We start from the raw sequence: 1,112,500 nt of genomic DNA, 5'->3' as shown, positions 1-1,112,500 counted from the left end.
GGCTCGTGACCTATTGAATCATAATATGTATGTCACTGTGCATTTCTTAATGTGAAGAAAGCTGGCAATACGCAGCTTTAATAATAAAGCTATCAATACACTGCAACAAAATACGTTTTTGATTTGTTTTTGTTTTGGCTTGTTTTCCCAATATAAATATCTAAAACTCCTTTAAAACAACGTACATTTACTTTAGCAGCTATACTGCAGAAGGAAAAATTGTTATCTGAGAATGTTGAATATAATATTAAAAATACAAATATTTTAAAATATCTAAAAATCCTTTTTTAAAAAAAAAGATGCAATCACCTGAGAAATATCACTATAAGATATTTAGACTTGCTTTTGTAGAACAGATCTTGAATATAAGTATATTTTGCCTTTACTGCACTCGCAGATGTATAACCAAGTGAAGAAATACACTTGTATACAAAATACACTTATATTTAAGATACATTCTCTTAAAGCAAGTCTAAATATCTTATATGTTGCTTCTCAAGTAAATGTATCTTGTTTTAAGGATTTTAGACAATTTTAAATGGAAAACAAGACAAAAACACTTGATAACAATAGGATTTGTGCAGCTAATTTCTTTACTGAATTAAACTTAAAGTATTTTTTTTCCCTTTAATTCAGTGAATGTCATTTAGAGGTATTTTTAAAAGATGATTTTGTCCTCTTTATTGTTAGTAAGCACATTTAATACAACCTTTTAAGTCGGGGCACTAGCTGAATAATTGTTTAAGAGCTAATGATTAATTATTGCATTAATTGCCGAATAGTCGAATAATCATTCTAATAATCATTAGATTAATCAATTATCAAAATAATCATTAGTTGTAGCCCTACTACATACATGAGTCAGTGAGGTTAGTTGGTAAACAATGAAGACTGTTGTTTCTGTATCCCCTCGTATATTCTCTACCCGAATTGCAATACATTAAAGCTGAATGTGTAGTCCTCTGCTGAAAACTATATGAGCTGAGAACCAGAGACACTGAAGGAAAGAATTGAATGCACATTGAAGTGATTGCTGAAGCTGTTGTCTGCTCTTACAGATATTTGGAGCGATTGAGGGAACTGAGCCCATTGGATTCCCTGTTGGTGTAAATGGACAGAATGCTGATGTAAGTAAAACCACTCACATCATGGTTTATTCTTCTGTTACAGTTTTGTTGATTGGCCTCCATAAAGACTTCATCTTTTTCAAAAATCTATTAGAATCTTTTCATCTATTGTTAACTGCTGTTTTAGCTGGAGAGCACAGTCATGCCCTATTTGTCAGTGCTGTCAGACTTCAGGGAAGATGTCAGAAAAATTGCAAGAGAAAAGAAAGGTAAATTCTCACTCTGTGTGTTTGTGTATGTCATATGGATGTAGCCACCTATTTAGTAGTTTGATGGCTTTTTGTAACCTCATTTTATATTTCATCACAAGATATGCATTTGTATATATATTTAGACATTATCAAACTATTATTTGTCAAAGTCTAGAAACAAAATTGATTTGAAGTGTCAGATTTTCAGTTAATTTCATTATGCTTGCAATCAAACCTGACCATGGTGTTACAAAGAAAGGGCATAGAATAAGCATTTTTCTACCAATAATTTATTTCAATCATAAAAAAATATAATAACTCAAAGTAAATGCATAATAATTTAAAGAAAATGTACATCAAGAAACAGAAATTAACTGCTAAATTCTGAAAATTCAATTAGAACAGAAGAATCAGAGTAAACATTTTGCAATTTCAAACTTTATATTGTAAATAATTACAATGCAAACATGTGTGAGTGTCAGATTGCTATGATCAGCTGGAAAACATCAGATGACTTGTAAAGACAATAATGATAAAAAGATGGCTGAAGAGCTCCACTTATGGATGCCGTGTGCGTGTGCGTGTGTGTGTGTGTGTGTGTGTGTGTGTGTGTGTGTGTGTGTTATCATCTGACCCCTTTATTTCTGAGTGTGTGTTTAGCATTGTGACTGATTTTTTTATTATTTTTTTTTTTTGACATGTAAAAAAAGAAAAGCTCTGTGTTAGTCTTACCTGTTCATTTTTGTGTGTGTGTAAGTGTGTTTGTGTGTGAGTGGGTGTGTATGTTTTGCACTGAGGATGTTTTAAAGTCTCACCCTGGAATGTCTGCCTGTTCTGCATTGTGGCTGATTTATTGATAGTATTTGACAAAAAAACATTTGCTTTGTTTTTTGTTTTTTTCCCCATTCATTTTCAATAGTCAGTCAATTTTGACCGTGAATACCAAATGTGTTTCTTTTTTTTTTTTTTTTTACGACCACTTAGACTTATCGAATCAAGCCCAGTTTGTTTTGTGTGTTCAGATGGCAAATGGAGGAAAAGTCACCAAGTCTTGTACTGCTCAGATAAAGGAAACTTTTTTGTATCTTTTTTTTTTATCCCCTTTTCTCCCTAATTTGGAATGCCCAATTCCCACTACTTAGTAGGTCCTCGTGGTGGCGCGGTTACTCACCTCAATCCGGATGGCGGAGGACAAGTCTCAGTTGCCTCCACTTCTGAGACCGTCAATCCGCGCATCTTATCATGTGGCTCTTTGTGCATGACACCGTGGAGACTCCCAGCATGTAGAGGCTCATGCTACTCTCCGCGATCCACGCACAACTTACCACGCACCCCATTGAGAGCGAGAACCCCTAATCGTGACCACGAGGAGGTTACCCCTTGTGACTCTACCCTCCCTAGCAACCGGGCCAATTTGGTTGCTTTGGAGACCTGGCTGGAGTCACTCAGCACGCCCTGGGTTCGAACTCGCGACTCCAGGGGTGGTAGTCAGCGTCAGTACTCGCTGAGCTACCCAGGCCCCCAAAGGAAACCATTTTTATTAAATTAAGAAAATGTATTTAGGTCAAAGATGACCGAATACCATAGGAGGGTTAACATTAAAAGTTGTATACATTAATGCATTTTGAACTAACATGAACAAACAAGGAACAATAGTATTTTGTTTAATTAACATTAAGCAAGACTAATAAATGCTGTGAAATATTGTTAGTTCATGATACTGTTGCATTAAAGAATGTTACCTTAAGTTGTACCTCTTTTTTTTCTTTTTCTTTTTTCTTTTTTTTTTTTTGGTCCAACAATGTGGATCTGAGTAATTTTGTTTGCTAAAATTTATGAGTGTTTGTTTCTTTTATGTTTCTTTTTGAAGGATGTTGCTGTTGCAGTACCTCCAACAGGCATTTGCACACAATACATATTCTCCTTAAAATGCAGAAAAGAGAATTAATTTGAGAACTTTTGTTGTGTTCCAGTGACAGAATTACTGCAGCTCTGTGATGTATTACGTGATGACACTTTACCCGAGTTGGGTGTCCGACTGGAGGATCGTGATGGTATAAAAAAGATAAAGAGTTGCCTTGATATTAAGTATTAAAAACCAAAAACAATTAAAAAAAAAATTCTTAAAATATTGTTGTTGTTTCAAGGGCTTCCCACAGGGGTAAAGCTGGTGGACAAAGAGACACTGCTGAAGGAAAGGGAGGAGAAGAAAAAGGTAATGCAGAATCAGGAAGGAAACATGGCCTTCAATGTGTCATTAGTCATCTTAAAGTTATCTACTCCATCATTGTAAGGTGATATGTTCCTTCTGTCAATGGAAAAATGTTCCTTAGCACCTCAGGCATCATAAAAGAAATGTTTCAAGTGCAAACCAGTTCATGAAAAATGTAGGCCTTTTCAACTTGACAGTATAAATGGCGGTCTTCAGAATATATTGCAAGGACTCAAGTTGCACTGGTTAATTGTTGTACCTTCTTTGAATTACTGCTTTGAACCGTGGAGGCACGCTAGCTTAAGACATGTAGATCTGCAGATCAGTCAGGATTCACCTGTCCTGAGACAGTGTCTGGAGTCGTGAGTTCGAATCCAGGGTGTGCTTAATGACTCCAGCCAGGTCTCCTAAGCAACCAAATTGGCCTGGTTGCTAGGGAGGGTAGAGTCACATGGGGTAACCTCCTCGTGGTCGTGAATAGTGGTTCTCACTCTCAGTGGGGCACGTGGTAAGTTGTGCATGGATCACGGGGAGTAGCATGTGGAGAGTCTCCGTGGAGTCATGCACAGCAAGCCACGTGATAAGATGCGCGGATTGACTATCTCAGAAGCGGAGGCAACTGAGACTTGTCCTCCGCCACCCGGATTGAGGTGAGTAACCGCGCCACCACAAGGACCTAGTAAGTAGTAGGAACTGGGCATTCCAAATTGGGGAGAAAAGGGGATAAAAAAAAATAAAATAAAAAAAGGCCATCTCCGATAATTCCCTTTTGTTTTATGGGTGCCATAGAGCTCCCTCATATTTAGGAATTAACAAATTCAAGAGGCATATGTAACAAACCTGCAATCTGCAGTTCTATTGGCACATGTGTATAAATGGTTTTCTACTGTAAATAGACAGATTCAATCAGTTCAGAATAAACAGAAATAGAAGTCTGCCAGAGTAAAATTTAAATGCTACGTTTAAGGTGGCTAGTGTTATTTTGTCTTTTAAATTTTCATGTTGATATACAGTATATTTAAGGTTCCCTCTCTTTTTGACTGTTGAATTTCCATGATTTTTCCATTACTTTTAAAGTTTTTTTTATTAGGGCTGAACGATTAACCAAAATACATTTGAAATCACGATATGTCATAGGCTATGGCTATGATCAAACCGCAAGGGCTGCAATTTAATTAAAAAACAAATTTGTCTGCATGTGATGCTCACTTTGCTTACTGTATGTACACAGCTCTGTTCTCTGTAGTGTATTACACATACTCAAAGCATGTGCGAGGCTAATGAGCTGAGCATGTTAAATTTACAGCATTTCTCTGCATTACAGTGCCATTGCCAACTCAACCATAAACAGAAATGTCTTCATTATTCTTACAAAATAAAGGCTTAAGGGGTTTAACATAGCAATTCCCCATGCAAGTTAAGAAAATATTACATAAATGTGGTACTGTTTTATAACAACAATAACAATTATTATTAGTGTTGTTGTTGTTAATATTATTCAAAGATATATATCTTTAAAAATGTCTTAACTTATTATTGGGTTTCAAAAAATTGGGTTTATTTTTTAGGAGTACTCAAGTGTGAACACCCTTACTTGAACAGTATTATTATTGGCAGGACATCATGTTTGCCCATGACTTAATTGTGGTCAAAAGGAAACTCTTACTATTTATTTATTTATTTATTTACTATGTTAATAACCAATTCACAGTTCAAATTGTAATATTATTATATTATTATTATTATTATTATTATTATTATTAAACAATCAGAATTAAAAAACAAATGTAATTTTTTTCCAGGGCTGGAAATCACAGTTTTTTAATTCCCTGATATTTTAAGGTTTTCCATGACTGTGGGAAGCCTGTATATTGATTGCAAATGTGTGCAGTATGCTAATATTTTATTCACTGTGTTATGTTTCAAGTTGGAAGAGGAAAAGAGAAAGAAAAAAGAGGAGGCTGCCAGGAAAAAACAAGAACAAGAGGTGATTAGAGCAGTTACATAAACCCCTTGAAACGTTCCATAATTTATTCACCTGTCATGTAGAAAGCCTTTAATTTGTTAATAAACATTTTATATTTAAAATACTTTTCAGAGAACTGAATTCTCATTAGTGCTCCATTGTTTTGAATTATTTGTATATTTTTCTTCTAGATGGCAAAGCTGGCAAAAATGAAGGTTAAACCAAGTGAGATGTTCCGGTCAGAGACTGACAAATACTCCAGCTTTGATGAAACGGTAATACAAACAGTTTACTCTCCTCTGTTATAGTCTTCTCTGTCATAAGATACAATGTCACAACTGTATGTTTGGATCCTTTTCAGTGTGACTATAGTGAATGGATGTGTTCATATACATTTTTAATCATTCAGTTACATGTATTCAGAAATGCTAACGGCACTGTATGTCTGTTGTTTGTTTGCATATACAGGGCTTCCCAACACATGATGTTGAGGGGAAGGAGCTCAGTAAAGGTTTGACCAAAAAGCTTCGCAAGCTTTACGAGGCCCAAGAGAAGCTGTACAATGAGTACCTTCAATCAACCCAGAACGGAAGCTGAGAATATAATGCATTGTGTCTGATGTGACCTGTGATCCGCCCATTGTGTCTGTTGTGAACTCTTCTTGTGTTTGTAAAAAGGCAGTAAGACCTAAAGACCTCATCTTTGAGTTTTGGCCCAAACTTTGACAAAGTTTTGCCACAAGTCCTTCTGATCATGATTAGGAGGTTATCATTTCCTGATGCTATAGCAAAAGGTATTTTATGACTTGTTAATAAAGGTATAGACTTTTATATTGTGTGCTTTTGACACAGAACACAGATATAATAATCTTTCTGATGTGGGTTTTGATGGTTAATTAGAGGAATGTAAGGATTGCTCAGACATATAATGTTTTCAATATTGATTCAATATTGCCTTTTTTTAAAAACCTGGTTGTTCAAGTAGGCATTTTTCAGAAGCAGTGTTTACACATCAGCCAATGATTTATATGATTCCTCCAGAAGCACAATCTCTCAGATGATACAGGAATGAAGGGTCTTAAGGTTTGCAAGTTAACCACAAAAGGAAACAGAGGCATACATAGGAGAACCAGTCATTATTAGTATAACATACTCTTTATAAGAACATGAAGTACCAAAATAAAAAAGGGTTCTGAATAATGTAATATTCTTGTTTGTCTCCAATAACTTTGGCATCAGTCTTTTTGTCCTGTTGTCTGAATGGGTCTTCTCAAGAAAAGTTGTACAGTAGTCAAGTCATTTTTATTTGTATAGCGCCTTTCACAAACACACATGGTTTCAAAGCAGCTTAACAGAAGATCAGGCATTAACAGAAGATAAAACTGTAGTATCTATAATGTCTTAGAGTCATCATTTTGTAGTTTGATAAAATATGATTGCGAATTGTGTTTAAAAATAAGTAATTAAATAATAATTATATTTATAACCCCAGTGAGCAATCCGAAGGCGACTGTGGCAAGGAACACAAAACTCCATAAGATGTTGGTTAATGGAGAAAAATAACCTTGGGAGAAACCAGACTCAATGTGGGGGCCAGTTCCCCTCTGGCTAACATCATGAATATAATGCCAATATTATTTATGTGTAGTGCAAGTCATGGTTTAAAATTATTAAACTAAGTAAGTGTTAAGGGTCAGTGTTTAAACAAAGATTTTGTATAAACTGTAAGATTAATGACTAATGTCTTTGAAGTCCATCCTGGATTAACTGCAGAAGTTCACATAGATGCAATTGTACTTGTTAGTTGGCCGATGAAGGGTTTTGTTGGTAATTAATTGGTAGTCTGTGTATTCCATTTTAAGAGTGTAGTCCATCATTAGACCGAGGTGATGCAGGCAGAGATCAGTTAGGTGCATCGCAGTTCAACCTGGCCAGTCATTTCGGTGGGGTCTATCCTAAATCCAAGGTTCAGGCAATGCCATATGAAGTATCCCATGTCTTATGGTTGGAGTTGGCATCAGTTCATCCTCTGAAGTCCATCGTAATAGACTGAAGTGATGTTTGGCTGGCACCGGCTGCTATTAGTCATCATCACACAGCGACACATAGCCGTGGAGTCCAACACGAAGCAGGTATGAAGCTGGATCCAGCCAGTTCTGGTGACCTCAGGATAGGAGTCCTGAGGTTGAGACAGGGAAACAAGTAAAATAATATTAGCATAGATGCCATTCAAAAAATTGCAGAATTATAGATCATGATGGATGTTTCTGGTTCCGGCAGACCTAACTAAAGCAGCCTAATTGTGAGTTGAAGGATAAATTAGGTGTATGCCTGGCTAAACAGATGAGGCTTTAGTCTAGACTCTGAGTGAGTGTTTCTGCATCTCGAACAGTGTTAGGGAGACTATTCCATAGTTCAGGAGCCAAATATGAAAAGGATCTACCTCTTGTGGATTTTGATATTCTTGGAATTATTAACAAGCCAGAATTTTGTGATCGTAATGAATGTGATGGAATATAGCATGTCAGAAGGTCACTTAATACTGTGGGGCTAGACCATTCAAAGCTTTGTATTTAGTTAACAGAATTTTAAAATTAAAACTAAATTTAACAGGTAGCCAATGTTACGATGATAAAATGGGGCTAATATGATCATATTTCTTGGTTCTCGTCAGCATTCTGGCAGCTGCATTTTGAACCAATTGAAGTTTATTTATTGATCTTGTTGGACATCCAGTAATGTATTACAATAATCTAATCTTGTGGTCATGAACGCATGAATGAGTTTGTCAGCATCTGCAACAGAGAGCATGTGTCGTAATTTAGCAATATTTCTCAGGTGGAAGAATGCTGTTCTACAAACATTGGAAGATTTATTTTCAAAGAACAGACTGGTATCAAATATAACACCTAAGTTCTTCGCTGTTGAAGATGATGTAACAGTACATCCATCGAGAGTCAAATTATATTTTAGCTGCTTATTTTTAAAGGTTTTTGGTCCAATAATTAGTACCTCTGTTTTGTCGGAATTGAGTAGAAGGACATTTCTGGCCATTCAATCTTTTATTTCATTGATACACTCTGCTAATTTGGAGAATTGTGAAATCTCATCAGGTTTTGAAGAATTATAAAGTTGGGTATCGTCGGCATAATAGTGGAAACTTATTCCACGATTCCTGATAATATCTCCCAGGGGAAGCATATATAAGGAGAAAAGCAGAGGCCCTAAAACTGATCCCTGTGGCACTCCATACTTTACTTTTGTTTAGTTTGACAATTCCTCTTTTACACAGACAAAGTGATAGTGGTCTGATAAATAGGACCTAAACCATGCTAATGCAAGTCCACAAATGCCAACATAGTCCAATACTATGCACTACAAATATTCAAGCGATAGTTCACCCAAAAATGAAAATTCTCTCATTATTTACTCAACCTGATGCCATACCAAATGTTTATAACTTTCTTTCTTCTGCTGAACACAATTGAAGATTTTTAGAAGAATATTTCAGCTCTGTAGGTCCATACAATGTGTGAGTAGTGACCAAAACTTTGAAGTTCCAAAAAGCACATAAAGCCAGCACAAAACAGTGATCCATAAGACTCCAGTGGTTTAATCTATTGCTGCGTCCGACGCAGCACAGGTCTTCTGAAGCGATCTAATCATTTTTTGGTGAGAACAGATCAAAATGTAACTCCTTTTTCACTATACTTGACATCAGCAGTCTTTTTGGTGATCATGATTTCAAGCTCGATTACACTTCCTAGTGCTCTGTGCATGGGTAAAGCAATAGGAAGTGTAATCAAGCTTGTGATCATTATCATGCCTAGAGACTGCAATGGCAAGATGTCTAAAGTGGAAAAAGTTTTGAAACATTTTGGTCTTTTTTTTTATTTTTATTATTATTCTTTTTTTTTTTTTATTACCAAAAACCAATTAGATCACTTCAGAAGACATGGATTAAACCACTGGAGTCTTATGAATTACTTTTATGATGACTTTTTTGTGCTTTTTGGAGCTTCTGAGTTTTAGTCACATTTCACTTGCATTGTATGGACTGACAGAGCTGAGATATTCTTCTAAAAATCTTAAATTGTGTTCTTAAGAAGAATGAAAGTCATACACATCTCAGATGCCATGAGGGTGAGTAAATGATGACATAATTTTAATGTGGGGGTGCACTATTCTTTTCAATTCTGAGCTTCCACACAAACGTATGTAAGCAGAGACAGTACAACTGCTATAAAACATCACAAACCTACACATAAACAAACTCAGCGGATGTTTTTAGGCATCAGAACGCGATTGTGGTACCCCAGAACCTCCATTCAGCAGGTTTTGAGACAGCAGCCAACAACTTGCTGGGCTGAGATGTGGGTTTGGGATTTCACTGAGGCGGGGTGTTATTGGACCAATGCACTTCAGCTTTACTGCCGAGTCCATCAGCTGAAAAACACCCGCTGATACAGGTAAGAGCTGCAGTCTCCGTAAATAAAATAAATAAACAAGATATATTAATTGTAAATACCTGCCATATAGGCTAATGCATGTCTGGTGTATTGCCAAGCAGACTGAATTCCATTTCAGTGGTTATAAATATCTAATCTTGTGCTCTTAGTGCATGTCATCTTTGTTTTGATGAAGTTATGAGTGACTAATGCGAACTGTTGAAGCTTAAATAAAAACAGTGAGCAAACATTTATCCTGTAACCTGTTAATTAGGACAGACAAAATCAAACCACATAAGCCGAGCTGTCTGGTCGTGTGTGTTTGTTTGACGGTGTGTAGCGGTGTGTTAGCCTGCTAGCAGTGACATGTGGTGTTCGTCTGGAGATCCTCCACTGTCCGCCCTCAGTGTTAAGACCCCTCTGTCACCTGTACTGAACACTAAACGCGTGTTTATGGTTGTGGAGATTGTGTGAAGCGATTTATTTTATGACGTGGCTGTGGCTAGTTTAGCGTGTTAGCTGCTAGCGTCAGTGTGTCAGCGCAGAAACTCTGATGGGCGTCAACATAAACATCTGCTTGGACCTTTAAATAAACATAAGCCCTTTAAATATATTCTATTAAACTCGATACATACATTTCACATTGATCGAATTTTGGGTATCACTGCAATAAGGTTGTATAAATTAACATTAGTAAACTACATTAGGTAGCATGACCTAACAATAAACAATACAGCAAGTATTATTCTTGGTTAATCCTAAACAAACTAATACATTTTAAAAATGAACATTTGTATATGTTAACATAAGTTGATGCATTATGAACTAACAATGACATGTTATTTTTGTAAATTAACATTAACCAAGATTAATAGGCGAAATGCTGTGAAAATACACTGTACATTGTTAGTTCATGATACCTAATGCATTTATAAATATTAACAAACAAAACCTTATTGAAAAGTGTTACCAATTTGTGCTTTTCCTTGCAAACATTTACCATAAGTGTAGTTTATGTAAAAATACCAAAATATTTCTGTAAAATTTTTAAAGGCCTAAATTAATATGGGATCTTCTTGTCACTTTTTTTAATTTCTGACTGTGGTGGCGAATACCAAGTAAATACAGTTTAATTGTATTAACATTCGCTGTAGATGAGAAATATGTTCACTAATGTTTTGGTTGTGCAGTAGTAGGCTAAATGATGCCCAGCAGCAAATTATCTCATAAGAAACCAAAAGTGTAATTTTCCAACATTTAAACAACAAAATTAGACAATTAAACAACTGAAAGTAGTTTAATCTTTACCATGAAACAAAGTTAACAGCATTCTTTTAGACAAGTTGAAGATGTGTGAGGTTGTATGTTTTGTCTTTTTCCAGCAGAATTTTGGAGCTGTGGTATCAAGATGGATGGTGAAAATGAAGCCAAAAGTAAAGCAACTACCACATATCGTTCTTGTCTTTCATGAACAACCTCACATCCTTTAAATAGACAATATCGTGAATTTGCTTTTGAAATGCTGACATTGATGAGCTAATGGATAACTTGTTTTTATTTGTGGTGGTTAGAAATATATATATATATATATATAATTATTATTATTATTATTTAATCACAGTGCTACTTTGATAAGGCAGGTTTAGTGTAAAAGTTTGCCAAAGATTTAATGGAAAAGTCTGTTAGAAATGTGTGCATTCTCAAACCTACTGAGGATAATATTGAATTTGAAACAATAGTGGTTTGTGTCTACTGGGTAGAACATGCTTCCTTTTAAAGCCTAATTTAAACTATAGAAGAAGGCAAACATTTTTCTCCTGGACAAATTAAATCACCCTAGGTGAATGAAGCCAGCATTTATAGTGATATAAAAATACATTGCTCGTGTCCAGCTCCCATGTTGAAGTGATCATCCCTATGCCCTATTCCTTCGAAGACAATTACCCTCCACTGTGAGAGCTTCAGATGGCTGAAAGGTGATAATAGTCAGTCAGAACACTTGACCTTGGAGAACTCGATGTGACATCATGGATGTTCCTGAGTCTTTTTAGCCGGAAGAGAGAGACTGACGATTTTAAATGCTTATATCTTCTGAAAACAAAGTTTGTCAACGTTTAGATGTACACTAGCATATACTTGACCTTAAAGCTAATAGATATGGACTAAAAGCAGCAAAACTTTCATTTTGATTTCACGGGGTTTTTAAATCAAACAAACAATACATTTCTTTAACGAACAATAGTAACCTAGGTAACTGTTCCTCAGCTGGCACGCACGATTGTAAATGAAAAATGTCACATTAAAACCACACTACACCCATAATTGGTTTTAACCAATCATCAACACTCTTTGACTAACCAAGTTCTCCTAGGTCAAGAATTTCAGAGATAAGGAAGGGAGAAATATTAGCAAACGAACACATTTGCAGAACAGAAACATCACTGCATTTCGTCATAATTTTTAGACGAACTAAAAGAAGCATGTTCCCAACAAGTATAAATTAACCTTAAGGCGGGTGATAGTTTCTGGAAAGGAATGTGTAAAGTATATTGCCTGTTCTAAGTTTTAAGACAGTCATATGTGCTATTCATTAACTTTTGTGAAAATAAAAATGTTGAATAGTGAAAAGAATTGAATATTCAAGTATAAGAATTGAGTAATATTGATAAGAATATTTTTCTGATGAGTGCTTCCTTAATGTATTCTCTTTTTATGCTTTTTATGCTTGTTGTGTAAGGTAGTGGCATGTTATTTTCAGGTAAGGCAAGCGACCAGGTGATGCAGGACCCACAGTTATTGGCGGCTCTTCAGGAAAAAGTAGACAGTGTCTCACATAGTGCTTCCTTCATGGAGAGGTAAGCGATCTAACAATCTTACAATCTAAATCAACAGCTATCCCAGTTTCCATATGTAAACATGCAAGCAACAGAACTGAAAAGTCCATACATTGTGGTAAAACGTACTAAAACTGTGGAGGGTGTGGTAAAAGTCTGCCTAAAAATGTCAGCCAGCACTACCCCCCCGTCAACAACTTTAGAGTGTCCCGCATTTTACAACTTTAGAAGTGGCAACACTAGACATGACATGCCTTATTTAATTATTTTAATATGTTCCTTGAGGTTCACTTTTAACATTAGTAAAGTTTTTTGCACATAGAACAGTCATATATTTGTAAAACATGATAATTTTTCACCCCTTATTCTGACCCTCTTTCAGAAATGCTCAGATTTAGTGCTGCTTCTCGTTTAAGACTTGACAGTAAACACCCACTGTTATGATTGGCCCTCTACTCATGACAGACATGCATGCTCTACTTGCCATCTCACTGCTCACCACTAATAGGTGGGCTACAGAAGTGATAAGGTAAAGTAGGCGTTGATGTGTTGTTGTGGAAGTGGTCAGATGCAAATGTCTACCACAGTGTGACATCATAATGTGGAGGAAGTAGAGAATGAGTCATTTTTGCAGCTTGTTTTCAACAAATGCTCTTTTTGCAGTTATTTTGAGTTCTGAAACAGTATGTTTTTATATGACCTCTTATACTGTATGTCAAAAGATGGCATGACCCCTTTGAAAGAGATTTTGTTTGTAATTATTTTTCATCCCTAATGTGCATAAAAAGGGTTAGTGATGCATGCAACAATGCTGCGAACTTTTCAGTATTACACAGGATTTAGAGTTGTTAGAATCTGCCTAATAACTGCTATAACTATTACCTACAGCCTGCAAAGAGTGCAAGCAAGATCCATAATATGATGAGGGTAATGACGCTCCTGGTTATGAGGCAGAAAGTCAGCTCAGCTGTATTCTTTTGACCGTATCACTCAATTATCAAGCAGTCCACTTTACCTAAAATATAATCAGTGGCTGCGGCACAACACCTTATGATAACATCTTGTGCTATTTGCATGAAACAGATGTGATTTGAAAAGGGATCTTGTATCTCAAGCTCTTACTTTAAACCCATCTGTTGGCCCCAGAGAGCAGGGATATGCACCGCTTCAGCTGTGCTTTACCAAACACCCATTTGCTCACATAATGTCTGACTTCTCTTTCCCTCCCATCTCCCTCTGTCCAGCTTACCCAAGTCTGTGAAAAGAAGAGTCCATGCCTTAAAGAACCTTCAGGTTAACAGTACACATATTGAAGCCAAGTTTTACAAGGAGGTACATGAGCTGGAGAGAAAATATGGCGCTCTTTATCAGCCGTTATTTGACAAAGTGAGTTTTGATTTTGTATTGTATTTTTTGGTATTTGTGTATGTTTTTTTTATTATTATATAAATACATATTTGTTCCTGTTAGAGAGCTATCTTTTTGTGTATTTCTAGAGAAGAGACATTGTCTCTGGAAAAGTGGAACCCACTGATGAGGAGTGTGAAAGGCAGAGTGACCATGAGGATGAAGAAGCATTAGCAGTGAGTATTATCTCTCCGCTCACATTGAAACCAGACCATATGCTGACAGAAGTTGGCTCTTTAGTATTATAAGGCAGTGGTTCTCAAACCTGTCCTGGAGGTCCCTCAGCACTACACATTTTGGATGTCTCCTCAATCAAACACACCTGATTCAACTCATCAGCTCATTAGTGGAGACTCCAAGACTTATACTGGGTATGTCAGAAAAGGGTGACATGCAAAATGTGCAGTGTTGGGGGGCCTCCAGGACCGGTTTGAGAACCACTGTTAAGTCTATGTTCACACAGGCAGAAAAAAATCTGATTTTTTTGGCCTATCTGACTTAAATCCGTTTAGGTTTTTGTAGTCTGAACAGGACAAAAATCTGATTTTTATAAGCCTGATCCAAACCAAGGGGTCATTACATACTCTTTTATTTATTTATTTTTTATATAATTGTATTATCTTTCTACTTATAATGTTAGTCATAATGTCATAATTTAGTCATACATAATAATTGTCCACCCTTTCTCTGGCCCTCTTTGTGAAACACCCGGTTTTATGCTGTCTGACCCTTTAAGACTTCAGTATAAACGCCCACTGTTGTGATTGGCCAACATCGTGCAGCTCTTCCAATAGAGCCATATTTGAAATGCAGTCTGAAGAAAATGACCAAATTCCACAAGACCACAACATTTATAAACCTAAATTTCAGGATTAACATACAGTTGAAGTTAGAAGTTTACATGCACTTAGGTTGAAGTCATTAAAACTAATTTTTTAACCACTCCACAGATTTAATATTAGAAAATAATAGTTTTGGCAAGTCATTTAAGACATCTACTTTGTGCATGACAGGAGTAATTTTTCCAACAGTTGTTTACAGACAGACTGTTTAACATTTAATTGACTATATTACAATTCCAGTGTGTCAGAAATTTACATACACTAAGTTAACTGTGCCTTTAAGCAGCTTGAAAAATTCCAAAAAAAGATGTCAAGCCTTTAGACAATTAACTTCTGATAGGAGGTGTACTGAATTGGAGGTGTACCTGTGGATATATTTTAAGGCCTGCCTTCAAACTCAGTGCCTCCGCTTGACATCATGGGAATATCAAAAGAAATCAGCCAAGACCTCAGAAAATAAATTGTGGACCTCCACAAGTCTGGTTTATCCTTGGGAGCAATTTCCAAACCCCTGAAGGTACCACATTCATCTGTACAAACAATAGAATGCAAGTATAAACACCACGGGACCACGCATCCATTATACCTCTCAGGAAGGAGACGCATTCTGTCTCCTAGACATGAACGTAGTTTTGTGTGAATAGTGAAAATCAATCCCAAAACAACAGCAAAGGACCTTGTGAAGATGCTGGAGGAAACAGATAGACAAGTATCTATATCCACATTAAAACGAGTCCTATATCGACATAGCCTGAAATGCTGCTCAGCAAGGAAGAAGCCACTGCTCCAAAACTGCCATAAAAAAGTCAGACTACAGTTTGCATGTGCACATAGGGATAAATAACGAACTTTTTGGAGAAATGTCCTCTGGTCTAATGAAACAAAAATTGAACTGTTCGGCAATGATGACCATCGTTATGTTTGGAGGAAAAAAGGGGAGGCTTGCAAGCCGAAGAACACCATCCCAACCGTGATGCATGGGGGTGGCAGCATCTTGTTGTGGGGGTGCTTTGCTGCATGAGGGACTGGTGCACTTCACAAAATAGATGGCATCATGAGGAAGGAAAATTATGTAGATAAATTGAAGCAACATCTCAAGACATCAGCCAGGAAGTTAAAGCTCGGTTGCAAATGGGTCTTCCAAATGGACAATGATCCCAAGCATACCTCCAAAGTTGTGGCAAAATAGCTGAAGGACAACAAAGTCAAGGTATTGGAGTGGCCATCACAAAGCCCTGACCTCAATCCGATCCAGACAGAACTGAAAAAGCATGTGCGAGTGAGGCCTACAAACCTGACTCAGTTACACCAGTTCTGTCTGGAGGAATGGGCCAAAATTCAAGCAATTTATTGTGAGAAGCTTGTGGAAGGCTACCCAAAATGTTTGACCCAAGTTAAACAATTTAAAGGCAATGCTACCAAATACTAACAAAGTGTATGTAAACTTCTGACCCACTGGGAATGTGATGAAAGAAATAAAAGCTGAAATTAATCATTCTCTCTACTATTATTCAAGTCAAGTCAAGTCACGTCATTTTTATTTGTATAGTGCTTTTCACAATACACATAGTTTTAAACTATTTTTTACAGGAAATCTTGTATTAACAAAAAATTTAACTGTGATATCTATAAAGTCTTAGAGTGATCATTGTGTAGTTTGATAAATATGATTGTAAATTGTGTATAGAAATTAAATAATGAAATAATAACTGTATTTAGAGTCCCTGTTAAAAACCTTGGGAGAAACCAGGCTCACTGTAGGGGCCAGTTCCCCTCTTGCTAAACAACATGAATATAATGCCAATATTAATTATTTATGTGCAGTGCAAGTCATGGTTTTAAATTTGTAAATTAAGTAAGCGTTAAGGTTCATTGTGTTTTTTTGTTTGTTTTTTTTTGTTTTTTTTTAATAAAAAAAAAAAAAAAGATATATATATATATATATATATATATATATATATATATATATATATATATATAAAAATTATTATTATTTTTTTTTTACTTTAAGATTCATGACTAATGTCTTTGAAGTCTATCCTGGATTAACTGCAGAAGTTCACACTGATGCATTGTCCTTTGTTAGTTGGCTGATGAAGGCTTTTGTTGGCAATTAAATTGTTGGTATTCCATTTCAAGAGTGTAGTCCATCAACAGACAAAGGTGATGCAGGCAGAGATTAATGAGGTGCATCGCAGTTCAACCTGCAGGTCATTTCAGTGAGGTTCGGTGGAGTCCATCCTAAATCCAAGGTTCAGGCAGTGGCATATGAAGTATCCCATGGCTTACAGTTGGAGTTGGCATCAGTTCATCCTCGAAAGTCATAAGACTGAAGTGATTTTTGGCTGGCACCAGCTGTAGTTTGTCGTCATCTTTCAGCGACACGTAGCAGTGGAGTCCAACACCAAGCAGTAATGGAGCTGGATCTGGCTGGCTCTGGTAACCTCAGGATATGAATCCCAAGGTTGAGACATGGAAATAAAAAAAATAATATTAGCGTAGATGCCATTCAAATTTATGCAGAGTTATAGATCATGATGGATGTTTCTGGTTCCAGCAGATCTAACTAAAGCAGCCTAATTGTGAGTTGAAGGATAAATTAGGTGTATATCTGGCTAAATAGATGAGTCTTTAGTCTAGACTTAAACTGAGTGAGTGTGTCTGCATCCTGAACAGAATTAGGGAGATTAGGAGCCAAGTATGAAAAGGACCTACCTCCTTTTGTGGATTTTGATATTCTTGGAATTATTAGCAAGCCCGAATTTTGATCATAATGAACGTGACTGAATATAGCGTGTCAGAAAGTCACTTAAGTACTGTGGAGCTAGACCATTCAAAGCTTTGTATGTAGTTAACAGAATTTTAAAATTAATACGAAATTTAACAGGTAGCCAATGTAACAACAATAGAATGGGGCTAATATCATATTTCTTGGTTCTAGTCAGCACTCTGGCAGCTGCATTTTGAACATATTGAACTTTATTTATTGAACATCCTCCCAGTAATGCATTACAATAATCTAGTCTTGAGTTCATGAACGCATGATCTTGTTTTTTCGGCATCGGCAACAGAGAGCATGTGCCATGATTTAGCAATATTTCTCAGGTGGAAGAATGCTGTCCTACAAACATTGGAAGATTTATTTTCAAAGAACAGATTGGTATCAGATATAACACCTAAGATCTTTGCTGTAGAAGACAATGTAACAGTACATCTATCGAGAGACAAATGATATTTTAGCTGCTTATTTTTAGAGGTTTTTGGTCCAATCATTAGTTTTGTCGGAATTGAGTAGAAGGAAATTTCTGGCCATCCAATCTTTGACTTCACTGATACACTCTGATTATTTGGAGAATTGTGAATTTTCTTTGGGTTTAGAAGAAAGATAAAGTTGGGTATTGTTGGCATAACAGTGGAAACTGATTCCTGATAATATCTCCCAGGGGAAGCATATATAAGTAGAAAAGCAGAGGTCCTAAAACTGATCCCTGCGGCACTCCATACTTTTGTTTGATTTGACAATTCCACTTTTACACAGACAAAGTGGTAGCGGTCTGATAAATAGGACCTAAACCATGCTAATGCAAGTCCACTAATGCCAACATAAATCTCCAGCCTGTTCAAGAGAACGTCGTGATCTATCGTGTCGAAGGCAGCACTAAGATCCAAAAGCACTAGATGAGAAATGCAGCTGCAATCAGATGATAAGAGCAAGTCATTTGTACTCTGATAAGTGCAGTCTCTGTACTGTGATAGGGCCTAATTCTTCATATATTCCATTTCTCTGTAGAAATGAACACATTTTATTACATATTTTATATAATATGTCATATTACATAGAACATATTATTCTGGCATTTCACATTTTTCTTTTTTTTTTTGCGATTAACATTTTTATTGATTCATCTATTAGAAAGGAACATCAAAACATATATATATATATATATATATATATATACAGAATCTATATTTAACCCTAACTAACAAGCCTATGCAATCTAGAGGGGGTCCAATAGACTCTATGTAAAATCTTAAATTTCATAAGGCGAACCCTTGCATCTCTAGATGCAGATTTGACGTTTTTTAGAATCCTAGCCCACACTCCCTCCTCCAATACCAAGTTTAGATCTTTCTCCCATAATCTCTTAAGAGAAGCTGAAGTTCCATCCCCAGACTCTGAATTAACAGGGAGTAATACACCAATGCCTCATGACCTTTTCTAAAAGCAGTAATCACCACTCACAGAGTATCTGCCACTTTAGGGGGGTGTAAACCACTCCCAAAAACAGTACAAAGCAGGTGGCACAACTGTAAATACTTATAGAACTGAGATCTGGGAATTTTGAAAGGATCTCAACACTCCACTCTCATATAGGTAACCGAGTGTAGTAACCCCCCTCCCAATCCATTCTAACCAGCAAAAAGTGGACTTGTTGATGAATAATTTGGGGTTCAGCCATATGCTCGAGGCAACATTTAAATAAATGTCTGAATTAAACACTCTGGACACTTTTGTCCATACTGAGTTCAAATGCGAGATAACGGGATGTAACTTAACTTCTCCAATTAATTTGATAGAAAGGCTCTGCAGTGGTGAAATAGGGGCAAGAACTTCATGTTCTATACAGAACCAGGGAGGGGCTCTCTCAGGTGGAAGTGACCAATGAGCCAAATGTCTGAGACCAAATGCATAATAATTAAATAAAATCTTGGGTAGGCTTAGCCCACCTTTGTCAATCGGCCTATGTAACTTATTGAAATGTAATTTGGGAAGCTTACATTCCAAATGAAGGACTTCGCTATGTTATCAAATTGCTTGAAATAAGAGAGTGGAAAATCTATAGGGAGACACTGCAGCAAGTAATTAAATTTTGGAATACAGTTCATTTTAATAACATTAACTTTCCCGATCATAGATAAATGCAATGAAGCCCACCTGTCCACATCGCTCAAACCGTTTTATTAAGGGGTCAAAATTTACTCTAACTAAATCACACAATTTTGCTGGGAATAAAATGCCCAATACTTAATGCCCTGTTTGGGCCACTGGAAAGCGCTCAGCTGGAAAGCCGTTACTGGGCAGTACGCTGTCAAAGCCAAAGCTTCGGATTTAGACCAGTTGACTGTATCCTGAAAACTAGGAAAAGGAGTAATTCTGTGGAGGCAAGGCATAGATCTAGTAGGGTCAGAGACGAATAATAAAATAGCATCTGCATAAAGCAAAAGCTTATGCGCCATACCTCCCACCACCACCCCTGGAAAATCATCCTCTCTTATCGCGGCTGCTAATGGTTCCAGGGCAAGACAGAACAATAATGGGGAAAGAGGGCAACCCTGCCGAGTGCCCCTGTTCAAAGTAAAATAATCTGAAATCCATTTGTTTGTACCGCCGCTACAAGGTGTCAATAAAGTAACTTAATCCAACCAATAAATGTACTCCCAAACCCGTATATTTCCAAAATCTTAAAAAGATAATCCCATTCTACCATATCAAATGCCTTTTTGGCGTCAAGTGAGTTGGCAGTGACCGGAGTCTGATCATTCGCCACTGACCACATGTTATTGATGAATCGCCTAATGTTGTCAGAAGAGCTACGACCCCGACCTGATCTACATGTATAAGAGATGTCATAACTTAATCCATTAGCCAAAAATTTGGACAATATTTTTACATCTAGGTGGATCAGGGAAATTGGATGGTAACTCTTACACTCGCTTGGATCTTTGTCCTTTTTAAGAATCAGACTGATCCGGGCTTGCGTCATGGTTGGCGGAAGCTTTCCATCTTTTAATGATTCCGTATAAACTTCTAACAAAAGTGGAGCCAGTTCTGCAGCATAAGATCTAAAAAATTCAGCAGCAAAACCATCTGGCACCGGAGCCTTGCCTGTAGGCAAGGCCTTAATTACCTCATCAAGCTCCTCCAAGGTTATTTCAGAATCAAGATAATTTTTTTGCTCAGTCGTCAATTAAGGGAGTTCTAATGGTTCCACAAATTTTGTAATGTCTTCATGAGTAGATGAAGACGTGGAACTATAAAGATCAAGATAGAATTCTTTAAAAGCATTATTAATATCAATGGCTGAGGTAAATATTTCACCACCAGCAGATTTCACTGAGGGAATGGTAGAAAAAAAACATATATATAAACTATTTTATATATTTAGCCAAATGCTTCCCTGCTTTGTCCCCCGACTCAAAGTATGACTGTCTTGCTCTGAATAACCAAAACTCCACTTTCTGTGACAAAATAGTATTATACTTGTATTTCAATGGGGTCAATTTTCTGAGGCCATCAGACGACATTTGGCACTTCAGCTCTGCCTCTGCACTTTTAATATTCTCTTCCAACTCCACGAGTTCACATGCTTTGGATTTTTTGGTGAATGAGGCATATTGTATGATCCGGCCCCTGAGAACCACCTTAAGTGCCTCCCAAGCCACGCCCACAGAGGATACTGAGGACCGGTTGGTCTCCATATAAACATTGATTTCAGTCTTTAACATTTGTTGGAAATCAGGATTTTGCAAAAGCGATACATTAAAGCGCCAACTATATGATTTATTTTTCTCTGTATGTGGCAACATCTCTAAACTCACCAGGGCGTGATCTGAGACTAAGATGTTTCCAATTAAGCAGTCAACAACAGATGAAATGAGGGATTTAGATATATAAAAAAAAATCTATTCATCTTATGAACTGATGAAAAAAATGTATAGTCCCTACCAGATGGGTTCAAAAGTCACCAGATATCTGCAAGACCAAGATTTTTACACGTTCTGTGAAGCGTCAGTGTTGCTCTAGGGGGCTTGCACACTTTTGCTTCACTATGATCAAGGACTGAGTCCATCAAAAGATTAAAGACTCCTCCCATAATTATATCATGAGGGGTGCCAGCAGTTTGCAGCATCCCTTCAAGATCTATAAAAAGCCCTGATCATCAGCGTTAGGTGCGTAAATATTAGCCAAAATCAACCTTTGCCCCTGAATGTCTGCTAAAACAATAATGACTCTTCCTATTTTATCTTTAATCTGTTTGAGAAATTTGAATTGTATATGTTTATTTATCAGTATAATGACCCCCCTGCTCTTACTTGAGCCAGCACTAAAAAAAACATGTCCACCCCATATCTTCCCAAATTTTTCAGCTTCCTGCGGGTAGAGATGTGTTTCTTGAAGAAACACTATATCATATTTTTTACACTTAAGAGAAGAAATAACCTTCCTTCTTTTTATGGGGTGCCCCAACCCATTCACATTCCACGTGGAGAGAGATAGTACACTCATATTAACATTTGACATATTGATATAATAAAAAAAATAAAAAATTGTGTCAAATGCAAGATTATACAGACCACATTCCCCATTAATGCAACAATCAAACCTCGAACTTCCCCTGAACAAAACAAACTGAAAAAAGAAAAACATGCGCATTAACTTCGCGCATGACAGCGCCAACCGGCGTCAGTCCCTCTAGACTCAAAAGGTCCATGTACGCATATGAGAGCCCCCGTGACAACTTTGCCGTCATATTGTTCAAGTCTGGTGCATCTGCACAAACTTTGTGAGGCAAAATTACATAACGGAAAATACTTTGTAAAACAGACCCCAGCCAACAGGCAGAATAAATACATGAAGAACATGTAGATTCATTCACAGAACTGTCTTGAAGGTGTGTTCCTCCATAAAACAACTTCCAGCTGATATAAAGCTGTTCAGTTTCCTCGGATAGACAGACAAGTGTTCAGTGAGATGGCTGTTATGAGTGCAGCAGATGACAAAATCATTCTGATGTCCCTTAAAAATACTCCACAAAAACAAACTCCAGCCAACAGGAGGCATAAGCACAAAGAAAGATCAGATTCATCCACAGCTGACCCGAAGGAGTATTATTCAACAAAACAAACTCCATCTGCTAGGCGGAGCCAGCACTTAAAGAAACAAAACAGGCATCCCGGTTCCTCGGATGATCAAGTGTGTATTGAGCGGGACAGATTCACTCGGAGGCCACATAAAAATTTAATAAAATACACCATGACTTACTCAGTCCATCAGCTTTATAAAAGATGTCCTTTATGTGAGCATGTAGATATTTTGCAGTCATCCATAGCGTCCACTTTCAATTTGGCCTGGAACTTCAGTGTAAAAGCGATCTTCCGTCAGTGCAAAAGTTTCTTGGAGTGTCATGCCACAAAACATACTCCAGCCGCCAGGCGGAGCCAATGCAGAAAGAAACAAAAAATGGCGCCGAGACACTGAACAGCGAGTCAGTCCACTCACTTAAGAAACACCCAATGGTTTACTTACCCATAGTTTGTATGAAGGCCAGTGCCTTTTTGGGGCATAAAAATACTTTGCTGCCGTCCTTGGTGTCTATTCTCAGTTTGGCCGGAAACATCAGTGCAAAAGCGATCTTCCGTTGATGTAGGAGTTTCTTACATTCCTTGAACCGATCGCGTTTCTCTCTTGTCGAATTCGCAAAATTCGGGAACAAGAAAATATTGTGATTCTTCCAAGAAAGCTTTCCTTTGCTCCTCGCCTGGCGCAACACGAGATCTTTATCGGATGATCTCAGAAATTTGGCCATAATTGATCGGGGCCTGTCTCCCTCAGCAGATCTGCGAGCCGGGACTCTGTGAGCTCGCTGATTTCCAGCTTATGGCCTGTTATGTCAAGCAGACTTGGGAAGAGCTCGTCCAGGAATTTCACCATATCTCTGCCCTCTTCACACTTAGGAATTCCAACAATTCGAATATTGTTCCTTCGATTCATATTTTCAAGATCTTCCAGTTTTTCCAAAATAAATTCCAAGTCTGTTTTGGACATTGGTGTATTAGCGGATAATTCCCTTTCTGATGATTCCAGATAATCAATTAGTTTCTCAACATCTGTCACTCTTGTGACCAGCTCAGAGAATTTTGTTTCCATCAGCGTAATCGATCGACGTATTACAGCGATATCCTCCAAGTCAGCAACAACCTTCGTCAGCATCACCGAGATGTTGGACAGTTGACACTGGATTTCATCTCCCGATGTGCCGTCCAAATCGAGTCCCCAGCTCGCAGGGCCACCAGTGGCCTCAGCTTGAACACGTAAGTGTCTTTTAATGTCTCCAGAGTCTGAGGATTTTTATGTCTTTGCCATGTTTACCTCAAAGAGCAAATATGTAACTGGGTGTATCGAATCTCACCGGTTATAACATTAAATTAATCAAAAAACCAGCAAAGTGCACAGAGCTAGCCGCTCACATGTGTGCTTCTCGCATGGCGTCACGTGACCCCCCGACATTTCACATTCTTAAAATAGTGATCCTAACTGACCTAAGACAGGGAATGTTTTCTATGATTAAATGTCAGGAATTGTGAAAAAAACTGAGTTTAAATGTATTTGGCTAAGGTGTATGTAAACTTCTGACTTCAACTGTATGTACCAATTTTGGTGACTGTAGGTGAAAATGGGGGTGCTATAGACCCCCCTTACATGTTCTTTTTCAAGAGTTTTCATGCATGTTAAGTACCCCAAAAGTACAGAAAACCTTGAAAGAATAATAATCATAATCATAATAATAATAATCCTTAGAAGAACAATAGGGCCTCCACACTTTCAGTGCTTGGGCCCTAATAATCCTTAGAAGAACAATAGGGTCTCTGCACTTTCAGTGCTTGGGCCCTAAAAATAGCACAAATGGGTGTAAAAATGGTCCAGGACGCCTTCAAAACAGCATGACAGCACAGCTAAATGAAACACAATGGGGTCTCCATTTTAGAGTTATAACTTGACATTGCGTCTTTAAAAAGTGGTGCGAGATGTATGATAACATTTCGCTACCCATTAAAATGCATGACAATAGGTGTCCTGTATGGGATAAAATAGGGGACGTCCATCTAAAACGGGACTGTTATAAACCCAAGCAGTAATAAACACTGCATATGCCACCCCTCCCATTTTTTTAAGCTGTTGTCTGTGAAGAATGTGGTAAAAATCCAGTGTGAACAAAGCCTAAGACAAAATTACATTTTCAGGAAGATTTGAAGAAGAAAGCTGCTATAGAGGAAAAGACAGAGGATGCTAATGAGGAGAAACCCAAGGGAGTTCCAGAGTTCTGGCTCACCATATTCAGAAGTGTGGACATGCTGAGTGATATGCTGCAGGTAAACTAGCAGAACATCAGATATTCTCCACTGTTTAATTATTTATCTTCTATTCTGTGCATTGATTATTTAATGCTTTCTTTTTGCCATGTAACCTTAGATTGGCATTATATGTCTCATTATGAATTTAGTTTAAAGAAAGACGTAGTCATGGGAAAATGTTTTGTTTAAACAGTATATTTGTAAAAAAAATAAACATTTACACTGCCCAAAATGCTCTCTGTCTCAACAGGAACATGATGAGCCAATACTTAAACATCTACAAGATATTAAAGTGATTTTTTCTGGTCCTGATCAGCCCATGGTAAGGACAATATATTAACACCATGTCCAGATCAGGCATGAATTTTTGTCCAAACAGCCATGACAAGGTGAGCAACAGAACATTTTGTCGATCACTTGGTTTCTATTTTTGCAGCGTTGCACTGTAGCCCTGCCCACAGTGAAATCTCATTGGTCCTAAATCCAGCACCACATAACATTACATTTAACATAGAATATCTCTCTGATTGGCTGTGATTGTGTCAGTTTTGTATTGAGTGCGAACAGACAAATTGCTTGTTGCTGGAAACTTATCATGTCACGCCTGGTTAGGACACTGTTTAAGAGGTTTTTGTTTTTAAAATGAATGTGTTTTAACATTTAGAAACCTGTGAAGATATTAAATTCGGAATATATCTAAATAGATTTCAACCTGCTACATGAGATTAGAATCTGAATAGATTTAACCTCCTGAGACCTGGGCGAAATTGCTGTGTGCATTTCCCTTTATGATTTTTAATGAGTAGCACCTGATAACCATGCAAACAAAATCACTTCTATGGGGACAGCGGGTCTATGTTTTGGTATATTTCATTGATACAAAGCAACAGAAAGTCAGCTTTGTGTATCAAATTTTGTATTACAATTTTTTTCTCTGCTTTGGCAACAAAATCTTAAAGTTCTCTTACTGCATTGTAAAACAAATAAGTGGTAGCCAGACATTACCTTCGTCAGTTCTGAATCTAAGTAATGGTCAACATAGTCCAGTGACTGCCAATCATGTTGATCGGTGAAAAATGTCATCTTCAGCCTCAAACTGAACTCCTATCCTGATGTCAGAAGTGAATGCTAATAAGTTAATGGCTTGACCTTCAGCATTTTGTTAAACATTTTGGTTTGCTTACATAGAAGCAGTTCACTAAATCTGGCGACATCTTGTGTTGTCATGTAATGTCATGCCATGATAATTTAACTCTTAAATGAAAGCCTAGAGTCTCCTGATTGGAGGACAGTCGATTTAAATTAATTTAAATTATGTATAGGGTACAGGGAAGCCAAAATTCAAGGTCCTCATATGAGGAAGCAGGGTCATATGAGGTTAAGCCTCTATTACATTAAATTAAGGTCTTATATTGCTTACTGATGCAAAGGTTGCTTGTATCAATTTACAATACAAATCATTTTACAATTGCAATATGTATATATTTTTCAATCTTTGGACAGAGTTTTACATTAGAGTTTCATTTTGAACCCAATGAATACTTCACCAACACAGTCCTCACAAAAGTATACAAGATGAAGTCAGAGCCAGATGCAGAGGATCCATTTTCATTCGAGGGACCAGAAATCATTGACTGTGAGGGGTGAGCAAATACTCGTCTCGTGCAATATCTACTCAGATTTTCAACAGCGTTTTCACTCTTCACTTTCCCTGCAACATCTCTTCCTGTTTGCAGGTGTGAAATTGATTGGCACAACGCCAAAGATGTGACTGTCAAAACAATCAAGAAGAAGCAGAAGCACAAAGGCAGGGGGACAGCGAGGGTCATCACCAAACAAGTGCCCAATGACTCCTTTTTCAACTTTTTCAACCCTATTAAAGGTACACAATATGACAGATATATCTCTCAATGTTTATAAATGCTAATAACAGGTGACTCATATTAGTATGTTGGTTAGTATGGTACATTGGGAAATCATTAGCGGTAAGGTGCAAATTCTTGTATTGGAATGCTCATATCAGGGGTTTATAATTATATAAAATATAGGGAATTATTAGTTGGCAGAGATGGATTGAGGCCAATGGAGGAAATTTGGCCAGGACACTAGACACCAGGAATTTTAATGACCCCCGAGAGTCCTAGGTTTAAAATCTCATCTGATGGACTGTGCAAACTTTTTTTTTTTTTTTTTTTTACACAGTATAGTGTCCCTTTCACTATACTGAGGCATTTGGACACACATAGACAGCAGGGTGAACACCCCCCTGCTGGCCACAGCATTGCCTCTTCCAGCAGCAACCTAGTTTTCCCCCAGTTGGTCTACCATCTCTGTTAAGAGTGATAAGGTGGAAAGGACACTTTAGAACACATTTATTTGAAAAACGTTTTCCATATAACTAACATGACAGACTGTAAAGACATTAATAACACTTAAAAATCCTGAGGAGATTGATCATGCTTCATTATCTCAAGATAAAAAAATACTACCAGAAGTAGTTTAGTGAAGCACATCCCCCTGTTAACAAGTCTTTGGATAGGTTATTGTGCTTTTAAAAGATGTTTTATAAGACATTTATTTGGTATTAAATATTGTAATTATTAAAAATAATTGAGCAACAATGTCAGTGTGCAAACATGCTGCATTGTGTCCTGCCCTTGGGTTGGATATTTTATACAATTGGTCTGTTGTTAGCACATTAAGTCACAAGTATTTTTTCCCCTTTTAGTTTCACCAGACAAAGAGTTGGTGAGTACTGTTTCTTTGTTCATTTTAGTTGTAGCTTAACCAGTTTAGTTTTAGCCATTCATTTACTTTTTAAATTACAAATTTAATATGGTTTTCTAATGCAAGATGTCCCTGCCTTCCTTAATAAAACTATTGCATTTACTTTTCATCTCCAGATGAATAAATTAAGCTGATTGAATTGCTGTTTTTGTGTTCTTTTTAACAGGATGAGGATTCTGAGTACACCTTAGCCACAGATTTTGAAATTGGTCATTTCTTCAGGGAAAGAATCGTGCCGAGAGCAGTTTTGTATTTCACAGGAGAAGCTCTGGAGGATGATGAAAGTGTATGTATTTGGCAAAACTACTTACTGTTTAAGAAGTGTATGATTCAGCAGAATGCTTCCAATGTACATTCATTTTGTAAGTTTGTGTCTGTTCTTAATGCCTGACAGTTTGAGGAGGAGGAACTGGATGAGGGTGAAGAGGAGGTGAATATGGCTCTATTATTAAAAACAAATGGAGCATTTAATGTTTTGTTAAACTCTGCAATTGAAATCACTCATGTTTTATGTGGTATTGTGTTGGCATTTTAAGGTAACTGTATTTTGTGTGTATTAGGACCAAGATGAGGAGGAGGAGGAGGAGGAGGAGGAGGGAGAATTTGATTCCAAGGTCAGTTTGGATTTAGATATCAACTTTAGCATTTCTCAGTCTCTGTAACTATTCATTTTTATCTTTTCTTTTGATGAACATTTGTGATTATTTGCATGTCTGATGATTAATGGTGACTGTGGTTTGTATTCTACCCTTTTCCTTTACCTTAGTTACAGGCATAAGTCATTCTCATCTCATACATTTCTAGGTAAGAAAGAAATGTCATGAGTTCATTCCAGATTGTTGCTTTCAAGCCTCCACACCCCCCTTATCTTCATCCCTGTCCTTACATCTGCTATTTGATGCTCACAGCAACCCTGTAACATTGGACAAATAGTGGTTGACCGATAGTGGATATTGCAGATACTGATAGCTAAGGTTGTGAAAAAAGGCTTATAACAGATTACTCATTTTTATTTGATTAAATTAATAGATTAATTTAGTTTTTAAAATCAATTTATAGAATGTTAAAAAACTGTCTTAGTCTTTTCTTACTATAATGGGCACAGACACAGAGAGTATACAAGAGTCCAAAATAAATCAAATACCAGATTAGTTTATTGTTCAATGAAAATCCTAATAATAAGAAGAAAAAAATGAAGATTTGGTGTATAATGTGGGACTTTTAACTATAAACAAGCCTAAAACACACCGGGGACTCATATGTTGAAATGAGGGAGATTTGACTCTGTTACAATGCTCTGTATTTAAGTATTTACCAAATTAAGCTTTTTCTAGCCTAAATATCCACCACATGAAGGGATTTGTACACATGTATTTCACCAGATAGGGTTTAATGAGGAATAAGGTTTATTATTATGGTAACACTTCATAATAAGTTTCCATTCATTAACATTAGTTAATGCATTAGGTATTATGAACAAACAATGAACAATATATTTTTTACAGCATTTTTTAATCTTTGTTAATGTTCAAAGTGCATTAATGAATGTTAACAAATACAACTTTTGATTTTAAACATGTTTTAGTATATGTTGAAATTAACATTAACCAAGATTAATAAATACTGTAAAAGTGTTGTTCATTGTAAGTTCATGTTAACTAATGGAACCTTATTGTAAAGTGTTAACCGTTATTATTCACAAGATATGAAGTTGAAGACACGATGTATGTGCCGACGGGACACGTTACCGTATATTTGCATTTTATCTTTGCATGCCCTTGCTTCAATTTAATACAATTGATTATCTAATCAAAATAACAATACATGCATTGAATTGAGGATAAAAATATAGATTAATTTTGTCAATGATGAAAGATTTTGATACAACAAATCCCCACAAGGTATCAGTTATTGTTTTTATTTCACCTCTGATATATTGTAGAACCAAGCCTTTCGAACTGTAGACTCCTCCAGCGCTGGCCACAGAGTAACACAGAGGAATAAAACAATTTTTTTTAAAATATCTGCATAAATCTTTACCGATAACTGATAGTTCCAAAAGTCTACTATTGCCACTGATTAATCGTTAAAAAAGATATGTCGTAATTAACGCATTGCCAAAAATCTCAGTGACTTTTTTTAATTATTTTTTAAAAGAGAAGATTAATTTGTTTTCCCTTTGGTGAGCAATCTAAGGATTTGCATTTCTCTTCCATGAACAGGAAAGGTTCATGACTGCTGATGAAGGACAGAGTCCTTCTATCCATTTCGCTTATGCTGTATACCCTGTAGTCTCCTTCCCACAATCTTGCTTTACAGATTTTGTTAAAATTTAATAAGTCGTCTAATTAGAATTTTCCAGTGCAATTTTGTGGCATCCAGTTTTACTATATCTTAATTCACGTCCACCTATTCAGGGTGATACTATACCACCAGTTACTGACATTGAATACTCCATGGGTCTCATTCACTGTGCATATACACATATTTGTGTGTTAAACCTGTGAGCAAACATTTTCACGCATATATAGTGATTCATAAATAAGTTCACACTCAGGAGTTTATTGTGTCTCAACTGGTTTTAAAAATGGCACACTTGGCTCTCCTCAAATCTTGCTTGCAGGTGCTCTTAAGCATAGGCGCATCTTTAGACCACGTAAGGATATGTTTGCAAAGAGTGGTGAATGGCTGTACAGGTCAGATTGTGCGGAAAGCATTAAAATGGGTGTGTATTGTGCTATTTGCGGGAATGTGCTCCCTCTTTTAGAATAATCTGGATTTCTCAACATTAGAACAGGGGTAAGAGCAAATTTATGTGGGTACGCACCTGTGAATCCTGCAGAATTTTTGCCATAAAAACATAATTGTATGCAATTGTTAATGAATGACCCATTTTTGTTGCTTAAATTCTATAAATGCTTTCGAGTTCTGAAAGTTATAGTATGTTTTTGTAGCAAATTCTTATTTAAAAAAAAAAAAAAAAAAAAAACAATTGGCAATTTCACTTATGAAAAGACCCCTTTAAGAAAAAGATGCTTCAGGCATGGCACATTTTCTTCTGATGGATCAGGCTGTAAAATGCGCTATCTTCCCATTTAGTGGTGTATCTGCAGTACAAAAAAAGTGGTGATTAACTTTAGATCGCCTCACACTCTTATCCTAACCACTGGCTACATTGTTCACTTTGTTGATCCTACAAAGGCCTACGGAAATGTGTAGTGTAAATGTGCTTTTATTATCCACTCTGCTGTAATGAAGATGGTTAACACTAATGTATGCTGCTTTTGCCTCAAGTTGCAGTTCTAAAGTTATTCTTACTTGATAATCATTTCTTTCTCCGACCCACCTTTCCCTCCGTCCCTCTCTTTTATTACTTTTTTCAGAGTGTGGATCCTCAGCCTCCAGAATGCAAACAACAGTAGTTTGGACTGCTCACTGCTGCCACTGTCAATCCCCATCAGCTCGCTAGTGCTGCGTGTAGTCTCTGCTGATTATACCATCCTCACAAAACAACCCCAATGATGCAGTACATTGGAAAGAAAATTTTTTTTTCTTCAAATATTGCTTACTTCAAAACTCAACAGATATTGTACAACAGCACTATAAATAAATTGGGCAATTCCATACGGTCTGCCTCAGAATGTAGATATATATATAAATAAAAGTAAAACAAAACTATTTTTTAAGTCATTATTTAGGCTTTGACTTTGGAGTGCAGACATATTGAAATATTTTGACATGCCATTGCACCATTTCTATAGAGAATACAAAGCCAAAAATTTTCTCATGGGTTAGAAACATTCTTTTGTTTTACTTGCAAACATTGTCTCTTTAATAACATTTTTGAGTAGGTGAATTCTTAACCCTGAGTTGAAATGAATGGGATTGTATTTGTCAAGGTTGTTGGTGTTTAACAAAAGGTTTCCTTTCCGTGTCATAGGCATAATCGTTTTTTACACAGCATATCTATTTATGTACTTTTTGAATGAAGCAGCATGTTTATGCACTTATTTATTTATGGAGGTGTGTACACAATTACTAGGTCGCCAACCAACCAATGTATCGGCGGTACCTTGCAGGCAAGTAGGTAGGTAATCCTTACTTCAGTAATTTGTTATTATTCATATTAGGCCTCTTTACAATGTAGACATCATTTTATTGCATTTGTCTAACATTTCCATCTTTGACTTGCCTCTTGAACATCACAATTTAAAACAAACTCTGCACTCCAAATTTTAAAATCCTCCATACCTATATGTTTAAGTAATGTAGTTTCATTTTTGTTTATGTATATACTGTTTGTATTTAATTATATGTTTCTTCCATAATGCTGGAATTGCTCTATTAAAAAATAAAAAATAGCAAAAGGCAATAGTCCACTGCCATTGGTCATTGAATTCTGAGACAACTGCAGATGATTATATGTCCTGGAAGTCACACGTTTATTTGATCACATTTTTTTTTTTTTTTTTTAGATACATAATATCCCAAAGTTGACAACTGTTTTATTTTGTGACTTGGTCTCATAGGTTACTCAGGGTCTTTTATGCCAAGATGACAGTGTATGAGTATCCAGCATTATGAAAACTGTTGATATAAAATCCAACCTGCTAAATGTTCTATTTTGTCTTGTAAAGGAAGTGTTTTAAATATCTAGTTTTACTTAACAGAATTATTTAAATGAATCTCTTCTTTTCAGTCATTTTATTATCATTTTAGACTATATGTGTTGGTCTTGTGCTTCTTGGTGGATCCCTGAGAGAAAATGTTTTGCTGATGTATGTACAGAACTGTACCCAGTTGATTATAGCCCCTTGTAGCATTTTAAAAATGCTTTTGCTGTACTTCCCAAACACTTACTAAAAATTTGAACATGCTTATTGGCAATGAGAGTGAACTGATTTCCCCTCACCACCACCATTTTTGTGTCTTAAAAGTACTGAAGTGTCTGATTATCTTTTAGATGTTACAGTTATGATGTGTTTTTTTTTTTTTCAAAGCTTCAGGGAGGGATGTCTGATGGTATAGGCTTAGCACACTCTGTTAGTATCAGTACATTTTATCTCTACATTTAATTTAAAATATTTTTACAGTAACATAGACTTGTGGTAAAGGAACCATGGAAAACTTTTTCTTGCCTATGTGAAATCTAAAAAAGGCCGTACTTTATTCTTTCAGTACACTTTTCATTTGCACTCAGTGGTGAATAAAGAGGATCAAGTTGGACTTCCTCAAGAGGGGAAAAAAAGTGCTTCTTGATCATACATATAAGACTTCTTTAAAAACAGATCAAAGTTGATTTTTACTGAAATCATAATTACAAATACAGCAACTGTATTTTTTTCTAGATTTGTGAACACTGGCAATCTGTAGTTGTCAGCAATGACTGGGACTACTGTTGCCTTGACGATCTATGCATTAAGTTATAGAAAAAGTGAATGGTAAACAAAACTTTGAAGCTTCAAAAAGCACATAAAGGCAGCATAAAAGTAATCCATAAGACTTCAGTGGTTTAATTCATCTTCTGAAGCAATCCAATTGGTTTTGGGTGAGAACAGAATCTTGCCATTGCAGTCTCTAGGCACAATCATGATTTCAAGCTCGATTACACTTACTAGCGCTTGTCATGGGCAGAGTGCTAGATGGTGCTAGGAAGTGTAATCGAGCTTGAAATCATGATTAGCAATGTTACTACTGATCAGGGTTACTGTTGGCAAGTAATTGCTGGTTTTTAACCAATAAAATGTCCTACAAAATGTCTGACAAATTCAAACATTGTCAGAAAATATCTGGAGAAAATATGAACACGATGCGTCAGCAGCCCCTTTAGTTGATGCCACAAGTGCACAGTGTGACTCCACGGCAATGATAACAGCGCTTCGCTGCACGGAGTTTTAAACTTTCCAGAAGCTTGCATAGCCTAATCCGCGACTACAATGCATCGTATCTAGCACACTGGCAAAGCCTGCAGTGAGAAGCTTCTTACTTTAGAATTACATTAAAACATGGCTTATGTGAATCTCAACTTGTAGATAAACACTGGACACAAAACGCTTTTGTGCTATGAAAGATCAGAGGAAAATAGTAATTAAAAAAAGAGCCAAGGAAATTAGCCAAGGTGAGAAATTATGTGACAACCTAACGATTTGTTATTTTAATATTTTTACAGTTGATGTCAGTAGTTTACATACACATTAGCCAAATTAATTTAAACTCAGTTTTTCACAATTCCTGACAATCATAGAAAACATCCCCTGTCTCAGGTCAGTTAGGATTATTATTTTAAGAATGTGAAATGTCAGAATAATAGTAGAGAGAAAGGTTTATTTCAGCTTTTATTTCTTTCATCACATTCCCAGTGGGTCAGAAGTTTACATACACTTTGTTAGTATTTGGTAGCATTGTGGGTAGCCTTCCACAAGCTTCTTACAATATGTTGCTGGAATTTTGGCCCATTCCTCCAGACAGAACTGGTGTAACTAAGTCAGGTTTGTAGGCCTCCTTGCTCGCACACACTTTTACAGTTCTGCCCACAAATTTTCTATCAGACTGAGGTCAGGGCTGTGAGATGGCCACTCCAATACCTTGACTTTGTTGTCCTTAAGCAATTTTGCCACAACTTTGGAGGTATTTGTCCATTTGGAAGTCCCATTTGCGACCGAGCTTTAACTTCCTGGCTGATGTCTTCAGATGTTGCTTCAATATATACACATAATTTTCCTTCCTCGTGATGCCATCTATTTTGTGAAGTGCACCAGTCCCCCTTGCAGCAAAGCACCACCACAACATGATTCTGCCACCCCCATGCTTCACGTTTGGGATGGTGTTCTTCTGCTTGCAAGCCTCACCCTTTTTTCTCCAAACGTAACGATGGTCATTATGGCCAAACAGTTCAATTTTTGTTTCATTAGACCAGAGGACATTTCTCCAAAAAGTAAGATCTTTGTCCCCATGTGCACTTGCAAACTGTAGTCTGGCTTTTTTATGGCAGTTTTGCAGCAATGGCTTCTTCCTTGCTGAGCAGCCTTTTAGGTTATGTCAATATAGGACTCGTTTTACTGTGGATATAGATACTTGTCTACCTGTTCCCTCCAGGATCTTCACAAGGTCCTTTGCTGTTGTTCTGGGATTGCAATTTTTGCATCAAACTACGTTCATCTCCAGGAGACAGAATGCGTCTCCTTCCTGAGTGGTATGATGGCTGCGTGGTCCCATGGTGTTTATACTTGTGTATTATTGTTTGTACAGATGAATGTGGTACCTTCAGGGGTTTGGAAATTGCTCCCAAGGATTAACCAGGTTTGTGGAGGTCCACAATTGTTTTCTGAGGTCTTGGCTGATTTATTTTCATTTTCCCATGATGTCAAGCAAATAGGCACTGAGTTTGAAGGTAGGCCTTAAAATACATCCACAGGTACACCTCCAATTCAGTACACCTCCTATCAGAAGTTAATTGTCTAAAGGCTTGACATCTTTTTTTGGAATTTTTCAAGCTGCTTAAAGGCACAGTTAACTTAGTGTATGTAAATTTCTGACACACTGGAATTGTAATATAGTCAATTAAATGTTAAACAGTCTGTCTGTAAACAACTGCTGGAAAAATTACTCCTGTCATGCACAAAGTAGATGTCTTAAATGACTTGCCAAAACTATTATTTTCTAATATTAAATCTGTGGAGTGGTTAAAAAATTAGTTTTAATGACTTCAACCTAAGTGTATGTAAACTTCTGACTTCAACTGTATATAAATGAAAAGATATGTGGAAAATGTAGTTGTTTGGCCCCCATTGTTGAATGTTATTATTATTATAATTTTAAAGTAGACTGATTCCATGATGCCCATTTTACTTGATTATATAAGAAAATTGAGTTAGACTACATTTTGTTCTGGGGGGGGGGGGGACTTGCAAGCTACTTATCCCCTCTGGTTTTTACTTAGTTAATGGCACTTTGCAAAATTGTTTTATCTTCCAAATAGACATTAAAACTTAAACCTTTAGAAGTTCCAATGCTCAACTGGTCTCTTGTCCTTTTTGTGTAGTGGTCTCCTCTTGGGCTCTATGGATGATTAATTAGAGGGAAGTGTCCAGATCTTGCATTCAGTTTCCACATTCATCTGTGTGTCTCTGTATGGCATTCTTTCTTTACCTCTGTCTGTCTCATCCTTTCTCTCCCCACCATTTTTCATCCTGCTTCTTTACTTCCGTTCTGCCATCCTTCTCTTTAAGTCCCTCTCTCTTTCTCCCCTTTATTCCAAGCCTTCTTCAAATACCAATTCATGATTATTCATCAGGTTATGTCTGACTATGCTCACAGTTCTTGTTAGGAGCAGTGCATTAATGGCATTCACTAGAGTGCCCAAATGTAGATAAGTGTACTCTGGTAAAGGGATCCCCTCCTGCTCACAAACAACGCTCCCATTTATGGGACATTCATAATGACTTGGTGGTCATCCAGACTGGATGCATCTTATTGGTTCACAGCATTTTACTACAGTTTAAAATACACTTTTGAGCACATTATGAAAGAAGTTCTCTCTCATTTTGACCATTGCTCATAGTAGGTTAGTTAGACTTTGCTTATGCTCCTACCTTCCTCTTCCTCACCATACAGTGTTCTTTGAAAATATGCCTGACTTCAACAATGGCATCTTTGGCATCTCTTGAATCTAAAATGTTAGAAAATTAATGTTTTAGAGAATGTAAATGTAGTGGTTCTAGCGATTATTACAGGCTGCCAAATCCTTTTGTGGCTGGGTCTTCACTGAGCTGTGTGCACTGTTGGGGAAGGGCTGTACACAGCCAGGTTTGTGTGCCTAATGATTGGTTTGCCGTGAGAAGGAGATAGACCCGCTTCTGTCAGCCACTCCCACTCGGCTATTGTCTACATGTCTCTCCTCTTCATGTCCATTACACTCTCTTTCTCTATCTTAGTCATACTTTTCCATGTACACACCAGGTTAAGAGATGTCTTTAATGTCCATGTGATCGAGATGCATACTGAATAAGATAGTTGTTTTTTTTAAAGTCTATATATAGTAACTTACACTCTAATGCATTAATTCTCTCATAAATGCATGGATGCACATCAAGCCAAATTGAAATATTTTTGTCTTCATACAGTATGTGTACCAATAGATCCTTAATGTGCTGTAACTGTGTTTATGTGCAGAATACTCATCTGCTGTACTACAATATTCTGAGAATCCACAGTGGTTACTCTATTCAGAATAATCGAGTTCCTTTTCAAGTTAAAGGAATGTTCCTTTTAAAAATTATTTCGGCTTGTCCCTACAGCAAGGCACTTACAATGGAAGTGAAAGAGGTGAGTTCATAAACATTAAAATACACTGTTTCAGGAGGGTAGCCACATGACATTATAAGTTTTAACATGATTTTGTGATAAAAATCGTTTACTAACCTTTTCTGTGTAAAGTTATATTCAATATTACATATTTGTTGTCATGTAAACAGTGTAACGCTGGTAAATCACTGTTTGTATTGCACTAAAATCATGCTAACACGTATAATGTTGACATCTTGTGGCTATACTTTTGACAGAGTGTGTATTTTTCATTTATGGGCTGGCCCAATTCACTTTCATTGTAAGTGCCTTACTGTTTCTGCAATTTTTGCCTTGTTTTAAATAAACGAGGGACACGTCAAAATTATATGCCACAAATGTTGTCATTTCCGCTTAACTTATATTGAACCTAGAACATCATTTGTGACATGCTGTTGACTGACCAAAGACAATAATTTCAATAGTAATGTAAATGGCATTTTTGTTTGTTTTTACAAACTGAATGACAAGTAAAAATTTGACTAGTCATGATAATCAACAGCATGTCTTGTATTTGTACTAGACAACTTGTATTGAACACAGAACATTCCTTTAACAGTGGTGTTTACCTGTGTCCAACATAATGTAATGTAATCCAAGTTACATTTAGAAGCACATACTGAAACTGCTATATACATTTGCTATATAAAACAAATGTAGATAGGTTCTTACAATTTGATTTCCACATACTTCATGTAAGCTTCAATTTCTAAACAAGGAAATGTTTAGGAAAAATATTAAAAAGCACTTGCAGAAGTGGAGATCCAAGCCAACTAAGCCTCATTCAGTCAAATATTTAGCTGTGACAATAGCTCAAACTAAAACTTCTTTGAGTCTAAGAAAACAAAGCAAAGCAAAGCCAGGCATTCAAACTATTGTGCAGATATTTTGGGCTGCCATCGGGGTAATAATAAACATCCTTAGCCATTCTTACTGTAGCACCTTTCCCTTTCTGGGCCTCATTCCAGTGGATCCAAGTGTCACTGGACCACCAGTTGTACCATTAAGCTATTTGTCCTGTGCATATGTGCCACCCCTAAGATTCAGTAACCATCAGGGGTGTAGCACCAAATTTTGGGACCGGGGCACAGAACTATTTTAGGGCCCCCTGACCAATTTGGGATTGTGGTGGGGTTATCCAGTATAAACATTTTAGATGGATATTTAACAGTGCTAATTCACAACTTTTTATATTCAAACTCAAATATTATTTGAATCAAGCAATATATATATATAGTTAGTCTTACTAACAAAATAAATTATACATGTTTTCTTGTTGGCAAAGTCACCATAACATTTCTGAACTGAGAAGAGTGCCAACCTAACCCTAACTGATATTTACACAGGGTCCAAAATTTACTTGAAATTAGGGTTGGCCTGGGTATTGTTACAGGTTTCCAGATTCTAGGTATATTTTTGTTACAATTTCCATTTAGCTTAAAAAAAAAAAAAAAAAAAAGAAAAAAGATTTTTTACAGCTCATGCTGTTAATTATGAAGGGACCTTCTAGGTACTATTTGAAAATATGACTTTTACAAATTATATTTTGTCAGTTTTTCATTATATTGGTTGCATTTTAGCTTTTGAAAAATTGTCAAATTCATTATATTCCATCAATAAATGTCTTGAAACTGCATTTATTATTTTGCATATATATTTGTTACATGTTTATTGTTTACATGCATACATTGTTCCATTTACAATTATTTACATTGATACTCCCTTTTTTCTCGCCAAAAGCATTTTTTTCCTCGCATTTGATGCATGCCAGGTGTTACTTTTGGACCATGTTTACATGAATATCAAACAAATATTCACTTAGCTACATTGACAGGAATGGCTCACTTTTCTTATGTAAAAAATCTCATAAATTGTCTGCTACCTCCTCTTTCTCTGCTCCTTTTTCTTTTAAATGTCAGATTTTGGATTCATTTCTGTAGACACATTAACAGGCTAAGCAAATGGCATCGTGACGTGTACTCAGTTTACACCGTGCACTGCTGATAGACCAGACCACTTTCACTTATGTTGAGGGGGGTGGGGTCGGTAACATGGAAGCAGACAAGGCAGATTATAGGGGAACTCCCCGTTTTTACAGGTGGAAAACAGAGTCTTGCGACGTTTTATTCCAACCAATAGCATGTTATTACTATATACACCAATCAGCCACAACATTAAAACTACCTGCCTAATATTGTGTAGGTCCCCCTCGTGCCGCCAAAACAGCGCCAACCCACATCTCAGAGATGCTATTCTTCTCACCACAATTGTAAAGAGCGGTTATCTGAGTTACCATAGACTTTGTCAGTTCAAACCAGTCTGGCCATTCTCTGTTGACCTCTCTCATCAACAAGGCATTTCCGTCCACAGAACTGCCCCTCACTGGATGATTTTTGTTTTTGGCACCATTCTGAGTAAATTCTAGAGACTGTTGTGTGTGAAAATCCCAGGAGATCAGCAATTACAGAAATACTCAAACCAGCCCGTCTGGCTTCAACAATCATCCATGCGATTATCTAATCAGCCACTCATGTGGCAGCAGTGCATAAAATCATGCAGATATGGGTCAGGAGCTTCAGTTAATGTTCACATCAACCATCAGAATGGGGGAAAAAAAATGTGATCTTAGTGATTTGGAATGTGGCATGATTGTTGGTGCCAGATGGGCTAGTTTGATTTATCAAATGCACAGTCCAGGCCCTCATTTGGTGCACCACACCCAGAGGCTACCATGGTGTCACTGAAGACTCTTCCCATTTCAGTATATTTATTTTGAAGGTGTACACTACATGTACTGTATGTGCATCACAGAAAGGTCATAGTATGTAGTTTTCTTTTTCTTATGAAACGCTTTACTGCAGCTTCTTAGGGGCTGTCATATGTCATCCCTTATTTCACTCTGTAAAATAGTACAGATTGTGTATTTAGCTTTGTAACTAAACACAGTTAATTTACTCATACACACAGTAACAAACGACAATAATGACTTGGTCTTAAGCTCACTGGCATGTATGCCTTGCCTCACACTGAGACTCAAAAGTTCCTGTCATTTGTTCACTGTCGATCAATAGACTGATGGATGGATGGATGGATGGAAAGATACATAAAGCAGAGCTGCACGATTAATCGTTAAAAGATCGCGATCTCGATTCAGACACCCACATGATCTCATTTCTAAATGACAATGATTCTGCAATATATATTAATGTTCCAGTTGCATGCATTTGTAAGGCAGTCAAATTTAAATTTGAAATTCACTTTTAAATGTTGGTAAACTTTATATGGAATCCACAGCACTATTGCACAAGACGCTGAATAATTTAAAACACAACGGCCAAAGATGTTTGTCCAGCACAGTGCTTTACAAACTGCAGGGTGCAGTCACGATTAGATAGGAGTGTGACATAATCTCTGTTCAGTTCAATATTTTAATAGCCACCGATACTACAAAAATACTGCATTACCGAGATCTGACTAAATTCAATTCCCGCACGCTGTTTGATAACAGCCCGCTGCTCTCAAACGCTCACATGCGTGTGTCTGCCCCTACGCTTGTGTCTTGTAGTAGTGATCGGATCATTTTACTGACTTCAATCTTTGAGTCTCATTCGGCAAAATGAACGAATCTTTATTCAAGTCATTTCGTTCATTTAAGCAGAATTAAATTACAATTTACAATTTTCAATAGCCAAATCCCCCCAACACGTCTACTTACGCAAACTTTGATTATAGTCCCAATAAAGAAAAAATGATAATACAGCCAAGGACAAATTATGAGAAACAGAAATGATTAGTTCACCTCTGTAATCTTCTTGTCAAAGTCGTTCGTTCTTTTGTCACGTGACAGCCGTATGTACATAGTGTATACGCGTGACAAAAGAACGAACGACTCAGACTAGATGACTCGAGAGGTTAACTAATAATTTCTGTTTCCTGTGTGAGCAATACATAGCGTATACAGCTGTCACGTGACAAAAGAACGAATGACTCGGACCAGAAGACTCGAGAGGTGAACTAAACATTTCTGTTTCCTGTACAGCGCCTATGCGGTTTTCACGTAACAAACGAATGGAGGTTGTGCAATGCACATGCGCGGCCAACACAAAATGAACGAATCACTCTCTGAGACTACTCGTTCTTCTGAGTCACATAAAAGATTCATTCAAAATGAACGAATCGTTCATGAACGACCCATCACTAGTGTCTTGTGATGAATGCAGCACTCCTGCACGAGACTCTGCGCTGTTTTTAATCAAAATACCCCTCTTTAGGTGATATTAATGTAAACACAGCTGTTAATGAATTACCAGTTGTGGCAGCGGGGGCGTGGTCAAGCATCTCTCCGGAGAGAGAAAGCGGTAAGGGCGCTTACACCTGAGCTAAATTATGTCTAACACCTGTCTCTAATTTCAGTGAGCACGGGGAGAGCGGCATAAATAGAGCGACACAACACTCAGTCGAGAGAGAGACTGGATACGACAGAGCCGAGCCAGAACAAGGATTTTCTAATAGTGAGAGTTTATTTGTGGAAGCAGTGTGTGTTAGTGTTTAGTTAGTGCATAAAGGTAAACTGTAAAGCGGTGTCGAGGAAGAGGGGAAATAAAGCCTCACCTGAAGAAGGAAAACTGCTTCTCACGTCACACTGGTGCCGAAACCCGGGATTGAAGTTTGGGTCGAAGATGGATGGAGGTCGTCCCACAGAGTCCTCCCAGTTGGTGGAGATCCTCCAAGCCCTCGCCAGCCTACATCAGAACCACCAACAAACGCTGCTTTAGCTCCGACAAGATCAAGACCGCCGGTTTGTCGAGCTCATGCATGCTCAAGCCGAGGACCGGCAGGCGATCCGGAGCCTCCTCAGCCAGGGGGCATCCTCAGCCGCGACCCCGGACACACTCACGCCGTTACCCCCGCCAGCATTACAGAAAATGGGGGGCGGCGGACGACCCCGAGGCCTTCCTGGATTTGTTTGAGCGGACCGCCGAGATCTGGGGCTGGCCGCTCGGCCAATGGGCAGCCCGATTGATCCCACTATTGTCCGGGGAAGCCCAGCTCGCGGCTCAACATCTGCCAGCGTCGAGCCTCCTGGCCTACGGAGATCTAAAAAAAGCCATCTTGCAACGGGTTGGTCGAACTCCGGAGGAAAGTCGTCAACTCTTCCGGAGCTTGAAGTTGGAAAGCTCCGACCGCCCGTTTGCCTTTGCCCAGCGGTTCCGTGACGCCTGCCGAAGATGGCTGCTAGCGGGGGATCGCAATGTCCAGGGAATTATCGAGCAGGTGGTACTGGAACAGTTCACAGTTCGACTGCCAAAAGGGATGGCGGAGTGGGTCCAGTGCCACCGCCCGGCGTCGTCTGAGGAAGCTATCCAACTTACGGAGGACCACATGGCGGTGATCCCGAGGGCGGAAGATCCCTCCTACGTTTTCTCTCCTCCCTCTGTTTCTTCCCCCTCCCCTCTCTCTCTCTCGTCTGCTCTCTCTCCAGGTCCCGTTCCTGCCCCACGCAGACGAGGAGGAGCTCAGCCCTTGAGACCAGTTCCCCGGGTGTGGGAGGTGACACCTTCCCCTACTCCAATGCCCCGCCGCTCTCCCCCTGCGGGCGTAGCGCCTGGGCCGGCCTGCTGGAGGTGCGGAGACCCGAGCCACTTCCGAGATCAGTGCCCTCTGATGGAGTTGGGGACGGTGGTGCGGGTCTCTGACCTCCCACAGGCTGCCCCCAACCGGGCCGGAGCGTACCGGATACCGGTAAGTGTCAAGGGGGGTACTCACCAAGCGTTGGTGGATACCGGGTGTAATCAAACCACTATCCACCAATGCCTGGTTCAACCCGAGGCATTGGTCACATCCAAAACGGTGAAGGTGAAGTGTGTACACGGGGATATTCACAAGTATCCGGTGGTGACCCTGACAATTAAATTTCGGGGGAAAAAGCATAGAGTGGAGGCTGCGGTTAGTTCCCGCCTCACCCATCCACTGATTTTGGGAACTGATTGGCCTGATTTTAGAGTTTTATTAAAGGGAATTTGCGCGGATGGGTCCTGTGTGAAAATAGGGAGATGTGTGATGTGCGATGCTCTGGCAGGGGAGGCGGAGCCGGGGCCGTCCTCGACAGCTCCACGTCATGATGACGAGAGGGAGGAGAGGCTGCAGCCCCTCCCCTTCTCAGGGAATTCCCTGACGGGGATTTCCCTTTGGAGCAGTCGAGAGACGAAACCCTCAAACACGCCTTTGACCAAGTGAGAGTCATCGATGGTCAACGACTCCAGCCTGACATCGCACTTTCATACCCCTATTTTGCAATTATAAATGAGCGGTTGTATCGAGTGACACAGGACACTCGGACCAAAGAGGTTACAACCCAACTTTTGATTCCAAGGAGCCGTCGGGAAATGGTATTCCAGGCGGCTCATTATAATCCCATGGCAGGTCATCTAGGAGAAAGGAAAACACTGAACCATCTAATAGCCCGTTTCTATTGGCCGGGCATTGGCGGCGATGTCCGCAGGTGGTGTGCGGCATGCCGCGAATGCCAGCTGGTTAACCCACCGGCCACCCCAAAAGCGCCATTGCGCCCGCTCCCTCTGATCGAGGTCCCCTTTGAGAGAATTGGAATGGACCTCGTCGGGCCATTAGAACGGTCAGCACGCGGACATCGCTTTGTATTGGTCCTAGTGGACTATGCAACGTGATATCCGGAAGCAGTGCCTCTTCGCAACATCTCAGCATGCAGTGTTGCGGAGGCACTCTTCAAAATAATCTCCCGGGTGGGGATTCTGAAAGAAATCCTCACCAATCAAGGCACAACATTTATGTCACGAACACTACGCGAACTGTACGAGTTATTAAATATTAAATCGATTCGCACCAGTGTATACCATACTCAAACGGATGGCCTGGTGGAACGATTTAATAAAACCCTCAAAAACATGATTCGTAAGTTCGTGCACGATGATTCTAGAAATTGGGATAAATGGCTCGAACCCCTGTTATTTGCAGTACGAGAGGTCCCGCAAGCCTCCACTGGCTTCTCCCCATTCGAGCTGCTGTATGGGCAACGCCCACGCGGCGTGCTTGATGTAATGTGAGAGGCCTGGGAGGAAGGACCTTCAAACAGTAAAAATGAAATTCAGTACATTCTTGATCTTAGAGCAAAACTCCACACCTTGGGGCAACTAACACAGGAGAATTTGCTCCAAGCTCAAGAACGACAGCACCGACTGTATGACAGGGGAACTCAGCTAAGGGAATTTGCACCGGGAGATAAAGTGCTTGTATTGCTTCCCACATCAAGCTCTAAATTACTCGCCAAGTGGCAAGGACCCTTTGAGGTCACACGACGAGTGGGAGATCTCGATTATGAGGTTAAACGAACTGATAGAGGGGACGCACGTCAAATATACCACCTCAATCTCCTAAAATTGTGGAGGGAGGCGGTCCCCGTGACGTTGGCTACGGTGGTTCCCGAGAAGGCGGAGCTCGGACCGGAGGTGAGTTCAAAACATAAACAGTTCACCCCGGTCACTTGCGGAGACCACCTCTCACCGAGCCAACTCGTGGAGGTTGCTAAGTTGCAACAGGAGTTTGCAGATGTGTTCTCCCCTCTACCGGGACGTACAAACCTCATCCATCACCACATCGAGACCGAGCCGGGGGTGGTGGTACGTAGCCGCCCCTACCGACTACCCGAACACAAAAAGAAAATTGTTCGGGAAGAATTGGATGCGATGCTTGATATGGGGGTAATAGAAGAATCCCACAGCGATTGGTCCAGTCCAGTTGTTCTAGTGCCTAAGAGCGACGGGTCTGTACGATTCTGTGTGGATTACAGGAAAGTCAACACGGTGTCTAAATTTGATGCATATCCAATGCCTCGCGTTGATGAGTTGCTCGATCGGTTGGGCACTGCTCGTTTTTATTCGACATTGGATTTGACGAAGGGTTATTGGCAGATCCCCTTGACACCAATTTCCCGTGAGAAAACCGTCTTCTCCACACCGTTTGGATTACACCAATTTGTGACACTTCCGTTCGGTTTGTTTGGAGCCCCGGCTACGCTTCAGCGTCTCATGGACCGAATCCTCAGGCCGCATTCAGCTTACGCCGCTGCCTATTTAGACGACATCATCATTTATAGCAATGATTGGCAGTGGCATATGCAACATCTGAGGGCGGTTCTGAGATCGCTGCGCCGAGCGGGACTCACAGCAAACCCGAAGAAGTGCACGATTGGACGGGTGGAGGTACAGTATCTGGGGTTCCACTTGGGCCATGGGCAGGTGCGTCCCCAAATTGACAAAACAGCGGTGATTGTGACCTGCCCGAGACCCAAGACCAAAAAGGGGGTGAGACAGCTCCTGGGGCTGGCTGGCTATTATAGAAGGTTCGTGCCTAATTATTCGGACGTCACCAACCCGCTGACTGATCTCACTAAAAAGGGAGCTCCAGATCCGGTCCAGTGGATGGAGCAGTGTCAACGGGCGTTCACGCAAGTTAAAGCCGCACTTTGCGGGGGGGCCGCTGTTACATTCACCTGACTTCTCTCTCCCTTTTGTTTTACAGACAGATGCTTCAGACAGGGGGCTGGGGGCTGTACTCTCGCAGGTGGTGGAGGGGGAGGAGCGCCTGGTGCTGTACATTAGCCGTAAGCTCTCGTTAAGGGAAACTAAGTACAGCACCGTGGAAAAGGAGTGTCTCGCCATCAAGGGGGCTGTCCTCACTCTCCGATACTACCTGCTGGGGCGGGCCTTCACCCTCTGCTCGGATCACGCCCCACTCCAGTGGCTCCACCGCATGAAAGATACTAACGCCCGGATCACCCGTTGGTATCTCGCTCTTCAGCCGTTTAAGTTCAAGGTGGTCCACAGACCGGGGGCGCAGATGGCTGTCGCCGACTTCCTTTCCAGGAATGGGGGGCGGAGTGGTAGGCAGGCCGGATGCCGCCCCGGCCTGAGTCGGGCGGTGGGGATATGTGGCAGCGGGGGCGTGGTCAAGCATCTCTCCGGAGAGAGGAAGCGGTAAGGGCGCTTACACCTGAGCTAAATTATGTCTAACACCTGTCTCTAATTTCAGTGAGCTCGGGGAGAGCGGCATAAATAGAGCGACACAACACTCTCTCGAGAGAGACTGGATATGACAGAGCCGAGCCAGAGCAAGAATTTTCTAATAGTGAGAGTTTATTTGTGGAAGCAGTGTGTGTTAGTGTTTAGTTAGTGCATAAAGGTAAACTGTAAAGTGGTGTCGAGGAAGAGGGGAAATAAAGCCTCACCTGAAGAAGGAAAACTGCTTTTCGCGTCATCTTTTACACCATTGTAAACAGATGGGATTAAATCTGCACTGTCTTGAAGAGATACTAAAGCAAACACAGCCATTAATGTATAAGCAGATGGGACAAATTCTTCAAAATGTTAGATTTGTGTGATGTCTAAATGTATATAATCTACATGATGTCTGTTATAGGCATTCAGGCATTCTTACTGCATCAAATCAGTATTAAAGGTGCAATATGTAATATATTTACTGTACTAAAGCATAAAATTATCATAATATGTTATCAAAGATTTAGGAAACATGCTAAATTGAAATACTGGCTTCTCCGATAACAATGCTATAGCCAGTATATTCTACTCTGAAATGTCTGTTCTGGAATTTCTGTTTGTGTTTTGGCCTGTGTGATCCCACCAACTGCCCACTCACCAATAGTATTTCAACAACCCACCCACTGAGCAAAGATACGTCCAAAAGACGTCTTTTCAACGTCTTTGTTGCACGTTAAAAAGACGTCCCCTGAGGAGCCAGAATGAAAGTTTTTCGTTGACCTCCACAGGACCTCTTTACAAGGTTAAAAATTAGTTCAAATGAGGTCATTGTGGACGTCTTTTCAACATCTTATAACATCAACTGCAGACTCATTTTAGGCAGTTTATACTGCTTCTGGACCAAATAAACAGTTCAAGGTTTGAATCCCTTGTACATTTCATCTCCCCAGCTTTTTCTAAGCCTCCCTAATTGACTCACTGGAGAACCAAGACTCCAGTGGCAACGCTGTGTTGCAGAAGTCTACCAACTGTACTCTAACCTAATTGTGACACACTGCTCAGACTTTGTTATCTGTCCGAGTCACGTTAAAAGTCGTACCTACAAAATTAAAACATTTATAACATGCAGTTTTAATAATGTTGTCTAGCTTCTTGCATGTACCAAAGGTGGCATCCAGTATGTAGGAAAAACGAGGAGACAACTTAGATTGAGAAATAATGAATATAAAAGTGGGATCCGCTGTGCTGATCCTACATCAGCTGTTGCAAGCCACTTTGCAGATGGCAATCATTCTACTTCAGATTTAGCATTCTGTGGCACTGACATCATGACCCCTAATCGTCATGGTGCAAATGTGGATCCTTCGCGGCCGGGGAAAAGAAGGACGCATATTGAGGCTGCATTTGAAAGATCCTTAGAAATGGGACCGCCGTCGTCGCGCCACTGTGACACATTCGGCCTTGGAATGCAACCATCAGGATGCAGCCCCTGAATTGAGAAACAGCTATAGGTTGACTCATCATGCATGCCTTATTTTGCACTGAGGAAAGTTTGAAACTTTTGCACTTGCACATTTTATCACTGTGTGTACAGCCCTGCAATGTAACATATTTTATATCCAGACATCTAGTCTGAATTCCTTTTTTGTTCTCTGTGTGCGAGTCATTTCTTGCTTCACTGAAACTATGTTTAGTTTCATTACTTTGAAAATCTTTAACATTGAACCAACCATTTCCCTTCTACACTTTACTGTGTCAACATGAAACCTTGTATTGCTCTGTAAAGGTTTGTGGTCTCCAGAGCCACCTTATCTTTTATCCTTTTTCCCTTCATGTTGAAACGGGCCATGAGAAAATTAGTAAAGAACCTGAAGAAAAAGTTTTTTTTTTTTTTTTTTTGGTTGAACAAACGCTTTATTATAACTGAAACTTGAAACCATTTTTTTTTTAAACTGAAGTATGTGTAAAATAATAAAGTCTCCCTTTTGAAAATAAATAGAATAAATAAGCAAGCTAACAGAATTATAATAATAAACTGAATTTTAAACATGATAAAAAAATAGCATGTAACTTTAACATGTTATATAAATAAAGCATGTTAGCATAGCATGTTAAATTAACTACTAAATGAAAAATAACATCAGCTGTGTGAGCTTTTAAAGTAATGTCCTATGATTATTAATAATTAACATATACTGTAGGTGCGTGATGTACAGACAGGAGCAGTCTGGCTGCGCTCTTTAACTCAGTGGTTCTCAGCTGGTTTTGCTTCAGGACCCAGATTTTACATTGGACATCAAGTGGTGACCCACCATAGTAAAAACGTAACCTGTATTTAATGTATCCTGGGTCACATTTCCTTTTATGTTGCATAGTTTTGTTCATGGTTTTCAAGTATAAGGACATGCATCAAGTGACATAATTTTGTTGTTGTCAACAACAAAATCTACATGAAGTTTTCTCTCCCCCCCTTTTAAAAATTGAAGAGCATATTTACTTATGAGCCCATTATTATCACGTTTGTTTCCTAATTTCAAACATAATTCAAACAGAACATACATATTACACAGGAGGAAAGGCTCCTCATTACCATGGTTAGGTCAGTGTAGCTAGTCTTAAATAAAAATAATAATAATAATTGCAAATTATAATATTTATGAAAAAAATAAATACTAGGTGAAACACATCTTGAAACTTTAACTACAACTGCCACTGTTGATATAAAATGAGGTTGAATAGATTCTACCTTTAGATTATTAAATTTTGTCAAAATATATCAGTTACTTTTACTCATGTGATGATCGACTTGACTTCCTCCGTAACACTTTAAACTAGAAAAGTCTCACTACAATTGAAATTGGTCACATCAGTTTTGAGGTCTGCGCTCCGCAATATCGAGGGAAGTCCGGTTGTTGCAAGCGCGCACCAGAGAGAAGAGCAGATCATGATCGTGTGCTGGTTCCGTTACACTCGTGCGAAAGTGCCGATGAGAAGCCTTTAGCTGATTGCGAGATTATCATTAAATCTGCCTCGGCAGTCCTAAATAGGCTATCACTTGGGCGGACGCCGAAATATCTTCAATGGGAGAACCATGGCATTGTTCTTTCCCTGCTGTCCATGACCCAGTCCGAATAGACCTGCGACCAACCAGTTGAGAAACACTGCTCTAACTCACACACACACTCACTTATCAGTGGCGTGTTCAGACTTTTTTGACTGGGGTGGCCCAAGTGGGGCACTGACTTATGCAGGGGTGGCATGAAGTATGAGCGCGTGCACACACACACACACACACACACACACGTCTGAATAGCATTAATTTACTATTTACTCCAAGCAAACATGGCATTAATGTGAGACTAAGATTTCTCATGCAACTTAAAGCCACCATCTTTGAACATTGCTTTTTTCCAATGTGAAATGCCTGATTCTAAGGTGAAAACAGATTCTGACGCATTAGGCACTGAGAAGTGTCTGCATGCATAACAGTAGGCTGAATCTTTCTTTTGAGAGCATTCAAGCCATGAATGCAGGTTATACCACAATGGACTGAACAACCTTCTCTTCTCACCTTGGATGGTTTTTGGAAAAATCTTTAAACAAGGTTGAGTGGGACCTGCTGCACTTGGCTGTGAAATATCTGAAAGTGACAAAAGCATGAGAATCAGATCTTGTCATGTAAGTCACAGATGTGACTTACTGGGAATACAGATTAAATAATTTAATGAAGTACAATATATTAATTAAGTACAATATATTTTATATGAAAAATGAAATATTAAGGCATACCATGAGGTCCAGGTGGAGCAACAAGGGCTGCCACATTACTATCCCCACATGACACTGCATGGCCTGCTGGCACTGCTGGATGGTTCTCATTGTCAGTATCATTTTTTGACTCTGAGAGTGGATGACTTGACATACCTGAAACAATACAGGGATTTAAGTGGTATGTTACCCAACCCATCTGACTAAAATGAAATAATGAGTATTGCACTTTTACACATATACAGTAATTGACTTGTTTCAACTTTAGTTTCAGTGTCTGGCAATTAACCACAATGGCATTGATATTACCGATGTAAAGTACTTACTAAAGAGAAATCTGGTTCTGACATACCCATGTGTACAGCTAAAGCTCAGGCTTTACATCCCTTCCAGTGTCAAGCTGGCTCTCATCCTCTGACTGGCTAGCACTGCTGGCTGCTCTGTCCTGCTCTGCTGTTTTGGATTTCTTTCTTTTGAAGAATTCCTGAATGTTCTGGTTTCTTTTCATACTGTAATAGTCACATGACACATCTCACTTTATATCTTGCACAATACATTTAATTATGTATGCATGAATGAATGTGACATGCAAAATTATCGCCTGATATACACTATTGCGTTTTTTTTCCATATGTGTGTCGTATTGGGTGCGTGTGTAAGCAATCATGCCAGTTATTCATTGTGTCAAATTACATAGCTAGCGTTAGCATCATTGACAATAACCAAACAATGACGACAGGTTTGCTAGCAAGCATCATGGAAATCAAAAAAGAATGGGGAAACTTTTTATCTTACTATAGCTAAAACTTTTTTAACTGCTGGCACAGTATGTGTATCAAGTCTACTCACATCTTTCAGGAGTGTAAGTAAGTAAGTAAGTAGCGACTAGCGAGATAAGACCAGGCATAACAAATGTAGCCCGGAATCCCAGAGACTTCTTAATGTGTGGTTGACCAACCGCTCTTCCTCTTCTACTGTTTATTTATTGGCAGCTGGTACTCAACAATAACCGCCCTGCTCAAAATCAAAAACTTTCTCTGAGTTTTTGGCAGGCAAGACACTACTCTGGCGCATTACAGCCGCTCAGGTTTAAGACCGAATTGCACCTATAAACAAAAGGTTGGTTACTCGTCATACAGTTCAAATTAAAGTCCTGCCAGATATTGATCATAGTTTAGAATAACGGGGTGGCACCTGGGGTGGCCAATCAGATTCCAGGGGTAGCCCGTGCCACCCCAGGCCACTCCCTGGACACGCCCGTCACTTATGTCAGACCCCCTCGCCTCGCTTCTCTCTGACATTTTCTCCACTGCATGTGTGTGTGTGTGGGGCGCAAGTTGATGAGTCTGAGAGGCAGTCGAGGAGGAAAGGAGATGCGCACGCGCAGGTGAGATTCTCCGTCCGAGAAACCAGTATACCACTGCAACACTACCAGTTAGTCAGTTAACCGTTTGCATCCCTATCATGAACCCACCTCTGTCACCAAAATGGTTCAAAGAAACTGGGTCCACTAGGTTCTACTGGAAGACGTGTTAATGACCCACAACAGCATATCAGTGCAAGGTGGAATTTTATGTACAGTGCGCCAAAAGTGCAAATGTGAGGTAATATATGTACAAGAGCCAAATCACAAAACTTAAAGTACCAAAAAAAAAAAAACAATTATAATCAGACAAAATATAAATGACAAAATATACAACAAAGAGTATCCACAATAAACACAGGGTAGAATTGCTCACAGCACCACAGTAGCTTGCTCGCAGGCTTGTCAAAAAGCATTGAGAGGGTGTCTGAGCTCTCCTTTTATATGCTCAGGCCCCTCCCCTAATGAGCTAGTCTCACCCAACAGGTAAGTACATCAGGCAAGTATATTCCACCACAGATACTACAAATATCTATACAAATGTAAATATACGCAAAACCCATATACCTTACCCCTTCATCAATATATATTCCACAATAAATACTATACCTGACACATTTCTTTTTACAGGTATATTTTCACAGTACCCAGAAAATAGAAAATGTATTAATTGTATAATGTTTCTTTTATTGAACATTGAAAACGGGTCCCACAGACCCAAACATCACACAAGGGTTAATCCATGTGTTGTAACATACCGGTCAAGGACTTTGTGGACACAGTCCTTTACATCCTTTCCTCCAATTCAAGCAAGTTGCAGCACCTGTTGGAAACCCAGAGGAATATTAAATGGTGGTCATTGCTATACTAATCATAACACAGTATACAGTGCACTCGTTCCCCATGAGCGCACTGGAGCAACCAATGCATTTAACCATTAACCAAAATCATGGGGAACGAGCGAACTGTATATTGTGTAATACTATCATTACTTCCAGAATCTCTCTTGTAAATCCTACCAGGGTATCAAAAGCTTGGATACAGCTGAGGCATTGCTCCTCTCTCTGGAAGTCTTCCATGGTCTCCAATCTCTTAATACGGGTGGCTGAAAGGGCAGGCTCACTTCTGCCAAGGCGTCTGACCCCCATGTGGATGTCAATTAATTTGTTCAAGACTTTTCTGAAATCAAAAAGAAACCTATTTACCTATTTCCAATCAGGTATTTAATAGCTAGGCTGGTTCACAATTGTTTTGATGTAATCAGATTTGTAGTGTTTTTATTAAAAGATAGTGGATAGTAGGGCTGAACGATTAACCAAAATAAAATCAAAATCGTTATATGGCTTAGTGCGATTATCAAATCACAGAAGGCTGCGATTTAATTAAAGTCTGATGCACTGCGTGTTTCAGAGTGTGTCCTTTTTCACGCATGCAGCTCATGATACTGTGTTTTCAGTGTCCCAGAGTGGCTAGGTTATAGCCCCTCTGCCACTTTTAATGTGCATTTGGAAATGCAATGAGCACCAGGTTCATTTTATTCTCACATTTGCATATTTTCCAACATTTTTGTTGATAGAGGTTTACAGCATTTCTCCAGATTTGTTAATGAGAAGTGTTTATAAACCGGTTGTCAACTAAACAAACATAAAAAAAAGTCTCCCTTAAAGGTACTATATGTAAGAATTTTCATGTATTAATTGCTTTTCTTACTTGCTGTGGGCATTGGGAATATGTATGTTGCCCTCTGAGTCCCTGCATCTGCAGTACCTGTAAAAGAAAACAATTCTGTTTAAGAAACTACCAAGTGACATTTTTGTTAGAAAACTGATTTGAACCTCAAGACACAGCTGATCATAATTATAATTGATAATAAATCTGCACTATTGTTAACAATTAGAGGTGCACGATACTACTTGGTTAATTTTAAAGCATTTTGATGAATATTTTCGGCCTTTGGACCACTCACCATTCCTGGAGCCAACGCTGCGCCTGGACCTGAAGCTGCCATCCGTGGACCTGACGCTGCCGTCCCTGGAGCATTACTATAAGTTTACTATTTGTCTTTTTGTATTCGATTAATCTTTTTGTCGTCACTATTTGGTCTTTTATCTCTATTCTGCTGCTGACACCCGAATTCCAAATGTTCTTTTAGCTCTTTTCCTCTTCCCTTCAACCACTACCTCCTCCTCCTCGGCTTGGCTGGTCAGGTTGTAGTTTTCACATTCATGAATATTAGCTAGAAGTCACATACAACTGAACTGTAATAAACATAATTACATCAACAATATTTTGACTTTGATGTTGATGAGGAATGAAACCATTCATTAATCAAAACCTACCTTAAGTCATTTTTCTCTTGATTAACGGGAACATCAGCCAGTCATCCTGAGGGTTCTTTTTCATCTTGAAAGCTTCTTTTGATTTAGTCTTTGGCCATCTAATGGTTTTCTTCTTTTCGTCTATCCAATTATCGGGAACTGAACCTTCCATCTCCTTTCCATTCTCCACCCAAACAGCCCTGGCATACATGATCTGGAAAGGAAAGTATAAGATTTTCTATTTCTATTTCTATTCCCCTTTTCTAAGCCGTAGTACATGTACTGCCCGCCACATTTAGCCTCAGATGCTTTATCTTGTGGTGTAGCAAGGAGTATCCTGGCATCCACAGGCAACAGGTGCCCTTGTTTTCTTAATATGGACCACAACTGATTCATGGATCTTTGTTTTTTATAGCCCACTGTCTCAAGTCCTCTTCAAAGTTCACATTCACTTCAGCTTCATCATTTAGTTCTTTTTCTGAGTCTGTAGACCAATGGTCCACATCAGTGTTCAAGTTGTCAAAACTATTTGTAGTCCCAGGCACATTGTCACTGTCAAAACTATTTGGAATGCCCGGAAGAATATCATCACTGTCTAAATATTGCAGAAGATGATCCATTTATCTTTTTGCCATAGTTTCAAGTAAGCCATCTATAAAACACAGACTTCTACGTAAGTTTAGTTCCACAGTTTATTTGACAGGGACGATATGCATTTAAAATGTTTTGGAATTAGCCATCAGTACTTTAACCTAAATGCTTTTGATGGTGCAGTTATTTATCAAATTAAGCTAACTGCTCTATTTCATGGATGAATCTTACCTGAAGGCTCTGATGTCAACTGATCACTGCAGTTAACCTGTAAGTCAAAAGGATTTGATTACTCATAAGAAGGGCTGCAACAACGAATCCATAAATACGATAACACTATGTAACACAATATTTGCAGCGCCATTTTTTTGGTTCCTGGGTAGTAAGTGTTATTTCCTAATTGCTTATGCCTCAAAAGTATAGAAAATGCCTATTATTCCCCACAAACTTTGCTTTTGTGACCAGGACAGTGACATTTTGAAATTTACCTATTTCCAATAAGAAAACGGGCAAATTTGTGTCTTTTCGTTCACATAGCCAGAAAAAAACAACATATGAATCCAAATTAACATGTATTTATACTCAAGTAATACAAAAATTACTACAAAAGATTTAGAAGTGAGTCGTTTTTCGAGATTTACAATTATACTGTAAATCACTTTCACGAATCAGCCCCCAAATGTAGTCTCCCATCATGTTCTCGTTATACTGTCCTTGGTAGCGGCGTTCAAAGTACAATATATCCTGATGAAAGTGCTCGCCTTGCTCCTCCGAATACGCTGCCATGTTCTCCTTGAATTTATCAAGATGAGCATCAAGGATATGGACTTTGAGGAACATCCTACAGCCCATTGTGCTGTAGTTCTTCACCAGAGTCTCAAACAGCTCCACATAGTTTTTGGCCTTGTGATTGCCCAGGAAGCCTCGAACCACTGTGACAAAGCTGTTCTAAGCTGCTTCTCCTTACTAGTGAGCTTCTTGGGGAATTTATTGCACTCCAGGATCTTCTTTATTTGTGGTTGGACGAAGACACCGGCTTTGACCTTTGCCTCAGACAGCTTAGGGAAGAAGTCTTGAAGGTACTTGAAGGCTGCCAACTCCTTATCTAGAGCTCTGAGAAATTGACTCATAAGGCCCAATTTGATGTGCAGTTGTGGCATCAGCACCTTCCAGGGGTCCTACAGTGGCTCCCACTTGACATTGTTCCAACCCCATAGAGGACTCAGCGGACTCGGCCGCTGTGGCCAGTCCCGCCTGTGGTAGTGTGCCTTGGTGTCCCTGCTGTCCCAAAGGCATCCAAAAAAAAATTTTAAAATGAAAAACTCTTACAATTTTAAAAATTAACAAATTTTATAACATACATTTCCGAGCAACAATTGTCCATCTTACCTTCCAGAGTTTTTTTTTTTTTTTTTTTTTTGCAGTGCTCACAGGTGAAATGAGGTGCCCAGGGTTTGTCTTGATCCCCAACAGGCATGCCGAAATATGCCTTGTAGGCCTCACACATCTTAGCAGATGCTTCCACGGAGTTCTTTTTCGCTTAGCAAAATGCATCTGCCGGATGCTTGCAGCCCCATGATGCCATCTCAGAATAATGCAGATATGTATCCACTTAGGCAGCTGGAACTAAACTGAACTGGTTGGCTTAAGGCCCTTGTATTTATACTACTATTTATATTACTGGAAAGTTCTAGAATTTACTCCAAGTTTACTCAGCACTAAATCTATCTGGAATGTTCTGAAAAATAGGTAAATTTCAAAATATCACTGTCCTGGTCACAAAAGCAAAGTTTGTGGGGAATAATAGCCATTTTCTATACTTTTGAGGCATAAGCAATTAGGAAATAACACCTACTACCCAGGAACCAAAAAATAAAAAAATGGCGCTGCAGCCATGGAAGACAGCAATACATCTAGCTAACATTGACAGAGTAAAAAAATAAAAATAATAATCCACATGAGCTGGTTTATAATTTGCAAACAATAAAAACATTGCAAACGTATACATTAGCTCCTTGCTTGCCATTGTCAGTTTGCTCGTTCCTGTTGCGTGTCCTCAACCTGGCAACACCTGTGAGCTTTGATAGATAGATAGATAGATAGATAGATAGACAGATAGATGGTTCTTGGTGTGTTGATGGATGGACAGACAGACAGACATACAGACAGATATGGATGGATAGATTGATCTAACCACTTAGTAGTTTTTAGTGCTATGTGTCTCAAACTTCAAGATAATATTCTCATATTTGTCTGCTACAAATTAAAATAATTTGGAAATCTACCATTTATGCCTAAACTGTGTAAATTAATGTCAAGTACAAAGAGTGCTATGTTTTATGTATGTTTTTATGTATTCTTTTCATACAATGAAAGTAAATGATGACTGAGGCTGTCAGTTCCTAATATTCTGCCTAATATCTCCTTTTGTTCCATGGAAGAAAGGAAGTCATAGGGGTTTGGAACACGTAAAGGTGAGTAAATGATGACAGAATTGTAATTTTTTGGGTGAACCATCCCTTTAACTTAACTGAAAAAGAGTAGATGCACAGTGTCAGACATATGAGTTGTATACCTTGATTCTGTCTACTGTGTGTCTGCATGGCCAATCTGACCCCAGCTGGTTGTTTGTGTTTAAGAAACAGTAGGGTCAGGGAATATTCTGGCAAACCGTTTACCAATCAACTTTCTCAATAGGCTAAGCAAATTGCTGTTCACTCCGTATATCAACAAATGATGGAGAATTCGCGAAGCAACACATTCATTCCCCTCTCCTAACCCAGCAGGTGTCCCGACTCACAGCCAGTCTCAGTGGCCAGGCAGAGAGGGATCCTGAGCCTGTAGGAGCACATGACACGGATGCACATGTGATCTCTCGCCCCCTCAGACACCAGGAAAGGGAGAATTCTCTCTCTCAGCTCCTTTGAAGGTCATGGCACAGAGGGTCCTGCAACCCTGACGGTGTGTGTGCCATGTTGCACTCAACTGGATCTATGACTTGCAAATAAATTATCAAGTTAATGTTATTGACATTATGCTATTGTTGTGGTGTTAATCTGTCATAATGGAAAAATTAATTTAGTGTGTCTTATAGCCCCTATAATACTGATATTAAAGTTCCAAGTAATGTTTTACTAAATATAGGCTATAAGAATACATCTAAGAAACTGGGACGTGCAAACAATTATATCAGCACTTGTCCTTTCTGCCTGCTACTAAACGTTGTCTGCTAAATCAGTCACTGAAGTGCAACATATGTTAATTTAACATGGGTAAGTCGGCGCGTTCGCTGGTTGCAGGAAACTAGCGTGGAGCGGCATGTGTAACATGGAAAGGGTGTGTGAGGATACTGGCAGCGTTTCATGCAGCTCCAGTGGACACCGAAATTGGGACCGACTGGTGTGTGTGTCTCTCTCTCTCTCTCTCTCTCTCTCTCTCTCTCACACACACACATACACACACACACACACACACACTTAACATTTGGACACAACATGGCGATGAGGTGCCGAGAGATACGACGACTCTTCCCGACTGATACAACCATGTTATGTTTGTAGGGATAGGGGGAAACACGCGACAGGGATAAACGTGAAATTACGCACAAGTAATTAAAACAGGAGATTCTTCTTCGCCCGAATTCCATTAAATGCTATAGCGGTCATATAAAGCACACTCTGCTTTACCCCGCTGCTGGAAACCAAAAGCTGTACATGGCGGTGGAGAAAATCTGGTTCTTCTGTCTACTTTCTCTGGGTTACTGTGGATTATCCTCGCAAGGTAATTAAAGCTACAGATAACATTGAGTGTTTTCCCATGCAGCGTCTTTGAAATTGTCTGTGTTTCTGGTATTTGCTTGTATATTTCTTTGTATCTGTCAGGACATGTGAGTAGAGAGGGGCTGGAGAGAGAGAGAGAGAGAGAGAAATCTTGCACATTGCTTGTTGCAGCGTTTTGTCGGCTTTACTTATCCACGTTTTCTTTTTATTTCTTCGGTAGCCTCTGAAGTACATGCTTGGCTATATTTGTGGAAATGGTTGTGGGTACAACTTTTTAATCACAATAAAGCCAAATGCAAACCTAAATTTGGCAAATAATATTATGCGCTCAATTACAGAGTGGTTTGGTCAATTTCAAGTAGTAATAATTATTAATCATAATGGTAATAACAAAATAACTACAGAAGAGTAGACAGTATGTTTGCTCAGAGTGGCGGATATGTAGTGGTGGGCTCTAGTTTGAGAATGTAGGACAGTAAAGTAACCTTTGGAAGATGAGAGATTGAACTAAAAAAAAAAAAAAAAAAAAAAAAAAAAAATTCGACCTCAATAACTAAGTGGCCGGGGAAACTATTGGGGGCTGTTTTGGAACAAGCGCGTTATAGTTTTGCGCGAGACATGTTCAGTCTTATTTTTTTAAAAAACATTTTTACATTTTAATAAAATATTTTGATTTAGTAGTTCTAAAAGAGCTTAGTGTGTTGCAACCAATCTTTATGATGCCTATAGTTTTGTAAGATATATTTTTTGTTTGTTGACATGGCTTATGAGCGCTGTTTAATGCTGTAGCCTCAGGGAAGAATCAGCGACTTGAATCCGGGGGAGTCATTCATTCACAGGCGCTTGATGAAAAAGGGCTGGGGAGTGGTCAGGGCGACTTATCCAAACACCTTATTTCCATAACAAAGAAGAGCACTGAAACACATGGGCAACTCCTTGCATCCACCGATGCCCTCGTCTCACCATTGTCGGTTTTGAGGAAAATCTGGCAATGACAACGGTCAAAACACAGTCTCATCTTTAACGATTTCAGGCCCAGTGCTGCAGCAGATAGGCTAGATTATTTACAGTGGTTCGGGACCTTCATGTGATCAATTTCATAAAAAAATGTATGTGAAATCTCTGTGCACAGCCTGTAGGGTGACTCTTTTAATGTACTTAAACTAGTTGATTTGTTTATTACAAAATTTCAAATAGGCTACTACTTTTGGGTTGCTTTCAGAATTGTTACCCAGATACTGTGCACATGTACAACTCCAAGATGTTTGTTTCAGATTTTTATATCTGGAAAGCATCACAATCTAATTAACATCTGCTAAACATCTTAAAAATATCAGATTTACAAACATTCTAAATCATAAATGTCTTCTGATGAAGGTCTTATAGACATCTGAGACATACTTATTGACATACATCTTTTAGATGTATTGCAGATGAGCAAACAATGTTAAAAATACGTCTTCTAGATATAAACACACATCAAATAGACGTCTGGGTGATGATGTATCGTGTGCTAATTGACAGATTTGCAGCGTGAAGCATTTACCCATGTTTCCGTTGATCATGGTATAAATAGTGAGGGGGTTGTACTTGCTTGTTTTGAATGTTGTAAAACTTTTTTATTGAGGAAACTTTCATTTAAGCAGTTTCTTGCAACTGGGGTCTAGTTCTTACATTCATCTTAAATTGCTAATGTAAACTTTAATGTTTTATCATAAAGCATTGTTAATAGTCCTATATTTGTACTATTTTTAAATAACTGCCTGTGACCTGCATGCAGATTTCCGTTAGGGCTGCACGATAATGGTGAAAATGATAATCACGATTATTTTGCTCAAATTTTTAATTACGATTATTAATCGCGCTTATTCTGTCATTTGAGAACAATTTTTTTACAGGGCAGTACAATTTGGACAAAAAAAATTACTGTTGCAACTGCTTAGATATAGATCTACCAATAGAAAGAGTTACTCTGTAGGATGTTTGCACTTGAGTCTCATTTTTTTAATTATTATTATTATCATTATCATTACATTATTATTATATTGCAATATACAATAGTAATACTTATAAACAATTGAGTTGGTCGGTGGTGAACTTCTGAAGAGAGCATGAAGGATCAGTTGAGTTAAAAACAGACTTCGAAAGAGCTTGTGATTTAGCCTATCATCCGTAGCACAGCCTATAATGAAAATGAATAACAATTTGCAACTTTACCTGGTTGATAATTTCTACTTGCTAGCTCATTAATATCACAGACGGTTATGCTTAATTAACTGAGAGGGAGAAACTGTGATCGTGGTTAAATTATGATTAATTGTGCAGCTCTAAGACCTGTGTAAATTATGCTTGGTTGGTTGGTAAAGGAAATAGCTTAACACTGAGGTTTGTTTTTGCTCTCATGTCACAATATTTAGGATGTGGATGCTCAGTCCAGCTCCTGGAAATCTTACCACAAGTTTAGTCTCATTTCTTACTAAACACACCTGAACCAGATTTTTGGGTTTAATAAACTTGCCTGAAATGTAGCTATTAGATCTTCAGGATCAGGACAGAGTGCCTCTAATTTAACATAACAAAAGCGTTCATAAGCAGTACTCAGAGACTTGTCTACTGGGAATAAACAGTAATGTGGACAAGTGCTTTATTTTGAAAGGTGTCACTACACGAGATGCTGCAAATACATGACTGGGAGAAGGTAGAAGGAGGGGTGGTAGGGTCAGTAGTTCCCTTGTCAGAATGAGTTAAAGGTTATTGGTTATTCAGGTTGATCTTTCCAGAGACTTCGAAAGTCACGAGCATAACATCCATATTCCCTCACTGCAACTTGTAGCTCCTGTTAGCCAAGATTTGTACCCACAATTTCACTGTAGAAAATAACAAACCCCTCTTCTGAGTAAAGTGGGCTTCCCTTAGGCTGTGTGCCAGATTTCCTGAGAGAAAGAGGAATGTTGTTGTTGTGTTGTGTGTGTGTGTGTGTGTGTGTGTGTGTTGTGGGAACTCAGAATGGTAATTGATGCTGGTGAATCATGTGGGTGATTTGGGGTCTCTCTCTCTCTCTCTCTTCAGATCCATAAATAGAGCTCTTGCTTTGCCATGATACATTTATGAAATATCAATTGATATCAATATCAATTTATGAAATAAAATCATAATGAATCATTGGAAACGTTATAAACTAGTAGAATACAATCATGTTTGTTTCACTTGCAAAAAAGAGCGAGTATTTGTATTAGGAATGCACAAATATACGACTTTTTCAAAATGAACATTTAAACACTTAAAGCTAAAATAGTTTTGTATGTGTGAAGTGAATTTAGGCATCGCAACTTTATAATGTACAGTAAATAATGGAAAAAATTCCCTTTGAAATCTGAAATGTAAAAAAAAATATACTGCTTAATTGAGGAAAAAAAACTAAAGCAGGGACCTCTGAGATCAACGATGATGGTTAGATGGTCCTTGAAAAAATTCCAGTAGAGTTTAGAGAGATACAACCAATTAATTATTATGATTAATTGGGCATTATACAAGAGTTGTGTGTGTGGTTTGAAACATAGTTAGATAAATAAGCAATGTTAGGTAAATTATGAATTTTAATTCTAGACTACAAACAAATTGTAACCCAGAGATAAACACAGAATGTAAGAAGGAAATACACAATTTTAAAATTTTATATTTGTGTTTAAACTTCAACGCAAGATGTAGGACACACCTTAAAGGAATAATTCACCCAAAAATGAAAATTATCTCATTTACTCACCCTTATGCCATCCCAGATGTCTATGACTTTCTTTCTTCTGCTGAACACAAACAAAGATTTTTTATCTAAAAAAAAAAAATTCTGAATATCTCAACTCTGTAGGTCCATACAATGCAAGTGAATGGTGACCAAAATATTGAAGCTTCAGAAGCACATAAAAGCAGCATAACTGACTCCAGTGGTTAAATCCACATCTTCAGAAGAAATATGACAAATGTGGTTGAGAAACAGATCAATATTTAAGTCCTTTTTTGCTATCAGTCTCCACTTTCAATTTAACATTCTTCTTTTGTTTTGCCGATTTGCATTCATCGTGCATATCACCACCTACTGGGCAGGGAGGAGAATGTATAGTAAAAAAGAACTTAAATGTTGATCTGTTTCTCACCCAACCCTATCATATTGCTTTGGAAGATATGGATTTAACCACTGTAGTCTTATGGATTACTTTTATGCTGCCTTTATGTGCTTTTTGGACCTTCAAAGTTTTGGTCACCATTCACTTGCTTTGTATGGACCTACAAAGTTGAAGTTGTCTTCTAAAAATCTTAATTTGTGTTCAGCAGAAGAATGAAATTCTAACACATAAGGGTTGGCATGAGGGTGAGTAAACATGGCCTCACAGGCACTCAAACCCGTGACAGAGCTAAAGAGTGTGTCCTGCCCTGGGGGGCAATGTGTTGATCACATCCTCATCACCACATTAGTGCACTGCGGGGTGTCTCAGAAAGGAAAGGGGTGAAATAAGGTGTATAGTCTTTGGATAAGCACCCTGACCACTCCCCACCCCTTTTTTTCTCCAGCGACTGTGAATGAATGATTCCCCTGGATTCAAGTACCTTGTTCTTTTGTGCTCCATAGCATTTATTTTCAGCCTCATCATTAGATCTGCTGTGTAATCTTTCTTTGGTACTGCTGCAGCACTTCTGCCATTACCTCCATTAAGCATCCCTTCATGACCTAATTTTCCCTCTTCTTTAAAAAGTCTTAATATGGTTTAATTCCCCAAAGAGGGATTTTCAATAATTACACAAACTGTAGACTGAAGAGGATGTCTTTGAAATCACTATAGCTATAGTAACATTCAGTAGTAGCATTACATATAGTGACATTCATACCCGATTCCACTGTTGTTGGTCTTTTATACTTGAGTCAATGATATTTTCAAAGTTGTAACAGATAAAGGTGGGCAAGAAGGAGGCAGTAACCGGCTGAAGAGTCAACATAAAGGTTTAATGGTAAACAATATAAAACAAACATGGACACACACACTCATGCAGCGCGGCCACGTACGTCTCTCTCTCTCTCGAACTGGAGTCTCCGACTCCCCTTTATCTCGCTCTCCCGCTGATCAGCTGATTCAGTGGCGGCCGTGTACCCTCACGGCCTGGCGACTCCCTCCTCCTCGTCACACTCCTCCCCCTGCCGATTCAGGCCGGGAACCTGGGGGAGAGATGAGGGGAGGCATGTGGAGAGGGAACGGGAGAGCGAGAGACACAGAGAGAGAGGAGAGAGAGAAAATTTGCTCGCCGGTTCCTGGACACGCTGTCGCCCGGTCCTCAACCGCTCCTCTGCCCTCTGGTGGATGACAGCTCGCTCCTCCCCTGGCGGATGGCAGCGAGCCCGCTGACCCCTGGCGGACATAACTGCTCCTCCCCTTCTCGGTGGATGGCAGCGGTTCCTCCGGCTCTCGGCGGCCGGCAGCGACCCCTATGTCCCCAGGTAGATGGCCGTGGCTGCTCCCCTGACAGATGGCAGCGGCGAGGACTCCGCGACAGCGGATTCCTCCTCCCTCCCGGGTTTCGGCACCACTGTAACAGGTGGGCAAGGAGGAGGCGGGAACCGGCTGAACAGTCAACATAAAGGTTTAATGGTAAAACTCAACATAAAACAACATAAAACATACATGGACACATACATGCAGCATGGCCACGTGTGTTTCTCTCTCTCGAACTGAAGTCTCTGGCTCCCCTTTATCTCGCTCCCCCGCTGATCAGCTGATACAGCGCCGGCCGTGTACCCTCACAGCCCGGCCACGCCCTCATCCTCGTCACAAAAGTGTATCATCTAGAGTGGTCAAAATGGGTGGCAGACAGTGGATATATTACAGATTTTTATTTCATTTTTATTGGTTAACTTAGTATAGATATAAAGTTTCTTATTTTTGTCAAATAATTATTAAGGCGAGGACAGTTCCTGATACATCAAACCCCATTTCTGAGCACTTTTTCACTATCGGACTAAATGGTTCTGAGCACTGTGAGTAATGGTTCCAGTAGCATTTTCACTTGAGCACGGTGGGTACAGTATGATTACAAACTGTTCCCCACACGGATTTTTCAACATGGTTAGTTAACTGAACTTAGGACAGAGAACCGAGCTGGTGGAACGACTGTTGTGACGTGGCGACTCACTTGCGCAGTGAGTCCATTTTAATCCTGATTTCGCAGCATCACACTGAAAAAAAGAAACTGTAACATTCTAACAAGCCAGGATCAGTACAGAACAACAACCATTCGGCCCAGTGGTGGAAAAGCGCCTTCTGTTCGTTGCCTGTCCTACTCTGAAATAAGCAGCAGAACTCAGTCAGAACAAATATTATGTATGCATTCTCCTCATTTACTAAATAATACAATGAACTTTTGATTTAATCTACATGCTGAACATTGTCAGCATTTCTGTCTAGCTTCTGTTGTCTCGACTCATGAGACATTAAAAGTCATAAAGTCTTCCCCCTTTCTGTTAGGTATGGGTTTTCTGTTTTGCTGTCTATTAAAGGTGCTGGTTGAGGGGTGGTTTGTGATGTATCTAAGTCTTTGTTCTTTTCAGGCTTTGTGTATGACAACAAGACAGTTGATTTGGGAATGTGGCACTGCCAACTATAAGAACATATCTAAATTTGGATATTACATATAAAGGTGCCGTAGGCACAGTATCGTCTCTAAAATTCACAGGACCTTTGACAAAATTTTGTGGGTTGGCCCCCCTTACCCTGGGCCCTATGAGAAGAGTAGACCATAGAGGACCTTAGTGAGCCCCCCTCATTATAGGGCTCGGGACAACGTCCCCAGTTGTCCCCCTGATGACAACCCTGCGTGGGTACAGTATAAAAGTGCCAACCTTATGAGAGTGACATTATGCTTTATAATTGTTGACTCTGTTTGTGGTTTGGATATATGTGGTTATATTAAAACAAAAACAAGCCTCTAGTTATTTCGGCTTTGCTGGGCCATTGCTGGTCAGTGGTAAGGTCAATCATTTTCAGGAGAAGGAAGTATGGGTTGTACAAGGAAGTTATTCATTATCCTACTTCCTGTCAGTCTTTTCAAAGGTCTGCCACAGATTGTTAACCCTAGGAAAGGTTAACAGATTCCTTCTCTTTAATATACTGAATGTTTTAACTTTGTATAAATATACAAACAGATATAAACCATATAAAACCAATTATATAACAACTCTTGTATATGTTTGATAATACACATACATGTATTAAATGTTTGATAACTTCTTGGCCACATGCAATATGTTGATAGGTATGTAAAGCAGAACACAGAGTGCTTAGTTCTCTGTGTTCTGTGTTGCAATGCCTGTTTGAGTTCAATTTTGTACACATGGACTTCAGGGATACTGTGACCTGGATAACAGCTGTCAAAATCTATCAGCATGTTGCTTGACCAAAAACTGAACCTCAGAAGGGTCAAAGGGAGATGAAAAGATGAACAAAGGGAGGAATGATGGATGAAAGTTATAAATTAGTGCTCTCAGATGATGATTTTTTTTATATTTATTTAGATTTATCGCACAATTTTTCGTAGTTAATCTTGATTAATCGCAGATTTTCATGTGCTATCTGCTATGCTACAGCAGTCGTGAAGCTGCGTTCATGATTTTTGTCAGGACGTCAACACCAGTGTCAAGCGCCACTTTTGATTCCACATGAAAAGCGCTTGCAGACAAAACGTCTCAATCTGCGTTTTGGGGATAGTTAAGACCTGATGTACTTCTGTGGTAATTAAAATGCACCTTACTTAGGCTGAAAAATACTTAATTTCTATTACAAGCTCCATCTAGGCTTGTTTTGTACAACAAATAGTGTTAAGAGCTCCTTTCCCCATCACTTTATCATTAAACGTTGAATCATTACTGCGTGTGTTTGTGGTGTATGTGTCAGTGTAATGACACCGATCGGACACATTGCAAAGGTTCCGCCCTTCCAACCAGTGTTTTTACTGTATTAACGGTAAATGCGTTAATCACGTAAAATGTATACGTTAAACTTTTTGAATTAATCGTATATACAGTACAACAACAGAAGAAAACAGAACAGCTTCAAAGCCATGTGTAATTTACAGCGATTCACTGTAGGCCTATATTTTCCTGGCTCTAATGTGTTAGTGTGGGTAGCAATTGAAAGGCAGTCATGACTTCAGCATCTGTGTTATGTGTATACACTGTATTGTCACAGTTGCTGATGCAGAAATGAAGCTCAAGAACATTGTTCAGTGCAGTCCCACAACACAGCAGTTTGTGAAGACGGATAATCAATGGGACATCAATTCTGCCCCAAGCTGTGGGGCTTTAGGTAAATCAGTAGATCTTGAGATATAAAATGTCCAAAGTGGCAATATAAATTGATCAATTTAAAATCTGGTGTGGTGTATCATTCTTACACTATGATACAGTATAAACGACAAAAGGAGTCTGATCACAACAAAGGAATTGCATTATATTGTGATATTTAATGTATATAGGCCAATTAGGGCTGGGCGATAAAATGTCAGATAAAAATCTCGATATTTATCACGATTAAAAAAATCCACAATATCGATGATAAGCTTTTGAGTCATTTTCGATATTTTGCATTCTGAGATGCTATTCTTCTCACCACAATTGTACAGAGCAGTTATCTGAGTTTCTGTAGACTTTGTCAGTTTGAACCAGTCTGGCCATTCTCAGTTGACCTCTCTCATCAACAAGGCATTTCCGTCCACAGAACTGCCCCTCACTGGATGTTTTTTATTTTTGGCACCATTCGAAGTAAAAACTGTTGTGTGTGAAAATCCAAGGAGATCAGCAGTTACAGAAGTACTCATACCAGCCCATCTGGCACCAACAATTATGCCATGGTCCAAATCACTGAGATCACACTTTTTCCCCATCTAATGGCTGATGTGAATATTAACTGAAGCTCCTGACGCATATCTGCAAGATTTTATGCATTGCACTGCTGCCACATGATTGGCTGATTAGATAATCGCATGGATGAATGTTGGTGCCAGACGGGCTGGTGTGAGTATTTCTGTAACTGCTGATCTCCTGGGATTTTCACACACGGCAGTCTCTAGAATTTACTCCAAATGGTGCCAAAAACAAAAAACATCCAGTGAGCGGCAGTTCTGTGGATGGAAATGCCTTGTTGATGAGTGAGGTCAACAGAGAATGGCCAGACTGGTTCGAACTGACAAAGTCTGCGGTAACTCAGATGACCGCTCTGTACAATTGTGGTGAGAATGCTATTCTGAGATGCGGGTTGGCACTGTTTTGGTGGCACGAGGGGGACCTACACAATATTAGGCAGGTAGTTTTAATGTTGTGGCTGATCTGTGTCTATATTGTATTATAATATGTTGCTTGTTGTCTGTGTTCATGCAAAAAAGAAAGCAGAGAAAGTCCGGAGTACAATTTGAATTCATTGAGTGATCGTTTGAGAAAACGTGTTAGTGGGTGCGTTTTTTTTATTGTGGTGCGTTAATGTATGCATTGGTATGTGTATGTGTGTAGCGGGGTCTATTCCTCATGACGCTGGTTGGGTAAACAGTCATATGATCGCATTCCTTCCATTCAGTGCTGCTGTCCACTTGGTCATATGACCATACAGGAGGGCTCATAGTGGGGTGGGCAGGCATGCCTCAGAAAGGGGAGCAGTGTATCACTAAGGAAGAATCAGATTGTGGGCATGGGCATGCACCCACATCCAAACCACTTACAAGGTTTTTTTTTGTTTTGTTTTTTTGTGTCAGAGCAGGAGTTTTAAACATGTCAAATACTGACTGTAATAAAATTCTCTACTTTGAAACAGGGTGTGAAGATAATTAATAAGAACAGATCCATAAAAGGTTTATAACCTTGCCGTTTCAACAGGTGTTTGGCTTTCAGTACTTTAAAGCTTGGCAAAGTCTGCCTGTCTCAGTCCTTGTGTTTTTTCCTGAATCACCTCTTTAAGGTTTGACTTTCTGAAAGACTGCAGTAATAACCTTCACAAAATAGAAAAAAGCAATTAATTCACAGAGGTGAAAGGCTGACTCTAAATATAACAAAGACTCCAACTGGGCTATTTAAAACCTTGTTTTTACCATATATTAGTTATTGTTGTGTTGATATGTCTGAAAATAGCCATTAGCCTGACATGTGGCAGGATTGAGCCATCTCGGGGCCCTACTAAAGTGTTCTGGACTGTGACAACATCTATTAAATTATTAAATTTAAAGAGACTCAATTATGTTTTCTTTTCTTATTGTCACATTATGTCCTATAATATGCCCTAGTCCTACCTGTCTCATGCCATTCTGCTTTTGATCTAGCTGCACCGCTTTTGCCTCAGCAAAATTCCCAGAACTGAATATGCAGAGACTGATAACATCAAAACATATCATGTTAGAACTTTATGTGTGTGTGGCTTACAGATAAAGAGGTGGAGCTGAAGCTTCCGCAACTGTTGTGACTGTAACTTCTTATCATACAGATAGCACCTGTGACAATGGAAATGCTTTTCAGATTCAATAGAGATGTGGAACTCTGTTTTTCCCTTTCCAATTTAGTTCATAGTCTTTCTCCTGGTCTTCAGCTTATTAGCCCTACTAAATGACATGTAAGTGCTGATTAGATGTAATTCGTGTTTTTGTATGAATGTTAGATATGGACATCATGGTGCACTGTATTTTGAGTCTATATAGTCTATTGCATTTTGAGTCTGTCTAGTCTAGTTGGTCCATGAGCAAGACAGGGCGTCATCTCCATTCATGGTCTGAGGATATAATATGTCTATTCCCGACATTGTTTTGGCAGGGGATGCCTGAACACAGCCACCAGAGAAAAGTTGATTTTAGCCTTTTCTGTCAAAATATGCTGCACTGTGTTAAATCTGTAGACATGCATTTGTTATCTTTTAGTCAGGTCATTTCGGCACAGGCCACTTAATGGGATGGTACTATCACACAACTGCTCTGGAAGCCCTATTTAACACACTGTTAGGCTGTGAGAATTGGCTGTCAACTTTTGAAGCTGTGCTCTCTTGAATAAACATAGGTATCAGCTTATTTCATCAGGACTCTCTCAACAAGCTTTAATTCCCAAAGTCCTTATCATCAAGGGTTAAATTGGGCCAGAACGAATGTTCGATTCCGAACAAGCCTTTTATTTTAAAAAGCAAAACATTTTGGCTGTCTCTTTGCCATTCCATTTCCTGTATGCTCCAGTCCAGTTTTTTGATCCAATACACACACTGTCCATTAAGCAAGTGTACTGTAAAAAGTGAAAGCTCAACCTTCAAGAAATGACTCTTGAGCAGTGTGGTTATTTTTTGGTGTATTCTAATAATGGATGCAAAGTTTGGCAAATTATTTTAAGCAATCACTTATCATCATGACCAAATATCACTGAAATAAGTGTCATGAGGTATCTCACCAGTCTCTATGACAGCGCTAGACTTTGTAAACAGCAAGCAAAAATGTGTCCGCGGACTGCGGTCTCTGACACTTTCTTCCTGTCAATCATATTGCACGTTCTCATAGTATTGTTGTTGCAGCAAATTATTAAGGCTTAATGCCATATTCTGATTTAAAATTTGTCCATTGAGGGTGCTATTTCGCAATTTTTTTCCCCGCTATTTGACAACCATAGGAACATACTTTGTGTCGGTGCAGTGTTTTGAAAAGAAGGGCCGTGGCTAAATCAATGGATCAGTCTCATGGAAGTTAGAGCGGCTAAAATCGCTTACAGGACTTTTAAGCCTTAAATCAAACAAGTGACTCAACAGACATGACGTAGGCTAAACATGTTTTTTGCCAACTAGTGCAACATTCGCCCTCATGGTCATCCTACATACCTGTTGTATGATCTGCTCACACCGCAGTGTCGCATTGTCTTCCTTGAAACATAAATGAAAGTTTGTGCTGTCGACCTATATTTCTTAGTTCTCAAGTTTGACATGGTACTGCATTGTACTTGTGCTACTACTGAACTTTAATGTCGTATTGCAAAATTTGTACATTCAATTCTAAACTTCTACCCTCAAAATAGAGGCTTTTACCCCGACTTTAATTTATGGGTTATTCCATATTGAGAGTTGAAGTGTTTACACTGATATGTACTCCTTAGAAAAATAGTTAAAGTAAGCTCATCTTGAGATGCAGATTTGTTTATTCACTGATGTTATGGCCTCACTGGCTTTTCCAAGGTACCTTGATTGAACCATCCAAGGCCTCATCTCCAATAGAGATTAAATGTTTTACAGGGAGGATGTCAGAGCACTTTCAGAATTGTGCGAAAACAACAACCTCCCCTTAAATGTCAGTAACTCTAGCAGGGCTCCAGACTGCGACTAAAATGGTTGCAAATGTGACCAAAAATAATTGATTCCGACAGTAATTTGTGCTTTTTTTTATTGTATTTTTTATCCCCTTTTCTCCCAATTTGGAATGCCCAATTCCCACTACTTAGTAGGTCCTTGTGGTGGCGTAGTTGCTCACCTCAATCTGGGTGACGGAGGACAAGTCCCAGTTGCCTCCACTTCTGAGACAGTCAATCCACGCATCTTATCACGTGGCTCGTTGTGCATGTCACCGCGGAGATGACGCATGTGGAGGCTAATGCTACTCTCTGCGATCCACGCACAACTTACCACGTGCCACATTGAGAGCGAGAACCACTAATCGCGACCACGAGGAGGTTATCCCATATGACTCTACCCTCCCTAGCAACTGGGCCAGTTTGGTTGCTTAGGAGACCTGGCTGGAGTCACTCAGCACACCCTGGATTCAAACTCACGACTCCAGGGGTGGTAGTCAGCGTCAATGCTTGCTGAGCTACCCAGGCCGCTGATTCCAACAGTAATTTAAAATCTAGTCGCCATTGACGACAGTCGGGTTGTGTGTGTTCATATGCTGTTTCATCAGATATCTTGTGAGTTATTGAATCAATTTTTAGAGCGCGCACCAGTGTGTCTCATGCTGCTTTTCACCCGTTCTGTTTCTGATGAGCTCGCTGCACCGCACGCAACAACAAACCCAGCGTGAGAGAGTCGTGAACAAATGACTCTTTTGAACAGGGTCTTTTTCATGAATCACCCAAAAAGAACTGAGGGCTTGAACTCAGGAGCTCAGGTTAGCAGTTTGAATCAGATTCACTTTCTTAGTGAATCAGCCATCAGAGAGCTCACAACTGGGAGTGCAGACATTTCAAAATAAGTGTCACATGTGTATTTGGGGCTTCTTTATAATTAAATATCCTGTATTGTGTACCACTTTTTTTCCTTCTGGTAATTATTGATTGGGATTGGAGTAGCACAATAAACTGCATCTGGGATTTTGTTCAGTTTGCATTCTTGTAGTCTCTGTGTCTGGGCCATCCGGTAACAGAAAGACTAAGGCAATATTTTAAAACAATTTAAATATATATATATATAAGCTTTTGACGCTTAAGACAATTGAGGGACTTGTACACAACTATTACGCAAGGTGCAAACATTCATTGATGCTCAAGAAAACAACACACTACTATATACATACTGTACTTTATGTAAATATCTGCAATGTAGATTCTGAAGAGCAGTATTAAATAAAAAAAACTTTTATTGAAAGGGGTGTGAACATTTATGAGACAAAAGGGAATGCAAACTTATCTTCTCAACTATATATACTGTTTATTAACCCTTCGATTAATGGGTTATCAGCTGTCTTTCTTTTCTTTGGCTTTCTATCTTGTTTCTGAACAGCAATCTAAATCAAGCAATTCTGTGATTTGGCTAATAAAAACAGCCATTTGGCTCCTTAATATTTCAGTTTAGGAGCCAATTACTTTTTACACTAAACACAACACTATTATGAGAGGCGAATCGCCAGCAAATGGCCCTTTAGGCCTTTTCACACCAAACGTGACGCAATTATGAGAGGCAAATCGCTGGCAAATGGCCCTTTCCCATAGAAAGCTAATTGAATGTTCACCGTTAGCACATTCACACCTTTACAATAGGTGGCGATAATCGACAAGCAATTTTACCCCGGTATGGTTGGTGGCTCAACTCACCTTTGAGCTGGTCCGCCCATCACCGGCGAGCAGATCGAAAAAATAAAACGCATCTCTCTACCAGCTGAAGCAGCGATGATGAGTGTGTTGTTGATTTGCTCAACGAGGAAGAAAACTTTCGAGACACTTCACAAACTATTTCAGATTATTGCTGTCTTGTGAAGCGATACAATCACTTTAAATAAAGACAGAATTTTCTTAATTTCTTAATAATTCTTTTAACAACCTCATGTATCCACAGTGCAAACTAATGCATTAAGTTGTAACAGCAAGATTTAGGTGAGAGAAGCTCACGGCAGGCAAAGGCACATAAAAAAAAAACTAATTGCAATATTCGAGTAGTGTTTTTACTTGTCGAATATTTAAAGCTGAACGAGTACTAGAATTAATCGATTACTCATGCACATTCCTAGTATTCACCCTGCACATAATTTGTTTTTGATACTGCTGTCACAGTATGTGTGGGAGGACCCAAATTCAAAAAGGCAGTTTCAAAAAGGGCTTTATTAAAACAAAACAAAATACAAACCCAAAACTCTCATGAGGAAGAGAAAAGACTAAACAAAGCAAAGATCAACAAACAGATAAACAAGGACAGGACCGATTGAGGTTCAGGAACTGACTTGAGACTAGACTTGACTCAAAAACATCACAAAACAATCTGGCAAAGACAGAAAGAGGGCAAAATAGGGTGGAAAGCATGAGGAGCAGGTGAAACCAATTAACACAACAAAGACTAAATGAAGGAAAGTGACAGGAAACATGGAGGCGGAGTCGGGGAAGCACATGGCAGACAAAGACAAAGCCATGTGCTAACACACAAGACCAAAACAGACACAAGTGCACGTGGCGATGATGAATCACACACAGCCACGCGCACTCACACAACATACAAGACTGACAGAAAAACACATGGCAAGAGAACCAAACCCAAAGCCATGCGCTCACACAGACAAGACATGGAGCATGAGTGTCTGGATCCCATCACAGAACCGAAACTGAACTAGACCGAAGAGTCAGGACCCAGACACCATGCTCTGGACATGAAAACACAAACTAGACAGAAAAGTACAAGGCAAGAAATTCAAACCTGAAGCCGTGTGCTCACACAGAGACACAAACAATGACAGACAGAGCACCTGGCCAGGGAATAACCAATGAGCCAAGTGCTCAAACACAAACACAGGACATGGGCATCAGGATCCTGTCACCACACAATAAACATGACCGACCAAAGTGACAGGATCCTGACAACTGCTTGGCAGTCACTTTTCTGTCACTACTGTTAAGATGCTACTGTCTGGTTTTACAAAGTTGACTTCATTCCATTAGGCATCCATTTGAAAATAACTACACTGTCTGAGGAAGAAAGACATGTTTTGGATGGAGGCATAGTCTTTGATTTGTGTCAATTGATTTTATATCCTGAAAATGTTTAAAATGGTTCCATCATATTAGGAAGTACTGAAAAAAAGCAGCAATAATATGAAATAGACAGCAATAATATGAAATCTGCATATAACAGGAATATGTGTTCTTACTTGCATGTACAATTCCTGGGTCTTTTCTTTGAATCAAGTGATTATTAGAGCTAATGTAAAAAAGGATTGAAGTTAGAGGATGGGTGAATCTAGATAGATGAAAATCCATGAAATCATCCCATTAGTTATTACAGCCGCTTTAGAATTGGAGTTTAGAAAACTCCAGGAGGGAGGGAGGGGGTGGAGGGGGTGGGGGTTCCCTGGTCTGAGGCAAAGGAGGGAGGAGTGTGACGAGGAGGAGGGCGGGGCCGGGCCGTGACTACGCACGCCCGGCCCCCAATCGGGCTAATCAGCCGAGGAGAGGGATAAGTGTAGTGGAATGTGGCAGTTCGGGAGAGAGAGAGCCACATGCAGCTACCGTGTGTGTATTTGTGTTTGCGTCTTTTTGTTTAAATTAAATATTGTTTTGACTGTTCAGCCAGTTCCCGCCACCTCCTTTCCCATTCTCAACCATGTTACAAAGAGTTACCGAACAGATAGCGTAGGTAGGCTGATTTAGAGTGAAAAATTTAAAAGATTTAAAAAAGATAAAAATTACGGCAATCAATAAATTATGAACAATTTACTGCCATTGCCTAATTAACATGTAATCATCAAATCCATAAAAAAGTAACTTTAGTCCAATTACGAGTGTTTAACTGATTTTCGGAATCTGATTAATCACATTGAAATAAGTGTGTAAATGTAGGTGGGTCTGCAATACAAGCGTTAAAATAGTTTTTCAAATTATGCGTTAAGAGTTACAGTTTTTTGATATCATAGCAGTGTGTGTAACAGAGCGAAAAATAAGCGTTTATAATATCATAATCAGCCATTGTACTTGTAAGTTGTGTGAAAGTGAAAAAAACGCACAGTTTTTGTATAGCGCTTCTAGTGTTAATTTCACCAGGAAACTGCTGCGAGAGGGAAAACCCGAGTTTGCAAAAATGTAGTTATAGTAACATTCATTCTATGAGACTAGGTTGTGTATAAAATATGTACAATTTTTTTTTCTAATTCTCTGATTTGTTTTCCTACAAGTGTCAGTTTATCTGTATTTATTTTTTTCTTCCTGCTGGAAGCATCCACACTGTTGCTTATCTCTGAGTTAACCCAATGTTGAGTTCAAACAAGCCCTTACAAAAATCAAGAGTTCATGGCAAATTTGCCGAAAACTTGCTGCAAATTCGCCACTGCTAATTTTCACATGCAAATGAGATTTGCGGCAAATTGTCCATTGTTGCCAAAGGTTTGCCGGAAGTTCACCACTACCGGCGAAGATCTGCAAACTTCTGGCAAACATTTGCGGTGAATCAAAAGCTAATTTGCATTTGAAAATAACGAGCAGCAAATTTGGGGCAAGTTTGCGGCTAAATTAGATTTTTTTATAAGGGATATCTTAATATATTTTAATATTGTTGTGAATCTGCAAAGGCTTTGCCTTCTGGCATAAATGTATTTAGTCTTCATATCCCTCTTTCCCTTTGTTTGTGTTCACATCTAATCTTAACTCAACATGTGCATGCTCAGTCATTGCTGTAACCCCTATTTAACAATCAACAGTTGATTAGAGTCAATTTCAATTACGGAAGTATTTTCCTGACGGGTGACCCATGGCCATTAGATATAATGTTTACACACCGTCTTTCCAGATAGAAGTAAAAGAGTTCGCTTCTTCTGTGCTTAGATGCAGATACAGAATGCAAAAAAAAAAAAAAAAAAAGCACATTCTGGCCGATGATACTTGTACACTGAAAAAAGTAGCAACCTGCAATTGTTACCTCGAGGATCTTTTTCTTTGGTTTGGTGTAGCCAAATTTGTCAGCTTAATTGAATAGGGTTAATTAATATTTTCAGTTTAATTAAAACAGGTAATTTAGATGAAGCATATTTTAAGTTAACCTCACAAACATTTTTTTGCAGTCAAATTTAGGGCAGTTCCCAAAACATCCCCCAGCCCACCACTGGAACAAAAAAAATGAAGATACTTTGACTTCAAAGATCTACATATTTTTGCAGACCTACCTTCAAATTTTTTTAAATTTAATATCTCCAATTCTCATTTCACCAGCACGGAGTAGGCATGTTAATGGCCATTAGGCTTAGGTCAGTGTCGCCACTCAAATTCTGTTCCTTTCAGTCCCTCGCTCCCTCTCTCTTTCTCTTTACCCTCTTTAAAGGGATAGTTTACCCGAAAAATGAAATTCTGTCTATTCTGTAATTTACTCACCCTCATGTAGTTCCAAATCAATGTCATTTTTTTTCTTCTGTGGAACACAAAAGGAGATATTAGTGAAGAATGACATCCTCAGTCACCATTTTCTTTCAATGTATGTAAAAAAAAGAACATTGAATGTGAATGACATGGAAGAAAGACAGTTTGGAACAACATGAGGGTAAGTAAATGACAGACTTTTCATTTTTGGGTAAACTATCCTTTTAAAGATGATTAGTTGGATGTAATTCCATTCAGTGCTGTGTGGTTTCATAGATCATCTGCTTAGCTTTATTCCAGAGAACTTCCACCCGTTTAGCCATCCCTTCACTGTCACTGTCACTTGCCAAGCACCTTGACACATCCTCCACCTGAGAAATACGATTCTCTGCTTCGTCAAGTCTTGCCTGAGTGGTGCTAATTGCATTTTTAAAAGGGTCATATGATGAGGAATCAAATTTCCCTTGATGCTTTGAGATACAAGAACTTGATGGACTATAAAAACATGCTGTAACTTTCAGAACTTCATCACGAGTCCAAAAGGAGCATTTATTGAAACTGAGTTACAAAAATGTTGTTCTGAACTTTTGCAAATTTTGTGACGTCTCAGGAATGACTGCATTAACACAGGACTGTCCATGTTCAAACATCAATGACAACTAGCTGGTGATCAGAAACAATTTCAGAAACTCTGTAATACAAAGAAAGCAGGATAGAAGCTATTATTCCTCAACACAAGAGGAACCAACTGAAAGTTTGTGAAACCTTGTGCTTTTCCTGGCTGTTTGGCACCTGCCGTTCTGTATATCTTTTTAAATAATTCCAGTATTAGAAAAGAGTAGCTAAGGTTTATTTTTAATAATGTCCCAGATCATTTCAGTCTGATCTTCAAGGGATAGTTCACACAAAAATGAAATTCTGTCATCATTTACTCACCTCTCGTTGTTCCAAACCCATATGACTTTCTTTATACCGTGAAACACAAAAGGACATGTTTGGCAGAATTTTAGCCTTAATTACAATTCACTTTCATTCATTTCTCTAAGAAAAAGACTGAAACATGGGGCAAAATTGCACCGTAAAGCTCAACTCATCTTTGACCACGTTTACACCGGTTGGGGGGCCTGGGTAGCTCAGCAAGTAAAGACGCTGACTACCACACTTGGAGTCACAAGTTCAAATCAAGGGCGTGCTGAGTGACTCCAGTCAGGCTTGCTAAGCAACCAATTGGCCCGGTTGCTAGGGTGGGTAGAGTAACATTGGATTAACCTCCTTGTGGTCACTATAATGTGGTTCTCGCTCTCGGTGGGGCGCATGGTGAGTTGTGTGTGGATGCCGTGGAGAATAGCATGAGCCTCCACGCACACTATGTCTCCGCAGTAACGTGCTCAACAAGCCACATGATAACATGCGCAGATTGACGGTCTCAGACATGGAGGCAACTGAGATTCGTCCTCCGCCACCCGGATTGACCAGAGTCACTACGCCACCACAAGGACTTAGAGTGCATTGGGAATTGGGCATTCCAAATTGGGGAGCAAAGGGGAGAAAGAAAAAAAAGATTTGTCTCGGTTATCCGATCACATGGCAAGACACATCACTGTTTACAGCTGGTATTACCATGCATACGAAATGCATCTTCTGTGACCTCTTGTGTTCGGATTTTGAGGGGTGTGTCTCTGTTTCATAATGACATACATCAATCACTATGTCATTGTGTTACTGCATGATTGAAAATAAATCGCGAAAAAGCCAGAAAAGACAAGGAAAGTGCATACAAAAACGGTGTTTTTTTTTCTCCGAGATGCAGTTGAAATTGAATCTAAGAACACACACATTTCAGGCAGACTTATCTGTTATTTTAGTGGAGTACCTGTGCGAATTGAGCTACAGATGTGTCTGCTTGCCATCTGTGTCACTGCATGATGATATCAAACAGAAGAAGTTCGGTGAAGTTCTCATGCTTGTGTATGTATTTGCTTTTTCACATTTTCCAATCGGACTGTTATTTCCTTTTATAGCAGCATGTAACCGGCAAAGTTTAAAACTCTTGTTATAGTGCAGCAGTTCATTGACAGGAGAGTGGTAGAGCCTTGCTGCTGTCCAGGACCCATTCAGGACAGAATAGAGTTTACAACTCAAATTCGATGTGGTCACATGCGTTTTTGACTGTATCTGTTTTTTGATCCAATCACAAAAATGTTTATACCCAGTTAACACCTGTTTTTGGCGCTGACCACTTGTGATCGAATCACCTGAAATACATCTTAATACCAGGTGTAAAAGGTTTTTTTTAGAGCTTAACCATTGTGAGGGAATTGAGCTGCTGTCTAATGTTATACGAGAAAACAGTGCTCTAGGTAACCAGACAATTTGATTTTTGGACTATGTTTTGCGATCAAAGCAAAGAAGTAAAAAGCAGGTACTGGGATGAATATTAGTACATTTTTAAAATAATAAGCACCATTATAGTATAATAACACTCAAACATAACAAAAGCAAAAATCAAATTATGCTTCCTTGGTATCTCTTTTAAGTAAGGGAGCTTATTGTGTTTTGTTGGACACAGTCTTGCCTTTTGTTTCTTTCATTGTTGTGAGAGTTATGTGCAGGTATATACGCATTCTAAAAGTACTAATATCACCATTGTTGCCTTGAGCAAGGCATTTAACTTTAGGATGCTCCAAAATGACTATTCTTGCAATTAGTATACAGCAAGTTGCTTTGGAAACAATATTATGTGCTACTTGACAAATATATTGTGAGCAATGGGAACAGCAAAAATGTCTGCTGCACCCTCTGGTTAGATTTGCAATAACTGTCTCTCTTAACAGTCTAAACTGTGAACTTTATCAGCTGAAATGTAATTTTACATTTTGGAAATTTTGTCTGTATGTTTAACAGGTAAGACTGAAGCAAAAGAAATTGGCACTTCCAGATGCATCTTGTCCCTCAGTTTCTTTCTTTTTTCAGTTTCTTCAAAATTAAAATAAAACAAATCAGAACGTATGAGCTGTGAACAAAACATGGAACATCCACAAGATTAAATAAATGGTCCTATAGTTTAAAAGAGGATCTCAGTTTTTCAGTTTCTTTCTTTAGAACCTTAAAAAAAATCTCTTAAAAGTACAAGGAAAAAAATATTGGTTCTCCATCAAAACACACTGAATACTATTACTTCAACAGATTATATTATTTATTTATTTATTTTTGTTTAAGCATTGTAAATCATTTTATAGTATTTAATTGTTATTTTAAATTAATCTATGCCATGCTATTAATTTTAATTTTTAACCACAACTGGAAGTTGTTGGTCCAGGATGAGAGATATATCTGCTTCTATGAGAGTGCAGCTGTCAGCTTCTCCTCTCTTCTCCTCACCTGCACAGGTGATAGTAAAGCGGTTTAAATAGCGCAGTTGTTGCTTCAAAAATTTATCAAGCATCTCGTATGCACTGTTCCATCTGTTTGCTCTGCGAGTAGAAGATCGCATGATCCTGTCACAAAAGCTACAATAGATTTCAAACCTTTATCATCAGGTGTGCGCACTGTCATGACAAGCAAGTGACCGGCAATGACCAGCAATGAAACAAAAGTCAATGAAATGGAGAGCGCACAAGAGAGAAGGGAATCGAAAAAAAGAAGAATTAAATAAACCGCTGCCTCGTCATTATTTTCTTCTGTGTTTTCCCCCGTTGTGTGCAAATCAGTGCAATAATGGGTGCGAGCTCGTCTTTCATGTTGTTTGTTGGCTTATCATATATAAACTTTCCCGTTGCTATTTGCGTGGGTTTGTGAAAGAATTTCGGGATCATAGTTTCATTCGGGCACAAATGGTCATGTGTTTGATACAGCTGGTCTGCAAAGTCGTGTTTGTGCACTTGAATTTAGTGTATGCACTTAACTCGCATCTTTGTTTCTACATCTGTCTTTGGTGCGCGCCACTGCTCTGCCGTGATTTAAACTGAACTCAGAATCGATTCTGATTCTTTTGAGAATTGATTCAGAATCGTTTGAGTATGAATCGCGATGCGTCGCTGAAATGATTTTTTTCCCCCACCCCTACTTCCAATGTTGCTATACAGATATAGAGAAACCAGAGCTCTAGACATAGATTCTAAAATTGTTTATTCTGAGAAAAACGAGACCAACACCATTTTAGACTACACATTATTCAGATGTTTTTTTAGTTTCTAAAACCATCACCCAACCTTCCATAATTATTGATGGCACAGAGTTGAAGACTGTTAAAGTTTCAGGTACCTTGGCAACATAATCTCAAATTATGGACAGTTCAACAAAGACATTTCCTCGAGGATCAGTAAAGCCAGTCAAGCCCTCTGAAGACTTTGCTGCAGGATACTACACAATCACAATGTATCCCTGGCCACAAAGCTCAAAGTCTTTAGAGCAGTTGTTCTCACATCATTGCTGTATGGCTGTGAGTCCTTGACTCCCTACCTCCGCCACATCAAACAGCTTGAGAAATTCCACATGAGGGTGCTTCGATCCATCATGGGCATCTGTTGGCAAGACAAAGTCTCAAATCTTGAGGTCCTTGAGTGAGCCAACACATCCTCCATCGAAGCCCTGCTGCTGAAGTCGCAACTACGCTGATCAGGCCACATCATACAAATGAAAGACAAATGGATTCCCAAGCAGCTGTTCTACGGAGAACTAGAATAGTGCCACAGCAAACAAGGCTGACCATGCAAACACTACAAGCACAATTTGAAGAACAACCTCAAGTGGTGCGGTATCACCCCATCAGAGCTCGAGGCAGTGGCAACCAACTGACCAAGATTTCGAGCAGTTACCCACACAGCTGTAGAAATGCTAGAGGATCAGCTTCACTCACAACAGCTGGCCTCCCGTGAGTGACACGACAAACTTACTGCAAATCCAGTAACAAAAAGTGTCTTCCAGTACCCCACCTGTGCAAAACTCTGCCGATCCAGATTGGGACTGCAGTGCCACTCAAGAGTCCACAGACGTTAGCACAGACAAAATGCAACAACAAGTTTCTTTGAAATCGTCCGGAATTGTCTCTCACTCCATCATCACTCACATTACTACTACACTATTGCTGAGAAATAGAGTTATCTTAGAGCTGATCACAGCTGAGAGTTGCGACAGACGTAGTAATCAAACACGCTCAGGGCGCCTACCTGATACAAGTGTCCAAGTTGGGAAAAGACGTGCACTTTCAACATGGCGCAGAAGAGAGCTCTTTCTGTGTCAGTGTAAAAATAGTTCCCCAAGAAGTATACAAGAATGAAACTGGTGTCCTCCATGTTTTCTCTCCAACAACAAAACACTTGAACGTAAGTGAAATACAGAGGATAATTCCGATAGCACGTATTGCAGCATCACTCCACAATCGGAGCGGATTATTATCCCACTACAGCTGAGGAATAGAGTTAAACTAACAGCTGCAGCATTACTGTTCATCACTGCAACAGACGCTGGTAATCACACACTCAGTTACTCTCTCTCTCTTTCTCATACACACACGTCATTGTTTCTCCAATAACTTGTTAGCCAAAGCTGTCATCACTAGTTCTTAAGTGTGGTTTTGGAATAAGAAATGGAGGCTAGGGATGCATCTTTCGAACTAGCAATTACAGATCCTGAGAACATGAAGTAAGAAAGTAGTTCCTCATTTATCAATCCATCCCCTAATAACCATTCCATTGATAATGTATCTTCTTCAATATTATGTAAACTGTTATATATTACCTTCATCTCCTCTGAAATGTATCTGCTCTGCATAATAATATGTTCAACTGTTTCAATTACTCCACAATAACAGCACAATAACACAATCCGAGTTGTGTTTATCCAGCAGAAAGTCACAATCTAGATACCTACACCTCCTAATTTCTATATCACCCTAAGTTATCAGACAGTCCGCTCACAGAAGGTTGAATCCTATAATACTGTCTTCCAGTTTGACATATATTCCATCTTTTCTGAAATTCATTGACCACCTCTTTCTTAATAACTGATTTAACCTCACCCTTACCCAACAAAAGCTGTATATCTTCAACTTTGCTGCTTACCACCTTCTTGGCAAGCTTATCTGCCTCCTCATTTCCTTTCACCCCTGTATGTGCTGGTATCCAACAGAAATGTACACTGATTCCCATTATTTTTAATGAGAACAATAACATATATATTTCTATTATTAAGTCTTCTCTCATAGACTGAAATGAAGCCAGACTACTAGGGGTTGATAAAGAATCTGAACACAGAATTACTCTGTCTGGTCGTTCCCGCTGCTGACCGCTAGGAGGTGGCAGCCGTTCCTGCTGCAGTGCTTCCGACCGCCTGGAGGAGGATAAGGAAGCCGAGTATGGTGCCCGAGCCCCAAACACTGCCAGTGTTCCTGGCCACGGAGGCTGTTTCCCAGTCCCTGCCAGTGTTCCCGGCCACGGAGGCCATTCCCCAGCCACTGCCAGCGTTCCCGGCCACGGAGGCTGTTCCCCAGCCACTGCCAGCGTTCCCGGCCACGGAGGCTATTCCCCAGTCGCTGCCAGTGCTCACGGCCACGGCGGCCGTTCCCCAGTTGCTGCCAGCGCTCCCGACCATGGTGGCCTTCGAGGAGCCTGTCCAGGTCCCTGTGGTCATCGAGTCTGTCCAGTTCCCTGAGGCCAATGACGAGCCTGACCAGTTTCCTGTAGTCATTGAGTCTGTCCAGTTCCCTGAGGCTGTTGACGAGCCTTTCCTGTTCCCTGTGGCCGTCGATGAGCCTGTCTAGTTCCCTGAGGCTGTCGACGAGCCTGTCCTGTTCCCTGTGGCTGCCGATGAGTCTGTCCAGTTCCCTGTGGCTGTCTACTAGCCTGTCCATGACCTCGGTCTGACAACCCTCTCCTTTCTGTACTATGTTAATGTGTTTGTGTCAGTCTTTGTTTGAGGGCATGGCTCTGTTTTGTTTTCTGTCTGCCATGTGCTCTACTAAACCTGCCTGCTTGTGTCCTCCTGCCACACCTCCTCGTTTAGTCCTCATCATGTTGATTGTCTGCACCTGTTCCTCATGTGTTTGGTTCTATATATTTTGCCCTCTTTCCTCTTGTGTTTGTTGAATCGTTTTGTGAGATTTGTGAGTTTTGTGAGTTTGTCAGTATGTTTGTCTGTTCCAGTTCCAGTCCTGTTCCTGTTTCCGGTCGGTCCTAGTCATTGTATATTATTCTGGTGTAAGAAGGTTCCAGGAATAAGGAAGAGAGCGGAAGGGGGGTGGCAGTCCAAGTAAGTCAGTCTTTAATGTTTTTCAGTTTGTCTACAGTTCATGCATGTCAGCTTCACAACACAACATAATTCAGCTTCACAACTCAATCAGCTTCACAATTTAAAACTATCTCAGCTTCACAGTCTGATAAGCTTCAGCAACAGGACTCTGGGTTTCTTTGTTCACAACTCTTTCTCCTTCACTGGCGTTTTCGGCTGCCTTTTCAAGCCCATATCCGTCGTCACTGTAACGAGACACAGGTGTTATGCATCATTAATCACCAGGTGATGGCCCTTACTGCTTCCTCTCTCCCCAGTGACAGACACATGACCACGTCCCGCTCCACATAGCCCCACCACCTGACTCAGGCCCGGGCAACATCCAGCCTGCCAACTCCCCCCCCCCCCCCACATTCCTGGAGAGAAATCAGCCACAACCATCTGTGGCCCCGGCCTTTGGACCACCTTAAATTTGAAGGGCTGAAGTGCTAAGTACCAATAAGTGATCTGCGCATTGGTATACTTCATGCAGTGGAGCTGCTGAATCCGAGTGGAGGATGAAGGCCCGCCCCAGCAGGTAGTAGTGGAGGGTTAGGACCGCCCACTTGATGGCAAGACACTCTTTCTTGATGGTGCTGTACTTAATCTCTCTCAAAGAGAGCTTACGACTAATATACAGCACGGAGCGCTCCACACCCTCCACCTCCTGCGAGAGCACAGCCCCCAACCCCCTCTCTGATGCATCCATTTGTAAAATAAAGGGGAGAGAGAAGTTAGGAGCATGTAAATGCGGCCCACCACAGAGTGCAGATTTCACTCTCCTGAAAGCCTGTTGGCATGCCTCCGTCCACTGGACCGGATCTGGTGCCCTCTTTTTAGTGAGATCAGTCAAGGGGCTGGTGACATCAGAAAAATTAGGAACAAACCTTCTGTAATAGCCAGCCAGCCCCACGAACTGTCTCACCTCCTTTTTGGACTTGAGACGTGGGCAGGCCGCTATCACTGCTATCATAATGGAGTTAAGGGGTCTGCCAATATCCCTTAGTTAAATCCAGTGTAGAATAAAATTGAGCCGCACCCAACCGATCGAGCAGTTTGTCAATTCGGGGCATTGGGTACACGTCAAATTTAGACACCACGTTGACTTTCCGGTAATCAGCACAGAACTGGACTGACCCATCATTCTTAGGTATAAGAACAACCAGGCTTGCCCAATCGCTGTGCGATTCTTCTGTTACCCCCATCTCGAGCATTTCCTCTAATTCGTCCCGAATCACCTTTTTCGGTGTTTGGGTACACCGTATGGCATACTACGCACTACCACTCCCGGTGGGGTCTCGATATGGTGCTGTATGAGGTTAGTCCAACCGGGAAGAGGAGAGAACACGTCCGCAAACTCTTTTTGCAACCTGGCCACCTCCGTGAGCTGGGACGGCGAGAGTTGGATTCCACAAGGGACCGGGTTGAATGGATCGGCTTTGAACTTCACCTCTGGCCCGAACTCCGCCCTCTCTGGAACTACCGTCGCCATGGACATGGGGACCGCCTCTCTCCATAATTTAAGGAGGTTGAGGTGGTACATTTGACATGCCCCGCCTCTATCCGTTCGTTTAACTTCATAATCAAGGTCCCCGACTTGCCGTGTAACCTCAAAGGGTCCTTGCCACTTGTCGAGTAATTTCGAGCTCGATGTGGGGAGTAATACAAGTACTTTGTCTCCCGGTGCAAATTCCCGTAGCTGGGCACACCTATTATACAGCCGGCTTTGTGTCTCTTGAGCTTGGAGCAAATTCTGTTGTGACAACTGATCCAGTGTGTGTAGCTTTGCTCGAAGACCAAGGACGTACTGAATTTCATTTTTGCTCTGGGAAGGTCCCTCCTCACACGCCTCCCGTATGACGTCAAGCACCCCACGAGGCCGGCGTTCATACAGGAGCTCGAAGGGGGAAAACCCCGTGAGGCTTGCGGGACCTCCCTGACTGCGAATAATAGGGGGTCCAGCCACTTGTCCCAATTTCTAGCATCCTTGTGTACGAACTTACAAATCATGTTTTTCAGGGTGCGATTAAATAGTTCCACCAGCCCATCAGTTTGCGGGTGATAAATGCTGGTGCGAATCGATTTAATCCCCAGCAATTCATAAAGTTTGCGTAGTGTACGTGACATAAACGTTGTGCTTTGGTCGGTGAGGAGTGCCTCCGCAACACTGCATGCTGAGATGTTGCGTAAAGGCACTGCTTCCGGATATCGCGTTGCATAATCCACCAGGACTAATACAAACTGATATCCACGTGCTGACCGTTCTAATGGCCCGACAAGGTCCATGCCAATTCTTTCGAAGGGGGCCTCTTTTAATGGTAATGGGCACAATGGCACTCTTGGGGTGGCCGGTGGATCAGCCGACATTCACGGCATGCCGCACACCATCTGCGTACATCAGGGGTTGGGTGAGGCGGGAATTAACCACAGCCTCCACTCTATTCTTTACTCCCCGAAATTGAATAACGGTAGTCACTACCAGGTATTTGTGAACATCCCCATGCACACACTTCACCATCACCTTGTGTTTTGTGCCCAAAGCCCCATCATGAACCAAGCCATGGTGGATCGAGGTTTGATTACAACCCGAATCCACCAGGGCTTGGTATGTACGGCCCTTAATTTTTACCGGTATCCTGTACGTCCCTGCTCGACCTGGGGCAGACCGAATCCATGTCTCCACCTCCATCACAGGATGCTAGTCTTGGACGCGACCCGGCTCCCCGACAGACCGGCCCAGGCTTCCCGGCTGCACCCGTGGTGGCGTACACATCAACCTGGGAAGGACAACGGAGAGGGGCAGGGGAGGAGGCCGGCGCATAGTGCAACCCGCAAAGGCAGGGCGCTGATTTGGGTGGAAGAGGGTGAGAGGGAGGGGCAAGAGGAGGAGAAGCAAAAGAGGGAGAGAGAGAGAGAACTGGACTGCGGGTCACCGGCTTCCTGGTAGTCCGCCATGTGGGCTTCAGCCAGCTGGACGGCGTCATCCACCGATGTGGGGCGATGGCACTGAACCCGTTCTCTTGGGTAGACATACGGTCAGCTGCTCCAGCACCATCAATTTGATCACGTCCTCTATGCTGCGCCCTTCCCCGTCTAGCACCCATCTCCAGCAGGAATCCCGGAGCTGTCGGGCAAATACAAACGGGCGGCTGGCTTCCCTCAGTATAAGGGAGCAGAACCAATGGTGATGTTGTTCGGGAGTGCGGCCCACCCATTACAGGATAGCGGTCTTCAGCTTCACGTAGTCCAGGCGGTCCTCAGCTGGCAGTTGTTGTGCCGTGAGTTGGGCCTCCCCAGAAAGCAGCGGTAGCAAGTGGAGGGCCCATTGGGCTTGAGGCCAGCCGGAAGCGGTGGCAGAGTGTTCAAAGAGGCCCACGAACACCTCCGGATCGTCCTGAGGGCCCATCTTTGTGAGGAGGAGGTGCGGCTTCATTGCTGCCTCCGGGGTTGCAGTGGGGACCTCACTTGGAGATAGCCAGCTCCATAGAACCTGCCGATCCTCAGCCTGGGCCTGGAGGAGCTCCTGGAAAGGACACTCCTGGGCGAGCAGGACTTGGTGGTGGGTCTCCTGGATGCTAGCCAGGGCGCAGATGACTTCACCCAGTGGTGAGGTGTCCATGATGGCCAGTCTTTGCAGAAGGAATTCCCGGGTTTCGGCACCAGTGTAAGAAGGTTCCTGGAATAAGGAAGGGAGCGCAAGCGGGGTGGCAGTCCAAGTAAGTCAGTCTTTAATGTTTTTCAGTTTGTCTACAGTTCATGCACGTCAGCTTCACAGCACAACATAATTCAGCATCACAACTCAATCAGCTTCACAATTTAAAACTATCTCAGCTTCACAGTCTGATAAGCTTCAGCTACAGGACTCTGGGTTTCTTTGTTCCCAACTTTCTCTCCTTCACTGGCGTTCTCCATCGTCACTGTAACGAGACACAGGTGTTACGCATCATTAATCACCAATGACACATGACCACGTCCCGCTCCACATCTGGTTTATGTTTCCTCTCCCTCGTGAGAGTTTTGTGTTGTCTGTTTGTTTCTGTTCTTTAATAAAATATTTTATTTTCACTGTAAATATTGAAGAATTTTACAAACAGGTTCTTGCAGCATATATGCAGGGGTTTGATAAAAACCTGTGTAAAGCCCTGCTCCATAAACCTAATGCTTTTATTTTATTTTTTTTACTTAGTAATTTTTATATAGTAGCAATTAATTGTTAGATGTGTAATTCTATGTTCATTATTAGGTTCCAACTGTGTGCATATTTTGTGTTAAATATATGTATGACATTTCAAAAAGTGACAACAGCTTGTATCATTATTATAAATTCATGACATTAGGTAATTTTATATAATGTCAAATTTGTACATCTTTAAAAGCTGTACATTTTTAAATATGGTTAAAATGATGAAAGCAAAATATGAAATAAAATATACACTCTCACATACTGTAGCCCGTTAATATAAATAAATACTATATATACTGGATGTGAAGATGCCCCCTCCCGGGTTGCTTAATATCTTTTTCAGTTGCATTATGCTTACATATCATCAAAAGTCTGGCGAGTAAAAACTAAAATTCACTAGCCAATGGCGATTGTTTCTCCAATGTGTCCGTAGAGGATTGCCTTATATTTTGTAAGCATTTTGACAATCGTGAAAGTATGTTTGGTTGTATAAGTTGACAAAGGGTCAGTGCTGCTGTCCCGAGAGTCAGTACTCACACTGTCTGCTACCAGGCAGTCACTGATCTATCTTGTTCACTCGTTTTGTATAATAAACCAACATGATCACACGTGAAGTCGGCATGATGTTTCCGATAGTTTTGGTACCGTAGGATCGGTGACTGTATGCCAGTGAAAATAAAATAATAATGCTGTAATATGTGGAATCATTGTATTGAATCCGTACATAAAAATACTTTGATGTGAAATGTTACATACAGTACACAAATGTTGTTTCTGTGGTCATGTTTTCATCTATTCAGTCATATCTCTCTCTCTCTCTCTCTCTGTGTGTGTGTGTGTGTGTTTTATGTGCTACTGAATAATAGCTGGCACTGTATCCAAGATATAATACACACACAAATTCCACACACAGACATGTTTCCATCTGAATTTAAATGGTTTGCTGCACTGGGCTATCAATCAGACCATCTGTCCCTGTCCTCCCAGCTTTCATTAGTGGTTGTGCAGTAAATATGTCACATATCCCGCCGGCACAAATGCTTGTTCATACACAGCTCCACCTTTGTCCACCTTGTGCAGTGCTTACTAGTTCTCAGCCAATAGCTTGTAGGACATGTAGTGTTGGATTGACATATAAATAAAATGTCTTAAAATATATGTTTGCATTTTTAATCAAACAGTCCAGTAGAGCAGACTGAGATTTCATTCAGTGCTCAAACATTTCTTCGACATGGCCTTTGGACATATGGTGTGAATGAAAGTAAAGACTAATATTTAAGTTTAAATTATACAAACATATGCTTTTAGAAACACTTAATTCTGAAATGTATGTGTAATTAAGGACTTAGTTGTGGTTCAATAGAATTTGTCAGAAGAATGGGTAACATAAAGGTTTGCCTCAACGTCATAAGTATTGAACAGCTTATTATTTGTACACTTTAACAGCAAAGTGGTCTTTTCTCGACCAGAAAGGACAAATAATATCTCTGAAGGACATCAAAACGTTAAAAGACAAGTTTTACGGTGCTCCTAGTTCATGGCCAATGTTTGTGATATATGTTGCCACACTTTACACAAATGCAGTATGTGGAATTATGAATGATATGAGGCACTTTCCATGAATAGGCGGAAAAAGGTGTGAAGTGTATCATCAGCCTCAGGAGGTCAAACTAAATATTATATGAGCTGTTTTATTTGCAGTTCATTTTCTATGAGGTCTGAAATTTTTGCAGCCATGTTACCTAAATTTAGATTAAGTCTAAATACATTTTAAAACCCTGATTTGTGTGTGAATTTGTTAATTTCTATCAATAACAATAAACATAAAAATTAAAAAGACAATATATATATGTATATTTTATGAAATAAATTAATAATAATGATAACTAATAAAAAGCTACACCAGAATGAATAAAAGGGTTGCAGATTTAACTTAAATTAAGCTATCATTTAGTAGGGGCTAGTTTGGAACCAAATTTTGCTTTTTGGTTACTTATAAACTTCTCGGTAACTGAACTGTGGTGAAAGTTGGGAAAAAGACTGCATCAGTAGCTAACACTGTGGGAGCTCCTCCTAGGGGCTGTGGCGATTGGCTGGTGATGCTTGGCACTCTGCCCTATGCATGTGTCATCATGGGCATATAAGCTTGAGCCCCACGCCAAATCAGGATTTTCCGACTGAAGGAAGGAGAGTGCATCTCTCAGTCCTTTAACAGTGAAAAATCAGTTGCTCCACGAATAGGGGGAAAAAGTTGTGAAACTTTTCTTTTGTCCTTTTCAACAAGGAAACTTGTTGTAAGTGTATCATCAACCTCAGGATGTCAAACTAAATATTATATGAGCTGTTTTATTTGCTATTCATTTTCTAAGAGTTTTGACATTTTTGCAACCATGTTACCAAAATTTGGGACTAAGTCTAAATACAGTTTAAAACCCTGATTTGTATGTGAATTTGTTAATTTCTATCAATAAACTTTAAACATCAAAATTAAATAATTATTTATGAATAATAATAATAATAATAATAATAATGATGAATAAAGGAAAGGGAATGAGACTCTGCGTCAGTAGCTAAAGCTGTGGGAGCTCCTCCTAGGGGCTGTGGCGATTGGCTAGTGACGCTTGGGGTTCCACCCTATGTATACGTTATTGTGGGCATATAAGCTGGTGCCACACATTCAGGATTTTCAGATCGAAGGAAGGAAAGCGCATCTCTCGGTCCCTTAACAGTGAAAAATCAGTAGTGCAGCACAGCTACACAGCGTCTCGTACCCCTCATTTCAGAGAACCAAGGTTACATTAGTAACCGAGACACACTATGTTTCTAGTCTGTAACTTTGATGCTGCGTCAGTAGCTTACACTGTGGAAGCCGTATACCACAACACTGTGCTGCTGATAGGGCAATGCCCACTGGCCAATAGGGTTGTAAAATGGCATTGCTATAACCACCCCTTTATATTGAACAATAGGAAAATAAACCATATGGTTCGATGCCAAGACAGAGACACTATCCATACCAGGTATTGCTCCAATGTCTCAGCACATCATCTCCCTTAGTGGGAAGGAGGGGAGCAGGGCAGTCACCTGGCCAAGGGCTTTGGTACAAGGACACTAGCCAGCAGGGTAATGAAACATTGCTCACATGCTCTCATTCATACCAGTTTTTGATTTAACACCCAATACAATGGTACTAACCAACTGATCAGTGATCATTTGACAATCAATGCTCTTCCTCTATAAAGATATGGGAAGAGTGGGAAAATGCAGGTTAGAAAACCTGGCAAAGGTGTTAGAGGAAGCCCAACCTGCTGGCAGACATGTCTTCTAGTGACACGCCCTTTGACCATGCCCAAGAGGAGGTCATATTCCTGGTGGAATGGGCTTTAACACCCATGGGACACTGTTTGTCTTGCGAATCATAAGCGAGTGCAATGGCATCCATGACCCAGTGGGAAATTCTTTGCTTGGAGATGGCCAAACCCTTTGAACGGCCTCCAAAGCAAACAAAGAGTTGTTCAGACACACTGAATTGACTTCTTCATTCAATATATATGCGTGATGCCCTTACAGGGCAGAGCATGTGTAGTCTCTTAGCCTTGTCCGACTTAAAGAGAGGAGGGGAGAATGCCTGCAGGGTATTAACATGAGCTCTAAAGGGGGTTGCCAGCACTTTGTGCTTATAACCCTCTCTGGGCTTGAGAATGGTCTTTGACAGGCTTGGTCCTAACTCTTTTTACAAGAGTTGCTGACCAAAAAGGCCTGAAGGTCCTCTGCCCGTGCAGCACAGTTTTCAAAGGGACTATGTGTAAGCTTAACGTCTCTAGTGGCTCAAACGGGGAACCTAAAAGCATGTTTAATACCAGCGTTAAGTCCAAGACTGGGAGAGTAGCAGGGCGAAAGAATCTCAGCTGTCTCGCATCACCCAGAAATTTACTGACAAGAGGGTGTTTGCATACAGACAAGCCCTCAAAGAGGTCATTGTGGTCACCATGGAAGTGACGAAAACCTTGAGCGTGGATGGCGTGAGTCCTACATCCGAACGCTCTTGCAGGAAGGAGAGTATCATCTGCACAGGGTAATGTGCTGGGTCCTCACCTCGGGATGAACACTATTCTGCAAAAAGTCGCCATTTTTAAGGCATACAGCCACCTCGTTGAGGGGGCCCTGGCTTGTAGGATAGTGCCTAGTATTGGTTGCTACAACCCTATTGTGTCAGATCAGCCCCATTTAGAGGCCAGACATGCAGTCTTCATAGGTCTGGCTGAGGATTCTAGATCATTCCTCAAGCTTGCGAGAGCATAAACATCCTTAAAATAACTTCCCAGGGGGGAGGATGCAGTACCTCTACATGTACCACCTCAGGGAACCAGTGGCTGTTGGGCCATTTTGGTGCAACTAGTATAACTGTTTCCTTGTATCAATAGGAGAAATGACTTGCTCCAGAGGAGAGTTCGGTACACCAGGTTCAGCATTGGGCATGACTCTACTCCTCCTTGGTGATTTATATACACCACAATAGTGCTCATACTGAACGGGTGAACAGCTTAATAACAGCTCCTTTTTTACAGAGAAAAGGAGGCACGCAAGGCTTGAGCCTGTGACAAACCCTCTTAAAATCTCTGTGCTCCGTATCCCATCCTCTTGGGTCTTACTTACTTTAACGATCTCTTGGGTGATGCAGAGGAGGCTGGAGCGCTAAGCGTCTCCAGCCAATCAAATTGGCATGATGGTATAAGGCTTCAAGGTCACCACCCCTTGGAGGAGCTTCCACAGCGTCAGCTACTAACACAGTGTCGAAGTTACCAACTTGAAAGGGAACTGAAATGTAAATTAAAGTATTTGTTACATTTTTTTTTTCCTTTCAATTAATTGGGAAATTAGGTTGAATGGTTGAGCTTGATGAATGCTGACATTTCTGTTTTAAACTAGCTACTTTTCATGATAGATTAATTTTATATAGAATGTTAGGATGTGGTCACAGGTAGTGATACAGTCTGTAATATGTTCTACTCTGGATGAGATCATAATTTACTATAGTATGTTACTGTATAAGTTCACAACAAATTTTGAAGGTTAATGGTTTAAAAAGGGTATACATTTTTGCTTACTTATAAATTGCCATTGACTTGCATTACAACCCATAATGCACTACAGGGGACAGATGTACAACTCTCTCAAAATACTGTACATCACTAATTATATTCTTGTTTTAGTTTTTTTATATAATTAATGCATTAAAATGACAAATGTGTACCATTTTGATAAAATATTATCCTAATGAAGAGAAAAAAATAATAATACAAAATTTAAAAATTATAATGCTATAGATTGTACATGAGTATGAAAGCCTAGCTTAGTAGAATTTATTTTGATGTGCATGATTACTAGGAGAATCTACAGTAGTGTTTTTTTTCTCTACAGTGCAGCTTTCATGCATTAAAAACAAAAGATATATTTGTATACTATTTATATTGTACTGAAAACAAATGGGATGCTTTGTTCCTCAAGGTAAGTCAGATGTGAAGAGTGTGGAGAGAGTTTTACTGCAGGTCATTTCACTGCTGCAGTATATTGGGTAATCACAGTGTGTATTTGTTTAGTCATATCATGAGTGTTTCATGCCTTTGGCAATGCACACAGTCCATTGCTGGTTTCACTGGATGGAATACAGTTGAGACAAAATGTCCTGTGCTACCCTTGAGCACTCCCTCAACTCTACTGACACCAGTGCTCATATGCAGAGTAAATAATGTACTTGAATAGATGAAAAGATGAGGTTGGTATTGTGGAACTCAGAGGCTTGCACTGTGAGTAATATATGAGCAAAATATGTTGATTATTTACAGTAACTTCATGAGATCTTCATTTAGGTGACTGCAAATGTGTGTGTCTTTGAGCCGCTTTCGTAAATGAGGGAACCAGACTTATTTGCCAGAACCAAACTCATACTCTGCTGATGATCAGCTATGCTGCTCTGCTCCTCTTTTCACTAGGGATTAGTGTTTTAAACCACTATTAAAATAAAAAGGTTTTTCTACTTTGCATTGGATGATGCTTTGAGCTAGCACTGAATTTAGTATCAGCAATGGAAAATGCTATCAGTGCATGAAAACTCTTTCACAACTTTGTTCATTTTTGCCCAACCATTTCTTCATTTGCAAGGGCACACTATCATTAGTAATGATTTGATTGGATCTCTGCCATGAGACTCCCCACTGAATTTGTCACAAAGGAAGTCCACAGCAGCAGGGGTCCATTGGGGTGAGAAATCATCCTCCTGTGAGCCACAAACATTGCCATTTCACAAACTCAGCAGGGTCTCATAAATTTGGTATGCGTTTTTATGTGTGCAAGAGAAAAGGGGTACAAAATGAGCAGTAACACATTTCAAAGGAAAATTTCATCCAAAAATGAATAATTTACTTACTCTCATGTTGTTTCGAGCCTGTAAGACTTTCTTTCTTATGCTGAACAGAAAAGGAGATGTTTTAATGAATATCTCAGTCCGTCTTGTACAATACAATGGCAGTGGATAGTGTCTCAATTTAAAGCTTAAAAAAGCACCCAAAAGATTTAGGTAAGAAACAACCCAAAATGTAAGTAATTTTCAGTAAAAATCTTGTTGTCTGTTGCAAGTTCATGAGCGCTATGAGAGAAGCTTTTTCACAGTGACTCGCAAGAATTTTCTTTGTTTTTACCGCAAGACACTTCAAGCATTTCCACAGAAGGATTTTTTTTCTCTTTGTTAACAGTGATGGATCCTGTATGATTTTTACCTCCAAAAATTTGAAGTCCTCCAGGATATCAAAAACTTTGGGATACTTTGCCAAAAAAAAAAATATATAGTCTCGGATGCATGTCCGGGTCTTAAGGGGGCTAGATTTGCCTCAAGTCATTTTATTGGGACTACAAGATTTACAGTGTTACATCACCATGGCAACAAAGTTGTAAAAATGCATATAACTTTACACAGAAAAGGTTAGTAAGTGGTTTTATCACACTAAAATCATATTAACGCATATTGTTTATGTGGTCTGGCTATACTTTTGAAACAGATTTACAGATTGGCCCATTTACTTCCAATATACGTAAGTGCCTCACTGTAACCCAGATTATTGCTTTTTTAAAGAAAAGGAGGGATAATTCAAAATACATTTTTGTGGTAATCAACATTATGCCATAAATGCTGTTGATTGAACTTAAATTGTATTGGACCTGGAATAATCCTTTAATGGCTTAATGAGTTTTAATTGAAGTTTGAATGGAAGAGAGGTAGCGAGAGGACAGAGAGGAGCTGCGGAGGTGATCTGGGGTGACTGTCTATTGAACCATCCTGCATTCTCTTCCTAACTGTTAATGGCTGCTGAAAGTAGGCCAGTGTCTGAGTTATTGTGCCCCACAGATCTCTCATACCTTTGATGCAGGACAGCTCATTGTGGTCAGGATTTCAATTTTTTCTCTCAGATCCAGTGCAGACACACACATTTTTTCTCTCGCTTACTAATAAGGTCTCATTTGGAATGGTGCTGGCCTTTTTTGAGCCAGAGGCTTAGTGGCCTTATTTTCACCTATAGTCAGAGGTAGGTGATCTTATTAGTCTCGCTCTGCCACTCTGTTCTTTCTGCCTCAAAAAGTCACTCATACAAATACACTGTATCTCTGTGCATGAAGCTTTCATCCATCCGGCTAGTCATGTTGTGTGTTTTCCATCTTTTGGTGTACTAGCATCTCAGGGCTGCACGCCCTTGCTGGTCTCACTCACACACACACACACAGACAGGGATGCCGGAGGGTCAGCTTCCACTTTAATCTAAGAAATAATTCCATTTCCCATTAGCGTAATTAATTGGGAGCTTACTGCAGCACAGTAACCAGAAGACCAATGTGTGCTCAACATGTTCTCATGGAGTAGTGTGTGTGCGCAGAGGGTGCTGAAATAGTGTTTTGGCTGGCTGATTAGCATCATTATAAAATTGCCTCTCACTTGACATGACTGACAACGGGGATAATTCTGTTCTGCAGGTACTTTTGAGTGGAAGGCAAATTGTCTTTCCAGATTGCCATACACTGCTGAATGATCTGTTTCCATTGTTAGTTGAAAGTAATATGTAATGTATGTTCTTCCTTCCTTCCTTCCTTTCTTTCTTTTTCTTTCTTTCTCTTCCTTTTTCCTTCCTTTCTTTTCCTTCATTCCTTCCTTTCTCTTTCTTTCTTTCTTTTGATAATTCGTTAATCCCCTTCCCCAAGACCTCCTAACCTAAGGCTGTATTCAGCCCTTCCAGTCTCACATCTGTGTCTCTTTCTCTTCCCCTCTTGCCCTCTCCGATCTCTCACTCACTAATTAGAGAAGCCCGTGTCAGTGGAACTGAGCTGTGGTGCTGGTCCGGTCCATGTGGTTCTGGAGCCTGGGAACCCACTGCTGCTGGACTGCCACCTGGGGGCCAGTGAGCCCCCACTCAACGTGACCTGGCTGCAGGATGGATTGGTCTTCTCTGAGAGCCAGACCATCCGGCCTCTGCCCAATGGCTCACTGCTCATACTGCCCTCCTCCGTGGATAGTCAGGCTTCAGCAGGTGTGGAGGGCGGGTACAGCTGCCTAAGTACCAGCTCAACAGGAGCCCTGACCAGCCGCGCTATCACCTTGCATCTCGCCAGTGAGTATGAATGTATAGCCCGACAACACTGTGTACTCTAATTCAGCTCTAGCAAACACCAGCTGTGGGTGTTAGGGAGCTCAAAGATCCAGATCATGTCAGACTTTAGGAGGCCATACAATATTCAGGTTCTTTGTTAGTTATTTTCTGGGGTTTTTGGTAGCATTAGTTTGGATCAGTGGCCACTAAGCACACAGACATCTGTTAAAGTGTGCATCATCTGGAATGCCTTGCATTCTCATTATTTTCTACAAACATCTGTATGGAAGTAAATTCATGACTAAAGTCTTTGAATCATAAAAGCATGTTGAATTGCTCTAATCCAAAAAATAAATGCATTGTATTATCAGTGCTTGCATTTAAATGCATTGCATATTTTTAAGCATTGAATATTTTCATTTGGAAACATTTCACAATTAATTTCTTATTAAAAATTCAACAATAAATATTCAACCTTCCAAATTTTTTGACAGGTAAAATTCAGCCTGTTCTATTTTGCTTAACAAAATTCGCTTCCTCAAATTCAGTGGTTCAAATATGGTTGGAAATTCAACCTTCCACATCCGGAAACTGCAGGAAAAGCAGCAGAGTACCAGTGCACAATCTCAACCTGGTGCTATTCGTTCTCACCAGTAGGTGGTGCAATGCAATCAGGTGTTGACTGCTGAAGACCAAAGCTACAGGTAGAGAGAACAACTGTGTATGTTTTGATAGTTTGTTTTTCAATTTGAAAAGAAATGAGCAGAAACAAGAAAATGTGAAAATTAAATAAAATAATATATTATAATAACAATAATAAATGCATGAATGAAAAATTAATTAGGCCTAAATCAATAAACAATAGGCCTACCTTTGTGTATGAGTTGGTACAATGTGGCCGCATGATATAGTAATAAATTCAGAAGGAATGATGACAATGTTATACTGTATCTACAGGGAAATTGTCTACCTTGGCACGTCTTCCCACATTCCTTCTCTTTACAAACTCTCATCTTCCTCTCTGACACCGAAGGGCGCTGTCATGTGCACAATGTTATGTATTGATGATCACTTTGGGTGCAAAGTGCAGATCTCCGCTTAATCAGTTAATGTTTTTACATTTACTCTATGTTAGTGCTTCCACTGCCCTATTGTGCACATGAAATAGGCCTGCCAACACGTTAACCTCTTTATACGTTTTATATAGTCTTCACAGACCCTAGAAGCTTGCACCCCAATGGTCGACCCACAGATGATAAATTAAACATTGCAAATGCACATTTGATGAACAAAGCAGTGATTGTGTAAAAACAGTAGATCGTAGCCTCCGGCACAAAAATAATTACAAAACTAATTTGATTATTTAAAAAATAACTTAAAATTTTTCAGCGAGCTAAATTACAAGTATTTATAAAGTTGTGCACAAATCTATGAATGAGCGACACTATACGGTCAGCTTTCAGCACTTCACAATGGACAGCAAAGAAGCACTTAAAAGTGTGTTGCGTGTTCGTGTTAAGTGCAGGTTTGGGAAACGCACGAGAAAAAGGAAAGTACGTTTGCAACTTCGCATGTAGAGAATGCTCTTAAGAGTTAAGAACTATAGTTATCGGAAAAGCACGCAGCCTTTGTTTCTCATGATCAATACACTTGTCTGGGAGCGCTCTCCGTTTAAGTTTTAAGGGCTTAGAAGCAATGGCAGCTTGGAAAGAAATGGCATGCAAAGAAAATAGTGCAAAACAACTTACATAAATTAAGAGAAATGTCAAGCGATATAGAGCTCTCGCTCCCTCATTACACATGCGTTTTGTGCAGTGTAGGCAGTGCTCGCATCATGGTTTCAGGGGCGGCCGTTGACATATGTAAAGTGAACAAGAACTCCATTGCACCAAGTCACATACACACATATATTTGTATTTACTAAAAACAAAGTAATTAAACACAAATTTTGTTATCCAAAGTCGTTTGGGATCTGTTTTACCTTACCTCAAGGAGTAGTGCCCTGTCAACACTCTTTAATTAAGATGCAGTTGACCACAGATTTTAAACTGGTCTCGCTTTGTTTCTTTAAATGTTGCACTTCATATAGTAGTTAAATAAAATCTGCAGATAGTCAGTTAAATAATAGAAGTCAGTTGAATCATAATCGGTTGTTACATGAGATAAACAAATGATAAAATAAAAATGGCACTTGTGTTTATTGTTTTTTGTATTTCAAATTTTGTATTGATTCAAAGAAAAAACACAACAGAGAAAAACACAACATATACACACCGAATCAACGTTTCACTTTTAACCCTCATTAAAGTCCCTCCCCAAACACCAGCCCCACCCTACCCCAAAGAACACCCCTGTGGTCACATAAAATAATACACACACAAACAATAAAATAAAAAATAAATAAATAAAAATAAATTAAAAATAAAATATATAATAAACATGCATAATTAAACTAAAAGTCTCCCTCCTCATCCCTTCCCCTAGAGTCCTCCAAAGCTGCCAAATACCTACCCCACTTCCTGAAAAATAAGTCCTCCAGCCCCAGCCTTCCATCTATCATCTTCTCATAAGCCGCCACCCTCCCCATCTCCGCACACCACTCCAGAAATGGTGGCGCTCCGTCTGACTTCCATCCCCTTAAAATAATTTGTCTGCCAATCATCACACCAGTCAGAACCCAATTTTTTATATATTTGTCCCCCGAATTTATAACTTCCCCATCACCCAAAATGCAAAGTCTGGGGCAAAGTAAAATTTGAGTGCCCAGAATGTCACGCAAATAATTCTGAATCTTTAACCAAAAATCTTGGATCTTAACGCATCCCCAAAAAACATGGGTTGTGTCTCCAACTTCTGATTGGCATCGCCAGCAGGTGGGTGTGTCTTTAAGTCCAAGCCTATATAATCTAGAGGGGGTCGAATAAAATCTTTGTAAAATCTTAAATTGCATAAGGCGAACCCTTGCATCTCTAGATGCAGACTTTTTTTCAGAATCTTAGTCCACACTCCATCCTCCAATACCAAATTCAAATCTTTCTCCCATAATCTCTTGAGAGAAGTTAAAGCTCCATCCCCCATACTCTGAATTAACAGGGAGTAGTACACTGATGCCTCATGACCTTTTCCAAAAGCCACAATCACCTCTCCCAAAGCATCTGCCTCCTTAGGGGGGTGTGTGCTACTCCCAAAAATAGTACAAAGCAGGTGGCGCAATTGTAAATACCTTTAAAACTGAGGTCTGGGATCCCAAAATGTTGGATCATGTTTTCAAATGATCTCAATACTCCACTTTCATATAGGTCACCAAGTGTAGCAACCCCCTTCACAATCCACTTTGGCCAGCAGAAAGGGGACTTGCCAATACATAATCTTGCGTTCTGCCATATGCTCGAGGCAACATTTAAATAAGTGTCGAAATTAAACAATCTTGACTCTTTAGTCCATACCGAGTTTAAAATGCAAAATAACGGGGTGTAACTTAACTTTTCCGATTAGTTTGATAGAGATGCTTTGTAATGGTGAAATAGGGGAAAGAACTGCCTGTTTAATAACAAACCAGGGAGGGGCTCTCTCAGGTGGAAGTGACCAATGAGCCAAATGTCTGAGACTGAACGCATAGTAATAAAACAAAATCTTGGGTAGGCCTAGCCCTCCTTTGTCAATCGGCCTATGTAACTTATTAAAATGCAATCTGGGACGTTTACCATTCCAAATGAAGGACTTTGCTATGCTATCAAATTGCTTGAAATAAGAGAGGGGGACATCTACAGGGAGAGATTGTAGCAAGTAGATAAATTTTGGAATACAATTCATTTTAATAACATTAACCTTCCCAATCATCAATAAATGTAATGAAGCCCACCTGCCCACATCACTCGAAAATCTTTTTCTTAAAGGGTCAAAATTAACACTAACTAAATCAGACAAATTTGCTGGGAATATAATCCCCAAATACTTAATGCCCTTTTTGGGCCATTGGAAGGCACCCGGCTGGAAAGCCTTTACTGGACAGTACGCTGTCAGAGCCAAAGCTTCGGATTTAGACCAATTAACTTTGTATCCTGAGAACTTGGAAAAGGAATTAATAATTCTGTGGAGGCAAGGCATAGATTCCTGTCTCACATCTATGTCTCTTTCTCTTCCCCTGTCGCCCTCTCCATTTTGTTCAGAGACAAATAATAAAATATCATCTGCGTAAAGCAGAAGCTTATGCGCCACACCTCCCGCCACCACCCCTGGAAAATCATCCTCCCCCCTTATCGCGGCTGCTAATGGTTCCAGGGCAAGACAGAACAATAAAGGGGAAAGAGGGCAACCCTGCTGAGTGCCCCTATCCAGAGTAAAATAATCTGAAATTAATCCATTTGTTTGTACCGCTGCTACAGGGTGTCTATAAAGTAACTTAATCCAACCAATAAATGTACTCCCGAACCCATACATTTCCAAAATCTTAAAAAGATAATCCCATTCTACCATATCAAATGCCTTTTCGGTGACAAAATAGTATTGTATCTATATTTCAATCGGGTAAATTCTCTGAGGCCATCAGCTGACATACGGCGCTTCAGCTCTGCTTCGGCACTTTTAATATTCTCTTCTAACTCCACGAGTTCTCATGCTTTGGATTTTTTGATGAATGAGGCATACTATATGATCCAACCCCTAAGAACCGCCTTCAGTGCCTCCCAAGCCACGCCCACAGAGGATACTGAGGACCAGGTGGTCTCCATATAAACATAGATTTCAGTCTTTAACATTTGTTGGAAATCAGGATTTTGCAAAAGGGACACATTAAGGCGCCAACTATATGATTTCTTTTTCTCTGTATATGGCAACACCTCTAAACTCACCAGGACGTGATCTGAGACTAAGATATTTCCAATTGAGCAATCAACAACAAATGAAATGAGGGATTTGGATATAAAAAATAAAAAAAATCTATTCTAGAATAAATCTTATGGACTGATGAAAACATTTTAGAGTCCCTACCAGATGGTTCAAAAGTCTCCAAATATCCGTAAGACCAAGATTTTTACACATCCTGTGAAGCGTCAGTGTTACCCTAAGGGGTTTACACACTCTTGCTTCACTGTGATCAAGGACTGAGTCCATCAAAAGATTAAAGTCTCCTCCCAATATTATATCATGAGGGGTGCCAGCGGCTTGCAACATCCCTTCAAGATCTATAAAAAAGCCCTGATCATCAGCGTTAGGTGTGTAAATATTAGCCAGAATTTCAGCTAAAACAATAATGACTCTCCCTAATTTATCTTTAGTCATTTGAATTGTAGATGTTTATTAATCAGTATAATGACTCCCTTGCTCTTACTTGAGCCAGCACTAAAGAAAACATGTCCACCCCATATCTTCCCACATTTTTCAGCTACCTGTGGGGAGAGATGTGTTTCTTGAAGAAACACTATATCATATTTCATACGTTTAAGAAAAGTAATAACCTTCCTTCTGTTTATGGGGTGCCCCAACCCATTTACATTCCATGTGGAGAGAGATAGTACACTCATATTACATTTGACATTTTGATATAGTAGAAAATATTAATTGTGTGTCAAAAACAAAATTATACAGACCACATTCCCCATTAGTGAATCAATCAAACCCTGAACTTCCCCCCGAACAAAATAAACAGAAAAAAGAAAAACGTGCGCATTAACCCCGCACATGAAAGCGCCAACCGGCGACAGTCCCTCTAAACTCAAAAGGTCCATGAACGCCCACGAGCCCCCACGACATATTTGCCATCGGATTGCTCAATTTTGCCTCACAAATTTGTGAGGCAAAATTACATAACAGAAAATACTTTGTAAAATAAACCCCAGCCAATAGGAAGAATGAACACAAAGACCATGTAGATTCATTCACAGAACTGTCTCAAAGGTGTGATCTTCCACAAAACAAATTCCAGCTGATATAAAACTGTTCAGATTCCTCGGACAGACAAACGAATGTTCAGTGAGCCGGCCATTATGAGTTAAGCAGATGACGTAATCGTTCCAATATCCCGTAAAAATACTCAACAAAACAAATTCCAGCCAGCAGGAGGAATAAGCGTGAAGAATTAACAGATTAATCCAGAGCTGAGGTTCCCCGGATGGTCGAGTCAATTCACTCGGAGGCCACATAAAAGTATATACCATGACTTACACACTCCGTCAACTTTATAAAAGACATCTTTTGTGTGAGCATGTAGATATTTTGCGGTCATCCGTAGTGTCCACTCTCAAACTGGCCGGGAACTTCAATGCAAATGTAATCTTCCATCAATGCAAAAGTTTCTTTAAGGAAAAATGTTATTCACAAAACAAACTCCAGCTGCTCGGCGGAGCCAATGCAAAAAGAAAAAAGTAACCAAAATGACGCCCAGCTTCCTCAAAAGCCAGAGTAAATACAGCGAGTCGACCCACTCACATGAGAAACACCCAATGATTTACTCACCCATTGATTCAATAAAAGACATTGCCTAGTTGGGACATGTAAATACTTTGCGACCGTCCTTCGTTTCTATTCTCAGTTTGGCCGGAAACATCAGAGCAAAAGTGATCTTTTGCTGATGAAAGAGTTTCTTACATTCCTTGAACCGATCGCGTTTCTCTTTTGTCGAACTCGCAAAGTCCGGGAACAAGAAAATATTATGGTTCTTCCAAGAAAGCTTCCCTTTGCTCCTTGCCTGGCGCAACACAAGATCTTTATCGGATGATCTCATAAATCTGGCCAGAATCGATCGGGGCCTGTCTCCCTCAGCAAATCTGTGAGCTGGGACTCTGTGAGCTTGCTCGATTTCCAGCTTGTGGCCTGTTATGTCGAGCAGACTTGGGAAAAGCTCGTCTAGGAATTCCACCATATCTCTGCCCTCCTCATGCTCAGGAATTCCAACAATTCGAATGTTATTCCTGCGGCTTCTATTCTCAAGATCTTCAAGCTTTTCAAGGAGATGTTCCAAATCAACCTTGGTCGCGGGCGGATTAGCAGTCTCTCAAAATCTGTCACTCTTGTAACTAACTCAGAGAATTTTATTTCCATCGCCGTAATCGATCGATGTATTACAGTGAGATCCTCCAAGTCAGCAAGAACCTTTGTCAACATCACCGACATGTTGGACAACTGACGCTGGATCACCTCTCCCGCCACGCCATCCAAATCGAGTCCCCGGTCTGTAGGCCTGTCTAGGCTTTCATCCTGAACACGTAAGTGTCTTTTAATGTCTCCAAAGCCTGAGGATTTTGACTTCTTTGCCATGTTTTGCCTCAAAGAGCAAATGTGTAACTGGGTGTATCAAATTTCACCAGATTATAACATGAAAATAATAAAAAATTTAGCAAAGTGCGCAGAGCTCGTCGCTCACACGTCTGCTTCTTGCATGGCTTCACGTGACCCCTCACTTGTGTTTATTGTTGATTTTGTCTGTCTTTAATTTGCCTATGAGAAAACCTGATGCAAATTTTGGGCAGCATTTATTTTTATTTGTTGTTTATAATTTCATTAGAATTAAGTGAAATATTTTTGGGTATGGTTTATGATTAGCACTGACAACATGTCACCCATTGAAATCATTTCATTTCAAAATTAGGTTTCATTTTGCAGTTTATTTTAACCTGGCAAATCTACTTGTTAGTGTTGGGTTCGAGTCCACCTTAGTCGAGTCCAAGTCATTAAACAATCGAGTCCGAGTCCAAAAAGTGTCGAGTCGGACTCAAAGCCGAGTCCATAACAGGCCAAGTCCGAATCCGAATGAATCTGTTCACGAATCTGAATTAAAACTGTAACCGTAAACTTAACATCAATATTTTAAGCTTATTTTAACCTTCACAACTAAGAAAAACAATTTATCAGTATACATGTAACAAAAACTTGACAAAAACAAACATAGACTAAAGTAAGTGAAACTTGTGTTAGTCATTACAACCAGGGTTATTATTTTTTCGAATTTTAATTTAGTTTTTATTTCTATTTCATTATCAATTTGTCCTTTCAGTTTGGTTTAGGATTATCTGAATATTATCCCTATATAAAGAAATAATAGTCTATCTGCCGACTGTTTTGGGAAAATACATACAAATGAGTCAACATAATAGTAATTAGCACTCACTGAGAAGTTACATCTCATGATTTAACTGCAAATGTTACATCCAAAAACAATGAAAAAGCCCACTGCTAATATTAGGGCCATTTAACACAGACATGATTATTAAGTTAATTTGCAGAAAACGGCCCAATACGGGGCAGATCTACACTCTGCTTGAGCACCTAAAACCCTAATGCGTCCGTGTGCATCTTGCAGCTGCGAAGATAAAAAAATATTTGCTTGAGTAGCAGCCGTGTTGGTCTGCAATCATTATGAAATCTTTAAATACCAACCAAACAAAATTTCACTGAGCTCTTCTTTAACTGCAAAAACATAGAGAACAGTAATATTGAGTCATACATTTAACATAAAAATTGTCCTTCAAAAGTGTCAGAGATATAGGCTAAAAACAAAATGTGCATAAGTTACCCAGTGGTAACTTATTGGCTACCCAGCATAAAAAAAAAAATAAATAAATAAAAAAATAAAAAATAAAAAAAACACATACGCTAAAAAACCCAACAACTTTAAAAGAAAAATGTCATAACCAACTAAATTTACTCATTACATGAAGTTTAGCTTAATACACAAACTCTGCCACTGAGTAATAGCCTACATTTTATAGTCTATACAGTAATTAAATTATAAACAAAACATTTCACTGCCCAAAATATTCTAATATTTTATTGTGCATGGTTGAATGCTGTGAATGGTGGACAAATGCTGTAAAAGAACATATTTTAAGCAGCTCGTCAATGTTTAAAAATATTAAATCAATAATAAATAGGTGGTGTTTATCTGTTTAGAGTTGTTGTCTGCTTTAGCAATAATGATTTTTTTTTGCAACTACTTAAAAGATACACAGTTAATTCATCAAGCTATTATGGACCATTTCAAGCTGACAACATTGTGTGGACCACAACAGAGTTTACAGAAGCCTACAAGTGTGGATACATTATGCCTAAAAAGACTTAATAGCCCAAAATTAATGCTAATTTTATTTTGATATGTTGTATTTAGTAAACTGTTAGAGACTTGACTCAATTAAGCTCTTGATTTGAAGTTCTTAACCACGCTGAAACCGCGACACGAGCACCGTCTTGGCTCCACAAAGAGTTCGTGTGATTTTACCGTTGTCAGGTTCTGTGCCATGATAAACTGCCTTGTTTAGTTTATAGTACATTGGCTACATACCCTGTCTTTATGTTTTTGGCATGACAGCTTCCTCGGTAATCAATGTTATACAGTAGTCTTCATAGTATCTTTCAAGCGTATTGGTTGACTGATGAGTGTGGCTGTGTGCGTGCGTATGTTTGCTTGCGTTTGTTTGCTTAACACGGTGAAACAACCTCTGGCTACATCTATGACATCAGGGGTGCTACAGCTGCATGCAGACAGAGATGTGTTCATTTATTTCTGTTTCGTTATTTTTGTTTTGTTTTTTATTTTGGACAACTGGACGACTGGACTGAATTCAGAGTCCCAAAGGATCGAGTCCGAGTCAAGTGCAAGTAAAAATGCATCCGAGTCCATGACAAATCCAAGTTCATTAAAATTGGACTCGTGACTCGGACTCGAGTACCGCTTGCGCACCGCCTCCGTGCCGCTAGCAAAACCGCCTGCGATTTGCTGCTTTCCGCATGCCTCTCATTGAAAATGAACTAGATACTCGCGCTTGCCATGTCCCATGTGTAACGGCCTTTAGAACGTTTGCTTTTACGCGTCCAGTGTAGACAGCCTCAAACGTGATCAATTATCTGCTGAGAGGAAACAAACTGATTTGTTGAGAAGCGCGACACGACTCATTTCAATTCACCAAAACCATATCAATTTTCTTATTTGAAATGTTAAAAAAAATTCTAACTAAATTTTCTAACAGGAATATGATGATTATCATGTACGCATGCATCATGCGTGTGACAAAATGAAGGTATTTTTATTTGCAAACTATTAGTATATTGTGGCAGATTGGGTGGACCAGCAGTCAGTCTGGGTGGACCAGTGATGCTCGTCATAGTAACATCATTATATATGTGTGCATAACTTTATAAACATTTGTAATTTACCTCTCTGGAAATGTTTAAAGATATATACATCCAGGGGGCTTGGTTAGTTCAGCGAGTATTGACGCTGTCTATCACCCCTGGAGTCACAAGTTCGAATACAGGGTGTGCTCAGTGACTCCAGCCAGGTCTCCAAAGCAACCAAATTGGCCTGGTTGCTAGGGAGGGTAGAGTCACATGGGGTAACCTCCTCATGGTTGCGATTAGGGGTTCTCACTCTCAGTGGGGCACGTAGTAATTTGTGCGTGGATTGCGGAGAGTAGCATGAGCCTCCACATGCTGTGAGTCTCCGCGGTGTCATGCACAGCGAGCCACGTCATAAGATGCGCTGATTGACTGTCTCAGAAGCGGAGGCAACTGAGACTTGTCCTCTGCCACCCAGATTGAGGTGAGTAACCGCGCCACCACGAGGACCTACTAAGTAGTGGGAATTGGGCATTCGAAATTGGGGAGAAAAAAAGGGGATATTCATCCTAATTAACTACATAATTACATTTTGTTTTGCAAAAGTTTTGTGCAGAACATTTGTGTATTTCTTTTACACAATCAATGCTTCGTTCATCAGGTGTGCATTTATGTGCGTTTGTAATGTTTAGTTTTAACAAATTGCTCTGTGGGTCGAGATGAATGCTTCCAGGATCAATGAACACAGTGAAGGCCATATAGTCCTGCCAATGACATTAACTGATTATAACTCACCTTGTTATTGTGGAGTGCCAAACAAGGAGACATGTGGAACCTGCGCTTTAGGGACATTCACCAATCAAGAGGTCTGCTCTTTACTCCTAAAGGTGATAACGGTGACAGAAATGTGGTGCTGCAAAACGCGTGGTGCTGGCGAGAGCACCTTTGGGTGTCAGAAAGGAAGAGGAGATGATGAGAAAAGTCATTGATATTTTTCTGCTCTCTGATTTTATTTGATCTATTCATCCATTTATATATCTATTTTATGCATTATTATTATTATTATAAACCTTGGCTGGGTTTCCCAAAGCACTATGTAGGACATTAGTAGCACTTATGTAGTACTTAATCTCTAAGGCACGTTTCACAAAAGCATCGTTATCTAAATAGTTAGTAAAAACTTTCATAAACGAATGCTCTTGGACCGCTCTTAAGTCCATTAAGTGCAACTTAAACATATCTATCTGGCATCTTTCACAGTTTATCAAAGACAGTGGGACGTTTAATAAATTGTATTAATATATTTTGATCATTTGAAAGCCGTTGTAAACTATTTCAGAGGATAAAAAAGTTTTTAAAATATCGCTATAAGATCAATAGGCAGTCTCCGCAGTCTGTGCTTGTGACGTGATAGGTCTAAATTACAAGACACATAATACAGTATAACATTATATTAGCCTTCTTTGATTAGCATAATTGCAATAGCAATAGAAAGACGACATGTTCTTATTAAACAGATTATTTAAGAAGACGTGAGTAATGTGACCACACAGTTTAAAAATGAAATAAATATGCCTTAATTAATAATTAAAATATGGTTAATAAATGAGATTAGAGCGAGAGTGTGCAACGAGAGATTCCCCCTCTCTCTTCCTCCTCCTCTTCTTCCTTCCTCCAATGGCTGGTACATATCGGCTCGCCTATAGTCTTTTTACAAGGCAGTAACAAATTGCATGATGCATAATGATGCCTAATTTTTTTATTAAATTCTGTAATAGTTAAGTAATAAATTTTGGCACCTCTACAAGGTTACAAACAACGTCCATGTTTGTCAGTATTTCCACCTTATTTTCATTTTGAGAAGACAAACACCTGGACATACTGGCCAAAGTGATCAGCACCTTTGGACTGGACAGCTCCCGTAAAGAAGCACTTAAGTTTAACTTAATAATGAGCAAACTACGTGCTGGTTTGGGAAACAGGCATTACTCTATCGTAAAATAACGAGCGACATTAGTTAAGATGATTGTTAAACCTTAAGTTGCAGCGTTATCTGGAAGCCCAGCCCTTGTCTATTAAGATGCTCTGAGCTCTGTACGATTACACCAGAGCACTCGTAAATCTACAAGCATTTTCAAGTACTGCTTAAGTTATGATGGCTTTGGGAAACAGAAGGCAAAACTAAGATGAATCTTAAGATGTATTCTACGATCTAGGCTTACGATGCTTTTGGGAAACGAGGCCCAGAGCTGCGCAGTGTGCTCACTAAGGATGCACTGATCCGATACCTGGATCGGTATTGGCTCCAATACTGACGTTTTTAGATGGATCAGGTATCGGTCCGACGAGCCTGATCCAAATCCAATACTGTGTGTTTGTCATGTTCGTTCCTATCAGTCTCCAAAAATGACATAAAAGAACCATAAAAACAACATTGAAGTAGTTCATATGACTCTTGCATTTTATGCAAAGCCACTTGAAGACGTGCGATAGCTTTGTGAATCACAAAAGGCTGTGTTTAATAAGTAAATATACAATATGCAGGTACAACACCAGCGCGTTATTGAATGGCACTGCTCTGTTTGCACATACACTCGCGGCTATTTTTAGCCTTCACGCATTGTGCAACATTTGAGCGCTACTCACAAACAACATCTCAGTTGTAGATGCTCAATAGTTCGGTTCACTTATAATATGCATTTAGAACGGCACCGGAGGTGCATTTTACCAGAATTTGAATAAGAAGCAAATTAAACTACTGTGAACTTGCCTACAAACAGACACATACAGGACATACAGGACAGAACCTGGTGAGTTCAGAATGTCAAAATAAAAGCCTGAGGATTTTAAAGTTAAAGGTTCACAATTGAAATATATTACTATTGTATTTAAAATTCTAAAAGTCAATTATAATAATAATAATGTATTATTATTATTATTATTATTATTATTATTTGTTTACAAATGATAACAATATTTATGTTTGATGGGTTCCAAAAAATAACTGTGAATGAAAAGTGAACTGAAATATTACAACTAAATTGAACAAAAAAAGAGATCTGAATCCAGATACAAGTTGAATGTTTTTTGGAAAAAAAAAAAAAAAAAACTGCCTTCTTTTCTTCTGAACACTTAGACTGGAATTACTGTTAATTTTGCTGCAGCATTATCCAGTAGACTAGTTAACAATAAAGTTTTTCTTAATAGTTTGTACATTTATATTGAAATAATGTGTAGTTAAAGGTTTGTTTCTTTACATATAATTAGCATCACACAGTGAGGTATAGATATTCTAAACTGATTATGAAAAAAACAACACTGGTATCGGATCAGTATCGGCCGATACTGAGATTTCAGATATCGGAATTGGATCGGAAGAGAAAAAGTGGTATCGGTGTATCCCTAGTGCTCACATCAGCAATTAAAAACTTGTGAAATTTGAACCCATTCACATTTGAGCGATAAGCTTTGTTTCTATCTTGGAAAATCCAGAAATGTAGCATATTGACAGCGTTGCAACAAAAAAACTTTTAAAATACATCTGATGTCTACTTTGCTATCACAAAATCTCGGACACGTCTTCTGGGTGGAGGTAATGTTCCCTCTGCGCCGTATCGCGTAGCCACGCTCAAGAGACGCAGTCCATCATTTAATGAGCTGTAGGCGAAAAAAGAGCAGGAGAAATTGAGAGGTGATCAAATAAAATACTAAACATTATTCTGTTTGCCCAACAAGTCATGCATGTGAGTCCTTTATCTAGATGCATGACTTGAAGAGAACAAGCTTAAAGATATTGAACTTTGACACAGTAACACTGAATTCAACATGTTTCTTGTAGAAACACCATGCCATGTGTTCCTCTAATAGTCTGTTCATATTAGTAGTTGACAGATAATGTATAATTCATATAATAACATTATAATGAATATAATGTATAATGAATGTTAAAAATATTTATTAAAATTGTTGTATTTATTCTTGTAGTGTTTGCTGCAAAGCAGGAAATAGGAAAATGCATATTTTTTGGTGTGATGAAGTTTCAGAAATGGCTAGAATTGATCTGAACATGAATATTAATAGTAATATAAGTATGTCATTATTATTTCAAAACGTGGTGTGGTATGGATATGGGATTGATTATTTTGCACTCTCTGTATTTTAGTTTCTGTACTTCTAAACAATTAAGTCAAGAATGTTTGAAGGTGAATTTAATTTGGTCAGTGCAAAGGGTTAGTTTCAGTCTCAGACAGCAGGAAAAGGCCACAAACAATTCACAGCAAGCATGATGTAAATTGCAGCATAAATTGCAAGAGCTTTCAGAAAGTCCAATCTGATTAGCTGGCAGCTCTTATGAGGTGCACAGGTTTTTATCACTTTATCAGGTAACAAAATGTTGTTTAGAAATTACCAGGCTACAACAATGAGCACTTCTGTGGAAGAACTAGTCGAAAATGACTTGAATTTTGATTAGATTTGCCAAAGCATGCAAAAAAAGGCTAACAGTATATTAATTTTTAGCAGAGACATATCTGTCTATCTTCATTTGTAAAAGTCAAAGCTTAGTTTTCAGCTTTTCTAATGTTAGATAAAAAAAATTAAATAAAAAAAAACATGTTCCTGGGATAGGCTCCAGTACTTTTGCGACCTTACATAGGATAAGTGGGAATAAATTAATGTGAATTTTTTTTTACAAAAAATAAAAATTATATATATCACATGGGGTAACCTCCTCATGGCCGCTATAATGTTTGGTTCTCGCTCTATGTGGTGCGCGTGGTAAGTTGTGCGTGGATGCCGCAGAGAATAGCGTGAAGCCTCCACATGCGCTACATCTCCACGGTAACGCGCTCAACAAGCCAAGCAATAAGATGCGCAGATTGACGGTCTCAGACGCGGAGGCAACTGAGATTCGTCCTATGCCACCCGGATTGAGGCGAGTCACTACGCCACCACGAGGACTAAGAGTGCATTGGGAATTGGGCATTCCAATCGGGGGAGAAAAGGGGAGAAAAAAAATATAGAACTTAAATGCTTCGTTATGGGAGCTGTCTGGTCCAACGCTGAAACCTTGGCCAATATGTCCAGGTGTTTGTCTTCTCAACGTGACAATAATGCGGAAATACCGACAAGCATGGAAATGATATGTAACCTTGTTGAGATGCCAAAGTTAATGACGATCACAGCATTTAATTAAATAAATAATGATGACTTAGGTAAGATGGGGTTTCAGATTGATGCTCAGCTTTATAGAGATCATTGTTGGGTAAGTTACTCTAAAAAAAAGTAATTAATTACTAACTACTAATTACATCTTTTACAGTGTAATTAGATTACTGTACTAATTAATCTGTCTGAAAAGTAATTGCATTACTTATTACTAATTACTTTCTAAAACCCTTATTAACCTCGACCAGATAAAAATAGATAGACATGAAATTGTTTTTTTAAGTCTTTCAAATAAAGCATATGAAATCAAATAAATTATTCATGAACTGGCCAAAGAATTTAAGGGGGCCATATTAAATTATAAAACATACATTTTAACATTAGACGTTAAATTTTGATTTTAAATGTACTACTGTTTTATATAGAATTGTTCTATATACAGTATTTAACACAATAACATCAGAAGTAACTGTAATTTACTGAAAAATTTAGAGTAATCCCTTACTTTACTTTTTCATTTAAATGTAATTTAATTACAGTAATTAATTACTTAGAAATGCATTACACCCAACACTGAAAGAGATTAATGATAGAAATGCATGTATGTGAACGCATGCAATGCGAATCATAATAAGGGTCTCTAATGTTGCCAAAAGTTTGTTTCTTTAGCTGGAAACTGAATGCACATGGTATTGTCATTTTCTATTTCATAAAATGTATCACACATTTATTTATTTTCCTAAATTAATCAGAATCAGAATTAGCTTTATTGCCAAGTAGGCTTACACATACAAGGAATTTGTCTTGGTGACAGAAGCTTCCAGTGCACAAACAATAGAGCAACAAAACAGCGGTAATAATAAAAAATAGAATAAAAATAAAAAGTGACTAGAAAATATAAGTATTTATATATAAATTCACAATAAGACTATATATATATATATATATATATATATATATATATATATATATATATATATATATATATGTGTGTGTGTGTGTGTGTGTGTGTGTGTGTGTGTGTGTGTATGCACAATATACAAATACAAATCTTTTATACAGATGCAAGGGAATGTATGGCAGAAGAGGTATGGTATGTTGGATAAATATAAATAGACAAAGCTGTGTATTGCACATATTGCTCAGTGGGGCAGTTTTAACTGTTCATGAGATGGATAGCCTGAGGGGAAAAACTGTTCCTGTGCCTGATGGTTCTGGTGCTCAGTGCACTGTAGCGCCATCCAGAAGTCAGCAGTTCAGAAAGGTAGTGGGCTGGGTGAGTGGGGTCCGGAGTGATTTTTCCAGCCCTTTTCCTCAATCTGGGAGTGTACAGTTCTTGAAGGGAGGGCAGGAGGCAACCAATAATCCTCTCAGCAATCCGAATTGTCCTTTGTATTCTTCTGATGTCCAATTTCGTAGATGCACCAATCCAGACAGTTACTGAAGTGCAGAGGACAGACTCATTGACTGCTGAGTAGAACTGGATCAGCAGCGCCTGTGGCACGTTGAACTTCCTCAGCTAGCGAAGGAGGTACAACCTCTGCTGGGCCTTTTTCACAGTGGAGTCAATGTGGATCTCCCACTTCAGGTCCTGTGAGATGGTAGTGCCCAGGATCCTGAATGACTCCACTGCTGCCACAGTGCTGTTTAGAATGGTGAGCGGGTCAATGTTGGGGTGTTCCTCCTAAAGTCCACAATCATCTCCACTGTCTTGAGCATGTTCAGCTCTAGGTTGTTTTGACTGCATTTAAGTTTTTGAATCAGTCAATGTAAAAACTGATGTAGTACTTTTTGGCAGTTAGTGCAAATTGTCCCTTCATTTACCTGTGCATTTGCCCTCTGGATTTTGGAAAATAATTATGTAACATTCTAAAATAATCACATTTTATGACTAAATATTAAGCCTAATATTTGGATATATTAACAGGCCTACCAACTCCATTGATAAGTGTAATTAATTTGTTTAGACTAATAAATTCATTATAATGTAAAGCAGGCTAAATAGGAAAGAAATTTAGCACAAATGTTTTTTACATTTGTGAATGGCAATTGTTGTTAAAGTTACAAAATATAACACTGACTCATGCTGAGTGGGATCCATGTGCGGTTTATTAACACAACAAGTTCAGAGTACAAACAGGCGTGGGTAAAATAACCAGGGCAACCAACAATATCAGAGACAGGGCAGTAACATAGTCAAACAGGCAAAGGATCGGGGCAGGCAGCAAAACAGCAATAGAGATAGTCCAGGCAAACATAGTAATAGGCAGGCAGCAGAGAATCGTACAAAGTAAATCCAAAGCAGAGTCAAACATGGGTAGATCAACAGAGAAAGTAATAACGCTCAGAAATGTAGCCGGGGCAAACAAGACTTCACAATGAATGAACACACACATTGGGCTAAATAGTCTGAGTGATATGAGGCAGGTGTAGGGTGATCAGTCCAGGCATGTGGGCACTTGGGAAATGTAGTTCAATGTTAATATTCAGGTGAGTGAGACTTCCGGTGGTCGATTGAGGAATCTTCACTGGCGTTCGTGACACAAAAAAATTTCACTTTTTTGTGCTTCAATTTTTGAACACAGTTTTCCCTTCGCACACCCAAAGCCTTGTTTCTGGCTATGGCTGTAATGAACTCAGGCTTGGTGGTGGGTTTGAATCCATTTGCAGAAGTTTAATAAATCCAAATCAACAGGCAAAGGTCGAGGATCAAAATAGACAGTCCAAATGGGCAAACAAGACAAAAACAATAATTTAATAAACATGTAGTCCAATAAACAGGCAAAAGGTCATAACATGAAGCAGTCACAATGGCAATGGAGAAAACACTCAGTAAGGCAGGTAAGGCAATACTTCGCAATGTGTTGTTGGAAAGCATGGCTCTTTATAGATAGCAAACAGGTAATGGAAGGATCCAGAATGTCCCTGGCAGTTACCCAGGATCTCTCCTCTGGTCCGTAGTGCTCCCAGTCCACCAAATATTGCATCTGACCCCTTCTTCTTCTTGAATCCATGATTTCCTTTATCAAGTATGCTGGGGCTTCATCAATCTCCAAGGGTGGTGGAGGTTCAGGTTCTGTGGTTTCGGGGCCAGATGCAGGGTGGACCAGTTTCAGCAATGATACATGAAATGAAGGAGAGATCTGATAATTAGCAGGAAGTCTATAGCTCAAGTCTATAGATCACAGGATTTATTTGTCTGATGATACGAAATGGACCTACATACCTGGGACTGAGCTTCCTGCTGGGTAGCTGTAGACGCAGGTCTCTTGTGGAAAGCCAGACCCGCTGGCCTGGCTGGTAGTTGGGGTGGGGCGCCTCTGGCGGTCCGCCTGGATCCTTTGAGCACAGATGGCATGTTGGAGCCTCACATGAGTGCTGTCCCACACCTGCTCACTCCTCCTAATCCAGTCATCCACCACCAGTACCGCAGATGATTCACCAGACCAAGGGAACATGGGAGGTTGATAACCCAGCACACATTGAAAGGGGGTAAGTCCTGTGGATGAATGAGTTAATGAATTTTGGGCATATTCTGCCCCTGGAAGGAATTCACTCCACCTCTGTTGTTCATGACTACAGTATGACCTGAGGTAACGTCTGATCTCCTGGTTCAATCTCTCCAATTGCCCATTAGCCTGTGGGTGGTAGCCTGAGGTTAAACTGACATTAATGTCCAACTGTTTGCAAAATGCCTTCCATACCCTTGATGTGAACTGAGGGCCCCAGTCTGTGACAATGTCCTCTGGTAATCCATACACCCGGAACACATGATGGAACAGTGCAGTGGCTGTTTCAATGTCTGTGGGAAGACCTTTCAAAGGAACAAGACAACAAGCCTTAGAGAAATGGTCAATGATTACAAGAATTGTGGTGAAATTGTTGGAGTTGGTTAGATCTGTGACAAAGTCTACTGATAGATGGGACCAGGGGCTGTGAGGAATGGGTAGGGGTTCCAAGAGTCCGGCAGGTAGTTCTCTGAGTGTTTTCGACTGAGCGCATACTGGACAAGACTTGACATATGAGGTGACATCTTTAAATATGTCTGACCACCAGAATGAGTTGCGTATTAAGGTAATTGTTCGCTGAATACCTGGATGTTCAGCACTGAGAGATGTATGGACCCATTGGATCACACGTTGTTGGAGAATGCTTGGGACATACTGCTTGGTTCGTGGGCACTTAGGTGGAGGAGGATCTATTTGTTGTGCCCGTTGGATCTCTTCCATGATGTCCCAGCGAATGGGGGCTACAACCACTGTTGGGGGAAGGATGGAAACTTGCTTATTTTGAATGTATGTAGGGCCATACCTTCTAGAGAGAGCGTCTGCCTTGCTTTTCTTGCTTCCAGGACAGTAGGTAACTGTGAACTGGAATCACTGTGAACTGGAGACCAACGGGCTTGTCGTGGATTGTGTCTCTTTGCACTCTTGATGTATTCCAAGTACTTATGGTCAGTGATAACTTGAAATGGATGTTCCGCTCCCTCTAGCCAGTGTCTCCATTCCTCCATTGCAGCTTTCATGGAAAGTAGTCCTTTATTGCCCACATCGTAGTTTCTTTCAGCAGCCGTGAGTTTTCTAGAATAGAAGGCACATGGGTACATTCAGCCTGGCGTACCGTGTCTTTGAGAGAGAACAGCCCCAATTCCGCAGTCGGAAGCATCTACTTCAGTGATGGAAGGTAAGCTTGGGTCAGGATGCTTAAGGATGGGTGCAGTAGTGAAGCTGGTTTTAAGGGTGTTGAAGGTGGTGTTAGCAGAGTTGTTCCATCTAAGTTTCTTGGGTTTGTCCTTGAGTAGTGATGTTAGTGGAGCTGCAGCGATGCTGTAATTCCTGATAAATATTCGGTAGAAGTTTGCAAAATCAAGAAATTGTTGAAGTTATTTGATGGTGGTAGGCTGTGGTCATTCGGTGATTGCTTTGACTTTGGATAGGTCCATCTCCACACCTTGATGGCTAATGATGTATTCTAAGAACATGGTACTGGTTGTATGGAACTCACATTTTTCAGCTTTGATGTAGAGTTGGTTCTGTTGGAGCCGGGTTAGGACTGTCTTGACATGTTGGATGTATTCTTGTTTTGTTTGGGAATAGATTAAGATATCAATGTATTCAATGACGAACTGGTTCAAGAGGTCTCTGAAGATTTCATTGATGAAAGACTGGAAGATAGAAGGCGCATTAGCAAGGCCATATGGCATGACCTGATATTCATAGTGCCCCCTAGTGGTGAGGAAGGCAGTCTTCCATTCATCCACTTCTCTGATACGAATGAGGTTATAGGCACTTCAAAGATCTAGTTTGGTGAAGATACGTGCCTCACGGAGTTGTTCTGGTGCTGAAGGGACAAGAGGAAGTGGATATCTGTTCTTTATTGTGATTGTATCGAGACTTCTGTAATCAATGCATGGTCTTAGCCCACCATCTTTTTTCTCCACAAAGAAAAACCTGCCGCTGCTGAAGATGTAGAGGGACGGATAAAGTCTGATGCTAGGGCTTCTTCAATGTAGTTTTCCATAGCCTGAGTCTCAGGACATGACAAGGGGTAAACTTTGCTTTTGGGAGGTGCAGAATTCAGGAGAAGTTCAATGGCACAATCCCATGGATAATGGGGTGGTAGTTGGGTTGCCTTTGCCCTGCTGAAGACCTCTGAGAGTTCCGAGTACTCAACTGGAATAGCTGTAGTGTTGTGAGCCTCTGAGCTTTCCACGCTTGTGGTAAAACATGGTAACATGATCTTTGTGTTAAAACAGTGTTCTTGGCAGTAATGAGACCATTTACTGAGTTCACCTTGATTCCAGGAAATGCTAGGGTCATGGATAGCTAGCCATGGATGGCCGAGAATGATCTGGTTCTTGGGAGAAGAGATAACGTAGAGTGAGATCTTCTCAGTGTGAAATAGTCCAACTTGTAGAGTGATTGGGACAGTTTGTTGTGTTATGCCCTGTCCTATGGGTTCGTTGTTGACTGCTATAATATTAATTGAAGGGATGCATGGCATTGTAGGGATTTTGAGTTCCTGAATGAGATCAACGTGGATTAAATTGTCTGCAGCCCCGGAATCCACTAGCGCTGAAACAGTGTGTCGTATTAGAAACCTCAATGGAGACGGATAGTCAAATTAAAATGAAGGGGAGTGAGAGAGTGTTCATTCCTCACCCTTTTCTTTAAGGTGCTGTTGACTTTGTTGGGACAGGTATTGCTGTGATAGTTGGGTTGACCACAGTAAAAGCTTAGATGTTCCTGTAGACGACGATGTCGTTCTTCTAGTGAAACTCTAGTATAGCCGATTTGCATGGGTTCTGCTGACTGAGGCATAAAGAGAGCAGCATCTTCAGTGGAAACGGAAGCCATTTTGGGTTGTTTGGAGTGGGGGTTATTACGAATTAGATAATCCAATTTAATAGCCATGGTGATAAGTCCGTGGTCTCAATCTTGCATGCTAACTCCGCTTGTAGTTTATGGTTAAGTCCCTCTCGAAACACTGTTTTTAGTGCCACATCATTCCACCCACTCTGAGCTGCTAGCGTTCTGAATTGGATGGCGTACTCAGCTGCTGATCGATTGCCTTGGCGTATGTGCAACAACTGTACTGAAATATCCTGTCCTCCCGCAGGATAGTGAAAGACATCTTGAATTTGCTGAGCAAAATAGTCAAGAGGTTTATAATTGATTATCATTGTCCCACACAGCCGATCCCCAATCCAGCGCTTTATCAGTGAGCAGAGTCATCATAAATGAACATTTAGTAGTGTCTTGACGAAACGCTTCTGGTTGATTAGAAAAGTAAATTCTACACTGACGTAGAAAGCCTCTGCATTTATCAGCAGAACCATCACATTTATCGGGTAGTGCAAATCTTAACGACTCAGCTCTGGTTGACGGGAGTGATTGAATATACTGGGTTAGATGTTCGTTGGTTGCTCGTAGGTTGGCGAGTTGGCCTTGAAAATCTTGTAGTATCTCACTCTGGTATGCGTAGGCCGTCTGGAGCTGTGATACTTCTGCTGGATTAATTTCTGGTGAAGTATTCTGTAATGAACTCAGGCTTGGTGGTGGGTTTGAATCCATTTGCAGAAGTTTAATAAATCCAAATCAACAGGCAAAGGGATGGTCAAAAATACAGGCAAAGGTTGAGGTTCAAAATAGACAGTCCAAATGGGCAAACAAGACAAAAATAATAATCCAATAAACGTGAAGTCCAGTAAACAGGCAAAAAGTCATAACATGAAGCAGTCACAATGGCAATGGAGAAAATGCTCAGTAAGACTGGCAATACTTCGCAATGTGTTGTTGGAAAGCATGGCTCTTTATAGATAGCAAACAGGAAATGACTGTAGAAGAAAATGGAGTGTGATCAGTATTCGGGTGAGGGCTCCCTCTGGTGGTTGGAGGAAGCAGATGTTACAGTGGCTTTCCAATTATCCAAATATATCAATACAAGTTATTAAACATTCCTTATTCACTGATAAACTGTTAAAATGCAAGAAAGATACAGTACATTTAAATTGCACTTATGACTTTAGAGTGGTTCAAAGCCCTCATTAATTTACGTAAGTTTTTACTTTACTACTTTAATGCTTTTTGGGAAACTCGCAGTAGAGATTAAGTACTACTTTAGTAATACTAATGTTCTGCTTAGTGCCTTGGGAAACCCAGCCATGGAAAAATAATTGAAATGAGACAAAAAAGTTTCCAATTCGGGACTGGTCACCCTACTACAATATACGTAATGCTTGCCTACACAGCAATCAGCGCTTCAAACATCTGAGTTATGTAATAACCTGGACAATGTATCGGCAATCTTTTTATAAACATTTTTAAAAGCCAATGCATTCCACATACTGGTCTGTGCTTCACTACAATGTAAGTGCATCTGCTCCGTGCGGTCCAGTGGGTCGCGTTGGGTGCGCAACTTCGCCACCCCTTTTGATAGAGATTTTGATAAAACAGGCTATGTGTCTAAGAAGTAGGCTAAGATATTTTGCGTGCAGATGCGAAGGACATCAATAGGCTATTTCTAAAACAGACAAATAATCTTTATCTGGCACACATAGGTTGCAGAACCCCTGCCTATGCAGAAGAATGTTGGCACGAAGCCTTGTCTAGACCCTTCCCTGACTAGTACGTTTTGTGTCACAGGCATTCCTTAGTCTGGTTGCTTAATGAGAGAGAGATAATATGTAGTTGCATTAAAAGTTGAGCATAATTATTCTGTTGCACGGCATTGAGGAACTAATGATGATGCGGGTTGACCAATCAGTGGAAAGGTGCGTTTCATGCCCACCCACATGTGCAAATCAAATATGTATCTATTTTCTACCCATGAACAATTTTGAAAAACAAAGTATCAAAACATACACGGCTGTTCTCTCTACCTGCAGCTTTGGTCTTCAGCAGTCAACACCCGATTGCACTGCACCACCTACTGGTGAGAACAAATAGCACCAGGTTGAGATTGTGCATCGGTACTCTGCTGCTTTTCCTGAAGTTCCAGTTCTGTGGAAGTTTGAATTTCCAACTGAATTTGAACCACTGAATTTGAGGAAGCGAATTATATTAAGCGAAATAGAAGGGGCTGAATTTTACCTGTCGAAAAATCTAGATGGTATTTTAAAATGAACTGAATATTTTGGAAGGTGATTATTTATTGTTTAATTTTTAATAATGAAATTAGTTGTGAAATGTTTCCAAATGAAATATTCAATGCTTAAAAATACAACCATGTTAAATTTCAGCCTCCCAAAATGCAAGCACTGTAAACGCAATGCATTTAAATGCAAGCACTGATAATACAATGCATTTATTTTTTTGATTAGAGCAATTCAACATGCTTTTATGCACCAAAGACTTTAGTCATGAATTTACCTCCATACATCTGATTGGGAACAAAGAGCAAATTCACTACATTATAAATGTTGCAAAAACGTCTGCTGAATGTCGACTGTTCTTACTTTCAACATGGATTGTTTTAGAGAGATATTGCAGATGAGCAAACACTATCTTCCAAATTAAAACACACACATTGAATAGATTTCTTGATAATGTGCTCATGGAATTCAAAAATCCTTGAATACGACAGTTCAAAATCCTTCAATTCAAACTACCCTATGTGCTTGCTGTACAGGATATGGTCTGCCCTTGAGACGATACATTGTTTATAGTTTCAGATCTATGTACACAGTATTCATATAACATTTGAGTGTCTCTTTAATATACAGTGTAGTTGTACACCTCAATAAAGCCACCAGGAGTTACAGTTTTTTTAACATGGTTTCCTACAAGGTTCATGTGAATTCTGGCACGGTTCACAATTACTAGCTTATGCTTAAAGGAATATTACGGGTTCAATACAAGTTAAGCTCAGTCGACAGAACTTGTGGCACAATAATGATTACCACAAAAATTTATTTCGACTCGTTTTTATTTTCTTAAAAAAAGCCAAAATTGAGGTTACAGTGATGCACTTTCAATGGAAGTGAATGGGGCCAATTTTTGGAGAGTTTTAACACAAAATTGTAAGCTTATAATTGTATAAAATCACTTACATTAATTCTTCTGTTAAAACTAATTTGTTATTTGAGCTGTAGAATTGTTTAGATCATTGTTTTTTTGGTCGTTTTAGGGTTTTAGTGTCTACGCCGTTGTGTCGTCATGGCAACACAGTTGTAAAATTTGATATAACTTTACACAGAAAAGGCTAGCAAGCGATTTTATCACTCTAAAATCATGTTAAAACACATATTGTTTCAATTTTGTGGCAATACTTTTGAAACAGTGAGCGTTTTAATGTTTACGGATTGGCCCCATTCAATTCCATTATAAGTGCCTCACTGTAACCTAGATTTGACAAAAAACACATTTTCTCCCCTTTTCTCCCCAATTTGAAATGCCCAATTCCCACTACTTAGCAGGTCCTCATGGTGGCGCGGTTACTCATTTCAATCTGGGTGGTGGAGGACAAGCCTCAGTTGCCTCTGCTTCTGAGACAGTCAATCCGCGCATCTTATCACGTGGCTCGTTGTGCATGACACCGCGGAGACTCCCAGCACGTGGAGGCTCATGCTACTCTCCGCGATCCACGCACAATTTACCATGTGCCCCATTGAGAGCAAGAACCACTAATCACGACCACGAGGAGCAACCGGGCCAATTTGGTTGCTTAGGAGACCTGGCTGGAGTCACTCAGCACACTCTGGATTCGAACTTGCAACTCCAGTGGTGGTAGTCAGCGTCAATACTCACTGAGCAAACCAGGCCCCAGATTTTTGCTTTTTTTTTTTTTAAGAAAATGAGGACCGAGTTTAAATACATTTTTGTGGTAATCAACATTGTGATTCAGACCAAAAAGTATAACGTAAAAAGAGATGTGGGGGAGGGGGATTAAACTCAGGTTCAGAGAATCAACAACCTTAGTGCAAATATGAATTAAATGCAGGATTAAACTCATCTAGGCTACATTTCTTTTTTTACATAAACTCAATGCATACCATCCTCTCTCTCTCTCTCTGCCACATTCCATTTGGTGCCTCTCTTTGCTTGGCTGGAGCTGAGTCTCATTCTCACCTGGACAGCACAAGGACTCGATTGTACTTATTCAAAAGCCTGAGGAGGGAAAAGAGATCAGACTTCAACCTCTTTTTACCTCTTCACCTCCCTTCTTTCTCTCTCTCTCTCTTTTTCTTTTTCTCCCACATCTTTTGAGTTTGAGGTTGCCCACTAGATGACAGAGACCATTTCCTTGTGTCATTATGTATTTCATTGGCCATGACTCCATGACCTTCATTATGTCTGTTTCATTCAATTTTGCTTTATTACTTTTATGAAAATAGTAGGCTAATGATGCCTGTCATTTCTGGTGTAGACACTGATGAACATTGCAGTTTTAGGGACAGAGAGAGTGTGTCATGGCTTAAAGGAAAATTAGAAACTGTATATTTTATTTTCCAAATTTATATATTTAATTATATTTATTGTAAGCAATATCACACGAGCAAGAGTTCCATGCTGATATTCAGTACAACCCTTGGATTTAATAACTGGTCAATCCTCCTTTGGCAGCAATAACCTCAACTAAGCGTTCCGGTAACTGCGGATTAGACTTGCACTACATTTAGAAGGAATTTTGGACCATTCTTCCTTACACAACTGCTTCAGCTCAACCATATTCTTAGGATGTCAGGTGTGAATGGCTCTCTTGAGGTCATTCCATAGTATCTTTATTGGGTTAAGGTCTGGGTTCTGACTAGGCCACTCCAAATGGTGGATCTTCTTTTTTTTTTAAGCCATTCTGTAGTAGATTTACTGCGATGTTTAGGGTCATTGTCCTGCTGCATCACCCAACTTCTACTGAGCTTCAGCTGGCGCACAGCCACCCTGACATTATCCTGTAGGATATCTTGATAAACCTTGGAACTGATTTTTCCCTCGATGATGGCAAGCGGTCCAGGCCCCAAAGCAGCAAAGCAACCCCAAATCATGATGCTTCCTCCACCATACTTCACTGTTGTGATGATGCTTTCATGTTGGTATGCAGTGCCCTTTTTACGCCATACGTAGTGCTGCTTGTTCTTCCCAAACAATTCAACCTTAGTTTCATCAGTCCACAAAACATTTGACTCATGAACAAAGATGTTAAACAGTTCTAATTATGCCTTTTAGTCTTTAGCTGTCACTCTAGGGTTCTTATTTACATCATTGAGCATTCTGCGTTGTGCTCTTTGAGTAATTTGGCTGGACTGCCACTTTTAGGGAGAGTAGCCACAGCCTACTAAATCGTCTCCATTTAAAGACAATTTGTCTAACTTTGGACAGATGAATATCTAAGCTCTTCGAGATAACTTTGTAACCCTTTCCAACTTTATGCAAAGCAACAATTCTTGATCGTAGGTCTTCTGAGATCTCTTTTTTGCAAGGCATGGTCCATGTCAGCAGAAGCTTTTTGTGAATAGCAAACTCAAAAAATTTTAGTATAATAATAATTTTGTCTTGTTTTCCAGTAAAATATCTAAAGATCCTTAAAACAATATCAATTTACTTGAGAAGAAAAACTGTAAGATAATAAGATGACCAGAGTACATAGTGATATATGAAATGGACAGTGAGAGGCTACTGGAATTGGAAACACTCCAAATAGAGAGACCATTTCCTCCATTGAGAAATCGGTACGGTGAAGGTCTCCACTAGGGGAGGGATGTGAGTACATGGTTTTGTAATTTACCCCAGTTATCTGTCAACTGCGTGACTGGATCCACAGTACTGAGTCCTGCACGAGCAGCATGGGGAGGTGAGCTCTTCTGAGAAAGAGTGATTCCCAATAGTAGTCATACACTTAGGGCTATCATGATAATTATGTTATTCATTGCTCACTGACAATGGCCAGGGGAAAGGGTCTCTTTTAAATTGTTGTCATTTTTCATTTTGTCCTCCATATACTATTTTATTAAGTGCTTCTCTTTGGGTCTGAATATTTATCATCATTATTCTTGAATAGCTTCAGAAGTTTAAAACCTCTCACAAGCACACAGAGTCATTACCACTGTCACACACACATGGCAATGCTACTGGTGACTGCTCCAGTAAATCTTTCATATTTGTGGAGTGTGTTTGCTTTAGACAGCATGCTGCGTAAAAGTAAAAAATATCTAGAGTTAATATTTAACAGGTTTCAGCTGAACACACTGCACTGCCTGCCTGCTTGTTTAGGAACTTTTAGATTTGAACTGGGTTTCAGTCTGTACTGTATATGGATAGCTGTTTCACTGGATAATTATGAATAGCCTTAGAAAGTTTTGTGTCTATAGTTAGTACTCTCCCTAAAATAACTATATTGGCCCATTATGCTAGAATAAATGAGTTTACAATTGTTATCTTTTTATTGAACTCCTCTTGTTAAAAAAGATAAAGGATTAGCGCAAAAGACAGATTAACATGCAGATGTGAGGAAGTTAATATTTTATCATTTTAATTGATAAAAAAATACAATTATCATTATTTTTCATTGTTATTTATAAAATTAACAATTAAAAATGCATATAATATTCCTCTTTCTCTTATCATTTGCATGCCAATGATTACACTTCAATGTTCCAATGGTGGCATGCGTGCCTAAGGTAACAGATCCCTGGCATAGACTTTATTAAAGTGATGAAAATAAATGGTAGCTAACATTTTGCCTAACATCTCCTGTTGTGTTCCATGGAACAAAGAAAGTCATATGGGTTTGGAACAACAAAGAGTGAGTAAATGAACTATCCCTATAAGAATTTAGAAGACATTTAGTGTCAGATAAATCTTTTAAACCCTTGATCATTAGCATAAGATGGAAAGTTTGGTGGTAGTTTAAGTTTTTTTGAGAGTTTGTACACCTATATCAGGTAAGATATTTGGTTCTTCCCTTAAATAACATAAAAAGTATCATGTATTGCTATAAAAAGTATCACTCTGTGCTTGTGTTTGTGTGTAAGATCTTGCTCAGTGTTCTGTGGGGTTAGGAACTGTGTGAGTCTGGCAGATGTAGCAGATCAAAGTGAGTATTTTCAAAGCACAGAGGCACCAGAGCAGAGGTCAGGGGCCCCTTGCCTCCTCTCTTCTCCAACCATATGGCTACAATGCTTGTGCTTCTAATAGAAAAAGTGAATGTGATGCATTCCCTGTTTCCCTTTTCTGTCTTCTTTTTACTTTCTTTTCTCTTTTTGTCTCTCAGGCTTGTCCCGTTTTCTGCAGGATCCTGAACCTCAGGTGGTGTCTGTAGGAGGCACTGCACGGTTTGAGTGCTATGCTGATGGCATGCCCACCCCAAGCATCACCTGGGAGAAGAACCAGACACCTCTACCTGCACCAGCTGAAGAGCCATCTAGGTACACAGTGTTGATATTTACTCTGTTACAAGATGAAAAATTCTTGCTTTGCTGTAACTTAGAGGTAGGGCTTACACGACTACTCATTTTTACTAGATTACTAGTTGGCGGGTCAATGTTTACCTTATGTAAATGATCAACATGACACTGTGTTTTTTTGTTTTTTACTGTTGCTGCCTCTGGGTGACACATGATTAGTTTCAGATCGGTTCGCAAGAATCGGAATAAGGACCTTATCCACAAAATGATGACACATTTCATGGTCTTATTCAGCAGCAGAAATCTAGCAAACTTTTTTATATTTTCAGTTTTTTAATTATTTAGTGTAAATTTATAACACTATTCTTTGGGTCATGTTAACCTGACATTAATAATAAAAAAAAGAACAAAAACTTGTGGAAATGTTATAGTGGATCATTTATTTAACCCGGAAATGTGAAAAGGGTCCATTTTGGCTTGTATCTATACACTTTAAACTAAGTTAGACAATCTCAGATGTGCGCAGTGCATTCAGTGCCGTTCACTTAATGTTATCCGTGCTGAATAACTTGCTTTGCACTCTGTGTTCACTTATTTTTTTACTTTCATGTCATGTTACTCAAAATACACTCACTGAGCACTTTATTCGGAACACCTGTGCACCTACTTATTCATGTGATTATCTAATCAGCCAATTGTTTGGCAGCAGTGCAATGCATACAATTATGCAGATACGGGTCAGGACCTTCAGTTAATGTTCACATCAACCGTCAGAATGGGGAAAAACTGTGATCTCAGTCATTTTGACCATGGCATGATTGTTAGTGCCAGATGGGCTGGTTTGAGTATTTCTGTACCTGCTGATCTTCTGGGATTTTCATGCACAACAGTCTCTAGAGTTTACTCAGAATGGTGCCAAAAACAAAAAACATCCAGTAAGTGGCAGTTCTGTGGACGGAAATGCCTTGTTGATGAGAGAGGTAAACGGAGAATGGCCAGACTGGTTTGAGCTGACAGAAAGGCTACGGTAACTCAGATAACCCCTCTGTACAATTGTAGTGAGCAGAATAGCATCTCAGAATGCACAGCACGTCGAACCATGAGGCGGATGGGCTACAACGGCAGAAGACCACGTTGTGCACTTTATTAGGACCATAGTGTCCCTAATAACTTGCTCAGTGAGTGTATATTTGGTTGTTACATTTTAGTTTACAAAGATAAAGACACACAGATACACAGGGATGCTGCTTGTTGATAGAGGAAATTTCCTTCTGCTGTTTGCATGTATTAAACAAGCACAACTGAAGTCCACGTTTGATCCACAAATAGTTGACACAGACCCAGCGCATGAATGAGTGGAAAAACAAATTGACTAGTAAAGGTAGTACTAATTTTAGAATTTCCCACCACCAGTCAGATTAATTAAAACACTATCCCTGTGGTTAAGGTAGAAGCTGCCCAGCTATCCTCCAATTATGTGTCCTGTCTAGAGAATATTGACTTTATGACATGCCCAATGATGAAAACTCATTAGAAATGATGAGACTATCCATAGCATATGTGACTTTATTTCTGCATGGACTGGAACTGTACCTACTGTTGGGGCTTGATTTACCATGGACATAATGTAGCATGACTCGACCACCTCTCAGGATGACCTTGTACATTAACCTAGTAATGGTACATGTGTTGCATTAAAGCAGTAAATGGCTAGACAAGTTATAGTTATTATAAAGAAAAGTGGAATATAAAGAATGATGGAAAGAAAAACATTAAATGAATAGTTTACCTAAAAATTACAATTCTGTCATTATTACTCACCTTCATGTCGTTCCAAACCTGTATGACTTTATTCTCTGGAACACAAGGGGAGATGTTAGGCAGAATGTTTGCCTCAGTCACTATTCACTTTCATTATATAGAAAAAAGATGCAAAGACAGTGAATGATAACTGAGGCTAACATTCTGTCTATCATTTGATTTTGTGTTCCGTGGAAGGAAGGAAGAAAGTCATACAGGTTTGGAACAATATTCATTTTTGGGTGAACTATTCCTTTAATATGAAATACTATTACTATTAAATATTAAATTAAATGTATAAACATAAAAAAAAAATTGTGTTCCCTAAATATCCATTTAATTCTGCCAAAGAACATTTTGAAGATTTCTAGGTTGTACTAAATAGTCCAGTGTAACCTAAAGTACACTTTTTACAGGGACAATTATCCTCAGGGACACAATGGTGAAGGCTCTTCATGGTGCTCTCCTTCTGGAGACTGAGGCAGCAACCCTGGTTTGCTTACCAGCCCTGAGCTTTAGACACTACACTATGCCATCCCCCCATTTCACTGAATCCTATCTATTATCTAGTCAAATAATAGTGACTTAATAGACATACATGTCAGCCACAACATTAAAACCACCTGCATAATATTGTGTAGGTCCCCCTCGTGCCACCAAAACAGCTCTGACCCGTCGAGGCATGTACTCAACAAGAACTCTGAAGGAGTCCTGTGGTATCTGGCACCAGGACGTTAGTAGCAGATCCTTTAAGTCCTGTAACTTGCGAGGTGGGGCCTCCATGGATCGGATTTGTTGGTCCAGCACATCCCATAGATGCTCAATAGGATTGAGATCTGGAGAATTCGGAGGCTAAGTCTTCACCTTGAACTCTTTGTCATGTTCCTTAAACCATTCCTGAACAATTTTTGCAGTGTGGCAGGGCGCATTATCCTGCTGAAAGAGGCCACTGCCATCAGGGAATACAGTTGCCATGAAGGGGTGTACGTGGTCTGCAACAATCTTTAGCTAGGTGGTACGTGTCAAAGTAACATCCACACGAATGCCAGGACCCAAGGTTTCCCAGCAGAACATTGCCTAGAGCATCACACTGCCTCTGCCGGCCTGATTTCTTCCCATAGTGCATCCTGCTGCAATCTCTTTCCCAGGTAAACGATGCACACGCACCCGGCCGTCCACATGATCTAAAAGAAAACGTTATTCATCAGACCAGGCCACCTTCTTCCATTGCTCCATGGTCCAGTTCTGATGCTCTCGTGCCCATTGTAGGCGCTTTCAGCGGTAGACAGGGGTCAGCATGGGCACTCTAAACAGTCTTCAGCTACGCTTGCCCATTTTCCCAGCTTCCAAAACATGAAATTCAAGAACTGACTGTTCACTTGCTGTCTAATATATCCCACCCCTTGACAGGTGCCATTGTAATGAGATAATAAATGTTATTCACTTCAGCTATCAGTGGTTTTAATGTTGTGGCTGATCACTGTACATTGTAGATGTGAGTTATGCAAACTTTTCATGTGGCAGCCTTCTTGTGTCTTTCTGTATCTATCCATTTCTATAGCTAGGTTTGCTGAGTATACTGTCCTTTTATTTTTTTTTTTATCCCCTTTTCACCCAATTTCGAATGCCCAATTCCCACTACTTAGTAGGTCCTCGTGGTGGCGCGGTTACTCACCTCAATCCGGGTGGCGGTGGACAAGTCTCAGTTGCCTCCGCTTCTGAGACAGTCAATCCACGCATCTTATCATGTGGCTCGCTGTGCATGACACCGCAGAGACTCAAAGCATGTGGAGGCTCATGCTACTCTCCGCGATCCACACACAACTTATCACGCGCCCCATTGAGAGCAAGAACCCCTAATCGTGACTACAAGGAGGTTACCCCATGTGACTCTACCCTCCCTAGCAACCGGGCCAATTTGGTTGCTTAGGAGACCTGGTTGGAGTCACTCAGCATGCCCTGGATTCGACCTCGCGAATCCAGGGGTGGTAGTCAGCGTCAATACTCGCTGAGCTACCCAGGCCCCCTGAGTATACTGTCCTTTTATTGCAAGAGACCATTGCATGTTACCTCGTGACTTGGAGTCTTCCAATAAATTATACAATCATGTTTCATTTGCTCATGTTATGTGGCTTGCAATATTACTTTGGTTCCAAGCTTTAGCCAGTGAAGGTTATTAGATGTTAATGGAACATAAAGGCAGCTAAGTTCAAAACCAAAATCCTCTTTACCTCTTTTATATTGGGTTTATATTTATCTTTAATCTCTTTAATTCTCTTGCTCATCTGTACGCTTAAACGTAAGAGCAGGAGTGTCTTTTCTGTTTTATAATAAGAACTTGCATCTCTCCATCTGTCTTTTACTCCGTAACTCTCAGATACGCATACTGTAGGCACACACATATACATACACACTTGCACACAGGGACATGTTGCAGTTATGCAGCTGCAAACACACGACACCCATATAATCACAGCCTCTTTCTAAGGAGAATGTACATTAACATATTCTTATAGTCACTGAACTGTTTTCTCCATACCGTTATCCTTGGGAAGCATTGCAATTTATAATTGATGTTTGGTTTGCTTTTGCTTAACATACGAATCAATTTCAATTAAATGTATTTGTGTTTTCTTTCCGCAATACCTATTGTTCCAAAGCATCTTTACAAACAATAATGCCATAAAATCCCCAGTGAGTTAGCCAAAGGTGACAGAGGCCAGGATAAAACTCCTAAGATGGTTAGGAAAGATGAGGAAAAAAGCTCAGTCCTCCTTTGGCCTTTTAAACAAATATATACACATACCTAACTCACAAATATTAATTAGACCAAATGTAAACCACAGAATATAAATAATAACATTGACTAAATAAAGCAACAAGTGGCAATTATCGGGATCCAAGCACATCAAGTCAAAGAGGATTTACAAAGATTTCTTATCTTGGCTCTCCATCTAGTGGATAAAATCAGTAGTACATCCTTCATCTGTCATTCACAGTGGAAATAACTGGGGATCATTTTTATTTACTGTTGACAAACAGAAATTTATGAAATTTAGCAGGTGTCTTTATACTGGTGTGCATAGGTTTTTCCGTTTTGTCATGTATGAACCTTGTGCACACAAGATGAAGGCATATTAGTAGATATAGTTCAAACCCAAACAATGTATTGGCTCATATCTGCTAAACGATTAAGTTAATTAAAATTCTTTTAACAACTTTTTCAGGAGGGTTTGTAGATTATGTATATCACATTTCGTGCAAATTGGAAAAACAAACTAGGATGAATTCGAAAAAGTAGGGTTTTCAAAAAATCAAAGTGATAGAAAAATTTTCTTGCAGAAATTGAAATCCATGACCAAATGAGTTGGGGGCACTGATGAATTCAGAAGATTTTTATTTTATTTTATACTAACCCTTACGGTTCGGAAGTTATTATAAAAAATGCTAATTATCTTTATAGCGCCACCTTTTGGCCAATTCTCACCAAATTTGGTATACAACATAATTTTGGCGATGTGTAAGTTCATGCCAAATTGAATAAGGAATGGCCATCACAATGCAAGTTATTAACTGCTGAAATTGATTGGCTGCTGACAGACATTTTTGTTGATTTGTCGAATCGTTCTAGTAAGGATATGTTAGTATGTAACCCAAAGAAAATGCATGCCACCTTTCAATTTCTTTACTCAAATGGATGCAGAATTATTACAGAATTTTAGTTGTATTGCCACCTATAGGCAAAATTGGACAAAACTTTGCATGAATCCTCGAAATGTTCTGATATGAATGTACGTTTCGTTAAGTTTGGACTTTGCGTTCAGAAGATATAGGTTATTGAGTTAATCAGGGCCATGCCCAAATAATTAATTGGCTTATATCTTCTAAACAATTTGATGAATCCAAATTATTTGAACAACTTTAAGGAGGGTCCCTAGATTATATATGCAAAATTAAAATACCAATCGGACAAATGGCCTAGGAGGAGTTCGAATTTATTTTATTTTTTTAGAAAATCCAAAATGGTGGAAAATTTTGAAAATGGAAATAAAGGAGACATAAGGTATCAGAGTAAAAATGAATTTTGATTCTAGCCTTTACGGTTGAGAACATATGAGCGAAAATGTAAAAGTGCTTATTATAGCGCCACCTAGTGTTGAATGGGGTAGTGTGTGTGTGGGCCTGAGTAGTGGGGTGAACTGGGGACAAACCTGCCACATTTGATGTCCCCAGGACTTATGATTTTTGCTGCCCAGACACTTTTAGTGCAGAAAAAGAATAATATGAAAAACAAGAAAATCAGTACAAATACAATAGGGTTCCAAGACCTTTGGTGCTTGGACCCCTAATTAGATTGTGGTTCAATTAAATATAATGATAGTAATGAATAACTCCATCCGATAAGAGGGATGCAGGCAGTGCAATGTAGAACAGACATTGGTTATGGCTGATATTGGATGATTGCACAGGATGGGCACAGGTATGGGGATAATGGTGGGCCAGGGCTGGATCTGGGCATGACAGGAACTAGTTAATTGTGATGACTTTGTAAGCTGGGACTGTCTGATCATTGAACTGGAGTTTTAAATTTCAGCATGTTAATGTTAGTATGACATATTGAGAGGATATTGGTCTTGGTGGACTAGATCTGCTATGCTGCTGCTGCTGCTGCAGAGCAAGTACGGAGACATGCTACTGCTAGAAAATACACAGAAATACTGAGTTAACATGTGGACATGCTGCTGCACAATTAGAAATACACTACCGGTCAAACGTTTTGAAACACTTACTCATTCTTTAATATAATTTTTTTTTTTTTTTTTTTTTCACATTTTAGAATAATAGTTAAGTCATCATAACTGTGGAATAACTTAAATGGAACTATGGGAATTATGTTGTGACTAAACAAAATCCAAAATAAATCAAAACTGTGTTATATTTTAGCATCTTCAAAGTAGTCACTCTTTGCCTAGAATTTGCAGTCATGTACTCTTGACATTTTCTCAACCAACTTCTTGAGGTATCACCCTGGGATGCTTTTTAAACAGTATTGAAGGAGTTCCCATCTATGTTGGGCACTTATTGGCTGCTTTTCTTTATTATTTGGTCCAAGTCATCAATTAAAAAATCTTTTTTTTTTTTTATTACATTTTAGTTTTATACTGAAATAAATTAATACGGTGGCACAATTATATTTTTGTCTACAAAACTAATTTCAAACATTTAAGCATACACCTTCAGATCAAAAGATTTTTAAGATCATGAGAAACATTTCAGTCAAGTGTTTCAAAACTTTTGACCGGTAGTGTACACACAATCCCCCAACAAAGCAGAGAAGCTGCACAAAAGCATGACACATAAACACAAAACACCTTTCGTTTTTTCTAACAAAAGGAAAAAATGTTTTAGAAGGAATTAATCGGCTGATATCTTCTAAATGATTTGACTAATCAAAATTATTTTAACAAATTTAAGGAGGGTCCCTAGATTATATATGCAAAATGTCTTGCCAATTTGCCAATGGCCTAAGAGGAGTTCGAAAAAGTCAATATTCAAAATGGTGGAAAATTTTGTAATTTTGATTCTAGCCCTTACGGTTGAGAACATATGAGCGAAAATTTTAAAGTGCCTATTATAGCGCCGCCTAGTGTTGAATGGGTGTGTGCCTGAGTAGTGAGGTGGATTGGGGACAAATCTGCCAAATTTGATGCAAAAGGGACAGAGAATTTTCAAAATATTTCTCCTGATTGCAGAATTTAATTCGAGAATTCCTTAGAGGAATGTTTTCCACATATGGTAGCAACTGTGTGTGACATTAATTGTCATAATTTAAAAAAGGTTGAATGTAAGTAGAGGTTTCAGTAGTCACTGAATTCTTGTCTTGAAAAGTTTGTCATTGCACATTCATACAATATAAGGACTGTTTGCTATAGCCGTTTGGAATTACAAATGAGAAGGAACTTGAAAAGGGAGACAGATTGTTTGGAAACCTGCCTCCAGGATCATTCCCTGTCTGCTTCAGATACTTCCTTTTGTATCCACAAAAAAGTGTCTTTTGTATGCACAGCCCTTCTCCATATTAACGAGTACACACTCGCACACATAGACACATTAGCTGTGCATTAATACATGTTGTCATGTTCTGGCTGCAGTCAGTCTCTAATTTATATCCCAAGAACAGCTGAGACAGTGCTGTTGGAGGTGTAGCTGTGTTGTGGAGCTGTCCTTAGATGAACTCTTTTACCCCCAATGAATTATACAACAGTGAGTCATGCGCACCAGATTTCTGCCTTAGACAGACACAGACGCACAAATTCACCCAACCTTGGTCTTTGTGGCCTTTCTTCCATAATGTCTTGCTCTCTGGGATGAGTCGACAAGATTAATGGTTTATAATATTGTTCCTGAAGGAAAAGGAAAAGGGGATTGAAGGAAAAGGAAAAGGGGATTTGAAAGTGGTCTCTAGAGGAGAAAGATAACTATGGAATGTATCTTTGTGGTGGAACTAACCTCGCCACTGCAAACACGGCAGTAGTGAAGTAGAGGGAAAGGAGAGGGAGAACAAAATATATATTGACTTTTCAAGATGCAAGCTGCCATATTGGGTTCTTCTATATCTGTAGACCAAGCTGTCTTCTCTTTCTTTTCTGACATTTTTTATTCACTTTTTCACTCCCCCACTCTATTATTTATGCCGTATGGTATGGTGTCTGTGTAGACTGCTGTTTTATGTTTTGACCAAAGGCCTGATGCTTAACGTTAGGATAAATAGCAGATTGCTAGCTCTTAGAGCATAAAACTAACTTTAAAGTCAACATGAAATCAAAATCAACCCTATTATGTCGCTGTCTGATGAAAGGCACATATCTCCAAAAAAAATCATTTTTCAAGAGCATGAAAAAACTATTTTTCTCAACAGAAAGTATCATAATTAGTCACCTTTATCACCATAAATAGAATTCTATCATTACACATCTGTTAGTGAACTGTTTGGTATTTTAATTGGACTTTGGATTTTTGTTAGCGAACATAAACATACAGTTTTCTTGTCATGGGTTCCAATGGCACATGTTCAGTTACAGACTCGAGTCTAACTGTTCGTGTTCCCAGAACTCAGTTGGTAAGTTATCGATTGCTAGAGAATTTATTTTTGGATATAATCTGAGCTTTCACTAACTATTTTAGATAGAAATCAGTTTTATATCTAGGGTTTCTAGTCTGGTTGTTGAGTGGACAGTTCTGTTTCGAGACACGTTTTCCAGAATTAGCTTTCACTCGCGGTTTCATGAATATGGAAATCTGGCAACCGTATATGGCTGGTATAGTCTACTCTTTAAAGCCACCTGACATTGTGCATGCATGAATGGCTTTGGTTGTCAGGGAAATCACAGAGCCACTGTGACTAAAAAACAAAAAAAAAATAATAGTGTTATTTACACAAATCTTTCCTTTAGACTCCTTTCATAGTTGTATGTATTTTAACACTGTTTTCAAAGAACAAGAGGAGACACTTTACCTTGGTGGTGATGTTATAGATGAGCAGACACTATAGTTGATGCTCTTCAAAACATAAAGGCGGAACATACGCGGTTTTGATGGACACTTCTCATGGCCAATGGAGATACTTGTTAAACAGATAGACTGATTAAATATCTTTTCATTGGTCATTTCGATTTACAATTCAAACAGTTGGAAGAGGTCATTCAGCGCATTCCATCTATGGTAAAAAAGTAAATATTGCCAAAAGTGGAGATACGACAGCGACGACTTTTTATAATATACATTGCCGAGCTTATTGGACATCATTTTTAGATGCACTTTATTTAAAAAAAAAAAAAAATGTCTTTGGAATTTATCAAAATGTAATAACTTGGTCCACCTCTGAAATAGCATTCTTTTACGGCTGACATCACAAATCCCTCTTTTTAACCACTCCCCTCCAAACACATGGCTCCATTCTGGTATGTATGCCCATGTTTTGCACTCCAATCAGTTCAAGATAGATAAAATCAAGTCCCACCCTACATTTTTCAAGTTGAATATCCTGTTTCACTCAGAAACACAACAGATTATTGAAGTCAAATGAGCTACAAATGGCTTTCTTAGGGACAATCTGTATGTTTTAAAACAAAGGAAACTTTGCGGTGATTTAGAAATAGTGTTGATCCAAAGGGAGATGTTTTATAATCTCTCTGTGTCTCTCTTTTTCTCTCACAGGTACATATCTCTCCCAAACGGGGTGCTGCAGATTTTAGGGGTCACAAAGGAAGATGAAGGCTCATATCGTTGTGTGGCCTTCAACTCTGCCCGAAAGCGCTTCAGCCAAGATGCATCTCTCACAGTCAGCCCAGGTATAAAACAAAGACCTATAGCCAATTACCCCACCATAGATATACTTTGTTAAGTCTATCCATCTACTGTATCCCCTTACGTAGACACCTACAGCTCCATTCACATCATGTCTCTGACTCATATAGTGGTGGCCAAAAATATTGGCACTCTTGGTAAATATGAGCACAGAAGACTGAAATGAAAATCTGCATTGTTTATCCTTTTGATCTTTTATTCAAACAATTCACAAAAATCTAACCTTTAATTTAAGTATAACAATTGAAAGAGGGGAAATATCTCATTATTAAATAAATATTTTTTTTCCAAAACACGTTGGCTACAATTATTGGCACCCCTAGAAATTCTTATGAATAAAATATATCTGAAGTATATTCCCAGTCATATTTTAAAATTTTTAGTGCACTTGGGTGACTAGGAACATGAAATTGTTCAGCCATGACTTCCTGTTTCACAGAGGTATAAATATGAGGTAACACACAGGCGAGATTCCCTTAATCATTAATCACAGTGGGTTAGACTAAAGAATATAGTTCTGATGTGCGGCAAAAGGTTGTTGAGCTTCATAAAATGGTAAGTGGCTATAAGAAAAAAAGCATTGAAAGCATTGTAAATGCTCATTTCCACCATCAGGGAAATAATTAACAAGTTCCAATCAACTGGAGATCTTAAGAATGTCTATATTGTCTCCACGCACAGTGAGGAGGATGGTTCAAGTGGCCAAAGAATCTCCAAGGATCACAACTGGAGAATTGCAGAAATTAGTTGGGTCTTGGGGTCAGAAAGTCTAAAAAAAAATATCAGACATTACCTACATCACCACAAGTTGTTTGGGAGGGTTTCAAGAAAAAAAGCCTCTGCTCTCATCCAACAACAAACTCCAGCATCTTCAGATTTCCAGATACTACTCGAACTTCAAATGCGACCAGGTTCTATGGTCAGATGAAACAAAAAAAGCTTTTTGGCAGCAAACACCAGAGATGGGTTTGGCACACACAGAGATTAAGAACTACCCAATGCCTACGGTTTAATGTGGTGCTGGGTCTTTAATGTTATGGGGATGTTTTTCTGCCAGAGGTGCTGGACATCTTGTTCGGATACATGGCATCACGGACTCTATCAAATACCAACAGATAAAAAATCTAAATCTGGATGCCTCTGACAGAAAGCTAACAATGGGCCCTGGTTGGAACTGAAGAGGAGAGTCCACCAACATGGACCTCTGAATTTGAAGGATCTGTAGAGAGTCTGTATGGAGGAATGGTCTCAGATCTCTTGCCAGGTGTTCTCCAACTTCATTAGGCATTATAAGAAAAGACTCAGAGCTGTTATCTTGGCAAAAGGAGGTTGCAAAAAGTACTGAATAAAAGGGTGCCAATAATTATGGCCAATGCATTTTGGAGAAAAATATTTATTTAATTATGAGATATTTCCCCCGTTTCAGTTGTTTTACTTCAATTAAAGGTTATATTTTTGTGATTGTTTTTTAATGAAAGATCAAAAGGATAAACAATGCAGATATTTTTTCGCAGCCTTCTTTGCTCATATTTACCAAGGGTGCCAATATTTTTGGCCACCACTGTACATTAATGGCCTTATAGAGTCAGTGTGTGCATACTGGGAGAATTCATTGAGCACCTGAATCTGCCTCTTCTGCCTCTACTTATACATTTAGCGAATTTAAGTAGTTCACTTTTTATGACTATTTCTCTCCATCTCTCTGACCCTTAGAATTAAACAAGCCATTGTTTTGCAGCCATTTCTTTAAGACTTCCATGTAAATGCCTTCTTTGCATGTGAAATGAGAATCACCGCTTTGGTGCACTTTTGCTGCATTCCATTCAAATTCAGATGTGAAATATTCCTCATTGCTATCTTCCGACTTCCGAAAATAAGGAAATCCATTGCTCAATGAATCGGATGATGACGTGAAGCCACTATTCCACTAGATTTACATGTAGCCTTCTGTTTAAATAGCATTTAAATAAATACATTTAAGAAATGTGAGTATTGGTATTTTCCTCTTAATATATTTTCTGTTCAGTGTATTTCAGGCTGTGTTTATTGAATTTACATTAATTTACTGTAAATATTTTACTGGTAATAATAATTTGTATAGAAGATACAGATCTGAGTTCATTAAAACCTCACACTGTAGATCGTGGAATATTTCAGGCCTTTTATATTTGAAAGTAAGTCAAATAATAACATGCTGTGTGAATACAATAAATAACAAACCTCTACACTGGTGATGGTGAGATTTCAGTTGAATGTACCTCATGCTCTCCCAGTGTGAACTGACGTAATTGTTGGTGTGGATGATACAGGGAGACTGGAGGATCAACAATGCATGTTGTCATATTGTACTTTCGCACACTATCATGTTTTATGCAGTAAATGTAATATTTATCAACAGAGAAACTCCATGATTACATTGACCCCCTCTTCATCTTTACAAGCTGTGTTTTTCATTCTGTATTTCTGACAGGACGTGACATGCAGCACACAAGCGGCAGTGCGCCCACTAGCGGCAGTTGACTGTACAGACAGTCTTATCAATATCTGCTGTCATGATTACTGAAAGCATTTGTGCTGAAATTGATTAATCAACAACTGATAAGCTTAATCAATCAAATTATTAATGACAAATACATGATCATAGATTATTCATTAACATCCCTAGGCTGAAAAGTTATTATTGGAACCATGCCGTTTTGTACCGATCCGAGCTTGGCACAGTTAATTTTTTTTTTTTTTTACTGTGGTGCTGTGAAATCAGGATTAGAATGGATGTCACTAAAGCCGTTCCACCAGAATGGTTCTCTGTCCTGAGAACCGTGCTGAGAAATCTGGGTCGGAAATGGTTTGTAATTGTACTGTTCCGAACCATGCTCAAGTGTTAATGCTACTAGAACCATTACTCACCGTGCTCAGAACCCTTTGGCCATATGTTGGAAAAGCAATTTAATTGTATTGCATCTCTGAGTAGATTTCTGCACAATTTGGAAATCTGACTCCAGGTGATGTTCTATTGCATTTTTCTTAGTAGGAAGTTGGAAATTCTGACTTTCCTTGTTGAATGGAGCGCAGCATTGCTCACGAGCTGTGGGTTTGCTGTCGGCTCCAATATCTTTTATAATTGCCCCATCCTTCAGTAACAGTTTCTGCAAAGCCTGCAGTACATTAAGACCATTTGCACTGAAATGTGTACCTGATACTGTTAAGGTCGGACTTTGTTAAAAATAAACTTTCAGAAGGATATGTAGAGTGGCAGATGCAAAACAAAGATACAGAACAAGGTCTGACGGACTTTCACACATTTTACTCTAATCATTAGTTCTTCTCGTGATTAGGCATTATAGAATCTATCCTTCTACCTCATTGTGACTAACACCAAATATACTACCATTCAAAAGTTTTAGAACACTAAGACATTTCTGTTTTTGAAAGAAAGTGATGCTTCTGTTAACTAAGGATGTATAAAATTTTTGAAGAATAACAGTAAAGATATTTATAATGTTTCAAATGACTCTTTCCATTTAAATAAATGCTGTATTCATAAAACTTTCTGTTCATCCAGAAATCCTCTACTTGGTACAATGCAAGTTTTGTCATGTACTGTTTATTGAAGCTGCTAGTTTAGGACATGTGGGGAGTCTGTTTCTCAAATAGATGTACTTGTCTGCTTGTTGTTGTTGTGCCTCTGGGTCATCTACTTCTCACTCTGTTGTGGTTAGATCCAGTTTGTTTTTTTCTTTCAAAACAGTAGTGCATGGAATAGCTTCATCTCTTCTCTCAAAATGTTTTAAAAATAAATAAGGCTGATTAATTTGAGGAGAAATGTGTTTCAAAGCCATAATTTTACTTTCAAGTGTATAGTGACTTGTAAGAACTGGAATAAGATGCTGTATTGTGATTTCCACACTCCATTAAGTAGCAGAACTGTTTTCAACTGTTCTAATAATAAGAAATTGTTCTTGAATACCAAATTAGCACATTAGAATTATTTCTTAAGGATTAGAGTTTTGACTGCTGAAAATGGGGCTTTGCCGTTATGGGTAAAAATGACATTTTAAATGAAATACAAATACAAAACACTTATTTCAAACAGTAATTATAATTTGCAACATTACTTGTGTTTTTGGCAGTATTTATTTATTTTTATTAAATTTTTATCAGTTTAATGCATTCTTGGTGAGCAAAAGCATACATTTCTTTCAAAAACAAAAATGTCTATTTTTGAAAAGTATGTCAGGTGTTGCTAAAATGAATGTGGGTGAGCATGTGATCAAATGTATTCATCTGATGTCAGAAAGTTCAATAAAATGGAAAGAGACATTTTTGCAGCTTAGCTTTAATAAGTGGTCTTTTGAAAAGGGGAGGAAGTTTTTAGCTCTTAAAGTTATAGTATGTTTTCTTGGCACAATGAACTCATTTCAAAATATCAAGGAAACTTTAAATCCTCATGATAAGACCCCTTTGTGAAAATGATCTGTTATCTGGTTCACTTCTGATAAGTCTTGTAATTTGAAGTAAATTTGAATATCTGCAGTGGCATTTTTGGTTGTGTGTGTGTGTATAAGTGCCCTCTGCAGAGGTGGTCTGTGTAGCAGGGAGAATTGATTTTCTGCTGTCCTTAAGGCTACTTGGCTGATGAAATGGGGGGGGGGGGGGGAGAAGGGATGGAGATAAAGAAAAGGAAAGCAGTAGATGGAAGAGAAGAATGAAGTGTGGAACAAAGACAGAAAGCTAGATAGATAAAAACAAAATGAAATAAATTGCAGTGTGAAATGCGAAGGTGATAGATCGGTAACACTATCAAGTCAGATGCTGGCCTTTTAAAGACAAATCTCCATCCTGACCTTTGCTCAGTTACATTACACTTTAGGTAAAGGCCTGAATGATTTTCGGCACTCACTCACTCATCTATCTTTCAAGCCATCTTTCTAATTGTTTCACATTCATTTCACGCCTTCTTCCTCACTTTAATTCCCCTTTGCACTTTCAACTGTTTCATGCATGAAGCATTTACCCATGTTTCTATTGATCATGGTATAAATAATGGGTGGGGGGTTGTACTTGCTTGTTTTGATTATTGGGAATCTACGCACTTGAATGTGTCTGAGTTAGGGCTCTTTGATTCCAGAAATTTGGGAATCGACTCCGATTCCGATTCCTGGTTTTGGAATCGATGGAGGTAAAGTTAAATCTCATAATAAACAGCTCACTACAATGTGTTCTTTGCACTATTTATAATAGCATGAACAACATTTACTATTAATAGGTCCATTCTAAAAGTAAGTCAGGGCCTACATACCAAAGCGCGATGCTTCAATCCCATGAGATAAATTTAAGGGAAGTTTGAGTAGATGCGGCTGTATTTAGAAGAACTACCGCAAATCATCTTGCTAAAAGCACCATTTTACCTACATTGAAATTATCTGTTACCAGGGCCATTGCAAGTAATTCTGGGGCCCCTGACTATATATTCCTCTGGGCCCTTACCTATTAAAATATTATTTTTTTTAATTTGTTGTGGGCCCCCCTGGAACTTTGGGCCCCTAGAATCGTTGCCACCTTTCACTCCACTAGATACGGCCCTGTCTGTTACCACTCATGAGTTCTTGTTTAGAAAGAGGTTTAAATTATAATGTACAGTAATTGTCCACTATCTTTTGTACACTGTATAAAATGTCCAAACAATACACTTCAGTTTTATTTAACAATCCAGGTTGTTGTGGTTTATTTCATACAATATAAAAAAATAAAAAATGTATAACGTGTATTTAAAATTTTTGTCTTTGAACTTGATTTCATAAAATTATTTGAATGTAAAATGGTGTAAAATGTAGGCTAGTTAATTTATATATACACTATATTGCCAAAAGTATTCGCTCATCTGCCTTTAGATGCATATGAACTTAAGTGACATCCCATTCTTAATCCATAGGGTTTAATATGACGTCGGCCCACCCTTTGCAGCTATAACAGCTTCAACTCTTCTGGGAAGGCTTTCCACAAGGTTCAGGAGTGTGTTTATGGGAATTTTTGACCATTCTTCCAGAAGCGCATTTGTGAGGTCAGACACTGATGTTGGACGAGAAGGCCTGGCTCGCAGTCTTCGCTCTAATTCATCCCAAAGGTGCTCTATCGGGTTGAGGTCAGGACTCTGTGCAGGCTAGTCAAGTTCTTCCACACCAAACTCGCTCATCCATGTCTTTATGGACCTTGCTTTGTGCACTGGTGCGCAGTCATGTTGGAACAGGAAGGGGCCATCCCCAAACTGTTCCCACAAAGTTGGGAGCATGGAATTGTCCAAAATCTCTTGGTATGCTGAAGCATTCAGAGTTCCTTTCACTGGAACTAAGGGGCCAAGTCCAGCTCCTGAAAAACAACCCCACACCATAATCCCCCCTCCACCAAACTTCACAGTTGGCACAATGCAGTCAGACAAGTACCGTTCTCCTGGCAACTGCCAAACCCAGACTCGTCCATCAGATTGCCAGATGGAGAAGCGTGATTCGTCACTCCAGAGAACGCGTCTCCACTGCTCTAGAGTCCAGTGGCGGCGTGCTTTACACCACTGCATCCGACGCTTTGCATTGCACTTGGTGATGTATGGCTTGGATGCAGCTGCTCGGCCATGGAAACCCATTCCATGAAGCTCTCTACGCACTGCTCTTGAGCTAATCTGAAGGCCACATGAACTTTGGAGGTCTGTAGCGATTGACTCTGCAGAAAGTTGCCGACCTCTGCGCACTATGCGCCTCAGCATCCGCTGACCCCGCTCTGTCATTTTACGTGGCCTACCACTTCGTGGCTGAGTTGCTGTCATTCCCAATCGCTTCCACTTTGTTATAATACCACTGACAGTTGACTGTGGAATATTTAGTAGCGAGGAAATTTCACGACTGGACTTGTTGCACAGGTGGCATCCTATCACAGTACCATGCTGGAATTCACTGAGCTCCTGAGAGCGGCCCATTCTTTCACAAATGTTTGTAGAAGCAGTCTGCATGCCTAGGTGCTTCATTTTATACACCTGTGGCCATGGAAGTGATTGGAACACCTGAATTCAATTATTTGGATGGGTGAGCGAATACTTTTGGCAATATAGTGTATATATATATATATATATATATATATATATATATATATATTTGTGATGAAGAGGAGGGTGGGGCTGGGCCGTGACTATGCAAGCCCGGCCCCCAATCGGGCTAATCAGCCGAGGAGAGGGATAGGTGCAGCGGAATGTGGCAGTTCGGGAGAGAGAGAGCCACACGCAGCTGCAGTGTGTGCGTTTATGTTTTGTGTATTTTTGTTTTCATTAAACATTATTTTGACGGTTCAGCCGGTTCCCGCCTCCTCCTTTCCCAACCTTAACCTTGTTACAATATATATATATATATATATATATATATATATATATATATATATATATATATGCGCAAAAGGTTTTAAAACACTGTAAACATGTTGAGAACGAGTAGAGAAGCGTTAGATTCTTGTTTTTATAAGTGCAGCGCATTGATCATTTAAACATTAACATACCGATTTATTGATGTGAACTGGGCCGCTAACTGAACTCTGTCATCTCCTTGTTGCAGACTTGTGTTGTAACATCGGGAAAGTTGTTATTGTATGCCAATTTACTGTCACAAATTTGGCATGTTAATTGAGCAACACGTTCTCACTCCCAAAGCGTCAAAAACTGACATGTCAAAAACCGACACTTAGGGAATGAGAACGGGTTGTAATTGACTATAAGTTCAATCCAAAGTAAAATACCGGCAGACTATACTGGAAAGCAGATATGTTGAAGAGCTTGTGTGATTGCTTTATACAGATGAACATATCTATTGCCCTTGAGACAAAAAGAGCTCACGTACACAGTAACACTCGGTGTGTATTTGTGAATCAGTGTGTATCCCTTTCCTATTGAAAGGACAAAGAGCCCGTTTTTTTAGTACTAGTACTTTTCGTCGCATTTGCACTTAAGGAACTATAGTTCCTCGGAACCGTTGTAGGGGGATTTTTAGCTCCTACTCTGGAGTAGGTACTTTGGCGGCATATAGGGACTGTGGGAGACTGTGGGAGGTGCTGCAGCCTATGATTGGTCAAAAACCTATGACACACAAAGCATTGAGATAGGAGAGGAGTCCACAGCCGACATTAGTAAACAACTAGCCACTAGCCTGCTTCTCAGAGGTTTTTACAATTCCCTTAACAGAAATAAAATAAAACCAACAAAGTATCCAAAGAGAATCACCCGTTTCACATGTGTGTATGTTTTTAACTTCATTGGGAGACATGCTTTGAGTTTTCATCGCATCTGTACTGTTTGTACTGTATGACTATACAGAAAATAAAGTGATTTCTGGATTACTACATTGATTTTTTTCCTGGGATGACAGATGTAAATAATCAGATGTTTATCGAGAGTGGGTAATTGAACTCTATTATACACTAAACATCATGAAATCTAGTTTCCATGAGAGAAGTATTGCATGCCTGTTACTGACTGGTAACTTGCATCAAAAAATTGTTTTTTAAAAGTCAAACAATGAGTGAGTATTTCAGTAGAGTAATTTATGTTGCCATAAAAGCCTTTATTGTAAAAGATTGTGTTGATAAATAGGTTTATAGTGCTTTCAACATGTTGTCTGCTGAGTTATCATGTGTTTTGTGATAGTCTGACTGCTCGTCTCATCTCTCACTGCGGCTGCAGCAGCACAGAGCTCCACATGCACAGCTCTTGCACCCAGTTTAACTGTAACCTGAAGACACAGACTGCATCCAAAAACAGGAAAATGCATCCTTCAGGGGGCTGTATAAGGAAGTAGGACAACATAAGGTGCTTTTTAAACTGTTCAGAGAACAGATTCCTTTAGAGTTCCATTCATCCAAAAACTCTGTCATCTAACCATTACCCTTACATAAAATCTAAACTAGCTGCAAACTTGCCATAAATGTGCCGCTTGTTATTTTTACATGCAAATCAGAACCTCTGGCAAACTTTTGGCAACAATGGAGAATTTGCTGCAAGTTTGCCCATTTGCATGTGAAAGTTATCACTGGCGAATTTGCGGCAAGTTTGCAGGCAAATTTCTCGATTTTCGTAAGGGTAACTGATTAGGCAGCTGCCTACGTTTTCGGATGCAGCCAAAGCTAGTGTAAAACAGCCCTAACAAAAGTGTAACTCTGATCCCGGCGTCCTCTGTTGGTGTTGTTAATTTCGGTGTTGTTGCTATTGAATCGGGTGTGCAAATAAATTTTTTATTATATCACTTAAGGGAGATTGGTAAACAAATCATCATAGTGCTTTACACAAACTTTTAAAAAGACTTTGTTATTTAACATCCTTAAAGATTACAAATCATTTTCAAATTCTTTAATGAAAATCCGGACAGCTGGGGATAAGTGTGCACATTTTTGCTTATATGAAATTTAGCTAACAAAATAAAAAGATTAACCACAAAATCAAGACCTTTATCTTTATTTATAAAAAAAAAATGAAATGATGTCTTTCAATGTAAAATAATAATTAACATTCACTTTGCTAAATATATAATTTGCCAGTTCAGTCCAAAAACCATTGACAAACTTACAGTAAAAAAATAAATGTGTCAAAGATTCTTTTTTCTTCATTACAAAAAGTACAAATGTCATCAATGTCAGTGTGTTTTGCAATTAAAGTCTTCACAGGGTAGATGGCATGTAAAAATTTTAAATGTATTTCCTTTATCTTATTTGTAATACAGTATTTAAAGGGAAGTAACCAGGCACTCTTCCATTTAATATTGTCAATTAAAGAATTACCAAAAAATAATTCCTCTTGGTGTGATTCTGTTTTGTTTTTGAAAAATGGTCCGAATATGTTTACTATTACATTTTTTTCCCTAGTAAAGTCAGTACCATTGAACATCAGTTTGAGAGTAATAACTGTTGAGGGATTATAGCATAAATTACTTTTTAAGTTGAATAAGGGCTAATGGAATAGCTTTACTAATCAGATTAAACTCCTTCAAATGTACAGGGAAAATGTGAGTAATCATAAATTGTTCATATGTTAATAAATTCCCATTTTTATTAAACATATCCAGCAGATGAATTATGTCTCTATTAACCCAGTTAAGTAAAAATAAAGATTTGTTTGCAACAGTTATATTACAATTGTTCCAAAGAAGAGAGGTATAAGGAGAAAAATTGTGAATGTAACATATCTTCCAAGCAAGGAGTGCTTGTTGGTGAAATGTAGACAATTTAAGTGGTAATTTTGAGATAAGAGTTACACATCAACAGATATCTTAAACCACCCACTTGATTAAAAATACTATGAGGAGGAATGTCGTTCCAACTGGAGTTGGGAGCATTTCGAGAACTTAGAGCTTGCTAATTTCAAGTCCTTGAATCTGTTCATTTTTAACAATGCCAATTGATAATAATTCAACTGCTAACAAAAATAAAAAGGGAGAGATTGGACACCCTTGGTGTACACCACGACTAATATTAAATCTTTTTGAGGTAGATTACAGAACTATTAATGTCAGTGTAGAACATTAACAACTTTTATGAATTTTTCCCTGAAATTAAAGAGCTTCAGAGATTTAAACAAAAACTCATGTTCAATCGTATCGAACACTTTGTAAAAATCGTTAAAAAAATAAATAAATAAATTAAAAAAAAAGATGATAGCACCATGCTCTACGTTCTCAGCATAATACGAAAGGTCAAGCACAAGTCTCATATTATTACTGATATTGTGACCTTCTAAGAAGCCAGATTGAGTTTCATTAAATTTTAATCTATTAGCAAATACAGATGTAATCAATTTATTATCAACTGTAAGAAGTGATATATGTCACCAATTTTCAATTAAAAGGGGATCTTTTTCTGGTTTAGTAATTAATGAAATAACACTTTGCTTCATATTTGTAGTCATTTCCCCACAATTAGTACATTCATTATACATGAGATGCAAGGGTTTTCCAATCTCATCCCAAAAGTGTAAATAAAATTCTGCTGTCAACCCATTTATACCTGGTGATTTTCCTTTTTTCATTCCAAGAAGGGCTTCTTTGATTTCCAAACCAGAAATATCCAAGTCACATACACTGGTGGCCAAAAGTTTGGAATAATGTACAGATTTTGCTCTTATGGAAAGAAATAGGTACTTTTATTCACCAAAGTGGCATTCATCTGATCACAATGTTTAGTCAGTTCTCATCAAAAAAATCCTCCACGTGCAGCAATGACAGCTTTGCAGATCCTTGGCATTCTAGCTGTCAGTTTGTCCAGATACTCAGGTGACATTTCACCCCACGCTTCATGTAGCATTTGACATAGATGTAGCTGTCTTGTCGGGCACTTGTCATGCACCTTACAGTCAAGCTGATCCCACGAAAGCTCAATGGGGTGAAGATCCATAACACTCTTTTCCAATTATCTGTTGTCCAATGTCTGTGTTTCTTTGCCCACTCTAACCTTTTCTTTTTGTTTTTCTGTTTCAAAAGTGGCTTTTTCTTTGCAATTATTCCCATAAGGCCTGCACCCCTGAGTCTTCTCTTTACTGTTGAACATGAAACTGGTGTTGAGCAGGTAGAATTCAATGAAGCTGTCCGCTGAGGACATGTGAGGCATCTCTTTCTCAAACTAGAGACTAGACTAGAATAGATGTACTTATCCTCTTGTTTAGTTGTACATCTGGCCTTCCACATCTCTTTCTGTCCTTGTTAGAGCCAGCTGTCCTTTGACTTTGAAGACTGTAGTGTACACCTTTTGTATGAAATCTTCAGTTTTTTGGCAGTTTCAAGCATTGTATAGCCTTCATTCCTCAAAACAATGACTGACTGATGAGTTTCTAGAGAAAGCTGTTTCTTTTTTGCCATGTTTGACCTAATATTGACCTTAAGACATGACAGTCTATTGCATACTTTGGCAAATCAAAAACAAACACAAAGACAATGCATTTAATGAACCAAATAGCTTTCAACTGTGTTTGATATAATGACAAATGATTTTCTAGTACCAAATTAGCAATTTATCATGATTACTCAAGGATAAGGTGTTGGAATGATGGCTGCTGGAAATGGGGCCTGTCTAGATTTGATAATAAATGACTTTTTTTCAAATAGTGATGGTGCTGTTTTTTTACATCAGTAATGTCCTGACTATACTTTGTGATCAGTTGAATGACACTTTGGTGAATTAAAGTACCAATTTCCTTCCGAAACAGCAAACTCTGTACATTATTCCAAACTTTTGCCCTCCAGTGTTAGTCTCGAAAATCATAATCAATAAGGGAAATGTTTTCTTGAATCATTTGAACAAAAGCAAACAAAATTTGAAATTATATAATTCATTATAAAAGGAAGAAACAAAATCAGAAATGTTTCTTGTTTCCATACAATTACCTACATTAATGTTTAAGGCAGTAATAGCATTCCTTATAAGTTCATTTTCTCAAGGGCAAAAAAATAACCTGTATTTTTCTCTCTTTCTTCAAGCCACTTTGCACTTGAATAAATAAAAGCACCTGTAACAAAGTTTGTTGTTGGGTGGAAAGGAGGAAGCTGGGACCAGGTGTACACTCCAGCAAACTTTAATGCTCAACTTAAACACAATACATATTCACGCACTGCTTTCCAGCAGTCATGTTTACACACATGGACACACACATGCACACAACTCCGTGCATCTCTCTCTCCCCGTGTGCCGCTGTCCCCTCTCCTTAAATACTCCCGCCGCTCCTCACGGGAATGTGAGACCAGTGTGGCGCACAGGTGGAACTCGTTCACCACTTATCTTCCCAGCCTTCCTCTGCCCAGACCCCTATGGCCACGCCCTCCTTTAGCTAAGTCTAAATACATTTGGTCCAATTCAAGCTGAATATTATTTAAATCCACATCTTCCTCTTGAGAATTATTCTGTTTCTGACTTAGTACATGTAATCTGTTTAATATCTCCTTTTGATGATTCAGTATTTTTAATTCTTTGCTAAGATTAACAGCAATATGCCTAACATTATATATAAAAATTCCCATTTATTTCTTATCCTTTCATTTAAATCTCCAAAAATACCTTTGGCTAAATCTTTAAGTAAATAAGCTTATGATCAGGCATGTGTAAATAACATCACAAGAAAAATGGTCGATAGATGATGTCAGAACGAGGAAAAGAGGAAAAGTCTCCTCGGGTGTTCGTTCCTCGTAAGAGTTCTCATCTAGAAAGTTACTAAAGGAAAAGTACTAGGACTCTAGGTGGGAAAGAGACAAGGCACATCTTGTCTGTCATACTCACTCAAATGCACACACCAACAGAACTTAGAAGCTGTGTTAGTGAGGACCTTTCACAAATGAAATGGCTTTTGCACTAAAATAATGATATTTTACACAGCGTAACTCAAGCAGTACCTCTAAACTAAACACTTACAAAAACCTGTTGAAATTATTAGATTTAAAGCAAAGCAAGAATAGGCAGAATATTTATGAGCATTTGAAATAGTGAGGACCACTTTAAATGTCCTCACAAATCATGTTTTGACATATTTCACTGTATTTCTTGGGATATTTTCAATAGTTTGGCCATCACAATTATAGTCAAACCTGTGCACACAAGCACACATTTACTCACACTGCTTTCAGAAGAGACACCCTGTAGCCTTAGACAGAAATCTGACCCATTTCAAATCCCTGTGCTCTACTGTATACTGTATGTGATTGCTGCTGAATGTAATCACAGTGATTAATTTATGACGGTTATTCCATATTATAGCTGCACGCTTCTTTTCCATGCATTATGATAATGTCTGATCCGTGGGTGTGTCAGCCAAATTCAGACAGGTTTATTCAACTGTGCCTCTTGTGGGGCAACAGGAACAGGGCTATTACCACAAATGTATAGTTTTTATAGTCATTTTTAGTTAATGACAGCTGCAACCAAGAGAAATGAAACCTATTTTGAAGGGAAGTATTTTGCCTCAAAGTTTGCCTCTCTCACTCTCTTTCACTCTTTCTATCAGACCCTGTTTCTGTCTTTCCCTCTTTTACATTATTCTTTCCAATCCTATCTCTCTGTCTTGCTTACTCCCTGTGAGCATCTGAGGAAACTGCACTCTCTGTCGGGTCAATTATAGTGCCATTTTCACTCAAGCACCACTGTGCCAGATGGTGAAGACTACTGTATTCTGTACACACACAAATGCAATAAACACACATAATCCATGTATGACATATTTCTGTAGGTTTGTCTCAGGAGAGTAACGTGGTGATTGTTGCTCCACCGCGGAACTCTACAGTGGTCTTGGGTCGCCCGGCTGTGTTGGAGTGCATGGCTCAGGGTGAGCCGAAACCCTTTGTTTCCTGGAGCAGGCAGGGTGAGCCACAAACATATATTACACACTCACACACTCGCACTAAACTGATCACACACAGGAGGCCGAAGTTTCTGCTGCTGAAATAGGTCTTTGCCTACTGAAATTGAACAACTACCCCCAGTGGCTGAAGCTGGAAGTGTTGTCTAGGTGTTATGTCCACATTGTGGCACTAAAAGCGAGTTTAATTTTTAGTTGTAAATTATGTAACAAAGTCAACAGGAATGCATTTTTTATCAACCATACTCCCTAACACAAAACCCAACCTTAAACCTAACTGTCAGTGGAGAATTTTTTTTTTTTTTTTTGGAGCGAAAATGCAACCTCTGAATTGCACTCACCATTGTTTATGTGAACACAATTACTTCCTGGTTTCCATGGGATCAGAACACATGTCACAGAAAATTGATCAGTAGCGCCACAAGGAAAAGTGTACTTGCTACTTGGAGGCTGATCTAGCTTGTGGACCAGCATAGCCATGTTGTCACCATCAGAAAAAGCTGGTTAACCAGCATGGTCTTTTTGATGAAGCTGGTTGACAAAGGGATTCTTGATGGTTAAGGTAGGTAGGAAGCCAGCATGCAGCATCCAAAACACAACTTCTACCGGTTACTAGCAATGCAGTCCATAAAAAAATCCATGAACTTTCATTGCTATGCCCTTGAATAAGGCACTTAAAGCCAGGTTTATCTGGAGGCACTCTGCCTGTAATAACTGTTTGTTGCTTTGGATGAAAGTATCAGAACTATCTGAACAATCTAAACATAAACAAACCATACAAATTCAGCTTTTTCAGGGATTTTATATGTTTGCTATATAGACACGTGGCTCTGCTGCAGCAGACACCCTGACTACCCACCCACCCTTCACCCCCACTCTTACTCCCTTCATCCAGGTTCATTGTGGACCTTATTCTGTCCTATATGACCCCCAGGCTGTAAAATGGAGAGCATTATTCTCCTTAGGCAACATAAAAAATTAACAAGATGTTGTAAATTATGTGAGGTGTCTTTTCTCTTTGTTTGCAGTCTAACATCGTAGCTGCAGTTGGTCAGTGTCTAGAAATCATTAATGCATGCTGTAGCTTCCACTGTAATGGAATCGGCTGGTTAATGATGTACATTGCACACCTGTAGACTTCCACGCAATGTTTGTAACAAGCATTTTGGTTGTGTAGTATATAATTTTTTCACCGTTAAAATACTTTCTCCTATCCAAGATTAAAATGAAAAGACAATTATAAATAAGCCATTCTTAGGTTGATTTGCCTGAAAAGTGTAAACACTGTGGCTCTGTGGAGTTATCAAACTATCTGAGCATCCCAACCAGCCTGACGGAAACATTGGCTCAACCATTAGTGTGAGTTTGGTCCAAAGCTTTCTTTTTGTCCGACCAATGGAAAATGAGGGATGTTCAGGAAACCTGCTTGAAAACAGCCATTACTTTTGCAAATCTGTTTGGTGACAGGAATTACACATTTCACCTTGAAATGTTTTGTTTAATGCTCTCAGGGCAGCATGTAATCTTATTGAAATTATCAATCTAAATAATTGTACTGCATCTAGCTACAAGTGGTTAAACCTAAGATAGAGCTTTAAAGGGTTATGTTTCTCTTATAGATAGTTACATGTATGTGATTGAATGTGTTGTCCTTGTCTCAACTCTTGCCCAATCTTAATTAATTTCCTGTTTTTGTTTTTTATTTACTATACATATTTTTCTTCATTATTTTACATTCTTTCCATACACTTACTCCTCTGGGATGTATAGATGGGAAGCCTATAGCTACAGATGTGGTTGTCCTGGCAACCAACCTAGTGATTCCCGACACCCGCAGTCACCATGCTGGAGTGTACGTGTGTCGTGCCAACAAACCCAAGACCAGAGATTTCGTCTCGGCTCCTGCTGAGCTTCGAGTACTAGGTAATTGTACATTTGTGTTTGTTTGCCTTGTTTATAACTGATCCTTGCATATTTATTTTTATATGTTGTGGTTTGCACTTCTTAGTAAAAGTGTCTGTTGCTATTGTGTCTCAGTCCAACAGATGAAATTTGGACTACTTTTTTGCTTTTTGAACACAGTTATGATGGTAATAATATTTTATTTTGTAGATTATTTTACAGTACTATTTAAGTTCCATGGTATACTGAATGGATATGGTAATCAATAAGAACCAGGGTATATATCAAAATACCTTGGTTTTTTTCATCTGATACAATCATTCCACTGTGCTTTTTTTTTTTTTTTTTTAATCTTTGAAGTCCAGAACAAATAGTAATGTTATCAAGAAAGCAACAAGCCAAGAATTTATCACAGGAAGAATCACAGTTTCTGAGCTGCACACTTTAGTGGAATCCTAAGTTTTACATGTAAATGTTTAAAAATCATACTTGCAGTAGATGCCATTTCTAAGGTTTTGTCAGGGGTTGTTGGAACAACAGCTGTAATTGTGTGCTGTGGTGCAATCAAAATAGAACTTTTGTGCATTAGTGTATTAGACAAAAGCAGATTGTACACACTAAATACAGTGCATATATATATATATATATATATATATATATATATATATATATATATATATATATATATATATATACTACTGTATATACATACAGTATATATATTTTATGCTTGAAAATGTATTATGTTAATTAAAATAGGTTTATGGCTTTCTTACATGTCTGAGCTTACAGTATGGCGTAATTTAAATGATTAATGCAAACATTTTCGCTAATAGGTTCCAATAATTCTTAATTTGATAATACATACAGTAATTGCAAGTAAAATATAAATTTTTTATGCATATTTTTTTTAAAACTCTCTCTTTTTTTTTCTCCACAGCTCCACCAGTTATCCTCCAGCCCCCAGAGGCGGTATCACTGTCCCGGGGTAATACAGCTCGGTTTGTGTGTAATAGTTCTGGTGACCCTCCCCCTGCACTCCGCTGGTTGAAGAATGGAGAACCGGTCCAGTCTAATGCCCGGGTTAAGACTCAGAACCCTGGAGTTCTGCTCATCAACCAGCTGCGTCTGGATGATGCTGGCTACTACCAGTGCATTGCTGCCAATAGCCTGGGCACCGCCTGTGCCACTGCCAAACTCTCAGTGATTGTGAGGGAGGGGTTGCCCAGCCCTCCCCGGCATGTGTCTGCCACACCCCATTCTAGCACTTCTGCACTGCTCACCTGGGACCCACCGGAACACAACAGTGACCAGATCATTGGCTTCTCAGTCCACTACCAACGCACAGCGGGTGAGAGACTGCAAAAAAATATTTTTCTTAATCAGTATTTTTGTCTTGTTTTCCAGTAAAAGAAAAAAAATTACTTGATTAAAAAATGTTTTAGGAAATTGTGTAAGATAATAATAATTGTTTTCAGAGAATATGCCTTTTTTTAAGTTTTACATTTATTATATTATTATGCATTTGGCGAATGGTTAATTCTTCTTTTATGCATAAACCTCACACTTGTTTTTTTTTTATAACAATAAATACATTTTTGTGTTAGATTTTTGTCAAAAACAAGAAATAACTATTTGCCACCGCAGTAAGAAAAAAATAAACTTAATTCAAGTTGGATTCTCTGAAGAAAACTTTAATGTTAAATGTAGTTGTGCTTCTCAAATAAATTTATAAATGTTTCAATATTTTTACTAGATAAGACAGAAATACTGATTAAGAAAATTATTTTCATTGGTGTGTTTGTGTATGTATTTCGCAACATGTTTGTTGTTGTGATTAAGTTTGGGGTTTGTAGATGGGATAATTCCCAAATTGTTTTAAACTTTTGTGAGCTCTTTCCCCTTTTGTTCCTTGAGGTTACTCGCGTCCCTGTTTGACCTCCAGTGCTTCTTATTATGCTGAGTGTAGTCAGCTTATGTGGATCAGTCCACAGAGACAAATCCTGTCGACTTAGTTTACAGAGGCCAATCCACAGCTTAGATCCTTGCTGTGAAGTACCATGAGCCTTAAGCTCTGGCTGTTGCTAATGGGACCACTCTTCTCAGCTCTTCAACAGGATGCTCATACCCAAATGATTTTCAGCCAAAATATATTTAAAATATTTTAATACATTTCACTGTTTTAAATATTTTAAATATCAAGCTGCAAGGTAGTTTTAAAAATAAATTTTCCTTTGTGTGTATGTGTGTGTGTGGTTATTGCATAAATGTGTTGGCATGTTTGATTACAGGCTCAGACAACATGGAGTATCAATTTGCAGTGAATAACAACACTACAGAGCTGCATGTAAAGGAGCTGCTCCCTCACACAGCCTACACCTTCTATGTAGTGGCCTACTCGCCCATGGGGGCCAGCCGCCCATCACAGCCCATTACCGTGGAGATGCTGGAGGATGGTGAGCACTCACTAATGGGGAGAGTCAAGTTTTCTATGTGATCAGAAATTTGGAGTGATCATTTGACAAATGTTTAGGTGCACCTAGTAATGTTTTCCACTTTAAAAGGTTTAACATGAAAGAAGTGCATAGGACTTCCAACAACAAATACTGTTTAAAATTATGTGTACTCACACTATTTTCTGAATAGTACACTATGAAACTATTCGTACTGGTTCTGCTGTATACATTATGTATACTGTGCACAAAATGAAAATTTTCTGTAGGCATACTGTAGAATAACTGGATGAACTACTATATTTGCCAAAACGTGCAGTAAACAAGAGAGCATGTGCACATAATTCTGTATCACAGCGCAGTGTGCTCGACTTGTCTATTCATGTCAAGTGTGAGTATTGAACCAGAAGTAATATCAGTAGATTTTTAGCATCTTCTCTTGACTTATTATTGAAAATAAGTTGTTATTTCCGAGATGGTAACTTGCCGCCACTTATGGAATTAAACATGCACTTAATGAGGTCATGTGACAACATGCATACAACAATCTAGCATACTACTGTTTAAATGTTTTTTCAAAATAGTAGGCCATAGTGTATACTGTGCACTATGCAGTAAGCAGCATGCTAGTTTTCGATTCCAAACATAGCAGAAGACAACAGTCATATCAGTGGTTTAGAAAAAGGTAGGCACAGGCTATTTGCACTAAGTGTAAATAACAACCAAAAGCATCTTCCCTTAAAACTCACCCTAAAAACTGACCATGGTTTTACTACAGTAACCATAGTATCACCATGGTATTTTGTAGTAAAATCATAGTAACCACAAAATTAAACATTTTTACTATATTAACACCATATTAATGTACTGGAACACCATGGTTAATTGCTTTAAAAATATGACTTCTACCAGAAAAAACTTGGTTACTACAATATTACAATAGTAAAACCATGGTTAATTTTACCCGGATCAAGCTTTTCTCTCAACTCTCTGACGTTCACTGTGACCAAATCACTGAGAGGAAATCAACCTTTATATTAATTTGTATTTATTATTATACCTCTAAGTAGTATTTAAGGGAGTGGGACAGGAAACAGGATGGGAAAAAGTAGGACAAAAAGTGGAATCAAACCCGGGTCATCCGCACGGAAAAGCACATCCACACCCCACCCCATTGCAGTGACACTTATTTTATTCTGTGCAATGCCAGTCACCTCATCACGGTGGCAGCCATGTTGAGATCACATGACCAGCCTTGCCTTGCAATTCGAGTTAATATACAAAAACGTAAGATGAACTCATTGCAAACTCCAGCATTTTCCAGAGAAAATCATCATGGAATGACATAGTATACCTTTAAGCGAAGAAATCTTCAGTGGTGCCCTCTGGTGGCTAATAAATTTGTGCAAGAGAAATTAACACTTTGACTTTACAGGTTTTGCTGTTTTGTAAGTTTCCATATTACTTTGTGTCCCACAGTGCCTAGTGCTTCTCCACAGCTGTCCCTGCTGAGCACATCTCCCACTGACATCAGAGTGATGTGGTTGCCCCTCTCGTCCCAGCTCAGTCGCGGAGCCATCACACGCTACCGCATAGACTACAGAGCACTGGAGCAGGGTGAGACAGCACTACCTACTGACCCTCGTAGTGTTAAAGAAATAGTTTACCCGAAAAATTAAAACTCCATTTACTCACCCTCATGTCATTCCAAATCTGCATGACTTTCTTTCTTCCTTGGAATACAAAATAAGATACCATGCCGTAGTGATGTTTAGTTCATGAACGAATCAGTCTTTTTTAACTAATATTTTAAGTGAACAAAATGTACTCATTCATCTCCATACACTGACTCACATTTCTCGTTCACTGACGTCTCTCCCTTTCGAAGCCAATCAGCTCTACTGCTTTTCATGCCTGTAAAGACTCACTATAGAATGAGCCAATAGCATTCTAGAGCAGGGTGTGAGACTGTCAGGGGTGAGTGGAGACAAAGGGACCCAAACGCAGAGGGAAACATTCAATGAATTTATTAACAACAACACTTGTAAACAAGGACAGGCGCACCCAGCACCGGCTGCAGTGATGAGCAGAGTCAAAAGCTATAGCCACTCAGTGGGCTAAGGGATGAGTGTGTTAGTATGATGAGTGCATGCATTGTGGAAGTCAGGAGCAATCCGAAGAGAGTCCGTTGAATCTCGTGTGGTGCGAAGCAAAGCCCAGGTGAGTTTCTCCCCTGACACGCGGGCAGAGACTGAGGAATCCTCCTCCAAGGGAACAGGGCAACAATACAGGTTAAGGTGACGGCGAATAGGAAGGTAACCACACCTCTAGAGACAGGCAACCAACAGAGACACGAGCAATCTCTGACTAAACAAGAGAGCTTGGTTAACTTTTGACAGCAAGCAATAAACTGGCAAAGAAGGAGGGAAAACACAAGGAATAAGTAGGGAGTGCAATCAGTGAGAAGCAGGTGGAATGGGCAAGCAAATCATTGCCATGATCAGCACTTCCCCATTTACTTCCCATGGAAACACTGATCACGCGTGCTGACTCCACCTGTGAGACACAAGGGAGAGAGAAAAACAAACAACAATATGAGCCGGCACAAATGCCGTGACAGAGACAGCATACCATTGGTTTCACCCACTGAACGAATACGCTCCTTTACTGAACCAGTCGAGTCAGTCATTTGAGTCTGAATGAGATGAACTAACTGAATTTACTGGTATACTCGTTCGCGGACTAAATGAATTACTCTGTCATCTCATTTGTAAACGAAGATCTGCTGAACGACTGAACGAGAGGAGGCATATCGTTCGTTCATTTGGCCTGTGAGTCAATCATGTTCAACATGGAGAGAAAGGAGTGAAATGTACTAATGTCGCCCACACACTATATGACTTTCAAAGTTGTCGGACTGCTGTTCTTTTCACACTACACAACTGTCTGTCTATAATAGGGTATCTTGAAGTTGCTGTGGTTTACACATTACACGAGGGAGCAGTGACAGTGGGTCACACATTACAAAACATTTCACTAGGAAGAACCCCCGACAACTCTGTCTGGTCTCCAAACTACATTTCACAACAAAACGCTTGCGAGAATTGATAGAGGAAATGATGTAAGATCATGCGTGAGACAGGAGTTCTCGCCCGAGACTGCAGTTCTTCCCTCTAAAAATGGTAGTCCGCAAGAAGCTTGCGATCCAAATTGTTTCCAAGCGAAACCTCCCCCCCCCCCCCCCCAAAAAAAAAAACGAATATGGAGGAGAGAATGGTTGGGGAAACGCAGGCAGCAAGGATTGTCTCTTCTGCAGTTGGAGGTAAATAAATAATTTTGCAATGAACGCAGGTAGCTGCCTGCTGTTGTTGTGGCTCGACAAGGACATGTTTGTGCTTTGTTTTTGTTTCATATAATTGAAAAGCTTATGTGTATGTGAATTTATTCTGATAGAATCTCTATTTAAGCCAATTTATTCTGATAGAAACTATATTATTGTGCTCACCATACAAATAGATGCATGATAAGACTGGGTTCAGGGAGCTGCTGCGGGTGACACATCAAAACGCATTTCACACTGCAGGACTTGGAGTCGCAGACAGGTCTAGATATTTAACCTGCTAAATATCTCTCGGGCATCTGCGATGCATCGGCACATCTCTCAGATCACGTCTTTGGAAATTCACACATAGCGATCGTCGCTCATGTGAGCGAGCACCGATTTGCCTCTGATTTCGGGCTTTTGTCGGCAATCTCCATCAACTGTCGGCGAGTGGAAAATCAGGGCTAAAATCGCGTAATGTAAACTCGGCATTAGACTAAGTATGCACTAAGTTTATAGGTATGCACAAAATATAATCCCCAATTTATGAATGTGTAAAAATATCTAAAGGGAATACAGTTAAAAGGACATGAATTACAAATGGAAATGTTGTGCTTTGGTGCACAGTGTAATATATTTAGGATTTTATTGAACTTTTTCTTTGCTTTTAAAAACTAACATTCGAGAGCAGACTGTGAATGAGCATATCATTGCTTTGACCAACTGATCGAATACATCCTTTACTGAACCAGTCGGTCATCTCGTTCATGAACTAATTGAATGTACTGGTGCACTCGTTTACGAACGAGATGAATGAATCAGTCATTTTGAACGAGAATCAGCTGACACACTGAAAGAGAGGAAGAGCTGCATGTCGTTTGTTCAGTTGGTCAATCTCGTTCAACAAGAAAAGGGGCCAGATAAATTATGAATTAAAGTGAGTGATGTGACCACACATTACAATGACATACGACCGTTATTGAAACTCATAATTATTTTATAGGCTAGTATTGTTGTCTTTTTTGTATAGCTTGATAAAAATATGTGCTCAGCAGTTCACAGTATGATAGATATGCTTTGTTGTCATTTGTGGGGAAACGCTTATGATGCTTAAACACTCTGCAGTGCTGAAGACAAACAAATTTTAATTAAGGATTGTTAGATTTGTTCTGGTCGTGCGATTACTTAAAAGAGAGTCATTTGGCCCCAAGTTTGGTTGCTGATTTCATTTTTGTGTGCCTTTATTTGTGGGTACTAGCATGGAAGCAGGCATGTCTGGGGTATTTTGTGCCGAATGCCAAAGACATGGATGACTGCTCCTGCTCTATTAGAGCTCTGGATGTTTAATGAACAGTAATAAAGGTGGAACAAAAGGCAGATTCGGTCTGATGGGCTGCAACACAAAAAGCAAGAGAGGGAACAAAACTCATTTTAGACGTCCATTGTTCATATTTCTTTATCAGCGAGCTGCAGAGATGATTTCCACGGGCATGCATAGTTGTCCTGGCATGTGTGTTTGAGTGTGTGTATGTTTGTCCTGTAGCAGATTACATATACTCTGTGGAAGTGGATGGGAATGAGACTCAAGTGACTCTAAGAGATCTGAAACCAAATCAAACATACCAGCTCCGGATAGCGGCAGGAACACGCGCTGGGTTCAGTCAGCATTCTGAGTGGGCCTCGCACCACACACCAAACCTTACTCAGGGTGAGTAAGCACAGACACATAAACACATAGATGCAAAAGCATAACATACACACAGATACCAAGCCAGCCTAAATTTCCTCAGGAAAATCCTTATATGCAGTTGCACCTCAAAGGGAGGGCCGGACGGGCCATTACCCCACCTAAAAAAAACACTGGCCACCCCAACCACTAGATCTTATAAGAAATTATAAGATCTTAAACAATGAGGATGTGTTTTGTTTAGAATTCCCTCTGAAATCCTTTCATTCACACCACTGGAATCATATTAGTGTTTGATTGTAAGAATGTTCCTACTCCCTGATATCTCTGAAATAATTGTCCTGAGATATCTCACTGATCTCTATGACAGCACTAGACTGTGTAAACAGCAAACAAAAATGTGTCTGCATGCCGCAGTCTCATTCTTTGATCAGAAAATGAGAAGACTTTGATGAGCTTTCTGCCTGTCAATTATTTTCCACATTCTCTTTGTGTAGTAGTTGAAGCGGTTCATTCAGGTTTAATGTCAGATTCAGATTCATTACAGTAGTCAACTGAGGGTTACATTTTGCTGCTTTTGTGTTTGACAACCCTGAGAAGACGCACTGCTGCTCTTCTGCTAAAGGCTTATTTATGTTTCTGCGTCGAATGTACAGCGTAGGCTCCATGTAGTAGCCAACACGTTGGCTCGCATTTATAGTTCTGTATTGGTGTGTCTGCGTCATTCTATGAGTGCACAGGTAAAATGTTAATTCTACGTTTATTGAATAAACAAAAGCAATACAAGCAATGTCATTTCTGGATTCAAAAGTATTTATTAAATTATTGTAGCATCAAAACAAGTTCAAAGTTGAAATGTAGGTACATATTATTTACTATAAATGTTGCCTGCAATGGTTTGTTTTAAAGACTTTACAATGTAGGCAATACTGCATAACCAACTTTTACCAGGTACTTTTTAATTTTCGGACAAATTAAAAGTGTTCCATTTCCATAACTTATGAAATATGATTATTTACTGTACATACTGTCAAACATATGACGATTGGAAAGTTTGCGAGTAGAATACAAAACATATTAAAGTATTTCACTCACATATCAAATTAATATCATGTAAAAGTCTGGAGAAAAAAGCTTTTAGAGTTTATAAACTGTAAACAGATGTCTTTTGTTGCATTTCGCTTGTAAATATATGAAACACAAACAGAATAAAAAAACAGCAGATGCACCCGATTGAGACAGTTGCTTTGTCACGAGACACAATGTAATTTAATGCATAGGTATTAAAATAAACTTGGATAAAATGTGATGCTACCTCAGATAAACTTGTTATCATCTTGGAGGGTGACCAATCACAGCTGTTGTGGTCTGCAACGACATGACGAGCAGTTACATTTTTGAAGGCTACACTGTAATCGCCGTAGCTACTCGTAGCCTATGCCATAGGTTCAAAGCAGAAGTATAAATCTGCTTTTTTTGTCAGTCTCAACTGTATTTGTGGGGTTTTGGAAAGAGGGGTGTGTTTAATTCAATGGCTCAGTCTAGTGGAAGTTTCTTGGAGTGTTGGTGGCGTAGTGGGCTAAAGCACATAACTGGTTTGATCCCCACCAGCCACCACCATTGTGTCCTTGAGCAAGGCACTTAACTCCAGGTTGCTGCAGGGGAATTGTCCCTGTAATAAGTGCACTGTAAGTTGCTTTGGATAAAAGCATCTGCCAAATGCATAAATTTAAGTAAGCATTGAAACAGCATATTTCATCATATGCCTTTTTTTCCCAAGTAAAAGGGATGAGTTCATATGGTATCACAAGGTACAAAGTTCAAATCGATTAAAACATCTGCAAAATTATGTAAAATAAATGAATAAATAATAATTAAAAAAATCTGATTGTGATATAATCTTCCATTCAATCCAAATCCATTTTGAAATTAAAAAATAAATAAAAGGCACCTGAATTTTTTTATTTTGCTTTAAAAAATAAATAAATAGTAGAATAGAAAAATAGATTTTTAAAATTTTTCGTTTACCTTGTGCACTTTTTTAAAACTAAAACCGGAGAGAAAAGAATACAAATCTGCAAAGGTCATCAGCATGTGGTGCCATGGGGAAAATAAAATAACACGTGAGATAAGTTTGTATGCTTTTTTTTTTACTTGGCAGCTTCTTATTCTTGCCATTACCACAACCTCAGAAATGCAGGCAAATGCAGAATCAATCAAGCTGCAACTATACAATTGCATGTGCAGTAGCATGTAGGACTCAGCCATGCTATCACCTTCAGCATAGCTGAGTACCACCCAAGAATTTTACTGTCCTAGCCAACCCATTAAAAATTTTCTTGGAGGTTTCACTGCTTATATATGTACAGTATGTTGTTTTTATCCAAGTTAGTATGCCCACACAAAATAAGTACCACTGTTCTCACAAACTCCCTCTGTTGTATTTCCCAGTGCTCTTTGCACCAACTGAGCTCAAAGTGAGAGCCAAAATGCATTCCCTCCATGTCACGTGGCAGCCACCACCCAATCACACTCAAATCACTGGCTACAAGCTGTCCTGGTGGGAGGTGGATGGAGAGGAGCTGCCCAATGAGGGGAACCCTGTAATCAGTGAAAGGAGCCAGGGAGGTCAACAAATCAAACTGCGGAAGAGAGTTAAACACCATGAGGTCACAAACCTTGGTGAGAGATAAGCAGGAACTTTATATTGTGCACACACAAAAATGCTTGAAACAAAATTTCTTATAGGCTATAAGATCCAAAGCAACTCATATAATGCAGAAAAAAGGGACAGAGGGACTGCATCTGTGTAGCAGCTTAGGGCTAATTGGCCTGATGGCTAGGTAGTGATTCTCTGTCACTGTCAGCTGCTGAGAAAATGAAAAAGGGTAAAACTAGAGATCAGTTTCTCAGTGTATTGGCTGGCAGCCCAGAACTGTAAACACTTGGATGGCCACCATATTTCAAACAGTATTTTTCATGTGTGAAACAATCCCTGCTTAAAAAACCCTTAGAACTAACATGTTTAAAGCTAGTCTGATTGGTGGACCAATATAGCCATGCTGTTCACCAGCATAACGGCCAATTACAAAGCCTAGTGGGCTTCTTAAATCAAATCAATCATCTTATTGTCACTACATCATGCATATGAGTGTAACAGTGGGTGAAAATCTTAGGTTCATCAATATTGTAGTCATGTAGTGACAGACGAAAACAATATACAAAATGTACAGAATACACAATATACTCACTATCTACTACTACTACTGCTACTACTACGTGCCATAGAGACCATATGAATAGTTGTATAATAGTATAAAGTGTGCAGTCCCGAGCTCACTATATACAGTGTACTCATTATACACAAAGTGTGCAAAATGGGCAAGATCTTTAAACAATTAAAGCTGTAGTGGCAGTATGCTGAATGCTTTAGGGTATACAAAGCATACACTTATAATAAAAAGATTGAACAATTTGGACACATTTTTATTTCTCATGATTTTACAAACCTCTTGATTTCAAGGCTTATGCTTAAACACTTAAAATTAGTTCAGTCATGACAACTCTTGTACGAAGTATGAAGACTTGTTACTGCTAGAACATCCACAGACATGCTGCTACACAATTACACATACATAAGACATGCTGCATCAAGCATTTCTGACATGCTGCTGCTGTACATTTAGACACATACAATCCCTTTGAAGTAATGCTGGGGAGAAGGAGGGTTTTAGAGAGAAAAATCTCGTAGTGCATTGCAGTAAAATGGTTTACCTGGAAACAACTGAGGCAATTTAAATGTTGGACATAGAGAGAGAACTCAAGTTTATTGGCTAACAGATTACATGTTTACAGGACCTATCAGCTTTTGCCATGTAAATTTTCATGACTGAACTAAGAATCATTTTTGTAGACAAATAAAAGTTTGCCTATGCATGAATAAAGCTAAAGTTTTATTAAAAAAAGAAAATAGTAATGGACTAATTGGACTGGATATTAAGAACAATCAACCAACAAGTGACCAGCATATACTGGAGTGCATAGAGCTGTAATCTAGGCAAATTCTTTCTACTTCAAAGAATTTAAAATGCATAGGTTACTGAATAATTTACATACAGTTGAATTCAGAGGTTTACATACACTTAGGATGAAGTCATTAAAACCCTTTTTTTAATCACTCCACAGATTTAATATTAGCAAACTATAGTATTGGCAAGTCATTTAGGACATCTGCTTTTTGCATGACACGAGTAATTTTTCCAACAATTGTTTACAGACAGATTGTTTCACTTTTAATTGACTATATCACAATTCCAGTGGGTCAGAAGTTTACATACACTAAGTTAACTGTGCCTTTAAGCAGCTTGGAAAATTCCAGAAAATGATGTCAAGCCTTTAGACAATAGGCTAATTAGCTTCTGATAGGAGGTGTACTGAATTGGAGGTGTACCTGTGGATGTATTTTAAGGCCTACCTTCAGACATCATGGGAAATCAAAAGAAATCAGCCAAGACCTCAGAAAAAAATTGTGGACTTCCACAAGTCTGGTTTTATCCTTGGGAGCAATTTCCACGTTCATCTGTACAAATAATAGTACACAAGTATAAATAACATGGGACCACGCAGCCATCATACCGCTCAGGAAGGAGACGCATTCTGTCTCCTAGAGATGAACGTAGTTTAGTGCGAAAAGTGCAAATCAGTCCCAGAACAACAGCAATGGACCTTGTGAAGATACTGGAGGAAACAGATAGACAAGTATCTATATCCACAGTAAAACGAGTCCTATATTGTCCTATATCTGCTCAGCCAGGTAGAAGGTACTGCTCCAAAACCGGCATAAAAAAGCCAGACAACAGTTTGCAAGTGCACATGGGGATAAAGATCTTGCTTTTTGGAGAAATGTCCCCTGGTCTAATGAAACAAATATTGAAATGTTTGGCCATAATGACCATTGTTATGTTTGGAGGAAAAAGGGTGAGGCTTGCAAGCCGAAGAACAATGTCCCAACCGTGAAGCATGGGAGTGGCAGCATCATGTTGTAGGGTGCTTTGCTGCAGGAGGGACTGGTGCACTTCACAAAATAGATGGCATCATGAGGAAGGAAAATGATATGGATATATTGAAGCAACATCTCAATACATCAGCCAGGAAGTAAAAGCTCGGTCACAAATGGGTCTTCCAAATGGACAATGACCCCAAGCATACTCGAAAATTTTGGCAAAATGGCTTAAGGCCAACAAAGTCAAAGTATCGGAGTGGCCATCACAAAGCACTGACCTCAATCCGGTAGAAAAGTTGTGAGCAGAACTGAAAAAGCATGTGCGAGCGAGGCCTACAAACCTGACTCAGTTACAACAGTTCTGTCTGGAGGATGGGCCAAAATTCCAGCAACTTATTGTGAGAAGCTTGTGGAAGGCTACCCAAAACGTTTGACCCAAGTTAAACAATTTAAAGGCAATGCTATCAAATACTAACAAATACTAACATACCCACTGGGAATGTAATGAAAGAAATAAAAGTTGAAATAAATAATTTGCTCTACTATTATTCTGATATTTCTCTTTTTTTAATGTGATTTTCTCCCCTTTTCTCCCCAATTTTGGAATGCCCAATTCCCAATGCGCTTTAAGTCCTCGTGGTGGCGTAGTGACTTGCCTCAATCCGGGTGGCGGAGGATGAATCTCAGTTGCCTCCGCGTTTGAGACCGTCAATCAGCACATCTTATCACGTGGCTTGTTGAGCGTGTTATTGCGGAGATGTAGCGTATGTGGAGGCTTCACGCTATTCTCCGGCATCCATGCACAACTCAACACGTGCCCCACTGAGAGTGAGAACCACACATTATAGTGACCACGAGGAGGTTACCCCATGTGACTCTACTCTCCCTAGCAACCAGGCCAATTTGGTTGCTTAGGAGACCTATCTGGAGTCACTCAGCAAGCCCTGGATTCGAACTCGCGACTCCAGGGGTGGTAGTCAGCGTCAATACTTGCTGAGTTACCCAGGCCCCGTCTGACATTTCACATTCTTAAAATAAAGTAGTGATCCTAACTGACGTAAGACAGGGAATATTTTCTATGATTAAATGTAAGGAATTGTGAAAAACTGAGTTTAAATGTATTTGGCTAAGGTGTATGTATTTTATAGTTTTTATGACTTTACAATTATTCTAAAATATGGAAAATAGTAATAACAAATAATGAGTAGGTGTGTCTAAACATTTCACCAGTAGTGTATAGTATCTAAATTACATACAATATGAAGATGTGCATGTATATATTGTAGGGATTAGCATCCAAGAAACAACATATGTGTGTGACAAGCTACTGTATGCTGGTGTTTTCAGCAGTGATTGCTCATTTTTTGCAGTTTTGTTGAAGTTTGATATTGTCCATGGTGTAACTATTGTCTGATTGTTTTAGCTCCTGATCGGCTGTATGAGGTGAAGGTTTGGGCGTTTAATAAACAGACTGAAGGTTATCCTGCCATCTGGAAGGGCAAAACAGAGAAACTCACAGATCGAGGTGCGTGAGGGTACGGGTGAGTCTGGGCAAGAATATGAGTGGAAAATGATAGATGAGGAAATAAAATAACATCTGCCTGTCTAGTAGGTGTAAGAGTGTGTAAGTTTATGTGAGTGTGTAAATTTGTTTGTTTATACTGTTTTCTTAGTGCGGACTCCAAACTCTCTCCCGCCGTTGCCGCCCATCAGCATCAGAGCTCGTGCCAACAGTTCCACCTCTATCTGGCTCCGCTGGGAGAAACCGCACTTTAGCAGTGTGCACATCATTAACTACACTATACGCTGCAGCCCCGCAGGAATACGCAATGCATCGCTGGTCTCGTACTATACCAGGTACATACATATATGCAAAAACATATGCTCATGTATGCAGAGATTATACACAATCATAGTAATGTAAAGAGACATTATATCAACACTCACATGCTTACTTTCTCATTCACACACTCATGTACTTCCTCTCTGTCTCTTGCCAATTCTCTTACCACCCAATTATTTCTCTCACTTAGTCCCAAGTGAGACTCCCTCTCCCAATTGCATTCTCATTCATTTAACACAGAGTCTGAGACTCCAAGTCACAAAAGATTGACCTGTACTAGTTAACTATTGACTTCAGTGGGTTAACCATATCTGCAACATCAACATCTGCAGAGTTTAAACACTACACAAACTACAGAGTACATTCCACGACAAGCATGCATCCTCTAGTTTAAGAACAGGTTGTCTGTCTGTGAATATTTCCCCCCTTAAGGAATGCTAGACTCATTTAATGTTGTTAATACTGTACCTTGCACTTTAAAAACAAATAGTTTATTAATCATCCATGCGTTACGTGTTATTTGGATGAGGCGAGAGAGCAGGATATAGGTGCAGCAATCCTTTAATTGACAATGACAAGAAGGTGCAGATACACAGAAGATGATGACTAAAGGATACAAAACTAGACAGTCGTTTGGGTTAACATAAACAATGTAACAACAAACAAGAACTGACCATGATGGAACTAAACTAGTGGGTATTTATACACAAGAGCTGATGACAGAATTGGGAACAGGTGACAATGATGGGGAACAGATGGCAGTGATGAGGGCAGTGCATTCTGGGAAATGTAGTCCGGGGGAAACAGAAGACAAAGGACGAAAACTACTTCAAAATAAGAGTCCTTGGAAACACAGTGACTGTGACATTACACCCCCCCCCCCCACAAGGCGACTCCTGGCGCCTAAAGGTGGAGGAGGGCAGGAGGAAACAGGTGACTGGGGAGGATCCAGGAGTAGATCATGTAGTCCAGGAAGGATAGGTGGACGATCCCATGGCCAAGGAAGAGTCTGGGAATGATCAGGAGGCCAGGAAGGAAACCATAGGACAGGGATAGAGTCAGGAGGCCTGGAGGGCGGCCACAGAGCAGGGGTAGGGTCGGGAGGCCTGGGAGGAAGTCTCAGAGCAGGGACTGGGTCAGGAGGCCTGGGAGGTGGCCACAGGGCAGGGACCGGGTCGGGAGGCGGCCACAGGGCAGGGACCGGGTCGGGAGATGGAGTCTCTGTGGCAGATGGTGAAGTCGTGGAAGATTCAGAGGGCGGAGCCGTGAGGGGCGAAGCCATGGAAGGCGGAGCCGTGAGGGGCGAAGCCATGGAAGGCGGAGCCGTGAGGGGCTCGGGACTAAGAGCCATGGATGACTGGGAAATAACTCCTGTGGTCGAGAGCATGGGCAGAGACTGGGAATCAACCTCCGTGGTCGTGAGCACAGGCAGAGACTGGGGCACGACCTCCGTGGTCGTGAGTATGGGCAGAGACTGGGGAAAAGGTGTCTTTTTCCTTCTCCTTTTCCGGACAGTTGGGAGCGTAGCTACGGGAACGGTCGAGGCTACAGGCATTGGCTCTGGCTCGCTAACTGTGGCAGGCATGGGCACTGGCTCATTAACCGTGGCAGGCATGGGTGTTGGTTGAGGCTGGGGTTCCCGCCATAAATACCAGCATACGGGGGAAATGTCACCTCCATGGTCGCTACCACAGACTGCGGTGGGGAATTGACCACCAGAGCTTGGAGACGGTGTGCCACCCCCGAAAATGTATTTATGGGGAATGTATGGAGGAGTTACCTTGGAGACAGGGGTCGTGGAAGGCTTGGAGCAAGGAGCTGTGGAAGGCTTGGAGCAATCAGCCTCATCCTCCCTTCCCACAGTGAAGGGTGAGCCACAGATTTGTAGAGCCACCTCCACATAGTCGGCCAGCGTCCAGTGAGGATCCGCTGGAGGCATCAGTTCCTTCAGTGCACTGTTCAGACTAGCTCTAAAGTAAATCACCAGAGAGCGGTCTCCTTAGTGCACTAAATTCACCAGGTGGAGAAACTCACGGACATGATCCTCAACTGGACGGTCCCCTTGCTCGAGGAGGAGGATGCTAACTGCAGGCGGTAGATCCATTTAGTTTGGGTCAGTTCTTCAGTCACATTTTTTATGGATGAGGCGAGAGAGCAGAATATAGGTGCAGCAGTCCTTTAATTGACAATGACAAGAAGGCGAGAATACACAGAAGACGATGACTAAAGGATACAAAACTAGATAGTCATTTGAGTTAACATAATGTAACAACTAACAACAAACAAGAATTGACCATGATCGAACTAAACTAGTGGGTATTTATACACAAAAGGGCTGATGACAGAATCAGGAACAGGTGACAACGATGGGGAACAGATGGCAGTGAGGAGGGCAGTGCATTCTGGGAAACATAGTCTGGGGGAAACAGAAAACAAAGGACGAAAACGACTTCAAAATAAGAGTCCTTGGAAACACGATGACTGTGACTGTGACACCATGATAACCAGGATTTGTTTTCCCTCATTCCAAACAACACAAGTGTCTGACTGTTTATGTGCAATACTTTACAAAATGTTACATGTTAAATGGTAAAAATATAAAGATAGATTATATGAAATATATTGTCCTGCAGGGTTTATAAAACTAACCTTCAGCAGAAAGAGAGCTATTACCAAAATGAATTGAGATGACTTGGACTCGTGACAAATGACTTGGCCCTGAAAGACTTGAGATTAAATTTGGACTCAGCAACTTGTGAATATATCTGTCACTTACTGCTGTATTCACTCTGAATGTAGTGATAGAACAATGTTTATTGGCTAGACCATTAAATTGGGTGATATTTAGCCATTTTGATTTTATAACAGCTCTGATTGGCAGATGAACTGAAATGGTTGTTCCCTATAGTGGCAGTTCTAAAATTAACAAACAGCCTTAATGGCTTGTCCACAATTTCTGTTTTCAAATAATTTTGGTGAATTTTGAGCCAGTCTTGTGTAAAAATAAGTGTTCATTTTGTGTATTTATATGTAATTTGCTATCATTAAGTTGTTTTATATATATATATATATATATATATATATATATATATATAATGATATATATTTATATATATATATCAGCATTATACTGTATTTGCCATCAGCCACACTGCTCACTAGATTTTGGTATCGACATTGGTCATGAACAAACCCATTTCAGTTAGCCAGAACTCTCATCTCTCCATCACTGTGTGTAGCTCTTCTCAGGAGATATTGATGGGATCACTAAAGCCCTTTACCAGCTATGAAATCGCTGTGCAGTCCAATGGAGTTGATATGAGTGGCCCCTTCAGCAGCATAGTGGAAGAGTCCACATTACCAGACAGTGAGTACACCAACTTTCAATCCTGGGATAGAAACCATCCTACTCAGTAATTTGTTGTTAATAAATGAAGAAAATATGAAAGAAAAAAAGTTTATACTCTGATAGCACATGTACATCACCCAGACGTCTATTTGATGTATGTGTAAACATCTGGAAGACAAATTTTGAATGTTGTTTGCTTATCTGCAGTATATCTATAAGACATACGTCAATAAGTATGTCTTGAATGTCAATAAGACATTTATCAGATGTCTTTGAGACCTTTATTATTGAGAATGTTTGTAAATCTGATCTTTTTAAGATATTTAGCAGAAGTTAATTAGATTGTGGTGCTTTCCAGATGAAAAGATCTAAAACAGCCATCTCAAAATAACTCTTTTTCACACATATTTATTCTCTGGTGAATGTGGCAGAGTTCATGCTGTGTCTCGTGTCTTCTCATGCATTGGAGAGCACTTTAATTATAGTGTATATACAGGCGCGAGTGTCTGTATGTTTTTTTTTTTTTTTTTTGAGTGTGAAGTGAAGAATGAATGTGTATTTGTGAGTAGCGCATGTGTATATTTATTGAGAGTGTGAGAGTCTATGAGAGAGTGCAGTGTGGGTCAGTGTGAGTCACTGTGTTTGTGTTAGGTTAACAGTTAGAGGATTAATAGGGAGAGGCGTAAGGAGATAATTGCCTTTAATTAAAAGTCCAGATGGAATTGCCCCTCTTGTTAGCCAAGAGTCTTTCAGCTTGTCAGTCAGTCTAGCCAAGTGATGCCAGGGAGGGGCACATGGCTACAGTGTCAGGCTAGCTGAGAGGAGCTTTATCTGCTCTGAAGGCTGGGGAAAAGAGTGGGCACTTCAAAATGAGACCTTTCCCTCTTCAAACCTGATATTATACTCACAATGTCTCCTTAAAACACACTCAACATGCTGTGACCATTGTAATTATTGTAGGCCTTTTTAAATGTAAAGTTTGTCTGCCTCTTTTTTTTTTCTTTTTTTTCTTTTTTTTTTTTACTACAGAAGTTAAAAAGATAGTTCATTCTCACTCATGTCATTTGAAACCGATATGATTTTCTTTCTTCCATAGAACACAAAAGGAGATGTTTTTCTGAATGTACCAGCTGTTCTTTGACAACTGACTTTTACTTCCAAGCTCCAAAACACATTCAGAAAGCTCCATAAAAGTAGTCCATACAACTTGTGTGCTATATTCCAAGTCCTCTGAAGCCATATGATAGCTTTGTGTGATGAACAGACTGAAATTGAAGTCATTATTTGCTGACAATATTGTTATATTTGCATTGTAAGTGGAGATAAAAGGTTAGAATGTTTATTATCTTCTCTCCTTAATAGTCCTTTATTTTATTTTATTTTTACTATTTATTTTATTTTATGTTTGTGAAAGTACATTTACATGATTTCTGTAAAGCATTTTGTAAACAGTTTTAAAGGGTGCTATATAAATAAACTTTACTTTCTTTTAATCAAGATGCATTTTGAAGATGTGTCTTGTCCAAGGAGATTAATTATTAATGTTATTATATTTCTCTTCTGCTTTGTGTGTGTGTTTTTTTTTATTTTTGATCTCAGAACCCTCCTCTCCTCCCATGGATTTGCAGTTGAGTGCACTGAACTCATTCTCTGTTCTGGTGAGTTGGCGCCCTCCACTGGAGCCAAATGGTATCATTTTGACCTACTGGATCCTCTACACTGGCAACATCAGCCATCCAGACCACCTATGGATAAACCTCACACACGATGGTGAATCTACACTCACACACACACACACACACATGTTGGTGCGGCTATCCTTATGACTCTCCATAGACATAATGATTTTTATACTGTACGAACTATAGATTCTATCCCCTAACCCTAAACCTAACCCTCACAAAAAACTCTGCATTTTTACATTTTTAAAAAACAAAACAAAAAAAAACAAAAAAACATAGTTTAGTATGTTTTTTAAGCGATTTGAATTATAGGGACACTAGAAATGTCCTCATAAACCACATTTATAGCATAATACCCTTGTAATTACCAGTTTGTAACCTAAAAAACCACACACATACACATACAAAAAGAACATGGTTTTGCAGAATTGTTATTGCCTTTATCTCTTATAAATCTCTCTCTCTTTCTCTTTATATCTATCTCACCCACTTCCCTCTTTTCAGGTTCTGTCACCAAAACAGAGGTCCAGGGCCTGATGAGTGGGACCTGTTACTATTTTAAGATGGGGGCCTGCACTAAAGTGGGGGTGGGACCATTTTCATCTGTGAAGGATGTATATACACCACCAAAGAAATACGGTGTGTATGTGTGTGTAAAGTGTTTTCACACTATTTGTGTGTTTGCATGTACAGTATATTAGGGGTGTAGTGGTTTGAATTTACTCAAATGAAAGCATGAATTCTAAGTGAGAAAGAGTGCAAGCAGAACAAGAACAAATGAAGAGTAAAAGTCTTTTAGCATTAAAACAATATAGTTTGCACAAAGCAAATTTTTGCCATGGGCTTACAAAAAGTTCACATACCTGAAGAAAAGTCAATCATGCTTCAGTCATTCTCATTCCGGACCCATGGCATAAATGCTTTTGTAAAAGCTTAGATGGAATGCATTGTTCATTGGAATGCATTGTTTAGGTTTAAAGTCTTTTCCACAGTGGAAATTTGCACCCAGTGGTCAGTGGTTCTTTAGAGAGAGTACATAGTACATAGACATTGTATATATACAATTCTTAACCTCATAGCATAACTAGACACAAAGTAGAGACACCTTCGTTTCCCATTTAGCGTACCACCACAAAGTGTTTCTATAGAAAAAAAAAAATCGAACTCCCATTTAAAAAGGTAGCTGTTATGTGAGGGTTTTCTATAAGAAAAGGCAGCTGGTGGGACACAAACATGAACCTGAAAATGACTTGCATCACCTAAATCACTGACGATTTTACTGTGTGTTTATTTGTGTGTTTGCATGTGGATAATATTTTCTAATGCTTTGACAATGTAAACCCTTGTTCATAATGCCAAAAAAGTTTCTCTGAATTTGTAGGGGGCATCGCAGAGGTGTGTGTGTGAAAAAGAAAAAGTGTGTGTTTAAAGACTGCCATCTGCCTCTGCTCATCACTGACACTCAATTAATGGCATTCCCACTGGGAGTGTGAAGTGATTCAGTCCAGCTCCACACACACATTGTCTGTGGGGAGTTGGACACAGACTTACTACATGCGCCAGCAAGAACACATCATTATTATATGTCATCTTTGTTTTATATTATAATTAATATTTCATTATTATAGTTAAAAATTATTTACATTGAATTACTATGAGCATTAATTATGTACAGTATAATTACGTGATGACTTATTTCTACACTTCTATCATGCTTTCTCACTTTTTGCTATTTCCGCCCCTCTGTCTTTTCTCTCACCTTCTCTTATTGTTGATATCTCCCACCCTCTTCCTCCTCCCTCCCTCCCTCTCTCTTTCTCTCTCCTGTAGAGCTGGATATTCATGCTGTGACTGGTATCATCGTTGGAGTGTGTCTCGGGCTGCTCTGCATCCTGCTCTGCATGTGTGTCAGTTTCCACAATGGAAAAACTCGGTACACACCTGCTCAATCTCAAACCCTGTCTTCATTCACACTCTCATAGTAAACTCAAGCTCATATTCAAACTGTAACACCCAGACAGCTTCGTTAACTATAATTGGAGTGATCTGGTATTGCTGCTTGCTTGCAGTGTACACAAGGTAAAAGACATACCATTGGTGCCATTGTAAAGGACCTTGAAGACAAAGAGCAATGCTGCAATAGTTAACGCTAAGCAGAAATCTGTTTTCCCACATGGGTGGCATTTAATGTCTAATGAGCTACAGTAAAAAAAGAAAAAAGCCTTTAAAGGCTTCTCAATTTATATTCAAAAGATACAAGTTTCACAGACCTTGTGGATGTTGCTTCAATCTAGAATGAGACAAGGGTGAATAACAACACTCAATCACACAGTGTGCGAGCATGTGTGTATCTGTCTGTAGCAGATGTGGCAGATGTGGGGTATTGAGAGCTGAATAACAGAGAGTCATGGCTGATTGCTCTGCTTAATGAACAGCAATAGAGGTGGACTGAGTCTGCCTGGTCTTTTGCATTTAGAGAAAGAGAGAACAAAACTCATTTCACAATTTTCTAAGAATTGTGGTCAACTGCAACGATTACTAGTTAACAGTCTGAATGGGGCACCGTTTTTCCATTATACAGTACATATGTGACCTTTACATTTCAAAGCTTTCACATACTGTAAAATTAAATTGATGTTAGTGGAGGGGCAGGGTGGGGAAATAGAGACCACGTTCATTAGATAAGATGGCTGGTTCTATTTAATACAGCACATAAATGTATTGTGATGGAAAGGAGAAAAAGAAAGGTTACTGCTCTGAAAATGATGCATTAACATTGTGCATTTCTCTGTGACTTTAAAAGCAATATTTTTATTTATTTATTTTGTTGCCATTTTTCTGGCAATTTAAAACCAGCAGTTACACATACAGTACACAGCTGGATCATTCCATAATAAGTGTTGCAAACCATGTGTTGCAATTTTAAATTTCATAAATGAAAATAAAATATAAAATATATTTTTTTAAACATTAATGGAGATATATTTGATCATTTCTTTGTTGTATGTAGCAACAAATCTTTTAATGTCAACGGGTCATGAAAACTGTATGTCCACACACTTTTGGAGTACATTGATAATTTCACCACATTAATTTAGACTTTTTGACCAAAATAACACAAAAACACTGAAAGTCTTGTTTAGTCATTATCATGATTACTTATAAATAATAAAAAAATTAAATCTGACAGCTCTCATAATGATTGTTAAACCTAAAATTTTGAAAATGTCACATTTTTATGTTGTCTGTGGTGTTACTCATTTTTAATACAAAGCCTATATTTTGCAAGAAAAATAGTAAGTATTAGTATATATTTATGGTTCCACATGCTTTCTAACAAGTTAGAGAAATGGCTAAAATGCTAAAATGGCTGTGTGGTCTTTCTTTGAAGAAATTGCAATTTTTGAATGATGATGTCTTTTGCGTAACTACCTGCTACAGTAACACCAAATAACTGTTTGTTGGAGTTACAACTTACAACATGTGAATAATGTACATTATAACTTGTTTAAAAGATGTATTTTTATAATAAACAATTACTAAGCTATTTAAAGTCAAAGGTATACTTTTTTCCCCAGCTTTTGTTCATAGGCTTTCCTAAGTAGTGCACTGCATGTGTTATCCCCATCTGAAAAGCCTTTTTAAAATTTAACTGAAAGTAGTCAGACTGGGGTTTTAACATTACATCAGCCCCCTTTAAGCTTGCCCATTCTTTATTTTTGAGATTACCAATTAAAGACAGTTATTGCTGAGATTATAACCTGAACTGAAGTATCTGGAAAAGTTCATCTTGCTTGTATTTGCAAGGTAATGCATTCATTTGCTAAGGCTTTATAAGCAGTGGTGTGTAAGTTACTTAAAAATAATAATCCACGACAAATGACTAATTATTTCTCTAAAAAATTTAATCAGATTACTTTACTAATAACTTCATTAAAAAGTAATCACATTACTAAGTACTTTATTTTAAGTTACTTTTTAAAAACTATTCCGCTCAACAAATTTAAAATAATGTCAATATTTCTTTCTTGTTCATTGTTACAAGTCATACACTCAGCAACTCACATTTCTCCTTCACAATGACTCGTTACGTAATTAATATCTTATCATAATTAATGCATTCTAAATAAATAATATACACTGCCTGGCTAAAAAAAAGTCACAGTTTGGATTTAAATAAGCAGATACTTAAGAGCCTATGATTGGATCATTACTGCAGTGATGTGTTTCAGCTGGCAATAATTCTTTTAACCCTAACTGATGCAGCGTGTAGCTTCTCATTTCTTAAACAACCATGTCGGAAGACGAATCCCGTGGTCGTGGAAAAGATGTTACTGTGTTTCAGAAGGGGCAAATTATTGGTCTGCATCAAGCAAAGAAAGCAACTAAGGAGATTGCTAAAATCACTGGAATTGGGTTAAGAACTGTCCAGCGCATCACAATGCAATGAGAATTTACAGGATTGGGACTAAATAGCTGTGTGGCCACAAGAAAGCCACTTGTTAGTGAGGCTAATCAGAAAAAACAACTTCAATTTGCTAGGGAGCATAAAGATTGGACTATAGAGCAATGGAAAAAGGTCATGTGGTCTGATGAGTCCAGATTTACCCTATTCCAAAGCGATGGGCGTGTCAGGGTAAGAAGGGAAGCGCATGAAGCGATGCACCCGTCATGCATAGTGCCTACTGTACAAGCCTCTGGAGGCAGTGTTATGATCTGGGATTGCTTCAATTGGTCAGGTCTAGGCTCAGCAATAAAATGAAGACAGCTGACTACCTGAATGTACTGAAATACCAGGTTATCCCATCAATGGATTTTTTCTTCCTTGACGTCACAGGCATATTCCAGGACGACAATGCCAAGATTCATCGGGCTCAAATTGTGAAAAAGTGATTCAGGGAGCATGAGGAATCATTTTCACACATGAATTGGCAACCACAGAGTCCTGACCTTAACTCTATTGAAAGTCTTTGGGATGTGCTGAAGAAGACTTTACAGAGTGGTGCAACTCTCCCGTCATCAATACAGAATCTCGGCTAAAAATTAGTGCAACTCTGCACAGAAATATTGTGATGTTGCAGAAGTTTGTCTAAACAATGCTATGGCGAATGCTCGCCGTAATCAAAGCTTAAGGTGGTCCAACGAAATGCGACTTTTTTTGGCCAGGCAGAGTATTAGAAATAAGCATAACCCTATAGTGTACTTAAAAGTAATTAAATTAATTGAAAGTCAGTAACTGTAATCTGATTACAAGAATTTAAAATGTAATGCATTACACTACCTTTTTTTACTAAAACTTAGATTACATTAACTAATTGCTTTGTAATTAGATTACACCCAACTCTGCTTATAAGTCATTCTAATATACACCATTAGATCTCTATGTACATATCTACCTCAGATTAGCATTTTAAGAAAGTACTTTATATAGCACTTAATAATCTTGCTCTGTGTCACTCTTAGGGATGTATCTGGTGGACTAGACTCCAGTTCTTTAAGTCCTCAGTACAGGTGGGGTACCCATCCAATGCCTGCTGCTGCGCCTGAGTGCAGTGACTGCCATGAGCTGGAAACCCTCATGCCCCCTAGTGCACAAGACCCCACCAGACCCATCACAGAGCCCAGCGAGGAGCAGAGTCTTATGGGTAATGTGGAAGTGAATGATGATGCCCCTTCAGAATCCAAGGTGAGTTTTGCCAACATGGAGATAAAGTCTATTGTGCCAGCACCTACAGTACATTATAACAGTAACCGTGATTTCTGGTCCTGGAAAAAATACTCCTAACAACCAATCAGATTTTAGAAATAGGTAAAGGGGTAGGGTTAGGGTTACCATAACAACTAAAAAACAGCACAGACACATGAAAAATGTGTTTTGTGTGAATTGCCCCTTACTTGGCTAAATCATGGTGACCAGTACCTGTACTAGTTCCAGTACTGTTTTATCTTTCAAGTATTTAATGATTTTTGTTGTTGTTGTTTGAGAGCTATGATTCCTAAACCCATTTTTCTTTTCTGTCTGCTCCCAACTCAGTCAGCCTGGAATGGATCCGTTAGTCGGAACTGGGCCAGTAGGATCACCAGGTACAGAGATACTATAACTGAAGATTCTTCTGCTCTCATCAATGGAGCCCTAGAGGGACCAGCATCAGAGAACAGTAAGGTGAGCTAAAGGAGTGTATATATAGTATGTACTGTAGATGACTGTTTGTGTGTAAGATACAGTAGATTGGAAGTCTTTCCAATGAGGTATACTGTAGAAATATAGAAGACACATAACAAATATTGCATCTTTGTCTTACCAAAATGCACATTATCCTTGCACATCTGCTTGTGTGCTCATGAAAGTGCGTGAGTGGGGGATGGGACTGACTAATCATTCCTCATGTGCCCAGGAAATATCCAGTGAAGGTAATTACCATTAAGCAGTCAGTGGGATGACACTGGCTAATTAGTATGTGACACTTAGAATGAAAAGCTGAAGTCTGCATACCGTTTACCCATTACTGTCCTTCTTAAAGTCCCCAGCTATAGGAGCAGCAGGGAAGAAATAAATAAAAATACACCTGTATTCATCTCTCCTTCTCACCTCAATATTACCACTGATTTATTCGCCTGTTGACATTTAAAAAGATATGTTTCTCCAGTTCGTGTTACTGAAATCCTAAACAGAACGCAAGATGCAGAGAGTCAAGCTACGATCAAAAGGCACTTTCTAAGAATTGTGCTTTGTACAAAATCATTAACATTTCAGTTAAAGAACTTCCTCTTCCATCACTACAATGTCCAATTTTCTAATGCATTTTCAGTTTCAAACCCATATGACTTTTTTTCTTCTGTGGAATTCAAAAGGATACGTTTGAACAAATGTCAAAATCTATGCTTTCCATACAATAGCAGGTGTTTTGAAGTGTGACTCACTTTAAAGCTTTAAAAAGCACTTAGAAGTGTTGTAAAAGTTGCCTATGTGAATTGTGCATCATATTTCAGGTCTTCTGAAGGCATGCCGTCATGAAATTTAAATTGTTATTCAATCGCAAATCAAATTAAATCATTAAAAAGTGTACAAATTCAATATGGTGACAGGTCAAACCTCATTTGGTTCTTCAACAGGTTCTTGTGCTTCTTGTGATCAAACGTCATGACGTGACACGAGAAATTAATAGTGCGGGATTGAGGGGATTGAGCACAATTTCATAATTCCCGCATGTTTCACTTTCAAAATGCAGGGAGTTCCCTCTTTCGCGTCGCTCTCTCTGCCTCTCGCCTTCACTCGTGCAGCGTTCAGCAGCTTGTGAGTGTGCGCAGTGAGGAAACGCACTTTTAGTGAACCTTAGATGTTACATATATTAACGGGTGTAAACCTGTTAACTGGACATGCGAATAGTGATGTATCGCGTCTCTGTAAGCGAGCGATGCAATATAACTATCGCCCCTGTTTATAAACAAGATGTCTTCATCGCAAGCGCGCAATCGTGGCGCTCCCTTATAATACAGCATGAAAGGCAGAAACTGCAAAAAAGCATTGTGCTACCATCTGTAGAGTAAAGAGAAACACTTAAATCAGACCTATGCATCATCCTGAAGACCTGTTACACCTCTCATCTCTCTAAAGCTCCATCTGATGTGTGCATCTGAGCTATTTTCTCTGCCACGTGAATCAGTTAGTTTTAATAAGTGAACCAATATACATAATATAATATAATATTACTAGAATTACATTAATACTATAACATAAAAAAAAAGTAATTAAAATATATTATCTATCTTTAATATACATAATGTATCTGTTTTCAATATACATCATAACTGATTTAGCAGCAAGGTTCTCTCAGGATTTTATCTGTAAACATTTTCAGTGCATTTTGTCAATCAATTTGTAATGCAAATGGTGAGAACTGACTTTTAGAGATAATTTACCCAAAAATTAAAAATTGTTAACACTTTTTCTAACAAAGAACAATACTTTTACATCATTTATTAATCTTAATGTTAATTACAACATATGTTAATCAATTTTTAATGAAAAGTTGTATATGTAAACATTAGTTAATGCACAATGAACTAACAATGAACAATTGTATTCTTTAGTAACTAACATTGACAAAGATTAATAGATGCTGTAAAAAAATATATTGTTCATTGTAAGTTCACGATAGCTAATGCATTATCTTATGTTAATGAAATGTGCACTCAGTAATTTTTTCCTCATAAAAAAGGTTTAAATCCTAAAGACATGAATTGTAATTTTGCAGTATATGTAGGAAATCATGACCACTCACATTAAAAAGACTTCAGTCATATCAGTAACCTTGTAAAAGCTGTTTTATTCTACATGGAGAGGGTCCCCACATGGGGGCTACCATGTTAGAATCACATGACCAGTCGAATACTATTCGCTTATTCTCAGTAACAGTCCTGTTATTTGACACTTTCACTCATTGATTAAAGTAATCATGGCTGACTGTGAATACTACATTTCTACAATGGCATCTGAAACTGAAAACTATTGATTTTAAATTATGCTGCATCCAAGCCGCTAGGTGTCAGTGTAAGTCCAAGATGACACAAAGACAAAAGATATTGAGTGCACCTTGAATGGAACCTTATTGTAAAGGTTACCGAAAATTCTGCCATCATTACTTGCCTTCATGTTGTTCCAAACCTATCTAAATTTGTATCTTCCATGGAACTAATGAGAAACAATGTTAGTTTCTGTCACTATTCGCTATTATTGAAAAAAACAGTGAATATTGACTGTGACTAAAATTCTGTCAAATATCTTAAGTTTGTGTTCCTCAGAAGAGAGAAATTCATACAGGCTTGAGGATGAGTAATAATTTAACCGTCTTTCTGCACTGTGTTCTAAATGTGATCCCTACTAGCTGTAATAATTGTGATGGAGGCTTTTCTTTTTTATTTCTTTCGTCCTTTTTATTTTTCTCCGGACAAGTAACTTTTTAACTTTTTAAGTGAATGACCAGTTTACTTGTCCAAAGGACAAGCACGTGACAAGCCCTGATGTCGAGCTCTGATACCCATTTAATGTAATTTCATTTGCACATTTCTGTATAAAAACTCTGTACATACAGTATATTATTCATCTTATCCTGTAATTCTGTGTCTAGCTATTGTATTTCTGTATGTACTGGAAGCTGTTGATAAGAGGCCAAATTCCGTGTGTGTGTGTGTGTGTGTGTGTGTGTGTGTGTGTGCGTGTATGGGTTTGGGTGGTTATGAGGACAATTTTTAGGTTACAAACTGGTAATTACAAGGGTATTATGCTATAAATGTGGTTTATGATGACATTTCTAATGTCCCCATAATTCAAATCACTTAAAAAACATACTAAAAGATTTTTTTTTTTTTAAATAAAAAATGCAGAAAGGTTTTTGTGAGGGTTATGGGATAGAATATATAGTTCGTACAGTATAAAAATCATTACGTCTATGGAGAGTCCTCATAAGAATAGCCTCACCAACGTGTGTGTGTGTGTATGTGTGTGTGTGTGTGTGTGTGTGCGCGTGTGCACATCTGGGCAATAACAATGTGATTTCTAATGGTATCAGATGGTAATACCATGGTACTTTGATATATAACTATGCACCATTTTGTAGTTGCACGGTGCTTAAAGTACTTCAAAGAATACCATGTTACTACCATGGTAAATGTATAAATGATTACCATATTCATATACTATTGTATTTACATGGTGCTTCAAGGTAATTAAAAAATACCATGGTACTTTTCTATATTACCACATTCATATACCATTGTATTAACATGGTGCTCCCAGGTAATGGTACATTTCCAAAAAACATGGTAATATCATGGTACTTTTTTAAGTGTTTTCATGTAGGCTAATAACTGTTTTGATACTCTTTTGGTTAGAAAATGTCTTTACCTGCAGAAGTCGCTCACAAGCTGCACACATATTGAACTTTAATAAAGACTTTCTTCATCACTGGCAAATGACAGGATGCATTTGCAGGTTTGGTTTCTATTGATTGTAAATCCACTGCAAGTAGCATTATCTTTACTTTCCTTGTTTTAAAATATTACATGAGCTTGTTGACAAGTGAGAGCATGCACCAAATGATTCATCAGCATGAGCGCAAGCATTCTGATTCATTCAGATTGAATCGCGAACCGATTCAGACCGCTTTCCTATCACTTTTCCTATTCATTGTAAAGAACCGACTCAAATGAGCGATTAATTTGTGATCGGACATTTTTAGTTCTGATTCAAAACTGCCATCAGTAAACACCGGGCACAAGGCAAGATGTAGCGGTGTTACGTTTGTCAATGCTACGCTGCTACCTTGCCAAAAATATAGCTTTGCAACTAAAAAACTATTTGATTAAAAAACTAGCGAAGCTACAGTCTCTCTACTCAGAAATGTAGTTAAGCTAATAGCTTCGCTATTTGTAGCTACTGCCCATCACTGACTGCCAACCATGTTAAAATAAAATTATACATTATAAATTCTGAATCTATGTACTGATTACCATTGTCCCATGTCTGCCAAACATGTTGAGTGGTCTAAACATCATCTGCAGCCTGAAACTGAACTTTTGATAAGAAGTTTGGATTGAATGCACTTGGCTTCATAGGAAAGCTATAGGTTGCTCCCTTGCTCCCTATTTAGTGATTGACGTAACCTCCAATGTGCTGTTTGTCTGCACTGGTCTCAGAACAGTTTGAAATGCACCTTATTTTCATCCAAACTCCATATAATGCCTCTGAAAGTAAAATTTTTCAGCTTTTGGATGAACCCATTGATTCTCAATGTCATAATGCACAGTGAATATAGGATTTCTAAGGAAAAAATGTGCTAAAGTACATATTAGTGTACATTGTGTTTAGCAGTGTGGCGCTTTGCGATAAATCACTCAAATTTAAAAAATGGCTCTAATCTTTTGACGTGAACAGGTTTCAATGTAAAAACTTAATTAGGTTTCTAACAAGATGTAGTTTTGTTGGCTATTCTGCCAAAAACAAACTCCGCTGTGATCGGCGCCATGTTGTTTTGTAACATTACTCCGTATGTTGAAAGTTTAACCCTTTACTGACAGCACAGAGTCTTCTTAACTGAGATCATTTGGTTTAAATGAATTTAAATTATGCATTGCATATAGCGAAGCCAAAATACAAAGTCCACGCATGTGTACTCGGGGGTCGCACGAGGTTAAGCTTTAAAGTGATGTACTATCAACTGTTATTGTATGGAAATCAGTGATTGTGACATCTTTTTGTGTTCCACAGAAGAAAGGCTTGTGAAAATTTACTGGAACCTCATTAAGAATGATTAGTGTTTTGAGTTCTTTTAAATTTGTTTCCCTCTGATGTTGTGTACACTATTTGCAGAGCGGGCATGTGGAGAGGCTGTATTCCCTCAGCAAGAACCAGGTGGAGGCTGAAGTCATCGTGCATTCACAGCTATCCAATAAGACAGTTGACCCGGGTCCACAAAGTGACATGGAGCTCTGTCTCGAGTCTCCATCTTCCCAGCTCCCTTCTCCTGGAGAGGAGGTGACTCCATTTTCCCCTTGCAAACAGCACGCCACGCCCCCTCCACCCTGTCCCCTAAGGGAGAACAACCTTGAAACTCAATCTCCATCTCCAACCCCCAGCACTCACATCTCTGAGGTACTGTCCAATCACAATGGACCATTAGAGAGTGGGCTCAGTCAGCCAACAGTGGGCAGTGCCAAAAACCAAGAAGTGGGGCTTACTAATGGTTTCCACTCACCCAAACCCCTTCGGTTGAAGGCAGAATCTCTGGAGAATGGGGCCCACAGACTGTGCCCCGCAGGAAAGGTTCTGTCCACACCAGGTCTCGCCCCTTCCCCCTCATCCTTTGCCAGCTCTGGCCTTGTCCATTCTACCTCAGGGGCACATAGCTACCTGTACCCCTAAGCTGGAAGTAAGAGAAGTGGGAAAAAACAGTGTTTCCCACATTCTGGGACAGCTAAGGAGAAAAACGAGCCAACTTCAACAGCACCTCCCTGCTGTAGAAGTCTCGTAGCCACGCATGCCTCCTCTCTTGGCTCGGATTTATTGCAACCTCTTTGGTTCCATTATTTTATATGGATGTATATATAGAATATTTTTTATAGCACTTAGTATCCATGGATATACACACTTTTATCCCTCATTGTGTGCATATACAGTATGTTTACATGCACACATGAAGTCAGAGTGTTTATACTCTGATGTGAAGCTAAAGGATCCTGAGGCCAGCACCAGTGAGAATGCAACCCTTGAAAAAAACTCATTCATGGGTGAATGTAATTGATTGATCCGAGATTAGTGCTATCAGTGCCAGCAGGTGTAGACTCATGCTGTCAGAGAGAACCCATAACCCTGCCACAAAGTACCAGCTCCTGCTATCTCAGGGTCACCACACACACACACACACACACACACACACACACAGAGACAGTCCTGTACTTTAGAAATGGTTCTTCCTCTTTAACTTGATCAGATAGATAGGTATATCTCCACATACACACACACACCTGAATAGAATACAAATAAAAACACACATTCCCTGACTGGAGCTTAGTGTCTCAGGAGTCTAAAATTTAAGGTGCATTTATTACGGCCTGTATATACAGTATATATGTACTGTATGATTACTGTATTGAATACATGTAGATAAACGTGACAAAATGAAGAAAAAAAAATTGTGAAGAAAAAACACATAAGGAACACTAAGAGTCCATGAACATTTTTTATAATTTCAACTCTGTGGAAGGAGCCCTGAGTGTACTTGTAAAGACATAACACTAATTCATGCTCCAAGTTTTTTCTCAGTCAACAACACTACCTCATTTCCTTACAGGATCGTTTGTTTCTGTGTGATTTTATGAGTATCATTAAGAAGGCAACTTCTCAAATCTGGTTTTTGAACCATCTAATTCTTAGCCTTTGATAATAGCAGAATCTACTGCCTTTCTCACTCTCTGTGTCTGTATTCTTGTGTAATGGTTACTGAAACCTTTATGTATGATTATTAGTCTATGAGCAAGCATGTAGTCATCGGCTTGTACAGTCCTCAATATCTTTGCTATGAGGGGAAAAAACTTGTTCATTTCGACACAACAGTTTGGCAATATACCCTTCAAGTGATGGTATTTAAACATGATGGAAGACTAATCACATGGTTTAACCGAAGTATAGGTCTCTGCAGAACAATAATGGGTGTTTCCCAATCTGTGGCCATTTTCAAACTGGGATGGGTGTTTTTCAGCTATCCAATGAAAAAGGGAATTTCAATGTAGTAGGCAAATCGTGTAAAGTGGTTAAAATGCCCACCCGGTTTGAAAACGCCCACTGATTGAGAAACACCCATTTTTGTTCTGCAGAGACACAAGTCTCATTTAACCTGAGACCTCAAGGATTGTGTCCATAAGATCTACCTGTTGAAATGCCAGTCATCTCTTTTTCTCAGGGAGCTCTTTGCAGGGAGTCTGAGAAGAACATTTTCAGTCAAACTAGGAAATAGCCTCCATCTCTCAGACAGGTCTCTTCTCATTCGTTATTATTTTTCCTTCGGCCTTGTGTCTGTCACCTTATTGGGTTCATATGGATTAACCTTTGTTCTCCATGCAAACTCATATTTGTACAGTATTGCTGCTGAGAGCAGGATCCGTATCCATTGCGCTTCCTTTTTATGCATTTTTAACACTTATTTAAAGTAGTTTATTTTAAGTAAACATTTGCGTATTTGTCTTTTTATGATAATATTGTTATATTATAAAAGGTTTAAAGGAATATTCCGTGTTCAATACAAGTTGCGCTCAATGACAGCATTTGTGGCATAATGTTGATTACCACAAAAAATTATTCCTTTTCTTTATAAAATCAAAAATTGAGGTTACAGTGAGACACTTACAGTTGAGTTGAATATGGCCAATTTTTGGAATGTTTAAAGGCAGAAATGTGAAGTTTATTATTGTATAAAATGTTTATGAAGGCACATTAATTCTTCTGTTACAATGCCTGTATTATTTGAGCTGTAAAATTGTTTAAATCATCGTTTATGTGGTCGTTTTAGGGTTTATGGCGTTATGTTGTCATGGCAACAAAGTTGTAAAATTGGATATAACTTTACACAGAAAAGGTTAGTAAACGACTTTATCACACTAAAATCATGTTAATGTGCATATTGTTACGTCTTGTGGCTATACTTTTTAAACACTGAATATTGAAACATTTATGGATTGGCCCCATTCACTTCCATTGCAAGTCCCTCGCTGTAACCCAGATTTTTGCTGTTTTTAAGAAAAGGAGAGAATATTTTAAATTCATTTTTGTGGTAATTACTGTAACATTATGCCAAAAATGCTGTTGATTAAGCTTAACTTGTATTGAACGCAGAATGTTCCTTTAAAAAAGCAAACATCGAAAAAACAAACACAAAGGCTCAAACTCTTGCCGCCATATTACATTAGGTCATTGAAAGGACTGCCCATGATGCCAAAACAACACTCACTGGCAGTTCAGTCTTGTCAGTCTCAGTCATTGCCAACGTTTAGCTGACTGTCTTTGATATTACTCCTATTTCAGCTCAATAGTGCTTTGTGCTAGAGCAAGACTAGATTCTTTTCAAGATGGTCTTTTAAACATTCCAGTTTTTGTATGTACAGCAGGCCAAACTCAGGGCGGTTTATGTAGGAAATTAAGATGAATGTTTGAATTACTTCACCTACTTTTTTAGCACCATAACTCATTATAGTGAAGTGGCCAGTCAACAACTTATCCTTGCTCTGTAGAACTTATAGTTTCAAAGACATAAGGCCATTGTATATATTCAGTACTTTAGAGTCCCTGCTTTTTACTGAGATTTGAACATACATGTTCATTAAACTTCCTACTAGTTCAGAATGTTTGTAGTAGTTAATGCCTTAAAAGTGGTTATAGTTTATATGGTTTAAATGTTCATGTATACAGTTACATTGCCACAAAAATGATTCTTGACATGTACAGTATACATGTTTGTGTTGTAGTCAAAATGGCCATTATTACCTTATAGTCTTATGCCAGGTACATGCAAAATAACATCAGATTTTTGTGTTCACCATAAACTACCTTCAGCATTAGGAATGTGTGGGGAAAATTCATTGATCTCTATTTTTACTTCTGTCTGAAAATAAGGAAATTGTGTTATGCCAAGGTTATCAGACATTTTCACTGTTTATGTCTTGTCACTATCAGATATGCATTTGTTTTCATAAACAGCATACCCTCTTCAGGATAAGTTATAATTCAGCATTGCCCATAAAGATTCAGTTGTTCTGATCCTGTTTGGCAGCTGTGTTTTTTTTATTTTTATTTTTTTTACTTTAACTGGATGAGCTGATTGTCTTTTCTTACCTCACGTTGAAGCTCTGCTTCAGGCAGGTTTCTGCTCTACTCTATTCAGGAGGTCAATGTCAGAGTGTGGAAACTACAGGGATGTCACAATAGGTCTGTAGGTTCCCTTGTTGAGCCATACCTCTCAAAACAGACACATGATTATATAGGTCTGTCTTTATAATGTGCGTATAATCAGTGCTGATTGCTCAGGTTCCCTGTCTTTGATTAAAAACTTTGGAGGAACATGCAAGCTTACTCTAATGTAAGGTGAGTTGGTGCATATAAAACCTCATCTGTCCTCCTGGAAAATAAAGGCTTTAATGATAGGGAAAAGCAACAACAAATAGAAACACTGATGGACAGGCATGCTTTTCGTTTGAAATCAATCTTATGCCTGTTTTCCCTTTGGTGCTTTGTGGTGTCCCAGGCTGGTGATGTGAGAATTCATCCTGTTTTTCTACCTTTTCACAATCAGCAGACCTGTGCTTTTCTGATATTCTCAGCACACATACTGTGGACACTTTGTGTAACACCAGCAACAGTATGGTCTTTGACGTCTCTGTCATTAAATGCGAGAGACACAACATCGGTCTCAATACACACGAAACAATATTAAGCCAGTTTTATTATAGCATGTGTTAATATGTGATTTTTTTCTTTTTTTATCCTCAAGGCATCTTTGTAACAGACTAAAGACTGTAAAGGATTGATAGAAGTGTTTACCATTAAATTTTTGGTTCACATTTTGGACGTTATAGAAGATGTGCTCCAATTTAAAGCCACTTAAACAATTATACACTACAGAGATTTGTATATCTAGTTCCTACATTGTGACATATTTGACCGCTCTGGTGAGTCTCTCACAGAATTTAAGAATTCTTTATTTTACTCACTTAAACTGGATTTAATGCTTTTAACTGGAACAATTGTCCCCTCTGAATTATTGATGCAATGAAATTACAAATTTAGGTACTCAATCATACTTATACTTGAACTGTGAAGGGTGGAGTCTCATTTCATGGAGGATATTATATTATATTGGACTAAGTAAATAAATATCTGAATAAAAAAAAAAAAAAAAAAATGAAGCATACCAAGCAAGAGCAAGTCTTGTCATTTTATAAATTATTGCTTCGAAGCATAGAAATACTGCCTATTTATTATTTTACAACAAATTGTGCACCTTCATGGACAGACACTGTAAAGACACAAAATTTCCCATTTTTTTATTGGTAAAAGTTGCAGAGATAAAACATTTAATATAACACTGAATATTATTAATAAGGGGAAGATTGTTGGTAGACACTTGAAATAGTCGGAGGATATCATGTCAATGTCAGCTCTAGAAATAAACTACAGTAAGGTAACTAGCTGGCTTCACGAAAACATACAGTAGAGCCTGAAAAACAAACAAAAATTAGGTGCTTTAACCTTCAAATGTTGACTGACAACATGAGGTCAAACTAATTATTAAATTAGCTTTCTTAAAGGAATGTTCCGGTTACAATACAAGTTAAACTCAGTTGACAGCATTTGTAGCATAATGTTTATTTCCAAGAAAATGTATTTCGACTCGTCCATCCTTTTCTTTAAAAAAAAAAAAGAAGCAAAAATAAGGTGAGGCACTAACAATCGAAGTGAATGGGGCCAATTTTTCTACCTTAAAATACTCACTTTTTCAAAAGTATAGCCACTAGATGTTTAAAACTCTGGTTTGATGTTGCTGTGTTGTAGCAATAAAGATCAAAACATAAAACTGAAATGCATACATTTGTAAAAATACAAGCAGAATTGACCCTCAGCTAAAACCACGCCCCGAAACATCGATTGTAGGGCTGTTCGATTCCAGAAATTTGGGAATCGACTCCGATTCTGATTCCTGGTTTTTGATTGAATCGATTCCAAGAGTCGATTCCAGACTCATTTTTTCGATTCTTTTTCGATTCCGAAAAAATAAAATAAAAGAAATAATATCTTATTATAAACAGCTCACTACAAAGCGTTCTTTGCACTATTTTATAATAGCATGAACAACATTTACTATTAATAAATCAGGGCCTATATGCACATAAGCACGATGCTTCAATCCCATGAGACAAATTTGAGGGAAGTTTGAGTTGATGAGAGGGAAGTTTGAGTTGATGAGGCTGTATTTCGAAGAACTACCGCATATAATCTTAAAAGCACCATTTAACCTACATTGAAGTTGTCTATTATCTCTCATGAGTTTTGTTTAGAAAGAGGTTTTTATTATAATGTACAGTAATTGTCCACTACCGCTTGTACGCCTGAATAAAATGTCCAAACAATACACTTCAGTTTTATTAAAAATCCAGCTTGTTGTACTGGTTTATTTCAAACAATATAAAAAAATACAGATTTTATAATGTGCATTTACTTTTTTATTTGATTTCATAAAATAATTTTAATGTAAAATTGTGTAAAATGTATAGGCGAACTAAAAAATATTATATATGCAAAAGGTTTTAAAACCCTGTAAAAATAAGCGCTAGATTCTTGTTTTTATAAGTGCAGCGCATTGATCATTTAAACATTAACATACCGATTTATTGATGTGAACTGGGCCGCTAACTGAACTCTGTCATCTGCTTGTTGCAGACTTGTGTTGTAACATCGGGAAAGTTGTTATTGTATGCCAATTTACTGTCACAAATTTGGCAGGTCGATTAAAAGTTCAATCCAAAGTAAAATACCGGTAGACTGTACAGGTCTGGAAAGCAGATATGTTGAAGAGCTTGTGTGATTGCTTTAAACAGATCAACAAACGGAGCGGATCTACAGATGCTGACGGACTACAAATGACTCAGAGTCAGGTTGAAGATCATTAAGATGCAGTCATGTTATAATCTTTTTGTAAATTGTATTCGTGCTGTTAGACTTCTGAAATGTGTGGTACAGTGGTTGAGGAAATAAATACAGTCCGAAAATATCAACCGGTTTCCCCGAAAGGAATCGACTCCAGCTCTGGAATCGATTCCAACGTTTCGAGTCGATTCTTGATTCCCAACGCCTCGGAATCGATTCTTTTTGGAATAATACCAATAATTAAATGCAGAGCTTAAAAAAAGCTATTTTAAAATTGATCTTAAAATATTACATGTTTGGTGATTAAAATTAGTACAATGAAATGTAATATAAATTAAAGGTCATAATTATGGCATTGTATGATTTTAATTGTTGAACTGACAGTTCTCTCAAAAATGGGATTGGTGCCTCAAATGCTTTAAAAAAAAAAATGTAATAGGACACAAAGGTGTAGGCTGCCCTATTCGTGGAAAATGCCAGAAATACTTTTATGTGATATGCAGCCTAAAAAAGTGTCGATGAAGCAACACAGCTGGCATTCTTACTGTATGCTGAGCAGCTCCCACCAATAGATGTCAGTCTTTCATCGGTGTTGCTGTTACGTAGTTTGAAATATAGCAAAACCTGCTAATATGATTTAATTTTCAAATAGTTTTTTTTTTTTTAACCTCGTGATGCTAAATTAACATAAATTAATCTCTCCTTAAGATACGGAATGCAACTATGCTTTTTTCATTTACAGTAATATATATATATATATATATATATATATATATATATATATATATATATATATATATATATATATATTGTAAGTTTGATTGATCGCATCAGTGGGCTGTTTATAAACGCATCAAATGTGTTCGTTCTTGACAGGATTTGTTCAGCCGTTTGTTAGGTTACCTCTTTGTTAAACGATTTTAAAAATATATTCCCTAATATAGGCTATATATATATATATATATATATATATATATATATATATATATATATATATATATATGAGCAGACAGTAAGCACATATCTTCTAGCTCTCCTCTGTTTGGAGATCGGTCGGGCCTTTTGTTCTTTGAGAGAGAGAGAGAGAGAGAGAGAGAGAGAGAGAGAGAGAGAGAGAGAGAGAGAGAGAGAGAGAGAGGTAGCAGCTGTGTGAGCGCAGAAAGGTGGATGAGCGCGTGTGCTGCATGGTCGAGAGGAGAGAGCACAAGATGCTGCTGACACATTCCTGAAAGATGTGTAAAATGGCGTAAGCATATAGAAGTCCAGAGAGCTACCGTCTACTGTAGTTTGGATATAGAAGAGTTGATCACTGTTTGCCCATCCGCCTTACCTTCTCGTTTTGGGTCTCGTCTAATTTTCAATGTGATTAAATGGCTACCGGACGGCGCCGCCAGGCTCCATGCTTTCTCGGAATACTCCTCGTCGCTTTTGTCGGTAAGTGTGTGATTTCTCCCCGAGAACCTCACGGAACCGGTAGAGCTAGCTGGATCAAAGCTGGCGTCGCGACTGACCGTGAACTTGGCCGCAGCATTGACCGCATGCATTCAGCTTCAGCGATGTTTCTTTTTGTGGTTGTAGTAGGGTCTGTGTTTTAAGATGTAGAGACTAGAGTGGGTGTGTTGCGTTGCCTAGATGTTAAATACGGAAGAATGAACTGATTTTATGGATGATAAATTTCACGCACTTGCTGGCGCGATATTACTGTTTAACATACTGAAATATATATATATATATATTAGAGTTTCATGGGAAATGTACTTGGAATACAAACATGTTACCACGTGTGGTGCACGTCGTACGTAAAATACGCCTATGAAATAATCACATTTCTTTTAAAAGTAACTTGTCTTTGAACAATAATGAACTAGACTCTTAACATATTCTTGCTGTTTAGTGAATATTGAATGTAATTTATGATATTTAATAAATTCAAACGAATCTGTAGTCAGTCAAGATATGAGTTTGCTTTGATCATGTAGAAGTGCTACAGTATATACACACTTTAATTATATAAAGGTTACTATATATGATAGTATGATTAAATGTGATAGTAATATACAGGTATATCATATTACACACACACACACACACTGGGGGTCAAAAGTTTGGAATAATGTACAGATTTTGCTCTTATGGAAAGAAATTGGTACTTTTATTCACCAAAGTGGCATTCAACTGATCACAATGTATAGTCAGGACATTAATAATGTGAAAAATTACTATTACAATTTGATTTTCTTTTTTTTTTTTTAAACGACTTCAAAGAGTTCTCATCAAAAAATCCATGTGCAGCAATGACAGCTTTGCAGATCCTTGGCATTCTAGCTGTCAGTTTGTCCAGATACTCACTGACATTTCACCCTACACTTCCTGTAGCACTTGCCATAGATGTGACTGTCTTGTTGAGCACTTCTCATATACCTTATAGTCTAGCTGATCCCACAAAAGCTCAATGGGGTTAAGATCCATAACACTCTTTTCCAATTATCTGTTGTCCAATGTCTGTTTCTTTGCCCACTCTAACTTTTTCTTTGTTTCAAAAGTGTCTTTTTCTTTGCAATTCTTCCCATAAGGCCCGCACCCCTGAGTCTTCTCTTTACTGTTGTACATGAAACTGGTGTTGAGCGGGTAGAATTCAATGAAGCTGTCAGTTGAGGACATGTGAGGCATCTATTTCTCAAACTAGAGACTCTTAGTTGCATCTAGTCCTTCCACATCTCTTTCTGTCCTTGTTAGAGCCAGTTGTCCTTTGTCTTTGAAGACTGTAGTGTACACCTTTGTATGAAATCTTCAGATTTTTGGTAATTTCAAGCATTGTATAGCCTTCATTCCTCAAAACAATGATTGACTGATGAGTTTCTAAAGAAAGCTGTTTCTTTTTTGCCATTTTTGACCTAATATTGACCATAAGACATGCCAGTCTATTGCATACTGTGGCAACTCAAAAACAAACACAAAGACAATGTTAAGCTTCATTTAATGAACCAAATAGCTTTCAACTGTGTTTGATATAATGGCAAGTGATTTTCTAGTACCAAATTAGCAATTTATCATGATTACTCAAGGATAAGGTGTTGGAGTGAAGGCTGCTGGAAATGGGGCCTGTCTAGATTTGATCAGAAATTACTTTTTTCAAATAGTGATGGTGCTGTTTTTACATCAGTAATGTCCTGACTATACTTTGTGATCAGTTGAATGACACTTTGGTGAATTAAAGTAACGATTTCCTTCCGAAACAGCAAAATCTGTACATTATTCCAAACTTCTGGCCGCCAGTGTATATATGTGTGTGTGTGTGTGTGTGTGTGTATATATACATACATACATACAGTGTATACTGTACACGATATATGATTATATCAGTCTATATATAACACTTTGAATGTACAGTATATATACATGAATGATACATTTGTATTCGTATCGGTGTGTGTGCTTTGACACCAGGCCCAGTTCCAGATCAAAATCGCTGAGGGTGCTTCTGAAAATAGTGGGGGTGCTCTGTATAAAGTGGAGATGTATCATAATTACACATTTTTAATAGATTAAATCATGTTTAAATGCTACTTAAACAATGTAAAGAAAAGTTAGTTTTTTTTAATGTACAAAACATTTATTGCTTCGGGGGTTTATTCCCCCATGATCTGTCGCTGAAAATGACAGCAAAATTCTGCGCCTGCAGATTAGGACATACTGTTTGCAAAAACATACACGTTTATAAATTTTGATGCAGCATTTTGAACATTCACAAAATGCAAGGATTTTTGTGTGTTTGCTGGTATTCAAGAAAATCTGCTTGCCAATTTACAGTATTAGACTTGCATATTCAATTGAGCAGGGGTGTGCAATTATTTTGGTACTGTGGCCACATCAGCCGTTAAGTAGAAAATGGAACAGAGAAGATAAAAAGTTCGGCATAGTTATATCTTTTAAGTCCAGACATGCACTCAATGAATGCACAGCTTTCTGAAGTGTATACTGATGGAACCATTCTGCGATTGCTTGAAGTTTTGCTGCTATACTTTCTATCATGTGTTAGTAAAACTGAATAAAGGCTGAATAAATTTATTAATTGATTATTTTACCATACTTCAATGCAATGGTAATTTAGTATTCAATTTAACACTCTCTGGTTTAGGAGTCTGGTTTAAAAGTAAAATAAAATATTCGAAAAAGAGATTCCAAAAGCTTATTTTAATGTTGGCCACAAAGTGGACCCATTTACTTGTTATATTCTCAGAACATTATCAACCTGTTTACACGCTCATGCGTCATGATGTGGGTCTTTTCAATGTTTGGCACCCCATTCAGCACACCACTGAATAAAACAGGCTGCATGACACTGATAAATGATTACTGCCAGAGTAACATTCACATACAGGTGTGAGGGACTTCAGCATTTTACAAATAACACAAAGAATAAATATATTCCTCTCTCACTTGGTTTTACTCGCATGTCCCCTGCATGCACAATTGAGCGCTAAGTTGTTGTTTGTTTTTTGCAGAGAGAAAGCACGTGCACTCGCATGTATGGTTGCCAGATTGCATAAATTAAGTATGACATAAGACAAAATATTTCCGATTTGTGCAAGTATAAATCTCTGATTTGTGTGTTGCATATATTATCTGACAACCCTGAGCATAATAAAAGCTTGTGGATGAGCGAAAGGTCCAAAAGCCAGATAAATGCTATGATAAATCGTGATAAATCGACCTGCGGGCAGTAGTTTGCCCTGGTCTGCAATTGAGCGTGCTCTAATGGCACTTTTCCACTGCACGTTACAGTTCGACTCGACTCTGCTTGCTTTACTTTTCTGAGCTTACTTTTCCACTGCAGTTTAGTGCAGCCTCAGCATGGGTGGGATTATAGGCTGATCGTCATAGTTGCGTCGCCCCATCCAGCTCTTGTTGGATCCTCTCCTGGATCCTCTTGGCTACTAACGAGAGGAACGTCTGCACCTCGTTTATTGATCATGCCGTGGTTTTTGCGCACAGTCGTTTCTTTTTACAAATTCGAAAGTCGCGTGAACAAATGATACTGCTATTGCTGTTGCTAACTTTAAACTAGCAGGTTGATGTCCCGTGTCGCAAATCCAGTGACGCTGGTAGTGACGATTCTCTCTGACCAATCAGTGATCTGCAGGGTTTTGACATCACATTTAGTATCAGCTCGGCTCGCTTGGAACCTCGACCGAGGACATGTCTATTGGTCTATTAACATTTACATTTCCAGATCAGGTTTCCACAACGTGCTGTTCTTTTTTAGGTGTTAGGGCTTCAAGTCATAACTTCAAAGGGAAGATGCTAAATATATATTTCAAGACCTTTCCAGGATTATGTCTTTAACTGCTGTTGCACTCTTAAGTGCAAAAATATTTCCTAAAATACACAGGAGCTCCTCTGGTTCCCACTCAGCCCACTGCTGAGCAGAATGTGTCTATTATCTGTCAGAGACAGCAGGGGCTTCCATCGACTGTCTCCTTTTATCATTTCTCCATTGTCGAAAATAAGTGAGGAAAGAACTGAAGGCTGCTTTTTGCCTTGAAGATTGCATGTCAAGGCTGTCCTTCTCTCCTTCAAATATCCCTAGTTTCTTTGTTCCTGCGATTGTCAGTTTGTGTATGTGAGTGCGTGGCCTGTTTTCATGGGGTGTTGGGCAGCATTTAGATGCAAACTTATATGAGCAGGCATCTATGTAATCAGGATCTTGCTTAGTATTCACAGAGCTCATTTCACTTTGATCGTCATAAGCCAACCACGTACACGTGGAGGTCATGTGTTAGAATTATTGGCTTATACTGGAGTTTTCTTTATCAAGAAGAGGATTCTTATCATCTTTGGGTGCCATTGCAGAGCTGTCAGTCAGGAAAGCACTTTGTGAGAGGAAGAAAGATTGAGTTAGAATAGCATGAATTAGGTTGTCAAATTAGTCTTTTGTTATCTCCCCAGAGGGAGTTGTGGAATATATTTTCTCTTTTTCATTTTTTGGGTACAACAGGAGGTATGAATCTAATGCATTTTGTCCAGATGTTTTTAAAGAGCACCTATTATGGTTTTTCAAGTATTACATTTCATGTAGTGTGTTATATAGCTGTTTGTGAATGTAAAAAAAAAAGTCTGCAAAGTTTCAAAAATCAAAGTGCACGACAAAAGGAGTTATTGACTCCCAAAAGAAAGAACCGATTCTGAACACCTGAAACGAGTCGTTAGTAATTCCAGACTTACTTCCTGTACTAACTGCATAATTTGGTAACAAAAAACCCGCCTCTGGTCTTCACTGGCTGTTCGCGAACAGCTTTGACCTGCCCTCAAACACTACACTAAGCGGTAGACCAATCATAACAGACTGGGACATCTGACCAATCAGAGCAGAGTAGGCTCTCCGAAAGGAGGAGTTTAGAATGAATCCTTTAGAACGGATCATTGAACGAGTCGTTTTTGACACTTTGACACTAGGTAATGCTGCAATTTAAATTATGAGCAAATTAAAGTGTTTTTTGACCTTGGATACATGTTAATCTATTGTATGAGACCTTTAAAACAAAATTAGGCATGTTTAAAAATCATAATAGGTGCTCTTTAAGTAGATGGATTTGTATTGCTAGTCTGTACACACTCGTTGTTCTTTGCAGTAATGCACTATTGGGCAGAAAGTGTTTTCAAATCTGTTTATTTGTACCACTGTTGTCCTGAAAGCCCAATGCAGTCATACTCTAAAAGAAAAAGCCATTTATGGAAAAGAATATACATCATTTACACTAATTATTACAACAACTTCTCAACATTTAGCTTTTCCGAGCAGAAAGTGTGTAAAGGGCCAAAAATTTAATGCTGTATGTATTTGAGATGTAAAATACACTTAATTTCAGTTACAGTTTGTTTTTAGTTAATTGTGTATAAGAAAGAGTTTCATATAACTTTAGCATAAATATTTCACCTGTGTGACTCTAGGTTACCAGATAAAGTTGGAGGAAAAGAAGTTCACTTATTATGAACACATTTTTATGTAGAGGTGAAGACAACACCATCGCAGCCACAGGCTGTGTGCATGTAAAGTTCAAACAGCAGGCTACGAATAATTTATATTGTTGGATGCCTGTGAATATTTTGAAAAATATACGGTGTATAAACATATGTCCCTGACTGTACGAATTAATGCTCTCAGTGTGCATTGACTCAGCGATAATAACTTTAATTGAAAAATTACTCACATATCAAGCAGCTGGTCCAGTATTAAAACTGTGACTGTAAAAACAATCTGCTCCAATTTCAGAATGCTGATGGTAGGTTTTAAGGTCACCCTATAAAGAGTGACTTTTCCTTTTCCCCTCAGCTGCCTCAGTCTAAAGAGTTCTTTCTGTAAATCTTGACAAAAGAAAGGGGCTGAGAGCAGCCGTCACTCTGACAGCATGTTTCAGTGCTTTGTCACAGGAAGTCAAAACAAGACTTGCAGTGTGCTGAGGGCTGTCACACCAAAAGCCTGTGAAGAGTTTAGGAGATGCAGAAATGAGGAGTGGAGAAGGATTTGGTATTTGAATTGAGCAGGTGAGTACAGGGAGACCTTGTTTACTGGAAGAAGGCTCTTTAAAGAATTTATAGAGAGTGGTGATAAGGAGGAGGGGCCGGGGCCCCTGGACATTTTGTTTGTTTCACACCAAGTCACTATATGGGGCCTGCTAAACCAATGATATTTAGAGTAAGATGCGTTTGACTGTTGAAAGTAGAATTATACTTTACTAATGAAACTCAATGGTTTGTGTGTGCTTTAATTCACTCAGTGACGGGCGTGATATTTCATGAAATCAAGATCAGAAAGAACTGAAGATGGCATTTAACTCAGAGCTGGTGTTTTGATTAAGTTATCATCACATTTATACCACGAAACAAATGCGTTGAATTTACATGATTTAATCATGTACATCGGTTCCGCATGAATCAGTTAGATCACCAGATTTTTTCCCCTTGGTTTAGCTTATTCATTCTTCATCTGAAAACATAAGTTGTTCATGTAATTTCAATATAATGGAATAAAGTTACTTTTAAATGACCCAATTAAGTAGCCTCAGTGTGATTTTTATATGTGTCCCTAACATGATTCATTTCCTCAGTTTTACATAATATATTTTTGTCACATTACTGATTTAGGCTTGTTACGTTCCTGTGTGTCATTCAGCGCTGTCTCTGGCTTTCGTTATTCTGTTACCTTCCAGACATCTCCCGTTGGTTGTTTCTGTTGGAGTCCCCTCTGACGTCATCATCTCCTCCACCAATTGCCATAGACCGCCGACTTTCAAACCCCACCAAATCCCATTTGCGCAAGCTCCGGCTGTCCGTTCGTTGTTGCAAAGAAATCAATCCATTCTTTTTTGTTTGATATTGTATGTTCTCTGTCCTGTTTCTATTATCCCTTTTCGTTATTATTTGTTATATAGTTTCGTTATTTTTGTTACATTGGGGAAAGTGGACAGGTAAGAAGGTCACGTGACTTACATTGTGCACGCATGCAGGTTTTTGCAACTGTTTAGACACATTAGGTTAGGAGTGAGTGCCACCCGCTGTACGTTTTGTGTTTGGCTAGAAAGAGTAGTTTAGGCAGGGCATCTTGAGCGCTAGAGATCTTTTCTTTTACTCTTTTGTTTTCTAGCCAGTTCGTTTGGCACCACTTGCGTCCTGGTGAAATAAACACAACAGGTGCAACAACAGCAATGGTTTTTATTCACTTTCACACAAATCATGGGTGAAACGGCAGATTATCAGTTCATGAAAACTTTTTGTCTCACACAATGCTATCTAATGACATCAGAACACTTACTGTAGTGCATGACTTGTAATGTGAAACATTTTAACGTTTGCATTATATAACTAACTACATTTACTGTACAAGTTCGTTCAAGTGCGATCAAATTGTGCCATAGCTCAACTGGTACTGTAGATTGTTGCACTTGTGATGGAAAGGACTGAGGTACGAGTCCTGAAGAACATGCAAGTTGACACGAGTGTCGAAAATTTCATAGATGCATCACAAAATTATGTGGTTGCTCCAGCAATTGCATCACATTTGCTTTTTATTACACTATTGGTTAGGTTTAAGGTTTAGAGCAGGGAGGTAGGTTTGCTTTGTTTAGAACTCTATATGTACGTAGCATTAATTTTCAAAACCTCATCTATTTGGGAGAACTTTTAACTCCATTTTAGCACCACACAGTGGACATGTCACCTCGGAACGTGATGAATATAATGAACCACATAATATAATTTTGCAAAGCTGTTGCCACAGTCACGTAATTTTCATGATGATGGCTGATAGTTTGTTGCGCTTCTGTCTGTAGATGAAAATCATGAATGGCTTGTTCCTGGCACAAACCTACTACTACATGGCTTTTGAAGACTAGCCTATATCATGGTTCTTAGTCATCTTTTTTGGAGCTTGACAGTGCTGGGTACTGAACAGCTTCAACATTCTGCTAAATATTTTGTTTTATATTTCTTTGGAAAAAAAATCAAATGGATTTCAAATGACATGAGGATAAGTAGATGACAATTTTTATTTTTGTGTGAACCATACTTAAAATGTCTCATTTTGTTTCTTATAGCTAATAAACGTTGGCTTCTGGGGGGTGGAGAGAACGTATTTGAAGCTGATGAGATGTGGCATGTTGTTTTGGGTGTCACTGGTAAACCCATGTGTGAGCACCACTCAAAAGCACTGTGTGTGAGTCTGCCTGGTGGGCTTCAGGACCCACGCTGAGCTAATCGTAAACTCCAGTGTGCTCTAGCCCTGCTTAAACCTTAAACACCCTTTGAAAGAGGAGTCACTGTAATCAGTCTGTGCTGGGTTAATGTGACTGCTGCTGTGTACTTTTTTTTTGTTTTTTATTTTTTTACATTTTGGCTGGTTTTTTCTTTCTATTGTTCCTTCTAAGGATGCGCTGATGTTTATTGGCCAATTATTGACCAAATTGAAACCATCGGCATTTAGGTTATAAGCATGAAAACGCAGATATGAAAATGTATGGTTTATTTATAATTAATTAGTAACACACTTTTTGTAAAAACTCAGTGAATTCAAATGCACAATTCAGAAATAATGATTGCCTCAATATGTAGAAGGGTTGGCACTCCTATGTACATGTAATATTACATTTTATAATTTTTTTTGTTCTCACGTTAATGCGGAAAAAACACCATACACGGACCTGACAGTTGTGAAAGCTGTCAGAAGTTTACATACACTTTTTTTAACCACTCCACAGATTTAATATTAGCAATCTATATTTTTGGCAAGTCATTTAAGACATCTACTTTGTGCATAACACGTGTAATTTTTCCAACAATTGTTTACAGACAGATTATTTACTTTTAATTGACTATATCACAATTCCAGTGGGTCAGAAGTTTACATACACTAAGTTAACTGTGCCTTAAAGCAGCTTGGAAAATTCCAGAAAATGATGTCAAGCCTTTAGACAATTAGCCAATTAGCTTCTGATAGGAGGTGTACTGAATTGGAGGTGTACCTGTGGATGTATTTTAAGGACTACCTTCAAACTCTGTGCCTCTTTGCTTGACATCATGGGAAAATCAAAAGAAATCAGCCAAGACCTCAGAAAAAAAAGTGGACCTCCACAATTCTGGTTCTTCCTTGGGAGCAAGGAATAAAAACCATTGCTGTTGTTGCACCTGTTGTGTTTATTTCACCAGGACGCAAGTGGTGCCAAACGAACTGGCTAGAAAACAAAAGAGTAAAAGAAAAGATCTCTAGCGCTCAAGATGCCCTGCCTAAACTACTCTTTCTAGCCAAGAAAGCTGAAATAATTCAAGACATTTTACATTTTTAAAATAAAGTAGTGATCCTAACTGACCTAAGACAGGGAATGTTTTCTACGATGAAATGTCAGGAATTGTGAAAAACTGAGTTTAAATGTATTTGGCTAAGGTGTATGTAAATGTCTGACTTCAGCTGTACCTATAGGCTACATGATGAGGGAAACTATCAAATGCTTTGGAACCAGCAGATTTTGACTTCTAAGACATCGGTATGATATCCATTAATGTTGCATGATTGAATGAATTAAGATTGAAATTGCAATATTTACTTGCGTGATTACTAAACCATAAAAGGCTACGTTTTGAAATAGTCTGCTTTCAGCTCTTCAGTCAGGGCTTCTATCAGCGCTGTATGAGCAAGCGGCACCTCTAGCGGTCTGGATAGCATACTCCACTATACAGTATTCTACTTCTGTATAATACAGAATTTCAAAGGGGGTTTTGTTCATTTTGTTAAAAGTTTGTTTTTTCCATGATATGGTTGACATTTCCATGGAATTGCCCAAAATATGCATAGTGTGAATTTGTAATGTTCTATAAAATACAGTTCATTCATGTAAAATGTAAGTTCTGTTGTTTTGAACTGCAAAAACAGAAGTGCATATATATATATTTATTTTTCTTTCTTCTTCTGTTTATCTTTCATTGTTGCTCTCTTTAAGATTTTGTGTTCAACAGTTCCAATCCATGTTCAGTGGAAATTATTTTTATACATTTTTGAAAGTACATTTTTAAAGCATAATTCCTAAGTAAAACTGATCTGATGACAAAATTAAATAAGTGACAAAATATCAGTTTCGGTATCGTCCTATATATATATATATTTTTTTTTTTTTTTTGTTGGTTAAAATGGGTATTAGTATTGGCCAACAAATGTCTTATCGATGCATCACTATTTAATTTCTTTTTCTCTCCTCTCTGCTTCTTTTTTGCTTTCCTTCACGTCCTGCTGAACGTTATTTAACTTTTGATGGATATCTAATCAATAACTGCATAGGCTTACTGCTGCGGAGGTGGTCTCTCTTTCTCTCCTGCTTAGCTGAGAGCTTGGCTGAGCATATATGGTTGATATAAAAGCACAGGGAAACAAAGTGAAGGGGAAAAAATAGATAAATGTAGATGCAAACAAAAGTGAGTGGAATCCAGGCCATACAGAGGAAAAACAATCTTCAAATTTGGATGATTTAAGAGGTGATGCTTATAATGTAGTCGGGGAAGTCTGCTTTTTGGGATGGTGCCAATGGAAAGGCCTGGGTTTGGTGCAAGCTTTAGAAATTGGATAAACCTTATCTCCTATCTGCTAAAAGGAAATCAATGGAAATTGGCCCAAAGTTGTTCACAACATATTATTATTATTATTATTATTATTTATTTATTTATTTATTTTTTACAATTTCACAAAATAATATCACTATATATTACAAAGATTTATATGCTTAATTGAACCTATTGGACAGAATGTATTATTACTTGTATCACAACAATGTACAAAAATTTAAATATATGTAAAAGGTCTGGCCTTTAAATAAGAAAATAAACCTCTTATAAGTCTATAACAGAAAAAAATGTAGAGGCACTATGTATGACTAGGCAGCGAGCATTTGCATGCTCTTTATTTTGCATCTGCTTCTACATTAAGCTTCAAGAGGTTTAAAAGGTTTAAACCCAGAGGTGGCAAATCAAGCACCATGGCATCACATCTTATATGATATATTAATACATTAATTATTGTACTTTTGGAAATTCCAAACTCCAGCACAGACTGATTTTAACTAAAGAAAAGTCAACCTACTGTTTCAGATTTCACTGCAAGAACCCAGTGAGCTCTTTAAAGTGGCTCTACAGAGGTGTGTGATCCTGAGAATGAGTTGATGCTGCAGTAAATCCTAGAGAGGAGTCAGGGAAGAAAACTGTTTCTTAATGAAAAAGGGGAATTGACTAAGGTGTGGGTTTCTTGCTTCAGAAATGGACTAGTACAAAAGAGTGATTTGTATAGCAGTGAGATTTTAAACCTGCAGAGAAGCCCCTCAGCCCACTTAACATAAAGAGAGGCTGTTTTTTGTCTTTCTCCTCTCCCTCTTCATTTATTTGTCATGTGATCTGCAAGGACGAGTGAGACAGTGCATTCCAGGGCTGCACCTAAAGGGGGGTATATTTTGAGGCTGGAATTTCAACGATGATGCCAGAGTTGGTTTTTAGCTGCCCCTTTGTGCCCCCCACCCACCCTCACCTGCTTAACTTCAGATAGATTCCTGAGCCGCAGGCAGAGGCTTCTGCTGCTTAGCCCATCAGTGACTGAAACTCGATACCTCCAATGCTGAGGCACAGAAGAGTCCACTAAGCTCCCCTTTTAATGCACTAATACGGGGCAGCCTGCTTGCTTCCCCTATTTATTGTCCTTCCCTCATTGGCATGGGTGTCAGTGGACTGCTAGAGGACATTGTAATTAAAAGGGAACATTTAGTGAGATGTATTGCTGTGTAAAGTTCATCATGTGTATCTGGTGTGTGAGGTTTTTTTAATTTGGTGCTTTGATCCTTGCTTAATGCAAACTTCAGTTTTACTCTATTTACATTGTCATTTAGCAGATGCTTTTATCCAAAGCGACTTGCATATGAGGAACACAGCAAGCAATTTGTCATACAAAAGTCAACAATATCTGCAGTATCACGCTGCCAAGTTCTCAGAGTAACTGCAGTAGTATGGAAGCTAGCGCTGAAGAAAGAAACAGACAAGAGTTTTTAATTTATTTTATTTTTTATTAAATAGCAAGAGAAATTAGTGTGGATTAGTTAAGTGCTTGTGGAACAGATGTGTTTCTAAAACATTGAGATGCTTTTAGCAGATTGTGTGGAGGTTGGAAGCTCATTCCACCAGAGAGGTACAGAGAAAGTGAATGATCGTGAAATGGACTTTGTGCCTCTTTGCAACAGGACTCTCTTCATTGTTACTCTAGATATGATGTTCCACTCTGTTTACATTTGTTACTGTGGTATCTGTACATACTGTACCTCTGCTCTAATAGTGCAGGAGTGCAGTTGAACCCAGAGATACTTCAGGAGTTTTTTCAGGTCAAAAAATGTGAAAGTGGTATTTTAGTTTACTGTTTACAGTTATTTAGATTCTTGTGAGGTAAAATTACACATTCTCATTGTCAGCTGTCTACCTTCAAACAAATCAATGAATTGTATTCAATTTGTCTAAAATCATCGAGACAGTCAAGATTTTCTACTACTGACTAGTCTAGAAAGAAAGTGTGACTTCATGGTTTTCAGTTTGACCATCAATCAAATTAAAACTGGAATATAAAATTTACTGCACTGAGCCATTTCTCCAAGTTGTGTCATTTACTTTTCTGTGCCAGTGATGGATATATCAACCAGAGCAATTAAATTGGTTGATTTTAAATTGTGTGTGTACTTGTGCCTCCACAGGTATGATATCTGGAGGTGAGCTGTCATTCACCCTGGAGCCCAGTGACATCATCGCAGTTCAGGAACAACCTCTGATGCTGCACTGTCAGGTGGAGGGGATTCCACCAATCACCACACAGTGGAGGCGCAATGGACAGCTTATTTTGGAGGACCAAAACTACGTCATGTTCACTAATGGCTCGCTTCTGATTGCTCACTTCCAGAAGACCAAGTCTGATGGCTCATCTGATGAGGGAGACTATGAGTGCATGGCCCAGAACTTCTTTGGGCTTGTCTTGAGCCGCAAAGCCAGAGTGCAGGCTGCTAGTAAGTATCACTTCAGTCATAGAAAAGAGTTCACAATCTATACACCCATTTATTTTTAAGAGCTTTTTTATGGCAAATTCTTGAAAAGAAGACATGGCTTTATGTCCTAACCACACAATAAGATTCCTTCGACAAGTAATCTGTCTATCCACACTAGACTTGACATAAGACCATGATATTCATACACTAAAGTGATTATAAATGACAATAAAATCTGAAATCAGAACAGTCGGACAAAACAGTCTGTTTATTGAACATAAATAATTTTCTCATTGAAGCTACGGATGGGCATGCACTTTCTTTTTCTGTCCAGCAGATATTGGTGCTGTTAGATTATCTCAACGAGCTCAAGTGAGTTTGATAGAAACCACTGCCAACTGATTTAAAGATTGCGTAGGGTTATCCACTGAGAGCGCAGTGTTACAGTGCGGTGTGGTGTAGACTCAGGCTACATTAACTTTGGATGAACTGAACATGAGGGACACAGGGGGCTGGGACAGGCCATTTGATATATGGACAATGGGCTCCTTCTATTTCTGAAGATGAATTGGCTTGTTGGATCCAGTCTGCCTTTTGTGCGCTGCTGTGGCGCTCCTGGTTGTGCTTGTGATGTGATTTATAGTACTAAATCTCTGGCTCTTGTATTTAACTTAACTATTAAACCCTGCCATGCTGTGCTCTTTTCGCATGGCTTTTGTCGATGTCACAGTAATCTGGAGTGCTGTTGTTCGCCCACTTGCTGGTCACAGGCACCAAGGCTAAATTTGCTTTTCTAGTCGTCCATACCCACTGTGGCCCCGTATGAATCGAGCCTTGTTGCCGTCCGATGCTGCAACGTTGTTACTGTATTGTGCATATGATTGGATTTTCATAAACTCAGCATGTGTTTATGGCAGCTTAAGATGACTTATTATCATTTGTTCGCTCTCATGTTGTCTAAAATGCGTTTGATCTTTTGATACAAATGCTGGCTAAATATAAAGCGCATAAGAAGAAAGAAAAACAGAAGGGCCTTATGGAGGGTTCTTTATGTTCTCTTTAGCGGTTAGTGGGAGGTAGTTGTGTTGCCGTGGCTGTAAATAGCAGCCTAGAGGAGAACAGAGTTGGTCATTAAATGCATGTCAGGCGAGTGTTAATTTGAAAGCACACGGCAGTGTTAATGTGAACGTGTGTTTTTGTGCTCAGGGCTCCAGACTGTGACCATTTTTCCCACCGGTGCGACAATTTTTTCACGGGTCGCACCGGTGCAGCTACGGAGTTGGTCAACTTTCTCTTTCTGATTAAGCGCTGCCATTTTCTGTTGCATATGACCATTTTCTATTGCGTATGAGAAAATGGCATTATAAACAGCGCTGTGAGAACAACTGAGAAGCAGTGCGAGTCACGGAACACATTTGAATTCGGCACAGAATTTTCTGTTGCAAAACCTCCATGAAAACCTCAATGTCTCGTTGAGTAAACTAGTTTAAAACAATATTAAACGGCCCCGATATTCTAAATAGCATTGAAGAGATGAACAGGAGAAAACACTGAAATTAATGCATAATTGGGAAGACTTTTCAATCAGCATCACCTATTATTACAAAAATTTACCATGAATCAACTATAGTAACAGTAACTGTATTAACTATATTATTTAGGCAGAAATATATTCACATTAAATATTTTCAGATTATTAATATAGTTCTATTTAATATACTGTTAGACATAAAGGGAGTCAGGGAATATAATACATTTTTTATACAACTATGGCAGTTTCAAAATGTTTATATTTTTAGTTATTGTTTTTAAATGTGTTTAGGATACTATTTTTCATTACAAAAATGCCATTCATTGTTTTTATAGAAATCATATTACATTTAACCATGGTTGTGAAGATCCATGCTTTGTTTTATGGTCTTATTAGAAATACCACTGTTAAAACTGAATACTTGGGTACAACTATGGTAATTATTTTTCATAAGGAAATGGAATCAAGGGCTTTAAAGCCTGGACCTTTGTGAATTATGAACAAAACTACTTTTCTTCTGTGTAAAATCTGTTTTCTTCTAATGCTCTCTGATTGTAGAACTATGTAACTGATTTTGTTTGCCTTCAGAAATTCCAAGAAATGACTGAACTTTTATCAATAAGAGCAGTCAATAACAGAGTCAGAATAATTTTGCCATACTGTATATACACTGCCTGGCCCAAAAAAAAAGTTGCATACTCTAATAATTTGTTGGACTGCCATTAGCTTGGTTTACGGTGCGCATTCGTCATGGCATTGTTTTGACAACCTTATGCAATGTCACAACATTTATTTCCATCCAGAGTTGCATTAATTTTTGGCCGAGATCTTGTATTGATGACGGGAATGTCTAACCACTCCGTAAAGTCTTCTCCAGCACATCCCAAAGACTTTCAATTGGGTTAAGGTCAGGACTCTGTGGTGGCCAATTCATGTGTGAAAAGATTCCTCATGCTCCCTGAAACACTCTTTCACAATTTGAGCCTGATGAATCTTGGCATTGTCTTCCTGGAATATGCCCTTGCCTTCAGGGAAGAAAAAAATCCATTGATGAAATAACCTGGTCATTCAGTACATTCAGGTAGTTAGCTGACTTAATCTTATTGCTGAGCCTACACCTGACCAATTGAAGCAACCTCAGATCATAACACTGCCTCCAGACGCTTGTACAGTGGGCACTATGCATGACGGGTGCATCGCTTCATGCGCTTCCCTTCTTACCCTCGCTTGCCCATCGCTTTGGAATAGGGTAAATGTGGACTCATCAGACCACATTACCTTTTTCCATTGCTCCATAGTCCAATTTTTAGGCTCCCTAGCAAATTGAAGTTTTTTCCAATTACCTTCACTAACAAGTGGCTTTCTTGTGACAACACAGCTGTTTAGTCCCAATCCTGTAAGTTCTCGTCACATTGTGGAAATACTCTTACTTAACTTTTTAACTTTATAGATATTATAGAAAACATTTTATATTACTGTTGTTAAAGGAATAGTTAATCTAAAAATGTAAATTCTCTCACTATTCACTTACCCTGATGCTATCCCAGATGTGTATGACTGTATTTCTTCAGCAGAATACAAATTTTAGATTTAGATTTTAGAAGCGGATAGAGCCCTGTCATGTCCTTACAATAGAAGTACACGGGTGTCAGCACTTTGACAGTCCAAAAGTAAAATTTAGGCAGCATAAAAATAATCCATGCGAGTCCAGTTGATCAATGAGTAGTGGTACAAAATATGCAATATTATTGGTAGTTGCACTTATTTTTGTAACACAATAATATCACTGTTGTTATTGGTTTCTGTCTTTAAATTAGACATTTTATAGCCTCCAACCCCGACCCTTATAGGTGCTACCAAATCAGGACAGGTGCCGGTGCTACCTTTTGTAGAACTTGGTGGCATCGCTCTCAAATATTAGTCTGGAGCCCTGATATGAAGAGTTCAGGGTTGAAATACGCTTCTCTCGCTCTCTCTCAATGATATTACCTAGTGCTTCATAAGAAATGAGCACTCGGCAGTCAGCTCCTTTCCCGTCAACTTTACACGATCAGGACTTAACCCTGTTCCTCATCAGATTGGCCTGGAGGAAAAGCAGAAATGTTTGGATATTTACCTATGCATAAGGGTCCTCATTCTTTTATTGTGTATTGTGGAGTCATATAATTTATTAGGCTATAAAAAAATGTCTTGATTCTTGTTCATCACCACCTTGTGTGACATAAGTGAGCATGAATCCATAGTGCAGATGGCCTAGAGTTTCTCAACTGATTTTGCTTCGGAATCCAGATTTTACTTTGGACATCAAGTGGTGACCCAACACAGTATCAACCCTTACACTGCAAAAATAATATTCTTAATCAGTATTTTTGTCTTGTTTTCCAGTTAAAAAATATCTAAACATCCTTTACAACAAGGTAAATTTACTTGAGAATAAAATAACTATTTTCAGAGAAATCCAACGAAATCTAGTAAAGTTTATGCTTAAAATGTGACAAAGATTATTTGTCAATAGGGTAAGGAAAATAAACTTTCTTCCCTTTGAATTAAGTTTATATTTCTAACCTTTTCTTACTTCTTAAACCTCACTAATATTAGTTGTTTCCCTAGTTTAGTTGTTTAGTTGACTTGATATCATATATAAATTTGCTTCTCAAGTAAATTTGTCTTGTTATAAGGATGTTTAAAAAATTTTGTTTGGAAAATATGACAAATTTTTTTTGGCAGTGTATTTAATGTAATCTGGTATTTTCTTTAACCTTGTGACATGAAAACATGCGTTAACTGTCCATGTTTGCATCTGCCTGATTTAGCTAGCTTCTACCAAGAGACAGATACACAACCTTTAACGTCAACAACATGCATTGATAACCCAGTGTTTATTTTGCTATCCTAAATATGCACATTCATAAGGTTAGTTACATTTTATTATTGGCATTTCACATGTTTTGCCCTGCTGTCTGTGACCCTATTAGATCAGACCTGTGACACACTTTTGGGTCATGACCCACCTAGGTGAGCAGTTTACAGCTCGGCTCGCTGGACAGGAGGATCCTTTAAACCTGCGCACTCTGGGGCCCTTATTGGTAAAGGTCAGCTCAGAGCTACATTTTAGCAACTTTTCGATTTCTCGTCAGGGGCAGAAAGGAATATTCTGTGTGCTTTCTGCATTGCAAGTAAACAATGGCTGGGAGATAAAGTGGGATGCAAATATAACGGGTAAAGGAGAAAAAGATCTATTGTAGGGCTTAATGATTGACAAGCAGAGCTCTGAGGACAAGTACAATGAAAAGCGCTCAAATAAAAGCATAATGTTATCTGGCAGAATGTTTTGCTTAATTATATGTTTTGAATTGATGTAATGCATTAGCTATAGGTTCCATCAGTATACCATCTCTGTCAATCTACCAATGCTTCCTGGATACATAAAATGAGCACATTTTTAAGCGTTGATTAAGAAATTGCTGTAACACTGTGTAAATAACTGAATTGATATGATGTGAACTCAACTACATGAAATTGGGAGGAAATGACTGGATCATTAAGAATGAAATGATCTTTAGAAATGAGGAAATAACGGCTGATCTCTAAGAATGTTTCTCTTTGAGTGATGGTGAAATGAGGAGAGGAGGGAAATGTTAGGATAAAGTGCAGGTATAATCACATAATCTAGGAGCAGTTTCTCAGCATATTGATCTTAATGCTTGAGGAATGCCTAGTTTCTTTACACATTTTGGCTCAAACCCATTATTTCTGTAAAGAGCATCTGTAAATGAACGCATGTTACCGAGACAGGACTTGAATGGCTTTATCTTATCTGTGCCATGCATGATTATAATCAAAATTTTGATCAATAAATGACTCTAGAGAACAGAATGGGTACTAAAAGAGACATTATTCAATGACAAATGGGTCACGTGGATCTCGTCGTTGGACTCTTATTACTCGGAACATCTTTTACTCTCAACATGCAGTGAAAGGATCCTGTTGCTGAATTCTCCACCATTATACTACACAATTATTGGTGAGTGAAATCTACACATATACCACCCAGTTTCCAAATATATCAATTTTTGTTGCATAGCACGAAATTTGGTTGCTAATGCAAGTGATTTCCTCTCATTGTAGTAAAGGGATGCACGTGGAGTAAAAGATTGATCTTGGGATTTAAGAATCAATATTGAGGTCGTTCAAATGAAGATCGTGATGCATAGGAAAATCTATATTTTTACCCACCCCTAACAAGGAACCAAGAATGCCATGGTACTGCAATGGTACATGTCCAAAAAGATGTCAATTTACATGTCATGGTACTTTTTGTAAGTGTAACATTTGCATGTTTCTCAAAGGTATCACCATGGTATTAACATGGTACATGTCCAAATGAACATGATATTCACATGTCATAAAAAACATGGAATTACTATGGCACAATGTCAAAAAACCTCAGTAATACCAATATACCTGTCATTTTTGTTATTGAGGAGAAAATTATATATATAATATATATATTTTTTTTTTTTAAGAACTATTTCATTTACAGACAGAGCTGGGTGAGTGTACACAACATAACACCTCAGACCAACTATTCTATCTTTCATTTTCAGACCCTGTAAGCACAGTTTGTGCTATTAGCTCAGCCTCCTGTGAATAATGGTCTAGGCGCACACTTCCTGTTTGTCAGAGTGTGTATAATGGATGACCCCAACTTTGAGGTTCATATCGATCAGAGCTGAAGGATCACGACTGATCTGAAGGTCACTCTGTGACCTCTTGATCCCGGCGCTGAGGGCTTAAGCATTGAAAACAGGCTCCATCTTAATGGAGCATGTAAAAGGAACTGTTTGTGTCTCTGCATGTTTTCCTCTTTTTGTGTAAGCTCTGACAAATAGTTATGTGATATTACAGGCAAGATTGTGTGTGTATGTGTGTTCTTTGTTCAAAGCAATTGATGAGTGTCTAGAGTATGAGGGTGGTAGTGCTCAGGGCATGGCCTCTTCCGCCATGAATCTTTAGTGACATTGGAGAAAGGAGAAATGGGCTTAATGGCCGACTGGAGTCTCACTCTGCTATCTGGAGGGCAAACTCTCTCATGCTTCGCACACTTAGCTGTGTTCTTCTGTTGCCTAGATGCAGCTGAAATGATGATCTACCCATTTTACATCCCTGGCCTGTGTCAGGGCTTGTGTGTAAACAGACTTCCCTCAGGCCTTCATCTTCAATCAGTGAGACTCTAATAGTTCCTACAGATGTTCTATTGGAGATGGAGTTTGATCTTTAAGTCATTACATGGGTTTTGTATAGAATGTCTTGGGTTTTGTATTATTACATGAGGAAAAATACATAGTTCTGTTCAAGAAGTCATTAAATTGGGTCTTTCCTCATTTTGTCATTACATTTTATGTTGTTCCTAATCTCCTATTAAATGCCACACTAGTAAACATGGGGAAAGATTACTTCACAGTCTATGTTGAGACTCAGGACATCTTCATCACATTGTGTGTTGGCTTTTCTGTTCTTGATTGGGCTGTAGGGCTGTCTAGAGAGAGTATGTGGGAATTTCCAGCCTCAATTTCTGCTAAAACTCGTAAAAAGGCCTCAGCCAACCACAGGGGGTGCATGGAACAAGATTGGTTAATCAATCCTCTTTATTAATTGAAGAATCTGTAGTTCTTCAAGTGGTAAGCAGACAAAGGCCACATCCACACTAATATGTTTTAGGTTGAATACTCAGTTTAAAGTTGTCATTGTTTTCCATGTGGTACTAGAGAGTGTTTTCGAAAGTGTCCGCTTTTATCCATTTACACATTCTCAACGTAGTAATAATAACATTTTAAAAACTCTTTTTTAAAACATTACATTTGCATTGAAATATTTGAATAGACAAACACAAGTGTAACAGTTGTTGGTGGCACAACTGATTTGTATACAGTTGAAGTCAAAAGTTTACATACACTTAGGTTGAAGTCATTAAAACAATTTTTTTTAACCACTTCACAGATTCCATATTAGCAAACTGTAGTTTTGTCAAGTTGTTTAGGACATCTACTTGTGCATGACACAAGTAATCTTTCCAGCAGTTGTTTACAGACAGATTGTTTCACTTTTAATTGACTATATCACAATTCCAGTGAGTCAGAAGTTTACATTAAGTTAACTGTGCCTTTAAGCAGCTTGGAAAATTCCAGAAAATAATGTCAAGCCTTTAGACAATTAGCCAATTAGCTTCTGATAGAAGGTGTACTGAATTGGAGGTGTACCTGTGGATGTATTTTAAGGCCTAACTTCAAACTCAGTGCCTCTTTGCTTGACATCATGGGAAAATCAAAAGCAATCAGCCAAGATCTCAGAAAAAAAATTGTGGACCACCACAAGTCTGGTTCATCCTTGGGAGCAATTTCCAAACACCTGAAGGTACCACATTCATCTGTACAAACAATAGTACTGTAAGTATAAACACCATGGGACCATGCCACCATCATACCGTTCAGGAAGGAGATGCATTCTGTCTACTAGAGATGAACGTGGTTTGGTGCAAAAAGTGCAAATCAATCCCAGAACAACAGCAAAGGACCTTGTGAAGATGTTAGAGGAAACCGGTAGACAAGTATCTATATCCACAGTAAAACAAGTCCTATATCGACATAACCTGAAAGGCTGCTCCGCAAGGAAGAAGCCATTGCTCCACAACCGCCATAAAAAGCCAGACTACATTTTGCAAGTGCACATGGGGACAAAGGTCTTACTTTTTGGAAAAATGTCCTCTGGTCTAATGAAACAAAAATGTAACTGTTTGGCCATAATGACCATTGTTATGTTTGGAGTAAAAACGGTGAGGCTTGCAAGCCAAAGAACACCTTGCCAACCGTGAAGCATGTGGGTAGCAGCATCATGTTGTGGGGGTGCTTTGCTGCAGGAGGGACTGGTGCACTTCACAAAATAGATGGCATCATGAGGAAGGAAAATTATGTGGATGTATTGAAGCAACATCTCAAGACATCAGTCAGGAAGTTAAAGCTCAGTCGCAAATGGGTCTTCCAAATGGACTAGCATTCCTCCAAAGTTGTGGCAAAATGGCACAAAGGACAACAAAGTCAAGGTATTGGAGTGGCCATCACAAAGCCCTGACCTCAATCTGATAGAAAATTTGTGGGCAGAACTGAAAAAGCGTGTGCGAGCAAGGAGGCCTACAAACCCGACTCTGTTACAACAGTTCTGTCTGGAGGAATCGGCCAAAATTCCAGCAACTTATTGTTAGAAGCTTGTGGGAGGCTATCCAAAACATATGACCCAAGTTAAACAATTTAAAGGCAATGCTACCAAATACTAAAAGTGTATGTAAACGTCTTACCCATTGGGAATGTGATGAAAGAAATAAAAGCTGAAATAATTCTTTCTACTATTATCCTGAGATTTCACATTCATAAAATAATGATTCTGACCAACTGACCTGTTTTCTACGATTAAATGTCAGGACTTGTGAAAAACTGAGTTTAACCCTCTGGGGTCTAAGGGTGTTTTGGGCCATGGAGAAGTTTTGACATGCCTTGACATTTGTGCTTTTTTGCAGTTGCTTAAAAACATATTAATGGCTAAAGTCTGATAACACTGTATTGAGCACAAACTGGGCTACAATAATATGTGAACATCATGTATGTACATGTTTGTATTTTTGAGAAAATAAGGTTTATGCATGGATTTTGGAAATATTTTTTTTTTTAAGTCACTGAAATAAGCCCATATATCACATACTAAACATTTGTTCACAAGACTTTTGAGAAATGGATCTTGTAGCCTAGGTGAAAACCATCATGATCACTCATTTATATAAAACAATATAGTCATTTAACTTTTGTAAGACACTTTTAGTGTTAGAAAGGCCATATGAGAGGAGGTGTGGATGATCATGAATATTGATGTGATTCACACCTGAGGAGACAAAGACCTCTCCCCTGAGAGAGAATGAATGTGAGGAGACTTAATGATTGAATGTATTGTTTGTAGCTTATTCACAAAATCAAGTTTGTTAAAATAAATAATCTGACTATACATTTTCTTTACATAAAGACTTAAAAACTTTAGACCTACACTACTATTTTAAAAGTTTTTAGATCTGTAAGATTTTATGTTTTTAAAAGAAGTCTCTTCTGCTCACCAAGGCTGCATTTATTTGATCCAAAATACAGCAAAAACAGTGATATTGTGAAATATTTTTACAATTTAAAATAAGTGTTTTCTATTTTAATTTATTGTAAAATGCAATTTATTCCTGTGATAAAAGCTGAATTTTAAGCATCATTACTGCAGTCTTCAGTGTCACATGATCCTTCAGAAATCAGAACAGATATTTGCAAGCACAAGCTTCGTTGATGATAATGAGGCAGCATAAACACTAGATAATATATAATTAAACATTCATATTATTTTTAAATCATATTACATATCATATTTATATCATACAGCATACAATTTAAATACCTGCTTTAGCATTTAAATGTAACTAAAACTTGCCTATTAGGACATATTTCAAATTTCAATACTCTGAATCCTGGCTGGCAAGTCTGGAAATAGTCCAACTAGTAAAATATGTACATGTTTATATAAAATAGCATGTCAACTAATATGTAAGTAAAACTAAATGACTTTCTCATCCGAAATTGTATCCTCGGCTGGATCAAGTCGCTCTTCAAATGTTCATCATCGGACTTCCGCTCTTCTTCTGAGGAAAATGTGAACTCTTCGTCACTATCCAGGTGCTTCCTCACCTGTGTAGTGTGCCATCTTCCAAACGCGCAGAAAAGTGAATGAACTTGATGTTTTTTAAGGCATTGTTGGGGGCATTTACCATTTACATTGATCGCCTCAGCACATTACCGTATGAATAGCGTGCTCTGCTGGTGGGTATGATCACATTAGGGATAATTAGCTGAGCCAGGAGAAACTGTACATCGCTTTGTTTCATACAGATTACATTGCAGGAGAATATTTGTTTTAAAATTGAATTATTATATTTAAAATAGACATCTTAAGCTTTACTTAGACATATGTTTCATGTTTGTGTGATAAATATTCGTGGAGTTTCAGTTCATTTTTGTGACATGTTTCAGAAAGATGCTGTCTGACAGAGACAGAGACGGCTGAAAGCGCACCCTGTTTGTTTTTCTTTATTTTACAAAAGCACAAGGTTTTGTTGTTATTGTGAGTGTACACAAATAAGAGTAGACCCTTTATAGTCTCAGATGATGTCTTACACTTATCTGTATGCCCAGTATTTTAAGTTGTTTCCGCTGTTATGAGGAAAAAATCCAGCAGGACTTGCCGGCGCGTCCGTCGACCCCAGAGGGTTAAATGTATTTGTCTAAGGTGTATGTAAACTTCTGACTTCAACTGTATACCACATGGAGATCTCTCTCTCTTATTTATTTATGATATTTATGAAATCAGCACCATCAATCCATGCAAAACGAAAGTGCTCTCTTAACTGCTATCTTAACCCCATATAGTCTGCTCTTGTGAAATAATAACTAGTTGGATTATCGGGTATGATATGTTTATTTAAAAAAAAAAAAAAAAAAAAAAAAAAAAGAGCATTTCAACGTCAAATGATTCATTGTGGAGTAGGCAGTGTAATGCTCATGATCATGATGCGTTACATGTGTTAAACTCATTTCCTTATTGAAGAAAGCAAATTATTAGAGAAACCCAGGAGAGAGGCGATAACAGGATGGATAGAAAGAGGTAAAAAGAGGGCTTATGTGCGTATGGTAACTCGCTGAAAGGCACCAGAGTCTTTTCAAATAGTTGCTTACACAGTATATTAACCTCTCTTCTATCAATGAGCTATTTACAGTAGGGATGAGATAAATGGTACCTAGTTCTTTGTGGTGAAGGGGCTTTGTGACACTTCAGGCAGGCTGTTTGTGTAGCCAGCACATTTAGTCTTTAATAAAACAAGAGCGATGTGTAATGGCCAGCCACCAGTAGGGCTGCTTAAGCGTATGAAAAAGCTTTCCACTCATTACAGTGCTTTCATCTTTTTAGAAACCACCAGTGTTGCATAAGCTGCTAGAAGGGTCCTTTTCTCCTGCTAAGTGAGGTGACAAAAATCTGCTCCTTAGTCCTCCAAATGATCAAAGGCCTCTCTTCGCCCCTGTGTCTTGTACCCTTTCTGGTTTTGTGCATATTTGGTGGACACTGGCTCAATTTGCACCTTGGTGTAATTTTGGCCATTCTAACTCCCACTGGCATGGAGAGAAAACACTGCCATCACAAACAAGGATGTGATTACTAAGGTTCTTTGCTACACCCCTCGAATAAAGACCCCTTCCGCCACCAAAACGACCACTGTCTTCATAAATTCCTCTTCCCTTTTGCTTGTCGACCATTTCTGTGAGCACGCGGTTGGGTGTTGAGCTCCCGTTGCCACTCTCAATCACACGGCCCTTTCAGGAAACACTTATTTTTGTAAATGTTTCGTCTTTGATGGCTTTGCTGCTGCTTTTTTTCCCTCCTCCATCTTTTCCCTCTTCTGGGTCCCTCTCATTCATTCTTTATGGGATGAAATTAGTCTCAAAATGATTAACAAATGTGTGCATACTTATCCGTCAATTTGATAAATATTGCAAATGCATTTCAACTTGTATCTATGAAATGTATCATTAAATAAATGTGTTGGAAGTAGAGACAGATTTGTGAATACAAGTGTTGCTTTTTGTACAAATACGTAACAATTTGTGAGTGCAACCAAAGAGAGATGTTCCAAATCAAATACAAATTGTTCTTGTGAAGCACTGAATGTGCATTTGTGGAACAAGAGATACACACACATTCATTGACATCTATTTGTGTTGATTCCCTTTGATTCATTTGAATTTTGAGACTTCCTTTCTAAGGATCCACTAGTAACTTTCTGTGAGCAGAGCAGCTATCACTAGATGGCAGTCTCATTTTACAGAAATACCATCAGGCAGGCGTGGTTTATCCTCAAAGTCAATGAGCAAGCGCTCCACACTTCAAGCAAACAGAGGCTGACATCAGCAGAAATGATCAAAGGTTTGTCTCAATTTCTCTCATATAACTAAGGATAATGTCATATATTAAAAGGTGATAAAAGCCCATTTTAGAGTGCAAGTCCTGGTGACAATGCGTTTGTGTTACATGTCTCAGTAGCTTCTAGTTAATAGGATTCCATCACCTAGCTGACTGTCGTTGCTTTTGGCACCAGTCAGCGTTAAAGTCTGCTGTTTTAATCTTAACAAAGTTTGTAGACTGACAGTGGGTTGCGCCAACAAGGAATCTGATCATTCTGTTGCACTAAACTTTAAACATTGTTTAAAAATAATCAGGGTTATATTTGTGAGTACGATGGCTCATCTTGTTGGCAGTGCGATTACCCGCTTCCCCATTGTTTACATGCGGGGACATGGGTCAGACGGATCTTTCGAAGAGGCATTTAACGAGAGCGCTTACAAGGGACAGGTGTTCGTTATTGCTTCCCTCCTCTCTCATACTCGCTTTAGTCGGCAGCCCGCACTCTTTATTTCTGACCACAACAGTAGCACTGACGCGAGGGGAGGAGGTCGATCCAAGACCCGTGCGGTCCTTTTTTCTTAAATTATGCTGCCATATTTAAGGCTTGTGACATTGTACATGCTGCTAAGACATTTTCTTAACCTGCTTGATTGGCCCCGTGTACTAACGATCTACAGATAGGTTCAGAATTCATCAGGAATCACAGGTTAAATTTAAGTGGTGCAACACAACTTGGGTTATCTCTAAACTCTGCTTAATTTAATCCTTATTGGTGCAACCCACCCTGAAACTTTTGTCTACATAATTGTCCAAGCATGAGTACAGTTCTAAATGTTATAGTATCCAAACACCTGGCACTGTTGTATCCTTTCTTATATTTTACTTTGAGAAGCCATTACTACTTGTTCTCGTGTAACACAATTAGATTGTACACCTTGTACTGTATTGTTTTTAAATTTGTTATTGAAAAAAAAGGTATAAATGCAAAAGAATTACAGCACAGCTACAAGTGCCTTTATAAAACATGAATCATGTTTTCAGACGATAAGCTGAAGATTGCGTACCATAAATACTTTACATTAAGGTTTATAAAAGATCTGCTGATGTAAGATTTGGTTTCCACATAATGTAAATGTAAATAATAAATATGTTTTTCCCCAATAAGGCAATAGATATGAATTCCATGATATACTATTTCAGATTCAGACAATGATCATTAACTCATAGCGCATACCTTTTCAGATTTTTCCTGTGCATTGCCCATCAACTTCAAACACTTGACTCACCTGCTCCCAAACTGACTTGTTCCAGCTCCAGTACAGGATACATTTTTAAATGAATATGATCCTGTATTGTTCTTTGATGTGAAGTCAGACTTTTTAAGTTATATTTCCATGTCTTCAAATAAAAGTGCAATAAACCTTTACATAAATAATTAACATTGTCTTCTAATAATTAACATTTGTCTTCTTTTGCCAGGACTTCAAGATGAAAATAGATTGAAAGTTGTCATCATTTACTCACCCTCATGTTGTTCCAAACCCATGACTCCTAGTCTCTTCACAAACCTCCTAACCTCTTTTATGGGATGTGAGGAAATGATGACAGTTTTAATATTTGGGTAAACTATCCATTTAAATATGTAAATATTGATTTACCACAGCATTTAAAGTAAGGTTTTAAGAAAATGTGTCTGTTTAAAATAAAAAGACTATGCAAGTCAGTTCACTGAAGAGGCATTTAATTTTATATGCACATATACAACATGTGAAACTCAAGTGTCTTTTACATAATTTCATTGTATAACTTAGAATGTGGTGGTACTTTAGGGGAAAAAAGGGGGTTACAAATTATAATTTATGTTACTACAAAACACAACAAAATTTGGGTACAATTTTATTTAAAAAATACACTTAAGGATAGTTTACACACATCTAATAAATGCATGTGTACATCTACAAATTAATATCCATATAAAAAAAGGAGAAAAACACTTGAACACTGCTAACTTTACTGTTTAATGACAATGTTTCGACTCCGAAAGGGTATTCATCAGGTCAAACAAGGTCAAACAAAATGAAACATTTTGTTTGTTCTGTTTGGGTCGAAACAATTTCATTAAATTGGAATATCAGCAGTGTGCCAGTATATTTTTTTCCCTTTTTTCTACACATTTTATATACACACAAACAATGGAATAGAACATCACAGCTAAAGCTCTCTAAAGCCAGGGCAAGAGCAATCTGGACAGATACATTTTAAATAATTAATAACTTCACAAAAACCTGTACACAAATTGTGATTTATTTGTACAAAAAGGAACACTTTTGTATTCACAAATGTGTCTCTATTTGTACAAATTCCAACACATTTATTTAATGATAAATTTCATAGATTCAAGTTGAAATTAATTTTTTGTGGGTTGAAATACACATTTGTTAATTTTTATTTTTTAAATTTTTTTTTATTTTTTATTAATGTGTAGATATGCTCACATTCATGAATAAATCTAGGACTTTGTTGTTTGTGGAGGCCATGGTAAAAACAGCTAAATAAAAGTTTCAAAATTCAAATGAATCAAACAGAATCAACACAAATATACATCAATGAATGCATGCGTGTTACTTGATCCACAAATGCACATTTAAATACTTCACAAGACCATTTTGTGTTTGATTTGGAACAGCATCCTTTGGTTGCGTACACAAATTGTGATACATTTATACAAAAGGTATTTGTATTCACAAATATGTCTCTATTTGTACAAATACCAACACATACATTTAATTTTGAATTTCACAGACACAAGTTGAAAGGCATTTGTCTGTGGATTGTAAGATACATTTGCAACATTTATCAAATTGATGGATAAGTATGCATGCATTTGATAATCATTTTGAGACTAATTTCATCCCATATTATTACTCTTTTGCTTGTGGATCCTCAACTGGGTCTCAAGAAGCTTTTCATACTTTTAATGAATTGTGGAAGTGGTACAGTTGATCGAGCTGCACGGTTTATTCCTGTTTCCTGCCCCCCTCTTGAGCCTGTCACCAAGCAACTGATCATAATAGCTCCAGTCCGTTACCCAACAGTTCTTCGGGATCAATCAGACTGGATGTGCTTTTGTTCCTTTCTTCAGCATCAACTGAAATGAGTTTAAGCTTTAAGTATTCATTTATTTTTGCTCACTATCTCATTCAGTCTTCACTGGTTGTAATTGACCTCAGTCAACTCTGGAGGGGATTTGCTCAAATCAAGATGGAAAGGCTAAGCTGAAATAAGAGAGAAGGACAAGGTGAGCTGAAGAGGAAACTGCAAATAAATAAAAATGGATAACTTAGTGTGTTTAGCCAGTGTGTGGTTAAATGACACGCTGTGCAGTTCAGCACACTCTTTATGATCGGGTCACCCCTGATTGATGAATGTAAGAGTGATAAAAAGGCAGATAGTAAAGAGCATGGCAGAATGAAAGAGAAGCAGGAAACTCTAATAAAAAACGCCTATAGAATCTCTTTTGCTGTCGTATTCAGGAGCTTCTCTGTAAAGCAGACATTTCAAATCAAATTTGACATTTTTGCTGGCTGTCGTGTGTCAGCAACAAATCCCGAGTGTTGAATGAGAGCTGTTTTGTTGGTAAAACCAGAGGGGAGGATGTGTTGACACACAACCATCAAAGCAGAGGCAGTTACAGGGCCATCGTATGGGGGACGGGACTCTCTCTTTCTCTGAATTTCACCCTTTTCTCTCTCCTCATCTGTCCCTCCTTGCTCTCGTTCAATCTCCACTGGCTTTTCTCTCCATCACTCAACAATCTGCTTCTCTCCTTTTGTCCAGTAGCAAAGCCCAGCCCAGCCCCTGAATCCTACAAGCCCCATCTCTCTCTCCCTGACTGTTGAAAAGCCCAGCAGCCGCACCCCACTGACATGGAGCTTAATGACACATGCTTTCAGGTCTGCACCGCCTCACAAAGGGGCACAGAGAAGTAGGGAGAAAAAGGGAAATTGCTTAAAAGGAAAAGAACCCTAATTAAGAGAGAAGGTGTGAGAGAAAAATATGGTTGCTAATTCAGAACACCAAATTAAAGGACACTTAAACCATTGCTCAGTGAGATTTCTTTATGGTTTGAGTGTTGTATATTGGCATTGATGAAAATGTCACATTTATTTGTGGTACTTGTCCTAAATCGAGGAGAAGTGGGCTATTACTTGTCTTACTTGCAATTTTCAAATGGTGGGTGAAATAACAGGTGAAAATCCATTAAACAAATATTGAAAAGCCCCCAAACATACTGTATCTAAGGACCAGAATGTAATTGAGACTTGGGGTGGGGCTCTTTGGTCTTGAAGCTTTAAGCAATGGTGATGTCTCTTGCGAGACTTTCTAAATGGTTTCCTTCTAGACACGGCCATAAACAACCACCTAGCAATCCCCCAGAACATCCTAGCAACACTTGGCAACACCCTAACAACCACTATGAAGACCCTAACATTGTGGCGGTGAGTTTTGCATAGGCAAACACCACTAATATTTTCTCCAGAAATTGTTTTCTGTTTTTGTGCAAACCAAGGAGGTAACCACATCAAATGTAATCATTTAAGAGTCAACCATTGTAAAAGCTATATTGGTCAACCTGGATTTTTGTCGGGAAATGTACTTCTCAATGTCTATGGTGGTTTAGCCTTAATGCAAACAGTTTTCATAAAATGCAAATCAACTTTAGTTTTTAGCATTACTGCTTTTGAAACAAGCAAAACACTTTAATGCAGGAAAATGTTATATAAAGTAATTTGAATAGGAGCTAAAATTAGAGTCAATATAGAATCGGATCTGTCCAGGAAATTCAACGCCTCTCTTTTCTCACCCTCTCTGGAGAGAGTGTTTTAACAGTTATTTGTATGCACCACTCTAAATAAAATGACACGCAAGAGGAGATCATGGACCATCATGTTGCCATCTTGTTGCAGATGTATCTGTCTTGAGTCTCAAGGGGTGCTTGAGTGTTTTCTCTTGCTTGAGGGTTTTCACTCAGTATTGGCCCCTTCCAACCTCAAATAAGATGTAAATGCTCTGGGAAATGCAGTAGTTGTGCTTGACAATTTTCATGTCTGTGTTCACAGATTTCACAAATCACAGATGGTTAGAATTTTGGGAGCTGAAGTGTATACATTTTTCAGTGATAAAATGTGTTTTCCTATCCCAGCTAAAAGAAAACTTTTTTTTTTTTTTTTTTTTTTTTTTTTTTTTTAGCTTGAACATCCTGACCGTCTCAATTAACTGTGAGTTTGGAGTGGTGCTTTCTGTTTGTGTGACCGGAGAGAGGAGCAGAGTGATCAGAATTTCACTGGAGCGAGGAGCGCATTTCACGAGACTGCGCTCACTTTCCGCTCCAAACAGAGTATGCTACATTTCGCGTACGGCCACATTAATATGTGTGTGCTTCTACGTTGACCAATATCTGGTGTTGGCGGCTATATTAGGTCCAAGATTTTAAACCGAGTGGATTATCAGAGATGAGGCAGCGTTTAAACCTGGTGTGATTCGGGAGCTGGTGGTGACAGGGGCCGATTCCAACAACAGACTACAGTGAGGTGAGAGCGCAGAGGCAGTTCAAAACACAGATTAGTTTCCTGGACATATGTGTGTAAAGTAAAATCATTTTATTAGGCTACCACGGACATCTGTAAGGTTTACCGTCGATTCATACGGGATAAGCGATGTCTGTATAAATCTCAGAGATGAGAGTGTTGACTGCATTTACACACGCGTCACGCGTAACTGACCCATCAGAAAATGTATGTTATTTAGCTGTGCTGATTAATTATGAAGTATTAAACATTTTCATATGTAGAATTATTTGAAGAAATTTACTTGAATATCTGGCAAAATGCAACAGAACTGGTTACATTAGCAAGCCAGTAGTCCTACAGTACACTATTAAATTAAAAATATAGACAATCTTTTATCTGATTTAAGTTAATTTGTCCCTCCTGAAAATATGTTGCAAAATGCAGGGCTCAACACGGTTTTTCCCATTCACTCTGCTCAGATCACAAAATTAGCACTTGTGTCCTTTTCTCATTTTCCTAATAAAAAAAAAAAAAAATCATGTTCGTTTGTTTCTCATGCATCAGTCAAAATGCAACAGCCAGTGGTAGATGAAGTTTTGAAGTGCGTCTTACATGTTCTGGTGTTTTCTCAATGACCAACATCCACTTCAGACATGTGGTGAACTTTAAAAACAATGATTTAAAGGGTTCACAGGCTGGACAGTGCAGATTCACTGGCTTTTTGTCAATTCACATGGGATAAAAATAACGGTTATTTTTACAGAGCGTTTTATAGGTAAAAGATGCTATTATCTTTACCGGCGCGGGAACGCGTAGCCTGCAAAAAGTCTGGGAAAATTACTGACATGAACGATTAGCACAGGATTAAAATAAATGAAAAGTTCTGGTAATTAAGCTGTTACATTACCCCACATCCCTATATAAAATAACCACGTCCAAATAGGGCAGAGAGAACAAGTCTATTTTTTTTTTAAGCAGCCTACATTAAGGCATTGTTTGTGCAATTGTTATTTGCGCCATGAAATATTAGGTCGTATGCCAATATGAAGAGGGATTTTTTTGTACCTGTTGCAAAACAATAAACAAGAATGTTGACAAAGAAATTATGTCTAATATCTTTCACATTTCATGCCGCTCTGCTCCAACATCGCTCGTGAGCGATGACTTTTGAACTTGAGCGTTGGAGTTGAGTGATCGCACATAAGTGAACGTTTGAGCAGAGCGACAATTCGCTCCACTCACATGCTCTGGGCCAAAGGAAGACGGAGGGAATGTTTTAGGAAGCCTGATTGAAAACAACCGTTATTTTTGCGAACCCATGTGGTAATGCTAGTGGGACAGAAATGAGGGCTGCACAATTCTGACAAAAATCATAATTGATGATTATTTCCCTTAATATTGTAATCTCCATTATTAATGTCAGTTTATAGAAGTTACATGTTTATTTGTTCAACTTAATTCTGTACTCTTCATGTAGGCTACACATCCAAAACAAGCTGAGACCTGTTGAGCTGAATTTCATACATCAGTAAATCATCCAAAATAATTCAAAATTACCGACTGTGCTTTTCGCTTTTGTTCTAAAGCTTCTTTTCAAGTGTCAGGTGACATTTCTCAGCTTCTAAACCGCAAACAGAGGTGAAACATCAGACTGTTTAAAACTTGTGCTTTAGGATTGGTGGTTATTACTGTTTGGTCAATAGACTTATTTAAGTGTAGAAATTGGTTAGGATACTCAACTGCTTCAAAAACATGTTGTATATGTAAAAAGATACCTTGGATGCAAAAGGAGTAGACCTAAATGGAATGCTGTAATCGTTAGTTTTCACAATTAGTTAATTGTTGCAGCTGTAATAGTTATCTCGATACCTTTTCAATTAATTATGCAGCCCTAACAGACATTGCACATATTTCAGCTTCAAATAAATTTTTTCATGTTAATTAATTCATGCATTCATTCATATTGGATCTAATCCATGTTTCTTGAATTTTTGTAGTTCCTCTTTGTTGTCAGTGTACATAACCGTAGCACTCAGCTAAACGGTTCTTGTCAACCCGTTTGAATGACATTCTGTTTTCATAAAAATAATCTTTACAGATCATAATCATTATGGAAGGTATTGCTTTCCTTTCACAAGTCAACATATTTATTCTCTGTTGTACTCAAAACATGAAGAATCCTGGCAGCCTTCCAGCAAGGTCAACAACTAAAGTTAAAAGGAAACTAGTGATATTTCAGATTCCCCAGCTCCACACACATTTTGCCTGTTAGCATCATAATCTAATCCAGCCCCAGTGCTTGCAAAGTTGACATGAGTCTCTTTTTTTTGGCACGGGTTGAATGGACTGAGGGGAGAGCGAAGAAATGGCTCGCAGCCAGAAAGGGAAGTGGATACATCTGAAATTCACACACTCTTAAAACTGGCAAAGGGGAGACCAAAACCAGCTCTCACATAAATATAAATTGCTGTGCTGTGCCTTTGGAGTGGCAGCCCATCATAGGCATCATTCATGTCTTTCTCTCTTCTACTCACATTCTATTTCTTTCTTTTTCAATTTCTCCCATGGTTTATATACCTTTCATGACTCTACCTCCCTAGTTCTACCACATTCCTTTTTCTGTCTTTTTGCAGGCTTTTGCATTCTTTTCCTCTTTTGAAGTCACTTTTGCATTGCCTCTCTCTCTCTCCCTGCTCTTTTAACGAGTCTGTCATTCTAGCAGTAAGTTGGATAGAGTGCTGATGATTAATGGTAGTCTGAAGCAGGAAGGAGAAACAGCTGTCATTCACACTCCACACTTTAGACTGCCACTCACAGCTTTGATCAGTCAATATTCACTTCAATTCACTGCTCATATTTGCTGGCAGAAATTCCTGTAATTTCACTTTAAGTGTTAGGCACCTGTCAAGATGGCATGCTGAGTCGATTTTGTAATAGACAGCTCTACAATCAGAACTAAGCAATTACTGCAATAAATGTTATTTTTTTTAAATAAATGTAGCCCTTTGTAGCACTTATTGGAAGTGGTAATGGCCTCAGACTCTACTCATTTGGCTTCAGGTCCACTTTAAGATTCAAGGCCATTGTTAAGAGGATTTTCCACTTGGTTAAGAAGGGGGCTTCATTTTGAGGCACTGCAAGGGGCAGGGGTTGTAAATGAATTCTGTCCGGATGTCTCAGGACCACCCCTGCTTTTTCCAAACAAGCAAGTTAAAAGAAGTCCTGTGATCACTCCCGTCTTTGTTTGGAGTGAAGGGCTTAGGGCTTATCGAGGGAATTCCTCAGTAATGGAGGTTAAAGGCAAGGTTGAAGTTCAAAGAGGAGGTCAGAGGTCAGTGTGAGGCAGGAAAACTTTTCCATGACTAGGGCACCTCTTTATTGCCCTGTGTGTGTGGAACAGAGAGAGAGAGAGAGAGAGACAACTTCCAAACTTGACAGAATAAGAGGAGTATTATAATAATACTGTTATATAAGGGATAGTGAACAAATGACTGAACATTATTGCAAATTAAATCCAGACAGGTTGATCAGGTTTGCGACAACAACCGACTTACTGTACATTATCCCGATTACATGGCTGCTTAGCAAATTTATAGGAATAAATGTACATGAAATATTGAGTTGATTTTTTTTTTATGTGAGAAGAGATAGCAGAGTGATACAAAAGGTAATCGAATATTTAGATAATCACATAATGCAGTGATTCCAGGGAACACTGTAATAAATGTCTTTATTTGTGTGTTTGTGTGTCTGCATTTTTGCTGCTACATTTCTTTCTGCATTTATCTGCTGAAATATGTCGTCTTATCTTGTTTGCTCACTCACCGTCCATGTATTTATGTCTGTTCATGTGTGTTCATGTGCTGTGGCATGTGTGCCAGCTCTCTGTGCCAGGTCCTACTAGAAGTCCCTTTGTATCCATATCCACTGCCCTGTCACCGCGCTTCACTACACTTAACAGCACCTTTACAGCCAGGTAGTCTTGTTAAACACATTTTACAGGCCACAAGCCATCCACCAATAAAAACCTCCCTCTCTGAGCCATCCACCAATAAAAAGCTCCCTCCCTTAGCCATCCACCAATAAAAAAAAAAAAATCCCTTTTCCTGTTCGCTTATATTTGGCAGACATCTAGTTGGGGAAAAAAGATTCACAGAAGTGTCTGGGAGCTCGAAAGGAAGAGGAGAATGAGGAAGAAAAGCAGGAGGGGTGCGATGAGGCGCTGCAGCCTGTCACTTCTTATTAATCTTTCCTTATCTCTTTCCTTCACTGTCTTTATCACACCCGCACTCACTCTTTCCCTGCAGATTCTAGACAGTATGTGTTGTGGGGTATTTTTTCCCCCTAGATGATCCATCCAGGGGTGTGGCAGCCATTATAGCACTTTTATAAATTTCTACGTTTGTCCCCTCACTTCCGTTCATCCATCTTCTATAGCCGCTTGTCCTATGTAGGATTGCGGGTGATGCTGGAGCCTATCCCAACTGTCTCATGCCGAAGGCAGGTAAACACCCTTGACAGGTGGCCAGTCCATCACAGGGCTAACACACACAGACATTTACATTCACACTGCTACCCACCATGCTGCCCTTGTCCCCCCATTTATTGGGAAATAATCATTATATTTTAAGAATTTTAGCAGCCGAATGAAGAATTCATTGTAGACAGCCACATAAAATGGCGAATCAATAAAATGGCAAGCTGGATCCTCTGCCAAATAGTCACTTTAACTGAATGAACGTGCAATCAGTAAGTAGTAATCTGCCATGCCCAGTGCCCAGTTACCTACTACAGGATGACGTCTTGTCACCCAATTAATATTCAATGTTTTTATAGTTTGAGATTGTTCCTACGCCCCTGAAGCCGTCTTTCTCTTTACAATTTCAGTAAAGCATTTTAGTTAAAACTGCAGTCCGTACAGAAAAGTATAGCATTACTGGTCACCAACTTATTTTGTGTTTTAGGTGCTGGTACCCCAGCATGGGATGCTTGTGTGCTGTTGTCTGCACCAGGCTTTTAAACTTAACCAGCTTCATGAGAAAGACCATGCTGGTCAACCAGCTTCACCAGCTAGGTTTTGATGGTGAAAAGCATGGCTATGCTGGTCCACCAGCACCAAACCAGCGCTAACCAGCATAAACCAGCCTAAACCATCATTAGAATTGCTTGCTGGTTACGCTGGTTTTCTTAGCAGTGGTGGCACTGCAAGGGGCAGTGGTTTGAGGGGAGGTTTTGAAGGTTTTGAAGAGTTCATTTACGGCTGTTGTGGTCACAGACTGTGAGGTTTTTCAGTGCTCAGGCAGGCGTGGGGCTGCTAGTAAAGTTATTTTTGTAGTAGATGACCAGGCCTCTGTTCTGCTCTGACTGACTGAATAACTGACTAGCCTGTCTCCGGCCTCCTTTTGTCATCATTCCCTCCAACCAGCACTGTTATTTTCCCACTGCCTCTCTGTCCACTTTTTATTACCTCCCTTGCCCCTGTCCTTCTCTGCATTTACTCAATGATTCCAGGGTTATAGGTCACAGTAGGATAGCGAGGGGGAGGGGTCAGCCGAAGAACGGTGACCTCTGTGTGCGCACTGGGGCAGAATACCCCTCCCTGTTTTCGTCCTTTCCTCCGACACGTCTCAACTCCCCCCGATTTTACTCTTCCTTTGCTTGTGCCGCCCATCCGCTCCTTTCCCATGGGCCCCTCGGAGCCAGTGACATTGACCTTGGCTTTGAATGGATGAGGTGTTTCAACGCTGACATAGGGCTGAGCTTTTCCCCTCTAACATCGGAATCATCTTGTCCAGCCGCACGCTGCAATCATTAAAAAAAACCACAGCAATGCTAACACGCTCTCACACCCTGAAAAAAGCTTGGATTTGTAATGCTGTCATAAGAGATCTGTTTCAGTGGTTTTATGTTTTTCCAAGCCACTTCAACACTTTGCTGGCACAAATAAATCCCTTTTCAAGCACAAAGCATTTGCTTGCTCGGCAGCGCTGGTGGTGTAACACCCCTGACTGTCAGTCAGATTACATCACTGTCCTCTTTCAATCACTGGGAATTGTTTGCCCTCCTTTTTTACAGTTCTATTAGTGTGTTAACCCAGCGGCTGATTGTGTTATCTCTGGATCTTATGTGTATGATACACATCTGTTTGACTTCTGTATTTAAAGTACCGAACATCAGCCAGTGTACATAAAAATGGGGGCAAGTAGTGTTTGTGGGGTGTGTATTTCTCTTTGATTCTTTGCCATGTGGGGACGGTGCACCTGAAAGGGATGGGGTTAAAAGGTAGTCAATGTCCTATATTTGGGACAGGACACCTGGGTCCAAGATGCAATTCCACAGGAAGCAATTAGATGAAGTTGTCGGGTTGGAATGCTGGCAAGAGATTCTGAATGAGCACAACTTTTTCATGTCATGTTTTCTTTGCCTTCTTGGTCTGTTTGTGTAAGTGTATGAACATGCAAGGGTGCCTTGCTGAAAATACACCATCATATGTTGTGTTTTGGATGCTGGTGTCCCCACCAGTTTTCTTAAATAGCTTAACCAGAAAGACTTACTTGTTCATCCAGCTTCACCATCAAGTTTTGCTGGTACATAACATGACTATGTTCACCAGCTAGACTAGTGGCAAAGCAGCAATAACCAGCCTTAATCTGCATGGAATATTCATGTTGGTTGAACCTAATCTTTTCAGCAATTGTGTGCATGAACACAGATTAGTAAAAGGCAACTTTGTTTTCATTCACACACAGTTCATAAGAACATTGATCTACTAGCAGAGAATCTGTCTCATCCAGTTTATTTTTCTAACTTTTATGTTCTTGGCAGATGCTTTCTTACTAGAGCAACATAAAAGAAAGTAGTCTTTCAGTTAACTCTTTTAAATTATTTTTGTCTGAAGCAAATTACAGTACAGCTATTACAAGGACAATAACCCAGGAGCACTCTGAGGTTAAGTGCCTTGCTTAAGGGCACTGTGTTGGTGGCTCTTGGATTGCATGGTAAGTGCATTCGTATTGTACAGGCTTAAGTGACAATTACCTAAATACTATGGCTAAATCTCAACTGTCAAAGAAAAGCCTAATACACTATGCCTCCCTTTTGTGTGGAGAGATTGGTGAGCTGGATGAGCAGATGCAGCCGATCACTGCGCCTAGACTTGGCTGTGCAGTTTGATAATGAATCGCAGGATACCAGGTCATTTACTAGCTGCATTGTATGGCAGACATGGTGACTCTGTTCCAAACCCTAGTGAGTTGGCTACCTAGACAGCATTTTAGGCATCATATGCTTGTTTGAGACATGTTGCCTGTTCGAAACATTATTAGCCAGTATTATAATTCTAATTTATGCCCCGTTTTGGCCAAATTCTAAGGGCACCTAAACATTAGAGAAAGCTCAGATGGAGTATTTGACAGATTTGAATTTCCGAAAGCACAACTAGACCCACCTATCTGAGATCCGCATTGACCAATGGATGCCTACGTCAGAGTGTGTTGTGGCAAAAGTGGAAATGTTCTCAACTTTTGGTCGCATGACGGACTGCCACTTTCGCAAACCCTTGCATTTTCCCTCTCCGTCCTTCTGATGCACCATTCCCATTGAAATTACTGCATTTGCAGCGTTCTCTGTTGGGGCATAAAGTCTACTGTGTAGGCACCCTAAAGGCCAAAGTATACTTCAGTTTTCCGTGCACCATTTATGTTTTGTGCACAGTGCACAACACAAAAAAATTACTTTCTAGACACACAGACAGACTGTGTCTTTGTGTGTCATCGGTGCCTGCCATTGACTATGCTCAAAGAGTAATAAAAATCAGTCAAAGTGCACGTGTTGAATGCATCAGGCAGTTGTCTCCCTGTTTTCAGACACAAACTAATAAGGGTTCATGAAATCTTAAATATACAACCTCAACAGTAGCCTAAACGCTTACTGGAAGCACAAAAACCTGATCTGTATTCATTGATGTTCAGGAAAGCAAATTAAGAGTGAACTGATATGTTCTGGTGGTCTCAGATGCTGTAAGACCTCTTGTCACTCTGAAGGTTAAACCTTGAACCTGGAGGGAGCATTTCATTACAGATCTGAACTGAGATCTCCTGACCCCATCAGCTTTGCTTCAAGGGCACACACACACACACACACACACACACACACACACTCTCTCTCTCTCTCTCTCTCTCTCTATTTCTGACTCATACTGTATATACACAGCATTTTTGCAGAATGCAAAAATGCCTCTCTTTAATAGATCCTTTGACTTTTAGAGCTTAATTGCATAACCTTGTCATCGATACACCTAACTACACACTTATACATACCTGTACACAAATGGAAGCATACAGACACAAAACTAGAAAACACTTTCATGTATCCTCTTCCTACTTAACAGTTATTTTGTGTTCAAATAATTTTGTCTGTGAACATGTAGTACTATATGTTTTGGCAGGGTGAACAAGAGACTGACTCAGTAGTTGTGCTGTCAGGCCACGGAGAGGCATTTATTTTAAATGATAAACAACAGAAAAGGTAAAAGGTGAAAATAAATGGTCTTTAGAGGGAAAGTGTCCAAAATAAACAGGGGATCTGGTGTCCTAGCGGTGCGATTGGGATTATGTGAAGGTCGGTGAGTGAAGAGAAGGCTTGGTCCAGGTTAAAGGGGCAGGGTCTGCTTGCCGTACTCGCTCCTCCTGGTCCGGGGCATGAGGGGCAGCAGGTTCTCCTGAGTGGCTTGGCTTCCCTCACATCCAGGGAGTGGGTCAGGCGATGCCTATAACTTGAGGATGCCAGCATGCATGCAGAGTTGGAATGAGACCGGAGGCGAGCTCCATTTTTAAAGGCAGCTGTGATGAGGCTTTTTCCATCCACAGGTGTGCCTCATCACATGATGCCCAATGATAATCCAAGGGAGGGGCTTGTCGTTCCCCCACATTATTTAAATAATAAAGAACAGAAAAGGTAAAAGGGGACAATAAAGTGTCCTTATAGGTGGAAAGTGTCTAAAATAAACAGGGGGATTTGGAGTCCTTGCGGTGTGATGGGGCTATATGAAGGTCAGAGAGAGACGAGAGGGTTAAGTCATGCATAGTCTCCATCCAACACTTACGAATATACACATCCATACACACACTCTTCAGCTGAAGGATTATTAGATAGACAGTGTTCTGTAAGCCAGGGGTTGGTAACTGATCCTCTCTTCAGTGTAACTTGCAACTGAGTGTTTTAAACAGACAGATTAGTTGAGAATGAGAAACAGCAAAAGACAAAAATGGAGGTCAGTCCAGGGGCTGGCTGCCTCCCTGCACTATAATTGTACCATGCATTTCTCCATATGACCTTCACATAAATGTTCTTGGGAAATCTGGAAGTCAGCACCAGAGATGCATTGGATATGTTTCTGTGTGATTACTTGTGCTCTAATGTAACAGAGGTTTCACTGTATAAGGTGGAAACTTGAATTGAAGGAAACATTTTTTTTCTCAGACGTCAAGGATGATAACACTTATTGGATAGTGGTTTTATCTGAGTGTACTTTTACATTTTTATTTATTTACTTGGCAGACACTTATCCATGAGGCTGACTGAAATTCCATCTATAGGCAACATATTTTAAATAGTTTGAATTATCACAATAGTAAATATTATCACAGATATTTATTAATTTCTGAGTTCAAGCTATTATGCCGATCTGAAATTTGTATAATGTAATGCAACTTCTTGGCGTTGAAGCCACCTCATAGGCCAATACAATGTACTTTACAACATTTGCTGTTACAATACGGGTCTTCTTGGTAGTATATGGTCATTTACACTGCAAAGAGTAGCCAACTAGTGAAAACAGTGACCCTAATACTAAGGTGAACCCAAAATAATTGTGAAGTTGTCAAAAAAAAAAAAAAGTTACTTTCAGGAAAGATCATAATACAAAGTACATATGAACACAACTAGATATATTCACAGTGAAATTGCCTTGAAAATATGAATATAAATGCTATTGGTATCACCTCTGACAATATCTGTTTTTTTGTTGTTGTTTTTTTTTTAGCATTTATTGAAAGTGTGGCTTACATTTTAAGTTTGTCAAACTCAACACACTAAAATTAACCAAAACAAATTGATCTGTGTAGCACATTTTGTACACAGCAGTAATTAAATTAGTCAAACCTCTCCTTGACATGTCAGTTTTTCCAACCTTTTACCACTGGTGTCAGTTGCTTGGAAACATCAGGGGTAAGACACACATACAACTTCTGAGACTATCTCAAAAGGGGAGGGGTGAGGGATTTGCTCTTGTTTATTTGTTTGCTTTTCCCCCCAAACCATCTAAAAGCACATAATGGGAGATGATGACACACTCAAAAGGGAAAAAATTATTCACATCAAATATTATCCAAATGTTAAATGCTGGAAAAACCCTGATGATGTTACTCTACATCATGTAAATCCATATAGTTAAAGATGCACACAGAGTTCTGTAATTGCTGCTCAGTATCAGTGCTGTAACTATCAGTCACTCACAAACACTGTCATTAATGTCACTCAGTTTAAAGTGTAATCTGGTTTTATTTGGATTATCTGACAGCATACTGTAGGTACTGACATCATGAGTGCAGGGGGAGTGAGGATCACACTCTCATGTGCCCTTCAAGTGGAATTGAAATATTGTCATTATGAGTTCAGAGCACATAAATGACCAAGCGAACTCGTATTAACTAGTTGGAAAGTCAGAATTCAAGATGATACCCGAGTTTCCGATTTGGGATGTTGGAAGAGGTGTGTCTACATGAAAGATGATGGAAACCAATGATTTGGCTAAATTATTTAAACTTTAGTACTTCATTTCAATCATATTAATTTGTTATATATGACAGTCAACTAATGCCTTTGCGGTTTGATTCAAGCAAATTATTTAATAATATATTAGATACATGCATTAATAAATTATATACAGTATGTGGTGTATAAGTGATGCAGGTTTATTTACTTACGTTTATTCACCGGTACAACAGAAAAAGAGCTTTTACCATCGTTCATTGCGTATTTGTTTAAGTTTGGCTTCCATATTTTGTTTCCCACTTGTGTGCTTGAAGTATCATAGTAACGAATGCTCAACTCTGAGGTCCACTTGAAGGCAGCATCAGTAACAGATGTTCACACAAGCAGTTAGATCTATAACTACACTGAGCCTGTTCCCCTTTTCAGCTACATAACAAGCAAATTTGCCTCAGAGTTGAACTGGCCTGCAACAGAGTGAAATTTCATCTGTTAGTCCAACAAGCTAAAGTCAAGGAGCAACACAATGTATTTATTTTGATTCTTTAAAAACAAATTTGTCTGTTGGAATTGGGACCAAATTTTACTTCTGCAGTTAAAAATGTTTTGTATACAGCAATATTTACACTGCAACAAATCCTATTATAAATATTCTCATTCCAATACTTAATCAGTTTTACAGTTTTTAAGTGTAAACCTCGCTAAATTTAATTTAAATGTGAAGTGTGTAACTTTTTCGATATTAAAATACTGTCTCCTATCTCAGCTTATTATGCAGAGACAACTATAAATAAGCTATTCATAGGTTGATTTCCTCTAAAACTGTAAACACTGTGTCTCCTTGGCGCTATAAAAACAGGTGTATCTCAATAAATTAGAATGTCGTGGAAAAGTTCATTTATTTCAGTAATTCAACTCAAATTGTGAAACTTGTGTATTAAATAAATTCAGTGCACACAGACTGAAGTAGTTTAAGTCTTTGGTTCTTTTAATTGTGATGATTTTGGCTCACATTTAACAAAAACCCACCAATTCACTATCTCAAAAAATTAGAATATGGTGACATGCCAATCAGCTAATCAACTCAAAACACCTGCAAAGGTTTCCTGAGCCTTCAAAATGGTCTCTCAGTTTGGTTCACTAGGCTACACAATCATGGGGAAGACTGCTGATCTGACAGTTGTCCAGAAGACAATCATTGACACCCTTCACAAGGAGGGTAAGCCACAAACATTCATTGCCAAAGAAGCTGGCTGTTCACAGAGTGCTGTATCCAAGCATGTTAACAGAAAGTTGAGTGGAAGGAAAAAGTGTGGAAGAAAAGATGCACAACTAACTGAGAGAACTGCAGCCTTATGATTGTCAAGCAAAATCGATTCAAGAATTTGGGTGAACTTCACAAGGAATGGACTGAGGCTGGGGTCAAGGCATCAAGAGCCACCACACACAGACGTGTCAAGGAATTTGGCTACAGTTGACTTGTTAAGCCACTCCAGAACCACAGACAACGTCAGAGGCGTCTTACCTGGGCTAAGGAGAAGAAGAACTGGACTGTTGCCCAGTGGTCCAAAGTCCTCTTTTCAGATGAGAGCAAGTTTTGTATTTCATTTGGAAACCAAGGTCCTAGAGTCTGGAGGAAGGGTGGAGAAGATCATAGCCCAAGTTGCTTGAAGTCCAGTGTTAAGTTTCCACAGTCTGTGATGATTTGGGGTGCAATGTCATCTGCTGGTGTTGGTCCATTGTGTTTTTTGAAAACCAAAGTCACTGCACCCATTTACTAAGAAATTTTGGAGCACTTCATGCTTCCTTCTGCTGACCAGCTTTTTAAAGATGCTGATTTCATTTTCCAGCAGGATTTGGCACCTGCCCACACTGCCAAAAGCACCAAAAGTTGGTTAAATGACCATGGTGTTGGTGTGCTTGACTGGCCAGCAAACTCACCAGACCTGAACCCCATAGAGAATCTATGGGGTATTGTCAAGAGGAAAATGAGAAACAAGAGACCAAAAAATGCAGATGAGCTGAAGGCCACTGTCAAAGAAACCTGGGCTTCCATACCACCTCAGCAGTGCCACAAACTGATCACCTCCATGCCACGCTGAATTGAGGCAGTAATTAAAGCAAAAGGAGCCCCTACCAAGTATTGAGTACATATACAGTAAATGAACATACTTTCCAGAAGGCCAACAATTCACTAAAAATGTTTTTTTTATTGGTCTTATGATGTATTCTAATTTTTTGAGATAGTGAATTGGTGGGTTTTTGTTAAATGTGAGCCAAAATCATCACAATTAAAAGAACCAAAGACTTAAACTACTTCAGTCTGTGTGCATTGAATTTATTTAATACACGAGTTTCACAATTTGAGTTGAATTACTGAAATAAATGAACTTTTCCACGACATTCTAATTTATTGAGATGCACCTGTATGTAAAAGATGAAGCGAGAAGCAGTTTTTCCTTCTTAAGGTGAGGCTTTATTTTCCCCTCTTCACGACACCACTTTACAGTTTACCTTTACGCACTAAACTAAACACTAACACACACTGCTTTCACAAATAAACTTTCACTACTAACAAATCCTTGCTCTGGCTCGGCTCTGTCGTATCCAGTCTCTCTCTCCACTAAGTGCTGTGTCGCTCTATTTATGCCGCTCTCCCCGTGCTCACTGAAATTAGAGACAGGTGTTAGACATAATTTAGCTCAGGTGTAAGCGCCCTTACCGCTTTCTCTCTCTCCGGAGAGATGCTTGACCACGCCCCCGCTGCCACAAAATATTTTTTGTTTTGAGCGGCCCGTTCAGTCCAACACAGCAACATTTGCTCGACCAGTGGCTAGTTTGGGGTGGGGCTATCTGTTTGTTTGATCAACGGTAGATGGGGGGAGTGTTCAAAAAAGCTGTTTGAAAATAATGTTTATTATTGCAGTTATGTTTTGTGACACTAGTGGCACAGAAATTACACTTCAAAATTAAAACAAGGGGAAAAAATTGGACATTGGAACAAGACCGAATACACTTACAGTATATAAAATATACACTCTCTGAAAATATCTCAATATCTTATTAAAACAAATTTAGTTTATCAGGTAAATTTATCTTATTTCAAGGGAACCTACATATTTTTACGGAAAACTAGATCAAGATACTAATTAGGAATAGGATTTTGTCCTCGTGTATTACTTTCTTCTAATAAGTGATTTGTTTACTCGATTCTTATGCGCGACTAATTCTCTGTCTTTAATACGTATTGTTTTTCTTGATTGATTGTGGGTTATGATGATTGATTCTTTGTCTGTGGCAGTGGAATGGTGCACAGATTGATGCCGTGTGCTGAGGCAGTGGGTCTGGGGTCATATTTCTCATTCTCTGCCCTAACTGCTTTGTGATTTGTCAGAAGTGAGGTGTACTGTGCCGGGGTCGGCTTAGCATCATGCTGGGTTTCAGTGTGTGTGAGTGTGTGTATTTGCATGAATTCATATGGATTAGAGCCTGTGCTGTATGGGCGGGGTCCGTGCATTGGTGGGACCTGCATATCAACCCTGGAGGTGATTTCTCTAGTGACTGTAGTCAGTTGGCCGTTTGGGGGCCTCTGTGTAAAAAAGCAAAAATAGAAAAGAAGAAGAGAGAAATGGGCACCCAACTGCCAGCTGTCTTACTAGGGTAGGATGATGGACTTTTCCATCACGTGTTTCCCCTTGTTTTCCCCGTGTTCAGCTCAGATGGGCATGAGAAAGCTGTGTGGTGTGTGTGTGTGTGTGTGTGTGTGTGTGTGTGTGTGTGTGTGTGTGTGTGTGTGTGTGAGAGAGAGAGAGAGAGAGAGAGAGAGAGAGCCTTTGACACAATAGGGTCCCACTCGTTTGTTCACCATGGCACACCGTTCTGCCATCCATCATCACACATTTTGTCGGGTACAATCTCTTTCATTAAGATGCAGGATTTTTATTTAATCAAAATCTCCATTTTAATGGAGGAGGTGGAGGGTGTGATTTATGGTTGAGGAGTGGTGGGCATGTGAGTGTATGTGTGCTTGCTCTCCAGATCCTGAAGTGTATGGCTTGTTTTGGTGTTTTTTTTTTTTCTCCATCATTCGTTGAAACACAGAGGTGCTGGTAAATGTCTGTCTGTCTCATTGAGTGTGATTGATAGGACGCTGTTCCTCCTGCAGTAATTGCACTCATAGTGACAAACTGCTACATTGTGTCTATTGTTGAGCTACAGCCAGTGGCTGAAAGGAGACCTGAATTTGTAGTGTACAGCACTTTCTCTGTTTTTCCTCCTTTTCACCATTTCTCCTCCATGTTATCCTGCAAGAGTATCCTGGCTTGCAGCATACACTCATGCAACTGCCTTGCCCTAGATTGTGATTAATGGCCACAGTTCAGCCAGAAAAATTCCCATGAGTGTGTGCCAGTTGGCTTATGCAGAGAAGAGGGGCGAAGAAACTCATTACTGCTGTCAGTTCAGCTGACAGAGCAGGCGAGGGTGTGTATGAATGTGTGTGTGTGTGTGTGTGTGTGTATGCTTGTGTTCTTGTATGTTTGGCTGTGAACATGCAAGGGAAAACTGTGCAAAAGTACATGTATTTAGAATCGACTAGTCGCTGGGATACCTGAACGACTAGTCTATTGGCTAGTTACCACTTTGTGGAAAGTAATGAGGATCCGAGTAAAGAAAACTGCAAAAGTACATGTGTTCAGAATCGACTTGTTGCTGGGATGCCTGAATGACTAGTCTAATAAATGTCTCTGTATAATTAGACTGGTTTTGGTTTCTAAGGGGGTGTTTACATAAAGGTTCTATTACACTACTTGACTTGATACCTAGTTAAAAAAAGTAGGTATCACACACTTACCGACTTTGTAAATGGCTACAGATAAAAACTGGTGCATAAGAAACGACCAGTATGGCTTCTAGAGACTGCAACGCAAGATGGAGGTGAGTGGTGTTATAAGTTAAGCTCCACTTTGAGTGCTTGTTCATCATATTCATTTCTTGAGCTTTGTCGCTGTGCATGCTCAGTTTCCATTGGCTGCTCACCGTCTTACTTAAGATTTCAGTCATGGAGCAACATACACTACGAGATTTCCTCTTTAGTCGTGGATAGTCGGCTCACAATATCAAACATGTTTAATATCCTCCAACTAGATGGATTTTTAGACTGAGAGTAAGAAATCAAAGTCTGTACCAATCATATACTACATGTTTTTCTGAGAAATATTTCAACTCTGACTGGCCCATAATCTACAGAATGGAGCTGATGAGCACCGACTTGGCCTGACTGCAAATCGCCGTTCAAAAACAACTTGAGGAACGTAACTGAATGGCACAGAATGAAAGCGTCTTGAGACATGTTTTTAACATTTTAAACCTAACCCTTACAAAAAATCTAAACTAGCCACAAATTCGTTATTTTCACATGCAAATATGTAGGGACATATGGCAAGGATAATATGCAGAAAAAAACAGAAAGTCAGTCTGGTAATATAGGCAAAATAATTACCTCATACAGTATAACAAGTCTAATTTCTTATCTCTCTGACCCACCATACTAAATATTAGTCCTTTTTTTAAAGAATTTGTAAAAAGTAAACAAATTAAGAACTGACCACTAGGAGGAAAAATGAGATATGTGATAAACTTGGATAATGCAGCAATATGCGATGTGATAAACCTAAGATTAATGGGTTGAAAAAGATTTACCCCGAGAAAATAATATCCAAAGGACATAAAGTGACATCCTGTTTATTATCCAACATTAAACAAATGGAAATCTAAACAAAGGGTAAATTAACAATTTACATGTGCAAAATGACATCACAAAATTAACAAATTATGAGGAAAACGGAACACTGACATTTTTCCACACTTTCTGCTTTCCAACTCCCCTCACTCCCACATAAACTATTCTGCTTATTTATATGTAATTACATTTTTATCTGAAAAAGTAATCCTCCTGTACAAAGTAGGCTTTAGACTTGGCATACAACTAAGGGCTTTTTTTTTTATTTTTTTTTTTTATTTATCATAAAAGCCTTATTTTATTGACAAATCATTATTTTCCAATCTATTCTAATGCTCTTCTCCAATGTGCAAAATAAAACATTTACTGGGAGTTATACCAACATCTTAAAATACTGCACCTCTGACACAGTTGTTCAAATTTTAAAGTGGCTTCCTCAAGAGGGCACTTGCTGGCCAAAAAGCAGAATTCTCTGTTGGGCTGCATGCAAAACTCATTTTTGACATGAAATATTTTGTGAATATTTAGGGAATACATAATCTTAAACAAGGGATGCCCAAAAAACAGCATCAGACATGTAAATAAAACAGCACGAGACAAACAAAACTCAATGGCCAAAAACATCCCTCTGTATGTGTGTGGCTGTAGCAGCGATACTTTTAAAGAGGATGAATTGAAAGACACTTTCTGAGAGGATTTTACCATGCAAACTGTCTAACAGCTAAAAGGACAGCACGCAAATTAAAGCACTGCCGCTAAAAATATCAAAACTAATACATTTACCTCACTAATCGACTAGTTAGTTGTTAGACGACTGCACATGTGAGTCTCTGGATGTGTTTACATGTGTACGCGAAGGGGATTCCACAAAGGGAAGTCCACAACAAACACTTTGGCATGGAAGAGATTTAGATTTACCACCCATTTAGATTTTCAACATACCAAAAAATAAAAACTACACTAAACTAAACAAAAACAAAAAAAATTGGTGCATGTCATTTCAATAAATGAACTGATTTTATTCAAAATATTATGTAAAATCTGTGTAACTATGACTATTTTGGCCACATGAAAGTTATTTTTAAGAGTCAAATCAGGTAGAAATAGGGATACTTCACCCAAAAATAAAAATTACATCATCCTTTTACTGACCGTCATGTTGTTTCAAATCTATATTACTCTCATTCTTCCGTGGAACTCAAAAGGAGATGTCTGGCCGTATGTTAGTCTCAGTCACTATTCACTTTCATTGCATCTTTTTTCAGTTCAATGAATGGTGAGTGAGGCAGACATTTTGCCATATATCTTCCTTTGTGTTTCACAGAACAAAGAAAGTAATTCGGATTTGGAACAACATGAGGGTGAGTAAATGAATTTTGGGTGAACTATCCCTTTAAGGTAATGGGTTTACATTGTACAGTGTCAAAACAATTATTCTACATCATATAGCAATGAATGAAAAGGAATTGCAGCCAAAAAGACAATAAAGTATCACTAATAGCACAGTGCACACTGGAGAAAATGAAAGTTGGCAAGTGTCGGATCGGGTTTGGTTATAACAAGTGGAAACTGCACGCTGAAATGGTGGCAAGTGAGCGAGCAGTTCTAAATGTGTTTAGTTGTTCATTCCTTTATTAAGGAGCCTAAATGGAAAGTGAAAATTCTGAAAGTGTCAGAATCTAAATGATCTAGACTTGTTCTTTTCATGTGGAGAGCAGAAAGCCATACTATCAGACGCAGCTGATCTCAGCAGCCAAGCTGCGTGAATCATGGCTCATAGGTCACAAGTGGCCAGGCTGTAGCTGTATCACGAGCAACAGTGTATTGAATCTAATTATTTTATCTACAGGAAGCTGAAGGAGAGAGCTCGGCACAGGCAATTTATACAGACTGAATAAAAATTGAGCAGCAGCGTTTTGGATCCGCTAAGCTGGCCAATGGGAGATGCAGACCATTTTAACATTCTCAATTAAATATTGATGACGGAGAAAATGTATGGAAAAAAATCAGTGGAAATGTTTTGAAAAATAACAAATAATATCAATTGGGCAGGTGGTTGCATAAAAGCTGAAGAATATTGTAATTGTGATCAAGGAAGTTCAGGAAGGGAATGTATATTCTCAGGAACAAGAGCCTGCATATGAATTTCTCTCTGTGAAATGCTTGGCTAAGTACCTCCCACTATCCTGTGTTGACGGTATGACGTGTATGATGAGGCTCCCAAGTTTACGCTTTATTCCCATCTGATATGAATATGGATGTGGGCTTTGAAAAGCCTAAGACAGAGAATACATTCAACGAAGAACCTTGTTCAAACTAGGACTAGCGGAATACTCCACTTCAGCTCATCATTAAAAGAAACAATCTTTGTTCCTCTGATCTTTGTCTGACTGTGACTGTAATGCATTTGTGTTAAAGCGAACACCTTTGAAAATCAGTTCATAGAGGCTACAAATCAGTTATAAATTGCATAAATTCTTGTTTTCCTTGTGCATTTTTGCCCCATTGAATTTCCTATAGTGCACTGTTAACTTTCTGATCTATATTGTACGTAAATACACAGCTCTAGGGGAAAACACCAGTGCCCATCAAAGAAAAGCCCACAGGGAATAGGAGCACAGGTTATGGATAAGTACCTTCCGATAATGTAGAATATCTAATGTTGCAGTTTATTACAAATGGCAGACACTTTGTGAATGGACTGTCAAGACTATTTCTTTTTCCAAACGACTGAAAAGCAGAATTTAAACTTTTAAAACATGGTTACTTTAACGTTCTTGTCTGATTTGTTCTCGTTTATTACTGCAAAGTTCAAAGTCTAAACAAAATATTATTAGCGCTTTCACACATCGCCTTTTCCGGACAATTAACAGCATTTTTCTGATTTGATGGCAAGTGTGAAAAGGACCCTCTTGGAAATACTGGTAAATCATCTCTGACAATTTCCTGGAACGAGAAGTTGTAACATTACCGGAAAAATGTTTATGCTATGTTTGAACAAAACCGTAACATTAATGGTTTAAGAATGTACATGGTCAAGACACACATTTAACGCCTGTCACTTGGGAGTCAAAAATTCGTCAAATTGGACAGATAGTGAACCTAAAGTGCTTGTCTTCATTCAAGCGGAATTAAGAACTTGTTGCCAGCTTACAGGAATAGTAATTGATTTACAATAACTGTTACTTACAATAACTATCCTCCTTCCAAAAAGAAGTATACACAAGACCTAAAGCCAGAAGTGAAAATAGAAGCCTACTTTTCTGGTGCCATTTGAAGGGCATTTCCAGCAATGACATCTCAATGTAATGGCATTTTGGTGCTAATGTGTGAATGATAGCAATATGGATAAAAGACAGAACTCTGCTGCATGTGTGAAGTGATTACCATTTGTAGTAATATTGTTCAGTCAGATGAAATCACATTTACCTTTTTCTTTTCTTTTAACACTCCATAATATGTTCCATATACATTCCACCAAATCTTACTGTAACACACAAGGACCTGGATGGCCTAGTAGCCCAACTCCCTTCTCCATATATACTCATGCGAGACTTTAATAGTCACAACACTCTATGGGGAAATACCCATTGTGACACCAAGGGGAAGAGTATAGAAGAATTCCTAGACAATCACGCCTTATGTCTTCTAAATGATGGATCCAGCACTTACCTACACCCATGGCATGGAACATACTCTGCAATTGACCTAACAGTTTGCGAGCACAAAGACAAAATGCAAACGGATGCCATGGTTTGATGATAAATGCAAGACAGCTATAAAAGAACGGAAGAAAGCGGAAAGATTATTCTTCAGAAGGCCAACAAATGAAAATGTTGTTACGGTTAAAATAAGTAGGGCACAAGCTCGAAGAATAATAAATGAAGCTAAAAGGAAAAGTTGGAGACAATTTGTATCTGGTCTGACATCAAGTGCCTCAACAAGAAAGGTCTGGAATCTGATTCAAAGGATGAAGGGCAGGAATGATGGAGCTCAGATTCAGCACATCAAATATCAAGACTCTATTCTAACTTCAATACAAGAGACTGCAAATACCCTAGCAGAACATTTTGAAAAGAACTCCTCCATTGAGAATTGCCTTAATGCCTTCCAAGTTTTTCGAGCACAGGATGAAAAGAAAGGTATACATTTTTCATCCAATAATAAGGAACCCTATAATCAACTGTTCGCAATGGAAGAATTGGCACAAGCTATAAACAGAGCACATGATACGGCAGTTGGACCAGATGATATACACTATCAGTTTTAAAAAAGTGCCTCACATTATCCTGTCTCTACTGTTAAAAGTTTTTAACTCTGTTTGGTTATCGGGGAATATTCCACTCTCTTGGAAAGAAGCGATAATCATTCCCATCCCAAAAACAGGAAAAGATCATAATGACCCCAACAATTACCGCCCAATACCCCTGACAAGTTGCTTATGCAAAACCATGGAGAGAATGGTTAATGTCTAGTATGGATCCTGGAATCGCAGCATCTCATAAGTAAAGTTCAGTGTGGCTTTAGAAAAGGGAGAAGTACTGTAGATCACCTCATCAGCCTTGAAAGCTACATACGAGATGCTTTCATCAGAAAAGAAAGTCTTTTTTGACTTGGAGAAAGCTTATGACACCACTTGGAAGTTCGGTATTTTAAAGGATTTATATCAACTTGGTTTTAGAGGACACTTGCCCATTTTTATTGCTAATTTTCTATCAAACAGACATTTTAAAGTCAGAGTAGGTAATACCCTATCTGACCCTCATAAACAAGAGCTAGGAGTACCTCAAGGAAGCATTTTATCAGTTACCCTTTTTAGTATCAAAATCAACAGCATTGCAAAAGCCATTGGTTCGTGTATCCATTGCAGTCTTTATGTTGATGACATCAGTATTTGCTACAGAAGCAAATCCATGAATAACATTGAACAGAAAATCCAGCTGACAATTAACAGAATGCAGTCCTGGTCAGTATCAAATGGTTTTACGTTTTCAAAGACTAAAACTGTTTGTATACATTTTTGCCAGCTACGCTCTCTCCATCTTGACCCAGAGATATTCATGGATGGTGAACACATCAGAGTTGTTAAGGAAACCAAATTCCTTGGAGTAACTCTTGACAGTAAACTGAATTGTATCCCTCACATAAAGATTTTAAAAGATAAATGTCTTAAAGCCTTGAACATTTTAAAGGTTTTAGCTAAAACAAAATGGGGTGCAGAAAGTTCAGTTCTTTTAAATCTCTACAGAGCACTAATTCGATAATGCCTGGATTTTGGAAGTATAGTGTATGGATCAGCCAGGAAATCATATATCCGACTCTTGAACACAATACGTCATCAAGGCATACGTCTGGCTTTAGGGGCCTTTAGGACATCGGCAATTCAAAGTTTACATGTAGAAGCAAATTAACTTTCTCTGGAGAACAGACGCCTCAAACCCAGCCTACCATCCTGTTTTCTCAACCCCTTCTTCACGCCTATACAAACAAAAAATAAGACATATCCGTCCTTTTGGACTACGGATCAAACCACATTTACAAAATCTCAAAGTAGATCTGCGCATACTGGAACAGACACACTTCAGTGAAATTCCCCTCTGGAACTTTAAAAAACCAAAAATAATCTTAGACTTAACAAGAAACAAAAAATCTGAAACCCATCTAAATGACTTTCAACAACAACTCCTTTTCATTAGAGAAATATTTCCATCACATATCCCTATATATACAGATGGATCAAAATCTGAGGATCGTGTATCATCTGCATTTGTGATCAACCATAAAAAAAAGGAATATCCATCCCCAATCACAGCTCAGTTTTTACAGCAGAGGCAAACGCTATCGTCTTAGCGCTGGACTTCATAAAGACTATGCAACAGAGAAACTTTCTGATAATTTCAGATTCAAAATCATGTCTTTAAGCAATGTCATCTTTAAAAAATGATCTCCCAATGCTTGTAAAGATTCTATGCAAACCGCTGGATTTGGAGGCCCAAAATTTCAATATTTGCTTCTGCTGAATCCCAGGAAATGAGGAAGCAGACACTGCTGAAAAAGAGGCCTTATCAGTGGATTTCAAAAAGTGTCCAATACCTCCCACTGACCTAAAACCCATAATAAATTAATATATTAAAAACAAATGGCAAACTGAGTGGGATCAATGCACCATGAACAAACTCCATGAAATCAGCCCTATTGTTGGCAAAAGAAGTTCCTCTCTGTTTTTCAAATCGCTGGGACTAGATCGTCTACACCTGCTGTCGAATAGGTCACTCCAGGATGACACAAGTTTTTAATATTAGGAGAAGATTCACCAACATGTACCTTCTGCCAGAATCCATTATCCCTGAAACATGTTTTATTAGACTGTACTGGTCTTAACCCCGTGAGAAACCTTTTTTATTCAGTCAGCACTCTGGAAGAAATTTTTAACAAAGTCAAACTGAATGCAATTTTAGAGTTTTTAGGAAAAATAGATTTAAAAACCTTTTATAGAATTCCTTACACATTTCTCGCCATGGAAATAGCCATAGAAGCTGGCATGGCATTAAAACAAACAAACAAACTTTTAACACCCCAAATATTGGATTTTTTTCACTTTGGACAGATTTCCTAGCTTTGGACAGTTTGTAATACACTAATTTATTTTATTATCATCATACAACTTCTGGCTTTTTTTTCACCGGATTGTTTGGCTGGCAGATGGCAAGGAGTGTGACTATTAGTGAATAAACAGCAACACGCTGACAAGTGAGAGAAGTCTGACCCTCCCACACTAATGCTGACAGAGACGCATGGCCCTCTCTTCTGCCCTAACCTGTCCCTACCACCCCAGCCAAAGACCCTCGGGATTCACAGCATGCTGAATGCTGTGTGTTTGTGTTTTGTACAGGGGTAGATTCTTAGATTTGTGACAGCCATTCGTCACCTAACTCTATATAACTCTTTAAAAATACACACTTGCAAACACACATATGAATTTAATCAGGTTTTTATGGTTGAAGCTAATTAACAATTCTTAAAACACAACTCTCAACAACTGTCAGCCAGTTCAATGTGTTTGTCAGTTTTCTGTTTTATGGCACCTTGTGAATTACAACCAATTGAAGTTGAGAGTGTGTCTATGTGCATGTGCGTGTGAGAAAGAGCAAGTGAGAGCGAGAATAAGAGGTCTCAACTGTTGCTGCTAATGAGGGGGAAGTAATTGAGTCTTTGCTGGAGTGAATTGTGATGCCAAATGTCCGTCAACTTTGTTATTTACAACCGAGCCTGTTTAGCCCCAGCAAGATTCACTCCTTTAATTTCTGCTGTGACAAACCAAAGCCGGGTGAAAAGGACAGAGAGAGAAAGAAAAGACAAGTGAGCTAGAGAGAAAGTAATGATCGTTCCATTTGAATTTAAATGCTATTTCACCCCTAACTGTCACTGCATTTTCAATATTACACATTCTGTTAACGGGAAAAAGACATTGCTCTTGTTTTCTCAAGCGTTTCAGTCTTGTGGTTTTGTCAGGTCGGTACAGCAGACCTGATTTATCGAGAGATTATTCTACAGCAGGGGTCGGCAACCTATTTGACATGGAGTACCATTTTTTATTTTCATGGTCAATGGCTGTGCCAATGCCATTCACAGAGCATCTTGTGAAAGTGCTTTAATGAAAGAGAACCTGTCCTTTTGTACAAAATGAGTTAACAGTTAATGTCACAAATTAGCTTATTTGATTACTGATCACAAAATTGTGTGGAATCTTAAATATTTCTTATATTATGTCATTGTAATCATGTAATCACTAGCACACAAGCAACAGTGAGAGAGGAGCAGGCTATTTTATTTATATGACGTTTTTCGCACCTGCATTCCAATCTACATCTTGATGTAATCCTTCCTCATGATCACACAGCAGGTTTTCATCAGCTGAATGGGAGACGAAACACTTTTAAAGTGTGACGAAACTCACGCTGCATGTGCAAGCCATTCGCGCATCACAAGCTGATCAACTATTTAGCCCTTTTTGAATCTCACCTGCAAAATCCTAAAACTTTATTTCCAGTTTTAATTTAGATTTTGAATAGACTTGAAAAGATGTTTGAACCCCACGATGTGGGTTTATGTTTTCTCTTTTAATCATTTAATGTAATTTTGAATGTGACCATGGTTTAAGGACGGTGTACCTGTGTACTGGGTTGGAAATTTCAAGGATTAATAGTGATGTTTTCCTTATTACATGACATGTTGTTCTGAAAGCAAAAAGAAACAAATGAAGCACGGAATGTCGGCTGTCATCCGCGCAGCCTGACCGCAGCAAAGTGGACGCTTTTACTAGTGCGATTAACTGAACGTGAAGTGCTGCCGGCTTGTGATGCGCAAATGGCTTGCACGCGCTGCACGAGTCTGTTGGGTATACTGCAGTCTCGTCATATTTAAACTTTTTGTATAGCCTCCCATTCAGCTCATGAAAACATGCTTCATGGTCATGAGGAAGGATTACATCAAGATGTAGATTGGAATGCAGGTGCATAATTTATATTAATAAAATAGTCTACTCCTCTCGCCGTTGCTAGCATGCCAGTGATTACCCCTCTGCGTGCCAGTGCTGGCACACGTGCCATAGGTTGCCTACCCCTGTTCTACAGCATGTAATATACGGTTCTATGAACCTCGAGAAGAGCAAAAAAGGCACCATTTAAGCCATGAAACATCCGGTTGCGCTAAATGCTAATGATGCTATTAATTGGGATTTGGGGGCGAGGGCTACACACTAATGGTGCTGTATATGATGTCGCCGACAACACTCAGGAGTCAAAATGATTTTCCAGTGGTTATCTAAACTGGCGAATGATTGAGGAAGCTATTTTAAGGTACATTAGTTAAGATTTTCTGTAGCTATAGGAAAGAATTACAGATGCGTTGGGGCACTGAGGTGAGAGAGTGGAGCAAAGGGAGGAGATAACCATTCTAACAGTTATGATCATATGTAGATGACTGATGCGAGGGCGAGAGAGTGTGTCGTTTTGAGGGACAGATTTGCAGAATGTTCATCTCTGAATGTATAAGCTCCTTATTAATGTTTTTATCGGGTTAAGGCAGGTCTTTTCAGGCTAAAGAGACATTCCCGTTTTATCTCCCATTTTCTGGCTTGCTTTCTTTTTCCTTCCCTTCCTCCCTGTCCCCATATGTCCCCATATGTCCCCCACCCCACCTCTCATTCCTCATGCCCTTTCATTCTCCCTCCATCTCTCCCTCTCTTTTTTCCTCTCCCGCTCTTTTGCTGCTCCTCTTGGGAGATTGTGTAGTGTTTGAGCACGTTGAGTGAGGGCGTCTCTTTATCACCTTTCTCCCTCCCCCCTTCCTTCTCTCTCTCTCTCTCTCTGGGCTGTGGACAGCCCATTAAATCGGTGTTGCGGTGTGAAGATGATGATGTGAAATTATGTGATGTGTGTGTGATGAGAGCATGAAAGGCCTGATTGCTGCTCGGCATCAGGAGCAGTGCTTGTGCAAAGCCCCTGATGAGGGGATGATTTTGCAGGGGTCCTCACAGCGAGTGGGAAAGAGCGACGACATCTGATTCTGTGTAGGATTCCTAGCGACCAGTAGAAAAAGCGCACAGCCTGGATTCTGTGTGCATTTGGGTTCTGTGTATGTGAGGAGGCTTCTTCTTTGGATCAAGGTAGCTGATGGATGGAGACCATGATGTGGTGGCTGACCAATATGGGTTTTGCAATGGCTCAAGTCGATATCTAGAGAGCAGAGTGGCTGATTTAATTGTCACACTTTTTACTCCAATGAATATTTCTCAGGGTAGGTTTATTTTAGAAAGTCAGTTTCTGTATTGCCATATACCATGATGTCTTGGCTACAAAAAAGGTTTTGAAAATTTTCCTAGTCATTGCCCAGGAAAATAAAATCCAGTTAGTTGAACTTGGGTTGGCCTTTTGTGACAACACGTCCCAATAGCAGGGCGTATTGTCACTATATGGGGCATGGAACATGCCTCTAAACCAGCGGTGCAGGTTTTATGTGAACATTGGGCCCTGACGTGGGAATGTGCCCCCGCCATCACAACCACCAATACAAAATCTATGCCTTTCTTTATATCTACACCAGCATTCAACAGCCTATTAAATAGGGTATTATAGGATTTTCCAGAAAAATGTAAAAAACAATTATGAGGCACAAAATTATTCATGAAATAACAAAAATTTTAAAGGTAACATAAAAAATATGAAAACATTGTTTTAACTTACAAATATTGTAATTGATAAATTTATGACATTTAAGACACGTGACAACCTTCCCTGGGAAAATGTGACAAAATGCCCCAAACTGACTTATTATGAAAATAATTTTGTCCAAAAAACATATTAAAACATAAAACACAAAAAATTCCCTTTTCATGATATAGCTGATCCTTGCCTTAAAGTGTAATGAAATCCCCCTAGTTCAGCACCAAACATTCTTACATGAGACTGAAAAAGACTCACGGAATAGGTGTGATCATATGTAAAAATTGTGCCGGTTACGGAGGGTCAGAAAGGGGCAGGAAGGGAGGGGGTCAAGAGCTACTTCCAAAAAACACTCACAACGGCGATGGCTGAACATCACATTATGAGTACATTTACATTTACATTTATTCATTTGGCAGACGCTTTTATCCAAAGCGACTTACAAAAGAGGAAAACAAAAGCGAATCATCTTAAGGAGACAGTGGTATGAAAAGTGCCGTATTACAAAGTTTCACTAGCATCAGAACAGTATTCAAAACAGAATAAAGTGCAACAGGAAATTATTATTTTTTTTTTTTTTTTAATGACTGGTTAAGTGCTCATGGGTAGATAAAATGACTAGAGATAAAATGAGTAGAGATAAAAACAAAAGAATTTTGGGGCACTTTGCTGTGTAGCAGTCAGGACAAAATTGTGAAAAGTAAAAATTGATAGAACCGTTTGCAAATCTGCAAAAAGATTTGGATGTTTTGTTCAAACATTTCAGAATAAAGTGAGAAAATGATTCTAAGCAGACATTACCATCAAAACCAGCACTGCTTTGAGACTTAACATTAATTCATAGATATTTATTCTTACAAGGAGTGTTTCGGGTTTAATACAAGTTAAACTCTATTGACAGTGTTTGTGGCATAATGTTGATTACCACAGAAAATAATTTAGACTCATCCCTCTTTTTCTAAAGTAACAAATCGTGTGCAGTAAGGCACTGAGCCTACAATGAAAGTAAACAGGTCAGATACACAAAACATATACACAGTTTTTAAAAGTATGGCCACAATACTTAGCATAGTACATTTTAACATGACTCTAGTGTGATAAAATCACTTAGTAGCATTGTCTGTGTAAAGAGTTTACACATATACTTCATTTTTGTGATGTTGCATCAACTTTCGTTTTGAAACAAAATGGCTCAGTAAAATGAAAAAATAACCACTTTCCCCTTAATAAACTTTGAGTGCTATCATTTAAAAAAAATTTTTTTTTAATGTGCAATCTGTACATATCTGTTAACACCTCAAAAAATGTGTTTTCGGGTTTCATGACCCTTTAATGTATGTCAGTGTAGTTAAATTATGTTTGCTTGTTTACCAAAGATCTACAGTATAGCCTAACAACAATATAATGAAAATAGTTCAAAAATTATTATCTAGGTGTTTGAAACCAACATGCAAAACCACTGCTAGAGAAAGCACAAATCTGTGCAATTGGACTTTACATTCCAAATCTTAGCATTACTGAGATATAGCTTGATATATTCCCCGTGTGACAACTAGCCCCGGTCTTCCCTATATATTTCTGTAACACGATTTAATGATGGCAAACAATACATAGACAAATTGCTGAAATTAAATGAGCACATTTACATACTGTTTACTAAAAATTCACAAATATAATATTTTTTTGATGATACGAAATGTGCACAATCTATTGAAGGCTGTCTGTAGATTTTAGAACTGAAACAAGGGGGAAGTACTACTTCTGTTTATCAGCCAGGCAGGTATGGTTATTAGCCGAAACATTGGCTGCTTTTATGTATAATAAACTGTGACGTTCACCAGCATGATTACATGTACCCACTGTGCATTCTCTAATTAGACATCTACACTACGCAACCTCAGAGTTCAAAAAATCGAGAAACAATAATTGAAAGATTTCCTGTTAGAAAGGTTGCTTGTGAGTGATAAACATTTGTTGTTGTGAAAGGGAGGGCCGGAGGCTGGAGGGTGAATGCTTGGGTGATGTACAGTTAATGAGATGTTAATTGAGAGGCAACGGCCTAGTTTCAGTTCAACCCATTTAAACTCTGATAGCCAAGAGCATGGGAACAGAGACAGAGACATAGAGAGAGAGCGCTTTTAGGAGAGTAGTGGCCTGCCCTCTGTAGAGTAGCAGACTCCCTGTGCTGTTTATCATGAGATTTTTTCTTTTCTTTCTCCTGATTATGAGTAACAGTGTTTGAAGTGCTGTAATGAGCATGAAGATCTCGGCTCACTCAATCATTAAAACAAACAATAGAGCGTCCCTGAACTCTCTCTTTCTCATTCACACACAGCGCGTCCAACGAACACTAATGAACATTCCTAAAAAAAGCAAAAAGAAAAGAAATGGCACACAAAATATCAACAAAGACAACCACAACACAGCAGAAGAAAACCCTGCTAATTAATTTCCTAACCCCCTCATCTCTATATCTGTCTGTGCATCACAAATTTTTTTCTCCTCTCCCCGTCTCCATCTGCCCCTTGCTCTTTTAATAGGCCTTTTTGTGATTAAAGCAGCATGCCTTAATAGAGAGAGAGATTCTCTTGTCTTCCAAAAAGCAGAGGTGGACTGCAGATTGGGTGGGGGCATAATGAGTGACAGTGCTTTCCCATCACCCTCACGACTGCACATTTTAGGCAGAGTCTTTTGTGTTTGCCCATTTAAAAAAAAAATATGTTGTAGTCCTAAAGGGGAGGGAAATAAGGAGTTGTTCATATTCCCCACAGCTCCCTTCTGAAGACATTGTGTTATATTTATGTGTTAATGAGTTTGGGGACTGAGTTCTAACAAGACAAATATGCTCAACATTTTGACAGAGTTTCAAAGACAATGTGTGATTTTTGATTGTGTAGGAGATTTACACACACACACACACACACACACACACACACACACACACACACACACTCACACTCTCTCTCTCTCTCACACACATTAGCACACACACCAATTTGCTCTTTATAATCAACAGGCAGATTACTGCTCACTATAACATGGTACAGATGGATGAGAAAATTAACATATCTAAGCACAAATTGAAATCAAACGTATTTGTAAACTCCAGTGAGGAAAATAAAATTAGTTTTAAACCACCTCTCTATGCATTCCAGCAATTGCTAAACCAAATTTCTGGCTCCTTCCTAACAAGATAGGTATAGTGAACTTATGTTAGTGTACTCGCATGCAAATCACCTATATAAATCTCTTATTTTAGAACATAAGAACAATATACGCATATCATACATCATCGTACATCATCATAACAATAATAATGAAAATAAAGTTCAATAAAAATGTAGCACAATTAATTCTATAATATCAGTTCTCCCCATATATCCCAAATTCATAAAATGACTACAACACGTGTTTACATTGTGCGTAGCCTGACAGCATTACTGACATCTATACATCTAACGCTATTAATCGTAGTCCTTCCACTTCATCGGATAAATCAATAAAAGTGTGTTTAGGTCAGCAGCAGCTCTAGAGGACCTCAGAGAGCTCTGCAGGAGAGAAAGAGAGAGAGGGAGGGAGGGAGAGATGAAAAGAGAAGGAGAGAGAGAGGAGATAGCTGGCCTAATGAAAGAGAAAAGTGCTATGATGTTACAGTTTTTCCCAATTGTTTACACACATTTGCTGAATCTTTGGCCCATTGTCCCGAAACTCTAAACACAAAACCACAAACACAAAACTCTACAAATCTCTAGCAAAAGCAAACACTTCATTCAAAACTGTTTTATCTCTTTCCAAAATGCATCAAAATGACACACACGTCATATGAATGGATCTCTCTACCAACCAACAACACACTGATGTGCTCAACACAAAACACTACTATGAATGTCCCATCAGTAGGTTTATGCCTTTTGCATTGTCAGTTACACTGTAGCTGGTTGTAAAAGATTGTTACAGTAATGTATACCTACTCAAATATTCATAAATGCACACACAAATGCAGTACAGTAAAAAAAAACATTGTCATTTATTTCCCAAATGCAGAATTTTTGAACATTTGTGTTTTATATGTAACACTTTCCATACCCAACAGGAGAAAACCAGGAAAAACATTCAGTAAGATAAAGGGTTTTCTGTACAAAAATAAAAAGAATGAAAGTGACTCATTCTTTCAAAACTCTAAACAAAAAACATGCAAAATGTAAGAAAAAAGAAATTAGGCTGCATCCTGCCTCCTATTTTGGTCTGGCCACAGCACCTCATCTATATCACAAGCAATGTTTTCCCTGGCAAACAGCAGGGAAAGAATCTTCTGGAGTGATGGATCCAGCAGCCGAAAGCCCCCACATCAATGAGAAGAGACATGCACGCGAGGGGATGGCGGTCATACACCTTCCATCAATTGGGAATATGATGGGAGGTATAGAACAATAAATTGTGGGCAGTTGATGAACCAGTTGTGGACCAGAGCAGCCCGCTGGAAAGTCACGTTGTCCCAGATGACAACATACCTGGGCTGCTCTGGTCCACCCCTCTGTTCGGCTGGAATGAGGATGCCACGTAGTGTGTCCAGGAATGTGATGAGAAGGGTAGTGTTGTAGGGACCAAGGTTGGCATGGTGCATGGAGGATGCCTTGCTGACTAAAGGCTGTGCACATGGTGATATTCCCTCCATGCTGTCCAGGGACATTCACAATGGCACGGTGGCCAATAATGTTCTTTCCCCATCCCCTTCTTTTGGCTAGGTTGAAGCCAGCCTCATCAATGTAAATATAAATGTGCTGAATTGCAGCGGCATCCAGCTCCAAGACTCTCTGAAACAGACAACAAGACAATGTGAAATAGACCTAGAGCAGTCAATATGGTGAGGCACAATACACTGGATTACAGTGCTGTAATGTGTCTATACAGTGCTGATATGATAGTAAATTCACAGTATAGTACTTGCACATATTCATAGTGCTGTTCTTTAACCTTCTCTTGAGTTTCACTCAAATGGCACCCTGTAGACCTGTTTTATCCGGATTGTTTTATTCGGTTGCGCTGTAATACACGGTCCAATGTAGACAAGCTTACTTGGTGAACGTTATTGAATATTGTGTTGTCTGTGTTCTGGATTTCTCATAGTCTAATGGTATTGTTTGCCACCACCATGTTCACAATAGCTGTCTCCTGTTCTGGTGTGAACAGACAATTCAGTCTTCCACCATGGCCTGGCCATCTCTCAGTTCTGCAGAAGATCCACAAATATGATAAGATTGGTTACAGTAAGCTAAAATAATCTCTTTTCTTTCAATATTAAATGACATTACTGTAACATTGGCCAACAATCACTGAGTAACATAGGCCTATGATCTGTCAGACTGCAGTATACTACAGTATACATACATAAAGAGCATTGTGTAGATGGTAGGTAACTTACTGGTTCTCATTTCTTAATGTATGGATGATAGATGCAACCGTGTAGCGGCTCAGCTTGGGCTGAACTCTCTACTCAGCCTCCCTCATAATCAGTCCATGGTTGAGCACATGGTCAACCAATGTGGCCCTGATCTCATTTGAGAAAACTGTCCACCCTTGTCCTCGAGCTCATCTGTGGCCATTTATAGTGCTAAAGCTCTGATTTCTAAGTGAATAATTCAACAACTAGTGTTTACACCTGTGAGGAGTGGGTGTTGCCAATTGGTGTTTCTGATGCTTTCCAAATGGACTAAAGAGATTTTAATTTTGAATGTTGTGCCTAATGTAGAGAACTGTGTGTAGTGTTTTGCAAAAAGTGTGATATAGAATTGAAAACTGAGTGTAAAGCAGGAATTGTGCTTGCAATTTTGCAGACTTGGTTTAGGGATTTGGTACATAAGTTTAAGGTTTCGGTGATTGCATTTCAAGTTTCAGTTTTAGTGTGTAAACAGTTGGGAAACACACAGAGGACACAGGATGAAAAGATTTGAAATGAAATAAAAAGATAAGCAACAAGTCAGTCTATTACAAGTGAAGTTGTAGTGGGATTTTTGCTGCACACATGCATTTTAAAGAAATAATTTGCCCAAAAATTAAAATTCTGTCATCATATTTTTCCAAACCCATATTTTTTTTACTTCTGTGGAACACAAATATGTTTGTAACTTTTTTGGTACCTTCAATAAATAAACATACCTTCAATAAATAAACAATTAAAGGGATAGTCCACCCAAATATTAAAATTCTCTCATCATTTACTCACCTTCATGCCATCCCAGATGTGTATGACTTTCTCTCTTCTGCTGAACACAAACAAAGATTTTTAGAAGAATATCTCTACTCTGTAGGTCCATTCACTGCAAGTGAATGGAGATCAGCACTTCAAAGCTCCAAAAAGCAAAGACAATCGTAGTAAAATAATCCATGCGACCCCAGTGGTTAAATGTATGTCTTCTGAAGCAAAATTATCGCTTTGGGTGAGAAACAGATCAATATTTAAGTCCTTTTCACTGTAATTGTTTACTTCCAGTTGCTCTCCAAAGCGCGTCCACAAGAGGACACAGTTCACGCCGTCTCTTGTATGACATAACCACAATGGCATGTTCACTCCAGAACTGACGCAATACAAACAGAAGTGCAGCTCGATTTGTTTACAAGAGAAAACCTGCTCACAAGCTTCATTGGTTTTGCTTTCATTTGGACATGCCAACATGCTTGCGTCACACGAGAGACAGGGTGAACCGAGTCCCCTCGTGGACACGCATTGGAGAGTGACCGGAAGTAAACAATTATAGTGAAAAAGACATAAATATTGATCTATTTCTCATCCAAAGTGATCATATCCCTAAGACATTCATTTAACCACTGGAGTCTGGATTACTTTAATGGATTACTTTAATGCTGACTGTCTGTGCTTTTAACTGCTTTAAAGTGCTGATCACCATCCACTTGCATTGTATGGACCTATAGAGCTGAGATATTCTTCAAAAAATCTTTGTTTGTGTTCTGCAGAAGAAAGAAAGTCATACACATCTGGGGTGGCATGAGGGTGAGTAAATGATGAGAGAATTTTTATTTTTGGGTGAACTATACCTTTTAATCTTGGTGAAGCTTGAATAACACAACCCCATTTTCCAAGAGGTAAAAATGAGTGAAAAAGAAATTGAAGGACTTTTAAAGTCATAGCATTTACTTACCTGTATGTTAACGGATTGATGTGTTATTCAAAGACAACGTGTGGAACAAGTTGCTCCTTCAGCGTGTGCTGAGGCTGAGCAGATTTATCACCGTGTGTGTGTGTGTGTGTGTGTGTGTGTGTGTGTGGGCGGGTTTGAGTGGTTTACTAGGACATTTTTTTTAGGTTACAAACTGGTAATTACAAGGTTATTATGCTATAAATGAGGACATTTGCTATTTGCTATGCTATTTATGAGGACATTTCTAGTGTCCCCATAATTCAAATTGCTTAAACATACTAAACGATGTTTTTTGAAAATGTAAAAATGCAGAACGTTTTTTGTGAGGTTTGGGTTTAGGGGTAGGGTTAGGGTTAGGGGATAGAATCTAGAGTTTGTACAGTATAAAAATCATTATGTCTATGGAGAGTCATAAGGATAGCCGCACCAACATGTGTGTGTGTGTACATGTTTATACTACATTGTGGGGACCAGATGTCCCCACAAGGATAGTAAAACCTGAGATCACCTACCTTGTGGGGCACAGCCAGCGGGCTGGGAAAATGGCTTATTAAACATACTTTTATATTTTACATGAAAATGTAAAAATGCAAAAAGTTTTCTGTGAGGGTTAGGGTTAGGGTTAGGGTTAGGGGATAGAAATTATCGTTAGATCTGTATAAAATCCATAAAATGCATAGAAGTCTATGGAGAGTCTCCACAATGATATAAAAACAAGTTTGTGTGTGTGTGTGTGTGTGTGTGTATCTGTGTGTGTGTGCAGGCATGGCTGTAAAGCAGCACATCTACATTTAAATGCCAAACGGGAGCTCTGTGCACTGAAAATAATATTTCAGTGCGACTATTTAAAGCCTGTTGAGGTGATGCCACTTTGCGCTGAAATAGCATCATATACCATATGCGTTATTTATGGTGCATTATAGTACATTATAGTGCCACACGCTCAGAAAGGAAGAGAAAGCAGCCTAATGGAACGCTACATGCTAGTGATGTCACAATGCCCAGGGGGGTGGAGCTGGCAGGAGGGGGAATGTTATTGTGCATGGTGAACTTAAAAGGTAGAGCTAAAGGGTGCAAACACTATGAACATAAAGTGTGAAATGTTATTGTGAAATGTCATATTATTGATAAATCAATATGATTTATCAATGACCAATTCTGTAGCTTTTATGTTTGGTCCATTTAATTTTGAATCTGATGTTACATGTGGTTTAATATGGCAGTGTGAAAAGAGAATAAGAGTGCAATGTGTTTGCATGTATACATAGGTGTGTGGGTGGGTGAGATAGAGAGAGAGAGAGAGAAAGAGGGAATCAGTCATAGGCATGAATTTTGGATCCTCCACCATATGGAAGCTACATCTATCACCGTGGTCCTGCAGAGCACCTTATCACATACTTTGATGTTTTATAGTCTGTATTCTTGAAACATGAATCTTTCACATGGATTTTGCCTTCTAAATCATGCAAGTCTTTTCTCCTGCCCCCTTTTCTCTGTTCTTTTCCCCAGTGTAATTGTTTAAAAATAGTTGTTTAAAAATAGTGATGGAATATACCCACAAAAGTGTTGGAGGCTATGGGCTTGTACAGACGTGTTTGCTGTCATAGAGTACAGCACACCACATTTAGGGCTCTAGTTACCTGCTCTAGTAAATCGCCATCGGTAAGAGGTCAGAGTTTTGATTTACTGTCCGTCTCGCCGTTTCCATGGTGATTGTCATGGTGAAACCAACTGCTTCTAAGCAGCGAGTTCCATCCACTTAGCCTCTTAATGTATGGATGGAGGGAAAGCTCTCTCTCTCTCTCTTTCATATTCCTCTTAGCCTTTTCATTTAATCTCTCTCATGCCCTTTCTTTCTCTCTGTCTCTCTCACGTTTTTCTCACGCACACACACTCACTCCTTTTTCTCAGTCTCTCCCTCCTCTTCCCCCATAATTAGATCTGGTTAATTTACACTGTGTGGCGCGCTGGGAAGAGGCGATCTGTAATAATGTGTGTGTGTGTCTGTGTGGAGTGGAGATGGGTTATTATGAAGAGGGGTATAAAACAGCTCTGCTGGGACTGTTGATTTCAAAGTGCTACTGCTAAACGTCTGTCTGTCTGTCTGTCTGTCAGTCTATCTACTTACTTGGCTATAGTTTAAAATTGGCCCCAAAAGTGAACTAAATCTGACAAAGCCTTTGGGGACATTATGGAACGTCCTCAATTGGAAACTCTATTCATAAACTAAGCAAATACTGTTTTTAAAATTAGAAAAATTGAAAAGATTTTTTTTTTAGGAATAGGTAGGTTATCATGTCATATATAATATCATATTATATTTAGCTTTACATAAAAGCATCAGAAGTCTATGTAATGTTACCATTTAGCTAAGTAAATGTGTCTGTGTTTGGTTAGGTGTTTCTATGTGTGTCATGGTTGATGAGCTGAGTGATTGTTGAGATTCATATTGGCATTTTGTATGTGTAAAGTGTATATGTACACTACTCACCATTAAATTTGCATGTGCTCTTCTGAGTGATGCAATTATGTTTGTGTGTGTTTTTCGGGCAGACCATGTGTGCCTGTGCACTTCAGTGTGTGGCAGCAAAGGTGGGCCTCTCCCAATTGGAATTTGTATGTATCATGGCAGAGAGCAGGGGACCTTAAGGGGGTTCTCTCTGTTTGTGTAAGTGGGGATTTGTCACCTTACTGGAATTCTTCTTTGAAAGTCAAACGTGTTTTTTTTTTTTTTTTTTTTTTTTTACCATTTTAAACAGGTAATTTGTTAGTAAATAAGTTTAAAATCATGATTTTATATGATAGGGTACAATGGGGCTAAAGGCCCCCCAATTATAAAAGACCGATTGAATATAATTTTCTCCTAAAACTTTAGATGGCAGAAAGAACTATTATGGCACCTTCCTAAACCCCTGTAACACTGCAACAAATTGTTTGGCATTAGTGGACAGGAATGGATTTGTTGCAGTAGATATGCAAAGTGGGTCCATTTTGACTGCTGGAAAAGGCAATAGAGATTCATTTGTAAAATAGGCATGTACTAAAATTGTAACTCTAAAATGTACACTGATTTTCTACAAGCAGAATAAATCAGAAAGTGTTGTTATATAATTAAGATATTATAAAATGCCAAAAGTGATTGAAATAAACATAATTAAAAAAAAAACCCATATATATTCTTTAAAAATTATGTTACTCCATAAATATTCATATATTAAAAAAAAATTTAAAAAAAAAAGATTTTTAGTAAGGGGGTCTTTAGTGCTGTTTTGAATGATTTTCAATACGGGTCAAAAATTACCCGAATGACAAAAGGATGCAGTTTACTCTTAAGTACATTTTTCAATACATTTCTCTCTAAAATACACCTGTTCTCTAGTTGCAGTGTGCCCTTGGTTAATGTATTGTTTCACAGTGCTGTCTGCAGGCCTCCATTTGTCCACTGAATGTTTGGGGGAGTTTTCAAGTCACCAGTGGTGGTAGTTATTCCACTAATTGTCTCATGAGGATATAGCTGAAGTAGCAACCTGCTCTGAGGGCTTTGTTGATTAGAAACCAGGCCTTATTGCTCAGGATGGCTGTGTTTTAATGACAGATACTCCATGGCTATGGCTGGACCCTCTGTGGAACTCAGCGCTCATCTTCTGTTGTAAAGGACAGAGCATGGGAGGGTGTCAAGCTAATGGAGCCTCATATTGCAATTTCTCTGTTAGTTTTACAATATATATACAAAGCTGAACAATTATTGTACTAGTGATTGATTTCACAGCCTCACCTTCATGTGACTTTACTTAAGGAACCCATTGGCCTGCATTTCCGTGACATGTAGTAAAAACAGAACACAAATAATTTCTGTATACAATTTCTATTTATTTTAAGGTTAACATGTCCATAGAATTCTTAAATGTGAATAGATTTGGCTGGAAAAATTGTAACAGGAGGTTGGAAAGCAGCTGTTTGTTCACTCTTGTGTAAAAGTTGTTCAGACCTCCATTAATGGTAGTAAAAGGGATGATTTGTCAGTGTGACTGACTCCAAATTTAAACCTCCAGTGTAAACTTGCTATTACTGTTTTTAACATAATTTACTCAAAAATCATAAGTGGAGTATTCAGTTTTCAAAGTAAATTATTAACATTTTAATGAAGAAATATGTAACAAATAATAAAAGATGAAATTTAGTGAGTAATCTGTCATACTTTGCCTGCTTCACTATAGCGCCAGAAGCCCTGGATGGTTGAGACATTGAGGAATGTTTGTTTAAATGTTAATCGGCTTGCTGCTCATTGTGCGTCCGTGAAGAGAAGAGAGGTTGGAGCATGTCAGGAAATGGCACATTTCTCATTAAGGCACAGCACAGACGCGCTGATGCTGAAACACTTCTGATACACAAAGAGATGAAAACAAGAAGATAGACGAAGCGCAGGAGAATAAGAGGAAAGGGAGGGAGGAGGGGCTCACAGAGCGATACAGTATGCTTCAATACCCCCACTGGTTCAGTTGCTACTCCCTTTTCCCTAACTGTTTGTGTTACATGTGAAATCTTGTGGTATTCCACAGCCAGAGAGAGGAAGGGTGCTGGATCTGGAGCACACCAGGGGGCTTTCTTATTCCTTTTGGTAGTGGGAAGCTAAAAGCAGAGGACCTGATGAAATGTATCTCAGTATACATTCTGCCAATTGGGAAAGAAAACACTCACAAGCACTTAACAAGGCTTCAAATACAAAACAGAAAATTACAATTTAAAACTCAGTTTTAGCAGTTTGTTCCTGTTGGTGGGGAATTTGACTTGTAATTTGTCATGGAAATTGTGTTCCTGTAGCCAAAATTCAAAATGAAATAAAAACAAAATGACTTTCTCCTGTGTTATTGTGACAGTTCATTGGTGCACGTTATTCCAAAGTTAAAAAAAAAAAAAAAAAGTCTCAGTAATCTTAATCTTCATAATCATAAATTGTTCTCTTTCATCAAGATGTAGTAACTTACTCTTACCCTTTGAAACGACTACCTTTTTCGGCTGACATCACAAAGTTCTCTTATTTTTCAACACCTCCCCTTCAACCACCTGTCATTTAGAAACCACAGCCAGTTAGCTGTGCTGGTCCATTCTGGTATGGAACGGCCACTTTTCACTACCGAATCTATTCCCGGTGGAATGCATAGAGTCCGGCCCTACAATAGAGTGCAACAGTACCCGCCCACTTATTCAACCATCTGGGTTATGGAAGTATTTTTCCAATTCCTTTTTCCCATAGACTTTTCATAAAATCCTTTATAAAAGAGCCATGAACCAAACCAACCAGCTCCGAGGTAAATCACAACATCAAAAACTTTATTTTGAGGCAAAAAAAGTATTTGAAAATCAGGCAAAATTACAAAAGTACAAGATTTCAGAAGGCCGGACTACAACCCCATGAAACATTGCAAATGATGACAATGATTAAAACAATGATGTAAATATACTCTATAAAATTATTGATTTTAAGTTGTTGATTATAAGTATAGAAACCATATATGTTCTGTTTATTGCTAAATATTCCGATATATACAAATATATAAGTAGTTTTAGGGTGAAGAGACACTGACTTGATTACGTCATTCACAGTGCGTCATGGGAGTGAGCGGTTGCTCCAGGGCACATTTGTGGGCTTGGTTGGCTGCGGTTTTCTGATTGGTGAAGCTTTCTCTGCTGGACCATGGGTAATGCAGATTTTTACCATGAATTCTGCTATCAAACACGATTTTTAAACAATGAAGTTGAAATAACATAAACTAATGGCTTAAACAGAAGCATTTACCATCGATGAACAACCTCAGAGCTCACAGTAGGTCTGTCTTTAAAAGTTTAAGAGTTATCATTTAAAATCAATTAGTCTATGGAAAAAATGAAAGGAATTGTTACTTCCGGAACCAGACTGTTGCGCTCTATTTTTTTCTCATTGAATATCCTGTTTTACTCAGAAATACTGAGGTAAAATGGGTTGTTATGCTGTTTTATGTTGACATTAAAGCTTAGCTTTAACAATGCCAAGTCTAAAGATAATTATGTCTTACCTTAATTGCACAAGTTGTTTTGGTTAACAATGCCAAATAACTTAATGTCGTGTAAAATTAAAGAGATTTCCCCTTCTTAAGGTGGTTGCTGGTTTTACATGGTTAGATGGTCCTAGCTGGTTTAGATGTTTCTATCAGCTTGATGGGGCTGAGCTGATCTGGTAGTAAAAATAAAAGTGCCACTGAACTGGACATAAAAATGTTGAAAAAGAGATGTTATGACAGTGCATGACATATTAAATGTTATAGACACAGTTGAGGGCAAGTTGATTGAAATCACAGTAGAGAGATAAAGAGAAATAATGGAAACAGAGAGAGAGAGAGATTGAGAGGTTTATGCCTTCGTGTCTCACATCTCCTGCAGAGGTAATCAATGAAATATGTGTGAGAGCCTTGAAAAGGTTTCTTTCTGAGAGCACTCTTTTTTCCTTCCTTCTCTGAGAATGCTTTTTTCCCTCGCTTCTGCCTGCCATTGACTCCCGCAAAACAAAACGACCAGTTACAGAAGCACCACTGTGAGTTTAAGCTGCCAAACACCACCCGGAGATCCCTCTGAGCTCCATGATGCTAGATTAGCTGGAACAAGTGTATCAGTGGGACACAAAAAAAAAAATGGAGAGATAAACAGAGAGAGAGAGAGCACGCAGAAGGGGCCCGGCCCTCTTGTTATGCTAAGAGTGTTCCGAAAAGCCCCGTTTTGTTCAAGTTAATTATGACCAACATTTAAATAAGAGCACTTGTCTTGAGGATGCTGGTTGGCTGCGGGAGAGACGGACCTCAAGCTAATTGTGTTTGTGTTTCCAGCTCCACCCCTCATCTCCAACCCAATCTTAGTATGAGCTTCTCTGGGACCTGCAGCCCAATGAGGTTCTTCAAAAAGTCACTCCCTCACACAGATCTGGAACACTCTAACTACTGACTATAATATCTGTATTGCTGCGTCCGACTTCCTGTACTTTCAGTGTATGTAAAGAATTATATCTTTTGACCTGTATGTTTTTTGACCAACGACATACTAACAATAACCACGAAAACAATTTACTTGGATGTTGTTAAACAAGTACAATTTATCCACGAGGAACAACTTTCTGAGTGCCTGTAACACTTACATTTAAAAAAAAAAGACAGATCATCTGTGTGTTGTTCATCTACTGCATCATTCTATTCATTAGATATACTGCTTTTTGCATATTGTGTAGCAGGGAAGTATGCATGATTCGGACACAGGGTTTGTTTCTGTCTGATAGAATCTTCTCATAAACATGAATGGAATTTATTGATGTTAGTGACGGTTATGAATGAGTATTATCAGACAGCTGAAACTTTATTTTACACCCATAAAGGACAGTGCACTTACACCTGTATCTTCTCTCTAACAAGCACAAACACTTTCTCTGGCACATGATGGCCATGCACAGATGCAATTTCACCCTTTCGTTTGATTCTTTGAGCTGTTAGAATAAAGCCTTAGCTTCTACAATTGTGTTCAACATGTGCCACTGTCTATGCAGTAGAACATACATGTGCATTATTTTTTGCTGGTTGTAGGTTGGTTTTGATACTTTCATGTCCATCAAAAACCAAAGTATGTGCTATCCAAAGTACTTTTGTTTGTAAAAACCTGCAAAAATATGCCATATTAAGGAGTTCAATCAAGAAGATTCTGCTTGAATGGTAAAATGCAGACATTAAACATGGGATTCCTAGCATATATATTCTCAACTCCCAAAGCAACCCTTTAAACATGTTGATGAAAATGAGCATTGAGGGTGGAGACCAGAGATTTCTGTTGTACACTTGACTAGATATTAGACAGCAATCATGAGGAGCCAGTTAATATTATTTCTAATTAACTCTCCAGATATCATTGAGGTCATCATTTATCTTTTCCCTTGGACTAGTGTACTTTATCTCATATCAAAATCTCAATATGGTATCTTAGGTTGCTAATGCAAAAAAGTGCCCGAAACATTTATTTTCGTACTATAGCTTTGTCATTGCTATTGTACCCACTGCGTCAAAGTTTAAACTGCTTGACATCATGAACTAGGTGTGTACCTGCAATATCATCTTGCAGTTCTGTGCTTTTGACTCCGCAGCGAGGATCACCCTGAAGCTCTCTGGTTACGTTTAAGCGTGCCATTCTGCATTCAGGAGGTGCATAAGCGGTTTTGTGCTGCTCTTTATTGGAGACTTTCTTAGATAGTTTTGTGCAATAAGATGTTATATTTATTTAGCCTATTTGTTGAATATCCGTTAGTCACCATGTTAAAGTTCTGCACTTTGTGTCCATATATCCCTCTAAAAGGCTTCATGTGAAAAAAACAGAGCATCATTATACATTATTATATTTTAAAACCAACTAGTCGACTAGTCGTTTAAACAACCGGCCAACTAGTCGATTATGAAAATTGGTAGTTTTGCACATCCATAGTTGCAAGGTTATTCGAGGTAGTTGCTGCTAGGCTGTTGCATGGAGGTTGTTAAGGTGTTCTAGGTGGTTGCTGACTAGCCCAAGTCAAAATTGTCCACCTCTAAGTCTCTATGACATTCTGAGAGAGAATGATATTTTGAAGTATCATTCATGTACGTAGCACACAGTGCAGATCAAGTTACACACTGACATTTAATTCTTAAGGTTAGGGTTTTGTTGAAATCGTGAAGAATGAGCAATATTTATACTGATACCACTATAAAAAAAAAAAACACTAAATATAGTATAAATTTTGCACTTGTGTCAGGATAGATTGCAATTCTATAAATTACACTATTTAATGTGTGTTTTAGTTTTTTGGTTAATTTAAACAATTTCTCACTGTCTCTTTTTCCTCAGCGATGGCAGATTTTCATGTGCAGCCACGTTCAGTGTGTGCAGAGTTGGGAGGTGTTGGCCGATTTCAATGCCAAATTCATGGCCTGCCTGAGCCAGTCATCAGCTGGGAAAAAGATGGGCGACCCGTGGATACCTCTGATGACAGGTAACACCGTAAACATAGACAGAGAGGCACATACATTCATTCACATCCAGGGGTGTAAAAATTACTTGAAAATTATACTTAAGTGAAAATATGGATACTGATTGAAAATTTTACTCAATTAAAAGTCCAAGTATCTAGCCAGAAACATACTTGAGTGAAAGTAAAAAAGTACCACATTAAATTGTACTTAAACATTAAAAAAGTAAAAGTAACATAGCAAGAATGAAAACAGATTTAATGGCGGAATTTTTAACATTTCCTTGGTGAGTGGGAGACAAAGGAGACATTTCATCTTGAATGAATCCTTACTAACTCCATTAAAGGAATATAATTCACTAAGCTAGGGCCTAGGGCTGGGATTTGATACAGATTTCCCAATTAGATTCCGATTCACAAGCTCTCGATTTTATTCGATTTCGATTCGATATCGATTCATTTGGGTATATTTCAGTTATAATGTCCCTTTTGCTTATATATGAAATAAATTCTCTCTCAGCTAATTCTGTGAATTATACAGGGGACCTTCTAACTAGGTACATTACAAAAATATATTTTTTTCTAATGATATTTTATTAGTTTTTTATCATTTGTCATATTTTAGCTTTTTAAAACTGAACAAATCAATGTATTTAATCAATAAATATGATACTATATTACATGTGTTATATTTTGTTACTTGTTTATTAATTTCATAATTTGTACTATTCACAGGTATTTACTTTGAGTTGTTGAACACTTGCTAAAAATAAAATCGGTACTGTCTCTTTAAGGAAACCCAGCATTTCTGTAAAGAGCCCCTGTAAATGAGCGAAAGTTAACAAGAGACACAAACGGCTTTATCTGTGCTATGCGTGATTAGAATTAAATGTTTATTTTTTGTTGTTTTATGATCAACAACTGACTGCAAAGAACAGAAAGAGTATAAAGAGACATTATTTATTGACAAACCATTGCGTGGATCTCGTCTTTGTACATGCATTACACAAACTACTTCTACACTCAACACACAGTGAAAGGATCTCGCTGCTGAATACTCCACCACTATACTACACAATTCATTCACTGGTGAGTGAAATCTAAACATTTACCAGCCAGTGTTATAAATGTATAAAGCCAAATTATAAATGTTTAGTCATATAGTGAAAAATTTTGTTGCAAATGCGATTGATTTCCTCTCTCTGTAGTGGAGGGTTGCACATAGAGTAAAAGATCAAGCCATGGCTTTTGAGAATCGATATCGATCAACAAATGTTTTTTTTTTTTAAATTAAGAATTTTTTTTTGCCCAGCCCTAGTAGGACTACGGGTGCTCTTGCTCTGGTGTCTGAGCTTGGACCGTGCTCGCAGCTGAGTTATGTTAATCCATCTTCTTCTGCCAGTGATTCTTATATGTCTCAGGCACAGGTCAAGGTGCTGTGCATTGTGGTGAGATCTGATGTCGCTTCTCAATGACCAATGACCATGTTGTGGCCAAATACATTTTATGTTAAAACGGAACTAATTAGCAGACAAAATAACATTTAACTTAATACTAACAAACCAATCGAATTGCACTGATGCCCAGTTTAAGATAAGATGGAAGAAAATGATCTGCAAAAAATGTAACGAGTACTTTTCAAGTCTAAATAAAATTGTAAGGAGTAAAAGTACTATTTTTTTCTTTAAATTGCACTTAAGTACAAATCCCTGCTTAAGTATAGCAATGAAAAATAATTACTCAAGTACTTTACACCCCTGTTCACATCTCTCACATTTGCAGGGTAATGCCCATTGTCACATGTCTCCCTCTCTCTGTGGGTCTGTCAATCGCTCTGACTGTCTTTTCTATGCAGGTATACTCTTTTGCCCACGGGCGTATTGCAGATAACAGGTGTACGCCCTGAGGACAGTGGGGTGTACTGCTGTGTTGCTCACAACAGTGCTGGAGTCAAACACAGTACAGGAGCAGAGCTCACAGTCTCAGGTCCGTGCACACGCATGCACACACTCACACTTTGCAGATATATTGTGCAATAAAGGTACATGGGCTTATTCCATCATACTAGCAAAGATTCTTCCAAAAATTATGATATGCTTTCTTGTCTCTTTCAACATCATGCATTTATTACTTTCCATCTTTAACTTGCTCTTCCTCTTCCTCTCTCTTCCTGAAGGCTCCCAGTCATCTGTTTACAAAGAACCCATGATCCTAGTGGGCCCTGAAAACCTCACCCTCACTGTTCACCAGACCGCTATCTTGGAGTGCGTCGCCACGGGCTACCCACAGCCAATCGTTTCATGGAGTAGACTGGGTAAGACTTATTTAGGTTTTTAATCACGTGGTCATCTTCTCCAAGCAAACACAAGACTCACCTCAGCTCCAAGAGGAGGGCTGCAGAAAGCTTTAATCTGCTCTCCACCATAGCCTGGCTATAAAATACCCTATCACCTAAACCAAAGAGAAAAATCTCCTCCATCAAGAAAACACATACAAGGGGGTGGGAGAGAAAGTCCACTTATAATGTTAGTCAAGGTTTCTTGCACCAAAAAAAAACATTTTTTACAATTGTCTTGTATCTAACAATTATACACCCTCTTCCTGACCCTTAGAGTTAAAGGAATTTAAATAAATGGCAACCCTGTCACTTATTTATTACTTTTCCATGATTGTGTGGACCAAGTTGCTGGACACCAAATAGGCATTTTTTATGTAAATGTATTACATAGTAATATGGTCACGGTGTTGTGGAAAAAAATTATATAATTCAAGTGTCTGTATTTATGTCAAGTTTCCAAACAGTGTGTGATGATGCAAAGCTTTCTCTATGAGAGCTCCCAGGTAAAAAAATCGAACAGTCACCTGCAATGCAGTCAGAAATTTTCCAATGCACCTGATCTCAAAACATTCCCTTTATAGCACACATGAGACAAATAATTCACATCGTCCAAGAAGCAACCTCTTATCAGCTAACCTTGAAGATAATATTTACACTAGCTTAGAGACCAGAAAAAAAAAATTTATGACACTTAAACATCAGCCTTTATACAGTCATGCTTATAACTACAAAAGGTCATTCAGTAAGACAAAATCTATATAAATGTAAAATATATATGTATATGTAAGAAGAAATGTAATGAAAAGAAATTCAAGTAAAAATATATCAGAAGATCAATATTTGACAAAAGTATTATAAAAGTATGCATATGTAAATATACAGTATAAATGAATAATAAAATATAAAGAATGTTAAAGAAGGACAATAATGAATGGAATATAACAATTGTATCTTGGCTTTCTTGAAGCAAGTCCAAATGAACATGGTTCGCTGTTCTGCTCTCTTGACATAAACCAAACACACAATCACCTTCAGATAAGATGCATTCACTGAAACAAACCAGTCCTTTAGATACTTCACTTTCCAGCAACAGATTGTAATACAAGAACCATTGTTCAAACCTAAAAAAAATAAATAAATAAAAAATCTATAAAGAGTATAACATATACAGTATATATACATTGTTATGTCCCTCCCCATCTAGGGTTGGGAAGGGGGTAACAAGGAAATAATAAGAATGGAAAAATTTATAAAAATAACAGGCAGCTAAAGAGGTATCCTCTCCTGTCCCAGCGCTGTCACAAAGATCACCCAAATCAATCAAAAATCATATTTATTTTAAAGTTCACACACAAAAAAGGGAAGCTTCAAAAGGCTTCAGGAGGGGACCAGGCCAAAACAACAAGGAAACTCTCCTTAAAAAAAAGAGTTAATATGCCCAATTCTCTGTCACATAGCCTTGTATATTATAATGTTCTTCATGTGTGATGTCATGTGAGATTTCTGAAGGATGTTTTTGCAGCTGTTTTATTTTTTTTTCTGTGATCATTTTTTATGCATCAAAACATACAAAAGGAGTACAGAACAGGAGATATACAGTACTGTGCAAAAGTTTTATGCACTTGTGAAACATGATTCATAGTGAGGATGTCTTCAAAAATAATGCCATAAAAAGTTTTCATTTATCAATTAATGTCATACAAATTCCAGTAAACATAAAAAAAGCTAAATCAATATTAAGTGTGACCACATTTGCCTTCAAAACATCACCAATTCTCCTAGGTACACCTGGACACAGTTTTTCTTGGTTGTTGTCAGATAGGATGTTCAAAGCTTCTTGGAGAATTCACCACAGTTCTTCTATCTATTTTGGCTGTCTTAATTGCTTCTGTCTCTTCATGTAATCTCAGACTGTCTCGATGTTCAGTGGGGAGTCTGTGGGGGCAATGCCATCTGTTGCAGGGCTCCCTGTTCTCCTGTTCTATTTTATTTGCAAAAGGAACGTTTGGGAGTCCTATTGTCCTATTGACAAACTAAAGCTGAAGATATAAAAAACCATCTTAAGACAAATTTTTGTGTATAAATAGGGCTATAACATCTGAAATGCATACAGTATATGATCACTTACATAGTGCAATACAGTTTCAAACACATAAGATAAGAGGGGGAAAAAAGGAAATAAAGAATGACAAAAAAGTGATATATGCCCCATATAAATGCAAATCAGAACAGATTAACCCTTGTGCGACCTTCGGAACATTTTTGTCTTTTCCATTTTTGTTTTTTCGATCATTTTGGCTGTTAATGCCAAAGGCATACATTTTACCAAAGGTGTGCATTTTTGGGGGAATTTTTATATTTCAACCTCAGTTCCCATAATACATATATAATACACTGTGTACACAAAATAGTTACACTCAGGACCTTCAGGACAAAAATGTCCACATTGAAACCCATTAAAATGGCATTATTTGATCCCAGTGCCATTAAAGTATAAAATCATGAATTCTATGATATTATGCTTTCATTCCGGAGCCCTGGCTTCACAATTTAAGTTTTTTTTATATTTTCCACCAGATGGTGCAATTTTTCTCATGTTTAGCCTATGGAGCAAATACATGCTTTTTTCCTATTTTCTGTTTGCTGTATTATAGAGCACTGCAGGCCAGTTGAATAAATGATGCAGCTAAAATTGCGTGGGTGTGTTGATATGGATGTCAGAGTGTGTTTTGTATGTGTGTATTGAGAAATTTGTTTGTGTGCGTGTGTGTAAAAAACAACAGTGGCATTATGTAAACAAACTGGCATTTAAAGGGTTAAAATCCTGAAAATGAATGAATATTTTGTAGTTATGATCAGGACTGATATTGGTTAAAAATCTAAGTCAGTGAAAGTGGAAAATAATATTAATATATAATATTTTTATGGCAGTTTTTTGACGTGGACATTTTTGTCCTAAGGTCCTGAGTGTTTTTTTTTTTAATCTGACACTGCACAAAAAATAATAATGCATCAAAATCAATGTTGTTGATATCCCAGACTGTGATAATCCCAACAAAAAAAAAAAATTCCCCTTAGCATTTAGTATATGGAAAATAATTCATTTTTTGTTTTTTTGTTTTTTTGTTTTTTTCATAAAAATCAACAGTGGCATTATATAAACAAACTGGTATTTAAAGGGTTAAAATCCTGAATGATGAAAATGAATATTTGGTAGTTATGACCAGGACTGATGTTGGTTAAAAAAATTAACTTATTGGAAGTGGAAAATAATATTAATATATAATATTATTATGGCAGCTTTTTGGCACGGACATTTTTGTCCTCCAAGGACCTCTGAGTAACTTTTTTCTATTGATGCACAAAGGTTAAGGCCTCAGTTAACACAAACCCTGCAGAACCTGCAAGATGCTCATCATTATTAATACAAATTTTCTTATCGACTCATGGACCCCCATGAAGGCAAATGTACTATGCCAAAATCCAAGGGCATACAGACCACCTAGCAGGAAGACCAGTGAAGACCACAATCATTCTGCCACATGGGACACAGGCTAATACCCACCATGCAGCTTATGATGGGCAGCATTTAAGAAAATGCCCAATTCTCTGTGTCTTATAGTCTAGTATCTAATCATTTTCTTAATGTGTGATATCAGAACAATTAAGATTTCTGAAGGATGTTTTTACAACTGTGTTTCAATAAATGGTCTTGGTGGAAGTTTTGAGATCTAAAAGTTAGAGTATGTTTACACAGTAAATCAAACTCTTTTATTTCAAAAGATCAAGAAAATTCAGTTTTTCATTATTTGACCCCTTTAAAGAAAGCTGGCTGCTGAATTAAATTCAATTACACTACAATCTACAGAAGCCAATAGGCTTGGAATGGTGATAGAAATACTCTCTCATCCCTCTCCCTAAGACACTGATATTACAGATGAAATTGGCTGATACTGTACAGTGAGATTGGCTTCAGTGAAAAATAGCTCCTTTATTGGCACGCATGCTCAAGAGTTCTGAAGCCATTCGTTTGAAAATGGTTTCACACTATTTCGGTCATTGAACGCTCTTTGCCACACATCTGTCTTACTTATCTTGATAAGGATTCATGTAGATAAAAAGAGTGTCTCATCTTTACTTCTAAAGTGGTGCTGGAGAGTGATGAATTGCCGGTTTATGTGTTGGAATGTGTCTGTTTACACATGTGCAGTGTGAAATCTGCATTAAAATGAGCCATATGCATGCTGTGTAGATTTGTCATCTGGCTCATTTCACCTTGAGGCCTGCATATACTATTCCCTATATTGCACTGAATTTAGTCTCATTGCATTGATAATCAGGCCAAACTCTATATGTTTTGAGATTACCATAACCTACTGCTTTGTGTTTATTCTACAATGCACACCCACCGCTCTCTCACCACGACGACTCCCACATTCGTATAATAATCTGAACTAAACTCTTTCTCCCTCTCCCAGCTATTATCTAATGTGATTCTCCCATTCAGAATGTAAATGATGGTGCATCCCTGTAACCACGGGTAATCAGATTGTGGATATTGCCTTGCACAATGTTGCTGAAATTAGCTGCTAACACAATGGGATTTTGGTGGATTAGGTTACAGGGAGAGAGAATCCGGGCTAAACTCTGTAATGAATGTGATAGATCTCCATCAGTCAGTGATTAACGCCACACTGCATTTATTTCTTCTTATTGCCACATTTAGTCTGCTCAAACACACACAACCATGCTGCATGCTCATTCACAAGATGTGAAAACAGTTTTATATGAATGTGCACACATGGACACACATTCTCTTGTTGTGAGGACCTCCCATTGGTATCTGTTGTTCTTAAATTAAGCTTACTGTTAGTATTATGCCCTTACATTTTAAATGTGGACAGTCCTCATATGTTGGTTGGAAGAGGTTGTACTTTATTTCAAGACCATTTTTTAGAAATGTGACCTCACAAGTGAAGAGAACATAGAATCCACCTATGGTAGCTGGTTTTACATGGTTAGTCATTTATAGGCATTAGCTGGTTCAAGCTGGTCTACATGGTTAAACAGCTGGACTACTAGCTGGTGGATGGGGTTTCGACTTGATAAACCATCTTGATCAAGCTTGGTCGATACAAAAACCAGTCACCATATTCCAAAATCCATCTTAACAACTTGAAGCTAGTTTGACCTGTTTTTTTTTCCAACAAGGCGTGCGCACAAACACAAACACTTCCTCTCATGTCAGCATCTCCATAATATTTAAAAAAATGTGTCGAGCCTTGAAAGACTCAAAGCATGTATCTATGCAGACATGATATCATTAAGTGTGTTGAACCAGATTGAGAAACTCTGAGCAGCTGCTGAAAGAGAAGCGGAGGTGTTTCAGCACCTCAAAGCCTGACTGATCCAGCCAACAGATGCCAGTCAATTACACCTGGCAATACACCCTACCTGAGCATCTTAAACAGTGTCAAATGTAATTTTGTCAGACAGATTAATAAACGGAATGAAAGACCTGAGAGGCCTGTGATATGAGTGGAAGATGTGATTACAGGGATTGATAATTTTTGTTAACAGTTTTCTTCACTCCAGTGTCCATTTAAAGCTGTTCCAGACTGAGACTGAGTTCAGTTTGCAGTAACTTATATCATTCTGTGCTGTGCTTGAAAACATACAGAGAGGCAGTCACACAACAGTATGTGTTCATGAGACATGTCCATGGTAACATAATTCTACTGCGTCACTGCTGTTCATGGGTCGCACATATTAGAGTTCATCGTTTTCACTCTCTCTTTCTGTCTCTGACTTTATCTATCTCTTAAGATGTCTCTCGCCCCAGGGCAGAACAAAGGATATTAAAGCGGTTTGTGCTTACATAATTACTCACATTTAACTAGAGCTTTTAAATTCTGAGACTCATCACATGCTAATATGCACTCACACAATACACTTCTGTTGCACTGTAAACATTTTTTAGTTTTGTGAGCCAGTGAATGATTTTATGGCTGGTAAATCATGTGCTTCTCTCTTATGACTTTCTATTTCCCCCATCTGTCTCTTTATTTCTCTTAAAATGTATCCTTTTGCCCTCATTCTTCATCTGTTCATCTTTCTTTCAGATGGCCGTCCAATCGGAGTTGAGGGTATCCAGGTACTAGGAACAGGAAACCTGATGATTTCTGATGTCAGAGTTCAGCATTCTGGCATTTACGTCTGTGCGGCCAATAAACCAGGAACCCGTGTACGCCGAACTGCTCAGGGACACCTCGTTGTGCAAGGTGAGCTACTGTAACTATGGTGAGAAGGTGGATATGATGATGAGTGTGTGACTAGTTAGGAGTGTGGTGTTGTGATTTGGCATAATTATACACAGTGACGTTTCATTTGTGAACAAATCTGTCTTTTTGAACCAAATCATTTAAGTGAACAAATCGTCTTCATTAACCTCCATACACTGACTCACACTTCTCGTTGACTGAGTCCTTTCCCTTTTGAAACCAGAAAACTCTAGTTTGAAGCGCGAGACTGCTTTAGTGACTTTCATGCCTTTAAAGACTGACTATAGCGCAAGCCAATAGCATTCAAATGCAGGCTGTGAAGGCGTATATCTTTGGTTTCACCCTCTAAACTAACAAATACACCCTTCACTTAGCCAGAAGAGTTGGTCTATTGAGTCTGAACAAGATGAGAGGTCGCGTTCATGACAGGAATGTACTGGTATACTTGTTCACAAACGAATGAATCACTCGGTCATCTCGTTCGTGAACGAGGATCTGCTGACTGACTGAATGAAAGGGGGCATGTCATTCTTTCAGTTCTGAATGTGAGTCAGTCGCATTCAACAAGGAGAGAAAAGGGTGAAAAGCACTAAGATTATAGGTATGCACAAAAGATAATCCCCAATTTATGAAATGTTGTGGTTTGGTGCACAGGTTAAAATATTTAGGCTTTTCTTGAACTTGTTCTATGTCATGGTAAAAGTTAAGCCCAGCATTTGACATAATATAAGAAAATAAGACCTGCATTCTTGTCATTTAAGGCGAAAACGTTTATGGTGTTTAAACTCTATTTTTAATGTGTCTTTGTTCATTTGTAGAAATGCAAATTCCATTTGTGTTGCTTTTTCCTGCTTTTAAAGACTTACAAAATCACGAGCCAATAGCGTTTGATTGCGGGATGTGCAGAAACATGTCGTTGGTTTGACCTGCTGAACGAATACACCCCTTTATTGAACTAGTTGGTCATGAGTCTGAATGAGACGAGACATCTCGTTCACGAATGAACTGAATGTACTGATAGACTTGTTCGCAAAGAAATGTAATTATTCAGGAAATCTCATTTGTAAAGGAGGATCTGCTGACTGGCTGAATGAGAAGTTACAAATTACATTTTACAGCATGTATTCTGTAATATGTAGTGGAATACATTTTAAAAGTAATTTGAAACAAAAATAAAAACCTGACTTGTGACATCCGAACTATCATTGGGAAACTGCAATTTGAAGTTAGTCGCTGAAGCTCGGCAGGTGTAAACCAGTGGCGTGCACACCTCAGCAGGGGTGGAAGGATACAAAAAAGGCACTAATATCTTTTTGAATGAGTATACTTATTTCTTTACTTTTGCAGTATTTAATTTTTCCATAATTTCCTTTCACAATTAATAGCCTATTCTGTTATCTTTTTCACAAAAAGTACCTGGTATTGGTATTGCAATGTTTTTTATTTATTTATTTTTTATTTATTTATTTTTTTGACATGGTGCATGGTAATGCCATGTTTTTTGACATGTGCCATGATAAAACCATGGTATTTTTTTAAGTACCTTGGAGTACCATGAAAATGTCATGAAATATGAATATAATAATCATTCAGTACCATGGTATTATCCTGGTAACACCACAGTGCTTCAAAGTGGTAATATTTTTCTTTTCTCATCACTCTTTTCACTTTCTCTCATCTGTGCTCTGTCAGTCCATCCTGTCATCTCTGCTGCTTCCACTCTGACCTCATCATCCTCTTTATAGAACTCACAATTTCTTTATAATTTAACAATTTAATTTCATTACAAATTAATGTATTGTTAATTTACTATATTCTGTGATTAGTATGTAGGACCTTACAGCATTAATGTGACAGAACCATGGTACAGTGATAGTTGGTACCAAGACAGAAATACCATGCTTCTGAATGGTTACCATTATAGCCTATATGTCCAAAAATGGGTAATACCATTGTGCTTTTTTGAAAGTGATTAGTCTAATGGCTTATTCATTTAAATAAAAAGTAAACTGGTTTTGGCTTAATCAGACAGCTCCTTTAGTTTCAGACGTATTGTATTTCTGTCTACACTAAAAGTGACACTAACATTATAATTAATAAAGCTGTCTACAGTGTGCGATGTCGGAAAAGCGGTGCCAATTGAGTATTAGTCTTTTGATGACCTGTTACTTGTTTGAGGAAATGCCACTTCAATGATCCTGGAGGCGAATTCCCAACAGCATTTTTGCACCCTTGAAGGACACTGCGGGAAGGGGACTCAAAAGGTTTTTCCAAACGAAAGTGAAACGAAAATGTATCCTTTCTCGAAGGACCCTTCCACAAGACTTTTAGCGAAGGGTACATTCATACAGTGCCATGTTCCTTTTAGAGTACCTACTTCAAAGCCTCTGTCCTTCGGAATGAGTAAGGCATAGGGATGATCACTTCTGATTGGAATTCGCCCGATCTGCTCTAGCGTGCTGTTAAAGGCACCTCCACCTAACTTTCTTTAATGCTTCTGCGATTTACAAGTAAATCTCACATCGACACATTATTACTGTTATTTTGAAATTAAGAGATTTTAATTTTGTTTTATTTAAAATGTTTATTTTATTATAAAACTGTACCCCCTTTTTCTGCACAACCAGAAGGGCCCCTGCTGCCCCCCTTCTGTGCACGCCACTGGTGTAAACTATGATAGTGGGAGTAGCACTGTAGGTGTGGCAGAGAATTGATATGATCTTAGTGGCCAGATGGTGTAGCAGTCTTTTGCCAACTGTAGTACACGTCATTCACTTTAGAAAGAGAGAGAGATATGTAAAAATGGGTAGTAAGTGAAAGAGGGAGAGCCCAAGAGAGAGATAATTGAAAGGTATAGAGATAGAGAGAAAGGGAGATAAGAGAAGAAGGCAGAGATGTCTCAGATGATATATCACAGTGCTACATCAATACTCACTCTCCCATCCCCCACTCTTTCTCTCTATATATCTTTTTCTCTTGTGTACTCGGGGATAAAGGAAAAAAAAGGGAGCACTAATTTTCAGGGCTGTGACAGTGAGATGCACTGGACCTTTGAGAGCAGTTAGAACCTCTCTTATAATTTATTTATTAAGAAGAGCTGGAGACTGAAAATACAGGAGAGAGCCAGAGCCGTTTTAACACTTGCCAATTTACTGCCTTTAATAATTAAAGCCATCACTTCCTTAGTGCAAGTATGGATGTATCTGATGATACGAATGTGGATATGAACAATGTGACGGTAATTGAAACAGGCACAAACAAGCAACACAAACAGTTGCTAATCAGTCAGCAATCTAAAAATTTTGCGGATTAAATGTGGTCTAATTAAGCAATACAAGTCTTATTGGATTAGCTGCAGCTCTGTGTCAGTTGGCAGTAATACAACATAGCTGAGGGAGGAGGATCTCTGGTAAGGTTGAGGGGAGTAGAGAGAGGGAGGTGTGGGGGTCCAAGCTTGCTGCATATTCAGTACCTTCCCAGCCCCACACATCTGTTCTGTAGCACTTAATCTATTTTAATTTTACCACTGTGTCATTTGTGAAATCTGTTTTAATCGAGTTAATCTGAAGCTTTCTCCAAGTTTATTCCTGTTACCACCCACTGCAGTACATTCATTTTAAATGTGATGAAGCCAAAGCCAGGTAGTGAAACTCTCTTGCTCTTTCTCAGTCACTCCATGGGGGCATGGTTTTCATCTACAGATATTTCTATTGCCATTGTGAAGGTGTAGCATATGTGGCATATGGAAATTGAATAGAACGGGGAAATTGGGAATATAAATGGAAAGAAAATTATTAGGAGAAACTGGGCTCATTTACAAATCACCCAGTACATTTATCACCCAGTAAATATACTGAAACATTTTCCAGCAGAAGAAGGGTGTCGGAATGAGTCATTGTCAGACGTTTCAAACACTAGTGGCTGTTTTTTCATTTAATAATCTCTTTCATATTATTGACAGTGACTCTTTATTTCTCTACAGCCCCAGCAGAGTTTGTGCAGCCCCCTCAGTCCATTGCTCGCCCGGTGGGCACCACTGCCATCTTCAACTGTCTGGCTCAGGGTGAGCCTGTCCCCAAGGTCACCTGGCTGAAAAATGGACAGATCCTAGAGCTCGACAGCCACGTCAAACTCAGGAACAACAACAGGTGAGATTTGATTCTATGTTAAAAGTGAAAAACAAATCAACTGAAAAGCGTGTGTGCAAAAAATATTTTTGTGCTCATGAACTGCTGTATGTGTTTATAAGAAAGTAATTCTGAGACCTACCGGATAGCAGGAAGTTGTTTAATGTAATTTTATGTTATCAATATTATGTAATAAATATGTATTATGCTCCAGCATATTTTTGGAGTAAGGAGTGGGGAGAATTTATTGTAACATTAATCAATATACAGAAAGGCGAAAGCACTTTAACAGTATCATATTTAAAAGAGTTACATTTTCCAATTCGTCCATCAGAGTCTTGTCTTTTGTTATTGAGGACATAAATGAAACTGAATGATTTCATTATATTTCAAAGTACCTGGAAAAGAATGTGCCTGTCTTAAGTTATTTACAATATAGTTACTATGTAAGCCTATACAGGGATATTCCAATAGCTGTGGAATAAAGCATTAGCCAGAATATCGACCTTGATTAGAGAATGATATGTAGTCAATGAATTAATCTAACATTGATTATAAGAATAAATCACTGATGTGGTTGAATTAAAAATTGAATACATACAGTACAAATGGACAGAGACTGGTAAAGCGCCCATTGCTGGAATCTCTTTTTTTTAGAGGTCATTGACAACTTAACACAATTAATGGATATCTCTCTTACATATACTTTACTGTATATTGCATTATGTACCACCATATAGTTGTGGGCGCTCTGTAGGTAGAGTTCAAGATTATCTGCGATTAATAAAGATCCTATGATTCAGGAATATATTTTTTTTATGTGTAGGGATTGTAAATTGCTCATACACCGTAAAAAGTTGTAAACTGCAATTGTTGCCTGAAGAAGCCTGATCTAACCCTTTTATGTAGTTTTATTGATGTAACCTAATGGTTTAAGGTTGAATGGTGATGTTTAATAATAGTTTTGATTTGAATAAAACCATCTGATTTAGATTTGACCACATTAAGCACATTTTTTAGGTTTATATTTTTTTCAGTGTAGGAACATCAAGCAAATTACTGTGCGTTCATATTTAGAATGATGACCCCTGACCTTTTTGTATCATTAAGTGTGGTTTTTAACTTGAACTTGTGCAGGCTGGGATTTCTGCTCTAATAATGACCACACCTGGGACTAGGTACAGACCTAAATTTTAACTTGAATGATAGCGTGGTAAGTGTAATACAGTATACATATAGAACTTTCATTTTTGTTTTTCATGTTCTATTTCAATGTTATTTTAGGAATGCAGTCCAGAATTAATTTAGTCTATTTGGATGCATATATTTCTGTTCATCGGCTCCAAGTTATGTCAATGTACATTTGGAGTCAGTTTGCATCTCCCACACCCTGATAGCTTACACAGGGGTGTACTGTAGCGCTGCAGGAGATGGTTGTTTGTGTCATTGAGAGCGGCTGTCATGTCGATGCTTGTCCTCTTCCAGCTGGAGTGTTATGACAGCGATTAGGATGCCGCTAGTTAAGTTCGGTTAGACAAATGTCAGAGGAGAACACATATTGTCCCGTGTGTCTCTTCTATGAGGGGTCATGTCTGCTATGAAGAAACTGCCTGTTTGGCTATTAATTTTTTTCCTCTGCTGTTTTGGTTATGATCATGTCTTTGGAAATGGAGTCTGACGTGATTCCATGTCTATTGCTATAAATGTTTTATTGCCAGGGATTTTGTTGTGGTTAAAGAGCATGTTTAAAGCTTGAAAGAAAATCAATCTCCATGAGGTTAAAATTTATAGCAGCAAATATAGAGTAATTTTATTGGTAGAAGAAATCAATTGGGAAAGACTTGCAGAAGACAAGTGGGCTTGGACATGCACTATCTGACAGGAGAGTAAGAAATGGAGAGAGAGAGTGAGAGAGTAGTAGTGGATCAGTTGGAATGTCTGAATCTGAACAACACCATTAGCTAATTGACTCATAAAGTGGAGCAGTTGGCAGAGAGTAAGACCATTCCTCTAATTGATGAGTTTTTATATACATCACAGACCCATGTGTGTCAACACATAGCCACATAACTTTTCTGATGAGTGTGTGTATGGGTGGGTGTGTTGCTGCAATCCTAGGCTGTTCTGGATGGTTGCTAGGCATTGCTAGATGGTTGTTAGGGTGTTCTGGGTGGTTGCTAGATGGTTGCTTACTGCCCACAATCAAAAGATCCCACCCCCATGTAGTCTCTGGTCCCTAGATATGACTCTGACTCCACCTTTTAAGTACATGAAATCTATAGGATTGTTTTGCTTGTTTTATTATCCAAGTGAAAATCACAAGATCGCTCAGAAAAGTAATTACAGTAGCACCACTAATGGTTGTTTCCCAAACTCTCCAACCTCCCCTTTCACCCCTGTCTCTAATCATTGTTCAGGCAAACAGGTTGTCCTGCCTCAAATTCACGCCATTGTTTGAGCTAGAAATTGACACTTCGGACTGCTTAAACAAGGCAATGTTTTGAAAGAACCACAAAGCCATAAAGAGCACCTATTATTATTTTGTTTTAAAGGTCTCATACAATAGATTTACATGCATCCAAGGTCAAAAAACACTTTAATTTGCTCATAATTTAAATTGCAACATTACCTTTTTTCCCCAGTGTTAAAAACGACTCGTTCAATGTTCCGTTCTAAAGGATTCATTCTAAACTCCTCCTTTCAGAGAGCCTACTCTGCTCTGATTGGTCAGATATCCCAGTCTGTTGTGATTGGTCTACCGCTTAGTGTAGTGTTTGAGGGCAGGTCAAAGCTGTTCGCGAGCAGCCAATGAAGACCAGAGGCGGGTTTTTTGTTACCAAATTACGTAGGTTAGTACAGGAAGTAAGTCTGGAATTACTAACGACTCATTTCAGGTGTTCAGGATCGGTTCTTTCTTTTGGGAGTCAATAACTCCTTTTGTCGTGCACTTTGATTTTTGAAACTGTGCAGACTTTTTTTACATTCACAAACAGCTATATAACACACTACATGAAAGGTAATATCTGAAAAACCATAATAGGTGCTCTTTAATGTTCAGAAACACTCTTACACTCTTGAGCAATTCAACCTACTACGAATGGCTTACTTATTTCTAGACATTAAACTGATGTAGGAGGAAATATTTTGACAAAGAAAAACTTCACATGTAAGCTGCCATATTGTAAGGCTGCTCTTTATTTAATGGGACATCTCAACACTAAAATATTTGAAGCAGCAGTTTTTAAGGGGGAAACATCAGAAAGGATTTAAAGCAGACCATTTATCATTAGTTTGTACTAGTTTGTGTATGTGCATCTGTGTGGGTTAAGGGCTTGGGGAAGAATATTCTGCCTGCCAACACTGAAATGTCAACCCTGCTTCCTCCCAGAGAGATAGAGAGAGACAGGGAGATGCTGACCTTCAAGAGGTTCGGACAAGGAAAGCGAGAGAGAATCGATTGTACATTTAACAAACTTGCTTGTGCACACATTAATCACAACACCTGTATATAGGCAACCTCCCCCAAGCATATGATATTTACTCACATTGACATGCACACTCAACATGTGCAAACTCATCAGCTTGTACTCTTGCCCTCCTCTCTCCTATATACATGTGCATGCACTCATTTACCTTCACGCAGACACACATCAACTTTTACAAGGCGTTGGATCATCTACAAGCTGGAGTTTGAGTGATTAGAAGTCATTATAAGTGTGCTTCCTGCTAGTGTAATGTTAGATTTTTAAATCGGTGCTTTTCTTGTGTGCGTTTGTGCTGTGAGGTACATGCAAAAACAGGTGCAGTGTATCTGTGAGTTCATCTGCCCATTCGTGTTAATTAGGAGTGTAAAAATCCATCAATGCATCGCAATGCATCAATCTGACAATTAACATTTATAGCATCAATTACAAAGTTTAATAATAAATTATTTCTATAATAACACCCATGTATTATGAGTTCATTTCTTAAATACAACTTTTGAAAATGTTTTAGTTTCCCACTGTTTCCAATGTGTCACGGTGTAATTTCCAGTGTTAATTGTTCCTCCAGTTACATTTGTGTCTTCAGTATATTTTTTAAAGTAATTATGAATTGCACTAAAATAATCAAATCAAAATAAGATTCTATTTGTTAACATTAGTAAATACATTAGGTATCATGAACTAACAATGAACAGTATTTTATTACAGCATTTATTAATCTTGGTTAATATTAATTTATGAAAATGCAATTTTCATTGCTAGTTCATGTTAGTTCAAAATGCATCAGCTAAAGTAAACGTATACAACTTCATTTAAAAAATATATTAGTACTGTATACTGTAAATTATCCAAGATTAATTCATGCTGTAAAAGTATTAATTGTCAGTTCATGTTAACTAATGTAGTTAACTAATGTTAACTAATAAAAACCTTATAGTAAAGTGTTACCGAATCATAATCAAATCATTGCATTGTCAGAGCAAATATTGACACACCAAGTGTTTGTCTGTGTGTGAACGTATGTGAGTGTGTGTGCTCTCTGTATTGGTGCAGGTTTGCAGAAGTGTATTTGAGTTCCACAGTCAGACTGGAGGTTGTGTGGTTCAGTAGCTGCAGGAGCAGAGGGGCAGGGTCATTGCCTGCTCCATAAATGTAAAACACTATTATAGCAGTAATCAAAATGCCACAGTGACCCGCAGTCAAATCACATAGCACTGACCTGCTCTTACACGCTCTGAAGGACTTAGAAGGTGGTTCTATATGCAATTCACATGTCGTGCGTACATGCATAAATAATATATACGTATATGATAGTTGTGTTGACATTATAACTATGGATATGTGTTTGATAATGGTGATCTTGTGGTTTTATGGTTTGATGCATAACCCTTCAAGGGCTTCACTCTCTGAGGGGCTTTTTCCCTGGTCTGATCTCAAGTTTTTTTGTTTTTGTTTTTATTGCTGAAATGCAGATCTGACCATGGAAAGAAAAGATTAGAAAATAGCACAATTTTTTTCCCTTTTCTTTCCCTCTATTTGTCTCTTTTTGAACTCCATGATGTGCCTCTTGGTCATTTCCCCTCCTCCAGCTCATGCAAAATGAAGCGGGTGCTGGCTGATCTATACTACAATCAGTCATTTCCACAAGGCTTTTACTAAGTGGCAACATTTAAAAGCAAACCCAAAAGCTAAAGCCAAGCGCACACTTCACGACTTGCAGTCGGGGCCCTGCGTACACTTAAAAAATCAGTCTTTTGTTTTTGGTCGTGGTGGTGCACACACTACATGACCATTCATCCCCAACTGAAGCCCTGCTTACACCGGGTATTAAGGTGCATGTTGGGTGATCCGATCACAAGTAGACCTGGTCGTCGCTTTTGATCACTTATTTTCAGATTTCGAGGGGAGAGTCTCTGATTTCATGATGGCGAACATCAGTAATAACATCAGTGTATTACAGAATGACAATAAAGTGCAAAAAAAGTGCTATAAACCGGCACACTGTTTCTCTTAATTATACTTACATTTTATGTAAGCAGAAACATGACATTTAGAGCAGATTTCACAATTATTTTAGAGGAATATCTGTATTAACTGTCAGATGTGTGTGCTTCTCATCTGTGTCGCTGCATGTTGATATCAGGCATACTGAAGAAGATCCGTGAAGTTCTTGTGCATGTACTGTATTAGGTTTTTTACATTTTCAATGAGGAGGTTATTTCCTTTTAAATCCACATGTAAACACCGGCAATGGATCAAATTGATCACCCAAAATGCATATTAAATATATCCTGAAATTCAATCACAAACTCGTGCACATAGCAACAGGAGAGTTTATTTATGATAACATGTCAACAAATAACATGAAAGAATGGCTTTATTGCACTGATTTGCACAGAATGGGAAAAAAGAAAAAAGGCTGAAAATAATGATTACAGCTGGTAGGGAGACTTGGTTTATGTTTTATTTTTTATTGTTTTTTCTCTCCTGCTTCTCAATGCATTTAACTCCTCTTGCTCTCTCTCTGTATTTCATTGGCTTTTGCTTATTGTCTGTCTCTCGCTCGCCGTGATGTTGCTCACACCTGACAACTCGTCGGCTAGATTTCAAGCAGGATTGAAATCCGTCTTAGAGTCTTACACTCCCCTTACCCACCCCCTTCTCAACTTTCACTCTCTCTCTCTCTCTCTCTCTCTCTCTCTCTCTCTCTCTCTCTCCCTCCTCCAGAGAATAAGGGTAAGCACCACATTCAAGAGGCACTGCTCTGTGACCACTATGCAAACATGCTCTCAGTGTGCTGAGTAGCAGCCCTTCTGTCCCAGGATGTTCTGTCAGTCTGAGGAGAGGTCTTAATGTATAGACAGAAATAAATTGTGCAGATGGTCCCAGTAGACTCTGTGCTTTTTCCTTTTCAAATTCGATATTCTGAAAAACAATGAATAACTTTTGTAGTAAGCACATCAGTTGTGAAAGTTGTGTGTGGATCTTTACAGAGACTGGTTGAGAGAATTATGGATGGAAAAATGTATTTGTTTTTGACAATGAAGTTGATTTAGTCAGCTTAGTCAATATGAAATCAAAATAGACCCTACGTACGTTTTTTAATGCATGTTCCTGGTCTTACTGTGCATGATTCTTCACAGGACATTAGAGCTGCACGATAATGGTTAAAATGATAATCATGATTATTTTGCTCACTTTTAATCCCGATTATTATTCACAATTATTCTCTCGTTTGAGGATTTTTTTTTTTTTTTTTGTTATTGCAAGGCTGCATTATTTGGACAAAAATAATCACTGTTGCACTTAGAAATGTGTAGATTATGGAAATTAAATGGGTTGTAAACAGCGTTTACATAAAATTTAAAGCTGCTTTGTTATTTCTGCGCCACTATTGGCACCAAACAAAATTGACAAAAATAATGGCTGTTTTCAAAGATGTTTCACAGACACTGCCCTGCCTGCTGTTATTTTGACAATCAAGTATTTCCCACCAAGATCTGCTTCAAACCATTTTAGTGATATCATGGATATTTCATGTGTGGTATTCCAAAAATTGTGCAATAGGAAACGTGTGCATGTTGTCTACAAGTTCAGTGACCAAGATTAAGAGCTGTTTGACAACAGACTGCTCGCTGTTACACATGCTGTCACAGACTCTAACACAAACTCACACATTCCCCATGCTGTGTGTTTTTTTTTCTGGGCAGAACTGACAGACTGGGCTGTCTAGACAATTGTAGGGAGATTATAACAGCGTTTGGCCCACTGTTCCTCGGAGCGCAGGGATGACATTATGACACAGACCTGAACATAGACAGATTGGCCCAGAGAGCATGGGGTTGGTAGAGGAATGTCATCAGCTAGTGTGGAATTTCGTAAACAGCAGGCTTTCTATTGGGAGGTCTGTCTGTGTGTGTGGGCTGTTTAAAGTGGAAATAGACAGGAGCTGCCATCCAAACCTGTTCACTATACTGTTCTGTCATGACCCACTCATTCACAATAACTACGTTTCCATCCAAGGATTTTTTGCGAAAAAATTTTAGCGCATCAAAATTAAGCTGATAGAAATGCAAATTATAGCTAAAATTTCACAAATGTTGACATTATATTTTTCCATTTAACTCTAGCGCATAAACTCTTTGTCAATACATCAAATGTTGTGAAAAACTGGTTTGGAAACACTTTTTGTCGAGAAAATTGGCATTAACACAAAAATGTAGTGTCACATGACAGAATTTACCCCAATCATTACCCTGTGTTTATCATGACGACGGTATACATCCTAGAAAGCCAATTTATTGTACATGATTATGGATTGAACTTAACGGCATATAGATCCGATGCTGCAAACATGACACTTCCAGGAGTGCCAACACAAATATCTCGTATCATGCACATCGACAAGTGCACGGAGAACAAATGAACGGCCACTGTTTATGATTAATTTAATCGCGGTAGACATCCGTTTATTCATTAAAGTTGGTTTTCCACACCATTCAAAATAATAGACGGCAGTCATGGAATTAGCCCACAATACAAAAAAATGTATCATTTCTGTGCACAAAGTAAATAAATACACAATACTAGGAGAAAAGCATCAGTGTGCTTTTTTGGAACACTAAAATATAGCCCAATTCTTTAAAATTATTGTTTAGCTTACTTTTGAAAAAATGCCAGCAAAATTCCCTGTATTAAATAAAATAAATTACCAAACCAAAAAAAGCATTAAATGTAAAAAATAAATTACCAAATGAAAAAAAAAAAATCTATTTTTAGATATAATTGCCTTTTCTTTACACAAAATTAAAGTAGCCTTACCCTGTTCTGTAGGTGAAATAAGTCGGCTGAATGACATTCTCAGAATGTTCTACACTTTTTTCAAGACAATAAACTATCAGAACTATTTGTCCGATGCTGAGTTCACTTTCAGAAAACGAGCTTTTGAACATTTTAAAACGTTTAAATATTTTAAATCTAACCCTCTTTACCTCGGATCGCATTTGCGGAGCTTCTTCAGAAAATGTAAATTGCATTATGACACTAAAATTTATTTGAGATGACAATCAAGTTCAGTTGGTTGTTACAAGTTGCTGGACAAATATGTGGGACATAATGCAGTTGTGATGGCAATGCTTTAGATTAGATGATTGTTCAAAATAGCCTATTGAATACCAGGATTGAATCATATGTAAACCCTGATATTACACAGCATCAATTTTCCTTTCATAGCTGTGCACACAGCATATACACATCGATGGATGGTCCTTATACTAAGACCGAAAGTTTCCCCCACTACTTGGTGCAGGTTGCCAGCTTGAACAGGGCCATGATGATTCGCTTTCGGGTCGGAAGCGGTGGCAACCTGCGATAGGCGCAACATCAGGACCAGTATTACAGTCCTATCAGAAGGGCAACTGTTCCTTTTTGATTGCAGTTCATCCTCTTCTGATTGCTTTTATTTGTGAAATTAAAATGACAGTAAGCTGGCTAATTTCAATGAATTGTCTCAATACTCTCCCCATTTTACCAAAACTTTACCAAAAATTAGGGACATTCAGGAGGCAAATTAGCGATATACACACATTTCTGTATGGAAATGGCTTAAGGGCAGATTTCTTTTGCGATAAATCAAAACTTATGCGACAAAGTGTTTTTTTAGGCATGATGTCATCACGCAAACCATTTTTATCGATAAAAGTCCATTTGAATGGAAACAGGCAGAAGACTGCAAATTCCGCAAATATTTTGTTACGTGTTTTCACTTTGTCGATAACAAAATAGCGCAAAAAGAGGATGGAAACTAGGCTAATGACATACAATACATTCCTCCTACAAGCTCTGTTGGTTTGTTGGCATAAAAATGTGTATTGTAAAAAGCGCTATACAAATACAAATGTATTTGTTTGTATTGAATGTATATTTCACAGGTGCCCAAAGATCTGATTGAAAACAGTCCATTCAGACAAATGTAAAGCACTTTTCCACCATTGGGCTGGAAGGTTTCTGTCGCTGAACTGTGCATTTTTGTGCCGATCCAGACTCGTTGACACAGTTACAGTTGCTTTTTCCATTATGGTGCTGCAAAACAGGATTAGAATGGACTGACTGAGCTAGTGACCGCTCATGAGTGCCACTAGGCATGTGATAGTATCAGATTTTCACATCACGATAATTGCTGAAGCTTTTATCACAGTATACGGTATCATCACGGTATTGAATTACATTGCAAAAACGGCTGAACGATAAACAAATTTTATTGTTGTTCTCTTAATAACAAGTTTAATTACTTTTTCAATACCAAATTAGCCTTTTAAATTGTAGGGCTTTACTGGTTGTTTAGATCAGTGTTACTATCAGAAATAATTAATAATTATTTCATTAGTTATTAATTAATATTTAAAATAATTAATTGAATCTAACTCATTAAAACCTCATATGGGACTCCAGTAAATATAGTGTGCTACGTTTAGGAGCAGGTTTGGTTATTAGCAATAATTAATAATTATCAAAGATAATTATTAAAATCAATAGAACATTGATGAGAATCAGTGTTAGCTTTTTTAATCCTTTAAATCAACAATTATCAAAGATAATCGTTAATTGTTAACATCGATGAAACATTAATTAAAATTAACACTAGCTTATTGATCATTCAAATTCAATCAAAGATAATTCTCAATCATCAAAAATCAATAGAATATTAATAAGGATTAACATTGACGGGGCACCACCCTGAAATCAGGGACTAATGACCAGATAGTAAAACAGTTTCAATATTAGATTGTTTTCTTAGGAAAATCGACATCCGAAGAATATCGATTTTCGGGAAAAAAAACAATGAATGAAGGTTTGAATCCCAGCATGACACAGGCGTATGCAAAACAAACCAAAACACTTCTCTTTGTAATATAAATAAAGTTTATTTATGCAGTAATATCAATTAATAATTAATACAATGCAGTCAATAAACTTCCGACTTACAACTACAAACTAAACAGTGATATGATTAGATATGGAAGTAAAAATAATCCTATAACACAAGGTGTGTGTGTGAGACTGTGTGTGTGTGTGTGTGTGTGTGTGTGTGTGTGTGTGTGTGTGTGTGTGTGTGTGTGTGTGTGTGTGTGTAAAAGGAGGGACGCGTACAAAATGGCGGACGTGACTCTCGTGGAGAGTATGTCACGCGAGACTTCCGGCCAGGGAATATGACCGCGAATGGGGGCGGAGAGAAACCAGTCAATGGCGTCTACCAGTTACCGCGTGTATCCGCTTGTACGATAGCTTAGGGACAAAGCTGGGCTTTAGCATTTAAGCTATCTATGAGCCAAAAATGTGTGCCAGAATGTTTGTGAGGGGTCGCGTGCGTGCGTGCGTGCGTGCGTGCGTGTGTGTGGTTAGTACGAGAGAGAGAGAGAAGTGACGGCCCTAAAGCCGATTTCGCGATCGTGGGAGAGAAAGCAGCTGTTAGTTCATCGCTCAGAGATGGCTCGTAAACAGTCCCGCGTTATTTGACTCTTTAATGGATGAACTCAGTTTACCTGTCTCACCCGCGGTGGCGAAATTGCCCAACAGTCCAATTTGGTTGGACCGCAATACAGCAAAACAAATTCGTGATAATTAATACCCTGAGTATTAATAATGAGCGAACATGGCGGTCCGTAAACTGTACAAGCAAAAACCTTGAAACACAAGAATAACACACTATAATATTCTATCTCTGCCCAGACGTAAACCTCTTACTTGAATCGCATGAGGACACAGGTAGAATGTGTTTTCCTCCGTCCTTTAACTCTGACCCGGTTCCTTGAGGCTCGGGTGATGACGGGAGGCCATTTCCTCGCTCTGTCGGCGGGCGGTACGGCTGTTGATTCTCGGCGGGCTGGCGGAGAACTCAGAAATGTCGACTTGATTGAAGATGGAAGAGAAATCTTTAATCTCTTCACTTCTGTAGGCAAACGGATGAAGATGCGAATTGCTCAGCGGACTCCTTCAGATCCGTTAGAGTGTTCGGTTGAACACAGAGTAATCTCAACTCGTCCAGCGAGATGGAGATTGTATGGCCACAGTTTCAAGTCGGACATTACTTCCTTGTGCCACGAGGTTGCACCTGAGAGCAGCGATGAACTGCGTCTAAACAGGACGAACAAAGTTGCTGGAAGCAAATCCTGGAAGCATTTCAGAGGTATTTCAACTCCTGATGATGTCATGTTTGAGGGACGTTCTGTTGTGTGCCTCATCCAATAGGAGTTGAGAGTTCGATCCTTTAGTGAGCAAGGCTTCATGGGATTTGTAGTCTGTTTTGGACTCCCTTTGTTTGATTTTGGCGCGGTTTTTATCGGTAAGATTTACGACTTGGTATGTGGGGGCTTGAGTTAGGTTTTTACGACTGTGTTAGGCCTGCCTTTGTCTTCTATCTGAATACATGAGGCCCAACAAAATTAACAGATAACTAAGAAATTTGAAAGGAACCCATAACATTAAAAAAAAACTATCTTCAACACCATTGATACATAGCCAAATATAACTTTAAGTTGATGTCTTAATACAGTATTTGAATGGTCACTATGCCATGGGGCCACTGATCATTACAGATCATACAGATCAGTACAGACCTACAACTTATCTTGTTGAGGCTAATGTTAATGTAAAGCTTTATATTATTGGGCCAGCTTCAAGGCTGCAACAATAGTATGCATGTTTTTTTTTTTTTTTTTTTTTGATAGCAAGCCAGTTGCTAATATATAGCTAGGCACTAACTACAAATGTAATAACCGCAAGTTCACTCGCATGGTATGCAACGTACAATTGCATGGCATTCCAACATTAACTTAATATTGAAATCATCATTGTGCCACATTGGCATATTAATTATAAGATGTAGTATTAGCTGATTGAGAGTCCCCTAGCCACTGGGGGCTGTGTCAGGAAGGGCATCCGGCATAAAACCTGTGCCAAGACAAATATGCGGATCACGGATGGTCTGCTGTGGCGACCCCTAATGGGAGCAGCCGAAAGAAGAAGAAAAAGAGGTATTAGCTGATTACAACTGTGTTTTAGTTGTTACTACAAGACGCAAACATTAACTGTGTAGCTAGCACATTTTTTAATGAACTACTTTTCGGCCACTTGAATGCAAGCTATTACCTGCATATGACAACAACAGTTCACTTTCTTTGTCATCTTAGTTGTCACTTTGCTAGTTGTCCCTGAGAGTGTTGTCTCTCAGTTTTCAAAAACAGTTTGGAAAAATTAGCAGAACTGTCACAACTTACCTGTCACCCGCAGATAAGTGAACATGTTGGAGGTGTTCCCGTGTTTCATTGCCACTTTTCTGCCACATGTTATACACAAAGGGAAGCCATCTTCAACCAACAATCCTTCTGCATTTTTATGGAACCTAAAATACTTCCACACTTCCGACTTTACCCTATTAGAAGGTGAATAAAGGGTCGGCTGCATTCCTCCTTCAGCCGTGCTTTTGTGCATGTTGCTTTTGTTTACATAAGAGTGCACATGTATCATTTGTGATGCATACATGCAGTGTTGTGAATCTTGATTCGCTGATGGGGAAAAAAACTACTGTGCAATCAGAAAAATCTAAACAATTTGGCTAAAAGGTCATCTAGAATTATTTACGGTATTTTGAAGTGCCCATGATAACAATATCTTGCATGTTAATTACAGTGACATACCGTATTACCGAATATCATCACATGCCTAGTCACCACGTCACTAAAGCCATTCCACCTGCACTGTTCTCTGTCCTGAGTACAGTTAACCATGCTGAGAATTCCAGGCAGGAAACAGTTTGTTATCATACAGTACCGTACCGAACCTTGCTTGAGTGAAAAAACTACTAGAACCATTACTCGAAGTACTCATAACTCTTCAACCCATTGTGGAAAAGCGGCTTTTGTTAGGTGCATATGGGAGCATCTCACTGATAAGGCTTAGATTTGAGATTTGGCAGGAGAGGGCGTATTGGTCTCCATCTTTGTAATCAAGCAGTAAAAGCTCAGGAATTGATTCACCCTAACCTCAATAACCTGTCTGACAACAGATCTTACCTCAAATCATCCAGATACTGTAAAACAAAAAAAACATTGAGCTGTCTAGACCTTGAAAACATTCCTTTCTCAAGAAAAGCAAAATATGGATTGAATAGTGTTCTATAGTGTCAATGTGTGTATGTATAAAAGAGATACAGTAAAGAGGTGGTACCTTGCTGGAGGCTGGTGGTTAAACACAAAGAGCATGAAGGGAAGCACAATAATCTCCTGGACTGACTAGCATATCGAAAAATCCTTGCGAGTAGGCTGTTGGCTTTTAAAATGAATGAATGCAATAACCGCACACATATACACTCAATATCTTGCCATTTTCCCATTCACTCTGCTGCAGCAATATCATAACACCCTTGCCATTTATACAACAACATAAGCAGCATGCAAAAATAGTGCAAAAGGGGGGTGGGGCTAAGTGAGAACAAGAGCTGAAGGAAGCTGGAGGCCCTCATTTCCATATCCTGGCTCTTTAAGTAGTAAATGTTTAATTTTTTTCATGGCCTAGAGATTACGGAGGGAAAACTCCTGATTATATATTCACCACCATTAATGCTCTGCCATCACCTTATCCTCCAGCAGTGAAGGAGGGGGAGAACAGAAGAGGAGGTATAAAAAAAACAAAGGGTGAGAATGGAAAATGAGGGATAGTGAGAAAGAATAAAAACAAAAGAGGAGGATTCAGGAGGGTGGAGTTTGACAGATGGTTGGGTTTGCTTCATGTTAATGAGCACCCAGAGATGGTGTGCAGACTGTTTGCTTTTTATTTCTGCTTTTTTAAGGCAGTTACATTAGTTAGAAACAGTAGATGGTTAGCCACATGTGTCAGTGTGCTTGGGTGAGATCCTTTATAAAGGACATTCTGACACCAGTTTAAAAGGTTACTAGATAAGAAACTAAATGACTGTATTCAGAATAGTATACCACTGGATTACTCTTCAGCCTTGTTCACACCTGCAGCAAATGTATCGCTTGATGTTGCTTGTCCCTGTAGTCGCTAGTGGGCGTTCCTATTACTAATGTTATTGGTTGACTGCATGTCTGGCCAAATTTAAAAAAAGATATGATCATAGATTAGACATATTTCTGTTTAAACTAAGATATCATTCTAATTTGACATGGACTCACCCACTTCTATTCGCCAGAGTTCGCTGTCGCTCGTGTCACCGGAAGTGGCCAGCTCTCATTAAAAATTATTGTGATCATGTCACTTTGTCACTGGAAGTCGCTGCATGTGTGAACGGGGCTTTACTACTCTTGCTGCAGTGAATAGTATGCATAGTGCACAGTGTTCAAATTTTCTGTATGCATAGAATAACACACTACACTTACCAAAATGAGCAGTGCACAGCACTTCTTACTGCGTGGAATACTGTCACAAAATACAACATGCTTGACTTGACCATCCATTTGCAGTGTGATGAATGAAGTTATATCGGCTGCTATTTTTTCTTTTTTTCTTTCTTGACTCATTATGTGATCAGACTGCCAAAATCAGACAGAAAGACAAAGGTACAAGACTTTCATGTTTTTTATGAGGGCATGAACTACAAGCCAATAAAGCAATGCAAATGATGTAATCAAATTAAAAATTATGGAAAAATATAAACTTTGATTTAAAGTTGTTGATTATACAGTATGTATAGAAATAATATATTATATAAATAATATAATACATTTATTGCAAAATATTCAGATTAGGGCTGGGAAATTGTACACGTTAATTTATGTGATTAAAAGTTGACTGTTTAACGAGTTTTAACATTTTACTCAATTAATGCAGTATTCTTTTTTTTTTTTTTTTTTTTTACTTCCTGAAACTTTATTTTTCTTTATTAATGTTTTTCTTGACTTGACTGCACATCCTAGTACAGAAACCGATTGTGTGGAGCAGTGCACGCTTATTCATTATGCGTCACGGGCATACTGTAATAAACTCGGGAGCGGATTTTCTGTATGGAGAATGGAGACTTCACCTGCAAGTGGTGAGCCAGGTGTGGGAGAGATATGAGCAAGCTGCCATATCTCTTCGCATTGCATGAAAACACTCACTCACTGTCATCTGAATCAGTGTCAAAAGAGAAACCACGCGAGAGAGACCCAGCATGTGCGTGATAGAGACTGAACGGTAGCCAGAGAAAATAATGGTTTTGGAATTTTAAACTGCAGCATTATATTTGTTTTATATCGGTATGTATAGTGTCTTATAATCCATTGGCAATGTACACTTGCCAATAAAGCTTGACATGAATTGAATCTGCCCATTTGATTCTATTATTAAAAGATTTTGCCCAAATTTTCATTACAGCATGTCCACTGATTTAATGGTATGTATATAACTGAAAATTATATACTAAAGATTTATACCTATAAAATATTCATTATTAACTCAACATTTTAACGTAGCTGACATATTTAAATAATTAAAATAAATGACAAATTTTTTGCAAGTTCTTTGAGACAAAGAATAAAGTAAATATAATGTATTTATGATTATATTTTAATGTATTAATGTACCATGATTAATCACGATTAAGTAAACTGTGTGATTTAATTAGTTAAAAAAATTGAATAGATTCACAGTCCTAATTCAGATAGTAAAAATCTATAAATAGTTTGAGAGTATAGGGAGACCATCTCGAAACCCTCATTCATAGTGCATCATTGGAGTGGGTGGATTGTACTGTTCTTTTGGCATGCTTTGTTAGGATCAAGGGAAGTGTAGTTATTCACCAAAAATTCCGCTAATTAACATGATTTAAAAAAGAAACATTTAATTAAGGATTTCTTTTTTATATAAAACATACTGATGGCTTTAGCAGAAGCATATACCATCAATTAACAACCTCGGCACTCACAGTAGGTCTGTCTTTACAGGTTAAGAATTTATCGTTAAAAATCAGTTCCCTTATGGAAAAAATGTATGGGATTTTCAGTTCCAGAACAAGACTGTTGCGTTCAATTGCTTAATTTGTAATGGCATATTACCATACCAATTTACTATTTCTGCCAAATATAGAAACAACATGCTAGTATGCGAAAACGAATGTAGCCAATGTCTTCCTTTTTCAACCACTCACTTCTTTCTCTCTCTCTGTTCTCTCAGTACTCTGACCATCTCTGGTGTAACCCAAGAGGATGAGGCCATATATCAGTGTATTGCAGAGAACAGCGCGGGATCCACACAGGCTAGTGCTCGCCTGACTGTGCTTTGGGCGGACGGGTTGCCTGGCATGCCCACAGGCGTACGTGCAGATGCCCTTTCTCCAACCTCCATTCAGGTCTCCTGGAACGAGCCCACCCAAAACACTCAGGACATCATTGGATATGTGCTACATATCCGCAAGACTGCTGGTAGGGAAGCTGCTTGTCAACCATCAAATAAGGCCCAATTAACAAGTTTTTGTCTTGTTGCCAGTGTGAGACAGCGAGAGTAGTCATAGAAGTAGAAGACAGAAAAAGGTAGCCACAAAAAAATTTGAAAGAGTATGTAGTCTATAGTGACATTGGTGAGGTTGAGACAGAGGCACACTTTCTCCTATACTGCCTTAAATTGTATTATACATCGAATTTGTGAGATTTTCCAAAGAAAAAATCAGGGTGGCGGCAGTCATCCATATGTTGAAATAAAACTCATATTTGATCTCCACACCCTTAGAAACCAGCCACGGCTATGACCACCATATTCACGATTTGTCCTCGTATTTGTCCTGTCACTGCTTTTATTGTGTGTATTGATGGTTATGCCAGTAAAGTACTTTGAAGTTGAATTGAATTAAAAAAATTAAGTAACAGTGAAAGGAAGAGAGGAACGAATACCTGGAAGCCTGTTCCTGAAAACTCAGTAAACGGATAGATGTTTATTCAGTTGTCTATCACTCCCTCCTGGGAAGCTTTAAAGTTGCATGTTGATGTTGATCTGTACTTGAGTGAATACAACTGAACAGCTGATCTGAGGCCCATCAAGTGCTCATAGTGTCCTCTGCTGAGCTTTCTCCTTTTCTTTTCCTCCCACTGCCTCTCCTCTCAATAGTACCATCAGATGAGTGATTACGAGCCAAAGGGACCGGCCATTATCCCACTGCTGTAATTTAGATTTCAGAGACTCTGATATGCACAGAGAAAGAGAATCCCGCTTTCATCAGCTGGCAGCCACACTGCCCTACAGCAATGAGGGATTTGTTTTAGAGTCTAAGCTATTTATTATGTATATGATCACTTGTAATTGGGCTTGAATTAATAATGGGGAAATATACAGTTTACAGAAGCCAGAAGTGTGGCAACTGCTGCCAACATTAAAGGGATCATGTCATGCACTTTACTATCTTCCCTGAGGTTCACTTATAATGTTAGTAAAGGATTTTGCACAAAAAACAGTCATGATATAGTATTAAATAACCTTTTTCCACCCTGTCTCTGGCCCTCAGTCTGAAACATTCGGTTTTCTGTGCTGTCCCCTTTAAGACTTTAATATAGGCGCCCACTGAGTTATGATTGGCTAACATCTTTCAAATGCAAATACCCCTGACCAACACTCATGGAACTATTTTTTCCAAGAATAAAAGAATGAAAACATGCAAGCAATTTACAAAATCCCCTGAAAGCACTCAATCTAGGCAATCGCTAATAGCTACATGTCCCAATTTATGTGAAAGATATATATATATATATATATATATATATATATATATATAGTGCCAGAAGTGATGATAAAATAAAAAATATAAATAAAATTACAAATTGTATTCAAAATTTGTATTAAAATAAAAAGATTTTAATAGACATTAGACTGCTCTGTACAGACAATGAATGAACTTATAAAAGCTCACTCTTTCCCTCGGTCACCTTCACACTTGACTCTCTCTCACTTTACTCTCAGACCCAGTGGAGATGGAGTATCAGGAGGCTGTGAGTAAAATGACCCTGCAGCAGGTAATCGGAGATCTGGAACCTTCCACCAGCTACAGCTTCTATGTGAAGGCTTACACGTCCCGTGGTGCCAGCAAAGCCTCTGAGACGACTGTGGAGAGCACTCTGGGAGAAGGTATGAAAACACTTTTAAACAATCTTGCACACACAAGCTCATTTTATTGCATAATTATATAATTCCCAGTTATTTTATGAGTTGTTAATCATTTTCCCCTTAAAAAAAAGCCACAGGGGGCTACTTACAGTAGTCAACTGACAAACACAAATTCTCTCCATATATTGTAAAACCTTTAGCAATGAAACATTTCCCACAGACATTTCCCACAGTCTTTAATTGAAGGTTGTTCAGGGAACCGTTCCTACCTGATATTTTAGTTTTTTCCTTTATACCATGCTGTTGAAATATATTAAATGTGAGACTCTGTGTTTGCAATCCCTGCAGTTCCTGCACCGCCAGCCTTGTTCACTAAGGTGATTAATTCTACAGTGGTCCAGGCCTCGTGGGAGCCATCCACAAAGATGGGCCAGCAGGAAGGATTCAGTCTCTACTACCGTAAAGTCTCAGTCCCCATCTTCACCGGACCTCTCACCTTCCCACGTAACGTGACCCAGTACAACATCACTCAGCTGGGTGAGTCTGGCAGCAGGGGTTTAGGGTTGTGAGATAAATAATGATTAATTCCAATTTCTACAGTACAGGCAGACAAATGGTCTGCTTTACATATAAGAACAATTCATTGCATATAGACACATATAGACATAGAGCTTTAAGTCATAACATGGCACCATTTGATTGGCTGAGGCAAAATATTTTGCCATTGGTCTGTGTCTGTATTCCAAAAGTCTGTTTTCCCTCTCTCGGCAGACCTATCTTTTGTTTATGAAATTAAGATTCTTGCTTTCAACCAGCATGGAGAGGGCAATGCCACCCTGCGTTTTGTGTCGCTGAAGGAGGCAGTGGAGAAATCAGGTGTCTGATTTTACTCATTCGCTCACAAACATGCAAGCATAGTCCCTCACTCTCTGCACACTTCTGACTGACATCATTTGTACCTCTGCAACATGGAATGTCACTGAGAGTACGTAAATGTGTGTGTGTGTGTTCTCTACCTGCAGTGCTGAATACTCATTGTGACTGTGTAAAAGACGAACAGAATAAGAGCTCCACCACAGGTATCATCATCGGCATCCACATCGGCGTGACCTGCATCATTTTCTGTGTTCTCTTCCTCATGTTCAGCTACAGAGGCAGGTGAGAAATCAATGCTGCCAGTGGTATAGTTTTTATTAGCATATTGTGACTGTAAGCATTTGTTGTATTTAAAAATATGAGAACCTAACGTTAAAAGGGGGGGAAATAAAGTGTCAATGGAGCTTATTTAGAGTAGCACCATATTTGATTTTTGACAACAGTGAAAGCGATGCTGTGAGGAACAGACTTACAGTCTCTTTAATGACATGCACTGTATAAAAGTGTTAGATCACATCTAATTTTACAGCTCGGGTTATTAAAAAAAAATTGTAATGATCAAAACAACAGTACAGTCCATTGAAGAGACTGGACTTCTATCCGTCACAGCATCGCTTTCATTCCTGTCAAAAATTAAATATGGCGCTACTCTGAATAAGGTCGTGGTGTCCTCGCAGTGCTGTATAATGCGTATATTCTGGTCAACACTCTCCCCAGTAAATCCAAACATTGGTTTGGTGTAATAAATCTGTTTTCTGAGGATAAGAAGAGTGCTAAACCCCATTAAGAGCAGGGGCGAGTTGTAAGAAACCCCTTAAGTTAAGAAAACCTTTAGTTATAATTGTAAGTGTATTGTCACTAGAGGTTTTCTTAACTTAGGGATCACTGGCAAATGGGCCCAGTTCATAGTTCGTATCGCTAAAGGTGGATGCATTTAGCTTTCCACAGGTGAAACACAGTCATCTCAATGGGAATCCATGTGATCATGAATTTTGCGGGATGGACTTCTGATGGCGAAGAATTTCCACTCGTGGATTTCTCGTGGAGTTTAAGTTTAGAGAACTTTGACAGGCAAATTTGCTGCGTTAACCAATAGGAAGTTGCTTGGTTTGGCAGTGACCTCTGTGTGGGCGAAGCTTCGTACATAGCTACACTGAATATTCACAATGGACAATGATATAATTTTAGCGGCGAATTTCTTTTTAACGTCACTCTTCCAGAGTTTAAAGTGCAGCATAAAAAGCTCAATATCCAACCACGGCTTCTCCGCACCTTTACATTTCACAATCGAACAGACTGTGTTTGTTGAGCAGGGTTTCATTAGAGCCATCCTAAGTTGAATCTTTCTGTCGTTGCAGGTTGATGATGTGTAAGACCATGCAGGCCACCCGACAAGCGGGCCGTAATCCTGCAGCAGGAGCCGTGCTCGAGTCCTCCTCTTCACCTGGAGCTCTGGCCCTGAACAGCCCCCACAGGTTCAGCACTGAGGGGAATGGAGGACCCCAAAGTGCAAAGAACTGCACCAACTCCAGTGAGATGGAGAGACTCTTCTCAGGACCATCCCACTTCTCCTATCCACCTGACACCACCCACACGGTGAGCCCTAGAGAAAATGCATACATACAGTATATGGACATGTGAATGACATGGTTATTGTTCTTGTCAGAGAAGAACTGAGTGTGTGTTTTTAAGAGTGGAATAGAAATTCAAAGAGTTACTCATTGAGCTTTAAGGAGCCCTGAACTTACAGTCCAAAAAAGTACCTAAGGTGTCATGGTAATAAATAATTTGTTTTGCAAATGTGTCATGGTATTTGGAGTACCATGCAAATGGTAATTATTCAGTACCATGGTACTACCAACTAAAACCACCAGAGTACTTATAAGCAAACTCTGACTCCTTGTTTATCTGATTTATTTCCTCTCTTTGCCCACTTATACTGTTTGTTTTATTAAATGCTGTTTACCCCTCACTTTCTCTTAGGTATCCATTACATGTGTTTGTCTGAATTAGTATGTTAACATACATATTGTATAGACATGTATTGTATGTATAGACACAGAGTACAACATAGTTTTTTGTTTTTGTTTTGTTTACTTTTTTCATTATGTATGTATTTCTTTTCAGGTTAAGAGCTCTCTGGTCTCCTGTTCATTCAATGAAACCCAGATGTCCGCACTTCCCCTAGACGACTTCAGCATCGTGGAATGTGAGGTGCAGTATCCAGCAGATGGTCAACAGGATGAAGGCTGATGAAGAAAAGAATGTCAAGTATTCCCCCATCCTCCACTCAGACTCCTGTCCAACTCAGGTCAACTGAAGTACTCACCTTTTCAGTTCTGTTGTTATTGTGGAAATATATTATTTGTAAGTCAAGTTCCCTATGTGGGAATCACTGGACTAAAGTGCTGGGGGTCCCTCTGGCCTCATAATGGGTGAGGTTCTGTGATGGACTGCTTATATTTCTCATTGGAAGGTGAACACAATTATATGTTTCAGTAGTTTCATCTGGGAGCATACAGATGTGAAAGTCTCCAGTGTCTGTAGTATCTGTAAGTGATTTTAATTTGCTTCTGCGCAACAGAGAAGTATTTTCCCTGTTACCACATTCTAGTTTTATTTGTTTAACACATTCATTGACCTGCTGCCTGCTCTTACCCTACCAATGGTTTCACACGCCCATCCAGCGGAGACCAAGGCCTTCAACCAGGGATTTCTAAGTATTCTCAGGATTTTGTTTTTCAGTGATATCAATGTTTTTTTTTTTTTTTTTTTTTTTTTTAAATAGGTTTCAGCCTTCATGAAGACTTTAGACTTGGCTATATGAACCTTGGGATTTGCAACAAAAAACCTACCTCAGCTGGAATGAATGTCTTGTAAGAAGTCTTTGAGATCGGCATCTTGCTGTCTGTTCTGTTTCTATATACATCAAGCGTTCAGTCAAAAGAGAAAAAGGTGCTACTCTACCTCAGATTTCAAGGACTGCCACTCTCCTGCTCGTTAAGCAAAACGAGAAAAAACAAAATCCAACATATAGCACTTCCAAATGTTGAAGTCAATGTTCTACCTCAAAATAACAATGTTATTATTGTCGTTGTGGTTCCTTTCTCATATAGAAACGTAGCTTCTGTTGATGTTGATGAATTGCTGTGTTTTGATATGTCAGTACCTCATGCCAACTGACAGATGACGTTGTACGAATTCTGTTTGTAAAGACGTTTTAATTGTGTCCTAGTATTTGCGTAGGGTTTGTTTGTTTTGTTTCTTTGTTCGTTTCCTGATCAGAGTATTTTCATTTTAATCGTAGTCAACTAAATTCAATCGAAAGACATTTTAAGACAAACTGCACTGTTACTAATGACTTCAGGATAAAATGTCTTCTTGCTACAGTTGGAAAAAGAGAGGCCACTATACACCAATGCTGTACAAATGATGTCTATGTTTAGGTATTTTAATGGTTTGACTTCATGCGTTTGCATGATGTGCGACACAGACGAACAGGGCTCTTGAATGGAGTATACATGAATATAAAACAGATTAAAGCACATATAATGTTTCTATGGGTGCTGATATTAGCAAATGTTGGTATTTATGGAAAAAAAACTCTCTGTTTATGTTACACAGTTAATGTTGATACACATATCACATGATATGGTATTTCATCAAGAATTGAAATGGAGTAGTCCTGGTTTGTAACTACAGGACTTGGGATCAGCTACCAAGCTCTTTTGCTTACAGCGCCCTTACAAACGGAATACTGAGTCTGTTCAGATGTGGCGCACCCCCACAGAGCTACAGGATACACTGCTACACGAAACAGCGAACCTTAGAGGCATCACTATGGAAGAACTGGGCATTCTAGGATTATCCAGGAAGAGAACATTCCATTAGGAGCCGAAGCTAGAAACTGAAGATTCTCATGGCTTCTGTGTGAAGTTCCATCATCTGTTTTGTTTAATATCATAGGCCCCTCCTCCATGTATTTTATTGCCACACTGATCAGGGAGCACAAAGTGCATCAGATGTATGCACATAACTCGATCACACATGACTTTTGTTAACATTAGCATCACAGAGTACAAGTAGAGGATGATGATCCCTGAGCTGCCCCAGTCATCTCTTCAGAGTCTGCTTTTTAATGACTTCTCAATTGCTTTTCACTGTGTGCTCAAGCATCCAATTCAAGACCAGCAAGATTTCTCCTCTGGTGTCCCATAGTGCCATGGTGCATATATATTTTTAGTACCCTACCTCAACACAGCAGTCATGCTCTCAGGTCACTCCTACTCTTATGGGGAGATTGTATTTTTTGTATAGTACACACACATACCCACACATACATGCACACATCAGAGGAGAACATCTCCTTGGTACTCTTTAGTGGAGAAATAAGCAACACAAATCCATTAGCTTTTCATACTCTTTACTTTTGTAAATGTGAATGTTTTCATGTGTTTGTTACAATTATTGTGGCTGGTTAATGTCTGTATTCATTTGAAGCACTCATTGCCAGACTTTACCATCAGTTGGCTACCACCATTTTTGCTCTAAAAGGGGATAGTTTACACAAACATTTAAATTTTTCATCGTTTAGTCACCATCATGTTGTTCTAAACCCCAAAAGGAGATTTTAGGCAGAATGTTAACTTTGGTCACCATTAACTTTTGATTGCATCTTTTTTTCATTCAGTGAAAGTGAATGGTGACTGAGGCTTATATTCTGCTTAACATCTCCTTTTGTGTTCGATGGGAGAAACAAAGTAAAACAGGTTTAAAACAATATGAGGGTGAGTAATTGATGACAGAATTTTCATTTTGTAACCTATCCTTTTAAGGATAAAGTATATGATCACCATCCGTGTTTGTAGATAATGAGCCAAATTTGCAAATTTTTTCAACTTTCATAATGCCTACAAGTTCTATAATAAATCTTTTTTTTTTTTAAGGAAATAAAGTAAGCCTAGATAATCAATAAAAGGGTTATTCCTTCAAATACTGGATCTCAACTGAACTGCTAAGTATATTACAGTGTAGAAATGGCTCAGACAATGTGCAGTATATGTATAGTACTGAATGCATTTTAGTGTTGTTGATGGAGACCATAGATGATTTGGTGTTGTCTATATACAGATAAGTGGTCATATCTTTGGCTGTGTTTAATAGAAGTAATGGAAAAGATTTTGAACAATGGAAAGTATGTGATACGCTGTGCTGTAGAACTTTGTCCCTGTTATTGAAAGTCTCTATGAAATATCTATTGTACAGTTTTTGTGCTCTTGACATTCCCTTAATGGACATTATAAGGCAAAATGGCTTTATTGTAAATGCCTGCAATGCTGTTACATTTCAAAAAGTTGAAACAAATGTCATCTGCTGTAAGTGTACTTTTCTTTTGTTTGTTTCCTGATGGAGTTGCCGCCTCTGGTCTGTTTCTCAAGCTTCAGTGCACTTCAGTGCAATTCAGTACAAAATAGTAATGAGTGTTGTCAGACTTCTCTGGAAAGAGACGTAATGTTACATACAAATGTACTATGAACATAAGTTACCAATTTGAGGGGATGATTTGGTCTTGAATGAGGGTGTATTGTCATATTTGGCCACAAACAGACAGCTATTGTTTTCAGCTATGATGCAGAACAGTGGAAAGTGGAAGATCATGTTTATCAGATATGGAGTGTGGCCACAAGGGTGGCACGGCGTGGCAGCTGCCATCCTAAATAGAAGCTTTGCCACCCCACTTGCGACCATTAAAATATCACTATTTGTATACTGATGTAATGCTAAGTTTCACAGTCTTTAGGATTCATTAAAGTCTCCTTTTTTGCTGTTACTCAAATGAGACACTGGCAGAGTCTGGCACAACCACATGTACATAACCTTGGCAAACCTTCAGTCCTAGTATCTGAGGACTAAATAGTACCACATAATGGTAAGGCACAAACAAGAAAATTTAAATATAGCAAATCTTGATAGTACAATCAACTATAAACACTCCCTTAAACCCATTCTGAACAATTTTGCAGAATGGCTGAGTTATTCAGTCCAAACTTAGTCAGTCCATAACCCGCCACAATGAATGCTGGGTGTCCGACGGTGCTACATTATGAATTGATGTGTACACTTCGATTTGCTTACTTTAAAAGCAAATTTCTAATATGGACTATAATTCACAATAGTTGTAGTATATGCAATTTTTATGTTCGTTGTAAAGTTATCAAATAAATTGTAATTTTGTAACTTGCGTCTATGATGAGAAATACCCCAATTGTTTTTTTTTGTAATCATATCTTGATGTTAATTTGTTGACAATTACTTTTCGACAACTCTGAGTTTAGATGAACAACAGACTTGATCCAGATTAATCACTAATTAATATTAAAAGGTAATGTTAAAATATCTAAGCAAACATTAAGATGCCATATCAATAAAATGTGAGTGTGAGCTATATAATATTCACTGGGGCAGCAGTGTTCCTTGTATTGACTTATCTTCACCCCTCCCCCACTCAACTTGTTTCGGTGCCACTTAGGTCAACATAAAAATGGCAGACTAGCCATCACAGTAATGGCTCGATATTATTCCTTATCTTGTAAGAATCCTGTAATAATCAATCATGTGTCTAGCTAACTAACGTGAATCTAAATTAATTACCTGTGTGGTTATTTTACTGAAAATTCTAAATTACACTGTAAATTATATTTCAATACACTTCAGTATTTATGCTAATTTGCTGCTTCTTGAGGCAATTAAAATGCTGTGCAATTAGGATAGATTCGTTTTTATGATTCTTATTTTTTAATAGGGTAACTTTAATTGTCATTAATGTGCTTTTTATGTTGCTGTTACCCACAGTATGCTGTGTGACAATAAGGCCCAAATAAAGAGGAAGGGAGACATGGACAGATATTTTGTTAAAAAATCAAAGCAGGATGAGAGGAAGCAGGGGAGCAGGAGCAGAGAGCAGAGGCGACTTTACAAAAGGTTGAATTCAACAAAGAGAGGAATGTAGTGGAGGGACAGAAAGAGGATGGAGAGGAGATATTGGAAAGAGAAAGTGACAGAAGAAGAGGAAGAGCAAAGCAGAGAGGCAGGAGGATTATCAGGGATACACCTTTTGCATGTAAAGTAGAACCTCATGGTATGCCCATTGTTAACAACAGTGTTGTCATAATTCTTCATTTAGGTAAGATCAGTGAAGTGAATTTAAAGGGATACTTCACCTAAACATGAAAATTATGTCATAATTTACTCACTCTCATGTCGTTCTAAACGTATATTACCTGTGGCATTACAATTATTGTAAATATTATCTATTTACATTGTGTAATATTAGTCATATGCTCATTGAATAATATTAATTTATTCAAAATATTTCCTAAATTGACAGAGTGATGCAGGTAGTGGTCAGTGAAGTGTTCTCATATAGGCTATAGTTTGCAGTCTTGTGATGGTAGTCTATTGACTGAAATGCTGCAGGCAGTAGTCACTCTCTGGCTGGTATAGGCTGCATGAAGTCATCACTGAACAACACAGACTTTATGCCTTTAAATTAGTGATTGAATAGTGTTTGAAGCTTTCCCATTGATGAATTCAGTTTGACACAAATAGATTTTAAATCACATCTGAAAGCTATAATCCTTCGATGTGATTTCTTATATGCTTAATGAATCTTATGCTTTAGTATGAGGATCATGCTGTAATATAATCATGCTATTGCTTTTAGACCATGTTACAAATCAGATATTCTACATCTGGAAAATTGTAATTTGACTATTTATTTAGTGCCTTTGAACTGATCTGAGAGCAGTTTATGCTCACTGCCTCAAATTTACCTCTACAGCAGAGTCCCATCAGGAGCAAGTTCCTGCTCAAGGGCTCTTTAACACACAGGAGGAGCTGAATTTTGACAGTTCTGTCTCCTGAGCTCCTGCTGCCCTAACTCACTAATGCTGCTAATCCTGACAATGCAACTGCAATAAAGCATATATATATATATATATATATATATATATATATATATATATATATATATATATATATATATATTCATCAATTAATTTTTCATCAAATTTTTCATCAAAACTATGGAATTACATAAATGGAACTATGGAAATTATGTTGTGACTAAACAAAATCCAAAATAAATCAAAACTGTGTTATATTTTAGCATCTTCAAAGTAGTCACCCTTTGCCTAGAATTTGCAAACATGTACTCTTGGCATTTTCTCAACCAACTTCTTGAGGTATCACCCTGGAATGCTTTTTAAACAGTATTGAAGGAGTTCCCATCTATGTTGGGCACTTATTGGTTGCTTTTCTTTATTATTTGGTCCAAGTCATCAATTTCAAAAACTTTTTTTTAAATTAAATTTTAGTTTTATAATGGAATAAATTAATATGGTGGCACAATTATATTTTTGTCTACAAAACTAATTTCAAACATTTAAGCATACGCCTTCAAATCAAAAGATTTTTAAGATCATGTGAAACATTTCAGTCAAGTGTTTCAAAACTTTTGACCGGTAGTGTGTGTGTTTATATATATATATATATATACACACACACAACAAGCAACGTGATAAGATGCGCAGGTTGATGGTCTCAGACGTGCAGGCAATTGGGATTCGTCCTCCGCCATCCGGACTGAGTCGAACCACTACGCCACCATGAGGACTTAAAAGCACATTGGGAATTGGGCATTCCAAATTGGGAGAAAAAGGGGAAAAAACGAATGTGAAATGTCAGAACAATAGAGAAAATCATTTATTTCAGCTTTTATTTCTTTCATCACATTCCCAGTGGGTCAGAAGTTTACATACACTTTGTTAGTATTTTGTAGCATTGCCTTTAAATTGTTTAACTTGGGTCAAACGATTTGGGTAGCCTTCCATGCTTCTTACAATAATTTGCTGGAATTTTGGCCCATTCCTCCAGACAGAACTGGTGTAACGGAGTCAGGTTTATAGGCCTCCTTGCTCGCACATGCTTTTTTATTTCTGCCCACAAATTTTCTATCAGATTGAGGTCAGGGCTTTGTGATGGCCACTCCAATACCTTGAGTTTGTTGTCCTTAAGCCATTTTGCCACAACTTTGGAGGTATGCTTGGGGTCATTGTCCATTTGGAAGATACATTTGCGACTAAGCTTTAACTTCCTGGCTGATGTCTTGAGATGTTGCTTCAATATATCCACATAATTTTCCTTCCTCATGATGCCATCTATTTTGTGAAGTGCACCAGTCCCTCCTGCAGCAAAGCACCCCCACAACATGATGCTGCCACCCACATGCTTCACAGTTGGGATGGTATTCTTCGGATTGCAAACCTCACCCTTTTTCCTCCAAACATAATGATGGTCATTATGGCCAAAAAGTTACATTTTTGTTTCATCAGACCAGAGGAAATTTCTTCAAAAAGTAAGATCTTTGTCCCCATGTGCACTTGCAAACTGTAGTCTGGCTTTTTTATGGTGGTTTTGGAGCAGTGGCTTCTTCCTTGCTGAGCAGCCTTTCAGGTTATGTCGATATAGGACTCGTTTTACTGTGGATATAGATACTTGTCTACCTGTTTCCTGCAGCATATTCAGAAGGTCCTTTGCTGTTGTTCTGGGACTGATTTGCACTTTTCGCACCAAACTTCGTTCATCTCTAGGAGACAGAATGCGTATCCTTCCTGAGCGGTATGATGGCTGCGTGGTCCCATGGTGTTTATACTTGTGTACTATTGTTTGTAGAGATGAACGTGGTACCATCAGGCATTTGGAAATTGCTCCCAAGGATGAACCAGACTTGTGGAGTTCCACAGTTTTTTTTCTGAGGTTTTTGCTGATTTCTTTTGATTTTCCCATGATGTCAAGCAAAGAGGCACTGAGTTTGAAGGCAGGCCTTAAAATACATCCACAGGTACACCTACAATTCAGTACACCTCCTTTCAGAAGCTAATTGCCTAAAGGCTTGACATCATTTTCTGGAATTTTCTAAGCTGCTTAAAGGCACAGTTAACTTAGTGTATGTAAACTTCTGACCCACTGGAATTATGATATAGTCAATTAAAGGTGAAACAATCTGTCTGTAAACAATTGTTGGAAAAATTACTCATATCATGCACAAAGTAGATGTTCTAAATGACTTGCCAAAATTATAGTTTGCTAATATGAAATCTGTGGAGTAGTTAAAAAATTAGTTTTAATGACTTCAACCTAAGTGTATGTAAACTTTTGACTTGTGTGTGTGTGTGTGTGTGTGTGTTATATATATATATATATATATATATATATATATATATATATATATATATATATACAGCACTGTGCAAAAGTTTTAGGCACTTGTGAAAAATGTTGCATAGTGGGGATGTCTTCAAAAATAATGCCATAAATAGTTTTCATTTATCAATTAACATCATACAAATTCCAGTAAACATAAAAAAGCTAAATCAATATTTGGTGTGGTGAACTTTGCCTTTAAAACAGTCCCAATTCTCCTAGGTAAACCTGGACACAGTTTTGGCAGATAGGATGTTTCAAGCTTCTTGAAGAATTCACCACAGTTCTTTTATCTATTTAGGCTGTCTCAATTGCTTCTGTCTCTTCATGTAATCCCAGACTGACTTGATATTCAGTGGGGGGCTCTGTGGGGGCAATGCCATCTCTTGCAGAGTGCCCTGTTCTTCTATTCTAATCTGTTCTATTTGCAAAAGTAATGTTTGGGAGTCTAAAATGTATGTTTCCTATTGAAACACTAAAGCTAAAGATACAAATAACCATCTTAAGACAAATGTTTTTGTGAAACAACTTAAGTGCCTAAAACTTTTGCACATATATATATATACACACACTTAAGTGGTGTGTTGCCACCCCTTATTCTGCTCTTGCCCCCATTTTCCACCCTGTGTATAAAATCCTGGACATGCCCCTGGATCAGATTAATCTTTATCTCTGCTATCTCTGACTGATGGCATGGTATACCAGCATCCCTACAGATTACATCTGTCTCTCATTTGATTGATCTCTTTTTTTGATGAGAAGTATTTTCTCTGGTTTCTCATCCAGAAACCCCACTCTGAAGTGTCTCCTTCTCCCTTTGTCCCTCATTCATGCCCAATTCAGCCCTTTAAGGGGTTATTTAGCACTTATCAGCTTTACAAATAAAGGGGTAATTTAAGATGTTTCGCATGCACAGAACCTGTAACGATAATTCTCATGCTGAAAAATCTGATGCTGTCCACTGGCTTTCTGCTCTGCTCATAGTACTTGATGTCTTTTTTTTATTTCATCCAATATTTAGTATAGTTTTTGGCTCGAATCCATAAAAGAACAAAGAGTGATTTACCAAAATGGCCCCTCGTCTCTAGAATCCACCGCACACACACTCGGTCACATCCCTATAAAGAAAGACATGTTTGTGTCAGCATTAGTCCTGTGTCCCAGATTTCCCCAGAGAGACTCAGTGATGAGGCATTAACATGTTGCAGCCTTAGCTCCCGGCAGTGCTATGGCAACCCTGACCTATTCAGAGCAGCAGAGGGAAGTTTAAACTTTGAATCTGTAAAAAAAACACTGTTTTGTATGGGATAATATGTACCAGTTTCAGTCTGTTAAGCCCCTTTCAGGAAAGGGATTACATGGGTGAGTGTTTTTGCTTCTCTGTTCTCACTGTGCAAGGTTAAGGGACCCATCGCACCATGACTGACTGCTCTCTTTCACAGTTTAACAGACAGAAGCTTAAAAATAATGTTTTGTCTTTTACTGTATTTGATGCAACCTACCTTGATCACAAAGATCAGAATAATTAAAAGAGTCTTTAGACTTTAGACTGCTAGTTCAGCTCATCACAGCGTGAGGTCTCTAAAAATGACTGGGAATATCTGATGTTACCATGTGAAAATCTGGTGCTGTGGTGATGTCTATTACTGTTTTATTCAAGAAATATTTTTTTATTAAGTTCTGTAGACTGGATCTGTGGCATGCTGTTGATTACTAGACAAAGATTTGGACTCATCCCTCAGTTTGTAAAAATGAATGGGAAATGCGTCTACAGCATTACTTTTACAAAGGAAGCTTAAGAGGCAAGCACAACAGAAGGTTTAAAAAGCAAAAACATTGGGGCCTGGGTAGCTTAGCGAGTATTGACACTGACTACCACCCCTGGAGTCGTGAGTTCAAATCCAGGGTGTGCTGAGTGACTCCAGCCAGGTCTCCTAAGCAAACAAATTGGCCCGGTTACTAGGAAGGGTTGAGTCACATGGGGTAACCTCCTCATGGTCATGATTAGTGGTTCTCACTCTCAATGGGGCACGTGGTAAGTTGAGTGTGGATCGTGGAGGGTAGCATGAGAGAATTTTGGGGGAATTTCACCCGGAAACTGGAGCTCACACATGCCCTTATGCTCAAAATCACTTTCCGTTTCTGCCACTGGTGGCAGTGCTTCAAATTTAGGTAAGCACAGACTGACTTTAGCTCAAGAAAAGTCATCCTACTGTTTCCAAATTCACTGTGCGATCAGTCCGGTTTGCAGCCCTCAGCTCCATGAATACGGTGCTTTACTGATAGATGTGTCATGTCCCTTTGATGTCCATTTTTAGCACGGCTGTCGTCAGACGGGTTTTAACCTGGAATGTTGACCCAGGCCCTTCGATGAGTCCACTAAGGGACACTTATGGTATAGCCTACTTATTTCGCCGAGGGGCGATGAGTATGCTATACCAACCAAAAATTGTTGTCCCGTTCACCCTGAATTTTAGCGGCGACCCTGCTTCTTGGTATCCTCGCATGAATACCCAGCAAAAGTACTGGGTTTACTTTTTTAGCTTGTCAAGACATAAGTTAAAAGATTGCTTAAAACTTTAAACAAGAAAAGTTGGTCATTTATTTCTTCACACCAGTCTCATACTAACAGGTGTAATGAAGAGTTATTTAAGAGTTATGGTTAAAAAATAACTGGGTTAAAAAGTAACTGGGTTTAATTTTTTTGGCTAATCAAGACATGAATTAAAAGACTGGATAAAACTTTAAACAAGCAAAGTTGGTAATTTTTCTTTCACACCAGTCTCATGCTAACAGGTGTAATGAAGAGTTATTTAGGAGTTAAGGTTATAGCCTACTTTTGAAAAAGTGTGGCAGTTGAAAGTTAAAAAATGTATTCCCACTGCTGCCTGCTTGTCTGCTCGGTTTTGATGAGTGCATTAGTATACACTGGGGGTCAAAAGTTTGGAATAATGTACAGATTTTGCTCTTATGGAAAGAAATTGGTACTTTTATTCACCAAAGTGGCATTCAACTGATCACAATGTATAGTCAGGACATTAATAACGTGAAAAATTACTATTACAATTTGAAAAAAATGTTCAGAACTTCTTAAACTACTTCAAAGAGTTCTCATCAAAAAATCCTCCACGTGCAGCAATGACAGCTTTGCAGATCCTTGGCATTCTAGCTGTCAGTTTGTCCAGATACTCTATAATAATATTGACCTTAAGACATGCCAGTCTATTGCATACTGTGGCAACTAAAAAACAAACACAAAGACAATGTTAAAATTAATTTAATAAACCAACTAGCTTTCAACTGTGTTTGATATAATGGCAAGTGATTTTCTAGTACCAAATTAGCAATTTAGCATGATTACTCAAGGATAAGGTGTTGGAGTGAAGGCTGCTGGAAATGGGGCCTGTCTAGATTTGATCAAAAATGAAATTTTTCAAATAGTGATGGTGCTGTTTTTTTACATCAGTAATGTCCTGACTATACTTTGTGATCAGTTGAAGGGCACTTTGGTGAACTGAAGTACCAATTTCCTTCCGAAACAGCAAAATCTGTACATTATTCCAAACTTTTGGCCCCCAGTGTAAACTCCCATTCTTTTTTTAAAAACTGAGAGATTAATTACCTGTTGTCATTGACTACAGCATGCCACAAATGCATTCCAAAACCCAGAATAGTCCTTTAACATATTTATTATTGTTTTGTACCCAAGTACAAAATCCATCTGCCCAAAACAATAGGAATAGTAAATTATTTTTTTTTATGTCAGTCTGTGTTCATGGCTAAAGCACATGTAACTGAAAATGTTTTACAAACATCTCTTTGCTATGGTGCTATTCCTGTCACTGCTGTGTATCACAGGATGTTGTTTTCATTTTGTAGCAGCTATCTCTATCATATTCTTTCATTTGAATATTTAACTTTTCCACCAAACAGTGAATACCTCTTCAATCACTTTCAAATCTGCATTGTACAGTTAAAGACCTGTGTAAGATTTTGCTAGAACTTGACAGATTGATTCACTGTCAAAATGTGTTTTTTGTTCATTAAGGGAAACAAGGGAAATTATGCATTAATCTCTCAGTGCAAACTATATTTGTGTATAACTGTGTACAGCTAGTTAACCACCCTCAGAGAGGCATATGAATATGGAAATATAACACACTTGCACAGTTAGCAGACATTGTTCAAACGTGTATCTCTGTAATCCACTGTACAAACTTTAATTCTGTAGCACAGCAGGAAGACGGGCAAGACAATGCCTGGGGACAACTCCAGCGAAGTGACTTCATATGACTCCTCAGTGTGTGCTTAGCAGCACTAGCAGCAAACCATTCACCATCCAGCCCCTTCCCCTCAGAAAAGATGTCATTTTAGAGGAATTGAAGAGAGCACAATGTTCAGCTGAGCAGGTGTGTGAGATGTTTAGTTTTCATCACTCAGTGCATCAGTTCTTCATGTAACCCACACTCTGTAATACAGGTCCAGGTGAAAATATTGTTTCCACAGCATTTGTCAGGGAACACTGCGTTTCTACCAGTCGTCTCCAAAATTGATTTCTGTAACCCCCTCTGACCACAGATGGTCACTGTTGTCTATGTACAGTACATATGCATATATTTGTATGTGTATATGTATATTTATATAAAGAATGAATAATAGACCGTTTTCAGTGGTTTGTATTGTTTTAGGGTTCATTGTGAAACACTGATTAAATAAAGTCAATAACAACGATGACAATAAACTAGTTCTAGTTAAAAAAAAATTATCAATTATTTTTTGCTGCTTTAATTTACTCTGTGTGTTTTTATCCACAGCTCACATTTCCCAGTAACACAAATGTGTCGTTCTCTGCGAACATGTTTTTAACACATTTTTAAAACCTGAAGTTCTTTTAACTTGTCATGGTATCTAAAAGATTTGCCGCTCCAGTGCGAGACACACTGCAGTGGTCAAAAACAGCATATTTGTACATTGAAAAACAGCGCAGAGTAGGGTGACCAGATTCCTGCTTGTGGAAAACAACACAGCCCCCTCCCAGCAAAAATTTTATTGATGTATCCTTACCTAGGCGCAGATCAATGTGAAGTTGAGGGTGCATCTGCATCTGTAACTGTTGTCACCTTGTACTTTTCGCTGGCAGCTAGTTTTCTCAGTGTGCGCTTGTCTTTCAAGAGATTATTGTAAAATGCAGAGCATTCCAGTCCTAAGTTAAGACATACGAAAAGCATTGCCTTCATGAATGGTACACTGAGTCGAGATTTATCCGGAGTTGATGGTCTTGCTCTCCAGCTCATGAAAAACATCTATCCATTTCTCAGACATGGCCGTCTTATTCATGTTCCACTCAGTGATGCGACGAGTGACAATGTTTTTCACGCAAGTTCACTCATCAGAGAGCATGGTTTCTTCAATCAAACTGTTACATGGGGATTTGGGAGTAGAAGTGTTCAAGGCTGTTCTGAATGTCTTTCCACTCTGGAATGTCTCTCAGTAGGGCCCACTCAAGTTTTTCTGTGTTCTCGAATGAGCGGCTCCAATTTTGGAAGTAATCCACCGATGCTGAATAAAAGATTCTCACTGCACAAAATAAATTATCCGCTCGCATGTTATCAGCTTCAACTAGGGCATCCAACTGCTTTTTAACGTCAGAGGGTATGAATGATTCGTACAACCTGGCCTGCAAGACTTTTCGCAGGTCATGAATGTGCAAAACTATGGCCATGCACAACTGAATGATAAGCAAAAAGTCCTTCACTTACGTGCACCTTGTCAGATTCGGAACTTTGCTTCACAAAAAAATCGCTAACACATGGTGTGGCTGTTGGGCACTCCGTTCAGGAGCGGGTTTGGTTATTAGCAATAATTAATAATTATCAAAGAATATTAATTATTAATAAAGACAACTATAAATTATTAAAAGCAACAGAACATTGATTAGAATCAATATAGCTTATTAATTCTTCAAATCAACAATTATCAAAGATATCTATTAATTTTTATAATCAATAGAACATTGATTAGAATCAGCATTAGCTTATTAATCCTTCAAATCAACAATCATCAAAGATAACTATCAATATCAAAATCAATAGAATATTAAAAAGGATTAATATTGCTGGGGCACCACCCTGGAATCAGGGATTAATAACCAGAAAGTATAACAGTCTCAATATAGGATTGTTCTCTTAGGAAAGTCAACATCCGGAGAACATCGACATTCAAAAGGAAAACAATAAAGGCTTGAATCCGAGCACTGACATTCCCTGCCAGCCCTGGGCACAGGTGCATGCAGAACAATACCAAAACGCTTATTTTTTAAAGTATAACAAAGTTTATTGATGCAGTAATGTCAATTAATAATCAATACAATGCAGTCATTAAACTTCTGACTTCCAACAACAAACTAAACAGTAACATGATTAGATATGGTAACAGATAAGCCTATAATACATGAGGAGGGTAGGTGTGTGTGTGTGTGTGTGCGTGCGTGCGTGCGTGTGCGTGCGTGCGCAAGGAGAGAAGGAGGGCACAAAATGGTGGACGTGGTTCTCGTGGAGAGTACGTCATGTGAGGTTTCCGGCCAGAGAATGTGGGCGGAGAGACTGGTTAATGGCGTCTGCCCGTTTAACACGTGTCTCCGCTAGTATGATAACTTAGGGACAAAGCTGGGCTCTATCGCCAAGTTATTTGCTCGCCAAATGTGTGTGTGGGTATGTTTGTGAGGGGTCTTGTGTGTGTGCGGTTAGTACAAGAGAGAGAGAACAGAGTGATGGCAATGAACCTGGTTTTAGCAATTGTGGGAGAGAAGGCAACCATTAGTTTTATCACTCAGAGATGCAGTGAACGGCTTGTAATCCGTCCGCTGTGGTCGTTGTTTCTTTAATAGATAAACTCAGTGTGCCGGTCTCACCAGTGATGACGGAAATGCACGTACAGCCCAACGTGGTTGGACAACAACACAGCAAATCTCATACGTGGTAACAGTAAGTTACAATAATACCTTGAGTATTATTAGCAGCAATGAGTGGACTCGGTGGTCCGTGATGCCTGCCGAAGATGGCTGCTAGCGTGGGATCGCGACGTCCAGGGAATTATCGACCAGGTGGTACTGGAACAGTTCATAGTTCGACTGCCAAAAGGGACGGCGGAGTGGGTCCAGGGCCACCGCCCGGCGTCGTTGGAGGAAGCTATCCGACTTGCGGAGGACCACATGGCGGCGATCCCGAGGGCGGAAGATCCCTCCTACGTTTTCTCTCCTCCCTCTGTTTCTTCCCCCTCCCCTCTCTCTCTCTCTCGTCTGCTCTCTCTCCAGGTCCCGTTCCTGCCCCACACAGACGAGGAGGACCTCAGCCCCTGAGACCAGTTGCCCGGGTGTGGGAGGCGACACCTTCCCCTACTCCAATGCTCCGCCGCTCTCCCCCTCAGGGGGGGGCGCCCGCCGACGCAAGTGTGGGCGTAGCTCCTGGGCCGGCCTGCTGGAGGTGCGGAGACCCGAGCCACTTCCGAGATCAGTGCCCTCTGATGGAGCTGGGGACGGTGGTGCGGGTCTCTGGCCTCCCACAGGCTGCCCCCGACTGGGCCGGAGCGTACCGGATACCGGTAAGTGTCAAGGGGGGGTACTCACCAAGCGTTGGTGGATACTGGGTATAATCAAACCACTATCCACCAACGCCTGGTTCAACCCGAGGCATTGGTCACAACCAAAACGGTGAAGGTGAAATGTGTACACGGGGATATTCACAAGTATCCGGTGGTGACCCTGACAATTAAATTTTGGGGGAAAAAGCATAGAGTGGAGGCTGCGGTTAGTTCCCGCCTCACCCATCTGCTGATTTTGGGGACTGATTGGCCTGATTTTAGAGTTTTATTAAAGGGAATTTGCGCGGATGGGTCCTGTATGAAAATAGGGAGATGTGTGATGTGCGATGCTCTGGCAGGGGAGGCGGAGCCGGGGCCGTCCTCGACAGCTCCACATCATGATGACGAGAGAGGGGGTGAGGCTGCAGCCCCTCCCCTTCTCAGGGAATTCCCTGACGGGGATTTCCCTTTGGAGCAATCGCGAGACGAAACCCTCAAACACGCCTTCGACCAAGTGAGAGTCATCGATGGTCAACGACTCCAGCCTGACATCGCCCTTTCATACCCCTATTTTGCAATTATAAATGAGCGGTTGTATCGAGTGACGCAGGACACTCGGACCAAAGAGGATACAACCCAACTGTTGATTCCAAGGAGCCGTCGGGAAATGGTATTCCAGGCGGCTCATTATAATCCCATGGCGGGTCACCTAGGAGAAAGGAAAACATTGAACCGTCTAATAGCCCGTTTCTATTGGCCGGGCATTGGCGGCGATGTCCGCAGGTGGTGTGCGGCATGCCGTGAATGCCAGCTGGTTAACCCACCGGCCACCCCAAAAGCGCCATTGTGCCCTCTCCCTCTGATCGAGGTCCCCTTTGAGAGAATTGGAATGGCCTCGTCGGGCCATTAGAACGGTCAGCACGTGGACATCGCTTTGTATTGGTCCTAGTGGACTATGCAACACGATATCCGGAAGCAGTGCCTCTTCGCAACATCTCAGCACGTAGTGTTGCGGAGGCTCTCTTCAAAATAATCTCCTGGGTGGGGATTCCGAAAGAAATCCTCACCGATCAAGGCACAACATTTATGTCACGAACACTATGCGAACTGTACGAGCTGTTAAATATTAAATCGATTCGCACCAGTGTATACCATCCTCAAACGGATGGCCTGGTGGAACGATTTAATAAAACACTCAAAAACATGATTCGTAAGTTCATGCACGATGATTCCAGAAATTGGGATAAATGGCTCGACCCCCTGTTATTTGCAGTACGAGAGGTCCCGCAAGCCTCCACTGGCTTCTCCCCATTCGAGCTGCTGTATGGGCGACGCCCACGCGGCGTGCTTGATGTATTGCGAGAGGCCTGGGAGGAAGGACCTTCAAACAGTAAAAATGAAATTCAGTACATTCTTGATCTTAGAGCAAAACTCCACACTTTGGGGCAAATAACACAGGAGAATTTGCTCCAAGCTCAAGAACAACAGCGCCGACTGTATGACAGGGGAACTCAGCTAAGGGAATTTGCACCGGGAGATAAAGTGCTTGTATTGCTTCCCACATCGAGCTCTAAATTACTCGCCAAGTGGCAAGGACCCTTTGAGGTCACACGACGAGTGGGAGATCTCGATTATGAGGTTAAACGAACCGATAGAGGGGAAGCACGTCAAATATACCACCTCAATCTCCTGAAATTGTGGAGGGAGGCGGTCCCCGTGACGTTGGCTACGGTAGTTCCCGAGAAGGCGGAGCTTGGACCGGAGGTGAGTTCAAAACATAATCAGTTCACCCCGGTCATTTGCGGAGACCACCTCTCACCGAGCCAACTCGCGGAGGTTGCTAGGTTGCAATAGGAGTTCGCAGATGTGTTCTCCCCTCTACCGGGACGTACAAACCTCATCCATCACCACATCGAGACCGAGCCGGGGTCGTGGTACGTAGCCGCCCCTATCGATTACCCAAACACAAGAAGAAAATCGTTCGGGAAGAATTGGATGCGATGCTTGATATGGGGGTAATAGAAGAATCCCACAGTGATTGGTCCAGCCCTGTTGTCCTAGTGCCTAAGAGCGATGGGTCTGTGTGATTCTGTGTGGATTATAGGAAAGTCAACGCGGTGTCTAAATTTGATGCATATCCAATGCCTCGCGTTGATGAGTTGCTCGATCGGTTGGGCACTGCTCGTTTTTATTCGACATTGGATTTGATGAAGGGTTATTGGCAGATCCCCTTGACACCAATTTCCGGTGAGAAAACCGCCTTCTCCACACCGTTTGGATTACACCAATTTGTGACACTTCCGTTCGGTTTGTTTGGAGCCCCGGCTACGTTTCAGCATCTCATGGACCGAATCCTCAGGCCGCATTCAGCTTACGCCGCTGCCTATTTAGATGACATCATCATTTATAGCAATGATTGGCAGCGGCATATGCAACATCTGAGGGTGGTTCTGAGATCGCTGCGCCGAGCGGGACTCACAGCGAATCCGAAGAAGTACGCGATTGGACAGATGGAGGTACGGTATCTGGGGTTCCACTTGGGCCACGGGCAGGTGCATCCCCAAATTGACAGGACAGCGGCGATTGCGACCTGCCCGAAACCCAAGACCAAAAAGGGGTGAGACAGTTCCTGGGGCTGGCTGGCTATTATAGAAGGTTCGTACCTAATTATTCGGACGTCACCAGCCCGCTGACTGATCTCACTAAAAAGGGAGCTCCAGATCCGGTCCAGTGGACGGAGCAGTGTCAACGGTCGTTCACGCAAGTTAAAGCTGCACTTTGCGGGGGGCCGCTTTTACATTCACCTGACTTCTCTCTCCCTTTTGTTTTACAGACAGATGCTTCAGACAGGGGGCTGGGGGCCGTACTCTCGCAGGTGGTGGAGGGGGAGGAGCGCCCGGTGCTGTACATTAGCCGTAAGCTCTCGTTAAGGGAATCTAAGTACAGCACCGTGGAAAAGGAGTGTCTCGCCATCAAGTGGGCGGTCCTCACACTCCGATACTACCTGCTGGGGCGGGCCTTCACCCTCTGCTCGGATCACGCCCCACTCCAGTGGCTCCACCGCATGAAGGATACTAATGCCTGGATCACCCGTTGGTATCTGACTCTTCAGCCGTTTAAGTTCAAGGTGGTCCACAGACCGGGGGCGCAGATGGCTGTCGCCGACTTCCTTTCCAGGAATGGGGGGGGAGTGGTAGGCAGGCCGGATGCCTCCCCAGCCTGAGTCGGGCGGTGGGGATATGTGGCAGCGGGGGCGTGGTCAAGCATCTCTCCGGAGAGAGAAAGCGGTAAGGGCGCTTACACCTGAGCTAAATTATGTCTAACACCTGTCTCTAATTTCAGTGAGCACGGGGAGAGCGGCATAAAGAGGGCCACACAGCACTCAGAAGAAAGAGAGAGCCTGGGTACTAGAGACCTCATTGTGAAGCCAAGAGCTGATTATTGCGAAGCTGAGAGTTTATTTTTCTGAAATAGTTATTTATGTTTAGACTGAATTATTGAACACGGTGAAAGCCCTGGAAGGGGCTCTCCCCATTTGCTGCAGTGGGGAGAATAAAAGGCTTACCTGAACCACAAAAATCTGCTTCTTGCCTCCTCCTTTAACCGAGAAGTGTTACAGGGACAAAACATGATTTTTTCAGAATAAGTCGGGACACTAGAAAAAGTGCTAAAATACGGGACTGTCCCGGGCAAAACGGGACGTCTGGCCATCCTAGCGCAGAGAGATGCAAAAACCTGTTATGTGTGAATGGATTATACTTCACTGAATCTGTGTCTGTGTGTATGTATTTGTATTTGGACACAGTATGTTTGCAAACATGTGCCTGTATGCATATCTGAGGACATGGATATCCTTCGTTATCACTCTGGAAGCACTGCTAATTGACTTGCCGCAGATACCGCAGTGTGCAGTATATTGCACATGGATTGACTGCATGTGGAAATGACATGAATAATTTACCATGATACACTGGCAGAAACATTTATCAGACTACAATTCCCAGTGATTGCAACTTTATCATGCAATATCCCTGATCTAAAAGCTCTACTCATAACACGTCCTATGGTTTAGATTCAGAGCATTATCTTTGAGATACTAATTAAGTACTTTGCTTACAGTTGAAAGGATAGGAAATGTATCTCTCTTCTTTTTAGCAATTAAGGTCTGTTTTTTTAATCACATTTGCTCCTCAAATACTGTGGGGACTGCTGGGTACCAGACCGCTAAATTTAGCTTTATTTCCAATTGTTTACCTCTCCTACATTAGGCTTCCAATCAGGATCCAAACCCATGTGGACAATGATTTATTTGGGCTCTGATTTTCATTGCGAGGTATACTTAGTCAATACCAGATTTATTAACCTTTTGGTCTACTTCCCTAACAAGAAATAAAATTATCCTATTGCATACGTGCACGTCACATTTCTCCATCATCCTAAATCCTGTGAGATCCTACATTCACGACTCTGGTTTTAGCATATTGTTAAATGCAATTACTTTTTTGTCTATTTAATTGCATAAAATTGTAAAATGCTATTTTATGTTTTATAGTTTTAAACTGTAACAAATTAACACTTTCACTCCACTCCATGGAAACATATCATTATAATCACATTCAACACTGCAGCATTGAACTGTTGCAGTTAATATTTCACACTGAATAACACAACGCATGATAATACAAAAATTAACTTGAAAACTATTTAACACATTTCCACAATAAATCTCTCCCTGCTCTTTTATTTCATTCCTTTCTTTTGTGTTTTTGTGTGTTGTGTGTTCGAGAGAGACTGAGATCGAGAAAGAGCAGAAGATGAAGTGTGTGGAACTGTATGTTTCAGAGTCCCACTCTTGTGCTCGTTACTTCATTATCTGTTTGTGCTGTAAAGCACCATAAACCAGTGCAGTCACAGACACAAAATCACTTAGCCCCTCAGGAGAAGACAGTGAGCAGAGAGGTGGTGGGGGAGGGGAAGAGCATCCCCTGGGCAACTGACAGCAGCCATGCGTGAAGCTGGACAAAGCATGTAGAGAGAAAGATCATAAACCTACATTCATTGTTAGCCTATAATATGCTTTTCCTCAAACATTTCTGATGTGGAAATCAATAGGAAACAGGCAAATCTGCAGCAGAGCAGATCGCGCAGTGTTAATAAAGAAAAGTGTGTGTGTGTGTGTGTGTGTGTGTGTGTGGTTTTGTAGTTGTGTCCAGTTTAAGACCCAGGGGTTAAAAGTTTCCTTAGCTTAGGAATACAATAACAGTTATTTAGTCTTTATTGGAGTGTCAGTAACATTTTTTCAATTCATTCCTGCAGAGCTAATCATACTTCTTTGTGTGCAAGTCAAAAAGCTTTTCTTGGCCGCTGTTCCTGCTATACAGAGAGAGAAAGAGAATTAATATTTTGCAATGTGAAGCACATCATGAAGAGAGATAGAAGAAGGGAGAAATGTTGCTCATGTGGGGAGAGAGGGGAAAAAACCAGAGCAGAGAGCGTGAGAAATGTGGGTAAAAAAAGCAGCTGATCCATTCACTCTGTGTGAACATATTTATCAATATGGATGCACAAAATGTTGAATTAATTAAGTCCCAGGGTGCTACTGCCTGGCTTCCCTCCCTCACTACCACACAAAGTCCACCTGTCTTTCTCACTCTGTCTTTTGTTTAATCTGTGCTGGAGCAAAACCAACTCCAGACAGGCGTGCAAGAGCTGACCATCTTCACCTGGAAAAACCCACAAATCCTCCTGAGAGAGTCGCAATGTCCATGACTGCCACATACTGTACTGTCTGAGTAACAGTTATTGATCAACATGTCTCTGCGTGTGTGTGGTTCTTGTTGCTAACGATGCTCCGAAGGAGATCACAAAGTCATCACAGCCAAAAAAAGAATAATAATAAAACAGTCTCATAGTTGATGATATTGTCTTTCAGCATTTGTTAGAATTACACAAAGAAAATCACTAAAGAGATCTTCCCAACATTGTTGTTTCTCCTAGATAGCAATGAGATTAGATGAAGAGCAAATGTAGACGTGTCTCCCATTTCCCTTATGTTTTTCACAAACAATATACCTTAGTAATCTTACAGTTTTAGACGAGATCTGAACAGTCGGTACCAAGATAGCACTCATACATCTCCGAGATGTCTCTTTTAGATCTTTTCATCTGGAAAGCATCACAATCCAATTAACATTTGCTAAACATCTTTAAAAAAATCTGATTTACAAACATTCTCAGTCATAAACATCTCAAAAACATCTACTGAATGTCTTACTGACATCTGAGACAAACAATGATTACAATGATTAATCAAATATTTAAAGGAAGGATGTCAGCTGAAGAAGTGTTAAATTACATATTGCACATCACCTCTGTCTTTTGGAACATGCGTAAAATGGTGAGGCTAATTATTGTTCGAAGTGAATACATGCTGGATGAAGCCGAGCTACAATTGTATTATCTACTGTAGGTCTGCTTGTCTGACTTTGCAAAAATTGGACTGAAGCGTTTACATGAGATTTTAAGAAGAAAATTGTCTTAGTATGACTGAAATCAAACTTTTAAAGTGCATGTAAAAGAAGACATTTCTCCCAGGATAAAATTATCATGCTACCCTCATTCATTTTATAGCTCTGTGTCCATATTGCAGAAACTTACTGTCTTAAATATTAAGATCTGACAAATTAAATAATACATACATAGATCCTAACTGGAATTGCCATGGCTATTATAAGATAGTATTCTACAATTAGGAAGTTTATATGGCAACAATTGTCTCATTCATGTCTATTTTTATTTCTCCCAAGGAATCTTAGGAAGAACATCTGAAGCAAAGATGATACAGAAATGATATGTGACTGAGAATAACAATAAGTCTCTTGTGCTATTAAAATGCAACTTTCAAGTAGTACAAATTTCCTCAGGGTAGTGTGTGCCTTCTGTTTTCATTGTTCATAAAAACATAAGTTCTCTGAATGTTTATGTATAATGTGTGATACCATGTTAAACGCATAGATGTACTGTAAAGGTGTAGAGTTAGATGTGAAGACAAGTTTTTTTTTTCTTCCCTGGAGGGATTTGAAAATGTTCTGTTAAGCTGATGCAAATGTTCACAGTGAATACTGGTGACCCAGATAGGGTTAAAATAGATTAGAAGGATTTACATCCTATGTGTAGTTCCATAAGGCACAAACCTGTAGAAGCAAATGTACCCAATGCTAAATTCGAACTTCTACCTGTAAATTAGATAAACCCAAAAACATTGTGGGCAATTTGAGAGAGATATACACTACCGGTCAAAAGTTTTGAAACACTTATTCTTTATTATAATTTTTTTTTTTCACATTTTAGAATAATAGTAAAGTCATCAAAACTATGGAATAACATAAATGGAACTATGGAAATTATGTTGTGACTAAACAAAATCCAAAATAAATCAAAACTGTGTTATATTTTAGCATTTTCAAAGTAGTCACCCTTTGCCTAGAATTTGCAGACATGTACTCTTGACATTTTCTCAACCAACTTGAGGTATCACCCTGGGATGCTTTTTAAACAGTATTGAAGGAGTTCCCATCTATGTTGGGCACTTATTAGCTGCTTTTCTTTATTATTTGGTCCAAGTCACCAATTTCAAAAACTTTTTTTTATTTTTATTAAATTTTAGTTTTATTATGAAATAAATTAATATGGTGGCACAATTATATTTTTGTCTACAAAACTAATTTCAAACATTTAAGCATACGCCTTCAGATCAAAAGATTTTTAAGATCATGAGAAACATTTCAGTCAAGTGTTTCAAATCTTTTGACCGGTAGTGTATATGTTTGTGTTTACAAGTTCAAAGAGCTCATGTCTTTGATATATATATATATATATATATATATATATATATATATATATATATATATATATATATATATATATTTTACATAAATATGCTTGGCATGCTGAGCTTCATATTAGCAGTAGACAGCGAATCATTTTACTGGTTACATGAAAAAAGCAAAAAGCCACAGGAAAAGCAAGAGACAGAAAAGCTGTGTTCAGCATAACTGAAATTAGCTTGGAGAGCCGAAGGTTCGGAGGACCGAGGTAGCACCGAAGGCTCGGAGGACCGAGGCGGAGTTGGGGGATCTGAGGACCGAGGCGGTGTTGGGGGATCTGAGGACAGAGGCGGAGTTGAGGGATCTGAGGACAGAGGCGGAGCTGGGGGATCTGAGGACAGAGGTGGAGCCGGTGGGACTGAGGACTGAGGTGGAGCTGTAGGGAAGGAGGTCCCCGGTGAAGCCGGAGGCTCAGAGTGACAAAACGTAGCTGGAGGATCGGAGAGCTGAAGCGGAGCCAGGTGACTGACTGATCAAGGCAGAGCTGGAGGGACGAGGGACCCTGGAGAAGTCGATTGGCTGAAGGACCATGGTGGAGCCAAAAGGGACATAGAGCCGAAGTGGGACAGAGGGAACGAAGGGCCAAGGCGGAGTCCAGGGCTCGGAGGGTCTAGGCAGAGTCGGAGGGTTTGAGGTTCCCCTTGACCATGGTTTCACAGGGAGCAAAGGTCTAACCGGTGACTTGGGAGGAGCCGGCAGACCAGGAGGAGGAGGAAGAGCAACTGTCTTGAGTGGAGCCAGCGGAGGAGGAAGGGACAGGGCACTGGATGGAACAAGGGTGTCCATTATGCTGGCTGGAACCAGCGGAGGATGAAGGGTAGTCAGGGTGGGGAGCAAGTCCAGGTCAATTAACTTTGCGAGAGCTGGCTCAGGGGCAGTCAAGGCAAAAGGTATTGGTACTAGGACAGTCGAGGCTACAGGCGCTGGCTCTGGGACGGTCGAGGCTACAGGCGCTGGCTCTGGGATGGTCGAGGCTACAGGCGCTGGCTCTGGGACGGTTGAGGCTACAGGCGCTGGCTCGTTGACTGTGGCAGGCGTGGGCGCTGGCTCGTTGACCGTGGCAGGCATGGGAGGAGTCGTGGATGGCTTGGAAGGAAGAGTCGTGGAAGGCGTAGAGCAAGGAGCCGTGGAAGGCGTAGAGCAAGGAGGTGGCACGGGGTTCCCGCCAAAACCCACAATTTGGAATAAATTATTCCTTGGAATAAATTATTTTGACTGTTCTTTTATCTGCTTGTTATGTATTTTATATCGTTGAGAAGTGGAAGGGGTTAGGCATAGGGGTGGGGTAAGGTGCTCAAAATAATTATATCATAGTGTAATGTAACTGAAATTGTTGTCACTGTAAATTTATCTGCTTGTTACACGTTTCCTATTGTTGAAAAGTGGTTAGGTTTATGGGTGGGGTTGGATTAGGGGACCTAAAATGTCGATATGATCACATAATGTAGCTAAACTATAATATTTCTAAGTATAATAAAAGAGTATAATTTCTAAGTATAATTTTGAGTAGCAAATAAGAGTTTGGTTTTAGGCAGATGGGAGCCCAAGGTAAACAAGATACCCTTGAGGACACCTGTATATTCTGCGTTGTTCTCAGAGTTTTTTTCTATTTCAGATTCTATTTGGTCTATTTTTTGTTCAGTTTTAACCACCCCTAAATATCATGTAAAAAAAAAAAAAAAATTGTGGTTAGTTGTTTAATGTGTCAATCAGACGACCTCTTCCTGTCTGTGTGGGTGGATCTTGGCCAGAATAACCTGTAATGTGGACCAGAGTTTATGCGATAGTCATAAATCTGGCTATGCAAGATCAAACTCCTAACCCTGCCTGTAATCTGTAGTTTTAAACTGTCTGGAATTCCTGGGTCTCATAGACAGACTGAGAGCTGATAGTGGGTGGGCATCACTCGAAGGGATCCCTGTAACTATTTCCAAAAGCTGGGGCCTGGGTACAGGCTCCAGAGGTCAAGGCAAAGAAGAGAGGGATATGGTTGTTTGCCCAACTGTCTACTGGGTGGCTGGGGTTGAGAGGGACAGATGATGGGAAAGTGGATTTTGGTGGGAGCAGCCATGACATTCTTCATATGATAATAAAGAACGCGGAACAAAGATGAGGAACCCTCTTACATGAATACATATATTACATTAAGGGCAGAGGGAGGATTAGAAAAGAAAGGGGGCCAAAGTCAGTCCCACCCATACATTCACTCAATATGAGATGGGACGTGTGATGGTGTTGTAGTATTGCTTTCAGAAGCATAAGGACTTTAGCCAACTGCACACCTCCTGCCATGCCACTCATCTCTCCCCTCATCCACACTGCTACTCTGTGTCCCAAGTTCTTGTCTCTTCTCTTCTCCTCTGACAAACTAATCCTTTCAAAGCCTTGCCGTCTCCCAGGAATGGCATTCCTCCTTGTCCTTCTTTGCCTGTAAATCCCTCCTGTCTTTTATTTGCCTTTCCACCCACATCTACAGAATAAATAATTGGACACTTTAGACCTTCTCACTTGTTGCAGACGTATATGTTAAAAACAGTAGAAAATATAAACAAATATGACAATACAACACCAGACAACAAATTACAAAACATTTTAAAATGCCAGAGAGAACAAATACGTCTTAAGGGCCCTTTGGAAGGCACTTAATGTGGGGGAAGTCTTTATGATCAGAGGTAGCTCATTCCAGAGCCTTGGAGCTGCCACCGAATATGCCCAGTCCCCTTTACATTTAAGCATCAGCATACAGATGATAACAGATGCCATGCTTATCAAAACTCTTTCTTAAAGGAAGCATAAAGAGAGAGAACAAGACAGGTCCCAGAATTGAGCCCTGTGGAACCCCACAGGTAATCGGGGCTAGAGGTGAAGAGAAATTCCCAATCCTAACCGAGAATGTTCAATCCTTTAAATAGGAGGAGAACCATTCCAAGGCTAAACCTTGAATGCCAACATAGTCTCTGAGAGGATCAATGAGGATTCCATGATTGATAGTGTCAAAGGCTGCACTAAGGTCTGACAACATAGGGGCAACACAATTTCCAAAATCCAAGATGTCATTAGAAACCCTTAGAAGTGCAGACTCTGTACTGTGACCGGCTCTAAAACCAGACTGAAATCTATCAAGAATATTATTCTTCACTAAAATTGCATTTAACTGTGCACACATGACTTTCTCCAAGATCTTTGAAATGAAAGGCAATTTTGAAATGGGCTGAAAATTATTCATGTCTAGGGGATCAAGGCTGGATAATTGCCTGCTTAAAGATGGACGGGGCAATGCCAGTACTATTTATAATTGATAAAACACTTGGACCAATGGCATCCACCACCTCTTTAAATAAATGAGAAGAGACCACATCACAGGTCGAACTGGTAGGCTTCATATGTGCAATTATATCGTTAAGTTGAAAAGAGACACAGGCTCAAAATGAGTCAATTGATATGATAATATACAATTAATCAATTAATGCAGTTAAAGGAGAGAGGCCAAAAGCAGCTGTAAAATTACTGGCTGTAGATGGAATAAGCACATGATGTACAAAAGCAGGAGAAACATTATTTCCCTGAACATTGAATGGAAAAGTTGGAGTAAAAAAAGAAAAAAACAGTTTTATGATCAGTATCTGCAATTTGCACATTACCAACAGAAATGCCCAGAGATAAAACAAGGTCAAGAGTATTACCATGTTCATGTGTCAGACCAGAAGCACACTGTGAGTAATCAAATGACTCTCTGACCAAAGGTTTCAAAGGACAGCACACATGAATGTTAAAATCCCCCCAAATTAACATATCATCAAAAGAGGGCACAATAACTGATAGAAATTCGGAAAACTCATATATAAAATCCTGACTGTATGTTGGGGGCCGATTGACCAGCGCATATTACACAGATTTGGATGTGTTCAGCATAATTAACTGAACTTCAAATGTACAATATGACTCTGTAGTTAAAAGTCTTCATTTAACTTGTTTTTAAAAATAACAGCTAGACCCCCTCCCCGGCCAACAGACTTGGGGATACTAAAAAAGTCACATCCAACAGGAGAAAGTTCAGTGAGAGGAATCAACTCACCGACATTAAACCATGTTTCAGTAACAAATAAAAAGTCTAACTCATGTGATAGAAAAAGATCATTCAAGATAAAAGACTTGTTAGAAAGAGATCTCGCATTATCCAATGCCATTGTCACTGAAACAGAGTCAGGTGAAAGTTGAAGAGTGGTACCATGTATGTTTGCCGTCTTGCCGTCACCCAGGGAGTGAAGATTTTGGCGATTGACTCCCGGTCTCCAAACCTCAGGCCTGCAGAAACCATCCGCAACACTGGCACCGATGGCGCCGTGAAGACGGACACAAGGTATGAATATCTTTTTTTATCTCACTAGGACTACAGCACATTTCCCATGCTTCCTTTGGCGCTTCCTCCACAGGCACAAGCACCCGGTCAGATGACAAACTTTTGTCAGAGCAGATGGCACAAATTGAGGGTGCAATAGCCATTACTCTCTGGGTTCACGGATCAGACAGTTGCACACCACCGATCGGATATTCATCAAAATCAATCGATTATACACCAGAGGAGAGCAGGCAGAGCGGGTAATAAAACACAAGACAAAACAAAAACAAAAACAGGTAACAAAGACAAACAGCGATGGCTAGTCGACACACAACCTGGCACCATCTTGGATTCTTGTTCATCTTGATTCAGTACTTAGAGTTTACATACAATCTGCAAGATCACTAGCACATGTGTGTAATGAATTTTCCTTTAGTGTGGATGTTTAAAGCATGTGACTCATATGTATTTATAGCTATACTAACAAAGCCCTTTGGAAATATGAATCAGGTATGGTAAGTCTTGGGGAACAAGAATTTCCTTTTGTCCTCCCTTCATAAGGTGCAGACATTTCTTCTCTCTATCTCACTAAGAATACAGTGCTGTTGTTTTGATCTGTTTTGATCTGTGTCTGTTTGAAGCACAATTCAAGACTTAGTCAGTCAATATATGCACTATATTGACTAAATGTCTTCAGACGGCTCGATGCTGAGAAAATATGGCCAAAAAGAGAGAAAAAAGATCAAAAGAAAAGGGCAAAGATGGGGAGAGAGAGAGAGAGAGAGCGAGAGAGTGTAAAAGGGGCAAGCTGTCGGGGTCTATAAGACCAGCACAAAGAGACTTGATAGGTCAGTCAATCCCGTGATTTCAGTATGAATCTGTGGAGGATTTATTGCATCAAATTGCATCATCTTCCATGATATTTTTATGACTGCTTTTGTTTATGCTGAAATGCTGAAAAAATGAATGAATTGATGGATTTCTTAAGCATCCATTCTTCCATGCAAGGTAAAGATGTGGTCTCAAGATTAAGTAATATTCCAAGTTAAGATCAACTGACATTGGCATTGTTGATTACCACAAAAAAAAAAAAAAAAAAAAAGAAAGAAACTCTGGGTAACAGTGAGGCACTTGCAATGGATGCGAATGGGACCAATAAGTAAACGTAAAAAAACCTCACTGTTTCAAAAGTATAGCCACAAGACGTAAACAAAATGCATGTTAACTTGCTTTTTAGAATCAGAATCGAATCAGAATTAGCTTTATTGCCAAGTATGCTTACACACACAAGGAATTTGTCATGGTGACAGAAGCTTCCAGTGCAAAGAGAGTGCAACCATATATACATACATACAAACATATACATTTGAACATATATACATATAGTGACATAAAAAAATAAAAAATAAGATATAACAGATCAATAAAAACAGAAATATACAATAGAGCAAAAATGTTGTTCGAATATTTTATATACACATATACAGTTATGTGCAGGTGATGTATTGAAGAGGTAGGATATGTAAAAAAAAATATATAAATGAAATATAGATATAAGTAGGAATGTATGGATTGAATATTGCACATGGTTCTGTTGACAAAAAGGAAAGTATTGGGGGCAGTTAGAACTGTTCATGAGGTGGATGGCCTGAGGGAAAAAACTGTTCCTGTGCCTGACTGTTCTAGCACTCAGTGCTCTGTAGCGCCGGCCAGAGGGCAACAGTTCGAAAAGGAAGTGTGTTGGGTGAATGGGGTCAAGAGTGATTTTACCAGCACTTTTTGTTACTCTGGATGTGTACAGTTCTAGCAGGGTGGGTAGGGGAGTGCCAATAATTCTCTCAGCAGTCCGAACTATCCTTTGAAGTCTTTTGATGTCTGACTTGGTAGCTGAACCAAACCAGCTGTTAAGTAGAACTGTATCAGCAGCGCCTGTGGCAGGTTGAACTTCCTCAGCTGGTAAAGGAAGTACAACCTTTGCTGGGCCTTTTTCAAAACTGAGTCTATGTGGGTCTCCAACTTCAGGTCCTGTGAGATGGTAGTGCCCAGGAACCTGAATGACTCCACTGCTGCCGCAGTGCTGTTTAGAATGGTGAGCAGGGATAATGTTGGGGTGTTCCTCCCAAAGTCCAAAATCATCTCCACTGTTTTGAGCATGTTCAGCACCAGGTTGTTTTGACTGCACCAGACGGTCAGACTCATCGTCATCTTGGATGAGGCTGATGACAGTAGTGTTGTCTGCGAACTTCAGGATCTTAACAGAAGGGTGGTGTAATAGTTTGTGTAGAGGGAGAAGAGTAGTGGGGAGAGTACACATCCCTGGGGGGTGCCAGTGCTGATTGTAGAGGTGCTGGAAGTGAATTTCCCCAGTCTCACTAGCTGCTGCCTGTCTGTCAGAAAGCTGGTAATCCACTGACAGATAGACGTGGAAACAAAGAGCTGGGTTAATTTAGTCCATAGGAGCTGTTAAAACTTGTGTATTATTTGAGCTGTAAAGTTTTTACCATTGTTTTAGGGTTTAAGGCATTATGTTATCATGGCAACGAAGTTGTAAAATTGGAAATAACTTAACACAGAAAAAGTTAGTAAGCTATTTCAACACTGAACCCTTTCTGGATCCCTTGCAGTTTGCTTATCGAGCTAACAGGTCTGTGGATTAACTGCATTACATACTTCAACATCTAGACAGACCAGGGACATATGCAAGGATCCTTTTTGTGGACTTAAATTTAGCTATTAACACCATCAACCCCGCAGCTAATTAATGTAAGTGCTTTCATAAATTTCTGCATTTCTTTAAGGATGTGACCTGGTTCCATATGTCAGTGGTTCAGATGGTACAGGACTCATCTTGGTTGGGGAAGGAGATCCGGACTGGCTATAAATCATTGAATCATTATTAAGTCTTTAAATATCCAGCACATGGCAGAGGAAACAAGGCTTATTGCTTTTTTGCTTGGATCATTGAGACATGTTATATACTACCTCTGATCAACAGACAGGTACAAGAATAATGCTGTGGTTTTAATGTGACTTGGGCTTTTAGCATGTATTGCTCTGTCTTCCAGGTCAATGTTAGCCCCACACATCTCTGTCTGTTAAAACTATTTTTTCATGTGAAAATTGTTGTTTATTCATTTAGACTTCTTGCAGATCAATAAGTGATCGAGCAAACTGTCCAGTTCTCACATAACAAAAAAAGTTACATCAGACTAGCTCTGAATGAAATTAATCAAAACTGCAAGGTTTTAAGGTTCAAAACACAACAGTGAGCAGAAAAGTACTGCCATCTGATGGCTAAAACCAGAACTAAATCGCTTAGAAACTGATTTAGAGGGTTTCTACTCCACGCTGTACAGTACATGAGATTATTTGGCTAACATTGATTTTCTCAGACAGGAACAAATATATATTAATTTCAATTGTATAAACTGATATTCTATAAAAAAAAAAAATTTGATTTGGGAAGCAACATTCATTGAAACTCTCAATACTTACTTGGAAATCTATCAGTGAAATGGGAAATTTCTCTTTGTCCCTTTATGTCTGCATGATAATGTACTGATAATAACAACTCCATCATTATATATCACTTCAAAGAAGAGGATTCACTTACAGTACAGGAGTCAAATGTCAAAATTGTTCATGAACTGAAATGAATTGCCATTATTAGTGCATTAGTACAGCTGAATGCACAACCTTGACAAAGAAAAAGAGAAGACAGCTTTCACCTGTGCTGTCAGTATGAAGATATGAGGAATATTCATCAACACACAGGTAACACACACACATTGACACACAGAAACTGTTCGGTGCATCTCCATCAACCCTATTATCCTTCATGCCAATTTTCCTTATACTGTCTGGGACTCAGATACATAAAATGGGGCCTGACAGCAAAGCGTTGAGAAAAGTCAAAGGCAGCCGTTGTTCTGAGTCTGCTACTGTAACAACATTTTAACAAAGCAGTGTAAATATGCATGACCTGACGGTCATCAAGATGTTGGCAGTGACTTTTAACTTGTCAGCAAGCACTATTGTTATTGTTATCGAGCCCAGCTTGTAACTGCTAAATAAACTGCACTGCTAAAAAAACGACCAGCATAACTGATCACCAGCTTTTATTTTGTGTTTTGTTTGCTGGCCCCTGGCATGGGATTGTGGTGTTGGTAGTAGTATGTGTTTCTGGGTCAACATATTTTGTTGGTCCTGAAGCGACATTCCTGTCCAACAAATATAATCTTATGGCCAGATTTGTAACCCCAACCCTGACCATTAATTACACCTAAAATCACAGGGATTGATAAGTGGATAAGATTGTTGCTGAGCCCGAACCCCAAACCTTAACGTAAAATCTGACTGGTTGTTTGGAATGTTGCTGTTGATCCTATTTGGCAGAATCACAGTCACCTCCCTGCACCAGGCTGGTTCGATTAGATTAAATTCAAGTATGCCTAAGCTTATGCTTTCTCCATTTATATGAATTTTATTTTCTTAATACATGTCATTGTGCCTGTCCTTAAGAGGAGGCAAGGGAGGCTGAGCCTCCTCATACATTTATTCAAAATAAACATAACAACTAAAGTGATAAATGAATAGCTTTAATCAATTTACCTACTAATGCGCATCACTTAAATGCATATATTTTATATAAAAATGTTTTTTCTTTCATTCGGTGTAGCCCAGGCAAGTTTGAGGGTGCGTTCCATTCCAAAGGGCTTATCCCTGTGACCTAATCCCTTCAAAGGGTATGCCCTCTCAGTGAGAGCTTCGGAGAGTTGAAGGGTGTAGGGCTCAAAAATATTGGACATCAGGAACACACTTCAATGTCATCTTTCCAAGGCAAAAGAGAAGCTATTTATGAGCACTTCGGTTTGGAATGACCCTTCAACATGGCGGCCATGATTGTTCTCCCTTCGAAGTGCCCTTCGCAGGCTGATTTATCCCATTTGGAACGCAGGGCATAGCACTGCATGAATGCCAGAAGAGACTATGAGCATATAGGATCCTCTCGTTATTAAACTGACCAATAAAAATGGATATTCAATTGACGTAACATTATCTTCTTGCTGAAAAAGGCTAAACAGATATTCACATTAATAGATCTTATGCACAGTAGCACCATCTTGGATTTCTGACATGAATGAAAATGAGGCTGTGAGGGATAGACTTGCCGTCTCTTCAAAGACATGCACTGTATAAAGCTTTCAAAAAGTTCCTAGATCACACAGTTTTTTTGTCTACTTAAATGTCTTGGAAAGATATTTTTTCAATGTTTCGTCTGCTGAACGATCCAGTAACACTTTAAACGACTGTACATCTATCCTTCACAGCTTCGCTGTCATTTCCATAAAATAAAATAAAAAGATTGTGCTGCTGTGAATAAGGTTTCATCATCACACCTGTTTTTGGTTAATGTAACAGGTGAAGAGTGACTTTCAAGTCAAATTATAATATATATTTATAATTAGAAATAATTAAAATCTAAATTAGCAAAAGATCTCAGAATAAGTGAATAAACGGAAGGTTCAAATTCTATACAGTTAAGGAGCTGAGGATCGAGTTGCACTACATTAGTGAGTAGGTAATGTTAAAAGTCAAGTAATTTATATTTGTATAGCGCCTTTCACAACACACATGATAAAATGGGGTGAATGTTGGTCATAGTCTATAGATGGCATTGTGTGATTGATTTGTTTTATTAATTTACTATATGGCAGGTGTTGGACTGGTCATCGGAAAGAAAAAATAATGCATTATTAATTATTAATACAATTTAAAAATGTCAGGGAGCGATCATCTGTGTGCAGGAACATATTTATCAGCAAAAATACATAATAACAAAACCTACTGCAATCTTTTATTGGTTTGATCAGTCAATATTTTTTCACATATCAGCCTCCCAAAAAAAAAAAAAAAAAATTCACCACCACTGATATTTAGGTCATGCAAATGTCACTGGTAGATTCATACGTGTCATATTCAGGTCATGCAGAGTTCTACTACTGTCTCATTCATTTCACCTCTGTTCTCATGGCCCTCATCTGTGTTCAGTCTCAGATTTAGGCCAATGTGCCCAAGGTGGGTTCGAGCCAGACCAGGCACTGCGTTTGTTCAGACATGCAGAGGAGCTCCAGGCTGCACTGGAAACCTGTCAGCATCATTCAAACCAGCAGTCACTCACTGTCCAGGGAGCCACAGTCTGGTGTTCTTCTGCAAAACACAACACCTCAGTATACACCTCTTCTCTTCTCTTCTCTTCTCTTCTCTATGTGCCTGTGTTTTTGTTTTGTATTTTAGCGCTTCTCTTCTCAACAAAGCTACAGAAATGCTACTATAAACACAAACACTTTGCAAATTATGTCTCTATCTCTCACATATGCACACATAAAGCTTTATGTCAGTCTTTATAACCTGCCACTAAATTCTGCGGTGTGCATATCAGCATCCCCTGTGTGCGGTTATACTGGTGTAAAATATTTCAGGCATAAATGTGTGTTCCATACTCAGCACTCCGTGTTGATCAATATGCTGCTAATCTTTCACTACTCTGGGGAGAAACATATGTGTTTGTGTGCGCTTGTTTAGCTATGTCCTTGTGCTGGGTTGCACACTCAAAAGCTCATCCTTGTCTGATTTGTCTCACCATGAGCTTTAATGAAAGGGCAAAAGAGGCTTTTCCACCTTGTGTGTGTGGTTGTATGCATGTTTCGATTTGTGTCTGTGCCTCAATGTTTACATGTAATGAATACGTATTTGTGTTGTCCTTGTTCTTCAGGAAGAAGTGATGTGTGCATACCTGAGCCTTTGTAGAGGGGTGAGAGATCATACTTATAAGAAGCCTTTCAAGGCAGCTTTGTACTGCATAGGAAGCCATTTTAGGAGTCCTTTCAAAACACACAGCCATTACTCTCTAATCATGCCTGGCATACATAAAGCAGATGAAAAGCAGAAATGAATTTCTGGAAAGGATGCAAATAATGCAGTGTGTGTTCAGTGACGTCACATAGCACATCAAAAAGACTGGGCCTGACAAGTAAAAATGCAATTGTAGAGCTCTGTAATTGAAATTCTTACTAGTAAAAATGCAATTAGACCTATAGAGCTCTTAAAATCTCATAAAATCTTAACATCTGTTGCGTGTTCATGAGTTCTATGAGAGAAGCTCGTTCACAGTGGCTTGTGTGTTCACGTGCTTGCGTTTTTTGTTGTTTTTGTAGCGCTAAAAAAGTGAGGCACTTTTCATTAATGAATGGAGAGGATCTTCTCTCACTTCTACCAGCTTACAGAGGGCTCTTCTAGAATAGAACTGAAGTGTGTGTGTGTGTGTGTGTGTGTGTGTGTGTGTGTGTGTGTGTGTGTGCGTGCTGAAAGATGTTTATACAGTATAATGTATTTTATATTGTTTGTGGAAATTCCAAACCCACATAACTTTCTTCCGTATGCGGGAACACAAAAAGAGATGAATGTTTTAAGATTACTTCTGCTCATGTCAGTTCTGCTCAGAAACAGTGAGTGCGTATCACCCACTTATCATATGGCTCTGCCAAATAGCATCTCGTTGCCAAGCCAGCTTTACCTCTGACAAACTGCTGATGTTTGCAACCTCTTTCTTATTTTCCTATTTGCATTTCAATGAGCACACAACACCACATGTTGTTGGATGAGTGATAATATCTGTCAAATGCTACGCCATAACCGGAAAGAGTCTATACATTTCACCATCTCTTTCCTTCCCCCTTTCCCTCCCACTGAATGGCAGATAGTCAGTATTAGATCTGCATGTACTCATTAGGAATAACTGAGCCGGGATTATCTGCACTGTGTGCCTGCATTAATAATTACATTAACCTCAATTAGTCAGACACTTCCCCCCTCTGTTTTGTGGTCATGTTTAAAATATGAAATAAATGTGATTGTTTGTGCACAGGTATGCGAGTTGATGTTTATATGCAATTATGATCTGTTGTATATGTATAAATGCATAGCAAGGAAGTCACTTTCACTAGGAGATGGAGTTGCCGGTTCCTTTGGTCTAATTAATGAACTGTCCTCTTTGGACTTGTTATCCTGACACTTCCCATCACTCTTTTTGTTGAAGTGTGATGGGCCACCAGGCTTGATTTTCATTGATATTTCTGTGAAATAAATGTAGAAAACATGATGCACACTTAAGTAGACAGTTGACCCAAAAAATTACAATTCTGTCATTAGTTACTCAGAGATTTATGGCATGAATGATTGTTGGGGCCTCAGTCCCCTTTTACTTTCATTGAGTGGGAAAGAGAAGTTTCAACATTCTCCAAAATATCTTCTCATGTGTTATACATAATAAAATAAAGTTTTTTTTTTTTCGAATTACATGCAAGTAAGTAAATTATGACAAATTTTAATTCCCTTTCAAGTCTGTAACTTCGATGCTGCACCAGTTTCTCAGTTCTTTCCTGGAGTACCACTAACACTATTACTATTACATTACTATTAACACTACACCTTATTTGACACAATCAATTCAGATCATGGAGCACTCTCCTAATTAGCTATTCAGTATAATCAGGTGTGTTATATAAAGGAGACATCTAAAATGTATAGTGTAACTGGTTGTGCTTTGCGCTCCGCCCTATGCATGCATTATCACTGGCATATAAGCCGGAGCCAAGTGGAACATCAACAGAATGTGCCTCTTTCAGGGTCTTGTTGACATCCCTCTTGCTCTGGAATCCTAACACATCGCTTTGATGTTCTAATTTGCACCTATTCAGAGAGGAGAATTCCTTCTCCTTGTGTGCTCCAGCAAAGAAAAGTGTAAAGAAAAAACGTCCATGTTATTGTAAAGTTTGCATTGTGTGAAGCTGTGTGAAGTAAACAAGCAATATATCCCTCTGGCTGACTGGCTCAAGCGCTGTTTTCCAACAGGGCTCGCTGAGACCGATTGCGTTCACTATAAGCACATGAAACTCATGACGCTTTGCTCTTGTGACTCGCTTTCGTTCTGAAAGCCGAAGCCACTCCCCTCTCCTCCCGCTTTCTCCTCTGCAGCTGCAGAGGGACCATATGAGTGAGACATGAGAGGACTGAATATAAAGTGCAGAGATTTTAGGAGGGTTTGTCGCAGGCTCAAGCCTTGCTTGCCTCCTTTTCTCCATACTAAGCGGTTTGCCCCTTCAGTACGGGCACTGTTTATAGCCTGGGCTGGTCCCTCGCTGACACAGTGCTTGCTGAGATTTATTGCGTTCAAAGCGAACACATGAAACTCAACACGCTTTGCACTCGGCTCACTTTCGTCCTGAAAGCTGAAGCCGCTCCCATCTCCTCCCGCTTGCTCCTCTGCAGCTCCAGAGAGACCGTATAAGTAAGACACGTGATGATGTGATATAGAGCACAAAGATTTTAGGAGGGTTTGGTCATCAGCTCAAGCCTTGCGTGCCCTCTTTTCTCCAAGCGGCTCCTCTGGTACGTGGCAGTCCCCACAACTGGTGCACACCACACAATAAAGTTTGGCGGAGATGAAGGGGATTCTATATTGCTGGTTCATTAGTGAAATGTGAATGCACACAGGTGAGGCACTTACCCTATTTTCCCTCAAGGGTGGGAAATGGGACAAAGCGGCCTCTGAGGCTGAGCTGCTTATAGGTCTCGCTTTAGTCTTGAAAAGTGGGGAAAAGATGTTTACAGTGTCGGTGCCATGTGACAACACAAACTTCAGACCTCACCTTATATGCACGAGTCATACATGCTGAATAACCCTGTGGAGTGATTTCTTACGCATTCCAGGACAGCACTCTCACTTTCCCCACCACTCTATGCCGTGACTGAGAACACTATTCCAGTTTTTGCTGTTTACCAGAAGTCTGCCATGCCCCAGCATGACTGACAGACCTCGTAGTGGCTGCACAAGACACAAACATATTCACAAAAGTGAGCAATATCCAGTTTAATCGACTCTTTGCACTAAGTATCCGCCCCCTGATGGAGGGTGGTGTTCAGCCATCAGGGGCCACACATGAGTCCCTGGGTCTACTGACCTGCTTTTTCAGGAAATTGAGGCATCCAAGATAAGCACACATAAGCACCATTTTGAAAATGAAAGAGATACAAATACAAATCTATGGCAAAATCAAATTAGATTCTTTACACCATTCCTCCTCCTCTGTTGTAAACAACACTGGGCTTCCATATTTTTCACACACGGTCAGTTCTCACGTGAACGTTTCAACATGCTTACGTCATGCAAGAGTTCGCATGAACTCAAACCTCTCTACATTTTTCTAAAAATCTTTGTATGTGTTCTGCTGAAGAAAAAAAGTCATACAAATCAGGGATGGCATGAGAGTGAGTAAATTATCAGAGAATTTTCATTTTGGGGTGAACTTTCCCTTTAAAGCTCATTCCACCAGGAGTATGGCCTCCTGGGCATGGGCAAAGGGTGTGTCACTAGAAGACATAGGGCTTCCCCTAACACCTTTACCGGGCTTTTTTGTCACAAGCTGGGCTAGAACCCAGGCCGCTGGTGTGGTGGTTGACAGATCTACCACTGAGCAGTAATGTTGGACCCAGATGAAACACTTAAGATTTATTAAAAAAAAAAAAAGTCCTTGCAAAAATGAATCAACAAAAGTTCTTCTCGGACCGAGGTATAAACCACAAACAAAAAAAAAAAACAATGGGCAAAACCAAAGGAGAAAATAAAACTCCACGAGGGGAGAAAACAAAGCCAGTGAACAATTACAATCAGTGAAAGGAACTCAGGATATCTTACTTGGGGTAGCTAGAGAGGCTTTAGTGAGACAAGGCAGGAAACACAGGGCAGAGACTCAAAAACTGAGTGAGGAACCAAGGGAAAAAAACACAACTTAAATACACTGGGGGAAACAAGGCACAGGTGAGCTGGATAACGCTAACAAGGCCACACGAGGAAGAACTAAGGTAGAGGAGAACACAGGGGGACCTCTAGAGGCATGGAGACAAACTACAGTTGGTAGGATGCTGACATTTTTAACCTGCATGTTTCTTCCCTCTCTTCCCAGATTATCACAGAAGAAGAGGGTTGATTATCCAGTCATCACATACCAGTGACTCACCAAGGTCCTTGTCCAGGCAACCGCCATCTCCCCAAAATTATGTGTTGAGACATTGCACCACTACCAAAAAATCAAACTTGGGTCCAGGATGTCTTTGGCTGAAACCCAGGTGCGCTCCTCCGGCCCATAACCCTCCCAGTCCACCAGATACTGCAGTGAGTTCTGGACCCTCCGGGAGTCCAGTATCCGGCGGACTGTGTAGGTTGGCTGGACATCAATGATCCTGGGAGGTGGAGGGGGTCTACGTGGGGGGGGGCAAATGGAGAAGACAAAACAGGTTTTAGCAATGAGACATGAAATGTAGGGTTAATTCTAAGTGAACGGGGAAGAAACAAACGATAGGAAATAGGGTTAACTTTCCTTGCTATGCAAAAAGGGCCAATGTATTTCTGGGAAAGCTTCCTTGATTCGACCCAGAGGGGAAGGTTCTTGGTGGCTAGCCAGACTCTTTGACCAGCTCGGAAATTAGGGGCCGTCCGGCGGCGGTGGTTAGCCTGACGTTGGTATCTCTGGGAGGTCTGAAGAAGGGCACACCTAACCTTCCTCCAGGTCTGCCGACAGAGGTGGGGTTATTGGCCGCCATACACCGCAGAGTGGTCTCCAGATCCTGGTTAATCTGTTCTGTCTGGCCATTAGACTCTGGATGGAACCCAGACGATAGGCTGGCTGTGGCCCCAACCAGCTTGCAGAAGGCACCCCAGAACCGGGTCGAGAACTGGGGCCCTCGGTCAGAGACAATGTCCAGGGGGATTCCAAACACCCAGAAGACATGGTTCATGAGGAGCTCTGCTGTCTCTTTGGCCGAAGGCAATTTGAGCAGGGGAATGAACCGTGCGGCCTTAGAGAATCGGTCCACAACCACCAGGATGACAGTGTTGCCCTGGGATGGTGGGAGTCCCGTGACAAAGTCCAAAGAAAGGTGCGACCATGGCCTACGGGGAACAGGTAAGGGATGGAGCAGTCCCTGAGGTCGCTGATGTGTAGACTTTCCCTGGCTGCACACGGGGCAGGCCTCCACATAGACCTTTACGTCTTCCTTGATGGACGGCCACCAAAACCGCCGCTGGAGGAAGTCAAGAGTGCGAGCATTTCCTGGATGGCACGTCAAGGGAGACTCGTGACTCCACTGCAAGACCCGGGCCCGGGCAGATTGAGGGATGTACAGGCGTCCTGCCGGACCACCTCCTGTGTCTGGCTCTTGGGCTTGAGCTTCTCGCACCACCCTTTCCAGTTCCCACTGAAGGGGTGCGACAATCCTAGACCTCGGAATAATCGATGCCAAAGGCTTCTCCTGTGTCTCGGGAGAGTAGGCTCAGGACAGGGCATCCGGCTTGACATTCTTGGTGCCGGGTCTGTAAGACAGGAGAAACTGAAATCGATTAAAAAACAATGACCATCGAGCCTGCCGAGGGTTAAGCCGCTTAGCCTGCTGGAGATATTCCAGGTTCTTGTGGTCCGTGAGCACCTGAAAAGGGTGCTGAGCCCCCTCAAGCCAATGGCGCCACTCCTCCAAGGCGAGTTTAACTGCAAGCAACTCTCGATCCCCCACGTGGTAGTTGCACTCGGCATCTGACAGGCAACGAGACATGAAGGCACAAGGGTGTAATTTCCCATCCTCACCCCTTTGTGACAGGATGGCCCCTACGCCCACCTCTGAGGCATCCACTTCCACCATAAAAGGTCTTTCTGGGTCGGGGATCGAGAGAATGGGAGCGGAAGTGAAGCGGCGCTTGAGCTCCTCGAAGGCCCCCGCTGCCTCTGGACCCCAGTGAACCTTGATTCCTCCTCCCTTGGTCAGCGCAGTTAAGGGGGCCACCATGGAGCTGAAGCTCGTAATGAACCTCCTATAGAAGTTTGCGAAGCCGATGAAATGTTGAACCTCCTTAACTGTGGCAGGAATAGGCCAGTTGAGGACAGCTTCAACCTTCTTAGGGTCCATCTCCACGTGGCCAGGAGTGATGATGAACCCGAGAAACTGAGCCTGGGTTACATGAAACTCACATTTCTCAGGCTTTACGTAGAGATGGTTGTCAAGGAGTCTCTGGAGGACTCTGCTGATGTGCCCCTTGTGCTCCTCCAATGACCCAGAGAAAATAAGGATATCATCAAGATATACAAAGACGAATTGGTTAAGCATGTCCCGGAGAACGTCATTTATCAGTGCTTGGAACACAGCGGGGGCATTGGTGAGCCCGAACGGCATCACCAGATACTCATAGTGGCCCGTGGGGGTGTTGAAGGCCATCTTCCATTCATCCCCCTGTCGGATCCGCACGAGATGGTAAGCATTGCGTAGATCCAGTTTAGTAAAAATGGAAGCCCCTTGTAGTAGCTCGAAAGCAGTGGCCATGAGAGGAAGAGGATATCGATTCCGAACCGTGATCTTGTTGAGGCCACGGTAATCGATACATGGCCTAAGACCCCATCTTTCTTCCCCACAAAGAAGAAGCCCGCCCCAGCCGGGGAAGTAGAGGCACGGATGATGCAGGCTTCCAATGATTCCTTAATGTAGGTATCCATTGCTGTGCACTCGGGGGACGACAGAGAGAAGATCCGACCCCTGGGAGGGCAGGAGCCAGGGAGTAGCTCAATGGCACAGTCGTAGGGGCGGTGAGGTGGTAAGGAGGTAGCCCGGGACTTGCTGAACACTGCCTTGAACTGATGATAGGAACTGGGGACTCGAGACAGATCGACAGACTCTTGAAACTCAGAACTAGGGGCTGAGGGACTCAGGCAGGTGAGATGGCAAGTGGAACCCCAGGTCCGAATGGTGCCAGCAGACCAGTCAATCCAGGGATTATGTCTGCGCAGCCAGGGGTGGCCCAGGATAACAGGATACTCGGGGGAGTCAATAAGATAGAAAGTCTCCCCTTGCTGGTGTTGATGGATAGTAAGTCGCAGGGACTGAGTGGCCTCTGTTACTCTGCCAGGTTCCAGAGGTCTGCCATCCAATGCCGTAACTGCCTGGGGATGAGGAAGAAGTTGGGTAGGGATCCCAAGTTCCTTAGCCAAGGATAGATCCATGAAGTCACCTGCGGCGCCGGAATCGATCATGGCCTGGACCTGATGCTGGTGGCCCTCCCAGGACAGAGTGGCTGGAACAGCTAGAACGGCATTAATTTTCCCCATCACAGCCCTCCTGTAGCTGGGCGGGGATAACCATTTCCCGAGAGCTCGGAACAAGTGGAGTGAAAGTGGCTGGAAGCACTGCAGTAGAGGCAACGTCGCTCCCTCATACGATGTTCCCTCTCGTTGGGAGAGAGCCTGGAATGACCCAACTGCATGTCCTCTGGGGAATCATGGGGCTGTTCAGGAGCCGTGGAAGCCCTGAGCGCAGGAATATGGACTGGGGAAACAAATCTGCTCACAGGAACTTGGGACTGAGATGCCTTGCGGTGAGCCACCCTCCGCTCTCTCAGGTGATTGTCCAGGCAGATGGCCATTGCAATGAGGGACTCGAGATCAGCAGCTGGTTCTCGGGTGGCTAACTCATCTTGAAGGGGCTCAGACAGCCCTCCTTGAAAGCAGACCATCAATGCCTCATTGTTCCATCCACTTCCTGCCGCAATGGTCCGAAACTCGATGGCGAAATCTGCGGTGCTGCGGGAGCCTTGATCGAGAATAAGCAGACGCTTGGAAGCTTCCCGACCACTGACTGGATGGTCAAACACTCGCACAACAGGCATCCTGGGATTGCCACACCGCAGAGGCCCAGGAGAGTGCCTTGTAATTATGTAAGCAATCTTGGAGCGGTCTGTAGGAAAACTTGAGGGCTGGAGCTCAAAGAGCATTGGGTGAGGAAACCCTGGCAGGAACTAGGATCCCCAGCAAAGGGCTTGGGAGGTGGTAATTGAGGCTCTGCTGAAGTAGGTGCCACTCAGGGGTGAAGCAGAGGGAGGCAAAGCACCCAGGAGCTGTTCAAAGAGCTGGCAGAGGGAACCCATCACATCAGCCAGGAGTTGAGAATGTTTGGTCATTAGGTCCTCCTGGTGGCTGAGAACAGCTTCATGGTGATGGAAAGATGACTCATGTTGGGCAATCACTGCCAACATGTCCTTGGAGGTGAGTGTTTCTGGGTCCATGTTCTGACTGGGTCTGTTTTTCTATCATAAGCTGGGCTAGAACCCAGGTCACTGGTGTGGTGGTTGAGAGATCTACCACTGAGCCACAGGAGTGGTAATGTTGGATCCAAATGAAACACTTAAGGCAGTATTCCAGGAGATGTAGAGTTATTAAAAAAAAGTCCTTGCAAAAATGAATCAATAAAAGTTCTTCTCGGACCGAGGTATAAACCACATAAACAAAAAAAAAAAACAATGGGCAAAACCAAAGGAGAAAATAAAACTCCACGAGGGGAGAAAACAAAGCCAGTGAACAATTACAATCAGTGAAAGGAACTCAGGATATCTTACTTGGGGTAGCTAGAGAGGCTTTAGCGAGACAAGGCAGGAAACACAGGGCAGAGACTCAAAAACCGAGTGAGGAACCAAGGGAAAAAAACACAACTTAAATACACTGGGGGAAACAAGGCACAGGTGAGCTGGATAACGCTAGGCCTCGCAAGGCCACACGAGGAAGAACTAAGGTAGAGGAGAACACAGGGGGACCTCTAGAGGCATGAAGACAAACTACAGTTGGTAGGATGCTGACATTTTTAACCTGCATGTTTCTTCCCTCTCTTCCCAGATTATCACAGAAGAGGGTTGATTATCCAGTCATCACATACCAGTGACTCACCAAGGCCCTTGTCCAGGCAACCGCCATCTCCCCAAAATTATGTGTTGAGACATTGCACCACTACCCAGTATGGGTCTCTGTCTTGGCATCAAGCCTTATGGATTGATTGTTCCTCCACTTTCCTTCCTATTTTTTTTATATTAAGGGGTGGTTATAGTAATGCCTCTTACCACCCTGTTGGCTAGTGGACATTGCCCTATCAGTAGCACAGCATTATGGTATATGGCTTCCACATCATCAGCTACTGATGCAGTGTCGAAGTTACCAGCTTGGAAGGGAACGTCTTGGTTATGTAATCTTGGTTCCCTGAATAGAGGGAACAAGTCACTGCTTAGCTTTGCCCAACTACTGATTCTCACTGTTAAGGTGCCGAGAGATGCGCTCTCCTCCCTACAGTTGGAAAATCCTGATGGTGTGGCACTGGGCTCTGGCTTATATGCCCGCGATCATGCATGCATAGGGTGGAGCGCTAAGCATAAACAACCAATCAAATTGCCTCGATGGCATAAGGTGTCAAGGTCATCAACCCTTGGAAGAGCTCCCGTAGCTACAGCTACTGATTCAGTGTCTCATTCCCTCCTTTCAGGGAACCATGGTTACATCAGTAACCGAGATGTTTTGGGTCAACTAACCATTTAAGGACAACATGGCATGTCAAACTCTAACAGGAATCCATGCTAAACTAAATGTGAACTACACATTTTCTAACATAAGACCCCAAACTGCCTGTCGATTGCTGACAGTCTAATACGCAAGCCCTTCAAAATCAACAACAATTAATTAAACATTTCAAAGTAACTTATTTACAGTAAAATTACATGGGGGGTATCAATAGCTCATTTAATTCCCATACTCCCATACTTGACTAAAGGCTCTGGCAAAGGAAATGTAGACTTAATCAAATGTCCCTGAATGAGTCACACACTGTGCGCTGTGCTAATTGGAAATTACTTACACAGAGTGAGGGAGACGAGGATAGAAATTACTGAAGCAGAGGGAGGTGTGACAAAATTGTCATTATTTTTCTCAAGGTCAGATCAGCTACAAGCTGCCCCCATCCTCTTCTACTTCCTGCTCTCTAGATGAGGAATCACCATAATTTTGCCCAGCACACTCTGTGTTGCCTGCCTTCCCTTGTGGCTTTCATCACGTACCTCACAGTGGAATAAGACACTCCTCCAATCAATTCACCTTCTGCCCTCTATATGAACAATTTTTACATAAATCAAAGAGCTTAGAGGCACAAACACTTGTGCATTCATTCTCCAGACAGGTTTATATCATACACACAGAAATTGCACAAGAGGGCAGAATAAAATACTGTGCATGCTTGTAGGAAATTATCTCATTGAACAAGAAACCAGTGTACATCCATGGCCAATCTATTAGATAGTGGATGCAGTTATTAAGTAACTGCATCATTGCAACATTAAGTGCATCTACAGAATGCAGCAAGATCCTGTAAAACACATTAATATTTCTTTAAAAATGACTTTAGTATTGTGTTATTATTTCTGTCTGTTTCCACAATAATTAAGTTACATTATCTGCATTTCTAGTGTGGTGTGCTCACTTGTTTATGGCATTAGACCTTGTCAGAGGCAGTAAAGTTCATATCATTAGTGTCCATGGCAGCAGTCAGAGAGCCTGTAAAGACATGCCTGTGTCCTCATAGAAAATCCATCATGATTAATTGATCATTACTGAGCAATCGCAAATTGCTCAGGGAATATAACCTTGTTGTGAGATCAATTAGCCTGCACTACCAAGGCTGTGAATTGACTAACACGGTTCTGGCCTCTGAACCTGCAGTCACTGAAGTGACGTGATTAATTAAAAAAATATGAAAAGGCAGCAAACTAAATGGAGGAAAATGGCAAGTATTAATTATGTCCTCGTTTTAGTAATGGTGTAATTATGGGATGGTCACTGGAGTTATCGAATCATTACAGCTCACTGCACTGTGAGATGCATAGATAATGTTGAAAGAAAGAAAGAAAGAAAGAAAGAAAGAGAAGAAAAACAAGCAAAAATAAATATTAGGATGGCTGGACGGACGGATTGACAGATGGACGGAAAGAGAGATAATTTATTTACTGCTGTAATGTTGAACATTGGATAACACTGGTTTTTAAACTCATTGGTGTATTAACCAGAACAGCTCCATAAATGAAAATAGTGAGGCAAAGATGGATAAAAAAAAGTATGTGGAAAAGAAAACAATTATAGAAGCCAATAAATGAGAAGCCAGTAAATGAGCTGTGGTAGAAGAAAGTGAATGCTGAGGTGTTTGTAGGATGATGTGTTGCTCCTCTCAGAGGGCAAAGAATACAGTCATAGCAGGTCAGAGGACATACTCAATCACCCTTATGTGTCGGGTCTGCTTAACGAGCTGCAAGGCAGGGGCGATTCTAGGATTTAAATAGCAGGGCGGCTCAGCCCCCAATGAAACCATAAGATCCTGCCGACTACGCCGTTGCTGTTCAGTTGCTTCTGGGGGCAGTGGTGGCTCAGCGGTTAAGGCTCTGGGTTACTGATCAGAAGGTCGGGGGTTCAAGCCCCAGTACCGCCAAGATGCCACTGTTGGGCCCTTGAGCAAGGCCCTTGACCCTATCTGCTCCAGGGGCGCCGTATCATGGCTGACCCTGCACTCTGACCCCAGCCTAGCTGGGATATGTGAAAAAGAAGAATTTCACTGTATATGTGCAAATGTATAATGTGTGATAAATAAAGAAGATTATGATGAGATTATGATTATGATAGATGTGCACATTTAATATATTACACTCTGTTGTATAGATAGTTATTTTTTTCACTGTGTTTACAGAACTCAAGTTAGCCAGCTAAAATTCATTCAAAAATGTTGACAAAAATTGTAGAGCATGTATCAATAATTTTGCAACTTAAAAAATGTGAAAATAATTACAACTTTTAATTACATCCTGATGTTATTGTAATGTCATTAGTCACTTTTACTCTTAATTCATCCAGGCCTTTTCTCTCCTTGTTAAACGAGATTACCAAACTAAAAAAAACAACATGCATCCTTGAGTCGGTCAACAGATGCTGATCCTCGCTTATTCATTAATTGAATGGGGGAATGGGGCATATTCCTTCAGTGGGTCAAGCCAATGATATGCTCCTTCACAGCCTGCACTCCAAAGCTATTGGCACACGCTATAGTCAGTCTTTAGTGGAAAAAGCCACCAAAGCACTGTTTAAAAGATTTGCATGCTGATTGCTGAGTAACAGATTTTTAGGGGGGCTGAGATTAATTTTAGGGGGCTAAAGCCCTCCTAAATAGGGTCTAGCAATGCCTGTGCTGCAAAGATAAAATAAAATAATTTTAAGAAGTAATCTCATAGATAATGGAACTGTTGGAACTGGGCTGGCAGCAGTAGTGTAGTCCAGGGCATACGCAGGCATACGCCGTATGTATGCCTACCTATCTTTCTTAGGATTTTGCGTATGCCCACCTAAAATAAGTGATGATATGTATTGCCGCCATTACAGCGAGTAGGCTTTTGACCAGGAACTTTTTCAATCTAATAACATGATGCTGCAGGACCGTTGAGTGAATTGTGTGTGTGTTTTTTTATTTATTTATTTTAATTATTTTAAAAAGTGTACAGTGATGCTCTCTAAATGCGCACGGAGCTGCGGGAGTGCAACTGATGGCACAGGCAAGAAAGACAGTCCCACTAAGCTGATCCATCAATCAGAACGTTAATTTCAGACGTGACTGAATATTTGCTAATCATATTTTCCGTTTCAGTAGGGGCGGGACATTTCCAGCGTCTAATGCTGGTCCACAAGCATCCATGGAGTAAGCATAATTTGCGCTGTAAATTTTATATATATACATATATATATATACACATTTAAATTTAACTTATACAATTAAATTTTGTGAAAATACTGCATGGTATTGCACCCATGCTAGTTTTTGATGCTCTTTGCAGATGCTGGACAACTGTGTCCCATAATAATAGGCTATCAAATGTACTTGTGTGTGTGTGTGTGTGTGTGTGGGCGGGTTTGGGTGGTTTACAGGACAAAAAATTTAGATTACAAACTGGTAATTACAAGGATATTATGACATTTCTAGTGTCCCCATAATTCAAATCACTTAAAAAACATACTAAATGAAAAAAATGTATTAAAATGTAAAAATGCAGAAAGTTTTTTGTGAGGGTTAGGTGTAGGGTTAGGGGATAGAATATATAGTTCATACAGTATAAAAATCATTATGTCTATGGAAAGTCCTCATAAGGATAGCCGCACCAACGTGTGTGTGTGTGTGTGTGTGCCTTTTACTGCTGTCGGAGGTGCCTTTTTCTCATGATGTCAAATCATCAAAATTTATATTTCTAAGTAGGAAAACAATTTCACTATACACAGAAAAGCACATTACAGTTTATCTGAATTGCTAAAACACATTCCTTGAAAACTTCCCATTTTCTCACAACTTTGAATACAAAACCAAATCTTCAAACTACATTTACAAAACCCCTGACTCTTCTAGCAAAATCAAACAATTGCCTCAAAACCATTTAATCTGTGCTCAAAATAAAACAATGCTTTCAGATCATAAACATAGCAAGTCAATATATAAACATTACAGAGCATTGATTAGACACTACATAAGAAAATGGAGAACACAGCATCCAGAGCATGTAGTTACAGAATTTTTTTTAAATTGTATATAGTAAGCACATTTTGCAATTACTGTCAAAAAAAGTATAGTAATCACAACTTACAATAGTACAGTGAATATATTGTATACTGTAAGTACTGCATGTAATACAATATTGAATGTCTGTATATTCAGCACTTGAATACTGTAAAAATACAGTAGTCCAACTGCAAAACCCCAAAGAACAAAGAACACTCTAAATGAAAATCACATTACAGTAAATTAAAAAATGATGTGCAACTGCAACATCAAAGTCAATGAGAGATTCATTCTGCCTCAACATCACGTTTTCACATCATTAGAAACAAGTGTTAACAATTTTGAGTTGTGTGTAAACGATGACAACTGTGTTGTGTTTAACTTTTGCTGCCCGTGTTTACCATTTTGCAACACAAGTGCATCACAGTGTGAAATGTGTTTTAGTGAGTGAGAATGTGTTTAGAGTTTTGCAAAAAGAGTGATTGATTTGACAAATGGTTTTAGGCCACTGAACATTTGGTTCAGAGAATGGGGTTTAATGTTTTAGCAATTCAAAAAAACTGTAAAGTACACAAATAAAACAAATAACCATTAATTCTTACATAGGCTAAATGGTAATACAAGGTAATGTGTTAATGTGAACATTACTACACTTTCACAGTTTATTGCGTATTATGAATGTATTAGTTTATTATTTAGAGTAATTTTCATAGTAGCCTAATGAAAGGAACATTAATAAGACCTATACATTTAAATACATATTTAACATCAAGTTACCATACCATGGTTCTCAGTAGTGTACTGTACACCATGCCAGCAAAAAACTAATATACATTTTGTAAATTCATGTGGGACTATAATAATTAGAACAGCCAATTTTTGTTAATGAGTTCTTCATAAGTTCACCTCTTCAGACACTACTACAGTACTTGGTACTTGGAATCAATGTTGGGTCAGGCCTGGCTAAATGAAAAAGAGACATTATCATTGCTTCTTTTGCCTTAACTAAACGTAAGGGCAGAATGTGCATTTTTCTTACACAAACCATAGATATGTATGCACATACTCGCATTTACAGTAATCAATGCACAACAATACAAAACAGACAGAGATAATAATAAAAAATAATTAAGAAATAAATACAAATAGAATGAAATAAAAATTGAATAGAAAATAAAGTATATATAGAATACACAATAAGACTATATATATATATACAATTGTGCTCAAAAGTTTGCATACCCTGGTAGAAACTGTGAAATTTTATTTAAGGATAGTGATCATATGAAGCCATTTATTATCACATAGTTGTTTGGTTCCTTCATAATGATAACAGAAATCACCCAAATGGCCCTGATCACAATTTTACATACCCTTGAATGTTTGGCCTTGTTACAGACACACAAGGTGACACACACGGGTTTAAATGGCAATTAAAGTTTAATTTCCCACACCTGTGGCTTTTTAAATTGCAGTTAGTGTCTGTGTATAAATAGTCAATGAGTTTTTTAGCGCTCATGTGGATGCACTGAGCAGGCTAGATACTGAGCCATGGGGAGCAGAAAAGAACTGTCAAAAGACCTGCGTAACAAGGTAAAGGAACTTTATAAAGATGGAAAAGGATATAAAAAAATATCCAAAGATATCCTTGAAAATGCCAGTCAGTACTGTTTAATCACTTATTAAGAAGTGGAAAATTCGGGGATCTCTTGATACCAAGCCAACGTCAGGTAGACCAAGAAAGATTTCAGCCACAACTGCCAGAAGAATTGTTCGGGATACAAAGAAAAACCCACAGGTAACCTCAGGAGAAATATAGGCTGCTCTGGAAAAAGATGGTGTGGTTGTTTCAAGGAGCACAATACGACGATAGTTGAACAAAAATGAGCTGCATGGTCGAGTTGCCAGAAAGAAGCCTTTACTGTGCCAATGCCACAAATGACAACACCTTGACACGCCTCACCGCTTCTGGCACACTGTAATTTGGAGTGACAAGACCAAAATAGAGCTTTATGGTCACAACCATATGGGATTCAACCATGTTTGGAGAGGGGTCAACAAGGCCTAAAATGAAAAGAATACCATCCCCACTGTGAAGCATGATGGTGGCTCACTGATGTTTTGGGGGGTGTGTGAGCTCTAAAGGCATGGGGAATCTTGTGAAAATTGATGGCAAGATGAATGCAGCATGTTATCACAAAATACTGGCAGACAATTTGCGTTCTTCTGCATGAAAGCTGCACATAGGACGCTCTTGGACTTTCCAGCATGACAATGACCCTAAGCACAAGGCCAAGTTGACCCTCCAGTGGTTACAGCAGAAAAAGGTGAAGGTTCTGGAGTGGCCATCATAGTCTCCTGACCTTAATATCATCGAGCCACTCTGGGGAGATCTCAAACGTGCAGTTCATGCAAGACGACCAAAGACTTTGCATGACCTGGAGGCATTTTGCCAAGATGAATGGGCAGCTATACCACCTGCAAGAATTTGGGGCCTCATAGACAACTATTACAAAAGACTGCATGCTGTCATTGATGCTTAAGGGGGCAAACACAGTATTAAGAACTAAGGGTATGAAGACTTTTGAACAGGGGTCATTTCATTTTTTTCTTTGTTGCCATATTTTGTTTTATGATTGTGCCATTCTGTTATAACCTACAGTTGAATATGAATCCCATAAGAGATAAAAGGAATGTGTTTTGCCTGCTCACTCATGTTTTCTTTAAAAATGGTACACATATTACCAATTCTCCAAGGTTATGCAAACTTTTGAGCACAACTGTATACACACACACACATACACTATATTGCCAAAAGTATTCGCTCACCCATCCAAATAATTGAATTCAGGTGTTCCAATCACTTCCATGGCCACAGGTGTATAAAATGAAGCACCTAGGCATGCAGACTGCTTCTACAAACATTTGTGAAAGAATGGGCCGCTCTCAGGAGCTCAGTGAATTCCAGCGTGGTACTGTGATAGGATGCCACCTGTGCAACAAGTCCAGTTGTGAAATTTCCTCGCTACTAAATATTCCACAGTCAACTGTCAGTGGTATTATAACAAAGTGAAAGCGATTGGGAATGACAGCAACTCAGCCACGAAGTGGTAGGCCACGTAAAATGACAGAGCGGGGTCAGCGGATGCTGAGGCGCATAGTGCGCAGAGGTCGCCAACTTTCTGCAGAGTCAATCGCTACAGACCTCCAAAGTTCATGTGGCCTTCAGATTAGCTCAAGAACAGTGCATAGAGAGCTTCATGGAATGGGTTTCCATGGCCGAGCAGCTGCATCCAAGCCATACATCACCAAGTGCAATGCAAAGCGTCGGATGCAGTGGTGTAAAGCACGCCGCCACTGGACTCTAGAGCAGTGGAGACGTGTTCTCTGGAGTGACGAATCACGCTTCTCCATCTGGCAATCTGATGGACGAGTCTGGGTTTGGTGGTTGCCAGGAGAACGGTACTTGTCTGACTGCATTGTGCCAACTGTGAAGTTTGGTGGAGGAGGGATTATGGTGTGGGGTTGTTTTTCAGGAGCTGGGCTTGGCCCCTTAGTTCCAGTGAAAGGAACTCTGAATGCTTCAGCATACCAAGAGATTTTGGACAATTCCATGCTCCCAACTTTGTGGGAACAGTTTGGGGATGGCCCCTTCCTGTTCCAACATGACTGCACACCAATGCACAAAGCAAGGTCCATAAAGACATGGATGAGCGAGTTTGGTGTGGAAGAACTTGACTGGCCTGCACAGAGTCCTGACCTCAACCCGATAGAGCACCTTTGGGATGAATTTGAGCGAAGACTGTGAGCCAGGCCTTCTCGTCCAACATCAGTGTCTGACCTCACAAATGCGCTTCTGGAAGAATGGTCAAAAATTCCCATAAACACACTCCTAAACATTGTGGAAAGCCTTCCCAGAATAGTTGAAGCTGTTATAGCTGCAAAGGGTGGGCTGACGTCATATTAAACCCTATGGATTAAGAATGGGATGTCACTTAAGTTCATATGTGTCTAAAGGCAGGTGAGCGAATACTTTTGGCGTGTATATATAGTGTATATATATATATGACATATATGTTACAAACCCACCTACATATATACACTTATTCCAAAATGATTAGCTTGTGCAGTAGCGCACCTCATAGAGTGTTGGACTTTAGATTTGGAGGACTGCAGTTCAAAACCAGACAAGAACTCCAGCTGACACGTGACATGACAGAGAAATAACACAAATTAATGTAGTTGCTTCAGAAAATGTGCTTTTCATTTTGCTTCTGCATTTTAAAATACTATCGGTTAAGATTAGGTGTTGGTTTAGAGTAAGGATGTCAGTTTTGTTAAACTCTCATTAGGGTAAAGTTTTAGGTTAGGGAGGTGCGTTTTTAAAAAAATCTCCATCTAAAATTCACTTTAAAAACCTTATCTGATTACAACCTCATTTTGCTCGGTTTTGGTGTCTCCTACTGGACATTTCACTTGAAAAATTGCAGCCAAACGTTTGCAAAAACGTTGCAATACTCACGTAAATTTCGTGAGACCAGGCCGAATAAAAATAATGTCACAATGTGAAAAAATCTTAATGACCCTAAAAATAGGCTTGATTTTCTATATGCAAAATATGTCATGGATAATGTACAGTCAGCCAGTTGTTATCGCAGAATAAACCCGACAGGGTGATAAGGACCTCAATGCAAAATGCATTATCCCACTTATTACATGGCTATTAACCAAATAAATAAATAGATGGACATAAAGTATATATTTACGTTGAAATTATGTAATTATGTGAGAAGAAATAAATCGCTGAACAGCTAAAATCCACCACCAGTTTGAGTCGGAGTTCTGTTGGTGTTTATTTTATGAAAATAAATTATCATGCCTATTACAAGACTTCTTGCTAAATAAATAAATAAATGGACATGAAACATTGATTTGAGTTGAAATGATTTAATTAGTTTTCTTGTACAGATCGCACAGTGATCCGAGAAGCAGTAAAGATGACTTGCAATACCCGGATGTGCACCTGTTACTCAGAAATATCAGACCGCTAGATGGCGCCATTGACCAATCAGAATCGAGTATTCCAGAGCATTCCACACTTTAGGGTTACCAAAGAACTGTACAGTGTTCCCAATGCCAAATTCCCATTGTGATTCCCTTTCCAAGCTTTTCTGTTGAAAACAAGCATTTCCATTGTCTTCATTGTTAATTTCAACCCTGACCCCTTTTCGTAATGGCATTCTGTAAGAGGACGCCTCTTACACCTGCAGCCTTAGAGAACCTCTTGTCTTCCACCTGTCTGTTGATGACTGAAATAGCAGCACAAGGCTCATTCATCAGGTTGAAATATTGTCTGATAGTGGACAGAATCACTGTTACAGTAGTTTATCTTCACAATATTAGTCTGTAAAGCAGACCCAAAAACAGGACCTGAGAGATGAGAATGTATAGAGACAAAGGGGACTTGATCGAGAGACGATGGTTTCACTTGCTCTATAAAATATCTTTCTTTCAATTCCCAGAGTCTCTTCTACTGAACAATGCATTGAGGAGATCCAGGGAATTATGTTCTCTATAGAGGCTATAGAGGGACAGGGGCCAGATGGGAGTCTATGGGAAGAGAATTGAGTGGTTATTGTAGAGTAGAGTGGCAACAGGACAAAAGTGCAAGGAAACCAAAAAGGTCAAGAGCAATGGATACACTATACACCACTAGCTTGTGCTTAACAGACTTTGCTTTTGCGAAGAATAGGAAGGAATGGCAATGTTATAGATATAGTTGTAAAGTAAACCTGCATCAGAGGTTGGGCGGTTGCATGCTTTTAGTTTGTTCTTTTTTCTTTTCTTTCTTTTTTCTTTTTTTTTTTACAATTAACAACAGAATACCTTCCTCTCCCTCAGGCAAGGCCAGTAAGGAAAAACAAAGCTGTGCTAAAAACACAAGAAAAAGAAGAGAGAATAAGAAATGTGTGAGAGGAAATAGGGAAAGAGTGAGTGAAAGCGAAGGAGAGAAAACAATATCTCTTTTTTTCAAATCAATTATGTATCTCTAATTATTTTTCAACCACGCTGTTGTTCATTGATCATAAAAGTAAAAGAGTGGTGGAAGCCCCTACGGCAGACACAGATCTAGTCTACAGCTGGCCCTCTCTACCTGCAGTCTTTACAGCTCTGCTGGAGCTCGCTGGCCTCTATAGAGGGAGATCACTGAGCTGCTAGGACCCATAGCGAGGGGTTTCAGATCACTGCCTGACTGCTTGACGTGCACAGATCTCTCCTGGGCACTGCAGCTGTGAGGCAGGTCTCGGCTCACTCCAGTGTGTATTCACACACACAGGCTGGCCCTCATTCCTTTTAAGCACACAGATGCTCTCTCCCCCTCATTTTCTTCTCATAATCCACCTCCAACTGCTCTGCCTTTCCTCCATTATCTCATATAGGCTGCACAACTAACTACTCTGTCATTACAATATAGGTTGAACGGCCAACTCTCATATCATATTTTGTTTTTTAATAAAAGTGCTAATGACAGAGGAGACACGCGACGCCATGCGAAGGGCAGAGACAGCTCTGCGCACTTTGCTAATTTTTTTAAAATTATTTTCATGATATAATCCGGTGAAATTTGATACACCCAGTTACACATTTACTGTTTGAGGTAAACATGGCAAAAAAGTCAAAATCCTCGGGCTCTGGAGACATTAAAAGACACTTACGGGTTCAAGATGAAAGTCCAGACAGGCCTGTGGACCTGGGACTCGATTTGGATGGTGCGGCGGGAGAAGGAATCCAGCGTCAACTGTCCAACATGTCAGTGATGTTGACGAAGGTACTTGCGGACTTGGAGGATCTCGCTGTAATACGTCGATCGATTACGGCGAGAGGGAATTAGCCGCTACCAAAGTTGATTTAGAACGTGTTCTTGAAAAGCTTGAAGATCTTGGGAATAGAAGCCAAAGGAATAACATTCGAATTGTTGGAATTCCTGAGCATGAGGAGGGCAGAGATATGGTGAAATTCCTAGACAAGCTTTTCCCGAGTCTGCTCGACATAACAGGCCACAAGCTGGAAATCGAGTGAGCTCACAGAGTCCCAGCTCACAGATCTGCTGAGGGAGAAAGGCCCCGATCGATTCTGGCCAAATGTTTGAGCAAAGGAAAGCTTTCTTGGAAGAATTACAATATTTTCTTGTTCCCGGACTTTGCGAACTTGACAAGAGAGAAACGCGATCATTTTAAGGAATGCAAGAAACTCTTACACCAGCGCAAGGTCACTTTTGCTCTGATGTTTCCGGCCAGACTGAGAATAAAAACCAAGGATGGCAGCAAAGTATTTACATGTCCCAATCAGACAATGTCTTTTATTGAAACAATGGGTGAGTAACCATTGGGTGTTTTTCTTGAGAGTGGATTGACTCACAGTACATACTCTGGCTTTTGGAGGAAGCTGGGTGCCATTTTTGTTTCCTTTTGCGTTGGCTCCGCCGAGCGGCTGAAGTTTGTTTTGTTTTGTGAATTAACACTTTTCCTTAAAGAAACTTTTGCATTGATGGAAGATCACATTTACAATGAAGTTCCCGGGCAGATTGAGAATAGACACTACGGATGACTGCAAAATATATACATGCCCACACAAAAGATATCTTTTATAAAGTTGGCAGACTGTGTAAATCATGGGATATACTTTTATGTGGCCTCCGAGTGAATTGACTCTTGACCATCCGAGGAACTGGGATGCGTGTTTTCGTTTCCTTTTGTGCTGGTTCCGCCTGGCGGTTGGAGCTTGTTTTGTTAAATAACATTACTTCGGGACAGTTATGGATGAATCTGTCAGTTCCTTGTGCTTATGCCTCCTGATGGCTAGAGTATGATTTGTGGAGTATTTTCATGGGACATTGGAATGATTATGTCATCTTCTGCACTCATCAGCTGGCTCAATGAAGACTCGTTTGTCTGACCGAGGAAACTGAATGGCTTTATATCAGCTGGAATTTGTTTTGTGAAGGAACACACCTTTGAGACAGTTCTGTGAATGAGTCTACACATTCTTTGTGTTTATTCTCCCTATTGGCTGGGGTTTGTTTTACAAAATATTTGATGTTATGTAATTTTGCCTTACAAATTTGTGAGGCAAAATTGAGCAATCCGATTGCAAAGTTGTTGTGGGGGCTCTCGTAGGCGTACATGGACTCTTTGAGTTTAAATGGATTGACACCGGTTGGTGTTTCATGCAAAGGGTTTTTCTTTTTTCTGTTTGTTTTGTTCGGGGGGGAAGTTCAGGGTTTTATTGTTGCATTAATGTTGAAATGTGGTCTTCATAATTTTGGCACACAATTTATTTTTTCTATTATATCAAAATGTCAGATGTTAATATGAGTGTACTATCTCTCTCTACATGGAATGTGAATGGGTTGGGGCACCTCATAAAAAGAAAGAAGGATATTTATTTTCTTAAACGTAAGAAATATGACATAGTGTTTCTTCAAGAAACACATCTTTCCCCGCAGGAAGCTGAAAAATTTTGGGAAGTTTTCTTTAGTGTTGGCTTAAGTAAGAGCAAGGGAGTCATTATATTGGTAAATAAACATTTCCAATTGAAATGTCTCAAACAGTTTAATTATAAATTAGGAAGAGTCGTTATTGTTTTAGCAGAAACTCAGGGGCAAAGTCTGATTTTGGCTAATATTTCCGCACCTAACGCTGATGATCAGGGCTTTTTTATAGATCTTGAAGGGATGTTGCAAGCCGCTGGCACCCCTCATGATATAATTGTGGGAGGAGACTTTAATCTTTTGATGGACTCAGTCCTTGATCATGGTGAAGCAAAAGTGTGTAAGCCCCCTAGAGCAACACTGACGCTTCACAGGATGTGTAAAAATCTTGGTCTTACAGATATTTGGAGACTTTTGAACCCATCTGGTAGAGACTATACATTTTTTTCATCAGTCCATAAGATTTATTCTAGAATAGATTTTTTTTTTTTTTTTTTTTTTTTTTTGATATCCAAACCCCTCATTTCATCTGTTGTTGATTGCTCAGTTGGAAACATTTTAGTCTCGGATCATTCCCTGGTGAGTTTAGAGGTGTTGCCACATATAGAGAAAAAGAAATCATATAGTTGGCGCCTTAATGTATCCCTTTTGCAAAATCCTGATTTCCAACAAATGTTAAAGACTGAAATCAGTGTTTATATGGAGACCAACTGGTCCTCGGTATCCTCTGTGGGCATGGCTTGGGAGGCACTTAAGGCGGTTCTTAGGGGTTGGATCATACAGTATTCCTCATTCATCAAAAAATCCAAAGTACGAGAACTCGTGGAGTTGGAAGGAAATATTAAAAGTGCAGAGGGAGAGCTGAAGCACCATATGTCATCTGATGGCCTCAGAGAATTGACTCGATTGAAATATAGATATAATACTATTTAGTCGCAGAAAGTGGAGTTTTGGTTATTCAGGACAAGACAGTCATACTTTGAGTCGGGAGACAAAGCAGGGAAGCTTTTGGCTAGATATACAAAGCAGAGAGAGTCTCTTTCTATCATTCCCTCAGTGAAATCTGCTGGTGATTAAATTTTTACCTCATCCATTGATATTAATATTGCCTTTAAAGAATTCTATCTTGATCTTTATCGTTCCATGTCTTCGTCTGCTGATGAAGATATTAGAAACTTTGTGGAACCATTAGATCTTCCTAAACTGAAGACTAAGCAAAAAAACGCTCTTGATTCTGAGATAACCTTGGAGGAGCTTGACAAGGTAATTAAGTCCCTACCTACTGGCAAGGCTCCGAGGCCAGATGGTTTTGCTGCAGAATTCTTTAGATCCTATGCTACAGAACTGGCTCCACTTTTGTTAGAATTTTATGCGGAATCATTAAAGAATGGAAAGCTTCCTCCAACCATGACACAAGCCCGGATCAGTCTGATTCTTAAAAAGGACAAAGATCCAAGCGAGTGTAAAAGTTACCGTCCAATCTCCCTGATCCAACTAGATGTAAAAAAAAATGCAAACATTTTGGCTAACCGATTAAGTAAGGTTATGACATCTCTTATACATATAGATCAGGTGGGGTTTATTCGGGGCCGCAGCTCTTCTGATAACATCAGGCGTCTCATCAATATCATGTGGTCAGTAGCGAATGATCAGTCTCCGGTCGCTGCCATCTCACCTGACGCCGAAAAGGCATTTGATATGGTAGAATGGGATTATCTTTTTAAGATTTTGGAAATGTATGGGTTCGGGAGTACAAGATTGGTTGGATTAAGTTACTTTAAACACACCCTGTGGCAGCAGTACAAACAAATTTATTAATTTCAGATTATTTTACTCTGAATAGGTGCACTCGGCAGGGTTGCCCTCTTTCCCCATTATTGTTCTGTCTTGCCCTGGAACCATTAGCAGCCACGATAAGAAAGGAGGATGATTTTCCAGGGATGATTGTGGGAGGTGTGGCGCCTAAGCTTCTGCTTTACGCAGATGATATTTTATTATTCGTCTCCGACCCCACTAGATCTATGCCATGCCTCCATAGAATTATTCATTCCTTTTCCAAGTTCTCAGGATACAAAGTCAGTTGGTCTAAATCCGAAGCTTTGGCTCTGACAGCGTACTGTCCAGTAACGGCCTTCCAGCCGGGCACCTTCCAGTGGCCCAAACAGGGCATGAAGTATTTGGGAATTTTATTCCCAGCAAATTTGTCTGATTTAGTCAGAGTTAATTTTGATCCCTTAATAAAAAGGTTTTCGAATGATGTGGACAGGTGGGCTTCATTACACTTATCGATGATTGGGAAGGTTAATGTAATTAAAATGAATTGTATTCCAAAATTCAACTACCTGTTACAATCTCTCCCTATAGATGTCCCCCTCTCTTATTTCAAGCAATTTGATAGCATAGCGAAGTCCTTCATTTTGAATGGTAAGCGTGCCAGGTTAAATATCAATAAGTTACGTAGGCCGATTGACAAAGGTGGGTTAGGCCTACCCAAGATTTTGTTTTATTATTATGCATTCGGTCTCAGACATTTGGCTCATTGGTCGCTTCCACCTGAGAGAGCCCCTCCCTGGTTTTGTTTTGAAAAGGAAGCTCTTGCCCTTATCTCACCGCTGCATAGCCTTTCGATCAAATTAATCGGAGAAGTTAAGTCACATCCCGTTATTTTGCATTTACACTCGATATGGACAAAAGTGTCCAGAGTGTTTAATTTGGATATTTATTTAAATGTAGCCTCAAGCATATGGCAGAACCCTAAACTATGCATTAATAAGTCCCCTTTCTGTTAGTCAGATTGGTTTGTGAGGGGGGTTAATACACTCAGTGACCTATATGAGAGTGGAGTATTGAGACCTTTTGAAAATTTGGTTAAAAATTTTGGGATTCCCAGATCTCAATTTTATAAGTAATTACAGCTGCGCCACCTACTCTGCACTGTTTTTGGGAGTGGCACGCACCCTGCTAGTGCAGCAGATACTCTGGGAGTGGTGATTATTGCTTTTGGAAAAGGTCATGAGGCATCAGTGTATTACTCCCTGCTAATTCAGAGTCTGGGGTGATGGAGCTTTAAATTCCCTCAAAAGATTATGAGAGGAAGATTGAAATTTGTTTTTGGAGGAGGGAGTGTGGGCTAAGATTCTAAAAAACATCAAGTCTACATCTAGAGATGCAAGGGTGCGCCTTATGCAATTTAAGATTCTACATAGATTTTATTGGACCCCTTTTAAATTTTATAGGCTTGGTCTTAAGGACACACCCACCTGTAGGCAATGCCATTTAGAAGATGGAGACACCACCCATGTTTTTTGGAGGTGTCGTAAGATACAGGAGTTCTGGTTGAGGGTCCAGAATTTTATGGCCGACGTATTGGGTACTCGGATCTCCTTTTGCCCCAGGCTCTGTATTTTGGGTGACGGGGCGGTCATTGATGTAGGAGATAAGTACATGAAGAATCTGTGTTATGGTGGGCAGACAGGTTATCCTAAGAGGATGGAAGTCAGCTGGAGCCCCCTCGTTTCGTGAGTGGTGCGATGAGATGGGCAGGGTGGCAGCTTGGGTAGAGTTGTCATATAGCAGGCTAGGCAACATGGATATGTTCATCAGGAGGTGGGGCAGCTATTTGGCCTTTTTGAAGGGCTCTCGGGGAGGGACAGTGGAGGGAGACGTGTTGTTTTAAATGTGTATGTTGTAGCCTTTTTGTTTTTGAACATATACTTTTTTAAATGTATTTCTAAATATTTTCTTCTGTTTTATTGTTTGTTTGTGTGTCTTTGTCAATTGTATTTGACCACTGGGGTATCTTTTTGTGTTGGGTGGTGGGGTGGGGTGGTTAATGTTCGGGAGGAAGGGTTGTAAATAATATAATGTGAATCCAAATATTCTGTTATTTTTATTTGTATATATACAGGTGCTGGTCATATAATTAGAATATCATCAAAAAGTTGATTTATTTCACTAATTCCATTCAAAAAGTGCAACTTGTATATTATATTCATTCATTACACACAGACTGATATATTTCAAATGTTTATTTCTTTTAATTTTGATGATTATAACTGACAACTAAGGAAAATCCCAAATTCAGTATCTCAGAGAATTAGAATATTACTTAAGACCAATACAAAGAAAGGATTTTTAGAAATCTTGGCCAACTGAAAAGTATGAACATGAAAAGTATGAGCATGTACAGCACTCAATACTTAGTAGGGGCTCCTTTTGCCTGAATTACTGCAGCAATGAGGCGTGGCATGGAGTCGATCAGTCTGTGGCACTGCTCAGGTGTTATGAGAGCCCAGGTTGCTCTGATAGAGGCCTTCAGCTCTTCTGCATTGTTGGGTCTGGCATATCGCATCTTCCTCTTCACAATACCCCATAGATTTTCTATGGGGTTAAGGTCATGCGAGTTTGCTGGCCAATTAAGAACAGGGATACCATGGTCCTTAAACCAGATACTGGTTGCTTTGGCACTGTGTGCAGGTGCCAAGTCCTGTTGGAAAACGAAATCTGCATCTCCATAAAGTTGGTCAGCAGCAGGAAGCATAAAGTGCTCTAAAACCTCCTGGTATACGGCTGCGTTGACCTTGGACCTCAGAAAACACAGTGGACCAACACCAGCAGATGACATGGCACCCCAAACCATCACTGACTGTGGAAACTTTACACTGGACCTCAAGCAACGTGGATTGTGTGCCTCTCCTCTCTTCCTCCAGACTCTGGGACCCTGATTTCCAAAGGAAATGCAAAATTTACTTTCATCAGAGAACATAACTTTGGACCACTCAGCAGCATTTTTGTCTTTAGCCCAGGCGAGACGCTTCTGACGCTGTCTGTTGTTCAAGAGTGGCTTGACACAAGGAATGCGACAGCTGAAACCCATGTCTTGCATACATCTGTGCGTAGTGGTTCTTGAAGCACTGACTCCAGCTGCAGTCCACTCTTTGTGAATCTCCTATATATCTATCTATCTATATATATATATATGTTATGGAATCAATAAAAACTTTTAATAACAAAAATAAAAAAATTGAAGCTAATGACAGAAGGATGCAATCTTGTGTTTAAGTTAAAATCATAAATTTTGTGTGCTGCATGTGTGTAAACTGGGACAATACATTGGACTGTAGTTACCCACAGGTACACTGTAAAAAGTGGACACTTGTAAGTGTTACCTTAAGGGTGCTGTAAGCGATTTTTGCCATTCTGGAATTTCCGAGCTGAGCCGTTGAATAAGCCATTCCCCCTTTTCCCAGAACCCCACACATCTCCACATACAAGACAACGTTGCGACCGACACTGAGCAGAACACTATCATCTTGCAGCTGTCAAACACAACAGAAGCAAAATAGCGCCCTCAACTGACAACCGTTATGAAAAACATGGCATAAATATGACATTAAGCCACAATATTTTGCAGCAACTACAACACTATGAGAATGTGCAAAATGATTGACAGGCAGAAAGAGTCAAGACCGCGGCCCACGGACAAATTTTTTTTGCCATTTACAGAGTCTACAGCTGTCACAGTGACCGGTGAGATACCTCAGGACACTTATTTTATTAATATATTTCAGGCATAGGTGTAAATTTAGGTAGTGATGATGATATATGGACATGTCCCTCTCAACTTTCAGTAAATCAGAAATGTCCCAATCAACATTTGGGCAATTTTACCACACAGAAAATACTTTAACCTTATACTTTGTTTTTATGTTCATTTTAACAACTATAAGTGCTTAGTATAATTATTAATGTGTAAATTATTGTCCTACATCTTCTGAAGCAGTGCATAAATGGTGTTGTCAAGTGGCACCTGTTTCCAGCGTCTCAGCGCTGTTCAGGATGCACTAATCACAGTTGATTGTAAGATAAAAATTTTTTTTTAAATTCTGGAGAATAGACAGGCGGATTACCATTGGTATTTTACGTCTAATCCTTGAAATTAATAGATTTAAACAAGCGTAATTTCATGTACAAATGTTTCCTAAGTCAGAGGTGCATGATTTTAAGATGCTAGTATACAGTAACTCCCAAATAAATGTTTTAATATTTACATTAAAGAAGAACATCTGGATATACTGAAAAATTATATTTTGTCAATAAAATAAGGCATTTGTGATATATAAAATTCATTAGTAGTTGTATGCTAAGCCTAAAGCCTACTTTGTTCAGGAGACATACTTTTTCAGATAACAATGTAAATAAGCAATATGAGAAAAGATTATGTAGGAGTGAGGGGAGCCGGAAAGCAGAAAGTGGGGGGAAATGTCAATGTTCCATTCTCCTCATAATTTGTTTATTTTGTGATGTCATTTTGACACTTCATGTCTTTTGGCTATCATATTCTTGAGGTAAATCTTCCTGAAAAAGATAACATTTGATTTTGGCCCATTAATCTTAGGTTTATCACATCACATATCGCTGTCACATTATCCAAGTTTATTGCATATCACATCTTTCCTCCTAAATGTGAAGCCCTAGTGGTCAGTTCTTAATTTGTTTATTCTTTAGAAATTCTTAAAAAATGATATATAATATGTATTATTATATATTATATTTAATATGTTGGGGAAGAGAAATTAGAAATTCATTTAAGAAATAAGACTTTCTAAATGAGGTAATAATGTTATTTTGCCTATATTACCAGACTGGCTTTTTTGCATTTTCTTAATACCAACTGTGATGAGGAGGAGGGCGGGGCAGGGCTGTGAGGACACACGCCCAGCCCTGAATCGGTCTAATCAGCCGGGAGGGGGATAAAGACCAGCTAGAGGCTCCGGTTTCAGAGAGAGAGAGACACGTGTGTGTGTGTGTGTGTGTGTGTGTGTGTGTGTGTGTGTGTGTGTGTGTGTGTGTGTGTGTGTGTGTGTGTGTGTGTGTGTGTGTGTGTGTGTTTAAGTTGATTTGAGTTCATTTTTGTTATTAAAACTTATGTTGACTGTTCAGCTGGGTCCCACCTCCTCCTTGCCCACCTTACCCTGTTACATTGGTGCTGAAACCCAGTGTCACAGTCGGTCTCCCTCATTCTTCAAGGACTCTTATTTTGAAGTTTTCCCCCCTGACTCCATTTCCCAGGATTCACTGCCCTAATCACTTCTATCAGTTCTTCATCATCTGCACCTGACTTCTATTCCCTCATTAGTTTCCCAGAATATAAATACCCTCTAATTTTGTTAAGTCTTGAAGTGTTTTGTTATGAAGTGTTATGGTTTTGTATTGTTAGCCTGCCTTATAGTTCCCCCCCACTCCAGTGTTTATAATTAAAAAATTAAGAGGAACCTACTCCTGCATCTCCTCTGTTCCTCTTCCTCTCCAAGACCCCCACGTTGCAGAAGGGCTAACCCACAATAAAGAAATACGGATTTACTTACCGGTTCCTCCCAACGTCCTCCTCTACTCCAGCGAGCCCTCTAATCCTTTCCCACTCGTCCAGACAAATCATGGAGTTTACCGGATTATTCATGGATTTATTTAAACAAGACCTTCCTCTCCTGGAATACACTGCCAAGTTCAGTCAACTCGCCACTTCCTCCAATATCTCGGACCCCTACCTCTGTTCCATCTATGGAATGGGCTTGAACTTTCACCGCCCAACAGCCCTTCCGCAAGTGGAGAATTCTTTTTTTTTTTTTTTTTCTTCACATTTTGATTTCACACATATGCATTTCCATGTAACAGAAAGAGCAAACTAACAAACAAACAAAACATCACAGGAAACAAAAACACATCTCAGTTCCTTACATTAATATTCAGTACTACCTCTTAATCTTCTGTTAACACTTCTCCCAATTCACTATGTTTTAGAAACGATTTGAAAGGTCCCCAGACTCTGTCAAAGATCTTACATTTATCCCTTAAAATGTTATCTTTTCCATCGACATATGTTACCGTTTCTTTCAACCAACACCCTATATTTGGTGCATAAATAAGCCGTTTTGCTTGCAGTATACCCATGTTTATTAATACATTTTCCTTTTTTAACTTAATCTCTTTAGGATATAAATGAAATTAAAAAAAGTAAAGGTGACAGTGGAATATTAACATCAAGGATCTTCAACTTTTTCACATCTTTCCAAACTTTCTTGACTTCCTCACACTCCCATATGCAATGATATAGTGTACCTTTAAACTCACTGCATTTTAAACAAGTGTCAGAGATATTTTCATTATATTTATGCAATACAACTGGAGTTATGTCCGCATCAGCCATTTATATTGTAGCAATTTTTGACGTGTGTTCATTGTTTGTGACTGAGCTTCTTTACAAGCTTCCATCCAGTCCTCCATCTGAATATCCTTGTTAAGATCCAATTTCCAAGCCTCTAATTTGGAGTTTGAAGCTTCTTTTGATCCTGACACCAGCATATTATATAATGACGAAATTAAACCTTTATTGAAACAATTTCCTATCATTTATTTTTCTAAGATAGACAACGGTGATATATCAAGATAATTATTTTGTGATTTGAATATAAAATTTCTTATTTGTAAATACTTAAATGTTTTGTAGGAATATTGTATGTATTGACTATTTCCTCAAATGACATAAGAGTGTTGTTATTGTACAAATCTGTTATCTTTCTGATGCCCTTATCAGCCCAAATCTTGAAACTTGCGTCTCATCTACCTGGTTTAAACTTTGTATTGCCCCAAATGGGAGTAAAGCAAGATAAAGTATAGGGGACACCTAAATATTTTTTCACATCATACCATACTGCAATCATGTTTAGAACTATAGGATCTTTAAGTTCTGATGAGTATAGGTATACATTTAAAGGCAGATCAGATTTGACAGCAGAAGATTCTATATCCATCCATGGTGGGCAGTTCTGAGATAAAAAATAAAACATAATTGTTCTAAGTTGAGCAGCCCAATAATACCAATATATATTAGGACACTGTAGACCTCATCTATCATATGGCAAGTATAAAAGTGTCAGACGGAGTCTGGAACATCGGTTATTCTAAATGAATTTAGTGAATATCTTTTTAAGTCTTTGAAAAATATGTTTAGGGGGTGGCAGAGGGATGTTCTGGAATAAATATAAAAATTTTGTCAAAACATTCATTTTCAAAACATTTATCTGGCCAATTAAAGACATGGAAAATAACATCCATCTTTCTATAGTGCTACTAACACTTTCGATCATTGGATCGTAATTTGCTTGTACAACTTCTTCCAGTTTTGGTACAATTTTTATACCAAGGTATGTGAAACAATCAACTATATTGAAAGTTGCAGCCCAGTTACTAGGTTGTTGTCTGTCGATCTCGTTTAGAATTATAATAGAACTTTTAGGATTATTAATTTTGTATCCAGAAATTTTTCCAAATGTATGGATAAGGTCTAATAAAGCAGGTATTGTTGTATCAAGATGTTTAAGAAAGAGAATGACATCATCAGCGAATAGTGCTATTTTATGTTCTATCTGTCCAATCTTAATACCTGTTAACTCCACATGTCTTTTTACCGCTATTGCAAATGGTTCGATGGAGATGGCAAAAAGGAGAGGAGAGAGGGGCAAACCTTGTCTGCACCCTCTAGATATACTGTATGGTTTTGAGACCATATTATTTGTCAGCACTTCTGCCATGGGGCTATTATAAAGTAATCTAACCCATTTGCAATAATTTTCTCCAAAGCCAAATCTAGATAATAAATCAAATAAATAAGACCATTCAACCCTATCAAAGGCCTTTTCGGAATCCAGTGATAGTAGAGCAGTATCCCGTTCTCCCCTCTGTTCATGAAGAATGTTATGGACTCTTCTAACATTCTGAAATCCCTGCCTACGTTGTATGAAACCATTCTGATCCTCTCCTATAAAATTTGGTAGTACACTTTCTAACCTCTTGGCCAGAACTTTACATAATGTTTTTGCATCAGAATTTAACAAGCTAATTGGCTGCATATTTTCACACCTTGTATTTGTTTTTCCTGGTTTTGGTAGTAATGTAATTAATGCTTCTCTCAATGATGTAGGAAGAAAGCCTTGATGCTATGCCTCTAGTATCATTTCCAAAAAGGGGGTTAACAACTTTTCTTTAAACTTCTTATAAATTTCTATGGGAAGGCCATCTGGGCCCACAGCTTTTCCTAAATTCACAAAATCAATAGCTTCTCCAATTTCTTTTAATGTGAGGTCTTCCTCTAATTTATCCTTTTCTTCATTTGAAATCTGGGGTAGATTTAGATTATCTAAGAATTGCATCTGAATATCTAAATTTAATGAGCACTCTGAACTATAACGTTTTTCATAATAGGTTCTAAATGCTTTATTGATCTCTGCTGGATCAACTATAATTCCCGCTGAACTCTCAGTTGTTGTAATAGCACATTCCGTTTGTTGTTGTCGATTGTGCCATGCAAGTAACCGTCCTGTTTTATCTCCATATTCCTGTTTTATTTCAACTTTAAGACTCTGGCTGCAGCTCTGCTTGCTGACATTTCATTATATTGGGACCTGAGTAAAAGTAATTCTTCTTTAGCCTCTACTGTGTCCATAACATTCTGGAAAATATCACTTTCTAATTTCTTGATCTGATCTTCTAATTGTTTCATTTCTTGTCTGGATTTTTTACTTTTGAACTGCAAAAACTAATAATATGACCTCGAATAAAAGCTTTAAATGCTTCCCATCTAATACAAGCAGAAGTTTCAGATTTATTAATTTCAAAATACAGATCAATTTGTTTGCCCAAATATTCTATAAATTCTGGGTCCCGAAGCCATCCTATATGAAATCGCCATTTAGGAGGATCCTTCATAAAATTTGTAATGGTGTATGATAAGGATACCACTGCATGATCAGAGATGACTATGCTGTGATACATACAATCTGTTATTTTGTTAAACATTTGTGCAGAAATTAAAAAGTAATCAATACGTGAGTATGTTTGATGCATCCCAGAGTAGTATGAATATGATACTGCTCTCGGGTTAAGATCCCTCCAAATATCTAATAAATTAAGGTCTTTCATAAATTCCTGTATCAATTTCCTAGATTTAGTATGCATACTGTCAATCCCTGTAGAACGATCTTTAGTAGGATCTATTACACAATTAATATCTCCTGCAATAAGATAGTGCCCGGGCAAGCTAGCAGTTAACAGAAACAGATCATTAAAAAATTGGGGATTATCATCGTTTGGACCATATACATTAATCAGATTTGTCTTTTCTGAGTAGATGGTGCATTGTAAAATAATAAATCTTCCTAGTGGGTCTTTAGTTATTTTTTGAACCTGTATTGGGATTGATTTATGAATTAAAATCATTACTCCTCTCGCGTTAGAAGTATGACAGGCAGCAAATACTTGCCCTTGCCATCTCCGACGAATCCTAATTATCTCACTCTTTACCATGTGGGTTTCCTGAAGATAGACTACTTTAGCTTGTAATTGTTTGATCCTATCCATTACCTGCTTTATTTTTTTTATATTACCCAATCCTCTACAGTTCCAGGTTAAAAATGTTATATTTCCTGTCTCCCCCATCATCCTTTACATTTTCTATTAAGAGGCATGTTCCCTTTAATTGACTCACGGATCTTAAGTACTGAGAAGCAAAAAATAAAAATAAAAGCAATCTTGAACAAAACATCTAATTTTAAGATATATTCAACAACAACCCCGTTTTCTCCAGTAGAGTCCATGCTACTGGATTAAACCCTCACCCCTTACACTCCTTATATGGCACTGATTGGTCTACACACCCGTGAGGAACTATCAGATACTGCTATCTATATCTATTATCACAACCCTATTGGTATAACTACTCTCACTTATTATATTAAAGTATGAACACATATTTTCACATCCCCATTGAACGATAACAACTGAATCTTCTTAACTGTTACAAATTATTCCAACATTTCCACGCGATCAAACATGTTCTTCTTAATTCATTCCCCCCAATGAAAAGACGGCAGTTGTGGTATCTAATCCGATTTATTTTAAAGCAATATTCATTCAAGACTTTAATATTCTGGTTGAATTGAGCCCACCTTTATTCCTTATCTAGTTCTTCAATGAAGCTTTCTACCGCAGCCGGTGTGTCAAACACCCTCGATTTCTCCTGGTGTGTAACAAGTAAATGAGCAGGGTAGATGATCCTGTGCTTACTGATTCCTCTTTCTCATAGAGAATCTTTCATTTTTGGAATATGTCAGAGCCACACTGTCCCTACATCTCCTCTCACTTCAACCTACCCATAAGGAAGACCCTCACAAAGACTCAGTGGTAGATCCCTCGCAGCCTTCCACGACTCCTCCCTCTGCGCCTTCCACGGCCCCTATCTCCACACCTTCCATGGCCTCTATCTCCGCGCCTTCCATGCCCCTATCTCCATGGTAACTCCTCTTCATCCTATTCCCCTAAATAATTTTTTGGGGGGGCTCATCCTCTCCTGGTTCCGGTGGTCAATTCCCTGCCGCAGTCAGCAGCAGCGACCACGGTTAACGAGCCAGTGCCCAAGCCTGCCAAGGTTAACAAGCCAGTACCTGTAGCCTCGACCGTCCCAGAGCCATTACCTGTAGCCTCGACCGTCCCAGAGCCAGTGCCTGTAGCCTCGACCGTCCCAGAGCCAGTGCCTGTAGCCTCGACTGTCCCAGAGCCAGTGCCTGTAGCCTCGACCGACTCCGTAACCATGCTCCCTGCTGGCCGAAAGAGGAGGAGAAGGAAAAGGACTCTTCCCCAATCTCTGCCCATGCTCATGACCATGGAGGTCGTTCCCCAGTCTCTGCCCATGTCCACGACCACGGAGGTCGTTCCCCAGACTCTACCTGTACTCATGACCACGGAGGTCGTTCCACAGTCTCTGCCCATGTTCACGACCAAAGAGGTCATTCCCCAGTCTCTGCCCATGCTCTCGACCACGGAGGTCGATCCACAGTCTCGGCCTGTCCTCTATTCCACAGCTCTCAGCCCTGAGCCTTCCACGGCTCTCAGCCCCGAGCCTCTCATGTCTCCGCCATCCACGGCTTTGCCCCTCGAGCCTCTCACAGCTCCGCCATCCACGGCTTTGCCCCTCGAGCCTCTCACGGCCCCACCTTCCATGGCTTTGCCTCTCGAGCCTCTCACGGCCCCGCCTTCCACGGCTTTGCCTCTCGAGCCTCTCACAGCCCCGCCTTCCACGGATTTGCCTCTCGAGCCTCTCACGGCCCCGCCTTCCATGGCTTCGCCTCTCGAGTCTTCCACGTGTCCGCCTTCCACGTCTCTGCCCCCAGAGTCTTCCACGGCTCCGCCTTTCAAGTCTCTGCCCTCAGACTCTTCTACGGCTCTGCCCTCGGACACTTCCACGGCTCCGCCCACTTCCCCAGAGTCTCCTCCTCCAGCGGTTCCGGCTCCTGACCCATTCCTAGCCCTGTGGCCACCTCCCAGGCCTCCTGACCCAGTCCCTGCCCTGTGACCGCCTCCCAGGCCTCCGGATTCATTCCCAGCCCTGCAGCTGCCCCCCAGGCCTCCGGATCCTTTCCCAGCCCTACAGCCGCCCCCCAGGCCTCCGGATCCATTCCCAGCCCTGAAGCCGCCCCCTAGGCCTCCTGATCATCATTCTTTGCATCCTTCATCTACTGTGTCTCCCTGCCCTCATCATCCGTTCTTGGGTGCCAGGAGTCGCCCTTTAAAGGGTGGGGGGGGGGTAATGTCACAGTCTGTCTCCCTCATTCTTCAAGGACTCTTATTTTGATGTTTTCCCCCCGGACTCCATTTCCCAGGATTCACTGTCCTAATCACTTCTATCAGTTCTTCATCATCTGCACCTGACTTCTGTTCCCTCATTAGTTTCCCAGTGTATAAATACCCTCTAGTTTTGTTAAGTCTTTGTCAGTCCTTGAAGTGTTTTGGTATGAAGTGCTACATTATGAAGTGTCATGTTTTTGTATGGTTAGCCTGCCTTATAGTTTGTTTTCCACTCCAGTGTTTGTTTCCACTCCAGCAATTGTTCCACTCCAACGTTTATAATTAAAAGATTAAAAGGAATCTACTCCTGTGTCTCCTTTGTTCCTCTTCCTCTCCAAGACATCCACGTTACACCCAAGAAGGAGGAGGGATGCGCTGTTTCAGAGTCCTCGCTGCTGCCATCCAGCAGGGGAGCAGCCACGGCCATCTGCCTGGGGACAGAGGGGTCGCTGCCGGCCGCCGAGAGTTGGAGGAACCGCTGTCATCTGCTGAGAAAGGGGAGGAACCATCCCGTCTGCCAGAGGTTGGAGGACTCGCTGCCATCCACCAGGGGAGGAGCAAGCTGTCATCCACCAGAGGTCGGAGGAGCGGCTGAGGACCAGTTTTCTTTCTCCTGTCTCTCTCTCTCTGTCACTCCGCCTCACTCTTTCCCTCTCCCCTTTCCCTCCCCTCATCTCTCTCAGGGCTCCAGAAAGGCGGGGAAGACCTGCCAGCAGGAGGGGAGTACGTCATGTCGGAGGTTTCCCCGGCCTGAGTCGGGTAATGGAGGAGTGTGATGAGGAGGAGGGCAGGGCCAGGAGGACACATGCCTGGTCCTGAATCGGGCTAATCATCTGGGAGGGGGATAAAGACAAGATGGAGGCGCCAGTTCGAGAGAGAGAGAGCCACATGCGGCCCTGGTGTGTGTGTCTATGTGTTTGTGTTTAAGTTGATTTGAGTTAAATGATGTTATTAAAATTTACGTTGACTGTTCAGCCAGTTCCCGCCCACCTTACTCTTGTTACACCAACATTTAACTATTTTCCTTGCTATATGTCCCTCGTACCAACTTTCAAACCAAACCTACACCCTTGCTTTCAAGGAGTAGGAAAAAATTTGCATATCTTTTCATGAAAAAATAACTTAAAGCACCTTTAAGGAGATATTTCTATCTGACCTAACCCTTATAAATTGGTTTTGTGGGTGTAACCTAATGTTTTCAGGTTGATTCAGACATGTTAATTAATATTTTTGACTTAAATCAAACCAGTTGTAGATGTAGATGTTACCATATGAAGCACATTTTAATTAACATGTTTTCAGAATCAGAATGAGCTTTATTTTACACATACAAGGAATTTGTCTTGGTGACAGGAGCTTCCAGTACACAACAATACAAAAACAGCAATAAGACTTTTAAAAAATAATTAAAATTGAATAAAAAATAGATATTGAAAAGAAAAAAGTATATATAGAATACACAATAGCCAATATATATATATATATATATATATACGTACATACATACATACATACATATATACATACACATATATATACACACATACATACACATATACATACATATACACATACATATACACATACATACATATACAGACATATACACATATATGAATATATACATACACATACGTACGTAGTGCAAATCTAAATACAAATCGGTTATGTACAGTGCAAGGGAATGTAATGGCAGAAGAGGTAGGATGTGTTGGATAATATAAAAAGACTAAGCTGTGTATTGCACATTAATTATTGCTCAAAGGGGCAGTTTTAACTGTTCATGAGATGGATAGCCTGGGGGAAAAAACTGTTCCTGTGCCTGACGGTTCTGGTTCTCAGAGCTCTGAAGCATCAGCCAGAAGGCAACAGTTCAAAAAGGTAGTGGGCAGGGTGAGTGGGGTCTAGAGTGATTTTTCCAGCCTTTTTCCTTACTCTGGAAGTGTATAGTTCTTGAAGGGTGGGCAGGGGGCAACCAATAATCCTCTCAGCAGTCCGAACTGTCCTTTGTAGTCTTCTGATGTCTGATTTCGTAGCTGAACCAAACCAGACAGTTACTGAAGTGCAGAGTACAGACTCAACGACCGCTGAGTAGAACTCTATCAGCAGTGCCTGTGGCAGGTTGAATTTCCTCAACTGGCAAAGGAAGTACAACCTCTGCTGGGCCTTTTTTGCAATGGAGTCAATGTGGGTCTTCCACTTCAGGTCCTGTGAGATGGTAGTGCCCAAGAACCTAGGTAGGTTTCAGTGTAGGTTTGCTTAGTGAGTAGCAGGTGTTACGAGTTGCTTTTCTAATAACAATAAGCACACACACACAGTCCCCTCCTACATATACTCCACATTATCCTGCACTTACCTCTGTTCCCACCCACACAAGCTTGCAGTTATAAAGAAAAGGTAATGGCACATTCTGTTTTATTCATGAATATCATACATATAGACAAGCAACATGTTCTCTCATGTAAATGCAACCACAAAAATATATTTGGCATATTCCTCCATCTTGTATTCCAAATTATGCAGAGTTTATATACAATACATTGAGACCCCATCAATTGTGATCACTGAGAGAGCTACTGACTGAAATTGAAAAATATATCTTTTTTTTTATCTTACCATTTTTATTATATTATATACAGCAGTATACATAATGTCATATTTTATACTAGGTTTGTAACATGTAACATTTAAAATACAGTGCTCAGCATCTGGAAGTCTTTGGCCTCCTACTTTTCCTATTTCAAAACTGTAGCACAGGTTGATCAGACCTGGTTAAATACACACAAATCACATGAGAAGTGTGGGACATCGATACAGTCAGCACACTGAGCTGACTATATTTTTTAAAACTTACATTCAAATGTTGGATGTGATGCTTAGTGTGTTCATGCTAATTACATGCTAATTAGGTACCAAGGCCAACTGTCTGTTTAAATGTTTCTTGATGAGTGATATTCGTATTAAAGGGGCTCCGTGTGAGTATCAATACAATAGTATAGAGAACAAAATAGAGTGAGCCAGAGAGACAAATCTGCAGAATAAGCTTTAATTGGATAATTACACAAAGTGGGAATGAGGCATTTAGAGGCTTAAATGGAAAGCACATTGCCCATTATCCGGTGATTGTCCTTTTTCATCTCCCTACTTAGCACTGGAATATAGATTTTACAACAGCACCATCATATACGAGGGTTTACATCCATAAGTTAGCCCCATTATTCATTGTAAACATGGGACTCCAAACCTGTAGAAACAAGGGCCCCGTCCCAGTACCCACACTTGCGGTCTTGGCCACTTGAGTGCGCGTGCACGCGACAGGGAGTAAGTGTTCAAGACTGTCCCATGTCTAAAACATGCCAAAGCTCAGTGCACTTAAAGGTGCACTCAGTGAATCCTGAGAAACACTGTTGATAATCAAACTCAGCTGCCAAAACTAACACACCCTTCCCTTCAGTGCTCTTTTGGAAGATCCGCCCGCCAAATTCATGCACCAGTCGTATAACATATCACTTATCTGACAGCTCTTTTCAATGTCTTGGCAAGGTAAAACTTATTTAGGGGATGAAATTGTTTTTGGAAAATGGTGAAATTACTGCTATTCTTGCAACTAGAATACAAAACATAACGTGAAGATGGGGTAGGTTGGTTCCTGTCTGGGGCCCTAAATATGTGAACTCAATAATTAAAAAAATGACTGATAGATCTTATGGTTGCAATCATTTATGTCAGAAACCTTATGAAGTAGTCCTCATAATAGCAATAAATAAACTCAGCAGCAGTGTTTATTCCACATGATATACATACCTGGATTCCAACTCTTCACTGACAGACAATGTGCTCTTCTCAAGCTCCTCTACTCCTTCGATGTGAAAATGACCACTTCCCAAAAAACAAAAAGATATTTCATTTTCAACTCCCTAAATTACGCTATAGACCATGTAACAAATCTGTTACTTTGAACAGATTGTGTGGTTACAAATAGAGGAATCAAAAGCCAAATTTCTAAGCGAAACATTTTACCTCACCTTTTGGACAAAGACTGAGAGCCAATGCTTGACATGGACATTGGAGATGGTTTAGACGTTCCGGGTTTATAAGGCGTGGAAATGGATGTCTCTTTCTCATAACTGAAGCGAAGCAAAGTAATAATCTAATACTTTAATAAACGACAGACAAGCAAGCACAAAACACAGCAACTAGAACTAGTGAGAGTTAGTTGTTTAGTTTGATTTTACAGTAAAACATAAAAACGTGTTTTTAAATCTTCATGGCTATAAAACTCTTTGCAAATGTTGTGCGGACAAATATCATTAGACGATTAGAGCGAACAACAATACAGCAAGTAATGTAAATAACGTTAGCTAAGTAGTGGGTTAGCAAACTGTTGCTACAGGAAGTTGATGCTGCTAAGATAACTTGCAGAGAAAACGAGACGGTTTTACGCACACCAGCTCCAGACACTCACAACTCACCTGCTACTAAATCTAACATCACAACAACAGCATATATTGTTCTGTGAAACATAGCAAAATTTATGTTACCTTACCTATTGAGAAGAAAAAGAGCAACTTCTGCATCCGTCTTCAAGCCTTTTACCTCTCGGAGGTCTCTCCACTGCTGAAAAGCCTTGCCGATGTTGACGCAGCTCCTAGCCCTCGACTTATCATAATCCTTCTTTTTTAGTTAATATTCGTCTGATCTTTTTCTCTTGGTCTGTTTCTCAGCCATTTGTACTCCTTGGAGTTTAGAAAGTTCACATCAGCCAGATTTGCCATCGCTCTTCTAATGAATTTCCCTCTGGCTCTGCCACCACCCCCCATCCTGTGTACATGCAAGAACCACCCCCTTTTGCTGATTGGCTGGAGTAGAGTTGTGTGGATTAGTCCAATCCACTTTGTTTTTGTCCCATTTACAGAACCAGGGCTGTGTACAAATACTAGATTTTTTTTCAGCCCACCCACAGAATGGACTGCTAGCAGACTAGCTAGGAGATATTTGCAGAATTTGACCAAAAGTATATTGGATTAGAATTACTGAGTGCACCTTTAACCCACACTATATCCACACTAGCGCGAATACCGCATTGGAGCGGTCTTTCAAGCTAAGTGTATCCCAGAGTTCATCACGTTCAGGAGCTCACACCCCACCTACCCGAGCGATCGGGGTATTTTTGCCATGATAACATCCAGGAAAGCTTTTCAACATAAGTTATTTATTATAATCAGATAGTGAAACGTAAGTGAAGCATATATTTATTTTAGTATAAAGTATTGACTTAATGATGACTTAATATCAGCATCATAATTACAAAATCTTATTTACGTGTATATTTATATACCTCTTTGTTATTCTTCTCGCCCAGTAATCACCATATTTTGTTTGTTGATGCCTAATACCGCTAGTCATTTTGGTCATTTATCAGCCAACATACAATATGCGGTCTAGTAAATGTTGTTTTAAAATTAAAAATGTATCAACCAGTACCACAGGTTCTTTCTCATCTTTGTGTATTTAAAATATACGTTTTAGTGCTTTTTATTTGTTGTATGACACCACATACTGATAAGTCTTTGGTCATCTTATATAAATGACAAGCCAAAGCATATCATTTAAATGGTTTGATTTGTAGCTATTAATGGATCACACAGGTTTATATAATAACGTTTTTATTTTATTTTTCTTAAGTTTTATGCAGTGTATTGAGAAACAAAGTAGAAAGAAATTGCTTATATTTTATATTTTACAGCAGTTATGGATGACACAATTTTACAGTTAAACATTTTTAAATGTGCAAAGTATTGAAAATCAAAATAAGTAAATGTTATTCGCTTTTACAATTATTTTCACACAATAAAAACATTATATACATTTTACTTAAATATTTTCTACAGCACAATACACTTCCAACAACCAGCAGTGTTTTAATAAATGAAAAGATGGGTAAAATAGGCTGTAACAGTCACTGCTACCAAAAACAAGCTGAGTGAATAGACAGCTGTCGCAACCAGCACCAATATCTTTAAGTCTACGAGTGCCCCAATATGCAATCAAAAGACATCCACACACTCGCTGTCTTCACATCTAATTGCACACTAGTGGCCACACACTGGAAATACGTAAGACAAGTGGGTAAGTAGGCAAGACCAAAACTGCAAGTGGGGGTATTGGGACAGGGCCAGGCAACAGACATCATGAAGCAAATCACTAGAATAGTGCTCTGAATCAATGTTCCTTTTATGGCCACACATTACGTGCTTATTTAGGGGATGAACATTAATCGTGGATTTTAATCATAGCCCTGATAGTTAGTTGTAATATTTAAATGTCTAATGTATTGAAACTGATGGGTGCTTTTATTTCCACAGGCACAGCTTTTGTCTTGACCTTTAAATCCTCTGCAGCCCTTTCTTTAAAACCTATTACATCTTAACGCAATGCTAACTCCGCTGATGGGCTCAATCAGTTTCAAAGGGTTTTGTGAGGTTTTGCCAGTACATCTGTATGTTGTTTTGCTTAGAGCTCCCTTTACAGTGATCCGTAGGTGAAAATGCTTTTTGTTTGATTGATGGCTCTCATCGAAGAACGGATTTGTCATTTTCCACAGGTGCACAGGATGCCTTTGGCATTCGGACAGCTATCTGAAGACCTCCTCACTCTGCCACCAAGTGGTAAGTCTTAAGAATTGAACCACTGGGCTAAGCCTTATCAACATCACAAAAACAAATTCTCATTTAATCCAAGCTGTAATAAAGGGATTATTTAACTCTAGACTAATGAGAAAAATTGGATCTGAAAGAGTATAACAGGGGAAAACACTGTGTTTACAGATTTTGTATTTTGCAAGAAATTACACTGCTCAGTAACAGTGAGCTCACTTTAATTTGACATAAATATAAATAATATGTGGCAGTACTACATCACATGTTGTTATACTGTGAATAGCTCTGATAAGAAAAAATATGATTAAGTGATTTCTGCTTCCTGACACTTTCTGATATTTCATTTAATAGACTCTTCGCTGCCTGTCCTTTATCTCTCTGTTTGTACACAGGGCTTTGGTATCTTTATGTTGTTGTTGTTGTTGTTGTTGTTTTATTTTTTTTTACTTTTTATTATTTTATTTAAACTTGTTTTAATTAATGGCTGTTTATTTCCAACTGGCACACAAGCTGCCTCCTGTACTGTAAACAGCTCCTGATCAACAATTTTTACATTGACTCCCAGTGGTGAGTCTCAAGATGTGCATGTTTGTATTCATCCAAGGAAGAATCTGTAAAAGCTGAGTCTGGCGAACTCTGACATTAAGTCACTGAACAAGACAGGAACAGTGAATAGAGATGCCATGAAGGAACAGCCTACTGATTTTTTATTTTATTTTTATTATTATTTGAATTAAAAAATAAATAACATGCTGCTAGTAAAGAAGGTCCAATGCTGTGGCAGTTTGTTTGACTGCACATCACATAACATCAGAAACCTGCACCTTGTATTGAATCAAAAGTGGCAGATCTTCTGCAACTCCAGTGGCTGTTCATTCCAAATGCCTATTAAATCCCACTGTTGATCACAGATTCCATGTCATCCTTCCACTACAAGACCAAAAAAAAAAAAAAAAAAAAAATTAATGGAAGAAATTGTTACATTTCTTGTGGATACAACAACTGTAGTGAAGCACGGTGACTTTTTTTTTTATGGAGTGACTATTTGCACCCAGGTTTTTTTGTTGTTGAATGGATGTCTATGGAGGAGATGCTTCAGTACACTGAATAAACTGCTTTTCTAAGGAAACGGTTCAACACTTAATGAATTGACCGCCTATCCACTAATCGGCAACATGTTTAACACTAAACAGTAATTTTGGAATTAACTATGTGTGGAGTTAACTACGATAAAATTGCTGTTTTATAAGAGTAAACAAGGACAATTTTGCAACGGGAAGTTGTCAGTTTATGGCTCTCCCCATTTATTTGTATGGTATCCGCAAACGTTGACTTACTGTCGTAACACGCTAGTTGACCGTTACGCTCTCTCCGATGTTAAAAATGCGGAGGTTGTTATATAGATATGGAAGATCTTCTGACTGTCTGACTGCGCCTTTTCGGCCTGGGCATGAGCCCGCATTTGTTGCACTCTTTTTCCCATTCTGTTTTCTGTTTCCTCTCTTAATATTTTCTTTAATACTACTTATAATAATACATAAAAATGAATTTAAAAGTAGTTTTATTACAGTAATATTGTAGTAACCATGTTTTTAGGTGGAATGCAATTTGATGCAATTAACAATGGTGTTACTAAAGTAATATGGTGTTTGTAACAATGTTTAATTTTGTGCTTACTAAGATTTTACTACACAAAATACCATGGTGATACTATTGCAGTAAAACCATGGTTAATTTTTGTATGGTAAGGTTAGGCAGGGGTGTAGCAATCATTTCAAAAGTGAAGGGGACAAAACGATAAACGCAAGACGAACATAAGGTATATAAGATATATTTTTAAGGCTCTCAATCGATTAATTTTTTTTATTGAATTAATTACATGATTGACCAGTGAATTTTTACTTTTGCATTTACACATTTAGACATTTGCTGTATGAAAGACATGAAAGATTTTTGCCCTGTATAAAAGTGTGGTGGACGAACTTTGTTTTTTATTGAAAGTGAGGGGGACATGTCCCCTGCATCCCCTGCATATTCTATGCCCAAGAGGTTAGGGTTAGGTTTAAGGGTAGGGGTTGGTGTAGTGTCTCAGTGGGACTCTAAATAAACACAATAAACACGCTGCAGTGATGCCCCGATACTGTTACTGGGGTGCAAATAGGATCTGCCATTATTTGTACCAGGTTCGGGGTGCAAATAATATTTGCCACTATTTGTACTGGGGTGTAAATAGCATCTACCTTTATTCGCACCAGGGTGCAAATAGAATTTGCCTTTTTTTTTTTTATTAGTATTTTCATGGATTCTTTTATTTATTAAAACCTTATTACTAAAAACCTGGTTGGCATTTAGCTTGGCTTACATTGAATGTCAGCTGACAGATCTTGTAATCCGCCACTCCTAAAAGACCTTACAGCAATACCATTTGATTTTTGACGGGACTGAACACAAGGATGTGAGGGACAGAGTTACAGATACAGTTGACATCCTGTAAAGTTGGGTGTCTAGGAGTGGAAGAGAGGAGATGCAGCAGTAAGTACTTTCAATCTTTTAATTATAATCATAGGAGTAGAACAATTTCTGGAGTGGAAACAAACGATTAAACATACCACATCAATAACACAACACTTCAAGGACTGACCAATGATGAAGAAATCTAAAGGGTATTTATACACTTTCTTGAACTAGCGAACTCCATGGGTGGTAGCCAGCGTCTTTTACCACTGAGCTTCCCAGACTCCTATTTTAACCAAATTTAAAGGAATATTCCGGATTCAATACAAGTTAAGCTCAATCAATGGCATTTTAGGGATAATGTTGATTACCACAAACATTCATTTCAACTTGTCCCTCCTTTTCTTAAAAAAAAGCATAAATCTGGGTTACAGTGAGGCATTTACAATGGAAGTGAATGGGCCAAATTAAAATGAAAAAGTATTAAGAAATTGTGATTTTCAAGTTTTATAGGGTTAGCGTTAAGCATCTTCCTTGCTGACATCTCATGTAGACCAGATTTGTAGTGTCAACTTTTAACACAAACTTCCATTACCAGGACCATAAATACAGGAGCATACCAGTGGGATTCAATAGCTTCTGCCACCTGCCAGTAAGACTGAATAGCTGCTACTGCCTGCCTATAGGATTTCATACTGCCTGCCCCAGTCAGCAAAAGATTCACTTCCCATCTTTCCCATTTTGAAGACCTCTAAAGTACAGATCAGTGAAATCAGCAAAATCAGAGTATTTCAAAATTATTATTGTTGCTCATGGGCAATGAGTTCTCCATACAAGTCTTTTGACCTGAGCCGTAAATGCTATGTGACTAATCATTCTGGAGCAGCAGGAAAATTGTCATGACAAGGCTGATTCCCTGATGGCACCACAAGTACTTGTACAGTCCCAAGTCCTTCACTAGCAACTATCCTGCTGTGACTCATTTCACTTTCACTTGGTGATTTTTTTTTTTTGTTTGTAGGTGTCTTAGTGACTTCCTGAACCTATGTATAACATTTTTTTTTTTTTTCCTCAGGCAAAAAAAATACATCTCTGAATTTTCATTTTTTTCTCTGAATTTATTTTCCTCTGAATTTTTATTTTTTTATGAAAAAAAAAAATAAAAATGTTAGATAGTCTTCCAATACATAAAATCTCACAAATAAATTAACATACCTCTGGTTACATATGTTTCATATGGTATTCGTTGTCAAGTGTGACATCTGGAGTTATTTCTGATTGTTTGATGACCTTCATCACCGGGAATGTTGATGCTGCTATTGATGTTGCGCTTTTTTAAATTGTTGGCCTATGTAAACATGCGCTAGATAGATGTCTTTGACCGTTGTGACGCTTCTCACTGTGTTTTCAGTGTTAAATGCTGTGTTGAACTCTTGATTGATCTGACAACTAATGCGTTATGAAACATACATTTTTGGGATTTCATATATTAGAAGACTGTCTAACATTATATGATTTTTTTTTCTTGATTAAGATTTGCAAATCATTCTTGTTACTGTATTATAATATAACTATAAATATAGAAATCATCATATAAAGTACCACAGACATTCTGTCACCTTATAAGTAGAATGTTTCATACTTACTGATAGTGGCACCTGGTGGCCGAGGTTGGTACCACTTACCTATTATTGGCTAGCAAGAAAAAAAAAATGTCTAAGGTGTTGCCTCTTGAAGACAATTTTAGTTTTTTTAAGGGAAAAAAAAAAAAAAAAAATCAGAGAGAAAATAAATTTTCAGAGGAAAAAAAAACAGAAAAAAAGATTTCAGTGAAAAAGGACAATTTCAGAGAAGGAGAGGTTTTTTTTTTGCCCGAATTTTTAATTTTTAATTTTTTTGTAGGACATAGGTTCAGGAAGTACGACGACAGTTTAATGGAACATTTAAAAAAAAAAAAAGAAAAATGTTATCTAAGATTTTGAGAAAAAAGTCGTAATATTTTGAGAATAAAGTAAAGATTGCGAGAATAAAGTTGTAGCATTATGAGATTTAAGTCATAATATTTTGATAATAAATAAAAATTACAAGAATAAAGTCATAGCATTATGAAATTAAAGTCATAATATTTTGAAAATAAAGTACAAATTATGTAAATAAAATAGTAGCATTATACGATTAAAGTCGTAATATTTTGAGAATAAGTTGTAAGGAAAGTAACATCAAAGTGATGTAGTCAACAGCAAGTGGAGCATCTAGGTCTTTGGACACTGGTGGCAATTTCACCTTTTGTGGCAACAAACATCACATCTTCATGTTTTTGTCTTGAGGGCATAAAGCAAAGAAGTAGTTTTTAGCAGCACAAAGGGACTGCGGCACCAAATGTTTTCCACCTCAAGCATTGAGTTGGTGGTGGACAGCAGGGTATTCATGAGTCTTACAACATGGCTTACTGCAGTTGCAGAGTCTGCCACATCTAGCCTGGATAGTACAGTTTATTTTTCCTGATGGCAAAGGAGCAAAGAGTCCACAGAATGTGTGGGTGAGGTCAATGATCATTGCAAATGCTGCTCTTGTGTTAGAAGCCATTTTAATTATCAGCTGCAAGGACTACTAACAGTCAGAAATGTAGCAGCTAGTTCCTATACCTGATAGACAAGACAAATTCCTATTCCAGACAAGAAATGTTGATGGATATAATGCACAGCAAGGTCAGATTAAAATCAAAATTCTAAAAATAAATATATCTTATACAGTAAGCTATAGCTAGGCCCATCCTGTAGAAGTACCCTTTCACAGCCTCATCCTCTCATAAAATGCAAGGACAAATACTTTCCAATAAATCCTCTGTCCATGCATAAAATGCAATACATCAACGAAAGAGCAAAAACTGTCAAAAAAGAGCATGGGAAATGTCTGGACCATTCATGTTACACTGTTGGCTCTGTGCTGACACTTATGGTCTTCTTTGTTCTTGGATATCCTCTCCAGAGGAAGAGGTATGTATTAGTGTGTGTGTGAGGAAGGAAGCTTAGAGATTTAAGTGTCTGATTGCTTTTACAGAGTTCTGTGTGAAAATGTACAAATCTTTTTGTGGGGGCGTAGGTTTGTATATACAGTAGGAGGAGGTGATGGGGTACCTTAATGCTGTCTTCCAAATTGAGCTTTACTTTTCAAAACAATCTAATCCCCAGCTTTCATCCCATTTACACAGACCATTATAATCTCTAAAAGCAGAAAATGTGTTATAAAAAGATGAAAGTGTGCTATAAAGTTTACAGGCACAATTGCCTGCCTTCCTGTACAGAATGAGTATATCCTTTGTGAATTGAAGAGACATGTATAGTAAAGTCTAATTTATTCAAAGAGCACATTTTAAAGCAAGAAATGATGACCAAGGTCAGATTAAAATTTCTAAGAAATAATATAAAACACTATGCACATAACAGATAACAAACATCTTAGAATGTCAGCTTTTACACAAATTCAAAGGTCAAAGTCTTGGAACATAGCTGGTAGTCTGTTTCATTCTCATTTTTAATTTATTCCTGCTCCTCACGTTTTTGAAATGTGAGGAAATTAGTTTTATTTATTTATTTATTTGGCAGTGCCCCTGAGCTGCAAAAATGTCTAGGTTACTGTCATAACCCCCATTCCCATATGGAGGGAACGAGACGTGTCGATGCAGTGACACTAGAGTGACCCCTAGTGTGTGACACTAGGGAACACACTAGGGGTCACACTTGGGAGCCCCAAACACCTCTTATGTTTTAAGAAAAGGCCAATGAAAATTGGCGAGTGGAATTTGCATGCCACTCCCACGGACATATGGGTATAAAAGGAGCTGGTGTGCAACCGCTCATTCAGGTTTGTGCTGAGGAGCCGAGACAGAGTCCCGGCCATTATAGCAGGTAGTTCAGTGTTGTGGCAGGAGAGACACAACGTCTCGTTCCCTCCATCAGGGAATGGGGGTTATGACAGTAACATAGATGTTCCCTATCTGTCACTAGTAGGTTCACCACCTGATCTTTAAAGTGGGAACCTTGGGCACATAGCCCTCCCGGGGTCTCAGGATCACATGAGAGTACGCCGGACCGAACTCTAGACACGTATCGCTGACAGAGAATGCTTGCAGGTCCCCAACCCTCTTGATGGAGGTGAGCACAGTCAGGAGGGCCGTCTTCAAGGAGAGGGCTTTCAGCTCAACTGACTCTAAGGGCTCGAAAGGGGCTCTCTGTAGGCCCAGCAGAACCACAGAGAGGTCCCATGAGGGAACGAGGTGTGGCCTAGGAGGATTCAATCTCCTGGCACCTCTAAGGAACCTGATGATCAGGTCATGCTTCAACAAATACTTACCATCCACTGCATCGTGGTGTGCCGCTATAGCGGCTACATACACCTTCAAGGTGGAGGGGGATAGCCGCCCCTCCAACCTCTCCTGCAGGAAGGAAAGCACCGACCTGACTGCACAACTCTGTGGGTCTTCACCTCGGGAAGAACACCAATTCACAAATAGGTGCCACTTCAAGGCGTAAAGTCACCTAGTAGAAGGGGCCCTGGCCTGAGTGATAGTGTCTACCACTGTGGGTGGTAGACCACTCAGATCTTCCACGTTCCGTCCAAGGGCCAGACGTGGAGGTTCCAGAGGTCCGGTCGCGGGTGCCAGATCGTGCCTCATCCCTGAGAAAGAAGGTCCTTCCTCAGGGGAATTTGCCAGGGAGGGGCTGTCACGAGGAGCGTGAGTTCCGAGAACCAAGTCTGGGTGGGCCAGTAGGGCGCTACCATTAAGACCTGTTCCTCGTCCTCCCTGACCTTGCACAACTTCTGGGGCCAGCTGTGCGCCAGTGCGTCCATGCCGAGTGGGGCCTCGGACAGGGAATACCACAGCAGGCAGTGGGAGGATTCCCGGGAGGCAATCAGGTCTACCTGTGCCTCGCCGAATCGACTCCAAATCAGCCAGACCACCTGTGGGTGGAGCCTCCACTCTCCCCTGAGCATCACCTGCCGTGACGGCGCATCCGCTGTGTGATTTGAGTTCGCCGGGGATAGGAGTGGCCCGCAGCGACTTAAGCCGCCACTGGGGAGGAGATGGCGGGTGAGTTGCGACATGCGGGGTGAGCGCAAACTGCCTTGGTGGTTTATGTATGCTACCGTCGCCGTGTTGTCCGTCCGGACCAACACATGCTTGCCCTGGATCAATGGCTGAAGCCTCCACAGGGCGAGCAGTACCACGAGCAACTTGAGGCAGTTGATGTGCCAACGCAGATGAGGGTGATGGTGACTGTCAGAAGTGGAGAGATAACAACCGCAACCAGGAAGTGCACATAACCGGAAAGGCATCTTTAAAAAGATGCTTTCCGTCAGTGCCCACTCTTTTAGGGAATATGTACTCTTTTAAAGGAGAAATATACTCTTTTAGTGCTCCACACATGCTGCCGAAGTGCCCAGGGGCGTTCTCCGCACTTATCTGTGCGAGAGGGGGAGAAACCACTGTGATGTGCCATCAAATCCAGCAGCCGCGGAGATCGCTCTTCGCTTTCTCTTGCAGAGGTGAATGGATTGGCAGTGAAATTCATCAACACCGCTCGGCTCCGAAGAAAAAATCTGAATGAGTGGTTGCACACCAGCTCCTTTTATACCTGTATGTCTGGGGGAGTGGCATGCAAATTCCACTTGCCAATTTTCATTGGCCTTGGTTTTTGGGGCTCCCAAGAGTGACCCCTAGTGTGTCCCCTAGTGTCACACACTAGGGGCCACACTAGGGGTCACTCTAGTGTCACTACATCGACACAACGTTGAGTGAGTGACAGATAGGGATCCCCTACTTCCTAAAATGGCATTTATGTGTGTGTCAGCTTGTAAGGTGAGGAGCAAAGGGAAGCTTTCTTGGAAGAACCATAATATTTTCTTGTTCCCAGACTTTGCAAGTTCGACAAGAGAGAAACGCGATCGGTTCAAGGAATGTAAGAAACTCTTACATCAGCGAAAGATCACTTTTGCTCTGATGTTTCCTGGCCAAACTGAGAATAGAAATGAAGGACGGTCGCAAAGTATTTACATGTCCCAATCAGGCAATGTCTTTTATTGAATCAATGGGTGAGTAAACCATTGGGTGTTTCTCATGTGAGTGGGTTGACTCGCTGTATTTACTCTGGCTTTTGAGGAAGCTGGGTGTCATTTTGGTTTCTTTTTTCTTTTTGCGTTGGCCCCGCCGAGCGGCTGGAGTTTGTTTTGTGAATAACACTTTTCCTTAAAGAATCTTTGCATTGACGAAAGATTACTTTTGCATTGAAGTTCCTGGTCAGTTTGAGAGTGGACACTCCGGATGACCGCAAAATATCTACATGCTCACACAAAGGATGTTTTTTATAAAGTTGACAGATTGTGTAAGTCATGGTATATACTTTTATGTGGCCTCCGAGTGAATTGACTCGACCATCCGGGGAACCGGGATGCCGGTTTTGTTTCTTTTTGTATTGTTCTGCCTAGCTGGGAGCTTGTTCTGTTGAATAACCCTCCTTTGGAACAGCTGTGAATTAATCTGCTGGCTGGAGATTGTTTTGTTGAGTATTTTTACGGGATATTGGAATGATTACGTCATCCGCTGAACTCATAACAGCCGGCTCACTGAACATTTGTTTATCTGTCCGAGGCATCTGAACGGTTTTATATCAGCTGGAATTTGTTTTGTGGAAGATTACACCTTTGAGACAGTTCTGTGAATGAATCTACACGTTCTTTGTTTTCATTCTTCCTATTGGCTGGGGTTTATTTTACAAAGTATTTTCTGTTATGTAATTTTGCCTCACAAATTTGTGAGGCAAAATTGAGCAATCCTATGGCAAAGTTGTCGTGGGGGCTCGTGGGCGTTCATGGACCTTTTGCGTTTAGAGGGATTGTCACCGGTTAGCGCTTTCGTGCGTGGGGTTAATGCGCACATTTTTCTTTTTTCTGTTTGTTTTGTTCGGGGGGAAGTTCGGGGTTTGATTGTTTCACTAATGGGGAATGTGGTCTGTATAATTTTGTTTTGACACACAATTTATTTTTTCTACTATATCAAAATGTCAAATGTTAATAAGAGTGTACTATCTCTCTCTACATGGAATGTAAATCTTCAAGAAACACATCTCTCCCCGCAGGAAGCTGAAAAATTTGGGAAGATATGGTGTGGACATGTTTTCTTTAGTGCTGGCTCAAGTAAGAGCAAGGGAGTCATTATAATGATTAATAAACATCTACAATTCAAATGTCTCAAACAGACTAAAGATAAATTAGGGAGAGTCATTATTGTTTTAGCTGAAATTCAAGGGCAAAGGTTGATTTTGGCTAATATTTACGCACCTAACGCTGATGATCAGGGCTTTTTTATAGATCTTGAAGGGATGCTGCAAACCGCTGGCACCCCTCATGATATAATATTGGGAGGAGACTCAGTCCTTGTTCACAGTGAAGCAAAAGTGTGTAAACCCCCTAGAGCAACATTGACGCTTCACGGGATGTGTAAAAATCTTGGTCTTACAGATATTTGGAGACTTTTGAACCCATCTGGAAGGGACTATACATTTTTTTCATCAGTCCATAAGATTTATTCTAGAATAATTTTTTTATATCCAAATCCCTCATTTCATCTGTTGTTGATTGCTCAATGGTAAATATCTTAGTCTCAGATCATGCCCTGGTGAGTTTAGAGGTGTTGCTATATACAGAGAAAAATAAATCATATAGTTGGCGTCTTAATGTGTCCCTTTTGCAAAATCCTGATTTCCAACAAATGTTAAAGACTGAAATCAATGTTTATATGGAGACCAACTGGTCCTCAGTATCAACTGGCGGTTCTTAGGGGTCGGATCATACAGTATGCCTCATTCATCAAAAAATCCATATCACGAGAACTCGTGGAGCTGGAAGAGAATATTAAAAGTGCAGAGGCAGAGCTGAAGCGGCGTATGTCAGCTGATGGCCTCAGAGAATTGACCCGATTGAAATATAGATATAATACTATTTTGTCGCGGAAAGTGGAGTTTTGGTTATTCAGGGCAAGACAGTCATATTTTCAGTCGGGTGACAAAGCAGGCAAGCTTTTGGCTAGATTTATAAAGCAGAGAGAGTCTCTTTCTATCATTCCCTCAGTGAAATCTGCTGGTGGTGAAATTTTTACCTCAGCCATTGATATTAATAATGCCTTTAAAGAGTTCTATCTTGATCTTTATAGTTCCACGTCTTCGTCTCCTGATGAAGATATTAGAAACTTTGTGGAACCATTAGATCTTCCTAAACTGATGATTGAGCAAAAAAACTCTCTTGATTCTAAGATAACCTTGGAGGAGCTTGATGAGGTAATTAAGTCCCTACCTACTGGCAAGGCTCCGGGGACAGCTGGTTTTGTTGCAGAATTTTTTAGATCGTATGCTACAGAACTGGCTCCACTTTTGTTAGAAGTTTATACTAAATCATTAAAGAATGGAAAGCTTCCTCCAACCATGACACACGCCCGGATCAGTCTGATTCTTAAAAAGGACAAAGATCCAAGCAAGTGTAAAAGTTACCATCCAATCTCCCTGATCCAACTAGATGTAAAAATATTGCCAAAAATTTTGGCTAACCGATTAAGTAAGGTTATGACATCTCTTATACATATAGATCAAGTGGGGTTTATTCGGGGCCGTAGCTCTTCTGATATCATCAGGCTTCTCATCAATATCATGTGGTCAGTAGCGAATGATAAATCTCCGGTCGCTGCCATCTCACTTGATGCCGAAAAGGTGTTTGATATGGTAGAATGGGATTATCTTTTTAAAATTTTGGAAATGTATGGGTTCGGGAGTACATTTATTGGTTGGATTAAGTTACTTTATAGACACCCTGTAGCAGCGGTACCAAAAATTGATTAATTTCAGATTATTTTACTCTGAATAGGGGCACTCGGCAGGGCTGCCCTCTTTCCCCTTTACCGTTCTCTCTTGCCGTGGAACCATTAGCAGCCGCGATAAGGGGGGAGGATGATTTTCCAGGGGTGGTGGCGGGAGGTGTGCCACATAAGCTTCTGCTTTACGCAGATAATATTTTATTATTTGTCTCTGAACCTACTAGATCTATGCCTTGCCTCCACAGAATTATTAATTCCTTTTCCAAGTTCTCAGGATACAAAGTTATTTGGTCTAAATCCGAAGCTTTGGCTCTGACAATGTACTGTCTAGTAACGGCTTTCCAGCCGGGCACCTTCCAATGGCCCAAACAGGGCATTAAGTATTTGGGGATTTTATTCCCAGCAAATTTGTCTGATTTAGTTAGTGTTAATTTTGACCCTTTAATAAAAAGATTTTCGAGCAATGTGGGCAGGTGGGCTTCATTACATTTATCGATGATTGGGAAGGTTAATGTTATTAAAATGAATTGTATTCCAAAATTTAACTACCTGCTACAATCTCTCCCTGTAGATATCCCCCGCTCTTATTTCAAGCAATTTGATAGCATAGTGAAGTCCTTCATTTGGAATGGTAAACGTTCCAGATTGCATTTTAATAAGTTACATAGGCCGATTGACAAAGAAGGGCTAGGCCTACCCAAGATTTTGTTTTATTACTATGCATTCAGTCTCAGACATTTGGCTCATTGGTCACTTCCACCTGAGAGAGCCCCTCCCTGGTTGGTTATTGAACAGGCAGTTCTTGCCCCTATTTCGCCATTACAAAGTATCTCTATCAAACTAATCGGAAAAGTTAAGTTACACCCCGTTATTTTGCATTTACACTCGGTATGGACTAAAGTGTCCAGATTGTTTAAATTGGACACTTATTAACATGTTGCCTTGAGCATATGGCAGAACCCAATATTATGTATTGGCAAGTCCCCTTTCTGCTGGCCAGAGTGGATTGTGAGGGGGGTTGCTACACTCTGTGACCTATATGATAGTGGAGTGTTGAGATTGTTTGAAAGCTTGGTCCAACATTTTGGGATCCCCAGACCTCAGTTTTATAGGTATTTACAATTGCGCCACCTGCTTTTTACTATTTTTGGGAGTAGCACACACCACCCTAAGGAGGCAGATGCTTTGGGAGAGGTGATTGTGGCTTTTGGAAAAGGTCATTAGGCATCAGTGTACTACTCCCTGTTAATTCAGAGTATGGGGGATGGAGCTTTCACTTCTATTAAGAGATTATGGGATAAAGATTTGAATTTGGTATTGGAGGATGGAGTGTGGACTAAGATTCTGAAAAATGTCAAATCTGCAACTAGAGATGCAAGGGTTCGCCTTATGCAATTTAAGATTTTACAAAGATTTTATTGGACCCCCTCTAGATTATATAGGCTTGGTCTTACAGACACACCCACCTGCTGGCGATGCCAATCAGCAGTTGGAGCCACAACCCATGTTTTTTGGGGATGCGTTAAGATCCAAGATTTTTGGTGAAAGATTCAGAATTATTTGCGTGACATTCTGGGCACTCAAATTTTACTTTGCCCCAGACTTTGCCTTTTGGGTGATGGGGAAGTTATAAATTTGGGGGTCAAATATATAAAAAATTGGGTTCTGACTGGCGTGATGATTGGCAGACAAATTATTTTAAGGGGATGGAAGTCAGACGGAGCGCCACCATTTCCGGAGTGATGTGCGGAGATGGGGAGGGTGGCGGCTTATGAAAAGATGATAGATGGAAGGCTGGGGCTGGAGGACTTATTTTTCAGGAAGTGGGGTTGGTGTTTGGCAGTTTTGGAGGACTCTAGGGGAAGGGATGAGGAGGGAGATGTTTAGTTTAATTATGCATGTTTATTATATATTGTATTTTGTATTTATTTTTATTTATTTATTTTTATTTTATTGTTTGTGTGTGTGTATTATTTTATGTGACCACAGGGGTGTTCTTTGGGGTAGGGTGGGGTTGGTGTTTGGGGAGGGATGTTAATGAGGGTTAAAAGTTAAATGTTTATTCGGTGTGTGTATATGTTGTGTTTTTTCTTTGAATCAATAAAAAATGTTAATTACAAAAAAACAAAACAAAAAAAAACTGTCCAAAGTCCATGACACCATGGCAACTGTTGCAAAACTTAATTAAATGTCGCTCTACCAACCAAAGCATCTTTGCATAACTGTGTGAGAATGAAGCGCACCAAGTGCTTGTAAGTTTCTTTTTCTTGGATCTTAAACTTAAAATAACCATGCACTGCAAAACTTAAAAACCTCTTAAAATGGCATACCTAGTTGACATGATAATGCTTTATAATGAGACCATCAAACAGCTGCAGGACTTTGCGTCGATAATCACCAAAATGATATTCCAGTAGATATTTGTCAGCCGCAAGAAATTTTCAAGTATAGTTTCTAATGCGATTTTGCAAAATGCAATGGCAGGGAATGCGCGTTCAAAAAATAAATAACTTATAGTATAATCATCATATAATTTTTTTTGTATCAATCGTTATACTTTTGCGTTATTTTTATATTTCCTTGGATGATAGCACTGGGGAGAGTGAGATAAAATATTTGCTTCCCTTAATTACTGTTGCTGATGCCGTCAAGCTTCCCTATCAGCACATGTTTTGCCACAAAGCACGTAGAGAGAAGCGATCACAGATTAAATTACCTCAGCAATAATTAAATGATACATTTGTCAATCATTATCTATCTGTCTGTCTGTCTTTCTATCTGTTTGTCTGTCTGTCTGTCTATCTATCTATCTATACACACATATAGATAGTGCACACTGTGCAAAAGTTTTAGGCACTTGTGAAAAATGTTACAAAGTGAGGATTTCTTCAAAAATAATGCCATAAGTAGTTTTAATTTGTCAATTACCGTTATACAAAGTCCAGTAAAAAAGCTAAATCACCAATTCAACTAGGTACAGCTGGACAGTTTTTATTGGTTGTTGGCAGATAGGATGTTCGCCACAGTTCTTCTATGTATTTAGTCTGTCTCATTTGCTTCTGTCTCTTCATTTAATCCCAGACTGACTCGATGTTCAGTGTGTGTGTGGGAAGGGGTGGGGGAGGGGTGGGGGGGGGGGGCCTGCCATCTGTTGCATCTGTTCTTCTATTCTATTCTCTTTGCAAAAGGAATGTTTGAGGGGTTTAACATTTATATTTCCTATTGACACACTAAAGCTGAAGATATAAATAACATCACCATACATTACATTACATCATAAACATTACAACCTTCCACAACAAAGTGAAAACAACATGTTGAAAAATTCTGAACAATTATTAAAAATTAATTGGTGAAACGTCCTGGTTACTTTCATAACCTCCGTTCCCTGATGGAGGGAACGAGACGTTTTGTCGATATAGTGACACTGGGGTCGCCCTTGGGAGCCCCAAACACCTCTGCTTTTTTTAAAAAGGCCAATGAGAATTGGCGAGTGGAATTTGCATGCCACTCCCCCGGACATACGGGTATAAAAGTAGCTGGTATGCAACCACTCATTCAGGTTTTGTGCTGAGGAGCTGAGACCAGGTCCCGGCCATTTCAGCGGGTAGTTCAGCATTGTGGCAAGAGGGACACAACGTCTCATTCCCTCCATCAGGGAACGGAGGTTACGAAAGTAACCAGGACGTTCCCTATCTGTCACTCACTCGACATTGTGTCGATGTAGTGACACTAGAGGTCCCTATACAAATGCCACAACTAGCTGAACTGTGTTGCATGAACTGGCGGTGTGTGACGGGCAGACTGCTGTGTGCCTCGTAGCCAGCGCACCAGGTCGTCACGTAACCTCCCCCAACGCTCTTATGAGCATCGAAAGATCCATCAGGAGCAAGTCGACTGCCCAACTATAGGGACAGGCTAGCCCAGCCGTTGGCCTTGCAAGTCCACTGCGGTGTTGAGGTCGCCTGGGATGTGAGTGGCTCGTAGCGACTTGAGGCGCTGCTGACTCTAGAGGAGGAGACGGCGGGCGAGTTGTGACATGCAATGGGAGCGTAGACCTCCTTGGCGGTTGATGTACGCTACCAATGCTATGTTGTTCGTCCGGACCAACACGTGCTGGCCCTGGATCAACGGCCGAAACCTCCGCAGGGCGAGCAGTATTGCCAACAACTCTAGGCAGTTGATGTGCCAACGCAGCCACGGGCCAGTCCAGGAGCCGGCGGCTGTGTGCCCATTGCATACGGTGCACCAGCCCATCTTGGAGGCGTCTGTTGTAACCACGACACGCCTGGAGACCTCCTCTAGGGGAACCCCTGCCCATAGTAATGCAAGGTCGGTCCAAGGGCTGAAATGGCGGCAACAGATCGGCGTGATGGCCACACGATGTGTCCCACGACGCCAAGCCCATCTCGGGACTCGAGTCTGAAGCCAGTGCTGAAGCGGTCACACATGCATCAACCCGTGCGGTGTGGCTGCTGCTGAGGATGCCATATGCCCCAGGAGCCTCTGAAAAAGTTTCAGTGGAACCGCTGTTCTCAGTCTGAATGCCTTCGGACAGTTCAGCACCGACTGTGTCGTTTGTGAGGCGTGCTGTCATCGAGACTGAGTCCAACTCCAAAACGAGAAAAGAGATGCCCTGAACCGGGGAGAGCTTACTCTTTTCCCAGTTGACCCGAAGCCCCAGTCGACTGAGGTGCCGGAGCATGAGGTCCCTGTGTGCACACAGCAACTCTCGAGAGTGAGCAAGGATTAGCCAGTCATCGAGATAGTTGAGGATGCAGAAGCCTACTTCCCTTAGCGGGGCAAGGGCAGCCTCTGCAACCTTCATGAAGATGCGAGGGGACAGAGACAGGCCAAATGGGAGGACCTTGTACTGGTATGCCTGGCCTTCAAAGGCAAACTGCAGGAAGGGTCTGTGTTGAGGTAAGACCGAGACGTGAAAGTACGCGTCCTTCAAGTCTACCACCGCGAACCAATATTGATGCCGGACGCTTGCTAGAATGTGTTTTTGCATCAGCATCTTGAACGGGAGTCTGTGCAAAGCCCGGTTCAGTTCTCACAGGTTCAGGATTGGTCGCAACCCACCACCTTTCTTCGGTACGATGAAGTAAGGGCTGTTGAACCCTTTCTTCATCTCGGCTGGAGGGACAGGCTCTATCGCGGCCTTGTGCAGAAGGGTAGCGATCTCCGCACACAAGATAGCGGCATTCTCGCCCTTCACCGAATACCCCCTGGCCGCTCCGCCATCGAGGGTAGCGAGAGCGGGGGAGCTGAAAGACCGGGACCGGGCAGTAAAAGGTGCCTCCCACAATCTTGTCAGCTCCTCATGCACTTCCGGGAAGAAAGGAATGGGGGTGTGGCCGTGGGTGGTGCCCCGTGCCCAGAAACCGATCGTCGAGCCGCGAGGGTTCACGGGAGAGTGGAGGGTTCCACTCTAGCCCAACGCTCGCGGCCGCCTGGGAAAGCATGTCCGTCATTTCCGCGTCGGCGTGAGACTGGGCGACCATTCCCGAAGGAGGAAGCCGAGCTGAAGCCTCTGCATCAGACTGGATGAGCCCGCTCTCTGATGCTGCGCTCGATAACTCATCGTCTTCCAGAGCTCCGAACGAGAAGTCGAACTCGCGCTGAGATGAGCCGCCGGTCTCATGCGAGATCCCAATCGGGATGGGAGGTCCGTGCTTACAAAAGCAAGCCGCGACCGCAATGTTGCCATGGTCATGTTCTCGTAATGAGGACATGACTCATCCACAAACGATGTCTCCGCGTGGGCAGTGCCCAGACACGTAAGACAGCGATCGTGGCCGTCAGAAGCAGAGAGATATCGACCGCAACCAGGAATAACACACAAACGAAAAGGCATCTTTAAAAAGACATTCCGTGTGTGCCGCTCTTTTAGAAATAAAATATACTCTTTTTATAATATATTCTTTTAGTTGTTTCTGCCGATGCGTCCAGGGGCGTTCTCTGCACTCCACGGGTTCAGAGGGGCAGAAGCCGCTGAAATGCGCCGTAGAATCCAGCAGATGAAGTGAATGAGCTTTGCGGATGAATTCAGCTTCAATGAATAGAACCGCTTGGCTCCGAAGAGAAAATCTGAATTAGTGGTTGCATACCAGCTCCTTTTATACCCGTATGTCCAGGGGAGTGGCATGCAAATTCCACTCGCCAATTCTCATTGGCCTTTTTTCAAAAAAAGCAGAGGTGTTTGGGGCTCCCAAGGGTCACCCCTAATGTCACTACATCGACACAACGAGTGAGTGACAGATAGGGAATACCTGGTTTAGATGAGTGATCAACCCCCTAAGTGTAGCTATTACAAACTTGCTCAGGTGCAACCAGTCACCTTTCAGATCACATACCTGGCTAATTGGACCCCACCTGACATCAGTTGTATTGGTTTTGATTACTTCAGAATAAAAGCATCTGTTCTCTGAGGATTCCATTGCTAGTAGAGTATAGTAATGAATTCAAGAATTCACCATGGTTGGAAAGGTGCTTTCAAAAGGGCTCTGAGATAAAATTGGGGAAAGGCATAAGATTTAAAAGTTTCTATCCCTCTGAGTACCATTCAGAGCATTATTAAGAAATGGGAAGTGCATGGCACCACCAAAACCTTGCCTAGATCGGGCTGTCCCTCGAACTGGATGACCATGCCAGGAGGATATTGATCAGGGAAGCTATCAAGAGGCCAAAGGCAACTTATGATTGATCGGTCTGTGCATGTGACAACAATCTCCCAAGCTTTACACAACGCTGGCTTGCATGGCAGGATGGCAAGAAAGAAGCCTCTTCTGAAAAAGTGCCTTCAAGCACTGGGTGGGTTATGGCTTCAAGGAAGAAAGGTTGAGAACCACTGGCCTAAAGGTATTTAGCATTTTAATGTTATCAAGGCAATCAAAAAGTAAAGAAAGGAAACATTATAACATTCAACAGAAAATGTATTTAAGAGGCAAACCACTTCAGGACAAAGCAACCTACTCTACTGCTGAATGTAGCATGGGAGAATACCATTACTGGCCATGTCAAAAGCAACACTAAGATTCTGGATTAAAAGAGGTTGGACCATTGAGGAACAATGCCATTTAATAGGCAGATATATTTTATGGACAGTGTCCAAAAACATTTTAAATAGACTATGGAGAAGAAAAAAAAACATCCAATGAGCAGGCAGTAGGCCATGTATATAAGATTGGATTTATAACATGTGAGAGTGAAACGGGCTAAAACTGGTTTATGAGGAGAAATGAGCTTTCAGTTAGCTAAGAGGGGACATAGGAAACACGTGGGATGATCTTACTATCTAATTCATAAAAGATTCTCAGGTTTCAGGGATGTTATGTTAACTACATACAGTATGTACTGTGTATGTTATAAAATCAGTATAGCAATGCTGGGTAACAAGTCCAACTACATCTGAGTCGTTTTATGTTTACATCTACCATTAAAACCTTCAGGCAAGAAACAGTTAGCCTAACTATAGTTACTGCAATTTGCTTTGCGTGGACAAGTAAGGTAACATACAGGGCTTCAATGCTACATTACTGCAGGTTAGAGGCTACTGTACTATGTACTGTACATGCTGTGAAATGTTGTACCTATGGCATTTTCTTGACACTTCATTTGTGAAAATGTATATCCACTTTGTCTAGCCCAACTGTACTTGTTCTTCTGTAACATGTGCTGTGTTTCTGCAAGAACTGACGGGCATACAGTTTTACAGTATGCAATATTCCTTATTTTGTACTGTAATGTAGGCTACTCAAACTTTTTGAACATTGCCTTACAGTGTTTACCTGTATACTTCCATATTTTATACAGTATGATGTGCTATAACCTCAAAATATTTACAGATTGACCTGCAAATTCTCCTTGGTTGATTTATGTTTTTGTAGCAGTGTTTTGAATTTATCACACTAATGTGTTCTAGCTGGTGAAATAGTTTGTGTATTTGCTGGGTTTGTGTGTGATTTGAAGCCAATGTTTAATTTTGGCAGAAGATGTTTTAGAGTGACATATTTGATTTTGACGTGGAAGTTTGAGGTTTGTACAAACTTATGTGTAGTTTTGAGAATGTGTTTATAGTTTCAAGAAAATGGTGAATTGTTTTCTGAAATGTGTCTTGGGGCCTGTTTACACTTGGCAACTTCATGCATTTTTAGTAATTGGATAGCTATCTGATCATGTAAAGACCAGCTGTAAATGTCCTCTGAAACGCTTTCGAGACAGATTGCAATCCAATCTCTCAAACCGCTTTTGGAGGTGGTTTGAGACGCATTCCAGATGAATCTGGTCAAATGTAAATGAATATGGCTGTTCAAGCCACACAAACTCAGCAAAAAAAAAAGAAACGTCCCTTTTTCAGGACACTGTATTTTAAAGATAATTTTCTAAAAAAATCCAAATAACTTTACAGATCTTTATTGTAAAGGGTTTAAACAATGTTTTCCATTAATGTAGTCAGGTGTTAATGGAATGTGCTTATTCAATCGGATAGCAATCTGTTCAGTTAAAATGCATGCATGAAGTGAATAAGTGTAAATAGGCCCTTTAGCGATCGAGAAAAACTGTAATGATAATTGTAATTTTTTTTTTTTTATTTTTGCCATTTTATAAAAGTAATAACCCACTCAAGTCCATGCATTACAGTGATTTTACCATGGGTATGGGGGTTAAGAACAACCCTCATCAGTTGTAAAACCACTATAACACATGGCCTCTTGTGGCATATTGATTTTAAGCAGCAAAAGTTTTAAATGTTGTTTATTTAAAGCCATCCATGGAGTAAGTCCCAGTGACCTTGTTAGCTGACTACGTGAAAAGCAAACAATAGATAAATGAATCAGGAGTAATCTTGTAGATGCAAATAATTCTTAGAAATGATCCTAAGTTACCAATTACATAAATGATGGGAAGACCAATTTGCAGGAACTTGATGAATTTTCCTAAAAGATCTTAAAAAGAGAATGTAAGTGCAAGAACGTGTTGTAGTGATTTACAGAGTAGCCTCAGGTCTGAAGTTGTTTTAGGTCAGCGGCTCTCTAATAACATCTGAATGTGCCTTCAGAAGCCCAAAAATTAATTAAAAAATGAGAAACCGATGTTTTCCTAAGGGTCTTTTCTTTCTTTCTTTCTTTTCTTTTCTTTCCAAAAGTGTCACTCCAGAATATCAGTTTTCCTAGGTTTTCCCCCTTCATCAAGATTTGATAAGATGGTGAGCACAGGAAGAGAGGGAAGGAGGCTAGCCAGGAGGTCCTAGACAGTGATGTAATGTGTTTGTGATAAACACTGTGATTGCAACAGCTACATCTTGAGAGGGTCACTTTGAGTTTGGCAGAAGACAGATTGCCTCGCAGGTCCCTTTACTGGTTGATGTTCCACCCGTTTCTCTGTCTTTCTATACAGTATCTCTGTCTCCCCCTCTCTCTTCTGCTATCTCTGAATTACACACATCACACACATAACTTTATTAACACACATTAGATCTTTGGACTCCACAAAGTCTAGCTTTTCTTACTGTTGTTTGTCAAGAAAGATTTAAGAGCACAGAGCATTCCTCATGTAAAAATCCACATGAGGTGAGCAGATTTGCGGCTTTCATCCATCTGTGTGAGAACAGTGCTGTGACTAAACAGACCTGCAACATTAAATACATTTTTAAAGTTTCCTTTCATGGCCTTAAACCAACCATCAACAGTGCTGAAATTTCACAACTCATTAGTAATTTGCAAATGCTGCTGAATATAATGGAATGAATTAAGAGAATACAAATTCAAATAGCAGTTTTCCACTTTTTGTAAACCTTGAAACAGATTAACAAAGAAAAAAACAGTGGGATAATTTAAAATCTTGAGAAAAGACCAGAGAACTATCAACATCTCTACATTTTCCCTTTCCATCAACTGTTGTTTTGCATTGATTACATTGGCAAGTCTTTTCAAAGCAATTATCCATGTTGTTCTCTTTTACAGTAATATCACATTCTGCCATTGAATCAAATCACAAAATAGTAATTGCATTTGATTGCTACTGTAATTTATACTGTTATTTATTTTTAAAACATTCTATTCATTTTTCCATTGGAATGCTTTAAATGGTCTGTAACTGTAGAGCACATTTACAGTTAGGTTAATGATGTTTTTACAAACACAGTAATGCCAGATGTTTTTAGATGTGGTTTCCTAAAAACTACTTCCATTCTTATAGTATCAAACATAAGGGAAAACAAATTAGGGTAAAACAAAAATAGGACACTTTAAGGAGGACAAACATCACAATTCAACCAGCCTCTCCAGAGTGGACTTGTGTGAGAGAAAAAGCTAATGTTTCTTAACAGCAATATCTGTACATACTTTTTGTGAATTATTCCCCAGAACATTTGAATTAGAGTCACAGCTGTTGCTGTAATCAAATAAGGCCATATTGTCATATCTGCATTGTGCTGGAGGACATGAACATCAATAAAAGCTACAGATGCTCTAGTGGTCCAAGGCACTCAGAGTAGGGTTTACATTTTTAAAAAGCCTTTATATTAAGTCATGGCTTGTCAATAAAAGCTTGTTCATTGGTTCTTAATGGCACCCTTTCACTCTTCAAAGCAATTTTCTGACAATTAAAATGATTGTTGTAAAATGTTGTTCCATCATGTAAAGACAGGAAGATCTGAAGTATGTTTCCCCTATTTTGACGTTTGAGTGAAAGAGATGCTGAGAAAGAATGAACAAATTAATGTTAGAGAGTAAGATGGAAGATTTTGTTTCCCTAGTATGTTGTAAGCACATCTTATTCATCTTGCAGGTCTGCCACATGTTTTCAATTTCATGGTCCATTCTGCGTTTCTTTGTGGTTTAAAGCTGCAGGGCCTCTTCAGCCAACACCACACTGAAACCGCTCATTGCTGTGAGGTGAAATGCATGTGTGTAAATGTTGAACATGTCCTTTAAAACATGTTTTATATGGCTATATGTCTGTATGTTTTCACGAGTCTAAAAGCATTCAGAGCTGAATGGCATCACAGAACTGTAATTCACGCAACATTGCGTACACACACCACTAGATCAATTACTTTTTCTTTTCTTAAGACTGTTCTAAGTTAAAGAAATCCTGAATAATCCATTGGAACCGTGACAAAAAACACAGAGGTCTGGACAGACTGGACACTGAATGAGTCTACTTTTAGCCTTCCTTTCCATTATGCAAGTTTCTTACCAGACAACATTACTTCATGTCAGTGCCTTCTAATACTTTCCATTCGGACATATGCGTTTAGACAAGACAAGACTAAATAAGATGCCCCCCACAGCCAGGTTATAGGGTAATTTTAAAGGTGTAAAAATCAAAAACATTTCAGAGTAACACTTTACAATAAGATTGTATTCTTTAACTCTGTAGATATCATGAACAGGGTTAGGAAGGTTACTTTTAAAAAAGTATTCTGCTACTGATAACAGAATACATGCTGTAAAATGTAATTTGTAATGTATTACATTAGATTACTCAAGGTCAGTAACTTAATCTAAATACTTTGGATTCCATCTTCAGCACTGGCAGATTTTTTTTTTCACTACTTTTGACTATAAACAAGTAAATAATGTAAGAAAATACACTTCACTGTAAAAAAAAAACATACTCAGAAAAAAAGCATAAATATCGTATGCTGTTTTGCTAGTCAAGTAAATGTATCTTGTTTTAAGGATTTTTTGATATCTTTACAGGAAAACAATATTTAAACGATCATTAATAATACATTTTTTGCTGTACATCTTTGCCCTAATACCAAAGGTCTTACTAGAGAAAAAAAAGTTATACTCTAATGTGAATTTTCTTCATAGAATTCATTATAAAATTTAATCATGCCTGGTAACAGATGCATGTTGCTCAGAACTGCACCCAAGTATTTCACACACTATTGCACTTATATGGTGTATATGGTTGTGTGACAATAAAAGCAATTTGATTTGATGTAAACACAATAGCATTTTAGCTTAGCATAAAGCTAAATGTTCACATGACAATTTACACAAGGTTAACTATTTTTGCTTCTTCAAACTTCAAAACCCCGCAGACTGTACACAACGACATCCTTTTCTGATTGTATGTGGATTCTGTTCATAGAATGAGGCAGAAAATATATTATTTGTAGCTTTCTATACAATGTTAAAGGCTACATTGGTAAGCATTTCTTGTAAAAAATAAATAAATAAATAAATACCCTAACCGCATAAAAACATTGACAAGTCATGTAATTGTGTTTTTATTTTATTTATGTTTCATCTGTCAAAGCATTTCTAACCGTTTTTTTTTTTTTTTTTTTTAAGCTGACGTAAAAAGCTCCTTGGATCGCATTATTTATATGCGCATAATTTATATGTTTTCCAAAGTAAAGTAATCAAGATATTTTTTAATGTAACTATTCTAATTATCAACAATTTAAATTGTAACTGTAGTGGAATGCAGTTACTAATATTTAGTATGTTTAATACTTAATCCTGTTACATGTATTCCATTACTCCCCAACCCTGAACATGACCTAAAATTTGAACAATACTTTTACAGCATAGTGTTTAGTTTAGTTATGATAAATGTGTCTGTTATCAAAATCAAGGCAAATGGGGGGAATATTTTTAACTTTTCAAACAATCCCAAACAAATCTGCAACACCAATCCAATGTCTAAATTCAGTCTTTTAGGCAAAGTTGGGGGAGTGTAACAGTGGTTTATACTTGGAACTAATAATAAAGAGTAAGATGTAAAACAACAATTTGTGCTAACGGCAATAGAAACTGCGAAGCTCTTTATGTGATTATCAACCCTACTTCTCTGGTAAACAAAACGCATACAAGACAATTTCCCACAAATCTGTTTAATATTTTCTTGATCCACAGGTTCCATTCTGATTTACCTCAGAGTGAGTCATCTGCGAAGCTTTTAGCAATTTCAGGGAATGTGCACATAATTTTGAATGCCAAGAGGAAAGGGGTTAATGTCCTTTTCCTGGGGGTCCAGGCCCCTTAATGACCCTACCAGAAGCTGCTGCATACTTTCACTGGTGAAGTAATTAAATCAAGCTTCCTCAAAAACCCCAGCACACTATTCCAAACCACTGCATTAATTTAGATCCAAATCCTGCTCAGTTTAGGCACTACCTTTATTTGCTGGTCAAGTTTAGTTTTGCCTTGATGGCAACAATTAAAAACTCCTAGAACAGAAGCCTTACTCAACACTAATGAAAACTGCTGGACCAGAAACATTGCATTATTACAAGAAGCATAACAGAAGCTTTGATAAAGTCCAGACCTTTTAAGAGTTTGAAGAGAGGGAACTTTAAATGCTCTAATTTACTGGGCACCATTCTTTACTCAATTTACTAAGATTACAGGAACTTGGTTTGAATTGTTATGGTTGTCTTTGATTATGTTCCTCCAGCTTCAGTAAAGGGACACCATGTCAGTTTTCCAAACTTTAGGCAACTACAAACCACGTGTACCGTACAGACGTCCTGATGTGCCATTACTTGTCTTGAGTCCTTGCCTGTTGTTAGGCAACAGACAAACCTTGTGTGTTTGCTTGTATTTGTTTATCTTTCCACTTCCCCTCTGTGTGCCCACCTACAGGACCTGTCCTGCTCAATTAATGAGAAATAAGGTCCTTTAAAGGGCAGCAGTTCACATTAAAATGGCCTCCTCATAAAGACTCAGAGTATAACTTCACAGAAGATTAGAGCGCAGAACAGTTATAAAACTGGTGCTGATGTGGAATTGGAAGAAGAGTTATGTGTTACATTACTAACAAAACAGTAGAAGGAACCATGGTACTACCATGGTTTTGTTGGAATGATACTACCACTTTACCCACAGTGATTTTGGTAAGGGTTAGGTTTCGGGTTTGTGTTAGGAGTATTTTAGCGTACATTAATAACTGCTCAAATGCTTCAGGAAATTGGACACACTGTGCCTTTTACTTCACATCCATTCAAAGTCTGGCACTTGTGCAGTGTGGTGTGAAGGTTTGCATGCGCACGGCTGTAGTTCCAGCTTTGACCACTGGGGTGCAGTTCGGAATTTCAGAAAGCACAGACCAATTTTAAGACAGACCGACTAAACATTCAACCTCCTGTCAACGATTTTCTGTTAGATCACTCCATGACCACATCTCTGTGGTTAATGGTCTTATATTTGCCTGTGTCTGAAAATGTATTCCATCATTAATATTTTCTAATATATACATTTTGTTCTATGTATAAAAAATGGCAGAAATTCATATTCGGTCTATTGATATATTAAGTCTAAATCCACATAGATGGATATAGTGTATGCCAGCACAATTCCTTTTTTTCCAGGCAATGTATTAAGCACTGCATACATGAATGGAAAAGCAGACAGCACCAATAAATATTACCTCATGTTTACTGGACAGTGAATATTGCAATTCCTGTGTTAGGGCGATTTGGTACAGATCGTGAGATCATTAAAACAGTATTAAAAAGAGTAGTTAGTGTCCAAGGTGAGATGCAGGATTCATACAACTCATTTCAGTATTACTTAGAGAACGGCAACTGTTATGATTTTCCAAAACAATACAATAACAATACAAGACCACAACACCATTCTTTCAATTCTTTGCAAATGTAGTATGATGGTAGCTGGAAATCAAAAGGAATGTGATGTCAAAGGCACAGAAAGGGCTATTTTTGGGTGCCGCTTGTCCCGAATTCAGCACATCAAATCCGAATTTGGGTAGAAAAACATTAGAAACGAACACGTTATTTCCCGTGTGATTATGTTGTGATAAAATTAAATGAGCACAGATCTCTGTCCTTTCATATTGTATTTGATGACCGGATTGTTGAAAAAAAATATTGGTTTACAGAAAAGTGCCTTGAATTATTTATTTTTTTAGTTTATGTACATGTGTGAGTATTTTTGTGTGTAAGGAGTAAGTGAGGCTTTTAAGGCTCCTTTGTGGTAATTTGGCCAAAACAGTCATCAAGAAGCAATGTTAGTGAATTCAACAAGGCTGCTGGACTGAAACTAATCTTAGCTGTTTTGGACCGCAGAACGTTGTCCATTGCTCTGTTTAAAGATTAGCTTGCAGCAGCATTATTGATTTCATATGAGTAGATCAGCAAAAAGAAAATGAGATTTTAAAGGACCCGGACCCAAGAAGTATCACGATTGCTATATTTTATGCATACCTTCCTCTTTTTTCCATATCTGACTTCTCATTCACCCTAGGGAGTCTGGTAGTCCTTATAGTTTTCAATCACACATAGTTCACGTTCTGCTGATAGAGCGGGTGTGTTCTGCAAAATCTGACATCATGACTGCAAAGGCATAGTGTTTTGTTGTTGGCTCTTTGTTGCAATACATCACTTTCATATTGTTTATCAACACATTCATAGGGACAGATGGGAAGGAACACGCTAAAGAGTTTGAGTTTATGAGTCACAGAAATAATCTCTTTCATGTGTTTTAAATACATAGATGTCTTTATGACCAGTAAACTAAATTGTTAATGAAAGCAAGCTTAGAGAAATGACATATTTGTGGATGTTACATAACGAAAGATATTCCCAACACAAAAATCCCATCAACAAATATTTCACCTGTGAATCATTGTTATTTTTATTTTTTTGTGACTCTGTGTCTATTTTTCTATGTGCTGACATCTCAGGATCTGTTAATGTTATAATGTAGTCAAAGTAGTATAAGGACTCTAAAAACTGAGAATGCTGTTCCAGCACACCCCATGCTCTGAAACTCAGCCCTTTAGTCTACTCTACAGGAGCAGTGGATAGTGTTGAACTCATTTCATTGTTTTCTGAGAATTGCAGAGAGTCGACCTTATGGCTGAGGGCTGAGCTATATAAGTGACGGACAAAGACCTGGACTGCACATTCACCCTCTCTCTCTTTCTCACTCTAACTATTTAGCTACTGCTCCCTAAACACATCACAGAAACAAGCAGAAGTAAAAGAACTGTCAATTTCACCAAGAAACTTTTGCTTTGGTAAGGTATCATTCTCAGCTATGTTTTTCTTTCTTTACTGCAACCATTTTTGTGGATTTGGATTTGGACGCTTTCTAATTGTCTCCTGCAAGATGTCGTTTCTTCATTATTGATTTTGATTTTCAAAGGTTGTATGGATTTTTAGCATTTGTTGAACCCTACTGGATATTCTTGGCTAACATATTTTAAGAATTTCATCCTCTTTCTCTTTGGCACTGTGCAAATTGACTGTGTATTGTTAAATATTTTTTGCTATGACACCATGGAGTAAAAATTGTACAGTTTATGGTGGGGGTTTCTTTTGTACATATGGATTTTGTGTAGTTAGGTCTGAGTTTTCTGGCAGAATGTTAAAAAAGCTGTGCATTCCCTTGACACACAGTGATGGCTCTCACAGATGTGATATTTGAGAGCAGCTAAAAAGTACTTAAGCTTTGTTTCTACAGCTAGTTTGTCTTTTCACAAGAACTGTACCTTAATATTATTTAAGCCTTCCAAATGTCAGAGTTAAGTCTCTTTAAAAGATAATGATTTTAAATGCACACCAATTTTAGAATTTGTCTCTGGTCAGTTTTAATCTTGAAAGGTTGCTATGAGTTCATAGCCAGCTGAACAAAGACAAATGGAAGGGATTCCTGGGGTTTCCTGTTTGATTTCATGAAATAAAAACAATGTGGTCAATTTCACTTCAAAAAAGAAAAGAAAAAAATACTTTTTTTTCTCTCTCTCTCTGATCAGCACAGAATCTGTGGCTGGACTATTTTTAGTGTGGAGCTGTGTAAGAGGACCATTACCAGAGATCAGAGGTCATTAAAAGAGAGCCAGGATGGGCTGCCTCTCAATATGGACCTTTCACCTATTTCTGATGGCAATTACAGGCACCTTTGCACAAGGTTTGTTTGGCATAACCCCTTTGAACATTACAACAACATGAACAAACCATCATTTTATTAGCACTTTTCACACTAGATTGTTAATGCAAGTTGTAATGCAGCTGTCTGGCATCTCATTCTTTTCTCATGGAAGAGGCTGAAAATTTCCCCACGATATTGACAACTGGCTCTCAGCAAACCCATTACTGAAGAAAAGGCAACCATTGTTCTAGTGTCCCCAATAAATCTAGAAGCTGGGGTATTTTGCAAGCCAGCAGCTAGCAAACCACCTGTCAGCAATTAGTCATAGTGTGTTACAGAACCACAAGTGGAAATCATGTTTAACTCTGACGTAAGAAAAAAAAGCACAGGCTACTTAATCTGGAGTAATTTGGTGGAAATCACATGAAAATGAAGTGTTGCACAGATGGAAGACAACATGCAGCATAACAGATGCACTTAGAAATATGTTTGAAATTATGTACACTCAGTTGAGATGAAGACTCCAGACATATCCGTGTTCAAATAAAAGCTATTTATTTTACATGACAGAGCTGGGCTGCCTCATGGGGGCCGCCGTGCTTAGATCACATGAACAGCCAGATACTGCTCACTTCATCTTGATATTCCCTGTGTTATTGGACAGTTTCACTATCAGAATAAAATAATCATGACTGACTGCGAAAAGCGCATTTCTACAATGGCATCAGTAACTGAGAACTTCTGTTTTTGTGTGATGCTGCATCTATGCCGCTAGGTGTGAATGCAACAAACTTACCGAGTGCCCCTTGAAATGCTCCATTATGCCATAAATAAGCCATGACAATAAGCCTTTATTAACCTAAAATACACAAAATTCTCTACAATTTCCCTACATCAAAGTAATCCCTATATTAAACCAATTTTTAACCCGCAAGAGTAGACTATATCTTCTTTTAACAGACTAGTAAAACAGTGTTTTCTAGAGACTGCAGACTTTCTGTAATTGGCAAGATAAAACTGGTAGGATTCTGAAAGAAAAGCAGATTAAGAACAGTTGTTTCCTCCTCAGGGACATGGAAAAGCATCAGTGGAAGTTCAGGGAGACCAAACCCAGATGAGGGTAGGTTTGTATGCATGTCTGACAACACAGCTATTGTAACATTTAAAAAGGTGATCCAAACTCTCTTGTAAGTCAATCATTTTAAGGTCATAGAGCTTGGCATTTAAAATCATCAAAAACTCTCCTTGTCACCAGATGACTATGAGTGGACCACGTGGTTCAATGTAGACCACCCTGGAGGGAAAGGAGACTATGAGAAGCTGAATGTCATTCATTTCTATTATCGAGCCCGTGTGTGTGAGATTCCTCGAGCTCTAGAAGCACGCACTACCGAATGGATCCCAGCTCGCAGCACTGGGGAAAGAGTACATGCTGACCCAGCTGTGGGTTTCTGGTGTATCAATTCTGAACAGCCTGTTGGAAAGAACTGCTCAAACTATGCTGTACGCTTCCTGTGTCCAAAAGGTAAGTAAATGAGACCAAATAAGCAACAAGTAAAACATGTTGAAACCTGTGCAGTGGTTTTGGGGAATAATCCTTCAAGTAATCTTTTATTTATACCCAAATACCCTCCTCCAAAGCTCAGAGTTTGCTAATGCATTTCATTGTGCACTTTTTTTTTTGGGAGGCTCTGATAATGATTGAGCTAATTAGGCATGCAAAAGGTGCATTTGTTGTTTGATAACTGCAGAATTAATTTCTCAAAAGTATAATCCACATATGTTTTGAATTCAGCATAAGCAAAGAAATCCCTCTCTCCATTCAGACAATCCATCAAACATTGAAGTGATATGGAGTCCATGGTCAGACTGGAGTCCGTGTCCAGCTCACTGCGATCAGGTGGCAATTCAGCATCGCTCTAGAACCTGCAAATCCATTTCCAAGCAATGCAATGGCCAAGCTGTAGAAGCCAGGTCATGCCAAGGGCCACCTTGCCCCGGTAACAAATCTGCTCAGTTTCCAAAAGATTAAAAACGAAGAGTAATTTTCTAGCCAATAACTAAAGTATAAAATCTCTCTCCCTTTGCTTCCTCAGGCTGTAATCTGCAGTGTGTGATGGGCAGGGTAAACGCTGAGTGTGATGGCTGTATGTGTCAGGATCATACAGTGCTTGGATCAGTCCGTAGTGCGGGGGGTCTCCCTGCACCAGGAGCTGCCGTCCTCCGTGCTGGTCCAAGCCCTAAACTCTATACCATTACTGATCACAATGGGCATTTCCAAATCCCTGGAATCTGCCCAGATGGCAACACTACTTTGATGATCAAGCTGCATAATCACACTCCATACAAAGTCATTGTGCCGCAAAGCAGCGAACGTACCTCCATCCTCATTTTGAAGCTAGAGCGAGCAAGTAATGATGCTTTTAATTACTGTGAAGACATTTGCCGAATGCCTTAGCATTTTTTACAAAATTATCAAGACTACACACATTGGCTACATTCACACAGAAGCAAAGTGAAACAGGACTGACAATGTAATGTGCTAAATACAGTTATGCTCTTACACATTTTGGTTATCAACAAGAGTGACATCCACGTTCTATAAACAAAGAAATTACCTTACATTTTACAGAATAACAAACAAAAATCTTTCCTCATTAAAAAGTTTTTACCATTAAAAATAGTATTTAAAAAAAATCATGTACACTCTCTTGAGTTGTAGAATACAATCATATCAGTAGCCTAAGGAAGGGGATTTATTTGCATCATGCTGGTTTGCGTCATGGGGGCCGCCATCTTTAGATCACATGACCAGCTTAATACTACTCATTTAAGGCGTGTTTGACTTCATGCTGCGCTGCACAGACCAATCAGCGCTTGACTTGAAGCAGTGCATGCCGGTTATAAATTTAGTTTGACTTAGTCTGCGCCACCGCCGCACCACATTGACCATCAAACGTATGCCATCAAAGTGCCGTGAGAGCGAGTCGAGACCAACTGCCTGGCTCAGCAGTTGCAGGTGTTCCAAAGCAGCTGCACAAGCTCTGATGACAACACAGCTTATTCATAATTGGCTAGACTCTCCGATGACATGTGTTTTGTTTATTCTAACACCTTCAGGTCCACTGAACTCTCACAAATCAGTGTTCTTGTAACAATACATCATGTTTATATCATGTTTATCATAGTAATATATTTATTCATAAAAAACAATTAAAATGATACAAAATATTGACACCTTTATTGGTATTAAAATAATATAGGCTTATTTTGAACTTTCTTCTTGTACACAAAGGCACTGTATTAAGCAGCATGTGCCCTATTCAAAAGAATGGTGTTTCTGATTATTATATGTAAATTTGAAGTTGTCTATTTGAATGTGTTGTCTATTTGAATTTCTATCGTATCCACTTCGTCTGCAATAAAGCAAGCAAACCTCGCGTAAACTACCATGACTGATGAAGGTTCTGCACACGATGGAAAGGGCAAAGTGTCTGGCCTAATGGCTCTCTTTTCAATTCGTCCCCCGACTGCAACCGGAAAGTCTCACCGATCAGTAAATCAAGGCTCAGTTGAAGTCAAATGCACCGAATATCTTGGTAACCACACACCCCCCCCCCCCCATTATCTATTTAAGAGTCACGCCTGCTGGTAAATATGTTTGTCAATTCCATATATTTAATGTGTGAATGAAGCCAAGATGACTACTTCCATACAAACAACTGCAACAGCCAAATCCAACCTTCTGAAGAGCTCATGTTGGCAAAGTAAATACTCTATTGAAATGTAACAAAATCCTTAGTAAATGCAATATTACTAACTGTGTTCCTCAGAAAAATTGTATGTTCTGAAAAACCCTGAGAACAAGGCCAGAAGGGAAGGTCAAACAGCTGTCTTCTGTTGCAAGGTTGATGGCTCACCTGAACCAGACCACTATGAATGGTAAGCTTAAGACTCTATGGCTGTAAACTCAACTCTTTGACAAGAATTGATGCTTACTATGCAGTTTCAGCGGATTACAATCAATCTTTCCTTTCTGATGACATTAAACAACAATGCGTAGAGAATCACAGAAAGCCACTTTGACTTAAAACCTCAATCTCTTGTACTTCTTCTAATTAATATGACCGGTTTATATGAGGACAGCTTAAAGTTAACATGAGGTGATTTTCTTAACACATTCTGTTACACAGCATGACAACAATAAATTATCATGAACAAGAAAACAATATTAGTCAATGGTGTCCATCTTCAGGTTCCACAATGGTACTCTGCTGAACAGGAGACAAAATCAGTATGACGAGACATTGGTTTTGAAGAATCTCAGTTTGGACCAGATGGGAGAATACTATTGCAGAGCCAGTAATGAGAATGGAGCCATAAAATCCAAACCAGCCACATTAAAAGTTATCGGTGTGTTCTTTCATTCTGCAAGCAACAAACACTTAATATTATCCTAACATTTACCTGACAAATTACTGTACAAATAGTGTGATATGTAGTCATAATCTGTTTTCCTTCCATCTATTTCCATATTAAGGACAAAATGAGCCATCATGCAATGCTAAGCCTGATCCCCACCTAATCCAGCTTCCACATGACTGCTTTCAAAAAGAGACTAACTCATTCTACTACGATGTGGGTAGATGTCCTATATCCACATGCACTGGGAAGCTGGATAATGGCATCAGATGCAAAGATTCAGTGTCCTACTGCTGTGGAATTTCAAACATGGAGGAAAAAGAAATTCAATGTCAGGGTTATCAGTTACCCATCATGGTAGTAGCTCAGTGTGGTTGCAAAACATGTGTGGGAACCAAAGCTATTGTTCGTGGACGTGCTATTGCAGCAGACACTGGTGAGCCCATGAGGTTTGGACATATCTACATGGATGGCTCAAGAGTAAGCCGAACTGGATACAAAGGCATGTTTTCAATCCAGGTACCAACAGACACAGAGCGTCTGGTCATCACATTTGTGGACAACATGCAGAAGTTTGTGAACACTACCAAAGTACTACCATTCAATACCAAAGGTGGAGCTGTGTACCATGAGATCAAGCTATTGAGGAAAAAGCCAGCTGTGACCATTAGCTCAAGAGAGACTAACAAGCTAGACCTTGGTGAGGTTGAGGGCCAGGACCCTATTGCTGAGATTGAGATCCCACCCAACACATTCTATAAAGAAAATGGAGAGGTATTTATGGGGAATGTCAAGGCCAGTGTGACTTTCCTGGACCCCAGGGATGTATCAACAGCAGCAGCTGCCCAGAGTGACCTCAGCTTCATCGGTGATGAAGGTGATACTCTGCCCTTGAGGACTTATGGAATGTTCTCTGTAGACTTCAGGGATGAGGAAGGAGGGGAGCCACTCAATGCTGGTGAGGTGAAAGTGCGTCTCGATGCAGCACAAGTGAAGATGCCTGAGCACTTAAAGACTATGAAGTTGTGGTCCCTTAATCCTGATACTGGATTGTGGGAGGAGGAGGGGCAATTCCATGCTGAGAAACAGCAACGAGGAAAAAGAGAGGAGAGGACCTTCCTTATAGGTAATATGGAAATCCGTGAGAGGCGACTGTTTAACTTGGATGTACCCGAGAACAGGAGATGTTATGTGAAAGTGAGAGCTTTCCGCAGTGAACGATTTATGCCGAGTGAGCAAACTGAAGGAGTTGTTGTGACTTTAATAAATATGGAGCCCACACCAGGGTTTTCAACTAACCCTCGGGCTTGGGGTAGATTTGACAGTGTCATCACTGGTCCAAATGGTGCATGCCTTCCAGCCTTCTGTGATGAACAAAAAGCAGATGCATACACAGCTTATGTCATGGCCAACCTTGGGGGAGAAGAGCTTGAGGCAGTAGCATCATCTCCAAAGTTGAATCCGAACAGCATTGGTGTCCCGCAACCCTATTTGAATAAACTTAACTATAAACGCACAGACCATGATGATCCCAGAATGAAAAAGACAGCATTCAGCATGAATGTGGCCAAACCCAGGACAAATGCAGCTGAGGAAGCCAATGGTCCAGTTTACTCATATGACAAACTTAAAGAGTGTGAGGAAGCTCCATTCAGCGCAGCTCACTTCCGTTTCTCAAGAGTCGAGGGAGATCGCTATGATTACAACACAGTGCCTTTCAATGAGGATGATCCAATGAGCTGGACGGAAGACTACTTGAGTTGGTGGCCAAAGCCCATGGAATACAGGGCTTGCTATATTAAAGTCAAATTCAACAGTGCCCATGAGCTCAATGTTCGTTCTCGCAATATGGGGGGTACCCACCCAAAAACTGTTGGCCAACTGTATGGTATACGTGACAACCGAAGCATCCGAGACAGGGACCAATCAACCATTTCTGCAGTGTGTCTGGAATTTAAGTGCAGTGGGATGCTCTACGACCAGAACCGAGTGGATCGCACTCTTGTAAAGGTAATTCCTCAGGGCAGCTGCAAGAGAGACAGTGTAAATAGTATGCTACAGGAATATTTGGTAAATCATCTCCCATTGGCTGTCAACAATGACACAAATGAGTTCACTATGCTTGCTCCTCTGGACCCACTGGGCCACAACTATGGTATCTATACAGTGACTGACCAAGACCCCCGCACAGCCAAAGAAATTGCGCTTGGCCGTTGCTTTGATGGTACATCAGATGGTACCTCCCGAGTCATGAAGAGCAATGAGGGTGTGGCACTGACATTCATCTGTGGTGATAAAGAAGTCAATAGGCAGAGTATGTTCCAGCAGATGCAGAACTCACTGGGGCAGGCCACAGCTGGAAGTGCACGGCAGGGACAAGGAAACAGGAGACAGAGAGGAGGCTCAACAGCACCTCGCAGTAGGAAGAGGAGTACTCGTTATTCCTACACACGTGCCCAGACCGTTGGCTGACATCCCAAGCAGAACTTAACCCTATATGAGGCAAAACAGACCCATTTCCAATGGGGGCTGCTCTTATAGGAGTTTTTATCAAGTTCAGTTCCAAGTTACTGAATTTAAGCCATTTCAGAACCAGAAGGAAGTGAGGAAAGTACAGATGTACTTGTATATGGCTGGGGTAAAGTCCAGTGAATCACAGTCATTTAGGATGGCTGATAATGATGTACACTGGCAAACAATATTACACATTTCATGAATTGCATAGCAAATACTTTTTACAATTAACTTCACAATTTTTACCCCATTAAAACCTAACAAAAACATTACAAAAATTACTATATTTTAGAAATAGCAACTCCAGAGGAAACTGCGCTTCATATAAGCTTTCTTTTATGCATTTTTATTCACTTGTACTGTGGCAAATATTTTATTACTTGAAACTGTAAATATAGAATATTTATTGCATTCTTCAGAGTACCAAAGACAAAGCAGTTAGACAACCCTCTTCCACCCAACCAAACATGTGCCATTTATCATGCACTAATTTGAAAATCTCTGAAGCTGTCCAAACTCTAAAAATATACCAAGTGATTGTTTAAAACCAATGACTTTATTAAATTAAATTCTTAAAAAATAAAAATAAAAAACACTGCCCTTGAGTCTTTGTATTATGACTTCAATTTTAATCATTTTGTGAGATGATTCTCTCCAAAGTTTAGAAAAATATTTTTATGAATAAGCTTGCATTTCATTTTACTTCATACATGCCTGTAGAAGCTATTGTAAAGAGAGAAAAGGTCAAACTAAAACAAGCCCCATCTATCTGTTACTTTAGCAAGTAATCATTAAAATCTTCCACCAAGAGCTAACATACTTTTGGTAACAGTTACAATGAACTAACAATAAACAAAGCTTTTAAAGCATTTATTAATTATACTACATATGTTTACTAATAAATTCTTATCATAAAACACTGCATATATTAAAGGGTTTAGTCAACCAAAAAATTAAATTCTCATGATTTAAGATGTCTATGACTTTCTTCTACAGAACACAAAAAGAGATTTTTAGAAGAATATCTCAGCTCTGTAGGTCCATACAATGCAAGTGAATGGTGATCAGATGTCGGCTGCATCCGAAAACATAGGCAGCTGACTTGCTAATCAGTTAATGGCTTAACCGACAGTGTTTATGAATGAATGGAACACTTAGGAAACTGGTCTTGCAACAGTTTGAAAATCACCTTTTTTTCATTAAAAGGTATACAGCCTCCGAAAGGAACATTTTCCAGTTTTTGGATAGTCAGCATAATCCATCAGACAACAGTGGTTTAATCAATGTCTTCTGAAGCAATCCAGTTGGTTTTGGGTGAGAACAGACCAAAATGTAACTCCTTTTTCACTGTACATCATGACAGCATGATTTACAGTGAAATCTTGGTGATCATGATTTCAAGCTTGATTACACTTCCTTTAGCTCCATCTAGCGTTCTGTGCATGCGTCAAGCACTAGTAAGTGCAATAGAGTTTTAAATCATGATTGTGCCAAGAGACTGCTGTCAAGATGCACAGTGGAAAAGGAGTTATATTTTGGTCTGTTTTTACCCAAAATCAACTGGAGCGCTTCAGAAAACATTGATTAAACCAGTGGAGTCGTATGGATTACTTTTAGGCTGACTTCATCTCCTTTTAGGAGCTTCAAAAGGCCTGATCACTATTCACTTGCACTCTATGGACCTACAGAGCTTAGATATTCTTCTAAAAACTCTGTGTTCGGCAGAAGTGATACATACACATCTGGGATGGCATGAGGTGGATGAGTAAATGATGAGAATTTTCATTTTTGTGTGAACTAACCCTTTAACATTGGCTAATGCATTATACTGCACACTATCATGAACAAACAATGACCAATAGTGTATTTATAAATTAACATTAACCAAGACTACTAAATGCAGTCAAAATTTGTTCATTACACCTAGTGCATTAACCAATGTACAGTGCATCCGGAAAGTATTCACAGCGCTTCACTTTTTCCACATTTTATGTTACAGCCTTATTCCAAAATTGATTAAATTCATTAGTTTCCTCAAAATCCTACAAACAATACCCCATAATGACAACGTGAAAGAAGTTTGTTTGAAATCTTTGCAAATTTATTAAAAATAAATTAAAAATATATATTTTTTTTTTTTTTCGTTTTTTATTTTTAATAAGTTTTCAAAACAAACAAACTTCTTTCACGCTGTCATTATGGGGTATTGTTTGTAGAATTTTGAGGAAAATAATGAATTTAATCCATTTTGGAATAAGGCTGTAACATAACAAAATGTGGAAAAAGTGAAGCACTGTGAATACTTTCCGGATGCACTGTAAATGTATAGAATCTTATTAAGTGTTACCATATTTTTACATGATTAGCAATACTAAGAATCTTAAATCAACTGATCAAGTGTGCAGCAATACTGAATTAATAAAAAATAAAATAATACTCTGTAGGAAAAGCAAAACAAAGACCTCCAATAAAGGATTATTCTATTGATATTTGTTGCTTTCAAATGATGGCAATGTCAAGTTCTACATATTAAAGATGATGCTTGATTTCAGTTTTGTTTTACTTTCATTTCAAAAGTTTTTCATCCCTTCATTTAATCAGTGTGCCACCTGTTAATGATGTAGTGTTGACTCTAAAAGCACAGACAAACCTTCTTTCTTTAAAAGCTGAATTACATTTATCTGGTTTATGTTTGGAAAGGCTGTGATACTGTTTGTACTTGTGGAGAAATCTGTAAGAAAAGTACAACCATACTTTCAAAAAGTACATTCTTGTAAAGATATTAATTTGCATAGACCATCACATTTAATTGCGTAACTGAAATTGCACAGCTTTTAAAACAGAAGTCACTTTTAATAAAAGCAAAAAATAAATTTTCTACAAAGTTCTCAGTAAGGCATTGAAATTCTTGTTTAGGTCAATCAGAGTAGACACCTCCACAAAAGATGTCCCAAACCATACAGTCTGTTTTGATAATAAAAAAATATTTCAAGGCCATCTGAATAAATTTGCCTTCCCCACTTGCCACCTGGGGCCAATGGCATGATAGCAGCTTTATGAGGAGTAGGTCACCACTGAAATCAAGTAAAGGGTTGACACGTTGCTCAGTTTACCCAAAGATGGCGCTGTGTTGCATGAAAGGGTATGGCTGCATGTCTGCAGGGGTGTTTGGGCACTGAGAGAATTGGAAGGAGGATGATCAGCCTTTGTCACATGAAGTCATCATAGTCATTTCCGTACCCACCATCAAAGTCACCAAAATCAAAGTCATCTTTCATGTTTGCTTTAAAACCACCACCAGGGAGCACACCTTTCTTCTTTTTCTTATTTGCCTTCTTTTCCTGTGGGTAATGCAACAGCAACAAATTGAGATTACATTTTTTTCTTTTCAACTTATCTTTTTGATCATCATAAACAATAGAGTAATAAAAATAGTCGATACGAGTATGATCCTTGATTAGACAGCACTTAATGTGATTTCCACTCAAAAATAGTTTTAATGGGTTCCTCTAGCACAAATGAAAAAAGGGATAGATTACCCAAAAATAAAAATTCTCTCAATTTACTCACCCTCATGCCATCAAAGATGTGTATGACTTTCTTTCTTCTGCAGAACACAAACAAAGATTTTTAGAAGAATATCTCAGCTCTGTATGTCCCTACAATGCAAGTAAATGGTGATCAGACCTTTGAAGTTCCAAAAATAGATCAAGTCAGCATAAACAATCCATCAGACTCCAGTGGTTTATTCAATGTCTTCTGAAGCAATCCAGTTGATTTTGGGTGAGAACAGACAAAAATATAAATCCTTTTTCACTGTTCATCTTGACAGCAGTCTCCTTTGCAATTATGATTTCAAGCTTGATTACACTTCCTATTGCATCATCTAGCGCTCTGCGAACGCATCAAGCACTAGGAAGTGTAATTGAGCATGAAATCATGATCATGCCTAGAGACTGAAATGGAAAGTTGTACAGTTAAAAAAGCAGTTGTATTTTGGTCTGTTCTCACCCAAAATCAACTGGATTGCTTAAGAAGACATTGAATAAACCACTGGAGTCTGATGGATTATGTTTATGCTGACTCATCTCCTTTTTGGAGCTACAAAGGCCTGATTACAATTCACTTGCTTTGTATGGACCTACAGAACTGAAATATTCATCTAAAAATCTTTGTATGTGTTCAGCAGAAGTAAAAAATGTCGTACACATCTGGGATGGCATGAAGGTGAGTAAATGATGAGAGAATTTAAATTTTTGGGTAAACTATTCCTTTAAACAGAAATGTACGCAGACTAAAGTAGAGTCAAGACTTCCTGACTGATTTTCCACATCATTCATTCAACTTACCTTTTCTTGCCTTTGTTTTTCAGTGAGTAGAACAGACAAAGAATTACTTATTTTCTTCAGGTCATCTACTTCCACTTAAAAAAAGAAAAAAAAAAAGAAAGAACTGAATGTGCTTATTTGCCTTTAGTCATGTTAATGCTTTTATATTTAAGCAAGCCATCATATAATCTTTAAACTCCAGGGTAAAAATCAGTAACATCTCATCACAACCAATATATGAAGGAAAAAAAAAAAAGCAAAAAAAAAAAAAAACAGACAATCATGTAAATTATTCAGTCAAATTACACAAATTAATTTCTGCACTTACATGAAATACAAAGCTCTCGAAACAGTGACTCCAAAAAGCTGGAATAATGCACTGATTTTTCAAACTGTGTTATCTTATCTTTCAGTAATTTTTCAAATGCAACAAAATCTTCTTTGGATGAGGGGCACATGGCTTCAATTCCAGAGGCATTGTTTGTGGTAATAACAGTAGTAGAGGCATCTGCATCAGCAGGATCAACACCTACAATCAGAAAGTTAAATCAATTGTTACAAAAAAGATACAAATTCCAATCTTAGTATCCATTCACTAAGATCTATAAGACTAAAATATATAGAAAACATTAGCATAAATGTGATGTGTGTAGAACTGCAGTTTCCAGCAGCACCAGTTTACATACAAGGCAACTGGGATTTTGTTTTTGTTTTTTAGAGACCAAGTATGAGCATTGTTACTTTTGGTACTCTCCGATACAGATACCTGTATTTTGCTGTAATTTTCAAAGTACAGGACAGGGTTCTACAGTGTGAGCATTTCACTAGCATTTGCCAAATCATGTTAAAAAAAAAGTCTCAAGACTACTGTGTTCTATTGCTTTGCATACATTGTACCTGTTTTTAAACACAAAAACGTGTCCAATGTGTACATCTCAAGGCAAAATTAACATGCAGCATTTGAATATTATTTGGGTCATGTGTGTAGACATTGAACGCTCACGAGAAGGTTCTAAAGCAATCAAGTAATTTAAATATTTTTGCACAAAGTCTTCACAGAAATATGATTTTACTTCTCCAGCCAATTAGCACCCACATAACAATGTCTGCCTTTCAGTCATCATCAGTTTTGTCTCTAATCAGTTAGTCCACCTGGAATAAAATTATATAATAGAATTCATATTCCGGAGCAGGGGGGCCTGGGTAGCTCAGCAAGTAAAGATGCTGACTACCACACCTGGAGTTGCAAGTTTGAATCCAGGGCGTACTGAGTGACCCTGTCAGGCTTCCTAAGTGCATTGGGAATTGCGCATTCCAAATTGGGGAGAAAAGGGGAGAAAAATTAAAATAAATAATAATAACAATTAAAGCTACAAGCAGCGATGAATGGGCCCTCGCATCCTGGTGCATGTTGGGGCTGCTGTGCCAGGGGAACGGCATTCAATTTTTGTAGCACTTTTTATGTTATAATGTACTTCATTTTTCAGGTCATGTATTTGCATGTAATTCTGAGAGGACAGGAGAGTTAAGGAGGTAAAGGCTTTTTATTTCACAACAGATCTGATTTAATCTCTAGGAGTTCATTAAAGTACGAGGCCTGGAAATGGCAAAAACTATAGAAAAATAAAAATGGCTGACTTCCTGTTGGGTTTAGGATATGGCTCTAAGAGACTTTTTTTGTACGTGTTGATGTTACATATGCCTACCAATTGTCTTACGTGTAGGTGAAACGTGGCGTGAGGGCTGCTTCATTGAAATTTTGTAGGTGGCGCTATCGAGCCATTTTGAACACTTAATTCTAAAACCTGTATCAGATGTAAATTTTCACCACTTCTGAGGTGTGTGCAAAATTTCATGATCTTTCGAGCATGTTTAGGCCTCAAAAATATGATTAGTTTCACATCGAACTCTGTCAGGCCACCACAGACACGCCCTTCAACGAAAACTCGTGTGTGTGACAAGTTTTAGACTATTTTTCAAAGCATGTATGCCATGGAAATGCAGTTTAACAGATCAAGTATGCCTTTACAAAATAGTAGGCTACTGGGCAATTGTGTAGGCAAATTTGAGCAAATCGAACAAAACTTCTACCAGCGAATTTAAGTGCAGAACACCTTTCCCAATATATATCATCTCCCATTGTGTGATTTAGATCAAAATCGAGATATATATTTGGTATTAGTGCTAAGCACAACAGTTAGCTAAGTGTTGCTAGTGTAGTAAAATAGCAGCACTCCACTACATTAGCATGGATTAGCACTTGCTGACATATTTTAACATGTTTGTAATAGGAGTGCATCACAGTGTAAAACATGCCACTTCCTGTTGCCAGTAGGTGGCGCTATGACTATAACTGAATATTGGCACGTAGGTGTATTCAGGCCGGGACTGTTATAAAACATGTGAAGTTTTGGGCAGATTGGACATTGTATGTTTGAGTTGCAACAAATTCCTCTTTAATGGCGAAACATCGAATTTTGTCAGGCTGCCACAGACACGCTGTTCAAAGAAAACTCAAAAGCTTCTCAATTTAGCATCGCCAAGGCCTTTAGATTAGACTGACAGAATATGATGTTGATCTGATTTAATCTCTGGGAGGATCTCATTAAAGTACAAGACCTGGAATTGGCAGTTGCCAGTAGGTGGCGCTATGACTATAACTGAATATTGGCATGTAGATGTATTCAGGCCGGGACTGTTATCAAACTTGTTAAGTTTGGGGCAGATTGGACATTGTATGTTTGAGTTATAACAGCTTCCTGTTTCATGGCGAAACATCAAAATTTGTCAGACCGTCACGGCCACGCCATGCAGTGAAAAGTCAAAAGCTTCGCAATTTAGCATCGCCAAGGCTTTTAGATTAGAATAACCAAATATGATGTTGATCTGATTTAATCTCTAGAAGGAGTTCGTTAAAGTACGAGGCCTGGAAATGGCAAAAACTGAGCAAAAATGTAAGAGAAAAATAAAAATGTCTGACTTCCTGTTGAGTGTAGGGCAAGAGTCCAAGATACTTTTTTGTAGTTATTGGCATGTTACACATGTGTACATGTAGGTGAAACGCAGCGTAAAGCGCACATCGTTGAAAGTTTGTAGGTGGCGCTATCGAGCCATTTTGCCACACCTAATTCTGAAACCCATATCAGATGTAAATTTTCGCCACTTGTGATGTGTGTGCAAAGTTTCATGAGTTTTCGAGTATGTTTAGGCCCTAAAAAATTAGATTCATTTGGGAAAAAAAATAATAATAATAATAATAATTAAAGCTGCAAGCAGCGATGAACGGGCCCTCGCACCCTGGTGCATGTTGGGGCTGTGCCAGGGGAATGTCACTCCAATTTTTTTAGCATTTTTTAGCACTTAAATGTTGTTAAGAGTGTATCACAGTGTAAAATATGTAATTTCCTGTTGCCAGTAGGTGGCACTATGACTATAACTGAATATTGGCATGTAAGTGTATTCAGGCCGGGACTTTTATAAAACATGTGAAGTTTGGGGCAGATTGGACATTGTATGTTTGAGTTACAACAACTTCCTGTTTCATGGCGAAACATTGAACTTTGTCAGGTTGCCACAGACACGCCCTTCAATGAAAACTCAAAAGCTTCACAATTTAACATCACCAAGGCCTTTAGATTAAGACTGACTAAATATGGGGCCTGGGTAGCTCAGTGGTAAAGACGCTGGCTACCACCCCTGAAGTTCGCTAGTTTGCTAGCTCGAATCCCAGGGCGTGCTGAGTGACTCCAGCCAGGTCTCCTAAGTGCACATCGTTGAAAGTTTGTAGGTGGTGCTATCGAGCCATTTTTCCACACCTAATTCTGAAACTCATATCAGATGTAAATTTTTACCACTTCTGATGCGTGTGCAAAGTTTCATGAGTTTTCGAGTATGTTTAGGCCCTCAAAAATGAGATTCATTTAAAAAAATAAATAAATAAAATAAACGCCTAGATCAATAGTGTCCTTGCACCATCGGTGCTCGGGCCCTAATAAAGGCCTAGAAGAACAATAGGGTCCTCGCACCATTGGTGCTCAGGCCCTAATAATATATATATATATATATATATATATATATATATATATATTCCGGAGCAAAGTCCATTAATATTATTACCATATACTAAGAAATTCTTGATTCATATAAACTTATAACTAAATTTTTTTATGCTGATCATATGTGACCTGCTCCATTATTTTGAGTCACATTGACCCAGAATCACATATTAACATTTATGCACTAAAGTAAAATGGAAAGCTTTCTTGTTAAATAATTTTTATTTTTCAATTCCTAAATGTTGCAGAGATATAATCATTTAAATGATGGCTGTCATAAAACCTTGAGAAAACCACAGGTATCTGTATCGATGTAGGTATCGGCAAGTACCAGAACTAATCCTTGGTCTCTAAAAAAAAATCCCAATTGCCTTGTATGTAATCTTGTGCTAGAGAAAACCTATAATGATTCCAAACAATTTTCAGACATTATTTGAAAGAATAGAAATAATTATTCAAGCATATATTAAAAAATTAAGACAAAAATAAAAACAGTTTAAGAAAAAAATAAAAAATAATGCAGTATTAATGAATTCAGTCTATATAACAGCAATACAGTCTCACAAAGCACACTTAAAACCATGGGTATCCATGGATTTACACTTAACACTACACATTCACACTCAAGTTTTTTTCATTTTTGTCATTTTTTTCAGTCTAACTATGGACATAACTATGGATAATTCCCGAGGTAAATGCAAGTTCAGTGAAAGTTGTTTATATCATTGATTACTTCTCGCACTGATTCGCCAATTACATAAAATTATTTTTTAAACCAATTACATTTTGTCTTTCAACTAGGTCAACTGATATATCAGTTTTATTGATTAATTGGGGTGGATAGCTGCTTTTTTAACTTTAAGATTCCAATATTTGTAAAAAAAAAAAAAATTTTTTTATTGTTGTTAATTCCTCAGTGGCCAGTGCTGGAGGATTCAACAGTTGTAACTCTTTGGTTCCACAGAATAATAGCATCCTCTAGTCTAGAGGTTAAATAAAAAAATTAAAAAAATTTAAAAAACACAGACTCCTCCTAGAATTTGTTGTGTTATGTGACTAGGCAATCAGAAGCAGACACTTCAGAAGCGGATTCCAAACATTGACAGAGAAAAACAAAGGTATGTACAGTATATATTACAGATAGTCATGGTATAATTAATAAATCATTTAAGACAACCTAAATTTAATAGTAGGTGGATTGATAATTCATAACTAATTGCTTCACTGGAAAACTGCATTGCCAAAAAGATGGCGAGGATGCATACATTAGCTTTTCAAATTATCAGAACAATGTTACAAAAGCAAAGGATGGAAACTGCTTACCTTTCGTCTTAATTCGGCGTTTTGAATAAAATAAAAGTTACTTATGAATTTGGGCAGAACCAATTCGTTTTTATTTTTGGGCGGTTGAGGGGTGTGGCAGTGGGGGCATGGTCAATCGTCCATCCGGAGAGAGAGAAAGCAGTAAGGGCGCTTGCACCTGAGCTAGATTATGTTTAACACCTGTTTCTAATTCCAGTGAGCATGGGGAGAGTGGCATATAAGCAGCCTCCTGCCAGCAGAGGAGAGAGAGAGTCTGGCACAAGAAAGGCCATGGTGCTCCTGAAGCTGTTACGTTTGTGAAGCTGGTGTGTTTAAGTTACTACGTGCCTGTGAAGCTAATGAGTTTAAGTGACTACGTGCCTGTGAAGCTGATATGTTTGTGAAGTTGTAAAGCATTGAAGTGGCCGATTAAAAGTCCTACCTGAGCCTGGAAAAACCTGCTTCCCTGTGTTCTCCTTCCCTTCTGTTTGTGAAGCTGTGTTACAAGGGGCATCCAATTTGCTACAGTCAGGTTATAAACACATTTTATTTAATATTTTCATTAATTACAGATGGAAAAGTCTTTGAGGAAAGTGCCAGTGTGGGAGTACTACAGTGCATTCGGAAAGTATTCACAGCGCTTCACTTTTTCCACATTTTGTTATGTTACAGCCTTATTCCAAAATTGATTAAATTCATTATTTTCCTCAAAATTCTACAAACAATACCCCATAATGACAACGTGAAGAAGTTTGTTTGAAATCTTTGCAAATTTATAAATAAAATAAAAATTGTTTTTAAAATAAAACACATGTACATAAGTATTCACAGCCTTTGCTCAATACTTTGTTGAAGCACCTTTGGCACCAATTACAGCCTCAAGTCTTTTTGAGTATGATGCTACAAGCTTGGCACACCTATTTTTGGGCAGTTTCTCCCATTCTTCTTTGCAGGACCTCTCAAGCTCCATCAGGTTGGATGGGGAGCGTCGGTGCACAGCCATTTTCAGATCTCTCCAGAGATGTTCAATTGGGTTCAAGTCTGGGCTCTGGCTGGGCCACTCAAGGACATTCACAGAGTTGTCCCGTAGACACTCCTTTGTTATCTTGGCTGTGTGCTTAGGGTCATTGTCCTGTTGGAAGATGAACCTTCGCCCCAGTCTGAGGTCCAGAGCGCTCTGGAGCAGGTTTTCATCAAGGATGTCTCTGTACATTGCTGCATTCATCTTTCCCTCAATCCTGACTAGTCTCCCAGTTCCTGCCACTGAAAAACATCCCCACAGCATGATGCTGCCACCACCATGCTTTACTGTAGGGATGGTATTGGCCAGGTGATGAGCGGTGCCTGGTTTCCTCCAGACATGACGCTTGCCATTCAGGCCAAAGAGTTCAATCTTTGTTTCTCATGGTCTGAGAGTCCTTCAGGTGCCTTTTGGCAAACTCCAGGCGGGCTGCCATGTGCCTTTTACAGAGGAGTGGCTTCCGTCTGGCCACTCTACCATACAGGCCTGATTGGTGGAGTGCTGCAGAGATGGTTGTTCTTCTGGAAGGTTCTCCTCTCTCCACAGAGAAATGCTGGAGCTCTGTCAGAGTGACCATCAGGTTCTTGGTCACCTCCCTGACTATGGCCCTTCTCCCCCGATCGCTCAGTTTGGCCAGGCGGCCAGCTCTAGGAAGAGTCCTGGTGGTTCCAAACTTCTTCCATTTATGGATGATGGAGGCCACTGTGCTCATTGGGACCTTCAAAGAAGCAGAAGTTTTTCTGTACCCTTCCCCAGATCTGTGCCTCGATATAATCCTGTCTCGGAGGTCTACAGACAATTCCTTGGACTTCATGGCTTGGTTTGTGCTCTGACATGCACTGTTAACTGTGGGACCTTATATAGACAGGTGTGTGCCTTTCCAAATCATGTCCAATCAACTGAATTTACCACAGGTAGACTCCAATCAAGTTGTAGAAACATCTCAAGGATGATCAGTGGAAACAAGATGCACCTGAGCTCAATTTTGAGTGTCATGGCAAAGGCTGTGAATACTTATGTACATGTGATTTTTTTTCGTTTTGTATTTTTAATAAATTTGCAAAGATTTCAAACTTCTTTCGCGTTGTCATTATGGGGTATTATTTGTAGAATTTTGAGGAAAATAAAGAACTTAATCCATTTTGGAATAAGGCTGTAACATAACAAAATGTGGAAAAAGTGAAGCACTGTGAATACTTTTCGGATGCACTGTATATTGAAGTATTGCCAGGGAAAGCACAATGTCAAATCTGTTACAAAATAATGAGTGTGGGGCATGTTAATTTTGTTATAAAGTTCAGCACTATTTTACATTGAGTGGAAAGTTTTTATTTAAACTATGGGTTTTGAATATAATCGGCCGATTAATCGCCTATCAACCTGTTTTCCCACCTTAGTTATCGGTCGACCTCTACTTTCAACATCCCACCTGATGTGTGTGTGAGAGCTCCTGTGTTCTCTTCCCTGTCGCCAGACCAAACTATGGATTAATGCCTCACCGTTGTTCTTTGGCTTTACTTTGCCATTGATTTGTGACCCTTACTTTGAAGTTTTGTTTTGTGGAGCAGTTATGTTTAATATTTTGGCCTTTGGTCATTTTGAAGTCTTCTCCACTTATATTATTTCTTTAATAAACTTCCAATTCCTTGATTTTGATCGTCATTGTTCTTTTTGATCTGACGGTTGGGATGGAAATCCACATGCACACTTCATATTATACCCCAACCCTAGACTGGGGAACATTATACTTGCACTCAGTTCATGCAAGTACAACACTGTTGTTACACAGATAGCAAATAAAAGTTAACGATATATGCTTTATAAATGCTTAATGTAAATTAAGCATTAAAAACCAGCATTAACATAGACTTAAAGTGCCACCAGATGTATTTTTGTGTTTTTAAAGGTCTATTTAGTGCATGCTGTTCTGATTCTTACTGAAAGCCTCACGGGCCAATTCCAGGTCTGCCTCCTCCTGCAGCTTCTTTTGTCGAAGCTTCTCTGCTTGTTGCTCCTCTGGTGAGAGTTTCTCACTTATCTGTGTTTCCTGTAACTGTTCACAAGTTGCAATAACAAAAAATAACTATTGCTCAGAATATGTAAAATAAATATGTTTTGGGGTGCAACTAATTGCACATCAACTAATAATATTGTTCTTACCTTATTTTTCAACTCTTGATTTTTCTTTTGCGTAACTTCTTTGACTTTTATTTTAGAGCTTATTTTTTTCTTCTCAGGGGCTGTCACCTCTATAAGAAATGTAAATCAAACCACTGGAGGTCTAGATCACTGGTGAATAGTAAGACTAGAGCAGCTTTTCCACCATCGGGCCGAACAGTTCTAAGTATAGTGAGGAATGCTTCCGGTAGCATTTCCACTTGAGCACAGTTCAGCACAGCATGATTACAAACTACAGTTGAAGTCAGAAGTTTACATACACTTAGGCTGAGGTCATTAAAACTAACTTTTTAACCACTCCACAGATTTCATATTAGCAAACTATAGTTTTGGCAAGTCGTTTAGGACATCTACTTTGTGCATGACACGAGTAATTTGTCCAACAATTGTTTACAGACAGATTGTTTCACTTTTAATTGACTATATCACAATTCCAGTGGGTCAGAAGTTTACATACACTAAGTTAACTGTGCCTTTAAGCAGCTTGGAAAATTCCAGAAAATGATGTCAAGCTTTTAGACAATTAGCTTCTGATAGGAGGTGTACTGAATTGGAGGTGTACCTGTGGATGTATTTTAAGGCCTACCTTTAAACTCATTGCCTCTTTGCTTGACATCATGGGAAAATCTAAAAAAATCAGCCAAGACCTCAGAAAAAAAAAAAATTGTGGACCTCCACAAGTCTGGTTCATCCTTGGGTGCAATTTCCAAACGCCTGAAGGTACCACGTTCATCTGTACAAACAACAGTACCCAAGCATAAACACCATGGGACCACACAGCCATCACACCGCTCAGGAAGGAGATGCAATCTGTCTCCTAGAGATGAACACAGTTTGGTGCGAAAAGTGCAAATCAATCCCAGAACAACAGCAAAGGACCTTGTGAAGATGCTGGAGGATACAGGTAGACAAGTATCTAGGGCTGAAACTAACGATTATTTTGATAATCGATTAATCGACAATTCTGTTTATTTCAACGATTAATCATTAGCTCTAAACCGATTATTCAGCTTATTCTGCTTTTTTATTTATTTATTTATTTTTTTTTTTAAAAAGGATTTTTAGATATTTTAAAATATATATTTTTTAAATATTATATTCAACATTCTCAGATAACATTTTTTCCTTCTGCAGTATAGCTGCTAAAGAAAATGTATGTAGTTTTAAAGGAGTTTTAGATATTTATATTGGAAAACAAGCCAAAACAAAAACAAATCAAAAACGTATTTCGTTGCATTGTATAATGGGGCGAAGACTAACTCTCTCACCTTTTTGTTCACTTCAATCCATCTTTAAATCACAAAAAAACAAACTCTCTCTTATTAATAAAGCTGTGTATTGCCAATTTTCTTCATGATAAGAAATGCACAGTGACACATATTATGATTCAATAAGTCACGAGCCATCATGTTATAATCTAGCTGCATTAAGCGTGCACACTCGAGGGACGAGCGTACCCGTGACAGAGAGTGCTTCAGCCGCGTGCAGTTTCAATCTCTCCCCCTTCGTGCAACTCATAGAAGAGGCGCTGACCGCACAGGGAAATGCCAGTTTTGGAGTTTGTATTTATTTACATGACCTGCTTCCGTATTATTTGAACTTTAATAAAGCTATAACGCATTAAATATAACTGCATTACTCTTGTGGCGCCATGCGAGGGTCGGACGTGTGAACGGTAAGCTCTGCACACTTTGTTAGTTTTTAATACTTTTTGAATCATAAACCGGTGAGATTCTATACACCCTGCTCCATAACTGTTCTATGAAGACAATGTGTCAAAGATTTCAAAATCCTCAGGCTCTGGAGACATTAAAAGACACTTACGCGCTCAAGCTGATACCCCAGACAGGGCCGCAGACCAGGAACTCAGTTTGGATGGTGCGGCGGGAGAGATTCAGCATCAACTGTCGAGCATATCGGCAATGCTGGGGAAGGTCGTTGCCGACTTGGAGGATCTTGCTGTAATATGCCGATCGATCACTGCCATGGAGACAAAATTCTCTGAGTTGGTTACGAGTGTCGGACATCGAGAAACGGATCGATTATCTGGAGTCATCGGAGAGGGAATTAGCTGCTAACCAGCTAGCGACAAAGACAGACTTGGAACACGTTTGGGAAAAAGTTGGAAGACTTTGAGAATCGTAGCCAGCGAAACAATGTCCGAATTGTTGGAATTCCTAAGAACGAAGGCATGAGGCATCAGTATATTATTCCCTGTTAATTCAGAGTCTGGGGGATGGAGCTTTAACTTCTATCAAGACAGTATGAGAGAAAGATTTAAACTTGGTATTGGAGGAGGGAGTGTGGGCTAGGATTCTAAAAAACAAAGTCTGCATCTAAAGATGCAAGGGTGCGCCTTATGCAATTCAAGGTTTTACATAGATTCTATTGGACCCCCTCTAGATTGTACAGGCTTGGTCTTAAAGACAAACCCACCTGCTGGTGATGTCAATCAGAAGATGGAGACACAACCCATGTCTTTGTGGGTGTGTTAAAATCCAAGAATTTTGGTTGAAGATTCAGAGTTTTATGTGTGAGGTATTGGGCACTCAAATTTCATTTTGCCACAGACTCTGTATTTTAAGCGATGGGGCGGTCATCAATATAGAGAATAAGCAAATAAAAAACTAGCGTTATGATCACCAGACAGATAGTTTTAAGGGGATGGAAGCTGGCTGGAGCACCCCCATTTCAGGAGTGGTGTTCAGAGATGGGCAGGTTGGCAGCTTTTGAAGAGGGATCATCCAGAAGACTGAGGAATTTAGACTTGTTTGTGGGGAAATGAGGCAAATATCTGGCTTTTTTGGAGGGCTCTCGGGGAGGGACTGTGGAGAGAGAGGTGTAGTGGATAATGTGCATGATTATTATATTTTTTGTTTTGTTTTGGTTTTTTGTTTGTGTGTCTATAATCATGTGACCACTGGGGTGTTGTTGGGGGTCGGGGTGGGGGTTAAATATTGATTCTGTTTGTACATGTTTTGCTTTTCTTTGTTTAATAGATGAATCAATGGGGGGGCGCATGCGCACAGATCATGGAGTAGTCGCTTTTTTCTGAGCTCCTCTCCGCTGATGCTAGATTTTGAATGTCTTTGTAATTAAAGTACCATTAATCCACTTTACAGTCGATACTGATTTTTTGAGAGTTACCCTTTGTCAGTTGTTTTGAGTACTTTCTGAAATTTAAGCGTGTTGAGCGCGATTTTCATCATTTTGCTGACTCAGTCCGCAAAATGGCATCTAAGAAATCTTCAAAAACCGTTGCAACTATAAGGAGGACGCCAACCCAGGTGACTCTGTCTCACAGGGAAATGTGAACGCGATACTTGCCGCAATCGGTACCCAAGGAGATGATTTGAAAAAGCTGACAGAGGACAAGATGACAGCTTTAAGTGCTCGCTTGGATGCATTGGACGCCACGCTGGTTAACTTGCAGTCAGAACAGGCCGGCATTAAACAAAAAATGGTGGAGATAGAAGATGCCATGAATGGTACGGATTTACGACTCGGAGAGGTTGAAAGGGTGTGTGAAGATTTGTGTGCGAAAAATAAATCTATCTGGGCTAAACTAAATGACTTGGAAGGATGTTCTCGTAGGCTGAATCTCAAATTTGTGGAAATAAGCGAAGGAGAGGAGCGGGGGCACCCCTCGGTGTTCATTTCGGACTTGATTAACTGAGCTCTTCGGCCGAGACAACTCCCCCAAACCTGTGAAAATTGACCGAGCTCATCGGGCACGGTTACCCAAAACGCCTGAAGGCCAGAGATCTCGCACCATTATCGCACGGATCCACAATGATCGGGATAAAGATTTAATCCTTCGTCTGAGCCGGGAAAAGTTTCCTCTGGAATACAAAGAAAAGCGGATTCACATCTTCCCTGACTATACATCGGAGGTGGATGCATGGCGACGTGCCTTTAGCTCAATCACGAAAGCTCTACGGGAGGCTGGGTTGAAATGGTCCCTGCGTTTTCCAGCGAAACTGACACTGCATTATAACGGTCGGGAGCTCTCTTTTGAATTGCCGGAAGAGGCTAAGAAGTTTGTGGATAACTGATCGAATGACTTGGCGTAGCTTCTATGTATGACTTTACTCAGCTTGGCCCGAGTATGGACCTCGACTAACAGAAGTGGACTATTTTTGGAACATTCTGTTAATTTTCATTGTGGTACGTGATTCTGATGACTGGTTATTTGCGCGGCGGAGAGCAGAAGTCTTTTTTTTTTTTGTCACTCCTGTGTTTTTCGTTATTTCTGCTCTTCTTTTGGGGCTAAGGTAAGCTAAGGGTACGTTTACACGACAATGATGTACTAAAAACAGAAACATTTTTCCTTTGCGTTTTTGAAAAGTTTCGCGTACAAATGACAACGTTGTCAAAATGATCCCTGTTCACACGGATCCGTGAAAACGACTAAAAACGCTGTATTATGCATGCCAGGCCAGTAGTTGGCGATGTGACTTTGTAAAGAAACACTACGCGCCTGCGCACATAAGCATTCTTCCACAGAGTGGTGAATACAAACAATGAAGATGGCGAAAGCATCGAGCAATTTTGTCTGGACAGACGTTGAGGTTGCTTTATTACTACAATTACTTTGCTGGAGAAGCGTCAATAAACTCAAATCTTGAGCAGCACATACACAGTCCTGTAGTCCGCCATTGTAGTTTTTAATGTCTTGTGCTTTGTTTTGAATTACTCACGCGCATGCCTATAGACTGAAATCTCAAGATTATTCATTAAACTCTACTCATTTTTACCATCTCTTCATCTCCTGCCTTCTTCTGTATTCCCCCTGCTGACTCTTGGGCTGGTAGGATAGTAAGTTAACATAAGCTGTTGATGATGACTGGTTTTGGATATCAGACAGAACTCTGATATATGGATATCTTCTGACGGAGAGAGAGGTCTTGTGTATACTGGATCTAACATGCATTGCCTCATGTTTTCATATTCTAAGCATATCAATGAATACTGTACATGGCATCACATCTCTGTCTATAGGCTATATACATAGCGGTGGGTGAATGAATTGCAGGGTAAAGGTACATCAAATAAAATTAATTAATAAATAACATTTAAAATACAAATACATTTTTCCCATCTGAATCCATACATTAATTTCAAGATTTTCAAATTGCAGGTTCTGCCTACTGTACAATGTTCACACTCCATACAAAACACTCCAAATGAATAAATTGTTGATTATTGTTATTTGCACAGACACCAGTATTCATATTGATAATTATACATCTCAAATTGATGCCTATCAATCCATCTCTAATACGCGTGCGCATGAAGGCATCGTTTTCAAAAGTTTGCGTTTTTAGGCCCCAAAACGCCATTGTCGTGTAAACGAACAGCCAAAATTTTTAGTTGAAAACACTGTCGCGTAAACGGCCCCTATGTTAGCCTCAATTTGCACTCTTGTTGTCTCCGAGACAATGGGGAATATTTGCTGCTTTTGTTCCTGGGGCAGCTGTGGGGAGTTTTTTTTTTTTTTAATGGTTTTGTTGCACCAGATAATGTTTATTCTTGCTATGTTTTTGAAGATGTATGAATGGCACTATTACCAATAGTAATAACGATTCCGGAGTGAATATTACATTTGTTAGTCGGAATGTAATCGGAATGGGGCACCCGATTAAGAGGGGAAAAGTGTTAGCACATTTAAAGTCATTGTCGGCTGACATTATTTTTCTTCAAGAAACCCATATTAGACCCAGCGAACTTAGGGCAAATTGGATCTCACAAGTTTATCAAGCCACTTTCTCCTCTAAAGCTAGAGGTGTGGCTATACTTTTTAGGAAATCAATTCCTTTTCGAATGCACTCTGTGGTGTCTGACCCTGCGGGAAGATATATTATTGTATCTGGATTCATTAATAAATTCTTTTTTGTAAGTTTTTTTTAGGAAATTATTCGGGCTTATTCCAGATACTAACTCTACTAATTTGATAATTGCTGGAGACTTTAATTGCTATTTGGATCCTCATCTCGATCCTCATTCTTCACAAGTTCCTTCTTCTATTCACTCTGTAGGTGTTTTAAATAATTTGATAAAATCTATGAATCTTGTGGATATATGGAGATTACTTAACCCGACTGCTCGTGATTATTCTTTTTTTTTCCCCATGTTCATAAATCCTATACACATATTGATTACTTTATTATTGACTCCAAACTCATTCAGGGGGTGACTCAGTCCAAATATCATAATATTCTCATTTCTGATCATAGCCCTATTTCTATGGGTCTGAACATTTCGCTACCAAGGGCGCAGTTTTGTTGCCGTTTCAATCCTCAATTATTAATGGATATACAGTTTCAATCTTATATGTCTGAGTGTTTAAGCCAATTTTTGGAGACCAACAACAAGGGGGATGTTTCAGATTCTTGTCTGTGGGAAATGTGTAAAGTAGTGCTAAGAGGTCATATTATTGCATATGAATCTTCGCTGAGGAAAGAGAAGTGTAGGCGTCTGTCTGAGATAGAATCCATACTTCCATCTTTAGAACAAACATTTCATTCATCTAAAGTTCAGTGACCTTAACGCTATTCTTAAGTTGAAATACAAATATAACTCTATTTTGAGCAACCAGGTTTCTAATTTATTAATTAAACTTAAAAACAGTTTGAGTTGGGAGATAAGGCAGATAAGCTTCTTGCCAGGCATCTAAGAGGTGCGCAGGCTAGTAGGACCATTCATCAAATAAAATCTCAGAATGGTATTTTATTAACACATCCTAAAGAAATCAATAATCGTTTTGCTTAATTTTATAAGCATCTTTATTCTTCCAGCTGTTCTGAGCTGAACATTACAGGGCGCCAATTTCTTGATGCAGTGGACTTTCCATAACTTAATGAATGTGCCAGAGAGGAATTAGAGGAACTGTTCACTCTCTGTGAAATTTGAGGCAATTAACTCCTCTAATGGGAAAGCCACAGGCCCTGATGAGTTCAGTGTGGAATTCTATAAGGCTAATGCAAATGCAATCGCTCCTTTGTTGCTTAGAATGGTAAATCAATAGATTGAGATGAAAATATTTCCATACTCTTTGTATGAGGCACATATATGCCTTTTGAAGAAAAAAGATACAGATGTTACAGAGTCCTCTAGTTACAGGCCAATAAGTCTCCTCAATTGCGATCAAAAAGTGATTGCCAAGATTTTGGCCACCCGTTTGAATAAACATGCGGCCTCTTTAATTCACCCAGATCAAACTGGCTTTGTCCCAGGGCGATTTTCATTTTTTAATTCACGTTGCCTGCTAAATATTTTGTATTGTAATCAGAGTAGAGTTCTAAGGCAGCTGCTCCATCTTTAGATGCTGAAAAAGCCTTCAACCGAATTGAATGGAGTTATATGTTTTCTGTGCTGGATCGTTTTGGCTTTGGTGAGAATTTTAAACTATTCATAAAAATGCTTTATTCTTACCCTAAATCTGCAATACTTACTAATTCAGGTAGGTCTGTTTTCGTTCCTCATCAGCGTGGTACACGACATGGCTGTTGTCTAAGCCCACTGTTATTTGATCTAGCTTTAAAACCCCTGGCCATCCTTCTTCGTAATCATTTGGAGATTAGGGGTATATCATGTGGTCATTCTAAGGTTAAGCTGTCCTTATATGTGGACGATCTGCTTTTATATTTGAGTGATCCTTCTTCTGCTTTGCCATTTTTAATGGAATCACTTGAGGTTTTTGGCTCTTTTTCTGGTTATTCTGTTAATTGGGAGAAGAGTGTATTCATGCCCTTGGGTGAAGGGCTGGATGCTCAGTTTCTGAGGTCATTACCTTTTAGAATCACAGAGGATCACTTTACTTATTTAGGGTCAGTCATTCCTAAAAATGTTAAACATATTTTCAGTCTAAATTTCACAGAAGCCATAAATAAATTAAAATATCTATTGATAAATGGAGGGTTCTTCCGTTATCTTTAATTGGTCAGGTCAGTGCTATTAAAATGGTCTCTCTGCCTCGCTTTGTTTATCTTTTTCAGAACCTGCCTATATATTTGCCACATTCTTTTTTTAAACAAATAGATTCTGTAATTTTGCCATTTATTTGTATCTTTAAGGACATCACAATGTAAAAATTGTGTTGTGCTCAATTAGATTAGAATTTTGAATCAACTGAAGACTGCCTTGTATATTACACGTCCTTCAGTGCTCCTGCCCATTTGTGATAATCATAATTTTTTGCCTGGTCAGTCGGATAAGATATTTTCACTGTGGAGAGGCAAAGGACTGACCACAGTTAAGGACTTTTATATAGATGGAAAATGTGCCACTTTCGAACACTTGTATAAAACCTTTGATCTTTCCCAATCACAATTTTTCCGATATCTACAGCTGTGCCACTACATACATACATAAACATTCTTTTACTGAGTTTCAGGATTTGCCTCAGGATCATGATCTTTTGGGTCAACCTCCTATGGTCAAACATTTGGTGACACGATTTGTTTCTTTCCTTTGTGTGTTTATTTTATTTATAGCATATTTTTTGTATATATTTTGTGAGACTTTGATCTGTTATATGTTTGTATAAAAACTGTTATAAATAAAATATAAAATTAAAAAAAGAATGCAAAAAGGAAAAAAAATAGATGAATCAATGAATAATGTTAATCACAAATATAAGTGCATTAAAGATGTAACGCCAAGGTGTTTCCTTTAACAACGCTCGACACGTACGTTGTGCTCCAGCTCCAATTATTCCACAACGAGAGTGCATCTGTATTTACTTGCATTATAATTCCCTCATACTTTGCGATCTACATCGCCTGAAGCTGTTTGGAAGTTTGTAATATAATGGGCTGTGTAATTCTTCCTTTCCTCAGTAAGATGTGAACTGCAGTGCTGCTCTCGCACATCATCAGAGTTTTGTATAATCTCATGTTATGTTAAATGACATCAAACGACTATTCGACAATGAAAATTTTTGTCGACAATTTTTTTTATTGTTGCTGTTGTCGATAACGTTGACTCATTGTTTCAGCCCTACAAGTATTTACATCCACAGGACTTGTTTTACTATCTCGACATAACCTGAAAGGCTGCACAGCAAGGAAGAAGCCACTGCTCCAAAACCTCCATAAAAAAGCCAGACTACAGATTGCAAGTGTAAATGGGGACAAAAATCTTACTTTTTGGAGAAATGTCTTCAGGTCTAATGAAACAAATATTGAACTGTTTGGCCATAATAACCATCGTTATGTTTGGAGGAAAAAGGGTGAGGCTTGCAAGCCGAAGAACACCATCCCAACCGTGCATGGGGGTGGCAGCATCATGTTTAGGGGGTGCTTTACAGGAGAGACTGGTGCACTTCACAAAATAGATGGCATCATGAGGAAGGAAAATTATGTGGATATACTGAAGCATCATCTCAGACATCAGCCAGGAAGTTAAAGCTCGGTCGCAAATGGGTCTTCCAAATGGACAATGACCCCAAACAAACCTCCAAAGTTGTGGCAAAATGGCTTAAGGAACACAAAGTCAAGGAATTGGAGTGGCCATCACAAAGCCCTGACCTCAATCCGATACTTGTGGGCAGAACTGAAAAAGCGCGTATGAGCAAGGAGGCCTACAAACCTGACTCAGTTACACCAGTTCTGTCTGGAGCAATGGGCCAAAATTCCAGCACCTTATTGTGAGAAGCTTGTGGAAGGCTACCCAAAATGTCTGGCCCAAGTTAAACAATGTAATGGCAATGCTATCAAATACTAACAAAGTGTATGTAAACTTCTGACCCACTGGAAATGTGATGAAAGAAATAAAAGCTGAAATAAATAATTCTCATAATTCTTAAAATAAAGTAGTGATCCTAACTGACCTATGACAGGGAATGTTTTATACGATTAAATGTCAGGAATTTTGAAAAACTGAGTATAAATGTATTTGGCTAAGGTGTATGTAAACTCATTTGTTTCTAGGTAGCTGGCAAAGTTTGCTATGGTGAGGTTAATACATTTTAATAAAATAAAGTGAATGTTTGTGATCATGGTTTAACTAGTACGCTATAGTAAATTATTTTCTACACACCTTTTTCATCAGGGAGGTAGATAACACTAGGTAGCTCATTAAAACTCATATCATTATATTACTCATATAATATTTTGTCAATAAATGTCCTTTTTAGCTAGACTGGGAACTTTTACCTTTTCTGCGTATTCATGTCCCGTGGCATGCAGAACCCCTCAGCAAATGATGGTCAACCTCTCACTTTTTTCTCTTAGTTTTGCTTTTTGCGACAGGGGCCATTTTTTTCCTGTGCTTTAGCAGACTAAAAAACTGACCTAAAAACTGAAATAAGACAGTCCTAAAAACTGATCATCCTGCATAGCGCACTCGCTCCTATGTTTATCTCTCATGCTGTCGCCAACTGACGCTTTTGTTATAAACGACAACCATTCGGCCCGATGGTGGAAAAGCGGCTTATGTTCCACTTGTGTCATATAAGAACAGTAACAAAACAAAAACACTTCCCCAAAAGATCTTCTTAATTCCCACACAGCTTTTGAAACATGCAATTGTTCTGCCTTCAAAAAGTTTATGTTGTAATATCTAATCATATACAGCTCAACAGATCCATACCTGCTTTTTTCTGCTCTTCCTCCTTCTCCTCCTCCTCATCATCCCAGTTATCCTGCAGAGAGAAATATATGGTATGGTGCCCAATGAACATTTAAGGAATATTCGGGGTTCAATACAAGTTAAGATCAATCGGCAGCATTTGTGGCATAATGTTGATTACCACAAAAAATACATTTGACTTGTCCCTCCTTTACTTTCAAAAAAGCAAAAATTAAAGTTACAGTGAGGCACTTACAATGGAAGTGAATGGGGCCAATTTTTTGAGGATTTAAAGGCAGAAATGTGAAGCTTATAATTTTATAAAAGCACTTACATTAATTAGTTAAAACTCATGTATTATTTGAGCTGTAAAGTTGTTAAAATAATTTTTTCAGTGGTTTTAGGGTTTGTTGACATTACATCGTCATGGCAATGAAGTTGTAAAACTGGCTATAACTTTAGACAGAAATTGTTAGTAAGCAATTTTATCACACTAAAATCATGTTAACACGCATACTGTTTATGTCTTGTGGCTATATATTTTGAAACAGTGAGTATTTTAACATTTACGGATTGGCCCCATTAACCTCCATTGTAAGTGCCTCACGGTAACCCAGAGTTTTGCTGCTTTTTTTTTTTTTTTTTTAAAAGGAGAGGCAAGTCAATTTATTTTTGTGGTAATCAACATTATGCCACAAATGCTTTCGATTGAGCTTAACTTGTATTGAATCCAGAATATTCCTTTAAACAGTTTCAGTGCCACCTGTGAGAGGTTTTAGAGTTCCTCTCATATATTGTCCGATTACAGTTATGGCTCAGATTTAAAAACACAAGGGCCAAAAGAATTAAAAACATTCAAGCACTATTTGAAATATCATCTTAACATGACCATATAACTGTAACATTCGCCTATTTTCTGCTAATAATTCTGCAACAAAACAAACATTTGGTGAAACTTGGGCCATTAAACCCCGCAACACAATAAGCATACTGTAATTCTGGTCAAGATCAGTTGAACTCTCATCAAGGCCTCGGATGCCGGGTTCATCCATATGTCACCAGCTACACCAGGGGCGAGCAGCTGAAAAGCGAGTCTTTTCTAAAGCTGCCTTTAAACAGAACACAATTCCCGAAAACTGACCGATGACAACACACATTTCAACTGGAAAATGGGTAGGGCGCGTGAGAGACTTCTAGATAAGCGCATCAAAACGAGCCTCAATCGGTTCGTGACGTCAGCTGCTGCCGCTCGCGCAAACTTTTTTCTAGAACGCAAAAGCTACTGCAACTATTATGATGTCAGACACAAATAAAAGTAAAAGAAAACAGTGAAAGAAGAGTTCTGGGTTAACAAAAAAAAAAAACCTGTAGCGTGAAACGCAGTTCACACAGAGTCCGTTAGAAAACTGTCATTTGAGTGCAGCTTAACACAGAATCTAATAAAGATTTTTAGCTTGTAGTCCAAAAACCCGGAAGTCTAATTCGCCATGGGTTCCCTTGGGATTTTCCTCTTTACCAAAGACCTTATTTAACTCATAAGTTAAAAAAAAACCATTATAAAAACCCATAGGGAAGCCATGGCGAATTAGACTCGCCTACAAATTGACGTCACGGCTGAACAGATCTATAACTGGTAAATTTAGCAAAATATTTACAACAAGCGTACTGCTTGCCAGGGTAACATCAAGGCATTTTAGAGTGTCGATACACGTGAACTGTCTGAACTGATGTGAGTGATGTGCTGTCATTACGGCTGGATCCGTTTAAATCATTTTGTTACTGGTATAAGAGACCCAGCAAGAAATCTGTTACCAATTTGTCATGCTGGAAGATGAAACATTTGCTGACTTTAAGACACAGAAACGGTCATTCGTACTTATCAATCATAAGCACGCAACTGGATATAGCTGGTTAAAATAAATAAAACAGGCCTGATCTAAAGGGCTAAAAATACACCGTCTGATCGCCCATGTTAGCGTTGCGATGTCTGCTACATTTAGACACATTCTCGAAGACAACAGAATTAAAAGGAGGAAACACTTTAGTTGTGATTAAATGTCCATTTGCATGGTACCTTCACGTCTTCCTCCTCGTCCTCGCCTTCCCACCTATCCAGCCGCACGACGGCACTTCTGATCGGCACATTTGGCTCGAAGTTGTCAGCGTCTTTGAAAATCACAATAATATCGTTGTCAAATACAGAGACCAACACCCTCTCATTCACTTAACCCAAAATGTGGAAGTAATCCTTACCCCAAGAGTCGGAATCCGCCATCTTGGCTAAGTGTGCGTTAGTTAAAATAGTAACTGAGGGAAAGCATGTGCATTGAGCTGCTATGATCTACGTGCTTCTGTCTTCATGATGATGACGGTATACCGGAGGACTTGCGTCAGCACAGAACCTCGTACAGCGCCCCCGCTTAGCGCACTGGTGGATCACATGAGGATTACTCATTGCATATGTTTAGTTCAAGTAATAGTTTTCGCACATAACACAAAATAGTAATACTTTATTTACGAGGATTCATGCAGTGGTTTATGCACAATAATGATAAACGACAATACAAAATTAAAATACAGTCTGACATCATGTGACATGAAATATTTGGTCAAACAGGTCAAATTAAATAAGTAGACAGAATAAATACATAAAATGAGTTTACAAATGAAAAACAAAACTTCACAATCAATTTTTTTTTTACTTTACGTTTATACAATCACTGTTGATATTTAAAATAATAATAATAATAATAATAATAATAATAATAATAATGAATGAATGAAGGCCCATCTTGCAGGAACAATAAATAATAAACAAATAGATAAATAAAAACAAAACTACAGGATGAAAATGAAGCACAAGTCAAACCAAATCAACTTAGACAATGTATAATTTTCAGTTCAGTTCAGTAATTTCTTTTACGCAAACAATTATTTGGTAACACTTTACAATAAGGTTCCATTTGTTAACATGAAATAACAATGAACAATACTTTTATAGCATTTATTCATCACAGTTAATGTTAATTTCAACATATAGCACTCCATTTTTCAAATCAAAAGTTGTATTTGTTAACATCAGTTAATGCACTATAAACTAGCATGAACTAACAATGAACAATTGTGTTTTTATTAACTAACATTAAGATTAATAAATGCTATAAAATATATGTTGTTCTTAGTTAGTTCATGATACCTTAACTAATCTTAACGAATGGAACCTTATTGTAAAGTGTTACCAATTATTAAAAACAAAATTCAAACAAATTCTTAAAATGTGACATATTGACTAACAATCATTTTTAAAAACAAGTGCTGAAAGAAATATTTCCATGATTTCTAGATCTTTCTTATTATATGTATTTCAAATTAAACACTGATTTTTAAGTACTGTTGTTAATATTACTTCATATTGTACTTAATTGGAAAAGAGAGTTCAACTCAGTATAGTGACAATTCAGCTGTGACAGATCTAATGCATCAAAAGCAGCAGTATCAGGACACTGTAGAGGTAGAAAACGGGACAGGGGTGAACCGCAACTCCCAGTGACCTACCTGGAAGCATATACAAACAGAATAAATATATATATATATATATATATATATATATATATATATATATATATATATATATAATTTTAACTGTTTTACCCAATGACAGCTCTTGAAAATGTCCAAATATCAAAAAGTTTGGTTATTATGATTTCAAGAATACTTACTGCATTACCAAAGAAACACAAAAAAATAAAAAAAAAATCCCATCAACCATCAATACTCACTTTTTAAGCCTCCTCTGCCTGACATTTGTAAAGGGATCAGAATTTGCAAACCTTTCCCATTTCAAAGATTGCTCATGCATTTCAATATAAACTATTTTATTTTTTCCTGCTTTACAACAGGAAAGAAAGTACCTCTGAAATCAACAGGTTTGTCCTCCCAGGGGTTGAGTACCATGGACAGGGCCGTCTCCTGCACTGGAGACAGAGCAGAGCGCTGGGTGTCTGTTACAGCAACGGCCTGCTCATACGTGAAAATGTGAATTTGTGCCTGATTAAAAACTACCTGAGAAGAAAGAATGTGGAAATACCAGGTAAGAAAAATTCTAATATTGTGCTTCAAAATACTTTTAAAAATTTGCTGTCAAATCATTAACAGTGACAGGAAAAAGAAAAAGGATATTCTTTATTGCCATCCCAATAAAACTGTGAACACAGTCAAATAGTTGACAATTTAGCAATATATTACTGGTGCATCACACACTTCAGAATATAAGTTTGTAAAGAGGTTGGGGGAAAGGGTTACTAACTGCAAATTTGCCCGCAGGGATGAGAGAGATGGCCAGTGGGGTGATTCCTTCGATTTGTTCCTTAACCAAAGCAGACATGGACATATCCGGCAGCCCCGCTACAGAAAAGGAAGAAATGCACAAAAATACAATGCAAATTTTGCAACTGTGAACCAAAAAATGCAAATAAGGCAAATCAAATGTTCTGTATGCCAAAAATACAGAAATATTTCAGGCCAAAATAAAAAGAATTTTCCTATTTTTGCATTGACTATGTTTTAGTACAGGCATATACAGTACCTGCAATTGCTCCTATCTCAGTGAAGACCTCTGATCCCCAGGAGCTGACTAGTCCAAATGACAAGCTATTACTGAGCAGTCCTATCATTGCCTGCAACTGCTCCTCAGAGCAGGATAGGCGCAAACGACCCAGCCACAAAACTGCCTTACTGGAAAAAAAAAAAACACAAATTTCACATTCAGCACAAGAGCAATGCAATATTGTAGACTATTAATGTAACATTTTAGACTTCAGATCAAATAAAATAACCTGAACTCTACTGCATTCAGGGTGCGCATGACAGGTGCCTCAATTCCACACACAATATGTCCCAAAGCCACAAGAGTGCTGGAGTCTAACTGGCTAGGAGTCTTTCTAGTTGAGTTCAGCACCGTGTAAAATATTGTTTTCAACTGTAATTGCATACAGAGGTCATAATTTACACTAACATATATATTAAATGAAGGAAGGAATGAACAACAGGCTTCTCAAAGCTCATTAGTGAATTTTACATAATTAATTGTAATTTTTATTAAAGTGTCTTGTTGGAAACTCACTTTTACACATTGTTCATTAATACTTTTACCTGTCTGCTAGTCCACATATTGATTGCACCCATAGCTAAAACGGATTGGATTTCAGACAATCTAAGAGAAGCCAATTCTTCAAGTGATAGCTGAGTGGCAATGCGACCCAACTGAGAGATCACAGAAGGGGTGAAAGTGGAGGGCATTCCATACACCTACACACAGAAAAAAAGAAGAAGAAGAAAAAAACGATTTCCAGAATACTGCACTTATGCGAATTGGATAACACCAGTTTGAAAGCGGTCATTTAAATGTAGGAGCAAATGTGCTGATGATGAAAATATGGCACCTCTTTAGTCTTCGTAAGGAGCACTGACAGCTGGAATGCACTGAAAAAAGGATCCTGGCCAATGAGCTCCAAGCATCTCCGGAAAACAGCTGGTGGCATGTTTCTAAGGCTGTCAATACTCCAGGCAGAAGGTTGTGTCACTTTCAAGCTCTCACAAGTGGGGATCAGTCCAGTAACTAAGACATAGAGATGGAGAGAGAGCAAAGTGTATGTGTAGAACCAAATAAAAAAGTGATTATTACAGTACAGGATAAAAAAATTTTAACAGAGAGGCCAAGGCAGACAATTGTACTTACAAGTGGTGCGTCCCACTCTAAGGAAACCAAGGAAGAACTGAAGCACAAACTGCTGCTTGTTGAACAATTCTGAGGGCTTCTGCCCACAAAGAGAGCCAAGCTCTCCTCTCTCCCACTTCTGCTGACTGAGGAACAGCCTCTCAATGCGCTCTAAGCTCATCAAACCCTGAAGACACACGCATGTACATACAGACAGGTCAAAACACAGGCAGAGTGATCGTCGTATGTCCCTTTATGTTGTATGATGAATGTTCAGTAAGCGAATCACTGAATACATCCTGACCAATCAGTCATTAAGTACAGTACATGCATTCAGAGGATATGTAGATACTGATACAGCTAAAGACACAGAGCAGAAATGTTTGTTCACATACTGCAGGGATCAGCTGAATAGTCTCCGTTGGGAGAAAAAATAAGAAACGGTCCACTTGGTTCAGTGTCTCCGATGTCCAGTCTTGTACAGGGCTATGAAGAAAAAAAGGAGACATTCATAGTTGGCTTTTTAAGTCATGACCCATGTAAAAACAATTATAATACTTGGAAAAATTACTGTCCTTACCCAAATGATTTTGGCTCCTGTAGCATGGCTGCCACCAGGTCTCTTTTATTGGCACTGTAGCAGAATCCTCGTAGGAACTCCAGATCTTCAACAAAGAAGCTCCTATCCAATTGCAAAAACATCTCATCTACCACAAACGTTGCCATGACACCTAACGAACGAAACTCCTCTTCAGTGTACAGGCCAGTGTACATATTCTGTAAAAAAAAAAAATAAATAAAAAAAGAGAGAGAGAGAGAGAGAAATAGTGCCTTGCTACAAATTCACTAATTATTGTTAAAGCTCTTATAAATGTGAGTCAACATCTTTAACTTGTTAAACAAATATGGACATAGAATAATGACACTTGTTTTTATCCTGTTGAGATCATCACCTTGGATGATCCCTAAGTAAAGTAAGTACATAACTTCTAGGAAGCAGAATGAGTGTCTTTACCAGCCTTTGAACCACCTTGTCCACCAGGACAGCTTGTTTGGTGCTGGGAAGCTGCAGGAAGTAATGTGGATCCTGCACTATCATGTTCCTCAGAGACTCCATCTTATCAGGAGGAAATTTCTTAATGGTGCTCAGCCTTCAGACAATGACATTATAGTTAACAAAGATGTGAAGACATAATTATACTGTTTACATACAGAATCTATTTTCATTGAGTAGAAATTTGACTTACGGAAGTGACATAGCAATCTGAGGCCCCAAATCCCCAAGTAACTCTAATAGGAAGTCAAACTTATAGAGTTCCTCAACTATGCACTTTTTCTGTAATAAAGAAAAAGGAAAAAGTTATGAAATGAAACTTCTGTAAATGAAGTGCAATCCAAAGTAATCCATAAGACTCCAGTGGTTTAATCCATATCTTCAGAAGCGATATGATAAATGTGGGTGAGAAACAGATACATTTTCAAGTCTTTTTTTTACTATAAATCTCCACTTTCACATTCTTTCACATTGTGGAGATTTATAGTAAAAAAAATGACTTAAATATTGATCTGTTCCTCACCTAACATATCTCTTCTGAAGACATGGTTTAAACCACTGGAGTCTGGATTACTTTTTTGTGGCCTTTATGTGATTTTTGGAGCTTCAGAGGTCTGGTCACCTTTCACTGGCATTGTATGGACCTACAGAGCTGACATATTCTTCTAAAAATCTTTGCTTGTGTTCAGCAAAAGAAAGAAAGTCATTCCCATCTGGGTTGGCATAAGGGTGACTAAACAATGAGAGTATTTTCATTTTTACGTGATCTATGCCTTTAATAATGACAAATTTGAGTGAACAATAGACAGTTTTGACCTGAGTGATGATTAAGCAAGGTAATCTAAGATATTTAGTTCTTAAATTTGGGCATTTGAATTTAGGTCTTCAGTAAAATACCAATGAGGCGTGGAGTGGAACAGGCTGCTTCCTTAGAAACTGCAGAATGTCACGCAGAGGCAATAGAGAAGCCATGTTTTGAAGCATTTTTTTAAGGGCTGTGCAACTTATTCCCAGAGCCACTGTCCCCAGAGATCTGAAATGTCAGAGGCAGAAGAAAACAAACAAACAGAAAAAATTAACACAGTGCTTCTAAGCAGTGTCATTTGCTATGGTCAAGGAAAGTCACTAATATGGCTGTCAGCTCATTTAATAAAATTCATAAAAAAATACAAATTCAAAAAAGGCAAAACTTACATGAATTCCTTTTCTGAGAGACTTGGCATGGAGTCTGTGGCCTCTTTAAAAAGGACTTTAGCCTATTGAATAAAAAGAGAACATAATAATGCTCTATGTAATTGGAACTAAATCTTAATCTAAATCTTCATGGACATGATGGATAGCGATACGTAAAGTCAAAGTGAAATCAGTGAATGCCTGGCTCTAAAAGCTTATGTTTCATGAAAGGAGAATTACAAAACACTTTCTTGCTTAATGTCCTGGAAAAAGGGACTGACAGTACAAGAGAAACTCAGGTTGATTTCCATCTTTTTTTCTACTAGTTAACATGGCATGCCAACAGGAGATACAGGAGATCTTGTGTAATAAGCCTATGCTTCATTATCAATAATTAAACAAGTAGTAATTAGACACTCTAATATTGTACAGATCTCTGAGGTGAGGAATGTCATGATGAAAAACACACAACTCTTTATTACGCCTTGCTTATACATACAATCAGAACAACTGTTCACTAGTTCACTGTATGAAAAATATATTTTGCTCTTCAAAACTAAATTATGGTTGATGAACTGAAAGTGTTTGATTAGGTAAAAGAATATACCTGCTGTGTGTTCCAGAGGCGAGTGTAAACAGCTCTGTCACTGACCAGCAGTAAAGGTACTCTGGGAATCACACTGAGGAGAGGAGTGCTGGAGAGTAATGGCTCAACTTTTTCCAGCCACAGGGGCATGGAAGTGGAACCCTGAAAACATGGAAGATTCACATGTTTCACTGTTCTAAACATGTGAGTGCTGACAAATCTGTTACCAAGGGCAACCGGAAGCTGTTAATAGTCAGGGTTAATCTTGATGGAAAACACAGATGGTAAGGGAACACATAAGGTGTCATTAATTAAACACAAGCAGAAAGAATTTCTGTGAAAATCATTCATAAATCCATTCTGATGTAGATTTCAGCATTGAATTAAATGTGCTAATTTACATAAAAATGGTTTTACCTACTATTTACACACAATTTGTTCTGCTCAAATTTAAATCAGGCCTGATGATTGATTGACAGAGAGACAGATAAACAGAAAGAAAGAAAGTAAAAGAAGGAAAGAAAGAAAAGGAACGAAAGGAAAAAGAAAGGAAGAAAAGGAAAAAGAAAAAGAAGAAAAGAAAGAAAGAAGAAAAGAAAGAATAATTAAGAAATTAAGAAAGAAAGAAAGAAAGAAAGTGCCCAGGCATTCTTTAGCATTCCAGTGGTCTTTTACTTTTAAATGAGTACCAGCATTTTTTACTCACCTCTCACCATGAAAACACTGCATGAAACATGGATCTAAGTGTTTTTGTTTCTATTTAGGTACATACTGTATTGTGTGCAATTATATGTATGTTTAGTCTGGTGTTTGTGGCTGAAGCTCTTATTTGTGTACTAACTTTAAGCTAGTTTCCCTTAACTCATATGAGTTTTCTCTGTTAAGGAGCCTGAACAAAAGATCTGTTAGAGTGACTTTTTTTTACAAAGAGTTTGGTGATGATGGTGTTGGCCTGTGGGGGAGTGAGCCCAGGTGTCTGAAGACTGATATCAGGTAAAGCCTCCAGCAGAACGTCAGATGGCAAAGTCCACAGTGTCTCCACCTTTACTCCACTCACAAGAGACCCGAGCACAGACAAATGCACAGAGCCAGGCAGAGCTAGCTGAAGAGCAAAAACATCATATTTATAATATTTTTAAGATACACAATATTCAGTTTTATTGAATGTAACAACCAACATAACTAATCAAAGTCTTAACAAGTTATATAGTTGCAATGTTCCATCGGCAGTCTTTATTCTAAATTAGATATCTTTAAGTCATCTCTTTGACAGCATGCATGTGATAGAGGCTGTATGAAGTGTGCTCGCCAGCTCACTAGAGACACACTGTCAGCTGGCTCCACCTGTAATCATTTGGTCTCACCTACATTTGAATGTTCTCTTTAAACCCAAGAAACAAAACACAAAAGGCAGCTTGATATGCCTGGTGTAAACCTAAACTGCCATGAATGGCCAAATCACATGAATCATGTGAGTAAATGTTATTTGCACTTTCCAACAGGCAAAGAAAATATTGAGAAATTGACTGGTGTGTGCGTGTAGGCTAAAACAATTGTCCTTGAAACACCCCAGAGTTGATTATGCTGGGTTGTGGGCCAGCTGGCTGGGAAAAGTGCTGACATCTCAAATGCAGACACACACACATTCACACATACACACAGAGGCTAGGAATTGGCCATCCTCTCAAAGGTTTAATAAAAAACAGCAGAGCTAGCACAGCCCTCTCTGTTTTCTCCTTCTTTATTGCAAAGACATACTTACACTTAAATTGGCTGAGATCTTGTCAATGATAACACATGCCTTGATGAAAAAACAAAACAATACATAGATCAATAGGAAGTGAATAAGGCACTGCATCATAAGACAATTAACATTTTCACAAAGAACAAATATTTTAATTGATAAAGCCTCTGGTGTTAAATCATAGGGATGTTGGTATCCACTTGTATTTAATTAATACAAATTTCCTGACTAAAGTTAATACTTATTCAAAGTATTAAGCCTTTAACTGTTTATCATTTTAAGTCAAATTCCTAAATTAAAAGAGAAAATAATAATTTTCTTTGTCAGTCATTTTGTCATGTATTTCAGTAAAAAATTAAACATCCTTTTAAAAAGATAAATTTACTTGACAAGTAGAATTGAATGAGATATTTAGAATTATTTTCAGAAAATATACTGTGTCTCGAATTAAGTATTAAGGCAGCATAAAACTAATTCATAAGATTCCAGTGGTTAAATCTATATCTTCAGAAGCGATATGATAAGTGTGGGTGAGAAACATCAATATTTAAGTCCTTGTTTACTATAAATTCTTCTCCCTGCGCAGTAGGTGGCGATATGCATAAAGAATGTGAAAGTGAAAGTGGAGGCTGATAGTAAAAAAGGACTTAAATATTTATCTGTTTCTCACCCATACTTATCATATCACTTCTGAAGATATAGATTTAACCCTGGAGTCTTATGAATTACTTTTATGCTGCCTTTATGTGCTTTTTGAGCTTCAAAATGTTGGTACCCATTCACCCATCCAGCACCTACAGAGCTGAAAAATTCTTCTAAAAATCTTTGTTTGTGTTCAGCAGAAGAGAGAACGTCATACATATCTGAGATGGCATGAGGGTGAGCAAATGATGAGAGAATTTTCATTTTTGGGTGAACTATTCCTTTAAAGCATAAATCTAATAAAATATTGAGAGGTTTTTACTTTAAAAAAGAAAAAAAAAATTGCCAATGGGCTTAGACAAATAAACTTAATTCAATATATGTATATATATATATATATATATATATATATATATATATATATATACTGTATATTATATGAAAACAAGTCTTATTATTTTTAACTATTTTTCTTCTTAAGTAAATTTATCTTCTTTTACAGTCACAATACTGATTAAGAATATATTTTGCAGTGTAGAAGTGGTTTTACATATTCAGGTGGAGTGTACTATACCTGTGCTGGGGTAAAAGGCACAAGGGCCAAGGTGCTCAGGGCAGGCATGAGCTGGGCTGAGGTGAGCTGCTGCAGGAAGCTGGATCCCAGCAGAGGCAGGAAAGGGGCAAGCTGAGAGACTCTCTGAGGGGTGAGGCTGGAGGGAGACTGCAGCTCAGATGCATTCAAGACCAATGATATCTGGACATAAACAATAAAAGTAATCAAAAACACTCCACCACCTGGGGTTAGTTTATGTGTACCACTACAACGAGGAAGTTGTTTTGAGGAATGAGTAATATAAGGCAATAATTAATCATGAGTAATCAGTATTTATCATTTCAGACAACTGATCTGGAATAAGTTGTGGCATAACTATTTTCACTGACCATATTACTAGGGACACTGACTCCCTGGATGACACATGTCCTAATGTTGTCCTGGATCACTGAGAAGGCTTCTGTTCCAGCATATGCCATCAGCTGGCTGGGGTTAGCCAGGCAAGACAGATTACCTAACCTGCATGGTGTGAGACCAAACAAATATCTTCATGTTTATCTATTTACATTTCCAACTCTTGCCCCACAACTAAAAATAGTGGATATATCATTTTCTTTTTAATGAAGTATGATGTAAGCATTTAACAAACCGTCTAAACTGGTCAGTAGTAAGATTAGTGAAGGCTCCAATGAGACTCTGAGCAATGAACTGCTGCTTGAGCGGACCCAAAGCATTATTCATTAGGACATCCATACCATCCAGTATCTAAGAGAACAAGACACAGGGTCATGAGGAGAAGAGTATTTTATGACTCATTATGCTCATTTTAGACAATACATTTAGTAAAAAGGACCTATTTAAATGTCTTTAAATGTTTTTATACCATTTTGTATAAAAATAACAAAAAAACATCTATTTTGTGTTAAAGGGATAGTTCACCAAAAAATTTAAATTCTGTCATCACTTTCTTTTCTTACATTCTGGGTGAATGTTTCCTTTAAGGAAATGTCCTTTGTGTGTATGGACAGCAGTGAAGACCTTCTCATTATTGTAAGCCCCATAATCTTCTTCACTGTCCACTACACACCCATGTCTAATTCATGTGTCTCTGTGTTTATTTATTGAAAACAGACTACGAGGCATGTCTGTTACAATGAACCAGAGCCCAGCATCAACATTTTCCCCACTTGAGCAGTCTGAGGGTTAACCGGAGCCAAATGAGCTCAGGTATCTTAGGGAGGTGTTGGGGCTGTTACCTGAGCAGGTGATAGGTACTGGAAGCTCTGGAAGGGCAGATATGCGATCAGGTTACCAGTGTCTCTGATGAAGGATAAGCTGCTGGCTGTAATTTTAGGCAAGCTCATGGACAGACTGAACCACCGACCAAATGCTTGCTGCTGCTCCAGGGAAAGGTTTTTGATGCTGAGATTAATGATGCTTAACCTGGAGAAAAGTGTTTTTTAAGAATTTGAAATGTGTAAAACCTTATGTTCTGGTGGTTAGAAAGAAAATAATTAAATATGTCTGATCTTCTTTCTCACTCATGATCTACTCAGGCTTTTCATAATGTTTCAAATTCAGATCAGCCATAAGAAAAAAATAATCACTGTAATCAACAGATGGTGCTTTAAAGCTATTTAAACAGGTTCAACAATGTGTGTGCCACTTACACATTGATATTGCTCTGTAGTGGAGACATTGACATGATGTCTGAAGGTGTAGCCAGGGCCAATAATAGGCCCATGTCATGGAACAAGCTACTATCCCTGGGCAGGTGTGTTTGGAAGAGCACAGACACCGTGGTATGCAGGTACTCATCTGACAGCTTCCAAAACAGGAAAGATTGTAAATTACATTAATGCACACCTAATCCAAGACAAAAGGCCTGGCTTTTGCAGTTCACAATTAGTTCAGAGGCTAGATACTTTGTACTCTCTCATTCTTAATATGCCAATGTGTGTGGCTGCTGGTGGGCATGGTTTACCTGCAAGGTGGCATGGTTTCTATTGTAATACTGCAGAATCTCCCTTACGACTGTGATGTCTGCTGCACTGAGCACTGACTTCAGATTAGACAAAGGAATGTGAAAATACTCCTGTAAAGCAATAATCAGAACTCTAATGCAAAAGCCTGCATAGAAAACTGAAGATACTTTTAAACTGAATTCAGCAAATGAAACAGGTGATTGGTTCTGAATGGTAATGCAGGCTGACATTTCGAGAAATGAAATATGAATCTGGCTCAAAGCACTTTCAAATACAATTTTTTTTATTATTAATGCAAAGCCAGATAATTCCAGAAACATGCAAATAAAATTGTCCAACAAACCTTGATAAGAAAAAAGCTACTGGCTACATCTCTTCCTGTTTGCATCAGACTGGTCAGAACTTTCTGAAATACACACATGCAAAGTTTCAATTAGAATTAAAGTGTCATTCTTATATTGTCAAGAAAATGACAAGAACAACAATATTTGAAAATTTATGATAAAAACAACAAATATTAGGTATTTGTATCAGTACCAATGTAGAGATAAAATCAGATGACTCAAGAGTTACTAGTACTTGCTAAGGAAGAGATTTAGATTATCCAGTGTCAGGTCTAACACATTATACCTCATGTTGATGAGCTAGATCATGGGTCAGTTACAAAATGTTAGTGAACCTGGTAATGGATATGCTTAATTAATAACCAGAAGACCTTCTAGAACTAGTTCACAGTGCATTTTGTTTAACATTGAAGATTGAGGTTTGGGAGACACTGATCTAATGAATGCAATTCTTTGCCTTGTCCTTAATACTAACAGTAGTAGTGATAGAATAATAATGCCTACCCCAAAGCACTGCAGGAGCACACGCTTGTTGTCAAAGTTGGTCTCATTCTCCATGTAGACAACCATTGACTCCAGTACACTAAGCCGAATATTTTCTGTGACCCCCACAGCAGTCATCTGGCTTTCTTCTAGACCCAAGAGCAGGACAACCAACAAGCTGGTGGCTTTCTTGACAACCAATGCCACCTTTGTAGTCATGAGATTCTTCAAGCGGGGTTGGAGAATCTCTATCCCACATCGCAACAGCATCCGAAGGCCTTGGATCTGACTGGCTCCTGGTTGACAGACAGAACTGAAGTCTACACTGCAGGTCCAATTTAGCTTCTTGAATAACTCCCTAGCTAGGCACAGCTGAGGCTGTGTAGAGTTGCTCCCACTGAGACTGGGGATATGGGGACCTGTGTAAGTAGCACAGAGAGTGCCAACCCAGAGGCTGGATGTCTCTTGTGTGATGTGGGTGAGTATAGAAGAGTCAGTACAGATGGAGGAGATGAAGTTGGCCTGGTCATAGTCCCAGCAAAGTGCGAGGATTGCAGCGTCTGGGAGCACCAAGGCCCAACTGGAGTACTGGCACTGCTCAGCTGGTCGGAAACCCATCAGGTTTCCCCCGTTCCCTGCCCCGGAACCAGTTGTGTTTGGGCCAGAACCAGTTAGGTTTGAGCAGTACTCCAGTAACCAGGTGTTGTCTAAATTGGCCAGCAAATTCTGGAGAACCGTGACATTGGCACATACATTGTGAGTGAAGTTCTTAGTGTCAAGATCGGCACAGAGAGCAAGGTCGGTCATGTCAACAATAGTAGGCTGGCTCCAGTCTGAATAGACACAAACCTGTGCCAACATGTTCACTGTGTCATTATCAGAGCACTCGCGAAACAGCCATTGGTTGTCAGGATGAAGAGTCAAGTTCTGGTACAAGAGCGTGTTGCAGCAGACATTCTCATGGAAGCCTACCTGGTCATACTGCCAACACAGAACAACCACTGAAGGATCCACAGATATTTCAGTCCATTTTTTATAGTCACACCAGAAGTCAGTGGTCAGTTGTGGTGGGCTCGTGGGGGGATTGCTGATAGAGAAAGTGCAATATTGCACTACCCAAGCATTTGTACCATTAAGTGCAATTGCAGCGATGAATGTGTGATTTGTACACACCTCATTAATAAATCGAAGCTCATCATTTTGAATGCACAGAGAGATCTGTTCTGTGGTGACTGCTCGTACATTCTTCCATTCAGAGTATTTGCAAGACTGAGCCACAAGGGTGTTTATGTCTTCTTGTAATGAAGGTTCAGTACAATTGGGCTTCAACCAGTTGTTTTCTTCTTTGGAGAACACAATCATGAAGAAGTCCAGGCTGTCACACAAAAGCTTTTCCAATCTCACCATGTCATTATTCCAACAGAATGTCACTATTGATGGATCGATTGTTTCAAAAGTCCACAAGTTATATAAGCAATATTGCTTCACTATGTATGTGTCCGATGAGTTCACACAGTATTCCCACACCCAAGCATTATTGGGATTTTTGACCAACACTTGCATCACATCGTTATTGTCACACACAGCGAGGATGAAGGCCTCATGATCATTTTCACTGCACATTGTAACCAGAGCTGGGTCTGTGGCATCCGCGGCAGTCCAGTTCTGGTAGTCACAGAGGAGTTCGCGTAGGTTGAGGTTGGACCGTGCAATACGCTGACTTGATTGTGTGCTGACAGGTTCATTGCAGGGCTCCATGAGAGGTAAGAAGATGTTCTGCATCATGTGACATGTGTTCCTCCATGCCTGTGTCACCTCAGTGTGGGAGAGTGTACTGAGCACTCGGCACATCTGATAAAGGAAATAAGATTCCTGAGAGCTTGTTGCTAAAATTACAGCACAAAGGGTTTCATTTAATTGGTTCACATTTTGAAGTTCGCAAGTCAGAATGAAAGTAGGGATGTCCAATGAGGATGTGCCAGTACGACTGAACTGCTCACTGCTTGTGGTTTGGCATTCTGAACCTGGGTATCTGCAGGGAATAGATGCAGGAGCCAAAAACATATCCAGAAGTGACTGTCCAAAGGACCAGCTCACATTATGATTCATGCCCCTTAATAAAAAAAAATTTTTTTAAAAGAAGAAATTAGCCTTCATTTTATAATAAAAAACATTATATCATCTGCTTTAAAATGAAACAGTGATAAGATGTTACAACTGTGCTTTTAAAAACAGCATATTGATGCATATTATATAAACTCAGCAAAAAAAGAAACGTCCTCTCACTTTCAACTGCTTTTATTTTCAGCAAACTTAACATGTGTAAATATTTGTATGAACATAAAAAGATTCAACAACTAAGACATAAACTGAACAAGTTTCACAGACATGTGACTAACAGAAATGGAATAATGTGTCCCTGAACAAAGGGGGGGGGGGGTAACATTCAGTATCTGATGTGGCCATCAGCTGCATTAAGTACTGCAGTGCATCTCCTCCTCATGGACTGCATCAGATTTGCCAGTTCTTGCTGTGAGATGTTGCCCCACTCTTCCACTAAGGCACTTGCAAGTTCCCGGACATTTCTGGGGGGAATGGCCCTAGCCCTCACCCTCCGATCCAACAGGTCCCAGACGTGCTCAATGGGATTGAGATCCGGGCTCTTTGCTGGCCATGGCAGAACCCTGACATTCCTGTCTTGTAGGAAATCACACACAGAAGGAGCAGTATGGCTGGTGCCATTGTCATGCTGGAGGGTCATGTCAGGATGAGCCTGCAGGAAGGGTATCACATGAGGAAGGAGGATGTCTTCCCTGTAATGCACAGTGTTGAGATTGCCTGCAATGACAACAAGCTCAGTCTGATGATGCTGTGACACACCGCCCCAGACCATGATGGACCCTCCACTTCCAAATCGATCCAGAGTACAGGCCTCGGTGTAACGCTCATTCCTTCGACGATAAATGCGAGTCCAACCATCACCCCTGGTGAGACAAAACTGTGACTCGTCAGTGAAGAGCACTTTTTGCCAGTCCTGTCTGGTCCAGCGAAAATTGGTTTGTGCCCATAGGCGACATTGTTGCCGGTGATGTCTGGTAAGGACCTGCCTTACAACAGGCCAAAAGCCCTCAGTACAGCCTCTCTCTGCCTATTGAGGACCGTCTGAGCACTGATGGAGGGATTGTGTGTTCCTGGTGTAACTCGGGCAGTTGTTGTTGCCATCCTGTACCTGTCCCGCAGGTGTGATATTTGGATGTACTGATCCTGTGCAGGTGTTGTTACATGTGGTCTGCCACTGCGAGGACGATCCGCTATCCTTCCTGTCTCCCTGTAGCACTGTCTTAGGTGTCCCACTGTACGGACATTGCAGTTTATTGCCCTGGCCACATCTGCAGTCCTCATGCCTCCATGCAGCATGCCTAAGGCCCGTTCACGCATATGAACAGGGATCCTGGGCATCTTTCTATTGGTGCTTTTCAGAGTCAGTAGAATGGTCTCTTTAGTGTCCTAAGTTTTTATAACTGTGACCTTTATTGCCTACCATCTGTAAGCTGTTAGTGTCTTAATGACCGTTCCACAGGTGCATGTTCATTAATTGTTTACATTGCTTAAACCCTTTACAATAAAGATCTGTAAAGTTATTTGGATTTTTACAAAATTATCTTTAAAATACAGTGTCCTGAAAAAGGGATGTTTCTTTTTTTGCTGAGTTTATATATACATATATATATATATATATATATATATATATATATATTTTTTTTTTTTTTTTTTATTATGGAACTGTCATATCCAAATGTGTAACAAGAAAATGGGATTCCAAGGACATACCACATGATAAGCTGCTTTAGGTCACCTGTGTACAAAGAGAGATGGAGACAGGGAGAATAATTTATTACCAAGAAAAATTCATCCAAACATACACCCAAATCAGCAATGAAGAACTGAATTGAACTTAAATGTATGACACACCTTGCGGACAACTGTCACTCTGGTCTAGGGAGGGGATTTCAATGCTGAACTGTAATCCGAGTTCTAGAAAATCCACTGGAGTTTGAAGCACACTCAACATGATATCAGACATGAATGACATCACAGGAGGAATCAAAAAGTCCATAAATCTATTCCATAAGGCAACAGTGTTGTCTGATAGTAGATAAAGTGGGAGTTCTGAAGACAAAGCATTCATCATCATCTCCTGAAAAGAGTTTAACTGAGTTATGGTGGAGTTCACCATTCGCAGATTGGATGTTGATGTGCAGGCTTGAGCTTTAACAGAGGAGATCACAGACAGTATCTGTCCATTCAATGCAGACAAAACAGTACTGGTTAAATCAGCTTGCCATCCACAGTACTCTCTGTCTGCCAAAACACAAACTAAAGCCTGAGGGAGAGTTTCAATGAAACTGTCAACCAGCATCGGCTGGTATATAGAGAATAAACTTTTGAATACTTCGAAATAGGTATCTAGGTTAGTGCTGTCAACTGCAATTCTCTCATTGTTTCCTGCCATTCTGTTCATGCTCTGATGAAGATTTGATTGGGCCTTTTCGCCCTTTTCTTCTCTTGACAAGGATCTAATGTTTTCTATCAATACTTTCATGTTCATCTCAAATTCGTCCTCACTCTTGGAGCTCATCTTCCTCTGTCTGATGATAGTCTTGGGAGATGAGGGATTTCTGGTGTCACAACATACAATCTCTTTGAACGAGGGAGAAAACACTACATTAATGTTCATGTTAATGTGCAATAATGAAAAAAACAATGTGATACAAACGGTTGATTAATTTACGAAGAGAGAGTGCTGAAATAACTTCATTGCTATTTAAAATTTTTTTTTTTTTTTTTTAAACATAGCTACTGTACTTTAAATTGTTACAAATTTTTTATTTATTTTTTTATTTCAATATAAATATACAAAATAATGGGGTACAACAGGGCAAAAGGCACACCTTAAGGAAAATTTACTTTTTTTCTGGTCACAAAGTGTATCAAGATTGGAAAAAATACATTTATTTTTACTGAATATTGATGGAGCAACATAACTAGTGTGAAAATAAATAATAACAGATTTTTTTAAAGGAGGTAAGGGAGCCTTTTACCCCACACTTGGGGTAAAAGGCCCCTGGGGGGGTCATAGTGATAATGTGTAAACATAGGGACAACAGTTATAGGGCAAAATCTGTCAACTAAGGCAAATAATATGGAGACAGTAAGATGCTTTTTTATTTAGTAACAAATTAAGAGAGGCTTACTCTAAATAACTACTTCAGAAAAGGGTGCAAGACTTCCTGTTAATTTCAAACACATTTGGCATTTTATAACATCTCAAGTTTTCTATAAACAAATGAATCTCCATTGTGATTGTAAAAGTCAATGTGAGCACACTTTTAACATATTTCATAACAAATCTATTCACTCGACTTAAGAAAAACAATGTGTTTTATAGGGGGCTTTAGCCCCTGCAACAGGGGGGCCTATTACCCCAAATACAGGAATATTTTAAAGTGTATAATCACAAACTGATGTCATTGAAAGTACTTTGGTAGTTTTTGTTGCTGTTTAGTGTTTTTGGAGAAAATAAAATTAAAAAGTGCCTTTGCCCCATTGTACATATAAAGATATAAAATAGGCCTATTATAAAAGTTCTCCATCTAATGTGACATTTACATACAAATAAAATTAACTAAAAATCTCACCTAGAATGATGCTGAGCGCGAGAAAGATAAAACTCCCTCCGTGGCGCATTTTTACCGAGAAATTTTCAGCTGTCGCTCCGGCGAATTTTCAGTTTGACTCGAGAATGGCCACTGTCAGCTCATTGACAATAAAATGTTAATTTTCTCACGATCAAAAATAAACAGACTGTGTGTTATTTGTTCTGAAATCTAGCTTATTCTGTGTATTGATGCCTGGGTCTCGTGCCTCTCTGACTCTGGTCCTGTCCTACCATGTCAACTTGCAATTCAATCCTCCATCAGTCCCCCTAATTAAACAGCAGAACAAAAGTAGGTGCGAAACAAAGGCCGACAAACACCCGGAAAGGATTTGGGCGACAGTGCTGAAATATTAACACGTCGTGTTGACTGTCAGCAGCTTGGTCACAGTAATGTACACCGGACCCGCGGCACAGGTAGAAACAGGCGTCAGCACACAGGTGGGTGTGAGATGGACTCAGTCACCGATGCACCATGCCATTTAAATGAGTTCAGAGACCTTTAACAGTAAAATTCAAGTCGAAACTTAAATGTCAATAATAAATCCTAATGTCGAGAGATTAAAGGAATAGTTCACACAAAAATGAAACTTCTATCATCATTTACTCACCCTCATGCCATCCCAGAAGTGTATGAATTTTGTTCTTCGGCAGAACACAAACGAAGATTTTTTTGAAGAACATTTCAGCTCTGTATGTCCATACAATGCAAGTGAATGTTGGCCAGAATGTTAAAGCTCCCAAAAAAACAAAAAACAAAACACACACACACACACACACATAAAGGCAGCATAAATGTAATCCATGCAACTCCAGTGATTTAATCCATGTCTTCAGAAGCAATGCAATCACTTTAAGTGAGAACAGATCAATATTTTTTACTATAAATCTCCGCTTTTACTTTCAGAATGTGAAAGTGAATATTTACAGTAAAAAAGGACTGTCTCTCACTCACACCTATCATATTGGGGATTACTTTTATGCTGCCTTCAGGGTTGGGGAGTAACGGAATACATGTAATGGGATTATGTATTTAAAATACAAAATATAAGTAACTGTATTCCACTACAGTTACAATTTAAATCATTGGTAATTAGAATAGAGTTACATTCAAAGAGTATTTTGATTACTGAAGAGATTACTTTGCATTTTATTATAATTTATTCCATTTAATATTGAGTCTATTCAGTTGGAAAACATTTATACATATAAAATGACAGGAGAAAGAGCAGTGAAACACTTAAGATGGGTTACATTCATACGAGCTGACAGAGAAGTTTGGAGTAGAAGAAATAGAAATAAACCATGTGCAAATTGTCATGTGAACATTTAACTTTATGCTAAACCTTACAAAAAACAAAAAAACTAGCCGCAAATTTGCCACTCATTATTTTCACATGCAAATGAGATTGTGAGTCGCCGCAAAAGTTTGCAGCTCTTTGCCGGTAGTGGTGAACCTCTAGCAAACCTTTGGCAAACAATGGACAATTTGCCGCAAAGCTCATTTGCATGTTAAAATAATGAGTGGCAAATTCTCTCTCTCTCTCTCTATATATATAGCGATAGAGAGAGAGAGAGAGAGAACTGCGTCTCCGGTCGACCTTATCCCTCTCGGGCTTAATCAGCCTTATTAGGGGCCGGGTGTGCGGAATCACGACCCGGCCCCGCCACAAAAGGTAAAATGCTATTTCTAGCCATTTTTCATGCACATGTTACCAGGTACAATCTCATATATATATATATATATATAATGTATCAAGAAAATTCACGTTAGATCATTACCTTTGATATTAGGGAAAAAAAATCTTATTCTTGATCATTTTTGTATTGTTTTCCTGTAAAACAATATCTAAAAATCCTTTAAAACTTTAAAATTGAGTTTACGATCTTAGTACACTAATGTATAATATTTTGGCAGAAACTACGGTAAACTAGTAAACAGTCGACTTATAATGGAACACTGAGTATTTAATTCTGTAAGACAAGGCTTCTCAACTTTTAAACTTCAGGGTTCCCACGCCTATTGACCAATATGATTTCCCCATACTCATGATTACTGGAAAAGGACAAAGAATTATAGAAATCACACTCACATAGAGATTTTAAAGCCAAGTATAACTAGTAAATGTAAGAGCCACTAAGGAAATCTCAATGACTCAATGATTTCCAAGACTTTTCCAGGTCTGGAAGTTTTGACTGTGGGAACCCGTACACTTTTATACTAAAAGTTTGTTGATTAAGAGCTTAGCTCCTTTTAGATGCATTAATCTTAACTTGCTCTCAATTAAGTTACATTAAGGCAGTCACTTTTCTGATGTTGCATCACAATGCATCAATAAGATGCTGTGTGTGCTGACAGACTCGCACAAAATAGTCATCATCATCATCTCTCCAAAATGTCCTTGATATTACACACCATTTGATGGTAAAATAAGTAGCAGAAAAATAAATCAAATACAACCAATCGTTCTAAAGTATCTAACATGTTGTTATGACATAAGCCAACATTAACAGAATAGAGCATGCACATTTCCAAAGACTTAATTTCAATTATATGAACAATCTTAAATAACACATTTCAGAAAATGACATTTACCCTTGAGTGTTTTTCCAATGCAGCTCAAGGACAATAGGCAGCCACATGGCTTCTGAAAACGTAAAGTAGAAAATAAACCTGAAACATTCATCTGCAAAACAAAGTGCCTTAATTAAATTCTCAACTTATATAACAGGCTTTTTACATGCTGAGAATGTTTCGTGATTGTGCTAACTATATACACAGATATAGTAGTTAAAAAAAATCCATCTGATGTCAAGTTAGATCTGCAATAATACATTGGAAAATGAATACATTTTGAAAAATAGATATGACATGCCTTTTGGAATATAAAATCAAAATACAAAAAGATTATCCTTTAAAGTTTTTTTCATGAAGCTACATGTATTTGGTACAATATGCATTTGACAAAAAAAGTAATGTATATTACAATGAAATGGGTGTACAAATGAAACAAACCTCTCCATCATCCTTTACTACTTATAACATGAATGTCAAAGAGCATTCATATAAAACAGTTCTGTCTTTGTAAGAAAGTGCCAGGGCCTAAAAGTAGTTGCAACCCATTTCCCTTTAATTTTAACATCTTTTGAAGATTCAGCATGTAGTGACAAAGAATACTTGACCATAATAAAATGCTACTCATGTGTATTACATACTGTGTTACCATATGCTGCTGTATGTATAACCATCACCAATTCATTCTAAAAATACAGAGCATTTGGGCAGCTTGTCAGTAGAGCAGGATCCTTGGGACCCCCTCCCCTCTAAATTGGGATGTACCATGGAATATTGAGAATTACAGTATGAACACCTTCCAATAAAATTTTACATTTTAAAAATGGTAAGAAAACACTAAATGGACACAGCCATTTTTTTCTACTACATAAGAGCAAGAGGAAGATCTCTCTTTCTTTTTTTTTTTTTTTCTAAAGACACTTCAACCAAAAGGCAAAATTAAAAAATGTAAAATGTATTTAGAACAACAAATTGCTATGACATGGTCACAATCCAATGTAGACAAATGATGTAATTAGTGATTGTCTATTACTAAGAATGACCCAGTTTAAAGAGCACACTGTACACAAAGAGCAGAAATGGCACCAGCGGCATGAGTAAGAAAGTGAACATGTTCATTTCCAATACAAAACACAACGCATAGCAGGACATACAGCAGAAAACGAGAGAGGGAAATAAAATAAGCCTGGCCCTGCTTTACTCACCCTGAATGGCACTATTGTATCTTAATCTGTGTTACTCAATCTTAAGTATTACCTACAAATGTGAAATTGAAAGGCAACATGAGAGGGGTGGAGAGGAGAATATATATATATATATATATATATATATATATATATATATATATATATATATATATATATATATATATAAATTTCTCATTCTTCCCCAGACAAACACACACTCATTCATCTAGATTACCTCACAAAATACTTCTTGACATAGCTAACTCCCCAAGAATCCCAGTATAGAAGAAAAGCCAGAACTACAGGCAGTTAGGTTTAAACAACAGCGACGAGACTTGCTGTTATGCTGGTGCTATAAACAGGGCTCTTCCAGGATACAGCCTTCTATCCATTCATTTGCAGTTCAGTTAGAATAGATTAGCTCAGGGTAAATGCTACATTAGCTGTAATATTTAACATGAAATACTTGCTTGTAATCTAACACTAAAACAATGCATTTGTGGTGATGTTTCTTGAAGAAAACCAGTAATAAAAAAATTAAAAATAAAAATAAAACAAAAAATACACAGGCTAAATATGAAAACAATAAGTACAAAATTATAAAAAGGTAACAATAGCTGATAAATAGTATTTTAAACCCTTACATGGTGCTACTAATTAACAACTTACATTAGATCTTTGTTGTTGTTAGTTCTTACAAAGTGTAAGAATATGTGGAGAGACAATACTAAGTTGCTGGGCTCTGATGTAAGGGAAATTCTTTTAGAAGAATTTAATTATTTAGTCACTACAAATCCATTTTATATGAATCAGCCATCACTACGGTTTAAACCATTCTACTTCAGTCACTCCTTATAAAAAGAGAACGATTCCTCTTGGCTTCGTGAAACCAAACACACAATTCAAGAATAGAACAATATTAAAATTTTGCACTTTGAGAATGAACACATTTTGGCAAACAAGACAAGCCAGGAGTTGAGAAACCATTATTTTAAAGTAAACACCAACCAAAACAAACACCGAGATGGAGAGGAATGCTTAACGAATATATTAAAAATGAACCTTGGGGGGGAAATCATTCAATCACAAAGAACTAACTTGTGTCAAACCATATGCTTTTCTTACTGGCCATTCCTGTTGAAATTGGTCAAAAGCCCAACAGTGTCAACCAATCCCATTGCAGCACCTCTTCTCTTCTGAATGCTACACATTCACTTTGTACTGGATGAAATGACTGAAGATACCACACAACCACTTCAAAATCCTCTGATTGGAGGGCACAAAGGGAGTCAAAAACGTTTGCCATTTGTGTTTTGCTGTTATCATAGTAAAGAAAATGTGGGGGGAAAAAGTTAATTTAAAAAGTAATGGCAATGATGCTGTTATCCAAAGCATATATCTGCATTTATTGTCTTTATTACTGTCCCACTATGAGTCAGTCAGGGGGAAGGAGGTCATGCAGCCGAAACCGGTCACGGACATGTGGTCGCACATCCTCATTCTGTGGAGAGATTACAATTTAAAAAGGCAAAATAAATAAAATAAAAATAATCAGTATAAAAAAAGATTAACATTCATGTCAGTAACAGTACAAAAAGCACATTAATATTAATGACAAATATTTTTAGTTCTAGAACATCTATTCTATCTTAATGTTTTATATGTTTTTTGATGACAGATAAGTCTTTCAACACATCTCGGGCTGGTGCTATTAAAAAAAATGCTGTCTGGTTGATCAATAATAATGAAAATGCTGAGTGCCTCTAATTTTTTTTTCTTTTTTACTTGAAGGAATATTCCTAGTTCAATACAAGTTAAGCTCAATCAACAGCATTTGTGGCATAATGTTGGTTACCACAAAAATGTATTTATACTTGTTCCTCCTTTTCTTTAAACAAATATACAAAAATCGAGGTGACAGTGAGGCACTTACAACGGAAGTGAATGGGACCAATTTTTTGAGGGTTTAAAGGCAGAAATGTGAAGCTTATAATTTTATAAAAGCACTTACATTAATTCTTCAGTTGAAACTCTTTATTTTTTGAGATATAGTTGTTTAAATCGTAATTTTTACAGTCGTTTTAGGGTTTGTTGACATTACATCGTTATGGCAACAAAGTTGTAAAATTAGATATAACTTTCCACAGAAAAGTTTAGTAAGTGATTTTAACACACTAAAATCATGTTAACGTGCATATTGTTTATGTCTTGTGGTTATACTTTTGAAACAGTGAGTATTTTAACATTTACAGATTGGCCCCATTAACCTCCATTGTAAGTGCCTCACTGGAACACAGATTTTTGCTTTTTTTTTTTAAGAAAAGGACGGACAAGTTGAAATTAATTTTTGTGGTAATCAATATTATGCCATAAACGCTGTAGATTGATCTTAACTTGTATTGAACCTGGAACAATCCTTTAAGTTAAAAAATCAGAGGCATTTAGCATTTTCATTATTACTGATCACCTAGACAGTATTTTTTTAAACCCTTATCCTGATGGCACCAGCCCAAGATGTGTTGAAAGACTTATCTGTTCACTAAAAAGCACATGAAACATACAAATATAATAGTCTTTCTAGAACTAAAAATATTTCTGGTTTCATAATTTATGTTCTTTTTGTTGTTTAATATATTTCTTTACAACAAATAAATTTCAGTTCATTCCAATCGGTGTATTCACATGAGTTTTTTGTTTTGGAGTGAAAAAAGAAAAAAAGTTTCCAGGTTGCATATTTCTTAAGTGACATATGAAGACATCTGGGGAAAAAAAACAAAACTGAAAAACTGTGCCAGCTTACCAATTCCACCAGATTCTCCAAGAAAGGGACCAGCTTCAGAAGCTCATTATCATTCTTGTCCATAAACCAACTCTCAATAGGAATTCCATTGGAGAGCTGTTGGTGAAACACACAGGTATTTTGGTTGTATTTGTAATGTACCTTCATGTTCAGTCACACTGAATGCCTGTTAAGTACTTATACACTAAATTATATGGACAAAATGTGAAAATAAAGGTGCATCTTAATGTGATTTTGCCTGAAATTAGGATTAGGCAACTAGGTGGCTCACCTGATAAGCAAAGGCTTGTGGTGAGTTATCAATAATTATGGTCTTGGACAGATCTCGTCCTAGAATATTCAGATCCTTGATGTAGTTTCCTTGTACACAGACACAGTGCTCACGGAATAATCGGTGCCTAGAACATGTTGGAAATCCACACAAACACACACAGAAATGAATAATGCATTCAGAACAAAGGGTTGACACCCGAGGATGGTGTGGAGTTAAAATGTACGAGAGACCAAAGCTCTCCAATTCACCCCAATTTCCTTAACCCTCACTATAACCAAATCCTACCAAGCAACTCTGCACAGCCATGACAAAGCTGAGGCTGGGTTACCCAACAACCGACACTCTGCCTAAATATACATTTACTCTTCCCAAAAAGCTTGGCTTTACTCTTCCTATGTGAATAGTAATGTCATGATGAAGAACTGAGTTTAAAATTATTACAATAAAATGAAAAATAAAAAGAAGCCCACAGACCGCACCAGCTGTTTCTTCGGATCGAGAATATTCAGCAATTTGTCTGCATAAACTTTCTTGGAGGCAGTGAAGAGAATGATCTAGAATAAAGGTCAACAAAGGAACAACTTCAGTCCACTATGAGGAACAGATGTTATCTTAAACGAGGCTTAAACTTTTCCAGTAATACCATCAGTTATTTGGGGGGAGGAAGGATGAGAGGAGCTTACCTCATAAATTTGAGACATGCGTTCAAGAAACTCTCTGAAGAATGGCCTCAATCGCACATAAACCTAACAGAAATGATAAATTAGAATTTACTAGAATCTATTAGAATTAGAATTCAATAAAAAAGATTGAATTTGGGCCACAAAGAAATGGGGTAAAATCATTTTACCCTTCACTTACTAAATTTCACACATTTCCAATATCTCTTAACATTAGGCAAATTAGATTAGATAAGTGCTGTTAAAAAAAAAATAATAATAATAATAATAAAAAATAAAAAAAATCCCTAGCTAGTTAGTTTCTGAAAATGGCTCTACAGCCTCCTCTATTGGTAAGTTACTGAAACCAAAGTCACAATGTACTAATAAAACAAAGGATACACTCAGCAGAATACAGTTGTTCGGTTTGGAGTGCTGAATATGGTTCATATATTCATAAACAGTTCACTTAAAAAATAGACAGAACTGGATTTGATCTAGATTAAATTTGCAGGACTCACAAGCAATTTTTGAGGGCAAGTTTGGTTGATATGTGCTTTATGACACATTTCAATTAGCCATAAAGTGTATTTGTCTGTTGCATAATTGACATACGTATGGCATGGGGCTTTGCAGGATATTTTTTTATGTCAATCACTAATGTTAGGGCTGTGAACCTCTCTCAGGTTATGAACAAAAAATATGGGTACTGTTTGGTCGAAGAGCAAGACTAACTAAGAGTTAAGTGTTTGCATGGAGAAAGGAAAATAAACAAACTGGATGGAACCAGACAGTTTTTGGCTGCATATTTAAGAGGATGAAAGCTGCCCAAAACAGTTTAGAGCAATGTAAGATGCAATGTAAAGGCTTCATTTTTACTATAGTTTTCTGTCATTACAGTTACAAATAGGGATGTCCCGATACCATTTTTTTGAGAACGAGCATGAGTACCGATACTTCCTTTCTCACCGATACGGAGTCCGAACTGGGCGCTACGTGACAAAAAGTGATTATTAAACTGCAAATGCCTGCTATTTAATTAAATAAGTATGTACTCTGTATGTGCCTCATGCTACAAACTATTTGTCATCTGCAACAAACAGCGCTCGATGCTCATGACATCCAAGTATGAACCAACATGGAGCTTTAAAAGGTACGTGCGGTGCAGCTGGCGTCGGCACAACACGGTCTCCACTCATTCACTAGTGCTCTGCTCACATTTGAAACACGCTGCACATGCAAAGTAAACTATCTATTTATCTCACTAAATTGCAGTTTACGCAGTTAAATTATCTCACTAGGACATGACATGATTAGAATTTGTGAGCTGATTGTTTACGTAATGACATTCGTAAGTCAGATGGTATCGGTTTTTGGTATCGGAGCATTTTTACGAGCACGATTACAAGAGTGTGGTATTGGACCCAATTCCGATACCAGTATCGGTACATCCCTAATTACAAGCGTTATTAAGGCAATTAGAGAAGGGGATTGACTTAGGTTACCAGTTTACACAGACATTATTTGATCTGCTCCTGTCTACAGTACAGTACAATAATAAAGTCACACCTGTTAGTAAATATGGTTGTTTATCCCAAACACTGATTGGGTGAATTTCTGGTAAATGGCAAACCTGGTAAATTACATCTTGGAAGAGGACAGGAAAGGTTAGTGCTGCATCCTCAAGCTCATTCAAGCTACAATGGACAAGGGTTTCATCCTGCAGAGGGAAAAAAATTATATGCATGTATGCTAAATTACATCCATTACAACAGAGTAAGACTCCTGTAGCCTTTAAGACTGACCAGGTCAAGCACCAGGGAGAATTCGGGAGTGCTGCGAGTCTTAAGAGGGAGTGCAGGTTTTCGAGTTAGCTGCTCTTCTGTTAGCGGAGGTACATGTTTGATGAAAAAATACCTGTAAAACATTTTACAATGTACATAAATGCCTGCAAACACATAAGGCCTTGCAATGACAAGGACTTTTTGTTTTTCAAATGAGTCTAAATATTCAACCAGCCTTTAAGTGTCTGCATTTATGTTAAGCAATTATTAGCTGTAATGTCAATAATAAGCAAAGCCCAGAAATTCAGTACAGGGGAACTCACGGGTCAAAAACTTCCCACTCCTCCTCATATGATCCTTCAGCTGGGACAGGCATTGATGCGTCCACATACCCCCCTGTTGGAGGAGAGCCAGGAGCTAAGATAAAGCATGAGACAGAGGACAAAATGATGCCAGGTGAACACAACAACCTTGTTGTCCATTTAGCCCTAATAAAGCAAACAGACAGCCCTTCATAAGTAGTCAAAAAAGAACATTTTGTGGTGTTAGACATTTGTTTACATTGTACACATTATTGAACAGTTTTGTATTGGACAGGTGGTGTTACAAGTGTGCTGATACAGCACTGTGACATTCACTGTTTGCATCACTCTGCTTGTGTTTTTGCAGTGTTCCACAGGCTGTCAGACTGTGCATTGAATCGCACAACGCATGATTGTGTAATGGCTTCTTTTGGCACTATTTTTTTAGTGAAGCAAAAATAGACCAAATAACCGGTCTATAATGTACATTTGTTTCCGTAACTGTTACTTGTCCTTGTGCCTATGACTTGTTTGATGTTGCTTAAATGTATCATGTCATGTATTATTTAACAAAAGAGTTAAGCTTTATGTAAAGAACATGAGTTTAATGTCAATGTTTATGTCCTTTAATAGTACAGATAAGCCATAGTTCTATCTTTATCACCTGTGAGAGGAGGCAGGTCAGAGTGCAGGGTGTCATCGTCATCCTCTGCAGATGTGTGAGTGGGGAGTTGAGGCTTTAGGTGTGAGGGCATGGCACTGGTGTAGAGAGAGACACCCATGGGCTCTCTAGATATGGCAGTACTGGCGGGCATCTCTTCTACTTGCTCCAATTCCAACTGCTTCACAATCTCTTCTGCCTCCACTGCCTGGCCTGGAGAATCTGAGCCTGATGTGAAAGAGTACAGATAATGGGGAAAGACAAAGAAAGAATGAAAAAAGGGAGGGAAAACATTCACTTGTCTACTTTGCTGGGTAAGATGATGCATTAATCAAAAAATAATTTTAATTAGTGCACAGTTTACCTATTATAATCCAAATTTACTATGTCAGGAAATGGGGGGGGGGGGTACTGAACTGGACTCAAACTCAACATGTTGGAGCACATGCACAGCCTGCCAGGCCACTTCTATGAGACCACGCTCTTGGTCATGGCATTATTTTAATACAAAAATTCTGTCAATTATAGACAGTGTTTTTCATTTCACCATTTTTATTTGCTGGTGAGAAGAAGCTGAAGACAGGAGAGAAGATGGTTCCAAGCAGGGTGGTGCGGGGCGGGCTGCTCACAACCTCCTCACAGTCTTCCAACATCCCATTAGGCTTACTCGTGTCATGGTTTGTGGTTTCTATAGGACAATGATAGAAAACAAAAATAAAATAGATATTGGCAAAGTCAGAGTTAAAAGAAGCTTTTTAAATCTCAAATTACATATAATAATAATAATAATTATTATTATTCTAATTAATATGCACGTAAATGGCAATAATATTTGAAATGATCCCCAGAGATGGTGTAATTAAGGTCATTTAAAAGTCATAAGCAGAATTACTTAAAACCTAATAAAATGGCTTATAAATTATGACCAATAGGTTAGGTGGTACTGTCACCAAATGTATGTGGTATTGTCAAGGAATGGACATACGGCCTAGGAGGAATAAAAAATAAACAAAACGATTAAAAAAATAATAATTCTATAAGGCTGAAAAACTAGTCAGGTAGAAATTGTAATCATGGTACCCTTTCAAACTGGCAAGGAATCACAGGAGAAATTTGTTTTTCTAGGCCTTAGGGTTAAACTGTTGTAAGCATAATCGTAAGTGCAACTTTGAACTGTTGGTGGCACTAGAGGGTTTGAATTAGAGACTTCAAATTTGCTATGATTGATGTTCAGACTCTCCCTTTTCAGTCTAACAAATTTCACAACATTTCTCCAAAAGGGTTCTATGGGCTGCCACAGACTTCAAGACAAAAAAGAAGAAAAATTACAAATACAATATTGCAGATATTCCCAAACTTTTTTTAAACTATGCCACCACTTTGTTTTTTTTTTCTCCTCAGCACCTCAACCACTGAAAAGTAAATAAATAAATATGCTATTGAAAAAAACGAAAAAAATAAAGCTTAATATAAAACAATTAAACAAAAACAATGCAGCTTTCAAATGTTTAAGAAAACATTGCTTTAAGCTTTTAAAGTAATTATTCAAGAGCTAGTAAGAGAACAGGGTAATTAGTGCTTTAGGTTTTTCAGTAAGAGCAGCCATTAAACATTAAAAAAAAAATCGTAATATAAAAACAAGTAATCTAATAAATAAAACTAGTTATTAACATCTTTACTGTGTGATTATTAGATTTACACTGGTGGACAAAAGTTTGGAATAATGTACAGATTTTGCTGTTTTGGAAGGAAACTGATACTTTAATTCACCACAGTGGCATTCAACTGATCACAATGTATAGTCAGGACATTACTGATGTAAAAAACAGCACCATCACTATTTGAAAAAAGTAAATCTAGACAGGCCCCATTTCCAGCAGCCATCACTCCAACACCTTATCCTTGAGTAATCATGATAAATTGCTAATTTGGTACTAGAAAATCATTTGTCATTATATCAAACACAGTTGAAAGCTATTTGGTTCAATACATGAAGCTTAACATTGTCTTTGTGTTTGTTTTTGAGTTGCCACAGTATGCAATAGACTGGCATGTCTTAAGGTCAATATTAGGTCAAAAATGGCAAAAAAGAAACAGCTTTCTCTGGAAACTCATCACCCAATCATTGTTTTGAGGAATGAAGGCTACACAATGCTTGAAATTGCCAAAAAACTGAAGATGTCATACAAAGGTGTACACTACAGTCTTCAAAGACAAATGACAACTGGCTCTAACAAGGACAGAAAGAGATGTGGAAGGACCAGATGCAACTAAACAAGAGGATAAGTACATCAGAGTCTGTAGTTTGAGAAATAGACACCTCACATGTCCTCAGCTGACAGCTTCATTGAATTCTACCCGCTCAACACCAGTTTCATGTTCAACAGTAAAGAGAAGACTCAGGGGTGCAAGCCTTATGGGAAGAATTGCAAAGAAAAAGACACTTTTGAAACAGAAAATCAGAAAGAAAAGGTTAGAGTGGGCAAAGAAACAGTCATTGGACAACAGATAATTGGAAATGAGTGTTATGGATCTTCGCCCCATTGAGCTTTTGTGGGATCAGCTTGACTGTAAGGTGCATGAGAAGTGCCCAACAAGACAGCCACATCTATGGCAAGTGCTACAGGAAGCGTGGGGTGAAATGTCACCCGAGTATCTGGACAAACTGACAGCTAGAATGCCAAGGATCTGCAAAGCTGTCATTGCTGCACGTGGAGGATTTTTTTATGAGAACTCTTTGAAGTAGTTTAAGAAGTTCTGAATTTTTTTTCAAATTGTAATAGTAATTTTTCATGTTATTAATGTCCTGTCTATACATTGTGATCAGTTGAATCCCACTTTGGTGAATAAAAGTACCAATTTATTTCCATAAGAGCTAAATCTGTACATTATTCCAATCTTTTGGCCACCAGTGTACATTAATACTGATTCAATGCAGTCAGAGTTTGAATGAGAAACAGACCTGTCATTGAAATTTATTGGGCTTACAACTAAAGTTATCCAGCCAAGGACAGTGAGTGTTTTTCTCATTTTTTTGTCAATGTTATTGTTTGATTAAAAATAAGGTTTATTAGGCTGCTTTTACACACGTCGCACAGATCGAACATTTTGAGATACGATCTTTGTCCTGTCTGCTTACAACATCGTAATACATTAACGGTTGTGTTTACATTAATATCGTGTCAAAAGGGGCATTTTGACCAAGAAGAGCAATTGACTGTTCAATTGCACAGCTGCATTCACCATAAGACATATACACGAGAGCGTCTGAAAGCAGCCGGCAGTGTTCAAACAGCTTGCAGGTACCAAATTGAGTCAGAACTTTGTACTGCAGGTACTACTGAACTGAGCAGAGATTTCGTGGCACCCCTAGCCACTTGTGCAGGCACCCAGTTTGGGAACTAATGCAATTGGGGCTCTGTACCGTTGGTGCTTGGCCCCTAATAATAATAATAATAATAATAATAATAATAATAATAATAATAATACTACATGATAACATAGGTCTAATCCATTATCCCTACTACAATAAATAGGGGACACAATGATGCAAGGTGAGTGCAACCATTTTCTTGCCCCATATCGCCCTTGTAAAGCACAGAGGTTTGATTCATCTTTCCAAAGTCTTGCTAATTTTGGCTAATATGAAAATGAAGACATTACAATGTCAGGTGTGGAGATACTGAATCACTTGCAGGAGCAACCAGCCATAGATACAGTTGAAGTCAGAAGTTTACATACACTTAGTCTGAAGTCATTAAAACTAATTTTTGAACCACTCCACAGATTTCATATTAGCAAACTATAGCTTTGGCAAGTCGTTTAGGACATCTACTTTGTGCATGACACGAGTAATTATTCCAACAATTGTTTACAGACAGGTTGTTTCACTTTTAATTGACTATATCACAATTCCAGTGAGTCAGAAGTTTACATACACTAAGTTAACTGTGCCTTTAAGCAGATTGGAAAATTCCAGAAAATGCTGTCAAGCCTTTAGACAATTAGCTTCTGTTTGGAGGTGTACTGAAATGGAGGTGTACCTGTGGATGTATTTTAAGGCCTACCTTCAAACTCAGTGCCTCCGCTTGACATCAAAAGAAATCAGCCAAGACCTCAGAAAAAAAATTGTGGACCTCCACAAGTCTGGTTCATCCTTAGGAGCAATTTCCAAATGCCTGAAGGTACTACGTTCATCTGCACAAACAATAGTATGCAAGTATAAACACCATGGGACCGTGTAGCCATCATACCGCTCAGGAAGGAGATGCATTCTGTCTCCTAGAGATGAACGTTGTTTGGTGCGAAAAGTGCAAATCAATCCCAGAACAACAGCAAAGGACCTTGTGAAGATACTGGAGGAAACAGGTAGACAAGTATCTATATCCACAGTAAAACGAGTCCTATATCGACATAACCTGAAAGGCTGCTCAGCAAGGAAGGATTCACTGCTCCAAAACCACCACAAAAAAGCCAGACTACAGTTTGCAAGTGTACATGGGGACAAAGATCTTACTTTTTGGAGAAATGTCCTCTGGTCTGATGAAACAAATATTTAACTGTTTGGCCATAATGACCATCACTATGTTTGGAGGAAAAAGGGTGAGGCTTGCAAGCTGAACAACACCATCCCAACCGTGAAGCATGGGGTGGCAGCATCATGTTGTGGGGTGCTTTGCTGCAGGAGGGACTGGTGCACTTCACAAAATAGATGGCATCATGAGGAAGGAAAATTATGTGGATATATTGAAGCAACATCTCAAGACATCATCCAGTAAGTTAAAGCTGGTTTGCAAATGGGTCTTTCAAATGGACAATGACACCAAGCATACCTCCAAAATTGTGGCAAAATGGCTGAAGGACAACAAAGTCACGGTATTGGAGTGGCCATCACAAAGCCCTGACCTTAATCCAATAGAAAATTTGTGGGCAGAACTGAAAAAGCATGTGCAAGCAAGGAGGCCTACAAACCTGACTCAGTTACACCAGTTCTGTCTGGAGGAATGGGCCAAAATTCCAGCAACTTATTGTGAGAAGCTTGTGGAATGCTACCCAAAACTAACAAAGTGACCCACTGGGAATGTGATGAAAGAAATAAAAGCTGTAATAAATCATTCTCTCTACTATTATTCTGACATTTCACATTCTTAAAATAGTGATCCTAACTGACCTAAGACAGGGAATGTTTTCTACGATTAACATGTCAGGCATTGTGAAAAACTGAAACTAAATGTATTTGGCTAAGGTGTCTTTAAACTTCTGACTTCAACTGTACTAGTCAAAAACGCATATTACCACACTGCATTTGAGGTGTAAACGTTAATCCATAGTGATGCGTCCCAGAAAGCAGTGAAGCGCCACCCCTCACCTGTCAATCGATTGCTGCGCTAGAGTTTTAAACTGTGCAGGTTACGAGCAGCTTTAAAAGGAAATAACTGTCCAATCTGATCATTTGAAAAAGCAAAATACATATACAAGCACAAGAACTTATTGATCTTCTTCAGTGTGTCTAATATCAACAAGCAGCGAGACAAATGAGAAGTACGAACATAAGCTCAGGTTAATTCAGGTACTCCACTAAAACAAAGGATAATTCTGCTTAAAATGTTGCGTTTGTGCTTAGATTAAATTTCAACAGCATCTGGGAGAAACAGCGTGCAGGTTTTGTTCTTGCTTTCTCTGTCTTTTCTGACTTTTTCACGGTTTATTACCATACAGTAACACAATGAAATAGTGATTGATGTATGTCGTCATGAAATCAGAGACCCTCCCCTCGAAATCCAAACACAAGTGGTAACAGGAGACGCATTTGAGAAACATTTTAATACCAGGTGTAAACGTGGTTTTTGACTCACCTCCATTGATGGAGCTTCTACGGGCTCTGTAAATGCTTTTCCTTGGCAAGTTGTTCCTCTGCGGTGTGGAGGTGATCAGCTCGCAGCTCAAACGATTCCTCTTAGCTGGATTCTCGTGCTCTACCTGATAAACACCAACAGTCACGCAAGCATGAGTTTCTATACTCCACTCCAGTTAAGGAGAACACTTTGATAAGCTCAACATAACTTTAAGGTGTAAAAACCGTATCTGCTAAGCACACATTTCTGTGATCAGCTGGATAATCAGTGAGCTTATTTACATAGACAGCCGAAAAAACCTTTATTGCGAGAAAGCTGCATTCATGTTTACATACATAGTGTTAGCGGCTTTTTCTTTAACCCTATATACATGCAGCTCAGTCAGTAAGCAGCTTTCTCCACAGCCAGGGGGATGTAACATAATTTCCCCATGACAATGGTATAAAAATATTAACATGGCATCCAATGAAGACTCCGATACTTTTTGTTCTCGGTTGCTTTGCTTTATTTCCAGATGTTCCCCAACTATCGCTGTGTTTGTTTCCTTAACTTGCCATTAGGGCCTGCCCTAGTGATGTCAATTTGAGACATTTTCATAATCGATCGTTGTGGAAATTAACGGTCAACTAATCGATTAAAAGTTAACATTAATACTGCGAAACTGTTTATATATAATTTAAATTAATGCACATAAGAAATGCAAGTATTGGCATTTACCTCTTAAAAGATTCTTAGTTCAGTGTATTTTAATTAATTTAGGCTATGTTTAGTACAAATTTGTAAATTGTTTAATTATGGTTAATTTCTGTTAATAATAACTTGTATACAAGGTATATAACTTGTATTTGTACTTGTATTTAAGTTCATTAAAACTTCACGTTGTGGATCTTGGAATATTTCGGACATTTGGCTTATCATAATCATAACACGTTACGTAAACACAGTAGCCAACATAACATACCGTTTCTCGTGTACTGGTGAGATTTCAGCATGAATGTGCTTTCCCGGTGATAACTGACATATTGTAGGTTAGGAAGAAACAAGGAGACCAGCAGATCAACTGTGCTTGTTTTCATGTTGTACTTTAAAACACCATCACAGTGTATGCAGAAAACATAATATTCATTTATAGAGAAATGCTCCAAGACTTCATCTTCATCTGTGCATCTTCTAGTATGCGGAGAAGACGTGGCATGCAGTGCGCAAGCGCCCTCTAGCTGCGGAGGACTGTATAGACAGCCTTATCAATGTCTGCTGACATGATTACTAAATGCATTTATCCTGAAATTAATTAATCGAACGTCAATAAGCTGAATCAAATTATTAATGAGAAATAAACGATTAATCATTACATCCCTACCAGGGACAGTAGCCAATATTTTAAATTGGTGTGTTCTAGTTGATTGTGTGTGTATACTGTATGTGTCAGCTTTTTCCATTTTCCCTATGTACTTTACAGAAATGTTGAATTCGTGCCATGTTGACATAATGTAGCAATACATCCGGTGAGGTACTTTAGTTTAAGGTGTTTGCGTTTACATGTCGTTTCATAATGCTGTTTTTTGCGAAAACCCTTAAATATTTTTTGTACGTTCGTGGAAACGGAGTCAGTAAATGCATTTTCATGCACAATCTTACACCGATAATACTTAATAAGCAGGCAACGTACAAGCCTTAACCTCCCGAGACCCCCGCGTGACTGCTGTGTGGTTTAAGCAAAAATGATCAACACGGGTAGATGTCATGTTGCATGTAAGTGCCTTTACTGCCGTTCTTACCGGCTTATCAAAATCGTACAAAAATTTGCACAAGCTTGTTTATGTTTTGACGTCAAAAGCAGAAACTGCAAATGCGGTTTTCTTGTGTTGTCAGATTTTTTTGAATAAGCTGATTTTTTTTTTAATAGTTAGCACATTTGTGTGCATGTAAACACAACAGTGTTATTATGAAAAATGTGTCATTTCAGTGAGGTGCAGCAGACACTGAGTGAAATGAATCAAGAGTGACTAAATATCCAACAATTGGCACAACATATTCAAAGTTTGTATACAAATCTGAGATTGTCAAAAGCCTAATTAAAATCTAGCTGTGGAAACATGGGAAATAAATTGTGTGCAAAGAACAGAGGTGATTTAGAACCCAAATGAGAGAATCTAATATATTTTCTGAACATAATATCTCTTTTGATGTCTGGGTTCTCCTGCAGCAGGCTGCATGCCTGTTAAAGCCAACTCCACCTACTGTCATTATGGAACCACAGCTAAAATTAGACCAGGACTGAGCTCCTCAGACAAGCAGCGGCATTCCACCATGCATTTCTGGGGGGAATATGACACCAGGTCTAACGTGCATTCCATTCTAGAACATACAGGGTCATGTTCATCAAAACCAAGAAAAGAGTCTGGATCTGCCACGCTCAATGTAATAGAAGACAGAGAGAGGTTGCAATAGGCTCACCTTGATGGAACTTCCGTGGATGATTTTCTTGATGCTGGACAGAAGGCCCTTCCTTTCACCTGAGCACTCCTCCACCTCAGAGTGCTTCCGTTTGGTCGGGGCTGGGTGGGGCCTGCGAGCGAGGTTTGGCTGCTGAGAAGCCTTGCGCATTCTCAGCCTCATTTTGTTGAGAGTCACATGTAAGACTGGGGAGAGAGAAGACAGAGTTTCATCTTCAAAGTACTGAAGGAAACAGAACTGCACAGAGAAAGAGAGCTACACAGGAGGCAATCACTCAGATTAAGTTCAGCACGGTTGACAATGACCTTGAGAAGCAGCACTAGCTTCTCTCCAGCTATGCTCATTAGTTCACACACACAGGTAAATTAATCATACTTTCTTTAATGGTTTTAAATGAGTTATGCTGCATAGCTTGCTTTTTAGAGTGCCAAGAGCTCTAACCACAGACATCTGGATGTATTCAAGACACCATTTCCTTGAACAAGGTTCATCATTATTGCTGAAGCACCTCCACAGCAAAGCACTCTCAACTACAAGAGCCTTATTAATTCCCCAATATTTTGCTTTCATTTAAAGGACAATCCATGTGGTTCCTTAAGATCAGACATAATGTAGCTTACATATCAGTTCAGACCTGCTAATGCAAACTTGGAAGCAAGAGTTTAAAATGTAGCCTGTCTTTTTCACTCTTCATTATTTTTTCTTTAATGTTACTAAACAAGACACTAGGAGAAATAAAAGGTGAGAATATTACTGATCAACCACAGCAAGCAGCAGTTCCTAGCAAGAAAAAAAAAAAAAAAAAAAAAAAAAAGAGGGTGGAGGGGGAGGGCGGCAGCTAATGTCTTCCTGATGTGGAGAAAGTGTCCCTATCTTCTTTAAAAAGCCACAATGAAATTAACTATAGTGCTTGGACGTGTGTGTGTCCCCCTCCCAAAGTGTGCTTATGTAGCAACTGGACAAATGAACTCCAGCATTTGTGACCTTTCAGGCATTACACCAAATTCAGCCCTGACTGTACCTTCCCCATCCACGCCTCCATACTCACCAAGAAAACTGACTTGCACACCTGTTTTGAGTTTACAAGGTCATGCAAGAAAGCACATTAAAAGGAACATTTCAGAAACACGCATTTTCCAGGGCATCGATGGATTTCTAAGGTGCTAGGAAAACCTTTTTAGTTTGCGCAAAAGAAAATTGCAGGACATTGGAGTGGTTTTCCTTTGACCTTTTCAATTCCACATAATGAGATGCTTTTATAATTACATCCAGGATATACACAGACAATGAACTACTACACTGACCATTATACAAACTGTCTAAAAATTCTCCCTCCTGCAACGACTGCAGTTGGCCAGAGAGAGTACTTGACAAGCACAGAGAAAGACATCGAGAGATAACGCAAGCATGAAAAAGACTGGAGAAGAATGCCGAGGGGGAGAATGCCAAGGGGGAGAACAAACAGTAAAAAAGACAGTGAGAAAAGGGTACATCTGGTAAACATCTCAATTTTTCCTTAACCACCAAATGGTGACTCATCCACTGCCACAATTTAACATACACTCACTGAGCACTTTATTAGGAACACTATGGTCCTAATAAAGTGCTCGACATGGCCTTCTGCTGTTGTAGCCCATTTGCCTCAAGATTTGACGTGTTGTGCATTCTGAAATGCTATTCTGCTCACTACAATTGTACAGAGGGGTTATCTGAGTTGCCGTAGCCTTTCTGTCAGCTCAAACCAGTCTGGCCACTCTCTGTTGACCTTTCTCATCAACAAGGCATTTCCGTCAGCAGAACTGCTGCTCACTGGAAAAAACTGCCATTATCAGCATGCAAATGTTCACTTCAGGTGTGAATAGCTTTATAAGAATCCATTGTTTCTGTTTAAAAAAAAATAATTTTGCAGTGAGAAATTGCGGCAAAAATGTGCGTTTGGTGAGCAAAGTTCTTAAAGGAATAGTTCACACAAAAATGAACATTCTGTCATCATTTACTCACCCTCATGACATCCCAGATGTGTATGACTTTCTTTCTTCTGCAGAACACAAATTAAGATTTTTAGGAGAATATCTCTGCTCTGTAGGTCCGTACAATGCAAGTGAAAGGATGCCAATTGTTGCTCTAAAAAGCAGATAAAGGCAGCATAAAAGTAATCCATAAGACTCCAGTGGTAAAATCCATATCTTCCGAAGCAATATGATAGGTGTTGGTGAGAAACAGATTAGTGCCCAACCGATATATCGGTATCGGCGTATATTTTACCGATATGAAAACTGTAGAAAAAATGCAGAAAACAATGCTTTAGAATTGGTGTCATAGCGTAGTTTTTCCAGCAGAGCTCGCTCCAACTCCATTGTTTACAGAGCTGACTCTGAGCTGACAGTTGCTCTGCAGACAGGGCGGAGTTAAACCGTGTGGATTTGAGCGATCTTTTCTCATTAAATTGCTAACTAGTTTGTGAAATACATATTGGAAAGTTAATAAAAAATTACCTCATCATTTTATATAATTAATATAATGTTGTCCCTGACAACCATGTCACTCATGTTTATCACATCTGTTTGCTGTTAGCCAGCTATAGTTGTCAGTGCAGTAAGTAATGTAGCAGATTGAAAGGGAAAACATCAGAGCATCTTTTTGCAGCTCAGCGGACAATGGTGCAGTGATGGATTGTGTTTGTTGAGTGTTGATTTCACACTATGTTATTACCTAGTTGGTGAGACACAATGCTGGAAAGTAAATAAAGTCCATCTTTTACTCTCCGTGAAAACGAGCTTATAGCTAACTAGCTAATCACGTAGCTACTTTCATTGTTGTCAGCTGAGTGGAAGCTAATGAGTAAACATGTATTCACTAAACTGTTTTGTTCAGGATTCACAGTTTGGTACCCCCTTCAACCGAACAATTCCAGTCGTTGCATTTACAAAATGTAATATTTAAAATCTGGTTTTCCAGACAATAAAATAGGATACATAATACAAGTAGATTTAATAAATAGTATATTTGCCCTGTGTAAATAATAATATATAGGAACTGTATCTAAAATAAATGAGGGGTGATAAATAAATACTAATACAACAGGCTGGAAAAATAGGCATTTATTCATTTTAATGTCCTATATATATATATATATATATATATATATATATATATATATATATATATATATATATATATATATTGAATGTGTTGAAACTTGACACCGGGCAACGCACCCGAAAAACGGCACCGTTATATCGGTTTCATGCTGAAGAGCCACTTAAAAGTTGTTTTTTTCTCTCTCGTAAATATAAACGAGTGTAAATGCCAACATCATGTTGTTTAAGAATGCAGCCTTCTGAGTACCTTTGCATAGTCATATTGGTGCAAAATCAGTGAATCCACATAGAAAAGGTCTGTTTTCATTCCAGCTCAAAAATTAAATATATCAGCCACCATATCGGTAATCGGTGAATTTCCCCCTCTAAAATCGGTATCGGTCTAAAAAATCCCATATCGTTCGGGCTCTAATTATTGATGTCATTAAATGAGTCTGCTTTTTTATTCCATCAGTTACTCCTGGTCAGAGGCTGCCGTAAATATTTAGTTTGTACGTAGGGTTATGTCCTACATAAATTTAATGGTGCAACGCTCAAATATTTCGTTGAGCGTAAATTGTGACTTAGTGCCCATTTATGCCACAACTAGGCTAAGTTGTAACATACGTATAGCTGGTGCAACCAGCCCCTGATGTTTATTTAGCTATTTATTTTATTTTAATTTATTCTTTATTTTAATGGTCAGCCATTGACTGATACTAAACAGTAATACTGATGTTTATTTAGCTATTTATTTTATTTTTATTTATTCTTCATTTAAATGGTCAGCCATTGACTGATACTAAACAGTACTGATGTTTATTTAGCTATTTATTTTATTTTTATTTATTCTTTATTTTAATGGTCAGCATTTGACTGATACTAAACAGTACACTAAACAGTAATACTGATGTTTATTTAGCTATTTATTTTATTTTTATTTATTCTTTATTTTAATGGTCAGCCATTGACTGATACTAAACAGTAATACTGATGTTTATTTAGCTATTTATTTTATTTTTATTTATTCTTCATTTAAATGGTCAGCCATTGACTGATACTAAACAGTAATACTGATGTTTATTTAGCTATTTATTTTATTTTTATTTATTCTTCATTTAAATGGTCAGCCATTGACTGATACTAAACAGTAATACTGATGTTTATTTAGCTATTTATTTTATTTTTATTTATTCTTCATTTAAATGGTCAGCCATTGACTGATACTAAACAGTACTGATGTTTATTTAGCTATTTATTTTATTTTTATTTATTCTTTATTTAAATGGTCAGCATTTGACTGATACTAAACAGTACTGATGTTTATTTAGCTATTTATTTTATTTTTTATTTATTCTTTATTTTCTCAGTGTTCATTTCTAGAATTTGTTGACAATGTATAATAATAATGTCAAATATTCTTTGATAAAAATATTTGTTTAAGAAAGCAGCCTTCTGAGTACCTTTGCATAGTCATATCGGTGCCAAATCTGTGAAAAATCCACATAGAAAAGGTCTGTTTTCATTCCAGCTCAAAAATTAGCTATATCAGTCACCATATCGGTAATATGTGAATTTTCCCTCTCTAAAATCGGTATCAGTCTCAAAAATCCTGGTTGGGGATATCGGTCGGGCTCTAAAACAGATAAATATTTAAGTCAATTTTTGCTAGAATCCACCCCACCCACCCGTCCGCCCAGTATGTATGAATAATGTGAATCACCAAAAACACAAAAAGAATGTGAAATTGAAAGTTAAAGTGGAAACTGACTGAGCAGGGAGCAGACTAAAATATTAATTTGTTTCTCACCCACACCTATCATATCACTTCTGAGGACATTGATTTAACCACTGGAGTCTTATGGATTACTTTCATGCTGACCTATGTGATTTTTGGAGCTTCAAAAATTTGGCACCCATTCACTTGCGATATTCACATGAGATATTCTTCTAATTGTGTTCTGCTGAAGAAAGAAAGTCATACACATCTCGGAAGGCATTAGGGTGAGGAAATGAAGAGAATTTTAATAAAACAAAACTATATATGATGATTGCTTTCATTATTTATGATCTATTATTTATTTATGAATTATTTCTATAACAATTTTACATTTACAGGTCAACACAGGTTGGTGAAAGAAAACAGGGCAACCAGCCAACAAGTTTTAACTGCAAAAATAAACCTTATGTTGGTATAAAACAAAAACATGCCCTGACAGACCAGCAGCAAATACAAGGCTACCGACACATTTTAAAGAACCAATCCCTGAGGCTCTTTTTCATCTGCTCATTTTTACTGAAGTGTATATACAATTCCCATTTACACCTTTCAGAAAACCAAAAATTTTGACTTATTCAGAGATTATTAACCTGAAATAGCAACATCTCTAAACACAGACGCATGTTATTAAATATAACAGCGTGAAGAAGGCTTCAAAGACACTACTAATGTAACCTGTCCCTCAACAGCTGGACAACTCAAACAGATGACTCTACAGTCACATTTATAAATGTATGCATCTCTTTAAAAGGGAGGGAAAGGAAAAAAGACAAAGTGCTACCCCACCATGCCTTATCAGTGATACTTCGCTGCAGAAAAGACGAAGTTCAACCACTGGTAAAGTAAACAGTGTCGTGGTGGGCGGGAAACACGCGCTAACGATGGTACGGAAGATGAACGACTCTCTTACTATCCCGTTCAGTAAGACTCTGAATGACAGTTCACAGATTAGAAGAACTTCTTTAATGTTTCCACAAATCAAAAAGCTAAACATGTGAGATGTATTTTTATTTTTTTTACAGGCAGCAGAGAGCAGTAAGCTCTGGAGACACACAGCATCTGTGCATGTCTATCTTTAATGCAGGCTACTCTCTCCGGGACACTGGCTGGTTAGAAATATGCCCGACCTGTCCTTGGACCCGAATAGGACCAGAAACAGCTGACATGCAGCCTGAAACATGAAAGCATTCTCTTGGAAGAAAACCTGTCTCTCGCGAACCGCAAACACTAGAGGCGTCTCATGCCACTCAAAACTAGTGCCCGTCTGTAACGACAGAGAAAGCGCGGGAAACGTTCGTGTACAGACGGCAGCTGTCTCCCCGCGAGTGCTACAGAATCGAGCCGAACCACAGCGAAACATTTCCGACCGGACGGCCAGTTACGGAGGTACATTCTAACCACATGCCGCACAGAATGGGGGAATAACTTACTGGATGAAGCTCTGGGGGATCTGTTCGCTGGATAACGGTCGATTTCACAGTTGCGGTAGCGACGACCGCCGCAATCTAACGCCGGTTCTTGTTCACGTCTTTTCAGACGAGCTTCACCTCTGTCCTCCCAGCACCTCTGGACGCCATTTCCCGCCTCTGTACCCACGGTCAACGGCAGGTACCCGGATGAAGAGAGGAGCGAGCATGCGTCCTACAGCGCATCCCACACCCCCTTTCTGTTTCTAGTATCAAAACAATACTGAGGCTTCGCAGAGCGACAGGTTCAGTGTCCATTGAAACATAAATAACGGCTCAAAACAGACATCACTGTGGGAATCTACCCCGGTGGCCTGAAGGTAAACTCACAAAAATAGCTACTTTATCACAAGACTTTGAACCCGTTTCCTGACCGGAATGTGTCTAAGAAGATTTTTTTGGAGAAGATGAATACATAAACATGAGTGTATCATAATCGAACAAAACGTGCAGGCCGACCAAATAACGGTATACAAGCAGAAGCACCAGACTGACTTATGCACACACCACATCATAGAATCAGCTCGTGGGCTGTGAGAGGAGGAGGAAGAAAATCACGTTCAGTCGTCACGGCAACACCATGTTACGAAAGCACTTGTTAGCCGAGTTGTTGTATATTCCTAAATGTCTAATACTGATACAATCACATTACATGTACAAATATGACTTAAGGACCAACGGGGCTAAAGGCCCACCCCCTCCCCCGGGGTAAAAGCCACATTTTATTTGATTTTTTCCCAAAACACTAAACAGCAACAAAAACTACCACAGTACTTTCTTTAACACCTGCAAAATATTCCTGATCCATGAGATCATTGCATGTGGTGTCTAAAGTTTGATTTTGAGGCAATTCGATCTAATTTTTAATATTTTTTTCAAATGTTGCAAATTGATGTAGCCAATGAAAATCCCTGAAATGTACATTTATTTTGAGAAAAAAATAAAATAAAATAAAATACTTACCATTTTCAAGTTTGTTCAAGGTCATTAAATCAAAAGTTTTTAAATAACTGTCTTATAAGTGAGGAAAGTTTTTGAGGTAAAAAGCCCATCTGTTGCAGGGGCTAAAGGCCCCTATAAAACACATAGTTTTTTAAAGTGGGCGAATAGAATTGTTCTGAAAAATTTTCAAAGTGAGATCCAATCACAATGGAGATTAATTTGTTTCAGGGTTGCTGCAGAGTTTTTAAAATCAAATTTTAGACTTTATAAGACCTTTTTCAAGACCTGGACAAATAAAATTAATACCGTATCCTCGTACCAAAACAAACCCAAACAATCTCAAAATAAATAATGTATCACAGACTCTTACTTAGGCAGTGGCACAAATTCAACATGAAACGGTAGTATATATGCAAGACATGCTTTCCAAATATACAGTATATCACAATAAAATTGGTTTATGTACCATTATATAAGTAAATATAAATTAAAGGTCTACCAATATAGAATTTTACTGATATGATAATGTGTTGAAAGGCAATTAATCTGCCAATAGTTTTTAAAATTGTTAGCCTATATTAAATGTTCTTAAGTCTTCCTGCAATTGGGAGGGCCAGACAGAGACTACAAGAGTCCAAATGTAATTAAATTCCAGATGCAGTTTTTAACTAGGAAAATAATAATAATAATAAAAATCGCATAACTTTTAACTTTAAAGGCTGAAATACAGCGGGGACTCTTTATTTTGAAATGTATGCGCTTCACTGCTTCCAGCTGCTCATTCAAAAAGATAAGGGAAATACAATGTGCACTTATACAATAATCTACAATGTATTACAATATAAACAATTAAAAGTAAACATTGTTATATTTCATCAACACTATATCATCATCAACAACAGTTGATCTTTAGTGATAGTTTGTCATACATTTCCAATATGGCTTGATTGTGAACTGCTCTGCAACAGCTGAAAATACGCCCCCACATGCTTGGAGAAAATACAGTGCCACTTTTTCACTTTGAAGGATGCAGCGCATGCACTTATTTAATTAAATCATATACTTTTGAAGTTTGATAATCAGATTAGTTCATATCACGATTTCTGTCTTTCCACCCCCAAATTTAAGACCTCTTTAAATGATAATTAAGACTTTTGTTGCATCATTTAAGAATTTTTATGACCTTAAATTTCAGAAAACTGAATTTAAGACATTTTAAGGATCTGCCGGAACAGTGTTTATAGAAATCATGACATGTTATTAAATGCCAAATGTGTTTGAAATTAACAGAAAATTGTTAACCCTTTTCTGAAGTAGTTATTTTCAGTAAGCATTATTTTAATTTGTTACTCAAAAAAAGCTAAAATCACTAATATGATATGGATTACTTTTGTGCTACCTTTATGTGCTTTTTGGAGCGTCAATATTTTGGCACCCATTCACTTACATTGTGAGGACCTACAGAGCTGAGATATTTGTATAAAAATGTTAATTTGTGTTCTGCAGAAGTCATACACATCTGGGCTGTCATGAGGGTGAGTAAAAGATGAGAATTTTAATTTTTTGAGTGAAATATTCTTTTAAGGTGTCCCTTTAGCCCCAACATACCCTACTGAAGAGGAAGTTATTTTACATAAAAATTAACGTTTTGTAATGTATACATGTGTGGTGAATACAGTAAACAAATGGCCATGAAACCAATGCAATTTAAGCATGTATACACATTAAAAAATAAAACAGATGTTAATTTAAATGGAACACTGAATGCAAACAGACAATGACTGTATACAGGAAAAAAAAAAGTCTTTATTTATTTATTGTTAGCTTCATGTAATCAGTTATGTTTTTAAAGCAGTCTGGGAAAATTGTGTGCTCTTCTTAATGCTACTTTCTATAGTTCAATCACAGTGATAGGAATTGTACTTTCCAAAACAGGACCAGTTTATTGGAAATATAGAGCATTTTGTTAAACGTTATCCTTGGATTTCACTGCACAGCTCTGTAAAAGTTGGAGAACCCAAACACCCATGTGACAGATCTCAAAACAATTACAAACTGTAAGAGTACATTCAGTATTATGAAGAAAACACAAACAGTTAAGTCGATGATCATTATTTCCATTTGAGTGTTTAGGAATTCTACAGCATCCCATGTCACTCAGACTCTTCGGTTATTTACTGTACATCTACATCTAACTGTAAGAAAGGATGCAGGTCGACAGCCATGATGAGTTTAGTCTGTGGCACCAAGTATTGCTTTTTTTGTTTTCTTGATGATCTACAGGCTGATTTACAAAGGCTTCCTTTTGCATGCAACAATGTCTTTAAAAGACTCAGTGTGCACTACTGAGTGCTCTTTCAGAAACAGTGGGCAGTAAAAAATGTTTCACGCAACCATGAGAAGTCTTGACTAATCTCTGGACAACCGCTGCAGTTTTGCACCAGAGGGTGGTTAGAAAATAAAAGGTAAACAGCAGCTCAATTGCATCTTCCCATAGTCTACACTTTGATTCAGCAACAACTGTCCAAAAGATATAGGGACATTATGCTTTTCAGCAGTTCTCTGAGGGGGAAAAAACAACTGGTACTGTAGAGGTCCTTTTCGCCAATAATATCAATATGTTCCACTTTGTGAATTAAACAGATATTGTCTGTCTATCCCCAAACCCAACACATTTGTACATTATAATATTTTTCTCATTTCTAAAAGCCAATTCTGTTAGACATTTGCTACAGATCAAAAAAAGTAATGAAAACAATTCTCTCAAATCAGGACATGTGCAAGCAAATGTTTATCGATCACGAAGATCCCTTTTTGCAGTTCTCATCAGCAGTCACTGATTTCACAGCCATAACTGCTCAATGAAACTCATTCCCCTCCGAAGACTCTGAAATAGTTTGAATCGTCTGAATGTCTCCAATCGTACATTACACCAAAATCACAGCTGAAATCCAAGGGCAAGAAATTAAGTTCTTTTTCTTGCTTGGTTACTTCATTTTCAAGAACATCCAAAATTCTATTTAAGGGATTTTGAGAGATGGGATTACAGAATGTCAATGGCTTGATGTCGTTTTCCATAATCCACTGCCCTTTCACCTGGAGCCTCCCGGTCTTCATCATCTGAATGATAAAAAAAAGAAGGGATAATTAAAATTTAGGGAACAATGAGTTTCACAACAATGCCTGACTAACTACAGTTGAAGTCAGAAGTTTACATACACCTTAGCCAAATACATTTAAACTCAGTTTTTCACAATTCCTGACATTTAATCGTAGAAAATATTCCCTGTCTAGGTCAGTTGGGATCGCTACTTTATTTTAAGAATGTGAAATGTCAGAATAATAGTAGAGAGAATGATTTATTTTAGCTTTTATTTCTTTCATCACATTCCCAGTGGGTCAGAAGTTTACATACACTTTCTTAGTGTCTGGTAGCATTGCCTTTAAATTGTTTAACTTGGGTCAAACATTTTGGGTAGCCTTCCACAAGCTTCTCACAATAAGTTGCTGGAATTTTGGCCCATTCCTCCAGACAGAACTGGTGTAGAACTTTGTTGTCCTTAAGCCATTTTGCCACAAATTTGGAGGTATGCTTGGGGTCCTTGTCCATTTTGAAGACCCATTTGCGATGAGCTTTAACTTCCTGGATGATGTCTTGAGATGTTGCTTCAATATATCCACATAATTTTCCTTCCTCATGATGCCATCTATTTTGTGAAGTGCACCAGTCCCTCATGCAGCAAAGCACCCCCACAACGTGATGCTGCCACTCCCATGCGTCCCTGTTGGGATGGTGTTCTTCGACTTGCAAGCCTCACCCTTTTTCCTCCAAACATAGTGATGGTCATTATGGCCAAACAGTTCAATTTTTGTTTCATCTGACCAGAGGACATTTCTCCAAAAAGTAAGATCTTTGTCCCCATGTGCACTTGCAAACTGTAGTCTGGCTTTTTTATGGCAGTTTTGGAGCAGTGGATTCTTCCTTGCTGAGCAGTCTATGTCGATATAGGACTCATTTTACTGTGGATATAGATACCTGTCTACCAGTTTCCTCCAGTATCTTCACAAGGTCCTTTGCGGTTGTTCTGGGATTGATTTTCACATTTTGCACCAAACTACATTAATCTCTAGGAGACAGAATGCGTCTCCTTCCTGTGCGGTATGATGGCTGCGTGGTCCCATGGTGTTTATACTTGCATACTATTGTTTGTACAGATAAACGTGGTACCTTCAGGCGTTTGGAAATTGCTCCCAAGGATGAACCAGACTTGTGGAGGTCCACAATTTCTGATTTCTTTTTTTATTTTCCTATGATGTCAAGCAAAGAGGCACTGAGTTTGAAGGAAGGCCTTAAAATACATCCACAGGTACACCTCCTATCAAAAGCTAATTGTCTATAGGCTTGACATCATTTTCTGGAATTTTCCAAGCTGCTTAAAAGCACAGTTAACTTAGTGTATGTAAACTTCTGACCCACTGGAATTGTGATATAATCAATTAAAAGTGAAACAATCTTGTCGGAAAAATTACTTGTGTCATGCACAAAGTAGATGTCCAAAACTATAATTTGCTAAAATTAAATCTATGGAGTGGTTAAAAATGAGTTTTAATGACTTCAACCTAAGTGCAAGTTAACTTCTGACTTCAACTGTAACTTAAAATACGTGTGTAATGTGTAAAGGAAATGTGGGTTAGGGTTAACCTAATATGCCTTATTTCTTTAATTCAAACTCGAAAGAGTGAGAGCTACTAAGGCCACATACACACTGCAGCTAATAGTTGTCACTCCTCTTTGAGTGGTTTATACTTTTCTGTATAGAGTTTAGTTATTTACGGGAGTGACAAACTAATTCAAACCTGAAAAATTCAGGTAGTGAAAACTGGAACCTTAATCAGAACCCAACTGAGTGAATGAACTCTCTTTTGGACACTGATAGCTCAAAGAGATGCCAGAACAGTTAAGACTTGCGCAGTTATAATCGAGCTACAGCGGGTCTACAGTCTCCATGTCTATTCAATTATACATGAAAATGTGTTATCGAATATTTGAAGGACCTCAGCTGAATGTGCAGTATGCAGAGGCCAACTGTGGTCTGATTAATGTTTATACATGCTGGACGAGGCCAAGCTAAAAATCGCGTTATCTAGGTCTGTTAGTTCAACTTTGCAAAAATCAGACTGAAGCGTTTACATGACATTTTAAAAAGACAAATTATTAAGTCTGACAGAAATCAAACTTTTAAAAGTGCATGTAAACATACCATGTAAAACATCACAGTTACAGTAGTGACTCCATATATACACAACTAGTTACAAGGGTATTCACTACTGCATTTAAACACAGTTGTCACTTCCAAAACTTTGCAGTGTGGACTTGGCCTAAGAGAAATGGGGTTTACAATTGCCATAAGTGTTAAGTGACAGAGGGAGCTGATGAAAATGGCAATATTAAAGAAGATGGCCACACAATGGTTTTATGAATTATGTATGGGTCCACTGGACAAATCTACACAGCAATGATTTCAAAACATCTAAAGTATTAACATCAAAAAACCTAGTGAAAAAGATAGCATTGAGAACAGCATTATGGCTTTTACATGCACCAAAAACACAACAGCTCTACACACAAGTACACTGATTAGTGAAGACAAGGGCTGGAGTTTGGAGAATAAAGTGCATAAACAAAAGAGCTGAAAGACGCATGCTGGGGGAAGGTTCAGTCTCATAACCACATGGCCCAGAAGAGTTAAGGATCTCACACATACACACACAGGCCCTTTCACATACACACATGCTCTCAGCACAGTGAGTTTGAAACGTAATCACAAAAGGTTCCAAAATGTGTTCCTTCCATTAGCCTTATAAGCATCAGGACAAGAACTGAGAGTAATTCAGTATGCTGTGAGCCCATGATGACTGAACCAGCAGCTTAATACAGCAGCAGAGCAACAGGACAAGGGAGGGGGAGAGGAGTCGGAATAGCAAAGCAATCGCAATCCCCCTGGCTCACCTTGGGCGTCTTCCTCCCCACCATCACCATCCTCTTCCTCATTGTAGGCCAGCTCGGCCTGCTTGTCTGCCTCATACTCACCCACGTTGCCATCGTCCCCATTGTAGTCCGCCAGCTTATTGCCATGTTGCGGATCTACAGGGGACTCATTTTCATCAAAGAAACGGCCTGCAGAGGCAGAGAAGGTCCCCATTTAGGGAGGAAAGGAAAGGACGAGGAGAGAGAAAGAAAACAGATAGATAGTAAAGAAACATAGGGGAAAAAGACAAAGCACAAGCAAAAAATTGATAAAAATGAGATAGGACAGAAGAACAGAGAGGTTACAGTCATAGAAAGTAAGGATAGGCAAACAGATCTGAAATATTCATGATGTGAATAAAGAGCAGAGGAATGACAACTGCCTGTAGATATGACTAAATGGAAGGTAATGAGTTTAAAAATGATAAAAAAAAAAAAAAAAAAAAAAAAGCAAATGCCATAACTTGGACCCAAGGCAAATAAAATCCCAGTGGACAAATGAGGAATTGAGTTGGTGATAGAGGACTTCACACAGAAGTAAGGATGGTTGTGTGGAGGAGTCAGAGAGAGCAAAGTCAAGCAGCACAGTTATCTGCAGAGCATCCTCTGAGTTTTGCACTTCATCCTGCTATCTCTCTGTTTATGCACCCTTCCACACACCACTGCTTGAATTTAACCCAAGATACTGAAAGACACCAAAATACAGTGGTGTGTTTAAGTTTACAATCTCTATATCACACACACAGTTCCACTCTGCTTGTGCTTCTAATCCACACATGCATGCTGCTAAAAAGGAATTGCCTAAAAATTTTAAAATGGTTTAAAAGGTGCCAGCTAATGCTGCATCAAGCCACGGTTCTAAAAGAATAGTGTAATTTACACACCCTCATGTTGTTCCAAACTTGTTTGATTTTTCTTATTTTATTATTCCATGTAACACAAAAGCTTGACAATGTAAATCACTGTCCACATTCATTGTATGGAAAAGAGCAGCTTGGACATTATGCTTAATATCTCCTTTTGTGTTCCACAAAGAAAATAACTATTCCTTAAAGATTGCAGAATATAGCTGATGAAGGTTAGCTACCGGCACATTACAGAGACCACCCAATGACAAAAACATATGACTGTTTTGACTGTTTAATACTCACTCTGACGGTGGCGCAGGGGTTCAGCGAGCACAGGATCTCTGCCATTGTGAGGATCAATGGGTTTGGGCAGAACCTGAGCAGGGTTAGGAGGAGCAGGAAGCCCAACTCCCTCTGCCTTTAAACCCTCAGGAGCTAATGAAGAAGGAAAGAAAATAAAAAATAAATATATATATATATACATACAGTTGTGCTCAAAAGTTTGTAAAATTGTGAAATTTTGGCATTGATATGCCTGCTCAGTGCATTAATGTGAGAGCTAACAAACTCATTGACTATTTATACACCGACACTATTTGCAATTTAAAAAGCCACAGGTGTAGGAAATTAACCTTTAATTGCCATTTAAACCTGTGTGTGTCACCTTGTGTGGCTGTAACAAGGCTAAACATTCAAGGGTATGTAAACTTTTGATCAGGGCCATTTGGGTGATTTCTGTTATCATTATAATTTAAAAAGGAGCCAAACAACTATGTGATAATAAATGGCTTCATATGATCACTATCCTTAAATAAAAGACTGTTTTGTTTTGCATGATCAGTCATATTTACAAAATCAATGCCAAAATTTCACAATTTCTGCCAGGGTATGCAAACTTTTGAGCACAACTGAATATGGACATTAAAAAGATACAATCCCATGACAGGTGGTATTATTTTATCATTACTATCTGCCTCTAATTGACATTACTCCCATGTGAAAAACAGTAAAAGTGCTAAGTGACTATATTCTTCAATCTTAGAAAATTTGTGACATAGGAAAAAAATAAGAAAGCCAGTAGGCTCACGTTTAAAGGAATATTCCGGGTTTAATACAAGTTAAGCTCAATTGAAGCTTAGAATTTTATAAAAGCACTCACATTACTTCTTTTTTTATAACGTGTATTTTTTGAGCCGTAAAGTTGTTTAAATCATTTTTACGTGATTTAAACAACTTTACAAAAATAGATACAAAAATAACTTAATATGATAACATGATGATTGATATGATTTTTATTATTATTTGTACTTCCAAAACATTTTTGCACTTCTGTTTTTGCAGTTCAAAACACTACAACTCAGATTTAACATGTATGTACTGTATATAATAGAACATTAAATATTCATACCATGCATATGTTGGGGAATTTCACGGAAATGTCAACCACATCATGGAAAAATTAAAATTTTAACCAAAAAGGAACATAACCCCCTTTTAAATTCTGTATCATGGATAATGCCGTCCAGACCACTAGAGGGCGCAGCTTGCTCACACAGCGCTGACTGAAGCGCTGAATGCAAACTTTATTTTAAAACGCAGCCTTTTAAGGTTTAGTAACCGTGCAAGGCCATATTGCGATTTCAATATTAATTCAATCATGCAGCATTAATGGATATCATACAGATGTCTCAGAAGTCAAAGTTTGCTGGTTCATTGTTTTACTCATCAAGCCTATAGGTAAGTGCAAATTTCATGACTGTCACGTTCGTTTATAGCGATTTTTCCGTATTAACGTGATGAGCAAAAATAAAAATATTTATATGACATTTTTTTAGGAGTGCTAACCCTTCTACATATTTTGGCTTTTATAATTTCTGGACTGTGCGTTTGAATTGACAGAGTTTTTACAGTGTATTACTAATTAATTATAAATAAACCATCGGTTTTTCATGCTAATAACCGATATGCCGATGGTATTAATTTGGTCAAAAAGTGACTGATAAATACTGGCAGCTGATACATCGGTGCATCTCTACATGAAAACACGCACACAAATTAAAAATGTAGAAAAATATAGTTTGATTATTAGAATTTGAATTCTGAACACTGTAACAGTGTACGTAACTTTAAAACTTAAAAGTGCACTCAGTAAGTTTTTGTGTGCGTTTCGCTGGCTCTTATTAGTCTCAGCATTCTTGGAATTTATACAGAGCTGTTTATCTTTTGTTTAGTTCCTTTTCTTCTATGTTTTCAATCTGTGCTATACTACACACACATCAATAAAACCAATATCCTTCAAATCCAAACCAATTTTCGTGTTGGTGGTTAATACAGGTGCATGTCTAGCTGCTCTGCCCCAAACTCAGCCCTCTCTTCCCCTACCCTGTTTGTTGCCGTGCAGGCAAATGAGGCATTTTAATACAGTGTTGCCTTGAAAGCACTGTAATAATGTAATTTCAACTATATAGTTAATTGCTGCAACATTATGTGTATGAGTGCATGTTTGTGTATTGCAGTGCATCTTATTTCCAACAGGCCAGCAATAACCAAGAAAACAACTTAGTTGTAAAGTGACAGTATTAATTAAGCACAGATGATAGCAAAAACATGAACTCTCACCTTCCAGCTGTCTGCGCTGCTCCCCAAACTCATCTGCATTTATGGCCACCTTATTGTCCTCATCAAACAGCATGGGTTTCTCAGCCACTGGCTTTGGAACCTGCTGCTGAACAGGTACCTCGTGGTTCCCCACATGCAGGCTGTCATCGTGGGGCATGTCTGGCCTCTCTAGCGGTTGCCCACGGGCCAAATCATCCCCTGGTCTAGCACCAGCACCTGCTCCGAGCCCTGCCCTCTCCTCCTTTAGTAATGCAGCAGCCTCTGCAGGCTCCATGTGTTTCTGCGTGATAGCTGGCTTCTTTAGCGCTGGAGAAACATTGAAATAATTTGAGTGAATTCATATACGGACTTTTTTTTAACAATGATTTCCATGAATTTCCAGATATTCATGATAACTGGATAAGGATTTTTTTTTTTAGAATTCAATAAATCATTTTATAAAGTTGAGGCAGATTTCCCTTTGTACAGGTATGTCAGGTACCAATCTTTTACATTCAAATGTACAGATTTAAATGATTATATTAATTAGTGTACAAATGTCTCAGTGGACAAACTGATTCACAAGCGAACTTATCTAGCCGATGAAAAATTTTAGAGCAGAGAAACTTTAGTTAAATAAACATACCGTTTTTAGGTCACTGTGTCAAGTTAAACTTAGTTTGAAACTTAGAAAAAAAAAAAACACGTCTCCAGATCCCTGCCTTCGTATTTGCATTAAACTGTTTTGAACGCGAGAACGCATCCATCCTAATCTTGTGCTGTCTGCTGTCAGTAAGTGTGTGCCTATCCAGCTGAAGTTTCGCTTACTGGCACCTGGAGAATACAGGTGGTACTTTGAGCTTAAATTTACTCCGATAGTATGAATCTTCCTTATTACCATCCTTGGACATGATTATTGTGTTGTTGTTGTTTTTTTTTTACTTAATTAATTGCACTGAATTAACATGTTAAATCGACAGCCCTAATAAAAAATATTCACTATAGAAATGTCCATGATGTCTCCAATTTTTGTAATATTTTACTAAATTCCATGTCTTTTCCAGGTCTGGAAATCATAATTTTAAAATTCCCTGATATTTCCAGGTTTTCCATGACTGTGGGAAACTTGAAGTATGCTCCAGAGTCTATTTTTTAAAGATGACTATTGCCCAGATAATTTATTCTACTTGAGATATAGTTTGTGATATTTACCAAACTGTGCATCTTCAATCTTGCCTACTTCACTATCCTCAATGGCAGGCATCCCAGCATCACTCCCAGGTTTACCCATCTCATCTTGAGGTTTTGATAAAAAAAATAAAAAAAAGTGAAAGAATGACACATGGCAATCAACAGATAATTTGTGTCAACCTAAACATTAATGCATTTGTTCACTGTGTTTTTATCTGCTACCTTTAAGACCTTGGCTGTCATGTTGTTGCGTAGCCACTATCTGGCGCACTGCAGTGTCCTCCCTTTCTTTTCTTTTGTTTGATTTCTCAAGATCCACCTCCACCTGTTGACCCCCTGCACCTACAATACGTTTCTCTGATAAACTCTGCACACAGAAAGATCATTTGGGAGAAAAGAATAAAGTGTATGAGTGAAGGTCAAGCAAAAGAGTTTTCACTGACTGTATTCTAGTGGTAGCTGTACCTGTCTGAGTATTGATGCCTCCTCCTCAACTCTCTTCTTGCTCTCTTCATACTCTGCCTTCAGCTCGGCTATCTGTCGACCACACTGCAAACTGCAAAACAAAAGAAAACAACAGTAACATCATCATCTTTCTAAATGGTCATAGAGCAGAGAACACTGCCTTCATCTCAAACGATAGTGCTTTATTGATCAGAACAGACAAAAGTTTGCCGTGAGTATCTGTGTATGTATTAGATTTAGGAAACTGCTTAGACGCAGTATTACTGTATCTTTACAAGTTCGTACGAAACAAGACACCCTTTTCTAAGTCCATCTGTGTGTGTGCGTGTGTGTGTGTGTGTGAGAGAGAGAGAAAGAGAACATATTCACCTCTCATACTCAAGTTTCTTCTCCAGGTTAGTGCCGTTCCTCCGCACCTCCCTCAGCTGGTCTTCCTGTCGGATGAACTCCTGTCGTAACTCCTTCACCTGCTCTGTAAGTGTATACACACAACTTTAGAATCAATACCTAAAATGTTCCATTAGAGCACAAGTCAAACACACCATGATCTGATCTGTGACACATCTTCTAATTAGAGGACAGCATGATATGTGGTGATATTGGAAAACAGCAGCCTCTAGTGTGCACTCACCCTTCAACCTGTGAATCTCAGACATCTGGGCGCTGACATCATTTTGCAGCTTATTCTGAAAAACACACAAAAAAATGAGTGAATAAAAGGCATGTCAGAACATACAAAACTTTAAAATATTTAAATTACTACATATTTAGAATATATGATGAGTCATGACGACACTTTAAAGAGAAACGTGACAGAAATTAGGTTAAAACACAAGCTAAATAATATACTTTGAGTAGCCTCAAGTAACTGGTTTTTAATCCTTTTTGAAGGTGCACTTCAGTCACATCAGTAACCTAATAAAAAGCTGTTTTATTCTGCATCGAGAGGGTCCCCTCATGGGGGCTGCCATGTTAGGATCACATGACCAGCCGAATACTAATTGCTTAATCTCAGTAACCGCCCTGTTATTGGACACTTTCATTCATGGACTAAATTTATAATGGCTGACAATGAATCGTGAATTTTTATATTGGCATCTGTAACTGAAAACTATTGCGTTTGAATGATGCTGCATCCAGGCCACAAGGTGTCAGTGTATGTCTAAGACGACATGAACAAAAATTTGCTGAGATCACCTTTAATATATATATATAAAAAAAATACTGCTAAAATATATACAAAGAAATACAATATTAAAACAATGCAATTATTGTTAGTAAAAAAAAAGAAAAAAAAAAGTTGTTTTATAATTTCTCTTGCTCTTATACTTCCTACATTTCCATGATTAAAATGTCAACCACTCAACCCCGTGTGTAGCTGTGGGTGATTAATCTCTAAATTCAAACTGTTTTACCTCTCTATAATTATATTTATTTCTGAACCATCCTCCGAAACAGACAAAACTCTTGTGGAACCACGAGGCACTGTGCGCAGCTGCCTACCACATACATTCTTCAGCACTGACTCTCTCATTACACAAACCTTATTGTTGTACGATTCCCTGTTACTAAGACACAGTAAGAGAATTCAATCTCTAGTGCTTTACTGCGGGGGACAGCTCGGAGGGAGCCGAGATCGAGATTGCAAATGTATTTAGGGGTACGTAGACATTGAATGGTTGGAGTTGAAGTAAAATAGTCAGGGCTCTGCTCCCAGCTGCTGATCAGAAGATGATAGTTGGCATAGTGAGTTAATAAACGAGCCATAACAAAGGACCAATATCCTTGAACAACTGCTACCAGCATAACAGCAGAGAGAAACAGCAAAACACCATTCTACTGTACACTGCATGTATGCAGTGCTTAATAATACTGTTGTATGGTCAGCTGAATACCTAGTATGTATTGATAGCACGTGGGTTCCCCAGTGGTAATACATCTAATCAATATCAATTTATAAAAAAAACAGAGAACAAAATTATAAAATGGTTGTCAGGAGTGAGCTATTGACAAGTATTACAAACTTAATCATCATGAAATCTTATTTAGATGATACTGTGATTCTGAAGGCAGATACATCATTATTAATGGCAGCATTAACAACCATAACATAACAATCGCTTGCATTTACGGTCCGAACACAGATGACACGGTCCTTCAACATTAATTATAGGTGGTGATTTTAATACAGTCTTAAGTCCAGCCTTAGACAGATGGACCAACCTAAATAAAAAAAATGGCATTCATCTTAAGTAATTCAACAATACATGCAAGAATTTGGTCTAGATGTCTGGATACTTACAAATCCATCAACAAAGGAATACACCTTTTTTTTCTCTGGTACACATCATATTCCAGAATTGATTTTTTCTTAAGTAATTCCATCATTGCAGACATAATAAACAATACAATACACACCATCACTATATCTGACCACTCCCCTATTAGTCTCACTCTCAATAACAAATTTAAAGTGAAGAAAAGCTTTAGGTGGTGTTTGAACACCTCACTCCTTGCAGATAATGACTTTAATCAATTCTTTAAAAAAAGAGTTGGCATTCTTTATGGAAACCAGTGACTCTCCAGCTATTTCGCCAACATTATTATGGGAAACAGCTCAAATCATATCATATTCCACTTACAAAAAAAGAAAAAGAAATAAAAAAGAACAGGAATTGGAGAACAAATTGGAAAAAACACTAAAACATTTGCATGACTGCTATGCAACAGCTCCAACAGACAAAATACTACATGAAAATAGTGAAACTAAACTCCAATTAGACAACATACACCAAAAAAAAAAAAAAAAATCAGTTTCAACTGCAACGGTTACGTTTCAACAACTTCTAACAAGGATAAATCAGGAAAATATTGATCAAGCCAGTTAAAAAACAAAAAAACAAAAAGAGAAATTAAACTTAACAACCATTAAAGACTTAAAGGGGAATATAAATCATGATCCACTGACTATAAACAATATATTCAGCGCATACTACAATAAACTTTATACCCCTGACCACAATCCCAATTTAACAGATAGCAATAGGTTTCTAGATACAATTCTACTTCCAACACTAAACAATAAACACGTAGAAACACTAGATGCCCCATTAACAGTCAATGAATTTCAACAAGCGATGAAACAACTCTCAAATAACAAAGCACCAGGCATGGACAGATACCCTGCAGAGTTCCACAAACACTTTTGGGACATAATAATCACCACTTTTTCTAAGAATGGCCAATGAAATCTTAAACAGTTCAGTGCCACCACATATGAACACCGCCCTAATCTCTGTACTCCTAAAACCAAAACAAAGACCCAACATCATGTGCAAGTTATCGCCCTATATCACTAATCAATTTAGACTTCAAAATTATCAGAAAAGTACTAACAGCAAGACTTGAATCAGTCACCTCAGATCTTGTCCATTTAGATAAAACCAGATTTATTAAAAATAGAAACTCTTCAACTAACCCTAACCCTTTTAATTTAATGCATATAGCAATTTTTTTTAAAAATAAATATTAGATGCAGAAAAGGCATTTGATCGTGTGAATTGGACTTTTCTTTTTACACTACTTAAAAAAATTTGGTTTTGGGGAAACATTTATTCAGAGGATCAAAGCCTTCTATCATTCACCTAGAGCAGCAGTTATTACAAATGGAATTATATCAGGACACTTCACACTACATCGAGGAACAAGACAAGGCTGCCCCTTATCTCCATTACTGTTTGCCCTATTTATAGAACCACTAGCATCTGCAATACGCCAAATGAAAGCATAACAGGTATTACAGTAAACACAACAATTCATAAGATTAGTCTGTATGCAGATGATATAATACTGTTCTTACAAAATCCGACAGATTCAATCAATGAAGTTTTTAAACTTACCAACACATTCTCTAAAATTTCAGATTACTCAATAAACAGAAAAAAAAAAAAAAAAAATCTAACATTTTACCTGTACACGGCAACGTCTGCAAACATAACCTGAAATTTCCTGTCAATATAGGCAATATCACTTACCTTGGCTTAAACATTTCCCCCAAGCAATCAGAAATATTTAACCTCAACTTTACACCACTTTTAAAATTAATAGAAGACAAATTATCACGCTGGTCAGCTCTACCATTATCAATTATTGGCCGCATCGCAGCAATAAAAATGATAATATACCAAAAATTAACTCTGTTCAAAATGATACCTACACAACCACCAAGCAGCTGGTTTAACAAACTAGACAGATTAATTAGTACATTTTATTGGAAAGATAAAAAACCCAAAATAAAATTGGCAACTTTACAAAAACCTAAAACTCAAGGATTAGAAGCCCCTAATTTCTATTATTGTTACTTAGCCAGTCAGCTATATTTTGTCACAAAATGGATTCACCCCACACACTCAATGGCTTCAAATAAAAAAATAGTGAAATGTAAAAATATTTCACTTCAAGACTTACCATTTTTAGGCAAATCAATTAGAAAGCATAGCAGTTTTAGGAATAATAAAATAGCCACAACTCTGACAGCATGGTGGAATGCTAATAAAATTACAGGTTTCAACCTTACACCCTGTGCAAACACATCAATCTGTAACAACCCTGATTTCCTAATCAACAAATTACCAATAATAGGAAATAATAATAATAATTTAAAAAAAAAAGAAAAAAAAAAGGCATCACTCATTTGCACCACCTCTTTGAAAATAACACATCTCAGCCTCCCAGATCTCTGCCAAAAGTTTGATATAGGAAAAGAGCAGTATTTACAATACAGCCACTTAAAAAGTGCAATAAAAGCAAAAATCAATATAACATATAATCCTCTCCACTCCACTTTTAGAAACTTTAAACAAGTTAGCAAATGCACCCAAACTCTTTTCAAAATTATATAAAACTCTGGCATGATTCATCTATATCACTCCCTATTGATAAATGGGAAAAAGATCTTAATATCACAACTAATCCACAGTTTTGGTCAAAAATTTGCAATTCCATCTTCGAAATCACAAAAAACACAAATTTACAATCAATTCAATAAAAGATTATTCACAGAATACATATAACAGAACACAAATTGCGCATAATGGGTTTTAACACATCAGACAAATGTACACAGTGCTCACTCCAGGTAACAGATACTTACATCCATGCATTGTGGTTCTGTCCCCCCATATATCTCTTTTGGAAAAGGACCATCACAAAAATTTCACAAATATTTAAAATGAATATACCACTATGCCCAAGAATTTGTGTCATCGGTGATCATTCCGAGCTAAAATTACCTGCTGAATCTACCTCTGCTTTACTGATAGCCTTGGTCATCACAAAAAAAAATAAATAAATAAAAAATGAAAAAAAAAAAATAAATAATCCTTATTAATTGGAAGACAAAAATACAACTCAAAGCATCACTGTGGTTGGACCTTCTCTCTAAATGTTAATCAAGAATATAATTCCAACTTACAGAAACTATGAAACTTACAATTCACCATTACTTCTAACCGCCAAGAATTATAGCGGAATTATCAATGACCCACAGATATACTGTAGATATAGACATTTCAAGTTCACTTCTACCCCCTGACCCACCCAATTATATCCTCATAATTATTGGACGGTATTCTTTATTCATGACCTCGGACTGCTGTGCGTGGTGTTGGTATGGGGCAGGTGTGTTCCAGCTGTGGTCGCATGAGCGGTGGGCTATGGCTTGTCTCTGGTTGGGATGTTGTGCCCCTCGCTCTACGTGGTGGGCCTTTGCGGCGAATAACTCCCGAGCGGTCGGGGTGGTGGAACCCTGCTTTAAATCTCTTATCTATTTTCAATTAATGACCTAAATCTGCCAGAAGTAAATGGCCTCCACACTAATATATATATATATATATATATATATATTATAGAACAGTAGATCTGCCCTATTATGTTCCCATCCTGTGAACACAAGCCTTGCAACACCTGTGCCATATAAATGGAACTCTCCACCAGGTGGCGATGGTGTTGACCACACTGGTTGCAGTGACCCTGGAAATGAGTTGTGCTCTCATAGTATATTTCACCCAGGTAGCAATGGTGATAAACACACCAACCAAAGGGACCTGAGAGGCAGAACTTATTCTTGCAAGGCAGGACTTATGGCTTTTGATCTGGGAGTGGGTTGCTGCGGGGACACAGTGTGTGGAGTGGGGGGTCCTGGTATTGCAGCTAGGGACAGGTTTGTGGAACCTCGCTTGGGTAGCCACGGCGGGGGGAGCGTGTGCCATGGATCACCGCCATGCACGGCCTGGAGCTAATAGTAAATACAGAATTGTCCAAAATTTCCTTCATATTCCACATCACATAAATATACATACACACCCCTTGTCTACTGCAAAGCCAATATATACAGTTTTTTTCTCCTTATCTCTACATATATAAATGTTAGTATACATATATCAAAATATATATACAAAACTTAATTTGCTAAAATTGTACCATATACCCACCTTTTATCTGTTCAACAGGTTTCTTAAAGAAATATATACATACAGTATATATATATATATATATATATATATATATATACATACATACAGTATATATATATATATATATATATATATACTGTATGTATATATGTATATATATATATCTTTATTCACTGTTACTCTTACCTTTTCCCCCTTACCTTTGGAAACTATATCTATTTATTTGCTGCACATATATTGCTGTTCTTTATTTGTACTTATCAATCTCTTGTGTTTACTTTTCTTTTTGTTCTCTCTTATTTACTTATGTATTCTCTTTTTTTTTTCTTTTCCCTCAATACGTTTGTAATTTTCTTCACTGTAGCAAATTTCTTGTTTGTCTCTCTGTATGTATAAATGCAATTAAAAAAAAGCTAATATTATTATATATATATATATATATATATATATGATACTGGCCAGGGATGGCCATGAGTACTCGAGTACTCGAAGTGACAGCAGCGATTGATCACGAAAACGATGATCAATAATGAAAATGCATGACGTGACTTTTCACTCAATTAATAATTCAGTGACACCTATACACAAACATGTTAAAGAGGGGTCTTATTGGGCATGTTGTGATTATTAAATAACCGTCTGATCACAGTTATTTGATCTAGCTGCGTTTTTTTGAGACAACCGCAATTATTGGGCATTCAAATTCCAAATTACATTTTAATGCCCAAATAAGTGAATTTTAAGCAAATATCCTGTATTAAGGCCATGAACGGCGTATTTGTGTATCATTCAAAGTGTCAGCTCCGAGTCCGAGTGTCACTGAGCCGCACCGCGGATGTCAATCAGCTCATGTCCTGAAGAGCGCGTGTGAAGCGCTCTCATGCGCACGCTGTCAACAGAGGTTCGCACCAAACGCCTGCAAAAATATAAACAAACAAGTATAAATTTTGATAGTGAACGCAAAGCGCTCCGGATTCACTTTAAATGATCGTGTTAATGGCAAATGTTCCTGGTTCATACACGCTGTGTTAATGACACACAGTGACAAGGAGGAGACACATATTTTATTTCTGTGATGAAACGATATCTCAAAGGTTATGCTTCATGACAAATAAGGGCTCGTGGGAAAAATAACGTGTGAAAGTGAAGAAATTAGGAAAGAAATTTTTTACTATTGCATAATATAATAAAAAATAAACTATACACAATAATTAATTATTTTATTTTTATTAAAAAAAAATATAAAAATGCACGAGTTCGAAAACACAAGTGTAAATGTAAAATTGAGCAAAAATTAAGGAGGCCAAAAAGAGAGACATATTTTAAGTATTTAGGAATATTCTGATATTTAAAACATTTTTCATGTCATTCATAAGTTTTTAAAGCCTTAAAAGGAAATCATAGATTATTCCTATTTTATTGTTTGATTTAAATATTTGAAGTTAAATATGTAAAAATTACTTCTTATGGTGTATGAAGAACACATGCAGAAAAAAAAAAAAAAAAAATCTCAATTTATGAGACAATTAATCATGAAAACCCTAAACGAGACAATTCATCGTCATAATCACAATTATTTGTTTGACAATTAATCATCAGCCAAATTTCATAATCGTGACAGCCCTAGGTATTATTTTTAATCTTGAGATTATGTTGTCATTTTCAGCAGTAACTTGATAGTCAACAGAGATGTAACATAGCAACCAACCTGATAAACGATTCTGCAATGCAAGCGTTTACAGTTTAATAGTTCTACAGGTGTACGATAATCAAGAGAGTATAACTTGCAGTGTTTTTCATTATCATGTAATGTAGAAACATTGGCTCAATGTATATTATTTAATAAGTGAATGTTTATCATTGACTCTATAAATCTCCCTGGGTACCGAAATGTTTGTGTGACGTCACACACCTGCAACTGGATGAAATCAGAGTTGTAGGTTTCGGCATGAGTTTCCAAGTTGGGTATCCAACATCAAGTAGCATTCCATTGCACTTTTCCACAAATCCAAGCTGAATGGAAAGCAGCATAACAATGATCACAGCAACAAACTCCAACAGCGTGACTTTCTGTCCGGGGCAGTGCTCAACACTGCACACGCACACACAAGGCTGGAGAAGTGCAAACACAAACCAGACGATTTCTTCCTTTCAACAGAGACCCTGTAACAACGAGACGCAACGCAGCAGCGAAAGACGTATGCCTGACATATATGTGAACAAAATAGCTATTGTAAACTCTTAGTATTTGACACTGATCATCAGAAGCTCCTTAATGAAAGGGGACATACAATTAAGGACTTTCAATACAAAGTACACAGAGTCACTTCCCAGAATGATGGTAGGAATTAATGAGGGATCACACATGGAGGAAGGGTCAGTAATTAAAGCATCAATGTGACCATGTAGAGGAGATAAAAGAAGAGCTCAGCACCCCTCCTGTTAAGCAGGTGAGAGAGACGGAGTGGCTCACAGTATCACTTCAAACCACTTAAAGTGCTTCTTCTTGGCTCTATTTCAATATCTGGCTCAAAGCCACAATCGTAGATCCAGATAAACACCTCAGCTTTGAACATTAAGGCATGCAGCTGGAGGACAATTGATCTTCATTCGTCACGTACAACTAAAGTCAACATGAAATAATCTGATGTATTTCTGAGTTGGGTTGCGTGGAAATAAAAAGGTACCACAGTACTAAAAAACGTACCGTAGTACAACCCAATTATTTATATTATAGTTTCAGCTCAGTTTAGCAATGTGATGTGAAGTCAAGTGTAATAGCCAAGTTTATGTTTAGGGTTGTTAAAAAAAAAAAAAAAGAAAATTGACAATGCACTTTCATTGCAATAATAACAGAATTTAATAATTGATTATACTACAACACTTAATGTGTTGCATAGGCATATCAAGATTGCATGCATGCTCTTGCAACAAGTCATACACAATGTTCTCTGTTATTCATATTTTGATCTATAGTGCATGTAACTTCAGTATTATTGCTCTTTTCATTATTATTGCAGCCACACACAGAGAAACCTCCTTGTATTCCCTTAATACACATGTGACTGTAGTGTGCTAAAGACTATTTGAGGTCTGATGTGTGTCTGTGCTATTTAAATAAAAAATGTTCAGTAAAGATTTTTAATCTTTCTGACTGACACCCCTCAGAGTCCTAAAGCCGTCTTAAGCACCTATGGTACTTTCTAACACAGAAGAAAAGCACGGCAGGACTTGTATCCATCAGGAATTCATTAAATCGTCAATCAAAACACATATCAAAATCACAATGTGGATAGATATACTATTGTCATTATGAAATTGGGTGTCTAGTTTCAGAAATGGCTGGCCATGCATTGAAAAAAAGTAAAAGTCTTTACCAACTACGTCTATTCTATTTTTATTGTAAGGAGTGACTCCCAAAATCCATAACTGTGCAATCTCTTGGGGATCCTTGAAAATGTTAGTAATTATGACCCCTACAGCAAGTAAACAAGATATTTTTCAAGGTTTTAGTACGAGGGAGAGTTTTACCTCAAAATATTAACTACATTTATGTTGAACCTGCATGTTCAATTTTTCAGTCCTGCAGTGTGATACCTCCACATAATAACAAGAGATTGTCAGCATTACTAAGCATAAAATTGGTTAAAGCTTAACTTGTTTGTGCGAATGCTAGCATACTGGACATTAACTCTTGGAAACAAGTCAAAATAGCTTAATTCCTTGTGTCCTGCAGTGTAACATGTTAAAGTCCATATAAAATGGTTTTAAATAGCATTTTTCTAAATGCTTTATAATTATTGTGTATGCATTATTTATGGCCTTAAATTAACTGAAAGACTACATGGAATAATTGTACTTTTGTTTGTAACATGTTTTAACATGGCAGGACCATTGAAATGAACTAGTGAAGGTAAAGAGTTGATTAAAAGTGGTTAAAAACTTAATCAGAAAAAATGGTGGGCAGTTGCAGCATCTAAAAATGCACTTTCCCTTATACAAACTTTAACCTACAATCTCGATGTTGAAAAAAAAAAAAGTTTGTTCATGTCCATTTGTCAGTTACCAATATCAGAAATAACTAGATAACTTAAATGTAACTAGATTAACAAGATAAATTCAAGATCCTGCCACATCTAAATATCATCTTTGCTATCCAATTTTCCAACAGATTGCATTACATCTGAAAGTGCTCAAATCATCTTGGGTTGCAACCACTTTGAATAAATATGAATAGATAGCATAAACATCTGCTATAATGATTAATAATTTAACAAAAAATAATATGGCTAATAATTGTTCTACCATATACAACCTGAAAAGCCAAAGACCCAGATTATCATGAACAGGAAAGTAAAATTGAGTGAGTGTGTCTTTATGGGTGCTTGTTGACACACAGGTGCTCCACCTTTGATATACGGTACAGGAAACAGGATTGCCACAGTGGCATTCCAAGAAGGAAACAGATTCTATTCTTAAACCCATGACACATGGACAAGTCTGAGGAAATGTATTAAATTGCATTGGCTTTTGCATGCAGGCATTTGTGTGGCCATGATTTGGTGGAATATATCACAATGTAAATGTAGTCACAGATTTGCTGATGTATGGAGACGTCTTTGACTTTGCGAGAGTGTAGTCAAGAGCTACCAAAAAGTTAAATTTACAGTAAAAATCGGCAGCTGTAGTTGCCAGAAATTTACAGTAAAAAAATACTTGACCATGTTTATGGCTTTACGGGATGGAATTCCGATGCCTGTATATTTTACGGTTCACTACCGTTTATATTATTAAATGATATAAATGTGATATACTAACCTTCTGGGACTACAAAAGTCTGCTTTCACATTAAAATGTATTGTTTATCACTGTAGTATCTACAAAAGGGCACGTGATGACTTAAAGTTCATCAAGATTGGCCCAGGAGCAATACTGTAGTTAATACAAATGTAGATATAGATGCAAAAACAAAACACCTGTGACATTACAATAATGCAATAAACATGAACTAAACTACATAAAATATAACACAGAACACCCCGGTGTACATGGTATTATGACAACTGATATTAAAAATAAGAAACATAACTATTCCCATAAAACATAATGAAATGTGATGAGTCACGCAGGGACTTTTAGGAATGCCCGATTATTGCTTTTTTAACAATAGTTTATCGTAAAAAGTCCAGGTGTGAATCTTCACTGGCCTCATGATTCGATTAGGATTCAAAGGGTAATGATTCGATTACAAAACGATTCACATTGTCCTCAAATTGTTTTTGTTTTTTTTATCAATACATACACAGTATTAAATAGTAAGACATTATTAATTTAGAATTAATCGATCTCTGGCCTATAACTATCAGTTGCTGGTCCAGGATAGCTACGAGTTATCTGCTTCTGTGAGAGTGCAGATGTCAGCTTCTCCTTTCCCCACCACAGGTGATAGTAAAGTGACACAAATAGTGGTTTGCTGCTTAAGAAATCAATCAAGCATCTCGTATGTGCACTGTTCCGACAAGCAAGAGACCGGCTATGAGCAACAGCTAAAGAAATAGAGAGCACAAGAAGAGATATTTATTGTGATAAAACAATCTCGATATTTATCGCCCAGCCCTACTCTGACCATTTGTTTCTAGCATCTCACTCTGACTCTGGCACGTACAAAAGTGCCACCATGCTGCCACGGTTTAAACTGAACTCAGAATCGATTCAGAATGGTTGGAGAAAGAATGGCGATGCATCCGATAATGTATTTTTCTCCCAACCCTAACATGTATTCTCATGTTAAATATAATATTAATTTTCACCGTGAATTATGCGGTAAAATCGTACTTTCTACATCTAAAAAAAACTACAATTACAATTACTGTAAAATTACATGCATTGTCTTGCTTAATATATTCTAATTTTTTACCGTATATGTTAATGTAACTACCCGTTAACCACTTAAATTAATTAAAATTCATTTTTCCTGTATCATTTTGACATTCTTTGTAACTTTAAAATTACACACATTTTTAGGAACAACTTTATCAAGAAAATCCCTTTCTGAATACAGAAGTGATGTATTTCGTAGTATATGGTCATTTTTATATGGTGCTTTTCAGTTTTCTGTCAAAAGTTAACTTTCCACATAAATTAGAGAAAGGTTATGCCTTACATGTATGAAACAATTTAAAATTAGCAATGAGTGCAAACCCTCCGAGACACACGGTCACTAAAACATTGTTTCTGCTTTAAGCGGCCATCTATGAAAATAAGCACTGGTATCACAATAGTGTTGCTAGTAACATCCCTTGAAGAAACTTCAGTGACAGGACAGGCAACCTATTCAATTGTAATATCTAGCACTGCAAGTCCAGATTCCACATTTGTTGCAACATTGAAACCCAGTAAACTCAGACTCTCACAGTTCAATTAGTGGTTCTGAAAATTGGTTAGACTAGCATTTAACAGTGACATTTTTTTACACCCTCATATAATTGTAATGACAGAATTATCAGCAGATTTAGATCTTTAAAATGGTAGAGCTTTAGTGGACCTTCAGTGTCTATGAAAATCAGAACAGTCAATGTTAATGTTACACCCATTTGTTCTTCCTTGCAAGTGTGGCTGTGGTAAGTCTAACTATATATTACAAGAGTTGAAAAAAGACAGTACATTGCTATATGTAATAAATGTGAAAAGGTAATAATTTGTATTGGAGCATGTGTCAGCAATATGACCAAACATTTGCTGCAGCACAACATCAATCCGTTCAAATGCACATGGAATACCAATGCTTGCATATTCCCGTTCAAGGGTAGACAAAGCCTAGGCAATGTGTCTCAATTGTAATTATTTTCATAATACATATTATGCCCCAAAATGATCAATAAAAGAATCATTAAGAAATAGGGATGTCCCGATATCATTTTTTTGCGAACGAGTACAGATACTTTTTTTTTGGTACTCGCTGATACCGAGTCCGATACCTGTTTTTTTGTTTTATTTTTTTCTGAACTCCATATAAATATTTTATTTCAATTTTTTCATCAAAATGGTGTTTAAATAAATACATTCGTTAAAACTTTTATCAAGTGAAAATTCATTTTCAATATGATATTGTATTGTTTTTATCAAATTAAGTGCTTTTATACAGAACCTCACAGCAGCACTGTTATACAGCACTTTATTTTTGTCAAAGAAAGTGCTGCATAACAGCACAGATGTAAGGTATTGCTTGAATATAATACAGTTACTTCTGATTTATTCTTATTATTAGTAGTAGCCGTATTACAGTGAATATTGCATAACTATTCAGTAGTGATCAATTTCTGTAGTACTTTTTGCTTTTAAATTGAGCTTTTATTTATAAGTGTTTTGGTGTTGTTTTAACCAAGCTCTGATGTTATGACAATGGCAGCTTGCCATTCCAGAAAAGCCAGTCACTGCGTGACTCAAAGTGATCATTAAACCGCGAAATGCTGCTATTTAATAAAATAAACACGTCGTCTGTATATGACTCTTGCTAAAAATTGAATTAGCGCTCTGCCTGCTGTCATCTGCTACAAACAGAGGGCGTGATGCTCATGATGGTGTTTTTCATGTATGAGCCACCGAGCTCTAAAAGGTATGAGCAATTTGTGTCTTTATGTCAACACAACACCGGCTCCACACATTCACAAGCACTCACATTTAAAGCACTGGGCATACAAACTATATATTTACCACATTAAATCGCAGCTTTTGCTGTTTGATAATCTCACTATGACACAACGTGATTTGAATATGTACGCTGAATGTTTACATAATGACATTCATACATCAGATGGTATCGGTTTTGGTATCGGAGCATTTTGACGAGTACAAGTACATGAGCGCGGTATCGGACCCGATACGAGTAATGGTATCGGGACATCCCTAATAAGAAATGGCAATTGTTTTCAGCCCTAGTAATGACAGTCTCCAAAAAGCCGTGCCCAGTTATGTAGGGCTCAGCTTTGGAAGAGTGGGAGATGCCAGGGTGGGAAGGCTCTGAGACAGGAGGTAGCATTGGGGGGCTCTCACAGCCCCTGTTAAATAAAACACATAGCTACTTCATGCAATACTAAACGTTCTTGTGAAGTAGGCTCTTTTTTGAAAAAGAGCATTATTCAGACACTTATTGTGTAAAAAGCAAAAACTTTTTATGTTTTCAATCAACTGATTAAAAACACTTAAATGCAAGTTCTTTGGTCATATCCTATTCAAACTTTCATTTGTTTGCTGTAACCAAGCAATACCAACAAAGACTCACAATGACCACAGGGCTAAGCAAATACACTATGACAGATGTGCATTGTTCATATGTACGGCACTGCTGTGGTTACTATGGACCACATGGAGTTACATTATATTCCTATCAAATAAATCACTCCTCTCAGCAGTGCCAAGCGCCACACATCTGTTTGAGAGTACCAAGTCTAAACAGTTCAATTTTGAGGGATATGAGGGCTGACAATGGCTAGTCACCTAGAAAAGCAATTCTAGTCTATTATGCTTCTTCATAGCATACAACTAGATATAGTCTCATATATAATATGTTCTAGTCATACATGGCTGCATGTGTAAAGGATGATCTTATGGGGTGATTCTCACGAAGGAAATGTCTTGGTCATATTTAACACCCAAATTAATATGAAAAATAAAAATGTGAAATAAAAATTTTTATAAAGAAAATGAACCTACAATTAGGACCATTAAAATTTTTTGCATTGTGACATTTCAGGACACTTAAAAACATTTTAGCCCCCAGTTCTCATTAATGTACCGCAATGCATCTGGACACTTGAATTTTACTATTCCCCTTGTTTTCAATGAGAGTGTTTAAATGTTCTTTCTTATGAGAGTCAGTTATGTCAGTTATGAGAATTTGGGAGTAAAATGTGCATAACTTTCTCTAAAAATAAGCATGATTTTCTATATGCAATATACACTCACTGAGCACTTTACTAGGAACACTACGGTCCTAATAAAGTGCAGATGTGGTCTTCTGCTGTTGTAGCCCATCCACTTCAAGGTTCGACTTGTGCATTCTGAGATGCTATTCTGCTCACTACGATTATACAGAGGGGTTATCTGAGTTACCACAGCCTTTCTGTCAGCTCGAACCAGCCTGGCCATTCTTCGTTGACCTTTCTCATCAACAAGACGTGTCCGTCCGCAGAACTGCTGTTCACTGGATGTTTTTTGTTTTTGGCACCATTCTGAGTAAACTCTAGAGACTGTTGTGTTTGAAAATCCCAGAAGATCAGCAGTTACAAAACTACTCAAACCAGCCCGTCTGGCACCAACAATCATGCCAGGGTCGAAATCACTGAGATCAAATTTTTCCCCATTCTGATGGTTGATGTGAAAATTAACTGAAGCTCTTCACCCCTATGTGCATGATTTTATGCACTGCAGCCACACGATTGGCTGATTAGATAATCACATGAATAAGTAGGTGTACACGTGTACCTAAAGTGCTCAGTGAGTGTAATTTCTTATTTGTTTATTTTGATTTTGGAATAAAGGCCAGAACATAGGACCAGGACATGTTATACATAGGATTCGTGAGAATCACCCCATGGTTCTTGGGTCTTTATGGTCTCTCACCCACTTTTTCGTCGGTGCAGGATTTCACCATCCCATCCCTGGCCTGCAGTTTGCTCTCCAGCACGCTGTAGTCTCCGTCCTTCTGATCGATCTGTTTCCTGTGCGTGTCCACCTGCATCATCAGCTCGGAGTTTCTCTTCTCCAGGCGGGAGCGCGCCGCGTCCGTGCGCTTCACTTGCGTCTGCACTTCGGCCAGCTCGTCCAGCAACCGCCCGTGCTTTGTGGACACGCTCCAGTAGTTAAACGCCAGAATGACGATGATCACCAATAACGCGATCAGGATGAAAGACGGGAGGCGACCTCCGCGTCGATTCGCGCTGAACCCGATCATCGTGTAATCGAACTAGCACAAATTACGATCAGTCTTTTTGTGAGCGTTGGACGTTTCAATACGTGTGCAATTCTTCACTAAATTATATATCTTGGAATGTTTAAACGAAACACATGTTCCCGGGATGTTTTCCCATTCAAAATGTCTTATAGCAAGAGATGAGATGTCCTCAACTTGATGACAGAACTACTCTGACGTATACCCGTGTCCCTTCCGCACAGTTGGCGACTTTTCGTTTTTATTTGTTTACATTCACGCAACGCCACTGTCAGTAGATCAAATACATCAACACACAGGCGACGTGGCCTATCTATCTGAGAGCTGATGAGAGCTAACAGCACACAGTCATGAGCTTTCTGCTTCTACAGCGCTAGAGATCATGCATTTTTATTCGGTTAAGGTCAACTCTGCAGATCTGCCGTCATGCTCGAGTGAGGTATATAGACTTCTGAATACAGCGATCCACTGTGTTAATAATATTAGCTAATAACCACGTCAAAAAGTGGCATTCGTGTTCTAATAACAGAACAAGTGAAGCAACAGCCGTGTGTTAGCTTCAGTCAAACAATAAGAACCCGATCCCTTTTAACCACACAACGATTAATAAAGAACCCCCAAACGAATTAGTGCATGTAAAAAGAACCATTCACATTAGCAACAGAGCACAGGCTATCAGACAGTTAGCATCGCATCTGACACGGCCTGTCAGTAAGGAATCAGATCTACAGTATTTTGCAAATGCACCACATACACACCTGGTATGAAACAACACCGTATAAATAAACGGATAATAAGCGTTTAACGCGTCTTCAAATGAAACTCCATGCAGGTTTTACTGTCCACACACACAAAAAAGCTAGCTGTGGAGTTCGCTTATAACTCAACTCCAGTCTTCCTGCTCTTTTCGGTCCTGACAGTGTGCTAGAGGTAAACCAGCATACAATGTTATGTATATATAAATGAAAGAGTCAAAAAGCATCGCATATCGTACTGTTTCCGTTATCTTACTGTACATCTAACTGCTAGGTTAGACGTCTCGATAAATTCGAGCAAAAATGTCGTGCATCGTGTAAGGTGTATGGAAGTACATGACTGACAGCTGCGACATCCAATCAGTGAATACAATCGAATGAATTGGACGTTTCTGATTGGCTGTGCGTGCAACTGTTACTTTCGCTCGATTTTAATTGGACGCTCAAATAATAAGAGAAGGTGGGTCTGTGGCACTAGAATGAACATAGATCCTAAAGAGCCAAAACGTCTCAATTATGAGGAAACTTTAAGGTGTTGGTTGTAAGCGATTTTAGCCCTTTTGGAACTTCCACCAGACTAGCCTTGAATTAGCCATCCAAAATCCCGCATTTCACCCACGCACACACACAAGAAAACGTTGTGATCAAACCTCCGCGCTTTTACCATAGGAGAGAGCGTACCACAGTCAAATAGCGTGTTACGACAGTAAGTCTCCCTTTGCGGATACCATACAAATGAATAAGAGAGCCGCAAACTGACAATTACCTGTCACAAAATTGATGCAAAACATCAATTTTATAGTAGTAAACTCCATAAATATGCTGTGTTTCAGTCAGCTCAGTAGTATATCGTAAACACGAATTCGGGCACTGGTGAGATTGTTGGGACACTAATGATTCAATCACCTGCCACAAGATAACGAGCTGGCGCATAGAAGCGCTGCTGTTATTAATCAGCACCATTGCTGTATAAATGGACACTATCGTTCATTTTCATTTAAGATATTCAAACGTACAGTGTTATTATAACAGAAAAATTGCAAAAATAAAGAAATAATAATGTATAGCAGTGTATTTTAGAGCACCTATTATGGTTTTAAATGTGCCTAATTTTGTTTTAAAGGTCTCATACAATACAATACAATCATGCATCCAAGGTCAATAAACACTTTAATTTGCTCATAATTAGCATTACCTTTTTTTACCCCAGTGTCAAAAACGACTGGTTCAATGATCCATTCTAAAGGATTCATTCTAAACTCCTCCTTTCGGAGAGCCTACTCTGCTCTGATTGGTCAGATGTCCCAGTCTGTTGTGATTGGTCTACCGTTTAGTGTAGTGTTTGAGGGCGTGTCAAAGCTTTTCGCGAGCAGCCAATGAAGACCAGAGGTGGGTTTTTTGTTACCAAATTATGTAGGTTAGTACAGGAAGTAAGGGGCCGTTTACAGGACAACATTTTCAACTAAAAACGGAAAACTTTTTATGCGTTTTGGCTGTTCGTTTACACGACAACAGCGTTTTGGGGCCTGAAAACGCAAACTTTTGAAAACGGGGTTCAAAGTGCAAGTTTTTGAAAACGATGCCGTTATCGTCTCTGTGTAAACGTACAAAAACGATTTGTGAAACAATTTGTGAAAACGATGACATCATGTGCACGCGTATTACGAGTTATATAAAGAATGATGGATTGATAGGCATCAATTTGAGATGTATAATTATCAATATGAATACTGGTGTCTCTGCAAATAACAATAACAATTTATTCATTTGGAGTGTTTTGTATGGAGTGTGAACATTGTACAGTAGGCAGAACCTGCGATTTGTTATTTATTTATTTACTTAATTTTATTTGATGTACCTTTACCCTGTAATTCATTCACCCACCGCTTATGTATATAGCCTATAGACAGATATGTGATGCCATTTATTCAATGATATGCTTATAATATGAAAACATGAGGCAGTGAAAATGCATGTTAGATCCAGTGTACACAAGACCTCTCTCTCAACATCAACAGCTTGTTATGTTAACTTACTCTCCTACCAGCCCAAGAGTCAGCAGGGGGAATACAGAAGAAGGCAGTAGATGAAGTGATGGTAAAAATGAGCAGTTTATTGAATAATCTTGAGAGTTCAGTCTATAGGCATGCACGCGAGCATCGGCGTCGCCAGGTCATTTTTCCGGGGCTTCAGCCCCGAATGTTTTGACTGTAGCCCCGAATGTAATTTTAAATGTAGGCTACGCAATAATATTGCTACATTTTGTTTGAAGTTCATGTGACATGACCCCCTCCCCCAAAGTAATTGTAGTAATAAAGCAACCTCATCGTCCATCCAGACAAAATTGCTCGATGCTTTCGCCATCTATATTGTTTGTTTTCACCGCTCTGTGGAAGAATGCTTATGTGCGCAGGCGCGTAGTGTTTCTTTTCAAAGTGACCTTGCAACCACTGGCCTGGCATGCATAATACAGCGTTTTTAGTCGTTTTCGCGGATCCGTGTGAATGGGGAATCGTTTTGACAACGTTGTCGTCTGTACGCGAAACTTTTCAAAAATGCAAAGGAAAACCGTTTCCGTTTTTAGTACATCGTTGTCGTGTAAACGTACCCTAAGTCTGGAATTACTTATGACTCGTTTCAGGTGTTCAGAATCGGTTCTTTCTTTTGGGAGTCAATAACTCCATTTGTCGTGCACTTTGATTTTTTAAAACTTTGCAGACTTTTTTATATTCACAAACAGCTATATAACACACAACATGAAAGGTAGTATTTGAAAAACCATAATAGGTGCTCTTTGACAACTAAAATATTTAAAATATTTTTTCCCCTTGCTTTGTAATTATGAATGAAAGACATTACAAACAACATCTCTTTTAAAGAGAAAATAATGTTTGGACTTAATAGTTTTACACTTGTGCTCGTCTTCTAACGACTTGAGAGACTTCAGAAGACATGACGATGTTTCTGTTAAGGGAACATAGTTTTTACGGTGCATTGTGGGATTTTTTTTAGGGAGCGAATGTTTCAATGCACTGGAACGATTCTGCGAATGAGACAGCCCTAAAAATGGCTGATGGATCAGTGCCCTGACTACTGAACTAAGGAGCTAATTGAAACGCACCCATAGTTCATTCCAAAAGGATTGTTTAGCATAAAACATGTTGAAGATTAGCGAAAGGCAAAAAATTAATTAAGTGATGAACTCTTTCATCACAAAAGCAGATTATTCAGCACATCCATTAAAACCGCTGCATTATAAATTGTGTTGCTAACCTTGTAGGCTTACTTTGATAAAAGGGTTCTGTTTTGATTGAGAATGACTGACAAGCAGAAAGTCTTCTGATTGTCTAAACAAACGATCTCACCTCTGCCTGCGGACATTTTCCCCCTGCTGTTTTTTTTTTTTTTTTTTTTTTTTCATTTTTTATCTGGCAGGTAACAGAGGCATTTTGTGCATGTAATTTCATTAAAATTAATCCACCTACAGCACCTTTAACTGTTCTGGGTGTCTTACACATCAGGTTTCATAAAAAAGAAATGTATTCACTTGATGCTTGCAGTTGAATTAAATACATAAATCACTTTAGATAAGAAGACTATGTAAAGTTCAAGAATCAGAAGTGCCTAATGGCATGCAGAGATGACAGTGATTGATTGATTTAGATATAATATCACCAAATTGTTCCTTTGAACCTCACTTTAAAAAGCATCAAAAAGTATGTGAGAAAATGTTTTGAGATATTTGAGAAACAAGTATTTGCTACCTAGTGTAACAAATAATTGACTGGGGGAATCATTCAGTGTCCTGGAGAAGTTTACCAAGGGCTCTTATAATGGATTAGCAAATCTAAACAAAATCTTTTTTTAACAGCAAAGCAAATACTCTGTTGGTTCTTTGAATACAGACTAGGTCTCGTCGAAAAACAACTATATTTGCTGCAGAATCACAGTGAGATTTAATGAGATGTAGTGCTGAAATAAGCCTGCTCTTTGTCAGGGGCACGCTAAGAGCTCATGGTTACTCGAAGCCTCGTATACATAATGTTTTCCTAACCAAATAATATGCAAATAGGGATAATAAAATGATCTATAGAGAAAATACAAACAGACACATTTTTATTATGCAACACTGAAAACAATAATTACACACTGAGGTATGTTGATAATTGAGTTTTCTGTCCTGCAGTGGCACATAATGACCAAATATGTCCAATATTTCACACAATGTCCGTAGGAGTTTTGTATCATGTTGTCTCATCAAATAAACAGTTTCACAAAGAGGTAAATCCATCTCCTTTCCTTCTATGGTCAATTATAGACCCACTCTCCTATTCAGCACAGTAGCAAACTGAACATTTAAACAAATATTTTACCTTTATTTTGACAATACAATAAAATTATATAACCCTGCAGTTAAACATTCTGGTGTTTCTTTATTCTTTTATGAGTATCTTTTTTTTTAAACATGAGGAGCATCATCTCCACATTAACTCACTGTTTTTGCTGATGAGAGTTAGGGCTTGGACTTGGCACATATTGAGAGGATTATGAGGAAAAAAGTGTTGTGGTCCAGAGTGTCAGAGTGTAGTTTCTCTGCATATACTGATGAGGCCTTGAGGATGATGAGGAAATTGCTGATCCAGGGTACCAGAGGCTTCTGTCTGACCGGATCCTCGTGGAGGACGGCGCAGGGATGAGGATGGGGAGCTCAAAGCTCCACAGCTCTGTAAGTGCAGGTCTTCGTGCGCATCTTTCCTTGGGCTGCCCATGATCTTCTGTGATTGTGTCATCAACTGTGTCGAAGGTAGGATGAAAACATTCTTAATATAATTAAGTCGTGATACATAAACCTCAACTAATAAAGGGATAGTTCACCCAAAAATGAAAATTCTGTCACCATTTACTCATCCTCATTTTGTTCCAAACCAGTATGATTTTCCTTCCTCCTTGGAACATATAAGGAGAGGTCAGGCAGAAATTTAGGGACTGACAGCCTAAGTCACCACTGCCTATTTTTTCCATACCATGAAAGTGAATGGTAACTGAGGCTTACATTATGCCTAATATCTCCTTTTATTGTCATATATGGGTTTGAAACAACATAAGGGTAAGTAAATGATGTCAGAATTGTCATTTTTTGGGTGAACTATCCCTTTTAAGTCTTTATCACAATTAAAAAAGGATAATCTGTGTTGTTTAATGCAGAATGTAAAAAAAGGAGTAATTCTTGAGCATATGGCTGGCACCTTACCCAGTTATAATACACATTATACACTAATATGAATGTACAAAATCACAAACTGCCTAGAAATGTCCATTAAAAAAAAAAAAAAAAAAAAAAACCTCAGTCATGAGGTCAAGGCAAATTCACCTGATCAATTATGTTGGCACTGAATATGGCCTCCTCCATGTGTTTCTCATCAGACTTAATGACACATTTAATGGTGTTGACCACCTGCTGGACCTCTGGAGGTAGACTGCAGCTAGAGTGCTCCAGGAATTTAGCCACCAGTACTTTGGTGTCTTTGTAGGTTTTGAGGTCTGCGAGAGAGTGCGGGCGTTCTGTAGATACTGAGTGAGGTTTGAGTCGGATGTCAACCTTTCCACCGTCCTTCTGTTTCTTGCCCCCTAGGCTGCTGTGTTTGGCAGAAGGCTGTCGGACACTCTCAGAGAGCTCCATACATGCTGTGAAGAAACAACAATTTGTTTGAACTGTAATTCTAATATTCTTTCTACAATTTTATTTGAGATGATTTTCTGAGAACTATGTTATGTGGAAAAGAGAAAACAGAAGAGGCGAGGGTGTTACCTTGATCACAGGGGGTCTGCGGGGAGTCCTGAGGTGGATGGTTAGAAGCTGGAGCACAGTGTTCACCTGCAAGTAAAGTTTAGATAAAAGATATGTCAATTAATAGTTAGGGTTGTGAGGTGGCAATGTAATGGTAGTTAACCTCAACAATACAGTGGCCCCAAAAATTATTTGGACACTTGAGGCATACTTAAAATGCATGAATGTGTTTGCATTATATAACAAAATATCAAACAAAGTGGAATTATTTTAAAGAAATATAGCACAAACCAAAAAAATTCACAAAAAGGAAGTTTGTTAGGTTACAAATGATAACATAAAAGATGACTCATAAAAGTGAATTTGGTTCTCAGAAAAGCTCTATCATCATTTTTTTGCAGATAACCCTTGCTTTGAAATATTGTATCTAATGCAATGACATTCAGATATTTTTAAGAGTGACTTAAAGGGATAGTTCACCTAAAAATGAAAATTCTCTCATCATTTACTCACCCTCATGCCATCCCAGAGGTGTATGACTTTCTTCTGCTGAACACAAATTAAGATTTTTAGAAGAACATTTCAGCTCTGTAGGTCCATACAATAAGTGGATGGGTACCACAATTTGGAAGCTCCAAAAGTACATAAAGGCAGCATAAAAGTAATCCATATGATTCCAGAGGTTTAATCCATATCTTCAGAAGCGATATACGTGTATGGTGATATGGGTGAGAAATTATATGGGTGAGAAACAGGTCAATATTTAAGTTCTTTTTTAGTATAAACTCTCCTCCCTGCCCAGTAGATGGTGATATGCTCGAAGAAAGCAAATCGCCAAAAACAAAAGTGAAAGCGGAGATTTACTGTAAAAAGGCTGGAGTCATATGGATTACTTTTATGCTGCCTTTATGTGCTTTTGGAGCATTCAAAATTTTGGTCACCATTCACTTGCATTGTATGGACCTACAGAGCTGAAATATTCTTCTAAAAATCTTTGTTTGTGTTCAGCAAAAGAAAGAAAGTCATTCACATCTGGGATGGCATGGGGGTGAGAAAAGATGAGAACATTTTTATTTTTTGATGAATTAAACCTTTAACTTAAAAAGTAAAATTCTACCATTATTCACTTACCATAATGATGCTCCAAAAAAATCCCAAGTCTTTTTGCCATGTAATGAAAGTGAATAGTGATTCCGGTCTGTCAAGTTCAAAAAAGGACAAAAAAGTAATATAAAACCACAAAAAAATGAGTCGATAAGACTCATGCACTATATTCTAAGCACTTAAAGCCATATGATCACCTTGTGTCATAAACAAACCAAAGTTGTAATTCACACTCAAATCAATTCAAATCAGTTCTGTTCAGATCAAATAAAACAAAGTGCCCAAATCAAATATGGCAACTTATGTTTTTTTTTTCTTCTTTTTGTCCTGTTTGGAGTTTGACAGCCCAAAGTTACTATTTACTTTTATTACAAAAGATGTGTAAAGATTTTTATTTTTATGATTTTCTTTTTTTTCTTTTCTATTTTTTCTTTTCTTTTTTCACAGAAAAAAAGAAAGTCATACAGGTTTGGAGCGACATTAAGTTGAGTAAATTATGATGCACTTTGGGGTGGACTATTCCGTAAAGAGTCCAAAAGTGTTTTGGGTATACTGTACATTCAAATCACAGAGAGGAAGGGAACACACATACTTCTAGATATGAAAGTACAGGATATAGGTTCACTAGAGGAACGCACAATCCTCGCCAATTTTCGGTACCCTCTGGTGGCACGGAGAGTGCGAGGATGCTCGCGGATGCTGCCGCTGACGAGGGCAGAGGTAGCATGGGGCTGATGAGCCACTGAGGAAGAGGAGGATGGGGACCAGATGCTGAAGCAGAGCCGGGTTCCCCGCACCTGACCGGTGGGTGACGGGGAGGTGCAGGCATAGGAGGTAAGGACCGAAGCTGCACCTGCAGTGGATGTCACAGTAGAGCTGGAAGCACATTGGGATGGAGTGTTCGGAGGAAAAGGGAGGGTCGGCTTCCGATTGGTTCTTTCTCTTTGCTGTGTGCAAGACTTGGGTAAAACAGCTGTACTCTCCTCCTTCTCGACAGCATTGACTGACTCCGGTGACATCTCCAGCGAATGGGGCTTAGATTCCTGCGTGACAGAGGACTCACTGTGGTTGAGCCGGGCACAGGCCTGCCACCTCAGGGAAGAGTGGGTGCTGTGTTCCAGGCTTGTGCAGCTGCCATTAGTCGGTGCCATGCGCAAAGTGCCATAAGGAGAAGAATCAGAGCCCTGTACCTCTAGAGAGCACAGGTCTTCAGAGGAACAGCTGTGATCAGGGATGTCTGCCGTCTCTGTCACCATAAGGGAAGCACTATCAACTGAGTCTGTGGGAATCAAACACATAGACCATATAATCTTTATAGATTGACACAGACTGATTCTTTCTTTCTTTCTTTCAGACCATTTTCCAATTGTGTTTAAATCTATTTTTTCATGTTCTTCACCTACTATTTCTCAGCATCTACGCTACTCTCATTCTATTCACTCCTCTACTGCCAGTCTATTTTCAGATTATTATCAGGTTCACTTTACAGAGACTCTCTCTAATGATATGGGTACAGAAGAGCTGGTTGAGGTTTTTAACAAATCATGTTCTTTTATTCTTGACTCTGTTGCCCCCCTTAAGCCCAGGAAAGTAAAGGGTAAGGGTGTCGCTCAGCCTTGGTTAAATTACTCCACCCACTCTCTCAGACAAGAGTGCAGAAAGGCAAAGCGTAAGTGGAAGAAAGATGAACTCCAGATTTCTTATTATTTATTATAAGGCATGACTATTCAGTTATCAATGATAAGCGAAAGAGGCTGAATCAAAGTTCCTCTCTAAATTAATTTCCGAAAATTCAAACAGGCCTAAAGTACTGTTTAAAACTATTGATTCGGTGCTAAACCCTTCTTCAGTTGCCTGTCCTGATCCATCTCTTGAGACCTGTGAGAATTTTTTTATAATAAAATCCAAGATATTAAGTCATCCATTAAGCCCTTAAAATGTAATCCACCACTGGTGTATCTGCCGCTCAGTTATTTAACTTGCTTTCGACCAGTCTCTTCAGCCCATCTAATTGATTTTGTTTTAAAGGGGAAGTGTTCAAGTTGCAAGACAGATGTTTTTCCTGCACATCTTTTCAAAGATGTCTTTGAAACTGTAAGCACAAATGTGACAGCTATCATTATTAGCTCTCTAGTAAATGGAGTAGTACCTACTACTTTTAAACATGCAGTTGTGCACCCTCTGCTTAAGAAACCTCATCTCGATCCAACTGTGCTCAATAATGGGCCTATTTCCAAATGGCCTTTCATTTCAAAGCTCTTGGAGAGAGTTGTGTATTCCCAGCTATATTCTCATTTGAATTCTTTTAATATTTCAGACATTTTCCAGTCTGGTTTCAGAACTTTACATAGTACTGAATCTGTGCTGTTGAAGGTCACTAATGATATTTTACTTTCACTGGTCTCTGGATCATATGCAGTTTTGGTTTTATTGGATCTTAGCACTGCATTCGATACTATTGATCATAATATTCCGTTAAATCGTTTGGAGAGTGTGGTCGGCATTCAGGGTGTGGCCCTGCAGTGGTTGGCCTCTTACTTGAGAGACAGGTCCTTCTTTGTGAGCATAGGGAATTTTTCCTCTACATCGGCCCGCTTACCTTGTGGTGTGCCCCAAGGGTCAGTTTTGGGCCCTTTACTTTTCTTCCTCTATATGCTGCCCCTGGGCTCTTTTTTTCAAAAATATAATATCTCTTATCATTGCTATGCTGACAATTCCCAATTTTATTTACCGGTCAGACCAGACAGTAGCTGCCCTTTTGAAGTGCTCTTCAAATGTCTTGAGGACATCAAATGTTGGATGGCAAACAATTTTTTGCAGTTAAATGAAGGCAAAAGTTATTATTTTAGGCTCTTCCAGGCCCCCTCCTGCCCTTGAAGCACAGTTAGGTTCTCTTTCCTCCAACATTCAAAAGATTGTTAAAAATCTTGGGGTTATTTTTGACACATCTTTAATTTTGACAAACAAATCAGTACCATTGTTAAGGGAGGTTTCTTTCATCTAAGATCTATTGCTAAACTAAAACAGATTCTCTCTCAAAATGACCTAGAAACTGTGATCCATGCTTTTATTACATCACGGCTGGATTACTGCAATTCACTGTATATCGGTCTGCCTCAATCTGCTATATCTCGTCTGCAGATTGTTCAAAATGTGGCAGCTAGATTTTTAACTGAGATTAAGAAGAGGGATAACATTTCCCCTGTATTAGCTTCTCTACACTGGCTTCCCGTTAAATTCAAAATTTATTTTAAAATTGCTGTCTTTGTGTACAAGGCCCTTTCTGGCCTTGCACCTAAATACATTAGTGACCTTCTGTACTCTTACTCTCCTCCATGAATGCTCAGATCAGGTAATCAGCTTCTTTTATCTGTCCCCCGTTCACGCTGCAAGTCAAAGGGTGATCGGTCCTTTTCTGTTGCTGCTCCAAAACTTTTCATGAAAGGTCTGCACCATCTTTAGCTATTTTCAAATCTACCCTTAAGCCTTATTTTCATTCATTGTCTTTTGATACTATTTAATGTAATGTTTACTGATCAGTTTTTTATTTCATGTAAAGGTTGCATTTTTACATATATATATATATATATATATATATATATATATATATATATATATATATATATATATAACTATAACTATATAACTATATATATATATATATATATATATATATATATATATATTATTTGTAAATTGTATAGCAATTTGGATCAACCTCTGTTGTTTTTAATTGTGCTTTCTGAATAAATTTTGACTTGACTTCAATAAATAACATTGAGGTTTTCTCACCCTGAGTGCTAAGGCCAGTTGTGGTGTTCCTTTCACACAGACTGGACTCAGTGACCTGTTGCTCAAGACTGGTGGTGATCTGGGAGATAAAGACACAAAGATGTTACTAACATTTTCTGTAGATTAATATTGTTTTTAAATCTCATAGCCTTAAAATGTTTTTGAGTGTAACCTTCTGGAGCGGATGGTGATTGAAAACCATCTTACACCTGAGAATGATTACAAACAACTGCAAAAGGAGGAGAATCTGACAGCAGAACATCTGGCACTGAGGAATGTGCTGAAACCTGACATCTGGCATCACAGCAGAGCTTTTAAGCGACACTGACGGCCTTTTACCAGGAGAGGGCTCTCTAAGATCAGATTTGCTCTTTAACCACCTGCGTGAATCTGACTTCACTGTGTGGTTTACGTTTCAAAACTTTACAACAAGAATGATTCATCCAAAAACGTTAAACTTTAACTCTAGCACAACACAAACCAACTTCACAAAAATATGAGGAGAAAAAAAAAGCGGTCAACAATTGCAGCTAATCCATCAAAAAGTTATCAAAAGTTATTGATACTTTGTGAGAGCTATTATATTCTTCCTAAACTAACTAAAACAAAATAAAACATTTATTTCTACTGTATCTCTGTCTAGTATTTCCAGTGCTGTTACTCTTTCAAACCCTCTCAGGCTTGTGTTTCAGGAAAGAAAATACCCACTGATTGAACTGCCTCCAATGCTTTGTTTGCAGATGGTTATCAATAGTCTCACATGAGAAATGTTTAAAAGGAAAAAAACCTCTCAGGATGTTATCCTTTTTTAATCACTGATTCTTTTAGGTAGCAAACAAATCTTCAAAATATCACGTAATCACAGACTCAGCTGCTGGATTTGAAAGGTTTGGGTGGTCCTTTGTGGACCCCTTTACAAAGAGGGGAGCTCTTGTTCCCTTTCATCTGGCCAAGAAGAGAAATTTGATGGAAAATCATTGTTCAAATAGAGGCCCTGCTCTTACTGTAAGAAAGTCTATTTCCTTTAAATGGAATGAAATTCCTGCCTGTACTGTCGATGTGTTCCAGAGAAAATTATAATCCATTATACAAAGGCGCTTGTATTAATTTGCTTTCAGCCCTCAAGTGCACCAAAGGACCTTTTGACTGTCAAGATTTACACAGACAAATGAGTGTAACTGAAGAGGAAGAACATAGCTGAATTAGAGGTATGCTAACACAAAGAGTCGGAATAATTTTAAGGCTGAAATATAGGAGATACGGCAAACTGCCATTCCAAACAATGAGAAACTAGAAATCAGGTCTTCACTAAAACAGTGAAATAAAATTTCTGTCAGCTCAAACATGAATTCTCTTCACATATTCAGGGAAATGACATTGCTGATGTGGCTATAATCTGTGGCATGTACTGTATGTCAAAAAATGAAACTGTCCACATTTTTGTTTTGTCTGACATACTCTATGCTCTCTGACATTAAAGGAATATTCCAGGTTCAATACAAGTTAAGCTCAATCGACAGCATTTGTGGCATAATGTTGATTACCACAAAAATTTGTTTTCGACTCATCCCTCCTTTTTAAAAAAATAAAAATAAATACAAATCTGGGTAACAGTGGGGCACTTACAATGGAAGTCAATGGGGCCAATTTTCGAAGGGTTTAAAGGCAGAAATGTGAAGCTTATAATTTTATAAAAGCACTTCCATTAATTCTTCTGTTAAAACTAAAATAATACTTAATGTAATATTTGAGCTGTACAGTTGTTAAAATCGTAATTTCTACAGTTTTTATTTTTATTTTTTTTAAGGGTTTTAGGGTTTGTTGACATTACATCGCCATGGCAATGAAGTTTAAAATTTGCTATAACATTACATAGAAAAGGTTAATAAGTGATTTTATCAAAGTAAAATCATGTTAAAATGCATATTGTTTATGTCTTGTTGCTTTACTTTTGAAACAGTGAATATTTGAAAGTTTATGGATTGGCACCATTCACTTCCATTGATCACTGGAATCCAGATGATTGCTTTTTTTATTTTTTATTTTAAGAAAAGGAGCAAGTCAAAAAATGTTTTTGTGGTAATCAATATTATGCCACAAATACTGTCAATTGTGCTTAACTTGTACTGAACCCGTAATATTCCTTTAAATCCTCCTGGACCTGTAATAGGTTCTCCTTAAAAGTGCAGTATGTAAGATTCAGAAACCCTTGTTATTAATGACACCTATTGCTCGTGATCGCGCACACACTCCATTGGGACGTGAGCATCGACCAAAACAATGACGTAACATACAACGAGGCTGAACGTGATTCATCGACATCATGCTGACAGATGAGGTAGCATAATTAAAATTACACAGTTATGATTGTTTTACTACAAACTTTGAGACTGTATATTATATTTGACTCTCCAGTGCTGGAACAGGGCTAAAACAAAGTGTGGATATAGGTCTGACTATGCGAGTTTGAAGTAATCACTTTTCTTTGCATGATACAATGACTGCTTTTATACGATAGCCTATGTCTGTGTTAGCTAGCTAGCCAGCTTTATCAATAGCTGCTAGCTAAATTTGGTGGATGATGACAGTAGCTGTTTATAAAATAGACTGTACATTATAAATGTTGACACAATTCAGTATTGATGTGATTCCATCACAACTATAATTTTGATATATCGATGCGCTATTGTTTTATAATAATAGAATGTATATATTTTCTGTATAACCAAGTTACATTACACTAATGAATGGAGCTTTTTGCATTATCTTGAACATTGTCTAGCATTAATTTAATGTATTATTGTAGTTAACCTTGCTGAATAATTACAGATTAACATTGACATTAACCTGACTTTTAGTATAAAGAGAAGATCGTTGAAATTATTTGAAAGTTACGAATCAAGGTAGCTTGCAATTCGTCAGTGATAGCAGGCAAGATCAAGTTAGCTAAAATTACACAGATCAATCCTTACGGCACTATATTTCACATGTTTTGCAGTTAAGTAAACTTACCTGTCCAATAAGAAGAACGCCAATTCAGGGTCGGTTTTGATCCCCAAAACCGAACGAAGGTCCCTCCAGGAATCAAATACCTTGCCGATGTTCAATCTAGTTTTTGCTCAACCATGATCACGTTTCTGCTTAGCCAGACGGGATTCAGTAGATAAATGTTTTTTTTTGTTTTTTTTGTGTAGGAGTCGGTGTTGTGCTGGGAGCCGGCCGTTTGCTGGATTCCATCTCTAAGATAACATTACCTAGTGTTGCAGTTTGTTGTCGCTGTTGAATAGCGGAAGAGAAGCAAGGCTCTCGGAATCGCGCCTAAACGTCACATCCTTTGGATTTTCCCGGCAAAAGCGACCCGCTCCCTTCGCATGAAAATCAGTCTACAGGCTTTAATAGGCAACCTAGGAAGTCCGGGAAGGGCTCATTTTTAAAAAATTTAATATTACATGAAAAATGTTACATATTGCACCTTTAAGAAAAATTTTGTTAATGTTAATGTTGTTAATGTTGTCCCCACTGCTCATCTTCCTGTACACGAATGACTGCACTGCAAAAGACCCCACTGTCAAGCTCCTGAAGTTTGCAGATGACATCACAGTCATCGTGCTCATCCACGATGGTGACGAGTCCGCATACAGACGGGAGGATGATCAGCTGGCAGTCTGGTGCGGTCACAAGAACCTTGAGCTGAATAAAACAGTGGAGATGATAGTGGACTTCAGGAGAAACCCCCCGCCCCCCACAGCACTGTGGCAGCAGTGGAGTCATTCAGGTTCCTGGGCTCTACCATTTCTCAGGACCTGAAGTGGGACACCCACATAGACTCAGCAAAGGTTGTACTTCCTTCACCAGCTGAAGAAGATCAACCTGCCACAGGAGCTGCTGACACAGTTCTACTCAGCCATCATTGAGTCTGTCCTGTGTACATCTATAACTGTCTGGTTTGATTCAGCCACCAAATCAGACAAAGGGAAACTACAACGGACAGTCAGGACTGCTGAGAGGATTATTGGTGCCCACCCTCCAAGACCTGTACGTCTCCAGTGTGAGGAAACGTGCAGGTAGAATCACTCTGGACCCCACACACCATGCCCACTCCCTTTTTGAACTGTTGCCCTCTGGCCACCGCTACAGAGCACTGAGCGCCAGAACATCCAGGCACAAGAACAGTTTTTACCCTCAGGCCATTTTCCACATGAACAATTAAACTGCCTCAGGACTCCCCCATAGTGCGATAATGTAAATACATATCTCATGTACATATATAAATTCACATATTTAATTCAATAACTGTACATACCCCTACCTTGCACATCCTGTTATTTGTATGTCTATTTATACTCTTACCTTGTTTTATATTCTGTGTCTCACTGTAATTTTCTGTGTGCACTCATTTCTCCTATCACCATTCCTTGTGTACGTGAGAACACTTGGCAATAAAGCTCATTCTGATTCTGATTAATGGTCAGATATGACAGATCATCTATTACAATAAAGGTCACAAATTGCAAACTGCAGTCATTCAAACAAAATCTTTGATATCTGACTCCTGATGACAACAATTATTTTTTTATTCCTCCTTGACTTGATGTTGGGTTTCTTGTCTTCTGCTGCTACGGGTCATTTATACCCGGTTTAGATTTTTACGCAGATTTTCTGCAACTTAACGTCAACTTGTTATCCTAAAACTTCATGACATCCTCCAAAAGATGTGATTTGAGCATGGCAACTCCCACCTTTTTCTCTCACATATGATCAGTCACAAACAGCTAATTGTGACTCTTGAGCTTTAATTTGTTTGCAGGGCCAATTTGAACTGCTAACAGCTATGATGGATCTTCAATGGTAACAACACAGAGTTAAACATGCTTTAGCCATTTTACACCGATCAGCCACAACATTAAAACCACCTGCCTAATATTGTGTAAGTCCCCCTTGTGCCGCCAAAACAGCGCCAACCCGCATCTCAGCATAGCATTCTGAGATGCTATTCTTCTCTCCACAATTGTACAGAGTGGTTATCTGAGTTACGGTAAACTTTGTCAGTTCAAACCAGTCTGGCCATTCTCTGCTGACCTCTCTCATCAACAAGAACTTCCGTCCACAGAACTGTGCCTCACTGGATATTTTTTGTTTTTGGCACCATTCGGAGTAAAGTCTAGAGACTGTTGTATGTGAAATTCTCAGGAGATCATCAGTTACAGAAATACTCAAATCAGCCCGTCTGGCACCAACAATCATGCCACGGTCCAAATCACTGAGATCACACTTTTTCCCCATCTAATGTCTGATGTGAACATTAACTGAAGCTCCTGACCTGTACCTACATGATTTTATGCACTGCACTGCTGCCACACGATTGGCTGATTAGATAATCACATGGATAATTGTTGGTGCCAGATGGGCTGGTTTGAGTATTTCTGTAACTGCTGATCTCTTGGGATTTTCACACACAACAGTCTCTAGATGAATGGTGAATGGTGCCAAAAACAAAAACCCAAACCAGACTATGCAATTTAAATATGTAGAAGAGGTGTGAGTTCTTACCTGACTGGCAGGTGTTTGTCCCACCACAGATTCATATGGTGGTGGCAGCTCGGATGGATACAGAGCCCCAGGGCTGTTAATGGGTACTCCATAAATAGCATTGAATGGAGAGTGTGGAAAATCCAGATGCAACCCTCTAATGGACAGAGATGGTTAAACATGATTACCACACTATGTCAATGTTTTTTTGTTTTTTTACACAAATGTGCCTATACAATGTTGGTGGGGAAAATGTTTGAGTTCTTTTAGGGGTTTTAGGAACTAGGAGAAATAAAATGTTTCCACTTATCCAACTCATCAACTGTTCTCAGTGGGTTAGATATCCTATTCTTTTAATTTAATCCCAATTGGAGTGGGAGATCTTTGTCTCTTCATCTGTGTTCCTTATGACATCATGACATTGTCTGTGATTTGAAACACCCAGTGCACATGAAGAGCTGCTCTGTATGTATTTACTGCTTTGTTGACACATTAGTGTGGCCGCAGGCTAAACAGCCTCATCAGCACGTTTTTATGATGGGATAGTGGGCACAGAGCCTCACAGTGGGAGACAGAGAAATCAATGTTGGATTTACACCAGGCCAGGGACACTGCTGCTCCATAATATGGGTTGCTAGAGCAGTATGCATTAAGACCATGATGGTGTTTTTTTTCTACGGTCACTAGGTCTGACAAAGAAACTGTGTTTTATGGATGTTTTGCATAATCATTCCACAGGGTAATGTGATAAATCAATGTGAATCAATCTACTCACAAACACTAAAACCTATTTCTCAACTTGCCGCCAAGCAATCCGAGATCAAACAATTTCTCATATACTGTATAGCACAAATATAACATCAATTAAGGTCAAATAAGATGTGAGCTGCAAGTTGTGTGTCTATGTGCATGTGTTTGTCTGTTTATGGGTTTACCTCTGGCCTTCCATCACAGGTGTGCAGGTGTATTCTGGTGGGTAGTAAGGGGGAGGAGGGATGGGTGGGATGAACTCATCGAAGTCCAGTGTCTGGTGTAAGATGGTACCATGAGGTGTCATGCAGTCCGCACTCAAGGCATGTGCTCTGTGTGGCATGAACTGATAAAATACAATGTAAAAGTGAGTCTTTTTAGAACCTGAACTGGAAGTCTTAAAAGTTGATGTTCAAGTTAAGTTTTATTTGTCACATCCTCAATTGTAAACTACGGTACAAAGCCAGTGAAATGTTTTGTTTGACAATATTGTCTAATGTAATTGTCTAAATATACAAAGATATATATATATGTAGGTAAAATGTTTAAGTACAAAGAAATAAATAAGAGAATTAAGTAAAAAGTGTGCTTTTTGACAAATAACAATTACTCTAATGCTTAGACCAAAATCATTCACATGATAATGCTTTGGTCTTTGAAATCAGTCACTTGATTTTTTATTGCTGGTGTACAAATGTACAGCCATTGTGTCCAATTGTACTTCCTTCGCCAGCTGAGGAAATTCAACCTGCCAAAGGCGCTGCTGATACAGTTCTACTCAGCAGTCATTGAGTCTGTCCTCTGCACTTCAATAACTGTCTGGTTTGGTTCAGCTATGAAATCAGACATCAGAAGACTACAAAGGACAGTTCGGACTGCTGAGAGGATTATTGGTTGCCCCCTGCCCCCCCTTCAAGAACTATACACTTCCAGAGTGAGAAAAAAGGTTGGAAAAATCACTCTGGACCCCACTCACCCTGCCCACTACCTTTTTGAACTGTTGCCTTCTGGCCGACGCTTCAGAGCTCTGAGCACAAGAACCGTCAGGCACAGGAACAGTTTTTTCCCTCAGGCTATCCATCTCATGAACACATTTAAATTGCCCCATTGAGCAATAACTATGTGCAATACACAGTTTAGTCTTTCTTATATTTATCCAACACATCCAACCTCTTCTGCCATTTCATTCCTCTGAAAAAAAAAAACAAACAAAAAAAACATTTGCACTGTACATAACAGATTTGTATTTACACTGTACATAACAGATTGTATTAGATTTGCACTACCCATGTGTATGTGTATGTATGAATGTGTGTCTGTACGTATGTGTATAATTTTTTTTAATTATTATTATCTATGTCTTGCTGCTGTTTTTGTATTGTTTTTGTATTGTTGTACACTGAAAGCTCCTGTCACCAAGTCAAATTCCTTGTATGTGTAAGCATACTTGGCAATAAAGCTCATTCTGATTCTGATTCTGATTCTGATAAGTTACAGTGCATTCAGAATTTATTCAGACCCCTTCATTTTATTCTCATGCTTTAAAAAAAAATTATGCTACCACCACACTTCACCACTGGGATGATATTGCACAGGTGATGAGTGGTGCCTGGTTTCCTCCAGACGTGACACTTGGAGCTGAGGCCAAACAGTTCAATCTTCATTTCATCAGACCGGAGAATCTTGTTTCTCACAGTCTGAGAGTCATTTAGGTGCTTTTTTATGTGTCTTTCACTGAGGAGAGGCTTCCGTCTGGCCACTCTGCCATAAAGCCCAGATCACTGGAGTGTTGCAGTGATGGTTCTCCTTCTGCAAGTTTCTCCCATCTCCACACATGATCTCTGGAGCTCAACCAGAGTGACCATCGTGTTCTTGGTCACCTCTCTTACCAAGGCCTTTCTCCCCCGATTGCTCAGTTTGGCCCAGCGGCCAGCTCTAGGAAGAGTCCTGGTTGTTCCAAACATCTTCCATTTAATAATTATGGAGGCCACTGTGCTCTTGGGAACCTTCAGTGCAGCCGAAATTTTTTGTAGCCTTCCTTAGATCTGTGCCTCGACACAATCCTGCCTCTGAGCTCTGCAAGCAGTTCCTTTGACGTCATGGCTTGGTTTTTGCTCTGATATGCATTTTCAGCTGTGAGACCTTATATAGACAGGTGTGTGCCTTTCCAAATCATGTCCAATCAATTGAATTTGCCACAGGTGGACTCCAATCAAAGTGTAGAAACATCTCAAAGATGATCCAGAGAAATGTGATGCACCTGAGCTAAATTTCAAGTGTCATAGCAAAGGGTCTGAATACTTATGTCAATGTGATATTTCATCTTTTTCTTTTTAATATATTTGCAAAGTTATCAAAAATCTGTTTTTTGCTTTGTCATTATGGGATATGGAATGTAGATTGATGTGAATTTTTTTTTTTTTTTAAAGCATTTTAGCATAAGGCTGCAACATAACAAAATGTGAAAAAAATGAAGGGGTCTGAATACTTTCTGAATGCATTGTATATTAAAGATTAGGATGGCAGTTAGTTGACAGAGATGACAAAAAGTCATAGGTTGTTTAGGTCTGGATATTTTGGAAGATTTGAAGGTACTATGTGAGTACACATTCATTTAATGCATGTGATCTCTTTTAATTTATTTTTTTAAAAACTCTATATTTTAAAAACTGTTGTGAACTGAATTGCTCTAATCTGTTATCTAAGACAGCCATTGAGAAGTTGAGACATTTAAATGGGGAAATTAACATAATTTTGTGAGATTCCTTGCAAGTTCAATGGTAGGTGAGGAATGTTTTGTGATGAGAATGCATGTTACAGTTGATGTCATGTTATAATAAGGGTTTCATCAACCAGCGGACACTGAACAGATCAATCCTGATTTTAGGCATTATCAAGAGAAGAAGTGAGTGTAAATGATAAATAAGTAGAGGCAGCAGTACAATGACTGCAAAATAAAGGCCTACATTTGGTGTGTGTAAATTTAACTATATATATTGCATGAATCCTGCTCATAAAGTCAAACATAGACTGTTTTGTCTAATGGCACAATTAAAAATAGCAGTCAACAAATTTACACAGAGCTGTAACTTTAATTTATATTTATATATACATGAATTACAATGAAATCCCTTATAAACATACAGGTGTAAAGGAAAAATCTTTATCCAGCGCTTCAACCTCGTCCCAGCCCTAGGGCCTTCCTTGTCTTTGTTCATGGACTGTGCAGCTTGTAACAGAGTGATTTCTTGCATTGCCACTCTGTGCCCTGAATTGAAACTAATCCCTCTACCGCTCCGGCGATTCAAAGAGCCGCAGCCATGCTAATATAACTCATCTGAATTCATCTCCCTCTGGCCATGCCTTTACTGCAGCCATCCAGCAGGTTGTGCAATTTACTGCATCGTCCATAAAATGCACAAAGCCCACTCTTAACAATATTACAACTTTATGTCTCACAAGTAAAAAATTTTCACACATAAAATGGGCAGCCTGAAAAGACAAATTCATTAAAATGGGGGACAGAGATATTCATTGTTAGATTTACACCAGGCCAGGCACACTGCTACTCCAAAATATGGGTTGCTAGAGCAGTATGCATTAAGACCATGCACTTATACAACATGATAAGGTAACTAGGTCTGACAAAGAAACTGTTTTATGGATGTATTGCATAATCATGCAGGGATGACTGTTCTCTCTTTGAACATTGTAACGTTTCATCTTCTTTGCCTAATTTTAAAGGTGCACTAAGTAATTTTGTAATAAGGTTTTATGTTTATAGAAATGAACTGTCCTTAAATAATATGTTTAAAAGTATGTACACTTACTTATATGAGTTGAAAACTCATCAGTAGCTCAGAAAAAGCTACTGCTGAGCTGTTGAGATCACATGATCAGTCAAACACTCCCCTATTATCTGAAACTTTTTGTTGAAGAATAAAAAATGGGTAACAAATATGCATTTGAATATGGTATTTCTAAAATGCCATTAGTAACCAAAAACTTCTGATTTTTGCATGATGCTGCATCCATGCTGATAGGGGTCAGTGGATAGGAAAGGTCTAAAGATAAGCATTCATTTCTGGACTGATTACTCCCTTATACTGCAAAGCATCAGGGCACTGCAATAAATATTACTACACTTTTGGAAAAGCATAAAGATTCATTGTGAAGGATGGGTCGTCATTCACAAATTTATATCAACAAATCCACAGTGCTTTGAACTAGGGACTTAAACGAGTAATCGACTAATCGAGTACTCATTCTGCACCAACTAGTTGAATATTAAAAACGCTAAACAAATATCGGAAATTGATTTTCCTTCGCGCATTTGCCTGCCAGCCGTAGGCAACACTAAATTATATTGTACTTAAATTATCTGAGTCTTTCACCAAATCTCACAGTTACAATTGAGTCCACTGGGGGGTGCTGTGGATATATGACGTTGAGGTGTTGCCTGAGAGATGTGGACATTTGCTTTCAGGCAAAGACAAGTGTGGCAATTGAAATATTTTGAATCTTATTGAATTCTACTCTATTGGTTATTGGAAGTCATGCATACCAACAAATGAGGATCCGCTTTTATAGTGAAAAGTAAATGCGAAGTGGTATGAGAAACTCTGAAGCTTATTAGACAAGTATGTGTGTATGAGCGTGAAACCTCTAAACACTGACAGAGTGCATTTTCTAAACATCGAACTTTCACAAAGTTTTTTTTTCTGAATAAGAATATGTGTAACAATAAAAATGTGATAGGCTTTATGTAGACTCAGAGTTTATAAGTATACATAAAATATACATTTCACGTATGTGTCATACCTGTTATTTTTAACGTACATTTTAATATTCATGTAATTGATTACTTGTTTAGATTTTTTGCGGGTCAGAGTACAAAATTACTTGATAATGGCCATTCCTACTTTGAACTTAATCTTTGAAAAAATATAAGGTACACTCAATAATTAAATTAAATTAGATTAAATTAAATTGCCTTTGTAACCAATGCTTACAGATATATGCCAAGACTAAATGCTTATTTCTCTGGATTTCTACTATACTTTTGTAGGGTCAGTTGTCTTGATTGTCTGATCTTTTTTCCATGATGTAATGGGAAAATGTGATGTGCACATCATCAACACAACCAGAAAGACACACACATACATTGTGGTATGGATCATACTTACCATCTGTAGTACATCAGTAGAAACCATTTGCATACAGCACACGGCTGTGGCCAGAGCACACACAATGGTGGAGATAACATTTAGTGCACAAACACTGAAAAGCAGCTCCTGGGAGACAGAGAGAAATGGAGAGATGGGGATAAGAAGGGTGAGGGGAAGAAGGTGAGAATCAAAGGGAGAGAGAGAGAGAGAGAGAGAGAGAGAGAAAGAAGGAGAATGGGTGTGAGAGAGAGAGAAAAAATAAAACGATTGGCAGATGTTTTGTTGTAAAAACCACAGCCCGGCATGAACATTTATTGTTCTATTTGTCAGAAACAGAGAGCTGGGGGAAAACAAACAGTCAGACTCCCAAGGAAGAAAAAACAAATGTGTGGAAGAGAGAGAGAGAGAGAGAGTGGTTGTGACATACAGTAATAGATAAATAAGGAATTTAGTGTCCAAAGTGGATCTATTGCTTGGCATCATTACTTTGCATAAGCTAAACACAAAAGTTGAATCAAAAGATGGCACAATGAAACACTCTGTTTCAAAACCTAGTGAGCTGTCTACAGAGGCAGCATTTAAGGCATTATAGCACACTCCCAACATGAAGATTGCCTCAAAATATCGGCAGCCTAATTATGCTGCATCATAAGAGACTGTACCTTGTTTGGACCAAATTGGAAGGCAGTATTGCATGTATTCATAATGGACAAGAAAATTCCATAATGTATTGTGACGAGCTTCATTCAGTACTGAGGAATGCGATTTGTATGGTACACAGAGTTGCTGTCTATTTAGAACATACCAAATCAGTCACATTTAGGGACATTCACACAGAACATGATCTTGAATGGGAAAAAAAGGCAAGATGCAGCACAACGAATAAAACAGAATGCATGTGCGTCTCGAGATGCGTTTTTAAATGATGAAGTTCCTTTAACTTCACATGCCGTCTTAAAAATGCAGCGCTCATGTAGCAGTGAGACGAGTTGCAACCATTAAAAATGTCCGTCTAGCACATGGTTACATAGAAAAATAATTCCAAAGCAGTTCTGTTTGAACGGGCACTTATGAGTTCCCATGACTGTTAGGATTCTGCCACTGAATGCAGCTGCCAATGTAGGCTGTAGGCAGTCAGGCAGCTCACTAGATTTTGTAATAGAGAATAAGTCCTTGTTTTACCATTATTCTTTATTGGCTTTTAAAGTCTGTGCAGCTTTTTAAATTCATTCTCATATGGATTTAATGACTAGCCATAACCCATTAGCTAAAGCAAGAGCAGTTGAGGGCAATGATGATACTTTCCTTTGAAACTTCAGTAATCAGAATGTAGCCATCACAGATAGTGTATAACCTAGAAAAGAAAGGCACTGGGAGAGAAATCCAAGGACACCAATGGCAGCTCAGTTTAGAATTGTACCACACTGAGTTGGGGAGTAGATCTGTCTCCGCCACAATGTGAAAAACATTTAGTATTTACAACAGGCCATCTCACACATCTGCTATCAGAGCACTGTCTGGTCTCTCATAGTGATACGATGGGATGTATATGACCCAGTGATGTTCTCAAGGAAAATGCTGAATTCTTAAATGTGCAGAAGCCCTTTAGGTGAAAGGACCCCATCCTAAGAGGACTGGACAGGCCAAACCATTTTCAAGTGACTGTACAATCAACAACACTTTTAAGGGCTAGACCTCTGGAGGGGGCCGAATGGTTTATGTTGTGTTTTTGAAAAAACAATCTTGAATACCTGCTTTTGCCTAATTAAAAAAAAATGGAACTGTTTTTTTTTTCTCCTGGAAATAAAAAATGGCCTTGTAGTTATCAATCCCGCCCTTGTAGGTTATCAAAGATATTCTAAGGGTAACATCTGGATGGAAGAAGCCTTACAACAGGTGAACTTCAAGAGCAAGATTATCACCTTCAAAAAATTTATAACAAGCCTTACACCAAGCTAATGTTTTGATTAGACTAATTATAGTAGGTGTGGCGAGGTGCTTAAGTTACAGCCAGCATCACCCCTGGCAATGACAATTAGACTTACTTGCAGAGGTAACCAGGCACACCTGATGCCTATTAATCAACGAGGGATGCCAACAGATGCCAACAGATAAAAGCCAGTGAGAGAAACAGTTGGATGAGAAGTTGGTGAGGAAATGTAACATGAGCTCGCTGATAAATGTGAATGCTTTTGTTTGTGACCTCGCTCACACATTCTTTCTATGACTTCATCCTGCTGGCATTTGTCTCACTCGAAGATTCGGACGAGGAGCGAGTCTCACCTCTCCGCTAATGGCACCCACTCACCATCACACTGCATGAATGGAAGAAGGCAGTTGCACACCGAGCACCTTCACCTACCCTGCACACAGCATGGAGGACTTTTTCTGGCAAGCTGACAGAACAGCTTGTCGCCGGCCAAAACTGGACCACAGAGGAGATTCACTGGTTGAGATCGGAGGCGACTGCGAGAACCCCCACACCGGAGGTGAGATTAAGGCTCAACATATCCTGATGAAACTCACTGATCAAGATGTTGTTGAGGCGTATTTACATACATTTGAGGTGGTGGCAGCACACGAAGGATGGCCGCAAGTGGAGTGGGTGCAATTTATCACCCCTCTCCTTACTGGGGATCCACAATGCATCTATTACTCGCTGCCAGTTACCACCTCAAATGACTATAATAAAAAAAAAAAAAATCAGAGCCTGGGTGGGGCCCAGGATATTGACGAAGCGTCGAGGGTACCACCAGGCCATTCTCGTTGCCACGAACAGCCGCAGCACAAGACGAGCTGATGCCAACAGATCCAAATCCACCCGAGGCACAGGCCTGGATGGCAGGCTGCATCACACATCTCAGAGTTCCAGTGGAGGCTCCAGAATGAGAGGTAAAAATCAATGGCCAATGAGTAAATGCCATGTTGGACACGGGAAGCTCTGTGAGCCTCCTGCAATTTCACCTGTTTAAATCGGAGAAACCAGGGTGTGCGCTAATCCCCATCATGTGTGTTCATAGCTATACAAGGTATGTTCCAGCACATACAGTTACAATAACATCGAGCTCTGGTTCATGGTCTGTACAGGTGGGGATAATGAAAGATCTCTCCGTTCCACTACAGTTGGGGAGAGACTGGCCAGGATTCGAAGCACTCCTGCAGTCGGCAAAGCAGCCCGCCCCCGAAGACCTCCTAGACCACAAAGGAAGGCCCGCGCCCAGACCACGCTGTTGGCAACAGAAAGTGAGAGAGAGAGGGTGAGTGGGACAATAGAAATCGTAATGTGTTGTCTGATCTGTTCCACTAGGTGATGTTAGAAGGATCATTCATGAGAGAACAGAGGGAAGATGAGAGATTGAGAAACTGCTGGGGACAGGTCAGAATAGTGGAAGGAGAACAACAACATCCCCCACCACACCCCTTTCCTCACATTATTGTACAGAATGGCCTGCTATACTGTATAGCGATCAGGAGGGTCAAAGAGAAGCAGCTCTTGGTGGTTCCACGTACAAAGGCAGAAATACTGATGGACTTAGCCCATTCCCACCCCATGGCAGGCCACCTGGTTGCTGAAAACACCCTGCAGCACCTTTGCGACAGGTTTCACTGGCCAGGGATGGACGCAGAGGTGAAACGATTCTGCTAAAGCTGCCAGGTGTGCCAACGTACAGCTCTGCAGAATCCACCCCACAGCCCCCTGATTCTGCTTCCAGTAATAGAGGTACCCTTTGAGCGGATAGGCATGGATCTCGTAGGGCCACAGCCAAAGTCTGCCCGGGGACATTAACACATTCTGGTGATTGTGGACTACGTTACCAGATACCCGGAGGCAGTTCCCCTACGCAAAGCAACATCGGCAAACATCGCCTGAGAACGTGTCTTACTCCTCAGCCAGGTCGGAATCCCTAAGGAGATACTGACTGACCAGGGAACACCCTTCATCTCCAGACTGATGAAAGATCTATGCAAACTCCTCAAAGTAAAACAACTACACACCTCACTATGTCACCCACAGACAGATGGTCTGATAGAACGCTTTAATCAGACTCTGAAACGGATGCTTTGGCAGGTGATAGCTGAGGATGGGCATGACTGGGACCTCCTTCTGCCACACGTGCTCTTTGGGGTAAGAGAAGTCCCACAAGCTTCAACAGGTTTCACGCTGTTTGAATTATTGTTTGGCCAGCAACCCAGGGGCCTTTTAGATGTAGCGAGGGAAGCCTGTGAACAGCAGCCATCACCATTCTGCCTGACCATCGAGCACGTGAGGAACATGAGAAACAGAATCGAGTCGGTCATGTTACTTGTGAAAGAGCACTTTGTAGAGGCCCAGTGCGCCCAACAACAAACATACAACAGACCGGCATAGGCACGTGAGTTTCATCCGGGTGATCTGGTCCTGTTATTGTTACCAAATGCTTCATGTAAATTTCTCACATCTTGGCAGGGCCCTTACACCATAGTGGAGCGGGTGGGACCTGTGACCTATTGGCTGTGGCAGACAGGGAGACAGAGGGCGGAACAGATCTACCACATCAATCTCCTCAAGCGCTGGGTGGAGCCGGGAAATCAACCAGCCCTACTGGCTACGGAGGACCCCCGGTGGTGGATTTAGGAGAACATCTGTCGGCAACTCAGCGAAAGGAAATGGAGGCCCTGGTCAGTGAATTTAAGGATGTGTTGTCGGAGTTCCCTGGGCAGACAGAGGTAATATCACATGATATATGCACACCACCAGGACTAGTGGTACGGCAGAGGCCATATCGAGTTCCTGAAGCCCTCCAACAAGCCATGGAGGAGGAGGTAAAGAATATGCTAAAACTCTGGGTGATTTCAGCATCCAAGAGCCCGTGGTCCAGCCGCATCGTTATGGTCCCAAAGATGGATGGCAGCTTCCGCTTCTGTAATGACTTCAGGAAGCTAAATGAAGTCTCAAACTTCGACAGCTATTCCATGCCTCGGGTGAACGAACTCATTGAAAGGTTAGGGAGAGCCCGTTTAATTTCAACCTTGGACTTGATAAAAGGATACTGGCAGGTTCCATTGGCACCCAAGGCAAAGGAGAAAACAGCCTTCAGTACTTCATCAGGCCATTGGCAGTATCGGGTTCTTCCTTTTGGGCTGCATGAGGTACCAGCCACCTTTCAAAGAATGATGGATGTCATTCTGCACCCCTACCAACAGTACGCTGCCGCATATCTGGATGACATGGTGATCCATTCCAAAGGATGGGAAGACCATCTACTATGGCATTGGTATGTGCTGTCATCTCTACGTAGGGCTGAGCTGATGGCCAACCCATGCAAATGTCACCTGGGTCTCTCAGAGGCACGGTACCTGGGCTTCCGCATAGGACGAGGATTGGTAATTCCCCAGGGTGACAAATTGATAGCATTAACAGAGTTTCCTCGTCCCAACACCAAAACTCAGGTATGTGCCTTTTTGGGGTTGGTCGAATACTACTGATCCTTCATCCCCGATTTCTCCTCTGTGGCTTGCCCCCTTACAGACCTGACAAAGAAAGGACAACCAGAGAGGGTCATATGGTCTGAGGAGGCTGAGCAGGCATTCCAGGCACTAAAGAAAACCCTCACATCCGAATTGGTATTATATGCCACCGGCTTTTCTTTGCCTTTTATTTGACAGATGGATGCGTCCACTACAGGACTGGGAGCAGTACTGTCACAGTGTCAAGAGAGGCAAGAATACCCGGTAGTATACATCAGTCAGAAGCTGAACCTGGCCGAGACCAGATACGCCGCTGTGGAGAGAGAGGCCCTAACAGTAAAGTGGGCAGTCCTGGAAATGCAATACTACCTGTTGGGGAGGTCCTTTACATTAATCACAGATCATGCACCTCTCCAATGGATGGCCCGGGCAAAGGATACGAATGCCAGGGTGACGAGATGGTTCTTGGCACTCCAGGACTTCCACTTCAATGTGCAGCATCGGGCCGGGCCAGCCAACAGAAATCTGGGCTCTCAAGGATGTTCTCAGCCTGGTCAGGTCTGGTCTGGTAAGGAAGTCCCCCCCCCCCCCAGCACCCTTGTAAATCTTGCGGTATGCTTTTGCATAGAAACATGATGATGCTCGGGGGGGGGACTGTGGTGAGGCACCTAAGTAACAACCAGCGTCACCCCTAGAAACAATAATTAGACTAGCTCGCAGAAGCAATCAGGCACACCTGATGCCTATAATCAATGAGGGAGACACAGGGATAAAAGTCAGCGAAAGAAACAGCTGGATGAGAAGTTGGAGAGGAAATGTATCGTGAGTTCACTGGCATTCGACTCACTCAAAGAGTCTCACCTCTTCACTAATGGCACTCACTCACCATTACACTGCACAAAGGGAGGAAGGTGGTTCCACACCGAGCACCTTCACCTACCCTGCACACTTCTCCACTGCCACACTCCAACCAATAAATGAACCCTCCGGGGGTAGAAGTGTATCTTGTCTGTGTCGTGCCTCGTTTGTGCCCAGTGTGTTCTGCTACATAGGATAAAGAACACTGGTTGAACATGCAGTGTAGCAGTATCTGAAACAGAGGTGCTGGGTCAGCTCCACTGAGAAACACCTCATCTTCCAATATTGAGCCAGCAGTGCCAACACCTGTTTCCTTGACAAAAAGAAGAACAAACCGAAGAGTGTTGACTCTTTTGTTAACTCCTGTCGTTGATATCGTAGAGGCACTCATTTTTCTGCCACAACTGAATTAACTTTTCCTCCATTCCGCAGCTCCACTTCGAGCACTTCTTGTTGTTCGCCATATCCATTTCCTCGACATTCAAGGCCCCTCAATTTTTTATTGGCTGGTCACCGTCTGACTTCAGATTTCAGTCGTGGAGCATCATACAGTACTATATTTCTATATATACACTGGCGGCCAAAAGTTTGGAATAATGTACAGATTTTGCTGTTTCGGAAGGAAACTGGTACTTTAATTCACCAAAGTGGCATTCCACTGATCACAAAGTATAATCAGGACATTACTGATGTAAAAAACAGCACCAACACTTTTTTGAAAAAAGTCATTTTTGATCAAATCTAGACAGGCCTCATTTCCAGCAGTCATCACTCCAACACCTTATCCTTGAGTAATCATGCTAACTTGCTAATTTGGTACTAGAAAATCACTTGCCATTACATCAAACACAGTTGAAAGCTATTTGGTTTGTTAAATGAAGCTTAACATTGTCTTTGTGTTTGTTTTTGAGTTGCCACAGTATGCAATAGACAGAGTTGGTGAGTAACGAAATACATGTAATGGGATTACGTATTTAAAATGCAAAATATAAGTAACTGTATTCCACTACAGTTACAATTTAAATCATTAGTATTTAGAATACAGTTACATTCAAAAAGTATTTTGATTACTGAAGAGATTACTTTGCATTTTATTGTCATTTGTTTCATTTAATGTTTAGTCCTTTCAGATGGAAAAATGTATACATATAAATGATGCGATCCAAAGTGCATTTGAACAGCGGTGAAACACTTTCGTATGATGTGTTACATTCATACGAGCAGACAGAGAAGTAAGTTTGAAGTAAGTTTGGAGCACAAGAAATAGAAATAAACCTTGTGTAAATTGTCAGCTTTACGCTAAGCTAAAATGCTATTTCTAGCCATTTTACATGCACATGTTACCAGTACGATCATACTGAAAAAGTAATCCAAAGTATTTAGAATACGTTACTGACCTTGAATAATCTAACGGAATACGTTACAAATGACATTTTACAACATATATTCTGTAATCTGCAGTGGAATACATTTCAAAAGTAACCCTCCAAAACCCTGGCAATAGACTGGCATGTCTTAAGGTCAATATTAGGTCAAAAATGGCAAAAAAGAAACAGCTTTCTCTAGAAACTTGTCAGTCAATCAATGTTTTGAGGAATGAAGTCTATACAATGCTTGAAATTGCCAAACAAACAGAAGATTTCATGCAAAGGTGTACACTACAGTCTTCAAAGACAAAGGACAACTGGCTCTAACAAGCACAGAAAGAGATGTGGAAGGCCAGATGTACAACTAAACAAGAGGATAAGTACATCAGAGTCTCTAGTTTGAGAAATAAACACCTCACATGTCCTCAGCTGACAGCTTCATTCAATTCTACCTGCTCAACACCAGTTTCATGTACAACAGTAAAGAGAAGACTCAGGGGTGCAGGCCTTATGGGAAGAAATGCAAAGAAAAAGCCACTTTTGACACAGAAAAGCAAAAAGAAGAAGTTAGAGTGGGCAAAGAAACACAAACATTGAACAACAGATAATTGGAAAAGAGTGTTATGGATCTTAACCCCATTGAGCTTTTGTGGGATCAGCTAGACTGTAAGGTGCGTGAGAAGTGCCCTACAAGACAGCCACATCAATCTCAGTTGCCTCCACGTCTGAGACCGTCAATCCGCACATCTTATCACATGGCTTGTTGAACGCGTTACCGCAGAGAATAGCGTGAAGCCTCCACACGCGCTGTCTCCACTCCAATGTTTAATGTTACTTGAATTGGTGCTATGTTAGTGCATTTCTATCTTTATACTATGGAAGGCTTTGTTGGGGAAATGTTAATAAAGCATTATTTTGTTACATATTGTTTTGTTTTCTTTCCTAAGATGGAAATAAATGCATTCAGAAAGTATTCAGGCCCCTTCATCTTTTTCACATTTTGTTACGTTGCAGCCTTATGCTAAAATGCTTTAAATTATTATTTTTTCAAACCAATCTACACTCCATACCCAATAATAACAAAGCAAAAAACAGATATTTTGATAACTTTATAAATTTATCAAAAAGAAAAACCTGAAATATCACATTGACATTGACATAAGTATTCAGACCCTTAACTCAGTACTTAGTTGAAGCACCTTTGGCAGCGATTACAGCCTCAAGTTTTTTGAATATGATGCGACAAGCTTTGCACACCTAGATTTGGGGATTTTCTGCCATTCTTTGCCGATCCTCTAATGCTCTGTCAGTTTGGATGGGGACCATCGGTGGACAGCCATTTTCAGGTTTCTCTAGAGATGTTCGATTGGATTCAAGTCTGGGCTCTGGCTGGGCCACTCAAGGACATTCACAGAGTTGTCCCTAAGTCACTCTTGTGTTGTCTTGACTGTGTTGGATAATTGTCCTGTTGGAAGGGTTTCATTAAGGATATCTTTGGTTTTTCTGTGTTCAGCTTTCCTTAAATCCTGACCAGTCCCCTATTCCCTGCCGCTGAAAAACACCCACAAAGCATGATGCTAACACCACCATGCGGGGGGTCACGTGACACCATGCAAGAGGCAGACATGTGAGCGAAGAGCTCTGCACACATTTGCTCTTTGAGGCAAAACATGGCAAAAAAGTCAAAATCCTCGGGCTCTGGAGACATTAAAAGACACTTACGTGTTCAGGATGAAAGCCCCGACAGGCCTACAGACCGGGGACTCAATTTGGATGGCGCAGCAGGAGAGGAGATCCAGCGTCAGTTGTCCAACATGTCGGTGATGTTGATGAAGGTTCTTGCTGACTTGGAGGATCTCGCTGTAATATGTCGATCGATTACGGCGATGGAAATAAAATTCTCTGAGATAGTTACAAGAGTGACTGATGTTGAGAGATGAATCGATATTCTGGAATCTTCGGAGAGGGAATTAACCGCAAATCCGCCCACGACCAAAGTTGATTTGGAACATCTCCTTGAAAAGCTTGAAGATCTTGAGAATAGAAGCCGCTGAAATAATGACTGAATTGTTAGAATTCCTGAGCATGAGAAGGACAGAGATATGGTGAAATTCCTAGACGAGCTTTTCCTGAGTCTGCTCGACATAACAGACCACAAGCTGGAAATCGAGCAAGCTCACAGAGTCCCAGCTCACAGATTTGCTGAGGGAGATAGGCCCGATCGATTTGCAAAGTATTTACATGTCCCAATCAGGCAAAGTCTTTTATTGAATTGATGGGTGAGTAAACCATTGGGTGTTTCTCATGTGAGTGGGTCAACTCGCTGTACTTATTCTGGCTTTTGAGGAAGCTGGGCGTCATTTTGGTTTCTTTTTTCTTTTTGCGTTGACTCCACCGAGCGGCTGGAGCTTGTTTTGTGAATAACACTTTTCCTTAAAGAAATTTTTGCATTGACGAAAGATTACTTTTGCATTGAAGTTCCTGGCCAGTTTGAGAGTGGACACTACGGATGACCGCAAAATATCTACATGCTCACACAAAGGATGTCTTTTTTAAAGTTGATGGATTATGTAAGTCATGGTCTATACTTTTATGCGGCCTCCGAGTGAATTGACTCGACCATCTGGGGAACCGGGATGCCAGTTTTGTTTCTTTTTGTATTGGTTCCGCCTAGTGGCTGGAACTTGTTCTATTGAATAACACTCCTTTGGAACAGCTGTGGATTAATCTGTTCGTTCTTCATGCTTATTCCTCCTGCTGGCTGTAGTTTGTTTTGTTGAGTATTTTTACGGGACATTGGAATGATCACGTCATCCGTTGAACTCATAACAGCCAGCTCACTGAACATTCGTTTGTCTGTCCGAGGAATCTGAACAATTTTATATCAGCTGGAATTTGTTTTGTGGAAGATCACACCTTTGGGACAGTTCTGTGAATGAATCTACATGTTCTTTGTGTTCATTCTTCCTATTAGCTGGGGTTTATTTTACAAAGTATTTTATGTTATGTAATTTTGCCTCACAAATTTGTGAGGCAAAATTTAGCAATCCGATGGCAAAGTTGTCGTGGGGGCTCGTGGCCGTTCATGGACCTTTTGAGTTTAGAGGGATTGTCGCCGGTTGGCGCTTTCGTGCGTGGGGTTAATGCACACGTTTTTCTTTTTTCTGTTTGTTTTGTTTGGGGGGAAGTTCGGGGTTTGATTGTTTCACTAATGGGGAATGTGGTCTGTATAATTTTGTTTTTGACACTCAATTTATTTTTTCTACTATATCAAAATGTCAAATGTTAATATGAGTGTACTATCGCTCTCCACATGGAATGTAAATGGGTTGGGGCACCCCATAAACAGAAGGAAAATAATTACTTTTCTTAAACGTAAGAAATATGATATAGTGTTTCTTCAACAAACACATCTCTCCCCGCAGGAAGCTGAAAAATTTGGGAAGATATGGGGTGGACATGTTTTCTTTAGTGCTGGCTCAAGTAAGAGCAAGGGAGTCATTATATTGATTAATAAACATCTACAATTCAAATGTCTCATACAGATTAAAGATAAATTAGGAAGAGTCATTATTGTTTTAGCTGAAATTCAAGAGCAAAGGTTGATTTTGGCTAATATTTACACACCTAACGCTGATGATCAGGGCTTTTTTATAGATCTTGAAGGGATGCTGCAAACTGCTGGCACCCCTCATGATATAATATTGGGAGGAGACTTTAATCTTTTGATGGACTCAGTCCTTGATCACAGTGAAGCAAAAGTGAGCTAGAGCAACATTGACGCTTCACAGGATGTGTAAAAATCTTGGTCTTACCGATATTTGGGACTTTTGAACCCATCTGGTAGGGATTATAATTTTTTTTTCATCAGTCCATAAGATTTATTCTAGAATAGATTTTTTTTTTATATCCAAATCCTTCATTTCATCTGTTGTTGATTGCTCAATTGGAAATATCTTAGTCTCAGATCATGCCCTGGTGAGTTTAGAGGTGTTGCCATATACAGAGAAAAACAAATCATATAGCTGGCGCCTTCATGTGTCCCTTTTGCAAAATCCTGATTTCCAACAAATGCTAAAGACTGAAATCAATGTTTATATGGAGACCATCTGGTCCTCAGTATCCTCTGTGGGCGTGGCTGGGGAGGCACTTAAGGCGGTTCTTAGGGGTCGGATCATACAGTATGCCTCATTCATCAAAAAATCCAAAGCATGAGAACTCATGGAGTTGGAAGAGAATATTAAAAGTGCAGAGACAGAGCTGAAGTGCCGTATGTCAGCTCATGGCCTCAGAGAATTGACCCGATTGAAATATAGGTATAATAATATTTTGTCGCGGAAAGTGGCGTTTTGGTTATTCAGGGCAAGACAGTCATACTTTGAGTCAGGTGACAAAGCAGGGAAGCTTTTGGCTAGATATATAAAGCAGAGAGAGTCTCTTTCTATCATTCCCTCAGTGAAATCTGCTGGTGGTGAAATTTTTACCTCGGCCATTGATATTAAAAATGCTTTTAAAGAATTCTAGCTTGATCTCTGTAGTTCCACGTCTTCATCTACTGATGAAGATATTAGACACTTTGTGGCACCATTAGATCTTCCTAAACTGACGATTGAGCAAAAAAACTCTCTTGATTCTGAGATAAACTTGGAGGAGCTTGACGAGGTAATTAAGTCCCTACCTACTGCCAGATAGTTTTGCCGCAGCATTTTTTTAGATCGTATGCTACAGAACTGGCTCCACTTTTGTTAGAAGTTTATACTGAATCATTAAAGAATGGAAAGCTTCCTACAACCATGACACAAGCCCGGATCAGTCTTTTTCTTAAAAAGGACAAAGATCCAAGTGAGTGTAAAAGTTGCCATCCAATCTCCCTGATCCAACTAGATGTAAAAATATTGTCAAAAATTCTGGCTAACTGATTAAGTAAGGTTATGACATCTCTTATACATATAGATCAGGTGGAATTTATTCGGGGCCGTAGCTCTTCTGATAACATCAGGTATCTCATCAATATCATGTGGTCAGTAGCGAATGATCAGTCTCCGGTTGCTGCCATCTCACTTGACACTGAAATGGCATTTGATATGGTAGAATGGGTTAATCTTTTTAAGATTTTGGGAATGTATGGGTTTGGGAGTACATTTATTGGTTGGATTAAGTTACTTTATAGACACCCTGTAGCAGCGGTACAAACAAATGGATTAATTTCAGATTATTTTACTCTGGATAGGGGCACTCGGCAGGGTTGCCCTCTTTCCTTTTTAATGTTCTGTCTTGCCCTGGAACCATTAGCAGCCGCGATAAGAAAGGAGGATGATTTTCCAGGGGTGGCTGCGGGAGGTGTGGCGCATAAGCTTTTGCTTTACACAGATGATATTTTATTATTTGCCTCTGAACCCATTAGATCTATGCCTTGCCTCCACAGAATTATTAATTCCTTTTCCAAGTTCTCAGGATACAAAGTCAATTGGTCTACATCCGAAGCTTTGGCTCTGACAGCCTACTGTCCAGTAATGGCTTTCCAGCCGTGTGCCTTCCAGTGGCCCAAACAGGGCATTAAGTATTTGGGGATTTTATTCCCAGCAAATTTGTCTGATTTAGTTAGTTAATTTTGAACCTTTAATAAAAAAGGTTTTCGAGTGATGTGGGCAGGTGGGCTTCATTACATTTATCTATGATTGGGAAGGTTAATGTTATTAAAATGAATTTATTCCAAAATTAAACTATCTGCTACAATCTCTCCCTGTAGATGTCCCCCTCTCTTATTTCAAGCAATTTGATAGCATAGCGAAGTCCTTCATTTGGAATGGTAAACGTCCCAGATTGCATTTTAATAAGTTACATAGGCCGATAGACAAAGGTGGGCTAGGCCTACCCAAGATTTTGTTTTATTATTATGCATTTGGCCTCAGGCATTTGGCTTATTGGTCGCTTCCACCTGAAAGAGCCCCTCCCTGGTTTTCTATTGAACAGGAAGTCCTTGCCCCTATTTTGCCACTGCAAAGCCTTTCTATCAAAGTAACCGGAGAAGTTAAATCACATCCCATTATTTCATATTTGCACGTGATTTGGACAAGAGTGACCAGAGTATTTAATTCGGAAATGTATTTAAATGTTGCCTCAAGCATATGGCTGAACCCCAAATTATGTATCAACAAGTCCCCTTTCTGCTGGTCAGAGTGGATTGTGAGGGGGGTTACTACACTGCGACCTGTATGAGAGTGGAGTGTTGAAATCTTTTGAGAATTTGGTTCATCATTTTGGGATTCCCAGATCTCAGTTCTATAAGTATTTACAGCTGCGCCACATGCTCTGTACTGTTTCTGGGAGTAGCACACACCCCTCTAAAGCGGCAGGTGCTTTAGGAGAGGTGATTGCTGCTTTTGGAAAAGGTCATGAAGCATCAGTGTATTACTCCCTGCTAATTCAGAGTCTTGGGGATGGAGCCTTGACTTCTCTCAAGAGAGTATGGGAAAAAGATTTGAATTTGGTATTGGAGGATGGAGTGTGGACTAAGATTCTGAAAAATGTCAAGTCTGTATCTAGAGATGCAAGGGTTCGCCTTATGCAATTTAAGATTTTACATAGATTTTATTGGACCCCCTCTATATTATATAGGCTTGGTCTTAAAGACACACCCACCTGCTGGCGATGCCAATCAGAAGTTGGAGACACTACCCATGTCTTTTGGGGGTGTGTAAAGATCCAGGAGTTTTGGTTGAGGGTTCGGAGTTATTTGTGTGATGTTTTGAACATTCAGGTTTTGCTTTGTCCCAGACTCTGTATTTTGGGTGATGGGGCGGTCATGAATTTAGGGGATAATCACATTCAAAATTGGGTTCTGACCAGTCTCATGATTGGCAGGCAAGTAATTTTAAGGGGTTGGAAGTCAAGTGGAGCACCCTCTTTTTCGGAGTGGTGTGTGAAAATGGGGAGGGTAGCTGCATTTGAGGAAGCGATAAGTAGAAGGCTGGGGTTTAGGGACTTATTTGTTAAAAAATGGGGCAAATATTTAGTTTTTTGGGGGGACTCTCGGGGAGGGGATGTGGAGAGTGTAGTTTAGTTTAATCATGTATGCTTATTATTATTTTATTTATTTCTTTATATATATATATATATATATATATATATATATATATATATATATATATATATTTTTTTTTTTTTTTTTTTTTTTGGATTGTGTTTGTGTGTGTTATGTGGGACCACAGGGGTGTTCGTTAGTGGTCAGGGTGGGATTGTATTAGTGGGATTTAAGTGTAAAATGTTGATTCTTTATATATGTGTTGAGTTTTTCACTGTCATGTGCATATGAATCAATAAAAATGTTAATTAAAAAAAAACAAAAAAACACCACCATGCTTCACCATTAGGATGGTATAGCGTAGGTGGTTTCCTCCAGACATGGCACTTGGAATTGAGGCCAAACAGTTCAATCTCTGTTTCATCAGACCAGAGAACCTTGTTTCTCACAGTCTGAGAGTCCTTTAGGTGCTTTTTTGCAAATTCCAAGTGGGCTTTCATGTGTCTTGCACTGAGGAGAGGCTTCCGTCTGGTCACTCTTCCATAAAGCCCAGATCGGTGGAGTGCTACAGTGATTGCTGTCCTTCTGCAAGTTTCTCCCATCTCCACACATGATCTCTGGAGCTCAACCAGAGTGACCATCGGGTTCTTGGTCACCTCTCTTACCAAGGCCCTTCTCCCCTGATTGCTCAGTCTGGCAGGGGTGGCCAGCTCTAGGAAGAATCCTGGTTGTTCCAAACTTCTTCCATTTAAGAATTATGGAGGCCACTGTGCTCTTGGGAACCTTCAATGCAGTCTAAATGTTTTTGTATCCTTCCCCAGATCTGTGTCTTGACACAATCCTGCCTCTGAGCTCTGTAGGCAGTTCCTTTAACCTCATGGCATGGTTTTTGCTCTGATATGCATTTTCAGCTGTGAGACCTTATGTAGACATGTGTGTGCCTTTCCAAATCATGTCCAATCAATTGTATTTGCCACAGGTGGACTCCAATCAAAGTGTAGATACATCTCAAAGATGATCTAGAGAAATGAGATGCACCTGAGCTAAATTTCAAGTGTCATAGCAAAGGGTCTTAATACTTATGTTTATGTGATATTTCAGTTTTTTCTTTTTAATAAATTTGCAAAGTTATCAAAAATCGTGTTTTTGCTTTGTAATTATGGTGTATGGAGTGTAGATTGATGTGAAAAAATAAAAAATTATTTAAAGCATTTTAGCGTAAGGCTGCAACATAAAAAAAATTGAAAAAAATGAAAGTCTGAATTCAGTCTGAATACTTTCTGAATGCACTGTATATAGTGTTAAATTTCAGCACTTTCAAAATCTGCAATTAATCACGATTAACTAAAAAAAATGATGTGATTAATCACAATCAAAAACTGAATCGACTGAAAGCACTAGAAATTACGCAAATGTGGAATTAAAGAGGGTTTGATAATTGCACTGGGTCATATAGCGATTTAGCCCTCTTACTGATGGTACAATAAAAATGGATACAAGACTAAATAAGCTTTTGTTGTTGTTTTCAATATTACAGCTTAATTCTTTTTAATAATTATGTTCATGTTCTTCTGCAAAATGTTTGCAGGAGTGAAAACCTCAAAAACTCACAAAGTCAAAGAAATGCCTCAAACTGCTCACAGTCTACTTCATCACATCAGATAGCATTGACATGTCATTCGCTGTCATTATTGTGACAAACACCTCAGGGTATCATGCCTCCTAATGAGCCCTTAAGGAAAATGAGTCTGTCATTATGAAGCACACCACTGGGTTAAAATGGCCCATGATCCTTACACAGAAGGAGCCTCATAGTGCGAAACGTCATTGAGTCATAACATCAATTTTAGAGAGGGTCTATATAGCCGTTTCAATTGACCTGACTGGCCACAAAAAGACATGGAAAGCACTGACATCAATAATGTCATTAAAATATATGGGTATATGTCTCACTGATGCAGCAATGTCAGCTAAGTTGAAGTGCTGCCTATATCATATACTAAACCATCAGTACTCAAATATAAAGGGTTTTGCCTCCATCTTTGTATTTTTCAGTACTGTGTAAGAGGCTGAATGAGGGAATTTATCAATATAGTCTCTGTTTACCTTCAATTCAGACAGGGAATTGCACATTACCAGCAAATTTAATTCACAGCCAGGGTTGGGAGGGTTACTTTTGTAATGTATTCCACTACAGATTACAGAATACATGCTGTAAAATGTAATTTGTAACGTATTCCATTAGATTACTCATGGTCAGTAACGTATTCTAAATACTTTGGATTACTTCTTCAGCACTGGTAGATTTTTTCACTTGTTTTGACTATAAAAACTCTGCCAGTACAGTAAGACAAAATACACATGTTAAAAATACATTCTCTGAAAAACCTAAATATCTTATGCAGTGTTGTTTATAAAACAAGATCAATAAAATGTATTTGTTTTAAGAATTTTTATATTTTTACAGGAAAACAATAAAAAATTATTATCAAGAATATGATTTTTGCCCTAGAAAAAAGAAATTATGATTCAACAGTGAATTTTCTTGATAAAAAAATAAAATAAATGATCGTGCCTGGTAACATGTGCATGTAAAATGGCTAGAAATAGCATTTTAGCTTAGCGTCAAGCTGACAATTTACACAAGGTTTATTTCTATTTCTTCTGCTCCAAGCTTACTTCAATCTTACTTCTCTGTCTGCTCATATGAAAAATACTTTTTGAATGTAACTGTATTCTAATTACCAATGATTTAAATTGTAACTGTAGTGGAATACAGTTACTTATATTTTGTATTTTAAATACATAATCCCATTACATGTATTCCGTTACTCCCCAACCCTGTTCACAGCAAGGTAAGGTTTTATTGTAATTTACATTTTGTATATTCAATTAGTAAACTTAATAGCACACAATTAAATTGAACAGGACCATAGTCATGATGGCACAAATTAATCTAGGGAACAAAGACTTACTTTGTGTGTTTATGTTTTGAAATGATGAAACAATAAACCAGTAAGGTCAAACAAAAAGAACTCTATCATGTTTGGCCTTCAACTAGAAATCATTTCACAACTGCCCAACTGATTAAACTCCATAGAGAACACAAATAAAGTCATTTATTACAAAAAGCTCGGGTTTATAAAATGCCTATACATTTTTTTGCTTTTTTACATTGTTGCATGTAGTTGGTTTACATGTGTTTATAAGCTGCAATTTACAAGCAAATGTTTACTTGATTTTATTTTCTTCACTCATGATTTCATAAAGAGCGATGAGCATTGAATGCCTTGTATGAACCAATTTGTGGAAGCCTTACATCACCGTTTTCAAAAGCTGCCAAATACGCTGAGATCATGGATAGCGTGGGTGAATTTCTTAGACACTGGAAAAGGAACCAGGCAAGCACTAATTGAAGATGCATAACTAATGATGACTGAGCCTCATCTGCATTTTAGAGAGAGGCCCACAGAGCGATGCGAAGAGACGTGTCCAATAAGGCAGACGTTCTTAAGAATACCGTGGAATTTTTGCTCTGCTAAATGGTTCAAGTACTCAATAAAATTCAAACTAAATGTTTGAAAATGGAGAAATCCCTGCAGGAGCTCTGTAAATGTGTGTCCCTTAAAATGCAATGCATTCCCCCATATTTTCAGTGATCAGAAACATTATTCAAGCCAAATGGTAAAAAAAGAGTACAAATCATGATTGATTAAAAAAATCTCAGTAACACTTTACAATAACGTTCTTTTTTTAAATTTTTTTTTATGATCTATGATGGTGGCGCAGATGGCCGCCTCGGTGTGGAGCTCTCCAGTTCTTTTGCTGTTTTTGTTTGTTTGTCCTGTGTTTAGTAATGTTTTTTCGATCAGTTTCACCAGAGACTAACTGTTAAATATTCGGCAGCAAACACCAGATAATCTTTTACCGGTATTTGATTATTCGGACATTTGTTGGACATTTTAGTCTGAGGAGCTGTGGTGCTATACAAGTGCACTAAAAGACGCAAGCGAGGGAAGCGAGGCAGAGCGCTGGTCAAACTGCATCAAAGCGGCTTCTGAACCAAGCTGTCAAGCATACATTTAGCAAATCTCCGCTCTCTTCCTAACAAAACAGACAAACTACTCTTAACCCATACAAATAAAAACTTTGCTAACTCTGTGTAACACTCCTTCAGGTTTGGGTATGGAAAAGGAGGAGACGGGGAGCAGTGACACGCTTCAGGTAGGCTTTTATTTTTCTGCCTTCCACACTCTCTGTGTGCGTTCTTCACAGTGCGTTTCTTATTTCAAACAGTTCTGTGTAACAAAACTCTCAGTCAGCATAAACTTCTTGAAATCTTCAGCTTCACAATACTTAGGCATAAACTACTTGAAATCTCAGCTTCACAACACTAAAAACATTAGAATACTCAAATAAGACACGCCAGTCGCGGCACACTCGTGTCCTTCTCTCCCTGATCTCTGGCATGTTTTGGCTGCTTTTGAGGCCTCTCCCCACTATCACTGTAACAAGAAACAGCTGACAGAGATCAAGTCAACCAGCTTGATGAGCCACACCACTCCCTCTCTCCCGCAAACAGACACGACCATGCCCCCATCACCACACTGTGCTTCACGGAAACCTGGCTGAGTGAAACCATTCCGGACAGCGTGTAAAATCTGCTGGGCTTTCAGCTGTTCAGAGCAGATTGCAACGTGGATTTATTGGGGAAAACGAGAGGTGGAGGAACATGCTTTTACATCAATGCAAGTTAGTGTACAGAAGTAACAGTATTGAAGAAGATGTGCTTCCCTAATTTAGAAGTGCTCTTCCTCAACTGTGAGCCATTCTACTCGCCACGGGAGTTTTCCTGGTTTATTCTGGTAAGTGTTTACATTCCTCCACACGCGTGTGTGAGTGCAGTGCAGAATCAGCTGGCTAATCAGATCACAGACATGCAGCAACAACACCCAGACGCACTCATTATTATTCTTGGGAATTTTAACAAAGCAAACCTCACACGTGAACTGCCCAAATACAAACAGCACATAGCATGTCCAACCAGAGACAGAAATATACTGGATCACTGTTACACTACATTATAGAATGCATATCGCTCTGTCCCTAAAGCAGCTTTGGGACTCTCTGATCACTGTCTGGTTCATCTTCCAACCTACAGGCAGAAAATAAAATCAGCTAAACCTGTAGTTAAGACTGTAAAGAGATGGACCAATGAAGCAGAGCTGGAACTACAAGCCTGTTTTGACTGCACTGATTGGAGTGTTTTTGAAGCTGCAGACAGCGACCTGTACGAGCTCACAGATACTGTGACATATCAGTTTCTGTTAGGACATGTGCATTCCTACTAGGACTCACAACGACAAACCGTTTACAGCAAAACTCAGGCAGCTTCATCAGGCCAAAGAGGATGCTTACAGAAGTGGGTATAAAATCTTGTATAATCAGGCCAAAAACACACTGACAAAAGAGATTAGAGCGGCTAAAAGAAGCTACTCTGAAAAGCTGGAAAACAAGTTTTCATCTAACAACACTGTATCAATGTGGAGTGGCCTGAAAGATATTACCAACTACAAGACACCATCCCCCAACACTGTAGGGAATCAACAACTGGCTGACGACCTGTATGTGTTTTACTGTAGATTTGAAAAACCCAGTCTCACACCCTACACCCACTCTTACCTTCACTTCACACAAACACCAACACCTCCTACAACCCCCCTCCTCGCCCCTCCTGCTACTCAACCTGCTCTTAAGATCTGTGAAGAAGATATATGTGCCAGGTCTTCCAGAAAGAAAAGACAAGGAAAGCACAGGGCCCAGATGGTGTTTCACCCACTTGTCTAAAAGCCTGTGCTAACCAGCTGGCCCCATCTTCACACAGATCTTCAACACATCACTGGAGCACTGTGAAGTTCCCAGCTGTTTAAACGCTTCACCATCATCCCTGTCCCAAAGAAACCCAAGATTGCAGGACTTAATTATTACAGACCTGTCGCCCTGAAGTCTGTGGTCACAAATTCATTTGAGTGACTGGTGTTGGCCCACCTGAAGGACTCTTTCTGGATCCCCTGCAGTTTGCCTATCAAGCTAACAGGTCTGTGGATGATGCAGTCAATATGGGACTGCATTACATATTGCAACATCTAGACAGACCAGGGACTTATGCAAGGATCCTATTTTTGGACTTCAGTTCGACTTTCAACACCATCATCCCTGCTCTCCTATGGATAAATTAACCCAGCTTTCGGTTCCACCTCTATCTGTCAGTGGATCTCCAGCTTTATGACAGATAGGCAGCAGTTAGTGAGACTGGGGAAATTCACTTCCAGCACATGTACAATTAGCACTGGTGACCCCAGGGATGTGTGCTCTCCCCACTACTCTTCTCCCTGTACACAAATGACTGCACCGCCAAGGACCCCTCTGTCAAGCTCCTGAAGTTTGCAGACAACACTACAGACATTGGCCTCATCCAAAATGATGACAAGTCCACATACAAAAGGGAGGTTGAATAGCTGGCTCACTGGTGCAGTCAAAACAACCTGGAGCTGAACACGATCAAAACAGTGGAGATGATACTGGACTTTAGAAGGAACACCACAGCATTGAGCCCACTCACCATTCTAAACAGTACTATGGCAGCAGTGGAGTCATTCAGGTTCCTGGGCACTACCATCTTACAGGACCTGAAGTGGGAGACCCACATTGACTCCACTGTGAAAAAAGCCAAGCAGAGGTTGTACTTCCTTCACCAGCTGAGGAAGTTCAAGCTGCCACAGGCACTGCTGATCCAGTTCTACTCAGCAGTCATTGAGTCAGTCTTCTGCTCTTCAATAACTGTCTGGTTTGGTTAAGCTACCAAGTCAGACATCAGAAGACTTCAAAAGGATAGTCCGGACTGCTGAGCAGATTACTGGTTCTCACCATCCCACCTTGTACAGTTCCAAGAACTGTAGACCTCCAGAGTGAGGAAAAGGGCAGCAAACTACCTTTTTGAACTGTTGCCCTTTGGCCAGCGCTACAGAGCTCTGAGCACCTGAACAGTCAGGCACAAGAACAGTTTCTTCCCTCAGGCCATTCACTTTATGAACAGTTAAAACTGCCCCCAATACTCTCCATTGTGGCAATACAATCATGTTCATATTCAACTATTCATTCATATTTATATTCCATTTAAATTTATTTGACATATCCTACCTCTTCTGCACAATACATTAAATCACCTTGCACATAATTGTATATCTGTATATAACATATTTGAACAACATTATTGCCCTAATGTAGTTTCCTCTATATATTTATCTGTTGTATCTTATTTTTTATTCTTATTTCACTGTTTACGTATATATGTTTATATGTATTTTTCAAATGTCTGTATGTATATGTTGTATATGTAATTTTTTTTGTATTCTATTTGCACTGGAAGCTTCTGTTCCCATGACAAATGCCTTGTGTGTGTAAACATACTTGGCAATATAGCTCATTCTGATTATGATCATGAACTAACAATGAACAAAATGTTTTTACAGCATTTATTCATCTTTGTTAATGTTAGTTACAAAAAAATATTGTTAGTTCATGTTAGTTTATAGTGCATTAACTAATGTTTACATATACAACTTTTAATTTAATTTTTTTTTATTACTATATGTTTAAAAACATAAACCAAGATTAATAAATACTGTAAAAGTACTGTTTATTATTATTAACAAATGTTAACAAATGGAACCTTATTGTAAATTGTTACCAAAATATCTTTATATTCTATAACAATCCCACAAAAAAATAGTTTACTTGAGTAGTAAGATCATAATGTGACACAAGTTAAAGAATGTGCGCTACAATATTCGTCACACTAAAAGTTTCTTATAATTTAGCAGGCACCTTTCATTCAAGGTTACTTACAGTGGCATTCCTAAAGAGATGGTACCCTTGGAGTGCTTATCTATGGGTTAAGTGTTTGTCCAAAGGCATAATGGTAGCAGAGCAAGATTGAGGTCTCATGAGTTCATTTAGTTCTAGGTCATTCCTAAATGGGACTGAACATACAATCATATGTTAGCGTCCCTGATTCTTCCAGTTCGAGAGAGAGAGAAATGCACGTGTTGTGTGTGTGCGTCTTTGTTTTGTTTATATTGGAAAACAGTTTATGTTATGTTTAAGTTCCTTTGTGGCATTAAAAGTTTATGTTGATTGTTCACCCAGTTCCCGCCTCCTCCTTGCCCATCCTGAGAACTCTGTTACATTGGTGCGGAAACCTGGGAAGGAGGAAGAATGCGCTGTTGGAGAGCCCTCGCTGCTGTTGGAGGGTCGCGACGCCAAGGAGGTATGGTATGGTGGTACTGGAGTGGTTCACCAGCAGGCAGAGGAGCCTGCTGCCATTCGCCAGGAGACGGAGAAGATGCTGCCATCCGCCAGGGGGCGGAGGAGCTCGCTGCCGGAAGCCTGGACTGGAAGACCCGCTGCCGTCCACCAGGAGGTGATGATCAATGCCATCGCCTGTCGTCGCAGAGGACCACTGCCCAGCTGGCTGAGGACCAGGTGACAGTGTGTCCAGGGACCGGTGAGCCACTTTTTCATTCTCTCTCATTCTGTCTCTCCCGTTTGCTCTTTCTCTCTCCCCGCTCCCTCGTCTCTCTCTGTTTCCCAGGAGGCGGGGAAGGCTGACCGGAGGAAGGACGCCTAAAGGGCAAAACCTCCCCTCCAGGAATGAAAGGGGGAGTAAATCAGGCCGGAGGTCTCCCTGGCCTGAATCTGGAGGAGTGTGATGAGGAGGAGGGCTTGGTCAGGCTGTGATGACACACGCCTGCTGCTGAGTTGACTAATCAGCAGGAGAGCGATAAGGAGCGGCTGTTACACCGGTTCGAGAGAGAGAGAGAGAGAGATGCACGTGTTGTGTGTGTGTGCATCTTTGTTTTGTTTATGTTGGAAAGCAGTTTATGTTATGTTTAAGTTCCTTTGTGGCATTAAAAGTTTATTTTGATTGTTCAGCCGGTTCCCGCCTCCCTCTTTAAAGGAATATTCCATGTTCAATACAAGTTAAGCTCAATCGACAACAATTGTGGCATAATGTTGATTACCACATTAATAATTTTGACTCATCCCTCCTTTTCTTAAAAAAAAAAAGCAAAAATTTAGGTTATGTTAAGGCACTTAAAATGGAAGTGAATTGGGTCAATTTTTAGGGGGTTTAAAAACAGAAATGTGAAAGTTATAATTTTTATAAAAGCACACATTATTTCTTCTATTAAAACTTGTGTATAATTTGTTTTAATCAACATTATGCCACAAATACTGTTGATTGAGCCTAACTTGAATTAAACCCGTAACACTTCTTTAATTTTAAATATTGTTGCAGTGTACATCTTCCTTCCAAAAAATGAATAAATAAATGTTACTAGATTGTTTTCCATAGCAAAATATCTATTTGCAAATACCATTAAAGGATTATGATGAAGAAATCGATTTCTTCTTAAAGGGGTCATGAAGTGCTTTTTTTAAATAATTTTATTATCTTCCCTGAGGTCCAATGATAATGTTCTTAAAGTTTTTTGCACCAAAACAGTCACAATTTAGTAATATATGATAATTTTCCACCCTGTTTGGCCCTCTGTCTGAAACGCTCTGTTTTGGCCTAAGCGCCTCCTTAAAACTTCAACGTTAACGCAAAATATTATGATTGGCTAACATCATGTAGCCCCTCAAATTCAGAGAAGAGAATGAACCTCGACATTATAAAACAAAATTTCAGGGTTTACACATAACACACATCCAACACATTGCATCTGAATATATTAAACTGTTCATCTCAAGCACAACTGTTAACACTCAGCACCATAAACTATCAAACAGTCATGACATTTTAAATATTCATGAATGAAGTGGTTTACTTACGTTTTGAAGTGTTTTTAATGGCCCCATTCTTTAATAACAGTTCCTTTGCAAAGCTTGAATCGTATTTTGTCTGTTCACAAGCAATCCATGCTGACATGAGCCGAAACAAATGCATATACAAAGTCCAAAGAACTGTGAAATTACACACATACATACTGAAGGCGCACATAGGCAAAAACACACCGAAGCAGTCAATGACGTCCATCGTCAAAGGCGTCCTATGTTTACATACACCAACAATTAAAATAGCCCAGATGGGCGCGTCCATGATGTGTTTGTGCAAGAGGCAGCAGCTGAATGAGAGAATTGCTTCTCCCTTTCAGAGCTGTAACTTGACACCGGGTCTTTAAAAGCAGCGAGATACATGGCAGCGGTCAAAGAGTCGTGTAGTTCATGTTTATATACAAAATAATTTAAAATAGTCCAGATGGGTCCCCTTTGGTGTTACACAAGGCCTGCCATCTGGACTTGAACTGCGCACAAGTGGGCAGGGCCAGTGGTTGTGGGATGTGTAAACATAAATGACCAATGTGTTGTGACGTCATTAACACAGAGATTTCAAAACGAGACGTTACAGCAGTGTGGCAACTATAAATGCTCTTTTTAGAATGGGGAGGAAGTTTTAAGTTCTGGAATTTACAGTATGTTTTTATAGTACAGTTACATCTTATATGTATAAATATCAATGTAAATTTGATTCTCCATTTCATGACCCCTTTAAAGACATAAGACTTGTTTTTCTAATGGATGTTTTTAATTAAAGAAGATTAGAGATTTTCAAACAATATATGCATGCTTCCAAATTTAATAAAAATGCAAAGACATTGTGTATCACCATGATCAAATAACCCTAATTGCCATGTATCTAATTGTTCTCATTTACTTATTTAATATTCATTAACAAAAAATTGTAATGGGAAAAAGTCCTCATAACAGTCAAATATTAAATTGATAGAAAGTTAAAGAATGTAAAATAATCAGATGGACATTCTGACAAGGAGAGTATGTCATCAACACACACACACACACACACACACGCACGCACACAATACCTTTAGTCTGAGGCGTATGGTATTGCAGTCCCTCAGCGGGTTGAGTTTAAGAGTCTCACCCAGATTATTACAGGTGGATCTCTGGTGCTCGAGCTCACAGCAGACACAAACGCCGTCACTGTCAAATTTGATCTGCAGGAGGACAGACACAAACAATCTTCAGCCTTATGCAAGTCAAATTTTATTTTCTGCATAAAATGGACAATACAATTGTGTGAACACACAATGTGAGTACACAAAAATATAAATAGGTCAGACCGGGGACAATTGTAAAACACTAAATAACTTCCATTACAAACAAGTTAGAGTGACGATACTTACTCAGTGCATGCTCAATAGTGTTTTCTCTGCCTGAGGTTGTTTCACCCCTTGTGAATTGTTTTGTTATTATGAAAGTCATTTTTTGGATGTCAAATATTTTTCCTCTACGTTTTGCTTCCTTTGAATTTATTAGTAATTTATTTATTGGTTGAAGTTAACATGAATGACAGATGTTAATGCTTAAAGCTATCAGTCAAGACGTGCATTTAAAAATAAAATTTAACTGTATTACTTTAGAATCTTTAAAGTGTGTAATGAACATTCTTTAAACACTAGAGTAACATCTCTTGACTCATAATCTGATCAATATATTTTAACTGAATTCATTTCAAGTAATTATAATATACATCACACTTACATTGTAACCATTAGTAGCATATAAAAAGACTATTTAGTAATATTACTAAGTGTTAAAGCAGTAATATTATACTACCAATGGGAGTCTTTGGCAGCTCATAGAACCGTACATAGGAAAATGTTGAAATTTGGCACACTGATAGGGGTGGACATGAATAGCCCCCATACCAAATCTGTGGTCTCTAGGACATATTCTATAGCGCCACCACCATGTCAAAAATTCACTTTTCTTTTCTGCGTATCTTTTGAACCATTTGTCCTAGAGACAAAATTGTTTTGTTTGAATACTCTCCTCCTGATGATTCCAATGGACCTTTAAAACTTTAAAACTCTGACTATTACAGTGGCCGCCATCTTGGATTATGTCATTCATCATTTTTTGACTTCTGCTTCTTCACACTTTGCCTGATTTGCACACAAAATGGCTCAAAATAATCTCCAGACCGAGCTGCACTCTTTGCCACTCATTAAGCATGTCAACTGAGTGGCTCAGTGTGTTAATGCATTGGATTATAGTTCAAAAAGTCCTGGGTTTGAATCCCCACCTACGTAAGTCATTTGGCTAGAATTCTGTGGTATTGCAGCCTTTTGTATTTTGCTTACTGAATGGTTTCAGGATTTGTCCCTGATTTCTGCTTGCAGGTATTCTTTTTATTCTTCCTCATATTTTATTGTTCTTCTGATATATATATATATATATATATATATATATATATATATATGTGTGTTTTGTTAAAAATGAATATATATCTTTTGAATGCATTGTAGAATGTAAAAGAAAATTGTTATACATCTTCCACATTATGTCCTGAGGATACCTTAAATGTTTGGAGACAGTGACACCTATTGTTAAAAAAAAAATATCCCATAATTGTGTGCTGACCCTAAAATTGGCATGGTAACAGCTGTGCTCGGCTGTGATTCCTCTAAGCTTTGTATGTCCCTTGGTTGACTGGCAATGTTGTGGCTGTGCTGTGCAGTGAATAGCACATTTAACTATGGAATGAAAAGTTGTGGGTTCAAATCTGTCTTGGGGCAATGTGATCTGTGCTTGCTCTGTAAGATCTTTGGGTTGTGCAGTGGTTGACATGTTGGTACTTGGCCCTGTAATTGCTGCTTGTAGCTATATTATCATTTATCTTAATAGCATTAAATGTTGCACCCATTATCCATAACATTATTAAATTCAGTCTTTATCAAGTGAATATATTTTATTTTTGACACATATGCATGCTTTTTATACCAAATTATGTCAGTTAGATTTATACTTGTCTATTAGCTGTGAAAGCTGTGAAAATATTGCAAAAAGATACTTCTATAATAATGTTACTATTGCTTCTGGACTCTCCAACAAAGTTGCATTTTTTTTTGTTGCTAAAAATCTTAACATATTGAAAAAGAAAGATAAATTCATTTAAAAGCTTCTATATTCCTGTATTTCTGTATTAGTTTTCATACATGTCTGTCCAGAAATATCTTAATAAAGCCCATACATGATGGTCCAGCGTAGTAAATTCTTTGTCTGTTTGACTGAAACAGAGTCTCCATTTGACCGATACGGCACAAAAGCAATGTCTGAACTTTGCAGCAGGGGTTAATTGAATTGAGGATACAACTTCATTAATATTTCAGTCATGTCAGGATCCAAGTCTCTGAGGAGGCAAGTGTTCCGTAAGCAGAGAGGAGGGATGCTTAATCCTACACGCTAATCTGTAAATCATGTGGAGCAGAGACTGATGGAGACAGAAGTCTGTCTTTAGTCTTATCAACCTGTAAACAATGGGAAGGATAATCATCACCCAGCCTGTGTGTGTGTGTGTGTGTGTGTGTGTGTGTGTGTGTGTGTGTGTGTGTGCCACTGGGTTCTCAATGTCATTTTTCCATGACAACAGGAAATTAAAGCAGTGTGTAGTTTTTGTTGAATTGTGGAGAATTAGAACTGGTGAATTAGAATCTGTTTAGGGAGAGTACAATAGTAAGAATAACTATATTAGTAATTCATATTAATTGTAGTAAATGTAGTATTGTCACAGTCTGTCTCCCTCATGTTTTCCAAGGACTCTTATTTTGAAGTTTTCCCCCGGACTACATTTCCCAGAATTCACAGCCCTCTTCACTTCCATCTATTCCCTATCCTCCTCACCTGTCCTCCATTCCATCATCAGCCCTTGTTTGTATAAATACCCTCCTGTTTTGTTCATTCCTTTGTCAGTCCTTGAAGTGTTACGTTGTGTTATGTTAGCATGTTTAGCTTTATTGTTTGTTCCACTCCAGCGATTGTTATTAAAGGATTTAAAGTATTTACTCCTGCGTCTTCTCTCTTCCACTCCAAGTACCAAACATGACAGAAGGACTGACAACCAAACAGACTTAGCACCCACCAATTTCACCAGAGTCATGAAGTTTACCATTTTATTTATGGATATATTCAAACAAGACCTTCCTCTCCCCGAATACACCATCAAGTTCTGCCAACTCATCTCTTCCACCACTGTCTCGGACCCCTACCTCTGTGCCATTTATGGAATGGGCTTGAACTTCCATCATCCTACAGCCCTTCCGCAAGTGGAAAATCTTCCCTTTTTGGAACATATCCAAGCCATGCAGTCCCTACATCTCTTCTCAGCTCTACCAACCCACAAGGAAGACCCTCACCAAGTCCCAGTGGTAGATCCCCTGTACGCTGTGAATTATGGTGGGAACCCCAGGCCACAACCAGCCCCTGCACCTGCCACGGTCAACGAGCCAGCGCCCGCGCCTGCCACGGTCAACGAGCCAGTGCCCAAGCCTGCCACGGTCAATGAGCCAGCGCCCATGCCTGCCATGGTCAATGAGCCTGTAGCCTCGACCGTCCCAGAGCCAGAGCCTGTAGCCTCAACCGTCCCAGAGCCAGAGCTTGTAGCCTCGACCAACCCAGAGCCAGAGCCTGTAGCCTCGACCGTCCCGGAGCCAGTACCTGTAGCCCCATCTGTCCCAGAGCCTGCTTTCATGGAGCTTATTGTCCTAGATTCTATTCCCACTCATATGCCCACCCAGTGTACACCTCCTCTGCCGACTCTACCCATCATCATGGACACACTAGTTCTGTCCAGTACCCTGGTCCTTCCTCCTCCGCTGGCTCCACTCAGGACACTTCCTCCTCCTCCTGGTCAGCCGGCTCCTCCCACGTCACCGGCTTGACCTTCGCTCCCTGCGAAACCATGGTCAAGGGGAACCTCAAACCCTCCGACTCCACCTCGACCCTCCGAGCCCTGGACTCCACCTTGGTCCTTCATTCCCTCTGTCCCACCTCAGCTCTATGTCCCTTTGGCTCCACCGTGGTCCTTCAGCCAATCGGCTTCTCCGGGGTCCCTCATCCCTCCAGCTCTGCCTTGGTCAGTCGGTCACCTGGCTCCGCCTCAACTCTCCGATCCTCCAGCTACGCTTCATCACTCCGAGCCTCCGGCTTCACCGGGGACCTCGTTCCCTATGGCTCCACCTCAGTCCTCAGTCCCACCAGCTCCACCACTGTCCTCAGATCCCACAGCTCTGCCTCAGTCCTCCGAGCCTTCTGTGCTACCTCGGTCCTCCGAACCTTCGGCTCCACCCTGGCCATTTGAGCCGTCAGCTACTCTCCGGGCACCAAGTTCCCACGATGCTGCCTTCCATGGCTCTGCCCCTCGATCCTCCCGTGGCTCCGCCTTCCATGGCTCCGCCCCTCGAGCCTCCCACGGCTCCACCTTCCATGACTCCGTCTTCCATGGCTCCACCCTCAGAGTCTTCCACAACTCCTCCTCCAGCGGTTCCACACGCTCCCCCAGAGACTCCTCCTCCAGCGGTTCCACCCGCTCCCCCAGAGATTCCTCCTCCAGCGGTTACGTCCGCCCCCCCAGAGATTCCTCCTACAACGGCTCTGCCCGCCCCTCCTCCAGCGGCTCTGCCTCCTGACCCAGTCCCTGCCCTGTGGCTGCCTCCCAGGCCTTCTGACCCAGTCCCTGCCCTGTGGCCACCTCCCAGGCCTCCTGACCCAGTTCCTGCCCTGTGGCCACCTCCCAGGCCTCCTGACCCAGTCCTTGCCCTGCCCAACGTTACAAGTATCTTGTGTGACAGAACACTGTTAATACCTCACTGTGGGTACTGTTGATTAGTGAAACACCAAGAGCTTGGCAACATCTAATAATCTTTTGCTTTCTTCAAATAAATAAATAAATGAAGTGACTATTTGCACATTTGCATTAGATGTAAATAGCACCTGCCACACTGCATGGCTATTTGCACTCCAATAGTCTGGATGAAACAGAGAAATTAAAGAAAAACTGCACTTTTAGTTTTGCTACAGTTGCGTGGGTTGTAACAACAGTATGGATGTGCCTTTTTTGTGTGGATGACCTGGGTTCGATTTCAACTTTTGTCACACATTTTGAAGTCCTGTTTCCTGTCTCCACTCTTAATATTAGGCATACATTTATTACTACATTTAATAATAAATAAAAATGAATATAATTGTTAATTTCCTCAAAGTGATTTGGTCAAGATGAAGGTTGAGGAGTTGAGAGAAAGGTTTGATCTAGGTAAAATTAACCATGGTTTTACTATAGTAATATTGTAGTAACCATGTTTTTTTTGGCAGAAGTCATAGTTTTAATGCAATTAACCATGGTGTTACTACAGTAATATGGTGTTAATATAGTAGCCATGTTTAATTTTTTGGTTACTATGATTTTACTTCAAAATACCATGGTGATACTATGGTTACTGTAGTAAACCAATGTTTAATTTTTGTTAGTATTTAATTAGGGGTGCAAATAGTATCTGCCAATATTTGCACGGGGTTGCACATAGCATCAATTAATATTTGCACTTAGTGCAAAGATGCTTTTTGTTGCTATTTACACTTATGGTCTATTTTCGTGACAGCGCTTGGCCCAGCGCAACAGGTAACGACTGTGTGCAACATCTTATCTAATTTTTGTGAGAGTGCTAATTCTACACGTAATTTTCGTGCCAGCGCAAATGGGCTTGGATGGGAGTGTTTGCACTATCTGAGGGTCTATGTGCACAAGCTGTGGGTGTATTGTATACGGGGGGGGGGGGGGGGGGTATGTCATGTGTATTCTGTTGGTTCATGTTTTTCATGTCTTTTATTTTGAAAATCTAGTTCCTGTTTCATGTCATGTGGTTTCCTTGTCAAGTGATTTCATGTTTCCCTCCATGTTCATGTGTCTTGTTTTCATTGGTTGATTGTCTTGTTATCTTGTTTAGAGTTCTTAGTGTTTATTGGTTTTCTTTGTCATGTGTTCTCCCATGTTCATGAATTTAACCCTCATGTTTTCCATTGTCCATTGTCAGGTATTGTTGTTGTAACTTCGGTTGTTAGTTCAAGTTTATGTCAAGTCAAGTTTATGTCAAGCCAAGTTCATGTTTATGTTTTATTTACATTTGTGTTTAGGGTTTATGGATTACACTGTTGGAATAAATTTGCACTTGGATTCTTTACTTCATGGTCATCGTTTTTGTCATTGCCAGTGCCAGCAACATCGTTACAATAGCCATGCCCAATGACTTTGATTGTATGATGTAAAAATAGTAATTTCTTAAAATAGAGGTTAAAATGTATTCTTAAAATAAATCACTATTTGAACTTACTATAAATAGCATCTATCGCTATTGGCATTTAGTATAAATAGCACTTAGTGCAAATAGCCTTTTCCATAAATAAATAAATAATTGAATAGTTACCTACTAATTTCACAGATCACTTTACATAATGTCATAATTTAATCTTCCTTTGATAACTGGGAGAAAAAAAAAAACAATAAGTATAATGTGTGTGATCATTTATATTTAATATGTGAATGTAAGATTGAATCTAAAGAAGATCAGTGAGCTTTTCACAAGATGATTGAAATCACCTAAATATTTAATCTGCATGACACATTCAATCCACTGAACTCACTGACGTGGGCTCAACCCTGCTGTGATGAATCACAGATTCGCTTATGTGTTTCGGACACTCACAGAAGTTCAGAGATAGGTGTAAAATTTTAAACTAAGAATGGCTGGGCAGCTGTGCCATATTTACAGAAATACTAAGAGAAGTGGGATCAAAAACAGATCTATACATATCTGATGTGACGGTTTGACTTTGCATGAAAGTGTTTTATAATGGAGAATGTAGTTAACTGGGTTTTTGGAAAATTATCAAACAACAGAACTATCAAATGCACTATACATTGCAAATATGAAAGAAAAGATCCAACAGAAACAAAACTTTGTGCTATTAACGTTTAACAAGACAAATTAATACTTTACATCTTACAAATGTCTTAAAAGTGCATTCTGTAATATTTATATTTATGTTTACGTAAAACAGAAATTCTCAGTGACAGATGCCATTGTAGAAATACGCTATTCACTATTTAGTCATAATTAATTTATTCTGCGAGTGAAAATGTCCAATTACACAGGATTGTTAAGATAAAGCAAGTAATATTTGTCTGGTCATATGATCTCAACATGGAGGCACTCATGAATTGTGCACCCAGCTCCATATTTAGAATAAAGACACTTTTACCTTTAAGAATGAAATGAGTTACATAATTTCAAAATAGTATTCTACTATTACAATTTCTTTCTGTATAGCGAGTTTATCAACTTGTAGAAAATGAATGAGTGCACCTTTAAAGTATAACTTCCTTAAATGTGCACTAAACATACTTCCACATTGTGAGATAAAATTATGAAATGTTCTATGTAAAATAGTTTTGCCACCAGAAGAATTTTAATGTTAAAACTAAAATAACTCTTAACCTGACAAATTCTGAGAACGACCTTGGGGAAAGGCTTCACACATGAAAAGCTTCCAATGCCAGACCAACCACTGAGCTAAATCAGCATGAACGATTCCTCTCTGAATAACTAAAACCTATGACAGCATACACAATAATGCAATATAAACAAACTGCATTCAGAATGCAAAACATAGGCTACTTCTCAAGGTGCGTTCTTATGCGTTCTTACATTCTTGTGGACTCACTAGACGTCATCGTCCACCTCCAAAAAAAGGAAATAGATATGAGGTTATTGAATCTACATATTGCAGCACAACTCAATGTGTAGTAATTGCGTTCTTAGTATTGTGAAACACCCAAAAAATCTGCTATGCCAAAACCTGACTGCTTGAATATGCCTAGTTTAAACACTGAAGAAATATTTGCAGAGACACAACAGCTAAATTAACTGAAAAAAAAAAAAGCTTTTCAAAATCATTTTAACTATGCTGAAGCAAGCCCTCATATGAATATTAAACCTATAAACCTGACAGATCACTGACACTAGAAAGAAGCTGAAATTAATTCAAAGCCTCCATCCATAACCTGAAAACCAGTCATGTGTTTAATTGCGTTTGAGACAAACAAATAAGAATTACCTGGTGATAAATGTACACAGAGATATAGGTGCTGGGTAATTAACAAACTCCAGCTGTTGTCTTTGAATCCAGTGGATTGAGTGAGGTGGTTTATTTGAAGACAATTCTGTAAAGTAGATAAGTTTATGTGTCTTTTTATTGCCACCCATTCTGAATGTTGCTATTCATCTGATCATTTAGTTATTAATCCTGTCGCACCAGGCAGGCAACATGCTGAGCTGTTATACCGTGCTGGGCCAGCCCTGAACCAACTGTAGAGCTGATTAATCAAACTCAATAGAAAGCACAACAAAGAATGACTGCTGTATTAATCTGCTTCAAAGTATTCATTCAGAGAGCACAATGGGCAGCACACAAACATACTGTGGCATTCACCGAAGATATTCTTCAGTATCACAACCAGCCATTTACGACAATTGAGAGGTATTATGGTTTTCATAAATGTTCCATTTTGCATTTTAGATTCTAGATTTAGATCTAGATTTAGCGGTTAAATTTACAGTGTTCATATTGACACTGTACAAATGAAATTACTGACATCCCACCGCTTCTGGGTTCTTTTGAGCAACAGATTTCAATGGTGGATATGGGCAGCTCTGCAATTTCATAAGCTTATAAGCATTATATAATGTAATAATGTTTATGTTAAAAGAAGTTATTATAAATGGATATCTATGGTTGACAGTGTAGAAATATGTGTATATTCTTTCTGAACTATCAGCAAAACAAGTTTTAACTTGGTTCTGTCTTTCCTGTACAACTACGTAACTCACTGTTTAACCACCACAGTACTAGCTAGTCATGACTTTAGTCCCTAAACCATAGTATTTTACACATCCAGCGTTCAAAACCAAGAAAGTTATGTCTGCGTCCTGCAAGACTACTACAAGGCACGGCCACTACAAGTTACGCCTCCTTCAAAAAAAACTGCGAAATGGCAACAGTTGAATGTCATACCCATACACTGTGTTTGTTGTGTTATTTGGAGTCCCGCAGAAACCCTACACCTACCCGTAAACCTAACCCTAACCGCAAAGATTAAAAAATGTAAGGTTTGTAAAATTATTAAATATAATGCAACTTGAAAGTTCTATTGAATACAATCATACCATTGTATCACTAGGTGGCAACAATGAGGAGAAACGTGATGAAAAGAGGAGAAGAAGCTGTACCACTGTGTAATAAGTAGGCTAATTGGCTAGCGGTATGCTAAGCTGTTAACCGATTAGCTGTAAGCTAATAGGAGAAAACAGAACAGAGAAATGCTTTCACAATTTCACAATTTATATATTTGGTTTAATAATATGATATCTGAAATATAATTTAAAAGTTATTCTTTGTCATATTTACATAGTTGAGACAACATGAATCATACAGCGATTGCATAGGATTTTAATAGTTCTTTCAGCCAAAAGAATCACTTTATGATCCAAGGGGGCATTACTTGGAGTGGGGGTGTCTTGTAGTGGGTGTTCCTTGTTGTCTTGTGAGACACAGACAGATACACTTGTTCAAACCACATTGGTTCAACAATAAAGCTGTCTTTAATAACATTACGCAGGGGGTGAAGTAATAACTTCTGCAGATATCAAATTATATTAGCTCATTTACACGTACTCCACAAAGCTGTTGAATACATAAAAGCTGCTGAAGACATGAAAGCTGCGTGCACTATGTAATGTGACATATGATTGTGCTACAATAGTAAGATTTCCCTTTACATCAGACTTCAGGGTTCCCCCAATTCACTTGAGCACATACGCACATGCGCACTTTTCAAAAACCTATAAGAACGTCCTGGTTACTTGTGTAACCTCCATTCCCTGATGGAGGGAACGAGACGTTGTGTCGATGTAGTGACTTGGGAGCCCGAGACACCTCTGGACTTTGATAAAAGACCAATGAAAATTGGCGAGTGGTATTTGCATGCCACTCCCCCGGACATACGGGTATAAAAGGAGCTGGTATGCAACCACTCATTCAGGTTTTATGCTGAGGAGCCGAGACAAGGTCCGGCCATTTCAGCGGGTAGTTCAGCGTTGTGGCAGGAGGGACACAAAGTCTCGTTCCCTCCATCAGGGAACGGAGGTTACACAAGTAACCAGGACGTTCCCTATCTGTCACTCACTCGACGTTGTGTCGATGTAGTGACACTAAGGGTCCCTATACAAAATGCAGCAACTGGCTAAACTGTGTTACGCGAACTGGCGGTGTGTGATGGGCAGACAACTGTGTGCCTCATAGCCAGCTCACCAGGCCGACACATAACCTCCCCCAACATAGTTATGAGTGTCGAATGGCCCTTTGGGGACAAGTCGACTACCCAAAAGATAGAGAGAGGCTAACCCAGTCGTGGACTCTTTTCCCCTTCTTTTTTCCACTCCCTAAAAAACAAGGGGGATTATCTGACTGGGCCGCCAGGTCTAGTCGGGGGGTGTCCCTCCGGTGGAGCCGCAGGCTCGGATTGATGGAGCATAGCTGTGGGATAGGAGAGCTCAGGCGGAGCCAGGTGACTGACAAATTAGCGGAAGATATACATCGCATGGGGTTACCTTACAGGGAACCACCACATGCAGAGCACCTATCCCAGAACAGGGCTCTTAGTTTAGCACGTATACTGGGCCGGCAGCGAGTCTCTCCGAAAACTTTTCGGACTTCCTCCGAAAAGCTCGGAGGAAGTCAACCAGGGAACAAAGTTTGTGAACACTACTGGGAATTAATGGCGCACGTCTTCAGCTCAGAGGAGGTGAAAGGCGCTATGTGCAAGCGATACACTCTGCAAGCTATCCCAGGCTTATCCGCTTGTATTGCGTGCCACTACCCGGGACGAAACCGGTTTCACCGGGAGGTTGTAGAACCTTGCAAAGGTGTTGGGTGTTTCCCAGCCCGCTTCTCTGCAAATGTCTGTTAGAGAGGCACCCCTGGCCAGGGCCCAGGAGGCCGCTACACCCCTGGTAGAATGGGCTCGTAGCCCTACCAAGGGCGGCACGTCCTGGACGTGATATGCCATAGCTAAGGTGTCAATGAGCCAGTGGGTGATCCTCTGCTTGGAGACAGTGCTTCCTTTCCGCTGTGCACCAAAGCAGACAAAGAGCTGCTCAGAGATCCTAAAGCTCTGCGTGCGATCCAAATAGATGCGTAAAGCATGTACCGGACGCAGCAACGACAGGGCTGGGTCTGCCTCCTCCTGGGGCAGCACTCGTAGGTTCACCACCTGGTCCTTAAAAGGGGTCGTGGGAACCTTGGGCACATAGCCCGATTGGGGTCTCAATATCACATGAGAGTAGCCCGGGCCGAACTCCAGGCACATTTCACTGACAGAGAATGCTTGCACGTCTTGTACCCTCTTGATTGAAGTGAGCGCAGTCAGGAGAGTCTTCAAGGAGAGAACCTTAAGCTCAGCTGACTGCAAAGGCTCAAAGGGGGCTCTCTGTAGACCCTGAAGAACTACAGAGGGGTCCCATGAGGGAACGAGGCACGGTCTGGAGGGGTTCAGCCTCCTGGTGCCTCTCAGGAACCTGATGATCAGGTCATGCTTCCCTGTCGTGGTGTGCTGCCATAGCAGCAACGTACACCTTCAAGGTGGAAGGGGACAGCTGCCCTTCCAACCTCTCCTGCAGGAAGGAAAGCACCGATCCGACTGCGCATGTCTGGGGGTCTTCCTGTCTGGAAAAACACCACTTAGCGAACAGACACCACTTAAAGGCATACAGGCGCCTCGTAGAGGTCCAGGGGCCAGACACGGAGATTCCAGAGGTCTGGTCGCGGGTGCCAGATGGTGCCACGTCCCTGAGAAAGAAAGTCCTTCCTCAGGGGAATTCGCCGGGGGGGGATGGGCTGTCGCGAGGAGCGTGAGATCCAAGAACCACGTCTGGGTGGGCCAGTAGGGTGCTACCAGGATGACCTGCTCCTCGTCCTCCCTGACCTGCGTAGGCCAGGAGGCCAGCTGTATGCCAGCGCGTCTATGCCGAGAAGTGCCTCGGTCAGGGCGTACCAGAGCGGGCAGTGGGAGGATTCTTGGGAGGCGAACAGGTCTACCTGTGCCTGTCCAAATCGACTCCAAGTCAGCTGGACCACCTAAGGGTGGAGCCTCCACTCTCCCCTGAGGGTAACCTGCCATGACAGCGCATCTGCTGCAGTGTTGAGGTCGCCCGGGATGTGAGTGGCTCGCAGCGACTTGAAGTGCTGCTGACTCCAGAGGAGAGTTCCCGGGACCGGGCAGTAAAAGTTGCCTCCCACGATTTTGTCAGCTCCTCGTGCACTTCCGGGAAGAAAGGCACTGGAGTGGAGCATGGCTGCTTTGAGCAGCGCCGCGGGCCCAGGAACCAATCATCGAGCCACGAGGGTTCAGGGGAGAGCGGAGGGTTCCACTCTAGCCCGACGCTCGTGGCCTCCCGGGAAAGCATGTCCATCATCTCTGCATCCGCCTGTGACTGGGAAATCGTCCCTGAAGGGGGGAGCCCAGCTGAGGGTTCTGCGTCCGACTGGACAAGCCCGCTCTCCAATGCTGCACTCGAGAGAGCAAGGGCTTTACAAAAGCAAGCCGCGACCACAACATTGCCATGGTCATGTTCTCGCAGTGAGAACATGAACCATCCACGAACGCTGCCTCCATGAGGGTCGCGCCCAGACACGAAAGACAGTGATCATGACCGTTTGAAGTTGAGAGGTAAAGACCGCAACCAGGAATAACACACAATCGGTAAGGCATCTTTAAAAAGACATGTCTTTAAAAAGATGTTCCGTGTGTGCCGCTCTTTTAGAGAAATATACTCTTTCAGGAAAATATACTCTCTTTTTTCTGCTGAAGCACCCAGGAGCGTTCTCTGCAGTGCACCAGTGCAGAGGAGGGAGAAGCCGCTGAAATGTGTCATCAGATCCAACAGAGGTAAATGAGCAGTCTTGAGAATTCAGCTCAGTGAGCAAGACCGTTCGGCTCCGAAGAGAAAATCTGAATGAGTGGTTGCATACCAGCTCCTTTTATACCGTATGTCCGGGGGAGTGGCATGCAAATACCACTCACCAATTTTCATTGGCCTTTTGTCAAAGACCAGAGGTGTCTCGGGCTCCCAAGAATGGCCCCTAGTGTCACTACATTGACACAATGTCGAGTGAGTGACAGATCGGGAATGGCACTTATGCGTTAACATGGACACATAAGCCGTGTTCTCCGACAGAAGCCATGTGTATTAAAGCACTTTCTCTTAACAGCCTTTAATCCTTTGAATGGCTGCATCCGTGTTTACGTGATGTTTCAGAACACCACTTTCTGCGAAACCCCGGAATAAGCAGTTTTCTTAAGTGCATGTAGCGCAGAAACATATAGAAGCCTCAGCGAAGTCATGATGTCCACACAGCAAACTAACAAGGAACTATGCTTCTAACCACAGGTAAAGAGCTGTCGTTCCAACCACGCAACTTTGTAGTGCTGTTTGTGAATGTTCGTTGGAACTACAGTTTTGAAACTCACCAAATTGTTGAACTATGTTGGTAACAATGGAACTTGTGACCTTCGTTAGCTAATGATGCTTTTGGGAAATGCACCCCTGTATGATTGTGTTGGACATGTAACAGGTTTATAAATACACCCTCTCAAATTTAACATACATTAAAAATTACCATGACACACCCAATATGCATCTTCACTACTTAAATTATTGGCCCACATACAGCAAAAAAATATTATTGATATCGATATCATAATATTCAGTATTTAAACGCATCATTTTGATTGAACAAATTTCTTTCTACTGTCAAAATAAATGTACAGACATCATTTTAGAAGAAATACATTATTTTTATTTTATTCGTTGGTGGACACAGGGTCCTGTTTGCCCCATTAGATCTTACATGGTGGTATAAGATTATCATTAGATCATATTTTTACCTCATATCTGTCACATTGATTACAATTTGGAATTTAAAAACAGCCATTTAGGACTGGAGTTTGTACGATTCCTTCTAGAAAAGGTGAAATCTAACAATAACAGCTGCGGAGTAAGTGAGTCATATATATATATCACAAATTGTCAAATCCTGATTTTGTCTTGATCCATCAATCCTAATGGAAATTTAAAAAAGCGAAAATTTTCAATAATCTTTCAGAAACTGGTTATTTCAACCCCACAAGCAACACTTTTTCTGCCATTTTCAGCTCAATTTGAGCGAAGCGCTCATTGAAAGCAGTTCTTTTCTGCACGGCAAAAAACAACGTGAAAGTGCCGGAGCTGAGCGTTTGTTTGTAAACAGCAACTTCATCTATAGTTTAATCTGAACTGTACCACTGTAAAACATGGACTGAAATAAATTTAGTCCGTGTTGCACTGATTATGCATTCTCATTCACACATTCAAACAGATATCCTTCAGACAGAACTATTGATAATTCTTTCCTCTCTGCTTAAAATTGAAGTCTGCAATTCTAGGTTGATTCCTTGAAAAACGTTTCCCTCTAACTTCCAGTTGAGTGAATGCTGGGTGTCTGTCTGCCGCTGCTCTCCGGTTTCTTTTTGATGTTTTTAGATGCTTTTATTTAATAGCCGTTTAAAGGAGTGACCTCGGGAAATCAAGTTTTATGATTCTCTTTTATGGATAATGGACTGTTGACTTTTCTACTTTTTTTTTTTTTGGAAACTACACTTCATCTTCACCTGACCAACTCAAACCATTCTCTCTATGCTTTAAACTCCACGTCATCCTCTCGTCTGCCTGGATTACATCGGAGTAAACAAACTGCTGTACTCACAGAATGCCTGATGGGCGGCCCATGGGCGGAACTGGAATTCGGGTCATGTTGGTGGATCATTGAAGATACTCTGCCTCTTGTTGTCCAAGCCATCCAGGCTTGCTAGATTTCTGCTGGCATCCTGGCTTGTCTGGCCCTTGCCAGTTTCAGCGGTGAGCTCCCTGCCTGTTCGCAGGCTCATGCTGTTATTTTGCTTCTGATATGGTTTTATATTACTCATCCCTGGAATTACGGCATCTGAATTCTTTGGCCCGACAGTCAGCTGGAGTTTACAACTATTGCACTGCCCTTAGAATTGCACGCCTCCCCCGGTATGTCCATCGAGGGTTAAGCCAACATCCTGGCAGATTCCCAGCTGGCTCCTCTGACAACCACCACATACCAGGCATTTGGTTTTCATGATGTCGACCTCTGACTGGTGCAAGGGATTTGAAGTGGGGGGGGTCATTTTCGATAATCTCAGTAGGCTAAAACACACAGCAACCATACCAACACGACCTACTAAGTAGTGGGAATTGGGCATTCGAAATTTGGAGAAAAGGGGCAAAAAAAAAAAAAAAGATGGCCCTCATAAATGCACGATCAATATTGAACAAGTCTTTTATTTTGAATGACTTTTTTATATCACGTCATTGGACTGTATATTCATCACCGAGACCTTTCTGAATCCTTGAAAACAAATGGCCCTAGGGGATCTAACACCGCCAGGCTGTGACTTTTTAAATTCTCCACGGACTTCAGGGTGAGGAGGTGGCATTGCCACTGTTTTTAAAAACTCTTTTAAATGCAGAATGCTACCTAAGGACATGCATTCCATTTCTGAGGTCCAGCTATTAAAGTTTGACACCATGGGACCTGCAATATGTGCACTTGTGTACAGACCTCCCAGATTTAATAGGAACTTTATTGAACACTTAAATCTGGACAGGTGTTACGCGGTGATAAACGCCTGATTCTTGTGGATTTTAATATCCACATATGCTGTCCATCGAAACTGCTGGTAAATGAATTTCTCTCCCTCACTGAGTCTTTAAATTTTGTTTAACATGTCACTGGTTCTACCCACAAACTGGGTCATACATTAGATCTGGTGTTCCCTATCTGTCACTCACTCGACGTTGTGTCGATGTAGTGACACTAGGGGTCACTCTTGGGAGCCCGAGACACCTCTGGTCTTTGATAAAAGGCCAATGAAAATTGGCGAGTGGTATTTTCATGCCACTCCCCCAGACATACAGGTATAAAAGGAGCTGGTATGCAACCACTCATTCAGATTTTCTCTTCGGAGCGAATGGTCATGCTCACTGAGCTGAATTACCACGACTGTTCATTCACCTCTGCTGGATCTGATGGCGCATTTCAGTGGCTTCTCCCTCCTCTGCACTGGTGCACTGCAGAGAATGCCCCTGGGCGCATCGGCAGAAATAAAAAGAGTATATTTCTCTAAAAGAGTATATTTCTCTAAAAGAGCGGCACACACGGAACATCTTTTTAAAGACGCGTCTTTTTAAAGATGCCTTTCCTTTGTGTGTTATTCCTGGTTGCGCTCGTTATCTCTCACGTTCTGACGGTCACGATCACTGTCTTTCGTGTCTGGGCACTGCTCATGCGGAGACAGCATTCGTGTATGGGTCATGTACTCATTGCGAGAACATGTCCATGGCAACGATGCAGTCGTGGCTTACCTTCATAAGAAAGCAAGCCACCCAAGAGGCTCCCCGCCTCGGTCCTTTTACCCACGGGTATGAGGCCAGCGCGGCTAGCATTGGGGGCGATTTGGGGACCCAAATGGGACCGCATCCACTAGGTATCCCCCCACGGACCTCCCACTCCCCAGCACGCTTCGCTGCCCCGATCGGGCTTCCGGATGAGTCCGGCGAAGTTCGCAGAGGCAGCCTTTGCCCCGCTAAGGGAAGTGGGCATTCGCATCCTCAACTATCCCGACGGTTGGCTAATCCTAGCTCGCTCTCGGGATGTGTGGTGTGCACACAGGGACTTAGTGCTCTCGCACCTCAGCCGACTAGGGCTTTGGGTCAACTTGGAAAAGAGCAAGCTCCTCCCGGTTCACAGCATCTCTTTTCTCGGTTTGGAGTTGGACTCAGTCTCTTTGACGGCACGCCTCACGAACGAGCACGCGCAGTTGGTGCTGACCTGTTTGAACGCTTTCAGAGCCTCCTGGGGCATATGGCATCCTCAGCGGTGGCCACCCCGCTCAGGTTGATGCATATGAGACCGCTTCAGCACTGGCTTCAGACTGGAGTCCCGAGATGGGCATGGCGCCGCGGGACACATCGCGTGGTCATCACGCCAGTCTGTCACCGCCTCTTCAGCCCTTGGACCGACCTCACATTTCTACGAGCAGGTGTTCCCAAGAGGAGGTCTCCAGGTGCGTCATGGTCATGACAAATGCCTCCAAAACGGGCTGGGGCGCTTTTTGCAATGGGCACGCAGCTGCCAGCTTATGGACAGGCCCGCGGCTGCGTTGACACATCAACTGCCTCGAGTTGCTGGCAATTCTGCTCGTCCTGCGGAGGTTCCAGCCATTGATCCAGGGCAAGCACGTGTTATTTCGGACAGGCAACACGGCAATGGTAGCATATGTCAACCGCCAAGGTGGTCTGTGCTCTCGTTGTATGTCACAACTCGCCCGCCGTCTCCTACTCTGTAGTCCGCAGCACCTCAAGTCGCTGCGAGCCACTCACATCCTGGGCACCTCAACACTGCAGCGGACGCGCTGTCACGGCAGGTTACCCTCAGGGGAGAGTGGAGACTCCACCCTCAGGTGGTCCAGCTGATCTGGAGTCAATTCGGACAGGCACAAGTAGACCTGTTTGCCTCCCAAGAATCCTCCCACTGCCTGCTCTGGTACGCCCTGACCGAGGCACCTCTCGGCATAGACGTGCTGGCACAGAGCTGGCCCCCTGGCCTGCGCAAATATGCATTTCCCCCAGTGAGCCTACTTGCACAGACTCTGTGCAAGGTCAGGGAGGACAAGGAGCAGGTCATCCTGGTAGCACCCTACTGGCCCACCCAGACGTGGTTCTCGGACCTCACGCTCCTCGCGACAGCCCACCTCCCCCGGCGAATTCCCCTGAGGAAGGACCTTCTTTCTCAGTGACGGGGCACCATCTGGCACCCGCGACCAGACCTCTGGAATCTCCATGTCTGGCCCCTGGACGGGATGCGGAAGACCTAAGCGGTCTACCACCCGTGGTGGTAGACACAATCACTCAGGCTAGGGCCCCCTCTACGAGGCGCCTGTATGCCTTTAAGTGGCGTCTGGTCACTAAGTGGTGTTCTTCCTGACGGGAAGACCCCCAGAGATGCGCAGATGGATCGGTGCTTTCCTTCCTGCAGGGCGGCTGTCCCCTTCCACCTTGAAGGTGTACGTTGCTGCTATAGCAGCACACCATGACACAGTGGACGGTAAGTCCTTAGGGAAGCATGACCTGATCATCAGGTTCCTGAGAGGTGCCAGGAGGCTGAACCCCTCCAGACCGCGCCTCGTTCCCTCATGGGACCTCTCTGTAGTTCTTCAGGGTCTACAGAGAGCCCCCTTTGAGCCTTTGCAGTCAGCTGAGCTTAAGGCACTCTCCTTGAAGACTGCTCTCCTGGCTGCGCTCACTTCCGTCAAGAGGGTAGGAGACCTGCAAGTGTTCTCTGTCAGCGAAATGTGCCTGGAGTTCGGCTACTCTCACGTGATCTTGAGACCCCGACCGGGCTATGTGCCCAAGGTTCTGGCTACGAGGCACACAGTTGTCTGCCCGTCACACACTGCCAGTTCACGTAACACAGTTAGGCAGTTGCGTCTTTTTTGTATAGGGACCCCTAGTGTCACTACATCGACACAACGTCGAGTGAGTGACAGATAGGGAATGTCGTGGTTACTTGCGTAACCTCCATTCCCTGATGGAGGGAATGACATTGTGTCCCTCCTGCCACAATGCTGAACTACCCGCTGAAATGGCCGGAGCTTGTCTCGGCTCCTCAGCATAAAACCTGAATGAGTGGTTGCATACCAGCTCCTTTTATACCCGTATGTCCAGAGGAGTGGCATGCAAATACCACTCGCCAATTTTCATTGGTCTTTTATCAAAGACCAGAGGTGTCTCAGGCTCCCAAGAGTGACCCCTAGTGTCACTACATCGACACAACGTCTCGTTCCCTCCATCAGGGAACGGAGGTTACACAAGTAACCATGACGTTATCTTATGGTATCTCTGTATCTAACTTAGAGATCTTAGATACTGGCATCTCTGACCATTATTCAATAATGTTTGAGTCTGTCTCTACTCGTCCTTTCCCTACTACTTCTCTGTCTTAATGTCACACCCGGTCCATTCATTCATCTACTGCCAATCTTTTTTCAGAATTTTATTTATCGCATTTTACTGATGATGTCTCAGATAAAGTCAATACTGAATCACTGATTGAAACTTTCAATAAATATTGTACTTTCACTCTTGATAATGTTGCTCCGCTCAAGCCAAGGAGAATTAAGGGTGTTTCACAGCCTTGGCTAAATGACGTCACCCGCGCTCTCAGACAAGAGTTTAGTAAAGTGGAGCGCAAGTGGAAAAGAGACAAGCTGCAGGTCTCTTTTGACATCTTAAAGGTGTCTTTAACAAACTATCAAAGAGCAGTGAAAGATGCAAAAGCTATTTTTTTCTCTAAAGTAATCTCTGATAATGCAAATCGACCAAAAGTATTGTTTAATACTATCCATTCTGTCTTAAATCCTATGAGAGATGCTTTTTTGGACGCTACTCAAGAGACCTCTGATGAATTTTTAAGCTATTTTAGCACAAAATCGAGCATATTAAAGGTGCTATTGTACCTTCACAATTTGATGAACCACTAATACCTTCCCCATCCATCTCCCTGACTCACTTTGAACCAGTTTCGTCAGAACAGTTAGCAGATGCAGTCTCCAAGATGAAGTGTTCCAGTTACAAGCTGGATATTCTATCTCCACGCCTTTTTAAAGATGTTTTTACAACTATTCGTTTAAGTGTGACAGCGATAATTAACAGCTCCTTAGCTAATGGAGTTGTTCCAAGCAGTTTTAGTAGTTTAAAGCAGTATTGGCTTCTTTGGATCCGGCAATACACAATAAATATAGGCCAATCTCTAAATTGCCTTTTAATTCCAAGATCTTGGAGAGAGTTGTCTATTCACAGCTTTACTCCTATCTAAATACATTTGACATTTTAGACACAATTCAGTCTGGCTTCAGACCCTTGCACAGCAGTGAATCTGCATTGCTCAAGGTTACTATTGATATTTTTCTCTCCATGGACTCAGGCTTTCATGTTGTCTTAGTCTTATTAGATCTTAGTGCCGTGTTCGACACTATCGACCATAACATTCTTCTCAATCGTCTCGAGTGTAGGGTTGGCATCCAGTGGTTTGCCTCCTATCTAAAAGATAGGACGTTTTCTGTAAATGTAGGGAATTTCTCTTCTACATCAGCTCATTTATCATGTGGCATCCCTCAAGGGTCAATTTTAGGATCCTTATTATTTTCCTAGTATATGCTTCCTCTGAGCTCTATTTTTCAGAAGGAACCAGCTCAAAACCAGTCCTAAACTCTGGAATAGTCTCTTTTACTATGTGAGGTCAGCTTCTTCAATAGCCATTTTGAAATCCTCTTTGAAAACGTATTTATATTCTTTAGCATTTGAATAGGACTTTTTAATAGGTTAAATTAGGTAAATACTTGATGCAGTTTTTATTTGTATCTATTTATTTATTATTATTATTATTTTTGTATTTTTTTTGTATGTATATAATTCTGTCATTGTATATTTATTTGATTGATTTGTAAAGTACTTTGGGTCAACTTCTGTTGTTTTTAAATGTGCTCTATAAATAAAGGTTGACTTGACTTAACGTGAAAAGTGTAAAAACTGTGATGTGGTGCAATTAAAACATTGCTTTTTTTGTTTGAGCAGCCCAACAAAGCATTTTGGGTGGGGCAATCTGTCTGACTAAACAATGGAAGTCAGAGGGAGTGTTTGGGAAACGTCTTTGAAAACATTTGTTATTTTTGCAGTTCTGTTTGGTGTCACTAGAGTCACAAAAATTACACACTTCTACTTTCATTGTATGTATGTTTTATCACATACTGAGCTCATGATATGACTTCTTGCAATAGCATCGCTAATGTACAGGAACTGACCCCCACAGCGAAGTCTCACCCGACAGCACTCAGTTTTCCTGCATGCTGCACTTTCAATCAAAGAAACAGAGAAGCTTTCTCCAGACATTGGATGATTATGATTTTCCTGCTTGCAAAACCCTGTGAGCTTCGACAGACAATCAGGCATCCCGTCTGGACAGAACCATTGATTTAATGAGGACAAAAGGTGGTAGGTGTTAATATTTTTTTCTACTTGAATAGAATGAGAATATTGCAGCATGACAAAATGGGTCCCAGCAGACTCTCTCATTCCCTGGGCCTTGCTGACTGGTTGTTAAGCTAATTTTACAGAGAATCTCAACTAGGGCAGCATGCTAATAAATTATTCTCTTGGGAGATTGTTCGATGGATTGGCTCTTTAGTGACAGACAGGTTAGTTTTGAGTGGATGATAAAATGAATAATGATTCATTGACATAGTTTAGGACTAAGTTATTTTTAGTTCGGACTTTCGCAGAAAAATCCATCTTAGGTTCTACCTTCTCCTTTAACAACACAGAATTAATTTTGGGAATGTGTTTTAGGGACCAGCCCTTGGTTTTCTCACCAGCTGACAGTCCTCCAGAGAGTTGACCAACTGGGCATTCTGACAGGAAAGGATGGCTCCAGCGAGGTTTAGCATCACGCACACAGCAGACAACAGCATGAAGAAAGTTATCTGTGGAGACAGAAATGAAACAGACTGTCAGTTACAGTGGTTTAGGTGGTAAATTAAGACTTCTTATAAACAAAAAACAGTGGGAAGCAACTGTTCACCTCATTAAACAGCCATTACAGAAGGATTCTACATTTCTCTCTAAGTCTTAGTAAAGAATATCTAAGGCAGAACTGCATTGACAGACTTATTATCTGATGTCTAGTCTTGCTATTTATTTTGTCTGTAAAATGTTTTACAAAGCAGAGCACTGTATTTTTCTGCAATAATTTTTTTTTTGGGGTGGGGGGGGGGATATCTAAACATCATCAAAACAAAATAGATTTACTTGAAAAGCAAAATGACAGATGTTGAGTCTTGAAGTTAGAGAAATCTAACAAAATGTGGTAAGGTTTATGCTTAAATTTTTTTTTTTTTTTTTTTTTTTTTTTAAATGTGCCAATGTGTTAAGAAAAATAAACCTTAACTGATTTATTTATTTATTTATTTATTTTTGTGGTGAGGTAGTAATAGCAGAAAAAAATTAAGTACTTTCTACATTGAATAAGTTAGTTTAAGAACTTGAAAATGTTCTTAACATAGTAAATTCTACATTTGTAAAAAGTAAATTCTACATTTGTACTCATTTAAAAGACGTAAAAAATTAATGCTTTGGCTTTTAAGTAAATATTATTTATGATTGCTTGTTATCGTTACAATGCATCATCATGTGTCAGTCCTAAAGTAGAAAATCTTTTCATATTTATTTGCTAATTTGAGGAAATTTCACAGGTAAATGAAATAAGTAAATTTTACTTAACTTTTAATTGAACCGGGCTTGAGTAATTAATGTGCTTGCATGATTTTACTGTTAGCAAGTTTATTTACACAGATTTTATTGTTTATTTTGTTGTTACATTTAGGAACTTCTTGGTTACTGAAGTCTGAAGTTCATTTTCTACTCAAAATGGCCCATTCATGATCATAAAAATAGTTGATTGTTTATTCTGTTGATTGTTACCTTCATCGTGGTTTGTGAGGTCTGCGTGCACAGCTCTGGATCTTGTTTCTTTCACCATTAAAAGCAAACTGATGTTGTCTAATAGACTACATAGCATTCTTTAATTTTACTTGTGGAAGGCTTTCGTGTGTCATGTGGTACAAAACTAAGTACATAAAAAAATGCATTGAAATGCTAGTACACTTTTAAAAGCATGGCTTAATTCAGTGCTACATTGCTTAAGTAAAATGTACAAACAAAGAGTGAGTAAAGTTTATTTGAGAATTTCTAATTAAAGCCAACAAGAATTGTGTGTAGCCTTTACTTGAAAATATGGTCTATTAAATGTACTACTAATTTCTGCATGGAAATTGTTTCCTAGGTTTTTAAAGTAAACCCTACTCCAATTATTTTCTTTTTTCCAGTATTTTTATTTATTTTTTGTCTTGTTTTTCAGATTTTTTTTTTGTGTGTGTTTTGAATGAGCAGACCAAAAATAAACCAATTGTGGTTTATGGGATTTGACATAAGAGTGTGAAAGATCGAACTTGATTGATCAGGGCTATTCATCCATTTGGACTCAAGATGGTGCCGAGTATGGCTGCTGCGTTGTGAGCTTCAAAACAACACTGTAGTTTTTTGTTTGTTTTGTTTTTTTGTCTTGGATGTTGTCTGCCTTATTGTCTACGACAGACAAACACTTTTGGACATTGGTTCTGCAATTACACACCGTAAATCGGACTTCAAATTCCTCAATGCCAACCCGCTGTTTACAAACACGCCAGCGGAGCCCTTTGTCTGGGCAGCCCAGCCACGAAAACACAGAAGGAAAAGGGGAAACAGAGCCGGCGTTCTCATCAGAGTAAGACATCGTGCAAATCGACCCCCGCTACCCAGTATTCTACTGGCAAATGTTCAGTCTCTGGACAACAAGCTCTGTGAGCTGAGAGCATGGATCTCTTTCCAACGAGAGACGAGTGACTGCTGCATTATCTGCCTTACAGAAACTTGGATGTCTGTGGAGATTCCAGACTCAGTCATCGAACCAGCGGGACTCTCCGTGCACCGAGCGGACAGAGCAAAAGACCTCTCAGGTAAAAGCAGAGCTGGTGGTGTATGTTTTATGATCAACAAATCCTGGTGTGATCAGAGGAATGTACATTCTATCAAGTCTTTCTGCTCTCCTGATCTGGAATTTCTCATGCTTCTGTGTCGACCATTCTGGCTACCGAGGGAATTCACAGTGGTCATTATCACAGCTGTGTACATCCCCCCACAAGCCGACACAGACCGGGCACTCAAGGAACTGTATGGGATTATAAGCAAGCAGGAAACCGCGCACCCTGAGGCCGCGTTCATTGTGACCAGGGACTTTAACAAAGCCAATTTTAAATCAATTGCACCAAAATACCACCAACACATCAGTTTTAACACATGAGGGGACCGGGTTTTGGACCATTGCTACTCTCCCTTCTGGGATGGCTACAAATCCCTCCCCCGCCCACCATTCGGCAAATCGGACCACTCTTCCATTCTGCCTCTGCCCGCTTACAGGCAGAAACTGAAACAGGAAGCACCCACCCTCAGAACGATCCAGTGTTGGTCGGACCAATCAGATTCCACGCTACATGACTGTTTTGATCACACGGACTGGGAGATGTTCCTGTCCGCCTCTGATGACGACATCGAGATTTATGCTGATAGCGTAACGTATTTCATCAGAAAGTGCGTAGAGGATGTTGTTCCGTCCAAAACAATACGGATCTACCCGAACCAGAAACCTTGGATTAATAGCAATGTTCGCGCGTACCTCCGCTTTTAATTCTGGGAATGCAGAGGAGCATAAACAAGCCAGTTACGCCCTCCGAAAAACTATCAGAGCAGCAAAATGCCAGTACAGGAACAAGACTGAAGGACAGTTTAACACCACCAACTCTAGAAGCATGTGGCAGGGAATTAATATCAACACCACTGCCTCTCTCCCGGATGAGCTAAATATTTTTATGCACAGTTCGAGGGAAGTAACACAGCCCTCGCAGAGAGAGCTCTTGCGGCCGAACCTACAGAGGTTAGTTCACTCTCCGTCTCTGTAGCGGATGTAACCCGATCCTTCCGAAGGGTGCATATCAATAAAGCCGAGGGTCCAGACGGCATTCCGGGCCGCGTCATCAGAGCGTGCGTGAACCAACTGGCTGGTGTTTTTACGGACATTTTTAACCTTTCCCTCTCTTTATCTGTAGTCCCCACATGCTTTAAAACTTCCACCATTGTGCATGTACCAAAGCAATCCAAAATCACTTGCTTAAATGACTGGCGTCCTGTTGCTCTGACCCCCATCATCAGCAAATGCTTTGAGAGACTAATCAGAGATTACATCTGCTCTGTGCTGCCTCCATCACTGGACCCATTGCAGTTTGCTTACTGCAACAACTGCTCCACTGATGATGCCATTGCATCTACAATACACATTGCTCTCTCCCACCTGGAAAAAAGGAACACTTATGTGAGAATGCTGTTTGTAGACTACAGCTCAGCATTCAACACCGTAGTGCCCTCCAAGCTTGATGAGAAACTCCGGGCTCACAGCTAGCTGTGCAGCTGGATCCTGGACTTCCTGTCAAGCAGACGCCAGGTGGTTAGAATGGGCAGTAACATCTCCTCATCACTGACCCTCAACACTGGAGCCCCGCAGGGCTGTGTTCTCAGCCCACTCCTGTATTCCCAGTACACACATGACTGTGTGGCAACACATAGCTCCAATGCCATCAAGTTTGCTGATGATACGACGGTGGTAGGTCTGATCACTGACAATGATGAAACAGCCTACAGAGAGGAGGTGCACACTCTGACACGCTGGTGTCAGGAGCACAACCTCTTCCTCAACGTCAGTAAGACAAAGGAGCTTGTGGTGGACTTCAGGAGAAGAGAAAGAGAACACAGCCCCATCACCATCAATGGAGCACCAGTGGAGAGAGTCAGCAGCTTCAAGTCCCTGGGTGTCCACATCACTGAGGAACTCACATGGTCTGTCTTCACTGAGGCCATTGTGAAGAAGGCTCATCAGCGCCTCTTCTTCCTGAGACGGCTGAGGAAGTTTGGAATGAACCGCCACATCCTCACATGGTTCTACACCAGCACTGTAGAGAGCATCCTGACTGGCTGCATCTCCATCTGGTACGGCAATAGCACTGACCACAACCGTAAAGCCCTGCAAAAGGTGGTGCGAACTGCCAGACACATCATCGGAGGTGAGCTTCCCTCCCTCCAGGACATATACACCAGGTGGTGTGTGAAAAAAGCTCGGAGGATCATCAGAGACTCCAGCCACCCGAGTAATGGGCTGCTCTCACTGCTACCATCAGGCAGGCGGTATCACAGCATCAGGACCCGCACCAGCCGACTTCATGACAGCTTCTTCCCCCAGTCAATCAGACTTTTGAACTCTTGATCTCTCACAATCAATATACATCAGCACTGCACTTTATTAATCTTATTATCTCACACTGGACTGTCATAAATTATATTCTCTTAACAACACACTGGCAACTGACTATCAACCGACAGCCTGAATATCAATACAGTACAATACAACCTACTGTACATTTTATATATACTATATATAAAAAAAAAATTTATTGTCTAATGTGTATTCTATATTGTGTGTATTGTATAATGTACATTGTATGTTATTATTTGTATATTGTGTTGTGTGTAATTATGTGTATATTAGATTTTAAACTGTGTTGTGTAAATTTGATGTTTATTGTAGATTGGTATATGTCTCATCACTGTCACGACTGCTATGTTGCTCGGAACTGCACCCAAGAATTTCACACACTATTGCACTTGTGTATATGGTTGTGTGACAATAAAAGTGATTTGATTTGATTTGACAGGGAAAGAGAAAGTAACAGATGCGACTAATAATTAAAGCACTCAATAATCAACGCCTTCAACCAAAACAACTACTGTTGATCTCACCATCTGAGCCCAAACTCAATACTGTGAAAGACAGCCTCTAACAGCTCACATAGATAAATGAGAAACAGTAACAGAAGTGCATTTCAGAGCACTGGGGTATTTTTCTCTGGGTGTTGATATATACTACCTCTCCCACAATTCCTTCGTAGACCATGCTGATACATGGCCAGTGACATATGGCCGGCTAGAGAAACCAATCTGTGTGCAATTCCCCGCCCACATCTTATCAGTGCAGCCCCATGCAGCTTGATAGATTTCAAGCATGCTAATTTTTCCTCTTTTTGTACAGCTGGTGGAACTGCGGCTCCTGGTTCCTCTCCCCGTCTCTCCATTAAAAACAATTCTCTTTATTTCTCAGCTGACAGTTCTGGGATCTCAGTCCTGAAGGATGAATTACAGAGGACATTATGGTTGCTTTAAATCACAGTTCATATGCAGTAGTATGGGTATAAAACTGTCAGGTCCAGCCCAGGCAGATTACTGGCTGTATATCAGTTTGGTCTTAGCTCCACAGCATCGTGATTTACTAATGTGGCCCTCTACCTGATGGGACATTAACCTTGCAATACCAAATGTTTCAGAAGAGAGAAGAGACAGAGTAAGAAAGCTGAGTGTTGAAAGTGAAAGTTTGAGAGGCTAGACATCAGACTCATTTCAACTCAATCACACAGACAGAGATTAACATTTAGGGCATGCAGGAGTGCTGATGTGAGGGATATTTAGAGAGAGATAGTGGGATATGACTGAGATAAATGTTAGTGTTTTTCAGACTCGTAGTAAACTGGAAGATTGAGTGACTGATGTACTGTATGACAGGGTTTTGAAGCTTCCCGAAGCTGTGAGGGTCCTTGACTCAGACGCACAGTAAACCTCACGTTTGAATTCCTCCTCACTTAATAATGTGTGGACTTTGTAGAGATGACAAAGGTGATCCATTGCAGCTGAATGACTGAACTGGGTCATATTCTGTCTAATGTTCAAAGGACATTGAAAGGTTATGAGCTCAGGCAGCAAATGTTGAGAATCCATTTCCCCTATGTTTTTAAAGATAAAGGCTTTTATTAAATGTCCCTGCTGATCAGCATGAACATCAGATGGATTTACATGCTGGTCCAAGCTGATTAATGCCGGTTATTTTTGTTTTGGCGTTGAGTGTTCTTGTATTTTTCTATTAATTCTGCCATTGCAGTGTGAAAACACAACAGATCCTGCTGTCTTGCAATCTTGTTATGCAAACAATGAACAATATCCCATAAATTATTCCACTGAAATACACTTGGAATATCACGTCTCCTCAAATCCCCACTTGCTCACGTCTCTTTCCTCTTTTTCAAATCATGCACATCACACGTGAAACCAGGCTTCACTTGCACATTTCAGATGAAGCATATTCAGCCAAGCGCTAAACACGCGATAAATCTCATAAAATTAGCTTCGGCGACCCGAAATTTAGCAATGACGGCTACCAAAAATTGTTCAATGAAGGAAAACCCTGACTGTTAAAGTGATAGAAAGCATTTGAATTATACATCAATATTTTTAAATTAGCTAAAAGATGAAGAATTTTTAGTTACCACAGCCTCTGAAGTATTGTAATATGTAAGTAGCGTTTTCCATTTTGCGCAGGTAATTTTGATCGGATCGCTATCCAATCACAGTGGAGACACATTTGACTGCAAGGTATAAATGCAATCCAGCTAAGAAATATCCAGATTCTATCCGAATATGAAATACGTGTTAAAAGGGTCATGACATGAGGAATCAAATTTTCCTTGATCTTTTGACATATAAGAGGTCATTGTACTATAAAAACATACTGTAAGTTTCAGAAATGAAAACTTCCTTCTTAATAGAAAAAGAGCATTTATTTAAACCAAGCTACAAAAACGGCTCGTTTGGAATTCGTAGAACTTGTAACGTCACAAGGACCAAATACATCTGCATATGCAACACCTATTTTTCCGTCATTGTACCCTTGGCCTCGCCCACTGGTGCTCAGTCAGTCACACAAGTGAAGAGGAGAGAGACTGGGTGTCAAGTGTCAAGCCCTTCTGTTTTGAGCACAAATGCTTACTTTTGTCCATCTGCGCTATTTTTAGTTGTTGGTGCGATTCAAGCTTTGCAAAGGAAGTTATTGAAGGATGGGGTATTTACAAACACATGGATGAGATTGCAAAAACCATGAGTAAACAGTTTCATTCATGAATATTTCATATATCATCATGACTGATGTGCTGACACCCTGTTTACACCAGGTGCATCCGTTGACGCGATGTGATGCAACGGCTTGGCTACACCAGGTGCGTCGACACAAACTTTCTAAACCATTTATGGCGAAATTACATGACCATGTTTGTGTAACGCCCCGGGAACCTGTCCATATTTCTAGAAACTCCCATAAGAAATGCCTGTTAAATATTTGATTATGTCATTGATGGAGGGCCTTGAGCTCTATACCAGGATCACTGGAGAAAATATGCAACTCCCTTCATATTTGTACTCCATGGAAATACACTTGTGATTTATGTTTCTGAATTTGTGAACAAAGGCACCACTCAAACGATTAGACCATGCCTTCTCATGACCGTTAAAAATAAGTTATTATTAATTTTCGTTCATATCATGTTGATTTTATGTTCATTAATTTTCAAAATTGTTGCAATTGTTTTATGCACTTAAATTGACCTTGATATCTCAGTGTAATGTTTAATGCACTTTTAAACAATGTCATAAAGAGCGGTTTTGTGAGGCTCTTTTTGAGAATGGAATATATTTTCCTTCCTCTTTGTATTTTTATGTTAAAATGGCACAAGATTATCCTACTTAAATGTAAATAACATCAAATAAAAGAGTTAGTCTGGAAGAAATCCAAAAGTAATCGGATTAGATTACCTCAATAATGTAATCTGTGAGATTACGATACCGATAGCAATTTCTTCATTTAATTTGTAATCAGTACCAGATTACAATTCAGAAGTAATCTACCCAGCACTGCATATATATATATATATTAGATCTCTTCTAAGTTATAGCATATCTTATGAACTTTGCTTCTTCATGTTCTTCTTTATTCTGAACTTGTGCCTAGCAGTGGTAAACAGACATTTCTTTTCAGAAACAGGATTTTCAGATCTTTGTAATTACTCATTGACAACGTAGCCATCAACAATAATGTCAGAATGTGTTTCTCTTCTGCAGTTTGACAAACATGAAACCAAGCCTGAGCTCAATCATTTCACAGAGACAGTGAGAGAACACATTACAGCACAGATGATGACTGAGGACCAGGTTATAACACAAGCAATAATGATTCTGATTTTGTACAGCAAAAATTGAAAATTTGTGATTCAGAACACGAGTGATAAGAGAAAGCTTAATGGGCCACTCTTCAGGCTTCCTTTTACTGCAAGCTGAGCATGGCCAATGAAAAACATGATTCTGTCTATCTCTAATTTACTCTGCTGGTCATACAGAGGAGGGAAAATTGTCCTTTTCAGCAAATACTCTGTTACTATACTTCAGCAGCTGCACTTCGGACCCACTAGGGTGACTCAAATTCAATTTTTAACTTTAATTTGAAACACGCTGTCTTCTCATTTTGGTTCCCAGTCTTTCTGCAGGTTTGTGTTCTGATGGCTCTGGGCTTTTATTTTAACAGCGGCTTTCCACAAACTAACTGTACAAATATGATAACCTCAGTAATTTTGCTTTTATATGAGTCACTTTTTAGAATTAGTTCTCAGATTACTTTCAGAACACAAAATAAAGTAACATATTGAATTTATGATGTAATCAGACAAAATGATCATGAAACATTGTCAATTTAGCAAATTTTGGCATAATTTACCCCATATCAACCATGAATTATTTTTCTTTCATCACTGAGAAAAATGTTAACTTAGAAAATGTGCTTCATGTGGTAACATCTAACTGGTTTAAGTCAAAATATTATTCAACATCACTGAATCCACCTTAATACATTAGGTTACACCAACAAAATTATTTTAAAGGTTAGATTAGGTAGAAATAGTTATTTAGGGTAACAACTGCAGATTACCACTTTTTACAGTGTTCCATGAAACACAAAAGGAGATCATAGGCAGAAATTCTGAGCTTTAGTTTAGGAAAGTGGATGCTGATTTATAATCCCAGCTTGTGCTTTCTGAATACTTTGCATTCACCTATTTTTTCAAACCTGCAGCTTTACGGGGCCTGGGTAGCTCAGCGAGTATTTACGCTGACTACCACCCCTGGAGTCGCGAGTTCGAATCCAGAGTGTGCTGAGAGACTCCAGCCAGGTCTCCTAAGCAACCAAATTGGCCCGGTTGCTAGGGAGGGTAGAGTCACATGGGGTAACCTCCTCATGGTCACAATTAGTGGTTCTCGCTCTCAATGGGGCGTGTGGTAAGTTGTGCGTGGATCACAGAGAACAGCATGAGCCTCCACATTCTGTGAGTCTCCACGATGTCATGCACAGCGAGCCATGTGATAAAATGCACGGATTGACTATCTCAGAAGTGGAGGCAACTGAGACTTGTCCTCCACCACCCGAATTGAGGTGAGTAACTGCGCCACCACGAGGACCTAGTAAGTAGTGGGAATTGGGCATGCCAAATTGGGGAGAAAAGGGGATACAAATAAATAAATAAAAAATAAAAAACCTGCAGCTTTATGATTGATCATGAGACAAATGAGAACCAATGGCATTGGGCATCAACAATCTACTCTACTACATCCAAAGTTTACATTTTTGAATTGAACACAAAGTGAATGTGATTTGAGAGCTTTGGTGGAGTAGAACATTATCAGTGAATATTTTTGTAATTATTATTTTTATTTTTTTTTCTAAAACAAAACTGTATTTTTTATTTTATTTTATTTTTCATTTTTTTCCACAACATATGGCTTCAGAAGGCTTGGAATATTGTGCATGGACTACTTTTATGATACATTTACGGTGCTTTACTGTGAAGTTGGGGCTTTTGGAACTTTGGCAGTATAAATCTCCATTGACTTTTGTTATATGGAAAAGAGCAGTTCTACCTTACATCTTATGTGGTATTTTCCATAAGAATGAAAATAATTTAGGGTCGGAACGACATGAGGCTGAGTAAATTATGAACTACTGCTTTATATCTATATAATAAACCTGTTGCAATAGTCAATGTCCAAAATAAGCGTGATGTATTTGTTTATATGCTGCATTAGTTGGTTGTGTCTAGCTAAACTCTCCTTTAGGAAGGTTAACTCCTGAGAGTTCAAGCCCTGACGGACTAATTACTCCACCTGGCTCCATGCTGGTGTTTTCTAATTACCGTGTGGGATCACATATCACTGTTTAACAGGCTCTCATTAATTACAGCCCATCTGCCACCTGCATGCCAAGCAGCAAGATGAGTCGCCTGGCACGTGTCACTCACCGGCACCAACACAGTCATAAGCCATGAGCAATTCACACCTGTCAATATGACTGTGTATTGGCATTTAGATTTTTGGCATTGCTAATGAGGCAATGACTGACAGGACCGTGTATGATTGGGCAACTACAGGTTATCTCTTGAATTGCACTAAAAGAAAACACCACAGACTTTTGAATGACCGAGCAGCATTTAATTTAGAAATCTATCTGAAGTAAAATAAAACTGGACACAGGAAGGAGCTAAAGTGGCAGAGCTACAATGTGGGCTGAATGTTCTCTGACCACCTGGTGAAGATACAAGCATGTGGACGATTGCGTACATCACCCAGTGGCAAATTCTCAGGGCCAGCAAAGCCTTCTCTGTTGGCCTAACATGCCAAATAAATAAATATTTTTCATCCTTTCATTCTCAATCACCTTTTTGCCTATGTATTTTTAATCGCTTTCCACTCTTAATTAATCTACAAACAAATAGAGAAAAATGTAAAGTTTATCCAGTCAGATTTTTTTCCTTAATGCTTACAAGCAAAGTGTGACAACTGTTTCACAAATCGCATGCTCGAATCCGAAGCAGCGCGTGAGTCTGAGCTCCACCCCCTCAGGCCTTCAGAATTTCCACAGAATCCCTCAACAGTGCAAGTGAATAGGCATCTAAAGTCAGATTGTCAGATTCGTCAGCCAATCAGATTGATTTATTTGTTCTTGGTGGGTGTGATCTTTAGGATATGTCTCAGTCGAGGCCTTCTAGCTGGCCTTGTGTGACGCAATCACGCATGATATTAAAGTGATGTATGTAATTCAAGAGCGAAAAGCTAAAGATCAAGCTGTCTGATGAGTCGGCTGTCATCACTGCTAGTATTGCTGTTGAGAAAGAGGAGATGTTCTGCATGACCGTGTGATTGCTTAATATATTAAACAGGAAAGGAGGACTGATTTTCACTTCAAGTAAATTGGTAAGAGCTTTTTGCATTGTTATAGCAACATCAGGAGTTTTCTAAGTGTAAATTAGGCTGCTTGAGCATTCAGTGTCGGATCAAGTTTTGAAAAGTAGTGCTGCTTTCCATTCAACTCGGAAAGTCGGATTTTACAACTTCCTAAAGGAAAAGTGCAGTGGAATGCATCTTGAAGTCAGAATTAAAACTTGTAGGCTCGTGCAGAAATTCTCAACTACGATTTCGCCGAGATGTAGGGGTATGATGTCACACAAATATGTCAACATTCAGGGAGATATACAAAGTAAGTGATAAACATTCACTTTATTATGTAATATCGATAAATGAGTTTGTTTCCACATTACATGATATTAAAGCTTGTTTAACAAACACTTGCAGAAACAGGTGTATAAAACATTATAATCTCTTTTGCTAATCATACACCTGAAGCACAAATGCTAGCGCTGCAGGATTGTTTATCAGTTGGGTTGCTAGGAGACATCTCTAATGAGAGTCAAACCCCTGCTAAGCTAAAGGGAGCGTTGCAGTTCAGAATATCGGGAAATGGAATGCATTTATGGTCGGAGATATCAAGTAGGAATATCCCACATCCAACTTGAATGAAACACAGCATAACCGTGTACCCTGATGAAACAAAATTTATTGCAAGCAACATTTAAATCGCAAATATTATTAGATAGATTTTTCCAGGTATTATAGACCTCCTTGGTAGATTCATATGAAAAATTACGATTTTTGAATGTCTGTTCGGGAGACGTTCATTTCACAAAACAGTCATGCTGCAGTTAAAATTAGGCTTGCTTGAGCATTAAGTGTCGTTTCAAGTTCTGGCTTTCGTGTGTGGATGTGTTTTTAAAATGTCAGTTGGTACTACTAGTTAGCTGTGAAAACCCGCCTGCCACAGGGCTAGTTAGCATAATGTATGATGTCCAAAGGCATAGGGTGTCTTATTCATTGTGAAACTGTGTTTTCTTAATGGCATGAATCACACTGAAGGCCTAGACTGTAAATGCAAGGCCCGCCACTGACATCAAAAAAATCAAATCAAATCAAATCACTTTATTGTCACACAGCCATATACACAAGTGCAATGGTATGTGAAATTCTTGGGTGCAGTTCCAATCAACATAGCAGTCGTGACAGTGATGAGACATATACCAATTTACAATAACATCAAATTAACACAACACAATTTAAACATCTGTTATACACATAATTACACTCAACAATATACAAATAATAACATACACTGTACAGTATACAATACGCTGTTTTTGTTTTTGTTTTTTGTTTTTTTTTGTTTTTTACTATATAGATACACATTATTCAATAAAAATTAAAAATTAAAATATATATATATAAAAAAAAGTATATATATATATATATATATATATATATATATATATATATATATATATATATATATATATATAATGTACAGTATTGTACTGTATTGACATTCAGGCTGTCGGTTGATAGACAGTTGTTAAGAGAGACATAATATAATAATAATAATATAATTTATGACAGTCCGGTGTGAGATATAAGAGTAAGGGTAATAAAGTGCAGTGCTGATGTATATTGATCATGAGAGATCAAGAGTTCAGAAGTCTGATTGCTTGGGGGAAGAAGCTATCATGGAGTCGGCTGGTGCGGGTCCTGATGCTGCGATACCGCCTACCTGATGGTAGCAGTGAGAACAGCCCATGGCTCGGGTGGCTGGAGTCTCTGATGATCCTCCGAGCTTTTTTCACACACCGCCTTGTATATATTTCCTGGAGGGAGGGAAGCTCACCTCCGATGATGTGTTTGGCAGTTCGCACCACCCTTTGCAGTGCTTTGCGGTTGTGGTCGGTGCTATTGCCGTACCAGGTGGAGATACAGCCAGTCAGGATGCTCTCCACAGTGCAGGTGTAGAACCATGTGAGGATGTGGCGGTTCATTCCAAACTTCCTCAGCCGTCTCAGGAAGAAGAGGCGCTGATGAGCCTTCTTCACAATGGCCTCAGTGAAGACAGACCATGTGAGTTCCTCAGTGATGTGGACACCCAGGGACTTGAAGCTGCTGACTCTCTCCACTGGTGCTCCATTGATGGTGATGGGGCTGTGTTCTCTTTCTCTTCTCCTGAAGTCCACCACAAGCTCCTTTGTCTTACTGACGTTGAGGGAGAGGTTGTGCTCCTGACACCAGTGTGTCAGAGTGCGCACCTCCTCTCTGTAGGCTGTTTCATCATTGTCAGTGATCAGACCTACCACCGTTGTATCATCAGCAAACTTGATGGCATTGGAGCTATGTGTTGCCACACAGTCATGTGTGTACTGGGAATACAGGAGTGGGCTGAGAACACAGCCCTGCGGGGCTCCAGTGTTGAGGGTCAGTGATGAGGAGATGTTACTGCCCATTCTAACCACCTGGCGTCTGCTTGACAGGAAGTCCAGGATCCAGCTGCACAGCTAGCTGTGAGCCCGGAGTTTCTCATCAAGCTTGGAGGGCACTACGGTGTTGAATGCTGAGCTGTAGTCTACAAACAGCATTCTCACATAAGTGTTCCTTTTTTCCAGGTGGGAGAGAGCAATGTGTATTGTAGATGCAATGGCATCATCATTGGAGCAGTTGTTGCAGTAAGCAAACTGCAATGGGTCCAGTGATGGAGGCAGCACAGAGCAGATGTAATCTCTGATTAGTCTCTCAAAGCATTTGCTGATGATAGGGGTCAGAGCAACAGGACGCCAGTCATTTAAACAAGTTATTTTTGATTGTTTTGGAACAGTCACAATGGTGGATGTTTTAAAGCATGTGGGGACTACAGACAAAGAGAGGGAAAGGTTGAAAATGTCCGTAAAAACACCAGCCAGCTGGTTCGCGCACGCTCTGATGACGCGGCCCGGAATGCCGTCTGGGCCCGCGGCTTTGCGGATATTCACCCATCGGAAGGATCGGGTTACATCCGCTACAGAGACGGAGAGTGAACTAACCTCTGTAGCTTCAGCCGCGAGAGCTCTCTCCGCGAGGGCGGTGTTATTTCCCTCGAAACGAGCATAAAAAGTATTTAGCTCATCCGGTAGAGAGGCAGCGGTGTTCATGGCGGAGTTTTTATTCCCTTTAAAGTCCGTGATGATGTTAATTCCCTGCCACATGCTTCTAGAGTTGGTGGTGTTAAACTGTCCTTCAATCTTGCTCCTGTACTGGCGTTTTGCTGTTTTGATAGTTTTTCGGAGGGCATAACTGGCTTGTTTATGCTCCTCCGCGTTCCCGGAATTCAAAGCGGAGGTCCGCACATTAAGTGCCGCGCGAACATCGCTATTGATCCACGGCTTCTGATTCGGATAGATTCGTACAGTTCTGGTCGGAATCACTTCCTCTACGCACGTTCTGATGAAACACATTACGCTATCAGCGTAAAGGCGGACCGGAACATCTCCCAGTCCGTGTGATCAAAACAGTCTTGTAGCGTAGAATCTGATTGGTCCGACCAGCACTGGATCGTTCTGAGGGTGGGTGCTTCCTGTTTCAATTTCTGCCTGTAAGCGGGCAGAAGCAGAATGGAAGAGTGGTCCGATTTGCCAAATGGTGGGCGTGGGAGGGATTTGTAGCCATCCCGGAACGGAGAGTAGCAATGATCCAAAACCCGGTCCCCTCGTGTGTTGAAACGAATGTGCTGGTGATATTTTGGTGCGACTGATTTTAAACTGGCTTTATTAAAGTCCCCAGTCACAATGAACATGGCCTCAGGGTGCGCGGTTTCTTGCTCACTTATACTCCCATACAGTTCCTTGAGTGCCCGGTCTGTGTCGGCTTGTGGGGGAATGTACACAGCAGTGATAATGACCGCTGTGAATTCCCTCGGTAGCCAGAATGGTCGACAAAGAAGCATAAGAAATTCCAGATCAGGAGAACAGAAAGACTTGATGGAATGTACGTTCCTCTGATCACACCAGGATTTGTTGATCATAAAACATACACCACCTCCTCTAGTTTTACCTGAGAGGTCTTTCGCTCTGTCTGCTCGGTGCATGGAGAACCCCGCGGGTTCAATGGCTGAGTCTGGAATCTCCGCAGACATCCAAGTTTCTGTAAGGCAGATAATGCAGCAGTCCCTCGTCTCTCGTTGGAAAGAGATCCGTGCTTTCAGCTCGCAGAGCTTGTTATCCAGAGACTGAACATTTGCCAGTAGAATAGTGGGTAGCGGGGGTCGATTTGCGTGGCGTCTTACTCTGATGAGAACGCCAGCTCTGTTTCCCCTTTTCCTCCTGCGTTTCCGCGGCCGTGCTGCCCAGACAAAGGGCTCCGCTTGCGTGTTTGTAAACAGCGGGTCGGGCATTGAGGAATGTGAAGTCCGGTTTTTGGTGTGAGATCGCTGAACCAATGTCCAAAAGTGTTTGTCTGTCGTAGACAATAAGGCAGACAACATCCAAGACAAAAAACATAAGAATTGTAAACAAAACAAACAAAACATTGCTATGTTGTGTCGGAGCTCGCAACGCAGCAGCCATACTCGGCGCCATCTTGAGGTCCAAAAAACATCACCTACCATCCAATCATCACCACCCTGTCCCACATATCTCCAGCTCACATCCAGGCTCATATTAAGAGCTTGTGAACCAAAGAAATATGGTGTAAACAAGTGGAGGCCCATTAAAATATAATACACAGACAGATTGTGAAGAGACACACCTATTGCTTATTACAGCCTATCATCTTAACCATGAATGCAGAGTTGTGTCTCCAGGGCAGTCGCTTTTTAATTAAACAGAACAGATATTATGTTTAAAATTATTTTTATGCAGCATTACATCTTTACACAAAATTTATGAGATGGCAAAAATGTAATACTGCAAATTAATGTTTAAAGACAAAAAAAAAAAAAGAAAAAAAATTAAAAGAAAAATTGTGTCGTTGAGGTACTTAAACCATGTCCTAACCAGTTGTGATGCAATATAGCAACAAGTGCTAAAAGATCTCTTCTATATAAAATGGGTTTTTGTTCTAACCAACCGCATGATGAGTGACATAATTTTGTCGGTCACTTTTGTCGGTCTCTATTACTACCATGTTGCGATGAGCAGCACCGCATGCCTACCTAGAAATCGCATTGGTCCAAAATCCACACAACTGTATATAAAATATGTTATGATTGGCTGTAATTATATTTCAATGTGGACAGAAAAATTACTTGATTCTACAACTTATTGTGTTACATCACAGGGCTGTTTCTAACTATAAGCGGACGCTTTGGGCCCTCAAGCCACCGGGGGCCCCGCAAAGAAAGGTTGTTTTTTATTTGTTTCTTATGTTTTTAAAATTATTTTTAAATACACTGAAAGCAGCAGGTAAGACTCAGGCAGCTGTTATGGCTCAACTAGACAGTTAGGGGGCCTCCTTGTGGCCCAGGAGGGAAGGGAGAATGTAACTGTAATTAATGGGTGGGCTTGGATTGGTGGTGGTGGTGTTGGTTGTTGGAGGGTTGCTCCAAGTAGGATTTCGATTAGGGCCCCCATATGCTCATAAACGATCCTGCCTGTTGCACTAAATCAGGTTCCCCAAAGAGATGTACAACATGTTGCTGAGGTCGAGTATGGCACTGCTGGGCCGTTCCTTATACAAATGATGCTTTACATAACCAGCCATCTTCTCTTAGTCCATTTTTAATTCCATGCATGACTATGACACTACATCTCACTTTTATTAGCACCACCTGAACATACAGCCTACAAATTTTACTCCCATTTAATTCTTTTGGCATTTTTGGTTAAAAAAATTTCTCAGATGTATCACTGCTAACCCCAGAGTGTCTATCTGTTCTAATACACACACACACTATCTCCAAATGGGGTGGGAATTTTTAGTGACAACTTATAGTTAGAAAACTTGCAGCGTAGTTCCTAATACACTACCAAGTTTCAGAATGAGTTGACAACACACTCCTTTTTCAGCAGCAGAGCAGTCAAGCATCAGCTGTTCAATAAGCTCCTGATAGTTCAGCTTACTTGATGCGATCTCACAAATAAGACAAACTTGGACTCAGCTTATTGAACAGAGTGATAGGCATTTCTCCTCGGGAGACACGTGGGATCTAATAGACCTTTTATACCTTTTAAAACCTATTTCAAAAATTTATCAGGGCAACTAGTAACATTTAAAAAAAGAAAGAGTGCAGACGAGATATTGTAGCTTGATCCTGCCCTCAAACACTATTAGCCTCATAGAAATGACAGCACCTCAAGACTGCAAAATATCACTGCAGGTGAGCTCACTACGAATACATATTCGTATGAGGTATTGGACTTTCTACTGACACCAGTTAGCCTAGATGCATAAAGTTTTTTATACAGTACATATCATACTTGTTTGTGTCATACAATACACATCAATAAAATCAATCCCACCAAATTTTTGCACATTATTGGTGGTACAGGCTGGTGTGCGACCAAAGTAAATGAATTATTATTACTATTGTTATTATTATTATTATTAACTGTATTATTGACTATTCTTGTGATCAAGCAAAATGAAACAACCTTCTCTAGAGGACCGATATGATTGGAGTCTTTATTTCATGTGAGTTTACATAATTTTAATAAAATTTCTCAAAAGTACAATACATTTTTCATTTTCAAAACGTTTTTCATTGGCAAAAAAATGAATGAGCGCACCTTTAGGAAATTATTTAAAGCAGGAACATTTAGCAAAAAGGAAATCCTTCATTGTTGACTTCAAAGATGTCTTAAAGCCCAATGAGAAACATTCCTAAACAAAATCCACATGCTTCACCAAACTGTAAACACAGCGGGTCCTTATCTACCTCTAGTCCCATCGACTCAATCTGTCATTGTCAAATACTTAAGTAAAGGGGAGGAAAAAAACACCCCAATCAATCTGAGGACAAGGTGATGACTCACACTATGCACATCAATTCCTCAGTGTTTGATAAATAGAGATGGCGGGCAGGTCTCAGACCCCCTCACTGCTCTCAGCCTCTCAGCTCAGTCTAATGCCAGCTGCTAATTGCCCTGCTGATAGAGGATTACCTTTCAGCGTGCCAATCGCTTGTCTCTGCCCATCCAGCTCCTCATTACACTCATTAGCTATGGGGCGAGTAGCATCAAGAGCACACTGCTGAATATCAAAGAAAACACGAACATGTCTGTCACAGTCTGGGTACACTGGGAGCATGAAGGAGATCTGAGGAGTTTCTTTTATGTGACAGACATGACATTTCCTGCAGATGTGTATGATTTGATAAAATACAATCTAGCATATACAGTGTATCATTATTTTAAGAAGATGAGTTCATTCTTAGTTTGTGTATAAAGTAGTGAGAAAGAATCTATACTGAAAAAACTATTAACCTTCAAATTGTGCTTCATGTGGTAACATCTATATTAACTGGATTCAGAAATATTATCTACCACAACCTGAATACATTAGGCTACACCAACAAAACAAATTTTAAAGGGTTAGTATTTTTAAATTTTAAAGCACAGCTTTGAGATCTCTTCTGAAACTCTACAGTGAATCAAGGTTCAGAGGGTTTAAAAAAAAAAAAATAAATAAATAAATGTATTTTATAATTTTATACAAGCACTTACATAACTTCTTCTATTAAAACTCATGTATTATTTGAGATTTATCATTTTAAATCGTAATTTTTACAGTCGTTTTAGGGTTTGTTGACATTACATCGTTATAGCAACGAAGATGTAAAATTGGCTATAACTTTACACATAAAAGGTTAGTAATCGATTTTACCACACTAAAATCAGGTTAACACACATACTGTTTATGTCTTATGGCTATACTTTTGAAACAGTGAGTATCTTAACGTATGGAGATTCATAACAAAGTTCAGGAGGAGCTTGTTAATTTAATCTGACCAATCTCATCGCCAAAGTAAGCATATATAAACAGCTGATTACCTCCATGGCGGCGACGATCCTTCCAGCATTCAGCCCCGCCCATTGCCCACGAACAGACCTGTGCAAGTGATTCGGATCATTGATGCAACTTCGCTGCAAAGCACTCGCCCTCATCAGAACAGCTCTTCCGTCTAAATCATCTCGTTTTTCAACAGAAGCTGCCGCAGCAGCTCATTTGTTTTTACAGCACCGACTGCTACCACTTAAGTGCTACTTTTTACTCTGTCTTTCCTCCTAATCTCTATTCTCTGAAACAGATCATTACATGAAGCCGCTTCCGCAACTGGCTGCTACAGCGCTGTATACATGTGAAACAGCTCCCTATCACTGTTTCTGTTCTCTTATCTAAACTTCCCACCTGGAGCGGTCCATAGTGTGAGCTGCCTCCGCGAATGGGCGCTGCGCCGGCTTCATGCCATTTGAGCTCTATTACAGCTTTTTTTGAATGTGAGAAAAACAAACATTAACTATTTAATTCAATCATCATTCCAACGCTCCCCAACATTTCAATCTGGTTCTCCTGCACAGGTGATTCTTGTCAGCCTCATTACCTCGGCCACGCAGCTCATTTAGGGCATGATCCATTCAGCAGTTCAGTTTCTTCCAACATGACTATCACGACTGATCTCCCTTCAAAGCACCCTTCAGAGTATGATTTATTTCAATCGGAACATGGGGCATTCATGCAACAAGCGAACTCCTTCCAAACGAACCAAACGAACTCCTTCCAAATGACCGCTACTCAAATTACAACATCTTTTCAAATCAACGCACACATTTTAGCACGAGCTCGCTCCAGTGCAGCACCCGCTATGACCATTCTACAGCTCTCTACAGCTATACACAGCCTCTATCTGAACAGACACAAGCCAAATTTGGCTCTGCAAGAGTCGGACTCATTCATAATCATTCCGCAAAGGGGTCTCCCCTCCTCACGGCATTCGAGCTCACCTCACACCCCGATAACCATGAAGCAAGTACTTCTACAAACTTCTACTCATCTCTAGACCATAACATGACCTTTTCTCCTCCCGCCCAGGACAAACGCTTCACGCAGGTAAAATCAATCCATCATTTTTATTTTACAGACATGTCTTCTCTACTTTTGCCTGAATCATTGGATTACTAACTCTTAACAAGCTCGACCATAGAACCTAATTGCTGCATGACTTTAAATGCGTTCAACAATCTGTCATAATCTTACGCTCCACCCAAGTTTAAAATAATGGGTTTAAATCAACACCGGATGATTCGGCTTTGCACTTTGCTTCATACTCACGATATTTATGTTTTTCTGTAAAATGTATTACAGGTCATCGGTATAAACAAGTCGTTTTATTCATCACACTACTGCAAACGGTGCCCATATAGTACTATTAAATCCATCTCTCAGGCACAAACTCCAAATGATTTTATATGTCCTTGTCAAAATGAGATGAGTCACCCGTGCCTCGTACAGAATCAATTAAATTACTTGTATTATTTTGGAAACAATCTACAAAACTCCAAACCATATATTAAATATGCGACAAACTCCCACTACACGGCAAAACAGCAAAGCGCGCCGTACAAGTGCCGCAACTGTGGAGTATTTCGGGCCATGCGACAAACTCCCACTACACAGCAAAACAGCGCAGCACGCTGTCCAAGTGCCGCAACTGTGGCATCTTTGGAGCCATGCGGCGAACTCCCACTACACAGCAAAATAGTGCAGCACGCTGTCCAAGTGCCGCAACTGTGGCATCTTTAAAAAAAAAAGACTAAGTCAATGCATTGGGAGCGCGTGTGCTCCGGGGTCTAACTCATGGTGAGTGAAGCCAGGGAGGGTGGCTCATCTCAGCTTGAATGACATGCAAGTGCCCCCTGGATGTGCAATTGAACAGGGGGTTTGATGAAAAAATGGAGAGGTTCCTCCAGGCCCTCGGTGATGATGACTGAAGCCAAGGAGGGTGGCTCCCCTTAGGTTGAATGGCATGCCTGAGTCCCCTGGATGTGCAGTTGAACAGGGGGTTTGAGTGAAAATGCAGTTGGGAGGAGTGGTTCCTCCAGGCCCTCGGTGATGGTGACTGAAGCCGAGGAGGGTGGCGCCTCTCAGCTTGAGGCAGAGGCTAAAGGCCCTGGGTGAACGGCAAAGCAAAAGCAGTGAAAAAAATGCATTGTCAATGCATTGGGTGCTCCAGGGTCTAACTCACAGTGAGCGAAGCTGGGGAGGGTGGCTCATCTCAGCTTGAATGACATGTCCGAGCCCTCTGAATGTGCAGTTGAACAGGGGGTTTGATGAAAAAATGCAGTTGGGAGACTGCAAAAAACTAGACGCCATGTTCATCCTCGCCTTCTTCAGCTTCCTTCGCTGTTCAGAACTCACTACCATGGCAAATTCGACCCAAGAATCCATCCCACCAATTCAGACCTCCACATCATACACAACGATACAATCAAATACTTTATCAAACTAAGTTAAACAGATCAGACCAAAAAAGGGCATTAATTTTAATTTTCAATCTGCCAGCTCCCATCCAGCCCTTCCAATACAGAGGGCCAAACCCATTTATACTATCCTTACAACAGGATTACATTAACTTGTGAACTACTGAAATGGAGTTTCATAACAACGTTCAAGAGGAGCTTGTTAATTTAATCCGACCAATCTCATCGCTAGAGTAAGCATATATAAACAGCTGCTTACCTCCATGGCAGCGACAATCCTTCTGGCATCCCTCCATCCGTCCCGGGGGGTATTTAAGCTTAGGTCAAGTCTCGAGCCTCTAGCCCGTCTCCAGGGACAGCAAGCCAAACCGTTTAAACTATCCTTATTACAGGATTACATTAACTTGCGAACGAAAGAATTACAGATTGGTCCAATTCACTTCCATTGTAAGTGCTTCACTGGAACCACATTTTTGTTTTTTTTTGTTTTGTTTTTTTTTTTTATAGAAAAGGAGGTGCAGGTCAAAATAGTTTTTTGTGGTAATAAATATTATGCCACAAATGCTGTTGATTAAGCTTAAATTGTATTGAACCCAGAATATTCCTTTAAGCAAAAGTCTCCATTAGCTCTCCATTTAATCTTAGAAAAGGATAACATTTTTAGATATTAAAAGATCTGTGATTTTTATTTCCTATAGATACACATACTCAAATGCATTCCATTTGACTTGTGACCTTTGGATAAGAGGGTAAAAAAAGGATAAAAACAAAAAACAAAACAATGATTGGCAGAGTTAAAACTTTGGAATCTAAACAAGCTTAACCTGCGAATTCTGCAAACATATAAATTGGCTTGCTGAATTAATGGCTAAAAAAATATTAGAGCTGCCAGCCGGAGAAGGCGAGAGGTTAGAGGCTGTTCACTTTGCTGTCATGCTGGTTTATCACCCTGCCTGCATTTGCAGCACAAATTAGTATTTAGTCTGCAGCACCTCTTCGACAACACATCATTAATTTTTAGTTATCTCTGCCTAAATGAGATTGGGAAAGTGTTGTTTTGATGTTGTCTTTTTCCCATCTTCTTTAGAGTTTATTTACTGCCAACACATCCATTTTGTTTAGGCTCCTGCCAGATTGCCTCATCACTTGCACAGTTCCTGGAATACTCACCTTCAGGGCAGAGATGCATCAATCTACTGACAAACCCTGATGCCAGCCCACTCTTCTGTGCATTTCTTTCTTTTTCTTATTTTCTCTTTCTTTCTCAAACTTTTTTTTTTCTATTTTCCATCACCTTCCCTGTCAGCTGTTCCACACTTGGACGGAAAACATTTTCTCTCTTGTTTTCTGTCTCATGGGGTCTTTATGGCTTGTTAGACTAGAAGTGAAAATGACAGAAAAATTGCCCAGTGAAAGCCCATAAACACACAACAGAATTAACATTCAGCCTGTTCTAGCAAGCCTTCAGTCTGGTAATAAAAACATGGTGAGTGTTTTATATTTTAGGTGTTAGCTCCCTACTCTGTTCTCATGGCTGACTTGACTAACGAAGAAGAGGAAAGTTAGAGGTGGATTTACAGCTGAGATATAAGCAGGGGGATCTAAGGGCCACAAGGGTGATTTATGGTTCAGAAGAAGGGTATAGAAAACATTTCCCTGCCAGCCACTATGATATGCACAGCAACAGCAGTATCTGATTAAAGCTGTACTGTGCACATTTGTCCTCCCTCAGCCCAAATATCTCATAAGTGACTTCTCCACCCTGACCAGATGCTTAGCTCACACCATCCAAACAAACCCTCAAGGTGTTATTGTTATGGCTCCAAGGGCAGAGGCAGTGATGAAAATCCCTGTGTTCTGTTCTTCACAGGCGGTGGATCCATTCAGGGGAACATTTCTTAAACACCAGGAGTGAGTATCGCTTTCACGTTAATTTATTACTGTTAGCTTCTAATCCCTGAGAGGGTCATGATAAACACACTGATCTATAGGCCTAGACTTTGAGGGCAGGCAAGGTCCCACTCTGAGACAGAAGAAAAAGAAAGACCAATCAGAATGTTTTCAAAGAGTCACATAAATGTACTAGATGACTCTTTGAAAACTTTCTGATTATGAAATCTGCTGTTTGGGTGAAATCAACAAAATGTAAGAACTGATAACAATTTAAGATTTTATAAGTGCATAGTAACATAGTAACATAATTTAATAGAATAGAATAGAACAGAATAGAATAGAATAGAATAGAATAGAATAGAATAGATAAGGACAGGACAGGACATGACATGACAGAACAAAGCAGAATAAAACAAGACAGGACAGGAGAGAATCGGAAAGGACAGAACTTAACAGAATAAAATAGGATAAGACAGGACAGAATATAATATAATATAATATAATATAATATAATATAATATAATATAATATAATATAATAGGACAGGACAGGACATGACATGACAGAACAAAACAGAATAAGACAAGATGGGACAGGACAGATAATATAGGACAGAATAGAATAAAATAGAATAGGAAAGGTTGGGGCAGGACAGAACAGAATAAAATAGGAAAGAACAGAATAGAATAGAATAGAATAGAATAGAATAGAACTGAAAAGGAAAGGTTGGGATAAATAAAATAGGATAAGGGAATAGAATATAAAAGGACAGAATAAAATAGAATAAGACAGGACATTACATGAAAGACCAAAACAGAATAAGACAAGACAGGACAGAATCGGAAAAGATTGAACAGAATAAAATAGGACAAGACAGGACACAATAGAATAGAATAGATAAGAATAGAATAGAATAGGAAAGGTTGGGAAAGGACAGAACATAATAAAATAGGATAAGGGAATAGAATAGAATAGAATAGAATAGAATAGAATAGAACAGGACAGAATATAATATGATAGGGCAGGACAGGACAGAATAGTATGGAACAGAATATAATATATTAAATAGAGTACAATCATGACAATATTATGTTATCATCATAAAAAATGGAGCAAGAGGCAGGGAGGTGTTTTCAACTGTCTGGACTGTGGGTGGAGAAGTCGACCGCACCATCTTAAAAACTCATTGACTAAAATGGACTGAGGGCCACAACAGCTCCCAGGGGGTCATTCAGTGATTAACCCACACTTTCAACTTTTAATCAGTTGCTGACCTCTATGGGCCAAAACAAAAGGCCCTGGACAGATCACCTGCAGAGCAGCCTGTAATGAGGTTGGGCTATTATGCCTCAATCTACTAGGCATCCTGGGTTGAAAGAATGAGAGAGAGAGGGAGAGAGAGAGAGAGAGAGAGAGAGATAAAGATTCCTTCTGTCTCTCAGCCACTACTGCATCAAGTCAGATAATTAATCCACAACCATATCAGAGGAAGCTAATGCAAATTAATGAGCATACTTCATGTTCAGGATTTCGGCCCATTGCATGGCACTGTTCACTGAAAGGAAACTGTGATTCAAGCCTGTACTGTATGATATATGACACTGCCATTAACACATCAAGACTTTTATAGGGGCTTCAGTTAAGTCTGTTCATTACAACTGCTCAGAGGAATCACTGAAGAGAGTCAACACACTAGGATGTCAAACACCAAAAGGACACACACTGTTGCAGTTATTACTATAATATAACTCTGTTACTGTAATGAATGAAATGAGGAAAAATGAAGGCGCATGCTGAGAGAGAGACAGACAGAGTTTACCAGGACATGATGGATGCCTCTTATTCTGTCTTGACAGTTACTGTGAGTGAATAAAGTGTCTGTCTGAACCAGTCTCACAACTCTGATCTTAAACAGAGCAAAAACGACAAGAAAGATGATAGATTATGCTTTTTCCTTCTCAAGTGAATGAAGACGAAAAAGCAGACTGACAATAGTTTTATTTATTTATTTATTTATTATTTATTAATCCCCTTTTCTCCCAATTTGTAATGCCCAATTCCCACTACTTAGTAGGTCCTCGTGATGGTGCGGTTACTCACCTCAATCTGGATGGCGGAGGACAAGTCTCAGTTGCCTCCGCTTCTGAGATAGTCAATCCATGCATCTTATCACATGGTTCGTTGCGCATGACACCGCGGAGACTCTGCATGTGGAGGCTCATGCTACTCTCCGCAATCCATGCACAACTTACCACATGCCCCATTGAGAGCAAGAACCACTAATTGCGACAACAAGGAGGTTACCCCATGTGACTCTACCCTCCCAAGCAACTGGGCCAATTTGGTTGCTTAGGAGACCTGGTTGGAGTCACTCAGCACACCCTGGATTCAAACTTGCGACTCCAGGGGTGGTAGTCAGCGTCAATGCTCGCTGAGCTACCCAGGCACCCTACAATATTTTTGATATTATTTGACATTAGCTTCGAAAGTGCCAAAGAGACCTTGAGTAAAATCATCAGTGGCATCAGATAAGCAGTATAATTCATATTCTAAATAATAGGGAAGAACAGCCCAGACTCTGAGGGAATATAAAGGGGAAGGCACTGCTCATCGAAATGGAGAAATATCCAATGCAGCTTTCCTTAGAAGTATTACTTTCCATCTCTATGTCACTCACTTATTTTTTCAATAACACACACACACACACACATCCTGGTGTGGCTATCCTTATGAGGCCTCTCCAAAGACATAATGATTTTTATACTGTAAGAACTATAGATTCTGTCTTCTGAACTCTACACCTAACCCTCACAAAAAACTTTCTACATATTTACATTTTCAAAAAAAAACATTGTTTAGTATGTTTTTTTAAACGATTTGAATTATGGGGACACCAGAAATGACCTCATAAACCACATTTATAGCATAATACCCTTGTAATTACCAGTTTGTTACCTAAAAAAAATGTTCACGTAAACCACCCAAACCTGTACACACACACACACACACACACACTAACACTGCTTTCTCTTGCATACACATGCACACCCCTAAGCAAGGCACTTAGTAGGTTACTCCAGGGAAAATGTCCCAGCCGTAAGTGTTAACGACAGATAAAAGCACATTCTGAGCTCTTTTAAACTCCCTTTTAAAATTTTTTACTTCCCTTCTCAAATGTTTTTATATGAAGGTAATGCAAGTGTGTGTGTACAGGTTTGGGTGGTTTACGGGGACTTTTTTTTAGGTTACAAACTGGTAATTACAGGGGTATTATGCTATAAATGTCCTATAAATAACATTTCTAGTGTCCCAATAATTCAAATCGCTTAAAACATACTAAATGATGTTTTTTTGAAAATATAAAAATGCAGAAAGTTTTTTGTGAGGGTTAGGTTTAGGGGATAGAATCTATAGTTCGTACAGTATAAAAAAACATTATGTCTATGGAGAGTCCTCATAAGGAAAGCTGCACCAACATGTGTGTGTGTGTGTGTGTGTGTGTGTGTGTGTGTGTGTAATAATCTCATTTTAACAATGAAAAGTCACATTTCACAGTTCTTTTCCTGAATTCCCCTGAGCGTTCACAACTTGAATGTAACCGACATCCAGGCTTTGAGGTTCAGTATATAAAGATACATTCAGAACAGGGAACTGACACTGCCTTTATGTTCCATTTTAGTTCCTAAACTTGAATTGATTTTAAATTGAGGCAGCAAACTCTATCCAGAATAGTTTTTGAATCTAAATTGAAAGAAGTAGAACTACAGCGGAATGAAATTAAAAGAAAATCATATCTTCACTTCTTTAAGAGTATTTTTATTCATATAATGAATTTGTTAGTATAAACTAACCATAAACATTTTATCATCCACAACACATCATGTATTTTCACAAACATTATATTACATTAATAATCTAATTAAAAAAGCATCCTGTATAAAATGTGTATTTAATTTACATATATAAATTGCATTTTATTTAATAAATTAACTTTCATTTTATGGATGGTGGAATCCATGCTGGAATGCTCTAATTTACCCCAAAATTGTCAAGTGTAACCCTGATTAACATGAAGCAGGACACAACAAAATGCAAACCTAAATCAAAACACCTATAAAACACCATAGCGTATCTGTTTTGTTGGATAAATGAAAGTCCTCTGCTTTGTGACTGTGTTAAATTTATTTAAATTGCAATTCAGTAAATTCCTTTTGTCATTCCAATTTAATTACCAATTCAGCATCCTGTGGTTCATTGCAGAGACAGTTTAGCAGAGACGGACCACTGGTATTAAAATGAATGGGAGAAATTGAAACGCCCAATATGGCAGATGTAGGAAAGAAAGTCCCGCCTTACAGGTAAAAAAGCTAATCATCTTTTAGATACAAACATACCTTGTCAATCAACATGAGAATGCGTATGCGCATTAGCAGAACAAGACAGAGAAATTTAGTTTTTTAGCGTGATCTGAGCTGAAGAAGCACAATTTATGATACCATTGTTGTCAAATTTTACTGCCGATTTGAAATATGTTCTTTGATCATAATATTGACCAACCGAGATTTCGTTCTTTTCCCATTAAAGTAGGAGCTGTACTTTTATGCCGCTTGTTTATACATAGAAAATAGCTGCCCAGCTTGACAAAGAGTATTCCAAAGATAGCTGCCGAGTGGACTGACTTGCCTTGAAGGGAACTTTGGTCATTGCCAATTTAATCCAAATTCTAAAATTCTGAATTTTGCCCAACCCTGATTCAGAACCTCTGATAAAACTATTAGAAATTTGCAGGCCTGTTTGGCTGTTTGTGACATCAGGTAAGACACTTCTTGACACTTTTCAGTTTAAACAGACAGTAGGGAGTAGACATGATATCAGGGGAAGAGAGAGGGAATGGGATGGAAACACAACGCAAGACTGTATATCCCACGTGAGCATGGGCTCAACATGTCAGAGCCTATGGACTAACCACTCAGACATAGCTGTTAAATAGATGACTAGTTAAATAGAATTACTGAATATTAATCTGGTAAGTGACATCTCATCAAACTAGCTTTCATTTTTAAATCTCACAAAATGTTGCCATGGAATAACTTTGGTTGACCATGCTGTGGGGGCGGAAGCTGGCAGAAAACTTTGTTGTTCAGATGCACCAGGAACAGAAACTGAGGATGAAACAAGCCATTTAGTGTATTTTCAACAGTCTACTTCATCAAAGGAACTTTCGCAAAATCAGAGCTTCTAACAACATCCACATTAATTTTTTTACATAGAAAACATGCCACAGTACAGTAGGTATTAGAGCCGCTTCTTGGTTTCTTAACATGTTGCACTGCTGAGTCTGAAATGTAAAAGGGATATTTGAAGTGCTGGATTGTTTGATGTGGTGGAAGAATCTTTGGGATTTAGATTGCTGCATTGTGGCTTGTGCTGGGCACAGGACATATGGAAAGTTCAGCATTCGATTCTAACTCACTGATTGCAAAATACTGATAACTAATTTTTCATCTAAAGTCCCAGCCATGCCTCTGACACAGAAACAACTAAACTGCCATATCCTCAGTTCAAGCTCAGTTTAATGGTGACTTGTAATTGGATTCATTCCAGATTTAGAGTGCCCTGAAGATTAAAGGCAGAGGAGCCTCTGGGTTTATGCAGGGATTATAAACACAGATCACTTTGCCTTGTGCTTATTCTACAGTGATATAAACCACAGGAACAGTAAGAGTTATAATGACTGGAATAATAAAAATTGAAATACAAACTGGAAACTTTGGAAACACAAATATTTACATACAATGAAATGTAAACAGGGCCGGCCCGTGGGTTTGTGGGACCCTAGGCGAGATCATAAAAACGGGCCCCGCAAGTGTAAAAGTAATGGTCAAAACTAAAAACCATCCATAGAAAACACTACAATGTTGTGCTCTTCATACTATCATAATGTGGTTAGATCCCACATTTACACACTCCACTTGGATCCAATTGGAAAGAGAAGCATGTAGCCCATATGATATTGGGGCGGTGATCTTGTCTCCTACAAAGATAGCCAAATTGGCCTATAAACTTAATTGTATAATCTATAGTACTATTCACATTTGGAAGCAGATTAAAACAAAATTTGAAATAAAGTCCTTATCTTTCCTCTTACCAACTGGAGGGAACCCCTCATTTACTCCTTCTACTATGGACTCTGTTTTCACAAAGTGGAGAGACTTGGGTATTCGAACTATTGTTGACCTATTCATAGATGGTTCTTTTGCCTCCTTTAGTCAGCTGCAGGCACAATATGGTTTGCATAACAAAACATTTTTCCGATATTTGCAGATCAGGGATTAGCATTAGTGAGAAAGCATTTGCCTTGTCTTGATGAGGCTTGTTCTGCTAAATTTGATGAACTTTTAGGGCTTTGATATGGGGTTAGTCACTTGATTTCTCTACTCTGTAACTCACTACTATCCACGACTTCACCTTCAACACAGGGTATAAGATTACAGTGGGAGCAGGAAGTAGGGGAGGAGATAAGTGACGAGCTATGGGTTAATACACTAGAGAATATTCATAAATGCTCTGTTAACTCTCTGCACTGCCTTATTCAATTTAAGATTATTCATTGACTTCATTATGCTAAAACAAAGATACACAGAATTTTTTCAGACATTTCCCCAATATGTGATAAATGTCAGACAGAGGAAACCACTCTCCTGCATAGTTATGTTCTTTGCTCTTAATTCCATTCTGGACTAATATTTTTCAAATTCTGTCAGAAATGTTACATGTTGAGTTAGAGCCTGATCCACTTGTGGTGATATTGGAATCTCAGATATTCTCACTTCTTTTCAAAAATCTCAACAACAGTTGTTGTCCTATGGGCTTATTATTGCAAAGAAACTAATACTAAAGTTTTGGAAGAACACCGAAGTCCCTTCTGTTAAATTGTGGTTGGATGAAATGGTAAGGTTATTACATCTGGAAAAAAATTGTTTCTTTTTGTTAAACAAACTGGATAAGTTTGATGAGATTTGGTTTCCCCTTCTCCATTATCTTAATAGCATAGTTTGAGTAAGTGTGTAGCATTGACTGTCCCATTAGTGTAGTATGACTTAAGTCCCTAGGGTGGGGAGGGTGGTATGGGAACTGTTTTTCTAGTTTTTTGTATGTTTCCTTTGTTTGGTTTTTTATTTTATTTATTTTGTTCTTTGTTTCTTTCTTATGTTTATAATGAGGAATCATAAAAGCTATGTAACAATGATTGTCAAATTGTTGGATTCCCTAATAAAAAGATTTTTAAATGAGAAAACACTACAATGTCACAAATGATTTCTTTTGAACCGCACATGTCCATGAATTAGCAAACCATAAGCAGGGGTTTCCATTTAATTGTCTATGACAGTTGAGCATCAGGCTCATATGCTCATATATCCAATTTGCGTTTGACTTGTTGGCAGTGTCTAAATTCCTTCCACATATTCTTGAGAAAACATGGTAAGCCTTATTCTTTTGACATGTACTGTTTTCTGTCAAACATGAGCATTTCTGAACAAGGTGTACAATCTTGAAAACAATACTGTGATTTCAGCTGACCTTGCAGTCATACAATACTTGAGGTATATATTGTGCTGAATAAATTATGCTGATTACTGTGTTACAGTTTTATGCTAAATGTTAAATATGCGTTAAATGTTGAGGTCCATATGCATGTAGTAAAGGCTATTTCTATATTCATACTATGCTAGAAGCAGATCTTATAATATCATGACATGGCATGCCGCTTGCTTCCAAAATATTTCTGATATCATGTGTCTTTACGCCCAAAGATGTGATCTACTGATTTATTATGCGCCATCTTCTGGGGCCTTGGTGACCACCTATTCACCTATAGAAGTTGGCTGACCTACTAAAGGGCCTCAGCAAACTTCCAAGGTGGCTTCAAGATGGCCAGAGACTATTTAGCAGAGATGGGCCACTTCTATTAAAATGAATGGGAGAAACTGGAACACCCAATGGTCAAGAGATGTAGAGAGGAGGTCCCACTTTACAGGTAAAAGAGCCAATCAACTTTTAGATACAGACATCACCAGTCAATCAACTGGAGAACACTGGAGAAAATTGCATTGTGTTTTTGTTTTTTTGTAGCATAATCTGAGGTAAATAAGTACAATTTATGATTCCAGTGTTGTCAGATTTTACTGCTGATTTGAAATATTTTCTTTTATCATAATCTTAATCTTGACCAACCATTTTGGAGATTTTGTTGTTCCCCCATTCAATTAGAAAGGAGCTGCACATTCATTACTGGAAATAGCTTCCCGAGAGCGTTCCAAAGATGGCCACCAGTGGACTGACTTGCTAGAAAGACTTTGAAGATGACTCAAAATTATTTAAAATAAGTTGCATTTAAAAAATCGAATAAATTAAACTGCTAAAAAAAAAAAAAAAAAAGCTAAACATCAAGATGCAGAGCTACAACATAAAAAGTGACTGTTCCTGAAATTTCTGGAATAAATATTTTAATCTACTGAAACTCCAAATTTTGTTGTTCACATATTGGGGTCAAAAAGGTTAAGAACCACTCAGCAATATGACAGGCTGGCACCGAATGTAAAATGAAACTGGGGCTTGATTCATGAAAATGTTCTTAAGAAAAAAAAAAGAAAGTTCTTAGGATAAATTATTAGAAGTGTGAGAATGTTCCTAAGTGCAATAAGTTCCAAAGTTTTCAAATGTTTTCTTAAGAACATCTTAATTTTTTCTTAAGAATAAAATGACTGGCTTTGACATTGTCTGATCATATAGCGTGCTTATGAAATTGCCTTGTCTAATACAACAAATTCAGTTCTTCAACACTGGCATATCGTAATGTTAAATGTATCTTTCTAACCTTTTTTAAAGTAGCAAGCACCTCACAAACATTTTTTTGAATGTAAAGTGCAAGGAAATAAGTTCTCCTTAGAAAGGTTGATAATTATATCACATCGGAAAGTAAAATCGGCCATGGGAAAGGATGGCGGAGGACAGTCTCAGCATTCTAATTATATAATTATTATGTTTCTAAGGACTCTAAGATTGTGAAGAGAGAGCACTTTGGAGCGCATCCATTTAAATTGACTAGCAAGATTGGTCACCACAATTTGAAGCTTCAAAACAACATTCATTGTTTGAATTTCTTGATAACATTTACATGGTTTGGAAGCTGAAAATAAAAATAACATAAAACACAAAACAGTCTGTTTTGGTCTAAAAATCAAATTTCTACATAAACAGCCCATTGCGATGTCCAACTCAACATGATAGAACACATCACATTTGAAACAACCCAGTACATTTATTAAACAACATACTTTTTGGGATTTAAGACAACTATGAGGTTATCCTAACTTTGAGATAATATTTACGATGATTGTAAGTTTTTTTTTTTTTTTTTTTTTTTTTGAGAATTTGAATTTTTCTTAAGAGTTTTCTTTAGAACAATCTTAAGAAGAAAAATAAGAACTTTCTTAAGAAATTTTTTCGGGAAAGCAAAATATTCATAACTTTTTTCTTAAGTTAGAAATTAACAAGAAATTGGTAGTTAAGAAGAATTTTCTTAAGTACGTTTCCTGAATCTGGCCCCTTTTGTGGTTTATTTCTTCACAAACAAACTGATGCTCACTTAATCCTTTTCTAGCACACTGGGATATATGGAATGGCAGATAAAATAAGTTAAATACAACAATAAGAGCACATAACACAAATTTAAAATGACTTTCAATGTATTGTGTTTAAAATAGTACTCTTCGTGGGATATCCTGTGTCCCATTTCATTCAGTTTTTTTACATACTCTGAAACAGCTCAGAGATTACTATCGCCATGTGCCGTACTTCAGTCTGATTCAATTGACCACAGAGGACTGCTTTTCCCCTTCTCCAGTAGCCCACTCTTGACAGCGACCCCTTTGGAAATTAATCTTCAATCTGAGGATGGCAGAACTCTCTCCTGTCTCTCCAACCGGCCATGCTCAAAACAATAACATTCTTCAATGGAGGAAAAGGGAGGGGAAGTGGAGGACACAAGTGTAGCCCCAAAACACAGGAGCTGTCAGAAAGACTGATGTGTGTGTGTGTTCGTGGAGAGGGTATACTGTATATAGTGAAAGAGACAGAGAGAGAAAGAGAGCCCATTGAAATAGAGAGAAGGAGAAATAGTGAGTGAGTGAAGAAGAGAGTCATTTATTTGGTGTTAGGATATTACAAAACCTTATAAGACAAGAGCACTGAGCCATAACGAATGGCTCCTTTCACAGCTCTCTAATTAATGAAAATTACAGTGTGCCAGCATCATTTAGAGAATTCTAATACCCCAAATAACTCCTCTGAAATGCAGCTCTCCCCACTTACTTAAGCTCCCACAATCCCCTTTGTCAGTATGGATGAACAGAACCATTACTAAAAATGTACTGCATGACCAGAAACAAATTCAAGCCTATGACGATGTTAAGTAGTCCAACATAAAGCTTCCTTTAAAAGAGAATGAAACTTATGAACATAAAGACTTAATTGTGTTCAGGGTTTTTCAAGGACATGCTGAAAAAAAGCAGCAGATCTTGAAACTGAAATCTGTTTGGAGGTAATGTTTTCATTTTTCATTATTACTGTATATCATGCATAGGTTATCCACTCTCTTTTGTGCTCGTTAGTCTTAATGGATGTCTAGACTTTGTCTTTAAGAATTACTATTAGAACGAATTTTAGAATTTGCCTACACTTAAAACCTTTTCTTTTATACTATTAACAAATCTGTTATACTATCTACAGATCTAAAACTATTGCCAAATCATGGCATGGGAAATAAGACTGTAAATGCATCAGAATTCATAGTAACACTTTACAATCAGATTCCATTCTTTAACATTAGATAATGCATTAGATATCATGAACCAACAATGAACAGTATTTTTTTTACAGCATTTATTAATCTTTGTTAATGTTAGTTAATATAAATAAATACAATTGTTCATTGTTAGTTCATGTTAGTTCAAAGTGCATTAACTAATATTAACATATACAACTTTTGATTACTGTATGTTGAAATAAACATTAACCAAGATTATTAAATGCTGTAAAAGTATTGTTCATTGTTATTAAAGTTAACAAATGGAACCTTATTGTAAAGTGTTTCCGAATTCATGCATGTGTATATAGCAAGAACCCCTATTATTACTGCTCATACTTCAAGTTAGGGATGTGAACAAAACCACCTTGCAACACCCTAGCAACCACACAGCAATACCCTGGCAACTACCCACAACTCTTTAGCAGTGTGGTGTTGATTTTTGCATGACTACCACTCACATTACCGTTAAACTTTCACATAAGTCCTCATGTTATTAAAATGTTTAGTGACGTAAAACTGTGTTTGTACTTTATTTGCTGTATTTTTGAGTACACCATTTTACACTGTAAAAAGTAGTAGTAACCTGCTGTTCTTTTCTTAAAGAGCTTTCCCTACCTGATCGAGCCCTTAACCTCATGCGACCCCACGTCCACATGCGTGGACATTATATTTTGCAACTAAATGCAATGCATAATTTAAATTCATTTAAACCCACTGTTCACAGTTCAGAAGACTCTGGACTCTGTCAGTAAAAGGTTAAACTTTTGAATTACGGAGTCATGTGACAACATGGCGCCGATCACAGCAGAGAATATCAACAAAACTGTATCTGGTAAGAAACCTAATTACGTTTTTACACTGAAACCTGTTTGAGTCGAAAGATTATAGTCTCTTGTTTCATCCGATATGCCATTTTTATAATGTAACACGGTGTACACTAATATGTTCTTTGGCACATTTTGTTCTTAGAAATCCTGTATTTACTGTGCATTTTCACATTGAGAATCAATGGGTTCATCCAAAAACTGAAAAATGTTGCTTTCAGAGGCTTTATATGGAGTTAGGATGAAAATATGGTGCATTTCTAACTGTTCTGAGAGCAGTGCAGACAGACACTAAACAGGGAGAAAGGGTGCATCCTATAGCTCTCTATGCAGCTAAGTGCATTAAAACCAAACATCCTATCAAAAGTTCAGTTTCAGGCTGCAGATGATGTTTGGAGCGTCAAAGGCTGTGTCTGAAACCGAAGGTAGCTATATCTTGTTGCCTCACTGCCCTATCATTCAATGACTCAACAGACAGCATTTGCGTACAAAGGTACCTCCAGAATGTTTTGAACAGGCTACTGAGGCAGCAAAATGTCACATCATCGCTAGGATACCAGCAACTGATTTTCGCCATCCGTTGTCCACTAAAGGTAACGCGTCTCCTTCATTCAGTCCAGCCGAACCACAATGGTCAAATAATCTAGAACAAAACCAAGAATGTTTCAGCAATAACTAAGTGTATATTTAATCACCACAATACTACTTTCTCGCTAAAAATGTAATCAAAAGTGGGGAAAAGTGAATAAAACTGCCTCCTTGTCCGGCATTGCTTTTTCTTCAGCTCAACCACTGTGGATCCACACACACAGGATTGTGGGATTTCATAGGTAGTGAAGGATACATCTATGCTGCCTTCAAAAATCGATCAGATGAAGGTATCTCAGTAGACAGGATGTGACACAAACATTGGATTCAGACGTACCTTGATTCCTTTCTACCTCCATATACAGCCTCCAGAGGCAGCATTTTCCTGGTTTTGGATGCAGCCAACGTGTTTGGCAGACATGGGACAATGGTAAGCAGTACACGATTCAGAATTTATAATATATAATTGTATTTATACATGGTTGGCAACCTATTCCCGCTGTCCACATATGTTGCCATCAATTTTTAGGAAAAATTTTTGCTATAGAATTTTTTTCTCAGGACGTTAAAATTAGTGTTGTTGGTGTAACCTAATGTATTCAGGTTGACACAGTGTTTAATAATATTTGTGACTTAATACAAGTTGATTTAAATGTTATCACATGAAGCACATTTTTTAGGTTAACCGTTTCAGTATATCTTTATGTCATATGCACTATGTGCAGTGCACAAAGTACATTTATCATTATCTATATATCTGTATTTCATTTTTGTTTTGTTGAATTCCTTTTTAAATTGAGGCTACTTAAGGTTCCGTCAATCCTTCAAAAGAGCCAGATCCCAAAATACCACTTATCCCTTTTGAGAAAAAACAGTCTTCTCTATACATTCAGCCATCACTATAAAATATGACAGAAGAGCTTCTTAAAAATACAGATTGTAATACAAGTGTGCCAGGATTCCTCCAATGAGATTTCGTCTGAAAGAGAGAGAGGGGGGCAACCAATTATAGAGGGCATTCACACAGTCACACACACAGGGTTGGGAGGGTTACTTTTGAAATGTATTCCACTACAGATTACAGAATACATGCTGTAAAATGTAATTTGTAACGTATTCCATTAGATTACTCAAGGTCAGTAACGTATTCTAAATACTTCTTCAGCACTGGTAGATTTTTTCACTTGTTTTGACTATAAAAACTCTGTCAGTACAGTAAGACAAAATACACATGTTAAAAATACATTCTCTGAAAAACCTAAATATCTTATGCAGTGTTGTTTCTAAAACAAGATAAATCTAATTGATCTTGTTTTAAGGATTTTTAGATATTTTTACAGGAAAACAATACAAAAATTATTATCAAGAATATGATTTTTGCCCTAATATCAAAGGTCTTACTAGAAAAAAAGAAATTATGATCCAACGTGAATTTTCTTGATAAAAAAATATGATCGTGCCTGGTAACGTGCATGTAAAATGGCTAGAAATAGCATTTTAGCTTAGCGTAAAGCTGACAATTTACACAAGGTTTATTTCTATTTCTTCTGCTCTAAACTTACTTCAAACTTACTTCTCTGTCTGTTCGTATGAATGTAACACATCATAAGAAAGTGTTTCACTGCTGTTCAAATGCACTTTGGATCGCATCATTTATATGTATAAATGTTTTCCATCTGAAAGGACTAAATATTAAATGAAACAAATGAAAATAAAATGCAAAGTAATCTCTTCAGTAATCAAAATACTTTTTGAATGTAACTGTATTCTAATTACTAATGACTTAAATTGTAACTGTAGTGGTACAGTTATTTATATTTTATATTTTAAATAATCCCGTTACATGTATTCTGTTACTCCCCAACACTGCACACACACATGCACACACCCACAACTGATAGTAAATGTACAGTAAAACAGAGCAGTGCTATTTCATCTGTCAAGTATGCAATAACACACAACGTGACACAAAAACACTGTGGAGATTTAAGTCTCAGTCACTATAGGAATCCTGGGAGTGTACGCCAGTGTCGTGGCGGCATTAAGTTTTAAGTATGTATTAAAATTTATTCAGAGTAACTACAGCCTTTAAAGGCTCACTGCTTTGTTTGAAATGAGCCTCCGATTGAATAAACACCATCAAATAGACTGAGCTCAGCTTTAGTCAGAGAAAAAAAAAAGAGAAATTGAGAAAGACAGAGAGAGAGAGAGAGAGAGAGAGAGAGAGAGAAAATAACAGCAGAGAAGTGAGTGCCTCTTTGTTTTCAGACTGTATATACTGAGCCTCTAACGCAGAGATAAATGTCTATGTTGAGGGAATTCATGCGCTGAGGTAATGTGCAGCCTGACTGTGTCACTGAAGCCATGTGAGAAGCCTGTGCATCCCTTCATCCATTACAACAGGTGTGGTAACGGATTTTGGGATATGTATGTGAATAGGAGGCATCGTTGTTATGACATATACATGTTATGATGATGCTTATAAGAAGTCAGTTGGATACAAACAGCAAGGTGCCTGGAAGATTTATATTGCAAACTGTAATCAACAATACATGGTTTACCGAAAGACGCTACAGTGTCTGAGTCATTATAAGACAACATAAAATCAAAATGGACCCTATTTACTTTGTTTATAAATATTTCTGGTTTTATTGTGCACGATTCATCACTGCATGCTATTCTAAAGAAATTAAATTGATGTTTTCATAGTCTTTTGTAAAAATGTACTAGCTTTCCATGTCTCTGAAATTACCTTTTTTATCTACTGATTTGACCAAGGTCGCATAGACGTGGAAAAATATTATATTTCACAATCCAATCAAATCCCAATGTATAAAATTAGATCTTCTCCTACATTATTTCCTGTTGAATATTTAGATTCATTTGGAAATATGTGATATTATGGAAATTAAATACCTTGTGGAAGCTCAAGTTGTCTTTTAATGTGCCTGTGAATAACTGTGCGGTGACAAAGTCATGACAATGACTACATTTATCAAAGTGCAAGAGACTTGATGAGTTTCACTTTATTCTTTCATTAACCTGTTCTTTTACCTCAATCAATCATTCTCTCAGTGCTGGCTTGATGTACTGAATCAGTGAACTGAAATACCCTAAAGCAGACTTAGTTCAATGATCCCTGCTATAATCAATACACCAATCTGGCCCATGCTTTCACTGAGCCCATTTACATGAACACCAATATGCTGATTACGCTCTAAAATCAGCTTATTTTAAAAAAATCCGACAAGGCAAGAAATACGCATTTAGATGACATTTGAAATAATCACGTTATTCTCTACTTTTGACGTCAAACCGTGAAGAGGCATGCGCTCAACACGTGTACATTGGATGAGTCGGTAAGAACAACGGTTAAGGTGTTTACATGGCACGCAAAATCGGCGTAGTGGGCAAAAATCTACCCGTGTCAATCGGGTTATTCATAAGCCGTTTATGGCCTTCACGGCAATAAAGGAACACGGTTTATTGTGTTTACATGAACGCACGCATTGTTGGCTTATTAAACATAATCGGTGTAAGAACGTGCATGTAAACACGCTCATTGATTGTGTCTGAAATCAATTCACACTCTTTGTTTGAGACTCAACTCCCTTCCACCTGTCCTTTCTTACCCAGCATGTGTGTCTGTGAGTAGAGGACAGAGGGCTAGAAGAGATGAGAGATTTATGTCTGATTTTGACATAAACGTGCATGTACTGTTTATATTGATCAATGAGATTGTCAGGGGCTACATGATGGCAAATAAAGCAGTAAATATCAGTTGTTGATAGACAGGTATATGTCACCGGGCTCTGTTGTGCATTATTCTAGATCTGATTATGCTTACTGTGGCATGTCTAGATTCTAATCGTTATGGTGATGTTGTCTTCTCTTGTCAAAAAAGAATGTGTCAGATTTTTCAGTTACATTCTTTGAAGTAGACATTTGTCTGTATTTTTTATTTTATTTTTTATAATTCATTCTGGTTTCTTTGTCACTTTCCTTTCAAGGATAACAACATTCTGTAGATAAATATTAATGTCCTACAGTATCATCGTCTCTGCATCTTAAAGGTGAAGTGTGTGATTTTTTCAGTGTTAAAATGCTTTTTCCTTTCTGAGCTTAAATTACCAAGACATCGATGTTGCAGATAGATTTCCCCTCAAAGTTTAAGCACTGTGGTGTTATCAAAACATTGCTCTGTTTATGTGAGCATCCCAAGCAGCCCAACATAGATACACTGTCTCAACCAATGGTGTGAATTTGGGTCAGGACTATCTGGCTTGTTTGACCAAAGAATGGAATAAATCATAATGCAGGGTATGGTGGCTGTAGGAATGGAAGTCCTGCCTTACAGTGAAAAGAGCTAATTACCTTTTAATCGAAACATCGCCTGTCAGTTTACTCAAGAACGTGCATGAGCATTAGCTGGACCAGCCTGAAAAATAGTGTTTTTGGTGTGATCGAGCTAAGGGAGGCTGTCAAATTGTATTTCTGATTTGAAATATGTTATTTGCTCATAATCTCGACCAACCATTTTGGAGATTTCTGTCTTTTCCCATTAAAGGAATATTCTGTGTTCAGTACAACTTAAGCTCAATTGACAGCACTTGTGGCATAATGTTGATTACCACAAAAATAATTTAGACTCGTCTGTCCTTTTCTTTAAAAAAAGCAAATCAAGGTTACAGTAAGGCAATTTTTAGTGGTAGAATACGCACATCTAGAAGGATGCAGGTGCACAGATACAAGTTAAAGTTCATAAAAATGAGTAGAGACGCTGGCACACTGCTAAATATTCCAGTTTATTGACAATGTTTCAACCCAAATAAGGGGCCTCGTCAGGTCAAAAGAAGACACTATTTGGGTTGAAATGTTGTCAATAAACTGGAATGTTTAGCAGTGTGCCAGCATCTCTACTCATTTTTACAGTGAGGCAGTTACAATAGAAATGAAAGGGGCCAATTTTTTGGAGGGTTTAAAGGAGGAAATGTGAAGCTTATAATTTTATAAAAGCACTTACATGAATTCTTCTGTTAAAAATCATGTTGAGTTGTAAAGTTGTTTAAATCTTCATTTTTACAGTCATTTCAGGGTTTTAGGGTTTATTGACGTTACATAGTCTTGGCAACAAAGTTTTAAAATTGGCCATAACTTTACAAAGAATTAAGTTATTAAGTGATTTTATTACACTAAAATCATATTAACACACATATTGTTTATGTCTTGTGGCTACACTGGTGCACTGTAACCTCAATTTTTGCTTTTTTTAAAGAAATGGAGGAAGTCAAAATTAATTTTTGTGGTAATCAATATTATGCTACTAATGCTATCGATTGAGCTTAACCAGAATATTTCTTTAAAGTAGATAGGACCTGTACATTTATCCATAGAGAATAGCGGCTCGGAGGTGTTATGAACAATGCCGCTGAGTGACCTTACTTACCTTAAAGGGACTTTGTAGTCGTGCAGAAATTACACACTTCACCTTAAAGAAAATGTGAGGAAAATTAGAGTGACAAAAACCTTCAATGAGTTACTTATCAGAAGAACAATCTAGAGGTTACATGTGATGTGTGTTTAAAATACATCTCTGCAGAATCCTGCCGGCTAGTGGCTTGCAGTGCAACGTTCTAATCCTATAAGAAACCATGTCGTGAATGCTGATCATCCTTTTGGCCGTTTGCCTTGATTCTCTGTGATTATAACGCGTTAACACTGCAGCTGTAATCAGAACGGGCAGGCTGCCTTGCTCCACCTCCCTCTGCTTAATCAGTCTGACCTAGCCCAGATTAGCAAGATCATAATCAAGATCCTACTGTGAAAAAAAAAAAAAAAAAAACATGGCCCACTCCCTCAGGCACACTGGACACCTTGTGGTGTGGGTGACATACGCAGAGCATCCAGCTATCAGGGCATTTAGATGCCAAAGGTCTGCTGTGCCGCAGGGAAATAAAGCTTTTTTTCACCTCGTATTATAAGGATGCATGTAATCAGAGTGGACCATATAATAATTGCAGTGGTTATGTTTGATGTGAGGGGGAGAGGAGGTAGTACAGGGCTTCATTCCAGAGAGTAAACTTGAGGAGGATCTGAAACCCTTAAGGGTTTCATTTCTATCTCTGAGTGTTCTAATTAATTTTCTTGAACTTAAGCCAGCGACTTCAGAAAATAGCTGTTGGTTTGCCATCACTTTGGATCACTTTGTACGTGTGTGCTATGTATAGGTGTGCGTTTGTGGGAGAGAAAAAGTGGAGTGAGAAATTTTGCTAGTATGTGACATTTTTCATATAACTAGTTTAACTTGCATAATGCACATCACGAAGCTCATAGGCTATATTATTATTGTTTGTTTAAAGAGATAGTTCACCCCAAAATTTAAATTTTCTCATAATTTACTCACCCTCATGCCATCTCATTCTGCTGAACACAATGAAATATTTTTAGAAGAATATCACAGCTCTGTAGGTCCGTCAATGTAACTGAAGAGTGGCCAGAAATTTGAAAGTCCAAAAAGCATATAAAAGCAGCAGAAAAGTAATCCATAAGACTCCAGTGGTTAAATTGATATCTTCAGAATTTATATGATAGGTGTGGGTGAGAAACAGATCAATATATAAGCCCTTTTTTACTATCAATCTCCACTTTTACTTTCACATCCTTCTTTTTTGGTGATTCTTCATGCATAATGCCACCTACTGGGCTGAGAGGAGTATTTATAACAAAAAAGGACTTAAATATTGATCTATTTTTCACCCCCAACTATCATATCACTTCTGAAGATATGGATTTAACCACTGGAGTCATATGGATTACTATTATGCTGCCTTTATAAGCTCTTTGGACCATCAAAGTTCTGGCCACCATTCACTTGCATTGTGACACCATATAGGCAACTTTTAAACAGCTGCCGCGAATTGCACACTTCTAGGACTGCCATAATGTAAAGAAACTCCCAGTGCCATTGCAATGTTGTGCAGTACACAACATACTAAAATCATCTGACAAACCTATTCCGGGCTGTATGAGCATTCCACCAGCTGCATCTAAACAACTCTGAGTAGGTACGCGGTATCTACTCAGTGCGCACGGGTAGATCCAGAACCCAGCTCGAGCTATAATGCACTTCTCTCTTTTTTATTTATATATATATATATATATATTAAGACGGTAACACTTTACAATAAGGTTCCAATCTTTAGCATTAGTTCATGCATTAGGTATCTTGAACAAACAATTACCAATATATATTTTTTTACAGCATTTATTAATCTTTGTTAATGTTACTTAATAAAATTACTACATTGTTAGTTCATAGTGCATTAACTAATGTTAACACATACAACTTTTGATTTTAAAAATATATTACTATATGTTTAAATTAACATTAATCAAGATTATTAAATGCTGTAAAAGTATATGCTCTTTGTAAACAAATGGAATCTTATTGTTAAGTGTTACCTATAAGTCTGTGTATAATTCCTTTAGTTTCATGTTTATTCCATGTTTATAAGGACACAGGGAGTATGTGATATTTGCATACGAGTGGTTTCAGTTGGTTCTAAATTTCTAAACTGTTGTGTGAACTTATTAATGAATCATGATTTCTGCATGAAAATGTTCATACAGATTGCACACACAAATTTGTGCATACGTACAGTTAGTGAATGAGACCCAATATTTATTTCTGCGATTCAATTCGGGGGCACCAGTGGCGCAGATATTACATACTTTAGTTTTAATACAGTTATTAAAAATAGTTTTTTTTTTTTAATTACATAGTAGGAAATAAGGAAATACCTATTCTGTGGGGGGGGGGGGTGGATGACAAGGCAGTGACATTACCAATGTCTTTTGATGAATATTTAATATAAAAAATATTCTAAAAAGTAATAATAATATTTTAATGATATTATGATACTATATTTTTATATATCATTAGCTATATCATTAAAATATGTATATCATAATATCACTAAAGTATGATATTGTATCAAAATTGTAGTAGTAGTAGTAAATTGTAGTAAATATTAATAAATAAATAAATGACTATTACATTTTAACCACACTCTTCTGTGCGCTAATAAAATGTATTTCGTTTTTTTGTTCACTAGCACCAGTGCTAACACCTGGAAAAGTAAGCACACATCCTTGAGCCTTGAAAACCTTTGGCTTAAATATCCTGTGCAGGGATTTTGTATTTGCAATAAGCTTATAATAACAGTTGTGGAACCCATGCAATATGCCACTAGCCTGGTGGATCCATTGTAATGACATTTAATGGCATAGGCAAAGGCACTTAAAAAATGGTGGTAATACAGGCCTTTAGTGAATCTCTCTCTCTCTCTCACACACTATTTCTTTTTCCTTTTCCACTCTCTGGGGCATATGACTCAGGTAGCAGCAAGGAGACAGAAAAGCCTTTATGCATGTGGACGACTTACAAACACCCTGCTGTGAGCGTGCTACTCCATTTGTGACAAGTGTCAAAGCACAGTGCAAAGGGGCCACCTGTTGCATGAAGATCAGATCATTCCACCCCAGGCACTCAGGTGAGACAGAAGAGACAAATAAAACCTCTGTTATCTCCTCTTGTTTAGCAGAGCTAAAAGATAAATGAGGCTCTCTTCACTAATAATTAAAGAATCATCGTTGCACTATTCACAAACAAATAATTACCCTAGAGGAGGGATAACAATCCTACACTGGTTATAATGCAGAAACCAACTATGAGTAAACATAGGGAGAGAAACAGATAAGTGGAGTTTTAACACAAAGATAAGCAACCCGTCATCTGTTATTTATAAAAGTTGTAATTTGAAGAGGGATTCCAAGAGGAAAAGAAAATGAGCGTGAATGAAACAGTATTCCCAGAAGGCACAGGACGAGCTGTAAAACAATGTGTGGGTGTTTGGGTAATTATCCAGAGGAGTCTGCTGTTTTGTTAACAGTTATGAGTGTCTGCTAGCTGCTGTCATAGACAGAGAAAAAGAGAGCGAAAGAGAGAGAGACATTTGACAATAAAAGTATTTGACAATACAAATCCAAACAAGCCAACCTTAGAGACACCTGAGCCTCGCTGTTAATGTCTGTACAGGCACACTTCCCCTTATTGTTATGTGTTGTTTACACCAGAAATGCATTCACACTTAGACCAGACATATTTACATTAATTCAGACAGACATATGTACACACACACACACACACACACACACAAGCATGCATGAACACACAGAGGCACAAATAACTTCTCTTGTCATGTCAGAAGTGTTTACCGGGATGCCATGTGAACGGTAATCAGATGCGGATGAGAGGGCTTCATGCCAGTATGTTTGTGAAGGAGTGAAAGGAGACAGGGTGAGATGGAGAGTAAGAGAGAAAAAGAGAAAAAGAAAGGGAAAGATTCAGAGCTAAAGAACTGTCAGGCTATGACACGTGTGTCAAACTTTGTCACAGTCGAGCTGTGATTGAGGCTTCGGAGCTGCCCTAGATATTCAAACATTCATTCTCAGTGCAGAGCAGAACCCTGAGTAGAATACGCATACATCCAGCACAGCGTTTCTCTGGCAGTTCTAGCTGAAGATCATTCTCTCTAAGGCATGCTGTAAATACCATCATTTACACACACATAAATGGTTTGAGGCAGGATAACATGTTCTGAAATACACTATGAGAGGTGGTAACATAAAATTGTTACCATACAGATCTATTTCCACTGGATCTAACCCTCATAATTTTCTTTAATTGGTGTAATCTAATGTATTCAGTAAGGATATGCCTGAATCCGAATACCGCATTCGGAAAGGTACGAATAATGATGTCAAAATGAATATCAAATTCTACCGAATAATATAATTTTTTTCTGAGCTGATGATTTCACAGCAGAGGTCATCTGTCCATCTCTTAACGCTGACCACATTTATATGCACATCACTGATTAAGGTAATTATCTGGTTTAGCCTTTATTCCAAAACATTTTAAATGCTCCATTGAGTGTACATCTATTCAGAATATTCCTGTACATATTATTACAGAGAAACTAAAACATGCTTGTTCTTTTTATGCTATTATCTTCTGGAAATCCTAGCTCTTTCCATTTATTCCACTGCATGTCGCTAATTTTGCACATTTAATTTAACTAAATATGATGGACCACATTATGTTTAAATATGTGCGCACAAAATCAGCCTCCAGTGTATCGTAAAACTTTCTGATACACTGTTTGTTTTGTACAAATACAGTTTGTATTTGTATTTAATGTTCGCTGCACAATGTGTGTGATATTTCTCAAGTGTTTGACACCTCATGCCTCCATAACGTTGTTCTACACACACAGATATAAACCAACATTTTGTTTCAGCAGATAATAATGCCAGAAATGCGAGAGGAATCCAGAATTAACAACATATTACACAGATAATGTAGCCTACATAATCAACTTCATCTGGTAATAAAAAAAAGATAAGGTAATAATATAATTAATAATAATGATGATAATAATAATAATAAGTATTATTATTATTATTTTATTAATAGGCCTTTACAAGTCCTATTTTATATATAGACCTATTAATATAATAGAGGTACATTTGGAAATCGGCTTTTCATTTAGTTTTGATGCAATTCCGGTTTAAGCCCCGCCCCCATCCAGTTCTATTCAAATACAGATACAGACAATATTTTGCCATAGAAACAGATACATATGATGGTTTTGCTGCACACTCCTAGTATTCAGGTTGATTTGGTCATGTTATAGAATATTTTCAACTTGAAATAAACCAGATCATTTAGATGCTACCACTTGAAGCACATTGTTATTTTTTACAGCGTAGACAAAAATTGCATATAAAATCTTAAGATTGTTTGTTAGCTTTTAGTTTTTGCTTTTAACTGATTTTAAAAAACTATCCAAATAGAGCTGACTCATCACATTTGCGGCAGGCTTTGTGGCGTATAAAGATGCTGTAAGCAAATTTGTTTTTGGAGAACCATGCATTAAATACCTGACAAATTTCACTGAAATAGGTGTCCTAAGAAATCACACCTGTCTCTGTGCAGCCCTAGGCTCTGTAAACAGCAACAAAAAAAAAAAAGGAAAAAAAGAAAAAAAGAGTCAGGGGAGCAGTCCACGCTTTTTAAACCAATCAGAACGCTCTCTGCCAACACAGAAAAAAGTGGTAACCTGCAATTGTTTCCTCAAGGATCTATTTCTACTTGATCTAACCCATTAAAATTACAAATCTGTCAGGTTGATTTATTCAGATTAAATAACTTTTTAACCATTTTAACAGATTTTTAACTATTTCATTTAGATGTTACCACGTGAAGCACATTTTTTAGGTTAACTGACAATATATTTTTTATAGTGTGTTGCAATTGCATATATCACAGTAGACCATAAACTGATTGTGACCAGAACGAATGAATGTGAACTAAAATTCTGCGGTTGAAAGAGTCCACATGGCTGTAGTGAGTCCCATCTGGTCTGGGGCTCTCTGGAGACACTGGAGCCAGGGTGGAGGACTGAGGTTACGCCACTGTACCATAAACATGGCTGACACACTCATTTACTACAACCATTACCACTACTGCCAATATTTATAGGCAATCACACACACACACACTCTCACTCTCTCTCTCTCTCTCTCTCTCTCTCTCTCTCTCTCTCTCTTCAGTGACAATATAATTTATAAAAAAAATAAAAAAAAATACATCCAGACTTTGTTCTCTCAGTGAAAAACTAAAATTGTGTCCTCTCACCTCAGCAATTAAAAAAAAAGAACAGCAATTAAATCAATACTAGTTTAATTTTCATCTCTTATTTCTTTCTGGGATTGATTTTTGGGAATTCAAAGGTGCACTTTGCCTTACTTTGAGTAATTTGTTTACTCATTAAAAAAGTTGTACTCCTTAAGAAATGAATATAAATTTTTAAACACAGAAATACAATTATGTATATCAGTCATATCAGTAACCTTATAAAAGCTGTTTTATTCTAAATGGAGAGGGTCCCCCTCATGGGTGTTTCCATGTTAGAATCACATGACCAGTCGAATACTTCTCACTTTATCTCAGAAACTAAGCTGTTATTGGACACTTAAATTAATCATGGACACATAAATTAATCATGGCTGACAGTGAATAGTGCATTTCTATAATGGCATCAGTAACTGAAAACTTTTGCATTTGAATGATGCTTCTTCCACGCCTCTACCGTAGGTGTCAGTGTAAGTCCAAGACGTGCACCTTTAATTAGCATATTACATTTATTAAGATAAGACTTGGAATTAACTTGATCAAAGATAATCTGTGGTTAGCTGTGACAGTAAATGAGGTGCCCTTTTATCTGGGAGCTAAACCAAACGAGTGCTTGTGAATGCAGCTTAGCCAACAGACACTCTGGCTGACCGCAGAACAAGGCTACCCTGCCGTGCCACCATACTGAGACAGGTCTAATCCACTGTCCACACACACAGCATCAGCATCATGATCTCATAGCCTCAGCTAGCCACCCCTACTAAAATTATGACAATAAATCTAATCACAACTGTGAAACAAATCATTCAGCAAACCTAAGCCTGGTATTATTCACCTGTCAATCTTCCACTCATTCTCCTCCCCTTGTGTCCCTTCATCCTGAAAGGTTCTTCCTGCAGCCATGGCAGCTGAGGGAGAGAGGACTCACTGCCTGGCATCAGTACTGCCGGCTCAAACTGCTAATTACCTCATTTTACTGGCAATTAGCTGATTAAAATATGCACTTAAGGCCAATGTCAGGGCTCCTGGAAACCACACATTACTGAAACAGGAAGACTCATATGACAGCTGCTGGCTGTAAAAGAAGGGGGAAAGACTGTGATTAAAGCAGAGAATAATGCCAGAGATGCTTGTTTTATGCATCCAGAGAGGCAAACAAGTAAGATCTGGGGTAATTGACTGTTAAATTATCAAAATTTAACCCCACTGTGAGTCAGATGTCTTAAATAATTCAGGAAATCCATACAAGCCTCCACAGCTCTACTGTATCTGTACAGAGGTGACAATCACAGCAAGATGGCAAAGCAGAAATACTGCAATTAAACTGAAGTAGGTTTGCATAGATGAATGATAAAACGAATTATTCAACATTCTACAATTGAAAACTCCTCTCTGGCATTATAAAGAAATAAAGAAATAAAGAAATAAGAACAAAGGTTAGTAGTAGGGCTGGGTATTGCCAACCACCTCAAGAAACGATATATATCATGACACGTATGTCACAATTCAATAGTATAGTGATGCATAACAACAATCATAATCATATCGTAGTATCGTAGACCAATCATCGCATCTGAAATGTTGCTCTGGTCATCCTGAAATAAGTGTCAAGAAAATCCAAAGCCAGCATAGAGTTTGCAAAGCAAATAAGTCGAATACAAACTTTAACTGTGCTGTAGAGCAGGTTTATTGACACTTTTGGAAAATATATTATAGATCCGCACTGCAAAAACATAAGGAAGGATGTACCTACACAAATAGTGCTCCCAGAACTGTGTGACGTGCTGTCGCTTTCAGACATGAGACAAGTTCTTCTAGGGTGTTGTGTCTGCGTGCTCTAAACTGTTAGGATTTTCTTAATAAAAGAGTCACAGTGGCTACAATTTCTCAAGAAGTGACGATTTTGTTCTTTTGAATGGATGGGATGGAAAAGCTGCTTTTTCACACAGTGTTTTTGCAATATTATGTTTTATTGCATAAATTAAATTCGCAACTTGGATGGAAACAGCTATATTAAAGACAGGTGAAACCGAGAGTTGCATGGCACCATGCGAAGGTCAGACGTGTGAACGGCGAGCTCTGTGCACTTTGCTAGTTTTAATATTTTTTATGTCATAAAGCAGTGAGATTCGATACATTCTGATTCTTGACTGTTCTAGAAATCTTCGGGCTCTGGAGACATTAAAAGACACTTACGTGCTCAAGCTGATACCCCTGACAAGGCCGCAGACCAGGGACTCAGTTTGTACAGTGCGGTGAAAGAGATTCAGCGTCAACTGTTGAACATGTCGGCAGTGCTGGCAAAGGTCGATGCTGACTTGAAGGATCTTGCTGTAATACGTCGATCGATCACTGCCATGGAGATGAAATTCACCGAGATGGTTACAAGAGTGTTGGATGTTGAGAAACAGATTGATTATCTGGAGTCATCGGAGAGGGAATTAGCTGCTAATCTGCAAGTGACCAAGATACTTGAGAATCATAACCGGTGAAACGGCATCCGAATTGTTGGAATTCCTGAGGACGAGGAAGGATGAGATATGGTGAAATTCCTAGACAGACTCTTCCCGGGTCTGCTCGACATAACAAGCCATAAGCTGGAAATCGAGCGAGCTCAAAGAGTTCCGGCTCGGAGATCCACAGAGGGAGACAGGCCCTGATCAATTCTGGCCAAATTTCTGAGATCATCCAATAAAGATCTCGTGTTACACGAGGCGAGGAGTAAAGGAAGGCTTTCTTGGAAGAACCACAACATTTTCTTGTTCCCAGACTTTGCGAATTCGACAAGAGAGAAACGTGATCGATTCAAGGAATGCAAGAAACTTTTACATCAATGGAAGGTCGCTTTTGCGCTGATGTTCCTGGCCAAATTGAGAATGGATACTAAGGATGGCCACAAAATATTTACATGCCCATATCAAGCGATGTCCTTCATAAAGTCAATGGAATGAGTAGGTTATTGTGTGATACTCTCTATGCAGCTGAGTGGGCCTGACTCACTGAACATTCACTTGACAGTCCGAGGTTTGTGGATGAATCTGCACATTCTTTGTGGTTATGCCTCCTATTGGTTGGAGTTTGTTCTGTGGAATATTTCTTGCAAAATAGTGGAGTGATTAGGGCATCTGTTCCACTCATGTAACAGCCAAGTGAGCCTGACTCATTGAAAATTCACTTGTCTGTCTAAGGAAACTGGGCACCTTTTTTGTGTCTTTTTGTGCTGGTTCCGTTTAGTGGCTGGAGTTTGTTTTGTGGAGGAACACACCTTCGGAACAGTAATGTGGATGAATCTACACATTCTATGTGCTTATGCCTCCTATTGGCTGGAGTTTGTTTTATAGATTATTTTCTGTTGAGTAATTCTGTCTCACAAAATTTGCATAGAAGCACCAGACTTGAGCAATCCGATGGCAAAGTTGTCACGGGGGCTCTCATTGGTGAACATGGACTGTTTGAGTTTAGAGGTATGGACGCCGGTTGGTGGTGTCTTGCATGGGGTTCAGGCACACATTTTTCTTTTTTCTGTTTGTTTTGTTCTGGGGGAAGTTCAGGGTTTGACTGTTGCGCTAATGTCAGAACGTGATCGTTATAATTTTATTTTTGACACACAATCTATTTTTTCTAATATGTCAAAATGTCAGATGCTAATATGAGTGGATTGTCTCTCTCCACATGGAATGTGAATGGGTTGGGGAACCCCATAAAAAGAAGGAAGGTTATTTCTTTTCTTAAACATAAGAAATATGATATAGAGTTTCTTCAAGAAACACATCTTTCCCTACAGGAAGCTGAAAAAATTGGGAAGATATGGGGTGGACATGTTTTCTTTAGTGCTGGCTAAAGTAAGAGCAGGGGAGTCATTACATTGATAAGTAAGCATCTACAATTCAAATGTCTCAAACAGATTAAAGATAAATTAGGAAGAGTCATTATTGTTTTAGCAGAAATTCAGGGGCATGGGTTGATTTTGGCTAATATTTACGCACCTAACGCTGATGATCAGGGCTTTCTTATAGATCTTGAAGGGATGTTACAAGCTGCTGGCACCCCTCATGATATAATATTGGGAGGAGACTTTAATCTTTTGATAGACTCAGTCATTGATCATAGTGAAGCAAAAGTGTGTAAGCCCCCTAGAGCAACAGTGACGCTTAACAGGATGTGTAAAAATCTTGGTCTTACAGATATCTGGAGACTTGAACCCATCTGGTAGGGACTATAATTTTTTTTCATCAGTCCATAAGATTTATTCTAGAATAGATTTATATATATATATATATATATATATATATATATATATATCTAAGTCCCTCATTTCATCTGTTATTGACTGTTAAATTGGAAACATTTTAGTCTCAGATCACGCCCTGGTGAGTTTAGAGATGTTGCCACATACGGAGAAAAATAAATCATATAGTTGGCAGTTTAATATATCCGTTTTGCAAAATCCTGAATTCCAACAAATGCTAAAGGCTGAAATCAATGTCTATATGGAGACCAGCTGGTCCTCAGCGTGGCTTGGGAGGCACTGAAGGTGGTTCTTAGGGGTCGGATCATACAGTATGCCTCATTCACCAAAAAATCCAAAGCACGAGAACTCATGGAGTTGGGAGGGAATATTAAAAGTGCCAAGGCAGAGCTGAAGCGCCGAATGTTGTCTGATGGCCTCAGAGAACTGACCCGATTGAAATACAGATATAATACTATTTTGTTGCGGAAGGTGGAGTTTTGGCTATTCAGGGCAAGAGAGTCATATTATGAGTCAGGGAACAAAGCAGGAAAGCTTTTGGCTACATATATAAAGCAGAGAGAGTCTTTTTCTACCATTCCCTCAGTGAAATCTGCTAGTGATTAAATATTTACCTCAGCCATTAATATTAATAATGCTTTAAAAGAATTCTATTTTTATCTCTATAATTCCATGTCTTTGTCTACTGATGAAGACATTAGAAACTTTGTGGAACCAATAGAACTCCCTAAACTGACGACTGAGCAAAAAAATTATCTTGATTCTGAGATAACCTTGGAGGAGCTTGGCGAGGTAATTAAGGCCTTGCCTACAGGCAAGTCTCTGGGGCCAGATGGCTTTGCCGCTGAGTTTTTTAGATCTTATGCTACAGAACTAGGTCCACTTTTGTTAGAAGATTATATGGAATCATTAAAGAATGGAAAGCCTCCGCCAACCATGACTCAAGCTCTGATCAGTCTGATTCTTAAAAAGGACAAAGATCCAAGCAAGTGTAAGAGTTACCGTCCAATTTCCCTGAGCCAGCTAGACATAAAAATATTGTCAAAAATTCTGGCTAACCAATTAAGTAAAGTTATGACACCTCTTATACATACAGATCAGGTGGGGTTTATTCGGGGCCGCAGCTCTTTTGATAACATTAGGCGTTTCATCAATATTATGTGGTCAGTGGCGAATGATCAGACTTCGGTCATGTTCATCTCACTTGACGCCAAAAAGGCATTTGATATGGTAGAATGGGATTATCTTTTTAAGATTTTGGAAATATACGGGTTCGGGGATACTTTTAGTGGATGGATTAAGTTACTTTATAGACACCCGGTAGAGGTGGTACAAACAAATGGATTAATTTCAGATTATTTTACTCTGGATAGGGGCACCTGGCAGGGTTGCCCTCTTTCCCCATTATTGTTCTGTCTTGCCCTGGAACCATAAGCAGCCACGATAAGAAGGGAAGATGATTTTCCAGGGGTGGTGGCGGGAGGTGTAGAACATAAGCTTTTGCTTTACGCAGATGATATTTTATTATTCGTCTCCGACCCAATTAGATCTATGCCTTGCCTCCATAGAATTATTAATTCCTTTTCTAAGTTCTCAGGATACAGAGCCATTTGGTCTAAATCTGGAGCTTTGGCTCTGACAGCGTACTGCCCAGTAACGGCTTTCCAGCTGGGCACATTCCAGTGGCCTAAACAGGGCATTAAGTTTTTGGGCATTTTATTCCCAGCAAATTTGTCTGATTTAGTTAGAGTTAATTTTGACCCCTTATTATAAAGGTTTTCGAGCGATGTGGGCAGGTGGGCTTCATTACATTTATCTATGATTGGGAAGGTTAATGTTATTAAAATTAAATGTATTCCAAAATTTAACTACCTGTAACAATCTCTCCCTGTAGATGTCCCCCTCTCTTATTTCAAGCAACTTGATAGCATAGCGAAGTCCTTCATTTGGAATGGTAAATGTCCTAGATTACATTTTAATAAGTTACATAGGCCGATTGACAAAGGTGGGCTAGGCCTACCCAAGATTTTGTTTTATTATTATGCATTCAGTCTCATTTTTTTTGCTCATTGTTCGCTTCCACCTGAGAGAGCCCCTCCCTGGTTTTGTATTGAACAGGAAGTTCTTGCCCTTATTTTGCCATTGCAAAGCCTTTCTATCAAACTAATCGGAGAAGTTAAGCTACACCCCGTTATCTCGCATTTGCACGCGGTATGGACAAAAGTGTCCAGAGTGTTTAATTCAGACATTTATTTAAATGTGGCCTCAAGCATATGACTGAACTCTAAATTATGTATTAATAAGTCCCCTTTATGCTGGTCAGAGTGGATTGTGAGGGGGGTTACTATACTCGGTGACCTATATGAGAGTGGAGTGTTGAGATCTTTTGAAAATTTGGTTCAACATTTTGGAATTCCCAGATCTCAGTTCTATAAGTATTTACAGCTGCGCCACCTGCTCTGTACTGTTTTTGGGAGTAGCACACACACCCTTAAAGCGGCAGATACTCTTGGAGAGGTGATTACTGCTTTTGGAGAAGGTCATGAGGCATCAGTGTATTACTCCATGTTAATTCAGAGTCTGGGGTTCGGAGCTTTAACTTCTACCAAGAGACTATGGGAGAAAGATTTAAACTTTGTATTGGAGGAGGGAGTGTGGGCTAGGATTCTGAAAAATGTCAAGTCTGCATCTAGAGATGCAAGGGTGCACCTTATGCAATTCAAGATCTTACATAGATTCTATTGGACCCCCTCTGGATTGTATAGGCTTGGTCTTAAAGACACACCCACCTGCTGGCGATGCCAATCAGAAGATGGAGACACAACCTGTGTTTTTTGGGGGTGAGTTAAGATCAAATAATTTTGGTTGAAGGTTCAGAGTTGTATGTGTCATGTTTTGGGCACTCAAATTTGACTTTGCCCCTAACTCTGTATTTTGGGTGATGGGGCGGTCATAAATTTGGGGGACAAACAAATAAAAAATTGGGTTCTGACCAGTATCATGATTGGCAGACAAATTATTTTAAGGGGATGGAAGTCAGATGGAGCGCCCTCATTTCCGGAGTGGTGTGCGGAGATGGGGAGGGTGGCAGCTTTCGAGGATGTGGCAAGTAGAAGGCTGGGGTTTGGGGACTTGTTTGTTAGGAAAAGGGGCAATTATTTAGTGTTTTTGGGGGACTCTCGGGGAGGAGAGTTGGAGAGAGAAGTTTAGTTTAATTATGTATGTTTATTGTATTTTCTGTTTTCTTTTTTGTTTTGTGTGTGTGTGTATTATGATATGTCACCACAGGGGTGTTCGTTGGGGGTCAGGGTGGGGTTTGTGATTGAGGAGGGATATTAGTGGCGGTTAAATGTTAAATGTTGATTCGATGTGTATGTGTTGTGTTTTTCTCTGTTGTGTATTTTTGAATCAATAAAAATGTTTAATTGGAAAAGACAGGTGAAACCATGGGTGACTCATTATTACCACGGTAAGATGAATGTAACCAGGGTTCCTTTAAAATGAACTATAGTATTTATTTTGAAATATTCTAGCCAAAAAACATTTGGAAATAACATTTGGAACTGGCATAGATACAATACAAATTTACTGTAGTAGATTCCTTTACTCCCCTAATAGATAATTTAGTATGAATCTACAACATTTCTGTCAAAATATTATAGTTATTACAGTTAATGTTACAATTACAAAGCCATAGTAAATTTTCAAATGGGTTGGTCATTTGGGTTTCACCTAGTCTCTGTATCATGCCTTTGTCCCTGCTGCCTCAGTGTGATAAGGGAATATCAAAAAAATTGACATCCCACTTATATCAACATTAAATAAGACCCTGTTCAGATCCAGACCATTCTCCACTTTGTCTGGTTATCACCCCCTCCTCACCTCTTCCTGTTATCCCCTGTCCTTCCACTGGTCACTGCCTCTCAAAAGCCCTTGAGGTGCTCTTTGCTTAACCAAGCCTGACAAAGCTTCACATGACTCTTTGATAGACATTGCTCAGAGCATTTATCTTAAAATCACTATTTTGAGGCATATTTCAGCTGGTTCTGAGTCCGGGAGGCCAGACTGAACGATAGAGAGGCAATGAGATGCTAAAGCCCTGTAAGCTCTTGCCTCCAGCTGGACTCAACATTATGAATGCACTTGACTTTCTGCCACAAGGTTGCCTTGGAGACGGAGGACAAATCTGGATTGAGCACAGAAAGATATTCTAATGCTCTCTCTGAAGCAGAACAAGGAAAATCACTAAATTGTTTCTCTTGACACATCTCACATTCACACATTGCACTTGTCCTCCGTCAATGGGATGGAAAGAGAGAGGTACTTACTGTAATTCCCGGTTAATAGGAATAAATTGAGCAGGAAACACGGGACCAGATTCCAGCATTTCTGGCTGACATAAAATGTGAGTCCTACCCAAAACTCCTCCAATGTTGTAAGACAATGAGCGTGTTTACATGCACGTTCTTACACCGATTATGCTTAATAATGCGTGCGGTTATGTAATTGTAATAAACCGCATTCCTTTATCAGAGTAAATGCCATAAACGGCTTATGAATAATGCGGTCGACACGGGTAGATTATTGCCCATTACGTCGATTTTGCATGCTATGTAAACACCTTACCCGGTGTTATTACCGGCTCATCCAATGCGCGCACGTTTTTAGCACATGCCTCTTCATGGTTTGATGTCAAAAGTAGAGAATAACGGGATTATTTAAAATATCATGTAAATGTGGATTTCTTGATTTTAGAGAGTAATCAGCATATTGGTGTGCATATAAACGGGTTCAGTGACTATGTTTACATGTACACCAGAAAGCGGCTTATTGCGAAAAAGCAGTTTATTGAGAGAAAGTGGCATTCCCATTTACATGCACTGTATCCACCTTATTTTGCAATGCGGAAGTAAGCAAGCATCTCTATTTCCAGCAAGTGTGGCAAGTTCCACTGTCACTGACCACAATGTAAATAACTAGAAGGATAATAATACCAGAATTTAGTGATATAAGCTTGTAAACTATTTCACAATCACAGGATGTACAGCAGAATGATATCCTAATGTTGGATGATTTTCTAATGTCAGCATTTACAGTAAAAGAGTAAATGTATTATTCACTTGTTGCTGTGTGTTGTATTGAGGAGACACTAATAAAATCTGCTTCTTACCTTGCCGTGATCTTAACGATGCAATATTTGTTGTCTCCATGTAAACCTCCAGTAATATGTACCTGCATAACCTCTGATGATGCCTTTATTTATTTATTTCCAAAGGCGATGTTTCATAACCCATGCTGAATGCGAGATCTGCATATTTGTTTACTATACACTGCTAAGAAAGTGAGAATGCTGTCTGACAAGAATGGAGAGAATAATGTTTTGTTTTTTCCCAAGATGAAACATGATGCAGTTTTGGTGCAAAGAAAGTTCAAGCAGCATTTTCCCAGCAGCTTTCTGCTTCTCTCCTCTGCTTGTGTAAAGTTTGTTGTAGCCGTGACAGACTGAGCTCAGCGTTTCAGCGCCTGTTCTCTCACTCGTTGATGCAGTCGTCTGCTTGTGCAACTGCGTGTGATAAAACGAGGGCAAAATGTGATAAACAGTAAAGCTATATGCATTTCAAACTAACATGTTTATGATAATAATAATGAATGATAATAATATGATGTATTGCCTGCCTTCAATATAAAGCAGTATAAATTAGTATTTTTGTATCTCTGAAATGGCTGGAGGTGGCCTATACCAGAAGAGGTCCAAATTCAAGGATGATAATGCCGGTGCTTTAGTTTCGCTGAAAAATAAGGTGGATACATGCGGCTTGGTCAGTAAGCAGCTTTCTCCGCAGCAACGTCATTTTCCCGCGAACAAACCTGCAGTGTTGGGAGGGTTACTTTTGAAATATATTCCACTACAGATTACAGAATTCATGCTGTAAAATGTAATTTGTAACGTATTCCATTAGATTACTCAAGGTCAGTAACGTATTCTAAATACTTTGGATTACTTCTTCAGCACTGGTAGATTTTTTTCACTTGTTTTGACTATAAAAACTCTGTCAGTACAGTAAGACAAAATACACATGTTAAAAATACATTCTCTGAAAAACCGAAATATCTTATGCAGTGTTGTTTATAAAACAAGATAAATCAAATTTATCTTGTTTTAAGGATTTTTAGTTATTTTTACAGGAAAACAATACAAATAATATTATCAAGAATACGATTTTTGCCCTAATATCAAAGGTCTTACTAGAAAAAAGAAATTATGATCCAACGTGAATTTTCTTGATAAAAAAATATGATCGTGTCAGGTAACGTGCATGTAAAATTTTTAGAAATAGCATTTTAGCTTGGCGTAAAGCTGACAATTTACACAAGATTTATTTCTTCTGCTCCAAACTTACTTCAAACTTACTTCTCTGTCTGCTCGTATGAATGTAACACATCATAAGTGTTTCACCGCTGTTCAAATGCACTCTGGATTGCATCATTTATATGTATAAATGTTTTCCATCTGAAAGGACTAAATATTAAATGAAACAAATGACAATAAAATGCAAAGTAATCTCTTCAGTAATCAAAATACTTTTTGAATGTAACTGTATTCTAATTATAATTATTTAAATTGTAACTGTAGTGGAATACAGTTACTTATATTTTATATTTTAAATACGTAATCCCGTTACATGTATTCCGTTACTCCCCAACACTGCAAACATGGCATCAGCGGAAGACTTCGCTATTTTATTCTCTGTTGCTTTGATTTATTTCAAAATATTCCAAAGTTGTTGCTGTGTTTGTTTTCTTAATTTTCTGTCATGACCTGCAGTGGAATTGAACAGCAATAGTGGAGTTTCCCTCTTATGTAAAACTTTGGGATTCCCCCAATGTACAAGCGCATATAAACAAATGTGAGGGACCATCAATATTTTACATTAGTGTGTATAAATGGGTATAGTTTATAGTGAATGCGTTTTTCCCATAAATGTTGAATTCTTTCCACTGTGTTGACTTGTTGTCAGGCTTTATCCAATGATGTCAGTAATCCGGTCTGTTCACGCACATGCACACTCTTCTCCGGGAGAAACCTGGGTGTGTTAAAACACTTTCTCTTAATACCTTAAACAGAATGGTGCTTTTTTTAAGAACCATTTTCTTGTATGTACATATAAACATGGTCAGAGAATCTTAAGTGTGAAAAGCAGGTTTGCTGTCTCACCAAAGCAAACTTTACTTTGTGTAGTCTGGCAGGGGTAAGGATGAATCAAATAAATTGTCAGATGTTCATTTGTGCTCATGAATTGAGAGAAAAGAATGTCACACATTTTACGGTGACTTCAAGAGACAGAACTTCTATCTATGCAGAGAAAAAGCCAATCAATGCACTCTTAACATTTTTAATTTTAAAATGATTTTATATATTCTTTTCCTTAACCTTAAGTTAAATGTATTAAATTTAAATGTATGCAAATTAATTATATATAATACAAATAATTATTAATTAATATTAAAAGGTATTGCAAAACAAATTCTTGTAACTATTTATGAATAGAACCAATATATATATATATATATATATATATATATATATATATATATATATATATATATATTGGCTTGTGAATATTAATTAAGTGATGTGACAGGACAATCTATGAAAATTATCTAGCAATGTCAGCACGCACTAATTAATAACCCTCACTCTAAAACTCTAAGAGACAAAGAGAAATATTGAAAAACAAAGGGAAAGCCACTCTTCCAGGAAACATACCACTCCAGGGACAAGCAAACAAAATACACACACTCTCTGGCAACACTCCACAAGACTCATCCTACAACAACCCCAAACAACATCAAATATTAATCCAGGACCTCAGGTTCAAAACATTTTCAAACAATTCAACAATGAACTAGCAAAGAGCCTTTTGAATCTCACAGTCTTGCACTGTCAGGTACAATTCTCCAAGCAAAGACAGAAATTCAGCATACCTGATTAACAGTCAGAAAAAGCAAACAAAAATGTCAACTTTAGGCAACTGGACAATCAGGATGGAGGAAGCTAAAACTCCAGACATGCCTGGCCTCTTAAGAAAGACTCTGGGAAATATGACAGGAATGTTTAGGAGTACGGTATACGTGTGGTGCAAGGTTCATATCATGAGAAGTTGAGAACGTTTGAGGCAGTACATGAAGCAATATCAACTGCAGTCTCGGAGCGGACCATAGGCGTCATATTAATCACATGGTACTCAGAGAGTACCTGTGCATGTGTACATGTGACTGGAATCTGTCAGCGAAAAGGTTAATGAATGTAAAAGTAGAAAGGAACATGGGGAAAAGCAAAGATAAGGCCATTTCACAACATACATGCAGCATGTTTCTCCCAGTCAGTGTACATATTGTACATTCAATATCAATGACCTCATTTAAAACATATCTGAACTTACATGTTCTTCCCTGGCTTCCCGGATTTACGAGTCTACACACTGCAGTGGATCATACAACTTCAGAGGGAGATCAGATTTATTACTTTCTGTAGTCCTAATGGGAAAAAGTTAATGCTTTAGTTGATTTACACATATGTAGATTTTAAGATGATTTTTTTATAGAAGCACTGCAATCCGGCTTCCTGTGATAACATGATTAATTCAGGCATGCTCTCAAGTCCAAGATGAAAATCCCAAGGAGGTTATTAGGTGCTAAACTAGACTTGAGAGGTATCTTCATAATGCCTATTTGGAAAGTTCTTGAATAAATCATTTTAAAACACTAAACAAACAACAAAAGATATTACAATGACAATTAGGGGTTTAAAAAAGCTTTCATTCATCTAATTTGCACTGCATCTAATAGAGATTGTAATAACCATTTAAAATTACTTTAATATTAATACAATTAATATTAATGATGTATTACACTTTCATTTCTTATTCAAAACAGAATTCTTTACCTATTTTCAATTGAAAAATCCACCAAATCAATATATATGAATCTTTTTCGATGTGGACATTTGAAGGAGCAGTAGAAGAGACAGGAGACATATATGGAGTAAAATGTCCCTCCTGTTATAGGAAAAAACGGGTCTAGTTGCCACACGAGAAAACTGTCACAAGGGCTATATCTCAGTAATGATAAGATTTGAAGTCAGAAGTCCAACTGTGAACATTTTTGTTTCTCTAGCAGAGGTTTTGTAAGTTGGATTCAAACACATAGTTCAAAACCCTCTTAAATTATAATTATTTTTCTGAATTGTATCCTCCAAAATAAATTTTCATCATCATCATATTTTTGTTATTGCTCTTGGGTAAATAAGTGAACATAATCAAACCACACTGACATACACTACGGCAAGGTTCAACTATATTATTAAGGCAGATTTTTACTTAAAGGTTTAAATATGTTCTTAGGACAAAGGTATTTTTCATAAAATTCAGGTCAGGGCATGTTGTCACATTTTCATCGAGATAGGTTGTCACATGTTTTAAATGCCATAAATGTATGCAATTTATCATATACAATATTTGTTGGCCAAAGCAATGATTTCCTATTTCCTATTTAATATAGTGTGACAACATACCCCGCTGTTGGGCCAAGTTGACAAAAGGTCAACATGTGTTTAATGAACTATATATTTTTTCCTAGGCAATAAATGTGAAAATGTTCAATAGCTTCTTTGTAGACAAGAATCTAAGGTATGTGACAATGCAGAAATTTATTTTCAATATACTGTATACAGTATATATATATAACCCTAGCCCTAACCCAGAAATATATTTTTTCAATATACTGCACATATGAACATGCTTTTACATCAACGAAAGTTGGTGAACAAATGTAACAGCGTTGAAGAAGATGGCTGTCCTAATTTAGAAGCGCTCTTCATCAACTGTAAGCCTTTCTACTCTCTGCGGGAGCTTTCCTCATTTATTCTGGTGGGTGTGTACATCCCGCCACAAGCATGCGTGAACGCAGTGCTGCAACAGCTGGCTGATCACATCACAGACACGGAGCAACAATACCCGGACTCTCTTATCATTATTCTGGGAGATTTTAATAAAGCTAACCTCACCCGAGAACTGTCAAAATACAAACAACATATCACATGTCCCACCAGAGAAAGAAATATACTTGACCACAGCTACACCACTGTAAAGGATGCATATTGCTCTGTCCCACATGCAGCTTTTGGACTCCCCAATCACTGTCTGGTTCATCTAAAAAATGTTGAAACTAAAATCAGCTAAGCCTTTAGTAAGGATTGAAAAGAGATGGACTAATGAAGCAGAGCTGGAACTACAAGCCTGGTTTGAATGCACTGATTGGAGTGTTTTTGAAACTGCAGCCACAGACCTGGACAAGCTCACAGATACTGTGACATCATATATAATATTTTGTGAGAATATGTGCATCCCTGCTAGGACATTTTTATCATTCAATAACGATAAACCATGGTTTACAGGAAAACTCAGACAGCTTTGTCATGCCATAGAGGATGCTTACAGAAGTGGGAATAAAATATTGTACAACCAGGCCAGAAACACACTGACCAAGGAAATCAAAGTGGCTAAAATAAGCTACTCTGAATAGCTGAAAAACCAGTTTTCAGCGTCACCATCGACAAGACACCACCCCCTCGCTCTGCAGAGAATCAGCAAATGGCTGATGAACTGAATGTGTTTTCCTGCAGGCTTAAAAAGCCCAGTCTCACACCCCTCCCTGCTCTAATCTTCACCTCACACACACACACCAACACCTCCTGGAACCTTCCTCCTCTCCCCTCCTGCTACTCAACATGCACTTATGGTCTGTGAGGAGGATGTGTGCTGGGTCTTCTGGAAACAAAAGACTAGGAAAGCTTCAGGCCCAGATGGTGTCTCACCTGCCTGTCTGAATGTCTGCTCTCACAAACTGGCCCCCATCTTCACACAGATCTTCAATAGATCACTGGAGCAGTTCCATGCTGCTTCAAATGCTCCACCATCATTCTGGTCCCCAAAAAACCCAAAATCACAGGACATAATGACTACAGACCTGTCGCTTTCATGTCTGTGGTCATGATGTCATTTGAGAGACTGGTTTTGGCTTACTTGAAGGACATCACTGGACCCCTGCTAGACCCCCTTCTGTTTGCTTACTGAGCAAACAGGTCTGTGGATGATGTTGTCAACATGGGACTGCATTATATCCTGCAACACCTCGACAGACCTGGGACTTATGCAAGGATCCTAGTTGTGGACTTCAGTTCAGCCTTCAATACCATCATGCCTGATCTTCTCTCAACCAAACTGACCCAGCTCTCTGTGCCAACCACAATCTGTTGGTGGATCAACAGCTTTCTGACAGATAGGCAGCACCTAGTGAGACTGGGGAAAATCACATCCAGGTCCCTCACTATTAGCACTGGTGCTCCTCAGGGATGCGTTCTCTCTCCACTGCTCTTCTCCCTGTATAGGAATGAATGCTCCTGAAGTTTGCAGACGACACCACGGTCATTGGCCTCATCTGCGATGGTAACAAGTCTGCATACAGATGGGAGGTTGAACAGCTGGCTGTCTGGTGCGGTCACAACAACCTTGAGCTGAACACATTCAAAAAAGTGAAGATTATAGTGGACTTCAGAAGAAATCCCCCCACATCCCCCCCCCCCCCATCATCCTGAACAGCACTGTGGCAGCAGTGGAGTCATTTAGGTTACTGGGCTCTACCACCTCTCAGGACCTGAAGTGGGACACTCACATAGGCTCCATTGTGAAGAAGGCTCAGCAAAGGTTGTACTTCCTTCGCCAGCTGAGGAAGTTCAACCTGCCACTGGAGCTGCTGACTCTGACTGTTGTTCTACTCAGCCGTCATTGAGTCTGTCCTGTGTACATCTATAAATGTCTGGTTTGGTTCAGCCACCAAATCAGACAGAAGGAAACTACAATGGACAGTCAGGACTGCTGAGAGGATTATTGGTGCCCCCCTGCCCACCCTCCAAGACCTGTATGTCTCCAGGGTGAGGAAACGTGCAGGTAGAATCACTCTGGACCCCACACACCCTGCCCACTCCCTTCTGAACTGTTGCCCTCTGACCGGCACTACAGAACACAGAAATACTCAAACCAGCCTGTCTGGCACCAACAATCATCCATGCGATTATCTAATCAGCTAATCATGTGGCAGCAGTGCAGTGTATAAAATCATGCAGATATGGGTCAGGAGCTTCAGTTAATGTTCACATCAACCATCAAAATGGGGAAAAATGTGATCTCAGTGATTGGAGCGTGGCATGATAGTTGGTGCCAGATGGGCTGGTTTGAGTATTTCTGTAACTGCTGATCTCCTGGAATTTTCACGCACAGCAGTCTCTAGGATTTACTCCAAATGGTGCCAAAAACAAAAAACATCCAGTGAGCGGCAGTTCTGTGGACGGTTATATATATACATAACCTACCCTGAGAAACATTCACTGGAGTACAAAGTGTGACAACTAACCCTGGTCTTACCATCTGTGTCATTTTGGATAATTATGATAAATCGTATCAAAGTTATCAAATGTAATCTAATCTTATGACAAAATTTTAAATTTAAAAATGCATCACGTCAATTAGTAAAAGAAGCAAATATTTAAATCCCTAATGAAAAGCAATCATTGATGAAGAGCAGAGCTGGAGCCTCTCTACATGCCTTCACTCCCACTAGTGCGTCATTTCTTTCCCTCCAAACACACAACATTAGTCTAAATCAATTCAGACTAACAGGACACAAACAAGCTTTAATATTTAATGAAATGAGATCTGGGTTGATTGCAAAGCATTTTAACCACAGCTCTATGGCCATCATTATTGTCACACATCTGTGGAAAGTCATACATCCATTAAACAGCTGCTATGCTGCTTTCCATTGTTTACTTGCCACTTAGAAGGCATTTTCCCGTTTATTACTGAGAGAAGAGTGGTGTAATGCCATCTTAAATACTTTCTCTGACAGCAGTCTCGTCAGTATCATTATGCTCACATAGGGCTCCATACACGAGGATGAAGAACCAGTGTGATCTTATGAAAATGCTGAGATCTCAGACTTAAATGCAGATAGCTTGAAATAATAATGCAATGACACTGTTGATGTGAAGCCTGCCTGCCTGATGGATTACAACACATTACAAACTTCTCCAATAAGAAAGCATTAAAGTTTAAAGATTACATATTTTCAAAGGAATGACTGCTGTCACAGCAATAAAGTGCATTCATCCTAATATTGCAACCAATGGCTTCTTTTTACAGGTGTGAGAGATCTCTGATTGGCTGCTATCCTTCCATGCCGCACTGTCAAAAAGGAGAGTATTAAACTGCAGATAATGTGCACTGAACCTTATATGTCGACAACTTGACTACAAATAACTATCAATAAATAGCCCAAAAATGACAGTAAATATAAAATAAACCACACTGTTACTGGCTACTGTTCTCTTTCTATTTCAATTTTTGCTGCTTCTTACCTGCTAATTTTCTCTCCTCCCACCCTTTCTTTGATTTATTCCCCCACCCCCTCCACTTAGTATGTAGGAGGAGAGAATCATCAATCTTTCTCTACACTGACAGCATTCAATTGTGCCATGCTTTACCATGTAAGAGGGGAAGAATGGACAGAGTTCTATTGATAACTCAATCATCTTCGCTTGCCCATGTGAGTGGAAACACTTGCCCCACGAGCCTGAGGAAAGACTGTGGAATTCACTGGCTGATGGGTAATCCCCTGAGAGCCTGCAGGTGCAGATTCAATGACAGTCCCTGAAGTTAAAAGAAAACACTCCGGATGGCACACTTGCCAGTCCTGTAAAGTTCTTTGCTTTTATTGCTGTAATAGGCTGCAGCTTGGAGAGATTCCTCTGGATGACAGCCAGTCTTGAACCTTGTTTATAGGACCTGTTTGTCACATCACTTCTAAATTTCCTGTACTGCAAGCAGCATCAGGAGCTTTAAACTTTCATATGTGTGGAAAGTTTTAAGGCACATTAACAGCACAAGTAGGAGAAACCGGAGCTAGCTGTCACACTTTTTATACTTCAGTGAATATTTCTCAGGGTAGGTTTAATTTCAGTCTAATTTCAGTCAAAAATTTCCATTTCTGCAGTCCCCTCCAAAACCAAGTCTACACCTCTTTTTCAATCTACACCTGCATTAAACAACCTGTTATAGACTTTTCAGCAAAATCAAAAGAGTTAAACGAAGCACAAAATGATTTAACAACATTTAAAAATGGAAAGGAAACATTAAAAAATGTCAAAACATTGTTTTGGCTAACAAATATTGTATTTAATAAATTGTATAAATGTATGAAATTTAAAGCACATGTGACAATCTCCCCTGGTAAAAAATGACAATTTGCCCCAACCAGACTTTCATGAAAATTACCTTTGTCCATGGGTGTAGATTCCAGGGGGGAGGTAACCCCCCAATAATCAAAACAAGCAAGTACAACATTCTGGAGACCTGTTGTGTGCACACAGGGCCCTAGTGCTCAGGCACCTCAGCCGTTTGGGGCTTCGGGTCAACTGGGAAAAAAGCAAGCTCTCCCCGGTTCAGAGCATCTCTTTTCTCGGCATGGAGTTAGACTCAGTCTTGATGATAACGGGCCTCACAAGCGAGCGCGTGCAGTCAGTGCTGAACTACCTTAAGTCATTCAAGCAGAGAACAGTGGTTTCACTGAAACACTTTCAGAGGCTCCTGGGGCATATGGCTTCCTCGGCGGCAGTCACGCGACTCGGGTTGATGCATATGAGACCACTTCAGCACTGGCTTCAGACTCGAGTCCCGAGACGGGCATGGTGCCGCGGCACACATCGCGTGGCCATCACACCGATCTGCCGCCATTTGTTCAGCCCTTGGACAGACTTTGCATTTCTGTGGGCAGGGGTTCCCCTACAGCAAGTGTCCAGGCATGACATGGTTATGACAGACGCCTCCAAGCTAGGCTGGGGCACCGTGTGCAACAGGCACGCAGCCGCCGATTCCTGGACAGGACCGCGACTGTGTTGGCATATCAACTGCCTCGAGTTGCTGGCAGTACTGCTTGCCCTGTGGAGGCTTTTGCCATTGATCCAGGGCAAGCACATGTTAGTCCAGACGGACAACACAGCGACGGTAGCGTATATAAACCGCCAAGGCGGCTTACGCTCACGTCGCATGTCGCAACTCGCCCGCCGTCTCCTCCTCTGGAGTCAGCAGCAACTGAGGTCGCTGTGGGCCACTCACATCCCTGGCAACCTCAACGCCACAGTGGACGCGCTGTCACGGCAGGTGACACTCAGGGGAGAGTGGAGACTCCACAACCAGGTAGTCCAGCTGATTTGGAGTCAATTCGGCAAGGCACAGGTAGACCTGTTTGCTTCCCGAGAATCCTCCCACTGCCCACTCTGGTATTCCCTGACGGGGGCTCCCCGGTGGTGGTAGACACGATCACTCAGGCCAGGGCTCCCTCTACGAGGCAGCTATATGCCCTGAAGTGGCATTTGTTTGCAAATTGGTGTTCTTCCCAAGGCGAAGACCCCCAGAGGTGCGCAGTCAGGTCAGTGCTTTCCTTCCTGCAGGAGAGGCTGGAAGGAAGGTGTATGTGGCTGCCATAGCGGCACACCACAACGCAGTGGAGGGTAAGTCCCTAGGGAAGCCTGAGAGGTGCCAGGAGGCTGAATCTTCCTAGGCCGCGCCTCTTTCCCTCATGGGATCTCTCCATGGTCCTTCTGGGCCTTCAGAGAGCCCTGTTTGAGCCTCTAGATTCAGTCGAGCTGAAAGCCCTCTCCTTGAAGACGGCCCTCCTGACCGCGCTCACCTCCATCAAGAGGGTTGGGGACCTACAGGCGTTCTCTGTCAGTGACACCTGCCTGGAGTTTGGCCCGGAGGACTCTCACGAAGTCCTGAGACCCCGACCAGGCTATGTGCCCAAGGTTCCCACGACCCCTTTTAGGGATCAGGTGGTGAGCCTGCAAGTATTGACCCAGGAGGAGGCAGACCCAGCCTTATCGTTGCTGTGTCCGGTGCGTGCTTTACGCACCTACTTGGATCACACACAGAGCTTTAGACGCTCTGCTTTGGCGGACAGTGGATAGGGAACGCTGTCTCCAAACAGAGGCTTGCCCACTGGATCGTGGATGCCATCGTGCTGGCATACCAGGCCCAGGCCGTGCCTGCCTCTTTGCAAATACGAGCACACTCTACGAGGAGTGTGGCGTCCTTGTGGGCACTGGCCAGTGGCACCTCTCTAGCAGACATCTGCAGGGCAGCGGACTGGGCAACACCCAATACCTTTGCGAGATTTTATAATCTCCAGGTTGAGCCGGTTTCATCCCGTGTATTGTCAGGTACGAACATGTAAGTGTGCGGAACAGCTGGCCAGGTGTATCGCTTGCGTACAGCAACTTTCCCCTCCGTGAGGTGAAGACGTGTGCTCTTTTCTCCCATGCGAGTTCACGAGTCTGTGAACCCTGGATGTCTTTCCTCCCTAGCCCTGTGGCTGGCAAATTCAGAGGAGAAATTCCTAGCCGGATCCAGTACAGGTGCTAGCATGCCCTGTCCTGGGGTATGTGCTCCACAGGCGCCAGTTACCTCTGGTAGCCCCCTGTGATGTATTTTCCGTTGTATGGTCTCCCTATCGGTCGACCCGCGTCTCCCTTGGGCAGAGCCCTCTCTGCCTCTGGTCACTGTGTTTGTAGAGCTCCTCCCCTTTGGGCAGGACCTACCACCATGCCTCTTCCATGTGCGGCTGGTGAGCCCACATGATGTATTTGCCATATGTTAACCTCCCCTTCAGGCAGGATGTGGTCTCTGCGGTGTCCTTTCCCCCTCAAAGAATAGGAAGGGAAAAGAACTCCTTCCCTGACGCGAATAATAGCATTAGATGGCCCCAGCCGAATCTAAATACTCTGTGGAGAGAAAAAACATAGAGAGAAAAGGCCGCGGCTGGTGCGGCCTGCTCCCATACTAGTTATGTCCCCCTCCCCCTCCCCCTCCCAGGGATGTGGGGAACTACATGAAGTCTTTTGGGGCTTTGGGGGAGGCTACGTGCAGACCATTGCACCTGCTATTATGCACACAGCAGCTTGCTTGCACCTGAATCGACAGTCCACGTAACACAGTTCAGCTAGTTGTGGCGTTTTGTATAGGGACCACTAGCGTCACTACATCGACACAACGTCAAGTGAGTGACAGATAGGGAATGTCTTGGTTACTGTCGTAACCTCGGTTCCCTGATGGAGGGTACGAGACTTTGTGTCACTCCCAATACTCCCAACAACACCCACCTGCACTTTGCGCTGGCACGAAAATTGCACTTAGAATTAGCACTCTCACAAAAATAGGATAAGACGTAGCGCAAGGCCTATTTGCGTAATGCTATGCTTTGTGCACTCAAGAAAATAGAGCCCTCAATCTTATTGTTAATGAGATATAGCCCCATGTGACAACTAGCCCTAGTCTCCCCAAATGTAGTTTAGAACACTTCCCCACAGTTTTGAAGTAAAATATGGAATATCAAGACAATTCCCAAATTATTCCATGCATGTTGGCAGTATGAGTAAATTAAACAACAAAACAGTTTTGATTCCCTCGTGCTGATGGAAAACTGGGGTGTGTAGCTAAACTGCTTCATCTTGGCCACAGAGTGCTGTGTTTACTCAAAACCCTCAGCTACATATCTCCTGCTGTAACCCATCTCATACTTTGATCTAGGGTTGTGTACTACAACTGAGAGAGAGAGAGAGAGAGAGAGAGAGAGAGACAAATATAGAGAGAGAGAGACATCTGTACAGAGAAAGAGAAAAAGGGATGAAAAAGAGACAGATAGTGAGCGACTGGGAGAGAGAGATTGATGAGAGGGAGAGAGATTGAGAAAGAGAAAGATAATCATTGAATGAGACAGTCCTGATCTCCTCAAAGTGACAGTCAGATGCAGAAAAACATAACATTATGTATCCAAATAAAAAACACATCAAAAGAAAAAACTCCAAATAAACTAAAATATAGAGGGCACAGATTATCAGTGTTAGAACAACAAAACATGCTTCATCCTAATAGAAAAAGAATAACAGTGTTAATATAGGTATATTCAGCCTCTGTCTTTTTGCCAAACACCAAAAGCTTTAAAATAATAATGCAACATATCTGAGCAGTCAGTAATTTGTTCCAGCCCCTTGTAAACAGCTTAGTCATGTTTAGTCTGATTCAGAGCATTGCTGGCAGTTTTGGTGATATATTGAAAAACTGCTGTGCCAAGGCTCGTTATTGTGCAGTAGTGCGGCTGCCATGGAGAGAACCACTGAGAGCAGTTGTCAGTGTGTATGTATGCATTTGTCTTATGTGTGCATTTGTGTCAGGGTATAGACTTAACAACATCCCACCCATTTTGCAATCTGTAAACTTGTACATCCTCCCTTAATGCGCCCACAGGAGTCTATGAAGGTAAATCAGTAGCAAAACTCGAGAGCTTGCATATTTGGATTTGATAACATTTACAATAAATATTTGTACTCGTAAGTTGAAATTTGCACTTGTAAAATAAAAAAAATTGAAGTTGAATGTTGCAATCTGCACTCACAGACAATAATTCAAAGCTTGTGTTCTGAATTCACAATTGCATACAAGTAGTCATAAATGTGTAAAATGACATTCACATAAATACAACTATAGACACAATTTTGTATTACACATTTACTTTTGTACTTTAATTCATTTTTCAGTACAACCACAAATCGGCACTTACAACCTCTCAAATCTGGAACTTTAAATCTTCATGCCTTGACTTTTGCAAAACTTTTGCAAAAACTGTAGCAAAACTCACTCGTGCACTTGTAAAATACTGATGCAAGAGAGCAAGACCAGTGTTTGGCGGGGGAGGGGGCAATGAAGTTGTTTTATTGGTTGATGCCTTTTATTATCACACTGAATGAGGTTTATTTTAAAATAATGACTGGCTTATGTACATTTTCCCTTTAATATTGATCATCATTAGTGAACTTGCTTCAGCTAAAAGTATAATGAATTATGTTGGTTATTCCAATATCACACTAATGGACAACTACCAGTACAATCCTTGGATGCCTGGTAAAACTTTACATTGTCGAGTGGAAAGTGGTCTTAATAATATACGTTAGTATATCAGTGAAGGAAAATGTATCGATAAGTGTGGGAGTTTTACAAAACTTTTTTTAATGCTATTTAATAAATTTTTTTTTTTAAATACCCTCGGATTGTTAGATCCTGTAACAGTGCTAACACTGTTACCCTTTCTTTTACGAGGATTTTTCCACTACTCGCCACAAAGAGGCACTAAGGCACTAATGTCCCATGTATTTAGCCAGGTAGTAGAGTAGAGGAAGACAGTTTTGTTTGGTACAAGGAAGCATGGTCTTACATGAAGCCGGTCAGTAAATCTCAGAGAGTCCAGACTGAGAAACATAATGTTTCCAGCTCAATCAATGCAAGAATGTTTTTCTTATTCTTTCTTATGTCTTTGTGTTTTGTTCATGACAATTGGTATTTATTTTCCTATCGTGTGTTGTATATATGTGTGTGCTCTCTAGCTAATGGTAGCACATGTCTTCTTTTGTAGAAGGACTCTACCAAGGCAGTAGTAGTGAAAAAAGTAGATTTCACTTCATTCCTTTATCACCTCATCGCCTTGTGGATTAGTAAAGATCCCAAGTACAAGGATTATCGTGGTGGACTATTCTTCTTCATTGGATTATTTGAAGAGCACATGAAGGACTATTACCAGTTTGGATTATATATTTTTCTTTTACTCACAGGATTTGTTATCATCACTTTTCATCATCATAGACATTGACTATTCCATTGCTCAGCGCATTCACTGAACCAATCAGATAAGCCTTTTCTATTCATTTTGTCATCATTGCCTTTATCTCTCTGTTGATATATGCTCATTCATATCTCTCATGCGTGTCTGATTAAGTGTCTTATCATAGTTTTGTTTATTGTATTATATTAATTTTGTTTCATTTCAAGTCATGTTCATTTCCATGGATTATCATTGATCAGTTTATTCATACCGGGGTTCAAACATTTGAGTTTACATAAAAATACAAAACACATTCATTTGTTTCTGTGAGTTTGTGACAAAATTCTGGGATAAAGTAACATTTATATTACCAACATAAAAACAATAGTTTGGTGGTTCCCTCCCAAAAATCAGATATATAACTGTACTCAGCGTGGCGGTTATAATCCCTCCATCATGATGACGGGCTCTGCATTGCCTTAACAAAAAGGTGCGTGATAGCACTGTGGCATGACATCATCGCGTACAAAAACATCCCATTTCATTGGCTAGGCATCAAATAATAAAACGACTTCATTGACCTCTCCACTGTCAAACACTGGTTTTGCTCTAGTGCACAAGTGAGTTCTGCTACAGGTTTTCACAAAAATTGTTGCAAAAGTCAAGGCGTAAAGATTTAAAGTTGCAGTGCCAGATTTGAGAGGCTGTAAGTGCCAATTTGTGGTTGTACAGCAAAAATGGGTAACACTTTATTTGGATGGCCCAAGTAGACATTTAACTGACTGTAAGTGACTTATCAACTGGCTTGCTATAGCTAGTAAACAGTTTTCAACAATGTTTCAACAAACATTCAGTAGACTATCAATAGCCTCTATAACAGCAGCAAAATAACAGCTTATCGACTGACATGCTATAGCTAGTAAACAGTGTTTCAACAAACATTCAGCAGACTTTCAATAGCTTGTATATTGTTGTTCTCAACAATAATGTAAGTAGGTCATTAATAGAGATCTATATACAGGCTACTGAAAGTCTACTGAATGTTTGTTGAAACACTGTTTACTAGCTATAGCAAGTCAGTCGATAAGCTGTTATTTTGCTGCCTTTATACAGGCTACTGATAGACTACTGAATGTTTGTTGAAACACTGTTTACTAGCTATAGCAAGCCAGTTGATAAGTCACTTATAGTCAGTTAAATATCTACTTGGGACCATCCAAATAAAGTGTTACCCAAAAATGAATTAAAGTACAAAAGTTAATATGCAATACAAGTTTGTGTTTGTAGTTGTATTTATGTGAGTCATTTTACACATTTGTGACTACTTGTCTGCAATTGTGAATTCAGAACACAAGCTCTGAATAATTGTCTGTGAGTGCAGATTGCAACATTCAACTTCAAATTTTTATTTTACAGGTTTTCACATTGGTGCTGTGAGTGTAAATTTAAACTTACAAGTACAAATATTTATTGTATAAGTTCTCAAATCCAAAGACGCAAACTCTCGAGTTTTGCTACTGATTTACCTTCATATATGTTGACCGATCCCACCAAACAAGAGGCATGAAAAATTCAGCCAGCGTGCCCAAACCCTGCTGCAATTATGCATGAGTAGAACGGCTGGCTGAACAGAGCAAAACCCAATGCATACACTTTACATCCCATTGCAGCACTGACTGCCAGGCTGGATCTGTGTGTGATCAGACACTCACACTGACTACAGAGCACTACATGACATGGCAATCAGAAGCCCTCCAGCTCCTCCTGATAGCACTACCTGTGATAATGCCTTCGCATCACACAGACGAACAAATCTGCAGCTAAATTCACAGGGCATAGGACAAATTAGAAAATGATCCTTTGTAAGTGTACCAAACATGTGCATGTCACGTACTGGTACAGTAATAGCATATTATGAAAGGTAGAGATAAATCTTCAAGATTTTGTGCCTTGGTTAGAATGAGCATGTAATAGGGAAGGAATGAAATAAATGTGTAGGTGAGAGAAGAACGTGTTGTTTGGAGACTTTGTTGTGCCCCCAGAGCACAAACTGAACATATAACTGGTTTGTTTATGAATCTAAAACTAGCATTAGTTAATGGCTCACACACACACACACACATGTAAACACATACAAGCAAACACCACATGCTTGTAAGAAATGTGCACGCATGCAGCCATGCACTTCTAATGTTTCTTTTGTGCAGATGGAAAAAACAAAATACTATGCAGAAGGCAGACTAAAATATATATGTGGGGAAAAAAGCTAAAGATTTCTTGAATCAGAGCTAAATAAATGTAAAGCGCTTCAGCTGGACTCGCATGTCATTCGCATTTCACTTGTTTTGTTTTTTCAGTTTGGAACTGAAGCTGTTAGAAATATTGTATGGAAATACACAGCACTGATTAATTTGTGAAAAGGACTGTATTAGTCAACAATACAGAGATTTTATGTTCATAGCAAAGCATACTGAAGCCCTTAAAGGTCGTGTATGCATTATTATGGTTCTGCCTTGTTTTCAACATTATCACATGGAAAATCTACATATTGCTTCTGAATGTTCATGTACCCTGAAATCGACCCTATACAGCCAATTTACTGACAAGCATTCACATAAAAAAATGTGAGTGCAATTCAAATGTTCTCCACTGAAGGTTAGTGTTATATGTCTCTAGCTTTCTTTTGAAGGAGGAAGCGAGGGCTGGGTAAAATGTCCAATGTAAATACTTTATTGCACACACAAAGACCTTCTTTTCAGCATAACATTAAATGCGCACATGATCACTGCTGCGTGCGTCACTCTCTCTCTCCCTCCCTCCAGTGGTTTAGATTGCCCTTTTTATCCCTCTCCACTCCCACTGCAAACAAATCAGCTGTTAGAGATGATTTCCCACAGGTGTCAATCCTTACCGTTTTATCTCTCCCGGCCTCGCTCTCTGCAAACGTCACTTGGCCACGCCCCCATCACCACAGTTAGGTTTAGGGTTGGGGTTTGGTTAGGGAGTAGGGTTAATAAAATATGCATTTCTGTTGACTGTATTAAAGGAATAGTTCACCCAAAAATGAAAATTCTCTCATCATTTACTCACCCTTATCCATCCCTGATGTGTATGACATTCTGCAGAATACAAATTAAGATTTCTAGAAGAATATCTCAGCTTTTAGTCCATACAATTTAAGTGAATGGGTACCAAAATTTTGAAGCTCCAAAAATCACATAAGTCAGCATAAATGTAATCCATATGACCCCAGTAGTTAAATCAATGTCTTCAGAAGCAATATTATAGGTGTAGGTGAGAAACAGATCAATATTTAAGTACATTTTTACAATAAATTCTCCTCCCTGCTTTCACATTCTTCTACTTGTGTTTTTGGTGATTCAAATTCTTCATGTAAACGCCCCCTACTGGGCAGGGGGAAGAATTTCTAGCAAAAAACTGACTTAAGTATTGATCTGTTTCTCACCCACATCTATCATATCACTTCTGAAGATATAGATTTAACCACTGGAGTCATATGGATTATTTTTATGCTGCCTTTATGTGCATTTTGGAGCATCAAAATTTTGGCACCCATTCACTTGCATTGTGATAGAGCTGAGATATTCTTATAAAAATCTTAATTTGTGTACTGCAGAAGAAAGAAATAGTCTGTACATATCTGGGATGGCATGAGGGTGAGTAAATGATGTGAGGATTTTCATTTTTGGTGCCACCCTTTGGACATTTCACCTCACCAACACTTCCAGCTTCAGCTACTGGGGGCATTGGTTTGAATTTTGGTAAGCACAGACAGATTTCAGCAGCACAGCTGTGTTAAAATATGCATACATCCTTATTATGTATTAGTATGCCAAAATCAGTATGCCAATGGAGTAGGGTGTCCGAATCCTTACTCCGAAAAAAAGAGTAGTTGAGAATCTGAAGTGCGCATCCACTGGACACTTTACTTTCCTATAATGGCAGCAGAGCTGAGGAGGTCACATTTAAAACGCTGAACTAAAAAATTATTACATCATATATTCAGGTCACGGGACAGTGCCCGCTTTCCAAGGTGAATGTATGTCCAGGAATGCATTCATACTATTCACCTGCATGCATACAGGTGAAGAAAAAAAAAACATACTTTTTAAGTGCGCTCTGCATCAAATGCAGTGGTATACATAGTCTGACAGTACGCAATTTCGATTGCAGCCACAGTATGATCAGTCTGCTTTTGACAAAAGTTATTTTAAAGTTTACATTTTTCTGAGAAAATAACAGAAAATATCATTAATTTACAGCCTTTAGATAACATTATTATTCATTATATATTATTTTATACATATTTATTTACATAATAAATTAATATAATAAATGTAATCAATTTATATTTTATTAATGTAATTTCGATTTGCCTGCTCAACAGAAATAGCAGTAAATAGCAATAACAAAATTAGAGGGAGCATTGCTTTTAAGGGTAGTTTATTTCTTACCACCAAAGAAAGTGGCCTTTTCCACGACACCACTCCGATCAGTCCGGACAACAGCACCTGAAACAAAAAGAAAACAATTTTTATTGTTAATAGAGCTGCACAGCTGGGTCAGTTCAACACCAACGCTGTCGAGTGAAATGAACATATCAGCACTACAAGAGGCAGGAGGAAGTGCACTCTCTCACAGGTGACTTTTTCCATATTTCATGTGCAGGGAATGATACGGTCAACTGAGTGTCAGAAGAAATTCTGCTGGAAGGGTCGAGATGTTTACATGAACAGCCCCCAGCACCTATTTTCTCTTTCTGTTCTCTATCTTTTTCTCTTTCACCCTTCATTACCTATTAGCACTTTACTCTGAGGCAGTCTCTCTCTCCTTCCCACACATACTCCTTTACCCTTTAACCCATCATGTCTTGCAGGGCTCTCTCCCTAATTCACACTCGTTCCCATGAGACCTCTGTGATGTGCTAAAATCACAACGCTGCCTCATGAAATAAAACAGTTTGAGAGCAGGTGCAGAACATTACAACTGGAATGAAACATTAGTAAAGAAGCTGATGTTGTCAGCAGTTTAGAATGCAAATCAAGTAATGAATAATGCTACAGAAGCCATTTAAATGCTTAGCACATACATAGTGCACATACATAGTGCTTTATATATTAAAGAAAGTGAAAGCTGACTAGTGTGCATGCTGACCTGTTCTAAAACTCTGAAATGTGTTTGATGGCAAAAGGGAGAGAGATCAGTGAGATTGGGAAATCAATTGATCTGAAGATTATAGGATTACTGTGTTTATTGTGTGCTATCACACAGCTGTGGGATTAGCAATTACAAACATAAAAGAAAAGTGCTGAAGAGCATTAAACTCTCATCAATATTTAATGCATAGATATTTTTATTTTTTGGTAAGACTAAAACGTGATTCTAATGAGCTACAATGTGATTTGGTCTGCTGACTGACTTTGGTCTCTACTGGATCTCTCCAGATTAACAATCATTGTATTAATAAATAACAAATACTCAAGGTACAGTAACGCTAACAGTCACACAGTACATAAAAACACTCAATTACTGCAGCCATGATCGACGTAAACATATTTTTTTTAATAAAATTTTAATAACTTTTGGTTGCCAGTAATAGTGCAATGAACAGTTAGCACAGTTTTAGCATAGTTTTGGAGAAAAAAAGCGCAATCTATAATGAGTCTAACTTATATACAAAGGAGCCATGTTTACACTGTAAAGAATGACAATTAATTTAAATATGCATGGCACAGCACTGAACCAACGCATATAGCAGCCGGTCAAGTTGGACTGCTGGTGGTTTACAGTAGAGCTCAGGCAGCTTCGTCAAGCCAAAGAGGATGCTTACAGGGGTGGGGATAAAGTCTTGTACAATCAGGCCAGGAACACACTGAACAAGGAAATCAGAGTGGCTAAAAGAAGATACTCTGAGAAGCTGAAAAACAAGTTTTCAGCTAATGACTCTGCATCAGTGTGGAGTGGCATGAAACAACTCACAAATTACAGGACTCCTACCCCCAACCCTGTGGTGGACCAACAACTGGCTGACGACCTGAATGTGTTCTACTGCAGACTTGAAAGGCCCAATCTCACACCCCACACCCACTCTGACCTTCACTTCACACAAACACCAACACCTCCTGCAACCCCCCTCCTCCATCCTCCTGCTACTCAACCTGCACTTAAGATCTGTGAAGATGATGTGAGCCGGGTCTTTCGGAAACAAAAGACGAGGAAATCTTCAGGCCCAGATGGCGTCTCACCAGCGCATCTTCGATCCTGTGCTAACCAGCTGGCCCCCATCTTCACACAGATCTTCAATAGATCACTGGAGCAGTGTGAAGTTCCATGCTGCTTCAAACGCTCAATCATTATTCCTGTCCCAAAGAAACCAAAAATCACAGGACATAATGACTACAGACCTGTCACCCTGACGTCTGTGGTCATGAAATCATTTGAGAGACTGGTGTTGGCCCACCTGAAGAACATCATTGGACCCTTTCTAGATCCCCTTCAATTTGCTTATCGAGCAAACAGGTCTGTGGATGATGCAGTCAACCTGGGATTGCATCATATCCTGCAACATCTGGACAGACCAGGGACATATGCAAGGATCCTTTTTGTGGACTTCAGTTTGGCTTTCAACACCATCATACCAGCTATACTCCAGAATAAATTACACACACTCTCTGTTCCCATGTCAGTGGATTACCAGCTTTCTGACGGACAGGCAGCAGCTTGTGAGACAGGGGAAACTCACTTCCAGCACCTGTTTAATCAGCACGGGTGCCCCCCAAGGATGTGTGCTCTCCCCACTACTCTTCTCCCTCTACACCAATGACTGCATTGCCAAGGACCCCTCTGTCAAGCTCCTGAAGTTTGCAGATGACACCACTGTCATCTGCCTCATCCGAGATGACGATGAGTCTGCATACAGAAGGGAGGTTAAACAGCTGGCTGTCTGGTGCAGTCAAAACAACCTTGAGCTGAACACGCCTAAAACGGTGGAGATGATTGTGGACTTTAGGAGGAACACCCCAACACTGACCCCCCTCACCATTCTAAATAGCACTGTGGCATCAGTGGAGTCATTCAGGATCCTGGGCACTACCATCTCACAGGACCTGAAGTGGGAGACACACATTGACTCCATTGTGAAAAAGGCCCAGCAGAGGTTGTACTTCCTTCGCCAGCTGAGGAAGTTCAACCTGCCACAGGCGCTGCTGATACAGTTCTACTCAGCAGTCATTGAGTCTGTCCTCTGCACTTCAATAACTGTCTGGTTTGGTTCAGCTACGAAATCAGACATCAGAAGACTACAAAGGACAGTTTGGACTGCTGAGAGGATTATTGGTTGTCCCCTACCCCCCTTCAAGAACTATACACTTCCAGAGTGAGGAAAAAAGCTGGAAAAATCACTCTGGACCCCACTCACCCTGCCCACTACCTTTTTGAACTGTTGCCTTCTGGCCAACGATTCAGAGCTCTGAGCACCAGAACCGTCAGGCACAGGAACAGTTTTTCCCTCAGGTTATCCATCTCATGAACAGTTAAATTGCCCCATTGAGCAATAACTATGTGCATAACACAGTTTAGTCTTTTTTATATTTATCCAACACATCCAACCTCTTCTACCATTTCATTCCTCTAAAAAAAAAAAAAAAAAACATTTGCACTGTACATAACAGATTTGTATTTTGCACTGTACATAACAGATAACAGATTTGTATTAGATTTGCACTACGTATGTTTATGTGTGTATGTACGTATGTATGTGTGTGTCTGTGTGTGTATGTACGTATGTGTATAATTATTTTTTTATTTTTTATTATTATCTATGTCTTGCTGCTGTTTTTGTATTGTTTTTGTATTGTTGTATACTGGAAGCTCCTGTCACCAAGACAAATTCCTTGTATGCGTAAGCATACTTGGCAATAAAGCTGATTCTGATTCTGATTCTGGTGGTTAGTAAATAAAACCTTTGCACTGAAATACTGTGCACTAAAGTGGTGCAACTGTTTAGTGAATTCGTCCCAATGTATTCCAGATATTGTGGATTGGCAGGAGATGTTTTGTAAGGTAGTGCTGTCTGTAATTTACATTCAAATCAGTCAAGCCTCTGGGAGCCAAGGCAAATTTAATTTAAATGATAATTTGATGTCATTATTAAGACCTTTCTGCAACTCATATAAATTTTAGTCATAAGTATGATGTGAGATTACGTTTTATGAGAAAGAGTGTGTGTGTGTGCATGTGTGAGACAGATGCTTCAGAGAGATACTTCACTCTTTATTTGCTCTCTTGAATTATTGATCCTCTTTTAGCACCAATAGAGAGGGAGAAAGAAAGGGAGAAAACAAAACCAATAGTGAGGATAAAAGATGTTGAGAAAGAGTCAGTTAAAGGTAAGATTGAAAGGGAGGAAGGGCCTGACTGATGGCTATTTGTATGTTAGAGAGGAGAGGAAAAGCATATGAGATTGTTTAAAGCAAAATTTGAGTTTTGTGGCTTTTAGACCATGTCTGTTAGCTTTGAAATCATCTACTGTATATGCTAGTGTACCCCTAAAAATCAGAGTTGGAGTCTTGATCTTGGTCTCAAGAAGTCTTGAGACCATATAAAGGCGGTCTTGGTCTTGTTACTCAGTGTCTTGGTCTGGGTCTCGTTACTCAGTGTCTTGGTCTGGGTCTCGTTACTCAGTGTCTTGGTCTGGATCTGGGTCTTGGCTTATGGCCTTAGTCAAGACCGCACTGTGTATTACCAGTGCACTAAATGTGATAATTATTTCAACCACTAGTTGGCGTGGCATCTTCACCATTACTGAGAATTTGCAAGTACTTCTGCCTTTGTGTCATAATGTCTTGCTCATCATATGGATGTAACTGCATTTCATTCAACTCGGAAAGTCAGATTTTCCAACTTCCTACTGGGAAAAGTGCAATGGAACTCCACTTGAAGTTGTAATTCCAACTTGGAAAGTCACGCGTAAATTTTAAACTCCAACTTCGCCGAGATGCAGGTGCGTGATGTCACACAATCATGTCGGCACCCAGGAAGATATACAAAATAAGTGATAAACATTCACTTGTATTAAATAATATCGATAAATGAGTCAAAGTTCCTACATTACATGATATTAAAGACTGTTTAACAAACGTCAGCAGAGTAGCAGGTGTTCTAAACATGGTAAATTATACTCTCTTTTGATAATCGTACACCTGTAGCACAAATGCTAGTGTTGCAAATTGTTTCTGAATTGGGTTGTTAGGAGACATCTCTGGTGACAGGCAAACACCTGCTAAGCTAATGGGAGCATTGCAGTTTTGTTTACTTAAACTTCATCTTCCGAGCATCTGGCAATGGAGGGTATTTATGGCTGGAGATCATCAAGTAGGAATATCCCACATCTGATTTGAATGGAACGCCGCATAAGTGCAAGAACTATGGTCTAACAACACAAAGCAATCATGTGGTTATGGGGGTGTGGTCGAGCGCCGGTTTGTGAATGGAGAACGAGTTCAGGAGATGAGAGCGGTAAGGATTTTCACCTGAAGGGAATTATTTCTAACAGCTGTTTCCTATTTTGCAGTGAGAGCTCGAGGGGTATAAGAGGGAGCCAGATGCCAGAGAAGAGGAGGCATGAAGAGTGCAGTGTGGAAACCTGTTACAAATTATTAGTGATTTATGGTTATAACTGCCATGTAGAGGCCATGACTTTACTGGCAGTAGCCGCGGGACCCAATAAGCATGTTACGTTGCGGAAGTTGTACTGTAAGTGGGAGTGGCTGGTATACTTATGAGTTGTTGGCGGGAGCAGGGCTGCAAGATTATGACTAAAATTGAAATTGAATCTTATTTCCCTTGATGTAATCACTATTAATAATATTGATTAATATAAATGTATTGCATGCCGTATTATGTAGCTACACATCCCAAACAAGCTAAGAACTGTGTTCCTGAATTAGATCATTGCTGTTATATAAATCAGTAAATCAAGACAGTGACTAAATGGTCAACTTCACATTGTTCCTCTTAGCAGCAAGACAAACAATTGTGTTTCAAATTTTGATTATATTATATACAGAAAGCGAGCAAAGAACACTCAATTTATAATCACTGAAGTTGTCAATCACTTCAGTTCAGCGTGAACTCACTGACTCTGAACTCTCGCAAAAACTACCATTATAATCAAAGAAGCTGTCTACACTGCACAATACATGTCTTATTTACATTGTTTCTTCACCTTGTTGTTTATGAGATCATCCGCGAGAGTGCAGCAGCAGAACTCAATCTGTGGGCGCGCTGAGCGGATTTCTTCTGCACCGGTGAATTAATTGCCTCAAATTGGCTGATGCATTCATGTCTGTGATTTTCAAAAATAAACATTGTTATTTTGTTGTATTAAAAATACATGTGAAACAATTCTCAGCTACCCATGCTTTTGGGAAGTCCGAATCAATTCTTTCAAACTGCTCTTTTCAATTATTGCGATTGTTTTACATAAGCATTTGTCTTTATTTCGATCAGAGATGGTCAGTGTTATTGTCAGTGAAGAACATTCTGTTTATGCATAGTTGTTTTAATAGTTTAATTTTCCAACAATAGTTTTCAATTAAGTTTCCATCTCTCGGTTCAACTTTGATTAGCAAAGATGAATTTGGCATTGGATTTTAACAAGTGAAGCAGCCATCTGTGTTTTGGGAGTTCATTTATGATGCAAAAATTCTTGTAGGAATTTTTCATAATTTTGATTAACCCCGATTAACACTTTTTATTGATTCTAACGAATGAAACAGAAAAGCAAAACATACAGTGTGTGTATATATATATATATATACACTACCAGTCAAAAGTTTTGAAACACTTGATGGAATGTTTCTCATGATCTTAAAAATCTTTTGATCTGAAGGCATATGCTTAAATGTTTGAAATTAGTTTTGTAGACAAAAATATAATTGTGCCACCATATTAATTTATTTAATTATAAATCTAAAATGTAATTAATTTTTTTTTTTTTTTAATTGATGACTTGGACCAAATAATAAAGAAAAGCAGCCAATAAGTGCCCAGCATATAGATGGGAACTCCATCAATACTGTTTAAAAAGCATCCCAGGGTGATACCTCAAGAAGTTGGTTGAGAAAATGTCAAGAGTATTCTAGGCAAAGGGTGACTACTTTGAAGATGCTAAAATATAACACAGTTTTGATTTATTTTGGATTTTTAGATCACAACATAATTCACATAGTTCCATTTATGTTATTCCATAGTTTTAATGACTTTACTATTATTCTAAAATGTGAAGAAAAAAAATTATAATAAAGAATGAGTAAGTGTTTCAAAACTTTTGACTGGTAGTATATATACTATAGACCGGTAGTCTATATACTATAGTGGTGGTGGTGTAGTGGACTAAAGCACTGAACTGGTAAGCAAAAGGTTGTTGGTTTAATCCCCACAGCCACCACCGCTGTGTCCTTGAGCAAGGCACTTAACTCCAGGTTGCTCCAGGGGGATTGTCCCTGTAATAAGGGCACTGTAAGTTGCTTTGGATAAAAGCATCTGCCAAATGTATATATATATATATATATGTAATCATACACATTTAAACTATAAATCTCTCTCCACTGCCCCTACAAAAAGGCCAAATAGCTGCCCCATTTCTTATTAAATAAATCCCAGTTGCCAAGCCTTCTATATGACTTTTCCTCAAATGCCGCTTCCCTGCCCATCTCTGTGCACCACTTCTGAAATGAGGGCGCTCCAGCCGACTTCCATCCCCTAAGGATGACCTGTCTGCCGATCATAACACTGGCTAGGACCCAATTTTTTATGCATTTATCTCCTATATTAATGACCGCCCCATCGCCTAAAATACAGAGTCTGGGGCAAAATGAAATTTGAGTGCCCAATACGTCACACATAAAACTCTGAAACCTCAACCAAAATTCTTGGATCTTAACACACCACCAAAAAACATGGGTTGTGTCCCCATCTTCTGATTGGCATTGCCAGCGAGTGGGTGTGTCTTTAAGACCAAGCCTGTACAATCTAGAGGGGGTCCAACAGAATTGATGTCAAATCTTAAATTGCATAAGGCACAACTTTGCATCTCTAGATGTATACTTGACGTTTTTTAGAATCCTAGCCCACACTCCCTCCTCCATTACCAAGTTTAAATCTTTCTCCCATTATCTCTTGAGAGAAGTTAAAGCTCCATCCCCCAGATTCTGAATTAGCAGGGAGTAATACACTGATGCCTCATGACCTTTTCCAAAAGCAGTAATCACCACTCCCAGAGTATCTGTCGCTTTAGGGGGGTGTATGCTACTCCTAAAAATATTACAGAGCAGGTGGCACAGTTGTAAATACCTAAAGGATTGATTTTCAAAGGATCTCAACAATCCACTCTCATATAGGTCACCGAGCATATTAACCTCCCTCACAATCCACTCTGTCCAGCAGAAAGTGGACTTATTAAAACATAATTTTGGGTTCAGCCATATGCTTGAAGCAACATTTAAATAAATGTCTGAATTAAACGCTCTGGACACGTTTGTCAATACCACGTGCAAATGCGAGATAACTTCTCCGGTTAGTTTGATAGAAAGGCTTTGCAATGGCAAAATAGGGGCAAGAACTTCTGTTCAATACAAAACCAGGGAGGGGCTCTCTCAGGTGGAAGCGACCAATGAGCCAAAGGACTTTGCTATGCTATCAAATTGCTTGAAATAAGAGAGGGGGACATCTATAGGGAGAGATTGTAGCAGGTAGTTGAATTTTGGAATAAAATTCATTTTAATAACATTAACCTTCCCAATCATAGATAAATGTAATGAAGCCCACCTGCCCACATTGCTTGAAAAACTTTATTTTAAAGGGTCAAAATTAACTACCTAAATCACACAAATTTGCTGGGAATAAAATACCCAAATACTTTATGCCCTGTTTCGGTAAAGCCGTTGCTGGGCAGTATGCTGTCAAAGCCAAATCTTTGGATTTAAACCAATTAACTCTGTATCCTGAGAACTTAGAAAAGGAATTAATGATTCTGTGGAGGCAAGGCATAGATCTAGTAGGGTCGGAGATGAATAATAAAATATCATCTGCGTAAAGCAAAAGCTTATGCGCCACACCTCCCGCCATCACCCCTGGAAAATCATCCTCCTTTCTTAATGTGGCTGCTAATGGTTCCAGGGCAAGACAGAACAATAATGGGGAAAGAGGGCAACCCTGCCGGGTGCCCCTAACCAGAGTAAAATAATCTGAATTGAATCCATTTGTTTGTACCGCCACTACTGGCGTGTGTATAAAATAACTTAATCCATCCAATAAAAGTATTCCTGAACCCATACATTTCCAAAATCTTAAAAAGATAATCCCATTCTACCTTATCAAAGCCTTTTTCAGCGTCAAGTGAGATGGCAGAGACTGGAGTCTGATCATTCGCCACTGACCACATGATACTGATGAAAGGCCTAATGTTTTCAGAAGAGCTATGACCCCACCTGATCTATATGTAAAAGAGATGTCATAACTTTACTTAATCGGTTAGCCAAAATTTTTGACAGTATTTTAACGTCTAGCTGGATCAGGGAAATTGGACGGTAACTCTTACACTCGCTTGGATCTTTGTCCTTTTTAAGAATCAGACTGATCCGGGCTTGTATCATGGTTTGCAGAAGCTTTCTATTCTTTAATGATTCCATATAAGCTTCTAGCAAAAGTGGAGCCAGTTCTGTAGCATAAGATCTAAAAAACTCAGCGGCAAAGCCATCTGGCCCCAGAGTCTTGCCTGTAGGCAAGGCCTTAATTACCTCGCCAAGCTCCTCCAAGGATATCTCAGAATCAAGAGAATTTTTTTGCTCAGTTGTCAGTTTAGGAAGTTCTATTGGTTCCACAAAGTTTATAATATCCTTATCAGTAGACAAAGACATGGAACTATAGAGATGAAGATAGAATTCTTTAAAAGCATTATTAATTTCAATAGCTGAGGTAAATATTTCACCACCAGCAGATTTCACTGAGGGAATGGTAGAAAAAGACTCTCTCTGTTTTATATATCTAGCCAGCAGTTTCCCTACCTTGTCCCCCGACTCAAAGTATGACTGTCTTGCCCTGAATAGCCAAAAACTATCCACCTTCCACGACAAAATAGTATTATATCTGTATTTCAATGGGGTCATTTCCCTGAAGCCATTAGATGACATTTGGCACTTCAGCTCTGCCTTAGCACTTTTAATATTCCCTTCCAATTCCATGAGTTCTTGTGCTTTGGATTTTTGGTGAATGAGGCATACTGTATGATCCGGCCCCTAAGAACCGTTTTAAGTGCCTACCAAGCCACGCCCACAGAGGATACTGAGGCCCAGCTGGTCTCCATATAGACATTGATTTCAGCCTTTAGCATTTGTTGGAGTTCAGGATTTTGCAAAAGGCATACATTAAAGCACCAACTATATGATTTCCTTTTCTCCATATGTGGCAACACCTCTAAACATACCAGGGTGTGATCTGAGACTAAAATGTTTCCAAATGAGCAATCAACAACAGATGAAATGAGGGACTTAGATATAAATATATAGATATATTCTAGGATAAATCTTATGGACTGATGAGAAAAATGTATAGTTCCTACCAGATGGGTTCAAAAGTCTCCAAATATCTATAAGACCAAGATTTTTACACATCCTCTGAAGTGTCAATGTTTCTCTAGTGGGCTTGCACACTTTTGCTTCACTATGATCAAGGACTGAGTCCATCAAAAGATTAAAGTCTCCTCCCAATATTATATCATGAGGGGTGCCAGCGGCTTGCAACATCCTTTCATGATCTATAAAAAAGCCCTGATCATCCACGTTAGGTGCATAAATATTAGCCAAAATAAGACTTTGCCCCTGAATTTCAGCTAAAACAATAATGCCTCTTCCTAATTTATCTTTACTCTGTTTGAGACATTTGAATTGTAGATGTTTACTTATCAGTGTAATGACTCCCCCGCTCTTACTCGAGCCAGCACTATAAAAAACTGCCCACTCCATATCTTTCCACATTTTTCAGCTTCCTGCGGAGAAAGGTGCATATTTCTTACACTTAAGAAGAGAAATAACCTTCCTACTTTTTATGGGGTGCCCCAACCCATTCACATTCCACGTGGAGAGACAATCCACTCATATTAACATTTGACATTTTGACATATAAAAAAAAAAAATAGATTGTGTGTGTCAAAAAACAAGATTATAAAGACCACATTACAAAACCCAAATATCCCCTCGAAAAAAACAAACAGAAAAAAGAAAAACGTGTGCATTAACCTCACGCACAACAGTGTCCATTCCTCCAAACTCAAACAGTCCATGCACGCCTACGAGAGCCCCCACGAAAACCTTGCCGTCGGATTGCACAAGTCCTGTGTTTCTATAAAAATTCTGTGAGACAGAATAACACAGCAAAAGATAATCAATAAAACAAACTCCAATAGGCAGAATAAACACAAAGACCGTGTAGATTCATCCATAAAACTGTCCTAAAGGTGTGTTACTCTACAAAATAAACTCCAGCTGACAGGCGGAACCAGCACAAAAAAAGCAAGCAGATTCTTCAAACAGCCAAGCAAATGTTCAATGAGCCGGTCCACTCAGCTGCAACATGAGTGCAAGCAAATGACTTACTCCAATGACTTTGCAAGAAATACTACACAAAACAAACTCCAGCCAATAGGCAGAACAAGCACAAAGAGCATGTAGATTCATCCATAAAACTGTACTGAAAGAGTGTTACTCTACAAAATAAACTCCAGCTGCTAGGCGGAACCAGCGCAAAAAAAGCGCGCAGATTCCCCAAACAGTCAAGCGAATGTTCAGTGAGCCGGTCTACTCGGCTACAACGTGAGTACAACAAGATGACTTACTCACTCCATTGACTTTATGAAGGACATCGCTTGCTGTGGGCATGTGAATCCTTATCATCTATTCTCAATCTGGCCGGGAATATCAGTGCAAAAGTGACCTTCCATTGATGTAAAAGTTTCTTGCATTCCTTAAATCGATCACGTTTCTCTTTTGTTGAGTTCGCAAAGTCTGTGAACAAGAAAATGCATTGGTTCTTCCAAGAAAGCCTTCCTTTACTCCTTGCCTCAAGTAACACAAGATCTTTATCGGATGATCTCAGAAATTTGGCCAGAATTGATCGGGGCCTGTCTCCCTCCGTGGATCGCCGAGCAGGAACCCTGTGAGCTCGCTCGATTTCCAGCTTATGGCCTGCTATGTCGATCAGATTCAGAAAGAGCCCATCCAGGAATTTCACTGTATCCTGTCCCTCTACTCCCTCAGGGACTCCAACGATATGGACGTTATTCCACCGGCTACGGTTTTCCATGTCCTCCAACTTCTCCCAGACACGCTCCAAATCCACCTTGGTTGCTAGCAGATTAGCAGATAATTCCCTCTCCGATGACTCCAGGTAATCGATCCATTTCTCGACATCCCCCACTCTGGTAACCACATCAGTGAACTTCACCTCCATGGTGGTGATCAATCGACGTATCACAGCAAAATCCTCCAAGTCAGCAACGACCTTCGTCAGCATTGCCGACATGTTCAGCATCTCCCGCCGCATTTCCCGCACCTCCCCAACCAAATCGACTCCCATGCCCGCGGCCTGCTCAGGGGTGACAGCTTGAGCATGTAAGTGTCTTTTAATGTCTCCAGAGCCCAAGGATTTCGAAATCTTTGACATATTGTCCTCCTAGAACAGTTATGGAACAGAGTGTATCAAATCTCACTGGCTTATGTCATTAAAAGTATTAAAACTAGCAAAGTACGCAGAGCTCGCCGTTCACATGTTCGATCCTCGCATGGCATCATGTGACTCCCCCATTTTGAACCAATCCTAAAGCACTCAGATAAGTATCCACTAAGAATACATTAAGATCCTACTAAATAAACTGAAATTGTATTATTTCTTTAACAATCTATTAACATTCCTTTAGGATTTTTTCTTCTTTTTAAAAATGATGCCTGTAATAAAGAGTCATATATGACACTTGTTTTATCTTACTTTTATTTTCAGTAGAAGAATAAACTGCTTTGTGACACCTGTGGCATTTGGATTACGAAGGCATCTTGTAAAACTGGACTGTTTTCTCTATAAACCTGTCTGGAAAATCTCAGAGCATGCAGTGGACAAAATTTAATTTGAAAACTTTAAAGAAGATTCTTCAAATATAAATTAAGCATCTTGGTTCATTAAAATGTACTGCCTGGTTCATGTACCGATAAGTCTTGGTCTGGGTCTTGGTCTGGATCTGGGTCTTGAAGGGTCTAGTCTTGGTCTTGGTCTGGAGGGGTCTAGTCTTGTTCTGGGTCTTGGATTGTCTGGTCTTGACTACACCTCTGCTAAAAATAACAAATTAACTTATCTACCCCAAATGCCAACCACTTCTGACAAGCACTAACAAATTATGTTCATGGCCGTGATGTAAACTGAAGGTTATTAGCTATTCAAAAAAGGGACAGGCCTTTTGATATGTCCTTAAACAACTTCCTGTTTCAATAGGAAATACATCAACACATGAGAGCAAACTGTGCTTGTCAAGCAAATTCATGTGGTCTTTAAAGGAATATTCAGGTTTTGTGCAAAATCCTATCCTGCTTGGGCTCTAAACGATTCCAATGCTGAAAGATATTTGAGGGTATTCTATTCGGTGCCTGATTAAAAATAATACAATATCACATTTTTGATGCATCACATTCTGATGGATGAGTCAAAATTATTGTATGTTGATATGACAAATGCTGTCAATACACATTGAGTTGTAAATAGCCTGGAATGTTTTTGAACACCGTCTCTTTTCATCACTGTGAGCATGCCTGTAAATCCAAGATCACACCTGCACACAAATAAGGCTGGGTATTGATACAGATTTCCAGATTCAATTAGATTCCAATTCACAGGCTCTCAATTAAATTCATTTAGGTATAATTCAGTTGTAATGTTCATTTTGACTTAAGTCATAGAATATCTGCCACCATCTATCCCAGATTTCCTACATCTCTGGAGAGCACATACTGTGCCCTGGATGGGAAGTCTTGCTGGTGATTTCCTGCCTGTGCGGTCCAGTCTGTGGAGAAATTGTTTTCTGGAAAGAGCCAACGATAGCAAGTAATAGTCAAAGAAGGATTTCACCCTTGGCTGCGCTCTCAACAGGATTAAAATGCACCACTCACTGACATTAGCCACTAAAGCCTTTTAGCTCAGTCAGCAGCGTGAAGACAGGAAAGAGAGCCCTTCAGTCAATTACCAGGGTACAGCTGCTCAGTATAATATATATACAAGTGTTACAACCCATATAAAAAAAACTAAATGTCAACTTACTGCAGTCTCAGGACCAGATTCTGCTTGTCCAGTTTTGTATTATTAAAAAATCTGAGGGAACAAAAATTGTCACACAGTTCTGGATCAAACAAAGTGAGGTTTGGCTGTAAAGATCTGACTAAACTTGTGTAAGTCTTGTGGTGAACATTGTGTGTTTATGATCTGCACACAATCTTTAATCACAGTAAACTGTTTGCAGAGTCCTGATATATTGCTGCCTGCTCACCCTACAGAGAAAGACAGAGGCTCAGAGAGTGAGATACACAACATTTGGACTGAAAACTATAGGATGAAAAAATCAGTAGTTTAGGGCCATCTGAAAAATATTCATCATTTCCAGTGTGTTTGTGTATCATTGTGTGAAAAAAATAAAATAAATAAATAAATAAAAATGCAGGTGTAGAAAATCCACACAAAAATTTCTGGGTTTCTTTTGTTCTTGTTACTTAAAAGAAGTGGTCTTTGATTAGTTTATCATTTAGGCTAATTGCCTGTTTACCACAGAGCAAACACAATAGTCAGCAGTTACCGATGCCACTGTAGAAATTCACTATTTACAATCAGTAATGACATTAAATAGCCATTTAATCCATGACCGAAAGTGTCCAATAACGGAATTTACTGAATTTAGCGAGTATTCGGCTGGTCATGTGATCCTAATATGGCAGCCCCCCATGAGGGGACCCTCTCCATGTAAAATAAAACAGCTTTTAACAGGGGTGGCGTCAGTTCAGGCAGGTCACATTGGTCAAGCTTGAAATCAGCTGATGCTCAGATGATAGTGATGTCTACCAATATAATTCAGATGCTTATCAGAGCAGTTCTATTTAAGTGCTCCATTTATTAATTACCTTAGCTGTCTTTCCATTGCATGGATGCAAGCTGCACTTCACACCCTCCTTCTTCCCCAGCTTCACCTCTTGTATGGCAGATTTGCCTTTAGTTTTCTCTACATCTGTCTAGTTGTTCTGTGCTCTTCGACTACCATTGCTATCTTCAATGTGTTATTGTGCCGTGTTCTTGATTTACCTACTTGTTATATTTGAAGTCCTTTAAGTGTCCTTTTAATGTCAGAAATGTAACTATTGTACAATGTTGAATCTTAATTCTGCTGGATCTGTTGTGTTACCCCTGTTCTTTTTTTTTATTTTCTGGTCTCCCTGCTCTGTCCATGCATGACTACATATAGATGGGTGGGGAGTTTGCCTAGAACAAAAACATACTACCACTGGTGTTGGTCAACAGATGCTTCAATTGTATATGAGTGAATAAAAGTATTCATTGAAAGTACTGTATTTATGTCACAGTATTAATTTGATGGAAGTGCTCCTGATTGAGAAAAGGTTAATGATGTGACTGGAGTCTTTATCTCATGTGATTAGTCATGATTGTATACTTATGCTTCAAAATAACTATTCATATCTAGAGGAGTAAAGCTTTTTTTTTTTTAAAGAGAAGTGCATCTTTAAAGGGATAATTCACTCAAAAATTAAAATCTCATCATTTACTCACCCTGATGTCTTTCCCAATTTATTTGACCTTCTTTCTTTTGTGAAACACAAGAGGAGATTTTTTTAAGAATGCTGAAGCTGCTCTTGATTTCCATACCATGAGAGTAAGGGTACCAAGGCTGTTTGTCACTAACATTCTGCCTGACATCTCCTTTTGTTTTCCATGGAAAAAACAAAGTCATACAGGTGAATAACATGAGGGTGAATAAATTATGAAAGGATTGTTATTTTTGAGTGAACCATTCCTTTAAAGACCCTATATTATGCTAATTCACAGGTTCATAATTTTATTTTGGGGGTCTACTAGAATAGGTTTACATGCTTTAATGTTTAAAAAACACATTATTTTTCTAATACTGTACATTGCTGCAGCAACTCTTTTCACCCTCTGTCTGAAAAGCTCTGATTTAGTCTCCTTAAAGCCCTCCTATCCGAAAAGCCCAGTCTACTATGATTGGTCAGCTGGCCCAGTCTGTTGTGATTGGTCAACCGCCTAGAGCGTGTGTCAGAAATGTAACGCCCCTTACCATAGCCGAGTTTCAGGCCTCCTGAGCAGCTGTAAACACTATTGTAACTACGGTAACAGTGGCATCGGTTTTGCTGTACCAGTTCGAGCCCAAGTCCGATAATGAAAGTTTGGAAGAACAAGCTGATCGACCCAGACCACCTTCACGAGCACGATTTGAGCAGGACATTTTACAGTGGTAAGTTTTAATTTTGTAGCTTTCTTACAAGTACACTGTTGATTATTGTGAACCTAACAAAACTTCAGGTAAAAGACACATAGTGCATCTAAGTTAGTCATCTTTTGCTGGAATGGATGTAGCCGAACTTTTTTCACCAGAGCTATGAACGGAGAACAGAGGCTTACTCCCTGTTGGACATTACATGGGGGTATTAGAGAGTTAAGTTAGCTGTGGACTACCGTAGATAGCGGCCGTAACATTACAGCTTGTAATAATTATATAAATATATAGGACTCCTGAGATCTACCATTTTGTTACACAGTTTTAGGTAAAAGCCGTCCCACAGCTGAATAGTAAACCCTTACCAAAACAATAACGTTACACTGTAGGTTAGCCGAGCACTACCGTGGATTGCAGATGTAAAATTACCGTTTGTAAAAATAAATCCATCTCCACACTTGATCACTATTCATGATAGTAAGAACAACAAACAATCTGCATAATTCTACACAATTGTAGGTAAAAGTGGGCCTGCAGCTAATTAGCAAAACTATTTCAACACAATAACTTTAGTTGCAGGTTAGCAGAGGCCTAGAGCAGTGCACTGGGTGTACACCATAGCTCCAACACAAAACTTCGCTTTTGAACTCTCGGTAGCAGATAAATCCACAAATAATCAAGCATACTTACAGGATGTGATCCTGAAGTGCCAGATTGTCCCAACAAAGTGGGAACTGCACCATCTTTCAGGAGTAACCATCTTGAAAATCCGGCATTGTTTGTGGTTGTACTGCTGAGGAATTGTGGTAAAAATCAATTTTAACCACTAATACAATTCATCTGCCTTTGGAAGTCCAAACAGTAAAGAAAACAGTGTTTTCTCTACATGGCAACAACACTAACCCCACTCATTCTGGCGGGTGGGCCAAAGTAGTCCCTAGGCAGGCATAATGCAAATGTGTTACATAGTAACATTGATACTTGTTGTCTGTGGGAGAAAAATAACTCCCTTTTGTGTGGACTTTGTGCTTTGTAACTTTGCAGTACCTTTTACATACACAAACATCTATATTACACACTAAAGGAAAGGTAAAATCCCAAAAAGCATAATAGGGCCTCTTTAATTTAATCAGTTAATTCAAACCCTTCTGCAAAACCAATCAGAGGCTGAACATCCAGCACAAAAAAAGACGGAGAGACAGTAGGCCAAAAATGATCAAAGCAAAATGTGAAAACACAAGAACATGCTCCACAATCTGTCAAATGATTTCTACTCTACAGCTTTCCTTGTACACAGCTGCTTTGACAGCTGCTCTTTGCTACTATTGGATTGACTGTAGTAACGACATCAGCAGGATTCTTGTGGTGGCAGCAGGCTGACCAAGTAAGTGAGAAGGTTTCAACCAGGCTCATGTGTTGCTGAATTGATGACCATGTCGCGTGTCTGGAGATAGTCCAAGAATTCTCGTTTTCCATGCTGGATTAGATTCCACTGAGGTCTCCTGACATCATGTAGAGTGAGAACTTTAGCTGCCTCAGTAAAGCTGATGTGTGTTAGTATAGACAACTTTTAAAGGAACAATTCATCCAAAAATTTGAATATTCTCATCATTTACTCTCCCTCATGCCATCCTGGATGTGTATGACTTTCTTTCTTCAGCTGACCACAAATGAAGATTTTTAGAAGAATTTCTCAGCTCTTTTGTTCCATACAATACAAGTGAATTGGTGCCAAAATGTTGATGCTCCAAAAAGCACATAAAGGCAGCATAAAAGTAATCTATAAGACTCCAGTTGTTAAATACATATCTTCAGAAGTGATATGATATGTGTGGGTGAGAAACAGATCAATATTTTAGTCAATTTTCCTATAAATTCTCCTCCCTGCTCAGTCAATTTCCACTTTAACTTTTACTTTCACTTTCACATTCTTCTTCTTGTGTTTTTGGTGATTCACATTCTTCATGCATACTGGGCAGGGAGAAGAATTTCTAGCAAACATTTACTATTTAATTTAACAATTAAATATTGTTCCGTTTCACACCCACACCTATCATATCACTTCTGAAGACATGGATTTAACCACTGGAGTATTATGGATTACCTTTATGCTGCCTTTACGTGTTTTCTGTAGCTTAAAAATTTTGGCACCCATTCACTTGTATGGACCTACAGAGCTGAAATATTCTTCTAAAAATCTCAATTTGTGTTCTACAGAAGAAAGTCATACACATCTGGGATGAGGGTGAGTAAATGATGAAAGAATTTAAATTTTTTGGTGAACTAGGCTATATTTTAAATCAAATGAATTACATGATATGCCAATTAATTCATAGAATTAATCACAATTCATCACATTTATCAAAGATAAATATAGAACAATCAAATTAGTTATACATCATTTTGTTGAGTCGCGTTTCACTGCTTTTCAGCGTCTCTAGTTGCCATTAATCAGAAGAATCAGAATCAGAATGAGCTTTATTGCCAAGTATGCTTACACACACAAGGAATCTGTCATGGTGACAGAAGCTTCCAGTGCAAAGAGAGTGCAACCATATATACATATATACAAACATATACATTTAAACATATATACATATAGTGATATAAAAAAAGAATATAGAAATACTATATAACAGATAAAAAAGAAAAAAAGAAATATACAATAGCGCAATAATGTTGTTAGAATATTTTATATACAGATATACAGTTATGTGCAGGTGATGTAATGTATTGAAGAAGAGGAAGGATGTGTTAAAGAACATACATGAAATATGGATATAAGTAGGAATGGATGGATTGAATATTGCACATGGTTGTATTGACCAAAGGAAAGTACTTAGGGGCAGTTTTAACTGTTTATGAGGTGAATGGCCTGAGGGAAAAACTTAACAGTGCATTTTTAGCACACTGTTTGAGCTAAATGTAGTCTGAAACTTTAAAATAAAATTGCAAGATCCCTGCATTCGGTTGTGCTTCATCCAGTTGTTTTTAAACAGCTGTCAGTTTGCCTGTACAGCTGGAGCTGTGCTGACTGCCCCCTGCTGTCAGCGACTCACAAAAAACATGGAGGAACTTTAAGTAGCAATTGCTCCATTGGTAAGAAAATGTCTTATTACGGAATTTACGTACAGTCAGAGGGCATGGAAAAGCATTAATAATTGAGTGTGGGATCAGACTATCTGTTTGTGTAACTAATGGAAGACAGGTGGTGTTTTCTGGAAAAATTATTATTTTTGCAATTCAATTTGGTGACATCAGACACTCAGAAATTACACACTTTAGCTTTAAGAAGGAAGAGAAGCTATCATCATATAGTACTGTATGTGCTATATAAGATATAAATAGAATACATTTTCCCGCTGCATGCTGCAATGCCTGCAAATGACTTCAGGGCATATTTCTCGACCGTAACATCCAGTACACACATAATAATGAAGGTGTGTGGCTTATCATCTTGATTTACATACATATTCATGAAGGTGCGTGCATACTTATGAAAGTGTCAAGCTTATCATCTGCAGTCAAATATATATACTTATGAAGGTGTATAGCTCATCATCTTTATTCTATAACGTTCGAGTTGAATTCGGTAAGTAAGTTCTTTGTATACAGTCCACAACCCAATACTGATTATCAAGGCTCATGAGTGAATGAAGGATGGTCCTGGAATGAGGACATGGCACACTTACACATCACTCCCTAAGAGGGAGGCAAAGAGAAATAGAGAGAGAGAGGGGGAGAGAGAGAGGGGCGGATGGGAACCATGGTTCTGTTGCCTTGGAAACCCCTTTCTGGACACTTTCCAGGCTTTGTAATGATTTCCCATTTACCCTTCAGAGAGGAAGGGTGTGAAGTGACTCCTTCAATATCAACATGCAACACACTCAACACACCTTTACTGCAACTCCGAAACACATACATATACTATACACCAGGGGTTGGCAACCTTTTTGACATGGAGTGCCATTTTTTTGGTCAATGGCTGTGCCAACGCCCCCCTGTGCCAATCATATCACACAAGCAACAGCGAGAGAGGAGCAGGCTATTTTATAGTTTTCGCACCTGCATTCCAATCTACATCTTGATGTAATCCTTCCTCATGATCACACAGCGTGTTTTCATCAGTTGAATGGGAGACTAAACACTATTAAAGTGTGATGAGACTCACACTGTGTGTGCAAGCCATTCGCGCATCACAAGCCGATCAACTATTTAGCCCTTTTCGGTGAATTGCACCTGCAAAATCCTAAAACTTTATTTATAGGTTTAATTTAGATTTTGAATAGACTCAAGAGTTTTGAACACGATGTGGGTTTATGTTTTCTCTTTTATCATTTAATGTAATTCTGAGTGTGACCATGGTTTAAGGACGGTGTACCTGAATGCTGGGTTGGAAATCTCAAGGATTAATAGTGGTGTTTTCCTTATTACATGACATGTTGTTCTGAAAGCAAAAAGAAACAAATGAAACACGGAATGTAGACCGTTATCCGCGCAGCCTGACTGAAGCAAAGCGGGCATGTTTACTCGCGTGATTAACCTCTGCCGGCTCGTGATGCACGAATGGCTTGCACACGCTGCACGAGTCTGTTGGGTATACTGCAGTCTCGTCACATTTAAACTTTTTGATTAGTCTCCCATTCAGCTCATGAAAACATGCTGCATGGTCATGAGGAAGGATTACATCAAGATGTAGATTGGAATGCAGGTGCAGGATTTATATAAATAAAATAGTCTACTCCTCTCTTGACGTTGCTGGCGTGCCAGTAATTACCCCTTCACATGGCAATGCAGGCACGCATGCCATAGGTTGCCTACCCCTGCTATACGCCATAAGACCCATGTGACCCATGTCACTCTAGAAGGCAAAAAAAACAAACAAAAAAAACTCCTTTTTGTCTCATTCTTAATCATTTATAAGCATGCCAGATGTGTAGTAAATCGATTTTGCTCTCACCCACTATAGCAGAACTGAAACACAGACAATACCAATAAACTCCCAAATAGTATTCAGAAGCTGCAGTCTCTGAGCAGGTCATGTTGTATCCCTTCAAAGTGATGATCTGCACCTTTTTGCCAATTCGCTTCCATCTAATAAGATCACAGATCTCCCATCACTGTTCTTGTTATTGCTTTAATCATATTATGGGGGCACTCTTACCAGGTAGAATACATCTCTTAGGAATGGTTAACGCTACAACTAACACCTGTCCTCAGGGACGTGCACAGACATTTTGGGGGGCAGGGCCTCAAGTGGAAAAAAGGGCACTTCTCATAATAATTTATTTAAAAAAACGTTTAATATATTAACACAACTCTGACTTCCTTACCAATTTATTTTAATTCCCTCACACACAATTGTTTCATACTCAACAGATTTCTACAAAATAATCAGTTCACACAGAGACCATGGTCTTCTTTAGTATTCACTAGGTTTATCACAAGAGCAGGCAACAGCAAAGGAAACTATGCCACAATGTGCATGTTTTCTACTAGTTTCAAGTATATATTTAGAATAAATGACTGCACCAAGGAGAGGGACATAGTTTCAATAATAATTTGTTTATATTGCACAAGGCAATAAATCGTTTTAATTCTTTTGGTGTTATTGGACCACTGTATCATTTAAAGATCTATCAGCATACAACAAACTAATAGAATGGATAGTTATTAGATGAGGAGCCTACGATCAAAATTATGAAGTTACTGTTTAAGGCAGGACACTTTTTTCATGTAGTGGTCAATTTTGAGATTTTGGTCTATTTTGCTTCCATGTCTTCTTTTACTCTAATAGAAAGAAAACTTCCAAAATACACATTTAGATGGTGTTTGTTTTAAGCCTACAATCCTCTGTCTGTTTGCATCTGTAGATTTCTTCTAAATTAACCAAAACAAGCTAATCTGCATATTTAAACATAACATTTCAGGGGAAAAGACTCTTGATGTAAGTCATTAACTGGGGAAGTTCTGTGGTGATATGCTTTAGTTATTTTGTTTATCCTATTCACCTGCAGTGCCTTGTCAAATGTATGCAAATTAGTACATTTTAATTAGTTAACGCCTAATTTGCATATCAATGTGGCGATTGTGATGATGTTATTAGACACAGATTTTACTGTATTCACCTGTAGTGTCTCCATTAAGTACAGTACATTAGCCTGTATGGCCATGATATATTGCCTTAGCTAAATTTGAGCTAACTTATTACATTAGCTAGTAGCTCATGAGTCATGCATGTTAGCAAGACACAAGTTCACTATATTTGTCTTTTGGCTTTTGGCTAATTAGCTGTCAAGTCAAGGCACTGGTAGCTTAGTCTTTTGTTCATCACCACTCACCTCCACACAAGCCAAGAAAAACAAAACTGGGAGGGGCTGCTGCCTGCCTGTCTGTGTGTCTGATGTGCCGATGTGTGCTGCACTGCTGCACTGCTGCACGGAGACGTGGAGGGCGGGCATCGGAACTCGACAAAGTCTCATCTCCCGACCTGATATTATGATTTTTTTATTCAATAAATATATTTGTTTGACAGGGAAGTTGTGCACAAACAGGAATATATATATATATATATATATATATATATATATATATATATATATATATATATATATATATATATCCATATATAACAAATAAAAAAAATGCACCCCAGAAAAAAGGGCACTTTCTCTCGAGGAAGAAAAAGGGCAGGTGCTCAAGCCCCCTTTGATGTCTATGTGTGCACATCCCTGCCTGTCCTAAATATGCATCTTCATGTAAGGTTACAGCAGAAACTTAGAAAGATCATCCACGGGTGGTTGTCTATAGGAAGGAAATGTTGTGAATGTTTGTGGTAAACATAAGCAGATGTTTATTGTTTAATGCATTGCTGAAGTCTATGTTTTGGTATATCCACAGCTTTGCTGATGGACTTCACTAGTCAACCCATCTGCCTAAGGCTGTTAAATACATAAAAAATACATAAAGGCTTTCATACATTTATCCCACCTTTACTAATTTCTATATTATAAGAGTAAGTGTTTTTTGACAAAAGCACAGTAATGTTGCACAACAGTGGTTTTATCCCCAAAAATCTTGTAGTATTGATCCCCAGAATGCTAGAAATCCAGACGTGAGTGGTTGTGTATACACACATCCAACTTTGGTCTGAACGTATCAGGGAGAATTGCGTGCTCTTTCTCAATTAAAATGAACAATCTGGGGATTGAAAGAGTGTCAGTGTTAATCCACTCTCGAAGACGGTGACACTCATCAACTCTACCCTGCTGAATAGACCAGCATTGCTGGTCACCAGCTTATGTACTGGTGTGCTGGGGCTGGATTTGGGAATATTTAAGAAAAAAATTAAGAAAGTTCTTAGGGTAAATTATAAGAAGATCGTAAGAACGTTCCTAAGTGCAATTCTTGAAAAATTCTTAAGAAGTTCTCAAATATTTTCTTAAGAACATCTTAATTTTTTTCTTAAGAATAAAAAGACAGGCTTTGACATTGTCTGATCAGCCTTCTCATGGGCTTGCCTTGTCTAATAGCTTACAACAAATTCAATACTTCAACACTGGTAAATTGTAATGATACATTTATCTATTAACCTTTTTTTTTTTTTTTTTTTTTTTTTTTAAGTAGCAAGCACCTCGCGAGATTTTTTTTTTGAATGTAAAGTGCGTGTGATATGTTAATGACATTAACCGTCAAAGGAGAATTTACTTGCTGCTAACCATTTAATAACTTTTCATTTGACATGGAGGAAAAGAAACAAAACTTTAGTAGACAAGAGGTTCTTGTTGAGGAAATTACAGCAAGGAAAAAGTTCTCCTTGGGAAGCTTGATAATAATATCAAGTCAGAAAGTACGAGGCAGGTAAATGAGAAAGGGTGGTGGAGGCTTTCTCCACTGTGCCCAACTCTGATAGAGATGTGGATGATGAAAAAGAAAGTCTCAGCTTTCTAATGATAAAATGATTATGTTTCTATGAACTCTAATGATTGCGAAGAGAGAGCACTACATGAAGTGCATCCATTAGCATGATTGGTCACCACATTAAGAAGCTTCAAAACAACATTAATTGTTTGAATTTGGTGATAACATTTACATGGTTTACAAGCTGAAAATAAAAATATAATTAGACACAAAACAGTCAAAAAAATGTTTTGGTCTAAAAATAACATTTCTACGTAAACAGCCCACTGCGACTTCACACTCAACATGAAAAACCCAGTAAATTCATTAAACATCTTACCTTTTAGAATTCAAGACAACTGTGAGGTTATCCTAACTTTAAGATATTATTTACGACAATATTTAAGAACATCCTTCTCAAGAAAAGTTTTTTCTTAAGAACAATCTTAAGAAAAAAGATAAGAACTTTCTTAAGAAGTTTATTCAGGAATACAAAATATTCTTATCTTTTTTTAAGTTACAAATTAAGAAGAAAATGGTAGTTAAGAATACTTTTCTTCTTAAGAATGTTTTGTGAATCTGGCCCCTGGTGTCTCCACCAGGCTTTTAAAGTAGTCCACCAGCTAGACCAGCAACAAACCAGCACTAACCACCAAAACCAGCCTAGACCAGCATGGTAATTGCATGCTGGTTAAGCTGGTCTTTTTAGCAGGGTAGATATATCACATGGAATGCTGGCAGCCAAGAAATCTGTTTGACTCATTTAAAGGCAATGCTTCACCAGATCACATGACTTGCTGTGTTCAATTTAGAAAATTGCATTCTGCAGTCATAAGCACACCTCCCAAACAAATAAAGCAGCACCTGTAACGTCTGCATCATAAATTTGTGTTTCAGCACAATGTGTACGCCATTCTAACCTTGTTCATCACAGCAGAACATGGCTTAAATGAACAGGAATACTGTATAAGAGGCAACTGCACTAAAATGACATGTTTATTATTAAAACTGAAAATGTATATGAGTCAGTCATTATCCAGTGTGCAGGATAGGTATTGTGTGTTCATATACAGGAATTACAACTACTTTGTTGGGTTGTGTGTGTATTTGTGTGTATGAGAAAGAAAGAGAGACAGAGAGAGAGAGAGAGAGAGAGAGTTTGTGTTTACACTGTGACCTCTCCATCACATTGGCTTTGGCTCCTCATTGGGCTCTCGAGACACAGATGAGAGCTCTTCTCATATTAGACCCTGCCATTCTCAAACAGCTCTAAACCAACGCAATGGAGCTCACCAGGAGAAGGTCAAAGCCACTGTGATTGGCTAAAAAATGTGTACCTCATTTTAAATGCAATACACACAGACATATGATTAGTTGACTTTCCTTTCGCAGTCGCCCAGCATCATTCACTGCTTCCTCTTCACTTTCTCTCATGCTTCCCCATTCCACAAATTATTATTCCCTCTCAAACATCTCACACTTTCCTCTCATCTGAGCTTAGAACAAACAGCGCATCCTCATTGCCATGGAAACAGTGGAAAAACAGCAGGTTCCCTGGTGTTACTGGGGGGTTGGTCATCTCAATCATTCTTTCCCCTCCTCTTTACCTCCTCTCCCTCTCTCATGCTGCTATTCACGTTCATTCTCTCTCGGCACACAGATCTCCTCTGGAGACCCTGCCAGTATGCACACATGGTTCTGGATTCAGGCCGTTCTGATAGCTACAATAACAATACCTACACAAACAGTTTGAAATTACTTCAGTGACCTCATTTAACCATTCAAGAACATGTCCAGGCAGCATCCCCCCCCACCACCCCCCAACAAAAGAAAAAACGAAGTAATCATATTTTGCATAAAGAAAATGAAGTCTATTTTTAGGAACATGAAGATTGTTTGCATTGTGAAATGATTTGTATGCCAATTAAGTACCCCCCTACAATTCTCATTACTGTAATGCAAAAAAAATTACTGTAAAAAATTACTTATTACTGTAATAACCCCCTTCTCATTATCAGTGTTGGGTAAGTTACTCAAAACAGCAATCAAAAACAAATGACTGATTATGTCTATAAAACTGTAATCAGATTACATTACTGATTGCTTCATCAAAAAGTAATCACATTATTACTTTTACTTTTTGTGCATTATAGCTGACTTTAGCCAGTTTAATCACTAATAACTTCTAAATGTAATTAAGATCAAATAATAATAAAAAAGCAGAATCAAGATGGAGAGTGCTGTAACTCCTCCTCCAGAGCACTCTTAAAACAGCTGATGCAGGCTTTCCCACTATATTTCGTTAAACACAAACTTCTTATCTGAACAAATAAGATGGATTACTCCAGCCTTTTGAACTGTGGCCAAGACAAACAAACATTATGTAAATTTAAATTACAATTTGATTCATGTTTAATTGCAGAGATTGGAAGTGCTGATATGCAGAAGTGCCATTTTCAGCCCACACTCCCAGTAGCCCTTTACAGTCTTAGTGTTTCTAGAATAACAGATGATGTTTAAATATAATGACTACCATCTAAAAACCTCCTTTAAAGCTGCACTATGTAAGATTTTTTTGGTTAAAAATTAACAAATTGCCATTATTGATTGAGTACATAAACAATCATTGTTCAAAACAATGTGCTTACCTTACAACGATTCACTACGGTAATCCTATAAAAATTATTTGTCTTTTGGTCTTTCGGGTCGGATTTGGCGCAAAATCATTGGCTTTTGTTGTTCATCCTTTTCATTTCATGTTCATGTAATTTCATCATGTCCGTAAACACAGGAAAGAAGTACAAGCTGTCTCATGTTCTGGCTGGAGAAACTACTTTCAGTTCAGTCAGTCACACACATAGTTCAAGACAGCATCACAGCAGTCTGGATGGATGTTTATCTGTTATCCGTTTGGCAAAGTTGTTTACCTGCTATAATGCTGGACATGTTTTCCAGTAGGGTTGTTGAAGCTTATATTGGTTGTCATGTTAACCGATCGCGATGTATCTACGTTATCGGGGGAAGTTACTGTGACATGTTCACTGTGACTTCTGAACTTTACTTCTTGTAATTGTTATATTGAACATAAGCATATTATTTTTTTTTTTACATGTTTAATAAAGTATATTTTATACCCATCATTACTGAATCCTCGTTTTATGTTGTTATTGTGTGCATTGCAAAGATATACTATTGTAGTATTACAGTTCACTTGCATTGTCAACCAAGGCTGTACAATATATTATAAGATTAATAAAGTCTTCCATTGAACTCATATCAGCCATATCATGAGTTAGGGTTAGGGTTAGGGTTGTTGATAGGTGTGGTACAATACAAACACTCGAATAATCATATTAAAATATACTGGTAAAAGTTGGTGATTGAGAGACCCCTGTTTTCTATGTTTGAGTGTAGTGTCAGAAAAGCACTAAAAGTGAAAAATTCATTCATTCAAAATATGTAAATAAGAGTGTTTTTTATCTTCATCAAAGATCCCCTTTTTCTCCCCAATTTTGGAATGCCCAATTTCCACTGCTTACTAGGTCCTCGTGGTGGCGCGGTTACTCACCTCAATCCGAGTGGCAGAGGACAAGTCTCAGTTGCCTCCGCTTCTGAGACAGTCGATCCGTGCATTTTATCACGTGGCTCACTGTGCATGACACCATGGAGACTCACAGCATGTGGAGGCTCAAGCTACTCTCCGCGATCCATGCACAAATTACCACAAGCCCCATTGAGAGCGAGAACCACTTCATCGTGACCACGAGGAGGTTACCCCATGTGACTCTACCCTCCCTAGCAAATGGACCAATTTAGTTGCTTAGGAGACCTGGCTGGAGTCACTCAGCACACCCTGGATTCGAACTCGTGACTCCAGGAGTGGTAGTCAGCATCAATACTCACTAAGCTACCTAGGCCCCAAAGCAAGTATTATTTAAATTTTAAATCTTTAATCGAATAGCATAATATCAACATGAAAATAGCACGTTATGACTCCGGCTCTGAATATCTCCCAGTCATGATCACACACACAGGCGATGTCCAGGTAAGCTCAAATCATGAGATTTATCTGCCAAAAGAGCAGTGCCGAAACATGACTGACGTAAAGTGTACTTCCGCAAATTGCTTGCAATTTTAAGCTTCAACCACAGGTGTCGCTAGAGAGCACAAAGTTACATAGTGCTGCTTTAAAAAATAAAAAGTAAAATGGTAGCTGGTGAGACAGTAACACCTCACAATGGCCACCTATGAAGCTCTTTCACACTCGAGGAAGTTGAGCTCTTTTCATTTATCACAGTTTGTGATGAAAAGAAAAAAAGATGAGTGGGAGCTGAGAAGGGAAAATATCTGATTCTTCCTGCTCTTTTTTAAAGCTAAAAAAAACACATAAAATGAAACAAATTTACCCAGTCTCACCATCTCTGAAAGCACTTTTGGGGAATGTTGTGAACTTCTAAAAACTGCAATTAGGAGCAAAGGGCTTCCATGATGTAATTAACTAATGGCAGTAAGCTTCATCAAAACCATTCTAATCTCACATATAATTTGGCAACTGTGTGCCGATTTTTCTTTAGCCAAAATCGGTATACGTTGACCGAATTTGAACACTGCCTCCAGAGGCTAAAGCGGTAAGTGTTTCAAAGCATATAAACAAGTGTGACATCCATTTATATCCAGGAAAGTTCGCCAGAAGTCAGTTGTAAAAGTAACTGTTTTCAGCTGAACAGGGTATAAAACAGTGAAGAGAAATGTTTATTTTATTTATTCTACCCCCAACCAAAACCCAAATCTAACCGTAACCATTAGTAGAGACAAAATGCAATGTTAGGGATAAAAATGCAACCTTCTTATCATGCTCGTGATTGTTTATATAAACTTGATTACTTCCTAGTTTGAATGGGGATTGAACTGTGGTCTCAAATGCGACTGACGCAATGTGCTAACAGTCATGCCACGAGGGAAAGTAATTGTTGTTGAGCCGTTCCAAATATGTCCAATGGGAGGATAGGGCATGTCAGTGAGTCGGCATACTGTTGCCGATCCTAGGGTCCTGGAACTTTCGGAAACAGCATGCCGACTTCCCGTGTGATCATGTTGTCAAAACAATGTAACAAAGCATATATCCAAACACTGTTTAACAATACATTTAATTTTAGCAGCGACAATGGTGCTCTATTACACTAAATAGCAGTAGTAATTTACAGGCCAGTGTACGTTTATTGGTCCTTATTAACAGCAGTTTACCAAAGATGAAGGCTTACAGCTGGACCACAAAGACTCATCAAAGTGTGTGTGTATGTGTGTTCTATCATTTACAGGCAGGATGTTTTCATGGCACAGAACAAACACATATAAAGGCTTCCATCACACTGGGAATCAGAGATGTGCATTGCTACCATTGAAGTTAGTGTGCCAGGCTTTTAATTCATACACCGGATGCCAAGCAAGAAACATTGGCCCAGCCAGTGTAACACGTAGACTTTTATAGTTTTTATATAAAGCTAACAATAAAGACTATAAACTAGTCTTACCCACAACTTAAACCTGAGCTTAACATAAGATTTTTTTAATTATTATTTAATTTATGTATGGATTGTTTTTTTCAAATGAAAAAATCAATTTTTGCTCACTTCTAGGTACAAATTTGTCCACAAACTATAGCTAAGTATACACGCACACAGACACGCACACACACACACACACACACACACACACACACACACACACACACACACGTTGGTGCGGCTTCCTATCCTTATGAGGACTCTCCATAGACATAATGATTTTTATACTGTACAAACTATAGATTCTATCCCCTAACCCTACCCCTAAACCTAACCCTCACAGAAAAACTTTCTGCATTTTTACATTTTCAAAAAAACATTGTTTAGTATGTGTTTTAAGTTATTTAAATTATGGGGACACTAGAAATGTCCTCATAAACCACATTTATAGCATAATACCCTTGTAACTACCAGTTTGTAACCTAAAAAATGTCCTCATAAACCACCCCATCCCGCCCACACACACGCACATGCACACGCACACACACACACACACACACACACACACACACACACACACACACAAATGCTTACGAACCAAAAAGATCAACTCAAGGTCAAAAATGCAAACACGGGGGCCTGGGTAGTGGTAAAGACGCTGGCTACCACCTCTGGAGTTCGCTAGTTCGAATCCCAGGGCGTGCTGAGTGACTCCAGCCAGGTCTCTTAAGCAACCAAAATGGCCCGGTTGCTAGGGAGGGTAGAGTCACATGGGGTAACCTCCTCGTGGTTGCTATAATGTGGTTCGTTCACAGTGGGGCGTGTGGTGAGTTGAGCGTGGATACCGCGGTGGATGGCGTGAAGCCTCTACACGCGCTCTATCTCCGTGGCAACGCGCTCAACAAGCCACATGATAAGATGTGCGGGTTGATGGTCTCAGACGTGGAGGCAGCTGGGATTCGTCCTCTGCCACCCGGATTGAGGCGAATCACTACGTGACCATAAGGACTTAAAAGCACATTGGGAATTGGGCATTCCAAATTGGCAGAAAAAATAAATAAAAAAATACAAACACATGCACACTTTCAAGACATCAATTTCAAATATATGGTTAAACATTTTCATCCCTGCTAAAAAAAAACAGCATGTTTTGGATTCTGGTATCCCCATCGGATTTTGTAACTAGCTTTAGCAAAACCAGAGAAAGTATGAGATTGGTCACTGGAATACTTATATGAAGTCCTGCCTTACAGTTAAAAGAGCCAATCACCTTTTTGATAGAGATATTGCCTGTCAGTTTACTCGAGAACGTGCATTCCCATTAGCTAGATGATCCCATTTCATGACACCATTGCTATGTGCTTTTATTGCTGATTAGAAACATGTAATTCGAAGGGACTATTCACACCCGGGTGTAAATGGCACCTGCCAAACAGCATGGCTATTTGCACTACAATAGTCTAGTGGAAACAAAGAAATTCATGACAAGCTGGGTTCTAAAGGTGCGGCCATTGGGAATCTACGCGATCGTGAATTTTGCGCAATGGCTTTCTGGTGGCGAAGAATTTCCCTTTGCGGATTTTGCGTGCAGTTCAAGTTTGGTGAACTTTGAACAGGTGAATTTGCCACGTTGACCAATAGAAGTTGCTGGGTTTGGCAGTGCCCTCTGTGTGGGTGGCGCTTCGTGTACACTGAATATTCACAGTAGAAAAGTATATAATTTTAGTGGCAAGTTCCTTTATAACTTTACTCTCCCAGAGTTTAAAGTGCAGCATTAAAAAGGGGCTGCTTGGTAATTAGATTTTTGCTGGTTTCACACATATCAATATCCGCTTATGCCTACTTCACTTGCGAAATTTCGCCATGCAAAAGTAAATGTGACCATGCCTTTAGCAACTTAGAAGTGTAATGCCTGTACGAATGTGCCTTTGTCCCACTCTTTTTCCCATTCTGTTTCCTGTCTCCACTTCTTTAATACTACTTATCCAACTCTTGATGATTTTAAATAGTTTCTTAAAACTTATTTGGTTTAGCGTTTGAAACTATCCAAGTGTAGCAATATTATTTTTATTGTCTTGTGTATATGTTTAATTGTGTGATGCTATGTTTCTTTTTTAACTGGTTTAATTGTACAGCCCTTGGGTCAACAGTGTTGTTTTTAAATGTGCTATATAAATAAATGTGACTGTCTGACTGATTATAATAATAAATAAAAAGGAATATAAAGGTAGTTTTACTATAGTTCAGTCATGACAACTCTCAGAAAGATTTTGCATGTTAATGTGGGTATAACAAATTGACAGTATATTAGTCTTGGCGGACTAGATCTGCTACGCTGCTGCTGCTGCTGCAGAGCAAGAACGGAGACTTGCTACTCCTAGAACATACACAGACATACAGAGTTAAGCATGTGGACATACTTCTGCAAAATTAGACATAAATACAATCCCCCAATAAAGCAGGGAAGCTGCACAAATGTATAACACAAAACACAACCCCCCAAGCAAGCAGCTCCACTGCCAAAACTTGTGTAATGCTGATGCTCCGAAGAGTCATGTGCACCGAGTGTATGCTAGCTAGGTGTGTCTTAGCCTGCTTGGCTGAATGGCATAATGCTAATGAACTAAATCTCCATGTGTGCTTGGGCCTGCTTGGCTGAATAGCTTTAACGGCTAGTGACCTGACTCGTAATGCATACCTGGACTAAGAAAGCCCAGAGTTTATTTAACTAGTGACTTAGCCTAGCTGTCATGTGTATTTTGTTGGTTCATGTTTTTCATGTCTTTTATTTTGAAATTTCTAGTTCCTGTTTCATGTCATGTGGTTCCCTTGTCATGTGATTTCATGTTTCCCTCCATGTTCATGTGTCTTGTTTTCATTGGTTGATTGTCTTGTTATCTTGTTTAGAGTTCTTTGTGTTTATTGGTTATCCTTGTCATGTGTTCTCCCATGATCATGTATTTAACCCTCATGTTTTCCATTGTCAGGTATTGTTGTATGTAACTTTGGTTGTGAGTTCAAGTTTATGTCAAGTCAAGTTTATGTTTCATTCATGTTTGTAGTTAGGGTTTTGGATATCAAGAGTTGGAATAAATTTGCACTTGGGTTCTTTACTTCATCGTCATCGTCTTTGTCATTGCCAATGCCAGCAACAACGTTACACTAGCTATATGTAAATTTATTTAAACTAATGACCTAAGATAGCAATGTATGCTAGTGCCTGATTTGGCTACGGCATACCTTAATAAAGAGCTTTATCATGCAAGTTGATAAAATAAAAAGCCCCAGCAACCACCTGAGCAAATAGCATTTTCAGAGAAAACATACTTGCAAACTGAGCAAATGTATATGCTAGGCAAAGAAAGAGTATGCAAGTTGATTGTTGATTGTCAAAGGACCTACCAGCTTATACTCTGTGAGTCAACTGGCTTGACATACCACAAGTGATCGAGTCGATCAGCTTGCTCCATTCAGAGTTTCTTGTCTGAAATTAATCATTAATACTGTAGTAACCATATTTTTTGGTGGAAGCCATAGTTTCCATGTAATTAACCATGATGTTACTACAGCAATCTGGTGTTAATATAGTGACAAAATATTAATATACACAAAATACCATGCTTATACTGTGGTTACTGCAGTAAAACCATGGTTAATTTTTGTAAAGGAAGGTTAGGGTTAGGTTTAGGGGGAGGGGTTGGTGTAGGGTGACTCTAAATAAACACAATAAACACACAGTATGTTAGTATTTAAATAGGGTTAAATAGGGTGCAAATAGGGGTACTGCCATTATTTGCACCACGGTTTGCTCTGGGTATTTCCCTGCTTTGTTGGGGAATTGTATTTATGTATGTAATTGTGCAGCAGTAAGTCCACATATTTAACTCAGTCTGTATCTGTCACGGAGAAACTCACAGAGGCAGGGATATGGACTCAATCATGGGGTTTATTAAACAGGTGAATGAAGCAGTGATGAAAACAACAGGTGAGTCAATCCAGATGCAGTGGTGATGCAGACAGCAGGTGAGTAATATCCAGATGGGAATAATGCAATGTAGAGATGAATAGTTAACTCACAATAGTCTTTTGATATTTGCAGGAAACTTAAACGACATAAGAGAGTCCAAACACTGGAGGATAAACGGAGGATGAATCAACACAAAACACAGACGAGGAGAACAATAACAAGGTAAGTATGTGTGAAGGCAGTCGATAAGGAGGACACGGGAGGCAGGTTGCTCCACTCACAGGTAAGGATTTTAATGACCACACTTCAGCGCTCACAGCTTCACACACTATTCTCTTCAGTTTCACAATAATAAATTCTTAGTTCACAATAATCTCTTCAGCTTCACAACAATCACTTTCTGGACCCAGACTCTCTCTCCCCTCTGCTGGTTGTGTGGCTGCTTTTATGCCACTTTCCCCATGCTCACTGGAATTAGAAACAGGTGTTAGGCATAATTTAGCTCAGGTGTAAGCGCCTGTAGAGCCGAGGAGGGCGGGGCCGGGCTGGAATGACGAACGCCCGGTCCCCAATCAGCCAGATGGGGCGCGCGAGGGATAAAGGCGGCCAGGGACGACAGTTCAAGAGAGAGAGAATGACAGGCAGCTGTACTGTGTGTTTATAGTTGTGTGTTTTTGTTTAAGTTGTTTATTAAATTATTATTTAAGTTGTCAAGCCGGTTCTCGCCTCCTCCTTTCCAATGAACCCCCTTACACTGGTGCCGAAACCCGGGAAGGAGGAGGGATTCCCGTCGCAGAGTCCTCGACACTGCCGTCCACCCAGGGGAGCGCCGCTGCCATCCAACGGGGGACGGAGTAGCCCGACCACCCGGACGCGGAGAATGGCCGCCGTCCGCGAGGCGAGTGGGGACGGGACTCCCCGACCGCCTGGAGCGAGGGAGCCGCTGCCAGGGGCGGAGGAGTGCCCTGCCATCCCCTGGGAACGCGGAGGGGTCGAGAGAAGACCACCGTCCGCGGGGGGAGGAGGGAAGCAACTCCCCGACCGCCTGGAGTGGTAGGGCCGCTGCCAGGGGCAGAGGAGTGTCTCCACGGGACGCCGGGAACGCGGAGGGGCGTTCTGTCCGCTGGGGGTCGGAGGTCTGACTCCGGTCCGCCCGGGGAGGAGTGACTGCTGTCCGCCTGAGAGGGTGGAGTAGTGATCGAGGACCACGCGACAGCACATCTGAGAACCGGTGAGTTTTTTTTCTCTCTCTCCTCTCTCTCTCTCTGTCGCTCCGTGTTGGCCTTTCCCTTGCCATTTTGTTTTGTTGTTTTTCCCCTCCTGTCTCCTCCCAGGTTCGAGGAAGGCGGGGATGACCCGCCGGCAGTCGGGGCGCAAGGAAGGGGGGGGATGTACGTCATGCCGGGGGCTCCCCGGCCTGAGGCAACGCCGGGAGGAGTGTAGAGCCGAGGAGGGCGGGGCCGGGCTGGAATGACGCACGCCCGGTCCCCAATCAGCCTGATGGGGCGCGCGAGGGATAAAGGCGGCCGGGGACAACAGTTCGAGAGAGAGAGAATGACAGGCAGCTGTACTGTGTGTTTATAGTTGTGTGTTTTTGTTTAAGTTGTTTATTAAATTATTATTTAAGTTGTCAAGCCGGTTCTCGCCTCCTCCTTTCCACTGAACCCCCTTACAGTGCCCTTACCGCTTTCTCTCTCTCCGGACGGGCGCTTGACCATGCCCCCGCTGCCACAGTATATTAACAGGTAAGTTAGACAAAACTAGGAAGTAGTCTCAGGGAAAACATTGACGAGAACAGACCAAGAGTGTGTGTGAAAGCTGGGTATAAATGCAGTCCTTAATTAGTCACTAATGATGTGCAGGTGCGTGTGATCAGAAATCCGGGGAGAGTGAGCGCTGTGTCGGCAGTGAGGGAGAGAGAGCAGATTGTGGAGTGAGAGAGGGAGTCCGGTGGATCCGTGACAGTGTCATCTACTATTATTTTTCCCAGGGTGCAAATAGCATCTGCCTATGTTATTTGCTTGTAATCTTGACCAACCATTTTTGAGATTTCGGCCTGTTTCGGTCAGCTGCTCAAAGGCGTTATGAACATGGTGCCAAGTGACCTGACTTGCCTTAAAAAGACTTAAAGGGACAAAACTTCCTTGGTCCCTAGCTTCACTAGAAAGATTGTGCTGGTTGATGAGCATTTTTTGCAGGTGAAATTGATGGCTTTGATGGTCCACCAGCTAGACCCACACCAAACCAACACACTCTATATTTAATATACAGGTATATTTAATGAAAAGGGGAAATTAGCCAGAGAAAAAATCCAGTTTAACTGGAGTTTACCTTAGAAAAGATTATCATCTACAATCCGAGGGTTTAATATCACAACAGAATTATTCAAATATTTACATCTTTTGGCTCTTACCTGATGGTGATGAGCTAATAAGTCTCCTTATCTCTTAACGCACAACACACTTGAATTAGTAATCAAATAGTGCTCATAAAGTATAGAGATCTCAGGAGGAACTGAGATTGGGTCTTCAATGTAATGTAAATGTAAATCACACATATTACACTGGAAAAATGTGCAGTATATGACCAAAAAAAAAAAAAAAAAAAAAAAACAACAACAAAAAAAAAACTTGAAAACAATAAAAACTGTAGCAACCAGAAGATGCTATCTGCAGGTTCACACAGAGTTCTGGGAGTATGTGTGTCTGTGGAGTGATAATTTTAAGATACTGTATATATACACAGTACTGCATATCTTAAAATTATGGTTTATCTTAAACTTATCACCCCAACACACTGCGCACTTATACTATCAGAACCTGTAGAAAGCCAAGGAAGCCAGTTAACTGGTTTTAGGGAAAGTGCACTCTTGTTGATTAAAGTTCAATTTAATGTCTTTGTTCTACTACCTGTTCAGTCACACAGAATGGACAAGGATAATGCTTTTGGCTTTAAGGTCTGTACATCATTCAAGATGATACTGAGAAAAACATTAGCATGAAATGAAAGAGTCGAGAGAAACCACTATTTGATCCATTTTATTATTTTTATTATTATTATTATTTTTCATAATCACACGTCTTATGTTTTCAATGAAATGTTCAGAAGTCTCACATATGAAAACTATCCAGTGTGGCCTGTTATGATCAAATCATTAGACTCATATGAGCATCTTTAAAGAAGAAGAAGAACTGCATAAACAAATGAATGCATTCGTAATGTCAGAAGTGAATATATAGTTAACCTAACTCTGACACTTCAACCACTACATGCAGACCATTTTAATCACGCCAAGTTTGTAATGCTTAGTAATTAGGATTTTAGAAGAGAGAGTCAAATTCTGTTTACGCAGACATAAAGAATGGACTTTAACAAAAGGATTGTTTTAAACTACAGTGAAATGCATCTTTATAAAGACTGTGTAATTCTCTTTTAAGAGTGCAGCACTTGCACTTGATGAAATATTAATTTTTAATTTTGTAATATTTATTCATCTCAATTAGCGGGTGCTATTGTATGAAATGTAGTGAAATTAATGGTTTTCATATTTCAATTTGAAATTTTGTCCCTTGTTTAACCAATACAGAAATTATGAGAGGATATTTTTAATTCTTCTTGGTACCAGCGGGCTGCCCTTGGTCTAACACTGTTATTAATTTCAAAGTTCATTCAGTGAATGCCATTAAATCTATGAGCTGCATTTTAATGAACTTTCTCCCCTTTTGAATGGTGTGTATATGAGTATGACTGCAAGACAAACATTAGAAAGAGAGATAGGAATGAAGGAGTGTGGGCTTTTTGAGTGTTCGTCTGGCAGTAGTACTGAGGGACATTTTTCACCTCTCTCCACAGAGGATTATTAATAGATCTATAACTAGCCACCTCCTTCCCTGCTGTTCATCTAGAAGGCAACATGTGTTACAGACACAAATGCATGATTACCACATCAAAAAACATTAAAAAAAAAGCTTCTATATTGAGGTAGTTTTCTATGGAGCCCCTTAGAGGACAGGGCGGGAATTATTTTTCTGAAATAGTTTTGCGTGCCCTCTTTATGCATTTTGCATTCCCTCGCAATAGTTTGCCTTCCCTCGCAATAAGTTTTGCGTGCCTACTCAATAGCTTGCGTTCCCTCACAATACGTTTTGCGTGCCCTCGCAATAGTTTGCGTTCCCTCGCAATAAGTTTTGCGTTCCCTCACAATAGTTTGCGTTCCCTCGCAATAAGTTTTGCGTGCCCTCGCAATAGTTTGTGTTCCCTCACAACAGTTTTGCGTTCCCTCACAATAAATTTACCATGGTTTTACTAAAGTTAAAATATTTTAACCTTCATATTCATAGTAAAACCATAGTAATAATACAGGAAAATTAAAACTATGTTAATAAAAATCATAATTTTGTGGTTATTATGGTTTTTCTACAAATACCATGGTAATAACTTTTCATAGTTGCTACAATATTACTATAATAAAACCATGATTTTCACCGAAAAATATGGTTACCACAGTGTACAATATTACTATAGTAAAAGCATAGTTAAACTATGCTATTGTAAATAATATCCACAAAATTATGATTTTTATTACCATAGTTTTTGTTTACCGCAAGGGAACACAAACTATTGTGAGGTCATGCAAAACTATTGTGAGGGAACGAAACCTATTGCGAGGGCACGCAAAACTACTGTGAGGGAACGCAACCTGTTGCGAGGGCATGCAAAACTACAGTATATCTCAGAAAAAAATATTCCCGTCCTGTCCTCTATTCCGCTATTTACTTTAGCAATTATTTAATTGGCAGAAACTTCCTAACCAACAGCAAATTGGCATACATTGTGACAATAACTTCAGCATATACCAATATAAAGGCTGGATGTTTGAAAAATTCTGTTGTGATATTAAACCTTCGGATTGTAGATGCTAAGGTAAATTCCAGTTAAACTGGATTTGTTATGGCTCATTTTCCATTCCAGACACTTTTTCATTAAATATACCTAATAGGGATGGCCCTGCTGAATAGATCAGCTTAGACTAGCATGAATTCCCATGCTGGTTCAGGCTAGAGTGTGCTGTTTTGGTGCGGATCTAGCTGGTGGATCAGCAAAGCCATCTTTGTCACCTGCATAAAATGCTCATCAACAGAACAACGCTGCCGAGCATCTACCGAATCTCCGCTCTCTCCCTAACAAAACAGACGAACTACATCTCCTCACCCGCACAAACAAGGACTTTTCAAACTCTGCTGCCTTGTGCTTCACAGAAACCTGGCTGAGTGAAGCCATTCCGGACAGCGCGTTACATCTGCTGGGCTTTCAGCTGTTCAGAGCGGATCGCATCGCGGAGTTAACGGGGAAAACAAGAGGCGGTGGAACATGCTTTTACATCAATGAAAGTTGGTGTACAGATGTAACAACGTTAAAGAAGATGTGCTGTCCTAATTTGGAAGCGCTCTTTATTAACTGTAAGCCTTTCTAATCGCCGCAGGAGTTTTCCTCGTTTATTTTGGTGAGTGTGTATATCGCGCCAAATGCGTGTTTGAATGCCGCACTGCAACAGCTGGCTGATCAAATCACAGACACGGAACAACAATACCCGGACTCAGTTATTATTATTATTCTTGGGGATTTTAACAAAGCAAACCTCACACGTGAACTGCCCAAATACAAACAGCACATTACATGCCCAACCAGAGACAGAAATATACTGGATCACTGCTACACAACAATAAAGGATGCATATCGCTCTGTCCCTAGAGCAGCTTTGGGACTATCTGATCACAGTCTGGTTCATCTTCTTCCAACCTACAGACAGAAATTAAATCTGCTAAGCCTGTATTAAGGACTATAAAGAGATGGACCAACGAAGCAGAGCTGGAACTACAAGCCTGCTTTGACTGCACTGATTGGAGAGTTTTTGAGACTGCAGATACCAATCTGGACGAGCTCACAGATATTGTTACATCATATATCAGTTTTTGTGAGGATATGTGCATTCCTACAAGGACTTATTTAACATTTAACAATGACAAACCATGGTTTACAGCGGAACTCAGGCAGCTTTGTCAGGCCAAAGAGGATGCTTACAGAGTTGGGGATAAAATCTTGTACAATCAGCCAGGAACACACTGAATAAGGGAATCAGAGTGGCTAAAAGAAGATACTCTGAGAAGCTGAAAAACAAGTTTTCAGCTAACGACCCTGCATCAGTGTGGAGTGGCATGAAACAACTTACGAATTACAGGACTCCTGCCCCCAACCCTGTGGTGGACCAACAACTGGCTGACGACCTGAATGTGTTCTATTGTAGATTTGAAAGGCCCAATCTCACACACCACACCCACTCTGACCTTCACTTCACACAAACACCAACACCTCCTGCAACCCCCCTCCTCCCCCTCCTGCTACACAACCTGCACTTAAGATCTGTGAAGATGATGTGAGCTGCGTCTTTCGACAACAGATATGGAAAGCACAGGGCCCAGATTGCGTTTCACCTGCATGTCTTAGATCTTGTGCTAACCAGCTGTCCCCCATCTTCACAAAGATCTTCAACAGATCACTGGAGCAGTGTGAAGTCCCATGCTGCTTCAAACATTCCACTATCATCCCCATCCTAAAGAAACCAAAAATCACAGGACTTAATGACTACAGACCTGTCCCCCTGACGTCTGTGGTCATGAAATCATTTGAGAGACTAGTGTTGGCCCACCTGAAGAACATCACTGGACCCTTTCTAGATCCCCTTCAATTTGCTTATCGAGCAAACAGGTCTGTGGATGATGCAGTCAACATGGGATTGCATCATATCCAGACCAGGGACATATGCAAGGATCCTTTTTGTGGACTTCAGTTCGGCTTTCAACATCATCATCCCAGCTAAACTCCAGAATAAATTACACCAACTCTCTGTTCCCATGTCTATCTGTCAGTGGATTACCAGCTTTCTGACGGACAGGCAGCAGCTTGTGAGACAGGGGAAACTCACTTCCAGCACCTTTACAATCAGCACTGGTGCCCCTCAGGGATGTGTGCTCTCCCCACTACTCTTCTCCCTCTACACCAATGACTGCATCGCCAAGGACCCCTCTGTCAAGCTCCTGAAGTTTGCAGATGACACCACTGTCATCGGCCTCATCCGAGTCTGCATTACAGAAGGGAGGTTAAACAGCTGGCTGTCTGGTGCAGTCAAAACAACCTTGAGCTGAACACGCTCAAAATGGTGGAGATGATTGTGGACTTTAGGAGGAACACCCCAACACTGACCCCCCTCACCATTCTAAACAGCACTGTGGCAGCAGTGGAGTCATTCAGGTTCCTGGGCACTTCCATCTCACAGGACCTGAAGTGGGAGACCCACACTGATTCCATTGTGAAAAAGGCCCAGCAGAGGTTGTACTTCCTTCGCCAGCTGAGGAAATTCAACCTGCCACAGGCGCTGCTGATACAGTTCTACTCAGCAGTCACTGAGTCTGTCCTCTGCACTCCAATAACTGTCTGGTTTGGTTCAGCTACGAAATCAGACATCAGAAGACTACAAAGGACAGTTTGGACTGCTGAGAGGATTATTGGTTGCCCCCTGCCCCCCGCCCCCTCAAGAACTATACACTTCCAGAGTGAGGAAAAAGGCTGGAAAAATCACTCTGGACCCCACTCACCCTGCCCACTACCTTTTTGAACTGTTGCCTTCTGGCCGATGCTTTAGAACTCTGAGCACCAGAACCGTCAGGCACAGGAACAGTTTTTTCCCTCAGGCTATCCATCTCATGAACAGTTAAATTGCCCCATTGAGCAATAACTATGTGCAATACACAGTTTAGTCTTTCTTATATTTATCCAACACATCCAACCTCTTCTGCCATTTCATTCCTCTGAAAAAAAAACCAAAAAAAACATTTGCACTGTACATAACAGATTTGTATTTACACTGTACATAACAGATTGTATTAGAGTTGCACTACCCATGTGTATGTGTGTATGTATGTATGTGTGTGTCTGTACGTATGTGTATAATTAGTTTGTATTTTTTATTTTTTATTATTATCTATGTCTTTCTGCTGTTTTTGTATTGTTTTTGTATTGTTGTACTCTGGAAGCTCCTGTCACCAAGACAAATTAATTGTATATGTAAGCATACTTGGCAATAAAGCTCATTCTGATTCTGATTCTGATTCTGATTCAATCTTTTTAGTGAAACTAGTGGCCAAGGAAGTTTTGTCCCTTTAACTCCCTTTAAGGCAAGTCAGGTCACTTGGCAGCCATGTTCATAACGCCTCCGAGCAACTGTTTTCTGTGGATACAAGTACAGCTCTTATCTTCTTGAATGGGAAAAGACAGAAATCTCCAAAATGGTTGGCTAAGATTACAAGCAAATGCTATTTGCACCCCGGTACAATTAATGGTAGATGTTAAATACTAAATTAAGCATAATTAGAAAAACACAAATGCTGCATCAAGCATAATTAGACATAAATACAATTCCCCAACTAGAAATTATCATGATGGAGGTGAATGACAAATCTCTGGCTGTTACTGGTTGATTCCATCACTGCAATGAGAGCATTTTCACAACAGCATAAACTGGATTTTTGAGTCATTAAAGTTTCTCCTACTGACTAGGATAGGTCACCTGGCACCCTGCAATCGCCCCATTCACTGCATTGACCTCAGTTATCAAAATGTATCATGTGGACACTAGGGATGCCACGATTATACAGTTTTACTATTAACCGAGATTAAAAATGTCACCGTAACCATAAAAATTTAGAATCCACGGTTAAAAATCGTGAAATGCTTTCTTTACACATGGCAATATATATATATATATATAATTGTCACAAGGTTCAATGAATGAGGAAGCTGGAGACGGTGATTCCAACTCAGGTATGTCACTCTTTATTCTTGTAAATACAAACACACACATTAGCACAAGGCACAACAGTGAAGCTTCAAAGGAAAGTGAACTACAGCAATGGACAACACACAAAGTAGCTTTTTTCTCTCCCAGTCACACGCACACACACAGCTTTGCGGCGTCTGTTACTCTCTCGAGCACTCTATGGACTGGGTACCTTTTATCTCCCCTCTCTCTCACTACAAACATAGAAACAGCAATTACCAGCAATTCATCTCAGGTGAAAACCCTTACCGCTTCCTCTCTCCCCAGAAAAAAGCTCAAACACACCCTCGCCTCCACATACCCCGACTGCCCGACTATCCGGGGGACCATCCGGTCTGCCTACCCTCCCCCCCTTTCTGGAGAGGAAGTCCGCGACAGCCATCTGCGCCCCCGGACTGTGGACCACCTCAAACTTAAACGGCTGGAGTGCCAGATACCAACGGGTGATCCGGGCGTTGGCATCCTTCATGCGGTGGAGCCATTGGAGCGGGGAATGGTCCGAACAGAAGGTGAATGCTCATCCCAACAAATAGTAGTGGAGAGTGAGGACCGCCCACTTAATGGCCAAGCACTCCTTCTCTATGGTGCTGTAATTCGTCTCTCTCATAGAGAGATTACGACTACTGTACAGCACTGTGCGCTCCTCCCCCTCCACCACCTGGGACAGTACAGCACCCAGCCCCATGTCCGATGCGTCTGTCTGCAAAACAAATGGGAGAGAGAAGTCAGGGGAATGCAGAAGTGGCCCACCACAAAGTGCAGCTTTTAACTGCGTGAATGCTTGTTGGCACGGCTCCATCCACTGGACCAGGTCTGGAGCTCCCTTTTAGTGAGATCAGTCAGTGGGCTGGTGACGTCAGAATAATTTGCCACAAACCTTCGATAATAGTCAGCCAGCCCCAGGAACTGTCTCACCTCCTTTTTGGTCTTGGGTCTCGGGCAGGTCGCAATCACTGCAGTTTTATCAATTTGGGGCTGCACCTGACCATGACCCAAGTGGAACCCCAGATACCATACCTCCACCCACCCAATTGTGCAATTCTTTGGGTTTGCTGTGAGCCCCGCTCGTCACAGCAACCTCAGAACGGCCCCCAGATGCTGCATGTGCTGCTTCCAATCATTACTATAAATAATGATGTCATCCAAATAGTCAGCAGCATACACTGCGTGCGATCTGAGGACCCTGTCCATAAGATGCTGAAATGTAGACGGGGCACCGGACTAACTGAACAGAAGGGTCACAAATTGGTGTAAACCAAACGGTGTAGAGAAGGCTGTTTTTCATGGGACATCGGAGTTAAGGGGATCTGCCAATATCTCTTTGTCAAATCCAGTGTCGAATAAAAGCTAGCCGCACCCAACCGATCGAGCAGTTCATCAAAACGAGGCATTGGATAAGCATCAAATTTCGAAATCACGTTAACTTTCCTATAATCCACACAGAACCGGACAGTGCCTTCGCTCTTAGGTACCAGAACCATCGGGCTGACCCAATCACTGTGGGATTCTTCTATTACCCCCATATCGAGCATGGCCTTTAATTCTTCCCATACGAACTGTTTCTTGTGTTCAGGTAAGTGGTAGCGGTACAGCTACGTACCATTACCCCACGGGTTGTCTCGATGTGGTATTTTATGAGATAAGTGTGGCTGGGGACAGGCGAGAACACATCAGAGAAATTCTTTTGAAACCTGGCAACGGTGAGAGGTGATCTCAACAAGTGACTGGGGTGCAATGATTGGCTTTTAGATTCACCTCTGGTCCAAGCTCCTCCCTCTCCGGAACTACTGTTGCCAATGACACAGGGACCGCCTCTCTCTATGGTTTTAGGAGATTGAGGTGGTAAATCAGATGTGCCTGGACTGACTGACATTCTTGTGCCTGTAGCAAATTCTCCTGTGATAGACACCCCAATGTGTGGAGTTTTGCTCTCAGGTCAAGAACGTATTGAATTACATTTTTAAATTGGCTGTTTGGGAACATTTAAATGACTGACTAAAGACGATGGATGTAAAACAAGCAGACAGAAGTCCTAGAAAGAAACATATTTTACAAATGGGACAGGATGCTCCACTAGTCATCCAACAACAAACTAGTACGTTTAATTTTTTTAGCTGTGGTGATTTTAAAGTGATGAATTAAAGATGCCACTTTTTGTAATGTTTAAGTGTGCTGACTGCATGTGGTGCATTTGTGTGTAGTTACTATCAGCGAGTAAACTTAGAAAAGTTGCATCTAAATTGTCCTCATTATTTAAAGCACTGCTTCAGTACAAATTCACCGCATTTAACAATAAATCTCAATTTTAGTCATGATCTGACTTTAAATCACCTGCTGTAAACAGTGTTCCCGTTATTATGCATAGTCCAAAGGTTTATTATTTGTAAGGTGCTGTGGACAGTATTTTTATAGAGTCTTTATCCAATTCTTTATGTTGGGTTGTCTGACAGACAACAGATTGCTTTAATGCAGAAGAAATATGCAGAAGAAAAAACTTCTGAAATGTGCAGAAGAAAAAAATGCAGAAGAAAAAACTGTTGGATGCCGTGAACTACATGTTGCACACTCACAATAATCTGACATGCTTGTACTTGCTTGTATTGATTATTGGGGGGGTTACCTCCCCCCATTCCCACTGGAATCTGTGCCCCTGGTTATAAGTACACATAAGTACACAAGATAAAATACAGATGTTGATTAAGGGATAACATTTCAGGTTGAACGTCTGATAGATATCATTGTATATATTTCATACAGATTATTATTTTTAATTTTAATATTATTTCATTATTTTAATAATTTTAATATTGTGAAACATCTACATAAAACCTAAGAGTCTTGCAAAAAGTTTAGGCTACTAATTTTTAACCCTGCATATAATATTATGTTTATGCCTTGATTCAGAATCCTACCGGTTTACATAACAGATATAGTAGTGATCTTCCTAACTAAGTGAGTAATCCCCTTACTGAACAAAACAATGCACAAAATAAGATGAGAAGAGTGTTAGGAAAGCTAACGAAGTTGGCAAATATAATGAATTACCGACATCAGCTGTAGGACACTAGCAATTCTGTGTTTATCTCAAGTGATACTAACTGAATTCAATGCTCCAGTTAGTAAGCTGGAGGGTGGGTGTTCAAGCACAGAGTCCAAGACATCATTGCTCCCTCCACTACCACTTTTGCTTGGGTCTTTTTTGCTCCCTGTACACTCTTTAAAGTTTTCAATTTGTTTATGATTTTGTCAGTTGTCCGATTGAAGCCGGCTTGCTTAATTTTTTGCCATATCTCTTCGTAGAATTTGTTCCTTTGCAATCTCTCTAGCTTACCTCGGATTTCCATAGAAGACCAAGTAGAGTGCTCATTCCCTCCACATTTCCTGAACACTTTTGATGTCTGACATTTTTGTGGGGTTTTCATTGTTGTTATAGAGTGAAAAAGTACTCCTTGCTGCAGACAGTAGCTACTGTTGTTGTTTGGAAACTACCGTGTGATGAAACATAATCACGCCCTCCACCAACCGACGTATTTGGTTCCTGTGTAGAGACCAGCAAGCTTTTGGAGCCAGTGCGGAATCAGATTTTCCACCCCGGAACGGCCTTTACAATGGTGGAAAGGGGCTATCAATTAAATGATAGAGACCTGGGTGAAACATCCAGATGATTGTACTTCACTTCTCAATAAGTGTTCCTTAATAAATCATAATAGCGTAATCATTTTAGGATTTTAATTTATTACCTTGCACTGTACCATTTCTAAAACACAACATCCATCGCCCACAAGGCTCAGGTCCTACCAGGTGAGGAGACTCATGGGCAATCAGACAGCAGGAGAACGGGATAGGGTGGCTGCAGGAAGGAAGGGAAGTAAAGGACAGGGAGCTGCGCTTAAAAAGTTACCAGCTAGGACGCAAATCATTTTAAGCATGTTGCTGATTGTCTGCTTATGACTGTGGCTAAATGGGCTGGCCTGACGATGGCAGAATTTTTTCTTTCCTTAAATATTTGTATATTTACATTGTATTTTAATTTGATTTCAATAGCCGGCCCACAAGTCAACCAGCACACTAGGAAAAGTACCGGAGCACCCTATGGCCAGTCAATCCATGCCAGCAAACAAACCTGTGTTTATTTGATCTAAACAAACCTGCATTTTCTCTCCAAGAATAATCAGCTGTGTGCTTTTAATTTGTGACACAAACACAAAACTGCAGAAAAAAGCCAAAAGCAAAGACATCATGATTAATTTTCTTGTATGTGTGGAAGAAATAGAGCTGTGCATAGCGCTGGTCTTGCAAAAAGACCTAAGGAGAAATGTTCAATGGTTCAAAAGTCCACAAGGAAATCTGGGATGTCATTCACACTGCTTTAAGCTGACCTCTTTAAAAAAAATCTGCAGGTTCCATTGTGCAAAGTTGACTTCAATTACTTGACTGTAATGGGACACATGACCCCTAATTTCACAGATCAGAGCAGGAGTATGCATACGTCAGCATACAGTGACTGAGCACTCTTTTCATTTCTCTGTGAGCAACTAAGAATTTAAAGGGGCAGTTTGCCATGAAATGTTGCATTCCAAATAATTTTCTTACTACTGAATAAAGAAGCAACTGAATGGTGTTAACTGTCAGCCAAAAGTGAGGGACTAACTCAAAGATCAACTGAAGTCCCCCAATAATTGCAAAATGTTGGTTTAACTGTAAACTTAGAATGAAAATAAAGCATTAATGCATGAGAGGCTATGTGTTACACTGATAAGTGGTGTTCTCAGGCACAACACCAATCGATTATGTTTAAAAATGTGTACATTAAAAAAAAATTATTCTAATTAATTAGTTCCAATAATTCCAATTAAAAAACTAAACACACAAAACTGGAATTAAGATAATGGAACTGCTATACATGGAACTTTTGTTTCCATCCCGGATTTTCAAAAAGCTATTCAGATGACACATGCTGAATATTTCTCATATATTTGTCATTTGTATACTGAATGTAGAATACATGACAACCAATATTACATTTTGCTATTCAGCCAAAAGGCTCTTCTGGATAGATGCCAGTGACATTATCAAGGGCCTTAATTTAACAGGAAGATGAAGGATGGTCATGTCAAGTTTAAACTCCTTTTTGTTACCACCATTAATCAATGACTACATGTACAAATTATGTTTACTGTTATTACAGCATTAAGAATCCATTACTGTTATAATTGTATATGTAATCTGCTGTCAACTTCTCCACACTCTACTTCTCTGTACTGCCCTGAGCGAAAGATTCCACAAGGCACAGATATATTTTATACAGCAGAACAGTGTCAAAATGAAAACAGTCTCCGACAATTGGCCATGACATGTCAGTCCCAAAATCAGCACATTAATGACTCAAACATCAACACCTCAATAGACAGAACCCCCAGAGTTTCACACCATTTAGACACATTTTCACACAAACAGGCCTGTTTGAAGATATTAAAAGACATTCCAAGAGGAAGTCATGACACTCATCTTCATTATATGCAAGAAGACTGTACTTCAACCTGGCAGTTTGACACCTCTCTTAACAGCATGCTCTGGATGAAATATACTGTAATTATATGTGCATCGCATTACTTTAGTTGGCCATCAATCAAAGAGACTTTGCTGTTTTGCAGATTTTTTTAAATAATTTTTGTCATATTTGCTAGTGGTACAATGATTAAGCTATATTTTCTGCACATTAAAATGGTTGCAGGAGATACATTCTATCATGACATCTGTCAGCACATGTTCGTTTCAGATAGAAAGCTGTAAAGACACATACATTTTTAAACAAAATCCTTTCTTACACTTAGCTCCCTCACAAAGGTTCATGCAAGTACAAAATGAGAGCAAAGAAGCAGTAGCATAAACTATTCACATTGATCTCAACCCCAGCCATTCATCATCACAATTGTTCCACATTTGGAGATCACTCGGGCCAAGGGCGTAGGTTTGGTTTGAAAGTTGGTAGGGACTAGTGTTGTCACGGTTCCAAAATTTCAGTAGTCAGTACCGATACCAGTGAAATTTCAAAAAGTTACGTTTCAATGTAAATAATAAATTAAAAGAAATGCATGTTTCCTTTGTGTTTTTGAATCAAGGACGCATTGCTTAAGTGTTTTTAAGTAGCACCCTACTGAAATCTGTTTTATTCTTTACCAAATCATGTTTTCCTTTTTGTTATCATTATTATTATTATTATTATTATTATTTTCCAGAACTCCAGTTTTAGAGTTTAATTTAATTTCATCATCAAAATGGTGTCTAATCAATGAGAATAGAACTTTTCAACATGTTATTGCATTTTTTGCCAAACTTTTATTCAACAGCAGTCTTGCTTGTGATATATTTCTTAATTATTATTATTATTTATTATCATTACAGTGAATATTACATTTTACTATACAGTTGTAATATATTTCTGTCACAATTTCTTCAATTTCAGGGCCCTAGCTTATATTTTGAAACGTGCTTTTATTATGATGTGTATTTTTTTGCCTGAAGCTTCACTTTCCAGATAAACAGTCTGAGACACACAGACTTTTAAGTCACATCTGAAATCTCATCTCTTTACACTGGCCTTTGAGTCTGACAAATGAATTGTAGGACATAGTTTTGGATTGTTTGTATTTTGTATTTTAGATTACTGGTGTTTGTGTATGTGGTAATCTTTAAATTTTATGTTTTAAATTGTATTACTGTGAAGCACTTTGGTCAGCTCTGTTGTTTTAAATGCTATATAAATAAAGTTGAGTTGAGAGATTAAAGCACAAATGCTGTGATTTAATTATATAAATACGTATATAGTTTACATGAGCTGCGTGGTTCACAGTAGATTAGTGCTCTGTCATCTGATACAACGCGTTGTGAATTATTCTCAATATGTATGAGTGGTTGGATTTATACTTTCATTTAAAGTACACAGCTCTTCAACACTAAGATTGCAGCCTTTAGCGGTTTAATAAATCACATTAGGGCATGTCACAATTTTAATTTGATTAATTGTCCATTTCAGTGTAAGGAGTAACAGAGCACGTGCTCAAAATGAGCATTTTAAAGCAGTCGTGTGTCAGTCATACTGCATGATGGTACCGGATAAAGTCGGTGCTCGGTACTACCAGTTCTGCAGAAACACTGGTATTGTTACATCTTTTTTATTTTAGTATCGACTTGGTACCGAAGTACCGGTACTTTTGACAACACAAGTAGGGACATATTGCGAGGAGGATGATTTAAAAAATGTTGGTATTTTAAAAAAATCCACATGCTTAACTGACAGTTGTTCACATTCAAAAAACAGTTCTGAGAAAATGTGCAGATGCCACGTGACAACGCCTTTTATGCGTAGCTTCAGAATATATAGGACAATAATTTACACATGAATAATTACACTACAAAACTTTGATAGTCATTAAAATTAAAATAAAAACATAGTTTAAAGTTAAAGTATTTATATATGGTAAAATTGCCCAAATGTTGGTCAGGACATTTCCTATTTTCTGAAAGTTGGTAGGGACATGTCCCTACCTAAATCTATGCCTTTGACTAGGGCTGAAGTGGTGGTTGGAGAAATATGAAGCAGACACTCAAAAAAAGGACTTTTGCTGCTTGTTCAATTTACTTAATTACAATAACTAAAGTAACACAATTCTAGAACATTTTGTCACAACTTCATTTCATTGCATTCTATCCATTTTAATTTGTAAAATGGAAGTTTACTTAATCCATTTGAGTTGAGACTACATGAATAATTTTTGTGATGTTAATGTAGCAACTGGGCAGGGGATTTCCATTTCCAAACATGCTTTGCATGGGACTCGATAAGGAGAGTAAATGTTTAAATTAAGTGTTATTTTATTGATTGAGTCAAGTTCACCCGAAGAGTAATTTTTTTGAGTGGTGCTCACCAAAGAACAAATACACTGTAGCACATGCCAACACTACAGCAACCAGTACAATGGTTGTGTCTGAAAGAAAAAGCAGCTGTGTTGAGTGCTTTGTCAGTCAATGTCTTCACAGGCAGCGATTTGCATATGAAGACACTTTGTATGGATGCCGGTTTTGGACAATCTTCCAAGGCATCATAAAGTCATGTCTAATGATCTAAAACAATTTCAAGTGAGCTTTAGACAAAACCAACCAAATATTTAGAAACTATAATGCTTATTTCTTGCTACTGTAGAAATGGGGTCAAAAGTTGAATCAACCAGTTAATTTGCACATGCAGGATTTTGAAATATCAAAGTCAGTGATGGCTGGATTCATGCTGCCTTCAAAAACTAATATTACCAGATTAAGGTATCTCAGTAGACAAGGTGTTACACAAATTTTGGATTCAGACATGCCTTGATACCTCTACATCCAACATCCAAAGGCAGCAGTTTTCAGCTTTCAGACACAGCCCACAGCTCTTGAAAATGTGGCCGTGAGAGCAGTTCATATGAACTCCAGTACGGTTCACGGATGGTACTGTAAGAAAGTAATCCGTCATAAACTGTGGAAGTGAACCGCTATTGATAACATTTAATTTGTATCTTTGCATAATTCCTGTCACACTTGTTATAGTTTAATGCATTTCACATAGGTGTCTCTGAATAAATTGCATTCTGAGAGTTCACATTCTTTGCATCTCTTGTAATGCATCTGTGAAAGGCAAACTGAAGTGTGTGCAAATTTTGGTGGTAAATCCAAAGGGACAAAAACATGAATAAAACAGTAAAGCTTGCATCTTTTCATCTTGAGTCCTAACTATAGTGGTGAACAGCTGTCGCTAGTACTCACGGTGGCACTCACTTTGATGACACAAACACCTCAATGTAGGGGAGAGTGGGGTAAGATGAGCCTGTGGGTAAGTTGACCCACCCTGTGTATCTAGGCAACTGTACTTATATTTTGTCATGTGACCTTGTAAGCAGGAAGTATCCATAATTTCTATCTGGCTGTGAAGAGGAGAAGCGCATGGGAAAAGAGGTACAGTAAGTATGTTTTTATTGGAAAAAAAGTGTTTTTGATGGCCAATGAAATTTTTTTTTACATTTGAGGTTTACTGATTGTTGTTCCAATCAAATTTATTCAGGTATAACATGATATATCATGCATAATGGTGTATATCCAGTGTATAAATACCCATGATTTGATTAGCACAATATTAGCCCTGAAGTATTACGCTACTGTAGGTGTTTTTTTGTTTTTGTTTTTTTGTTTTGTTTTGTTTTTGTCACTATGGGGCAATATTAACCGAAAAAAGTTGAGCCTCTGGTTTTTACTGAAACAAATTTGTTCTAATAACAAACTGCTCTGTTAATAATGTTTTCAATTAAGATAGGATCTAAAGGGATGATTTTTTTTTTTGTTTGTTTGCCAAAGATTTTAGTCCAGCTATAAGTTTGAATAAAAAAAAAAAAAAAAAATGCTCCAATAACTGTTCTGTTTATAATGTTTAAGGGTAAAAGAAGACCTAAAGTTTATCCAAAATGATCCATAATTTACATGGAATTACAATCCTCAGTGTTAAAGGAAACAAGGGGAAAGTTGGAGATTATACTGGGAAAAATTCAATTGGTTAACTTACCGCCAGATGGCTTATCTTAGCCCCTAACCATGAGCAACTTACACCTAACCTGGGGCTAGTTTATACAATGGATCACATAAAAAAAAAAAAAAAAAAAAAAGGCCATATGTTTGTGGCTTTCTGCCACAGTGATAGCAGACACACACAAGTGATAGCAGACACCTTGAAATAAAGGTTGCTCTGTCTAATTTTGACCTCTGTCAAAAGTACAATGTAAAAAGAGACCTACAGGGCAGGGGCAGGGTGGTATAATTGAACTCTGGTTCGGACCAAGCAATCGGAACCAAGTATGAAAACAAACTAAGATACGGAAATAGACTGATGTGTCTTTTATTCCACAGCATACCAGCAGAGCATTGGTGGGTAGAACTAAGTGTGTAGTGATTTGGAATATAGAGAATAGGAAAATAGTCTGGTGAAACTGTCTCTACAGTGGTCACATCAGTGGACTCTCTATTTATAGAACATATAGATCTATGGTATAGAAGTCTCTCTTTACATCAGCTGAACAATTCCAATACATGCTTTACCTTGGCAATGACAAGCAAGAAGAGATACATCTCAGGAGAACAATATAATGGAGAAAAAGAAAAAGCTCAGGCAGAAGGAGAGGCAGAGAACGGGATAGCTGACTGGGGTGAATGTGAACACTGGGACAAGCCCTTTTACTCCCAAGAAGAGAATAAATGACAGGAGAATGCATGCAGGCTGCAACAAATGCACAATATTGAGGCATCCATCATCACAGTGAACCTCATATACCTGCTGCTACTTCAGGACAGACACCTCACAACTCTTTATACTATGCTTTACAACAAACATTGTTTTTCCCTAAAGCCTTTACATAAATCCGTTTAGGAGACCCCATCAAAGGCAAAGACACTAGCGCGACCCACCCACTCCCCCAACCTGGTATAAAACAGCCCTACCTTTGGTTTCCCTTCAAAAAATGCTTCAAGAGATGCTTTGATGTGTTTTGATGCTATGTGTCTCACATCAAAAGAAATAGCAGTGGATGTGATCAGCGGCACTGTGTTACTGGGGAAAGTTTACCCGCACTACCTCCCAAAACATAGCAGATAACAGGGATATCTCCTTGAACAGCAAGAGTGATTGAAAAAAATAAAATATTGAAAGAGTTTTAGAGAGAGACAGCGAACTGCAGCATATAACTGCATTAAAATCTAGATTTAAAATAATGACACACGATAGCTGGTGAAATGTTCACACTTCATACAGTCTAGACTGTGTAATTGATTATGACTAAAAATGGCTTATTTGCTGCAGTCCTCCTTGGGGTTTTCAAATCAAGACATAAATGAATCTTGCTATCCATGGCAGCACAATTAAAGCTGTCGTCATGGAGCTGTTACAGAGGCCACATCACCACTAATGTGAGGGATGTGTTGGCGCTGGAAAAATAAAAATCATTAGTGTTAGGATGCAGCTGGGTCTCTCTCTAGGTGTGATTGTGTGTTTATGTGCACCTGTGCATTTTTGTGTTGGTAATCGACTTCCTTCCAAAGCCCCTCTTTTTTCACCTGCTCCCTGTGCGCCCACCCTCTCTTCTTATCCACCTTCCCATAATGCCACACTCTCAGGCTCTCGGCTTTCATGGTTACTTGCCGTCTCAGTGTTCCCTCAGGCCTCTACACTGATCCACAGCGACTCCTGTGCTAAGAGTGCAGGGATCCAGGCATTTAAACCAACAGCTGTCAGGGAGTTTATGAGTAACATCTGAATGATGCCAAGTGGCCGGGTCTTTGTAGGAATTACAATTACTGAGACTCCATGTTACAGCTCCTCCAACAGTTATCATTTCCAATGTTATTTTTACCTTGTGTATAAAATGATTATCAAATACACACAGGATATGTTGAAATTGAATACTAGCATACTGCTTACTGCAGTAAACACTCTATACGGTCTACAATAAAAAAAAATAAAAAAAAAGTAAAACAGTATGCTTTATACAATAGTAAGCATTTCAAATAGTATGCAGCATTGTCACGTGACCGGAAGGTTTAATTCAGCTAATTTCATCCAGTTATCGTCTCAGACATAAAAACATCATGGTTACTGGTGTAACCTACATTCCCTGATGGAGGGAACGAGACGTTGTGTCGATGTAGTGACACTAGGGGTCACTCTTGGGAGCCCGAGACACCTCTGGTCTTTGATAAAAGGCCAATGAAAATTGGCGAGTGGTATTTGCATGCCACTCCCCCGGACATACGGGTATAAAAGGAGCTGGTATGCAACCACTCATTCAGGTTTTATACTGAGGAGCCGATATAAGGTCCGGCCATTTCACCCGGTAGTTCAGTGTTGTGGCAGGAGGGACACAACGTCTCGTTCCCTCCATCAGGGTACGGAGGTTACACCAGTAACCATGACATTCCCTATCTGTCACTCACTCGACGTTGTGTCGATGTAGTGACACTAGGGGTCCCTCTACAAAACACCACAACTGGCTGAACTGTGTTACGTGAACTGGCGGTGTGTCGTGGGCAGACTACTGTGTGCCTCATAGCCAGCACACCAGGTCGACACGTAACCTCCCGCAACATAGTTATGAGTGTCGAACGGCCCTTTTTGGGGACAAGTCGACTACCCAAAGATAGAGACAAGCTTAACCCAGTCGTGGCCTCTTTTCCCCTTCTCTTTTTCCACTCCCTAAAAAAGATGGGGGATTATCCGACTGGGCCGCCTGGTCTAGTCAGGGGGTGTCCCTCCCAAGGGGAAGACACCGCGGAGACCACACCTCGCCCAAAGAGAGGGGGGATATTTAAGTGGAAGAATATGTCACACGGTCTTTCCAACCATGTGGAGAGCCTTCAAGGTAGATCCTGCCCAATGAGGGAGGAGTTACTACAAACATGGATACTGGGGCAGAGGTGCTCTGCCCAAGGAAGACGCAGTTTGCCAGCAGGGAAACGAACTAGCGGAAGATATATAACGCATGGGGTTAGCCTTAGAGGGAACCGCCATATGTGGAGCACCTACCCCAGAACAGGGCTCTTAGTTAGCACGTGTACTGGGCCGGCAGTGAGCCTCTCTGAAAACTCGACTGCCACAGGGCTCGGAGGAAGTCAACCAGGGAACAAAGTTTGTGAACACTACTGGGAATTAATGGCGCACATGTTCAGCTCCAAGGAAGGTGGAAGGCGCTATGTGCAAGCGATACACCCGGCCAGCTATCCTGGGTTATCCGCTTGTGTTACGTGCCACTACCTGGGACGAAACCGGTTCCACCCGGAGGTTGTAGAACCTTGCACAGGTGTTGGGTGTTGCCCAGCCTGCTGCTCTGCAAATGTCTGTTAGAGAGGCACCCCTGGTCAGGGCCCAGGGAGCCGCTACACCCCTGGTAGAATGGGCTGGTAGCCCTACCGGGGGCGGCATGTCCTAGGCGACATACACCATAGTTATGGCATCAATGGGCCAGTGGGTGATCCTCTGCTTGGAGACAGCACTTCCTTTCCGCTGTGCACCAAAGCAGACAAAGAGCTGCTCAAAGATTCTAAAGCTCTGCGTGCGATCCAAATAGATGCGTAAAGCGCGCACTGAACACAGCGACGACAGGGCTGGGTCTGCCTCCTCCTGGGGCAGCGCTTGCAGGTTCACCACCTGGTCAAAGGCTCAAAGGGGGCTCTCTGTAGACCCTGAAGAACTACAGAGGTCCGATGAGGGAACGAGGTGCGGTCTGGAGGGATTCAGCCTCCTGGCGCCTCTTAGGAACCTGATGATCAGGTCGTGCTTCCCTAAGGACTTACCGTCGACTGCATCATGGTATGCTGCTATGGCGGCAACGTACACCTTCAAGGTGGAAGGGGACAGCCTCCCTTCCAACCTCTCTTGCAGGAAGGAAAGCACTGATCCGACTGCGCATCTCTGGGGGTCTTCCCGATGGGAAGAACACCACTTAGCAAACAGATGCCACTTAAAGGCATACAGGCACCTCGTAGAGGGGGCCCTAGCCTGAGTGATTGTGTCTACCCTGTAGGTGGTAGACCGCTTAGGTCTTCCGCGTCCCGTCCGGAGGCCAGACGTGGAGATTCCAGATGTCTGGGCGCGGCTGCCAGATGGTGCCCCGTCCCTGAGAAAGAAGGTCCTTCCTCAGGGGAATTCGCCAGGGGGAAGCTGTCGCAAGGAGCATGAGGTCCGAGCACCATGTCTGGGCGGGCCAGTAGGGTGCTACCAGGACGACCTGCTCCTCATCCTCCCTGACCTTGCACAGGGTCTGTGCAAGCAGGATCATTGGGGGAAACGCATATTTGCGCATGCCAGGGGGCCAGATGTGTGCCAGCGCGTCTATGCCGAGGGGGGCCTCAGTCAGGGCGTACCAGAGCGGGCGAAGTGAATTGCGCAGCCGAGTCGGACGGTCCGGACCAGCCCTCGCGACGGATTGGAAAGCGCAAGCCATGCGTCCAAGTTCCGCACAAGGGGGACCAAAGGGACAGCGTCATCGGACGTACTGGCAGATGGGGCCTCGCGGCGGGGCGGAGCTTGAGGTGCCACACCACGTCGTGGCTGTGCTGAGTCTAAGGATATCGAAGCACTTACCTGGCTCCTTGTGACCACCCCCGGAACAGCCTGGGATGGGGGAGGAAGAGGCCTGTCCTCGTGACTCGTGGAGACTGTCACATCGGGGGCGGATTTGTGCCACCGCTGGAGCGCCAAACCTGTCAAATAGAGTGGTGGACGGTGGTTGTGATGGTGGCCGTGCACACCGGATACGTGACCCAGGGAACAAGGAAACCGCTTTTGCTGAGCTCTTGAGTACTGCAGCCACTTGGGCATGCAGCGCAATTAAATGCAAAAGGTAACAAAAAGATGGAGATCTGCTTACCAGCTTCAGAGCAGCGGGTTTCGTTGTCCCTGGGTCGTCCGTCTCAAGGGCGCTTTGAAGCCTTTGAAGACGGGTGGCGTCTGCTTCCTGTGGTGGGCTCCATGCCGGGGCCGGGTCGAAGGGGCGGGCTGCGGCGGAGCCGGTGCAGTTACCGCAGGGGGACGCTCTTGACGATGAGTAGACGGGGTGCGGGATCTTGAGCCACGCCGGGGCAGGATATGCTGGCTAGCATCCATCTACTGCTCTACCATCGAAAACTGCTGGGCAAAGTCCTCGACGGTGTCGCCGAATAGGCCCGTCTGGGAAATGGGGACAGCAAGGAATTGTGTCTTGTCGGCCTCACCCATCTCGACCAGATTGAGCCAAAGGTAGGGCTCCTGGACCACTAGTGTGGCCATCGTCTGCCCAAGAGACCGCGCCGTGACCTCCGTCACTCGGAGAGTGAGGCTGGTCACTGAGCACAGTTCCTGCATCAATCCCGGGGCGGAACTACCCTCGTGCAGTTCCTTTAGCACCTTGATGGACTTGCAGGAGAGCCATGGCACCGCGAGTGCCTTTATCCACTGGGGGATTACCGAATAACCCTTGGCCGCTCCACCATCGAGGGTAGTGAGGGCGGGGAAGCTGAAAAGACCGGGACTGGGCAGTAAAAAGTGCCTCCCGCGACCTTGTCAGCTCTTTATGCACTTCCAGGAAGAAAGGAACGGGGGTGGGGCGTGGCTTTGAGCGGTGCCACGAGCCCAGGAACCAATCACCGAGCCACGAGGGTTCAGGGAAGAGCAGTGAGTTCCTCTAGCCGATGCTCGCGGATGCCCGGGAAAGCATGTAATCATCTCCGCATCAGCCTGTGACTGGGCAATCGACCCCGAAGGGAGGAGCCCAGCTGAGGCTTCCGACTGGACGAGCCTGCTCTCCGATGCTATGCTCGAGAGCTCAACACTTTCTCGGGCTCCGAATAAGAGGTCGAACTCGCCGTGAGACGAGCCGGCGGACTCATCCGGAAGCCCGATCGGGGCAGACGAGCGTGCTGGGGAATGGGAGGTCCGCGGGGGGATACCCGGCAGAGTCGGTCCCATTGGGGTCCCCAAATCGCCCCCAGTGCTAGCCGCGCTGGCCTCATACCCGTGGGTAAAAGGACCGATGGCGGGAGCCTCTGGGGTGGCTCGCTTTCTTACGAAGGCGAGTCGCGACTGCAACGTTGCCATGGACACATTCTCGCAATGAGAACATGACCATCCACGAACGCTGTCTCCGCATGAGCAGTGCCCAGACACGAAAGACAGTGATCGTGACCGTCAGAAGGCGAGAGATAACGAGTGCAACCAGGAATAACACACAAGGGAAAGACATCTTTAAAAAGACGCGTCTTTAAAAAGATGTTCCGTGTGTGCCACTCTTTTAGAGAAATATACTCTTTTAGAGAAATATACTCTATAGAGAAATATACTCTATAGAGAAATATACTCTTTTATTTCTGCCGAAGCGCCCAGGGGCATTCTCTGCAGTGCACCAGTGCAGAGGGGAGAAGAAGCCGCTGAAATGCGCCGTCAGATCCAGCGGAGGTGAATGAACAGTAGTATTCAGCTCAGTGAGCATGACCGTTCGGCTCCGAAGAGAAAATCTGAATGAGTGGTTGCATACCAGCTCCTTTTATACCCGTATGTCCGGGGGAGTGGCATGCAAATACCACTCGCCAATTTTCATTGGCCTTTCATCAAAGACCAGAGGTGTCTCGGGCTCCCAAGAGTGCCCGAGAATCTGTCACTTACATCGACACAACTTCGAGTAAGTGACAGATAGGGAACTGTTTATTTTGTGTGTCACCCTTGACATACTATTTAAATAATATATGCATACCGATACATTCAATATACAGACTTTAACTTACTGTATTCAAAGTGACGGTTGGGCACAATGAACTAATCCTTGTTTCAATATATGACACAGAGTCATAATTCATCCTCCACTGTCAATAAACATAATCGGTACTTGTGTTTGATGCAAGTATGAAAAATGTGGCTTCGCTCTGTGGTTTGTCTGTCAACCCTGACAACCCTTAAGTATGCTGGCTTATCTTTGAACATAGGGTGTTTGGTTTATTCTTTAAGTTTTCACAGGTTTTAAACTGCAAGCACCTCAGAACAAACACTCTGTAGACAAGGTTCGTTATTTAGCATGTCATCCTTCTGTCGTTTTGTCCAATCTTTTTCACTTCAGCGTATGCCTGAACAAATCAGTGTTTTAAAATGAATCGTTTAAAGGGGTCATGACATGAGGAATAAAATTTTCCTTGATTTTTTACATATAAGAGGTCACTGTACTATAAAAACATGCAGTAAGTTTCAGAACTTAAATCTTCCTCCTTACTGCAAAAAGAGCCATTTTTGAAACCAAGCTGCCAAAACGACTTGTTGTCACACTGTGGTAAACATTTGCATTTGAGCACCTCCACAACAACACATCAACACCTGCTTTACCTTATAACATCCGTAGCGGCCCAGCAGCAGTGAGCAGTGAGATGACAAGGAGAGAGCAGGTCAGTCAAGAGCAGAGAGCCAATCATAACAGTGGGCGTGTACTATCAATTCTTAAAGGAGAGCAGCACCAAAACCAAGCGTTTCTGACAGAGTGTCAGAATGAGGATGGAAAATGATCATGTTTTACAAATATATGACTGTTTTATGTGCAAAAAATGTATATACTAACATTTAAAGTGAACCCCAAGGAACATAAAAAAATAATATTTAAAAAAAGGCATGGCATGATCCCTTAAGTGATTGTTCTCATTCACTTCCCCTGTCTCGGTTGTGAAAGAATATGGGTGCTTCTCACTTCTGGAATTGTGCATCCTTGTTTCCTTTCCTTGCTTCCTTTCCTTGAGTCCTTGCTCCACCTTCTTAGGAAACAAGGAAAGGATGCAAGAAAAGTAAACGAAGATGGAGGACACAAAGCAAGATATCCTGCTCACTCACACGTCACTTGCCATTATGTTGTTGAAATTTGATTTATCAATATATTCATAATAAATCCTAATAATTCAAGATACACTGTTGAAGTGTGTGACAATTATGGTTTATTTAGGCTGCTAAGGTGAAACTTGAATTAAAACGGTTGTGTCAGATGTGAAAGGGGTCCTCGTGTCCTCATGGTGCATTTAGAGAATTGATACGTCCTTCATGATGCTGGACTTTGACCGGTTTCCAGGTCATGGGCTCGAGGTAGGAGGAGCGAGGAAACGGAGATGCAGTTTAAGAACTGAGAAGCACCCACTGTGTTTTTAATGAATCAGTTGAATCAGCGATTCATGACTCACAGCATAACACATAAAGACGCTCATTTATTGCCACCAACTGGTGTAAAGCTATACTGCAGGAATGGTGACTGAACTAATCTTTTTGGTGAACATAATCAAAAGACTAGGATAAATTGGGATACATTTAAATCCCCACCCAGTGTCAGTCATAGCCTTTTGGGGGTACATTCAACAGGCTTTTTCTGGCATCTTTAGTTAGTCAGACTAATTGTTAGACACAGTCTTAAGTTACTGGCTATGTCAATGCAACCGGCCCCTGAAATATGAGGTTTCTAATGTAAAGATTAGATAAGAATTTTAAATATGATCTTCTTCTTGCTCACTTGTTTCACGTTCTTGCCACTTTTTTCTACTTTTTTCTACTCCTGACGGACAGGTAGATTCACTTCAACACCATAGCCATGTCTATCTACAACTTTATGTATTGCATTACCTGGCACATGTCCGAAACTGAAATTAAAGAATTAATTATAATTAGGGATGTGCGAGACTAGTCGACAAATTGTTCTGATGCTGCTAGTTGACGCTGGAATTACTAATCAGTTCATATTTCCCCCCATTTAACTGATCATCAATTTACACATGTACATTTGGCTTTATATTTTAACAGAAGTGGCGCTTAAATTACTGTAATATAAATGTTACATATTTTAAATAAAATTAATAATACAAATATTATTTTATAAAGAGGATATCTGGAGCAGATACAAACTTTCATTTCACCTCAGGCTGCGCGTGATTCTTCGCTCTCTCACTCGCGGCGCGTGCAGGAAAATGTCCTCTCGCTAGACAAGCAAACTCAGCAAAGTAATAATGAAATCACTTCGGTTTCAAGTGCAGGATAGCAGCCTCAGGTGAACCAAGCCTCATCTTTCACCGGACCATGTCAATGTGTTAATTTTGCTCATCAAAAAATGTATGCTTTTGAGTAAGTAGCCTAGAAAATGACTTTATTTTCAGTGAGGTGCTGACTGCTTAACGGGTTAAATTATCTTTTATTCTGTGTGCACGTTATGTTTAGAATACATTAGGTTTATTTTAGGACCCAAAGTGCTTTACAGATTAAACAAATAAATAAATAATGACAAAGAGATATAAAAACAGATTATAATAAAATAAAAACCTTTAAATACAGCGTCATGTATTTATACATTTCAAACTATTCAAGGATCTATTCAAAAACTACAGAATAAAAATACATTTTCAAACTGTTACTGGTTAACGTTCTTTACCGAACAGCTGTCATATTAGATTAATGGTTAATGCACGACTGCACGTCGTGAAATATGAGCAACTTTTCAGCGCATTTTTTTTCTCTTGTAGATTTGGCTTAGTCTACCTGTTTATTATTTTCAATAATGTCCTGACTGTTTTAATATGTTAAGTAACTTTTACATGGTGAATACCATTTAGAACACGCTGGATTGCTCTATTGGTCCTGCAATATTCATTCAATTGTTTTCAATAAATATGCCTGATAAATATTCGTTAATGTTGATTCAGTGAATGCGTGTCATGTTCTATATTTAATGTACAATGATCATAATGCAAGGCGAGCACGTCGCAGATAATGCCCCTGTTCAGTGGAATTTAGCTTCGGACTGGTAGTAGATTTAAGTATTTTAAATTGGTTGCATAAACAATTTTATTTTACTGTTTTCTGAAGGTTGGTTTATTTTTAGACTAGTCGACTTCAAAATTTCCGTATAAACGTCAGTGAAATTAGTTGTTCAGCACATCCTTAATTATAATATACCAGTAAAATGTCTTTGACAACATGGGGATTGGGGGCCCTACACTACCTGGGTAGTTTAATTATAGGGAGGACCGGCACTGTCTCTACCACTACTTTGCTTGTTTGTTTGCTTCTATGGCTATTTCATGGCAAAATCAGGTTAAAATATAATAATAGTTAAAATATCTAAAACCCTATACAGTATATGATGTTTAAAATCCATTTGAATAAAACTCAATTCAACCCATTCTGCTCTATACAAAGGAGTTGCTTGATGTCACGTCTAGATGTGTTCATGTTTTGTATTAATGTCTTTTTTTTTGTTTTTTACATGGAAATGTAAGCGCAGCATAGTTCTAGCAGGAAGACTAGCAGCTGTACATCATCGCACCATTAGCTAGGTAACTCCTAGCCAATCACATGTAAGCCACTGCTTTATAAGTCTATATACTTATAGACTGCTTTATTGAGTCCCATCCTGCATGATGGTAGGCTCCTCGCCCCCGCCTCCTATCTCCGGATATGACAGTTCCGAGTCCAACTTCTTCGGACCGCCAGACGGGGCTTACGCCAAAGAGAGACATTACATTTCTGTTTTATATTCATCAAATAAATGTCATCTTAAATTTCACTCATGTCTGCGAGTCTTCCTGATAGAACTACTTTTCAAAATAAAAGACATAAACAGAAAACATGAATGTGAACACATCTAGACGTGACACTTGATTTAACTGTAAATAATCTCTTCTTCTCAAAAGACACTTGGATGAGCATCAAAAGATTCTATTTCTCAATCCCAAAAGTAGTCTATTTTGCCTCTGTAAAACATCTGTTCAACTTTATCCCACCAGTTAAATCAACAAAATGTTTGTACCTGTAATGTATAACCACCAAAGCCATAGAAAACATTGATGTGTAAAAGGCGTACAAGTCTAGTAAAACACTGAAGATAGGCCTATTATTTTGCTCCCAGCAAAAGATAAGTGTGTTCCTCAATAACTTGACTCCCAGAGAACATTAACTATCTCCTTATTGATCGAGACCCCTGAACAACATTACAGATCAATCCAAACATACTTTGGAGAGAATTCATTAATCTACCACTTGCAGAGCACCAAAAAGCAGAACTGGGTGATGAAAAGGAGAAACCTCCTGCAATATTTACAGCTAAATGCGTAAACAGGAAACTGATTAACAAGACACCATGTCTAATGGTGATTCTAAGATTAAACCAATGGCTAGGATTAGCCAAGCAAAAGCACATAACTTCATCTTTTGAATAGCAGTGAGTGCTCAAGTATTAAACACAGCTGTAAGTACACCTGACTCAACTGAAACACTGCTTTCCCAGTGCATCACTGATATTAATGAGGCAATAGAAGCGCCATCAGTCCTTTTCTTCATAGGTCAGATAGTCTGAGAGCACAGGGATGTGAGCTACATGCTGTTCAGCCTCAGGTTAGGAAAAGCAGGTGAGAGAGACATGCAGACATCAGAGGAGACACATGACCTGACACCACAGAGAGATGAGACAGACACAAACAGGATCTGGAGGGACAGAGGTCAGACATTGTACAGGTTAATAAAAAAGAGTGTGTGCTGAATTTATTTATGAGGGATTTTGTTAAATACAAGGCAACACCATAGGCTTCACCCCCAACCCCCATTTTTTATATCAGCATTTAATTGTTAAGGAGCTATTTCTATTTGATCTAACCCTTATAATTAGTTTTGTTGGTGTAACCTAATGTATTCAGGTTGATTCAGTGATGTTAAATAATACTTTTGATTTTAATTAAACCAGTTAGCTTATACGTTGCATGAAGCACATTTTTAAGTAATTTTTTGTCAGAGTCAGTGCGGTCCTTGACATAATGGTGGTAATGTTTGTCCCGGGGTGCTGTCAGAAACGCATGCTATATTTCTCATACATAAACTTTCTGTTCCAGTGAAATCACAAAATTAGATGCAACCGAACACGCCACCATTACTGCACTGTAATAAAGATACACATTATGTAAAATAATAAAAAATATATATATGTTATCACATTTGTTGCTTGTTTAGATTTTTTTATTTCACATAAATATATCTTTAATACGCGACGGATCAGAATCTGCCATTGCTAGTTCAAACCAAATGATGCGTCCAAGCCTTCGTTAGTAATTCAAAAATGTCAAATGTAGTATCACGGCTTGGACTATTTCTAACAAGTTATTGGAGAATCAAGGATGTGTGTGTGTGTGTGTGTGAGAGAGAGAGAGAGAGAGAGAGATTGAGCGTGTGCGATCATCTTTCTCTCCCAAGCAGAGATGCAGTACTATCTTTCAAAATGACACAAAAATGTCATTTTGGTCAAATTCATCCTATTTTGTCAGTGGAAAAATAGTCATCCAAGAGGGGGTATTCCTCCCTATTTCGCGGTAGCTGGTGCGCACGAGTCATTCAATATAGAAATCGCAATCTCTGCCATTTTGAACAGTATTTTCTCTCCAATGTGGAAACTCCAGTAAGAGGTAAGCACCTTGAGTTTGTGTAATTAATCAGTCTGTTGTGTCTCTCAGCTCTGATGAGCCTTAATGCTGAAGTTGTTAGTTTAAAGCCGGTTAAAGCTATTTCCTAGCTTTATTAGTGTAGTAGTAATACAAGCGATCACGGACTGCTGATGAATGAAAACACTGACTGATGCAGTCTCACTTCACGTCACCTGTCTCATGTTTCACACAAAAATGGTCCTTTGCCGAAACCTGCTGGCTAAAATATGTCACAAAATTAAACGTAAAGAGACATATAACTCTTAACACATATGCACTGCTCTTACACTTTGGTTTAGAATGGCAGGAACACAAGCAGAGTGATACAAACAGTGAAGTGTCGGAATGCTCATGGTGTGAGACCATCAATATTCATGGAACGTCTCTCGTCCAATCAGATTCGAGGGCCGTAACTAACTGTTGTATATATATATATATATATATATATATATATTGTTTTATATATATATATATATATATATATATATTGTTATATTCATATATTGTTAGGACCAATTACTGGATTGCATTTATGCCTCTAAAAAGACTGCAAACTTGCCTTTTACAAGAACTGTTTTCGATTTATTTCTGATTTGTTATAGATCTGCTCAGTACAAATCTTAAATGAGCTCATCATTTGGGGGCCTGGGTAGCTCATCGAGTATTGATGCTTACTACCAGCCCTGGAGTCACGAGATCGAATCCAGGGTGTGCTGAGTGACTCCAGCTAGGTCTCCTGAGCAACCAAATTGGCCCAGTTGCTAGGCAGGGTAGAGTCACATGGGGTAACCTCCTCGTGGTCGCGATTAAAGTGGTTCTAATTCTCAATGGGGTGCGTGGTAAGTTGTGCGTGGATTGCGGAGAGTAGCATGAGCTTCCACATGCTGTGAGTCTCCGTGGTGTCATGCACAGCAAGCCATGTGATAAGATGTGCGGACTGACGGTCTCAGAAGTGGAGGCAACCTAGACTTGTCCTCTGCCACCCGGATTGAGGTGAGTAATGGCGCCACCATGAGGACCTATTAAGCAGTGGGAATTGGGCATTCCAAAATTGGGGAGAAAAGGGGATAAAAAAATACATTAAAAAAACATTAATCATTTGGCAACAGGCTGTGGAATGCAGTAAATAAAATAAGAATTTTATTTCTTATTTCCAAATAATTGCTCTTTGAAAGTACTGAAAGAATCATTAAGAGGAACTGGAATCGGAACCGGAATCATGGGCTTTAAGCAGAATTGGAATCGAAACTGGAATCCTTAAATTCCTTTCAATTCCCAACCTTAAGTAAGCCACAACATCGCATAATATGGGACTGAGCCCCCGAAAGACTGAAATCCTAATCGCCTCTGTAATGCAAACAAATGATAGGCCTCCTGTGTCCCTTTAAATGCCTTCCTCTCTCAGTTTAGTTCCGGTTATCTCAGTCGGTTTTCATTCTTTTTCCGTCTTCATCCATCTTAATCTCACCTTCTCATCATTCATCATACACATGCAGCCTCTTTCTCACTGGTGGTTTGGACAAGAAAGGTTTTGGGCAGGTGGTTGCTGCTGTAAAAGGTCAGGACTGGAGAGGACAGTCACTCCTGCAGAGCTGCTTTCCTCTCTCCCAGATCCTGGCAACACTTCTGTGCTCTGAGCCAAAAGACAAAGACCAACAGCATCTCTCTGCAGTTTATAACACTACTGCCAGGATGCAAACTACTCTTTTCAGAATCAGAATCAGATTTATTTGCAAGTATGCTTACACATACAAGGAATTTGTCTTGGTGACAGGAGCTTCCAGTGCACAACAATACAAAACAGCAACAAGACAAGATAATAATAAAAAATTATTACAAATTGAAAAAAATAAAAATAAAAAATGATTAAAAAAATAAATAAATAAACATTGAATAGAAAATAAAGTATATATAGAATACACACACACACACACATATAGAAAATAAAGTATATATAGAATACACACACACACACACACATATATACACATATACATATACATACATACACATACATGCATATATATATATATATATATATATATATATATATATATATATATATATATATATATATATATATATATATATATATACACACACACATACGTAGTGCAAATCTAAATACAAATCTGCTATATACAGTTCAAGAGAATGTAATGGCAGAAGAGGTTGGATGTGTTGGATAAATATAAAAAGACTAGACTGTGAATTGCACATAATTATTGCTCAGTGGGGTAGTTTTAACTGTTCCTGAGATGGATAGCCTGAGGGAAAAAAACAGTTCCTGTGCCTGACGGTTCTGGTGCTCAGAGCTCTGAAGCGTCGGCCAGAAGGCAACGGTTCAAAAAGGTAGTGGGTAGGGTGAGTGGGGTCCAGAGTGATTTTTCCAGCCTTTTTCCTCACTCTGGAAGTGTATAGTTCTTGAAGGGAGGGCAGGGGGCAACCAATAATCCTCTCAACAGTCCAAACTGTCCTTGTAGTCTTCTGATATCTGATTTCATAGCTGAACCAAACCAGACAGTTACTGAAGTGTAGAGGACAGACTCAATGACTGCTGCGTAGAACTGTATCAGCAGCGCCTGTGGCAGGTTGAAATTCCTCAACTGGCAAAGGAAGTACAACCTCTGCTGAGCCTTTTTCACAATGGAGTCAATGTGGGTCTCCCACTTCAGGTCCTGTGAGATGGTAGTGCCCATGAACCTGAATGACTCCACTGCTGCCGCAGTGCTGTTTAGAATGGTGAGGGGGGTCAGTGTTGGGGTGTTCCTCCAAAAGTCCACTATCATCTCCACTGTTTTGAGTGTGTTCAGCTCCAGGTTGTTTTGACTGCACCAGACAGCCAGCTGTTTAACCTCCCTTCTGTATGCAGACTCATTGTCATCTCGGATGAGGCCGATGACAGTGGTGTCATCTGCAAACTTCAGGAACTTCAAACTTCAATGAAAGTGATTTGATTTGATTTGAGAGGGGTCCTTGGCGATGCAGTCATTGGTGTAGAGGGAGAAGAGTAGTGGGGAGAGCACACATCCCTGGGGGGCACCCGTGCTGATTGTACAGGTTCTGGAAGTTAATTTCCCATGTCTCACAAGCTGCTGCCTGTCCATCAGAAAGCTGGTAATCCACTGACAGATAGACATGGGAACAGAGAGCTGGTGTAGTTTAGTCTGGAGTACAGCTGGGATGGTGATGTTGAAAGCCAAACTGAAGTTCACAAAAAGGATCCTTGCATATGTCCCTGGTCTGTCCAGATGTTGCAGGATATGATGCAATCCCATGTTGACTGCATCCTCCACAGACCTGTTTGCTCGATAAGCAAATTGAAGGGGATCTAGAAAGGGTCCAGTGATGTCCTTCAGGTGGGCCAACACCAGTCTCTCAAATGATTTCATGTCCACAGACGTCAGGGTGACAGGTCTGTAGTCATTAAGTCCTGTGATTTCTGGTTTCTTTGGGATAGGAATGATGATTGAACGTTTGAAGCAGCATGGGACTTCACACTGCTCCAGTGATCTATTGAAAATCAATGTGAAGATGGGGGCCAGCTGGTTAGCAAAGGATCTAAGACACGCGGGTGAAACGCCTTCTGGGCCCTGTGCTTTCCTTATCTTTTGTTTTCGGAAGCCATGGCACACCTCTTCTTCACAAATCTTAAATGCAAGTTGAGTAGCAGGAGGGGGAAGGAGGGGGGTTGCAGGAGGTGTTGGTGATTGTGTGAAGTGAAGGTCAGAGTGGGTGTGAGGTGTGAGATTGGGCCTTTAAAATCTACAGTAGAACACATTCAGGTCGTCAGCCAGTTGTTGGTCCACCACAGGGTTGGGGGCAGGAGTCCTGTAATTCGTAAATTGTTTCATGCCACTCCAAACTGATGCAGGGTCATTAGCTGGAAACTTGTTTTTCAGCTTCTCAGAGTATCTTCTTCTAGCCACTCTGATTTCCTTATTCAGTGTTTTCCTGGCCTGATTGTACAAGACTTTATCCCCACCTCTGTAAGCACCCTCTTTGGCTTGACGAAGCTGCCTGAGTTTTGCTGTAAACCATGGTTTGTCATTGTTGAACGTTAAATAAGTCCTAGTATGAATGCACATATCCTCAACGAATATGATATATGATGTCACAGTATCTGTGAGCTCGTCCAGGTCTTTGGCTACAGCCTCAAAAACACTCCAATCAGTACAGTCAAAGCAGGCGTGTAGTTCCAGCTTTGTTTCATTGGTCCATCACTTTACAGTCCTTACTACAGGTTTAGCAGATTTTAGTTTCTGTCTGTATGTTGGAAGAAGATGAACCAGACATTGATCAGAGAGTTCCAAAGCTGCTCTAGTGACAGAGCAATATTCATCCTTTATTGTTGTGTAGCAATGATCCAGTATATTTCTGTCTCTGTTGGGGCATGTAATGTGCTGTTTGTATTTGGGCAGTTCACGTGTGAGGTTAGCTTTTTTAAAATCTCCAAGAATAATAATAAATGAGTCCGGGTATTGTTGTTCCGTGTCTGTAATTTGATTAGCCAGCTGTTGTAGCGCTGCATTCACACACGCATTTGGCGCGATATAAACACTCACCAGAATAAATGAAGAAAACTCCCGCGGCGAGTAGAAAGGCTTACAGTTAATAAAGAGCACTTCCAAATTAGGACAGCACATCTTCTTTAACGTTGTTACATCTGTACACCAACTTTCATTGATGTAAAAGCATGTTCCACTGCCTCTCGTTTTCCCCATTAAATCCACGATGTGATCCACTCTGAACAGCTGAAAGCCCGGCCGATGTAACGCGCTGTCTGGAATGGCTTCACTCAGCCAGGTTTCTGTGAAGCACAAGGCAGCAGAGGTTGAAAAGTCCATGTTTGTACGGGTAAGGAGATGTAGTTTGTCCATTTTGTTAGGAAGTTTTATACAAGAATATAAGATTTTATGTAAGTGTACACTCTTCTTTTCTTCTCTATCATAATGAATTTTAACTGAACATCTTTCGTTTTAAAATCTCCGGCTTTTTTCCACATAGTGAGTGATGGCCTCCATTATGGCTATAAAATGTAGATTCTGAACCATCGTAACAGTATTCACACATACAGCCTTTTCAAGAAAATTACCTACAATTTCCAGTTTAGAGGTCATGTGTGAACACGACCCTTTTAAAAATACTAGTCAATTTTGCTCTAGCAATTTTCCGTAATGCGAAGTTGTATCATTACCAATACATTATCATATTGATAGTATGTGAGAACAGAGCCATAAGATTACTGGTTTCAGTTCGTAAGAGGTCAGGGCGCAGAGACATATGAACGTTCTGACAGAGATTACGAAATTACTCTGCACCGTTTAACACTGGTGACTTGGAAGAAAGAAAAATGTCAACAAACTGGTCAGATGGGGGCATGGGTAGCTCAGCGAGTAAAGACGCTGACTACCACCCCTGGAGTCGCAAGTTCGAATCCAGGGTGTGCTGAGTGACTCCAGCCAGGTCTCCTAAGCAACCAAATTGGCCCGGTTGCCAGGGAGGGTAGAGTCACATGGGGTAACCTCTTTGTGGTCGCTATAATGTGATTCGCTCTGGGTGGGGCGCGTGGTGAGTTGTGGGTGGATGCCGTGGGGAATAGCGTGAAGCCTCCACGTGTGCTGTCTCCGTAGTAACGCGCTCAACAAGCCACACAATAAGATGCGTGGATTGATGGTCTCAGACATGGAGGCAACTCCCGGCAGAGGACAGGCGAGTCACTAAGCCACCACGAGGACTTAAGAGCGCATTGGGAATTGGGCATTCCAAATTGGGGATAAAAAGGGGAGAAAATAAAAAAAATAGTCAGATAGTGACATTCTTCACGCAGACCTCTGTGTCGTGAAATATGTACTGTGCTTTTCAGCCACAGAAAGCGTTTCTGCCTTTGGATGCTAGCAACAGCATTTTGTTCTCTGTAGTTCAACGGTCTTATTTGAAGTCATTGCATACGGTGTCATTGAGTCTCGAGCAAGTGCATAAATGAAAACATTCACCAAAAAAAAAAAAAAAACACCAACAATACCGAGCGCATACGTTCAGCTACAAAATCATACCCCGCCATGTGAACAGAACATGTGTGAACATAACGTGGTGCATTTACCAGTAAAGGCAACCCAATGATTTTCCTGTAATTTGCCTGGTTGCATCTGTGAAAGGGGCTTGTGATATATTCTAATTTTCAGGTATAAAGGGCAGCACTAAGCACACAAACTCTAAATTTCATGAAAAACTGCCTTCAAAAGCCTTTTGTTTTCTGAAAGCAAATCAAACATTTACAAATGATAATGCAAGAAGCAACTACAAAAAGCAGATTCACCTAAGTGAACCTTTCTTGTTGATTGTGAAGTGCAGAAGCTTAATTTGATGTCTTATCTGATTTTTAAAAAAATATGATGTTATGCATTGTACCATTTTCGTTTATTGCCAGAGCTTTGGAAGATGCTGGCATAAAGATGAGGCTTCTTTGATTTTTGTGTGTGCATGATGAAAGCCTTGTAGGAGGGGAAGGCCTTGAGAAAATAAGCATCTATAGCCATGTCATTCTGATTAATTACACAGTAACACCACTCCAGAAAATATACTTTCATAACACTAACTCAAGAACAACTGCCTATCTCCCTGCCAATCGAAATTTATGGGTGAAATGAGAGAAAAGAGGCGAGAGATGAGAAGGTCAGGAAGGCAGATGCCAAAAACAGAAAAAACCTTTAGCTGATGAGGCTCTGCTGAGGTTTCTCTGGTGACCTTTTGTTTTTAAATGACATTTTTGGGCTTTTAGGGGGCTACTTTACTGAAAGGACTGGATTTTTAAGTTTTCTAGTGAAAATGCGAGTCTGTACAAATGTTGTCTCCATAATGTTAGGGAAGATTGGATAGTTGCCAGAGCGTTGCTATGCAATTGGTAAGGTGTTCTGAAAGGTTTTTAGTGCGTTGCATGCTATTGGTTGCTGGGGTGTTATGGGTGGTTGCTTACTGTCAATAGAGCCCAATTCCAAGTCTCTATGATATTCTGGGGCCATATTACAAAAACATCCAAACTCTAGAACCCTATCTTATCTGTTATTAACCATGGCGATTTATAGGATGTATTTATATTCATAGACATTGCTGTAGAATTGGGGGTGGGGGATACATCCCCCAAAGCTGCGAAGGGGGTGATTTGTTCCCCCAAACATGAATCTGTCCTTGTACATATTTGAATCAATGCCCGATTCAGGCCAGGGAACCAACCGGATACATACGTGCACATGTTCACAGAACCTTTTTAGTGTGCCTGATATCTGATAAGAAGTACACACATCACTCAGTTAATATAGATACTCCATTAAAATAACTGGGAATTAGTAATGTTTGTGCTTAGATTAAATGCAAGTATAATTGGCAGAAACGATACACCACTTTTTTGTGTTTTTTTATTATCATGCATTAACAAACACACAGCGGAAGAGTGAGAGAGAGAAAGAGTCAAGTCAAAACTGATCCACTAGATTACAGTGTTTTGTTTTTTTTACTTTTTTTATCTGTCAAAATGACGGACAGCATTTGGAATCATCCGTCAATGTTTAAACAAATCTGTAAATTAAGGAGATTTTTTCGTTAACACAATCACTGGACAAAACACACACTGGAATCAAACCCATATCTTCCACACCAGCTCTAATCTGGTGACCTTCTCTTATTAAAAAAGCAATAATTTGTCCGATTTGTTTCTCCCACCTCATGTTAATGTCACACAGAGCCTTTAACAGACATTCAACTTGGCTTGCCGCATCATTCCCCTTCTCTCTTCCCATGCCCAGAGCTACAATTAATGAGAAAAATTATCTTTCTCCTGTTTAGATAAATTCCGGAAATATGGGTTGCCTAAACATTGTGTTTACAACAAAACTCAATATATTACAATATGAACATCACAAAATTAAGAACTTTTCATTTAAATAAGATGACACTACTTTTGTTCATGTGTATGTAACAATGCTGTTGGTGCTGGCAATGACAAAGACAATGGAGTGAAGAACCCAAGTGCAATTTTATTAACAAAAGTGAAATCCAATAACCCTAACTATAAACATGAACTAAACAAAACATAAACATGAACTTGACTTAACATGACAACGTTACCAAACATAAAACCTGACAAAGGACAATGGAAAACACGAGGGCTTAAATACATGGACAAGGGGTAAAACAATGATGAGGGAACCAATGAACAGACAGAACTGAAAACAAGATAACAAGACAATAACCCAATGAAAACAAGACACAAGAACATGGAGGGAAACAGGAATCACATGCCTAGGGGACACATGACATGAAACAGGAACTAGATTTTCAAAATAAAAGACATGAAAAACTTGAACAAACACATAAATCATTACATATCCCCCCACTAGGGGCAGCTCCTGATGCCCCAAAACATAGACAAACACATTAAACATGCAATCATTTCCAAAGTTCTGTAGGGAGCTGGGGGGGGGGGGGATCTTGAGGTGTAGCTTGGAATGGCATGGCGTGGGGTGTGGCCTGGCGAGACATTGCGTGGGGCACAGGACCAGGGCAGAGTCAATGGAAGGTTGGGCCCTGAGAGGCTCGAGGGGCGGAGCCGATGAATGTGGGGCCCTAAGAGGCTTGAGGGGCAGAGCCGATGAAGGTGGGGCCCTAAGAGGCTCGAGGGGCAGAGCCGTTGAAGGTGGGGCTGTGAGAGACTTGAAGGGCGACACCAGGGACCTTGGTACCCAGAGAGTAGCCGAAGACTCGAAGAGCCAGGGTGGAGCCATAGGCAGGGAGGACCAAGGCGGCGCTGGAGGCTCAGAGGAGCAAGGCAGAGCTGGGGGATCGGAAGACTGAGGCGGAGCCAGTGGGGCTGAGGACCAAGGTGGAGCCGTAGGGATGGAGGTCCCCAGTGGAGCTGACGGATCGGAGGAATGAGGCACAGCCAGAGGATCGGAGAGCCAAGGCGGAGCCAGGTGACTGACAGACCAAGGAGGAGCTGGAGGGACGAGGGACCCCGGTAAAGCCAACAGGCTGAAGGACCGCAGTGGAGCCGAGGGAACGTAGAGCTGAGGTGATGTCGAGGGATCGACAGGGCAAGGGGGAATCCAGGGCTCAGAGGGTCCAGGCTGGGTCAGAGGGTCGAAAGTTCCCCTTGCCCGATCATGAGGAAGTGTCCATAGGGTGGGTACAAGGGCGGGAACCATCTCCAGGTCCAACTGCTCAGATGTTGCCATGACATGGTGTGGAGCAGACTCAGGCATGGCTGTGATGTGGCATGGAGCAGGCTGAGGCATTGCTGTGACATGGCATGGAGCAGGCTGAGGCGTTGCTGTGACATGGCATGGAGCAGGTTTAGGATCTGGGGCAAAAGATGGCGCTAGCTCAGCGACCATGATGAGGAACTCTGGCTCGGCGGCCATGACGTGGAACTCTGGCTCGGCTGCCATGACGTGGGACTCCAGCTCGTCAACCATGATGTGGGACTCCAGCTCGTCAACCATGATGTGGGACTCCGGCTCAGCATCCGCCTCCCCCACAGTGAACGTAGAACCAGTAATCTGCAGGGCAAGGTCGATATACTGAACCAGATTGAGGGAACTGCGACCGCCATGCATCAAAGAGGAAATTGGCTCACTTAATCCAAAACAGAAACAGTCTTTGAGGGCGACCTCATTAAAGTCCACCCGGCAGGCCAGGGCGCAGAAATCCTCCACATAATCCTCCAGGGGACGATTCCCCTGACGTAGGCATAGGAGTTGGATTGCTGGGTTCAAGGTTAGGTCAGGTATTTCTATAACGATGCTGCTGGTGCTGGCAATGACAAAGACGATGACGATGGAGTGAAGAACCCAAGTGCAATTTTATTAACAAAAGTGAAATCCAATAACCCTAACTATGAATATGAACTAAACAAAACATGAGCATGAACTTGACTTAACTTTGACTTGACATAATACCTGACAAAGGACAATGGAAAACACGAGGGCTTAAATACATGGACAAGGGGTAAAACAATGATGAGGGAACCAATGAACAGACAGAACTGATAACAAGATAACAAGACAATAACCCAATGAAAACAAGACACAAGAACATGGAGGGAAACAGGAATCACATAACTAGGGAACACATGACATGAAACAGGAACTAGATTTTCTAAATAAAAGACATAAAAAACATGAACACATCAAACATTACAGTGTAATGTTTGGTCAGTTCTGATGACTTGCATTAACATGAGGTCATGAGGCTGCAAAATAACCACAGATTCTTTAGAAGAATATGGGTGCGTTCCATTCAGAAGTGATTATCCCTATGCTCTTTTCCTTTCGAGGACTTTGTCATCCACTGTGTGAGATCTGAATAACTAAAAAGTGTGGGGCCTAAAAAATAAGGATCATTCGGAACTTACTTTTAAGTGATTTTTATTGGAAATTCAGTTTGAAGCGATCTTACAGCATGACTATCATGATTGTTCTCCCTTCAAAGTGCCCTTCGGAGGCTGATTTATCCCGTTTGGAATGCAGGGTATAACAGCTCTTATGTGCATTGACCCCTCCTCTTCACTACTAATGGATAACCATTTGACCTCTTAACCCACAGTATTTATCCACTTGGCCTTCAGAGCTTGAATGTATCAATCTGCTCAATCAATTTCCCCATCTTGTCAATTTCTCTCTGTCTCATCATTTATGGGTCCTCCAGTACAGCACTCTTTGAACTGTTGCTTGATTGTCCTCAAAGCTCCTAAAGGCAAGACAGTTCACTCAGCAGCTATACTGATAACATCTCCAGCCTGCTATTTCCAGTCATGCAAGTACAGCTCATATCTTCTTGAATAGGGAAAGACTGAAATCTCCAAAACTGTTGGTGAAGATTACAATTCAGTAACATATACTGTAAATTGTCCTTATTTAACTAAAATCATTCAACAACAACAACAACAACAAAAAAGAGAGTGAAAAAAAATAAATAATAATAATATATATATATATATATATATATATATATATATATATATATATATATATATATATATACATTAACTGTTGGTAAAGTGTGTAAACTGTGCTTATTTAACTCAAATCTCTCTCTCTCTCTCTCTCTCTCTCTCTCTCTCTCTCTCACACACACACACATACATACACACACACACACACACACACACACACATACATACACACATACACATTACAGGGCGGCTCAGTGGGTAACACGGCTGCCTCACAGTGACCCAGGTCCCGAGTACGAGTCCCGGCTCAACTGGGCCTTTCTGTGTGGAGTTTGCATGTTCTCCCCGTGTTCATGTGGGTTTCCTCCGGGTGCTCTGGTTTCCCCCACAAGTTCAAAAACATGCTGGTTAAGTGAATTGGAGACTCTAAATTGCCCCGTAGGTGTGAAAGTCCCCCAGCCACTGGGAGTCACGTCAGGAAGGGCATCCGTGTAAAACCAGTGCCAAGTCAAATATGTGGATCATGGATGGTCTGCTGTGGCGACCCTAACGGGAGCAGCCGAAAGAAGAAGAAGATTATATTGTATGATACGACGCTCACTATACAATACCACATGTACTGTATCGTACGATACATAAAGAAACACATTACAGTGTAATTAAATCCAAGCAGCGCAATATTGAGAGCTGTGGAACAGTCTCCTCCCTGAAGAGGCAGCGTTCACAGGAAAACAGAGAAACATTTCTACAGTACATAGGCAAGAAGATTGATGACAAATGGCAAATAGATTGTACTGTAGTGGTACAGCTTCTTGAATTTGCCAAACAACGGTGTCATGTCCTGGTCATTTTATTTACGCCGACATCACCGTGCAAATCAACGGATTTGTGAGACAGAAACAGCAGCAGTAAGCTGACTCTTCCATATGACACTGAGCATGTCATAACTATCAAAAAACAGCTTATTCAAAAAACTGACAACATAAGAAACCCGCGATAACATGAGAATTATAATTATCTGCTTTTGACTTCGAAATGTAAACAGCTTTGAGAACAACACTTGCACACGTTATAAGCTGCAAATTACACCAGTAAATATTACATGCAAAGTGAAACGGGGAAGAGGGCAAAAAATAAAATAAAGTGTGCTGATCGGTTTTTGTTCAAGCTGCTAAATAATATTGATTTATGTACATATATCGTAAAACCAGAGGTCAGGTTCCTCTTTTTTTTTTTTTTTTCACTGCTAAATAACATTGAAAAGAGTTTTTCCTTGCTACAGTCACTTCAGCTTGTTCACAGGGGGCTTTCAGACAACAAGAAATGATTTTCTATAAAGCTGCTTTGAAACCATGTGTACTGTGAAAAGTGCTATACAAATATAAATGATTAGAGTGTAGATAAACTTATTTTATCAAGAAAAACAAGAAAATTGGAAGTTTATATAAGTTCCCTGTCTGTCACTCACTTGACGTTGTGTGTCGATGTAGTGACACTAGGGGTTCGATCTTGAGAGCCCCAATCACCTTTGCTTAAAATAGAAAAGGCCAATGAGAATTGGACATACGGGTATAAAAGGAGATGGCGTGCACCACTCATTCAGATTTTTATTTCGGAGCTGAATGCATGCTTGTTTTTGTCCTCTCACCTTTCACTTATGCTGCTGGATTTTACGGCGCATATCAGCGGTCACCCTCGCACAGTCGAGTGTTGTGCTTCCCCTGGGCGCTTCAGTGGCTGAGTCTGTGGGTGCTAAAAGAGTATATTCAAAAGAGTATATTTCCTTCTAAAAGAGCTCGCGCAAACGCTTGGCGTCTTTTTAAATATGTCCTTCCGCGTTTGCGCTACTGGATGTGGCCGTTATCTCTCCCCTCCGGACAGCCATGAAGTCTAAGGCAGATTTCGTGGAAGGGTTATGTTCTCATTGTGAGAACATGCCCATCAGAACACTGCGTTCGTGGCTCACTTCCATCTTCATGAAGCAAGGAGCCACCGCGTCTGCTTTATTAATCTTAGTTAATGTTAATTTCAACATATACTAATACATTTCTAAAATCAAAAGTTGTGTAGTTCATAATGCATTTACTAATGTTAACAAACACAACTTTTGATTTTAGAAATGTATTAGTATATGTTGAAATTAACATTAACTAAGAGTAATAAAGTATTGTGCATTGTTTGTTCATGTTAACTAATGTTAATAACTAATGTTAACAAATGGAACCTTATTGTAAAATGTTACTGTCTTTTTTTAATGCTTTACTCATGTGCTACAATGATGTAATGCATTTTAATTATCTATATTATTATTTTTATAATATATATGTTATTTATAATGATTTAAATATAACTATTTATGAGCATTTAATAATTATTTATTTAATTATTTTATTTGAGGCCTAAGCAAATAATTATATATGCGATCAATTGCAATTCATTCGATTAATCGACATACCATGTAATTAATTAGATAAAAAAAAATATCGATTGACAGCCCTAATATATATATATATATATATATATTGTGATTACATAATTATAAATAAATAATTATAAATACAATAAATATAAAAATTCAGATTATTAAAATATACCTCTTTTTGGCAGACAAGTAAATCATTGATTAGGCAATACAAAAAGTTATTTTAGAATACAATATGTTGTTTATTTCCATTTTATTTCCATATCATTAAACAAGCCTATCATTGGCCTACAGCCCACAGCAATACATTTTGCAATTGAATTCTAAGGACGTGTCTATGTGCATGTGTCAGACAGACACATTTGCAGCACCTCACTTTGGATTTGTCACGTCATAAACAGAGTTTTTAGGACGCTGGGTCAAGCTAAACGTAGTTTGAAACTTAAGCCTAGTGCACATTGATGTTTTGAGTGGGTGACAGATCTGTGACAAGAAGTGCCAAATCTCAAGACCTACGGTCATGTAGTGTGCATACTTCTGCGTCATGCCCCGACTAGTCACAGATGCTACGACAGATTTCAAATCAGCTTGATATCTAGACATCTTATCATCAGGTGTACGCACTGTCCAGATGAGCAAGAGAATGACAATAAGCCAAAGCCAATGAAATATAGAGATAGCACAAGAGGAGAGCAAGGTATTGAGAAGCAGGAGGCAAAAAATTATTAGAAAATAAAACAAAACATCACCCACTCCCCTACCTGCTGTCTTGATTATTTTCAGCGTTTTTACATATTTTTTCCTTTGCAAATAAGTGCAAATAAGCACAAAAACTGGCAAAGCCAGTATTTCAGGCTTGTTAACATGTTATCACGAAGAAACCGTGCAAATTTTTTAACTAATTTTGTTATCGTAATTTTTGAATGCTATTTGAGTGATCTGACAGGACAATGCTAAAGACAGTTGTAACAGGGTCTAAACTGTTTTGACATTTGTCCACTTCAAACACATTCAGACATTGGGCTCGTAGTGGCACAGCAGCAGAGCGCTGCCTAATAAAATAAGAAATTAAATGTTGCCGGTTATGTGTGAATTGAAAGGGAATTAAATAAAATGACCATCAGACATACAATATACATCTTTACTGATTAAATTATTAACCCACATAAGGTAAATAATAATTTTTGACTTCAGTGTTATCATATTCCATGTTCACACTTCATAACAGCCATTTTCTATTTAATAATTGTTACTTTTGCATTCAAAACAAATGCAAAGACATTTTAGTGGTATTACATTGTTTTTATTTGATCCCTGGATTCGAATTTTCGACTCCAGGGTTGGTAGTCAGCATCAATACTCGCTGAGCTACCCAGGCCCCTGTAAACAGTAACTTTAACTATAGCCAACAGATTGAATATTGCAATGCCTCTATCAGAAAGGCACATGGCTCTTTTTAACTGTAAAGTGGGAATACACCCTCCATATTTAGCATTACATTTCTCCTTTCATACAAATACTAGTAATCCATTGTAATGTCTTTGTTGTCCTGCAGTATACGACTTTTCAGAAATCAAATGCAACGTGCACATGTAAATTAATTTTATCTGTTTCTCTCTGCTTTTAAAACGTCTTAATGATGGTGAACCTATGCAGCTTCCTTGCTTTAAATATGGAGGAAAAGGAAAGAAGAAATCTAAGAGGAGCTAAGACAGAGCTTCCTCTTCAGTTCTCATTTTCTTTTGCTTTGTGACCTTTCTCTTTTCTCTTGCTCTGTGAACATCCATATGTTAAAACTGAAAATTAAGGCACATCTAGAGCTCTAGCTGAGCATGAATGTAAGGAACATTACTTTCACAGAGGGAAGAGATACTCTAACTTCCACAGACATAGAGAGAAAAAAAAAAAGCTCACTTCAAGACCGTGCAAGAAATATGTGAGTCATTGCCCAAAATAATAGATCATCACCACCATGAGACAGCACACACACAAAGACACAAAGTGTGAGATGCATGCTGATGCATTTGTCTTTCCTCTAGATTGTGCCTTAAAGGGGTCATGACATAACTTTGATCTTTTGAGATAGAAGAGGTCATTGTACTATAAAAACATACTGCAAGTTTCAGAACTCAAAACTTCCTTCTCATTACAAAAAGAGCATTTGTTGGAACCAAGCTGCAAACTGACTTGTTCTCTACTTCCTCCACATTGTGATGTCACACTGTGGTAGATATTTGCATCTGACCGCCTCCACAACAACACATCAAACCCTACTTTACCTTTAATCACTTCCATAGCCTGTCCAGTAGAGGTGAGCAGTGAGATGGCAAGGAGAGAGCATATGACCATATAACAAAACCATACGACATTTCATAAAACCTTTCTTTCTCCCATGAAACACAAAATGAGATGTTACTTAGTACATTAGCCTCAGTTACCATTCACTTTTCTTGTATGGAAAAAAGATGCAGTGAAAGTGAAAGGTGATCGAGAATATCATACTAACTAACTTCTTTTGTGTTTCAAAAAAGAAAGAACGTCAATCACGTTTGGAACAACATGAGGGTGACATAATGTTCTTTTTTGGGTGAGCTATCCCTTTTAAGTTCCTTGTACTTTAACATGTTTTATACATTTATTTGCTTGGCAGACCCATTCTTATAAAACTAACTTACAAGAAAGAGCATTGTGACTTTATTACACTAATTTTCACCATCTGTGTCATGGTCATACAGTAATTCCCTGCATTAGTGACCACTAGTATTCAGACCACAGGTCACATCCTTTCTCAACAAGCACATTTTACTAATCATAGCATAAAAGAGCAGCATACTTCCAGCCTCCCATTGATCTGCTTTGTAAAGGGCCACGCTTGACTCATAATGCCTCTTTGTGTCAGAGGGAAGCGGAGCGAAAGTATGCAGAGGCAAATCTGATTGTTAACTCATCTGGGATGAATACACAACACCACCTGACTCGGGGCTGGTCGTTTATATGGCATAGGTGACAATCACACAGCGCTGACCTATTGACCTGGCTCCTGGTCCACGAGTATCAGCGGCTGTCTAACATAAGGGATGTCTGTTTTTGTTTGACAATGCCATACAGTATTAACTCTGCACACTGACTGTCCACATAATGTCAGCTTCACTTTCAACCCAAACAGCATTTTTTCTAAAGCAGTTGCTTGTTCACACAAACACTACTGTAACTTTATATGGTACAAAAAAGCAAAAAAAGCAAACAGAGTTTGCCCAAAAACTAAAATTATGTCATCATTTACCCACCTTCATTGTTTCAAACCCATGTTATTATTTGTTTTTTCTGTGAAACTCAGAAGGTATTTTGAAGAAGATTTATGCTATGCTAAATGTACTCGTTGAGTACTCGAGATATGTACATAACTGTATGTATAATACATGCCTGACAAACGTCTTTGGCTGCTGCATTGCATCTTGCTCCAGTGTATCATCTATTCATTATTATAGGCTGTTATAAAATAATCTGTTATAAAATGTACAAAAAATTGCATAATTAAAATATAATGCAACATATTTTGTCTTTATGTGAAGATTCGCTGCCCATCTCAACGAAAGAATGTGCACAACACGCGTCTGTCTGTTCTTCCTTCAGGTTACCATAGTAATCTTAGTAAGCGCACACCAGTATTTTTAGTTACTGTCTGAACAGTCTATTTTCCAATCGCAGGTGGCTTAACAGGAGATGCCATAACCATTGCGTTTTTAATATGCATGTTAAGTTGAAGTTCAGTTTTGAAGACGCTGCTTTCTGTTCCATTTAGCTGCGCTCTGTCTAGCTGTTTGAAACACTCAACTGCTGTATATGCGTTGAGTCCACTGCCACACGCCTGGTGTGTGTGTGTGTGTGTTTGTCCCCAAGTGTTCGCTCCTGTGGTGAAAGCCGCAATGCTCCGTATTGTTGTTCCTGTGATGATTCAAGAGGCGTTCCATTCAACTCGGAGAGTCAGAAATTCCACCTTTCAGCTGGGGAAGGTGCAACAGAATGACACATTATGTCGGACTTCTAACATAGAAACTTGTGCGGAAAACTTCAACTCCCATTTCGTCCAGATGCGGGTGTGTGTTACGTCACCCAGGGCAGGGAGGTTTACAGTCAGTAACAAACATTCACTTTTATTGAATAATATCCATTAACAAGTCAAGATAATAAAACATGTTTAGCAAATGTTTTGCAGAGATAGGTGTTCAAAACACGGTTAATTACACTCTCTTTTGATTATCGCAATGATAGCATTGCAGGTCGTATCAGTTTGATTGCTATGAGAACTCTGACAATCAATATACCCCTCAACGTAAAACCACAACGTAATCAATCTCAAAATTAAAATGAAGCTCCATCTTTGACATGTTTGTGTTTAGTTGTTAGGAAATTGTCACTGAATTTCGAATTAAGTGAAAAGTCACATCATACATGATCACCATCGATCATCATTTTCATGATCAATCATTACTGCCATGTCCGAGTACCTGAGTACTCAAGTTCTCGTGCCCATCCCTAATATATATATATATATATATATATATATATATATATATATATATATATATATATAGTATTCATTATATATATACATGTATAAAATAGTCTTATTAAATATTTAAAGAGCTGGGTTCTGGTTATGCCTGTGCAGGCACAGTACGAGAGCGCACAATCTATGTACTCCAAGCTGGCAGATGATGCAGCTGTTGGAAAGCTCCTATACAGCCCAGAAAAGTTTGTCAGATGGTTTTAGCATGTTGTATAATGCACAACATTGCAATGGCACAGGAAGTTTTTTTTATGTTATGGCAGTGTTTGAAGTGCACAATTCATGTCACATTACCATGAACTGTACAGGTGTGGTGGTGCTGAAAGCCCTAATATGGAGATGGTTTGGTGTTTTATGCAAATTACTAACTTTGTGCACGTGCTCCTTCATTTACAATAATCAAGATTCATTATCACTAGAACGAGGGTTAGAACAAATTCATGCGCGTACACACGTGTTGTGAATCAGGCGGCAATTTTTCACAAAAGCTTTTCCTGTGAGTATAAGCACACAAAATCCATGCAGTTATTAGTGAATGAGGCCAAGTGTCTGTATCGCCATATCTGAAGCATAATACTTTCAACAATGAGTCGACTCAAGATGTTCTGTTTTTTTTTTGGTGCTCTCCAAAACACCTCTGCTTAAATCTCCACGCTCTTAAAGGCACCGCTGCGCTCTTAAAGGCACATCCGCTTAAAAGGGCACCTTTAGATTTGTGAATGAAAGGGGCAGAGTAGCCCCGTTCTGTGCACGTCAGTGTATGGGAGTCTATAACTGCACCACTCAAATCAATGTCGCAAAAGATCTATGTTGATTGGACAAGAGACTCTAAACACGTAATTTTGGATCTCGCCCAGATGCTGTGCTTCACTTGGAGTCTGCGGGAGCTTTTTGAGCGCTATTTGCATGAAATATGCATCTGATTCCCTTTTGGACATTGAGTTTCAATCAATGTATTTTTGTCTCGCTTAGAAGCCTGGCTTCCCAATATGATGATTGGTTGAGCTCTTAAATGGATGGGACTAAACAGCCAATAATTTAAACTGATTATCACATGATTAACAGTGTATGAGTGTTTGGCAGCTTGGAGATAAACACGCAGTTATTTACAATCTAACATAACACATTTACTTCAGCTTTCATAATCAGATATTTTAGTTAGTTTTGAGCTTACTGTTTGAGTAGCAGTCTGAGCAGCTTTTGGAAGCAACATTGCAGATACCAAAAACAATCGTCTGTGCTTCCCCACACACATAAAAAAAAACACAAGCCGCCATTGGTTTGAATGGCCCCTTTGTCAACCAGCACAGTCAACCGGCCCTTTAGTCAACTATAAAGACCATGCTGGTCAACCAGATTCACTGGCTAAGTTTTGGTTGTGCAGGCTTTGCAGTCTAACACACACACACACAAATCACTGTACCATATTTCACCAGGCCCATGAAGTGTAAGACACCACCACACACCTTCCAAGAGAGCAAAAACGATAGGTCATCCTGGACTTTAAAATACACAAATCTTTCATTACATTCACAAACACAAAAATCTGTGTGACATTAGCCATATATACATGTGTGTGGTCTGTGTTCGTGCATTTATGGGGTTTAAGGGGCCAGAACAGAGGGGAACATACAGAGCGGTCTGGCTGGGGGTGGGGGGTCAGTAACACATCTAAAGTCCACGGTGGAAAAAAGTATTTTATTGCCTCTGTGCTATTAGATTTATCACTCTGAGGCTGGAGCACACTACAGGCTGCTGCTAAAACTACTGTCTCATAACAGCTCTGACTCATCCCTAGAGCTCACACAGAGACACAACAGACAACTGTTCAGATGCTCAATGCACTGCGCTGGGAGTAACAAATGTTTGAAATTTTCACTATAACAGAAAATGTTGTCTCTATTGGTATTTGGGTTTAATCTATTTCTCTCTCTTTCTTTGTCTTCAAACACTCTGATATCTCTTATAACATTAATGATACGTGTGTGTATTTGTGTGCCTTAGATTTTCACAATAATTACAAGTAGCAACTGAATTTCTCAGCAGCTTTTCATCACATCAGTCAAGGTCAGTCTCCAAAGCCAGTGGTGATGTAAAAGGTGAAGAGCGCTATATGTTCCATTTAATCTTCAGAACCCCGGTGCAGGTGCGCTAGCCATACCCAAACACGTCTTAACAACGCACGACAGGTTTGGGAGCAGATCACTGTGACAGCAGACATTAAAAGCAATCCTTTGACTCAGATCTGATAGGCAGTAGGAGTCTGCACATAAATCTAAGATTCAATATCCAAGGCATCCAAAAATGCCTGATACAGACAGCATCGAGCAGCAGATAGTAGCCCTCAGCCCAGTTTTGAAGGATAGCCTGATAAATGGGAGCTAATAACTTTGGTGTATTACTAACCATTACAGTTGATCTTATTATACCTACTTCTCTACTCCGTCTTGCCAGAGTTCAAGCTTTTTCATGTTAAAGCTTATTCAATTTATATTTAAGCCCTTTGGCATATTGCAAAATACAATATATCTCTTATTTGGGATCAATATGTATTTTATGGTTTGCAAAGTGAGGTGGGAAATGTAAAAATGTTAATCATACACTTGCCTGCAGATTTCCCTGCTTAAAAAACTACCATGCTGGTCTAGGCTGGTTTATGCTGGCTAGTGCTGGTTTGGTTTTGGTCTAGTTGGTGGATCAGCATAGCCATGCTTTTTACCAGCAAAACCTAGCTGGTGAAGCTGGTTGACCAACATGGTCTTTCTCATGAAGCTGGTGATACTTGTTTAAAAGCCTTGAGGGGACCAGCACACCAGCATCACATGCTGGGGGACTAGCACCCAAAACACAACATAAGCTGGTGACCAGCTATGCTGGTCTTTTCAGCAGGGATTTTTCTGCATAAAACTCCGTTTTAGATAGTTTCATCTTTGTGTTAAGGAGGGTGGCAGGCAGGGGCAAAGTCATGGTGGGATGAGCTGTCTGCTACTTTAAGTGATGAAAAGAAAGTAACAGTAGCAGCAGATGAGCAATTAGATGAATACTAGCAAGGATAGTCTAAGTCTCTGGAGATAAGACACTCAAATGATAGGAAAAATTAGGCTTCTTAGAATAAAGAATTCCACAATGAAAATGAATGACTACTGACCGTCAACACCTGAACAGCTTGCAGGCTCACAGGGGAGCTCGTAACATGCAGTGATTTCTGGGAGTGCACAAGAATGAGGTCACCACAAAAGATTAATGATGGAGTCAGACATTACAATGCTGCACGTGACACTGTAACAAAATAACCGGGTGGGAAAAACATGCAGATGTAATCATTGATCAGAATCCATCTAATTAATTGATCTAGCCCGTTTTGTCAGAGATGGGTGATTTAATGGTGAGTGGCATGAGAGCAAATTCAGTAATGGATTCTCTAGAGGACAGTGATTGATCAGAGCATGAGTATCCAGTGAGTGTGGGTATGGGCTAAAGCACACACTCTTAACTTCCAGAATTAACTCACCCATTCCCTGAAACCAATCCAAGATTTTCCATACACACACCTCTAAAGAATACAAACAAATAAACAACCACCATCACCCAACTAAAAACAACTTTACAACAAGAACTCTAAAGAATTCAATGGATTGTTAAAGATTCCTTCAGTAAGCCCATCATAAAGGAAAGGCTTTGAGGTTCTTGAAATATAACTTGGAGTTCCTTAAGTCCATAAATAGGATATCTGATGCTAATTTAAAGGGTATTTGGAGGATCTCCAGAGGGTTCTGTCGGTGTGACAAATAATGCCTAGACTATCTTTCAGCTTTTTCAGTGTTACAGTGAAATTTTACTGGAAACAGGTAAAATTTAAAAGGTTATATTAAATGTCTTTAATATAGACATTTTATATTTTATTTATATTTTTGGAGTTTTCCCCTTTTTCTCCCAAATTGGAATGGCCAATTCCCAATGTGCTTTTAAGTCCTTGTGGTCATGTAGTGATTTGCCTCAGTCTGGGTGGCGGAGGACAAATCCCAGTTGCGTCCACGTCTGAGACCGTCAACCCACGCATATCATCACATGGCTTGTTGAGCATGTTGCCACGGAGACATAGCGCGTGTGGAGGCTTCATGCCATCCACCCCGGCAACCATGCTCAACTCACCACGCGCCCCACCGAGAATACCCCACATTATAGCGACCATGAGGAGTTTATCCCATGTGACTCTACCCACCCTAGCAACTGGGCCAATTTGGTTGCTTAGGAGACCTGGCTGGAGTCACTCAGCACACCCTGGGATTCAAACTAGCGAGCTAGCAAACTCCAGGGGTGGTAGCCAGTGTATTTTACCACTGAGCTACCCAGGCCCCAATACAGACGTTTTTTAAGACCTGAACAAATAAATTAATACTGTATGTCCATATCAGAACAAATGTAAACAATCTTGGAATAAATTATGTATCAAAGATTATTTTACTTAAACAGAACAGGGCACACATTCAACAAGTCCTTAACACTGCGTATCAGCTAAACAAGATACCTGCAAGTTTAAAATACTCAATACATGTTTTCTACTGCATGGAGTTCATGGAAGAAGAATATTTAATCATATATGATATTAAAATTGGTTTATGTTTATGTATATCAAAACATGCAAATTAGAGGTCGACAAATATTCAATTATAAAATGTTGGAAGAAAGCCTATAACAGATTAATCAACCGATAGTTTTTAAAATCAATATATTGAATATATATTGTGTTTTAAAAAAATGCTACATATGCAACATGTGCTAAAATGAGACAGAGGCTACAAGAGAAAAAAAAAAAAAAATGCCATATGCAGTTTATTGTGCAACCAAAATATCAATAATAATCAGGACAAAATAAGCCTGAAATACACCCGTGTTCTCAGCTGCTCACAATAAACAGATAAAGGAAACAAATCTCTGACCATCATCGTCATATAACAAACATGAGTAGCATTCATCAACAGTGGATCATCGGTGATGGCTTGTCATAAATGTCCGGTACTCACTGATTGTGCAGAAACCACTGAAAACACTGTATCATGAGTCCATGCGTGCTTGGAATAGTGTGATATAACTGTTGTGTTTTCACACAGCGCACGCAGACGATATGTTTATTATATAATTCAATCGCAGCCCTCTGTAGTTTAATAATTTTTATTATTATTTAATAATAATACATTAGGCCTTATCTCGATTCCAGTCTTTTTGTTCTCAAGTTTATGACTTTTTAAAATTGCTTTTTTGATACCATTTAAGATATATATATATATTTAGACTTTTTAAGGACCCGTGGGAACCCAACTATAGTCTCAACCTCAGATGCACACCCAGAGTCTGTTCACTGACTACTGACTGCTGACAGCTAGTAGTTAAATTTTGGGAGCATCAGGTAGTCTGGAAACAAATGTGTGCTTACAAGCTATGGGGTTGAAATAAGTCCTTTAGAGGAAGAACTAATACCTGGATTTTGGCATCAAATCTATCTAAAATGTATCTGAAAGAAATTCAGAGTTTTGTTTGAGGCAATTAACAAGTAAACTAGATATCCACAAAAAGAACTGTATATTCCACTTTGTTTTTTTTTTTTTGTTTTTTTTTAAATACTCTTTTCAGATTACTTACAAACTACAAACTGTAATTACAAAGTCTACACACATATGTGACCCTCTGGAATTACAGTTGTGTTGGCATTAATATGAGTGAGGCATCACAGAAGTATATGGGAGCATTGGCTGCATCTGAAACCAGGAAAATGCTACCCCCGGAAGCTGTATACCATTCATTTTTAGCGAGAAAGTAGTATTGTAGTTATTAAATATATGCTTGGTTATCACCAATACTCTCTTGATTTTGTTCTAGATTAATAGTCCATTGTGGTTCGGATGGACTGAATGAATGCTTGTATCTTAGCAATGATGTGACGTAGTGCCTCAGTAGCCTGTTCAAAACCACTTTCCGGAGGTACCTTCGTATGCAAACACTGTCTGTAAAGTCATAGACTGATAGATCAGCAAGGCAACAAGGTAACTACCTTTGGATTCCGATGCAGCTATTGTTCTTTGTTTGAGGGGGCCTCTTATTGTACTAACTTTAAAGGGGTCATGATATGAGGAATTACATTTTCCTTGATCTTTTGACATTTAAGAAGTCATTGTTCTAAAAAACATACAGTAAGTTTCAGAACTCAAAACCTCTTCCTCACAGTAAATAGAGCATTTGTTGAAACCAAGCTGCTAAAGTGACTCATTCTCTACTACCTCCACATTATGGTGTCACACTGTGGTAGACAATTGCATCTGACCGCCTCCACAACAACAAACCAAAGCCTACTTTTCCTTATCACTTCTGTAGCCTGCCCAGTAGAGGTGAGCAGTGGTATGGCAAGGAGAGAGCAGGTTAGTCAAGAGCAGAGAGCCAATCATAGCAGTGGGCGTTTACTGTCAAGTCTTAAAGGAGAAGCAGCGCCAAAACAGACCATCTGACAGAGGATAAGAATGAGGGTGAAATGATCATGTTTTACAAATATAGGATATATGATATATATTTGTGCAAAAACCTTTACTAATATAAGTCAGTGGTTCTCAACCTTTTTTTGTTGAATGCCCCCCTGCTTCATTCCCTTACAAATTTTGACATAAAAAAAATAAAAATAATAAACATAAAACACAAAACTCAATATTTGTGTTATTTGCTTAATTTGCTCAATGTAACTTTGATGCATTGCATAATTTTAAAGTTGTGTTAATAAATTCAGCAGGCTTACGCATCATGAATGTGAGACCAAAACTTACGTTTCTTGAATTCAAGCAGATGGAGGGCTATATCTTCACTTCACTTTTATTGTCACACAACCATATACACAAGTGCAATAGTGGGTGAAACTCTTGGGTGCAGTTCCGAGCAACATAGCAGTCATGACAGTGATGAGACATATACTAATTTACAATAAACAGATTTACACATCACAATTTACATATCTAATATACACATAATTACACACAACACAATATACAAATAATAATATACAATATACAGTATACAATACACACAATATAGAATATTGTACAGTATACAATACACACAATATAGAATACACATACACACAATATAGAAAAACACATTATACAATAAAAATAGTATATATAGTATATATAAAATGTACAGTAGGTTGTATTGTACTGTATTGACATTCAGGCTGTCGGCTGATAGTCAGTTGCCAGTGTGTTGTTAAGAGAGAATATAATTTAAGACAGTCCAGTGTGAGATAATAAGATTAATAAAGTGCAGTGCTGATGTATATTGATCGTGGGAGATCAAGAGTTCAAAAGTCTGATTGCTTAGGGGAAGAAGCTGTCATGAAGTCGGCTGGTGCGGGTCCTGATGCTGTGATACCGCCTGCCTGATGGTAGCAGTGAGAGCAGCCCATGGCTCGGGTGGCCGGAGTCTCTGATGATCCTCCGAGCTTTTTTCACACACCGCCTGGTATATATGTCCTGGAGGGAGGGAAGTTCACCTCCGATGATGTGTCTGGCAGTTCGCACCACCCTTTGCAGTGTTTTGCGGTTGTGGGCGGTGCTATTGCAGTACCAGGCAGTGATGCAGCCAGTCAGGATGCTCTCTACAGTGCTGGTGTAGAACCGTGTGAGGATGTGGCGGTTTATTCCAAACTTCCTCAGCCGTCTCAGGAAGAAGAGGCACTGATGAGCCTTCTTCACAACGACTTCAGTGTGGATGGACCATGTGAGTTCCTCAGTGATGTGGACACCCAGGAACTTGAAGCTGCTGACTCTCTCCACTGGTGCTCCATTGATGGTGATGAGGCTGTGTTCTCAGTTTTCCTCCTGAAGTCCACCACAAGCTCCTTTGTCTTACTGACGTTGAGGGAGAGGTTGTGCTCCTGACACCAGTGTGTCAGAGTGAGCACCTCCTCTCTGTAGGCTGTTTCATCATTGTCAGTGATCAGACCTACCACCGTTGTATCTGGGGCCTATAAAATGAAAATGCGAGACAGAAACTAATAATAAAAGTGATATTGTTAATATATTTTACATTTGCCTTTTTGAAAATTAAAATTTTTTCATGAATTATTTATTTTTATAGTTTTAACAATGGTATTTGTAAGAAGACCATAGTAAACACATGGAAGCATGGATCTTCTTCACTATCATGGTTAGATATAACATGATTTTTATAAAACAAACTAGAGCTGCATGATTCTGGATAAATAGATTTTTTTTGCTTAGAATAAAGATCACGATTCTCTCAGATTTCTGAAGAAAAATGCTTATTTCAGTGATTTACAAAACCTGGACATAAGGGTATTAAACAAAGTAACATGTAATTTACTATGCAAAAATGCAATAAAGTTGTAAATCAAATATATACATTTAAAATGTCCCAAGTCCACAAGAGGGCACAACGAATACATTATAAACCAAACAGCACCTTGTGATTATTGCAAAAAAAAAAAAAAAAAAAAAAAAAATAATTATAATTTAACCTGTTTCTATCATGCTAAGTAAAAAGCAAAACGAGCAGAAAAAAGCTTCATTAACAGTTCTATGTTAACTTGGTATTGCACTTGTAAGAAAATATGCAATAAAACACTGTTATTTTACAAAAGTTTTTTTTTTAATAAATATTAACCATTTAAATTAAAACAATGTGGCCTTCAGTGTTTCTCTTGTAAAACTTGTTTTAAGCTTGTAAAGAAATTATTCAATTAAATAGAAAACAGATTAAACAGTGCTTTAAGTTTTTTTTTTAGCAACAGCAGCAATTAAACATTTAAAAAAATAATTAAATAAAACATTAATTTAAAATTAATTTAAAACATTAAAACAATAAAAAGGTAATTTAATGTAAAACGAAACAAAATACTTGACACACTTTACTGTGTGATAGATCTACATTAATACTGATTTGATGCAGTAAGAATGCCTGAATGCCTATAACAGACATCATGCAGCTTATTTACATTTAGAGATCGCACAGATCTAACATTTTGAAAAATTTGTCCCGTCTGCTTATACATTAACGGCTGTGTTTGCTTTAGTATCTCGTCAAGACAGTGCAGATTTAATCCCGTCTGTTTACACTGGTAATTCATTAACAGCTGTGTTTACATTAATATCGCCTAAAGAGGGGTATTTTGATTAAAAACAGCGCAGAGTCTCGTGCAGGAGTGCTTCATTCATCACAAGACACATACAGGCAGACACACGCATGTGAGCGTTTGAGAGCAGCCGGCTGTGATCAAACAGCGCACGGGAAGTGAATTTAGTCAGATCTTTGTAATGCCAGTATTTTTGTAGTATTGGTGGCTATTAAAATAGTGAACTGAACAGAGATTATGTCACACTCCTATCTAATCGTGACTGCACCCTGCAGTTTGTAAAGCACTGTGCTGGACAAACATCTTTGGCCGTTGCGTTTTAGTTTATTCAGCATCTTGAGCAGTAGTGCTGTGTTTTGTAGATGCCATATAAAGTTTATCAACATGTAAAAACATTTGAAGTGAATTTCAAATTTAAATTTGACCGCCTTACAAATGCATGCCACTGGAACATTAATATACACTTCAGAATTGTTGTCATTTAGAGATGAGATCACGTGGGTGTCTGAATCGAGATCGCAATCTTTTAACGATTAATCATGCAGCTCTAAAACAAATTATGACAGAAGACCTACTCTAAACACATGTAAAAACAATGAATACAAAATATAAATATTTATAAGTTGTAACAAAAATTTATTATATTCCCTCACTCCCCTAATGTAGCCTATGACAAATTTAACAGAGCTGAAGTAGTGATATGATAATATTTATTATCAATCTATTTCTGCCTAAAGTACAGTTAGTGTTACTATAGTAAATTCAAGGGTGGTGATGTAGAATTCTGTGCAGAATTCAAATGGTTTCTGCTTCTTGCACCTTGCTTCTCACTGATTCTCGCAAAGCTGCTAGTTTAAGAGCTCGAGCTTTAAGAGCTTTGCGCTTGCGCTGCTCTGTCCATTGAGCCATATCCATCTACAGAGCCATACAGGGGCATTTGCTGAGGTTGTGCCTCCGCCTGTGTATTTGATGCTGCTAAACCAGATTCTTCAGATGCGTCGCTAGACTTCAAAATCAGATGAAACGCGGTACAAATGCGTACCAACCCGTATAATTGAGAACCAACTGATATACTCCAAGTCTAGATAAACGTTTTAATGCAAAGAGGAACTTGATGATAGATTTGATTATTATGACTGTTAAACACCCCCCATTTGTAACCTAACACCCCCCTCTCTACTAATTTGCTCTTAGAACCCCCTGGCATCCTTTAAATGCCCCCTGGGGGTTGGTACTACCCCTGTTGAGAACCCTTGTTATAAGTGAACCTCAAGGAACATATTAAAATTAAAATAAAAAAAGACATGTCATGACCCCTTTAATAGCCTGCCAGTTGCAGAAACTATGGATTACACATGGACTGCTTATGGAAATCTAATATTAATATGGCCCCCTGTGCCTGAGAAGTTCCATTAAATGAGATCCATCCCACCTCCTCAGTCTTTAATCATGTTTCATATTCAGAAACAATTACACAAGACGATTTAGCCAACCCAGGAAATGAACAACGCCCATCCAGATCTTTTCTCTCAGGCAAACTTCTAATTTACCAATTAGTATGCAAAGAGATTTTAATTCTGCCAGCTCCACACACAAACCACAAAGGGTGATTTTTCCTCTTTTACTCCATCTCTCAAACATTAATCGCTAATCAAAGCTTTAAATCACGCAAAGACCGAGACTCAAATATGTACACAGGGTTTTACTGCTGGAATTATACTCTTTTAATGATGGTTCCTTATGGATGGAAAATAGCAGAACTGTTCTTGCATTTTTAAAAAGGCCCCCTTCTTTTTATTGGTCCAGATCCAAGCTCTGATTGCTATACCAAAGCTAGTGGATTGAGGGGTTCTGCTAATGAAGATAATTTCAGCTCTCTCAAAAATTTAACTAAAGTTGATTGTTCAGAAATATAATGTTCAGATAGTCTTCACGCTGCTGGCGCCTCCAGATTTAAGATCTTATTATAAGTATGTGATCATCCAGTGCTCATATTCTGGAATGAAAGAAAACCCAATCTCTAAGTAATGCAAATGCTATCTTCTTTTAGCATCTAGGATCCAAATGTAAAAATGTATATGCCATTTGAATTGTTTTCCATTGAATTGTGTCTAAAATATGTGGCTAGGACGCCTATTAAAGCTCAGCAAGGAGTGAGAGAATCAACATCTCTGTGTCCCTATCTCATTCAAAACAAAATGTGCTCCCTCATTCTCTTTGTCTATCTCTCCCTGAACCTGGCCTTGGTCCTGTTCTCCTCTTCTCACCATGTTCCCATGAGACTTCTCTATCACACCTCGCAAATGTCTCGATTACCTATCAGCCAAACACAACACTTAGCATACAGCATAAAGAAACATGAGGATAAGTATGATCTATTTAATGCAAGGCATGGGCAAAGATCCAAAATAGTAAGAAGAGACGAGAGGCTCCACCTCTGAAAAAAAATAGATGGGTTTTAAGATACAGTAAACAATGGTGACAACAATGGAACAAGCTTATTTAACAGAACTGGAGAGGATTGACAGTGTTTTTATTTATGGAAATGCTGGCATGATGTGGAAGGAAAAGATGGGAATGGGTTGGAACAGCTGGAAGGACTAACAGTTAAGAGCTGGGATGGAAGGTTCTACCCATTTGGGAATTCTGAAAATAAACTCAGTCTCATACTCATTATCACACACAGACACACTAAATGCATGTGTCATAAGCCCTTCCATTGGCCCCAACCCATCACAAGTAACCATTAAGCAATATCACATGAGAAAGAGGGATGCTGTTCTGAATTTCAGCTGCATTTTGGCCGTAGACACGAGGGTGCAGATAATTACCGTTGTGCTGATATTCAGACTAAAAGCACGATTGTGAATGTAATGTTACATTTATACAACAGTTCAACAAACAAGTAAATAATGCTGAATAACTTGTTTCAGACAAAAATTGGCCAGTTAGTTTCTGCATTTTTTCTCTGCGAAAACAGTTCTAAAAGGAGCCAAAGCATCAAGCACAACTCCACTCTCTGCACTGCACTCATATTCTGGGTTTTAACTAGTGTTTTGTTCATGAACGAATAAGTAATTTGAATTAATCTTATAAGTAAACGAACCATTCTCATTTACTTCCATTGGGGCTTTTTCATGAAACATGAGCAGAACAAATTTTTGTGTAAATGCATTCACAGGTAAATTGTCCCATTACAAAGAATGGGACAATTTACATAGGAATCGTTGTACTTACGATTTACACACAAATTTGTTCTGCCTGTGTTTCTCACTCATAACAAAAAAGATGCTTATTTGTTGCCAACTGCTGGTGTAAAGATGTATTCTGCAGAAATGTTCAATGAGCAAATCAGTGAAAGAAATCAAAATGAACAATGAATGAAAAATCCCACCACTATTTGGAAAGACGCAAACACATACAAGGGGAGTTATACAAATAGTGATCAGTCCCAGTGTTGTTATAATTAATATCAGCCCTCTTGGTCAATCAGATTTGAGGACCAGAACTAACTGTTGTATTGTGAAATTTAGACTGTATTACTGTAACTTTGCATGTAAAACCATATGATGCCCACTCACAGACACCTACACATTTATACATATATTAGTACACTGTAAAAAGGTTTTGACAAGTAACCTAAAAATGTGCTTGATGTGGTAATATCTACAGTTGTGCTCAAAAGTTTGCATACCCTTGGAGAATTGGTAATATATGTACCATTTTTCAAGAAAACATGAGTGAGCAGGCAAAACACAATTCTTTTATTTCTTATGGGATTCATATTCAACTGTAGGTTACAACAAAATTGCACAATCATAAAACAAAACATGGCAACAAAGAAAAAAATGAAATAACCCCTGTTCAAAAGTCTTCATACCCTTAGTTCTTAATACTGTGTATTGCCCCCTTTAGCATCAATGACAGCATGCAGTCTTTTGTAATAGTTGTCTATGAGGCCCCAAATTCCTGCAGGTGGTATAACTGCCCATTCGTCTTGGCAAAATGCCTCCAGGTCATGCAAAGTCTTTGGTCGTCTTGCATGAACCGCACGTTTGAGATCTCCCCAGAGTGGCTCGATGATATTAAGGTCAGGAGACTGTGATGGCCACTCCAGAACCTTCACCTTTATCTGCTGTAACCACTGGAGGGTCAACTTGGCTTGTGCTTAGGGTCATTGTCATGCTGGAAAGTCCAAGTGCGTCCCATGCGCAGCTTTCGTGCAGAAGAATGCAAATTGTCTGCCAGTATTTTCTGATAACATGCTGCATTCATCTTGCCATCAATTTTCACAAGATTCCCCATGCCGTAAGAGCTCACACACCCCCAAAACATCAGTGAGCCACCATCATGCTTCACAGTGGGGATGGCATTCTTTTCACTATAGGCCTTTTTGACCCCTCTCCAAATATAGCGCTTATGGTTGTGACCATAAAGCTCTATTTTGGTCTCGTCACTCCAAATTACAGTGTGCCAGAAGCTGTGAGGCGTGTCAAGGCGTTGTCATTTGTGGCATTGGCACAGTAAAGGCTTCTTTCTGGCAACTCGACCATACAGCTCAATTTTGTTCAAGTATCTTTGTATTGTGCTCCTTGAAACAACTACACCATCTTTTTCCAGAGCAGCCTGTATTTCTCCTGAGGATACCTGTGGGTTTTTCTTTGTATCCTGAACAATTCTTCTGGCAGTTGTGGCTGAAATCTTTCTTGGTGTACCTGACCTTGGCTTGGTATCAAGCGATCCCCGAATTTTCCACTTCTTAATAAGTGATTGAACAGTACTGACTGGTATTTTCAAGGCTTTAGATATCTTTTTATATCCTTTACCATCTTTATAAAGTTCCATTACCTTGTTACGCAGGTCTTTTGACAGTTCTTTTCTGCTCCCCATGGCTCAGTATCTAGCCTGCTCAGTACATCCACATGAAAGCTAACAAACTCATTGACTATTTATACACAGACACTAATTGCAATTTAAAAAGCCACAGGTGTGGGAAATTAACCTTTAATTGCCATTTAAACCTGTGTGTGTGTCACCTTGTGTGTCTGTAACAAGGCCAAACATTCAAGGGTATGTAAACTTTTGATCAGGGCAATTTGGGTGATTTCTGTTATCGTTATAATTTAAAAAGGAGCCAAACAACTATGTGATGATAAATGGCTTCATATGTTCACTATCCTTAAATAAAAGACATATTTTCTATAAAAATATCAGTCATATGTTCAAAATCAATGCCAAAATTTCACAATTTCTGCCAGGGTATGCAAACTGTAAATTAACTTGTTTAATTCAAGTTAAATATGTAATATAAACTAATCAACCTGTCTACATTAGAGCAACAAAATTCATTTCTTAAGGTCTGATCTGGTAGAAATAGCTCCTGAAGTTATAAACCACACAACAGGGCACTACTTGGTGAAGAAAAGCTTAGTATTTGAAAAAAGAACTTGGTGTGATCAGCTTGTATGTTTGATGTATTTCCCATTCTAAATCTCTAGGGCTGTGTTACAAGACTCTGTTTGGATGTTTGACTAATGTGCAGCCCAGCTGTAGGATGTCTCTACAGCAGCAGAACTCATGCTCATCCGGATGAGATGCTGGGGTGAGACATTCGAGAACGAGGGACCAATTAATGAAAATGTGAACTTCTGCTCAAAGCCCGACATGGTGGTGGTCAGGCTCATTGTGGTCTGGCTCATTCTCTCCTGAACATATTATACGTACTTCCTACATGCAAAATGAATACATGAATGAAACATTAAACATGTTAGAAATCTGCATGCACCTATCTACACAAAGAGAAACCATCCACAGAAGAGAACTGTGATTTACAGCTCTTCTGACTAGTCAAGCAACAGTCCTTTTATCTCGTTTACAAGCTCTGTGGGAGTTTGTGAGGAGGCAGTTGGGTAAAACAAAATTTTAAATTAATAAATGTATCAACCTTTCTTATCCTTCCACTGTCATCGCTTTATAAGTATTCAGATCAAACAGATCTCAGTGGTGCCGGGCACATGAAAGTGATGTAAGTGCGTTCAGAGGAAGCATAAACACACTACTGTAACAAGCCTTCAGCAAACAATAGTACATCTTTACACCACTGTGCACACCCTTAAGAGTGTTTATCCTTAACCGTAACCCGTGTGTAACTGTCAGTCAGGTTTGTGCTCTTGTTGCAAACGCCCTCTCAAAGTGGAGCACTGCTATGAATTTCCTCCCAGAGTGGCGATCCAGAGAAGCAGATTGCCTCTTCTCAGTGGTGGATAATGAGAAAAAGTGCACCTCTGGACAGCCCCTCTGAGCTGATTTTTGGTAAAGGGTTGGAACTGGCTAAAGGTTTATACAGAAAGTGGGGGAAGGTTTTGTGGGATGCTTTGCTGGAAATCCATGTATACACTATTACAAACCTTACAAACTACACACTTTCATATACAAAGAGATAGGCAGACAAACATTAAAGCCTATTTTATTTCATAGAAGAAGTCAATCTTTTTCTTCTGAATGAACTAAAGCACCAAAGGAGAACAAAGCCCGCATTTAACCACGTGCGACCTGCATCCACTTGCGTGGACATTGTATTTTGGCTTTGCTATATGCAACGCATAATTTAAATGAATTTAAACCAATTGTGACGAGGAGGAGGGCGGGGCCAGGCCGTGACTATGCATGCACGGGCCCCAATTGGGCTAATCAGCCGAGGAGAGGGATAAATGCAGCGGAACACGGCAGTTCGAGAGAGAGAGAGCCACATGCAGCTGCCATGTGTGCATTTGTGTTCTATTTGTCTTTTTTAAGTTCTTATTAAATATTATTTTGACTGTCCAGCCAGTTCCCGCCTCCTCCTTTCCCAACTTTAACCTTGTTACACCAATTGAATACTGTCCACAAGACTCTAGACTGTCATTTAAGGGTTAAACTTCTGGCTTGACAACATGATGTCAATTTCCGTGTAGCAATTCTACGGGTGCAGAGCCAACAAAAGTGCCTCTGGTTAAAAAAAAAAAAAAAAAAAAAATTTCCAAGTGTTTTCATTTAAACCTTTGTGTGTAAAGAGTTTCTAGTTTCATTTGATATCCCACTTTAAATTTTTTTTTAATTTTTCGCGCATCAGCACACTAATAAACACGGTCCAAATTTTTTGTGACATTATTCCCTCAAAAGTTGAAAAAACATGTTCGTTATTTTGAATAACTTTCAACATTAACACATATGTTGGTCATTTCACTTCATTTTAATATATACACTGGTGGCCAAAAGTTTGGAATAATGTACAGATTTTGCTCTTATGGAAAGAAATTGGTACTATTATTCACCAAAGTGGCATTCAGCTGATCAAAATACATATTCAAGACATTAATAACATGATAAATTAGCATTACAATTTGAAAAAAAAAAAAAAAATCTGAATTTCTTAAACTACAAAGAGTTCTCATCAAAAAATCCTCCATGTGCAGCAATGACAGTTTTGCAGATCCTTGGCATTCTAGCTGTCAGTTTGTCCAGATACTCACTGACATTTCACCCCACACTTCCTGTAGCACTTGCCATAGATGTGGCTGTCTTGTTGGGCACTTCTCACACACCTTACAGTCTAGCTGATCCCACAAATGCTCAATGGGGTTAAGATCCATAACACTCTTTTCCAATTATCTGTTGTCCAATGTTTGTTTCTTTGCCCACTCTAACTTTTTCTTTCTGTTTCAAAAGTGTCTTTTTCTTTGCAATTCTTCCCATAAGGCCTGCACCCCTGTGTCTTCTCTTTACTGTTATACATGAAACTGGTGTTGATTGGGTAGAATTCAATGAAGCTGTCAGCTGAGGACAAGTGAGGCGTCTATTTCTCAAACTAGAGACTCTGATGTACTTATCCTCTTGTTTAGTTGTACATCTGGCCTTCCACATCTCTTTCTGTCCTTGTTAGAGCCAGTTGTCCTTTGTCTTTGAAGACTGGAGTGTACACCTTTGTATGACATCTTCAGTTTTTTGGCAATTTCAAGCATTGTATAGCCTTCATTCCTCAAAACAATGATTGGGTGATGAGTTTCTAGAGAAAGCTGTTTCTTTTTTGCCATTTTTGACCTAATATTGACCTTAAGACATGACAGTCTATTGCATACTGTGACAGCTCAAAAACAAACACAAAAACAATGTTAAGCTTCATTTAACAAAACAAATAGCTTTTGGCATGATTACTCAAGGATAAGGTGTTGGAGTGATGGCTGCTGGACTTGATTTGATCAAAAAAACAAAATTTCAAACAGAAAAGGTTCTGTTTTTTACATCAGTAATGTCCTGACTATACTTTGTAATCAGTTGAATTACACTTTAGTGAATTAAAGTAACAATTTCCTTCCGAAACAGCAAAATCTGTACATTATTCCAAACTTTTGGCCACCAGTGTATATTTTTTCAATTTTATTTTGATTTCACAGTACAATACGTTTCTATTCATTAACATTAGTAAATGCATTCTTATATTTAATGTGAATTTTCACATAGAGGATTCAATGCAAAAGCTGAAAAACGTTCAGAGGATTTATATGGAGTTAGGATGAAAATAATGTGCATTTCAAACTGTTTAGAGACCAGTGCAGACAGACAGCACACTGGAGGTTAAGTCATTCACTAAATAGGGTGTAAGGGAGCATTCTATAGCTCTCTGTGCAGCTAAGTGCATTCAATACAAACTTCCGACCAAAAGTTCAGTTTCAGGCTGCACATGATGTTTGGACAACTCAACCTGGTTGGCAGATATGGAACAATGGTAATCAGTAGATTCAGAATTTATAATGTATAGTTTTATTTTAACATGGTTGGCAGTGATTGGATTATGTTGGTCATTACATTGAATCAAAATTATTTACGCTAATTTCTGATGTAATGTCTGCAATGTCTCAAAAACTTGAATAACCAACACTCCTGGAAACATAATAAACAATTTGATTAAAAAAAAAACATTTTTTAAACTGATGGATCTCACGTTCGGGTCTCACGAGTTTAAACTACAGAACGAGCAGTGTCGTTTCAAAATAAGTTTGTTGAGGACAATAATTATGAAATTAAATACCAATCATCAATGCTTTTTGACTAGCTGAGTTCTCCTAGGTCAAGATTTTCAGGGATTTGAGCAAACAAAAGAAATATCACCCAACGAACACCTTAGCAGAACAAAAACATCAGTGTATTTTGTCATTCTTTTTAGGCGAACTAAAATAAGCTTTTTTGCCCGTAAGTATAAAGCTGGTAACAGGCAGTGTCTGCATGGAATGTGATATGGCAGAGGGTCATTTCATATAAGATTCTCAGCACTCATTATGTTACACTCATGACATGGCTGTTTACAGCTGTCAAAGTTCCATCACCCTCTCTTCCATATTCCGACCAACACTGATGATTCTCTCCAGCATCAGACTGTGATGTGAATTGACTGAGAAGATCTGTGTTCGAACAGAATAACAAAATGTCTTGTCTTGCATAAAAAGAGAAGAGAAGCATGCGTTAAATTCTCATATGAAGGTGGATTAACAAAAATATCTCAGAACACACATACACTCACAAATTCAGAGATCTCCTGCTGATTAAGCCTCCCTGCTGTGGTCAGAGACTTGATTCAGACTCTCTGTGTCTGTATGATGTTTCAGCAGTGACAGAGGGAGGAGACATGAGGGGGATGGAGGTTGGGAACATGGGATAACCATAACTGTTAACCTTAACTCCTATCATAAAAAGAGAGTATAAAAGCAATAGCATGTCACATTTTTTAATCTTTTTGGCCCCTTGTTCCTTAGCCTTTCATCTCCTCTCCAGTTTTTTTTTGATCTCTCTTGAATTTTTTCACCTTTTCACCTTTTTGTGAATACAGTAGGCACTGACCCAAAAGTGTTTGTTCTGTGTATACCTGCATGAGCCCAAAAAGGAGCTGAAAGGAAATTAAAGGTATAGTTCACCCAAAAATGTGTGATTATTTTACTAACCTTCATGTCGTTCCAAACCCACGGCTGTCCCTGGTCTCCATCCACTTTCAATGTATGAAAAAGAGCAGCTTAGACATTTTGCTAGATATCAAATCTTTTCTTCCACGCAAGAGAGAAAGTCTTATGGGTTTGGAATGACACGAGTGTGTGCAAGTGATGACAAGATTTTCATTTTGGAGTAAACTAACCCTTTACAAACCCTGTAAATATTAGGGCTGGGTATCGATTCCAATTCACATGGTCTCAATTCATTTCGATACCGCTACAAATGGATTCGATTCTGATTAATTTGAATATATTTCAGTTCAAATGTTAATTTTGCATACATAAGAAAGATATTCTCTCTCAGCTAATGCTATAAATTATACAGGGATTAAAAAATTTTGATTACTATGAGGAGGCCTGAAGTCATAGGAGGGTCATTTCTAATAATAAAAGCTTGATGGGATAAAATTAGATACACAGAATACCAAAGAATAAGAGGATTGGTTCTGTAGGTGATGGGATAAGTGATTTGGTTAAATTCCTACAATTAATGAATTGTCCCATGAAATCATTTATGCCAGTGTCAAGTTCAGCGCGGAGTGACAACAAGCAGTTAAACCAAAGCAGAAAGCTTGTCTATGGCAAGCACTTCTGGGCATCATTTTTCAAAATAAAAGTCCTAGATTGAACTAACTAATTTTGAAATTAATATGAACACGAATCACAGCGTAAAAATAAAATAAAATGAAATATTTTACAACAGATTCTTGTAGGACATTCTTAAATATGGTGAAATTAACTTTTATTCATATACTTTTTTTTTCTCTTTTTTTTTTTTTTTTACAAAAAATTAAAATAATTGAATGATGAATTTTAAAATCTGCTACATACTGTAACTAATCTTAAAAATTATATTATATGTAGTCTATATGCAATTTGGAACAAAAGACAACAATGTTTGTGATCTCCGGGATAGATCATCCTTTTTTATTCCAATAAACTTCGATGATGTCATCATAGGATTATCGTATTGCATATTGCATTTTTCTTCCGTATCCTGCAGCCCTACTGTGGTTACGTATGAGTGCTGGAAAGCAGCTGGCCAACAAGACAGCACGTGAATACTTAATTGAGGTGTAATTTGGTTTTATCGATACTGTGTAGAAAGACTGGTGTCATTCATATATATATATATATATATATATATATATATATATATATATATATATATATATATATATATATATACAGGTGCATCTCAATAAATTAGAATGTTGTGGAAAAGTTCATTTATTTCAGTAATTCAACTCAAATTGTGAAACTCGTGCAATAAATAAATTCAGTGCACACAGACTGAAGTAGTTTAAGTCTTTGGTTCTTTTAATTGTGATGATTTTGGCTCACATTTAACAAAAACCCACCAATTCACTATCTCAAAAAATTAGAATATGGTGACATGCCAATCAGCTAATCAACTCAAAACACCTGCAAAGGTTTCCTGAGCCTTCAAAATGGTCTCTCAGTTTGGTTCACTAGGCTACACAATCATGGGGAAGACTGCTGATCTGACAGTTGTCCAGAAGACAATCATTGACACCCTTCACAAGGAGGGTAAGCCACAAACTTTCATCGCCAAAGAAGCTGGCTGTTCACAGAGTGCTGTATCCAAGCATGTTAACAGAAAGTTGAGTGGAAGGAAAAAGTGTGGAAGAAAAAGATGCACAACCAACCGAGAGAACCGCAGCCTTATGATTGTCAAGCAAAATCGATTCAAGAATTTGGGTGAACTTCACAAGGAATGGACTGAGGCTGGGGTCAAGGCATCAAGAGCCACCACACACAGACATGTCAAGGAATTTGGTTACAGTTGTCATATTCCTCTTGTTAAGCCACTCCTGAACCACAGACAACGTCAGAGGCGTCTTACCTGGGCTAAGGAGAAGAAGAACTGGACGGTTGCCCAGTGGTCCAAAGTCCTCTTTTCAGATGAGAGCAAGTTTTGTATTTCATTTGGAAACCAAGGTCCTAGAGTCTGGAGGAAGGGTGGAGAAGCTCATAGCCCAAGTTGCTTGAAGTCCAGTGTTAAGTTTCCACAGTCTGTGATGATTTGGGGTGCAATGTCATCTGCTGGTGTTGGTCCATTGTGTTTTTTGAAAACCAAAGTCACTGCACCCGTTTACCAAGAAATTTTGGAGCACTTCATGCTTCCTTCTGCTGACCAGCTTTTTAAAGATGCTGATTTCATTTTCCAGCAGGATTTGGCACCTGCCCACACTGCCAAAAGCACCAAAAGTTGGTTAAATGACCATGGTGTTGGTGTGCTTGACTGGCCAGCAAACTCACCAGACCTGAACCCCATAGAGAATCTATGGGGTATTGTCAAGAGGAAAATGAGAAACAAGAGACCAAAAAATGCAGATGAGCTGAAGGCCACTGTCAAAGAAACCTGGGCTTCCATACCACCTCAGCAGTGCCACAAACTGATCACCTCCATGCCACGCCGAATTGAGGCAGTAATTAAAGCAAAAGGAGCCCCTACCAAGTATTGAGTACATATACAGTAAATGAACATACTTTCCAGAAGGCCAACAATTCACTAAAAATGTTTTTTTTATTGGTCTTATGATGTATTCTAATTTTTTGAGATAGTGAATTGGTGGGTTTTTGTTAAATGTGAGCCAAAATCATCACAATTAAAAGAACCAAAGACTTAAACTACTTCAGTCTGTGTGCACTGAATTTATTTAATACACGAGTTTCACAATTTGAGTTGAATTACTGAAATAAATGAACTTTTCCACGACATTCTAATTTATTGAGATGCACCTGTATATATATATATATATATATATATATATATATATATATATGAGCTGCACGATTCTGGATAAATTGAGAATCACGATTTTTTTGCTTAGAATAAAGATCACGATTCTCTCAGATTTCTGAAGAAAAATGCTTATTTCAGTGTGTTCAGATGAACCTGGACATAAGGGTATTAAACAAAGTAACATGTAATTTACTATTCAAAAATGCAATAAAGTTGTAAATCAAATATATACATTTAAAATGTCCCAAGTCCACAAGAGGGTACAATGAATACATTATAAACCAAACAGCACCTTGTAATTATTGCAAAAAAAAAAAAAATAATAATAATAATAATAATTTAACCTGTTTATAACATGCTAAGTAAAAAGTAAAACGAGCAGAAATAAAGCTTCATTAACAGTTCTATGTCAACTTGGTATTGCACTTGTAAGCAAGTATGCAATAAAACACTGTTATTTTACAAAAGTTTTTTTTAAATAAATATTAACAGTTTAAATTAAAACAATAAGGCCTTCAGTGTTTCTCTTGTAAAACTTGTTTTAAACTTTAATTATTCAATTAAATAGAGAACAGTAGCAATTAAACAAAAAAAATATATAATATAAAAACATTAAAAATGAAAGTACTTTAATATTTGATACTCTTTACTGTGTGAAAAGTCTACATTAATACGGATTTGATGCAGTAAGAATGCCTGAATGCCTATAACATTGTGAACAGTGAATTATGAATTTCAATTTGACCCAGGGGCCAGAAGGATTGCACGGGGTGGCAGCTGCCACCCTAAAAAATTACCTTTACCACCCAACTTGCCACTCCAACTCAGACGCTGCCCACGTCCTAGAGACGGTGCGCAACAGCTTAACCCGTGTCACGCATGGTCCATAATAACATATTCTGCAGAACTGCATTACGCCCCAGTCGCTCAGCCCACTCCCATGAGGAACACAGCATGTTCACCAACTTGCTCACAATATAACCTCAGGGCTATGCATGGTGAATTCCCCCCACCAAAACCCACAGCCATGAAATATATTCTCAAACCATATTAGGTATTTAAAAAAAGCTAAGCACCCTACAGCTACATTTACAAGAAAATCCATGAAACGCATATCAAATCATATAGATACAGGCTTGTATTTCTAAAAGGCACATCTGGAGTATGCAATACATCCGTGTCTGGAGAACGATCAGTGAGTCTTGAGGCCTGTTGTTTGACCTCTGACCCCTAAGCTGGTTATCTTTGTCACCACACATGTCTCTTTTCCTTCTATGTTACTCTTTCATCCCCATAATTAACACCAATGAGCTCTTTCACAGAGTCTATGGAGGGAAATCAAGGGAGCAGGCCTTCATAAATATTTACAGTAGGTGCCATGACATTTTAAGGTGTTGAAAATACTGTCCTACAAAAGCTCCCTGTACAGTGCCCAGTAAAAAATGAAACTGAGGTTGCCCTTATACTGTATACTTCTTGGTAAGGAGCACTGGTAATGTAAAATTTCACTGACTACATTCTTGTGTCAATACAAAAGACAACGTAATTGCACTGAGGCAGAGTCATGTTTAAAGGTCCAATTCTATACAATTTTGGCAACACTGTTGAATGTATTTTTATTTTTATTTTTTATTTTTTATTTTGTTTACTGTTTATACTGTGCATGTACAAGTGCACTGTGGTTACTTTAATTAAGAGTGGATGTTAAAGGTTACAAGAACATTAATTGTAGTTCTTGGTAATTGTTAGCTGTGTGCTAAATGAGCTTCAAAACACTCAACACACAAAGATGAAAGCAAGCTATGACAATAGTACTGTTGAAGTCAGAAGTTTACATACACTTAGGTTTAAGTCATTAAAACTAATTTTTTAACCACTCCACAGATTTAATATTAGCAAACTATAGTTTTGGCAAGTCGTTTAGGACATCTACTTTGTGCATGACACAAGTAATTTTTCCAACAATTGTTTACAGACAGATTGTTTCACTTTTAATTGACTATATCACAGTTCTAGTGGGTCAGAAGTTTACATACACTAAGTTAACTGTCCCTTTAAGCAGCTTGGAAAATTCCAGAAAATGATGTCAAGCCTTTAGACAATTAGCTTCTGATAGGCTAACTGGAGTCAACTGGAGTGCCTCTTTCAACTCAGTGCCTCTTCGCTTGACATCATGGGGGAAATAAAAAAAAAATCAAATTGTGGACCTCGACAAGTCTGGTTCATCCTTGGGAGCAATTTCCAAACACCTGAAGGTACCACATTCATCTGTACAAACAATAGTACGTAAGTATAAACACCATGGGGCCACGCAGCCATCATACCACACAGGAAGGAGACGCATTCTGTCTCCTAGAGATGAATGTAGTTTGGTGCGCAAACTGCAAATCAATCCCAGAACAACAGCAAAGGACCTTACGAACATGCTGGAGGAAACAGGTCGAAAAGTATCTACATCCACAGTAAAACGAGTTCTATATCGACATAACCTCTAAGGCTGCTCAGCAAGGAAGAAGCCACTGCTCCAAAACTGCCATAAAAAAGCCAGACTAAAGTTTGCAACTGCACATGGATTCAAAGATCTTACTTTTTAACTAAATGTCCTCCAGTCTGATGAAACAAAAATTTAACTGTTTGGCCATAATGACCATTGTTATGTTTGGAGAAAAAAGGGTGAGGCTTGCAAGCCAAAGAACACCATCTCAGCCGTGAAGCATGGGGGTGGCAGCATTATGTTGTGTGGGTGCTTTGCTGCAGGAGGGACTGGTGCACCTCACAAAATAGATGGCATCATGAGGAAGGAAAATGATGTGTATATATTGAAGCAACATCTCAAGAATCATCCAGGAAGTTAAAGCTCGTTTGCAAATGGGTCTTCAAATGGCCAATGACCCCAAGCATACCTCCAAAGTTGTGGCAAAATGGCTTAAGAACAATAAAGTCAAGATACTGGAGTGGCCATCACAAAGCCCTGACCTCAGTCTGATAGAAAATTTGTGAGCAGAACTGAAAAAGCATATGTGAGCAAGGAGGCCTACAAACCTGACTCAGTTACACCAGTTCTGTCTGGAGGAATGGGCCAAAATTCCAGCAACTTATTGTGAGAATCTTGTGGAAGGCTACCCAAAACGTTTGACCCAAGTTAAACAATTTAAAGGCAATGCTACCAAATATTAACAAAGTGTATGTAAACTTCTGACCCACTGGGAATGTGATGAAAGAAATAAAAGCTGAAATAAATCATTCTCTCTACTATTATTTTGACATTTCACATTCTTAAAATAAAGTAGTGATCCTAACTGACCTAAGGCAGGTAATGTTTTCAATGATTAAATGTCAGGAATTGTGAAAAACTAAGTTTAAATGTATTTGGCTAAGGTGTATGTAAACTTCTGACTTCAACTGTATATTTGACACATTGCAGTATATTGAGGATAACATAGACATGATTATCTGAGAAAAGTACCTCAAAAGTGTGCACAATAACAAATACTAGTACCACCACAAGGAAATATTACAAAGGGAAATAAAGAAAAGGAAATAAAGAATTAGCCTAACTGTGATTTATAACAGGGCTTATTCCTGTCAGAAAATCTGACAAGGACACAACAATCAATACTAATCACAAACTAACATCCACATTACTGCTGTTTAAGGATTTTAACACATCAACAGGCATAAGTGAGACGTAAACGAATCTTTAAAATCTCCTCGATGGATTTGGCTTTGTTTTTCTGCAGTACAGGTGAACTCACCTGAGCCCAAGCACAACATGGTAAGGTTTTTTGTAGCTGCAAAGGGCATTTGGTGATTAAACACTTCAGGCTCTCAGTGATAAGGTGGAGAATTTCATTATGAACTAAGAAGCGCGTGAAGATGAAAAGTCGCTCGTACGACATGACTGCTGACTTTGCCAATTCTGGGGTCACAAATGACTCGTGGTATCACCTCTACATACAGGAAAAACACATATAATTACATAATTCTAAGTACAAGTTTCACTTACCGAGAATCCAGCCCAAAAGGGGCACGAATGTCTAACCCTCGGAGAAGTAGTGAGGGCCAGAGCGGCGAAACTGACAGCCAAAATGAGACTCCCGAGCACCATCTGTGAAACTCCCAGAGAAAGCATGATGCGAGTCCGGGTCCGAAATTCCCTCAGCCGGGAGAGTCTACGGGACAGGGACACCGGGCTCAGGGACCGACCCCTCGGCATCGCACTGACGGGCATGGCCACGACTCAGATAGTTGAAATGAAACCAAAACTTCAGACCTCTGGGTTCAGTCGCTCCGACATCCACAGTATAAAGATTAATTTAAAGCAGGTTTCCAAGACGCACAGACCATCATAATCCCGTTACATGAAGAATAAAAATGTGTCCTTCACTTTCGCTGTTCTGAAGAGAAGTACGCTGTTTTTAAGCAGGTGTTTAATTACCGTTATCCAAAATGATTTCAATAATGCACAATAAGGTGAGCTTTATTGTGCTCGCGCCCGCTTCGAGGAAACGCACGGGATAGGTGATCCATCAAATCCGTCCGTTAATGAAATCACCCGCGACTCGTATCTGACTGAAGAACGTTGACATGATTCTACAACAGAATGCGTTTAAATAGAAACATTCGATTTCAAAATAACGAACTTAACGTTTATCGCGTTTAACTAGACCGATGCTTGCGCCAGGTGAGGTACGGGCTGCTACTGATGCGTTTTGAGATTCAGCGACGCGTTTCAAGCGTTCGGCACCAGTGTACGATTGCCATTCGAGTCCGTGCGTACAGCCGCCGCAGCCTCGCGCCAGTAGCCTGTCAATCAGATGTGTGACTATGTGGTTGTGTAGGGGAGGTGAATTGTGGTGCCGCCATAGACATTCACAAGGATGCGGGCAACGACCCTGTTTAAGGCACCACAAAAGCCCTTGATAAATGATAACAAAATGACTCACAACGTGTTACTTTTCAGTGAAACCCTGCAGCTCTCCTTTTTAAGACTGAACCTTTTCTTAAGGTTAATATGCAATCATACGGTACACGAGAACATTATTTTATTATTAATTAATATATTAGATCAAAACAATGTACTGTAGATCAAAACATGCATATTTCAAAATTGGTACCGAGTAGCAAAATGAGACTGATATAGGCCTGTATATTATTCTGAACAATTTAAGATACAGACTAAGTTAATCAAATGAAAACACTTTAAACAGATTAGATTAAAGTGCATATGTATTCAATTCTTTGCATTTTAGATTATTGAGTGCATGGGAAAGATCCACACAGTTCGATTAACCTCACTGATATAAATATAATATTAGCCTACAAAAATATCGGTTTTATAACGTTATAAACGCTTGTCTCAATGAATAATCAGAATTAATCTGCGCAGTAGGGTGCTAGCGCCATCTGCAGGTCACAGAGTGTTACTATACACTTAATATACTGCAGTGTGCTGTCGCATCAAAAGGCATTTCGAAAGTCACCTTGCCCTTAAAGGAATAGTTCACCCAAAAATGAAAATTCATTTACTCACCCACATGACATCTCAGATGTGTATGACTTTCTTTCTTCTGCAGAACACAATGTTTTTTTTTAGCAGAATATCTTAGTTTAAAAAAAGCACATAAAGGCAGCATAAAAGTAATCTATATGACTCCAGTGGTTAAATCCATATCTTTAGAAGAAATATGATAGGTGTGGGTGAGAAACACATCAATATTTAAATCCTTTTTTACTATAAATCTCCACTTTCAAACAGCCCTCCTAAGCGCTTTTCTCTCCTAAGAGTTCTTCTTTTGTTTTGGCGATTCACATTCTTTGTGCATATCACCACCTACTGGGAGGAGAATTGATAGTAAAAACGACTTATATATTGATCGTTTTCTCACCAACACCTATCATATCACTTCAGAAGACATGGATTTAACCACTAGAGCTGTATGGATTACTTTTATGCTGCCTTTGTGCTTTTATAAGCTTCAAAGTTTCAGACCCTGTTGACTTGCATTGCATGGACCTATAGAGCTGAAATATTCTTCTAAAAATCTGTGTGTTCAGCAGAAGAAAGAAATTCATACACATCTCAGATGGCATGAGGGTAAGTTTTCATTTTTGGTTGAACTATCTCTTTAGGGTTAAAAAAATAAATAAAAATGGGACAATGTGTTCTTTACTCGAACAGCTTTGCATTGCAGCTGCAAATACGAAAACCACCAGTAAGATCACAACACCTTGTATTTTAAAATTTTTATTTTTTAATACAGTGGCAAACTGGAAATTGTGTTGAAAAGGGAACAAAACTGCCACACGTAAATAGCTAATGACCAGTCGAAGCCGTGTTATATTGTCTAAATAATATGTTTTCTGCTGTGCCATAATAAATCGTCTATTAGTACAAAAATACATTTCAGGACACACAATGTAGCATCCAGTATCACAAATAAATGCATGGGACACATTTAGAGCACACCGTTTAAAAGAAACAAGTTTTTTAGAATAGTTTACATCAAGCACTTTCCTTTGTAAATAAAAATTAAAAGATGGTTTATTAAAAATGTTTATATTTAGCGTGTAACTGTAGAAAAGGTGATATTTCTACTGGCTCAAAGGTAGAACCAGAATACAAAGATTAGACCATTTTCATTTCATTCATTCTTATAAATGTCCACCCCCCCATGATTTATACAAAATAATAAAGACATACAAAAAGGCCATTTACAAACCAATAATGAAGGCAATATGCTTTATGTACAGCCAATTTGTCTCCTTTTTCACATCATTTATTTTTGTTTCTCTTTAAAAGGACATGTGCATAGCAGATAAAAAGAGAAAACCTGTTCTTAGCCTTTATGCCGTTCCTGTGTGCAACACCCAGGTTTGTTTTGTACAGTGGCTTGACAAAATGGCAGAAAGACAACTTCAGTTTCTTCATAATTTATCATTAACACACCTTAGCAAAAAGAACCCAAAAAGGTTTTTGTTGTTGAAAAAGTCTATCGTTTCAGATAAGGCATCACTGCTTTGGAAGATACAGAATAAGAGAGAGAGAGAGAGAGACAGAGAGAGAGGGTAAAGAATGAGAGAGCAGCGGTCTTCACACCTGAGTCAAAGCACATGCATAGATCTTGACACAGCAGGAATGTTCCAGTGCTAAAGTTTACAGGTCTGTAAGGAGGCTAGTGGTGTACTAAGGAACTATTAAACAGGTGAGCCTATAAGTATCTGGTGACATACTGTATGTCCTTGGCTAGGAAATTTCATTAATTATATTCTTCAATTGCCAGTTCTTTCCTCTCTGACTATTTCCCTAAACTCTTATCTAGCACTGATTCTGCACCATGACATGTTAATCTATACTCTCATGATGAAAGTCAGGAATTGTATCAGATATACACTTCAACCGCTTGAAACATCTTTGATATCTGAAAAGTCTAAAACTAGAATTCAATATTCTAGAAAAGTTGCACTATACATTTTAGAAATAACATTATGGTGTGCATACTATATGGAGTGAAAATACATTTGCAGATTAATATAGTCTATAATTTTCATTTGCCTACACTGAATGGAAGAACCCAACATACTCTTTAAAAAACAAAAAAAAACAAAAACAAATTATGTGTCGCAAATATTAATTTGTCAGTGGCACAGAGCATGCAGTCCATCAAAGGTTAATGTCTGTTTTTGTTATCGTCGAAAGTATATAAAAGCACTTAAAGTAGAGGAAGAAGAAAACGTGAGGAAGAGGAGCACAGCACTTCAGAGAATGTAACCCTCCCTCCGGTCTCTATGGTTACAGTAAACAAAGCCAGAGCACAATCAGGAGACCCTTCATTTAGTGTTGCGTAATTCCTTCATCCTAGAGGACCATGTGTAAGTATGTGTGTGCGTGAGTGTTTGTGTTTAAAAGGGGGTGGTCCTCTATTGTTTTATCTGGTTCCACATTCAGTAACGGGCCAGCTGTTGCCCTCCTCAGAAATGGTCAATAAGCACAGACACACAGTTGGCTCCAACCAGGTAGTTGGGATCCCCATGAATAGATTTGTTCTGCCAACTCTTAGGATCACCTGGATAAACAGAGAAAATGGAGATGAATATGACAGAGAATTGGAGAACAGAGCATAAGATGAAGCGTCATGTAGTTCACATTGCACACTGTGCAAATGTCCCAGTGACAGCACATCTTCTGTGTGTACACACAAACTATGAATAAAGCTGCATTCATGCTTGTTTTCTACTTAGATTCACCATGACAAAGCCAGCAGTGACTAAAGAACTTCAAGTACAACCCCAATTCCAAAAAAGTTGGGACAGTATGAAAATTGCTAAAACAAAAATGATTGATTTGTAAATTATATTCACCTTTTGCTATACTGAAAGCACCACAACCACACATATGTGAAATGTACAGTAATTTCAAACCAGATGATTGCAACACGCTCCAAAAAAGTTGGGACAGTCGAGTGTTTACCACTGTGAAACATCACCATTACTTCTAATAACACTTATTATGCATTTGGGCACTGAAGACACAAGTTTAAGTTTAGAAAGTGGAATTTTCCCCCAATTATCCATTTTGTAGGTCTTTAGCTGCACAATTGTACAGGGTCTTCGTTTCTGGATGGTGTGCTTAATAATGCGCCACACATTCTCAGTTGGAAATGGTCAGGACTGCAGGCAGGCCAATCTGGCACCCACACTCTCTGCTTATACAGCCATGCACTTGTAATCCGGGCAGTATGTGGTTTGAAGTTGTCCTGCTAGAAAATGCAGGGACGTCCCTGGAAATGATGGTGCTGGATGGCAGTATATGTTTCTCCAAAGTTTGTACATATCTGTCTGCATTCATGGTGTTCTCACAGATTGCGAGTTACCCATGCCATGGGCACTAACACACCCCTGGCCCATACAGACACTGGCTTTTGGACCTGATGCTTTTAACAGCTTGGATGGTCCTTTTCCTCTTTGTCCCAGAGAATACGACGGCTGTGTTTTTCAAAAACTATTTGAAATTTGGACTCTTCAGACCAAAAAACACCATTCCACTGTTCTACTTTCCATCTAAGATGAGACCGAGCCCAGAGAAGTCGGCAGCGCTTCTGGACAGTGTTGATGTAGGGCTTCTGCTTTGCATAGTAAAGTCTTAACTTGCATCTGTGGATGCAGCGGCGAGTGGTGTTGACTAACAAAGGTTTACTAAAGTTATCCCAAACCCATGTTCATGATATCCATTACAGATGAATGACGGTTTTTAAGACAGTGATGTCTGAGGGATCGGAGATCACGTGCATTCAGAAATGTTTTTTCGTCTTGCCCTTTACGCACTGAGATTTGACCAGATTCCTTAAATCGTTTAACTATATTGTGCACTGTAGAGGATGAAATGCCCAAAATCCTTCCAATAAGTGCTGGATTATTTGCTGAAGCATCTGTTGGCAAATTGACAAGTCTTGAATGATCCTTGTTCTTGAAGGACTAGGTTGTTTTTGGAGGCTCCTTATATATTATGACACAATTGCCTCACCTGTTTAACATCTCCTGTTTCACATCGCCTTGTTATTTCAAATAGTTTTTAGTATTAAATTGCTGTCTCAATTTTTTTGGAGCATGTTGCAGTCATCTGATTTGAAATTATTGTACATTTAAAAAAAAAAAAATACAATTCACAAGGTAAAACATCATTATGTGTAGTTGTGGTGCTTTCAATATAGCAAAGGGTGAATATAATGTACAAATCACTCCTTTTTGTTTTTATTAGCATTTATCATACTGTCCAAACTTTTCGGAATTGGGGTTGTACAAGGTCTAATAGTTCTACTGTATGTATCTGTGACTCCAGCCAAAACACTACAAAGGAAACTTAAAGAAATGGTCCAGGTTCAATACAAGATAAGCTCAATGAACAGCATTTGTGGCATTATACTGATTACCACAAAAAAAATAATTTAGACTCGTCCCTCATTTATTTTTTCATTTAAAAACACATACCTCTGGTCTTTAGTGACCCAGGACCATATTCTTCCATATGAGTGTACACATACATCAAGTTATTTCCTACTCAACGTGGTGCTGATATTTCAGTGATTGACTTGATTTACATTTTACACTGCTATTTGATGGAGAAACAACATGGAAGTAAACTATAGCAATTACAATACCTGAACAGTATGATTTGCTATTGTCACTTGGATGTACTATTTAAAATTATGTAAGTTGTGTATCTATTTAGGTAGACTCAATAAGTGCCTGAGAAAATACTTGTGTAGCTTATATGTTATATATGTAGCTCAATATGTGTTCGACAGCCACTTGTGTCTCATGAAATTTCAGTGTGAAAGTAATGGAGCCAGTCAATAAATATTCAAATACACACTGTTTCAAAAGTGTAGCCACAAGAAGTAAACATTACACGTCAACATGATTTTGGCATTATAAATTTTCTTCTCTTATCTGTGTAAAGTTATATCCAATATTACAACTTTATTGTCATGACGATGTAAGGCTAGTAAACCTTGTAATCTGGTCAACGGCATAATGATAATCACTTATTTTATCACACTAAAATAATGTTAACACGTACAGTATAATGTTCATGTCTTGCTGCTATACTTTTGAAACAGTATGTATTTTAATGTTTATAGATTGGTTCCAATCATTTCCATTCTAAGTGCCTTATCGTAACCGCTAATTTCGATTTTTTTATTTTTCTCATATAAACGAGGGAAGAGTCGAAATTATTTTTATGGTATTCAACATTATGCCACAAATGTTGTTAAATGAGTTCAACTTGTATTTAACCTGGAACATTCCTTTAAGCCCCTACAAAGCAAAAATGTCAAGAAATATGGTTTATATTAAATACAGGTCAACTGTTATCCACCATGGGGTACTGTATTACAGTAGTACAGTTTCAGCTCTTGCTCCCTTTGGGCTGTGTGAGGGGAAAAAATGCTCAGAGATAACACACAGGCTCTCAAGCTTGCGCCATTTATGCAGGTCCAGAGCAATAACCAAAATATCTCAAAGTCTAAGGAGCTTTATAGTATAGGGACAAACATTTCCAGCAAAACAGGAAGGGTTAACACCATAGTTAACCACAGACTCTTATGTTTTAGAACTTAAAAATCAACAAAGATCTGAGGATTTGAGTAGGTTTTTTGGCACTCTACTGTAAGCTCTATCAGAACAATCTCTGTGCAATACTACAGTTGGGAAGAACTCTCTCACTTTCCATGAGTGTGCGCCAATTAGCCTCGAGCTACAGCTTAAGAATGGCCTTGTTTTACAATATGCAGATTAGAGGCAAGGGCCTGTAATCCTTTTACAATGAGGCAGGAGAGCACAGGGCTGCAGTCTCATCTCTCTACTGCACATTCAAATCAAGGGGTTAATTAGTTGCTACTCCAGGGCAGTATCTGCTTTACCAGTTACATAGAGACGAATGAATGGAAAGAGATAGAGAAAGAATTGAAGACCCAGGGAAAAACATTTGCTGCGACTTCCGATCAGAGAAGGTTGTGGTAAATAAAGAAGTCCATTAGTGGAGGAGAGGCAGAAACTGCATCTCTGAATATTCAGACATTTGGGTGGCTGTGTGAGAAAGTTCAAAGCACAAAAAAATAGCATGAGTGAATGGCCAGTTAATGAAATCACATGGCTGAATTGAAGATGAAAAACAAAATTATTTTGCATAATGCTCATTTGCAGAATCTGTGATTATTAAACTAACCTGGAGGCGGAAATCATTAGTCGACGTTATAGAAATTGTCAAAAAAATTTGTACAAAAAAAGCTAGATTATAACCTGATGGCTCGCGACTTATTGAATCATAATATATGTGTCACTGTGCATTTCTTATCGTGAAGAAAACTGGCAATACGCAGCTTTATTGCTAAGAGAGAGTTTGTTTTTTTCTGAGTTAAAGATGGACTGAAGTGAACAAAGGTGAGAGAGGGTAGTCTTCACCTTCACCCCATTATACACTGCAACAAAATATGTTTTTGATTTGTTTTTGTTTTGTCTTGTTTTCCCAATATAAATATCTTAAACTCCTTTAAAACAATGTACATTTTCTTTAGCAGCTATACTGCAGAAGAAAAAATTATTATGAGAATGCTGAATGTAATATTAAAAATATAAATATTTTAAAATATCTAAAAATCCTTTAAAAAATATGCAATCACCTAAGCAGCAGCATATAAGATATTTAGACTTGCTTTTATAGAACATATCTTAAATATAAGTATATTTTGTCTTTACTGCACTCGCAGAAGTATAACCAAGTAAAAAAAAAATACTCTTATATACAAAATACACTTATATTTAAGATACATTCTCTTAAAGCAAGTCTAAATATCCTATATGTTGCTTCTCAAGTGAATGTATCTCGTTTGAAGGATTTTTAGACTATTTTAAATGGAAAACAAGACAAAAACAAGGGATGATTTTCTCTTTAATTCAGTGAATGTCATTTAGAGGTATTTTTAACAGATGATTTTGTCCTCTTTATTGTTAGTAAGCACGTTTAATTCAATCTTTTAAGTCGGGGCATAAGCTGAATAATCGGTCAAGAGCTAATGATTAATCGTTGCAATAATTGCTGAATAGTCGAATAATCGTTCTAATAATCATTAGATTAATCGATTATCAAAATAATCATTAGTTGCAGCCTTAATACAGGGACTTAACATGACTAATGCAGGAGGCTGTAGTCATGTTTAAGAGAACAAATAAAGGCATCTTCACGTTGCAACAAACCTATGCATATTGCCTGTGAAATTCAACCTTCGAAATTTGCATCAAATATATTTAAAATGATAACACATTTGTATCTACTGTAATTAACAGCTACTTCTACATTCGTATGGTATACAGTGGCCCCAAAAAAGTATTTTTGACAATTGAGTCACACTGAAAAATAAATGAATTTCATTGCTTAGATAAATTATGAAACCAAGTTGCATCTCTACAAAAATTTGTGCCAGAGATTTTCTCAGAAGCTACTTTCCTTTTCTTAACCATATTTACAATTACTTCAAAGCAACTGGTGTTGAGGTGATTTTAAGTGGATGTATAAAAGACAGATTATACAGGTGACCTATGTTCCACAACATCTGGTAACCCAAAAGATTTCAAATACTTTTGGTCTTAAATTAGCAAAAATTTGAACCTAACAAATCTCTTTTTGTGAAATGTTTTAATTAAAAAAAGTGTTTGTGGCATATTTCTTTAAAATAAATGCCACTTTATTTTTTAATTTTTTATCTTATGCAATGAAATTCATAAATGTTTGGCTTAAGTGTGGCTTAAGTGCTCAAATATACATTACATAGACTATAAGTACATTAAATACATTCCCATTTTGCCAGCAATTGGTTGCCGCCATCATTTCTTTCTCATTGCTTGTAAGTTAAAGGTGCTGTAAGTGATTTTAGCCATTCTACTTCCACAAGACTGAGCCGTTGAATTAGCCACATCCCTCTTTCCAAAACCCCGAACTCCAAAGATACCAAATGAGCTTTGAGGCCGACATCGTGCAGAAATGGTTGTTAAAAACAACAGTAGCAAAATAGCGCCCTCTACTGACATCTGTTATGTTCAACATGGCATAAAAATGGCATTAAGCCTCAATAATTTACTGCAACAACAATACTGAGAATGCACAAAATGACTGACAGGTCAAAAGTGCCAGAGACCATGGCCTGCAGACACATTTTTGTTTGCTGTATACAGAATTTCGAGCTGGCACAGAGACTAGTGAGATATCTCATGACACGTATTTCATTGATATCTTTCAGGGAGTAGGACCATTTTTTGCATACCTTTCCATGAAAAAGATTGCTTACAGCACATTTAACACTATGGATTTTATAAGTTCCTTGTACTCTGAGACCAACAATATACACAGCTCCAAGTCTACCTGGAATGCTAGCACCAGACACAGCTAAAAAGCTTTTATCTTATTGGTCGTCTCATCTGTCTATCTTTTTTTGCTGAGCAAAGAAAAAAAAATGACCAACACAACAGAAAAAAAATGTCACAGGGTGATAGGGTGATGGAGTCCATATGAGTGCATTGTTTCAATTTAAAAGCTTGTTATGATTTATTATGTGATCAACTTGATCAAATGAATGAGAAGCGAGCGAGTGCATGAATGAATGACACAGAAAAAAATGAATAAACAAAATGACAGGCTGTATAAATGTGAGAATAACATAATGCATAATGAAAAAAGCCTGATAGGGAGAAAGGCCCACAACCAAAGTTGTCACAAAGCCATCCCAAACGACCCCAAAAAGGACAGAGAAAGGACAGCGTACCCGACGAGGAGTCGGAGGATTTTAGAGCAAAAGACCAACCATCAGGGGTCATAGACGCACAGTGAGGTAGGCGGAGCTCCACTGGCTTCAGGAACTTCAGACCATGAGGACCACACATCACCAGAGGACTCAGCAGAGTTTCACCTGCATGTACAAACACTGTTCATTAGCACATTTACTTTACACTCAAACAGAAATTAATACATTTCTCTACAAACCATATCTATAGTACTAATGACAAAAACATTATCCCTTAAGCCACAAATTTAGGGTAGAAAATCTTTTACAGAGTTGTGGAGAAAGTCAAGAAATATGAGAATTTTCTAATCTTATAGTTCAAACATGCGTGACTGACCTTTTTCTTTGTCCAGAGGTGGCAGAATGCTGTTATCCCGACACACTTTGAAGTAAATCTCCTGCTCCACACCTTCAGGAATGGCTCCCTGAGGGATAATGATGCTCACTCCTGTCTCAATGGAGCTTAGGACCCCACCGTTACAGTTGAAGATGCCCCGCGCTGTAGCCACCACTGTATGGCTGTCATCATCATCATCGTCCTCTAAAGCACTCGGGCTGAAAACACGAGGAAAAATAGATGTTTTGACTGCTGCTTTTTTTTTTTTTTTCTCACTCTTGTCATCTGAAATTTTTTAAATTCACCTGCTTGTCCCAGATATTCTTTTTCTGTTACTCCCTTGTTTTAGCTTTTTTTTTTTTCTGCAAAAGTTATCTAGCAAATATCTTGTTCTACTGATTGTACGATGACTTATTTTGTTAAATTGGCTATTTTCATACATTTTATAAATAATCTTCAATCTTAGGAGTACCATTTCTGTAATTTCTAAAAAAAATGTGTAAACTTTATACTTTAAGAAATGTAATATTAAAGGGATAGTTCACCTCAAAAATTCTCTCATCATTTCCTCACCCTCATGCCATCCCAGATGTGTATGACGAATATTTCAGCTCTGTAGGTCCATACAATGCAAGTGAATTGGAACCAAAACTTTGAAGCTCCAAAACACATAAAGGCAGCATTAAAGTAATCCATATGACTCCAGTGGTTAAATCTATGTCTTCAGAAGTGATATGATTGGTGCGGGTGGGAAACAGATCAATATTTGAGTCCTTTTATTTATTTATTTTACAATGAATCTCTACTTTCACTTCCACTTTTTCTTTTGATTTTTGGCGATTCACATTCTTCGTGCAGATCGCCACCTACTGGGCAGGTTGGAGATATGTAGTAAAAAAGCACTTAAATATTGATCTGTTTCTCACCCACACCTGTCATATCACTTCTGAATCATGGATTGTATGGATTATTTTTATGCTGCCTTTATGTGCTTATTGGAGCTTCTAAGTTTTGATCACCACTCACTTGCGTTGTATGGACCAACACAGCTGAGACATTCTTCTAAAAATCTTTAGAATCTATTTAAAACAATTGTGTTCAGCAGAAGAAAGTTGTACACATTTGGGATGGCATGAGGGTGAGTAAATAATAAGAGAATTAACATTTTTGGATGAACTATCCCTTTAAAGTTTGAAAATCTGACTGACTTAACGCTGGGAGAACCTTTTGCATTTAAATGTAATCGGTAGCAATGATGTTATTGTTATATATGCAGACTGAATTGCGATTTGTCTTTATTAAATCGGTTTGCATTCTGAATTGTGTTTTGCCTGGTCTTACTAACATATATTTTACTTTACATTTATAGAGCCAGTGCATTGCACAATGACTATGTTATTTTTTGTGTGCAGCCACCTGAAAAGATGATACACATCTTTGTTTCTTTGCAAGCAATGGTAATTGCTTTAAGAAATGCAAATCTAGTTCATCATTCATTTTAGAAACCTTTTTTAGATGTAAAATGTATACATGGAAGAAATGTCTACTTACCAAGCAAAAAGTAAACTTGCAGAATTATAGAGTTAGCTTCAATTGGTTCTACTTTACCTGACAGGTATTGCCTTGGGCATGGCATTGATGTTGTTCTGCTGGTATTTGGGTTTCTGGTCCGTGGTGCGAGTGAATGTGTCTAGGCTGCTGTCAAGGTCTGTCGGCTGGGGTGAGCTCTGTGGTTTGACTTTGGTGCTGATGGGAGCTTTAACATTATCTGTCTTATTTTGCGAGTCATTGGGCAGGAGATTGTGGTTGAACTTAGGGCTGTCAAACTTGCGCTCGAAGGGCCTTGCAGAGGTGGTGTAAGGTTTGGGTACAAATCGATTGTAGCTAGACGTGGCAGGCGTGCTGTTGGACTTTGGAGGTTCTCCGGTGCCGTTAACAGATTTCTCTGGGAAACTCTTCTGAGGCAGGTAGGTACTCTGGATTGTGTCTTTGTGACTGGGAGGCTTCACTTTGGGAGATCCGTGTGGATCAAGAGGTGGCGTCACTGTTTATGTGTGAGAGAAGAAGAGGAGTATGTAAACAAGCTCATGCAGGCATTTCAATGAGAGAAGAACACAAATATGGAAGTCTCTTAAAATTAATACAATCAATTGAGGTCAGGGCGTATACAATAGTTCAACTTCCATTAATGACTTACCTGCAGGTTTGGGTAGGGTCGGGGGTGGTACAGCTGGGATTACAGGAGGAACAGGGTTGACTTTATCCACGGATTCTGCCCTGTGGCAGATAAACAGACAGACAAATTCACACGAGGACAAAGGCTAAACTAATTAAAACTTAAAAGAGCCATAAATTCTTCAATCACATTTATTGCTATAAACATTACATTTATATTACCAATCCTGAGAAATGTTTTACTGACATGACAAACCTCTGATTCCATTTAGATCAGTGGTTTTCAACCAGGGGGCAAAATGTCCAAGGCCTCAAGATGACTTGAAATGATTTAAAATAAGTCTCCCCAATTTGGAATGCACAATTCCCAATGCGCTCTAAGTCCTCGTGGTGGCGTAGTGACTCGCCTCAATCTGGGTGGCAGAGGACGAATCTCAGCGTGTGGAGGCCCATGCTATTCTCCGAGGCATCCATGCACAACTCACCACACGTCCCACTGAGAGCGAACCACATTATAGTGACCACGAGGAAGTTACACCATGTGATTCTACCCTCCCTAGCAACTGGGCTAATTTGGTTGCTTAGGAGACCTGGCAGGAGTCACTCAGCAAGCCCTGGATTCGAACTTGCGACTCCAGGGGTGGTAGTCAGTGTCAATACTCGCTGAGCTACCCAGGCCCCCCTAAAATAAGTTATATTAAAATAACTTAAATATCACTATGAAATCAAGATTAGACTACACTCTGGTGAAAATGTACCTTGAGTGCTAACTCTGACAATTTTTTTGAGGGAGGGAGGGGGCCTGTAAATATAGTCTTGGTCAGAGGGGTGCCTTGGGGTCAAAAAGTTGAAGAACCACTGTTTTAAATGATAAAAACTTGCTAATTTACATTCAAGACATAAACATATTTGCAAGACACTCACAAATATGTTTCTTAAGATTTCGTGAACCTCTCGTATACCAATACCAATAAACAACTGCACATAAAATGAAAACATATAAAGTGAATTAACGGTACGGAACATATTTACGTTTGAGTGTGTAAATACCATTTACATGAAGTATGTTAAGGTATTGAGCATGTACCTTGGGTAGTAGCCTGGTTGGGTCTGAGGTTGGGCTGGCTTGCTGGCAGGTGTCAGCTGTGCGGAGGGTTTGCTGTCAAAGCTGCGACGGTCGAAGAAAGAGAGCTGTTTCCTGTAGTACTCTTCATCCTCATCAGGGTCATTGTTGGTAGATCGAATGATGTCATCCACTGCTTTGGGCTGCGGCTGCTGTGGCTCTGGAGACCTGAGAGAATAAGGGAGTAGGTGTTATTTTTAATTTGACACATTTAACACTGGTAAAATGTCAAAGATATCCACTAAAGCAGCCAGAATTTCATTCATACATTTATGAGGTCACTTCGACTTATAGACACACAGAGTCAGTAGCCACACGCAATGTTTGTTTATCACTAAAATGCCAGTGCCTTATATAACGACAGGTGGCAAAAATCAGCCTCGGCATGGAGACAGAGAGCCTGATTTCATTATTTTACCACTAGATGGAGATCTATGACTAACTTTATTTCTATGGCTTGTGCCACATATATTTTATTGACTTTATGACAGGGCTTAAAGGACTGCTCTTTAGACAGACATAAATAATGCGGTGTGCCAATTGCTGCAAATCAATTTATTTGTACTTTATGAGCTAGCTCATTACCTAAAGACCTTCTCTTGGTCCAGGTTACTTAAGGAGTTGGCTTTGGGCACAGAGACAGCTCCAGGTTTAGGCACCATATCCACTGGCTAAGTGAGAAAGAGAGAGATGAATTTACTCATATAAGTAACTAACTCAAAAAATTACCCCAATTATGAATTCAAAACGCTCTAGAATGTTTATTAAAGTAGTAGTTCTCCCAAAAATGAGAACTCTGCATTAATTGACTCACCCTCATGTTGTTTCAAACCTGTATGACTTCCTTTCTTATGTGGAGCACAAATGGGGATGTCTGAATGAATATCACAGCCTGTCTTTTCAATACAAAGGCAGTGGATATTGACTCAATTTAAAGGGATATTTCACCCAAAAATGAAAATTCTCCAATCATTTATTCACTCTCGTGCCATCCCAGATGTATGTCTTTCTTTCTTCTGAAAATATCTCAGATCCATATAATACAGGTGAATGGTGGCCAAAACTTTGAAGCTCCAAAAAGCACATGAAGTCAGCATAAAAGTAATCCATAAGACTCCAATGGTTTAATACATGTCTTTTTAAGAAATCTAATCATCTTTGGGTGAGAACAGACCCAAATATAACTCCTTTTTTTACTGTACATCTTGCCATTGCAATCTCCTTGGTGATTATAATTTTAAGCTCGATTACACTTCCTAATGCTTGACGTATGCGCAGAGCACTGAATGGTGTTAGGAAGTGTAATCGAACTTGAAATCATGATTGCCAAGGAGACTGCAGATGTCACGATTTATAGTGAAAAAGGAGTTATTTTTTGGTCTGTTCTCATCCCAAATCGATTGGATCGCTTCAGAAGACATGGACCAAACCACTGGAGTCGTATGGATTACTTCTCTGCTGCCTTTAAGTGCTTTTTGGAGCTTCAAAGTTTTGGTCACCATTCATTTGCATTGCTTGGACCTACAGAGCAGAGGAATTCTTCTACAAATCTTTGTTGTGTTCTGCAGATGAAAGGAAGTCATACACATTTGGGATGGCATGAGGGTGAGTAAATGAGAGAATTTTAATTTTTGGGTGAACTATCCCTTTAAAGCTTAAAAAAATTACCCAAAAATATCAGAAAAGTATTCAATGTGACTCTTACGTTGTTTAGATACTTTTGAGTAGTTTTTTTAGACTTAAGTTTTTAAGCTGTAAAAACATCTTTATTATTCTGCATAAGAAAGACAGTCAAATTGGTTCAGAAAGACACAGGGTGAGTATATTTTGACAGAATTTTCATATTTTGGTAAAATATTTTACAGACTGTGTCAACTCACTCGAAGGCCAGAGTCTGCATCCTCTCTTGCCCTGTCTACAGACACAGATCGCTTGTTCTCAAACATTTTCACCCTCGTCAGCACAGACTGGTGCTTCATGGCCGGGTCTTCCTCAACCACCGCTGGAGGAGGTGGAAGTGCAGGCTCTACTGGCGGTGAGATGGACTCAGGTTTGGGAGGGACCACGGAGGCTTCAGAGTGCATGTAGCCCCTCTGTGGTGCTTGATTGTAGGAAGGCCTCTGAGAGGGGTCGTAGTACTGTTTGGGGAGTTTTGGGGAGCGGGAGGTAGCTTGAGAGCGAGGGAGTGACTCCTGGTCATACTGCGGCCGTGCATCATATCCTCCTGTCGCAGGAGGGGGTGGTTCATCGTGTCGGATCGGTCCGGTACTGGGTTTGTCAAAACGAGGTCGACCCGTGTCGTATCCCGTGTCATGTCGCTGACCATACATGCGGTTCGGAACATCCTCATAGGACATATGAGAGTTGTATCCAGATGGATGCTGGGGAATGGGCTGGTGGTCATACGGGGCCCATTGCTCTTCATATGGAACCACATTGTTGTCAAAATGCAGGTGAGGGTCAAAGTTACGAGCCTTTGGTTCCATGTAGCCCCCATCGTAGTGGTACGGCTGGTGGTCGTAATCTATATATGGCTTGTCTTCCTGGTAGAGGGGCTGCTGGGAGTTGTAGTTGGGTGGCATAGGACTGGGGCTGACTTGCTCGCTGCTACGGTAGATCTCCTTCTTGTACATCTGTTGATAAAGCCAAAGGAGGACAATTATATACTAACTGTACAAAGAAACAAAACTCAAAACCACAGCAATCAATTATATTGAATGAGATGGCAGAAACTAGAGGTGATTAATATTTGGATTAATAGCTGAAGACTGAAGCATAGTCAGCAGAAAGACCTGCAATAGAGGAAGACTCAGAGTGGGCAGTTATTGAACAGGTCAAAATGGAGGCAGCCATCACACAAATAGTGTCAGAGTTTTAGGAGAAAGATTTGAATAAAGTAACTCATTACACCCAAGCTACAAATACACTGGGACAAAATCAGCCAGAATGAAAAATCCCACTGTAATAAAACCAATAATGTTCAGGCAACATTTTGCTTAAAATATACATATATATATTTATTTTGAGAAGTAGCCTTTAAGCAATAATAACAATCCAGTCAGTGATACAGTATGTCTGTCAAGGCTATGTTTCAAAGTGAGATCAGGAGGGAAAAAAAGATCCAAAGTTTTCTATATGAAGCTACATACAGGGTTCCCACACTTTTTGACCAATTAATTTCATGACCTTTCCATTAATTTGTGATTATTGGATAATAAGGATTTTTAAAAGTCCTTTTGATTCATCAAACCCATTTGCTAATGAATCATTAAGACCAATTTGATCAAAAATCAAACATCACTATGGCTCAGAAATGTAACTCTACATAAGCTCTACACAGGAGAATTATATAGTTGAATATTTAAAAGCAGAGCATAACTGGCTAAATTTATTCTATCTACAGAAATTTCCATGACTTTTAGAATTTCATTAAATTTAATCAATTTTCCAGTCATTTCCATGTATTCCATAACCATGGGAACCCTGTCAATAAAGATCAAATGAATTATTAAATCAGTTTGTTGCATTCATTGCAGCACTAATATTCTAACTCTACTTCAACAAGCAAAAAAATAAACCCAGACTTGTCATGCATAAGTAGGCAAGCAACAGTGGGGACTTGGGCTGGCCTGCAGGTTCTTGAATTAGGATCTGATGCAGCAGACCTCTGTCATACCCACTGTTGTGTATGAATGCTGTAATGCACATGCACGCACACACACAAACACACACGCACGCAAACACAGACACAGAATAGACACTCTCTTTGACAAGCACACAGTGCACATGCAAGATCAAAGAAAGCACTGCAGCACACAGGCAGGGCAGACGGCGGTAAGAGAGGGCACCAGGCTCGGGCGTTAAACTGGGCCGGCTTCAGTCCAGAGCGAGTGGCTAGTGAGGTACCTTGGACTCTGACCCGGGTTGTCCAGATTGGTTGGGGTCGGGAGGCAGGGGCTGAGCTAGCTCAGGGGCAGGTGGGAAGAGAGAGCTAGCCTCTGGGCTGAAATTCCCCTGAGTGAGGGTGACCGGGACATCTTTGGCACTCAGAGCCCCTACATTTACATGTACAGCAGGGGGCGCTGTCTCTGCCAGTGGCTCGGGCTGCGGGGGGAGAGCAGCCTCTGCTTTCTGTGAAGGTGTTCAGAAATGTTTAATACACGTGTTTAAACCTTATCTCTGCACTTCAGCTGAGCTTCATGATTGTCCTGTCTCTCATCTGACACCATTACTGCTTGTTAAAGGAAAGTTCCTGTTCAATACAAGTTAGGCTCTATCGACAGCATTTGTGGCCTAATGTTGATTACCTCCAAAAATACTTTTGACTTGTCCCTCAAAAGCAACATTAAGAGGTTACAGTAATGAACTTCTGATGAAAATAACAGGGACAGTGTTCCAGAGGGTTTAAAAGCAAAAATGCGAAGCCTGTATTTTTGTTAAAGGATAATTAATGTTATTAATTAATGTTATTAATTTACTCCACCTCATGTTGTTCCAAACCCATATGACTTTCTTCCATGGAACACAACACATGTTAGGCATTATGTTAGTCTCAGTCACCATTCACTTTTATTGTACAGAAAAAAAGATGCAATGACAGTGAATGGTGAATATAGGTTGCATTTTGCTTTATATCTATTTGTGTTCCACGAAAGAAAGAGAGTCATACGGGTTTGAAAAAACGTGAAGATGAGTAAATAATAACAGAATTTCTATTTTTGGGTGAACTATTCCTTTAAAGCACTTACATTAATTATTCTGTAAAAATGTAAATTTTTTGATCTGTAAAGTTCAAGAACTGTAGTTCTATGTTTTAAATCGTCCTTTTTGCGGTGGGACTACTTTTTAAGATGTATTTCTAGTTATGAGCAACTGGCATAATTCCTGTGAGTGGAGTGTGGTCCATGTAAATAATTCTATCTGGTGCGAGTCATGCAAATGTTGCCAGGTTTGCTAGCTTAATGTGGTCATGACATGGACGTTGAAAGATTGGATATAACTTTACAGTTAGTAAGTGATTCTATCACACTAGTCTCATTCTACCTAGTCTAATGTTGAAGTCTTGTTGTTATACATTTGGAACTATTTTTAATGTTTATTGCAGAGGCCTATGTACTTCCATAATGCCACAAATATTATCAATTGAGCTTAATTTACACTGAACCAAAAATATTCTGTTAATATTCTAAATAAAGGCCATAGGGTGATTCTGGGAACCATGTCATGTAATAATTTGCAACTGAACAAGGTTCTGTTTTTAAGGTATTCTGATGCCAGTTTAATTCTACAGTACAGTACAACATTTTTGGCCCTCTTGTAACTCAAGATCGAAGACACTTTGGATATAATGCTGGCCACTGGACCCATATAAATAAATACATTTACAGCAACATATTTCACACTCTAATTCCATCATGCACATAATACTTTCTGGTAATGACATCATGTTGCACAACATGAGGGGATGAGGGGACAGCTAGAGCAAAAGGATGGACAATTATTACACATACTTAAAACGTACAATATCTTCACCTTCATCTCCATTGTGATCACGTACATCATACGTACTGTATCATACTGAGATAACAATCACAACATCTATGTAAAGTATAACAGCAAAGCCATACTGTATTTGTTTCTGAAACAAACCACACTCACAGACGCACATTCACACTCACTAATATATCCGATAAATATGTGGCAGCAATTAATACTTGGTCATTGTCACTTCTCTAGTACTGCAATAATACATTTTAAAGCACTCCTCCTTCAACAGCGGTTCTAGAACACTTTTCTCACGCACACCAAGGCCTCCAGACAACAGGGAAGGTGTACAGCTCGCAGAAATGCTACCTGCTGAGGTGCAGGGGCCTTGAACCCTGCTGGGTCGATGCGTTTCATCGGCTCGGGCAGCAGCTGGTGCTGCTGGTAGCTTCCATATCCAGGAGGTTCCTGAATGACAGGCAGGTCCTCCCGGACGGGCTCTGATGAGCGTGTGATGGCGGGCTCACTGGGCGGTCCCACTTCATCGTTGAGGGTCTCATCTAGTTCCTGGTCAGTGTAGGCGCCGCCTTCCGTATCCGTGTCCTCATAGTCAGAGGTGTGGCGGCTGTCCGTGCTGTACATACTGTACTCACTGCCAGGAGCAGACAAGTAGGACAGACGGTCATCGTGAAGGTCCAGATCATCGTCAGGGGCGCCGTCCGCCTACAGAGATGCAGAAAGTGCAGGAGGGGAAGAGGGAGAGAGGTAGAGGATAGAACAACATGAAATAAGAGTTTAGTGGGTGAACAAATGCCTAATTCAAATGGGAGTAGTTTACCCTGAGGAGGTTAGATAAATTTGGGATTTCAATCCCTTTCAAACCGAACATTTATTTTTTTCCTCACACAACCAAATATAATGGAGCAAATTACCTAATCGAATCCTATTTTTTTTCACAACTCTTATTTCAATTTATTCTGACCTATGTTGAATAATATAACTTAAGCTACATTTCTTGTTGTGTTGCTTTGTACAACCTTGTTATGGATTTAGCCCTTTAGACCAACTTTTTAAGTAAAATAACAGTTGGTGGTTCAAGTATTGCTGACATCCCGTACCATGTAATTTCTTCCCTTAGTTATGTGCATAATGTTATATATCACATGTATAAGTCATATTTCAATGGGTTTCATGATGCATTCTTCCAGAACCAATTGTGACACCTTCATCCAGACAATGGAGACACCTACCTTAATAATAACTACAGAGATTTCAATCCCATCACAATCAGTACAAGAAATCAGATGTCCTATGTTAAGAACTGTAATTAAAACTACCCAAACTAAAGCCTATTCACAGTAAGTCCCAATTTTTGATGCGATTGTTTGTTCAGAACGAGCTTTTGAATAGGAACAATGGATTCCCATTGCGTTATTCACACAGTCTGACAAATCGTCTGCTGACAATATGAAGGTTTTTTTTTTTTTCACGGAGAGTGGCCAGAATTTCTTTTTTTTTTTTTTTCAGGCTACAATGAAAAGTGACTGACCAATGAGATAAGAGCTTTTTGTCATTTTTCTAGAGTCGCTGCTGCTGCACAATCCAGCTCGTTGGTGGCAAACACAGGCGCTGTGCTCTTTTACTCGTCTCACGCACAAAAACTCGGAATTATTTTATTTTTTTACATTTATGTAATGTGTTTATGCCTCATATTATATACTTTGTGTTTTGTCTCAATGTATATGACAGAATATTTATATTACTGTGTCTGTTATTTTATCCTTGCAATAAAAATAGCACTAAGGTTTGACAATTCAATTGTCTACATTTGTAGTTTGACTAAGCTCATCGTAAAATATTGCATAAAAATACTCTTATCATGCAATGCTTTACTACGAGTGTAGACAAACGGATTACCGAACCTCACTGTTATTTTTTATTGCAAGGATAAAATAAAACAAAGTATCTAATATTAAGTTATATTTTATGCTATACCTGTTTTACTTAATATACATTATGTCACGTGTATTTATTTAAATGTACCTTGTCTTATACACTATCTGGCCAAAAAAATATTGCCTCTTGGATTTAAATAAGCAGATACTTAAGAGCCTATGACTGGATCATTACTGCAGTGATTAATATGATTCAGCTGGCAACAGTTATTTTAACCCTAACTGATGCAGTGTGCAGCATCTCATTTCTTAAACAACCATGTCAGAAGACATATCCCGTGGTCGAGTAAAAGATGTTACTGTGTTTCAGAAAGGGCAAATTATTGGCCTGCATCAAGCAAAGAAAACAACTAAGGAGATTTCTGAAATCACTGGAACTGGGTTAAGAACTGACCAACACATTATTAAAACCTGAAAGGATAGTGGTGAACCGTCAGCTTCACAGAAGAAATGTTGTCGGAAAAAAATCCTGAATGATAGTGATCAGAGATCACTAAAACGCTTGAAGTCACATCATTAAAAATTGACAGTAGAACTCACGGCTATGTTTAATAGTGAATGTAAGAGCATTTCCACAGCACAATGCGACAGGAACTTACAGGATTGGGAATAAGCAGCTGTGTGGCCACAAGAAAGCCACTTGTTAGTGAGGCTAATCAGAAAAAACAACTTCAATTTGCTAGGGAGCATAAAGATTGGACTATAGAGCAATGGAAAAAGGTCATGTGGTCTGATGAGTCCAGATTTACCCTATTCCAAAGCGATGGCCGTGTCAGGGTAAGAAGGGAAGTGCATGAAGCGATACACCCATCATGCATAGTGCCTACTGTACAAGTCTCTGGAGGCAGTGTATAAATAAAAGAAAAAAAAAAAGGCTCAGCAATAAAATGAAGTCAGCTGACTACCTGAATGCTCTGAATGACAAGGTTATCCCATCAATGAATTTTTTTCTTCCCTGACAGCAAGGGCATATTCCAGGACGACAATGCCAAGATTCATTGGGCTCAAATTGTGAAAGAGTGGTTCAGGGAGCATGAGGAATCATTTTCACACATGAATTGGCAACCACAGAGTCCTGACCTTAACCCTATTGAAAGTCTTTAGGATGTGCTAGAGAAGACTTTACGGAGTGGTTCGACTCTCCCATTATCAAGATCTCGGCCAAAAATTAATGTAACTCTGGACGGAAATAAATGTTGTGACGTTGCATAGGTTGTCAAAACAATGCGACGACGAATGCAGGTCGTAATCAAAGGCGGTTCAACTAATATTAGAGTATGCAACTTTTTTGGGGGCCTGGCAGTGTATTATCCAGGCATTAAAAAAAAAAAAAAAAAGACACGAGACATATGCTACTCTTTACTCATCTCACTCTCACAAAATTCTATATTCCTCTAAAATGCATTAAAAATATGGAAAGAACATAAAACAGCTCTGCCAAATTAGGTAAATAACTTTCTTAACTGCATTAAACATATCAGACCCTCCAGGATTTTGTGATCTTGCGATCGCAAGAATTCTTGCCAATTCAACCAATCTCCACACTGTTTGCGGTAGCAATTTCCACAAAAAAATTCAAATCTGAGGGAATTCCGTCGCTTTCCTTCATGTTTGACAGCGGCAAAACAAATGCTTGAAAAGCTTGAAGCAGTTGCAACATATCCAGCTGCCATTGTATCATCTCCATTGTAACAGTGTAAGCGGCTCCGCCTCGTCTCCTCCACGTTATGCGTTCACTATCAAAATCCTTGTCTAAACTTTCGCGGGACTGCAGACTGTAAACGTGCCACATACATCACAGCTAGCGTTTAATCTTCACCCTGGGTGCTGTGAATTAGACACAAAACCTGAGTTTTTAAACAGAAACCCTAACATTCACTTAAAAACCCCATTAGTTGTGTAGTAAAATGTGATTCGAATTTGAAGTGCTTAATTCAGTAGGCTACGAATCTGAAAATGGCAATTTATGCTGAACACTTATATGCTGAAAATAAATGTTTTTTTCTGATTTAAATAATTTCAAAATATGACAAAAATGGCCATTTTCACATATGCAACATATTTGTTTGGAGCACTTGTTTAAATTTGTACATAAATGCTCAAATATATGAACTCTAATTGTATTTGTTTGTATATGGCCTTCTATCAGATTTCAATATCAGACAATGTAATAACTGCAACTGGCCTAATGAATCCTCATTGATGTTTTTAGTTCCCAGATTTAGTGCACGTCTATTTTAAACTTAGACTAAGTCTAAGAAACTATGTTTTCTTGCATTGTCTGAGGCAGAAAATTTTAAAACAAAAAAAATAATTAATTGACACACAGGCTTCACCTAAATGTATGGTAGCCTATTTTTGTGTGAAAATCTATTTTTTTTTTCTTGCTAACTGCATATTCAGTTATTGTGCACTAAAATATTACATGTAATTGCATTTACAATGTAATTAACACAATTACAAAGGTATATAATGATGATTTGTGAGTTTTCACTGCAAAACAACCCCAAAATATTCGTTTCGATCTCGGTGTGAATAGACCTTCGGTTGGCAGTTCATCTTACAAATTCATCACAAATTTGGGGTGAATAGGTCTTAATACTATTTGAATAGTGCTAATAAGTATACATTAGGTGAATGAGATGAAATATGTAAAATCAGTGTAAAATGGGAATTAAAATCATCATAAATCTCACTCAAACATCACTACAAATCATCACCACATCCACTAAGTGAAAGAACAGATGCTGATCAAATGAACCATGCATTCATCAAAATAAGTGTTGTCATCACAAGAACAGATGAGGAGGAAACACAAAATGTGTTCTGTAATTACAAACATTCTGCTTAAGACAACTAAGAATGAGCCTGCTCCTGACACCTAAAGCATCTGCTTTGGAATCGTAGCAGGGTGGAAAAGTTCAGTGAAACTCACCTTGCCCTCTGAGACCCACACAAGCTGATTCTGTTGCTGTTGAATAGTCTCCTTCAATCCGCCATACCAGCCATCATTCATGTTGTTCATATTAATGGTGGCTAGAGGATAGTGACAGGACAGAGAGGAGATCAAATCCCATAAATGAGTAACAAAGACAACAATGCGCTCAAAGCTATTCAAAAGGATTTGTGTTCATTTAGCAACCTCACTACTCCTTATTGTCCACAGCAAACAATATGGAACTATCACTAGTTTATGTTCTTATTAATTCATACAGTATATAGTGTCTCTGTTGCTTTCCCTGTCACTTTATGAGTGCACCAAGCGATCTTTGCCCTGTTACATTTACATTTATGAGATGCTTTTATTCAAAATGACTTACAAATGAGGGATGCCAAATACACATTGCGGTTGTCTTATTACTCCCATAAAACTTATGACTGAGGTTTATGATCGAAGCCTGGCATGCTGAGGCCCATCATCAAATCTAATGTGATGCACAGTTTAATGAATAATTATTCTAACAAGATGTCACAGCACAGTAGAGCTGGGTCCCATTTCTTTAAGTCCGATTCATTTTTGCAAATTGTTTGGATCACTAATTTGGATTCATTTTACTGATTGTTTTTGTCATGAAATAAACATTGGTTAGTCATCATTTATTTTAATTATTTTAATATAAACATGTTAAAAAGTTTTTTGTGGATAGAGGTAATTAGACACATTTTTACAGGTATAAATCTTTGATACAAGTATATGTTAACATGCCATAATATCAGTGGACATGCTGTAATTAGAAGTCGGGCACAATTTTCTGCTGTTTTTCAGTGGACTTTTTTAATAATAGGATCAAATAGGCAGATTTAAATTTATATCAAGCTTTATTGGCAGGACAAACTTAAGTGTACATTGCCAATGCGTTATAAGACACTATACATACAGATAAAAAACACACTGAATGCTAAAGTCACAGTAAGCCCAGGACACGCGTCGCAAGTAATGAATAAAGCAGGCACTGCTCCAAAAAAATCAGTTTCTCTGCTAGGATATGTAGTCAAATTGAGCGTGTACCTCCTGGAAATTTCTATGTACGCATTTTAGACATTTTTAACTTTCAGAGAGTGAAAAAATAAATAAATAAATACTGAATTAATTGCATACATTTTTTGTAACGCGTTAAAAAGTAAACTATTAATCGCAGAAATGAATGCATTAAATATCCCAGCCCTAGTTTTAAGTTGTTTTTAGTTGTGTATTCTGATTGTGTTCCAGATAAATACAATTTGTAAGGACTTTTTGAAGTAAATGTTGTAAAATATTGTATTACCTTTGGTTACAACATCAGTTGTTCAACCAAATTTTTGAGGTCCAACACAAAAGAAAGATTAATTCACAAATCAGAGATCTTCTGTGCATCGTGTGCACGTGCAGAAATATTACAACACATGACCATGTGTTGCTGTGTTTTTTAATCTGCATGTCTGTGCCTGTAGTTACTCTATTAACAGCACCAGGCTTTGGGACATGGGTCTAACCTCTGCATGTAAACCACACCCCTGGGTCTCTCTTTCCATTTCTTCCTTGTGTACAAGGATACACAATCTACAAAATTCTCTGTAGTTACCTGTGAAGAGATGGTGGTTGTTCTTTCTCAGTTTGAGTGCACGCTCATGGAGTTTCCTGGCGCTCTTCCTGGACTCAGGACACAGTCTGGTCCTCATGTTCTTCACACCCTGCTTACTGTCAGGATTCAGGAACACCACGATGGGATACCACTGAGCATAGTTCAGCCGATCCACTGCATTAGGAGTAATGTCCAACACTGCATGCTTATCCTGCAAAATACATATTAAAAACAAACTGTCCGATTAAAATCAATGTAAAAACAAATCTGCCAGATGCATAACAATAATTCTAAGGAGCCTAAACCATATATCTGTATATTGTGTTGTACCACCAGCATGGGGCAGTGGTGTGCTATTCAGAGACAGTGTTTTCATGCACTACATTGCATTGACTGTGAATGAGTATCCTCAGCATGTATATGAAAGGGTGTGCATGAGGTCTTACCCGATCAATGATCTGTTTTATAGTGTGAAGGCGAATGATCCCTGAACTGCGCTGGTCAGTGCCGGCATCTCTGGGTTCACTCTCTACACAAGAGAAAACATAATCCATATTAGTATCTACAGACATTCTTCTTGCCGCTCCCTCTCATGCAGCACATCAGCGCCCTCACCCTCACCCTCAATAGCATACAGTGAGAAGGCAATTGAACATGGATGTGCACATGCGCTCGCATACACAATAACACCTGCAGACTGCTCACATGTTCCATGTGTGTAACATCAATGTAGTGTAATGCATTTTGACTAACTACAGATATACAAAAATGAATATTCATTATATAGTGTTGGGGGGAAGAGCATCTGTACACCACAGTGACTATGAGGGGTCTGGAATATCTGAAAGGAATCGCTCATCCAAAAATGAAGATTCTGACAATTTATTCACCCTCATGTCATTCCAAACCCATATGACTTCCTTTCTTATGCAGAACATGAAAGGAAATGTTTTAATGAATTTCCTGGTCCATCTTTTCAATACAATGGTAGCTGATAATGACTCACATTAGTCATTTTGTGGAGCACATGTCAGTTGTTCACAGTGGCAAGCGTGTAGTGTGGATATGTCAAGATTTTCAAAAATGACTGTAATTTTAGGTTGTTTCTCACCAAAATCTACCATATGCCTTCAAAATACATGGAATATGACGCACAAGTTGCAATGACTACTTTTCTGACACTTTTGGGTCTTTACAGTGTCACGGTTAACTGCTGTTGTATTGAAAAGCCAGACAGGGATATTACTTGAAACATCTCCTTTTGCGTTGCTCATAATAAAGAAAGTTATACAGGTTTGAAATGACATGAAGGTGAGCAAATTATGACAGAATTTTTGGGTGAACTATTCCATGAAGAACGCTTACCTTCACAGTGACTTGTTTTGGTATGTTACAGAGGGTAACTAGAAGGTCATTGCAGAGTAAAGCTAATGTGCACTGACCTTTAGGACCTTAAGTCATTGGTGACCTTTGACAGCAACATATTATTTAAGACAGCAAGCCTAAATCTGTGCCTCCTCTTTACCATAGTACGGCTCTAAAACAGCAGCAACTACAGGAAGCCTTTTCAGCAAAAAGGAAAAACAAAAAAAAAAGCCCATTCCAATAGAAATCACAAAATAACACAGGAAGCAGGTGCTTGGGATGGGGGAAATCAATGTGCAATGTTCCTTCATCTCCTCTCAAGCATGACTGAAGGGTTGGGGGGGTTGTAGCTGTTGATAGCATGAACGCATCTTGGATTTTATTTTATCTTTTGTTAACATTCCAAGCGGTGTCGATTTGGTGTAACTAAAATAAGAGATGCCATAATGCACAGCCTCTAGTATCTATGGTTACTGATGGGGTGAGCTGATGTGATGATGCAACGTACTTTCCCTTCCATCTGGGTGCTGTGTCTCTGAAAAGCAAATACAGTTGTACAGGAACAATTATATGTAAATAAAGCCAGTGGCCACTCATGGAATCAGTTTACAAGCTGAATTTTAAATGCACTTAGATCACTGAAACTGGAGAGCAAGACAGCTCATTTGCTTGAAGTGCAGCTGTGACTGCTGAAGTGTGCTGAACAGGTAGGTGGATTAGAGCACTGAAGTGCTGAAGAGCTGTGTTTTATCAAAGCGGTGTGAGTTTACTAAATTAACACTTACTTGCAAGCTCGAACAGGTCAGGCACCTCTCTTGCCAGTTTGTCTCGTGCCACATCGGCGATTGGCCCGAAGATCACAACAGGCCTCAGGAACCCAGCTAAAAAGGAGAATTGAAAATATAACTTTTTATTTCCTTTAAAGAGAACTTGGAGTGCTATTCTGAGACCATTATAAATGGTATTTAGGTGTTTTGTTAAACGCAGCAGATCTAACAGTTTGTAAAAAGAATTACAATTACATTTTTACATCTTCTGAAGAAAATGTTAGTGGAGCTTGCACATGTAAAACTCCCTACCATGAAGCTAGGGTGTTATGGGTGGTTGCTAGGACATAGCTAGGGAGTTCTGGATGGTTGCTAGGTGGTTGCTTACAGGCCCAAGTCAAAACAACCCACCCCTAATCCTTAATAATATTCTGGTCCCTAGATATGACTTGGCCTCCCTTCAATGCAAGTCTATAAAAAATGTTTTAAGTGATCTTTTGTTCGTGAGCCTGATTGCAAGTCTGACTGTTTAGAAAAGTTCTCTGGGCTTTTGGAGAAAATGTCCTTTAAAATTAGCCAATATTCTGTCATGTCATATTCATTCATTTTAGTCAGTTTTACTCTGACGAAAATAACATAACTGTAGTCAGGGTATGAAGCACCTGCCAAATGCAGGAATTTTATGCACATTGGCGGGTAATTCTGCTCATCTACAGGCGGGCGACCTGTAAGACGTCTCGGAGTGATATATGACAAGAAATGTCGTAAGACACAAAGACGAATGCTTGAAGAAACACACTAGTTGATATTTTGAAGAACAGATGAGAGAAAAGCCGTCAAGATGCGTGACTGATTCGCTGTACATTCAGAGGGCTGTTGGTGCCTTAGCGCTCACGGGTGTGTCTTGTGTAACAAGCGCATATGAGTTCTCACTATTGCTTCTCTGTCAGTCATCTTGGAACGGTTTGCAAAAATAGTGTCGTCTATAAATGCTATATATGATCTCAGATCATCTCAGGATCAGTGGTGGAAAGAGTACAGATTTTTTTTTACTTAAGCAAAAGTACTGCTACTGAAGAAATAATTCAATTGAGTACAAGTAGAAGTACTAAAAAATATTATGACTAAAGGCAAAATATCTTTATACTGACTAAAGACAGTATATGGCAAACATATACTGTCACCTATTCCTTACAAAAGCATTCTAAAATGCTAATTTGGTACTCAAGAAAATTCTTATTAGAACAATTGAAAATGGTTGCGCTACCATGCAGAGATTAACATATTGAGATATTATTATTAAGTAAATGGTAGCATTTGGTTACATTATGTTTTGTGATTTCTCATACCTTCTTTATACAACATCCATCCCTTGCGCACTTTTGGCCTCAGCGGGCGAGACAGAGCAGGTAAGTACAGTACAGCGCCGCGAGCGAGAGTGTTACCCGCTAGGACAGTTTATTTTGAACAAGAGGGGCGAATGGTTACGGAATTTAACGTGGGAGTACAAAACCGAACTGATGCGGACTGATAGAAGGGAGAGCCCATCTGTGCGCACGATGGTGCAAGGAACCGGACAGCGGGGAAAAAAATAAAGTTCAGTTAAAAGTCAAAAGAAGATGGCTGAGTCCCCGTTAATTTCCGAGACTATTGGCATTGTATCTTTCTAAGGTATTTAAAAAGTTTGTTTTAGACATATAGTAGCAAGTAAACAAGATATCCTCACAAATAAAAAGCACATTCCAATAGAAATCACAAAATAACACAGGAAGCAGGTGCTTGGGATGGGGGAAATCAATGTGCAATGTTCCTTCATCTCCTCTCAAGAGTCTTTCTGCTCTCCTGATCTGGAATTTCTTATGCTTCTGTGTCGACCATTCTGGCAATTCACAGCGGTCATTATCACTGCTGTGTACATTCCCCCACAAGCCGACACAGACCGGGCACTCAAGGAACTGTATGGGAGTATAAGTGAGCAGGAAACCGTGCACCCTGAGGCCGCGTTCACTGTGACCGGGGACTTTAATAAAGCCAATTTAAAATCAGTCGCACCAAAATACCACCAGCACATTAGTTTCAACACACGAGGGGACCGGGTTTTGGACCATTGCTACTCTCCCTTCCGGGATGGCTACAAATCCCTCCCCCGCCCACCATTTGGCAAATTGGACCACTCTTCCATTCTGCTTCTGCCCGCTTACAGGCAGAAACTGAAACAGGAAGCACCCACCCTCAGAACGATCCAGTGCTGGTCGGACCAATCAGACTCTACGCTACAGGACTGTTTTGATCACACGGACTGGGAGATGTTCCGGTCCGCCTCTGATGACGACATCGAGCTTTACGCTGATAGCGTAATGTGCTTCATCAGAACGTGCGTAGAGGAAGTGGTTCCGACCAGAACAATACGGATCTATCCGAATCAGAAGCCATGGATTAATAGCGATGTTCGCGCGGCACTTAATGTGCGGACCTCCGCTTTTAATTCCGGGAACGCGGAGGAGCATAAACAAGCCAGTTATGCCCTCCGAAAAACTATCAGAACCGCAAAACGCCAGTACAGGAGCAAGATTGAAGGACAGTTTAACACCACCAACTCTAGAAGCATGTGGCAGGGAATTAACATCATCACGGACTTTAAAGGGAATAAAAACTCCGCCATGAACACCGCTGCCTCTCTCCCGGATGAGCTAAATACTTTTTATGCTCGTTTCGAGGGAAATAACACCGCCCTCACGGAGAGAGCTCTCGCGGCCGAAGCTACAGAGGTTAGTTCACTCTCCGTCTCTGTAGCGGATGTAACCCGATCCTTCCGACGGGTGAATATTCGCAAAGCCACGGGCCCAGACGGCATTCCGGGCCGCGTCATCAGAGCGTGCGCGAACCAGCTGGCTGGTGTTTTTACGGACATTTTCAACCTTTCCCTCTCTTTGTCTGTAGTCCCCACATGCTTTAAAACATCCACCATTGTGCCTGTTCCAAAATCAAAAATAACTTGTTTAAATGACTGGCGTCCTGTTGCTCTGACCCCCATCATCAGCAAATGCTTTGAGAGACTAATCAGAGACTATATCTGCTCTGTGCTGCCTCCATCTCTGGACCCATTGCAGTTTGCTTACCGCAACAACCGCTCCACTGATGATGCCATTGCATCTACAATACACACTGCTCTCTCCCACCTGGAAATAAAGAACACTTATGTGAGAATGCTGTTTGTAGACAACAGCTCAGCATTCAACACCATAGTGCCCTCCAAGCTTGATGAGAATCTCCGGGCTCTGGGCTTAAACAGCTCGCTGTGCAGCTGGATCCTGGACATCCTGTCAAGCAGACGCCAGGTGGTTAGAATAGGCAGCAACGTCTCCTCATCACTGAACCTCAACACTGGAGCCCCGCAGGGCTGTGTTCTCAGCCCACTACTGTATTCCTTGTACACACATGACTGTGTGGCAACACATAGCTCCAATGCCATCATTAAGTTTGCTGATGACACGACGGTGGTAGGTCTGATCACTGACAATGATGAAACAGCCTACAGAGAGGAGGTGCACACTCTGACACACTGGTGTCAGGAGCACAACCTCTCCCTCAACGTCAGTAAGACAAAGGAGCTTGTGGTGGACTTCAGGAGAAAAGACAGAGAACACAGTCCCATCACCATCAATGGAGCACCAGTGGAGAGAGTCAGCAGTTTCATGTTCCTGGGTGTCCACAACACTGAGGAACTCACATGGTCCATCCACACTGAAGTCGTTGTGAAGAAGGCTCATCAGCGCCTCTTCTTCTTGAGACGGCTGAGGAAGTTTGGAATGAACCGCCACACCCTCACACGGTTCTACACCTGCACTGTAGAGAGCATCCTGACTGGCTGCATCTCCGCCTGGTACGGCAATAGCACCGCCCACAACTGCAAAGCACTGCAAAGGGTGGTGCGAACTGCCAGACACATCATCGGAGGTGAGCTTCCCTCCCTCCAGGAAATATATACCAGGCGGTGTGTGAAAAAAGCTCGGAGGATCATCACAGACTCCAGCCACCCGAGACATGGGCTGTTCTCACTGCTACCATCAGGTAGGCGGTATCGCAGCATCAGGACCCGCACTAGCCGACTTCATGATAGCTTCTTCCCCCAAGCAATCAGACTTCTGAACTCTTGATCTCCCACGATCAAATACATCAGCACTGCACTTTATTACCCTTACTCTTATACCTCACACCGGACTGTCATAAATTATATTATTATTATATTATATTCTCTCTTAATAACTGACTATCAACCGACAGCTGAATGTCAATACAGTACAATACTGTACATTCTATATAGACTATATATACTTTTTTATATATTTTATTTTTTATTTTTACTGAATAATGTGTATCTATATAGCGCGTATTGTATACTGTACAGTGTATGTTATTATTTGTGTATTGTTGAGTGTAATTATGTGTATATCAGATGTTTAAATTGTGTTGTGTTAATTTGGTGTTAATGTAAATTGGTATATGTCTCATCACTGTCACGACTGCTATGTTGATCGGAACTGCACCCAAGAATTTCACACACCATTGCACTTGTGTATATGGCTGTGTGACAATAAAGTGATTTGATTTGATTGATTTGAGCTGCTGTGCCCTGCGGGCTTCCGTCATGCCGCGCACAGCGCATTTGGTTTATAAACAGATTTAGCGCTTATAAATTTCTTACAGTATATAGTGTCTCTGTCGCTTTCCCTGTCACTTTATGAGTGCACCAAGCGATTTCTAAAATTCAGAAATATTATGTATTTTTTTTGTACTTTGTAATCGTGGTGAAAAATAATTGAAGCGAAGTTGAATACTTCATTTTTAATCAACTCAAGTAAAAGTACTATTATTTATACTTAAAGTTAAAAATGTGAAAAATGTACTCAAGTACTGTAACGAGAGTAGTTGTAATTTGTTACTTTCCAACATACACACTACCGGTCAAAAGTTTTGAAACACTTGACTGAAATGTTTCACATGATCTTAAAAATCTTTTGATCTGAAGGCGTATGCTTAAATGTTTGAAATTAGTTTTGTAGACAAAAATATAATTGTGCCACCATATTAATTTATTTCATTATAAAACTAAAATTTAATTTAAAAAAAAGTTTTTGAAATTGATGACTTGGACCAAATAATAAAGAAAAGCGGCCAATAAGTGCCCAACATAGATGGGAACTCCTTCAATACTGTTTAAAAAGCATCCCAGGGTGATACCTCAAGAAGTTGGTTGAGAAAATGTCAAGAGTACATGTCTGCAAATTCTAGGCAAAGGGTGACTACTTTGAAGATGCTAAAATATAACACAGTTTTGATTTATTTTGGATTTTGTTTAGTAACAACATAATTCCCATAGTTCCATTTATGTTATTCCATAGTTTTGATGATTTTACTATTATTCTAAAATGTGAAAAAAAATTTATAATAAGTGTTTCAAAACGTTTGACCGGTAGTGTGTATACATACACACACACACACACACACACACACACACACACACACACACAGTATGTGTGTGTGTAATATATATATATATATATATATATTCATATATATACATACACACATACTCTGTACATAATATCAACATGGCTGGTAAAAAAATTAAAGTGGCTGGTAAAATTGGGCATTTACCCGACACTGTGGCTGGTGGTCAAAAAGTTAATTTCATACCCTGATAGTAGTCAAAGAAAATCTTCACTGAGCAGTTATATTACATATACTGTATGTTGTGGATATATTGATTAATCTCACGTATAAATAGGATGAAATTGAATGAGGTATTTACCCAGTTTTGAAGCGGTTAATTTTTCCAGTGTTCTGCTCGTTTAACTCAGCAGCTCAAGTGGAGAAATCCTCAAAATACTGGATTATTGGATAAGATTAATTCACATCTAATATCTTCTATATAGGGATTATCTAGATGTTTCTTCTTCTGTTTAATTCTTGCGCTGTTAATATCTTGCAGTTTAATTTTTATCTCATCATGATGTGCCTTTTTCATCTTGTCTTTGTTATCGTTGATGAAATCAAAAAAACCCTCTGCCAATGAAAGTTTTCGTCATTGATTTTGTTGACGAGATTAACACTGCTCTCCTCAACAAGCCACACACTTACAGGTATCATTTATGCCTGTAGCACAACGGTGCAGGGTGAGTTACAATGCCAAAACGTAATACTAGCCCCTGGTCAAATCCTAAACCCTGACTATGAACAATATTAATAGTGATAGTGATGCATGCTTTAGCAAGCACCACTAGTAAAGTATAGTTTCATCCTGAGCCTAAAAGTAAGCCTGAATCCCACTCAAATGCAAAATACTCCAAGCTGATCATTATTATTTGAAGAAATACATACCCTCCCTAAGAACTACCCTCTCATAAGCAGGGAACTTGGTCTGAACAGGCTGGGCCGACAGATCCTCTCTGCTCTTCCGCAAGTTCCTCTTGGAAGTACGCAGACCTCTGAACCTCCAGAAGTCAGCCCGGTCTCCGCCCGCTGTTTTGGGAAGTGTGTACTGCACACTGGAAAGCTGCTCCGCCCTAAAACAAGATCGTCTGCTTTAGCTGAAAGTATATTGCATTTACATCTAGCATGACACAAACTCGGATACAGTTACATTCATGCATTATACAAAAAATATAAAACACAAGACACATTACTCTATGCTGATCTGTATTTCTAATGGGTCCTTCTTGTGCTTCATAGGGAAGTTACCTGTTCTTGTTAGGAATGATGCCTCTCTCCACCTCCTGGTGGTTCTTTCCGATGCGGATGGCCAGCCAGGAGCCCAGTTTGCCATTGTAGAGGGTGTCCACCACCCTGAACACCTCTCCCTTATTAAAGCTCAACCCATAAGGAGATTCCTTCTCATACTCAAAGTGTGTTCTGATGTAGAAGGAGTCGCCCACATCAGATTCCACTATCCGCCGGTACACTGGAGGACAGAGCATGAAGATGAAAGAGATTAAAAACAGGCGCTGATGGAGAATAACTGTAAACATTGGTATGAATGATTGAATTTTACAGCTACATAGGGCAGATGAAGTAAGGGATAATGTACAGTCAGCCGGTCATTATTGCAAAAAAATTAATTAAATAAAAAAAAAACAGGGTTATCAGGACCAAAACACAAAGTGCAAGAGTCTTGCATCACCCTGAAGGGGGTTACTGACCGAAAATTACGAGAAAACTGTACATTATCCTGCTTATTCCACAGCTCCATATCTAAAAAAAAAAAAATACATAAAATATTGATTAAAGTAGTGTTTTAAAAGGTCAGTTATACAGTTTAGCAGCCATTACACAAAAATATTTTGTGTCGAGATAGACCAATCAAAATCAAGTATTCTAAACAGCCATGCAATAACTGAACACACATTTAATACATAATGAATCAGTGCATGAAAATGATGTGTATTTGCTCACCATCTTTTTTCTTCTGAGCCAGGATGGTGACCTCTTCACCTCTAGGCAGGTCCAGAAGGAACAGCACTGCTTCCTCACGAATGATGTTTGCAAAGTCAACATTGTTCACCTACAAACAGGAGAGAACAAGATGATAAACAGGCTTTAGATCTCTGCGGTGCTGTAACCTAACAATACAGTGTTTATTTACAGTGGAAGGGGAAAGGAGGGTGAAAGAGAGAGAGAGTGCAAATCCACTTTTTTTATTTTATGATTCTGCTATATCTGAAAGTCACAATTTCAGGGAAAAAGGAGAGGTGAATATTCAGTCACCTCTGGCAAATGCTCAGAGAAATGTCTGGAGAGAAACAAAACAATGTGCTTGGAGCCTCACAGTGGGGTAGGGCCTGGAATCTAAGGAGTGTGTGTTTGTGCAGCATGCACACACACACACACACTGTGATGACCTGCTCTGGGATGGGTGTGGGAGAGACACAAAGCAATCTATGTTTCATTAAACTGTGGCTCTGTGATAAACAAGCCTAAATGAGCTTGACTTAGATTCTCTGTTTTACACACAACTACTGACAATAGCATAAGACCACTGGAGGCTTGAGTTAAACAATAAGGGCCATTGTGTGTCCACAGGCTAAACAAAGGAAAGCTGGAAAGAGAGAAGAGACAGGCACAGAGTCAGAGCAGGAGTATGTCATGACTATTTTTGTTCACAGCCACAGGGTCACATACTGTCTGTCTTCATATTTTTCTGAGGAAAACGTGGGATGTTACAAAGTGTTACAGTAAAGAAATTCTAAGATAAGGCTGCTTCTTTAACTGTTACACAGTGTATATTTCAAGGTAAAGTGTGTAATTTCTGTGCCATCAGCGGCACCTAACGGAACTTTAACAAAAATCTTTATGCGCTTAACCAACATTGTGTCAAATGTTTCTCATACTGGAACCATTCTGTACCAATCCGGGCTTAGGGCCCGGATTTAATGAAGAAAAAATTATATGTAGTTCATAAAAATATTCCTGAGTGCAATTCTTTTTTTTTTTTATTAAAATTTTTCATTGATTCCATACAACAAATTAAATAGACATAACAGGAAATGCGGAATCAAATTATATAAAATTAAACCCTTTATTTTCTCCCCTTTTCTACCCAATTTGGAATGCCCAATTCCCAATGCACTCTAAGTCCTCGTGTTGGCGTAGTGACTCGCCTCAATCCAGGTGGCAGAGGACGAATCTCAGTTGACTCCACATCTGAGACTGTCAATCCGCGCATCTTATCATGTGGCTTGTTGAGCGCATTACCATGGAGACATAGCGCGTGTGGAGGCTTCGCGCTATTCCCCGCGGCATCCACGCACAACACATCATGCGCCCCACCGAGAGCAAGAACCACATTTTAGCGACCACGAGGAGGTTACCCCATGTGACTCTACCCTCCCTAGACACGGGGCCAATTTGGTTGCTTAGGAGATCTGGCTGGAGTCACTCAGCACGCCCTGGATTCGAACTCGAGACTCCAGGGGTAGTAGTCAACGTCTTTACTTGCAGAGCTACCCAGGCCCCCCTTATCCCCTATATTAATGAAAGCCCATTCGCCTAAAATACAGAGTCTGGAAACATGAAATTTGAGTGCCCAATACGTCAAACATAAAACTCTGAACCCACAACCAAAATTCTTGGATCTTAACACACCACCAAAGAACATGGGTTGAGTCCCCATCTTCTGACTGGCATCACCAGCAGGTGGGTTTGTTTTTAAGACCAAGCCTATATAATCTAGAGGGGGTCCAATAGAATCAATGTAAAATCTTAAATTGCATAAGGCGCACCCTTGCATCTCTAGATGTAGACGTTTTTAGAATCTTAGCCCACACTCCAGCCTCCAATACCAAGTTTAACTCCTTCTCCCATAATCTCTTGAGAGAAGCTGAAGCTCCGTCCCCCAGACTCTGAATTAGCAGATGAGTAATACACACCTTTTCCAAAAGCAGTAATCACCACTCCCAGAGTATCTGCCACTTTAGGGGGGTGTATGCTACTCCCAAATATAGTACAGAGCAGATGGTGCAGCTGTAAATACCTAAAGAATTGAGATCTGAGAATCCAAAAATGTTGAACCATATTTTCAAAGGATCACAACACTCCACTCTCATATGTCACCGAGCGTATTAACCTCCCTCACAATCCACTCTGTCCAGCAGAAAGGGGACATATTAATACATAATTTTGGGTTCAGCCATATGCTCGAGACAACATTTAAATAAAGGTCCGTATTAAACACTCTGGACATTTTTGTCCATACCGAGTGCAAATGCGAGATAATGGGGTGTAACTTAACTTCTCCGGTTAGTTTGATAGAAAGGGTTTGCAATGGTGAAATAGGGGCAAGAACTTCATGTTCAATACAAAACCAGGGAGGGGCTTTCTCAGGTGGAAGTGACCAATGAGCCAAATGTCTGAGACCGAATGCATAATAATAAAACAGAATCTTAGGTAGGCCTAGCCCACCTTTGTCAATCGGCCTATGTAACTTACTGAAATGTAATCTGGGACATTTACTATTCCAAATGAAGAACTTCGCTATGCTAACAAATTGCTTGAAATAAAAGAGGGGGACATCTATAGGGAGAGACTGTAGCAGGTAGTTGAATTCTTGAATACAATTCATTTTAATAACATTAACCTTCCCATTCATAGATGAATGTAATGAAGCCCACCTACCCACATCGCTCGAAAACCTTTTTATTAAAGGGTCAAAATTAACTCTACCTAAATCACACAAATTTGCTGGGAATAAAATACCCAAATACTTAATGGCGGAAAAGCCGTTACCAGGCAGTACGCTGTCAGAGCCAAAGCTTCGGATTTAAACCAATTCACTCTGTATCCTGAGAACTTAGAAAAGGAATGAATAATTCTGTGGAGGCAAGGCATAGATCTAGTAGGGTCGGAGACAAATAATAAAATATAATCTGCGTAAAGCAAAAGCTTATGCACCACACCTGGAAAATCATCCTCCTTTCTTATCGCGGCTGCTAATGGTTCCAGGGCAAGACAGAACAATAATGGGGAAAGAGGGCAACCCTGACGGGTGCCCCTATCCAGAGTAAAATAATCTGAAATTAATCCATTTGTTTGTACCGCCTCTACCGGGTGTCTATAAAGTAACTTAATCCACCCAATAAAAGTATTCCCGAACCCACACATTTCCAAAATCGTAAAAAGATAATCCCATTCTACCATATCAAACGCCTTTTCGGCGTCAAGTGAGATGGCAGTGACCGGAGTCTGATCGTTCGCCACTGACCACATGATGAAACGCCTAATGTTATCAGAAGAGTTACGGCCCCGAATAAACCCCACCTGATCTATATGAATAAGAGATGTCATAACTTAATTGGTTAGCCAGAATTTTTGACAATATTTTAACATCTAGCTGGATCAGAGAAAATAGACGGTAACTCTTACACTCGCTAGGATCTTTGTCCTTTTTAAGAATCAGACTGATCCGGGCTTGTGTCATGGTTGGCGGAAGCTTTCCATTCTTTAATGATTCTGTATAAACTTCTGGAAAAAGTGGAGCCAGTTCTGTAGCATAAGATCTAAAAAATTCAGGCGCAAAGCTGCCTGGCCCTGGAGCCTTGCCTGAAGGCAAGGCCTTAATTACCTCGCCAAGCTCCTCCAAGTTTATCTCAAAATCAAGAGAATTTTTTTTTTGTCAGTTTAGGAAGTTCTAATGGTTCCACAAAGTTTCTAATATCCTCATCAGTAGACGAAGATGTGGAACTATAGAGATCAAGGTAGATTTTTTTTAAAGCATTATTAATATCAATGGCCAAGGTAAATATTTCACCACCAGCAGATTTCACTGAGGGAATGGTAGAAAAAGACTCTCTCTGTTTTATATATCTAGCCAGAAGTTTCCCTGACTTGTCCCCCGACTCAAAGTATGACTGTCTTGCCCTGAATAGCCAAAACTCCACCTTCCGTGACAAAATAGTATTATATCTGTATTTCAATCTGGTTAATTCCCTGAGGCCATTAGATGACATTCGGCGCTTCAGCTTTGCCTCAGCACTTTTAATACTCCCTTCCATTTCCACGAGTTCTTGTGCTTTGGATTTTTTGGTGAATGAGGCATACTGTATGATACGCCTTAAGTGCCTCCCAAGACGTGCCCACAGAGGATACTGTGGACCAGTTGGTCTCCATATAGACACTGATTTCAGCCTTTAGCATTTGTTGGAATTCAGGATTTTGCAAGTGATACATTAAAGCGCCAACTATATGATTTATTTTTCTCCATATGTGGCAACACCTCTAAACACACCAGTGTGTGATCTGAGACTAAAATGTTCCCAATTGAGCAATCAGCAACTGATGAATTGAGGAACTTAGATATATACTGTATATATATATATATATATATATATATATAAATCTATTCAAGAGAAAATCTTATGGACTTATGAAAAAAATGTATAGCCCTCCCAGATGGGTTCAAAAGTCTCCAAATATCTGTAAGACCAAGATTTTTACACATCTTGTGAAGTATCAATGTTGCTCTAGGGGGCTTGCACACTTTTGCTTCACAATGATCAAGAACTGAGTCCATCAAAAGATTAAAGTCTCCTCCCAATATTATATCATTAGGGGTGCCAGCGGCTTGCAACATCCCTTCAAAATCTATAAAAAAGCCCTGATCATCAACCTTAGGTGCATAAATATTAGCCAAAATAAGACTTTGCCCCTGAATTTCAGCTAAAACAATAATGACTCTTCCTAATTTATCTTTAATCTGTTTGAGACATTTGAATTAGAGACATTACTCACTCCAGTAGCTTTGTAGGAAATACTCCACATAACAAACTCCAGCCAATAGAAGGAACAAGCACAAAGAGCATGTAGATTTATCCATAAAACTGTCCTGAAGGTGTGTTACTCTACCAAATAAATTCCAACCGCTAGGTGGAACCAGCACTAAAAGAGCGGGCAGAATCCTCAAACAGAAAAGCGAATGTTCAGTGAGCCGTCCACTCGGCTGCAACGTGAGTACAACAAGATGACTTACTCACTCCATTGACTTTATGAAGGACATCGCTTGCTGTGGGCATGTGAATGTTTTACAGCCATCTTTAGCATCTATTCTCAATTTGGCCGGGAATATCAGTGGAAAAGCAACCTTCCGTTGATGTAAAAGTTTCTTGCATTTCTCTCGTCAAATTCACAATTCGCAAATTCGCTGGGAACAAGAAAATGCTGTGGTTCTTCCAAGAAAGCCTTCCTTTACTCCTCGCCTTGCGTAAAACAAGATCTTTATCGGATGATCTCAGAAATTTGGCCAGAATTGATCGGGTCTGTCTCCCTCCACGGATCGCCGAGCAGGAACCCTGTGAGCTCGCTCGATTTCCAGCTTATGGCCTGCAATTTCGAGCAGATTCGGAATTTCACCATATCCTGTCCCTCTACTCCCTCTGGGACCCCGACGATACGGACGTTATTCCACCGGCTAAGGTTTTCCATGTCCTCCAACTTCTCCCAGACACGCACCAAATCTACCTTGGTCGCTAGCAGATTAGCAGATAATTCCCTCTCCGCTGACTCCAGGTAATCGATCCGTTTCTCGACATCCCCCTCTCCTGTAACAACATCGGTGAAATTCGCCTCCATGGCAGTGATCGATCGACATATCACAGCAAGATCCTCCAAGTCAGCAAAGACCTTCGTCAGCATTGCCAACATGTTCAGCATCTCTCACCGCATTTCCCGCACCTCCCCGACTAAATTGACTCCCAGGCTTGCGGCCTGCTCGGGGGCATTAGCTTGAGCACATAAGTGTCTTTTAATGTCTCTAGAGCCCGAGGATTTTGAATTATTTGACATATTGTCCTCCTAAAACAGTTATAGAACAGAGTGTATCAAATCTCACCGGTTTATATCATTAAAAGTATCAAATTCTCACATGGCGTCAGGTCCCTGAGTGCAATTCTTAAGTATACTTAAGTTCTCAAATATTTTACATAAATTTTTTTCTTAAGAATAAGGTGACAGGCTTTCACATTATCTGATTATACTAGCCTGCTCATGAGGTTGCCTTGTCTAATATAACAATTCAATAATGATAAATCTATCTATAAAATTTTTTTTAAAGTAGCAAGCATCTTGCGATCATTTTTTGAATGTAAAGTGCTTTAGATATGTTAGTTTAATGACATCAGCCATCATAGGAGAATTTACTTGCAGGTAACCATTTGACAACTTTTAATTTGACATGGAGGAAAGGAAAGAAACAAAAACTTCAGTTGACAAGAGCTGGAGGTTCTTTTTGAGAATTACTGCAAGAAAAAAGTTCTGCTTGGGAAGCTTGATAATTAAATCATGTCAGAAAGAGGCAGAGAAAAGGGTGAAAAGTGTGACGGAGGACAGTTTCAGCTTTCTAATGATACACTTATTACATTTCTACGAACTTTAAAGATTGCAGAAAAAGAGTGCTATGCAGCACATCCATTTGAATTGACTAGCAAAATTGGTCATCACATTAAGAAGTTTCAAAACAACATTTATGGTTTGAATTTCGAGATAACATTTTCGTGGTCTGAAAGCTGAAAATAAAAACAACATAAAACACAAAACAGTCAAAAAGGTGTCTAAAATCATAAACAGCCCATTGCAATTTAGGATTCAACAACATCAGAACAATACTAAGAAAAAAGATAAGAACTTTCCTAAGAAGTTTTTTTTCGGGAATACATAATATTCTTAAATTTTTTCTTAAATTTGAAATTAAGAAGAAAATGGAAGTTAAGAATTTTCTTCTTAAGAACGTTTTGTAAATCCTGCCTCAGAAATCAGAATTAGAAAGGAGTGACTGGGCAAGCGAGCAATCATGAGCCACCACATCACTAAAGCCACCATACCAGCTCAGTTCTCTATCCATGCTGAGAAAACCCATCCAAGAACAGTTTGTAATTTGACTGTACCGAACCATGTTTAAATGGAAATGCTACTGGAACCATTACTCATCATGCTCAGAACCATTCGACCCGATGGTGGAAAAGCACTTACAGTTTCCAAATTTTTTTTCGTAAACATGCTAATCGCCCATTCTGCCCTGCCCTCATTGTTTGGACAAACAGGTAGCCCTGTCCCAAACTCATGCCACTGGTTAGCCAGAAGTTGACATGTTGCATCGATTAAACAGAGCCACCGTGTTTACAATTTTTGGGAAATCAACCAACCAATGGGTTATCACTTCACCTTAAATAAGGATAAGAAAATATATTTGAACGTCGGAATTTTTTTTTAAATAAATAAATAAAATCACACATTTGACCTATAATCTTAGATGAACCCTAGATATGACTATATTAATGTCTATATGTACTGTAAATTATGCTGTATCCATATAGCATGTCCTACATCCTCAACAGAGGTTTTACTTGCAATCTTAGTAAATGTTAAAGTCCTGTGGACATTCTCACCCTGAGTATCTGGTCTCCCTCTTCCAGGCCTTCCTTAGCGGCAGGACTGTCCTCCAGCACACCAGCCACAAAGATCCCCACATCATTTCCTCCCGCCAGCCGCAATCCTACGCTTTCTCCTTTCTTAAACTTCACCAGCTTCATACTAGGCCTGGTAAAAGAACAAAAGAGGTCAGTCTTCCACAAACAGGAGCATTGTGTGTGCTGTGTGTGGCCTGTTGATTTATGGTAATAAAATCAATTCATGGCAATTACGAAAGCACAACTAATAACATTTTGATTAAGTCACAATCAGGAGTTCTTGTATGTATAAGATAGATGTCATTTGTCTTGTACTCCTCCAGTGAGCAAGTAACTTCATGTTCACTAGAGGGGGCACTTTTACTCTCACTTGGGAGTATGGCATGAGTGCAGAATATAATACTTACCGGAGGATGCTGTCATCATGGGCGGCACTGGGCATAGGGGCATCTGATGGGCTTACTGGCAGATCAACATCAGGTTGCCCAGGCTGCGCATATACTGGCTTTGGCTCTACACACCCACAAAACATAGGTATATTTCTGTTAGACTTTGAAGAAAACATACATCAATAAACACAAACATCTTTAAAAACAGGTTCTGACAGTAAAGAAAGACCAGCAGATAGAGAGTGAGACAGGATGAAAGCACCTGACATGACTAATTGTATTTTTACAATAATATAACTACAGAGTTCTCAAATTATTCTTTAAAAAAAATACCCAATTTGATTAGTCTGTAATAATAGCATAGGTTTCTGATGAATGCTGTTGAGTCAAGAGGTGAGACAGGAGTGTTTGGAGAATAATCAGACTAAAGTGAATGGGCTAATTAGAAAATGTGAAGAACGAGAGGGGAGGAAGGTCAGATCAGGGCATTCCTGATCAGAATGGAGTGGACAGTAGCTCAGTTACCGAGAGAAAACAAGAGGAGTAAAGAGGTCTTGATGTCATTAGTCATTGGAATGTAGGAGTTGGAGTTAAGACACTTTCATTTTGACAACGACTTGAGTCATCGACCAGTCATTCCACTGCCTTCATCAGCCAACTAACAAAGGACAATGCATCAGTGTGAACTTCTCCAGTTAATCCAGAATGGACTTCAAAGACATTAGTCATTAATCTTAAAGTAAAATATATGATATATATATATATATATATATATATTTTTTTTTTTTTATTTTTTTTTTTTTTATTGTATTTAATTTTTTAAAACAATGACCATTTTATGGAGTTTTGTGTTCCTTGCCACAGTCGCCTTCAGCTTGCTCATAGGGATTTTCAATACAATTATCATTTAATTACTTAATTTCTATACACAATTTACATATTTACATATTTCATATTTAATCAAACTACTTTATAGATATTACAGTTTCATGTTTTATTAATGCATGATTTCATGTAAAGCTGCTTTGAATCTATGTGTTGTGAAAAGCACTATTCAAATAAAAATGACTTGACTCATTCATTTTCAATGAGAGTTGGCAATTTCTGGCTACATGAGTCACAATGACCATTGGCAACACAATGTGGGTGTGTCCAGTGACTCTGCAAAGTTGAGAAGACTTTAAAGGGATAGTTCACCCAAAAATAAAAATTCTCTCATCATTTACTCTCATGCCATCCCAGATGTGGATGACTTACTTTCTTCTGCAGAACAAAAACGAAGATTTTTTGAAGAATATTTCAGCTCTGTACATCCATACAATCCAAGTGAATGGTGACCAAAACTTTCAAGCTCCAAAAATGACAAAGGCAGCATAAAAGTTATCCATAATCAATCTCTTCAGAAGCACTTTGATAGGTGTGGGTGAGAAACAGATAAATATTTAAGTCCTTCTTTCCTATAAATCTCCACTTTCGCTTTCACATTCTGAAAGTTAAAATGGAGATATATACAGTAGTAAAAAAACTATTAAAATATTGATCTGTTTCTCACCCAAAGGGATTGCATCACTTCAGAAAACATATATTAAACCACTGAAGTCGTATGGATTACTACAGTATTATGCTGCCATTATGTGATTATTGGAGCTTCAAAGGTCTGGTCACCATTCACTTGCATTGTATGGACCTACAGAGTTGAGATATGCTTCTAAAAATCTTCATTTGTGTTCAGCAGAAGAAAGAAATACTTTGCCTTTAATATTACTGTTAGTAATTTCAATGTTCTATATGATTTTTCTCTGCCCACTTGCAGGGATATAATAATAGAAAATAAATTAGGCATGCAAAAACAGTCAAAAATTGTCTGCATTAGAGTATAATGCACAGTACGATGCATTAAGCACTGCTGAAAAATATATACAAAAGTTTTCCCCTGCAGAATGCAAAAAAACTGATCCCTTGTCAAAAGAGAATGACATGGTATTATTACCAGCAATACATCTAATTTGTGATCACATTTTCAAAAGCCATGGCCTATTGTGAAACCCACCAATAATTTTAGGGCATCCAGTGGCAATGACCTTGTGCAATAAAATCACTTTCATTGTGAATGTGGCTTAAAGTGCAATACAGAAAAAAAGGGAAAGAGAGAAAAAGATAGGGGACAAAAGACAGATGACAGGTGAAGGGTCCCGACCTGGCAGTGGAGGGATTTGTTTGTCCCCAGGCTGTTCAGTGGATGGAGCCAGAAGTGCATCCTCAGCCATCTTAACTGGGGAGAACACAGCCGATGGTTTAGAGATACGCTCCTCCTCACGACTCCTGTGACTACAGACACACACATCTCAGTCACTGATTTTAATGCACTGGAAGTTAACAAATAACACAGACAAGAAGTTTTTTTTTTTTTCCAACATCAAGATTTAAGGCTACAATTTACATAAATGTATAAGGGACAGAATATATTTTAAGTGCACATGAAATGGTCACCACTTCTTTTTAATTTTTCCCATTTTTAATCACTTAAATATTTAAGTCCTTTTTTTTTACTATAAATATCCACTTACACGTTCTTCTTTCGATTTTGGCAATTTGCACTCCACTTACAGGGCAGGGAGGAAAATTTACAGCTAAAAAGGACTTAAACATTATTGCTCACCGACACTTATCATATCGCTTCTGAAGATATGGATTTAACCACTGAGTCTTATGGATTATATTTATGCTGCCTTTATGTGCTTTTTGGACCTTCAAGATTTTGGTACCCATTCACTGGTGGTGGGTGAGGAGAGTGCCCTGTTCTGTATGTAAATCGCATACAGAGTGCATACAAAGTGTAGTGTCAGAAAAGCGCTGTATAAATATAACATTCATTCATTCATTCATTTACTTGCATTGTGAGAATGAGAAATTCTTCTAAAAAACTTCATTTGTGTTCAGCAGAAGAAAGTCATACACATCTGGGATGGCATGAGGGTGAATAAATGTGAGAGAATTTTCATATTTGGGTGAACTATCCCTTTAATCAGTCCTATATTGTGAAAAATAAATTTTATAAAAAAGTAGAAATAATCTATTAAAAACATATATATTAATAATAATTTTTGGAAAAAAAAATCTGTGTCTGTTGTCAAGTCAACTGCCCTCATGCATGAATAACCGCATATAATTAGAAACAATATACAAGAATACTTTTGAATGAAACACCATCAAATAACTCAATATTAAGTAGATGTAGATATGGAGAGATCCACACAAGCAGACCCTGTGACACAAGAAGAATGCCTGTGGGACAAGTTAGTAAACACGTGTAATGTCAAAACGCTTGTGATCAATGGTGCCATTTCACAAGCTGTACATATGAATTTGTTCAGCAAGTATGGAAGTTTCCAAGAACATGTCAACCATTATATTTGCTCCACATGGATATGAGAATGTCCCTAAGGGAGAGTATGTGAAACACGCCAAATGGAAAGGAGTAGAGAAGGAACAAACAAGTAAAGGAACAATGTTTCAAACCAACAGAGATGCAGAATGCCCATTAGACTGCACCAGATGCAAGTTTTCAGGATTTCTCAGGTCATACTGTATAATTTTTCCCTTGCTTAAGATTAAACAAAGACGAATGCTAGAGTTCTTGTGAAAGCTGTGAACACGAACCTTAACATAATTCTCAGATATTTTGAATGGTGTTATTTAACTTGAGAGGACTGCTGAAAATATCCACACAATTTATTAGCATTCAGACAGGAAAGAGACCACTCTTTTCCCTTTTTTTCTTTAATTAATGAAATTAACATCTGTAAAATGCTTTAAAATACGTAAAAACAAATAGTTTTATTTTTGACTATACTTTCAAGAACACAGAAAATGAAATGCTAGTCTGTTAGAATGAAAAAAGAGAGAATGAGAAAGAATAATTAGCTCTTGTTGCCTGGCAGTGTATTTTGTCCTAAATCTCTGATGCCCTGGACATGCACAAATACACACTGACACACACACACAAAAGCCAAAATAAATCCCAGGGTCTCTTTTCCTCTGTTGGTTTGCCTTTGCACTAACACATCCATCTCACACGCACATTAGCCAAATCCCTCTCTTCTGCATTTGCTTCTCATGTGAGCCACTATAATCTCACCGATAACCCCTATGTGTGCATTTTATTCTAAATCCATCTGTTTCCCTGTATGTTTCAGCAAACAAACTGACCCTCTATATACAGTATGAATATATTACCTAACTTAAATTATGCTTCATTTGACTAACACTACACAATTTGTATTGATATATTTTGGGGGAAGGATTACCACTTGTTGTGACTTACAATTGCAGATATTTGTCTTACATACAGAAAACATATGGCACATACAGTACAAACTGCTAGTGACTTCTATGGCCTTGTAAACCATTTTAAAATATTACACTAATAAATTACTTATAAATTACATTTATATGTCTTTATTTCTCTTTTTCTTCTGTGGAGAGATATTGAAGAGGCGATTCCTCAGATGGAGGGGAGATATCATCTCTGAGAAAGTATCTCTATGTTACAGACTAACACTACGAGGAAAAACCCATCTGCTGATGTACATTTCAGTGGGAATTAAGTCGTCTCTTGTGTGCCAAGGTTAATGAACATGCATGGAAATGATCACAGGCCCATTTCTGCATTACAGATTCAATACCCACTGGCAGTTTCCACAAACATACACATACGTAAGAGCTAGTTGCCTCTGTGCTACCAGCTCAACGTGACACAATGAATGCTAATTTTACAGCAAGCACATATTAATGCACCATATCAAACTCATTTCAAGTGCTTCAATGAAACTAAAAGACAACCTACAACAAACATCACCATACATATACATAGAAGACAAGACCAACACAATTTAAGACTATGACACAACTACACAAAAAACACATTTACATACAATAAATCAACCTAATATCATGCACTTAAACTCCATCTACAAATACTAATATCCACTGTGTAAAGAGCACAGCACTTACAGCGGGAGTATTCTGGTGAGAAAAGAGCCCGTCAGCCTGGGTAAAGTCAGAGCAGTTATTCAGTGGCGAGAGACTGATGCATGGCTCTGAGATATAAACCTGGCTCGCATACAAACAGGCATGTCATCCCTCAAAATACCTTCAAACCTATCGGTTCAAGCCCAGTTAATGACTTTTACACCATCACTCTTTTTTTAATGGTGCTGGATGAGCATTTCCATGGGGTTTAGGCCAGTTAGTAATCGGAGACCAGAAGGACAAGGGGCAGCTTTAACACCCTCTAGAAGTTCATGTTGTCATATGACTTCAGCTTTAATATCTATATATTCATAATCATTAATTGGAGGCCGATAATTCTGTTACTTGTGTGCATTAAAGCCAGTGTTCCTTCTAAGTTGCATGTGTGTTTGACTGCACACATCTGGTGTTGTTCCTATGATGATGGAAAAAATATAGTAGTGAAATAATATTAAGTAAATTAAAATAAATAAAGATTCAAAAACCATCTTGTATGCTTCAACAGAAGCAAGGAAATTTTCATACTAGAGGTCGACCTATAGTGGATTTTGCAATACAGATTGTCACGATCCTGTCACTCTGGGTTTTTGTGTGACAGGACATCATTGTTCTATGTCTGTCTTCCATTACGTTTTCTGTCTTTGTGTGAGCGCACGGCTTTGGTTGTGGTTTACCTGCCGTGCGTTCTTCGGTCAGTCTTATGTTTCATGTCTGGAGCATGGTGTCGGGATCCTGACTTCCCTGTCTGGTTCGGTTTTGCTTTTGGTGTCGGGATCCAGACACTCATGCTTCATGTCTTGTCTTTTATTGGCGTGAGTGCATTGCACTTACGTCATCTTGGCGGCATGCACTCACGTGAATCGTTTCTGTTTGTCTCTCGCAACCGCGGACGCGCTTCACACTGCGCTCGCTTTGCGCTGTGCACCCGGGTCGCGATCTGTCTTCATGTTGTGCTGAAATTTGGTCACTTCAGTCTGAGCTGTCATGTTTATTTGTGGCTGAACTCTCACACAGGTGTCTTGTCTCATGTTGTCGCCTGTTGCGTGCATCGCATGGTGTTTGCCTCGCGATGTACGCTCAGGCTTTGTCTAGTGTGAGAATGCATGGCATTGCTTTGTTGCCATTGCCATGCATTCTCTCGTCTTATCTGTCGGTTGGCATGAGCGCATATTGCCTTATTGTCTGGGCGATGCGCACTCGTGCCACTCGGATGTTTGTGTCTTGTGAGAGCACATTGTTTTGTTTCTGTTTTGCCTCATGTCTCTCAGTCCTCCGTCATACCCCGCCTCCTTGTTTGCCCATTATTAGTTAATTTGTTTCACCTACACTGCCCATTAACCTGTTGATTTCTCTCCCTATATTAGTCTCCGCATGTGTGCTGTCCAGTGCCGGTCCATCTTGTTTGTTGGTCTTGTTCATTGGTCCTGTTCTTTGGTCTTGTTCCCTGTCCAGTCGGTCCTGTGGGTTTTTCTCTTTTTGCTCCAGCCCAGCCCATCCTTGTTATCATCATCTGGAAACTTGCTTTACCCTTTCGGGTAGTTTATGTTTGTTATCTTGTTTTTCTTATTAAATAAACCTTTTGTTTTACTCTGTGTTTGGGTCATGCCTCTGCAATTCATGACAACAGATAGCTAAGGTTGTGGGAAAGGCTGCCAACTGATTAATCGGCCGACAGTTTTTAAAATCGATTAATAGAATGTTAAAAAAACATTTTCTTAGTCTTTCCTTACTATGACGAGCACTGACTTAGAGGCTAAGAGTCCAAAATTAATAAAATCCCAGATGCAGTTTATTGTTAAACCAAAATCCCTATAATAATCAGTGGAAAATTAAAATTTGGTGCAGAATGTGGAACTTTTAACTGTAAACAAGCCCAATGACAGAGACTTGGCTCCATTAAAATGCTCTATATTTAAATATTTATCAAATTAAGCTTTTTATAGACTATATATTCATCAGATTAAGAGCTTTGTATATACACAGAAATTTCACCAGATGAGGTTTGAGGAAAAAGGTTTTATTATTATTCACAAGATATAAAATTGGAGACATGATGTAAGTGCTGACATGAGAGCATGTTTCCATATATAGTCGCATTTTTCTTTGCATTCCCTCACTTCAATTTAGAACACTTAATTATCTAATCAAAATAACAAAATAGGCATTTAAGTGAGAAAATATATATATGGATAAATATGGTCAATGATGAAAGATTTATATACAGAAAATCCACATGTGATTGTTAATCACGAATAATAAAACAAAATAAATAAAAAAAACTATCAGCAACTATCGGCATTGATTTTTGCAGATAACCGATAGTACCAAAAAGCAACTATAAGCTGATGAATCGGTAAACTGATATATTGGTCTATATAACCGATATATCTGTCTGTTTCGTACAAAGGAGTTAAATGGTCAATTTCATGATTTATTTTTTTTCTTTTGTTTTTTTTTTCAAAATTCTAAAACTTTGAATATTTCTAGGTTCAAATGAAATTTTGGATTTAACTTATATGTGGAATCAAACTTTTGAACCCCACTGCATGGTTCTGCTGGTGACCGAAGGATGTTCTTGCTCAACAAGCAAAAAAATGAAAGGGAAGAATGATTAAAACCACTGTCCATATGTGCAGACAACATTCACAAAAGCCTGTTGCAGCTGTAGCAATTCAAAGGCAAGAGTGTCTTGTTGAGGTGAGAGAGATGATAATGGGGTGTAATTCGAGTTTAGATATTAAGTGAGATGCTGCTCTTGACAGGCAGGTGGAGGATGCGTGGGGACGTGAGGTGTGAAATTTCATTATAAGACAGCCTGCAGCAGTTTGCGGAAGCAGATGTACAAAGCACAGCTGCTGTAATGCAGAAAGGATGGCATGTGTACTGGGATATAATTGGCACTTTTTGTGGCGTTGTCACTTTTTTAATTCTTTTTATATCGGTTTCTTCTCGCACTTAGTCTGCTGGCAAACACCATCTTGTGTGCTCCTTTCTTGTCTTCCATAACTTATATTCTCTGCTTGTGGCTCTGTCTGGCCTGTTGAGTCAACACACTTCCACACACACGCTTGAACGTCACTGTTTCTCTTATCCAAACACATACGCACAAAAACGTGACTGAGACATACTGTCAGACCACTTGTTGTCAACAATTCTCAGCACACACGTCTACAGTACTAGTGCACTAGCTAGTGTACATCTAGTAGGTTAGCTGAGACAGCTACAGTACATGAGCTCAGCGCTACTCTAGTGTCAAACTGGGTAACAGTCAGCCAGCTCACTGCACCATAACCATCACTTACGCTCTCCTCTGACTGCAGCCAAAACAAAAGAAAATAAAGCAACATATTTTAGACAAATATCAATGAGTGACAAATGCACAGGAAGAATAATATTTGTTCATGGATGCAAGCAATTGCGGTGTGTGTGTATTTGTGTTCTGCGTATTTATGCAAGTTATCAGCCCTCTCTTGATGACTCTAGGAGCAGGCATAGGAGGAGGGTGTAAACATTGAAACCTCTCAGGACCAGCAACCAATCATAGTCCTTTCTGATATTAACCAGATCGATACAGCTTCCTTACTGCTTGACATCTAACCCTAGTGGCTGAGAAGGGACTGCTACAGATAAAAGTATACCAGAGGGCCATAAAATACATCTTCAACTCCCTAAATCAAAGATGTATCACCACGCAAAGCATGACATTAATTGTGGTGGCCGGGTTAAGGATAAGAATGGTGTGATGCAAAGGGCTCCAAAGAAATACTGTTCTTTGACGGATGTTTTTAAGATGTTTCAGACTTTATTGGTGCTTTGTTTGGCATATATGTTGACAGCTCTATAGAACTGGTTCTCAACTGATTTTGCTTCAGTACCCACTTTTATAATGGACATCAAGTGGCAACCCAGTACCAAATTTGTTACAAAAGTAAAATAAAAATTCCTTAAAATAAGTGCTGTCAGTCGATTACAATTTTTATTTGCGATTAATCACATAATTTTTCGTAGTTAATCGTAGATTGTGAAAGTGCTGAAATTTGACTCTAAATATTCTTCTTTTCCTGTCAAAATGCATTTATTTACTACTTAGGAAAGAAAACAAAACAATATGTAACAATATAATGCTTATTAACATTTTCCAAACAAAGCCTTTCACAGTATACAGATAGAAATGCGCTAAAATAGCACTAATTCAAGAAACATTAAACATTTCCCAAAGTTTAATTGGGAGTTTGACTTATTGAAAGAACTAGTTCCCACATAGCAATATTCATTGCAATGGGCATTAAATCTCTTAAACTCTCATCCTACACAACAGTAATTAACTGGCAGACTGTGGCTATCTGCTTTCCAACAGCAATCGAGAAGCTGCGTTCATGATTCGCGTCAGAGCGTCAACGCCAGCTTCAAGAGCTGCTCCACATACAAAGTGTTGATAGTTAAGATGTGACGTGCTTCTGTGGTAATTAAAATGTGCCTTACTAAGGTTGAAAAATACTTGATTTCAATCACAAGTTCCATCTAGGCTTGTTTTGTACAACAAATAGCATTAAGAGCTCCTTTCCCCATCACTTTATCACTGGCACTGAATCACTGTGGTGTGTGTTTGTGGTGTGTGCGTCAGTGGAACGACTCCGGGCGGACATTTTACATAGGTTTTGCCCTTCCAACAAGTGTTTATGTGGTTTATGCTGTATTAACGGTAAATGTGTTAACCGCGATTAAGAAAAATGTACGCGTTAAACTTTAATTAAATCGCATGAGTTAACGTGTTAATTTTACAGCTCTACTTAAAATCCATCATGGATCTGGCTAGCTTCTACTAAGTGAGATGAATTTTGGCCAAAACATTGTAGAGTTTGATTAGACGCAGAGTTTTTGACATCAGCAAAAAAGATGTGGGAAGCTTTTAAAAGTTGATAAGCCTATTTTGCCATCCTAACTATACACAATTTTAGCTGGTTGTATTCTATTATTTGTATTTAGCATTGTTTTTTTCCTGCTGTCCCTGACCCTATTACAATAGACATGCCATCCTTTTTGGTCATGAACAACCAGTTGAGAAACTGCAGAATAACCTGTTCATGAAGTCACTTACCTGCCGTTGCTCAAGTGCTGGGGAGACTGACCGGAGATGTCAGAGGGCTCTGAGCGTTTGTCAGGGGAGCGGCTGTGGAGGGTGCGCTCATGGGAATGATCCGATGCCAGTGAATGAATTTCTGAAATGTCTGTCGAAACATACATTGACTTTCTTTAAGAAAACAAGATTTTAGGATAGTTTCATTATATCATCATGGTAAGCAGCTTCATAAAACATCAAGCCAAATGAACTAATCTGACTTTATTATGAGACTGCAAGGCCAGTGGTAATAAAACCACGCAACTAACACAATACAACTTATAAAATCTAAACTTTAAGTGAACTACCAATTCATTTGACTTTAAACCCACAACTGCATGTTTCACTAGTATCTTCTCACCATCTCTGTCTGAATTAACTGAGGGAATGCTATCATCCATGTCAGGAACATTAAGGAGTGTTGCCCTCTCATCTCTCTGCACCACCATCTTCAGCTTGCCTTTCGATCGCTCTATAAGCTTCTTTGCATCGATCAAGGACAGGTTCTCAGTCACTGTGCCATTGATCTATGTAGAGAGGAAGGAGGGAGAGAGAGAGAGAGCATAATTCAAACACCATTTTCAAACATGTCATTGGCAATTGTCAGCCATATACAGTACATATATTATAGCTTTAAAGGTGACAGAGTATCAGCCAGACCACATCAGAACAAAACAATTTAGCACTGATCACACTGTTGAGAGATCCTGCTCTGTAAGAAATGTTAGCATTATATATATATATATATATATGATGAAAAATAGGCTGTCTTTAATTTTATATTTACAGAGCCTAGCAAGTACAGCAACGCTGGCAGTGTGCTATTTGCCTTGTAGTTTCACTCCAGTGCTCTGTGTGACATACTCTGTTCCAATCAGTAAGCTCTAGCCTCATTTAGCTGAAAATGCCTCAAACTCAAGTGGCAACAAAGAGTAGTTTCCCCCCCATTAAACAATGAATAACTTGGTAAGTGGTGGAGCACATCTAAAATGGAGTGAGCTTGAAAAAAGGTCAATCTGAGTGATTCTTTCTTGTATGTTTTGTTGTAGAAATAAATTAAAAAAAATACAAGACTAGAATGATGGACACTGAGAATTAGGTTGAAAGAGAGTATTAAAAATGCTTTATTTTGAGGGTGCTTAATATCACTGTATTTTCCAATTCAATTTACTGTATTGTATTTTTAACTACACATATTGTTCCATAGCAGCTTTACATGAAATTGTGCCTTTCAATACCCAGTGAGCCTCTTCCTGGCACATATTTAAACAAATTTATACAAGCATGTCATTCCGACATTCATACATACATACGTACACAGTACGTACCCAGCCACACTGTCTTAAAGTCATTTTTGGTGACTAGTTCACCAAAAAAAATGAAAACTCTCACCATTTGCTCACCCTTAAAGGAATATTCCAGGTTCAATACAAGTTAAGCTCAATCAACAGCATTTGTGACAATGTTGATTACCACAAAAATTAGTTTGGACTCGCCTTTTCTTTAAAGAAAAGCAAACATCAGGGTTTCAGTGAGGCACTTACAATGGAAGTGAATGGGGCCAATTTCTGGAGGATTTAAACACAGAAATATGAAGCTTATAATTTTATAAAAGCACTTGAATTAATTCTTCTGTTAAAACTCTTGTAATATCTGAGCTGTAAAGTTGTTTAAATTGTCATTTTTAAGTCGTTTTAGGGTTTGTTGACAATACATCGTCATGGTAACGAAGTTGTAAAATTGGCTATAACCTCACACAGAAAAGGTTAGTAAATGATTTTATCACACTAAAATAATTTTTGCATATCCTTTATGTCTTGTGGCTACTTTTGAAACAGTGAGAACTCTAATGTTAAAAAAATTGTCCCCATTCACTTCCATTGTAAGTGCCTCACTGGAACCAAGATTTTTTATTTTTTATTTTAAAGAAAAGGATGGACGAGTTAAAATAAATTTTTGTGGTAATCAATATTATGCCACAAATGCTGTTGATTGAGCTTAACTTGTATTGAATCCGGAACATTCCTTTAAGCTATCCCAGATGTGTATGACTTTCTTTCTTCTGTTGAACACAAACAAGGATTTTTAGAAGTATATCTCAGCTCTGTAGGTCCTTTCAATTCAAGTGAATGGTGACCAGACCTTTCAAGCTCCAAAAATCACATAAAGGCAGCAAAAAAGTAATCCATATGACTCCAGTGGTTTAATGTCTTCTGAAATGATGCAATCACTTTGGGTGAGAAACAGATCTATATTTCAATCCTTTTATACAATACATCTCCAAATTTACTTTCAATTTCAGAATTAGGAAACATGTGAAAGTGAAAGTGGAGATTTATATATAATATATATATATATATATATATATATATATATATATATATATATATAAAAAGGACTTAAATATTGTGGTTTCTCACCCACACCTATCATAACACTTATAAAGACATGTATTTAACCACATTATGTGATTTGTGGCGTTTGAAAGATCTGTTCACCATTCACTAGCAATATATGGACCTACAGAGGTGAGATATTCTTCTAAAAATTTGTGTTCTGCAGAAGAAAGTAAGTCACACACACATCTGGGATGGCTTGAGAGTAAATGATGAGAGAATTTTCATTTTTGGGTGAACTATCCCTTTAATGATAATATTGACTAATTTGTTGATTAAATAAAATTATGATTATAATGACTTCTAATAAAATGAAACATGCAGTAGGAGGGATGCAGGCAGTATTGTAATGTGTTTGACGGGTAAAGCTCATTAACGTTATGTTACAACATTTTGCAAACATCATGTACAAACAGTGTCATGATTACATAATTTTCCAGCTAATATTTTCTTAAGCAACTACAATTTAAAACAGAGGTGCACTGAAAATATTTTCCACATCCCGCAGGGATTCATACTGTAGTACCTCACAGTATAGTACTGTATCAACCCATTCCTCTGTTTGCGATGCAGGGCCAGTCAAATTGACAAAATCTTTGTTTAGGTGTGAAGTCATATTTATTTATTTATTTCACAGATTTAAAAAAACATACTTTATTGATCCCCATGTACTGAAATTACCAATGGGTGATTTATGTGCTCAGGGAAATTAAATATTGCTGTTGATACAGAGTAACAGGACATTTCATTGAAGAAACAAAAGAACATAATTTGGAACCTGCACTTCTCTTCCAACACTGTCTCTCTTGATGACCTTTTATTCTAATCTATTCCCTTGTCCCCCTAAAACACCTATCTCTTTCTCCCCATCATGTCCATACACCCTCTTTCATACCTTCAGGACAACGTCTCCCTCTTGTATGTTGCCATCACGGGCTGCCAGGCTTTCAGGAGAAATGTCCTTTACAAAGATGTGGCTGGCTAGACGCAGGCCATATTCTGCACAGAGAAGAAAACACACATGTGCCATTGAATTAATGAGTGACGGATAAATCAGACTACTGAGTAACTAGCTCAAGCATTGTTCTTGAAGAAAGGGCCCTGCGGATATTTTGTGCCAGCAGAACAATCAGAGCTACTAGCTAATGTACAACAGCAGCATTTTTTACACCTGTTTACACATTCTAATATGTTTGCTAAGCCCCCCGGTGAGGCAATAAAGAGTAATTAAGGCGCTTTTCGTTTCACCTTCATTCTTGCGTGACTTAACGAGAGTGACTTTGGCAGGTCGTGGCTGGACACTGGATGCAGTGGATCGCCTGTCGGAGCGTGGGGAAACACTCCTCTCACGGGAAGCACTGTGGTCCCGTCGGCCACCACCGCCACTGCGTTCGTTTCTTCTGCTCGTGCCCCCGCTTGCTCCCCCTGCACGTGGAACTGGACCCTCGTAATCATCCTCCTCAGTGTCATCCTCTTCCTCTCGTTCTGACATAGTCTCTCTGTCTCCTCCCCGTGTTACGGGAATCTGTACTTTCCGCTTTCTGCGAATAGTCTGGATAGAGAATACTTTAACTTTAAAAACAATAGCCAACCAGCAGTTCAGTTGATCAATTATATACCTTCGTACCAACAAACCATTGCGTTTACATGCCGGTGTGGTGCTTTCATTCATTTTGTCATCATCATAACTTAAATAGCCTAAAAAATATTTGGAGACTTAAGCCACTCTAACGATTGCCAATGCATTTGTGACATTAATTTTAAAGAAATATAGCACAAGCACACCTTTCAAGCTTAGTGGACCATATTTATAGTTAATGTAATGTGCCTGTGGTTACTCTCTAGGGCACCTGTGTGAACACGAGAGGAACTGACTTCATGACCTTGGGACCAGTTGGTTTAAAGTCATTGCAAAAATGACAAAAAAAAAGATCTAGATAATTGTTTGCAGATGCCACTAGTGATTCATACATTTTTAAGTCTATCTTAAAGGGGTAGTTCACCCAAAAATTATAATTCTCTCATTATTTACTCACACTTATACCGTCTCAAACTCATTTGACTTTCTTTTTTCTACAGAATACAAACGAAGATGTTTTGAAGTATATATGAGGTGTTTTTCACTCAATGGAAGTCAATGGGGTCTAAAACTTTCAAGAGTCAAATGGATTACCTTTATGCTGCCTTTGTCTTTTTTGGAACTTGAAAGTTTTGGACCCCACTGACTTCTGTGGGATTATTGTTTCATATTAACATACAAATGGAAAGAGATTTACAATTAGAAAGTTGGTTCACAAATAAATTGAATCAGATCCACAAATAAATGTAAGGAGATTCACAAACATTTAATGAATTCACAAATAAAAATAATGAGATTTATAAATATACACTACTGGTCAGAAGTTTTGAAACACTTGACTGAAATGTTTCTCATGATCTTAAAAATCTTTTGATCTGAAGGCATATGCGTAAATGTTTGAAATTAGTTTTGTAGACAAAAATATAATTGTGCCACCATATTAATTTATTTCATTATAAAACTAAAATTTTATAAAAAAAAGAAAAAAATTTTTTGAAATTGATGACTTGGACCATATAATAAAGAAAAGCAGCCAATAAGTGCCCAACATAGAAGGGAATTCCTTCAGTACTGTTTAAAAAGCATCCCAGGGTGATACCTCAAGAAGTTGGTTGAGAAAATGTCAAGAGTACATGTCTGCAAATTCTAGGCAAAGGGTGACTACTTTGAAGATGCTAAAATATAACACAGTTTTGATTTATTTTGGATTTTGTTTAGTCACAACATAATTCCCATAGTTCCATTTATGTTATTCCATAGTTTTGATGACTTTACTATTATTCTAAAATGTAAAGAAAAAAAATAATAATAAAGAATAGGTGTTTCAAAACTTTTGACCGGTAGTGTATGTTAGGAGTTTCACAAAAATAAAGTAAATTCACAAATAAATTAAATTAGATTTGCAAATAAAAATTGTATTTAAAAATATATTTTTTAACTCACAAACACAATTCTGTCCAGCATTCATTTATGAATCACGTGCATTTATTTGTGGACACTATCTGAACTACTGATCTTTTGTAGTGTCTAGTAGTGTGTCTGATAGGATCTGCCATGTAACATTAAGAGTAAAGGTTCTGATGACACATTTCAGTCCAGAAACTTGGTTAAAATTAAAATAGCAGACTCATACATTCAGCTAGTTTAGCAATAAAGCTAATGATCAGGACACTCTAATAATGGACATTTAACAAGACACTACACGTTTATAACCGAGAGAAAATGATACGAACCTTAAAATCACAGTATTCCTCTGATGGCATCCGTTTCTTTAAAAGTTTGTGGCCTTGGAGCTTACCTGTATGTGCTTGATTCCATGCTTGACTTCCAAATCTGTATGTGATTGAGTCCACCTATTTGTAGATTTGTGTGCACATCTTGATGTTAGATTTGTTTCAAAATCGACAAATGCGTATGGCAATCCGCAAATGCACAGGAAGCAATCCACAAATAAATGCGTGCGATTCACAAATGAATGCTGGATAGAATTGTGTTTGTCAGTTAAAAAATATTTTTGTAAATCATTTTTTTATTTGCAAATCTCATTTTATTTATTTGTGAATTCACTTTATTTTTGTGAAACTCCTAACATATATTTATAAATCTCATTCTTTTTATTTGGGAATTCATTTCATTTTTGTGAAACTCCTTACATTTTATTTGTGGATCTCATTCAAATTATTTGTGAACCAACTTTCTAATTGTAAATCTCTTTCCATTTGTATGTTAATATGCAACAATTCTATCTCCATAGGCTTGCATTATATAGAAAAAACAACTCATATATCCTTTGAAACATCTTAGTTTGTGTTCCACAGAAGAAAGTCATTTGAGTTTGGATGACATAAGGGTTAGCAAATTATGAGATAACTCTAATTTTTGGGTGAACTATCCCTTTAAGTGTCCAAATACTTTTTGGTGCCATTGTATATGTATTAACATCTATGCAATTCATATCATCCTTAAGGACTGATACTATCAACTATTAACTCAGCACTTTATCTCAGGATTTATATTCAGTATAAAGTAAAAGTGCACTTCTGGACACTACAGTCAATTGCTCAAGAGTCTTCACCAAAAATCTTTTCTGTTTTAGGATCAGGCTTTTTCAGTGGAACAAGATTCAGCATGTAAATGGGGACAAAACAGAAAGTCTAGGCTTCAACTCACAGCTCCAGTACACACACAAAGACAAATATTCTGCTGTACAGCAGCCTGACTCCCAGCATTCCACACTGCTCTGGTCTTACGCTCAGTTATGACTGATCACCTACATGTCCTGCCATTCTCCATTACAACCCACTAACCACATCTGAACCACACATGGGGCTCAAGGTTATGCACGACTGATGCAATGAATGAAGGATGTCATCATTTTACAATTTTTGATATCTTACAATTTTGGCATTCTTTCCACTCTTCCTCAGCTGCTGAACAGCGTAGGCATGCTCCACATTGTCCATGGAGACAGCATTTACCATCACCACTCTGTCATTCTCTCTGTAGATGGATAGAAGATAGAGAGAGAGAGAGATGATGAGAAAGTGAAAGAGGATCAGATTTATATCAATAATCAGGATAAATCCCACTGACAGGAGGCTATTAGTTGCAGAGTCCCCACAACTTTTAACCAATGAATTGCACAGCCAATTAGTAAAGCAAATATAAGCTCAAAACATGAAGGTAATAAGCCTCAGCACAATGAAATTAAGGAACACAAAAGAATTATCAGAAAATAAATATTACAGAGATCAATATTTAGGTCCTTTTTTTACTCTAAATCTCCAGTTTGACCACATTTATATTTACGCATTTGGCAGACGCTTTTATCCAAAGCGACTTACAGTGCACTTATTACAGGGACAATTACCCTGGAGCAACCTGGAGTTAAGTGCCTTGCTCAAGGACACAATGGTGATGGCTGTGAGGATTGAACCAGCAACCTTCTGATTACCAGTTATGTGCTTTAGCCCAATACGCCACCACCACTCACCAGCCCTCCTATGCGTTCATGAGGTCTCTTCCTTTGTTTTCTGATTATCGCATTATACATATCACCATCTACTGGGCTGTAGATGAATTATTAATTCTTTTCCTTTCATTTATCCCTCCGTTTTTCCTCCTCCTTGCCCAGTAGGTGGGGATATGCACAAAGAATGTGAGTCGCCAAAACACAAAAGAAGAACGCAGTCCGTGAACATGCAAAAGAGGGCTGGTCAAAGTGGAGATTTAGAGTAAAAAAGGACTTAAATATTGACGTGTTTCTCACCCACAACTACCACATAACTTCTGAATTCAAGGATTTAACCACCAGAGTCTTATGGATTACTTTTATGCTGCCTTTATGTACTTTTTGGAGCTTCAAAGTTCTGGCCACCATTCACTTGCATTGAATGGACCTACAGAGCTGAGATATTTTACTACATCTTTGTTTGTATTCTGCAGAAGAAAGAAAGGCATACACATCTGGGATGGAATGAGGGCGAGTAAATGATTAGAGAATGTTCGTTTTTGGGTGAACTATCCCTTAACTATGACTATTAACACTGCAAGTACAATTAAATATTGAGAATAAGATGAAAAAAGATTGTTTAGTGTTGTAGTGCTAGTGTTTCACTACTGGTTTTATTCATATCTTACTGTAGAAGCCCCTCCGCTGGTCCTCCTTTGAGCACGTCTGAGATCACTATGGAGGTCTCTCCACTTTGGAAATGAGGGTTGTCACGGCCCCCTGAGATAGCAATTCCAAACCCAAAACCCGGAGCCTGTCGATGATTGCACACAGACACAGAGAGTTTAGAGTAGGCTCCTGGAACTCACTCATTATACTGAGTAATTTCATTACAGTGGATAGAATGATAGACAGGCATGTAGGTTAGTGTGTGTGTGTGTGTGTGTGTGTGTGTGTGTGTTTACTTGGCTACAGTTTGTGGACAAATGTATGAGCTAAAAGAAGTGAGCTAAATCTGATCTCCTTTTGGGGACATTTGGAGTTGTACTCATTCAGAATAAACAATTCATAAATTAAGTATATTATCATTTGTGTTTATTCTAAAAATGCACTTTTTTTTTTTTTTTTTTTGAGGGTTATGATTAGTTATATAGTATCAAAGGTATAGATGGTGTGTGTTTGCGTGTGTGTTTTAATGTATGAGTGATATCTGCCAGATTTTCAATCTCCCAGGTGTCTGATGGTCTGGGCTCTCACCCTTGCACTTGAGCAATCACAAAGAAAGGCAGATGAGAGAGAGAGAGAGGCAAAGAAAGACAGACAGAGACTCTAGACAGAAGGCCAGAGGGTACAACTCTGTTTAGAGCCCTTCCTGATGTCACTGTTCATCTTCACACACGCACTGGGCCTCTATCAAACCCTCTGACCATCCAAACCATCTGGACTCTGACTGCCCGGCATTTCCTCTAAACATACTCAGCTAAGAAACACACCAAGAGCCTGAGTAGGTGACCACAAACAATCACAGCCTAGTTTATTTTTGTGGACAGTAACAGAGGCAGGGATATAACACTGTTAGCCATGAGCGGATTGACTGACACAGCTAAAGATATTCCACCTATTCCGTAATAAAGCCCCCGATATAAGGCTTAGCGCTCGTACATCTCTTATCTTGTCTAGGCTGTCAGCACATCAAGAAACAGGTCACTGAATACTGATGAGGTGTACTGAAGAGTTATACAGACATTGTTATGTAAGAGATATGTAAGAATGACAACAGTATTTTCATTCTTTGAATTTTGATGGAGTGTTGCATAATCTCTCTAAGGTTTAGATGTGTTAGAAACATAGGAACATGCAGGAAGAGGGAAAGGAAGTGGAGCAGAGCAGGCATTTTGTCCTTTTACATGCTGCTTCCTGCCATCTGGGGGATAGGCTATTGTGTGTTGAATGACCACACATCCTGCAGCAAGCCTTCCCAATGGTGAAAAGAAAGACAGAAAGAAATAGAGAGAGGGAAGGAAATTATGATAGTACGACGGAGTATTAAAGTATGAAAAAAATACAAAAGTGTAAAAGCATGGTAGAAACTATGAAAGAAAGAAAAAGACAAACAAAAGAAAGAAAATATAAAAGTATGAAAGAAATTGCATAAAGTAAGAAAAAACGAAAGAACGAAAGCACAAAAGAAAGTACGGTAGAAAGAATGAAAAAACAAGACAGTCAGAAAGGAAGCACAAAAGAAAGTATGAAAGCACAAACGAATGAAAGCAAGAAAGTATGAAGAAACAAACGAAAGAATGAACGAACAAACGACAGAAAGTGTAAAAGTAAAAAAGTATGACTGAAAGAAACAAAGTATGAACGAATGAAAGAAAAAAGAAAGACAGAAGGAAGGAAAGTATAATAGTACAAAAAAGTATGCAAGCACAAAAAAAGTATGAGGACGAAAGAAAACATGAAAGTATGACAGAAAGTGCAAAAGTACAAAAGTATGATCGAACGAACGCAACAAAGTTTGAACGAAAGAAAGAAAGACAGACGGAGAAAGGGAAGTATGATAGTACAAAAAATTATGAAAGTATAAAAGAAAATATGAGCATGACAAAGTGCAAATGTAAAAAGTACAAATGTATGAAAAAGAAAGAAAGAAATTAGATCATTTAGAGGGGAAGAAAACTGAAGCACTGAGGGAGAGCGAGTAAAACACACAATGTTCAACACTTACCCTGTGAAGAGTCACCGTATGCTGCTCCCATATTACAGTTTCCTCCATCGTTGTACTCTGTGTAAAAACAAAAAAAGAGAGAGAGAGAAAGAGAGTGAGAGGTCAGTACTCCAGTAAGGACAGAGTCTAAGCACAGAAAATGAGTTTGTATCAGCAGGAATTTTTTCTCTTTGTCTATGGCATGGACAGCAAGAGGTGATTTTACTCTGACCTCACCAACTCTTTATGCCTAAAGTAAATCTGTGTGCTTGTGTAAATGCTGTGCTAGTGGCCTAAACTGTACTGCAAAGCTAACTATGGCCATGCCCAAGTGCCAAACACACACAACAACTGAAACAACAACACTACAAACACTGGAACAGGTTCTATCATCCTGGTTTTAGCACAAGAACAAAAATAACACTTGTAAACACAGTACCATATCTAGTTAGAGAGAGGGAAAAATAAAGAAAAGTAGACAGAGTAGATATTTATTTATAGCTTAACACTGAGCTGAGGTGAACAGTATGTGCTCACTCACTCTTGTATGGCAGATGCCAGGCAGAAATAAAGTACAGCAGGTATGAAAGCTCTGAAACAGACTCAAGCTTATGATCTAAGAACTCTACCTGCGCGGGTTCTACTTGTGTCTAGAAGCACTTATTTATCAGCAAACAGACAGGTTTTTTTTCTTTTGTGGTAGCTGAAATTACACTTAAAATGGACAATTAAACATTTTGAGATTATCAGCATCTGCCATTGTGTCTGGTTGATAATTACCAGAAGTGTAAATTCCCTCGTGACAATTACACAGAACGAATATTTAAACAAAATTCATGGTTCATTCAATTTCAGCAATTTTTTGCATCTCAATTGCAATGTTTAAACTGCATTGATCACACAAACATTATATCCACACTGGCAGGTCCAGATGAAATCTGCAACTTTTTTGTCATTTCTGCACCAATTTCTGTGTAATTCTGCAGAATGTATAAATAAAAAATAAAAAAACAACAACAAAAAACAGAGCTGAGGGTACTTCAATAACTGTACAATATCAACAGAATTTTCACATGAATGTTTGCAACAGAAACCTGACCAGATCATCATCACCCTGATCAAAATTCATCTTCACAACAATCCATCTCCCTTCTTTATATATATATATATATATATATACACACACACACACACACACACACACACACACACCTGTCTCTTCAAACACTCTTCTGTTAATTCCTCTCCAAACAATACATAAACCTCAGCTACATATAAAGTGTGTTTCAGTCTCTAAAGATATGCATTTTTAAGCAGGCTTCAACTCAAAACTATTTCTCTCCCTCTGTTTCCCACTTCCACTCCGCAGTGTGTATCTCACTTAGAAGTCCAGTATTTCTGCTCTGAACACAGTTTAACCCTTTGACCCATTTACCACACTGCTCAGCAAGCACCTCATTCATGGCCCTAATTGGCACAGGGGCAACCATTCAGTTCAACAACACCTCTATGCCCCCATTTCTGCCCCTCTCATGGCTGGGCTTTATTGTGAAAGGATCTGACCCATTTGAAAAGCATCCATTTCCCACCCTCTTACCGTGCCGTTCTCCCCACCTCTGACCCTCCATCCACATCCCTTTCATGTGTCTGTTGGGTCAGAGGTGCTGGATTCATCGGACTGTAAGAACCGACAGCAGGGGCCCCAACCATGAGAAAAATGCCCATGCAGTGAACCATAGGACAGACAGACAGAGAGAGAGACAAGGGGTCTTGTCCTTGGTGGTGGGTGAACAGCAGACAGTCCTGGTTTCAGGAGAACGACTGCATTACGCCTGTGCGAAAGGCAAGGTCAGGAGCGAAAGCAGTAGGGACGGGAATAGTAAGGAATTTAACAATTCTGGTTCTGATTCCTTTCCACTTTACTATTCCATTAGTAATTTTGAGGAAGAATGAATGGACAATATTTGAGAACAATTCTCAGTTTACACCTGATATTAACAACCACCTTGAAAAAAATCTCCTTTACACCTGTTCAGCTGTAAATAGATACCTGAGATGGATATTAATACCAGGTGTAAATGAGGCCACTAATACAAGGGAGTGAGGCAAGTCGTTTTTAAGACGGATGTTCTGTCTGCATTCGCGGATGAATACACATATTCCAGAACAAAGTATGTGAGCGGAGCAAAGTGGAAGCAGAGTGAGGAGTGGACCGGCATTATCCTGCCTGGAGCGAGATGCAGGATTTTTTTTGAAAGTCGGAGCGTAATTGTTTTCTCTTGCTCCAAGAGTAAGGCTGGATACAGATAACTGGTTCTTATACAGAGCCGGCTCCATTTGTAAAAAATCCAGGATCAGTTTCATTTTTAGTACTTTTGATTCCGGTAACAGTTCCTGTACGTGCAATTTTTCTGTCGATGTGGACCGAACACTGTAATTAAATACTCTTGACAGTGCACAATTTAGCGCCAGCACAGCTCTCTACCTAATTTACAGTGTAAGAACCACAGCAGTACCAGTGTATTTTGATATCCGAACGAATGACTCTTATGACTCTTTTGACTCTACAGTGTAGAACATATGACGCTACCGGTATAATCTGATTCCCAAACGAATGACTCTTAAGAGCTGGCTCTTTTGAATCTGCAGCATGAAACATGCTGTGCTTCCGGTATCAACCAATTTCTCTTAAATGAGGCAGTTCTTTTTACTGAATTATTCTTATACAGATGCGCATGTTATGAATGTCCAACTCGAAATTAACTAAGAACTGATGAAGTCTCACAAGCATGAATTACACCATTAGACTAAATATTCTCTGGAACTGTTACTGTAATGTCATGTTGTACTTCAGACCTTATTGATTTATTATTATTTTTACACTGAATATTATATTTTACTATACAGTCGTAATATATCTCTGTCACAATTTCTTCAATTTCAGGCATCTACTTAAACTGAGCTTTTATTTTGACAATAAGCCAAATTAAGCACTTTCAGTCTGTTGTTTTTGACGACATCTTCACACCGCCGGATAAGCACTATATGGCTTAATGCGTTTCTTAGATCGCAAAATGTTGCGATTTAATTCTATAAACATATAGTCTGCATGTGCTGCGTACTTTAAGGTTAATAAGCGCTCTGCTCTCTGTCATCTACACACAGAGCACACATGATGCTTATGATGATGAGTGTTCGGCTTCGCACATTCACTTTGAAGCACGCCGCACATGCAGACGGTGTATTTATCATTAAATCTCAGCCTTTTGTGATTTAATAATTGATTAATTGTGCGTTCCTACATTAATTTTATCCCACATGTCAAATTCCGCTACATTCTGAGTTTTAAAGTTAATTCTGTTTTTATGACTGGATTTCGCCATTCAGTCCATGTCGCTACCTTCTTATGCAAACACCCACACACTCTTGCTCCCACCTTTAGTCTCCATGAGATTTCTAGTCATCACTAGCATTCTCATTAACCTCTGGGATCTTACAGTCCCCTCTGATTAGAGAACCTCATGGTAAGGAGTCTGTGTGGGGGGTCAGATAACAGCCAAATAAAAGAGCCATTCTATGACCTTAGAAGCCGTTTATACAAGTCAGGCTAATCACTTCTGATTCTCTAATCTGACGAGATTATCTTTTAATTAATCACAACAAGGCAGAGCTCAGCGTAAACACACTCTTCTGAAATCTGAGCTGTGTGATGCTCAGGACAGATAAAACTTGTGATGGACGATCGAGCCCAACTCTTAAACACAACATGGCACCTTTTGAAGTTGTGACTAAGCTCTGCAGGTTCCATCAGTTTGATAATAAAATTCCACTATACTCGTGTAAAATCGTAGATCTTGCATTAGATATTGGACTTAAATAGTGAATCTTATATTCCTAGAATATATTGGAAAACACTCTTTAATTCATCATACAGCCAAACTAAATCTCCTGGAGGCAAATCAAAACAAGGTCTCATTTTTGGGGGGAAAAGAAAAACACATGAGAAACAAAGAGCCTAAAACATAGTGGTGATCTAATAATTCCCCACAAGCAGCAGCAAACAATAAGCCTTTATATGCGCATGGACGCCGGGGTATATTTATACATTCACATCTATTCAGGCCTGAGGCCTGGCCGCAGTAGATCTGCACTAAGAAACAAAGGGCAGACATGGGCAGTCCCGCTCAGAGCCAAAGACTCAATCTGCCGTTAAAGAGAGTCTTTGTATCAAGCAGACCTCAGACCTGCCAGAAAGACAGCAAGGGTTCAAAGAGCCCAGATAAGCAGCTAATAGTGAGCTCTGACAGTCAGGTGAAACTGAGAGGCTGTGAGAACAGCGGCCATCTTTTCTGGGCCAACAGCTTCACTAAAGCAGGCAGGCAGCTTAAAAGGTGGTGCATCTATAAGAGATTTATCTCTGGATCAATAAAATCAATGAGCAAACTGACTGCTGGTTAGAAACTCCTTAGTTTTTAAAGGTGATAAGCAGTTTCAGGGTGTTTGCTAGTGAGCTGCAGCAGTCTTGGCTGTTAAGTAATAACTGTTCTAGTCATTAGACACCTCAGCACATACACACAGCAGGGGAAATGCAGGGCTATAATTTTAAGTATAAATACAGGTTTCAGATGTGAGAATTTAGAATAATATTGTCTGGTTTGCAATGCTGTAGGGAGGTCCACATGCTCCTGCCTGTGTAAACTGAACCCTCTCAAATAACATTCCTACAAACCCACAGCAAATAAATACACATGTATATTAACACACCACAGCCTGGCTTCCTTTCCTGTGAGACGTCTAGCCAAATAAATTCGAGCAATTTTGAGAAAAGGAGTTTGAGAGGTGTGTTAGAGTGTACAGATAATAAACAGTAAGGTAGTAAGAGCTGTAATGTAGAACTGTGTGAGAGAGTTCAACCTGAACCAGTAATGTATAATTGATTATGCAAATGTTAGCATGTTAATTGCCATGCACACATGAACACATGGACGTGCAAGTGCTTGCCCATATTAAAGCACACGAGTTAAAAGTTCAAGACAAAGCCAGGGTTCCATCTAGGGATGTGTTACTGTGGTCGACTAATCCAACAACTGACTGGTCGATTAGTGGGGTCGACTACTAACAATAATATTTTTAGTGGTGGTGGTTTTAATGGGAAACACAATGCTTAGTCTATTTACGCACCACTGCTGTAACAGCCATCAAAGCGTTGCATCAACAACTAGATTTGTACAACACACTCTCACGGCGAAATCGTCAGGATTCCTGTGACTTTTCTAAATTTGGCTAACTCATATGATATCGTGCGACAGCACTCGTTTTAATTCCTATGACTTTCACTACAGCCAGTGATGTCGCTGGACATCATTTCCATCTAATACGTGACAATTACTTGCTTCTGTCACACACAACCGCTTCCTATCATGTTTACACACTCTACTGATTGGTTAAGAGTAGATAAGGGGTTTGGGTAAGGGCATAATATTAATAAGTATGTCCTTAACGCCTCGTATGCGGAACTCGCGCTTACTTCCGCATTAGACATCCGGGCATTTGCACGTGATGAATTCGCATGAGTTTATGCGAACAACATCGTGCAAGACCACACGAAATAGCCAACTCGTAAATTATGTATGACTTTTCATGAGATCGGGTTGGATTTGTATATTATCTTGCAGTTTTGTGCTTTGCGAGGCGAGGATCGCTTAAGACTCCCAAACTCTGTATACATTGAAGCGTGTCATTCTACGTTCAGGATGTGCATAAGTGGTTTTGTGTTTTTTATTGAAGCCTTTTGTCCTATAAGATGTTATAGCTATTTATCCTATTTATTTGTTGAATATCCATTCGTTAACATGTTAAAGTGCTGCACTTAGCGTCCATATATCCCTCTGAAACGCATCTGATCGGGGTCACGTGAATATAATAGAGCCTATATTATACATTATTATGCTTAACACAGACTAGTCGTTCAAGCAACCAACCAACGAGTCAATTATGAAAATTGATAGTTTTGCACATACCTAGTTCTGACACACTTTTTGGCCAATTAATTACCATGACCAAATATCCATGACTTTTCCAAAACAAATAAAGATTCCTGGATAACGGGGACCTGGGTAGCTCAGTGGTAAAATACGCTGGCTACCACCCCTGGAGTACGCTAGCTTGCTAGTTAGAATCCCAGGGCGTGCTAAGTGACTACAACCAGGTCTCCTAAGCAACCAAATTGGCCCGGTTGCTAGGGAGGGTAAAGTCACATGGGGTAAACTCCTCGTGGTCACTATAATGTGGTTCGTTCTCGGTGGGGCGCATGGTGAGTTGAGTGTGGTTGCCGCGGTGGATGGCATGAAGCCTCCAGACGTGCTATACCTCCGTGGCAACGCACTCAACAAGCCACATGATAAGATGCGCAGGTTGACTGTCTCAGACGCGGAGGCAACTGGGATTCGTCCTCCGCCACCCGGACTGAGGCGAATCACTACGCGACCACGAGGACTTGAATTGGGCATTCCAAATTGGGAGAAAAACTAAATAAAATTTTTTTTTAAAAAAAGATTACTGGATAAGAATTGTTTTAAATCATTTATAAAGACATTGCAGTCACACAGAGCAATTTCTAACAAATGAAATATTTTAGAGCATAGCATGACTAGAAAAATGAATATTAACTACAGAAATTTCTATGACTTTTCCTGGAAATCACTATTTTAAAATTGCCTGATATTTCCAGGTTTTCTATTAACGTGATACATATGGAACCTAATAGTAGGCGTAATTTCCTAGGTTTCTTCATTGTGGAGCACTTTAGAGTTGCAATGTAAAGCCTTTGATTCTCTGCTCAATTGTACAGCTTGTTTGTGCTCAAATCTTCTAACGGTTAAGGTGCTGACTTTGTCTTTTCCGCTTTAAACAGGAAATGATCCATTAGCCTTACTTTGGGACAAAAGTATGGTGTATGGACCGCTAAACTGAGACATTTACACATCATGCTTGCGTTTATTAAAACTATTACTGACTGTTTTGAAACGTATTTCCCCTCAATCATATTCTTCAATTCCCAGTTGCATTTTTTCCATAATTTATTTCTGACATGTTCTTGAAACTTAACTAAAACTATTAAACTTACTGGTGCTCAAGTGAGGTTAAAAACATCACCAATAATACCGAAGCTGTAGGCTTTCTGTGAGAACAGTAGAATGTTTAGGAAGGAAAACTGTCAACCCTTAACACCAGTTTTAAGAGCAGAGCTCTAGTTGGACTGGACAGGACGTAACCAAGAGCTGGAATTTACTGCAGGAAACTCCTTCCTGTTTGCAGAGAGCATTTTTATCTTTAAAGGAGACCTATTATGCCCCTTTTTACAAGATGTAATATAAGTCTCAGGTGTCCCCAGAATGTGTCTGTGAAGTTTCAGCTCAAAATACCCCACAGATCATTTATTATACCATGTTGTATATGCCTCTTTTTTGGGTGGAATCAAAAACACGCTGTTTTTGTGTGTGTCTCTTTAAATGCAAATGAGCTGCTGCTCCCCGCCCCCTTTCCGGAACAGGGCTGTGCCTTTACAGCTGGTGCTTCGGATACTATAGCAACAACAAATCACAACCAATATGACTGACACCGTAAATACCAGAGTGTTTTTCAGCCATTTAGCAACGATGGATGAGCAACACAAAAATATACTGTAATGACGTTAGCTATGCACTATAACGAGACATGACATTTTAGGGGGTTGTCTTGCATCATGCGATTTGCAAACATTCACAAAATATAAAGTGTGATACTTACATCTTCAGGATATAAAGCTGGAACACGAACAGTTGGTACCGATCCAAGCTTGAGAATCAAATATTTAGAAAATCCTGCTTTATATTGACCCTCATTCACACAGCAGTCCGGTGTAAAATGATTTGCTCAAACATACACGAATTTTGGTATGTTTAGGGGAACATTTTCTTCAAAAACAAAACTTGTCCACTGCGTCTTCAGTGGCTCTGATGCAGGGAGTACATGAAGACTCGTATGTTCACTTTTACAGCCTACAACAGAACACGTATGACGCTTATGAAGCTGAGACATTATTCTTCTCAATGTAGCTGCTCCAGCGTGGAAAAAAAATGGCAGACTGTGTGTAGATCACTCAGGGTAGGATCTATGATAATAGGGTGGAGTCCGTCACCAGTCGTGGGCGAGGCCTGCTCTAAAGTGACGTCACTTTAGAGCGGATACCAAAACCAGTCATTTTGAGACACTGTTTTTGATTAATAGAAATATAAGAAAGAGGAGTGGGTGGACTTTTAACTTTTTGTAGGGTGGTTGTGTACACACACTGCCGACTCACATTTATGTTCAAACACCATGTGAAAGTGAATTTCGCATAATAGGTCCCCTTTAAATAAAAACACAAAAGCCAATAAGGCATCTGATCACCTTAAATTAGCCTGACATTACTGAAAACAAAACACCCCACTAAACAATGAATTTCGCATTGTCTAGCAACATAAACATCATGAATAAATATATATTTTTAAAAAAGGCAAACAAAAAGATCAGACAGTGACCTGAATCAGTGCACAAACAGTACTTAACATAAAGCATGAACTTCAAGTGATTAGCTATAGGATATGATCTAACAACAGGATCACACAGAAAAGTCAGCATGTTGTTTCAGAAAGTCCCAGTACCCTAGGATCGGCCACATAAGTCCCTTTCCCAACTACAGTCCTGGTACTTTTCTTTTAGTAACTTTCTACATGAGAACTCATACGAGGAATGGAACACCTGAGGAGACTTTTCCCCTGTTGCATTCACATAGTTACCACTAGGGGTGTAACGGTTCTCGGTAAAAAAAATGAACAGTACGACTCGCCACCGACACCGCAGTTCACCTCAAGTTTATTGACGCATCTGAAGCACAAAATTTTGTGAAGAAAATAAAGCGTAAAATAGACACGCACAGTTACAAGCTCCGCTCATGCACCTGAATGGATCTGTAGATGGATACGCTCTGCCTGTGTTTCACACGGGTCAACTTGATGACATCACTGTTCTGCAAGCATTTTGTGTAGTTGAAAATGGCAAGTGGAGAAAACGAGCCGCTGATAGAGAAGCCCCCCGTGTTATTCAGGTCTCCTGTCTGGAAACATTTTCTTTTTGCAGTCAGTTACAACAGCGATGATCAAAAAACTTTTACAAAACAGGCACTGTTTGCAGACATCGCTCAACACGAGTGCCATATACTGATAATACATCGACATATGATCATTTATGCTGAAATCACCAGGAAAAGATGAGCCGAAACTGCACATATTCCCTTTAGCTTTTAAGCAGGCACTCAGTGCTGATTCGGACAGACATAAAACAATAACTAAGGCGATTGGGGTGTTCATTGCCAACGATATGCTTCCCTACTCCGCTGACGAAGATGTGTGATTTCTGCGTATGATTAAAACACTCGAGCTGCATCACAACATCCCTCGTAACCTTTTTAATAGCAATGTTCCTTCTATAGTGATGTACAGCTTCCGAATATTGAATATGTGCAGTAGAGCTTGAAATGCATTTTATGCTGATGTATGTAGCGTAATAGTGCAGGTATTAAGTTCAAATGTTGATTTATTAATGAGAAAAGGGTTTAGTTAAAGACCAAGCAAAATTTAACCATGGTTTTACTATAGTAATATTGTAGTAACCATGACTGCTGTCACCATGGCTTTCTTTGCAGAAATCATGGTTCTGATGCAACTAACCATGGTTTTACAACAGATTCCATATAGTAACCATGATTACACTATATATTGTAAACATGACAGCAACCATGTTGATTTTGTGGTTACTATGTTTTTACTACAAATACCATAGTTAAACTATAGTTACTGTAAAACAATTATTTTTATTTAGGGCAAACCTGCTGAAGTGAACCTGTTGTTGTTTGTTACCAAATAGAGTATTCTTCCTTTGGATTTGGCAGTAATATTTATTATTTTTATTTTATTTTTTGTACATTGCAAATACAGAACCATACCGAAATCGTGACCCTAAAACCGTGATACAAACTGAACCATGAGAAATTTTAACCGTTACACCTCTAGTTACCACCGCAGTGACGTCATCTAGTATTGACCATTTTTCTTTTGACGTGGTTGGAACGCGCGATTCAATATAAACAACACTGGCGGAGGACACCGGGATCAGCATTACACTTTTGTTAGGGCTGTTTTACATGAGCTTTGGCTGCATCCGAAAATGTAGGCAGCTTCCTAATCAGTTAATGGTTTAAATGACAGCGTTTTTGGATGAATTTAACTCTGAACAGTTTAAAAAGCACCTTATTTATCCTACCTCCTCCTACAGCCCCCTGAAGGATGCATTTTCCCATTTTCGGAACGCAGTCCATGTCTTCAGGTTACAGTTTAAACTGGGTGCAAGAGCTGTGCCTGTGGAGCTCAGTGCTGCTGTAGCCGCAGTGAGAAATGAGACGAGCGGTCAAACTATCATACAGCACTATAAACCTATTTATCAACACAATCTTTAACAATAAAGGCTTTTATGACAACATAAATTACTGTACTGAAATACTCTAGGCACTAGGGGTCGACCGATAATCATCCTGGCCGATAATCAGATGCAATATTCTAGGGCTGGGCGATATGACGATATAAAGTGTCAACCGATAGAGATTTTGCTATTTCGTGTATATCGCGATATGTAAATATCCATGTCGTGCGTATCTATCAGTGGCCGTTCATATGTGACTGAAACCAGGCTTGAGCGGTGAATGAGTTGCGGCTGGTAAAATCTGCTCACGCTGGTGTAGCGGCAGATTCACTAAAGAAATTATGCAGATCAGGCAACGGCGCAAAGGCACCCACAGACTCGTTGCTGATTCTTTACCATTCCGATTTTGCGGGCTGATTGTGAGCGCTCTATATCAGAGGATGCAGCCGTCCACCGTGATCTGACACACTCTGCTGGGACAGTGTCACTTGATCCAGACACCTGAATCATCTCTTTAACATGCAGAGGTTCGCTTGACTATACCGCACATCTGTACTTCATCATTTGATGAATTATTGCTGATGTGATCAATAAAAAAGTCAATAAAATGAAGGGGAGCTTGTTGTAAAAACAGGTGCGACATCTATGGTGTAGGTTCACAAAAAACAAAAATTTAATCTGCAAACTATGTTGTGCAACAATAATCACTTGTGGTAATAGAAACAATCTGTTTTACCACCTCAAAAAGAAGCGCGTTAAAGAATCTTATGCAAGCCAAAAGATGCGTTCCTAATTCATTCTTTTTTTGCAAGTGTTTATAAATATTTTGGAAATTTATTTTCTTAGTGTTATTTTCGTTGTGTATTTTTTACTAAAACTATGTAATATATTCTTTGTTGCTTTGCTTTGAAAATATCTTGAGGAAAGTTTATAATAGTGATGGTCAACAACATATCAGACTGAAATGTGTCATAATGTGAAATTGAGTAATATGGTAAGGTTGACTTAAAACCGAGTGTTAATTTTATTTTTAACTTTGACTGTTTGTCAAGTTCTAAATAAAGAGAAAATTATACAGTATACATAATAGTTTTTGCTTAAAAACTATTTATTTCACTGACTGGATTTTCCAAAAATAGGCATTACAATTTGGTTATGTTAATCTATTTTTATTGATTTTCCAGAAAAAAAAAATTACTATATCGTGATATATACCATTATCGTGATATAAAATTACTCATATTGTGATATGAGATTTTGGTCACATCGCCCACCACTACGATATTCATGATTTTTCTTATGATCGGAATCATTATTTTGTCTAATCTGATTGCCCATAAATGTTAAAATGTGCTCCGTTGTCTCTCTCTCTGAAAGGTTACTGCTTGTAGTCTGGCTCAATGTCCTGCCGACAGTATTATCATATTGGTTATATGTCACGAGTAAATGGCCAATCAACACTGTACTCCGTAGTCGTGGGGGGGAGGTGGGAGAGAGTAAGGCAGCATGAGAGACGCATCACTGAGAGAACATCACAATACTCCATGCCAGCGATCACCAATTAGCGGTGAGATGGGGCAACCGCTGTCATGATATCTCGCGGTCCGGATGGAAAAATCCATGGTTCAGAGTTCGGACACGGACTGCGAGACCTCATGACAAAGTCTGTCCCATTTCACCGTTTCTACACTTTAGGTTAGCAGCACGACAAAACAACGGAGCTGTGTACACCACAAGCGCTCCAGGCGTAAATAGCACTAATCTTTCAGCACTATATCCTTGAATATTTTTCTCTAGCACCAAACACGCTTCATTAATGCCTTTTCGCACTCTGCACACGTTGCCGCTCTCCACCGGCCCACGACATGAAGCACCGCATAGTAGAGCTGCAGACGTGGTTATTTTAATGACAGTAGACCGTAGCGGAGAAATACAGTGAGCATCTTTTGTTAAATACACTGCAGAAAATTAAAATGAAGCAGAAACAATCTTCATGTTTCTGATAGGACTCTGATGGTTCAGCTAAGCAAGGTTTGTGACAGGACAATTTATCGTGGTTCCAGAACGCTTTTAGACTAGAAACGATTTTAAAAAAACGATCTAAAATTTGCGTTATTAAATCAACATTTTTCGTGCCCATAGATAATAAACAGAGATTTTTGTTTACATTTTGTTCAAATTAATCAGAGATAACATCATCTCTGGCATGGATGGCAAGAAAGACAACCAAAACGGGTTCTCTGCATATGATGAAAAACATTTCCATTATTTGATAGTCAGCCCCTTTATACTTAACGACAGCAAACAGTATTTTTAAACTGCACTATTTAGATGTACAGTGTTTGTTTGTTTTTGGTAACATTAATACTTTTACTTACATTTTCTCTCAGGTGTTAACCCTGAACCCCCATACAGTATCTTTCCTATCTATATATAAACAGTAGAAAGTCCCCATAGTCCACTTCTTTGGGCCACAATGTCCTCATACTTGCTCAGTTCTTAAGAGACTTTTTGACTGTTGATTTAAAATTTTAATTTTTACTGCAAATGTATATCGGCCCCAAATATCGGTTATCGGCCCCGAAAAAAACATATCGGTCGACCCTTAACAGGCACGCAATACTTCCCTAATGTGAACTAGATTTCATGAATGGTTTAGTGTATAATAGAGTTCAATTACCCACTCTCGATAAACATCTGATTATGTATATTCGTCATCCCAGGAAAAATCCAAAGTCCAGATATCACTTTATTTTATGTATAGTCACAGTACAAACAACACAGATGCAATGAAAACTCAAAGCATGTCTCCCGATGAAGTTACACACATACACACATGTGAAACGGGTGATCCTCTTTGGATACTTTGTTAGTTTTACAAAGTATCCAAACAGTTAAAAACAGTATCATGAACAGTTAAAACTCTCCCATTGAGCAATAATTATGTGCACTACACAGTTTAGTCTATTTATGTTTATCTAACATATCCTACCTCTTCTGCAATTACATTCCCTTGCACTATCTGAATATAACAGGTTTGTATTTGTACATACGTACATATACACCTGTGTGTATGTATGTATGTATGTATGTATATGTATATATATATATATATATATATATATATATATATATATTGGTCTTATTGTATATTTCTATATATACTTATATTTTCTATTATTTTTTTTAATTTTTTTTTATAAATATTTTTATTATCTCTGTCTTGTTGTTGTATTGTTTGCGCACTGGAAGCTTCTGTCACCAAGACAAATTCCTTGTACTTGTAAGCATACTTGGCAATAAAGCTCATTCTGATTCATTTTATTTCTGTTTAGGGAATTGTAAAATCCTCTGAGTAGCAGGCAAGCATCTAGTTGTTTACTAATAGCGGCTGTGGATTCCTCTCCTTTCTCAATGCTGTGTGTGTCATAGGTTTTTGACCAATCACAGGCTGCAGCATCTCCCAGGCTGTTCCTTAAGTGTGAATGCGATGAAAAGTACTAGTTCCGGGGAAAAGTACCTAAAATTGTTTTTAGCACCTGCAGTGGGACAATCAAAACAAGCAAGTACAACCCCCCCAATATTTCTACCATGATCAATGGAAACATGGGTAAATGCTTTACGCTGCAACCCCCGAATGTTCAGGCCAAATCTACGCCCTTGAAACTCACTGACAAGCGGTATCTCTTATCAGACACTTCTGCATCAGTTCCAGTGCGTTTACCTTCCCTTGTGGCGCGTCAGCAGCGTTGGAGACCGGGTTCGGATCCCGCGCTGAAACTAGGAAGTAATTGCATTCACATAACTAATGACAAGCGCAATTCGGAGGTTCCATTTTTCCCTCGAAAATTTGATTTTTACTCCACTGATGGTTAGGTTTGGGGGGTACAGTTTATAAAATATGCATTCCTCCAATGAGGGCAGAGTTTCGAATTTTGGCAAGCACAGACCGATTTTAGCTAAAGTCAGCCTACTGTTTCCGATTTCATTGTGAGATCAGTCTTGATCTACAAAGCAGCAAAATCAATTACATGTCCAATATTCTAGCTACCTAAGAGTTCACTGACATCCAGGCTATATTTTACTGCAGCCTGTCCAGCACAGCCCAAACAGTGATCAGCCAATCTGATGACTTGACATGCTCAGAGATGCCTGACACTGCAAATGCTCTCTAAGGATGAGACTCTTCCATTCATTATCCCAAAGATGGTACAAACTAACGTCTTCTGTTTATCCAAATAATGAAATGTCAGAACATCCACAAATTACAGACGAGTGACCCAATTAGACAGAGAAATACAATAATTGTTGCATGCTGCATGTGGGAAATGACATAATTATCTCTGCTGCAGAGTGTTACACTCACAGATCAGCGGTAGTTGGTGGTGTAGGTTATAAAAATAAAGATGTGTACCTCTCCATGCGTTTCCTCCTCTCGTTGCAGATCCATACAGACTGCAGCAGTGTGCTATACACTTGCCCTTTTGATGTAAATCCACACAGAGACAGTCAGGTGGCCAGCAGCAGTGCACAAGCAAATGGCAGATCCTCCAGTGTGCTAAAGATCCCTCATTAGAATGACAGCCAGGAACTTTACATGTTTTCAGGATGGAGACTCAACACAGGTGTAAATACGGGCGTCAGACAGTGAGAGATGATATCCTGCCCTCAGCAAACACACAGAGAAAATTCCCCTCTGCAATAGTAGTTCCACACAATCTCTTGATGCTCCTTCCTCTGTATGTGCAGTGTGTGAGAGAAAGTGCAGAAGGGAAGGAAGGAGAAATAAACCCACCTTGTGTGTGTGTGCGTGCGTGCATGCGAGATGGGAGAAATGAGACACCGTTGCTCTTGCTCAGCCCTGGACTGTGTGCAGTCTGTTAACCACTGCTGCAAAACACACACCTGCTGCTAAGCTCATCTCCTCTATACTCGAGCTGTCTACTGCAGCACACCCTACAGCAGCATCAGAGCAAGTGTGTGCATTACCAGGACTCCTATCATGCAAACCAGGGCTCATTTCATCTAAGACTCTAGCACATCTAGATGTGGCACAGTGCCAGATTTAATTTTTTCATAGATAAATGATTTAATAGTGATGTCAGGGATGTTTAAATTTATTAAACTAAAATTTATTCTTGCTGACAAAATCAAGTATTCAAATGAACATCTTACATTTAACTGGATAACCTAATCCTTGTCAGTGTATAAATTCCATGGATCAGACATTCATTGCAAGTAAAATATGAGTTATTGGTCTAGTGGTAACGTGTTTGCTATGAATACAAGTAGTTCTAATCCAACCTAACATAACTTTGTTTTATAAACTAAGATTGCATCTGTACATTAGTGGATTCGTGTCATGAGTTGGGACAAATTTGCATGCATTTTTTGTATTTCACAGGAATGCATAGCAGACTGCGGAAAAGCAAAGTGAGTGAAGCATGTCTGAAGGTGTTTTTGTGTGGAGAGTGCATTGCCGCTGTCGCTTACAATCACTGATAACAACCACTCATCATATGATCAAAATATTAAAAAAAATAAATAAAAAAAAAATCAGTGCTGGATCACCATACATTATAACACGCGAATAAAAATGGAACGTCCTGCTCAAGAATTAGACATGTTTCCTCTGTATTAAACACACCCCTGCCGCAACCTACAGTTTTTCAAAAAGTTTTGGGGACAAAAAGGGCCATGGCAAAAAAGTGGTGGCCCACCAGTCCCTATCATGAATGACACCTTTGGTCCCCAGCAAACGATATTGAATAAACAAGAAGTTACAAGAGATATAGCTACGAGCTAGTAGCACCAGACCACCCATCACCTCTGACCACAGAAGGCCCAGGTATGCTTACTTTTTCTGCATTCTGGATTGGATTGTGCCCGGTCACATTGTCTTTCAAATGATACTTTTCTGACCACAAATGAATATAAACGCGTTCGACGCATGCCCACTTCAACTGCTTTGTGATACACTTTTAGTACAATCAATAGCCGACGCATGCGGCAACGATGCACACACATGAGGACAGCATCCGCAGGTCAAGAAAATCTGGGCCACACGCGATCAGGCAGCGCGGACTGTGCTGATGATGAAATTTGCGTCACCCATCCTGTGCGCAGAGCAATCGGCAACGCAGATAACCAAAGTATACTTTGGCCTAGACTCATTGAATCACTGTTAGTAATCTGGAGATCACCCATGTTTTTAGGCCACGCCCCCTTACTACCCTGTCACTTTTTAGATCATGTGCTTCAGGAGAATAAGACTGTATGAAGCTTCATAGCTATAGATCTAACATAACCGGCACAATGGGACATCCCTTCAGTGAAATCCTCTAAAGATGACCTCGGTAAAACACAAACAGGCTCTTTCATCTGTCAGGCATTCCGATATTATTACATTTTTCTGCAAACTGCTAAAATGATCCTAAAAAAGCATTAAGCATTGTTTCTTTAACCTACATTCTTGGTGATGGGTCATGAGGATTACATTCATTTTTCCTGTGTGTTATTTTTAAAACACACCTAGGTCACATGAGCTTTCCATCACATGAAAATGAACCTTTTTCCCTTTTCCTCACAATCTGCTTTGGTTCCTGGGCTGTGCCCTGAACAAACCATAAAAACACTCACTCTCTCTATATTTTCAAAAAGCCATGAGCTTACACAGGCACACAAACACACTCATGATGCACTGGCACAAATACTCACAGCCCAAATCCATCTTACATGCAGTAATCCTTTAATAGTTGGATTCAGAGGAGCACTATGAGTGTGTGTGTGTGTGTGTGTGTGTGTGTTCTGCAGAACTATGATGCCTCTTTGCTGTCAGTTTCCTGTTCATCAAGTTCTAATGATGCGCACTGACAAGTAAACAATATATTGTTTGAATATACAGTATGTATCTGGATATCAATATGTCCAACACCCTCCAACAATAGGTTATATGAGAAGTCCACAATACAGACCTCATTTATAGTTATTCAGCCTGCTGAATTCTGAAAAGCCATTTTCAAGAGAAACAGGAAGTTTAGTTTATGCAAATTTCAGGGAAGCTGTGACTCCTTGTGTTTACTGTGTGAGCTGATTGGTGGAAATCACACATCAGATCTCTCCTTCAAAGGCCAGTTTATTAGAACTATGTGATAATCTCAAGATGGTAAAGGTGTTCAATTTTGAATAGACTGACTACAAAAGGCAAAAAAGGTCAATCGTTGTCCCATCTCCCACTTCTGGTTCACTTTATCTTCACCTAACTCACAAGAGGCACAACAGAAGCAATTTAATTTAGAGAGGTTATAAATCTCTTAATTCGCCCATTTATGCTCTGTTCTTCCAGACTGATTTCACAGTGAAATTGGAAACAGTATGTTGACTTTTCTTTAGCTGAAATCAGTCTGTGCTTACCAAAATGCAAAACATTGCCCCCAGTGACAAAAGCGTAAAGTTGTGTATGGGCATGTGTGACCTCCATTTTCCGGGTGTAATGTCCAAAGAGGGGCGCCAAAAGCAAATTGTGAAACAAGTTGTTTTCAGCTGTACAGGCTGTAATATAGTGAAGAGGAATGCATGTTTTATTAACTGTACCCCCCAACCCAACCCCAAACCTAACCCTCAGTGGAGTAAAAATGTAATGTTAGAGGGATAAATGCAACCTCAAAATTGCACTAGTCACCGATTTTGTGAATGCAATTACTTCTTGGTTTCAACGCTGGATCCATGCTGCTGACGCAACACTCTTCCGGTCATGCCACAAGGGAAGGTAGCCTTTATGTGGTGGTACTAGGGTAACGGAACTCTAGGAAACAACATGCAGACTTACTGTGTGATCATGTTGGTTCTTCCCACTATCCTGGCTCAAATAGCCACTACGTGGTTGTCATGGTTCTGACCTTAGACACAGTGAGTGAGACCCAGCAGTGGGTTTATTGTGCCACCTAAAGGACAAAGTATACTTCGGGTAGACCACACACGTGATCCTCGGCTATGTGCGTCAAACGCGTTCGTATTCGCTCGTGGTCAGAATGAATGTTACATATGAATGAATAGTACATTTATATAGCGCTTTTTTTTACGTAGAGTATGTTTGTGTTTTACCGAGGTCATGTTTAGTGAAGAGTATACTCACAATGGCAACACGGTCGACCAGGCGAGCCGATACGGAACATGCAAAAACGAAGTATACCTGGGCCTTAAGACTTTGTGGAGCAAAATACTGGCATTTTTGTGGCAAAACTGGACAGCACTAGCCAAGAGATAACATATTCACTTCAGGATGTAGATTGGGAGAGAGACAAAAGAGAGAGAAAGAGAGAGTGAGAAAGAGCGAGAGATGCCTAATCTGTTTAAGCAGTTCTTGACAATCACAGTCTAAAAATAGTCCATGGCAGCCATGAATGAGCGTGAGATAGACAGTAAACAGAAAGACAGGCAGGGAGGGAGGGGGAGGGTTGTTGCCTCTGCCATACTCAAGAAGCTTTCAAATTTAAACATGTAGGATAGGACCATCAGCTAATCAGACACCAGCACCTCCTGTGGGACAGCATGCCAGCAGCTTTCTCATGATGTCATCATAGTAAGCGTAACCATGACAGCATTGTGTTTCTATTGCTGGCTCCCAGTGGACGGAGCACCCTTCAGACAGTGACACACACACAGCAATTTCACATGGTCAGAACATATGAAAGACTGTACAGATGCTCTTATAATGCATTGCTCTAGATGCCTAAAGTATATACACTGCCTCACTTTCTCTCTCTTTCTTGAACACAGAAGCTGATTAATTTGAGACCAGAGGAAACTGTTTATTTTGCTTCATGAAAGCTAGAACTAATTTTAAAACACGATCCCAGGTTGCTAACTCTAATCCTAGAACCATGAAATGTATGAATGTGTCTATTTAGGTAGTCAAGAGTTGCTGTATGTAATTTCCACGGCACTAGCAGCACCAGTCGGAACTGCAAAATAATAACTGTTCAGCATCACAATCACTTTTCATCATTATTTTTTTGAAACCCAGTCAACTTGAATTTTATATTATTGCAATAATAATAATGTTAAGAAATTGTTATAGAAATATATTATTGTATAATAATTATCATTATTACTATAATAATTTATTATTATTTAATAGTAATTTATTTCTTTAACAATTTCTAACCATACTATGCAGTCCCAGTAAATCCTCAAGATTTTATTTTGAAAACTGAAGGGACGGAAGTTTATGTTGTTTGAAGTTCAGATGACAACAGCCTTTTAATGCAATGAAATGCTCTCCTCTGCCTTGCTGTCAACAAAAACCTGCTCTCATGGGGTTATTTTAATTGTGTATAGTAAATTGTAGCAGCCAAACATAGAAGTATGTAAAATTACGCGAATGTGCAATTAAAATATATCTGGGGAGCTAACACACCGGCGTGTAGATTTATTAGGGAGCTGGTGCAAATTTACTTACATCTGTACACTTGTTCATGTAGAGTAATTTTCCAAGACCATGTCATGTGATTTTTCGTTTTAAGTAGTCTACAAAAGGAATCAAATCTACTCGAATACTCTCATTCACTCACATGCCATCTGCAGTAAAAGCCATTCACACATCTGAAAGTAAGATAAGCCTATCATTCTTTTGGCTTTATTCTGCACATTAACACTTTTAACTAATCTTTGCAGCAGTATCAGTGTCAAATTACAATAACAGAGCGTAAACGGCGCATATTATGGCCGTGTATAATGTTAGCATATTAGCGCCATTAATTCAAAATGTGAACAAGACAAATGAAACATTTTCTACTGCATATATATGACTTTAAATCATCAGAGTGGTTAAAACAGCTTCTTTTACTAATCTCATGTGAATTCTACTCATAGAATGAGGCATAAAGTCATTGATAACACATTTTAATGTCATATTAGTTTAGGTTTTACTGAGCGTCCTCATATTTAAATGTTCTTCTAAATGCCTCCCACAGCGGTGTAGTGTATGTCTGAAAGTTTGGGAACAGTATACTGTTGCTCGGCTGTTTAGAACATCGTTTTACCTCTGAACAAGAACGAATAAGAACTTCTCTGGAAGTATATCGAGGCCTTCAGTCGTTAGGCCTTTCACACTCACCAATTTAAAACAAAGGATAGGTGTCACACTAAAAAGCTGCCTTAAGGCCGAAACATACTCTACGCAAGTACGTGAACGCAGATGAGAGACCTTGGCAAATGCATTGCAAACGTACGGTCTGGTTAAACATGCTTAATGTGCGTTCTTGCGTTACCGTGACGGGAACAAATCTCAGTACCCAAGGGGGCAATAGAGTTGCCTTTAAACGTCTGTGCCATTAAACTGGATGTGTTATTACTCAGGTTAGTTGCTATAAATATACTGACTTCAACTTATTGGTCTGCTGTGCCAGTCACTGTTTGACTGGCACAGCAGACCAACTGACTGATGTTCAAAGATGAGGAAATAAAAATACAAAATCTTTAATCCTGTGCACTAGGATTAAAAAGTTCATCGCCACCACATTTCTCTTAAAAGGTCCTCACAACCAAAGAAAGGCTGTCATCAGCAGGAAAAGGCCAGCAAACCACTAACACATGTAACAAACTGAACACTTTACCAGTTCATTACAAATCTTAAGGCCTCCTGATGATTCACTCACCCTGAAAAATCTCTGAAGTGAGAAGGACAGAAGACAGCACATATCGGGGTGAAACTACATCTCAATATGCAATACTATAAAGCCAGTGTGGATGAGAGGCATAAACACAGCAAAAGCAATAGTGTGGATGTGTCCTGATTTTCGCATATTTAACCATATCTATATCCATTCTACAGAATTGCACATATGTTCCTTCAAAATCAGCACAGAAAATGCAAAAAAAGACTGTGCCTTGAACTTCACTATACTGATCTAGTTTGGGTTTGAGTGGTCATTTTGAAGGTTTATAGTTGCACCATTCAAAAAAGCATATATCAAAACTAAAGGTGCACACAGGAGAAAATTCTACCTGCAAAATGACAGAACACCTCACAGTCTAAAACATCAATGGCTAACTCATCGTACCTCTGATGTTCTTCTAACTGCCATGTGTTTAACCAGGTGGTCCACTGATAAGACCCTCTCTTTCCCAGCATTCATCCATTTAGCACTAAGCATCGGAGCATGGCCAATGACCCCACTATGTAGCACTGTTTTGCAGGCCCCCTCACAGCAAGGTCATCTCATCTCAAACATCTCTGTGAGCAGAGATGGAAGGGATGGGAGCTGGGACATTGCTCAAATTCCTCAAGTATTCCTTCACATATACAGTACTCACAGTAGAGTGACACTTCCTCAAGGAGTAATTTACCTTCCTCTAAAGTCAACAATCCATCTACTAGCTCAAGTGTAAAGGTAAAGGTGTATGCGATGTGTATTAGCTCACTTTTTATTGCTCAATCGGTGACACACACACACACACCCTTTATTCTGAGTTTGCAGTGGCAGAGCGCTGGCAGGTCAGGGACAATAACCAGGCCTCAGATTTTGGCCTTGCCACAGGAGCTTTTAAATCAGCACTGCACTGACCCAGTGAGCACTCGCAGAGTAATCTGCCAAACACACACAATTCCACAGGGCAGGAATGTGCTGATAAGAAGCCAAGGACCACCCTCTTTTTCTTTTTCTTTCTCTCGCTCTCTCTCTCGCTCACTCTCTCTCTCTCTCGCTCTCTCGCTCTCTCTGACAGAACTGTCGATGATTTGAGGCTGAAAGAGCGTTTCAAGTTTAAATATTTAAATGAACAAAGCCTGAATTAAATACAGAATGCTGAAAACCTAAATACAATAATCCTATAAATAAATCATCAGAAGTGCTGTGAATAACTAAATCTGAAATGAAAGTTAGCTTTGCCACTGAGTGCCTGAATCTGAACGGCTTGCTTTTAAATTTCGTTTTGCTGTTATGTTCGTCTTGGCAGCAAATCGGTCAAAAATAAGAATTGCACACTTATAGTACAAGTCAAATATTTAAAGAGCTACAGACAGAGCAAGCACGTGTTTTTTACTTTTGTCTCTGAAGAACTCTAATCTTCATAAGTAAGCTCTACAACACTTTTCAGAAAATCTCTTGGTGAATGTATTGCCAAAAGCCATGTGATAGAGTAATAATTCATATCAAACCATTTCACTCTTGTGCTCCTAGTGAATATATATATATATATATATATATATATATATATATATATATATATATATATATATATATATATACATATATAATTTGTTTTGAGGTCTCCAGAGAAGAAAATATTTAAAATATGAACCCTTTTTCAGGAGTAAGTTATGTCATGGAGAAACCATACATACCAACCAATAAACAAGGTTTATTTTACAAAATGAGCAAAGATAAAAACAGAAAACTCTTGATTAACAGGTTCTAACTGCATGTTACGTCATAATGTAAAGTTCGTCTATAGTGGGAGGTGTTGCTTTGCAATTCCTAATTTCTTAGCATTAAGCTGAGCTGATGATAAAAACAAGACTGTTGCCACGTCAGAATTTCCACACTGGTGAGGCAAAACACACTCACACACATACATACACACACACACACACACACACACACACACACTGTACAACTACTGGCTCATTCTGCAGGGGGTCCTTTTGTGAGTATGTGTGCGCAACTATGTAGTTATGGTTAAGATGAGCAGATTTTTTTTAATTGTTATACTCGGACGGGAGAAGGGGTGTTACTATATTTATACACGCACACACACACGTATACACCTCACTAGCATTTTCATGTAGTAAAGTGGTGGTTAAAACTCACACCATCAACTCTTGGTAAAAAAATACTTTATGTGCTCCCACATGTAATCCATTTTGATCGACTCTTCTCAGTAGCTTCAATACAATCTGGAATACCAAAACAAAGCAGGGCTCTATACTGTGACTAAAATCATCGCAAATGCGACTAAAAATAATTGATTGCGACTATCATTTAAAATTACTCGCCATTGGCAACAGTCGGGTTGTGTGCGTTCATATGCGGTTTCTTCAGATATCATATGAGAGTTATTGAATACATCTTTAGAGCGCGCAAAACCAGCGTGTCTTGCACCTCTTTTCACCGGTTCAGTTTCTGACGAGCTCGCTTCAAAACACGTAACAACAAACCCAGCGCAAGAGAGTCGTGACCAAATGACTCTTTTGAACCAGAACTTTTTCATGAATTCAGGAGCTCAGGTTAGCAGTTTGAATCAGATTCACTTTCTCAGCGAATCAGCCGTCAGTGAGCTCACAACTGGGAGTGCAGACATTTCAAAATGTATATATATGAGATCAAGCTTTTGACACTTAGGACAATTGAGGGACTTGTTCACAACTATTACACAAGGGACGAACATTCATTGATGCTCAAGAAGACAACAAACTACTATATGCATACTATACTATATTTTATGTAATTATCTGTAATGTACATTGTGAAGAGCAGAATTAAATAAAAAAATCTTCTCTCTTATATTTTTATAACTTATGAAAGGGGTGTGAACATTTATGAGACAAAAGGACAACTTGGTGGTGCTTATATCCCAGAGCCAGAGCAACATCACCCAGGAAAGGCCTCCAAGCCGAGGGTCACATGACCAGTCCAAGCCCACTCAAAGGAATTCCCAAGCTCTTACAAGCAGTATTCTACCCCACAATGCCTGTGTTGTAACCAAAGATAGACAGCCACAGAGTTAATGAGTCAAAACAAAAGTAAGATTAATTCCCATCATGGCTACACTACATAATTAACATCATGGCATAATTAGGGCTTCCCCTCCACAGGTTAATGCAGCATACATTTGTAAAGACCATATAATTCAGGACTTCTAAAACATAATAAAAAAATCATCAGTTAATTTACATTGTGAAATGCTTACACTTTCTACAATTTTACATCAGGGTTCCGATCAGCCTGTCAGGGATAGTTAATCAATAATGACCGGATGACTGTACATTATTCTTTATATATACACAGTGCAAAACATTTGTGCAATTAAAGAAAGCAAGCAACACACTCAAAACCAACAACATGTAAAGGTGTGTGAACTAGAGGTCGACCGTTAAGGGTTTTTTTAATGGTCGATGCAAATGCCGATAGCCAGAGAGCAGAATGGCCGATAGAACAATTTAACATATAATCACACAATTTAATATAATAGAAAATGATACACATGGTGCATAAATTGGCTTTAAAAAAAATTACTTATCTTTCAAAATTATATTTTGTGTGTTTTACATGGTAGACAGCAGTTTCTCCTGATTTCTTTTTAGTCATTCCATTTTGATGATTGTTCTTTGCATAAAAAAATTGTAATACATTGGGAAGAAGGAAATAACAACTGTGCACAGTAGTCCAGCAACCACAGATGGCATGTGCGCATTAGCAACTGCATTCTCACAAAAAGACAAAATCAAACTAATTGTACATACAGTGCACAGTTACTTATAGCGCACGTAAAGCGCTTTTACTTTGAAACTGCTCTCACTGTAAAAAATGTCTGTAATTTTAACAGTAAAAGACTGTAAAAATGCTACAGTAAAAAAAAAAAAAAATATATATATATATATATATAAAAATGGGCAGTTACCTTAAAATATACGGTAAAATTTAATATATTAAAAAAAAATACATGTCATTTTACAGTATAATGTTGTCAAAGTAAAGGTTTTTACTTGTAAAAAGTATGATTTTATAATTAACAGTAAATATTTATATTATGTTTAACAAGAGAGTACATGTACTTTTTACGGTAAATTATTGTAAAAATGACATAATCGGTCGTTCCCAGAATTCCCTGCATGACCCATCACATTTCATTATATTTTATGGGAATAGTTGTTTCTTCTTATTTTTAATATCACTTTGGGGTGTTCTGTGTTATATCTGATATAGTTTAGTTCATGTTTATTGCATTATTTTAATTTCATGTGTTATCCTGATGGTGTTTAGTGTTTGTGTGAGCGACACTGAGCACTGTCTCTGCATATTTATTGGTCATTGCTCTTGGAAAGGCCACTACTGATGAACTTCATGTAGGGCTGGGAGGATTCATCGACGTAATCGACGTCATTGATTACAGAAATACGTCGATTTGCATATCACGCGTCGGTGCATCGCAAAGGAGTAATTAAAATGGCAGCACCCGGTTTAAGCATGGATTCCCCGAAGAACAAGCTGCAGCTAAAAAAACTCGCCCACAGTCATCTAAAGCGTGGGAGTATTTTAGCCAGAGACCCAACAATGTGGTGCTGTGTAATTTATGCAAACTGGAAATGGCTCATCACAGCAGTACAACCGCCATGAACGAACACTTGAAGCGAAAGCATCCCGGAGCGCTTTGTCAAGACGGCAGCAAGGCAGCACCGTAAGTCCTGTTTACTTTTTGTCCCCACCCAAGCATGACATATTAGTATTACAACACGTGTTTCTGTTAGTAGTAGTCACTTAAAATTGATTTTCTAAATGTTTCCTCATCACCCCCATGTTAAAAGTATTTTCTGCACCACTGCTAATGTAACTTTACACCATGCGTCATCTAATTTTGTTATTTGGCCATTTTATATTTTCTGTTTACTTTAACGCCCATGTATTAGTGAGAAAATGGTGTAAACTGTGTGACTGTTACAGTCTGTAAATCATTTCAATTATTTCCATTGCCCCACACTGATGCAAATTACATTTGCCAGTGATTATCTTAACTGCATATTACTCCAGTGATTAAATAAATCAATGTCATAACCATTTTAAGTTTTAAGTCAAGTACTTAAGTAAAAATACTGATTCTTCAGTTCAGGGAAAGGGTGGACATACAGTGATTCAATTGATCTATGTGTCACAGCAATCCTTTTGAATTTGAGGTCTAGTAGCCTATTTTTCTGATCAGGTATCTGAAATAGGGTCTATTATTATTATTATATTATTATTATTATTATTTATACCACAGCAGTGACGTGGAAATTAGACAAATTTTAAAATATGCCACCTATCATTATTCTAATGTGCTTAATGTGTGTCTTTCAGGATGAGGCAAAGCAGTGTAGAGGAGTTTTTCCACAAAAGGAACCCAAATTCATGCACACCCCAGATGGCTGCTGAGCTTACTGACAGCATCTTACAGATGACAATCAAGGACATGAGACCCCTTGCTATTGTGGAGGGTCTAGGCTTCCGTGAGATGATCAACACATTTAACACAGGGTATACACTTCCCTCCAGGCGCCACTTTACGGATTTGATGGAGAAGAAATATGAGGCTACTCTTGAGAGAGTGAAAGCCAAACTCAAATGTTACATAAAAAATCACTCACCACAGATGCTCGGACGAGTATTGCCACCGAGGCATACTTAGGAGTCACCTGCCACTTTATTAATCAGGACTGGGAGCTGACTTCATACAGTCATACGATGCTGCTTGAGGAGCGCCACACAGTGGAAAATATTGCTGGCTGGGTGGAAAAGGCAGCAGAGAATTTTGGTTTCTCTCTCAGTGATGTACTGGCTGTTGAACATGATAATGCTTCCAATGTTGTGGCAGCACTCAGAATCTTGGAAGAGAAGCATGGAGTTGCTTCACATCGATGTGCTGGCCATACACTTCAGTTAGTGGTCAACCACGCCCTGAAGAAGGATCCCCAGATAAGCAAGACACTTGCGGCTGCAAGGTGCCTTGTTGAACATTTTAGGAGGAGTGAGCTGGCCAGCAGCAAGCTCAAAATCACACAAAAGCAATGGGACACACCTGAGCATAAATTGATCCAGGATGTATCCGTAAGATGGAACAGTTCTTATTACATGGCGAGTCGCCTCTTGGAGCAGCGGTGGCCGGTGAACGCAACCCTTTCAGACCCAGAGGTAACACAGCGAGGAAAGCACTACCTGGACTTGAAAAGTGACCAGTGGACCCTAATGGAGGAACTGGAGCAAGTTCTCAAGCCCTTTGAGCAAGCCACTGTCTTCCTGAGTGGAGATGCTTATGTTACTGTCTCTGCTGTACCTCCACTGGTAAAGGGCCTCCAGAAGTCCACATTGAAAACATCCTTTGAGTCTGCTCCTGTCAACTCTTTCCAAACAGTGGCAGCACAGGAGATAGCTTCAAGGTGGGAGGGCGAGACCACATTCAGAGAAGATGGTCAAAATGTGTGTGTCATTGCTGCTGCCCTTGACCCTAGGTTCCGCAAGCTTAAGTTCCTGTCATCAGATGATATCCTAAAAGTGCAAGTCAAACTTCAGACTCTTGCACTTCAAGCCAAAAGAAGTGAGAAGGAACAGCTTCAACAGGCAAGTGTGGAGCAGGATGACTCAGCCAGTGCCCAGCCAGTAGTTTCAAAAAGGAGGCCAAAGTCTGTGCTGGACTCATTGCTGGGCTGCTCAGACTCAGAGGAGCACAGCAATGAGGAAGACAATGGCCAGGAAGAAGATGGTGTTGACAATCAAATGGTCAGGAATGAGGTACTCATGTATTTTGGTGAACAATGTATTGCAAGGGATAAGAGCCCACTCCAATGGTGGAAGGAAAATGCAGCAAGGTTCCCCACCCTGGATATTCTGGCCAAATCATACCTGTCTGTCCCCGCAACATCAACTCCATCTGAACGCCTCTTTTCAGCTGCTGGGAACATTGTAAAAAAAAAAAAAAAAGAGCAAGCCTGACCTCAGAGCATGTAGACATGCTCACATTCCTCCACTGTAATGCCTAACTATATTCTTACAGTTTCCCCAACTCAGGACACTTGGAGACCCATGGCCTAAGAGAGAAAGAAGCAGAGGGGGAGGGAGGGAGAGAGAGAGAAGGGAGAGGAGAGAAGAGGAGGGGAGATTGTGTGTGTGTGTGTGCTTGGGTGTTAGTGTGTTACTGAGATTTAATTCAGATTGCAATAGTTTTAGTTATTCCTGTTAGAAAAAAAAAAGTTAACTGTTGCTCGAATTGCACTAATTTTACTGTAAGATGAGGAGGAGGGAGAGAGAGAAGGAGAGGTGGAATGTGGAGGGAGGGGAGGGAAAGAAGGAGGGGGAGAGAGATTGTGTGTATGTGCCAAGTTGGGTGTGTGTATTACTGAGAGTTGATTAAGAATGCACAAGTTTTAGTTATTCCTGTTAGAAAAACATTTAAGTGTTACTCAAATTGCACTAATTTTACTGTAAAATGATTTTATGTTGCTAAACTCGAGGTTGCACAATGTTTTTGTATTCCTCCTGAAAGTGATTTCAATTTTACATTTGTTTAATTTATTTTGTTGTTGAATTGATAAAGGTAGATTGCACTTTCCTTTACTTGAATTCAACAAGTTCTTACTTTAATTTTAATTTGGAGAGATTTTATGTTGGACTGTAAAATGGAGATTACCAGTTAAAACAGGGCTATTTTTGTTGCAGAATAATGCCCTGCAGTGCACACTTTGTTTCTTGTACTTCTTTTGTGTTTAAGAGAAGATGATTTATTAAAATATTGAAATATTAATGAGACAAGTTTTTTTTTTAAATATATTTATTTTTGGTTCATTGTTATATTAATAAAGTAATAATAATAACAAATCTTAAGAATAATCTGCAAATTAGACGTTAGATTAATCGACTAATTGGAAAAAGAATAGTTAGATTAATCGATAAAAAACATAATCGTTAGGTGCTGCCCTAACTTCATGTCATCATGTTCCCTTCTGTAATTACTATGGTGATTAACAATACATTATAAAGTGAAAAGCAGATTTTTACAGTTTCAGAAGGTTAAAGTATTTATGCATTTATATCATTTAATAATATAAACGGTAATGCACCGTAAAATATACAGGCATCAAAATTATATCCCGTAAAGCCTGAAGTGTAGTTACCGTATTTTTTTTTACAGTGAATTTCTGGCAAACACAGCTGCCAGTTTTTTACCGTAAATTTAACAGGATTTTTTTTTTTACAGTGTAGCGCTCTCATGCATATCCCGCGAGAGCAGCAATCTTCTGCCCACTTCCAGGTAATCATTTAAAAATTCACAATATCAGCCTCGGCAATATTGCAGTAGACCACTAGTAAAAACAAGCATTCAGTCTGTTAAGATTTTTTATCATTATGATTTTGAGAAAACGCTGCCATGGACAGCCCCACCCTTACAAAAGAGTACTGTGGTGGTACCATGGTAAAGTTATAAGAGTCAGATGGCAATACCACAGTACTCTAAAATATATATAATGGTACGCAGTAATTACCATATTCATATAGCAAGGTATATACTTGGTACTACAAGATACTTCAATGCATCAATGGTATGACCATGGTACATGTCTATAAAACATGGTAATACTATGGTACATTTTCCTACTTTTTTGTTAGCGCAAGCCCAGCCGAAAAAGGAAGAGAGCTGGACTAAGGCTAGCAATCTCACCACGTAAAACTAGGGATGTGAGAGACTAGTCGACTAAACGGTTCTGCTGCTACTAGTCGTCATTGCAAATACTAGTCGGTTAAATATTATTCCCCATTAAATTTCAACATTTTATTTACACATTTATGTTTTTCTTTATATTTTTTATAAAGGCTTCACTCAAATTACTGTCATGTTAATGTTCCTTTTTATATATTTAACACAATTATAAAAAAGGTGGATATCTGGCATGGATGTATACAAAGTTTAAACATCAGGTTTTGCATGCTTTGACTTGCAGCACTTGCAGAAAAATGTGTGTCCTAGAAAAATGAAGAAAAATGTCCCAAAGTATAGGAATACGTTTGCACTTTGGTGGTGGTGCGGGAAGACCAGATGCTTACTCTGCGTGTCTGCAATTTACAGGGCAGGGATTAATAGCCTCAGGTCCCATCTTTCACCGGACTATGTTAATTTGGTCCAACAAAATGTATGGTCTGCACAAGTAATAAATGGCTGTTACAGGCTAGGTATGCCTCTTTTTTCCACATTATTTTTACCCTGCCAGTTCATCAAGTAGGCAAGTTTTCAACAAATTTAACGACTGCTAAGATTCTTCCAGTTGCAAGTACTGTATATTACTGTTATCATCATGATTTACCCGACAAGTTTCAGCAATGATGCTGGCAATGTGCTTGACAGAACCAGATAGGGTAATGTTAAAGGTGATGGACATACTCCTGCGGGCATGGACTGAAATTCTTTTTACACTAAAGCTTTGTCAAACCATTTTTATTGACCTCCTGGACTTTTTGATTCACAAAAGAATCTCTGGCAGCCAAAACATGCGATGACAGTAAGTTCCTCACTTTCTTTGTGACCACACCAGCATGTTTGCTCAATCAAAATTTTGTGATTTGAATACACTTCATTTTAAAACCCTTTTATTACTGTTTCGCATATCCCTAGCGTGTCTGATGCCTTCCTTATGGCGTTTTCATGGGCATGAACTATGATAATTGTGAATGACCGTGCACACGCCCCAAATTACTTTGAATTTACTCATATATTTATGAAAATCTCATGAATGAGGCCCAATGTTTTTTGACTGAGGGTTTCCTTCTTTTGGAATAGCTGACTAGTCGAAAAAATATTGGCATGCACACATCCTGAGTAGAAACCAGCATACCACAAAAACAACAATAGAAACCCAGACTTGAATGAGGAAGAATGCTCATCAAAAGGAATTTGACGCTTGGTGGTGAGAGCCTACAGAACCCATTGGGGTGATTCACAGTCTTTGAGACTGGAAACACCTGGCGACATGACCATGACACCCTCAGTGACTTGGGGAAAGAAGAGAAGATCCCAGGACAGAGAACTCTTGTATGCTATTGTAAAGAGCGTATAGCAAACTAACTACAAGAAAATTAACTCTTCTGGTCAACCCTGTCACACTTGCGATGGTTAAGCTCTTTTCTCCAAACAGCCACACCAATAAATAAAAAAAACATCAAACACAAAGAAAGCAAGAGACAGAGTTTTTGAAGTGTGTGGCACATTTGAGATCCGATAGGTTTGTACGCACTCTTTCTGTGTGAAATCTGAATACACAGATCGTTGGAGAGAGAGGCTGTTGGTTGCTCTACTCAATGATGGAAATGGGCAGAAAAGAGTTGCTGAATTTTAGATTTCAACAAAGTTCCATTTTTGGCAGATTGCTCATTTGTATATGCGTGTAAAATTTTAGTAATAGTTTCATGCTAATTAAATTGCGATTGTATAATTAGGCCAATACAATGTTCTACGGTCTACATTTGTTTGTTTTTCCATACATTTTCATGCTTAAATGTAAATCACCCATATACAGGACCTTTTTACAAATCTATCAAAGAATAGTGATAAAGTTCCCATAACAAATGCTCAAGAGAAGACAAAAGAGGTCACAGCAACATCTGCTGAAAGCTTGTGGGGCAAACTAAAAGGAGGAAATTGTTCAAATCTTATCTTCAAAACAGCCTTCTAGAATTTCCCAGCTCCATAAACACAGACTAGATCCCAGCTAACTTGCTTTGTGCTGTGGGCACAGCAGAGCTGAGGTCAGTGGACCTAAATCTGAGACATCAGCCCTAATGGAGAGCTAGACTGCCAACAGACGTGAGGATTCAAGAAAGACTGCCCACTGAAAACACAAAAAGACTTTACAGCTTTACAATCCAAGGCTATGAGAGTTTTAAAACATTATGAGTTCCCATGTGGCAGTGAGCTTGTCAGGCTCTGTATCTTCAGAAGTCAGGAATGATCTCCCCCTTTCTGAGCCCCTGTACTGCACTCAAACAAACAACACAATACCACTAATCCACTGACTCAGCCAGACTCACACAAACCAAAACTGCCAAGACCATCATTATCCTAACTCTCTTACTCCATGCCCACAAACACACCAAATCTAGCAGTGATCACTATCATTACAGACACATGATACAATAATAACAGACGGTTATCAAATAAATAAATACATTTAAGTCTCTGAGGTAAATAAATGCTGTGAGGTCTGTAATCTCTTCAGGCTTTGGTCTACATTTAACCACCGCTTAAACAACAATTATGCAGGGGTCAATAGCAGTGAAAATAATTTGCCTAATCAATGTGGCTTACTCCACAGATCTGCTCAGAAGTTACAGATATCATGGTTGAGAGAAGAAGGCTCACTAAGAACTGACATGTGATTCAGATTAATGTTGTTTTTTTCTGCCCCATTCTCTCAACCAGATTGGTGTATAACGAGTAGCACAGATAGACATAACAGAAAACTGCTAAGAAACAGACATATTTTTAAGATTATGAACACATACTCACATGTAGGGTTGCTCCGATACCAAAATATTGGCTTCGGTACGATACCAGCCCTGGTACCTCGGTAACGATACTAAATCGATACAATAATCAACAAATAAAAAGCCTCAGATTTTTTATGAAATTACACAGAAAATGGCTTGATTAAAAGAACTGCATAAAGTCTCACAGATACAAATTTAGCATTTTCCGTTTAAATTTTTCTGGATTCCATTTTTAATATTTACAAGTATTTACATTGTTCAGCAAACACAAGCTAAAAACCGTCTCTTTAAGAAAATCAGCAGCTCTGTAAAGAGCATTTGCAAATGAGGACAAATTATCGAGAGAGAACTCTAATGAAATAATGCAAATTTAAGAACTGTTAATGGATCCGAATGTCAAGAAAATCATTCAGTTCTGGCTTCTTTTTTTTTTTTTATGGAACCGGTTCTGATTAAGAATAGGCTCTCAGTTCCCAAACCCACTATTTATTGACTACTACTTTTCAACATAAATAAATAAATAAAAATATGACATTACTAACATTTTACAGAGAGTAGACCTATTATTATAAGTGGACATAAATTTTATTTTATAAATAAATAAAACTATGATTTGACCCCTTTAAAGGTCTATAAACTTTAAATGTCTATAAAAGTTTATAAAAGAAGACAGATGCCCCATTTAGCTCCACTTACTGTCTTTAGTGCAGGGAAGACTAAGAGATTTAAAATAAAAAAAAAAATAAATTAAAAAAAATCAATGAACTCCATTTTTCCAACCTAAGCTCTAGCAAAATTCAAATAACACATGAACTTTTAATTTCTTGTAGGCATTTCCTATCTTTGTCTCATACTGGTTTGATTTAATCAGAATAAATATTTTAGTTTGTGTTAATTTTAGTGGAATACCTGTATAACTGCGTGTTAATATCAAGTATACTGAAGAAGATCCATTCTTGTGCATGTATATCTTTTTGCTTCTTCGATAGGGTGGTTATTTTCTTTTAAATCAGCACATAACCAGCAACGAATCAAACGGATCACCCAAAATGCATCTTAAAGATACGATTCCGAAATTCATTCACAAACTCGCGCACATAGCAGCGGGAAAATTTCGGTGATAACATGTCAACAAACAACATGAAAAAAGGGCTCGCGGAGGTTTATTGCACTGAACGGAAAAACATATATATATATATATATTTTTTTTTTTTTTTTTTTTTGTCTCCTGCTTCTCAATGCATTGCTCTTCTCTTGCTCTCTCTCTCTGTATTTCATTGGCTTTTGCTCATTGTCGGTCTCTCACTTGGCAGGACTGTGCGCACACCTGATGAATCCGGCCAGATTACAAGCAGTTTTGAAATCCATCATAGCATCTGCAACTAGTCTGGGCAAGTCGTAGAACTGCGCACACTACACGAACTTAGAGAAGTTTCAGATTGAACGACCTTCGCAGACTAGTAGTCGCAGACTCGAAACATCAAAGGAAACAAGCTCGAGTTGTGCAGTGTGCACTAGGCTTAATAAGTTACAAACTCACTGGCTAAGAGATGACACATACAGAGGATAACATGTACACTCTTGCTCTCTCCTGTCACATGCAGTGAAGATCTAAGACTCAAAAAGGCTGCCTCACACAGTTCAAGAACACTGAAAGCCCAGTGGTAATGACTGACGGGGGTGACAGTAGGGTACAGCCTAATTAAGCACTCATTAGCAGAACATTAAACTAAGCGGAAATGTGGAAATGACACACCCAGCAGTAAATGCACTAGGTCTTCCTCAGTGTGAGCAATACACTTTCACACATCATAAAATGTCTAACATACAATATCAAAGGAAAAGTTCACCCAAAATCGAAACTTTGGTAATAATTTACTCGCCCTCATTTCGTTCCAAACTCTAATGACTTTCTTTCTTACGCGGGACACAAAAGAATATGTTTTCATGAATATTACTGTCCGAGGCAGTGGATAGTCCCTTACTTTAAAGCTTAAAAAAGGACCCAGTAGTCTCATAAAAGAAGTCCATGCAACTTGTGCGTCATATTCCATGTCTTCTGAAACACCAAAACCAATCGTATGCCTTCAGAAGACTTGGAGTTTGGTGCATCTGACTACTTTTATGATACTTTTGGGTGTCTTTTAAAGCTTTGAAGTGTGTCACCATCAACTGCCATTGTATTTAATTGATGAACCAGAATATTCATGCATAATACTCTGCATAAGAAAGTAGGTTACAGGCGTTTGGAACAACATGAGTAAATTATGACATCAATTTCATATTTGGGTTGAACTATCAAATTAAAATTCGAAATTCAAATATGCGTTAAAAATTGCACATTCGAATGCTAAAACGGTGCATTCAAATTTTGGATGTGTGCCAAGCACTGATGATGACTTCAGATCAATGAAAAGGCTAAATACAGCGCAACAAATTAAGTTTAACAGAAATCAGGTGTCTCAAGATGCTTTTTAATTAGACACATTATTTAAAAACAGCGCTCCTGCACAAGACACTGAATAAACAAAAACAAAGTGAAATAAATATGTTCGTCTAGCGCGGGTTTACACAGAAAAACAAACGGATGGTTGCAAAAGCATTCGGCCCCTTAAAGTAGGTGGAGGTCTTTAGCCGTTGCTTAAACTTTAGCTAAGCCAAGCTTCCACTACAGGACTTGCAGTCAGCGCCCTGCGATTCACAGTCCTATTTTTATAAGCATTTCTCAGGTTAAGTTTTTTTGTGAGTTTTTTAAAGTTTTTTAAATGCTTTGTCAGGAAAGGAGTTCAACTTGGAAATGTGTGTCTCGAGATCCTCGCATTTGGTTCCATTCTGTTGTGTTCCGTTTGTTTGAACAGCCCCTGGCATGGGCTCATAGTCTGAGCCGTTTCACCACTGAGTTCAGCCATATACCACTGCTATCTGGGAATATCGCTACCCTACATACAACTGTACTGAATAAAAAAAAACTGTGTGGCATTTTGCTGTTATTATGAAGAGTCTGGGGTAGTATGCTGTGGCATCAATGCAAGTGTAACACCATGTGAACTGTCTACTGAAGCATTTTACCCCCTCATTTTATTTTGACTTAACATTTGAGAATATTGACTGACTAAAACATATTTATTTTATGCACATTAGTTGAAAATGGAATGCTCTCTTTTTTTAAACAGCCAGGAATGTTCTTTGCAATAATATTACACGGTGCTGTATGGTTTTTGTATTCAATGCGCCCTTTTGTGGACTAAGGAAACAAAGGCAATTTAAAAATCAGCTGACTTCAAAATTTGAATTTAATTTGAATTCTGAAAATATTTAAGGTAAAAATTCTAATTTAATTTCTCTGCCCAATTGACACCCCTAATTCCTTTAATCCAGCTGTTGACAGTAGAATGGAAGATAACATGCAGTAATTCTGATTATGTAAAATACTACTGCAATTCAAAACATACAGCAGGTCCTGTGGTGGAGCTGCACCAGGAGCCCAGTGCTTTTCCTTACCATGGGAACCACTCAAGCTTTCCAACAACACAGACACTCTTGAGCCTGATTGGCTACTGACTGGCTTTGAAAGAGGCGCACAGGGCTCTGTAAACAACACATTACTCTCCACTCCCAGATTTTGACATGTACAGTTTTATCTGCAGAAGTGGCACAAACCCAGCTGAGATATAGACAAAGAAACAAATATTCCCTCCTCTCCTGCAGAGGAAATTGCAACTGCATGACTCCTCTTTTGCAATATGTCTGGTACAGCAGTATAGCTACAATATGTTTGTCCTCTGATGATTTAAAAACCCATGCATGCTCTCAATGAGAGCCAGAGGCTCCAGCAGTTAATTAACATAACCTCTCCAGAACAGACACAGAGGACAAGAGCTCTTGCTCGCTCTCTCTACACTGACTATGAATACAAGCTCTAGAAGCCTATTTATAATATTAATACAAATAATCCACATCTCTCTTGCGGTCTGTGAATGAGAGAGACAGACTGGTGATTGAGCCGGTGTATACTGTTCCATATTAAATACCTTCATTTCTATGCAGATGGAACACACTAGATTAGTTTGGCTTTTTTGCAAGTATAGACTTATTTTTTTCTCTAGAAAAAAAAAAAGATGGCTTTTAGGACTGGATAAAAACATTGATTTTCCGATGCATCGCAATCTTCATTTGAACGATCTTGATATAAATTCTTAAATCCCAAGATCGATTGTTTACTATCTGCACAACTCTCTACAATGCGAGTAAATCACTAGCATATGAGATCAAATTTCATGCTATGCGACTAAAAATGTCTGAAATGTCTGTAAATGAGGAGCATAGTTGTGAAGAAGTTCAGCAGTGAGATCTTTTCACTGCGTGTTGAGAGTAAAAGTTTGGTTTGACTCGTTCCATGTAGGCCTACTGTGTCCAAAGAAGAGATCCACGAAATTTATTTGTCATTGAATAATGTCCTTTTTAATACCCTTTCTGTTTTCAGTCAATTGTTGATCAAAAATAATAAAAAAATAACTATTTAATTCGAATCATGCATAGCACGAATGAGGTAAAGAATTCTCTCTTTAATATGCTCTCATTTGCAAACGCTCTTTACAGAACTGCCGGTTTTCATAAAGAGACAGTACAGATTTTTATCATGTGTAAATAGTATAAATTATGCATCAAAAATACACATGTAAAAAAATATAATATATGCAATATATTTATTGATGGAATACATGGATTTGTACACTTTTTAAAAGCTAAAATGTGACCAAAAACAAATTAAATATTATTTATATATAATTATATATCCCCTATATAATTAACAGCATTAGCTGGAAGAGACATTTTTTCATATGTAAGAAAACTGAAAGCTTGTGAATCGGAATCAAATCACATTAGGAAATCTGTATCAATACCCAGCCCTAATGGCTTTGTGTTGATCATCAAGAGTTTGATACAGTGAGAAAGGGTGTCAGAGAGTGAATCTATCCAGTCTAACAAAATGTTTTGTACCTGCAGAACAAAGTAGATGGGACATTAATCAGTGCATTATTATGAGCCATGTCCACACCTGAAACAGGATTTCCCTTTATTATTCCCTAGCTGATTTATATCTAAAGAATATGCCTGACTCCTTTATTCAGAATCTTTGGTTACATATGCATAATTACAAAAACAAAGTACTCAAACTACATTTCCCATTTAAAAGGGCAATTTAGCACTAAATTAACCCCGAATGAGGAGCTTGGTGAGCAGTAGCCATTCAATGCATGTGGTGTTATTGAAGACCCGTAAAGGACTTTTAGTCTCTTTTCCACCATTGGGCCGAACGGTTCTGAGCATGGTGAGGAATGGTTACAGTAGCTTTTCCACCTGGGAAAGATTCGCACGGCACAATTAGAAACCGTTCTCGGCCCGGAATTCTCAGCACAGTTAGACAACCATGCTCAACTGTGCTGGTGGAATGCCTGTAGTGATGTCGTAACTTACGTTTGGTCACTTATCAGTTGCCAAGATTACTCATTTTTTCTCTGTAGCTGGCCAAGCGCACTATTTGTGCAAAGTAAACACACTTTTTATGCGGTCCTTAAACTCTTGCGTTGAAGAAAAATCTTCACCCTTGGTCATACGTATTAGTAAACATGTACAGTAACTTCCCCTGAAAGCAGATCGTGATCGGTAAACACACGAGTAATGTTCGATTCATAAAAGCATGACAACCCTTCCAGACAACATACTGTATCCAATTCCAAGCATTATAGCAGGTAAACAAATTCGCCAAATGGATAACAGATAAACATCCATCCAGACTGCAGCGATGCTGTCCTGAACTGTGTGAATGTGACTGACTGAACTGAACAGCGTCCTCAGCTGGAACACGTGACAGACGGCACTTCTTTCTTGTGTTTATGGACATGACGTCATGACAAAAAGAAGAACGACATAAGTCAGCGATTTTGTGCCAAATCCGACCCGACAGCTCAAAATACAAATTATTTTTATAGGCTTACTGAAATGAATTGTTGTAAGGTAAGGACATTGTTTTAAACACTGATTGTTTTTGTACTTAATCAATAATGGCAATTTGTTCATTTTTAACCAAAAAATCTTACATTGTGCAGCTTTAAATAACAAATACACCCAAACTCATTGCATTAAAAAAATCATTAGTTCCTCCTCTCTTACAAAAAAAAATTAAAATTGGAATGGGGTTCATTTAAAAAAAAAAAAAAAAAAAAAAAAAAAAACTTAGGAGGGAGCCTGGGTAGCTCAGCAAGTATTGACGCTGACTACCACCCCTGGAGTCACAAGTTCGAACACAGGGTGTGCTGAGTGACTCCAGCCAGGTCTCCTAAGCAACCAAATTGGCCCGGTTGCTAGGGAGGGTAGAGTCACATGGGGTAACCTCCTCATGGTCACAATTAGTGGTTCTCGCTCTCAATGGGGCGTGTGGTAAGTTGTGCGTGGATCGCGGAGAATAGCATGAGCCTCCAGGTGCTGTGAGTCTCAGTGGAGTCATGCACAGCGAGCCACGTGATAAGATGACGGATTGACTGTCTCAGAAGTGGACCTGGATTGACCGCCACCTGGATTGAGGTTAGTAACCGCGCCACCACGAGGACCTACTAAGCAGTAGGAATTGGCCATTCCAAATTGGGGAGCAAAGGGGATAAATAAATAAATAAATAAATAAATAAAAACTTAGGAAACAATTTTAATGCAGAAATTGCTAGTACATTTTTTTCAAGCAAAGGCTATACACAATTCTTGGTGGCTTTAATTCCAAATCCTCAAGTAAAGTTTACTTTGTAATACTCTTTTTTCAAGTACATTTTATTCACTCTTTGTTTGTACGTTTTACTTAAGCAATGTAACACTGAATTAAGCCATGCTTTTAAAAGTATACTAACATGTCTCAGGACTCCCCCATAGTGCAATAATGTAAATACATTTCTTATGTACATACGTAAATTCACTCAAATTTAATTCAATAACTGTACATACCACTACCTTGCACATACATTACCTCTTGCACATGTACATACACCATTCTGTTACATGTTCTATTATTTGTGTCTATTTATACTCTTACCTTGTTTTATATTCTGTGTCTCACTGTAATGGTCTGTGTGCACTCGTTTCTCCTATCACCAAAATAAATTCCTTGTGTACGTGAGAACACTTGGCAATAAAGCTCATTCTGATTTCAGTGCTTTTTTAATGTACTTAGTCATGTAGCTCATGACGGAAGCTTAACAAACGCTATGTAGTCTATTAGACAACATCACCTAGCTTTAATGGTGACAGAAACAAGATCCAGAACTGTGCATGCAGAACTCAATACTTAGTACACACACACACACACAAAAAAAAAAACAATGACGGTAACAACAGATTTTTTTTTATCATGAAAATGAACTTCAGAATTCACTAAACAAGAAGTTCCTAAATGTAACAAAAACTGTGTAAATACACTTGCTAACAGTAAAACCATGCAAGCTTATTAATTATTCAAGCCCGGTTTGTGCTGGGAACACCAGCTTTGAAAAGTTAAGTCAAATTTACTTATTTAATTTAACTGTGAAATTTACTAAATTAGTACATTTAAAAAAAAAAACAGATTTTCTTCTTTAGGATTGGTACATGTTGGTGCATTTTAAAGATTGCAAAAGAATCATAAATAATATTCACTTATAATGTAGAGCATTCATTTTTACAAGTTGATTGGTGTACAAATGTAGAATTGACTTAATGTTTTCAAGTTCATGCTTTAGCTTATTCAATGCAGAAAGTACTTAATGTTTTCTGCTATATTTACACAAAACCATTCTTTTCAGTGACAGTCCTAATAACAACGTAATCATCCACAGAGAGCCTTTGCATCTAAAAACAAAACAAAAGATGCCAGATACAGCAGAGACAGTACAGTTTCCCATTGACACTGTGAGGAAACAAGGACACCAGGGAGACTAGAACTTTAGGACACAAAAGCAAGGTCATCCACACACATGGACATCACAAAATCCCTCCGCCTGAAAAAATGTAGTCGTGTCTGTTTATTTAAGGACAGATATGGTGATTAAGAAGACATTACAGTAACTCTGTGCCTTCCTGCTTCAATTGTATGTTCCTGTAAAATAGTACACATACGGTACATGCACAGACATATATCATGTAATTGACAAAAAATGTCACAGTGCTTGGTGTGAAATGTTTACTGAACCTAATGTAAAGACAAAGACTACACCAGGGCATTACATCATCACATAACCATTTCACCTCATCAAGAAAAACTCCCCAAACCCGAATGTGCAGTACACATTCCTGCATTTTACAGAGGAGAGGAAGCCCACTAAGTGTAAAAACACACCCACATTATACACCATTGTACTTCCCAAGCAACAACATTACTTTTATACAGTCTGTATCTGGGTTAAAGGGCAAACGCATCCAGAGTTCATTCTAATCGAGTTGTTCCCTTTTCCCACCAGACTTGTAAGGAACACGTTAAGCCCAACGCGATTGCAGGATCGTAAATATGCTTTCTTAAAACGATACTTGAACTATATCTCGTATCTCTGTATCGGCACAGGCCGAATAGTTTTCTGCACCTGTAAAATCCTGCCTATCACAATATTCAGACAACAAACTGAAACTCTATCCGTATTATTACCCTGTGCTGGTAGAGGCGCGTGTATCGACTATTCCGACAGGAAGCTGGTATAATCTTCAGCAATGCGGGAAAAATGTTTGCAATAATAATAATAATAATAATGATAACAATATTAGTTTCGTCCGCATACAGCTTTGACGCAACAACCATTAGCGGAATAGTCGATTTCAGTGCAATTTGTAATCAACAGGTATTCCGCAAACTCATCAGCGATCATTAAACTCACGTTGAAGAAGTTTTAATTGTATACATGTGTTAATATTCTGTTTTTAAACTTGATTATAAAGGAAAATAGGCTATATCACGCAGATATTTGCCGAGTGAACACGTTGATTGGTAATCTTGATGAATGATGTCTCTTCCGACACGTAACGCTCCTTAAATGGGTCAGGACTCGTGTGACCCTTATCACGTCCAATTGTTTGTTTGTTTGTTTGTTTTTTAAAGTACCTTCAGTAAAGTTCCTACCTTATTTGATGCAGCCTTGGCAGACATTTTGATCTCTTGCTGCCTCCAGGCGTAGCAAGTTCACTCTTGTTAAATATCACTACAAGCAAAAGGCAAAATATTCCTCCTCTCTCCTGCCCAGCAGCCGCCGCAGCGCCGGGCAAACGCGGGTTTACTTCTGGTCGCCCGAAGACATGTCAACACAACTGAAATCCCGCAGTCCAAAGTTCATCATCTGGTAATACTCCCGAACCTGTAACAAACTTCCAAACCTACGCGATTACTCTCGGATAGTCTCCCTCTTTCTGGAAATTACCTCAAGAACAAAAACGAATCAAGAACATATTCCAGTCCTCAAATCGACCACGACACGGAATTTAAAGCGGTTTAATAACAATGATGAAGTGCACCGTTCCACAACGGCTGAAGAAGTTTCAAACAGATGAGCTCGCTTCTCTTCTCTCCCAGCAACAATCATGACATGTCTGACTGGGGCGGACCATTACATTTCAGCGGGGGTGGTGGGGTGGAAACCGGGACAGTGTTAGTTTTGTAACCACAAATCCAGATATGAAATATTAACTCTTTGAGTGTATGTAGCGATTCTGTATCTTAGTATCGCGTGTTAAGTCTCATTATTTTACACTAAACAAAAGAGACAAAGATAAAAAAATTACAGGGACGCCTCCCGCCCGTGTCCTGTTTGTATTGACCGTAGAGCCGATGGGATGGAGAGAGATGAAGCGACAGTAAAAGTGGAACAAAGTTGTTTCTCGCTGCTCTGCTATTGCTATTGCTATTGATATGGCATGTACGCAAGCACTGTGACAGTTTCTGTATTTCAACACACGATGCAATATTTTTGTCTCATATGCATTATTCGTGTATAAGTTGGTCTGTTAAAGGTATAGTTCCCCAAAAATGAAAATTCTTAAATCATTTACTCACCCTCATGCCATCCCAGATGTGCATGTCTTTCTTTCTTCAGCAGAACACTAATGAAGATTTCTAGAAGAATATCTCAGCTCTGTCGGTCCATACAATACAAGTGAATGATGGTCAGAGCTTTGAAGGTAAAAAAAACAAATAAAGGCATCATAAAAGTCCATACTACTCCAGTGGTTAAATCTATATCTTCAGAAGCGATATGATAGGTGTGTGTTGAGAAACAGATTAATATAAGGTCCTTTTTTACTATAAATTCTCCTCCCTGCCCAGTAGGTGGCAATATGCACAAATAATGCAAATCACCAAAAAACAAAAAAAACAAAAGAAGAATGTGAAAGTGAAGATTTATAGTAAAAAAATGACTTAAATATTTATCTGTTTCTCACCCACACCTGTCATATTGCTTCTAAAGATTTAATGACTGGAGTCATATGGATTACTTTTATGATGCCTTTATGTGCATTTTGGACCTAGTTTTGGTCACCATTCACTTGGATTGTATGGACCAACATAGCTGAGATATTCTTCTAAAAATCTTGGGGGTTCAGCAGAAGAAAGAAATTCCTACACATCTGGGATGGCATGAGGGTGCGTATGAGAGAATTTTCATTTTTGGATGAACTATCCCTTTAAACGAAAACATTTTTCAACCGTTCAGGCTTTCCAGACAATTTTTCAAATCATCAAGAATTTTTTTCTCATGAAGATTTAATCACAGATAGGACAACATTTTTTTTGTTTGTTTTTTTTTTGTAACTCTATTTATTCTTATATTTTTGGTCGAAATGAGGAATACAACACATTGGTTATACACTGTTGGGTAAGTGAGTCACATTAACAAAACATTATTCACAAGACCTAATGCAGTTAAACACCTAGCATTATTAAACACACATTTTTAAACTTTTTAAGGTTATATTGTGTGTGGTTTAACTTTTTGATTGGGTTTTGGTTTATAACAAACCACTCAGGAAACCCAACAGGACATAATTGCTGCAATACAGGCCACTTCCTGTGGTTTCCGGGTCCCCTCCCATAGGATGGGGCTCCAGAATGCAGTTTGTATTGTTTTGAAATCAGCATTATGGACTGTACTTTTCACTGTAAAATTTCAGCTTGTGTTTGCAACTGATAAAAGAGGGAACACAGAGTCACAAAATATCACAAGACAGTTGACAGTGGCAATGATTTTTATGCATTAGGTCCATGAAGTGTTGCCATAGTCCACCAAACGGGAGAGTAAGATTGTTTACTTTCCATTCAACAAACTAACTGCCTCTCTAAATTATCTCCACAGTTCTTGTAACCATCATTAAGATGGTGAAGATATCTTTTCTGACAACAGCAAAGCTGGGGGGAATTCTCAGTCTGTCCTGCAAGTAACAAATCATATGCATACACAGAAATCAGCAAATCAGAAATACCGATACAGTTTAACACAGCCCCTAATAAAACAAGGGATACTCTAGTGCCTGTCATTGTGTTGCAGAATATATCAGCACAAAACATTCTGCTGGGTAACTTGTCCTTTTTAATACACCACTATAGCACAGTCCAAAAGACACAACCAAATTTGTAATGTGAGCAAACCAAATGCTAAGACACTGAACACAATGTGCTCTAATTAAAAACTCCTCGCTCTGCCATATGCTCTTCAACAACAGCCTTCAAGCCAGAATTAATGTTGTGGCTAATGGTCATGAGGTTATTGCAAGTTGATGTAATCCCGCAAATACATAGATGATTGACAGTCAGTTCCAAGGGAGAGGCAAAGGATGCTTTGGATTAGTCATGTGAGTGGGATAAATTCTTGTCATAAATCAGGCCTGTGGGATGAACCCAAAATAACTCAATGTAAGGGATCACATTCTCTCTTTGCTTTAGGAATCATGAAAGGAGAGGAAATGATAGGATCGGAGAATGAAACATTTAAGAAGACTTTACAACAACCATTATATACATTTTTAAGCACCCCCAAAACATTTTTAAAACCTTTTCAATACAGTTATTTTCAAATAACTAGACTCTTAATGATTTACCTGGTGAGATATGCTAATTGTCTGCCAATGCTTTTTTTATCCACAACACACATACAGTATACACACACACACACACACACACACACACACACACACACACACACACTTTCATTAATCACCAGATCTTAAATTAAATTATTTGTTTTAAAAGGGGTGATCGTGAAATATTTAAATAACTTTACATGGGTGAACCCATATGTTCACTAGAACAAATGTACAAATCTAAATTCATTGAAACACTAACACATGAAAAGTACAGATAGTATCAGCACATCTCAGTCCCGAATATTACTGAACCCCAGAAACAGAAAAAAACAAAACAAAACAACAACAACAACAACAACAAAATAGAATGATAAATACTGCCAACGATGACAGGCGCTCAATCCTTCTCCACCGCATGTTTCGATCCGCATCAACCAGAGAGGATATCAGTATATTCAGCATGCTGTTTTGTTGGTGCAGGCAAATCAATCTCAAATTCCCCAAAACCTCAGAAAGTCTCTTTAAGGTTTTTCAGTCTCTTTGAAAAACCTTAACTCAATTTAAGCCCAGGATGACAAGGACTGCTAAAGACCGCTCTGAAGAGTGATTTGTTCTGTGAGGATAGAGCAAAGACAGAGGGTTAGTGACAAAAAACGTGATCAAAGGCAGCTTTGTCGCGCGTGGCTACCCTAAACAGCTCTAAATACTGAGCAACCAGAGGCTGCGCATCAGCCTGAGAGCTCAGGTGTGCTCATGGAAGAGCAAGCACTTAGAAAACACTCCCATGGACTTGAAATTACACACACACACACACACACACACACACACACACACACAGTGAGAAGCATGTGTGATCAGAGGGAAAGCTCTGGAGGTTTGCCTGTCTGTAGTTAGAGTCTAATGCACAGTGAAAAGTGCAAAGATCACATGATGCTCTGCCTCTCCAATGTACAACATACCTCTGTATGTGCATATTTTAGCATATAGTTGGAATGTTACACTGTTATAGCTGAAATAAATAAAAGTATGTCCACATGACTTACAAAGTTTATAACTGGTATGTTTACATGCACAGTTATAATCAAGCTACAGTTGGTTTTGAGTAGTCAAGGAACAGTCTTCATCTGTCTGTCCAAGTATACATCACACAATGCATAATCCAATATTTGAAGGAAGGACATCAGCTGAGAAAATACCATCAATACATGTCATGCGTCACATCTGTCTTTTGGAGCATGCACACAACGCTGAGGCCAATTACAAGCGGAACAAAGCCCAGCATTATCTAGGACTGAATCGCATTATCTAGGTCTGTTATTCCAAATTCGCAAAAAAAAACTGACTGTTTTCAGTCATCAGTCGGACTAAAGCAAACTTTTAAAGTGCATTTAAACATACTGACTAGGTCAGGCCCTTGCCATGTTATAGATCATTTATGCACACTGTATCATTAGCCTTTTAGGTGTTGATTGCATGGCTGTAGGGATATATAAAATCATGCAAATATTTTAGGTATTTGTTGAAATTTTGATTCAGTGAGATTTCACAGTTAGATCAGCCAAAATAACAGAGCAAATAGGATGAGCGGCATAGAGAAGAATAAACATAAAGAGCTCTCAAAGCTGCACCTCTACCTACAATCTACTTAGAATCTGAGGCCAGAAACTGCTTAAAGATGGCCATGATACAGTAACTCAAGCCCCAAAACAAGCTTGAGTTACAGTATTTTCTGTGCTATCTTTTTGATGAGCCAAAACATTATGACCACCTGGTTAATATGCTGTTGGTCCTACATGGACTCTACAAAACCCCTGAAGGTCCTGTGGTATCTGGCACAAAGAGATTAGCAGAAAAACCTTCATGTCTTGTAAGTTGCGAGGTGGAGCCGCCATGGATCAGACTTGTTGGTCCAGCACATCCCACAGATGCTCAATTGGATTGAGATCTTGGGAATTTGGAGGCCAGGGCAACACCTTGAACTCTTCATCATGTTCCTCAAACCATTCCCAAACAATGTGTGCAGTGTGGCAAGGCACATTATCCTGCCGAAAAAGGCCGCAGCCATCAAGGAATACCATTGTCATGAAGGGGTGTTCCTGGTCTGCAACGATTTTTAGGTAGGTGGCACGTGTCAAATTGACGTTCACATGAGTGGCGGACCCAAGGTTTCCCAGCAGAACATTGCCTAGAGCGTCACACTTCCTCCACCAGCTTGTCGTCTTCCCACAGTGCATCCTGGTGCCATCACTTCCCCAGGTAAACGGCACAAACATACACGGCTGTCCACGTGATGTAAAAGAAAACTGGACACATCAGACCAGGCAACCTTCTCCCACTGCTCCAAGGTCCAGTTCCGATACTCACGTGCCCATTGTAGGCACTTTCGACTAGGGATGCACCGCTACCACTTTTTCTCTTCCGATCCGATTCCGATATCGGAAATCTCAGTATCGGCCGATACCGATCACAAGCCGATACCAGTGTTGTTTTTTTTGCATCATCAGTTTAGAATATCTTTACATTATTGTGTGGAACTAATTGGGAGTACTCTTTAATATATAAAGAAACACAAACCTCTAACTACACATTATTTCAATAGAAATGTATAGCTTATTAAGAAACACTTTGTTATTAACTAATATACTGGATAATATAGCAGCAAAATTAACAGTAATTTCAGTATAAGTCATCAGTAGAAAAGAAACCAGTGTTTTTTTTTATTTTGTATTTATTTATTGATTTATTTATTTAAATGTTTCAACTTGCATCTGGACTTTAAAGGATTCAGATCTATTTTTTTGTTCAGTTTAGTTCATCAGTTCTTCAGTCCACATTTCATTCACACAGTTATATATTGGAACCCATTTAACTTAAATATTGTTATAATTTGTAAACAAATACTAATGAAGACAATAATAATAATAATAAATTGTTATTAATATTATTATTATTGACTTTTTAAGTTTAATTTTAAATACAACAGCAATATATTTAAATCGTGCACTTTTTGAACCCAGTAGTTCACAGTAGTTTAATTTGCTTCTTATTCAAATTCTGGTAAAATGCACCTCCAGTGCCGTTCTAAATGCATATTTTAAGTGAACCGAACTATTGAGCATTTACATCTGAGATGCTGTTCTTGAGTAGAGCTCAAATATTGTGCACCGCTGTGAAGGCTAAAAATAGCCGCGAGTGCATCACCAGCCTGTGCGCTGGCGCTGCACATACTATATATTTACTTATTAAACACAGCCTTTTGTGATTCACAGAGCTATCGCGCATCTTCAAGTGGCTTTGAATAAAATGCACGAGTCATATGAACTGCTTTAATGGTGTTTTTATGGTTCTTTCATGTCATTTTTGGAGCTTGACTAACACACAGTATAGGATTTGGACTGGGCTCATCAGACCGTTACCTGATCCGTCTAAAAGCTTCAGTATCGAAGCCGATACCGATCCAGGTATCGGATCGGTGCATCCCTACTTTCGACGGTGGACAGGGGTCATCATGGGCACTCTGGCTACGCAGCCCCATTCGCAGCAGGCTGTGACGCACTGTGTGTTGTAGCACATTCCTCCCATAACCATCATTAAAATATTCTGTGACTTTTGCCACAGTAGACCTTCTGTCGGTTCGGACCAGACGGTATAGCCTTCGTTGCCCTCACGCATCAATGAGCCTTGGGCGCTCAACACCCTGTCGCCGGTTTGTGGTTTGCCCCTCCTCGGACCACTGTCTGTATGTACTCACCACTGCTGACCGGGAGAACCCCAAAAGCCTTGCCATTTCAGAGATGCTCTGACCGAGTTGTCTGGCCATAACAATTTGGCCCTTGTTAAAGTCGCTCAGGTCTTTACTCCTGCCCAATTTTCCTGCATTCAACACATTGACAATGAGAACTGATTGTTCGCTTACCATCTAATCTACCCAGACCTTGACATGTGGCCTTGTTAGGAGATGATTAACATTGTCTGGTACACCTGTGAGTGGTCATAATGTTTTGGCTCATCAGTGTATACTAATCACAAGCTGCGTTTCCACTAATGGGCCAAATGAGTGCATGCCAGGGCCAGTTGCATTCTCACTGTAACTTCCAGGGCTTCATCATGTCTTCTCAGGGCTTCCTCGTGGCCATTGGCCAACGGCCAGTGGCTTTTGGCCCACCAATTACGCTTGGGCCAAACAAGGCCAACTGGGGATTGAGGTGGGGTCAATTTCAAAGGTGGAGTTTAGCAGAGTTAGGTCAGAGGGTCAGCAACGATAAACGAAACAAAGACGTGATTAAGTATAGTGTCGCCGAACTTGCCAAGTTGTGTATCCAGCGCACAACGGTATAGGTTTGGGAAAAATGTAAAAAATTGCGTGCACAGCACAAATCCGTTAAGATGCACAATAGACAAAGCGGTGTCCAAAGGAAGAACTTTCCATGGTTCAAGATCATGGACGGTGTGCTAGGACATCATCCTGCTGTTAGTGGAGAGACCACTTGGGACATAATGGCAGTTACAGTCGGTAAGTTGTCAATGTTAACTTATCTTGCTAGCTAGCTAATGTTTACAAACGATATAAACTCGATGTTTTAGATAACATGATACCTCAGCTTGAGTTTCCCTCTTGCTTGTGAAATTGGCAGGGTGTGTGACGTTAGCACCAGGGCGTTGTATTAAGGGCAGGTTTCAGGGCAATGCTGCAGGGCTATTGGTCCAATGGTGGGAATGCAGATCAATTTTGGGCTCGAGGTCCAAGGCTCTTGGCCCCAGCTGACCTGTTGATAGCCCTAGCTCACACTGGCCCAGTGGCTATTGTACTCATCTAACAGTAACAGTGCTTGTAAGAGTCAAAGTATTTGAGTAAAGAAGGAATTAAAAAAATATGCTGTTAGGAAAACATGCTGTGATTGGCGACTTGGTGAGAGAAGCTTGGAAACATGATTGGTGTTTATCTAATATGGGGAAATAGGGTAAAGTGAGAGCACTAGAGCAGAAAACATAGTGAACCTCAGAGACTCGAGGGAGGGAAAAGAGAAGGGGAGAAAATTATCCAGTTTCACTGTCTGTCTTCATCTGTGCTGAATTAAAAAACTATTGACCTTATCTAGTTTCCACAGGCTTTATTGACTCTGGAAATCTTTCAAAAATAATTTTCAACCTACTGTTGGAAAATTCAAAGTGAGATCAGGCTGTTTTCACAACAAGCAATCCACACAATTGTGTGACTAGTTACATTTATTCATTGCATTTATATTTACTTGGCAGATCCTTCATCCAAAGCTATTGATAGTGAATTTAAGGTTTGTGTGTTCTCTGTGAATAGAATCCATAACTGTTGCTAGCACATGCTTTACCAGTTTCAGCTACAGAAACTCAGAAGCAGTGTGGATTGTTACAATGTTCAATCATGCATCACAATCAGAATCACGATTCATCATAGTTCACAGAGCCCCAGGTGACCTGCCCTTCTAAACCTGACTGTGGTCCCAAACATAGCTTCTCCATACAGTGAATACCAACACTGAGAGCAGCCATTCATCAAACACTGACAGGAACAAAATTGAGCTTTAGTTCATGGTGTGATTCGCAGGGGAATGCAGGGGAAAGTGGGATTGAGAGTGTTTAATCTGAGATTGAATGACCCCAAATGCATGGAGCAGTGGGACATTGGAATGGTGATTTACAAAGAATTAGAAAGAAAGGAAAAAAACTGGTGGATTAAAAGTGCATTGTAATTACATTATGTGACCTATTCAGGAAAGGACTTTGCCCTTGATGGAGAGAATGCATGGATGAAGTAGGTTCATTGCCAAAGAGATGTTGCCCTTCACAACTGTTGAAAAGCCATCTTTCAAAGAACAACACACATTTTAATTGCACTACAAATAAAAAATAGTTCAAAGCTTGAAATCAAGCTGCCTTGCATTATTGTGTAGGCTATTGCTTAACAAAAATTACCCCATAGTACCACTTAGCGTCCAACCAGCGGTAATACCGGCATTAGTCGGTTTGAACGTGAGCACTGCACCAGTGTGAAAATTATGATATCGTGGCAAGTTTAGTTTATGTTTGTGTTTGTACTTGGATGCTGAACAGATTACGTGTTTCGGCGTCTGTCTCCTCTGGGGAAGACAAGAAACTGCTCGTGTAAGTTTAAATTGATTTTTTTGACTAATTATTTTGATAAGTTTAGGCTTAAACATTATGAAAGCTGTGAAATAATAAAGTTACGTGCCTTTCCAGGAGACCTGTTCATATAAAAGTCAATCACATGAGTTCACATTTGACATTTAACCAAGGTATGATGTGTATGATAATTACCAGTGCTCATGAAAATGTCCAACAATATTTATTTTTATATTTTATGAAGATGTGAATGGTCTTTGCCTAAGCAAAACTAGTGTTGTGGTGGTTGCTAAAGTGTTATATTTGCTCTGGAGCACATTTATGCTACAGTATGTGGTAACTAGGGTTCCCTATCTGTCACTCACTCGACGTTGGTGTCAATGTAGTGACACTAGGGGTCACTCTTGGGAGCCCGAGACACCTCTGGTCTTTGATAAAAGGCCAATCAAAATTGGCGAGTGGTATTTGCATGCCACTCCCCCAAACATACGGGTATAAAAGGAGCTGGTATGCAACCACTCATTCAGATTTTCTCTTCGGAGCCGAAAGGTCATGCTCGCTGAGCTGAATACTACTGTTCATTCACCTGCTGGATCTGACGGCGCATTTCAGCGGCTTCTCCCTCCTCTGCACTGGTGCACTGCAGAGAACGCCCCTGGGCGCTTCGGCAGAAAAACTAGAGAGTATATTTTCTGAAAGAGCATTTTTCCCCTCTAAAAGAGTATATATTTCTCTAAAAGAGCGCACACACGGAACGTCTTTTTAAAGACGCGTCTTTGTAAAGATGCTTTTCCGATTGTGTGTTATTCCTGGTTGTGCTCATTATCTCTCGCCTTCTAATGGTCACGATCACTGTCTTTCATGTCTGGGCACTGCTCACATGGAGACAGCGTTCGTGGATGGTCATGTTCTCACTGCAAGAATATGTCCATGGCAACGTTGCGGTCGCTCGCCACCCCAGAGGCTCCCGCCTCGGTCCTTTTACCCACGGGTTTGAGGCCAGCGTGGCTAGCACTGGGGGCGATTTGGGGACCCCAATGGGACCGCCTCCGCCGGGTATCCCCCCGCGGACCTCCCATTCCCCAGCACGCTCGTCTGCCCCGAGCGGGCTTCCGGGTGAGTCCGCCGGCTCGTCTCACGGCGAGTTTGACCTCTTATTCGGAGCCCGTGAAAGTGATGAGCTCTCGAGCGTAGCATCGGAGAGCAGGCTCATTCAGTCGGAAGCCTCAGCTGGGCTCCTCCCTTCGGGGTCGATCGCCCAGTCACAGGCTGACGCGGAGATGATGACATGCTTTCCCGGACAGCTGCGAGCGTCGGTTAGAGTGGATTTCACCGCTCTTCCCTGAACCCTCGCGGCTCGGTGATTGGTTCCTGGGCTCGCGGCGCCGCTCAAAGCCACGCCCCGCCCCGTTCCTTTCTTCCCGGAAGTGCATGAAGAGCTGACAAAGTCGCGGGAGGCACTTTTTACTGCCCGGTCCCGATCTTTTCAGCTTCCCCGCTCTCACTACCCTCGATGGTGGGGCGGCCAAGGGTTATTCGGCAATCCCCGGTGGATAAAGGCGCTCGCGGTGCACCTATGCCCGCAGAGCGCCGCCACCTGGCGCAGGTGCCCAAAGCCCCCGTCCAAGGCCTGTAGGTTTACGTCATCTCTGACGGTCGAAGCCTACGGTGCCGCTGGACAAGCCGTCTCCGCCCTGCACGCCATGGCTCTCCTGCAAGTCCGCCAAGGCGCTAAAGGAACTGCACGAGGGTAGTTCCGCCCCGGGATTGATGCAGGAACTGCGCTCGGCGACCGACCTCGCTCTCCGAGCGATGGGGGTCACGGCGCGGTCTCTCGGGCGGACGATGGCCACACTAGTGGTCCAGGAGCGCCACCTTTGGCTCAACCTGGTCGAGATGGGTGAGGCCGACAGGACACGATTCCATGTTGCCCCCATTTCCCAGGCGGGCCTATTCGGCGACACCGTCGAGGACTTTGCCCAGCAGTTCTTGATGGTAGAGCAGTAGATGGATGCCAGCCGGCTTATCCTGCCCCGGTGCGGCTCAAGATCCCGCACCCCATCTACTCATCGCCGAGGGCATCCCCCTGCGGTGACTGCACCGGCTCCGCCGCAGCCCGCCCCTCCGGCCCGGCCCCGGCGTGGAGCCCACCGCAGGAAGCCAACGCCACCCGTCTCACAGCCGGCACCGAAGAACCCACGGAGGTCTTTGAAGCGCCCCTGAGACGGGCGACCCAGGGACAACGAAACCCTTTTGCATTTAATTGCGCTGCATGCTCAAGTGGCTGCAGTACTCAAGAGCTCAGCAAGAGTGGTTTCCTTGTTCCCTGGGTCACATATCCGGTGTGTACGGCTGGCATCACGACCACCGTCCACCACTCCATTTGGCAGGTTGGCGCTCCAGCGGCGGTCTCCCGCCCTGAGCGCCCAGCTGTGGCACAAATCCGCCCCCGATGTGACAGTCTCCATGGGTCACGAGGACAGGTCTCTTCCTCCCCCGTCCCAGGCTGTTCCGGGGGTGGTCACAAGGAGCCAGGTAAGTGCTTCGATGTCCTCGGACTCAGCACGGCCACGATGTGGTGTGGCACCTCAAGCTCCGCCCCGCCGCGAGGCCCCACCTGCCAGTACATCCGATGACGTTGTCCCTTTGGTCCCCCTTGCGCGGAACTTGGACGCATGGCTTGCGCTTTCCAGTCCGTCACGAGGGCTGGTCCGGACCGTCCGACTCGGCTGCGCGATTCACTTCGCCGGGCATCCGCCCAGGTCCAGCGGTGTCCACTTCACCTTGGTGTGGAGATCTCTACCCTCCTACGGAAGGATGCGATAGAACCTGTCCCTCCAGCCGAGATGAAGAAGGGGTTTTACAGCCCCTACTTCATTGTACCGAAAAAAGGCGGTGGGTTGCGGCCAATCTTGGACCTGCGAGTACTGAACCGGGCCTTACACAGACTCCCGTTCAAGATGCTGATGCAAAGACGCATTCTGGCGAGCGTCCGGCATCAAGATTGGTTCGCGGCGGTAGACCCAAAGGATGCGTACTTTCACGTCTCGATCCTTCCTCGACACAGACCCTTCCTGCGGTTCGCGTTCGAGGGTCAGGCGTATCAGTACAAAGTCCTCCCTTTTGGCCTGTCCCTGTCTCCTCGCGTCTTTACGAAGATCGCAGAGGCTGCCCTTGCCCCGTTAAGGGAGGTGGGCATTCGCATTCTCAACTATCTCGACGACTGGCTAATCTTAGCTCACTCTCGAGACGGGTTATGCGCACACAGGGACCTGGTGCTTTCACACCTCAGCTGACTAGGGCTTCGGGTCAGCTGGGAAAAGAGCAAGCTCCTCCCGGTTCAGAGCATCTCTTTTCTCGGTTTGGAGTTGGACTCAGTCTCCTTGACGGCGCACCTTACGAACGAGCACGCCCAGTCAGTGCTGGCCTGTTTGAAGGCGTTCAAACAGAAAACAGCGTTTCCACTGAAACTTTTTCAGAGGCTCCTGGGGCATATGGCATCCTCGGCGGTGGCCACCCCACTCGGGTTGATGCATATGAGGCCGCTTCAGCACTGGCTCCAGACTCGAGTCCTGAGACGGGCATGGCACCACGGGACACACCGCGTGGCCTTTACGTCGGTCTGTCACCGTCTTTTCAGCCCTTGGACCGACCTCTCGTTTCCACGAGCAGGTGTTCCGCTAGAACTGGTCTCCAGGCGTGTCGTGGTCACAACAGACGCCTCCAAAATGGGCTGGGGCGCTGTTGGCAATGGGCACGCAGCTGCCAGCCTCTAGACGGGTCCGTGGCTGCGTTGGCACATCAACTGCCTCGAGTTACTGGCAATTCTGCTCGCCCTGTGGAGGTTCCGGCCGTTGATCCAGGGCAAGCTTGTGCTAGTTCGGACAGACAGCACGGCAGTGGTAGCATATGTCAACCGCCAAGGCGGTCTGCGCTCCCGCTGTATGTCATAACTCGCCCGCCGTCTCCTCCAACGGAGTTAGCAGCACCAAGTTGCTGCAAGCCACTCACATCCCGGGCAACCTCAACACTTCGGTGGACGTGCCGTAACAACAGGTTACCCTCAAGGGAGAGTGGAGACTCCACCTTCAGGTGGTCCAGCTGATTTGGAGTCGATTTGGTCAGGCACAGGTGCACCTGTTCGCCTCCCAAGAATCCTCCCACTGCCCGCTCTGGTACGCCCTCACCGAGGCCTTCCTCAGCATAGACACGCTGGCAAACAGCTGGTCCCCTGGCATTCGCAAATATGCGTTTTCCCCCAGTGAGCCTGCTCGCACAGACCCTGTGCAAGGTCAGGGAGGACAAGGAGAAGGTCGTCCTGGTAAGCACCCTACTGGCCCACCCAGATGTGGTGCTCGGACCTCACGCTCCTCGTGACAGCTCTCCCCGGGCAAATTCCCCTGAGGAAGGCCCTTCTTTCTCAGGGAAGGGGCACCATCCGGCACCTGCGCCCAGACCTCTGGAATCTCCATGTCTGGCCCCTGGACGGGACGCGTTCACTCAGGCTAGGGCTCCCTCTATGAGGCGCCTGTATGCCTTTAAGTGGCGTCTGTTCGCTAAGTGGTGTTCTTCCCGTCAGGAAGACCCCCAGAGGTGTGCAGTCAGATCAGTGCTTTCCTTCCTGCAAGAGAGGTTGGAAGGGAGGCTGTCCCCTTCCACCTTGAAGGTGTACGTTGCTGCCATAGCAGCACACCACGACGCAGTCGACGGTAAGTCCTTAGGGAAGCATGATCTGATCATCAGGTTCCTAAGAGGTGCCAGGAGGCTGAATCCCTCCAGGCCGCGCCTCGTTCCCTCATCGGACCTCTGTAGTTTTTCAGGGTCTACAGAGAGCCCCCTTTGAGCTTTGCAGTCAGCCGGGCTTAAGGCACTCTCCTTGAAGACTGCCCTCCTGACTGCGCTCACTTCCATCAAGAGGGTAGGTGACCTGCAAGCGTTCTCTCTCAGCGAAACGTGCCTGGAGTTCGGTCCGGGCTATTCTCACGTGATCCTGAGACCCCCGACCGGGCTATGTGCCCAAGGTTCCCACCACTCCTTTTAGGGACCAGGTGGTGAACCAGCAAGCGCTGCCCCAGGAGGAGGCAGACCCAGCCCTGTCGTTGCTGTGTCCGGTGCGTGCTTTACGCATCTATTTGGATCGCACGCAGAGCTTTAGAATCTCTGAGCAGCTCTTTGTCTGCTTTGGTGCACAGCGGAAAGGAAGCGCTGTCTCCAAGCAGAGGATCGCCCACTGGCTCATTGACGCCATAACTATGGCATATCTCGCCCAAAACATGCCGCCCCCGGTAGGGCTACGAGCCCATTCTACCCGTGGTGTAGCGGCTTCTTGGGCCCTGGCCAGAGGTGCCTCTCTAACAGACATTTGCAGAGCAGCGGGCTGGGCAACACCCAACACCTGTGCAAGGTTCTACAACCTCCGGGTGGAACCAGTTTCGTCCCAGGTAGTGGCACGCAACACAAGCGGATAAGCCTGGGATAGCCGGCCGGGTGTATCGCTTGCACATAGCACCTTCCACCTCCTTTTGAGCTGAAGACGTGTGCTGTTAATTCCCAGTAGTGTTCACAAAAGTTGTTCCCTGGTTGACTTCCTCCGAGCCCTGTGGCAGTCAAGTTTTCGGAGAGACTCGCTGCCGGCCCAGTACACGCGCTAACTAAGAGCCCGGTTCTGGGGTAGGTGCTCCGCATGTGGCGGTTCCCTGTAAGGCTAACCCCATGCGATCTATATCTTCCGCTAGTTCGTTTCCCTGCTGGCAAACTGCATCTTCCTTGGGCAGAGCCCCTCTGCCCCAGTCTCCATGTTGTAGTAACTCCTCCCCTATTGGGCAGGATCTACCTTGAAGGATCTCCACATGGTTGGAAAGACCATGTGATGTATTCTTCCACTTAAATATCCCCCCTCTCTTGGGTGAGGTGTGGTCTCCGCGATGTCCTCCCCTTGGGAGGGACACCCCCCCGACTAGACCTGGCGGCCCAGTCGGATAATCCCTCTTCTTTTTTAGGGAGTGGAAAAAGAGAAGGGGAAAGAGGCCACGACTGGGTTAAGCCTGTCTCTATCTCTGGGTAGTCGACTTGTCCCCAAAAAGGGCCGTTCGACACTCATAACTATGTTGGGGGAGGTTACGTGTCGACCTGGTGCGCTGGCTATGAGGCACACAGCAAGTCTGCCCACCACACACCGCCAGTTCACGTAACACAGTTCAGCCTTGTGGCGTTTTGTATAGGGACCCCTAGTGTCACTACATCGACACCAACATCGAGTGAGTGACAGATAGGGAACGTCATGGTTACTGGTGTAACCTCCGTTCCCTGATGGAGGGAACGAGACGTTGGTCCCTCCTGCCACAACGCTGAACTACCCGCTGAAATGGCCGGACATTATATCGGCTCCTCAGCGTAAAACCTGAATGAGTGGTTGCATACCAGCTCCTTTTATACCCGTATGTTCGGGGGAGTGGCATGCAAATACCACTCGCCAATTTTCATTGGCCTTTTATCAAAGACCAGAGGTGTCTCGGGCTCCCAAGAGTGACCCCTAGTGTCACTACATAGACACCAACGTCTCGTTCCCTCCATCAGGGAACGGAGGTTACACCAGTAACCATGACGTTTTCTGGATGGTTGCTAGGGCATGCTATGAAGTTGTCAAGGTGATCTGCTGTGTGTTTTAGCACATTGCTACAGTATGTGGATGCCAGGTTGTTAATGTGCTGTTGCTAAGTAGTTTTCTTTTTTTAGCACATTGCTCTGCAGTTGCCAGGGTGTTCTAGGTGGTTGTCAGGTTGTTGCTATGCTGTTGTTATGTTGTTTTAACTCTGTTTTTAGCACATTGCTATGCAGTTGCCAGGGTGTTCTGGGTGGTTGCTAGGTGGTTGCTTATTGGCCCAAATGAAAAGAGCCCACCCCCACAAGTCTCTGTTCTGGTCACTAATATGACTCAACTCTCAAACTCTCAAGTTTAAATTTTTATGGACTGTGGGGTTCATTTATCCCATAAATATGATCATTCTGATGTGATTTGAATGCGCCATTAAAGGGATGGTTCGTTTAAAAATGAAAATTCTCTCATAATTTTCTCACCATCATTCGATCCAAGATGTGTAAGACTTTCATTTTTTTTCTGCAGAAGACACACACACACACACACTCCAGTGGTTTCACCAATGTCTTCTGAAAGGATCCAATTGGTTTTGGGTGAGAATAGACCAAAATATAACTCCTTTTTCGACTATAAATCTTGACATTAGCAGTCTCCTTGGCGATCAGGATTTCAAGCTCGATTAGACTTCCTATAGCGCCACCTAGGGCTCTGCGCATTCATCAAGCACTAGAAAGTGAAATCGAGCTTGAAATCATGATGGTGCCTAGAGATTGCAATGGCAAGATATACAGTGAAATGAGTTACAGTTTGGTTTGTTCTCACCCAAAACCAACTGAATCACTTCAGAGGACATGGATTTAACCACTGTAATAGTATGGATAACTTTATGCTCCCTTAATGTGCCTTTTGTAGCTTGAAATGTCTGGCCACCATTCAATTGACCTATAGAGCTGAAATGTTCTTCTATTTGTGTTCTGCAGATGAAAGAAAGTCATACACATCTGGGATGGCATGAGGGTGAGTAAATGATGAGCACCACCAATCAAATATGTTGCCATGGGTTTAATGTTAATGGGTTTAACTGTTCCGTAATTTATGCAATTTACTTGTACTTTTGATACTTAAGTACATTTAAAATCAGTTACTTTAATACTTTACTTAAGTCGTTTTCTCATGAGCTACTTTAAATTTTACTTGAGTCAATTTATATGAAGGTATCTTTACTTTTACTCAAGTATGACAAATGTATACTTTATACAACACTGCATAAATCAACATGTTGTTAGTTTAAAACAAGCCCAACAAACATAAAAAAACATAAAAAGTGGAAAACTAAATATGTATACAGGGAAAAAGCTTTGACATTTTAATTAATCCTTAACAGAATAAATGTCTTTAAATGAAGCTTGCATAAATAGAACAAAAATAGTACCCATTTTGTGACCTTTTTGTGAGTAAGGTCAAAACGGAAGATTATTGTTTGATTCTAAAATTTGAAAATCTCTACTTTTTTTAGTCCCTCAAGTGCTGTGGTTTCAGGCAGGCTGTGCCAGCCAGAGAGACTGGCTGTCCTCTATTCAACCTGCTGGGTCATAGCCAAATGTGCATGTTTAGAGCCATAGCCACTGCCAGCACAGCACAGCTTAACTCTTCTCTGTTAACACACCTACTGGTTTGGTCTCATTAGTTACCAAAAAGCCTTCGTTATAAAGCAGACTTCATGTAACCTCAGTTTAACTAGGCCTAATTATTCACAGAAAGGCTGATGCTGCTTCTTTCTGGCATATAAGATTGAGATTTCAGAAGTGGACATGTGACTTATTAAGAGTCCATTGTTTTATGGACAAAGTGTGGCCAAGACAGCAAACAATGCTCCTTTAATCACACAGTGACATTTATTCAGTGTACCATGAGAATGACAAATAAATAAACAAACTGTCATTATTCCCATACTCCAACAAACATTTATTCAAATAGCATTAGTAAAGATATTGTCCAAGACATGTTTTCCCCACATTTACATGTGTTAATTTATAGAGAGCTCATTCCAACACTGTTGTCGTGCTTCGGTACGTGGAGGCAGAGTTCAATGCACCATGAGATTCAATAATTCACATTACACACTTGGTTAGATCAGCCTGTTTACAAAGTCACAAACAGGTATTTGACTTTTCATAATTTTAATAATTCCACAAAGCAAATATACCTTTTAAAACAATAGGATATTTTTCTTGAAGGTAATGAATGGAGACATAGTACATTACAATACAATACATAGTATTGTAAAGATTAGGGCTGATATGTGACAGGATAAGTATATTTCATTAACATTAAATGAGTGATGAGTGTTCTGTTGCAGTGAAAAAGCATAATGCACGTTTCCTTTAAATAATGCTTATTTCCTGTGCAGGTAATTTCCTGAAACATCACAAATGTGATGTGGTACATGGAAGGAATCTTGTGAGTAGGGAGTCAAGAATATGCACATGCAAACATGCAAGTACCCTCACACACAAAATCATACATAATGCATGATGCACACATCGCTTAATGAATCGTAACTGTGATGCCAATCGCATATGTCTGCGTAGCCCCCTCCCTTGCCTCCTGCATAAACACTCAGTCACATAGATCCATAAGAAACTCATTTTCAAATGGCAGGACCAATATGTCAGCGTTATTTACATTTGCAACACAGATATGCTAATGCCTATTCCTGAGATATTGTCTTTCAAGGAGTCTTTAGATAGAAAAAAGGTGTTTTCTGATTGGTAGAAAGGTATTTTTAAGAGTGTTGTAATCAGGGTGGTTTATAGCTCGTTTGTCACTTTCTTAGGGGAAAAATGTCCTCACAAACATGCCACGGATGGGAACAAATAACACCCTTAACCGAGAGGCTACAGCAATGGTGTTCTTGCTGCTCTGATACTCTCTAATGTAATATGGGGGTCGGGGGGTGACATATGTGCAGGAGGGTGAGTAACTTTAAAAGCTGCGCCTCTGCGAGAAGAGTCCCATGGCTCACTTTAACAGGTTTATATTGAAGTGAGAGACCTTTCCATGAGATCAGCAGTTAAGTCAGATGTGTGCAGTCCTGCAACTATAGGGTGCCATAAGAAGATTGCTGCAGAACGAAACCAGGCTACATGTGATAAGCTGTCTTTGTATGTGCATAAAGCCCTAAAGGGATCGTTTAAGCAGCACAATGAAACACATGTGCACCAGTCAACAATACTATGAGTAAATCCACAACTGCTGATATAAATCACTGCACTGTAGTGACTGGAGGGAGACTTACAAGGTTTACACATTAACTTAAAACAAAGGTTTTCATATGTGTTTGTAAATATGTATAGCTGGCAGAGATGGAAAAGGAGACAGTACATGTTCGGTAACTCTTTACAATAAGCTTGCATATGTTAGCATAAGTTTACACAATAGTTTACATGAGCTAACAATAAACAATACTTTTAGTTAATCTTAATTTCTACTTATACATTTTTGACATTACAAGTTTTATATGTTAATATTAGTTGATATATTATGAACTAACAATCAGGGTTGGGAGGGTTACTTTTGAAATGTATTCCACTGCAGATTACAGAATACATGCTGTTTGATAAATCAAACTGATCTTGTTTTAAGGATTTTTAGATATTTTTATAGGAAAACAATGCAAAAATTATTATCAAGAATATGGTTTTTGCCCTAATATCTAAGGTGTTACTAGAAAAAAGAAATTATGATTCAACATGAATTTTCTTGATAAAAAAAATATGATCGTGCCTGGTAACGTGCATGTAAAATGGCTAGAAATAGCATTTTAGCTTAGCGTAAAGCTGACAATTTACACAAGGTTTATTTCTATTTCTTCTGCTCCAAACTTACTTCTCTGTCTGCTCGTATGAATGTAACATCATAAGAAAGTGTTTCACCGCTGCTCAAACGCTCTTTGGATTGCAACATTTATATGTATAAATGTTTTTCATCTGAAAGGACTAAATATTAAATGAAACAAATGACAATAAAATGCAAAGTAATCTCTTCAGTAATCAAAATACTTTTTGAATGTAACTGTATTCTAATTACCAATTATTTAAATTGTAACTGTAGTGGAATACAATTTGAAAATATGTATTTTAAATACGTATTCCCAATACATGTATTTCATTACTCCCCAACCCTGCTAACAATGAACAATAGTATATTCATAAATGATCATTAACCAAGATTAATAAATGTTGTAAAAATATTGTTCATACTTAGTTAATGATAACTAATGCATTAACTGTTGTTAACATATTGTAAAGTGTTACAAAATGTTCTAAGTTGCACACACAATTCTTCTGTAACTGTAACCATTGCAATCAGTAAGCAGAACATGCAGGTCAAGGCTGCTTAGTGTGTTACTCTAACTACATTCTCACCTCTTCTCTCCTCCGCACCTCAGCCTGGCTACACAGTAACTTTATTAGCCTGTGGCACCCCTGTGAAATCCATTTTGCACAACCTACAACTCTTGTAAATCTCCAATCTTCATAAGCATTCAATTAAAATCTTGTTAAGTGTCAAATGTCACTAGCAAAGGCACTTTGAGCTGAAGGGGAATACTTGTAACTCTTTGTGTCAGTCCAGCCTTAAGCCTCTAGAATCTGCACCATATTATCTCCCAGTGTGTAAGAATGTTGACAAATGCACTAGGATAGCAACTGTATGGGCCAAATGTGCAGCAACTGGTGCTGTAAACCAAGAGTCAAGATGTGCTACATTGCTCACATTGCTTGCAGGATTAGAGCTTAATCTTATCTGCAGAGAACATCATATTGTAATGTTATTGTTGTTTACATATAAAGAAGATCAGCATGATAAACATAGTTTATACAAAAGCGAAGAGAAAAATGCATTAAAGTGGAAAGTTCATAAGGTTAGCTGAGGGACAAATGTGGACATAATATTTGTATTCATTCATGTGGGAATGCATGAATGAATGAATGAATGAATGAATGTCTCTATGCATGTCATTCTTAGTCTCTTATGTACTCTCGTTCTCTTCTCAGAACTTCACAGAAAAGGTCCACAATGTCCAGAAGTGAGGGAGGAAGAGAGATTTCCTCAAGGTCATCTGTGACGTAAACAATGTCACATGACTGCAGATGCCCCTCAGCCTACAGTACATCACACTCATGATGCAACTAGCATAAGAGAGCTGAGTTTACTCACAAACAACGACTCTTTATTTAGAACATTTTCATTCAAGTCAACATGAGATCAAGATTGAGTCTATTTACTTTCTGAATGCATGTTCCTGGTCATATTGTGAACAAATCATCTATGTTATTCCAAAGAGAGAGAGAAAGAGAGAGAGAAAAAAAAAGGTTTTTGTAATCTTTAATCAAAATGTAATAAATTTCTCTTCCTCTGCAACGATTTTCCTCTTGGGCCGCACACACTTTTGGATAATGTTAACTAATAGCCAAATAGCTATTTAGGCATTGTTTTGGCAAACTTGCACTCCAATTTGGCTCCATTCTGATTTGTAAATCTTACTTTCCATGATCCAGTCAATTCCCGATGGATAAAATCATGTCCCGCCCTAATTTTATTTTTTTTCTCCATTGAATATCGTATTTCACTCCAAAATATGTCATATTACAGAAATAAAATGGGTTTAGAACAGCACTTCACATTGATTTTAAAGGTTTTCTGGCACAGGCAAAAAGGTTATATTAACATCACAAGTTTTGACATCCTATTGAAAGTACATTCATATGAAACAAATTAAACAAATGATTACAGTAGCAAGAACTTCCAGTCCAAGGAGCGCAATGTGTTGAAGTGATCATACAGTAGGTCTGGCTCAGTCTGGAGAAGAGGTCGTTCTGGCACAAGTATGCCAAAGGCAGAGAGCAAAAAAAGAGCTGGCATCATGACAGATAGAGTTCTGCTCACATTCAGCTGCTAAAAGTCTCAAGCAGCTGTAGGTAAACAGAGCACTAGAGAACTGTTCCTCTCAGAGCACTAATAAAACAAGACCCTGGGAAAGTTTCATCTAAACACTGTTTTGAAATGAATCCTCTGGACTTAACTACCCATGCGGATAATAGGATACATGAATTCACATCTGTAATCTCATCAGGGATGGGAACAATTCAGAATGTAAAAACTGTCTCCCTTCCAATTCATGAGTTTCATGATTCATGAATTTGAATTAAATTGGTCACACCCCACAGGATATTGAATTGGAATGACAGGAAGAGGAATTTACTAAGTTGCAATTGAAAAGAAATTCAACATGACACAACAGAGGAATTTTATTAGTCCAATCCAATTTTTTGACAAAATATACATTTCAGTCAGGATCACTTCCGTCAAATGAATACCATCTTGAATACTTGAATGAATACTTTGACTAGACAACTGAAGCATCTGTTGGTGTTGCGGTATGGTTCTGTTCCATACATAGATGGAGCAGGAAGAGCAGCGAATAAACCCCCAGGTGTAACAGAACAGTTCCAGCAGATTTAAATTAATACACTGTATAATTTTCACATTTCTGCGAGTGCAACATGGTACAGTAGATAATTTGCATAATATAAAGTGGATAGACACTTTATATAACTTTAATTATTGGTAAAAGTTGGTAAATCAAGAACAAGCCACAAACACATTGAAGACTGACTAAAAACTGATTGTCAGTCTGCAACTGAACTAGAATTAAGTGTAGCTTGCATCCATGCAATGGAAATGCAGCTGAGAAAATTAATTAGGGAGGACTTAAAAAGGACCACTTTGATTGGAGACTGAATTTAATTGGTAGACGTCATGATCAGCTGCGCGTCAGCTGATTGCAAGCTTTACTAAATTTTTTGCAGCGTGAAGCATCTAAACTCAGCAAAAAAGAAATGTCCCTTTTTCAGGACACTGTATTTTAAAGATAATTTTGTAAAAATCCAAATAATGTTACAAATCTTTATTGTAAAAGGTTTAAACAATGTTTTCCATGCTTGTTCAATGAACCATGAACAATTAATGAACATACACCTGTGGAACGGTCATTAAGACACTAACAGCTTACAGACGGTAGGCAATTAAGGTCACGGTTATAAAAACTTAGGACACTAAAGAGACCATTCTACTGACTCTGAAAAGCACCAATAGAAAGATGCCCAGGGTCCCTGCTCATCTGCGTGAACGTGCCTTATGCATGCTGCATGGAGGCATGAGGACTGCAGATGTGGCCAGGGCAATAAATTGCAATGTCCGTACTGTGGGACGCCTAAGACAGCGCTACAGGGAGACAGAAAGGATAGCAGATCGTCCTCGCAGTGGCAGACCACATGTAACAACACCTGCACAAGATCAGTACATCCGAATATCACACCTGCGGGACAGGTGCAGGATGGCAACAACAACTGCCCGAGTTACACCAGGAACACACAATCCCTCCATCAGTGCTCAGACTGTCCGCAATAGGCTGAGAGAGGCTGGACTGAGGGCTTGTAGGCCTGTTGTAAGGCAGGTTCTTACCAGACATCACCAGCAACAATGTCGCCTATGGTTACAAACCCACCTTCGCTGGACCAGACAGGACTGGCAAAACTGACAAGTTGCAGTTTTGTCACACTAGGGGTGATGGTCATTTATCGTCGAAGCAATGAGCGTTACACTGAGGCCTGTACTCTGGAGCGGGATCGATTTGGAGGTGAATGGTCCATCATCGTCTGGGGCAGTGTGTCACAGCATCATCGGACTGAGCTCATTGTCATTGCAGGCAATCTCAGCGCTGTGCGTTACAGGGAAGACATCCTCCTCCCTCATGTGGTACCCTTCCTGCAAGCTCATCCTGACATGACCTTCCAGCATGACAATACCACCAGCCATACTGTTTGTTCTGTGCGTGATTTCCTGCAAGACAGGAATGTCAGTGTTCTGCCATGGCCAGCGAAGAGCTCGGATCTCAATCCCACTGAGCGTGTGAAAGTGAGAGGACGTTTCTTTTTTGCTGAGTTTACATGTTTCCATTGATCATGGTATAAATATTTATATATGAATACTTCATTCCGTGCCGTTTCAGACGCGGTGATTGTTGCGCAAATGCAGAAATATTTTTTGCCACGTTTACCAGCAGCGTGTTATGCTTGGCTTTTCACGGGAGATGTCTCTCTTTTATGGGAATCATACATTCATTCCGATAATGGTCTTGGCGCCGAAAGCACCCTTGAGCTAAAACAACACAAGACGCAACAAGCAGAATGCAGGTGTATCGAGACACGTTTTACAAACGTAATGTCTTCTGTAAATGTGCATTCACAGTCATTTTGATATGTTGATAAAGAACATCTGGCTTTCAATGTGTTTATTTAATTTTATGTACCGCAAACTCGGTAGGTGACTTTATGTAGGCACGTCTATTCGTTTGGCTATTGATATAGGAACTGCTGTCATTACGTTTCTTTCATAATGTTTACCAATTTTACCGGTATAACATTTGCACCGATGTAGTCCTATGTACAGATTATAAACCGGTAACACTGTATAGTGTGGCAAGCCTACTCAGACTCTCTGTGTGTGGACTTGAGTTAAGGAGAAATTACAATGGAGCTCTTCAGTTTGATATTGTCTGCTCAGAACTGTTCAATGCGCCAGGCAAGCTCATATGTATGCGTAACACACTTACACAAACGTGCCCAACCATTACCATGGCGTCAAGTGGAAAGAAAGCAAGGGATGAAAGAAGTGGGTGCAATTTAGGTGAAGTATCTCAAGCAAAGACTAAGGCAAGTAACGAGAGTAAAGAGTAAGGAAAGTTGACAGAAAGCACAGAAAGGAAGAGGAAGATGGTAAAACCTAGATAGAGAAGTCCCAGAACACTCAGTTTTTCCCTCCATTCCAAATGAACACTGTGATGTAATGACTCCTCATCCATTCCACACTGACATCTCAGAGCCAAGAGATTTCATTCTCTAGCAGCAAGACACTCACAGATTATTACTCAAATCAAGGTACAGATGAGAGAGAGAACTGCAGCTCCCCTCTTTGCAGGAGAACTGGTCCTTAAACTGGGAACCGTGAGAGAGTGATTGTGGGCAGATGAGTGCAATGGGACTGTGTCTATGTGCTGAATTGAGTTATGCTCCAATCAGAGTAGCCTGTGAGGCAGGAGGTGAGTGCCAAATCTGATTTAGAACAGTACGAATGTGACTATGTAATGTGATTCATGGTAAACGGGGGTAATAATGCTCTGATAATGTCACAGGAGTCGACTATGATTAAAACCCTACTTTCATCAGGTACCGTCTCAGCAGTTCTGCTGGAAATCACTCTACACCAAAGCCAAGATGATATCAGCCACATAGGGCGCTTTTAGAGAGATAGGAATCTGATTGACAGCTCTCTTGAGGGATAAAATCACTCCTTATACTTACAGCCCAAAGCACTAAAAAAGCAGAGATCCATTTATAAAACCTTCACTGGTGAGCTTACCTTATTACACATTTCAGCTTTGCTTTATTATATCTTTAAAGAGATGAATGGCATGTTCTATCCGCCTGATAGAGAACTTAATCATTTGATCTATTGAAACCCTGGTTTGCTGCATTTGCCATCACACAAGTATTATTAAGCTTTTCTACAAATCTGTTTTATATTTGCTTCTTAATACAGGGAAGAACAGGACTAATTGACACACTTTTTACTCCAATGAATACTTCTCAGAGTAGTATTATTTTTAAAAGTCAATTTCTGCATAATATATATATATATATATATATATATATATATATATATATATATATATATATATATATATATATATATATATATACACAGTCACAGTTGAAGTTAGAAATTTATATACACCTTAGCCAAATACATTTAAACTTATTTAAATGTTTTTCACAATTCCTGACATTTAATTGTAGAAAACATTCCCTGTCTTAGGTCAGTTAGGATCACTTCTTTATTTTAAGAATGTGAAATGTCAGAATAATAGTAGAGAGAATGATTTATTTCAGCTTTTATTTCTTTTATCACATTCCCAGTGGATCAGAAGTTTACATACACTTTGTTAGTTTTGGTAGCATTGCCTTTAAATTGTTTAACTTGGGTCAAATGTTTTGTTTAGCCTTCCACAAGCTTCTAACAATAAGTTGCTGGAATTTTGGCCGATTCCTCCAGACAGAACTGGTGTAACAGAGTTGGGTTTGTAGGCCTCCTTGCTCACACACACTTTTTCAGTTCTGCCCACAAATTTTCTATCGGATTCAGGTCAGGGCTTTGTGATGGCCACTCCAATACCTTGACTTTATTGTCCTTAAGTCATTTTGTCACAACTTTGGAGGTATGCTTTGTTCATTTGAAGACCCATTTGAGACTGAGCTTTAACGTCCTGGTTGATGTCTTGAGATGTTGCTTCAATATATCCACATAATTTTCCTTCCTCATGATGCTATCTATTTTGTGAAGTACACAAGTCTTTCCTGCAGCAAAGCACCCCCACAACATGATGCTGCCATCCCCATGCTTCACGGCTGGGATGGTGTTCTTCGGCTAGCAAGCCTCACCCTTTTTCCTCCAAACATAACGATGGTCATTATGGCCAAACAGTTAAATATTTGTTTCATCAGACCAGAGGACATTTCTCCAAAAAGTAAGATCTTTGTCCCCATGTGCACTTGCAAACTGTAGTCTGGCTTTTTTATGGCAGTTTTGGAGCAGTGGCTTCTTCCTTGCTGAGCAGCCTTTCAGGTTGTGTCGATATAGGACTCGTTTTACTGTGGATATAGATACTTGTCTACCTGTTTCCTCCAGCATCTTCACAAGGTCCTTTGCTGTTGTTCTGGGATTGATTTGCACTTTTTGCACCAAACTATGCTCATCTCTAGGAGCTAGAATGAGTCTCCTTCCTGAGTGGTATGATGGCTGTATGGTCCCATGGTGTTTATACTTGCGTACTATTGTTTGTACAGACGAACGTGGTAACTTCAGGTGTTTGGAAATTGCTCCAAAGGATGATCCAGACTTGTCTAGGTCCACAATTTTTTTCTTTTGATTTTCCCATGATGTCAAGCAAAGAGGCACTGAGTTTGAAGGTAGGGATTAAAGTACATCCACTGGTACACCTCCAATTGACTCCAATTAGGCTATCAGAAGCTAATTGCCATTTTCTGTAATTTTCCAAGCTGCTTAAAGGCACAATTAACTTAGTGTATGTAAAGTTCTGACCCACTAGAATTGTAATATAGTCAATTAAAAGTTAAACAATTTGTCTGTAAACAATTGTTGGAAAAATTACTTGTGTCATGCACAAAGTAGATGTCCTAAACAACTTGCCAAAACTATAGTTTGCTAATATGAAATCTGTGGAGTGGTTCAAAAATGAGTTTTAATGACTTCAACCTAAGTGTAGGTAAACTTCTGACTTAAACTGTATATATATTATATATACAGGGTTGGGAGGGTTACTTTTGAAACGTATTCCACTACAGATTGCAGAATACATGCTGTAAAATGTCATTTGTAACATATTCCGTTAGATTACTCAAGGTCAGTAACGTATTCTAAATACTTTGGATTACTACTTCAGCATTGGTAGATTTGTTCACTTGTTTTGACTATAAAAACTCTGCCAGTACAGTAAGACAAAATACACATGTTAAAAATACATTCTCTGAAAAACCTAAATATCTTATGCAGTGTTGTTTCTAAAACAAGATAAATCAAATTGATTTGTTTTAAGGATTTTTAGATATTTTTTACAGGAAAACAAAACAAAAATTATTATCAAGAATATGGTTTTTGCCCTAATATCAAAGGTCTTACTAGAAAAAAAGAAATGATGATCCTACATGAACGTTCTTGATAAAAAAATATGATTGTGCCTGGTAACGTGCATGTAAAATGTCCACAAATAGCATTTTAGCTTAGCATAAAGCTGACAATTTACACAAGGTTTATTTCTATTTCTTCTGCTCCAAACTTACTTCAAACGTACTTCTCTTTCTGCTCGTAAGAATGTCACACATCATAAGAAAGTGTTTCACCGCTGTTCAAATGCACTTTGGATCGCATCATTTATATGTATAAATGTTTTTCATCTGAAAGGACTAAATATTAAATGAAACAAATGACAATGAAATGCAAAGTAATCTCTTCAGTAATCAAAATACTTTTTGAATGTATCTGTATTCTAATTACCAATTATTTAAATTGTAACTTTAGTGGAATACAGTTACTTATATTTTGTATTTTAAATATGTATTCCCGTTACATGTATTCCATTACTCCCCAACCCTGTGTATATGTATATATATATATATATATATATATACTGTATATACACTGTATATATAATTTTTTATGTGTGTGACTGCACATTTAAATGTGTGGTTGTGGAAATTATTGCAGGTTAAAGGATGGAAGTCACTTAGCTAGCAGCCTGCTTATCCATCACATATGTGCAAAGGCAGAGAAGTTGGTGGCTGGCGCCAGTGCATGCTGGGATATGTTAGAGCGTAAGCCTGGCCACTCTTGGTAATCTTCCCTCCACTGTGGTGCCAGGATCAAGCCTCATCAGCTTTAGTGTTCAGTGGAAGACCATAAGTCCCACCAGTCAATTCTTACTACGAATGCTTTAAACAACAGGTTCTAAAGCCAAGTGATTATCCAGTGCTGTTTTAGCACATTCAGTGCTTGTAGAGGGAGAAAAGACCACAGCGGCAGTCAATCCACACCTCTCTGAAAAGGGTCAGTTTGATGAGCTCAGCAGAATAGGGATCCCCCAGCTGAAAAGCAGTCTAAGCCAGGCATAGGGAGGGTCCACTGGCATCTGGTGCTCTTTGGGGATGTGGAGGACTGAGCTGAGAGCAACTTTATAGTGAGTGATTGACACAAACCCTGTACTTTACATGTATATAGAGCTGAGAAGCACCTTGAGTGCAATGACTAAAGTAATGAATGTCAGGGAAATTAAACCCTCTAAATAAAATAACTCACACGATAATAATAAATGCTTCCGAAAAAAAGAAGAAGAACGAAATAAAGAACTGCTCTTCTTTCATGTATTTGTAATTACCATACACATATCAACCCACTTATAATTGTGAATCAACATAGCAGCTTAACAACATAACTCACATAAGTTATGAAGTGTTGCAGGTTCACACACTCACACAATTTCAAACATTTGATTACACATCCATTATGGAGTATGACTACTGACACAGCCTTACGAGAGAGAGAGAGAGAGAGAGAGAGAGAGATGGGGAGAAGGTGACAGATAAACACCAGCGTATGTTGTGTTTTGGGTGCTGTTTTCTGGTCCTAGGTCTCTTAGATAGTGTAACCAGAAAGACTTCCTTTGTAAACCAGCTTAATCAAAATGACCTTGCTGATCAACCAGTTTCACCAACTGATTTTGCTGGTGAACAGTTTGGCTATGCTAGTCCACCAGCTAGACCAGCACCAAACTAGCAATTACAAGCATAAACAGGCCTAGACCAGCAAGGAAGCAAAACCTTTTGAGCTAGGTACACCCAGGCCTCTGTGCTAAAAACTTACACACCTTGTGCACTTCTAGAGTCATATTTACAGGCAGGTAGGACAGGGAGGAATTCTACAAAGCTACAGTAAATGTCATCAGGCTCAGTCTTCAGTAGGACTAAACATGAGATGAATGTGGCTCAAAATATTAGTGTGCATTAAGGTGCTTTAGCTGGGCGAATATAGGCACTATTGTTGATGAAGAGGAGCTTCATACTACATGCTTTGTGAAATGCAACATCAATAAAGCAGCCGAAACTCTGAAGCTTGCATTCATGAGTCAGTGAGTTTGAGTAAAGTCTGTGTGAACACTGGCATGCAGGAGCAGTAGAGTCAGATGGTGGAGTGCTTATGCACTGCTGAGAAATAACATGATGTATGGGGGGAAGCAGAATATGACTGAGAGAGCTACACTCCAGCTGTTAACAGAGACAGTAATGAAGCTGCCATCTCATTCCATTTTATGATGGGAGCAAAGTCAAGTATTCTGTAGCCATTATTTGGGTTTTGATCAGTGATGTCCAAGGAAATCTTTGTTGTTTTTATTTCACATGAGCATGCAAGCCACTTTAAACAAGCTTCTATTACCACATGAAGCACATGCTATCTGACAAAACACTTTTTTTACAGTGTACTTCAGCAAAATTACATTTTTATCAACTAAATGGCAACTAAAATCAATGTGTCATGGTCTCAATTTGTCCTATACTCACAACTGTACTGTGTATTTTCCATCCATTGACAAACATATTCAAGCCAGTGTGTTTATGCATAATAACAGCTAATCTGCACAGATGTGTCAGGCCTGCACAGTACATTCACAAAGATACACTCAGATTACTTGAATTAATATTCAGTAGGCTCTAGTATGGATTCTCTCTTTATTCACTTATCTTACAACAAATATCATCTTCTTCTGATATATGCTATAATGCAGATTTAGATACTAAATTAACTACAGTATTTAAGCAAGGGGGACTAATCCTCCCTTTATCTCAAGCACCTTTAGAGATGTGTAACATGTTTTGAAGGATACATTTCTATAGACTGAAAGCATTCCCATCTCCAGACGGTGATTTTATGCGTTCCAGTGGAAGGAGAAATCTGTTCATTATAGGGAGATTTGGCATGTGAACTATTTACATAATAATGAGGTTATTCAACTTGTTTGGGTTGCGGTGCTTATTATACTGGCATGGAACTGCTCTAAGGGCCTAAAACTTAAATGTTTTCAGGATGTGAATTTTCATGATAGTGTCAGGATCGCTGAGTGATCCACCCGCTATTCTCTTGTCTGTCGTTGCGTGTTCCCTCACCTCGTGAGTTTGTTCACAGTAGAGTTTGGAATATCCTTTGTTTATTGGGTATGGTGCTCCACTGCTGACAAGTCACCCTGCTCTGAAGAAGCTTGGAGTTTTTTTGCCTTTTTTCCTGTTCTTCAGTTTTGTCAAAGACTTCCTCATTTACTTACCTCGGCTCCTGAGTCTTCTGATTACCCTGACAAATGGAGAACAAGTTTCTACATCATGAGGAATTTGAATAGTAACTGAATTCATGTTTTTAGGAGAAGCAAAATAGTGCACATACCTTTTTGGTTAGCTCGGTTTGGCTCTCCTTCAACAAGCATCTATTAAATATAAAGGTTTTATATACACACTACCGGTCAAAAGTTTTGAAACACTTGACTGAAGTGTTTCTCATGATCTTAAAAATATTTTGATCTGAAGGCGTATGCTTAAATGTTTGAAATTAGTTTTGTAGACAAAAATATAATTGTGCCACCATATTAATTTATTTCATTATGAACCTAAAATGTAATTTAAAAAAAAGTTTTTGAAATTGATGACTTGGACCAAATAATAAAGAAAAGCGGCCAATAAGTTCCCAACATAGAAGGGAACTCCTTCAATACAGTTTAAAAAGCATCCCAGGGTGATACCTCAAGAAGTTGGTTGAGAAAATGTCAAGAGTACATGTCTGCAAATTCTAGGCAAAGGGTGACTACTTTGAAGATGCTAAAATATAACACAGTTATAATTTATTTTGGATTTTGTTTAGTCACAACATAATTCCCATAGTTCCATTTATGTTATTCCATAGTTTTGATGGAACATGAGTTTGACTTTACTATTATTCTAAAATGTGAAGAAAAAAAAAAATAAAAAAAAAAAAAAAATAATAATAATAAAGAATGAGTAAGTGTTTCAAAACTTTTGACCGGTAGTGTATATATGTACCTTCAGTGACTTTAGAAAACCTCAGATAATTTCATTAGGTGAAACACAAGTTTGATAAACATCAGTGAGACTTTTCTCTACCATCCATTGACACTTTGTTCCACACAGAAACCATACAGACCTATAGATTCAGGGTACAGGGAGAGCGAGTGAGTCAGTTGCTTAACAACAAAAATGCACCCTGACATCTACCAAGGCCGTGCCATAATTCATATGGCATCGGCAGTGATTGGCGCACTGGTATTGATTTAAAAACCAGCAGCTCTAAAATTAGAGTCTCCTTACATCTGACACAGGGACACAGGCACCTCTTGATTGGCTAGACCAATCAGCAGGACATTTGACCGGGTGCTCAGATTGTGGCTTGGTGGTGTGGAAGGGGGCCGGTAATGGACACGCCATAATAACAGAAACATTCCACAACACATTCCTCACTTTCTCCACAATGCCTCACCGTTAATTGTATTAGACTGCGTGAAATGTCATCGCACACAGGAGGTCATCGTTCTACCCCCACATAGAAAAGAGAAAATGACAGAAAGAGAGAGAAACGGAAATGAAAAACACAAGGGGCCTTGCTTGAGTCCTATTTGTCCAGGTCAAGACATCTGCACAAATGCACAAGATAAAAAAAAAACAAGACAACTTATGCTTTTTAATGAGACTCACATGCTCAACAATTTATCATAGTTGCTCACAGTGTAAAAGGCTTTTTGAATGGAGTGCAACAGTAGGCTTCAAAAAGTAAAAATCTCATTCATTTTCCACACAGTGAAATTTATTTTTAATGATAAGATGAAAAAGTGGGCAGTCTCTGTTGTGCTCTGTTCAGCTGCTCCTACTATTATCAAAATAACAACAAAGCTAATTAAATTGTGTGTGTGTGTGTGTGTGTGTGTGTGTGTGTGTGTGTCTATTTTCCTGTTATCTACAATAATAATTGAAACAGAAAAGCCTGTGAACAAGTATCAGTATTTACGTGTTCTATTTTTCTAATATCTACAGTTATAAATAACGAAAAAGCTTGTGAACAAGTGTCAATATTTATTTATTTGTTGTATTTTTCTATTATCTGCAGTTATAAATAACAAAATAGCCTGTGAACAAGTAGGCCTGACAACATTTATTTATTCATTCTATTTGTATTTTATTGGCATGAAGTGTCTGTTCATTCTATTTAATTCATATATGTCTTTATTTGATTTGGCAATGGTTTATTTATTGGAATTAAACTGCACGTTTCCATTAATTGTAATGTTTGACATGGAAAATGGCAGATCAAATGGAGAGGGTGGCTTGTTGGTGAAGTTTGTTTTTTCCTGGGGATAGTTGGTTTGATTTTCTGTAGCATTTGGACTTTTGTTTCCCGACAGAATAATGCTCCATTGCTTTCTGTCTTTTGCCGAAGGTGCCCAGTAGCTTCTCAGGCTTGTTTCACACTTGTGACCAGTGACAGACATGATCTGCCTGCTCTCCAGCCCTGCCTCTGACATCATTTGAACTGCAGTGCTTCTCAGGGAATGGTTGGTGTATCTTTTTGATAGCCTAGCTACCTCGCTGATGCATGGAAGCATGTTTCCAAGATAGTTCACACCCATCGGTTCGTGGGAGTACCAGTACTTTCTCCTGTCAAGCTCCTCCTTTGGGACTCTCAGTGGATGAATGTAGAAGGATGTGGCATCAGGTGGGCATTTTAGGATGTACATTTTGGAACTTTTAACTGGGCAAAGAGGGTCACCTGGATTGGAAAACATGAATCCTTGGTAGCAGTCTTTGTTGGGATCACTGAGCTTTTTGTGGTTTTTTGTTTCTGCATTATGAGACGGGCAAACGTATTCACCATCATCTTTGTCTTTTTTAATGATGAATGAATGTTTTTGTAGCTCTCGATTTCCTTCTCGCCCCCTCCTCGCCAGGTTCAGCTGAATGTCAAACCAGACTTTGCGAACCAGCCCGGTTGCGGTGTCTGGTGACAGAGAAGGAGAGTTCCGAATGCGCTCTATTTCAGCAGTGGAGACTGGAGGATGATGAGAACTGACATCTTTCCCAGCCTTGCAAAATTTTGAGGATGGCCCTGAATACATTGTTGGATGATTTGAATTCTGTTTACCCAAATAAGTTTTATTTAGAAATATAACAGTTCAGTCCAGCTCTTAGGGAGAGAAAACTTGAGACTGAATACTCTGTGCCCGTTGCACTTCTGACTGTGGCATAGAAAGCTAGCAGCTGGGTATTTAAGGCATTTGCCCCTCTCTCTCTACCTCTTCCACAAAAGTATTTTTGGCTTTAAGCCAATTGTTAAAAACATTTACTGCCCAAGTTGTTGTTTTTTTGGTGGTTTTTCACCCTCAAGCCTGTCAAGCTGTTCATCGCTGATTGTTTTATGTCGTTTGCTGTTGCCGGCTGCCTTTGATGTTCTCTTTCGTTTGTAACGTTTTTTCATCTGGACTGTCCAATTCAGCTGCCACCCAGTTGTTGAAATTCTCATGCTTTCCATAAATATTAAAAGTTATTTCTGGAAAATCGAAATTGCCTGTCATTTTGTTTGATCTTTTTGTTTGTTGTTTGATCTGTATGCTGTGGTGGACTGTAGGCTAGCCTATAACTTTTCCGTTATTTCAGTTAACTTGGCGGAGTGATATGGAACCATTATGAGGTCAAGACCTGGAACTACTTCATAGCCGTGCGTTTCCTTGAAAAATAATTGCACACCTTAGAACGTCTGTCAACCAATCAGAATCAAGCATTCAACAGACCAGTGGTATAAAAATGGCTTAATCCATACCGTGAGGCGTGCAGTAATACAGAGTTATAAGAGAAGCACCAGGAACATCTGTGTTCATGTATATATGTTTCTGTGAGTGCGTACACACATAAACATGTGATCTGGATGAAAAGCTCACTGAACGGCACTAGTTTGTTTGGACAGGCCGACAGGGTCTCAGATGATCAATGGCGTGGTGGACTCACAAGCAGCTGGCCAGAGAGGATGAGCTTTAATCAACAACATTAATTAGCATCTCCTTTCATCTTGGCATGCTGGGCATTAGATTAACACTTTCTCTTTTGTGCTCTCCTTTTATCTTTTCTGGCTATTTTTCTCTTTCCGTCTTTTTTTCACTCCTCCCTAATCCTCCTTTACTGTTTCACTCACACCTTTTCTACTTTTCTGTTTAGTTTTTTTCTATATTCCTGTTTCACAAGATGTTTGCTCCAACTTACTTATTCAATCCAGCTGTTAGTGTCATGATTCACTTCATTCCTGATAAGGGTGTAGGCTCACAGATTCCAGCACTGGGGCGACGGGGTGTCTTTTTTGGTCTATTTTGACTAATTTTGCACACATCTCAGAAAAACCTCCCTAAAATGTTCAATACAACATCTGGGAAAGATTACTGAGTGTCCATGATAACAAAAACAATGTATTTTCAGACATGGATCGGCCTTATTCAGCAGGGCTGATTTTACAGCAAGTTTTGAGTACTAAGAATTTGCCTTTTAGTAGACTAAACTTAAACTTTTACTTCCAGTCCAAACTTTAAACTTAAACTTTTAAGTTGATTCTGCTCAAATAGATCTGTGTTGTTTACTTTGCATTACTTTAAATTTAAGGGAATCAGTTACCTTAAATTATTTAAGTACAATCAACTTATCTGGGTTTACAGTGTTGTTGCTGCTAAAGGTTGCACAACCAGCTATTAAGTTTAAGGGGGCAGTTAGTTTTTCACATGGGTGATATTTACATTTACATTTATGCATTTGGCAGATGCTTTTATCCAAAGCAACTTACAGTGCACTTATTACAGGGACAATCCCCCTGGAGCAACCTGGAGTGAAGTGCCTTGCTTAAGGACACAATGGTGATGGCTGTGGGGATTGAACCAGCAACCTTCTGATTACCAGTTATGTGCTTTAGCCCACTACGCCACCACCACACCATGATATAGGTGTTGGATAACTTTTTTGCTGTATTTTGTGTTTACTCAGGTTGCCTTTGTTTTATGTTATATCTCGTTTGAAGACCTAAAACAATTTAGTGAGGAAAAATACACAACAATAGAGGAAATCAATACATTTTCACAGCACTCTATCTATCTATCCATCCATTTGTCCTTGTCTGTTTATCTGTCTGTTTAGTTTGGACTGAGGGTCATATAGGAACATAGTGAGGTCCAGCGTTGCCTGTAAATTCCTACCTGTGACTGTCTCTCTAAAGCAGTCACAAGAGCTCATGGCTTACTGAAAGAAGACAGGGCAGGAATCTGCAATGTGGTGTACACTTAATCCCCCAGAACAGGGGAAAGTAAATATTCAGTCTTGATGCATCAGCAGAGAGGAAGTTATGAGTGTTGTCAGAATGATACTTGTTTGGATGGGATAAATTATGTAGCATGTAACCAATTTCCATTCAGAGAAAGAGAGTTGTTTTGGATCCCTTCCCACATTAGTAAAGGGGCCAATGTGTGGGGTGTGCAAGAGGTACATGGATCAAGAAGCAGAAAAGAGAGGGCTGAAAGAGAAGCTTCTCCTCTTTAAACCTAGAAAACAAAAATAATCAAAGAGAAACAGTGACAGAAGTGTCTGCTTCATCTTTCTTTATTTCAGTCCATAAACACTCACATAGGCCTGTGCACATAAGCACATAAACACACACACATTGAAGCATTTACTACAGAATGATGTGTGGGTCTGGATTTTCCTCTAAAATACCTCTACAACTCCCTCGTATGCCACTAATTTCAAAATATAACCACATAAAATATGGGTGTTACTTATTTAGATCTGGGTGGAGATGGCAGCCAGAGAGACTGTTTCATTAATTGAAGAAATCATGTTTGCTACTAAAGTAATCTCACTGAAAGCCTGACTCATGAGGAAAATCAGCACCCGCCGTCCAACTTTTGTCACGCATGTTATCCTGCAGTTCAGTGACATACAACACATGTTGCCATTAAATAAATCATCCTCTACCTTAGTATCTTGAAGTATCTTGTATATTGCTGTGCAAAAAGCTCAAGGTCACTTACTCAGAAATATTCATTAATACATGGAGAATTTGAAGGGTTGCCTCAAACAGAACAGGCAACATAAATCCAGATTTAATAAAAACATTCCTTATGCAACCAAAATGAAAACACACTGTAGCTTCACAGTAAGAAGGCCCCATGTCTCTGTCCCTCTGTCCAAAAGTCTCAGCAGTATTAATGGCTATTGTCTCCATTTTCTTAAAATGGACCAAAGTACATTACCCTTACTGTCCAAACTGTGCACTAGAACTTTAGCCTTCTTCTCCATTATAAAAGAGAAAGAGGTGAGGGGGTATATACACAGTAAAGAGAAACTCCCTGCTGGCAGTGGCTGTAACATCAGTTGAAGTTAATTAAATAATCTGGCAAGTGCTCTGCCAGGGTGACCTCAGCCAGTGCCACACAAAGCCCAAGAGTATAAGCGCAGTTGCAAAGTCCACCCGCGCTTCATTAACATCATTGCTCACCAAGTGCCACCTTCTCCACTACACGTCCCCCATCAGGGAACAAGCACACTTCCACACTGATTTAAAGCACCCAGCTCCACTCAGCATGGCAAGCTTAATCAAATTAGCAGCAGTTCTTCAATGAGTGCTGCTCTCAAGGCAACCCCAAACAGATCAAAAGATGTCACTACTCTTAAATGCAGTGATGAGGATGAAGGACAGAGAGTTGGAGCAAGGGAATGATTTAAACTCTTCTTAAAATGGTGTTAACACTATGTGGTCTCAGCAAAGGGAGTATTGATTTAGAAAATGGTGAAACTTTGCCCTCTGCAGGCCACAATAAGAAGTACAGCAAAAGAGACAGCATCTAGCCTTTGAAAAAAAGTGTCTCTGTGATTTTTAGTGATTGAATCAGTTTTTGCTTGCAGATACCTTTATTTTATTACATTTATACTCCATGTTAATTTCAAATAGAGTAATTTCATGTACAACAGCATTCGATCGTTACATTTTGAGCCATTGTGGCAGGAACATATTGTATAGATTATCAGGTTCTTTATAGAATGTGAATGAGAAATGACCTGACAACTGATGTGTTTTTAATGCTTGGTAAACAAAAATATTGCATATGCATTGGCATACAGTATGCATCAAGGCCTGTAAGAGAATGTAGCTCATAGTCGCTCTTGAGATCAACTAAATATAACCACAACAATGTTTCTGTGAGTGTGTGTCATATTTTTTAAAACACAATCATCCATTTTTAAGCACAAAACAGATGCAGGAAGCCAGAAGCCAGTACTATGTCGTCTCCTGCTTTCTTATAAAATGCAGGCCCTAATGTGGTATATTAAACAACCTGTAGGCAGTCAAGCAGACCCAAATGAATCATGATAGTGTCTAATACATTTTACGTCTAATAAACGATCTGAGTATTTATAAAGAGATTAATAAAACCTAGAGATCATAAATTTGGCCAATAATAACAGGATAAATGGGCAGCGTTTGATCGACCTGTGACCTTCAATGTGATAGCTTTTTATTAAACCCATGCTTTTGACTGTGATTAAGGAAATATGTGCTGCTTGACTGCTTAGTAATGGCTTGGTTTAAACAGGTCTCCATTCCTCGGTTTTATTTTTGTTCCTTTGTTCAAATTCCCCTCCTACACCTTTTATTCTGTCCAATTCAACCCCTCTGTCCCTCTTACCCCCTCTTTTTCTTTCTCCTCTCACATACAGAGTCACACAATGACAGTTTCTGGCAAGTGATAAGAGAGCAGCCAGTATATTTAATGACTGAAGTAGGTCCAGACAGCAGCCCACTGGTTGGCTCTGCTCACCCTCTATAAAAGGTTTCCATTAGACCCATCACTTCCTTTGAAACTCCTTCAGAGCACTCTGTCAAAAAGTAGCCTTCTCTTATTTAATGGACTTTGGCTGAGGAGGCATGAAGGCAATGTAAGGAGCATCACGCCACAGGTAGAGGACAGAAATAGCAGCTCTGATCCTAATGGGGCACAGCAGAGGGGATGGACCATGATGAATCAAGCCTGAGGGTGTGGAGTCCACACAGGATACAGAACACAAAGCTCCACACAGAGAAAAACACATTGTTTGTCCATGAATGCGAATACCAATCAAGCACATCTGAACACCTCCACTTGTTGTACAGTAGATATTATGAGCTGCAAAAACACCTTCATTGTAATTCCTTCCACACCCACAATCTATTTCTTTAGGTGCAAAACTATTTATATTGCTGTATATAAAAAGACAATGAAACAGAATTCATGAAACAGAATCTCATGTTTCATGAGATTTACTTAGAAGAGATTACCTGATAGAATCAGGATACAAATATTTTCATAATGCTGAGGAAAGAAAAAATGAGGAAAGCAACAAACATAGTTGCTAAATCTACAGCTCACATTTCATTAACCTGCATAGTTGCTTTTTTCTTTTTTTTTTTTTTTTTACAAAACAGCCCTGTGATCATCTCATGAGGTCAGATATCACCCACACCAGTGGATGTGTAAAACTGGAATGAATTTGTGAAGGTAAATGGTGTGGAATGCTTAGGATTGTTATTTGTCTGTCTCCTCTAAATAAGACATGAAGCAGACCAGCCCAGCACCGCTCAACAAACCGCTCTCCTTCTCTTGCTGTTCTTCCCCGCTACTGTAGAACAGACTTTTACAGAATCAAAAGGCTCAGTTTAATTCAGGAGAAAAGCTTAGCTAATATGAATACACAAGTACGCTTGAAGACATCCCCATCCTCAGTTGAGTAGGTTGAATGGGAAAGAGCATATCTAATATAAACTGTGTGCATGCCCACTCTCCTCATTTATGTACTTCCCCTCTGTTGCTCCCTTTCACTTCTTACATCACTTTATATCCCCCCTCCCCCCTTCATTCTATCATTCTTGTAAGCACTCTCCATTAAAAAAAAAAAAAAAGAAAAAAAAAAGAATTCACCAAGAATCATTTTCTCTCCCCTCTGCCATCGGCCAACTGTGTTTCCATAGCAACAGACTAAAAGATTTGATTCCTCTGGCTCACATAGAATCAGTGGTGGCAGGCGCATTTCACTGGAGAGTGAACCTGTTGGTGTTTGAGGTTGCACTCGCATGCAATTATGCAGTAAATGCATATTCAACTAAACCAAATGGACTTTATTGCCTTTATGCACCCTTAATGCTACACGCATATTGTAACAATGATAAAACACATCATTTTGAAAAATGAAACTGCAGTGTGGTAATGACAAATTGGCCTCAGTTCTCTGTTTTCTCAGTTTTCCAATTATAATGCAAAAAGGAATAGTTCACCCATAAATGAAATTCTGTCATTATTTACTCACCATAATGTTGTTCCAAACACATGACTTTCTTCTGTGTATAAACAAAAAGATATTTTAAAGAAAGTTTCAGGTCTCGTGACAAAAATATCATGACACAAGAACTAATGAGGTTCAACCCTTTAACATTCACCCTAGGAAAGCCATAAGGAAAAAGAAAAAAAATTAAGTGACATCTAAAAACAACCTCCAAACTTTGTTTTATGTTTTTTTTTCTTTTTCTAGAAGATATGAAGCTACCATACGGTTAAGATGTCCCCATGAAATTAACCTCAATGGCTCTTTTAAATTGTTACATACCTCCATATATTGGAATATGGCAGTCCATATACTGAGAGGGTGAGGACTCATAGAAAGTAAGATGATGGTCTTTATTTTAATTTAAAAATAAACAAAACAAAAAGAAACATCTCAGAAGAGGAAAACTCCAAAGCCCAAGGCAGAACACTACAGGACAGACTGGGTTCGATGCTCTGGGCTGGAACCGACACACAGGAGAACCTAACAGGGTGATAAACCACAACGACCTGGCACAAGACAAACAACACAATGGGGTTAAATTGGAAAGAAAACAAGGAGGGAAATCAGGAAAGCAGGTGAAGCAAATGAACTTATAATGAGGTAACAAGGGGTGGGGTCAGGACGAGAGACAGGAGAGCACATGGCAAATGACTTAACAAGAACCATGTGCTCACAACAAACACAACAGACAGGACAGAAAGAGCACATGGCAATGAAGCCATCATTAGCCATGTGCTCAAACAAAAAGACAAGACAAGGAGCATGAGTGTGCGGATCCTGACTCAGAAACAAGACCGAACCAGACTGAAGAGTCAGGATCCAGACACCATGCTCTGAACACGAGACAGACTAGACAGAAGAGCACATGGCCAGGAAAACAACCAAAGCCATGTGCTCACACAGAGACATAGAACATATGTGTCAGGGTCCTGTCACCACAACAAACTACACACTCTCATGGCAAAATCGTAAGGATTCATACGACTTTTCTAAATTTGGCTAATTCGTATGATATCATACAACTGCACTCATATGAATTCGTACGACTTTCACTACAGCCAATGACGTATATGACCCTCTGTATCGTTGAATACGGCCCATCGGGCAAGACTGTGGATTGATTTTATTTCCTTGAAAAAGGGATTATGTAAAGACTGCATTCAGTTTATGATGTTATTACAACTATTGGCCAGAAGAAGTCGCTTGTTCTTAGCAGACCTGCTGATCACTCTAGGATTCTAGCATGCAACATCTTACAGTTGCTCATCATTTATAAGGTAAATTGAGCGAAATTTTACCTCAGCTTGTCAGCGACAATAGTGCACGCTATTGCTTTTGTTTGCCTGGATACGAAATATGTCATTAAAGATTTCACTTTGATTCGCAAATACACCATTGATCAAATGATCAAAGAGGCGTACAGTACGAGAGATACATACACCAGAGCTGCTCTCCTCACAGATGTAAAGGGTAAATAAAATACAAGGGTAAAAGGCATCAAAAGTTTTTACAAAATCCGTGACAGTGCAGGAATCACCAAAGACATCTAATGCTGTTTCGCTCGTGCTTGTGAAAAATGAAAGATTTGTTATAAGAAGAAATGAACGATTGAGATGCCTGACTGTTGAAAAGTCTTGTTCTCTGATGCACTGTTCTCTGATAATATTTAGATTTTAACTAATATCTATAAGCTGTTTTATAAGGTGGGGTTGAAAATGTTGTCTGTTCATTTATGTGTGTGTCTGTTACAAATGTAGACAATGCAAATGAGATACATTTTCTTGAAAATGTAAGTCTGAAGTATATTGCTTGTCAATTGAACATGAATTTGTACATGTGAACGGCATGCTGTAGTAAAAACGCAAGTTACAAAATAATTATATTAGTTTTTATAAATATTGTTAAATAAAAATATTAATATAGGTAACAAAATCTTTAAAATATCATTGGATAAATTGTGCATAGATTACCCACAATAATGAGGAAATTGAGTAAAGGGGTGAACATTGTTAGAGTTTGGATTTGTAATCCGGCCCCTTGGTAGAATGGAGAAAAAATGTTGAACCTCACCCCTTCAAAGTTGCCCATCCCTGGGCTAGGTTTAGATAAGGGGTTTGGATAAGGGCATAGTATTAATAAGCAGTGTTGGGGAGTAACAGAATACATGTAACGGGATTACGTATTTAAAATACAAAATATAAGTATTCCACTACAGTTACAATTTAAGTCATTGGTAATTAGAATACAGTTACGTTCAAAAAGTATTCATTTAATATTTAGTCCTTTCAGATGGAAAACATTTATACATATAAATGATGCAATCCAAAGTGCATTTGAACAGCGGTGAAACACTTTCTTATGATGTGTTACATTCATACGAACAGACAGAGAAGTAAGTTTGAAGTAAGTTTAGAGCAGAAGAAATAGAATTAAACCTTGTGTAAATTGTCAACTTTACGCTAAGACAAAATTCTATTTCTAACCATTTTACATGCACATGTTACCAGGCACAATCATATTTGTTTATCAAGAAAATTCACGTTGGATCATAATTTCTTTTTTCTAGTAAGACCTTTGATATTAGGGCAAACATCGTATTCTTGATAATAATTTTTGTATTGTTTTCCTGTAAAAAATATCTAAAAATCCTTAAAACAAGATCAATTTGATTTATGTTGTTTTAGAAACAACACTGCATAAGATATTTAGGTTTTTCAGAGAATGTATTTTTAACGTGTATTTTGTCTAGTCAAAAAAACATGTGTAGTTTTTATAGTCAAAACAAGTGAACAAATCTACCAGTGCTGAAGAATTAATCCAAAGTATTTAGAATACGTTACTGACCTTGAGTAATCTAATGGAATACGTTACAAATTACATTTTACAGCATGTATTCTGTAATCTGTAGTGGAATACATTTCAAAAGTAACACTCCCAACCCTGTTAATAAGCATGTTCTTAACGCCTCATTCGCGAAACTCACGCTTACTTCCACATTAGACATCTGGGCATTTGCATATGATGAAATCATACAAATTTATACAAAGGAACTTATACGAAATCATACAAAATAGCCAAAAATATGTACGAATTTTCATGAGACTGGGTTACAATAAACCTGACTGAAAAAGTCTGCAGGATCCTGACAGTAACGTTTAGACTACACAATCAGATATGCATGTAACTCACATTTCAAGTTTTTTTTTTCATGAACAGTGTTTTTCAACAATTAACATTTTATTCCCTACTATTCCCTATTATAATTACATTTTAATTTAATTGTTTTCATTAATCCCTTCAATGCCAAACATGCCAAATCAGAAATCTTTACATTTCAATACATTAAATTTTTTTTAGTTAATTCAATAAATAAAAAAAACATTTAAAAACATAATTAGAGATAGACAGATATTACCATGGAGAGTGACAAGAAAAGTTGAGAAAATTTCAACTTTATGCAAATGACGAATGACAATCGTGAGTGACTACCAATGAGAGTGAAGACAGCGGCGCTCACGTCATCTGTCTCCTGGCAGACTGGAGAAGATTGCAGGCAAGGCAAGACAGAGGAGAAGCTTCTATATTTCTATATAAATTGTCTGTAACCACATGCATGGATATAACAAAGCAATGATGTGTGGAAAAGCGTGTTAGAAACGGTCTGCATTCCGAGTGAGTTTGATTCATTCATTTGTGATAGATTGATCGTCTTGTTTATGATTTTTTTAATTGATTGATAGTCTTGTTACTGATTTAATGCACTGAACACTGCTGCACATTTTATAAAACACTCTACACCGCAGAATATAAATTTTAGAGACAAGAGAACTGATTCCTTCATAAATTGTAATGATATCTTAATTTGACCAGTATTAGGTCTCATCTGTGATAAAATTTTCAAAAGCTATGGCCAGAGGTGCAGTCTTCCAATAAAGTTACAGTGACAAACAGTAGGAATGCCCACTAGAGACACAGATCGCAGAGTCTAGTGACACCAAGCGACAATGTCGCTGGCGGTGTGAACGGGGTTTGTGTGAGGCACTGAAGTTTGTGAACTGCAGCATTGACAGGGCCCACCAATGCCAGCAGATGATAAGAGGGTGGAGCAGTAAACCTGTGGAGAGATTGCTCCTTTGAGTCAGTTCTCTTGTCTCTAAAAATTTACATTCTGCAGTGTAGAGTCAGTTGAAGGGTTAATGTTATTGACATGTCACCGTATTTAATTGTTTTAAATGAGCTGGGGGAAAAAACAAGTCATATGGGTTTAGAAATGACAGGAGGGTGAGTAAATAATGACCAAACGTTAATCTTTTGGGTAAACTATCCCTTTAAGAGCAAAAAAAAAAAAAAAAAAAAAAAAAACAATATACATTTTGGGGGTCAGAGTGTAAATTAGAGTATATTTATGAACAGAGGACAAACAGTTGCCAACAAGATTTTATACACTCCATCTTGACTTTGTTCATCATTCCACTCATGGGAAAAGAGCTTAACAGAGGTGTTTCACTGTCATCTGTAAACACAGAAGAAAACATAAGCATTGCTATTGCTCAGTTTATGTAAATTGCTGTCCTTGAGAATCTGTGACAGCAGAAATCAACTTAATGTGCATAATTGGATATACACACACAAACATATTAAAAAGACATAAGATCCTACATGAAACAAGTATATACCTAAACCGCTCCCTCAAAGCAACAGACATCACAACATAAATCAAAATCCCATCAGTCGGCCATGAGCTTTGATTTCTCCCCTGACCTTCTGCATGTCCATGTAAAATGTATGACCACTTGGATTGATGTTACAACCCTGAGCATATTTCTAAGGTTCATTCCCTCATTTCCTACATTTGCTTTGGTTCTCATCAATGGCTCCATTAATGAATACCTGCTCCAAACACCTAATGAATGCTCCTTCTTTTAATTAAGACCTGAGGAAACATTTACAGTGGCTTTTAATAAGAGCATGTGTTGAACATTAGTGAGCTACAGCTCAACAGGACAGCATGTTCCACAGAGCAGGATTAGCCCATTTCATACCCAGCCTTGTTATTATTCCCAGAGTAAACAGTGGTGTTTGGGCTAAAATTCCATAAAGCGTAAAGGTCATATTTAAAAAATAAATAAATAAAAAAAGACATAACATGCTTGTAATAAATAAGGTTTTAGGCTCGGTTATGCATGTGTCTAGGATCCATCTTTATTTCCAAGATGTTTGTATGATGTTTGTATGAAGAATGCGTATATGTTTATGTTAGGGTGATTTAGGGTTCATTTTTGTCCCAGTCAAGGACATAGAAGTAGGTGATAGAGTATGGAGAGGGCTGATATAATAAGGCAGCTCACAATGACTGTGAGTGCTGTGGCCATCCGATAGTAGTAGAAGCAGCATATATGCAGTACTGGATAGTAATGGATTACATGTAATCTGTATTATGTAATCAAATTACCAAAAAAATCAAGTACTTGTAATTCGATCACATTACATAATCAGATTACAATTATTTTGTATGGATTATGTGATTACATATTAATCAGACAACAGCAATAAATTGTTAATATTCCCCTAATTCTTCTTTATAAAATTTCGGAAGAGACGGGGAGGGTTGTGGAATTGCACACACAGACAAGGATATAACCACATATTCAGGACTGGGGGACCAAATGTGATCATTTAATTATCAACCAAAGAAAAACCCCATTTCAGCAGACCACTTTTATGAATGCTGTGGGGACATGTCCCCCTAAATATCTATGGTAGTTATGGCCCTGCACACAGACCTGATACTAGTAGCAACTAGCCAGGTGACTATAAGTACACTTATAGAGCAGTCTCACTCAGCGTTTGACCACTGAACTAACAAAAAACATTTTATTTTTAAGGAGACCAAGAGAAAATTAATCACACACTTAATATCTGACAAACTCCTGACAAACTCATTTTAATTATTATTTGATTTATCACTCGGTGTGTCTTGCTTTGGAAAGGTTTTGTCCATCAAACACATCAAAATGCCAAAATACACATAATTTTGTTTTTACAATCTAATCCACACATTAATGCAGAACCAATAGCATTAGCACAATAAAGTTAGTTTTAGTTTCACAAATTGCTTTTGTACTTCAAAAATGCACATGAATGTGCTTTTGGGATATCTTTTGAGACGTAAGAAATGCATGTTAATGCATGTTGATGGCGTGATGCTTTCTTATCAGATAAAATTGAGTTTTTGTGTTTCATGACCCTTAAAGTGTACTCATGAACAGACAAATAGCGAGAAACCCTACAAACATCATATTTATTCTCATATTTTTTATTCATTATTTACGTTTTCTTAAATGCATTTAAGCAACATTATGTCAAAATGGTACAAGATTATCCTACTCAAATGCATGTGACATCAAATAAGCAGAGGTTAGGTCAGAAGTATTCCAAAAGTAATCTGACAGTAATCAGATTATATTACCTAAAACAATAATCTAAGAGATTACGTAACTGTTTATGATTTTTAGTCATGTAATTTGTAATCAGTACCAGATTACAATTCGGACGTAATCTACCCAGCACTGAATTTATGTCACTGTATGCTAACAACCAAATGTTTGCTGTTATCCTAAAAAAAAAAAAGAAAAAAAAAAAAGGCTAGCAAAGTGCATCTGTTGTTATAGTGAAACATGGGCATTTATCCAGTCTAATGTGCTGGGATGCTTTGTTTGTTTACTTGTTGTGCTGGATGCATTACAGTTAATTCTGTGCAAGCTTTTGTGTGTAAGATTTGCAGTTCTGAAGAGGAAATTGTGCATAGTTTTACTCCTCAAATTACTGAATGAGTGGTTTGTATGTTGTGCTGCCTGACACGACTGAGGTCCTAATTCACAGCTGGAAGTCCACCATAACTAAATCAGCCATTAGACAACTCAACACAAATGAAGCACAGAGGATAAAGACTAAAATCAGAGTAGGTTTTTATTTGCCAGGTAAGGTTGCTATTAAGAGGAATTTGACTTGAGGGTTGCTGACATACTGTACATCAGATTATGATTCAATACAAAATATAAGAAAGAAAGAATGGATAGCAGTCCTCAGTAGTTAAATACAAATAATTACAAATAAATACAAATAGGCCAGAATAAAGAAAAGGAAATATATGGAGGAACTGCACATATACTGTATAGCCTATTCTATATAGGTCAGGATGTATGAGCATAAAAAGACTAGATTATTAATGGAAAAATCTGGAAAATGCAGTCATTTTTTATTTTTTTTTTTTTTAAATGAAATATTTTACTTAATACAACAGTTAGTTCAGGTCTGCAAATTTATTTGGCCAAGAGGCGTTTCAAGAGTGATGATATTTATTATAACAGCACTGGGATGCTTCACTATTTGTATCACTCCACTTCATGTATACGGTTTTACAAATAGTGGTGGAGATTTTGACTCATCCCAATGCCTCTTTTGAATCCATTCACCAAAACATTTTGCTCAGATTCGTCCATTGACTATTTCTGGAGATTACAGCTTTGTGCCAGTAGTTGGCGACAAATAAGCATTTTTCATGTTACGAGTGAGTCATTAAATCATTGACTCAACTGATTCGTTAAAAAACAGTGAGTCATTCGTGACTTAAACAAATAAAAGATTCATTCACAAACACTGATTTGTTCATGAATAGAAAACTAGTTTGAAACCAGAGTGTGAGAACTGTACAGAGAGTGGAGTTGTGCTTTTCGCTGGTGGAGAAGAAATGAACAAACTAACTGGCTGATTCTGTCTGAAATTTAAGTCATTAAATATTATTTACTTGTTTGTTGAACTGTTGTATAAAAGCAATAACACACTCACCATTGTGCTGTTGGTCTGAATATCAGCACGGCTATGATTACCTGTGGCAGCATCAGGCATGTTGATATTCAACAACATCACTCTTGCTCATGCGATACTGCTTACATATACACTCACTGTGCACTTTATTAGGAACACTATGGTCCTAGTAAAGTGCCAGATGTGGTCTTCTGCTGCTGTAGCCCATCCGCTTCAAGGTTCGACTTGTGCATTCTGAGATGCTATTCTGCTCACAACAATTGTACAGAGGGGTTATCTGAGTTACTGTAGCCTTTCTGTCAGCTCGAACCAGTCTGGCCATTCTCTGTTGACTGTTGTGCGTGAAAATTCCAGAAGATCAGTAGTTACAGATATACACAAACCAGCCCGTCTGGCACCAACTATCATACCACAGTCCAAATCACTGAAATCATATTTTGTCCCCATTCTGATGGTTGATGTGAACATTAACTGAATCTCCTGACAAGTAGCTGCATTATTTTATGCATTGCACTGCTGCTACATGATTGGCTGATTAGATAGTTGCATGAATAAGTAGGTGTACAACTTAATAGAACATAAATATTTTCTCACACATTGCATACATCCTGCAAATTTAAAAACAGCTCTCTGCCAACTGAAAACTCTGAGGCCATTAAGGCATCTTAAGCTGTGAAGACAAATGACTGATTGCATTTGACAAAGGGCAGAGGACAGTAGGCCAAAAGCTCTCTCTCTCAGGTCTCTCAGCAAGCATCCTTTGCCTCACCCACACAAGACTGTTCTAAATGATTGATCCCTGTTCTTTTGTCCCACATTATTTAGAAGCTATTTTGCATTTAAAGACAGATGAAGCAGTTGCTGTGAATAATTAATTGTGGCCTCTATTTGACAGTGCATATCTGCATCTCTCCTCAGAGAGCATTTCTTTTCTTAATAAAGATGCTATAATGGTACAAAAACTGGTTGATGATGATTTCATGGTATAATGCATTATGATTTTATTAATTCTTTAAAAAAAGAGCTTACAGAGCAGGGGACAGAAGTGAAGATAATATTCTGGCTTTCATGAAAAGATGGCAATGTGGAGAGATATACTGTATATTTTTAAACATGAATTTTATCTCCGTTTGCATTTTCAGCTTCCATCCACTTGTAATTCTGCAGTCATAACATTCAGCCAGCCCTTGACATGACGATGTTGATGTTTTGATCCCAGGCTGGTGGAGGCTGTCTTTTGAAGTGATACATGACTGATGGCACAGAAAGTCTCTATGTGTTAGCTGAGACAGATTACATAATTTACATTCAAAATTCCTTCTCCTTTCTGATCCTCTTTTCTATTTCACACACGCATACACACACACACAGAGACATGCACGCACACATACGCGCACTGCATTTTTCTATCATGCTAGGGACTTCCTATTGTTATCTCTTGTTTTTATACTGAGCTAAGGATATTTTCTATCCCCTAAATCTAGCCCTCACATAAACTTTTTGCATTTTTGGATGAAAATACATTCAGATATGCTTTGATATGTTTATTAAGCCATTTTCCGTGTCAGGACCATTAAATGGTCCCCACAATGTGGATGATTTTAGGTTTTACTATTATTGTGGGAACACTTGACATGGCATCAATATCACGTCAAATGTACTGCAGTCACAGAATACAAAATGATAAATGTGAATAATAACATTGAAAACACAGTTTAAAAATATTGCAAAACTAGAAAAATAGAAGCAAAATTTGACACCATATATTTAATCCCCAGAAGCCAAAAGCTGGCCCTCACCCCAAAACACACACTCATAGTGACCGACTCTTCCCATACATATATCTGTATCTGTGCATCTCACTCTTTCTTCATCTTTCTCTCTTTACCTCAAGCTCTCTGATGAGATTTTGCAGTTTTATTACCCTTACACATCTCCAGTGGATTCAACATCACTATCAAATTAACTTGGCAATGTATTCCCATTCCTGTAAAAGTGACTCCCCCCTCCTCTCTTTCCATTAAACTCAAATCAGGCCATAAGCCAAGATCCTCCACACACTTCTGACAACAAACATGATTTTCTCTCAAGTTAGAAATACTCCATTTTTCTTGAGGGAATACTACAAAGCAAACCATCAAGGGTGCATAAGTGGAACAGGAAGAGATTTGGCCTTCAACAAAAACCTGCTCAGAGCCAGTCAGCTGCTCCCTGACAAACCTGGAAGGATCTGCTGATAGAAATTGCCTGGCATGTAACACATAAAATGCTCCCTCAAAACAATGAGAAAAATAAAGCGGTGATTTATCAAGCAATGCATAATGGTGTGAAAAACAAAAAGGCTGTTGCTAAAGCTGTTTAGCTGATTTATATTCATGCCTTGACAATAAAAATCCTATTTTGTCAGGAAACACTATTTCCGCAGCCATCAATTCTCAGCATGTGGAGCATATGTTGCATAATGTATACAATTATTCAGCGATTTTATATCGCTGCATCTGATCATAATACAGCATGATTTGCTTCTTCGGCGACCAGAGCTGAGTATAGATCTTTATCAACCAAATAAATACTCCCAACCTGCCTCTTGTGACATATTGCCACTTTCATCATTAGCTTTTTGATTGGTCATAAGGGGATCTTATTTGTTTGAGTAGACCTGGATTAGCGGCCAGACAGGCTTTAAATTTCCCTGGCCATCGGTCCCTTCTACATCCTTCACATCAATAATGAATTAAGTTATGTGAACTACAATGAGACCATTTCTAAATTTAGCTACTATACAGTCTTCTCACGTACAGAGCGCCATCAGCCTCCCACTGAAGGGTTCCCCTCTATCAAGACACACACACGTGTACAAATACACACACGCACGCATATGGACACACTCTCGGTCGATGCTGCAATACATGTCAACAGGGAAAAATTGCTCCAACTAAAGTGGTGGCAGTTACCGAAGCTCGGGGGAAGAGAGGTTAATTACTTCATAAAAGGCTATAGTAAATGACTAAAGACTACATCAAACACCTTGGCACCCCTAAGAGAATGGAAAAGAGTGGCCATCTGTGGAAAGCAAATGTCTGTATGCCATTTGAGTTGGCATGTGTCTGTTTATCTGTTGTAGAGGTAAACTAAGGCTGCAAAGTGATGTGATATGAAAATAATGTCTGTGTTCCAGCCCTCCAAAAAAACTGTATTATAGTGCATTAGTGACACATTAGCGTGATGCTGGATTTTAAAAACCGGCAGTGGTTTTCCTGCCAGCAAGGCATCCCTTCCCCCAACACTGGTCTCTTTTGTGAGTGCACATGAGATAACCAGGGCCAGGCAAACAGCTTTCAGCTCACTGCAGATTCACTGGGATATCATGGTTTTTAGTGCTTGATTGAAGCAGCTTACCCATTTAATTTGTGAGATTACTCCTCTAATTTCTCACTCAGATAAACCATTCAGCAAATGACATATGTAATGTTTTAAAGTTTTCTATGTGTCCCCTATGTGGTAAGATATCATTAAACGATTGTCTTATGCTCTAGGTCATATGAAGGCGCACATCAGACTGAATCTTGCGGGATATCCATGAAACAAGAGCAAGTTTTTAATCTGCTAATATCGGTCATCTCTCTGATTTCTGAATTTCTGAACTGACCCCCAGTGGACGAAGCTAGAGTTGAATGCATGCACACACCATCACATGACTGCGCGAGCCATGGGCAAACATCTGAATGAAACAACTGGGTACTAATTACATTAATATACTCCTAACTCTAAACCTAACCGAAACACACTGCCTACACCAGACGCAAGCGTCACATAGCGTGAAAAGCAAATAGGTCCCATTAAAATCAATGAAGCTGTCTACAATGGAAGCATCTGTTGCGGCATGGCGCATTGTGTTGTGTAGCGCCAGCAGTAAACGGATACACCGTTCTATTGCTGATGTGCTGCAGAGCAACTCCAGCCACTTTGGTATCCTGTCCATATAAAATAAAATGATTTTACTTGCCAAATATGATACGTTTGAATCTTTTTGCCATGATTTTTGTTTGTTACATATTTAAATAACTTCTGACTGCTACATTAAAGCCAGCTCATAATGGTCTCTTGGTCTCTGGTCTACTAATTTCAATAATTTTAGTTTCTAACCATATTTCAGTCATGACAGCTCTACAAAAGATTTAACATGTTAACATGACATACAGTATTGATAGGATATTGGTCTTGGCTGACTAGATCTGCTACGTTGCTGCTGCAAAGCAAATACAGACACTACTACTATAACATACACAGACATGCAGTGTTAGGCAGGTGGACATGCTGCTGCTGCTACTGCTGCTGCTGCACAGTTAGACAAACACAAGACATGCTGCATTGAAACTGGCTTACTTGCAAACTGAGCAAATATCAAGCATTTATTTAGATCAGGCAGGCCATGATAGTCATCTTAAATCAGCATGCCCATTAATATGATGTGTACCGGTCAAGTTAAAACACCTGTCATAGCAGTCTTTAAATTCACAGCTGCCTCACTGCATACTGCATGCCGCATTTAAACACCTGCCTTCATCCCCAGCCCCTCCTTAGCATGAACCCCTTGGTCCCCCTTCTTTTTCCTCATTGTCAGTGATTCTAGGTGAGCATTGGTATCTTGTATTGCCTATTATATTAATTGTCAACTGTAATTAGCATGTCATTTATACTATTTGTGTGCCAACATTGTGTCTGCATAACTGTTCTGTTACCCCTGGGGATATATTAAAAGAAATTGCTGCTCCCCCTGCCTTGTCCAGGCACGGCCGCTTGGAAGGCGCGGGGAGTTTTGCCCAGAACAGATTATACCGCCAAACATAACTGTTGCTATGTATCAATAAACCATTGATGAAGTGGACCTGACTGAACTGAATGTTAGGCAAATAGAGAGTATGCAAGTTGATTGGCTACCCATTTAGATTTCAAAGTAAGAAAAAATCAGCTTACACTGTGTGTGCCGATTGGCTTAACATATCACATGTGAGCGAGCTGATTGGCTAACAGATAACAAGTTCAAAGAACATTTCAGCTTGCACCATGTAGAGTTTCATGTCTGAACTTAGTCATTTATTTTCAGGTTTATCAGCAAAAACATTACAACAATAATTATATAATAAGTAAATGTTCATACTAGTGGATTTCTGTAAAAAATAAAGTAGGATGCACGTTATTCACCCATTTAACCATTGCTGAAGTATACTCGAGCTCACAGCTGATTGGTTCGTGCTATCTGCATGTAATTTCAAATGTTCACTTCTACCTGAACATTTGCCACATGGTTGTGATGCCACCTGTCTGGAATCCAGCATATTGGGTCCAGATTTGGGTGGAAAAACATTTGGAACTAACACTCAGATTTCAGCAAGATCGTGTTGTCAACATGGAATCTTTCTATAGAATTTGAACAGCCATTTTTAAAAACCCTCTACACATCTCCTGCCCTTTAATTACTCGTTTCTTAAATATTTTGATTAATTTGATTATGCTTTCAGCTACCAAATAGAGTGTAGTACCCCTCCGCTCCGTTTAACACTTTTAACCATGTTTAAATCCATTCCACAGAATTCCACAGAATTTCTCGTAAAGCCTGTGCAGAAAATGTAGAAAGAGTCTGCAGATTCTGTCTGGGCCTCCTCATATGTATGAGACTTTACTGGCAGCTTGATTAGATCATACGTTAATGGTGTCAGATCTCACACATACAAACCACATGCACATACAAATACAGCATGTTCACAGACACAGACTTGGATGAGAATAGAGATACACAAACAAACACGCACACCCCCCCACACACATATGCCTCTGGTCCTTAATAGCAGCACATCTCTGACGTCAGTGAGCTCTGCACATGCTAACGTGACTCACACTTTTGCTTTGCAGATCACATGATCACAGAGGTAATCTCATATCATCTGGCAGAGGAGAATATGAATAAGGACATGCCACCTATTGCGCTGCTGTCTGTCAGCCTGTGCTTCAGGGCTTAAACATGTAAAAGAAAATCTGTACTAAGCCTTTTTTTTTTTTTTCCTGCCTAATAAAGTTAAACTAGCCTAATGTGAAGCTCTGGCTCCTCAGGACTATTAGTCTTACTTTCTGTATACCACACAACATCATGATAATGTCTCCAGTATGTAACAAGGAAAAGAAGACAAAGAAAGAGAAAAATTTACAATAATCGTTTACTGAATATATTTATGTAAATGTTGTTTAGCTGTGCAATGCACAACTACAAATGAACTCCACTCAAATGAAGTGTCTATTGTTGCCCAAACAGGAACTCATGAACACTTGGATCAATAGGAAGGTCTTAAGATAAATAGACTAATCATTACTGATTGCTGTGAACACAGTGATGGTCTGAGGCTGATTACCATAAAAACTGTGTACTATCTGTGAGATCTTCTTTGATGCTATGCTGCTGACCTGATGGACTAGTACAAGTCAGTGAGGTGGTGGCCTGTTAATGGTGGTGAGGTCAGTACATTTATGTCCAGAAGCCATTTTCCCTGGTGCTCCATTTAATTTGGACACATAGCCATAAATTATAGAACGATGAGAAGCTGTGTTGCACTTTCAGTAAAAATAGCTTGTTTTGATACAATGCAAAATCACAAAATTATTAAAAATAGAATCTCGTGAGATCATAGTAAATCTCAGGAATAAGGAGAGAAGAAACAATTTCCATCTGCATCTATATTTATCTACACCTTGGGGCACAGAAACAGCTCATTTTGTTCTTTTCACATTTGTACGCATTATTTTAAAGGAATATTCCAGGTTCCATACAAGTTAAGCTCAATCAACAGCATTTGTGGCATAATGTTGATTATCACAAAAAGTCATTTCGACTTGTTACTACTTTTCTTTAAAAAAAGAAAAACTTGTCAGAGCCGTAGCCTAGCAGATTGCACTCATGACGTGATGTGGATGCATCGTGGGTGACCCGAGTTCAATCCCCAGCTTGTGAGGTCTGATTCCACTCTCTTCTCCCCTATTGTTTCCTGTCACCTCTCTGCTGTAATCTGTCTAATAAAGCAAAAAAAGGCCAAAACAAACTCTGGGTTACAGTGAGGTACAATGGAAGTGAATGGGGCCAATCTGTAAGTGTTTAAATACCTACTGTTTCAAAAGTATAGCCACAAGACATAAACAATATGTGTATTAACATGATTTTAGTGTGATAAAATAGCTTACTAATCTTTTCTGTGTAAAGTTATATCCAATTTTAGAAATTATTGCCATTATGACATAACACCATAAACCCTAAAACCCTCCAAAAGTTTTAACCTTGATATTTGCTTCTTTTTTTTAAAGAAAAGGAGGGATACGTTTAAATTATTTTTGTGATAATCAACAAAATGCCACATGTGCTGTTGATTGAGTTTAACTTCCCATTTTGTCCCACTTTTTCCCATCCTGTTTCCTGTTTGAACTTTTAATAATTCCTTTAATACTACGTATAATAATAAATACAAATTATTATAAGGTTAATTATTTCGCAGTGATTTGGTTTTACTATAGTAATATTGTAGTAACCATGTTTTTTGGCAGAAGCAATAGTTTTAATGCAATTAACCATGGTGTTACTACAGTATAATGGTGTTAATATAGTAAAAAAAATATATATTTTGTGGTTACTATGATTTTATTACAAAATACCATTGTGATACTATGTTTACTTAGTAAAACCATGGGAAATTTTTGTAAGGTAAGGTTAGGGTTAGGTTTAGGGGTAGGAGTTGTTATAGGGTGTCTGTGGGGCTCTAAATAAACACAATAAACAAACCGCAGTGCAAAGAAGATGCTTTTGGTCGCTACTTACACTTAGTCTAAATAGCATCTATTGCTATTTGCACTATTTACACTTAGTCTAAATAGTATCTATCGCTATTTGCACTATTTACACTTAGTCTAAATAGTATCTATCGCTATTTGCACTATTTACACTTAGTCTAAATAGCATCTATTGCTATTTGCACCATTTACACTTAGTCTAAATAGCATCTATCGCTATTTGTACTATTTACACTTAGTCTAAATAGCATCTATCGCTATTTGCACTATTTACACTTAGTCTAAATAGCATCTATCTGTTTGCACTATTTACACTTATTCTAAATAGCATCTATCTATTTGCACCATTTACACTTAGTCTAAATAGCATCTATTGCTATTTGCACTATTTACACTTAGCCTAAATAGCATCTATCTATTTGCACTATTTACACTTAGTCTAAATAGCATCTATTGCTATTTGCACTATTTACACTTAGTTTAAATAGCATCTATCGCTATTTGTACTATTTACACTTAGTCTAAATAGCGTCTATCACTATTTGCACTATTGAATCTTAGTCTAAATAGCATCTATCGCTATTTGCACTATTTACAGTCTAAATAGCATCCATCGCTATTCGCACTATTTACACAGTCTAAATAGCATCCATCACTATTTGCACTATTTAGACTTAGTCTAAATAGTGTCTATCACTATTTGCACTATTTAATCTTAGTCTAAATAGCATCTATCGCTATTTGCACTATTTACACAGTCTAAATAGCATCCATCGCTATTCGCACTATTTACACTTAGTCTAAATAGCATCCATCGCTATTTGCACTATTTACACTTAGTCTAAATAGCATCTATCGCTATTTGCACTATTTAATCTTAGTCTAAATAGCATCTATCGCTATTTGCACTATTTACACTTAGTCTAAATAGCATCCATCGCTATTTGCACTATTTACACTTAGTCTAAATAGCATCTATCGCTATTTGCACTATTTACACTTAGTCTAAATAGCATCTATCGCTATTTGCCTCCGCCAAAAATATTCCTGCGCTATATTTTTAACTGGAAAACACATCAAATTACAGATGCAAACTTGGTTGTGTTTCATGTTGATGCTAACTGTCACTTTATCATGATTTTTAGAGGACATGCAGTGTTATCTGACAAATCTGGCCTTCCAGTGATGCTGACACAGGGATTCATGATTGCAGATGACTACAGCATACAGGAAGCAGATTTTATCTGGTTGATAACACATAAAATAAATTAATAATAATAATAAAAAAAACATTTATCCCTCAATTGTGATCCAAGGACATTTCAAAACTGCTCAAAATCACACAGCTTGAAACATGTCTCCCCTATCCAGAAAATGACATGCAAACAGCACATAAATACAGACATCATACACCTGCACATATAGCGCACACAGCAGACTGGAGAACACTCAATGTTATCATCAATGGGTCACTGTATTGACTCACATTGCAGTCCAGTAGGTCCATGCTGTCTAGACTCTTGCTCCTGTGGATGCGACCCTTGATCCTGCGCAGTGATGGTTTGCCCTGACTCACAGCCGCAGCAGGTGGCATCGCAGCAGAGGCAGTGGGGACATCTGAACCAGGTGGCACCCTGGAGTGGAAAGACATTAGCACATAATCATTCAGCATGCTGTGATATTTAATGATCAATCAGACCAGCTGCTACCTACATATTAACTGCAAGTTAAAAGAATCATTGTCATTTTATAGGCAAGAAATGGTATCTCTTACTTTTCTTAATTGGCAATGAATTCATAGGTTATCATAGGGTGAATTAGTGTCGTTTGGGACATCTTTCGCACTTTCGACTTTACAGTAATTGCAATTTACATCATTACATCAGAGCTTAGGTGTCCAACACTCCCCAAACTGCCTGATTACCCTAACTGACCCAACTTAGAGAAAGCAGTATCATAAAAGACTCTTATGTAACATAAGCACTAGATTTAGTGGTTAAAGATTTTTTTTTTACATACATAACTATATTTTTAGATTATTCTCTGCCTAATATGCATGCATCAAGGGTTTGAGAAACGTTTTTACGCACTCACAACCATATGGATCTTTCTTCTCTCACAGAAGGTGGTTGCTAGTGTGAATTAGTGAAAGAAGCAATTAAACCCTCTGGATATACTGCCCATTATAGCTTTAACATCTTCATAAAAATCACTGTCTCCAAATTAGTGGTGCTTGCCAAGTCCAGCATCATTATTACTTTTGCTCATACTTAGGGTAAAGGATTTAGACAGACCTATTCGTTTTCGGTGCGCAAGTCATCCAGCACCATTTGTGACATAAATGATGCCTCAAATACTTGCAGCTTATATAGGAGAGGTAATACAATACTTTTAAGGGGGGCCCGAGCCATGCCTAGAGACCAGAATATCATAGAGATTTGCAGTGAACTCTTAAGTCAATTCGCAACCACCCAGAACCTCCTAGCAACTACTTAGCAAAGCCTAGCGACTACTCTGAACACCTTAGCATCTGAATAGCAACCTTGGCAACCACCCTAGTGGCTTCAACATTTGCATGGGCAAGCACCACCTACAGTACATTTTCTTCTTCTTGAGGAAGATGTAGTCTCACATTTAGACATTCAAACACACACATAAACACATATATCACTACAATAACCTATCAGAAAAATGATGGTTTTGATAATAAAGTATGGCAAGGTATACATCTCTTGTGTTCCCTTCTCTATCATTTTTGTCTCCTTTTAAATTCCACTCAGTTGTGTTGAGGTGAAATTTGAAGAACTTAGGCATGGTTAGGCTTAGTTTCATGTGGCCACCCAGGGACCATCACTTAAGATAAGAAATCCATATCCTAAATGAAAGATGCTCTCATGTACACTGTCTAAGTGTTTTACTTTCACCCCTTTTACTTCCCTTCTTTTTTCCTGTCTGTACCACTGTTGCATTCTTTTTTTCTCTCTCTCTCTGTCTCTGAGCTCTTCTCACCATCTCTCAACATCTTCCTCTTTCCCTTTAGATTATGCTCACCAGCTCTCTCCAAGTCTTTTCTAAGTTTGGGCCAAAATTCACAGAGCAATTTAAGTGGGCGATCTTGAGGGAAAACCCAGAGACAGATTTGTTTTAGCCCTGTCATTGAGTGATTTATGTAACCCCTGTGGCCTTTAGGAATTAATATCACCTTCCAGTTCGATTTTCCTGATGCTGGCTCATGTCAAACTGAAGAGACAAGAGTTTGAAGTGCGTACCCACCATGTACACAAGAGAATCCCATTAACAAACCTTTCAAACTGCTACACATAATACAAAGCAAAACATCACACCACTTTGAGGATTCATATTGTTCAGGTGTCTGTGGGTGGCCTGCTGAAGAATAAAAACAAATATTTACTTGAAAATATACATATTTTTTTATTTGTGAGCATCTGAATGGTGAATAAACTGACATACTTTTTTTTTTGAATGACATACTAATCATTCTGTCATAAAATAAGATAATTATGGTGGTACTGATTTAAAACTCAGTCCAGACAGTATGGGGCCATAATCTTTTAGCTTAGTCATATCATTACAATATCATCAACAGACTGTCTTATCAGGGTAAAAATGGCATAAGCAGTATTTACACTCTTTTTCAGATTTACGCATTTCAATTGTATGACAATATTTCATTAAATGTAACTGAATAATCTTTCAGTGTGTACATGTTATGAATTCAGAATAAATAAAAACGAATTAAAATTGATGAGTATGAACTTTTAATACAAAATTCATGTTTTAAACAATATACACTCACTGAGCACTTTATTAGGAACACCTGTACACCTACACCACATCTTCATGTGATTATCTAATCAGCCAATCATGTGGCAGCAGTACAATACATAAAATCATGCAGATACAGATCAGGAGCTTCAGTTAATGTTCACATAAACCATCAGAATGGGGAAAAAATGTTATCTCAGTGATTTTGACTGTGGCATGATTGCTGGAGCCAGATGGGCTGGTTTGAGTATTTCTGCAACTGCTGATCTCCTGGGATTTTCACACACAACAGTTTCTAGAGTTTACTCAGAAAGCATCCAGTGAGCAGCAGTTCTGCAGAAAGAAACGCCTTGTTGATGAGAGAGGTCAATGGAGAATGGTCGGACTGGTTCGAGCTGAAAGGCTACTGTAACTCAGATAACCACTCTGTACAATTGTAGTGAGCAGAATAGAATAGCTCAGTGAGTGCAGTTTGATAAATGGTTAAGTAACTACCATTGCTTTGGCATCAACCAAACTAATTTTATATTTAGTAAAGTTAAGCATTTTTAAATAAATCTAATTAAACCATTTGCTTAAGTCTTACTTTTGCCAGGAATAATTTTGATTGATGTAGGTTTTTAATGGCTGATGGCCTATTTAGACATGCTACAATTTAATGATAGATGATATGATGTATGCAAAACTGCGGAATTGAACATGAACACTTATTTTACAAAATATTTACCAAATTAACTAAAACAGAAAAACTGTACAACCTAATTGACTGTTGGTAGATTTGGGAACTAACACATGGCAGAATAACCACAATAACCACTTGTTAAGCGCAGTTACCGGCCAATGCTGATAATCCCAAAACAGGCAAATTTCAGCAGATTTATCTGCCTAGCTGATACATCGGCCTCTCACTAGTACTGTATTTAGCGCAGAAAAAAGTGGCATAGAAACATTCCCTTTTAGCATTTGTGAGAATAGTTGGCCATCCTTTAAGGATTCTGCACACTGACATAGTGATCTAATAGGTGCCAAAATGACAAAAATGTGACATTTTCTCCTATAAAACAAGTAACTGCAAATGTGAATTTTCAAGAATTATCTTTTCTAAAAGATGAGCAGGCTGGGTGATAGTAGCCTGGCTGTCCGCTTCCTCTCCTTTTTAACTGGTGGTCTGACTGATACACGTGCTCTCTCGCTCCCTGGCAGAGCGTGCTTAACAATTCCCCAAAGCAGAGGACAGTCTGGCCAAAGTGAGAGCATTGGAACCCATTTGCTGCTGTGAATCCCTCTGATTGGCAGGCAAAGCAGCAGAGCTGAGCTTCTCTCCTGTGACCTCCACACTGCCCACGATCCCTAGAGGATTTGAACTAAACCCAAGAGCACTGCATTCAATATGGACTAGCTTCTGTTGCCATCAAACTCTCACTCTCCCTCACACACACAAACACACACACACACACACACACACACACACACACACACACACACACACACACACAAACACTTTTTCTGTCTTTCTGTTAAAGGTATTCATTCACACACTGTACTAACCAGAAGTTTACAATGCCTTCTTGTGTACTAGAGTGGAAAAATGGGTAACACTTTACAATAAGGTTCCATTCGTTAACATTAGTTAATGCATTAGGTATCATGATCTAACAGTAAACAATATATTTTTTACAGCATATATCAGTCTCTGTTAATGTTACTTAATACAAATAAAATTGTTAATTGTTAGTTTCTGTACATTTCAGAATGGACTTACCTGTTCACAAGCATGAAAAGCCTTCATAAAAACAATAATTGCACTCAGATCTATAACAATTAAACCAATCAAATCAAACTGCCTCTCACACTAGCTGCAAGCAGCAATTATGGAGTCAAGCATCACCAACACTGTAGTAAGTGACAAAGTGTTGAGAAGATACAGCCTCGTTTCTTGTTTGGCATTGGCACTGTTTACTTGACTGTACAACAATAAAAAATGCAGAAATTGAAAATAACTCGTTCAATCGAGTCGAGGATGAGGAGCAAAAGCAGAAAAAGAAGTACTTTTTTTCTGGTCTTGGGTTCAAAAGTTAGAAGTAGAACAAAGGTGCAAGGTAAGACCAAGTCCCCAAAAAGGGGCAAAATTGGGTAAAAATACAAAATAAAATACTGAGCATCTATCACTCTCTTTGGGGCTCCAGCATGACTTTGCAAAGTGAAAAATGTCTAAGCTGAGCCAGTTTAAGGCCTTTGGGAGGAAGGCTGACAAAGTAGAATATTACAAAGTGGAGTCCTTTTCTTGGCCCCTAAGAGTTATGCACTAAAATATTAAGCAGACTGCTCTGTTTATCCACCCTTCTCAACTTCATGACAAACAGAGCATTTCCTTCAAAAGGAAAAACACTGAGTTGTGACTCCTTTAAAAGGTGAGTTTCATGAATGTTACATGAGGGTTTGCCTAGAAATAGCCATTTCGCCAGCCCAGTGTGAGAGTTTGAAGAGGTCACCAGCACTGGGAGTTCCAGCAAGCACTAATTACAGTACCTAAGACTGAAAATAAACTACACACACACATATTTAAACACTGGATACAGTGGACAAGTGTTTGACACTTAAGCCACAATACAATTAAAATGGTAAGAATGTTTGTATTATATAACACAATATCAAAACAGTGGAATATATTTTAAAGAATTACAGCACAGGGGCCTGGGTAGCTCAGCAAGTATTGACACTGACTATCACCCCTGGAGTCACGAGTTCGAATCCAGTGTGTGCTGAGTGACTCCAGCCTGGTCTCCTTAGCAACCAAATTGGCCTGGTTGCTAAGGAGGGTAGAGTCAAATGGGGTAACCTCCTCATGGTCACAATTAGTGGTTCTCACTCTCAATGGGGCATGTGGTAAGTGTGCATGGATTGCAGAAAGTATCATGAGCCTCCACATGCAGAGTCTCCACGGTGTCATGCACAACGAGCCATGTGATAAGATGCATAGATTGGCAGTCTCAGAAGCGGAGGAAACTGAGACTTGTCCTCCACCACCCAGATTGAGGTGAGTAACCGCGCCACCACGGGCACCTACTAAGTAGTGGAAATTGGGCATTCCAAATTGGGAGAAAAGGGGATAATAAATAAATAAATAAATTATAGCACAATATAATTTTGCAAGCAAAACATTTCACAAAAATATTTTTGATGTTAATGTTAAGACAAATGATATGTTCAAAATTAAGACAAAAAGTACTTGGACACTTTCTTTTTGTCAGACTTTGTGGAAGATGTCCATAGTTAAAGTGGTGAACTACAACTGTGGACGCTCTGCTAGGACACCTCTGTGAACTTGAGGGCCACTTCAAATTACCTTGGGAGCTGTGTGACCTAGTTGGTTAAAGATAATTAAAAAAAATGTCTAGGAAAAATAAATGTATAATAAATATATTTTGTTTTCAAATACCTGATTTGATTTTTTTTTTTTTTTTTTTTTTAATCCAATGTACTGCTATTCAGATATTCTATGTGTTAATTAAAGGGATAGTTCACTCAAAAATGTTTATTTTGTCATCATTTATTCTGCTGTGTGACTTTCTTTCTTCCGTGGAACACAATGTCAGAGACAGCACATAACACTATTCACTTTCACTGCATCTTTTTTCTATGCAATAAAAGTGAATGGTGACTGAGGATGTCGCTCCCTAACATTCTACTTAACATCTCCTTTTGTGTTCCACATAAAAATACAGTAATACAGGTTTGGAAAAACTTGTGGCTGAGCAAATGGATAACATTTTTTTTAAATTTTGGGTGAACTTTCCCTTTAAGTGTCCAAAATAGTCCAAATACTTTTTGGGGGCCACTGTACACATGATCATATTAAATATAGTAATATAGTTAATCAAAAGTTCAGCTAAGATGCTGCATAAAAAAATTATTTCTGACATGAGTCAACACATGATGCTTATATGTTATGTGGTGAAACTGAGCCTGACTGCCTCATCACCAGTGTCAATATATTGATAAGGAATCACATTCATGAAGTATGTTAAAACAGCCCACTGCACAGGATATGCGATACCTCATGTCAATCTGGGCATGCTCCAGCAGAGGTGATGTGCTTGTGAGAGGGTTCAGTGTAAACAGATAGCCTCTGCAGCAGCAGCACAGCAAGGCCACGCTGCATGACATTGTATGGACGGAAGAGCAGAGACCTTGCACTGATGTAGATCCATTACTCAGTTCAGTGACTGTGACACTACCTTGTTAGGATATATTCATTCAATTGGATGCCAAGGTGTGGGCAAGGAGTGCTGATATATTTGTATCAGCGCAGCACACCATGTACACAGCACCTGATATGAGTGAGAACAGGACACCGTTTGGGTTTGTGCTGATTGTACACTGGGAAAGTTTTAGGGCTAAATTGAATGACTAAGGGAAGAGATTGTCCTGAGGATGCGTGCAGTCATTGAGTCTTTCTCAGATGAAAGCAGACAAGTGAGACTAGTTCTGAGGGACATGCTTTTCCTGAGTCCAGTTTCAGGTCCACTGTTAAATTGTTGCCTGACATAACAACAAAGATTCTATTAATGATCAAAAAGTGCTGAGTATTTTACAAGTTTTCAACCTCATGATGTAAATAGTATTTGACTACTAACTACCCTTACTTAAAGGTGCGGGTATTTTTTTTCATAATTAAAAAGGTTTTACTCCTAAAGAAATGAATTGAAATATTGAAACATATATAAAATCATGAGCAGAATCCAGTCATATCAGTTACCTTGTAAAAGCTGTTTTATTCTACATAGAGAGGGTCCCCTCATCCCCTCAATGACTTGCAAAAACTATGTCAGACACTGTAATATGCTTTGGCCCCCTCCCTGCTCGTCGTGTTGATGAGGTTTATAGTAGATTAGTGTCACTGAACGGCTGGATGTCTGAGTGGTGTCCGGAGAATAGCATAGACAATTGTGTAGACAATTGGAAGAGTTTTTGGGGTAGACCTGACCTGCAAAAGAGAGACGGACTCCATCCCTCCAGGGAAGGTGCCGCTGTCCTCTCTAGTAATTTGGCTCACAGTCTTAATAGTGATAGTATTTGACTAATTGGGGCCCAGGTCAGGAAGCAGACAAATTGGTTAATCCAAATGTCTGCTAGCTGCCTTGAGACATCACACAGGTCACATAAACTACAACATATAGAATCTGTATCAGCTAGATATCATAGAGACTGTGTCTGTTCCCTGAACTACCAAACACAAAACCCCTCACCAAATCTAATTAAGAATTAGACTACTGCCGAGTCAAATGATAAAACAGCGGCAGCGGTGTTACACTGTATTCTGCAATACAAGTTCAGGGGAAACTTTCAACGCCGGAAAATCAGACTTTTAAATATTACATTTTGTAAATGCAATGACTGGAATTGTTCAGTTGAAGGGGGTACCAAACTGTGAATCCTGAACAAAACAGTTTGGTGAATACATGTTTACTCATTAGCTTCCACTCAGGTGACAACAATGAAAGTAGCTACGTGATTATCTAGTTAGCTATAAGCTCGTTGTCACGGAGAGTAAAAGACGGACCTTGTTTATTTTACTTTCCAGCATTGTGTCTCACCAACTAGGTAATAACATAGCGTGAAATCAACACTCAACAGACACAATCCACCACCACACTGTTGTCTGATGAGCTGCAAAAAGATGCTCTGATGTTTACCTTTCAATCTGCTACATTACTTACTGCACTGACAAACTACAGCTGGCTAACATAAACAATAGCAAAGATAAACATGAGTGACATGGTTGTCAGGGTCAGGGTTAACGTTATATTAGTAATACTGAAAAGGAAAAATGATGGGGTCATTTTTTATTAACTTTCCAATATGCATTTCACAAACTAGTTAGCAACTTACCATGAAGACACACAGCTTAACTCCGCCCCGTCTGCAGAGCCACCATCAGCTCAGAGTCAGCTCTGTAAACAATGGAGTCGGAGCGCGCTCTGCTGGAAAAACTACGCTATGACACCAATTCTAAAGCATTGTTTTCAGCACTATATGTTCTGAAAAAAGTTTTCATATCAGCGCATATCGGTAAACATATACGCCGATACGATATATCGGTGAAAGGCTAATATTGGCCGATAATATCAGCCGACCGATAGTCGGGCACTAGTTGATACTATAGAAATTCTACCGCAGAGCAATGACATCTCAGATTATTACCTCGTATCTTGTTTGCTGTGATCAGCTAATGTCACTCAATCTACACCACGCTATCGTTCAGGTAGAACTATTCTTTCGACCACTAAAGATAGATTCACTAATAATCTTCCAGAACTTTCTCACATACTCAGTAAGCCAAAAGATCTAGAAGAACTTCATGTAATAACAGAAAATATAAATACAGTCTTCTCTAGCACTCTTGATAGTGTCGCCCCTCTTTGATTAAAGAAAATTCAAGAAAAAAGCCCAGCAACATGGTACAATAATCACACTCATGCTCTCAAGAGAGCAGCTCGGAAAATGGAGCGCGCAAGTGGAAGAACACAAAATTAGAGGCATTTTGCGGTGCATGGAAGGATAGTGTCTGTAGCTACAGACAGGCAGTAGAAGCTCAAAATAACCACAAAAATCCTAGATGTTTAATCAGTACTGTGGCTACATTGGTTAGGAATAAAGCCTCGTCGCAGCACAATAATAATGACTTCGTGAGTTTCTTTACTGATAAACTGTCACAGCACCTCAAAAACAGTGTCTCATAATTTTACTCATGGGGGCTGCCATGTTGAGATCACATGACCAGTCAAATATTAATTGTTTAATCTCAGTAACCATCCTTTAATTGGACATTTTCACTCTTGGATTAAATGAATCATGGCTGACTGTGAATAGTTAATTGCTACAATGGCATCTGTGACTGAAAACTATTGATTTTGAATGATGCTGCACCCACGCCACTAGGTGTCACTGCACTTACAAAACTAAATAAAAAAAATAGAACAAAATACCTAACAATTTTTCTTCTGCTTTTATATTGGTCTACTTTGGTACTTTTTGTATATAATACTTGTAATGTGTTATCCCTTCACTCAAAAAATACAAATGTAAAAAAATACTAAATAAAATTGGGGAAAACCTCCATGCAATTTTTTTTCAAACAAAAACTGTTTGAATGGATTTGAGCTAGTCTTGTTGCATTAACTTAAATTCATTTGATCATATCTACAAGATAAAAATGTTTCAAAAGTCATCATTTTAATTATGTTGAGGCAACGCTACACGTACAGTTTTGGGCTTTTTGCCAGACTACATCTTGCAAATGAGAATCAGGCATATGGGGTCTTTAACATCCAACACACAAACTAAAATGACAGTGACACTCAGCAATCACATATTTATGAATAGAGAGCCACTCTAAGCTAACACCACATAAGACATACATATAACTAAAAGGTGCAAAAAACACAACAGTATCAATGCAAATACTGTAATATACAGTAAATGTTAAAACAATAAGTTATTTTACAAAATTATTTATTTTACAAAATTGTACAAACTCACACAAGACACAACGGCACACGTAAAAACTAGCCTGGTCTCATGAAACTTACGTGACTATGGCAACATATTTCCAAAACGAAATTACGTGCCATATTACATGTTTGCCAGCAGTTTCCCAGTGAAATGTCCAGCGGGGGTGCCAAAAGTGAGTGAAATGGTATCATAAACAGACTAGGTTTTTAAGGTGAAAATTAGATGGAGGTTTTAATGAGTAAAACATACCTCCCTAACTTCAAACTTTAACCTAAAACTAACCAGTAGTGATCTAAAATGAAATGAGAGGTAGACACAAAACAGGCATCCTTACCCTTAACCAACGCCTAAACCTAACCGATAGTGTCCAAACTATGAGTGTCCAAACAAACCTCTATGAGGTGAGCTACCACAGAAACTGATCACATTGGAATTAGAGTGCAGATGTAGGTGAGTCTGTAATACAGTACATGTGTTAAAATCAGGGCCGTAACTACAGGGAGGGCAGGGTGGGCAGCCGCCTTAGGACATGGGGTGAGAGGGTGCCCGCGACGGTTGACCAAAAGGAACCATTAAAACAACAGTGGGCCTGAAGGGCGATGAAAAATGACTGAGGAGGGGGCCTGACAGATTCTTTGCACTGGGGCCCATAAGATCTTAGTTACGCCACAGGTTAAAATATATAGTTTTTTGAATGATGCGTTAGAGTAAAAGTGTTTCGATATCATAACATAGCAGTGTGTGAGTAATAGTGTGAAAAATAAGTGTTTATAAAGTCATAATCAGCCATTGTAGTCGTGATTTGTGTGCAAGTCAATAAAACACACAACTGTTGTGTTAATTTCACCAGGAAACTGTAGTCAAATGTGAAATGCAGCATGTAAAAGTCAGTTTGCAAAATTTAGTTATATTTATGTTCATTCTATGAGACTATCCTCATCTACTAATTAGGCATAGGGGCCCACCAATAAACATTTAGTCATGGTCCCCATGATTTTAAGCAATGGCCCTGCATTAAAGGGCTCACTAACAAGGTGTTTCCAAACAGTCTCATGTGACATTGCATTCTATAGCCATTTCTGGCACAAAGAGCTGGCAGCAATCTGCAGAGCAATCAAGAGCAATTTATCAAAGACATCAACGGTCAAACCGAATCTGCAAATGCATCCAAATTCTTAAAATTTGACACCTCAATTTTAGATGACCCTTCTTTACTGATTTCAAGAGAAGCTTAATCTCAAGCAGAGGATGTTAAACACAGAATTCTTTATGTTGTAAACACAGAAGCAAAGGCAGTTGGGAGACAGACAAAGTACTTGGCAAGTGTAGCTCTTCTGTAATGGTGCACAGTCCTCTTCTTTACCCTGGCATTCAGAGGTTAATCTGCAACACTAATCTCTGAATACAATTAACATTACACAGGCTTCTTGGCTTGGGCAAACAGGACATAATGTCTTTCACCCTTCTTTGACTCCCTGGGTTGGCTTACCCAAGATGATGGTGTCATTATGCAAATTCACAACAGTACAAAGCAAGGGACATTGTAAAACTTTATGAAAATCTGTGTGGGGCGGATTGTGTGTTTGTGTGTAGTGTCACATTGATAGGATAACTTTAAACAATCAAATGCTCGACTTTAGACATGAGATGACCAGGAGCAGAAAAGGAAGCAACACACTGATTAGGTGGGTCAGACAGCTTCGACAGATGGAGAGACAGATTAGGGATATAGACGTGTATCAAACATGACAGTACAACAGTCACAGGTCCATGCTTAGTGTTTCCCACCATCCACTCAAGGGCAAGGGCAGTACGCAATCACAACCTGGCACCCGCATGCAGAGCAAAGCCTAAGCCTAGCTCAAGTCCATATGTGCAGTGAGAATTTCGTATTAAATGGCAGGAAGACAAAAAACATAGACATTATTTTGAGGTACATAATTGTGTGTTTAATGTCTTTAAATCAGTTTTGGTTGAAAGGCATTTCTGGAAGCAAGAAAAAAAAAACATCTTTTGCTGAAACATATGATCAGCAAGTCAGTTACATGAAAACTTTAAATAGTTCACCCAAACTTAAAATTCTGTCATCATTTACTTATTTTGTGTGAGGAACAGACTGGAATCTAAGTCATCATTCACTTACAATCTTCCCCTCCACTGTAGCTCTTATATCTCACTTGCACTTCTGCATATTCAAACTTTCCAGATCAATGACGTTCGATCATGTTGCATTGATGTCATGATGTCACTGACAAAATCTAAATGTGCCATTTTTGAATGGATGCGAATAGTGGGGGCCAAGATCTTCAAAGGCTTTTGCATAGAAAATATTTGGTCTGTTCCTCATACAAAGCTATCATTCGATGTCCGAATATGAAGACTTGGAATATAAAACACAAGTTATTCAGTCTACAAAGCAGTTTATGGTATTTTTATGGTACTCATTAGTCATTTTGGAGCTTGACAGCCCGAATATTAATTCACTTTCATTATATGGAATACAGTAGATGTTACATTCTTTATCATTCTCCTTTTGCATTCAATGGAAAAAAGAAAGGCATACAGGTTTGGAAGAACACAGGGGTAAGTAAATGATGACAGAATTTTCATTTTGGGTAAACTATTATTTTAAGTAGAGCTTTCATCTTAATTGTCCACTGAGCCTCAAGGCCTCTGACTGACTGTAAGCTGGCACCCATGGAACACATTACTTAAGGACTATAAAGTCCTTCAGAACAGCATTATGAAAACAGAGTGTCTTTGCAAAGGATTCAAGGGCATCTTTTCAAAGTTTTGCTTTTACGACTAAACACTTTGGGCATGTTCATCATTGCCTCTTCAGCTTGATGACATGTTGTTTCTTTCCTGTAGGTCAATAAGGTCCAGTGCATCAGTCCGGCTGGAAGCAGATCTGACTCAAGGATCTGAGAGGTCATTCTTGTCCTGGCCAGCTTGCAAGGAGTAAAAACTCTTAGGTATATGTTTTCATCTCTCCCTCCGGGCAGGTTTCTTAAAGGAGTCATGACTAAGAAGTTAAGGTTAGATGTAAAAGCCATAAAGTGAGACGCATTTGTAGGAAAGTGTTGTGCTGTGTCTGTACAGTTAAGAGTACAACATGATGAAATTAAGAAAATCTTGAAAAAAAAAAAAAAATTAAGGAAATGAAGAGTGAGAAAAGAAAATAGAGAAAAATGTTGTGTGTGTGTGTGTGTGTGTGTGTACGTGTGTGTGTGTGTGGAGAGAGAGAGAGAGAGAGAGAGAGAGAGAGAGAGAGATGATCTTCCAGAAAAAATCCAGATCTTCTAGAAAAAAGCCAGATTACAGGAAACCAGATACACATTCCCTCTGGGAAACACTGCAATAGAACACACCATACACTACGACTACCTCGGTCTAACAATCAGTGCTTCATGGGGTTTTGGTCTGGCAGTGAATGCACTAAAAGAGAAAGCTATTAAGGCCAATTTTACCCAAATAGACATTCCTGTAATAATTTGGTATGTATCTTTGATGGTAATATTATGCCTATTGCTCTGTACGGATGTGAGGTTTTTGGTCCACTCTGTCTAGCAGATTACTCTAGGTGGGACAAACACCCCATAGAATCCCTGCTTGCAGAATTCTGTAGGAACATTCTAAGAGTTCAGAGAAGAACACCTACTAATGCAAGCCGGGCTGAACTAGGCAGTTATCCCCTAATTATACATGTTGAAAAACGATCCCTCAAATTCTGGACACACCAAAATTCATGTTCCCCTAACCAGTGGTGGCTCGTGCATTTTAAGTCTAGGCCTTCAGTGCGATTCATGCCATGAAGAAAACACAGTTTCACAATGAATAAGACACCATATGCCTATTATCCATTACGTGGCAGTCAACTAATAATACCAGTTGACATTTTAAAAACACATCCACACATGAAAGTCAGAACAAAGGAGGTCTAATACCAAGGAAAAGCTCTCTAATAATATTTGCGATTTAAATTTTGCTTGCAATAAATTTTGTTTCGTCAGGGTACACTGTTACTTTTCAAAACTTGATCCGACACTGAATGCTCCAGCAGCCTAATTTACACATCGAAAACTCCTGATGCTATAACAATGCAAAAAGCACTTACCAGTTTGCTTGAAGTGAAAATCAGCCCTCATTTCCTGTTTAATTAATCAATCGCACGATCATGCAGAACATCTCAGGTTTTTAAATCCATAATGATCTCTTTCTCAACGGCAATAACATCAGTGATGACAGCCAACTCATCAGCAAGAGCTCGCACTCTTCGCTTTCAAATTACGTACATCACTAAAAGTGTGATTGTGTCGCTCAAGGCCAGCTAGAAGGCATGGACTGGGACATATCCTAAAGACCACACCCACCAAGAACAAATAAATCAATCTGATTGGCTGATGAATCTGACAGTCTGACTTTAGATGCTTATTCACTGCAGTGTTGAAGGATTCTGTGGAAATTCTGAAGGCCTGACGGGGTGGAGCTCAGACTCACGCGTTGCTTCAGTTAAGGAGCATGGGTTCGGGCATGCGATTTGTGAAACAGTTGTCACACTTTGCTTGTAAGCATTGAGGAATAAATTCTGAACTTTTTGTTTTTTGCTATTCATTTGTAGATGAATTAGGAGTGTAAAGCGATTTAAAAATACATAAGCAAAAATATGTATTTATTAGGCATGTTATGCCAGTAAAGAAGGCTTTGCTGGCCCTGAGAAATCGCCACTGCCCCAACACACTGCAACATGAAGCCCTTAAAACCCAGGAGTTGAAGCCTAAAACCAGTCCCATTTGTCAACTGGCTCTGAAACTCAAATCAGAATAAACCAAATCATAAACGAAAGCAAAAATTCACATTTGGACTATTGGGAAAATTAAAGTAAAAACCAAAGCAACTGGAATGTTATCGGGCCCTAAACAGAAAGTATAATCTGGCAGAATATCTCTACACTGTTAGAGATACAAAGATGGATTTTTTAAAGATGGATCCTCACCAAATACAGGCTCAGTGATCACAGTCTGGCCATAGAAAAAGGCAGACACAGACAAAGATGGCTTCCAAAGGAAGAACGAGTCTGTGCTCACTGTGACACTGGTGAGGTCGAGACAGAGACACACTTTCTCCTTTATTGTGAGAAATTTACAGAGGTGAAAGAGAAATACTTTGACAAACTCTCAAACCTCATGACACAGTTTTCCAGTTCAGCAGAAACAGATCAAATGCAGGTGTTACTGGGGGAGGACAATCATGCATTAGTTGGGGCAGTGGTGGCTAAGCGGTTAAGGCTCTGGGTTACTGATCAGAAGGTCAGGGGTTCAAGCCAAGATGCAACTGTTGGGCCCTTGAGCAAGGCTCTTGATCCTATCTGCTCCAGGGGCGCTGTATCATGGCTGACCCTGCACTCTAACCCCAGCTTAGCTGGGATATGTGAAAAAAAGAATTTCACTGTATATGTGCAAATGTGTGATAAATAAATATAATTATAAAATTAATTAATTATAAATTAATTATAATTATTAGTTGCAGCAAAACACATTTTTGAAGTGCACACCCTCAGAAACCAATTACTGCCTTAATGTACTTCATTCACAGTATTATTATTTTTTTATGTTCATTATGTCTTGTTGAATGCTTATTTTATTTTATATTGTATAGTGTATATTGTTATTATAGTTTTGATTTGATTTTATTCATTACCTGGCACCTTATTTTATTCTATTTTTATTGTTATTTGTTACTGTTATATTATTTTTAAAAAATTCTTCTTTTTTGTCTTGTCATTATCTGTTTTGTGTATTAATGCTTTGGCAATATTGTATGTAACACAATCATGCTAATAAAGTACTTTAAAATATAAACTGAAAATTGAGAGAGAGAGAGAGAGAGAGAGAGAGAGAGAGAGAGGAGAGAGAGACTCTGACAGTCTCTAGATGGACGGTTTCAGCAAAGCTTTGTTTAACAAGTACATTGACACTAACCCTACTAACTGTCTTAAGAAACTGCACCCTCTTTTTGTCCTGCAGGTCATTTTTGACCCGAATTGAAAACCATACATAAATTCTTGATTAGTGTACAACAGCACTAAAGACCCCCCTTAACAAAAATCTGTTTTATTGTGGTCTCAAAGTGTATAATGATAGAGAAAAAAGTATATATACTGAAAATTTATGGAGTAACATAATTTTTAAAGAATTTGTTTTTAAAATAAAAAAATAAAAAGTTTAAATACTTGGCAAACACTGGCCAAGGATGTCTCAATTTAAATTTATTTCAATCACTTTTTACATTTTATAATATATTCGCTGTATTACAAAACTTCTGATTTATAATGCTTAGAAAATCAACAGTGTACATTTTAAAGTTACAATTTTAGTACATGTCTATTTTACAAATTAATCTCTATTGTCAAAATGGGCCCACTTTGCATGTCCATTGTAACAAATCCATTCCTGTCCACTAATGCCAAACAGTTTATTGCAGTGTTACAGGGGTTTAGGAAGGTGCTGTAATAGTTCTTTCTTCCATCTAATGTTTTAGGAGAAAATGATATTCAGTATATCTTTTACCATTTAAAAGTGTGTGTGTGTGTGTGTGTGTGTGTGTGTGTGTGTGTGGGTGGGTGGGTTTGGGTGGTTTACGAGAACATTTCTTTAGGTTACAAACTGGTAATTACAAGGGTATTATGCTGTAAATGTGGTTTATGAGGACTTTTCTAGTGTCCCCATAATTCAAATCGCTGAAACATACTAAACGATGTTAGGGGATAGAATCTATAGTTCGTACGGTATAAAAATCATTATGTCTATGGAGAGTCCTTATAAGGATAGCCACACCAACATGTGTGTGTGTATATGTGTGTGTGTGTGTGTGTGTGTGTGTGTGTGTGTGTGTGTGTGTGTGTGTGTGTGGACATGTGCATGTGTGCACAAACCCCGTTTGAGAGGAAAGTATGCAACTTGTGGGAAAGATGCAGTCCTCAGTGGAGCAGATGGGGAAGCTAGAGATTAGTATATAGGCTATGGGCTAAATTTGAGAAAATTTGAAATATTTTAAGAGCAAAATTTTAACAAATTCAAATTTATTTCATTGATGTTAAAAAATAAATAAAATAAAATACAAATCTGTTTAATGCTGTAGGTTTTAACATCCAGGAAGTCTGAAGGTAAAAGGTCACAACTGGTTCTACCCATGGGGTCAAAATTTACCCGTTAAGACAATGGAAGGATCTATTTGTTTTTAATTGTTATTTCTCTTAAACAATTATAAACAAAAATAATTTTTCTTTGTAATTCTGTTTGTTGATGGTCCTGACAAAGTCACAATGTTTGTTTCCAGTACCAAAAACTATGCGTATTTATAATGTATTCTTAATCTGTCCTGGGTCAAAAATTACCCTAAGACAATAGGATGGTTAAGGAAACAGTTTACCCACATAATTTTGGACATAATTTACTCACCTGTTATGTCGTTCTAAACCTGTATGCTGTTATTTTTTTCTATGGAACACAAAAGTTGAATTTTTTAAGAACCATTAAACAGCTTTTGCCATACAACATTTCATGACCATAAAAGTAGTCCATAGGACTCGTAAGCTATATTCTGTCTTCTGAAGCCATACGATAAATCATTATGTACTTATAATATTGCCCTCTGTGTCTAGTCTGTGTTCACATGAGATTTTTGTTCCACAGAAAAAAAAATGGAATACAGATTTGGAACGTATGGAGCCGTTTAGAGAACAAGGAGGGAAATTATTTTCTGAAATAGTCTTGCATAGCGTTCTCTCACTATTGTTTGCTTTCCCTCGCAATAAGTTTTACGTTCCCTCACAACAAGTTTTCCGTTCCGTCATAATAAGTTTTGCATTCCCTCGCAATCAATGGCGTTTCCTCACAATGGGCCTCATTCATGAAACTTTCATAAAAAAAAAAAATTTTAGAAAACTTTTTTGACAGTGATATACTTGCAACAGGAAGAATCTTCAGAGAAATGAATAGAATGCCTGAAGAAGATCTTTGACCGAAACGCTATATGATATTACCTATTTGTAAGCTATACGACAGTGTGCAGGGCTTTTTCTTATTTTTCCCCCATTGAATTGTGTATGCACCTGTCCGTGGTGTTTATTTATGGGTTTAACAGCATTAGCATTGACCATATGTTTATCAACTGAACGTGATTTACCAGTGCCTATACTAAATTATGAAACCTAAATTATAGAGCTCATTTTAAATAAAATAAATAAATAAATAAAAAACTTTCCAACAAGTCACATTAGAGGGCATTCATTTTTTTGAGAAAATCAAACGCTAACTGTGTTTTCCAATGAACATTTCACCCCATGTCAAGACATTCTGCTGGAACAACGATAAGCAGAGTTGTGGAAAAACTACACTTAGAAAAAAAAATAGTAATTGTTTTCCTTTAACAAGTTTTATTTAACTTCTATTAAAATGTAGTAATAGCAGTTTGCCTGAAAGAACACAGCACATTCAGATGTCTTGCGCATGATTTACACGTGGCCGGGAGCAGGTGTACATTTTGTTCATTCCAACTAACGTTTTGAAAATACAAAACATTTCATGAATCCGAGATTTTACGTCAGAACAGCTTTACGAACGATTTACACAAAAAATCGTCCTGCTCGTGTTTCCTGAATGAGGCACAATACGTTTTGTGTTCCCTCTCAACAAGTTTTGTGTTCTCTCGAATTCATTTGCTTTCCCTCGCTTTAAGTTTTGCATTCCTTCACAAAATGTTTTATGTTCCCTCACAATATATTTTGCATTCCCTCGCAATCATTTGCATTCCCTCTCAATAAGTTGTGTTTCCTCAAAATCGTTTGCTTTCCCTTGCAATAAGTTTTGCGTTTTTTCTCAATAAGTTTGCATTCCCTCAAAACAAGCTTAGCATTCCCTCACAATTGTCTGCGTTTCCTCACAATAAGTTTTGCGTTTCCTTGCAATAAGCTTTGCGTTCCCTCACCATAAGTTCTCTGTTCCCTCACAATAAGTTTGCCATTCCCTCGCAATCATTTGCATTGCCTTACAATGTGTTTTTCGTTCCCTCACCATAAGTTTTGCGTGCCCTTGCAATACATTTTTGCATTCCCTTGCAATTATTTTGGGTTCCCACACAATAGCTTTATCCATGAACCATGATTTTACAACAGTAACCATAGTTGAATTATGGTATTTGTAGTTAAACCAAAGTAAACACAAAATTTACCATGGTTTTACTACAGTAACCATGTTTTAACCACCATTACTATAGTAACACCATACCTATTTGTGGGACATGTACCATGGTTTTGAAATATCTGGACTCTGAGGTTAGGTCTAGCTTCATTTGGTACTTTTTTGTATTAAATGGTGTGTTTTATGCACTTCAGCGCATACACACAATCACACAACACTTCTTAACTTATGCTACACTCAAGGTGACAGTGGGAGCGGTAAAGTAGCAAGAGACGTACGGCTGGGAGGAGGCAGCCATGTGTCAGTAAACCCAGTGTAATCTGTCCCAAACAGTGCCATAAAGCAGCTGAAAGAAGATTTCAAACTCAATGACAGAGTAGAAACATGTGCATTTCAAACAAACAGAGACACAGACATTTGCCCTGACCAGAAGTCCCTGAGGCAATGACAAAGGCAAGGAAGTAGAGAACAATCAGTGTCAATCAGTGGTGAGATTTCCTCTCTAGTGCCTTTTGGGGGTACTCTCTGCTCTGTGTTTGTCAGTCTTGGCTAGGGTGACCAGATGGCCCCGTTTTCTGAGGACAGTCCAGGTTTTTGGTGGTCTGTCCCCAACTGGAGCTGTCCCCAGAAATATCCCTGTTTTTCCAGAGCATTCAAAACAGCCCACATAGTGAATCATATTACATGGCAAGAAACCTACCGTGTGCTCTTTATTTTGACCAACAGAGGGAGCTGCTCGCTATAGCAGCTTCAATTCATTCGTCTTCTTTCACTGATTACTTAGTCGGGCCAGTTTTGCCATTAAGAACTGGACCAGGCAATTGAAGAGAATTATCATCATTGTTATAAACTTCAAGGTAAGGCACATACTAGCTGTTTATGTTATAAAGTTATATTGTTATGTATTTTATAACAGGTTCTGAATTCGGCGCGGGATTGTATTGAAAGTTTGGCCTTAATAATGCTGGAATTCCCACACAAACTATAACATACTGGTTAAAAGTAGTCAAATTAATCCCCACAGATGAACAAATAAAATAAATAATTGTATCTTTAATCAGTGTGTGTTGTGTATATCAGTGCAATCGGCCCACCACCCCTTGTCCCTCCCCCGCACTAGTAATATCATACACTGACTATAGAAAGCGCCTTCTCACATATTTGCTCATTTGTTATTTTAACATATACCCAAATAAATTTAAAAGAAGAACATGACATTAATAACATGGAAAAATAAATGAAAAAATGTACAGTTAGTCAGTACATCACAGCATAGATTACATTGTGCCTTGCAGGGAAACAAGTAACTGAAAAGGAGCACCATAATGCATAAGACTTCAAAATAAATAAAAGGTGGTAATTAAGAAAAACAGGTCCAAATGAGATTAACCAACAGTTAGGTAAAATAGTATTATAATAATAATAATTATTATTATTATTAGACCACTAAAATTATCATTGTTACCTCCGTGTTTGAATTTCACTGAGACAAAGGCTACAGTATTCAATAGAGCATGATACACCACACCGTAAAAATTATTTCCATGATTTGTTAACTTCATATTTTTTGCCAGATAAACTTATTTGTTTATGTGTTTTTATTAAGTAAACTAATGGCACAATGGTAATGCACTGATATAATGTAAAAAAATTAAATTAAATTAAAATCCACTAACTGTTATTTACTATTTATTTTTATTGAAATTATTATTTATTTTATTTTATTTTATTATAAAATTTTATTTTAAATGAACTAAAAATTTTAAGGCAACCAGGTTACTTAATTTTTTAAGTTAAACCAAAATAATTTCTTAAATAATTTCTTACAGTGCATAGTTCAGCACATTACCACATTCACCATGGTCAAAATACATAAAATCCAATTTGTCCCCTTTTTTAATAAGTAACATGAAATTTCAATAACCTATTGAACACTGAACTTGAAATGTCCCTGTTTTTCATTTCAGAAATCTGGTCACCTTAGACTTGGCAGTACTCTGAATCATTATTTAACTGAGTGTTCAAGGAACAGTTTGTGAATGAATATGTGAGTGTGAGTTCATGCATCATTAAGCAGGTGGAGAACAATGGTTTGCAGGATGCAACAGACAGACATCTGGGAGTTTGATATACAATGGTCACCTCCCACTGTCAACACGCTTGGTTACCATACACACGCTATAAGCAAGAGGCAGCGAACAGCCAAAAGCAACAGGCTAGCTGGTTGAATATGGATGCATCCATCATGGCAATAATGTAACGTTATTCTGATGAAAGACCCACCCCCTTTATCATGCATGTGACTGCTCTCAGCTAATGGGGAGGCAGTGTGAACCCATGACCCACCCTTGTTTTTATTTTGAGGAACCACAAGTGACAAGATAAAAGGTTGCTTCTCTGTTTACGCTCAACCATAAAGTCAGATTTCAGACATATACATCAATTACTACTATTGTCTTTATACATTTTAAATTCCCTTCACATACAGAGCAACACATGCAGAAAAAGGTGTATATTGGTCAGTCAGCTCCTAAAGATTACCCTAAGTTGCAAACCATGTATGATTTTGTGTATGTATGGAAGATTATGATGCATGCCATGCAATTAAATGCTGTAAGACACAAATTTGTATGTCAAATTGAACCCTAATTGAATCTGGTTATTAGCTTCTCTTTAATTTACCTCTCGTCCTCCTACATTCATTCGCTCATGGTATTACATTACAGATAACATTTTAACACTGGTGTATTACTAAATAAAATAGGATACACAATGTCTGAATACTACCTGTCCAGTATATTTTTAATACTCAACACTAAGATGACCAGATGTGAGAAATAGTGATGCAATGGTTCTGGTGTCAGCAGGTGTATTAGTGGGACAGAAATGGTGTGGTTGTGTCTTCAAGAATACTAACTACAAAAAAAAAAAAAAAAAAAAAAATAGAGAGACTGTATATATGACTAACTCAACACAAATTAGCTTAAACGTCCATTAAACCAGCATGCAAGAATATCATCAAGATAATGAATACATGCTGCGGTAAAATCTGAGGTTGTACATCATTTTGTTCCCTCATTTGAAAGAATGTTGCAAATGGACTGAGTAATTGTTAAATGGCTTTGAGTGGCTGCACCCATGTTATTAATAAGCTGTCTGAGTGCATCCAGTATAGAGGCATTAGAGAATGAAAATTAAAGAAATAATAGCCAAGGCCAGTTCACAGGAATATGATTGTTACAAAAATGTAAAAAATGGAACATTATTTTGCATTATTAATGTTCGGGAGAAGCAGCAATATTATTTATAGACCCATGTGCAAGCCTTTGTTCATACCAGGGAAGGTCTGATTCAGTCTATTACTGGAGTGTGAAAGGAGAGAGCGAGAGAGAGAGAGACAGAGATAAACAGAGAGAGAGTTACAGTGCATTATCACATCAAAGAGACAAAAATTTAAGTCATATACAGACAAAAGCAAAACAGGAGAGATAGAAAACAATGGGGGGCGAGCATGAAAAAAGGAGATAGATAAAAAATAGAGAAAGAAGGTTGTACTTCCGAAAACAGAATTGAGCGTACTATTTGGAGGTGCAAAGAGAGCTCACTGTGCTGCATATACTTTAACAGCAACAGTTCCTCTATTTCTCAAAATCTATTTTTTCTTCCCTTTTTTGTTATTGTTTTTAAGTCTGACAGAACCTCTGTGCACTTGTCACAATCCACTCTCCTCCCATTCCTCAATTCCTCTCACTCTCTTTCTCAAACTGTTTAGTTTGTACTCACCACAACTGTCTCTTTGGAGGGATGCAGTTGTCTTTGTTGGAGGCTGTCACTCCCATGGCCATTTGCATCACTGTTATATACTTCTGGTACTTCATATTGTCCACCGCTACTATGAGAATCCACACCACAAAACCAACATAGGTAAGCGCGTATGTGTCTATTCCCTGGCATCTGTGCGCACCGGCTCTGCCTCGGTCACTTTCAGAGCGCCATCGCTAAGGGACTGACAAGGAAAACACTCCTCAAGAAGTGTGGAAAAAGGTACCATGCTGCCAGGACCCATGTCTGTTGTGACTCCGTAATCTCATTAGTGCTCAGAATAACCGGCTAATCCATTCAGTGTTGGTCAGGAGCAAGACATTGTTTCTGTTCGCTCCTCGCAAAGCACTTTCTGTTTGCAAAACAGTCAGAAAAAAACTCTGACAGAAGCAAGTGACAGCAGCAGCGACGGCTGAGCGTCTGTGTGCGAGGTAGGAGAGTGGAAAAGCGTGCATGTATATAAAGAGAGAGACAGAGACAGAGAGAGAGGGAGGGAGAGAGATACACACGTGCTCAGGGAGAGCAAGAGTGGGGGTGAGAGGGAGAGAGACAGATATGTGGGGCTCTCTCAGATGGCACAGAAATAGATTTTCAAAAAATCTAAAGATAATGCAAGATCATTTCAGAAAGATTCATTTTGCACATGGGAAGGTCTGAACGCAAATTAAATGTTGGGAAAATTGAGCATCCTGTGATCTGAGCTCTGTGACCGGTGTTTACCTAATGGAAGAGGGGGATGGGAGACAGGAATAGGAGAGAGGGAAATGTGAAAAGGGGGAGAGACAACAGAATTATCTTTTTAATCCTGAACACATGCACACAAGTGTAAGGTTCAGTAAATTAAAATTCACTACACAGACTAAATATTGTTCAACCAAAATCATATTGATCGCACATCTGTTGACCCTCCATTTCCAACGATCAATCAAAGAGGCAATTCAGTGCTATTTCAATCTCCCAGTCACTACATATTAAGCATAATTCCAGCCAAAGCAACCATCTAAGCCAGAGCCATTACAATTATTCGTGACTACCTGCCGACCTTCTTGTAGTCTCAGTCCGCTTAAGTAACCCTCATCTGATCCTGCAGAGGTCTAAAGGGCAGTCGTTGTTAGCTGGCTGCCTTAACTGAGTTAAAGGACTTGCTTAATTAGAATGGGCACTTTGCCACTAGACAAGAGAATGTTATTAGTGATACATTTTCCAGGTAACTAGGACTTTTGTGAGGATTAATTGTGTGTGCATGGAGTTTCTTAATAGCCTTTGGCTAAGGTTTGTTTTCTAAATGAAACTTAATTAAGTGATTTCTTATTGTTTGGCATACCCTTTTAGTCTAAATCAACTGACAGGACATTGATTGCAGGGACAGTCCCCTTAAAAATGACCTGTGGTTAAGTGCTTTGTGCATAGGCAGAATGGTGATAGTTCCAGATAGCAATCTCAGTAACTGTCCTCAGTTACAGGGTCATGCCCACTTGGGGATAAACCAGCATTCATTCTGAAGGATCTGATCTTTAACCAGTAGTCAACCACAGCTTTAAATGTGATGGGGATCGGTGAGTGGAAGCAACATAAACCCACTTAAAACAGAATGTGATTAAAAAATAGAAAGTCAGTTGACTGATTAGTGAACTTATTGTGACTGCAAAGGGACACTCTTATTGTGGACACACATTAATTGACCATTGTAATGGACCTCTTACAATGAAGCATGTGGAAGGATTGGTTATTACGGTGTCAGACAAAATGTCACAAAATTCTGAAAATGATCTTCTGCCTACACTGTTAAAAAAGGGTAACCTGCAATTGTTACTTTAAAGAGCTATTTCTATCTGATTAACCTTTCAAATTAGTTTTCTTGGTGTAACCAAACTGTGTAAAAACAGTTACTTTAGGTGCTTTTCAGGAAACCTAAAAAACAAAAAATGTGGTCAAAGTCAAAATTATTTAATATTACTATTACTAAATTATCCTGATAATTATGGAAGTATTTATGGAAGTATTTTCTAAGTAATTTTCAAAACAAATTGCAACTTGTATTTGCAATTGCATTTTCTAATGCGGATGCATAAACTGTGACATTATCCAATTGCAAATTCGCGTATTACCGCTTGCTTTTTCGTTTACATGAACGAACAATGTCTGCCAAATTTCATATGGAAAAGCAAAGTCCATTTGACATTGCATTTCCCATGTCTTACGAGTTATGACCCTGTCATATCGAAGAAGCAAAAGCAATTACCCCGTTTGCTATTTCACTTCCTCGGCATTGCATATGGAGCCTGCCAAAATTCAAATGGAATAGCAATTCCCTTTGCACTTGCATTTCCGTTGCCTTACACAGACACCTGTCAATCAGTGTTGGGAGTGGGAGTTTATACTGATTACCTAAATGTTAAGGAAACGGTGAGGGAGATTTTGGACATGTACGAGAAAGTCCCAGCGGTGCCAAACGCACAAGAGAGCCCCGGTATGCACGAAAGAGATCAAAAGTGTCCTCGAGAGAAAGTGAAGATACATATATATTAATATTATATATTAATTATCATTGTTAATCCCAAGAACATCCTACACAGTGTATAACAAAAATTAAAGAGGAAAAAGAACAATGAAACAAAAATAAAAAGAAACAATTATAAGAGCTTGTACATCAAGAATAATTGAACCATCTAAATTGAACTGCAGCATATGACACATTGTATGCATAGGTGAATTACGGACCAGGCCAAATGGGCCAGTGCCCAGGAGACCTTGACTTCAATGCTCTTCTGGATGTAGAATTTCCAAATTTTGATACACGCATCTTTTTTTATGTTAAATCTTTTCTGATTTTGATAAAGTAAAATTAACAATAATGTTTATATTGTTACTGATATTTCAACATGTGCTTATTTGATAGAAAAATAGGTTTAAACAGGTTTAAAAAAATAGAATTTTCTTACTTTTATTTCATATGTTAGGCTTTATATGGTTAAGTTTTATTCTTTATATAAAAAGGCTGTCGAACAAAAACATTTATTATACAATTCATTGTTATAACTGCATGTTTGCCCTGCATTACAAAAAATTACTTGCTTAGGTGGTTGGGAAAAAGAAAACATTGATATTTTACCTTATGCCATCCCAGATGTATATGACTTTCTTCTGCTGAACACAAACGAAGATCATATCATAAAACGAATCATATCGCTTCTGAAGATATGGATTTAACTATTGGAGTCTTATGGATTACTTTTACACTGTCTTTGTGCATTTGGAGCTTCAAAGTTCTGGTCACCATTCACTTGCATTGTATGGACCTACAGAGCTGAGATATTCTTTAAAAAAAATCTTCGTTTGTGTTCAGCAGAAGAAAGTTATATATATCTGGGATGGCATCTGGGAAGTAAATGATGAGAGAATTTTCATTTTTGTGTGAACTATCCCTTTAAGGTAAAAATGGCATGTTACCACTTTTTATGGTTATTATAATGTGGCAGAAAACACCTAACCACAAGCTACTGTATAGGAATGAAATTAAATGCTATTAAGATGTGGTTAGACACTAGTGCCAGAGTGTCAGTCCCACTGGAGAGCCCATTAACCTTTAAGCATCACTAAGAGAGATCCACTTCAGTGAGGTCAAGCAATATGACTCATAGAGAAATGCCACTGAGAATATATGTAACAACAAGATACCATCTTAGCAATAAGTCTTTCTACAAATGTGACGGAAAAAATTAAGCAACCACTAAAAAATAAACAAACACAATTATATATATTTTTGCTCCCATTTGCTAAGATATTGATCCTGTTTTTTAACCTCAGAGAAAATGAGTACACTAAATTGTTTGTCAAACTTACAATACATTTATTAATAGACATGGAAATCTTATGAGACCTATTCTACAGTGATAACAGTATTAGTTGTGCGATCAATGTTTAATTTGTTACAGCTACTTTCTCCAAGCATGTATCATTCTGAACTAGTTAATTGAGCCACACAAAATGAATCATAGCAAAGTACATTAAATATAGCACTCACAACATTACGTGAGTCATACTGAAAGAGGTGTTATGTATAGCAGATCTTCAAGTACTGTAAAGAAAAAAATCAATTTAATGCTATACTGGAAAATGAATGGCAAAAGGCAAATTTCTCTTGTTAGAAAGTCCACTCTGATCAGAGAGCATGAAGGTCACACAGAAAGTGGCGTGTCAGCAACTTGCATGCCCTGAGGTCTCCAATAAAAGAAAGAAAATAGACTTTTCTGTCTCCTTTATTCTGTCAATACTCTGTTTCTCGGCAAGTCCTTGAGACACTTCAGATGAAGGCTGTGAGATGAAGAACTATATAATGGCTAGCCTGTATTGTTTACTGTTTTAAAATAGTTGTTTTAAAAGTAAAATAGTGAATCCATTCAAACCACTTACTCAAATTTACACATCGAAATGTGCAAAGAAAGTAAATAACTCAAAATACATTTTTAGGACACATTTTTAACTAAATTCAGATGGCGGAAACAATGAAGTTGGTGAAGAGATGTGAAATGGATTTTATGCTCTTCATCTTCAGTCTAGTCTGGCTAATCTGCTCTAATTATAATGATAAACACTGCACAATTCATGTTGCTTACAGACAGGCTTACTTAGAGCTCAGCCAGGAGAATAATAAACACCCTTATTCAGGAACCGTCCTTTGCATAATACATCATTTATATATATTTAATCAATTTTAACTCAGGGCTGACACTAATGTCCCAGTGAATTATCATCTATACTAAAAGTGTGTTGGGAATTTCTAAAGAATTACTTATACTTAAAAATGGCATTTAAGAAAAGGTCATACAATCTAGGTGTCATGTTGACTTTGTCCAGAACACACGAATGCTACATTTTGGTATGTCCTCTCTCACCTGCGCTCTGTCACTTGAATACATACTTTCAGAGAGAAATGTTTGTTTTTATGTCAGCAAGAGTCTGGGCAGCAGTCACATTTAGCACAAGGTCAAGAGAGTATCTAACTAAATTCACACTCACATGACAGCAGACAGTCACAGAAGGCTTTCCTATTAAAACCTCACACCTAAGTCACAGGTGATAGTGAGGTGCTTAACTGTGAAGATGGGGGCTGGCATGCTGAGTAGAGGATGTGCATTGATTAAAGCTGGCATTTAAAAACAACTTGTCATAGTTTGTTCTCTCTTTAAAGAGCACTGGATGGGTTTAAGATGGAGATTTGCCCCTGAGGAAACCACCCATCCAAGTATGTTGATTACCCCCTGGTCAGAAAATACAATTAATCATATGACCAACTGCAGCATGATTAATTCAGAAGCCTTGGACTATAGCCCCTTCCTCTCAATCACGGATGTAAATTTAACAGAGAAGGCCAATGAGAGAGCCAAATATTCACTCACACATAAAAGCACATACTCACATTCACTAATGATTTGATGAATAGCTCCCACACAGGGAGAGAAAATCACTCTTACAAACAAGCAAATAAACAAACAAACAAACAAACACCCTTATTAGGTAAATTTGTGTGAAGTCAGGCATTAGAGTAGACTGTCAGTACGTTTACACACACCATTATAATCAGGTTTTTTCATAGTTGATCTACAGTCTTCATCTGTCTTAGCTGGAGCGAGGCCAGAAATCTCCAAATGAATGGACCTTGGTGAAACAGGGTGGACCTCTATTCTGTGCCTAATTTCATCATAAATATAATGAAGTGTGCCCCATTCCTCAGCCTTTATGAGTCAATATTCACTCATTTACCTAATACTTAGAGTTGCTTAATTACATGTACAATAACAATAATAATTTTTTTTTTTTTAACAATTATTAAGTTTATTATTAGAAATTTACCTTAATAGGTCATATTGATGCAATTGTATTGGGTTTATCTCTGTGTTGTGTTGAATAAAGCACTCCACTGACACCATCTCACGCCTTTGGTGGACTTTATTCTGTTTAAACACATTGAAAAGCGGTGGTCAGTCCCAAATATCATGCTCATACATTCCACCACAACCACTATCTCGGCTGGTGCAAACCTTAATCTTTATGTATGAACATTATAGGACAGGTATACAATAATTACACATATTATTTAAAATATAAAGTCTGTACCTGTTGAAACACATTGAAAAGTGGTGGTCAGTCCCAATAATCATGCTCACGCATGTTATATAATGAGGATGAACATTAAATCAAACATTACTACACATAAAACATGGTAGCTTGAGAAGAGAGCATACAATACACTTTCTTACATGACAAAAACAAAACACATGTCGATGTTAACCCCAAAAAAATACGATAAAATTAATTAAAATATTTTTCCGGGGAGCACTCACCCACCACAACCACTCTCTCGGCTGGCGCAAATCTTAATGACCCAACCGGAACCAGTTCGCTTCACAGCACCAACCAATGGTTGGAGAGTGCAGTTTAAATATAATTAAAAGGTCATACACAAAATTAAGTAAAGCAAGTGGAAGCACCTTTCTGACCCTGTTATACATTGAAAAATGAAATGGCCATAGAAATAAATACAATAAATTAAAATAAGAGATATTGCAACATTATTATTAGACACATTTCAGTCCTCCTGCTTTTCACGGGTGTTGGCTGGGTTTCCCGAAGCACTAAGAAGAACATAAGTAGCACTAAAGTAGTACTTAATCTCAACGGTGCGTTTCCCAAAAGCATCGTTATCTAAGTAAAAACGTTTGTAAATTAACGAGAGCTTTGTACCACTCTTAAGTCCATTAAGTGCAACTTAAAGTATCTTTCTCGCATCTTTCAAAGTTTATCAGAGACAAAGGGACATTGAATAAATTATATTAATATATGTTGATAATTGGAAAGCCATTGTACACTGCTTTAGATGACAAAAAAGTGTGGAAAAAAAATCGCATTGAAATCAACTGGCAGTATCCACAGTCTGCGCATGCAACATGATGGGTCTAAATTAGGTCTAAAGATCAAACTAAATGTACATAACACATAATACAGTATACTGTTTTATTGGTCTTATTTGATAATCATAACTATGATAGCAATAGAAAGATTATCTTATTAAACAGATTTATTTAGATATTTGTAAACTGACCCTGCAGTTTAAAACTTAAATAAATAGGCCTAAATAAATAAATAAAATATGTGTATCAAAGGAGGTTAGAGTGAGTGTGCAGTGAGAGATTCCCTTCATTCTGTTTAGAAAGGTCTATGAGTAGTTCAGTACTGATGTCCATCATTTTAATCCTGTTCTTTGTGCATCTGTTCAGTTTCCAGCCAAAGAAACAACACAGGCTACATGAGATCCCCTTATTATGATGTGATGCTCATCGGGTACATTCACGTTACATGCACTCCTTGTATCATTTTATTAATCTCTATAAACTGAGCAAACATCTGAAACCCTGTCTTACCAAAGCCCTAATTATTTAGTTAATTGAATTCTGTAATAGTTAATAAATTTCGGCACCTCTACAAGGTTACAAACAACTTCCATGTTTGTTAGTATTTCTACATTATTTTCATTTTGAGAAGACAAACACCTGGACATATTTGCCAAAGTGATCAGCACTTTTGGACTGGACAGCTCCCGTAACGAACACTTAGCCTAAGTTCTACTTTATAATGAGTGATCTACGTGCTGGTTTGGGAAACAGGCATTACACCATCGTAAAATAATGAACGACATCAGTTAAGATGATCCTAAAGGCTTAAGTTGCAACATTATTAGGAAACCCAAATCTCCTTTAGCTTACGTTCTGGGCTTCTTGGAGTTGCTGCAATGTCGCAAAATATTTCTTTTGATTAATAGTCTATGTAAAATAAGAGGTCTGGTGAAAAACGTGAGTGAATCAGATGTTCTATTTAACAGCTGTCCTATAGAGTTGGGGAATGTTACATTCAAATGGAGGCTAAAGAGTAGATAAGCTTATCATTTCAAGCTTTTATTTGAAAAAAATAAAATCTAACTATATTTATAACAGGAATATGTTTATCTTGCATGTGAGCTATTTTGTGTGTAACAAAATGCAGTTTCTTTTTATTTGCAAACTGTATATTCCTGCAGTTTTGATTTGGTGGACCAGCCGTCAATCTGGGTGGACTAGTGCCACTCTGGCACTTATGTGGCCTTGCACCTGTGTCTACGTATATCACTTGTCAGAAATTAGTTGGTTAGCAGGTTCCTGTTAGCACCTGCTGGTAGATACTGGAACTACACCCTGGATGACAAGAAGCATATAAGTGTGTGTTTATTACCATGTTTCACTTGTTTTATTATTCATTGCAAGGTTTGAGTTGTTTGTTTACTGTGTGCTGAACATTTTTCACTCAACAACGCAATAGCCACATTTATATTTGATGTGGATGCTGACGCAGAAGCAGCAGCCTTTGTGTGAAGCCCTCCTCGTGTGAAGACCTACTTGTGTAAATGCCAGCGAGTCTACCTGTGCGAGTCCACTGAGGAAGGCCACCAACAAGGCACCACTCACCAATAGCACTTAAGTATCTGTTCCTTTTGAATTTCCTTTTCCATTAGTCTATGTCTTCTCCTTGCATTACATATGCCCTCAAGCACATCCCTATTGTTTGTTACAACGGTTTTCATGATTAAGACACAGGACATATCACCCTCCAGGTCAGCTTGCTACCTTCCTTGGGGAGCTGGATGTCCTGCTATCATCCTTCCCTGAAGATGGCAGCCCACTTGTGGTTCTTGGTGATTTCAACATACCTGAAACGACTTTGCATTTCTGCAATGCACAAATCAGGCAACCAGCTGGATCTGGTCTTTAAATGTAACTGTGCCGCTAACAAAGTTCTTGTTACCCCTCTACATGTTTCTGATCACTACTTTGTTCAGTTTAATATGACACTTTCATCTAGTCTTTCACATACTTCCCCTATAGTTTCCTTTGCATAAACTCCATTCTCTCTCATCCATCCTCCTTTCCACTTTTGTCTCTACCTCTCTTCCCTTGCAAAATCTCTTTCCCTTTCTGGATGTAAATACTGCTGCAGAGACTCTATGCTCCACTTTAACAACCTGTGTAGAAAGCATCTATCCTCTCTCCTCCAGGCCAGCATGGATGATACCCCCAACCCCTGGCTCTTTGGCGTTCTTTGTGAACATAGGACTGACCTCAGGGTGGATCCTGCAGATCTGAATAAGTATCAGTTTCTGCTTTCTTCCTACTGAGATAATGTCTCATCTGCAAAAACTTCCTATTATCAAGACAAGATCAACAACACTACAGATGCCTGCAGTTTATTTAAGACAACTCTTAAACACCTACCTCCTACATGCAGCTCTTCTATTTCTATGTTCTCTCCTCTAACCGACACTGAGGTCTCTAAACTCCTCCTCTCTAACCACATGACCACGTGCACCCTTGACCCTATTCCTCCCCACCTTCTCCAAGCCATCTCTCCGTCCATCCAACCTGCACTCACACCCATAATTAACACATCTCTAATTACAGGCACGTTTCCCACCGCATTTAAGCAGGCTCGATTAACTCCACTGCTTAAAAAAACAGTTCTTAACCCCACACAAGTAATTACAGACTGGTTTTGCTCCTTCCATTCATGGCAGAAAAACACCTGTAAGGGTTGTTTTCAATCAGATCTCTGCCTTTTTCTCACAGAACAAGCTGCTAGACGACAATCAGTCAGGCTTCAAAAGTGAACATTCGACCAAGACTGATCTGCTGTCTGTCACCGAATCCCTGAGACAGGCGAGAGCTGGCTCCAGATAATCTGTTCTCATTCTGCTGGACATATCTACAGCCTTTTACACAGTCAACCATCAGATCCTCCTGTCCACCCTCTCCACTCTGGGCATCACAGGAACTGTGCTTGGCTTGTTCAAGTCCTATCTCTCAGGTAGGTCTTTCAAGGTAGCCTGGAGTGGAGGGGTGTCCAAGTCACATCAGCTACTTACTGGGGTACCTCAGGGCTCAGTGCCTGTCCCACTTCTCTCCTTTATATATACAACATCACTGGGACCCATCATTCAAGCACACAGGTTTTCTTACCACTGCTATACCGATGACACGTAGCTCTTGTCTTTCCAGCCTGACGACCCCATTGTGACTGCTCGGATCTCGGCCTGCCTGACAGACATCTCGGCCAGGATGAAGGAACACCACCTTTGAAGACAGAGTTCCTTGTCTTTCCAGACAACCCTGCTGTTGAGTACACCATTTTATGTTATGTTGTATCCTTTCTCATTTTGTTATTCACTTTGGATAAAAGCGTCTGCTATATGCATAAATGTAAATGTCATGTATAATATATAAATCTCTGTCTAGCTTTCTACCAATTAATTTATTAATTTATTTCTCTGGCTTACTTATCTAAGCTTTCTCACTGAATAGGAAGAAAAGGAAGATGACAGTTAAGGAAGCATTCCTTGTTTTTTGTCTGTCCATGTATTTAAGAATGTTCATCTACGGGGTCCTGGGTAGCTCAGCGTGTATTGACGCTGACTACCACCCCTGGAGTCGTGAGTTCAAATCTAGGGTGTGCTGAGTGAATCCAGCCAGGTCTCCTAAGCAAACAAATTGGCCCGGTTGCTAGGGAGGGTAGAGTCACATGGGGTAACCTCCTCCTGGTCACGATGAGTGGTTCTCGCTCTCAATGGGGCATGTGGTAAGTTGTGCGTGGATCCCGGAGAATAGCATGAGCCTCCCATGCTGTGAGCCTCTACGGTGTCATGCACAACGAGCCATCGTGATAAGATGTGCGGATTGACTGTCTCAGAAGCAGAGGCAACCCCTCCACCACCCGGATTGAGGTGAGTAATCGTGCCACCATGAGGACCTACTAAGTAGTGGGAATTGGGCATTCCAAATTGGGAGAAAAAGGGAATAAAATTATAAATAAAAAAAAAAGAATGTTCATCTACGTCGCACGTAGCCTCTGCCTTTCAGATCATGTGCACAACAGTGAGGCCAGTAATGGTTCTATTAACATGTATACATGCTAAATGAATCTGAGCTACAATCGCATTATCAAAGTCTGTTAGTATGACTTCGCAAAAATCGTACTGGTACAATTTTAGTCGGACTAAAGCGTTTAATTGTCATTTAAAAAAAACTAATTATTTTTTATCCACCAGCTGCTTTTTCTTGTTAATGCAGTAAAGGACCGCTGTTACTTAACCTTTTAACACAACAACCCCCCATAATCACCATGCCCCACCATCATCATTGCCACCTCCCATCATACAGTATTAACATGTATAAGAACAGTGCACACAGACAAATATATAAACAACCCCAGGAACCCTTTCACAATGATATGAATACATGTTAACTCTCTTACATGACCTTAAAAGAGCATGTCATCTTGGTAGATGGCACACTTTTTATATCAAATATGCACAAATGTGATGCAATATGTATGTAAACGAGCTTTCATTTGAATAACCCACTTCCACTTCCTCCTTTCACCTCATTTAAACTCTGATGCTAAAGTTTTCTGTGCAGGGGACTCAGGTACACAGGAGGGACTTGCTGTTACCAAGGGCTGAAAGAAGTAAAAATGGTTAAGGTTCTGGGCTAAGAGCTCAGTACAGATTGAGGCACTGAAGCAGGACTGGAGAAGTGATTTATGACAGTTGTTCAGAGGGCAGGGGAAAAGTCATAGTAGAGACCAAGCAGGTGAGAGGAAATGCCAGACAGGAAGGGCAGACTGCTGTGGCATTTCATAGCGGGCAGAGACAGAAGGGCAGTGAGGCATGTGGCCGCAGCAGTCCCACTATTCCTCTTTCTCTCCCTCTGTCACCTGCTTCCCTCGTCTCTCTTTCACTCACTCACTCTCTCATCTCCACTCCTGTAACCTCTTTTCTTTAGTCATTAGTGCCCCGCACTGAGAAAAGTGCTTACATTTCTCAGAGTTTTGCAGGTAAGGAGGACACACTCTGTACCAAGCTGAGTTCAATTCCACACCCTAAAAAATCAGAGTTACAGAGTTATCAGAGTAGCTGCATTACTGATAAATCAGAGAAGATGAACCATAAAATAGATACAAATTAAAATACATGGTGACCCTGTTACCTGAGGTAAAATCACTGTAATGGACAGCCTCAGGTGGTTAATTGCTTTTATAAAATGGTGGCAACAGCAATATGGTAAAAGACAGTTATGATCATTAAAGAGTTACATTTATTATTCATAATTATCCAGATAAACAATTCTTCCGCCAAATAATGTATTCCCGGGTTTGGACTGGGGAAGTAAACTAAAGCAGGGTGAACTTCTATAGTGGTATATGGGAGACAACAGCAAATATTATTTTTGCGTTCCCATTTGCTACAACAGCAAAATAAAAAATCCACTATTACGTTTCCACGCCTTTCCAAAAGAGGAAAAAAATAAAAAGAGATGAATTACAAAAGTCAGAAGAGAATAAGATGCCAAGTTTACTGTCACTCCCTCAGCAGCTGTATTAAAATCCTCATCCCAGTTGTTGACTTGTTTCTTCAGGGTACTATACCACAAAGAATAATGTTATATTTCTACACCAAATAATTAAAAATTAAAATATCAATTAAAACTTTTGCTAGATTTACACTGTTAAATGGGGCAGAAACTAAGTGAACTAAGTTTCACAGTCTGTGAAAAGCGTCCATATAGTTCATTACTCAAACTGTTGTCTGTATATATTTGCCAAGCAACATAGCCTTAATATCCAGCTTTTTCTTATTCTCCAGTGCTTTCACTCGCATTGGCGTATATTCTGAGCAGTAAATTTGATGTTTAACATATTCAGTGTACGAATTGGCATAAAAAAAAATTAAAAAAAAGAATAGGCTCCATAGTGCCTAGACTTTACTGTCTTTTCACAATGTCTCACTCGTCAAAGTTTAAGGAGCAGTAAATTACTTAAAGCAATGGACAGGGGCTAGTTATGTATATTTATCATTACTTTGAGTTGTTATGACAGCCAACAACTGCACTGTAAACCCTAATGCTCAAAATAATTATTTGTTTTGAGTAGGGAAAAATTAAATCATACAAATTAGTTCCAATAAATTAACCTTGATGAGTATTTAGAACTTTCACTTTCTTTTGAGTTCACGAAACCTTTTAAGTAATCTGAATAGTTTAATGTTTTGAGTTTAATGAACTTGTCACTTTAAATTTACAGGAACTTAAATTTTACTGAAACTGGGAAGGGGATTTTTATTTCCCAGCATGCTTTACATGGCACTCGACAGGGAGAGTAAATGTTAAAATTAAGTGTTATATAGTGTGTCTTTGGGCAAGATGAATGTTTTGTTATGTTGTCATGTTAAAGTTTTTTGGGGGGGTTACCATTATGGTGGATAGTGGAGCTTGAGATTAGATTGAGGACAGGTACTATACTGTTCTTCAGTATACTGATATACTTGTTGAGCAATTGCTATGCTAATCAAAGCATGGTTTATCTAATTAGCATGCATTCAGTATGCTAACATTCATTGTACTAGCTTGTTCTAGCTAATATCAGTTAATTAGGTTCTCTCTACTTGACATGTTCAAACTGATCCAACATGGTGATTATAAGTTCAGCAAAAGAGTTTAATATAAAGTTAAGTACCATTAAAATGCACGATAAAATTACTCAATATTTCAAGTTCAGAAAAAAATTAACATGCATGAGTAGAACAAAATCAAATTCTGTCAGTTCTGCTTACTTAAACTTGTAATTTATTAACTTAAAAAATTATGTAACTGATCAAATAATTATTTTTTTTTTAGTTCTGCTAACTTATTCGTGTTTACAGTGTGTACAAGTTGAACCTGAACAAACATTTAAAATGGTTGTTGTTCTCCGTCTGGATCGATTGTTTCAATAGAAGTGCAATAAACTTATTTTTGGAGGTGGTTAAATGTTTTTTTTTTTTTTTTTTTTTTTAGAACTGATGATCATCAGTTCTATTTCAATGCTTTTTGACTTGATCTAGCACCTGTTGAAAAAATGTTGGATGTGCGTGCATTTTCCCTCTTTCGTTAAATAAATTTTTTTCTCAGAAAGACATCAGTTGGACTCAATTGGATGAAATGACAGAAAATGTGGCAGTAAAAATTGTACATAATGACAACAAGATAAGTAACTGAGGAACACAGAGTATGCACTAACACATTTTTTTTGTAGTGATCAGTGTATACGGGCTGGAATATTGCCTTTGCCTTAACAAGGGGGTCGTCAGAATCTGAAAGTGTTTCCATGGTGATGAGGAGAATGGATTTTCTGCTCTTCCAGTGCAGTGGATTTATGGAAATTCTCTCTGGAAAGCTCAATTTCTTTTTCAAAAAGTAAAAGAGTGGGAGAAAGACAAAGAGTGTACAATGGACAACGACTGCTCTAGTTGAAAATATACAGTGTGTGAATGTGTCCACTTAGACATGAGCCCATTAGTGTTAGTGCATGTAAACGCTTAGTCAATGTCAATCAATAGATAAATGATGGTCGAGGCTAAATGGAGAGAACATTCTCCTAATGTGGTTTAGAAGAAAAGATCCTGGGTGCAGTTTCAGGGGTCATATTGTTGCCATGGCACCAGGACACTGTGGCTGATTGTAACTGAAGGGATGAAAATCTCAGCAGTCTGACATGAAGGAAGAAGCAACAGAGATGTATCTCTCCTTCAAGAAGTGCACCATTCCAAGTAAAGCAATACACTAGTACTGAACCAGAGCCAGTGTACTGCCATCTGGCTTTACATAATTTTTCATTATTTTTACACCATCAAATACATAATTTTTCTTGACTACTCCTTCAATAGACCATTAGCTATCAGCCACAAATTCTACATTACATGGCCAAAAGTATGTAGACAGCCTCCGCTAATTAAAAGGTTTGGCCAGACCCATTAATTCCAGTGTAGACAAACCTTAAAGCTGAAGTATGTAACTTTTTCTATGTTAAAATAATTTCTCCTATCCCAGCTTAATATGCAGAGGCAACTATAAGTAAGCCATTCACAGGTTAATTTTCTCAAAACAGTAAGCACTGTGTGTGTGGTGATATGAAAATTGCTCTGTTTGTTTTGAGCGACCTGCTTAGGCCCGCCCCAACTCACGCCACTGGTTGACATTGTTGGGGCGGGCTTAAGCATGTCGCTCAAAACAAACAGAGCAATTTTCATTTCACCACAGAAACACAGTGCTTACTGGGGGGGGGGGGGGCGTATTCAGAAAGCTGTTTTGAAAACAAAGTTTATTTTTGCAATTCTGTTTGGTGGCACTAGTGGTGCAGAAATTACTTACTGTACTTCAGCTTTACCACATACAAAAACATTTTAGAGAATTGTGTGACAAAACTGTGTATATTTTGGAAACAATTTGTGGAGGGCCTTTTTTTCCAGCTTGACAATGCCCCAATGCAAAAAGAGAGGTCCACAAAGAAATGGTTTACCAAGTCTGGTGTGGCTGAACTTGACTAGCCTGCTTAGAGAATAGACCTGAACACCATTGAACACTTTTGGGATGAATGGGAATGCTGATTGAAAGCAATACCCCTTTGCCTGAGCTCACTGATGCTCATGTCTGAATCTGAGCAAATCCCTGTAGTTATGTTCCAAAATCTAGTAGAAAGTCTTCCCAGAAGAGTGGGAGCGTTTAGGGAGGACCATTTCCATATTAATGTCCATGGTTTTGAAAAGAAAGGTGTCTGGAACATGTGCTGGCTGCTGGCAATGATGATGACGAAGATGATGAGAACCCAAGTGCAGTTTTAATTACAGAACGTGAAATCCAAAAACCCTAACTAAATATAAACATGAACATGGCTTGACTAAACTTGACAATAAACATGGCCTGACATAAACTTCTACACTCACATTCAATACTTGACCACTAGACAATGAAAACATGAGGGCTTAAATACAAGACATGGGAGAACATAAACCAATGAACAAACAGAACTGATAACAAGATAATTAAACAATAAACCAATGAAAACATGACACATGAACATGGAGGGAAAACATGAAATCACATGACAAGGGAACAGGAACTAAACTTTTCAAAATAAATGACATGAATCAACAAAATACACCTGACATATCCCCCCCACTAAGGGGTGGCTCCTGATACCCCAACACAAACAAAACACATAAAACATGACATAAATTCAAAGTTATGTGGGGGGGGGGTGTCTTGAGGCGTGGGGCGTGGCGTGGCGAGAAAGGGCGAGGGGCATGGGACCAGGGCAAAGTCCATGGGGGGTGAAGCCATGAGAGGCTCGAGGGGCGGAGCCATGGAAGGTGGAGCCCGGAGAGTAGCCAAAGACTCAAAGGGCCAGGGTGGAGCCGATGGCAGGGAGGAGCAAGGCGGTGCTGGAGGCTCGGAGGAGCAAGACGGAGCTGAGGGATCAGAAGACTGAGGTGGAGCCGGTGGGACTGAGGACCAAGGTGGAGCCGTAGGGAAGGAGGTCCCCGGTGAAGCTGACAGATCGGAGGGACGAGGCACAGCCAGAGGATTGGAGAGCCATAGCGGAGCCAGGTGACCGACAGACCAAGGAGGAGCCGGAGGGACGAGGGACCCCGGCTCAGCCGACAGGCTGAAGGACCGTAGTGGAGCCGAGGGAATGCCGAGCTGAGGCAATGTCGAGGGACCGACAGGCCAAGGCGAAGTCCAGGGCTCGGAGGGTCCAGGCGAGATCGGAGGGCCGAAAGTTCCCCTTGCCTGCTCAGGAGAACTAAGGGTGGGTATAAGGGTGGGAACCATCTCCAGGTCCCACTGCTCAGCTGTGGCTGTGACATGGCATGGAGCAGGCTGAGGCGTTGCGGTGACGTGGCATGGAGCAGGCCGAGGCGTTGCGGTGACGTGGCATGGAGCAGGCCGAGGCGTTGCGGTGACGTGGCATGGAGCAGGCCGAGGCGTTGCGGTGACGTGGCATGGAGCAGGCCGAGGCGTTGCGGTGACGTGGCATGGAGCAGGCCGAGGCGTTGCGGTGACGTGGCATGGAGCAGGCCGAGGCGTTGCGGTGACGTGGAACTCTGGCTCGGCGGCGGCCATGTCGTGGAACTCTGGCTCGGCGGCGGCCATGTCGTGGAACTCTGGCTCGGCATCCGCCTCCCCCACAGTGAAGGTGGAACCTATGATCTGTAGGGCGAGGTCGATATATTGAACCAGGCTGAGGGAACTGCGACCGCCAGACATCAAAAAAGAAATGGACTCATTCAATCCAAATCTGAAACAGTCTTTGAGGGCAACCTCATTAAAGTCCACCTGGCAGGCTAGACCGCAGAAGTCCTCGACATAGTCCTCCACGGGACGATTGCCCTGATGAAGGCGCAGAAGTAAAACTGCTAGGTTCATGGGTGGGTCAAGTATTCTGTAACGTGTGCTGGCTGCTGGCAATGATGATGAAGACAAAGATGATGAGAACCCAAGTGCAGTTTTAATTACAGAACATGAAATCCAAAAACCCTAACTAAATATAAACATGAACATGGCTTGACTAAAAACGTGACTTGACAATAAACGTGACTTGACAATAAACGTGACTTGACAATAAACGTGACTTGACAATAAACTTCTACACTCACATTCAATACTTGACCACTAGACAATGAAAACATGAGGGCTTAAATACAAGACATGGGAGAACATAAACCAATGAACAAACAGAACTGATAACAAGATAATTAAACAATAAACCAATGAAAACATGACACATGAACATGGAGGGAAAACAAGACATCACATGACTAGGGAACAGGAACTAAACTTTTCAAAATAAAAGACATGAATCAACAAAATACACCTGGCAGTGTCTTTACACAGCCGAGTTAATGCTGCTCTGAACAGGCTCTCTGTCTGCTAAAAAGTCTGTGTAAAGATCAGACAGAATTATGCCTGTTCTGACCTACCTCAGCCCCTAGTATCAAAGGCATTTATAATGCTGCTTTGGTTCTGTGTAAATGAAATGCAGCATTAAATGGCTTAAATATTCAACAAGCTTATATGGGTGTGGTGTTAGGGTGTGCCCATACTTTTAGTCATGTGGTGTATACATATAGAGCTAATCTGATACTATATGTGCAATAGTTTTATTTATTTCTTATTTTTCTTAATGAGGCATCCTGGGTGATTGAGAGAAGTACAAGCACAGTTTTCCACTCAAATGTTTTGGTTACCACATTTCTTTAAAAGCTAACTCACTTTTCAGGGGTGTCAGAAATCTTCCTTGTTCGATTATGTAAGGCCATGTTATTTAATTTATGTAATTATATTTACAGTACATTCTTAAGGAGCTTTGCAAGCTTCTATTGTTTGAAACCTAACACTGTGCAATAGTTTGTGTGTGGATTTCACTGTGATTAATTTAGCATATTCCCATTGTTTACTTTAGCTGTTTAAAGCATCAGGCCTGGTTTTGAGTGAATGCCAGTGCCAGGAGCAGAAAGGAGGGGGTGTATTTCTGCTGCACCAGGCACTTCTGCATTGGCTTATCAAGGTCAGCCAATAAGCCAAGAGCCAGAACCTGTTGAGGAAGAAACCTGAACCAGCACAGCATCACAGCAGGGCCAACACGAATCATGGCAATGTAGCTTGGTTCGTAACCACAGAAGATAAGAGACAGTGCCCTGTTTTGTAACAAAATTCCAACTTTTCGACTAGTGTTGAAGGTGGGTCTTTCTGGCTATATAGCGAAGGATGCAGTGGACTGAATTTGACATAAAATTCAGTTTACCATCTGCTTTCCTGGGCAGTAATAACACAATGTTTATTGTGTCAGATAAATAGCATGGAGTTTTGTGAATGAAGCACAATCTTTAATGAGTCTTATTTACATAGAAAGGAGGTGTGTTTGTGTGGAAAGAAATATTAGCACTACTGTGGGACCAGTGGAGGTTGCAATTTATATCAACATAATTTTAAAATCAGAAAAGCCTCTTTCTGGGCTTGGTTTCTCCTACGGCAATGCATTTAACCAAGAGTACCCAAAGCCCATTAAAACTGCACTACGTAACTTTGTGCTCTCTAGCGACATCTGTGGTCGAAACTTAAAATTGTAAGCAATTTCCGGAAGCACACTTTACGTCACTAGTGTTTAGGCACTGCTCTTCTGGGTAGGGCTGCACCAGCTGTGCGTAAGATCTCACGTAAGTTGGGACATAAAGTTCACACTAAGGGCTTAGTAACTACTAGTTAGTTTGTAACTAAGTCAGTGCTTAATTTGGTTGCACCACCTGTTCTTAAGGCAAGACTTAACTAGTAGGTCGTAAATTCTCCATAAAGTAATGCGTAGTCGCATAGTATGATGTTTACTTGTATTGAACCAATAAGCAACCTTCATATTTGTACACAGAAGTGTTAAACAGCTGTGAACTTCAATCTGATCTTGTTACTGTTGATGTTCAAACCTTGTTTGCTCATGTAACTGTCAGCTGTAATAAATTATATCCCCGTTAAAATAGGATACATAATAAAAGTAGATTTGATAAATAGTATATTTGCCTAGTGTAAATAACAATATATAGGAACTGTATCTAATTTAAATAAGGGGTGATAAATACTAATACAACAGGCTGGAAAAACATTTATTCATTTTAATATTCTATATATATTTTGAATGTGTTGAAATTTGACAACGGGTGACGCATCCTGAAAACTGCACCGTTTGATCGGTTTCATGCTGAAGAGACGCTTAAAAGTATGTTTTCTTTTCTCTCTCGTAAATGTAAACGAGTGTAAATCTCAACATCATACTGCATGTTGAAATGATTGATGCCTGTCACGCAAAACATGAGCTCATTGATGTCATAAAATATCAGTCTGCTTATTTATTCCATCAGTTACTCCTGGTCGGAGGCTTCCGTAAATATTTTGTCTATACGTAGGGTTACGTCCTACCTACGTTTAATGTTGCAATGCTCAAAAATTTAGTAGTGCATAAATTGTGACTTATCAAATCAAATCAAATATACACAAGTGCAATAGTGTGTGAAATTCTTGGGTGCAGTTCCGAGCAACATAGCAGTCGTGAAAGTGATGAGACATATACCAATTTACAATAGACATCAGATTAACACAACACAATTAAAGTCTAATATACACATAATTACACACAACACAATATACAAATAATAACATACACTGTACAGTATACAATACACACAATACAATAAAAAAGTATATATAGTATATATAGAATGTACAGTAGGTTGTATTGTACTGTATTGCCATTCAGGCAGTCGGTTGATTGTAAGTTGTTAAGAGAGAATCTAATATAATAATAATAATATAATTTATGACAGTCCGGTGTGAGATATAAGAGTAAGAGTAATAAAGTGCAGTGCTGATGTATTTTGATTGTGGGAGATCAAGAGTTCAAAAGTCTGATTGCTTAGGGGAAGAAGCTGTCATGAAGTCGGCTGGTGCAGGTCCTGATGCTGCAGTACCGCCTGCCTGATGGTAGCAGTGAGAACAGCCCATGACTCGGGTGGCTGGAGTCTCTGATGATCCTCCGAGCTTTTTTCACACACCGCCTGGTATATATGTCCTGGAGGGAGGGAAGCTCACCTCCGATGATGTGTCTGGCAGTTCGCACCACCCTTTGCAGGGCTTTGCGTTTGTGGGTGGTGCTATTGCCGTACCAGGCGGAGATGCAGCCAATCAGGATGCTCTCTACAGTGCAGGTGTAGAACTGTGTGAGGATGTGGCGGTTCATTCCAAACTTCCTCAGCCATCTCAGGAAGAAGAGGCGCTGATGAGCCTTCTTCACAACAGCTTCAGTGTGGATGGACCATGTGAGTTCCTCAGTGATGTGGACACCCAGGAACTTGAAGCTGCTGACTCTCTCCACTGGTGCTCCATTGATGGTGATGGGACTGTGCTCTCTGTCTTTTCTTCTGAAGTCCACCACAAGCTCCTTTGTGTTACTGACACTGAGGGAGAGGTTGTGCTCCTGACACCAGTGTGTCAGAGTGTGCACCTCCTCTCTGTAGGCTGTTTCATCATTGTCAGTGATCAGACCTACCACCGTCATGTCATCAGCAAACTTAATGATGGCATTGGAGCTATGTGTTGCCACACAGTCATGTGTGTACAGAGAATACAAGAGTGGGCTGAGAACACAGCCCTGTGGGGCTCCAGTGTTGAGGGTCAGTGATGAGGAGATGTTGCTGCCTATTCTAACCACCTGGCGTCTGCTTGACAGGAAGTCCAGGATCCAGCTGCACAGCGAGCTGTTTAAGCCCAGAGCCTGGAGTTTCTCATCAAGCTTGGAGGGCACTATGGTGTTGAATGCTGAGCTGTAGTCTACAAACAGCATTCTCACATAAGTGTTCTTTTTTTCCAGGTGGGAGAGAGCAATGTGTATTGTAGATGCAATGGCATCATCAGTGGAGCAGTTGTTGCGGTAAGCAAACTGCAATGGGTCGAGTGAGAGAGGCAGCACAGAGCAGATGTAATCTCTGATTAGTCTCTCAAAGCATTTGCTGATGATGGGGGTCAGAGCAACAGGACGCCAGTCATTTAAGCAAGTGATTTTGGATTGCTTTGGAACAGGCACAATGGTGGATGTTTTGAAGCATGTGGGGACTACAGACTAAGAGAGGGAAAGATTGAAAATTTCCATAAAAACACCAGCCAGTTGGTTCACGCACGCTCTGATGATGTGGCCCGGAATGCCGTCTGGACCCGCGGCTTTGCGGATACTCACCCGTCGGAAAGGATCGGGTTACATCCGCTACAGAGACGGATAGTGAACTAACCTCTGTAGCTTCAGCCGCAAGAGCTCTCTCCGTGAGGGTGGTGTTATTTCCCTCAAAACGAGCATAAGAAATATTTAGCTCATCCGGGAGAGAGGCAGCGGTGTTCATGGCGGAGTTTTTATTCCCTTTAAAGTCCGTGATGTTATTAATTCCCTGCCACATGCTTCTAGAGTTGGTGGTGTTAAACTGTCCTTCAATCTTATTCCTGTACTGGTGTTTTGCTGTTCTGATAGTTTTTCGGAGGGCATAACTGGCTTGTTTATGCTCCTCCGCGTTCTCGGAATTAAAAGCGGAGGTCCGCACATTAAGTGCCGCATGAACATCGCTATTAATCCATGGCTTCTGGTTCGGATAGATCCGTATTGTTTTGGTCGGAACAACGTCCTCTATGCATATTCTGATGAATCACGTTACGCTATCAGCGTAAAGCTCGATGTCATCATCAGAGGCGGACCGGAACATCTCCCAGTCTGTGTGATCAAAACAGTCTTGTAGCGTAGAGTCTGATTGGTCCAACCAGCACTGGATCGTTCTGAGGGTGGGTGCTTCCTGTTTCAGTTTCTGCCTGTAAGCGGGCAGAAGCAGAATGGAGAGTGGTCCGATTTGCCAAATGGTGGGCAGGGGAGGGATTTGTAGCCATCCCGGAAGGGTGAGTAGCAATGGTCCAAAACCCGGTCCCCTCGTGTGTTAAAATTAATGTGTTGGTGGTATTTTGGTGCGACTGATTTGAAACTGGCTTTGTTAAAGTCCCCGGTCACAATGAACACGGCCTCAGGGTGCACGGTTTCCTGTTTGCTTATGATCCCATACAGTTCCTTGAGTGCCCGGTCTGTATCGGCTTGTGGCGGGATGTACACAGCTGTGATAATGATCGCTATGAATTCCCTCGGTAGCCAGAATGGTCGACACATGAGAAATTCCAGATCAGGAGAGCAGAAAGACTTGATAGAATGTACGTTCCTCTGATCACACCAGGATTTGTTGATCATAAAACATACACCACCACCTCTGCTTTTACCTGAGAGGTCTTTTGCTCTGTCCACTCGGTGCACCGAGAACCCCGCGGGTTCAATGGCTTAATCTGAATCTCCGCAGACATCGAAGTTTCCGTAAGGCAGATAATGCAGCAGTCCCTCGTCTCTCATTGGAAAGAGATCCATGCTCTCAGCTCACGAGCTTGTTATCCAGAGACTGAACATTTGCCAGTAGAATACTGGGTAGCGGGGGTCGATTTGCACGCCGTCTTACTCTGATGAGAACGGCGGCTCCGTTTCCCCTTTTCCTCCTGCGTTTCCGCGGCTGGGCAGCCCAGACAAAGGGCTCCGCTGCCGTGTTTGTAAACAGCGGGTCGGCATTGAGGAATTTGAAGTCCGGTTTACAGTGTGTAATTGCTGAACCAATGTCCAAAAGTGTTTGTCTGTTGTAGACAATAAGGCAGACAACATCCAAGACAAAAAACATAAGAATTGTAAACAAAACAAACAAAGCACTACCATGTTGTGTCGGAGCTCACAACGCAGCAGCCATACTCGGCGCCATCTTGATTTCATCTTAGTGCCCATTTACGTCACAACTAGGCAAAGTTTTAAAGGTGCTATATGTAAGAGTGACAACAAGCGTTTGAAATGGGTACTGCGTTGTCTGCCCTGCCCCAGACTCGAAGCTCATGCAGGTTGCCAACTTCAGTCACAAAATACAATAAACTCTTCTAAAACAGATACAAGGTTTACATTAGATTAGATAGATAAAAACTGTAGCAGGTAGCTAGGGATGGGCATGAGTAACGTTACTCGATTTGGACGTCAGTATTCATTAAATGTATAGAGAAATCGCATTCGTAAATTGAGTCAAATTTGAGTCAAGCTTGTGGTAGTCGTATTTTTCTGTCACGCTGGTTTTTGCCGAAGTAGTAAACAGCCGTGGCCCGTCTGCTCCGCCGCATTAGTCAGGATCACTTCACCGGCTGTGTCTCGCTGCCTTGAAACCAGACTGCACATGGAACATAGAGTATGAATGCGAGTACTCAAATGTTGAATTTACTCAAAATGTCCATCCCTACTAGTAGCCGAGATAAATTAGATAGCTAATTTTAGGTAACACTCAATGCTTACCTGTTAAGGAGAAAATTAGCCAACTCAGCATCCGTTTAAAAGGATTTCTGGGCTTTAAGCTGTCTCCTGCTTCCAAAGGCATCTCCAATATTTATCCTTGTTTTACTACACCTCTGGTCATGGTGGTTTTCAGACGGATGGCGACTGCAGCACAGTGTTGTTTGCCTGCAAACTTATTCAAATCTGGCAACCCGGCGGTGTCGAAATACTATTGGTGAGTGGGCAGTGGGCGGGATCACACAGGCCAAAACATAAACAGAAATTCGGCCCGGAATGGAAACTTCAAATTAGAATATACTGGCTGTAGCATTGTTATCGGAGAAGCCAGTATTTCAACTTAGCATGTTTCCTAATTCTCTAATGACATATTATGGTAATTTTATGATTTAGTACAGTAAAAATATTACATATAGCGCCTTTAACTTACGCACAGCTGGTGCAAATCTTATGATTTGAGCTTATCTGGACATCGCTTGTGTGTGTGATCACGACTGGAAGATATTCAGAATCGAAGTCATAACGTGCTATTTTCATGTTGATATTATGTTATACAATTAAACATTTAAAACTGAAATATGACTTGCTTTGATGAAGATAAACAACACTCTTATTTACATATTTTGAATGAATGAATTTTACACTTATAGCGCTTTTCTGAAACTACACTTAAAGCGCTTTTACACAGAGAACAGGGGACTCAATCACCTCAATCACTAGGCTACCAGTATATTTTAATATGATTTTTCATGTGTTTTATCTACTAAAGGCTTGGGATCAATGCCTTTTTTACGCATCGATAATCGGAAGATATTCCCAGTGATTATCGATATACATCGGGATTTTTTTCAGATATAAATTGGGCTGCTCGTTGCACAATAGTCTTTGTCTCTTCAGACATATTTCTCAACACAACTTTGGTCAAGTGTGAGCGGCAGGGTAAATTAAAGGGGACCGCACCGCACACCGGACGCGTCTGGCGGATGATATGCCTCATTCAAAAATTCAGAACAATTCTTTATTTTCTACAAAGGTACGAAAACACCGCCAACGTTCAGCGTCAACATTCTGCAGCTCCACAGAGCTCAACTCGCATAGTTTTCCATTAAATTAGACCCAAATCATTATCAAAGGACAAAGATGATTTTACAATAGCCATCGCTGGATGATCTATTGTGCACGTGTCTTTCATAAAGCCTCACTCTATGTGTATTTTGTGGTTTGACAGTTTGAATGAAAGACCTATTCAAGGCTACATACAGAGAAATTGCATAATACACATCGCAATTTCTAATAGTTCATTTTGCGCAGTTAAACCAGTTTCACTTACCTGCAAAATCGACGTCACTTTGTTCATTCTTGAAGAAGTACAAAAACCTTAGAACTTTTGACTGCAATCTCCTGCGCCGCACCAGCTTGTCCTGTGTGTGTGTGTGTGATAGTGACCGGTTTCAGTAAACGGTATATTTACTTCCAACGCTATTACACCAGACTGTTAAACAGATGGCCAACTGAGTGAATGGGAAAGCACACAATAAATATACACTACCGGTCAAAAGTTTTGAAACACTTGACTGAAATGTTTCTCATGATCTTAAAAATCTTTTGATCTGAAGGCGTATGCTTAAATGTTTGAAATTAGTTTTGTGGACAAAAATATAATTGTGCCACCATATTAATTTATTTCATTATTTAAAAAAATAAAAAAATAAAAAAAATTCAAATAAAAAAAAATAAAGAAAAAAAAAGTTTTTGAAACTGGTGACTTGGATCAAATAATAAAGAAAAGCAGCTAATAAGTGCCTAACATAGATGGGAACTCCTTCAATACTGTTTAAAAAGCATCCCAGGGTGATACCTCAAGAAGTTGGTTGAGAAAATGTCAAGAGTACATGTTTGCAAATTCTAGGCAAAGAGTGACTACTTTAAAGATGCTAAAATATAACACAGTTTTGATTTATTTTGGATTTTGTTTAGTCACAACATAATTCCCATAGTTCCATTTATGTTATTCCATAGTTTTGATGACTTTACTATTATTCTAAAATGTGAAAGAAAAAAAAATAAATAAATAAATAAAATATATATATATATATATATAAAATAAAGAATGAGTAAGTGTTTCAAAACATTTGACCGGTAGTGTATATATATTGATATTTTATGACATTCCTACTATTAATATTTGTATTGTACTACACTTATTAATTTAAGAGGTGAATCTCATGATATGGCTGGTAGGAGTTCAGTGAAAGAGATTACTATTTTTATATTATATTGTAGAGCCTCAGTTGATAATGCAAATAAACTGTAATACTACAATAGTATGTCCATGCATTGCACACAACACCGTAAACTAAAAACATATAAAGAGGATTCAATAATGATGGGATAAAATATACTTTATTAAACATGAATATAATATGCTTAAATATGAAATATAACAATTACAATTCAATTTCAGAAGTCATAAATATTAGTAAACATGTCACAGTAACTTCCCCTGACAATGTAGATACATCATGATCAGTTAACACACGAGTAATGTTCGATTCATAAAAGCTTGATAACCAATATAACAGGGGTCTTCAACCATATTCATGGTAAGGACCCCTCGGTGGGTAGAGAGACAGAACCAGGACCACTGTTACATATTGTATAAAATTGAGTTTTGCTTTTATACTTATAAAAATATGTATGGTAGGCTATCATATTATTGTATGTACATACTTCATGATGTTTACATTGCAAAGCCATTGAAATAACCATTAAATGCTGCCCTGTTGAAAAGAAAAACTAAAACCAGCATAAGCTGGTCTGCAACATTTTTGACATGAAGTGACAATTTTAATTTTCCTTGTTAATCCCTGTGCCAAACCTCCTCCAAAAAGAAAGAAAAAGACAGAGAGATAGACAGATAGACAGACAAACAGACAGACAGACAGAAAAACAGACATGCCCTGTCCAAGCAGAATAAAACAACTTTTATAGTTACTAAAATGGAGTCTTCATCTCTTGTGAGTGATCGATTTTATACATATATTTCAAAATTACTGTTCATTTCATTGAGTAAAAATTTGTAATGAGGAAAACAATGACTGAGTGAACCTTGAATAATGTTGATTTGAGAGTCACTTGTGTGTGTTGAACATTAAGGACCGTGTATGCCAGCTTGATAATATCAACGGTAACTATTTATTTACACCAGGTAAGTAAACTATTCTTCTGAAAGTAAAATGCAACTAATAATAAAATAAACTGTAAGCTGTCATCTGCTCAACCGCACAGCGCAACCAACGCAAAGCAGACGCATTAACTCTCGGACCCTCCACTGCAGCACTGCTAAACTTGAAGTGTATTGCGCATTGAGCGGCTTGTGATGAGCATGCGCACGTGAAGGTTTTGTCTGGGCTGCGTGCTGTTTATTCACACTTTAAGGTTTGGCGTGCAGCTGCAAAGGACTTCAATATGTCGATAGACTAAGTTTCATACTCCTCTCTCTCGCTGTCGCTCGTGTGCGAGTGAGTGATTATTACAAATGCAAATGGTGAATCAAACAATAATTTGCGGACCCCCTGCAGTGCCACCGTGGACCCCCTGGGGGTCACGGACCCCCTGTTGAAGACCTTTGCAATATAAGCTTCAACAACCCTACCAGAAAATATATCCAGCATTACAGCAGGTAAACTTTTACAAACAGATAACAGATAAACATACATGCACACTGCAGTGATGCTGTCCTGAACTGTGTAAGTGTGACTGACTGAACTGAACGTAGTTACTCCAACCGGAACATGAGACAGCCGGTATTTTCCTGTGTTTACAGATGTAATGAGCCAGCGATTTCGCTGTAAATCTGACCCGACAGCTCAAAATTCAAATAATTTTTATAGGCTTACCATGGTGAATTGGGGTAAGGTAAGGACATTGTTTTGAAACCGATTATGTACTGTTTATGTATCAATAATGGCAATTTGTTCATTATAACCAAAAAATCTTATGTAGTGCAGCTTTAAATAACTAAATAATTTTACACCAGAGCTGTGAGAACTGTGCTCTTTTCTGATACGTCTGATTAAAGCATGCACTCGCTAATGTTTGCCTGTGAAACTGAATCGATAAGGCTGATTAAAACCCAAGGCACATCAATGCACACACGAGACCTATCAGTATTGTGCACAATCTCACTTCAACCATTCAGGCAAGAACTACTACAGAAAGGAAAGTGTTTTAAACTTCCAGGCTTAAGAGAAATGGAATGAAATGATATATGGCACTAATCCATCACAGCCTGTTCTTGATTTGACCTAGTGGAAATGTGTTAAAATTATATTTTCTTAAAAGTAGTTAAGTAATAGATCTAAATCCCAGGCTGAAACAAAAGAATATATGAAGTTATCTGGAAATATCTGGAACTACAGGCATGGTACTAAATATTATTCAGTAAAGTACAATAGCATCTGACTATATGAAAAGGTTTGACATGACAAATCAGTTTTTCCCAAGAACTCTTTACAGTTGACTACATAAGCTGTTCAGCTGACTTCACTGTGAAGTGGAACTTTATTTAAAGATTTAAGATGTGTGACAAGCTAGATGCTTGAAAATCTATCCAGCAGGGAAATTAAAAGGGGCATATCCACATATACAATATATGTGTAATTCATCTCTCATTTTTGTATTTATTTACATTAAAGTTTAATGTAAGAACTGGCCCAAGTGAACCCACAACTCACATACTCACATAGAGACCACACTCAGCAAATATACAGCAACAGCCTCTCTGGCAGTCTATTCAAGGACATCCCATTCACTTTTGCAAAGGTTTGACTGACAAGTTGTTGATCCAATCGCAAACATCCCCAGGAGTATCTGGCGGTTTCCCCCCAGGTCTCTGAGTCACTTGCACATTTCACAAACAGCCTCTCAGCCAGCAGCAGTCAGGAACTATTTAGTGGTGCTCTAAAAATTCTCATTGGTTTGTCCCCTAACGGCCAGGATGGAAAGGGTAACCTAATGCTGGCTGACAGTCCTCTTCTCACAGACACATTTTTTCTTACTTTCCCTTCCTTTCCTACTCTGACGGTGCTTTCAAACTAGAGCTTTTGTTGTGTACACAAGACTGTTTGACAAAATAGTTTAGTTCATTGGTTGGTGTGAAGGTTGTTTTCCAAACTCGGTTGTACACCAATGAACGGTACGTACTTGAAAATGAAAATGTGGGGTATGGTTCTTGTACTCCAGTATGGTTTGCAACTGGTATGAAAGCAATCTGGCCTAACATGTGTCTGTAGACTGTATAACAGGGGCCGTTTTAGGGTTAGTGGATATTAGGGGCTTAGCCCAGACTTCTGTGGGTATGGGCCGCTGGAACGCAAGGCTGGTGTGGTGCACAGGTGGAAGTCATTCGCCACTTATCTTCCCAGCCTCACTCTGCCCAGTTGCTGCTCGGCTCTGCCCTGTTCACCACATACGGATACTGTAGAAAGGCCGCTATCACTACATGTATATTGTATAGTACTTAATATTTCAAATATTTATATTGTAGTATCAACTTGTTACCTAAGTACTGGTACAGTACTTTTGACCTCCCTGAAAAAAACATTTGGGGCTTATGACCCGGTAGCCCACCCCTTGCTCCCCCCATGCTGTATAATTGGAAAATAATTTGCCAGTTATAGTAAAATGCATTTCTCATTGCTGCTCAATCTACACTGAAATTGTCTTCAGAAAGCAACTTGCATTCTTTGCGTACTATATCTGCAAAGCATCTGTGGCAGACAAATTCAGGTGCTGTGCTGTGCGTGTTAAGGGGAATGTTCACCCAAAAATGCAAAAATTAAAATTCTGTAATTGTTTCTCACCCTCATATCTTTCCAAACCCATATGACATTCTTTCTTTTGCTGAAAAAACAACAGGAAATAATTTAATGAATATCCCATTGGCTAAATTCAATACAATAGCAGTACATATATTTACTTTAATGCTTAATAAATCACCAAAAAGTCTAATGAAAGTAGTCTTTGTGTCAAATACCAAGCCTTCTGAAGACATACGATATCTTTGTATGATGAAAATAATGTAATTTAAGCTCTCATTCCATCTCAAATTAAATTATTACTAAAGTCCATAAACTGTTTAAACCTGCAGGGTTAAAATCGTGTTTCAACCAATCAATCAAACCAGTGTGAAAGCAGCCAATTAATATAAATCAGATTTACCATCGGCTAAAGAGTCAATAATTTTCAGTTGATTTTAAGTTGAACAATCCTTGTACACTCACTGAGCACTTTATTAGGAACACTATGGTCCTAAAGTGCCCGACGTGATCTGCTGTTGTAGCCCATGCACCTCAAGGTTCAATGTGTTGTGCATTCTGAGATGCTATTCTGTTCACTACAGTTGAACAGAGTTGTTATCTGAGTTACCATAGCCTCTCTGTCAGCTCCAACCAGTCTGGCCATTCTACATTTACCTCTCTCATCAGCAAGGCATTTCTGGGGGCCTGGGTAGCTCAGTGGTAAAAGACGCTGGCTACCACCCCTGGAGTTCGCTTGTTCGCTAGTTTGAATCCCAGGGTGTGCTGAGTGACTCCAGCCAGGTCTCCTAAGCAACCAAATTGGCTCGGTTGCTAGGGAGGGTAGAGTCACATGGGGTAACCTCCTCGTGGTCGCTATAATGTGGTTCGTTCCCGGGGGGGCGCGTGGTGAGTTGAGCGTGGATGCTGCGGTGGATGGCGTGAAGGCTCCACACGTGCTACGTCTCCGTGGCGATATGCTCAACAAGCCACGTGATAAGATGCGTGGGTTGATGGTCTCAGACATGGAGGCAGCTGGGATTTGTCCTCCACCACCCAGATTGAGGCAAATCACTACGCGACCACAAGGACTGAAAAGCACATTGGGAATTGGGCATTCCAAATTGGGTGAAAAAGGGGAAAAAAAAACAACAAAAAAAAACAAGGTGTTTCCATCCGTATTACTGCCGCTTACTGGATGTTTTTTGGTTTTTGGCAGTAAACTCTACTGTTGTGCATGAAAATTCCAGGAGATCAGGAGTTACAGAAATACTCAAACCAACCAGTCTGGCACCAACAACCATGCCATGGTCGAAATCACTGAGATCAAAATTTTTCCCCATTCTGATGGTTGATGTGAACATTAAGTGAAGCTCCTGACCCGTATCTGGATGATTTAATGCATTGCAGCCACACGATTGGCTGATTAGATAATCGCATGAATAAGTAGATGTACATGTGTTCCTAATAAAGTGCTCAGTGAGTTTATGTGTCTTTAGTTTGGTGATTACTAAGGTATGTCATGGATAAGGAGTGGAACTATAAAATTCAGTGTTTCTTACATTTGATTTTTAGCTCAGTTCTGCTTCATGATTGTTAATACCAATGCTGTTCATGTTTAATAACATCTTTCTCTCAGGGTAGGGCTGCAAATTTTTTTATGTTTATATTTTAAGATAAACCAATTTCTTTTTACATCATCAACCAAATAACATACATCAGGAGCACAGTCAGAGCTGTACACAGCTGTATTTTTGTACTGACATGGGTCCACCTGGACAGATGATCATAACGATAGTCTTCTTCTATGAAAGGTTTTGTAAAATGAACTTAGGGCAGGAAAATGAATTATGCTCATATTTACTCAAACTAAAACATAGACTAATTTACACACTATCTGCACTCATTTGTCTTTCTAACACTCTTTAAGAATGTTCTAAACCCAAACACTGGAAACAAATATGTGTGTATGTTTAGATTTCTATGTAAATAGAGATGTCAGGTACAGAATACAGAATAAATACACTCCATCTCATAACAAGTCTTCAGACAGCCATATTAGAGCTGGAGTCTGTCCTAAACTTAAGTGTAAAACTGTTGAAGGGAGATCAAAAACGATGAGAGATCAAAGTGCTGGAAACCAGAACACCATATAAGAGCTGGATTAAGGGAACATAAAACTGAGCATTAGGGTGTTCGGCATTATGTTTAGACAAGACTACAGCTGTTTAGTGTGGCCAAAATGAAACAGACCCTACATTTGAGGATACAATGAGAGAAAGCAGATTCTGATAAATATTCTGACAGACTACTAGCTGCCTGTTCGTCAGAATACAGAAAGATGAGCATTTGGATAATACAAAAATAGTTTGAAAATTTTGAATGTAACATCATGCATACCTTCTTTTCATACTACAGTATATTTATTCACTAAAGCAGCGATTCCCAATCATGGGTAAACATAGTCCAGTGGAACATGTTTTTGCTTTGTTAAACCTGTAATACAGAAAATGTAACTTAAAGAATATTAGGGCTGTAGAAGAGTAAAACTACTTACAAATTAAAATTACAACTAATCATGATTAATCTCATAATTGTTTTCAGTTCTCTTTTAAGGAAAGAAAAACATGTGTTAACCTTGACACTCGATGACACTTGTAGCAGGATATACTGTACCCTACAATATGTGCTAATTGAGTATGCATCCTAGTATTGATTGTATTTATTTTTTTTTTTAAGTGACTTAAATAACATTAATGATAATGGTAAATTATATCCAGTATAATATGAGTTAAAAGGGACACATTCCTGGTTTAAATGGTTCACAATAAGACAAAAAATATAAATATGTATATTGTTAGGAAACACTCTTCTTGAGCAACAGGGATAGATTTGTCCTTAAATAATTGTGCCTTACATGCATACAATTCACTAAAAATTTAAAAGTGTGCATTGCACGTTATATTCCGAATGCTTTAAGAGTAATATCATAATAACAATTATCTCTCTTGCTAGCAAATATTAAATCGCTGCATACATAATTAGCTGTCTGCATGCTAACTTATCTCACACTGCATCCACAGTGACTGTCACAGTCTGTTTTCCTCGTGTTTCCTAGGACTCTTATTTTGAAGTGTTTTCCCCAGACTACGTTTCCCATCATGCACTGCCCTCATCACTGCCGTCTTTTCCTGATTGTTCTCACCTGTTTCCCATTCCCTCATTAGCTTTTGTATGTATAAATACCCTCTAGTATAGTTCCTTCTTTGTCAGTTCTTGTTTGTTGTTGTTTTGAGTTCCCATTTGTTGTTTGACTGTCATCAGTTTTATTAAAGCCTGCACATAGATCCTACGTCTCCTGTATCATCTCAGCAACCATTTGTTACAGTGACCTCTCTGAATGACCCTCAGTCATCCATGTAATGGTTTCAGAAGCAATGCACACCATGGTTCATCTTCTTCAACCGCGCGTCTTTAAAACGCACAGAATTTGCATGTGCCTGAAATTAATTGAACTAATTTGTGGGTCCACAAGGTAGCAACACTCACATTTGAGCCATTGCCGTTATGAAGAAGTGCTAAAAGATGTAAATGCCAATAAACAACAGGAGACGAACATTGGATGTGCACGTCAAGAACGCGTGTGTAAGGAGGTCTTGAGATACCTGCATTTGTATAACTTGAGTCTGAAGGAATATAAAGACATCTTTATGCATCTAAATCCCTGAAGAGAAATAGTCCAGTATCTCATAGCAGTCGTAGCGCGTATGCACCAACCGCCAGTGTATGCACGCACAGTCAAATGAAAAATACCTTGACAGGCACGCATGCGACTGTGCGTATATGTTAAAGGGTTTCAGTCAAAACCGATGTATACTTTGGGCTTAACAGGACCAGCTGGTCAGAGGTCCTCTTGCCATCTGCACCAGACCTGACAAGGTCTCTTAGATCCTCAGGTGCAGTAACTACTGTAGCAAGTAACTTGACACACTACTGCAAATAGTACCAGGTAGCTGCCCCTTTACATTTCAGCTTCTTTCAGATAGACTGGTAAACTTATATTAAATTGATCTTATTACCTGGATTGCTTTTCACTGAGCCACAGCTTACCAGATGCTAACTAAGAATTGTCCATGTGTTAAAATGACACCTATTTTCACACTCTAATTGAGGCTTTTAAAATGGAACCTTTATTTTTATCCAAGCAGAATTTCACCAAAAAGGAAGGTAGGTGATGACACTTCAAAGGTGAGACTGAGGGGAGAGAAAACAACACAATCCAGCAATTGCCTCGATCCAGAGACACCTGCCATGAAAAGGACACCTGCCATGAAAAGGACCCCTTTGAAGTCAAAAGGTGAGCTGGACAAGACATTGCATTTACATTTGAAAAAAAGAGGCTGAATGGTTGTCAGTCTACTCACATAAAGTGCTTCTGAAAATGCTTGACAGAATGATAATGTCTACTTTGTGACACCAAACTCACAATAAAATGTACACTGGTTGTGCCATTAGCCCACTATTAACTGCTTTGTCCATGAAATAACACAGAAATTACATGATGTGAATATGCAATATGACAATGTAAAATCAAAGGCTGCTCACAGTTGCTTTAAAATAGCTGTGTGGTGGATCTCCGGTCTGAACAGCCACAGTGCGGCAGTATCTGGTGCCTCGGAGTTCAACTGGCCTAATTAGAGCTTGCAGGACATCCGCACACTAATCCCCCACACTCCCCATCATCCTCTCTGCTTTCATCTGTCAATGTGGATGGCTCCACCAATCCAATAAGCATGTGTGGGCTATGTTATGGACAGTAATGCACGGGTCCTGTTCTGTAGTAACCTGCAATGTGATAACGCACAATTTGGCAGGGTGTGGGTACTGAATGAATGCAATATTTTATTGCTGCATGTTTGCGTTGTACACCAAAAGAAAAGAATATATATAAATGCACACTGACCCAATCTACACATTTTAAAACCGCATCCAACTGATTACTACTGGGATGTAAAAAGGTTTTTGCTGTCTCACCTGCTGATTTATATGAGCTGATGACTAATACATTACGGGCCATAAATTTTGCCATGTCTGAGTTATATATTTGCTACTCACCTTGACCTCTGTCTACTCTACATTTTTTTTCTCTCAATGCTACTGCCAAATACCAAGAAAGCAAATTTAACGGTACTACCCTCATCACTCCTGCTCTATGAGGGCATGTTTTGCTTTGCTGAATCTATGTACAGTAATCTATGTACTATGTAGAGTGGTTATCACTGGAAGACATGTTATACAGAACAGTTCAGCATGTAGTCCAAAAACCTGGAAGAGAATTTGTTCCCTTCTGGAGTTTCCTATGTCCTAAATAACATACCGTCATACCTCGAATGTGAATTTTGAAGTCGTATTAAATTACATACTTTAAAAAATAAAATTCACTTTTGAGGTATGAAAGTGTGTAATTTATGTAGTAGAACAAAATGTCCATGTATCGCAAAGTAATGTTCCCTCATAAGTTCAAAAAACCCATTATAAAACCCATAGGAAAATCCAGAGGGAACCCATGGCGAATTAGACTTCCGGGTTCGCCTACAAATTGACGTCACGGCTGAACAGCTCTATTGATAATTTGCTTAGAGGAAAAAGTCCAACAAAAAAGAAGAGCACATTAAGGATATTCCACACTAATATAATCACTAAATAACAACATTTGTTACTTTGTTACTGGGATCTTCAACTGTTCAATCTCTATATATAAACAGCATGAGGGAAAACATAGCTGCCATATCCTGCAATCTGAATTCTGTTTAAATTTAGTACATCTGTAAATCTCTCTGTCTGTCAAGTTGTATAAGCTTGTAATGTTTTATGCATAGTCTCAGCAAAAAAAAATGTTGTACCTCTTGCTAAGGGTTTTCTGAAGCAAACACTTCTGTTTCCCTTGTTTAAAAACCCCCACAGCTTTACCAAAGCAGCTGAAAAGTGCACTATGGGGCTGAAAATTTTATACGCAGGCAGATTTTTTTTCTTTCCTTCTTTTAAATTTTCCTCTTTCTAATTTTAGACTTTGCATGTCAGGGAGTTGTCAGTCAATAAAAGGAAAAGTAGTTCTACTACGAAGTCTTCATTTTCTCTGATTTTCACACTTCAGTGAGCAAGTTTGCTTCAAGTCGTCACACAAAAACACAGCCCCTCTGAGCCAAGAATAGACTACAAGCAAATCTGAAATGATGGCTTTCTAGATTATGCTTTAAAAAGTTCAAAACAGCAACATTAACTTTAATGGAAGAAATATTTATGATTGTTTTTTCCTTGTTTGATTTTGAAATTACCACATATACAGCATAATTCAAACAACATCAACACACACACACACACACACACACACACAAAAATGTTTAGCCTATTTTTAACATATGCATTTCAATTTCATAACAAAATTCCCTCAAAATGAACAGTTATTCTTAAAGGGTTAATTCACCCAAAAATGAAAATTCATAAAAATCTTCACTTTGGTTCTTCTGAAAAATAAAAGTCATACACATCTGGGATGGCTTAAAGGTAAGTAAATCATGAGAGGATTTTCATTTTGAAATGCGTAAATCTTGGGCATTATGAGATCTTACAGTAAAAGGAAGAACATTCCTTTTTTGGACATGTTTTCCAGAATATTAAAGCATTATAGTACTTAAACTAAAGTTTAAAGGATTGTTTACACAAGTGAAAATCATCATTTCAACAATCAGAACAAACCAGTTCACTAAAACGAATAAGAATTTCTTATGATTCATATGAGAATGCTTTTAATTATCCTCCTTGTATAGTGTGCTTAGTGCATAGTGTGGAAAATATTGAAATTCCGGGAAATTTTGCGTCTCGGAATGGAATGTTTTTTTCCAGGACATCTGACCAAAAATCCTGGACAGGTGGGCCACCCTATTACTGTCTGAATTAACTTGTGGTGAAAGCACAGGACAATTATTTTTATTTGTCCATCACTTAAAATAGTCCAGGCTGTGGAATAGTTCTGATATCACAAATAGGACCACTACAGCATAAATGATCCAAATCTAATTTGGACAGCTTGTCCTTTGAAAGCCCAGCTTTTATAGCTTTTTATCAAATCCTACACATTTTGCAGAGTATCCAGAGTATTTGTAATTGCTTTGACATAACTTAGACAAACCAGTTTTTATGTCTTCTGTCATCTTCTTCAGCTGCTCACAGATTAAGCCCTCTGCATCTTCTTCAGATGCTTATTCAGTTTTAAATAATCAAAACACATAGAATTTCCTAGTTTGATATGACCTCTAAGGTAATGAAATATAGTGATGTGAAGAAATGTAGGAATTAGGTTTGATTTTTGTTGAATGTATGATATTTAAAACCTTTTGTGATTTCAGTGATGGAGACCTCTCATCTGGCCCACACTTACCCAGCAGATAGCACGCTATCTCTTTACTGTACAGTTATGTGTTTTTCAATGGCCTCCTGGAGACATAAAGCATAAGGCTATATGACAGTATTGCTCACAACAAAATAGGAATCAATTTGGCATTAGTAGGTGCCAACAGAAGCCAATTCTACCTGAACTGCTGACCAGCGGGTGATCCTACTGTCACCTTCCTCCAAACATGTTTAAGTCACTACAAAAATGACAGGATCTTTATGTGTATTGGAACTGTATGCATCTTGAGATGGAGTTTCATTTTTGTATTGCTTTTAATTAAGCATAGTAAACCAATAAATTGCCACATTTGTTTACAAGCTTGTTTTTTCTGTCTCTTGATCCTGTCTCTTTCTGTGCTCTGGTCACAAATGGAGATATATAGAACCCACTTAGACTCTTTACCTGTATATTTTGGCCATGTCTTACAGTTAAATAAACTATGGCATAAAGACACATGTTAAGGAATCACCTGACTGGGCAGAATGAATTAGTTTTGTCTTTCAGTAATAACGTTTGTATAGCTTTTATTACACAAATTAACTCATGCATGCATAATCAAGTGTGCCGATATAAACTAGCAGCCAGTCCTGTAAAATAAAACAAGGAGACACGTTGAGGAAAAATAGCTCCAACGTAAACGTATTTAATTAAACATCAGCTTGCAAAACCAAACTAGGTCAATAATAAATGCCACTTGATACACTTAACAGTTTTAAAATGTAGGTTGATTCATCTCCTTTAGATGGGGACGGACATTAGATTCGAATGAGAACATAAGATTCTATTCTAGTATTATAACCTGCTATCGCCATCTAGTGGGCATGAGAGTGTAAAACACTACCTAATCCCACTCTGGATGAATGCATTAGAGTCTAAGGCAATTCATATTGTAGGAGAGCTCTCCTGCTTGCTTTGCGTCTATGAAAACCAGCGTTTCTAGCCTTTTATTAGTACTGGGACACAGATTCCCACTGAAGTAAAATAAAAATAAATAAAAAAGGACAGAGTGCGTGCGTGAGTGAGCTGTGTCAGAATGAATCAGACTGAATCACGAACCGATTCAGACCGTTTTGCCAACCCACTCTACTAATAGAGCTGTTCAGATTGTAGTCCAAAAACCCGGAAGAGAATTGGTTCCCTATGGATTTTCCTATAGTTTTTTATATTGGGGTTTTTCTACTTATGAGTAAAATAAGTTGTGTGGTAAACATAACTTGAGGATATATGGACGTTTTGTTCTACAACATAAATTACACACTTTCATACCTCAAACTTGAATTTACTGGAGGTAAAAGAAAAGTCAACAGATCCTGCCATAAAAACTGAGGCTCAATCTTTAGCAGAGGAAATTGGATCCTTTCGTTTTTCTATCTGCTCAGTTGACTGGTATGACATCCTCAGCAGCATTCAAAATGTCAGTAAACTGATGCAGTCTGTTTCTATGCAATCTAAAATCTCGCCTAGTGCACCAACAGAGCCTGGGCCGGCCCTGGGGCTGGTTGCACCATTGTGGCACTAACAATGGGCACTAAGTCACAGTTTACACTCTACTAAATATTTGAGCGTTGCACCATTAAACTTAGAAGTAACCCTACGTATAAACTAAATATTTACGTAAGCCTCCGACCAGGAGTAACTGATGGAATAAAAAAGCAGACTGATATTTTATGACATCAATGAGCTCATGTTTTGCGTGACAGGCTTCAGTCCTCTCGACATGTATATGATGGTGTTGACATTTACACTCGTTTACATTTACGGGAGAAAACATTATGTAAAAAACTTACTTCTTCAGCATGAAACCGATCTAACGGTGCACTTTCCTGTGTACGGTGTCAAGTTTCAACATATACGAAATATATAAAATATTCAAATGAATAAATATCCATTTTCCAGCCTGTTGTATAAGTAGTTATTTATTTATTGTCCCTTATTCATTTTGGATAGTTATTAAATATTGTTATTTACATAAGCTATATCGTTAATGAAATCTTGTTTTATTATGTATCATATTTTAATGAGGATATAATTTAATACAGCTGACAGTTACATGAGCAAACAAGGTTTGAACATCAACAGTAACAAGATCAAATTGAAGTTCACGGCTTTTAACACTTCTGTGTACAAATATGAAGGCTGCTTATTGGATAAATACAGGCAAACGTCATATTATGCGACTACGCATTATTTTATGGAGAACTTAGTGACAGGACCTGCTAGTTTAGTCTTGCCATAAGAACAGGTGGTTAGTGATGGGTCGTTCGTGAACGATTTGTTCATTTTGAATGAATCTTTTATGTGACTCAGAAGAACGAGTAGTCTCAGAGAGTGATTCGTTCATTTAAATGTATAAATGGGCTATTGAAAATGTATCATTTTAATTGAATTCTGCTCAAATAAACGAAATGAACGAAATGACTTAAATAAAGACACGTTCATTTTGCTGAACGAGACACGTTCAAGACTCGTTCAAGATTCAAGTCAGTAAAATGATCTTCCCATCACTACAGGAGGTGCAACCAAATTAAGCACTGACTCAGTTACAAACTAACTAGTAGTTACCAAGCCCTTAGTGTGAACTTTACGTCCTAACTTACGTGAGAATTTACGCACAGCTGGTACAACACTACCCTGATCACTGCATTATTGATCCAATCATAAGCTCTTACGAATCTGCTTATTTAAAACCAAACGGTCACTTTTTTTTTGGCCAGGCAGTGTGTATATATTTTATTTTACTTATCCAACAAAGTAGAGGGGGAGGCAATTGTGTGTGTGTGTGTGTGTATATATATACACACACTATATGTCTATTAATCGTAATTTTCGGAATATTTATGCGCGAGTATGTCTCTTTAAGGCCTGAGTGAGTCAGCAGTAGCGCTCGTGTTTAGTTTTTGGAAACTGTGTTTTGCCATCTTTTTGCCTCATAAATCCCATTTAAAAATATTTGAGTCTATTGCGCGTAGACTACCACTGGTAACTGACGTGGGAATTTAACATAGCTTACACTTACACTAACTAACGCAAACACATTTTGTAACATCCTCGGATGAATCGAAGTCCTGAAGGAAGATAAGTGACATAGCAAGGTCTTCAAATCACTTCTTTGTGAACTGAAGTAATAAACACCGCCATATAAGCATGTTTAAAGGCAAAACGGCATGGTTCTCCAGCAGTGTTGGACAGGGGATAACCAGCTTCTGGGGTGAGAGGATAAATACTTTGACTGGTATTTGAATAGTACTGAAAATGGCCTAACTCATATAAAGCACTCAAATAATGTTTGGCAATCTAACTGTGTTATATGAGCTTTAACTTTTGAAGAGTGGACGAGTACATTTGAGATATCTCTACTTTTACAGTGTCTGAGGGGGGCGCTGTTTGTTCCTGGAGAACAGCAGATTACCTCTTCAGTGATGATGCTTCTGCTGAAGACACCACAAGGTGCTTAAACATGACACGTGCACTTATACATTTAGCCTAGTGTAACTAATGTACAATTCCTTTGTTGGGGTAACTCAGCCATACTACTGAAGGAGTAAAAGAAAATGCAAGGATAGCATGTTTCTAATGTGATACAAAGAAATGGCTTGCATTAGTGTCAGAGAAACTTAATCCAAATCTAAATTTCAGTGTCAGGGAAACTGGTGCCACAAAGTAACCTCATTATTCTTTAAGCATTTATGACAGTGAGGACTATATGAAGAACAGGGCAACAGTTTTCCACAGCGACTTCCTGTCTACCTGTGAACTACGAGAGAGTGTTAAATCTGTGCCTATTGGCCACTATGTTTTGCCGCCATTCGCCATCCAGAACGGTGAGCTGGCTTAACCAAGTGTAAAATCATGATCATATTGTTATTTCTAGAAGTGAGTTCCCATCTAAAGAATGAAATGAGTACTTCAAGTGAAAGTTAACCCAAAATAAAAATTCTGTCATCCTATATTCGCCCTTATGTTGTTTACAAACCCATATGACTTTCTTTCGTCCATGAAACGCAAAAGTATATGTTCGGCAGTATGCTAGTCTCAGTCACCATTTACTTTCACTGCATCTTTTTTCCATAGAATTTAAAATGAATGGAGACTGAGTCTAGTGACATTAAATCATATGAGTTGGAGTAAATGATGACAGAATTTTCATTTTATGGGCAAACTATTCCTTTAAGCAATTGTTATGTTTATTAATACTTTTTCCTGCTTACTCTGACACAATGTTCCAACTTTTTTTTTTTTTTTTTAAGAAATGAGAACACTAATTGGAAGGTTTATTTGGGAAAAAGATGAACAGGTAGGAGAGCTTGTTGTCTGTTAAACCCTTGCTCAGTTACTCCATTCTATCTTTTGTTAGCTTCTCAAATGTTTTCTGTTAAAGGTGACATGTGAACAACAAATGAATACTGATGTTTCTGAAGAAAACCTGTCTGATAAGACTGAAGATCAACCAGTGAGAAGAACAAACAGGTATGCATTATTAACTCACTTTCTTAAAAAGTATAGTTTATGGAGGGGACTGAAATATACAGGTGCATCTCAATAAATTAGAATGTCATGGAAAAGTTCATTTATTTCAGTAATTCAACTCAAATTGTGAAACTCGTGTATTAAATAAATTCAGTGCACACAGACTGAAGTAGTTTAAGTCTTTGGTTCTTTTAATTGTGATGATTTTGGCTCACATTTAACAAAAACCCATCAATTCACTATCTCAAAAAATTAGAATATGGTGACATGCCAATCAGCTAATCAACTCAAAACACCTGCAAAGGTTTCCTGAGCCTTCAAAGTGGTCTCTCAGTTTGGTTCACTAGACTACACAATCATGGGGAAGACGACTGATCTGACAGTTGTCCAGAAGACAATCATTGACACCCTTCACAAGGAGGGTAAGCCACAAACATTCATTGCCAAAGAAGCTGGCTGTTCACAGAGTGCTGTATCCAAGCATGTTAACAGAAAGTTGAGTGGAAGGAAAAAGTGTGGAAGAAAAAGATGCACAACCAACCGAGAGAACCGCAGCCTTATGATTGTCAAGCAAAATTGATTCAAGAATTTGGGTGAACTTCACAAGGAATGGACTGATGCTGGGGTCAAGGCATCAAGAGCCACCACACACAGACATGTCAAGGAATTTGGCTACAGTTGTCGTATTCCTCTTGTTAAGTCACTCCTGAACCACAGACAACGTCAGAGGTGTCTTACCTGGGCTAAGGAGAAGAAGAACTGGACTGTTGCCCAGTGGTCCAAAGTCCTCTTTTCAGATGAGAGCAAGTTTTGTATTTCATTTGGAAACCAAGGTCCTAGAGTCTGGAGGAAGGGTGGAGAAGCTCATAGCCCAAGTTGCTTGAAGTCCAGTGTTAAGTTTCCACAGTCTGTGATGATTTGGGGTGCAATGTCATCTGCTGGTGTTGGTCCATTGTGTTTTTTGAAAACCAAAGTCACTGCACCCGTTTACCAAGAAATTTTTGAGCACTTCATGCTTCCTTCTGCTGACCAGCTTTTTAAAGATGCTGATTTCATTTTCCAGCAGGATTTGGCACCTGCCCACACTGCCAAAAGCACCAAAAGTTGTTTAAATGACCATGGTGTTGGTGTGCTTGACTGGCCAGCAAACTCACCAGACCTGAACCCCATAGAGAATCTATGGGGTATTGTCAAGAGGAAAATGAGAAACAAGAGACCAAAAAATGCAGATGAGCTGAAGGCCACTGTCAAAGAAACCTGGGCTTCCATACCACCTCAGCAGTGCCACAAACTGATCACCTCCATGCCACGCCGAATTGAGGCAGTAATTAAAGCAAAAGGAGCCCCTACCAAGTATTGAGTACACATACAGTAAATGAACATACTTTCCAGAAGGCCAACAATTCACTAAAAATGTTTTTTTTATTGGTCTTATGATGTATTCTAATTTTGAGATAGTGAATTGGTGGGTTTTTGTTAAATGTGAGCCAAAATCATCACAATTAAAAGAACCAAAGACTTAAACTACTTCAGTCTGTGTGCATTGAATTTATTTAATACACGAGTTTCACAATTTGAGTTGAATTACTGAAATAAATGAACTTTTCCACGACATTCTAATTTATTGAGATGCACCTGTATATGAATTTTGGGGAGAAGACCTGAATTTATTGTAGCAGAATCCATTTTAAAATACATAATTATTCAATATGGTTCATTTATAGACATGATTGCGATCTAAATATTGCTTTCACATTGTCACTTTGACTCAGGAAATCTTATTATTTTTATAAAAACATGGTTTATCTTCATGTTCATATCTATTAGCCAGGAAGATTGTCAGACTATTGCATCACCGAACAATGTGTGTTTGTGCTGTGGGATACAGCAGTATCCTGTAAACAACATGATCTCAGGTACATGCAGAATTGACACATACAATTGCCACCCCTACACCCATCCATACTTCAAAATGTTCTCAAAGTTAGAAACTGTATTAAACAGTAATAAACAAGTATATTGAACATTGTTAAAGTCCATAATGTTAAACTTTTAAGGTATACCATTCTGTCTCTTTTGCAGGATATGTTCAGATTGGCCAAATGAAGAAGTATTCAGGGGAACTGTATGATTTCCTTCCCTCCCTCCATGGCCATACCGTTTCAAGAATCAATGATGAGACACTTCCGTATTGTCGTTAAGAAAAATAATTTAACATGCCTCATGTAAATTTGTGTCTCTTTGTTTAATTGTTTTATATAGGTATATCTCACTGATCGAAATATTTGTTGCCATTTTAGTTTCTGCTCATTTTATAGTTAATCTGCCTCCGCTGTTATATCTTACTTTTCCTAGCAGTATGAAATCCAATCCCTGTATGTGAAAATAGCTGATAAGACATCGTTACAGAGAACAAAAATAGTATAATTATTAAAATGATGCTTGAGACAAACTGTGCCTTTTGTTTAGTTGCCTGTTTGTGGTTTATTACCTTCCAGTAATGTGGTCTGTCCATTATGATGCCGTTAAATTTAAGAAGCAGAATTTGCTATGTCTGAAAATTAGAAATGATTACATCAAATGAAGAGAATACAAAAACTGCATAGGGGTGGCAAAAACAGGGATTTACCACTAGCAATATTAATGGGAGTGAAAGAATAACTAGTAGTCTACTAAACTTTAACAACTTATAGCCTATGCTTTAAAAAGGTTGTCTTAATTGTTAATATGTGATAATATGTTAATTGTTAATAAGGGACAGATCAAAGGTACAGTGACCAGAAATCTTGTAGTAAATAAGCCATCTGTCATCTTGGGTTTTCACTGTGGAAGAAAACAGTGCAGAGCACCTAAACTAATTACTTTAAAAGATAAATAAATTAGGTGTGTAAAACAGTTCTTGTCTGAGTTCAGGAAGACCAGTGACTAAGAAATGAAAGGGATGTTCGGGGTTCAATACAACTTAAGCTTAGTCGGCAACATTTGTGGCATAATGTTGATTACCACAAAAAATTGTTTCAACTCGTTCCTCCTTTTTAAAAAAAAAAAAAAAAAAAAGCAAAAATCTGGGTTTCAGTGAGGCACTTACAATGGAAGTGAATGGGGCCAGTTTCTGGAGGGTTCAAACACAGAAATATGAAGCTTATAATTTTATAAAAGCACTTGCAGTTATTCTTCTGTTAAAACTCATGTATTATTTGAGCTGTTAAGTGTTTTAAATTGTTATTTTTACTGTTTTAGGGTTATGGTAATGAAGTTGTAAAATTGGCTGTAGCTTTAGACAGAAAAGGTTAGTAAGTGATTTTATCACGCTAAAATAATTTTTACATGCATATCCTTTATGTCTTGTGGCTATACTTTGGAAACAGTGAGAATTTTAATGTAAAAAATAAAAATAAAAAATTGGTTCCCATTGTAAATGCCTCACTGGAACCAAGATTTTTTACTTTTTTTTTTTTTTTTTTTTTTTTTAAGAAAAAGGACGAGTCAAAATAAATTTTGTAGCAAATATTGTGCCACAAATGCTGTTGATAGAGCTCAACTTGTATTGAACCCGGAACATTCATGTAACATCTTCTAAGAGGTCTTGAGTTTATTATCAGCCAAGTTCAACCACTGGAGATTGCTGAGGCACTCAAATTGTAATGGCAGTTGTGTAGTTTTATTTTGGATTGTGAAATGCTGAAATGTTGCCCCCCCATTTCATGTTTGTACAGAGTGCAACAGTCTGGTTCCAGAAGTAAAAACCCCATTCATGATTTTCAACATTAATTATAAACCTTTAAAGACAGACCCGTGAACTCCGACATTGTTCATCGATGGAATATGCTTCCGTTAAAGCCTTTAGTCTGCGTTATTTCAACTTCATTGTTTAAAAATCGTGTTTTATAGTGGAATTACTGGTGAACAACTACACTACCCATGATCCAACAGAGAAAGATCCACCAACCAGAGAACTGCGGCCAACAAAGTCCACCAGCGACCACCCACTTCCATGACGATATCGAGTCAGTCTCCTTACACCCTCAAACTACATATATATTTGTATATTACAGAATATTTTGCAGTAAACATAAAATATATTTTTCTTTACTTTTAATCAACAACCTAAAATCAATAGCTTTACCTATTTCCATTGTTTTTATTCGATTACGTCATTAGCAAAGCTTCATGGGATTGTAGTTTGTGCCCCTTGTAAAAGACGGTAAGTATACAGCCTTGTACCTTTGTGTTATTTATTTATTTTTTACAATTTTTAAATACTTTTTTTTGCTTCAAATCAAAGTTTGTAATGGGTCATTCTAAAAAATAAAAACTTTTCAACGTAAAAAATATTGACATTTTCAGTTCAGTTCAGTTTTTGCCCATAAAAGCTGAGGGTAAAAATGTTAATGACTTGACATTTTTATTCATAAAGGACAACTTGACTGCTGTTCTTTATTTTATTATTATTATTATTATATTTGGGTTGTAACACCAGTGACAAATTCTCTTAAAGGATTATTTTTTTAAGATGGTGTCAGCTGCATCATAAAACGTACACCACTAATCACTGATCAGACTAAAATCAATAAATCATACCATTAAATCATTTTTTTTTCACATGAACATTAAACAATGTAACACCAGTGACATATTTAAATGAACCATGTGAAAAATTACAGTTAAAATGTAATAACTTTTAATAAAAATAGCTATATGTACATTTCAGCAGCCTCTTCTTCCTTTGAACTTTGACATCGGAAGTTTTTAACATTGATACAACATAAAAATCAAGTGAAAAACACTCTTTTAAAATTATTAATTGCGTATTTTGTTTAGCTTTTAAAATGAGTCAAAAATAAACATAAATAACTGTAAATGTCTGTAACTGTAAGTGCCAGATTAAGGGGACGATTTTTTTTTCTTTTTTATAAAATATTTTCTGAATATTATATATCATAAATATTATCAATATATATATATATATATATATATATATATATATATATATATATATATATATATATATATATATATATAATGTGTAAAACAATATAGTGTCAAACCATTTCATATTATTTATTAAAAGGTTAGTTTATACAATGATGCCTTTTAAATGGGGTTTCTCGGCTACTTTAAATATTTTTCATGACTTAAAACTCAAGGGACATGTTTGTCAAGATATTTTGATAATGACCCTAATGTTGTGATTCATTAAAAAAGAAAAGAAAATGAAGAGACAAGAAAATAATGGGAAAAATACTTCCAGAACCCAGATGGCAAACTACGCTGTGCCTGCACACCTCGCGCAGTTTTGATGGTCTTGAATGTGCTAATGAGGAAAACCGGAAGATGTGGGATGGCTGTAAGTGGCGCAGAGAGAGTAATCCGTGCAAGTTTGAATGGTTAAATGAGGCTACACTCCTTTTAGGTAGTTTACCAGTTGCCGTGTGTCTGTATCATAGAATAAAATGGATAAAGACAACCTTTCTGTGGTCTTGCACTCTAAAGGAGACTTAAGATTGGTATGACATTTCATGTATTTTAATTTTTTTAAATCATTGAAATCTGTTTGGAGTTGTACAAAAGATTGCAGAAGGTACTGAAATTTGGATTGATTCATATTTCAAATGTATATACATTTACAGGAACAACGTCCGATTCCAGAGCCGGGACCAAATGGTGAAGATTTGTCACTTAAATATTTGCAATACAGTGCAATAATAACTTGTACAGTGCAATATAAACCTGTGTTTATATATATATATATATATATATATATATATATATATATATATAAAATTATTATTATTATTATTATTATTATTATTATTATTATTTTAAGAGGTATTGCTTCAGATGCACTCGGTGGGTATTTGTGGATCAGACGTGCACTACTGGCAGAATGGACGGATAGGGGACTTTGTCCTGAAACAGCCCATGATACTGGGACATGAAGCCTCTGGTCGTGTGGTGAAAGTGGGCTCTGCTGTGACGCACATCAAAACAGGTGAGTGCTCTCTGTGTTGGGCCAGTGTTTATTTGATGTGATATTTTTTTTAAAGAAGATATTTTGACATGATAAGAAGTATATATTGCACATGAAACATTAAACATGAAAATACTCACAGTTTCAAAAGTATAGCAAAAAGATGTACACAATATGCATGTTAACATGATTTTAGTGTGATAAAATCGCTTCCTAACATTTTCTGTTTCAATTTATAGCCAATTTTACAACTTCATTGCCAGTACGACATAACGCCATAAACCCTGAAACAACTGTAAAAAATAAGGTTTAAAAAACTTTACAGCTCAAATAATACAAGAGTTTTAACAGAAGAATTAATGCAAGTGCTTTTATAAAATTATGAGCTTCATATTTCTGTTTGAACCCTCCAAAAATTGGCCCCATTCACTTCCATTGTAAGTGCCTCACTGTCACCTCAATTTTTTTATAGAAAACATGTATCATAAAGGAATAGCATTTTATGTAAAATGATTGCAATGTTAGTGATGTTATTTACGTGACTGTGTAAAAATACATCTTTTCTATGTTCTTGTGGCATTGAATAAAAATAAGTGTTGGGGTTAATTTGTAAAATAAACAGTTACACTAAGATTTAACTGTGTTAAAGGGTGGTTTTCCTCTTTCTCACCCCACAGGGGACAGAGTTGCCATTGAGCCTGGCGTTCCTCGTGAAATAGATGAGTTTTTTAAATCTGGACGTTACAACCTGTCTCCTGGCATATTCTTCTGCGCCACTCCCCCAGATGATGGAAACCTGTGTAGATATTATAAGCACAGTGCCAACTTCTGCTACAAGTCAGATAACCATTCAAATCAAGCTTCTTGTGCTTTATTATCTGTTGTTTATATCTAAATGTTTTGATTGTCTGTTCACCCTTTAATTCTATGCTTTATATTCTAGGCTTCCCGATAATGTCACTTATGAGGAAGGAGCCCTGATTGAGCCCCTGTCAGTGGGGATCCATGCCTGCAGGAGGGCAGGGGTCACTCTTGGAAGCTCAGTGTTTGTCTGTGGTGCAGGTCAGCCATGCCTTAATGGTTGCACATGTTTATGCAACTGTTACACATTTACTAACCAGTCAGTGTAATGACCTGTCTTCTTGGCTACCTTCACTTTTCTATTTTGGGTCAGGACTTTGTCTTTGTTTGTCATGTCACTGAGTAAAAAAATGAATTTAATGCCTGTAAAAGTATGCTTTTAATACTGTTTTGAAAACGTCATTGGAAAATGACTATTAGGAAATGTGATCAATTTGTTTTGATCAACATAGGACCAATTGGACTAGTCTCATTGCTGGCAGCCAAAGCCATGGGTGCCTCACAAGTTATAATAAGTGGTAATAAATCTTTATTCAATATGTTATGTTAAAAGGGACTTATATATATTATTTGTACATATAAAATAAACATTATATAGCATAAATATAATATATCATATATATTTTTAAATCTCTATACATAGACCTGTCCTCTGATCGGCTGGCCAAAGCAAAAGAGATGGGGGCAGACTTCCTGCTACCTGTGAAGAAAGAGGATGCACCACAGGAACTGGCCAAAAGATTGGAAGGAATGCTTGGTTGCATGCCTCAAATCAGCATAGAATGCACTGGAGTGGAGAGCAGTATTCAGACAGCCATCTATGTAAGTTTATTATCAAAAGTAAGATTGTAAAAATCCAATTTGCTGTGGTTTCAGCTGCCGCTTAATGTATTTGACTTATTCTCATTTTACCTTACATTTTATGTGTGAGAATTACAGAGATCTTAGATGATACTCAGTTGTTCTATCTGTGCTGATGGTGGTGTATTCTGTCTAGGCTACTCGTTCTGGTGGAGTGCTGGTATTGGTTGGGCTTGGTGCTGAGATGACCACCATACCTCTTCTCAATGCAGCAGTCAGAGAAGTTGACATTAGAGGTGTATTCCGCTACTGTAATACGTAAGTAGCAGAAGTAAAGCTGATGGCTTACAGACAACAGCCTCAGCCTTTTGAGTGCAATTTAGATCAAAAGATGAATATAATGTTTTAGTCTTGATTTATGATGCTATTTGCATTTCATAAATTGATTTGATCTTTTGCACACTTCACTCATGAGCCCTCACTACTGTTTCTGCAGCTGGCCGATGGCCATTGCTATGTTGGCATCTAAGAATTTGAATGTCAAACCCCTGGTCACCCACCGTTTCCCACTGGAACAGGCTGTGCAGGCCTTTGAGACGGCACGCCAGGGACTCGGGGTTAAGGTCATATTAAAATGTGACAAGAATGACCAGAACCCATGAGAGAGGAGCAACTGTTAAACCAGTGCCTGGTTATTGTATGGCAGCAGCCACCTGAGCAAACTTGTTTAATCCAGCTAATTTTGAGAATTTCCTCATCGTCAGTGAACTAAGAGAGCAGGAACAGAAATTCAGTTATTCTGTTTGCAGTGGATGTAATTATTTATATTTTTAATATAATAATTTATAGAAGCATGGACATGAACAATATTGAAATAAAATAAATACTATGCTGTAATAATATCTGATCTTTTTGTTTACAATTTGTTTGTTTATAACTAGTCTTATGAAAAACTATAACCATTGGAGGAACAATTTATTCAGTAATTCTTCTGTGCAGTTACTGAAGGAACAGTATATAAGTGCTCAAATGTTTTTTACCATATTCATCAAATTAGAGTGCAATGGGGCAAAAGTCTCCTTTGATTTTTTTTTTTTTTTGTCCCAAAATGCTAAAAAGCAACAAAAACTACCATATAACTTTATTAAACACCTGTTTTTCACTATACACTGCACAATGTGCCTGATCCATGAGATCATTGCGTGTAGTGTCTAAAGTTTTATTTTGAGGCAATTTGATCAAATTTTTTATATTTTTCACATTTTTATATTTTTCAAATGCTGCAGATTTATGAAGCTAATGTAAATCTATGAAATTAACACATTTATTTTCAGACAAAATATCATTTTCAGTTTTGTTCAAGGTCATTAAATCAAAACTGGGGGGTAAAAGGACCCCCTGTTGCAGGGGCTAAAGTCCTCTATAAAACATTGTTTTTCTTAAATGAGGCGAATAGATTTATGAAATTGTAAAAGTCGATGTGAGCACACTTTGAACATACCACAATGGAGATTCATTTGTTTATAGAAAACTTGAGATGTTATAAAATGCCAAATGTGTTTGAAATTAACAGGAGGTCTTGCACCCTTTTCTGAAGTAGTTATTTTGCATTATTTAAATTTGAAAATCAATAAAGCAGCTTGCTTTCTCAAAATTATTTGCATTAGTTGACAAATTTTGCCCTATAACTATTGCCCCTATATCAACAACATAAGAGTTGTAGCGTATTTCTATAACCTCTAGGGGGAGCAGCGACCATGTAAACCTGGATAATGATTAGATTAGTGGTTCCCAACCCTGATCCTGGAGGACCCCCAACACTGCACGTTTTGTATATCTCTCTTTTCTGACACATCCAATTCAGGTCTTTGAGTCTCCACCAACGAACTGATGAGTTGAATCAGGTGTGTTTAATAAGGGAGATATCCAAAATGTGCAGGGTTGGGAGGGTTACTTTTGAAATGTATTCCACTGCAGATTACAGAATATATGCTGTAAAATGTAATTTGTAACGTATTCTGTTAGATTACTCAAGATCAGTAATGTATTCTAAATACTTTGGATTACTTCTTCAGCACTGGTAGATTTTTTCACTTGTTTTGACTATAAAAACTTTGCCAGTACAGTAAGACAAAATACACATGTTAAAAATACATTCTCTGAAAAACCTAAATATCTTATGCAGTGTTGTTTCTAAAACAAGATAAATCTAATTGATCTTGTTTTAAGGATTTTTAGATATTTTTACAGGAAAATAAAACAATTATTATCAAGAATATGAGTTTTGCCCTAATATCAAAGGTTTTACTAGAACAAAAAAAATTATGATCCAATGTGAATTTTCTTGATAAAAAAATATGATCGTGCCTGGTAACGTGCATGTAAAATGGCTAGAAATAGCATTTTAGCTTAGCGAAAGCTGACAATTAACACAAGGTTTATTTCTATTTCTTCTGCTCCAAACTTACTTCAAACTTACTTCTCTGTCTGCTCGTATGAATGTAACACATCATAAGAAAGTGTTTCACCGCTGTTCAAATACGATGCGATTGGATCGCATCATTTATATCTGTCCAGGAACAGGGTTGAGAACCACTGGATTAGAGATTCCACATCACACCCTTTAATGAATACCATCATGCCCTCACTCTGTCTTGTCATAAAGCTCAGCAATCTCCAATAACAAGAGATATGAGTTTCATTATTAAGTGTGTGTGTGTGTGTGTGTGTGTGTTTGTAAAAACCTCAGAAATCTGAGCTGGCTGAACTGATTTCCAACTGTGAGCCTCAAATCTGTGCTCATTAGGTCCATAATATCAGGCAATGGAGCTATTTTAAAGTTCTGGAAGCTGGCCACTGTTAGAAGTGGTTGGCATGGATATTGATACAAGCTTCCAGGTTGTATGACCCACTAAGGTTTTATTACTTGAAGCCATTCTTTAGCTTTTATTTTTCAAACAAACCAACCAGAATTGTCAGATAATCAAAATGCAAGGTAAAACATCATGAAGGGCTTATATTACACTTTATTATTATTTTGCCATAGTGTCTTTTTAAGATGCATGCAGACATGTACTCATGTTCATGTATTATTAGTTGTTTCACATTTCTTTTTTTTTTTTTTTAATTACAATTCATTTTCAAAAGCTTTCTTACGCAGTGGTAAGGCTTTTGGTCACAGTGTCGTCATATTTTCTGAAGGCCAAAGCCTCACAAAGATGAAATGGGACTAATAGTGATTCCTACATGACACAGTACTAAACAAGGTTTAACGTTTATGTACAGACATTCTAATACTGCTTAAGGACGTGGACACACTGTTAACAACACTATTACATTCACCACTGACTCAAATGAGGTGCAGCTGGGCATACACAAAAAAAAGCACACATAAAAAATAAACTCTTAAATTTCATACAATGTTTATGCGTTTGAAACAAAACTCATTTACAGCATGGCAAGAGAATGGCTGATTATAACAGCATGGGAGAAGTCCAGAAATTGTTTACATCTGGTATTTTACAAAAGATTTGTTCATTTTGTGTGTAAAAAAAACTACTCTCAAAATTTGCTCAGTTAAGTCTTTAATTCCCACTAAATGAGATTTATTCATTGATGAATGCTGACAATATGGAAATTTTTTTCCTTGTTGAAAAAGTCCCTGCATGTGCACAACTGCTGATAACTGTGAGTCTTGCAAAGTTCATTTTATGCTGAGTCTTGATTACACATGTACTTACTGAGCAGATTTCAAAAACTGTGTTATGCCAAAGAATCATTTGCGGCAAAAGGTTCAAAGGTCTATACATGTAATGGGCACTAGGACTACAGTCATCTGTTGTGTAGGGAAAGTGTATTGATTCAGTGCATGTGAGCGCATTTGAGATTCAGTGACAATCTATGCTCTTTGAATGGCCACTTGGCTTGAATTTTGGACATGTACTGTCTAGACTTCTCACTCTGGCTTTTCCATTCCTTTCTGATACTGATATAACGATTACATATTTACAAAAGAAACTTGCATCTCTCCAACAACATCCACACACAAACATAATTGCAAATAAATTAAACAAGGGTAGTAAAAATGAAATGTACAACCCCCCCCCCAACACACACACATTATAAAGAAAGGACTTGAGATGTATACACCCCAAGATCAGACGTTACAAATCATCAAAATGATTCATATTATCCAGAAATGACACACTGTACCTCTTAAGTAATGTTATCAGACAGCACAATTGATAGGAGTTATTTTTGGTGAGGGTGAAAGGTGACTGCTGCATTCAAGCATTTCTCTAAGCTCTGTGTGCCCAGGGCCATTTATCTCAGCTGAATTCATATATATATAGGAGTCTCCTGCCCAGTTAAGAGTCTAAACATGGCGGCTGGCATAGTCTTCATATGTATCTGTTGGAGCACAAAAAAATAGGATTATCCTTTCTATCTATTTTTACTGTAGAATACAATAATATACAAGAGCTGCTGACTGGTCAATGGCCAAGCTTTATTAACAATAAAGCACAGCTATGTCCTCTTCACCAAGCTACTGTTTGTATATCTGCGCAGCACCCATAGCTGATCGTTATTTTTGTTGTTTACATGTCAGGGACTAATATCCTCTAATGGAAAAATAGCATTGAATTATTTTACTTAAAAAATACAAAATGAATAGAAATTTGTGTCTTTAATATTTGTATAATATGGTAACCTTTTTTATAAAAGCAAAATATACCAAATATAATTAAAAATACTTACTAACAACACTATTTGTTAATAAACATTTGGTCTAAAATTTTGCATTGTATAATTACATTTTGTGATTAAAAGGTACAACTGAACTTTTGGGACCAATATATACTGTATATAATATATATAACATAATGCCATAAATAGTTTTCATTTATCACTTAGTGTCATACAAAGTCCAGTAAACATATAAAAGCTAAAGCAATATTTGGTGTGACTACTTTGCCTTTAAAACAACACCAATTCTCCTAGGCACTCCTGGACACAGTTTTTGTTGGTTGTTGGCAGATAGGATGTTCCAAGCTTCTTGGAGAATTCACTAGTTTTTCTATATATTTAGACTGTCTCAATGTATTCTTCTGTCTCTTCATGTAATCCCAGACTGACTCGATGTTCAGTGGGGGGCTCTGTGGGAGCCATGACATCTGTTGCAGAGCGCCCTGTTCTTCTATTCTAATCTTTTCTATTTGCAAAATTAATGTTTGGGAGTCTAAAATTAATATTTCCTATTGACACTAAAGTTGAAGATATAAATAACCACCTTAAGACAAATGCTTTTGTGAAACATCTTAAATGCTTAAAATGTTCGCACATATATACAGTATAAATAGTGTATAAGTGTATAAATGTAAAAATTCAGAAGCATAAAATGTTCAATATGTACAAGACCAAGACAAATTTAATATCTGAGGACTCACCTCGCCCACAGAATTGGAGAGGGCTTGGACAATCTTCTCATGTGCCGTGGCCACAACACTTTGACCGTTTATCTCAATGATGCGATGGCCAACCCTCACCCCTCCTCTCTCTGCGATCCCCCCTCGCATTAGACTACAAATCTAAAGTAACAAACAAAAAATGGGACTTACACAACCAGCAACAACCAGTCTGGGGAAATGCTGTATTTCAGACTTCCTGTTCCTCTATCTCTTCACAACTGCCCATACTCACAATGCCATTCTGCACACTGAAACCCAGCTGGTACTTGAGGTCTGGTCTCTTAATGAGAACTGTGGTTACAGGAGGGCAGCTCACAATATTCAACTTCACCTGCACCTGATTTTTCAGGCCCTGGAAAATACAAAAACACAAAATATGCAACTGATTACATTACTAAGTACAATTTCACCCCTGTACTGTATTGTTACTGTACGGGTTTCTTTCACAAATAAATGCATACAGGTTGCATACTTATGTGAGTAGAAAAAGTGCTCACGCAAAATTTAAGCTGGTTTCACAACACATGCATTTATGCATACATTTATAAACCAAGTGTAAAATAAAGTGTGCTATTCTTAAAAAAAGAAAAACAATAAACACCTTTTATATAGAGGCCTGGACTACATTTGATTGACTGCATTTTTATGTAGAACCTATCCCAGATCAATCATTTTTGTTACTCTGAAATAAGTTTTGTAGTTACATTTTTAATAATAGTATATACACTCACCTAGCACTTTATTAGGAATACTATGGTCCTAATAAAGTGCCAGATGTGGTCTTCTGTCTTAAGGTTCGACGTGTTGTGCATTCTGAGATGCTATTCTGCTCACTACTCATGCATTCATTTCCTCAGGACCAGATTATTGTAATGCATTACTGGGAGAATGTCCTGCAGGTTTCATAAATAAACTTCAGTTAGTTCAAAATGCAGCAGCTAGAGTGCTGACTAGAACCAAGAAATATGATCATATCAGCCCAATCTTAACATCGCTACATTGGCTACCTGTTAAATTTAGTTTTCATATTAAAATACTTCTAACTACTTGCAAAGCCTTGAATGGTCTAGCTCCACAGTACTTATCTGACCTTCTATCACGCTATATTCCTTCACGTTCACTAAGATCGCAAAATTCTGGCCTGTTAATAATACCTAAAATATTAAAATCCACAAAAGGAGGTAAATCCTTTTCCTGTTTGGCTCCTGAACTATGGAATAGTTTTCCGAGATGGTTCGGGACTCTCTCAGTTTAAGTCTAGACTAAAGACTTATCTTTTCAGCCAGGCATACACCTAATTTATCTATCAACTCATAGTTATGCTGCATTAGTTAGGTCTGCCAGAACCGGAAACACATCTCATATTCTATAATCCTGTTTTAAAGTGAATGTTATCTACGCTAATTATTATTCTATTTGTTTCCTTGTCTTAAACTCGGGATGCATATCCTGAGGTTACCAGAGCCTGCCAGATCCAGTTCTGGTCCTACATGATGTCCAAATCCGGTCCTGCCTGATGTCCGACTCCCACTATTACGTGTTGCTGAGTGATGATGACTAACTGCAGCCTGTCCCAGCCAGATATCACTTCAGTCTACTACGATGGACTTCACAGAGGATGAAATGATGCCAGCACCAACTGTCAGACATGGGATACTTCACTGGACACTGCCTGAAACTTGGACTTAAAATGGACTTCACCAGAAATTAATCTGCCACAAGTTTACAATCGAACAGTGCACCTCACTGACCTCTGCCAGCATCACCTTGGTCAAAGGATGGACTACTCTTAAAATGGAATACATGGATAATAAATTAATTGAAGCCTTTATCAGCCAAATAACAATAGACAATGCATCTGTTTGCACTTACGCAGTTAATCAAGAATGTAAATTCTAAGAATTTAGTCATTAATCTTACAGTTAATACAATATCTTTTTGTTTAAACATTGACCCCTAACACTTACTTAGTTTACTATTTTTAAATCTTGACTTTTACTACACATAAATAACTAATATTGGCATTATATTCATGCTGTTTAGCCAAACGGGATCTGGCTCCCACAGTGAGCCTGGTTTCCCTCAAAGTTATTTTTCTCCTTTAAACAACATCTTATGGGCTTTTGTGTTCCTTGCCACAGTCGCCTTAAGCTTGCTCACTGGGGGTCTAAATATAAATATAATTATTTTATATTATTTATTTTAAGGCACAATTTACAATCATGTCTTTTTTTGAACCGCACTATTATGACTCAAAAACATTACAATATTACAGCTTTTCTGTTGAAGCATAATTTTCTGTTAAGCTGCTTTGAAATGATGTGTGTTGTGAAAAGCGCTATACAAATAAAAATGACTTGACTCGAACCCGTCTGGCCATTCTCTGTTGGCCTCTCTCATCAAGGGATTTCTGTCCACAGAACTGCCGTACACTGGATGTTTTTTGTTTATATATTTTATACAGTATATTATTAGGTGTATATTGTATATTGTGTTGGGTAAACAAGATGTGTAAATTGTGTTATATGTAAATTAAATGTTTATTGTAATTGTCATGACTGCTATGTTGCTTGGAACTGCACCCAAGACCCACTGTTGCACTTGTGTATATGGCTGAGTGACAATAAAGGGATTTGATTTGATTTTTAACAGCTGCATTCATGGCTGCCAAAACACTTTGCCTAAGAAGCCAAGATTCAACCCTCTGCACACCTTGATGATTCCCTGACAGGTGGCGAGAGGCAGCCCCACCAGGCTGGTGTTGTTGATTGACATGATCTGGTCACCGATGCTAAGCTTCCCAGAACGGGCGGCAGGGCCTCCATTCATCATGTTAGCCAGGATCACTGTGGGCAGAATGGAGCCCCAGCCAGACTCCACAATAACTATGCCCAGAATCTCTCCCTTCTGTTTCTCGAGCTGCAACTGAGACAGAAAAAGACAGACAAAGAAAAAAAAAAAGTGATGCAATGATTGCCACTAAAAGGATATATCTAAGGCAAAAAGGAACAAAGCAATTAAGGAAACAATTTTACTCACTTGATAAAATGACACTGAGCGCATGAGAGGTCAATCTAGCACAACTATCAGTGCTTTTAAAACACAATAGTATGAACTGTCTGACCTCTATTGTATGTGTTTAAGATTACAAAATAATTTTACAGCCTTCAAGGAATTCAAAATTTGAGTTGCAATGGTCTCATAGAAATAACCTACAACATCGAAATATGCGCTCGTGAAACAAAGACGACTACCAACTTAGGTATTTATACAAGTAACTTAAGAAAAGCATGTTCAACAATAGCTGTGGAAACCAGCTCAAATGTTAAGTTTTATTTTGTCAAAAACAGTTAACTGATTTGTCCTTAATTTGAATGAATTTAGTGCTAAAGTGTTCCATGGTTTTGCTGCAGCATATCATCACTGTCATCTGTTTTCTAGAAATTCCACTTGTATTGGCCAATAACAACCAGTGCACAGGGTCAGCTGTATTTTGGACAGAACACACTTCATAGAGAAGAAACTGTCTAGCAGCTGACCTCTTTGCAGTTGTCAGAGTTTGAGAAGTGGATGAGATCATCGTTGTACATCTCCTGTGTGTTGATGATGTCGCTGTACTCTTTCTGACTCAAGTCCTCTGGGTTGATCCCATTGGCTCTGAGGAATTCCTGGTAGGCCACGCTGAATGCCTGACCAATGGACTGTGCTATGAGCTGGGCCTGAACATGTTTGAGAAGAAAAACAGAAGTTTAGTATTTAAATTTGATGGCGCTCAGTAAAACCTTAACAAATGTGACAATAAAATGCGTTATTAATCACTTTATGCCTCATTCTATAAGTAGAATTCACACTAGATCAGTAAAAGATGTTTTTTTTTTTTTTTTTTTTGGATTTTCTCCTCTTTTCTCCCCAATTCCCAATGCGCTCTAAGTCCTTGTGGTGGCGTAGTGACTCACCTCAATCTGGGTGACGGAGGATGAATCTCAGTTGCCTCCGCGTCTGAGACAGTCAATCTGCGCATCTTATCACGTGGTTTGTTGAGCGCGTTACCACGGAGACCTAGCGTGTGTGGAAGCTCACACTATTCTCCGCGGCATCCACGCACAACTCACCACGTGCCCCACCGAGAGCGAGAACCACATTATAGGGACCACGAGGAGGTTAACCCAACGTGACTCTACCCACCCTAGCAACCGGGCCAATTGGTTGCTTAGGAAGCCTGACTGGAGTCACTCAGCATGCCCTGAATTCGAACTTGCAACTCCAGGTGTAGTAAGCGTCTTTATTTGCTGAGCTACCCAGGCCCCCAAAATATGCTTTTTTAACCACTCAATGCTGATTCAAAGTAATATAAATGTAGTAGAAAATGCCCAATTTGTCTTCATTCAAAATTGTATTCACTCAATTAATGACGCTAATGCGCTAACACATTACACATGGCCATAATAGGCGCCAATTACACTCTATTATTGTAATTTATGATGACAATGATACAACTGCAAAGACTGGTGTATACAAGAGTGTTAATGGCAGAATACAGACGATAGGCATATATTACTATGGGTAGATGTGTGAATGGCTTTTGGCTACAGACGGCAAATGAGTGAAGCAGCATACCAAACAAAAGAGTGATTGGGCACTTAAGAGTATCTGAGTACATTTGATTCCTTTTTTAGGCTAACTGAAAAAATAAAAAAATGCTTGACATGTTCTTGGAAAATGTCTCTATGCAAACGATTGCACAGATGTAGGTAAATTTGCACCAGCTCGGTAATAACTGCACGCTGGTATGTTTATGTTGACTGATCTTAACTGACTGAACACCGTGAGCTGGGAATTAGCTGCCAGCCTCAAAGTAGGTGGAGCTCCAGGTCACACCTATGGATGGCAGTAAGAAGGTGTTTAGCAGTCAGTAAAAAGTTTGCCAGGCGAGCTGTTACGAACCACCAAAACGAATGCAAAAACACCTTGTTTTTGGCCAGATTTTGTTCTAAATGACGTCACCGTTTGTTCTTCGATTTTGTATGAAGTATATCGGGACCTTTAGTGTCTGGCCTCTTATTATGAGTCTTTTGAAACACAAAAGCTCTTCTACATTAGATGTTCTGTATATAAACTCCCCTGCCTTTGACAAGATCTGAGAGAACATTCATATATTGCAGATCAATACAGCAGATCACTATGTCATATCTAACTTGTCTACAGTTCATTGATTTGATGTTTTGTGAATCTGCTCACTCATGTGGCGTTGTATCAGCATACATTGATTTCACACTCCAAAAAAGGTTTACAATTTTGGACAGTTTCCATAACTGCCAGCTGTCATTTTTAGAGGCATGGTAGCGCTAGTGTTCACAGTGAAATTCATACATGCTGGCCTATTTCAAGCTCTGCAACCTCATTCAGATCTTTGTGAATAATCTACCGTGGAAGTAGGAGCGTTGCTGGATACAGCCTATTATAATGGCCTGTCGGCACTGGGTTTGAAAAGTGATTTTCTAAAGCTAAGCCACAGTTTCTGGCTTAACCTTATTCCTGAGGCACACAGGTAGGGGTCATCCCACTAAAACATCCCAACATATGTGTGTGTGTGCTTTGATCAGCACAGGAAACACAACTGCTTCAGGACTGTGCAGTGAGCATCTAAATCAGTCATGATGAAATCACAACAAATAAGTGGACTGGTTGGTAAGCCAGGTCAAGGGACAGAACTTTAGGATTCAGTTATCAGTTCAAAGTTTTGTTTAGGATAATCTGACATTTGAAATTACAACTGCACATATGGTATCCAAATCTGTACAATATTTAAATCAAACATACAAATACAATTTTATAGAACAATATTGCGCAAAATATGTTTCTTTTTTTAGAGTTTTAAATTGTAACTAGGGCAACTGTAAACTTGAAGGTAACTAAAAATCATACATCTACTAAAATCACAGTGGGGCCAGTTGGTTAAAAGTAATTGGGGCCAAAAAATAAAATAAAAATACAAGTGTGAAAAGTTCTTGTATCATTTGTTTGTAGATGCCACTTGGTTTAATATTTTGTTATTTAATGCATAGGAATTCATACATTGTTTTTTATGTTTCCAAGATTTGTTACAATATACTTATTTTACTTTTATGGGTAGAAAATGGAGGTGTGCTTTAAAAAATAGGTTTAATAACATAAGGAAGTACAGGGCTAACTACAAATGACTGATTTGTGGGTGCATACACACACACACACTCGTTGGCTTGTACATCAAAGAGTGAAAGTAGACAGCATAAATGAGGAACAACTGCAGTACAGAAGAGTGGGTTGTGTTGTGGAGGAGAGAAAAGTAGGGCCATTAGAACAGGATTATATAAATCTGTAACTGGGGTTACTTTGGCAGGAAACTCTCTGAGATGTGTGAGGTAAATACAAATCTGAGCTGTGGCTGGATAAAACGTCCCATTCTATTTATATATACAGTACTGTGCAAAAGTTTATCTCTGTACTTCTATTCTATTCTATTTGCAAAAGGAATGTTTGGGAGTCTAACATTTGTGTTTCCTATTGACACACTAAAGCTGAAGATTTAAATAACCATCTAAAGACAAGTGTTTTTTGTGGAACGTCTTATGTGACTTTTGCACAGAACTGTATGTACAGTTGCATTCGAAATTATTCAACCCCCCCAAGACAGTAAGGATTTACAAAGGTAAGCTTTTCTGATGCCCCAGAATTTTTATATATCAGTTGAGTGACACATTCAAAGTCATAGTGTGAATATATATCCTAATATTTCTACATAGCAGGATTTTTTAAAAATACAGCCATGTCATAATTATTCAACCCCTACTGCATGTAGCTGTTTCTTAAATATGTAAGGCTACACAAGTAATTGTTTACAAAATTAAGTCATCAGTCTGCAATGGCACTTGTTTAAGTTTTAAAATGTAAGTTTAGCATTGTAAGCAAAAATGTATTTCTATGCAAAAAAATGCAATTAAAAATAAGCTTTCTCAAAAGCTAATAGAGGAGATTATTTCATTACACAAGAAAGGTCATGGCTAAAAGTCCATTTCCAAGGCACTTCAATTTTCAATAGACAAAGTTGGCAGCACCATTCATACAGTTTTTTAAATATGGTACAACAGCAACCTTCTTGGGGTGTGGAAGAAAGCAAAACTTTGCCAAGGGAAATGTTGACTTGAATATTCAAGAAGTAATTAGAAAAGACCTGTGGAGTCCTGGAAGAAGGTTTTATAGACATATGACACTAAACTGAAAATGAGTTTTAGACCCATGGATCAGCAGTACGTCTGGAGTAAGATGACAAGAACGACGCCATCCCCACAGTCAAGCATGGAGGTGGGTCAGTCCTGTTATGGGGGTGTTTTGAGGCTGCCTATGTGACTGACACCATGGATTCTTTCAGGTATCAGGCCATTTTGGCATGAAAAATGTGATGCCTTCAGTGTGTAAATTGAAGCTCGGTGATCACTGGACTTTCCAGCATGACAATAACACCAAGGTTACATCCAAGTTCTCCAAAATCTGGTTCAGGGATATGTCGTGGAATGTCTTTAAATGGCCCTCTCAGTCCATCATTAAAATCCCATTGCAAACCTTTGTTGGGATTTCAAGGAAGCAGTGGCAGCACAGAAACCAAAGAATGTCAATGAGCTGGAAGCTTTTGCTCATGAGAAATGTGTAAAAATTCTAATAGAGAGGTGTCCGAAGCCTGAGAACGCTTACCTGAAACATTTATTTGCTGTTATTAAGGATAAAGGATGCTCCACAAATGACTTTGGGGGTTGAATATTTTTGACATGACATTTGTGGAGAGAATTAGTTATTTTTTATTTTAAAAATAAACTCTTTGTTCTCAAAATCACTCAAATGTGTATCAAAAACTTACTTTGACTGTTTACTGAGGTTTTAGTTGATGTGTTTTAATTCACATCACCAGAATGTATTGCTGGTCAGGGGGGTTGAATCATTTTGATTGCAACTGTATATAGATCTTTAGCAAAAACAAGTTTATTAAAACCCACACTTACATCTTCTGACTCAAACACGTGGCAAATCATTTTGTACTGCTTCTTGCCCTCAGGGGCTCCAGGAGTTGTCTCGATACAGTCCTGCGAGGCGGTGCGTGGCATGCGGCGTCTCGCCATCAAAACCACAATGTTCCCGATGTCAGCGATGTATGAGATGGTGCGCAATGCGTTATCCATCATGGTCTCCTACAAAACAACAAACAGAGTATCCAAAGTCAGTTACCAGCATTCTGTAGCAACACCTTCCAGCATATTACATCCGACCAGAGTTAAGGCTTTTTTCTTTAACCCTCCTATTGTCTTAAGAAACTGCACCCTCCTTTTGACCTTCTGGTCATTTCTGACCCGTACTGAAAACCATTAAAAATACATAAATTCTTGATTAGTGTACAACATCATTAACCCTCTGGGATCGACGGACGCGCCGGCGCGTCCTGCTGGATTTTTTCCTCACAACAGCGGAAACAACTTAAAATACTCACTTTTGGGTATACAGATAAGTGTAAGATAACATTAGAAACTATAAAGGGTCTACTTTTATATGTGTACACTCACAATAACAACAAAACGTTGTGCTTTAGTAAAATAAAGAAAATAAACAGGGTGCGCTTTCAGCTGTTTCTTTCTCCTTAAGCATCTTTCTGAAACACGTCACAAAAATGAATTGCAACTCCATGAATACTTATCACACAAACATGAAACATATGTCTAAAGAAAGCTTAAAATGTCTACTTTTAAATAAAACTATTCAAATTTAAAACAAATATTCTACTGCAATGCAATCTGTATGAAACAAAGCGATGTACAGTTTCTCCTGTCTCTGCTAATTATCCCTAATGTGATCATACCCACCAGCAGAGCACGCTATTCATACGGTAATGTGCTGAGTCGATCAATGCAAATGGTAAACGCCCCTAACAATGCCTTAAAAAAACATCAAGTTCATAACACGGCTCGACAATAAGGACTGCCCGATGGCCCGGGGCCAGTGTGAGAGAGATTCGGCCAGTTGCTAGAACTGTCACTTGCCTGGTCGGGCCAGTGCTGCATTTATAACATTAGTGCAAGAAAACAACAAGTGAGAGAGCACAACAATTACACTGAGTGAAACAAGTATTCTAACCGAGGAGCGAGAGCGATTCTATTTAGCTCGCAAAGATGCGCGAGTGCATAATATGCTGGACGCGCCAAGGCACAGTCGCGTGCAGACGCCGAACGCACTTTCCTAGCACTGTCCTCGCTCTTTTCCAAGTGTCTTAGAAGCAGCTATTACCAATTTGTAGAAAACAGAAGGGAAAAAAAACCCACTTAATGAATTTCATAGCGGGATTGCACATCTTGTGCAACATTTGAAGTATCCCCGCACATTCCGTGTTCACAGTGCGTAAAATCCCCACATTTTTCGTTGGTGAAAAGCATCAATCCACACATTGGAACACAAAAAAGTTTCTTTCTATAGGACTGAAAATCCATCTTTCTCTGTTCATATGTCTCATCATCATCTCTCTCCGTGCCACGGAGACTGTTTAACATGCATGTACTCTCGTAAAGGGACAGAGCACTAGTTTTATTCCCACTGTAAAAAAAACAAACACATATTCTCTCATTAATTCGCCTTTAGAGATGAAGCGCAGAATGAGACGTAATAAACTTTGTTAAACCCTGATTATACACGTGTCTGGAAATCACGAGCTGCTCAATATCCAAAATGTAAGTATACATTTAATTAGGTAATGTTTCAAAACGTAAACATTAATTCAACATGATAATGGCGTTAGATATGAAAAGAAGCAAGATCACTATGGCTATTAGGCTATTATTATCAGAGCTGTTCAGCTGCAGGGTGAAGATGAATATTCAAAACAGTCTACTTCATATCATCCTCATGAAACACCTGTTATATTTCTCATTTCTGGACCGTACAGGTATTTTTGTTTTTGTGCTTTGTGCATCAGTCTGTGTTGGTCTTTATGTCGTCTGATTTCATGTTATATACACATTCTTAATTCACAGATTAGGCCTAATATCTCCCTAATGTATATTACATGTCACAACCGATTTGGTAGCAAGTCTCTTCTCAGGGATTCATATGTTTATTACATTCAGCCAATAATCACATCCTTAACTCAGTGATTAAATCTTTGATCCTGTGTATTCACACATGGCCAAAAGTTGCATGACTAAACAGGTGACCGAAAACCCATCATCTGCACAACAGAACTCTTCACTTAAAAACTCATGTGTAAATGGCAGGACGGCTGAGTTTAATATGATGTATTTATGAATTTATATCTGTAAAGTACTTATATGGGATTACATAAGGCATAAATCATATCTTGCAAATTATAAATGTGATTCAGTTTGGCAGGACATTGTCTTAAAAACATAATATATGTAAAAAATTATTATCTTCAGACACATTTTTAAAGCCATTATGGTAAAAACAGCTATTTGTCATTTTTGTGTTGGGGCCAGTGAAAATTTTGGCAGGGCCAGTAAAAATCTGAAGCACTGGCCCAACTGGGCCAGTAGAAAATCCTTAGTGTTGAGCCCTGCATCATCAGATTCATTCACTTTTCTGCATGTTTGGAAGATGGCACGCTACACAGGTGAGGAAGCTCTACAGATGGTCCTGGATAGTGATGAAGAGTTCACATTTTCCTCAGAAGAAGAGCGGGAATCTGACGAGGAACGTTTACATTTTGAAGAGCGACTTGATCCAGCCGAGGATACAATTTCGGGTGAGTAAGTCATTTAGTTTTACTTACATATTAGTTGACATGCTATTTTATATAAACATGTACATATTTTACTAGTTGGACTATTTCCAGACTTGCCAGCCAGGATTCAGAGTATTGAAATTTGAAATATGTCCTAATAGGCAAGTTTTAGTTACATTTAAATGCTAAAGCAGGTATTTAAATTGTATGCTGTATGATATAAATAAGATATGTAATATGATTTAAAAATAATATGAATGTTTAGATTATATATTATCTAGTGTTTATGCTGCCTCATTATCATCAACGAAGCTTGTGCTTGCAAATATCTGTTCTGATTTCTGAAGGATCATGTGACACTGAAGACTGCAGTAATGATGCTTAAAATTCAGCTTTTATCACAGGAATAAATTGCATTTTACTATATATTAAAATAGAAAACACTTATTTTAAATTGTAAAAATATTTCACAATATCACTGTTTTTGCTGTATTTTGGATCAAATAAATGCAGCCTTGGTGAGCAGAAGAGACTTCTTTTAAAAACATAAAATCTTACAGATCTAAAAACTTTTAAAACGGTAGTGTAGGTCTAAAGTTTTTAAGTAAAGTCTTTATGTAAAGAAAATTTATACTCAGATTACTTTTAACTTAAACTTGATTTTGTGAATAAGCTACAAACAATACATTCAATCATTAAGTCTCCTCACATTCATTCTCTCTCAGGGGAGGGGTCTTTGTCTCCTCAGGTGTGAATCACATCAATATTCATGATCATCCACGCCTCCTCGCATATGGCTTTCTAAACACTAAAAGTGTCTTACAAAAGTTAAATGACTATATTGTTTTGTATGAATGAGTGATCAGGATGGTTTTCACATCATTTTTGTAGCAAAAACTCTAGGCTACAAGATCCAGTTCTCACATACTTGTTGTTCACATATTATTGTAGCCCAGTTTGTGCTGAATACAGTGTTATCAGACTTTAGCCATTAATATGTTTTTAAGCAACTGTAAAAGCACAAATTTCAAGGCATGTCAAAACTTCTCCAGGGCCCAAAACACCCTCAGACTCCAGAGGGTTAAAGAACCCCCTTAAAAAAATCTGTTTTATTTTGGTCCTAATGTCTATAATGATAGGGGAAAAATTATATATACTGAATATTAATGGAGTTTTAGGAGAAACTTATATACAGTAGGTACCATTGGGGGGGCTTTAGCCCCATTGTACCCTATCATATAAAATCATGTTAGTAAACTTATTTACTAACATATTACCTGTTAAAAACTGTACGAGACTCTCTACGAGTGTGTGTGGACATGTGCATGTGTGCACAAATCCCGTTTGAGAGGAAATTATGCAATTTGTGGGAAAGATGCAGTACCCAGTAAAGCAGGTGGGAAAGCTAGAAAAGAGTTTATTTTTTTAGGTCACATTTGATTTATAGATATACAAAAACTATTTAAAACTGTATGACGTCCAGAAGTCAGAAGGTGAAAGGTCACAACTGGTTCTTCCATACAGATCAAAATTGACTGTTATGACAATGGGAGGAACAATTTGCTTTTAAATGTTATTTCTCTTAAACAATTATATACAAAAATAAATTGTATTTAATATTTTGTCTTGACAATGTCACAATGTTTGGTTCAAGTACCAAAAACTATGCGCTATTTTTAACGTAATCTTTACCTGTCCCGGGTCAAAAATGACCCTTACAGTTAACCCAATTTTTTCAGCTTAGTTATTATTTTGCAGACACTTTGTCATTCAAAGAGAGTTACAGTAGGGACTATATAGCTCAAGGGTACAATGGTGATATGGGTTTCCAGAACCCTCCCATTCATGAATCTCTTGAATCTTTTGAAACTACAAGCTTACAGCCTTATGTTACTAGCCCATATCTATACAGTAAGCTAATGCCACTTCAGGTCACAAAAGGTGAGGTGACTGACTTGTTCTGGTTGGCTGTGTTCTGGTTAGCCGTTATAATACAGTCATTATTTCTTTTCCACATTTATTGTGATATATATCTTGTTATTAAATATACTGTATATAAATAAATACATGTAGCTTTTATATGTAAGTAGTGTTGACAGTCTCAGTTCTTGTTTTAGTATTGTGTTTCTGTGTTTTTGTTTTTAAGCACATTTTTAATGCATAATAAACAAAATAATATTTATAAAATTTATTTATTAATATTCAAATAATATTTCATGCACTGGATGGGTGAATGAGGTGGACAAGAAACAGCATTTATCTATCTCACACAAGGTAATAATTTACATCATCAGCCAGCTAAGAGAATGAATGACCCACACCTTCCTCAGCAAGAGCACAGAGGAAATTCATACAGCATTTCCATTCGGTGCACACACAGAGCTGAAGGTAATGTGTGGGGATATATCCATTTAATGCAGCTCTTTTTTAAATTATAGGGCCCAATGTAAAATACATTGTGAAGCACAAGCTATGAGTGCTAGTATAATTTATTACAAATAAGCCATCCTTTTCACTTTCAACTCACAGATTTAGATATGGCTTGGAGTCCTGAAAAACAGCTTCCTGTGACCTGTGCTATCGGCTAATAATAATGAATCTGTAACAAACAGCCAATAGAGACTCAGTCTTCCTCCACACTGTGATAAGTGACAGGCAGGGTGAGGACAATCACTGCATTGCAGCACATAACGGAATATCCTTGCCAGCCGGCCCACTCACTGCTGTTCAGTTAGAACTCATTACAAACACACTAACACACACACGTGCACACACACACACTGTTGGTACTCCTATCATTATGAGGACTCTCCATAGACATAATGATTTGTATACTGTACAAACTAGGGTTGTGCCGATAGATGATGATCTCTGGGATCGACGATGGTCAGAGTGATCGCCAATAGCTGATGCCTTTGACGATGTCAAGATGATAATTTGCTCGTTTTCTCATTAATGTATTAAATTATTATTATTATTATTAGGATATTATTATTATCAAATTAATATTACAAATAATTTGCCCGTAGACACACAGACACGCGCTTGAAGAAACACTTTATTATATTATTAAGAACAGAAGACAGAAAAGCCGTCTATGTGCATGTATGACACGCTGTTTGTACGCGTGCTGTCTCGTGGAACACGCGCAAGTAAAAGTTTCTCACTCTTTCTTTGTTTCTGTCTTCCGAGATTTTTTTTTTTTTTTTTTGCAAGAACAGTATCGTCTATGAGAATGCTGCAAATGACCTCAGACAGTTCAGCTCAGGAGGTGCTTTGAGTTCAGTTCACTTTATTTCCACAGAGCAGTTCATTGTGACCACAACTCTGCAGCCTATACATCTGTGATTAAAACATAAAATAATACAAAAACACATTCACTTCGAACCATGATTTATATTTCAGTAATTATCATCATAATGATTATTTTTACATTTATAACTGTTTTTATGTCTTCATTTGTGTAAGTAATTTTCCACCTGCATGTTTAGACGGATAATTGCCTGACGGTAAATGGAAAGGTGGTTACTTATATATATATTATTTTGTTGATCACTTCGTTATTTTAATTGCTTTATTATTCCGTTTGGACTGCAATTTGAATTTAGAAATGTATTTGATTTAAGTTTTTCGTTTTTTTAAATAAATTAATTTAATTTTCAATGCAAAAACACTAAAGCAAGAATATTCACCGATCCCTCAGCCCAGTGGTTGCCGATGTAATTGGATCTTGCGATATATATCATGAAGGAGGGAACAAAACACACATGATGTATTTCCCGGACAACGAAATAACCAATCAGAATGCACAGATGAAATAGGTTTGTTGCCAAAGAGATGTTGCCCTTCACAACTTTTGTAAAACCATCTTTCAAAAAGTTGAACAACACACATTTTAATTGCACTTAATTTTTGTCCAGTTTCATTTGACATTTTAGGTAAAATAAATAAAAAAGTTCAAAGTTTGAAATCAAGGTGTTTTGCTTGTGTAGGCTTAACCCTTTTGCACATTGTGTGTTTTATTGAGTTACATAATATTTAATATTGAAATAAAAACAGCACATTTGTTTATATTTGTAACTATTTGAAATTTGAGTTCTTTCCTTTTTTCCAAATATGATTTATAATTTATAATTTACATTTTCATTTCTTTATTTCTATATAATACATCTTTTGTGATATTGTGGCAACAAGAACATTTGAGAGCATATTTATATTACAATGGAAATGATCATGTATCAAAACATGCTTTAATCTCCTTTCAGGACTGAACCTAATCTGATTTTTTTTTACACTGAAAAAAGTGGAAACCTTCAATTGTTACCTCAAGGACCTATTTCTACTTGATCAAACTCATAAAAATTACTTTTGTTGGTGTAACCTATTTTGTCAGGTTGCTTTAGTCAGATTTCATACCATTTTGTTACTTCAATAAAACCAGTAAATTTACCTGTTTAGGTTACCTGAAAAAAACATGTTTTACAATATAGTACGAAATATGATCTTTTATCCAAAAAACAAACAAAAGGGGTGTAAAGAGTTAGGTTCATGTACTTTGTTCTTTGCTTTGACTCTACTATGTTAAAACAAATAACAACATTGCTGGTTACCAGTATATGTGGTGTTTTGGATGCTGGTCCCCAGCATGGGATGCTTTTTTATGTTAGACTTCTTTTTTTATACTGCCACAGTTAAATGAAACAGTTGACAGATGTATTTTCCTTTTTTACATAGCTTATACATAGACAAAACAACATAACAATATAAGTTATTGTATATTAAACAGGCTCCTTAACCAGTTTAAACAGCAAGCTTCACTTGGTTAACCATATTCATCAGAAAGTCCATACTGGTTAACTATGGTCTTTCTGACCAAACCAGCACCAAACCAGCACTAACCAGCATAAACCAGCTTGGACCAACACATTAATTAATGTTTTTGAAATGTTCTGGTCTTATTTGATGATGTTTTGGAGGGTGCTTAGCATGACAATTAGTTCACCAGTCACTGACTTGCATTAATATGCTTGTACTTACTTTTAGGCTTTATTGTTTAATCTTTACAAATTTTACTCCAATACCTACAGCAACAGGCAGCCGGCCGCTCTAACTCACCTGGGAGTCTGCATTCAATACTTTGATCCTTTGAGTTGAGATGAAAAGATCCACCTCTGTCAAAGTCTGAGCATCTCCCTCTGGGCTCTGCAGACAAAGAGAGCAAGAACAAAAATATGAAAAACTGCCCCCCTACCCGGCCAAGAGGCCACCATTGTACCCATGCTATAATTCATATGAAGGTCCATGAGGGGACCTTAGGAAAAAGGCACAACCTCTGAAACCCCTAATGAAAGCATTTTAATACTGATTCATAAATCATGCACTAGTGAATGCTTGGCCACATGAGAGGGGAGCCCAGGGTTGTACTTAACCTCTATATATTGCACTATTAATAGTCCAAATGGTAAGCAATATGGCATGCTGAGATGCAAAGAACATATTAATTTAATGTAAAACAGCAATGCTTATCTATGATAGCCTATCCATATCTCAGAATTAATAACTGATTAGTGGTAGTCAATCATGGCAAATTGTGTCTCAATCAAAACCTTGCAGCAGAATTCAATGAACAATGAACATTAATACAACTGCAGCAGGACACAATGATTAAAAGTCACAGTAACTTCCCGAAACTGATGAAGTGTGTTATTTCAAAGCGGAAAAACACAGTGAGTTAATCAGGCCAATAGACAGACAAGTAATCATCATGTATACATCTTTCTGTGTTAAGTAGAAGCCATGCAGAGGTTCAAGTGATGAGATGATTAAGAGAGAGAGAGAGAGAGAGACAGAGGTGCAGTGCAGGATGATGCAAAGTGGTCTTAAATGATAGACAGGTATGTAAAAAAACACACAATACCAACACTTAACCAGCTGTCATGCTGTCTCAGAGTGCAATTCATTAACTTGTCAGCACATTTCTTTCTTTAGTTTTTTGGTACTGCAATAATTAAGGGTTATGTAGGAATGGTTATTCCTAACCATTCCTACATATGGACTGTAAACTACCTTTCTATATATGGTTAAAGAGAAAGTTCAACCAAAATTAAAATACTGCCATCATTTACTTACCCTCAACACTTTCTTTCTTCCATAGAAAATGAAAGATGTTAGGCAGAAAGATGGAATATAAGGCAGAATGCCAATGAATGGAGACTGAACCCAAAGTATATTTTAGTCAGACGTGAATGCTGAGCGTATGCATACAAGTCACTTGACCACTGATATATACAGTATTTTAGTGATGTTGTGTTTGTGAACGGATCTGGGGTTTTTTTCAACAAATCTTTTACGTGAACGAATCATTCTCGTTCACCTCCATACACTGACTCATATTTCTCATTCACTAAAGATTCACCCTTTTGAAACCAATGAGCTCAGCTCGAGATTGCTTTGGTGTTATTTCTTGACTATAGCATGAGCCAGTAGCACTCAAGTGCGTGCTGTGAAGGAGCATTTAATTGGTTTCACCTGCTAAACAAATATACCCTTCACTGAATCAGTCGATTCGGTCGTTTGAGTCTGAATGAGGTGAGACGTCTCGTTCATGAACGAACTGAACGTACTTGTATACTTGTTCATGAACGAAATGAATGAATCACTCAATCATCTCGTTTCGTGAATAAAGATCTGCTGACTGACTGAACGAGAGGAGCCATGTCGTTCGTTCAGTTCAGCATGTGAGTCAATCACATTCAACATGGAGAGAAAGGGGTGAAATGCAGAACATATAATCCCCAATTTATGAATGTGTAAAAATGACTGAAGACCATACAGTTAAAATGGCATGAATTATGAATAGAAAAGTTGTGCTTTAGTGCACAGTGTAAGATATTTAGGCTTTTCGTGAACTTCATTAAAGCCCAGTATTTGATAAAATATAAGAAAAATTAAACCTGCTTTCATGCCATTTGTGTCAAAAATGGTTCTGGTGTTTAAACTCTATTTTTAGTGTCTTCATACATTTGTGGACATGCAAATTTAATTTGTTTTGCACTTTTCTGCTTTTACAGACTGACTACAGCGTGAGCTAATAGTATTTGAGAGCGGGCTGTGAAGGAGCATATCATCGGTTTGACCCGCTGAACAAATACACCCTTCACTGAATAAATAGTCGGCCATTTGAGTCTGAACGAGATGAGACATCTCAGTCATGTCGTTCATGAACAAGGATCTGCTGACTGGCTGAACGAGAGGTGGCGAATGAGTGATGACCACACATTACAATGACATATAGATGTTATTGAAACAAATAATAATTTTTAGGCTAATATTGTTGTTTTTTGAATAGCTTGAAAAAAAAAAGTCATGCTCAACAGTTCACAATATGATAGATATGCATTGTTGTCATTTGTGGGGAACCGCTCTGCAGTCTTGAAGTCTCTTAGAATGTATGATAACACTCATTTTAATAAAGGATAATTCGATAATTAGACTTGGTCTGGTCGTGAATGACTCTGTGCTTTTGGTTCAATGCAATTGCACGTTCAAAACGTAAAAGAAGGTCATTTGGCACCATCTACTGACAAAAAGGCATAATTTGCAGACATTTTCAATTAATCTGAATGTATTACAGTGCATCCGGAAAGTATTCACAGCGCTTCACTTTTTCCACATTTTGTTATGTTACAGCCTTATTCCAAAATGGATTCAATTCATTATTTTCCTCAAAATTCTACAAACAATACCCCATAATGACAACGTGAAAGAAATCTTTGCAAATTTATTAAAAATAAAAAACAAAAAAAAATCACATGTACATAAGTATTCACAGACTTTGCCATGACACTCAAAATTGAGCTCAGGTGCATCCTGTTTCCACTGATCATCCTTGAGATGTTTCTACAACTTGATTGGAGTCCAGCTGTCGTAAATTCAGTTGATTGGACATGATTTGGAAAGGAACACACCTGTCTATATAAGGTCCCACAGTTAACAGTGCATGTCAGAGTACAAACCAAGCCATGAAGTCCAAGGAATTGTCTGTAGACCTCCGAGACAGGATTGTATCGAGGCACAGATCTGGGGAAGGGTACAGAAAAATTTCTGCAGCATTAAAGGTCCCAATGAGCACAGTGGCCTCCATTATCCGTAAATGGAAGAAGTTTGGAACCACCAGGACTCTTCCTAGAGCTCGCCACCCGGCCAAACTGAGCGATCGGGGGAGAAGGGCCTCAGTCAGGGAGGTGACCAAGAACCCGATGGTCACTCTGACAGAGCTCCAGCATTTCTCTGTGGAGAGAGGAGAACCTTCCAGAAGAACAACCATCTCTGCAGCACTCCACCAATCAGGCCTGTATGGCAGAGTGGCCAGACGGAAGCCACTCCTCTGTAAAAGGCACATGACAGCCCGCCTGGAGTTTGTCAAAAGGCACCTGAAGGACTCTCAGACTATGAGAAACAAAGATTGAACTCTTTGGCCTGAATGGCAAGCGTCATGTCTGGAGGAAACCAGGCACCGCTCATCACCTGGCCAATACCATCCCTACAGTGAAGCATGGTGGTGGCAGCATCATGCTGTGGGGATGTTTTTCAGCGGCAGGAACTGGGACACTAGTCAGGATCGAGGGAAAGATGAATGCAGCAATGTACAGAGACATCCTTGATGAAAACCTGCTCCAGAGCGCTCTGGACCTCAGACTGGGGTGAAGGTTCATCTTCCAACAGGACAACGACCCTAAGCACACAGCCAAGATAACAAAGGAGCGGCTCCGGGACAACTCTGTGAATGTCCTTGAGTGGCCCAGCCAGAACCCAGACTTGAACCCGACTGAACATCTCTGGAGAGATCTGAAAATGGCTGTCCACCGACGCTCCCCATCCAACCTGATGGAGCTTCAGAGGTCCTGCAAAGAAGAATGGGAGAAACTGCCCAAAAATAGGTGTGCCAAGCTTGTAGCATCATACTCAAAAAGACTTGAGGCTGTAATTGGTGCCAAAGGTGCTTCAACAAAGTATTGAGCAAAGGCTGTGAATACTTATGTACATGTGATTTTTTTTTGTTTTTTATTTTTAATAAATTTGCAAAGATTTCAAACAAACTTCTTTCACGTTGTCATTATGGGGTATTGTTTGTAGAATTTTGAGGAAAATAATGAATTGAATCCATTTTGGAATAAGGCTGTAACATAACAAAATGTGGAAAAAGTGAAGCGCTGTGAATACTTTCCGGATGCACTGTATATGCTTGTTATAGAATGACAACACATTCCTTCCCCTGGGGGGTCCTTAAAAAGTCAGACTGGTATTTCTAAATCGCTTTAAATACCCGGGATTTGCCTGTTTTCATATTTAAGTGCTCTCTGCTGTCATACACTGATAATAATAATAATATGTTTATTTTATATAGTGACTTTCTTGAACCCAAGGTCGCTTTACATGAGAGCAATTACATGAAAAACAGCAAATGGACCGATACACCAAAAATAAATAAATAAATAAAAATAAGGCACTCCCTAATTAACTAACTAGTAGCCGAGAGATAACACTGAGTGGAGAGATACGTTTTTAGTTGTGATTTAAATGACGAGAGAGTGGTGAGTTCCCGAAGGGGTTGTGGGAAAGCATTCCGAAGTCGAGGAGCAACAGTCATAAATGACCTGCCTCCCATAGAAAACAACCTAAACTTCAGGACAATCAGGAAGTTTGCACCAGTAGACCTTACAGTGCGAGCAGGAGTGTAAGGGTGGAGCAAATCAGTTATGTACTGAGGAGCAAGTGTGTGAAGAGCCTTGACAGTTATAATCAATATCTTGTATTGAATGAAATAGGTAAAAAGTACATGTAATACATTCTGTGTACATTAGCCATAAAAAAAAAAAAAAAAAAATGTAAACCTAGCCCATCAGTTCAATTTTAACCATCTTGACTTTGTTTGTCTCCCTCACTCTCTTTGCACCCACTGTGTGTGTGTGATAGATAGATAGGGAGAGAGCGAGAATGCACTCCCAGCCATGTGACTGTGAGAAAAAAGCACTTTTTGATTAAAAAAATGTAACTAAGAACAAACACTTCGATGTTATACATATCTCTGAAAATGTCTGTTTGTATCTTATCTCTGTTTCAGTGAACTTGTTCTGCTGATCTGTTTGCCACTGAAGTTTGTTAGAGGTATACTGTTTGATTTAGCTAGATTAACATAACTCGCACAGGCTTTCAAGATACATGAAAAATTCCTGATTTGGAAAAAATGTATAATTACATGTGTAGAATGTTTGCATTGTAGGAATGTACAGGCAGATTTCAGGTGTAAAATCTGTGATTCAATGGATAATGTTTACTCACCGATATGAGATGATTTTCTATTAAGTCAATAGACACAATGGAATGTTTGGATAGCAATATGGTGGCGCAGTGGCTTTAATGCTATGACATCATCAGCAATCCAGTTATACATTAAAGATCAGTATGAGTGACGTGGATTTAATCATCAGCAAGGTGCTCGAGCACTGACCGATTTTTCTAACCGCACGTACTCTGAATGGCCAGTATACACATGTGCCTAAAGTAATTTACACTAATTAGTGGGTCCACAAGGTGGCAATACTCACATTTGAGCTGTTGATGTCACGAAGAAGTGCTAGAAGAAGATGTAATTGCCACGAAACAACAGGAGACGAATGTGGAAACAAAAACAGTGGTTATGCACGTAAAGAGCGTGTGTGGGGGGAGGTCAGGAGATACCTGCATTTACATAACTAAATTCCAAAGGAATATAAAGACATCTTTATGGGTCTAAACTCCTGAAGAGAGTTCAGTATCTCATAGGAGTTGTAGTGTGCATTCATGTAAACTGCCTGTGTATGCGTACACTGAAGTAGAGTATTTTTTGAAAGTCTATGTGTTAGACTGTATGCAGACGCTAAGCATTCACGTCAAAACTGAAGTATACTTTGGGCTTCAGGATAACATTCTGCCTGTACCTTTTGTGTTTCATGGAAAAAAGAAAGTCCTAGAGGCTTGGACATGAGGGTGAGTAAATGATGACAGAATTTTCATTTTTTTGCAGTATGTGTGCAAAACAGCCTTGAGATTTTGAGTCCACATCTCTTAAGGCTCATTTCAATTTGCCACCTAAAAGTGGCTAGCAGATCTGGCACTACATTCTGGTCACTTTCATAAAGAATGGCCTGGCCTGGCCTGGCCTCTTTCAACTGTGACTGAAAGAGCAGATCCCAGTCATCAAGAGAGCCAGATCTAAAGCTTCACTTCACATAGTAAAAAGCAGCACTTAATGAAAATGGTAAAATGATGGACACACAGAGATGGAGTGGATGGCAAAAAAAGGCATTTTTCTTCTCTATCTTTTTTATTTAATTTTATTTTACACACCGCCTTTTTCTTGATTTTGGCTGCCTTCTGTACCCTCTGGGACACGTTCAGGATAGTACAGGGGTCGTCACACACAGGAGCAGCAAAAAGGCATGGAGGTAAAAAAAAAAAAAAAAAAACATTAAAAAAACAGGCAAAAAACATATAAATAACCAAACGCAAGGTCTGCATGCCATCATCTGACTACAGAGAGGTGTATTCTCTGAACACAAACACCAACACACCTATATGCAGCAACATTTCCCCCTGCACACATATATATATAGAGAGAGAGACAGCAAATCACAGGACATGCAAGTATGGGTATAATAACTGATACATCAAAAGAAAATAGAGAGAGAACTTCATAGCACCCATCATAGCAACATTGGTTGAGCCAATGGCAGGAGTTTGGCCATGACTACTTGTTTGAGTCAACAATGGCAGACAGGGGAGTGTTTGGAAACAATCATTATTTTTGCAATTGCATGTGGTGTCATTTGGTGAAATTACAAAAAGCAGCCTAAAAGCTTTCTGCTCTATAACACAGTCGTAAAAATATATTCAAGTATATATAAAAATATATACTGTATTTAATACGAGAGTGAAAGGGTATAAAATGAACATACAATATACACAAAGAAAGAGCAAGTGTGGGAGAGGGAAAAGAAAGAGAGAGAGAGAGCAAAAAAAGAACAAGAAAGAGATGCTTAAAATAGTCCTGCAATACCTCTATCTATGCCAAACACCCAGCCTTATAATGCCCACTCATTATGAGTCTGATAGTGTGTTAGCAACCTGAATACACACAAACAATAAAGGCATTGCATGCTGATCCCATCCAACTCTCTCTCTCAAACACACACGTTCTTCCACCTGAATAAGGGCACGTTCCTCTCGAACATTTGCCCTGTCTTTCCGGCTGAGAATCAAGTGCACGGTAACTCCTTTACTGCCATTTTATCTGCAAGGATGGGGAAGTCACTGAATTCCTTTCTTACAGTAACCACAGCCAGCACACCATGTCCTCCAATGGCAGAAAAAAGAGCGAGGAGAAGATAAATCAACAGCATGAGACAATGTGGTGCAGAAAGAGAGAAAAAAATAGCTTGAAAGTACGGGAGAAATGAGAGAGTGAAAGTGTGGGCGATGAGGGTTGCATAAATACTGCATCAATCTGGAGTCTAGAGGCTACAGGGATATACTTTGTTCTGTTTTCTGCTTAACACAAATGGTTTTAGCCAGGCTTCATCCTGCTTTCCTGGCCAGAATGTAAAAGAAAGTCGTGCAGTTAGCAGGAATGGGAATCAGGAGGGTCTGTCGCTAAAATATTTGATCGATATCTGGGTCACGATATGATAATATTCTGATTCTTTATGTTTAGTGTATAGTTATTCAAAACTGTAATATATTGCAATCTTTTACTTGTGTCTATCATCTGCATTGTACTTCAGTGTACCGATAATTCTTGGTGTGAGAATATTCATGCAGTATCATGAGATGAAATTCAGACCGATTCAGACCGAATGTGGTCTTGTGTTAAATAAAGCTTGACAAAATGCAATAAATGGAACAGAATACAGATATCTCGAGATGCGTTTTTAGATTGAATTTCTCTTTAAGCTGAAGTATGTAACTTTTTCAGTTTTAAAACACTTTCTACTATCCCTGTTTAATATGCAGAGACACTACAAGTAAGCCATGCACTGTGTCTATGTGGCACTATAAAGTTCCTGTGTTTGTTTTGAGAGACCCGCTTAGGTCGCAATAGAAAGTTACGTTTACAAACACAGCAACAACACTGGAATTTCTAAAAATAAATCGAAGCAACGGGGCATAAAATAGTAAAGTCTTCCTCAGATGCCATGTTTGTTATTTACACAAGTGTCACTGGGAAATTACAATGCTGTGGAAAAAGCTGCTTACTAACCGAGCCGCATGTATACGGGAGTAGAGTATGCCGCTTAAACAGTGCATGTTAACTGGAACGCTGCTTTCTGGTGTCCATGTAAACGTAGTTATTGTTTATTTTTGAAATTAAGTTTGGTGACGCTAGTGTTGCAGAAATTACATAGTCTTAAAAATGAGACACTGAAAAAATAGCGAGATGCAGAGCAATGGCCAAAGATATCTGTCTAGAGCACGTTTACATTGGAAAAATAGTGCATACCATGGCCGAGTCAAAATGCCCCCCTAGATTTTCCATGTGCCTAAAGAAACATCTGATGCTGCCCACCCTGTTCAGATGTTGAAATGACCAAGCTCCCACCCCCCCTTCCCTGGATAGATGGCGAAAATGAGAGAACCTAATTCTCAACCTAAAAAATCTCATCCTAGTACCGGATGGTACATATGGATGTTTTGTGTGAATGCCCCCTACTTTGAAATATCTTATACTTTAAAATTATAGCAATTAGGTTCTGCTGTTGTTATTAAGAGAAGACATGAGACACAGCAGACAGACAGAGGTATGGTCAGTGTGTTGATGCTTTAGAAGAGCGGGGAGAGAAACACTCTCCGCAGGCTCTGCACTGACATACTGCTCACTCAGCTGTGGACAGACACATAATCATCAGCAGAGAGGAAAAGCAGAAGTGTGTGTGTGTGTGTGAGTGTCAGATATAGAAAGCAAGAATGGGAAAGAAAGAAAAAAAAAGAAGGGAGAGATGATTGTGCAGCTCATCTAAACTTTTAATAATCTAGTCAAATAATGATAACAGGGATAAGGAGGGGTGGCGGGAGGAGTGTATTGCCATGGTTTCGTTTTGAATGGCTTTTAATGGTGGCAGGTGAGAGGGATGATTGGACTGGTCCTCAGTAGAGTAAACAGGGTGTGGTCTGAGAAGCCAGGTTGGATATTGAGAGACGCCTGTGGGAAAGAGTTTCTGCTCTGGGGTCTGTGTTTTGAGAGAGAAGCTGATCAGATGCTGTATGTATGTGTGAGAGTGAACAAACAATAAGCCTGTATTTGGGTGAATGTCTATATTAGACTGTCACAAGTGATCAAGCCACGTGCTGAACTGAGGCATATTCCCGATTCATCCATGCTCATCACATGCCTGTGTGCATTCAGCTAACAAATTATGTGCATGTGTCTGCGAATGGGTCTGTGTGTCAGTATGTTGTGTGTATGTCAATGTCCTTGCCATGGGTATTTTATGGGTTTCTAAACGTGGAGTGGTTTAGTAGACCACTGTGGGGCACCTCATGCAAAATTAAGCGGCAGTTGTTGACCAGGAGGACTGCAGTTACATCGTGCTAACTGTCTTTTCTTAAAGTAGCATACAATACAAGAGCGAACAGCGTAAACCATGGATATAAATCTACAGCTTTTTAGGACTGATACGTTATGAATCTAAATAAATATCTACTTTACATTTCAATACCACATTTTGATGCTAATCTCAAATATTTGATGAATCACCACACTAACATAAAGATACTAATATGGTGCTACCATGTTTTTGGACATGACAGACAGGTATTACCATGTTTTTTTATATGGTACTGTGGTTATACCATGTCTTTTTGGGTATAGTACCATGGCAGTGCCATGGTATTCATTGAAGAACCTTTAAGTACCATGTATTTGTAAAATATTTGTAATATTGTAATTTACCATTTTTGTTTGCTTAATGAATCATTTTGTGCCACATAATTGTTTACCTCTTTAATTTAGCTGAAAATCTTATAATAGGCTGTTTAATGCAGGTGTAGATATAAAGAGAGGCATAGATTTTGTTTCTGTGAATTTTGTTTTGGCGGTTGTGATGTGGGGTTGACGGGGGAATGTTTCTCTCAAAATTATCACATGAAACTTACGCCACTGGTTAATGGCAAGTTCCATTGTGACATCCAGTGTTGGGTAACTTACTTAAAAATAGTAATCCACAACAAATTACTAATTATTTATCTAAAACTGTAATCAGATTACTTTAATAATGACTTAATTGAAACAGTAATTACATTAATAATTACTTTACTTTTAAGTTACTTTCTAAAACACTTTTCTGCTCAACAAATTTAAAATAATGTCTATATTTCTTTCTTGTTCATTGGTACACATAAGTCATACACTCAGTACCTCACATTTCTCCTTTACGAATCGTTACGGGGCCTGCCGAGGCAGATTTAATGATAATCTCGCAATCAACTAAAGGCTTCTCATCGGCACTTTCGCATCGGAACCAGCTCACGATCATGATCTGCTCTTCTCTCTGGTGCGCGCTTGCAACAACCGGGCTTCCCTCGATATTGCGGAGCACAGACCTCAAAACTGATGTGACCAATTTCAATTGTAGTGAGACTTTTCTAGTTTAAAGTGTTACGGAGGAAGTCAAGTCAAACCTCTCAAACAGTAGGCAGCCCTGACATGCCAAGCAGCACTGAGGAGGAAAAGAACAACACTGTGCTGTGCGCACATTTTTTTTTCATTATACATCATCACATGAGTAAAAGTAACTGTTATATTTTGACAAAATGTTATAGTTTCTTATGAAATAATCTAAAGGTAGAATCTATTTGACCTCATTTTATATCAACAGTGGCAGTTGTAGTTAAAGTTTCAAGATGTGTTTCAGCTAGTATTTATTTTTTTCATAAATATTATAATTTAAAATTATTATTATTATTATTTAGACTAGCTACACTGACCTAACCATGGTAATGAGGAGCCTTTCCTCCTGTGTAATATGTATGTTCTGTTTGAAATATGTTTGAAATTAGGAAACAAACGTGATAATAATGGGCTCATAAGTAAATATGCTCTTCAGTGTTTAAAAGGGGGGAGAAAACTTCATGTAGACTTTGTTGTTGACAACAACAAAAATAATGTCACTTGATGCATGTCCTTATACTTGAAAACCATGAACAAAACTATGCAACATAAAAGGAAATGTGACCCAGGATACATTAAATACAGGTTACGTTTTTACTATGGTGGGTCACCACTTGATGTCCAATGTAAAATCTGGGTCCTAAAGCAAAACCAGTTGACTGAGTTAAAGAGCGCAGCCAGACTGCTCCTGTCTGTACATCACGCACCTACAGTATATGTTAATTATTAATAATCATAGGACATTACTTTAAAAGCTCACACAGCTGATGTTATTTTTCATTTAGTAGTTAATTTAACATGTTATGCTAACATGTAAACTAACATGCTTTATTTATATAACATGTTAAAGTTACATGCTATTTTTTTTATCATGTTTATAATTTGGTTTATTATTATAATTCTGTTGGCTTTCTTATTTATTCATTTATTTTCAAAAGGGAGACTTTTTTTTTACACATACTTCAATTAAAAAAAATGGTTTCAAGTTTCAATTATAATAAAGCGTTTGTTCAACCAAAAAAAAAAAAAAAAAATCACTGCTTTCACTCCTTTAAGGGTCATTGTAACTGATAATAATAATTGTGTAATACTGTGAAACTGTGATATTTTCTGAGATGGTTATCATACCATGATAATCTCTTGCAACCCTACACCCAACACATGTGACAACTTATCCCATATAGTGTAACAACATGCCCACAAAAGGTTACGTGTGTTCAGTGAAGTGTATCTTTTTTCCTGGGCAAGAATGGTGAAAATGTTAAATTGCATATTTTTGTAGCTTTTGCAGCTTTTTTGTATGTGGCTATGCAGAAATTGACTTTCAAAAATAAACCTGCGAAATACTGACTGGAGTAAAAAGTGTGACAACATAGCCTCGGTCTGCACTGTATCAAAGCACCATGGTATTACCATCTGATATCATCCCTATACCCCGGTACCAACACAGTACTTTTTTGTAAGAGTAGACAGCAACATTATTACATTTCACAAATGTAAGTGCAACACTTTGCTGATGCTCAACATTTAAGTTTCACTGCTCTGCGGTATGTTTCCAATTCTTGTATTCAGATGCATTACTCTGGAACTGTGGTCTGTGCTCTGCTGAAAAAGCTAAACTGAAGTCAAGCATGAGTGGAGCCAGGTAGTCACAAACTGATTGAGACACATCGTGCACAGCATACTCTGGTTAGGACAGCAGCTTCTCACAGTGTGTGGATTCCCATTGCTGGGTGCATCAAGGCATGATGACATCTGATAAAGGAAAAGATGGAAATAGTGGTGCACCGATCAGGAAATTTGAGGCTGATACCTCAGCCTCAAATTGGGAGTGGTGGTGGCATAGTGGGCTAAAGCACATAACTGGTAATAAGAAGGTTGCTGGTTCGATCCCCACAGCCACCACCATTGTGTCCTTGAGCAAGGCACATAACTCCAGGTTGCTCTGGGGGTATTGTCCCTGTAATGAGTACACTGTAAGTCACTTTGGATAAAAGTGTCTGCCAAATGCATAAATGTAAATACCGATCACCGATTTTTTAACACTAAGATCGGCCGATACCAATTTATTTTTAAAAGTGCCCTTTGCCATGCTTTTGCAAGTTATATGCTGCAGTTATGTTTATGCCCCACACAGAAAAATGACATTAAAAATACAATAATTGTGAATTGCTAACATTTATTTGTATATAAAACAGTAATGAAAAGTTCTGTTGTCACTATCAAAGGTCATTGTGACATACCGGCAACCAGTAAAAACAATGAGAGCATCACACACACAGCAGAGATACATACAAAAATAAGAAAAATATATCCATTACAACCTCCAAACTGTTCCAGTGAGAAATCATTAGTATCTATGATTTGTGTACCACATTTGGTGTTTTGTTGTAACACAACCACTAATTATTAAGCAAATGCAGGGCTGCATTTGTATTCATTGGGCCCCCCTCCAGTCCATTGTCTGACCTTTCTGTGGACCCCTAGATCTATTGCATGTTTATTTGTTGTTTCATTAGTTTGTATACTCGTTTGCAGTATCTTTGTCCTCTCCATGGTCTCACTGTTCAGCAAGTCAGAATTACTACCGTAATAACTCAACTTTCATATGCGTGTAATTCTTACACATTTTTTAAAACAACCCGGCATATTCATCTGAATTACAGCATGTCTGAAAGTTTAAATTCACGAATGCTTAGAATTGCCAACAACTCACCCTCCAGTGGCCACACTGTCATGCTTCAAGAGCTGAGCAAGCACTCATTCATTAGAGTAGCAGTGTATGTGTGATTCCCTGCATGCTGCAAAAAAAATCGGCCCTGAATCTAAGTGCACCCCTAGATGGATGGTACCAGCACTCACATTACATTGATTTACTTCCATCCAATCATTATCTTGTGCCCAAATGAGTATCGAATATGGCCAGTTCTTAACAGTCAAATGAACAGATGTGGGATTAATCGGCCAAAAATGAAAATTGTGTACCCACCCTTATGTTGCTCAAAAGCAATTTGATTTTCTTTCTTCTTTCCATGGAACACAAAAGCAGATTCTAGGCAAGAATAAAGCCTCCAGTCACCATTCACTTTCATTGCATAGAAGAAAAAAAAAAAATGCATTGAAAGTGACTAAGGCTAACATTCTGCCTAACATCTCATTTTGGGTTCCACTGAAGAAAGCAAGTCATACAGGTTTGGAACAACATAGGAGTAATTACAGAATTTGGCCCACTTTATATTAGGTGTCTTTAACTACTATGTACTAAAATTAAAATACATACAATACAATGTGCTTATTGTGCACATACTACATGTTGTTCTAAAAAATTCTCACAAGATACACATTTGCTGCTACTGAGATTGAGGTACTGGTAGGTTTAAGGGTTGGGGTAGGTTTAGGATTAGGATTAATGGTAAGGTTAACAGTGTAACTACAAATGTAATTAAATGCAGGTAATTTAAATATAAATACAATGCAACAACACATACAGTATGTACATAATAAGTACATTGTATCAAATGCTTAAGTACATACTAATTAAAGACACCTAATATAAAGTGGATCCCAGAATTTTCTTTCTTGGGTGAACTAACCCTTTAACCAATCTAGAGATACCCTTCTGCAATAAAAAGGCTGAATTATACACTCAGAGCAACTGCTAATGCCATTAATATATTAGTGAGCAGTGGGCTCACTTTTGAGATTATGTTTGTCTATCCCACAAAATGTTGTTGGAGAAATGTCAGTATACAGAAGGCTTTGAAGAAAGACCCTGTCTGTTTGATGTGCCACACAGTCTCTTAAAGGTGCTATATGTAATATGTTTACTGTACTAAATCATAAAATGACCATAATATGTCATTAGAGAATTAGAAAACATGCTAAGCTGAAAAACTGGCTTCTCCAATAACAATGCTACAGACAGTATATTCTACTTTGAAGTTTCTATTCCGGGCCGGAATTTCTGTTTATGTTTTGGCCTGTGTGATCCCGCCCACTGCCCACTCACCAACAGAATTTCGACACCGCCGGGTTGCCAGATTTGAACAAGTTTGCAGACAAACAACTCTGTACTGCAGTCGCCATCCGTCTAAAAACCACCATGACCAGAGGTGTAGTAAAACAAGGATAAATATTGGAGATGCCTTTGGAAGCAGGAGACAGCTTAAAGCCCAGAAATCCTTTAAAACGGATGCCGAGTTGGCTAATTCTGGCAACCCGCATGAGCTTCGGGTCTGGGGCGGGGCAGACAACTCTCCAATATTTTGAATTTGGACTGCAGTATCCATTTTAAATGCTTGTTGTCAATCTTACATATAGCACCTTTAAAATACATTAAATTTACTGCAAATCTGTATGTAACATGGCAACAGAGCAGCTTTCTATTTTAACCAATTGGGAGGAAGAGGAATTACACTCCTACACCACAATAAAATAATCCTATAGCTGCTGATGAGACAACAAGTGCTGTGGTGTAAACAAACAATTCTCCTCTCATCCAATTTTCCACTGAGAAATTTGCAGTATTTTCATTCAAACATATCATTTGAGAGCCACACCAAAATAGGCTGACAGTGTTTGGGCTTGGAAATACAGAGGTTCTAGGGTTCTGTACCTTGACCCGGCTCACTGCCTCCTGGGCCTGCATCATCCTGATGTTTTTGGATGGATTTCTTTCCGACAGGAGCTGAGTGGAGCCGAGGTAGTTTGCGGCGAAGATAATCCCATCAATGAGGTCCTCAGGCTCACAGGGGCCAGGCACTGTTAGACAGGAAGCATTAATAATTCATTATTAAAGCCATTTGTTGTTTTGTCACCTCCTCTGTGGAGCACCTCACAGTGACTGATAAGGTATAATATGAGTGTGAGCTTATCAGGCAGAAAAGTTGCATGCAGCCGTTGTGTGAATATGTTTGTGTTTTGTGTTTCATCCCACTATGACAGCTGATAAAATTGTACAGGAGAGACGTATAGGCCTGGAAAGTGGGAGCGATGGTGGCCGCATGAGGAAAGGAATGGCATGTAACTAGTGATCTGTTTGTGTGATATGGAAATGTGGACGTCATGACACCCACCGAGGGAAACATTATGCTGCCATCATTTAGGTACAAGGTTTAAACTTGACAGCATCATTGTATAACAGAAACTAGAATTTGCTCCTAAAGAAGGCATGACTGCAGCAATACATTAATGACAGTTTTCCTGTGCTGGTAAACAAAGAGCCACTCTAAAACTACCATAAACCTACAGACTACAAGCGCAAAAATAAGATAACTAGAGGTCAATCAATTGCACTTCCTTGCCAGAACATTCTCTCTATACCAGCGGCAAAGGTAGATGAGAAGTCTGCAAGTATTACTTTAGCTGAGCACTCATGTGTGTCCTTATATTAGCAAACAATACCCCTCTAATTGCTGTTGTACCACTGCAACCCATTAAAACATCGTACAAATTCTGCCTGCAATTCAGAATGCCAGTCCACTGAGAAATGATGCCAGCTTTCTTCAGCGCAGCTCCCTAATCTCCTCACTATGAATTGGTTTGGTGAATTTGATTTATTTTTGACTTTATTTAATTTGGAGGGAGTAAAACTTTTTAAGCAGATTATCAAATTCAGAAAAAAAGAGAGAAGGAGCTCACTTACCATCCACGAAGCTGGGAAATGAGGTCGTCTTCTTTGTTGGCTAAGAAACAGAGGAAAAGTGTTTGATTTATGAAAGAGTGAGATGTGCACACCACATACAGCATTTTCATTTATACAGTATTTACCTTTCAGAAACCAGGAGAAAAACATCCCTAAATCTACATTATCAAGTATTCAATTTCTTAAAAAACAACTTCAACATAACAAAACATTAACTTAATTAATAACATGTGAATGGGAATTTTTTAATCTAAAATAATAATGATAATAATAATAATACTGAGAATCAGAGTGGAAACCATCCAGATGTGTACAGCTGTGGCTTACTGTATCACAACACAAAATCATGTCAGTCATTTTGAAGTGCCTCCCCACAGGACTGTGGTGAGCTCTGTAGGCCACAGACAAAGCATCAGACATACTAAAAAATAATTGGAATAAATAATTCTACTATCAAGTAATATAGCTCATTTCCCTAACTGTAGGTGGTTGAGGTTGCCAAACAATACAGCAACTTGGCGCATTAATAAAGAATGTGCGACCACATTCTGATCAAATCAGAATTTATTTTGAGTCTGAACTATCCATTTTAATTTTAACCAAAAATATTTACACACAGAACTCTAATCCATGTATATAATTTGGCTACGTCTGACTAACTCCTACATGCGAAACAGTCATAAAGCAATTTTCTGATAAAAACATTTGGCAACAATCGCAAAAGTACTTAAGCCTGTGTTGGGCATGATTTGAAAATGACCATGGAAGGATGCTTTGTAGAGCAATACATTTGTTTTGAACACCTTCAAGTTGGCCTTGGGTAACCGCCCAGACAATCTCCCCTGTTTTCATGGATTTTGTACACAGTGGAGCATGGCTCTTATAGAGGTTACATTCATGCATAAAGAATGTGTAGGGAAGAGTTAGAACAGACAGATCAAGGCGGAACTACCCTGTCTATGTAAATACTGTACAGACAGGGTAGGAGAGGGCAAGCCAATTATTTCCTTTCATCAGCACAACACATATGGGAGGTGGTGCACTAATACAATAGCTCATATAAGTTGGGGGGGGGGAAAACAAAAGCCAGAGAAATGCAGAAGGATTAAACTGACAGGCTGAAATTGTCTAGAATAGCTCTGATGGAAATATCTGGTGATTATGTGGGGTGCATACTGTTAAGTATTGATTGGTTAATGTCATGTATGATTATAGGCTCACCTCAGGGACATTGTTGTTCTCCAGCGGTCCATTCAGATCAGACCGCTGCTGCTTCCTTGGCTGTTCTGCACTATTAGACACCTAGAAAGAATTTAAAATGAGAGAGAACTGTGTGAAAAATGGGTGGAGAGAGAGAGAGAGACGTGAAGTGTATAGAGGGCAAAAGACTCCATCAACACAGATGATGGGTTACAGCAGTACTCTCTGAACAGCATCAACAATTTGTGGCAATTCAGAACCAAAGACTGAAGCAAAGGAGAACAGAGAATAATCTTTTCATCACAGAGTAAATTGAAAATATATATATAAACACAACATATTAAAACACTGATAACTCTTTACAATAAGGTTGTTAACATTAGTTATAGTAATATTTAACATGAAAAATGAAAAAAGAAAAAAAAATGAAAAAGTAAATTATAAAAAAATATCAACATATTAATAACTACAGTCTTGAGCAACACAAAATAGGTATCGTGCATGTAGGCATTATGATAAAAACAGAACAAGTGCTTTGAAATTTGCATACAAATCAGAAGTGTTCCGTTTCTATAATTTATTTATAATTTTGCACTGCACATATTATTGTAATCATTAAAAATCAAACTGATCAAATATTCATGGGTCATATGTCGTTGGAAAGCTCACAAAGAGTAGAATACGACCACTATTTGTTTTACTAACATCAAAAATATAGCGAGTAATGGCTAAGTATATGTCTTTGACATACGTTACATGTGAACAGGTGTTGCTCATATGCTGCGTTTTCGCTTATAACTTCATGAAAAATAAACAGAACATAAAATATCACATACCATTACTTAGAGAAGGCGATTATCTTTAAAAGTAGCCCACACACAATATAGATGATTAGATCATAATATGCATAGATCATCAGATAACCCACACTAAGCACAATGCACACACAGTGTCTGGCTACAAACATGTTAGCTTTCCTGGATCAGATGACAGCATCGGAAATGCTGTAGCGTCATGGAACGCTAAACTAATCGGATTGGGTTCAGATTGCTCCAAACAGTGGTGATAGTCCTCCATATATGGGCAGAGAGTCATGTGATCAATCACTGTAATTACATATGGCCACCATGAGATGGTGCCAAGTACATGACACAGACTCAATGATGACTCAAATGGCATAGAATGAAATTCATTCTGTGAAATCTCATTACTAAAATCATGTCTACATGCTATGCAAACCTTTAGTCATTGTTGTGTTTGCATGTGTAATTTGTTCTTATGTACAATTATTTTTTTGGAGAGGCTTTTGGACACTTGCAGACGTTTTTGGACACTAGGATAAATAATTTTTGTAACGCTATAACTTTTGATTTCTTTGTCGTATCAACACAAAAGTTTACTCAAAAACAGGTGACATGATTGATAACAAAACACCCAGAGGTATTTTGGTAACAAAACACACTGAGGTATGTCAAATCATTATATCATTAAAAATTATTTTAAGTTTTCTTTAAAATGATACCAAAACTTGACCCTCCTTGTTTTTTTTTTTTTTTTGTTTGTTTTTTTTTGTTATAAGCCTTTAATTTTGGGTATGCCACTGAAACAGGGAAGAAAAAAGAAAAAAGAAAAAGAAAAAGAAAACTCAGATCTTAAAAGGTTAACCAATATTAATAAATGCTGTGAAATACCATTGTTAATTTACTAATGTTACCAAATAAAAATTTATTGTAAACCTTAGTGTATAACACTGTCTGATTTTTCTACTTTTACTCTCTTATCTATCTGCAAGCTAGTTAAACTCTCAAATGAGTGTTCCCCTATCTACTGCACATAAGGACATTATTACTTGATAAAATTCATTTGTTGCCTGACAGGATCAAATTTAATCTCCTCATTGCCCAAAGGCAATAAAAGAAGCAGGAGGGTAATAGAAATTCACAAGACATCCACTGGACCACTGAAGCAATCAGGCTAAATCTCACCGTCAATTCCCCCTCGGACAGATCTAATTTCCTATTCTGTTAAAAATGCACAGTAAGACATTTCCAAATTTTAGTTAATCCTCAGGAAATAAATAACAAAACCTAATTTTTTAAAACTAAAGTCAGCCAAAATTCTATTAGAAAGTTAGAACTCTTCTCTCATTTTATTGTGTGCTTCCTAACGTGGGCACCTTACAGTACAGTATAACAGCAAAGGCAATAAAGGAACAACATGACTATAGCGAGGATCAGCGGTTGAGTATGTTTTCCTAAATGCAGCAGCATCTTACCTATGAAATAAATGTCTTCTAAGCATAAAATCTGTTTATGATGTCCACTTCAGACTATAGGCCCAAATCTGCAGAGACAACTAATTGGCATAATGCATGGATACTAGTGTGTTTGTCTTAAAAATTTATTACTTATTTAGTGACTTCAGTCAGAGGTTCCAATCAATGAGCCAGTCTCCTTCTTTATATTGGTAACACTTTACACAAGGCTCCATTTGTTAACATCATTTAACAACATTAGTTAACATGAACTAACAATGAACAATACTTTTACAGCAATACTTTTAATCTTGGTTAATGTTCATTTCAACATATAGTACTACATTTTTAAAATCAAAAGTTGTATATGTTAACATCAGTTAATGCACTATGAACGTACATGAACTAACAATGAACAATTGTGTTTTTATTAACCAACAATAATAAATGCTGTAAAAAAAAATAAATATTGTTTATTGTAAGTTCATGATACCTGATGCATTAACTAATGTTAAAGAATGGAACCTTACAGTAAAGTGTTACCTTTACATTACTGAATAGTTCAAGAAGAGAAAGCAGATGAAAAACAAAGAATATGGAAAAGTAAAGACCCTCACCTACTATTGTACTGATGTACCTGAGTGAGCATAATGGGAAGTAATCTGAAAAGCTTCTTGAAGAAATGCATCCTAGCAGGGTGAAAATGTGTTTATTCCTGAGCATTAACAAATGGCTGCACAAACCATCAGTAATGAAATTCATATTTGGGGATTTCAAGAAATTGCTTTTGATCAGGGTCCCCTTGATGTCTCGGTTACAATGAGATGACTTCAATTTCTGGCAGATTATTTATTTCATCCTCTCCAACTTGTTTTTTAAACTGAACGCTTCTGTTTGAAATGAGTGAGTCAATGGCACTCTACTCTCAGTCTACTCTCTGAAATTGTTTTTTTGGAACAACTTCTAAAAAAGTATGGGCCTTATTCACAGTAGCGCCACCTTTATTTATTTTTTAATGTGAATGGAAAAAAAGCTGTGAGGGATAAAATTACAGTCTTTTTGATGGCATGCACTGTATAAAGCATATAAAGATCCTAGATCACATCTAATGTTCACAACTCATGTTTTCAGGAGTTTATGTCCTCTGAATTTTTTCTAATGTTTTTTGTTTTTCATTGTTTCATTAGTGGTATGATCCAAACCACTTTAACAACAGTACAACCCAGCAAAGAGACTGTAAATCTATCCCTCACAGCCTCATTGTCATTTCCTGTCAGAACATTTAAGATGGCGCTACTGTGAATGAGGTCCATGTTGCTGAAAGCCCAAAATTATGTAAAAAAATTAAACACATTTACATATACATCACATTAAAGAAAACATTATGAGCCATCTCCATATATCCTGTTTTAAGCATTAGCTCTTCAGAGCATTATAGAGAAAATGCTCTCAATGCTCATGTCTAGCTGCTGCTTTTGAGGTTTAGTCTTGGGCATAAACAAGCACTAGTCTAGTTACACTTGGGTTGTCAAAATCTCACATTAATATTTAATGAAAATAATGAATATGCATTTGTTAGAACCCTTTAGGGATGTTATTTATAATAAGATTAAAGTAAATAACACTTATTATTACACCAATATCTAACTAATTAGCTATTAAAAATGTAAAAAGTCAGAACTGTTTCCAAGGTTTTTTTTTTTACATTGATAAGCGCAACTTTCAAGGTGTTATTGATTAGCTTCTTGTGTAATGGGTCTAAGTACACTCACTAAGCACTTTATTAGGAACACCTGTACACCTACTAATTCATGCAATCTGATCAGCCAATCGTGTGTTAGCAGTGCAATGCATAAAATCATACATTTACGGGTCAGGGCCTTCAGTTAATATTCACATCAACCATCAGAATGGGGAAAAAAATGTGATCTCAGTGATTTCGACCATGGAATGTTGGTGCCAGATGGGCTGGTTTGAGTATTTCTGTAACTGCTGATCTCCTGGGATTTTCACGCACAACAGTCTCTGTCTCTGACCATAGTGTTCCTAATAAAGTTCTTATTGAGTGTATGGGTGCATGTTTATACAGTAGATTTACAAAACAACCCCAAGTATTGTATGTTGTGATTTGTTTGAGTTGGGAGAAATTCATCAAAACAAATTCCTTTGATAGTTCACCCCAAAATGAAAATTTCATGTCGTTCCAATCCTGTATGACTTTCTTTTCTCTGTGAAACACGAATGGAGATGTCTGGCAGATTGTTAGCCTCAGTCACCATTCACTTTCCTTGTATGGAAAAAAAAATGCAATGGAAGTGAATGGTGACTGAGGCTAACCTTCTACCTACCATCTCTTTTCATATTCCTTAGAAGAAGAAAACATCATATGTGTTTGGAATGAAATGAGAATGAGAATTTTCATTTTTGGATGAACTCTTCCTTTAAGAGCAACATTACCAAAAAAGTTCAGCTTCAACCTTAGCAAAGACGATGTCTAAAGAAATCCTCATTCTACCTCTAATCTCTTCCTTAAATAACAACTGTAATTGTTTGTCTATACACAGCAAAAATTCAGAGGTCATCCATAGAGAAATATATTTTAAACTTGGGACACATTTTTCCATAAAAGGCTTTGCGGCATGGTAATGCTGTTTTCAAAAGTCATCTTCACATGTCAAAAATGCATTCAGAGCTCATCATGCACATTTACTTACCTGCTCTCTGACTTGGTCCTGCATCCATCTCTGTCTCTCATCTGGTGTGTGAGCTCGCACCTTAAAGCTCCTCTGGAGATCTGAGTTGTGTCGGGCAGGGGGGATGTTGAGGGATTTAGGCCTGCCATCATGACGGTGAGGCTGAGGGCATGAAATGGGTTCAAGCTTGGAGTTTGTCTCTGGCAGATACCCACTAGGTTCTGGATCAGGTGCCAGTTCCTCTGGGCTTTGATCAGTGCCACTGCTAAGACTGCCCATACTCATACTCATCTTAATCTCTGCCACTATCTGATCAATATCCTCCTCTGCATCCTCTCCTGTCTCCCCCTCTGTGCCCTTATGTACCCGATAGGGTGACGCTCGCACAGAGTTCCCATTGTCCTCTGAGACATAGTAGTCACCTGTGTAGGCATCTCTGTCTTGCCCCACATGTGGTTCTTCCTCCTGATCAAGGCAGTAGCCCTCACTCTCCTCGACATCCTGTGCCTCCTGATATTCAGCTGGAGGTGGAGGCTGGTCCTGGTGGGGATCTGGGTAGTGTCTGTGGTGGTGGTGATCAAGGACAGGTTCAGGTCTGCCATCGTATAACTGCTGGTCAGAATCCTGATCTAGCACTTCACAACGCACCTCTCCATCACCATGTCCATTTTTCACTCCCTCCACCCATTCCTCATCTGCCTTATGGCACTCATCTGTGTCTGGAGGAGGCTCCATGCAACCGTCTGGGTGTCCATACTCTGGCTCGTTACAGTCCATGCTTTCCAGGTAGCTGTCATCCTCAGGGCAATAGCGGATATAATATGTCACACCTTCGTCCTCCTCTGGCAGCCCTTCGTCGTAATCGTCCTCCTCTTCATCAGATGTATTGTTGATGTAGTCTGAGCTAGAGTCTCCATCCAGACTGTCCGGATGGCTGTGGTAGTCTGTGTGGGCATGGTCTAGAGTGGTGGGTGTGGTTGGTCTGCTGTCTGTCAAGTCTGGTTCTTCTTGGTTGTGGTAGGGGTGTTGGGACACATCAGCGTCCTGATGCTCTTCATAGTCCTCATCGGTGTGCTCGGGGTTGGGGTAGATGGCAGGGCAAGAGCGTGGAGCTGAAGCGTGAGGCTCTGCTGTGGTCATGCTGCTCTGAGCCATTGGAAGCTACTCACAAATCTATCATCATTGGAGTCCTCTATCCTGCCAAACAAACATACGTATAATGAGCATAACAACACTAATCCCCACCTATATGTTACATAAAAAACAAAACTAATACACAATGAGAAAACTGCCAATTAACAAAAAGCCCACACAGGCAGAGAAAGATTATATCCTTGTTGTGTATCCCCTCTGGGACTCTAATCCTACTTTGTCCACACTTTGAAAACCTGGTAGAGTGTAACATCCAAGCCTGTTGTTGCAAACCCTGAATATTAAAGCTGAAGTATGTAACTTTTTCTGTGTTGAAATAATATCTCACAAAGGAAAGCCATGGTGGATGTCAAAATTTTATTTGTAAAATAACTTAAACATTGTGTTGTTTCTCACCAAAACCTATCATATACCTTCAGAAGACTTAGAATATGATGCACAAGTTGCACACTACTTTTATAACACTTTTTGGTCCTTTTTTAATCCTTAAATTAACCCTAAAACTAAAAAGGTTTTTGTATCCTGGGGATACAAATATACAAAGGCAGCTGACCTCGAGGCAAACACTCCTATCTTTTCAATGTTATTTTCATGATTTCTACAAGCTATAAAATTGAAAATAAAAGCAATATTTTAAAACATGGACACATATTATATTGTGTCTAATGAATGTGTTGAAAAATAGCAATTAATAAATTTTCAGAGGTACTTTTTTAGGGTTTAGTGACTTTCAACTGTCATTGTATTGAAATCAGTGAATGTGATATCCTTTCAAATGTATATTTTGTGTCCTGCATTAGAAAGAAAGTCATACTGGTAAAGACATAAGGTTGAGTAAAATAGAATTTTCATTTTTATGTGAACTATCCCTTTAAGACTGTTGGTGTCAACATTCTTATGAAGTTTATATATGAATAGCCTGTTTGAATTTTTGCAAAGTATTTCCAGTTTACTGCAACACTGAGCAATCTATAGCCTTTGGATTGCATCTTTGCTTCCTGACTCATTGCCTAATTCTGTTGAGTCTTGGTTTTTGGACTGATTTGGACTGACTGAAATTGGATTTGTTTGGATTTTACCTAAGCCTTCTACAAATTCAGATTTTTGCTTCACCCTGTTATATTCACTGTTTTTGAGCAGTAAACTTCACCGCAAATGGATCTTACCAACCCATCTGGTGCTGAGTTTTTACAATTTGCAATTACAATTTATCACTGAGCAGTGAGCTGTAAAAGCTGTGCTAAACTGTCTGAGTTAGTCACTCATTACGATCAGATTTAAAAGAAAACTATGGTTCCAATGCAGATCTTTTATTACTTTTAAGACAGTCTGAAACACTGGGAAGCATCCACTGAGAACAAATTGTATGTAACACCACATCTACTTTCTGGAAATCAGGTCTTAATGTGCAAAACTGAACAGCTGAGTTATAGCACATTCACATATTCAAGCGCTGTTGGAACTTATTGATTTCTGAGTAGAGGCACCACCTTTTCTCAGCTCTCAGCACCTGATCAGTTTCAGTCATTGAGGCTGATTGATGGTTATTCCACACATAGTCCAGCAGTATCATTGATCTACTCTAGCAGAGAAGACATCGTCAACTTTCAAAGTCTCAAAGCAAGCAGCCTAATTAAGCCATCAGAATAATGTCATGTTAATATTTGGGGCTATTACATTGACAATTATATCTAACTTTGTAGAAGATGCTACTTACTAAAACAAGAAAGTGCATAAGTTGTGTTATTATGATAACATCAGCCGGTTAATAAAAGCCGGTAAATGTCAGCCGGTAAAACTTAATTTGGGAACACTGAACAATAAGGCTCTATACATTAATATTAGCATTAGGTATCATAAATAAACAATAACTTTTAACAGCTTATATTCATTTTGGTTCATGTTAATTTATAAACACACTATTGTTTGTGGTTTGTTCATAATGAATTAACTAATGTTATTCTATACAAATGTATATATTTAAAATGTACCAGTATACGTAGAAATTAACATCAACCAAGATTTATAAATGCTCTGAAAGTAATATTCATTGTTTGTTCATGTCAACTTTTGTGTTAAATAATGTAAACATACACCACCTTATTGTAAAGTGTTACCCTAAATATACTGTAATTCCAGTCCTAAACCAAGAATTTAGTACTACTACAAATTAAATACCTTTCATAGTAAAAGTTCGGAGTACGGAGCCTCTTAGAGGACAGGGTGGGAATTTTTTTTCTGAAATAGTTTTGCATGTCCTCGCAATAGTTTGCATTCCCTCGTAATAAATTTTGCGTTCTTTCACAATAACTTTTGCATTCCTTCGCAATAAGTTTGCGTTCCCCCTGCAATAAATGTATCATGGCTTTACTACAGTACCCATATTTTAACCATGATATTTGTAGTAAAACCATAGTAATAATACAGGAAAACGAAAACTGTGGTAATAAAAATCATAATTTTGTGGTTATTATGGTTTTACTACAAATACCATATTAAAACCATGGTTACTATATGGATACAGTATTCTGTATTGGTTTCCGCCAAAAAACAAAGTTATTTTTCACAGTTACTACACTATTAATAGAGTAAAACCAAGGGTTTCTGCCAAAAAACAAAAAAGAAAACAAAAACATGGTTAGCTTACAACAGTCATGGTTACTACAGTATTACTATAGTAAAACCATGATTTTCGCCAAAAACTATGGTTACTAAATGTTGAATTCTATGTTTTTATACTTCCAACTGTGAAGCACTTTGAGCTACATTTTATGTATGAAAGGTGATACAGAAATAAAATGTATTATCACTATGGTTTCACAATGACTATCATGGTTAAAATATGGTTACTGTAGTAAAACCATGGTAAATTTATTGTGCGGCAACACAAAACGTATTGCCAGGGGATGCAAACTATTTTAGAAATTAAATTCCTGTCCTCTAAGGGGCATCTTGTATAAAAGACATGCTAGGTTTTTTTGTTTTTTTAGATAGTGCTTTACAAAACTCTGAACTATACATTCAATTGTGAAAACTTGGGACTATATAAAAAAAGCTGGTACACTTCACACCTCCAAATTTCTGTTTGAAAGGATGTGAACACGGCAGAGGGAATGGTTTAAGTTTTCTGTCATATGCTTGTAAGTGTAAGCTGACAAATTCCACCAACATAAAAAAGCAATTAGATGTCAGTGCAGGGGGATAAATCATGACAATAACGGCTCTTGGTAAAGGCTGCATAATCACACACAGAATGTGAAAGTCAAATCAAACGTGTAATGGTCTTGGTCTAATTCTCTTTGACTCACACAGTTGCTTGCATTATCAGCTCACAGAGGGACTTCTATTGCTGCTTTCCCTTTTGTTCATCCTTCCCCTCTGCCTTTAATTACGCTTTCCATCACCAGTCTTTACAACAACTAATTATCATTGCGCTGCTGCTCCTCCAATCTTACAGTGCTTTGAGCGTGTGTGTCTGTATTTGCGAGGATGACACTGCTTAGATTTGTAGACTTGTAAACATTTTATTGTCCAAACACACACACACACACACACACACACACACACAAACAAACACACAAAAAGCAGCTTTTAATGAAGCCCTTTTTTATGTCTTCACACCATAGCACACAAATATTCCACTCATCATCCCATCACCATTTTGAACCCTATCTGACTGATCATTTTGCACCTCAGAAGAATCGTTCTCTGAGAAAATGACACTGTTTGCCACCTGCTCATGGTATGAAGTAGGGCTGGGCGACATGTAAAAAATATTTTTGCAATAATCGCCTTAAAAAATATCACGATATCCAGTTACATCATCAACCCCCCACCGAGGGTCGGTGAATTATTTTGCTTTATTGATTTTGCATTCATTTATTGAAACACAAAAAACATAAACTAAAGACATTTCTAAATTCAAATTACACTTTAAACGAAAAAAGCAATAAAATAACGAAGTGATCAAAAAATCTTATTTAACCACCTCCCCAAATCCAAACATTTACCATCTCCAACGGCTCCATTTGCCATCACGCAAGCATCCGTCAATGACAACAATGGCTAATAGTAATGGAAAATTACTAATAGCCTACAGATTAAGAACTAAAGACAATCATACATGTAAAGACAATAATACTCAAAATAAATAAGCCTAATAAATTCCCTTGTGTTCCCAAAATAATTCTGCCAAATGTGTGTTCTTATCGAATTTGTGTTTGTATTGCGTTTTGGTAAGACAGTTAATGTTGCCTAAAGAAAATAAAATAAAACTACATTGTAGGTTCAAGGTGAACGTGTCTTGTATTACTTGTATTATGATTTAATCATTTCATCTTTGTTTCTTTAATACAACATTTTATATTACTGAACCTGCAGAGTTGCGTTCACAGTGCACGCCAACTGCGTGGAAATAAAGAGATAATTTGCATCATTCTCATAGACAACATTATTCTTGCAAACAGTTTTCAGACTAATGAAACAGAGAAAAAAAGAGTGAAAACTCTTTACCTGCGTTTGTTCCATGAGACAGGCTTGTGCTGCACACCTCTGAACAAACAGCGAATCAGACACAAGCATTGATGGTTTTTTTTTTGTCTGTTATTTTTTTCTTTTCTTTTTAAATTTTTATCCCCTTTTCTCCCAATTTGGAATGCCCAATTCCCACTACTTAGCCGATCAAAAAGGGAACGTTAACACTTCTGTTAATCTGTCAAGCGAAAATGGTTATCGGTAATCGCAAAATGGGCACATATCATCCAATTAATCGTCCTGGCCTATATGTCGGTCTATCACTACTTAGCTACACTAAAAAATTATTTTAACATAAATTTTTGAGTAATTGAGTACATTTTGAATTGAGTAATCTTTAATGAAATTAAAAAAACCAAATATTTTACGTTTTACTCTTTTAATTTTGTTAAACATTACTCAATTCAATTTGATGGAATTTCGTAATGAAATTGAAATGCATTAATCTTAATTCTTAATATATTTTAAGTGTATATAATGGGGACATACCATAGACTTCTATTGTTTTTATATAAAGCTAATAATAATTACTATAGACAAACCCTAACCCTATCCCTCAAATATTTTTTTTTGAATTTGTAGACAATTTTGTCTCTACACTATAGCTTAGTACACACCCACACACAGTGTATATGGCATGTAATTTCAGTTTACTGAAGTTGAATACATTACCATGTCAATGGCGAGACTGTCTGGGGAGATGCACAAAAAATCAATCTCATCTGCCCAGAACAATTGGAATCACATCCATTTATGCACAACATATTTAATATGAAACATAATGGCATAAAAGCAGCACAGCTGGCAATATGTGAACATAAACTCTAATATTCAACCAGGCAAACAAAGAAAACCTCTTCGCACCAGTAGACTGCAATTTTCATATTCAGGTTTTTGGGTTCTAAATAAAACAAACATTATTTAAAAACACTAGGTTAAAAAAATATATATTAAACATAACAGATGAAACAGTCAGCTAAATTGGATAACGGCATCTATTACAATTCATATACAGGGCGCACACCTGCTAAAACATCCAAACATACACATAATTGAAACTTTATGGCTCAGACTACATTTAGCATCGAACAAAACCCTGCAAATTACCCAACAGTCTTGAAAATTTCCCACAGAGCTCTTTTTCACTGAATACTGGCATAAAACACTGCAGAGACCTGTTGAGCAGGGGGCCACTAAGTACACTTCCAAGGGGGCCTTAAGATGATTTAAAATGAATTTAAAATAAGAAATATTAAAATAATCCAACTTAATTAAAATGCTAAAAAAAAAAAATACTTTAAGATGTATGCCCACAAATTATAAACAGACTATTTTTGAAACTTCTAGAATCAAATATTATCCATGATGAATTATTTAAATCAGATGCGTCTAGTTTCGGGCGAGGGGGCCTTCAAATATTGTCTTGGACAGTCGGGGGCCTTGGGGAACCACTGCTGTAGAGAACTGTTCTACAGTACTTCTTACTAAATTACCAAAATGGGTGCCTTTTTAGTCCCATGCACAAACAACCAGAACTCTGAGAAAACATGGAACAAATTTAACAAGGCTTTCAGTTCCTTATTCTTATCCATCAAAATGCCAATAATGAGTCTGTTTATAGAAAGACATAATCTGCAGTTCATTGTGGCTCATTTAAACTTGGCTTTCAATCATGTGGGTGAGAGTGGAACCTGGATAAAAAGGGTCAACAGCAAAATAACAGGGCCATGACACTATTTAGGTGAGAGTCACCTGGACCCATTAACTTCTAAACGATGCTCAGAGACAAACATGTCTTGTAAAAATCACCCTCTAAAACATGCAGAGATGGCAGAGGACACCATTCACCTGTGCCAGTCAGAAGAGACTATGTTCGGAATAGTATAGTGCCTTACTACTCATCCTATTTCTGCAGGATACAGTATGTATATTGTACGCAGTATGCAAATTACCTGTATGCATAAATAACCTACCACATTTACCAAAATAACAACAACAAAAAAGAGCACACTGCATGAGATAATTATTCCCACAATGCAATGTGCTTGACCGGATGTTCCACTTACAATGTTAAAAAAAATGGTAGCCATGATTTTTAACATCTTCTTAATTGATTTGATAGGACTTCCAAGTGTTAAGACATTGTTTCTACACAAAATTGTATTAAAAATGCAAAATAACCGTTTTTATTACAGAGATGATAACTAAACGCCACTTGCCGATGTTTATCGTAATGAGGTCATGTGACAATAATGTATCCAACTGACTGAAATGTTTATTGTTACATAATGTGTACTGTTTCACATATCATTAAAAAAAGCAGTAGCAGGTATGCAATGATCACTGCACAATAAGCAGTACGCTATTATTCCATTCCGAAACAGCTTTTTTAGCTTTCCATACTTTGACAAATCATAACAACATAGGGTCTTCAAATGCTCTTTACAGAGGTTACAAATTAAAGGTTAGAAGCTACTAGTTATGCATGTGAGAGTTATAAATGTCACACTAGAATATTAGTGAGGTCTCACTTCCCAAAAGCTTTTTACACATGTTTCTGTCTGGGCATTACAAGCTTGAAAACATTCTGGATTGTTTTTAATAAAACCAAGAAATAACTATAAAAGCACACAATCAAGAAACAAAAGAGAAGGGAGAGAGCTTGTCTGAGGTGCTTTGTTGTCATAGACACATTAATTTATTACAATATAACTATTATTACAGTACATGCACTCTAGGTTGAAAGTGCACACAGTCAAGCCTGCTTTTTCAATGCCATGACAAATACACACACCATGATCAAAGGAAATTAAAGCTCGGTTTGCATCACAATTGTTCTTCCATTCTTTGTCACTCAATCAAATCTACAGGTAACACTTTACAATAAGGCTCCATTTGTTATAATTAGTTAATGCATTAGGTATCATGAACTAAATATGAACAATACTTTTACAGCATTTATTCATCTTTGTTCATGTTAGTTAATGAAAATACAGTTGTTCATTGTTAGTTCATATTAGTTCATAGTACATTAACTAATGATAAAATGTACAACTTTGATTTTAAAAATGTATTAGTATATGTTGAAATTAACATTAATCATTAATATTAAATGCTGTAAAAGTATTGTTCATTGTTAGTCCATGTTAACTAATGTTGAACCTTATTGCAAAATGTTACCAATCTACAGGTACAAGTTTTTCATTGTAAGCCATCATATTGCATTTCCTCCAGTTATGGTTATTTAGTGTCCTGGGGTGTTTCATAATACTTAAGACACAATAAAATACTTTTATAAAATAAAAATATGAGCGGTGCCTCAGATACATAAACATATAATTAATTAAGCATTCTTTGTGCTGAATTGACAAAATCACAAAAAAAAAACTAAAACTAAAATACATTTCCAGAACAACATAGTCATTTAGTTTTACTTGATACATTGAGTTACAAAACAGGAGGTAAAAAAAATAAATAAAATTGCCTACACACTGTACTGCAAACTAATTATTTCCTAGAGTCACAGTCCTGTCACTCTGTCAGTCTGGGTTTTTGTCTGACAGAACCGTGGCATCATCATCCCATATCTGTCTTGTGTTTCATTGTCTGTCTTTGTGTGAGTGCATGGTTTCGGTTGTATTCCCTGTCATGTGCTCTTCGGTCTGTCTTGTTTCATGTCTGGATTATGGTGTCTGGATCCTGACTTCCTGTCTGGTTCGGTTTCGGTCTGTGTCGGGATCCGGACACTCGTGCTCCAGCTCCATGGCATCTTGGCAGCATGCACTCGCATCAATAGTTTATGTCTGTCTCTCACGAACACGGGTGTGCCTCGCGTTGCGCGCCCGGTCGCAAGCTGTCTTCACGTTGTGTTGAGGTTCGGTCTGAGATTTTGGGTTTGTGTGTGGCCAAACTCTTGCACAGGTGTCCTGTCTTGTTTTTGTCACCTGCCGCATACATCGCTTGGCATTTGCCTCGTGATGCCAGCATCCACGGAGGCCGTTCCCGCCACTGCCAGCGCCCACGGCCACGAAGGCCGTTCCCCTGCTGCTGTCAGTGCCCACGGCCACAGAGAAGGTTCCCCTACCACTGCCAGCATCCACGGCCACGGAGGCCATTCCCCTGTCACTGCCAGTGCCCACAGCCATGGAGACTGTTCCCCTGCTGCTGTCAGTGCCCACGGCCATGGAGGAGGTTCCCCTACTACTGCCAGTGTCCACGGCCACGGAGGCCGTGTCCCTGTCGCTGCCAGCGCCCATGGCCATGGAGGCCATTCCCCTGCTGCTGTCAGTGCCCACGGCCACGGAGGAGGTTCCCCTACCACTGCCAGCATCCATGGCCACGGAGGCCGTTTCCCTGTCACTGCCAGCGCCCATGGCCACGGAGGCCATTCCCCTGCTGCTGTCAGTGCCCACGGCCACGGAGGAGGTTCCCCTGCCGTTGCCAGTGCCCACAGAGGTCATTCCCCTGCCACTGCCAGCGTTCATGCCTGCCATGGTGAACGAGCCAGTGCCCATACCTGCCACGGCCAACAAGCCAGCGCCCATACCTGCCACGGCCAACGAGCTAGCACCCATACCTGCCACGGCCAACGAGCTAGCACCCATACCTGCCACGGCCAACGAGCTAGCACCCACGCCTGCCACAGCCAACAAGCCAGTGCCCACACCTGCCACGGCCAACAACGGCCCACGAGCCAGCGCCCACTCTGCCACGGCCAACGAGCCAGCACCCACGCCTGCCACGGCCAATGAGCCAGCGCCCACACCTGCCACGGTCAACAAGCCAGAGCACATGCCTGCCATGTTCAACGAGCCAGTTCTTGAAGCCTCATACATCCCAGAGCCAGCGCTTGAAGCCTCGTCCGTCCCAGACCCAGCACCTGAAGACTCGCCCGCCCCAGTGCCAGCGCCCCTGACCACGGAGGCCGTTCCCCAGTTGCTGCCAGCGCTCCTGGCCACGGAGGCCATTCCCCAGTCGCTGCCAGCGCTCCCGGCCACGGAGGCCAGACCCTGCCTCTGCCCTGAGGCCTCCTCCCAGGCCGCCAGACCCTGCCTCCGCCCTGAGGCCTCCCCCCAGGCCCTTTCCTTAAGTTCCCTCTCTGGTTTCCCTCCCTTTCTGTTGTATTTTCTGTTTTATGTTAGTGCTCGTTTTGTCTGTTTTGTGTATTGTTTGATGCTCCCGTTTTGGGGCACCAGGAGGACAGGACAGGACCGTGGCATCATCGTACCATGTCTGTCTTGTGTTTCGTTGTCTGTCTTTGTGTAAGCGTACGGTTTTGGTCGTATTCCCTGCTGTGCACTCTTCGGTCTGTCTCGTTTCATGTCTGGATTATGGTGTCTCGGTCCTGACTTCTTGTCTGGTTCGGTTTCGGTCTGTGTCAGAATCCGGACACTCATGACTGTCTGTTATTGACGTGGGTGCATCGCGCTTATGGCATCTTAGCAGCATGCACTCGCGTCAATAGTTTATGTCTGTCTCTCATGAACACGGGTGCACCTCATGTCACGCTCGCATTGCTGCGCACCCGGGTCACGAGCTGTCTTCATGTTATGCTGAGGTTCGGTCACTTCGGTCTGAGATTTTGGGTTTGTGTGTGGCCAGACTCTCGCACAGGTGTCCTGTCTTGTTTTTGTCACCTGTTGCATGCATTGCGTGCCGTTTGCCTCGCGATGTATGCTCAAGTTTCGTTTAGTGTGAGAATGCATGGCATCGCTTTGTTTGCCATTGCTACGCATTCTCTCATCTTGTTTGTCAGTTGGCATGGGCGTACATTGCCTTATTGTATTGCCGATGTGCACTCATGCCACACGGGTGTTTTGTCTTGTGAGAGCAAGTGGCTTTGTTTTGCTTCTGTATTGCCGCATCTCTCTCTGTCTTACATCATACCCCGCCTCCTTGTTTGCTTATTATTAATTAATTTGCCTCACCTGTCCCCTGTTAACCCGTTTGATTTCTCTGCCTATTTTAGTCTCCTCATGTTTGCTGTCCAGTGCCAGTTCGTCTTGTTTCCAGTCTTGTGTGCTTGTGTTTCCAGTCGGTCTTGCTTGTGTATTCTATGTTGGTCTTTCTTCCAGTCCCAGTCCTGTTCAGTCCGGTCGGACCTGATTCCCCATTACCCTCTGCCCCAGCCCTGTATTATTTGTTTTCCCCTATGGGTTGTTTATGTTTGTTTTCCCCCTTGTGGGAGTTTTGGTTTGTTTTAAATAAATGTTTGTATTTAAATAAATTTCTTGTTTTTTGAATCTCTGTGCTTGAGTCCTGAGCCTCTCTTATTCCTGACACCTACAGAATTCCAAAACATCCTCAGCTTTAACTGAAATAATGTGACTATTAGCCTGCTTTATCAAATGCTGAACTGATCAACACAGGCTGGAAGATAATTGCATGGATTCAGTTGACACATTGACAATGAGAAAATTGGGTTTCACAGTTGGACACACATGATTGTATAACAAGAGACAGATATGTCATAAGAGTTCCAATAAATGAACCATTTGCATTTTTATCCCATTGCTGACAGAACAAACCCAGTTGTTTACACTTTCACAATAAATGCTCAGCTCGTTATCTGAAGCATTTGCAATAACCCACCTGATGATGCAATACAGTGCTCTGGTGATTCCAGTGCAAGATTTGCTGGGTTTCATTGTTAATGATAGTGTGGGTGAGAAGGTTACTGTGGACAGGGGTCCTCATTATTTAAACAGCAGAAGCAAAGGGAACTCTGGGGAGAAGTCCAAAGGGGCTACCAGGAAAACATTAATCTGTTTTTGTCCTTGGTGGTGTGAACTACAGAATTTAATTTCATGGACTAAGGAGTTCAAGTAACCGCAGAGAGTTACAGAGATACTGTATGATTGAGGAGAACAGCCTGCATGCACTCAAAGACAGCCCTTCTGTTTAGTTATAAATCTGCAAGGACAGAGGAATGAAAGGTGGTGCAATATGGATTGCAGTGCAGAAAGGGAGACAGGTTTATTTTTTATATTTACCCATTCTTTATCATTGCTACTGTAATTCACAATATGTAATGTGCTAAGTAGAACTAATATGGACGATATGAATTAAGAGTCTCTAAGACTGTAATAAAGTGATAAGTCATGAGAGGCTTATCGGTTTGTAACGATTCAAAGATGGCAAAGGAGGAAGCTGGGACTGGCTTGACAATCCAAGTGAGACTTTAATTACACATATACACTTTTCAGTGTCACAGAATAGAGCTTTTCAGCCATAACATTCAACACACAGACAGGTCCGGTTTGCTTTTCAGCAGTCCATGACAGACACAAATACATCGACACGCACACACAGCTCCGTGTGTCTCTCTCTCTCATCTGCCGCTGTCTCCTCTCCTCAAATACTCCCGCCACCCCTCACTGGAACGTGAGACCAGTGTGGCACACAGGTGGAGCTCATTCACCACTTATCTTCCAGGCCTCGCTCTGCCCAGACGCCGCTCGGCCCTGCCCTGCTCGCCACACAGTTACAGTGATTTTACCATGGGAAAGGGATATTATTATGATGAGTGGAGGTGTGCTACTGTTCAAAGCGATCAGACTAATGATGCCGGACAATGAAATGGGTGAGAAAAAAAGGGTTTTCTTAAATTAAGGGGTTGCAACTAGGCACAGAACATCATTGAAACTAGGGGGTGGACCAACAAGCAAACACCTAGAAACCACCCAGAACGCCCTAGCAATCTCATAGCAGCGCACTGGCAACTACCCACACCACCCCAGAATTGTAGGGGTGAGATTTGCACAGAAAACGTAAAATCTAACAAACATTTGCATTTCATTTAAGTTTTTTTAATATAGATATGCTAAAAGCCAAAGACCCACAACATATGTTTTTTTCCTGCACCCTGCTCAACTGTCTCTTCATACTATGAGAAAAAAGGAATCAGGGCCCTGTGACACATCTGTAAGCATAGGGCAGTTAGTGAATAATTCCATTTGAAACTAAGAGGTGATGAGAACTGAGATTAGTTCAATTACCACAGTGCAATTCTTCTCCCACCTGCTCTACCTGCATGTCTGGACATTTTTCAGGCCCCTTCACTTCCAGTGGCGTATTCCAGCGTGGTGATGTCTGGCACAGCCAGAGTGGCATGCTTGCCTCCTGTGAACAGGCTTATTTATTTCTGAAATGAGCTAAAGCTTTAACTCACAGTGGGACAATTTTCTTGTTTCCTTGCCAAATGCCTCTATTCTTTCACTCAACAGAGTGAGGGAATGAGAGAATTGGATTCTTCCTTGCCATCCTTATAAAGGAGAGATGTGCAGCTAAGCAACACTCTGCTTCCTTCACAACCGTCGTTAAGGCAATGGCTGCATCTACACTGAAAAAAAATACTCTGTATATCTGTCTTGTTTTCTAGTAAAAAATAAGTAATAACTCTTAAAACAAAACAGATTTACTTGGAAAGAAAAAATGACAGGATATTAAGTCTTGTTTTCAAAGAAATCTAACTAAATGTAGTGAGGTTTATGCTTAAAACAAGAAAAATTGCCAAAGGGGGAGGAATCTTAATTAAGTAAATCTCTTTTAATTTTCTTGTATTAAGCATAAACCTCACTCAGTTGTGTTAGATTTCTCTGAAAACAAAAATATCTTATGTCATTAAGCTTCTAAAGGAAATTTATCTTTTTTAAGGATGTTTAGATATTTTTATTGAAAAACAGGAATGAAATACAGAGTAAGACATTTGTTTATTTGCAGTGTGAAAGGTAAGAGACAACATGATCACACGGGAAGTTGTCATGTTGTTTCCGAAAGTTCCAGTACCCTAGGATCGGCCATTTTATGCCAACTGACCAGTGCCATCTCCCGTTTGACATTTTTGCATCGGCTCAAGCATGTCTACCTTCTCATGTGGCGCGACCAAAAGCGTGTTGCGTCAGCAGCGTGAGAGGCCTGGGTTCTGATCCCACACTGAAACCAGAATGTCCTCGTATTTGCATAATCAGTAATGAGCGTGATTCTGAGGTTGCATTTTCCCCCCTAACATTACATTTTTACTCCACTGATTGTCAGGTTTAGGTTTGGGTTGGGGGGTGCAGTTTATAAAATATGTATTCCTCTTCACTGTATAATATCCTGTGCAGCTGAAAACAACTTGATTCATGACTAGCTTTTGGTGCCTCTCCGTGGACAATACACCCGGAAAATGGAGCTCACACGTACCCATACGGCCAACAACACTTGCTGCTTACCACTATGTTTCAATTTTAACACAGACCAATTTTAGCTAAAGAAAAGTCGACCTACTGTTTCTGATTTCACTGTGAGATCTGTCTATAAGAGATGATTTTTGTTTTTCTGGTGCTGAGACAGCAGATACAACTGTAAGTCTCACAGCTTTGCACATCTCACATTCAAGTTATCTGATAGCAGATAGCTGACTTAAAGAGAAGATTTACAGTCACTAAGTCCAAACATATCGATATATGATCATCTACTTTTATTTTATTTATTATTTCATTGCAAACAATTTCTTACCAAAGTAACTTGTGAGAACTGAAAGCAGGCCAAAAGGGATGGAGTGCATTCAGGTGCAATTCTCTTCAACTCCACCAGCAGAGTGTGGAAATGAAGCATATACATTAGGGTGGCACAACAATTACTGTTCAGCAGGTGGCCAAAAAGAATGTAGTGCTGTCTTATGGGACATTCACATCAGGGGTTGCATAGAGTAATTGACTATAACTAATGTAGCTGACCCTATCAGTCTGAAGTCGACTAGTTGCATTCCACGTGATTTACAAAACGTGTCTGTAGGAAATACAGCAGGTGTTGGATTTCCAAAATGTAGGATGGCAAGGGAAGACTCATTCATATTAATGAGGAAAGTTCTACATGATTTGTTAGGGTTAGGTTTAGGGGTTGGGTTATAGTTGCACTGACAAATCAGGGTAGCACTGATGAATATTACTGAATTGTTCAATCATTTATCGACTCGACTAATGGGCTCGACTAGTCGACTATTAAAAATCATAAGTCGTGCAACCCCTAGTTCACACTGAAAGCGATTAACAATGGCAAAGCAACCAGAAGTCATTTGTTTCCAGTAAGAGTTGGTGATATGAAGCAACAACAACCGTTGCAACAAAGTTTAGTTTAATTTTATGCAAATGAGCAATGACTACCAATGAGAGTGCAGAGGGTGGAATTCATGTGACCAACCTGATACAGTTGGATACAGCAGTCTAGTGGGAACACCAAAATGCAACCAACATTAAAGTAACTTGGCGACCTCCAGGGATTAAATCGCTGTCAGTGTGAATAAAACTTTAGAGATATTAGGTCAGGTATAGTTGATAGTCGTGGCAGCTTTATTCTTCTTTTACAGCTAAAGGCTTAAAAAGAGATACAATTTGCTTTAAGTTAAGAGTAAACAGAAGTAAATCAGCAACAGTGAGGCCAGCTTTATTCTTATTTTACAGGTAAAGTCTTAAAAAGAGATAAAATGTGCTTTAAGTTAAGAGTAAACAGAAGTAAATCAGCAACAGTGAGGCCTAATCCTCTTCACTGCTTTGGACATTGGTTAGCCAGTGGGATGCTAACACCTTTTAATGACTTGCTTTATCAAGCGTGGCTTAGTCATTAAAGACCAAATTAAAGTCATGAAAGAAACTCAGCCGGATAAAATTAGACTTGCACCCAATAAATTCATGGTACACTTCGCTTCTGAAGAATCCGTTAATTTCTGGCAGATCATGAGCCAAAGTGCCAGACTATTTTGTTTGAGAAATGCTTTCATCACACTAACAAAAATAGAAGAACCAAAATACTACTTCTATGGTACTATGGAAATACCATGGTATTCTTTGTAGTGATCGACCGATATGGTTTTTTTAATGGCCGATGCCGATATCCAGAGAGTGGCCGATAGGCCGATACAATTCCGATATATCACACAATTTAATATAGTAAATAACATAAAAAATAAAATTGCTAAAAAAATGAATAAACTCTTATTTAGCACTATATTTACTCAATTTCACACTAAACTTTAACTTTGTGTAAAAAATAAAAATAAAAAAAATATTGTATTTTAAATGATAGAAAGCAGTTTTTTCTGATTTCTGTTTAGTCATTAAATTTTAGTAATTTATTTACACATGAAGGAATTGTTAATATATTAGGAAGAAGGAAATAACAGTACACACACAGTAGTTCAGCAACCATGGATGGCATGTCCACGTTAGCAATCTCATTTACTAAAAAAATACAGAATCAAACCATTTGTACATACAGTGCATAGTGAATAAGACATTTACTCAAAGTGCACATGAAGCGCTTTTAATTTGAAGTTGCACTCACGCAATCGCACGGATCCAGCACGAGCAGCAATCTCCTGACAGTTTAATGGCCTGGATCACCTGCTTGGATTGTCACGGACTGACCATCATGATTTGTGAACGAGAAGAACTTTTGATCCTGATCCTGAAGTTTTTGATTCTGGCTGATGGAATGCGCACTTCAGAGGAAGATATTAGATGAGCACTCAACCTCGATGGGAAGAAAACGCTGGATTTTCGTGAGGTTCGTGAATTACATCTTTCTAAACGAGATATCTGCATATTTGCAGACGGTATATAATAGAAGCTTTATTGATATTTGCCTTTTATCATTAGAAAAGTTACGGGAAACTGTTGAGAAGAGACTGTTAGAATATGTGCTTTAGAGGTAAATAAATGAGCACTCCACAGGATGCTGGATCTGCTGAAGTTGTGTGGTGTTGGTTTATTACATCTGTTTAAACGAGATATGCACATATTTGCAGACGGTATATGATATTATTTTTATTGATATTTGCCTATTTATCATTAGACAAGACAGTTAAACGTTACAGGGAACTATTGAGGAGAGAGAGGGAGAATGAAACAGGCCAGCACTTTAACATTATGAGCTCAAATGCGTCTGCCACGGCTCTGATATGCGGACCATTTAAATGACACTGTGTTGCACAGGGGTCTATTATTGTAGTAACACGATGGCACGTAACAACAAAATGAACCGTGACTGGTTGTTTACATGTCTCAGTCACTTCACAATCAAGCAGGCAATTCTCAGCGCCCTCAAGGAACAAATTGGCCAAAGGGGAAAATTATTGGCCAATTTATCCGCCCCGGCGATATATCGGTCGACCACTAATTCTTTGATGACTTTGAAGTATCATGTACATATCACATGAATACTACAATCATACATGATTATGGTAGTCACTGAGTACCGTGGAAAAAGTAGCATCAACAATACAATCGGATGCCATCTCTGTACCATAGTACCACCAAAGTACATACTGTTTGTTAAAAGAAGGGTATTGGTGAATGTCTTCATTTTATATGGCAATACTTACCTTTTTTTTTTTTTTTTTTTTTAAGAAAAAGAGAAAGAAAATAGAATAAAGTAACATTTAAAAACAAGATATGGAGGATCCACTGTGAACATATTGACACAAGACTATCCTCCTTTCAAGAGACTGGGCAGAAAGCCTGCTGTGCAGCTGCTCTTGCAGAACAGTTTTCTGAATAGTAGTTCTCCATGCAGAAGACAGAGGCCCAGCATATATGGACTGTATGCATGATAGAGCTCTCTGAATCACTTTCAATTTAACTTACTTTCCCACCCTTTTCTTTCTTTTCTCATTTTCAAGCAAAGGTTGAATCAGCTAAGACTCAAGTTTTACCTCTAACTCTTGGTCTCTCAGAAGTTGAGTAAAGAGAACTGGGGCTAATCAGTGTGAATATGGAGCCTGTTCATAGATGTTACCCTTAGTCACCATTCACTTGCATTTCATCTTTTTTCCTATACAATGAAAGTGAATGGTGACTGAGGCTAACATTCTGCCTAGCATCTTCTTTTGTGTTCTACAAAGGAAAAGAAAGTCATACGAGGTTTGGAACAACATGAGGGTAATAAATGATGAGCACTAACTAAACCTTTAATTATGATTATTAGACACAAGTTTAGCAATAAGCACTGATATGCTAAACCTAAAGATATGCTAAAAGGGTCAGTACGATTAACAGGTAATACTGTAAATACATTTAAATCAGATTTCAGGATAAATATTTTGGAATATATCACAGAATCCTCCCTGCTGAGCAGAACACAGGGGTTTTGCTTTGAGTCTAGCAAGTGCGCCTCAGTACTCTGACTCTCCTTGGAAGCACAAAGCACTACTCTCTCATTGACATTCTAGGTCTGCTCTCGACTATCTCTCACTCACTGAAGGGATGGGGTGTTTATTTCCCGGACTTGCGCTACCACAAACCTCCACCAGACCACCAGACCAGCCTCCCCTTCGAATCACCATGGCAACACTCTTTTGTTTGAGCCCACCATTAGCAATCACAGCCCTGAATAAAGGCACACTATTGGGCATCACGGTGGTGGGTCAAAACGAAGGCCAAATGCATCATGTAATAATGCACAGACAATGAAAGGGACTGCAAAACACAGTATTCTGTTTCTAATTCATGCTCTAAATACAGGGTATTAAAAGCCTATTCCAACATCTTAATAGCTCTTCATTACAAAACATGCATTAATTAAAAACAATTTCATAATTACAAAAATAGCATTATTTTAATCTTCTGTTATAATAAATCATTTGAAAAAGCAAACATCCTAGAGACAACTTCCATAAACAGTGAGAAAAGACATGGTAGAACTAGGGATGCTGTGGTGTGAGTTTTTGACAGTTAGATTACCGTCTGAGAAAAAAAAAAAAAAAATCGCGGTTAACTGGTTTTACAATTATTTGCACAATTTCTTATTATACAACAGCACTGAAGCAAAAAATTAATATCATATAACAACTGAACATCTAAGTGGACGTATTTCTGGGCGATATGTGGACGCTAATAATACAAGCCCAACAATAAGAAAACTGATAAATACACACAAAAAAAAATAGGAGGTGTATAATTAGAGACGCTCCAATCTAGGGCATGACAGCACTAATGCGCATCCCGAGCACGATGCTTCAAAAGTGCATAAATGTAAGATTATTGTGGGTGTGCAACATAGTTCGTGGCATCCAACAGTTTTTTTCTTCTGCATCAGTTTATTAAAGCAATCCATTGTCTGACACCCCAAAATAAAGAATCGGCAACAGACTTATGCGCCAGAGAAACTAACGCGCAGCCATCTGGAAATTTTGTCTCAGAACTTCCGTTCAAGCGGTTCTATATAGGAACACTGAAGGAGAGAGTTGAGTCATGTTAGTGACCAGAACAGAGACTTCTGGGGGTGGGCTCTTTTTATTTAGGCCAATAAGCAACCACCCAGAACACCCTGGCAACTGCATAGCAATGTGCTAAAAATAGAGTTAAAACAACTTAACAACAGCATAGCAACAACCTGACAACCACCTAGAACACCCTGGCAACTGCAGAGCAATATGCTAAAAACACAGAAAACTTCTTAGCAACAGCACAGTAACAACCTGGCAGCCACATACTGTAGCAATGCGCTAAAACACACAGCAGATCACCTTGACAACTGCATAGCATGCCCTAGCAACCATCCAGAAAACCCTAGTAAGCACATACTGTAGCATAAATGTGCTCTAAAGCAAATATAAACTTTAGCAACCACCAGAAAACTAGTTTTGCTTAGGCAAAGACCATTCATTCATCTTCATAAAATATAAAAATAAATATTGTTGGACATTTTCATGAGCACTGGTAATTATCATACACATCATACCTTGGTTAAATGTAAAATGTGAACTCATGTGATTGACTTTTATATGAACAGGTCTCCTGGAAAGGCACATAACTTCATTATTTCACAGCTTTCATAATGTTTAAGCCTAAACTTATCAAAATTTGTCAAAAATTTAATTTAAACTTACATGAGCAGTTTCTTGTCTTCCCCAGAGGAGACAGACAATGGAACATGTAATCTTGCACACGCTTCGCTTGTGATTTTGATTCAGATTCATGATTCGCAAAACGAATCATTCATATCGCTTTTTCAACCTTTTTGTTCAGTTCAAATTAATCAAATTTAAAAGATTCGACTTAAATGATTCTTTCAATGAATCACATCATTATCGCCGATCTGCACGCATTTTTGCATGTACAGCTTTTATTTTTTTGGGTGTTATCATGTCACAAAAGTAACAAAAAGGTCTGGAGACATTTTCTGGAGTAAAAGTATCAATTTTCTCTTCAAAATGTAGTGAAGTGAAAGTAAAAGTCCAAAGAAATATTTATACTCAAGTACTTCTGTACTTAAGTACAGTAACAAAGTATTTGTACTTCGTTACTATACACCTCTGCAAATAGTAAACCTCTGGACTATGCATAATAATGAGAGCATTGCTTACAATAGACGATTTAAAGTCCAATCATGACTAAAATTGAGCGCGTTGAATTTGTACTTAAGAAATGCTTTAAATAATGAGGACGATTTAAGACTAAACTTTTCAAAGTTTACTCGCTGATAGTAACTACACGCAAATGCACTGCACGCTGTCAGCACGCTTAAACATTACAAACAGTGGCATCTTTAATTCATCACTTTAAAATCACCACAGCTAAAAAAATTAAACATACTAGTTTGTTGTTGGACAACTAGTGGAGCATCCTGTAGAATGTGTGTATTTCTAGGACTTCTGTCTGCTTGTTTTACACCTGTCATCTTCAGTCAGTCATTTAAATGCCGACAAACAGCTGATTTAAATCGCTTTTTTGATGGATATGACTCTGGTATATCGAATTTCTCTGTTATATTATGGAATTTGTGTGTTTAAGCTTCAGTTTCACATGAATTGAAAGTTCACGTTCAGTCCGCGACATCTGCCCATTAAAGCACCACACGGCCACTGTCTGTAACCATAGCAACAGCTCCAGTAAACACACAGGCAAAAGAGTTTTCACATTTAGGCTTACAAAATCTTACAAAAAACTCTTTTATAATATATATTTATACATTATATATAGTATTTTTGCCATGTGTAAATAAAACCTTTCACAGTTTTTAACCATGGATTCTTAATTATTACGGTTAAATTAACCGTGACATTTTTAATCGCTATTAATAGTATAATAAGGCCCCAAGGGTAACATTTTAATCAGGGGCGGGGCCAGAAGGGTGACAGCTGCCACCCTAAAAATGAGCTTTGCCACCCCACTTGCCACCCCAACTCGGACCCCGCTCACGTCCTGGAGACGGTGCACAACGGCTTAACCCCTCCGTGTTGTGCATGGTCCATAAAAACATTCCGCCTGTGTCTGGAAAGACGCATAGAAGACAAAGAGAAGAGACAGCGAGACAGACCTTAGCAGCTGACTAAATTTTATGAGAGTCAACTTTTATAGTTTCACACTTTACACAACATTATATTCATGGACGGTTTAAGAACTGAGAGGCCCATGGGCCGGTACACCATGGAGGCCCCCCATGTCATGACTACATTCACCTTTAAGCGCTACTGGACACTTGGCAGATTTAGTTGGATTTTTCAAATAGACGGCAGAAAAGTTTGGAGCAATGTCTTACATGTCCAGTTATAGACTATGTACTTTTTAATCATGAACCGATCCAAAATCATGCATTATTAATAGAGATGTGCACAATATTCAAATACCAAAATCACTATTCGTTTATTCTGCATGTGTTTAGAGGTCTTCAAGTAGGCTACACATGCGTGGAGGCCATGTAAACATGCACTGGATGGAAGTCTTTGATCGTTGTGCCACAACTAATTTTTTTCAGTGTACCGCGCAGGAGCATCACATTTTTTTAGACAGGGAACGGAGGTTACGAAAGTAACCAGGACATTCCCTATCTTTCACTCACTCGACGCTGTGTCGATGTAGTGACACTAGGGGTCCCTATACAAAACGCCACAACTAGCTGAACTGTGTTACGTGGACTGGCGGTGCGAGACGGGCAGACCATTGCATGCCTGGCCATCACGTAACCTCCCCCAACGCTCCTATGAGCGTCGCACGGTCCCCTGCACCTCGGGGACAAGTCGACTGCCCAAAAAAGTCCCAGTACAGGGCCTACTAGCACACATACTGGGCCGGCATCGAGTTTCTCCGCTAAATCGCCTGCCACAGGGCTAAGGAGGAAGGACATCCAGGCTCGTAGCCCCAAGGGGGGCGGCACGTCCTGGGCGTAATATGCCAAGGCGATGGCGTCAATGACCCAGTGGGCGATCCTCTGTTTGGAGACAGCACTCCCTTTCCGCTGTCCTCCAAAGCAGACAAAGAGCTGCTCAGAGCGTCTAAAGCTCTGCGTGCGATGCAAAGCGTGCGACAAGGCTGGGTCTGCCTCCTCCTGGGGCAGTGCTTGCAGGTTCACCACCTGATCCCGAAACGGGGTCATGGGAACCTTGGGCATATAGCCCAGTCGGGGTCTCAGGACCACGTGAGAGTATTCCGGACCGAACTCCAGGCATGTGTCGCTGACAGAGAACTCCTGCAGGTCCCCTGCCCTCTTGATGATGTGAGCACAGTCAGGAGGGCAGTCTTCAAAGAGAGTGCCTTTAGCTCAACTGACTCCAGGGGCTCAAACGGGGCTCCCCGCAGGCCCCGTAGGACCACGGAGAGATCCCATGAGGGAATGAGGCGCGGTCTGGGAGAGTTCAGCCTCCTCACGCCTCTAAGGAACCTGATGATCAGGTTGTGCTTCCCGAGAGACGTCAACTGCGTTATGGTGCGCCGCTTTAGCGGCCACGTACACCTTCAAGGTGGAGGGGGACAGCCACCCCTCCAGCCTCTCCTGCAGGAAGGAAAGCACCGACCCGACTGCGCATCTCTGGGGGTCTTCGCGTCGGGAACACCACTTAGCAAACAGATGCCACTTCAAGGCATACAGGCGCCTCGTAGAGGGAGCCCTAGCCTGAGTGATCGTGTCTACCACCACGGGTGGTAGGTCACTTAGGTCTTCCACGTCCCATCCAAGGGCCAGATGTGGAGATTCCAGAGGTCTGGTCGCGGGTGCCAGAGGGTGCCCCGTCCCTGAGAAAGAAGGTCCTTCCTCAGGGTAATTCACCGTGGGGGGGGGGCGTTGTGAGGTCTGAGAACCAAGTCTGGGTGGGCCAGTAGGGTGCTACTAGGACAACCTGCTCCTCGTCCTCCCTGACCTTGCACAGGGTCTGTGCAAGTAGGCTCACTGGGGGAACGCATACTTGCGTAGCTCCCGGAACCAGCTGTGTGCCAGCGTGTCTGTGCTGAGGAGAGCCTCGGTCAGGGCGTACCAGAGCAGGCAGTGGGAGGATTCCCGGGAAGCGAACAGGTCTATCTGCGCTTGACCGAATCGACTCCTGGGGGTGGAGTCTCCACTCTCCCCTGAGCATGACCTGCCATGACAGTGCATCCGCAACTATTGAGGTCACCCAGGATGTGAGTGGCTCGCAACGACTTGAGTCGCTGCTGACTCCAGAGGAGGAGAAGGCGGGCGAGTTAAGACATTTGGGCATGCGGCGAAATCAAAAGAAAAGGAAACAAAAGATTCTCCTCCCGGCCCTCCACCGGGGGATGGAGTGGTCTGTTTACCACCTCCAATGCAGCGCGTCTCCACGTCCCTTGGTCGCCCGTCTCAGGGGCACTTCTGCTTCCTGTGGGTGGCTCCACGCCGCAAGGGAACGCCCATGGCGACGAGCAGACGGGGTGCAGGATGTGCTGAATAGCCTCAGTCTGCTACTTAAGTATGGGAAACTGATGGGAAAGTCAGCCTGTGATTGGGCGACCACACCCAAAGCTGGGAGCCCAGCCAAGTCTTCAGCGTCAGACTGGACGAGCCTGCTCCCCGATGCTGCGATCGACAGCTCATCCTCTTCGCGAGCACCGAATGAGACCGCGAACTTGCCCTGAGAGGAGCCGGCGGTCTCATCCCAGAACTCGACCGGGGCGAACGAGCGTGCTGGGGAATGGGAGGTCCGTGGGGGGTTACCCGGCCGAGCGGCTCCCATTGGGGTCCCCAAATCGCCCCCAGTGCTAACAGACGTGGCCTCAAACCCATAGGTAGAAGGACTGAAGCGGGGAGCCGCTGGGGTGGCTTTCCCTTTGAGGAAGGAAAGCCACGACCACAACGTTGCCATGGTCATGTTCTTGCAGTGAGGACATGACCCGTCCACGAACGTCGTCTCCGCATGGGCAGCGCCCAAGCACGTGAGACAGCGATTGTGGCCATCGGAAGCGGAGAGATAACGACCGAAACCAGGAATTAAACACAAACGGAAAGTCATCTTTAAAAAGACGCTCTCCGTAAGTGCCACTCTTTTAGAAGGAAAATATACTCTTTTAATGGAAGAATATACTCTTTTAGGCTGCTGAAGCACCCAGGGGCATTCTCTGCACTCCACTGGTGCACGAGGGGGAGAAACCACTGTAATGCGCCGTAAATCCAACAGCTTTTCGAAGTGAATGTATCGGCAGAGTAATTCAGCTCGCTGAACACAACCGCTCGGTTCCGAAGAGAAAATCTGAATGAGTGGTTGCGAGCCAGCTCCTTTTATACCCGTATGTCCGGGGGAGTGGCATGCAAATTCCACTCGCCAACTCCCATTGGCCTTTTCTCAAAGATCAGAGGTGTTTGGGGCTCCCAAGGGCAACCCCTAGTGTCACTACGTTGACACAACGTCGAGTAAGTGACAGATAGGGAACTATGTATTGTGCTATTTAGGCTCACAGCTCACTTTGCATTTTATTCCCTGCTCGGAGTTTGTGTTTAACACATCAATGGCAATAAACTTTCTTTATTCCCGAGTCCCGACTAATAACAGAATAACTGTTCGTGAACTCTCGCAGTTAACCAAATATTACAAAAGGTTACCATGCACATATTTAGGGTATTAAGGCACCTTTCGCTTTATCATTACAGTTTTTCTCATTTGCTAAGACACGCTTAATGAAATTGGGATCCACTTGATCTCCATCATCACCTTCTTAGCACAGCAGAAGTCTTCTCTTGCAAATGTCTTAACACTTTTTCATTTGTTTCACACATTTTTCACACCCTTTGTCAAAACAGTTACCACAGATCTCATTGAAAGACCCCAAACTCTATTGGATTAACTGTATTGGACAAAAGGAAAACATCTATTCACAGCTGATAGAAAGTACTTGCATAATTATGAATCTCTAATCAATCAGCAATCAGTCCTCATCCATCTATAAAAGATGCCACCTCTGTGTTGCTATATGCAAGCATGGATCAAAGAGGCCAAAGGCACGGAAGGAGAGTAAGAGGCCATGGCAGAGGGGCCCAAGGAAGAGGAGTTTGCATGCGTGGTGGAGGAGCCGCAGCAAGAGGAGAAAATAGAGCTCAAGTTTCAACTGAAATTCGGGCAACAATTATTGACCATGTCATCAATCATGGCTTGTCCTTTAGAGAGGCTGGACAAAGGGTCCAGCCCATTCTGAGTCGGAGCACTGTGGCATCTATTGTCAGGCTTTTTCGGAATGAGAACAGGTAAATCACAATGTTACTGTATACCACTGTGTATTTCAGTTTTACTGCATTGCCCTGTTGGCAGAACAAACTGTGTCTACAGTAATGCAGATGTTTCATCAATCCCATTTATGTGACTGTCATAATGCCAATTATGACATGTTTTTGCTTTTACTTTATAGAATCCACACACTACCACACACTGGTGGCAGAGGAAAGATATTTAATGTTGAACAGGAGGCTACCATTGTAGATATGGTCATGGCAAACAATGCAATCAGACTGCGTGAAATCCAGGCAGCAGTAATTGCAGATCAGGGAGGATTTAGAAATATCAACAGTGTGAGTTTGGCAACTATTGATAGAGTCCTTAAACAAAACCGTGTCAGAATGAAGCAGCTGTACAGAGTTCCATTCCAAAGAAACTCTGACATCATGAAGGAAGCAAGATTCCAGTATGTGCCGGTACGGATTTGTTATATCATACAGTTACATGCAACTGGCATAATTTGCTTTATGAATTTACTTTTTTTCTTAGAGAATAATGGAGTTTGAAGCTGAAGGGCCACATCACAAATTATGTATGTGGATGAAGCCGGCTTCAACCTCTGTAAAGTGAGGAGACACGGGAGGAACATCATTGGGCAGAGGGCCACTGTTACAGTGCCAGGTCAGAGGTGCGCCAATATCACCATGTGTGCTGCCATCTCCAATGATGGTGTCCTTTGCCACATACCAACTATCGGCCCATACAATACAGAACGCCTCATCACATTTCTTGATGCACTGAATGAAAGACTGATTCCACCCGAAGAGAGAAGGCTGTTGAGGCCTGGCATGACTCTGTATGTCATCATTTGGGACAATGTTGCCTTCCACCACACTCGCCTTGTGAATGAATGGTTTGCAGCACAGCCCCATATGATGATACAATTCCTCCCTGCATACTCTCCTTTTCTGAACCCAATTGAGGAGTTCTTCTCTGCTTGGAGATGGAAGGTGTATGATCACCAGCCATATGAGCAGATGTCCCTCCTGGAGGCAATGAATGCTGGTTGCCTGGCAAAAGGTGCAGAGGACTGCCAGGGATGGATACGCCATGCAAGGAGGTATTTCCCTCGGTGCACTGCAAGGGAAAACATCCAATATGATGTTGATGAGAACCTGTGGCATAATCGTAAGGATCAAATGGACTAAATGTGAAGTTCTGAGTATTTCAACTCTTTATTTTGATTTTAGATATTTCCACCCATAAGTTTCCTTTGGTTGCTTTTTTACAGTATTCAGCATTTCTGAGTTTGAAAAGTATCATATTTCATATTGATAGCTGTATTTTGTATTTTGTTGTCCATTGTGTAATGATTGATTGAAAGAATATATTAATTTGACCACAAGTTGTGGTGTTTGATGGAAATATTTGCTTTTGTTGCATGTTTTTAATGTTTCGTGAGTGTTAGAGCATTTTGGCCAGTGAACTTCAGTTTTAGCCTGTGTGTTAACTGTTTTGAAAATGTGATGTCAGAGTGGACAAATGTATTTAAGCAATCGAGAAAAACTGTAAACATTAAATGCATGCAGGACTTAAAAATTTTAAAGTCCTCCATACTGTTGCACGAATTATGTCGCTTATATGAATTTAAACCATCAGCTTTGTACACAGCCAGGGTAAACTGCACTTATCTTTGTGTTTGAAAGTGTTTTGCGAATCAAAGTCTGTTCTCTGTAGTCCTTCAAATAAACACGCTGCACCTGTGAGACGCAGATTCCCTGAGCACGCTCGAGTGTCTGTGCTCGCGCTGCTGTAGTCCAACACACATTCAGTCGAACAAATGGTATTTCACATAAAGCTGACATTTACGTGGATTTATAATAGATATCTCAAAATAAATAAATAATTGATTTAGAGCTCAGGCCCTTTGGGTTTAGAGGCCTCTGGGCAAAAGCCCAATCAGCCCGGTGGTTAATCCATCCCTGATTACACTAGTACAATTAGGAAAAAAATAAAAAAACACTCATATGCTCAAAGCTCTTCATGGTCTTGCATCATACTGCCTATGTGAGCTACTTCATCCTTACACTCCTGCTCGATTTCTGTCTCCCCTCAGTGTGTGGCAGCACTTTCTGTGTGGCACCTGGACTCTGGAATTCTCAATATCTCATCCATTTCCACTCTTAAATCTCAACTACTTAGCAATTGCTGTCAGCAATGCCCAAGCAATGTCCTAGCAACCACCAGAGCACCTTAGCAACAGCATTCCAATACCCCCTGCAACAACCCACACTACAGTATTTAGGCGGCAAGTTTTGCACTGCCTAGCACCACTCAGATTTTCTGAGGAAGATAAAAAATCTAGTTATTATTATTACTACACACTCATACTCACATATTCTCTACTACCACTAAGAAGGATAATGTGTCTTTGTTTTTTTTCACACAAAGTATAGCATACAATCATGCATTTCGATTTTTTAATAAAATGCCGGAAATAAAATGTAGCATTTTAATCAGATTAATTAAATAAATAATTGACAGATTATTATCAAAATAATCATTGGTTGCTGCCCTAGAAGAAAGATAAGTAATATTATTGAGTTGTGCGTGGCAGCCAGTGTGTGTTCCTCTCTCCGAATGGCAAACACCTGCCGAGAGTGTGGCTCAGTCAGTTTCGTTAGCAAAACTGACCAGCAGGCAACAATCCCCCTGGCCCAGTGCTGTTCACATTGCCTGTACTGCCATGCCTGTGAGCATAGGGCAGGGAACGCCACAGATGGCCTTCAATAATACACCAATGGAGGAGCAAAGAGTGAAAGAAAGGAGGTAAAGAGTGGAAAGAAATCTTGGCAAGGAGCCGTAGTGCTGCTTGAGATGATTTGAGTATGTGAAGGAGGTAATGAGTGAGTGAGCAAGTGAAGGAGTGAGTGAACAAGCAACTGAAAGAATGAGTTAGCAAGTAAATTAGTAAAGTGAGTGAGCAAGTGAAATGAGTGAGTGAACATGCAATTGAGCAAGTAAAATAGCGAGCAGGCAAGTAAAGTGAGCAAGTGGAAGCGTGAGTGAGTTAGTGAATTAGTAAGCGAACAAGTGAAAGAGTTTGCGAGTGAGTGAATGTGTGACATGAGCAAGCAAGTGAAGTAAGTGAACATGCAAGTGAGCAAGTTAAAGAGTAAGTTAGCGAGTGAGCAAGTGAATGAGTGAAGTGAACATGCTAGTGAGCAAGTGAAAGAGTAAGTTAGTGAGTGAAAGAGTGAAGTGAGTGAGTGAACATGCAAGTGAGCAAGTGAAAGAGTGAGTGAGCAAGTGAAAGAGTGAGTGAGCAAGTGAATTAGTGATTGAACAAGTGAAAGAGTGAGTTAGCAATTGAGTGAGTGAACATGCAAGTGAGCAAGTGAAAGACTAAGTTACCAGTTTTAATAGCAGCCATTAGTTTACTTCCCTCCCCCCCACACACACAGGACAAAGCTACCACTGCAGTAGACTGCTTGCCTTCTGTCAGCCATCTGGGCTGTGGCAGCTGCTTGGAGCAGACCCTTCAATGCCTCCAGAGAGAAAGGGGGGGAGAGAGAGAGATGGGGTTGACAACAAGTAGAGGGAGAAGCGGATAGAGCAAGAGAAGAGGAAAGACACAGAGCTGTAAAAAGGAAGTATTAGAATAAATGAGAGGGCTTGAAGCAGCAATAATAAAAAAAAATCAAGGCCACCAAGTATAACTTTCAAAAAGTTGCAGGCACTCAAATCCATCTTATTTGCTCTTCCAAAATATTTCTTATTTGCTGCGCTTATGCAATCAAACACAAGCAAAACCACAAAAATAAACATTTATCAGCATTAGGGATGTCATAAAATTTCAATATATCAATTACTGATCTGCATTTCACTGACAGTTGGATTCCATTCAATGTAGTCTGACGTAATAGCTTTGGACAAGGCACAGGTTTCATACATAAAATACAAGCTGATGGCAGTCCAAAGTTACAAAGGTTTTTGTATTTCTTCAAGAATGAACAAAGTGACATTGATGAGTTTGCAAGTTAGTGTATGAAACTGGTGTAAACTCGCAAACTGAACGAATAGAAATGGCGATGTTTACTATGCATTTTCCCTGTATGTAGCATTGAATAGGTCTTTCATTCAAGCTGTCAAACCACAAAAAGACATACTTTGAAGGAAAATACATTGTGTGAGCTCTGTGAAAGATACTTATAAACAATATATCATCCAGTAATGATTAGAGTAAATAATCTATGTCCTTTGATAATGTGCTCCGTGGTACTGCAGAATTTTGATGCTGAGCGTTGCCGGTGTGTGCGTACATACTTTCATAGAAAATAAAAAAATATTTCTCCCCAATTTGGAATGCCCAATTCCCAATGCACTCTAGGTCCTTGTGGTGGCGAAGTGACTCGCCTCAATCCGGGTGGCGGAGGACGAATCTCAGTTGCCTCCGTGTCTGAGACCATCAATCCGCGCATCTTATTACGTGGCTTGAGCACACGCTCAATATATAGCATGTGTGGAGGCTTCAAGCAATTCTCCGCGGCATCCACGCACAACTCGCCACACGCCCCACCAAGAGCAAGAACCACATTATAGCGACCATGAGGAGGTTAACCCAACGTGACTCTACCCACTCTAGCAACCGGGCCAATTGGTTGCTTAGGAAGTCTGACTGGAGTCACTCAGCACGCCCTGGATTCGAACTTGAGACTCCAGGTGTGGTAGTCTGCTGAGCTACCCAGGCCCCTAATTGTTAAAATATTTAGAATGCGCCATATCGTCCGCCACATGCGTCCGGTGTATGACACACTTTAATTAACCCTGACGCTCACACTTTACCAAAGTTGTGTTGAGAAATATGTTTAAAAGACAAAGACTGTTGTGCGACGAGCAGCCCTATTTATATCTGAAAAAATCCTGATATATATTGATAATCATAGAGAAAATCTTCTAATTCTTGATATGTGAAAAAGGCATCGATCCCATGCCTAATAACCATTACCAGCTGCTTTATGACAAGGGTTTGAAATTAACACCCACCAACCTGCCAAATGTGGGTATTACATGTGCAGTGGCGGGTAATTTTGCTCATCTACTTTCCACTGTGGCAGGCGACCTATAAGATGTCTCGGACTGGCGTATGACAAAAAATGCTGTTAGACACAAAGACGCGCATTTGAAGAAACACACTTGATTATATTTTGAAGAACAAAGGAAAGTAAATGTGTGTGTCTGATTCGCCGTGTGTTCAGGTGTTCAATGGCGTTCTGCCACCCATGAGGGCGGCACGAGCGCTTCCTATGGAACATGCGCATTCATAGAGTTCTCACTCTTTCTTCTCTGTTTCAGTCGTCTGAAAACAGTTAGCAAGAATAGCGTCATTTTTGAGAATGCTGCAAATGATCTCAGACCATCTCCGGAGGTGCTCTGAGTTTAGTTCGCTTTTATTTCCACGAAGCAGTTCACATTTTACAAGCATTGTGAACGTAACACTGCACTTTACTCAGAATGGTGCCAAAAACAAAAAACATCCAGTTAGCAGCAGTTCTGCTCAAGGAAACACCTTGTTGATGAGAGAGGTCAACAGAGAATAGCAGACTTGGTTTGAGCTGACAGAAAGACTGCGGTAACTCAGATAATCACTTTGTACAACTGTAGTGAGCAGAATAGCATATCAGAATGCACAACATGTCGAACCTTGAGGCAGTTGGGCTACAACAGCAGAAGACCACGTCGGGCATTTTATTAGGACCATAGTGTTCCTAATAAAGTGCTAAGTCAGTGTATATACAGGTATATATACAGTGCATTCAGAAAGTATTCAGACCCCTTCATTTTTTTTCACATTTTGTTATGTTGCAGACTAAAATGCTAAAATGCTTCAAATTATTATTTTTTTCACATCAATCTACATTCCATACCCCATAATGACAAAGCAAAAACCAGATTTTTGATAACTTTGCAAATTTATTAAAAAGAAAAAACTGAAATATCACATTGACATAAGTATTCAGACCCTTTGCTATGATACTTGAAATTTAGCTCAGGTACATCCCATTTCTCTGGATCATCTTTGAGATGTTACAACACTTTGATTGGAGTCCACCAGTGGCAAATTCAACTGATTGGACATGATTTGGAAAGGCACACACCTGTCTATATAAGGTTTCACAGCTGAAAATGCATATCAAAGTTAAAACCAAGCCATGAGGTCAAAGGAACTGCCTACAGAGCTCAGAGACAGGATTGTGTCAAGACACAGATCTGGGGATGGCTACAAAAGAATTTCGGCTGCACTGAAGGTTCCCAAAAGCACAGTGGCCTCCATAATTCTTAAATGGAAGAAGTTTGGAATAACCAGGACTTGTCCTAGAGCTGGCCGCCTGGCCAAACTGAGCAATCGGGTGAGAAGGGCCTTGATAAGAGAGGTGACCAAGAACCCAATGGTCACTTTGGTTGAGCTCCAGAGATCATGTGTGGAGATGGGAGAAACTTGCAGAAGGATAACTAGGGCTGTCAAATGAAAATTTGCACATTCGAATGCTAAAACTGTGCGTTCAAATTTTGGATGTGTGTCAAGAACTGAAGAAGACTTCAGATCGATCGCATTCTTGCGCTAAAAAAGGCTAGTGCAACAAATATAGTTTAATAGAAAGCAGGAGAAAGGTGCTTTTTAAAGTTGTTTTTAATTGGACACAGCATCTAATTAGCATCCAATTCAGCACCCCTGCACGAGACACTGAATTAACAAAAACAAAGCGAAACAAAGACATTCGTCTAGCGTGCGTTTACAAAGAAAAACAAATGGATGGTTGCAAAAGCATTCGGTGTGAACAACCCCTTACAGTTGGTGGAGGTCTTTAGCTGTTGCATCTTGCTCTCTTTTTATTTATTTATTTTATGCACATTAGTTGAAAAGCGAATGCTCTTTTTTTAACAGCCAGGAATGTTCTTTGCAATAACTGAATGGTGCTGAATAGTTTATATATTTAATGCACCCTCTTGTGGACTAAGGAAACAACGGCAATTTAAAAATCAGCTGACTTTAAAATTCCAATATTATTCGAATTTTGAAAATATTTAAGGTAAAAATTCGAATATAGTTTCTCTGCTAAATTGACAGCCCTAAGGACAACCATCACAGCAACACTCCACCAATCTGGGCTTTATGGCAGAGTGGCCAGACGGAAGCCTCTCGGAAGCCTCAAGGCAGGTGGTTTTAATGTTGTGGCTGATCGGTGTGTAATATAAGTTTTATTGATATTTGCCTTTTATCATTAGAAAAGTTAAAGGGAACTGTTGAGGAGGGACTGTTAGAATACGTGCTTCAGAGGAAGATTTATGAGCATTCCACAGGATGCTGGATCTGCTGAAGTTGTGGAGAGGGATAAGTGCAGCGAGATGCGGCAGTTCGAGTGAGAGAGAGAACCACATGCAGCTGCAGTGTGTGCATTTGTGTTTTGTGTCTTTATGTTTAAATTAAATATTATTTTGACTGTTCAGCTGGTTCCCGCTTCCTCCTTTCCCATCCTTAACCTTTGTTAAAATACTTTTATTAACCACACCACATTTGCGACCATTTGTGAAAATATCTATGATAATTCTTCATTATAAAGCAAATGAAGGAGGGAATGGCCATTAGTCAGGAGGAAGAGAGCAACACTCCCATCCAACCCCCTCTCTCAGGTCTGCCTTCAGCAAAAACACAACCATAATGGATTTGCAGGATTTTTCTGCTTTTTCAACAACAACAAATTAACTTTACAGCCGCCGAAAGGGAGAAAACTGAGTTGATTAAAAGTAGACTGTAGTGGGTTGGGGATAAGTCAGTGCTCAGAGTAATGAGGTGGTTGAAAAATGAAGACTGAGGAGGAAATGGTCAAGACTGGGAAGATAATGCTCAGAGACAATGTCGCACTGAGACAGATGCTGAGTTCGGAATGTCATTCTACTCATACTACTCTTAATACTTCTACCATATATGTCTATGGCAGAAATAGTAGGAGTAGTTTGGTAGTATGCCATTCCAAACTCGTCCAGAGAAACGTGAAAAAGCTCCGCCCTCTGCCCACTGAAAGCCTTCCCTCAGGTCATCAATTATTCATGATGCTGAAAATAACATAAACACACAAATTGTGGATGTGTTGAGAGCACAGAAAAGAGTGTGCAGTCAGATCTAGCTCTGATGAAGAAAGAACAGAGGCCGCACAAACAGTGTTTGTTTAAATTTTTCTGGGAGTTTTACATATGAGGCATGAGTACAGATCTGTAGAGGCATCCTGTGTTTATGTGCCTGAGCGTGCATATGCATGTGTGAAGTGTGTACTAGTGTCACTACATTGCGTTTATCCTGTCCAACAATGCAGACAGTGAATATCCTCAGCAACTATTTATTCATTTCGGTAATGTTTTGCAGCTTGTTCAGTTTTGAGGTTAAATCCCTGCTCTATTCTGCTCCCTGTCCTGAGAGGTTGTGGAGGCCTTACAGGCCAGAACGACCCCTGGGGACCCAGTATGACAGAAAGAGAGAGACAGGATGCAAGACAAAAAAGACCAAAATCACCTTTTGCATCACAACATCACTGCACTCTCTGCATCTACTGCCAGCAGTACAGAGAGTCCCACAGCACTGCAGAACAGAGTGTTCCTCTCATAATTTTTTTGTTGCATTTAAAGTTTTAAATGATGTTAATAAGAAACTGTAGAACATTTTACCAAGCAATCAAAAAATTAGCTTTAAAAAAAAAAGTGACTTTAGCTTAAAGGTGAGTAGTTTGCATCCTTGAATAAATGTAACTCTGTATTATGTTGTCTTGAGCCAACATAATGATATTTGACAAACATGAGTTTGAATTCCTAAACCAAGACAAAAACTTCTGCCTCTAACTCCAAAAACTTTGAAGGTGCATCCACCAAACTCGGCATAGACCTTTAGACTTTCAGACTCGCTTTGCTATATCTTTTCTAACTGATTAAACTTATGGTTTTCCTGTATTGGACATTCAAAGTGGCCAAAAGTCATATAGACTTGCATTGACAGAATGTTAAAATGAGTCATGAGTCTGAAACAGAATGTATTTTCTTTCTGTATGATTTTTAGAAGTTGTAGGTCCATACAATGCAAGTGAATTGTGACCAGACTTTTTAAGCTCCAAAAATCACATAAAGGCAGCATAAAATTAATCCATATGACTCCAGTGGTTAAATCCATACCTTCAGAAGTGCTTTGATAGGTGTGGGTAAAAAACAGATCAATATTCAAGTACTTTTCTTTTTTACTAAAAATCTCCACTTTCACATTCTTTACATTCTGAAAGTGAAAGTGGAGATTTATAGTAAAAAAAGATTGAAATATTTGTTTCTCACCCAAAGTGACTGCATCACTTCAGAAGACATATTAAATCACTGGAGTCGTACTTTAAAGGTCTGGCCACCATTCACTTGCATTGTATGTACCTACAAAGCTGAGATATTCTTCTTTAAAATCTCAGTTTGTGTTCTGCAGAAGAAAGAAAGTCATATACATCTGAGATGGCATGAAAGTGAGTTAATAATGAGAGAATTTTCACCTTTATCATGGCTAAAAAGTTGAACTTGAGGAGCCACTTTAGTAAAAGATGCTCTGTTAGTGCTGTACTTCTGATGCCCCCACGGCACAAATTTCAGTCTGCACATTAGTCGTTTTCCAGATGAAAGTCCATATAGAGTCATATGGGTCTTTGGTGAAAAACATGCCAGTGCCAACTAAACAAGATGACCATGACTAAGAGGCATGAATCTTCACTCAGAAACGAGGTTATGGAACAGTGGTGTCTCAGTGCCAACATCCTCAACCCCAAGCAAAACAATGAGACATGGTACAAGAGGCTCTCACATAAAGAATGATCTACATGGACAAAGACTAGTGTAAAACAGGTTCCAACAGAAGAAGTGATGTTCTTTTATCTGCTCTAAGCAGGCTGCTTTAGGTTTTGAACAACCATGACCTCACTAACATCACAAAGCACCTCAACAGCTTTCTGCCTATAAGTAAGATTGCAGCTGAATCAGGATGTGGAAAATAGTCATTTGAACATTTAAGACTTTATGAAAAAGTAAGTAAGAAAGAAAGAAAGAAAGAAAGAAAGAAAGAAAGAAAGAAAATAACATTTTTTTTCTCTTCATAATAATAGATTGCAAGGTCTCTTACAGTTTTAATATAATCAGATATTTATTTTGCTGATATATTCATTCAGTGTAAAAAAAACAGACTTGTAAGACAAGAAATGGTCCTATAGCAATACAGTTCCTATTAACTGTGGTCCAGACAATCAACAGAGAGAAAAAACAGAGATAATATCAAATTATTGTTCAGTTTGTACATGTCCTCTTAAGGGATTTGATTAATTTGGAGCAACATTTGTGTTCTGAGTTAAACTAAATTGCCTAAATGAATTTCAACAATGGAATATGATAGTCTGTCAGAGCATACATACACTGTAAACAAACACTTACAAATTGCAACTGATCAAAACAAGAATAGCATCTAAATCCAGGTACACATCTCTTTAGTTCAAGCACTACACTGAAACTTTAAATGCAAAGAATGCTGCTATAAGGTACGGTACATTATACTTGAAGTGTAACAAAATGACAAATCAGGCAGAGAGCTGAGGCTATTTTTCTTTTAAGGCAGCAATAATAAACCTTCTCACAGCCTGTGAAGTTGATTCTGTATGCATTTGAAAGCATGTGTAACGGCAAGGCAACAGTAACTTAGCCCATTCTCTCCACATTCAGACTGACTGCTCTGCACCAAATGCAACGCAGATTAAGGGCCTATCATCGCTGCAGGAAGCATATCATCAGTTTGCACAGATGCTTTTCATCGCCCCTGTTCATTAAATTTCCAGATCTGCTTTTCCACATCCTTTCTGAGCCATTTAAAGACTTTTTATGAGAACACATACTGTCACTGATCTAAGTACAATAAAAAGCAGTCACAACTTTCAGACTCTCCTGTTTCGAACAGCGGGATGGTGTGTGATTGGGTCCAACATGGCTACTGCTCTCCAGAGTGCTCTGTCAGTTTGATGCTGATGGATGGAAACTATCTAAAGGAAGATCATGAGCTTAGATGAGTTCAGATCTGAGGGTGGATCACAACACTGTCTCACTTTTTCACTACATTCTGGAGGACAGCTAACTGTCATAAGCAGAGCAGACCCAGGCTGAAATGGATCCGTTCTCTCTGCATCCACTACTCCTCTTTTGCACTTGGTCAATCATGAGCTTGGCCAAAAGCAATCACAGAAACACACTGCAAAGAAACTGAAAAAAGAGAGCAAAAATGTGTCTGCACAACCAAAATCCCCCTCAAGGATGTTTCAGTCACAACCAGTTTGCCCCGGTTGTAATTGGACTTGTTGCAGCCATGTTGAACAGATGTTTAGATTAGATTTATTAGCAATTTCAGCATAACAGTCTAAGCAAATATCAAGGGAATAACAATGAGAGTCTGACTATTTTCCCCTCCTTAATTTAAAGGCTAAAACATTATTCTACTAATGGACCACTGCTATTTCATAGTCACTTTTCAATGAAAGTCTTAAGAGCTGTGCAGCCTGCATGCCTCCATTTTCAATTTTCATCCATCAGAAAATATGCCAGAAAGGGCAAGAAGTAGCACAGCAGGAAACACCAGCAGGTTTTGCATTTCTTTCTCCATCTGTATGCAAATGCTTCCATTATTGCTTGATTTGTAAGATGAAGGGCACTAACACATTTCATCAAATGCAACTCTTCCCCACATATTGATGCTGTGCTCTGCATAAAATACAAGGGCAAAAAAATGCAACATAGAGCATCAGAATCAGCGTTCTACAAAATAGTATCATTAATGTACTATTAATGCTGCGCAAGAATCAATAACATTCCAAGTCACATCTGTCTTAACAAGGACATATGGAAAAAAAAAAACAGGAAAACATCATTTAAATTGTCCTATGTCGTGCCCCTTATAAGAAGTGACAGGCACACCTCGCATGCTCCTGTTCATTAGTGTAGCTACAACATGACCTAACAATGAAAAATAAAATAACAATCCAATTAAGGACAAGTATCACAAATAATGTACAGTGTAAAAAGAGGTAACCTGCAATTGTGACCTTAAGAAGCTATATCTACCTGATCTAACCCTTACAATTACCTTTATTGGTGTAACCTAATGTATTCAGCTTGATCCAGAGATATTAAATAATATTTTTGACTTTAATAAAGTCAGTTAATTTAGATATTACCACATGAAGCACGTTTTTAGGTTAACATTTTTTTCAGTGTACAGTAAAACACATGGACCAGTGTCATCTAGACAAAATTGCAACATTAATGTTTTCATTATTTTTTTGTGTTATTTAATTACATCTTGATAAGCACATCTGTATGTGCCACCTGGCAGTAAAAGGCCTAAGCTAGACCACAACAGGGCTCAGATAAATTATCATTATCTTCATTAGAATTCATGTCCCTTTCTGGAAGCGTGTTTCTGTGCCCCTCCCCCTTCCACCCAACAAGACTAGATTTTAACTCTGCTTGGAAGTCACAGATAGTGTCTCTAAGATGAAGAACAAAAGTCATGCATGCTTCCCTCAAATTAATTATTATTTGACACTTGCCGCTCTTAAACAGTGGAAGAGACACAACAGAAGACTCCTGTCTGCCTTCACAAAGACCCATCTCAGTCTGACCCCGCCCTATTCTGCCTCGTGTAAACCAGTATAATTCTCTGTCTCTGACCTAGTCTGAAAGCACGCAAACAGTGCTGGAAAGGGACTGTATACACACAGAGACCTCGATCCTCTATAAATAAAGAAGAATACATGATGAGGGGTGAGCTGCAGCCTGGTGCAGTTTGTGGCAGCCATGCTGCTCTGTGATACTTCCTCAACCTCGTCACATCTTCAAAGACATTTACCAAGATACTCCACATCCCATCATCAACATGGGTCCTCTGAGCATAGATTAATATGTGCTGGTGAGATAGAGAACCTCTTATTGTCCACACACCTTTTTAAAAAAGCACATGGCCAGGAATGCCCATCCCTAAAAAAGACTTGGAATGGTATACAGCTGGACACGTCTTGACACTTTCTGAGCAGGACCTCTCAAAATCTTCACCTACAGAACTCTAAAGAAAGCTCAGCAGATTTCCACAGAATTAGAACTCTGTCCCCTTGGGTGTTCGTTAATAATTTTTATTTTGACTGGTTTGTTTATGCTTTCAACTACCATTAAAGAGTCTAGTATTCTCAGCTCAGTTAAATGGAATAATTTAACCCAAAACCAAAAATTTTGTCATATTTACTCACCCTCATGTCTTTTCAAATGGACAACATTTATGATACTTTTGGGTTCATATTTAAGTTTTAAAGTGAGGCGATAACACAATCTTGATATTTATTTAAAAAACTTTTTTTTTTTAAAAATCCTCAATATCGATGATGAAGTAATTTCGATATTTAGCCAATGTTCTACATCAAGATGATCAGGTGCGTGTCGCTAAAAACAAGCAGTTTGGCACAGTTTCCTATCTGTCACTCACTCGACTTTGTGTCAATGTAGTGACACTAGGGGTCACACTTGGGATCCTGAAACACCTCTGGTCTTTGATAAAAGGCCAATGAAAATTGGCGAGTGGTATTTGCATGCCACTCCCCTGGACATACGGGTATAAAAGGAGCTGGTATGCAACCACTCATTCAGATTTTCTCTTCGGAGCCGAACTGTCATGCTCACTGAGCTGTATTCTCACGACTGTTCATTCACCTCTGCTGGATCTGACGGCGCATTTCAGCGGCTTCTCTCTCCTCTGCACTGGTGCACTGCAGAGAACACCCCTGGGTGCTTCGGCAGAAAAAAAAGAGTATATTTTCCTGAAAGAGTATATTTCTCTAAAAGAGCGGCACACACGGAACGTCTTTTTAAAGATGCATCTTTTTAAAGATGCCTTTCCGATTTTGTGTTATTCCTGGTTGCGGTCGTTACCTCTCAACTTCAGACGGTCACGATCGCTGTTTTTCGTGTCTGGGCGCGACCCACATGGAGGCAGTCTTTGTGGATTGTTCATGTTCTCACTGCGAGAACATGACCATGGCAACGTTGCGGTCGCGGCTTGCTTTCGTAAGAAAGCAAGCCACACCAGCGGCTCCCCACCTCGGTCCTTCTACCTACAGGTTTGAGGTCAGCGCGGCTAGAACTGGGGGTGATTTGGGGACCCCAATGGGACCGCCTCCGCCGGGTATCCCCCTGCGGACCTCAAATTCCCCAGCACACTCGTCTGCCCCGATTGGGCTTCTGGATGAATCCGCCGGCTCGTCTCACGGTGATGAGCTGATGAGCTCTCGAGCACAGCATCGGAGAGCGGGCTTGTCCAGTTGGACACAGAAGCCTCAGCTGGGCTCCCCCCTTCGGGGTCGATTGCCCAGTCACAGGCTGATGCAGAGATGACGGACATGCTTTACCAGTTGGCCACGAACGTCAGGCTAGAGTGGAACCCTCTGCTCTCCCCTGAACCCTTGCGGCTCGATGATAGGTTCCTGGGCTTGTGGCGCCACTCAAAGCAGCCACGCCCCGCTCCAGTGCCTTTCTTCCCGGAAGTGCACGAGGAGCTGACAAAATCGTGGGAGGCACCTTTTACTGCCCGGTCCCGATTTCTCAGTTCCCCTCCCCTCACTACCCTCGATGGCGGGGCGGCCAGGGGCTATACAGCGATTCCCCCGGTGGATAAGGCACTCGCGGTGCACCTATGCCCGCAGAGCGCCGCCACCTGGCGTGGATGCCCAAAGCTCCCGTCCAAGCCCTGTAGGTTCACATCGTCCCTGACGGCCAAAGCCTACAGCGCTGCTGGACAAGCCGCCTCTGCCCTGCACGCCATGGCTCTCCTGCAGGTCCACCAAGCCAAGACGCTAAAAGAACTGCACGAGGGTAGTTCCGCCCCAGATCTAATGCAGGAACTGCACTCGCCGACCGACCACGGTCTCCGAGTGACGAAGGTCACGCCGCGGTCTCTCGGGCAGACGATGTCCACATTAGTGGTCCAGGAGCGCCACCTTTGGCTCAACCTGGTCGAGATGGGTGAGGCCGACAAGCCGACAATCATGGTTCCTTGCTGCCCCCATCTCCCAGGCTGGCCTATTCGGCGACACCGTCGAAGACTTTGCCCAGCTGTTCTCGATGGTGAAGCAGCAGACGGAGGCTATCTGGTATATCCTGCCCCGGCACGGCTCAAGATCCCGCACCCTGTCTGCTTGTCGCCAAGGGCGTCCCCCTGCGGTGACTGCACCGGCTCCGCCACAGCCCGCCCCTTCGGCCCGGCCGCAGCATGGAGACCACCACAGGAAGCAGATGCCACCCGTCTCACGGCCAGCCGCCAAGAACCCATGAAGGTCGTCAAAGCGCCCCTGAGACGGGCGACCCAGGGTCGACGAAACCCACTGCATTAGAGCTGGTAGTAAGACCACTCCATCCCCCGGTGGAGGGCCGGGTGGAGAATCTTTTGTTGCCTTTTCATTTGATTTCGCCACATGCGCAAGTGGCTGCGGTACCCAACAGTTCAGCAAAAGAGCGGTTTCCTCCTACCCTGGGTCACATGCCCAGTGTCCACGGTCGTCATCACGACCACCGTCCACCTTTTTTCACTTGCAGGATTGGCGGTCCAGCGGTGGTCTCCCCGCTCCTGTGCGCCCAGCTGTGGCACACATCCGCCCCCAATGTGACAGTCTCCACGGGCCTCTTCCACCCCCATCCCAGGCTGTTCTGCGGGTGGTCACAAGAGCCAGGTAAGTGCTTCGATGTCCCTAGACTCAGCACGGCCATGACATGGTGTGGCACCTCGAACTCCGCCCCGCCGCGAGGCCCCACCTGCCGGTACATCCGACGACATTGTCCCTTTGGTCCCCCTTGCGTGGAACTTGGATGCGTGGCTTGCACTTTCCAATCCGTCACGATGGCTGGTCCGGACCGTCCGACTCGGCTACACGATTCAGTTCGCCAGGCGTCCGCCCAGGTTCAGCAGTATCCACTTCACCTTGGTGAAGGATGAAAATGCTACTACCTTGCGCGCGGAGATCGCTACCCTCCTATGGAAGGGTGCGATAGAGCCTGTCCCTCCGGCCGAGATGAAGAAGGGGTTTTACAGCCCCTACTTCATCGTACCGAAAAAAGGCGGTGGGTTGCGGCCAATCTTGGACCTGTGAGGACTGAACCGGGCTTTACACAGACTCCCGTTCAAGATGCTGATGCAAAAACGCATTTTGGCGAGTGTCCGGCATCAAGATTGGTTCGCGGCGGTAGACCTGAAGGATGCGTACTTTCACGTCTCGATTCTACCACGATACCGACCCTTCCTGTGGTCTGCATTCGAGGGTCAGGCATATCAGTACAAGGTCCTCCCTTTCGGCCTGTCCTCATTCCCTCGCCTCTTCACGAAGGTCGCAGAGGCTGCTCTTGCCCCGTTAAGGGAAGTGGGCATTCGCATTCTCAACTATCTCAATGATTGGCTAATCCTAGCTCACTCTCGGGACATGTTGTGTGCACACAGGGACTTGGTGCTCTCGCACCTCATCCGATTAGGGCTTCGGATCAACTGGAAAAAGAGCAAGCTCCTCCCAGTTCAGAGCATCTCTTTTCTCAGTTTGGAGTTGGACTCAGTCTCTTTGACAGCACGCCTCACGAACGAGCGTGCACTGTCAGTGCTGGCCTGTTTGAAGGCGTTCAAACAGAAAACAGCGGCTCCACTGAAACTCTTTCAGAGGCTCCTGGGGCATATGGCATCCTCAGCGGTGGCCACCCCGCTCGGGTTGATGCATATGAGACCACTTCAGCACTGGCTTCAGACTTGAGTTCTGAGATGGGCATGGTGCCGCCCTGCGGAGGTTCTGGCCGTTGATCCAGGGCAAGCACGTGTTCAGGCAGTGGGAGGATTCTGCGAGCCATATCCGAGCCATATCCCGGGCGACCTCAACACTACAGCGGACGCACTGTCATGGCAGGTTACCCTCAGGGGAGAGTGGAGACTCCACCCTCAGGTGGTCCAGCTGATTTGGAGTTGATTCGGAAAGGCACAGGTAGACCTGTTCATCTCCCAAGAATCCTCCCACTGCCCGCTCTGGTATGCCCTTACCGAGGCACCCCTTGGCATAGACGCGCTGGCACAGAGCTGGCCTCCTGGCCTACGCAAATATGCGTTTCCCCCAGTGAGCCTACTTGCACAGACTCTGTGCAAGGTCAGGGAGGACGAGGAGCAGGTTGTCCTGGTAGCACCCTACTGGCCCACCCAGACGTGGTTCTCGGACCTCACGCTCCTCGCGACAGCCCCCCCGGCGAATTCCCCTGAGGAAGGACCTTCTTTCTCAGGGACAGGGCACCATCTGGCACCCGTGACCAGACCTCTGGAATCTCCATGTCTGGCCCCTGGACGGGACGTGGAAGACCTAAGTAGTCTACCACCCGCGGTGGTAGACACGATCACTCAGGCTAGGGCCCCCTCTACGAGGTGCCTGTATGCCTTTAAATGATGTCTATTCGCTAAGTGGTGTTCTTCCTGACGGGAAAACCCCCAGAGATGCGCAGTCAGATCGGTGCTTTCCTTCCTGCAGGAGAGGTTGGAAGGGCGGCTGTCCCCTTCCACCTTGAAGGTGTACGTTGCTGCTATACCAGCACACAACAACACAGTGCACGGTAAGTCCTTAGGGAAGCACGACCTGATCATCAGGTTCCTGAGAGGCGCCAGGAGGCTGAACCCCTCCAGACCGCACCTCGTTCCCTCATGGGACCTCTCTGTAGTTCTTCAGGGTCTACAGAGAGCCCCTTTTGAGCCCCAGCTGAGCTTAAGGCACTCTCCTTGAAGACTGCCCTCCTGACTGCGCTCACTTCCATCAAGAGGGTAGGAGACCTGCAAGCATTCTCTATCAGCGAAACGTGCCTGGAGTTCGGTCTGGGCTACTCTCACGTGATCTTGAGACCCCGACCGGGCTATGTGCCCAAGGTTCCCACGACCCCTTTTAGGGACCAGGTGGTGAACCTGCGAGTGCTGCCCCAGGAGGAGGCAGACCCAGCCCTGTCGTTGCTGTGTCCGGTGCACGCTTTACGCATCTATTTGGATCGCACGCAGAGCTTTAGGATCTCTGAGAAGCTCTTTGTCTGCTTTAGTGCACAGTGGAAAGGAAGCGCTGTCTCCAAGCAGAGGATTGCCCACTGGCTCATTGACGCCATAGCTATGGCATATCACACCCAAGACATGCCGCCCCCGGTAGGGCTGTGAGCCCATTCTACCAGGGGTGTAGCGGCCTCCTGGGCCCTGGCCAGGGGTGCCTCTCTAACAGACATTTGCAGAGCAGCAGGCTGGGCAACACCCAACATCTTTGCATGATTCTACAACCTCCGGGTGGAACTGGTTTCATCCCAGGTAGTGGCACGCAATACAAGCGGATAAGCCCGGGATAGCCGGACGGGGGTATCGCTTGCACATAGCGCCTTTCACCTCCTCTGAGCTGAAGACGTGCGTCATTAATTCCCAGTAGTGTTCACAAACTATGTTCCCTGGTTGACTTCCTCCGAGCCCTGTGGCAGTCGAGTTTTCAGAGAGACTCACTGCCGGCCCAGTACACGTGCTAAGAGCCCTGTTCTGGGGTAGGTGCTCCGCATGTGGCGGTTCCCTGTAAGGTAACCCCATGAGATGTATATCTTCCGCTAATTCGTTTCCCTGTTGGCAAACTGCGTCTTCCTTGGGCAGAGCCCCCTCTGCCACAGTCTCCATGTTTGTAGCAACTCCTCCCCTGTTGGGTAGGATCTACCATGAGACTCTCCACATGGTCGGCGAGACCATGTGACGTATTTTCCACTTAAATATCCCCCCCTCTCTTTGGGCGAGGTGTGGTCTCCGCGGTGTCCTCCCCTTGGGAGGGATACCCCCCGACTAGCCTGTTTCTATCTTTTGGGTAGTCGACTTGTCCCCAAAGGGCCGTTTGACACTCATAACTATGTTGGGGGAGGTTAAGTGTCGGCCTGGTGCACTGGCTACGAGGCACACAGTTGTCTGCCCATCACACACTGTCAGTTCACGTAACACAGTTCAGCCAGTTGCGGCGTTTTGTATAGGGACCCCAAGTGTCACTACATCGAAACAACGTCGAGTGAGTGACAGATACGGAACGTCCTGGTTACTTGCATAACCTCCGTTCCCTGATGGAGGGAACGAGAGGTTGTGTCCCTCCTGCCACAACGCTGAACAATCCACTGAAATGGCCGGACCTTGTCTTGGCTCCACAGCATAAAACCTGAATAAGTGGTTGCATACGAGCTCCTTTTATACTCATATGTCCGGGGGACTGGCATGCAAATACCACTCGCCAATTTTCATTGGCCTTTTATCAAAGACCAGAGGTGTTTCGGGCTCCCAAGAGTGACCCCTAGTGTCACTACATCGACACAACATCTCGTTCCCTCCATCAGGGAACGGAGGTTACGCAAGTAACCAGGACATTATACACACAACTGTCACTGTGTACCGAACAAGACAGCTCTGACAATGCAATACAGCTATCGACTGAACACAACAGCAACTCCGAAATGAACACCATTGCTGTTTATTTAAGTACTATTTAGCAAAAAAAAAGAATCGTGATCCATAGCGCTGTCACATCCACAAATTTTTTAAGACGTAATGACTTTTAGATTACAGTATTTACGTCATGTAAAAGTCATGTTATGTTAAATGTCATGTTAAGCCAGCACTGCACTAGCCGATTTTTCAGGTGTACGCTTAAGTAGGGAGTCCATTAATCCCTTGAAAGTCGGGACTCCCTGCTGAGTTAGTGGTTCCAGCACATGAAAAAACAAATCAAAATGGTCAATGGAAAAAATCTTTCTGTTGCTGGGGCGGAATTTTGTGTTCTCGTTAAATGACCAATGAGCTTCTTTTACTGAAGAACTGGCAAGACATGCTTATCTGAACATTTTCATCAGCAATTCCACTACAATACCACATATCATTACAAATGCAGGGTGTAATCCATAGTGATTCTGTCACCTGGGGTTCTCCTACACTAAAAAGACTCTAATGAAATCAGAAAGCAGTCTGTTTTTACAGAAAGTAATTTGTTACGTCTGAGATGTTATGTCTTTCACTGATGAAATTGTGTCGAAAAGAGGTCACACACCTTATGTTGGATTAAATCCTAAATTGAGTATACATCTTAAACTTTAAATTGAAAGGTAGCTTACCCTGTGGAGTTTAAACAAACTAGTAATATTTACATTCATTCTTGAGGTCTAAAAAATAATGCATTTTCCATTGTCATTGAATTGACAAGATGAACTGAGATACTAATTAATACATCACCTTTTTTGATCTGCATAAAAAAGAAAGTCATACTGGTTTGGAGCAACATGAGGATGAGTAAATTATGACAAACATGTTTTAAACTTTTTGGGTGAACTATTCCTTCAACACATATTAACATAATAAAAAAATCCATTCCACAATCTTCTTCAGATTTCCCCTCAAAATCAACACAGAAAATGAGAAACAAATGTCTGCAGATTATGGATATGAGGCACAAGAACACAAAGACAGCTATCAGTGGTGATGATTGTTTGTGCAGAGAGCATTCTCATCTTAAGAGAGACTTACCGATTACTGTAGAATGACGGATCTTTCAGGCACAAAACTAGAAAAGACAAACAACAAGATCAATGAGAAAATTTGTACTGTACATTTACATACTGCCATTTCTCCTCAGCTGCTACAGAATGTTAAACATTTTGTTGAAAAAATAGTATAATTAATGCAGTGCCTAATATCAGAATTTTTGCTTAATGGATGTTACAAAGAAAAATAAATGAGTGAGTAAAAATAATTTCCTTCAAAACTTTTCATTCATCCATATACACACACACATACATATGCAACAACTGCGTCTCCTTCTAGGGAATGTCAGCAAGACAATATGACTGCCAAACATTCCAATTCTAGTGAATGATCACATCATGATGAGTGATGAGTGACTGCGGCCAGTTTGACCGACAGATGTCCATAACAGTCCAGAATGCAAAAAGAAATAAGAAGCTTCTTTTCACTGACATGTATCTCAGAGACTTTGACTCTGTTTGAAGCAGAGAGTTGATTTGCGTGCCATGATTACTGAGCACTAGCTCATAAAGAGCCTGATTCAGTCAACAGTGCTACTCTTCTGGCACTCTGAGAAAGGGAGGAGGAAGAGAAGGAGGGGTGTCCCACCCGAGACAGGGAGCAGAATATGTAATTGATGCAGACTCGCTCTCTTTCCTCTTTTCCTGACAATGTCACTTGTTCTCTTTTGGGGGTGCTTCTACGTGAGCAGATGTTTTCCATTAGATAAGACTGATAATGACACCACAGATGTCCCCCACAGACTTGGGTGACTTTGCCAGTAATTTGTACACCTAATTGTGGAAGTGTCCCATAAATTTGTCCATTTCCTAAGGGACATGCATCTTCCAGACAGACTGAGACAAACAAGCATCAGATCTGATGAGGGATGTCACTGTCACACCCTATTTTCTGCTCCTGTTCCAATCACAATGAGGAGAAAATTACCCTCGGCTGGGGAAGATAAAGAGAAGAACTCAATTTAAACAAGAGAGGACAGACAGACAGACAGACAGACAGATAGATAGACAGATAGACAGACAGATTAAGCAATAGTCATGATTACTGGGATGATTTTAATGTGCTTTTTATTTGGCCATTAAGTTTCATAAAGAGTGCATAATTAGACTAATTTCATGAACCTTCAGGGCTGCACAATTAATCAAAATAACACCAAAATGGCATTATGGTCACATATGATTATAAAACTGCAAAAGGATGCGATTAAAGATGAATAAACATGGTATATGTGCGCTGCAGAATAATCGAGTGACACGCTGTTCTGTGCACGTAAAGGGGTAAAAAAAATAAAAAATTATAACTTTTGAGCCATTTTAAAGCAAACACATAATTATCGAGGTATACTGTATATCAAATATTGTCAATAGACTGAAAAATACAGAGATATAATTTTTGTAGCCATATCGCCCAGCCCTAATAGCAACCCGAGTTAGAACAGGCTGAAGGTCTGTGCCGAGTTTGGTGGATGTAGCTTGAAAGATCTAGGACAAGTTACATTCAGAAAAAGGTCTTGGTTTAGGGATTTAAGAAAGAAAAAAGAAAAAACAGTATGTTGGTTTGACGAATAAAAAAGCTGGAAAAACTGAGAGAAAGCCAGAGAGAAATAGCTGTACCCTTGCTCTTCTTTTTAACACACATACACAGACTTTCCATTAGGCTTCCATCACTATCTTTCCCTGTCTCTCTTTCACAAAGCTGTACCCTCAAAGCCATTTTGATAAAAGCTGAAATCTGGGGCAGAAGCAGGGTCTAATTTTTCATCCAAATCCTGTCAAATGGCAGTGGCATTGCTAGAACAGCAGTGTGGCTAAAATCCCCTCGACACCCCTGCAGACCTCCCTTCCCCTCTCTCACACAGCCTCATGCTCACTGGCCTCTCCTCCATTATGAGCACAGAAGGACAGAGTGTAGGCACTGGTGTCAGCATAATGGCTCCATCAGACAGGCTGCCCAAGAGAGAGGATGAGGAGAATGAATAGAAAGAAGAGGCGGACCAGAGAGGTGAGTTGAGAGATATGCTCTTGCCATCCTCCCATCATTGGCCATCACAGTTCCTTGTCAAGACACCATCAGGTGGCTGGTTTGGTCCAAAAAGCTTTAATAGCCCAGCAGTACTGGTACAGTAAATAATAATGACTGGCAGCAATAAATGGCCATTCTTTACCACACTAGATCCACACAAAGGTGTCTGTGCATGTTCACTTTTACGATAACAGTAGTTCTATGAAATTCCACATTTGAACATATGAAATTCTCTGTCTCTAAAATGAATTGAATTTTACTTGTGCATCATCACAGTACTGCAGATGCAGTAAACACACAGCCTATTTGTGTCTTCAAAAGAGTGCAGCATTTCAAGTTAAGAGTGAGTACTGTCTGACTCAGGCTCCCATGGGAGAATTTAGTTTTTCAAGGAGAGGAGGAAAACAACCTGTGCTCCTTAGCAAAGACTAGTAGTGAAGCCAAATAATAGATATACCTTTTATCACACTACAGACATTTTTATTTTATGCTGTGCAGCCTTCACAAACAAATAACATCAGTAACATGTGGTGCAGTAGAGTTGAAGCATGCATTCACGTACAGAGCTTTATTATAAGCCCTTTGTTATCTCTTCATCACACTCTGTGTTGTTAAAGTGTCACATCCTGTGTGGTGAACAAATGGAACTGATGGCATTCCATGAGCCAGTTTATAACAGAACACCTCTCTAACTTTCAAGGAAAAGAAAAGTTGCTCCATTTTGATTGGATCATGGCAGGACCAACACAAACAAATTGTCAAGCACAGCCATCAGACAAGCTGCTCTGACAACTGCCAGACACCCCTCACAAGGCAGGAAAGACCTTCCAACATGTTGGAAAAGACTTCTCATTGGTCCATGAGTGGTTTCTTAGCAACCTCTCAAACCCCCCATCCTAAGGCCAGAGGTGAAAAGGACCATAAAATTCTTTAAGACCTCTCGAAGCAGCATGAATTTACCATGTGGCAAAAGCTGAAACAAAGATGCCACAAAGACAAATCTTTACACACAAACTTTTATTCTAAATATGGACACCAACTGCAACCCATCCACTCCATGTTTGTTCACAGAACTGTTTATGTAAATTGTAGTTGTTCAATTAGCACAATAGTTCACACAAACCGAACTATGGTGCTATAAATGAATGCATGCATAATATTTAATCTTTCAATATCATGTTTGGTCTTTATATCTTCAGAAAAATACCAAGAGTATTTTTGAGGAGATTTGGGAAAGAACAATAAACAATGCATAAATGAGACATTAAAGACATTGTTCTAACTATGTACTTTAAAATATGCAAATGTTTCATACAGAGATGGGAGGGTGAGCCACACTGTGTGGGCCCCCTCCGATCTCAACAGCCAATCATGACCCTGAAATAGGAAGGCGCCAAACTGAAATCTCCTCGTCATCAGGAAGTTATAAAGCATCCTTACAACAGCCACACCTTTGTTCTGGTCTCACTCTACGAGAGAGCGGCAATAGCAGAATAATAATGAACATTCTAAATCTCTGGCCTGAGTGGTAGGAGATGTAACAGAATACAAACCATCCAACACACTAAGTCTCACTCATTGAGAGAGAATAACAGATCATCCAACATTCTTTGTCTCCATCTGAGAGACAGAAGAAGATCGGCCAAGTACCAAGTCCCACTACAAGAGACTATTGCAACACCAAATTCGGAATCCCTATTCCAGGGAGATAACTACAGCAACAACGTTTAGCTCTGGCGAGCAAACCTTCTCTTCAAGTTTCGTGCATCTGCGTGTTCCAGATGATGAATCTTGCACAGACATAAGGGCTGTATATCTGCGTGTTCCAGATTGCAAGAACCCTCTCTGTGCTTCCAGGAGATCAGCATTCCTCAGCTCCTTCGTGTCCAAGGCTGTTGAAATAGAAAACAGCTCCTTCCCCTCTGTAATGTGGCCCTGAGCCCCAGTGGAAGATGTCGCCATCACCAAACTCCTCGATTGATCAAGGAGAACGTAAATATCACTACTAAACCTCTTTCCAGAGACCTTGGCATTAGTGTATACTATCAGTTTATGATTTTCTAATGTTCTTTAGATTGCATAACCTGTATTTCAAATGTCATGCAAATAATCTTTGAGTTATTTGTTTAAATGGAAATAAGGTTTTCACTTTATTAATTAACAGAGAAACAGCAATTTATCTTTCCATAAGATAATAGTCATACTTTACCATTGCTCCATCCAATTCAACCACTTACATCTTTCCATCCTGTGCACTTTAATTATTTATTTATTTATTTATTTATTTTATCTTTTAGCATATTAGAACCATTTTTATAGCCAAGACGCCTGGGCATTAATGTTAAGATCCATATGCAGTTTAATAAAAGTATGAACAGTACAACAAAGTAGCAAATCAAATGGTAAACAAAAAGCAGGCAAGGGTTCGGTACACAGGAAGACAGTCCAAGAAAGCCAAACCAAGTAAATCCGAGAGACAGAGGGGTAATCCAGTAAACAGGCAATAGGTCCAAAAATACACAAGCAGGTTGGGAAATACGATGAACAGGCAGGCAGAACAAGACTTCACACTGAATGCGTGTAAACAGGGAACTTAGACAGAGATAATGTGAAACAGGTGGGTGAGTATTCAGTCTGAGCAGAGGGTTATGGGAAATGTAGTTCATGAAAGAAGGGTTAGTACTCTGGAGATGGCGACCTCTGGCGGTGTTCAGGAGAGATAGCAGGCACTGCCGGTGTAACAGAGCCTCCTGATGCGGGGAGGTTGTCTGTGTCGGATTCTACCACGACCTCTGGGAGCGGGACGATTAGGGAAATCGTGGTGGAATTCAGAGATGAGAGCAGGGTCCAGAATGTCCTCTGAGTTTATCCAGGAACGCTTCTCAGGACCGTAGCCCTCACAGTCAACCAAGTATTGGAGAGTCCGACCCCGGCATCGAGAGTCCAGGAGCTTGTGTACCCGAAAGGCCTCCTCTCCAACAATGAGGAATGGAAGGGGTCTCTGGGGGTCTTGAGAGCCCTCCTCTCTCTGAGGTGCCACGGGTTTGAGCAAGGAAACATGAAAGGTGGGGGAAACACGGTAATTAGCAGGGAGCTAAAGCTTGAAGGACACAGGATTGATTTGACGAAGGATTTTGAAAGGACCAACATACCTGGGACTTAATTTCTTGCACTGGAGCTGAAGATGAAGATCTCGGGTGGATAGCCAAACCCACTGCCTTGGAGCATAGTTGGAGCCAGGTCGCCGATGGAGATTGGCCTGCTCCCTCTGTCGGCGAATAGCATGTTGTAATTTGACGTGAGCTTGATCCCAGATAGCCTTACTGCGCTGCATCCTGTCATCGACTGCAGGTACATCGGACAGCTCCACGGACCAGGGAAAGAGTGGTGGTTGAAAACCTAGGATGCACTTGAAAGGAGTGGTTCCGGTGGCCGGTTTGAACAGGGAGTTTTGAGCATATTCGTCCTAGGAAATAAAACGGCTCCAGTCGTGCTGGTTCACTTGACAGTAAGCCTGGAGGAATTTACCTAGATCCTGATTCAGGTGTTCAGCTTGTCCATTGGATTGAGGGTGATATCCAGAGGTTAGACTCATGTTGACGTTGAGCAATTTGAAGAATGCAGACTAGACTCGGGAGGTGAATTGAAGATCACAGTCGGAAACAATGTCTTCTGGTAGGAAGACATACTGGAACAGGTTCTCAGCACATTCCATAGACGAGGGGAGCTTGGGCAGAGGGATGAATCTACAGGCCTTAGAGAAGCGGTCCACCATGGTTAAGATGGTAGTGAAACCCTGAGAGTTGGGTAGATCCGTGACAAAATCCACAGCAATATGGGACCAAGGACGACGAGGTGCAGGCAGAGGTTGAAGGAGACCAGACGGGAGCTGTCGAACAGACTTAGAGGTGGCACACACATTGCAGTTCTTAACAGTCAGCGACCTCAGCTGCTAGGTTCTCCCACCAAAACCGGTTTTGAACTAACCTGCAAGTAGCTTGTGCGCCTGGATGTCCGGAGCAGGCCGAGTCATGTACCCACTGAAGAACTCTGTTGCGTAAGGATCTGGGAACAAAGACCTTATCAGGAGAGCAGTCAGTGGGAGTGGGTTCTTGGTTCTGAGCTTTGGTGATGTCTTCCATAATGTCCCATTGTACGGGAGCGACATTGAGGGTTGGTGGGATTATCGAAGTCACAGGGTTGTTGCAAGTAGTGGACCCATAGATGCGGGACAGGGCACCGGCTTTGGTATTCTTGGAGCCAGGTCGAAAGGTTATGGTGAAATCAAACCTGGAGAAGAATAGAGACCATCGAGCTTGATGAGGATTTAGATGCTTAGCAGACTGGATGTATTCCAGGTTGCGATGATCCATGATCACCAGGAAAGGATGATGAGCTCCCTCTAACCAATGTCTCCACTCCTCGAAAGCCACTTTCATGGCCATCAGTTCACAGTTGCAGACGTCATAATTTCTTTCAGTGTGATAAAACTCACCACATACTTTGGTGTCTTGTGTGAGGCCTAGTTCATTTCAGTTGGTGCCAGGGTGATTCTCACTACGCCTTGTGGAAAACACCGTTCCCAGTGCTGACAGACCCTACAGAACCTTATTTTCCTTTTTTCTCTGTTTCAAAGCTCGCTGTTACAGTTTCGTTGATAACAGATGCTGTACCGAATAATACTTATAGAGTGCCTATCTGAAACCACTTAATAGGTGTGTGAAAGAACAGAGAATACAACAAATATCAAGGTAAGAGGAAAAACATGTAAAAGGCTTAAAAGTCTAAATATCATTTTTATACAGGTGACAGGTTCATTATTTACTCTTGCGCTGCTTTGTTGTCACTCATCCTCATGTGAATAAAGTGACCTATTAAAACCAAATATACTTCACTTATTTCGTCCCCTTATCACATTACCTTCATCAAAAGAGTTATAATTGCTGGTCAGACAGTTTATTTTTTCAGAACAATGTAGTTAGTGTTAAATTGCATATACACTCACTGAGCACTTTATTAGGAATACTATGGTCCTAATAAAGTGCCCGATGTGGTCTTCTACTGTTGTAGCCCATCCGCCTCAAGGTTCGACGTGTTGTGCATTCTGAGATGCTATTCAGAATCAGAATGAGCTTTATTGCCAAGTATGCTTCCACATACAAGGAATTTTTCTTGGTGACAGAAGCTTCCAGTGCACAAACAATACAAAAACAAGACAGAGATAATAAAAGAAAAATAGAATACAAATAAAAAGTGAGTAGAAATATAAGTATATATAGAAATACACAATAAGACAAAAATATGAATATAGTATGTACAAATACAAATCTGTTATATACAGTGCAAGGGAATGTAATGCAGAAGAGGTAGGATATGTTAAATAATATAACTGACTAGGCTGTGTATTACATGTAATTATAGTATAGTTTCAACTGTTCATGAGATGGATAGCCTGAAAAAAACTGTTCTTGTGCCTGACGGTTCTGGTGCTCAGTGCTCTGTAGCGTCGGCCAGAAGGCAACAGTTAAAAAAGGGAGTGGGCTGGGTGAGTGTCTTCACTCTGGAAGTGTACAGTTCTTGAAAGGAGGGTAAGGGGCAACCAATAATCCACTCAGCAGTCCAAACTGTCCTTTGTTGTATTCTGATGTCCGATTTCATAGCTAAACCAAACCAGACAGTTACTGAAGTGCAGAGGACAGACTCAATAACTTCTGAGTAGAACTGGATTAGCAGCACCTGTAGCAGGTTGAACTTCCTCAACTGGTGAAGGAAGTATAACCTCTGCTGGGCCTTTTTCACAATGGAGTCAATGTGGGTCTCCCACTTCAGGTCCTGAGAGATGGTAGAGCCCAGGAACCTGAATGACTCCACTTTAGCCACAGTGCTGTTTAGAATGGTGAGCGGGGTCCATGTTGGGGTGTTCCTCCTAAAGTCCACAATCATCTCCACTGTTTTGAGTGTGTTGAGCTACAATTGTACACAGTGATTATCTGAGTTACCATAGCCTTTCTATCAGCTCGAACCAGTCTGGCCATTCTCCGTTGACCTTTGTCATCAACAAGGCGTTTCCATCTGCAGAACTGCCGCTCACTGGATGTTTTTTGTTTTTGGCACCATTCTGAGTCAACTCCAGAGACTGTTGTGCATAAAAATCCCAGAAGATCAGCAGTTACAGAAATACTCAAACCAGCCCATCTGGCACCAACAATCATGCCACAATCAAAATCACTGAGATCAAATTTTTTCCACAATCTGATGGTTGATTTTAACATTAACTGAAGCTCCTGATCTGAATCTGCATGATTTTATGCATTACAGTGCTGCCACATGATTAGCTGATTAGATAATCGCATGAATAAAGTAGGTATACAGGTGTTCCTAATAAAGTGCTCAATGAGTGTATGTAAGTACACTCATTTAATGTGTGTACACAAATGCACACATTAAAATTTGTGGCTGTAGTTCATCACTCCTTTGTATTACAAGCATAATTTTGGTCTCTTTTGAAAGTGGACACTTGGAGGTTTGTTGTTCAAATGTCAGAATGAATAAAAATCATGAAGAAAATAAGATATAAAAGCTTTAAATATATGTTCAAGTGATCAGCAATTGATTTCCATAACATATTTTTATGAAATAATATTTGACACTGACCTTGTTGATGCATTGAAACAAAATGGAGCTAAAGCCAAAAGTCTGATAATGTTCTGTTAACTTGAGGATGACAAATTTCAAACTCTTAAAATTATTAAATGTTTTCCAAGACCATGTCATGTGGTTCTGGACGTGTATAGCATTAGCGCCATACATGCAGAATTTGTTTTACAATACATTATCTACTGCACATATCTTCCAATCTTAATCTAGTTGTTATAAAAGCTGCTTTTACTGTTTTAATGTGGATTTTATTCATAGAATGAGGCAGAAAGCAGATTATTCATATAATATCCAGCGTACAGCAGATGAAAACTCCAGAACTGTCAATAAACTTTTAAAATGACCAAAGACCACTTGGAAAATATAGACAAACCATATATTTTCGAAATTGTCTGTTTATTTACGACATGTCTCAACAGTCAAACGTTGGGGTACTGAGGTAGCCATGGGTTGAATTCCAGTCAATAGTGATCATACCTGTGCCCTAATCACTCCGAAGGACAGAGCTCTTGATGTGGGCACTCTGAAGGGAGCATGGCATTACTGTATGATTGTAATGTACACTTAGCTAACAGTTTTGTGGAAGGATCCTTCTTGAAAAAATATATTTTCTTACTTTAATTAATAACGACCCTTCGAGTGACTTCCCCTTCCCACAGTGCCCTTTAAGGGCGCAAGAATGCCGTTTGGAAAACGTCCATGTTACAAATAATAATTCTTTATGAAGTTACAATAGCGGGCCACCTATAACCTCTTGGGGGTCAGCTTTTTGTCCGGCGGGACGGAATTTGTGTATCACTGTACTAGAGGGTTCCCCCGGTAGAATATTTTTTTGGCCAATTCACTGAAAAGAACCAACTCAAAAGAATGCCTGATTCGAGAATGAACCATCGCTAAACCGGCGACAGGAATACGGGACAAATTCATGGTTGCTGAAATATTTACAGTGAAAATGTTTCTCAGGTCAATGCTCATGTGTACAGCCACTGTTGCTGCCACTGGTTACTACTGTATGTTGTGCATTTTAGCACAGCTGGAATGCTGTATTGACCAATCCGCTTTCAGGACCGGAACTATATATTATCAACTGAATTTAAGTTTCCTTTTTTTTTTTTCTCTAAATGAAGAACCCCTTAAGAAAACTTTCACTTTAGTGTAACTTCAGATCCAGAGTATGGAGTCTTTTGTACTGCTGAATAATCAGGCTTCTGCTGCTAGAGGCCAGGGGTTGCATTAACCGAACATTCTCCACAATTTACAGAATTTTTGAAACATTGACGGATAATTCCAAATGCTGTCCATCATTCTGACAGACATTTTAACCTAGTGCATCAGTTTTGACACGACACTGTGTGTGTGTGCCCTAATTATTGCCTGGTATTAAGATGCATTTCGGGCAACCCGATCATGAGTGGACAGGACCATCGCCATTTGTACCTGGTAATATGCGTCTCTTTTAATCGCTTGTGTTGAGATTTTGAGTGGAAGGTCTGTGAATTCATGACTGCATACATCAATCATTATGTCAGTGTGTTACTGCATAATAATAAAAAGGCAAAAAAGTATAAAAACAAAACGAAAACACAAAAAAAGTGACATATCGTTTCTGCCAATTAATGTATACTTGCATTCAATCTAAGCGCAAATGTCTAGAGCCTATTTTAGTAGGGTAGCTGTATTACCCTGAGCTTCACAACACTTTATGTTGATATCAGTCACACTGAAAAAGTTTCTGAACTTGTGTATGTATGTGCTTTTTCTAAATTTCCAACCGGATAATTTCCTGATGTCAGGCAAATTTTAAAAATCTTGTTTTAGCACACCAGTTAATTGACATGTAGAACTCCTTTGTTTCACCACACTCGCTTGGAGTATCAAAAATCTATTATATATCCACTGGCATGCATCTACCATTATAATGGATGCTACAACCCTGAATGTAGCCCTAGTACTTATGAAATAAAAACAAATTTGACAGATGAAAATAGACCATGACAGAAAATTTACAAGTCAGATTGAGGGATAAAGATTTTTTTCTAGTGCAACCTCTGCTAGAGGCTAAAGGGAATGGCTTGAATGAATGATATTAATCCAGGTCCTTTGCCTTGCTCTTTCATCTGTCTCTACCTCTGTAAGCTCCATCTCACTATCCCTATGGTATACACTCTCTCGCAGATTTTCTCTCTAAAGCACTCAAGCTCTTTGTGCTCTTCCTCTGCCTTCTTGTAACTGTTATTCAAATGTCCATTTTCTCTCTTTGTTCTGAAGTAGGATAATTGTCTATAGTCTAGCAGCCATCAGTAATGCACCTGACCTGCTGACATCCCAGCAGCCACAGCTCAGCATGTTCAGCTGGAGAGAAGAAAACCTATTCCCAATGATCTCCTTCCTCACATAAGCTTCCCTCACAACAAACTTTTCATTTTAAAAGCTTGCATAAGCCCCTTTTCCCTGCCATTTTCATCCTATCAACCCCTATATAAGGTTACAGTCTGCTGTGCCCTTGTGTCCCAAAGCTGATCTCTGCACTGCAGAAAGGCATGGGTTTGTTTACCAATAGTATATTATGCAACTTAAATGCAAAGGGAGTAATAAACCACACATAATGGGTAAAGATGATATACATTGTCTTGAAACAAGCTTCCAGTCCTAGCAAGAAGATTAAGAGCTGGCCTATTGAAGAGACTTCTCATCTTTGCACTGGGACCAGCAAAACTGTTTTAAAGAAAGCTTGAGGTTAACCTTAAGTTAAACATAATGTAAATCTAAACAAAAATTATAACTTCTGTTGACTGAAAATGTTCATGCCAGGCCAGCCCCACAAGTGGACGATTCCCTTTAGACTTCTGCCCTTTAGGTTACATCAAATGTAATTAATTTGTTTAGTGTTAATGTCAAGGGCATAGATAACCCAGAAGATGAAATCCTTGTTTGGGTGGTGTGTTGGGCACATAGAGTAGGTTAAAAACGGCCTATTAAAGTCTGAATTGGATTAGCTAACCAAAGGTGGCTAATACAGTCATACAGTCTTTTGCAAGTGCTGACACAAGAACTTTGGTAATGATTATCTATTCACTTTAAAATGGCTCCTTGTAATGCCGTACTTAGCTCTGTCCAAATATCAAGTGAGCTGCCTACCTAGACAGCATTTTAATGCATCATAGGTAAGCTCTGGAAACGAAGGCTGTTCCAAGAGGTAAGCAGCAAAATTAGGCTGATCCAATCAAAATTACGTGGCGATGGCGATATTCAGTGGCGAAACTAAGATCTTATGGGCCCCAGTGCAAAGAACCTGTCAGGCTCCCTCCTTGGGGGGCCTCAGTCATTTTTCATTGCCCTTCAGGTGCACTGTTGTTTTAATGGTTCCTTTTGGTCGACTGTCGCGGGCCCCCCTCACCCCATCCCTGTAGCTATGCCCCTGGAGACATTTCTGCAAAATGGGCCCTATTTTAAGAGTGCTAGAGCTATAAGTGTAAAAGTCAGTGATCTTGGCCATGAAATTTTGGTATTTTCGTGCAAGCAAGTCCAGGCGCTAGTGGGTTTGGCGAAATTAGGCTGGGTCAAGTGCTATTTAATTCTGAAGTTCTTCTAAAGTTAATCCACTGTCTGTGTCCTATTATATAGTAGTCCATTCCCTGTCAAGTACCAACATATATAAAGCACAAAGACAGCACATTCATTAGAAGTTGTTAGTGTAAATGGACGGTATGCAAAGAATTAGAAGAACTGAAATATCAATATACCTCTTTTATGCATTAACTGCGTCCTTTCTGAATGTCAGGCATATTTCTATGACAGTGACACTCTTGTTTTATATGCATGGAAAATGTAATTCTCATCAGAATTTGGATTTACGCTCCGTTAAATTATAGAGAATGTAAGTATTAAGTATTTAGTCATAGTAAGTATTTTATCTACAGACACACAAATCATGGCTAGTATTAAAAGTGATTGTATTGGCACACTTCTACCGTTTTCTTTTACAAAATTAAATTAATTTATTGAAAAACAAAAACATTCAACCAAAAATATTTCTAAATTTAAATTACACTTCAAATGAAACAAAAATATAATCAAACAACAAAATGGTCAAAAAATAATTTTAAATCCTAACATTTTACTTTCTCCAACTTCCACCATCCCCTTTTGCTGTGACTTAAAAATCACTCTAAGAAGACAGGTGGAAAAATACCATTACAAATTAGCTCATAAATACAATTGTAAATATAACAAGAAAAATTATAATTGAAAAATAAACCATAACCTATAGTTTACAGAAATAAAATAAAAAATGTGTTTAATAAATAGCTACAACAGTGATCGACAGGGATATTATTTGATGTTTCACTATATTTTCAGAGTTTGGACATGAACTGTATTACCATCTGCTGGTGCAATCTCCAAACTGCAAAAGCAGGAACTGACTTTAGACTTTGTGCTGAGATAAGACCTGCTTTTGAAATGTCTTAGCGCAATGACCTATTTTTTTAGGAAAATAGCCAATTGCGCCTTTTGCCACTTCATTACCATACCCACACCCACAGTTTGCGTGCATACACCAACAGATAGCGCAAACACTCTCAACCACATCCACTTGCGCTTTGCGCTGGCACGGAAATTGTGCTTAGAATTAGTACTCTCACGAAACCTGGATAAAACGTTACGCACAGTCTTAGCGTGTAGCGCTACGCTTTGCGCACTCACAAAAATAGAGCCCAATGATTAAATCTTACATGTATCACAGTTCCTAGATGAAACGTCAAATGTCCAGTGCTAAACGCAAGTTAAATGTTCTCCCAAACAGATGAGGTTTTTAAAGTTAATTCTCTATTGAGGTTTAAATAAACAAAACTGACCTCCCTATTCTAAACCTTATCTAAAACTAACCAAATTAATCGAAAACGAACCTTTTTTGTCAGAACAAGCTTGTAAATGTAGTTATGCAAATGTTAAAATGTATCGCCTAACATGTCATGCTCTATAGTAAAAGTATTTACAGTACTGTGCAAAAGTGCACATAAGAGGTTTCACAAAAACATTTGTCTTAAGAAGGTTATTTATGTCTTTAGCTTTAGTATGTCAACAGGAAACATACATTTTAGACTCCCAAACATTCCTTTTGCAAATAGAAAAGATTAGAATAGAAGAACAGGGAGCCCTGCAACAGATGAAATGGACCCACAGACCCTGACAGGGGAGATTGGGCTACCACGCGGCCACAGAGACTTATGAGCATATGAATAGAGCGAAGTCTTGTTTTGTTGAAAAATAAATACCTTTTTGTGTTGGAACTTGCCGACTCCCGCTTCCTCCCTGCACCCCATAACGAACTTGTTACATCATGATTTGTGTGAAAGGGAATACAAGTAGTTGTTGTAGGGCCTCTAGTGTTCATTTGACCAGTTTGAAAATTATGCTGCCTTCTAAGCTACCTTGCTTTTGTCTAATTCTAAGCCAGCATCACATGTATTCTGCCTATTCAGGCAGTGAGGTAGCCCGCTTGGTTTTGGAACAGAGCTTACAAATTGGTCTAAACCCTCTGAGGTTTATTTATTTTGGAACAGTGGTTTGATTTTTTTTACATGTGCTTCACTCTGTAGCTTTAAGTAAAGCTGGAAAGAGGGGATTCAGGCCTAAAGCATTTCAATGGAGTATAGCACATGGAGTTGTTAAAGCAATTACATCTACATAGTAGACACAGACCTTTAATTTATTCTTAAAGGCTTTAGAGCATCAAATATATGGCAGATATTAATTATGCATATCGACTGTTCAAGGACAGGCCTTATTGTAGAGATGGGATCTGGCTGGAAGTCTTATTTGACAGCAAAAAATTCCAAACACCAGCTTACCTGTGTGTCTTTATCCTTTTCTATGTCAGTCCATACAATAACCTCCACCTTGGATATTTTCATGTGGCACTATAAATCCATTTCAGGACCCATCTGTCAGATTAGGCCTCAGATTCAACAAGTAAACAACAGTAAAGTGTCTGGCTCATTCTTGAGCTAATGTCAAAATATAAACAGTCTTTAATTTTCGACAGATTTCTTACTCTCAATAATCTCTTAAAGCTGGGGGTTAACATCACAACATTGTCTCTCTAACTAATGAAATGATTTCCAAACAACTAATTTCTATTTCATTCATTTACATTTTACCAGTAAAGACCTGATTCTATCCAAAAAAGTGGATAGAATATTTTCATAGCTTAAAATATTCAGTAAAGAAAGTATCTTTCTTGTGGGAGCCAAAATAGGCCACAACCTTTTTCATATAGAACAATAAAGTGCATGCTGCTCCTGAAGAAAGAGAGAGAGAGAAATAGAGCAAGATAACTTGTATGTCTCGATGCTTTCCCTGATGTTTCTTCCAGATACAGCACTGGATTAGATTTAGAGGGTGTGCCTGCTTTAACACAAAGAAAGACACACACTCTTGCCATGAAACCCAATCAACAATCCTTTATTAAATGCACAGCAGAGTAGCTGCTACATGTGAGCAGTACAACAAAAAAGCAACATTTTAAAATCAAGTAATCATTTTCCTATCCATTTATGCTCTCTCTCTCTCTCTCTCTCTCTCTCTCATTACTATTATTATTAAGAATAATATTACAATGAGCCTACTTGTTTAAAAAATCTGACAAGGCAAGAAATCCGCGTTTTCATGACATTTGAAATAATCTTGTTATTCTCTACTTTTGACGTCAAACCTTGAACAGGCATGCGCTCAACACGTGCGCACATTGGATGAGCCGGTAAGAAAACCGGATAAGGTGTTTACATGGCATGCAAAAATCTAACCATGTTGATCGGGTTATTCATAAGCCGTTTATGGCCTTTGCGCTGATAAAGAAACGCAGTTTATTGCGTTTACATGACCACATGCGTTGTTAGCTTATTAAGCATAATCAGTGTAAGAACGTGCATGTAAACGCGCTCAATGATATATTATTCAAGTGGGCTGAGTTCCAAAAAATAGTGAGGAAATGAGTCCCCATCACAGTGCACAGTCTGACAAATCCTTGGCTGAATGAACTCACTGAACCAGTGTTGTTCCATATTCATATAACAATGTGTAGCTTGTTTTTTGTAATTAATTAAATTTAAACATTGAAATGTTACTAACATATAATTAAGAGAGTAAACATTACTTTGAGTATAACGGGTCTTTAACATTACTTGTGTTGTTTGAGATGGGAAAACAGAGGAAAAAATAATGTAATGGGGTAAAGTGTTGAATTCTTGAGAGACAGGACTAGGACAACATGCAGTATGAGAAAATGTAATAGTAACATTAAACATTAATGTTTATAGCTTTTTTAGGAGATTGACTTCTTTGAAAGGATGTCACAATGATTAATGCATGAACTGTAGAGAAAATGCATGAAAATGTGTGTTCAATCTGTAATTCTATGCACAGAGCTATTTACATTGATATCATGCACTGGAAAATAGGGCTGGGTACTGATACAGATTTCCCCTTTCGATTCGATTCCAATTCACAAGCTCTCGATTCGATTCGATTCATATGGGTATATTTTAGTTATAATGTCCATTTTGCTTACATATGAAAGAAATTATCTTCCAGCTAATGCTGTTAATTATACAGTGGACCTTCTAACTAGGTGCATTATGAAAATATTAATTTGACTAATTATATTTTATTTGTTTTTCATCATTTTGGTCACATTTTGGCTTTTTAAAAATTAACAAATCCATGTATTCAATCAATAAATAAGACATTAAATTTAATATATAATTTTTTTGTAACATGTTTATTGTTTAATTGCATAATTGTAAGTGTTTACATTGATTTGTTGAACACTTGCTAAAACCGGTATTGTCTCTTTAACTAACCTGGCATTTCTGTAAAGAGCATCTGTAAATGAGTGCATAACGAGACAGGACTCGAATGGCTTTAGCTTATCTGTGCCATGCATGATTAGAATGAAATGTTTATTTTGGTTTTGATCGACAACTTCATAGCGTGGAATTTGGTTAGTAATGCAAGTGATTTCCTCTCATTGTAGTAAAGGGTTGCGCCATGACTTTGGTTGCACTTAAGAGTGAAAAATCGATCTTGGGATTTAAGAATCGATATCAAGATCGTTCAAATTAAGTTTGCGATACATTGAAAAATCGATATTTTAACCCAACCCTACAGGAAAACCTAATACTGTAATTAATGGTGTTTATTATAGTCTTGTAGGTCTAAATGTTGACATAATACCAGCCTGGTCTCATGAAATTTATGTGAACATGACAACATTTTTGCAATTCAAAATATATGTGCTGTATATCACATTTGGCTGCAGGTTTTCAGCGAAATGTCCAGCTGGGGGTGTCGAAAGCAAGTAAAATGGTGTCGTATTCAGACGCGGTTTTAAGGTGAATTTTAGATACATAAACCCATCAGTCACAACATTAAAACCACCTGCCTAATGCTGTGTAGGTCCCCCTCATGCCACCAAAACAGCGCCAACTCGCATCTCAGAATAGCATTCTGAGATACTGTTCTTCTCACCACAATTGTAGAGAGCGGTTATCTGAGTAACCGTAGACTTTGTCAGTTCGAACCAGTCTGGCCATTCTCTGTTGACCTCTCTCATCAACAAGGCATTTCCGTCCACAGAACTGCCCCTCACTGGATATTTTTTGTTTTTGGCACCCTTCTGAGTAAACTCTATAGACTGTTGTGTGTGAAAATCCCAGGAGATCACCAGTTACAGAAATACTCACCAACAATCATCCATGCAATTATCTAATCAGCCAATCGTGTGGCAGCAGTGCAGTGCATTAAATCATGCAGATACGGTTCAGGAGCTTCAACCATCAGAATGGGGAAAAAATTTGATCTCAATGATTTGGACCGTGGCATGATTGTTGGTGCCAGATGCGATGGTTTGAGTATTTCTGTAACTGCTGATCTCCTGGGATTTTCACGCACAAGTCTCTAGAATTTACTCAGAATGGAGCCACAAACAAAAAACATCCAGTGAGCGGCAGTTCTGTGGATAGAAATGCCTTGTTGATGAGACAGGTCAACAGAGAACGGTCAGACTGGTTCGAACTGACAAAGTCTACGGTAACTCAGATAAACACCCTGTACAACTGTGGTGAGAAGAATATAATTTCAGAATGCTATTCTGAGATGTGGGCTGGCGCTGTTTTGGCAGCACGAGGGGGACCTAAACAATATTAGGCAGGTGGTTTAATGTTGTGTCTGATCGGTGTATATATTTTTATAACATACCTCCCTAAATTACACTTTTGCCTAAACCTAACAAATAGTGTTTTAAAATATAGATGAGACATTTAAAAAAAAGCCATGCTTACCAAATCAATGCCTAAACTTAACCATTAGTGTTTTAAATGCAGAAGTGAAATGAAAAAGCAAATTTTCTGAATGTCACGTGTCAGCTTTAGTTCATGGCTGGACTTGAAATCGCGGTCCTTTGACTCCAAGTCCAACGCCCTATCAGATGGGCTACCGTGCAAGCTATCCATGTTGGAATAAGTGTATATATGTAGGTGAGTCTGTAATAAAAGCATTAAAATGTATTGTTTTTCAAAAGATGTGTTTTAATAAAAGTGTGTCGATATCATAAAATAGCAGTGTCTGAATAATAGAGAGAAAAATAAGTATTTATTAAGTCATTATCAGCCATTTAAGTCATGATATGAGTGAAAGTCAATAAAACACACAGTTGTTGTAGCACCTCTAGTGTTCATTTCTCCTGGAAACTGCAAGGAATTGTACCTGGAGACACGTTCAACAAGTTTTGCAAAAATGTATATTGAGTCATGTTTTCACTATGAGACCAGGTTGCATAATACACTAACCGCTGGTAGCAGCTGCAGATGCTCAGTAGCATGTTGAGGCAGACTGCCTCATTTAAATGCAAATGGATACAATCTCTCATAGAAACAGGCCAGCTAATGACCAGGCACATTGAATACACTGAAAGCTTAAGTGCTAATAATGATATAACCGAAGCATGGTGAGGGAAAAACAGCAGTTAGAGAAACACAGCACCTAGAGATAAAAGAAAAGAAACTTATTGATGACCATCTACGCCTTGAGTTACCAAGCTCACACATACACTATGAATACCTCTGACAAGATGCTTGCTTGACAGTAGCTGCCAGCATTTGTTTTTTTCTTAACAGGAAGAAACAGCTTCCAGTGTACATTCCAGCCATTAACACTAAACCAATAATTGCTTTGCTACTTAATTGCATTTGTCACTACAAATTATGCAGCATTTGAGGAAAAAAATACTTATACCAATGAACCAGCTTTAGAATTAATCACGAGTTCACATTTACCAGTTTAAATGAACGATCACAACCTGCCACCTGCTCCCCTCCTTATAATCAACAGTGCGGTCATGTCTTGATGGATCCATGGACTTAATCCATATTGTAGAAATGATAATGTGATCTGACCTTGGTCTTTCCAGTTAGAACTGGATTAAAACAGACACAGGGACAGGGAGATTTGTTCCCTCTTTACCTGTGGTCCCATTAGTTAGCAAATCCTCCATGCTATTAAAGACTGAACAAGGGAGTGAATGGCTCATCTGATTTCATTCCATTCAGTCTGCTGAGAGTGGACTCATTCAAATGAAGACAATGGTGTCTGAACTGGGTAAAATCAAGTTAGCTCATTTAAATGCTAATGTACATGGTTCTGAAATGGCGCAAGACTAACTGTGCCGCAGCTAAACAAGAAATATGTACTATATTACTCTTTCACAAAACCATACTTGGTCTGGATGCATTATTTTACCTGATGTGTTTGCCACTCTTTGAAGTGGAAATGACTAATATTTTTGGTGGTATATGTAGGTTGCAAGTTTAGCTTCCATAAAGAAAAGTTTTCGATCTGACTGCAGCACCACGCATTTATCCTGTTGATGAGTCAGCCCTGTGTATATGAATAGCTGAAAGCAGAGACTGCAGATGTTTAAGGTGCCGTTGTCCCAGCAGGGACAAGCTTCTGTGACCTTCAGACTGCAGTAATCACAGGCGGCTATAGCACAGACTTGAATGGCTCAGTGGTGTGAACAAATATCAAAAGACCATCATCTCTTCACAGAGATCAGGTTAGTGCAACCTTTCCCTCATCAGCACAGTAGAACACATCCTTCAAAAGCACAATACACTCATAACTGTCATCATACAAAATCTGGCCAGAGACAGTTCACTACACATGAACTAAAAAACAAAAATGTTTACGCCATTATCCCTTATTCCATCTCTATGAGAATAATTAGTGTTGCTTGCTTGTCCTGCACTGCTTGTGTTACGAACAATCTGTGCAGCTTAGTGCAACAGCGCCTGCCCAATTTTTTTACCTGTGTTGTTTCCAGAAGTGTTTTTTAACATTTATGTTTCCACAGGGATTTCATAAAATCCATCATAAAAGCAATCTAAGCCATGAACCAAACCAACCAGCTCTGAGATGAGTCACATCATTAAAAAACCTTGATTTTTAGCAAAAAAGCATTTGAAAATCAGACAAATATATGAAGGTACAAGACTGTGTACTTACACCGATCAGCCACACCATTAAAACCACCTGCCTAATATTGTGTAGGTCTCCCTCATGGCACCAAAACAGTGCCAACCCGCATCTCAGAATAGAATTCTGAGATACTGTTCTTCTCACCACATCCAGTGAGGGGCAGTTCTGCCTTCTTAAAGGCAGAAATGTGAAGCTTATAATTTTATAAAAGCACTTACAATAATTCTTCTGTTAAAACTTGTGTATAATTTGAGCTGTAAAGTTGCCATGAATATCGTTTTAGAGGATAGTGTTTATGTGTTGTGTTGTCATGGCAACAAAGTTGTAAAATTGGCTATAACTTTACACAGAAAAGGTTAGTACATGATTTTATCACAGTAAAATCATGTTAACCTGCATAATGTTTATGTCTTGTGGCTAAATTTTTAAAACAGTGAGTATTTTAATGTTTACAGATTGACCCCATTCACTTCCATTGTAAGTGCCTCACTGTAACCCAGATTTTTGCTTTTTTTTTTTTTTTTTTTTTTTTTTTTAAAGAAAAAAAGGGGCAAGTTAAAATAAATTTTTGTGGGAATCAACATTATGCCTCAAATGCTGTTGACTGAGCTTAACTTATTCCTTTAATATTTTTAATGAGGGAATAGACTACAATCCCATGAAGAATTGCGAAATACTGTAATCAAATTAGAAACTATGGAAATATATAAAACTGTTGATTTATGTAGTTGATTATTAATATAGATACAATAAAAGATAATTTGACTGCAAACTATTTCGATATAAACAAATATATAAATAGTTTAAGAATGTAGGAAGACCGACTCAGTTGCGTCATTCACAGCATGTCATGGGAGCGGGCGGTCACTGCAGAACTCGCTTTCTGCGCTTTGTTTGCCATAATTCTCTGATGGGTGGCTCTCTCTTTATAGGATTCAGAGGCAGTGTAGTTCTCCACCAGGAATTCTGCTATTTAACACAATTTCGTTTTTGTTTTTTTAATGAAGTTGAAGTAACACCAACTTATGCCGTCAACAGAAGCATACCATCGATTAACAACCTTGGAGCTCACTGTAGATTTGTCTTTAAAGGTTTATAAGTTATCATTAAAAATCCATTTGTCTATAGGCAAATTACAGGGATTTTTACTTCCAAAATCAGACTGTTGTGCTCTGTTGAGGAAAGAAGAGTGCTATTACTTTTCTAATTGATCATGTTTATGATTTTCACCTGTCAGAAGATACAAAAGGTGAAAAAAATCCCATAAACTTACACTGAAGGAGGGATCGAAGCTATTACGAAGGACCAGAATATCACAGAAACTGGGGGGTGGCTCTTACTGGCTTACGTCATTAAGCAACCACCTAGCAACCACCCATAAAACCTTAATAACCATTTAGCAATGCCCCATAAAGTAACCACCCACAAACCCTCAGCACTGTGGGCAGCAAGGTTTGTTTAGCGAACACCACTCATGTTTTCTTCAGTATAAATCTAGTATTTTTTCTTATTCATTCTATCTATCATAGATATTGTAATTGACAGACAGAGCTCTTCCAGTTGTGGCACATACCTCATTCCAAGGGTACTACATTTTCACCAATGCAGAGAAATGGAAGACACAAACACATGGCAAAATACTTTTTCAACTCTCAAAGGCAGATTCTGAGACATTCCTCATCTCTCTTCCCTGGAGAGATGCAGAGGACTTCAAAAACGAAAATGGTTGTAACAGACAGTATTATAAACAAGAGGGGTCAATCAATACTACAGAAAGCAGATACAGTATGCGTGTCCCATGAAAGGATGTTTTTTTTTCTTTTAGATCTAAATCTCAACAGGGTCAGCCTTGCTACCAATTGAAAAACAGAGACAGGGAGAACAAAGTTGGAATGAAAAGATTGCCAACAGTTGGATTGCGACGCAAAGGATCAAGCTAGTAACTGATTCAGTCAACAATTACGAAAGATTTCCTAACACAAAATGACAACACAAAATTATCTACAAACCATGTATATATTTTGTAAGTCAGTGCTCAGCTTACTTTCTAATTTAGATGAACATGACAGACGTTACATCAGATATGGGGGAGGGTGCACTTACCCAAAGGCATAAAATAATTAGTTTTTCCAAGCAACGCACAGATTCAGAAATGGATGAAAAGATCAAGTGCAAAATTTTTCAGAATCTTGTGTCAGATAAACTTCAGCTAAAAAACGAGCATAAAAATGCCTGCAGAACTTTCTTAGATTTAATTTAAATGCGTAATATTCTCTATTTATAGCCTATATTCAACAGGAGAATAAAAGTACTGAATGGACTTTAAAAAAAAAAAAAAAAGACTGCAGATGCTAAACCAGTAAAAAGGATGATAAAGGAAACAAGGAACACAAACACAAAAGCCTTCACACATCAAACTGGGCTTATAACATGCAGAACAAGCCTCGTTCACTCATAGTGCACCAGATGCTTGAGCGTGTTTGTTTATTGTTTTTTTATCTGACAAGTCACTGTGCTTGACAGGTCTATTATTTCAAAAGTAAAATCAGTGCAACATCACAACAAAAGAAGACCTGATCTATGATATAAACATCAATATTAAAAATTCCTTACTTTGATCAAAAGACACATGAGCAATGCATTGTGGGGTTTGTGCCCAATGATGCACCTCTGTTACATCTCACTCCACTGTGTGTGTAGTATAAAAGCTAATAGAAAATGTCATTTCTGATGCAAAACAAACACACAAACAACTGAACATTTCTTTCTTTAATGCTTATTCAAATAAATTATATGAAAAGAAAGCATTTTATTGACACATAGGAAGAAGGGTAATTCCTAATCAGTGATTTACTAATAGAGCTTCTTAGAAATACCATGATGGTTATTTATTGTGTGTCAAATATGTTAATTCACTTTCATATTTATCAAAAGCACAAACAACCAATACAAATTCTGCTAACATTACATATCCTGCCCAAATAACTAGGACTATTAACCCTTTCGCACCTGCGTTCAATCTGGTGTGATTACACTAGGCTGGGTTCAGATGCATATGATCACCAGCAAAAGAGGGACTGAAGCGGCTGTCATAATGAACCAGCTGCTCAAATATTCTTTTCAACATCACAATATCTTTATTTTTATATGTTACTAACATTCAAGCAATCACTAAATAAAAGTTTAAAGCCGTTACCGTCAGACCGCACTGTTTTGATGCAGCGACGTGACAATATTTTCTGACGTAAAACTCACAGTTAACTAGGGATGCACTAAATTAAAACCATCGGCATATCCGTTATAAGCATGAATATGAAAAACCAATGGTTTATTTATAATTAATTAGTAACACACTTTTTTGTAAAAACTCTGAATTCAAATACACAATCCAGAAATAATAATAGGCACAAAACGTTTTTTTTTTTTGTTAAAATCAGTATTGTTCAAAAACTTTCATATCGAGGTTACGTGTGTGAGTAAGCCATATGATGTTTCTTATATTAGTGGACTGACTCGCTGTTTAGTTACTCGATTTTCTGAGGAAGCTGGGCGCCATTTTTGTTTCTTTTTGCGTTGGCTCCGCCTAGCGGCTGGAGTTTGTTTTGTAGACTGACACTTCCTTCAAGAAACTTTTGCATTAACGGAAGATCGCTTTTACACTGAAGTTCCCGGCCAGATTGAGAATGGACACTTTGGATGACCGCAAAATAGCTACATGCTCACATAAAAGGACGTCTTTTATAAAGTTGACGAACTGAGTAAGTCATGGTGTATTTTTTATTTTTTTTACGTGGCATCTGAGTGAATTTGACTCACTCAATACACACTTGATCATCCAAGGAACCGGGATGCCTATTTTGTTTCTTTTCATGCTGGTTCCGCCTAGTGGCTGGAGCTTGTTTTGTGGAATAACACTGCTTCGGGACAGTGTTGTGGATGAATCTGTTCGTTCTTTGTGCTTATGCCTCCTGTTGGTTGGAGTTTGTTTTTGTGGAGTATTTTTAAGGGACATTACAATGATTACGTCATCTGCTGCTCTCATAACAGCCAGCTCACTGAACAATTGTTTGTCTGTCCGAGGAAACTGAACGACTTTATATCAGCTGGAGTTTATTTTGTGGAGGAACACACCTTCAAGACAGTTCTGTGAATGAATCTACATGTTTTTGTGTTTATTCTGCCTGTTGTTTGGGGTCTGTTTACAAAGTATTTTCTGTTATGTAATTTTGCCTCACAAAAATTTTGCAGAGGCACCAGACTTGAGCAATCCGATGGCAAAGTTGCCGCGGGGGTTCTCGCATGCGTACATGGACTCTTTGAGTTTAGAGGGATTGACGCCGGTTGGCGCTGTCGTGCGCGGGGTTAATGCACACGTTTTTCTTTTTTCTGTTTGTTTTGTTCAGGGGGATGTTCAGGGTTTGATTGTTGCACTAACTGGTAATGTGGTCTATATAATCTTGTTTCTGACACACAATTTTGTTTCTGACCCTTCTAGATCTATGCCTTGCCTCTACATAATTATTAACTCTTTTTCCAAGCTCTCAGGATACAAAGTCAATTG

At 39.2% G+C, this 1,112,500-nt stretch overlaps 14 protein-coding genes and 1 long non-coding RNA gene across 42 annotated transcripts in view; 8 read left to right on the top strand and 7 right to left on the bottom strand.

The window, feature by feature from the left end:
* Positions 1-6,700, top strand: part of LOC127451266 (cysteine--tRNA ligase, cytoplasmic-like) — a 24,538-nt gene extending 17,838 nt beyond the window's left edge. For all 3 annotated transcript variants that reach the window (XM_051715838.1, XM_051715830.1, XM_051715820.1), the window contains 7 exons: positions 1,059-1,127; positions 1,255-1,336; positions 3,292-3,372; positions 3,466-3,533; positions 5,458-5,517; positions 5,688-5,771; positions 5,965-6,700. In XM_051715838.1, coding sequence (XP_051571798.1) covers positions 1,059-1,127; positions 1,255-1,336; positions 3,292-3,372; positions 3,466-3,533; positions 5,458-5,517; positions 5,688-5,771; positions 5,965-6,093 — 573 coding nt within the window. In that variant the 3' untranslated portion in view covers positions 6,094-6,700. The remainder of the gene's footprint in view (positions 1-1,058; positions 1,128-1,254; positions 1,337-3,291; positions 3,373-3,465; positions 3,534-5,457; positions 5,518-5,687; positions 5,772-5,964) is intronic.
* A 3,127-nt stretch (positions 6,701-9,827) lies between these two features.
* LOC127451280 (nucleosome assembly protein 1-like 4) lies at positions 9,828-32,823 on the top strand. 6 transcript variants are annotated; one of them, XM_051715879.1, is made up of 15 exons: positions 9,832-9,964; positions 11,326-11,376; positions 12,681-12,798; positions 14,022-14,163; positions 14,274-14,360; positions 25,050-25,178; positions 25,411-25,482; positions 26,664-26,803; positions 26,897-27,042; positions 27,889-27,908; positions 28,114-28,233; positions 28,342-28,377; positions 28,508-28,561; positions 28,714-28,751; positions 31,331-32,823. In XM_051715879.1, the coding sequence occupies exons 2-14, from the start codon at positions 11,352-11,354 to the stop codon at positions 28,723-28,725; spliced, it is 1,101 nt and encodes a 366-aa protein (XP_051571839.1). In that variant the 5' UTR covers positions 9,832-9,964; positions 11,326-11,351; the 3' UTR covers positions 28,726-28,751; positions 31,331-32,823. The 6 variants fall into 6 exon arrangements, with proteins under 6 accessions (XP_051571827.1, XP_051571810.1, XP_051571839.1 ...); XM_051715867.1 differs by lacking the exon at positions 28,714-28,751 and having other exon boundaries at positions 9,828-9,964; positions 12,702-12,798; XM_051715850.1 differs by lacking the exon at positions 28,714-28,751 and having other exon boundaries at positions 9,831-9,964.
* A 25,042-nt stretch (positions 32,824-57,865) lies between these two features.
* LOC127451260 (immunoglobulin superfamily DCC subclass member 4-like) lies at positions 57,866-183,634 on the top strand. Its single transcript, XM_051715806.1, has 20 exons — positions 57,866-58,141; positions 95,735-96,043; positions 124,943-125,096; positions 135,093-135,226; positions 149,470-149,601; positions 151,369-151,521; positions 152,441-152,851; positions 153,792-153,956; positions 155,433-155,570; positions 158,819-158,983; positions 161,414-161,644; positions 165,388-165,489; positions 165,638-165,821; positions 169,047-169,174; positions 170,756-170,926; positions 171,343-171,477; positions 172,669-172,771; positions 176,302-176,524; positions 176,873-177,001; positions 182,207-183,634. The coding sequence occupies exons 1-20, from the start codon at positions 58,075-58,077 to the stop codon at positions 182,756-182,758; spliced, it is 3,786 nt and encodes a 1,261-aa protein (XP_051571766.1). The 5' UTR covers positions 57,866-58,074; the 3' UTR covers positions 182,759-183,634.
* Positions 183,635-190,317: 6,683 nt separating this feature from the next.
* On the top strand, positions 190,318-302,970 carry LOC127456655 (immunoglobulin superfamily DCC subclass member 3-like). Its single transcript, XM_051725088.1, has 14 exons — positions 190,318-190,462; positions 203,290-203,595; positions 264,483-264,627; positions 266,459-266,589; positions 266,780-266,917; positions 273,064-273,222; positions 277,205-277,370; positions 294,005-294,252; positions 295,778-295,942; positions 296,270-296,458; positions 296,693-296,797; positions 296,944-297,079; positions 298,156-298,393; positions 298,925-302,970. The coding sequence occupies exons 1-14, from the start codon at positions 190,399-190,401 to the stop codon at positions 299,048-299,050; spliced, it is 2,316 nt and encodes a 771-aa protein (XP_051581048.1). The 5' UTR covers positions 190,318-190,398; the 3' UTR covers positions 299,051-302,970.
* A 100,225-nt stretch (positions 302,971-403,195) lies between these two features.
* Positions 403,196-411,890, top strand: LOC127413760 (cartilage intermediate layer protein 1-like). Of its 2 annotated transcripts, none has more exons than XM_051651196.1 (9): positions 403,196-403,502; positions 404,246-404,395; positions 405,426-405,476; positions 405,612-405,881; positions 406,183-406,356; positions 406,453-406,767; positions 408,190-408,298; positions 408,612-408,769; positions 408,897-411,890. In XM_051651196.1, the coding sequence occupies exons 2-9, from the start codon at positions 404,329-404,331 to the stop codon at positions 411,248-411,250; spliced, it is 3,498 nt and encodes a 1,165-aa protein (XP_051507156.1). In that variant the 5' UTR covers positions 403,196-403,502; positions 404,246-404,328; the 3' UTR covers positions 411,251-411,890. The 2 variants fall into 2 exon arrangements, with proteins under 2 accessions (XP_051507156.1, XP_051507149.1); XM_051651189.1 differs by having other exon boundaries at positions 404,241-404,395.
* Positions 411,891-413,552: 1,662 nt separating this feature from the next.
* Positions 413,553-437,148, bottom strand: LOC127411640 (eukaryotic translation initiation factor 3 subunit J-B-like). 2 transcript variants are annotated; one of them, XM_051647350.1, is made up of 9 exons: positions 437,002-437,148; positions 436,823-436,914; positions 434,770-434,821; positions 424,159-424,247; positions 423,937-424,051; positions 421,420-421,473; positions 415,949-416,149; positions 415,642-415,715; positions 413,553-414,633 (listed from the first exon to the last, which is right to left on the bottom strand). In XM_051647350.1, the coding sequence occupies exons 1-9, from the start codon at positions 437,021-437,023 to the stop codon at positions 414,502-414,504; spliced, it is 831 nt and encodes a 276-aa protein (XP_051503310.1). In that variant the 5' UTR covers positions 437,024-437,148; the 3' UTR covers positions 413,553-414,501. The 2 variants fall into 2 exon arrangements, with proteins under 2 accessions (XP_051503310.1, XP_051503317.1); XM_051647357.1 differs by lacking the exon at positions 421,420-421,473.
* LOC127411652 (uncharacterized) lies at positions 436,414-439,187 on the top strand. The gene is made up of 3 exons (XR_007892325.1): positions 436,414-436,477; positions 438,648-438,838; positions 439,072-439,187. It is a non-coding gene; the product is annotated as an uncharacterized LOC127411652 (long non-coding RNA).
* Positions 438,107-440,318, bottom strand: LOC127411633 (stereocilin-like). The gene is made up of 7 exons (XM_051647336.1): positions 440,190-440,318; positions 439,900-440,055; positions 439,584-439,726; positions 439,334-439,482; positions 439,055-439,152; positions 438,660-438,810; positions 438,107-438,303 (listed from the first exon to the last, which is right to left on the bottom strand). The coding sequence occupies exons 1-7, from the start codon at positions 440,286-440,288 to the stop codon at positions 438,221-438,223; spliced, it is 879 nt and encodes a 292-aa protein (XP_051503296.1). The 5' UTR covers positions 440,289-440,318; the 3' UTR covers positions 438,107-438,220.
* A 16,893-nt stretch (positions 440,319-457,211) lies between these two features.
* On the bottom strand, positions 457,212-480,489 carry ctdspl2b (CTD (carboxy-terminal domain, RNA polymerase II, polypeptide A) small phosphatase like 2b). Of its 2 annotated transcripts, XM_051646995.1 has the most exons (13): positions 479,589-480,489; positions 473,299-473,483; positions 470,842-470,965; positions 465,534-465,674; positions 464,990-465,214; positions 464,347-464,440; positions 464,045-464,156; positions 463,873-463,959; positions 462,264-462,326; positions 462,055-462,134; positions 461,578-461,704; positions 461,307-461,402; positions 457,212-460,007 (listed from the first exon to the last, which is right to left on the bottom strand). In XM_051646995.1, exons 2-13 carry the CDS (start codon positions 473,458-473,460, stop codon positions 459,942-459,944), a joined length of 1,377 nt encoding a protein of 458 aa, XP_051502955.1. In that variant the 5' UTR covers positions 473,461-473,483; positions 479,589-480,489; the 3' UTR covers positions 457,212-459,941. The 2 variants fall into 2 exon arrangements, with proteins under 2 accessions (XP_051502955.1, XP_051502957.1); XM_051646997.1 differs by lacking the exons at positions 473,299-473,483; positions 479,589-480,489 and adding an exon at positions 469,054-469,183 and having other exon boundaries at positions 470,842-470,967.
* A 1,863-nt stretch (positions 480,490-482,352) lies between these two features.
* On the bottom strand, positions 482,353-509,189 carry LOC127411440 (protein GOLM2-like). Of its 2 annotated transcripts, XM_051647010.1 has the most exons (10): positions 507,795-509,189; positions 492,328-492,382; positions 492,066-492,168; positions 491,697-491,787; positions 491,454-491,598; positions 491,253-491,336; positions 490,062-490,367; positions 487,746-487,877; positions 486,577-486,744; positions 482,353-483,686 (listed from the first exon to the last, which is right to left on the bottom strand). In XM_051647010.1, exons 1-10 carry the CDS (start codon positions 508,119-508,121, stop codon positions 483,610-483,612), a joined length of 1,488 nt encoding a protein of 495 aa, XP_051502970.1. In that variant the 5' UTR covers positions 508,122-509,189; the 3' UTR covers positions 482,353-483,609. The 2 variants fall into 2 exon arrangements, with proteins under 2 accessions (XP_051502970.1, XP_051502978.1); XM_051647018.1 differs by lacking the exon at positions 486,577-486,744.
* A 3,693-nt stretch (positions 509,190-512,882) lies between these two features.
* On the bottom strand, positions 512,883-763,449 carry LOC127416245 (protein ENTREP2-like). 5 transcript variants are annotated; one of them, XM_051655491.1, is made up of 12 exons: positions 762,687-763,449; positions 654,433-654,489; positions 578,229-578,339; positions 556,651-556,782; positions 531,023-531,130; positions 526,022-526,182; positions 525,108-525,243; positions 519,558-519,636; positions 516,358-517,044; positions 514,683-514,748; positions 514,245-514,558; positions 512,883-513,666 (listed from the first exon to the last, which is right to left on the bottom strand). In XM_051655491.1, the coding sequence occupies exons 1-12, from the start codon at positions 762,909-762,911 to the stop codon at positions 513,451-513,453; spliced, it is 2,292 nt and encodes a 763-aa protein (XP_051511451.1). In that variant the 5' UTR covers positions 762,912-763,449; the 3' UTR covers positions 512,883-513,450. The 5 variants fall into 5 exon arrangements, with proteins under 5 accessions (XP_051511451.1, XP_051511460.1, XP_051511467.1 ...); XM_051655500.1 differs by lacking the exon at positions 762,687-763,449 and adding an exon at positions 697,097-697,197; XM_051655507.1 differs by lacking the exon at positions 762,687-763,449 and adding an exon at positions 625,191-625,254 and having other exon boundaries at positions 654,433-654,446.
* Positions 763,450-764,911: 1,462 nt separating this feature from the next.
* On the bottom strand, positions 764,912-948,362 carry tjp1a (tight junction protein 1a). Of its 10 annotated transcripts, none has more exons than XM_051723507.1 (30): positions 947,999-948,355; positions 925,201-925,348; positions 826,429-826,485; positions 824,390-824,514; positions 823,147-823,249; positions 819,919-820,222; positions 819,566-819,669; positions 816,636-816,801; positions 816,254-816,383; positions 808,322-808,452; positions 806,143-806,248; positions 805,715-805,865; positions 798,237-798,345; positions 797,526-797,745; positions 797,166-797,350; positions 790,803-790,898; positions 790,526-790,552; positions 789,099-789,181; positions 788,653-788,863; positions 787,026-787,126; positions 782,505-782,858; positions 780,558-780,782; positions 778,532-779,284; positions 777,237-777,322; positions 776,616-776,819; positions 775,551-775,630; positions 774,962-775,397; positions 773,354-773,571; positions 772,999-773,142; positions 764,912-766,746 (listed from the first exon to the last, which is right to left on the bottom strand). In XM_051723507.1, the coding sequence occupies exons 1-30, from the start codon at positions 948,091-948,093 to the stop codon at positions 766,652-766,654; spliced, it is 5,247 nt and encodes a 1,748-aa protein (XP_051579467.1). In that variant the 5' UTR covers positions 948,094-948,355; the 3' UTR covers positions 764,912-766,651. The 10 variants fall into 10 exon arrangements, with proteins under 10 accessions (XP_051579467.1, XP_051579490.1, XP_051579485.1 ...); XM_051723530.1 differs by having other exon boundaries at positions 773,059-773,142; positions 947,999-948,348; XM_051723525.1 differs by having other exon boundaries at positions 773,038-773,142; positions 947,999-948,344.
* Positions 948,363-987,806: 39,444 nt separating this feature from the next.
* terb2 (telomere repeat binding bouquet formation protein 2) lies at positions 987,807-992,033 on the top strand. The gene is made up of 7 exons (XM_051644496.1): positions 987,807-988,328; positions 988,486-988,567; positions 988,802-988,941; positions 989,368-989,414; positions 989,499-989,587; positions 991,415-991,503; positions 991,670-992,033. Exons 1-7 carry the CDS (start codon positions 988,265-988,267, stop codon positions 991,786-991,788), a joined length of 630 nt encoding a protein of 209 aa, XP_051500456.1. The 5' UTR covers positions 987,807-988,264; the 3' UTR covers positions 991,789-992,033.
* A 2,882-nt stretch (positions 992,034-994,915) lies between these two features.
* On the top strand, positions 994,916-998,127 carry sord (sorbitol dehydrogenase). Its single transcript, XM_051644437.1, has 9 exons — positions 994,916-995,094; positions 995,218-995,251; positions 995,415-995,579; positions 996,236-996,395; positions 996,502-996,620; positions 996,872-996,937; positions 997,063-997,241; positions 997,417-997,538; positions 997,717-998,127. Exons 1-9 carry the CDS (start codon positions 995,041-995,043, stop codon positions 997,880-997,882), a joined length of 1,065 nt encoding a protein of 354 aa, XP_051500397.1. The 5' UTR covers positions 994,916-995,040; the 3' UTR covers positions 997,883-998,127.
* A 2,099-nt stretch (positions 998,128-1,000,226) lies between these two features.
* apba2b (amyloid beta (A4) precursor protein-binding, family A, member 2b) overlaps positions 1,000,227-1,112,500 on the bottom strand; it is a 119,293-nt gene continuing 7,019 nt past the window's right edge. Inside the window, exons 1-14 of one of the 4 annotated variants that reach the window (XM_051644252.1) lie at positions 1,087,978-1,088,103; positions 1,087,708-1,087,744; positions 1,040,957-1,042,132; positions 1,036,010-1,036,090; positions 1,034,789-1,034,828; positions 1,033,760-1,033,905; positions 1,024,830-1,024,865; positions 1,018,557-1,018,643; positions 1,010,722-1,010,907; positions 1,006,228-1,006,407; positions 1,005,401-1,005,613; positions 1,002,921-1,003,040; positions 1,002,668-1,002,808; positions 1,000,227-1,001,630 (exon numbers count right to left, since the gene is read on the bottom strand). In XM_051644252.1, coding sequence (XP_051500212.1) covers positions 1,001,559-1,001,630; positions 1,002,668-1,002,808; positions 1,002,921-1,003,040; positions 1,005,401-1,005,613; positions 1,006,228-1,006,407; positions 1,010,722-1,010,907; positions 1,018,557-1,018,643; positions 1,024,830-1,024,865; positions 1,033,760-1,033,905; positions 1,034,789-1,034,828; positions 1,036,010-1,036,090; positions 1,040,957-1,042,090 — 2,436 coding nt within the window. In that variant the 5' untranslated portion in view covers positions 1,042,091-1,042,132; positions 1,087,708-1,087,744; positions 1,087,978-1,088,103 and the 3' untranslated portion in view covers positions 1,000,227-1,001,558. Of the gene's footprint in view, positions 1,001,631-1,002,667; positions 1,002,809-1,002,920; positions 1,003,041-1,005,400; positions 1,005,614-1,006,227; positions 1,006,408-1,010,721; positions 1,010,908-1,018,556; positions 1,018,644-1,024,829; positions 1,024,866-1,033,759; positions 1,033,906-1,034,788; positions 1,034,829-1,036,009; positions 1,036,091-1,040,956; positions 1,042,133-1,087,707; positions 1,087,745-1,087,977; positions 1,088,104-1,112,500 lie in introns of those variants that run through there. The other 3 variants (XM_051644242.1, XM_051644272.1, XM_051644263.1) reach the window with 3 other exon arrangements.

Source organism: Myxocyprinus asiaticus, chromosome 2, assembly GCF_019703515.2.
Source record: "Myxocyprinus asiaticus isolate MX2 ecotype Aquarium Trade chromosome 2, UBuf_Myxa_2, whole genome shotgun sequence".
Taxonomy (NCBI): domain Eukaryota; kingdom Metazoa; phylum Chordata; class Actinopteri; order Cypriniformes; family Catostomidae; genus Myxocyprinus; species Myxocyprinus asiaticus.
The sequence above is the reverse complement of the archived record's forward strand: the minus strand, read 5'-3'. Positions and strand labels throughout refer to the sequence as shown.

Excerpts from the sequence above, each read along its gene's own strand:
- LOC127451280 (XM_051715850.1), top strand. The coding sequence starts at position 11,352 with ATGGATGGTGAAAATGAAGCCAAAA. Across the intron at positions 12,799-14,021 it reads AGTGCTTCCTTCATGGAGAG|CTTACCCAAGTCTGTGAAAA; the intron begins GTAAGCGATCTA and ends CCCTCTGTCCAG. Across the intron at positions 25,179-25,410 it reads TGCTGAGTGATATGCTGCAG|GAACATGATGAGCCAATACT; the intron begins GTAAACTAGCAG and ends CTGTCTCAACAG.
- LOC127451260 (XM_051715806.1), top strand. The coding sequence starts at position 58,075 with ATGGCGGTGGAGAAAATCTGGTTCTTCTGTCTACTTTCTCTGGGTTAC. Across the intron at positions 125,097-135,092 it reads CCAGCTGAAGAGCCATCTAG|GTACATATCTCTCCCAAACG; the intron begins GTACACAGTGTT and ends TTTCTCTCACAG. Across the intron at positions 151,522-152,440 it reads TGCTGAGCTTCGAGTACTAG|CTCCACCAGTTATCCTCCAG; the intron begins GTAATTGTACAT and ends TTTTCTCCACAG.
- tjp1a (XM_051723507.1), bottom strand. The coding sequence starts at position 948,093 with ATGAAGTACCAGAAGTATATAACAGTGATGCAAATGGCCATGGGAGTG. Across the intron at positions 797,746-798,236 it reads GGCTCAGAAGAAAAAAGATG|TGTACCGGCGGATAGTGGAA; the intron begins GTGAGCAAATAC and ends TCTGTCCTCCAG. Across the intron at positions 773,143-773,353 it reads ACCTCTGGACAAAGAAAAAG|GTGAAACTCTGCTGAGTCCT; the intron begins GTCAGTCACGCA and ends TTGTACATGCAG.
- LOC127411640 (XM_051647350.1), bottom strand. The coding sequence starts at position 437,023 with ATGGCGGATTCCGACTCTTGGG. Across the intron at positions 434,822-436,822 it reads ACGAGGAGGAAGACGTGAAG|GATAACTGGGATGATGAGGA; the intron begins GTACCATGCAAA and ends TTCTCTCTGCAG. Across the intron at positions 424,052-424,158 it reads ATCAAGAGTTGAAAAATAAG|TTACAGGAAACACAGATAAG; the intron begins GTAAGAACAATA and ends ACTTGTGAACAG.
- LOC127413760 (XM_051651196.1), top strand. The coding sequence starts at position 404,329 with ATGGGCTGCCTCTCAATATGGACCTTTCACCTATTTCTGATGGCAATT. Across the intron at positions 405,477-405,611 it reads GAGACCAAACCCAGATGAGG|ATGACTATGAGTGGACCACG; the intron begins GTAGGTTTGTAT and ends CCTTGTCACCAG. Across the intron at positions 406,768-408,189 it reads TTTGAAGCTAGAGCGAGCAA|AAAAATTGTATGTTCTGAAA; the intron begins GTAATGATGCTT and ends TGTGTTCCTCAG.
- LOC127411440 (XM_051647010.1), bottom strand. The coding sequence starts at position 508,121 with ATGATCGGGTTCAGCGCGAATCGACGCGGAGGTCGCCTCCCGTCTTTC. Across the intron at positions 490,368-491,252 it reads GATTGAAGATGCACAGTTTG|CGCTAAAGAAGCCAGCTATC; the intron begins GTAAATATCACA and ends ATGTTTCTCCAG. Across the intron at positions 486,745-487,745 it reads ACCCCTGCGCCACCGTCAGA|GCCGTTTCTTTGATGAAAAT; the intron begins GTGAGTATTAAA and ends CTGCCTCTGCAG.
- sord (XM_051644437.1), top strand. The coding sequence starts at position 995,041 with ATGGATAAAGACAACCTTTCTGTGGTCTTGCACTCTAAAGGAGACTTA. Across the intron at positions 995,095-995,217 it reads CTAAAGGAGACTTAAGATTG|GAACAACGTCCGATTCCAGA; the intron begins GTATGACATTTC and ends ATACATTTACAG. Across the intron at positions 997,539-997,716 it reads GTATTCCGCTACTGTAATAC|CTGGCCGATGGCCATTGCTA; the intron begins GTAAGTAGCAGA and ends CTGTTTCTGCAG.
- ctdspl2b (XM_051646995.1), bottom strand. The coding sequence starts at position 473,460 with ATGAGGCTGAGAATGCGCAAGGCTTCTCAGCAGCCAAACCTCGCTCGC. Across the intron at positions 464,441-464,989 it reads TGACCTGCCTCCTCTCACAG|CTCCTGGCTCTCCTCCAACA; the intron begins GTGATAAAGATA and ends GCTTTATCTTAG. Across the intron at positions 462,327-463,872 it reads TCCAAGATGTAATTTACCAG|GTTTATGTGCGATTGAGGCC; the intron begins GTTTGCCATTTA and ends CATTTCTGTTAG.
- LOC127411633 (XM_051647336.1), bottom strand. The coding sequence starts at position 440,288 with ATGCCACCAGCTGTTTTCCGGAGATGCTTGGAGCTCATTGGCCAGGAT. Across the intron at positions 439,483-439,583 it reads CTGAATGCAGTAGAGTTCAG|TAAGGCAGTTTTGTGGCTGG; the intron begins GTTATTTTATTT and ends TTTTTTTTCCAG. Across the intron at positions 438,304-438,659 it reads CAAACCTGTTGATTTCAGAG|GTAGGTCACTGGGAGTTGCG; the intron begins GTACTTTCTTTC and ends ATATGCTTCCAG.
- terb2 (XM_051644496.1), top strand. The coding sequence starts at position 988,265 with ATGTTTAAAGGCAAAACGGCATGGTTCTCCAGCAGTGTTGGACAGGGG. Across the intron at positions 988,329-988,485 it reads GGGGATAACCAGCTTCTGGG|TGTCTGAGGGGGGCGCTGTT; the intron begins GTGAGAGGATAA and ends CTACTTTTACAG. Across the intron at positions 989,415-989,498 it reads TTTGGGAAAAAGATGAACAG|GTGACATGTGAACAACAAAT; the intron begins GTAGGAGAGCTT and ends TTTCTGTTAAAG.
- LOC127456655 (XM_051725088.1), top strand. The coding sequence starts at position 190,399 with ATGGCTACCGGACGGCGCCGCCAGGCTCCATGCTTTCTCGGAATACTC. Across the intron at positions 266,590-266,779 it reads AGCAGAGCTCACAGTCTCAG|GCTCCCAGTCATCTGTTTAC; the intron begins GTCCGTGCACAC and ends CTCTTCCTGAAG. Across the intron at positions 277,371-294,004 it reads AAACTCAGGAACAACAACAG|TACTCTGACCATCTCTGGTG; the intron begins GTGAGATTTGAT and ends CTGTTCTCTCAG.
- LOC127416245 (XM_051655491.1), bottom strand. The coding sequence starts at position 762,911 with ATGCCCGTCAGTGCGATGCCGAGGGGTCGGTCCCTGAGCCCGGTGTCC. Across the intron at positions 531,131-556,650 it reads CCATACGCCTCAGACTAAAG|GAGCTGCTTTTCAGTGTTTG; the intron begins GTATTGTGTGCG and ends TCTGTCTCCCAG. Across the intron at positions 517,045-519,557 it reads AACTGGCCTTAGCACTCAGG|ACTCAGTTGATAGTGCTTCC; the intron begins GTGAGAAAACCT and ends TGATTCCCACAG.